Source organism: Helicoverpa armigera, chromosome 13 (genome assembly GCF_030705265.1).
Source record: "Helicoverpa armigera isolate CAAS_96S chromosome 13, ASM3070526v1, whole genome shotgun sequence".
In the NCBI taxonomy this organism is placed as follows: domain Eukaryota; kingdom Metazoa; phylum Arthropoda; class Insecta; order Lepidoptera; family Noctuidae; genus Helicoverpa; species Helicoverpa armigera.
The window spans coordinates 11,134,699-12,288,131 of NC_087132.1; the positions used below are offsets into that span (position 1 = coordinate 11,134,699).

The 1,153,433-nt window shown below is 37.0% G+C and overlaps 65 protein-coding genes, 4 long non-coding RNA genes and 6 other non-coding genes across 102 annotated transcripts; 39 read left to right on the plus strand and 36 right to left on the minus strand.

The window, feature by feature from the left end:
- Positions 1–10,587: 10,587 nt before the first annotated feature.
- Positions 10,588–21,357, minus strand: LOC110382783 (integrin alpha-PS3). Its single transcript, XM_064037631.1, has 22 exons — positions 21,199–21,357; positions 20,587–20,754; positions 19,916–20,055; positions 17,297–17,394; positions 16,791–16,905; positions 16,377–16,532; positions 16,005–16,115; positions 15,770–15,858; positions 15,404–15,628; positions 15,044–15,158; positions 14,662–14,835; positions 14,238–14,414; positions 13,846–13,970; positions 13,698–13,764; positions 13,456–13,603; positions 12,944–13,309; positions 12,773–12,857; positions 12,469–12,531; positions 12,214–12,358; positions 12,051–12,123; positions 11,488–11,608; positions 10,588–11,181 (listed from the first exon to the last, which is right to left on the minus strand). The coding sequence occupies exons 2-22, from the start codon at positions 20,736–20,738 to the stop codon at positions 11,038–11,040; spliced, it is 2,889 nt and encodes a 962-aa protein (XP_063893701.1). The 5' UTR covers positions 20,739–20,754; positions 21,199–21,357; the 3' UTR covers positions 10,588–11,037.
- A 12,552-nt stretch (positions 21,358–33,909) lies between these two features.
- On the plus strand, positions 33,910–36,500 carry LOC110382781 (uncharacterized). The gene is made up of 3 exons (XM_049840767.2): positions 33,910–34,131; positions 34,509–34,642; positions 36,229–36,500. The coding sequence occupies exons 1-3, from the start codon at positions 33,984–33,986 to the stop codon at positions 36,376–36,378; spliced, it is 432 nt and encodes a 143-aa protein (XP_049696724.2). The 5' UTR covers positions 33,910–33,983; the 3' UTR covers positions 36,379–36,500.
- Positions 36,501–42,126: 5,626 nt separating this feature from the next.
- On the plus strand, positions 42,127–59,272 carry LOC110382778 (uncharacterized). The gene is made up of 21 exons (XM_064037560.1): positions 42,127–42,256; positions 44,651–44,767; positions 45,127–45,249; positions 46,090–46,215; positions 46,595–46,739; positions 47,868–47,969; positions 48,854–49,040; positions 49,300–49,406; positions 49,904–50,036; positions 50,399–50,624; positions 53,771–53,892; positions 54,210–54,303; positions 54,526–54,642; positions 54,901–55,023; positions 55,355–55,480; positions 56,356–56,503; positions 56,848–56,949; positions 57,432–57,618; positions 58,098–58,204; positions 58,416–58,545; positions 59,019–59,272. Exons 1-21 carry the CDS (start codon positions 42,158–42,160, stop codon positions 59,248–59,250), a joined length of 2,853 nt encoding a protein of 950 aa, XP_063893630.1. The 5' UTR covers positions 42,127–42,157; the 3' UTR covers positions 59,251–59,272.
- Positions 59,273–68,935: 9,663 nt separating this feature from the next.
- LOC110382340 (gamma-aminobutyric acid type B receptor subunit 2) lies at positions 68,936–234,026 on the plus strand. The gene is made up of 17 exons (XM_064037364.1): positions 68,936–69,055; positions 168,674–169,385; positions 209,957–210,141; positions 210,479–210,622; positions 215,945–216,057; positions 218,470–218,632; positions 224,439–224,504; positions 225,062–225,238; positions 228,663–228,920; positions 229,580–229,640; positions 230,014–230,242; positions 230,624–230,759; positions 231,043–231,131; positions 231,323–231,512; positions 231,812–232,130; positions 232,393–232,622; positions 232,922–234,026. The coding sequence occupies exons 2-17, from the start codon at positions 168,701–168,703 to the stop codon at positions 233,609–233,611; spliced, it is 3,735 nt and encodes a 1,244-aa protein (XP_063893434.1). The 5' UTR covers positions 68,936–69,055; positions 168,674–168,700; the 3' UTR covers positions 233,612–234,026.
- On the plus strand, positions 79,752–79,915 carry LOC126054586 (U1 spliceosomal RNA). The gene has a single exon (XR_007510996.2). It is a non-coding gene; the product is annotated as a U1 spliceosomal RNA (small nuclear RNA).
- Positions 82,992–83,155, plus strand: LOC126054587 (U1 spliceosomal RNA). The gene has a single exon (XR_007510997.2). It is a non-coding gene; the product is annotated as a U1 spliceosomal RNA (small nuclear RNA).
- On the plus strand, positions 83,612–84,622 carry LOC135117711 (uncharacterized). Its single transcript, XM_064037561.1, has one exon. It carries the CDS (start codon positions 83,612–83,614, stop codon positions 84,620–84,622), a length of 1,011 nt encoding a protein of 336 aa, XP_063893631.1.
- Positions 85,421–85,584, plus strand: LOC126054585 (U1 spliceosomal RNA). The gene has a single exon (XR_007510995.2). It is a non-coding gene; the product is annotated as a U1 spliceosomal RNA (small nuclear RNA).
- Positions 86,317–87,336, plus strand: LOC126054553 (uncharacterized). Its single transcript, XM_049840637.2, has one exon. It carries the CDS (start codon positions 86,317–86,319, stop codon positions 87,334–87,336), a length of 1,020 nt encoding a protein of 339 aa, XP_049696594.2.
- On the plus strand, positions 88,176–88,339 carry LOC135117739 (U1 spliceosomal RNA). The gene has a single exon (XR_010277102.1). It is a non-coding gene; the product is annotated as a U1 spliceosomal RNA (small nuclear RNA).
- On the minus strand, positions 90,905–92,532 carry LOC110383427 (arrestin domain-containing protein 17). Its single transcript, XM_021344219.3, has one exon. It carries the CDS (start codon positions 92,311–92,313, stop codon positions 91,396–91,398), a length of 918 nt encoding a protein of 305 aa, XP_021199894.3. The 5' UTR covers positions 92,314–92,532; the 3' UTR covers positions 90,905–91,395.
- Positions 93,369–94,334, minus strand: LOC135117712 (arrestin domain-containing protein 2-like). Its single transcript, XM_064037562.1, has one exon. It carries the CDS (start codon positions 94,332–94,334, stop codon positions 93,369–93,371), a length of 966 nt encoding a protein of 321 aa, XP_063893632.1.
- On the minus strand, positions 96,478–99,445 carry LOC110383425 (arrestin domain-containing protein 5-like). Its single transcript, XM_049840700.2, has one exon. It carries the CDS (start codon positions 99,400–99,402, stop codon positions 98,365–98,367), a length of 1,038 nt encoding a protein of 345 aa, XP_049696657.2. The 5' UTR covers positions 99,403–99,445; the 3' UTR covers positions 96,478–98,364.
- On the minus strand, positions 96,480–97,421 carry LOC135117713 (arrestin domain-containing protein 4-like). Its single transcript, XM_064037563.1, has one exon. The coding sequence runs from the start codon at positions 97,419–97,421 to the stop codon at positions 96,480–96,482; it is 942 nt and encodes a 313-aa protein (XP_063893633.1).
- Positions 100,786–102,282, minus strand: LOC126054571 (arrestin domain-containing protein 2-like). The gene has a single exon (XM_064037535.1). The coding sequence runs from the start codon at positions 102,113–102,115 to the stop codon at positions 101,156–101,158; it is 960 nt and encodes a 319-aa protein (XP_063893605.1). The 5' UTR covers positions 102,116–102,282; the 3' UTR covers positions 100,786–101,155.
- LOC110382385 (arrestin domain-containing protein 17) lies at positions 102,975–104,219 on the plus strand. Its single transcript, XM_021342988.3, has one exon. It carries the CDS (start codon positions 102,975–102,977, stop codon positions 104,217–104,219), a length of 1,245 nt encoding a protein of 414 aa, XP_021198663.3.
- On the plus strand, positions 105,306–106,468 carry LOC110383429 (uncharacterized). The gene has a single exon (XM_021344221.3). It carries the CDS (start codon positions 105,365–105,367, stop codon positions 106,316–106,318), a length of 954 nt encoding a protein of 317 aa, XP_021199896.3. The 5' UTR covers positions 105,306–105,364; the 3' UTR covers positions 106,319–106,468.
- LOC110383430 (uncharacterized) lies at positions 106,748–108,511 on the minus strand. The gene has a single exon (XM_021344222.3). It carries the CDS (start codon positions 108,248–108,250, stop codon positions 107,201–107,203), a length of 1,050 nt encoding a protein of 349 aa, XP_021199897.3. The 5' UTR covers positions 108,251–108,511; the 3' UTR covers positions 106,748–107,200.
- LOC135117714 (arrestin domain-containing protein 3-like) lies at positions 112,750–113,994 on the minus strand. Its single transcript, XM_064037564.1, has one exon. It carries the CDS (start codon positions 113,992–113,994, stop codon positions 112,750–112,752), a length of 1,245 nt encoding a protein of 414 aa, XP_063893634.1.
- LOC110382387 (arrestin domain-containing protein 2) lies at positions 114,622–115,587 on the plus strand. The gene has a single exon (XM_021342991.3). It carries the CDS (start codon positions 114,622–114,624, stop codon positions 115,585–115,587), a length of 966 nt encoding a protein of 321 aa, XP_021198666.3.
- LOC126054552 (arrestin domain-containing protein 2) lies at positions 119,035–120,279 on the minus strand. Its single transcript, XM_049840636.2, has one exon. It carries the CDS (start codon positions 120,277–120,279, stop codon positions 119,035–119,037), a length of 1,245 nt encoding a protein of 414 aa, XP_049696593.2.
- LOC135117730 (arrestin domain-containing protein 4-like) lies at positions 120,822–122,240 on the plus strand. The gene has a single exon (XM_064037648.1). It carries the CDS (start codon positions 120,915–120,917, stop codon positions 121,878–121,880), a length of 966 nt encoding a protein of 321 aa, XP_063893718.1. The 5' UTR covers positions 120,822–120,914; the 3' UTR covers positions 121,881–122,240.
- A 4,693-nt stretch (positions 234,027–238,719) lies between the features above and the next one.
- Positions 238,720–244,460, minus strand: Dbp21e2 (DEAD box protein 21E2). The gene is made up of 5 exons (XM_064037372.1): positions 243,864–244,460; positions 243,489–243,760; positions 242,458–242,630; positions 240,217–240,493; positions 238,720–239,243 (listed from the first exon to the last, which is right to left on the minus strand). The coding sequence occupies exons 1-5, from the start codon at positions 244,372–244,374 to the stop codon at positions 238,995–238,997; spliced, it is 1,482 nt and encodes a 493-aa protein (XP_063893442.1). The 5' UTR covers positions 244,375–244,460; the 3' UTR covers positions 238,720–238,994.
- Positions 241,236–254,383, plus strand: LOC110382342 (ecdysone oxidase). 2 transcript variants are annotated; one of them, XM_064037371.1, is made up of 5 exons: positions 241,236–241,350; positions 243,030–243,127; positions 250,766–250,896; positions 252,401–252,534; positions 252,729–254,383. In XM_064037371.1, the coding sequence occupies exons 2-5, from the start codon at positions 243,045–243,047 to the stop codon at positions 254,262–254,264; spliced, it is 1,884 nt and encodes a 627-aa protein (XP_063893441.1). In that variant the 5' UTR covers positions 241,236–241,350; positions 243,030–243,044; the 3' UTR covers positions 254,265–254,383. The 2 variants fall into 2 exon arrangements, with proteins under 2 accessions (XP_063893441.1, XP_063893440.1); XM_064037370.1 differs by lacking the exons at positions 241,236–241,350; positions 243,030–243,127 and adding an exon at positions 245,841–246,028.
- LOC135117688 (uncharacterized) lies at positions 252,248–313,404 on the minus strand. The gene is made up of 2 exons (XR_010277055.1): positions 312,890–313,404; positions 252,248–252,355 (listed from the first exon to the last, which is right to left on the minus strand). It is a non-coding gene; the product is annotated as an uncharacterized LOC135117688 (long non-coding RNA).
- On the minus strand, positions 254,504–270,151 carry LOC110382341 (transcriptional protein SWT1). Of its 2 annotated transcripts, none has more exons than XM_021342941.3 (12): positions 269,914–270,151; positions 269,612–269,765; positions 268,033–268,766; positions 267,283–267,415; positions 266,720–266,878; positions 265,634–265,737; positions 265,015–265,197; positions 264,196–264,382; positions 261,954–262,173; positions 260,874–261,014; positions 260,251–260,385; positions 254,504–259,942 (listed from the first exon to the last, which is right to left on the minus strand). In XM_021342941.3, exons 1-12 carry the CDS (start codon positions 270,040–270,042, stop codon positions 259,858–259,860), a joined length of 2,364 nt encoding a protein of 787 aa, XP_021198616.2. In that variant the 5' UTR covers positions 270,043–270,151; the 3' UTR covers positions 254,504–259,857. The 2 variants fall into 2 exon arrangements, with proteins under 2 accessions (XP_021198616.2, XP_021198617.2); XM_021342942.3 differs by having other exon boundaries at positions 268,033–268,791; positions 269,914–270,053.
- LOC110382346 (acylglycerol kinase, mitochondrial) lies at positions 272,554–274,778 on the plus strand. Its single transcript, XM_021342947.3, has 3 exons — positions 272,554–272,777; positions 272,955–273,253; positions 273,533–274,778. The coding sequence occupies exons 1-3, from the start codon at positions 272,668–272,670 to the stop codon at positions 274,375–274,377; spliced, it is 1,254 nt and encodes a 417-aa protein (XP_021198622.1). The 5' UTR covers positions 272,554–272,667; the 3' UTR covers positions 274,378–274,778.
- On the minus strand, positions 274,978–282,498 carry LOC110382345 (uncharacterized). Its single transcript, XM_064037429.1, has 7 exons — positions 279,709–282,498; positions 279,567–279,629; positions 278,923–279,250; positions 276,968–277,639; positions 276,522–276,676; positions 275,890–276,063; positions 274,978–275,535 (listed from the first exon to the last, which is right to left on the minus strand). The coding sequence occupies exons 1-7, from the start codon at positions 282,369–282,371 to the stop codon at positions 275,388–275,390; spliced, it is 4,203 nt and encodes a 1,400-aa protein (XP_063893499.1). The 5' UTR covers positions 282,372–282,498; the 3' UTR covers positions 274,978–275,387.
- On the plus strand, positions 282,795–296,528 carry LOC110382339 (DDB1- and CUL4-associated factor 8). Of its 2 annotated transcripts, XM_064037369.1 has the most exons (12): positions 282,795–283,090; positions 283,169–283,532; positions 285,052–285,248; positions 285,667–285,840; positions 287,949–288,124; positions 288,615–288,793; positions 289,350–289,527; positions 290,094–290,233; positions 290,880–291,011; positions 291,265–291,334; positions 291,937–292,056; positions 293,364–296,528. In XM_064037369.1, the coding sequence occupies exons 1-12, from the start codon at positions 282,970–282,972 to the stop codon at positions 293,532–293,534; spliced, it is 2,022 nt and encodes a 673-aa protein (XP_063893439.1). In that variant the 5' UTR covers positions 282,795–282,969; the 3' UTR covers positions 293,535–296,528. The 2 variants fall into 2 exon arrangements, with proteins under 2 accessions (XP_063893439.1, XP_063893438.1); XM_064037368.1 differs by lacking the exon at positions 291,265–291,334 and having other exon boundaries at positions 282,796–283,090; positions 290,880–291,081.
- On the plus strand, positions 297,392–301,440 carry LOC110382347 (bacchus). The gene is made up of 3 exons (XM_021342949.3): positions 297,392–297,528; positions 299,009–299,198; positions 299,567–301,440. Exons 1-3 carry the CDS (start codon positions 297,424–297,426, stop codon positions 299,617–299,619), a joined length of 348 nt encoding a protein of 115 aa, XP_021198624.1. The 5' UTR covers positions 297,392–297,423; the 3' UTR covers positions 299,620–301,440.
- On the plus strand, positions 303,520–332,898 carry LOC110382655 (neutral ceramidase). Of its 2 annotated transcripts, none has more exons than XM_064037365.1 (14): positions 303,520–303,819; positions 317,677–317,784; positions 324,775–324,930; positions 325,470–325,646; positions 326,109–326,236; positions 327,341–327,542; positions 328,006–328,215; positions 328,585–328,704; positions 328,991–329,194; positions 329,646–329,864; positions 329,990–330,085; positions 330,354–330,521; positions 330,901–331,022; positions 331,510–332,898. In XM_064037365.1, the coding sequence occupies exons 2-14, from the start codon at positions 317,683–317,685 to the stop codon at positions 331,685–331,687; spliced, it is 2,082 nt and encodes a 693-aa protein (XP_063893435.1). In that variant the 5' UTR covers positions 303,520–303,819; positions 317,677–317,682; the 3' UTR covers positions 331,688–332,898. The 2 variants fall into 2 exon arrangements, with proteins under 2 accessions (XP_063893435.1, XP_063893436.1); XM_064037366.1 differs by lacking the exon at positions 303,520–303,819 and adding an exon at positions 315,143–315,193.
- Positions 326,459–326,622, plus strand: LOC126054584 (U1 spliceosomal RNA). Its single transcript, XR_007510994.1, has one exon. It is a non-coding gene; the product is annotated as a U1 spliceosomal RNA (small nuclear RNA).
- A 1,486-nt stretch (positions 332,899–334,384) lies between the features above and the next one.
- LOC110382657 (neutral ceramidase) lies at positions 334,385–354,107 on the plus strand. Its single transcript, XM_064037360.1, has 15 exons — positions 334,385–334,542; positions 342,975–343,222; positions 349,257–349,400; positions 349,635–349,811; positions 350,062–350,189; positions 350,447–350,645; positions 350,854–351,060; positions 351,224–351,343; positions 351,471–351,560; positions 351,640–351,753; positions 351,976–352,203; positions 352,334–352,429; positions 352,609–352,776; positions 353,218–353,330; positions 353,705–354,107. Exons 2-15 carry the CDS (start codon positions 342,980–342,982, stop codon positions 353,883–353,885), a joined length of 2,208 nt encoding a protein of 735 aa, XP_063893430.1. The 5' UTR covers positions 334,385–334,542; positions 342,975–342,979; the 3' UTR covers positions 353,886–354,107.
- A 1,226-nt stretch (positions 354,108–355,333) lies between these two features.
- LOC110382656 (triokinase/FMN cyclase) lies at positions 355,334–381,492 on the plus strand. The gene is made up of 14 exons (XM_064037362.1): positions 355,334–355,537; positions 355,981–356,118; positions 356,336–356,399; positions 356,636–356,746; positions 356,854–357,032; positions 357,146–357,263; positions 357,563–357,690; positions 357,774–357,891; positions 358,081–358,313; positions 358,524–358,686; positions 359,745–359,892; positions 360,234–360,333; positions 360,545–360,672; positions 381,367–381,492. The coding sequence occupies exons 2-14, from the start codon at positions 355,981–355,983 to the stop codon at positions 381,479–381,481; spliced, it is 1,743 nt and encodes a 580-aa protein (XP_063893432.1). The 5' UTR covers positions 355,334–355,537; the 3' UTR covers positions 381,482–381,492.
- LOC126054010 (uncharacterized) lies at positions 362,524–371,714 on the minus strand. Its single transcript, XM_064037544.1, has 2 exons — positions 368,641–371,714; positions 362,524–364,375 (listed from the first exon to the last, which is right to left on the minus strand). Exons 1-2 carry the CDS (start codon positions 370,329–370,331, stop codon positions 362,524–362,526), a joined length of 3,543 nt encoding a protein of 1,180 aa, XP_063893614.1. The 5' UTR covers positions 370,332–371,714.
- A 1,195-nt stretch (positions 381,493–382,687) lies between the features above and the next one.
- Positions 382,688–388,590, minus strand: LOC110382654 (STE20-related kinase adapter protein alpha). Its single transcript, XM_064037585.1, has 7 exons — positions 388,217–388,590; positions 387,447–387,679; positions 386,665–386,842; positions 386,016–386,211; positions 385,479–385,602; positions 384,895–385,016; positions 382,688–384,504 (listed from the first exon to the last, which is right to left on the minus strand). Exons 1-7 carry the CDS (start codon positions 388,379–388,381, stop codon positions 384,428–384,430), a joined length of 1,095 nt encoding a protein of 364 aa, XP_063893655.1. The 5' UTR covers positions 388,382–388,590; the 3' UTR covers positions 382,688–384,427.
- Positions 388,591–392,859: 4,269 nt separating this feature from the next.
- LOC110381285 (muscle-specific protein 300 kDa) lies at positions 392,860–580,503 on the plus strand. 8 transcript variants are annotated; one of them, XM_064037392.1, is made up of 51 exons: positions 392,860–392,991; positions 402,905–403,443; positions 459,523–459,584; positions 460,141–460,236; positions 460,580–460,756; positions 463,137–463,300; positions 464,266–464,542; positions 464,762–465,942; positions 466,415–466,621; positions 467,009–467,242; positions 467,648–467,824; positions 468,341–468,584; positions 469,095–469,274; positions 469,694–470,068; positions 470,390–478,432; positions 478,515–478,589; positions 478,964–482,691; positions 482,774–482,951; positions 483,196–483,381; positions 483,709–484,056; positions 484,206–484,466; positions 484,847–485,317; positions 485,401–486,699; positions 487,158–487,331; positions 488,964–489,065; positions 489,399–489,636; positions 489,731–490,065; positions 490,275–492,725; positions 500,914–501,046; positions 501,415–501,587; positions 502,559–502,710; positions 513,668–514,460; positions 514,530–514,688; positions 514,763–514,975; positions 515,065–515,340; positions 515,875–526,911; positions 528,830–528,940; positions 534,226–534,408; positions 535,276–545,406; positions 545,687–545,887; positions 546,302–546,480; positions 547,036–547,162; positions 571,215–571,439; positions 572,585–574,900; positions 575,066–575,254; positions 575,424–575,803; positions 576,960–576,998; positions 577,655–577,817; positions 578,103–578,684; positions 579,443–579,504; positions 580,168–580,503. In XM_064037392.1, exons 2-51 carry the CDS (start codon positions 402,954–402,956, stop codon positions 580,394–580,396), a joined length of 49,806 nt encoding a protein of 16,601 aa, XP_063893462.1. In that variant the 5' UTR covers positions 392,860–392,991; positions 402,905–402,953; the 3' UTR covers positions 580,397–580,503. The 8 variants fall into 8 exon arrangements, with proteins under 8 accessions (XP_063893462.1, XP_063893461.1, XP_063893459.1 ...); XM_064037391.1 differs by having other exon boundaries at positions 392,866–393,159; XM_064037389.1 differs by lacking the exons at positions 392,860–392,991; positions 402,905–403,443 and adding an exon at positions 428,266–428,848.
- Positions 580,504–580,604: 101 nt separating this feature from the next.
- On the minus strand, positions 580,605–585,381 carry LOC110381277 (RDS/peripherin-like protein xRDS35). The gene is made up of 10 exons (XM_049840705.2): positions 585,208–585,381; positions 584,419–584,611; positions 583,890–584,099; positions 583,402–583,494; positions 583,170–583,270; positions 582,969–583,068; positions 582,319–582,465; positions 581,713–581,838; positions 580,918–581,066; positions 580,605–580,692 (listed from the first exon to the last, which is right to left on the minus strand). Coding segments are annotated over exons 2-10 (1,089 nt in total). The 5' UTR covers positions 584,581–584,611; positions 585,208–585,381; the 3' UTR covers positions 580,605–580,691.
- Positions 585,382–586,061: 680 nt separating this feature from the next.
- Positions 586,062–638,360, plus strand: LOC110381280 (dynein axonemal heavy chain 2). The gene is made up of 80 exons (XM_064037538.1): positions 586,062–586,332; positions 586,636–587,064; positions 587,161–587,442; positions 587,527–588,121; positions 588,325–588,529; positions 588,701–588,838; positions 590,377–590,523; positions 590,863–590,985; positions 591,182–591,276; positions 591,517–591,592; positions 591,780–591,905; positions 595,295–595,393; positions 595,464–595,703; positions 595,782–595,896; positions 595,977–596,225; positions 596,375–596,571; positions 596,659–596,820; positions 596,903–597,020; positions 597,105–597,259; positions 597,451–597,626; positions 597,857–598,024; positions 598,108–598,275; positions 598,472–598,697; positions 598,776–598,895; positions 598,971–599,104; positions 599,193–599,463; positions 601,988–602,131; positions 602,405–602,503; positions 603,357–603,576; positions 604,019–604,181; positions 604,566–604,744; positions 605,118–605,310; positions 605,702–605,843; positions 606,737–606,874; positions 607,481–607,699; positions 608,117–608,360; positions 608,768–608,904; positions 609,239–609,394; positions 609,789–609,994; positions 610,333–610,518; positions 610,840–611,004; positions 611,287–611,399; positions 611,839–611,984; positions 612,368–612,551; positions 613,119–613,237; positions 613,688–613,794; positions 614,156–614,317; positions 614,847–614,995; positions 615,507–615,622; positions 616,043–616,195; positions 617,042–617,181; positions 617,570–617,711; positions 618,260–618,441; positions 618,912–619,035; positions 619,361–619,564; positions 620,410–620,514; positions 620,834–621,060; positions 621,379–621,608; positions 621,995–622,149; positions 622,479–622,578; positions 622,886–623,010; positions 623,374–623,596; positions 623,997–624,172; positions 624,547–624,717; positions 625,154–625,353; positions 625,840–626,003; positions 626,502–626,648; positions 628,198–628,343; positions 629,910–630,070; positions 630,511–630,715; positions 631,168–631,353; positions 631,845–632,029; positions 632,390–632,531; positions 633,209–633,289; positions 633,610–633,777; positions 635,826–635,928; positions 636,306–636,463; positions 636,866–636,981; positions 637,486–637,619; positions 638,169–638,360. The coding sequence occupies exons 1-80, from the start codon at positions 586,203–586,205 to the stop codon at positions 638,306–638,308; spliced, it is 13,524 nt and encodes a 4,507-aa protein (XP_063893608.1). The 5' UTR covers positions 586,062–586,202; the 3' UTR covers positions 638,309–638,360.
- Mh (maternal haploid) lies at positions 592,117–595,031 on the minus strand. Its single transcript, XM_021341575.3, has 3 exons — positions 594,740–595,031; positions 594,215–594,449; positions 592,117–594,073 (listed from the first exon to the last, which is right to left on the minus strand). The coding sequence occupies exons 1-3, from the start codon at positions 594,895–594,897 to the stop codon at positions 592,412–592,414; spliced, it is 2,055 nt and encodes a 684-aa protein (XP_021197250.3). The 5' UTR covers positions 594,898–595,031; the 3' UTR covers positions 592,117–592,411.
- On the plus strand, positions 600,067–601,710 carry LOC110381282 (uncharacterized). Its single transcript, XM_021341574.3, has 3 exons — positions 600,067–600,247; positions 600,588–600,854; positions 601,167–601,710. The coding sequence occupies exons 1-3, from the start codon at positions 600,200–600,202 to the stop codon at positions 601,353–601,355; spliced, it is 504 nt and encodes a 167-aa protein (XP_021197249.3). The 5' UTR covers positions 600,067–600,199; the 3' UTR covers positions 601,356–601,710.
- A 216-nt stretch (positions 638,361–638,576) lies between the features above and the next one.
- Positions 638,577–639,594, minus strand: LOC135117701 (uncharacterized). The gene is made up of 2 exons (XR_010277072.1): positions 639,294–639,594; positions 638,577–638,886 (listed from the first exon to the last, which is right to left on the minus strand). It is a non-coding gene; the product is annotated as an uncharacterized LOC135117701 (long non-coding RNA).
- Positions 639,595–639,706: 112 nt separating this feature from the next.
- On the minus strand, positions 639,707–646,442 carry LOC110381286 (uncharacterized). Its single transcript, XM_064037530.1, has 5 exons — positions 646,289–646,442; positions 645,468–645,519; positions 642,508–642,630; positions 642,265–642,336; positions 639,707–641,907 (listed from the first exon to the last, which is right to left on the minus strand). The coding sequence occupies exons 1-5, from the start codon at positions 646,319–646,321 to the stop codon at positions 639,839–639,841; spliced, it is 2,349 nt and encodes a 782-aa protein (XP_063893600.1). The 5' UTR covers positions 646,322–646,442; the 3' UTR covers positions 639,707–639,838.
- Positions 646,443–648,521: 2,079 nt separating this feature from the next.
- Pvf3 (PDGF- and VEGF-related factor 3) lies at positions 648,522–675,583 on the minus strand. The gene is made up of 6 exons (XM_049840764.2): positions 675,218–675,583; positions 652,594–652,804; positions 652,049–652,187; positions 651,597–651,711; positions 651,088–651,341; positions 648,522–650,778 (listed from the first exon to the last, which is right to left on the minus strand). Exons 1-6 carry the CDS (start codon positions 675,512–675,514, stop codon positions 650,490–650,492), a joined length of 1,305 nt encoding a protein of 434 aa, XP_049696721.1. The 5' UTR covers positions 675,515–675,583; the 3' UTR covers positions 648,522–650,489.
- A 14,754-nt stretch (positions 675,584–690,337) lies between these two features.
- LOC110383310 (protein FAM151B) lies at positions 690,338–706,821 on the minus strand. Of its 3 annotated transcripts, XM_049840762.2 has the most exons (6): positions 706,626–706,821; positions 704,234–704,335; positions 701,651–701,895; positions 697,716–697,955; positions 697,213–697,315; positions 690,401–690,627 (listed from the first exon to the last, which is right to left on the minus strand). In XM_049840762.2, the coding sequence occupies exons 1-5, from the start codon at positions 706,654–706,656 to the stop codon at positions 697,217–697,219; spliced, it is 717 nt and encodes a 238-aa protein (XP_049696719.1). In that variant the 5' UTR covers positions 706,657–706,821; the 3' UTR covers positions 690,401–690,627; positions 697,213–697,216. The 3 variants fall into 3 exon arrangements, with proteins under 3 accessions (XP_049696717.1, XP_049696718.1, XP_049696719.1); XM_049840760.2 differs by lacking the exon at positions 697,213–697,315 and having other exon boundaries at positions 690,338–690,627; positions 706,626–706,814; XM_049840761.2 differs by lacking the exons at positions 697,213–697,315; positions 706,626–706,821 and adding an exon at positions 704,549–704,672 and having other exon boundaries at positions 690,338–690,627.
- On the plus strand, positions 692,617–697,054 carry LOC126055825 (uncharacterized). The gene is made up of 2 exons (XM_064037518.1): positions 692,617–693,092; positions 696,504–697,054. Exons 1-2 carry the CDS (start codon positions 692,916–692,918, stop codon positions 696,828–696,830), a joined length of 504 nt encoding a protein of 167 aa, XP_063893588.1. The 5' UTR covers positions 692,617–692,915; the 3' UTR covers positions 696,831–697,054.
- A 1,828-nt stretch (positions 706,822–708,649) lies between the features above and the next one.
- On the minus strand, positions 708,650–768,949 carry LOC110383131 (protein peste). 2 transcript variants are annotated; one of them, XM_049840729.2, is made up of 10 exons: positions 768,716–768,949; positions 723,501–723,642; positions 717,967–718,105; positions 715,644–715,804; positions 713,904–714,119; positions 713,476–713,607; positions 712,918–713,089; positions 712,284–712,486; positions 711,626–711,699; positions 708,650–710,660 (listed from the first exon to the last, which is right to left on the minus strand). In XM_049840729.2, exons 1-10 carry the CDS (start codon positions 768,730–768,732, stop codon positions 710,396–710,398), a joined length of 1,521 nt encoding a protein of 506 aa, XP_049696686.2. In that variant the 5' UTR covers positions 768,733–768,949; the 3' UTR covers positions 708,650–710,395. The 2 variants fall into 2 exon arrangements, with proteins under 2 accessions (XP_049696686.2, XP_049696685.2); XM_049840728.2 differs by lacking the exon at positions 768,716–768,949 and adding an exon at positions 725,048–725,255.
- On the plus strand, positions 732,507–848,088 carry LOC135117698 (uncharacterized). The gene is made up of 2 exons (XR_010277070.1): positions 732,507–732,597; positions 847,411–848,088. It is a non-coding gene; the product is annotated as an uncharacterized LOC135117698 (long non-coding RNA).
- LOC110382852 (protein croquemort) lies at positions 774,911–797,859 on the minus strand. The gene is made up of 11 exons (XM_021343556.3): positions 797,612–797,859; positions 795,771–795,907; positions 793,787–793,966; positions 786,917–787,045; positions 786,116–786,325; positions 779,196–779,404; positions 778,597–778,705; positions 778,052–778,212; positions 777,586–777,690; positions 777,070–777,217; positions 774,911–776,490 (listed from the first exon to the last, which is right to left on the minus strand). Exons 2-11 carry the CDS (start codon positions 795,885–795,887, stop codon positions 776,377–776,379), a joined length of 1,482 nt encoding a protein of 493 aa, XP_021199231.1. The 5' UTR covers positions 795,888–795,907; positions 797,612–797,859; the 3' UTR covers positions 774,911–776,376.
- Positions 780,469–780,550, plus strand: Trnas-cga (transfer RNA serine (anticodon CGA)). The gene has a single exon. It is a non-coding gene; the product is annotated as a tRNA-Ser (tRNA).
- LOC110382854 (stress-induced-phosphoprotein 1) lies at positions 798,798–808,284 on the minus strand. Its single transcript, XM_021343558.3, has 7 exons — positions 808,079–808,284; positions 807,549–807,998; positions 806,448–806,907; positions 801,711–801,911; positions 801,144–801,340; positions 799,924–800,049; positions 798,798–799,543 (listed from the first exon to the last, which is right to left on the minus strand). The coding sequence occupies exons 1-7, from the start codon at positions 808,085–808,087 to the stop codon at positions 799,364–799,366; spliced, it is 1,623 nt and encodes a 540-aa protein (XP_021199233.3). The 5' UTR covers positions 808,088–808,284; the 3' UTR covers positions 798,798–799,363.
- LOC110382855 (protein mothers against dpp) lies at positions 809,258–818,290 on the plus strand. The gene is made up of 3 exons (XM_021343559.3): positions 809,258–809,767; positions 812,341–812,502; positions 812,749–818,290. Exons 1-3 carry the CDS (start codon positions 809,660–809,662, stop codon positions 813,745–813,747), a joined length of 1,269 nt encoding a protein of 422 aa, XP_021199234.1. The 5' UTR covers positions 809,258–809,659; the 3' UTR covers positions 813,748–818,290.
- Positions 832,387–848,088, plus strand: LOC110382853 (activating signal cointegrator 1 complex subunit 2 homolog). Its single transcript, XM_021343557.3, has 3 exons — positions 832,387–832,539; positions 843,808–844,078; positions 846,126–848,088. The coding sequence occupies exons 1-3, from the start codon at positions 832,525–832,527 to the stop codon at positions 846,701–846,703; spliced, it is 864 nt and encodes a 287-aa protein (XP_021199232.3). The 5' UTR covers positions 832,387–832,524; the 3' UTR covers positions 846,704–848,088.
- Positions 848,089–858,074: 9,986 nt separating this feature from the next.
- LOC110383464 (protein piccolo) lies at positions 858,075–867,849 on the plus strand. The gene is made up of 6 exons (XM_021344256.3): positions 858,075–858,179; positions 863,526–863,650; positions 865,633–865,756; positions 866,218–866,349; positions 866,765–867,058; positions 867,415–867,849. Exons 1-6 carry the CDS (start codon positions 858,159–858,161, stop codon positions 867,727–867,729), a joined length of 1,011 nt encoding a protein of 336 aa, XP_021199931.3. The 5' UTR covers positions 858,075–858,158; the 3' UTR covers positions 867,730–867,849.
- Positions 867,850–871,818: 3,969 nt separating this feature from the next.
- On the minus strand, positions 871,819–873,910 carry LOC110383463 (mucin-2). Its single transcript, XM_021344255.3, has one exon. The coding sequence runs from the start codon at positions 873,884–873,886 to the stop codon at positions 871,901–871,903; it is 1,986 nt and encodes a 661-aa protein (XP_021199930.1). The 5' UTR covers positions 873,887–873,910; the 3' UTR covers positions 871,819–871,900.
- A 4,453-nt stretch (positions 873,911–878,363) lies between these two features.
- LOC110375983 (uncharacterized) lies at positions 878,364–924,580 on the minus strand. The gene is made up of 4 exons (XM_021334297.3): positions 924,486–924,580; positions 880,639–880,764; positions 880,041–880,211; positions 878,364–879,929 (listed from the first exon to the last, which is right to left on the minus strand). Exons 1-4 carry the CDS (start codon positions 924,501–924,503, stop codon positions 878,718–878,720), a joined length of 1,527 nt encoding a protein of 508 aa, XP_021189972.2. The 5' UTR covers positions 924,504–924,580; the 3' UTR covers positions 878,364–878,717.
- Positions 924,581–942,853: 18,273 nt separating this feature from the next.
- LOC126054579 (uncharacterized) lies at positions 942,854–944,058 on the plus strand. The gene is made up of 2 exons (XR_007510990.2): positions 942,854–943,268; positions 943,723–944,058. It is a non-coding gene; the product is annotated as an uncharacterized LOC126054579 (long non-coding RNA).
- Positions 944,059–956,282: 12,224 nt separating this feature from the next.
- Positions 956,283–962,501, plus strand: Wap (wings apart). Its single transcript, XM_064037514.1, has 8 exons — positions 956,283–956,491; positions 956,676–956,761; positions 957,223–957,325; positions 957,687–957,822; positions 958,161–958,411; positions 958,810–958,935; positions 959,330–959,511; positions 959,994–962,501. Exons 2-8 carry the CDS (start codon positions 956,697–956,699, stop codon positions 960,190–960,192), a joined length of 1,062 nt encoding a protein of 353 aa, XP_063893584.1. The 5' UTR covers positions 956,283–956,491; positions 956,676–956,696; the 3' UTR covers positions 960,193–962,501.
- On the minus strand, positions 962,422–965,095 carry LOC110375967 (ATPase family gene 2 protein homolog A). The gene is made up of 2 exons (XM_021334278.3): positions 964,609–965,095; positions 962,422–964,498 (listed from the first exon to the last, which is right to left on the minus strand). The coding sequence occupies exons 1-2, from the start codon at positions 964,955–964,957 to the stop codon at positions 962,613–962,615; spliced, it is 2,235 nt and encodes a 744-aa protein (XP_021189953.3). The 5' UTR covers positions 964,958–965,095; the 3' UTR covers positions 962,422–962,612.
- Positions 965,096–965,422: 327 nt separating this feature from the next.
- On the plus strand, positions 965,423–969,010 carry LOC110375970 (gamma-secretase subunit Aph-1). Its single transcript, XM_021334281.3, has 3 exons — positions 965,423–965,858; positions 966,103–966,276; positions 966,640–969,010. The coding sequence occupies exons 1-3, from the start codon at positions 965,637–965,639 to the stop codon at positions 966,964–966,966; spliced, it is 723 nt and encodes a 240-aa protein (XP_021189956.1). The 5' UTR covers positions 965,423–965,636; the 3' UTR covers positions 966,967–969,010.
- Positions 969,011–969,067: 57 nt separating this feature from the next.
- LOC110375971 (uncharacterized) lies at positions 969,068–970,109 on the minus strand. The gene is made up of 3 exons (XM_021334282.3): positions 969,918–970,109; positions 969,644–969,754; positions 969,068–969,400 (listed from the first exon to the last, which is right to left on the minus strand). Exons 1-3 carry the CDS (start codon positions 969,992–969,994, stop codon positions 969,205–969,207), a joined length of 384 nt encoding a protein of 127 aa, XP_021189957.1. The 5' UTR covers positions 969,995–970,109; the 3' UTR covers positions 969,068–969,204.
- A 395-nt stretch (positions 970,110–970,504) lies between these two features.
- On the minus strand, positions 970,505–985,678 carry LOC110375991 (proto-oncogene c-Rel). 2 transcript variants are annotated; one of them, XM_064037598.1, is made up of 18 exons: positions 985,499–985,678; positions 982,825–982,916; positions 981,088–981,210; positions 979,076–979,189; positions 977,793–977,879; positions 977,516–977,605; positions 977,148–977,261; positions 976,810–976,923; positions 976,486–976,554; positions 976,282–976,377; positions 975,184–975,342; positions 974,673–974,854; positions 974,169–974,386; positions 973,813–973,968; positions 973,478–973,559; positions 973,068–973,127; positions 972,698–972,750; positions 970,505–972,604 (listed from the first exon to the last, which is right to left on the minus strand). In XM_064037598.1, the coding sequence occupies exons 2-18, from the start codon at positions 982,842–982,844 to the stop codon at positions 971,990–971,992; spliced, it is 2,352 nt and encodes a 783-aa protein (XP_063893668.1). In that variant the 5' UTR covers positions 982,845–982,916; positions 985,499–985,678; the 3' UTR covers positions 970,505–971,989. The 2 variants fall into 2 exon arrangements, with proteins under 2 accessions (XP_063893668.1, XP_063893669.1); XM_064037599.1 differs by lacking the exon at positions 977,148–977,261.
- Positions 985,679–989,251: 3,573 nt separating this feature from the next.
- Dl (dorsal) lies at positions 989,252–1,043,617 on the minus strand. 8 transcript variants are annotated; one of them, XM_064037692.1, is made up of 13 exons: positions 1,043,268–1,043,615; positions 1,023,756–1,023,815; positions 1,022,357–1,022,483; positions 1,007,775–1,007,927; positions 1,006,419–1,006,603; positions 997,467–997,696; positions 997,080–997,235; positions 996,720–996,798; positions 995,102–995,161; positions 992,719–992,757; positions 992,306–992,373; positions 991,746–992,219; positions 989,252–991,560 (listed from the first exon to the last, which is right to left on the minus strand). In XM_064037692.1, the coding sequence occupies exons 3-13, from the start codon at positions 1,022,416–1,022,418 to the stop codon at positions 991,372–991,374; spliced, it is 1,695 nt and encodes a 564-aa protein (XP_063893762.1). In that variant the 5' UTR covers positions 1,022,419–1,022,483; positions 1,023,756–1,023,815; positions 1,043,268–1,043,615; the 3' UTR covers positions 989,252–991,371. The 8 variants fall into 8 exon arrangements, with proteins under 8 accessions (XP_063893762.1, XP_049696680.2, XP_049696682.2 ...); XM_049840723.2 differs by lacking the exon at positions 1,043,268–1,043,615 and adding an exon at positions 1,040,443–1,040,575; XM_049840725.2 differs by lacking the exons at positions 992,306–992,373; positions 1,043,268–1,043,615 and adding an exon at positions 1,040,443–1,040,575 and having other exon boundaries at positions 991,356–991,560.
- A 2,801-nt stretch (positions 1,043,618–1,046,418) lies between these two features.
- Positions 1,046,419–1,052,583, plus strand: LOC110381898 (paramyosin). Its single transcript, XM_049840752.2, has 9 exons — positions 1,046,419–1,046,701; positions 1,048,838–1,049,050; positions 1,049,677–1,049,824; positions 1,050,160–1,050,312; positions 1,050,398–1,050,461; positions 1,050,698–1,050,825; positions 1,051,074–1,051,216; positions 1,051,649–1,051,828; positions 1,052,202–1,052,583. The coding sequence occupies exons 1-9, from the start codon at positions 1,046,583–1,046,585 to the stop codon at positions 1,052,296–1,052,298; spliced, it is 1,245 nt and encodes a 414-aa protein (XP_049696709.2). The 5' UTR covers positions 1,046,419–1,046,582; the 3' UTR covers positions 1,052,299–1,052,583.
- A 251-nt stretch (positions 1,052,584–1,052,834) lies between these two features.
- On the minus strand, positions 1,052,835–1,095,544 carry LOC110381909 (apoptosis-resistant E3 ubiquitin protein ligase 1). 5 transcript variants are annotated; one of them, XM_064037593.1, is made up of 17 exons: positions 1,095,274–1,095,544; positions 1,083,181–1,083,346; positions 1,074,809–1,075,017; positions 1,074,423–1,074,562; positions 1,073,514–1,073,654; positions 1,073,106–1,073,214; positions 1,072,569–1,072,759; positions 1,071,900–1,072,098; positions 1,071,301–1,071,494; positions 1,070,826–1,070,990; positions 1,070,367–1,070,544; positions 1,061,214–1,061,359; positions 1,060,671–1,060,814; positions 1,060,244–1,060,417; positions 1,059,030–1,059,446; positions 1,058,382–1,058,576; positions 1,052,835–1,056,717 (listed from the first exon to the last, which is right to left on the minus strand). In XM_064037593.1, exons 1-17 carry the CDS (start codon positions 1,095,437–1,095,439, stop codon positions 1,056,547–1,056,549), a joined length of 3,105 nt encoding a protein of 1,034 aa, XP_063893663.1. In that variant the 5' UTR covers positions 1,095,440–1,095,544; the 3' UTR covers positions 1,052,835–1,056,546. The 5 variants fall into 5 exon arrangements, with proteins under 5 accessions (XP_063893663.1, XP_063893661.1, XP_063893662.1 ...); XM_064037591.1 differs by having other exon boundaries at positions 1,073,085–1,073,214; XM_064037592.1 differs by having other exon boundaries at positions 1,073,106–1,073,217.
- An 885-nt stretch (positions 1,095,545–1,096,429) lies between these two features.
- On the minus strand, positions 1,096,430–1,102,336 carry LOC110381907 (peroxiredoxin-5, mitochondrial). Its single transcript, XM_021342338.3, has 3 exons — positions 1,102,153–1,102,336; positions 1,101,817–1,102,083; positions 1,096,430–1,097,261 (listed from the first exon to the last, which is right to left on the minus strand). Exons 1-3 carry the CDS (start codon positions 1,102,252–1,102,254, stop codon positions 1,097,067–1,097,069), a joined length of 564 nt encoding a protein of 187 aa, XP_021198013.1. The 5' UTR covers positions 1,102,255–1,102,336; the 3' UTR covers positions 1,096,430–1,097,066.
- A 469-nt stretch (positions 1,102,337–1,102,805) lies between these two features.
- Positions 1,102,806–1,111,062, plus strand: LOC110381899 (transportin-3). The gene is made up of 10 exons (XM_021342330.3): positions 1,102,806–1,103,098; positions 1,103,185–1,104,075; positions 1,104,854–1,105,033; positions 1,105,446–1,105,609; positions 1,105,935–1,106,148; positions 1,106,499–1,106,654; positions 1,107,001–1,107,554; positions 1,107,916–1,108,094; positions 1,109,201–1,109,444; positions 1,109,785–1,111,062. The coding sequence occupies exons 1-10, from the start codon at positions 1,102,985–1,102,987 to the stop codon at positions 1,109,843–1,109,845; spliced, it is 2,757 nt and encodes a 918-aa protein (XP_021198005.2). The 5' UTR covers positions 1,102,806–1,102,984; the 3' UTR covers positions 1,109,846–1,111,062.
- Positions 1,110,216–1,115,140, minus strand: LOC110381900 (chromatin assembly factor 1 subunit B). The gene is made up of 8 exons (XM_064037517.1): positions 1,114,895–1,115,140; positions 1,114,498–1,114,728; positions 1,113,950–1,114,158; positions 1,113,541–1,113,681; positions 1,113,176–1,113,304; positions 1,112,635–1,112,841; positions 1,112,244–1,112,392; positions 1,110,216–1,111,944 (listed from the first exon to the last, which is right to left on the minus strand). Exons 1-8 carry the CDS (start codon positions 1,115,021–1,115,023, stop codon positions 1,111,298–1,111,300), a joined length of 1,842 nt encoding a protein of 613 aa, XP_063893587.1. The 5' UTR covers positions 1,115,024–1,115,140; the 3' UTR covers positions 1,110,216–1,111,297.
- A 175-nt stretch (positions 1,115,141–1,115,315) lies between these two features.
- On the plus strand, positions 1,115,316–1,116,499 carry LOC110381911 (large ribosomal subunit protein eL42). The gene is made up of 3 exons (XM_021342343.3): positions 1,115,316–1,115,476; positions 1,115,617–1,115,790; positions 1,116,336–1,116,499. The coding sequence occupies exons 1-3, from the start codon at positions 1,115,474–1,115,476 to the stop codon at positions 1,116,471–1,116,473; spliced, it is 315 nt and encodes a 104-aa protein (XP_021198018.1). The 5' UTR covers positions 1,115,316–1,115,473; the 3' UTR covers positions 1,116,474–1,116,499.
- Positions 1,116,500–1,116,967: 468 nt separating this feature from the next.
- Positions 1,116,968–1,118,368, minus strand: LOC110381905 (WASH complex subunit 3). Its single transcript, XM_021342337.3, has 3 exons — positions 1,118,069–1,118,368; positions 1,117,660–1,117,824; positions 1,116,968–1,117,421 (listed from the first exon to the last, which is right to left on the minus strand). Exons 1-3 carry the CDS (start codon positions 1,118,123–1,118,125, stop codon positions 1,117,110–1,117,112), a joined length of 534 nt encoding a protein of 177 aa, XP_021198012.3. The 5' UTR covers positions 1,118,126–1,118,368; the 3' UTR covers positions 1,116,968–1,117,109.
- Positions 1,118,369–1,118,597: 229 nt separating this feature from the next.
- On the plus strand, positions 1,118,598–1,120,255 carry LOC110381904 (pre-mRNA-splicing factor SPF27). Its single transcript, XM_064037397.1, has 4 exons — positions 1,118,598–1,118,774; positions 1,118,976–1,119,139; positions 1,119,378–1,119,590; positions 1,119,835–1,120,255. Exons 1-4 carry the CDS (start codon positions 1,118,700–1,118,702, stop codon positions 1,120,118–1,120,120), a joined length of 738 nt encoding a protein of 245 aa, XP_063893467.1. The 5' UTR covers positions 1,118,598–1,118,699; the 3' UTR covers positions 1,120,121–1,120,255.
- A 107-nt stretch (positions 1,120,256–1,120,362) lies between these two features.
- Positions 1,120,363–1,123,833, plus strand: LOC110381903 (ubiquitin thioesterase otubain-like). 2 transcript variants are annotated; one of them, XM_021342334.3, is made up of 5 exons: positions 1,120,363–1,120,523; positions 1,120,622–1,120,921; positions 1,121,458–1,121,679; positions 1,121,996–1,122,115; positions 1,123,698–1,123,833. In XM_021342334.3, exons 1-5 carry the CDS (start codon positions 1,120,416–1,120,418, stop codon positions 1,123,782–1,123,784), a joined length of 837 nt encoding a protein of 278 aa, XP_021198009.1. In that variant the 5' UTR covers positions 1,120,363–1,120,415; the 3' UTR covers positions 1,123,785–1,123,833. The 2 variants fall into 2 exon arrangements, with proteins under 2 accessions (XP_021198009.1, XP_021198010.1); XM_021342335.3 differs by having other exon boundaries at positions 1,121,996–1,122,106.
- A 257-nt stretch (positions 1,123,834–1,124,090) lies between these two features.
- On the minus strand, positions 1,124,091–1,128,032 carry LOC110381901 (myb-like protein X). The gene is made up of 2 exons (XM_021342332.3): positions 1,127,728–1,128,032; positions 1,124,091–1,126,776 (listed from the first exon to the last, which is right to left on the minus strand). Exons 1-2 carry the CDS (start codon positions 1,127,890–1,127,892, stop codon positions 1,124,218–1,124,220), a joined length of 2,724 nt encoding a protein of 907 aa, XP_021198007.3. The 5' UTR covers positions 1,127,893–1,128,032; the 3' UTR covers positions 1,124,091–1,124,217.
- Positions 1,128,033–1,128,463: 431 nt separating this feature from the next.
- On the minus strand, positions 1,128,464–1,129,685 carry LOC110381908 (radial spoke head protein 9 homolog). Its single transcript, XM_064037662.1, has 2 exons — positions 1,129,609–1,129,685; positions 1,128,464–1,129,493 (listed from the first exon to the last, which is right to left on the minus strand). The coding sequence occupies exon 2, from the start codon at positions 1,129,336–1,129,338 to the stop codon at positions 1,128,523–1,128,525; it is 816 nt and encodes a 271-aa protein (XP_063893732.1). The 5' UTR covers positions 1,129,339–1,129,493; positions 1,129,609–1,129,685; the 3' UTR covers positions 1,128,464–1,128,522.
- Positions 1,129,686–1,144,809: 15,124 nt separating this feature from the next.
- LOC126054577 (fork head domain transcription factor slp2) lies at positions 1,144,810–1,145,781 on the plus strand. The gene has a single exon (XM_049840750.2). The coding sequence runs from the start codon at positions 1,144,872–1,144,874 to the stop codon at positions 1,145,574–1,145,576; it is 705 nt and encodes a 234-aa protein (XP_049696707.2). The 5' UTR covers positions 1,144,810–1,144,871; the 3' UTR covers positions 1,145,577–1,145,781.
- Positions 1,145,782–1,153,433: the final 7,652 nt, after the last annotated feature.

Sequence of the window (1,153,433 nt, forward strand, 5' to 3'; positions counted from 1 at the left end):
AGTCCGCCATTAAAACAATGGCCACAGATAACTTTATGGTTTGAACATTTAAATCCCGTGAATCCCTTTTCCCGTTCCTCGCGAAAATCCCTAAAATTGTGGGATACCAACCAAACGCCGACAAAATGCATTTATCGGGCTAACAACGGGAGTGAAACACGGTCTTTAAAATGCGCCGGCTAAATTCAAAAGTATTAATTATTAATTTAAGTATATATTTTTTAGTTTATGGTTGAGTTAACGCATATTAGCAAGTATTGTTTCATTATTATTTTTCCGTCATATTTTAACTAAATTCAAACACGTGTAGGAACATTGATATTTCATTTTCTACGGTTTGATAAAAAAATAGTACTTTACTTTGAGGTAAGTAATTAATGATCAATAGGTAGGTAATGAATTCGTGATTATGCAATAGCCTTGTCGAATTTATAGAAAACAGAAAAAAATGGCATTGCACTTTTGATACAAAAATATTAATAAATTAGTATAAAAATATTAATAATCCTGCAGGTCAGTGTGTCCCACCACTAGTCGTTTTCGGATTTCAGCGATTTTCAGGTAGTTCGCCGTTACAAGAGATTTTTGCTCGCACAGCAAATTTTCAAATACTGCGAAGCTTTTGATGTCTAACGAATAATTCGGTTTGATCGAATAATATCGCTCCTCCCACCGAATAATATCGTAATGTGACATAACGATGCTTTTCGTTTTATTGCATATTCGTCATGTACATACTCTTTTACACCTTGTAATTTTTTTTCACATTTTTCCTATAAGTATATTACAAACTAGAATTTTTATAATAACCATAGCACTATTATTCTGTTACAGATTGATTGTGCTTATTTACGTGAATACCATCACTAGTAGTGATTACGGGTAGCGCTGCGAATAAGATTTTCAATTTGTTACAATAACGATATTATTCGAGTAAGAACAGGAAACTCATTTTATAGTAAAATATTCTAACAATACTATTCCTGTAGACATTTTATTTTTAAATTATGGTAATGCTAGTTACTATTAAATTATAATTAAAAAAAAACTAACAATTACTTTTGCAATAGTTTACCGAGGCGATGTTTACACTCAACATACGATTACTGTATTATCTATTACCGCGAGCGACATGCAATACGCATCGCTTTCTTTTTTTCTAATGATAAAGAAAGGGATAGAATAATACTGAGTACGCGGCACGTGCTGCCTAGTCGCCGTGTTTGTTTACTTTAAATCAGTACCGGACAATAATTTCGTGTTGAAGTGTTGCGCTCTGTTTTAATTGCAATAAATACGAGTTTACTTAAATATAAAGCGATTTTCTGTTGTAAATTAATATCTATACAGTTAATTGTACAGATTAAGAATAAAGTGTCATCAAAATACTGCAAAAATGAAAAAGTTTGTTTTGAAAAATCCCCGAGCTAGACGAATGTTGGATTTGTTGAATTATTCTGGTCCTCATCATCAGCCTATCGCAGTCCACTGCTGGACATAGGCCTCTCCAAGTGCACGCCACTGAGATCGATTTTCGGCTTCTCGCATCCAGCTCCTGCCAGCCGTCTTGCGCAAGTCATCACTCCACCGTGCCTGAGGACGTCCTACACTACGTTTGCCGAGGCGCGGTCTCCACTCTAGAACTCGTTTACCCCAACGGTTATCGGTTCTTCGGCTAATATGGCCAGCCCACTGCCACTTCAGCTTGCTGATTCGGTGGGCTATGTCGATGACCTTGGTTCTCTGACGGATTACCTCATTTCTGATGCGATCCCTCAGAGAAATGCCGAGCATAGCCCTTTCCATAGCCCGTTGAGCGACTTTAAACTTGTGAACCAGCCGTACCGACAGTGTCCACGTTTCGGCTCCGTAAGTCATGACAGGTAGGACGCACTGATTGAAGACTTTTGTCTTTAGGCACTGTGGGATCGACGATGTTAGGACTCGACGTAGCTTCCCAAATGCAGCCCAACCCAACTGAATTCTCCTATTCACCTCGTCCTCAAAGTTGTTTCTACCTAACTGCAATGTCTGCCCGAGGTATACATATTTCCGAGCAACTTCGAGAACGGCGCCGTGTATCGCAATCGGTCCCGGTAGAACATGTTCATTGAACATGACCTTGGTTTTGTCCAAGTTCATCCGTAGGCCGATGCGTAGAGAAGATTCAGCCAGGTCGTTCAGCATCTGTTGTAGGTCCTGCAGCGTTTCCGCCATGATGACGATATCGTCAGCAAATTGCAAGTGAGAGATGTGTTCGCCATTGATTTTGATGCCGCGTCCTTTCCAGTTCAGCGTCTTGAACATATCCTCCATTGCATTAGTGAACAGTTTCGGGGAAATAACATCCCCTTGCCTCACTCCTCGATGCAACGGCATGGGCCTTGTTTGCTGATTCTGTATTGGACGGACATTGTAGCGGCTTCGTAGAGACATCTCATCACTTGGATGTATAGCCAATCTACTTGACAACGCTGCAGGGACTCCAGAACAGACCAGATTTTAACCGAGTCAAAGGCCTTCTCATAGTCCACAAATGCTAGACACAGGGGCTGATTATACTCTTCGGTCTTCTGTATAATCTGCCGCACTGTGTGGATGTGGTCTATGGTGCCGTATCCGCTCCGAAACCCAGCCTGCTCCGGTGGTTGGAATTCGTCGAGTCTTCGCGCAAGTCGGTTCGTGATCACTCTTGAGAACAGCTTATAGACGTGGCTTAGGAGGGAAATGGGTCGATAGTTCTTCAGCTGGGTTTTGTCTCCCTTTTTGAAGAACAGGACGACAACACTCCTACTCCACGCCTCTGGAGTTCTCCCTTCAAACAGGACGGCATTAAAAAGCTTCTGGAGCTCCCCCAGTAAGGGGTTTCCTCCTGCTTTTAATAGCTCTGTTGTAATGCCATCCTCGCCAGATGCTTTTCCACTTTTGAGCTGTCTCAGAGCGATCTCGATTTCGCCACTGCTGACTTCTGGCAGGTCTTCGGTGAAATGGCGTGTTAATGTGGCTCTAGAATCCTCATTTCCGAGATCAGGTCGAGATCCATGCGATGCGTATAACCGGCCATAGAAATTTTCCACTTCCGAAAGGACTGCCGGCACCGAAGAAACGACTTCTCCACTTGTTGTGGTCAGCTTCGTCAAGTGGCTTCTTCCAAGAGATTGTACGAACACCTTTGACCCCCGATTCAGCTCAATTGCTCTTTCAATGACAAGAGTATTGGAGCACCGGAGGTCACCGGAAGTGACAGGCGGGTTTTCACGTCGTTTCTTCATAAGCCCTAATGTCTCTTCCGAAAGCTTTGATTTCTTGCCCTTACGCTGCATGTTACAGAATCTCGAACCTTCCTCCCTGAGGATCCGAACCACATATTCATGGTTCTGGTTAACGTCTGTTGTGGTTTCCACGGCGGCAAATCGGTTCTCCAGATTTGACTGAAACGTTTCAGATCCTGTCATGGTTTGGAGCAGTGTTGGTCGGAGCCTGGCCTTCATCAGACGGAAACGTTCCGCCTTGAAGTTGATATTCAGAGAGCCTCGGTCTAGCATCAAAACGTCAATACGAATCAATATTTATACTACTCATTTTTTAAACCAAAGAAAGATTTATGTGTGGCACCTTTCTACAGCTTAAAGAGGCTCTATTGAAATAGGGAGCTGTTTACTAAAGTTCATAATTATGGAAGAACAACGAGGAATCAAATACATATCATTTTATTCGGATGGTTGCGCGGGCTAAAATAAAAACCGGTATGTGTTTGCACTTTATCTATATGCCATAAAAAAAGGGCTATATAGAAAATATTACCCACCGTTTTTTTGAAACTGGTCACAGTCAAAACGAGGGTGACAGCATGCATTCGTTGATTGAACGAGCAATGAAAAACAAAGTTTTATATTAAACTGGACAAACTGGACTACAGACACTCAAGGCTCTAAAATCGCATGGACTAAAATTGTAGAAGTAAAGGTCTCAAATTCCAATCCCAATATAGTACAATTTAAATATAATTATGATGATCAATACTTTGACTTAAACACAGAAAGTTGTATCAATAGGTCCAGAAGAGGCAAACAAAATAGATCAGGTAATATTGAAGTGACCAGTCTAAAACCAGCATACTCTGAACCAATTGCGGTCAGCAAAGCTCTGCTAGAAGATTTACTCAGCTTATGCAGAACTGAAGCCCACTATCATTCGTTTTATAATTCGTTCCGAAGCTATAATGACAACCAACAACCAGCTTCGGATTCTGATAGTGACGATGACAATGACAGAGACTAAATTATTGTACTAAGGTGTTTATGAAAGATCGGACAGATCTAATCATAGTTTGGTTTGTAATTTTTTTTTAACAAATGTTTATGTTTTTTCATTTTATTAATAAACAGTTTTCTTTTATCACAAAGTCATAGTTTTATTGAGATTTATATTTCTAATAAATTGATATTACTTGATAGTTAATTGAAAAATAAAATAGTAATAAAACAATAATTTAATATATAATATGCATTATATCGGCAAAAAATCCAGGTACCATCTATTACTGTTTATGTTTGGTTGTCTTTGTTTAATGAATACCATTGTAGTATACTATTATTGTGCACGCTGTCTGCTTGTTCTTACGCGAATAATATCGTAATGTTGTTTTCCGAAATAATATTTTTCTAGCGTTTCCAGTAAAATTTATTTTCTTAAATAACTTCGTTCTAATAAAATAAACAGTAAATAAATTTGTTTAGAATGATTCTATAAATAATTAGCTTTTATTTGATATATAAATCATTCTCTTAGGTTGCACAGTTTTTCCAATAATCGTAAAAAACACTGTTTTATTTTTCCTGTAAAATTTGAATTTATTGATAACGATATTATTCGGTGGGAGGAGCGATATTTGATTCCTGGCATACCTTTTGGGGCGCGTGATTAGACTGATTTACTAAGCTTCTTTTCATTTTGTTTGATAATGCTTACTTTGGGAGTTTTTGTCTATTTCGGTAAACGTTATGGCTAAGTTAATATGTGATGTATGTAGTTACTTTTTATTGTTGATGGGATTGTAAGAAATAACTTTACAAATAAAATAATATATTATGTATGTCCTTACTATTTATTGTGATGATACTGTTAGAAATAATTGTATGTATATCCTTCGATTTAATTAAGTATAGATAATTTAATTAATGTCTAAGTTTACTTGGTTATTTTTATTAAATAGCTTGTAGTATGTGTAATAAAAATAAACAGGATGAGATTTATAAGATATTGCAAATTCCCGTTTATTGTAATTAAACAAAATAAAAATAGTACATACCAGTTACGATTCCAAAACGAAACACACATATAGCACGAAAACAGTTTTACACTCATCACAAGTCACTTGAGCGTTTTTCGAATAACTATTATTTTATTTCACTCTACCGTTTTCCAAATAATCAACTAATATCACTGTAGTACCCACAAAAAATAAACTGACGAAACAAAAAGTATTCACTACAGTCACAAAATTGCATGTAGATAGAGCAAACACCAGTATTATATTTTTTAATTTTAAGTCATAAAATGTTCGTATTATAATATATTTTTCGAAATGTTTTTTCCTTGTGTACAAACAATATTGCTAAACAACAAATCGTATGTAGAGTAACAGGTCGTGTGAGATAATTAGATCACATCAATGATATTGTGGGGGACCCTGTTTAGGTATATTCTGCAATAATACGATATTGAATTTTTAGTTTTATTATTACAAATATGTTAAAGAAAAAAAGTTAAAATGTTAAAGAGCGAGATGAGGTGACATTCCTTACTAACATCATAATTAAGTATCTCAATATGAAACTAAAATGTTTGCCTAGATTCTAGTGCTTTCACGCCAAAACTAATAAACCGATTGAAATTAAATTCTGTTCACATTTCTAAAGTCTGAGATAAGACATAAGCTACGTTTTATAATATTGCCCCGGGACATGGATAAAATCGTGGGGAACATCTAGTTATTCTCAATTGTGTGTTATTCTTTTATTTAATTACTCAATGTGTGATAAATAGGTAAATGTGAATGACTTAACCATACAAAAAGACAAGGAAAAAAATTAAAAACACTTAAACACAGGTTACAGAATAAACCGTCACAAATCACGGTCCCCTAACATTGTAATTCCAATAGTTGCATCACAGCTGTAGGTATACACATAAGTGCATCCTTTTTTCCTTATAATAATAATGTCTCAACAACACTGCAGAAATAGTGACCTATGTGCTCAAAGTATGTACCTATGTATGAAAAAAATATACATACTTGTTTGACAAGTCAATTAATAGACATACCCCCTAACTTATAAAATCTCTAATCACCTTCTAAGCAACATTTTAACTAATCACTACTTAAAGTCTTAAGTAGTGATTAAATGTTAGTTAAGACATGCTTAACCAACGTTTATAAGTCAGAATTTTCTTAAACAGCCCTTAAGTATTACTTATATTTAATTCACGTTTATAAGTAAGGCTGTGTATGTTTAGATGAACTGGTTTTAAAAATAGAATAGTATTGCCTGTTTGGGTGACACCTTAAAATTGTAAACCGTATCTACCGTAACTTACCGTCTTGATAATAAGCACGACGCAGGTGTAAATATGATGCAGTTGGGACAAAGAATATGGTTCAAAGAAGGTTAACATCATGTTTGTAGTTTTTCTTTGTGGCGGTCTTAAAGCTCATCTTATTTAACCCAGCAGTCGTCACATTCACAAAAAATATGTCAGTGATAAATGCAGCCACTTAAAAGATCTTTACAATAAAAATAACAGAAATATAAGTCCAAAACAAATTAATACCTAGTAAACCCGCAATAACCGCGGATAGGTTCCGCTGAAGGCGGATAAGCTGCAGATATTTGTACCAGGCAGCGTTCTTCTCGTAATTACGACAAGATAAATAAAAACTAGCGACGAAGATATAATGAGTGGCAATTAAGCATTGCTGACATATTTTTTTAAAGGAAGACGATTCATCTAAGTTATAAATCTATATTTATGTTTAAACTGTTTTTTTATTTGTTTACGTGCTAATCTCAGGAAAGACAGATCCAATTTGCAAATCATTTCAGGATTTGTATATCCTATTGAGGATAGGCTACTTTATATTCGGGTGCATTAAATAGTTACTACGGTTAGAAACTATATACTTACGTATATAAGTTGAGTTACATCAGCATGTATAAACCAAATTATTAGTTCTGTAGGTACCAGAAGCCCATCCCAGCATAAATAAAAAAAGGCTAGGTATTGTGGCAATTAGCTATCACCATCATCAGCCTCATATGAGCCAATTGCCGTCCACTGATTAATAAGAACTCTCGCTATGATGGCATAAGAATACACCACTAATACTCAGTATCGTTAAACTTTATCAATAAACCCCCAAAACAGTACCAACCTTACGTACGGAATTTCAGCTACCACGCTAGCGAACGTCAAATGACGTTTGCATATCGAGTGCACGAATCCGGCGACTGTTTGTCGTCACAGATTCCGTTTTGGCACAAATCTGAGTCATGACGTCATTGCTCAGATAAGCGGTTGGCACGAAATTTGGATTCTCTGATGAAAGATGCTCTGAGTTTCGAATTTGGACTGACTTGATGGTGGAAAATGATACTACCTGATCTTTGGTATGTGACGTTGGATATTTTATCAATTTTGAATTTACATAATATTACTGTACTTTTCTATCTTGTACCTCTTCTAGAAGGAGAATGCACACATGGATCTCCATTTTCGAAAGTCAAGTTTTGAGGGTCATTACATCCCATGTCAATGACCTCTTAAATCGAAAACTCGGTGTCTACTGATTTAAAATTCCCCACATTTTGAAACTCAACTTTGCTGTATAGCAATTGCGCTTGAACAAAAAAGTTTGAACGCAAAACCAGGATTGATACTCACACACAGAAGAACAAGTGTACACAACAACATTTTGAAAAGCTTACAAAAAACAAAAGAGGCGCAATACCGTTGCAAAAGAGTTTTTAAAACGTTCGAAAACAAAGTGCCTATACAGCCTATACAAATAAATGAAATAACTCTGGAAAAAAATAACAAACCGCGGAGTAGTGTATTACTCGGCCACAAAAGAGAACTTGTTCTAAAAATACAATGGAGCCGCTACAATGGAGGCCACTCGTTTCATTGTTCCATATGAGGCTTTGGTACATGGAGGATGTAGGCTGCAGAATCCGAACTTCATGCAATCGCACCTCCATACACCGGAGAGGATTGAGCTGAGGATTAGTCTTGTGACACAGAGGGCTCCAGAAAAAAAGGCGGGTTTAACCAAAGCATGGCTCTCTTCCATCCACGATGGGACATATCATTTGATGTTTTTCCTAGTAGAATTCAAAACAAAAATTTCTTATACCTGTAATGCGGAAAGCATTGTATGTACTACCGCGGGAATATTCACGAGAGGGAATATTGGCTAATATACTCTTATTTAAATTCGTCTGTTGCCTCTGGAAAGTCATTTTCTTGTGTAATTCATATCGTAGTTATAGTAGACGTGAATTGTAGTGGTAACATATACAACAAGCTTATTTATTTTATATCTAAACGTCCGTTTGTTCTAAAGGTTCATTTAACTTTTAGATCGTATGTTTTTTACGCTCATCTCCGTTGGTCTAATCTAATAAATCGAAAGATCCTGGATTTTTCATCATTTCAGCGTCTCAATATTTATTGGTATTGTGTTGTTGTAAAAGAAATATCGGTTGACAATTGACAGACAAATCGGCATAGGAGTGAGCAAAGTAGTGTATTAAACAGTAATTATAATTGCTTATTTCATAATTCACATTTGCTGATTTATTTCGTCCCATCTTTAAAATGAGGCAAGTATACCTTAAAGGTTAAGGTATACTTGCCTCACCCCCACATTTCATTAATAACCCAAGCTTCCTCAAAAATAATGCCTTAATTAACAATTAGGTTAACATAAGAGGTTCCCAAGATTAATCTAATAGCGGATAACCAACGCGTTATCTCAAATTTCACGCTCCGGTAAGGCTCCTCTTATCTTTAACAGGGCTATTCACGATATTACTGATTAGGAACCTTGGTACCTTGTAACATGATGGAATTAAAGTACCTAGCTGTTAGAGTAAACCATGTGAAAAAGCTTGGAAATGTTCCTTGCTTAGCTGATGTACATGTATAGAACTTAAGTATGTATGAGCGTGCCTATGGCAGGCTGTCGGATTCCTAAAGAACTTACTGTATGATGTTTGTAATTCATTCACGATGTAAGAATACAATGTTTCATTTTCGATGATTTTATACACAACTTTACTCAGCCAGAGACGTTTTTAGAATTCCACGTTCCGCGTCAGGCTTATATGGGAAAAGTCTGACACCAGAACTTGTTAGGTGATTGAATAAAACACTTGCAAGTCAGTCGATATAAAAAAGAAGCACTTATTTTTGTTCGGAAGCTAGAAGATTTTTTAATCTTCAATCAATAGGTACTTTTAATAAGAATACACTGTAACTGATTTTCCTTAATGTAGTTAATTAAAAAGTATGGATTTGTCAGTCCAAAAAAAAAAATATAATGAAAAGAATTCATCTCAGTTCTAGAACTATTTTAAACAAAAGATTTATACCGCTCATTAGGGGCTCAAAGAACTGATGGACGCTATATTTTTATTTTATTTTTTTGCCCACAACGAAGGTTAGTGATAATGAGGGTACAAGCACTTTGTATGGGCAATTGCTTTCATTTTTATGTAATCTGTATTAATTTTCTACGCTGTTTTCTTTCTGTAGTAGATTTTAATAAAAATCATTTTTTACTAGCCAATTCTGACGGACCCACCTGCGTCCCATGGGAACTATTACCCGTACCGGGATAAAATACAGCCTATATTACTCAGGAAGAGTGTAGCATAAAATCGGACCAGTAGTTTTTGAGTTTACCTATTCCAAAAAAAAAATACTTATCTTTATAATATTAAGTATAGACTAGCCAATTCTAGCGGTTCTACGCTTCTCAAGAAATTACCATCTGTATAGAAGACCATATACCTTTTTTGGCAGTCGGTTAAAAATACAAGAAAACATACAAAATGTAGTAGATATTAAACGTATTTGAAATCGTCGCTAAAGTTAAATTGATCACGAGTGTGTCCTAAATTCAAAACGCTGAAGTTTTAACCGTGTTAATGCAACTGGTATACGGCTGACAAATTGGATAGCAAATACGAGTAGTTTGTGGGGTTAAATGATAAATTATATTTATTTCTGTTCATAGGTTTAGTAAAACACGTACGATGATGATGTCCTCCTAGACGATTATCGGCTGCGGCGGCTGTTCTGTATGGAGATTAGCGAACTTCGCAGGATATAAATATTATAGTGCACAAGCATTTGCGCAGACACAGGTAGACTCACTATTCCATACACGTATTGTTTTTAAACTAGATAGTTGGTAATTCCTATCTGACCACCTTTAGAAGGAACACCAAAACAGTATCAAGGATCACGGTCTCTTTTAAGGTTCGAACACAATAAAAGTCGTTTTGGTCATGTTATAATTTATGGCTATTAAATGAGTACAAAAAATAATTTATTATCTTAGTACTAAAATATACATTATAATATTAATACTATGAGGGCAGCCTCTTTGGTTTCTTGAGCATTTAAAACTTTGGTATTATTTGTCATATTTAGGCCATATACACACGAGCTGATTAAGACAATTAGGATTGATCGCATCAAGTAGCGACTATTCAACAAAGTGCGGATTGCTGAAGCCATTCCATGCTTGAATGTCTTACTATACAAACCCTTATATTAGAAAATCGAGGGTTTTACTGACAACAGGGGGATAACTTTTCAAAACAGATTTTCTTCCCTGAGACTTAGTGCAAATCATAAATTACAGGCAGTCTTAGCTAGAAGCTATCATTATTAGCTACTCCAATCTGTCCATGTTTCACCAGCCATACGTAATACAATGTCTACCGTATTCAATACTTCCTAAAGTTAGTCAGAGTCATCAAATGGTGGTAAATCATCATCTTCCTCTTCAATAGGCATTGAAGACGTGTCACTTTCCTGAATCAAGCGTTGTTGATTGCTTTTGTGGAGCTGCAGCATCTTGTGGGTCGTTCTTTGGAAGAATCCTCGCTGGAATTGAAAAATCTTTTATAGATTATAATTTCTACTTATAATCTGCAACTAAAGTAAACTTGAAAACGTCGTCCCATTTCTAATTATCTATCCTAATGCTTGTACAATATAATATGTCTTGCGCATTTGGCTGATCACCTTAAATGAGAACAGCCGCAGTGGCCGATAATCGGCTAAGAGGACATCATTATCATTATCATCATCATCATTTATCTATCCGTTCATGTCCTCGTTCTAACTCAACCACGATGAAGAAGACTCGTTACCATATGAAACCTTCTTGAAGAATATGTGCACACTCACCTTATACAATATGGTAACTATAAGAGCCAGTAACAGTAACCCAAGTAGAACACAGATTAGTATCAACTTCCATGTATAACTCTCTGGCTCAAGAATCAGCGTTGTTTTTACTTCAAATGTTCTGGAAAGAAACTTAAAATGTTTATTCTGTGGTAATGCAAAAAGATATCCAATAGGTGTAATGACAGGGTTAAAAAATTGTGATTCTAATAAGTCCGCATTTTAGATTGGGAAACAATACACGACACATATTTTTTATTTTAATAAAACTTTAAATATTTCTAAAATCTAAGATACAATTCAACAAAGATTGAGAGTGATAAATGGTGACGTCACATTTATGTATTTGTATTTATAAGTGACGTAACACAAAATTTAATCATGTTGTATTTTCATTGTTTTTGTTGTACGGGAAAACCAAAAAATACGTGTCCACTTTTTTAACGTTGGCTAAAATAAGGACTAATTATTTTTTTTCATGCTCTACGCCTATTAATTACTCCAATCTATTTCAGTAATGTCGCATTGCATATATTTCTGATTATAATGTATTAAATACTTACGTAATATTATGTTTGCCATGCACAATCATGTGAGTAGTAGCGTTGAATGTTATGTTTTCTCTCAGATAGTCCCCTGCAAAGATAAGAGCGATTATATTATTTAATTTTAACTATTAGATATTTTATTTCTAGTTTTTTTTACGATTAGGTAATAATACTCTACCTTCTTTACTAAGATCCAGTTGTAGTGGAACATACACTGGGTATGAAACCTTAGCTGGGACTGACCAAATGCATTTAAGAGCATTTTTATTTGTAACATTACTTTGTACAAGCTCACATCCTTTTATGGCGGCTGATATGTTAGTCTGAAAAATAAAGAAAAAAATATAAAGATGATTATCTTGTGAAGTTATTAAAAAGATATTTAGATCTAAAAAAAGTGTTAAACTTCAAGTACTTAGAATAGCATTCATACCTTTTCTGGTAATAGGATCTGAACAACTAAAGCTGAATTGTCGGATGGACCAAGATTTGTGACCTGAAAAGAAAATAATAATAAAAACATTAATGATTTGCACAAGTATGTTAATGAACATATAAGTAGAGACAACAATCCATTTAGTACATATCACATCACATCACATCATCAGCCAGTCCACTGCTGGACATAGGCCTCTCCAAGTGCACGCCACTGAGATCGATTTTATTTATTTATATATTTTTATTTATCGATTTAGTACATATATCTTTAGATAATTCACTTCCAGTGGTACACTTACCTCAAAATAATGTTTAAACGTAACATTTGCACCAGCTGCTAAATTATCTCTTGTAACTAATAAAGTTGCATTTGGCATGGCTTTTCTGAAACACATTCAATTATATTTAAAAACTTAATCTTATCAACTTATTCTTTACCTTCGATGGTATATTTCACTGTTCAAACTTACCCATTAACACTAAAGTTTGCTTCATGTACAACATTAATAACTATATCTTCAAATGCAGTATCAGTTACATTTCTATAAAGTGCATCATTCAATTTAGCCTTTATATTCAAATCTAGATCTCTGGTATCATTTACATTGTGGTTCATATCATAATCTAGTTCTATTTCCCATGTTATGTCTTCGTTTCTAAGCAATGGAGATGGAACGTCACACATCATGACCAATTCTTGAAGGGAGCATTCACTTGGTATCCTTTTGGGAGCCATTGGCAAAGAAATGTTAACTTTCGCAGCATATGCTGGTTCCTCTTCATTTAGAATTGTGATCCTTGCTCCTAATTTTGTGTCAGATCCTGGAATGTAAGGGCTAAAAAAATTTGATACTCGAGTCATTAAGATTTATTATTTTTAAATCTAATTGCATACTGATAACTCTTTTTGTGTCATAGTCAATGTTTTTTTTTGTTATCTTTACAGTACGCGAAAGATCGAAAAGGTAGAAAATAATCTTACTTGTCTAAAGCCTCCAAAGTCATGACCAGCCAAGGTATGCAGATTAGGTCTTCTCCACAATCTCTCACCAGTTGAATTAGAAATGAAGTCTTCATAGTCGAATCTTCTGATAACCTTGCAGCATTCATCAAAAATGTAGTAGAATCCTCTAGAACAATAAAATCATTAATATAATATTGATCAGATATTGATATAGTATATATTTTTCTTATCTTCAGTTGTCTTAATTTGCCAAACTTTACCTTTCATTAGTTCATCCGGTTCTAGGTGAAATCTCAGAGATATTGGCTTTGATAAGTCTGCAGATGGCTGGAAAGGAATCGTTTGTCAATTGTTGTTTCTTTAATTGGTTATGAACAAAACTATCATATCAACAACTATAATACTCACATGCACTTCAATAGTTTGTTCATCACATGTTTCTTGACCCGGTTTTACACGAAACTTGCGAGTAGCATCGCCGGATATCATTGCTCTGTTATATTCAGGATCTACTTCAATCTTTCCAACAACATCTAAAAATTAAAGAACATAATTTAATTTCTATTCATGACTATTTACGTACTCAGACTACCAGTTGAAGACTGAGCAATCTGGTAAACCTTGGGGGAGGCCTTTGTCCAGCCGTGGACGTCTTTCGACTGATACGACCACGACGACTACTACTCTTTGTTGATTTTGAAAAAATGATTTTTGCTTCATCTATGTATCTACTCTATAGAAATTATTATGAGAAGTAGAATTAGATGACAAGAACTACAATAAAATATCAGCAATCATACTTATTTCCACATTGTTCCAAGGTGATGTCGCTGATACACAAAACACAGCATCAAATCCCGTAGTGTTTTGCGGCAAGTTTATAGCATTAGGCACTCGAATAACAGCGTGAACCTTCATGGTTGGGATACAACGGTACAGGTATGAAGTTTGGCTGTTGTGGGCTCCAATCGCCAGGTCTGAAAAAATATGAGCCTTTAAATGAAAATTTTGAATGTATGTATGTATATCTTACAAAATCAACGGACATTGAATCCATTACCATTATTATTTAGAGATCAAAAACAATTTAATACAAAGTCTTGCAAAATAGCCACCAAAGAAAACTTGGCTTGGCTTGATGGCTATTTTTTGCTTATGTCTTGTATGTATTTTACAGGCATCGTTAACTAGTATAAAAGTGTTCTGATTCTTTCATAAACTCACCATTACAGTTGTTATTATCAACATCAGCCCCTTTAGCTATTGACCAGCCGAATCCTCTTGCATCCATTGGCTGTATTCGCTGTACGTTATTGGGATTTAATCCCTTGGCATAACCTTTATAAATGTATACTGCCCCTTGTCCATCATTTTCCCAAGGTGCTCCTATGGCAATATCTGAAACGAATAGATTAACAATCTTGAAGCAAGTTACGACAATTGGACTTTTATTTTCAAATAACATGTAAATATCAAATAATATGTATTTAGGTTGTATATTTTTTCCTGACGGAATTGATTGTGCATTACTATTACTCAGCGTTTATTTCTGAGCAATTTCACATCGAAGATAAACCAAGTATACATTCTAATATTTTGAAATTACCTTTATATCCATCTCCGTCAACATCACCAAGATCAGCAATAGAAATACCAAACCATGCTCCATTAGTGACAGACCCTGCTACATGTCCCTGTTCTTCTAAAACAAAATCAGCGTCCTGAAAATAAACAACATTTAATTTTACCTTTTAACAATAATAATATGCAATCTAAGCCTCTAAAGCTGAGGAGATTTTTGTTTGAATGCGCTAATATCTGGAACTAGTGGACTGATCTGAAAGAACGATCTAAAGATAGTTTATCTATCGAGGAACTTTTTATGTACTAGATTAAGGTTGACAGCACTGGCATAAACATGATATTTAATGTCTGCAAATCTTTAAATTTAATTTCCATTCCTTACCTTTTCTTTATTCATATAGACAAAAACGGCTCCTTGATCATAAGGTAAACCTCCATCATTCTTCGCATAAGTTGGGGCTCCAACTAATAGGTCGTCCAGCCCATCCCCATTGATATCAGTAACGCAAAGACTGGCTCCGAAGTATGAACCACTTTGAGGACCCCTAATTGTGGTTTTAATGTTTAAAGATTTGAATTCTAAGATCGGTGGCTCGAATATGAGTACCTGGAAAGTGAAAACAGAAAATATTTTTATCCTTGATATTGCTTTCAATTGTCGAATTGCCGATTTAACTAATGTATAAGCTTGTTACGGTTTAGCTTTCGTTATAGTTAAATGGTGCAACTGGGTCTATACTGGCGTTACCTTTCCACCTGCAATATTAGCCCTAGGCGCTCCTGCTACATACAAAATGTTGCCATCTTTTTGGAAAACACCAGATTCAACGCTGTAACCTGAAAATTAGATATAAAATATGTATTTGATAAAAGTTTCAAAGCACTGTTTCATGATCTTAACCTTTTGTTAGATTTGGAATCAAAATCTCTCTTACGAGTCATTTTTTATTTAAGGCGTAATATTTTTAACTTAAATTACGTACCAAAATATTCATCCGGTCCTATGTCCCTTGAAAAGTAAGGATTGGCAGCTAGCAACTTCGTCGTGTAAGTACTGGTATCGTTAGGTAAAAACGACATACTTATAACTCCACCTGAAAAGATAAACACGGTTTAAATCAACCTTGATCACGGACCTTGATGTACAAAACCAAGCTCGATAGAAAATGATCAAACCAATCGTATCATACAAAATGATCGTTGTTAACGAAAGTAATCAAGCTATTATAATATCAAGGGCTTTTCATATAAGCTATTTTTTAAACAGTTTCCAAACTGTTTAAAAGCTTATCTCTGTCTATACAAAGAGGTCCCTTCATTGTGCACATGTGTTTTAATTCTTAAGGAAACTTTACCTGTCCATTGCAATAATCCAGGTGCACCAAGAATGACAGTGTTCAGCTTCGTGACTGCTATAGATGATCCCGCTTGACCGTACGCATAGAAATTCAAATGAGTGCCATATTCACCATATTCTCTTCTACTTCCATCCGTGACGTAGGCTTGACGATCTGAGTTTCAAGAGAAAAGAGGTACATGTTATTACTGCCTTGTTATAACTGAATTCCACAAAAAAATTGGTTCTTTGTTTGAAGTGTTGGTTTTCGATGTTTGGTCCATAGATCGGTTACTAAGCATCAAGCAGCATTTATTCTTTCATTAGGTGTAACTTAAAATATTTTTTTTTTAGTTCTGGTGCATTGAATTCCTCCAATTCTGAAGGAAATTAAATTTCCAGCTGGATTTAAATCAAATTGAGCTCTACTTACTAGTCAATTTCAGTGGGTAAATAACCCTGTTGCTTCTAGTAGATTGAAGGTAAGTACATCCATTCATTAGCAAATGCTTCTTCCCATATGGCGCCGTCCATCTTGGAGCATTTATCTGTAATTCAAAATACGTACTAAAACTATTTACTAGCTTAGGGTTTCCTCGAAAACCGAACCACCGAAAAAAAACTAATATCATAAGACTCTTCGGAAGCTCATTGAACCCAAAACACCAGCATGCCGCGGGCCATACTCTTTATTACTCATGTGGCTAAAAAACCTTACTATCATAAATTTAATGCAGTATAGTAAATATAATCGAAAGTAAAAACTATTGAACCGACTTTAATAAAATGTGGTAAGCACACATATACTGTTTATCATGTTGCGGGACCTACTATTCCCTAAAAATGGGTTTAAGACCTAGTAATAAAGCTGAAGAGTATACCAATGTGTTGAAGTGGGAATACTACATCTGTTGAACAATAGAATATTTATATACGTACCATTAATCGTCCATTAGGCAGAGCCGCCATTGTGGCTCCGAACCACATGTCATCCCTGAGGAAACCAGGGTTCACTCGGCTGAACATGTCATCGTTATCTGTAATTTTTTTTTTTTTTTTTTCGTAGAGAATTTATATATTTACACAGATATTTACAATACATATTTACAATAAAAATCAAAAACTATCCTAGTAAAACAAACAACTAAAAAGCGTCAAAAAATATCTGTAATTGATAAAACATAATTATTATTTAATAAACAGACTGGAAGCCGACCCCAACGTAGTTTGGGAAAAAGGCTCGGAGGATGATGATGATTATTTAATAAACAGCTGGTAATGGTGCGGTTATAGTTAAGAGTACCAGTTCAAACTCTTAATCGGTCGATAGTTTGTTTGGGCTCATAAATCAGTATGAAAATGAATGCAACTACGCACACTATAAAGATCAGGTATTTAGCCGGTATCAGACCTACTTCACAGAATACTTTGACTGAATTTACGATTTTCTTGAATTATTTTTTACGTTTTCGTATGTGTCCAGAGTAGTTACGCACGGTAAGCACGTTCAACAAACACTTCAGTTTTTTTTTAATATTAGTGTACATACTATGTGTATAGCACTATAAGGAGACAAAAAATCGAATTGAGAACTTCCTCCTTCTTGGGAAGTTGGTTGAAAACCTACAATTATACAAAGCAGTAAATATAATGTAATAGATCATTACGCCTATTGTTTAACACACTAATTAAGTATGTACATAATTATTCAATGCTTATCATTGTTACAAAAGAAACTGTATTGTCCCTATATTTATTTAGATAAACTGGTCATATTCATATCCCACAACAATTATTGCAATTTTATTAGGAATATATATGAATATTTTATTTTTTACACAAATAATTGGATGATTCACGCTTTGGGAGTTTACTCTATTGTTCAGTGGCAAATTTGAATATAAATAATACCTAAACATATGGGATTGGGGGATTCACTGGTTCATTCTATTATTGTTTAATTACCTAATTGCAATATATTATATATTTTCTTCTTTTAAGCTAACTAGGCTAATAATAGGTAAAAAATCTGTAAATCTAGGTACTTTCTAAGTGTATCTTAGACACCAATCTTGACCTGGACTATTAAGTCTGAAATCACCAACCCACATTGAGCAAGCGTGGTGATTAACGCTCAATCCTTCTGGGTGAATTTCAACAGGTCCAATAAAATCTTCATTTCCGTGGATTTTTTATACTTTAACTTTAGAACAAGAAAAAATAGTGTTTACTAAAGTTTTTGATAAGATATGTATTCTTACTTAATATCTAGTAGATAGCTTAAAAAACTAACGAGATATACAATACTAAAATTTTCATGCCACGGCGGTGAAACTTGCATGCACGGCAATGAAACATGCGTCCATGGCAATGAAAACTATTCCTGCAGCCATCGTTTTGACATATCTTTCTCTTTCTTTTCTTAAATACTCCTCTAGTAAAACAACCTAAGTGAACCTGAACCTGAAGTGGTGTGTGTGTAAGTTTATCATTTTGTGAGATGAACGTGGAAATATCTTTTTGTAGTTGACTATATAGTACAAATTGTTTTTTTTCTTAATCATGCCGTGGCGATGAAAACATAAGTCACGGTAATGAAACATGCGGCCACGGCAATGAAACAAAATTGTTTTAAGGCATGGCAATGAAAATTTTTCATTGCTGTGTTTTTTTCATTTCCATAGCAAATTTTGACCACGGAAACCACGGCAATGAGAGCACGGCAATGAATATCAAGGCAAAAACATCAAAAAACTAAAAATCTGTTAATAATTCACAGTAATTAACACGTCACAAATAAACATAAGATAGATGGCATTGTACCGAATAATCAATTAAGAGGACAAACTTATTCAAACAGAAGTAAGACCTATCCACGGCGATGAAAGAAAAAATGTCCAGTGTTAAAAAAATTGCATACTTGCATTTATGGCGCGAAAACGCAGGCACGTGGACACGTCATTCCACGTCGAACACTTGACGTCCACTAATATGCAACATTTAGCGCACAGCGGGAGGGACGCAAACCGTTAGAAAAAGCAATATTCTCAAATATGTTTAGGACATGGCGATGAATGGTAGTTCTGGGACAAACTATTTTTTATTTACCATTTGTTGTATTGTTTAAATATTTGAACAAATGTAGTCCCTAACAATACTTTAACTATTCACGAATCAAAAAAAAGTAGGTTTTAATATAAATAACTAATACATTTTTATCAATAAGGTCTAGTACACATCAAGGTGACGTGTGGACAAACACGGCAATGAAAGATTTTGAGGTTTAATTTTTTTTTTTGGAGAACCCATTAATCCTATTAACAAAATATTTAGTGCTACACATAGATTACTATTTCACCTACTTAGAAAAAAATATTAGAATATTATAACAATGATTTTTAGTACCGATTTCATCGATGCCACGCATTTTTTGGTCCCGGGAAATTCACCCTTCTCCGTGCGAGAGGAGGCCTGTGCCCAGCAGTGGGACGATAAAAGGCTGTAACAGTAACTTACGTGGGCTGTAATAGTAATACAAAATTGTTTTATGAATATTACCTAATCTTCCATTCCTTCTCAAAATAGTGCAGGAAATATTCTTAGCATCCAAGTCCTGAAGAGGACAGTTGAATACTGTTCCCATTTTCATGCCACCATGGTCATTGGGCACAAAAGCTTTCGGTGCCCCCACTAACAGACTGAAAAATTAAACTGCAGGTCAGTAACTGTTAATCTACTGAAAATTTGTAGGTAAGTTAATGTAGAAGAATTCGGAAATTATAAATCATAATTAGTCACCATATTGATGACTAATACTGGGAAGTATAACTTTGGACCTCATGAATCATTTTACCTTCGATAACTGCATGAACATCTGTTCGGTAGTTTTCGATTTTATCATGAAGTTACAGTTATTGTCGTTAGTTTTATATATTTAGTTTTTTTTTTCTTTCAATAAATAGTATTGCAGCTCTTATCCTCTAATATTGCAATTTTTAGTATCTATAACCCACTTGCTATTCTTCTGTTACAAAGATATTCTGACGAATTATAAACCTCCCCTTCTTTTGCAGTCGGTTAAAAACTATCACAGAGGTAGTTATCCACAAGACCCACAAAGTCTAATTAGGTATTATAGCCTTTGACCCGCAAAGTGATTTAGAACCCGACGCAGGAATCAAACCCGGGACCGGTCGCCAGTCGAGCTTGGACCACTAATATTTACTTACCCATCAGGAATCAACAGAGTAGAATATCCAAAATACTCTGCATCAAATTCCGGATAAAATGTAATATGTGTGTTCTCATGAAATATGTGACTAGATCTTGAAGAATGAGCAGAAAGAAATATTGCTATATAAAATACTGCCTGTTTCGCCATTTTTGGTGGTAGGTACCTGAAATAATTATTAGTGTCATTAATGTCTATTAAATATTTTTGTACATAGAATTAAATTCTTTGGTCCTAGTTCACTGACAGCATAAACGTACGTTTTTCTTAAAAAAACTGTTTAACTTTTAAAAAACTAGGTACTTGAAAATTCATCGTAAACAGTTGTTTTAAGAAAACTGAATTTTTTGCTGACTATGTACTTGGATTTAGGTATATTTGTAGTCTCAGAAATGTTCATAAAATTACAAATCATATATCGAGATTAATGTAAAATACTAATGGCATGTTAACACGAAATTATATGGTTGAAACTTTTCATTAATTCACAAACAAACATTTCTCTTGCATTTACAAATATATCATCTTACTGTCGAAAACGGGAATAAAATCCGCTACACTCCACCTAACATACAAACTCATATCTTCATAAAGGTATAAAAAAACTTACCAAGGTAACTATGAAAATATTTGACTCAGAAATTCGTCACATACTCGTCACATATTTATATCACTTTTTTTAAATAATCCTTTGAAAATAACTAAACTTATGCACGGTACTTTTCACAAACTTCACTACAGTACTTGAATTTAAAATAATTTGCCTTCTATATTTATTAAAATAATATTTTTTTTGTAAAAACACTGTTCTAAAACTATATGTATTAAAAAATTTAGCATAACTTGTAATATAGTGTTATTACTTTAAACGCATATCACTAAATGAGTTACAAACATAGAGTTAACTTTTAACTGACCTATCATTCAGTTTCGATCTGTCTGTCAGCAGTTACATACAATTTTAAACTTAACCTCCATTGGTATAAGGTCTATATTTCCTTAACAAAGGTAGGCCTACTAAGTTGATACAATCTTAGACTTTATCTTTATTGGTATAAGGTCTATATTCCCTTAACAGAAGTAGACCTACTAAGTTGCAATTACAATTTGTTGTGCTTACTTAATTATCAGTTATCAAACAATGAACCCAAATTAAAAGGACGGGTTCACTAATTATCTGTTACTTAACCTACTACTTAACTGATTATATTAAGTGTAATTTTAACAACATTTCTATATCAGGTGTGTCGTTCATAATCACAATAAATGAAATGCGTTAATATACTGGTTATTATATGTCGATTAACACAAAGGAAAAATAAAAATACGTAAAAATAAAAAATGAATTTTTCAAACAAAGTAAATAGAATAAAAATGTGCGAAAATTGGAACACCATATAAAAGTCAATCATTCCAAACAACTGAAATTCTTCCTTGAAAACTGACATCTGTCAACTGATCAAAACATTCGATACTCCTAACTTTACCTCTGCTTTACACATGATGTTGTTAATTATAAAAACGAAAAATGACTCCTGTGGTTAAACTACTGAATGGATTAAGTTATTTTTTTTTTACAATTCGCCATAGAATAACATAAAGTATATGCGATAGGATTTAATGTGATTGTGAACGACACACCTTGTATACGTAGTGTTCAGGTAGCGTTCTGCCTATCTGGTAGTAGGTACTAACTGTTACTGTCCCTTTGTGTTTTTACCGGCTTCCCAGAAAGAAGGAAATACTTAATTCAGCCACATATTTATGTGTATGTAGGTAATCCATTACATACTAATATAATAAACAGGACACATTTTTTGTTTGAAAGTTTGTAGCCAAAAGAATTCAGAACTACCGAACCGATTTGAAAAATTCTTCTTAACTGTTAGCAAACTACATTCTTCCTTAGTGACATAGGCTACTTTTTATCCCAGTACGAGTAGTAGTTTTCACGGGATGCGGGTAAAACCGCGGGATTACCGACTAATCTACAAATTCTTCTAGGAAAATATTAAAACAGTAGTTATAACATAAAATTACTGTTAAATTGAAACATTTGTAATGGTATAAATATTGACCACAGTTAGTTCATGATACTCGTTTCCTGCAGATAAAAACCGGAGTCTGATGGAATCTTTACCATTATATTATGTGCTATGTAGGTATCCTTGTGGCATTGAACTTTCATTGTTAAAAAAATATATAAACATTGATAGGTCTATCTATCTATATCACTGCTGAAAAACCATGGCCCGACTTGAATTGTTGTTGCCTTCATAATCTTTTATATCTTCTTTGTTTAATTAATGAGCAAATGTTTTGTATTTGATCACGTCGAACACAAAATACATAGGCACCTGCACCTTTAGGTTTCTAAGAGCTTTGCAGTCATTAAACGACCTGAATTTTTAATATGGATTTTTAACGAAAATAATAACTAACATATTGCTTCATTAGATAAACTTCTTTCACATAATTATGTACTCTTTTTAATTCTTTCACATAATGAAATCTAAAGATCCAAGAATAACCTAATTCCTTAATAACCTTAATTTACTTCTTTTGAATAGTTTTAATGACTATTATGAAGCAATAATAATTACAGTCAGTGGTGTACACTCCTTATCTTTTAAATGCAATGCATTACGCTGTTGAATAGTGGTAGTTAATTGCATACTAAGTATTATCTGTTTTTGACTTATCGGGAGTGAATGAGTCACCCGAGGCGATGCACAACACTAACCATTTTTTTCTGTTTCTATCCCTTATTTTGTAAAATCCCTGTTTTTACACGCTTTTTATTAGCTTCACCTGTATGTTTGTATGTTTGTAGGTTTGTTTGTAACCGACTTCTTTGGGCGCGATTTTGACCCACTTTAAACCGCCAGATTTCGTTCAAACTTTGTAGATTTATTGAGGACCGATGACAATACACTAATTTGATAAAATTATTTCGTCGATTTCGTGAAGTGGAAGAGTGAGTCAGGTCGGATCGGACATAATTTTGTATTGTAATCATTAAGATTTTTTTTTAAGAAAGACAGACATGTGTTGCTGGGGAGTTTGTTGCGCCACTTCTTCCTAGTAATAACACAGGAACTGGTGAAGGGTGGGCGTTCTTGGAGCTGTCTCATGTAGTTCGGACGTTTGAGAAGTGCTGTTTTTCAGCCTACTTTGAATTAACGATCAGGGCCGCATATAATAATATCGGGTAAGTTACCTAGGCTCGCTTGCTAATCACAATTTTATAAGACCTAAGATCTTCTTACAAAATCCAATAACCCAAAGCAAAGGCAATAAATTAATAGTAAACCAATTCATCATCTTCCGAGCCTTTTTCCCAAACTATGTTGGGGTCGGCTTCCAGTCTAACCGGATTCAGCTGAGTACCAGTGCTTTACAAGAAGCGACTGCCTATCTGACCTCCTCAACCCAGTTACCCGGGCAACCCGATACCCCTTGGTTAGACTGGTTTCAGACTTACTGGCTTCTGACTATCCGTAACGACTGCCAAGGATGTTCAATGACAGCCGGGACCTACAGTTTAACGTGCCATCCGAAACACAGTCATTGGTGTCTAAGATATACTTAGAAAGTACATACAAACTTTAGAAAAGTTGCATTGGTACTTGCCTGACCTGGAATCGAACCCGCGCCCTCATACTCGAGAGGTTGGTTCTTTGCCCACTAGGCCACCACGACTTGAATAGTAAACCAATTAATGTTCCAATTCAATTTCATTATATTGATGATTAATTGAATTAGATACGAGTAGATATTGCGTATATTATATCGTTTGCTTGTAATTTTGTGCGTTCAAATGAGTCAGAGTCATTAGTTATTTAATTGTTATAACATAGATATTTGCAACCAATTTGGGAAAGATTTTAGTGCCGATTAGATGATGAATTGAAGGTAAAAAAAAGGTAAATAAAATCCTTACTTTTTACCCAATAGATAGAGAAATAGCCTATTTTTTGCCAAAGAGCAGGACATGGTTTGCTTTGAGCACAGACATAGTTAAAATAAATATTTTTCCTTAAATTCAGATTATTTTTAAAGCAGATGATATATAATAAAATGCTTCACACCTTTACTTGAGAAAAACAGGTTCAGTCTCAAAAAGAACACTTCCTTCAATCTAAAAACGCAGGTCGTAAGCTAATGCCTGAAATGAGATCGCGCCAACATTTGTCACCAACATACATTCAATTTTCAACCTTAATCCTCAGGGTTAAGGTTCAACAAATAAGCATAGCATAACTTTGCATAATAACCTTAATGCAGATTGGTTTTCTAAACAAATCCTTTAATACAGAATAGAGAAGATTTTCTTTTTAATACGAGCGTTTTGTGTTGGGGTACAAAAGTTTTTAAACATCACTCTTAAGGAAGAAATATGTACATACATATTTAAATCTATACTTACTTAATATTATAAAGCTGAAGTTTATTTGTTTGAACGCTCTAATCTCAGGAACTAGGTACTAGTCCGATTTGAAAATTACTATTATTATTTCAGTGTTACATAGCCCGTTCATCGATGATGGTAACAGCCATCCTACTCTTTATCCGGATTCATGCAGAGTTTCCCACGGGATACGGGTGAAACCGCTGGCAGAAACTAGAAATAAATAGAGGTTTTTTTTGTAGCTTTGATTAAAACGGTAAAAAAATATAGGTATCTTTTTATAGCTTTTCAATGATTTCAACAAAACTTATTCAATAAAATTTATATCTCGATTGAGAACCAATATTTTTCACTGTTCTCAATCGAAGCTAAACGGACTTCACGCTGACAATTCTCAACGATTTCTTAGAGATTCGAGATCTCTTAACGTCAGACAAATCTGATAATATCGCTGCACGGGATTAAAAAGTTGACTTTTATTTATTATTCCGCTTAATTATTTTAGACTTTTCAGATTTATTGTTCTCGAGGACTTTTTAATGCATTAAATAAACTCTTTTGCAAAAAAAGCGGGCACCTATGCGAAATCTTAGTTTTAAGGACTTTACGTGTATTTCAAAGGGTTTTAATGGTTGTAGTATGTTTCTAGCATCAAAAGGGTTAGCCAAGCATGCGTGAGAGTGTATTCTAAATTTGAATTTTGTACAATTGCTAAGAAATTGGTTAAACCTTGTTTTGGACTAATTACTGGTAGAAAGTTCGTCGGTGTTTTGAAAAGTTTTTGAAGTGATTTTCAGATAAATTATAATGCAGTTTTAATTAATGATTAATGTACCTTTTTGTTACATCAAAACATTTTTGAAAAACTATGCGTATTTGATAAAATTTTCACCTGATCTAAATGGGCTATACTAATGATTGATGGCAATGTTAAGAGGTTCGGAATTTTAGTATAAAGCGTTCTATTGTTTAGATATTGTACCTACGTGTTTTAAAACATCGCTTTTTCATGAATAAACACTGTTTAGAGGAGTATGTTTCACCTTGGGCTGCGACAAAACCAATTTAAAGTAAGCAGTGCCGATCACAACTCGTCTCCTATCAGACTTTGACATTTTTAAAAGTCTTGAAATTCTACAAAATACAGAAAATAGTGCATAGACTATGAGCACGAGATCTTAAGGTCTCGTAATTACTGATTTTTAAACAACCTCGTCTCTTGGGAAACTCCGTAGACCTCTGAAGATCTAAGAGTCTGAGCGTTCAAATGGCGTGTTTTCATCCCACGGACATTTTATTAAATAAACTTGCCTGCACCGAGATTTTCTGGCATCTACAGCACTATCCTGCTTAAATCATAACAATAAGTGGCTATCTGCTCATTTCTTAAGAAACATACGGTTGGCCAATAAGTTTGAATTCTTGACTCCCTTTCAGCTAAATCATTGTTTAGTAACCCGATACCTATGGAGTTATCGAGAGCTTCAACGCGGCAATAATTTGACTTTTTAGATAGCTTTAAACCTCCTCATCATTTCTCATGTGGTTAATTTTAACATTTATCACAAAATTTGGTTGTTTTTAAATGTCAAAGTCCGATAAGAGACGAGTTGTGATCGGCACTTCTTACTTTAAATTGGTTTTGTCGCAGCCCAAGGTACTGATACTCCTCTAAATAGTGTTTATTTATGAAAAAGCGATATTTTAAAACACGTAGGTACAATATCTAAACAATAGAACGCTTTACAATAAAATTCCACACCTCTTAACATTGCCATCAATCATTAGTATAGCCCATTTAGATCAGGTGAAAATTTTATCAAATACGCATAGTTTTTCAAAAATGTTTTGATGTAACAAAAAGGTACATTAATCATTAATTAATACTGCATTATAATTTTTCTGAAAATCACTTCAAAAACTTTTCAAAACACCGACGAACTTTCTACCAGTAATTAGTCCAAAACAAGGTTTAACCAATTTCTTAGCAATTGTACAAAATTCAAATTTAGAATACACTCTCACGCATGCTTGGCTAACCCTTTTGATGCTAGAAACATACTACAACCATTAAAACCCTTTGAAACACAGGTAAAGTCCTTAAAACTAAGATTTCGCATAGGTGCCCGCTTTTTTTGCAAAAGAGTGTATTTTGCTTGTTTACGTCTGCTCATATGTTATCCTTTTAGTAGTCATATGTAATAAAGTAAGTGTAGCCCTAGTAGTCTGATAGTCTGATAGTTTCCTCAAATCCAGCTGACGGCCATTGACGTGGAATTGTAACAACGACTGCAACTGAGTAGCAAGCGGAGACGCCGGCTTTACGTACCCTCCCAGGTATGGGCGTGTAACACCGACTCTAGGCTGCTTGGTGAATGTTTTACACTGAGGCTTGCAGTAATCTATACTCTATACTAGACAAATAAATAGAGAGAGGTTTGAAAAAATATTTCACTGTTGGAAAGCTTCACTCTTCGAGTGACATAGGCTATATTTTGTCCCGGTACGGGTACTAGTATTCACGCGATATGGGCGAAACCGCATGAAAGCGGCTAGTGTAAAATATGTTACTTCTATTTGGCATCGGAACTAAGGCCTATATAAGAACTTTCTATAGGAAAAAGCCCACTTCCAATCCAATTTAACTACATAGTTAATTATTATCTCCCACACATTCGGGATCTCTGTCTATTGAAGAGCAGTAATTAATGTCTATATTTTGGCTGAAGACGAACCCAATAGGAACTCGATAGACTATTACAAGTTTGTGTTAGATTCGTTTGTTAATGAAGAAATTAACTTTGTTATTGTAATGAATTTCCGTGCATTAAATAACAAGATATTGTAAGGCGCCTACTAAAAAACATATAGCACGCTGCACTCAGAATCCAAGTTGCTTTAATAGCCGCCATATCAATACAGATCAGGCCGACTGAAAACTTTGATTGGAATCGAGATGTTATTAACAAAAATACAATCCAATGGGTCAACTATCGGCCAGTTTAATCTGCAGTGTTCCGATATCCTAAGGTAGACTTGATAAACATTTCAATAAAAGAAATACTTACCCAAGAAAGTCTACATAACATAATCGTATACCCACAAAACCGTAGGTACCTATTAACTGAAATGCCGAAGAATCTTCAAAGCAGGTTCGTACATAAAAGGGTTTTTATTCCAATACCACTTTGGACCATTAGGTATGTCGGATCTATTGAGTTGAATCTCCTAATGCTCTTATAAAGGCATTCGCGGTACTTTTATTTTTTCGACTTCAAACGGGACAATTATTTGGAAGTCGTTAGTAACGTTTTAGTATAATATGTGAAAGGAAATTGGTTTTATTAGGTATTTTTGCTGATTGTGGTAATAAGTATTCAAAGAAAAAGGTGAACGAAAAGATTTTTTTAGTACATTTTTTGGTGAGATTTTTATACAGCTTGTAACAGATTTCATCGTCTTCTTAAAGTATTATCAGGTATTTAGTTGGTATCGGACCGACTGAATACTTTGATTAGAATCAAGATGTCCTTTAGAAAAAATGTTTGCCAACTAGCGGGTCAATGGGTACTTTCAGTTTACTTTTATAGATATGGGGATATAACTAGTACCTGTCCATTCTATTTTTGCCTTTACTAAGAGGGTAATTAAAGCCAAATCCACCATTGAACGTCTAATTTGATTTGAATTGGAGCGTGATTATTTCAACTCATTATGAAGACCAACAAGTGGAAATAAAGGTGAGTAATTTAACTACTCTTTTCTCGTTCTCCTTCTACCTGCTATCTTGCACCTAATATTATATTTGTAGGTATACGTCCATAATGCTCACACACATTTTGAATTATTTCATTTTTATTATTAGGTACTTGCGATTTCACACTTGTCCTGTAGTTCTTGAGCTAAGCGCTAACAAAAAACTCAGCTATCGAGTCTGGAGTTACGCAAGGGTCTCAAACTACAGCCAACAGCACTGTTCTTTATGTAAACCATCAAAAATGTTCTAAACATTGAGCTAAAACCAACTAAGAGGTTAAGGTGAATTTAGTCACTGAATAAGTCATCAATAGATACAAACTTTGAGCGTATGTACTAACTTAGTAAGTTAAGCTACAGTTCAGAATTAGATCGTAACTTAGTTCAGTGTGTTCCCCGCTTAACATTCGCTGTGTCCTAACAGATTTTCATAGCAATTGGAACGTCAGGAACAACACAATTGTGCCAGTGAAGCTGTGTCCAGTGCATCCAGCTGAAAATTTGGCCTTATTCTGTATTTAAACTACTAAGTATAATAAAGAGAAAACATTTTTTTGTTTGTTTTTTGGTTTGTTTGCTTGAACCCTAAGGGCTAAGATACTATTGAACCGATTTGAAACATTCTTTCCCTGTTGAAAAGCTAGACTTTTCCTGAGTTCTTAACATAAGCTATATTTTTTCCTGGTGTGGACAGTAGTTCTTACACATACACAGTTACATAGTATTAGCACAAAATATAAAGAGTTATAGGTAGTAAGTAACGTTTTGTTTGTCGCTAATTACAAAACAACAGAAAATCAATTGTGTCTCGCGTATATCTGCGCTCTGACATACAACGGGTTAATCTTATTTTTTATTTTTTTATGAAATAAAATGCCGTATGCAGTAAAACCTTCTATGAATTATTACTTACTTTTAATTGAATATTTTATTTCAAAGTTACATAATTATCTCCAGAATAAGCCTTCAGCTACATGAATTAAATTCATCGTCATTGAGCGCACGCGTGCTAAAGGGCCGCTTTGTGATCACTTCACCAGTGGTTTTAATTGGACCTCCGTTTAGTGCGGTTTTCACTAAATAATAAGTGGCTTGTATTCGTAGATTAAAGGCTCGGACTAGTAAAAAATCGTTCGACCAATTAATGTAATGGTTGACTGGGTTGAGGAGGTCAGACAGGCGATAGGCTCGTGTAAAATACTGATCCTCAACTGTATTTGGTCAGACAGAAAGTAGACCTCAGTATTTAGGGGAAAATCCTAGGCAGATGATGAAAATAAATAGTATATAAAACAAGAAATATCACCTCGATTCCTAGAATCCATATCTGTTTAGCCTTTTCCCAGCTATGATAGGGCGGGCTTTCAGGATAACTTGATGAAACTATGGACCAGTGTTATACTTAGATGGGATGACTGTATGTATAACCAGCTATACCCCAGCAATGCAAAACTCCTTGATAAGACTAGTCTTAATAATATCCACAGAAACCAACACAAATAAATCTAAAATCAAAATACGACCAAGATCTACACTATCATCGCGAATCAATACCGGGATCCCGGGAACAAGTAATGTCCGCATACCACTAATCACGTTCAGCAAATATTATCCCGGGGCGTCCCAAAGTTTGAGCACCGCACTATTGCGGTAAGGACATGGAGAACAAAATGACTAGCGGAGGTACCATGACGGAAAATCTCTTAAGAAAGTAGCCCGCCAAAATGCGGTTGAGCGAGGAATGAGGAACTTTACAGCCTTCGCTCTTATACTCCTTCTTTGGACCTGATCAGTTTTGTAATACCAAAAATTGTTGACAGTTAAACTCAAAGACACCAAACCGTCTCAGTAGTTCACTCGTTATTGGTTGTTTTGGTCATGGAACACTGTAGGTATTTGACCTAGAAGAAGGCGCCTGACCTACCTGTATTACGGCATCTCCTCTCATCTTTCTTTGCTTCGCGAGTACGGACATATCCTTTATTAGTATTCACAGTCTCACCTCTAGCGGAATCGGCGAATCAGTAACGATGAGCAAATTATGCGATGTGGGAACCCCTTTTAAATAAAGTTCATTAGGACATTTTATTTTTTGGATATTAATCCAAAATCCAAATCTTAGGCGAAATCTAAAAATTATTAAATTTTTAGATTTCGCCTAAGATTTGACACGTTTACAGTTCCCTCAGCGCACACTGCAAAGCTTTAGTCGGCCGATAGTTTGTTTGGGCTTATAAAACAGTATGAAGATAAATGATAGTATGCATATTTCAAAGATCAGGTATTTAGCCGGTCTAAGAACGACTGAAAACTTTAATTTGAAACAATGATTATTCAGGTCAATTGTCGTCCGACTTTTAATGTTTGCAAGAAGGTGGGTATAGACTACAACATTTAGTTGTAACAGAACAACGAGCCGTATGTTCTAGCGTATCATCATTTTAAAAACTAGACATGCTTGGGAAACTGAGCTATTGTCTGTATTGTACCTTTCGTAAGAACGTTAAATTACACAGAAATGCTCCAGAAAATGCTGTAGTCTATACTCACCTATACGCGGATACTCAAACAGCTAGCAAATGATACATGAATAAGCCTTTTCATTCAAAACTTATACCATGAACTTGTAACCCTCCATAATGATGGGACCAATGGGTTTCTTAATAAACCCTTAAAAAGACGGTTGTCACATTGACCCCTCGTGAGATGGGTCGAAACGTTTCACGGCGGAAGAATGGATCAGAATTTAAGCTATTCTAAAGCCCCGTATTGATAGTTTTGAATTCATTTGTATAGCAACAATTGATCAACATTATTGATGATCAACGAGAATGTTGCGTCGGTCGAGAACTTGTCAATTTCTATAAACAAAAATACGTCAGTTTGAACTTGTCAACTTCTGTAAAGAAAAGTTTAACAAAAATTGCTTTTTTTGGTAAAAGATTCCGATGAATTGAGAACTTACTCTTTTATTAAAAGTGAGTGAAAAAATTCGGTGCAAGTAATTCCTAAGATTAACGCGTTCAAGTAATCAAAGAAACAAACAAACAAACCAACTCTTAAGGCTTTGGATACCAAACGTGCCTTAAAAACTTCAGATTAATAACAATTTACCTACAATAACTTTTAGTTATAATCATACTTTCCCCAAAAACTTGCAAAAAAGGAAAATAGTTCCCTATCTCAATTTCCTTTATTATGGAAATTCATATTTACGGTAGGTAACACTTATACTTTTACAGGCTTTCCCTTCATGTTACTCTTGAGAATCAACCAATCCCAAACTTAGGATTTTATTCGAACTTATTCGATGTTATTGGAACCCTAGTTTGAATAATTCATGTATGTAATCTAACGAGAAAAATGTCATACTTGCTAAGATAGGCATAGATACTTTGTATTCACACTGCGAAAAATTTTCATTTTCATTGCTAGAACTAGAATGTATTGGTACACCAGAGTATTTGACATATGCAAAATGGACATAAGAAATAAAAACTTTAATTAATTATTATATCTGGTATGCATGCTTGCCTTGTTGGTCTATCTTGTTGAATTACTTGACTGCTCAAACACTCCGGGTTTGATTCCTTCCGGTATATTAAACTTATAAAAAGCATCCCGAAGAATGGAAGTTGGTGATTGATACACTCGTGGAACGGAGAGCTCGTTAATGCGCAGCTGTCTGATCTCCTTATATGAGAACTGCTGAGGCCGACAATCGTCTTGGACACAATTAAGTATTACGTATGCGTATTAGGTTTAAACATCATATAAAACGGTTAAATAATTAAAATGTAATTATGTAGGCGTATTACAGGTATGCGCATTTACAGGTCCTATAAAACATTTAAAATAATTAAAGGTTGACAATAAAATTACTAGGCGCACGAGGTTGTCGCCATATGGAATGTCGAAACGGCTGTTATTGTGCCGATTGTCGTTACGGCCAATGGTCTAATAGCCAAGAGCCTCGACCAACGCCTCATGAGGCTCTCGTTGGGCGGCTGGATCAAGGGGCTGATTCAGAAGGTAGTACACCTTGATACGGCGCGTATTGTGCGTGAGGTGGTTTCTGTCTCTATATATTTGAAATTTAAATGTTCTTTTTTTTAATGTAAATTACATGTCTATAAATGAATAAAGAAATTTCAAGTGGCCCGGTGCGGGTAACGCTATGTGCCTAACGTACGACCGCTTTTTTGACAAACTTCACATAAACCATTTGCTAATTAGTATAAACAAAGCCATTTCGTTTAGACAGGTGAGACCGTTCTTCTATACTAATTTTATAAAGAGGAAAACTTTGTTTATTTGGTTGTAATGGATAAACTCAAAAACTACTGGACCGATTTTAAATATTCTTTCACCATTAGAAAGCTATATCTGCGAATAATATAGGCTATATTTTATCCAGGTGCGGGCAGTAGCTCCCACGGGACGCGGGTGAAACCGCGCTAAAACGGCTAGTAAGTTATAAAATTACAACGAAAAGTGACATTAATTTATATAAATAGATGTTATCAACTATGTATGTGCATAAGTGTGTATCCAAACTCTTGAAGGAAGTATCATAAATTTTAATTAATACACAATAAAGTTAATTAGTATCAGTATTAATTATATAATATTGCAGAATTTAGTACTTGAACTCGCTCGTCTGTTCCTGCTTATCATTGCGGGGTCAATGATATTAGATAACGAATGTTTCCAGAAATGAGGTGCGGCCATAAAGTACGTTTCGATTCACAAGCTTTTTACAATATATTTTTTTTTATAAATATATATTAAACGCAGTTTTTTGTAAGTAAGCAATAGTTACTTTCATTCCTATTCAAACTTTTTCACGAAGCAACAAGTTTTTAATATTAATTTCCTAACAAACATACTATCTGGATATTTACAAAAAGGAGGGCTTAAATCACATGTTTCACTAGAGACTAGACTTAATACATGGACCATAAATAAATCATTTTCCTAACTTTTTCCCGTTTTCAGTTTAGTTGCCATCAAATGCACCTAAATACCAATATTATATTATGTAACGACCAACTATCTGACTTCCTTCAGGCGCTTAAAAAGAATACTCATTGGTGAGCCTGCTATATTTAAAATACCCTCGCATATTTTATAGCCACACCCTCTGAAGTCCGATTGTCAATTGTCTCAATTATTATCCAACAGTCTGAAGAAATACATCGCAAAATAATGTGAAACTCGACAGAACAATGTTGATTAAACTGTTGTGTGTTGTTGTAATTGTTGGTGCGTGTGTTGGTGAATATGTTGGTGATGACGAATATGTTGATGCAGTGTTGGATATGCTGTTGAACGGCGTTAGTAAGGAGTTTGAGCAGTCCGATGAAAATGATAGTGGTGATTATTTTATATTTAATTTTATTCATGGCCGATATGCTCACCTTTTTGTGTTATGGAATGGTGAGAAGACTTGAAGAGATAGGCAGTCAGTATATGTAAAATATTAGCACATATTTACATTCGTTTAGACTGGAAGTTGACCACAGAATTAATGATTTGTTGATTACTTTACATCCCAGGCGTAAGGTCAACAGACATCTTTCGATGCATATTTTTCATGATAGAGTATATTTTTAATCATCTATTAATTATTTTTTCTATTGTGATACTAAAACACACATTGTTTTTTTTATACCTATATTAAAAATTAAAATGTATTTACATTTTGATTGTCAAGTCAAGCACCAAGCTAAATTCAACCCTATTATTAACAGGAGAAGTACCAGTTTTGACTGGCGGTATCTGGAAGTGTGGGAGATGTGATGACATTGATGAGACCAGGCTGATATACTCCGAAGTCAACGAAGTGGATGCTGATACATTGACTGATGAATCGCTTGACATACAGGTTTGTATTATTTACTTTGGTAAGATGGGATTGGGCAGATGAGGATAGATATATAGATATATTCTTTACTAACCGTTTTCACGCGGTTTCACCCGCGTCCCGTGGGAGCTACTGCCCGCACCGGGATAAAATATAGCCTATGTTACTCGCAGATAATATAGCTTTCTAATGGTGATAGAATATTTAAAATCGGTACAGTAGTTTTTGAGTTTATCCATTGAACAAACAAACAAAGTTTTCTTCTTTATAATATTAGTATAGATTATGCACACCAATTAAAAATCAACAAGAACAAACAAAAATTTTGAAGTCGGTGACACAATGGGCGGTCTTATCGCTAAAAGTGACTACTACTTTTACTACTTTTTTTCTCGTAGCTTCAGTCGCGTCGGTACCTATAGAATATCCAAACTGCGTAGCCTTTTTACAGCTATAGTCTTTTCTGAACGATAAGGTAAGCAAGAGTCGAAAAAGAAATAGAAATATACCAAAGGTCAGCTTAAAATGACATCTGTGTACTCGTGAGGCACTTAGTCATAAGCTCCCCACTTACATAAGTATCTACTCAGTAACCAATACCTAAAAAATATCAATAGGTACGTAAAAGAAAGGGCCGTCAAAAACTTTAATGCAATAATGCAGAAAAATGTTTTTCACAGCAATATATCAAAGCCTTCATCATATTTAATGTAATGCCCAATATATAATCTGTCCATACTGTTTAAGGAAAATAAATATTTTTGTTTACAAATCCACATTTTATCTCACCCAGAAATGAAACTTGACACTGACAGTGAACTATGTAAGATAAAATAATGGCGTGCAGCAGAGATTTGAATAACCTACTTATCTATCTATGGATTTTCTTACTAGAGAATTCGACATTACTTGTATGGCGTTAACATCAAAATTATATCCATAGTCATCAACAGATACTTAGCTACTTGGGTTATAGAATTTCGCAGTTAATAATGGACTCGCCCATGCACCATCACTGTACGAATTTAATGAGGGTTATCTCTCCTTTTTCTGCCACCGGGTGGCGCCACGTATGCGTCTGGTCCAAACAGCTGTCAAATAGTATGGAATTGTAGGGTCCGAACTTATTGCTTATTGAAATTCTGTTATATTGGAAGTGTTATTGATTGTGTTATGGACTACGATCAGAATAAGGTTTCCGAATTAAAAATTGAGCTTAGAAAGAGGGGTGCAAAAGTCACTGGTACTAAGGAAAAGCTCGTTGAAAGGTAGATAACGTAATGTACTAGAATTTGTTTACACAATATGGTTTAGTTTTTTATCCACGCAACCCCAATTGTAAAACAATAATGCACTTCTTTAAATTAAAAAAATAAATAAAAATATACAATAAAAAACCACTAAAATCGTTCACGGTTCATAGTAAACATAAGCACTTTGACAGGTACCTGGACCTGACGCTCCAGTGCTGCCACCTCGTGAACGCCATTTTAGAAAACCCTCATTAAAATGAGTTCGTTCTTTTAAGCGTAATTATTTACATACACACACACACTCACACATTCACATGATTACTTGAATAAAATTGCTCTTTCTTTTGTTTTCAGATAGGCCTATCCCTCCCCGATATGAAGTGCGTGACAGTGAACTCAGATGTGGCGGGCGTCGTGCGTCGAGTCGCGGGCGCATGTAGTGGGGAGTCTGTCACGCTCAGCGTGGCGCCGGCGCAGCATTTCACTGTACAAGTTTATAGTTAGAAAACGGAATGATCACAGGACGACTTTTGCTGAATATAGAGTATTGATTGTAAAAATAATCGTTTGTAAGCTGAGCATACCAATGTGTGTGGGATAGTTTGATCTCCGTCCCATTGGTGGCCGTCTTATACTGTATTTGTCAGTCATCTTCTGTACTGAATGTTTAATGTTATATAAATATACAAATAAATATTATTGTTTTTGTGAAGTAAATAATTCAAAAGTTCGAACGTTGAAGTTTTATTTTTGGATATTTTGTTATCAGACAAAGAAGGAATTATACTTACTACGCTTGCTTAAAGCGGATTGGCGATTTTAGAATAATTGGTACAGGTTTCTTCAAGAAATTTTCTCACACTTATATTCAGTCAGTTGTAAGTATCCACAGCCGAGCAAAGTGCACTTTGCTCGGCTTGAAATCGAACCTGCACGCGTGTACCTGAGAAGCAGGTTCTTTTTATCCTAGGCATATCTAAAATAATTTATTGTACTTACAAGAAACTTCAAAATTTACATTAACTGTCAGATTGGCCTACACAAAGAACTTAAAGCAACTTCTAAAACTAAAATTAAGTTCAGATTAACATAGAAATAGGAATATAATAAGCGAATTGAAAACTTGAAACTCTATTCGGCAATTTTCGTTTCAGACGTCACTTCTACGAAATATACTTGAAGTAAGCAAAATTTTATAAAATTGAAGAGCTCATTACGAGACCCTTTCTAGAAATATTTATTTAATTACTTAAATATTGTGCAATAGTAGGCATAATTAGTATGTCCTTCTTTTTTATTAAAAAAAATGTAAGACACTCTTCCACAATCAAATAACAACCAAATCATAAGTTTATTATACTTTTGTCTGAGATCTTGATAAATCATTTTGAAAAATCAGGCGACCAATCATAAAATGCTGTGCTCACATAAGTTTTACGTAACTACGTATCATATACATAGTTGATTTACCTGAAAAGACATAAAAGCATCAAGTAATAGAAGTATTGGCCCCTTTTGACGATAATCCTGAATAAGCAAGAATATTATAATATCTGAGCATTGTCATGTGCACACTACCATACATAACCAAATATATTTGCCGACAAAAACTTTCTAGACTACTGGTTTTCAAAATAACATTCTCCTTCTAATAAAGGGCTTTTGTTTAAACGCCACCCAAAAAAGTACCTATTTTACTACCAAAAAAATTCTAAACGGTTACCAAAATGGATAAATGGTCACCAAATAACGTTTCCAAAAATATTATTAGGTAAAACCATTTTTTCGTATTATTGACTACTAAAAAAATATATGGACGCCTTTAAAATACACTTTAGACCAAATATTATATTATTGTCACTACTTAGATGTTACCAATTATGTCATACCATGACTCCTAATTTGGTCATTTTTGTTCGACTAAAAAGCTAACGATCGCTAGAATATTTCCCAAATACCAATTAATATACTGGGGTTCCCAAACGTGCGTCGCTTATTTATTGTTATATGAATTTGGGTGTAACTCAGTACGTTTAAAATGTAAGCACGCAACATGCAGCAAGCATGGCTTCTGTCACGGCGCCGGCGCTGCGTGGCTCCGGCGGTCCCATGCGAGCAGGCCGCCTCGCCCCTCTGCGCCTACGCGGTTTTGAATTGCACTCTAGGGGTAGGGCAGACAAGACTACGTGGAGTCGGTTTTGCAGCGATTCGTTTTCGTCACTAACTTTGATTTTGGTAGTAATATTAATCTTTTAGTTGGATAGAATTTGGTGACCATTAATCCATTTTGGGAACCAAAAATAATATTTGTGCGAGATTTGCGATTTTTCTGATGTTATTTTATTTTTTTGGATCATAACATTATATACTTTAGTGCCCTTTTAATAAAGCCTTTTTATTTTTTTTGGAGTTGTTTATTTTATTTGGTGCCTCAACTTAGAATCTTAAAAATATTTTTGGTGATCGCCTAAATTATACCCCTAATAAAGTGAGATGCAGGCTTAATCACCTAGCGATCCCTGTGTCAGAGAATTCTCAAACCGCCTGACGGCTTCTGACGTAGAATTGTAACAACGACTGCTACTGAAATTACATTAAAATGAAGACTTATCTCTGTGACAGGGCTTAAGAAATGCAAATTCTACAAAAGCAAAAGATTGTCATAATGCTGCTAAAAACACGAATCTAATTAAGTAGTCTGGATACAAGTAAAATCAACTGGAGCTCTCCTTAGCACTGAAATATTTTAAGGCTGTGTCCATGTTACTTAAGATATAGGGGTTTTCTACATACGAGGTTGATTTACTTATTTACTTTAAGTAAAAAGTTTTTTTTTCAATTAATCGCTGACTACATACCATATTATGATATATATTAGGTACATGTTTAAAAATTGCCACAATCCACAAAGTAAGTTTAGCGGAAAGAATAACTAACATGCCAATACCCAAAATACAATATTGTTTAAAATATTCGTAGAATTTGCTATAAGTATGTACTTCAGGTTTACTTTATAGGTAACTGTAGTCAATATTTTATTTAGACCACGAGTTAGACTTTATCTAGATGAAAACTTGAAATCGCTGCTCATTCATCGCTAAATCCTCTACCTTATATTATAATTAGGTATTTTCGCCACTAGTTAAGCTGAGTTCATTGAAGTTAACTAAAAGTTTTACTAGGTGTTACATTTATTACAAAGTTGCATGAAATAAAAAAGTAATTAGTTTTTTTTTTCGTTGAACCTACCTGTAAGTGACGAGAGCTTTCTCAAGAGTCAAGAAAGAGTTTGCAGGCAGTCTAATACCGGCCAAATACCTTATGTATAGTAGTACCATTCATTTCCATACTGATTTATGAGGCCGAATAAACTGTTGGCCGTCTTAAAGTTTGAAGCGTGCAGTTTCTCTAAAGAGGAAGGTAAGATGAGTGAAATGAAGAGATCTATGACAATTTGCGATAGAACGCAATCATCTACCTGTACTTTTTACGTTTACTTCTGTGTATTACTTCTATATACCTACGTACATTATATATATAGGTACATTCTTATATAAGTTATGTGCGTAATACCAACAAACGTCTAATGTAGGCACTACAGAGGCTTATGGCGAACAAAATCTTGTAATGTATGCTGATAAATATAAATGATGAATATTTTTTTATCCTCATAAAATAAAAGTTTTTCTTCGTTGATTTATTGTAAATAAATTATGTAGATGATGCCCTTCCATCATGTTTTGCGTTTCAAATCATTCAAGCGCTATATGAATACACAATATATTATTAACGCATCATCTTCCAAGCCTTTTTCCTACTATGTTTCGGTTGGCTTCCAGACTAACCGGATGCAGCTGAGTACCAGTGTTTTACAAGGAGCGACTGCATATCTGTCCTTCTTAATCCAGTTATCCGGGCAACCCTAAACCCCTTGGCAAGACTGGTGTCAGACTTACTGGCTTCTGACTACCCGTAACGACTACCAAGAATGTTAAATGAAAGCCGGGAACCTACAGTTTAACGTGCCATCCGAAACACAGACTTTAGAGAATACATAGGTACATACTTAGAATTTGTTTTGGTATTTGTCTGACCTGGATTCGAACCCACACACTAACACTTGATAGGTTGGCTCTTTATCAACTAGTCAAGGCCACCACGAAATCCCGGATGAAAAAAAAGAGAAGTCGGTCAAGTTGCAGCTATATTAATTTCACCATAAAACTACTACTACTAAAGCTACTATTAGAGCGATGCCTAAAAAGGTTTTTATGGTCATATCAACATGTTGCAATAATTGTTTATTAAACCAGCGGTTTCCGAATTCTTTTGGCTTTGGAACCCTTTTCGTTTCACCATTTCTTGGCGGAACCCTAGCATAAGTATAAAGTAAACTAAAGACGTAAATTACTACAAAAAAAAATACTATATTATATTTAACGTATTAACGTATTAATTTTCAACGTATTAAGAATTTGCTCTCCTCTCCGGGCCGGTCTGTTTGAACTCTCGTATGAACACTTTTATGTACTCCCTTTGTGCATCCTCTTATGTATTCTCCTATATACTCCTCTTATGTACTCTGTTATATACTCCTCTTATGTTCTCTCTTATGTACTCTCTTATATACTCTCTTATGTACTCCTCTTATGTACTCTCTTATGAACTCAAATTATGAACTCATCTTATGAATCTCTTTAAACGGGATATTTCCAAAACGGCTAAACCGATTGAGACGGAATAAGGCAGAGATGGGTGGTGCCTTGGAGACAGAACTAATCTTTTTATCCAGATCATGGAGGTAGATACAGAACATATGTATGTAGATACTGCGGGTGGAAATTCGTTCGTAATTAAAGGTGTTTTTTTAACTGCTAAAGATTAAAAAACGATATTAAAATTGAAGCCCATCTCAAAGCCTTGCCAGTGATTATTTCAATATTTTCATGTTATTATTTGTTTACGCTCATTGTTTGTCTCTATTCGATCATCTCTGGTCATTATGTCGCAGGCAGTTTAGAAAATCCGTCATTTGTTTTTTCTTTCCCACACAGTCTATGTAAAGTATATCAGTTTCGGTAGTTCGTAATTTAACTATAAAACACTAGCTTTTGCCCGCGACTTCGTTCGCGTGGAATAGTGACTTTCGGCAGATTTTTGTTTGAACAATTGATGGCGCTATATGTATGTCCGGACAAAATTTTATTATTATAATTTTTTGTAATAAAAACTATCCTATGTCTTTTCTCAAGTTTCAAACTACGTCTGTACCAAATTTCACACAAATCGGTTCAGTAGTTTAGACGTGAAGAAAAGACAGACAGACAGAGTTACTTTCACATTTATAATATTAGTTAGGATTTCAAAAAAAAAATATGCACAGATGTTTCGCTCCGTTTTTTAATGAATCAATAAAATTAAAAATTCCATTTACCTCTGAGCGTATTGGGACAATACAATTTCATTCAATAGGTACACGGTGGAGGTCAACTTGGTCGTGAAGACACTCATTAAATAAAAAAGTAGGTACCTATAATTGCATTCCCGTTTTGTATGAAAACACCAATTTGTACACAGATATTGGTATACATTTTTTTTTCTGAACTCTGGTTACCTCATGTAAACAACTATTCTTCGATATTTACGTCTTAATTATATCGTTTTTTGTGTCATTATGTTTGGTTTATTTTATAGTTAATATACCGCTTTATATTAATGAGTTGCCTTATTTGATTGAAGTCATCAGTGAAATCAAGAGTTATGTTATGTTATGCAACAATGGTAAGGTCATGCAACTTTTTAAATAACTAAATCTGAATAAAAATAAGATACAGAATGATATACTTAATTGCGGTTTGTATTTAATATTCATTCATTTGTATTTAAATCAACGAATATAGGGTTTTATGAACTCGAAATACAAGAAAAATAGATTTTTCCCTTGATTATTTCTTAATGAATCCCACCAAATTACACTTTGGATTAAATCCTTGTCAAAATAAACCCAATCGAAAAAAGAAATATAAAAATAAATCATCATCAACAATTGGACATATTACGAAACCCCCGACTTCGCACTACTGTCGCAACGTTTACCTGTATTATTTACAGTAAATATTTATCTTCGCGAGCTTCAGAGCGCATTGTTTATCGAATCGCTTGGACATCCACTTGTCCTGAACGACGTAGACAGAGAGACAATCACAATAATTTTTTTACTAATTTTTTTATAAAAAAAATTTATAAATTTTTCAAGGTGACGGTGATTTTGAAAATTGTCAAAATGGTCGTTTTAACTTCGAAAGAGACGAAACCTTCAGTAGCTGATTTCTATGCGGGAAAATCTGTTTTTATTACTGGTGGTACTGGATTTCTTGGGAAGGTACGTAAATATGTTTCTTTTTTTATTAGGTACTTTACATTTTTAGTTATTTTTTAATGTGAAATTCGCCGACTATCATTTAAGTAAGAACAACAACATTTAGATAAAATATTGGGAACAGCCGTTAGAGAATGCATGACATGACAGTCAAGCCAGGCGTCATTATTGTGTTTCTAAGACACCAATGAATGAGCATTGTTATTATATCGCACGTAAATATTATTTTGTATCGTAATCATATATACCTGCTATCTTATTTTTAATTGGGATCGCTTAATTATGGTTAGTATGAACAAAAAATTATAAAATATAAGAAAATATTTTGCCTTTAAAACCACCTTGGGGTGTAGTCACAAATAATCCGGCTCAGTGGATTGAAATAAACAAAATATTTTTAAATGACTTAATTCGCCTCGATTCGATGAGACATTTTTAAGTATTTAAATACGAACCAATTCAAGTAAAAGAATTTCATCCTTCTCTCTATAAGTCGCGTTCTTGCGTAAAAACTGATGAACCCATATCCAAAGGTAAATAAATAGTCTCGAGCTTTCGATAGGACATTAAAAACTTTTTTAACCAGTGCGGGAAGGAGGTCGGACGGGATATAGGTAAAACCGCTGGTTCGTTCAAATAGACCTATAAAAGCTCTTTCGAACTAGTTGCACGGTTCCAAAGAGTTGGTCTCATAGATAAGAACCGGCAAGAAACTCCATGGAGCATGTAGGAGTATTATACTTGGTAAAAGCTAACAAAAAATATTATTTTTAGCAGTGAAACTTCCTTAGACTTACGCTATTTACGATCGTAGTGGCAAAGCCATAGATCAAAGTTACAATAAAGTAATAAATCAAAACCTTCGTAAAATTCGTCATTTTGGGTCTGTAGACATCTTATTGAAAACGTAATTAACTAATTTGTTTATAAACTATGTATAAAGCTATCAATAACTGTTTATTCTTTTATTATTATTTATATTTTGATCCAAAAATGGTCTATATTATAAAATTATAATAAATTGCATTCATATGAACTATATCTAGCCGTCTAAAAATAATAATAAAATAGGCAACTTAATTATTTAGTGAATAACCAATTAGAAAAAATAGCCGAATAAAAAACAACAATACGCCTTGTAACTCGGTAGCGATATTTTTTTCTCTGTAGGTACTTCTTAATTCGAGAAGAGGCCATTGCCCAATAATCGGATCAAAATAGGCCTAAAGTTATTTTCCTCAAATAACAATAACCCACAAATCACAATGGCATTATAATTTCCACTGACATTGACCGATTATATTAACTCAATATACGTTATAATTGTAGGTATAAGCCCTTTAAAACATTCATCATATTTCACGATTTATTCATGAATATGATAATAGGTTTGATCACCTTGATTGGAGTATGCTGACCTTAACATCTACCTATGTAACGCGGTGTCCTGCGTGAGCGACGAACGCGACGCGACGCGACGCAACACGACGCGACGTAATGCGACGCGATGCTATACGCGACAGATGTCCTACGTGATTTTGGTCATTACTTCTCAAATCATGGAGAAGTTGTGTTACAATTTTGCTTGAAAGTTCATATTTAAAGTACAGACAGCAACAATCTTCCAACTTGTTTGTACTAATAAACGATTTCTTTAATATTTATGTTTTTTTTGTCCCACAACAATCAACGCTTCTGAATAGTTCGCGGTGTCGCGTCTGGTCGCCCTCAAAACAAGTACGCGTTACGTCGCGTCTCGCCGCAGACTGTCACATAGGCCGCATGTAGGGAATTCCTTTGAGTTGATCGCGTTCGTCGCGTTCGCAGCATCGCGTCGCGTCGCGTTCGTCGCTCACGCAGGACACCGCGTTAGTGATGTACTGGTGAACCTAAGGATTTGTCCTAAGAACCTGAAATTTTTGAGACTTTAGGAGACATACCCCTTTTTAACTTGACGACAAAGAAAGAGTCAGGAATAGATTTAAAGAAGCTTTAACTTTAATGGATCTTTCTGCAACTGACGGTTTCCCATTGATGGTATAGCACCGCAAAGTAGATCTCTAAATGTGCTGGGAAAGATACTACCAGACTTAATGGAAAAAAGTGCGAGTTTTGAAAGCAAGCTGCCGACTGCAGCTGCCGATTGTCGCTGGCTACCGTACTTGCAGCGTCTTCATGAATCGGTCGACATCTGCAAGCGACTGCACGTGCTGCTGCTGCTTCCATCCAAAATGCGCTTTCATGTAGATACATACCTAAAGACCAGTAGTGCAGCTGCCGTCAATGTCATGAAGCCATGGCACGTGTGGTTTGCAGCTAGCATTTATAACGGACTTTCAACCTAAGTTTCTCCTGAAAAAAAAATTTAAAATATTTCTGGGAATTTTATTTTTATAGGTATTCATAGAAAAACTTCTGTATAGCTGTCCAGATATCGGCAATATTTACATGCTCATACGAGAGAAGAAAGGGCTATCGGTTAGCGAGAGGATTAAACATTTTCTTGACGATCCGGTAAGTGCAAAATCTGACGTTCATTGGAAATCTATAAAAATAAGACAACGAGGATTTGAAGCCTCGCATATTGTCTGCCTATACTGATATGATTCGGGTGAAGAGATTGTTTGTTTGAAAGCACTTATTTCAGGAACAGCTACTGGACCGATTTTTTTTTAAGTGTTAGATCGAAGAAGCCTAAAGGCAATATTTTATCTGGGTGAGCTGACTAAGCTCACGAAACAACTCTTGCTAGCTCCTAAGTTTAGGTATATTTAAAACTCAATAGAAAAAATTCTAAATTGAGACCATAAAGGTCAATACATATACAGATAAATTACCAACATAAGAAGGTGTAATTTTATAATTGTTTTCAGCTCTTTACCAGACTAAAAGAGAAAAGACCAGCAGACTTAGAGAAGATAGTATTGATACCTGGCGATATTACTGCTCCTGACCTTGGTATTACTTCTGAAAATGAAAAGATGCTTATAGAGAAGGTATGAATTAATTTCTTATTTATTTACTAGCTTCAACCTAATAAAAGGACCTTATTTTATAAAATGTGTATTATTAATTACATGTTTTGCAAGGTGAATTCTACCATCGTGAAATATGACAATTCGTTTACCAGTTTTTGAGTTGGTTGCAATCAGACTTGAATGAGACTTGACTTGGTTGAATGATTGTAGTTTAAAACTAAGTAAGTTAACTTCTAAGTAATTATTACAATGGGTAAACTATGTAATTATGACCTTTTCTTAAGAGTTCTTAATGACTTCGCTATTGTTTTATATCCGTTACTGTTTTTTTATTAATTCGATTGCTCATAGTTGTGACTGATCTTGCATGATCTTTATTTTTTTATTACTTAAGAAGGTCCTTCAATGAAATAAATAGATTAATAGTCGTCAAAGAACGTTAGATATGTATTTTTGTTTGTTCCCTAAATACTCCGAAACTGCTGAACTGATTTGAAAAACTAATGGGAATAAAAAAAAGTTTAAAGAGTACAATCACATGCTTACGTATCGGTCGGTAATTAAAAGGTACAGTCAACCTATACATTTCTAAAGGAGACAAAATAACACAATTTATTTGAAACAATCGAATATGTGTCGTATCCGGGATAAGTTTGAATGTTAATTGGCAAAAAGGTTTCATCCATTTGCCGTGGAACCAGTCTACTTACCAGTCACTCTATAAAAATAATGCCGTTCCAGAACTTCGTACATTGTCCGCCTTTGTACATTGTTTTTTTTTGTAAAATGTGTGCAAAAAGTATAATAAATAAATAAAAATAAATAAATAAACTTCTTCTTCTATCGTTAATATTCCAGGTATCAGTGATTATTCACTCGGCTGCTACAGTGAAGTTTAATGAGCCTCTCCCGACTGCGTGGAAGATCAACGTGGAGGGAACTAGGATGATGCTGGCTTTGAGTCGAAGGATGAAGCGGATTGAGGTATGATGATGATTACAACAGTATTACAAACCGATTAACCTATTGTTATGGCGACAACAGAAATACAACATTTGTGAAAATTTCAACTATTTAACTGTCACTGTATACGTGAGATGCAGCCTGATCTGTCATCTTCGAATCGCTCTCACTTGCAGCTCATAATCTTGGGAAAAGGGTCCTTATTTCTCTTCTGGGTACAAAGCTTTAAAAAATATAAAATGTATACGGTCGTAAATTGCAGCTATTTCTTCTTGCAAAAGGCTTCATTCGGTGCTAAGTCTGTATAGATAGTTGTCTTGAATTGTTTTGAAAAACATATTTGTATAGAATGTGCCATATAGATATAGACAAATATTCTAATTCCTCATTAATTTATCAGGTATTCATACACATATCAACTGCATACACGAACACAAACAGAGAAGTGGTTGACGAGATCCTGTACCCAGCTCCCGCTGACATCAACCAAGTTCATCAGTTTGTCAAAGACGGGATTTCTGAGGAAGACACTGAGAAAATACTGAGTAAGTAGCATTTGAAGTTTGTGACATGTGATAAATTAAATTTCTGCCACTTTGATGAGGCATAATAGGGTGAGAGCCCAGGGCTACCAGATATCATTTATTGTCCTACTAATAATACCCATGCCATCATGCTGGGATTATTCGGAAAATATACCGCGGCCCTGGTACACAGAGGGCTCCAAAAGGAACATGGTGGGTTTTACGTTTTTTCACGCTGCCCCATAGCGGGAGGGGTCATATGATGATTACCTACAAAAAATAAAAATAACAATACGGAAGTTAATGTTTATTTTAAAGTAAGTTCAATAATTGACTATTTCCTTACTTGCTAAGTTGCACCGACAAATTCAAAAATGTCAGCTGCATTTGAAAAATTAAAAAAGCAATAAAATTTATCGATAGCATATCCTAAGCTGATTATGACGTAATATATCCTTATATCTTATCAAATTACTGCTTCAAATTAAGGAATAAAGCCCACCTACTTTGTTTATTTTTAGAGTTGATCCCTATGATATTAATAAGATCCTCATTATGTTATGATAATTTTGGATATTATTTTATGATAAATCATTAATTTGAAATACCTAGCTATTTGATAAGATATTCGTCATAATGAGCATTTCTTTTTGTGAAAAAATAAGTGATGTCTGACAGTCCTGGGCTCTTGGTCTATAAGAAATATACAATACTTACGAAATATCTAAGATATACAAAATCAAAGTCAACATTAAGCACTTATAACAAGTATTCGGAATCCTGTTTCAAGCTAACTGCAGACAGAGGTTTTTATAGAAACTGTTGAATGAACAATGCAGTTTTACGTCATCGTTTATACCGTCGTCATATTATATGTCATCGTGTATATTATTAATTGAAGATCGACTGAGAGTCTAATGATGTCCTCTTAGCCGATTCTCATACAAGTACATTAGCCAACTGCGCAGAATATAATAGTGCACAAGCATTTACGCAGATGCAAGTGCACTCACTATTCCTTCACTCTCATAGCCCGATGGGACGACAATCCAACACGACCGGAGAGAGATCAGGCGCAGGACCGACATTAACGTGCCCTTCGAAGCACGGGTGTAAAGGTATATTAAAATGTTGGTCATTTGTTTTCAGATGGTCGTCCAAATACATACACGTTCACAAAGGCTTTGACTGAGCATCTGGTTGCTGAAAACCAAGCCTACGTACCTACTATAATTGTGAGGCCTTCAGTCGGTAAGTTAAGTTTAGTTTCAGTTTTTCTCCCGTGGGAACCTCTGCAAGAAAAAAAGTAATAAATAAAAAGAAGCCTATAGCCTTTCTTTGTAAATGGGCTATGAAACACTGAAAGAATTGAATAAACAATTCAAATCGGTCTAGTAGTTCCTGACATTAGCTCGTTCAGTACGAGGGTTTTCTCAGGTTCTAGTTAATATAAATTTTATTCTGGGCTGGGGAAGTAGTTACCTTGGAATGGGGTGAACCAGGGTAAAACTAGTAAGAAAATGAAAAGTCTTTTAATCAAGCTAGTACCCTACTTTTCCATTTTGGAAAAAAAATATAGTCTTGAAGAAAAAAAAAAATGACAAACAATATCCTGAAGCTTATTTACAACTAACATAAACATTTTTATGTTGTTGATGGAAAATTATAATTTTATTTTTATATCCTTCTCATAGTTTATTATATCGTAAAATGTAAAGGGATTTATTGTGACCCGGGCACATGTAGGCAAATGATTTATTGTCATCTCATCTTACTATCAATGTGTTTTTTTTTGTTATTGTATAATGTTTTAGACATTTTATTTTTCATAAGTGCCTTTAAACTGTGACTTGCCTTTAACTTGTGTGAACTTTTACAAGTTAAGATAATTATTTTTTTTAACTTGCTCAATTTGAATAAAATATATTGTTTATTTTAAGTAACCACACAAGTTTCCAGCCACTACTTTTTCAAGTCCGCGGACAAACCTTATGTTTAGCAGTGAATGTTCTACGGTGGGGATTAAAATAATAATATGCTAATTCGTTCTCAATCAAATCTTGCCTATTTGCACAATATTCAAATTATATAAGCATTCTCTACAATAATCACAAGTTTAACCTATATCTTTTCAGTGGCAGCAATAAAAGATGAGCCAATAAAGGGTTGGCTAGGCAACTGGTATGGAGCTACTGGTCTCACAGTCTTCACGGCTAAGGGTCTCAACCGAGTTATATATGGACACTCTAGCAATATTGTAGACTTGATACCAGTGGATTATGTTGCTAATCTGGTGATCGCTGCTGGGGCTAAGACTAGCAAGTAAGTTTATGTGCAAAAGTTGTTAGATCAGGTCAGGAAAGTTTTTAGATAAAGCCTTTAGTCTTTAAAGCAATAATTTCATTTAAAATTATTGACCTATCCAACTTCTGTACTGAGTTTCCTGTCCAGTTCAATATGAAGGCCTTGAAAAGATTGCGCAAGAGGTAGTTATCTGGTAACGCGGGCGTAAGCTAGTTAGTATTATGCAGAAATTAATATTTTAAAATTTGTGATAGAGAGTCATTCTTCTCACTTTTAGGTCAACTGAGCTGAAGGTATACAACTGCTGCAGCAGTGCCTGCAATCCCATCACAATTGGCAAACTGATGAGCATGTTCGCCGAGGATGCTATCAAACAGAAGTCTTGTAAGTATGCAATATTATTTATTTTTTAAGAGAGTTCTTAGGCAGAATAACCCGTAGAATGTCGGCGAACAGATTTCCGTGAGACACAGTTGATTTTCTATTGTTTTATAGTGAGCGACATACAAGCAGTTAAAATATTATATAAGTATACACTACAGTATTGTAAACATTGTCACGACATACGTTCAGTACTCGTGCGCCTAATCTTTTAGTATGAGCAAAGTTGATGCAAAGACACTTGGTACTGTATTATTTTAGGCAACACATATCAATTATTTGATAATCATCAAAATTAATCAACGCCTTTAGTCCTTTTTTCAGTTATCGCTCACTTACGTATAATATTGTATATTCAAACCCCAATTGCTCATGTCACTTGAGGTAAAAAAATAATATAATGGCAAGGAAATAGTAAGATAATGGAAAACAATAATAGCTTTTGTTTGCTGATAGCTCTATAGTTAAAATAAAATAAAATTAATCATATTTCTTTACAGATGCTATGCCCTTACCCGGATGGTACATTTTCACAAAATACAAATGGCTGGTGCTTCTACTGACAATACTATTTCAAGTAATACCGGCGTATATCACAGATCTTTACAGGCACATGATTGGGAAGAATCCACGGTAAGAGTTTATACCTTTAGTAAATTAGGTTATTGTCTATAATTAGGCTAAAAATGGTGTTTATTTTCAAGAAAAGCGATGAATAATATTGCAAGACGTACGGGAAGTTGAAATAGGTCATTTTTTATCAGTTAATCATTGTGTGTAGGTTAGGTAGATCATTCAAGTTTTAAATTAATTGACTTCAAAACAGGAGGTTCTCAGTTTGAACTATAACTACGTACACTCTATCAAAATATTATAATACTATTTTGGTATATTATAATACTATTTTGGTAAAAGCCGTTCAGAATAGTTTTTTTCAGATTTAGTAGAAGGTTTTAGTAAGGTATATCATTAAAGTTTTTTTTTTCTATCAACAGATACATTAAACTCCAATCCCTAGTAAATCAAACGCGATCTTCAATCGACTTCTTCACGAGCCACTCCTGGGTGATGAAGGCAGACAGAGTAAGAGAGCTTTTTGCCTCTCTTTCCCCCGCAGACAAGTACCTGTTCCCCTGTGACCCTACGGACATTAACTGGACACATTATGTACAAGACTACTGTTGGGGAGTCCGACATTTTTTGGAAAAGAAAACTACGAATAAATAAATAGAAACGACAATATACAAGCTATTGATTTGCATCCGTGTCAAATTCAAGGACGTAATTATGCTAATGATTCTCAACCGAAATCAACAATATTATATGTATATTAGGTTAATTCTGAAATACTATGAAATTACAGGAACAAAAATAGCAGCACATATCAGCTATTTCTCGTATTTTCAATTAATTATTTACGTATTTAATGTTAACCTCCTGGCACGGATGCAAATCAACAGCTTATATTAAAAAAATTAAATTATTTTTTGGTTAGTTCTTAGATATAGTTAGTTAGATTCTGTCAGGAAAAATCACAGAAGTATTATTTTGATGAAAAAAATCACAGAGTAAGGAAAAATAGCGGAGATGCATAGGGAAGGTAACTCAGGCGTTTTCTTGTAGGCCGAGCAACGTACAGCATACGTAACGTAATAACGAACTAGGCGTTCGAGTTTCTTGTCAAATCTGTATTCATGTGCAAATAAATACTTTGACTTTGAAATCAAAAGTAATCTGTCAAAGATTGTATGGTGTGTAAGAGCGGAGCTAGTAACAACCCTCGTTCCCCGTACACCCGCATTTTGGCGCGCTACTTTCTTAGGAGATTTTGCGTTCTGACATCTCCGCTAGTCATTTTGTTCTCCATGGTAAAGGCCATTAAGTAATGTCACATTCTTTTAGCCGTACTAAGTCGGTCTAACCGACCGATGTTAAACTTAAACGCGAAAATTATAAGTATGATGTAGTATTTCATATATTTTTGTCGCATATTTTATTTATGTACATTTCCATTTCATTTATTAAACATTTGAAAAACAAAGTGTTTTTGTTTTATTCCTCAACATCGTAATTTGATATCATCATTACAACTTTCACATTATAATGTCAGCATACCCCTTTTTAGGTTTCCGTAGTCTATTAGGAACCCAGGCTGCGGCTCCACTGAGGCGGAAATAAGCGGAGTTGTGAAAAGAAGTACTTGCACTGAGGCGGAGACGAGCAGAGCGCTAGACTATTCCCATCGGCATTGAAGCGGAGCGTAGACGCAATGTGGACCCCACACGTCTCCTCTCCGCTCCGCTCGTCTAACAGTGGAGCCGCAGCCTTATAGTTTCGCCATGTATCTGTCTGTCCGCGGATTATCTCAATGACCTTTAGCACTAGAGAGCTGAATCGGTGTACCAGTTTTTGAGTTTACAGCGAACAGTAAAACAGACGACTCTGGTGACCATGTTTTATAGTGTATGGCTTAAAATTCACCGTCTAAATCGAAATCTAAAACACAATTCACGTTCGAAATCTAATACAATGGGCAAGCTACCTCTATAATCTACAAATGACTTCTAGACAAAAAAAGACATATGAATTTAAAAAACGAAAAAAATGTAAACGATATTTGTAATATTTTGCATTTTGTTTTAAAGGTGCGTTTTGAATACCAACTACTGACAGCACATGCCGAAAACGTTTTGGATCGTAGCGGCAGCATATGCAGTCGCCCTTTGATATCAATTGTTTTCATGCAGCCTCGCGGCATGTGGCATGTGCGGTCGGCAGCTAGCTTTAAAAACGCACCTTAAAACAGGTCATAATTAATTCGCATACAATACATGTTTTTTCAGTTTTATGAATTGAAACAATAATAACCCGAAACATAATTAACATGTCGATGTAGTTATAAAACTGACAAGTTTGTAACGATTCGTACGAACAGGGAATATTTAAATAAAAGGCCATGTTTTTATTTTAATTAAATATACATTACTGTTCAAATAATTTTGTTTTTTGTGCTCACAATTGTAATTAAACAATATCTGTTATCGTTTCAATTAATTTCAATGAACAACGGAATTGACCGAATACCTATAATAAAAAACGATTCCTAAAACACCAAATTTCACATAATGGATGACTATATAGAAGGCCCCACCCGATCACAGTTCATTTTTTCCTCATCCTCCTCCTAGCCTTTTCTCAACTATGTTAGAGTCGGCTTCCAGTCTAACCGGGTGCAGCTGACAACCAGGGCTTTACAGCCCTATCTGACCTCCTCAACCTAGTTGCGCGGGCAACCCAATACCCCTTGGTTAGATTTGTGTCAGACTTACTGACTACCTACCCGTAACGACTGCCAAAAATGTTCAAATGACCGCCGTGACCTTCAGTTTATAATGCCTTCTCTTTACTCGTTATGAGAAGATGGTCACCCATTCACGGACCGACCGCTCCAAGTGTTGCTTAACCTTATGTCCAATGATCCGCAAAGGTCTGACTTAACCACGAGCTTTAAGAATATATTTAGAACTTATTAATATATTATCCTAAGATACAGAAGGTCTAATCCATCTACAGTTCAACTGCATTGTGCTCATCTAACATTGATTTAACCATGAGCCTGTTAGCAACGCCTATTGACTTTTAAAAAGGTCAAAAATTTGAAAACCAGTCGTTGATAACATGCGCCGTTCGATAAATGTATCTTTTGCATACTAATACTGTAAGGTGAATAACAATGACATCACTTAGGTAATTCACATTTTCTTTATACCTAGTATTTTTTCAAAATAACTTTTTTTGCATACTAACTGTTGCCAGCGGTTTTACGATGGGTCTAAAGAAAATTCTAACACATGAATAAAAACCCTGTAAGTTGTATCACTGTTAATTCGTTCATAAAAATTCATCGAGAGAGTATCAAACATGATCATGTCCTCCTAACCGATTTATCGGCCACGACCCGAAAATCGAACCCTAGACCTCGTTCACCGCAGTTGTGCTAGCTACAACTAGACCAACGAGGCAGTTGTATGGGATCAAACATATCAACATACTTCTTTTTTTTTAAATCAGTTATTTGTATGAACCAACATATTTAAATGAATCATTTTTTCCAAGATCAATTTTCTAAACTTTGGCGGTTATTTGCTAAAACTGAGTCTTCTATTTTACCGTAACATAAGACAAGTTTCACACGCATATAAGTACATAACAGATATAAGAACATGAGTGTAATTTTATTCACGTTAATCTTCATACAAACTTTGGAGACTGAATTCGCAGAAACAATACAGTTTTGTCTAAATAATTTGTTTAATTTAACTATATTTTAAAGTTATTTTTTTAGTTATTATTATTTTCGATGAAATTTTAAAATTATTTTTATAATGAGTTTTGTAAAAGTATTGAACTTACGTTTATTCATTAGTAATTGTGTAGTATGTAAAAATGTGACAGTTAAAAACTCTCGAAGATATTCCAGTATCTACGGGTAAGTAAATGAATTACATAAATATATTATATCAATACATATTTTAACATCAAAACCACGCAGTCAACACGCTCATCACACAAATGCACCATACAGGGAATCGAACCCAGAACCGTCATTTCAGCAATCCGGCATAGTGACCATTGCGTAACTTCGAGAGAAACTACTTCCCGCATTGATAAAAAAAAATATATTATCCTGATGAAAAAAGATCACTAACATCCAAAATTAAAATTTCATAATATTAGTACTAGTGTTTTCTTGAAAATCTTACCTGGATAATTAGGTATAGGTACTTCGTATCTTTTGCTTTTCAGTGGAAAATCAAAGGATGCAAACTACCAGTCAGTCGGAGACTTCTATGCCGGGAAATCTGTATTTGTGACTGGAGGTACCGGGTTTTTAGGAAAGGTTTGAAACAAATAAGAATATTCTAGTAAATTTCGTATATTTCTTTATAATCCTGTAAATTATTGGTATATATTTTTTAAACCCGACTCAAAAATAGGGTAAGTATCTTATAAGTTTGACCGCTATGTGTGTCTGTCGGCATGTCTATATGTATGTCTGTGGCACAGATATTTGGATGCGGATTTTTAACTGATAATGAAGCTAATAACTATTTATATACAGGTATATCTTGAGAAGCTACTGTATTCATGCAAAAGGCTAGATAAAGTCTACCTCCTAGTGAGAGAGAAGAAAGGTGCCAATGTTACCCAAAGGTTAGAAGAGTTGTTTGCAAACCCGGTAAGTATTTGTGAAACCAACTTTAATGATGACGTTATTAAGTTCAACATTGACTGAATGCCAATGTAGTTATGGATGGTTCATATTCTATTTAAGATAGAGTTTCCTAGAGCTTAAAATTCAGCAGCTGCACTTATGTTCTGAAATACTTCTATTATAGTGCGAATCAAAGTAATATATAACCAAACTTAATGGTGAAACCATACTTACCTCTGGGGCACCTTCACCGCTCTGCTGATACCCAAAAATAATTTTCAGGTATTCAAAAGACTGAAAGCTAGTAATCCTGAATCTATTAAGAAGGTGGTGCCAATTATTGGTGATGTAACTTTACCAAACTTGGGATTGAACCAAAAAGATGAGGAGACTTTGGTCGATAAGGTGAGGACTATTTTCAAGCTTTGCAAATCATAAATTAGAAAAATAATATAACATTTTGTTTCATTATAATAATCATGATAAAGAAGAAAATACACTAATACAGAAGAGAAAAATTAAGGGATTTGTATCGTTATTTTCTATCAGCTGTAACTCCAGGACTAAAATATAGGAATGATCGTAGAGAATCGTAGATTCAAGTGTATGGTTTTCAGAGCTTTCCACGTATTCTTCTTTTCAATAAACCGATACTTTAAAAGACACAATACCTAACAATACACCTACCAAAAGAATAGTTACCGTGATAAAATTAACCACTTGCCCTGAAATCCAGGTTTCAGTAGTATACCACGCGGCAGCTACCGTAAAGTTCAACGAACCGCTGCAAGTGGCTATGAACATCAACTTCGAAGGCACGCAGAAGATTCTCGAATTGAGCAAGCGTATGAAAAATATTGAGGTAATAATAAATATTATATGTATGAAGCTATTTTATTGCTGTGCAGTTTTAATTTTGTTTGAATACAAGAAAATAAAAAGTTAATGTATATAATTAACTAACAGTGTTGGCACACTGGCGGATTTTCCGCTCGGGTTATTTAAGTGACTTCTCTCGGTTTGTATAGCTGGGTACTCACTTAGAAGTGTAGCACGTAACGTATCAGATACGGTATCAACCTGCAAGTGGGTACGGCTCGTTCACGATCCTCACGATCACATTGCGAGCCGCCTTTGTGTTAGCAGCGAAACCGCCACTCGGCGGGTCACTGCGAGCTTACAGCGCTCCACGCGCGAGAGCGGCTCGCGGCGGGCTCGTGCCTACGTACTCACTTGATACCGTATCTGATACGTTACGTGCTACACTGCTAAGTGAGTACCCAGCTTATGATTGCAGGCTGTCGCGCAAGTAGGACGCACACGCAATTGATCAGCTATCGTTGTAAAGAATACGTTTAAAACCGAACGACGCTGTTTGCAATGTTTCGTGAGGTTTTGCTGTAAATTTTCTTTTCCTTTTTTTTTTTCAAAATATAGATAAGACACTTACAAACAGGATTGTGACGTCATCGTTTCTCGGTTGAATGCGTGCAATAGAGGTCAAGCAAGATAGTATTAAATTTTTTTACACCTGTTTAACTTAAAAACCAGTTTTGATGATGTTTTCAGAAGAATTAAAATGAAAATGAAAATAAATAAAATGCAAACCATTAAGACCCGAGACCCGTGGGTCTTAATGGATTTTTAGAAGTCATTTTTTGTTGAAATAAACCAGAAATCATAGTTATATCAATGAAACTGATTAACTTTAATCTTGACTTCCATGTATTCCACCAGGCCTTCATCTACATATCAACAGCATTTACGAATACCTCACGGAAGGTGCTTTTGGAGACAGTTTACCCGCCTCCAGCTAAAGTGGATGATGTGTACAAGTTCATTGAAGAGTATGGTCATGATGCACAGGAGACGAAGAAGTTTTTGGGTAAGAATTCATCTAAGTATTTGTACAGTGAAAACTCATAATAAATGAACAGTATGGATGAAGTGTTCTTTCACGAAATGAGCACCGAATAAATTTTGATGAAATAATAAAGGATAAGTAGTTTGAAGGTTAGATTAATTCATTGAAAAATAAAGTAAATTAAATATGTACTATTCATCCTTATAATATTGTGATAGTATAAATAAATAGGCCTGCTCCATAAATAAGCTATCTAACACTGAAATATTTCAATTCTGTCTCCCCTTCAAACTTGACAAACAAACAATACTTCAGCTTTATAATATTAGTACGAGTGTGTAGATTAAAATCACGTTTCTTTACAGATGAACAGCCATCGACCTACACATTCACAAAGTCGTTGTCAGAAGCCTATGTCGCCAAGAACCACGGCGATGTACCCACCGTCATCATCAGGCCTTCTGTTGGTAATATAGCTTTTATAATTATGTTTATTGTTTCAGCCTTTTTATCGTCCCATTGCTGGGAACGGGCTTCCTCTCACACGGAGAAGATTATGTTTATTAAGCAGTTTAAGTATGGCAAAGTCATCCCGTTAAAAAATACATAGCCATATGTATTATCATAGGGCTTTTTTTAAGTTTAACTTCAAGCTCAACATTTTTAAATGGGGCTAAAAAAAATATTTAATATTAATTTCGTACAAATTCTATGTGAAGTACACTTATGTTTTTATTTTGTGACTCATTTAAAATTTACAGACTTTTCAAATTGCCGGATTTGCAGTACACGGTTTCCGAGCGGAAAAACCGAACGGAAAATCCGCTGATTTGAAAATATTGTAACTTCTTACTTTAAAGAAAATTTTACCTTGATGATCCCGAGGATTTATATCACAACCTAATTCTCTGCATCTACTATTTTTAATTTTCCATGTCGTGATTTCCAGTGTCATCAGCAAAAGATGAGCCTCTAAAAGGCTGGTTGGACAACTGGTATGGAGGTACAGCCTTAGTACAAAATGCTGGAAGGGGATGGAACCGGTTCGCGCTTGGCAACTACGATGCACCTCTAGACTTGATCCCTGTGGATTATGTGTCTAATATGAGTGTTATTGCTGCCGCTAGAGCTAAAAAGTAAGTATTTAATTTGTGGAATGAGAAATAGCTTATGTTTGTGTCTGGCATGCAATTGAAATAATTTGGTTTTTACATCACGCTAAACAAAAAATATTAGAGACATGCCTACGTCTTTACACAGTATCTACTAGTACCATTATAGTGCATGGTACGGCAAATCGTTAATGATACTCCCATAGTCTGCTTGAAATAGGGGACGTACCTAAGAAAGAAAGAAAGAAGAAGAAAGAAAACTTATTTATTGACACAAACCATACCTAGACACTTTGATAGAAGTATCTTTGATATCGTTATCAAATTGATGATAACGTAACTTGCCAATCCACGTGGAGTACGGGAGTGTAACTTACGAATTTGCCAAACTCTTATATTTGTTGTAATCAATACTGATATTTTAATTGTATACTTATTACTTATTACTTTTAAGATAATTGCAATATCAATGGATTTTGAAGGAATATGAATATTTTTTGCAGGTCCAGTGACGTACAAGTTTACAACTGTACCTCTAGCGCTGAAAATCCTATCATATGGAGTGATGTCCACAAGTATTTCAATGGAGAAATGATTGCGCGGGGTAAAAGTAAGTTTTTTCATAAACCTCACACACAAATCATTTATCCAAATGTATACAGCTATAATTAGAAGCATATTAAATAATATTTTGTCAGTCAGTACTGGTTTTCGGTGAAATTCGTTACACCAAAGCCACTGGAACAAATTTTTTATGTAACATTTACCCGACTGCCAACAAAGGTGTCATTATACATAATTACATTTAAATATTGTTTCAGATGAAATACCCTACCCACATGTGATTTATTTAAAATCGAAACCACTCATGAATATTTGCACCTTTATCTTTCAAACGACTCCTGCGCAAATCGCTGATTTGTGGCTGAAAATTACTGGTCAGGAACCTAAGTAAGTATTCTGAAATATAAACTTATACCTAAGTCATAATAAAACAAAGTCTGTTTGTTTGTTTGATGTCAAAAAAAAACCTACTGAATGGATTTTATATTCGGAATTTACTTAGAGATTTAATGATTTGTGAGACAGGTGTAAATATCTATACTGTAATTAATTTATAACTAATTTATTTAAATGATTTAAATATATTTAAATTAAGTACTTAGTAATTAATTACATGTTAATTTATAAATAATAATGTAATGCAGTTAATTGGAATTAATTAAGTAAATTGGGTATAATTAATCATTTATACCTAATTTATTTATACCCTGCCATTGGTGTCCAAGATATATGTACTTAAAAAGTACAAACATACTCCACAGATTGGTGCTTTACCCCATTTGCCATCACAACTTTCACTAGGCCACCACAACTTCGCAAATAATTTTAATAAAACTTTTAATTATTAATTATATCAACAGATACACAGAAACTCTATCAAAGGTCCTCAAAGTACGAGACGGTTACGAGTTCTTTACCGCCAACTCCTGGGTGATGAAGGCGGAGCGAGCGAGGGAACTGTACTCCTCACTGTCCCCCGAGGACAGGGAGGAATTCCCCTGTGACGTCACACAGATTGTGTGGTCGGAGTATATGAGGGACTACTGTAGGGGCATCTTGAAATATATTACTCCAAAGACAAATGGTAAATAGGTGTAATAATTTGTAATAGTTGATTGTAGTTATTAAAATATAGATTTGTTTATTGTTTTGTGTTATTTTTTTATTTATAAAATAAATAGACATAGGCAGAGTGTAAGTAAGAGGAAAAAATACAAAAATAATGATTTTCAACAAAACATATGAACCCATTTCCAAAAGCATAGAAAGAAAATAGATGTAGGTACTTTTATGTAAATATGTATTTTGTTTTTTTTTTACAACCCAATTGAACCACATTTAGTTTAATAGTTAGACTATGCGAAACTCCGTCTAGTCTGACACAACAATAATAACTTTCCATACTTTACAAAACTAATTAGAAAACAACAAGTGACAATATATTTTATCATCAAAATAATGTTCATTATTCGTTCAATTTCATCCATCACTTTCATCTTGAGTTAATGAAAAGAGACAAAAAACTCGACGAAATTAGTTCGTTAAAATTAATCAGAATTAATTTACTTTGAGCAGTTGGAGCTTTGTAATTAAATTGAGAATGACGACGTAAAATCAATTTTGTCTTTTTCCCTAAAGAATAAAGTTTGGTTTTGTCAAAATTATAATTTCGAAAATTTTTGCATTAGCATAAAAGAGTTGTCAGAAAGTGTGTAATTATAAAATTTCTTGCTTCTCGAGCGGTTTCACCCTCGTCCAGTGAGGATCATTATACTTCACGCAATCGGATTGAACGTTACCTATAGCCTCCCTCTATGTACAAGGATATCTAACACTGAAATATTTTTTCATATTGGATCAGTAGTTTCTGTGATATATTTAGTCAAACAAACAAACTCTTCAGCTTTAGACAAGACATATACGAAGTAGTGAAGGGGTGTTAGGAGCTGTCTTTGTGTATTTTTATCATGATTTTCATGCTAGGTAGTTGCTGATTTTCAGGCTAGTTTGATTAAATGATTTGATATTTTTTAAGGTTTTCAGACTAGTTGTAAAGTTCATTTACTAAAGTTTAAAACACAATACGACCTTTTTCAACTATCTCTACTCTAAGCCCCTACTGAAACCTTACGAGTGACTGTTATTGTACCCCTTCTTAATATTAAGGTAACACAAATAACATAGAGACCCACATTGCCCCTATCTTGAACCTAGCTCGTTACTTATGCAAGTTATATTATTATTCATGCCTTTCGTTACCTAAGGCTGAGCCGCTTAACTATAGTATACGAGTGTATCTGCATATTCTATGTCATTGGATTAATTTTATTAGACTATGTTGGTTGGATATGGTATTAAATTGGTAAGTACTTCAACATTTAATTCTTTTGGATAGATAAGTGTTTTAAAAGGTCTTATTAAAAGTTACAAAATAAATACGAAATTGAAAATGATATTTTTATATTCGACGGGGTATATTAAGTTTAACGTGTCAGTGTGTGTCCGAACTAATTCTGATATACTTTGCGCTTTTGTTGGAAGTCTTAAAAATATTCTTTTTTCGTGTCGCAGATATGTTATATAGTGAATCTACCTACACTTTGTCAGCCCAATATGCCGCCTTAAAAATGTGTAGTTGAAGTTGGTAGACTAGCCGTAGAAGAATACTTAATACCAAATCCTACAAAGGCAAAAAAATGTTGGTGTTGTCGGGAGATTACCCACAAAATAAGTAATATGTAATACTATATCCAACACGAGTACTCGAATCAGTAAAATTTTAATGTAATGTGCGTAGAGAAATCTGAATTGAATTCAAACCATTAGGGAGACGCACCTACGTAGGTATAACGAATATGAATTTAACGTGTCTGTAGGTCACCCAAACAGCGAACATCATAAGATTAAATTGTCTATCTGTACTAATATAAAAGAGATGAAACATTTTTCTGTTTATTTGTATCGTAAAAATATTTCACTGTTGGCTATAGCTACATTATCCCCGAGCTACATAGGCTATATTACAACTGGATACGAGCAGTAGAAGTTTTCTTGCGGTTTTACCCGTGTTTCGTGGGAACTACTGCCCGTACCGGGATAAAATATAGCCTACATACGAGTACATATGTTACTCGGGAAGAGTGTCGCTTTCCAAACCAACAGTGTTCCGAGCCTTCAAAGAAACAAAAAAAAAGTTTTCTGTTTATTACATTAGTAAAGAGTAAAGATTATATATACCAAAATGGAAGTCGGATAGGTATAAATAAACGCCCATCTACCTACCAAAAATGTAACGTTTCTTTAATGTGTCAATTTACTCGTTATTGCTTTGACGAGCTGTTAAATGTTGCCATAAATCATTTTGTAACGGCATTTAGAGCAATGTGTTGCCACGCTTAAAATATTAGATTGCATTAAATAAAAACTGTCTATGGTATAAGCGGTTACAGAAATTAAAAATTTTATGAAAAATGTTTGGTTTTTGAATTTTAAAATAATATTAGAATCAACAGACGGTGGTATTAATTACTTACTTACGTTATTGATTTTAAAGGCCAGCTTTTGAGACTTGTGTTTTACTAGAGTTATAGTGAAATAATTCTAATTTATTTCACAGATTACTTAGACTTTATTACGGAGCAGGGACTATGAATTGTAAAGCCCCAGTTTATATTAGGTACTTTATAGTTATACACAACTGTGTATTATGTATATTTATTTATGTAGATTTATGTCAAATAAATGAATACACTACCTATTGTTAAAAACTTTATGTTATATTTTTTCTATGATAAAGTTTCTAAACACTTGGAAGCACCTTATTAATATACTAGCTGTTGCCCGCAACTTCGTCTGCGTAGGCAATATAGAATAGTCAAAATACTACTTATCCCGTAGGTGCATTCTTTCATGTGACAGTATAATTAGGATTAGCACTTAGCAGTCGCATAGATTCATTGATCAAGGTTGTGTTGTGGATGTGACCATTTATCTAAACAAAAGAAGTAAAGTTTGTGACGTTGTGAATATCTCGGGATCTAGTCAGCCAATTTGGAAAATTATTACGTATGGTGCGTAAGTAATTTTCACAGGAAACAGTTATAAAACGGTTTATTGACAGGTCAACTTTTTAATTTTATATTTTACGGATGCCATTGTTGCCATTACACAACGTTTTGATGACAAATATTTTTTTAAGCTACCAACATTCCGGTAGTGTTGAGAAATTAGTATGTTTTTATGTCATTATCTGTTCATTACTTAAGACATGCTTAAGCTACGTTTATAGGTCAAAATAATTTAATCACTACTTAAGGCTTTAAGTAGTAATTACTTAAAACATTGCATAGAAGATGATTTGTTGATTTTTATAAGTAAGGCTGTATGTCTATATGCTTTGAGTCTGACAAAGCTGTCATTTGTACATTTTCTGCAGCTGCTACGTCTAATCAGAAGCCAGAAAGTCTGTCAGTTTCACCATGGATATCGTCTTGTGTAGTGAGACTGGATTGAAGATAGGTAGATAGGTAGTCGCTCCAAGCAAAATATTGGTACTCAAACAGATTCGGTGACTGGCAGGCAACACCAACATAGTTGGGGAATAGCTGGATGGATGATAAAATGAGTCATCATCATCAGCAGGCGCATAGGGTAGGATAGTTTCACTACTGGGGAGAAACACTTGTATGACGGGGATTTTCTGTGCACTTACTCACTATGGTAAGGCTGACCCCACATTAGGCGTGCGCGATCCTCGGGCGTGTGAGTAGCGCGGGCGTCGCGAGCACGCTGCATGAACGTCGCGTTTTGCTGCCCTGCGGCATGTGTGAAGAATGCAAGCGACGCGCTCGCGGCGAGCACGCGGCGCTCAAGTTGCGTTCTTACCCCTTCGCCCGCTATCCCCGCCGCCCGCTAAACGCCTTAGCAGTTAAACGTCAAGGAGAGAGGCGCGTACGCGCCGCGAGCGCGCTGTAGGTAAATGCCGCAGGGCAGCAAAACGCGACGCTCACGCAACGCGCTCGCGACGCACGCGCGGCGCCCGCGCTACTCACACGCCCGAGGATCGCGCACGCCTAATGTGGGGGAGGCCTAAGCAGGGACTCCACCGAAATGTTTGCATTAGTTCACGAATAGGCAAAATGCACGTATCTGTGAGAGTCCACTTCATCTGTTCGTACTTGAAACCTGCAGTTTTGCCAAGATTTTCAAAATGTTCGCTTGCAATTTGTCATTTCTTGGTGGAGCCAGCAAATCGAAAGAAACGTAAGTGTTGTATACTGTGCGTCACTACCGCACACCGGGAAAATTCTCTTGCGGAGGACGTTTATACATATACCATATTTTGTGTCACACAGGACGACAGTAAGTATCCACCGAAACACTTTCAAAGATCTGATGAACGAACAAATCAAACCTGACTTGGTCACCTGGGGCCAATCAGAGCTCTATGAAGCGATCATATGCTTCGGCTCCTACTGTTATTGTGGTTTCTGAAAATTTATTCACCTCATTCAACGATGAATGTAATTCTGATGGTACTATTAAGAACAGTTGCTTAGCGCAGAAGCTGACGTTGGCAGGTCGACTCTTTTGACTTCTCGAATAGGATACCATTGGTTTTTGTGCAATGCACACCTGCAATGCATGCTGGATTAGGATAGGATACAGGTGGATAGGATTTGCAACAGAAAACAATTCTGTCTTTGTGATTGAATGACATCAAACGTAGTTTTATATAAAAGGTGTTTTTTTAGACTTGGCTCGGGTCTTACTGAGACTGTTCGTAATCGTGAACAGTGTATTTGCGATCAGAAGTTGAAAGTAAGCATGTCTCTGGTATGCGACGCGCAATTTGTACGTTTTCAGACGCATAAAGCATTTTAGCATTTTACGTGTGTATGGTATTAAATCGAGAAAGCTCCCATTTCTTATCTGCTCTTTGTATCTAGACTTGTTCTTAAAGCTACAGAATCTTACATTACCTACCTACCTCACGCTTAGCAGCGCTTGCGAGAGACAGATCCTCCTTTCTTCTAGGATTAAGTTTACATATTTTGCACCAGAAAAAATAATTAAGGTCTACTTAATACTACTCACTCAAAGTAATTTGTTTTAAGGCCACCACATTAGTGGAAGATAAGCTAAACTATGTTTATGAAAAAATCCTGATATGAACTCCATCTGTAACTTTAAATGATAATTAATTGTTATACTAAAGTCATCATTTTTGACATAATGTTCAAAAAATAATTTAGATGGCACCGTTTTAAATTTTGCTGAGAACTATTAATTTTCCTTTCATCAAGGTAATAATTATAATTGGATTTTGATGTGGCACGGCAAACTGACAAACACTATTGAAATGTCTATCGAAAAATTACACTACGTGTTAAAATATGGTGAATTACGGAAAATACACAACTCCATCTGTTGAAATAATAATCCTCTATAAAGAATGTATGGTAATTTACTTTTTTACCACCTCGCTCCTTTGTCAAATTTTATGTATTTTATTTAACACAGATTACCATAGATGGAACTACTTTAACCTTGGCTAAACAAAATTTTCATTTTTTTTTTCTTCCGAAGTTACTTATGAAGGTGTGATTTTCTGTGTAAAGGTTAATAATAGGCCGATCAACTAATATAAGTACAACATTCAAATGTACAGTTCTGACAAACAGATTGCGTGTCGTAATATTTTACATCTTGAATTCACAAAATTAATCATATCTTTTGATAGAGTGAATCGATTTCGATGAAACAAAAACTAAGTAATACCCCAAGTTACGTGAAATTTTTGTATATAAGCATTGTCTGCATTGAATTCGTAGATTTTACGTGAATCCCGAACAAACAAACAGATAAACAGACAAAAATTACAAAAATGATGGAAATGGGTTCTGTTAGTTATCCTTTAACATGCTGGCTTTTTTTTTGTCAATTTCTTCAATGTACAAAAATTACTTTTCTACAGATTTATTATATGTATAGATAAGAATTACTTTTTTCGACGAGAGGTTATAAAATTACCACTAATAAATACAAAAAATACATTTTTTTTTAAATTAAGTAAGCTACCTATGTACAAATGTATCCCTAATAAATAAAATTCCTATATCTTTAAAAACACCTTTAGCAAAACAGGTCTTCTTCTTTATCTTTCGTTTGTAAATATTTCATGCATTCAGCAAGGATCATAATTCTCCGACCTGCTACATTTGCAAGTAGAGACACTTTCAGTCCGTTGAGTTTTAGTGTTCCCAATGAATTATTACTTTGGATGTTTTCTGTGCATTTTTTAAACCTGCATAGATGTAAAGGGGATCACATAAATAAGTGAAAAAACATTATCTCTGTCAGATCTATTATGTAGTGTATCTATAATGTATGTCTATTTACGAATACGAAAGTAAAATAATAGGAATGAAAAAAAAACCCAAAAATCGAATCAACGTGATGATCAAAATATGGCTTAACTCTCTTTCAGCCATTCTTCAAATAGTGATCACACTTCTCAGATTTTCAATACCCTTGTTTAATCCGTATTGTAAGAGTTTGTCTGTAAAAGTAACTATGACTCTTTGACCGACCTTCATACCAAAACTACTGAACCGATTTAAATTCAATTTGGGTACACAGTATAATCATGGGCACGAATCTTGAGCGCTGACCTTCACCTGCGCAGAAGTCTTTTGTGGTATGAAGTGAGGAGCGGGGGTGGGCTAAAGCGGTGATTGGGCCGCAGCGCATCGCGTCATAGCCGTCACTCGGGATTGGTTCTTTGCTAATAAATCACTACTGCGCAGATGAAGGTCAGCGCTCAAGATTTGTGCCGATAACTATAGTTTAGAGAAAGGACCTAGACTACTTTTTACCCAGTTGCGGGAAGTAGTTCCCTGACGTGTGTGAAACAACTAGTATCAAAAACCACACGCATGATAACAAATTCACAGTGTCAAACAACAGCCTTAACCACACAACCTTAATTAAATCTACCTACATAAAACGCACACAAGCATACATTTTAAAACCTCTTTACACAAGGTAAAAGGTTTCTCCAGAAGACCAGGGCATCAAAAAGTTAAGTGATGAGTACCTGATCTCTCATTTGCATCGTAATGACGAGGGGTCGTCAGGGGCTTTGCTCGTACAATTTACACCTAAATCATTTCTTCAACAATGTCATAGTGTGTGAAAATGTAGAAGACCAGCTCTATAATGAGCGATAAAAAGTGCAGAAAACGCACACAATCTGATCATTTGGACTGTCATGATTTTAATTTTTCGACGTAGATAATAAAAAAAATGCTGTGATATGCCACCAAACGTTCTATTAGTGGGTTATCTTTACGAAACTTAGGGTCAAGTTCACCGACAACATAAACGTCCGTTTTTCTTAAAATACCTAAATCAATCATTATAATTATGCTCAATATAGGCATTGCAGGCGCATGAGATGCCGAGGAACTGGGGCACTGAATGCCTTCAATTATCATGTAAGGGCTTAAAATATGGTTACAATTTTACAAACTTGTACAAAGTAGTCCTTCTGTATCCATCATCACAATGACACCGCCCTCAGCAGTGGCGTGAACTGTTTCAAAATTCACACAGTAGGTACTCTGCGGTACTTAATCCTGATATTAACTTAAGTAGACCTTGTTCACTTGGAGTTATGCTAAATCTTTACTGACTTTCAAGAAACAAGATTTTTTGATGAAAAATGCTATTTTTGCAATTCTATTTTTAAGGTTTAAGAATGCCGATTGTGTAAAATATGTGTACAAGCGATGGTAAAGACTATTTAAAAAGTATGTCAGAAGAAGCCACGCTGCGCAAACCTTAAATGAAATTGGTGCATATTTTTGAAAGATGCAAATAGTAATAAAAAATAAGTCTAAATAAATAAGTGCAGGTATATATTCACCACAAAAAAATATATTTTTGACCTAAAGAAATCTGCGCAAATGTCTTGTACAAACATGTTAAGTGTAAGCACGAACAGTTCACGTGATTAAAATGGTATCTGCATGTGAAATGTGTTTTTTTCATGGCTGTTACATTTTCAAAGAAAGATTTCTTTTAAGAAATATAAAATATCTTCCAAGAAGTTTACTGGCTACTTTTTATCCGGGTTCAGAAAGGTGAGTAGGCAAATCCGCGAGTGGAAACTAGTAGTAAATATTCAATATATCGGTAAATTGATATGATTCGTCAAAAAAAAACACGAATAGTGGATAGTACATTGCATTTTTATTTCCTCTTTGACTCTAAATAAAACCTAAACTCCTGCGATAGATTTATTTATCCTTTTTACATTGGAATAACAAATAGGGATGGCCTACATTTAGCTATCACTAATCCCTATTTAATGATACCAATAAATAAATAGTTGCTATTTCCTGAAATAGCAATATTTAACTTTGCTTGATAATAATTGTTTCATCATTCTGGTATTCCTTCACTAGGTATTTGTAAAGAGTTTATGATTTATTTCTTACTAGCTTTTGCCCGCAACTTCGTTCGCGTGGAATAGTGACTACCAGCAGATTTTTGATTTGACCAATAGATGGCGCTATATGTCCGGAATAATTATATGTTTATTTTTTTTGTAATAAAAACTATCCTATGTCCTTTCTCAAGTTTCAAACTATGTCTGTACCAAATTTCACACAAATCGGTTCAGTAGTTTAGGCGTGAAGAAAAGACAGACAGACAGACAGACAGAGTTACTTTCGCATTTATAATATTAGTTTGGATTGTACTTTTATTGATATTTCTTATTGAAAAAAGATAATTTACAAACATTTTTTATAACCGAAGATATCTAACAAACCTTACAACATTAACTCTTTATCTGTTTAAATATTTACGCGAAAAACAAAAGGATTTTAAATGTAATTAACTATGGACGCCTCCTCGGCACGGCTCATTAAATATTTTCAATTCATTTAAATTGTTAATAACAAAAGTATCCGAGTTTCTCTTTACACACTCAGAGCAAAATTTATTTTATTTTCTAAAGAGATATGAAATACTTTTCATGATGATGATGATGGAATACTTTTCATTTAGCCTTATTTACAGTTAATATCAACATATCTTACAAAACCCATGCGAATGCGACCTGATTAATCTGAAAACCCTTAACTTTCTGCTGTAAAGTAGTTATCATCATCAAGGCCCGTTTGTATTATTTTACAAGCTTTTATTTTTGTTACAAAACTATATTATTTTTTTATAACAATTTTCTATAAAATCACTGGTATATTTTCGAAAAATATTATGTTATTGATTTTTGACACTTCCGCGAATATTAGACATTTAAATAAAACTACTTCTACGGATATTCTCGTGGTTATATTAATATTATTAAATTCCGACGTTTCGGATCCTTTACAGCATCCATGGTCATGGGCAGACCATAGTTTTACTTAAATATTATTTTTATTCAAAGTTATATTTATTTCCATTATTCATTAACATTTTACTTATCTATTTATCCCAATTATATCCCGAATTCTTACGAGAGAAACAGTACTATTAGCTACATAGAATCACCTCGGTCCTCAGTCGATTCGTAGAGTTCGTAGCGGGCGAACGCTACGCCGTCTACGAGCTACGGGCTACGCGAAAACTTTTGAGCATAGTGTAATATTTTTCAAATATCGTGCAAAGATTTTTTGGACTTTTCAGTAATATATTGTGTTATATAAATTAAATTAAATTATGTAGGATAAGTTGATTTTTTTGTGGGAAGTTAAATAATTGTAATAAAAAATTGTGTGTATCCAAAACAATGTTTGAGGAGTTTTAGTTAAAAATGTGATTTAAAAGTGTTTCTCAAAAATGACTGAGACTACGTGATCTGTTATTTTTTACTGTGAGAGGAATGGTAAGTTTTATTATTTAAATGTTCATAAGATAAAACAGCGAATATAAATAATAACTTAAGTATTTATCACCAGCAACAATCATATCTTTCGAACCTTAAAATACGTTTTCAAAAAAGACCTATTTAATAAATTACAAAAATAACTTTTAGTTAAAAAATATTTCGCTTCACACTTTTGACTTTATAAATTAATGTTGCGGCTTACTTTCAGAATATATTAAATGTGAAATTTATAAAAACGTTTTATGAAAATAAATCCTGATAGTATAAAGGCACTCGAAACATTCATCAATAATGAGATCTGCGACTTGTTGAATACGTATCTTGACGATTGCTGCTTAATTTTAGAAATAACTTAGGAAGCGTCCATTTAATAATATTTACGTGTGCAAACATTGTTATGGGCAGGTGCCATAGTTCCCATAGTTATCCCCATTCCCAGTCGATTAACATCCCATCACAATAGCCCAAGTAGCTTTCATCCGTACTTAGCAATAGTTTAGCACTGAAAAGGGGATTGTTCCTGGGTACATTTCTGTAGTACATACGGGGATAATCGTCGGTTTTGTGTCACCATTTCATTACAGTTGTCTCAAACGGGCTTCAGCGTGTTGGCTTCGGCCCCACGTTCGCCTCCCGAAAATCCGGGACTCTGTAGTCCCGAGGTCTGGTAGAGACATACAAATATTATTACGTAGTAATTGATATTTTTTAATTACACATATTTCGGAAGATCACCATATTTGGCTTCATTATTAACGTTTATCTACTGAATCTTTTAACCAAGTAACATTTATTATTTAACTGACAAATTGAAGAGTACGGCAATTTAAATTGTCAAACGTCCCCGTCGTAATTAGAGAGCCAGGACCTTTATTTAGACTTCAAAATAATTTCGTACAATTTCTGTCCTATTGATGAATTTATCTGACCTTTGACATCCTAGGCTATTATACCTATTGAACCTATCCTTAGCAAATAACGTTTCCAGCTTAGAATATCAGCAGACCACAAACTTTTAGTCGGCCGATAGTTTGTTTGGGCTCATAAATCAGTATGAAGATGAATGGTAGTACGCACATTACAAAGATCAGGTATTTAGCCAGTATGAGACCGACTGAAAACTTTGATTGGAATCAAGATTTTCTTTAAAAAAAACCTAGGTTTTATTGCAGACACAATACTTTAAAACTATATACACACTTTATATTCAAACTTAATATCAGAAGGCTGGCTTATTCTTTGGACAAAGAATTAGCATTGCCATACAACGTGGCAATGCAGCCAATCTTCTAGGCACGTTTTCGGAGGACAGTGATGCGTTAGAATACTTCGACGCCAAATTATATTATTTTATTTTTATTTTAGTATACTTTAAAAATATATATTTTCCAACTGTCGGCCGACTATTTAGTATACAGTGTGTGAATTCTAACCTTTCAAATCTCAATTTAGATCTAAATAATTCTCAATAGAAATGGCGAATGGAATTCTTAATTATAGCGGAGAAATGTCAGAGATTAACAATGCATCTTAATAACGGAGGCTGCGGGGATACCACTGTGTGGAATTTATATACCGCATGACGTTTGATGAGGATGCTGAGGAAGTGGTCTTGATGATAATGTAGGTCTGGAAATTAAGATGTTAAATGGTGTTAGGAATATAACGTAGGTAATGAACAAATAAACGAAAGAAATGTGACCTTCAATTTGACGACCCCAAAACGAAAAACATTGATATGATACATCCAACTTTTGACTTTTAATAACACATTTTTTTAAACCTTTTTAAAAGATAAAATTGATAAAGATCCAAATAAAATACATAATTTTGTCTCTCGTAATACTCTTAACAGTTTTTTTTTTTTGCAAATAGCCGTTGTCTTTGTTTTATTAATTGTCTAAATCAATTTGTTTGGTTACAAAGACAGTATCACCGTATATGGCAAATAGCTAAAATATGTTTTTTATCAGGAATGTTTGAGAACTGGCAGGTGACATCGTTTCAGTCTGCTATTAGGTACATCATTTCTCCCTGAATGACATCACAAACAAACTTTTCACAGAATTCCTTATAAAACAGAATACTAGATTCCCCATATTATGAATGCATCGTACGTTAAGTTTAGTAGAGACGTCTGACACACGTCTGAAAGTGCACCAATCTCGGAGGAACGAATTTAAGATTTAGGACAGATGTGACATGAACCTTATGCTTAAGGAGATAAAGTTGAAATTTGTTTAAAGAAAGTGTGATGTGCTGGCATCTGTACATATGGAATTAGATGGATCTCTTACCTAAGATATGTTAAGCTTGAAACCATGAGTCTGCCCAGGAAGGTTTGTGTTTGCACGTTGACTGTAAGTACTAATGATTATATTTGTTTAATTAATTGAATCATCTAAAAACATTTTGTCGAATGAAATGTGCGTGAAAACTTATTGGTCAGAATAACTATGTACAGCTACAAATTATATTAAATACTCTTGAAGACCCATATCCCGTGCTTCGTTTTATATCTGACAAATACCCAATATTTAATCTATAAGTATATTCGTGTAAATCATCGATTTAGATGTAGCCGTTTCAGAACCTAAAATAATTACAGAGATAAAGTTACTTTCTTCACTTTTATCATATTGGAAACATTATCAGTAAGATCCTTCAATTAATGAAGATTACTGTTATAAATAAAGGTATGTATGTGTGTCATTAATTCTTTCTAACACACATTCTTCCTTAGTTTCCCTGTAGGCCAATAATGTTCTAAATTCATCTATTTAATTGTTCCATTTCCTTGAACAGGTAGTAACATAAAGCAAATTGTGCAGGTGACTTGCTAAACTCACTTAATGATAAAAAACAAGCGGTTTTTTTTAATAGTAACACTGAACCAAGCAATAAATTAAGCAAGAATTGAGAATAAGTATTTAGTGACCAGACACAGGTACGATAGTTACCCTGGTTTTGGTTCAGATAAGGCTTAAGAAGGCGTGCACTTGGAGAGGCCTTTGTCCAGCAGTGGACTGCGATAGGCTGATGAAGGCTTAAGAAAACATGGGTTTCAGTCAGTAAGAATCTGACACTCCCTCACGCTGCACTCACAGCGGGAGTACCTAGTAATTTTATTTTTATCCATAAAAAAGGTACTATGTATATATCAATATGTTACGAAAATCTAACGTTATAGCGTATAATATTATTAACGGATAATGAATTTATTGTATTGATATATCAATACAACAAAATCTTAATTCTAGTCCTGCAATTCTAGAAATTACGCGCAACATACATACATACGAATTAAGTTCACATTTTCGCTATGAAACTGTATGGTTTTATAATTATTATCTACTTTAATAGGAGACGATAAACCTATTACAGCGCCGAAGCCATAAAATTGCTGAATGTGAGCTAACGAGGATCCAGTCTAGACTAGACTTACGCGATTATCTGGAGATTACCTAATTGTTAGGAAACTGTCTTTTCCCGAGGGTTTTCTTATCTTCCAGTCTCGAAAAAGCATTTTTCTACAAGAGCTGCTAGTTCTATACCTACCTATGTAGGTACTGTAATTTGACAAAAAAAACTGACTGCATAAAAACCCTTTGAATTAAAAACTTCAAATTGAGTTTAATAAAGCAAAAAGTATAAGAAATTGAGTTTATTTATTTATAACTGATTACTGATTTTATTCTAGTTTATTAGATGCGTTCCGACTGCTGTTACAGTCAATTATACATCGCACTGCATTCATTGGCATATTTGGATTATGAATTTGTTTTATTTATTTATTATACTTTTTGCACATATATTTTTTGTGCGCTCTAAACTATTTGCCCACCGGATCTTCTTTAAATCGGTTCAGTAAGTTTGACGTGAAAGCTTGACAGACAGAGTTACATTCTCATTTATAATATTAGTAGCAATTAATCAGTCAACTGCTGCATCAGATTAAGGAACGTCTTTCCAGAAAGAATATCTTGCCCTTAATAAGCAGTAATGTAATAACAAACAGCCCAATAAATGTAATTATCTCTTAATGTACTTAGTTTCGCTTGGCTCTAATCAGAGTGGATCCGACAATATTCTAGTGTAGGGATGGCAAACCTTTGTAGATTAACTTGCTATGTAATTGTGTCCACAAATATTCTGATAAACGCAAAATTAATAAAGAGTAGGTACAGATGATTTTTAGATAATGACGTACATATTTCTAGACAGAAATATTTTTATGCTTGTGCAAGAAACAAAATCAAATCGGTTATTCCTTTAGACTTTACGCTGAAAGACAGAATCTCGTTTCCAATGTCAATTACATAAGACAGAAAAAACACCCACCCTCCTAAATTATAAATCGCTATTTATGTAAGCAATAGTAGTTGATTTCTTTGCTTTCATGTTTGTAGCAGATTGTGCAAAGTCAAGGCAAATTGCTACAGTTAGTGAAGATAAAAAACGATTGCATCAAAATCTGTCTTAATTTTTCAAAATTATTTGATTTCCCACTATAGAGCAGAAAAAAGTCAATGTTAGGGTTAATGAATTAATTTAAAGCAATTTCAATTCCAAATAATTTTCAACTAATATTTATTCACACTAAATTCGTGTCGCTACCAAATTATTTAGCTACAACCCAACGTTTCGCCATCCCTGCTAGTACGAGCTACAATGACAAGCCTACATAGTCTGCCACGAGCAGCCTGCCATTGTAAATTATAATTTATGACTCATAAATAAACAAATATGCACATAAATTTTAATACATTTCAATCACAATCTATAAGCCTTGAAGTACAATGTTTAAAAAGTGATATTTTAATATCCAGTTCATTCTAGTGACCTCTTGAAAGCTGAGTTTTTCAGATTTATTATGTTAATTGAGGGAAGTAGGTAAAGAGTTTTCTTATGTAGTTGATTCATTTTGAACCACTGTCGGTATTATACATGGTTCTTACTGGTTCTGAGGTTCCAGTAACCACTTGCAAGATTAATTAGGTAGAAAGAAAGTCTATGAAATCCATTCAAAATAGGTATTAACTACCTTTTCTTTTTTATCTGTTTTCTAATGGCTGGAAATATATTGGCACATGAAACCATCATAAGAACCGGTATTTAGAGTAAAATATCAATGCATTTGTAGGAATGTCGTGGGATGGGAATGTAATAGATATCAGAGCAGGCAATTTTGGTCAGTTACCAGTGTCATAGCGGAGCCGAATGCTCAGGATGCGTTGGAGGACTTTTATATGTCACTACTCAAAGAGTATTTTCCAATGTAATATTTCTTTCACGTATGTTGTGTAGTAGCGATTACCTGCGTCCCGTGAAGACACTCCTCGTACGGAGTACGGATAAAATTTGCCTACGTTTCATCTTTAGGTATGTTTATATTTTTTATCCCTATGAATAACTCTGTATAATGAATTTATAATTGAGTAAATAAATAAAAGACTAGCTTATATACTAGCTATAGCCTTGTATGACAGATAGAATATTTATAACTGAAAAAAAAATCCAACCCGTCCTGAAATCTCAGGAGGACCTGATATTAGTTCGTTCACACAAAATCTGGATATGGACGCAGCTTAAATCTTCTTGTTATAGATAAAAAGGCTATTGGTGGCACAAAAATCTCTTTAGCTCTATAATTTTATCAATCATCGTATTCATAAAATGCAATTGATAACATTACGACTAGATACTTATCTGCACTAGCCATAAAAATCGTAGTCGTATCGTTCCCGTACACTATAAAGACTACCCATTTACATGAAGTAATTGCAGCGAGGACAGACGCTATCGGAACTCGATTAGCGCCATTTATTACCTTGTTCAGTTAACTATATTGCTGAACTGACTTGAAATTAGATGTATTGGCTAGAAATATATTTCAGTGGTGTTATTATTGATCTGGTTTTTGTGACTGCACAGAGAGAAGAAATAGATGTAGGTTTAATTTTAACATGCAGAAAATAGGTGCAGTCATACCTAATTATTAGATATTATTTCTGGTTTCTGACTACACGTAACAACTGTTAAAAACGTTCAAATGACAGCCGGAACCCGCCAGTTTACCGTGCTTTCCGAAACACGAAAGAACTCATTATGACAAGATGGCCATCCATCCTAGGGTCGACCGGGCCAATCGTTGCTTAACCTTATTTATTTATTTGTTATGATCGATCGATCCGCGCAGCTGTTACTTAGCCACGGGTTTCTTCTATACTCCTTGACTACATATCTTAAAAAACAATACCTATAAACGTATAGCAATAAATTCCGAACTCAAACCTAACAATTCCTATACCCACGTGTGCACGTAAGTTCACAAACTCAATTCGTGTCCAGCGGGGACCAAGAACAACAGAAGGGAAATAATTTGTTAGGAAAAGGTCAACTTTTGTTGCCAAAGTTTTACTCTGTGTACGAAAATGAAAAATATTATATGTACCCATGTTAATATTATAGTAAAAGATTACGACGGATTGAGATTCTCCGCCTTTTTGGGAATTTGGTTAAAGATGAGATGTGTTTGATCGGGAACTCGAAAACGAATGGTCTTATTATTTAAGAGATCTTCTAGAGTACGATAGCCCATTTCTTAAAAAAAGGTGTACCTAAGCTAAGTATTTACAAGTAATGTATAGCTTCCCTCGGTATAGTCATCGGCACGAATCTTGAGCTCTGACTTACATCTGCGCAAAATTGATTTATTAGCAAAGAAACAATCCCGAGTGACGGCCATGCACTGCGGGCCAGTCACCGCTTTGGCCCGCCCCCGCGCCTCACTTCATACCACAAAAGGGACCCAATAAATTACTTCTGCACAGATGTAGGTCAGAGCTTTAAGATTCGTGCCGATAACTATAAATGGATCTAAAACAAAAATTTCAAAATCGGACAAGTATTTCCTGATCAATCAAAATAAACCTTCTTTAACTTTGTACTATTTAGTTCAGTCTGTATATAGATACCTACTTAAGTATTAATCTATACTTATAATAAATCTGTAGAGAGGTCAATTCTGTACATGAAATATAATTAAAAAATAACTATCGGGGGGTGATTAGGGATCGATACTAATGCCAAAAATGCAATCAGTAAAATTTTTGTCTGTCTGTCTGTCTGTCTGTCGTCTGTATATTCGTTATGGAAACAAAAACTACTCGACGGATTTTAATGAAACTTGGCACATTTATTCTTCATACTTTTGGTCAGGTTATAGGATACTTTTCATCACGCTACGATCAATAGGAGCAGAGCAGTGAAGGGAAATGTTGGGAAAACGGGAGAAGTTATTCCATTTTTTAAGATTCCGTCGCGTGTGCAGCCCTAATGGTTACAGCTACACAGAAACCATGTATGACGGAAATATTCTTCATAAAATTATGTAAAAAATATCCCATGACAGTATATATCTATCTTTTATGGTTGACTCACAATAACACGTAAAACTCTCGGTAGCTTAGCAGTTCGGAGTTTTCTGATTATATTTGTCTACTATTACGTTTATAACACTCTCACTCACACTAATTAAAAATAGTTAATAGTATTACCTATTCATTAAAAAAAGATTCATATAAATCGGTGAAGAAACACCAAAGTTATACATGAAAAACGGATAAGCCATCGCGCTATAAGGATCATTTTTGTGCAACTGTCGCCGCGCTCGACGCGGCTCGCGGCGCGGTGGCTGCGCGAGTTTCATACAATATTTGGCTCTTGGTGCGATTGATGCGAATAGACGTTCAGAGTGTTCAACCTTATTGCGCGACTTTTAGGTTTTAAATAATTTATTTTTAACTTTCTTTTGTTGTTATTTTATAAAATAGGTTAGTACCTATTAGTTATTTTGGTAGTGTTTAAATATTCGTTCAAATTACAAATTATTAATAGTTTACATTTTATTTCTTAAAGTAGTAGTAGGTACGCATAGATTTAGATAATTGGAGGGGCTGGTGTTTATTATTTCTTTCTCTCTTTGCACGAAGTCCGACTCCGAACGCGGACGAAGTCGCTGGCAGAAGCTAGTAAATATAATATAATATAAAAAATTAATACTAACCTACTTAATATTATATAAATTATCAAAAAAAATATGAGAGACTTAAGCAAATTCGTCTGTGTATAACGGTCCCTGTAATAAGAATATACCTACAATTGTACATATAACTATATCTCTAGTTTCTACCTACATCTTTTACATAACTAGACCCAACTCAATGTTTAACCCTATATTTTAGCCAAACTAAAGGACTCAGATCCGAGGGTAATCTTTACTTTAACATATTCCAAACCTGTGATAAAGTCCGATTACACCCTTATAAGGGCCCACATTTATATGGAAAATAAATGGTTATCCTATAATAATGGGTTTTTTGAATGTCCTAAAAAGGGCTTATGTTTCTAGTTTTTGCGTGGAATAAGGATTTCTTTAACAATGTGATGTTTTTGCTAAGGTTTGTTTGTTTTTATGGAATAGGTTTTCCCACGGTTCGTCCCGCGCCCCGAGGGAAATATTTCGCGTATCTGGATAAAAAGTAGCCTACGTCCTTTCTCTGGCTTTAGCAGACGATCAGTGAACCAAATATGATTGAAATCAGTTCAGTCGTTTTAGCGTGAAAGCCGGACAGAGAGAGGTACTTTCACGTTTATCATATTAATAAAAAATTAAATCTGTATAAGTGTGATTGTACATTATAACTAGATAAAACAAACTCAAAACAAGTTCCTAAACAATAAATGTACGTTTTCAAGTTCAGTATCTATCTTTTTGAAAACAATAATATCAACAATTAATCGTTATCGGAGATACTTATGATAAGCATTCGTCAAAAATACTATAAGGAAATTAATTACATTAATTATATTTAAAAACATGTAATTTGATAAACTATCTGGAAATAATAGAATCTAAACGCAAGATTATCTGCAGTAAATATATGTAGAATATATGGTTTTAAAATTGTCAAGTGGGAATTTGATATAAAATTCTAACATTTGATACCAGTAGTGGATGAGTATATTGCTCTTTTGCTTTTGTCCTTACTGATTAATAAAAAATCCCCACTAATTGAACCTTGATCAAGCTCTTGAATAAGGGGAATTTTAAAATACTTCAACATAACATCATATCGATAATAAAAACTGTACCGATAATGCAGCAATGCACTCCACTTAAAAAGAGCAAACTTAAGACTGAAATAATGAATCGACAAAGTCAGCCACCAAAAGCTGGTGACTTATATCGAAATTCTGACTTCAGCATAGATCCCTTGCGTCATAACCTATTATCTATCAACAACAACATGGATAAAACAATCCAACATTTATCAGATAATTTAGTGCGAATCCAATCATATTATGTAGTCGACGTGTAATCACCCGATATGGCAGTGCCCACTGACATATTCATTAAAATACCAAAAAACAGAAAAAAAATTACATCCGAACCAATAAACGGACTAGTGAAATATCATTTGGAAGACGAAACAGTGAAACAGACGATCGGTTTAACCCTCGAAAAGACAAAGAATGCAGCGTGGTATCAATTCGATTTTAACTATCCCCTACATAAACATCATAAAGGCATCGGACAACATGACGTTGAAAAACATGAAAAATATGGAGATAAAAAAATATGCGTGCTACTCAAGATTAAGGTGAAGAATAAAAATTTTGATGACAATGATAACTCAAGTACTGACGCACCAGAAAGTGCTCAATCAAGACAAGACGATGAAGGAATTACAAGATATCATGTAGAAATCAAGTTTACCAAACCAGCAACAGTATTCAGTCTAAAGAAGGAGATAAAAACAAGGATCAAAGTATACCCTACGGTGGAATCGCCATTCCCAAACGACCCGTTCATGACAGCCTTGGACCAAACCCTGATGAAGCTATTTTCTTACAAGAAACATGAAATAAACTTGCAAATAGAAATTGAGAAAGCTTGCTGTGCACGTTCCAGAGTTTTTAATGTTGGTTTTGTCGTTGCCAATAATAGTGATGTTATTATTTCTCTGAAAACGGTCATTCAGTAAAATTTTAATCTGAAAAAGAAGAAGATTATTCAGAGGATATTGAAGCAATTAGAAATGTGCACTTTGAACAAGTAGGTGGGCGTGGATCGAGACAAGACTACAAACAGTGAACAAGGAAATATTACTAGATATAGGTATCTAAAGTGAGTAAAGCTGTTTGAAAAATAAAGAATTGCTTTTCGAACTGAACATTGTGAAGAAGCAGGTGATTATAAAAGACAAGACAGATTTGCAGTAAGTAATGCAAAATTATAAGAGACAGAATCTGTATTATTTTGAGTAAAGGAATAAAGAATTAAATGGTAAAAGTGTTTCGTTATTTTATTTATTTTTCGCTACTTTTAACAACCTAAGTTACTGTAGTTTTTTTAACAACTTCAATATTTTTCCGGGCCTTTTAACTTGAATTACTGCAAAGATATTAATTATTAATGAGTGTTTTTATAATTGTCTACCCAAGTTTTAGTTTATTGTTTTATTTTAACTCTAAATATTTGTAAACCATTCTAGAACATTCTTATGAACCAACATTTGACTTTCAATGTACTCAATAGATGGCGCTGTACGCATCATCCCCTTTTCTAAATCGCGGTGTTAAGATTCTCCGCCGCCGAACGACCCTCGCTGTGTACCGTAGTGAACTCATACTTACCTGGCGTAGGGGATACCGTGATCAAGAAGGCGGTTCCCCCAGGGCGAGGTCCATCCATTGCACTGCGGATGGGTTGACCCCTGCGATTATCCCTAATGTGGATAACTCGGACGCGTAATTTTTGGTAGTGAGGGACTGCGTACGCGCTGTCCCTCTCAGAAACAAGAAAAGTAGTGTAATTGATTCATGATGTCGATTACAGGGGCATTACATATTATCTAAATACGATATTTTGTGGACAAGAGTCACGTGAGTGTGAGTTTCTGTCACTTATTTCATTATTTTAAACAAGCTTCCGCCCGCGGCTTTACCCGCGTGGTGTTTTGATAAAAAGTAAAAAGCAACCAAATCGGTCTTGCCGTTTTTGCGTGAAAGTATAACAAACATACATCCATTCATTCTCACAAACTTTCAGGTTTATAATATTAGTAGGAAGTAGGATATTAGTAGGATATACCTTATTTACTTTTTGGAGCATTTTGCGAACCGGCCTTTATTTAATAGATAATTCTAAAGTTCCCGAAAAGTCTATTGACTATTGAACTTGATTATAGAACATAATAAATAACTATCAGAAGGCTAATCGCTTTTTGATAAGATACGAAATAAATCAACGTCATTGTAGGGAAAGAACCTTTATGAGCACTTCTGAATTATATAACTACCGGAAAAATAGTTTTATTTTACTATTTTTACGAATACATATTTTTTCTTATGTAGTACTTTAAATAACATATCTTCTAAAGGGCAATTTTGATATGGTCAGATAGCACTTATCTGTGATGCAATAAAAATATCTGCTACACAAATTTTGTGATAGATAACAAAAATAAAATTTATTGTCTCTAACTGAAAACAGTCAACAAAGTAGATACATGTAAATAGGTATGATAGTTAGATATCTAAAAATACCTCAATAGTCTAAAGTACATTAATAAGTAATCAACAAAATAACTTCCAAGATATTGTTTATAATCATGACAAACAAAATATGGGATTACATATTTGATTTTATTTTTATCGATACCAAATTGTTATGTCAGCCTCTAGACTGTATCTAAATCTATATCAGCGATAATTTTATCTCAAGTTAAAACTGATAAAGTCAGTACATTGAAATGCCTATTTTAGTAGAACATTTAGTATATAAAGTAATAAAACTAAGGAAGGACGTTAGAGTAAACGAGCCAAAAATGGGCATTAAAAGTGAAATTTTAATACAAATTCCCAGAGAACGGAAACATATCACAGGAGAGCCTATACGAGGAATAGTGAAATTTCATCTGGATAAAGAAACGGTGTTCAAAAATATTAGTTTGTCCTTCATTCAAAAAAGTTACTGTACGTGGGTTGAAAGTGCACGCATTTACGAAGAACGCTTTGTGTTCCCTGTCCGACATCGTTTAAAGGTAGGCAATATCTACAGATTTGATGGCCAAGAAAACAAAGTGCTAGAAAAAATTGATTTCTTAGATAAAGAGACGAATCAAAATGTCAAGTTAAAATTTGGATCGTACGAGTACCCATTCGAAATATTGATACCAGAAGAATTACCGCCATCAATAAAAACAGATATTGGAAGCATAAAATATTACTTTGTCCTGAAATTTGAGAAACCTGGACTGTCCATTTGGAATAAGACTTTCAAAACAAAAGTCTCCATTTATCCGCGTATTGATACTTCATTGGATGACGAACCCGTAAATTTCACAATGGAAAAAGATATAACCGATAAAAAGATCAGCATCAAAGGAGAACTCGAAAAGGGATCCTTTAACTCAACTGACGAAAGAAGAATATCATTTGAAGTTACGAACAACAGTGACGTTACATTTGATATTAAAACAGAACTGGTAAGCAGTACAAAATATACAGACACGGATCCTATCATCAACCATCATAAATTCCCGGATCATACATTTGAAGAAACTAAAACAGTGGAAGAAGTAGTTGGATATTGTACAATGATAACTCCAACTGTGCCAGATAATAGTGTTGCCAACATGTACAATGTTTTACCCCCTATTTTACCGCCAGAACATTTGACTGTAAGACATTCTAAGATCATATCGAGAGAGTATATGGTGAGAGTGACCTTGATGTTACCAGTTCCTTATGCAAATGATTTTATAGATATTCCAGTGTTTATTGGAGAAGAAGTGGATGATACGGAATACGATGAATAAAATAATGATAAGAACAATACTGCAATAGAAGAAGCAACCATATTGGGACACCATGTCTGGAAATAGATCTTAACAAGAATTGAATCGTAATGATAAATAGTGTTTTCAAAATGTAGTCTTTAAATAATTTTAAGAAGTGCAATAAGTGTTTGTAGCGAGTAGTTGTTGTAAGTAATAATTTTATTGATTGTATTGAAATTGAATATTAAATGTTTGACAATTAAACTGCTTTTGATAGTATTATTTACACACACCAAACATAGGAACATTATTTTGGCACCTGACTAAGAGATAAAGATATGTTTTCTTCTCATAGCACTACCTTTTGCGTTTTTGAATGTTTTTAAACTCACAAATAATAAAAAACCGGCCAAGTGCGAATAGGACTCGTGCACGAAGGGTTCCGTACCGATTTATAAAACGGACAAAATATCACGTTTGTTGTATGGGAGCCCCCCAAAATATTTATTTAATATAGCGGCAACAATAATACATTATCTGTGAAAATTTCAGCTCTCCAACCATCACGGTTCATGAGAAACAGCCTGGTGACAGACGGACAGACGGACGGACGGAGGAGCGAAAATAATAAGGTCCCGTTTTACCCTTTAGGTACGGAAACCTAAAAATGATGAAATAATGTATCGCATGGTTATCATCTAAGCATCAGGCGCAATGTAAATGATAATAATAAAACTTGATAATGAAAAATCTTAACTACAAATGATTATAGATAAAGAGTAATGTATTGTAATGGCTATTGATAATTGCGTCTCATTTTTATAATACCGTTATTGGATTTAAAACTAGGTAAACATTTAATTTTTTGTTCATTCTTTAAAAAAACATGATACAGCGAAAGTGTCCCTTACTTCCATCAAAAACTCATCATGTTACCTAAAAGCCACATGACGATAAAATAAATCTGGATAACATTTATTCACCGCGGTCGATAGATGGCGTTGTGCGTATCGCTCCGTTTCCTGAATCGCGGTGTTAAGATTCTCCGCCGCCGAACGACCCTCGCTCCGTACCGTAGTGAACTCATACTTACCTGGCGTAGGGGATACCGTGATCAAGAAGGCGGTTCCCCCAGGGCGAGGTCCATCCATTGCACTGCGGATGGGTTGACCCCTGCGATTATCCCTAATGTGGATAACTCGGACGCGTTATTTTTGGTAGTGAGGGACTGCGTACGCGCTGTCCCTCTCAGATATCCAATAAACTTAGCAGCCTGTCGAAATTGTAAAGACAGGAGAAATCGATTCCTATCGGAGTCTACCAACTTGTTTAATTATATTTTCATCTATTTTTGCTTATATGTGTAGTCTGACCTACCCCAACGCCTACAAAAATGGGTGTTACAGCTAATCTATGAGGCTATTGATATTGATGCTACGACATAGTGAATCATTCTGTCAGTATCTAATCACCTACTAACTCTATTTATCCTTAAACTTTTCCTGTCGATCCCATAAAAATCTATATCCGTTATGCTTATCGTTTATCGACGAAAAAGATAGCATTATCTCTCATATATATTACTTGTGCGAGTACGAAGTTCGTCATACTTGAAGTCATCCTCATACTCCGAGCCTTTCTCCCAACTAGGTTGGGGTCAACTTCCAGTCTTAAAAGTAAAGTGTCAAAAGTTAAAAGAATCAAAATGGGAATCACAAGTGAAATTTTACTACATTTTCCAGAAGAAGGAAGACATTTAACCGGAAAATATTTAAAAGGTGTAGTGCGATTCCAACTTGACAAAGAAACAGTGTTCAAGAAGATAAGTCTGTCTTTAGTCCAGAGAGGATTCTGTGAGTGGTATGACACGACAGACAGCAACGATAGCCATGAAACAGATAACACGCTGCAAGGAAATGAAAATACTGTTCTTATGAAATTGTACTTTTTAAACAAGGAAGTAGACGAGAATTTAACTTTAAGTGCGGGATCGTATGAGTACCCATTCGAAATGGAAATTCCACAAAATATACCACCATCATTTAGATCAGAAATAGGAAAAATCAAGTATCTTTTAATACTGAAGTTTAAGAAACCTGGTATTTTGAAAAGGACTAAGAGCATTCAAACAGAAGTGCAAATATTTCCTCAAGTTGATCCTATAATCACAGATGCACCAACCGCTTTCGCTTTAGACAAAAATCTAACCAAAATGTTTGCTTCACACAACCAGGAAATCAGAATTATTGGAGAGCTCGAAAAGCCATATTTATCCTACTATGATGAAAACAAGTTATCATTGGCTGTCACTAACAACACTGATTTGAACTTAACTATTAAAACTGAATTGATAAGCAAAGTGACGTATACACATGATCACTCAATGGGCATGTATGGCGACGAAAAAGTTAAAAAAGAAGTGATTGGACCTATATACGAGAGTCCGGTTGTACCTGATAATAGTGTATCAAATATTATTAAAGTCATATTGCCAGTGGATCCACAACAATATACAGTAAGACACTCGGCAATTATATCGAGGGAGTACAAATTGAAAGTGACAATACAAATGCCAATGCCACATCGTAATGTATCTGTTAATATACCCGTGTTTGTAGGAGATAGAAGATTGGCTAAAGAAAACAATGAAAATAAACATACTGAGCCTGTAGAAGAACCACCGACGTATTGCCATGCGATGTCCGAAGATAAATAAGAAGAATTGTTTGAGTTCCGTGAGATGGTTCAAGAGTGTTTTCTTATCAAAGATCTGAAGTTTTCGATCTGCAGTGAAAACTGTGCTTAGTGATAATTTACCACTGAACTTTCTGTAAATTAGAATTAGGCGTACATAACAGTTACCTGTCTTATAAAGTTCCAAGGTATTGTGCTGTACGCAAAACATCAGACAATTAGGGTGCAGCTGTCGTTTAAGACCTTCAATTGTAAAAGAATAAGAATGCCAAAATGTTCTACAATACTGATACAACAAAAGACTTTGCAATATGCTCGCTAGGGTGTACCTAATTAAAATTATTTGTTATTGTAAGAAAGTCGAAAACATTAACCTGTTTTCATTACGAAAACAGGTTAATGTTTTCGACTAAGAACACATGGTGCACTAATATAATCGTAAATAGTAGGTATTCGTAATTTGTTCTATTGCTTCTCCTTTTATTCTTTGTTATCTTCAGTCCATGCAAATATTTTTAGATAAGGCAGCTTATTAAAATATATATAGCTATAGTTTTGACATCATTATCAGCGTGTTGTACAGCTAATTTATTTATGCAATCGATTAATAAAAAATGTATTTTTATTATGTCATTGTTTAATTTATTACGCCTTTATTACACTCTGAAGCGTGGGTCATGTTTGGTAAACAAAATACCACGTGCCTCTTTAGTTCAAATAACATCAACAGATGGCGCTGTACGATTCAGGCCGTTTTCTGAATCGTGGTGTTAAGATTCTCCGCCGTCGAACGACCCGGGCTGTGTACCGTAGTAAACTCATACTTACCTGGCGTAGGGGATACCGTGATCAAGAAGGCGGTTCCCCCAGGGCGAGGTCCATCCATTGCACTGCGGCTGGGTTGACCCCTGCGATTATCCCTAATGTGGATAACCCGGACGCGTTATTTTTGGTAGTGAGGGACTGCGTACGCGCTGTCCCTCTCATATTTACAATAAAAACCACAATGGTTATTATAGCAGACAACTTTTAATATCGGAATCAACTACGTTGACTAATGATCAGACCGTCTATTGTTGCCTTGCTTAATTACTTATCCAATTTTGCCTATGTCTACCATTCTTCGAGGCAAGGTCAACACGTGGCGTTAAAAATAAGTTCGCCTGGTCGTGCAACTTTTGCTTACACGTCACGACTTCACGAGACGTGCAACTGTATGACCTGACTTTTCCCAACGCTTTCAAAAAAAAATCGGTTGTCTGTAAATTCGGTTTACTAACGATAGTTGAACGTGACAACGTGGGAAGCTGCCGAACGCGGAGGCCGATTGTGCCTCTTTGTCGCTCGTTGCGTGCTCTCGCTTGCACTTCAAGCCTTAAACGGAACGCCTCAGAGCGAGGTAACGCCTCAGAGCGAGGGAACGCCGCATGAGTCATGTTTTTTCGTGCGTGCAGCCGGCCCCATCGATTTATAAGACGTTGTCACGTCAAAAGGGTGTTACAGCTAATCTATCATCGATGCTACTATATAGTGAATCATTCTATTGGTATCTTTATCCGTATTTATTCATCCGTACACTTTTCCTGTCGGTCTCATTAAAATCTTTATCCGTTGTGTTTATCGTTATCAACGGAAAACGATAGCATATCTCTCCTATATATTACTTGTACCAGTTTGAATTCTGTCATATCCAAAAAGTATTTCATAAGAATCAACATGGGAATTACAAGTGAAATTTTGCTACATTTTCCCGAAGATGGAAGACATTTAACCGGAAAATATATAAGAGGTGTAGTGCGGTTCCAACTTGATAAGGAAACAGTGTTCAAGAAGATAAGTCTGTCTTTAGTTCAGACAGGATTCTGTGAGTGGTACGACAGAGTACGCAGAGACAGGAACGAACGACATAAAAGAATAGGAAATATGTTGCAAGGACACGAAAGTGCTGTTCCTATAAAAATCTACTTTTTAAACAAGAAAGTAGACGACAATGTAACTCTTAGTGCGGGATCGTATGAGTATCCATACGAAATGGAAATTCCACAAAATATTCCACCATCATTTAGGTCACAAAATGGAAAAATCAAGTATCATTTAGTACTGAAGTTTAAGAAACCTGGTCTTTTGAAAAGGACGAAGAGCATTCAAACAGAAGTGCAAATATTTCCTCAAGTTGATCCTTCAATCATAGATGCACCAACCGCTTTCGCTTTAGACAAAAATTTGACTAAAATGTTTGCTTCAAACAATCAAGAAATTAGAATTATTGGAGAGCTTGAAAAGCCATATTTATCCTACTATAATGAAAACAAGTTATCATTGGCTGTCACCAACAACACCGATTTGAACTTTACTATTAAAACTGAATTGAGAAGCAAAGTGACGTATACACATGATCACTCAATGGGCATGCATGGCGATGAAGAATTTGTAAAAGAAGTGATTGGACCTATATACGAGAGTCCGGTTGTACCTGATAATAGTGTATCAAATATTATTAAAGTCATATTGCCAGTGGATCCACAACAATATACAGTGAGGCACTCAGCAATTATATCGAGGGAGTACAAATTGAAAGTGACAATACAAATGCCAATGCCACATCGTAATGTATCTGTTAATATACCCGTGTTTGTAGGAGATAGAAGATTGACTAAAGCAAATGCTGAAAATCAAAATAATGAGGCCGTAAAAGAACCACCGACATATTGGCACGTGATGTCCGAAGATAAATGAGAAGGATTGTTTGAACTCCGTGAGATGGTTCAGTGAAATGTTTCGTAATATGGTGTCTTTTGAAGCGTGTTTTTTTTATAAAAGAAGTCATGGATCTGCAGTGAAAAACTTTACTCTGTGATAATTTGCTACTAAACTGTTCTTATAATATTTACTTGTCATCCACAAGTGTTTCCTTAAGGGAACTTGTTCCGTGAGTAAGATATTAGACAAATAGGTTGCAGCTGTCACTTAGCCCCTTGGATTGTAAAAGAATAATAATGCCAAAATGTTCTGCAATACTGATCCAACTAAAGACTCTTTGCAATGCAGGTTAGGGTGTACCTCAAAACTTATTTTATTGTTGTAAGAAAGATAAAAACATTCTGTTATAATCCCCATTAGTATGTAATTAAAACAGGATAGTGTTAAGTCCACATAGTGCAATAAATTAGCCAATAAAACATATATTTATAAACTAACTGTCGTATTGAATTTCCTTTTATTTTCGATTATATTTTTTTTTTCCTTTTATTATCTTGAGTCTATCCAAATATTTTGAGATAAGACAGCTTGTTGGTTCAACATTATTATCAGTGTATATAACTAATCTCTTCCATTAGTATTATTCAATAAATTGTATGTAATTTTACGCTATCCATCAAAATTTTATTTTTTATAGATACGTGTTATTTATTACACCTTACCAAGTGGGTCAAGCTTTGTAATCAAAATACCACGTGCCTCTTTAGTTCAAACAACATCAATAGATGGTGCTGTACGATTCAGGGCGTTTTCTGAATCGCGGTGTTAAGATTCTCCGCCGTCGAACGACCCTCGCTCCGTACCGCAGTGAACTCATACTTACCTGGCGTAGGGGATACCGTGATCAAGAAGGCGGTTCCCCCAGGGCGAGGTCCATCCATTGCACTGCGGATGGGTTGACCCCTGCGATTATCCCTAATGTGGATAACTCGGACGCGTTATTTTTGGTAGTGAGGGACTGCGTACGCGCTGTCCCTCTCAGAAATCCCGTTAATGGTTAAGGTCTGCTGGACTCTAGAAGTACTAAAATATATCCTGCAATGGACGCATGACATTATTTTGGAATATTTCAATTACCGAATAGAGTTCTCATACTTACCAAAACGAAAAGTTTGCGTGATTAGAATCTATTTTCATTCATTCTCTCGCATCTTTTCATTTTCAAAGAAAATAAATTGCTTATTGCCGAAGAAAATCCGTATTATCCTTAAATACGAAAGCCATTATCGACGTGATTACTTATAAAATGGACGAGCAAAAGATTTTTATTCAATTTTCTCATGCGAACGACACAATGTATGCTTGAACCCGTATAACCCGATAATTTGGTATGGATTTATTTCTCGAAGATAAAATCTTTTGAAAGTGCTTGTGTATGTTGATTCATAAATAGGTATATGATGTAGAAAGTACATATACCTATATAGCTTAGAAAAGCTTTTTTTAAGTCTTAAAGTTTATTATTACTTGCCTGACCACAAATTGATACTCGTTCTTCAAAGTCTCTTGCTATGCTATACTTCATTTTTTTATTGTCTGAATTGTTCCACTGCTGGGCAAAAGCCTCCCCATTCTGCTATACTTCATCTATACTAATTTCTTATAGACGAAAACAAATGTTTGTGTGGACACTAAAGGCTCCGAAACTTATGAACCGATTTGAAAAATTATTTCACGTTTGTAAAGGTTAGCTAGTTTCGTGACATGCTATAGTTTGTCCAGATACGAGCAGTAATTCCTACGAGACGTAGATAAAACCACGGGAAACAATTAGTCACTTATAATTTTTCACTATCCAGAAATATAAAAAGTGGCATACGATATTACGCAGTACAAATAAAAAGAAGCCACGTCTGTACATACCATCATCTTAATTAAACAGCCTTAATTACTTAACAAGGTTGATTTGTGGCTCAACCGTGTAAATTTCACGCTGGCTGGACCTCAATTTATGTGGTGCCGGGGGCCTTTTGGACCTCGAATTCAAATGTAATCTAGGCTAACCCTTGTTTTGTGTATTAAGTTTGTGTTTGAGGGTTATACGGGAGCGGGTTTGTTTAAAGTACCTATAGGTTCTAAAAGGGGTATTTGTACACCATTTCGGTAGATCTTAGAGCTAGGTAATTAACTAAAGATGAACAATCTTGATACTTAATAATAATTATGACGTTTATTTAAAAACTTAGTTTTACCATCATCAGCCTTTTTATCGTCCCACTGCTGGGCTGCGGCCTCCTCTCACACGGAGAAGGATTGAGCGTTAATCACCACGTTTGCGCAATGCGGGTTGGTGATTTCAGACTTTATAGTCCAGGTTTCGTCGAGATGTTTTACTTCACCTTTCTATAAACCATTGGTGTCCAAGATATTTTTACTAAGAAAGGTCATACAAACCATTAATAAAATGGGGTAAAGGTTAGTATTACTTTATCAAAACTTTGATTAACAAAAGTAATGCGAAAACATGATTTATAATTTTCTATCTGCATGACCGACTTCAAAAAAAGGTTATCATGTTGACCTATATGTAAAGTGATGATATTTGTAGAAAATAGTTTTGTATATAATCGCGGGCAACAGCTGGTTGAAATATAATATAAAGCCCGGTTTTACTGGTTACCGATAAAGTATCAGTTAGTTATCTAATAGTTAATGCTATCTACCAGATAAAAGCTGCTTATTTCTGCCATATTCAGTTATTGCTATTCGAAACCTGTGAAACCAAAAATTACAGTTTATCTGTCAGATAAATTCCTGATAGGCTATCAGAGACTTTATCAGTAACTTATGAAACTGACTATAAACATAAAGTAGTTCCAGAGATAAACTTGACAATGTTCCAAATATAGATACTGCAATATTAGGATCTTTAAGTCAGTTCTGACCTTGAGACTGTCAAGGTTAATTGAGAGAAGGTCACGGTCAGTAGGACAATGTACGCGCGATGATGTCAGCTAATCAGCTGCACTGAAAAATATTTATAATGTCGAGTCATCTTTGTTTACTATATATTTTTAGAATTGTTACCATATGGTTTGTGGATCTCTGTGTGCAAGCTATTTTGAGAAACCGGCTTCCACCAGCGTTGTCACCCGCGTTCCGTAGGGATACTACTCCGCGCACCGGGAATAAAAAGCCTTGCTCGAAAAACACCTAATCTTCCTCTTACTGAAATAATTTTCAAATCTGTCCAGTAGTTCTTGAGATTATCGATATAATAAGCCGTTAATTGAGAAAGACAGTAAGTAGACTTTTTTATCCGAATACACGAAGTAGGTAGATCCCACGGGACAAGAATAAGCAGAAACAAGTGTCTTAAAATCCTTGGGTTGATTAAAATAGTGTACAAGATACTATTTTGTAATGACTATATGTTACAATAATACATTATATATGTATATGAGGATAAACTACTTTGATATATTGCGAGTTTAACAGACGTGCAATCAATTTACTCTACTGATTGTCAACTATATGTAGGTAAGATATAGCAAACTGTCATCTGAATACAATACCTAATTTAAAACAATATAAAAGAAGACAATAAGAGAATAAAACATATAATTTAAATACAGACATTAAGTAGATAACGTGCATTAAGTAACATTAACAGTTTACAAAGATCTCCACAGTAACACACATTATTTATTATGAGGTTCATCACAATCACAGATAAATAGCTAACTTTACTTCTTAGTAAATTCCCAACTGTCTTTAGAAATATAAGAGCACACTGCAAACTTTTTGTCGGCCGATAGTTCGTTTGGGCTCATAAATCGGTATAAAGATGAATGGTAGTACGCACATTACAAACGTCAGGGTCAAGATCAGTTATTTAAAATTTTGATTGGATCCATTATTTTCTTTTTAAAAAATCTGCTACCGGATCAACGGTCAGCTGACTGTTTAGCCTGCAATGTGTTAGTACTTTTAGTAAGTGACTCCCCAACCGGCGTGTCGTAAGTACATTTAAGTATCGTCATTTATGGCATTCTTTCACCGAAATGGCACTCACTCCTTTTTCTCCTTCCTCTCTTATTCAGGATCTGGAGCCCTAGGCTTCAGTCTATGTCTTCTCTCTCCAATCACGACGGGCACTTCCACAGAAGCATTAATATGAGGGCACGGCACCACACCTGTCACCTTCACCTTATATTCTCCTATCATCACAACCGTATTCTGTATAGAATACATCGTTCTTAGCGTCGGAATCAATCGAGTGAATTCCGTCATTCTAAATTCCTTCACACTTGGAGAACACTCAACTGTACCTGGAATCACTTCTTTCACGATTTTCGTCGCCTTACTATTCGATGCTGTGTACGTTAAACACTTGATTATTTCACTTCTGATTATCACTGGTATATTGGAATCATTATTCACTGTCACTCGCAGACAAATATTTTCTCCGGGTATCAGTATTGTTTTGTCTATCTCCGCTTTTACAGTCACTGTGTTTTGCGGTGAACATGTGAAGAAGTATTTTTTGAGGCCAAATATTAAGGGCTCTGGTGCCCATGGGCCGACGTACCCGTAAACTGGGACCTCAGCTTCGAATGTATCTCCTTTGTTAAAGAAATTGTTTTGTAGAAATTTTGCTATTACTCTGTACTGGATCTGGCAGATTATATCCTTAAAGGATGCTGGTATTGTATCAGGGAGTAAGAATTGGAACGGATATTCATAAGTTCCAGCTTCAACTTTTTGATCAGGTGCAGATGAAAATAGGTCCATAGTAACTGATACGTACACTTCTTTATTTCTGTAATGTCTGTTATGTTTTCCTTCTTTTCTTGACCAATGACATTTCCCTCTGCCCAGAAATGAGAGATCAATACTTTCGTACCTCGTAGGCTCGTCTATATCATATTTCAGAGTTCCTGTAACGACTTGACCGGCTCTGAAGAAACCTTCTTCATTTCTATTGATCAGTATCTGACACACCACACCCATGTTTGTTTACTACTGATGCTAACCTTGCAAACGAACTGTCTCGACCACTGCACAAAAAATACTACTGGATTCAACTCATAAATGACTCGTGAAACAACAAACGCATACAGATACTGTATACTGAGCATATAAGCCTGCAAAAGTAAATATGAACTTTAGCAATTTAACAACTAGGTTCATTTTAGCATGACTACTGCTTTGAATATATTGCGTTTTGGCTGGTTGCCATGTTTGTAATACGCGTCTGTGTGGGAGCGACAGCGTCTTACAGTCGCGCCAGTTGTCTATGTGTGAGTACGAGTATCTAACTAAGTATGTATTTATAGACATTTTTGGTATTACCGAAATATTGGCATAAGGTTGTCTGGAAGAGATCGCTCTTAGCGATAAGACCGCCCATTATGTCACGCACTCTAACTAGGTTAAGTTCAAAAATGTAAAATTGGTGTACCTAATAAAGTATATCTATCTATTAAGGCAAGAACGGTTACAATCATCATGATGATAATGAGACTCTGTTTATATACCTAAAAACCAAATAGCGTTTTAGGCATTTATAATGTATGCCTCTAATACATATACCGGCTATGTTAATGTTCAAGGTTACAACGATTGATTAAATGAGTGTGGAGCGATGTAGGTAACATGACAACGGAATTACAAAATAAAACACAATTTGAATAGAAATAAACTGAATTTTAATATATTTTTTCAGAAAATTATCAACACATGCAATATAAATATTTATCAAGTCTTAAGAAGACTGATCAAAGCTACTTAAAACTTAATATTAGTACCCGCAATTTCGGAAGAGAAATAGAGACCTAGATAGCAAATCGAGACACAATATAATTACTTGTTACATTACACTAGATGACATACATACATACGACACATAATTAAACTATCGTAGGTAGATACAAGTTCCTATGAGTCAAAACACTCTAGTTCAATGACTTCATGACACGTTAAAAATAACTATCATAATAAATGTACAGTGCCTGCTTTAAATGATCTATCACTTATACACAGTCCCTATTGAAATCTTCACTTTTCTAATTATTTCCTCTGATAGCTTCTGAATATGAAGGTGGCAGATCACGCTGGATAAGACTCTCGTGTTCTTCTTTTCTCCATCCAATCACTACTGGGACTCGTGCATATGCTTTACCATGAGGAAAAGGTGCTTTAACCGTCACTTTAACCTTAAATTCTCCGACCATTATCTTCGAATTTTGTATCGAATATAACGTATCAAGTATTGGTATAGTTCTTTCTAGTTCTAACACACTATTTGCCCTTATAGTAGGAGAAGTTTCTTTGGTCCCTGGTATGCTCCCTTTTTCAATGTGTTTAGAGGGAGATTCCCCTTTAGATATATAAGTGTTGAAATAAACGAGCTGACTTTTGATATAAATGTCGACATTTGAGTCATTCGTCACCGTCATCGTCAGATGAATGCTATCGCCTGGTTTTAAACATGTTCTGTCTATTTCTCCCTTTACTGTGATCTTATTGTTTGGATTGAAGGAAAGTAGTTTTTTCTCGACTTTAAAGGTTAATGGCTGTCGACTGCAGGGCTTCACATATCCATAAACAGGCACTGTAAGATCATTTTCACTTTTAGAGATAAAAGTTCCTTTTCGTGAAAATTTCACGAAAATTTTGTACTGTATGTCACAAGAGGCAGTCTTAACTGACGATGGTACATCATCTGGGAGCGAAAACTCAAATGGGTATTCATAATCTCCAGGCTCAAACATCTGGTCTTCAGCTGGTTTAAATAAATTCTTGTTGATGAAGACATACCGTTCCTCGTTGCTGAGCGTAATTGTTTCATATTCTCCATCTAAAAGTTCACTTGTAAAATAACACTGTCCACAGCCCACGAATAAAATATCAATACTGTCGTACCGAATTGTCTTATAGATAGCAAACTTCACTGTTCCTGTCACACGTTGCCCGGCTATCAAATGTCCTTCTCTTAGGCCGTTTATAATTATCTGACACTTGGGACTCATGGTTGTAAACAAGCGCGTAAGAGGAGCGCGAGAACACGACTAATGATCACTTCACTCTACCAACTAGCGGATTGATCCGATGAACTAGCGATTGATGATGATCATTGCCGGGATAAGTAGTGAAGTGGCTCGCGAATCGCGGCGCTTGCGAGCCGTCCTAGCGAGCTCCCCTCTCCCCCCCGTAGGCCCGCCGCTGGCAGACCACCCGCGCGCGCCTCCTCAGCCGCCGCGCACCGAAAGTCGGCCCTCAGCGATGTCACGCATAATTTACGCAAATTTCGTTATAGAATGAGGATTTTTTTCTAGCTGATAACTAGATGGCGCTGACCTATGTACGTGAGTGCAAGGAAAGGAACGTCAAATCTTATCAACGTCATGTAATTTTCTGGTCATATAACTAAATGTTTTTGTCGTCAACAACGAAAAAAATTAAAATATCGAACAAAAATGGAATAAAATGAGAAAACAAGTCATTCAGATTATTATCCGAATGTCCCTAGGGCTTTTGGAAACAATTTGTAGATCAATCTAAATTTCTTAGATCTCAGCTTAAAGGGCTCGATGCAATGTTTTTTTTTAACTTCGTAATGGCCTTCGTCGTAGGTACAACGTCATCTGTCACTTTCTTGGGAATATTTTTTTAATCTCAAAACGAAAACATCTCATTTTACGAAAACTATTAATATACATTACACAAAGCGAAACAAAAACCTAATATATCTGTATTACGTTACCTTTATCGTAACAAGATTTTAACTATGTAAATAACCACTATCGATAAATTGATATTTTTGCAAAATCAACCAAACACGCGTGCATCTAAAGTCAAATTTTCTTTGTAAAGATCAATGCTGAATTATTGTTATCAAAGTTTGTGTCATGATTTCGCTTGTGTCTTAATTCGTTGTCTATTTAGTCTATGTTAGAGTGGGTAAAGACAACCTCGAAGCCAACCCACTAGGCCACCACGACTTCTCCATCTGGCTCACGCTCTAACATAGACTAAATACACGAAGAATTAAGACACAAGCGAAATCATGGAAAGAACCAACCTCTCGGCTGTGGGCTCGATTTCAGGTCAGGCAAGTACCAATGCAACTTTTCTGAGTTTGTACGTACTTTCTGAGTACATCTTGGACACCACGGCGGATAAAAAGGTGAAGGAAAACATCTCGAAGAAACCTGGACTAAATAGTCTGAAATCACCAACCCGCATTGAGCAAACGTGGTGTTTAATACTCAATCCTTCTCCGTGTGAGAAGAGGCCTGAGCCCAGCAGTGGGACAATAAAAAGGCTGTATAAGTAGAGCGTGAGCCAGTTTGTTCAAAGATAGTATAGGTACTGAAAAGAAGCATTTGTACACCATTTAGTTACGTCTAATTAGGTAAAAGATAAACAAGCTTGATACGTAATTTTATAACTTTTATTCAAAACACTCAGTTTAATAATCATCATCTGCATAGGCCTTTTCCAATAATGTTGGAGTCGTCTTCCAGTACAACGGATGCAGCTGAGTACCAGTACTTTACAAGGAGCTACTGCTTATCTGACCTAAAGCAGTTACGAGCTACCAACATCCCTTGCTAAGATTGGTTGTCAGAATTTCTGCCTTCGGATTAACCGTAACGACTGCCAAAGATGGTCAAAAAAACTCAGTAATAAAGTAGCTAAAAATCTAAGTAAATACAATTACAATTACATTCTTTAATTTTTTCATTCGAAAATTGATATGGTATAGATAAGTATTAAAACTTTTATTAACAAAAGTAATGCGTAGACCTGTACATAGAGTGATGATATTTGTAGAAAATAGTTGTGTATAAAATCGCGGGCAACAGCTGGTTGAAATATAATTATAAAACACGGTTGTACTGCTTACAGATAAAGTGTCTAAGTATCTAAAAGTTTAAGTTTCTAAGGCAGATATACAATTGTTTTATTAAACTAAATGATATACATACATACGACATAAAACTAAACCATCGTAGTGAAGTAGTTCCTATGAGTCAAAACACTCTAGTTCAATGATTTAATGACGCGATAAAAATAACTCTATGATGATAAATGTGTAGTACCTACTCTAAATGACATATAACTCTCACTAGTTTTACACAGCCCATTGAAATCTTTTTTATTTTCTTGTTCTAATTATTTTCTGCCATAACTTCTGAATATGAAGGTGGCATATCATGTTCTTCTTTTCTCCATCCAATCACCACTGGAACTTGTACATCAGCATTAACATGAGGAAAAGGTACTTGAATTGTCACTTTAACTTTAAATTCTCCAACCATTATCTTCGAATTTTGTATTGAGTATAACGTATCAAGTATTGGTATAGTTCTCTCTAGTTCTAACACACTATTTTCCCTTATAGTAGGAGAAGTTTCTTCGGTCCCTGGTATACTCCCTTTTTCAATGTTTAAAGAGGAAGACCTCCCGCTTGATATATAGCTGTTATAATAAACGAACTCACTTTTGATAGAAATGGCGACATTTGAGTCATTCGTCACCGTCATCTTCAGATGAATGCTATCGCCTGGTTTTAAACATGTTCTGTCTATCTCTCCTTTTACTGTGATTTTATTGTTTGGATTTAAGGAAAGTAATTTTTTCTCGACTCCGAAGATTAGTGGCTCTGGACTGCATGGCATCACATATCCATGAACAGGCACTTCAAGCTCATATTCACCTCCAGAATTAAAAGTTCTCTTTCTTGCAAATTTCACGAAAATTGCGTAGCGTATGTTACAAAAGTCAGTCTTAACTGATGATGGTATATCGTTTGGGAGTAAAAACTCAAATGGGTATTCATAATCTCCAGGCTCCACCATCTGGTCTCCAACTGGTTTAAATAAATTCTTGTTGATGGAGACATACTCCTCCTCGTTGCTGATGTACATTTTTTCACCATCCCCGTCTGTTTTGCACCAATTGCACTTTCCACCGCCCATGAATGAGATATCAATACTGTCGTACCGCTTCGGCTTATATATAGCAAACTTCACTGTTCCTGTCACACATTGTCCGGCTTTAAAATGTCCTTCTCTTGTACTGTTTATAATTATCTGACACTTGGGACTCATGGTTGTAAACAAGTGCATACGAGGAGCGCGAAAACACGACTAATAATCATTTCGCTCCACCAACTGGCGGATCCGATGACTCATGACTAGCATAATACGTTGATGGTTCAAGTGATATGATGATAGAAAATGGAGACACTTAAACTTAAGTTGATAATATTTTGTCCATGCACGACGTCACTGCGGCCGACTGATTCTTCACTTATGTATCTAATATTGGACATACAAAGGTTGAGATGGAGTCTATAGAAGGAAAAAAAGTCAAAATAAAATAAACTATAACCTGCCAAATTATCAAGTCTCAATCAATGCTTGGATCGGATTCCTATCCACGAAGCAAGATGCTGCTTCGTATAGTATTTTTGGGAAAGTCCTGCCAAATATTGTCCTAATTTCTATTATGTCGTGCATGTAATTCAAACTATTGATGTGACCCTAATAAAAATGTTTTATATCCGACAAAAATGTTGTTTTTTTTATCCTGAATTAGTATCTTTATCCAGATTCCAAAACTATAACCCAAATGATTGTTATAGTCTTAAATAGTTTAGGTGTGCAATCATAGATTTGTGATAACATATATGATCTAAAACTGCTAGAAATAATTTCATCTTTACTATTACAGTTTAACAAGTAATAATTGCTGATGAAGTGCATGCATACTCACATAGTTGATAAGTATATATTTAATACACGTATAAGGAAACATCTTGTGTTAGTCTCCACATAAACTAGCGACTTTTCCACTTCTAGTGAGTATTTCTAGAAAGTATTTCATAGTTATCAAAATCAATAAATGAAAACCCATAGATAAACTGCACCTAACATATATTTCAGATTTTTACAACACGTTCCGAATATTTAGTCACAGTCTTTAACCTGTCTGAGATTCACAAAAAAACGCCAAGCACTTAGGCATTAATACAGTTCACGACAGCTTCTTTCAACACATGTGTGACTTCAAAGTCCAGTTGTTTATTGGTTCCCCAAAATGTGTGGCAACGTTTTGGTCGTTATATTTATCACATTTACTTAAGACTTCTATCACAGGTTCATCATCCTTACTACTTTCGATTGCAGCTTTATAATCTTCTTTCTTCTCTCCAATCACTACTGGTATTCTCACATACTCATTAAAATGTGGAAATGGAAATCTAGCAGTAACTGTTACAAAGTATTCTCTTTTAAGTATATTAGAATTTTGTATAGTATAACTCGTCCAAGTTGGTACTACACACGTTAAACTTGACACACTCTTTTCTTTTAAAGTCGGAGAAACTCCAGCAGTAGATTTCACTGATTCTCTTGAAAATTTTCGTATATGTCTCTTCTCTTTACAAGATGTGTATGTAAATGATGCACAAAGTTCGGTCAAGATATTTACTGGCACATCCGAGTCATTGTTTATTGTAAGCTTTAGGGTAATGTTTTCTCCTGGTTGTAAAAAGGTTTTATCTATAATCGCTTTAACAGTAACTTGATTTTTCGATGTGAAAGAAAAAAGATATTTCTTCAATCCAAATACTAGCCGCTCCGGGGAGCACGGGCTTACATAGCCTCGCACTGGTACTTCCACATCAAACTTATCTGTAACGTTCAATGAACCTGGTTCTACGAACTTAGTGATAACTTTATACATTATTATGCAGGTTTTATTCTTAAATGATGATGGCAGATCTTCTGGTAGTAAGAATTTGAATGGATATTCATACTTTCCTGCTTGAACTGTTTCATCGCCTAGCTTGGCTTTGAATATATTTTTAGTAAGTGATACGAGGTCTTCTTTGTTGTGGAAGAAGTGCACGCTATCGCAGTCCTTTTCTGTCCAGCGGCACCATCCTTTGCCGATTAAATAAATATCTATACTATCGTACTTGGTCGCTGTTTCTAAAGAATAATGTAGTGTACCAGATATTGGTAACCCGGCTCTAAACACACCATCTTTTGTATCACTCAGTAATATTTGACACTTCACACTCATATTTGTAACTCCGGCAAAGTGACGCGACTTCTCACTATCAGTATCTGTGCAACACTATTGTACGAAACACAAATGGCCCAAGACCCGAGACTGTAAAAAGTAAAAACACGCTGCCTTACTTTAGCAATATCGACTGTAATGTGCTACAAATACGGTCGACATTAGATTAACGACGGCTTTTAAACATGTATTGCACCGAGAATTTCAAGGCCAAGTTGCAATCAAAAAAGATGCTTAAGCTATGAACATAAAGTTTTTAATCGCCTGACAGTCAGTGCGACTCCGTCGTCATAACATGTGTTGAAATAAAAGGAATATTATGGGCATAACAAACACATTTTTTTAGTAAATATGTTGTTTGGCCTGATGCTTATTATTATATTGATTAATGCTCAATCCGTGTGAGAGGAGGCCTGTGCCCAGCAGTGGGACGATAAAAAGGCTGTAACAGTAAACAGTAACTGGTCTAAGATCAGATTTTATGAAGCTTTTACCTGATTCTAGAGAAAGAAAATAAACTGAATTTTATTTCAAGTTTATCAGGGATATTTTACCTGTCACTAAGTATGGGTATCATCATCATCATTACATAGTATAAAACAAGCTATCTCTGTTCCTATATCCCTAAGTATCCTTAAATCTACGGGTATCGCCAAAGCATTCTTCCGCACCCCCGACAGGTATCGGCCCGCCAGATGTTCAATGGCTTCCCCGTCACCCTCTGTGGCTGTCACCCAGCAGTCACAGCAAACTTCACTAAGAGAGGCGCGCGCAACACAACGTCACCGTCTCGCTCGAGGCCTGTTTCTGTTCAGGGGACAGACGCCCCTAGTCTGTCGCCCGCAGGCAGCTCCCTATGGTGGCCGAAGATCAGCCACACTGCGACGCCCCCCACGTCTGCTGCGGGCGGGGGAGGTAGCAGTTTCTCTCTCCCTTTCCGCCGCCCCCTTTAAAACCATCACATCCTCATCAATGTGAACACTCATGACTTTTAACTATTTCTTTCGTAAAACATCGTGACTTATGGTAAAGGTTGTAGGCACATATTTTTTTTCCAAATTGTAAAGCATTACCATCATCATCATTCTCCTGCCCTCTTAGTACGATTTAATATGATTTTGTTGCAGTATTTTACAGCCACTGTTTATGTGGGTGTATACTACTACCATAGATAACTACCGAAATATTAAGGCAAGTACGGTTACTATCATCATGATGATAATGGGACTGCTAATATAAAAATTAAAAAAAAGCAAATAGCGTTTAGGCCTCTAATACAGATACCGGCTATGTTAATATTCAAGGTTACATACAACGATTGATAAAATGACTGCGAAGCGGTGTAGGTAACAGGAAAACGGACAAAATAAAACACGATTTGAATAGAAATGAACTTAATTTTAATATATTTTTTAGAAGATTATAAACACATGCAATAGAAATATTTATCAAGTCTTAAGACTATCCAAATTATAAACGCAATTTTGCAAGAGAAATAGGGACCTAGATAGAAAATCGGGTTTGAAGTTTCTAAGGCAGAACACAGTATAATTACTTGCTACATTACACTAAATGACATACATACATACGACACAAAATTAAACTATCGTAAAGAGATACAAGTTCCTATGAGTCAAAACACTATAGTTCAATGACTTATGACACGTTAAAAATAACTATCATAATAAGTGTACAGTGCCTGCTTTAAATGATCTATTACTTATACACAGTCCCTATTGAAATCTTCACTTTTCTAATTATTTCCTCTGATAGCTTCTGAATATGAAGGTGGCAGATCACGCTGGATAAGACTCTCGTGTTCTTCTTTTCTCCATCCAATCACTATTGGAACTCGTGCATATGCTTTACCATGAGGAAAAGGTGCTTTAACCGTCACTTTAACCTTAAATTCTCCGACCATTATCTTCGAATTTTGTATCGAATATAACGTTTCAAGTATTGGTATAGTTCTTTCTAGTTCTAACACACTATTTGCCCTTATAGTAGGAGAAGTTTCTTTGGTCCCTGGTATGCTCCCTTTTTCAATTTCTTTAGAGGGAGATGCCCCTTTAGATATATAAGTGTTGAAATAAACGAGCTGACTTTTGATAGAAATGTCGACATTTGAGTCATTCGTCACCGTCATCGTCAGATGAATGCGATCACCTGGTTTTAAACATGTTCTGTCTATTTCTCCCTTTACTGTGATCTTATTGTTTGGATTGAAGGAAAGTAGTTTTTTCTCGATTTTAAAGGTTAATGGCTGTCGACTGCAGGGCTTCACATATCCATAGACAGGCACTTTAAGCTCATTTTCACTTTCAGAAATAAAAGTTCCCTTTCTTGAAAATTTCACGAAAATGTTGTACTGTATGTCACAAGGGACAGACTTAACTGACGATGGTATATCACCTGGCAGTAAAAACTCAAATGGGTATTCATAATCTCCAGGCTCCACCATCTGGTCTCCAACTGGTGTAAATAAATTCTTGTTGATGGATACATACTCTTCCTTGTTGGTAAGTATAACTGTGTTAGATTCTTCAGGAGTTACAGCAAAACGACACCTTCCACTGCCCACGAAAGAAATATCAATACTGTCGTACCGCGTTGGCTTATAAATAGCAAACTTCACTGTTCCTGTCACACGTTGCCCGGCTATCAAATGCCCTTCTCTTAGGCCGTTAACAGTTATCTGACACTTAGGACTCATGGTTGTAAACAAGCGCGTAAGAGGAGCGCGAGAACACGACTAATAATCACTTCACTCTAGCAACTAGCGGATTGATCCGATGACTCACGAATTAGCATTATGTTGATGATTCTAAACGCAATACGGCTAACGAAATAGAGGGCGTTACACTTGATTATTTTTTGTCCATGCGCGACGTCACTGCGACCGGCCGGCTGAGGAGGCGCGCGGGCGGTGTGTCAGCGGCGGATCTACGCGGGGGAGAGGGGCGATCGGGCGGCGCGGGCGACGGCTCGCGAGTACCGAGATCCGCAAGCCTGGGGCTGCTTTTCTTTAGTTGTCAATATTTGTAATTGTATGTTATACACCAGCTTGAACGAACAATTGTTGTTCTTGCTCCCGTTAAGCTGTCAAACAGTTTGATCCTTCGGGCCAGATCAAACGCAGACCCATTGCCTCTCTCTGCTCTCCCCCGCGTAGACTCGATGCTGGTACAGCAACCGCGGGCGCCTCCTCAGTCGCCACGCGCCTAAAGTCAGCCCTCAGCGAAGCAATAGATAATGCAGCTTTCGTTATCGAAAAAACAAAGCAATGAATATATGTTATATTACCTTTATCTTTACACAGCATTTTATCTAGATAACCACTATCGATGTATGTTTTTGCAATATCAACCAAACACTCGTGTATATAAAGTTATATTTTCTTTATAGACATCAATGCTGTATTATTATAAACAAAGTTTGTATCATGATTTCACTTCAGTCTTTCTTCTGCCACAATACTGAAAGGTCGACAAAATAATTACTTGATAAAATAAGATTTCAAGATTTTCTTACATACACAATAACAAGTGAAGCTAATATACGCGTGTTAAAAAATGGGTGTGCTGTGTCAAATATTAATCAATAGAACAGATGACGGCGTGTTCAGATCTGGACAAACTGTAACAGGAACACTGAAGTATTCTATAGAAAAACCAACGAGATACAATAGTATCGATATTTCGTTTGTAGGCAAAGGCCGTTGCGAATGGAGCGAAGGGAGTGGAAAAAGCAGAACATCCTATAGCAACAAAGAAAAATATTTTACTGCACAACAGAATTTATACACTCCCAAAGGTGACGAAATGCTGAAACCTGGAACATTTGAATATCCGTTTGAGTTCATAGTGCCATACAATATACCATCGTCCTTTAAGAATTCCACATGTACAATAGAATATAAAGTGATCGTGAAATTTGCTAAAAGAAAACTATTTAGTTCTGGTGATAGCTTTGAAACTGTGATTCCTATTCGTGGTTGTGTTAGCTCATCACTCCAAGAGCCTTTATTATTTGGGTTAAGAAAAACCCTCACGTCTTTTAAATCAAAGAGTAAAGTAAGAGTGAACGCAGAAATAGACAAAGTTCTAGTTGCCCCGGGAGAGAACTTTAATCTGAGGCTCACGATATTCAACGACTCAAATGTCTCTCTAATCGTCATAACAGAACTCTTGACATTCTTCACCTATGTATCTGATTGTGGACATAAAATGGTTGAGTCGGTGCCTATAGAAGCGACAAAATCAAATTCAACAAAAATAAAGGCAGGAAGTAAGACAGAACTAGTGTGTAATGTACCAACATTAACGAGTATGTACTCGATACAGCATACAAAGATACTGATAGGACAATATAAGGTGAGAGTTATGGTGAAATTACCATTTCCTCATGTTAATGCTGCAGTAGCGATACCGGTGGAAATTGGAGAGATTGGAAATCCTCCCCAGATTGTTGTTCCTCCAGATCTTCAGAACCCCTCTACTTCCTACAGTCTAACAGAAGAGAATTACAGATTCAAACATGAAAAGATTGGTAACGATTTTAAAAATTACAATGAAAAAATAAAATCAGAATATGAAAGTGAAAAAGCTGACGAAAATGAAGACAGTGATGAAGACGGTAAAACTTATTATGAGCAATTTGATTTAGAATATACAAATGACGAAGAGTTGATAAAATATGTTGAAAAATTGAAATTAGAATATACAAGTGAGGAGAACAATAATGAGTTTGAAGAAGATGACAGCGAAATTGAATTGAAAGACGATAGGGAAAAAAATTGTGACGCATCACTGAAATGAAAAACTGTAAGAAAAATAAGGACAATGATAAAGATTTGACTAGTCGAGGTAAATAACTACCAAATCGTCGACTACTTACTTTATTCCAATTAATGTTTGGGTCGGCTTCCTATCAATGAAGCAAGATGCAGCAGCGTACAGTATTTTAGCGAATATATTGAGAAATATTTTTGTAATTTCTATAGCGTTGTGAATTTAAGTAAAATCATTGATATGATGTTAATAAAAGTGTTTCATATCTAAAAAAAATGTTTTTTTTTTCTTCAACCTAAATTACTATCTTTATCTCGATTCCAAAACTATCGGACCCCAAAATGAATGGTATAGACTCAAATAGTTCAGGTGTGCAATCATAGATTGGTGATAACATAATCTAAAACTGCTACAAATAATCTTATCTTTAATATTTGACTTTCTTAACTGATAATTGCTGATGAAGTACATAATAACTAATAAGTATAAATTCAATATACGGATAAGGAAAAATCTTGTGTGAATCACCGCATAATCTAGCGACTTTCCCAATTCTCATAGTATAATATTTCATAGTTATCAAAACTTATCTACATAGATGGGGACTGATATTGTATTTGAATCAAAACGAAGAATGTTTTCCATTTGAATTAAAACCCACACATAAACTGCATCTAATATATATTGCAGATTTTCATCATCATCATCATCATTCTCCTGCCCTTACTTTTTATTATTTGAGGTTGTAGCAGTATGTCGTCATTGTCATTGTCTTGCACGCTTCCCAGCCTTACATCTCACAAGGCACATTAATTTCTTCCCTAAAGGTAGTCTTGCTAATCTATTTAAAGGAAAGGATAAGCACAGATAAAACATTCAAGTCTCTATAAATGACTGCCATAATGGTCCCATGGAATAGAGGAAAAGTATTCTGCATTCATCGGGACACTAATCTACACGCTAGACTAGACTTTAATTCATAATATGGTGCAATTGCAGGTCCAATTCATAAATTGTATGTTAACAGATAAAACAATATCCGTGATAACACGATAAGATATAACATCAATACAGCCAAAACATCAAAAATAACATGCATATTTTCCCTAAAAGGATTAGTACATTCAACTACCGCGCAACGAGTGGATGTTCTTATAGACTTTTGTGTCAAAATGGGAGTGAAATGTGAAATTTTAATGAGCAACGCCAAAGGTGTATACAGACCCGGCCAATCTGTTGATGGTGTAGTGAAATATACTGTAACGGAACCAATGGAAGTCACAAGTGTTACTCTTTCTATGATTGGCAGAGGATTATGCTGTTGGGCACCTCTTATATCTTATGTGGGAACTTTGTACACTGGTACTGAAGATTTTGTGAACCATTGCTCGATTTTACAGCAAGCAAGAGGAAACGAAACTATGTTCATTCAACCAGGAATTTATGAACAGCCGTTCAGTTTCATGTTACCGAACGGAATACCATCTTCTTACAAAGACATCAGATGTTTCATAGCATACTTCATACAACTAAAATTTGGGAAACCTAACACGAATCTTTGGAGTTTTTCCAAGAAGTTTATCGCAGAATTTCGAGTTCAAGGTGATCGGAAACCATTGCTACAAAATAATATTACATGCCAATTAGCAAAAAACTTTTTGATGCAAAATAAAGGTGTTAATTTTGTTGCAAATATTGCGAAGCCTATAGTGAACGCCGGGGAAGATATAGTAATCGCTTTGAATATAAATAATGAAGCAGAGGTAGACATACTTGCAATCAAAACAGAAATTATAAAGTACGTAACTTATAAATCAGACTGCGACCATGAAAAGAAAAGATCTAAAGTTGTCAATGCAACTGAAATTCAATATGGTACTAAAAAACACGAAACTCGACTTATTGTGCCAACCACACCAGAATTGCAGTCAATATATTCAAATATTTTTATCAAAGAATATAAAGTTAGAGTGACACTTAAATTCCCTTTTCCCCACACCGAAGCTTCTCTTGAGTTACCAGTAGTTATTGTAGCAAACAATAATGATGTTGATGTTGACTTAGATGACCAACCACCTCCATATTGGCAAGTTATGAATGAAAAAAAAGGAGAAGGATTAGATTGAACACCAACTTAAATAGTTTGACTACCAGTAACTCCAATGCATCCAAATTTTATAACGGCAAGAAGGAAAAAATATGGTTTGTGATTTTGATTCAAATTCGTCTTAATTTTGTTTTTTTTTCTGATATTACAATTAATATAACTGTATAAACTTTGTTTTTTTTTCCTTGTATTTTATCCCCATAATGTATAGGAGATAGAGATTATAATAGAGAAAGGGAGCGGTGAAATTATTGTAGATTGAAAATAACAAAAAAAAATGATCGAACTCATTCATGAATTTTAAACTTGACTAAATTCGGCTGCGAGGAAACATAATATTCGAGAAGAAGAGGAGAAAGAAGACAAGGTAGTATAGAAAAGTAAAGAAAAAATAATACGATAACATAAGATAAAAAGCTCGTAATTGTACAAATAAAACAAGAAGACAAACATTTAAGTGATATAATGTAAATCACACATAATTTACACTTTCTCTAAAATACACATAGCTTTGAGTCTTAAGACATTAACGGTAAGATATAATTTTGATCGGTGGAAATATTTAATACTTGATTTACAATAATAGAACACTTTATAAGTACATACGCAATAGTCGCATACTAGACATACATGATATCATAAAAGTGTAGACACCAGAAATTTCGAAGTAAACTCTAAAAATAGTTATAATACTTTGGCCACCATTCATATTAGATTACATTACAATATTTTTTTATATAATAAAACATTTAATAAATATCTAGGTATAACACTCAAAATTCTAAACATTAAGATTCAAAAAGATAAACAATATCAATATTTTAGGAACACCCTATCCCATTCAATTCGATTCAATGGGAAAACCTGTTTCATTCCTCTCAAAGATTTAGTGTCTTTAAGCTTAAGGTTTTGCTTCCTTTTTACCACCCTTCTTTCCATCACCGGCAGCTTCCCCATCACTTTCGTCATCATCCTTGTCAACCTCACCCATGGCCTCCCAATAGGACGGAGGAAGATCAACGACCTCCTGCCGCTGGACGTTATCCCCTATTTGCACTGGTATATCCAACACCACATTTCTATGAGGCAACGGCAGTACAGATGTAATTCTGACAATGTAATCTCTTGACACAATCTTAGAGTTATCTAAAGACACTCTATCTAAAGGTACAACGATATCTACCGGCAGATTTTGAGTAGCTCCAGCTCTTATTGGTGCAGTTTTACATTCACAGCTAGGAACATCTTCATACACTTTTACGTCAGTATGTCCAGTTGCTTTAAAAGTGTACATTTCCATCATTTTAATCTCAACAGTTTTGATACTTATATTTGTGTCATTTTGGATCTCAGACTCGATTGTGACTTTCCCTCCATTTGGTATGACAGAATTGAGAACATTTGCTTTCATGATTACAGTGCTCGGTTTGCTTTTGAAAAGTTGGATTAATGTGCTTCTCTGTCCATACATGACTGGTTCCATAGACAGTCTGGGCTTTATGGTGGACGCAACAGTGATCTCCTTACGGAAATGTTTGGCAAAAGTGAACCAGCCAGGTCTATCAAATTTTATTCGGACGTAATACTTTATCTTGCAGCTGACTGCATATCGTGGTATGTGTTTGTTGTATTCAATCGATGGGGGCACGTTTTGGGGTAGTCTAAAATTGAAGAGCAGTTCGTAAGATCCCGCTGGAACTTTGATTTTGCCTTCTTGCATCACTTCGTCAGTGTCGACATACACTTCACTAGCGCCGAATGTATGTCGCCTGTTTCTTTTATTTGTCCTCTCCGTCATCTTCAAATCGCCAGCTCCTTTTAAAGATACGGTGATCCTGTCGATTTCCATTGGTTCATCGAGCCCATACTTTATCATACCACTAACGGCTTCCCCACTATAAAAAGCACCGTCAGGTGGTTTGAACAAGTTTATTTGGCAAAATATTCCCATTTTTGTGCGCTAGTTTGTGCTGGTCAAAATTTATTCACATTTAATTTATTGAATTATTTTATTTTCACACACTATTTTCTCAGATGTGACTCCTTTGCAACTGAATAGGCTGTCAGATAATATCAAAGTAAAAAGATAAACCTCGGAGGTATTGGTGATATGGATGATCTTTTCCGTTAAACAAACACAGAGAGAAATGTCACAACAAAAACCATAATAAAAAATATTATTTCTGCAAACTATAGAGCACTATATCTTTGTGTAAAACATAGGAGTCGTTTTAACGCCGTGTTTGAGTTATTTCAACAGGAAAATAATAATTTTATAAATACTAGAAGAGCGTCAGACGTTCGATACAGCTGACATAAATATTATTATGTCGATACCTGCGCGTTCGGATACACGCTTCGTATCACTGTTGAATCTACGGCGAGAAGACTCTTCGGTTATAAATCATAGACCTGCAGTTCATATCTTAATATTTATCCTAAAACTACTAAATATATAAATAAATTAATATCTAAGCGACCAAATAGCTTTAAAACTGCCTTTATCCATTGAACAATTTTTCTAGCGTAAACAATGATGATCGAGCAATGTATCCGAACGTCACTGCTAGACAGAGAGGCAGACAATCTTTCAGCGCGTCTGAAAGAGACACTCATATTTCGCTATGTACGTCGACGTTCATTGATTAATCTGTGTGACGTCACACCATTCTGAATTTAGACCACGGAAGAAGGAAAGATAGCGGAGATGCCATAAGAGCTTACAAAGCTTTCGCGTTCCTTTTCAAAAAGAAAAAAATATTTTGAAAGTAATTTTCGGGTTCCACAGAAGGCATGTAAGGGCAGAGATAGTTACGTTCTTCGATCTCCGAACACCCATATTTTAGCGCGCTACTTTCTTAGTAGATTTTGCGTTATGTCATCTCCGCTAATCATTTTGTTCTCCTTGAGCGATACGTTCAACAGGCAGATAGGACTGATATTACGTAGGTCTTTATCGCGGCATTGAAATTACCGCTTTCAAATAAACAAAAACACAAACTCTTTAGCTATATTACATTTAAAGGTACTGCCTAATATTCTAGAACTGAAGAGTGTGTTTGAACGAGGTAACTTTATGAAATAATTGACCGATTTGAAAAATTCTTACGCTATTAGATAGCTCATAAAATATAGAGATATACCGTAGGCTACTTTTTTCCGGTGTGCGGAGTAGTTCCCACATTACCTGAAGAAACTAAATATAAAGTCCATGTACAACTTTTGCCTATATATTATAAAGACTATGGAATGCTTTATTAGTTAAAACTAATGGCTTTCAATGAAAGACTTTCTAGGTGACTGCCAAAAATATTCAATATGAAAATTTAATTCAAGGCTATTATTATTCCTGATTTTAATCTTATGCTATTACATTTATACCATCTAGCTTCGCATAACTGAAAGTTCCAATTTTGTTAATACGTCGTCACTGCTTTGCATACTTATTACTTTTAATTCGAAATCCTACCTCTACAATTTTGATGAGACCAATCTCTTAAATCTCAAGATATTTCTAACCTTTTTCTAGATATTACGAATTCAGAATACCTGAACTTAGAGCACTTAGAGCATTTTAAATAACTGGAGAAGCCATTAACACAACTACATACAAGCCTAACGATCAGTCATCCTTTCGTGCAGAGAAAGAATGAACGTTAAACACTTGCGGATAAGCGATTCCAGACTTTATCCTTTGATATTTTTTTTTCTTCTTCATATTAATCCCTGTATTGTAGATTCTAGTTTTACTCAAGATGTTTTCCTTCATCTTTATTCTGGTGTATGTGTAAGAAGTTTCATTGGAGTTTGCTCGACCTGCAATCGAACACACGTGCACTCGTATTTGAGGCAGGCCTTAGCTACTAGGCCACCACGACTTCTTAATATGTGTGCATGAAAGTCATGCTTGTGTTAGTCAATTTTGTAATGAACGTGGGTAACGATGTGAAATCGCGAAGAGATTGGTGCTTATGGCGATTCCGGCTGTTTGAATGCTCTAAGCCTGAACCAAAAGGTGTAGCGACCTCAATCTTTCTTTACGATGCCTACCTTTCCAAAAATAGAAGTTAATATATTGAAATTTTTCTGATTATCCTTTTGTAATCTTTTCAGTGAAAGCAATTTACGTAAAGTAGGGGATTATCTACTTGTATATTTTCGGCTTTTTTTGTAACGTGGTTAGATATTTAAGTTGACTTGTAAAAGGGAGTGAACCTATGCATATTATACTTCGGGAATTTATAGTAGTTAAGCAATCTTGCTGATCAGAAACGTCTGAACGATTGTTATAAAAAAGGTGTTTTGTAACTCGGGATATACATATACAGGGTTATTTTTAAGTCTTTTATCAAAAAGATATATTGTCAAAATGGTATACATTACATTGAACATAGGCGGGTAGTCTATGTTCTACGGGCTTCCTAGGAAAAAAAACGCGAGAACTACCTATGCCCAATGGGAAAAAATTTACTCGATAGGATCCCAGAGGCAGGTGGAGGCCCTGATTTCAATTTCCCAGCAGTCATATCTTTGTTAATAGCTCTCCTCTCTAAATAATAATTGAAAGCAGTCACCATAGCCGAAATTAGCAGGGAAGTATCTAACAGCTAGCTATTAAAAAATAAGCCTATTGCCTATTTCTACTGCAAGCAAATATCCTAACCTTTAAATATTTTTTGGATTTCTCAACAGTGTCCTTAGCATCATCATCCTCCGAGCCTTTTTCCCAACTAAGTTGGGGTCGGCTTCCAGTCTAACCGGATTCAGCTGAGCACCAGTGCTTTACAAGGAGCTACTGCTCTATCTGACCCTCTCATCCCAGTTACCCAGCAACCCAATACCCCTTGGTTAGACTGGTGTCAGACTTAGGTACTGGCTTCTGACCACTCAACAGTGTCCTGGTATATACCTACATAAATAAGAGCAATGGGAATGTAAACGAGGAAACTAAATTCTAATGTATTTATCAGTAAATCCGCACATAAAGATTATCGTAAGGATATCCTTGTTTTATCTTTCACATTATGTTGCAACTGTGAATCATGAATTGTTTTCATATAAACATTACCTATATCTGTCTAGAACTGATAATACTAGTAAAAATGCTGATTTCATCATGATAAGGCCACTATTTTTGGGCAGTTTACCTTGTAGATAATACACCTATTGTATTATCAGATGTAAGTCACCACGCTAGGTCTAGGCGATCAGGCTTTTCTTATCTTTTCAGACTTGATATTGAGTATATTATACCTATCTTACTTTTCTTACAGGGGTTTCCTTTGCATTTATCAGTTAGTAAAATTGTATTTTTTTATCATTATTCCTTACTTAACCTGACTTACACACTGCCTTAACCTGACTCATCATATGCCTAGTCTTTTCTCAACTATGTTTGAGTCGGCTTCTGAGTACCAGCGTTTTACAAGGAGCGACTGCCGGTGTGACCTTGTTAACCGAGTTGCCCTGGCAACCAAATACTTAAGGTAAGACTGGTTGTTAGGCTTACTGGCTTATTTTGTTTAAACTGACTGAGAAATGGAAAAAAAATCAAACGTAATTGAAGAATTATGTTGCTAACTAAACTACGTCATCATCATACTGCGAGCCTTTTTCCCAACTATGTTGGGGTTGGCTCGTATTAAACTAAATGTTTTTTATTATTAAGATTTTGTTGAAAATTATAAGCCTTTATTCATATACTAGATATTTTATTCGACATTCCTAAATAAGGAAAATTGCTTTCATAAATACTAAAACGAAATAGGCCGACGATTACCTCTAGCGAGTAAAATTCTGGAGCGAAGATAACCTTTGTATCCGACCTATATTTTATGATATTACATTCAATATTTAGCTTTATATAAAGATTTTGTTCCAGTATACCTTGGACACCAATGGCTGATAAAAAAGGTGAAGGAAAACATCTTGAGGAAACCTGGACTGTAAAGTCTGAAATTAACAGCTTGTACAATTTATCAGCTAAAAGAATGTACTTCATCAGCAATTATCAGTTAAGAAAGTCTAATATGAAAGATAAGATTATTTGTAAGAGTTCAGATTATGTTATCACAAATCTATGATTGCGCGCCTGAACTATTTATGACTAGGTATACCAATCATTTGGGATGATTCAACTGATAAACGGGGACCAAATATAATTTTGGAATCCGGTTAAAGGTGAAGAAAAAAAACCATCTATGTTTTTTATAAAGCATTTTTATTCAGACCATATCAATGACTTATATTAAAACGATGTAATAGAAATTACGTCCACGTACCAATATTTGGTAGGACTTTCCCAAAAATACTATAGGTACACAGCCGCATCTTGCTTTATATACTTAGGAAACCGACCCAAACATTGATTGGAATACGGTGAAGTAATTGATGATTCGATAGGTATTTACCTCTAGTCTAGTCAAATCTAAGGTTTTCTCTTATAGTTTTTCATTTCGGTAATTTGACATAATGTTTTTCCCTATCGTCTGCCAATTCAATTTCAGTGTCATCGTCTTCAAACTCATTATTGTTCTCCTCACTTGTATTTTTTAATTTCAATTTATCAACATATTTTATTAAGTCTTCGTCATTTGTATATTCTAAATCGAATTCCTCATAGTAAGTTTTACCGTCTTCATCACTTTCTTCGTTTTCGTCACCTTTTTCACTTTCATATTCTGATTTTATTTTTCCATTGTAATTTTCAAAATCGTCGTCATTCTCTTCATGTTTGAATTTGTAATTCTTTTCTGTTAGACTGTAGGAAGTAGAGGGGTTCTCAAGATCTGGAGGAACAACAATCTGTGGAGAATTTCCAATCTCTCCAATTTCCACCGGTATCGCCACTGCAGCATTAACATGAGGAAATGGTAATTTAACCATAACTCTCACCTTATATTGTCCTATCAGTATCTTTGTATGCTGTATCGAGTACATACTCGTTAATGTTGGTACATTACATACTAGTTCCGTCTTACTTCCTGCCTTTATTTTTGTTGAATTTGACTTTGTTGCTTCTATAGGCTGCATCACAACCTTTTTATGTCCAATACTAGATACATAGGTGAAGAATGTTAAAAGTTCTGTTTTGACCATTACAGAGACATTTGAGTCGTTGAATATCGTGAGCCTCAGATTAAAGTGCTCTCCCGGGGCAACTGTAACTTTGTCTATTTCTGCATTCACTCTCACTTTACTGTTTGATTTAAAAGACGTGAGGGTTTTTCTTAACCCAAATAATAAAGGCTCTTGGAGTGATGAGCTAACACAACCACAAATAGGGATTTCAGTTTCAAAGGTATCACCAGAACTAAATAGTTTTCTTTTAGCAAATTTCACGATCACTTTATATTCTATTGTACATGTGTAATCCTTAAAAGAAGATGGTATATTGTATGGCACTATGAACTCAAATGGATATTCAAATTCTCCAGGTTTCAGCATTTCATCACCTTTGGGAGTGTATAAATTCTGATATGCAGAAAAATATTCTTCTTGGTTGCTATAGGTTCTTCTGTTTTTACGACTTCCTTCGCTCCAACGGCAACGGCCTTTGCCTACAAACGAAATATCGATACTATTGTATCTCGTTGGTTTTTCTATAGAATACTTCAGTGTTCCTGTTACAGTTTGTCCAGATCTGAACACGCCGTCATCTGTTCTATTGATTAATATTTGACACAGCACACCCATTTTTAACACGCTTATATTAGCTTCACTTGTAATTATGTATGTAAGAAAATCTTGGAATCTTATTTTATCAAGTAATTATTTTGTCGACCTTTCAGTATTGTGGCAGAATAGAAACTGAAGTGAAATCATGATACAAACTTTGTTTATAGTAATCCAGAATTGATATCTATAAAGAAAATGTAACTTTAGATACACGAGTGTTTGGTTGATATTGGAAAAACATAAATCGATAGTGGTCATCTAGATAAAGTGGTGTGTAAAGATAAAGGTAGTGTCATACAGAAATAACAGGTTTTTGCTACGCTTTGTATAATTTGGATACGTATACTTTTTATAATTCGATAACGAAAGCTTTATTATCTATGTATGTCTGTGCGCGTTATCGCTCGAGCCCACTTTAGGCGCGCGGCGGCTGAGGAGGTGCGTGCGGGAGGCAGCTTCAGCAACGTCGCGAATGGACAAAATATAATCAACTTAAGGTCAACTGTCTCCATTTTGATAGCGGTATTGCGTTTAGAAATATCAACATAGGCTATTTCATGAGTCATCGGATCAGTCCGCTAGCTGATAGAGCGAAGTGATCATTAGTCGTGTTCTCGCGCTCCTCTTACGCACTCGTTTACAACCATGACTCCCAAGTGTCAGATAATTCTTAACAGAACAAGAGACGGACATTTTAAAGCCGGACAATATGTGACAGGAATAGTGAAGTTTTCTATATATAAGCCGAAGCGGTACGACAGTATTGACATTTCTTTCGAGGGCCGTGGAAAATGCAGTTGGACTCAAACAGATTCGCCCGATGATACAATTTACATTAACAACAAGGAAGAGTATGTCTCTATCAACAAGAATTTATTTACACCAGTTGGAGACCAGATGGTTGAACCTGGAGATTATGAATACCCATTTGAGTTTTTACTCCCACACGATATACCATCGTCAGTTAAGACTGACTTTTGTAAGATACACTACACAATTTTCGTGAGATTTGAAAAAAAAAGAACTTTTGGCGCTGAAGTGAAACTTGAAAATGAGCGTGAAGTACCTGTTTATGGATTTGTGGAGCCATTGACTCGCGGGCCAGCTCCCTTCAAAGTCGAGCAAAAGCTACGTTCCTTCAATCCAAACAATAAGATCACAGTAAAAGGAGTGATAGACAGAACATTTTTAAGACCAGGCGATATCATTCGTCTGAAGATGATGGTGACGAATGACTCAAATGTCGCCATTTCTATTAAAAGTAAGCTTGTTCGTCATAACACTTATATATCAAAAGAGAAGTATTCCACTACATACGTTTCAGAAAGGAGTATACCAGGGACCAAAGAAACTTCTCCTCTTATAAGGCCAAATAGTGTGACTAAACTGAAGAGAATTATACCATTATTTGATACGTTATACTCGATACAAAATTCGAAGATAATGGAAGGAGAATTTGAGGTTAAAGTGACGATTAAGGCACCTTTTCCTTATGGTAAGGAGTATGCACGAGTTCCAGTGGTGATTGGATGGACAAAAGAAGAATACGCAGCTCTTATCCAGCGTGAGCTGCCACCTTCATATTCAGAAGCTATCAGCGGAAATAATTAGAAAAATGAAGATTTCAATGGCGACTGTGTAGTGTGTATTAGTGATAAGTAGTTTATGTCATTTAAAGTAAGCACTAAACATTTATCATGATAGTTATTATTTTTAACGTGTCATACGTCATTGAATTAGAGTGCGTTGACTCATAGGAACTTGTATCTCTCTACGATAGTTTAATTTTGTGTCGTATGTATGTCATTTAGTGTAATGTAACAAGTAATTATATTGTGTCCCCACTTGCTATCTAGGTCCCTATTTCTCTTCCAAAATTGTGTTAATAATATTAAGGTTTAAGTAGGATTATCAGTCTTAAGACTTGATAAATATTTTTTATTGCATGCGTTGATTTAATCTTTCAAAAAAATATATTAAAATTAAGTTATTTGTTATGTCTTCAGGTTTTAAAAGTTACTTGCATGAATGATTAATAAATACAGCTGTTTTTGACATAACATGGTCACTTGCCCTTTTCAGAAGATTCAAATTATGTTTTGTTTCCTCTTGAATTAAAATTAAGTTCATTTCTATTCAAATCGTGTTTTATTTTTGTCCGTTTTCCTGTTACGTACATCGCTCCGCAGTCATTTAATCAATCGTTGTAACCTTGAACATTGACATAGCTGGTATTTGTATTAGACGCACACATATGTATATTAATACCTAAACAGTTATTTCATATTATTTTTGCCGATGAGAATAAGCGATAAACTTACGGTACAGCATTTGTGTGAAAAATATAATTAAATCAAAGGTGAAACATATAATTACTGTAGAATATTTGATATGTAATCGAAGTCCAGAACATAAACTTTAAAGATATACTTACGGCCAGTTTCTTCATCAAAAGTAAAAATTATAGTAATGTCTAAAGTAAAAGTAACGATCGAATTCGTTTTTTCAAGGCTAAAGTGACAGCAAAACTAAGAGAAAAATTGAATTTGACCGCTACTTTTACTTTAGACATTACTTTGACTTTTACTTTGGCTTTAACTTTTGATGAAGAAACTGGCTGTTAGTCGGTAACTAGACACTTCGTTTGTATATTCATATTCATTACGACTTTCATCATGGATATTCATCATGATTTGCAACCAACAGGAGGTTTTATAGTATTTGAGAATTAACCCAATTTTATGGGTTATTCCCGTTCGGTAACACCCTTTCGTGAACACTGTGGAAGATCGGTACTTATTATTTCTGGTAATTCCCATTCGGTAACACCTTTCGTTCCTGTCGTCAACACTGTTGACGATCGGGAAAAAAAAGTTTCGTTCGTTCACAGTGTATATGAATGCTAGTTTTTATTTTTGAAATATAGAAATAAAAATAAAACACGTCATGAATTTTTAAAGCGTAAAATGATTATTATGAACATGACAAGGCCATTTTTTTATTCTCTAGTTAATTGTGTTTTAAAAGATCTAACATAATCAATTAAAGCATTTCAAAAATCCAAACAAATAAAAACCAGCAGTCATGTACACTGTGAACAAACGAAACTTTTTTTTCCCGATCGTCAACAGTGTTGACGACAGGAACGCAAGGTGTTACCGAACGGGAATTACCCGAAATAATAAGTACCGTTCGTCAACACTGTGAACGAACGAAACTTTTTTTTCCCGGTCGTCCACAGTGTTCACGAAAGGGTGTTACCGAACAGGAATAACCCAATTTTATTAACGTTTTATACATTTTTATAGCGACTGACCTCTCTGATAGCAAAGTTTTAACGATGCCAATAGGGTTAAAATTATTGAACGCTTTTAAAAGTTATTGTTACTTTTATATAATGGCTGACATCAGCCAGCTGCGCAGGACATATTATAGTGCACAAGCATTTGCGCAGACACAGGTGAACTCCCTATTCCTTCGGACGGCAACCCGACTTCGGACTTTTATATACTTACCCATAGGACATAGGACACTAGATTTTCCGCGTCTCGAAGAAACATCATCTTTTGCAACGATATGTAACAAGCTCACTTTGACATTAGAAATTATTTATTATTATTGGTAGGGATAATTTATAGTACAGAGGGTGTTCGTTATTTTCTATATTATCTTTACTTATGTAATAAAAAGGAAACATTTTTGTTTGTTTGTACCCTAGAGGCGATAGATAGATCTGATACTACTGAACCGAATAACGAAATATCCCACTGTTGTAAAGCCACATGTGGGTGAAATGTCGAGAAATCGGCTGATCTATATTAATATATGAATCAAGGTCGTGTTAGTTACACATTTTATAACTCAAGAATGGCTGAACCGTTTAAGCTGAAAATTAGATAGGAGATAGTTTAGACCCAGGAGAAGGTCATAGGATAGATTTGTTACCATCCGGCTACGGGATGCAGCTATCTCGGGACGCGGGTGAAACCGCGGGTGGAAAGCTAGTACCAAATACAAATAAGTAATATAATTTCATACAAATTGGTGTTGATTTATTTAATACTGGTAGTGTTCTAAGATCCTTCATTGACCTCCAACATTCTTTGGACTTTTAATTCCAAGAGACACATTTACTTAAATATCTCTCGGAATTCCAAGTCGTTGTAAAAAAATCTAATTAAGTTGAAGAATTCTTAGGAAAGTCCTAACGGTGTTAGTATTTTATTTCGATTCGCTGCTTTTGAAACTACAATGTGACTTTTTCAAAATGGGACGAAACTTAGAGGGGTATTTTAAGTTTAATTTGATTAAAAATATAGTGTTGAGCTCATGAGACTGGAAGCGACAAAAAAATATTTATATAAAAATAAATGATTGTGTGAAAGCGCAGCGCAGTTGTAAGACTAGTAACACACACGCTGACTTTAAAAACGGCTGGGCTACACTGACGGCATTTCCGTAAATAAATAAAAATAATTACGTACCAATTTTATTGTTGATTTGGGTCGTGAATCATTCGATCTTGAATTTGGCATGGGTGCAAATCAACAGCTTGTAGGTACAATTTATCAACTAAAAGAATGTACTTCATCAGCAATTATCAGTTAAGAAAGTCTAATATTAAAGATAAGATTATTTGTAAGAGTTCAGATTATGTTATCACAAATCTATGATTGTGCGCCTGAACTATTTAAGACACCAATCATTTGGGATGATACAACTGACAAACGAGGACCAAATATGTATGTAAGCGCATAATATATATAAATATATGTAGGTATAAATATATGTGTATGTAGTTTTGAAATCCGGTCAAAGGTAGAGGATGAAGAAAAAACATCTATGTTATTATAAAGCATTTTTATTTAGAACATAATTATCTTTACAACATTATAGACTCTTATTTTTACTACGCAATAGAATTTAGAACAATATTTGGTAGGACTTTCCCAAAAATACTATACCCAGCCGCGTCTTGCTTCATAGATAGGCAGCCGAAGCGATTAGGTAGGTATTTACCTCGACTAGTCAAATCTTCGGTTTTTATCTTATAATTTCTCATTTCGGCGATTTGACATAATTTTTTTCACCATCGTCATTCAATTCAATTTCACTGTCATCTTCTTCAAACTCATTATTGTTCTCCTCACTTGTATATTCTAATTTCAATTTGTCAGCATATTTTATTAACTCTTCGTCATTTGTATATTCCAAATCAAATTGCTCATAGTAAGTTTTACCGTCTTCGTCACTTTCTTCGTTTTCGTCACCTTTTTCACTTTCATATTCTGATTTTACTTTTTCATTGTAATTTTCAAAATCGTCGTCATTCTCTTCATGTTTGAATCTGTAATTCTTTTCTGTTAGACTGTAGGAAGTAGAGGGGTTCTCAAGATCTGGAGGAACAACAATCTGGGGAGGATTTCCAATCTCTCCAATTTCCACCGGTATCGCCACTGCAGCATTAACATGAGGAAATGGTAATTTCACCATAACTCTCACCTTATATTGTCCTATCAGTATCTTTGTATGCTGTATCGAGTACAAACTCGTTAATGTTGGTACATTACACACTAGCTCCGTCTTACTTCCTGCCTTTATTTTTGTTGAATTTGACTTTGTTGCTTCTATAGGCTGCGTCACTACCTTTTTATGTCCAATACTAGATACATAGGTGAAGAATGTTAAAAGTTCTGTTTTGACCATTACAGAGACATTTGAGTCGTTGAATATCGTGAGCCTCAGATTAAAGTTCTCTCCCGGGGCAACTAGAACTTTGTCTATTTCTGCATTCACTCTCACTTTACTGTTTGATTTAAAAGACGTGAGGGTTTTTCTTAACCCAAATAATAAAGGCTCTTGGAGTGATGAGCTAACACAACCACAAATAGGGATTTCAGTTTCAAAGGTATCACCAGAACTAAATAGTTTTCTTTTAGCAAATTTCACGATCACTTTATATTTTATTGTACATGTGTAATCCTTAAAGGACGATGGTATATTGTATGGCACTATGAACTCAAATGGATATTCAAATGATCCAGGTTTCAGCATTTCATCACATTTGGGAGTGTATAAATTCTGGTGTGCTGAAAAATACTCTTCTTCGTTGCTATAGGTTCTTCTGTTTTTTCGACTTCCTTCGCTCCAACGGCAACGGCCTTTGCCTACAAACGAAATATCGATACTATTGTATCTCGTTGGTTTTTCTATAGAATACTTCAGTGTTCCTGTTACAGTTTGTCCAGATCTGAACACGCCTTCGTCTGTTCTATTAATTAATATTTGACACAGCACACCCATTTTTTAACACGCTTATATTAGCTTCACTTGTAATTATGTATGTAAGAAAATCTTGGAATCTTATTTTATCAAGTAATTATTTTGTCGACCTTTCAGTATTGTGGCTGAATAAAGACTGAAGTGAAATCATGATACAAACTTTGTTTATATCATGATTCTATCCAGAATTGATATCTATCTATAAAGAAAATGTAACTATAGATACACGAGTGTATGGTTGATATTGGAAAAACATAAATCGATAGTGGTTATCTAGATAAAATGCTGTGTAAAGATAAAGGTAGTGTCATACAGAAATAACAGGTTTTTGCTACGCTTTGTTTAATTTGCATACGTATACTCTTTATAATTCGATAACGAAAGATTTATTATCTATGTCTGTGCGCGTTATCGCTCGAGCCCACTTTAGGCGCGCGGCGGCTGAGGAGGTGCGTGCGGGAGGCAGCTTCAGCAACGTCGCGAATGGACAAAATATAATCAACTTAAGGTCAACTGTCTCCATTTTGATAGCCGTATTGCGTTTAGAATTATCAACATATGCTATTTCATGAGTCATCGGATCAGTCCGCTAGCTGGTAGAGCGAAGTGATCATTAGTCGTGTTCTCGCGCTCCTCTTACGCACTCGTTTACAACCATGAGTCCCAAGTGTCAGATAATTCTTAACAGAACAAGAGACGGACATTTTAAAGCCGGACAATATGTGACAGGAATAGTGAAGTTTTCTATATATAAGCCGAAGCGGTACGACAGTATTGACATTTCTTTCGAGGGCCGTGGAAAATGCGTTTGGACTCAAACAGATTCGCCCGATGATACAATTTACATTAACAACAAGGAAGAGGTTGTCTCCATCAACAAGAATTTATTTACACCAGTTGGAGACGAGATGGTTGAACCTGGAGATTATGCATACCCATTTGAGTTTTTACTCCCAGACGATATACCATCGTCAGTTAAGACTGACTTTGGTAGGATACACTACAAAATTTTCGTGAAATTTGAAAAAAAAAGAACTTTTGGCGCTGAACTGAAACTTGAAAATGAGCGTGAAGTACCTGTTTATGGATATGTGGATCCAATAACTCGCGGGCCAGCTCCCTTCAAAGTCGAGCATAAGCTACGTTCCTTCAATGCAAACAATAAGATCACAGTAAAAGGAGAAATAGACAGAACATTTTTAAGACCAGGCGATAGCATTCGTCTGAAGATGACGGTGAAGAATGACTCAAATGTCGCCATTTCTATCAAAAGTCAGCTTGTTCATCAGAACACTTATATATCAAAAGCGAAGTATAACGCTACATACGTTTCAGAAAGGAGTATACCAGGGACCAAAGAAACTTCTCCTCCTATAAGGGCAAATAGTGTGACAAAACTGGAGAGAACTATACCAGTACTTGATACGTTATACTCGATACAAAATTCGAAGATAATGGAAGGAGAATTTGAGGTTAAAGTGACGATTAAGGCACCTTTTCCTTATGGTAAGGAGTATGCACGAGTTCCAGTGGTGATTGGATGGACAAAAGAAGAATACGCAGCTCTTATCCAGCGTGAGCTGCCACCTTCATATTCAGAAGCTATCAGCGGAAATAATTAGAAAAATGAAGATTTCAATGGGGACTGTGTATTAGTGATAGTTTATGTCATTTGAAGTAAGCACTACACATTTATTAGTTTTAACGTGTCATACGTCATTGAATGAGTGCGTTGACTCATAGGAACTTGTATCACTCTACGATAGTTAAATTTTGTGTCGTGTGTCATTTAGTGTAATGTAACAAGTAATTATATTGTGTCCCGACTTGCTATCTTGGTCCCTATTTCTCTTCCAAAATTGTGTTAATAATATTAAGGTTTAAGTAGGATTATCAGTCTTAAGACTTGATAAATATTTTTTTTGCATGCGTTGATAATCTTTATAAAAAATATATTAAAATTAAGTTCATTTCTATTCAAATCGTGTTTTATTTTTGTCCGTTTTCCTGTTACCTACATCGCTCCGCAGTCATTTAATCAATTGTTGTAACCTTGAACATTGACATAGCCGGTATCTGTATTAGACGCACACATATTAGTGCCTAAAAAGTTATTTCGTATTAAGCGATAAACTTACGATACAGCATTTCTGTCACAAAGGTGAAACATATAATTTATCGTAGAATATTTGACGTTGACGACCTCGATGGCGCAATGGTCACCATGCCGGACTGCCAAACCTGAGGTCCCGACTCCCGGGTTCGATTCCCGGTTCGGTCGACAGTTGTGTGATGAGCATGCTTGTTGGCCGTGGTCTGGGTGCTACAATACGTGTTAAATATGTATATATGTAGCTATATGCAGTTTATCAGTTGTGTTAGCATGGGGCAAACCGACCGTGTGTGAAAAAGTGTCCCGACATTATTTATTAATTTATTTAATATGTAATCGAAGTCCAGAACATAACTTTAAAGACATACTTAGTCTGTAGCTACACACTTCGTTTGTATATTCATATTCATCATGACTTTCATTCATCATTGATATTCATCATGATTTGCAACCAACAGGAGGTTTTATAGTATTTCAGAATTAACCCAATTTTATGAACGTTTTGTACATTTTAATATCGACTGACCTCTCTGATAGCAAAGTTTTAACGATGCCAATAGGGCAGAAATAATTGAACGCTTTTATAAGTTATTGTTACTTTTATATAATGGCCGATTTCGGCCACCGCGGCTGTTCTCATTTAAGGAGATCAGCCAGCAGTGCAGGACATACTATAGTGCACAAGCATTTGCGCAGACACAGGTGCACTCACTATTCCTTCACTGTCATAGCCCGATGGGACGGCAATCCGACTTCGGACTTTTATATACTTACCTACCCATAGAACATAGGGCCCATAGGACACTAAACTTTGCTCGTGACATTGTCCGCGTCCTGAGGAACTTCATCTTTTGCAACGATATGTAACAAGCTCACTTTGACTTTATCATTTTTTATTATTATTGGTAGGTATCATTTATCTATACTAATGTAGTAAAAAGGAACCTAGAGGTTCCGATACTATTGAACCGATTTAGAAAAATCTTTCACTGTTGGAAAGCCACATGCGGGTGAAAAGGCGAGAAATCGGCTAATGTGTTTACATATTATGAATGAAAGTCGTGATAGTTACACATTTTATAACTCAAGAATGGCTGAACCGTTTAAGCTGAAAGTTAGATAGGAGATAGCTTAGACCCGGAAAAAGGACATAGGATAGTATTTGTCACCACCCGGCTACGGAAAGCAGTTATCTCGGGACGCGGGTGAAACCGCGGGCGGAAAGCTGGTACCAAAAATAAGTAATACATATTATTTCTTAAAAATTGGTGTTGATTTATTTAATACTGGTAGTTTTCTAAAGATCCTTCATTGACCTCCAACAGTCTTTGGACTTGGAATTCCAAGAGACACATTTACTTAAATATCTCTCGGAATTCCAAGTCGTTGTAAAAAAATCTAATTAAGTTGAAGAATTCTTAGAAAAGTCCTAACGGTGTTAGTATTTTATTTCGATTCGCTTTTGGAACTACAATATGACTTTTTCAAACTGGAACTTTACTTAGAGTGGTAATTTTTTTTCTAATTTAACCTCCGAGAAACCTATTAATCGTATAATCGTACCTATTTAATCTATAATAGCTTCCTCCAGTGACCTTCCTTGATAAATAGGTTATGGAACACAGACAATTTGTCCACTTGTTCCTAAGATTAGCGTGTTTAAACCAACAAACTTTATAATATTAGTATATACCTAAGTAGATATCATTTCCATGCATACCATAATACAGAAGAAATTCATAATACATTCGGCCTCCAAAATTACTTAAATACTCTCGAATCCCCGGAGTAAAGTTAGTTTATTTTCATGGTTGCAATAAAAGACATTTTGTTCTCATTACGCTCCCTAAACACCACTTTTGGGACTCAATAGGAACGAGACAGTATTTTTAAATATCTCAATTGTACTAAATGTGGAATCTTTTGTCTTTTGTAATTATGTTCTACAATTTCATATGATAAGGGTAAGTCCGCTCTGATACGGATAAGTCTACTTTATGGGGGCAATATCAAAACATACCTACTTACAATAATTATCCACATTGTAACATAAAATCAGGATAAACTTAAGGAAAGTTAAAGGAAGGATCCAATTTCTTCTAATGAACAGACATACATGTGTTACTGGGAAGTTAGTTGCTCCTCTTCTTCCATAAACATAGGATTTGGGATGGGTTTTTGAGGGCTTGAAAAGTAGGAGAAACTCCTCCTGTTTCTTAGTAAGAAACAAAAATAAGGATAGAGAACTCAGGACATTAACAGATGACTGTAGACTGGGAAGCAAATTATATTATCTATCAGCCAAAGAACAGTTACTTCGAACACTTCTACATATTTACATAGTTATACTGATATTCTATTTTTGTTCTCACTAAAAAGGCCCCGAAATATTTCTCTGTTTCTGTGCTGTTAACACAGTTTTCACAAAAATATATAACAAAATACATACCAAAGAAATGTGGGAAAATGTGTCCAAATTTTACTTAGCGAGTTCCTTTTGTTGTTTGGTGGTAAAAGCACAATAAAAACCTTTCTAAGTCAGCATTATATTATTATTCGTCACATAAGGTCACGGGTGGGAGAAATAAAAAAACTAAGTAACATTTCGCCTTTAATCCTCAAACGAGGGGTAAAAATGGGAGAACTTTTATTTTTGTAGTATGTACTAGTCGTTTTGACGCTGTTTCACCCGTGTCTAATGGCAACTTCTGCGTGTAAAGGGTTAAAATATAGCCTAGGTTACTCGAGAGTGTAGCTTTCCAACAGTGAAAGAATTTTTCAAATCGGTTTAGGAGTTTCGGAGACAAACAAAACATTTGCTTATTACATTAAGTTTATAGATTTGGGGTTTTAAAGATTTCAATACAATGACAGTGGCGTGCACTTGGAGAGGCCTATGTCCAGCAGTGGACTGCGATAGGCTGATGATGATGATACAATGACAAAACAGGCATGAACATAATGATAGGTATCGAAAAAAATAATAATATGAAAACGTAAATGTGAGAATTTTTTTGCGTACCTGAATAAAATGTCATCCATAAGTATATGATATGATAGAATCCCCAAACACACGGACGATCTGACCCATCATTTATTTCAGAGTTGCATCCCGTTACTCTGAAATCAAGCCGGATGCAGCTTAATATTTCACATAGAGATACTGACGTTAACAATACATCATGATTGCTACTGAATTAAACGTATTCTTTAACTGTTGTGAATCTTTAGGGTTCCGTACTAAAAGGGTAAAACGGGACCCTATTGTTTTCGCTCCTCTGTCCGTCCGTCCGTCCGTCCGACCGTCAGTCACCAGACTGTATCTCATGAACCGTGATAGTTAGAGAGTTGAAATTTTCACAGATGATGCATTTCTGTTGCCGCTATAACAACAAATACTGAAAACTGGAATTAAATACCTGTTTTGGGGGGCTCCCATACACCAAACATGATTTTTTTGTCCGTTTTATAAATAATGGTACGGAACCCTTCGTGCGCGAGTCCGACTCGCACTTGGCCGGTTTTTTGGTGTTCCGACTACGATTAATCAAAGATCTTTTAATGTAACATTATAAATTCGAAACCGAATCTGTCTATCTGTCCAGCTTTCACACCAAAAGCATTAAACAAAGCCTGAGAAAGGGCTACATTTTATCTGGGTGCGCAAAGCAATTCCCTTGGGACGTGGACGGAACCGCGGGAAGCAGCCAATATGGAAAAAATACATAAAAATAAACGCGATCAAATACACTTGATCACTTGAACAACACAGATCTTTTATTTGATAGAAACCGCCGAAGTTTTCCCAACCTACATATAAAATAACGTAGAAAGAAAACTAGATAACATTTAAAAACACAGACGTCTCGTCTCAAAGATGACATACGTAGCTTTACCTCTGCACAATTTTACGAGACGGTTCTGTCGTCTCCCAGCGTCGTTTTAGTCGTAAACATAATGCGTTCCTGAATTTTTCGTGAGACCCAACTACGGAGTAAGGAATGATGAATGGAGATGCCATAATGCAGGTAGGTCAGGCGCTTTCAGCACCAGCCAGTGGGTAGCAGACCGGGGAACTCCTGCTACCTGCATTGCACGAACTGCTGCTGAGATGGATCGCCAGTAGATGGAGGCGACCAGCCACTCCCGAGAGGTCACGAAAGTCGTCTTTGGTCCTCGTGGTCCGTCTCTAAAAGGCAGAAGACGGCACAAAAGCTGAGGTTTTTAGTGGATGCAAGCCCCACATAACCTCACCGTCTCTCCGGGCGGTGTGTGTATGCGTCAGGCATTTTCCTCAGCTGAAACAAAAAAAACACAAGGCGCCTTCTTCTAGGTCAAATACGAACGGTGGGCATGACCAAAATGAGAGAACTAACGAGGCGTTTGGGTTCTTAAGACATATGTCAACGATTTTTGGTATTACAAAAATGATCGGGTCCAAAGAAGGCGTATAAAGGCGAAGACAGTAACGTTCCTCGTCCCTCGCACACCTGCATTTTAGTGCGCTACTTTCTTAGGAGATTTTCCGTTATGGCACCTCCGCTAGTCATTTTGTTCTCCATGGAATCATCCTTGTATCGTACAAATGTTCGTCTGAGATGAAAACAATGTGTTCTCATGATTGGTGATCATATTTTTCTTATATAGAGGTATTTCTGTTGTATTTCGGTAGCGTCGTTTTTGTTTTTATTTTCGTGTGATGGGAAATCGATTGTCTGCGAGAGACTGTTAGACGTTACTGATCTTTTTATCCGTGGGTACTAATATTATAAAGATGAAGAGTTTGTTGTCTACAACGCCTTCTTCACAGGGACCATTGGACCGATTTGAAATATTCTTTCAGTGTTAGATAACCCACTTATTGAAAAAGATTATATGTTAAAATTATCGCGCGCAATCGATTCCACTAAATTGGGCTTACATCTCATTAACAACATCATTAATTCTTATTACCAACGGATAAGGATAAGGTTAGTACATCTGAGAGAACGTCAATTCAGACCAGGTCGACGAATCCTGGCTGGATGCTGGATGCTGTCTGAATCTTTTTTATGATAATTTTTCCTTTCATAATTTATTTTCAAGATGTGAATTTACACCCGCACAATTCTACTACAGCTGGTATAAAAGTGAAGTTCTAGCCCTTCGTGAGCCCTTATGATGTGTAACGACCCAGTTCTTGTCTCAAAGAGGCTCGAGTCGAACAAGTGAGACTGACATGAAGAAAATCTACATTTTTACATGACCAGATACAATCCCTACTAATATTATAAATGCGACAGTAACTCTGTCTGTCTGTTACGCTTTCACGTCTAAACCACTGAACTGAGTCTAATAGAATTTGGTACACAGATAGAGATGACCTTGAGAAAGAACATAGGATAGTTTTTATCCCGGAATTTTGAAGATTTTTCTTTGAAACGCGACATAACCGAACTACGCACGCGAAGCCGCGAGCGGTAGCTAGTACTTTTATAAATATCAGACGTGAAAAATGTATTGGTAATATACTATAATTTTATTGGTAGCTTGAGGAAAAATAATAAAATTTTTATCACATCGCAAGATTTCACAATATTTCTAGTTATTTCTATAAATTTTGATGATTAGCATAGGCAGAGAACAGTTTTGTTTTTATAAATTAAGCTTTATCTACCGGAAACGGGTGAGCCATACGTTTGTGTGTGTAAACCTACAGCACGCACGCTATCTTTGTATGCGTGAACTTGAGAGCGCTCAGTAATAGCCGAGCTCTGAGTCATTCTATATCTTGGACACCAATGACTTTATTTTGGACGGCACGTTAAACTGTAGGTCCCGGTTGTCATTGAACATCCTTGGCAGTCGTCGCAGGTAGTAAGAAGCCAGTAAATCTGACACCAGTCTCTCCAAGAGGTATTAGGTAGCCCAGGTAACTGGGTTAAGGAGGTAAGATAGGCAGTCGCTCCTTGTAAAACACTGGTATTCAACCGTATCCGATTAGACTGGAAGTTGACCCCAACATTGTTAAAAGGACATTGGGAAAAGGCTCGAGAGATTACATTATTTATTTTATCATATAGAAGAAAAAACCAAGAACATTTACCACTTCTCCACCATTAAATTAAATCGTGGAAACCAAAACGATTTAATTCCAACTCCAATTAAACAGAGGCGTCCAACATTTTTCACTTCTTTACCTACAGTCTTGGTTAACAAACTGCTAGATTACACAAAACCGAACTCTATTTTATTGATGTAAGGTTGAAAATCGATTGGGGGTACTATCGTCTAATAAAATAGGCCACGGCTCAAGACCTCTTGGGTAGTGTAGAGGCAGCTAACATGAAGTAAGGTTGAGGGTGCTTCATAAATGTGACTCATGGTTTTCTGCTATATCGAGCTTGTCAAGCACTATTCAACCTTTATTGATAGGTGCCACTTTTTTATCTTGAAATACTTTTTTTTAAAGACTTTTTTTTATAAATTGTTTGAAGGTTGATGACAAAAGGTTTTAAGGAAATCTTGATATTTTTAACCGTCTTTCCAAAATAGAGAGGTCCTCAATTCGTCGGGAACTTAGTTTTTATTTATCTAATCTGTATGTGTTCTGGTAAGAATATTCTATGCTTTAATGATGAGATTCGGGATATGTATAAAGTAGGTTTGAATATGCGTATTTGCCAAAAAATAAATTCTTATGTTTAAGTTTACATATACCAATTAATTCATGGTCATTGATATTTAGTGCTATGGTAGTAATAGAGTCAATAATTTGCAAAGGACAATGGGCACTTTGTATGGGATTTGGTACCCGCTCCAACAGTAACGTATGATATATCATTAGAAAGGTATTTACGTGAAGAATAATAAAAACTATGGGGCTTGTCTCAATTAGCTGTCCGATCCGAGTAATGATAAAAATTGAATCGACATAGCAACAAGTATGTCATCCATATATGCAAATTCATTAAGAGGCATATGTTGTCAGTGTAACAATTTTAAACTCAGTTAATAGACATCTTACATTGTTTGAGATACACTCTGTTATAATCTAAAGGTTGTAATAGTCTATGGAGTCATACTACGGAAACACAATCGTCATCTGATTTGACAAAAGTTCAAAACATTTCTATTCATATTTTTTAAGCAGAAATTCATAATTATCTCAGCAACTCTTGAAGAGCAAGATTGAGTCGTAGTATGTACTATATAAACATCGTCTCCTGACTTTTCAACTTTTTGATTGTAGATACTGAAAGACTTTCATCAAATACATAAGCTAGTTCTGCGTGAACTGCAAAGGTTTGCTAGGTCCTTTTTTTAAAGCAGTCGGAAGGCAAACATTCTAAGAAGGCCAAATTCCTGTTTTTTTGTTACTATACCACACCATTTTTATTCAATACAGTTGGATTTAAGAACTACATCTACGTTGATGATTTTTGAACATTACAGTCTATTAGTCGATGTCACGCGAAATGGACAAGGATTTGGGACTAGTCGTCATAGTAAACATTTTTTGCCTTGCCAAGACCTACGCAATGGTACTAGAATCAACACTGTTGGACAGGGTACCAAAACGCCCATCGTCCTTTATAACACAACGCCAACTAAAGTAGTCATTATTTTTAGAAGTTAATATTTAGACCCTCATTTGGACCTCTTATCAAGCCATCCCAGTAGTATGTATAATTTTATAATATGTAGTCGAACTAGGCCGTTAGGTTAAAGTTCATCTAAAAAATTAGAAAAACAAGTGGCAACGTTTTAATAGTATCTAATCTTTGGGGAATTTTTTGCGCAAACAAAATATCCAAAAACGAAATATATAACGTACATATAATTAGATCATTAGGTTAAAGTTCATCTAAAACTGATAAAAAAGTAGTAGTTTCCATGAATTTGATACAAATTAATATTATCTTAGGGCATTTTATTCTGCGCAAACAAAATGACTCATCGGGCCAGTATGACATCAGAAAAAAAATTGCGTTTACATCAAATTTCAAATCCATCTGACTTTTTTAGAATTTGATTTTGATTTAAAAAGGTTTCATATGTATGTCTGATTGTCCAAGTATTTTAAATAAAAGATTTCAATAATTAAGTAATTCTGATTAAATTTTTTAGACAAAACTTTTTATTATTTTGCGCTGACAAAATAACTTGCGAGTATGACATCAAACCATAAAAAAGGATGCGTTCCCTTCCAAAATTCAAATTCGACTGACTTTTTTTAGAAATTAACTCTACCTTTTGAATAATAGAATAAAATTATAGAGCGACAAAAAGGCTTCATATGTCTGATTGTCCAACTGTTTTGATAAAAGATTTCAATGCGTTGATTGGCCTTTTTCAGTTTAAATGCAATTGAAAAGTTTGTGAAGTGAATTAATATTTTTTATTTTTACGTTCGTTACGTGTCCAATAGCTCAAAGCTTTTTGTAAATTAATTTCGCTTTTATATTTGTTTGAAAAGTAATTGACGCTCTTATTTTTTATCCGAGAGGGTTTCTGTGAAAACAGTTTTTTGAAAACCATAGTCAGAAGGCAGTTCATACAGCCATGTATTTATAGTCTTGACATGGTAGTGACCTCGTGTTTATAGCACTAGCCTTTCAAGTACAAGGGCGCGGGTTCGATTTCATGCCAGGCAAACACCAAGTAACTTGTGTTCTTCCTAAATATATCTTGACCATTTATGACTGAGTAAATGTGAAGGACAACATCTTAGGAAAACCTCGAGCATACGTGGTGATGACGCCGTTCTTATAAGAATATACATTATTGTTATTATTTTTAGCCTATAATGTCCCACTGCTGGGCAAAGGCCTCCCCATCTTGCTTCCACACTTCTCGATTTTTCGACCGAATCCACCAGTCTCGAAGTTAGGCGTCTAGATCGTCACGCAATCTATTCCGGGAATTCAGATATGTACAAGAATATACATATTTTCTCAAAAACCTACGACAAAAGTATAAACATCAGTTAAATTCCAGCTGCCGTGAAAACAATTTATTCTACAAAAAGCATCTTGATCGGCACGCTGAAAAATGTAGATAAAAAATATTTTGAAAAAAAAGGTCTTAGCTCTGAAAAATACACAGCGTCGAACTGACAGACGAGTGATGACGCAATTGTGACGGGGATAGGGTTGCCAGAGTTAAAACAGTCCCCTTTTTACCGGTAATAGAAAATTTCCTTAATTAAGTTCAGTTAAGTATGGAAGTTACAAATATATTCAGGTGAGAATTATCATATGGTAACTATCTAATCCACCTTGAGCAAGCATGGTTTTTACCTCATTTATTTCTCGGAAGAGGCCTGTTCCCTGCAATGGGATAATAATAAAGGCTGATGACAATAACCTGACCTTTTAAGCAGGTATTATTAAAAATACTTCTGCTGAAGATCTTAATGTACTAACTGGCATAACTATTCAAAAACATATACTTAGATAAATTAACCAACTAAACCTAACATGTTAACTTCTAAAGATTAAACCAGACACATCCAAAACTTAGAGTAACGTCAAAACTTTTGTCAGGGGTCAAAAACATATCAAATGTTGAGTGTGCATCTGACAACCCTGTTCGTGAGATAGAACACCCATCGAAGCTGATATTATACAGCATTTGGTATCATGGAGAACAAAATGACTAGTGGAGATGTCATAACGCAAAATCTCCTAAGAAAGTAGCGCGTCAAAATGCGGGTGTTCGGGGGACGAGGAACGTTACTAGCTACGCTTTTATACGCCTTCTACGGAGCCATTTATTTTCAAAATAAAATAACCAATCAATCAAGACCAATCTTTGACAGATTAATTTTGATTTGGCAAGACACCCGAACGCCTCGTTAGTTCTAGTAACTGATCACGCCTACCGTTCGTTACTTGAACTACAAGAAGGCGCTTGACCTACCTTCCTTATGGCATCTCTGCCAAAAACATATAAACCGTCTTACCACAAAAACGTTTAAACGTCAGTTTAACACTTGTCTAAAAAATATCAGATTATGACGTTGAAATAAGGTCCATTTTGCAGTCACACTTTTTTTAGACAAGTGTTTGACACATGTTTAAGTTTTTGTAGTAAGACCAGAAATGTTTAGTTTGTATCCGACAACCCTGTTCGTGAGATACTGAATACCGATCGTAGCTGACATTAAACAGCATTACAATACACAATATTGGAAGATATTTTTGGAAGACAAAAGATTCTATTAACATTGCTATACATTATATTTACAATAGACGCTCCGTTAATACGTCTTTCAGTCATTATGATTAGAGATTTTCATGAATAAGTAGGTATTAATGAAGCCTAGACGATTTCTTAAGCCCATTTTCAATAAAAACATAAACATCCGTTTTTGATAATATTCCTTTTTTCTTTTCTTCCATTGTTTCTTCCTAATTAATCCTGCATACTTTCTAAACAATTTAACATTTTTCTTAGCTATTCTTAAATAAAAAATTGAATACACTTAAAACAGCACTCGTATATGTCTGGCTAGCTTTTTAGAGTAGTGACTAAAACACACATCAAGTCCTTGAAACCAAGATTCTCACAAGTGCAGGTTTTCTTGCAAAAAGAAATAGGTATATAAAATCCGAAATACCTCTAACTTTCAACAGAAAACCCATCTTTTTCAAACTACGGTCAAGTTGGAAGCAAGCAAGCGGTCTTATTATGAACAAGAAAGTAAAGTACAATCAACCACTTGAAGCCCAACTACAAACTTATTAACGATGCCTTCACTTCAAGATCTTAAAAAACCCCGGTCAAGTGCGAGTCGGACTTGTGTTCCGTGAAAAAACATCTTTAAAACTGCAAAAAATCTCGTTTCTTCTATTTTCTTGGGGCCCCCTAAATATTTGTTTAACAAATGTGAGGTTCTCAATTCTTAGGTACATAGTTTTTGTTGTTATAACGATAACAATAATACATCTTCTCTTAAAATTTGAAGTATCTAACTACCACGGTTCATGAGATATAGCGATACTGAACATTTTGTGCAATTGATAGCTGCTAATTTTCAAGAGAAAATAGCATTTTATGTACTTACCTACATAAAAACTTGTACTGACTGATATAATTATCAACCACACCAAAAAGCGGTCAGACCGTATGACCTGGTGAAATATAGATTGCAAGGCCCTAGTAACATTGTCCATTTGTTCTTCTAGGTACAGAACCCTAAAAAAATCTCACAAAAAAAAGACATAAGAAGTCCTTTGATGTTCTACTTAGAGTTCTAATTTCTTTGTCCGCGTTTTCTGTACAATTTGGCGGCTAACAAGGGCGCGGATCAAAGGTAGTGAAGTGTTGCTCGTTTGGTACAGAGTTCAAATCGTGCGAGGTATTTTTGTACAGGGATCTTATTTATATACTTGAACTTTGAGGTATCTGTAGTGGTTGTACCTTATTAAACGCTGGCTTGTTTGAGTGGTAATAGAAGAATAGTTCCCCGCGGTTCCATCTGCGTTAAAAAGATTCCTATCTTTTTTTTCAAACTCTCTAGATTATCTATGTGCATTTAAATCAGTAATGTACTTTTAGCCTGAAAGCGCGGCAGACGTAACTTTTTTCTTGGATTTATAATTTTATAAGGATACAGTAATGTACATACCTGAAATCGGCCGCAGCTGCACTACTGGTTTGTATGTATTTATATTATTGACTGATTTCAAGCAGTCGCTGCAATTGGCAGCTAGTTTTGTTTTCAAAATACATTGCGCTAAAAATTACAGTCGAAGTAATTTAAGAACTATTTTAGTCACCAAATTAAAAGTCTGAATATAACAGTATCAAGTTATCATACTTAAAATTAAACTTTCTTTCAATATCCAACTTCTAAGAACCCTTTGTTACAGCTGCTGGCATTTTAACGAACCATTATACAACAACATAATATTAAAATCATAATTAACACATCAGTCTATTTCTGTTACTTGTTTGAAGTTGACGAGACAGAAATAAATGAAAACGCTGTCTCTAGACGATCCCGCTGTTTTACCTGTGTCTACTGGTAACTAATTCACATATAATCATTGGCACGAATCTTGAGCGTTGACCTTCACACGCGCAGAAGTTATTTATTGGGTCCCTTTTTTGGTATGAAGTGAGGCACGGGGGCGGGCTAAAGCGGTGATTGGCCCGCAGTGCATCGCGTCATAGCCGTCACTCGGGATTGGTTCTTTGCCAATAAATCACTTCTGCGCAGGTAAAGGTCAGCGCTCAAGATTCGTGCCGATGATTCTACCTACCCAGCTAAAAATTATCCTATGTCCTTCTTATACGGTGTACCTTTAGTTCAAAGTCAAAGCCAAAAACGTGTACTGAGAGTAAGCTAGTTTTAGCACTTTTTTAAGACAAAAATGCCCGAAAAAGGGCACCCTTTCATCACTTCCTAGTGTTATTATATTAGTTCATCAGTTTTGGCGTCGAAGCATAACATACAGTCAGATTTACTTTCACATTTATCATTAGTAAAGGTTAGGTACTTACATATACTTAATAGGTACCTACTCAGTTTTATTTTAGAATATCTCCCTAAATGAATAGACTTGTTTTCCTCATAAGTTATGTTAACACACCCAACTTTTGATAATGTTTGATCAATCATTGTTACAATTCCATGTCAGAGGCCGACAGGCAAACTCTGACACGAGGTTAGTAACTCCGGCCCACACACTAAGAATAAGGAAGTCTTACAGTAAAGACTTAAATCTACACTCGGCTGTTTGCCGAACACTTAAACAACACTCAATTTTAAAGACTACTCAAACCTCATTCTATCTTTGTCACAATTAAGTTGCGACAAAATTACTTTTAAACAGAATATAAAGATAAGTAACGTTTGAGTATTTTGTATGTTAGCAAAACGCCCATAACAATCTGCGGTCTGGATATTTTCAATACTGACCACTGATCTCGACGGTTCTATAAAACACTGCAGTTTGAGCCAGTTTCAAAAGTATCTACTTAATTCTAAAATTCCTTTTCAAGCACTTTTCCAGCGGTTGCCCTTTTACTAACCTTGCTGACGTGCCAATATTTCATCAAAAAGCGAGTAATATTTTTAAAACCTTTTGAGCGCTTATTCGATGAAAGACGAAGTGCGGATAAGAGTAACTTATGGAGCAATTTTTTAGATAGATTGATAATCATCGATCGATTGAAAAGGCTGCTTAGTGCTATGTCCCATATGTTGGCGGAAAGTAAAGTTCCCACTAAAGTTAGCCATTTGTTTTGCCGTATACATGTGCAGTAGTGTTTTGTTAATATTTTTTGACTAGTGTGAAATCAACCACCTTAATAAGCCAATCTTTTCGACAATATCTCTAAGTAAAAATACGCAAGGAGTCACGTGAATAGCCACGAGGAATAGCTAGTATGAAATATTACAAAGAATATAATATTTCAACAATACCTTCCCACTTAATCGATCACAAACTTTGGCAGACAATTTAACCACTAGCTACCTTATATTCGTGTAGTTTTCCAATAACTTTGTGCAAGCAAACCCACGGGCTTGTCTTAAAATAAAAACTTTGCATATAAATCAAGCGCCAAGGGAATGCATCCGTAACAATGCTTGGAACCAACGATTGGAAAACTAAAACTATTTTACTTTACAGTGAGAAATAGAGGTCTTCATAAAAACTGGAAAATACATAACAATGTTGCCACTACTTAAAAATATCCATATTATTTTAGTGTGTTTCTTTTACCATCTATATATATAAAAGAAAGTTGTGTTACTCCACTTATAACTCACGGCTGAACCGATTTAGGACATAGGATAGTTTTTGTCACCATCCGGCTACGGGAAGCAGTTAGACGCGGGTGAAACCGTGGGCGGAAAGCTAGTTTCTGATAAAAAAGGTACGATATTTTTTTTAATTCTCAAAACTGATGTTATCCTAATTACGTAAGCAGGTAATACCACAGGTAAACACTGAAAAAGTTATTCAATTCAGACCAGTTGTTTTTGAGATTAGCACGTTCAAGCTTTATAATATTAGTATAGATAGAAGTGCCCGGGATTAGAGAGGGGACGTCCCGTATCCCGGGATCTTATCCCGGTAACACCAGTGACGTTTAAAGTGAATAATTTAAATATAAATTAGAAAGCCAGACGTCAAAAGTGGATCTTTTTTATCCCGTTTTGTTGTTATTTGCTTGAGGATAATATTGTTAGACGGATAATACCGAACAATTTGTTCTCGCTGAATTTTTTTGCTTTCTTTTTTGAAGGGAGTATTCAAGCTTGTAAAAAGGTAAGTTTAATAATTACCTAATATATTTTTACCTACAATTTTGGGAGTACTTAATACTCAATACTCAATAACTTTATTGCATTCCATAATGTGTACAGGCTGGTGGGTAAAATTAAAAGAAACAATTATGGACCCTGTCGGGCACAGCAAAGTTAGTTTTTAGAGGAGAGGACGACTATATACTTACAGCCAGGCTTACCTGGTTATAGAGGTTTTTAAGATTGATGTCACATAAAAAATGTATTTTGAGTTTCTTCAATGACAGGTTAGGTAAAAGATATCTTTGGAAAATTATGTGAAAATCTATGTAAACCACAAATAATTTGGCCTATCAAAGAAGACAAGAAATTCATCAGTTCAGTTATAATTCTAAATGAAATACACATCCGCAGTGAGTAGCAAAGATGCTTCACCAAACCAAGTCCACACTATCCTTTCTATAATTACCTGTCCACCAATGACAGACGTTTAGCCGACTTCACAGAAAAAGTGTTTCGTTATCACCAACACCAAGTTGGGAGGACCGCGGTGAAGGCCCAGAGAGCTGTCACAATGATTTATAACAAGCCTTTAAACCTAAGTTATAACTGTACTGTAGAAAGTACACAGGCACACGAATATTTGAGCCTATAAAATAAAATCTGGACAGCTATTTTTCTGGATGCTGCGTCAGGTTTTAGGTTTTTGTTTCAATAATACTATTATTTCTTTGCCTTTTATGTCTAAAAATGTGTCTAGAGAAAAAGTTCATGAAACTTATTTCTTTACAGGTAAATAGATTTTATGAGAAACTATAGCCTCAACTTAGTATACAGAAACTGAATACTTTGCGAACCCGGATAAAATTTAGTCTATGGTCTTCACTAGTAAATAGGCTATCTAACACAGATTTTTCTTTCAACCGGATTAGTGTTTAGTGAGATCAAATAAGCGAAATAAAATATAGTATAAAAAGCCTTTGACCAGTTTTAATAACCTCTTACCCCACAACCTTGGTCTATCCACTTTCCTAGTCACAAGTCTGTCAAGGACTCTCAAGCACTTCACTATGATTGGACGAACCCAACTTCGTTGTCAATTCGACCAACGATACCGAACAGATGTTTGGAAAAAGGAGGATTTTCTAACTAAAAAAAGAGTGTGAAGAAAACCTGGTAAGTGTGGTTGGGCTGGTGAGTGAAGGGTTCCGTACCATTATATATTCATCATCTCCCGAGCCTTTTGACAACTATGTTGGGATCGGCTTCCAGTCTTACCAGTGTTTTACAAGGAGCGACTGCCTATCCGACCCAGTTATCCAGTGAATCCGTACCGTTTTAAATTAGACGGCAAAAAATCACGTTTGCTGTAAGGGAAGCCCCTAAAATATAGCGGTAACAATAATTCATGATGTGTGAACATTATCACAGCTTATAAGAAAGAGCTATAACATTATACAGACATATACCGAAGTATTAGTAATAGGGTCGCGTTTTTCTATAGAAACGGAACTCTAAAAGGGAAGATTTTCCAACGCAAGATGAGGTCGAAAAAACTACTGAAATCGTGTTAACAGCTCTTGAGTTCCACTCAACCTTGCCGGCTAAGGTTGAGGGGTGAAAATATTTTGCTCAGCGCCACTAAAGTAAAGGTTATTTGAATAATAAATTCTTTAGTAAACTAGGTTTATAGTTGGGTCGTAAGTTCGCACTGAGGTCAAATTATAATCATACTAAAAACTATGTCGTCATTCTTACTGTGGTGAGTAATCACCTTTTAACCGACTGCGGAAAAAGGAGATTCTCAGTTTGACTTGTATGTTTGTTTGTGCACGATTATCTCACTTTTGGCTGAACAAATTTGATTTTCAACATAGTACTTGTACTTGTCACACTAAGGAAAAGGTTTTCTATTAGCCTAGCCTATCCTACTTTATATTATAAATGTGAAAGTTTGTGAGAATGTATGGATGTATGTTATTCAATCACGCAAAAACGGTTGGACCGATTTGGTCGATATTTGGTATGTACATAGGTGATATATATATTAACACATAGGCTACTTTTTATCAACACACCACGCGGGCGAAGCCGCTGGCGGAAGCTAGTGTAGAATATAGCGCAGTGTTCAATTGTGATGGCAGAATTGAACCCGACCCTAATAATGTACATTTGTTTGTATATAATATAATATATATATTCAATGGGATCATTCTAGATTACAAAAAAAACTGCAGCAAACAAATGTATTTAATTTTCAAACAATTGTAGTTAAAGCCAGCCTGTTTACTCCACATACGTACCTACATATTTATGTAAATGCACTAAATACAATACGAAAGCTTGTTAATCTCCTTTATTACTCTCAACATGGACCACAATGATAGTGAGGTTGAACCCTGGTCTGTGTTACGAACCACGGTACAATTATCCTAACGTTACACCCCTCGTTTAAACCGCAGTCTTAAAGCACTATGTGAAACGTCGTGAGAGGGTTAATTTTGAATGTCTGTGTTATTGTTATTATGTCGTATGGTAAGTGTTTATTGTAGTTTTATTAGTATTGCTGTGGAATCTTCTTCAGCCTTTTTACTGACCCACAACTGGGCACATGAGAGAAAAAAATAAACCAAGTCCACTCAAGACAGATTTCAGATCTAAGATTTTTAAAGTTCGAATTTCTTAAAGATCCCCTTTACTCAGTCATTGGTGTCCAAGATATACTTAGAAATGGTATATAGCATAAAAAATGTAACATTGATACTATACTGAAATTGAAACCATTTAAAATGTAGTAAACCATAACATTTTAGATAAAATACATGCAGTTGTTTTGCATCAAAAATTAAATACATCTGTCCTCTACACAAAAAAAAAACATATTTAAAGTAAAAACATCTCCCATTGAAATAATGTCGTACCCATGCATGCATGTTCATAGAAATGCTACGTGAATACAGCTTGTTTCAGCTACAGCTTAGCTCTGTACCTGTTCGTATGATATACGGTGTTAATACAGGGATGAATTTAGATAACTTTAAAATTATTACTCTTGTAGGTAAAGTAAATATTCGTAGTTTGTTAGTACATGCGCATGTAATATTATATGCTAAAATTAAGATGAAAATGAGAAATAATCAGACCAGATATTTACAATCTAAAAATAAAATAACTTACCCTGATCTGAATCTAAAATATTGAGTCAAAAACTCCTGATAAACAAAACTAATTTGCATAAAAAAAAATTAAATGAAAGATATATAAATGTATGTAAATTAAAATACATTAATAGAAATGCTATGTGAATACAGCTTGTTTCAGCTGAAGCTTAGCTCTGAACCTGCTCGTGTGATATACGGCGCGCTCTGCACGGGTATTAGTGAAGATACCGCTGTTAATACTGGGACGGATTTAGTTTGTTCAGGTTATTAATTGATAAACATTTGTACCTACTTGTCTTTTTATTGTAAACATATTGTATTAGTTTGTACTCCAATTGTTTTAGTTCTCCTAACTATACAATTCAACCAACTAATACAATAGAAGTACTTGGACGGCTTAAATAAAAATTCTTACAATTTATTGGTTTAAATGATTTAAAAAAGGCTCTTCTGTGAATTCGGTAGTGAGGGTTTATATTGTGTTCTAATCTGTGGATCTTCTAAAAGTTAAAATTGTTTAATATTTTCACAACTTTTAAAGTTTCCTCGAATTAAGGTATACTTACTACTTTACTTCCCTAAATCCGTCCCTGCACCGTCGCGTGTTATCCCCCCATTCGTACGATTCTGAGGATGTATTCTGCAGCACAGTCTGACCTTGTACAATATAGTGCCGCTAAGTACCAGTTAGCTCACTACTTAATGGAAAGGAAATGCCTATACTTTTGTAAGCATTTATGTGTATGTGTTAGTGTTAAGTAAAAGTTTATTGTTGTTTTGGGAAGTGAGTAGAGGGGAGTAGTATTTTCAGGGTATATGGATGGGTAGGTATTTTGTCGGAGGTTCGGTTGCATTGTGAACTGTAAAAATATACGGTATGAGAATTAAGAATCTTATTTCTGGGAAGTCGGTTTAGAATTGTTTTTCTATAAAATGGTACATGTTAAGTGCTTAAGCAGTACTCTAATAAAATGTGACTGCTTTTCCAGTGAGCTTTGTACAAAATATCTTAGTCAGCTCAGCCGTTTAAGCGTGACTGCTGAACACATAGACAGTTTTGAATTTGCAATATCAATCAGGAATTGACGATAAGGAACACTTTTAATAAATCCTTTATTCACTCCCGGCATTAAATTCGTACAGATCAAAATATTCATACAATTACACGGAAATCTTTGAAAGATAACTCATTACTTTTCAATTGGAAATGAGTAATAAAAAAACGTGTTTTTCTTCATTTGTAAGTGTCTCCGTCGGCCGGAGATTGGAAATCTTTCCTTTTTAACCGACTCGAAATGCAGGAATGCTCATCTTTAATCACTTGGATTGAAATTGTAATATTTTGCGGAGACTGATTACAATATCGGAATGAAGAATTTGATGTTGAAGAAAATAGTAGTGATCAGAATATCTGTCACTATCTTGAGTATTTAGGATTGAAAATAAGAAGTATTATGGACTTAAAACTATTTATAATTTGGTATAATTAATAACATTTATGTAGAACCGAGTCTTGAAAACACATACAGAATTGTGCTCGGGACTTTGTTCCACCACTTTTTCTTCACGGCAAAAACACATAGGAAGTGGTCGGGCATTTTGGGGGTTGGTTTTCAGCCTTTTTTGAATAAATGATTTTAATCTTTTACTAACTTCCAAAAAGTTAATTATCCTTCAGAAATTAGTTGGTGATGGTATTTCGTGGTTTACAGTTTATAAAAAATCTTGTCATTACAAAACCCAAAGTAGTTTTGTACTATTGTTCAGTAACATCTAATACTGCATAAAATATAACGATCTTGAGAATTTCCATAATAATGGCTGTTGAAGAAAACTTCGAGAACTAATGCAAATGTTAACAGTTCCCAATTATAAGCCGAAGGTTATTCCAATATTGATTATTCATAATTGCTAATCGGCCATTCTGACTCTCAAATTGGAATAAATTAATTAATTCCATTTTAATTATGAGATCTCCTTTTAGGCTCAGCATTATTTTTTTTAATTAAATGTAATGTTTTCTACGAGACTATGATGAGCCCATTGTTATCTATTGTAGATATGTGTAAATACATACAAACTGTAATACCACACTATTTTTAACCCCCGACGCAAAAACGACGGGGTGTTATAAGTTTGACGTGTCTGTGTGTGTGTGTGTGTGTGTGTGTGTGTATGTGGCATCGTAGCTCCCAAACGGATGATCCGATTGTAATGCGGTTTTTTTTGTTTAAAAGGTATGTCAGTCGGGAGTGTTCTTAGCTATGTTTGGTGGAAATCGGTTCAGGTCTTCAAGGTCATCAGCTCGTTTGCTAGATGTGATAGGAATGTTACACGCTCAGTTTACTTGCAAGTATATGTGGGATCTGAAATTTGAAACACTAATGTCTTTTGGAACCACTGAGCTGGTCTGCTGTTAGGGCACGAAGGTAGAAGACGTAACCCTGAACTGCCTTTTAGTAAACCCATCGAGTTTGGGCTCGTTGAATTTGTCTTGACGAGTTCTCTTCATGTTTCTGATTGACGAGGACCCGATGCTGGAAATGGGATGTGGCGGATGAAACCCTGGAATGCCGGAATGAAACGGATAAACCGATTTATATTTTTGCTGAAAATCTAGAATGTCCAAAGGTTAATCTTTATTGTTTCTCAATCTGTGCAATTCTCCCAGAGCCAGTTTGTCATGAGGATTGTTAAACAGCTTCCTTTGGCCGAGATCGCATATAGCGACCCCATCTTAAGATAAAATAAATTAAATGAAAGAAGGAAAAATTAAGGAGCTCCTTTAAAAAGCATGAAATAAAATTAAATTATAAATTTAAAAAACCCCCGACCCAAAAAAAGTACGCAATAATTATGACAAAAGGTTAAAAACGCTAAACCCTATAAAAAGCAAAAAATAACTTTTAACACTTCGTAAACTAAATTTTGACGTGTCGGGGGACTTTTTTTCGAAGACAGTCACATTACACACGAATATTTTTTTATAATATTTAGTACAAGTCAAGTTGGAATAATACTTATTTTTACAAAATAAGTGATACTTATCAATCATTATATTCGACCTAAAATACATACTTACCCACACAATACACAATTTGCGTATTCCCAAACAATTTCATGGAAAAAAAATCTATTAGCACCAAAATAGATTGCTTTAAGCCTTTTTACGCGATTCTCCTTTTAGCCAAAATTCGTTTTTCGCAAGAAATAGCCAATTTATTTTTCGCTTGTTCCTGTCCTATCATTTGGCGTTTCGAAGTGTATTTTTAAATTGAAATAAATAATATCCTTTTAATATTTGCTCGGTATCAATGTTTTTGAAGCTTTTGTTGCGAAAATGTATTTAGAATAAGGAGTTGGAAGTTATTTTCTTGTTTTGAATTGAGCAGTCATTTTTCGATTAGTTTTTTGTTGCGGATTTTCCTATTGATACCATTGCTGCATTAGTTTTTTAGCTGCTTGAAAGATCACCAGACTAGGCACAGTTTTTTAGTTCATCTTAAGATGCTGTAGGTAACCCATACGTTAAAAAAATGATTAAGGTGACTGAGATTTTTCTAAGTTATTGTTAGGATAATAGACTCTGAAGTACTTACTTTCCTTTGGCCATGATTTATACATCATACAATGATTGATAATCTCGACGAAGGCATTTATTTTAAAGTAGGCTGAAAATCAGCACATTTTGAAGGTCAAATTTACAAAAGACGGCCCCCAAAATGCCCGCCCTTCACCGCTTCCTAGGTGTTTTTGCTGGGAAGAAGAAGTGGTGGAACAAACTCCCCAGCAACACAATTCTGTCTGTATGGTATGGAGAACCGTATACAAAATATTAAAAATATCACTAAACAAAATTGTATACATTTTGTATATATATAAAAAAAAAAAACAATTAAATAGTTAATCAAGTTGGCTAGTACACACTTACATAAACACATAAACATACCATATCTTAAAGATAAAAACTTACATCTTAAATTATCTCCACAATTTTACATCAAACCTCTACTTCTATCAGGCCTAATAGCCTAAGTTAAACAGTTAAGCAACCAACTAGTTGCTATCTAGCTCATCTTAATACTTTATAGCAAAATACTCTAAAACTTATGATACTCGTATGTAAGTTATTTTGAAACTCCAAAACATTTATGTGGCTAACTTCGAACTCATATAAGTTAGTAAGTAAGCTAGTGCTTAAAAGGCTTAAAATAAACGTTAGATATTTACACTAGCACATGTTTTCTAAGTATGTATATCTTAGACACCAATGGCTGATAAAAAGGTGAAGAAAAACATCTTGAGGAAACCTGGACTGTGTAGTCTGAAATCACCAACCCGCATTGAGCAAGCGTGGTGATTAATGCTCAATCCTTCTCCGTGTGAGAGGAGGCCGCAGCCCAGCAGTGGGACGATAAAAAGGCTGTACTACTAAGAATAATAGCTTACTAAACAGTCGGCCGATAGTTTGTTCGGGCTCTAAATCGGTATGAATGGTAGTGCGCACATAAAAACGATCAGGTCTTTGGAAAATATAAGACTGACTAAGAACTTTAGTTGAATTCACGATTCCCTTAAAAAAAACCAACTATCGGGCCAACTGTCGGCCGACTGTTTAATTTGTAGTGTACTTCATATTTACTATTTTTTTCCGTCATAATATCACAGCTTAAGATATAAATAGCACTAATTTAACACTGTTATCATCAAGCATTTAACAAAAATATTAATTACAAAAAACATTTCATAACTAAAGAAATTACACGGTAAGAAATAATCGCTACGACAAGCGTAGGCGACTACGTGCGTAGTATCTTGTGCTACTAAATCGCGCGTAGCCGCCGTAGCCGCCTACGCGCGTAGCATTTAGCCGCACGGCTACGCTTTATTGTGGCTGCTACGAATATTTACCAATGTTTAGAATAAATTGGTTTGTTTGTGACTTTCGAACTATAAATATATTGATATAAGCTTTACATACTTTGTACAAAGGTATGTGTATACACTGCGTAGTATTTTTAGTTATAGCTTCTTTCTTTTTTACACACTATTTGCATCTCTTCTTAAATAAGCTGTTCCTATGTAGTATGTGCTCTATCTTTCTTCTTTTCTGTATTTTGTGTGTGTATCTGTGTACATGAATTATATAATAAATAAATAATTCTTAAGTTTAAATGGGGTATCAGAAATCCGTCTTTTATACAAAGGGAATTCATTACAATACAAAATAAACTAAACTTACAGATGGTTGGTATTTTGTACCCTTTAATAATCTTACAGTCCTTCTTGATAAATGGATTATGTAAAAATGAAAAAAATAACAAATCAGTCCGGTGATTCGAGTTAGTTTTGAACAGTTCAAACCCAAAATTAACAAACTGTCCAGCTTTATAATATCACTATAAATATACAGGTGTGTTACCTGTAGTACCATCCCACATCCCACACCGTAACATCCAGACACTCTTCCCACAATTTCCCGCGAGACACAAACTATCAAGCACAACCGCTAGGCCTTAGTTCTATAGAGATTGAATATTGAACACAGTTTTGTGGGCACTAGGCTTTATAATAAACATTGTGTTTTATTTTAAGCTTTATATACTAGATTTTACCCGGTTCTTGAATAACTCACTTCCCGCATCCGGATAAAAAGTGGTCTCTATTTTGTTCGAACATATGTATAAACACTCTTTCGACAATTTCCCGCGAGACACAAACTATCAGGAATAACCGCTAGGCCTTAGTTGTGTGTGATTGAATATTGAACACAGTTTTGTGGTCACTAGGCTTTATAATAAAAATTGTGTTTTACTAGCTTCCTGAGTAAACTACTTCGACATACGAATAAAAAGTAGTCTTCATGTTGCTCGGATATTAATACACATACATACAGTTCAGTATGCTGCAATACTTGCATATGTAGGCGTCCATAAATACTAAGAATATAAATTAGTCCTGAGTTGTCTCCAACTTTTATTAATTACCAGTCCCCGTGTTTCAAAGTATAGTCCTTTCAAAGTTGATTCTCATAGTTATCATTACTCATTCTCAGATTTTTTCATACCTGGTAGCCGAAAATAACCAAACAGGTGGAAATAATATCACCATAAAAACTTCACAGCATGCAGATGAAACCGCGAAAAACAGCCAATATTCTCTTTATAAGTATAGCAAGATAACCACAGAACAGAAACAATAAAACAATTTACGTTTATTCAAAATGTATTGTTTCCACATTTGCTTGAATAAATTCTGAAAATATAATGTTAAGTGCTGAAACCATTCGTTCGTGACCACAAAAGCTGTAGACAGTAAAATTTTCGTCGAATGAAATGTACACTAATAATAATAAAGAGGAAACATTTAATTTTAAAATGCTTTTTTTAAATTTTGAATTTAATATTTTAAAATGTTTAAAATATGTTGAGAAATCAATAAATGAACTACCACTTAAAAAAGAAACATTTTGTTTGTTTGTTTGTACCATAAAGGCTCCGAAACTATCGAATCGATTTTGAAAATCTTTCACTATTGGAAAGCTACATTGTCGCCACGCAACAAGGTTTTTATCCCGATAAGGGAAGAATCTTCTCCGGGACGCGGGTGAAACTGTGAGAAAACAGGAAATCTCTATAGATTAAAAATTAGATTTAGATTAAAAAAAATATCTGTGTTATATTAATAGTAATATAACATACAGACATATTTTTTTTGTTTACTGGTATGAAGTGGCAATGGGCAGGCCATATTGCTCGCAGAGCAGATGGCCGATGGGGCCGAAAAGTGCTGGAATGGAGACCACGGACTAGCAAGCGCAGCGTAGGACGTCCACCAACGAGGTGGACAGACGACCGTATAAAGGTCGCCGGTAGACGCTGGATGCAGGTCGCTTCCAACAGGTATCTGTGGAGATCAAAGGGGGAGGCCTATGTTTAGCAGTGGACGGCCTATGGCTGAGATGATGATGATGATGATGATGATGTATGTTTGTTTGTATCCAGCGCTTCTTTGATCCCGGAATGGGCAAAATTCTCCACGGAACGCGAGTGAAATCACGGCAAAACGGCTAGTTCTGAATATACGCACAGAAATATGTAGACGGTGCAATCCTCGTCGAATAAAATTGTAGATAAAATTCGAACTAAAGTGAAATCCGGTCGAATTTCCGCAACTTACTAGTGCAATGTATAAATAATAAGTTCCTTTGTGTCGATACTGTTGAAAACGATTTTAAATTCGATGTTTTATATTCATAGACAACCATTAATATCATAGTGCATAAGTTTACGGTTTCTTTTAAAAGTGTTAGTTAAAAAGTTAATTTCATGTTAAGTTCATTTTTAAGAAATTACAATATCTGTCACAAATATTGTATTTTTATTTTAAGCAAAAGTATGCGTTCTTTTAAAATAGGAATTATTTGTAGGATTTCTCAGTTGCCTATTTGTCTAAAAAAAATAATCTATATGTTTTTCATTTAATCACAAATAGAACTGCCTTCAATTCAATAGCATCAGAACATTAAAAAACAAACGTAACTGCTTAAGATAACTCTATTAAATCTAGTTCGTACCAGTCTCCGGGAATAGTAATAGAATCGAGTGCACTAAATTAAGTATAATCGTATAATCCATATGTTCCGATTCACCACATGAAAAGTAGTGTGAAAATAAATCACTATGAGAATAAAATCGATATATCTATTGAGCTGTAAAATCGGTGTACCGCGTCCGTCCATCGCTCGTTTGTCAAACTAATCAATTTGAACTTAATCCCTTTGTAATAGAATCCAGTTTCCTTCGAAGATTTTGTGGCTTTATATTTTGCATTCGGCTTGAACCCGTGTCGAGGCACGAGTTAGTGAAGATTTTTAGTAAGAAACTGGAAGGAGTTTTATTATAAAGAAGGTAATTTTGAGTTGTTCTTGGAAATAGTCTTACTTTTAAAGAGATAGAATTGGTCATCATTATAATACTGTGTTAAGTTGACATATAGTGACAACTTTGCTAGCTATTAACTCTCGGTGCTTTTCCACTATGTGCCATTTTCGTACTAATGTAAGTACTCTGGAGGTGTATAAATGTTCTTTGGAAATATATAGTTGTCCCCATCAAGCAAATGTAATGTCGCGTAGAAGAAGATTAGATGTGAAAACGATCATTAATTAAATAAATAAATAATTAATAATATTATAATAAATTAAATAAATAATATATATTTAATGAAATAAATAATAATAAAAAAACAAAAGTTCATCTTCCAAACGTGGATAAAACTGTGATTAACTAAGTAAATAAAATATTCATTTACATAACCCGGTCTTAACAAACCGTTTAAAGTTCCTACAAGCAAATATTCAAACTGCAGTTACCACAGTTTAACCATAACGACAGCAATATAAATGCAGTGAGAATATGTTTAACATGGAATCAGGCGATAATGAGCGCTCCTAATGGCTTGAGTCGGCAAAAACATGCGTCTGAGGTAGCGGTGAGAGACGGTGAAAAATCTTTGAAAGATTCTATCATGCAGTTACAAGTAGAGTGATTTTGTGTAAGAACTTTATATGGCTTGCAATTTACTATTTCAGTTCAAGCCGCTTGTAATAATATATAATAATATAATAGTTTTGTATTTGCTCGATTCAAGGTCGAAGCATTAGGACCTATTAGAAAATCACGCTTCTTACCACAGGACACGTAAGATTATACAGACATAGAGTCTTGGTATCATTCACTATTGAAACTGTGCAGAATTGATACCTATTGGAATTAATAAAAAAAATCTATATGAATTCACAAATCTCTTGAGGTTCAAAGTAAATTATAAAAGCCTTTCTTCACAATGTTCTATTAACTACCAAATTAAATAAACTTTTGTCCTATTAGCAATCTAATTAACTGGCTTTTACGTGCCAACACAACCTCTATCCTACTTCACCGTCACGTAAACAGTTTACCCTTTCACAACCTTCACACCACGACCCTTTCCCATTTCTTTTTATCTGCCATCAAAACACCTTTAAAGATAGTTCCGAAACGTAACGTATCTCCAACCGATCTTAATTACTTCCTCTTCTTGGATTATTCAATCAACTGGAACTGAAGCACAAATCTGTATGTGAAAAAGTATGCCAATTTACGCGTTGGGGACGAGGCAATGCTTCAAATAGTGATATCTCAGTCATGCAGTTTCGATTACATCGTTACTCACAAACCCAATAAAATAAGTGTAGACTTTACACCGGACAGTACTGCGGGATTATTCGAAAGAGGTACCGCGGTCTGATACATAAAGGGCTTAAGAAGGAACATGGTGGGTTGTAGTCAGTAAGAGTCTGCCACTCCTTCACGCTGCACCCACAACGGCAGGGGTCATAAAAAAGACAGAACTTACACTTTATGATTTCGTACCTTTAGCAAGGGCACAGCAATGGCGTGTCCTGTTGGCTATATTCTCTAAGTTAATCTTACAAGAAATTGAGACAGTTAGATCGAATGTTACCCCGATTCGGGTCATTATTGAGACCCAATCGTAATCAACATCAAGATTGAAGTCATTAATAAGAATGCTCCAAGTCCGTAAAGCCCTCTTAGCTATTTGTTAAACATTAGCAATTTGATAAGACTTAGCTGTCCCTTTTGTATTTTTGGGAGTTTTAATTTGACTCTTTTTTTTGTTTATCAATCAATGAACACTGCTTTTGTTTATGAAGTTTTAAATTGCTCTCTGTCTTTGCAGGTATGTATCCAGTGTGACGGGGTCAGGATTCCTGATTTTTCTTCTGGCACCTTATTTGCTATTTTATGAAAATGTTAATGTCGTCATCACAAACTTTTTAAGGTATTTTTTTACCCAATCATGGATTAAATATCATAGTCAACTTTCTTAGTCTTCTTAAGGTTGTAGCCAGGCCTGAACGTAGGCAAGCCTTAGTGAGACCTAGTTAATTATATAATATGTCAGTATAAGGACACAGAATCTAAGGTAATTTCCGAGAAATACCCAAAATAATAATACCAGACATCATACCAAAACGACACAGCAAAGATAAAAAAATAAATTCGTAAACATGAAAGGGAAAAATACCTTCAAAAGAATTGGTAAGTCAAATACCTCCCATATTATCTTGAAGGGAAGTAAAAAAATGCTACTTTAGTAGGCATAAATATGTAAATAACACCTGACCCTACTCAATGTGACTACGTTTCATACAACAAATATTTTATTTGAGGGTTCCGTGTAGGATATATATTTAAAAAACCGGCCAAGTGCGAGTCGGACTCGTGCACGAAGGGTTCCGTAAATTACAGTTAAATCAACCTATCTCAAAAACTATAAGAGATACTTTGATCAAACCAAAAATCGTTGAAAGAGTTAATTAGCATGCATCACCTCTATTTTTTAGAATTTTATACCCCGTAGTTATAAAATAGAGGGGGACATACTTTTACGACTTTGAGAGCTGATATCTCAAAACCGTTCACTTTAAGAAAAATGTTTTTAGAAAACTTTATATCATTTTAAAGACCTTTCCATTGATACCCCACACGGGTATGTACATCGAAAAAAAAAATTTCATCCCTCAGTTACATGTATGGGGGGCCCCACCCCCAATTCTTTTTTTTACTATTTAGTGTCATATTTTTGTAGCGGTTCATACAACACATATTCCCATCAAATTTCATCACTGTAGTACTTATAGTTTCCGAGTAAATCGGCTGTGACAGACGGACAGACGGACAGACGGACAGACGGACATGACGAAACTATAAGGGTTCCGTTTTTGCCATTTTGGCTACGGAACCCTAAAAAAGGGATCATCCGCCTAGCTTTAAAAAGGATATTCCTTGAACATTTTGTGTTGAATCTACGTGTTCTGATGTTTGTATGTTATGATGTTGTATTACATAGATAGGTGTAAAAATAAGCTGTGTACTTGTGGTATAATGGGTATCTCAAGATATTTATCGAGAACTCGCTTTTCCCACGATTTTGCACGCGTCCCGAGAAACTTCTTTCCGTACCCGGATAAAAAATAGACTATGTCACCCGGGATAGTGTAGCTTTCAAACAGTGTAAGATTTGGTTAATCGGTCAAGTAGTTTCGGAGCCTTTGAAGTAGGTAACCAACAAACAAGAAAAAAATATATAAGTATAGATTACATGTTTTTATGTGCAGAAATATACCAAAAATATAACTTTTACTTTACTTCTCTATATAAGTGCACTATAAACAGCTTACAACCTCGAACTTGTCCCAACTATTGGCCCTTTCTAAAACTAGATTTGGCAATTACCAATTTATCGCTCCCAGTGGACTCCGACTTCGTTCGGCGAAAGTCCCAATGTCCCACTCACGTTTGACTTCCAAATAAAACTTCGAAAGTCGTTTGATCGTCGCAAATGTAACCTAATCCTGTTTAGATTGAATGTCGCTTCGAGGTATTTTGGTAATAATGTGTCTTTTTAGATTGAATTTAATGGATATTTAGTATGATATTTTATTATGTTTTTTTTTTAGGTTGCTTCAAAAATAGTAACCCTAACAGCTATGTTACTTTCTTACGTACAACTAGCTATTTGCTACCACTTCAATTGTGACCAACACAAATTACGATTTCCCGTACCCGGATAAAATATAGCCTATTATACCCGGAGATAGAGTAGCGTCCCAACAGTGAAATCATTTTTCAAATAGGTTTAATAGTTTCAGTACTATTATGGTACAAACAAACACCTTTTTTTCCTCTATAAACTCACGTCGCTCGCTAGCTGTGTTCATTGAGACATATAAAATGAGATACAAAAAGATTTCAATACCTCGACGACATACCTTACACATCACCAAATAATTTCACATTCACACAAAAAACCCACGCCCTAAAAATCAAGAATTACGTAATTCTTTCCACATCCTCGGGTCGTATGGACCCACTGAGCTGGAAACTGCTAACAGTCGTAAGGACAGGGTTCATTGGTTCCTCAAAACTAGCCACAGTCTAAAATGATTAGGTCAGTCATGCGAGATACATTCGTGTTCATGACTGTCTTGGTCCACTGGTAATGTGTGCTTCGATGTTTGATAGTCTGTGACAGAAAATTCAATAAGGTTTGGAACACGAATTTGAATCACGGTTCAGTTGGTTATGATTCCAGTGTAGGCATTCTAAGTATAATGTGAAAAAAATCTGTCTGTATAAACTAGAGTCTAAGATGTACATATGTTGTATCTATATACTAAATAAATGAACTTTGTCTGAATTAAAAACATATTATAAGGTATTTTATTTACTTATAAAATTAGCTTGTACGACTTGTTAATACGTTGTAATTTTATAAGTTGTGTAACCAACACAGACATCATGTATGTGATTGAATGTTGTTGTTCAGTCAAAAGGCTAGTCGTTTATTTACACGGCAATTTTAACCAGTTGGCTCCGACCTTTATTATTTTATAAATAATGGAATAAAACTTCCTTTATTTAAATGAACATCTAAACGATACTGACATTGCTTAAAATTGGAAGAACTTAACTTCTGCGGCTAAAATACAAAGAACTTATAACATCTAGTACATAAACCATTTTCCTCATAACACAGATGAACTTTAGCTTTATGGACTAAAACCTCGAGACTTTGTTCCTTACTACCATGTTGCAAGACTCAGTATGTTATGGGACTTTTATGTTCTAGTATAAGCGGTTAAAAGTGTCGATTAAACGATTTAATAGCTTCATACTGATGTTATAACTAAAGTCTTGAACAGACTTTATATTTTATCAGTTTATAACGCACCTGTCGTTAGAGTTTGTAAGTTTTTCATTAATACTTATTAAAGATTTTTTAAAAGCTAGTATTCTTTCTACATAACGCATTTTTTTTATATATGCAGCTTTTGGCTACATGAATTATATTCATCCGAGTACCAAAAAACCATTTTCCCCAGCACGGGTGAAATCGGAAGCAAATGCTAGTTACTGAAAATATTCGTATTTTTTATACCAACGGTAACTATATCTTTCCTTTATATTTCTACTACAAAGATAACGACAAAGAAATAGCGATATAGTAGTCCTGTACAAAAAGTTTAGCAGGTCTGTCCCTAAGATAACTGTTATCAGTATGCGTTTAGTCTGATAAGATATGAAAAAACTTTTCCCGTAAGTGCTCTCCGAAGATTTTCGCAAATACCTTATTATAGTGTACTAGCTGATGCCCGCGACTTCGTCTGCGTGGGCAATTTCGTTTATTTGATCGTTCATTGCTCAACCCCCATAGGTGATAACGTGATAATATATAGCCTATGTGTTGAACCAGCCCCCAGGTAATAGTCGTGCAAAATTTGATTTAAATCCATGCAATACTTTTTGAGTTTATCCGGGACAAACATACAGACAAACAGACATACAGACAAAAATTCTAAAAACTACATATTTGGGTTCAGAACCGATTATGGATCACCCCCCAAGTATTCTTTTAAAAAAATATTCAATATACAGTTTTGACTTTCCTATCATTTTATTATATGTATATAGATTTTTATATTGCTGTCATGGTAATGTGTACAGAAGACTGGATAAATTGGGACCCAAAGAATAAGGCAACGAAAAGGTTCCAGGTCAACCCGTTTCCTATCCTCATTCTTCCACCATTAATTCGACACGATTGAGAGCTACCACTCAACCACGTATTACATCACATAATTCGAGTAAGGCTTATAATTTATTCAAACTTCAACCATTTTACCTAACTTCATAATCCAGTCTAACCAGCCAATGGGAAATAGAATGGTGTGTTTACCACAGCTTCCCCTCCCTTTCCCTTCCTCGCTGTCATAATTTCCCACGGGCCTCATAAGACGACGAAGGGATTATTTCAAAAAGGCTACCCTTATTTATGGTGTTATTTTTCAATTGTGTACAAAAAACACTGTCATGTAATACGAATTTTTGTATCATCATCTAACCAGCCTTTTTATAGCAATTTCGTGGTTCGTGCGTTTTCCTCTAGACATTTTTATCTTCTTTATTTAACAATCTTTTAGAGTGTAATTTGGAGTCATATTTCTATGCACAGCAAAATGTAGTGTGTATTCTTTCAAGAGGATCGAACTTCGTTTTATTAGTCGGCATATTCTGTCACATTGCTGGGTAAACGCTCCCCATCTTGTCTCTACACATTAAAATTCTTTGAAACAGCTCACCTATCTCGAAATAGGCGTCTGCGTTGTTACGCCTTTTGATGTCATTCCTTGATGCCTGTCTACTGCGTGATAATCGGACTACCAAAATAAATTAAACAGCCTCATTGGTTTAGTGGCCGCAAGCGTGATCTCCCTGCATGGGAATCAGATCTCGATACATCTATCAAAGATATACGGATTAACAAACTCCATAACCAAAGCAATCAACCCCTAATCTCGATATAAATAGAATATAACTACGATATCCCTTGACACCATATACTCAAATACATCCATACCTACCTACTTTCTTATACTCGTACATCAATCCTTACTAATAATACGAAAATGTGTGTTAGTATCACCTTTAGATGCTGAATATCTTCAAAACCACGAGGATAGCAATTGGTAGCAACAAATGGTAGCTGGAAGCAATTAGGTAGCAACTCTCTATAATGTATTTCGAGAGGATCGGTGAATTGTGACAGCGATACTGACGCAGACGTTAAAATGGCTCAACCGATTGGGATTGTATTTAGAAGAGAGACAAGTAATACTCTGGAAACGGATATATGTAGATTATTTTTTATCTGAGTAAGATACATTCACATGGGTATGGGTCCATTGATAATGGCGCGGTCAGTCCATAGAAGAAGACTGGAAACCGACCATAACATTCGCAAACTGGGCAGATGGGTGTAGTTCTCCAAGGACGCGAGTAAAACCGCGGGTGAAAGCTATTTACTGAATATGTGTGCATTACCTTATTACGGCTTTGGCTCCCACGCTCGGGAACCTATGTAATTGCTGGCGAAATTGTTCCAAATCCCTAAAGGGGAGGGATTAAAGTGGATACAACTTGTATCTGTGGGTATCTTTATGCTATCTTGTTGGGGATGAGCTGAGTGGATGGTGAGGATAAAATTTCTATGTGTCTTGATGGGTGATTCTTTTTGTAAGTTTCGTCAAGTTTCAGCGTATGATGATGATTGCTGCTGCTTTTATCTCATATTTATTTTAGGTCAGGTTCGTTCATTCGTCGTTCAGACATCTGAAATCCGATTTCAATAAAGATACATTCAACCAGTGATGACTTATATATTGCGTAAGCGGTAATTTAACAATTATGCTGAAAAGTTATTGAATTGGAACATACGAAAAAAAAGTGTGTGATTTTCAATTATTTTTATTCGAAAAACGACGTAAACCCTTATGAAAATAATAACCACTTTTATAATTTCTTCATAGCACAAAACTGCAACTTGAGACTCTACTCAATAGTTCTTATAATTTTTTTTTAAATAATACACCCAAACTGTGTCAAACAATTCCACCCTTCAATTTATCATAAAACTAAAACGCGACAACGATTTAATAATGCTTTAATGTTATTTGTTCGTAATGTTCAATGCAACTCGTAACGTCAGCTTCATTGTGTAATTTGAGCGAGTAACGATCGCGCGGTAATTGTGCGATCATTCTATATTGGTTTCTTGTGAGATGTTGGCTTTGAAACAAAGTTTTAAAAGGGGCTATAAACAAATGATCTTCTTTTAGTTGGGTGTTATTTATTTATACTTATATCGGGATATACGTCCCTTGGCTAGTGGAATCTTGAGGTTATTGAGAATGTTCGAAATTGTTGAGAAAAGTATGCCTATAGTATGCCATATAGCCCTGATCGTCACATTAGTTCTTAGCTAGACACATGACATAACCATGATTGAAATATAATTTCTCTATCGAAATTATTATTTTGTTTTATATGAAACATACTGTTTACAATATTTATCGTAAATTAGTATCTCTTAAAAAGTATATCTTAGACACCAATGACTGTGTTTCGGATGGCACGTTAAACTGTAGGTCCCGGCTGTCATTGAACATCCTTGGCAGTCGTTATGGGTAGTCAGAAGCCAGTAAGTCTGACACCAGTCTAACCAAGGGGTATCGGGTTGCCCGGGTAACTGGGTTGAGGAGGTCAGATAGGCAGTCGCTTCTTGTAAAGCACTGGTACTCAGCTGAATCCGGTTAGACTGGAAGCCGACCCCAACATAGTTTGGGAAAAAGGCTCGGAGGATGATGATAGTATCTCTTAAAAAGGGTCGAATATCATCCCATAATTAACCAAAACACCAATTTAACACAAACAACCGCAACCAAATCCTTCGGTAATCTCTTTAATAAGACAATTCACTGAAGTCGACCTCTGAACGTAATGAGCTCGTTCAAAAAACCTCTCGACGTCAACTCGAGCCGGAGCAATCAGTTGCTAATTGCGATTTACATAATGATGACACTTATTAAAACTGCGTTTGAGCTTGGAAAATTACTTGATCTTGAGATTGAATAAGAAAAGATTTCTTGGGCTTATTTGTAACTAGCTTCAGCCCGCGGTTTCTCACCAGTCCCGAGTGGCTGGATAGTGCCAAAAACTATCCTATGTCTCTCTACCGGCTCTAAGCTACCTCGCCTCAAATTTTTGCTTAAACGGTTCTGCCATTCTTGAGTTACAAGTAGTGTAACTAACACGACGTCCTTTTATTTATATAGAGAGAAATAAATTAGTATTTATTTCAAGAGCCGGATCGTCTCAAAATTAACCAAAACAACTATTTAAGATAAATCCAATTCACTCAAGTCGACCTCTGAATGTAATGAGCTCGTTCAAAAAACCTCTCGGCGTCAACTCGAGCCAAAGCAATCAGTTGCTAATTGCGATTTACATAATGATGACACTTATTAAAATTATTATCAGGCATTATTTCTATTAAGATGAACTGCAATTCCTAATTCACTGCGAAAAGTTTACCCTGACATACAGAGATCAAAAATTGCGATAATATTTATAAAAGAATTAGTATAGTGTTACGCTGTCGCTAATGACTACTTGAAGCATCTTTGAGCATCAACTTGGCATCGAGCCAGTAAACCACTAGCCTGAACAAGTGTAAATCCCATTTGTGATGAGCTCGGCTTTCACATTTTATTATGATTATTTTATATAAGTTTTGTAGCCTGGTGGTGTTCGCCTTTGTTGTAAATTTTATGTGGGATTGGCTAATTACATATTTTATGTTTAACTATATCAAGAAGAGTATGAAGTAGCTAAATAATCATTGCTGTCAAATTTTTAAAAGTAACGGCCGTTCTATATCTAGTACAGAAATAAACCTACAGATAGGTTTTTGAAATCTACATTTAATCGGAATAGCACAAACTCTCCACACTTGATATATAATATTATTTATTATGTACCTACACTAACTTACATTAAGAAAAAAAAACGAAAATATTTAAAAGTTTAGGTGACACAATGAGCGGTCTTATCGTTAACAGCGATCTCTTACAGACAACCAACTTGCTTGTGGAAAATTAGGGAAATGAGGAGGAGGTCTAGTAATTTACCTACTCTTATAAAATGTAATTTACCTAGTCTTTGTAAAATGTAAAACATAATCACAGCCCTTGATGTAAATAAATTAAGAAGTAAAATATAAATCTACAACTCAAATCCAGTGTTGCAATACGCCACAAAATTCCATACCTATTTAAAATTTAAATAAATTCGCGAACGTGTGTCCACCTTTCATATGTAAATGCCAGTACCGCATTACCATACTTTTTTTCGGAATTGGCAACATTTTTACACGAATCTTGATTACCGCGGAGTTTTTAGTGCTGATTTTGGGTATTTTCTCTTTGGATTTGAGCCCTTTTGATCATAATCTGTAACTGATAAAATGTATTTAGTATCTATCACTGTTTGCATTAATTACAATCTTAACTAATGGGGAAAGCACATTTACATAATTATCTTAGGCGAACTCGCCGAATATACCAAAGAATGTTTTATTTTTTGTTCAGAAAAAATCTTTTGGTACGTTATATCTTATGAAGTTACAGATATATGCAATGCCGTCCTTGACTTTCAGAGAAGTATGTTTATTTACTACAAGAGAATCATTCAGCATAGAATTTACATAAACCGGGTTTAATGAATACATTTTTCCCATTCCAAATACTTGGAAAAAAGTGACCCAATTACTCCTACGAGATGTAACAGAAATCAAGTCTTATTTCATTTCCATAATACATGCAAACACAGTTTTATTCACCCAAGCAAAAAATATTTCCAGGCCAAATTCCTAGCAGTAACAACAATCTTTCATCTGAAAAATCTCGCGAAAAAATCTTCCATAACATCCTAAAACATGCGTAATTTCACATATTCATGAAATTTTATCTAGAGAATTTCCACGACTTTCTTCTTATATTTTAACGCCTTCAGGATAAGCGTACACTAGAGACCCGAAAACCCCGAAAGTTAACCCGATGGTTTGCTTTTTTTTTTTGAAATTTAAGTCAAAGTCAAAAAGTTTATTGAATTTAGGCTAGTTTTTATAATGTGCGTGTAATAAATATGAAATGTGCTGCATTTTATATTTTTGTGAAATGAAAAACTGGCCCCATATCACGTCTTATACCAGGTAAATACCTGATCTTTGTAATGTGCGTACTACCATTAACCTTCATAATGATTTATGAGCCCAAACAACCTATCGGCCGACTAAAAGTTTGCCGTATATATACTCTAAAACGAAGTGAATGTATGTTATATTACCGCTAAACGAAAGGAGATGAAGAGCCAACTAATTTCCGCTTCTGGAGCGAACATTCTAGAATACCGTGTTCAGGTACCTACGTGAGAGAAAATCTTAAATCTTATCGCATCATTAAAACGAAGGGCATTATAAACTGACGTGTATGTACTTACGTGCTTTAAGTGAAAATTTAAACTGTGACAGTACTGATTTTTAGTTCGTTTTTCCTGCTCTTGTCTAATGATGATAAATGTCTCTTGTGTTATTACTCGAAGAGTTCATTGTTTTATTCGAAAAGAGTTTCCTAGAATTCGTATTACCAACAAAGATTAACTAACTACTAACATATATTGTACAATTAATAGCATTAAAATGTAAACAGTTTTTCAGAAATTGTAAAAGCAAAAAATATTGCTTGTAAATGTCACAAAGCTTCTAGAAGACATCGACTTCCAGAGCCAGAGGGTCAAAATATTTATTTATTTCAGTATTTTTGGTTTACCGTATTTTTTTTTCCTTTTTGTCAAACTCAGTAACACTTTGTCTAATCTAATAATAGAACTAAATACCTCAGCTTAAAGATACCACTTACTTCTACGTCATCATACATACTAAACAAATACACACACATATATACCAAACAATAGGAACACGTTATTTCAGACCATTATCTTATCCTCAGATGAAGATAAGAATAGCATTTTCGCTTACACATCTTTACTTTTATCTCCCCACTATAAGGAAAATGGGCCGCATTCATACCTCCATGTAAGTTGATGTTCCCTTAAAAGGTATCTTTTATTTTCATACTAGCTTCTATGTAGGTGAAACTGGCATTATAATAGGAAGAATAACAATTAGAGACACACGGCAAACTTTTAGTCGGCCGATAGTTTGTTCGGGCTCATAAATCAGTATGAAGATGGTAGTACGCACATTACAAGAATCAGGTTTTTAGCCGGTATCAGACCGACTAATACTTTGATTGAATTTATCTCGGTACAGGAAGAAATTCCTTTGGGCGCAGCTGAAACCACGTTTAATCGGTTAGTTTTTGATAAAAGTATGACTGTTATTCCTAAACTTTTAATCACTACATAGGTACATTGAGTACTAAATTAACAACATTTTTTCCCTAACATCTATACTTACCTCGTAGCAAACAAGCATTTTTTACAAACACTTTTCTGTTGATCATTAGATACCCGCGTCTCGAACCTTTGCCCCAATCTCATTTAGTGACGTTTTAAGAACTGAGTGCTCGCTCCTGACTCCTTATAAATTCATGAGATCCTAGTACCTATCTTAGCAGAGTAATCTTTAGGAATGTTTTTTTTTTGAGATTTTAGCCGCTGTGGTTGTTATTTTTGAAGTAGCTTGTTTGTTTTGTGAATAATTAATGTAGATTTGGCAATTTATTAAAAGTGCAAAATTTTTTACCCAATATTATGCGTACTTATATTAAAAACGCAAATATACCCCTAATATCGTCTATCCGTGTATCGCTCTTTATAGGCAAAACTACTGAACCAACCCAGATAGTCTATTTAAACCTCAGAAAGGATATGGGCTACTATTAAGCCTGGTGCGGGAAATAAATATGTGAAGTAAACTTGTTAAACATATGGCACCGGAGGGGCACCTAGTACTCAATCTGTACTAATATTATAAAGAGGAAAACTTTGTTTGTTTGTTTAGTTGTAATGGATAAACTCAAAAACTACTGGACCGATTTTAAATATTCTTTCACCATTAGAAAGCTATATTATCTGGGAGTAATATAGGCTATATTTTATCCCGGTGCGGGCAGTAACACCTACGGGACGCGGGTGAAACCGCGGGAAAACGGCTAGTAAATATATATTAATATCTTGTTCATCTATCGATATTTACATACCTATTTCATTTACTACGTAGGTGTAACCACAAGGCTTTTCTACCTAATATACCTTCAGCTAATTGTCCCCAATATTTCACAATAGGTACCCGTACCTACAGAATGTACTAGAAGCTTCGAACCTTAATAAATCACCATCTATTTTCGGTAATATCGAGTTACATGTGTTCTGGAAAGTTCTGTGGGTTGTCCGACATTAATATTCGTGTCCGAAGCGTAGTTGTCGTTTGTTTTGACGCTAAAGAATCGAAGCGTTACGTTATTAAAGGCCCACGTACTTGGGTAAGGTATTGCGTGGTTAGTCTTGATACCCAAGTGTTTACATGGTAAGTTCATATTTTTAATGGTAGTATTAGGAAAGGTTCATATCTGACAGAAAATGCGTCGAGTGTAGGTATCGTAAATGTATGATCGACACACGCATCATCGGTTAGGTGTGAATGATTGAATGTTTGATCGTTTATTTGTCTGTATTGGCGTTACGCGACCGATAAAAAAGCGACGCATGTTTCGTCAGATGAACCTTCCCTTATTGTGGGTTGGCCTTAAAATACATAGCAAGGAATTAAGTTTATCAAATTGCAACTTTTTGATTTAGCTATATTCTTATGCACCTGTAATAAGGGAATTCTGGCTGTTTTTAATTGATTTTTTAAGATAAAAAACCAAGAAAGCCTCCCTACATCAAAAAAGGTTGATTAATTTTCGAATCTCATACATTATTGAAACGCAACATATATTGTGAACCTTAGAATAAAATTACTTATTACTTCCTCCCCCTTCCTTCCCCCTTTTTTGTTAGTATTCCACACATTATGCGGGTGTGACAAGCGCGTTACTATAATATAACACTGATGGGAGAAGGCAACAGATGTTTTCTGAAAATAACATTTTTTTACTTAGGTATCTACGTTTTTTTTTATATATTTAGGGATCTATTTTTTGGGGATATGTTATATTTGAAGAGACAAGTTTGTGTTATATTTAAAGCTACAGATTGTATTTGACGCTATGGAAATAATTTGTTCCTGTAAAGAATTCATTTCGGACAGAATCTGTTTTATGAATCGTAATTTTTCAGCTAATCAATCGCAGCTATTAATATGGATGCTAACATTCCCATTATTTTATTAAATGACTAGCTGGTCCCCGCAGTTTCACCCACGTCGAAAAGGAGACTGCAACTTCCCGAGACCAGATGAAAAGTAGTCTATATCCTTTCTTAAGTCTCAAGCTCGGACCTAGCCTATAATGTGCCCATCTAAATCGTTTCAGCAGTTTTGGCATAAAACTATATGTAACCACGTCGACATAAATTAAACAAACAGAGTATCTTTGTTTTTATAAATATGTATATGTTATATTCGATTCTAATTCGATTATATTTAAGCCAATAATCACTTAAAACAAAAGAAAAGTTAAAAATAACCACAAAAAAAACAATTCAAGTGTTACACAAAAATTTTACACGTCCCAAATCTCCGACAATCTAATCATTTATAACAAAGCTAAAGCATGAATTTTCCAGCTTATTGCATGAGCAAACATTTACGTAAAGAACGCCTTTCTCTTTTAAGCGGTACACACATCGGATGAGAGCAAGCGAACCGTGGAAGTACCCCGTTGTTGTGTACTCCCCTTTATATTGTTATCTGTTCAGTTGATTTTGAGAGGTAGGAGAGGCTTAAAGGTGATATCAGACGCTTCATTTTCGCCCTTCACTTGGAACGAAATGTCTGAACATAAAATGAAACATGAATGCAGTATGAAAATGATTGAAAGTGAAAATGAACAGTCTGAATACAGAAGAGGTTTGACCTACCAGGGCCAAAGCCTGCCGTGGCTGCGTTTTTCGAAAGAGTTACCGCGGCTTTGATACATAAAGGTTTTTTTTTAAAGACGTCAAAAATCATCAAATGACCCCTCCCGCTGTGCGTTAGCAGCGGTGAGGGAGTGTCAGACTCTTACTGACTAAAAACCGTCGTGTTCCGTCATGGGCCTTTCATGTACCAGGACCGCGGTAACTCTTTCGAACAATCCCGCAGCGACACATAAAGGCTTAAGAAGGATTCATGTTCCTTCTTAAGCCTTTATGTTTTAGTCGGTAAGAGTGTGACACACCCTCACGGTGAACCCACACAGCGGGAGGGGTTGGTGTTTTTTTTTTTTGTGACATTTGATGATTTCCCATAGAAAAAAAGCATTGTCGTGTGAACATGGAGTGATAGAAAAGTGAAGCATTCACTCGAGTGTCTGATATCAGCTTTACTGATGTAAATTGTGACATTGACAAATTCACCTACTAAGGGCTTCTTAGAATTTAGGCTTTTGAGAATTCTCCATTTGTCTGTGTAAGCTGTTTTACGTAGATTTTGTATGAGTAATGGCGTGATTATCAACTTGTTGAATTGTGTCAATTTATAGGTTTTGGAACGAGTTTTAGTTGACATTTATTTAATAAAGTGAGCTTATTCTAATTGTAATTTAAAATAACTAAGTAAGCCATTCCTCTTATGTGGTGTTAGTAATTAAAAGTTATTAACTTCAATAAAGATGACTAACTTCTCTATATTAACGTCACTTAACTCATTTTACTTAGACCGGGATTTCGGTCCGCCTCGGGAATCGAACCCGAGATCTATTACACAGCAGTGGTGCTTGCGACCACTAGTTCAACGAGGCAGTTATTTACTTCCTAAAAACTGAATGAATACAGTGTATTTTATTCAGAGCTACATAAGTCAAAATAACGTTCCCATATCCCTTTAACCTAAACACTTAAAACCAACATCAGACACTGAAATCAATATCATCAGAATTGCAATAAACAAAAATCCGACAGATCGACGTCGGCAAATAACCACAGTCAATCTAATTCTACGACAAATCGAATAATTTACCCTGGCGAATGTAACACCCGAATAAGGGTAGGTAACGTGGAGAACAGAATATATAAGCAGAGATGTCATAACGCAAGAGCCAAAATGCGGTGTTCGAGGCTCGAGGAACGTTACTAGCTCAGCTCATACACGCCTTCTATGGAAACCGCCCTTTATTTTCAAAGTAAAATCACCAATAAACCAAGACCAATCATTAATTGGATAAGGAAACCGAACTTATTGTTAGTTCTAGCAACTGATCACGCCAACAGTTTGTTACTTGACCTATCTCCAATGGCATCTCCACTATCTTTCCTTCCTCCATGGTAGTTACACATCATAATATGTAATTCCCCCGATCTCCCCCATCCCTTTTACCCCCGAATAATTAACGAGGTGCGAAACGAAATGATTAAATCCAACGTGTAAATATTTTATTGGACGAAAGTCTACATGTACGTGGGTTTTTTAAAAAGTTTCCGTTGAAGGACGTGAGTAGGGCTGTCTAGTGCGTAAATAAATTTATCGATAAAGTCTACAGCTTATTTGAGTACCTGAATTTTGTGCTAACATTTTTTAAATCGAACCCTCGTTTTTGTTAAATAAATATTTGCTCTCCCGATATATCGTTCAATTTTGAAATGTCAACAAGTTAATTATAAGTGACCTTAGATAAATTATTTTAATGTAAAATGTTTTATTTGGAGCTAATTTGGAATTCTGTTAATTTTAAGTTACAATTACGGTTAAAACAAAGGCAGTTAAAAAGTCAGAAGATTTACGCGGTTTGTTCATAATGGGACTGTCAAGTCTGTCCCTCGTAACTTTGCTATTCTGTAATATGTATATTGTTGTATTTAGGTACTGTTAAACAAAGCAGTCAGTTTTCTTTTTCAGATTGCGTCATAATTAGTGAATTGGCCTCTGGTACTAAAGGTCACGGGTATGCATGAACATGGGTGTTTTTTTTTTATTGTGTGTGTTTATATGTAGGTATATTAAGTAAGAAAGTAGGTATATAAGTATATTTATCAGTTATCTAGTACCCATGTTACAATATATGCTTAGTTTGGAGCTTAGTAATGTTGTGTGAATGAGTCCCCTCAAAGTGTTTTATTTTAAGTACTTATTACCCTGAAAAATATAGAAAGTTTTTCTCTAGATATGAGACCACAATTGCAACAATCTGCCTACATAATTTCCTAGGTAACTGTCACATAAATTAAGAACCAGCCAAAAATATTCATTTATAGCAACATCCCATTTCAATAAAAATAAATAATACCAACCAACATTTTACAGGCTAGGCATTTTAATAGCGTCAATATTTCTTAGAAAAGCTAATAAATAAGAAATATCGTAGGCAACATGGGCATCCCTATGTAGGGACAGAATAATATTTTTTCGTACGTATACTATTAGTTTTGTGTCACTAGTATATTTTGTTAGGAATTGACAACTGTTTTTTTTTTAGTTTGCGTAGGTATTAAAGCTAGCTGGGCTAAGGAGGTCTGATAGACAGTCGCTCCATCTAATACAATGGTACAGTCAACTTCAGGTCAGTGGTAACAGTTTGATAGAAAAATCGTACTTATTACTATTGAGTTAAGGTGCATGACAGTTACCACTGATGTGCAGTCTACCGTACTCAGCTGCATCAGTTTAAGACTGCTGACCCCAACACACTTTGAGAAAAGTCTAGGCAGGTGATGAACGTTATAGACACACAGACAAACGGACAGGGTAGCCTGTTAGAAGTAATTTGCCTTTGGATATATGATCCTCAAAATGCACCTAAATTACACAAGTTTCAAAGTTGGCTAATGTATCGGCCTAGCGATCGAAAGTTGGTGAGTTCGATACCCACCACTATCCACAAGAATCCACACAGATAGAAAATAATTATGACTGGTTTATTGCAATTTGTTAATAAGAAATTATAACACATTTTCCAGCAGTCGAAGAAGTTATTTTCGTCATATTTATCACACTCCGTCAAATACACAGATTGGATCTGATAATGAATGTATTGAACAACAAAGGCATTATTGACAAAATTAATTAATCCTTCGCATTCTTCCATTCAGTTGCAATATGTGAGTGAATGAGTGAATGGATGAACGAGTGAATGATTAATTGATTTCGTCAATCGTTTACGCCATTTTTGACATGGTTTAATAACGATTTTTAATTGAGTGACTTATTTCTATGAAAATTTACGTTAATGTCAGTCACATAAGATTATACTCATTTATAAAACTGTTTGCGATGCCTACGAACCATTTTAATAATTACACACTAGCCGTTTTCCCGCGTCCCGTGGGAACTACTGCCCGCACCGGGATAAAATACAGCCTATATTACTCAGGAAGAGTGTAGCTTTCCAACACTTTAAGATTTTTTTAAAACAGTTCGGTAGTTTCGGAGCCTTTAAGGTACAAACAAAAGAACAAAAAATTAATATATTAAGTAGGTATAGATTTATTCAAAATCAAAGACCTATTAACTTATAGAGGTGGCCAATCTAAATAGTTCACAAACAGACAGCATCCAAACTAGGAACTAATATGAAAACTTGTAGCTTCTCTCCTAGCCGAGGAAATTAACTGATCACTATCTATCAAGCCAACATGTTTATGATTTTGAACAGCTGAGCGAAACTCCAATGACGATGTAACTACAATTATTGAGGAGTAAAGTTGGGCGAAGTTTAAAGTATGACCGATAGTACTGTTGTGGATGTGGACACAATGAAAATATGATTTGATAATAAATCTGTATTTGCCATTAAATGGAATTATTCCAAAAAACTGAAAAAATATAAGTATTTATGAAATAGTTCCATCTACCAGAAAGTTACGTAGAGGTCAATGGCCCTATCTACTAGTATCTATGTAGTTGTATCGGCGTATACAAGACTTTAAGAAAAAATACAAATACTAAAATCTTAACAAGGTTGTACTTACCTAGGTACAGAAAACTTGTCTGGACAAGAAGATTGTAAAATGTTAAAGGTCAGTTTACACCAGATAATATTATTTGAACATCAACAAAATTCCTCAAAAATACACGAAAAAAAGTACGCACTTCCAACACAAAAGCTTAAATCAAGCGAAGGGGACTTTCTTAACTTTCAATGAAAATTCTATTCGCACTCTATTAATCAAACATGAACCTTCTGTGTTCACACAAAAGGTTTAATATGGAGTACGCTTGACAATTTGAAAGCCTTGCAAATGATTGTTACTTTTGTCAGCGAATAGAACACAGTAGCTGCACACTGTAGACTAAACAGTCGCCCGACAGTTGGCCCGATGGTTAGAAAAAACAGCCTTACTATACATCTGTTGAATACTTGTCTAAAAAAGTGTGGCTGCAAAACGGACCCTATTTCAACGTCATAATCTGTCATTTTTTTAGACAAGTGTTCAACAGACGTTTAAAAGGTTTGTGGTACGACGGTTATTGTTTAAGTTTTTAGCCGGTCTGATACCACCCATATAGCTGATCGCTGTAATATGCGTACTACCATTCATCTTCATTTATGAGCCCAAACAAAATGTTGGCCGACTGAAAAATTTGCAGTGTGCGACTCCTCTTAATTGTGATTCAGATGACAATGGACAAACTTGATTCAAGATTGGAAAAGATGGGTTTTTAAAGGAAATAATGGAAGAATTGTAAAGGTAGGGAAAGATACTCGATGTAAAGAAAGAGGTATGAAGTAATTCCCCACTTTGTAAGGTTTCTTTTTGTTGGAAATCGTATGGCATATTGAACATTATTTTTTGCGAACGGATATTTTTTACTTTTAGTTTCGGTTCAATTTTGGTGACGTAGTTAAATTAGGGTCTAATTAGAAAAGTTTATAGTCGGGTCCAGATGGCCTAAGCGATAACATTAATCTAGAAATCTAGATAAATGCTCTACATTTAATATTTTACGTATCAAACATAAAATCTTTTCGTTTTACGTAATCATATAAGTGTAGAGTATCATTTACCACTTCGTCTCTTGTGTCAAAGGTATTAACCATCTCTCCTCAAGAAAGCCAATCCTAAGAAGCATTATTTACAGTTCCCTAAACCGCAAAAACAAAACGAATAGTGTTTCTGAAATAACATAACGTAACAAGCTGTCAACTCGGCTTTTCCTTAATCAGGAGGAACTTCAAAAGCAATAACATACGGGCACGTTTGAACATTTTTCTTTTACCCAAAAACAAAAAGGAAAATAATGCTCAAAGACATTAAAAAGAATGAGACCACAAAACTTATACAACTCTAAAGTAAGTTCTTGGTTAATAAATAGACTCGAAAAAGTTTTGTACTACAAAAATATAGAAATGTTTCGGAGGCACGATAAACTGTAGGGCCCATCTGTCATGGAAGATCTTTTGCAGTTGTTACGAGTAATCACAAGCCAATAAGTCTGGCAACCAATCTTACCTAAGAGTATTTGGTGGCCCAGGTAACTTGGTTGAGGAGGTGGCTTGTAAAATACTAGCACTCAGCTGCAACGGTAAGACTAGTAGCCGACTTTAACATAGTTGGGAAAAGGCGAGACAAATGACGTTAATCATTTTTCTTTTAGCCTAAAACAAAAAGTATAACATTAAGTTCAAAGACATTGAATAGAATGGGACCACAAAACACATACATAACTCCGTTTAATAAATAAATAGACTTGAAAAAGTTTTGTACTACAACAATATTACTAAAATAAACTGAAGTTAGTACTACGTATTGTAGGCCAGCTATATCCCTGTCACTGTCTTACACATGTCAAATTACTACAGCTAGACGGGGACAGAAATAGACCCTAAAGTACTAAGCTGCTTATTATCTCGGCCTAGTCTCAGCCTAAGAATTTTGAATCTGACCCATATTGTTTGTTCCTAAGTGTAATATTTAGGGTCAAAGCGATAAAAGAATTTTAAAGCTCCATATAACTATTTTGAATGGTAGAACTACCATCAATCTAAATTTATTTCATCCTAACTTCAAATTAGGCGGAGAAAATAGGGGCAAAAGTTTCAAACTACATTTTTCTAAGCGATGAAGCGAAATTAAGGATGATTCCAGAATATTTTAGGTAAAGTTGGAAGGCATAATAGATATTTTTTGTGAAGGTTCGGTTCACGTAATTTTCTCCGCAGGTTCTCTTTTGAAACGAATTACAATCATGTCTGTTTTTGCAGATTGCATTTACATTTTATACAAATTTGGATTTATACCAAATACTGTATTGCTTCCAACTCTGTTACACAAGAAACTTACTTAACTGGTCTCTTACTACCTACTTATGTATAATTTTGTTCTGTTCCAGGATAGTCGGCGTTGACGCCGGCCTGGCATGACGCGTCCACTACGTCCCGCCTCGCCCCTACACCTCTGCTCACCCCTCTACGATCCAACCTTGAACATACTAACTACCCTCCTCTCCCTCTCCTTCTTACTACTACCCATAGCCAACACACAAATGGTCCTAACAAATAAAAACAAAAATATCACAAACGAAATTAATCTTAATCTTAATTATACTAAAGTAGAAAAATATACAATCACACCAAAAAATGAAGGAAACGAGCTTATTAATACAGTAAGTAGCAAAAACTATCAAACACTCATAGACAGATTTAGAAGAAAAGAATTCATTACTACAGAAAATACTAATATAGCAAATAATACACTTGATATTGAAGAATATCAAATAGATCTTGAATTAGATGATGATAGCGACAAAGGTGGTTTAGACAACAATTCTATGGAAAAACTTCGTGTAGACGATGAGACTAGAACGAAAATATTCAATGATTTCTCTAAAACAGTTAAAATTAACAAGAACCAATCCAAAATTGATGTTGTTAGTGAAACTAATGGGACACGAGATAGTGTTGAGATGAAAGCAGAAGTACATGCCAAAGATATAAAGGGGCTCTCGAATGAATCATTAGGATTCCCCACACGGTTTCCCACATCCTATCATGTTCCTTCAATTACGGATGTTCAACAAACGCCACGGCCGAGCTTTCTAGACGGTAAGTCAATTTAAACCTTATATCTTCTACTCTAAGACTGATTTTGTCTTTTTTGATAATTTAAGGTCTTAAGAGGATTTGTTAAGAGATTGCTACGAAATCGAAGGCTTGGTACAGGGGTACGGAAGGGTATTAAGTAAATACATTTCCACGTAATTGTTCTTGTTAACAGCCTCATTGAATACTGTAGATCTTAATATGTTTTATTATTTTTTTTACAAAATATAAAATCCGGCACACTTCTAACACAAGTTGCTTAGAAACAGTTGCTAACCTAACATAAAAATGTCTACAGAATTAAAAAATCATCGACGCATTCTTCCAATATGTAACTCCAAAATTAAATTCACTCCACACAATGAATTTCTTCACATTCGAACAATTCGTAACATTCATCCAAATATTCTAAAAGCTAAAACAAACCGCTTTTATCTATACGAACAAAAATAAAATTGGCTACGGTTAAAATACGATCCCTTTTATCTCGAAACGGTATCTCGTTTACAAAGCTTCTGTCAGTGTTGGTTTGTTATTAGATTTCAATGTCAAAACATACGAATTACATGGAGAATGAAATAACTAGCAGAGATGTCATAACGCATAAAGTAGCTCGCCAGAATGCTAAGGTTCAGGGGACGAGGAACGTTACTAGCTCCGCCCTCCAAGTCTTATTTAGAACCCGCCCATTATTTTCAAAATAAGATCACCAATCAATCAAGAACAATTTTTGACAGTTTTGTTTGATTTGACAAGGAACTCGAACGCCTCGATACTTCTAGTAATTGATCACGCCTATTATACATTGCTTGACCTACAAGAAGGCGGCTGACCTACCTTCCTTATGGCATCTCCGCTATCTTCATTCCTCTGTTTACGAATACATATTCAGAACGATTATGATGACGTGATTTTGGTACAATTTGACAGTTATATGGGTGTTTGACAACGATTGTTCGAAATGGCAGAGATAGATTAGATTTGATATTATTTGGGAATAAATGTGGATTCTGTATTGTCTGATCGTTTTGGATTTTACTTTTGTCTAAATAAAATGTTCTATACTAGTTGTTGCATGCGGTTTTTGAGGTAAGATGATTATTGAACTCCGCTAAAAAGTAGCCTATATATTATTCAAATATCTTGATAGATTTTGGTGAAGCTTCCTCAGTAGTTTTTAAATAAAATCTTAACGAAAATCCAATCTCAGGTTTATTGGTATAAAAAGTGCTATATATGGTACAGGTAGCCAAAGCAGCTCCTTTTCTTAAATCTTTAATTAACTTTTATAAAATATACTTCCTGAATCAAGTTCAAACTCTTTAAAAGAAAATTGTTTTAAGATAACTTAGAACATTACACCAAGTTCTTTAAAACCTTTTAGTTTAAAAACTCTTGTTGAGCTACTGTTGACTTTTTTATCGACGTAAAATCATCAAATGACCCTCCCGCTGTGGGTTAGCAGCGGTGAGGAGTGTCAGAACTCTTACTGACTAAAATCGTCGTGTTCCGTCATAGGCCTTTTATGTACCAGGGCCGCGGTATCTCTTTCGAACAACCCGCAGCCCCGGCAGGCCTTGGCCCTGCTGGGCCCCGCTGGGGTTATATTATTAATGCAATAATACTTAAACGAAATTGAAAAATGTAATTTAGTTTTCTTTAAAGGAAGCGTTTAGTTAGAGCATTTTTTGTATGGAGAAAAATGGTGGAACTCCTCTTAATCACCATAGCATTTTTTACTCCGGCGAATTTATAACTTCTTGGGCATAGTTTACCCAGTACAATATACTCGTTCTTATAATTCACAGAGTAAACTATATACCGCTCTCGCAAAACCAAACACACCTACAAGTAAATGAAACAAATAGGTATCTCGCATATTAGTTTAAGAGCCAGACACACATACACACAAACATTCACGTCAAGTAAGCGTTGCCACCGCACCGTGGAAAACAAAATGACTAGCGGAGATGTCATAAAAAAATCTCCTAAGAAAGTAGCGCGCCAAAATACGCCAAAACGCGATTGCATACCTTCTATATGCCATATAGAAGGTAGTTTCAAAATAAAATCACTAATCAATCAAGACCAATCATTGGCAGATTGGTTTCGATTTGACAAGGAACCCGAACTATCGTTAGTTCTAGAAACTGATCACGCCTACCGTACGTGGTTTGACCTACAAGAAAGCGCCTGACCTACCTTCCTTATGGCATCTCCGCTATATTTCCTGTCTCTATGGTCACAACATAACATAACCCAGTGTTACCACCAAATAATAACGCCTCCGTAGTTTTGTTCAAAGTTTACAAACATTTTAATGAGGTTGAAAGTTTTAGGTATTATTTCATTGTTATCGTTATACCAAAGTTTGGCTTTAACGAAATACACAATTTATTTTCGACATGTAAAGCTTGATTTTCAGTGCTTGCCACACTGGTGAGATTAAAATTAATGCAGGCGGAATTTGTTTTTGTGAAGTGGTTATGATGTTGTACAGTCTACCTATTAAGGCTTTCCGGCTTTTCGCTACGGGATATAATATAATAGGTATATGTTACATCCTGAGATACAATATTTTATCGCTCGTCATACGTTTTGAAAAAATATTTAGTTTGGGATGCATGAGAAACGATAAATATATTTATTTTTAATGTATGACGAGCGATAAAATATTATGTCTCAGAATGTAATATATATTATATCTCATAGTGAAAAGCCGGCTTTGTGGCATGTTTTATGGTAGAGGGGATTTGCAACGTATAGATGATTTTCTCGCTTTGTACCTAGTACTACAGGTAACTGTATGCAAATTACGATGTCAAATCTGAAACTGGGGTCAACGCCATTAATCGGATACACCTCTATTTTTGCTCGCGAAATACAATCATAATTCTGACGGGTTTAGATTTCAAACGTACTGGTGGTCAATACAAGAGAATGATAGATACCTTCTGTAACAAGTTTTAGAGACGTTAATAAACCACAATGATATAGTAGAGATCCTAAGAAAAAAAGTCGGCAAAATACTCTATGAACTATACCATTTTTTATTCACACGACTTTAAAATCACAATAAGACTAACCATAAATCACAATGCCCATATATTTTTAAGCAGACTAATATATTATGTACATTAGAAAAAGCAATTCACCAATTTATTTTTAAGCCACGCACCTAAAACATTCCAAATGCATGGCTTTACAATGTCAAACCAAAAAAAAACATTTATCAAAGTTAAGAGCTCCTGCAGACTGCAGACTAAACTGTCGGCCGATGGTTGCCCTTCAAACCTTTAAGTCGGATTATACCGTCCGGATACCTCATCATTGTAATGTGCGCATTAGCAATCATCTTCACGCTGAATGAGCCCGATCATCGGTGGACTAAAATTTTGCGGTATGCTAAGGGTCCGTTCAGATAGACCGGGTCGGAGAGCATCGGCGCACATTTTTCTTTTCACACAGACCGGAGCGAATCGGCTGCGCGAGCATTAAAGAGCATGCAAGCGGAGCCAAACGTCAAGAAAAAATACACGATCGGGGCCGGTCGGCTCCTCTTATTATTTCACACCGAGCGCATTCGAGCATTCTCAATGACAAAAGCAGTGCGCATGCAAAAATAAACCTTACTTCAAATACTAAGTACTCAATTTTCAACGTGTTAAGAATTTGCTCTGCTCTCCGACCCGGTCTATCTGAACGGGGTCCGTTCAAATAAGGCTCAAAATATTGGTCCTTCACAAAATAATAAGCAAAATTCTAAAGCCTAACAAAATACGAGTTAGTTTTTGAAAGCCAACTAATCCTAGTTTTGTAGTTGCTAAGAGACCTAGATCTGAGATTAGCTGGTTGAATAGGTGTTCTCTATCAAACGGTCGTATTAGATCGTATTAGACCGTGAGCCGTCGATAAGCCTTCCTTTGAAAATTGGAGAGATCATTATTATTAAAGAGAAAGTGATACTGTTTGTTTTTGCTTTGCAATGTTTTTTTTGTTGAAAAATAGCTGTTTTATGCTGTTTCAACAGCGTCCCGAAGGAACTGCGGCCAACACTCGGATCAAAACACGCCTCTGTCCTTTGATTTCAATTTATACCTCTTCTATTCACAGAAAATAATCATAATATTCTCAGAATCCACAGCCTAAAAGCCAAAATTTCTTCTCAAACAAGTCCCAAATAACTCTAGAAACCGAATAAATAAATAATGGTCGAAATCTCTTCATAATTCGTGGAATTAAATCAGCTAAGTTTGAAGATCCTTATAAATATATCTGGCCTGAAATGATTTCCGTTGGTTTTGACAACAAAAGAAACGTAATTGAGTGAACGATTGACGTGCTTAATATTTTCAAAAGTTTTCATTCAAGTTTGTGGATTTAGGAAAAAATGGAGCATTTTTAGTTGCGATTCGTCGTCATAGTCACAAGTTTTAATCTAAGTATTTTTACGTGCCTTTTGATCAAATTCTTTTACGCAATTATTGTGACTGTAACACGGGTGTAAAAGACCACGATTATCGACTGTTACCCAGTAGCGACCATTGTTAAATTTCACGTCAGATACCAAGCAACGTCATGTTCATCTGGTTATTAAAACCTATAGACTACTCGACCAAGAACAATCTTTCCATTGATCATAACAATACAACCGTTTGACTACTTTTTATAGTGAATTCCAAACAAACAATTCAGAGTTTGAGAAAACTAGCTTTTCTAATCGTAGTTTCAGTGTTATTTGACTTACATAAAAGCGTGCCAAAGTCACATATGGGATTTCGAAACAATCCCTAAGCGTTGAACTGTCACACTAACATAGTTCAGGCTGAATTTGTTGTATTCCCAATAGAATTAATTAAAAGTTATTGTATGATTTTCGAGGTAAAGTTGCTCATGTCGTACAAATAGGACTATATAGAAGATTTATTTATTAATGAAGCCTTATGTTCTGCGATCAATCAAAAGAAGATCAATTTAAAAAAATGATTCCTAAAAGAAATCCACGTTTTCTCAGATTAACAAAAAAAAACTTTTTCTAAGATTAGACCATTCTCATTTTATTTCACATTTTATTTGTTCACATCCAACTTTGCAAAAAAAATACCTTTCTTCCGAGGGACAAATAATAATTGACAACTATCAGTAGTATCAGTTCCAACGATGACAGCTCAAACCATGCTACAGGTTTTTGCCAGGCTCTTGCTTGGAACAGCCTATACACGCGACAAAGTCCACTAGCGTGAAAGCGCGTGTGGTATCAAAATCAGGGTGACATAGATATTGAAATGAAACATTCGAATTGATAAGCTCCTCCTGTTCGGTTAATAAATTCAATCTACCTATACTAAACCTGAGCATCAAAACAAAAAATATACCTATCTAAAACTAGCAACTCAGATCAGCATTCAAGACGTAATTCGCAATATTACTAACACAAAGTCAATCAAAAATCAAACTACACCACAAAACTATAAAAATAACCAGAAACATTTAACTCAAGCGCTTTTAACAAAAGACTTTATGCCATAGAGGCATAAAGTCTTTTGCAGCAACCTCCTTTATACTGTTTCAGTAAAGGCAGTATTACACAAAGATCTTGGAACCTAATCATATGTTTAGGAAACACCGAGATTTGATCGAATATTAATAACATTCAAATCAAAATATTTGCAAGCCAATTCGTGGGCAATTAAATTGATTAAATCTTAATCCTAACTTATATATGAAAAGGAGAATAACATAGATTTTAGCTCCTAAATCACTCTTGAACGGCAGAAGGGTTATGATCAGAATAAAATACTATAGAGCTACTTTTTATCCGTGAACAGGAAAAAGTTCTTCCAAGACGCGGGCATTGAAGATAAATAGCAAAATAGATGTAATACCAGCCTAACAGAAAGGAACCTTATGACCTTCGTGAGATTGCCATCCATTGTGTTGGCATAGGTCTTTAAACTGAACAGGCTATACCAGCGGTAGTGAACGCTGCGTGTTGTGAAACGCGGTAATTTCATTTTACTGTTACGGTAAAGGTGTGAAATAGTCCTTTGTTGGGGGAAGTGGAAAAAGTCAGGGTAGTGTACCTTAGACACCGCCTTATATTTTATTTTATGTATTTATTTAATTTTAGTGCTTGATAGAAGGTGTATATAATTTATCATCTTCCATGAATCGAGCATAATTTTCCTTTGGGGTCGGCGCAGCATATTTTTTTACCCGACTGTTCCAGGTACCTCGTTTCCATCCTTCTTTGTCTGGTGCCATCTCATAAGTAACATTCTTACATTAATTGAGAAATTATAATACGTAAAGCTATACCTACATAAAATGGTTCTTCTCCTAAATCGCATATTAAACCACTTCTTCACCTATACAATTTTCTTCACACACCTCGACAATGTATAGACCACTAGATTTTTTTCATGCTTTCACTGGATACCTCTTTGAATAGACACAGTATACATAACTTAAGCTACAAAGTCGAGCAAAATCTAGTAACAACACAAAACATAACTCCAACAGAATAAAACATTCGTGCTTATTAAATAATTCTCTTGTCTTAAACTTAGTGTCTATATTCTAAGCCGCGGTTACGCTCGCCGCGGAGGTAGGTACCCACAAGGTACCTACAACTTTGCTATTTACTTAGTTAGCTCAGGTGGTAGGCTACGTACTGTTTTTCTTGTTAAACTTGATGTTATTATATATAACCTACGTGTTTTAGTTTCGTTTTTGTACTGGGTGAATGTTTTATGTGTGGATTTGAGGTTAACAAGAAACTACTTGATGAAGAAATAATTTCATGGATTGTGTAACTACGATGTGGCTGGAATAGTTACTTATGACATTTATACCTAATGTCAAAAAGAGGAGCGTACGGAAGAGGGCATGCTGCGTAAAAGAAATAAAATCTGGGAATGCAGCAGGACGATTATGATGAAACCTCTTTTAGAGTACCCAATATAATCCACTTGCTACGCTTATATGTATAACTACTAAATCGAAAATAACAACTGCTTATCAATATTTTTTTGAACTAGGTACAGTAACTAATACATATTATCATACTTTAATAATGGTGTCTACGGCCGATTTCGGCCACAGCGGCTGTTCTCATTTAAGGAGATCAGTCAGCTGCGCAGGACATATTATAGTGCACGAGCATTTGCGCAGACACAGGTGCACTCACTATTCCTTCACTCTCATAACCCGATGGGGCGGCAATCCGACACGACCGGAAAGAGATCAGGCGCAGGACCGACATTTACGTGCTCTCCAATGCACGGGTGAATTAATCACCAACTTCCAGAATACGGGCTGCTTTGTGAAAGTTTAAGAAAACCCACAAAGCGATTTCGGCTCGACCCGGGAACCGAACCCGAGACCTCGTGCACAGCAGCCGCGCTTGCGACCACTAGACCAACGAGGCAGTATCATACTTTACTAATACAATCAAACTTTACTCACATTAAATTCTATCGACTTCAAACCGACGATAGTAAAAGCACCAACCAATGACATCATAACATTCCCATGAACAAACACTGGACTATAAAAATCAACTGAAGGAAATTAGTCTAAAGGAAAACGTCTAGAAGTCGTTAAAGTTACGTTACCGACAGTTAAAGTAACCGAGATAGTGAAGTACTTAGGTATTATGAGACTTTAAGGTGATCCAGTTCTTGTCTCAAAGATTTTATTGCCATCATGCGAGAATTAAGAAATATTAGGTCTTCATTTATTTATTTCTTTTCTTCTCTGATTTACATGACTTCAAAAGTCAATTACACAAATCAGAGTAGGTACATTTCTTTGAAAGGAAAGAAAGAACTTAAAAAAGAAAAAAAAAGAAAATCAAAATAAAAACGCTAGGATGTCTAGATATAGGCGACAAAAAAGTAATGATAATGATTAGATTACAATATAGTGTTTAAAAGGATACCCACAAGACTTACGAAGTACAATCTCAATAACCCTTTACGAAGTCCAATCACAAAATAATACAGAAAAAACTGTCAGCAGCCTTCTTAAGAATCTTCAAAAGACAGCGAGAATTCAAAAATCAGCTTACAATTGATTACAACATGGAATAGTCTAACCTTTCACTAGATAAACTCACACACATACAAATGTACGTTTTCACCCGACTGCGAAAGGCGGGTAATGTTTTTTTCCTTCAGTCACTTCCCCTTCTCGCGAGGAAGTTGCTTATTAAGTCAGTTAGTAAGGCGGAGCGCTAACTATTCCTTATTAACCATGTTAAGTAGCGGTAGACTTGTATCGTCTATGCTTACCGTGGAACTAACTCATGCACGTATTGTAGGTATACTAGTTGATCTTCGCGGGGCTACTCCTACTACTTACATTATTTTGGGAGGAAAAGATAAAAGAACACAGTGCTTGTGCGTGGTGAAATAATAAACGAGGTAAGTCAAAGTCAGTTTATTACAAACTAGCTGGTGCCCGCGACTTCGTCTGCGCAGGTTTAGTATTTCGAACAATATGTTTACAAATTGTAGCCTATGTGTTATTCTGATGTATAAGCTATATTATTGTAAAGTTTCATTAAAATCCATTCAGTAGTTTTTGCGTGAAAGAGCAACAAACATCCATACATCCATACATACAAACTTTCGCGTTTATAATATTAGTAGGATGTAACGTGATGGTGATGATGTCCTCTTAGCCGATTAACGGTTACGGCAGCTGTTCTCATATAAGGAGATCAACCAACTACGCAGGACACATTATAGTGCACAAGAATTAGCGCAGACATAGGTGCACTCACTATTCCTTCACTCTCATAGCCCGATGGGACAGCAATCCGATACGACCGGAGAGAGATCAAATGTAACGTACCTACATATTAACCATATAGGATATTTCCAATGGATTCGGAGTTACCCCTGTCTTCCCACGCCTGATTAAAAAGTAGCCTATAAAGTGTAACGTTCTTCTATAGGACAAGTTTCATCAAAACCCGCTCTAGTAAATTCGCATGAACGATCACCTGTAACCTCAGTGTCATTATAAGCAAAAATAATGTACAAAACTATTAACAAACTAAATGAAAAAGCAAAACCAGTCAGCAGTTTCTTAGTTGACCATCCAAAGTAATAAGTGATGACACTTACAAACACTTCATATAGGTACAAGTTTTTGTGAACTACCCTAATTCGTCAGGGGACTGGATAAACTTTGTAAGACAGAACCGAACTGGTAAACTTGCTCCGTGACCTTTCACTAGATCTTTTTACGGTGACCATGATAAAGCAAAAAAGGACAGAAAGAAAAAACAATATTGGTGAAGTTTTTTTTTTATGTATAATGACCTGATCTTGTAGTAACTATTACACACGCCCGTAAAAAAGAAGCCCATAAGCTTTCCTCGATTAATTGGCACTGAAAAAAAAATCGAATGGCCCAGTAGTTCCTGAGATTACGCTGCTGTTTTTTAGGTGTGCGGAATAAATTCCACAGGACGCGGATGAATTAGCAACACCAAAAGTGGAGTTTCACAGCACTTGATAAAAATTACACAATATTTTTACCAGACAATTTCTTTTGTGAAATCTTGGTTTCCAAAACAACTCTTACAATAAAAATCTGTTTTATCTTGGAACCACTGTCAAAACTGCCAGCCCATATTTCTATTTGAACTGAACTTTTGTTTTGATAAATTCAAAGTTTTAAATTCAAGATATCTACTTCATAGGCTAGGTGTCTGTATTGTATTTTGAACTTTACACTCACTGAAATAAAGATTTAAATACAAAATCAGGGTCGTTTTTGTACCGGACTAGAAATGAACCAGATCTCATGATAATTTCTTTGTACCTGTCTTGTTTTATTTTCCTCATTGTAAACTAAATGATTTCCGCGGTTTCAGTCTTGTGCAAAAAAATATATAAATGATTATTTAGAAGAAAAAGACATGCTGCATCTTGAGTGCCTAGCTATTTCCCAATAACTTGACCTGAGCAATCTTTGGTAAAATTGGTTATCAGATTTTTCGGCTTCTGGCTACCCATAAAGACTGCCAAAAACGTTCAAATGACAGCCGTTACCTACAGTTTAACTTACTTTCCGGAACATGGAGAAGAAGTATGGAAGAAAAAGCCATGCTGCGCTGAGCTCGTACAAAACTGCAATAAAGGGCAGCGATTTCAATATTTGAATAACAATTATTTTGTCTCATCCTCCGAGCCTTTTTTCCCAACTATGTTGGGGTTGGCTTCCAGTCTAACCGGATTCAGCTGAGTATCAGTGCTTTACAAGAAGCGACTGCCTATCTGACCTCCTCAACCCAGTTACCCGGGCAACCCGTTACCCCCTTGGTTAGACTGGTGTCAGACTTACTGGCTTCTGACTACCCGTAACGACTGCCAAGGATGTTCAATGACAGCCGGGACCTACAGTTTAACGTGCCATCCGAAACACAACAATTATTTTGTCTACAGAAGTAAAAACAGACATATTTATTCAGTGATACAAATTAATTATCGTTATTTCAATATATTATTAACTATTGTTTATCTACAGAAATAATAACAGATATGTTTATTTGGTCATAAAAAAATAAACATCGTCAGTATTTCAGTAATTATCGCAGTTACAAAGCAGAAAATCGCTGATCGTTGTTTGCTAATTAACTCATTACGAAGAAAAAGGACGGTTGGGTCTCATTAAAAAATTTAAGCGAAATGTTTACTTTTGTACTCGCTAACTTGGCTCTGAATGTAAATTGGTTCTTTATGATATGATTTTTGTAACAGTTTTTTTTGCACCACTTATTATTTATTTTGGTAAAAGTACCTATGGCGTACCTGTGGCGTTAACATTTACACTAAACTAAATTAAAACATTTTTGTGTACTATACACATAAAAAAATGTATATGGCAACACACAAAATCTAAGATAAAACTGAAATTCGAACCAAAATCGGATGCGTGTTTTAATTTTAATTATGGAAAGACTATAATATATTATTATAATAGATTAACATCTCATTATCCATCCTTAGGTCAGGTAAAACCAGCTGTCAAATCGGCGGATAGAAAAATTAACGTTTTTTTTTTAACGACGTCAAAAATCATCATATGACCCCTCCCGCTGTGGGTTAGCAGCGGTGAGGGAGTGTCAGACTCTTATTGACTAAAAACCGTCGGTCCTGTTCCGTCGTAGGCCTTTTATGTACCAGGGCCGCGGGAACTCTTTCGAACAATCCCGCAGCTCCAGCAGGCCTTGGCACTCTTAAGGACTTCTGATCTAGAATATTCCAAAATCAATCAAATACAAAATCCCTATTAGTACAAAACTTGATACTACAAAAAGCCGTACCTGAGACGAAATTGCTACAAGTTGGTGAAGTTCAAGTAGCACTTGTTGACACTCGACGGGATATTGGATTTGATCCCACTTTGCTCCTTCAAGATGTCTGCCGTCAAGAGCCGACTGTGTGTTTGCATGTCTTTATGTTTTTTGAGAGTATTATGGTTTAATAGTAATTGTATCGTTGAAATTGGAATGATAGTTTTTGGATTGATGATGATCAATGATTGTAAAAATTAAAGTACGTTTTACTGATGAAAAGTCTATTTTTGTATGTAACTGTCCTATTTTTGTATCAAAGTATTCCTGTTAACAGGAATAAATACGATTTGTGATTTCAGTTGTGTGATTAATGATATAAATTATAGTGGCTACGTTTTGGAACGTTTTCGATACAATGTAACGCGGTTTTTGAACTGCTGATTAATAGTCTTCTATTATTATTTAATTTCTTTATCAAACTTTTTATAGTCTATATTGTTTGGCTGTTTCACAAGTTGTGAAAGTTCATGCGTGTGTTAAAAGTTCTAATCATACCAACCTACATGGTCACCCTACTCTCCGAGCAAAGTTGAAATGTCAGTCGTTGCAAGGATATCGAATTGTCCCGCTTTTGTAGGTAATACGTGCTGTTCACGATATGTACCTACTACGTATTTAATGATGTTAACGTTCAGTTCTAAGCTATGCAAGCGTGGAATATTATATTCCTTAGGAAGTCCTGACGCTAATTTGGTGAAATTATAAGGCGAGATTTCACTAATGTGTGGTACTGTGAGACCCAGAAATGTTTCTTTTGATTTACTCGCTCTAGCAAAACAGTCGTTTGTTTTGAAGAAATACCTAGTTATTTTATTTTCAGTGGTATTTCTAATATGAATCATTACTTACTAATCATAAATCCATTCTCAACATACATATATTAAGCAGACTGCATCAAAGATCCCTTCTAAAATGCACATCTTCTGCGGCCAGTTTAAGTCAAATGTCGATAAAGCATGAGACTCACCTTACAGAAAGCTTTCTACTTTTACAAGATAAAGTACTCGCAATATCTAAGAATATTAGATTTGTCTCCACTCTAAGATGCACTTTTTCTATCAAGAGATAGCTTCAGACTATAGCCATAAGATTTTTTATTTAGTTTAAAGGCAGACAAGGGCTTTTTGATCTTTCAAAAAAAGACGACTAGATAGCAGTCAGCAAATCTGCCTTTCTCGTTAGTCACGGGCTCGATTTCCCTATAATAAAAAAATCTCTCGCGTGTTTCGTTGTACTTTCTAGTATACATATGTATAGAATAAATGTTTCTTATAGCGTGTATATGTTTATGTACTTTTATCAGTTGTCTAGCACCCATATCCCATAGTACAATTTCAGCTTTCCGAAGACAGGTTGATACTACACAAGCTTTAAATCCTGATATTCAATGAAATACAAAGATCAACCAAACAAAACGAAACAGCCCATTTTGTACCATGCTGACTCCACAAAATGAATGCATTCTTGCCACCTGACATCCTGCCAGCTAGTAGCACCGCAATGCAACCGAGAATTTCGGCTGCAGCACCTAAATGCACATACAACTGCATTTTCCCTCGTTGAATTTTGCCATCGAGCACATTGCTCTTTGGAAAAGGCGAAACTGTGAAATTGATGCTTCCTGTGTCCAGATTTGGTTGTGAAATAGTAGTGCTTTTGTTTATGTTTCTTCTATTTATATGTATACTGGGCCAGTATCAACATACATGTACCAGATTTTTTAACTGACTGCTTGGTCAATACATTATGTTTTTTATGCATCTGTTAATAATGTAATTGCCCTTGTTAAATCTGTTTGGTGGTTTTTCTGACTTCTGATTATCCGTAATGACTGTCAAAGACGTTCAAATGAACTCCGGGACCCACCAGATTATCGTGCCTTCTGAAATGCGGAGATTCTCGTCAGGACAAGGGTTGCTTGCTCAAACTTAAAGTCGATCGATACGCACGTCTGTTGCTTAGCCGTGAACTTTTCAAACTAAAACACACACCAGTTACCGCCACGATGACCATACAAAAATACAGCCAATGAACACATTCCCATTACATAGGTACGCTCGCGATTTATCCACTGAATAAATAAATAATAGTTCTAAGAACAAGTCAGTTCAAGGTACAAGAAGCAACTCTTGGCTAATGAGTTCTCCTAATTACTGAATTACCGTCATAGGGAAAACTGTTGACCCTTCGCAACTGTGGCGGTCATTCAGCAAATGACGTATGAATTAGCATGGTTCGGGGAAAAGTTCTGAGAAGGAAACTGCTTTTCATGTTCATAAGTTCAACAGATATCGGCAAAGCTTATGTAGAAAACGGATCAATGAAATACTGAGCGTACAAAAACAGTTACATACATAGTCAGTCCAAAATAATAGAGAAAAGGAATGATAGATTCTCAATTTTATAGCTTATGACACTCCTACAATAAAGTCACTTTGAATTACTAAAAGAATTCTAAAAATAGTTTCGGCAGATCCAGAAATTACCTTTACAAACTCACAAATTAACCTATTTCGCAAAAGATGCTCCTTGATGCTCATTAATGCCTTGTCATAAAAGCCTATATAAGTTGCGTTCCTCAGAAACTCCTCTAACCCTCAAAAACGCAGCAAGGATCCTTCACCAAAGAAAATTAAGCGGATAAAAAACTAATTAAGTACTTCTACAATCTTCAAAGCAAAAAGATGGTCTCCTTAACTAGGGTTCCTAGGGCTTATTCCATTTTCTTTTAACTATTTCCTCTATCTTTGCAAGATGGGCAATTAATCTTTTAAGCCGTATTGCGAACTATTTCTTTAAGTTAATAACCTCCCAAAGGTATTAGGTTGATATCTTTGCTAGTAAGCTTTAAGAGGTAGATTTGTCCTTAAATGAACATGGTTTTAAGTGTCTTGAGAAAACTTTAAATCTTTGTTAAGTTTATTACTATTCATTTTAGTCTTAATAAAATATTTTGTAGTAGACTGTTTATCCAATTTTGTGGAGTTATGTAAGACGATTTTTCACACCATTCCGCGATGCAATAAAATAATATCTGTATTTTTTCAATGCCTACCGAAAAGCAAACACTTCTCATGTTAATGTAACTTAAATTGAACAACCAAGAAATTTGCATTACCACTCAATAAACAACAAAATACATTATTAAAATTAATCGCCGAACACCTAATAATTCGGTTAACCCTACAACGGTGATCGAAACAAACAAGTTACATTGAACAAAGTTGGCCATTAATCGGTCGCCTCGAATCAGCGGTTACGGGTTAAATTAGAGCAGCTTGAATTATTGCATTCCTGCGTGAGCTTTAAATACCCACACACTACAAACTTTTGGTTGTCATTGAACATCTTTGGCAGTTGGTACTGGTAGTCAGAAGCCAGTAAGACTTTTTGCATGGAAAATCATCAAATGACGGTAAGTAGCGTGAGAGAGACTCAGACTCTTACTGACTAAAACCCATCATGTTCCTTTGTAGGTGTTTTATGTACCAGGGCCGCGGTAACTAGCTCGAAAAATACTTCAGCAAGCCAGAAAGTCTGACAACCAGTCTTACTAAGGGTATTGGGTTGCTCGGGTTACTGGGTTGAGGTGGTCAGATAGGAAGTCGCTCCTTGTAAAACTCTGGTACTCAGCTGCATGCGGTTAAACAAGAAGCCAACCCCAACCTAGTTAGAAAAAGGATACGGAGATCATGACACTGCAAACTTTTCGTCAGCCGATAGTTTGTTTGGACTCATAAATCAGTATAAAGATGAATGGTACCTACGCACATTTCAAAGATCAGGTATTTAGCCGGTATCAGACCGACTGAAAACTTTGATAAGAATCAAGTATCTTTTTTTACCCACGACGGAACGGAGTAGGTATTTTTTGGTCAACTATCAAATCAAATCGAATACTCTTATTTTCAGGCTGCATTGGCCCCTAGATAAATACCTTAAAGACTAACATACATACATGTTCTATTATACAAAATTGTTAGTATACATATAAAAACTTAAATGTATGTTAGTAACACTCCACTATGCCGCTATGTATCAGTCGATAGTTTAGTCTGCAGTGTACGGGTTTACTTTAACATTTGAAGGTTAGTTGTGGATGCGGTTAAGAGGAATCTGTAACTGATTTCCAGTTGACAGTCGGTTACACAGCGTAATTAAATTAATCGCTTTCTGGGAGGTTTTGGTGATAAGATGTTACCACTCGATTTGGTAGACACGTGTTGTTTGCAAGTTTGGTTACGGAGTTTCTTGGCCGTTCTCCTCCATAGGAGGCTACTTTTGGAATGGGCAACTAGAATCAAACTTATTAATATTTATAAAAGTAGCTTACAGTCTTCCTCTACTAATGGGCTTTCGTATACTAAGTAGTTATAAGGAGTTTTCAAATTGGGCTAGAACTGAGATTGGGTGTTCGAATAGACAAACAAAACAAGAATACAAAGAAGCTTCAGCTTTTTAATACGACGACCTCGATGGCGCAATGGTCACCATGCCGGACTGCAGGACTTGAGGTCCCGGGTTCAATTCCCGGTTCGGTCGGCATTTGTGTGATGAGCATGCTTGTTGGCCGTGGTCTGGGTGTTACAATATGTATTTATTAATATGTATATATGTAGCTATATATAGTTTAATAGTTGTGTTAGCACCCATTACACCAGTTAATTAATAACTTACCATGGGGCTAACCGACCGTGTGTGAAAAGATGTCCCGACATTATTTAATACAAACTATAACCATATTGTGGCCATTGTTGTGGGACTTCAGAAGTTGCAATTTCACTGATTCCTGACTTACTTAGCGGAAATAGTTGAGTTCTATTTCTGCACAAATAAGTAAGCAATTTCACACAAATAATCATCACATTTCCTCTCATTAATTAAGCGAAAGATCCTCCATTCGTCTTCATTAGTGTACCCTTCACACAACACATTAGATCTAATGCTTCAGTGATTGTCGGTACATGCTCTGATCGAGCCGGGGTTCGATTACCGGGTAAAGTGCTTACGTAAAGAATATCGATTGGCTTAATTTAATAGAGATAAAAAAATATTGGTACGGTAGACCGCACATCAGTGGTAACTGTCATGCACCTTAACTCAATAGTAATAAGTACGATTTTCCTATAAAACTGTTACCACTGACGTGAAGTTGACTGTACCTTTATTAAAATAAACTCTTTTTTGTAAAAAAAAAATCTTCTTTTTCTTTATGGTGAATGGATGGCAATTGATCTTAAACACTCAGTGTTTCTAATAGTTCTCTTCTTAATAAGTCTTTAGCTGTGCAGGTGTTCGAGCACATTGCAATTCTTAGTTAATTCATTATTCACACGTTTAATACTAATGTGCATCTTTATGCAACAGAATATCCTGATCCAAGGTAAGTATTTTATAAGACAGATATACGGCTGCAGTGGATTACTTTCTTTTGTTTATAATATGTAGACAGTGATGAAGTCTACCTTAGCCTATCATGATAGTAACCTACCGAGACTAATCCATCTTAGTTCAGCATCACCACAACATATGACGTCAGACCCACACATTAACTCCTTCTAATTACTAATACATCTGCTAATTCACCAGTCGAAACATCTTCTATAAAACACGAGCTAAAATAAACCTTATCATAAAGACATAGGGTTCATTTACCAGTCGGAACATGCTATATAAAAACACAAGCTAAATTAAACCTTATTTCATAGGGGTACGGTTCGTTTTTCAAGTGTGGTGATGTAAAGGGAATAGTGTAGGTGGCTGGACTTGAGATGCGATGTAGGTATCATTGTTGTCTGTGGTTAAAGTGTTAAACGATAATAAATTATTATTGATTAAATTATTATGATTGGTTACGAGTGGTCAGAAGATTAGAGGTGAAAAATGTCTTAAAAACTGTGATTCCTGATTATCTAAGTCTTATGTTTATAACAGCCCCCGCTTTCTGCAAACTAAGCTGTGAGCCGATATTTGGCTTAATGGTTTCCTGATAGTTTATGTTGTTGAATTCAATCATATCTACTTTTTAGTCGGTCTGATACCTGGTCATTGTAATGTGCTCAATAATACCTAACTGTCTCCACACTGCTTTGTGAGTTTAATCATGTTATATCGACTTATTGCAGTGTATTTCTGTACCTTTATGGTGTTATTACAAAAAATATATACAAAATTCTCGTATCTGATAACATTTTCTTAAATACATAGGTATCAAACGTCGGTTTACCCGTTTTGTAATAATACCAACATAATTCAAGAACAACAAATTCAAATGCATATAAAATTCTACTACGTTCACAATGCACGAATCAAAGTTTGGCAAAAGTAGGAAAACTTACAATTGCCAGAGTTTCATTTGTACAAGAACCAATTTAGCTTAGCTGGCAACTTTGTGAACTTAACATGCATTACTTAGACTTTATTTTCGCGTTTGTGTAAGTTTCCACTGAGTTTGTCACTGAAACTGAAAGATTGGCTGCATTTTGGTCGCTTTTTTGTAGAAACGTTTTAGGTTCAAATTATTTGTAATAGTTTTACCTTTACTAGACTTAGGTACGTTAAACTAATTAGGTAGTGTGCATTTTAAAATCAAGCAAAATTCAGTTATTATTTTGTACAGAACATGTACCTACGAACAAGAACTACATAGTTGAACAATCTCAATCGTGGCAATTAGATTCTATGAAACACTTGCTTATTTATCCAGCCAGTAGTCCCTGTAACTTCGCTTCTTCTTCTATCTGTTCAATTTATCGAGTTTTTTCAAACGGATCTTTGGGACGGATTAGGAGTTAATCATAGTGAGGCTTATGCCTATTAGTGGGATGATAAAAAAGGCTAATGATTAATGAATGATGAATTTAATAATGGTGTTGAAACTATTGGCCCAAAAGAACGCACGTGCTAGAATTAAGTATAATTTCTCAATCACAGCTTCAACTTAACTCTTACAGATATTAATGCGATCGAATATTTTACTCAGCCAGCCTTGCGTTACACCACTATTATTTATTCTACCCTCTAACAGAATGGACAAACCCTGACTAATGGTTACATAGGTTTTGTTTTAACAAAAACCATACGTTTTGATTTTCATACAGAGCTTAATAATACGTTTTTGTTTGGCAAAAAGTGACTTAGGTCTGTATGACATAGGGGATAGCGACTGATTTTAAGTAGCTTTATTGTATTACTAGATTTAACCCGCTAGTTCGTCTACGTTTCTACGACAAAAAGTTATCTATCTTCATCTCCCTACGCCAAATTGTTTTTTCAATCGGTTCAGCGGTTTTCGCGTAGACGCGTAACAATCAAATAAACTGTCAAATCAATAGAAATAAGGTTTTTCTCTTTCATAGATTGCATCTCCACATTTCTTTCTTTTTTTTTTAATAGGCCTTTTACAGCCTACAAATTCAACATTGTTCTAGCACACTGTGTTCCAGATCTTTCCAAACAATGCACATTCTAGCCATATTTCAGCATAAACCTTAAACTCTCACAAAATAGCCCACTCTGTCTACATTCCCAGCTAACGAGCAAAATAAAAAGAATAAAAAACAAATGCTTATTCCAAAATTGTGTACGGAATACCTGCATTTCGTGTCATGCACCAAATTCATTTGGAGTTCACGAGGTTAGGCCGAGAGCTCATCAGGAAATGATGGGAATAAAAAAATATTTCATAAAAATAAACTGGTTTTTTTTGACAAGTGTTTGCGTGCTCTCCAATGTGGATTATATTGAATTTTCAAGAATTATGTTATATGTTTATTCTTATATTAAGTAATATATTCTTATAGACAAGTCAGTGGCAATTGCTGTATTATGAGCTTTATATTGAATTTGTTAGGAATAACATAATAATTATGTAAGTAGGTACTTAAAGATTAAACGAAATTCGCAAAATACTAAAACACAACTGTTAAGACAAAAATAAATAAAATAAAGTAAATTCCGTATATAATTTTAAATTGTTTTTGAGACGTTTGGCAGTTCAACACCGCCCTTTGAAAACCATCCTCAAAAAAAAATCACAACCAATTTATTCCTACACTTTTCCCTCAAACGGTGCCATTTTAAAAGACCAAGTTTTTCGATCACGGGCTCCTGGCCTACGTTTTACTTTTTTGTTTTCTTTCGTACATCGTGTTTGGTCGCCAGGGCGCGGTGTGAAAGGGCAATTTCTTTTTACTTTTATACATGGTCCGCGAAAGTAATTGGGGGTGTTGGCTGAAGGTTTTCAGCAATTCTATAGCTTGGTTTATCGAGAAAAGAGAATTTATGTGATGAGAATATTAATTAGAAAAATTATTTGAATGCGAATATTAATTTATTAGGTAGCTGGTTGAGGATTTCTGCTGTGAGTATTAATCGGACCATGATACGTAACCTTTTTACAGTCCCGATAACCCTTGGTAAGATGGTTGTGGACTGAGGTCTGAAGGAGATTCGCTCCATGCAAAACATTGGTACCTATCAAGTACCTACCTACTCAGTTGCATCTCAATATAATTAAGAAAAGGTTGTCAGCATCTCTTTAAATTAATAACCTAATTCGAGTAACTTACCTGCTGATATATTTGTTTATTTTGGTCTGTTCGAACCATCATCACTGTAGCGTAAGCATAGTTTCGAAAAACGAACGAAACGAACAAATATTAATTTAAGAATGCATTTTATATTCCCTTTATTAACGTAAAAACAAAGAAGAACTTCCTGCATTTATAATATCAGTAAACCAGCCATAAAACAAGCATGTTTCACTGAAATTCCTCTCCGAAACTTCGCATGGAAATAAATAAAAAGTAATTAAGTGGAAACTCACATTAGCGTGCTTTTGTCCGAGATTCGCGGTTGAGTACCACTGTGCAGCGTAATACGTACTTGGACCTACTTCAGCGGATAACTCTATATATAATGCTTCGTAATATGAACGAAATTCACTGGGTAATGGCACTGGAAATTACTGGTAAGAGAATGTTTGCTCAAATGCTAAAGTAATTGCAAATCTTTTTGGAGTAATAACAGCGGTTTCACAGTAGTGAAACAATGTTAACAATTAAGAATTAAGTTACGCTAAGTAACGCGAATTTTTACCGGTACCATAAGACCATAAGATATACCGGTACCGTAATCTGTTATTCGGAACAGTTGCCGATTGCGATTTCAAATGCTTCCGGAGGGAACTAATTTCCGCACCCGGATAAAAATTAGCTTATATTCTTTCTCAGGCTCTGAACTTTTCAGTAATTTTGACGTGAAAACCCTGCACTCTGACAGAATAACTATCGCATTTAAAACATATATTAGTTAGAAATGTAATAAATTATTAAACTATCTAAGTAGTAGCCAATTTTCCTGCCTTGTCAAGCAATAGCCAGTGCCTCTAGCCTTGTCTATCGTTCTGCGGTGAACCGCGACGTCTCGCCATGTCAAGACACTACACGAAACCAATTACGTTAACTGAAATACTATACTAGCTGAAAATAAGTTTATTTGAGTTGATTCGGAACGTTCTAGTTTCTCCTGAATCTTTTAATTACTTTCTTTAAGCTATCAGATATAATAGTCAAATCTATCTGCAAATCTTCCTCGTTCGTAGGAACTACCGCTTAGCTAGATAAAAAGAAATCTATAGTCCATTTCGATACATATGCTATCTTACAATGAATTTTTCAAATGTCGTTCCTTGTTCCTGAGAAGGAGCGTTCAAACAAACTCTTAAGCATTATAATTATAAACTAGCTTTTGCCCGCAGCTTCGCTCGCGTTAAGAAGTATTACTATTAATTAGGTATGGTTTTTGCGGCTTTACTTTTGTTTAGCGTGTGTAAAAAATTAGGGCCTACAAAACTTCTTTGTACACAATATTCTTTACTAATCTGTCATGAGGCGCTAAAACTATTAAGTTATTGGGTGAACTTACTCGTGCCGCATACCCGCAAATTTGAGAGTTTGCCCCTGAGACATCAGCGCCATCTAATAGCGGTAGGCAGAACTTCTTAACATTTAGAATTATTTTGTTCGTTCCATTACGTACTGATAGGTTCAAACTAATACATTTTACATCCTTCATCATCCCTTATTTTATCACCCGTGGGGGTTGAATGGGGGTTGAATTAATCAAAATCGTATTTAAGCGAACGTCATAATAAAATTCTGATTCGTCATCAGGACTTCTTCATAAAATCTAAGAAGATGTATACAAACTTTCATCCCCTATTTTATCCCCTTAGGGATGGAATTTATCAAAATCCTTTCTTAAGGGTTGCCTACGCCATAGTAGCTTTATGCATGCAAAGTCTCAGTCCGATCGGTTTAAAATTTACAAAGTTTCATACAAACTTTAATCCCCTATTTTATCTCCTTGGGGGTAGAATTGATCAAAATCCTTTCTTAGCGGATGCCTACGTCATAACATCTAGCTGCATGCCAAATTTCAGCCCGATCCGTCCAGTGGTTTCAGCTGTGCGTTGATAGATCACTATGTCAGTCAGTCAGTCAGTCAGTCACCTTTGAGTTTTATATATTTAGATAAATAAATAAATAGTGTCGGGACAGACACTATTTATTTATAGACCGGTAGACAGTAGGTACAGATAGACCGGTAACTTTTTACTATGTAAAGCATTTCCTTACAATGCAAAATTATATAACTATAAATATAATTGCTACAGTTATCTTTACACTAAAACAGCAAAGAATAAAAACTATTTATTTTTCTCTCCAAAAACAATAGGATTACTCAGATGTAGTGGCGAAGCTTTTCATCGTATAAAAAGAGATATAAAACAACTGAAATTAAACCGCTTTTTCAGATTACTTCGCGGTTCATACAGATTTTTTGTGATTCACCTTTTAATTTAGTTTGTACGTTGACTCGGTTACACCCACTAAAGTTTCGGTTAGAAATCCTTCTACATGTTACTGAGGGTATTAAAGTGTGTAATTTTGTTGTTTTCACACTTTGAGCGCTCCGAATGTACATTGTTCTATTAATACCTTTTCAATTCTATTAATATTTTAATCAGCCTGTTTATTGTCACACTGCACTATCGCAGGGCAGAGACCCATTCTCATTCAGAGAAGAATGAGTTTGCTTAAGGCGGATTGGTGATTTCAGATTTTAAAATCCTCTACTTTTACTCAATCACAGGTATCCAAGATTTTCTTAAAAAACTTACATTGAAATCTACTTTCCTGACCTGAAATCGAACCTACACAGCGGCACTTGAGAGGCTAGTGATTTAACAACTAGAAAAATGTTTAGCTGTCGCAGTGGCTACGACAACTAAACATTTTTTACAGATTTCGTGTTAAGTATTTCCTAAAGAAAGTACAATCTCAGTTCTACCTAACCGGATATCATCCTTACTGAAGAATAAAGGTAGATAACCTTTTCTTCTCAAATAAGTTCTCTTACAAATATTAAGTACTTCTTACTTTCCGATTTTATTTTCAAGATACCGGCAAGAAATCACTAGATACCAAAACAACACCGTTGGGATAACACAATATTGCAGTACAGATCAACTTTAGAGTCTGTTAGAAGCCGCGGTGCTGGCTAAATAAATTTAACCTTATTATTTATGTTCGACGGTAAAATTAACTTATTAACGTGATATATGGATCCTGGGGAGATTAAATATAAACTTTTGTGTTTGAAAACAATGGGGTGAATGGATGAAAACTGCTTTTGTTTTCTTTTTTAATTTTTGTAAAGAAAATATAGAAAGTTTTACATCAAAATTGGTCTCGTGGTGGCAATTAAAGGTTTTGAAATTTTTCTCCGAGAATTATAAGGCGATTTTTTTTTAATTGTTGTAATTTATAAGACTACTATTTTGCATACTTTCTGTATACATATATGCGAATTAAACACCCAAGCAATAAATTATTCATTACACTTACAAACAGTAACATCCTAGATATATAGAAACCGAGCCTAAAACAACAATTAAAACAAAACAGAGTAACTAATCACTATTCTCTTTTGTTTTGTTTTCTCACTGAAGCAGCCATATTTTTTGCCAGTAATTATATCAGCGCTACAAATGCTACAGTTAGTTTACGTCGGTTCGTTTGTAGCCAGCCTTTGAATACTTGTTATTGTTCACTCGCGTTTGTTTTTTGTTTGCATTCTGAAGTTGGAGTTTTTTCTCGGACTTGTTTTTGTCGGGTGCGCGGTTTGGTTCTCAACTGTTGGCTGTTTGGTTTTGGTTAGTCTGCAGTCAAGGTTAACGCTTTCATAGATTATGCGTAAGAGCGATTAATTGAGGATAAATAAATAAAAAAATGTTTATTTTTAAAAGCGTCGATTTGCGCTATATTAAATATCTTTATTTTATATTGATTTCTGACACTAACCCGAATATTAGACATTTAAATAAAATTGCTTTTAAATAATATTAATATGTCCGCGATAAAATCCGTTAAAGTTTCAATTAAATCTTTATTTATTATATCTTTCAGAATTTTTCTAACCGTAGTCGGGCCCCTAGTCTGGAGCAGCATTAAGCTGAGCGAGGGCCATTTTGCGTGGGTGTATATTTTCGACATTTGTTCCTCTCTTATGTCAAATTGTCACTCTTTTACTTGTCCCTATTTTTGTTTTATCCATATCTTACTTGTTGTGCTTCATGTTCTAGCGATTTTTATGTACTTCCTTTTTTTATTTTAATCCCACTCCCACCATTCCAAACAAGGCCAATAAATAAAGCCCGGAACGCACCTCTATTGCATCGCAAAGCATTCACTTGGCATTCGTTTACAAATAGTTTACACCTTGCTCTGTTCTCCGTTTACAATGGATACTGAAAAACGTGTAGCTGTAGTTTTTCATGGAACTGTTGAGAAATGGTACCTACAACTATTTATTTTGATACGCTATCCCGGTAAATGGTAAAATCTTGAAAATAACAATGCATTTGAAATCGTATTTGAAAGAAAGGCTATACCCGTGGCTATACTACGTTAGAAAATGAAAAATGTAGTTACGAGTTTTTTTATTATTTGTAGCCTACAGTTTTGCCTGCATTTCAAATCTCTGCTTGTCCTTATAATACTATAAGTATAGATGAATGGTCCTTTGCTTCACAATAAATTCATTACTATTTTTTACCCCTGATGCAAAAAGAAGGGCGTTATTGACTTCTATGTATGTCTGTATGAGACAGTCTATGACATCGGCTAAATATTTTTTGTGAGACAAGTTTCATTGACAATACATTAATTTAAAACAGAACGAAAAATCTAATTTTTTCCTGACCAGCTGGAGAGTAAATAACCAAAAACATTTTTATTTTATTTGAATCCGGAAAAATATTAGAACATAACCTGCACTTTCATTAAAACAAATGCTTTGATAATGAAAACTTATCACACCAACTATCATAAGTTCTAAGTAATCTTATCCGTTTAATTTCAGTTTCCATCTTCACTTGGCGCTCACCCAAATGCTTCTAGTTTATCGTAACATAACACTTAAGACAAAATCACACTATATTTATCCTTATTTCTTACTAACTGTTTTCCCGTGATTTCACCCGCGTCACGTGGGAACTACTGCTCGTACCGGGCATAAAAATATAGCCTACGTTACTCGGGAAGAGTATTGACTCTTAGGCTATATTTTTTTTTATATTTTTATACTATTGGGTAGCAATCTATTCAATAGTAAAATATTTTTTTTAATCGGCTCTATAATAGTTTGGTAGACCTTTAAAACATTGGTACTCCGCTACATCCAGTTAGACTGGAAGCCGACCCCAACATAGTTGGGAAAAAGGCTCGGTGGATGAGTTTCGTAGTCTTTAAGGTACAAACAGACAAACATTTTTTTTTTATTATGAGTATAGATAGATAATACTGAGGAAGAAATCACGCCATATTTATCCTTATTTCTTATTACGAAAGTAAAGGCGACGACATCAATATTTCATAGCACATAAATATAAAACACGTATATAATGTTATGAGCGAACAAATAATTTCGAGGTTATATTTCCTTGGTATAAAGCCTAGGATGATATTATATCCTAGGCTAGATCTAAAGATAATGAAACATTATATTCTACGTTAGCGACATGTATATGGAAGTTATGTATAAAGTTTTCTATGTAAAATGAGATAGATATACAATTTTCATAAAGATTGAAATTACTCATAGGATATACAGAATAATACTCAGAGCTTGATTTTTTTCGTTAGAATTCATTTCATTTCATCACATTTTAAGCGATGCATGTTATTTCCATTCCATAAATAGTGAGGTGACATGTTCCTAGCGGCATCGATAAATAAACCAAAAATACGTAATATATTTTTAAACATTTTTAGATATGAATCTAACAATAATTGATACCTACTACGCTTTTTCCAACAAAATAGCAGCAGAGCCTCGTTGACTCGTAAAACGGTATTACGAGATGCACGCAGTCACGGAGTACGGAAAGATGAGCGGAGATGCCATAATGCAGGTAGGTCAGGCGCCTTCTTCAACGTCAAATTCGTACAGTGGGCATAACCAAAAAGATTAGTTACAAGTAAACTAGCGAGGATTTTCTGTTTTTTGAGACATCTGTTAACGATTCTTGGCATTACAAAAAAAAACGCGTCCAAAGAAAGCGTATAAAGGCGGAGCTAATAACGTTCCTCGTCCCCCACTCACCCGCACTTTGTTGCGCTACTTTCTTAGGCGATTTTCCGTTATGGAACCTTTTTGATGAAAAATTATCAAATGGCCCCTCCTGCTGTGTTAGCAGCGTATTAGACTCTTACTGAGTAAAACCCTTCATGTTCCTTCGTAGCCGTTCCAGGGCCGTGTTCCAGGGCCTTGGTCTTTCGAACGATCCCGCAGCACGTTATGGCACCTCCGTTAGTGATTTTGTTCTCCATGCACCGGGTGCATTCAACCGACCCTCCACATTTGAATGCACTTGCGTTCAGCCGGGATGCAAGCCTATTGAAATTTTGTGATACGGCTGCCATTAAAACGGATTATTCCGCTTTGTTAGTCCAGGCGTCCGCTTTTAGGGCGGGGAAACTGTTTTGTCGATGTTTTTCGGTTATTTGGGATATTGTGAGGGATCCAAAAGGTTGTTATGATGGTAGATGGTCCTGTAATCTTTCTCGGATCGCATTATATTTCATGAAACTTGACTTAAAAGAAAATACAAACATCCAATTTAATAACCTTCTTCTTTTTGGGAAATCGGTTAAAAATAGTGTGATCGCGGACGTACTTTAAAAACGAATAAAATCATCACACATCACATCTACATCATATCATCATCATCATATCTTTAGGTCATCAACATGCGTATCTTTATTTTTTACGAATTTTCTAAAAAAGTGTAGGTAATTTTTTAATAAACTTCCAAGTTATCAGATGAAATCTCTTCATCAGAAGTACTTACGTATAATTCATCAGTCTTCTTAACTACATCCCGTCTTTGCAACAGGAAGGAAACTCGTAGTCTTAATCGTCCATGTTCCGTCTTCCTTATTCCTTAAGCTAGTTCATTTGTATACCCGTTAAGTACTGCTACCATTAATGCTTGATTAACAAAATGGCATAAAGGTCCTTAAACAGAAAATATAAATGCAATTCGAAACGAGTGTTAAAATTGACATTACATAAAGCTAAATAGTTCAATTATTTACTTCAACGTGCTAATCTCAGGAACCAATCGTTTCATTCAAAATATTTTTTAGTGATAGATTGCCCTTTATCGAGGAAGGCTATATGGTGCTTTTAATCTAGGTGATTGAAGTAGTTTCTCCAAGAGGTGGGTGAAAAGAGGGGTTGAAGCTGGTGTTAAATTTGTACCAATGAAGAAAAGCCGCAGCTACCTACGTAAGATCGACAACTAAGATCTATTTCCAATCAAAGATTCTAATTTTGGATCTACACCGACCAATACTCGCCAAGCCGCAGAATCTGACACAGTAATTAAACCAGTCAGTGACACTCAAAGCAATTGTGGACTCACTACGGTCCCAAAGTCTTTGAACTTTGAATTAGTTCAAAGACTTTGGAACTGTGCAAGTCTTTAATTGATTTTTGAAGGCACTACTCGACTTTTGAAAGTGAGCAGCAGTTTGAAAAGGTGAAGTTGTAGACAATCGGAGCTTGTTTGTAATGCGAGATTCACTGTTGCTATCGACAAAGAATGGAGTTGATAGAAGGTTTATGGAATCTAAAATCTAAAGTAAAGAAGTAGTTCGGAGAATTAAGTATAGTAAAAAAATCCCGGGAAAACTAGCTATGTACGTTTTCCTGGGGTTTTTCCTGCGTCCTGTGGGAATAAATTAATGTACCGGGATAAAATATAGCATATGGAACAACAGTAAAATATTTTTTCAAATCGCTTCAGTGGTGGACAAAAAACTTTTTCTCTTTATTATATAAAAGATCTCTTTGCTTTAAGGTAAAGATTATGGAGGTTTACTATAGGTATAAAAATGTAAACTTTTTTACCTCTAACCTCGATCATTAGTAACAGATTCCGAAAATTTACCAAAGTTCTAAACTCGTACGAAACTAACTTTTAAACTTTATTCTTACAACATAGACCCCAAAGTATCAATTGACATTTCGGCCAAAAACAAAATTGATGGCCGAAGTTTTTTTTGTCATCAAAAGCCGTGTTTTTCGTCATCCCCAAAGCTCCACCTGACACCATAATAACCCCCTTGTTTTTAAACTTTTGAACTCCAAAAAATTTCCGTATCCATAGGACCGGTAACAAAAATTTCCACAGGGTATTTTAATTAAAATTTTATGATAAAAACTCGGAGTTTTTACGAAACAGTAAGAGCTCAATAAAGTTATGTTTTTAGAGAAGATATTGGGTTAATATCTTCTTTTGACTGGGTGGTATTTTGGCTACAAAAGCTATATTAATCTTTCAAGTTGTAAATATAACTCCTATCATTTTAGATTCTGCCGTTTAGCTATTAAGATTGAGTGCGGACATTTTTCAAAATAATTAACTAACAAAAAGTTCTACCAAATAATAGCTCATATTATTTTAAAACTTTAAATAGGTATAGAGTAGACGAAAACAGCAATAAATTATTCAAAATTATAAACTTCTAAACCATAATGAATTGACCCTAATCCGGCCTCATTTAGCTGAAACATTACCGCTAACAAAGCCTATATTCGGCTATTGTCCAGTATAAGGCACTTTGTCCAGTATAATGTACATTGTCCGGTATAGGGGCATATTGTGAACGTCCACCGTACGGTACGTCGGCTTTGTTTAGTAAACAGATTTGGATCGTCCTGGATTTAGATTATTTGGACAAGAGCTCAGTATATGAGACTGGTTTTTGTACATACATATGGACGGTCGTATTATTTTTTTGTATGATCTATCTGGTTGGGATAATATGTAGTTATTTTTTACGTCATTATGACAAATTAGGTAAGCATTGATTCTATATTGTATCCAAAGGAACCAAAGCTGTAAATAACCAAGCATGTTCTATGTATTACATATAAAGCAAAAAAGTATGGCGCTGAACCTAAGTAATGATAAATCTTTCTTTCGCTAGCTAGCAAAAAGGAATACATCTAAAATTCATCTAAAATAAACATAAAACGAAAACCAAATTAAAGCCAAATAAAGCACAACGCTTGATGAGAGATCAGCATTAATTATTCGAATTCACAAACAATTTGGGCTCCCTTTCCAAAGCCCTTCAGAATCTTCGGGGGTCTTCTAAAAATAGACCCCGCAAGTCATTTCCATAGTACCCTTAGTGAGGGTGTTAATTGAAGACCCAGGATCCAGTAAGTGCATTTAGGCCCGAAGGTCTCAGATGAAAGGTCAACAGGTTAGTTAGGGGCTTTACCTATAGATCGTAAATTAAACTAGAGGTTGGGCTTTGCTTCGCAGAATGGGTTTTAGTTGGGAATACAATTTAGTCGTGTTGGGTTTTGGTGGTAGTATCATGTTCGTGTATTAGGTAATGTTTGGCTATCTTATAGATAAGTGGCGCCTTAGCTATTCTTAAAGATCACAAAGGAACAAGATTCTAAATAAAAATGTTAATGAAGTAGATTATTTCAGTTCTTATAAAAATAAACAACAACGTTTCTATCCGAAAATAAAAGAGAAATAAAAGGACCAAATTATTAGCAAATAACAAGAATTTTATAGAAAAAGTTTTCACAAGTCAAAACAAACTCAGACGCTCGACCATTAACAACAAATTAATTCTTAATCCGTCAATTACATTCAAGACACAACGAGAAGAAAGAAATCCAATCAAAATGCCCACAAAAACTTGATTGAAGTCCTTCCGAGCACTTAGCGCGCGAAATCACAGCGGCCATTTTGAAAACTTTTAAGGAAATTAACTTTTTAAGCGATCTTACAATGTCTCGAGTGGATGAAGCGCATTTTATTAGATTTATAAGAAAGGCCCAGGATTTACGATTGTCCAATAAAATTGCAATTTAGAATTTATTGCTAGCTTTTTAGTACGAGAGAGCATGGCCGTTAACGCTGTCGTGTCCGGATGGCTTAATATTTCCGAATGCAAATTTTGCCTACAGATTAATTAGAATGCCAGTCAGTAAGGATTTATGCGTCGTTTTAAATGGTTTTTATTCACATTTGTTTTTGCTGCTGTCGTTTAGTTTTCTGTTTGTGGAATTAGTGTGAAATGTCCTGTAGTTTTAAGAAAAAAAATGCTTTAGGTGTCTGCGTGGGTCGTTTATGGCAGAATATTGAAGCAATCAAAAATTCAAGTCGCCATTCCTACTGTCGTAGAACAAGTCGTAAAAAGGACCAATTCTAAAGCCGTAAGGGAACCTAATTTTACTAAGATTACTTTCGACAGAGACGTCAAAAACTTAAGCTATTATCCCGCATTAAGTTCTCAAGACTTTCGGAAAATTTAATTTGACGAACTAAAAAATTTAACGTTGAATTTGTAGGGGAAGAAAAATACGAGTGCTTCATAATTATCCTTAGCAATCCCAAATTCAATTTTGAGGGTAAATAAAAGTTTTGCGAGGCTGTCTATTAAGTTAACCTTTTCGTTTAAAATCTTGGCTGTTTCTTGAAGTGCTAATTTGATATTCAATTAGTGCGGTACAATAGAATTATGATTTCTGCTTTAAGCTTCAAACTACGCATAAATACGCCTTGCTTTATGTAAACTGAACCCTTCCTGGGTGATGTTATTGTTATCTAATTTCAATTAAGTCGAACCTATCTTACTGGGTATTCGGTACAAAGGGAGGCTCATAGCTCACTGATGGATCTCTCAAGTTAAGCTGCGGCAACCCCAATTTTTCTCAAACGATATCCCACTCAAGCCCCCGGCTTTATCAACTGAAAATAAAGTCTTATGTTATTAGAGAAATTGATTGAAAACCCTCATAAAAATATTCAATTGGAAAAGGCTAACATTTCAATATATATGTTTTATTAGTATTTTAGGATGGGTCTCAATATAAAAATAGAAGGCTTAGGTCCGGAATAAATTCAGTGTGGAATATAATCGTAAAATTACATGTCTTATACTAGGTTTTACTCGCGGTTTCACCTGCTTTATCTACTTTCCATAAAGATAATGTATTTTGTGAAAACACGGGTATATGCTTACATAAACAGAGGTATTTCTGTTACATAAGGTGGTAAAATAAAATCAGGCCCATTCATGTTTTGCCTGCAATTGGCGTACAATTTTTTTACAAATATCGATTATTTAAAACAAAACGTCACAATACATCTATAATAAAAAAAAAACATTTGGCAACAAGATATTCTTTGATATAATTTTAATTTAAACTTATTATACTTAATACTTAACCTGGATAAGACACCCAGTAATAGCTTAGTTTTCCAACAGTGGCTATTCAAATCGATCCAATAGTTTCGGAGCAGAAGAGAGTAGTTTAGCATACAAACAAACAAAAGAACCATCTTTATAATATTTATATAGAAAGGGATATGTGTGATGATCTTTTAATATCCTTCGCCATAAATCCGCATTTGGTCCTAATGTTCAGACGTGAATAGTATGTGATCTTCTCTATGGTTGCTTTTTGATTGATGCCTGGTCTTTGGCGAGCGAGTTGTTCAGGAAAGTAATACGTTTTTGATGAGGCTTGTTTTGAAATTATAGGCTTATCTATATACGATAGTAAGTGATTTTAATTTTATTAATATATATCCCAAGTAGCATTCGGGGTTCTATATAAGATGTCTAGTCGTTCACATGTACTCTACAAGCTGTGTATGTCAGCTGTATATGAGCTGTATAGCTTGCTATAATGCTTTTATTGAACCAGTTTGGGCACAAATTAGACAGCCTTAAGTTCACTATGGCTGTACATTAGAAGTATAATAGCATTATAATAGCAGTTTAAGTAGTAACATCGGACTTAAGGCTGACTTACGCCACTATATGGAACGCAGTGTGAACCATACAACGTACATGAGTGTAATAAAGAGTAATAAGTGGCTAAATACACAGCCTTCACAGTTAAAATCGGACAAAAGTACTCCAGTAAGCTACCTTAAATTCACATGTGTCCTAAATTATTTCCACATTTTAATATATTAGTTTGACAATTGTACGGACGGAGTGCATAATGGATTCGGGGCAAACTAACTCCGGCGGATTATTATTATAATATAACACGCGGTAGTACCTGTTTTATATACTATATCATGATAATGCCATGGGAATGCAACTTTATCGTGAAATGTATACATATTGACAACTAAAATTTTCACGCGCCTCTGTAAAAACGCTTTATTCATTTTGAAATATTTAAAACTGGCTGAGAGGAAAATTTACATCTTCAGTTTTTGTCATTTATTGGCATTATAATTATACTACGGTAATTAATTTTAACATGAAACCAAAACTCATTCGCTCTATCTGCGTATTTTGTGATAAATCTGCATTAATCTTGTAGATTTATTTGGTAAATATTTTAGATTACGTAGAACAAAATGGTGGAAATGAAATACGGCTATGTGAACTGTTATATAGCCCTTCTAACAGCCTACAGTCCACATGTGAATCATTTAAACACTACTGTACAGATAGTAAAAAAAAGGTTATTTTAAGTATCACAAACAAGTCCTAATACAGCTACTGGCTGTATAACAGTCTAAGACAAGTAGACATAACAGCCTTTGGCTTTATAAATGACCAGAAGTGTTCTATTAAAATGCTAGCTCTATAACATCGAACAAGTAGGCCGTTAAACAGCGGTTGCCGTATCTCTACCCTCCTATAATGCTCTTAGTCAGAAAGCTGACTAAAGGATAGTTGTTAGAGTATTATAACACCCATAACCGTATAAAAGTGTTACTCTACACTCCTATGAGTCCCTTAGACAGGCATAGGTGTAATTAATTACAATAATGCAGCTAATACATGACGAGTGAACTGTAGTAATGCTTTAAGTTCACCTGTGAACTAAATGTGTACTCTTAAATGGAACAAAATGCTACTTGGGATCTACCTAGTGTCATTTATGTGTATTGTCGCAAGAAAAGTCAGAGTTTTCTATCTACTTATGGGACAAAACACTGATAAGTACTATGATTGTTTTTTTCTTGGAGAACAATTCGGTCCTTCGTGGCTTTCTTATGAACTGAATACTTATTAATGTCAAAATAGTGAAAGTCTATTTGACCTATTACTAAAATAAACCTGTCATATCAAAACCTGCAAGATATTGTCCCGCCATTTATCAAAACACACAAACATTTCTGCATACAAATTACCAAATAGTTTGTATATAAGCCATGACATAGACAAACCGCGTAGCTTTTTGCCTCACTTAATAATCTGTAGCTGAATAGCATTGCATGATCGGAACTAGGGCAGTCACATCTGACCTTTTGCACCGAGCGGTCGTGTCCTCAGTAAATGTCATAGGATCATGAAATTACCGAGGGTTTCACCTAGTTCGTATTTCCATTGAGGTTTTAGTAACGCGAAACACTGCAGACTAAACAGTTGGCCGATTGTTGGCATAGTCGTTGGAAAAAATGATTTTCAGTAAATGTGTGAATTCAATCAAAGAGAACCGATTTCCGAAAAAGGAGCAGGCTCTTAATCCGTTTGTTTATATTTTTAACCGTATTTTTTTTAATAAAGATTAATTAAATCGAAAAATTTAACTGGAAATCGCTGTAATGATGTAAAGGGTACATGTACTTATGTGATTTGTGTGTGTGATTTAGGTATAAAGGTACATGACACTTAAAAGCAGCACTTACCCGCGGTTAATAATGCAATAAAGACCATGACCATATTACGAAAATGGGAGAAAATTTAACAATTTCATTACATATAGGTATTACTAACCATTGACTTATAAATCTAACGTTGAGTTGAACTATTTAACTACAACGATAACCGAACCATTGTCAGTTAACAAATCGCTGATATGACCAATGGGCAGCTTACCCGGGTTGCCTGCATAACTGAGTTGATGTGGTCAGATAGGCAGTCGCTCCTTGTAAAGCGCTGGTACCTACTCAGCTGCATCCGGTTAGACTGGAAGCCGACCCCAACGTAGTCGGGAAAAGGCTAAGCAGTTGGCAGACGATCACCAATGGGCGACTATTTTACGGCTGATTATTTTACCGTTACCTAACTGAACATTTTAAAGTTAATCTAATAAAGTTGGCTCTTAACATATTTAAAGCTGTCTGTACCCAAAAAAAGAAAACCCTTTTTCGAAACTAACCCTAGATTTTCGCCCCTAAATAAATTACAGCCTTTCAGATCTAAAAGCATTATCCGTTATAAATTTTATAACAAGATTAGAGATACATGGACCTAATGTGTATCTTACGACCAGCCATTATAGTCTGATGGGTAACCTTTACATTGTGACTTCTAGCTTAGATCATTCAACCAACTGCAACCGTCATGAGTGTAAATGTCTATGCTAAAAAGTATCACGCGAAGGGGCGAGGGATAACGGGGTTCATAATTTGATTATTTTCATATCTACATAATTTCACACCAAAAAAGGCAAAAATACCTCACTAGCTTAGGGAAGGGTGGCCGCTTTGGGGACTATCTTAAGTTTAGGTGCAGAAAGTGTTGTTTTGCAGCCAAGTCTGAATAAATGATTTTGAGTTTAATACATTTTCAATCATGTCCGTGCGACACACGAGTAGCATATCAATCACAAGACACATACTTATACATACATACGATGATAGCCTGTAGTATTAAGCCTTTGGCAGAAGAAAAGGCTTGGCAATGGCATCTCCAGTTGGTGGTGTGGTCTAAGATCTCAATGTATTTTATAGTGGCATAGAACTTTGTATTTGTTACAATGTAAGCGGTTAGGGTCTAAGTGATATTTGTGAGATTATGATGATTTATGACAAAATAAGTGGTTTTTAAACGATTTGACTATTTGAATATGTTTTGGAGTTAGCTTTTAGACTAGATAACAGTCGTCATTAGGGCTTTTTAAAGGTAAAATATGTGGCTAACGCATATTATCAAAGTGATTTACAAACTGTTTTAAATTAAGAATGTCGGTGAATGAGTTTCAGCGTCCAGCCGGCGACGCGTCGCGTCGATAAGATGTCTTGATAGATACAGGCTATGAGATAAAGAGGATTAATTTCTAGGTACTTACGTGATGCCGGAAACAAGCTGTATCACTTGTCGTCATAACTCACGGTTTTGCTTAAGTTTTTAAATAATATGAATATGAAACGAGTTTTGTATAGAAACATCTTCTTGCCCTAAAAGTTATTATGTTCCACACTTTCAGGAATCAAATAAATTCAAAAATTCATCTCTCTCTGCTAAATAACCTCATTCATTTTGCAAAATAATAATAATTTATTCAACTTTCCCGCCAACACAACGTCAGCCAAGTTTAAATCTGGAACATCAGTAGTCCTCGCGGAGCCGCGGGCACAGCACAGATAATAAAATTACAAAATTCAAAAGAGGTCTCATATTTTACTTTCTGACATAAGCAACCTTATTGGTTGTTCTACAAAGTTCGTTACTGCTCATTCAACGAGGTTTGAAACGTGCTCCGTATATAAAATAGTTGGCCTTTGTTTAATTTGTCAATAAACTAAGGGATTAATTAAAGGGAAAATGCTTTGTTCTGTTCAATGGTACGAAAAAAGATTTATTATGGTTGTGATGAATATTGATTTACAGTGAAAAGTCGATTGATGTAAGCATCGTTACATCGTGATTGTTTTTTTAAATTTAGCTTATCGATTCTGCGAGATTAAAAATAATATCTTTATGTGCGTTCAAACAAACAGGTTTAACCGCTGGAAGCCTCATAAAAAGCATCACAGTTAGCATATGCACGTGATTTTACAGTCGAAAAAACTGTAATTCAGTAAATTAATTTCAACTTTTCTTAGTATTTGAAATAGAGTCTTCAAACTATTGGACTTTCTTGGCCTCTTTACAGAAGTCGGCATCGCATGCCCCTTTGGACTAGTTTTAAAGTAAATACAGAGGCAAACAAGACAAGAAAATTTTCTTATTTCGTTTCAATTCCATTTAGCCTGTAATAAGTTTAAAGTTTTTATCAAGTTTTCTATTTAAGGCATTGGTTTCAAATGTGTTTTCAGTGTTATTCACAAAAATTATATATGCTCGTCTTAGACTCCAGTCCACTGCTAGCACTAGATATTTTCAACCTAAAGAGGTCTAATTTCTTCTAATATCTATATTTCGAGCACAAAGGTTGCAGTTTCACGAACTTTTGAATCAGTTTGCTACAGTGTGCTAAAGTGCATACCCAACAATACATTTTTGTGCGTCACAATACCGTATACCGGTGGAATCTCCCCTTTTACGTAAACTGAAGTGAATATTTAGTTAGTAAAACGGAGATATTGTCAGTCCTGTCATGTACAGATGCTGCCCGCATGCAGCTTGTCACGTGACAGATTACGGTATACCTGTCTTATTGTATTTAGGACAAAAAGATTTAGATAGCACTGTGAATTCGAATTGTTGCGTAATATCTGGTTTATGTAGGTAATACTATTAATAGTTATAAACAATCAAGACTACTCAAAAAATCAATCATTTAAATTATTTGTCCACCTAAAATCAAGATTTTAAACAGAAAAATTACTGTAAAGCCTTTTATTTAAGACAATAGCTTACCACAAATCAATATTATCTAAAGAACTTTTAATTACTCTGAAACATTTATTCTTATATTTTTTACTATCGTACAACGATACCTTTCAGAATAATTGGATGAATTGTTTGTATTAATTTAATAATGAGTTTACAACCTTCTTTGTGTATCTTATAAATATTTAGTTATATCAATTACTATTATACTGCACCGGCTTTTCCCCGCCTTTGTACCTGCGGCCTTAAGGTACAACTTCCTGCACCCGGATAAAAGTAGCTTGGCAGACAGACAAAGATACTATCGCATTGTTAATATATCGGGTGTGTCGTTCATAATCACATTAAATGAAATGCGTTAATATACTGGTTAATATATGTCGATTAATACAAACAAAAAAGAAAAATACGTAAAAATAAAAAAAAACGATTTTTTCAAAGAAAGTAAATAGAATAAAAATGTGTGAAAATTAGAACACCATATAAAAGCCAGTCATAACAAACAACTGAAATTCTCCCTTGAAAACTGACATCTGTCAACTGGTCAAAACATTTGATACTCCTAACTTTATCTCTGCTTTACACATGATGTTGTAAATTATAAAAACGAAAAATGACTCCTGTGGTTAAACCACTGAATGGATTAGGTTTTTTTTTTACAATTCGTCATAGAATATCATAAAGTATATGAGATATTATTTAACGTGATTGTGAACGACACACCCGATATAAGTGAACATATAGGTACATTTTAGAATTTACAGTTGCAACGTGGAATATTCTAGAAACTTACCTATAAAATAATTGTACGTTAACGTTAGAGGACGAAGGAACGCTAACCGCAGACTTACCTGATACGTGCTCAGTGCTAAACGCCCACACAATATACACTGGAAGAGCACACTGCAAACTTTTAGTCGGCCGATAGTTCAAATCAGTAAGTAGATAAGATGAAAGGTAAGATTCTTCTTACTTACAGACAGACATGTGTTGCTGGAGAGTTTGTTGCGCCACTTCTTCTTCCCAGCAAAAACACATAGGAAGTGGTGAAGGGTGGCCGTTTTAGGGCTATCTTTTGTAAACTGACGTTCAAAAAAATTATGTTTGCAGTAGGGCTGCCATCTCGAATTTCGCCAAACCCGGACAAACATTAAAAAAACCCGGACATTTGGCGTAAATCGCATTTTTTCCCCGAACGAGTACGATTTTTTTAAACAAAATAATACCTAATTTGTAATCCATATACTATTAACATATATTTAAATTCAATGAGTTGTTTCCTTACATGAAAAGTGTCCGGGTTTTCCCCGGACACTTCTTGAAACCCCGCCCGGACGGACCCCGGACGGCCTCCAAACGAGGACAAATCCGGGGAAACCCGGACGGATGGCAGCCCTAGTTTGCAGTCAGGTTTATATAAACGAGTTTTTTGTAGCATGCGCATTACGAAGATCTGTTGTTTAGCCAGTATCAGATGGACTGAACACTTTGATAGGAATCAAAAATTTCTTTTAAAAAAAAGTTTGTTAACCTGTCGGCCGACTGTTTAGTCTGCATTATGCTTGCACTCTAATACTAAAGGAGTATGAATATAACTGTGCTATGGAGAATAAAAGTTGTATGGAGGTTTTATTTGTTAGTACTCTTGTTTCTAGAACGTGACTTGAAGTTCTAAGTCAGTGTTTTTTATTTATTTTTTGTGTTTCTTATATACGAAAGTTATTTTGAAAAACTTTACAACTTTGTTATTTAATAAGATAACCAAATCATTGACAATCATCAATTTTACAACTGAAAATGGTTTGGTTATCGTTCATTATACGAAAATTTTACAAATCACTGTATGTAAATGTGGTAAGAGAATCCATAGAATATAAATGACCATTTCGATTGCGAAGGCCATAAGTATTAAATCAGCTATCCGTTTTATGCATGATCTAATTCATACACAAACTAGTTCATTAGTTGAAACGACGGGTGTATCCAATTAATTACTATTCTCCATAATTACGATGTTCCATTCATACAATAACACGGTAAAACGGTTCGAATTTAACCAAAACACGAGCTTTATTGTAATCACGGATGACGCTGGAAGCTGAGTAAAGATATATCATAAACTTGTATAGAAGGTAGCAGAATAATTATTGTGGTTCCAAGAAACTTAAGACTTAATATACCTTATCCAGTAAGGTGAGATCTATAATGTAATGGTTGCCTTCAGAATGGCAAACTCTTGTGACGAGTACTGCATTCATCATCTACCTAGCCTTTTCACAGTGATATTTTAATAACCTTGAAAGTTTAACTGGATGCAGCTGAATACCAAAGTTTTATTTAGAGAGATTGCCAATCTGGTCTGCTCAATACTGGCAACCTGGTATCAGACTAGTCCTTAACGATTGCGTTGCTTAACCTCATGTTATGTGTGGCTACTACTTAGCCACAAACTCTACACATGATAACTATGATGAGCTTAACAAGTACTATACGTGGGAACAAATACAATAATCCTCAAATCCAGGTACCTACATTAGGCTAATCAACGCAGTAGCGAAACGAGCTTAAGCTTAAACAGTCATAACACTGCACACGCTTATGCAAATATCGCATTTAAGTGTATTTGCATAAGCACTCATATTGTTTGCACTATAATAAGCCTGCGACTGACGTTCCGTGTTGACAATGAAGGGTGATTTTCACCTGAGTGCTTTGCTTTTGTATATTATGTTCTATTTATTTGTGTATATGGTTCATATTGTAATGCACGTGCAGAGTAAATATTGACATTGACATAAACATATGTTTGCCGATGCTTCTAATATTATAAACGCAAAAGTAACTCTCTGTGTCAATTTATCACGTTTAAACGACAGTCTCTACTGGTGCCCTAGTAACTCACTAGCTATCTGAAAAACTTCAATAGTCACTGCTAATGTATGGTATTTCGTAAGCAAACGATTCATGTTTGTTGCTAAACTAAAAATAAGGAAATTCTCAAAAACATGTGTCTTCTTTAACAACTTAAGACTTCTCATCGTACTAATAAAGACCACTTATGCTGTCCCTCTAAATCCGAGCACTTACCATAAATATTAGCAGCCTAAATCAAAAGCAACAGGACACAGCCATGATATAAACAAAACATTATTTCCTACCGTGTCGACATACAATTCATCACACAGAATAGCTGCTACATAATATATTAGATGCTATTTATGCTATCCACGGAATAAGGAATGATGAGCGGAGATGCCATAATGCAGGTAGATCAGGCGCCGTCTTCTAGGTCATATACGTACGGTGAATATGACCAAAATGATCACTTACGAGTGAACAAATGAGGCGTTCGGGTTCTTTGAGACATCTGTCAATGATTTTTGGTATTACAAAATATTATCGGGTCCTAATGAGGCGTATGACAGTAACGTTCCTCGTCCCCCGCATTTTGGCGCGCCACTTTCTTAGGAGATTTTCCGTTATAGCACCTCCGCTAGTCATTTTGTTCTCTATGTTGTTATCCCTTCATCTTTCACAGGAATATAATGTACCCGTGTTAAGCCTAAGCGGGTGTTTATCTTGTAAAACGTGGAGAACCCTTTTCGGTTCATTTTTGGGTTCTGTGTATAAAGGGTTAATTGATAATGCGATGGATCTGTTAGGCCTGTCGGTAATATGGAAAGTTAAGATGCAAAATCTATTGTTTCTGTTTTTTTGCTGCGATTAAATTATTAACTAAAATATTGACATTTAATCTGAGCAACGCATATTGTATTTTAAGGACACATATTTATCCAATTGTTTTAAATACTCGTGACACTACTAGAGGTATTTTATGAAGACGTAATATTCACCATCTTAACAGCCTTAAGGCATCCACTGCTGAATATTGATTTCGATAACACACAAATATTTATTTAATTAACTGTATTTAAAATCGTCCATCCTTGACAAGACACATGACAAGCTCTAGGGTCACATTCAAGTTATCTATTAAAATATAATTCTTCTTTTAAGTGTTCAAACTTCTACAAAGTAAATATTATTTTGTTTGTTCACAGACCTCCCAAAACGCAAATCAAATCGCATCGTCTCCATATTGGGTCTTTTCGAGCTATCAGTGGGAGACGCGCCTCGAGTTGATGGAGTATCAGAGCTGGCTGCCGCAAGACTGGCAGTGGAACATGTGAACAAGCGTGGTCTGCTGCCAGGATATAGGCTGCATCTCATCACCAATGATACTAAGGTATGTCACTATAAAATCAAACCGTACTGTGTAGTGGCTGTCATTGAACATCCTTGGCAGTCGTTACGGGTAGTCAGAAGCCAGTATAAGCAAGGGGTATTGGGTTGCCCGGGTAACTTGGTTGAGGAGGTCACATAGGCAATCGCTCCTTGTAAAACACTGGTACTCAGCTGAATCCGGTGTGACTGGAAGCCGACCCCAACATAGTTGGGAAAAGGCTCGGGAGATGATGATTTACCTCAGCCCCATTAAGTCTCAGGCTAGCCTGACAAAAGAACATAGACCAGTGTCCTATGGCGAAACAATAAAAATGCTGATGACCATGATTTTGTTCCAGTGCGACCCAGGAGTGGGAGTGGACCGTTTCTTCCACGCGCTGTACACGGAGCGAGACTCCCGCATGGTGATGTTGCTGGGCACTGCCTGCTCAGAGGTCACGGAGAGCATCGCCAAGATTGTGCCCTATTGGAATATTGTGCAGGTGAGTGAACCCGAGCATATTGCAAACTAACTATAAAGATAGTTCAACTCAGATTTGCGCGCGGCCCTATGTGTGCGTCGGCTTGTAAATATACAACTTTCATTCGTGTGACAGTGACGTCGTCCGAGCATGACGTGTTCTTATCAATTTTTCTTATGGGTACAGTCGTTTACGAAAATACTAGTTATTCGCGGAGAAATTATTAAGGAGTCAGATAAAGCGTTTCAAAAAATAAAACGACATTCAAAGCTTTTTATTATTAAATATAGTTTTTCATTATTTTTTCATACGTATTTTCAAATTGACATTGACAGTATCTAAGAATTGAATACTCCTTAAGTACATATTTTCTAGCTCGGGGTACGTGGACAATAAATAAAAGTGGACTAAGAATGTAAAAAGAGGTATAATCTAGTATAATAATGTAAACAAAATGTGTGGGGAATTTTAAAAAGTTATATTGCTTCGCATAATGTCGACCAAAATAACAAAATAATGAAACTCATAAATGAACGTCTAAGTCAAATTGATGAAGGGATGTGGCGTAATACTTGTCGACATGTAGAAAAGAAAAAAGAAGAATACTATAAACATTTTGACATTGGAGTCCGAATTTATAATTCTCCTTGGAGAGTAGCGAATCCGAAAATTCATCATTTGATTTTTCAAATAGCGATTCATAATCATTATAAATAAATAAACATTAAATTACGTAATAACTGTTTTTCTTCAAACCCCCGTATACAACCCCTAAATAACTGTATTGTACCCGACTGTACCTCTTGTCACGCACACAAAGTTACTGTATATGTACAAGGGTTACCCACACATAAGGCCGCGCGCACAACTGAGTTGAACTTACTATAGCGAACTATAGGCCCGATCAAACAATCGGCTGACTAAAAGTTTGCAGTTCGTGCTCGGGCAGTGTTCATGTGAAAGTTTTGAACGTATTATAAAAAAGTAAAAACATCAAGCAATCTCTTGGGTATGAAGTTCCCAGAATTGGGCTGAAAATTAGACAGACGGTTTGTAAAGATTTAGGAATCGAGGAGAAAATGTTTGAAATGATAAAACAAGACTAATTCGGGTGAGACAGGAATTGATGAAGATAAGAAGTATACTTCTTTTTCGGTAATTCACACAGTTACTTCTGATCGGTGTATTTGTAAAATTACCCAACTATAATTGTTTTAGTTACGAAAAATGAAATCGATTTTTTAAAAGATTGTAAAATATTCGTGGAATTTCGTAATTTCCTGTGCAGTTTCTTTCTTTGAAAAAACCTTCGCCAACCGGGTAGTTGAGAAAGTTAAATTACTATGCCATCGGAATGGACGCTGAAAGCTATGAAAATCAGTAGTATTGGTTTTTATTTGTAGCGATATTTCTAAAGGTAAAATCGTTCTGCCAATAATTTCCGTTCTTGGTCGACGCTTTCACAAGTTAGTGTAAGAACTCAAGTCTATGAAATAAGGAAATAGTGGGACGGTAGTTTGACTTCTAAATAGGTACACTATAAAAAAATCAATTCACACGAAATTACATGAAATAGCCCCCAAAACTGCCCGACCTTCATCACTTCTTATGTGTTTTTGTTGAGAAGAAAAAGTGGCGCAACAAACTTCCCAGCAACACATATTTTAAAAGATCTGTAAGGTCAACTTATCTCTACATTATAACTTTTAAGATAAGTAGGTACCGGTAATCTAAATCCACTTCAGCCATATTCAACAATTTCCAATATCCCCGCACGTAGATAAAATCAGTTTCCTTTGAGCACGTGAGGCGGACACACCAATTTTCACTGCCCCTACACGGCACCGTCAAAAACATGGTATTTTGCAGTTTCCCCTGCATTTTTGAAAATTGCTGGTGGGTCTGCGAGTCCAATTTTTTGAGAATGTTTTTATTAAGCGATGACAAAGACTGGAGTTTTTGGCTTCGTTCAAACCCCTTTTAGATTCCTTCGCTGTGGGTTAGCAGCGTGAGGGAGTGTCAGACTCTTACTGACTAAAATCCATCATGTACCTTCTTTTTCCCTTTATGTATTAGGGCCGCGGTAACTCTTTCGAGCAATACCGCAGAAACAGCAGGCCTTTATAACAAAACCTAACAAATAAATGGAAGGCCTTATAAACACTTCCAAATCTATCCAAGTGTTCTAGCCTATCAGAAACGTGTTCTTAAATGAGCCCTCTAGACAGAAAAAGAAGCTCAAAAACAAATAAACAAAACTGTCTGGACATCATAAAGAACTCATCACTACGCCGTATTCTTCCAAAGACAATACCTGTATTTATCAGAATTTGTGTCTAATAAAACCTTATTCTTTCGTAGAAGCTGCGAATCTATTTATATAAAAGAAATGAGACCACGAAACCTATTTATCTAATCCTTGAGACGTTAAGACATCTTCCAAAGAAATAACCTGAAATAAGTTCCAATATATTCTGGAAAATTCTCGTTGTGGTCAGTTTATGACGCGACAAATTGCTAATATCACCTCGACGGCTAAAGTCTTAGAGCATTCAACCAACCGGAGACGCCTTGCACTCTCTGCCAAAGACATGAGTCCGCCAGATCATACTCATTCATCGTCAAATTTATGCTTGTGTCTGTCAATTGTGTTGTGTGTGTGCGTAACGATATGATCGAAAATGCCAAAGTGAGCACTTTGTCGCTTCTTGTTCCCCTGTGTAAAGTTGCAGACTACTCATATTTTTAATTGAGATTTGTGCTTTCGGTGGTTAGTGTTGGTTCAATGATCTAAGTCTTCGGATGAGCAATTTTCGGACTTTAATTGAACAATAGCGAAAAAGTTTCGTGCTCCAAAATGCTCGCTTCTTCAAATAGTTTTTGTAAAAGGGTTTAAGGGGTTAAGGAACTTTTTTAATTACTTTTTCTTTTGTTTTTAAATAAATAAGGGTCAAAGAAGGTTTGCCAGTCCCTAAATGAAACTTACGGTTGGATGCCGAACAATGTAAAAGTAGTTTTATAATTTCTTTACCAACTTCTTATAATTTATACTTGGTCTTACTTATTTTGTCAAAAAATCAAGTCCAGACAAGGATATTATTTCAAATGTATAAGTTACTTCAACAACAACATAGAGAAAGCATTATAACTTCTTGGCTAACCATCAATAACCACTCAAATCCAGTCATCAAAATGACTACGTCCAAATTAGTCACGAACTAACTGTAACCACTTTAAACCAGTTTGAACCAGTTCTATCCACTTCAATCCGGTACTTACCTGCTACCGTCGACGTCAACTCCAACAAACGAACCTAGCCTAGATAGACAACTCGATTTTCAGTCTATAGGGAGCATCTGAGACGAAATAGTAGCGTCATTCAATTTTGAACTTTGTGTGTAGGTTATAGGGTGTAATTTCGTTTGTGGGTTGAACAAGGATCGGTGTGTGGATGGGAAGTCCAATATTTGAATTTTGGGAAGGTTTGTTTTGCTTGTAATCGTATTAGCTGAGAGAAGAAGTGATTCCATTCAATCAAACGTTACAATAGACGGGATGTTCGCACGGAATTGTCGTTTTGTAATACGAACTTGATACAAACCTACATTGCTTCATTTCATATCGTCTTCCAACATGCTTAGGGAAACAGCATTATGTATATTAAGTTTTTTTTCTATTACCTTAATTGTTTGAAAATGATTATTCCTCCCTGTGTTCATTAATACTTAATCATAAGTTTTAAGTACATTTTGGAAATCAATAAGTTTTTCATCTATTTATTTCGTGCTCACTTACGTACTAGCAGTTTTCACTGGTGCTAGACGTCTCACTCTGTGGACCTGGATAAAAGTACATAGCAGCAATCAGACCATCTAACAAAAAAAAAACAAATAAATTAAAAACCTTGACATTACTTCATTAAAACAAACTAACAAACGCTTTAGCTTTATATAATACTTATGTAGGTATAAGTAAAGATTAATCAAAATGTGGATCTGCAAATAGTAATAAAAATGTACTAAGCAACGAAATAATCTAGGGTTGCCTAGCAACATAAATAAATCAATTTCCAATCGTAGCCAGTGGTGATCAAAATGTAACATTAATACAATGTATCCATCTAGCTTTAACAATAACGACCCAGGGTTGCCAGTTTTATAAATCGGTCTTATTCTTTGCTCTCGTAATTTGGTAGAAAAAAAAACATATTATTTGTGGATAAAAAGAGAATGAATTATTGCAGGCTATTTCTATTTTCTGGCCTACAAACAATCCGTGTAAAAGTTATAGCCATCTCAAGGCACCTCGATCAAAAAAACGAGCGGATAATACGCTAGTGTGAAACCTCAGTAAGCCGTAGGAAATCCGGATGTTACGAAGGCTGTTTATCTTAATTTTTTATTTAATTCAACAATAGTTTTACTAGGACTAAAACCCACCTTTGATCCTGGTTAATTTTGTGTTATATCACTTCTATCTAAGTACAAATGTTACATAGACGTGACGTCACGAGCCCCGATTCTCAATCTTTGTTGCGTTATATCTTAGTAAATATTAAAATAAAATACGTGTCCAATATTTTTGGCGTATCTAAAATGCGGACTAAATATACTTACTATTTTTTCACCCAGTCATCACGTCTATTATGAGTTACAAAATGAACAATACCCAAAAATAACCACCTGTAATACACGAACTAAACGCACTGAACCAATCTTGCCACGAAGCGGATCGCAGCCGTCATCCCTAACAAAAGGATTATCAATCATTGTGATTAATTTCACACACGACTTAATGTTAATTGTACTTACATATAGTAATAGAGCGATTATTAATGAAGGCTGCTTAATTACTTTGTTCGTTCACATACGTGCTTCGTAATGAAGCTTGGATTTTATACATTTTGTATCTTGATTATTGTACAGCACAGTAATGATTAATGTTTTTTTTCTGTCTCTTGAAGCAACGCAAAAATGGTTGATTAATTGCAATCTATGTATATCATTGACAATTTATACTTATTCGTCAAATTAAGTTTCCAACATCGGAACTATCTGTTGATTCTAGGAAAACTTTAGACATACTTACCTATATCTACTTTTGCTTATACTACGTGTTTCTTTCTGATAAGACTCCTCCGGCTTATAGGTTTTTTATCTAGGTACGCGGTAGAAACTAGTGAGGAAAATTATTTACAAAAGTAGCCTTGTAGATTGAGACATACTACAATCTCCCTCTCATCAAACTCTTTATACTAATATCTATACGAATTATTTTTTAGGAAAAGCAGCTTACAAACCTAGTTAATATACAATATTTTCAACCCGCATATATTTTCCCCAGGTATCGTTCGGGTCCACTTCACCAGCACTGAGCGACAGAACCGAGTTCCCTCTGTTCTGCAGGACAGTGGCTCCTGACTCCTCACACAATCCTGCCAGAATTGCCTTCATCAGGTAAAGAGTTCATTGAAGCTGATTTTTGTTAAGATGTGACTGCGAGATTAAGCAATTTGGAAGAAATACCAGCGTGCCACCATGCCTTAATCAAAAAGCCAGTAACAACATTATCTTCAGCATGTGCTTAAGTTATAACGATAACGAAACCATTTGGTTTGGTTATCGTTATCATTTATGCATTTATCGTTATGGTAATAGATTCTATAACACCCCCTTACAGACCATCCACTTTATATATTTATCACTAACTTTCCACTTCAATATTCTATGTATATTCCAATTTTCTTATTGTTTTATCTTTCCTACATTCACAGCGATGAACGACACCTCTCCAACATTTCAGTCAATGATACCAAAACGCGCCTAATATTAATGTTCACAATTCACATAAAATACCCAAATTAACATAACAAACGAATCTAATAAATATACAGTTCGTGTAAATTCTCAAGAGGATCTCGCTCGCTCTTTGACAACAAAGGCTATGCTGAAAAGAATGTGTTTATAATTCTGTAGAGGATCTAAGCGGAACGCGTCAAGTACGAGTATCATTCAGATCGCACCCTTCACGGAAAAGTTCAAGATTCAATTGAAAGCCACATATGGTATACCTACCTATCTCCATACACGAGAGAATTCAGGATTCTCAATTTTATAAGTCGCTTCATCATTTTTTTCCAACTATGGAATCCTTACGTTCGGTTTCCAGCCCAAATAGAGGATGCATACTCAATTAAAACCACGAACCAAAAACATCTTCATGTTATGATATGTACCCGTTCAAAACAGAATTAAAAGCAAATAATCATAATTAAAAATAACTGCTTATGAGTTTGTTCACATAGAATTTCCCTACCTGAAAAATTACTAATGTTTTTTTTGAGTCTTACGTACTTCTAGGTACTTTACTCTCTAAACAGCAATAAGCATAGCTGCACCATTACCCGTTGCTAACTTCCGTCGCCAGGCTTGCACAAATCAAATGAAGTTCGCAACAAATGCAGTTACAGCACAAGTTGCAGCCTTTCAGTTACAGGTAGCAGAAACTTGATTACATTAAAACTGGGTCAGCTAGAAACAAAATGGATAAGTAACTTAAATACGAGATCTTAGTAAATGCACTTGTAATGTTTCATTAACTGTATGTTTGTGCCATTTAATATCGGCAAAGGCTAAACGTATTTTGATAATACTTTGAGTGGCATAGGGCAAACCTAGCTGATATTTAAAAAGAAAGTTATTTACATGAAAAAAATATAAATCAAACACGCGGCCGGCACCGTAGCTAAAAGCTATTACAAAAATATTATATTCAACCGTAACACATTACACTTCAAGCCGACCGTTCGAAACACGTTGGATGAAAAGAAAAATAAATGCAAGTTTTATAAATAAAAACTATTTCCTTTGCTCGCAAGTTATGCGTGTTCCCTTGAGTTTGCAAGGAAGTGTACTTCATACTTGTTTAATTTAATGAGTCCAATTATGTTGGAAGCTATGAAAGGGGAAGTACCGGACTTATTAATGCGAAAGCGATGCGATACAGACTTCGTTATGTTCAAATAATTAAGAGGGATGCTGCGGTGAATTGTTAAGATTCAATATACAGGCTTTTCATCGGATTTTGCTTCTGATTGAGATTGGAATTCTGTGGTGAATAAATGATAACGTTTCTTTAAGTGCTGGCTACTCATTGGATTTTAAGTAGGTTTTCATAGTAATTCATTTTTTTTTTCATATAATATTTTTCAAAGCAATATGAACTAAAATGTCACAGTGCAGACTAAAATGTCGGCCTAAATCGTTGTAACGTGCGCCTTACCATCTCCATACCGATTTATGAGCCCGCTTAAACTATCAGCTGACTAAAAGTTTGCAGGCTACGCTCACGTAGCATAGACGCTACGTCGCGTCGCGTCGTAGCAGTGACTACAAGCAAATACTACGCAGTCATTTCAAACTTTTTTCATTCTTTGTAAAACACTGGTTCTCAGCTGCATCCAGTTAGACTAGAAGCCGACCCATAGTTGGAAATAAGGCTAGGCAGATGATGAACATAACTTTTTATTCCTTGGCAATTGCGCTTTTAAATTATTCCTATTAAGAGTCAAAATCAAAATTCGTGTTTACCTACTAAACTACCTAAAAGGCACCCAACCAAACGAGTTGCCTATTGGGCACGATCCTTGCTGACAGCAATGCGGATGTTATTTTTGATCCGTAGTTTTAATATTTCTTTTTTTATTTTTAAATAAATATATATAAAATATGCCGCTTAAATATCTCAGGATAAGGGCAGGAGGATGATGGCGAGTTTAAATATATAATGTACATATATCATCAAATGAAAATATCTATATAAATAAAAGAAGCCTGTAAAAACTTACTAACTCCATTATCTTCCTACAGACAATTCGGCTGGGACACAGTAACAGCGTTCTCGCAGAATGAGGAGATATACTCCTTAGCTGTGAACGAGCTGGTCACCCAGTTAGAAGCTGCCAACATCACGTGTGCAGCCTCCATTACCTTCGCCGAGTCGGACTTTAAGGAGCAGCTACAACAACTCAAGGTATGGTAATTTATTGACATTTTAAAATCTTTGTTGGGTATTTTAAATATATAAATTATTTTATTTTCAATTTAAAGCATGCTGAATATGAGGCGAGATATGAAGAAACATAATTGTATTTTAAGACCTTTATTGTAACCATATTTCAAGAAAATAAATAAATTCTAATTAGGTATGGTCATGAAGTTCAATGGTACTGCGTCATTTAGGGTAGAACCAGCCTCCAAATATATTTGAGCAAAGATAGGAATGTCGGTTGCTTATGGTTTGGTTTGGTTAGAATAATCCAATCGAATTGAATTTGATTTGCTATTTCATGCAAGTTTGTATGGAAGTTTCTTCCTCATTCACATAACAAATACGGGTAAGGTTTTGATGAAAAACGTGATAAACGTGTCAGTAATATAGCTTGTATATTAGAATAACATATAGTCTACTTTCTATCTATGTGGTGTAAGGATTTCTTCAGAAGCTAGTATCTTAAAAAGGAAAAGGTACCGTGACGAGACATTATAGCGCTTCGTAATGTATTTGATTTTCAAATGCTTAATTTTTTGGTCAAAAAATTGAGGTCAAGCTTTAGACCATAATTAACCTTTTTACCGTTTCCAGCCAACACTCATATTTCCCAAAGTAAAAAATGAAAGATGGACGCAGTTCAAAATAAACAAAAGAAAAAGGCTTCTTTAGTTTTGAAGGACTCTTAACAATAGAAGAATGTTCGAGAATTTTGTTTGATTTATTGTTGTTAGGACATTTACATAAGTATTTACTTTAATTTATATTTCTGAAACACCTTTTCCCCGAAACAATTCTCATTAGTCTCAATTCTATGAAACAGAAAAGGTTTCAATTGGATTTGATTTTATGATTCTAACAAACTGAAAAGACAATTATTTGTTCCAGATAATTAAACAAATAATTTTCTGTTATATTTTTTGTAAAAATAATTTCATTTTTGATAATTTTTCTCATGTGCCTACGTAAATACTACATTTTTTGTACTCTTTAACTCATCTTAATTAACTTAACATTCATCTTAATTTACAGTCCTGTAGACAAATAAAATTATGTCTTTGATAAACTCTAATCAAATCCAAAGTCAAAACAGCTACCTAAAGAACAATACCCATAAAACTATCTAAAAACAAATCGACTTGAACATACTTAAAACTTTTAAGTACAACACTTAACACGCTTCGTAACTCCTTACATAGAAATAAGCAATTTAAAACTTAAATAATTTCCAATGTTTAAGTAATATTCTCTTGAAGTCAATATAATTTGTCAAACTTAGTTCGTTATTCGCTTGAAGACGCGGTGTGGGGGGAATCAATCACCTGGAACCTTAGAACACGTAACTACAGGAACCGCCGAAAGCGTGAATCTCTATGCGAAAGTTTGACTATATAAGGACGCGGGCCGAGGCAATAAATAGTGACAGCTCGTGCGTTTTGGATTAAATCGTTGCATGATAAAAAATTATAAATAAATAAATAATCTTTATTGATTTAGAGTAAACAGATTGTAGCATGATTTACAAAGTGAGTAGTTCCGAAAATTATGAAAATCAAAAGGATGACGTGCTGAACTCCTTGCTAGGCTTGTAGATAGTCTATGTTAAGGAGAAACAGTGCCCATCTCCTTTAACTGTATTACAGAACAATAGGCTAGTTTCCTAAAAAATGATAATTAGTCCCTCTTGTAGATTGGCCAAAATTAAGCGATACGTATTTTTTCTTTTTTAAATTGGATCAGAACTTGTTAAGATATAGCGTGTTAAAGTTGAGTGTGACGTCACAAGTTGCTACAATTTTCAGGACACTGTGACGTAAAAGGCCCCCACTCCTAATTTTTGAAGTGTATTATCTTTGTCATTTTATGTTTAATTAAAAAAAGAAAAAATACGTATCCAATATTTTTTAATTATCTAAAAAGCGGACTAAATATTATTTCATTATTTCGACCCTGGAAACTACCCTATTGTAACTAACTACAACTAACATTTTTTATGATAAACATAAGCATAAAGTGGACGTACACATATACAAATACGAGTTTGACCCACGGTGTCATATTCTTGGCAAAGGGTAAGGCAATGGAAAGAAAGAAGAAAAATTATTTATTGACACAAGCCATACATACACATAGAAATAAAATGGCGTATCCAGTTGGTTAAACAATCTAATTCTGGATCCTTAATAGAGTCTATTATGTGGTGGTTGCTTTCAATGTATGTATGTATTCTATAATATTGGCTGATGATGAGCGAGTGGGGGCAGATTTTGGTGATCAGTAACCATATTCGATAAGGTATCTTTATCTAACTCTTTATCATATCTTTGGAAATCCGACCAGCGGTTCCATTGATTACCCTCTACATACAAACTAACAAATTTTACCTCTTTCTAATATTAGTATAGATTAAAAAATAACCTAAAATCTAATAAACCTTTTTCCCGGCTAAACCTAGATCTGAAAATACATCGTTCACTGTCAGCACTATTCATACGCTCCGGCAGAGTTTATCATTATTTACGATTTATTGTGACAATTCAGCGCCCAGCTGAAAAACGTAAACTAGTGGAAACTCCTGTTACTGGTACAATATGTGTTATTTGAAATATGGCTTTCATTGTACACGCAGTACAAATGAATACATAAAATATTAAGTTAGCCAGGGACAAATCCATAACGCACTTTTCCTATTTACAAAGAAAAAAATCTCAAATCAGATAAAGGTTTTACCTACATTATATAAAATTATTTTCACGGTTACACCCGTATCCTAAGAGAATAACTTTCCGTACCCGGATAAAATATTAGCTCCTGACACTCTCAAACAAAGTGACTTAGTTTAGTTAGTGGCAAAATATTTTCTTTTAAATCGCGTCAGTGTGTTCAGGGATTAAAAGTCAGGTCAATATAGACTTCTTAAAAAGTCCCCATCGATCCTGCTTCAAAAGATATTCGGGGTCAAAAGTGAGGTTTTTTGTCGATTTTTTTTTTATCAAAAATAAACCCTATAATATCACATTTGAAAAAAACTAACTCTTTATAATAGTATAGATACATTTAATAAATATAAGTACATATAGACATGTAATATAGTATTTGCATAATGTAACGGAGCGTGAACAGTAAATACTAGTGTCCAATGTTTGTTGACAATGTACCGAGCGTTCAGGAATTACAATCGTGTTTATGTACAAAGCAAATAGACAATACGTACATTACAATAGGATACGTGTTTCTAGATAGAATACAAGATAGGATATTAAGATAATACGTTAGATTCTAGCCGTTATCCCGCGGTTTCACCCTAGTCCTGCGGGAACTACTGCCCGTACCGGGATAAAATACAGCCTATGCTACTTGTAGATATTATAGCTTTCTAATGGTAGTACTGTACTGTCTTTATGTGTAGAGTCTATCATAGCGAGGAAATTTATAATTTTAAACAAGTAAAGTATGTAAGTATTATACCTAAGAAATTTCCGGCACCTGATCAAGCCAAAGACACATTTCTTCCTAAGCGTTTAATGCAAACACTCAAATATCACTCAGCTTTCATTCTTTACCGTCTCTCGTCTAATAGGTTCAAGCGCCGCCGAAAATTGCTCACCGTTCGAATATTAGAACATTATCACCGTTAACCTTTTACCAAATTGAGGGAAAATTATAATTTGAATAAATGAGTTTTAGCTCGTTTAGTTGGTCCTTACATCAAACAAAATAGCGTAACGTACTAAAATTCTTTAAAGATATTAACATAAACAAAATGAAGTAAAGTTAGGTTAAATTAAAGCCACAACATTTAATTAATTATTTTGATTTATTAATTCCCGGGAATGCTTTTAGGGGTAATTTTAAATTAGGTATTGTGTTGTGGTTGTTCACAATGGCTAGGCAAACTTGTTACAACTTTTGCTTTGAGGCCGGTTAAAACAATGTGTTGGTAAACCAGGATAAAGCTTTGTGAGAATTATTTTATGTTATCCGGATTTTTCTGGTTTTTGTAATTAATTGTTAATGGTAATCAAGTTTAAAAGTTATATGGTCTTACTACAAAAACTTAAACATGTGTCAAACACTTGTCTAAAGAAAGTGTGGCTGCAAAATGGACCTTATTTCAACGTCATAATTTGTATTTTTTTAGACAAGTGTTAAACTGACGTTTAAAAGTTTTTATGGTACGACGTTTAAAAGTTTTTCGTCGAATTGTGTTTTTTATTGTTCCTTCTCTTTTCGTTGATTTATTGTTTCATATGCGCTTTTAATACTGATTAAATAGCTACTGATTGTTAGTATACTATGCTATGGTACGACAGAATGTGTCACAAAACTAGCAGGCGAAAATTTGATTCGACCAATCAAACAGCACCGCACGAGTCAAGTTCGAACACAGCCCTCTGAGCTTAATATTTGATTAAGAGAACCCGCACACTATAAACTCTTAATCGGCCGATAGTTAGTTTGGGCTCATAAAACAGTATGAGGTTGAATGGTAGTTCCTACTCACATTACAAAGGTCAGGTATTAAAGCGACTGTAAACGTTGATTGGAATCAAGGTTTTCTTAAAAAATTATACGTCCAAGGCCGATTTCCCATATAAGGAGATCAGCCAGCTGCGCAGGACACACTTTAGTACACGAGCTATTCTTTCACCCTCATAGCCCGATGGGACGGCAATCCAACACGACCGGATAGAGATCGGGAGCAGGACCGACATTAACATGCTCTCCGATGCTTTCTAAAAAAAAAATGCGGATATCGAGCCACCTGTCGGCTAACTGTTTAGTTTGCAGTGTGCAGGGTACTCTAAAACTTGACGTCCGAATTCAGCCGAAATACAGTCGTCAAACATCGGTTGTTTGGACAACATTCGAGGCTTTGAATCAATCAGTCTGGGTCGGTAGTGACAACACCACGGAGTAAGGAAAGATAGTGGAGATGCCATAATGCAGATAGGTCAGGCGTCTTCTTCTAGGTCAAACGCGTATGATAGGCATGACCAAAACGTTCAGTTACGAATGAACTAAAGAGGCGTTCGGTTCATTAAAAAATGATCGGGTCCAAAGAAGGGCGTATAAGGGCGGAGACTGTAACGTTCCCCGCTCACTCGCATTTTGGCGGGCTACTTTCTTAGGAGATTTTCTGTTATGGCACCTCCGCTAGTCATTTTGTTTTCCATGGATATCACACATTCAACGGTCATGTTCGAGAACTGGGACAAAACTGACTAATTAAGTGCTGCATATGACTGGAAACTGTGACTTGTATTTTTGGACGATTTTCGGTATTTCGGGAATTGAAAAGTTTTAAATTCTAGTTTCTGTTTTGCGTCGATTCATTTGATTAATCTTTGGCAATATGTAATAGGTACCTGCTATGGTACATTTGTATGCTTTCTGCCTAAATAGTGATAAACTATTTACTAGTCTTTATCTAATGGATTTTGTTCTTGTAAAGAACTGGTACTCAGCTGAATCCGGTTAGACTGGAAGCCGACCCCAACGTGATTGGGAAAAGGCTCGGAGGAGTCTTTATCTAATGGGTCAAAATGGGCTGTGCTACAGCACTTTCGAGCAGCCAGCTCTCAAAAACCTTTCAGCAATGAACCATCATCATCATTTCCTGAGCCCTTTCCCAACTATGTTGGTGTCGGCTTCCAGTCTAACCAGATGCCAGAGTACGAGAGCAACTGCCTATCTGAGCTCCTCAACCCAGTTACCTGGGCAATCCAATACCCCTTCACACCAATGGACCAATGACCTACAATATCCCTATTTGCATCTGTTTCAGGAGCTGGATACTCGCATCATTATCGGAAGTTTCTCACAAGAGATGATACCCAAAATATTCTGTGAGGTGAGTCGGCTTCAAGTCTACTCCAAGTTAAAGAAACCAACGACATAATATTGTGCCTAAATATCTGTAAATGTATCTTGTGAAAAAATACGTTTAAATATTTCTTCTACTAATCAAATGAATTGCAATAAACATGAAATGGCCTAATGTGTGATTTCGTATGCAGCATTGTCAGTGATAAGTTAATGGAACATAATTTCAAGCTAATGTGACTAAACTTATCCATGAATAGTATGAGAGAGTGTAGATACACTGGGAACATAATTTCAAGCTATTTTCATTGAACTTATTCAAGAATAGTGTAGTATAGATACACTTTAGGTTACATACAAGCGTTTTCACACAATTGGATTTGGGCTCAAAACCCAAAGTGGATTTTGGGGTTTTTTTACCGCCCAAGATAATTGACCACCCGGTTTAATGATCTCGTCTGGAACCACGTGGCAAATTTATTGCCGCACGGAATATATTGCACGACAAAGTCCGCTAGTGTAGGAATGCTCTTTAAACCCTCCCAAAGCTAAAGTAGTAAGTGCAACATGTTTCTGAGATCGCAGGCCTTCAGACTGGGCATGTTTGGCGCGGAGTACGCGTGGCTGGTCTCCGGTATGCCGCCGAGGATCCGTGGTGCTCCTCCATGTGCCAGGCCTCAACTTGCGAGGGCCTTGGAGGGGCTGGTCACGGTGACTGCGCACCGAGGCATTGTGGGCGATGGCGCTTCTTTCTCTGGGTTGGTAAGTATTGAGGAGAAAATGTGTTGTTATTGTGAAATGGTATTGAAAATGGGGTATTTTGTGTGGGTATTTACGTTACAGCGTTCTCAAATACTTACCTTCTCTCAAATTCTTAAAATTAAAGCTTCATTAAATCTATTGCTCACACTTTTTATCTGGGTGACAAAGAAAGAGTCAGCAATAGATTTTAAGAAGCATTAACTTTAATGGAGCATTGTGCAACTGACGGTCTATCTACATATATTTTGTCAGAATCTAATAAATGAATTCAAAATAATTTCAAAAAGGTGTTTATTAGATGAGAGTTGTGATTCACTTTTCAGTTATAGTAAGTGTTTGTAGATGTATTGCTAGTGGAAAAAGATGGCGTTTGCCATTCACGGCGCCTGCAAAAAGCACTACCTGTCTGGCTTGTGGTAGCGATTAGAAAAAGTCTATGGAAGTTTATTACCTGATAATATAATCTCTTCTTCTTTGTTTTCCCTCATTATAATGTTTCTGAAAATTATTCCAATTAAAGAATTTTTCTTTCCATCGTCAATAATGTTCTTGTTGATTTTTTTATGAATTCATTGTGTGACCGCAAATTAAACTGGTTGACTGTTTAATATTCATTCATTCGGAAAGCAGAAACTGAATCGAATAATGTACATGAAATTCGGCATCGCTTGAGGCTATAACAGGGTTTTGGGCGGGGATGACAATTTGAGAGTTCTTTGCATATATCTGCGAAATTTTGAATTTCTGATTGAGGTTTTTTTAACTTTAGGAGGGATTTCTGTATTCAGTATTACACAAATATAATATAGGTACTAGCCGTTTTCCCGCCGTTCAGCACTTTCGGATCCTTTTTGGGTGCAAATAAACATACAGAAAATGTTACCTCCTTATTATCTACTTACACTAATAATATAAAGCTGAAGAGTTTGTTCGTTTGTTTGTTTGAACCCGCTAATCTCCGGAACTACTGGTCCGATTTGAAAAAATCTTTCAGTGTTAGATAGCCCGTTTATCGAGGAAGGCTATAGGCTATATGTCATCACGCTATGACTAATAGGAGCGGAGCAGTAATACTTTGGCATACTCTCTTATGTACTCTCCTATGTACTCTATTATATACTCTCTTATTTACTCTTTTATGTACTCTCTTATTTACTCTCTTGTGTACTCTCTTTTGTACTCTCCTATGTACTGTCCTATGTACTCTCCTATATACTCTCTTATGTACTCTCTTATATACTCTCCTATGTACTCTCTTATGTTCTCTCTTATGTACTCTCTTATGTACTTTCCCGTCTACTGTGATTCCAATCGATTATTTACGTATTTTATGACCTCCTCCTGAACTATGGCACAAATGCAAATCAACACCTTGTATATCTACTCACCGATATACTAATATACCCTATGTACTAACCTACATCGAAAAATCTACGAAATAAAGAACAGTCTAAACAAATGAAGACGGTAGAAGGGTTGATTGATCAGGGTGCGTCTGACACACAATTAACTATTTGTACTGACAGCTATTTCTTATGGGCTTCCTTTGTGAAGTAACGTCTAGAAAATAAACTAATGTCCTTAAGATTAAGACCCAAGTTCATCAATGTAAACGTCGGTTACAACTAAACTACTAAATATTTGAAAATTGAACGTGAAAATTCATAGTCAACAATTGTTTTACGAAAACTGATGTTTATGTTGTCGTTGACTCTGGGGCTATGACTATACAGGAACGTTTTTTAGAGTTCCGTACCCAAAGGGTAAAACGGGACCCTATTGTTTTCGCTCCTGTGTCCGTCCGTCCGTCTGTCACCAAGCTGTATCTCATGAACCGTGATAGTTAGAGAGCTGAAATTTTCACAGTTGATGTACATATTTTTGTTGAGGCTATAACAACAAATACTGAAATCTAGAATAAAATAAATATTTTGGGGGGCCCCATAAAACAAACGTCATTTTTTGCTCATTTTCTAAATAATGGTACGGAATCATGACTCGCACATGTCCGGTTTTTTTGAATGCCAACTGCCGACGCAGATACCAAAACAAAAACACGACAACAGATAATCTTCTTAAAATGCAGTAGATATTTATAAATCAACTGTAAGCGTTTCCACACGCTACCGTATGGACAGGTTTCTCAAAATAGCGCCCTAACTCCAGATTCCATCTTTTATTTATAGTTTTCGTACATCGGCTTGAAGACGTATAAATCTCGGAGCTACGGCAATGCCTCGAAGGCTATGCCTTATTCATTGCTATGAATCTGATAGCTAGCAATAAAAATGTATAGACGACATCCATTATATTGGTGTACAGTTAATTGGATTATAAATGGGATTGCAGGAGTGAATTGTGATGATAAGAATCATGTTTAAATTCTCACACTAGTGGATTTTCCGTCCCGGTATTGTGACAAAAAACTTATCGCGTGGTTTGAGTACTTTGAACCTTAGTTATCAATTGTTTTCTCACACCATTTGGAAAAACCGAGCGGAAAATCGGCTAGTGTAATAATATTGTTATTATAGCACTTAGATATGGATTGGTTATATTAGTTGGTTTAAAAAAATGTATCTATCAAAAGCAAAGACCCTATGTACATATATTGGCGTAATACACCGTAATAAGAGTTGACACTCTTATTATTTTCTCCACTATTGAGCTATCGACACTATGACATCCTAACCTACCTCTACCCACACAAAATTTATGATGCACAACCGGCGGTACGATACCGGTTCGGAACCGGAGCGGTTGCGGTATACGGTTCCGGAATGCGGCTTACGGTTCGACAAACCGCAACCCCCAGTGGTTTAGAAATCAATCATAAATGTATATTATTTACGACCACTATGATAATGCAAATGAATCATAATTAACAAAATAATGTTGCAATTATTGTATAATTATTTTGTGGTTTAGGATGTAATGTATCTCACAAATAGTTTTTGTTTAATTGGACTGTTATAATTTTCTTGATCACATAATTTATTATATTTACGAATGCATACTAATATCATAATGCTGAAAAGTAGGACAGTAACCGATCTAAAAAATTTTGGCAGTTGTTGAGAAAGGATACTTTTTGTCCGGTTACGCAAAATAGTTCCCACGGACGCGGGTGAAACCGCTGGCGGAAGCTTATTAACTTACATAAACATTCACAAAAAAAAAACACAGAAAACGAATCGTTTCTTATATCTATATAAACTGGACATATTAGCAACATTTTATGTATTTGTTGTTTTGTCCACTAAAAGAGGGAATTTCACAAAACTTATATTGAGCCAATCTCAAATACTTTTAGTAAGCAAACCAATATATAGATATACCTTATATTGGGAGCAGGTTCAATGTCCATTTTCTAATGGGAACGCCAGTTTACTGCTAGGTACCTATCTATGTTCTTTTGTTTCAGACCAACGAAATGTTCTACCGTGAGATGGAAGCGGCAGGAGTAGCGGTGTCTCCATACGCCCCTCAAACATACGATGCAGTGTGGGCCATAGCCCTAGCTTTGAGCAAAGCTGAACAGCTCTGGAGGTCCTTAGGCAATCGAAGGAGTGATGGAACGAATTCCACCAGACTTGGGTTGAGCCATTTTGATTATGATAGACAGGATATGGCGAAGGAGTTCCTTGATCAACTCGCGAATCTTAGTTTTGTTGGTGTTTCGGTGAGTTTCAGTTCCCATTTGTTAGCTTAGAATATGGCGTCTTACCTAAGTTTTTTTTTTTTTAATGTAGACGAAAGCATATCAGGCTACTACAATGTGTCTAATTTCTTTATACAGATTTTAACTATATCTCTTAAAGATAAAGTTCAAAGTTCATTAGGAAAATCATACAAATTAAATAAGCTTGATTGTACACTCACGTGTATTTAAGTGTAGTAACTGGGTGTACTAAGTATAAGTATTTGATGTCATCACTCAATAAATTAGATAGTTACTTAGGTAGGCAGTAATGGAAGAATTCAGTCACTGTTCAGTAAATTTAAGATCGTTTTTGGACCTCTGTCACAAAATCATTAATGAGTATGTCCTACAAATAACAATTGTATCACTCGTTTCACGTCAAACTAATAATTTACGCGTATGGATGGACTAAAATTATCATAGATTTGAATATTACGCCACAGATGCTTAGTGTAGAATGATAATATAGTGGCTTTTCATTAATTATAAATTATCATCTAATCTGTGTTTTATATCTGCGTATAATAATTTAATGCCATAGGCATTTTCATTTTATTTGTTGCCCCTACCTTTTGCTTGACTTCTAAATCGAAAATACCATGTTACTTTCTTTTAGCTAACTTGTAAGTATTTTTCAGGGCCCTGTCTCGTTCAATGGCGCAGACAGAATAGGTACCTCAGCTTTTTACCAAATCCAAGGTGAGTTTTCAACCTAAATGCCCACGTAAAGCCTTAACGTACCTAATTTAATGTGATGTCATGTACTAATATTATAACGTTGGATTTGTAGATGAATGAGAATTAAAACCCCTTCGGCTTCTGTCATTTTCACGCTCATTAATTTATCCTACATACTATGGTTTATTTTACAATCTTATGCCTTCCATCAATCTATCACCAATCTACAATTTTAATCGATACCGATAGCCCTAATATTTGATTCGATACCAAAAGCTCTTATATTTCATTCGATATCAAAAACCCTAATATTTCATTCGATGCCAAAAGCCCTATTATACAATTCCTATTACCAAATTCCTGTCATACTATAAATTGTACCATCCCCTTCAAGGAGGCAGACCAAAGACCGTAGCTCTCTACACCCACGGCCGCGAGATGACCTGCCCCGACTGCGCCCGACCCCAGTGGGCGGGCGGAGTACCAGCGGCTCGGAGAGTACTGGTCCTGAGGGTTGACTCCGTCTGGGCGCCAGCTAGGATGGCAGTGGCTGCTCTAGCGGCTTTGGGAGTCGCGTTGGCGCTCGCCTTCTTGGTCTTCAACTTGCATTATAGTAAACGGAGGTAGGTGGTTTAGTTGTGATGATGTGGGGTTCATTTAAAATTATTGAGCGTAAGAGCGTACTGAACTTTATCTGGAAACAGAATTGTAATGAAATCGTAACATGGCAAATCGCTGAAACAATAAAATCTGCTATTAGCAGATACTATAACTTAACATAAACCTATACATAACTCTTTAAGAGTGAAGTAATATGACTAACATAGTGTTATTGCATTTCTATGCACATAGAAGTAATTCAAGCTTTAGTTTTGTAGTCTTTGGGCCCTCCTACTCCGCTTTACCTACATATCGAATAATATCGACACAAAAGGTTCACTAATCATGAATTTATTCACTACACAATGTGATTTAATCATTACCTAATCTCTCCACCATTCCAGGTCAATAAAGCTATCATCCCCCCGGCTGAACAACATGACGCTGATTGGCTGTGTACTAGTATATACGGCGGTCGCACTGTTAGGCGTCGACAACGCCACCCTGCCGTCTTACGTGCCCTTCTCTGCTATGTGCACTGTGAGTATGATTTACTAGTCCCTCTTAAAAATTCCGAAAGTCAAGAACCTTGAGTAAAAAAAAAAAACAAATGTGTTTGTCGATGCTCGCGGTACCGACTCCGTGATTTTCTTTTCAGAAAATACAAAGCTACCTTCTTAATCTCACCCATTTCTAAGTCTACTTTTCCATAGTCACACTTATGCTAATGAGTGTAATGATTGGTAAAAAATTAACCAGTCTATAAGAGTTATTTTGTGATGCACCTAAACTAATAATAACTTATCTTTTAATTCTTTTTCAGGGAAGAGTTTACATATTGTCTGCTGGATTCTCGCTGGCTTTTGGCTCAATGTTCGCAAAGACTTACCGAGTGCATAGGATATTTATCAGGTGAGTATCCAAATACATAATGTAGCAGCCGATGATATGCTATTAATTTAAGCTTTAACCCCAAGAAACAGAATTATAAAAAACTGACCGAAAATCAACCATCAATTAGCTTAATCAATTAGCTGCCATCAGATTTTCATTAAATATCGTCAGGAACAATTTCCATTACTGAATTGTCAATTTTCTTGCAGCAATCGTAGTGGAGTGTGCAAAACCAAGCTACTTCAAGACACGCCTCTAATATCCCTGGTCTGTGCTCTACTGGTGATAGACGGGATGATAGTCACACTGTGGGCCATGCTGGATCCCATGGAGAGGCATCTCAAGAACTTGACTACGGAGATCAGCACGACGGATAGAAGTGTGATTTATCAGCCTCAGGTTTGGAATATATCATTTATTCTAAGGGAAAGACATGTAAGAAAAAAAATCTGTTTCATGAGCATATCAATTTGCAGTTGTTGCAAATGTAAAAGGATCAAGTAATAAACAAGAACTTTACCTACATTTACCTATATTTGTATTGAGACAAAAGGACCTACCTCTTTTTGGACTTTTTTAGTTAATATTTCGTATATATTATAGTAAAATAATTATTTCGATCCACATGTTATTCTCTAACTTCACAAACTAACCCCTAACAATAATAAAACCCCTAACATACTCCCTACCTCTTTCAGATAGAAGTCTGCAAATCCCAAAACACGACTGGCTGGCTGTGCGCCCTCTACGCGTACAAGGGTCTACTCCTCATTGTCGGAGTCTACATGGCCTGGGAGACCAGAAACGTCAAGATTTCTGCCCTCAACGACTCCAAATATATCGGAATCAGTGTTTATTCCGTTGTCATCACGAGCGCCAGTGTTGTGGTCATTGGAACTATAATTTCTGAAAGGGCAACCCTAGCGTATATATCGATAACCAGTCTGATTTTGATTACTACGACTTCGACTTTGTGTTTGCTGTTTTTGCCGAAGATTGTTGCTATTAGGAGTAATGGTGAGTTGTATAGAATTATAATAAGTATTTATAGCTTTAAGAAAATAAAACTAAGATACTTCCTGTCGGAGCTCTGAAACGATCAACAGCAAAGAAACACTATTGATTCAAGCCCCTTTTCAATTTAATTTGAAAAAAAAACTTATATGTATATTTCTTTAAAATCTCGACACTACAAACTGCTGTATCATGTCTAACTTACAAAAAATCTTGCAAACTACATAGAAATGAGCCTGAAACCAAATACTTCATTCTTTTTCAGCGGAAGAAGACCCCGTAATACAAAGCATGGGCCTAAGACTAGAGTGTAAGACGAGAAGATTTGTGACAGACGAGACGCAGGAGTTACACTTCAGGATAGAGATACAGAACAGAGTGTATAAGAGAGAGGTCGCAGCGTTAGACAAGGAGATAGGCAGACTTGAGAAGCTGTTGGCGGAACCACTAGACTCGGCTAGTGGGTCTAATGCTTCACTATCTTTGCATAAAAGGGTAAGCAAAACAGTTAATAAGTGAAAAATGTGCATGAAATAAAGCAACTCGAAATACTTTTTTTTAATTTGTAGTTCTCAACTGTCGCTACTATATTTATGACGTTATTAAGTATATGCTCCACTGACTGACGATGACGATATCGGTGACGACAACGATAATGATGATGACATCGATGACTTTTCCAATGACAATGTCGATGTCGATCATTGTCATCATACTTGGTGTACTTCATGACGTCATAAGTGGAGCATTTCAAGTTAACCACTTGTTTAACCGCTTCTTCTACATCCCCACAGACTGAACTAAACACAGTGGAAGAAGAAGGCATGGCTCACGCAGCGAACGAGCGCCGCACCCCGAGCGTCAGCGGCGGCCTGCCCATGCTGCTCCTCTCCGTCCTCCCGCCCGTCATCCCCCGCGCCAGCTGGCCCTCCACCGACGCCTTCCGAGGACGCAACTCCGTTAGCTTCAGCTCACAACCAAAACTAAACTACAGAAAATCACAACCAGCTATAGACCTATACAACCTCTGCCTAAACAAAAGAGAAGAACATACCGGTCTACTCAGCAGAATAAAGAGCTTCTTCGGAAGCAGTAGACCGACCAGCAGGAAAGCTTCGACCATGTCTATAGCAGACCCCACTGGTGCAAGCATAGCAGCTGCACTCAAAATGCATGTGGGCATGATAGCAGGACTTGTTCCAGGAAACAGAAAACACTCCATGGTGTTATCCTGCAACACCCTTCATGTACCCCATCCTGAGTTAAAGTTAAGGAGAGAATCTTACGCGAAAAGTGGTCCTATTATACGCGTGACTGATGACGAGCCCTCGTGTTCGTACGATCCCGAACCTTCGAGACCTTTGCCTCAGAAGTATATCGCTGAACCGGAGACGAAAGTGAACTTCGTTCTGCCAGCTACGCATCAAAGACCGATGTCTCATCAAACTCAAACTCAAACTCAAACTCAAACTCACTTTGAGTGAGTTTGAGTTTGAACTTCGTTCTGCCAGCTACGCATCAAAGACCGATGTCTCATCAGAATTCTTGTGAGAAGATTAAAGGTTCTCCAAGGTTTCCGCATAGGATAGCTCCTTCAGCTGCCAATAGCTTGACGACTCTTGATACGAGGAGGAAAACCAGCGCTGACAGTGTATTTAACATAACTGCCAGGGTGTTTGAAGAGCAGAGACGGTACAGCCATCAGAATGTCAACCAAGATGCGAAGGGCAAGTCCGTGTTAGAAAGCAGGTGGAAGTCTACTGAGGACGCGAGACCTGGTCCTTCTTCTAGAGATTAGACGTGTGTGAACAGTGCCAATTAATGTGCCAAACATAATCCAAATTAGTGTGGAGATATTATAAAAATATAACATGTTTAGATACCAAAGTTATCTGGAACGAAAATACTCGGTATTTTTTTGTCAAATTACTAATTATTTCCTTCTAAATACGTTAAAACCTTTGTAGAAAATTCACTAAAAACTGAACTATGTATTTTACTTATTTTATGATTAAATAAATGTAAATAAGAGATTCGTGATAATATCATGATGACAAAAAGGATTATAACAACAAAGAATAGATTAGCATGTAAATAGAAAATTAACTTAAATACTCTGCCAATATGGCTCAAAATCGTGTGCCAAAGTAGTTGGTCCTTTGGTCTTTTAAATATTGGGTACTTTCCCTTTCTTATCGGTCTAATGGACACAAGCTGTTTTTCATAAAAATTTAATAGTGCAGATTTCCAAAAATAAATAAATAGACAACAGTTGAATATCATAGTTTTACAAATCAAATATTTAAAAGACCTAAAAGTTGCCTTTTTAATCTGTATTAATGTAAATATTCTATAAATTTTTATATGTGTGGATTATCTGTGTTACTAAACTAATCATAGTATATTTTGTAGAAATTATTAGATAATAACTAAGTATCTACGTATAAACTATAAACTACCTATTTATTATAGTGATTGGTATTGCCATATAAAATTTTAAGATATACTTAACCCCTCTGCTCGACAAGATTTTGACATATGACTATACCGTTGATTCGGCGGGATATTTTGAATCGCGACATGGAAGTCAAAAATTTGTACTAACTTTCAACACATGAATTCTAAGTCCGTAATGCCTGATTAGAAGTATTTTACCTATAACTTTAGAGCTCACTTATTTGACAACAACGTGCAAAGGTCAAATGGGGTCAGTTAATTCAGAAAAATATAATAATTACGGTGTTTTTAAGTCTATCGAAAAGTTAGGCATTTCAAATTTGGTGAAAACTTACCAATAAATAATCGCATCACTTTCTCAAACACAACACAAACGTCATATTTATAACATTTTCAATCCATTGCAATACATTTCGTGCACTTATTTATGTTCAATAACTAAAAAATCAGCACATAAAATACACAATAAAAATGAACAATATTTACAAGATCAAAGTCACAGACAAGTAGAGTTTGGAATAGAGTTTTATTTTTTTTTTCAATCATCGGTGTGCATTCGATACCTAAATCGGATATTTATTATAAATAATCGAATACCAATTTTATATATTTTTTAATAGCAACTTATTTCAATTTTATTTATTAATTTTAAATTATAGGTTCAATTTGTTTTTGTTGTTAAGAAAAAAGATATTTAAGTTTTATGAAAGTTTTTAGCATTAAATTTTTATATGTATTAAGTATTTATTTTGGTGTTGCGTCATTCGTAATAATTTTTAACTTTAATTGAATTTTTATTACCTATTACGGAATTTTAATTTATTCTTATATTATTTCTGAACAATTCTAAGATTTTTGTTTCGGCGGAGGGTAAGCCTGCTCATAGAGGTATTTAGCCTACTTCAATCGATCTCAGTGGCGTGCACTTGGAGAGGCCTATGTCCAGCAGTGGACTGCGATAGGCTGATGATGATGATGATGATGATGAGGGTAAGCCTGGTGTTCTGAAATATAATGCAATTTGTAACTACCAAAGTAATGTACTTATTTGATGATGAGAAACAATAATAATAATTGATTGATTTTAAAGTCACCAAATATTTTTAACCGAATCCCAAAAAGGAGGTGGTTCTCAATTTGGATGTTTGTTTTTGGTCGAAAGGGTATATTCCCCATATTTGTTATTAGGTCCAGGATCTGATGATGGAAACCTTGAGAAATCGAGGGCAACTCTCGAAAATTGTAAGCATAGATAAGGTTATAACTTGACACTCAGATGTATGTCTGATAACACTATGAAACAGTAAAGGTTTGGAGCTGACCTGATGATGGAGACCAGAGAAGGTCGAGGGATCTCGACAACCGAACTTCTCTCGTCTCCATCTCCTTCACTGTTGCAGAGGCCTCGTAAATACGAATAATATAAGCACAAACACGAGAAAGTTTAAATATTCAGTTGTCGAGTTCCCTCAAACTTCACTGGTCTCCATCATCAGTTCAGCTCAAAACCTTCACTGTTGAATAGTGCTACCAGGCAAACACCTGAGTGATAAGATTTCAACCTATGTATTTCTGCAACTTTCGAAAGTCGCCCTCGATTTCAAGGTTCCATCATCAGATCCTGACCTGATGATAACGGGACCACCTCGGAAGTATACGCTATCAAACAAAAAAAGAATCATTAAAATCGATAAATAAATGGCTGAGTAATCGCGTAACAAACATACAAAAAAACGGTCGAATTGAGAACCTCCGCTTTTGGGAAGTCGGTTAAAATAAGTCGGCGGCGGCCATCTTTCCATCTTGGACCAGCTTTCGATGAACAGCGAACTATTTGCCCTTTCAAACAATGAAATCGTCATAAAATTTTGCGATAACTACACCTAACTACGGCTCTCGTCAAATAGCTTTGCCGCTCAGTTAAAAGTTGGAAGTAACGAATCGCCATTAAGTTTGGCAGGTCTACAGGAATCCTGCACATAAAACACCCGAAGAAATAAATAAGTCTTCATTTGCCGTCTTCAGAAACCCTAAAACCGAAGATTTTTTATTCCGGCTACAACGTATTTTCTACCACTGATTTTCTAGCACTTTTTCAAAATAAATTAAGTCATTTTACTTTTCCTAATTTATTTTCAGATTATGGTAAGTACCTATACAAAAGTGCAATTTAGTAATATTATAATATAAAATTATTAAATCGATTCTTTATTTTAACGAATCGGATCATTCGATGCAAAACTTCTATCACCGTCGCCATCTTGTCTATGCGTCTTCAAATTTAAAAAAACAACTAATGTAAACAAACATGGCGAGTTCGATCAGAATTCCCGGTAATTACGATTGGATTTTAAAAAGGTATATTTCTAACGGGATGCTAAATATGAAAGGTTTGAATGCGTAAAAATAATTTAAATTTATTTAGTTATTTTATTTAGTACTCACAAATGTGGTTTGATTGGAAAGAAAATAAATATGAGCGTAAATAATTAGGAAAGTGTATGACTGATTCGCAGACCCCAATTGGGGTCTAAACCGAGCTTACGGTGACATTGATGTTCAGACCCCGATTGGGGTCCGCTACGGATTTGACGGTTAAGAACACTAAACTTAAAGATAGGTACGGAAAGTATCTGGAGATTTTAATAAAATTATAATTATGAAAACTTAATGCTCATAAAAGGAATTAATTATAGATAATATGGAATAAATAATAATCGGCAATGTGTTGCGAGCAATAGGCAAAGACAATTAGTTAAACCCAAAAGGTTCCATCATGATCTGCTCATCATAATATATAAAATAAAGATCTCATAGCATTAAGAACTAAAAAAAACTTACATAAAGGTCAGGTTCACCAATGTAACGGCATAAATTGCAAAAAAAAAACCTCCTCTCCTGAATGTTTTCAAAATTCACAGAGCAATCCTGCAAAAAGGAAAAATCGTATAGGTAACTAGGTACTTATTTGCCTTTCTTTGTATTTACTTATAATAGGGGATAACTTAAAACTTACCAATGAAGATCCAAGAATGTATCCATCAAGTATGATCCGAAAATCTCAATCTTGCCGTTTCATTGGTGAGCGCAATTTCACTTAGTGATAAGTTACTTATAACTTATAAGTAAACTATAAAAAGGGAGTATTTCTCTCACTAAATACTAAATAGTCTTCATAATAAGCAATATTTTAGAACTTTGCTATGAAAGTATTTCGTTATAAGTCAGACATATTATTTTTAGAAAAGCATGTGTTCTAGAAAACCTTGTATTTAGGGAACGGTCCCAAAGTGTTCAATTGTGTAAATGGGATCTTTTGTGTGTATACGTAGATTTAGAAACGTGTGAATATTATGAATACAATTTTATTGGATTTTAAAGTAAAATTTTGTTTTATTTTACCCCCTATGAAAATAAGTACCAGAATTTACCGTTTTTTTTTCTGCCAGAGAACATTGCAACTGACAAAACAATTAAATCTTGTTGGAGGCTGGTTATGCCTAGTTACAATAAAATAATCATCTGCCTAGCCGTTTACCCAACTGTATGTTGTGATCGGCTTCGAGTTTAACCTTTTGCAGCTGAGTACCAGTGTTTTACAAGAACCGACTGCCTATCTGACCTCCTCAACCCGGATAACCCAATACCCCTTGGTAAGACTGGTTGAATAGAATACGTAGGTAGAATTTATTTTTTTCACATAACCATAACATCTGTATGATTTTTGCTATAATTATGTTTAGTTAAATATTTATTGTCGGTAGTTTAGTTAGTTAAATAACGGGTATTCAATAAGGTTTTCCGATGCCGTGAAGATAATAACAAAAGTACATACAGATAATAGCATAAGTTAAGTGTTTAACTGAAATTATATAATTTCAGTATTGTATTTACTTATGTACTGGTATTTACAGTAGACGTATTATTATCGCTTCCTAGACATAATGTTGTTACTGGAATTGACTAGAAGATATTTACACTATGCTAGGAAGTTATATAAAAATATTTTAAAAATAAAACGACATGAATTTAAGTATATTGTTTTGTATTTACTTAAACTATACATACTTTGTATGAATATTTAACAATAAACGTACATATATATTAACAACTAAATTATCAATTTTCACAAAGTGTCAATTTTACCGCCATCTATTTCAAGATAATGGAACTATAGTTGGCGCCAGGAAAGAAGTCTGATAGACATGGCTTGGTCAAACATAAAAAATAAATAGTTCCACAATTTTCCGCTAGAGTAATCGCGCCTACTCTAGACTTAGGCCCAGACTCCACCAAAGTTTTTAAACGACCAATATCTCTGCTCAGGGATACTACTAAGTGGGCGAAGACGAGATGATGATGTCAAAATTTTGGCAACACCGTCAAATGACGTAACACACCATTCCATATTTAAACACTACCCGCCATTTTTACAATCCTGTCTTCAATAATTCTCTTAATATTAGCATTAACTCTAGGCAATTGGCTGTGTTCTCTGACAGAGAGCTCTATTCTCTGCACTTGCTGTATTTCTCTCGGCCAGGCTACGAAGTTGGTGATATTACAGTTGACGGGCGATCCGATTCTACCCGTCCGACCGCATCGGTGGATGTAATCGGCCGTGTAGAGGGGAAAATCGTAGTTTATTATGTGGTGAGTCTGTAAGATACAAGAAAATAATTGTAAGCATAATATTGCTGGGGAGTTTCTTGCGCTACTTCTTCCCGGCATATCCGCATAAGTGGTGAAAGTTAAATATGGTTTGGGTTTGTTTCAAATACAAGCTAAATGAGCGCATATTCTGCAATTTTTTCCATTGTTTGAGTAGCATTTCAGTGTTTAATAAAATGCAGACCAATAACAGAGATAGATTATACATAAAGATTGATGGCCTAACACTAAGCCACAAAGCAATAAGCATTAGATGTTGATGTACCTATATTACATTATTTTATATTCAAAGAAATAAAAAAAATTACGTGACTCTAGATATGCTACCTCTCAACTTATGCACTTTACAAAAAAAAACATTTTAATGTTTGGGTCAAACAATTATTGTGGTATTAATTAGTAAGTAAATTACTTGAAAAATAATAAGTTTACAGATACGAGATACAACATACAATGTAGACTGACGATATGTTAATTGTTATATAATGATCTTGATCTCTTGAAGTAAGATTGAGGTATGCAAGTTGGAATGTTAGAACGATGACTGGAAGAGTCAGAGAGTTAGCGGATGTATTTAATTTAGAAGACGAATAAATGTGGCATGTTTGAAAGAGACTAAATATAAGGGTACAAAGCTATAAAAGGGAGTGAGTGTCAATATGACCACAGTGATGACAGTGAAGAATTAAAGCGGAAAACTTATTGCGCCGACCCCAAATAAAATTAAGAACAGCGCAGGAAGAAGAAGAGTGATCTCGATTTCTCTCCTGTGGTGACGGATTACAGTTCCATCGGGCTGAGAGAGAATAGTGAGTGCACTATAATATGTCCTGCGCGACTGGCTAATCGGTTTATATTATGAGAACAGTCGCCGTGGCCAAAATCAGCATTAAAAATAGAATTAGTGTTTTTCTATTCTATTAGTACACACAAAATAAACCTAATGAATGCAAAAACTTACCCTAGTAGTATCCAATCCTCTCGATGCAATATCGGTACAAGAAATAACATTGACTTTCCCGCTCTTATACATTTCAAACTTTCCCATTTTCAGAGCAACCGCCATCCTTCCATTAATGTTAATGCATTCGATATTATTTTCATTTAAAAACATGGAAACGAAGTCACAAGTCGAAGTCTGATTGGAGAATATCATGACTGCACGGTTTTGGTTCACGTCTGCTTGAACTTCCTTTAGTAATGCTAGGGGTTTCTGCGCTTTGCCTAGGCGTAGGAATCTGTAAAAGCAAATAAGTTATTACTCGCATTTGTATGTCATAGTTTGGTTAAAAATAATTGTAAATTCAAATTGGTTGAGCAAAGGCAGAGAGGGAGTAAAAAATATGCATTATTGTTTTGTCGATGTCAATAGTCGACCACGGGCGGCTGCTCCCTCTAAGGAGATCAGCCAGCTGCGCAGACACTGGTGCAATCTCTATTCTTTCACTCTCAATGGGACAGCAATCCGACACGACCGGAGAGACGTCAAGCACAGGACCAACATTTACGTGCTCTCCGATGTGTGTTGCAATGATTCGGACCCGGAAATCAAACCTTAGACCCAGTGCATAACAGTCGCGCTATACCTATAACTACTAGACCAACGAGGCAGATAACATTTAAAATAAGGTTACAATGGGACCGGCGTGAACTGTGTTCAAAAGACCCTTCCATATAAAGATTAGAAAAAAACCTTCACACATTTATTCGTCTAAACAATAACCGGTAATTGTTGTTGTTGACTATGATAATTTGTTGACATTGAGTATTTCGTAGACAATAAAAAAATATAGAACCGGCCTAAAGGTCGTAAAACATGTACTTGTATGAATAGGTAAGCATTAATTAATTCTATATTGAGACTATTACTACTTGGAAAAAAAACTGGTCCTCCTTTGCCTCTTCTAGGTAATAAGTAGTTCCATGTTATTTTAATATACAATGTATTTATTTATTTGTTAGTTCTAACGCGACTTTACGCGCTTCTGGACGCATCGTGGATCGCATAAATAATAAGTAATAATATTAGGTGTACATAATTGGTTGCCAATACCTATATATCTATCTGCAGTTGATTGAAGCCTAGCGCAAAAAGGTAATGATATCATGTCATACAATAAGTAATTATATTCAAGACCTTAATAAGAACTTGAGTACACTTGTTTTTAACTACCATAACCCAGATTTGTGTGATTGATTACATAAATGAAGTGACAAAAAAAAATACTACTCTTAATTTTTTTATTGTTATCACTCTAACATTAACCCGCGGCAACAAACGCGTGTCGATAGAGTTACTTCGCGTATATGAATAAAAAGTATCTAAAAGTGAAAAAATATTTGTGAACTACCTACTACCTGCGCCTGGACAAAAAATAGGCTGTATGTAATTCTAATGTCTAAGCTATTTCTACTGCCAAGTTTCATCAAAATGTCTAGCCGTATCCCATTGTTTGCCAAGTAAATTAAAAAAATATATATTTTAGCCCAAGGACATTATACATCAGTTTTACCAAAAAAACTATCGAACTATGAATTTTTATGTCCAATTTTTTAAATAAAGTATTTTATACCTCTAATATAATGCTGACATTTATACTGCACCTAGTTCGCGCACCTAGCTATTAACATTTCATAAGAACCTGTAATAAGTCTATATGAAACAAAAAATCTTCGACTTCGACTTGAACTTTGGTCTTATAGATGATATAATAAAGAGTTGGTCATAATAAATATTATTTAGACCACCTCGGACTGCCCAACTGATGGTCTCCGGTTCGATTCCCAGTAGGGTCGACATTTGTCTGATGAGCGCACTTTTCGGCTGTGGTCTGGGTGTTATATGTATTTGTACATACATATGTAGTTTATCAGTTGTGTTAGCATGGGTGCTATCACAAACTAATAAATAGCTTACCCACCATGTGTGAAGGTAATGCGATACACACTACATAGTATAAAACAAAGTCGCTTTTTCTCTCTCTATATCCCTATGTCCCTTTGTACACTTAAATCTTTGAAAGTACCAAACGGATTTTGGTGCGGTTTTTTTATAATAGATGTGATATGATGTGATGTGAGAAATTATTAAAGAGGAAGGTTTATATGTATAATAACATCCATTAAATAATGGGGAAATACTGTTATCCCGTACAAAGCCAGAGAGGGTCACTAGTTTATAAATAGAGAAAAAAAAACTTACTTTTGCGGTACATGCGGCAGTACCCTATGTATGTTGCTGGTGGTGATCGTCTTCAGAGACTCAGGGTCTACGAAGGCATTGACCGCTGCCGGTAGCTCATGAGGCATCGTCGCACTGACCAGGGTTACCTGACAGCCTACTGGTGGCGTTTGGATCTGAACTTTGTGTTGGATCTGTTAAAATAGTAAATTTTTGTTAAATTGAGTTGTTATATTCTGAAAAGTTTTAAAATGATTGTTACTTTGTTTTTGAGTTTTCTACTAACTATACATAGATTAATTATTGTTGAATAGTTAACTATTCTTGCCTTATGTATTTAACGACTTTTGACAGAAAATTAACATAGTAAAACATTAAAAACTATAAAAAAAAATCTGTGTGTTGTATTCTAGTTGATATATACCTTTTTTATTTATATTTTTATGCTAATGCTACACCGAAATATGCAGAACTTATAACAAATTATGTTACATCTATGTACCCTGTGTTTCATACAAATAAAGATTATTTTTTCTTATTTCTGTTCTCATATAAAAATTTTATATTCTAATTATGAACAATGTTGTTACCAGTAACACAACTTCAAGATGGAGGACCCGTGGAGATGGAATTTAAGCATCGCTCTGTTGAAACAAGTCAACCCTGGTGCATTTAACACCACTTCATTAAGGTGAGTGATATTCTTCTATATTCAACATACTCACACAATTAAACTTATTAATTCGACTTAGACTGTACATGCATTTACTTACTGCAGTTAAATTGCATTCAAAATTGTGGCAGTAACCTTTTACAGTACACACAGTACATTAACCATAACATTGTATACAGGAATGAATTTTAAGCAGTGCAAAAAACACTGGTGGTCCAGAATCATTAACAGAACATATCTGCATCACATGTAATTTTTTTTTTTTTCATTTATTTTATCTGCCTTAAAATCGGCAAAATATGGATACTAACTATTCTTAGGCAGTATACAGAAAGAAAGCTGGAAGAAGCTGAAACTTATAGTTAAAACTTATTCTTACCGGAAACTTCTTCAACAAATGTGCCATCTTATCAATGAAAGTATCATCCAATAATGTGTCTGCTTCATCCAAAACTACATGATGTACATTATTAATCTTGAATATTCCGGTTGTAACCAGTTTACTGTATGCTCCTAGTGTAGTGACGAGTATATCACAGTATTCTATGGGTGGGTTTAACATCTTCTGTTTGGTTCGACCTCCAACGAGAGTGGTGACGTTGAGGTTCAGACGTTGGGCTATGTTTTGAGCTACTTCTCCTACTTGTGATGCTGAAAATTTAATTTTATTACATTTAATAGTTTAATTTTGAAAATTATTTAGGTGACAGAATGTTTTTAAAAGCTTTTTATTTTTATTTTTGAATAGGCTTACCTAGTTCTCTGCTAGGAGTTATAACAACAGCTAAAGGGCTATTGAATTCTTCCTTTATGGATGGTTTCCACTCTAAAATATGTTGGAAAATTGGCAACAAGTAGGCTAATGTCTTCCCACAGCCAGTCTCTGCAGTCATTACAACATTAGTGCCACTCAGAATGGAGGGAATCGCTTTAGTTTGAATAGCAGTAGGCAAAGAAAATCCTTGCTCAGACATAACCTCAATCAAACTTGGAGCCACGCCGATCTCTTCAAAACTCTTTCGATAAACCTGCTTTTCTTCCTTTTTATTAGCATTTCCGTATATTACAAAGTAGTCACCCTTGGATTTATTGCTTAACCAGCCTTTGGAAGCCAGCGGTATGCCTTCAAACTTGCTGTAACTCTGACCCTCAAAATGATTGAATTCAGGCCTTTTACACGATATTATAGGAAGTTTTTTGGTCGCCTGTTTAACACTATAATACCGGCAATACGATAAGTTTAGTATAGGCCGTAGTTTCGACATTTCTGTGGCTTTAATTAACAAAATCAAATGAAGCCGTCTCACACACAAAACAACATGACCTGTGTAACTGTCAGTGTCACAGAGTTGAGAATGACATTGACTACACGTGACACTTGACAGCCACAAAGAACTCAAAATACGTTTAGTTTCGCCAATGTGCACACATCTTGCGCCTTGTATGATTTTTATTTTCTTTTTTGCAAGGGAATTCCATTACTTTTTAATTTAATATCTTTTAACTATCAACCTGAATGAAATCAAAAACGACATAATATTATGCTTTTTTGTACCTGAGAACCCTAATGTTGTTAATAAAAATACAAATGTCGTTAAAAGGGCTACCACCGCTGAAAAACCAACATTAGGCAGGTAACAAAAAAAACTGCATCCAAATCGGTTCATCCCTTAAACATAGCTCTTAGCACTTTTTGCATCGCAACTTAAAAACAGTACCAACATAAAATATTGTTATTCAATATCTAGATACATATTGTATTGATTGATTTGACTGGATATAACATTTATCGGTGTTTGGTGGATTCACCACAGAATCCATGGGCTTTTCCTCATTGCTAACATTATTTTTGATGTTACCGAAATTAATTTCGTAGTAGGTATAGTACTTGTTATTTATATACACTACCAATAAACAATAGAAATCCTATCCTGAGTGAGGAAATTGTTCTTTTGCAATGCATATTTATTGCAATACATACGCGATTATCTAAGTGGGTATTAATAAATTATTTTAATACTGTAATGAGCGGTTAAAGCATATTGTTTTTTTTTCCTTATGGCCTTCACTATGGTTATGGACGTTATGGTTATCGTTTTAGAACCTACGGTTGTACTTACCTAGACGGGACAGAACTTCAGAACGGAGCGGGGTGGAAATCTTTGCTTTGCAATGTTTTTTTATTTATGTATATTCAATTAGCCGTTTTCCCGCGGTTTCACCCGCTTCCCGTCGGAAGTACTGCCCGTACTGGGATAAAATACAGCCTTTGTTACTCGGGAAGAATGTAGCTTTCCAACAGTGAAAGAATTTTTTATATCAGTTAAGTAGTTTTTGAGTTCATGCATTACAAACAAACAATAATACAATTCTTTCCTCTTTATAATATATAAAGCATTTAGATTTCATCAGCGGGAAGGACTTCATACCTAATTGTTCCTGTAAACGTCTGAGTGTAGGTAAATACTTAGATTTTTTTTCATGAAATTTTTACTTTTAATATTGAGATGCTTTTTTTAGGAATTCAGTCAGTAAATACTTTAAAAATGGGCCATATTTTTAGAACACTGTCAAATCTGCTGATATTATCTCGCCTGCTTTGCCTATTTTACACAGAAATAAAAAAGGATATAAAAATATGAATATATAAATAAATATTTATAAAATATGTATTACCTAAGTCATTGTTCGCCAGAATTTACTTGAATACTCACTAAGGGCATTAATATTAAGCAGTTTTATCTGAGTTCCGAGTCAGAGCAACTCGCATAACTAAAATCAGGCTGAAAGAGTGCAGACGGGTGCGATTTTACAAATATTTAGAAAAAAAATAAGGATGGGGTTTTTCCCGCGCAAAAAATGGAATGTGTTCTGTGTTGTTTGTGTAATATCGGCGGTTTTTATTGGACACCAAATCAAGTAAGTCTGTTAAATAAATGTTCCAAATTAACTAAAATGAGGACTAAATTAGAATCACTATTTTTTATCCCGGTTGTCACGCCTATTGCGCTTGAGTTCTCAGCGTTTTGTTTAGCCTTATGTGCTTTTCCTGATGACTTATAGGAATGAAATGCCTGGAACGTTTCGAATGGTCTCGCGTATCCCGTTGCTTGACCGCCCCCCCAGCCCCTCAAAATTCGACATCAGACGATGCAGATCTTTGACTTTGCCGACCCTGTAGTCGCTGGCATAAAGAACAAAATATAACAAATTAATGAAGGGCTTATTAAGGTCCTTGGCAAAAAGTTTTGGGGCAATTCGGGGCGTTTCTATATACATATTTGATTTGCAAAAAGAAAAAAAATAGTACTTTTTTATTTCGGAAGCTTTTTTAAAAAAAAGGGCTGCACAAGTCTTCCAGTTATATGTTAAGCTGCGCGTAGCGTGGTCGGTTCGGGGATAGGTGTCCGTCTAGGTAGGTATCTCATCGGTACCTAATACCTGCCTAATATTAGCTCGCTAAGGTCATAACTATTTCCTCCGTGTTTCGGAAGGCACATTACATTAGGGACCAAGGCCATGGTGGAACCAATTCCAATAAGGAATAAAAATCACTACACGCTACAGACAGACTGCAGACAGACACGCAAAAAGTTGTCTTTCCAAAAATATACGTCCTTGATCCTCTATCAATAACTTCGGTAAGTGATCCCCTTTTAGATTTCGAGATACAAAAATTTGCATTTTGGTTTAGTTACCTCGTTATTTAAGGTTGCTTTAGTAATTTGTGTTTAGGAAAGGTTAAATAAGGCAGCACCTAGAGCAATATTTTACTTAAATTACCTACTTATTAAAATAACCGATCAAGTTTCGACTAAGTATAGGTCCTACAGCCGCCTAATAGGCAGAACAATTGTACGCACATAAAATCTTATCTTAATTTTTATAGACAATAAGTATAGGAACCTACTAAGAGAGACATAAAACACCCTTAAAACATGGAACTTTCAATTAGTTGAATGGTGCCAATTGTGCCAAACCCACCGTCCTGCTCAAGAACCCTGCAGCCAAAAACAAACCATAGTTAGGTTTAAATTGTTAAGTATCCCATTGTTATTCTTGGTCTGCGCAGCACGACCTCTTTTTGCATACCTTCTCTGTCTGCATAAATCATCTCACAAGCGAAAATAAACAGTTTCAATTGGAAGGTTATTCAGTAAATCCGTTCCCAACTGCGGAAACTATTATTACGGAACGATTATTTTGAGTGGCGGTCGGCCTTAAGTAGGTGCAGCATAATAAGCAGAAACACAGCAAATGCACGGGTCACTTGCTGCAAATCATGTAATTGCATACATGCATCGTCGTTCCATTGCAGTTTTACTTTTGAAGTTCCTACTTTTTTTATGGGAAATCATCAAATGACCCATTCAACGTGAGGGAGTTTCAGACTCTTAAGCCACGTATTCACTGGGAAACAATGTTGCAGATACACAGTTTCTGAAACATCACGTAGATGTTTCGCAATGTTTCAGCAACAATGTTTCGGAAACTGCCGTCCACACCGTCAGATGTTTACAATATGTTTATTTGGCGTTTATAAACAAATGAAACACGCGTCCACACTTGTATGCACATGTTGCGCAACTGATGTGGCGGGGAGCACAGAAACATTCGATAAACACGTAGTGTTTACAGAAACAAAATTATATGTTTCTGAAACAAAATTATTTGTTTCAGAAACACGTAGATTTTGTTTCTGAAACAGTGTTTATAAACAATTGTTTCTCAGTGAATACATGGCTTTACCGACTTAAAAGGTTTGAGTCGGTAAGAGTCTGAAACTCCTTGAAAACGAGAACATGGTGAGTTTGAGTCAAACCCACCATGTTCTTTGCCGCAATGACTCTTTCGAACAATCCCGCAGCTCTGGCAGGTTCAAGGAACTAAATCTTCATTGGGTAGTTTTTTTAAGTCAAGTAGGTATTTACTCCTGGCTTTTCGGATTAAAAATCATAATCTGAAACCTCTCAACCCAGGCTTGTGTAAGGGTCCAGCTTACAAACTAAATCCATTTATGAAGAACATAAATCATTATCAGTAGGAAGCAAAAGGGGACCGGGCTTCTGTCCCTGATGAAGCCTGTATAGCTGGGTACTCACTTAGCAGTGTAGCACGTAACGTATCAGATACGGTATCAAGTGAGTACGTAGGCACGAGCCCGCTGCAAGCCGCTCGCGCGTGGAGCGCTGTAAGCTCGCAGTGACCCGCCGAGTGGCGGTTTCACTGCGAACACAAAGGACCGTGGACGAGCCGTACCCACTTGCAGGTTGATACCACAAAATACAACAGAAGTCAATCTACATATAAAGAGTTCGAGTCACGCAGACATAGGTGTCTATTTGTGCGTGTTCACAGACGCCCTGTCTCAAAACAACTCAAAACAGTGCGAGCGCGGCTGCCGCTTTCTTGAGATACGCGCGTCACTCACAAGGTAGATAAATGTGCACGCGTTGTGATACCTACCTAACTGTAATTTGACTGTAATATTTTTAATTTTAATAACATATGAAAAAGTACTAATAATGGAGCAACAAAACAAGTCGTATTATAATTGTTCAGTGGACGGTTGTTTTAATACAACAATAAACCTTTTTCTTGCCTGCCGTATTACCTATAGTATGTACCTACTTATTTTCTCATATTTCGATGGTTCGTTTAATAAACGCAGTGGGTAGGTACAGTTAGGTGGGTAGGTAAGCGCCCCGACGGCCTCTGGCCCAACCTCCCAACCTACCCTCAAAGATTATTACTAGTAGGAGTTGATAATTTTTGTGATCATGGCGAGAGTATGTTGTAAGGTAGACGAAATAAAACTCGCACATCAAGGTTTCTGTAGGTAGAAGCAAGCTTAGATCAGGGACTGTACCAACCCATTACATACAAATTTTTTTTTCGCAACTAAAGAGGTACTTTGTTTTACATTGTGTTTTAGGGTATATATGTATGAATAACAAAATTATAAATTGCGGTTTCTGAAAAAGTTCGGTATCTCGTTCAAACGAATTTCCGTTGAAAGTGTTTATTAACCTCTTGTATGCCACATTAAATATTTTATTATTATTGGTTTATATTTCATTTTTCCTGTTTTACTCTCAACAATAAATCAAATAATTAGATACGAGTACCACTACCACGTTAGTTTTATGCGCATAAAAAATTTGACAACCCTAGCGCGACCGCCGAGTTTAGGCATGAAAAGTGAAGTACATACATGAGATTGACTTCTGTTGTATTTTGTGTTGATACCGTATCTGATACGTTACGTGCTACACATCTAAAGGGGTCTACACACCAAAGCCGCTGACCCGGCGGCACAGCCCGGCGGCACGACTGCCGCGGCATGTGGTGTTCTAGTAATTGTCAAATACTCTATGAAAGCCGGCGGCATGATTGTACAAAATACGGCCGGCGGGTTGGGCCGCCGGGCTGTGCCGCCGGCATCAGCGGCTTTGGTGTGTAGACACCTTAAGTGAGTACCCAGCTTTTCAAACGGCGAACGTTATGGTGGTATTAGCCAGTAACAAAGTTTAGAAACTGAAGCAATTTACTGCTTTTCTAATTATTGTACTTGTGTCTAAGAAGCGATAATAACTTAAGTGTCTGTTGGTATGTTTTTAAATTATGATAAATATGTAGGTACTGAAACTATGCTATTATCCGTAAGCACTTAATTGTTTTTACCTTCAATGAATCGGACTCTCCGAACACCGGTTGTGCGATCTTACCTTATGTACGAACATTTAGAAAAAGTAAAAATATATCTGTGAACTTAGGCTACTTAAGAGACCATTCCAATTTGAATCAAGCTTTTAATAGGTACTTTCCTTAAGAGTCTACTTATGTAGAAAAATAGAAGTCCAATTTTTCCTTCTATCATAGCACCCAGGCACTAGATTTAAGACCGCCAACCACCTAGGTACATAAAGACTGCTTTTTGCAATTAGTACAAACGGGGCATTGTACCCCGGTTAACGTTCGCCGCATTACGACGAATACCTACTTGACCAAAGAGACATTTCGGACAGCTATGAACCTAGTTACCAAGTTCTTTATACAATGAGGCATCGCCGTTGTAGGTACCTACATAGTTGCACATGCCAACATTTAATGAGTCAATTTATTTAAATCCTGATGATATTATTATGTTACAAAGAATAATTGTTATAATAAAACGTGAGAAAAGCAACTTTTTACAATTAACCTGTATTTATAAATAAAAATACCTATGCATATAATTAGCAACGTAACAAGTCGGTATTTGCATCTTATGTTAATACCTACATATGTAAAAAAAAACTCAGGCGCAAAATAAGCAGGTAATTCAACTAAATATAAATAGTAACTATAAATAATTTAGTCGCGATCACTAATTATAATTTTCAAATTCCCACTTATTTATTTACTGAACTTTATGCAACATAGCATTACAAAGGCGGACCTAATGCCATAGGCATTCTTTCCAGTCAACCTTAGGGTGAAGCAGAGAAAATATGGTAGGCAGGTGCATTGTCCAATAAGACATAAATAAAGCAACTGAAATGAGCTTTCCAGAATTCCTTATTTGTACTTTCCAGAATTTGAAACTACTAAAATATGCTTGACCAAAGAAAGACGAACTTTTTAAATAATTTCATTTGTAAAATGTTTTTCCAGAAACATCTTGCATGCGGCATCAGTGGCAGAAGTAAAGGTGCTATTCCCGCTTATCCAACTGATGCAAATGGCTGTTGTCAGTCTCTACACGACAGATGCATCGATGTACCCTCCACATGCTTCTGTTTATGGTGAGCATATAATAAGTGGGTACCTAAGTAAACCAGACCGATTCTGTTTTTACGGGAAATCCGTTAAAATGGTTAAAAATAATAATGGCAACCAGGCAGCTACATAGGTCATATATAGCCCACAAATAAAATAAAAACACTGCGGATCGCAATCGATTTTTTTTAGCAAGCTAAGTAAAGTTTCATAAAACCTAATTAGAATGATGATATAACCATGTATGACAAAAAATAAAAGAAAAATAATATGCTAGCATTTAAAAAAGATTAGCCACTAGAATAATAATCTATATTCTTCATCTACACAAATTACCTAATTATGTAAGAAAATTCAATTAGGTTTTTACTTGCTTGTCTAAAAATATGCTGCTTTGAGCCGATCACCTCTAACCTTTATTATTATTGTAAAGGCGAGTTTGAATATGAATAGTGCTAGGCCACCTCGGGGCCAGAGTTCCGTAGTATTTTTTTTACTTTTATCAGCCCTTGCGAAACGAACGCAACACAAATTCGACTTCGGTGTTTCCAATTCCAATCCTGGTCCCTTGCCTTAAACTTCCAGGAATATATAACTCACATAGCTTTATTTTTTCGCTTGCTTTTAAACTTGGGTGCAGCTTACATCTTATTTTGCTTAGATCTCTTTATTTTACAACTAACTTTAGTTTTTATATACCGTGTTTTTCTACAAACACGTACGGGTTTACTGCATAATAATGCAGAACCCTAAATATATGAAATGTGGTAATACACGTGGGCCTTATATTAACATATCAATACTTAAAAATAATAATATAAAGACCTGCAGTGCAAGTCATCTTACAAGATCACATCTACTTGGTCCAAATATAATAACGAGCTCGTAAATTTTTCAATTTGAACAGACTACTTTAAGCTCGGGGTTTTTCCTAGGTCGTTCACTGATTGTTCTTTGGAGATGAGTAACATCCTTCTTGGCTTGTGAATTTATTCACTTGAGAACTAATCGAATTATCATTCAAGACCATTTACACTCAAAGCGGAACACACCGTTGAAAACCTGTAGATGTACCTAAGTAGGTAGGTACCTAAGGGAACACCCGTTACTTCGTTTTAGGAAATATAAGAGATTCACAATTGTTTCCCACCAAAGCTATTTACATACTTACTTTTTCGTATAATCCAAACTAATATTATAAATGCGAAAGTAACTCTGTCTGTCTGTCTGTCTGTCTGTCTGTCTGTCTGTCTGTCTTTCTGTCTGTCTGTCTGTCTTTTCTTCACGCCTAAACTACTGAACCGATTTGTGTGAAATTTGGTACAGACATAGTTTGAAACTTGAGAAAGGACATAGAATAGTTTATATTACAAAAAAAATAAAAATAAAATTATTCCGGACATATAGCGCCATCTATTGGTCAAATCAAAAATCTGCTGGTAGTCACTATTCCACGCGAACGAAGTTGCGGGCAAAAGCTAGTTTCTTATATAGCGAGCAGGTGTAAAAATTCGTTGTCTCATGTTGCAGATGGTCAATCGTTTGACTTCATAATAGTAGGAGCGGGGTCTGCAGGGTGCGTGATGGCGAACAGACTGACTGAGATAGCCAACTGGAATGTGCTGCTCATTGAGGCTGGAGACGACCCGCCGGGAGCTTCTATCGTAAGATACTGCTTTTACCTAGTAGAATACAGGCGTCTAAATGCCTTAAGTCTTAAGATCGCTCGAAAATCGATTGCATTGCCTCCTAGCATTAAAACTTCTTAAAACAATACCACAGAAATTATCTGATATCTCTATGAGACAGGGTAAAATAATCTCTTGAAACTTTTTAACAAATTCGTTAATTATTCCAGATACCAGGATTATCAGTATTGGTATCACCAGCTCTACCCGACTGGAACTATTTCACGGTCGACGATGGCTTCTCCAGTCAAGCGCTTAAGACCAAGAGCATCCAAAACCGCAGAGGGAAGATGCTTGGAGGTTCCAGCGGGGTCAACTTCATGTTCTACGTCAGAGGAAACAAGAAGGACTATGAACACTGGGTCCAAGAGGGCAACATAGGCTGGGATTGGGAAAACGTCACCACATACTTCAAGAAAAGCGAAAAACTAAAAGACCAGCACATAATGAGTAGTAAATCCGCTGACTTACACAGCACCAAAGGATATTTAAGAGTCACACAACCGAATTGGGACCAGGAAACAGGCGTATACTTCAAGGCATTCAGCGAAAATGGTCATTTACTTCATTTGGACAGCAACGGATATGAACAATTGGGATACTCTCCCTCTAGTTTCACTGCTGACGATATTCGCCAAAACACTGCTAACGCCTTTCTAAGTCCTATAAAAAACCGAAAAAATCTCCACGTTCTCAAAAATACATCGGTCAGAAAAGTTTTATTCGACAAGACTAAAAGATCAATAGGTGTTGAAGTGAAACTACCTGAGGGAGAAATAATAAACTTATATACAAGAAATGAAATAATCCTATCTGCAGGAGCAATAAACAGTCCTCAGTTACTGATGCTATCCGGAATCGGACCCAAAGACCATTTAAACGAAATGAACATAGATTTAGTTTTAGACTCACCAAACGTTGGCAAAAACATGCAAGACCATCCATTAGTTCCCGTAGCCCTGACTGTAAAAAGAAAGATTTCTTCAATTTTGGATAACATAGAGCCTTTAAAAAATCTGGATCGTTTTCCAATACCATCAATTTTGGGCTTTGTTGCTTTGAACAAGTCTCAAGGCTACCCTGATTATCAGGTCACTGCAGTACCGACTCCCACTGCTGCATTACTTCCACCTTTACTATGTTCTACAACATTCACGTTAAAGGATAGTTCGTGTATAGCTTTAGCTGATGCAACACAAAAAAGAGGAGCATTATTCGCTCTAGTAACACATTTACACCCAAAATCCAGAGGACAAATCCGGCTTAATAGCTCAGACCCTGAAGACAGTCCTCTTATCTATTCTGGATATTTTAGCCATAGAGATGACTTGGACAACTTTGCAAAGTACATAGAAGATTATGTGAGCGTGGTAAATACTTCATATTTTAGGAAAGTGAAATCTGAAATCATTGATTTTAAAGTCAGTCAGTGTGCTGACTTGGTTTTCGGAAGTCATGAATATTGGAAGTGCTATGTTCTGAACTTGTCGAGTACTCAATACCATGCTATAGGCACTTGTGCAATGGGGGTAGAAGGCAAAGGGGTGGTAGACGAACGGTTAAAAGTAAGGGGTGTGCGAGGTCTAAGGGTTGTAGATGCTAGTGTAATGCCATCCATCACCAGTGGTAATATAAACGCACCAGTGATAATGATAGCTGAAAAAGCTGCAGATATGATCAAGATTGATCATGGAATATATTTATAACCGTATAAGGCTATTGTGAGTTTTATATCAGCGAATGTCTCAGAATCTTTTATAAAGATTTACGAAGACGGAATACAAGTGATAATTAGTGAAGTGAAGAATAATATATTTTTGACAACTGATTTGAGTGGTTTTTTATCCAAATAATACTTAAGTTATTGAATATGATCCCATAAAACAATAAGTACTATCAAGAATCTACTGAACGGACAGGTTATTTTATAAAATAAAATCATAAATATTTTACTTCCATCATCCGCTTCCACATTTATTTGTTTATTTGAATGCCTTACAACAATTATAGCTTTAACTAACATTTAACGTAAAAATATTTAACATCGTTTTATACAAGATATTTACAAAAGTTATACAAATAAACTTATAGAAAATAATCACGAAGGCTTTTATAACGTTATTTAGATATAAACTGTAAATAACTATTGATCAGAATCCACAGCAGGGAACATTTCGGAAATATTTCAAAATTGCAGCGGCCATTTTGGATATTCCTTCACTTATACACAAAATAGTTCCCAATATTGAATTTGAGCGGCAAACAATGAAATTATATCCAAGTAAATCACGTTCACGCAAAGCAAACAATAGGTATCATCTGAAATAAGTTTTTTTGCGGTAGATATAGATGATTTAAATTAAATAGAAAATCGATAAGCTTGGAAAGGAGAAAAATCCGTCGAAAAATCTTATTTCAGATGGTAACCTCTTTATGAAGTTTAATTTCAAATTGCGGTCGAAGGTATCAATTGTGTCTTGGCTTTCATATAATTTGTTTTTTTTTTCAAGTTATCCAAATTATTTTAAAATAGGTACATCCTTCATGTAACTGTTACTCTTATTAGCATGGCCCATATACATCTAAACATTACTACAATATGTCTATTTATTTACTCTAAATTGATACACGAGTAATTCGATAAAAATAAATTTTAAATACCCGACATCAAAATCCGAAACTTATTATCTAAAAACGTTAAACTAAATCTGATAATAAATCAATAAGTTAATAGTTTAAAAATTAAGTAAACTAAAATAAAAAATAAGTAACTGATTTAGATGGACGTTAGTTATAAAAAATGGAAGAGTTTAGGTTTCATGAGCAATCGGTTCGTACAGATTGCGCCAAATTACTTGGCAACCCTGAAGTTAGCCATTTGACATTGAGAATTTGTTCCTACAACTATTGTCGAGAAGATTTGCTTGTCTGAAGTTAGCTTATATTGACTCTACACTTGTAAAACAAAACACTACTGCTGTAAGACGTCAAATGCCTAAGTTCAGAAATGCAAAGTTTTTTGGTGTGATCTGTAACGATTTTTTCGAGATTCGAATTAATTACTATACAACTTTAATGGATGCAAATCATAGAACATGTTTATGTGGAAGGCACATTGAACAGACAAAATGTCGTAATAACATTATGATATCATATGACAGTTCACGTTAAACAATCACTAGAGACGGCTAACTAACGATTTTTTTACGACCTACGTTTATCTGAAACGTTAATACCTTATTCTTATCCTACGTAATTAATTGGCTAAAACCTTAACAATAAAAATAAATAAACTTGTTTTTATTTCTAGATTATACTGGTCATGTAACTTTGATATAATAATGTTAAGAATGACGTTTCGAGTAAATTGCGTTCTCAAAATTCATGCATGAGACACATCTAGAAATTTCGAAAAAAAATCTGTTACACATACCACTATTTTGATACTGGCCACAAAAGCAAAATATATCGGGAAAGAAGCGTTGAAAACTCTGGTTATTTACCAAACCATGTTTCCTGAAAATTATCAGTCAGTATTTTGCATGAAATAGTTCTTATTTGCGCTTATAAAATGGGACATTAAGCAAAAATATATGTTTTGCGCAATTTTGCGCAAATATTGCGCAATTTTGCGCAAATATTGCGCAATTGTCCAAGTTAAAGAACCTACATATGCAAGTAACAATTAAAGAATTAACATACTGAATATTATAATTCACTACAAGGAATTAATGCTAGATATAACAATATATTTCATTGAAAATCAGCAAAAACTTAATATTAGTTCATCAGTAGTACTTGCGTTAAAGTATTTTGCATAAACCCAGCATCACTTCTGTCTGTAAACAGACTAAAGTCTAAACAATGCAAATAATTAACATCTGTCAAAAATCAGGTACTGATAAATATAACAGCATGAATAAACAGTAAAATTGCTGTAATACAGTAATATTTGTCAGTAAACACAGTTTACTTCGGATGTTAAGAATGCCTGATATATCTACTACTCTTCACTACTTTTACTCTGGTCCTAAGCTACTCCAATGAAATTGCACTCTTTTTTACCCGACTGCCTAGAAGTGTTATGTTTTTTGACACCATAAAGTATACAATTTAAGTCATCTTCGTATCATGCGCAAGACTTCATATGCTAGAAAATATTTCTTATTTTACATCATCAAGTTTAATTATTAATATTGCTAAGACAAAAAAAATACAGTCCATCCAGAAAAAATATGTAGTGGCACTTTACAAAAGGAAATTGAACATAGAAAGGGATTGATGATATTTAGATTACTTTTATTTCTTGTGATACTGTTTCGTTCATCACCTTTTTATATTTAATCTAGTCACCAATAAAACAAATTATGTTCCTTTTATATTGAACAAATAATTCAGTGAGTTTCCTTCCAAAAGCGGATAAAAGGACAATTAAGGGGGGTGCACGTGGAGGACCTCACAGTCCAGGAGTGCCCTACTTGGAAAGGGCACCGCCGGGTCCTCGTCGAGGCAGCGGCGACCTCTCACGCCCGGCATTGGCCTCAAGCCATGGTCTGATCGCCTCCTTCTATGAAGCGGTCATGATAAGAAGGAGGCCGGAAGAGCGAGTGAGAATTTGCACTACCCGTCCCAGCCGCTGCGGTGGACGTGGTAGACACCACGGGCGCCGGGTGTCGAAAGATGACTCCCGGCCACCGTAGGCGTGGGTCTGTGGATGGCGAGTTTCGGGAGGTTCATCATCCTTCCGTCTCCTAGGAGACAACAGGCCCACGCTGTTTCACGCGCTCCTCAAGGAGAGTCAACACATCTCAGTGCCAAAGCCTGTCGGGACTGCGGGTGCGTTCGAAAGAGTTACCGCGGCTCTGGTACATAAAGGGCTGAAGAAGGAACATGATGGGTTTTAGTCAGTAAGAGTCTGACACCTCACGCTGCACTTACAGCGGGACGGGTTATTTGATGATCTCCCATTAAAAAAGAAAAAGTTTGATAATTTCAAGTAGTTTCACAGATTATATTTACAATTGTAATTACACAGATACCCGTAACACTGAAAGTAATTTTATTTTGTAAACATATCAAAGTAAATATAAGAAAAAATGCTATGTGGCTTAAATATGGAGTGATAAGTGTATAATGTATTAAAAACATTAACTAGCTGTTGTCTTTCAAAAATGAACATTATCCTGACTTGTAAGAAAGATCCTACCAGACCTAATAATTATTAAGTTTCTCAAGTTTGAATGAATTACTTCGATTGAATTTAGAACACGTACACTTTAATTGATTTTGTTGTTTCTTAAATAATAACGTTATTTTTCTAAACAGAAAAAACATTGACCAGATATGTTAATTTTTATATCATTAACAATTTACATTTATTCGAAATCCATGTGTTATTCTGTCGTGAAGAATTCATTCTACTGAAATTAAATAGCACATACGTCCTTATGACAACAGAATTTATAATTTATTACGACAAACAATGTTAATTGTGCAGAAGGAAATGGAGGCAAAAAGGAAAAAAACTTTAGAAAAACAATAAAAAATATAACAATTAATCAGTCTTGGACGACAGTAAAGTCCGTTTTTGTGTACGAAAAAATATTGCAACCAATTGTTTATGACTACTGACTATAGCTTTTAATTTTAAAGTTAAGTTACGTTTTGAATGCCAACTGCCGACCGCAGATGACGTGACTGCATTATATCGGCCGCAGTTGCACTATAACTGGTTTGAAAGTATAACATGAAACCGTTTTGGATCGAAGGGGCAACAGCAAGTGCAGTCGACAGCTAGCATTCAAAAAGTACTTTTATTAGAAACACACATTCATATTATCACTTAAATAATGTTGGAAGATATTTCATAAAGTTTGGAGAACTTTCACTCATGTATTTTCATTGAAATATGAACTTCATTGCAAAGACTTTAAGATCTAAAAATACATGTTGGAAAAAATGATTCAGCAAAAATGAATATTATTTCTTAAATACCAGTAACTGTTCTCCAAACGCACTGTATATACAATTTGATTTAGTTGTTCTTTCGTTAGAAACACGTGGTTCAATATATGAGGTCATGATTAGAAGCTCCGTTTGTGTTAGTATCCAAGTAATATTGAATACACTTATAGACTGGGTAAAAAAAATGTGATGCTAATTAATCCGTCTTTTAGGTTATCAAAAAATATTGAACACATATCATCTTAGACATAAAAATGAATTGCTGTTCGTTAGTCTGACTAAAACTCGAGAATGGCCGGACCGATTTGGTTTATTTTGGTTTTAAAATGTTTGTGGAGGTCCAGGGAAGGTTTGAACGATACGAAGTTTGTTGGGTCAGCTAGTTTTTAATAACACATTAAGCAATCACTTAGATGTATGGCATTGAAGGTTATTAATGGGGGTCGTGGTGGCGTCACTTTCATGTAAAATTAGTACTTAAAAGTGATGTAACACTAAATTCAATCCTGTTGTATCTATACGTTGTATTTGTTTGTGAGAGAAAATAAAAAATACGTGTCCATTATATTAAGAGTTACCTAAAAGACAGAATCATTAGTTTTTCTCATTCACTATGTATATGTTATAACAATGACTTATGTTTCTTAACTCATAATGGAAGAAAAGGTATTAGATAATATTAAGGTTACCGGAAGAATTTCGCAAAGTTACTTGCCGTTCATGTCTATACTTTTTGTATATCTGTCTGCCAGTTTATTGAGGTCAACTCTGGCATAAACTTTATAAGAAAATTACTTTTTGAATTGTCTCAAGAATGTAGAATTAAAGGCGCAATTATAAAACTGTAATATGTTAAACGCCTTATTTTGAACTGCATGCTTTATCGTAGGTTTAAGAATAAATGGGTATAGACATATTTTACACCATAATATAAAAATCTTATCAATAAAGATTTTAATCACATTTAGAGTCAAATCAAGGAAACATATAGCAAAAGGAACTTCTTCATAAAATTCAAAGACATTTTTTATCTAATTGGTACACTTTTGTACAGTACGGACTAGACAGTACAGTCGTGGTCAAAAGAGTTACTAATCATATATTTTTTAAACATTAACGTTAGTATTATTTAAAGTTTTTACGCGATATAAATACATTTTAGTCTTAAAAGATTGTGTGCCTATATTGAAGTACAAAATCACGAATATTTACTAAATAATAATAATTCTAGGTACATATTGGGTTATACTTGATCTACTGTACACATTGGACTATTAACACGTCACCGTTGTGACCGCGGCTGTACATAGTAATTGTAAATAGTAAATAATATACTTATTGATTCTCGAGGGTGTTTTTACATATTTCAATTAACTCCATTAGTTGTGAGAATTTTGTGTACGCCTCCTGAAGCATATTTCTGGAAATAATTGTGCCGTCATTAGAAAATTTTGAAAAATGACATTAATTTTTTGCCAGATTGTTAACAGTTGTTTTCTGTTAGGAATGCAGAAATCACTTATTTACTCAAACGCTGGCTAGGTAACGCCATAAAAAGGTTGGAAACAAAACGCGCATATTCTATAATAACTAACAGTCCAGATTAGGGACTCAGATTTGCGCATAAAATATTTTAACTTTTCCTGAAGGTTTTAATACATAAACCCAACAATAAAAAGCCAGTTTTTTACGTTTTTACACTCAATAATAATCCTCTTAAGTACATACCTGCATTTAGTACAGAAGACAGCTAATCTACTCTTGCTGATGTACTCGTTGTCCATACAAATGAGCGACAAACTATCCTTGAAAGCTCGCTCTAGATCCTCGACAGACGACTCCGGGTTTTCCGAACTTAATACACTGTGAAAAAACATTATATTAGTAGGGATAAGATGAGCCCATAGGTTGGTCTTCGTGCAAGCAATTTCATTTAGACATTGTTTTATAATTTTGCGCAGTATTTAGCGCACAAAGAAGATTTGCGCAGATCAATAGCGCAAAATGTTGCGCAGCCATATATTTTGGTAACTTGTTTAATTTTGAATTAAATTTTGGATGCCCGCTGAATACTATTTTTCGCGGCAAGCTGCATGACGCTTATTTATGTTTATTTATGTCTAAACTGTCCTTCCAATAATAAACTTGCTACAGGCTTTATTGTAGTGAAGTTTTGTAAATTTTGAGGTTCAAAAACTGTTGTTTAGCAGCCAAGTTTGAGTTTCGGCTTCCAGTCTAACCGGATTCAGCTGAGTACCAGTGTTTTCCGGTTAGACTCGGAAAGCCGACCCATACAGCAGATAAAAAACTTGGGAAAAAGCTCTGGAGATGATGATGAGAGTTGTCCTTACCCTTTGATGGCAGTAGTGAAGGCGGAGATCTGGCTGGTGAAGAGCGCGAGCTTGGTGCTGAGCGCGGGCAGCGGCTCGTCCGCCGCCGGCCACTTGTCCTCGATCGTGTGCGGGACGCCCATGCGAGATGATAGCTTCGCACTGAGATGGAAACATAAAACATTAGTTTTAGGAAAATTTCCGTTCATCAGTATACTGCAATGGCCGATCCGTAGTTTTTCGTTTAGAGTTTGGACATTTGACATAGTTTAAATGAAGCTAATTTCAAAATCCAATTACTAATCGCAAAATAACCGAACAATCAATTATTGTTATCCACAGTGAGCAATCGAATGAGAATCAACGTTGAGATCAACATTTGTGTGGTTTGTATAAATTTCGTAATTTTGTTTCTTTTCTTCTTTCTAAATATAGTCAACTATCCTATCAGTGCATCTCAAGATTCGGTAAACTGATTAAAGGCCCTATTAATCAGTTTACCGAATCTTGAGATGCACTGATAGGATAGTTGACTGATTTTCTATTTGTTTATTCAAAATTTTACAAAAAAATATAACCATCATTGAAAAATTTAAAAATATCAAGCAACCTTCAAGGTAATAATATTTACATATACATTTTTAATAGCAGTCAGCTACCCTATTCCATACGTAAATAGAACGTGTTTAATTTAATAAATAAAAGTGTTTAGTTAAGGTCGTAGTTAAACCCTGTTTCTTAACATAAGCGGTGTTTACCTTTAAGTAATTGCTACATTGTTATTACTAATTATTTTCAGCATGTATTAATTATAAGTATTGATGTAAGCAATTGTAGGTGAACCTAAATATATAAAATAAAATAAATAAAATAAATGATCTACAACTAAACACTGAATTTACATCTACTTAATTTAATATTTCAAAATGTTAATTTGGAATCACAAAACTAACAGAAAGAACTATCAAACTAAGACCATGAAACCTTAGAGTACAAAAATCTAAACTTTTGAGAATAAAAGTTATTATTACTGATAGCATAATTATTTTTCTAATCAAACAAATGGAAGATACATCACAAAATAAGCCAAAAAACACTCACCAATAACTAGACATAACAGTCCACACGTTTTCAAAGGCGTCTATAACCATTAGTTCCCCGTGCTTCTCATCTTCAGCATCACAGGCTCTATCGTTCAGCAAGCGGTCTACAGTTATCTTAGCTAACTCCATGTATTCCGGTATTATCTGGCATTTCTTCGCCACTTCTAAGCAGAGATCCTTGAAGTTCGATACTTCGGAATCTAGGAGGGATTTTGAATCTGGAAACGAGAGGGTTTTGAATAGTTAGTAAGTAGTAAAAATGGCGGTTTGTTACTAAATTGCGCATATGTTGCCTACACCCCTCCTCTGCCTCAACCACCGCTGATACCTATAAAATGACAAAAAGTTTGGCGAGAACAATATCACTGGTCGTAAGAGTCGGTACGAGAAGTTTTTTCTGAACATCGAAATTGGGATTTGAGTGGTGAGATGTTACTATAGTTTTAGTATGTAATATACACTCAGCGGCACGGAATTTGGCCCAAGCACATTTGGGCCTTATAACCATTATTTATATGAAAAATCAGAATTTTTATTTTAAAATTGTTTAATTTACTCATTTTCCAAAAGAAAATGTCTAACAAACAACAAAATTGTGAGGATTTTCATTAAGTTTCATTAAGTTAGAAAACAGAGTCCTTTACCGCAATAATCACCATAAACTTAAAATTCAACTTTTTTAACAAAACAGAAACTTATCGAATTTTAATAATGGGTGTTTCTTCCTCTTGATCTGATGACTGCCTGCATACGATCTGGCATGCTCTGGATGATGTTTTTTACCTCCACCTGGGAGATCTCCTCCCAGGTAGCTACCAGCGCGGTTTTCAGTTCACTGAGAGTCTGTGGTGGGTTACGACTTGCTTGGACCTGTTTTTTAAGCATGTTCCAGACATGTTCTACAGGATTCATGGATGGGTTTATTGCAGGCCAGTCCAATTTTTGAATACCGACCTCGAACAAGTAATCGGTTACGCAAAGAGCTGCGTGAGGTCGAGCATTGTCCTGCATTATCCGGTATTCTTCACTTCCTATCCTTCCCTGACAGAGTAAAACATGATTTTGAAGGATCTCTTCAATATTCGGCACTGTTGTCAGACGGCTTTCGACAACCAATAATTCAGTACGGGCTTCTAAACTTATGCCTCGCCAAACCAAGATGGACCCACCATGAAAACCAACTGTTTGCTTGGCAGTGGTGGGAAGAAGCCATTCTCTGCGCTTTCTCCATTCACGTTCACGGCCGTCTGGAGCTTTTAAGACGACTCTGCATTCATCGGTCCTTAAAATTTTACTCCATTGGTCACGCGTCCAATTTGCATGTTCTCTTGCAAACCTAAGTCTGGCTTTGCGATGGTGCGAGAGAAGTTCCGGGCCTCGAGTTGGTCTCCGAGCACGCAGATCCTGTTCCTCCATCCTTCTTCTTATTGTGCACTTACGGACGTTGACTTCTCTTGCTGTTTGCAAAGGCTGGCGTATCTCTAACGCAGTGAGAAACCGATTTTTCATTATTGCAGGTACGATAAATCGGTCCTCGTGCGCCGACGAACACCTTACACCCCCACTTTCTGGTCTTCTTGTGTAAAGGCCAGTCTGGTCATACATTTTCTATGCATATCTTTAACTTGTACGCGGTGCACTTAAAGTTTCAACCATCTTCCGCTGCGTACGCCCTTGACGTCTTAGCAACACTACTTGAGCAACTTGAGCTGCAGTGAGGGTAATTTTCAGATCAAATTGTGAAAAAAAGAGAAACAAAAAACGATCATAATCATTATTTTTTTTGGAACGTGCTTAGTACTTCGGCAATTTCTATCTGAATTTAAACTTAACTTTCTGCTTTGTGTTCCAACAACGGAATCTGTTTTTAATGTTATAAAAGTTAAACAGATACACATTTTTCTGTATTTTAATTAACAATTACGAAAGGATTGACAATATGTCATATGAAATTAGAATTTACAACAGCTATCTGGGCTGATATCTACTTGTGTTTGTTTGGGCCAAATTCCGTGCCGCTGAGTGTATTTAAAATTATTAGAAAACTGTTGTTGAGCTCATATAGATAATTAATTCAAATCAACTGGTTTGGAGATAGCCAAGCCTGGATTGTGGTGAAAAACAAAGAGTATAGAATATGAAATTTAACTTATTGGCCGTAAGTAAAGTGTGAGCGTAACTGACGAAAACAAGCACCATTTTATGTAAAAAAAAACTGTCACAATATTTTTAATATTTACCTTTCTGATCAACAATAGTGAGAGCATTCTTCAGATCGATGATAAGGTGTTCTATCCTCGGGAAGACCTCGTTGAACACGGCGATCCAATGTTTGAGCAAACATTGGAGCACATCGGCCAACGTCCAAGGCGGTGCCTTGAACAGCACGTGCTGCCATAAATTGTTGTATTTCGCGCGCATTTCATTCTGCAAAAAGATTTTTATTATTTATACATTACTAGCGACCCGCCGTGGCTTCGCACGGGTTTGCACCCATGCAGCATTGCTGCTGATACTAAATGCACTTATAAACCTTCCTCTTCAATTAACGGATCTATTAACCTTTTGAACGCCAATGTCGGCTATAGCCGACATGAGCAAGCGTGCCCTGTGCGCCAACGACGGCTATACTCGACAAAAAACAGGTCGCAGAAAAATACAAAATAAACCTATTAAATCATTACTTTTATGTATTTTTTAGTAGATATTTAATTAAGATTTTCGGGCTTGGCGTACAGGGCATAGGAATACCGATATGGCGTGGCGGTGAAAAGGTTAAAAAAGACCGCATCTACATCTGTTACGTATTTGTAAATATTTAAACATTCTACATACTTAGATATAGGGACAGAGAGAGAGCGACTTTGTTTTATTTTATACTATCTTGTCATGATAAGTTCAGAAGGTACGTATTTGAGCACCTATAGTAGTCTTTGCGAATAGTTAGATGCCAGAAAATCTTGCCAATTGGTTATCGAGTTACCTCGGTTACTAGGTTGAGGTTAGATAGGTCGTTCCACGTAAAACACTGACTGGAAGTATTCCAGAATGGTACAAACCTCTAGAATATTCGCCAACAGCTGGTAGATGGTCGCCTGGTAATGCTTCAAGTTGTCGAAGGCGTCAGGGTCTGTCTCCTGAGGAGTGGTCTCCAGGAGTTCCTTCAGCTCTGACAAGCTGAGACTCTTGATGTTGTTGATGATTGCTTTACTGCATAGCATCTTATCGTTTGATAGGAGGATCTGGTGATGATGAAGTGGTTCAAATACGTGGTTCATGGTAAGTATTATTGGTACAGTTAGAATGATTTCGATTGAACGGAATATCAAATCGAAGGTTGAAAGGTATGTCTACCAAACGATATTACTACCACTATATTATACCAATTTACTCCTAATTCAAATACCTTTTAAAATACGACTGGTTTCATACAAATTTCATCTACATTAAAATCGGGTATACAATCGATAAGTTTTATTTACATTTCTGCATTTACTCAGAACTTTTTATTAAAAATTCAGTGCAGCAAACCCTATCCATTTTCAACAAAAGTGGTTCCCTATCATAACAGTATTTTTTGTAGTTATTTTAGGGAGACAGGGGAGATTCCTGCAGTATCTACATTACATGTTCTGTTGTTCCAAGAAATCCGTGGATGACTTCACATAAGTATCTTACCACATCCTTGCCCCTCTCAGCCTGCTGCAGGGCACAGTTGAGGATCTCATCGTCCGGAGACTCGCACGGGTATATGTGAGAGTTCGCGTCACGGAGCGGTTGTCCTGGACAAGATATATTATTGTATTTGTTTAGCTAAAACTATATAATAATATTTACCGTAAAAATAGTAACAAGAATATTTCAAAGGCCTTTTTGCCAATTGCTAGTGCCACTTAGATAATTATGTAACATTCCAGCCTAGCCTAGAACTACAAGTTAATTTTTAAGATGGTCAAGACAAAATATTTCATGGAAAGGTTTATTGGCGATGTTTTCACTGTTAAACTATTGGAGATATTTTGATAAATCTTGCAAGAAAGCTGGTGATACTAAAAAGTCAGTTTCAGTTTACTTTACTTGTTATCCAAATGCATGATGTATTTCCTGAACAAGGTAGGTGGAATAGAGGCATAAAATACATAAACGTTGTGACGCAAACAAAGCGGGCCAAAACAAAAGGGGGTAAACAAACCCGTGGCACATCACAGCCACAGACTGGTCCTAAGAAGGACACGTGCGACAAGGATGGCTTCATAAAGGTTGAAAGGAGAAAGAAGAGGCCACCTTGCAGGAATCAGTGCGGTACCGCACAAACTGGACCTAACATCCTGCTGCGTCCTGCAGTACCAACGACGCAGTTGTACGTGTCCCGTCTACATCACACCACGACGGTGGAGCAGATCGTGGAGTATGTCCGGTCCAAGACCAACTGGACCTTGAGGGTGGCGAAGTTGGAGTCGCGCCACAATACGAACTTCAATTCGTTCATGGTGCGAGTTCCAACTCATCACGTCGAGACATTCCTCAAGGAAGAGTTTTGGCCGAAAGGTGTCGTTTATCGGAGGTTCCGAGGATGGTTACGCGACACCTCGCAGCGTAACACGACGCCGACACTTCGTGTGCATTAGTTTTAAGTTACTTATATAAAATATGTATTAGTGTATGTGTTTATGTTATAGTATTTGTGTATTGTATTTTTCTATGGGCCTTAGATGCCTGATTCAAATAAATAAATAAATAAATAAAAATTGGAAAGGACCTCACCTCGTATCCTACTATTTTCAGGTATGGACTTGTATAGGTAGTCCATAGCAGACTTGGCTCTCTTCCATATCGCGCCGTTGCAGTTGTTATTATCCTTCAGCCGGTCCAGCTCGTTCACTACCCGCCAGGGTACTAAGAGCGTTGGCTGTTCAACATATCCTGTGAAATAATGGATGATTTATTTCAATACTAAACAGAATAGCGGTTTTATTTGTGTAAAGTTCTGTCTCTTCTGAAGTATACCAATGGTATCTAACATAGAACAGTATTTTTGTTTACTTTTGCCACCGATCATCGGCCAAGCCAACGGTTCACTTTATTCAATTCACAAATGGCAAGCACAAACACAGGTGCAGTCTCTATTTTGGTAACAGAAGTTAGCTACATTACTTGTTTCTGGGGTAGCCAGTTGTCTTAATAAATCATAAAATCAATAGTTTGAGATGCGTTTTATGAAACAAGACAATCCAAAGTATCCAAGAAGAAAGAGAAAGTCACAAATCCAAGTAGATCAACTTGTCTAGTTAGTTATAAAATAATTTGATAATAGAAACAATAATTACCTTTAATATTAGAATTGAGAACAATCTTGATCATGTCCAATTCATGTATAAAAATATTTGTATCAACAACTAAAACAACGTTGGTATTTATGTTATCTTTTGTACAATTCACTAGAGGTGCTGCTTGCTTTATCTGAAACAACATGTAACACAATATAATATTTATTAGACTTTCAAATAAACAAGACACATGATTCTGCCAAGAAGCCTTTGCCTAGGAAAATATTCATTGTTATGCCCAGTTTGTCATTCCAAATGTCTTCCAGGATTGTTACTAATATTATGAATGTCTAACTTCCATGCTACTGAACCAAATTAAATTTGATACACACATAGAATATAATTTGAGAAAGGAAATAGGTATCTTTTTATATTTTATGTGCAGTATATAGTCAGTAGACTAATATTTAAAAGGGTAAACTACAGAGGAAATACAGGTAAATATCATAGAAATAGATAATGCAAATATACAGGAAACTACAAAATCTCCAGATAAAATCAAAAGTTCAACAAAAAAGTTTTTAATATTCTATTCACCTACTCTACAGATGTATGTTTAGTCTCTGGTCATAGGTCAGGCCTTTCGGAATAGTCTTTCTTTGTATCTTTTGCACAGACCTTATCAATAACTCATTTGCATAAATATGAAAATGTATATGTATTTTAAATTAGGAATTCATTTTACATCCTAGCCAAGTAAATACCTCTAGATTATTAAGAATGCTGTTAAATATAAAAGAGATTACTAACCTCCTTACAATCCACATCCATGGCTTCGGACACACACTTTGTTTCTCTGCTTACAATATTACTTAATACTAAAGATTCACTCTCAGTGTCCATCAAATCAGTTCCCAAACTCTTCCGTAACGCTTCCATCCGGTCACTAGCGGACGTAAACGTCTTAATATTCCCATCCTTACCCGCTACTTTAGTGAGCTTAGATTTAATAGCAGATACTAGCTTACTAGCTTCAGAGAACTGAGGTGGAGTGGCAGGATGCTTCATATACGGATATTCAGAAGTCTGATTGCATATACCATGCTCGATATCAGCAAATGTGTCTTTTGGCTTTGTTTTATCACAGTATTCTTCAGGCAACTGGGCCTTCATGGAGGAGATTATTTTGTTAGCCGCAAAGAATTGAGACGGTGATGGCATGGACTGTAAACTGTCACTACTCGGCGATTGAGTTGTGTTACACTTATTTTCGGTAACCGTTGGACTTTTCGTTTCAGTTCTGGATGTTTTCGTCTCAGTAGCGGTAGGTTTGGGGCTAATTTTCTGCTTAGGTTTAACAGGGGATTTGTCATTACTATTACTGCTCTCTTCTTGAGCCTCGGCCGATAACCGGGATCTGAGCTGTGAAAGTCTTTGATTTGCTGCATTTTTAACCGGCGTCTGCTTTTCGGGAGTTTCTTTTGTAGGCGTAGGTTTCTGAGGTGATTCATTTTTAGATTTCTGTTTAGTTGGTGTGCCCGCTTCTGCATGGATAATTTTGTTAGTTATCTATGAATACCATAAAAGGTCTTGGCTGTATTTCATGGAAGTGTATGTTATGAAATGAAAAGTGTATATGTATGTAATTTTGAGGAAGAAATTGATATTTTATTACTAAACATTTCAGTAACAATGTAACTTTGTATCTACAAACTTAACATTTCCTTGGCATCAGACCTATAATCTGTATGTGAACACAGTTTTATTTATTAATCTCTAAATAATCTGTTGTCTGCTGCATTAGAATTTAATTGCAATTTAACTTTACAAAACACCACATGAATTAATAAAGCAAATGTTGTATAATAACAACATATCACAACTTAGGAATAAAAAATACATTGATTAAGTATTAGCAGCTTATAATTTAACTCTAACCCACAAACAAAACTGCAATTTCCAGTATGCAGCTAAGATATGTACACATTACTTGTTTTATTCATCAAATTACTGTTTGTTTTCAACATTACAACTATAAGAATGGTATTAAATAAAATGGCAGATTAAATACAGAGTTTTGGCCTCTTCAAAACCGTATTCACATAATAATTTTGATTTTGAATAAATATTTATCACTTAACATGAATATTTTATTGATTATATTGAAATAACCACCTTATTTTATATTCATATGAGAACTATAGATTTCTGGTATATGTTTAAGTTATTTACTTTAAATAACAGTGTTGATACATTTTCAACAAGGACTTTTTGTTAAATAGAAATGTAAATGGACTAACTTTACGGCATTCTGGAATTACGATGTTATTGATAATAACAAGTTTAATGTTTCGTAATCTACAACAAATATGTAAATAACATGACATACCCTTTTTCTGCTTCTTCTTTGCTGAGTCCCGTTCCTCATTGCTCTGATCGCTTTTCCTCTTCAAATTATTCTTCTGCGCCTCTTCCTTTTTGCTCTTTTCTCTATTTACTTTCTCTTTCCTGTTTTTGTGTTTCCTATCAGACTTTTCTGTAGCCTTGAAATTTAAAGACGAAAAAGACAACATTACGATCGATTTTACATCCAAATGATAAAAGAAGACATTCTCCATCTACCCTAAATAGATTTTAAAACCAGTTTTGCGTTAATAATGACTGTATACAACAAAAAAATATGATATTCACCTGTGGTTGGGTCCATGACGACTTTCCTGTTCTCTTATTGAAATAATACTTTCTACCAGGATTCGATTTAGATGTGCAAAGCACCCAGCCGTCGTTTAATTTGACGACTGTCTTTTTATCAGAACTCATGACGAATTACTGAAGAAAATTAAAATAAATATCATTAACACATCACAAAACGAAAATATAGATATTTATTTGACAAATCAATTTGAGTTTTGTCTATGATAGGACTTGAAAACCAAACCTGTAGAGGAATTTATCCAATATACTCGGTATTGCATGCGTTTAAGGTTTAATTTCATTTGGATTTTATGCTGAGTATCTTTTTTAACTGCTTTGCGCCAGAGACAACGGATTTTTAACTTTTAAATACGGCTTTGTTGAACGCTCTTTTTGTTCATCATATGGTTTCTATAAAACAAGACTACAGATTTTATCTCTCATCATATACAAGTTGGTCTACATAATATTGGCGGCCCAGTAGCGGCGTAAGGGGGGGGCGGAGGGGGCGGTCCGCCCCGGGTGCCACGTCTAAGGGGGTGCCATCTCGGTCGGCACATATCTGCACGACCAGGATGGCGCGGGCAAAATTGACAAGTCACTGAGGGTGCCATTCTAATCTGCAAAGCCTAGGTTCACTAAATGCACGATATTCAAACAAAACCACAACAGTGCATGCGCGAGGAGTCGAGGCAACACTGAGAGGGGTGACACAGTCCGGTTGTCACCCCTCTCTTTCTTGTTTATTTTTGTTCTGTTTCCTGATTACTTAAATTAATTCCTCAAACTTAGAAAAAAACTTCTTCTGCGTTTACTTCTTGAGTCCTCAATCTAACAAAAAGTTAAAGCACCGAAGTAGCAAAAACAACTGACGCTCTACGCTGACGATTTCTAAGTTGTTTAGGAAGTGGAGGACTTTTGTGTACCTACCAAAACTCAAAAAATTTCGCGCTCGCTCCGCTCGCGCCTTTCACATTACGGTGGTTTTTCTAATTTCTTTAGGTATTATTGAGTCCCAAAAATCAAAAATTTCGCGCTCGCTACGCTCGCGGCTTTTCCACTTTACGCCTGTTTATTTTAAACTCTTTAAGGGACTTTACTGTCGTAAAACTCAAAAATTTCGCGCTCGCTTCGCTCGCGACTTTTCCACTTTACGCCTGTTTATTTTAAACTCTTTAAGGGACTTTACTGTCGTAAAACTCAAAAATTTCGCGCTCGCTTCGCTCGCGACTTTTCCACTTTACGCCTCTTTCTTTTAAACTCTTTAAGGGACTTTACTGTTCTAAAATTCAAAAATTTCGCGCTCGCTTCGCTCGCGGCTTCTTCACTGGACACTGGTTTTTTAGAAACATGTTTGAGTTATTTTAAGTCTCAAAACTCAAATGACACGGGATCGCTTCGCTAGGGCTTTATAAGTTTGCAGTGATCTGTCTCCGGTTTCTTTATGTTAAACCTAGCAAAAAGCACCATGAATGATTTTTAAGTACTTTAATATACAATTTTAGCCCGTGATTATTTTTCGTCGTTTTTTTTGGCGGGGTTCTCAATAGGTAGTACGCCCCGGGTGCCACCCGATGCTACGCCGCCACTGTGGCGGCCCTACGAATGGCAGGCCTCAGCGGCTGCTGTCATTTTAGCAGATCACCCAGCTGTGCAGTGCAGAAGATGCTATAGTACAAAAAGCATTGCGGACACAAACGCAATCCCTATTCCCTCACTTTGAAGCCAAAATATGAGAAAATCACTCGACGAACGGAGAGAGACCATGCATACTTGCGTAGGATAGACTTTTATGTGATGATGATGTCCTCCTAGCTGATTATCGGCTACTCGGAGATTAGCCAAATGCGCAGGACATAAATTATAGTGCACGAGCATTTGCGCAGACACAGGTGCACTCACTATTCCTTAACTCTCATAGCCCGATGGGACGGTAATCCGACACGACCGGAAAGAGATCAGGCGCAGGACCGACATTTACGTGCTCTCCGATGCACGGGTGTATCAATCACCAGCTTCCAGGCTCCGGGCTGATTTGTGAAAGTCTTCTAGAACCCACAAAGCGATTTCGGCCCGACTCGGGAATCGAACCCGAGAACTCGTGCTCAGCAGCCGCATTTGCGACAGCTAGACCAACGAGGCAGTAGACTTTTATGTACGGGAGTATCAATGACCAACTTTCGAGACCTTGGGTTGCTTCTTGACCCACAAAGAGATTTTAGTGTACAGCCGTCGTACTATGCGACATTGTGACTACTAGTAGACCAACGAGGTAGTGCTATCTACTTTTACTATTAATAACATGGTACGAACGGTTTTACGGGACAGCATTCTTAAAGCCCACTGTACTGGGTATGAAAATTATGGAGATTGCATTATTTCATAGTTAAAGGATGAAAAATATTTCAGTCTTTCCAGGGCGAGGTGTAATTTATTCAGGCTTCAAAAAAAAAAATCGTTGCATACATTTGCTATAAATGCAAACACACATGCCTGCACCCGCTTTGCCCCGTTGCATTCGTTGCATTAGTACGGAAACTTGATAAGTACACATTTAATTGATTACAATTTTCAGTAGTACATTTCTGTTCTGACTTTCCGAACGTTGTTTTTTGAAACTTCAAGAAGCTCAAGAAGCTGAGCTCAAAATCGTCAAAATGACAGTCAGATAAAGTCAGATTAAAAATCAGCTGCTACAGCTGATTATAACCTCAATTATTTTTATTAAATTTCGTAAAATTTACTAAAATTATGGAGAGACTTACAAATTTAAAAATAGTCATTAGAACAAATTGGAAAAAGTCCGTTGTGGGAGCCATTGCCTTCTGTTATGGCGCTATGAAAGCAAAAGAGAAATATGAGTAAGCGAAGTTTTTTTAATGTAAATTAAATTTATTTCTCAGCAAACTATTGAATTCCAGATGGCTTAAACAAACCAATATTGATCAATGTTGACCCCAACATTATTTGCCAGTTATGAACTTGTAAATTAATGTATTTACCTAAACAGTATGATCAGAACCTCTTCTATCCCACAGTATCAACTTACTTATGCGCGCAGCATGCAGGGAGGCCTCAAAATATGGCGACGGCCCTATTCCAATGGAACAGAACCCAACCCATGTAACTGTCATATTAAATCCTGTTGCAAACAAAAGGAATGCTAAGCAAGACTTTGAGAAGTACTGCGAACCACTCTTGCATTTAGCCGGGTTACAAGTGGATGTTATACAGACGTCCAGTGAAGGGAACGCTAAGGAGCTGGTAGAGACCCTGCGAGGAACACAGGCGATTGTTGTGGCTGGAGGAGATGGCACAGTTTCTGAGACTGTTACAGGTATTTTACATATACCGTTGTACATCAAGTAGATGAGCTTTGATCATTAAAGAGATAGTGAATTTAGTCAAAACTGTCATTAATAAATAATTTTATACAAAGCGGATATATATTATGTAATTCTTGATTGTTTTTTTTTTGATAAAATTACTGAACCTATTTTAACTGAATATGTGTTTTAAATCTGTAAAAGACCACAAAATACCTATAAATTATCTGCCTCAGATTGAAAATTATTCTTGTATGCCCTTGTTTATTATTATGCTTATAATCTTACAGGCCTACTACGAAGGAATGATGAAGCAAATCGTTTTCCACTTGGCATATTACCACTGGGACGTACAAATACCATCGGGAACCTCCTATTTGAACCAGGAGTTGGCGTGCTTAGAGTTAAGCAACTGATCGAAGCCTCCATGGCCATCATAAAAGGTAGTACAGTGTGGAAGGATGCCATGAAAATAGAACCCATTGAGGAAGAAGACGAAGAGTCATTAAAAAAGCCGATATACGCATTGTGTGCAGTAGAATGGGGAGCTTTCAGAGATGTTTCAGCAAAGAAACACAAATACTGGCTGTACGGATCACTTAGAGAATATGCATCGTACATCTTTAATGGTTACAGACAATCTCTTAACTGGCACTGTAAAGGTACAATCAAGTACAGTCCACCCTGCGATGGATGCAGCAATTGCGTGCAGAAGCGGCCGCAAATAAAGAGAAAATGGGCCTTCTTTATGCCCACCACGTCTTACGCACAAACCAATGATCCTTCAAATATAGTGAACAGCCAGTGTGACTCTGCCAAAGAGATTTGCTTCCAAACCAGTGATTTCAGGATTGTGACACCTAATTTACAGAATACTCAAAGCACGCCTGCTTTGAGCATAGGTATTGGGAAATATAATTATAAATACACTGAATTTGTGTCTGAAGGTTGGGCTCGAGTGCGCGACAATAGAATCAAAGATGCGATATTGGCCAGGAGTGTGGTGTTATACCCCAAGGAGCACTTCGGAGCAACGGTCATTGATATTGATAGGGAAGAGTATGAGGCCAAGCCAATCAAAGTTACCCTATTGCCGAAAGTTGTGAAATTGTTCTGTAAACACTATGATAAATGAAATACACGCTATTCGATATAGTGGCTACCTCATATGCTTTTATGTTGTAAATTGGTTAGAGACAAGATGAGAATATAGGCAGGGCTGCTGGATTATGCACATTTTATATTATTTTATATGTATCATTATTTTACCACAACTACAGGTTAAAATTTCAAAATTATAGTGTTAGTGTTGCTTCTGAATGTTTTGCTATAAAACAGGCCAATTATTTCAGATGATATGACACAATGTCTTTCGTAATCAGGCGATTATTTGAATAAGCTTTTAGTATCAAACACGAGATCCAATAGATTATAGAATTATCTCGTAAATATATTGAAATAAATTATGATAAGTACAAAAACGAATATGTTAAATTATGAATTGACTTTAATAAAAAGTAACTATGATAAAAATTATATTTAAATCTATTTTTAACATTAACAACATAAGCACCTTGTGTAGTTGACTCCAGAAAATTAATTAACAGATAAACTACAAATATTAAATTAAGCCACCTAGCTCTTAATTGGAAGATAAATTAAAATTTTGCATCTCGAGAAAATAAAATTAATTCATTTTTATTTCTGGCTTCAACTTTAACAAAGAATATTAAAATTTGACCAGGGGCCCGATTCTCCTAATTTTACTTAAGTGACCTTCGATTGACGTTCGACTCGATTCGACTGAGACCCAATCCCGACTCGATTACTATTGAAGCGGTTGTGGCATTCCGCTATTTTTTCTTTGAAATAAACGTTTTTATCCTTTTCTGTCATTCAATAATGAATCATTTTGTCTGCAAATGATTTACGATTGCAAAATGATTGTACAGCAAACTACCGTATATACCAAAATCATCAAAATAGCAGACCAATCGCACACCAATCAAATGTCAATCGAATACGATTGGTCTTTTATTAGTAGCAGAAGGCCCGATATGGTTAAAATTGCTATTACAATCATATTGCGATTCGATTTCTATTCGATTTTGACATTATTAATTTAGGAGAATCGGGGCCCAGCTCTTAGAGCACATTTTGGCGGGCATATTCCCAAACAAAGATGGCGGCCGTGACGTGAACATTCAGGGATCGAACGTAGCCTTGCTGAGGGATTTCCACGCAGTGGTCCATCAAGGGTAGTAAGTCGCAAGGAACGCCTTCTTTCTCGTGCCTGAAATTAAAGAAAACAATATAATCATGGTTCACATTGTCATTTTAATAATCACAGTTGCAAAAGATTGTTCCAAAATTAATAATTAGATTTTTGGAAAAAATGTGGTGCTTTACACTTGAGTCGTCGTAGGTAATTCCTGTGCACACAGTTATGTGGCAAAGCAAGAGATAAACAAATGTTTACTCCCTGCCATTACTTGCCACGGCGGCTAACGTGTTACGACTTGGTAAAAATATGCGGTAATACCTAATACGAGAGGGTCGAAAAAGCGAGGAAATGGAGGATCAAACAAAGAAAAATCCTCTATTGGAATTTCTAAACATCCTAGAATCCTTTGCATATCAATCTTACCCAAGCAACAACAGTGTCTTCTTGGGAAACTTGAAGGCTTGCAGCTTGGAACTGGTGGAGGTCTGTTCTGCAGCCACCACGGCATAGCCTTCCTCTTTCTTCTTCATCAGGTACTCCTTGAGGGGCCGGCCGGGACGGACTTCCTCTACGTTTATCCAACGTTCTGCTGACACGCTAAATTGAAAAAAGAATGACGTTTAGCATGCCGCCAAAATTGGGAAGCAACTTGGGAGAGGTCTATGTATGGCAAGAGTCAAGGACAAATATTTTCGTTAAACGCCTCTTGTATACCTTCCCAATATGCTGCTTATATCGTCACGAGCTGAAAGTGACTATTTTTTAGAGACTAATAACATGTGTAAATAAATGCATTGGGGCGCGTCATTTAAGCTAAGACGAGGCCTAAAACACAAAGGTACTTTTGAAAACTAGCTCCGACTGCAACTGCTGATCGCAGATGTCGTGACTGCACGAAACCGGCCGATGCATTACTGGTTTGCATGAAACCGTTTTGGATCTAAGCGGTAGCAGCACAAGCGGTCGCTCTCAGATATCAACCGACTACATGTAGTCGGCAGCTAGCATTCAAGACGCACTAAGTATTGCCTTTGAAGAACTTATGGCGTTCGTACCTGAGCCCCTGGAACTGCTTATCCTGCAAGTGCCTCAAGCTGTCCACGACGTAGGTCTGTACCCCGAACACCTCGCTAGTTCGCGCCATGCCACCCAAGTTCGGTAGCTTATCGATCAGGGAAGCTACCACGATCAAATTACTTGGGTTTTCATTCTGGAACAGTTTAGAAATAATTTTACGAAAAGGTTTTTTAGTCTCCAATGTGAAAAATTCTATTCTGTTGTAAAGTAAAAAATATATATTGGGACAATACGCGGAAAAAAGGGTCAAGTACCTACCCTCGTGATTCATATTCCAGGAGGGAACACACACAGCTAAGTCGCATTTAGTAAAAAAAAATAGGTGACTAATTCAAAACTCAACCCGAAAATAGAGTATTGGTAAAAGCCAATTTATAAATTAAAATCTATTTTTTTTTTCGGAAACAATACTTTCACGGCTTACCTTCTTCCCAACATCATATACATTGACATCACTCATATTCCGCCAAGGAATATATTTCTTCTGAATGGTCCCCAAGCACTCTGAATCATCAGCATTCCTGACATCAACACATCTCTTTATTTCTAATTCATTGAACTGGTTATCTTCCCTTCTACAGTCTTTCCATTCATTCACAAAACCGTCAGTAGAATTTCTGCATATATTCTCATTTATATCCTTCATGATCCTTTTAATAAAGTTTATATCAACTTTCTCGTTGCTATCAATATCGCAGTATTTCGGCAAAACATAATAAACGAAATAAGGTGTAAGATTAGCAACTGCGTCGAAATGCTTGGTGAAGTAATCGCTCTGTAGCTTCAGGAAATTCTTGTCGCTGCTACTTTCAGCGAACGTTTTCTCAATAACGCCAATCGTGTAGCTGAATCTTGATAACTTATTCGCCATTTTATAAAGAATTGTGGCCAAATATTGCGCATTGAGTCTCACGTTGAACAATTGGCCCATTGTATGAGAAAGTAAGAAGTCTAATACAAAGTCATATTCATGGTCAGCGTAGGACCTGTTGCATATTTTATGTTTCAAAAGCCAGTATAGGATAAAGAACTGTGACGTCAATGGTATATTCTTGGATTTTAAAATGTCTACCATCCCTTTATTTAGTTGCATATGCTGCAAAAAAAAGAACATTAACACATGCCCTGTGTATAGCGTAATACTTATTGCGTGCGAAAATAAGCACTTTGTTATTGGACCAAAGACAGTGGCGGATTAACCCTATAAGCACAACAAGCACGTGCTTGGGGCCCCTGTTCTCCAGGGGCCTCCATCCTCTGCTGGCGTTTCATTTTATACCTACATTTTATCGAGATTCATCCACAATATACCCGAAATCACAAGGCGCGAGCAGTTCGGGAGTGACCCTTCATACATCCCCGCCTCTAAACTTGATTGGTCGCAGTGCTGTTGATTGTTGTACAGTCAACTTCAGGTCAGTGGTAACAGTTTTATAGGAAAATCGTACTTATTACTATTGCGTTAAGGTGCATGACAGTTACCACTGATGTGCGGTCTACTGTACGATCGCAGTGATTTTTTTTTTTCAATTGTGCAGTTGTTATACAATTTTTTTTCGGCTTCTACTCATCGTTAGGCAAAGAATTAATAGGCAACGATAGCGTTCCGAAGTCTCGCTATCGTACAGTCGTTGGGAAGCTCACGCTGTAACTACGTACGAGTGCAATATAACAAACATATCCGAAAATTTTGGATGCTTTAGATCAGTGGTCCTGGTGGTGGTGGGCTGGTGGTGCCTGGAGGCATGCCAAGTGGTCCGCGGACCACCGGTTAAGTCCGCGGACGTTGTTATCGATCTTACGTTATCCATCTTACTTGTCCAACAGAAAGAAATGAAGGTTTGAAATGTAGCCCTTTTACGAAATTTTAGTTCTGAGTCTTAAAACATAATCAAGATTTCCCGCTCGCTTCGCTCGCGTTTTCAAAAACTATATGTCCTCGTTTTTACATTTGTCAACAAATTAAAAGTTAAGTACGTTTGGGCTACATTGTACGTAATTTTGGTTCTGAGTCTATAATAAAAATAATTAAAATTTCGCGCTCGCTTCGCTCGCGTATTCAGAAACTGTGTGCCTTCGTTTTTGCATTTATCAACAAACAAAAAATTAAGTACGTTTGGGATAAATTTTACCTCCGTACGAGTCCGAAAAAAAATTCGCGCTCGCTTCGCTCGCGCATTTGAAACTACATGTGCGTCACGCTCGCTTCGCTCGGTCAATTTCTTCAACCTTCTATTTCCATTTAAGTAATAGGGGGTCTACACAGGCTCTGTGCTTAGGGCCTCGGATACTCTTAATCCGCCACTGACCAAAGACATAAGAAATTACAGGACCATGAAGAAATCAGTTCAAAGAGAAATGTAATATTACAAAGCTTACCTGTTTATAAAAACAGAGTGAGATAAACCACTCCAAACAGATCCTAACACTTGGCTGATGAGGCAACTTCACCAGCATATCCAAACCCCAAATCATTCCATTTTTCAAATCGCCATTCTTTATCACCAGTATCAAGATATGTTGTAAAGAGGTTTGCAATATTCTATGGAGGTGCGAGTTCCCGTGGTATCGCTGTTTGTTTTTAAATGTATTGTCTATGCGAATGGTGATGAAATTGGTGATCATTCGAAGTGTTTCGGAGTCTTCGATGCTGCATAGTGTTGATATGGCTAGGTACTGGATTTCATAGTTAAAGTGGATGTCGATACTGAAACGAAGTTAAAGGGTTTTGACAATGTCAATTTTGAAAAAGTTGGTTCACTGGCTGATAGATCTATGGTACAGTCAGCAGATTCAAAGTTAAACACTTAATAAAACATTATATTTGGTCACTAAAATCACCATAATTAATGACTGTCTCCACTAAAGAACAAAAATGGGTTATTTTGAGCATCGGAGAATTTAAAAAGTTGCTGATCCCCGATTTTTAGATGAAATAGTGTTCAAGTTTTTTGTAATTTTAATTGAGTTCATGGACTTTTGTTGCTAACTGTACCTGATTTACAAAAAAAAGTTTTTCTTACCTATCTTTATTTATTCCATATTTTGGATTCTGCAAAACATCCAGAGTTACATTGTCAGCAATCCTGAAATAATGTCAACAAGAAATTAATAAAGTAGGTTCAGAGAAGAAAACTAAGAAGACATTTTTTTTGTAGACAGTACCTCTGATCTTTCCTTGGCACGGGACAATAAAGCAAAATCTCACATAAGACATAAACTAGATGTCCAAACTCCTTAAAATCCTTTTTATTCAGCTCCCTGATCAGATAGAACAGAGGATTCGTTTTAACGGGTCCATACTCTATGATCTTGTTGCAGTACGAAATTACTAAATTGTTATACATTGACGACTTCAGCAGTATATCGTGAGTTATTAATTTAACAAATTCCTCGATGCATGGTGAATACTGATTATTTGATTTCAGTTCCTCAATTTCATTCCAAACTCTATTAATGAATTGCGTCATGTTGAAATTACTTTTGTCATTAATTAACGGGTGTGTTATTTTATTGACTATCTTTAGAATCCATTTTAGACATCCATATCCCCCACATTCTAATACATTTTCAATGAAATTTATAACATCTGCTAGACATGACTCTACATGATTCTCTTTCTGAATGAAGTTGTAGATTAATTCGGTAGACTTTTCATAAAATACGTTTTTCGATCTACCCACACTCTCATTTTGGGCATCTTTAAATTTAACCAAGGAAAATATTTCTAAAAATGTTTTAAGATTCAACATTTCTTGTTCATAAAAGTTCTTCATAATGCTATTTTTGAGTGTCATTTTCAAAGTAAAAATACTGAGGACTGCTTTATCTAAATCAGTACCTTCCTTCAGGAATAATACAGATGTTTTGTATAAATTCAGTAATATCTCTTTCAGATCTTTGCCTTCAAACTCATAATCATATTTTTCACATAGTTTCACAGCATCTTCTATAGACAAATCATCACTTGAAAATAGACTTAAAAGATACTGCAGTAAAGTCTTACTTTGATTAGCAGTCAGCACATGTATGCTATGTAGAAAAGAGTTGTTATCTCTTGTTTTGTTCAACAAATCCAACAAAAATACAACATCAGTGATATATTCGTTTTTATCAGAATACTGCCTGTTGACACCTTCTTGTATTTTATTTAGTTTTTCGTTAATTATATCCATAACAATATTTATATCTTCTTCATGACTTTGTAAATAAAGAATGATTAGATCTATATTATTATAATCTTCTGACAAAGCTTTTAGATTGTTTATTTTATCATCAGTCAGGGAAACTTGCTTTACTATTGTAGTAAATGGATTATTTTGCAAGTCAGTTTCCAACGCTATGCTCCTGTAAATTGTAGCTAAATCTTTCCAATTTAGGTTTGAACCACAATTCTTGACAAAATGTACCATGTTGATATGTATTGCTTTCCTTAATACAATATTATTGCAAGGTACTTTTAGAATATCAATAACAATTTTAGCTATATCATTAATTGATGATAAATCTATTTTCAAATTAGCTACAACATCAGTCATATGATACAATGGCACAGGGGACCATTTAATTAAAGATATTGTTTGAAATATTTCCATAAAACACTGTCTGTCTTCAAGTAATTTAGCAATTTCCGTTTTAAGAACTTCAAAAGTAGAATTTTGATCATAAATATTTATATCATTTATTGCTTCTAGTAACGTTTCAGCTTCCAATTGGTTTCTTATCTTAGTTTTGAGTTTATACTGAATACATTTTAACCGGACTTGAGTGTTCTCATGTTTTAGGCCAATGTTGAAGGCAGCATTGATCCAGCAGTCTCCGATATCAATTGCTTCAAATAGTCTTAGAGATGGCATCACTATATTACTCTGTTTTTCTTCTAAACTGTCTATGAGTACAAAGAAATTATCCCACATGTTTTTCAAAACATGACTGTTGTTATGTTTCCATTGGAATATGATTGAATTATTAGACTTCACATTTATGTCTTTTTTGGTAGCCATAATACAGTCAATAGCCTTTTTAGTGAGATAAACAGATATTTTTCTTATGGCAGTGTTGTCAGACATTATACCAAATAAAAGTAAGTCCCAAAAGTTATATTGGAATATGATGTCTGATACAAACTTACTATCCCCTACATCTGGTGTGGGTAAATAGTAATCTGAAAGGCAGCTGAGAACTTTTAGGGAATTCTCTTTTTGGTTGGCCTTCACAGACTGGATATGAACCCATATTTTATCTAGGATATTGTAACCAATCACTGCATCTACTATTTTTGGGACAGTGTTTGTTATAAAATACATTTTAAGTGTCTCGTCTGGTGTGTCAAGTATCCTCTCTAGTGGTGTTTCAAAAAATAATAGTGACAGCTTTTCTCCTAACTTTATGGCAGCGTTGAGGATGCTATCAGCAGCTTTTAACATTAATAGTGTGTTCATATTAGAATCTTTGTCCAATACGCTTGATGATTCTGAGTGGAATTCAATATTAGATAGTATTTGTTGCAGCAAATGTTCTGCTTTACTTACTACGCTGCTAGGGTTGAGACAAAGCACAATATTGATGCACTTACACACGTAATCCACATTATCACTCGTCAATTCCTTCAGTAATTTAACGACGAACTCAAATTCTTCGTCGTTTTCACATTCAGTACCTTCTTTGATGTTTATGAGCAGTTTATATTTCAATAAAAGTATCGCACTCTTAAGTTGTTTATTTGAATGTTTACTTCCTGTCATGAGGTTTTTTAATGTCACATCTACGATTTCCTCGTCTAAATCGAGGAGATCGAGATAAGATAGCAACTCTTCTTGAGTATCCATTGTGGTTTTTAATTTGAAAACTACAAACAAAATTAAAGTTCAGGTTATTATGTTATTTTTAAAAGTGGCATGACATGCTCGTGGAATAGCATGGCTTTGGCATGATAATTGTTGACAAATTTGACAGCCGACAAAAATACAGCGAATACAGCTGATGTTTTTTAACCGTGGTTGCCAGAGTGTAAATAATATCACATATTGACTACACAGTGAAACTAAGATACGGTCACATTTATGTACGTTATATTCGTGACCGTGACTCAATATGATAGAAGAAATAAAATAAACATTGAACAGCAATAATCTTCGAATGCTACCCACAAAGTCTGCCTTAAAAAAAATTTTTTATCTATTTAGACCCTGAAAAGATTGAGGACATGATTTTTTTCACGTTAGCAACATCATTATTTTTGTCCTTGTTCTTGTTGCCAAAATCGCTAAAATTTAGGAAAAATCCTCCATTGAATACCAAGAATCCGTTTCAGTTTATTCTTAAAAATTAACCATTCAAATTAGCTGGAATTCTATTGCGTTGCAAATTTCCCTTTTCGAAGATACCATAATTTCATTGTAGAATACAATTTCAACGTAAGCAGCGATGGAAGATAATAATTCTTCGAGCGATGACGAAATTCCTTATTCCCCTACAAGTCCTCAATCGGGTGGAAAAAAGCTGAAACTGAATGACGGCAGTTCACAGGATAGTATTAAAGAAACAGGTAAAACTTTCATCTCTGTATTGATTACAAAAAAATGTGACGTAAAAAACTTCGTGTCCATTTTGATGTTTTTTTTAGTTGGTTCAACGAGTAAAGATGAGAATGTGGACAGTGGAGTGTCTGCTGATAAGTCTGAGAGCACCAGTAGCGATGATCGTGGTCAGGCCGCGACAGAGGGGCCTTCGAACGAGGTAGTGAACGTAGCCCCATCTGGCAGCAACGTGAGAGCGATCCTGCTGAATCTCAGACGTCCTAAATGGGGCAGAAACTACAGGAAACGAAAGACTCCAGATAGAGACTCGGACAGTAACGCCTCCTCGAGGGATTCAGATGACTTATCCACAGACGAGCCCATTGCACCTCCCCGAGTATTTGATGCTCTTTTGGATTCAGAAACAGAGAGTGATGATCTACGAAGATCGGTGGGAGAAAGTTTTAGTGGGTGAGTATGCTAGTTATATTACAATCATACTGATATGATAAATAAGAAATATTTAATTTGTAACAAGATTTTTTTAGTGTAGTATCGTTGTTTATTAATTTGTAGTTTAAAATACCCCTCATGACTTCTTGATAACCTTCTGATTGATAAATATGTCCAGTAATACTAATCATGTTGAATAAGACAATCCTACATAGGAATTTATTTCCCACCTGTTAATTGATTAAAATCAAACAACTCAGGTTTTTTCAAACATATTTAAAAAGGCCAATATGAGCAGCAGTCATTTAAGGAACTCATGTATTGTAATATTATAGAAATTACCAGAGGAAAGTAAAAGGATGGGTTTATTTTTGTTCACCCAATAATAAGTAGTTTAATTCAATTCATTGAAGCTATCTTATAAATGTAGTATGTATTTATTAACTGCTTATATGTTGCTAATTGCAAAACAATAGAAAATGAATTGTGTGTCGCATATGGCAAGGAATAATAAATGAGTAGTTCTTTTTACTGCATCCAAATAACTCCCCTGAATGATATTTCATAGCAATTATTTTCAGTGAACAAATATCTTTAGAATTGTGCTAATTATGTACAATCACTTTGAGATATTGTGTGGAGAATGGTTTTCATTTCTCTTCTATACCAATGAAAATTATTTACACAGAATATTTTCAGTGTTCTGTATAATCATTATTTACTACAAACTAGTCAATTGCTCTTATTATTGCATAATAGTTCCCTGGCTTATGTAACAATGTATCAATTTCTTGTAACAAGACAACAAAATCATACTTAATAATGAATAAATCTAAATTGCATTATTATTCTTGAAACAGCATGTTTTGTCATGTCATTTTAATTTGCTAAATGATAAAAGATTTTATCAACATTTATAGTATTTTTTATGCATATATGATACATTTTAACACATTGAAAGAGGTCAGATAATGTTATTTACCAGTTGTATTGTAAAATTATTGTTTACTGATATTATTTGGTAGATATTTTTTAATTCAATCATGCAATGATTGTGATATTAAAAGACTAGTCAATTATCAACCACTGGTGCAAAGCTATTTGTTAAAAAATACTGCTGTTACTCTATGCATGTTTCGATTACCAGAAAAACTTAAAAAGCAGATTAATCGAATTCATTAAAAAAAAAATGGGGCTTCTTCTAAATATATCCTTTTTACTACCTAAAATAAATATACAAAGTAAACATGTCATCTTTATTTTAAATATTTGTTACGTCTTTATTGAAATAATCATTATAATTTTTTTTTGAAATATTCATTGATACCTGCCCTGCAGTATAAAAATGTCTAATTAAAATAATTGTAATTTAATAATGAATGTCTTCTCCCGGTGCCCGTCATCGGTGGCCACCTATTTTATTTTATTTTTTGTATAAAATGTTTAAAAATACCTACCCTGTTCCCAAGTCATTTAAGAATGTAAAAAATATGTTAATAAACAAATAAATTGTATTATAAAAATGTCCTGTTTTCAGCTCAACAAGTACTTCAGACAGCAATGACAGTTACGAGTCAGACAACATGATAGACCTAAACTCTGGTGACACGGACACGGACGATGAGCTACAAGTGCACAGGACTGCGGACGATAATGAGACTGAGGAGAATAAGGGCAAACTCCCCCCCGTGCTGCTCAAGACGAGGCCAAAGCACAGCTATTTATTACTTAGAGGTAAATACAAATATATTTTTACTACTGACCTGCCCTGGCTTTGCACGGGTGGAATTCTGATACTACATCTATAATATAAAAATGAATCACAAAATGTGTTGGTAAGCACATAACTCAACAACGCCTGGACCAATTTGGCAAATTCTTTTTTTTGTTGTGTTTGTTATTGTCAGGAGAAGGTTCTTATGAAAAAAAAAAATAGGGTAAAGTAGAGAAGTCAGTTGACGGGAGCGAAGCCGCGGGCAAAAGCTAGTTTTACATATAAACCTTCCTCTTCAATCACTCTTCTATTAAAAAATACCTTTAAAGATTTAAGCATACATAGGGATATATTGTTTTATACTATTTAATGATTATTAAATCTTAATGATTTCAAAAATTCTCTGCTCACAACAAATAAATTATATTTTATCAACAGAAATAATAAACCGTGAGATGGGGCTGACATTTCCCTGCGGCAAGATCGCGCAAGAGGACCTCATGTTCGAACAAAGATTCTACGGGTCCTTGCACTCGATCTACAGACTGAAGAAGCTACACCATCTCAACAAACACAGAGGCTGCGTTAATTCCATAAATTTTCATCCGGAAGGTAAGTGTTCGGTGTTTGCGCCAATCTTTTTGGCGGCCGACAAAAATATATCAGGGTGTATCTACACGGTGCAAGTAGCTTGCGCATGTCGAGGCACATGCGCAAGTCACTTGCATCTTAAAAACGTGCGAGTCCAGCGACTCGCGCATGTACCAAAGCAAAATACCCACCCGCGTGCTCTTGTCACTTGCGCATGTTAACTTGCTCAAGCTCAATGCACTGTGTAGAAGCACCCTTAGTTATTTTACTTCAGTAAGTGAGTAAAACATTGTGGGCCTTACTACAAAAACTTTAAACCCTGTTTTACACTTGTCTAATAAAATTTTGGCTGCAAAATGAACCATATGTCAACGTCATAATTTGACATTTTTTTAGACAAGGCATAAACTGACGTTTAAAAGTTTTTGTGGTAAGACGGTAAGGGTTTTGATATTTGGATGTTTGTCCCTCAAACATACTTTAACTGCTGAACATTTTGATATAACTGGACAATAATATAGCTTATACATAGCTACATAGTGCGACTACCGTGCACGAGGTCTAGAATGCGATTACCGGGTCGGCCGAAGTCGGGTGAAGGAATAGGGAGTGCATCTGTCTGCGCTTAAATGCTTTTACACTGTAGGTAATTTGTTCTGCACAACTGGCTGTTTTCCTTAAACGAGAAAAGCCGCCGTGGCTGACTATCGGCTAGGACACCATTTACATTAAAGTATAAGATACCTACTTTTTATTAATGTTCGGAAAGTAATTTTCTCGGGACGCTTGTGAAATAATCTAGATCTAGTTTTCAATAAAACCCTTTTAACTCGAACATCTATAAGATCTATATTTTGTGAACATAATAACGTTATGTTTTGATATTATAACGGTATAATGTTTGATTCATTGATTGTATATTTATAGAACATATTTCATATCGACGTTAACAGGTGTATTTATGCTATCGATATCTATGTATACCGACCCGCTCCGGCTTCGCATGGGATAACAGTATTTCCCCAATATTTACTGTAGTATGTTATTAAACATCTAAACCTTCCTTTTTATCCACGACGGAACGGAGCAGGTATATGCGTTTAGGATGAGAGATGTGCGTTTGTGAGAAACACACCCGTTTGTGTGTGCGTTTGTGTAATGTTCTCACCTATCTTCTAATCTAATGACCTGATTTTGACGCGGTTTTCAATAACGAGTTTGTGTACGATGAGTTCATGTTCTTAGATAGGTGTCATGGCTGTAACTCACTAGGGGGCGCCACAATATTAGTGCAAAACAGCAAAGTACTATTCCCGCCTACCTTCTAAACTAATGATTCGATTTTGATGCGGTTTTCAATAACGGGTTTGTGTTGGATGAGTTCATGTTCTTAGATAGGTGTCATGGCTATAACTCACTAGAGGGCGCCACAATATTAGTGCAAAACAATGTTGCAATATGATCAAAACGTCCGATTACAATTCTGTTTTCATCAGCAATGTGTACGTACTTAATACATGTTCCCAAATAATAAAAATTACGTCTGTAACTTACTACAGGGCGCTTTTGTGGTTCTGCGGCATTCCGTAAGTTGGTTTTTGTCTAATCACACTCGCAATTTTTTTTTTCGTTTAGACCTACCCTGGACTACGACAAACATTAAAACTAAAATCAGCTCAATCGGCCCAGCCGTTCTCGAGTTTTAGCGACTAAGTGTTGTAGTAAAGAACTCTGTGTCCGTGAGAATTTAGTTTTAAAAGTTGATTGGGTGGGCCGAAACCTGACATTGTTCTTTCAACAATTAATCATACTCATGAGTGTATTTTATGTCATCGTTAACCATCTACAATTCTTCAATAATTGTATTCACGACACTAGAAATCCTTTAGCTGGTTTAATGGCAATATTAAAAACTAAGCAACCGATTTTCGGTTGCTTAGTTATGAAGATTTAAGCGTACAGAGGATAGGTATAGGGCAGAAAAAGCTACTTTGTTTTACACTATCTAGTGATGGCACAATCTTTCATCGAAAACCAGCGGATGGATAGGTCATTGTAATCCGCAAATAAGCATTGTCTATCCACTCCTTTTTAGTCTCAGCCAGTAATTTTCACCCATTATTTCTCAGGGCACCTCCTAGCGTCGGGGTCGGACGACACGAACGTGGTAGTATGGGACTGGGCCCGCAACACAGCCATACAGACGATCAAGACCGGCCACAAGTCTAACGTGTTCCAAAGCAAGTTCCTCTTCCTCAACGCCAAGAGTCAGCTCAACATCGTCACGTGTGCGAGAGATGGACAGGTGAGACTTCATAAATTGTATATAAGTTTTCATCATCATCATCCTTCTGCCCTTATCCCAATTTTATTTGGTGTCGGCGCAGCATGTTTTTTCCTTGCATTTTCTTCTATCTGCCGTCATCTCGCAAGCTAATATAGCAGCATTGCTAATAAGTTTTGTTAGTTAATAATAGTGCAGTAGATTTCACCCGCGACTTTGTCTGTGTCCTGTAGTAACTATATCCAGCACCCGAATAGAATGAAGCCTATCTTTGCTTCAAGGAAACCACTTATCGCCACGCCGAATTTCATATCAATCGGTTCTACAGTTTTAGCTTGTGATGGAGAGGTGATGAAATTCAGCTTGATATTGTATATGGTCAAGTGTCGGTGAGGAGGAGATTGTAGAGCTGGTGGAGAGTGGGCGTTTTTGGTACTTTAGACGTTCGAAAAATGCCGTTTGCAGTCCACTTTGAATAAACGATTTTTGATTTTGATTTTGTTGTTCCCAGGTCCGACTCCTGCAGTGCCACCCCAGCGGTGGGTCGACAGTATCGCGGCGGCGGCTGGCGTCGCACTCGCGGGCGGCACACAAGCTGCACGTGAGCGCCGCCGAGCCGCATCTCGTCATCTCTGCGGGGGAAGACGGCCTCGTCATGCAGTGCGATGTTAGAGATGAACATGCTTCCAGGTACATACATAGTTTTATTATTTGCTTAAAACTTTTTGTCATCATAGAACTGAGCAGAAACCTGTGGTTGACGAGGAGAGGAGTAGAAAGGGTTATGAACACGTCATCAGGGCTTGTGCTGAGAATTTACATTCGGCACTTCATCGAGTTTTACGAGAACTGTACCTTAGTAGGTAGGTAGTAAGCTAGTAACCCTAAGGTTTCGCTTTCTGAACCGGGATAAAAGTAATATATGTCATATAATGATACATCAGCAAAATACTTTGATTTTTGCGTGAAAGAGTAACATCGAGCGCTTCAAACACATCGAGACTGACTTAGAATTATTATGTGTTTTGAAGTAGTATACAATCCTCGTACTCATAGCGATATTGTATCAACTCAATACCGGCTATTTATGACGTCAAGTAGGATATACGAACGTCATACTTGTCAAACGAATATAATATGGCGACTGATTTATGTCGCCATGAGCATTGGCCGCTGGCTATATATCGGAAGAGTAATTTTAATTACATTTTCAGTGTTATATACTCATTTTACTAACCTCTTCCAGACTATTCCAAGTGAAGGACCGCAGTGTCATCGTCCCGTTATACAGCGTGTGCGGTCACCCAGTCGAACCGCGAGAGCTCATAGTGGCCGGCCGCGACAAGTACGTGCGAATGTACGACAGACGCAAGTGTACGCGGCCTCTTGCCTTATACTGCCCTACTGCCTTTAATGAACACGCTGTAAGTATAGGATATTAATTTTTAGAGTATTTCTTGAGGCTAGATATATAGGTACATAGTGGTTGAACAAGACAAGTACGTGCGAATGTACGACAGACGCAAGTGTACGCGGCCTCTTGCCTTATACTGCCCTACTGCCTTTAATGAACATGCTGTAAGTTTTTGGGTACATAATTTGAATTGTGAAGAATGTTTGTAGGAATTTGATTGATGGTGAAGAATCGGTTACGTTATAAAGTTTTTAAAAATAGTTGACAAATGAAAATTGTACGAATTTGAGAATCAAATAATTATCTTTTTTTTTTTAGGTAAAAGTTTGATATCTTTTCTAGACCTGAATATAGGCTACGGAATTATGTGCAAAACTTTATTATTGTGGTGTTTGCCGTCCCTCCTTCCCCCGGTAATTTTATTATTTAACTGTGTCATAAATCAAGGGAATCGAATAAAGCGCCTCTTTATACCTGGCAACAACAGCTAGAACGACTCGGCAAAACTTTTTTTATATTATCTAATTTAAGTACTTCAATTATTTTAGTAACACAGAAAATTTTCCACAATTCCAGGGCACAGTAAAAAGGAAAGTGCGGCTTTCCATGATGCACTTAACCTGCGCCGTGTACAACCACGATGGCTCAGAGATACTCGGCTCCTACAACGACGAGGATATATACCTGTTTGATGTCAAAAATGATGTTTTTGATAAGTTAGTATGGTTATTTGTTTATTTATTTCATGTTTTTAACTGCTTTTGTGTGAATTTCTGGGTTTTGAGAAGGCCAGTTCTGAGAAATGTTTAGAAAAAAATCATGATCTCTACCGTTCTGGGTATCAAACTCTTGATCTTACGCTCAACAGTCAAGCTTGTGACGCCAAAGTTCGCTACATATACGCCTTTCTTCGAAGTTCATCTTCATGAAAACTCACCATTTGTCGATCGGTGTTTTCAGGTACAGGTCCAAGGGTAAAGGTACATAGAAATAAAAATAGGTTCAGAAAACTATTGCGAGTCGCGTTTGAGATTTTGTATTAAAAAATCATCTAGTTTGGATTTATGTATTACATATCGCCCATGTCTCTAGTGGAATCAATTTGTATACCTGGGAAAAAGTGGATTAAAGCTTGCTCTGATGTACCTTGGTTTTATTATAATTCTTAAGGCTTTAAACGGTGCTCGGCCGACGGTCAGTGCTGACGTACGTCCCGACCGAATCACGCGCGTACCGTCAGCGTAGCTGTAGTGTGCGCGTTCATAGAGTTGCACAGATATAGCTACGTCCAGAGAACGTACTGTTTCCAGCCTAAGTGAATTATTCAAGAAAAAATTGGTCAAAATTTTTGTCACCTTCCAGAGACAATGCCCACGACGACACTCGCGACGGCTTCACGCACCGCTACAGCGGACACCGCAACAGCGCCACCTTCAAGGGCGTCGCCTTCTTCGGGCCCAAGAGCCAGTTCATCGTCTCCGGCTCCGACTGCTCCTATATATACGTGTGGGACAAGAACACCGAGTCTATTGTGCAGTGGCTGCAGGGAGATCTTAATGGCGTGGTGAGTAAAAATAAAAAATGGAGTCTAGTCTAGGAATATCATCTGTGTAGGCTGTTCCAACTATGTTGGGATCGGCTTCCAGTAAGATGCAGCTGTGTATCAGTGTGTCACATTTAGAGGCTGCCTATCTGACCTCCTCAACCCAGTTACCCTTTCAACTCATTACATTACCCCTTGGTAAGAGTACATATACGTGTGGGACAAGAATACCGAGTCTATTGTCCAGTGGCTGCAAGGAGATCTTAATGGTGTGGTGAGTTTTCTGCTTCCATCAGTTTGCCACATGAGGCGGCGGCCTATCTGACCTCCACAACGCAGGTTCCCAGTTAACCCAGCACCTGTTGGTTTTCGGATTTTCTGATGCTCAAATGACTGTTTGGTAACTAGGAACAGTCATAACAATTGTCTACTAACTACTAGCTTCCACCAGCGGCTTCTCCCACATCTTGAGGGAAATATTTGTTGTACTCGAATAAAAAGTTGCCTACCCAGATAAAAAGTAATAGTAAGACAGATGCTGTATTACTGCCAAGTTTTGCTCACAAACTTTCGCCTTTATTATGATTAAATATTATTTTTATTATTCCAGTGCATAAAAATATAAGTCTCAGGTTATGATCTTCTTTGGGCTAGAATAACGTCAGTATAGATATGAGTTAAAAATAATAATTTTCTAGTCTTGACTTTAACCAACTATTTTAGTGTCAGCGTCCAGCCCAACTAGATGCAAATGTTCTTACAGTACTTCTGAACTTATTTATGATCTATCTACATATGGCTGTTACTTAGTCACGAATATAACCGCTATATGATTATTGAGAATTGTCCAATTAATATCTACGGTTATATTTTCAGGTAAATTGCATAGAAGCCCATCCGCGGTGTCCGGTGCTGGCCACCAGTGGACTCGACAAAGACGTGAAGATCTGGATACCTAGGAGTCAAAACGATCCCACGTACGAGGGGTTAGAAAAGGTAACAACATTATTTCATTCGATTTATTGCTGTTCATGATAGGCGTATACGCTTTTTTTAGTTAACGCGTAAATGATAAACTTTTAAAAGATCCTTCTAACATACATACACCACTTCCTATGTGTTTTTGCTGGGAAGAAGAAGTATCACAACAAACTCCCCAGCTACACAATGGTCTGCGTGTGTTATGCGCATGTAATGAAATCACCCAACAAAAAAAATAGCCTTTTATTTATATTCTGCCGCCAAATTCTAAACTACAATAACATTTTCTCGGTCAACAACCGATAAAGCGAAGCCTTACCAAAATATCTTTTTAGACTGGATTTAATGGTCATTTACTCACTCAAGTAGGTTGGTATACGATATGGCACACCTGAATGTTTATTTTTGTCTCTGCAAGCTCTTAAAACTTATACATTTTATCTATTTCTAACCTAACACTAAATTATGGGCGTGCCTGATAACCTATACAATTTATCTAAACAAAAAAGAAACTACCGACTCCTTATATAGTAGTAGTGCGTAAATAAAGCGGCATTACTATGTTTCGCAATCTGTAAATTCTAGTACTAAAGGTAGATTACACAAGTCTTCGCAATTTATCATTTGACAACAATCGCAAGAGTTAACTGCTAGATAATATACAATAGTCCTGATAAACGTAATCTAGTTAGTTTGAAGTCGCACCGTGCTACAATGTTACTCGTCTATATCTATACTAATACATTATAATGAAGAGGAAACACCGTTTGTTTGTGCCGTAAAGGCTCCGGAAATTATCATCCGAATTGAAAAATTCTTTCACTTTTGGAAAGTTTTACTCTTACTGAGTAACATAGGCTATATTTTAACCTGGTATGAGCAGTAGTTCGCAGGGGACGCGAGTGAAACCACGGGAATCAGCTAGTTTTAACTAAACATGCTACTTTTGCAAACCGCATGATAAGAGCGCGAAGTGGCTAAACTAACGTAGTGGCGATATTAGGTTTTTTACAACGATAACACAATCTATTTTGTGGTGATATTTTTTTTATAATTGTTTATTTATAAATGACTGTACAAATTGGAGATAAATGGGAGCCATTGTGCCGAATTTATGTAAAAACACATGAGCGTAGTTAATCAATAAAAAAAAGTATGAAACCAATATTTTTGATACCATTTCCAGTCCTCCACATTCTTTACAGAAACTTGCAACTGGTTCCCTTTCCCATGAATAATGTGTGTGATCAAATTATTCTATTGCATACCTCCCTTGCGATCAGGTAATGACCCAAAATTGACACTACAATTAAAAATTCCAGGTGGTGCGAGAAAACGGAGTGTCCCAGCTTCGGAGTCCGTTGTTCAACGATTTTTTACCTACACTATATAGCGCCTGGCGCGGCGAGAACAGACTGTTCAGCGACGACGACTCCGCGCCGCCGCTCGGCGGGAACATCGAGTTCGACGGCAACGTCTGCACCACCTTCTAACCTAACCACCCGTCGAGAACTACGTCAGCAGCGGAGGTGCCATATCGGACAATATCCTAAGAAAGTACCGCGCCAAAGTGCGAAGGACGAGGAACGTTACTGTCTTCGCCCTTATAAGCCTTATCTGTACCCGATTTTGTTGGTGTCTCGAAACACGAACGCCTCGTTAGTTCGTTTTGGTCATGCCCACCGTATGAGTTTAACCTAGAAGATGGCGCCTGATCTACCTGCATTATGGCATCTCCGCTCATCTTTCCTTACTCCGTAAACCGAACTTATTTACGGCGGGCACAGATTTAAACGCAGCGATTAAAAACTTTTTTGTTGTTATTTCCTTGTTGTTTTGTTTATGATTGGTTGGTTAGTGATGTAAGAATGTAGAGGTAGTAATAGTGCACTCATTGTATGTGGCCATTTTGTTTTTTAAATGCCCATTATTAATAAACGATCTATTTGTAAATTTTCTACTGTAATAGAATATAATCTACAGATAGATGGTTTTTTAATAATGGGAGAGTGTACAGAATTTTATTCTGATCACGTGTTGTTTTTGACTACAGTACCGTAAATTAAAAAGCAGTCTTGTACTTAGTGGTACAATGTGTAGAATATAAAGAATAACATTTCATAGTAGTGTATATTCTAACTGTGTATTTTGAAAAGCATTTTTTGAATATATTACGTCCTTTAATAAGGTCTCTTTGATAATGTAAACTTCGATTGCTTATGTAAAATATGGTACACGCTGCATTTAAATCTTGGCCTAAAAAACTTATAACTAGGCTATAAAGTTTTGTCTTCTAACTTTTCACTCACTATTTAGTTGAAATATTGTAAATGTAATGCCAAACATACACATGTTAATATTAGTTGTTTTTTTTATATAGTTGTTGGACGCTTGTGGTTTTTGAAATATAAATGGGAAAGATTAAAGTTATTTATAAATAATCTGTTATCTTCAATATTTGAATGTCGTTGACCTAGTTACATGCCAATCATTTTTTGACAAATCTAAATATTAGCTGATTCATATCTAACACTTAATTATAATAGCGCATAATCATAGTTACCTATTTATTTAATTTTCCGTAAACATCTAAGCTTGGGGTTACACAAAAACGTTAGCCGGTTTAAATTTCGAATGCATGGTTGCCAGCTCAAATATTTCGTAGCTGGCAATAAGGTTGCAATGAATGATTGAATAAAGGTCATGTGTAATCTCTGCACGTATTACGGCACTGCGCTGACGCAACTATGACTGGCCAGTTAGTCATGATGTATTTAAAATATATCTATTTACAAATGACCTGTACTATGTACTAGATCTTGTGTACGCGTGTTTGTTTTCCGCTACAGACACGAGTAGTGAGTTTTTGCCTATTCCATCTCAAGGCTAAGCGATAAATAGATGGTTTTAGAATATTTTCTATGTAAGTCTATGTGTAATTAACAAGAAAAGATCCTTAAAAGTTTACTTTTGTCTCTTGATGTCGTGCAGTATATCCATATAAACATAATTATTACATACATTTATCGTACATGTATATACTTAAATAGAACGTAATATGAATAAATAGTACTTTTGTGTCTTTTGTATAATCATATCTACATAGAGTTACTAATACATAAGAAAATTCAATATACATTTTTAATCGACGTGTTAAAAGTCAGATAGAAATAGTAATCCTGTAAGCGACTCCGTGAATTCAAATTAGCAATTAGTTTAAGGAAAAACAGCACTCATTTCCTTTCCGTATCATACATAAACGAAGCATAATTGAAGAGCACATTTATATGTCGCTACAGATAATATACATTGTAATAATGTAGCGTAAAGTGTATGGGTACGATAGATACAATATTGGTGATGCAATTTCAACAAAGCGTAGCTGTATGGAGTCCCAAAAATATATAAACACCACAAGCGTCCCATAGTTCGGTAGTTTTGAAGGTAAAACAATTTTATATTCTATAAATAATATGTATATGCCTGTGATATATTGATTTGATGGATATATTTGATTCATAAATTAGAAAATACTTTGTTTATTATTAGTTTTGAAGAAGAAATCATAAGCTAGTGGACGTAACGGATAGATTATTCAATAATAATCGTATTTCGCATTTCATGTGAATACAAAAATATGAATAATATCCTAAAAAGGTTACCTAATGAGAATGTACGCAAAAATATCTTAGATGTATGGAATATTCTAGAAAGAATGATCCAAAGTCTATAAATCCAGTTTAATCATAATTTGCATACGCAAAAGGATTCCCGCTTGTTTAACCATTTCTCCTATATGTAACTAAAATCTTTGTGTAAACTTTTAACCTCCATATTGTAGATATAAACGAATGGTTAGTTGTTTTATAACAGGGTAAATCCCGGACGGTATAATGATGTTGTGCCTACTATCGTGTTTTGTGCTATTTTGGTGTCAAGTAGCGAGAATAAGTTTCTATTGTACCTATAAATGCGCCGTTCAGGTAGTCGGACCACTGAGGTTCGTATGTATAAGGCAGCTACAGGAAAAATACCATGTAGACTTTCAAAACTAGCACGGAACACGACACCGTCTCTCCTAATATAATAACACTTTTTCACGTTACTTTCTTTTATTATTGTATTTTAATAAACTACAGTTTATATTTTAGACGTGACTTTTCAAGTATGCGAACGCCACTCATGTAAAAGGGCTCGACAATGTGTTCAAGACAAATCAATTTTGTCTAAGTAAGAATTTATTTACAAATCGAATTGGGTTACAGATTAAATGTAAATAACGAATTTACCGTTACGTCTAAAATGTTTAGCGGATTTTTATATAAAGAATAATCTTTTTCTTTGCTACGTTTGCCACCGCTCATCTAGGTCATACGATTATATTTTAGTTCGAGTGTATTTTATTTATCGTTTACCGCCTCCCAATGTGTGTGGAGTAAAACATGTAAGGTTAGTCCCAATGTGTAAATAAATGATGATTTGAAATACTTTTCCTCTTTATTTTTTATTAATTGGCATAAGATTATCACAGTCCGACATTAAATATTATCTATTAATATAAGTGACGTAAATAGTCCACATCCTGTTCAATAATCAATTTTCAAAATGGCGCCAAATACGATTTCGTAAAAATATCAAACCTTTTTATTATTGTCAGTTGATTAAAGATACAAACTATATGAAATTGGTATGATAATAAAATTAATGTTCATTCAGTAGTTCCGAGTGAGAAAGACTATCTAATTGAGACATCCCCAAGGTAGGAAATAATAAAATCAATAAAGTCATTACACGGCGCGATAGCCAAAAGTAAGTATCCTTGTTTTTCTTTCCGATAAGTCAAATTGGTTGTTGTAAAAGCTCAATAAGATTATTTTTGGTATAACCTAACTGCTTTTTGCAAACATAACAATTTTATATCTCCATTTCTGCAATTCTCAACTATTTTATCAATATGAACTTTTTATTTTCCCGCTTTTCCATGCTGGATAACAGCGCTCGATGCGTCAAAATTTGGAACTAACTGAAGCCGACGCGATCTTATTATTTATCATTTCTCTGAATTAAAACCGTGTGGAGTAAAAATAATTTCAAAAACAAGAGAACCATTAGTTTTAACATCTTTTTAATAACTCGCTTTACAGCGCAATGGTAAAATAACCAAAATATAATCCAACATTTTTGCCCACATGCTAGTCATAGCTTGTTAATGGCGGACGATTTGGACCAATCAGAGTCGCGGCGTGCAGAAGCCCGCGCCATCTTCGTTTTCAAACTCATCTGACCGCTCGCTCACTCGCTCAGTCAGTCGCGCGTCGGACCCGGGCAGCCGTACAACTTAACTTACTAATTCTAGTAATTAACACCAAAATCAGAACAATCATGAGCACCAATGAAAATAACAGTGAAGTGGCCGTCGACAAGGTCGGCGATGAGAAGAAGGCGGACGCCAAAAGTGACCTAAAAGGAGCCAAAAGGGCAGCAGAGGTGAGTGCACATGTCAAACAAATGTATTCGTTATAATCGCTCGCCATTTTATTGAACGCTATTATAAAGGCTGCATTACACTAATTCTCTCTATATAAATGACCCTCGTATATCATTCCACGTGTTAAACAGAGATCTATGTGTGTAGGCACGGGGACGATGCTGACTCTTACCGGCGTATTTTTGGATGTCATTTCTGTCGAGATATGCATTTTAGCGTGTGTGGGGAAATCGATGAGCCAATATCACGATACTTGCTGAAGTATCAAACGTATAAATTGTACCATAGGTAGTATATTTTCGCGGGGCACCACTTTTTTAGCTTTTGTTTACTCGTTTTCGATACGGAGGCATGACCTTGGAGAAAAAAAAACATGGCGCGGGAACGTACGCTGTCCTCATTGATGTGGTTATTATAGAAAACTTGTCTATATAGGTGTCGTAAGACCTACACATAGTTTGGTATCGATTAATTTGCGTGGAAATAGTTATTTTAGACTTTCTCAGGGCTTGCGTTCATCGTAGCGTGACGCTAGATAGATGGGTAACATGGCCGGCGCGAATGTCAGTGTTTGAGTCGGATGGACTGTCACAACCGCCGCGCAAATGTTCTCGCCTTATCTACCAAGTATATTCTTATTATTATCCAATGCAATATACCAGACTGTCATGAGTTAGTCACGCTTAGGCCATTTGCACAATTGTTATTTTATTTCGGCGCTTAGGTACACTGAAAAGTAGTCAATGACCCGGCATTATTTGCATGTAGGTGTACAAGTAGTATACGTATCCTTTGTTCTAGCAGCACTTGTTAATAGCAAGCAGTCATGTGAACATTCATCAACTACATGGATTAAGCGGGAATCTTGAATATTCTATATTTTGGCTAAAAATGGGAATAGTTTATATCCTCTGTCCTTTTCCCTCTAAATATCTCGTGTGCACGAGGACGCATGGCGTTTACGACTATTAAAGACGGCGTTGTATAGGTTAGCCTTGTCGTAATTCAGCCATCTAAAACGTGTATGTTAATGAACGACGCTACGAGGCAGTGTTTCACTACTATTTTGACGGTTTTCAGTTGTTTCGTTTGTATACGGCATCGCTTCTCGATCGGTTGGGTAGGTATGCGCGGTGACCGCGTTCCGTTCAACTTTGCCACGGGAAAAAGGGCCGTATGACGCCGGCCCCGCTCGACGGCGCTCTTTCCCCCACACAACAACTAATGACCCACGCTTCTTTATCGTTACGAATCTTTGTCACCTGCGTCTCATTATTATGCAGGTAACTTGCATCGTTTTTCCACAAAATGATCCATAAACAGCTCTCTCGGTGCATTCGAAATTGAAATAATATTGGCTAATGGCCAGTTATTACTTGTTTGATCTTGAGTACGTCAAGGCGTACCGCTTATTGTCATATAAGGTGTACATAAACAATAAAAATACGGATTCCCGCCATTAATTTGTTACGTTTTTAGGAGAAAACGACGGAAGCGAAAAAGGCGCGAAAGGAAGAAAATGGCGGAGGCGGTGATGACGAGCCACACAGTGAAGAGGAAGACTTAGAGGGAGAGGGCGAGGGAGAGGAAGACGATGATGAAGAAGTAGAAGGTGAAGATGATGACGAAATTATTGGAGAGGGAGAGGACGACGATCTCGACGGCGAGGGTAAGTAGTCTTACACGATTGTTTAACTTATTCGCTTTGAGATTTATCATAGCGACTACGCTTATAGGCTCACACTATGTTTTAACATGTAATCATAAGCCAAACACGACACGTGCATAAACATACATGAGTCGGTAAGGTTATCATTTTCCTACGCGATCATCTTTAGCGAAAATGAAATGCAATTAATGAAGATAACAGATTCTAAGTTGATATCATCAAAGAGGATTAAAAAAACATTTCAATGTTTTGTAAACAAGTCATTCGTATACTCGTTTTGAAGATCATGGCGTCGAAAAATTTTAGATGTTTAGTTGGTATGATTGTTGCTTGTTTGTGACGCTAATCTGACGTGTTGGTTGTTACAGACGAGGAGGTGGAAGAGGAGCTACTCGGGGAGGAGGAGGAGGAGGATGCGTAATACGCCTCGTGCCTCTTTATGGACAATGTCACAGTGATGTGTTAGTGCTCGTGACGGCCCGGACTGGCGCGGCCTCGCCTCGCCTCAACTGTCCACACTCAGCGACAGCCCCAACTACAGGACACTAACAACAGTTGGGAACACGCGGGGCCGACAACGCTCCCACCTAAAACGGGTGCAGTTTTATTTAAATGACAAATGTAATTAATTAAGTCAAATTCAATGCAGATTTTCATTTTTTTTACATTATTTAAGTTCGGTACTGAAAGCTGTATCTTTACTTTTTCGGCTCGTTAGCGAGCGTGTAATTAAGACTTAGTAGAATGCTGTTGAATTTTGTCATGAAATGTACAAATGTGTTTTTCGGAAGTAAACTTTATTCTAAGTGAAATCCGCTCTGTATTCTAAGGTCTACCTGTGAGCCCGTTGAATGGTGAAGTTGTGATATTTTTCTATGCAGTACGAACTTATCAGTTACTAAAATATAGAAGTAAGCCAGATTTGGCATGTTATAGTAAATAAGCTATAAGTCACAAAGCTCAATTCTTCATTTTCTTGTTGTCGATGAGAGTTTGTGTGTACATATTTAGCATAAGTGAAGCCTGTGATTTTTATAATCAGTAATGTAACATAGTGTGAACGTTGCATTCAGGTTAATAGTTTTCTTTTATACAGAATATCCACAGCCGCGTTTCGATTACACAATCGTTTCCTCGTTCGACTCGATCGCGTGTTGGATCGAGTGATAAACTGATAACGAAATAAACCTTAGAAAATTAGTCATTTAGCGATAGAACCGGTACAGATGGGTACCGTCCAGGGCTACCGAGTCAGGACGAGGAAGCGTCACCTTTGGCCGGCGTCCGCAGCCGCACGAGACGCGGTTCTATTCCACACGTCCGTTTACTAGAAAAACATCACAATTTTGCCATTATCTCGCGCCCATCGCGCGCCGGCCGCCCGCTCTCTGTGCGACCGATAAAGAGAGCGCGACGGTCGCCGCCGCGCGATAGCGAATAATAAAAATATATCAAACCGGCCTGTAATTTTTGTCCATAACTGTTAATTAGGATAGACTCCAGCTCGGTACTCCAGTGTCTCACGGTGTGGAATAAGAGATTCCTAGGTTAAAGTGATTTAGTATGTAGGATGTACGTCATTTTTTATGAAAGGACGCCACGGGCGGGGCGGGGCGGCGGCGCGTGGCCTCGTTCGATTTGCCGGCGGCTCCGCGCCCGCTCGCCGCTCGCCCCGCACCACGACGCGGCGACGCGCTCTGTCGCGTGGAAAATCACCCGTTGTGCGCTGTACATCGCTGCTCCGGCCCGCTACCGGCCTGCCAGCGATGTACTCGCACCACCCGCCTAGACGCCGATCGTCACATGAGCGTTTTTTGATACTTCTTGTTGAATCCGTTTTCACTCCGTTCAGTATTTCGCGGGGCGTCGGTGTGCCGACACCTATTTCAGATGACTTATGATTTTCACGCAGCCGGCCCCGGCGGAAATGACGAGATGTTTTAAAAAGCATTTAGCTAATAAATTGTTCCATTCGCGATCGAATACCAAAGGGAGCAAAGATAAAGATGTTTTCATTAGAGAAAATTGACATGGAAATCAATAAAATTATCTTATGAGTAAATCTTATTGTCCCGCCTTTTCATTTTTTTGTGGTAAGAATGAGCTGTCGCATATTTGTACTATGTACGACTTATGTGAATACCTTAGTACGATTTTATTTATTTGTGATGTTGAACACTATTGATTTTCTACAATGGACGAAATGTAAATACAACCGATTTAAGTAAAAAGTTATTTTGTTTTTAAGCTTATTTATTTGTCCCACAGTATCGGATTGAATATTCCCGAATGTGAAATTCTCAATTTCAAGAGCCGATTATGATGACGTTATAGATAGCGTTATAAAAATAAATATGGCGCATGTCTTGAGAAGCGCAATTCATTGGGTAGTGTTCATACTGTCGTAAAATACAATACATTTAGTTCAAGATATCAATTTTGTTCTTCCGAGATGCATTTAACGAGGGGTGACCAAAAACTCGCTTCCCCTTCTAAAAAGAAACCCTACCCTTATTTGAGAGTCACCACAACTTCCGGCTGATTATATAACACAAGTTACCTACCTAATCTACAATGTATTCAGGTGACTGCTAACTAAACCGTTATCGAAATGCTAACCAGCCAGGCAAGCAGATAGGTACCTAGGTAGGCAAAGCCTAAATCAAAATTCCGAATTTCAAAACTTGCTTAGTCGGCGGTACCTATCAAAATGTGGAAATAGGTAAGTTTATAAGCGTGGCTCGTAGGTATCCAGCATAGAGATAACGGTAAGCAATCGTGTGAATACAGCCTTGGATCTGTGGGAACCTCCTACTAGCGCCATCTATCGGGAAACATTTGTAAACAAGGTTAATGCACTTTATGACAGATGGCGCCACTCGTTATACAACGAAGGTCACTGATTCAAAACTTCCGGTTATTGACATAGATGGCTCTAGTAGGCAAATTTCAGCACTTTATTTAATTTAACACCGAGAAACTTAAGTTAGGTATTTAATAATAATATACTTTTTTACGTGGTTGTTTATTTGAATCTTCTTGTTCATACCTATCTTGTAGCTTCAAACGAGAAGCAAAGTTTCACGAAGGTAATGCACTATTCATCAATTTTTCAATAGGTACCTAAGTACGTATCTAAAAATGTTTCCGATTGCTTAGACTTATTAAATGATAAAATATAATTAGCCAGAGTACTAACCAACTACCAAAACTTTCTGAATTAAACATTTTTCTACAAAAACTTTACAAATTACCTTAGGTACCTTTACCTTAGGTACAAGTCGTAACAAGATTTTGCAAAAAATCTAATCCACTTCAAAACAAATCACAGCACTACTAAACGATCGTAATAGGATAGTTTAACCACGGGTCTTAACACAAGGACAAGTAGAAAAACAACTACAAATCAATGTTATTGATATTTGAATAGAGAAGAAAATTCAACTGTTTTGAATTTGACATTACCTCAGAAGTCCCGAAAAGCCACAGACCACAGATTATAGAGATCACAGAGAAGAACATATTAGGGTGGTATTACATCTGTTAAAAATCTTGGAACCACTTTTTCTTTTTATAACTTTTATAAGATTTTATAAAAGAATGTCATTGATATTTTCCACGATTTATTGCCTGCAAATTGATATACATTTCATTAATATTTGGGATCATCGGTGTTTCTAGTCAGTATATTTAGGTAATAAAGTTTTAAAAATGATATTGGATTGGAACAGATATCGGAAAAATGGTAAACACTCACACGCTATTGTTTTCACTACACCATACAACTTTTAATTTGTATAAGCAACTGAGTACTTACCTACTTTTTCTCTGAATATTGTAAGACTGAAAATACATTTAATGAAAAATAAAATGTTTGTATCGAAATGTTTTTTTTTTAATTTAACCACACAGGTACCGGGGTAGAGTTCCATAAGATAAATTATACAAAGAACTACGAGTAAACGGCATAAACATTTAAACTGGTTCTGGGTATTCATTTACATTATGCTATAGCATATAGCAACTTGTCACAACTCTCATTATCCCAGAGATTTTCATTCGTACTTTTAAATCAGACGCGCTTTTCGAGGAACAACATTTATTGGCCAGACTACATAACTGTAAGCCATACTAAACAATAGTGCCGTCTCCAAATACGGGTCGCATCACAATGACAACAGGCCACAACAAAGGATAATATTATAACTCGGTTAAATTGAGAAACACTTTTACCATTCCAGACTGCTACTAAAAAGGTGGCGTTTGCAATAAGCCGATTAATTGGCTCAAATGTTTGTGACAAATATGTCCATACGGATTTGGCTTTGATTCAGCGCAGTACCAACAGGCAGCAATATTTTAGTTCGTTTTATGCCGCGAGCGAGAACTTACGTCTGTTCGTTTCGTCCTTGTGAAGTGCATTCACTTTTCGTGTGTATATTTGTAAATTAAACTGACCTTTGTGCGCCAAGTTTTACTGTCAAATTGACATAAAAATTATGTTTAGTGTGTCCGAAGTTCCCATCGTGATATTATTAGGTCTATGAACAATTTTTGCCAAGCAAAATGTGATGAATGGATGATTGTGTAGCTAAACAAGTTTTCAGATATCGATAAAAAGGTAAAATATATTTTGTTATTAGGGCAAATATTTTGTAACCTTATTACTACCTGTGTATGAAAAAAATAATTAATAAAAAAAACAAATTCATAAATTAAATAGTTTCTCGATAGTGGGCACAACCACACACCATAGGTAGGTAAACACTTAAAAAAATATAGGAAATTAACGTTCAGAATCTTTTTGTTCTTACAAAATTATTACGAAACACCGGGAGATTCTAAATGTGTTAGGATTTTGCAAAGCGCCATTGAGCAGGCTTTGTAAACACGAAGTCCTACATTATTTTCTGCATTGTCAGCTACCATACAAATTAAAGGGAAATATTATATCAGTAGGAAATCTATATCCATAGGAAAAGACTTTACCTACTTCAGTGAACTTCTTCGTTGAACTAGTAAAACAAGTCTCCAGGAAAACGTCCAAGACAAAAGATTACCTATACTTAGACGGAATTGTAATAAAGCGCAAATAACAAGACTAATCAATTCAATACTGCTTATGGAAGGACGCATGAGTCAATCTGCGCAGCTTCGTTACAGTTTCTGCGAAAAAAAGTAGTAAATTACCTACTTATTGTGTTTTCATTCGATGTGGGCTTTGATAACATGGTTAATTAGTTCTTTGTGACTCATAACAACAACATTTCATCAGGTTATTGCAATCATTGATTACTTTTTTGGTGCATTTGTCATTGTATATCAGCCAGTAAAAAAATGCTGTTTTCCCTTATAAATTGACAGCTGTCAACTTCACATAAAATTTAATCATTCTTCCGTTTCATGTGAAACTACCTTTATCATAGGCTAATAGACAAGACAGCAATCTCTTGAGAAAATCCATGTTGCTGTATTTAGGAATATCCTTGCAGGAACTGTTAGTTAGACCCTCTCGTAATAACAATAGCACATCTATTGTTATTCTAACACTTTTGTTATTGTTTGACTCAGCTTTTGTTGCTTATCGGATTAATTCCAGTATCGGATATCGACCGATATCTGATACCGTGACAAAGAAAGTTAAGTGTTTATCCAAGTCACCTATTTTATGAGGTTCACACACAATTACTTGTGTTGTTTATGCATTTTTGTTTCGCTTTCGATATATTATTTTTTTTGGATACCATAGGTAGGTACCTGCTACGGGAAGGAAGGTACCTGCAGTGCTACAGTCCTTTATTAGATTGGTAATGCCTAACGGATTCCATGACAGAATATGAGTTCAAAACACGGCCAAGTTAGAGGCTTCTAGTCGAAAGTTTATTCCGTAGTCCCTCGTTCCTTTTAACAGAAAAGAGGACCAAATAAATCAGTCTTATTATTATACAAGGAATATTTTTGCATTCATTAACACAATTGACACATTTTATAGCTCACGATCATTTACACCCTAAAAAACCTTGGTTAGAAGTTATCGCCATTGCTTAACTAATCACTAATGATAATATCACGGATTCATGGTTCTTATTTAACGTTTGCTGAACAAAATGTCAAGAACTAGCCTTGACGCTACAGTGATTTGAAGATTGCAATTGTGTAACTTCCGAAATTACTTTGATTGACTTTTATTGAAATAGATTGCTTTTCAGATGTTTTTTGATGCTCTTGTGACTTTGTTTTGTGAGTCACATGTCTTGCCTGCCCGTTGTAGGAATCCTGGTACTTCGTAATATATTAAGTAATCTGTGCCCTGATATCCATTGTATGATTTGCCTAACATTCTCATATTAAACTTAAGCATTGGGAATCCCTATGTTAGAAAAATGAAATACATAAATTAGAATATCATTGAATTTCGATATTCTTCATACTTTTATCGGAAATTGGAAATGATCCAAACTATTACGGTACCACTATTAAAAAATTAAATTATAAATTTAAAAAAACCCCCGACCCAAAAAAAGTAATCCCTTTAAAAAGCAAAAAATAACTTTTAACACTACGTAAACTAAATTTTGTCGTGTCGGGGGACCGCTCTAACTCATTACTTTAGATACGTGTTTTTTAGGGTTCCGTACCTCAAAAGGAAAAAACGGAACCCTTATAGGATCACTTTGTTGTCCGTCTGTCTGTCTGTCTGTCTGTCTGTCTGTCTGTCTGTCTGTCTGTCTGTCTGTCTGTCAAGACCCTTTATCTCAAGAACGCGTGGACGTATCAAGCTGAAATTCACATGAAGTACTCAGGTCTATTGTCCCTTTAAGCTGTGAAAATATCAAACTTCTAAGCCAAGCCAATCAAAAGATACAGCCGATTATGTCGATATTTTCAACAAATTTTCGACACTCGCAAAGGAATCAAAACCTACAGGATACTTCCCGTAAACTCAGAGTCTTGAAATTTGGCATGAAGCATTGTCATATAATGCAAATATAGGAAAAATTACGAAAATCTCATTTTTTTAGTTATATAATGTAAAAAAAATATTTTAATAAAATGAAACTTACTACCTTATTTCTCACGAACGAATAAAGGTATCAAATTGAAATTTATACCAAATACCTAGGTCTATTGTCCCTTTAGGCAGTGAAAAAATCAAACATCTAAGTTAACGCGATCAAAAGATACAGCAGTTGTACCGACACCTTAGACGAATTTCCGTCACACGCTAGGGAATCAAAACCTACAAGGTACTTCCCGTGAACTCAGAATCTTGAAATTTGGCAAGAAGCAACGTTATATAGTGCAGATAAAGGAAAAATTGCGAAAATGATAAATTTGAAGTTACATAAAATATTAAAATATTATCAAATCAAATCAAATATTTTCCTCATTTCAATGGGGAATTTAGACGACCAAGTTTGACGGATTTGAGAAATCATTTCTTTGTAGTAAAAGAGTATACACGCCGTTTATTTCCATTGTCATCAGGTCAGGATCTGATGATGGAAATCCTGAGAAATCGAGGGCAACTATCAGAAATTGTAGGCATGCATGGGATTAAAACTTGATTCTCAGATGTATGTCTGGTGATACTATCAAACAGTGAAGGTTTAGAGCTTTCTTGATGATGGAGACGTGAGAAAGTCGAGAGAACTCCTCAACTGTATGATTTAGTAACGTCGTGTTTGGGCTTATATTATTCGTATTGACGAGAACTTTTCACAAAAGTTAAAAATAAAAACTTTTTACAAAAAAAAAAACAACTTCTAAAAACAACAAGAAAACTGTTTATATGCATCGGTCTAGATCTCGGTGGTAAAATAAATATAGAAGCATCCTCTAGACACCGACTTCTAGACCGATGCACCTAACATCTTTTTAATTTCTTTCTTGCTTTTGTTTTCTTGTTGCTTTTTTATATGTTTGAAGTTGGATTTGTTTGTAAAATGCTACAAAATAAAATAAAGCCGACTTTATAAAACAAAGAAAGGGACAGAATTACACTTTTGTCAAGGCTCTAGAAACATAAAGCCAGCAGCCCTGAATCCTACTCTCTAGCAGTCGTTGTTACAATTCGACAGTTACAAGTCGACAGGCAGTTTCGAAAAAAACCTGAAACTGTGGATCGTTAGGTGATTAATCCCTCAAAAATAAAAGATCCCATTAGTACTGAATTCTCATCACCTAAAATAAAATAAGCTCCAACACAAGGTTACATTATAAATTGTAAAGGAGTTCCCATAACTATATCTGATCTTTGCTATCGATCCCACAATGGCAGTCAAAACCTATTTATGTGGAAAGTTGCGGTTGGCGCGAGACTCGCTTTTTATCTATACAGGATTTGTACGGAACCCTCGGTGCGCGAGTCCGACTCGCACTTGGCCGGTTTATTTTTTTTAAACGAATGTTGTAATTAGGTAGGTATCATTTGATTTATGTAAGTATTTATGAAGGTAAAAAGCGGTCCCCCGACACGTCAAAATTTAGTTTACGTAGTGTTAAAAGTTATTTTTTGCTTTTTAAAGGGATTACTTTTTTTGGGTCGGGGGTTTTTTTAAATTTATAATTTAATTTTATTTCATGCTTTTTAAAGGAGCTCCTTAATTTTTCCTTCTTTAATTAAATTTATTTTATCTTAAGATGGGGTCGCTATATGCGATCTCGGCCAAAGGAAGCTGTTTAATAATCCTCATGACAAACTGGCTCGATTGGGAAACAATAAAGACCTTTGGACATTCTAGATTTTCAGCAAAAATATAAATCGGTTTATCCGTTTCATTCCGGTATTCCAGGGTTTCATCCGCCACATCCCATTTCCAGCATCAGGTTCTCGTCAATCAGAAACATGAAGAGACCTCGTCAAGACAAATTCAACGAGCCCAAACTCGATGGGTTTACTAAAAGGCAGTTCAGGGTTACGTCTCCTACCTTCGTGCCCTAACAGCAGACCAGCTCAGTGGTTCCAAAAGACATTAGTGTTTCAAATTTCAGATCCCACATATACTTGCAAGTAAACTGAGCGTGTAACATTCCTATCACATCTAGCAAACGAGCTGATGACCTTGAAGACCTGAACCGATTTCCACCAAACATAGCTAAGAACACTCCCGACTGGCATACCTTTTAAACAAAAAAAAACGCATTACAATCGGATCATCCGTTTGGGAGCTACGATGCCACATACACACACACACACACACACACACACACACACACACACACACACACAGACACGTCAAACTTATAACACCCCGTCGTTTTTGCGTCGGGGGTTAAAAATCTTGTTAAATATGAAGAGATCAGAAGTGACATATACCTAAGTAACATCGTGTATTTACCAACAAGAGTTGCCATTAATAATGAAATAGTCAAATTACTTGGTTAAATCAGCAGTACAGAAATTGCCTTGACAAAAACTGGAATAATAAAGCAGTTTTCGTTGCCTAGGCCTTAAGCTAATTTGTATGCACAAAGCACAGCAATAAATAACAAATTCATATGTTTATTAGTACGGGTAATATTTGTAACCGGGTCAAAGTCATCTTGCACAATTTTGCTTCGTTATGAATGTTTGTTGTTGTTCTTCATCTGTCAAGATTTTTGCACGGAGTTTATACTTTGTCTTTATTGAATTGACCTTTGCCTGGTAAAAGCCGCAGTCATTAAAGTTTCTGTTATCTATGTTCTTTTAGTTACACTTTCATAGTTAAAATCAACCAATGTGAACAAAAGTATAAAACTTGGTGTGATGCAGGAGATATTCGTCAAAAAAGTGCCACCGTTTTGTGGGGCACCCACATATATTAACTAAAAGATAAATTAAAAATATTAACTTTATTTCTGCGAGCGTTCCTATTTATGAAGCTATACATTTTCTTTTCATCTCCTTTACATACTATTGAACGGATGATTGTTAAAATGAAGGAAGCGTCTAACGTAGGCACTTAGACACCTACTGTGAAGGAAAACGGTCTTGAAAAGGTTATATTATACTTCATGTTAGTTAGAACATCTTTGCACAGTGTATGTTAATTTATAAAGCGCAAACAACGTATAAGCAGTATAAGTAGGTAACTATGCAAAATCGGTTGATTTCCGTGTCACCAATTTCTAAACAAAGTTCCGTAGCATGTTAGCTTGACGGCTAATTACTTACCAAGAAGTCTTTATTTTCACGAACAGGTAAGGATAATCGGATAAGTAGGATTAGATGCCCAATGGGTGTTAGCTGGATAACGATTAGTAATCGAAGATGAACGATATCCTCTATCTAATTCTATTTAAGAATTAAAAATACTGAGAAAGGGATGCCTTTTCTCAATCAAAATGCTCATATATAGGCATTTTCAGTCAAAGAATACAAAAATAAAAACAATTTTACTTCCATATCCACATATCTATCATTCTTTGAAATGAAATGCTTTCCTACCTAGCGTTTCACGGAAGAGATGACTGATGTTTAACACAGCAGACTCAGCTAATATTATATTACAAGCTGCAGCTTTCTCGCGTTGCAAACATCTGTTCCGATTTTCCAAGTAGCACTGTAATAACTGTAAATGCTAGTGATGTTCCACCTCACAGGAAAATATGTTATCGATAGAACGCATGTCATATTCTTGCTTCTTGCTTGCTTGATCAGATAATCCTCTTTGGCAAAAAAAAAATATTTAGGTACCTTATAAGCAGGTGCTTATAAGAATATTAGCTAATAAATGATTAGAACGCGTGTTCATTTTATGCGTGCCTCAGCTTATTATAAGGCTTACATTACATATTTATGATTCTACTAAAGTTCATTACATTTCAATAAATCTTTTTGCTATTAAAATTTAAGTTATATCGTCAGAACCGGTAACAGGCAGGAATTAACCTTGCGTGCGTAACACCAGTTAACTAAATTCCGATAAAGGCTTAAAAAAATAATTAATCGCCGTCACCAATTGTCGATAAAAACTTTCTCTCAGTCAAAGTTCGATGTATCAGGACAGCACTAGTTGCGGTGCAGTTGCAATGGCCGATATTATGAAAGTGCATTAAAGTGCATCCACTCTCGCCGTCTATTGCTAATGATTTGTTTGTATATCCAGTTTTAATCCATATTTTTTATCTAGTTTTATCTAGTGGGATATCTTAGTAGCGTTCGTGTTCTATCGATCGAAGGCAATTTTCACAGGACTTAGAAAATAAACTGGCTAAATGTCGATGTATTTGTAGCTTACAGACTGATTGTCTATGTCTTTGGACCAAAACGGTTTTTAGCCTTTTTGGTAAGATAGTTTAATTTTATAATCTTATCTTTATCACCAAAGTTGATGTAATTCTATTCAGGACCATCAAAAGAATGAAACTTTTGGACAGGTTTGTGATCTCAGATTATTGCAAAAATCTCGTTTGGTCTGCCTTGAAAAGTTTGAGATTGCATGGCATGCAACTTGAAAGTGTGCATTCGAGTGACTTACCTCTGGCGACCTTGAAGTTGACATGTATTAACAAAAATGTGCAACCATGCATTTGTTAGTCAGATGTAAAATTAGTATGCAAGCAAAATAACATTAATTATATTATGTATCATCATCATCATAGTCATGTTTGCATCCATCTTAATTAATGTTTTGTAATCTCATTTATAACTTTAAATTTTCTGAGTTGGCATCTCGGATTTTAGGCCAAGAACGAGTGGTTTTAAACGTCCCTTTAGTTAAGTACCTAAGCTAGGAGTTTATTTTGCGGATATTTAAGCAAGCTATTTCCACAAAGACAAGCCATTTAAAAACATATGCTAATAACAATGTTAAATAGTAACCATTTGCGGTAAAAGAAACAAAGTTGCACCATCTTGTGAGAGTCTTAGCTCATCTCAGAAGCAATGACATCTTACAACATGCAGAACATGGATAAATGGATAAGATTACACGTTCCTGTTTTTGTAATAATGCGACACTAATTTTGCAATTAAACTGGGTAAAGGGATAAAAGGGACACTCCCTTTGTGTTTTTAATTAGTAGTGGAATAGAAGTTTAAAGTAAACGCTGCACCATTATCGAAATATTGTTTTGTGATTTTCCAGTAATAATAAAATTAAGGTACAGGTAAGTTTTCTAAAAGTTTATAATATTTTTAAATTAGGTATGTTTGTATTCTAGCACCCAGTAAAAAGCTGGTGTGACCTTCAAGCTAGAATTTCCAGCGACATGGAAAGCAAGGCTTTTCCTTGAAGTTCATTTCCCTTACATAGGCCTTTAAAAATGAATTTAACAGATACTCGTTTTTTTTTTTGTATTTAAACAGTTGCTTATTTTTAATAAATATTTTTTTGTGTATATGTATGAGTATGAGAGAAAACATCTATGGAACCTAGGTAAAGCCAGAGGATGCTCAAAAATTACAATAAGACCTGAAACGATTAACCGGTATTACACATAGTCGTTAGATAACCGTTAAATGTTTTTTTGATCGCCTTTAAGTTCAAGTTCAAGGGCACGCCATTGTTGCGTGAATTGAATAGGAATACTCGTAACTTTTGGTTGTTCTTTTGTTAGATTTAATTACACTTAAGTATTACAACAGCATGGCGATCCAACGAGGTAATGCTGCCAGCCTCTTGGGCACGCTCCCAGTTGACAGCGATGGGGACGAATTTTTTGACGCTTTTTAGTTGTTTGTTTTACTAGGATAGTTTTTGATTTTTATTGTAAATATGTATTTTAAAAAATAGATTTAGTTTATTTTAAAATACAATAATATGTACATTTTGAGGTAAATAAAAATTTAAAAGTATTACAATGCGTGCATAAAAAAAGAACTATGACAGCCATTTAATTCTTCACTACCTCTACTAAGTAATTTGTTATCTCCTTCCTTCATAGACGTCTTAAACTATTTCCGGATAACGCGGATATCGCGACGAATTGTAATAGGTAAATTACTTGTAGTACAAGAATTTTCTTTCACCCATCGTTATTTTTTTTTTCAATTTTACTTTCATTCCAATTTTATGTCTCCATCAAATACACATTTTAATTTTGCGTCATCTAACTAACGTATAACGAATTGACGTTCTTACTGGAAGTTCCCATAAATAATTTTGTCAGCTCTTATTACCACAGATTATATAATAGTTACTACGTAACAGATAAATCACTCCATACAAAAAAGTCCATACCTACTGTTATAAGCACCTACAAGTTCCCCAACTACCTACAAATTCCTAGCTGCGTTATAAAATGAACCTTAAAAGCTCGAGCGCTTGATTGTTATTCCAATGCGATAGCGCACAGTTCAGTGACCGCAACCGTGCCGTGGCCGTGCTTAGGGTTGCTACTTACAATTTATTAATATTTACGTAGGAAAACAAAGTTACGTAATATCAAGAATATTTTTCTTTAGTTAACTATTGTATTGCCAACTAAAATGGAGTATGGGTACATATTACTAAATATTACCTAATACGTAAGCATAGGTAAGTACTTAAGTAAAGCTTTCGTCAAAATCAAAGGCGGTTTCCAACTATTTTTCGAGCACAAGTGCCATACCCCATATAGTACAACTCCGTCGAGTGTTGATACATACCTAAAATTGGTTTCTGCGTAGCGACACGCGTAATGTTCCGAGTCGTCATTAAATTGGACCAGAACTATACCTACTTACACTCGAGATGTGTTTTGAGCTACAAAACTCACAATACAGTTCATATAACTAAGTAGGTATCTAAAGTAAAATAAGTACCTAATGATCTCTGTTGTTAAAATCATAAAGTAGATAAGTATTAATTTATTTAAAAAAAATAGAATTACTAGATAAGCTCATACATATAAAATGTTTCTAAATCTTACAATAGTCGCATATAAACCAACATAACTCAAAATAATCCATCAGTTTGTGAGGTAGCTTAAAAAAACCTAATAAAAACCAACAGCATAACATGCCGCGAAATAAAAATAATAATATTGGAGCGCACGCGGCGCGTGTGACTGTTGTGCGCCCTGAGCCGCGTGGGGCTACCGGTAACCCAGCGAGCGGTAGGCATTTATCGCGCGCAAGTACGTCGAGTGACAGAGGCCTGTTATTACTGTTCCACATGAGTAAAACCTTGTTGGTATATCATATAGATCGCGTCTATTAAGTCTATGTTCCTCTTTGGAATAAGCCGGAAAACTAGCACCTTCCAAATTAGAACAGTTCCATGTAAATTGATTTAGTTACCGCTTCCGTCTGCCTGGTTTAGGTTTCATAATTAGATTTATAGTGACTTTGTGACGACTAAAATGTATGTAGTAAAGACTCGTCAAAGAATAAATTGGTCCTTTTGAGATTTGTATACAGTAGATAATATTCGAGTACATCAACCGTAAAAGTTTAAGCGAAGATTTTGAACATTTTTGTGAAAAATTTACTCTTCTTTTTCCCTCGTGGTCTCTCTCTTCTGAAAAAATACATCTACTATGTATACCTAGATATTCGGAACAAAATATTTTGATAACGACATCAATCGATAAGCTATCAAATAAGGTTTTCCTTTTCCTAACTAAGCAGTTCATGACCCTTATTGTTTCTATTTTAAGACACCAAGATAGCAATCAGCCAATTCAATAGTATTGTTTCATAAAAATTGTGAGAATTCTTACAAAAATATTGTAGACTTTGCTTATAAAATAATTACTTAATTCATAATTGATGTGGTAAGGTTACCTTTTATGCTTTAGCTACTTTGAAAAATGAGGTGAAAACCTTGAACATATTTTAGCTAGGTATTTATGGAAAAAGATTATGATATTTTCTTCCTTTCGTTTTTCCTTTCATAATAAGGGCTTTTTAACGGAAACAGAGTTCGGCTCTTCATGACTTCTTGAAATCAAAGACACACGAATTACAAGCATTTGGTACATTTAGCTTAATTACAGCAGGTCAATGGCATTTGACCGCAAAATTCAGTTTGCTCCAATTAAGATTTAATTGGTGAATTGATTATTCAAATGAAATAGCTCTTTAACGACATCAACTCAAGCTTTTGTTTTTAAACTAAGCTAAGTAGATAGAATAGCTCTTTTTCTTTCTTTTGCTGGTGATAATGTCAAAGCCAAAGTCACTCAAAAAACGCCCAGCATTCAGTTTTTGCTAGTAAAACAAAAGAACCAGTAAATTAATAGAATCATTACTGCAGTTCTCAAACTTTTCCTATCATCACTAGATCGTTCCAGAACATTCTAAATGCTCCAGACCTAAGGTTGTCTAACAGTATGGATGTTTTACCTCATGGTGTGCTGTTCCGTGTACGAAAGGTCAATGATTCCTATGGCTATTGCGTTCTATACTGACGGGATATTTTTCCTCATTGCTTTGTGTAACTTCATAAATTATGAGCTGATAATGAGCAGTTTGATGTTAGCAGTATTTCACGATTATTGCACAGCCAGTAGAAGAATCTAGTTGTTCAGAAAATAATTTAATTTAAGATAATAAGTAATAAACCTGCACTCCCTAAGCATAATGCTGGGGCTCTGTCCAAAGCTGTTTTTCAGGGACAGAATTAATCACCATCTGACTTGCCTCTTTCCGAACTGTGTTGACCCTATCCAGTCTTACCCGGATTTACACAGTTAAGTACCGATTGATGGCATATCCGATTTCCTCAAGCCATTACCCGGGCATGCTTTCGTAAGACTGGGTGCCACTCTTGCCACTAAAAATGGATGTGTGGTGTGGTCTATTTTCATAAAAACACAGAGAAAGATAATGTAGTCAAGTTATTGTTGACACGCTATAATGAGAACATTTTCACTTTTACGTCTTACAAGCGTTTGTTTACAAGGAGGTGCGTTACACGTTTTTGCGATGTCAACAAACTACGTATCAGCGATCATTCAGTTATCGTTCGAGATAATGGCCGGTTGTACAAGTGTTGTTTTACTCATTGTTACGGAAACACTTAGAATTTCGAATAGCGTGTGTTATAAATAGATCTGGTGTTTTGAGTGCATAATTTTCTTTTGTAAGTTTTTTTTGTATTTGTGTTTTTTTTTTCGAATGAAAGGGTAAAAATGTGTGCTAATGTGTATATTATTGATTTAATTTAAATATAAAAAACCGTTTCATAAAGTGCTTCTAAATAATTTGCATCTAAATTAATTGGTTCAAAAGACAAAGAGGTCTTAAGTCTTTCTATTTATCTACAAGGGAAATAGATATTCCAATACATTTAAGTTTAAAAAATGTCCTCATTCGAGTAGTATATCTGCAATTTGGAGCGTGATCCACTTTTCCTGAAGGTGGTATTAGAAGATATCTACAGGTGTGTACTATATACCTACTTATTTGTTTTTCTTTATTTGGTATTTAGTTCATCTTGTTGTTTCAAGTGTGGTAAAATTCTCCGCCCATTATTATGCATCTGTGTCAATGATCTTTTGACTATTTCGGAACGATTTAGAAAGAATACTTTTGCAATAAACAATTTCTTTAGGATGTCAGGTATCTTCACGACATCAGGGGGATTTTCGAAAAAATAATCTTTTTTATGAGACATGTCCTAATGCTTACCACATTTGAAATGAATCTGCTGCATAAGTGGTATTTTTTTATGCAATGGCACTGTCTGAATAGTACCTAACTACGAGCAACAGATTTTTTAAATCAAGTAAAAAATAGATTATCTTCTAAAATAACAACGTCAAAACAAGAGTTGGAGAGACACATTTAAGAGCTGACTACAACTACAAAAGTATACAAACCTCTTTACATCGGTTCAGTCAGTCACAGCCTTTTTTTTATCGTCCCACTGCTGGCCACAGGCATCCTCTCGCTCGAAGAAGGATTGAGCGTTAATCTATACATATCGGTTAAAGGTAAAATTAACTCAATAGATGACCAAAAAGGTCAGACAGATATTATCATATGTCAATTTGTTGACACAAAGCACGTTGCACGGAAGATCCGATTGACAATGACATTGATCTGAGCGGCCATGCGCGTGAGTGGAATCCTTATTGATTTTGACCAGTAGCTCTCAACCTTTGATGATGAGTCATGTAATTAGGGAGGGATTGTAGCAGAGTGAATCAGAAAAAAAATTGAACCTACAAACGGCAAATGGTATTGAAAAATCAGGTAACGTAGAATCAATCAGCCAAATAGTTAAGCAGGACAACAATTATTATTTATAGGACAAGTAATTCAAATTCTTTGGAATTAAAGAATTTACAATTTAAATTATTCGTTAAAATTGAAAAAACTTGTACGTAAATAATTATTACTACGTCTACTGTATTAACTTAGGATTCCCATCATTCATTATTTCAATAACTGCCAAAGTTGAGAATCATTGATTAATGCGACCCGCGTCTACATCATTATCATCATGACCAACTTTATTTGCGGTCAGAATTAGACAGTCTATTCCTTCTTCTGGTTCTATTATTACTTCTACGACTGTAAAACATAACTTTGTAATTTTTTATACTGATTTTTTGTCGTTTTTTTTTCTTATAGTTAATTGATTATTAAGTAATTTAGCCATGGTTTGAATACTAATAGAATGATAAATTGTCTATCTTTCTTGACTTGTTGAATTAATTTTATTGTAGATAATACTTTACCTAGACGGGAAGGCATATTAAATAAAACCTTGGACTTTGAGTAAAATATTCATTTAGCATTCTTTTCTAATTATAAACATTAAGTAGATTCAAGGATAAGGTTGTATGTAAAACCAAGAACTGACATAAGTATCGCAAAATTTCTTTTGCTTTAACTTTCAGACCTTGTCGAATTATTGAATAACTAATCAAGTTTTTCGACACCGTAAGACCCCAAAAGGGGAGGTGTTGCTTTACTTCTAAATTGGTACCTATGCATTTCCTTATTAAAACTTCCTTTAATATTAATGAAGACAGGTTTCCGGCAGTGCTGGTGACGTTGTGTGATGGAAATGGCAGCAGTAAATCAATAAATCCTTCTGTCATTGACCGATTCGTGTTTGCATTTGTTCAGTTTGACGTACTAACTATTTAGTAATGTGTGGTTTGACGTTCAGGCGTACACGCACGTTTCTTCAAATATTGGTCTGTCCAATGTCTAAAATAAGATAATTGAGATTTTTATGGTCTGCCTGGTTAATCAAAAAGGGGAGCTCTGGAAGTCAGTTATGGTTCTTAATTAGGTTTAAACTGATCCGGTCAAGTTTTAAAATTATCATCATCATCGACTTGTATGAAACAATCTCTTGTTTCATTTACTTATTCCCAACTCGGTGTATTAATGTGCATAGGTTCCTACCTACTGCACTTTGCACAAATCTTTCGTCTAGGTATTTACTAAGTAGGTACTTAAGATACCTATTTTACATGAGAAAACGTTCTTGAAGTATCAAACAACCAGAGAAAACCTTCAAAGAGTTTTTTTTCGTAAAAACGCAATTTACGCATTTTAACTGCCGTAAACAACAAACTTTCATGTGTCAATGTCATTCGCTTCCAGCTCAACATGTTGCTGTGGTTGGTGGTCGCGTGCGCGGCCACTGCGCACGCACTGCGCGTCGGCGTCGGCATCGCTGACGTCACTGGCCCGCCAGCTGAGATCGCCTTTGTGAGTAGAATTGGTGCATTGTATGCTTCCGTTTCCTCTAGTAGGAAAAAACTGGATTGTGGATCAAGAACATCTTGTAATATTTCAACATTATTAACTGCCAAGGAGTCCCTTCATATTTGATTAAGTTAAGGTTTATTCTGCAGTCTTCAGACTGGTTCAGAAATCAGACTTCGGAACAATGAAATGCCAAGCGAACAAACAAAGCCACAAACAACTCGAAGGACTATTAGGCCACAGATTGCTATAATTGCCCATATGTTTGTGAGGCCCAAATCTAGTTTTTTACAGCATAGGCTATCGTATTCCTATACCTCTTCATTAGTAAGGATGTTCAGTTCTATAGGGTCTAGTGCGATGATTGTATGCAGAAAATAAATTCATTGTTTAATTTTATTGCCACATAAGAAGCCCTTCAAATGAATTCTTCCATTTACTTCTAGAGCCACACGCATTGGGTCGTAAGTAGATTAATTAGTGGTTTTAAAATCGTTGTACGAAATCGTGAATCAGACTGCAATCTGCAATTATATATGGCGTGAACTAAACACGGTATTGGCGAAGAGAGCCTTGAAGTCGAGCGATATATTGAAATGCTATATGTACTGTTATATTACTCGTTACTGTCTTCTGTTTCTCTTTTGTATTAATAGCCGCGCACGGTTAGAGCGGTTTTCACAGAAATGTGGAGACATAGATAGTGGAAACGGTGGACATAGTAGAGGTAGATATACTTTGCGATAATGCGGAAGAGGGAATAGACCCTTTAGTAAGAACGAGGTAGTAATTTAACACTCCGCATGCATAATTTTATGTCTTAAAGCTGAACCAGTTTCAAAATTGCCACCAAGCTTTAAATGACGACGGCTTGAAACTGAAAGACGTTTTTACCTTTAATGGAGTATTTCCTCAAAACGGTAAAACTGACAAACATAGTACAGGAAGTAATAAATATAAAGAGAGCAGTTCTTGTCCAGTAACCTTACTTACCCGAAGTTAGCAACAAGCCAATAGCAGTTAAACCGATAATGCGCACATGCGTAAAATTAGCTACAAGTGTCTTCACTGGCAAATAAAACACTATTGCACATTCTTGTAGCTTCATATGGCTAACTTTAGACCAGAAAATTTAAGCATGTATCACTATCACGGCCCTTGGGTTTTCCATCTTCGAAAGTAAGCCTCCTCCAAAACTTTCCATCTCTGCCTACTTCTTACAACTCTCATAAAATGTCATCGATATGTCATCGACCCATCTCATGGGTGGACGTCCTCTGCCGCGACGATTCTCCCACGGTCGCCATTCCATCAGTCTCCTGGTCCACTTCAACTGCTTCATTCTGGCTATGTGTAATGCCCATCTTCACTTGTACTGCTTTATTGTCACAAATGTAGATCAGCAAAGTTAGACGAGAACTATAATCTAGAAGTGCAGACTCAGGCACAGCACGTACCGTTAGGTCGTTAACCAGCGTTGCAAGCGTTGCGCCATGTAGAGCGAAGGTCGGGAGTCGCTTGCAATGGCACTGCAGTTATTATATGTGGCTTATAAGTGTGGAAGTATCATTATCATACATTATGGATGTCCAAATTACAGAGTAGGTAAAGTATGCAGCTGAGATCCATTTTTTAAATAAAAAATTAAAACAAATAATAATTAACATGTAAATGATATAAATAATGTAAAGAAATGGAAATAAAAAGGCTTTAAATAAATAATAAATAAAGGATGCAGCTAAAAAACTATATATTTTCGCATAGAAACTAGGACTAGTGGGGTATAGCATTCCATCAACTAGTGTCTTAAATATATATCTGGTGTATTTTAAACTGAAATGGTCTGTTCTCTCTGGTGTTTTACATATTTATCAGCATGCTAGTTTTTCGACTCAATTTTCCAAGATAGTTGCTTTCCTAAATTGTTGTATTCCGTATAATGAGCCTCCTAAATCCATTGCTTAGGTATTCCTTATTCATTGAATCAACGATCCCACTACAAATAAAGTTTTTTATAATCTGACAACTTAGCCTCAAGCAATCTCCGTCACTCGTTTAATTTATTCCTCTGGCTGGTAACTTCCTTTAGTTCACTATGTTCGTAATGAAATGATGAATCATCGTCTTGCGTGACCTTGAGTTTGATAGAGATCAGTGCCCCAGATAACTGGACCTCATTGGCGAATTTTACTACTTTATCTTCTCATGCAGGATGTTATTTATTATTTTTATTAAACACGTTATTTGTGCAGTTATTCTGAATTGGGATGCAGATAAACATTGTCGGTTTTTATATAAACTTTATCAAATGGAAACAAAGGTTTGGACATTCCCATCGGAGTATGAATGCGTTTCCGTGAGTTAAAATTAATTTAAACACTTACAAGTACTAAATATTTTGAAATTACTTTTCGAACTAAAAATAGCAAGGTACCGGCAGAATACAAAACTCCATTCACCAACCTCCGTAAGGCGTGCCATCCAAAAAGTTTACAATGCAAACTGAATATAAAGGGTTCCATTGACAACGCATCAATGAAATCCAAATTAAATACAGCATTCTATAACAGACCATACGGTAATAAAAAAGGAACATATTGGTACATCCTCCCCTCGGAGCCACAAAAGATGCAACGGTGCGAAGAAATTTCTGGAACTATTTAAAAAAAAACCGGCCAAGTGCGAGTCGGACTCGTGCACGAAGGGTTCCGTAAATTACAGTTAAATCAACCTATCTCAAAAACTATAAGAGATACTTTGATCAAACCAAAAATCGTTGAAAGAGTTAATTAGCATGCATCACCTCTATTTTTTTTAGAATTTTATACCCCGTAGTTATAAAAATAGAGGGGGGGGGGACATACTTTTTACGACTTTGAGAGCTGATATCTCAAAAACCGTTCACTTTAAGAAAAATGTTTTGTAGAAAACTTTATATCATTTTAAAAGACCTTTCCATTGATACCCCACACGGGTATGTACATCGAAAAAAAAAATTTCATCCCTCAGTTACATGTATGGGGGGCCCCACCCCCAATTCTTTTTTTTACTATTTAGTGTCATATTTTTGTAGCGGTTCATACAACACATATTCCCATCAAATTTCATCACTGTAGTACTTATAGTTTCCGAGTAAATCGGCTGTGACAGACGGACAGACGGACAGACGGACAGACGGACATGACGAAACTATAAGGGTTCCGTTTTTGCCATTTTGGCTACGGAACCCTAAAAATGTTCCAATTCCAACGGCCTGCTTCGGAATGTTCGAGAATTCTAAGGTCAAGGCGAGCGTGTTGTTCGGTTACGTTTAGTGACCCGACCCGTCATATAATGCGGTCATTGTAGTCACTGTTGTGTGTTAGTGTTACATTTTTATGATGTTCTGCGCTCATAAGTATGATTGGGGATTGAGGTTCAATATAAGCCTGAAATATTTGTCAATGAGTCGTGTCATGAGTCATTCCTTGGCGTCTCGTCTGCCGCCCATCTTAGTTAACGCTACGGAAAAATTTGCATATGAGCTAGAGAAAAATCAATGAGAGTAATACAGGCTTCTTTTTATCTGGGCGTGGGAAGTAGCTTGTATAACATAAGGGAAATGTAGATTTGATTCTGATTTGTACCTGGTTGATAGCAGATTACTTAATACATAGAAGTCTAGTAGTCCTATTTTTGTGTGGTCCAATACCCTGAATTTTAACCTTTTTATGAGCACATTGCCCTTATTCTTAAATGAGCATTCAGCTTAATGTTCAATAAGCCTTCCTTTGTTTAGTGCCTCGACCATGACTTTAATGATTAAAACTATTAGCATATTTCTAAGTATTATTTAAAATCGTAATAAAAACAAATACCTACTCATATACTTATAAATATACAGTTAATAATGTACGAGGTTATTGTTGAAACAATAAATTCAAATGACCTGGCAAATATGAATAATAACAATTGAGTCATTTGTTTCGTAATAAATGTGGCTAATTTTGTAACTGTGTTGATACAAGCAGGTAGGTTTTGTTATTTAACACACAAGTACTGTTTACAGGGCTGCTTACTTATGGTGGGTTCACACAATAAATACCTACTTCAAGTTTGTATGAATATTTGTACTAACTTAAAGTTCACAAAGTCTGAGTAAAATCTATATAAAAATCGGAAGTCTGAGTGAAAATATGATGACAATATGTTTGTGCAGACTTATCAATGGCTCAGACTTAATCTAAATATATAAAACTCAAAGGTGACTGACTGACTGACTGACTGACATAGTGATCTATCAACGCACAGCTGAAACCACTGGACGGATCGGGCTGAAAGTTGGCATGCAGGTAGATGTTATGACGTAGGCATCCGCTAAGAAAGGATTTTGATCAATTCTACCCCCAAGGGGATAAAATAGGGGATGAAAGTTTGTATGAAACTTTGTCAATTTTAAACCGATCGGACTGAGACTCTGCATGCATAAAGCTACTATGGCGTAGGCAACCTTTAAGAAAAGATTTTGATAAATTCCATCCCTAAGGGGATAAAATAGGGTATGAAAGTTTGTATACATCTTCTTAGATTTTATGAAGAAGTCCTGATGACGAATCAGAATTTTATGATGACGTTCGCTTAAATACGATTTTGATTAATTCAACCCCCACGGGTGATAAAATAAGGGATGATGAAGGATGTAAAATGTATTAGTTTGAACCTATCAGTACGTAATGGAACGAACAAAATACTGTTTAGTTCTAAATGTTGAGAAGTTCTGCCTACCGCTATTAGATGGCGCTGTGCATTTTCGTCTCATTTCTGAATCGAAGTGTTAAGATTCTCCGCCAGTTAATTACCTTCGAACTGAACTGTAGGTAAGCTGTTTGTTTGGTTGCTGCGGATTGCCTTCCTCACTGACATATTAAACATAAATATTTCTAGCAACACAACCTTGATCAATGAATCTATGCGACTGCTAAGTGCTAATCCTAATTATACTGTCACGTGAAAGAATGCACCTACGGGATAAGTAGTATTTTGACTATTCTATATTGCCCACGCAGACGAAGTTGCGGGCAACAGCTAGTAAAGACATAAAAGTGAAGTGAATCATCTAAGATGCAGAATCCAGAATCCAGAAAGGTTGAAATACTTTTGACAAGTTCTAGAACAGTTCCAATAGAGCTGGAATAGAACATGGCGTTCAGAAGGTCAACATCCACAATGATAACAGAAGGCAATGAAAATTTATCGCGGAAATGGTCCGTAGCTCTCCATTGCATGCTTAGGTATTGTAAGGCTCGAATGTTCCTGATTGTGGTCTCTGAATGGACAGGTCCATGGGCCATTCTGTAGCTTGATAAGATTTCGTCATGTATGTTGAATGTCGTACAAGCCAGGATCTATTCTTAAGTATAGGTACTATTATTTCGATGGGTTCATAATATATTCAATGAAATGGTTGAGGTTGAGGAAAATTTTTATAAATCTACTTCGAGAAGTCTTAAAACTTACTCCGAAATTGCGAAGGTATGCAAGTTTGAAAAGACCGTGAATATAGCAAAAATGGTTTGTGAAGGTCTTGGCACAAGGCGTGCTGTTGTTGTTTTCTTATCCCCAGAGGTAAGACTCGTGGCTGTTCATAACAAAGTAGACTGTCAAGGAATTGGATCAATGTTAGTAAAGTACCTACTCATTATAAATATAGTTATCGGCACGGATAATGAGCTCTCGGCTCTCGGCGGAAGAGTGGGGAGCGCTTTGCGCAATAAATCAAAGCTTAATAAACCAATAAATCACTTCTGCGCAGGTGAAGGTCAGGGCTCAATATCCTTGCCGATGATTATTATATGACTTCAAAGCGCATATATAACGCGTAGGTACCATTAAAATAAGAGTAGGTACTTTAACAATATAACAAGGAAATTGTATTTCTAAGATCATGAACTTATTTGTGTCCATCGCTAAGTCTATTATATCAATTGTTATAATGCTTGTTGATATTATCCTGTACTTAGCCACATGCACAGAGCACGGTGCTTGTTTAGTCACATCCTACTTGTATTGACACCTTTGTTCTGCAAATATGGTCTTGTCAGTACCTATTTGTGACTTGCTAGGTCCGTCTTAGGTCATTCGTGCTTGCCTGTTAATTGGTTTAGTGAATTCAGTTTTGATATGAGCAATTCTTTAAAAATGATGACCAGCTTCAGTTTCATTGCTTTCGTTGAAAATTGGTTTAATTTGTTGCAGAGATTAAAATGCACTTAGCTATAAAACAGTTCTAATTCCATTGGAAACTGTCGTAAATCCTGGCAGACAAAGAAAATACCTAGGTAGGTATATGAGAATCGGGAGTGTTAAATGTGTTACGTCATTCACGTGTGTATGAAGTGCATGTGCACTTAAAATGACCTATAATTTTTTGACTCTTTTGCTCACAGTGCGTTAAAGGGAGAGGCAAACAGTCGTTGATACTTATCGTATAGGTACTCAAGGATCGTGGGAAGATCTTGGATAATGCAGTCGTTCCTTCTTGGAATGTTTTCTTCCTCATCTTTCAATGTTTGAATATTTCTCGTCTCATAAGTACAATAATTGGGAACTCGTAATGCTGCTACAAAATATTTTTATGACCATGTTCTTTAAATGAATCATGTCTTTGTATCATTTCGCGTATTGCTTTCAGTACGCCTTGTTTTTACATTGCGCTTTTTCTCTAACTATCAAATAGTAGAATCGTAAAATTAGGTACCTACCTTGAGTAAGTAAACATGCTTTGCGGAAATGTAGCCTATTCCCTGACGCTATTATTTAAAATTAGTTCTTCCGCAACCGTTCTTGTTGAAATAACGCGAAAGAAATAATCTATTACGTCTTGTTTCTTAATTTCTGTATCACCCATACACATATTAAATGGAATACCTTTGAGATTTCTATAGTCTCGCCGACAAACTTTTTTGTGATAATTTGGCTTATGAATCTTCTAATCCTCCCGTTTCTATATTGCAGATGGGATATGCTCAACTGGAGCAGACAGGCCATGGTATTCACTTACGACAGTTCTCCAGAGCGTTTGTGCTGGAAGATGGCGAAGGTGACGAGAGACAGAGGCTGGTCTTCGTGTCTGTTGACGCTGCTATGATGGGACACGGAGTGAGGAAAGAGGTGAGGATATGATCCTAAGTTATCTTTGTAGTAGAAAACGATGAAATTATGGGTGAAGGGGAAGATATGAACATGCTGTGAACACCTCAAATAAAATTGGTATTAAGGACCGAATATTGAAATTGATAGACCAATTCAATTTAATTTATTGTAATCATGAAAAGCGCACACAAACATATCTAACTGTAACCAATTCATTATACAATAGAATGACCACCTTTTAACAGCAAGCAAAACTAATACAAAAAAAAATAAAACTTGGGCAAGTAGATAATCGAAATACGTAAGTCAGGATAATAAGAAATTCAGTTACTTAATGGAAAAGTTTTACTCAAGAAATTGATAGAAATATCTGCTATATCTAGGGGTAAACATACACCTATCTGCTTAATATACCAAACTCTGAAACAATATTTTTTAATTAACCTGATCGCAGAGATTTATTTATAAACAACTTAAACTATCTTTACAACTAAAAACAGTTATACATTTTTTTAATTAGGTACTTACGATATATTTTCCTAATTTCCCCGTTCCAGGTCATAAAACGTCTGCAAAAACGCTACGGTGACCTGTATGGCGAACACAACGTGATCATCAGCGGTACTCACACGCACTCCACGCCGGGAGGCTTCCTCATGGACTTCCTCTTCGACCTGCCGATCCTTGGCTTCGTTAGGGAGACCTATGCCGCGTATATTGTGGGGATCTATAAGGTGGGTGATTAAGTTGGGTTTTAGCAGGAACGACCTTACTAACTAGACTATAAAAGAAAAAAAAAAGAAAAACTCGGAAAATTCTCGGTAGATGATGACCTTACTACTTTAAGTGAAGTTGTATGTTTTTTACCTTCACGGCTGAACCTATTGACAGGGTCATTGAGGTAGGTGATACAGTGGAGATGGGAATAGGCTACTTTTCATCAGGTTGTAGAACATGGGAAAATGAGAGTCAATAAAATGTAGCTGTAAGTATTACAAATACATTTTTGTAGAAGAATTGGAGAAAAGGACCGTCCTGTCCGCGAGACCGCTATTTTCAAAAAAAATGTTACCTGTTCTATTGATGAGACTAGTAGCGCCATCTTGTAGCATAAACTTGTTCTAAAAAATGCTGCAACAATGGCCACCATTTGTATTAAAAACATTGCCACCAATGCATTGTTTCTCTGATTCCAGAGTATAGTACTAGCCCATAATAAGCTGACGGCAGCGCGGGTGTTGTACGGAGAGGCAGAACTTTTGGACGCAAACATCAACCGATCGCCCACTTCGTACTTGAGGAATCCCCCCGAAGAAAGAGCCAGGTGAGGTTCAAAATGCTGCCAAAAGGATAAAACGCGAGCTGCATATATCAACATACATTTGATCATGCTCTGTAAACTGTCCTACAAAAATGTTCGTAGTATCCCGGTAATAATTTCCCATTTCTGCGATAGATGGCGCTGTACGATTCAGGCCGTTTTCTGAATCGCGGTGTTAAGATTCTCCGCCGTCGAACGACCCTCGCTCCGTACTGTAGTGAACTCATACTTACCTGGCGTAGGGGATACCGTGATCAAGAAGGCGGTTCCCCCAGGGCGAGGTCCATCCATTGCACTGCGGATGGGTTGACCCCTGCGATTATCCCTAATGTGGATAACTCGGACGCGTTATTTTTGGTAGTGAGGGACTGCGTACGCGCTGTCCCTCTCTGAATTTCTATTAGATAAATTATTCCCTTCGTGAAGATTTAAATTGAGAGAAGGATTTTGAAAGGATACAGTACCACCTCTCGAAATCCTTTTCCTGTATTCGTCATTTTACTGTTTTACCTTTTCGGTTAACGCAGTCTCAGATTATAAATCGTTTGAAGACTGTTTGCGTTTTAAAATGTTTACGTGTCCATATTCCATATAAAGAACTCTCTAGTAGTAGTTTATAATACAGTAGCCAAGAGCCTGCATGTGCCTTATTGTAATACATAGGAAAATGCCCTTATGGTGCACTATATGTATGTAGGTACCTATATTGTATACACAAAAGTACGGAAAAAACCTTACTTTTTATATTGTATTTCGCAGCGGTATTGCGTGAATGGTGTCACTGGCTTTTTTTGTTTATAGGATAATAAATCTAAGTATATAAAAAATGATACCACTTTTCGTGTAGTTTTATAACGCAAGAACGGGCTCACTTACTGATCCAAACCAAATGTTAAGACTCTGTTCGACATTTTAGTAGATTATTTATGTAGTTTGCATAAAATCGGTCGAGTGATTGTTCATTTATCACATTTTTTTGTAACAAAATGGTGGACTTTGTATGTAGTGAAGCACGTACCTTGGGCCCCTCGTATGTTGTAAAATATAAGTGGACTCATAATTATTAAGGGATAACAACTCGAGTTACTATTCCTGCTTTTTTTTCAGGTATAAATACGATACGGACAAAACACTATCGCAGATTCGTTTCGTGTCTCCTGAGAACAAGATCCTGGGCGTGATCAACTGGTTCGCAGTTCATCCGACCAGCATGAACAACACTAATCGTCTGATTTCGTCTGACAATGTCGGCTACGCTTCTGTTCTGATGGAGAAGGCGCTTAACGGGAATACTACTTTGCCGGGGAAGGTGAGAACATAACTTTTACGTTCAAAAATATTTAAAAAATGATTTAATTAACTATTGGTTTGATTGGTAAAAAGTAGAAAAGGGAAAACGCCTTGGTTCATTTTCAAAAATTTTTGTGACAAAAAAATGATTTTGTCTTAATTTTGTCTAGACTTCCAAGTCTGATATTTATAGAAAACCGGGAATGTAAAAAGCTATTTCCTAAGGCCAAAGTTCACCGATAACTTAAACGTCCGTTGTTCTTAAAACAACTATTTACTTTGACAGTAAAATTGACCCTGAAAATTCAAAGTAAACACTGGTTTTTAGAAAACCGACGCTTGCTTGATTAGTCACTTAGCATGCCCACAAATATATAAACAGCCTTTTGCAAACATCAACAATCCATTTAAATTCTCGAAAATCCTTAAAACTTTTGCTTATTTAAATCTTTATCCACATACAATCTTTCCAAATACACCAGGGCAACATAGTCTGCGCCTTCGCGTCCACGAACCTAGGTGACGTGTCTCCCAACACGCGCGGTCCGCGCTGCGAGTTCTCCGGCGCCGTGTGTGACCAGGAGAAACTGCTCTGCAAGCTGCCCAAAGAGAGATGCTTCGCGTCAGGTCCTGGGAGAGACATGTTCGATAGTACTAGGATTATTGCCACGAAGTTGTTCCAGACTGCTATGGTAAGTGGGGAGGATGGTTGAGATTTTAGTTGAGAAATATTGAATTTTGTTATAAGCAAGAATATGTCTGAAGTCATAATCCGATTTTTTGCAACCTACCAATTTTTTGAGCAGTTGAGACATTAAAAGTCGGTAACTGCAACATAGTTGGGGAAAAGGCTCGGAGAATGGAGGATGATGACATTAAAAGTGTAACCTAAAGTTTTGAAGGCCCAATTTCACAAAATCTACTCATCGTTCGTTAAACTAAATTAAGATCAGTTGACGTATTTGATTAAACTTAGTTTAACGTTGGAATTTTATTCTTTACTAAGTATTTATTACCTATCTGCATAAATTACAAAAGAAAATATTTGTCAACTATTCCAGAATGTTCTGAACCAACCAGGCGAGGACCTGACAGGTCCACTTGGCATCAGACACCAGTACGTCAAGATGCCTGAAGAGGAGGTCTACCCGTTTGATCCCGTCACAGAGACTTTTAATACCGTAAGTAGATTAAATTTTTTTGATTACCTACTTGTAATTATCTGCATGAATTAATTAGTTTTGGCGTAGAAGCATGATAATATCTGCGATGAGATTCTGATTATAATTTTTATCTATGTTATGCAGGAAATAACAATTAGGTAGGTATGTTTATTTTTGTATGCTCCAATAATGGATATAAATAAATGCTTGTCTTAGAGGGTACTGATTTGCACATAATGTTCACTTCATCGGTTACTTCTTTTTTTGTCTTTATCAATCCGAAAAATCATTTTCTTCCTTCCAGAGTACCAAAGTCTACGGCTGTCTCCCAGCCATGGGCTACAGCTTCGCAGCCGGCACCACAGACGGGCCTGGCGCCTTCGACTTCAAGCAAGGCACCACGACTTCCAACCCGCTGTGGAATGCCGTCAGAGACTTCATCGCTGAGCCCACTAAGGAAGACATCAAGTGTCAAGCTCCTAAACCGATATTATTGGCTACGGGACGAGTAGGTTTACTTTTTAAGTAACAATACTTTCTTTAATAATCCTGGACCTTTACTAGGTAATATAAGTATTTTGGGCTTACATCAGGATTGCCACGAGTAGTTTAGTTTTGTGAGAAAAAGCAAATATAAAAAGACTCATTCAATCAATAGTTACATATTGAATCATTCAATATAAAAAATAATATGATTTGTAATGAACTTGAAAATTGAATTGACATGAAGATTCATATAAGCAACTTGAAAGCTAATGGACTTTGTCTGAATAAAAACATTTTTTATTTATTATTTATTTATTAAACTCGTCTAATCAATTATAGAATTTCCTTCCAAGTACCATTATCATCTCAAAAAAATTTCATATCCACACCGTTCACCAATCATCCACATTTATCAAACCTACAAGCTCCAACACCCTTCAACATGACTATACACCCAGCAATCCTTCTTTCAGGCCAAGTTCCCCTACGAATGGCAGCCGAAGACTGTCTCCTGTTCAGTAGCCCGCATCGGAGGTCTATTCCTCGCGGCAGTACCAGGAGAGTTCACCACCATGTCCGGCAGAAGACTTAGGAATGTCATCGCTAAGACTGCTCCTGAAGCCAAGAAAGTGGTCATCGCTGGACTGTCCAATATTTATTCTGATTATATTGCGACGCCTGAGGAATATCAGGTAAGTTTTTGGTTCGATATAATTGAGTCTTTATTGCATCCACATTTTGTTCTTGAAGAGTAGCTTACCTTACAGAAGTATACTATGCATAATTACCTCGCTACTTATGCTTTTCATTCTTACAGGCACAAAGGTACGAGGCTGCATCCACGATCTTCGGACCACACACTTTGGACATCTATTTGAACAAATACGTGGTACTCACAAACGCTTTAATCTCGGTGAGCATCCAAAACGTTATGAGATGGTACTAAGTCTATAGGAGTTTCTCTTTAGGCATTGGACTCTCAGTGAAGTTGAAAGCGCAAAATATGTAGTATATGTTCTGAATCAGAGAATAATTCAGAAACTCCTAAAGACCTAGTACCGTCTTTTCCAATCTTACTCCGGTATAAATGAGTCGCCCAAATACCAACGCCTAATATGTCTTTTCACTTGAATCTTTTGGGATAACTCTGTTGATAACCGTCTCTTCCTCATATCTTCCAGGAGAAATCCCTCCCCCTAGGTCCTGAACCACCAGACCTGAGCAGTCAGCTGATCTCCCTGGTGCCGCCGGTGCTGTGGGACTCGGCGCCCTGGGGACACGAGTTCGGAGACTGCCTCAAGCAACCCTTCAAGCAGTACAGCTATGGAGATGTTGTTATGGCACAGTTTGTAAGTTTTTTTTTTATGAAGTTGACAGTGAAAAACATTGTCTAGAGTCTAGACTTCTAGAGAGTGAGTAGGCTGTTTCTTGTCAGATAGTATTATATCGACACCTCGCTTATATTGTCTCATTTATTAAGTGTTTGGTTGTTCACGAATATTATGCACCAATCGCCTGCGTAACTAATAAATCTTTTTATAAACAGACATTCACACCCAATTTTGACTTTCCAATCTACGAATGCTATAGTGGTACAATTTTCTTATGGTATGGTTGTTAAATTCAAATGTCAATGTATTTCGTATGGTCCTTAGCATAAAAGCTATCTGTTCTTGAAATTATGAGCAATTTTGCCTCACCTTTAAAGGTCTGTCTTCGTCCTTCCAGGTATCAGGGCACCCTCGCAACAGCATCCGCCACGGTCGCTGGTACGCCACGGTGGAACGTCTAGAGTCAGAGGAAGATGATGCTTGGACCACCGTCTTCACTGATGCTGATTGGGAGACAAAGTACGTATTATTAGTAGTCTAATCTAGAGGCCATCAATTGATCATTTTATTAAAATCTATACTAATATTATAAAGCTGAAGAGTTTGTTTGTTTGTTTGAACGCGCTAATCTCAGGAACTACTGGTCCGATTTGAAAATTTCTTACAGTGTTAAATAGCCCATTTATCGAGGAAGGCTATAGGCTACTTTTTATACCGGTACGGGAAGTAGTTTCCACGGGATGCGGGTGAAACCGCTCGCAGAAGCTAGTATCAAATAAATGAGACCCTTTTACTAGTGGTAGATATAAATAAAAGGAATGATCATCAATAATCAAATCCGCTCCATTCCCTAGTCCGAATAAAATGATGATAGTCCATATCGGATTTTTTGCTTCCTATACACCTATCTTTTCGTTTATTCGAAAGGGTTTACAAAAACTAACATGTCAGTATTTTAAAGTAGAAGACGCCGTATGGTCTTATACACTTCTCTATATTTTCACAGATTCACCTGGATACGTGACTCCAAAGTCATGGGTACCAGTCGCGCGGAGATCGAGTGGGAGATTCCAGTGGGGACACCTAAGGGAGTCTACAGGATCCATCATTTTGGAAACTATAAATATGTGTTGGGTGGCATTTATCCTTACCATGGATTCACTGACAGTTTTGAGGTGTCTTAGATACTTGAAAGACGAGGAAAGGACTGTATTTGGGCTATGATTTTGGGATATTAGAAGGAGATTTTTGGACTGTGGACTGCTGTTTTTGAGTGATCTTTCATCTTAAGGATCAATATGAGTCCTTAAAAAGTTTGAAGTTCTGTGCCAGTAGTGAGTGAGTTGAGGGGACCAAAAGACTATTTTGTTCCGCGATAAAGTGACAAGATAGTGCAGTGATTTTACGTAACTTTACGTACTATAAGAGTGGATTAAGGCATTTAAGTTTAATGGATTTTCGCCGCATTATGCCTTTAATTTTTAAAATATCTTCTTTAAGATATTGCCAATTCTTAAGTATAATGTTGTCATGTTCATGTTTACATGTATATAGTTTAGCATTGTTATAATATGAAGTACTAAATTAATTATTATTTTCATAATACCTACATATATAATATACAGGTTTTGAAACAATGTATTGGCTTGAAAGTCACACTCTGATATTGATATTTTCACAGTGCATACATACAAGGCAAGTTGCCCAATAAGTAAAAATATGATTATCAAACGAACATAAAACAAAATATGCAATTCTTCTGTGCCTTTTAGTAGTATTTAGGCTTAAGAATTTAATGTTTTTAGAAAAGATACTATTTTTATTTTTAGAAATGTCGAAACATAAGCTCAGCACTACTAGTGCCATCTATGTTGCGCTAATGAACTATGGACTGGTTTCACTTATAAAATAAGAAATTTACTGATTTTTGAGGGTAGATTTTTAAGCTGAAATAAAATTAAATATGTAATGGAGTCAAACGCTTAAACTGAGATTAGCAGACCAAGAAAGGCTTATCGGTGTAATCAACCCTTAATTATGTTCCGTAGATATATATAGATTAAAAGAACTTTATATATTAAATAAATGCTACTAAATATTGTAAACCAAAGTTCTCTATTCTAGGTTTATTTTTAAAATTATAGCTTCATTAGTCTAGTCGCTAAATCTATTTTGCTTCTTCTTCCGAGCCTTTTCCCAACTATGTTGGGGTCAACTTCCAGTCTAACCGGATGTAGCTGAGTACCAGTGCTTTACAAGGAGCGACTGCCTATCTGACCTCCTCAACCCAGTTACCAGGGCAACCCAATACCCCTTGGTAAGACCGGTTGTCAGACTTACTGGTTTCTGACAGTTTAACGTGCCATCCGAAACACAGTCATTGGTGTCCAAGATATACTTAGAAAGTACATACAAACTTAGAATAGTTGTATTGGTACTTGCCTTATCTGGAATCGAACCCACACCCTTTACTCGAGAGCTTTATGCTCGAGAGGTTGGTTCTTTACCCACTGGGCCACTACGTCTTTTTTTCCTTATTATTTTTTATCTATTAACTCTATTGTTAATATTAAGAAATATCTATTTATATAAATGGTTTGGTTTAATACCTTTACAGATTTAATATTTATGTTTCTATTACTAGGCAATATAATATTTATCATAAAGTTTATCACTGACATTGCTTTTTAAATAACTCCATAGATAAAAACGCCTTGGTGGGTACAAGATAATTATAAGAGTTATAATATGAAGGTAGATAACGGATAACTTCATTAAAATATTAGGTAAAATGGATTTTTCTATATCTAGCACAAAAGGGGCTTATTAAATTGATAACGCTATCACTATGTACTATTTGTTGTGTGATACTTAAATTATATTTTTCTATGCACCGATTTGTTGCCCAGAAGACATTAAAAATTATTTTTCCTTTTTCCTCCTGAATTTAAAAATTATTTTTTGTTGATTTTGTTATGAGTTCAGTCACTTTGTATGCCATAGTGTCTTCTATTGCACTTATTCGGTGATGAATTAAAATATAGCCATTGTATAGGTGTATGAAAGCGGAATTGATTGTATTTCATGTAAGAAGACTATGTAAAGTGCCAATTGTAATAAATAAACATTTTTCATAAATTACTTTTGTTGTTTTTTTAATCGTTCTTCTAAATATCCAGCACGTTTTAGAGATAAGATACACGAGCCAAGGGCTTTAAAAAGCTCTCTATATTTGTACCCCGTATGTTTCGGCTTAGTATCTACAATTGTGAAAGAAGGTAAGGCCTATTACAAGCTTGCATTGTGGTAGATCATTATTATGCAGTTTTTATTCGTCTATGGATAATTGACAATAGCGTCATAAATGATTGAAAAATATTCAATTTTTATCGTAATCCGATAAGCATAATCAGATACCGCGCTAATGTTGTGTTTAAACTAATATGTAATTAACATATAGATAAAACGATTATACCTAAAATTATACTAGCTTCCGCCCGCGGTTTTGCTCACTTTGTGGGAACCTCGTGTGCCTTGGTCGGACTATGAAAAGCTTAGCAATATAGACTATACTAAGCTTATTTTCATGACTCGCGTTAGCTGGACAGTTAAGTTATTCCCAGATGGTGTAGGTTGTTGTAGGTTGTTGCCGCGTTAGCAGTAAATAAGGACTGAAAACTAGAATAAAATAAATATTTTAGGGGCACCCTTCGTGCGTGAGTCCGACTAGCATTTCACCGGACTTTGGGTAACGGCAGCAGCAGCACCTTTTTTCATATTTAATCTTTATATTCAATTAATTCAGGTGAAGAAATCTCTTATTATCACAAATAATGGAAATATTTGAGATAATTTTGTTACCGATAACCATTTATCGGCTTATTTTGATCGATTAATTACACATTATTAGTTTATGTATCTTCTTTCAGTGCTTATGCTTCGTTGATACGGGGATAGTGCTGACTAGGTCTTTAAAATAAAAACAGTTTGAAAAGTGCTGTGAAAAACATATTTTGTGAGAGAGGATTTCATTAAAAGCGTGAGTATTCCGTGCTGATTATTTTTGATATTTTTTTAGTACAGAGCTGAGTGACAGTTGCAAGGGTCGATCGATCAGATCGATCATAAGGTTAAGCAAAGCTTGGCTCGTTCCTTCGTATCGTCCGAACTTTTAACTTAATCTTTTGCAGTCGTTACTGACAGTCAGAGGTCTGGTCACCTCTGTCAGAGACTGTCAGAGACTATTGGATTACCTACGTAACTTGGTTGGGATAATCGATTATTGATACTACCATAAACGCTAAGAAGATGAAGTATACTACCTTCCATCGAAGAGCACATAGGTTGTTGTCGGTCCTGCATCCAACCTCTCCAGTCGTGTTGGATTGCCGTCGCATCGGGTTAGAGATTGAGAGAATAGAGATTGCACCCGTGTCTGCGCAAAAAATGTACTGGCTGATTTCTTTGTATATTATGAGAACAGCTGCCGTGGCCGATACTCGGCTCGGACTCCATTATACAATTTAGTTGGTATTGTTTCTTGGCTTATGTTTAACTGATCACCAGATATAGTAACAAACACCAGACAAAAATAGTAAATGATCACCAAAATGAAACTCGCATTTTAATGTAAAACTATCACCAAAGTTTTAACACTTTGCTATCCTATTTAAGTGAAATTACTCCAAAATAAATCATGCGTAAGCCAAAAATAGTAAATGATCACCAAAATTAAACCACCATTTTAAAGTAAGATTATAACCAAAGTTTTTAAATTCTGCTATCCTATTTAAGCAAAATGAGTCCAAAAAAATCATTGTTATCCCAAAAGTAGTAAATGATCACCAAAAGTAGTAAATTTTATTTATTTATTTATTTATTCATCTCCAAGTTACTATGCCTTTACAGACTTAAATCTAATGCGACTTAGTACCTACTTACAATTAATATCTCCTTAACTATATCTTAACTACACAGTAAAAAATAACTACTAATCCTTACATACTACACAGTAAGTGGCCCTTGTGAAATGTGAAATGATCATCAAAAAAGTTTTTACATCTTGCTATCCTGTTTAAGTAAACTGACTCCAAAAAAATAAGTTCGGCCTGATAAAATAAATGTAATAACATTATGGGGACCCTTTTCCTGCACTAGCGTGGAAAATTGTCTATTGCATGCCTCTAAACAGTGCGATAAGAGTGTATTGAGAAACATATTCTTCTTCTTCTTTCTCCTGCCCTGTTCCCAATTTTACTTGGCGTCGGCGCAATATGTCATTTTCTTCCATTTTCCCCTGTCACTCGTCATACTGACACTCACGCATGCATTGCAAGCCGGACACATAACTTAATATGGCATCATAATACTTTATTTGGTAATAAGCCTACATTTTATGGCAATCACAGTGACTTATTTAGGCAAAAATAATACATTAATTTGGTCGTCAAGAGTTGGTGATCATTTACTAAAGGAGATTGGGCAAGAATATATGAAGTTTGGTCCAAATGTCCACCACGAACAAGACCTATATAATTAAATAGTCCACTTAATTTAGAGTAACTTTTACTAAGAAAGTAAAAAAAAAACAATGCCAAAAAAAAGTTATAGCCAAAAATGTATTCTTAATTTTCGGTAGTTTTTGTATGTTATCATTATTATTTTTTATTTTATTCCACTTCCATTTAAGCACTTTATCTAAAACTAAGATGAGTAAGAAACATTTGTATAAAAACCACCCACATTTTTTTGCCCGATGGATGTACGAATCACTGCCCAATTGAGGCGCCAGAAGTGCTTGAATATACTCAGCGGTGCCTGGATCTAAGAAAGTTCGATGTAACTGGTGGTGTTTTCTCCCTAATAATGAACAATTCTATTTTGTCAGAAGTTACAGAAAGTACGAAAATCGAACATCACGAAAAGTAAATGAAAAAATGAAACTGAAAAAATCTATAAAATGTTTTATTTGATTTTGCTATAACTTTTTTCTGGCATTATACTGATTCTCGCCACAGAGTGTTTCTGGTTAGCACGTGTGTCTAGAATTTTTGTTTATTTTGAGTGATTTAGTGCCTTTTTGTGACTTGTTTTTGTTTTTGTGTGTTGTCCTTGTGTGTGTTTCTGTCTGTGAACGTTTTTTTCCGCCAATTTAAGTAAGTCTTACTAATATGGACCGCAATAAACCGCCTGACCCTGATCCGCCTGACATCTCTCTTGCGCCGCCATCCCCTAACTATCCACTTTCCCAATTCGCAGATGTTGTTTGCAGCATCGCGGATTCCCAAATCCCGTCCCATTCCGATTCCCAATCCTCATCTCACCAGAACGGTAGGAAACGTTCTGGAGATGAAAACAATGCGCCGAATCACATTCCGTCTAAGCAGCAGAGAAACCAAATAGGTCGCAATAGATACTCTGCCACCGATAAAGCTCCGTTCATCGTACATGTCTCACGCTTGGAGTCCCAGCCTAATGCAGGTACCACATTACACCCTGTAACTTTTGGCATGTTCTTGGTGAACAACAGAATTGGTAACATAGTTCGTGATGGCGTCAAGAAAGTAGGTAGGAACAGAGTTTCTGTCGAATTTTCATCCCCTCAGGATGCTAATTCATTTCTAATAAATGGAATTCTTTCAAAAAATAGTTATGTTGCCATGATTCCCACATTTAACATAACCCGCATGGGTGTGGTTACTGGTGTGCCTACCGACCTCACAGAAGAAGAAGCAATGAATTACCTCACTGTGCCCTCTGGATGTGGACAAATTCTCAAGGTTCGTCGTATTAGCAGGAAAATCTTTAGAGATGGTATAGCTGAATTTAAGCCTACCGAAACTTGTGTCATTACTTTTGATGGCCAAGTCCTACCACCAAGGATATACTGTTGTTATACTTCTCTTCCAGTTTCCCAATATGTCTACCCCACCATCCAGTGCCGCAAGTGCTGCAGGTTCGGTCACGTGGAGTCTATTTGTCGCTCGAAACCACGCTGCAGTAAATGTGGCCACGATCACCCTGGTGATGGTTGCAACATTTCTGAGGGCGAGGCCTTCTGTGTACTATGCTCTGGAAATCACTATGCGAATAGCAAGTCATGCCCGGAGCTTGGTAGACAGAAAGCTATAAAGAACATCATGGCTGAGAAATCACTTTCATATGCTGAGGTCAGCAAAACAATCCCACCTGTTTCTCGCAATTATGCAAATGCTGCAAAATCATCATCTCAGTCATACCGCAAAACAGTTTTCTTAAAGCCGAAGACCCACGCTCCCCTCTCACCTTCTTACGACAAAGTTGCTCATCAGAACATTATAAATTCTCCTCCACCTTCACAGCCTAATGGCTGCGCCCTAAATAACCCCTTCGCTGGTTCCAATCATTTATCTCCTATTGTTGAAATTCTTAGTAAAGTACTTACAACTATTCTTTCAAATAATTCTGAAATACCGTCCAACGTCGCCCATCAACTTGTTACTCTCCTACTAAATATTAAGAATGGCGCCTCGCCAGGTATTCCTACAGTGGAATGTGAGGAGCGTGTTTCATAAGAAGCATGACCTCATATTCCTTCTCAATAAATACAAGCCCTTGGCTTGTTCCATCGCTGAGACTTGGCTTACCCCGAGCCTTAGCTTTCGCATGCCACACTTTAATATTTTGAGATGTGATAGGTCTGATGGATATGGAGGGTCGGCTCTCCTCATTAACAATAGAGTACCACTCTCGACCCTCTCCCTTCCGGTTCTGGATGGTGAGTTGAACATTGTTGCAGCTAAATTCGAGGGCATAACAGTAATGTCTATTTATATCTCCCACCCCCGTCAAAATTTTTTAGCCTCACTAAGAAACGTGTTTAATAATGTAGATGGGCCTATGTTAGTTATGGGAGATTTCAACTGCCACCACTTTAGATGGGGCTCCAACCGTTGTGATGCGTTTGGGGAAGGTTTAGTAGAAATCCTCGATGACCTAAACCTGTGCATCTTAAATGATGGTTGTCCTACCCGTAGATCCCTTCCTGGGCAACAAAAGAGTTGTGTAGATCTCACATCTGTTCTGTAGGGTTGGCGGCATCGTTCCATTGGGAATGTACTGCTCTTACGCATGGTAGCGACCACTACCCCATTGTTGTTACTTTATTAAATAAAACTTATCTAGAGAAAAGTTCTCCTCCACTTCTGAAGTACAACCTATCTAAACCGGATTGGTCAAGGTTTGCTTCTCTATTGGAGGAGAAAATTAGTCTTCTTCCAAATTTAACTTCTGCTTTCCCTCATTCTTCTGGTCACCACCATGCTAAGAGCTGTTATGAGGCATTCGTGTCAGCTATAACCTCCAGTGCTGATTCCACATTCCCCCTGCGTAACAGTGCCAAAAGTATAATTCCATCACCTCCGTGGTGGGATCCAGATTGCACAGCCACGATTCGAGAACGTAAAGAAGCCGCAAAACGGTACAATGGAGCGATGAACAACGAAAACTTACTACAGTACAGACGAGTCTATGCCCGATCCCAACGGCTTCTTCGTAAGAAGAAACGTCGTGGTTGGGTTAAGTTCTGCACCTCTCTTTCTCCCTCCACTCCAGTGTCCGCAGTATGGAAGAGCATAAACCGCTTCAGACGTGGGTGCTCTCCATCAATATCCTCCCCCATTACTAGACAAACCGCTGAATCCTTTTTTAATAAAATTGCTCCAGCCTACGTCCCTTTGCCTACAGAATTTGATCACCCGCCTGTGGGTGTAGTGGATGACCCTCTGGACGAACCATTTACAATGGATGAATTGAATGCGGTGCTTCGTCATGTTCGGGACTCTGCCCCGGGCATTGATGGCGTACCGTATTCATTTATAGTTCATGCTAGTTCAAACGCAAAATCATACTTTCTAAACATTATAAATTACTGTTACTCTTCTGGTTGGGTTCCTGATCAATGGAAAATTCAAATCATTATTCCTCTTCTGAAACCCGGCAAAAATGTTGATGATCCGAATGGCCTTAGACCAATTGCATTGTCCTCGGTCTTGGTCAAATTATTTGAACATCTGATTAAAAATAGACTTGAGTGGTTGGTCGAATCTAGAGACTTACTGCCGAGCCATCAATTTGGCTTTAGGAAGGGTCTTGGCACAATGGACAGCGTGGCAACATTAGTTACTGATGTTCGTACAGCCTTTTCCAAAAATGAATCGGTTGTAGCCGCCTTCCTAGATATTTCCTCCGCATATGACAGTGTCCTTCTTCCCATTCTCAGGCAGAAACTGCAAGAGCTGAGTCTCCCGGTCAAGATGATACAAGCCATATGCGGACTTCTTATGTCGCGGTCGTTGGTGCTGAGGGTGCAGGGTGAGGTATTTGAGGAAAGATACGTATGGAAGGGTCTTCCCCAAGGCTCTGTACTTAGCCCATTACTGTACAACCTGTACACAATTGACATTGGTTCCTGTTTAAACAGAGACTGCTGCATTTTGCAATACGCCGACGATCTGGCGCTCTATGTAACCAATGCTTCAATTGTGGACGCTGCTTCATCACTCTGCCTTTCTCTGGACTCTCTGCACCAGTGGCTTCTAGATCGTGGTCTAACACTATCTGCTCCAAAAAGCTCGGTTGTAATCTTCTCTCGGAAGCGTCTGATCCCTCAGGTCTCTATAAAAATCCAAGGTCAGGGCGTCCCTGTTGCTAAGAAGGCTAAATTTTTAGGGGTCTAACTTGATTCTAAATTGACTGGTACTGAGCACTTAACTTACCTGGTGAAAAGGTGCGAAAGGGTCATATCTATACTAAAAGTCCTTTCTGGTGTATGGTGGGGGGCTCACCCTTACACCATGAAATTGATATACAACGCGTTAGTCCGCAGCATTTTAGATTATGGCTCATTTGTATTGATCCCTTGCAACAGGGGTGCTCTGGCAGTATTAGATAGGCTCCAGTCTCAATGCCTTCGAATCATCTCAGGTTGCATGAAATCCTCTCCCGTCAACGCCTTGCAGGTAGAATGCGCCGAACCTCCTTTAGCCCTGAGGAGGCAATATCTAGCTTCCCGATTTCTATGCCGAGTGTATCCCAAAAGTTTCCATCCCCTCATCCCTAAACTTAAAGAGTTAGATTCTCTATGCAGATCTTCCAAGTACTGGGAACACAAAGAAATACCACTCATCTTGAAAACGTTTCGCCATTTGCAAAATTTGAATTGTCCCATATCCCAATACCCCAGATTACCTCTCTTCAACTTTTCTTATGAAGTCCTCTGTTTTACTCCCAAAATATATTATAATGTCGGTATTTCCAAAAAGTCCCCTTCGGCTAATTCTGCCTTCAATGCGGTGGTGGAAGAACGATGGCTTGGGTTTCAGAGGTTTTTTACTGATGCTTCCAAATTAACATCAAGCAGTAACACAGGTGCTGCGGTTTACTATCAAAATTCTAAAATTATTTTAAAATTTAAATGTCCAAAGGAGTCCTCTGTATTTACAGGCGAGTGTGTGGCATTATTGGAAGCTTGCCTGTTCATTGAATCCCACGATATCAGCTCAGGGGTTATCTTTTCAGATTCCTTGAGCTGCCTACAAGCCCTTTCCCAAAATCCATTTAAAAGTAAACTCCAAAGCCCAATAATCCTTAGCATTAAAAAGTCCCTATTATCTTGTAGCATCCAACAAAAAGAGGTCCATTTAGTATGGATACCTAGCCACTGTGGTATCAAGGGTAACGAATGTGTGGACGCCCTGGCTAAAGATGCTTGCACATCAGTTACAGCCGATCCTGCGCACTTCTCCCTTCAAGGGTATGACCTGCTGAACCTTCCAAAAGCGCATCTTGAGACTGCATGGCAAGAGTATTGGAACGTTTCCAGCAGTAAAAAGGGTAAATACTTTTTTAATATACAACCCTTAATTCAAAGTAAGCCCTGGTATTACCATTTTAAAAAGTTCCCTAAGCACGTGATATCGGTTTTTAGCAGAATCCGTTTAGGACATTGCTGCACACCTGTTTTTGTGAGTTCACCTCTGTGAGTGTGGATTAGATGAAGGTAGCTTGGAGCACATATTTTTCAGCTGCCCTATAAACTCCTCATCCTTCGACCTATATAACCGCCTCATTAAATTAAAGATTCCTGTACCAATCAACTTCCCTTCCCTTTTAACATTTTCCTCTCCAGAACTGATCCATATCCTATTGATCTTTATCCTCCAAAATAACATTAAATTGTAGACTTTGGTCAATTTAGGCCACTGTCTATGTGGTTGTGGTATTTTTATTTTTTATTTCTGTGTATATATATGTTTTGTTTTATACTTCTATGTACTAACAATATATCAAGTTTATTTATGTGTTTGTTTCAGTGCCGTCCTACTAACGCAACAAGTTCTACAATAAGTGCAAAGTTTTCTCCTTTCAGTTTTTTAAATTGTTATCGTACCTACTTGCTTCTCATATCACTTGTCAGTGGCAGAATCGTCGACGTAGACTTCGACGGCATTGATTGCCAGAAACAAAAATAGAATAGAATAGAATTTTTCTGGCATTATATTTTTTTTTACTTTCATAACAAAAAATGTTCTATATTTAACGGGCTATCTAGCCATATAGGTCTCGTTCGTGGTGGACATTTGGACCGGAATCGCCCATTGTCCTTTGGTGGTCGAATACAATTTAAAGTGAAGTCGTGACTAAAATAGCTGGTACTATTACATTTTTAGACTTTATTTTTCTGGTGTTCAGTAGATATTTCTGGTTGCAAAACTTAGGGTATCAAAGCATTTTATGGTGGTCATTATATTTGTTCCCTTGTTTCTTTCGTTTGTAGTAGACAAGTTTATAAAAACATATAGGTATTCCGACGTGTAAGTTATATTTTATACCTATAGTTCTGTTATAATGGAGGCATCCGGCAAATTAGTTTTAGGCAGGTAAGCTTAGCATTATCGAAGTAATTAGTCGAATGATTAACGATATCAATGTTAATACGTGCTATGTACTTGGCGTCTTTAAGTTATATCAAGATTCTGATCTCCAATATCATAATTGTAGTTGATGTTTGGGACAAGTTGCTAAGAAGTGATCGACTAGAATCCGATTTTCATATAAAAGGTGAGATTACAACTCATCCGCACGTGAGATTATAACTCACCCTCATGCGTGATTTCAGGCGGGCGAGAAGCTTGAATCCAACTCTACTTACCTTTGAAAATATACACATACATAGGTGTATTTCAATGCCATTGCAGTAAGTAAGGCTGGTTATTCCCCGCCGGGGCTGCGGGATTGTTCGAAAGAGTCACCGCGGCCCCGGTACATAAAAGGCCTACGAGAAACACGATGGATTTTTAGTCAGTAAATGTCTGACACTCCCTCACTGCTGTTAACCCACAGCGGGAGGGTCACTTGATGATTTTTGCCATCGATAAAAAAGTAAAGACTGGTCTATTCCGACCCATTAAACAAACCCAAAATTCCTTACAGAAACCATGGCGCTCTCAATGACCGCCAAGCTGATTATATCGGTCGTAGTCCTGGGCGTGATTGGCGGCATGACAGCCACCATAGTCCTGCTACTCACGGAAGAAGACCAGGCGTATGACAGTACTACCAGCACCACTTCTACTCCTACGACGCTGGTGTCAACTACTGATGTGGGGGGAGAGGATCTGCCGTATCGAGTGGGAGTCGGTATTGCCGATATGACGGGGCCTTGCGTGGATATTACTTTTGTAAGGATTTATGAAGCTTTTAACTTTTACTTGGTAAAAGAAGTTTGCAAGAGTTCAATCTATTTGAAAATGCCAATTTACTTGGTGCTTGAAATAATAGTAGGCACTTACCTATAATTATAATTGCGAGATGAGCTATAAATCCAATTTTTAGCTCGTCTATGACGGCGAAAGACGAAATGAGGAATGAGGTCTTTAAGTTGAGGAGAATCTCACAAATTTTGATTTTAGCGACGAGGTTCTAAGTGGTAGGGGAGCCCTAGAAGGGATTTTGGGATTTACTCAAGCGCGGCAGATTAGTATATAGGGAGGTACCTATTACCCCATTTAACACCTCCACCAAGTATTAGTCCTGTATATGCAGCCGCGCGTCTAGAATAAAGGATCAGATTAGTAAAAAAAAAATTATCATCTGACATTCTCCAGCGCGTCAGATTAAGATAGGGTAAGTTAGTTATATGCTAAAAAGTGTATATTCCAATAATCTGACAATTTTCGATTGACGATAAGAAGTAGGAAGGTTACAAACTTGTAAAAAAAAAACGTCATCTTGACTTTCTCGAGCGCGGCTATTTTTTTTTTTATTTTGAAGGGAATAATTTAACGTTCACAAAAAATATATAATCTGACGATTCCCGTAAGCCGAAGTAAGGAAAATTAATCGATAAAGTTTAAAGCGTGCAGCTACGTGATGCCTCTCTTTTTTTTTCAATTCAATTCATTTGCAATAAGCGTTGGTACATTTTGGGTCTTAAATAATCTACACTAATATATATACTGGTCATAGTATGCAGATGTACTGTTTTTAACGAAGACGATTCATTTTATTGGATACTTACGTTAAATACGTGTGCCTTCCAGTTGCATTGTTTGTCTATCGTGATACCGAGAAATGCCGTTTCGTATACTTCTTGTAATTTATGTCCTCTATAATTACTGTTTATAGCCTTCTTTTTATACGTGGTGGCCTAGTCATCCGGTTAGACTGGAAGCCGACCCCAACATAGTTGGGAAAAATGCTAGGCAGAAGATGATGAGCCTTATTTTTTTATCTATGTGTATTAAATTGAATAAAATTAGTTTTTGTACGATTTACGCGTGGATTATTTCCGTCAAGCCATGTTATTATAGATTCAATTGTATTGTTTATGTCACATGTATATTTATCAATGTCATTATAATTCAATGTAATTATTATAGAAATGTATGTAATGTATGAGCAGATTGGTACACTCCGCCAATAGCAATGTCATACATATCATTGTAAAGGCCTTTTTATCTAGAACAACCTTTATTATGACAGCTTTCTTGAAATGTTTGTCCGTTCTGGGATATAGATCAAAATGTGTGTAAAAGTTAAAACTAAATAATCTATTGATATCTCAAGTTTTTAAAGGAATACCAAAGTGCTACTACGTGTATGTCTTGTAAGTACTAAGTACTTGCTGTGCAGACATTGGTTTCCAAGATAAACTTAGACAGTAAATACAAACTTAGAAAAGTTGCATTGGTACTTGCCTGACCTGGAATCGATACACATATTTGAGAGGTTGGTTCTTTACCCACTACCCACCACGACTTAAATAATGATTATAACAAAATTAAAAAAACATCAACATTGGTGTTAATTTTTCAAAGAAAATCAGGTTACAGTATTGATTATTATTAGTTTCAGCCCCGGATCTTCAATTTTTTTTAGGCGGGGCAAAAACTGAAAAATGCCGCCCCGCCTACCTACCTACTTATGTTTATTTTCACCAACGAACTCTTTCACTTTTCTGGTAGGTCACTGTCACTTTTTTTGGTAGGTAAATGACTTAAAAAAAGAGTCCAAATCATTGTGGGCTCAAACTGTTGGCCAGGTTTAAGTTATGAAAGTCGAGACAGATCAATGTAGGCAAAAAATTAAGCGCTGTTAAGTAACACGCAGTCGGAAGCGCAAACTTTTTTGTTTTTGAGGACTCCATAAATAATTTTTTTGCTACATTTGTCTTATAAAAGGTAAGACAGTGTGGATTTGACTTTTGCAAGTAACAACCTAACGTCTGTTTAATATTGCGCGAGCGAAGCGAGCGCGAAATTTTTTGAGCCTACGACACAAAAGTACCTGATTAAGGACATTGTCAAGCAACAAGTAGCCGCGAGCGTAGCGAGCGCGAACTTTTTTAAGTTATTTGTTTGATGACTCACAGGGCCGTCTCTAGCTCATGTAGCGCCTAGGTGCAATCATCACCCAAGCGCCACCTATGTATTGAAAGATTTTGAGTAGTACATATTGATCGAAGTACTTAGAATAGTGACAAGGAATATAAATAAGAACGTTCGGATGAAAGTCACTTTTTTGGTAGGCTCAAACTGTTGGCCAGGTTTAAGTTATGAAAGTCGAGACAGAATAATGCAATTATTGTAAAAATTTGCGCGAACGAAAGTAGCATGCAAATTTTGGGACACAAAAAGCAAATAAATTTTAAAAGCGCTGTAACAAGCAGTCGGAAGCGCAAACTTTTTTGTTTTTGAGGACTCCATAAATAATATTTTTTGCTACATTTGACTTATAAAAGGTAATACAGCGTGGATTTGAGTCATGAAGTTATGAAAGTAAAGGATGTATAATATTGCGCGAGCGAAGCGAGCGCGAAATTTTTTGAGCCTACGACACAATAATAAGTGACTAAGTACATTGTAAAGCCACGAACTTTTTTAAATTACTTGTTTGAAGACTCACAAATTAAACTGGGAATTATGTACAAATAAAAAGAAACCGTGATTAGAGCGAGTGCCATTTGTGTTCGTTGATTCGGTGCGTCAATAAAAATGATAAACCATCAGAAAGACAACATTGTCATTTAGCCGCGAGCGTAGCGAGCGAGAATTTTTGCACTTAGTTGGAGGATGTTAAAAGTGAAAAATAATAAAAATGATCAATTAAACAAAGCGAAGGCGACTTTTTTAGAAACTTTGCTTGTCAGTATCATGATACAATGGAACTAATTCCTTATCAAACGGGTGTAATTTCATCGAAATTTCCTGGTGGGGGGGCACCCTGACACCGAGGCGCCCGGGTTATTCGCACACCCTGTACCATAGGTTAAGACGGCCCTGCAGGTAACTATTGTGGTATTATTAGGATTTAAAATCAGGCGGCCGCCTGATTTCGCCGCCCCCTGAATTTGCCGCCCGGGGCATGGGCCCCGGCTTGCCCCCCCCTAGATCCGGGGCTGATTAGTTTTCATTTGTTTTTTATCTACACTCAGCGGCACGGAATCTGGCCCAAGCACATTTTGGCCTTATAACCATTATTTAAATGAAAAATCAGAATTTTTACTTTAAAATTGTTTAATTTACTCATTTTCCAATAAAAAATGACTAACAGACAACAGAATTATGAGGATTTTCATTAAGTTTAATTGAGTTAGAAAACAGAATCCTTTACCGCAATAATCACCATAAACTTTTAAATTCAACATTTTTAACAAAACAGAAAGTTATCGAATTTTAATAATGGATGTTTCTTCCTCTTGATCTGATGAATGCTTGCATACGATCTGGCATGCTCTGGATCGTGTTTTTTATCTCCACCTGGGAGATCTCCTCCCAGGCAGCTACCAGCGCGGTTTTCAGTTCACTGAAAGTCCGTGGTGGGTTACGACTTGCTCGGACCTGTCTTTTAAGCATGTCCCAGACATGTTCTACAGGATTCATGGCTGGGTTTCTTGCAGGCCAGTCCAATTTTTGAATACCGACCTCGAACAAGTAATCGGTTACTCAAAGAGCTGCGTGAGGTCGAGCATTGTCCTGCATTATACGAAATTCTTCACTTCCTATGAATCCCTGACAGGGTAAAACATGATTTAGAAGGATCTCTTCAATATACCGCACTGTTGTCAGACGACTTTCGACATACAATAATTCAGTACGGGCTTCTGAACTTCTGCCTCGACAAACCAAGATGGACCCACCATGAAAACCGACTGTTTGCTTGGTAGTGGTGGGAAGAAACCATTGTCCGCGCTTTCCCCATCCACGTTCACGGCCGTCTGGAGCTCTTAGGACAACTCTGCATTCATCGGTCCATAAAATTTTACTTCATTAGTCATGCGTCCAATTTGCATGTTCTCTTGCAAACCTAAGTCTGGCTACGCGATGGTGCGGGAGGAGTTCCGGGCCTCGAGTTGGTCTTTGAGTACGCACATCCCGTTCCTCTATCCTTCTTCTTATTGTGTACATACGGACGTTGACTTCTCTTGCTGTTTGCAAAGGCTGGCGTATCTCTAACGCAGTGAGAAACCGATTTTTCATTATTGCACGTACGATAAATCGGTCGTCGTGCGCCGACGAACACCTTACACCCCTTTCTGGCCTTCTTGTGTAAAGGCCAGTCTGGTCATGCATTTTCTATGCATATCTTTCACTTATACGCGGTGCACTTAAAGTTTCAACCATCTTCCACTGCGTACACCCTTGACGTCTTAACAACACTACTTGAGCAACTTGAGCTGCAGTAAGGGTAATTTTCAGATCAAATTGTGAAAAAAGAGAAACAAAAAGCGATCATAATCATTAATTTTTTTTGGAACGTGCTTAGTACTTCGGCAATTTCTATCTGAATTTAAACTTAACTTTCTGCTTTGTGTTCCAACAACGGAATCTGCTTCTCGTGTTATAAAAGTTAAACAGACACACATTTTTCTGTATTTTAATTAACAAATACGAAAGGACAGACGATATGTCATATGAAATTAGAATTTACAACAGCTATCTGGGCTGATATCTACTTGTGTTTGTTTGGGCCAAATTCCGTGCCGCTGAGTGTATATCTCAGAACGGACAAACATTAGAACAAAGCTGTCATTGTAAATGTTGTTCTAGTTGAAAAGACCTATCCAACGATATATTTGACTTTGCTATTGGTGGGGTTTATCATTACGCCCAATATCCAGTTAGTACAGTATAAGGTGGAAATGCAAAATTATAGTAACAATTATGGACCCTAACGGGTAGGACTCAGGAGACTTACACTTACTGGAACTTAGTTTTTCCTTCAAAAACTTGAGATATCAATGGATTATTTAGTTTTAACTATTGCACAATTTTTGATCTATATCTCAGGACGGGCAAACATGTCAACAAAGCTGTCATATTAAAGGTTGTTCTAGATAAAAAGGCCTATACAATGATATGTATGACATTGCTATTGGTGGAGTATACCAAGTCCCATATATTTGTGTCCATTGTCCTTTATGTTTTTCATACTTATTTGCTCATAAATAAAAGTTTTGTACTTCAAAGAATACATACTGGTTTATTTACATGCAATTTTTTCAGTTCTTCAATTTGTTAAAAGGTTTGCAAAAAAACTTTCAATTGTCAGATTAAGCGAATCCCTCCAGATAATCGTCAGATTATAAGATGATTACGTTAAGGGTACATAAATGAACCATATATATCTTAATCTGACGCGCTCGAGTATTTCAAAATAGCGATTTTTTTTTGTAATTTCAAATAATGGCCACGAGTTAAGGTCACGTCTAAATCGTCAGATTATTGCATAAGAGCCTTCGGTTTGGTTCACTTAACACCCCTTTTGAAAATCTGACGCGCTCGATAAAATTATTTTTTTTCCCATTTTTAACCCTTACCTACGACCACCCCCACCATGGAAACAGTCAGATTAATATACGTATGTTTTCAAAATGACGTAGGTCGTGCATGCTATTAATATCTGACGCGCTCGAGTATGTCCATGCAACTGTTTTTTTTTACATTTTTGAAAGTTTATAGCCGCTCCACCCACCGATGAAAGTGTGTGTATGTCAGGACATTTTTTTCTTCTTATCATCTAAGCTTCGCAATCTAATAGGTCTCATTGACGCTCGAGTCACTCCCGATTTAGCACTCTCGCCTCCCCTACTAAAGTTACTTATTAACACCTCTAGAATGCCGCTAATTAAAGAACAATAGAAAATCCATTGTGTCTTGCGTATATCTGCGCACCGGCATCCAAGGGGTTAAATGTAATTACAAATGGTTCCAGATGGGTTACGCAGAAGTGGGTCAAAGCGGCCGAGGTCTCCACCTGCGTCAGTTCGCCAGATCCTTCATCTTCGTGAAGGGAGACACCAGGATAGTCCTGGTCACCGCTGAGGTGCAAGCCGTCGGTATTGCAGTCAGAAGACAAGTAAGATTAATTCCATTTCCTACACGATTTTCCTTAATTTTCAAGTCGCAGGAAGAATTTGAATATATGTATAATAAGTACTTTCCACTATGTGTTGTTATCTTCTAGCTAGAGCAAAACAGGATGCTGTTTTCTTCAACGACAGTTATCCATTCTCTTATTAAATTGAAGAAGCTGCATATTTCCTATTTTTCTAAAATAAATCTGACTTAAAATCTTGAATCTCATCTCCAGGTGGTGAAGAATCTCCAAGACCTGTACGGCGACATGTACTCCCTGAGGAACGTGATCCTGACGGGCACTCACACGCACAGCGGTCCTGGAGGTCACATGGTAGACTTTATCCTGGACATCAGTATCCTCGGCTTCTCGCAGGAGACCTACAATGCTTATGTTGATGGCATAACCAGGGTAAGTTCTGGGGACGCGAAAATTTTTGGAATATTCTTTTCATTGTTTATTTTTAGACATAAGGAAAGCACTAGGTATAAGTTTTTGATGGAATTATTAGTAGTAACTATTATATGTATCTGTGTTATTAGGCCCTTTAAATAAATCGCATAACTTACTTATATCCCAGTATTGCATAATGTATGGTTTCACTTTGCGTATTTCTTCCATTTGCATATACTTATTGACCAGGTTTTTTGTTATTTTCCAGAGTATAGTCCGTGCCCACAACAACATAGTGCCGGCTCGCCTGTTCTTCGGGCAGACGAAGGTGACAGGCGCTCATAAGAACAGGTCTCCCTACTCCTATGACTACAACCCTGAGGAGGAGAGAGCTCGGTAAGTGGTATCACTTAAATAATGTCACCCGGGTGAAAAATGCTGGAAAATACTACATCATTGATAATAATGGCAGGGCGATATGATGTGGTCATCACAATTGGACAGCAGGCAGACTAGTTGCCATTATCATAGTGTCAAGGACCCGGTATCAACCAGTTCTTCCACCATCACTCTCAACTTTTGCATGACTGCATCTATTTCCTTGACAATCTTGAACGACTTCATACTTCAATTATGATCTTCACTTTCTTCAGCTACGACTCAAACACAGACGACATCCTCACTCAAGTGAAGATCGTGAAGGCAGACAACAGCCTCCACGGCGTGATGACGTGGTACTCCGTGCACACCACCAGCATGAACATGACGAACCAGCTCGTGTCGTCTGATAACCTCGGGTATGCAGCGCTCAAGATGGAAAAGGAACTCAACCCTCAAAATAAGCCGGGCAAGGTAACGTTCAGATTATTTAACTAGAATATTAGTTATGTGCAAATATTGAAAGCAGTATGTTCTAACAAAATCACAGAAGAACACTGGGACAGTGTGGATTGAAATCCATTTCATTCATAATAACTAACACCTATTCCACACGTAGAACTACACCACTGTTCTTCTCATGTAGAAAAAAAAATTAAAGCTGTCTATTAATTACTTCCAGCCCGACATCGTGGCAGGATTCTTCTCCTCCAGCTTGGGTGACGTGTCCCCCAACACCCGTGAAGCCCGCTGCGAGTTCTCCGGCAAGGAGTGTGACAACCAGTTCATCATCTGCGATCACTTGGAGAGGTGCTTCGCTGAAGGACCCGGCAAGGACATGTTTGAGAGCACCAAGATTATTGGCGATGCAGTGTTTGAAGGAGCTTGGGTAAGTGTTTTCTTCTTGAAATCAAGTGTAACTGTACTAACTGGATCAAAGATGTGTAATTCAAGATTTGTAATTCGAGTTTTTGAGCGAGAATATCATTTCAGTTATTTGCACAGATTTCAAATTCAATCTGTATTAATGCTTATAATTTTATTATTTGTAGGAAGTGCTGAAGTCCGAAGGTGAGGAGTTGACAGGAGAACTGAAAGTCATTCACCAGTTCATTGAGATGGGAGAAGAAACAGTTGCCAAGTACGACCCAATCACTCAGACCTTCGACGTTGTGAGTACCCATAACATAAATATCATAAACCTACCGCACCTCCCGCTGTAACAAATATGTACCTCTATATTAATACTTATTCATAATCCTTTGTTGCAAACTTTTTATATTCAATATCTTTCACCAGAATAATCCAGTAAAAGGCTGTGTTCCGGCCATGGGCTACAGTTTTGCTTCAGGAACGATCGATGGTGCCAACACACTGAATATTACTCAGGTAATTGAGGTTTCCATATTCATAAAATATTCTTTAAGCTTGATGTTGATTTTAAGAATTTCGTTCAACTGGTTTTCAGGGTACAATTGAAGGTAATCCACTTCTGGACTTCGTGGGTGGTATAGTTGCTGAAGCAACTCCTGAAGATGTTGAGTGTCAGGCGCCCAAGCCCATCCTACTGGCTACAGGACGTGTAAGTGCTAAGAAATTACTACTTACTATAAAATTGTAAATGAACATCAAATCCGGATAAATCAATGAACTTCACTAGTACATTAGGGACCTTTTAACCGATTTGAGTTAAGCAGCCTGGTGCTTACAAGAATTATACATAGCTGTTTAGCTCTAATACGTATACCAATTAACTTAATGAACAATTTAGTACGGCAACAATAATCATATTTTAACTTTTCAGGCCAACTTCCCCATCCCGTGGCATCCCCACATTGTATCAGCCACCCTCATCTGGCTCGGAGACCTGGTGATCCTGGGCGTGCCAGGAGAGCCAACCACCATGTCCGGCAGACGCATGAAGGCCGTGGTCGGCGACGTGATGGAGAGGCACGGGTTCGAACCCCGAGTCGTGGTCTCAGGGTTGAGCAATGAGTACATACATTATGTTGCCACCTTTGAGGAGTATCAGGTATTTATATCTTTACTTGTACTTGTGTAGAGGTATAAAGATTTTCCTTTTTAAATACTTAAACAATTCGATAGTGAATCATCATGTTCCATAAGTGAGGTTTTAGTCTGACCTGTCTTTATGTTACCAGGTGCAAAGATACGAGGCAGCGTCTACGATCTATGGTCCCAACACTTTGGACATATTCCTGAACAAGTTCAGTGAATTCACCACTGTTGCTATTGAGGTAAGTCACATGCCACATACATGACCTGCAGTAAACACCCCATTAAATTTATTGTGTGGCTCTAAGTACTTTCTTAGAATCTCCAATATATAACTGCTCTTCCTCGAGAAGTCTTTAGAAGATGCTTCTATTAAGATATAGCTTTATCTTAACTTTACCTACTTTATTTCTCCCTCCAGGGTGGTGACGTGCCCGAGGGTCCAGAGCCGGCAGACAACCGCGACAGGACCCTCTCCCTCATCACGCCTGTAGTCTTTGACGGCACTCCTCTCGGCAGGCGCTTCGGAGACTGCATCCGACAGCCGCCAAGCGTTGTACGCAGTGGAGATGTGGTTTCTGCTACTTTTGTAAGTTTATTTTGTGTTTGCGTATTGCAATTGGTAATTAATAACAAGTATGTTGCATATGAAGCGTAAGGTGAAGGTCTATTCTACTGACACCGTTTACACGGGCGTTTTGGGGCACAAAAGACAGCTTTGTAGATTTGACTTTCAAAAAGTGCTGATTTTCAGCCTACTTTGAATAAATGACTTTCGATTTTGATTTGATACACAAAGTGGTCGTTGTGAATTTACCAGATACAATTTTTGGGTTTAGATATGAAGCTTAGGTAGGTATTATATGGTAAAGCTTGCTATTCAATTGAGAATGATTTCCTGCACTTGTTTCTTCAAACTTATAAATGCATTAGACATGGAGCATCAAATTTTGCCAAGGGTAGCAAAGCACTAGAGGTACCTACCTTAATTCTAAATTTCGAAAAGCTTACGAAATGGTGTGGTTTCCAGGTGGCAGCCAATCCTCGTAATGATCTGAAGCAGGAAGGCAGCCACGCGGTCATCGAGAGGCTGGAGCTGTCACAATGGGTGGAGTACACTAACGATGCTGACTGGGATACTAAGTAAGGACAACTTATCTTAATATTTTACCATACGTATCACGGAGATCTTGGGATTCTGAGCAATTTTACAGATTATGCGATTAACACTCGTCTGAGAGACGCAGACGGGTGTTTTGAGATCATCATTCCTTTTAGTGACAGTGTCGTACTTTTGTTGGCCACTAGATGTTTCTTGCGGTTTCACCGGCAGTTCCGGAACACTCATTCCCGTACCTGGACAAATATGGGCTGTGAACCGGGGATAGTGTAGTCGGAACGGATGAAAAGATTCATCGAATCGATTCAGTAGTTTCGGAGACTTGGCGTACAAAACTAAAAAAAAGTATATTTTGACAAACGCAGTAACTATTTATGGTTTTGTTTTCTATTCGCAGGTTCACATGGGAGCGTGTCTCCACTCTCACTGGTACCAGTCAAGTGACGTTTGAATGGAAAGTACCAGAATCTGCCATCTTGGCATCCTACCGTATTGTCTACCACGGAGCTTCCAAGGGACTACTTGGAAACATCTCACCTTTCCGAGGAGTTAGCAATGCCTTCCAAGTTATCGGATAATTTCAATTTATTTAAAGAAAAATTTAGATTAATAGAAGTTTTCTTTCTATTTCTACGTTTTTGTATAGGTTTTATTCGTCATGAGGAAAATGGCCCCTAATTATGTTCAAGTACAAAATAATGTTTTCTTTTAAGTCTAATTTTAAACGTTTTTGTGTAAATATGTACATTATTGTTATTTAATATTATTAAACGTCTAATAAATAATGTTTTAAACAATAATATTATTATTTTATTTTTTCTTTTGTTTTACCCACAAAAATGCTGCGTATAGTACCTATTCCTTTGTGCGATTAGATGTTTTCATAAAACGATAGATCGAATAGGATGACAAGATAAACATACATTACATAGTAATGTATGTGTGCATGCTAATTAGTTATGTCATTACTACGGACTAGGTTTCCAAAACAATCCATGAGACTAAAGAAAAACTCACAACAGATTTTCCTCTTTATTCCGATGCGCATAAGTTCGATTTTTATTTATTTCTAGCCAGATAGTATTGTGGTTGGCTGCTAAATATAACAAAGTCCTTTTATTTGCTTCACAATGACCAGTTTCCTTTTAGAATATGCCAGTTGTCCTCTTAAAGATGTAAGCTATTTTTTTACTAGGCCATAGCATACGCAGCTACAAGACATAATACTACATCTGTAGGTCCCTATGGTTTATTTTACGAAACCGGGTGACCCATACTTATGTACGGACGCTAGCCAGTTCAACCTACGAATCTGACAGATTCCAATTTAACAAATCGAACATTAACCTTCCGATGATCTTCAAGGATATAGGAGAAGGCTTGCCGATGCTTCAGGTGACCAGAAGGCTAGCTTGTTCTTTGGACAAAGAATTAGCATTGACATTCAACGGGCACGTTCCCGGAGGACAGCGATGTGGAGAAAAATTGACAATGGAACGAATAAACACATATTTCTTATCCATTGTAGGCACAATTAATAAGTTGTTAGCGATAACTTTTACGACTAGCGGCAGATAAACGTTGTGTTTTTGTTTGCATTTTGTTATAATAATATCTTAACAAGGGGGAATTTATAAAAAGGCATGCTTGGGTGCTTGAAGAGTACTACCATTTGAGAAAAAATGAAATTCCTTAATCTAACTTAACATGAAGGAACTACCTTCTTAGCGCACTTTCAGATAAAAACTAGTCTTACCTATGTGTTACGTGTGGTGTTAGAAAGTAGGCATATTCGAAAGCTGGTATTTATAATTTCTATACTGGGATCAGTATCTAAATAAACTTTTACTAGCTTCACATTAGCATAGCATGTCATTACCAAACAAGACTAATGGGTAACTGAGAGACGAACCAATTCAACCAATCGGATAATTGCAAAACATAACTGAAGTTAGCTACTGCAAGCCTGGCCAGCAGACCGCCGGTCACGGCTCGAGATAAATCACATCCAATACACCGTTTCTGAAGACATAATTTTGAATTCTCTAAGAAAATAAGCAATGGATTCAAAATTAAGGAAAGTGAGGAGATACACAGTTTAGATTATTGTTTGTATTTTTATATCTGTTGATAAGTCAGGGGTCGTAAACTTTAGTGCGATAATGATATCTTATATAATTGTTTGACAGTATAATGTTGTTGTAATCAGTTGTGGGATAAAGTTTTTAAGGTAAGTTGTGTCTTTTATTAATATTTGTTATTAAATCGTGGACGTAATTAACTGTGGCGTTTACTTTGAAACATAGGATATCACTCGGAAAAATCCTACCTCAGACATTAGGTATTTCTTAAGATTTAATTGGTGACAGCTAAAATAAGTGTTCGATGATAAAAAATCTAAATGATAAAGTTTCGTTAAGAACAACGGAGAAAATAGGTAGGGTTTCAGTGTATTATTTTGGGTCTTGTGGTTGCATACCACCAGTGTTCGATTAAGTAACGCACTAAACAAATAGAATAAAAAGTAACAGTTCAGCTAGCTGATATAATTTCGGCTATTCAGTAGTTCGTAAGTCTGATCATGACCACTGCTCACTGCCCCTGCGGTGCAACATTCTTGCCAGTCGGTGTAAAACAAACCTGGTTCAACAATATTTGTGCGGTGAGTTTCAGATGTCAAACAAGCCAATTACGAAGAAGATAATAAACTCACCACAAACATGCGTGGATGACAATCTTCGAGGAGTTGTGGCGACCTACCCCTCGCTGCAGCTGCATCCCAAACACAGGGTCATCACCGTTAGGCAGAAGGTAGGCATAAACCCAAGTCTTTTGAAAAGTATGAAGTTAAAAACCTTATTGGTATGCGATTAGGGTGAATTTTCGTACGGCAAGGTTAGCATCTCTAGTGTTCCATTTCTGTCCTCTTTAATTTTCCTTGTCCTCTTTGGTCCTCTGACCATTTGTTTCTTTATTAGTGCTGTGTTGTCTTAGTTTGATCCTACAAGAAATCTCTCATATTTTCCAGAGTGACACTGGCAGAGTGGCCATTCTTGGTGGTGGGGGTTCAGGACACGAGCCTTTTGCAGCAGGTGAATATTGTGTTTTATTATCATAAGTAACACAAGTAGCGATGCTCTTAATGCTTCTCTCAAAAAGAGAGAGGATTTCTCATGACGACTTTTCCGAAAAAAAAAATATAGATACCTACATGCACGTAGTTTCATCTTTCGAAATACATAGCATAGGTAGGTAGGTGACCAGGGTTAAACATCTACACAGGAATTTAAGTTTTTTCTTTTGTTTACCTACATTCTTTTCGATTCAGGTTTCGTTGGTGCTGGCTTGCTGGATGGTGCTGTAGCTGGGGGCGTGTTCGCCTCTCCTCCTACCGGGCACGTCCTCTACGCCATCGCCCATTTGTACAAATATAATTCAGGTAATATTATTGTTTGTCAAAACCTTCTTCATCATGACCTCGTGTTAAAAAAGCAGAGGTAAGAACTCTGGCTTGTTGTTCACTATACCGAAACTATGTTTTTCCAGGTGGAGTCCTAGTTATCATTGGAAATTACACAGGAGACAGATTAAACTTTGGAAAAGCTATAGAGAAAGCAAAGATCTCTGGTATCAAGGTTGAAGGTCTGATCGTTGGTGAAGATGTTGCATCTTGTAAGAACAAGACTGGAGGTCGCAGTATGGTGGGAGAAGTTCTATTTTATAAGGTAAACTTTACACATGGAATTAAAATTTAGCATCCCACTAACCTAGAAATTAAATCAATCCTAATTTCCTTATTTTACTTACCTGAATATGGCGGTGTTTCTCCACTTTTCAGTTGGCTGGGGCTTTGGCAGCGAAGGGTTACGATCTAGCAACCATTCGCAAAGAGGCAGCAGAGTTCAACAAGTACATGGCTACTTTGGGTGTCTGCTTGAGTGCCTGTTCTTTACCTGGTGAGATTTTTAAGTCCTTTTTGATAGGTACGGTCTAGATAGGTTTTGTGGTAGCTCTGGTATTTTGAAGTGTCGTTTAGGCAAACTTTTTACTGACAAAGTCACACATTGATATCAGTTGGTGAATTACGTGTCTGCTTGGCGAGGATAAACCAAATCAATTGTTTTCCATGTGCAGACATGTCAAAATTATCTCTTAAAATCTTCTTCAAAAATCACCAAAGTTTAATACGTATTTTTGGGACATGTCAAAGAACTGTGGGCAGCCATTTTCATAAAATAAACCTCGTCTCTTACAGGCCAACCACCTTTGTTCGAAATCGCTCACGATGAGATGGAACTTGGAGCTGGAGTGCACGGGGAAGCTGGCATCACTAAGATGAAGATGGGCACCGCTAAGGAAGTTGTCGCTATGATCTTGGAACAGGTTCGTTCCTTTCGCTTACACAAACTTCTGACATACAATTCCCAGTTAAAGGAGTTACAATGTTTTTGTTCGCCGTTTTGCAGATAATTACCCACTTGAAGCTTGTCGCTGGCAACAGGGTTGTAGTGACAATTGACAATTTAGGAGGCACTTCTATCTTTGAAATGAACATCATCAGCGCTGAGGTCAAAGATCATTTAGGTATGTAAGTCTTCGCATTAATTCCCTGGGTAATTACATAACCATATGTACACACATTAAATATGGTTATGTACCCAGGGTTAATGGGCAATGAATTAAATGTAGCATGAATTTATAAAGAAGACTTTGTTAGGGTTATTACCTAAATACTCTCCATTCCCTGAATAATGATAACCCATTATTTCACAGAAAGCAAGAAAATCAAAGTGGAGCGCATATTCTCCGGGCACTTCAAGACTTCGCTAGAGATGCAAGGCTTCCAGATTTGCGTGTTGCACCTGAATGAGGAGAAGGGAGATCTATGGCTGGAGACCCTGGACGCTCCTACCGGTGGCAGCGCGTGGACTGGTGGAGTGCTGTCCGTCAGGAGTGAGGGGGGGCATGTGGATGATGAGACGCTGTTGCAAAGCCATGGGGCGAAGGTATGTTCTTTGCTGGTTGAATTAGAATACAAAAGTTATTATAGACGCTTTGTATCTGGAGGTCTGGTTGGATAATCATGTAATTTTGGTTCAGGGGAATGGTTGGAATTTAGATAAGTACCTCTGCCTAGATCCTTAGGTACCCATCGGACTAAACGCATAGCCGAATTGGACCCGTTTATTTTATATAATTAGATGTTTGTTTTACAGGCCAAATCAGGACCAGCTCTAAAGTCAAAGGAACAGGAGTTACTTCGTGGCAGCCTGCTGTCTGCAACTGAGCAGCTGGTCAAGAGTGAAGCATTGCTAAACAAACTGGACTCTGGCTGCGGGGATGGCGACTGTGGGATCACGCTTAAGAACTTTGGAATAGGTGAGTGCTAGAACTACATACAACGCTTTACGAAGCGATAGGTATTTTTCGATGAAGGGACACAATAAGAAGGGTCAAGCTCGCCTTTGTACATGTCTTCTCTGTGTTGTGTGTGTCTTTTAAATGTTTTTGTGTACAATAAAGAATAATAATAATAAGGGCATCTGAGGCGGATGACGGGGAGTAGCGACCCCGCGGGGCTATATATCCGAGTGCTCCAGGGAGAGTATACTGTCCCCCATCTCCGGCTTGCCGGAGTGAAGCATGACGGGGGATAGGTCTCCCGCCTCTTGGCTTGCCTTCACCGGCCGGTCAGAGTGGAGTCGCTAGAGCAATGCTCGGAGGGTAGGTGCCTCGTGGTAAGTGGCGAGTGGGCCGGTGATGCTGGACCCACAGGGAGCGCGTGATCTGCGTTTAAAGTCCGCCGAGGTATCCTCACCCTTCTCAGCCGCTCATGTACCTGTTGCCCTCTTGTTGCTTTTCAGTGACTGATTCCCGGGGGCCCAGTAAGTGAGTTGGCGAGTCTCCACCTGCCATTTTTACGTGTATTTATTACATTGTTATCAGCAGGTGCCATAGTTCCCGTAGTTTCCCCATTCCTAGTCCATTAGCATCCCATCACAATAGCCCAAGTAGTTTTCATCCATAGTTAGCAATAGTTTAGCACAGAACCGGGGATTGTCCTTGGGTACATTTCTATAGTGTATACAGGGATAATCGTCGGTTTTGTGTCACCATTTCATTAAAGTTGTCTCAAAAGGGCTTCAGCGTGTTGGCTTCGGCCCCACGTTCGCCTCCCAAAAATCCGGGACTCTATAGTCCCGAGATCTGGTAGAGACATACAAGATAATAATAAGATTAAGATCCAGTGGTGAAGTCAAGACCTCAGTAATCACGACAAGAAACACATAACCACGTAACTAAATATAGGATGAGTAGTTGAAAAATTCAACTGTAAAATTATGCCTCAATAACATAATATAGTGCCCTAGTTACTATGTCCCTTTTTAATAAGCGTTATAAATCATGTAAATATATCACAACGTTTAACTTTCCAGCAATCCAATCCTATTTGAAGACAGCGTCAGTGGAGTACCCGTCCAACGTTTTGTGGGACCTGTCAGAAATTGCGGAGACTGACATGGGAGGCACTTCGGGAGGCATCTACAGTCTGGGCCTGTCTGCTGCCTCACAGGCTATGGCTAGGTAAATATTACGTCGCCTACTAATAGCCTAGCAGGGCTCACAGAAAAAAGTGGGGGTTAAGTCTGATAAAAGTAGTCTATTACCTACTAAAGAGAAGCTTAACTACGAAAAATAAATTTCAATTCAGTAGAATAGAAGTTTTAGAGTTTTCTAGAACTAGATAAGGGGGCCCCGTAGGCCTGAAGCCCTTAGCAAATGTTACTATTGCTACCTATATGGTTAATCCGGCACAGCCTAAAACTATAACTCTGTATGTGAAAACAATCTTAATAAAGACAATAAAATTTAAAGTTAAAAGAAAAAGCTTGATGATTGATTGATATGTTTTCTTGCAATTACAGTGCAAAATCTAATGACGTTTCTTCATGGCTTGCTGCATGGGAAAGCGGTATTCAAGCAATTAGCAAATATGGTGGAGCAGAGCCAGGAGACAGGACAATGGTAAGTCAATAATTAACCCTAGTCATTATTTTTCAATGCCAAAATAGCTGAAGAATAAAAAAAAATAAAAATTCATACTAAGTGGGTAGCACTACTTCTGGAATGGGCAACTGGAATCAAACCTATTTATATTATTGACGTTCATAAGTGCTCGTGAAGGCCTAAATGATTTGACTTTGAACTGCTTTGAAACGCTTTAATTTGCCCACAGCTAGACACGTTACATCATGCTGCAGAGGCATTCAAACAGAACTTGAACTCTGATCTGAAGGCTTTGCTGAAGAAGACTGCTGAAGCTTCCGAACAAGGAGCTAAGGCTACTGTCAAAATGGTTGCAAGGTAAAATAACTATTTTCGTAGAGGAACCTTTGTGAGGGCACGCGCGGCGGATCTAGCAATTATAGGTACTTGCGATCGATGCTTATCGCGCGCGGCTCCTGCGTCTACTGCTGACTAAAAACAAGATGTCGGCGCGCCCGTCGCTGCGCGTTCGTGGCGCGTCGGCGCGCATTCGCGTAAGCTACGAACGCCCCGCCCCTTCCGTCTATTCTAGGAAACGAGCGGGAACGCGAGTTTGTCGGCGTCCAGAAATGCGCGGGGTAATTCGATTTGCGACATACTCCCCCTCTAGTTCGGGAGAGCGTCCTCGCTCCTGGACTAGCTCATTGCCCGAGCGTTTCGGACGTCCGCGACGTCGTTTGGGTCGAACAGGATTGGGTGGTACTGCATTACCTGTACCAGTGTCCACGAACGGTGTTATATCCTGTGTATGATACTTACCGAGACTGTCGGCCGGATTTTCTGTTGGCGAGATAATAAAGGTAGTCGGGCTAACCCTTTTTGTGATCACGTAGGGTCCGTCGCGTTTGGGAAAGAATTTCGCGGTCAGACCTTTACTCCCTTGACTAAGGGCATGGGTCCGGACTAATACTTTGTCACCTACCTTATATTTGGGACTAGGTCTACGTGCTTGATCAGCAAACCTCTTGGATTGATCTTGTTGTCCTTCTACTCGCTCTCGAACCGCAGCCAGGTTAGAAATAAAGCTCCTTAAGTAGGGAGTGATCTGAGGAAGGAAGTTCTCTTTATCGAGTATGGCTCTCAAATCATGAAGTGCTTCGGTGGGGGATCTCATCTCTCTGGCAAACATCAGAAATGCGGGAGAAGCACCGGTGGTTCTACAAACGGCGCTATTCAGGGCAAAACGGATCACCGGTAGCTTCGCTGGCCAAGAACCATGGTCATTCTCCACGAGTTGGGCGAGCTGCACCTTTAAATCGCGGTTTTTCCGTTCAGCGGGGTTTGCCTCTGGATGGTAAAGTGGTTCAAAATGTTGTTTTACCCCTAAGATAAACATACATTGTTGCATGACTGCACTAACAAATTGTAAGCCGTTATCGGACGTTACCCTGCGGGGTAAACCATACCGAAGGAAGTATTCTTCGGTTAACACTCGTGCGCAAGCTTCAGCAGTCGCCTCCTGCAGGGTAAAAAGTTCTACCCACCTGGTAGCGGTGTCTTCAACCAGAAGAATCCATCTCTCACCGTTTTCACCTTCAGGTAGGGGACCGAAAAGGTCAACAGCTAAGACCTCATTGCGTTGCTGTAACACTGGCGTTTGGAGCAGTCCGGGGGGCTTGTTATTGGCAGCCTTGTATCGCTGACAATCTACACAAGCCTTCACATAATCTGTAACGATCCTCCGCATCCCAGGGAAATAGAAAGACTGAGCGATCTTGAGGTAAGTGCGATCGATCCCACAATGTCCCGCTAGGGGGGAATCATGGCACTCCTTGAGGATCTCAGGACGAAGGGAGAGAGGAAGGACGAGCTGAGGAGACTCACTATCCGAATCAGGGTTGTATCGGTAAAGTACTCCTAGGGATAACAGGTATCCGCGTTCTGTCCATCTCCGTGACGCTACTTCGTCGGTACTTTCCATATCGGTGAGGATCTTCTGAATCTCCGGGTCGGCAAGCTGTTCCCGCCTTAACTCTTCGGGGCTCCTAGCGGGAATGTCGACAATCACTGTGCAGATACCGCAAGAGTCGCGGGTATCTGGTGAACATATAGGCCTACTCAGTGTGTCTGCCACTACATTCGCCTTTCCCGGGGTGTACTGATACTGAATATCGAATGACTGAAGTTTAAGAGCCCACCTTACTAAGCGTCCTGTAGGGGATTTGAGCGTCATAAGCCAACGGAGGGTTGGTGATCGCTACCTATAATTACGGGATGTCCGTCTAAGTAGCACCGAAATCGCTCTACAGCCCATACGACGGCTAGAGCCTCTCGCTCAGTGGTCGAATAATTTCGCTCAGCGGCGGTCAAAAGACGGCTGGCGTATTCGATGGGTCTTTCTTCCTTATCCTCCCCCTGGAGCAAGACGGCTCCCAGCGCATAATTGCTAGCGTCGGTGCGGAGGATAAAAGGGCGATTGAAATCTGCCTGAACTAACACTGGAGCTGAAGTCAAAAGTCGCTTCAGGTCGTGAAAAGCAGAGGACTGCGTTGTACCCCAGGTCCAAGTCTGACTTTTCCTAGTTAATCTAGTCAGAGGTTCGGCCACGGCCGAGAAATTCAGGATGAATTTGCGGAACCACGAGCAGGTCTGCAAGAAGGTTCGTAGATGCTTCAAGTTGTTGGGTTCATGCATATCCAGAACGGCCTTGACCTTGTCAGGGTCAGGTGAGATTCCCTGTTGGGTAATAACATGGCCCAAGTACTGGACACTCCCCCTGGCGAATACGCATTTATCTCGATTCACCCGCAACTTGAATTCTCGAAGGCGACTGAAGACAGACCGGAGATCCTCTAGATGCTGCTGAAAACCTTCGGAGATGATCAGGAGGTCATCCAAATAGGCCAGGATGGTGACGTGGGCTAGAGATGAGCATGAGCGCAGACGATCGATCAGCCTCTGGAACGTCGATGGCGCGTTCTTCAGTCCGAAAGGCATACGCTTAAATCGAAAAGTTCCCAGTGGGCTGATGAAAGCGGTCTTATCTCTATCTTGCTCATTCACACTCACCTGCCAGTAACCTGACCTAAGGTCCAGGGTACTCATATAGCAATCCCTCTTCGTTGATTGTAATAGTTCGTCAATCAACGGCATAGGATAATGGTCGGTTTTGGTAACAGCATTTAAGCGCCTGTAATCTACACAGAAGCGTATGCTGCCGTTGGCCTTAGGAACTAGAAGAGCAGGAGAACACCATGCAGACTCACAGTCTTCAATGATGTCGTCCTTGAGCATCTTCTCGATTTCTTGACGCATAAGTTCCTTCTTGGCCGGGGTCAATCGGTACGGTGGTACCGAGATAGGAGGGTGCTCACCTGTATCAATGCGATGTTCAGCATAGGGGGTAGGCTCTCCCCCTAGCTGGAAGATGTCCCCATTGTCCACCAAGGTCTGCTCCAGCAGGTCCCGTTCCGGTTGGGTCAATACTGTACCTTCATCTTCCCGGAGTACATCCGCGGAGGAACAGGAAAGCTGTGGCAAGATGGAGGGTTCGAACTGCATCGGGTACTCCACGTGGCGAGTCTCTGAAAAGCACCAACATTTCCTAGCAAAATCCATTATTAATGAAGCTGCCAAGAGGAAATCCATGCCCAGTAATGTCTCATTCTGTCGTGCATCCGGAAGGATGAGGAAGGGTGCCTGAACCACCTTTCCTTCCAGGTGCACGTCCAGAGTAGTTATTAGGACGTCAAGCTCGCGCGCGTGTCCGTCAGCGAGTTTGATACGTCTTCGCGCCGGTTGAAGTGGATGACCCTTGCGACGTAGGAGGATGTGCAGCGTGTGGCCCGCAATACAATTTTTAGCACCGGTATCAACTAACGCGGTTCCCGACGCGCCTAATATTTTTATATTAAAAATTGGTCGCGAAACTACCCCGAGTTTATCATGGTTACCGTCACCGGCGCGCGTGCTCTCATCACAATATATTGTGTCACTACACACCTTAATATCTAACTTATGCTTAAAACAATTGCAAGAACAAAAAGAATCACTAAACAAATTACAAGCATATTGGTTACACCTACACTAGGGTGTCCCAAAAAAATCAAAGTCATTTTTTTTTAACGCATACCCTCCTATTTTTTTCCTTTTGGTCCAAAACTATTATAAATAAAATTTTATGGTGGTAGGACCACGGTAACCCGTGCCGACTTACATTTGAATGTATGTCATACTTGCTCTCTAAGACTAACGCGATCTAGTTCGTCGATGTGCTTGTGATTTCTTGTTATTTAGTGATCGAATCATTGTTTTCAAACAGCCAACATGTCACTGGACTTAAGCAGTTATAAAAAGAGTATATTTTTAATTAGGGGACCTAAAGTATCAAATGACGGGCTCAAAACTTCCGTCTAATGGACAAGTTCTGGCAGTTTCATAGTACAACTAGCGGGCCGCTCCGGCTTCGCACGGAATAACAGTATTTCTGCACTATTTAATGTGTGTTATTATACATGTAAACCTTCCTCTTTAATCACTCTATCTATTAGAGAAAACCGCATGAAAATCGGTTGCGTAGTTTTGAAGAATTAGGCAAGCTTACAACGGGACACGGGGACAGAAAAAGCGACTTTGTTGTATACTATGTTGTGTTATTCGGGAAATTAATTTAATTGTGAATGAAAACGTAAATCTTACTAGTCGCGAATGCATTATATTATCTACTGGGAAAAGGCGCGTATTCCAACTAAATCTTTGCCTAATTGTGTGACGAAACTCGTCACCTTGTATCAAGTTTGGAGGGACAAAAGACACAAGACGTTTTTAAACAACGCTATCACGACTTTTTCAGCAACTTAGATATGTATTTGATTTGATTTTGATTAATAAGAATAAATCATCATGTCCCGAGCCTTATCCCAACTATGTTGGGGTCGGCTTTCAGTCTTGCCGGATTCAGCTGAGTACTAGAGTTGTACAAGGAGCGACTGCCTATCTGACTTCTCAACCCAGTTACCCAGCAACCCAATATCCCTTTGATAAGACTAGTGTCAGACTTATTGGCTTCTGACTACCCGAAACGACTGTCCAAGATTTCAAATAACAGCCAGGAGAGCAGCCGGCCTACAGTTAGTTACAGAAAGCGCCTGCCTCAGAGGAGCAAAGGAAAATAACTCTTGAAAAACGATTGGATGTATCGTTTTTCAGGGGTTATTTTGTCTTTGGTTAAATTTTTTTTTCAAAAGAAGATCTTTACGGTACGTTGTATGACAAAATCACCTCTAACTTCATTTCAGCAAAAAGCGAGTTCTTTGATCGATCGCCTTAAAATATAATGACAGTTTTCTACATGAATGTGTCCTACCTTCTAGTCAAATAATGCTTCGTTTCAAAAAGCCAAAGTTTCAGCACTGAGAGTTAGTGAACGATGTGGCCGAAAGATCGGTGAAGTTCATGCAAGACTTTTATTGATTAATCACAGTAGATGAGGAACAAAAACAATTATTGTTAGGTACAGTCCTAGAACATCGGAAAATTTATCCTGACTGTAAAAAAAAAACTACTTTAAAATGAAAATTTTAACAATGATATTATTTTTCAATGTATATGAGAAGATAAAACATTATTTGGATGTATTCAAGGTTTATTTTTAGTAATAATAATTAAGATCTAAATTTCTCCATAGTAAGTCAGTACAAATTTTCATGTGAAACTTTGGCATTAAGTCGGCACGGGTTACCACTGTCTGATCGAGATAATATTTATTATAGGAGATAATGAGGTCAAACCGAAAAAAATTAGAGGGTATGCGTATTTGAATTCGAGAAAAAAAAATTCCCCCTTATGTCTTGGGACACCCTAACCTACACCCACGGAGGACAGAAGACTAGCGGAGATGCCCTAAAGCAGGTAGGTCACGCGCCTTCAGGTAGGTCAAATACGTCACGTCTACGTCACGGCAGGCGTGGATGGACAACGCCCACATACCGTCCTTCACTTCAAATTGACATCTTGTCATCTAGTCGTATTTTACCACAATTTGAATATATTTTATTTTTTATTTGATAAAAACGATGAAGTGTGCTGTTACAAATTGTAGAAATTGCTCAGGATCCAAACTCAAACATACTGACAGGATATCATTTCACGTGTAAGTAATATTTTAACTCTAAAACATATTTTTTGCTAGAGACATCTGTCGTCGAATAGCTGAATTTTTAGAAGTTTTTAGTGAATTTGTATTATTTTCGTATCAATGCATACTATTAGTACCAATTTTGGCTAAAATAGCAGCATCATTTTTACTTGCATGCTAAAAGCTTTTTTATACCTTATTTACCAACCAAAACAAATAAAAAAACATGAAATTTAAAAATTTCTAAAATACGCCATCTTTCGGTAAGTAGTTGACTTAATATTTGAAGTAAAATTGCGTTCGTCAGGCCAGATAGACCACGTTGCAATAATAATAAGTATTAATTTATGAATTTCATTATTTCATAAATTAATTATTATTTCCTTTTTTAGATTTCCCGTTAACCATGATATAAGAAACACATGGATACGCATCATAAATAAACCAAACTGGATACCTACGAAATATTCCAAAATATGATCCATACATTTTGAAGAAACTGATTTCTATGAAACAAACTGATTTTTGGAAGGCGAACGTGGGGCTAAAGCCAACACGCTGAAGCCCTTTAGAGACAACTTTAATGAAATGGCAACACAAAACCGACGATTATCCCTGTATACACTATAGAAATGTACCCAAGGACAATCCCCGGTTCTGTGTTAAAATATTGCTAATTATGGAATAAAACTACTAGGGCTATTGGGATGGGATGCTTATGGACTGGGAATGGGGATAATTATGGTACTATGGCACCTGCCGATAACAATATTTGCACACGTAAAAATGGCAGGTGGAGACTTATTATTTTACGAAAAATAATAATCACGTAACCTAAATCCAATATGGCGGCCGTCCCAAAGTGGCGGATTGGCTAATGAAATGCAGCCCTATGATTTCGGTATGAAAAATAAAAATAATAGTTTTTAAACTATTATTTTTAAGGTAAAAAACAAACCACTTGTAAACCACTTGTAACCACTTGTAAAGGTAAAAAATAATAGTTTAAAAACTATTATTTTTTACCTTTACAAGTGGTTCAGCCACCTTGATGGTTATGTGTTCAAAACTACAGATGTAGTTTTATCAGTGTTACCAGTCGTAGAAAATTCAATCACCCATACTTAAAAGAGGTTTTATTTGAAAGCTACAATTATTTTAAAAATTATCACAACTTTTATTTTTTTATCTAAAAAACATGTTTTTGTTGAAGATTACTCGATAAGTGAATATGAATATCTTTGTTATGATGGATGAACAAGGATGTTCCTGTCTATAGCTTTATAGAATATTTTTCTGTTAATAAGTACCTACTGTGTTATTTTAAATAAAACTTTTTACGAAAATTTTTACACATTTATTTATCTTGATCCTCAGCAATATTTAACCTATATCTCTCTTCCCTTACACACTTTTTGACTGTACTTTTACTCAGGATAACATTCGACGCACATAAAATACCTCAACTAGTGGATGCGTCAATATGATATAGTTGTGAAAATTCTAATTTGAATAACGCTGTCCCTAAAATGTTTAATAAAATTTCCATTGTTCTTGGTGAATTTCATAATATGGCAACATCGAAAAGAACAACAGTCATCATCAGTAAGGTTCTAGAACAAAAAGAACAAATTTTCGTGCTTGTGACGCCATAGTGGCTAGTAGACGAACTAACACAATGACATAAGTTGATACTTAAGTAACACCATGGGGGTATTTTAGACCCGTGGTGAATAAAAATGATTTTTAATCGAGTCTCCGTTTAATGGTTCCTAGTAGAATCATACCTATTTCATTTCTGAGCGGGTAAATGAATTGTTGTGGGGCAAGTTCTCTGCACCCGATAATACTTGTATAAGTATTATTTTTCTAACTTTTTTTATCTCTCTCTTTTTCTTTGGTCATTTCAAATGAATGCTTCTTCAAACTTTCTAATTCAATTACTATTTGTAAAGAATTATTAAGTTTGAGTATTTACTTCACTTTTTAGTGGTCGGTATTAGTTTAGGGTTAGACCTTAATTGTCCTATTCCACGCTAGATGGATTTACAAAAAATGGGTGGCTTCCCATAAAAGGCGTATAAGGGTGGAGCACGGGTGGAGCCAGTAACGTTCCTCGTCCCCCGCTCACCCGAATTTTGGCGCGTTGCTTTGTTAGGAGATTTTACGTTAGGGCACCTCCGCTAGTCTTCTGTCCTCCGTGGTTACACCCCTCTATATCGCGGGCGTCATTACACATATTAAAATAATGCGAAGAATAGTCGTCGTCGGCGTCATCGCAACATAAAATGTTTTCCGGTACAATGGTAGATAATTGGCGCTTGCACCCTAATTCACAATGAGCGTTATCAATAATCATGTTATCCTTGCTATTATTCTTCGTAACATATTCGTGGTAACATTTCACCACGTTGCTGGTCAAGTGAACGTCCGCAAACTCTTTATTTAGTTTTAAGTTATTAATTGAGCACGTACAATTTTGTTTACGTAAATAACGCGAATCTAATTTTTGTTTAGATGGTTGCTCGTTTATGCGCGGACTATCACATGACCCGCTATTCTGTTGAACACAATTGTTATTAGAAAATATGTTCGAATGCGACGTCGACTCTATACAATTTGCAACGTAACTATTATTACTTATATTATGATTCGACTGTTGCGTTGATTTAGAATAAGAAGTGTTTCTTATTCGCGGGGCAATGCTATAAAAACTTTGTTCGTTGTTGCATTGTTTACAGTTTTCACGAGTCACATTTTGTGTACCGCACTGATAACACGACACCGGATTATTATTAGTCTGAGCAGCTGCCTCACCTGTTCCTGTTGACTTACGGCACTGTTTCTTTCGGTGTCCGAATCTTCTGCAGGACACGCAGAATGGCCGCGATGCAGGTCTCGATGATGCCGGTGATGACGTATGCGTCTGCTCCTGACGTGTTGTGGAGGCGGGCGCTCGCTCGGGCGGAGGGCGCGGCGCGCGCGGCTCGCGCGGCGTCGGCGCTGTCTCGTCGCGAGGGGAGCGCGGGCGCGCGGGGAGAGGGCGCGCGGGCGCTTGAAGCGGGCCTCCGCCGCCGTCGTTGCGTCGCGCTGCGGGTGCTCCGTGCGGCTCGGCGCGTGCATTGCTGTACATTGCGGGCTGTTTGGCCGCAGTGTTTTTCGGTGCGGAGTAGAGCGCTTCGCTCTTTGTTGACTCGGCTATAGTTTCTTCGATAATTCTCGATTTATTCAGAAGTTCAGAGAAATTATTAAACTCTTCGCGACGTAAGCGTTTTCGAATTTTGCGATGAAGTAGGCCGTAAACCATATCGAGCTGCACCTTCAATGATAGGTCGCCCGCTGGTAGGCGCGATAACAGCGCTCGGCTCTTCGCTATGAAAATGTCTGTTCGAACATCCTCGGCCTGTTCGATTCTAAACAATTCTCGGTATATTTTGTACTCGGGGCGGCGATCTCCGTATGCGTCGCGTAGGTATTTTATTACGTCATTCCACGACGAAACTTCGGAACGAATGCTCTGCCACCAGGTCGCTGCGTCGTCTGTCAGCAGCATGGACATGCCTTTTATGGCCACATCGTCATAAATATTGGTGCACTCTTTATATGCCTCAATGGCGTCGATGAACGTTTCCACGTTTTCCTTCGCCGATCCGGAGAATCTCGACGTGCATCGAGCGAAGTTGCCGGTCCTCTCTGCCGCGCTCGGCGTTGGTGCCGGTGATGCGGTCGGGGTGGACGCCGTCGCGGACAGGCGTTGCAGCATGCGCTCGCACATATCCGCGTTGGACTGCTGGATAGTCGTCAGCAGTGCGGTAAAGTTGTCGCGAGACATGGTGACGCTGTCGTTGAGGTCTTCGGCGTGCGAGCCATTGAGTGATTGCCGTTGGCGCGTTCGCGGCATTTTAAACGGACACTATGGTACTCGAACACGTACACGAACAATAACTACACCAATTGTTTATACTTAACACCAACTATAGTAGGTATAAGGCCCTAAAGTTGGGACGCCATCTTTCGTAGAGGAACCTTTGTGAGGGCACGCGCGGCGGATCTAGCAATTATAGGTACTTGCGATCGATGCTTATCGCGCGCGGCTCCTGCGTCTACTGCTGACTAAAAACAAGATGTCGGCGCGCCCGTCGCTGCGCGTTCGTGGCGCGTCGGCGCGCATTCGCGTAAGCTACGAACGCCCCGTCCCTTCCGTCTATTCTAGGAAACGAGCGGGAACGCGAGTTTGTCGGCGTCCAGAAATGCGCGGGGTAATTCGATTTGCGACACTATGTTATTGGTTGTACATAGGGGAAGAAAATAAGAGGGTATAGCTATAGGAGTGACAAAAAAGTATGTAGTCAGAGTACATAAGGGAGTGAGATAAAAAGGGACGGAGTACTTACATACAGGTAGTTTGTAAAGGTTACATAGCAAGAGTATGTGAGGTACGCTTCGCTACACCACCTACAACATGGGATTGAAGACCGCTCGCGCCGAACGCGTTATATTTACGCATGTGCTATCTCGCTCGCGCGCGCATCTGTCTCGTTTCTTTTAGGTACTCATAGAGTCTTATCAGAGCGTTCTTATTGGACAATCGCGCGACGCTCTCGCCTGAGCGTTAACACTACTTCGGCCCCTGTTATTTTAGACTTAAGCTCGTTTTCTATTTACATTTAATAGGACTCCCCTTCTGACTCTCGTCGTGTACGGACGTGTCGCTCTGCGCTCGCCCGTTTACGACTTTTGTCTTTGTTACGCCCGACGTAACGCTCACCGTAGTCGCTCTGCCGACTACAAATATATCAATCTAAAGCTGCTTTTTTCAAAGCGGCGGACGATTATCCTGTTTCTAAAACGTTTGTGTCAAGTAAATTCAGTTGACCCCTTCTGGGTAAAAGCCACAGTTTCGTGGTTCTCGGTTGAAACCATACGGTGCCAACGAAGCCGAGAGGGTGTTGACCCAATCACACCCGCCGAACCCCTTCAGGGCAAGGCAGTCAATTGGACGGGAGCTCGGATTTCGGCCTTGGGGGATCTCCTAGTCGTGCCTTGCATCTGGTTTGCTTTCACAGCTACACACCTGGTGTCGGTTGGGTATCTCTATACCCTTCGCACTAGACTGGCTAGGGCCCGTTCGCACAATAAGACTGGCGAACGGTTTACAAGCTTAGGGCTCACCAATAGGTACTCACCTCCCTGCCTATACCCGGCAGGGAGGGTTACACATCCCCGGGCCCATCCACCCGGGGAGATAGGAGATAGGTTGTTAGGTTTTTATAATTAGGCCCCACCTTTTAGCTCGGTAGCCCTCTTCCCTCACGGGAAAATGACTACCGAAGTAATTAAGTTCTTCTTTGAGGTCCTCCTCAAGGACCAAGACATCGTCGCCAAATATGGCGACATTATTAGTAACCTTGATATCAAGGACCCGCGCCTAGCGCGCTATTGTGTTATAGATAACGGCTCAACAAAGGAGGCCGGCGCAGCTGTGCCGCGCCCATTGTTGAGCCTATAATTCTCTTCGGGAAAACCGCCGCATTAGCGGAAACGGTAATCCCAATACAATGGTCGATGCCCAGCTGCACTCGACCATTGTTCCTAATCCCATTGTCTCACAGACAATGGAAATAACTCAGGCGAGTGCACCTGCGTCAAACGTCGACGCCGAATGCATGGACACCTCGTCCTCCCGCTCTGCCTCACCCGTCCCTGAGGATGCTCAACCCTCCGAGCCCTCTGACTCCTCTTCCTCCGACGAAGACTTCACCGTCGTACTGGGAGGTAAGAGGAAAAAGAACAAAAATAATGACAAGGCGCGCAAGACCATCGCCCTTGCCGCATCTCCTCTCCCTAGCCCGCCCGCTGTGTCTACAGCATCCCCCGCCCCGTCACCCTCGACCTCGCAGGTCGCTTCCTCCCAAGGTGCCGCTAAGCCCAAAGCGCACCTAAAGCAAACCTCCGCCGCCTGTATACTTACAGGACAAGGCGAAATGGACCGAAGTGTCAAGCTGTGTGTTGATCGTAAGATCAACTACAGATCGGCCTCCAATACCGGCAACGGTATCAAAATCGTCCTCCCTACGTCAGACGACTATAGGGAAATAACTAAAGCGCTAAGAGCGAGGAATATTTCGTTCCATACGTACTCCTCCCTGAGGAAAAACCTCCGGGTCGTCATTACCCGTATTCCGAAGGAAATCCCTTCGGATGACATTTTAAGTGACCTTAAGTCACAAAACATCCCTGCGACGCAAGTCCATAGGATGCACCGCGCCCGCAGCGGCCACGCCTTCGACATGGTGCTCGTAGTATGCGAGCCGTGTCCTTCCAAAATCCACCCGATTTTTAACATCAAATCGGTGTGTAATTTAACCGGCATCTCAATCGAGAAGCCAAATAGATCTGGCATTGTATCCCAATGCCACCGTTGCCAACTGTGGGGCCACTCACAGCGCAACTGTTTCGCCCAGCCTAGGTGCGTGAAATGCCTAGGCCAACACGGCACCTCCGACTGCCCGCGACCCAAGGACCGCACTCTGTGCACCGAGCCTCCGAGCTGTGTACTCTGCGGCGCCTCAGGCCATCCCGCCAACTACCGCGGCTGCCCAAAGGCCCCAAAAACGTCTCCCAAGCTGGCCAAGCGTGCAAACGCCCGCCAGCTAAGGGAAAGCCCATCAGCGAGGCTACCTACCGCTCAACTTCCCGAGCGTCTCAGCCCACAACGGCCCTCCCCATGGAACCCTCTCAACCATCAGAGAGCCTTTCCAACCCCGAGGCCAACTCAGCCCCAGCCAACTCCCGCCCCGGTGAATAATTCCACCGCGGCGCCCGCGAGCTTACCTCGCGTCCCTCCCGTCCTTCCCTCCGCGCCCTCCGTGCCCTCCGCGGCTCCTATAGCCGCCAAGCCCGCAAGCGCAAGCGCCATCCAAATCCGTCGCGCCCTCTTCTAGCCCAGTATCAGCGCTCAGTTCTATGAACGTTATACTGAGCACGTTCAGTGTATTCACGAGCGACAGAGCTCAACAACTTTCGAGGGAGATAGTCGCCAGCAATGGCGACCTTATCAAACTCTACTCCGTTATGCAGGAGTATTCAGACGTCGCCCAGGCAGTTCAAAACCTGCCTCACTTTAGAAAATAGAAATGGATAATACATCCAAAATTAAACCCCATTCCCTTAGGCTTGGCTATTATAATGCCAACGGTATTCTCGGCCAACGCGACGAGATTTCCGCCTTCCTACAATCCCATAAGATAGACATTCTTCTCGTACAAGAGACCTTCCTAAAGCCGCGTGTACGCGGCCCTAATATAGCCAACTATAAGTTAATTAGAAATGACAGGATCACACGCCACAAAGGCGGCACGCTTATCTATTATAAAAGATCGCTACATTGTGTAGAGATCACTCCCCCCGACTTAAGCTGCATTGAAGCCTCGATCTGTCGACTAGCCATGTCCCAGCACCAGTCGATCACTCTCGTATCGGCCTACTGCCCTCCCACGTCCTCATCCTTTCAGTCCTACGACCCGATCCTTTTCACGAACGATCTCAGAGCCTTACTAGGCCTGAGCGACTCTGTAATAATAGCAGGCGATCTAAACGCCAAACATCCCGCCTGGAATAGCAACACTACTTCTCCAAGAGGCAGGTTGCTATTCAATCAGTGTGAATCCTCAACTTCGATGTCATCGCTCCGATGCATCCCACTCACTTTCCTAATATAGTCGACCACCTTCCCGACGTTCTCGATGTAGCGCTCCTCAAGAACGTAAACTTACGTTTACATTCGATCGAGGTACTACACGAGCTCACCTCCGACCACAGACCGGTTCTTGTGGAACTAGCCTCGCGCTCAGGCCCACTCGACCCGGATCGCCCTCCTCCCACCCAGATTGTCACGGACTGGAGAATGCTAAGCGAAAGCTTGAAATCCTCCTCCGCCCAATTAGAATCAATTCCCGATGAAATCAACTCAGTCGCTGACATGACGGGCGCGATCGGCTCGTTCACCGAGCACGTACAATCCACCGTGGACAAGTGTTCACGTAGAGTTGAAGCGACGAGCTTTCATCGCTTCAAGCTCCCGGATGACGTGCGTGCTCTGGTGACCGAGAAGAACGCGGCTGTCCGTGCCTACAGTACTTTTCCCTGCGACGCTAACAAGTCTCACATGCGTAACTTACAGCGTGCTGTAAAGGAACGCCTTGCTGAGATGCGTGAAACGCGCTGGGACAAGACGCTGAGCGAACTCGAGCCGACTCATCAAGCCTTCTGGCAGCTTCAAAGGAAACTCAAATCCGATGAAGTAGCTTCCACCCCGCCGATCAAACGCCCCGACAATTCCATCGCCTTCGAGGACGATGAAAAGCGGAATGTCTGGCCGACAGCCTCGAGGCTCAATGCTCGCCTAGTACCCAACCGGTCGACCCGGCTCACCTACTAAAGGTCGAAGCCGAGGTCGAGCGCAGATCCCTACCACCGCAAGAAGACCCCGACGATCCCTTGCCACCCGTCACCCAGACGAAGTGGCAGAGATCATCAAACGTCTCAAACCCCGTAAAGCTCCGGGCCCAGATAGAATAACCAATAAAGTGTTCAAAATCCTACCCGCTTCCCTCGTAATGCTCATGACCGCGATCTTCAATTGCGCCATGACCCATAACATGTTCCCACAGGCATGGAAAGAGGCAACCGTAATCGGTATTCCCAAACCCGGTAAACCAAAATCAGACCCGTCCAGCTATCGCCCTATCAGTTTACTCAATGTGTTCGGCAAGATCTACGAGATACTTATCTATAAGCGTCTCAAAGATTACGTCGAAGTAAAGAGTCTTATTCCATTAGAACAGTTTGGTTTTCGAACCCATCACTCTTGTGTCCAACAAGTCCACCGCATCGTGGAAGGTGTGAGCCACGGATTCCAACGTGGCCAACTCACCGGCACGATTCTCTTCGACATAGCAAAGGCATTCGACAAAGTCTGGCACAAAGGCTTGATTTACAAGCTTTACCAACTCGGTGTCCCAGACCGTCTCGTCGTCATCTTACGAGACTTTTGTCGAATCGCACCTTTCGCTATCGCATAGACGGCACTCTTTCTTCGGCCCACCCTATAAAAGCTGGCGTCCCACAAGGCTCGGTACTCTCCCCCATCCTCTTCACGCTATACACTAGCGATATTCCTAAGAACAAGCATGTTCAATTAGCCCTATTCGCCGACGACACGGCAATCTACTGCTCAGGCCGCAGCCCAGCCGCCATAGTGAGACATCTCCAAGCCTATTGCAACACCCTAGGTGTCTGGACTAGGCTATGGAGAATCGAACTCCACCCCGACAAAAGCCAGGCCATACTCTTTTCGAGCCCCCGCCGTAGGCTTCCTCCCGCGCCCCCGTCAGTCACCATGTTTGGTAGGCCGATTCCTTGGAAGGAGCATGCCAAATATCTAGGTGTAATCTTAGACCAGCGCCTCTCATTCGCCGAGCACATACGTAAGGTGCGCTCTAGAGCAGCCTTTGTGTACGGCAGATTGCACTTCTTGCTCAATTCAAAGAGCAAATTATCTCTTAAATCCAAGTTACGCCTCTACGGATCGTGCATACGCCCCGTCATGATGTATGCTTGCCCTGTGTTCGCACAGGCAAGCCATCGCTGCCTTCACAGAATGCAGGCCCTTCAAAACCGTGCCTTACGGAAAATCACAGGAGCTCCCTATTATGTTCGAAATGAGATTCTTCATGTCGACTTAAAAATCCCTACCATCCGCCAGTATATGAAGCGTGCCGCCATACGGTACTTCGAACGCGCTGAGAAACACGATAACTCACTTATCGTGTCAGCCAGTAATTACACTCCCTCCCGCATCAGTAGGATTCGCCGCCCTAGGCATGCCCTTCTAGAACCTGACGATGAGATAACTGTCCTCCAAGAGAGTAGTAAACTCACTAGCACCCTATACAAACACAAACCGCGTTCGTACAAACCTCGCCGCCGAGGTCCGCCGCGACGTCCCGTTCTCTGTCCTCCCGACCCTTGCTCATCGAGCCAGCCCGCGAGCTGAGCCAGTAGCTTTAAATTCCCCATTTAATAATAATGATCATATGATCCAGCCTGTCCCTTTGCTGCCTCCCCAGCGACGCCCTAAGCCGAGGTCCGACCCCACAGGGGGTACCCTTAGCGCAGTCGCTTAGTTTATAAGTTGTTTTACGCCCCTGGCTGGAGGCCTTAAATTCTAGGCATCCACAGGGAAAAGTCCGGTTAAGCAGTACACGGCCTCCTAGGCTGAACTGCGAGATGCCATACCAAAAAAAAAAATACATTTAATATACGATACTTTTTACTTTACACCATCATCGCTGTTTTATTTCAATATTACCTGCATTGCTGCTACATTTTGGTGACCCCGAGAGAAAAATGATGGAACACAAGCAAGAAGTTAGCGAGCCTACAGACCTCGCCGTTATCTCCGTGCAGTCGCGTCTCCTTCCCTTCTGGCGTGAATATCCTCGCATGTGGTTCATCCAATTTGAAGCTGTCGTCGAGCCGCAGAAGACCAGTGACGAAAACAAATACCGTTACGTCCTGGGCCAACTACAACCGACTGATCTTCAACATGTCACAGACATCGTGATCAAGCCGCCAGAAACTAAGAAGTACGAGGCCATCAAACAACGCCTTCTCTCCGTGTACGAGCAGTCCGAGGTGAAAAATTTCAAGAACCTCATTAGCGGACTGGAGCTTGGCAACCAAAAACCGTCTCAGTTGCTACGACGTATGCGCGAACTCGGCGGCAACATGATCACCGAAGATGGAATCAAGATTGAGTGGATGAACCACCTTCCGCCGCAAATGCGAGTTGTGCTGTCTGTGAACACAGATTCATCACTCGATATGCTCGCGGCAATGGCAGACAAGATGATGGAATATTCCGAGTCGGCAAATATCGCAGCTGTCTCTTCATCTCAACCAGATTCTGCGGCAGTCAACCAACAAATCATGTCCGCGCAGATACAAGTGCTTTCTAAACAACTAGAGAATCTGACACTCGAAATCTCCGAACTACGCAGCCGTGGAAGACCAAACCATCGTCGTCATCAGCGTTCTCGCTCAAGGTCAAAGTCGTCTGCAAGGCATCAACACGATCCCAATCGAGTATGCTACTACCACTACCGATTCGGAGATCAGGCAAGACGCTGCGTGTCACCGTGCGCTAGGCGAAATCAAAAGAAGTCGGAAAACTAGAAGAGGCACCGACCGTGGCGGACGTCGGTGTAACTACGGCAAGTAACCGCCTATGTGTCTTCGATCGCAACACGAATCACCGTTTCCTCGTTGACACCGGTGCGGATATTTCCGTCCTTGCCGCCACCCCGATACATAAGAAGAAATGTTCTCCAACTTCATACAAACTATACGCCGCGAACAGTTCTCCAATCAATACCTACGGCGAGAAAGAACTACTAATCGACCTAGGCCTCAGAAGACGATTTCGCTGGTCATTTGTAGTCGCAGATGTCAAAACATCGATACTCGGAGCTGACTTCCTTCGCCACTTCAAACTCCTCGTCGACTTGCATCAAAAGAAGCTAATCGACAAGGTGACACAACTATCGATAAACGCCGTAGAAATCTCGTCGATGCAACAAGCCGTTTACGTACTTAGCAACAAGCAGACATATCAAGACATACTCAAGCAGTATCCAGATCTACTGCGACCTATGTCCTTGAAAACGCCCGCTAAACACAACGTCGTGCATCACATCGAGACTACGGGACAACCTGTCTTCGCCCGTGCTCGCCCCCTGCCGCCCGACAAATACAAAGCGGCTAAGGAAGAGTTTGAACGCATGATGGAAATGGGCATATGTCAACCTTCCAAGAGCCCGTGGGCCAGCCCACTCCATGTGGTTAAGAAGAAAGATGGCAGTCTACGAGTGTGCGGCGACTACAGACGTCTAAATTCAGTCACGCTACCAGATAAATACCCGATTCCGCGCATACAAGATTTCACCTATCAACTACACAATAAGAAGATCTTTTCAAAACTCGACATGAAAATGGCCTACTACAAAATACCGCTGAATAAAGAAGACGCACAGAAAACGGCAATCATCACACCCTTCGGGTTGTTTGAATTCACCTGCATGCCGTTTGGCCTACGTAACGCTAGTCAAACTTTCCAACGATTCATGCACGAGGTTCTGCGCGGCATCGAAGGCTGTTTCTCATACATCGACGATATCTTGTTGTACTCAGACAACGAACAAGAACATAAGGAATTACTGCATCGAGTTCTTGAGCGACTGAACCAATACGGCGTATCACTCAACGTAAACAAATGTGAATTTGCACAGACGAAAATCAACTTTCTCGGTTATGAAGTAACAGCGGACGGCATAAAACCAACTGAAGAACGGATAAAAGTTATATCCAGTTATCCTCAACCTAAAACTATCATCGAGCTTCGTCGTTTCCTGGGCATGCTAAACTTCTACAGAGATTGTCTACCAAATCAAGCCGACATGCAAAGTGAACTCAACAAATATCTGCACAATGGGAAAAAGAATGACAAAACGCCTATCACGTGGACGCCGGCCGCCGAACAAGCATTTCAAAAATGCCGCCAAAGCATATTGGAATGTGCAACACTATCGCACCCTATCGCCGGCACCCCACTCTGCATCATGACGGACGCTTCTGACCACGGCATTGGAGCGGTGCTACAACAACGCGACAACGCAGCCTGGAAACCGCTAGCATTCTTTTCCAAAGCATTGAGTGCTACGCAATCACGATACAGCACGTATGATCGCGAACTACTAGCGATCTACGCGGCTGTGAAACATTTCCGAAGACTCATCGAAGGCTGTGACGTCACCGTCTACACTGATCACAAACCGCTGTCATATGCGCTCTCAAGGCCGCAAAGTAGCAGCGACACTCAGCGACGTGAACGACAACTCCACTTTATCAGTCAATTCGTCAAGAACATCGTGTACGTAAAGGGAGAAGAAAACTCAGTCGCCGACGCCTTGTCTCGTATTGACGAAATACAATGCCCGTCAAACATCGACTACGACAAGCTATCACGTGATCAAGAACAAGACGACGAACTGAAACAATTGAAGCTGCAGCCGAACTTAAAATTCATCACAGTTACTTTGCCTGGCACGCAACGACCAATCACGTGCGAGATGTCAACATCCACGCTTCGCCCATACTTACCACCGGCACATCGTTTTGCTGCATTCAAAGCGCAACATGATCTCTGCCACTCTGGTATCAAGGCGACTAGGAAGCAAGTGACATCGAAGTTCTTCTGGTCATCCATGAACAAAGACGTAACAACGTGGACAAGAAACTGCGTCGGCTGTCAGCGAGCAAAAGTACATCGTCACGTCGTCACGCCGCTAGGAAGTTTCCCGCCATCGCAACGCTTCGAACACATACATATCGATATAGTGGGCCCACTTCGACTATCTTACGATTATCGATATTGTGTTACGATCATGGACAGATTTACAAAGTGGCCAGAAGCTGTACCCGTGCGCGAAATAACAGCTGAGATCGTCGCAAAAGCACTATATGAAAACTGGATTGCTAGATTCGGCTGCCCACTACGTATATCAACCGATCAAGGCAGGCAGTTTGAATCGTCGTTGTTCAACGCGCTAATGAAGAAACTCGGCATTACACGCATACGTACAACCGCTTACCATCCGCAATCGAATGGTCAAATAGAGCGCTGGCATCGTACGCTAAAAACTGCGTTAATGGCTAGAGGCGCAACTACGAACTGGAGTGACGAACTTCCCACCGTACTACTTGGCCTCCGAACAGCGCTGCGTGAAGATAACAACCTAAGTCCCGCACTAATGACCTACGGTTCTACGCTACGTGTGCCATCGGATTTCTTCGCGCCGACTACTACAACTAACATGTCGGACGAAGATTACGTACGCTGCCTCACACAAACGATGACGTCACTCTCACCGTCGTGCACTACCGCGAGAACAACAGCCAGTCCCTTCATTCATAAGGACCTCGGTACGTGCACACACGTCTTTGTGAGGAACGACACCGTGCGAGCGCCGCTGACACCACCCTACGATGGACCGTATCCTGTGCTACAGCGACACGAAAAGTTCTTCAAAATTCAGCTACCGAATCGAGAGACAGTTGTATCGCTGGATAGACTGAAACCGGCATACATCTGCAACGAAAATGATTCGCCAAACACTACGTGTCCTACAAGCATATCAAGTACACCGAGCATTGTGGATCCTGTACCTTCACAGCAACCCTACATCTCCAGGACCGGCAGAGTCTGCAAGCCAAACGTACGCTTCGCTAAGGGGGGGGTACTGTGAGGTACGCTTCGCTACACCACCTACAACATGGGATTGAAGACCGCTCGCGCCGAACGCGTTATATTTACGCATGTGCTATCTCGCTCGCGCGCGCATCTGTCTCGTTTCTTTTAGGTACTCATAGAGTCTTATCAGAGCGTTCTTATTGGACAATCGCGCGACGCTCTCGCCTGAGCGTTAACACTACTTCGGCCCCTGTTATTTTAGACTTAAGCTCGTTTTCTATTTACATTTAATATACGATACTTTTTACTTTACACCATCATCGCTGTTTTATTTCAATATTACCTGCATTGCTGCTACAAGTATATAGGCCGAGTAAATAAAGGTTTACTTAAGGAAACATAATAAGAGAGTTCTTAAGAGTAGATAGGAAATTAGGGTTGACGACATGCCCACAGCCCCCATTACAGCAGATCAGCCACTGTATTATTTCAGTGTCACATAGCACATTTATCCACAAAGTCTATAGGCTTTTTATCCCAGAGAAGTAGTTCTCACGGGACGTAGGTGACCAAACCACTAAGCCAATAAAGTAGAAGTTTTAAGACACATTTCTTTGTGTAACAGGGCTGGGAGAGCATCATATGTAGCGAGCGGTTATATGAACGACGAGGACGCCGGCGCCCGCGCAGCCGCCGTGTGGCTTCAAGCTATACTCAACTATGTTATTAATAATATATAAGAGTTTATACTGCTTTAGTTAGTTTCATTTATATCCCTACTAATATTATTAATGCGAAAGTAACTCTGTATGCCTGTTTGTTACGCTTTCACATCGAAACCACTGGGGCCCGATTCTCCTAAGTTAATAATGTCAAAATCTAATAGAAATCGAATCGCAATATGATCGCAATAGCCGTTTTAACCATATCGGGCATTCTGCTACTAATAAAAGACCAATCGTATTCGATTGACATTTGATTGGTGTGCGATCGGTCTGCTATTTTGGTGATTTTGGTCTATACGGTAGTTTGCTGTACAATCATTTTGCAATCGTAAATCATTTGCAGACAAAATGATTCATTATTGAATGACAGAAAAGGATAAAAACGTTTATTTCAAAGAAAAAATAGCGGAATGCCACATACGCTTCAATCATAATCGAGTCGGGATTGGATCTCAGTCGAATCGAGTCGAACATGAATCGTATGTTGCCTAAGTAAAATTAGGAGAATCGGGCCCCTGAACTGATTTTAATAAAAATTGGTACTTACAGTGATAGAGTTGACCTTGAGAAAGAACATAGGATAGTTTTTATCCCGGACTTTTGAAGAGTTTTCTTGGAAACGCGATATAACCGAACTCGTAAGCTGGCGAAGCCGCGGGCAGAAGCTAGTACTACATAATTAGTCTGCGTCAATAACTAGCAAGCACAGAATGCGAAAAATATTCTATTTGTCGGAGGCGTCATCGGGATGGCACTATCGTCCGACATCAGTTAGGGTAATCAAGCAGAGATAACAAAGCAAAGACACTTTATAATAACACTAGGTACACTACACGTAACGAAAGGCAATAACGCGACAACTTCACGAAGACTCGACGAAGTCTCGACCAAGACTGAGCCAAGACTGAGCTCCGCGGACGCCACGCTGACCGCCACCACTCTGCCAAGCGCGCCAAATTGTTGTTTCACCGGAAACGCCACCAGAGGGCGCGCTTGCGTGACGTTTAGTGTCCGTACTATTGACAGTCTCCGACATATTTATTTTAATGTAAATTGGGACAGTAGTGTCAGCTACCACGGCCCCGTACTCCCCTGCTGCCTGCGGTCCCGCTTCCCGCGTAGCCCATGGCAGTGTCAATAAAGAGCTTGATCAGCCTGTAATTAAGTTATTTGACGGCGTTTTTCTAGGTACTTTGAAAGGAAAATAATGAAAAGACATACTTTATAACAATAAATTGTTCTTTAATAATCACAGTGGCAACGTCTGGTCTAATTGAACTAATAATTATATTTAATTAACGTTACAAATTCATGTTTAAATAACCTTCTACGCCTCCTACCATCTAACAGATAAACATTATACTATATTAAATTACTTTTCTATTTATTCTTTCAGTTTACGATGTCAATTTTTCATAAGCGAGGAATCGATATTTCACAGATATAATAAAACACATAATTTAATTGTTATCACAAACACAGCGCCATCTATGTGCAACTAATTTCACAGCTGGCAACACCATTTAGTATTGCCATCTACAATTATTTAGTTTGTCTATTATTAGTCGAATTATGGATGAAATCTTCGCGCTACGTGGGCGACTCGTTTGTAGAAAAATGCGTTATGTTTTTGCTTTATATCTTAAATGCATAATTCGTCCAATCTAAATTTCTGTAGCGTCCAAAGTTTAATATGTCTTAAAATCTATTCTGCTGTAATTTTTTGGAGTTCTAAGTATCTTTAGTCAATGGCAACGGTGCATATAAAGCGTATATATTTAGAATGAATATTTATATAATTAATAGTCATAGATATAATTCCTGATATATTTAAGTGTTCGAATAATAGTTTCCTAGCGTCATTGACTACAACATATTTTAACGGTCACTTGTAAAAATATAAAGTCATCTTTAAACATTATTGCAATTACGATGGCAGTATGATAATATTTGTAAATATAATACGATATATTATATAAATATTAATTTTAGCTAAATTTAATCTATTTTGTTTTATTTTAAGTATGCTGTTTTCGGGAAGACTTGTTTTGAAATCCGAATGGTTCAAATGGAATCCATATTGTTGCACTACGAACTTTAGTTTTGCATCTGAACACAGAATAAAACCTTAAATTTTGTCAGTGCTTACAAGAAAATCGACAAGAGTAATAACATTATAATTATACAAGAATTTAATTAATAGCTAATTATGAAATTATTTTATACTAAGAACACGTAACATCGACAAAATGTGATAAAAAGACAAAGGTAAGTGGATCCAAATTTTCAATGATTGAATTTGCATTAATAAAACTTAGCATACAACGAGAAACATTTAACACATTATGGTGCGGTGCGTTTAAACTTAGCGAATACGTCGCTCACGGCTCATAACGGCCCTTTCACACGGCAGTCCAGTTTTTTGCAGGATCCCTTTTGATCGCAAAAGATATTATATGCTAGTGTTCACACGAGAAAACCCCATGCAGGATCCTGCAAAATGCGGTTTCCGTCGATTTGTGCAATTCGGTTTTGTCACTTGAAACTGGATCGTTCGTCCAGTTTTGCGGGACCGGCATTTAACTGCAAAACTGAAAACTGAACTGCAAAACTGAAGTATGTGTGAACATAGCGTCCGTATGAAAGGGCTGTAACTCAAACGTCACACACGCTAAGTTTTCGTCAAATAACTTTGTCAATCCGAAGTTAGCTACAAGTGAGATCAAAACAATCCGCCAATATTGCACATACGCGAGGTTTTAAATGGCTGACTTCAGAGCAAGCCACGACCGAGCCATTCACCAAGTCCAAACGCACCACAATACAATAAAAATAATAACCAGAATTTAATATAAATAAATAAGAACTAATTTATTAAGATTCAGATGAAACCAACTCCGCACAATAGGACCGCGAGTGACACTCGCATGAGGTTATGTCGTGTGAGTCGTGTCGGTGACGCTAGAAGTCCCACTCGGTTTGCTTCTCAATCTCCATCTCTGATAACTTTTCTTGTAGGAGGAGAGCTGACATGTCATCTAGGGAAATTGATAAATTGGTTAAAACCTCTTATAAAAGGTGAAATACTGGTGAGATTATTTTTTTTGTCTCTAGTAATATGTCTTTTACTAAGATAAAGAAAACGGCAAAAAAAGTAATTAAGTTGATGAACAACAAAAATTAAGTATGTTATGTATTTTTTATATCAGTTTGAGCTCTTTAATTTCTCACCAACTTTGTTATAAATTATATTTTTTAAATTTTATTTATTCGACTTACACGGCTTTAAAATTACATAAATCGTAGAACTTAAATTTATGATAAAAGGAAGTAGATTTAGGTCGTTAAAACTTGCGAAGTATGCTCTTAGCAAGACTACAGTTTACATAACCAAAAGATAAATAAAAACGAAATAATATGAAACTTACTAAGATCAGGTTTAATAGGTTTGACTCGTCCGATGAGACCGGGCAGGTAGTCTGTCTTTCTGATCTGTTTGAAGAACGGGTGGTTCAGGAGTTGCGTCGCCGATGGCCTCTTGTCAGGGTCCCTGAAATACCAATAGAACTTAATATTATATTATATCAAGATTTTTAATCTTTTACTAGACTCATCCATGTCAGTTTGCGTTTAAAGCGATTCCACAGGTGTCCACTACAGGCTCTAGCAAGCATTTCTCAAATGTCTGCGTAATTGCACGCTCGACTAGCTAGCTGGCTGTGGACTCGCGGCGATGTAGATTATTTTGTTTTTGTTTATATGATGTGACCTCATACGGTAACAACATAAAAAAATTACAATCTAGCTTTAACGCTAATAAGTAATTCAATTTTGTCTTAATTTGCTAGGAAAGTATTGCGGCGATGAGGTGCGTACACATTTTTAGTCAGCGAGAGTGAAGAATTTTGGTGGAATCTCGCTTCAGGAACAGTCTTTTCTTTCATGATAGACCTAAATCTATAAATCGACTTCAGACAAATCCCCCAGCATCCCCCATATATAGCTTGGTCACCTCTGCAGCGCCATCTCGCTGAGATGGTGGAAGGTGTCGGAGAGCTTGCGGCCCGCGTACACCTGCCGCAGCCGCGACACCGCGTCCGCGCTGTCGCCCACGCCGCTGTCGCCGTTGTACATGCCTGGCGACAGAAAAATCATTAAATCACTGACCAAAATTTTTTGTGATAAAGACCAACTTTTGAAAAAATAATTATGTAATTAAGGCCATCAAAACAGCTGTGCCCCGCGCTTAACCTCGTCTTGGGCGTCTTATCTGATTCAATGAAGAAATCGCGGAAAAGACAGAAAATATGATTTAATATTTACAATGCATAGTAAAAATTTCATTACAATTATTCATTCATTACATTACAATAGAAATCTTCGTTTAGCAACTTCAAAAAACAGCCATGTTACCTCTAAAAACTAACCCATCATCTTAAAGTCAAAAAGTCAAAGTTCTTTATAAAAATTCTTAGTGAGTTCTAGGCATAAAACAGCCTTACAACATATACTTCATCTCAGCATATACTTCATCTCAACATATACTCACTCTTCATCTCAGTATCATCGAGACAGGGCTCGGGGAAGGTGCTGCAGTCCAGCAGCTGTGGCCTGCTGCCCCGCACCTTCTCCGTGAACATCAGCGTGGTGGGCACCTCGGCGAAGGGCACCGCGCCGTTGCCCAGCTCGCAGCATAGGACGCCTAGAGAGTAGATGTCTGATTTCTCGTCGTAGCCTTTTAGATTCTGCAAAATTATTCAGTTTTTAAAACGGTTTATTTGGTTGTCCTGGATGTAATTTACATATACCTACATAATGAATTATATAAGAGAGTACATATGGGTGGTACACAAGTGAATAATAGAGTACATAAGGGTAGTAAATAAATGAAGTCCATATCCTTCAGTCGAGAAACACATGGTATCTATGAATCTCAAATCAAAACCAAAATTGTTAACTGAATCGAACAGCTAGCTGAGCCAGCCTATTTGAGTCCAACCTATTTCTCATTCTTTCTTCACACATGGGTTTGCGGCTGCACCTAAACGTAGCTCCTAATATTAAGGAACAGATAAAATAACCGAAGTTAAGAGGATGCAACTAAGTTTAGCCGCACATGGCCAAGCATTTAATTACCAGTGGATATAAATGTAAAAGTAACTCTGTCTCTCCAGTACATACTGAAAAGTTTAACATACCTGTTCCAACAGCTCAGGACTGAGCCACATAAGGTTAGTGTTATCGGAGTCAGGCGGCGGCAGCTGGTGCAAGTGCCTCTGCCTGCGCCCGCGCACCATCAGCGACGCGGCGCTGCGCAGACCAGACAGTCTGACTCCGCCATTAGCCCCGATCAGTACGTGGCTAGCGCGAACACTCCTGATGATGGTAAATTAGGCAGGTGGTGAATATAGAAGGGTAGCAAATTATGATAATTCTTGTTGCTTCTCTTGGATTACCCGCAAACCTGCAGTTCCTGAGGGAACAGTTTTATCTCAAAGAAAGAAAAAGAAGTCTCTGAGAAAGAGACATGCATTTATTATTTGATTCAAGAGATAAAAAAAATCTAGAATGACAATTGCTTTATGTTGCAGAACCAGGAGACTATTTAATCAAGTCATCTTTGTCTAAATATAGGCACTTTAGTCTATTGTATGTTGTACTGAATGTGACCTAACAAAGCTAGAGGTTGAATTAATTTCAATATGACTCACACTAGGAAACTCACATTACATTGTGAGTACATACTATGACAATAAAACATTAAAATTGCAGACAGTAAAATATTGATCACCCATTTCATAATTAATTACATTAGACAAAACAAAAGGTACCATTTTCAATTAAAAAATAATGGGTTCATAATTTGGACAACTTTAATTAATATTGTGCATTTATGCCTAACTTAACTACATGCTTTGATTGCATTAATTATGGATATTTCTCCATTTATCAATACATTTATATTTTTCTGATAACTTACCTATGAATATACAACTGTTTGTGCAAATACTGTAGCGCTTGAAGCGTGTCCCTCAGCACAATGGCACAGGCCAGCTCCGGCAGACCCTCCTGGAAGTACCGGTCCAGGATATCCCGGCAGGACCCAAACGTCATGAGGGGTGACACCACGTACAGCTCCCGTCCATGGACGAAGGAGGTCAGATATGGCAGTATGTTCACATGGTTGAGTTCCTTTCTTGTTAGAATGTCTTGCTGGAGAATAGAAATAATTTTGTACATTCATTAAATTGAAATTTTGCAATGTCACTTGTGAGATTGCATCTGACAAAGAAGAAGGAAGTTGTGTCTGTGAGAAGTAAGAAAAAGAAAGGCTTACTGTATCACACACAAAAAGGATTAACGATGATGACATGCTATTATTACCAAAATATATGGGATTTCTATTTATTTCATTTACGCCTTTTAAGTCTATTGAAAGTTTACATGTCTTGGAATAAGAATTTATACAATTTAATTGGCAGAGTCTTGAACCATGGTCATAATAGAAATGAGTAGTTTCTGTATTTTTTATGAAGACAAGCCTCGATTTATGTCTATTTCTATCTGACTTATGAGGGAGTGCCCTTTAGAAGCCCTTGAATGACCTAGAAATTGATAATCTCGAATTTAATAGTAAAAAAGGGGGTGTCAAATATTTTGGTGTCAACCTTGAAATTCACAAGTGTTTATTGTAACTTGCATTAAGTTTGAAGAGCATGTAATCTAAGTGGAAAACTTTAAAGTACTTACCTGTATCAAACTAGCGTTTTCCTTCGTTTTGTCAACAAAATATCTTTTGATAGCGACATTTTGATTGTTGGGCTTGTAAAGCGCTGAGTAAACAACCGCTACACCTCCGCAGCACTCTGTTATTATGGAAGTAAGCTGATAGTCATTGATATCAGGGTTATACATTTTTATTCGATGCAAAATACTTATCGCAATTTGTAAATAAGCTAATCTAATGCTCCCTTCGTCAACAACACATAATGGTAACAGATTTTCTAGTCTAAAAATAGTATTTATTAAAACGACAGTGTTGTTATAAAGTAAATAAGTAACAAAATAAAATTGGTCAATGTTTATATTGTTTGACAATATGCGCGCTCCAGATACCGACAATAGCAATTGCTGTGAAATGCAGCATTCCTTAACACAGTCGCCTTGTTACACATAACGTTATTATTTTAGTGCATCATTTTTTTAATCAAGAATCAATTATACTGATGTATAAACTTTTATTCAGGAAAATAAGAAGCAAGTGAGGGTTTCGTAAAATGGCGTCCACGAGGTGGCAGAAAAAATTTCAAAAACCCTCATTGAAGAAAGTTTAAAAAAATATCACAACGATTGAAACTTTATGCTTCAAAAATAGACATTTCGATAGTGGTTGGAACGTGCCTCAGGTATTAAGATTTCCACCGGTTTTTTTTTTTAATTCGGGCAAGAAATGTGGTTTGTGCAGATATTTATGATAACTTATTATTTATGATTGACTGTAATTATAATTATTTAAGTAATTAAACTACTGTTAAAATGTTCGCCATTTGTCAGTTCTTGTTGCTTTTTGTTGTCTGTGATATTTCATGTTATGTCAATCTTTTGTCAAATGTCAAATTAAAGAAAACTGAAAAAAAAAGCCCGCCACTTTTGTGCTCTTTTCTGACATCAAAAACATTATTTTTTACTAATATCTTTCCAAAATAGTTCATAATATGATGATAATTACTGTAATGGCAGTCCCCCAGGGGGACGTAAATTCGTACACAAATATCTGTGCCGGATCCATAATCAAAAAATCTAAACAATAGGTTTTTGATGAGCAACTTTCTTTGATCTGAGTGAACAACCATGTTTGGCCATCATTTGAATTTGGAACTTCGAAAAACATAAGAAAGTCGCAGTACCTAAGTAATATTAAAAAGTAGGTAGGTATCTATATATTTGTCGGATAGAGGCGAAACATCAGGATGGCACTATTGTCCGACACCAGCTAGGGTAATCGCACAAAGAGATAACTAAAAACACTCTAAAACGTTTATTCAAATTAGTCAGAACAAAAGACAGCTCCCAAAACGCCCGCCCTTCGCCACTTCCTATGTGTTTTGGCTGGGGAGAAGTGGCGGAACAAACTCCCCAGCTACACATGTCTGTCTGTTAGGTTAGAAGAACCTTTACACTTTAATTTCAAAAGACACTTTACAATATGGATCTACAACGGTACTAGAACACTAGGCAATAACACTAGGTACACTAGACGTGACGCAGGGCAGTTTCGAGATGTGTGCAACACGACGACTTAACGAAGACTGAGCTCCCTGCTCCGCCAGTGTTGCTAGATGATAATCTAGCATTCAAAATCCAAAAATCAAATCCCAAATCTCACCCAAAATCCCCCCAAAATGTTAGTGTTTTGAAAAAAAACCCCCAGTGATTAGAAAAACATTTAATTGGAAAGCTTTGGGAAGTTTATTGTAAAAGCGTATACATTGACCCATGAACGAGTTGCTTACTCTGTGGAGGCGAGTAGCATGTTCAGCAAGATTATGTTTATTCCTAGTATTTATGCTATGAACATCAGACATTTGAACAAAGTTAGATATGTTTTTACGAACGTACTTTAAATTTTCAAAAATGTATGGCAACAGTCAGAATATTTATTTCTTTGAATTTCTCTCTAAGAGGAACTTTTGGACCCAGATTATAAATGGGTCGAACAGCTCTTCTCTGCAAAATAAATATAGTATCGTCGTTCTCCGCACGTTTTTGTATGTGTTTCTATGGTGCGTTCAAATTTAGTAGTGAGTAATTTGGTCGCGTTCAGTCATAAAACTTTTTCGAAAAATCCTCCAACTCCCTCCAAGCCAATTTTTAATCCCCCCGCTGATCCCCCCAAAGGATTGTTCCCCCCAAAAAATCCCCCGTGGACAGAAAATACCCCCAAATTTGGGGGGAATCCCCCCCATCTGGCATCACTAACATAGCAACATAGATAGGTCGTGCTAACTAAAACAAAATGACGGCTCGGAATACCGCGCAAGTCGTTCCATTTTTATAACGCGGTTCGCGGGCCGCTAGCGTGCGCGAGGGGTAGGCAAGATGGGAAAATTACGAGTAACTGTTCTGAAGTAAGTAGCGAGTCGCCACTAATAATAATTTGGTCTAGAACTATTCCGTTAAGTAATTGATCTAGTAGCTGAGCTACTGTAGCTCTTGTCTGATACAAGTTCTGTGTTATAGACTAAAGCCGACAATGAACCTAAATATTCATTGGCCCAGCCTTTGGCGACATGCATGCGCGTATTTGTGCTCGGTATAGTTATCGACACGGATATTGAGCCCTGACCTTCACCTGTGCAGAAGCGATTTATTGGTTTATTGCCTTTTGTGTACAGTGCGCAAAGCGATCCCCACTCTTCCGCCGAGAGCTCAATATCCGTGCCGATAACTATATTTTGGGGACTACACTCAAAAACTTGCCTTACGGAACAGTGAGGAATATGTTACGATATAGATAGTCACCACGTCCCGACTGCACCAAGTTCATTAATTTTTTGATCGATCGTCCTACCAGTTATTTAGCCAAAATCTCACTTGAATTATAATTTTTTCAGTGTAGGCATAGAGCGGGAGGCAACTCGCTTCTGGAAAACAGCATAATTACCCGTATCACCTCTTTCGCCCCGGCACTGCAAATAAAGTGCAGGGAAAGAGTGTCTTAGTCGTAGGTATTTTACGACTAAGCGGATTTAACTGTCTGCGTTTTTGTCTCTCCAGTCTTAAAGAGTCAATAAATAATTCATGGTAGGATAAGGGTTTAAAAAATGTTTATTCCTGTCTTCTGGTATGAAATTAAGTAAGTCTTGCATCGACCTATTTAACTATCGAAAAGCGCAATGTCCCGCAGGATACTCGAAGAAATTCCTGCAGTGGAAAATTAGAGGCACGCAGTGGAACTGCATTGCGGGGGCACAAATCTGTTGCTGTATCCTTATACTACAGGATAAGCAAGCATGCTATGCGACAAATAGTGGAAACATGGTGTATACAATTCTGTAGGACCGTGCCTAAAAATTGGGAAAATAGATAAGTCCTTTTATTACTGATACCGATCCTCAGAACGAATAGGTTGTTGGCTTTGAAAGTATGTACATACATATATTTTATTGCAACAACAATAGATCAATAGAAAAATATTTACTGAGAAGTCCTGAAAACGATTCAGTTACCATAAATAAAATAGCATGCAAGTAGCGTTTGCTGCGCTAAATAGTAGTATATTTTTTTTGTAGTATTTAAACAACAAAAAAAACTTTTTAATCCGTTGCGGGTGTCCTATCTGGATAAAAAAAATACCACAATTAACACAGTAAAGCCGCGACATCTCAACACCACAAGGTTATCATTGCTTATTTTTACCACGAACCAGGAAATTACGTATATCAATATTGATGGAACAACGTTTGCTCAAGAAATTGTAGTTTTTTGATGTTCGAATTGTTCGATGATTAGCGTGAGACCTACATTACATAGCAGGTTCGAAAGTTTTCATATTTTCATTTTCATTACTATGAATATTTTTTCATCTTTATGTACTGGCGAGAGGATGAGAGAAAAAAAATGCAGTAGATGATACAGAGCGTTCATACAAACTCTTTAGCTTCATAATGTTAACGGTGGTGGTAGCTTAGTAATTGAAACTTGTTTACGAGTTGATTATTCCTTTCTTTTAACATTTTGTTTACCATGCGGTTAAATATGACCTAAAAAGGATTTGAAAGTCGTGTTCCTGAAGCCTCTTAAGCAACGAGGAGACATTGAACTAAGTTTATATTTCGTTTATGCTGAAAGCTTAAATCCAAATTCGTAGGGCCTACGCTCAGGTCCTACGAATTTGCAAAGCAAAGATATACCTTTTTGCCTTTGCCTACCACATTCCAATGTACAGGAGTTAATTAAGATGTATTAGCATTGATTAGTCAGTGTAATCAGCTTAGAGGTAAAGTGGACTACCGAAGTGTAAGTCTGCAGGTATTGTTAGCACATTACGGCTTCATAATTGCAACGTGTGTTGTACACACATTATTCCGACTATTTAGCAGTTACGTCAGATAATTTATAAAACCTATTTTAGTAAAGAATCAGAAGAATTCGTTATATGCAGCGTGTGGGTGAACATTTAGTTAACATTGCCAAAAAATAGTCCCGCCCGCCCAGAAATATCGGCCATCCCGCACCAACGGACGGTATGCAAAAATTTACAATCCACTCAATAAAAAGTCGTAATTCCTATATATACATATACTGGCTATAGCCACATATACGTATACATCTCGGATACGCTTTATACGCGATGTACTCACTGCTATATAAAACCGGGGAGAGAGCCAAATTCTAAATATAAATGTGGCCGAATAGAGCCGAACGCGTCCGAATCCGCCCGCCCGCCTCAGTCCAACGCTAACTGCCGCTCCGACATTCCCAAACCATCGCAACCGAACGCGCGGTAACGAAACGTTCACTTGGTAAGGTCACACCGTATACGGCATTCGACGGTACACGCGAAAAATTTTCAAATTCCTAATTTGGAACGCGTCCGTGAAAAATAAAAAAAATCCAGTGAATTTGAATTCTCGATATCGGTGTTTGAAGTGACAGTGTTGTGGACCTTCGAACGTTTTTCCCTGTTACCGGTAACGTAGTGATTTTACGATAGTTTTACTATTTTTTATCTGTTTGAGATGAACGCTTTACTAACAGCGGATTAGCTGGCGGTTCGCTTATCGCTCTGGAGCGAGAGTATTGAGTTTCAATATGTCCGCCTGCCTGTTCCAAAATTATTTTCTCCGTCATTCCCTGTGTGCTGCTTATCGATGTGAATTTTGCTTCATTTTTGTTAATATCGCACCGGCCGCTTTTCTAACCTATAAATGTGTCATGTTGTTATTAAGTTTGGTGTTGTTTAATTGCATGTGTAGAGTTTTGATGCATTTCCTGCAATATGGGTGGGTTCTTTCCCCGCATTGCGCCTAAGTTCCTTGTAGGTTACTCGGGACGCCGGCCTGTGTCTGTAGTCTAGACACAGCGGAGGCTGACCGTATTGATTTTTCTCTTCCAGCATCTTATTGGTCTGTTATGTACCTTTTTCTGTTGTAGGCATAAAAACTTTAAATTTAGGATACATCTTATATTTGTAATGATGGAAAGGAGATATAACTTTCGTTTGTATAGAAGACTATACCTAGCTTGTTACTGTACCATATGTTTGGAATTCATATTGATAAATAGGTCAGTGAGGGTGCCATTTTCATAGAGTTCCTACTTGCTAATTCAGACTGTGATTTAATGTTCATCATGTTTATTTTGAAACATCGTGTACGTGACTCGAGATCAGTCTGAACATCAACGAAAAAACACAAAGAAATGTTGCAAATTAGAACTGATTCTGAATAGCATTGAAAAAACTAAAAATGTATAATTTTCGTAAAGAACTATACCTTCAAACGTTTACGTCATCTGAAACCTATCATAACATTGTGCAATTATTACTAAAGTAAAACTTGTTTTTCCAATCCTTATTTTTCAATAAAAAAAATTTGTACATCGATGATCTTTCGGATGATCGTATGCAGTTTCCAAAGATACCTTTGTAGAACTTTTTTATTTATATTTTGGATTGAAAAACAAACAACGCTTGTTACAAAGGTATATCCTATTGAAGTTTGTAGATCCATTAGAATGTCGTAAAGTGGTCTTTGATCACTTTGTTATGTGAAGTTTATTTTTGTTTCCCTTAAACCTGTAATGATTCTATGGTGATAGGTTTAATGGGAACAATTTGAGAGCTATCAAATTTTGAGAAAGATTCTTTCAAGATGTTTTTTTTTTGTATAGAGCTCCAGTTCGGTATTACGTATCTATAAGTATATGTTGTGTGTGACATTCTAAGACAATATTTTATTGAATTCCGCATGCTCTCATTGCTACTTAGAATTTAACAGAATTCAAAGTTCCTAACCATCGATGAGCACTGAATTAAGCTATACTTATTCCCAGTACGTTTATCTAAACAGAAGTCAGGGAAAATTTCACCACAGACTAAGATTATTACATTAACGATTCATTTCTTGAAAATGTAGGGTTACATTTCAGCCACGTGCCTTTTCATTCTGATTTGCGTCGCCATGACAGTAGTCACGCGAATTTGCTATTACCGTCGCTTTTTTCCGCCTGTTTCTTTCATGTTTCTGTCTTAGTATTTTGTATTTCAAATAGTCCAGAAACTTCTTGGATATAGTGTCATAATATATGATGTTGAAAAGCACCCTATGGCCTACTTTTTTCATTCAACTGAAACCCGAGGTCTGTATTTCGATTTTGAAGCACGTGTCTCTATTTTTGGATCTAATAGTTTGAAATGGCTAAACTTGAAATTGTTCGGTGATTCTTGAAAGTTTACCTAAGTGTAGGGTGAAGGTGAGGGATGTTGTTGGAACTTTTATGCGGATTCTGAACTTCGAAGTTCAAGGTGTTTTCTAAAGGAACTTTTTCCGTGTAATTGTGTGCGTTTTTGCGTATTGTATACCATAACACCTTTAGTGGCATTCACGAAGTTTGCAGAATAATGTCATTGCTTCATCGTTCGAAGTTTTATTTCTCACAATATGAATTTTCTTTTCCTCGGTTGTATTCATTTAATGTATTCAACTCATTGGTAGAGAATTCTTTTGCGAATAACTTTATTGAAGTTGCGTGACTTAATATAGTGTGCTATTTACAATACTTATTATTTGAAGAAGAAAATGACATATTCCGCCGACCCCAAGTAAAATTTGGGAACAGGGCAGGAGAAAGAAGAAGATTTACAATACTTATTATTTGTATTCGATCAGTACAACCAAGTGGTTAAAAGCCAACAACCATAAACAAGATCTTTTAAAACAATCATTCGTTTCGATGACTATTTCTATCTAACTCATATTCATAATCATTCTAGCTGTCTGGCTCAAAAATCGATATATTTGGCGGATACCCGTCTATACAAAGCAGGTTAACCAACCTGACACGCTTTGATGTACTCTATCACAAAGTAATAGTAATTGGTTTCATATGCGCAGCGTGCGTCTGCCACGCCTGTTGCAACCTCGTTATACTCATATTACTCATACCTCATCTGTACACTAAGTTAATCGATATTGATATCCCCCCACTTGATATCCTCCCCACCCCCTTTCCCCGGTAGCGGGTTAATAACTACATGCTGTCCGGTGCCACGTGGAATTCTGAGGTCAATATGTAAAATTTGTAGCGACACTGATGTGAATTTTCATGTTGATGAGAACTCATTTGGCGATAAATAAAGTGGCCTTTTCGGCTTTCATGATTTCAAAAACAGGAAAATTTGAGACTGAAAAATATCCGTTATACTGCATACAATATTAAGTATGTGTCTTTGTAGAAGGTGACCCGTGTGGGGTTAATTTGATAGATGATGATGACTCCTGATTCATAGATTTAATTGTTGCTGAGGCATTATCCTCAAAAATCGTTTGTTTACCAGTTGCCACGATATAAGATAGACATTATGTCATACAATCGCTACAGAACACCTAAAAATAGTCCAAAGTGCAATCATCGCATAATATTGGCGCCTTGTTTATTTCTGCTCGTCGTCATAAGCACACTCATTACACCCGAATTGCAAATGATCTAATGAGTGATAACCTTGACACACGCGATAATAAACGTTAATTACTTGCACGGAGAAATATCTGCAATATGGACGAATTGTGATAATTTACATGGTGATCTCAGATCTCAGCTGAGGCTTGCAATGAGGAAGCAGAAATCATTTGGCAGTTTTTCCGGGTGTTTGTTTATTTGTCTTAAGAACAGAAGGCGTGTTATGGTACATGTTTGTTATAACAAGCTTTCTTTCCAAATTCAGTCCAAGTAGAAAATGGGTCTTTCGCAAACACCCTACTTACAAGGAATCGCGATTCTTGTAGGTGTTGTGAACACTCTTTTTGTATTTTTTTTATACCAAAACTGCAAGGTAGGTATAGGTTCTCATATGAAGTTCAGTGATCTGGGTGAAGGAGTTCCTAATAAGCCTTTGATCAAAATTAGGGTATACGTTCAAAATCTATTTATTGAATTAACGCATGAACACTTAAAATTTTACCATCGCCATCGGTCTATTTATCAGGCCATGCTGATAAATAAAAGGTGCTGGTAAGGAAAGGAGGATGATGATGATGATGTTGAGCAAAGAATCCTTTATATTACAGAGAAATTATAAGATTTGACCACACTGTGGTAATTTTGCATATATCTTGAAGTGAAAGCCCATATAGGTATCATTAATATTCGTCACTTATTAGTAAGATTAATTTCAAGTCAGCATTGAGGTCGGTCCGTTTTGTACGGAAACTGTGCAATTTAAAAGCATGCCTCTACCAGACTGTTTGGTCATATTTGTAGAAGATACCACAAATAGTATGGGCAACCCATCGTCCCATTTACTGGGTTATGTAATACAAACAGTTGCGTTCCTGAAATGAGCATTTAATGTTTACCATACTTTTCAACCAGTGCGTGCTGACTGAAAATAACGTCTCACTTTTGTTTGTTTACTAACAAAAGTTTTATAGATTGGGCAATTTTTTTTATGAGTATTTAATATGCAAGTGTTTGTTGTATGCTTATGATAATGTATGGTGGGATGGATTAGGGTAGTAAAAAAAATGCTTTTTATAGTTTTGGGGCGTTGAACTTTATTACCTACTCCTCCGAATGATTTGTACCTTTTGTTTATATAAAAGGTTCGTTGATAGAATGTTTGAAAAGAATCATTGTCATTCATTTATTATGCAATCAATATTGCAAATGTACTTCTAATACACTAATTTGCAATATCTTCGCGAATTTCACTGCAGAGCAAGCGCCCTATAAAAGCGCACATATTAACACGATATGCATAATGAAATAATGATTTGTAAATATTCCGCTGCCCTATTGATCATCGATTAGTACTAACAGGTTGCTCTTCCTCATACCTCTGGCATCATCCACACTTGATACTGAGAATTATATTACTGATGTGCTTTCCTTACATCAAAAGCTAAACTGAATTTGATCCAATGATATATCGGTCTAGTCCAAACAAAACCTCGAGGAATTAGGACGTTGATTCATAGGTGTTATCGACGTTCCAGATTTCTTAAAAGAAAATGGCTGTTGAGAAGCAAATGGAAAGATTTGTCTGTGTAGAAAAAGATTTTGTCTTTGAAGGGGTTGTTTAGGTTCTATGCTTATTAATACTGCTTGATTTGGTCCCTATAGTTTTTTTTCTTGTGGTGAATGACTTTAAGACTGGTGTAGAAACTTGTCTGTTTGGTATATTATTTACTATACATAAGATTTTCAGTCATCATTCGTTTTCACAGTCAGTGAGTTCAAAGGGCGGTCAGAACAAGCTCCATCTGTTGTCTTTAGCTGTGTATGTAATTTTTGGGAATCTTTAGATTTTTTTATTAAAAGGAATGTGAAACTGCTAGGTACTGAAAGTTGACTAGAATATTTCTTGGTTTTTACATACTCGCACAGCATCATTTTCTCATATTGATACGTAGCCCGACATTTCAGCGTCTGCAGCGAAACTGCGTCATCTAATCGGATATGTGGTCTTCCTATAATATTATGTAGGTGTTGCTGACAGGTTCATTGGCTTGTAACAGCTTGTCTCTGACAGCTTCATGTGAACTATGTCATCAGGTTTGCCATAGTAATTGTTTTGGTAATAGCAGTACATTGTGTTACTTACGTATTCGTTCTCTGCAACTTTGTAACTGTCAATTCCGTACTGAAAGTTATTACATGTATTTATATGAATGAGGTTAGAATGTTTGCAATTGCTTTACATATTCTTTGTTGTTTGGGTTTATTTAGAATGGTTGTAAAGGTCAGTTCATGCGGAGAATCTTGTTAGATGTCTGCTATCGTTCTGCTATCATCGCAATATTTAAATCACACAGTTCTTCTATTACTACTTTACTTTTAGGTCTGTTTGGTAAAAAAATATTTAACGTTTCCACCGTTGGCCACCCTGAGTCCGGTTGAGTGATATGTTGTAACGATACTCTTTTCTTAGGCTCGAATGAACATAAGAACAGTTTTAGATTTTTTGAAAATTAAAGATTTCATCAAATCACTTCTGCTAAAATCATCGCCGCTCAATCTCAAGGCTAAAGCTTTTATAAAAACGTCTTCAAGTAATTGTAACAACTGGGTCAGACTTCCAAAAATAACTGAAAATAATCACGATTTAGGTTAGTTTTTAATTATTTGTGTTTTGAAGGTTTAGTACATTTTAAAATGAAGTTCAGCAGTTTTGTCCGTTCTCTGGCGGTCGGCCAAACTACTAACAAGCGTATTGGGTAGCACACTGTCAGATGAAAAATGTTCCAAACTATTCGCATTGGATTATGATATTCTGCTGTTGAAGAAATAAAATCGTTTTGCATTTTTTAAATACCCTGGCCGCTTTGCAAGCAATATTTACGGCTGGTTGCACCGAAAATTATGTTGTAGTTAATTTGTAGCACAAAATGTTGCTTTTGTTTATTGCATCACGTTTTACAATGAATATTTTGTGCATAGTATGAAGTTGTTCCAACAAAGTGAATAAGAACAAGATGAGTTTTTCCAAATAATGGAAATGTATATGCGAGTGTTGAAAACCTAAACGACAATGTTGGAGTCTAACGACATTAATTTCGTAGCAAGCGTAGTAGCGTAGCAGTGCTACGATGAATTGTAGAGATAAAGTCACCATCGACCTTAGTGGTTATGTTGGTAGGATTAACAGTAACTAACTGTAAGGTTCATTATCATAGATCATTTGACCTTACCCGAATTTAAGATCGAACAAAGATGACTCATGGAAGACGGTCAAATCAAAGCTTACAAACAATCATAAAAAGAAAAACTAATGCATTGACTGCAGGTGTTGAGCGTAATAAAAACGAAATAAAAATTTCCAAACTGAAATTTTCCGCGAACACTGAAAGAAGCGTATAAGCGAATATGTGTATCAAATTATTTTTAAAACTGGACAGTTGGCGAATCTCCTTCAAGGAGTTGATGCAATAATTGTGTGAGATATAACAGTCTCGTGATTCAGGCTGACAAGTCACTGACCTACAAACGATGTGATTTATGGCAATTTCACTTTTGTCGTTGCCCTTTCTGTTCTGCTTGAAATTAGGTTTGGGAAAACTGATTGATTTGGTGATTATTTAACTTAGACTGGGTATCTTATCCATGGAAAGTTGAACACGTTCGTTAAGTTTTTAAAGTGCCTGATTTTGGTTTAAGCCAGTACAAGTCAACTTTTGCAATTTTAACCATAACTTCGAAAGTATGGCAAGTATACAATGATGGCAAGGAGACAAAAACCGGTACAACTCTAACTTAACCTAGTCTTCAAGTTTTTACACTAGCCACGAAGATACAGCAAGCACGTCAAAATCGTAATAAAGTTAAAAGAAGAGATACAGAATTAGCCATATATCATGCTGTATAGGATTTAGGATCTAATTCCGTCGATTATATCACTGGCTGCAAAGCGATGCCAATATTAGAGCAGTATATTGACTCCAGCTGAGATTGACATACTGAGCTAGAAAAACTGGTTTTAGACCTGTCAGAGCTTGAAATTGCTATAACTAATTTGATTTGAGGGCTTTTCTTGATGGTGATGGGTTTTCTTGGAAATGTTATATTTTTTAAAGAATTTTGTAAATGTAATATTTTGGATTAGCCTGGACAGTTTTTTATTGTAATTTTCAATAATAGGGAAAAGACTAGGCAAAAGAAGATATCATGACATAATCTTTTTGACATACATGAGGTCAATATATTTCAGCGCAAAAAAACTGTTAAGTAATATTGGAATGAAACCGTTCCTTGTATACTTTCAGGTAGAATACCGATTTATCATAGAAGTTTTACCCGTGTGTTACAAATTACAAATGTTCACCATTTTGCGTGTGATATATTTCATAAACACTATTGATTATATTTTATTTGTAACTTTGATGGCTGCCCACGCGCACGCCTACTACAGTTTTATAAATGTTAACGTTTGTGATTTACCGATCTCCTGTTACATGGTCGAAATATTTTCAAAGTCTATTTTTACGGATTCGTCAAATTCATCTGTTATAATATAAAAAACTTTATCACCCTGAAAAAGGTTAGCAAATTGGTGCCATCAATTTTTAGGTTTCAGAATTATTTGCAATTTCAGAAAGAACAAATATGTTCACGATTTTTTTTCGGCGAAATCAGCTGCAATATTTTAAGACACCTTAATCCTCAGAAGTGGCATATTTCATATAAAAAGCCATAAAATATAATAGTTATTTATTTTAACAGCTAATGGCCCATCAAGACAATGTTTATGCCACATGCCTATTAATTTGAAGTCACCTGTCGTCGTTGGTCATTCACAGTATTTCGAATAACCCATAACACCGGTTGGCATATGTTTCTCCAGGTTGTTACATAAGGGGTCTTCACGCTGGCACGGTTGGAGGCCGGCCAGACCTCGTGCCATTGCCCAGAGAGTAATTTTTTTGACATATGCTCGTCTGGACGGCGGCCATTTTATACGCCATCTTTGTTGAAGTTCGTTGACTATTTCATTTATTGAAATTTTTGGTTTGTTATTTCCTTGTCTGATGTTGATGTCACCATGAATTTCAATAATTTTTAAGCATTAGTAAGCCGATTCTAATATTCAATACAGTTCTTTACCCGATTTGATTTCTAGTCTTTATTAATTTGTGGTCATCATCAGCCTCTACAACTCTCTCTCGATATAAGCTTATATGTATTACTAAGTACGAGTAGAAATTTTTGTTGTCTTTATGATCTCTATAAATATGTATTCCCTTGGTTTGAACTTGCTCGTCATTCAACAGCGAAATGTGTTAACATTAGGAAAAAGAACTTTATTGAGAATTTCTAAAAGTGGCGACGGCTCGCCTCTTTTATCGTGTTTTGAGAAAGGCCTGAACAGTGAACACGTTAACATTTGCCAAACACACAGCTGTTAGGGACCGGTTAATTGCTTTTGCCTCTGACTAGTGAGCCAACGCCCACTTTTTTTTCAACTGAAATCGGCTTGGAAACACGTTGTATATGTAAAACCATTTCACGTCTAGACTCTCAAGATTTCTTACATGAACTGTTCTAGTTTCTTTCCTGTCACTGAGAGAGTTGTTTCTAAACAGTTTTTTCATTCCCCTGCTTGGCTTATGTCCAATATAATTTATTCAACGGTTATGTCTTTCAAAATATCACCATTGCACTGTGCAGCCAAGGTCCCCATGGCTTGACTATTTATATAAATTAGCAAAATTATTTGATACGTTCATCTCCCTAGATTAATGGGACCTTTCGCCTGTTTTCCTCGACTTTTTATTAAACTGCTTGACGTTATGATTATGTAATTAGGGCAGATATTATATCTGTGGTTTTAGCTTTTATGATTTGGATGAGACATAAAAATATTGTTATTGCCTATCTGGTTTAACTCTTATGTTAAATATTTATGTTTCTTCATTTCCTCTTGCTAATTTTATAATCAGGGGAGGTATTTAGATTATGCTTAGCTTTCTCGGTTTACTCTCAATTCTATAAAATTAGTAGTAGTAGAGAATGTGAAAACATCTGGAATGGTTTTAACTTATGGACCCAAAATAGAAAAGCAAAAGCACATCCAATATGTTACTGTTTCCTTTAGTAGCCACTTAATCAGTAAGTCACATAGTTATCTCCGTACTTAAACACACCTAAATTATAGCCGGTTGCGACAGATATACAGCCAAAATGAGAAAGGGCCGAAAGAAATAAACTTTTTGGGATACCTATGCTTGCCGTGGAGTATTTCTTATTAGCTATTTTCTAACACAATGTCTCATTTTAGCTTCATAAAAACTGCATGATGGACACTTACATATGTTTTTGTTTTTATTTTGTTTCCAACAAGCTGATAGTCTTGTATAATATTTGGCAAGAGTTGAGCGGTGCTCCCAAAATTCTTGAAGCGGCCTCGAACCTCCAATACATTCCAACATTATCACGATTCAATAAATACACTTAAGAAACCATTTGTACTTAATAAAAGTATTAGGGCATCTGTTTCGTGAACATTGTGTATAGCGGTGTAAATGTGGGTCGTAACCCCTTCTCAAGACCCTAAAATAGAATGAAGAATTCGATTAGGAATAGATGTCTTCAGCCCTTTGCATGTTGTTATTTGGTGTGTATAGGAGTTTCGTTTTTAGAATGGATTTGTAATTTATGGATCCTCTGCATGAGCTTTGTAGTTGTTTGTACATTGTTAACAGTTGCTTTCTATTGTTACAGCGATGCAAATGGTGGCGTGACACCGGGTTGACGTGAATCAATCCGCGAGATGTCCCAGCCGCCAGGGCGCGGTCGCGCGCGGCCCCCGGGCCCCGCCTCCCCCCTCAACTACCGTCCCCCATCACCATGGGCTCCCAGCCCGCCTCCGCTCATATCAGGACCCAGGCACTCCACAGCCATTGTGACACCCCCTCCAGTGCATCCATCCCCAAGACCATTTCGACCTCTACAGTCTCCGCACAATTTACGACAGCATTCTCAATCACCTAGTTCTCATTTCTCCATCTCACCCTATCCCATATCTCCGATATTGGGGCAAAGTCCGGAGTACTATTACTCGTCGCCTTACGAACCAGTTCGGGAGTACGATTACGCGGGAGTGCCCCTGGAGCCGCCTCCGCCGCCGCGACCCATGATATACGAGGAGGATGAAGAGGAGCGAGGACCCTCCACGGCGGAGATCATTGCCCAGCAGTCGCAGGAGGGCTACGTGGACGAGAAGTTAGCAGAGTATCAGGCGACCATTCAGTTATTGCAAGGTATGTGAAAGCTTTGACAAATAAACATTCATTTACTAAATTAAATAATCTTAGTCGTTCCTATGATTCTTTTTAAGACAACATACATAAGTTTCGAGTGCTAATTAGGATGAAATCGATTTCATATAGTCAAGGTATTTTCAAAAATCTCAAAAATAAGAACAGATTTTCGGTCATAATTTTGGTTGTACCTGAAATAACATATGATTCACGACGCAGACTTTATTGTACTGTTTTATGAAGCAATAACTTTGTGCATCTCTGAAGTACGCTTCGGGACTGATGACGAATTGGTCATCATAAAATATTATGAGGCAGGTATCGTAGACTATATCAAAATATTAAACCCTTGGCCTTTCGACAAACTTTGTGTATGAAATAGCCTAACTGTATACTCAACGCCAAGTACCAAACAAAATCGATGACTATGTCGTTAATTATAAGGTACCTACTAAAACTTTAACGATGCTATTAAAATCCAATACATTATCACAGTACGTGACTTCAAAGTACCGTTGGAAAACAATAATAAAGTTCTTCAGACCGAATCTTGGTCATGGTGCATAATCTTAACAAAGACTAGCCAAATACACATAAGATGTACTTGAAGATACAAACACATGCGATGTGTCTTTCATTTATCGATGGAAGAGTAACCCCCAAAATCATCAAGACTTAGTGAGATCAGGCATAGAAAATTAACGCTCGTTCCTGCTCTCTATGAGAAGGGTCCTGTGCTCTGCAGAGGCAATAAAAAAACTAAAGATGATGATTCTCCAGATCCCGTTATTCTGAAACTGGTCAGTCTTCCTTTAATAAGTAGTAAGCAGTATCCACGCATAGAACTTACAATAGGAAAATAGCTTACATCTATAGGTATGCTAAACAGCCCACGCTCAGCTCTTGTTTTGTTACCAATCGATTTTCAAAGACGTCAGTCAATTTTATCGTTCCGTTTGGAACAGGTGGGTCATGCAGTTGTTATGTATGAGCGAACGATTTTAGAACTCGATCCTAATTTTGGAACATTATCGATATTCGAGAGCGGGTGATTCAAAGTTTCGTAACGTCTGGTCTAGACTGCAAACGGTATGTGGAACGTGATCCTGAAACGTTCCCGGACGTGCGTTGTTTCTAGGGTTTAAATTAGTTAAGACGGTTGCTGTTCATTATTTTGATCTGTCGTACTTTAATTCTATTTCTTAGGAAAGGTATCCCTTTCATATAAATATCAGTATCGCTCATTTATTAAGCTTGCAGATTAAGCGATTTTAGACTTCATATCTGCCGATTACTTTTCCATACCGAATGCCTCTCACACTAACACTGAGCGTACAAATTAATTAGATGATCAAACAAACAGATATTTAAACAGGTATATGATCGTTAGTACTTCGATCAATTATTACCAATATGCATCTGCACCGTTTAAATCCAATCCAACTTTGTTTCACTGGTCCTGCCCTGTCATTAATACAGATTTCATCACACCACAAAAATTTCGCCAGCTGCTGCCAAATTGCAGGTTTGCAACAAACTGCAAGCTGTTGACACATAAACAAACAGATTGGGCTAAATTTACTGTTTCACCAAGTTCACTGACGCTCGTCGTTGGATCGTAATCATTTGAATCATCGTCCGTTGAAATGGCGACAGGAACTTATTTATAGTGAAATTATTTTCTGAGATATTGGCGCCATTTTATCTTTATTTAGATTTGTGCTGTGCCGTTATGAATATAAGTTATTACTTAAATTTTAATTAAGTCATACTGAAGCTAAATTTATTTAAGGAAAACTCAAAATACATTTTCGTTCTTCCCTAAATAAATATAAAGTCAATGGGTTACAGTACATTAACCAAGAAAAGAGTATCACGCAAAATTATTTCACAGCATTTTTTCTCATATCTTAAATCCGTTCCTCCACGTAGTGCCATTAATGTTTCGCCAACACGTCTCGTTAAGCGATCATGTGGAAAATTGAACAGCCGCGAGCCTTTCATGTGCGTCACTGCGACCACGGTATGCAGTGATAGGGGACTCTTGATGGCTTCTCATGGGCCAACCTAATGTGTTATGACGTGGAAATATGAAGGTCTATGTTGTAGAACATTGTCTATCTCGTTGAAGGTACTTTGGTTTACCTTGCTCCACTTGTTTGTAAGTGCAATCAACTCTAAAGTGGAGTTTATTTTGATGGAATAAATGGGGCTTGATTAAAACTACTTCTATATGAATGGCGATAGCTGGTACGTTCCCGAAGCCACTTAGCTGAATGGCCAATATTTTGAGCCACGATTGCGTACACCTCTAACCCATCCGTGTACAACTATTTGTGTATCTTATTAAGTAGGTAAGTGTATAGGTTTACGCTATGTATTCACCTCTAGTCAGGTTCGTGTTATCTGGAAGGTAGCTTTTTCATGCATGTCGGCCAATTCACTTTACCTAGTTACTGCTTCTCGTATCGTCGTTTTATCGAATTTCCCCGGAGCTTCTATCGGTGGATGTCACGCTATGTCGAGAATATGTGCCTTTCCCCTTTGTTTGAATGTTGATTGATGTTCGTTTGATGTTATGTTAACCATTTGTGTGCATTGTTTACGATCATCATGTCATAAGGAATGGGGGAAGCAAAGAAAGTCTTTGGAAAGTCGATTTGGCAAGTAAATGGGTATGAAATAAAAGGGGGAAGAAATGATGGCTTAAATTAATGCGGTTTATGTATTAGAAGCAGTAAACGCAATGAAATATTGTTTCCCTTAATCCTTACTTATTGTTCAGTTTAAATATAAAACTGCAATAAAACGATATAGAGGTAGTATTATTTTCGATTCTATAAGCTGAATTTAGACTGACTAGACAGAGATCGTCTAGCATCGTATGTAACTGTATGTCAACCGAGCTGAATACTCTACCGTATAACTAGCAGTTAGCAAGTGAAGTTACAGAGCTTGGTGATATGCCAAAAGCGATAATTTGCGAGGCGGTGTAGTGCATGAACAGCCGTCAATCACTATCGGGGACATGTGTGTTACTGTCAATCATGATGCAGCTTCACTAAATGTGAAATATTTTACAATACTTCATGGGTTGTACGGTGGGTGCGTCTAGTCTTACGTTTAGGCTTATTATATTCCTGGTGACTAATAACTTAAAAGTCGACAAATGTTGGCAACAAATAAAATAACTTGGCAGCGATTAAATATTTTCGCGACTATTATAATATGTAAGGTTCAAAATTAAGGGTGTTATAAAAACTAAAAACTAGCAGCTGCGTTTGGGTAGTAAATAAACTATACCAGTCAATTGAAATATTAGGTGAGGAGCTATTTATAATGACTTGGCGACTAATAATGTTAGTTGGGTGGCAAAGATAATATGTTACCAACTATTTCGTGCCGACTAAAAACCCAGTTTTAGGCTTCGCTTTGTGGATAGCTCTAAATATTAAAAGGAGTACAATAAAAAGGAATAAGAGTAAATTATTAATATTGTGTATCATAATTTCATGAAAACGGCGGAAGGTGCGGTGGTATTATCTCACTTGGCGCACTATGAAGATGGTAGAATTTAATTTGGATTCATTTTATTTAGCATATTGCCATTTATAACCTTCAATTAAAAAAAAATTGTATTAAAAATTGAAGTTAGTGACGAAAACGAATCGCTGCAAAACCGACTCCACGTAGTCTTGTCTGCCCTACCCCTAGAGTGCAATTCAAAACCGCGTAGGCGCGGAGGGGCGAGGCGGCCTGCGAGCTGAGGCGCAGGTAGTTTTAACGCTCGCCGCCGTGGCTGATGCTGGCCGGCCCTGCCGGCCAGCAAGCCGAAGCTGCGGTGGTGAGCGTGAAAACCATCTGCGACGATAAGCTCGCATGGGACCGCCGGCGCCCCGCAGCACCGGAGCCGTGACAGAAGTCATGCTTGCTGCATGTTGCATGCTTGCTTCCATGCTATTCACCTATAATTTTGAAAATAACAGCCGCAAAATATTTTTTCTTCATGCCATTTTAGACTTTATTTAAAGCTATTAAAAAGTCGCACAATATATTTATAATATGAGCTAGTTTATATTTTTTCTTCATCCTAACAATTTTAAATAGAACCTGATTTTATTATTTATGAATGCCCATTTTCTATTTTATTGTCATCATTAAGTTGTCGCTTAGATATTAATTCAGTCGCCAAAATAAAAACTTGATGCTAGTTTAAATTAAGACGGACCCCATAACTGATATATTAATATGCTACCTTTGACTTATTATGATACTCCTTTTTAGCTGCCAACCCATTATAAATGGTACCCACTCTATTATTTTTTAAAACCTATATTCGTTTTACTTAGTCGCCGCGTTAAATACATGCCTTACGTTTATACGGGTTTCATGTTGTGTTTGCCTGTTTGGAAGGAAATTGTAGTTACGAAATTTCGATATCTTCTTGGCAATTTGGTAATGCGTCTACAGTGCCATTAGATTCCTCATGCATTAAAAATATTATATTATCTATTTGGTATTTATCTTATAGTTCACTGACAGGTAAGTTTGCTTTTTGCAATGTGTTACAAAATATTCAGCTTACGATCTGAAGTTATGGGATTTCGTCATTTAAAATTATACATTATTTCATTGTAAAACCAAACGATAAATTTTAGTTATTTTACTTGACGATATCTACAAAATGTTAATACGGTTATTATTCATTAGTTACTACATTGGCAAGATGACAAGCAGTGAAATCAACAGTTATCATAAAACTCGCTGTAAAATTTAACCGAATACACTTCTAAAATCACAGTGGAATTCCGTTCTGCCTCAATTACATCTTCATCTACGCTTTTATCAATTGGAGTTACATCACTTAATGTTGCACGAGTGTTTAAAGAATCAGTTTGGTTGCCAAAACAAATTTTACTAATGTAACGTGCAAATGCATGGAACAGTGAACCTGTGAGATCATCCACCTTGCCGGATCCATGGGCGAATGACGAACGCTTCCCGTTACGACATTTCTATTCTAATTCGCGTATCGTTTGGAGATGGTCTACTTTTGGTTAGTGTGCAAGGTCGCGATTGAATGTTGTATGTATTAGTTCCTGAATGTAGTTTTGAAATGTCATCAAAAAGTATTGTTATCTGTTTAGTGCTTTTTTGTTGAAAAACTAAAGGCCTTTTGAATTATGGCGACCATTGTCTTCGTTATTTCTCGGTGTGATAATTTCTAATTTTATTTGACACAGATGACTTCCATTCTTCTGGTAGTTCAGTCCTTCCATCATCATCAATCACGATGACTTGATATTCATTGATGTCATCGCCAAAGGTGATCTTGGATGGATTACCCTTTCACACTTGGCTACGATTTCCCAGAAACAAATGGCAAAATTCAATTTTGATGTCATCTTCTAAACGAGCATTGTCTAACACAACAATGACATTGGCGGGCTCTTTCATCGCGTTCATGCGTTATTTTTAACTGAAGTGCAGTTGGATGGGTGCACATTAATCATTGGTGATACAGAGAAACTGATTCATAATCAGAAGCGGGTGCTTAATTAACAGATGTGTGCCAGAATGTTGATGAGTTTCAAATTATTGGGATTGTTTTAAGAACTTGAGTTGCGTACAGCATTTTATTCATTTAATTTCGACCGTAATATTTAGACCCTATTGAGATTCAGTTAGCTTATAGTAATAAAATACAGTCAAAAACGTCTATGGCAACTTCGTTCAGAACAACATACCGGTTAAATTGACCAAAATCAAAGGTCCTGCCTGAATCCTATATGCTATACCTGTCACTGGTTATTACAACTATCGTTTTTTATGACTAAATATGAGTAGTCCCTTCGATATCGTCATAACATTTTGACTGTATTACAGATAAAGAAAATGTTACAGAAGTGATTTTTTTTGCATTATTTAAGAAAATACGATTTCTTAAACTGAATTTATTAAGGTTTAAAAAAATATTATTTTACGGTATTTGAACTTTTAAATTCTTATCTAAATGTTGTCAAACAAAGCTAAGCAAACAGACACAGATTTAGTATTGGCTAGCCAGACAAATGTCACGAGATTAGATGTAATCAGGTAAGATAAAAAGATCTCAATGCCAACGGAGCGAATTTAGGTCCAAACTTGCATCATCGGTCGAAATAAATGTAGAACATGTGAGCTGCTCATTAGTAAAAAAAATCTTGAGCAGTTCATGTTTGCTAATTATTTAATTACAATAGTAAAAACTTGTGCAGAAAAAGTTCTTGACACTAGTATATGAAAGGAAAGAAGACAATAAATTATTGGCGGTGTCATTATTTTAGGGAATGCGTACCACTCTATTACTCTAATGTTAGTCCCTTTTCTTTCAACGGCTATTTATGTCAATCCAAATATGACAAATGTTAAAATTTTATTGCCTGAATTTGAGTGGTATAGCTATTCATTTGAATTACTTCCCCGTCTAGCCAGAGCGTCGGCGCCGGCGCCCCCCAATTTTAAACACTGCGCTACCCTCTGTCGCCTGGCCGACAGCCAGATTCTCCTACTAGATTACTTCATTAAATACTTACAAAGTTTCATATATTACTAAACAAATAAAGGACAATACAAACCCATTAAGCAGTTATAGAAACAAATTGTTTTGCAGAACCTACTGGTGTTTAGAAAACTATGTTTATTGTATTTTTCTCTGGCGATTTCAGTTAAACTTTTTGTTCTTCGTCTACAATAAATAATACTACGTTATAGTATTATTTATTGTTTTGTAAATTGACAGCACTTACTCATCTGTTGCTTATTTCTTTCCACTGAGAGCTTTTCATTTATCTTAAAGCTGGATTCCGTAACCTCCTGTATCATTTCTTATAAATACGCGGAAATCATCATAAATTATACACATGCGCAATTTGCCTTCAAATATATCGGTTTGGCCATCTCTTACAGCTGATACGAGTCTAGTCTGATCGTCATCCGCCCCCGCGCTTATCCCAATGACGTCATCACTTAATCGTTTATAAGACACGAGGAAAGTGTTAGAAAATTCGACCTCGAGGTCGATGCACGAGTCGTTATTTTCCTTGATGTCATTCCTATTACTGCAAGCTTTACCTATCACACGATATTTCTGAACACTGTCTGCATGATCATCATGTTTGTCTTCGTCGTCTTGTATAAATTGATTTTTGTCTGCAGATTGACTCGCATAATCAGTATTATTTGCCTCAGACTTAATATTTGTGTTCGCTGAGAAAATATGTATAGCATAAATGCATCTGAATTTTGTAGTCATTTTGTTAGCTGACGCACCCTAATGGTTGCAAAATAATTTCTGCAAACTGATTCTTGTGGTTGAAAGAGATAATGCTTTTAGTTAAATACAAATGCTTTTATGACCATTAGCTGGTCATTGTAGTCACAATGAGGACGAGTAAATTAGTGCCAAAATCCAGCACAAGTTGTGGCACATTGTGGTTGGTTAGTTCTATTTCAGTAATCGCGCCACATCTTATGAATGTGGGCTGTAGAGTTTAGTTTACACGGAAACGTTACCGTAGGTAGTTTATTAAAATTAGAATGTTTCCACTTTTGGCACATACATACATGATTATAGTAGACAACGTGTTTCAGGTATAGACATGCTAGAATGAACGAAATGAAAAAACGAATGAAAACCAGTATACCTTATTCACTTTACAAAAATGAATACCATTTCCGTTGCAAAAATGATCCGTTCTAATGTGGCAGAGTTTATACATCAACTGAGTTTTAGGTTTAAGTTAATTCAGGATCCTTTTCAAGCAATATTTGTCATACTTTTTGTGAATCTCGTAGCTGCTATAAAGCCATTGGCATTCTACAATATTTCTACAATATTTGAAGAACAATTGTCACGTCTATGAAATTGCTATTTACAACTGACCTAAATGTATTCTCTGCCTATGAATGAGCGTCTTCCAAGAACCTCTCACGCAGTTTATCATGAGCGTTATAATTGGAATTTGCCAAAGGTCTGTTAGATCATATTCATCTGGCAATGTACGACGGACGTATTACATTTGAACGTTCTATTATTTATATTTTGGCGTCAAGCTAGGGCGGCAGAAAATAAATGTAGGTACATACGGTGGCGCTTCATCAAATTCTTGAATAGATCGTATTTTGTTTAATGTGATGGAATGTGATGCAACGGGAATTTCCCGCCTACAGTTTTCAACCCACATTATTCTAGAAGCTACACTTTTTTCAAGTCTTAGATAACAACACATCTCAATACAACACATCTTTCTAAATATTTTGGTTTTGCTCAGGGAAAATACAATTTCTCTTATGTTACTTGATTGTTACTTTTATGACGTTGATGATACATAAGTAAAAGTGTTCAGTGATGTCGCTAAGCAAGAGTTTCTTCTTAGAACCGTAGCCGTTAGTACCTACAGAAGAGCGTCTACACACTAACCCGTTAATTCTAGTTAATTATAATAAATCAAATGGCTTTCATCTTCTGTAAGACACAACAAGGCATAAATCTTAGTACCCTGTAGGCGTTTATTGCTGAAGCACACCAATAAAGACTCCCATGAAGATATGCTGTAGCTCTCGTAAAATATACGTTTTTGCCGTAAACTTTGAATCGGGCTAGTTTTCGGTTTTAGTGCGGTAGCAATTACCTGGTTATGTTGTTTTAAATACCGTGGAATAACAAGATTGGAATTAATTAATACTAAAAATATTAGTTATTACAGTTTTGCATTTTAATAAAGGCTCTGTAAGTGGTAACCTGTGTATCGTAATTGTGCAGGTTCATTTACAGCGAGATCTGCTACGAATGTACAGACTATCTAATTACCCTTTAAAACTGTTCCCTTATATCTAATTACTATAGAACATAGCGTACTAGTATTAAGTGTTATTACAGCTATCAAAACGAAATTATTGCTAATTATATTTGATCGCCCCATTAGGAAATCCACATATCCCGCCGCAGTGCTAACATTCTTTCAAACGATTAGCACTTCTAAATCAAACGTGGCAGAGCATAAATTCGTTTGTATGCGACATTATAATCCCGCTGCACACGACCAGTCGAATTTGTATCTACTTAAAGACGTGGTTGTTTTATAAATAAAGTTATTTATATAGAAAAGTACCGTCAGCAACACCGCCTACGTTCCGTATCTATTTATAAGAATTACTATAATGTTAGTGTCGGGATCACCGTGAAGTTTTGTGATGGTTTTGAGCTTGTAACGTCTGTCATTGCTGGAGGGTTAAGTAGAAGTGCATTTACTACTTCAGTTCCATTTTACTGGATATTTTTGACTTAGTAAAGTACGGCAACGTCAAACAATTTTTCAGCACTTATAATTTTTTACTCCAAAACAGAGGCCGACGTACCAAAAAATCAAAATCAAAATCAAAATCTTTTTATTTCACATAGGCCTTTGCAGGCACCTATGAAACGTCACATTAGTTGCACGGTTCCAAAAAGTTGGTCTCATGGAGAAGAACCGGCAAGAAACTCCATAGACACTCTTTTTAAAAAGTAATATAGTCACAGTACAAACAGTCTATTACATAACAATAGCAAGCTCACAGAATTATACAATGCAAGAAAGTTAAACCCAAAAATTTTTAAGCTACGACGAGATAATTTTTTTATTCCTTGCAGTGGTAGATGTATCTAAGCTATTGAATGTGGTTAAAAGAAGACTCTAAATTGTCTCACTTTGTTTCAAGAAGTTTGTCTTAACTGAATGTATTCGTATTATTCTTGTATTAGTCCTCATTTTGAATACTCCTACTTTGCTACCCTTGCGACATATCTAGCCCATGAGATCATCCAAAGCATTATTTCAATGACTTCTAAGAATGGTATCGATTATTATTAGTAAATCTATAGACTAGATCTATAATAATACATTGTATTTTATGTAGTTTTATGTGTCCATAGGTTTAAATTTATGGAGATAATATATCGTGAGCATTCTTTGGTCCTAGTGTCAGAGTTGGCTTAATTCCTCTGACTTGGAATATCTTAAGCATTGGCACCTACCTATTTGTATTGACCTTATTTTAGATTACAATAGATTCTTCCTAAATGAAATTATCTTTCTACTAGTTACATACATATCGTTACTTCTCAAAACCTACAACATCATCTTTATGCAACCCAATCTTGTGCCGACCAGTAAAAGCAGCGTAACCTTTAAGCTCTTGTATATTTTTGTTTAACCTCTAAGCTAGGCTAACGTAAAACACAAAGAACAATAAACTTGAGTAAAAACTGAACATTTTGCCAGTATTTATAGTCAGACAGCCGCCTACGTCTACCTACGAACAACATACTAACCCATTTTTCACGGCCTAATCTTACAAGTTGTGTATGCTACTGATAGTTTTTTTCTTCTTTTATTTCGGTGTACTAATACTGGGAACTGGGCTTTTATCCTTGGCTTACTTGTAGCGTGCTTGTGACGTCAATTTATGTTACTGTAGGTTACTTTTGTTTGAGATTCAACATGTAAAAGGTTTTAGGGATCGGTCTTAGGTGGAATCCCTAATTGAGCACTGCCTCTTCTGGTCGTGGGGCGCAGGGGTTTGAGAGAAACAACGGTGTTCGGATACCGGATATCCATTGGGATCGCGTAAACCCCCAGATAGAACCGTTCACTGGGACCAGGGCGCAGTAACTGTCCGTGCCTCGCAAACTTCACGCTCTCACACGTTTTTGCTTCCCTTGCACTCTGCCATACATACTTACATGTGTCCCTACAAGGTGTTACATAGAGGTACATGTAAAGGAGGTACAAACCACTTTATCAGTTTCAGATTATGAAACAACTTTTAACTAAGCAGTCTCTCCATTGACCACGGTTTGCAAGAGTGTGATTTCTGCAGTTTTTGAAATCAGTAGCAGTGAAGCTTTCATTAACAGGGATCCTAATGCTTATAATGGTTGAGTTGTAGAAACAGGGATAAGTAATGTTCTGATAGTGAGACAGTGGTTTAAGATTAAGCTGTCTCACTAACAGCTTTGTTTTTATAGGTCTTTTTGGTATCTAGTTTTTGTTAGCAGCAATTAAATGGTCGAAAATAGCGTATGTATGTTTCATTTACTTTCTGGCTTGACTGAAGAAACATCTCATTCTAACCCATCGCGAAAAACAGGCGTGATGTCAATCAAAAAACACGTGCTTACTGACACATCACTAAAATCAAATGTTTAGACTATAGACAAGAAGCGATTCTGTTTTAGTATTTGTTCGTGAAACAGCCGGCCTCAACCTTAGTTCGGGGACGAAAATAACCCATCACACGTCCGCGACTAATCTATCGCTAATACTTTGGTTTAGACTTGCCAAATGTATTATTAGAACGATAACCTGTCTCCTATACCACCTGATCAGTTCACTTTCGTTCTTTGGGATTACCAGAAGATTTTGAGTTTTCCAAAATAATCTTAACCTACAAAATTATTTCAAGAAAAGCATATTTTTTTCAATGTGTCAAGTTTTTTTGAAACTATCAAAACGGTTTTCGTGATCGCATGATGTTTTAAAGCATCCCGATTATAATATAAGTTTGATTCTTATACCTAGCCTGGATGAAACTATTCCATCTTATTTTGGTTTTCATATTTTTCCTGTTCGAACAATATGACAGGGATTCAGATAAGCCATGTGCGAGCTTTGTAGCATATTTTACCTCGAATCCCTAGCTCTTGCCAGCCAACTACATACCTACCTGAGTTTCTGTAGAAATTGCTTTTTCCTACTTAGGAAGATGAGAGACAAAATGTTAAAGTAGTTTCAGACGAACAAATGTCAATAACCACAATTCTGTCATGATGAGGTCAATGTCCCTGTTCCCAGTTATTCTTAAACAGCACTTTCATAGGAAACTTCGGCAGAATGCGGTCACCGCGATGACTGACAACCGCGACGGTCAGAACTCTTCTAACGTTTGATTATATTTTGTTAACATTGAAAGTCAGGAATATGGACGTTCACCCTAATTGAGATTGTTCGGCTTTTGATGTTTTTGGCATAGTTCTTTTCGCTTTTAGAGTAAAAAAGACCGCTATTATATGTCGTAGACACACTGTTTTACTATAAGTTTGTCTAGTCATACAGCCTTGGATCTGATAGTAGCCAATCAAATGTGCTTTTATACCGAAACCTTCCAAGCTTTACTTCCACATGTGACATCCATCTATGTCTTATTCTGGCTTGAATAGATGCAGTCTCTGATCTCTCAGATCTGATAGCGAGGTTCTAGCAAAATGATTCACGCACATTTGTTTGCGAACAAAAGCAAGTTACAATTTTCCGGATGCTATTGAAATGTTCGCACGCATTTGTTGCTGTTTCCTGGAGCGAGTAGACCAGGAGAAACATTTGCACTGCTGCAGACCGATAGAATCTTGCCTTAACGATCCACGAGCCAGGAGTCGTAAACCATAGTACACGTATTTTATAAGGTCTAGGTCATCTCATTTACATGTACTGCAAGTTGATAACCCTTTTACGAGCTGGTTAACCTTGATGCTCTGTTGATGTCATCGCATGGGATACTGCAGTTTCAATTGCGATAATATTTGTTTGTAGTGTTCAACATTGTAGTAAATTTTATAGAGTTGTGAGCGTGGAGAGCAAAATGACTAGCGGAGATGTCATAACGCAAAGCTCCTAAGAAAGTAGCGCGCCAAAATGCAGGTGTTCAGGGGACCGCTACTAGCATCGTTACTAGCTCTGCAATTACACACCCCTTCTATGGAAACCGCTTATTATTTTCAAAATAAAATCACTATAGTAATCAATTAAGATCAATCTTTGACACGTTGGTTTTGATTTGACAAGGTACCTGAACGTCTCGTTAGTGATCTACAAGAAGGCGCCTGACCTACCTGCTTTATGGCATCTCCGCTAACTTTCCTTACTCCTAGTAATGTTCAACATTGTATTAAATAGAGTTGTAGGTTACTACACTTTATTGGCTCTGAATTAGATTGGATGTCGTAAATGTGTTGCCGTATTGTAGTTGTTCAATGGAAATATTGTTATGTTTATCACTGTTTTGTTTGAAGTCAATGGCATTTACCCTGGAGTGCATTGAAATTGGGTCGGTTAAAATGTTATGATAATTTGGATCTATATCTGACTTAATCTTTTAAATAATATTGTAAAAATAATGTCCAACTTTAGCTAGCAAGCTTGAATAAAATAGCAAAACTATGCCCATAGATGTAGGTGTGTTAATTGCTCTTGTTATTTTTCTAGGAGTTTACCATGAAATGCATTGTAAATGAATTGACTACAACAATAGCGTAGGTAAACTATGGTATATAAGGCATTATTTCCTAGTAAACAACCATGTTATCTGTGTTATGAAATAGATATGGCGTGTATATTATGCATGATAGTTTATAGTGCAATTAGTATGAAAATTGGTGCTTACACTGAGTTAATTGGTGCACGCTGGCAGGCCAACTTAATTTACCAGCTGTGCATAATGTTAGCCTGGCCTACATTATTGTCAGGGAAGTTCAAAGTTTAAATGCTTCGTTTTAGAAATCTGACTACTATAATGCAGTTGTATTGGACATTGTAAAAATATAAAACCGGCGAAATGCGAGTCGGACCCGCGCACTAAGGGTTCCGTACCATTATTTAGAAAATTAACAAAAAAAAATCACGTTTGTTGTATGGGAGCCCCCCAAAATATTTATTATATTCTAGTTTTCAGTATTTGTTGTTATAGCGGCGACAGAAATACATCATCTGTGAAAATTTCAACTCTCTAACTATCACGGTTCATGAGATACAGCCTGGTGACAGACGGACGGACGGACAGAGGAGCGAAAACAATAGGGTCCCGTTTTACCCTTTGGGTACGGAACCCTAAAAAAAAGAGATTTACGGTCGAACATTGAAACGTCATTTAATTTGGATAGTTTTAACTTCATAATCGAAAAGCATTCATTAAAAATACACTGAAAACTTCCCAGTGTCACATCTACGATAATTTCTGCAATGTAAATACTTTTAAGTGTTTAGAGCTTCAAGTTACGTAAGAGTATTTCAAGATAAGATTTGCAATCAAACTCTGAAAAATAAATACGCTGTAGATGAGAATACAATCGTATTTGATCCACTGTTGAATGAAGAACATCAACAAATCTTTTAATTCGTAATAAACACGAATGAAGTTGCTCACAACCTCACAATATTTTGACCTGCATTTCAGCCTAACAAATTACCTAGATACAGGCTGAAATCCATCAATACGTCGTTAGTTTCAGCCAGACTAAACGTCTAGCCTTTACACAAAACATTACACTCGAAAGTTCAGTGTGTTCGGTTAAAAATAACTTTTGTTGGTCGTATACTATCTGGGTAACTATATGGCGTAGTAAAACTTTGTTTAGTCGTTAAGTTTATCAAAACAATCTCTCCATACTATTATTAAAAGTATAAGAATCAGATGCATCAAAATTAAAATATTTCATTCGAACAACTTTACGTGAGTTGATTCGCAGTGTTCAGACGAAAGTTATAATATAACTAGCTTTTGCCCGCGGCTTCGCTCCCGTCAACTGACTTCTCTACTTTAACCTATTCTTTTTTCATTAGAACCTTCTCCTGATAATAACAAACACAACAAAAAAAGAATTAGCCAAATTGGTCCAGGCGTTGTTGAGTTATGCGCTTACCAACGCATTTTGCGATTCATTTTTATATTATAGACTAGGTACTAGAAACCTATTGTGGTAATGTACCCAGAATAAGTTATTTTCATATTTATTTTTACGTTAACCGATAACCTTTTACTTACTAAAAGTTATTTAACATAACTTGCAGTAAGATTGTAGCCAGCGAAGTATCAAAAAAAGCTAGAACATTAAAAAGTTCTTTAAGTTCCTCTTTCGTAATGAAAATTTAACAATTCGCGATTTCATTCTGAAACCTGATTCCTCAACAAACACTTGATTCATATAACAGTTTCCAGTAAATCCCAGCTATTATTTCCTAGCAGCCCTCGCTTCTAGACGAACGTGACTGCCAGTAGGTCTGCGATCACGCGTCGCTCTGAAAGGAAATACCATCCCGTTACTAATGTACCTGTTTTGTTTTACTATTTTGAAGGAAACGGTACTAAATGCTGGAGAAAATGCTAGTGCTGAAAGGGTGGGTTATGAAGATTTTGAAGGCAGATAAAATGATAAGTGTTTTTCAGGAATGAAACATAGTAAAACATTAGTAAGTAGTAGTTAAACATAGGTAGATTGATGACTGCTTTTACTTCCATTCAGCAAAAAAATCTCCCTCTACAATGAAACTTAACTTTGACTTTGACTTTGACAAGACCTACGGGTCTACGGAGAATACGGGTACGAAGATCTACGGGTTCGTTTCTCTTTCTCTTTTGAGCGACGCTTTAAGAAACAACGGAGTAACAATACCTCATTACCTTTGCCTTTTTTTATTGCATCTTTGAAGCAGAACATCGCCAATCAATTATCATCCACCCACAAAACTTTCAAACGAAATCACCAACAAATACATAGGTACAACTACTACTTAAACTTAATACTAATACATATACTTAGACGCGACTTGACCTAGGTGTAACAATACTAGCTCGGATTTCTAGCGCAGCCCGTCCGACCGGTCCGGCTATCTGCTTTGTCTGGGCCTGTGTACTCTTGTACGTAGGCGTTAAGATATGTAGCCTCCTTTATTGTGAACTGCCTTTTTGAGACTTCGTTCTTGTGGTCCCGACTAGGGACTGTTCTTTTTTAAAGTTTCCCTATGTCCTTTCTGACATATGGAACTTTGTGGCTGTAATCTGCATTTTTGCAGAGGTCCTCCGCCGTAAATCAGAGTTCTTTGCATTTCAATTACCAGTCTATAAACAGCTTTGCAGTCGTCGTGTCATCTCCAAATTGACAGTCGATAACAACTTACTTTAATCATATAAGAACATAATTGACAAACTCTATAAATTAGCGCTACTAAATAAATAAACATCAGTTAACCTTTACACTGGTATTGAAAGATAACTTCATACATATAATCCGCACCTAAGGCTTAAAGCTTGTTTAGATTCAATACTGAGATAACCTGACTGACATTGAAATAATAACAAGCTTATAAATCTTAGCTTATGCTGGTTGAGCTTTACGCAGTTTCATGGAATCACATTTAATAGAAATAATTATACTGTCTTGAGCTCAGGTTTGATTAAGAAATTACGTTCATCCTCTGGAGAGAGAAGGATAATTTTCACTAGCGCTTAAGATTTTTTGAAGTTAATGATAAAGTTTGGAAATACAATGAGGGCTATGTTCAACAGTGAACTTCTGTGGCTGAAATAATAAAAATAAACTTAAATTTATAATACGGTTTATTAAGAGTTGAAATGGTGCTTGTTCGGTCCGTTGTCAACATAAAGGTAGATGCTCCTTCATTCAGGACCACTTTATTCATTTATTTACTACATACTAATACAACCTCATTGGTAGTGTTAACCATGATGATTGAATCAGTGAAAGGGTACCTCATCAGGTAGAATGACAAAACGATTCTATCAGTAGAATAATTCATGGAGTACTTAATGTAATCACCTCGAGGCTTACCGAGGCGATGATCTCAGAATCACCTATTTTATGGAGTCCACCTGCAATTCTGCGAAAACCTTCGTAGTTAGGTTTTAAATCCAACTAAAGAGTCAATTTATTCAGTCGTGATCAAACTATTTATTGGATTGGCGCCAGTTGCATAATATTAAAACAAGTTTTATTATTTCCAGTTTGATGCTAACTTGATATATTATTGTGTTTATTCGTGTTATTTAGATAATAAAAACCGGCCAAGTGCGAGTCGGACTCGTGCACGAAGGGTTCCGTAAATTACAGTTAAATCAACCTATCTCAAAAACTATAAGAGATACTTTGATCAAACCAAAAATCGTTGAAAGAGTTAATTAGCATGCATCACCTCTATTTTTTTTAGAATTTTATACCCCGTAGTTATAAAAATAGAGGGGGGGGGACATACTTTTTACGACTTTGAGAGCTGATATCTCAAAAACCGTTCACTTTAAGAAAAATGTTTTTTAGAAAACTTTATATCATTTTAAAAGACCTTTCCATTGATACCCCACACGGGTATGTACATCGAAAAAAAAAATTTCATCCCTCAGTTACATGTATGGGGGGCCCCACCCCCAATTCTTTTTTTTACTATTTAGTGTCATATTTTTGTAGCGGTTCATACAACACATATTCCCATCAAATTTCATCACTGTAGTAGTTATAGTTTCCGAGTAAATCGGCTGTGACAGACGGACAGACGGACAGACGGACAGACGGACAGACGGACAGACGGACATGACGAAACTATAAGGGTTCCGTTTTTGCCATTTTGGCTACGGAACCCTAAAAATACCATACATGCCATAAAACTGCACCGATTTTACGACTTTCAAAATGCAGCGTAAATACTTACAATTTTTTAGTTACACATTTGAATTTTATGCAACAAGGAATGCACAAATATTTACCTAACGATAATTGAAGACATCTAATAATGGATGACAATTGATAAATGTGCACAATATATCTTAGACCGCCCACTGCACGATAGTCTGACCCACCTCGACATCGGCTGCACAGGCTCGGGACACTATAGTGAATAAATACATTACGCGTCTTAATATAATCTGGTTTCAAGTTCCTGCGCGTGCGTTGATCTCGATGCAGCGCGAAACTTTCGTCTCGTATTGTCGTCCAATAAGCTTTCTTTCGGTATTGTTGTTGGATTTGTAGAGGGGTAGGAGTGGCTGAAGAATTTTTTACTGCTATTGTGGAAACTGAACATTACTTTTTGTTTACTTTAGTATCACAATTATCATAAGAATCCCATATAATATGTGTTTAGGTAATTTGCAAGACTTACACGAAAACTTCATAGTAAATATTTAACTGTATAAAATTGTAGGGACACGTGTAAGTATGTATGGCTTAAAAATTTTGATTTTTCTTTAGCTTATGTTCCATTGCTGTGCAAAGATCACCTGCAGTGTGGTTTAGAAACTTTTGTTCCTTTGAGAAAAGTGTTTAAACTTGTCGTCCGCGCTTCTCTATTGGGCCACCTATAGGTCGTTTTCTAACTTCAGGATTCATGAAACTTAAGGCATGATATTTTCGTGATATGTTCCGAATCAGAAAAACTATAAGTGCGGCGTGATGACAAGCAAACATGTTTCTAAATGCACTCGAAGCAAAAGAGAAACTTCAGTTGAACAAACAAATAGTCTAGCTTCTATTTAGTACAACAGACAGACAATACGACGCGACGTCTCCTTACGCTGCAAACCGGCCTAACCGGATTGACACACATTTGTCTGCATGCACTTTGGCTTAGAACCTTTTGCAAACTGCTTCTAGCACGGATTGTTAATCTATTAAAAGTTTTGTTTGCAAATCGTGACTTAGGTGTTGAAGTTAAGCTACAGTTTTTAAGATAAGTGATCGTCAAAATGTGTGAATAAAACATTTCAGCTTTCTCACTACTACTTTGCCGCTTTAAAGTCAGCCTTTTCATGACTTGCGCTTGCGTCGGCCGACTTCATAGGACCAAAGTAATTTGACGAGAACTGCACCTACATGGTCTGATGTTGCAATGGATGTTAAATGCTCAATAAAAATAAAAAAAATGGCAAAATTCATTTGACTATTTGGCTGGGTGGCCAGACCCGCCCGGTTTCGTATAATGGTTATTACAACCACCTATGGAGTTTATCAGCAGATATTACCTATCGTATAAACTAAGTTCATTAGTAAGATGGTGAGCGTGTGTTCGCATAATTATAAACACATATATTTTGACTTTATGCAAAATGTTGTAATGTATGTATGTCTTTATAATTTCTCGGCAGCTAGGAGTTTTCATAATTTTAACTTATGCCATGAACATTAGTGAGAATAGGTAAGAAGTACCTACCTATTTAGATCTAGCTGTTATTCAAGATGGGATCCTTATAAAGCATCAGTAATATCATCTTAAGTGATGAGCACCTTATGAGGCGTAAGCCGTGAATTCAATGAAATCAACTAAGGCATACAATTACCATTTATCCTTTTGAGATGTAGGGCGTGAATGCGCTGTAATTACATAACATGCCATAACATTAGAGAAGCATTAAGTTTATCCTCCGAGCCTTTTCCCAATCATGTTGGGGTCGGCTTCCAGTCTAACCGGATTCAGCTGAGTACCAGTGCTTTACAAGGAGCGACTGCTTATCTGACCTCCTCAACCCAGTAACCCGGGCAACCCGATACCCCTTGGTTAGACTGGTGTCAGACTTACTGGCTTCTGACTACCCGTAACGACTGCCAAGGATGTTCAATGACAGCATTAAGTTTATAGGGACTTAAATATTGATGTGGTATGGGTGGGTACAAGTATTAACATAGGTCTCTACAGTTATGTCCTCTATACCAAATATCTGTTTAGCTTTAGCGACATGCTCGTTTCAACCACTCCTACCTATTGTACGATAAGGTTTTATTGTTAAGATCTTGTAAATAACGACAATAATTCCTAGGGTTAACAGCATAAGAGTCAAATTACTTTGAAAACTTCAGAAGAAAACTTGGTCAACAATAAGTTAAGGTAAATTGGATCTTATAGTATGAGGAGGAGAGTTTTAAATGTATTGTTAGAAAGTAGTAGAAAAGTTGGCACAGGAAAAGTTCAAAGACCTTGAGTACGCTAAGCTCGCGTGCGGTCTGCCTACGACGAACTTTTTCGCAATTTTTACAATTGCAATAGCTGCGTGCAGTTATGTCGTCTGCATTAAAATTAAGCTATTTATTCGAAGAATTAAGACTATAGGTTTTGCCCAAATTCTTGGCTCGTTAATCTCCGTCTATAAAACTTTTTACCTGAACAATTTAAGCTGATCATTTCAGCTTCGTAGTACGCTTTTCAAAGGATAAATGAGTCCGATATTTTCTTTGAGATATTAAAAAAGATGCTTCTTAAGCTCCTTTAAAGTATGTTCAAAAGAATTTCCAATTTCCTATTTTCGACGTAACGAAACCGCACTTATGTATAAAATCTCAATAGCAAATGCTTGGCTTGTACATACTATGCATATGTAGTATTTTATTTACATCATTTAACTTAGCATCATTGAAGTCTAATAATAGCTATCGGCTATGAATATGCTCAACGGGATATGCTAGATTATATTGTAATCTGTTTCCAATAATGAACTCATGAATAAAGTATGATACTAATGTCATTGCAATGACACTATAATTTATTGTCCGGGTGACAGCACAAAATTGTTACAACGTTTGATGAATATGCAAAGAAAGTTGGTGATGTAAGCATTTATTTTGAAAATAGTTATTTTGAGTGCTGAACTAACTGGTGTGCCAAAGACATGTCAAAACTTTTTGAGGTTGATAAAAGGCACCTTTGAAGTGAAGGAGTACTTTTCCATTTCGCTTTGAAAATCTAGATCTTCTCAAGATACTATTTAAAACCTGTCCATGGCTCGGCCATCTTCATAAATTTTATTTAAACCCAAGCTGATCTCCTTGTATTACTTTTTTCAAATCGCCAACAGTCTTCTGCTTAAAGAACATTTTCACGGCTAAAGATTCGACAAAGAAGACCTCATTAAGAGCTTGTGTTAGACGTATTTCACTTACGATCAGTTACCTATATTTTCTACCAGTTCTAGTCCTAACTAAAATAATGAACTTCTAATTATCACGAAAATTAACGATCGCAAAAAGAGAAAGTAGCCTACTTACTAAGAACAAAAGCTCTGTGCTAGTAACAGAGTAGTATTGTCTAGAAATAAACGCATCTGTATTAAGTTATAAAGCTGATGTGATGAAAGGCTAAGCCGATCTTTAACCTGCATTGTTTATATTGATGAACATTATAAGCATCATGGTTTTAAGAACGTAGAGATCCACAGAGACTAAAGGTCTTTTAAGCTTTCCTTAGATAGGTTGAGTATTGTAGCTAAGCCAAAATAATATAATAATCTAAACTATCTATAAAGAAGAAACATTTTTTTGATCGGGTCACCGATTTGAAAAAAAAAATCGCTAGGTAGGTATAGGATTCTTCCCGAATGACTTCCCAAATGAGGTTATATATTATCCCGATACAAACAGTAGTTCCTATGGGAGGCGGGTGAATAATATTTGTAATTTTCAATTGAAGAAAGACAAGAAATAGACACTTTTCCAAATGAATGAATGTGCAAGACCGGTGTAAGCACGTTGAAGAGTGCAATTAGCATTGTGTAGCTCTAAATGCTAATGCTATTCTGTTTTAAATTTCCGTTACTTCATTACTTGTAATGGTAGAACACGAGACATAACTTTTCATGAGTAGGTAACTGTCCATACGAGAATACATAACAAGCGACTTCGTTTAAGCACTGTAGCTTCTCTATATTAAATCACACCTCTATACCAGAAAATTCATATTGTTTTTGTATTCGATTCGAATCAATGTTCCACCACCGGTTTCACCCATGTCCCATAGAAACTACTTACTCAACGCTACCGGAGCTTCTAGCCTTCCTCGATAAATGGGCTTTCTCAATACTGAAATAATATTTCAAATTGATCCCCGAATTGTAGGAATTATTTATTTCTTTTAGTTATTACAAAATGTCGTGGTGGCCTAGTGGGTAAAGGACCAACCTCAAGTACGAGGGCGCGGGTTCGATCCCAGGTCAGGCAAGTACCAATGCAACTTTTCTAAGTTTGTACGTACTTTCTAAGTATATCTTAGACACCATTGGCTGTGTTTCGGATGGCACGTTAAACTGTAGGTCCCGGCTGTCATTGAACATCCTTGGCAGTCGTTACGGGTAGTCAGAAGCCAGTAAGTCTGACACCAGTCTAACCAAGGGGTATCGGGTTGCCCGGGTTACTGGGTTGAGGAGGTCAGATAGGCAGTCGCTTCTTGTAAAGCACTGGTACTCAGCTGAATCCGGTTAGACTGGAAGCCGACCCCAACATGATTGGGAAAAAGGCTCGGAGGAGGAACGAGTTATTACAAAATGTCCATCCTTATCCTAGGTATACATTACCCTGTCAGGGATTAGCGCGTTCATACAAGCAAACTCTTCTGTTTTTATATTACTACTACTAAGGAGAAACACCGATAAGTACAGACCTTGAAATCCTTGCAGTTTCTTCATCCTCGCAAAGCTTTTAGCTACACCTCATCTGATAGCGGGTCAAGGCAGAGCAGCTTTCTATAAGCCTCACAGTTATTAGATAAATATAATAGCTGTGTATAAACTTGTATGGTAACTACATATGTACCTACATGTTACGTGGTGGGAGTATGTTTATGCCTTTATACTGTAACGACTTTAGAGTGGGCAGTAATGAGACTCTTTTACCAAATATGTGGATTTAAATATTGTATTTGTTTTTGTCTCAAGGAAATGCAATTTTAATGTTATTGCCATTTTATGCGTTTCTGAAATATCGTTTTACTTTTGGAATTTCAACCGTCGAAAGCTGAGACTATAAAGCAACACACAAAATAATAAAGATAATATAAGAATGTGTGTGTGTAGTTAGAAGTCCACATGGCTTAAGAAAAGGATAAATAACTGCCCATCATCACATGACTGTCAACAATGTGCTAAACTCATCAGTTTAGTCACATTAAATAAAAATTTTACTAGCGAGACCAGGAAATTACTACATATATTACTCATCCAACGCTCAAGTGTAACCAACACTAACTATTCACAATGAACCAATTTAACAATTACGAAGCCCACAAATGGGTCACAGTCTGTTGGTTAAAGAACGCGAATCAAGGGCAGTAGGGCTTTGGCCCTTTGGCACCCGACAGGGACGCATGATTGACACGACACAAGTGCGAGTAGGATAGACGATGATACTATCAGCTGATTTTAGACATACGCAACGGGATTTTGTTATGGTTGGTGCTTTTATGATCACCCCTTGGAAATTTGGCAGCATTGTAACGTTTCTTTGTTATCGAAATGGTTCGAGATGAAGAAGGAAATTGCGTCCCAAAAATAAAACCTAAGACAAGCTGGGGTGGTCAAGTATGGGTATGTAAAGATGACGTCACCCAGATAATTTTGGAAGAAGACATGCTGCACTGACTCCAAATAAAATAAGTATCAGGGCAGAAGGATGTTGATGATAATTGATTACTACTACAATCTAATACTCATTTTTATTCGTGTAAGCTACAGCACGGTAAGCAGATTAAGCATCAATATCCTCTAAGATATCTAAAAGCTCAAATACCACAATGATGATTGAATTTTTCTAGAACTGCATAACCGATCAAGTAAACCCATTATTACCATTTATCATGTCCACGATACTATTAAACTTACTTTCTTTCAAACACTACAGTAGCTATAATAAATCTCAAAAAGAAAATAGAAATCTGCACTCTAAGTAATGGTACAATATCTAATGAAAGTCAAGTTCTGTTCTACAAACCTTATGGCATTAAGCTATGGAGAATTCTGAACTGTCTCAGTGACTTAGTGAGGCTGGTACAGCTTGAGGCATAATAAATTGTATACGAATAACTAGGCCATGTGCTAGTACGTAGCTTGTTACAGGGTTTATGATCCAGTAAATTTTATTGTTTGTGTCCTATAATTAGTCATTTTTGATTATTGCTTTACTTATGTATTGCAGCATTGAGTAAGATTCGTTAGTTTTCAATAACGAAAACCTTGTGAGATTATGAAAAACTTCAGAGAAGTTCGTTGGCACAAATATGACTTTGCTATTGATCCAAATCAATTTGAAGAGGACCATTTGTAGCATCCGCAAACGGCATACTTGCACTTCTGCAAAAATACAAGGCACATTTCCTTACTTCGGAGATCCTACATACAATATAATCGCTTCTAATTCCCTGACACAAATAACTTAAACCTACTAGGACTAGGTCATAGAAGTTACATCCTAGCCCTACCGATACTATCAGAACACGAAGTGTCCCGTTCTCTTCGTACATGAGCCTCCGTGACTGCGCCACATAAACCGGGTTCAATGTACCGCCGAAAGAACATGGCTCCCGCTGCAACTGAAATATTATACGAAGCTTGTAAAGGGATTAACTTCAAGTTATTTTGAAGTATCTGCTGAGTATGGATCACATAGAAGTAGCGATGTGTCTTTTGGAGATAACCACATTCCAGTTTCAATTTAAATGATTACTTCAATAACTAAAAATGCAACACTGATCAATACACACACGATAAACCGAGGTTTTCAGATAACAAATAAGCAATTGTGTGCAAAATAATTCATTTATCTTGTGCAAGCAACCAAAGTTCGTTCAAATAAACGAATGTTATCAATGTTGTACTGAAAAGTTGATAAACGATAACATATAAAAGTCTTACATAATTATTGAGTTAATCGCATTACGTCAACCTTGTTATTGGTCGCCTGATAATATGATAGTAGCTACACAGTACACAATGCTACTAAAATTATTTGCATTTACTATTTATAGTAAAACCACATCGGTGTATCATCTTTGTTTTCCTGTTTGTTGTCAACCGGTGCGAATATTATGTTAAAAATATTGTTCAAGTTTTGAAGTTGCATTTCTATTTACAAGTTACTTTGGATTTTCTCAAATTCATGAGACATTTTCCGGACCCATAAGGCCCTCACGAGCTCACTTAAAGCGCCCCGAAGCTTGCCGGCATCGTCTAGGCGATGTCTACAACCACACGTGGGAATGCATAGCGCATGCGCAAAGTCAAACCTCTAACTTAACGGCTAGTATCGAGCGAGCCTCCGTGCGGAGAGGTCATGTCGCAATGTCGGACGGTCGCGACTCCCCGTCGCAAAGCGGTCTTCGGGACCGTGTCCATTTCTTTGAGAAAGTATGGAGTGGACAATCTAGTAATGACACAGTAGATGCTACCACTGATGTTGATGAAATAGAGCGACGTATAGAGCAGCGCAAACGGCGCCCAGAGTCGCCGAAAATCGAAGTTAAACTTAAACATACTCGTGATGGAGAATCCCCTACAAAGACTTTTGAATCTAGTTTCCCTAACTTGAAACTAAGGCATGTGGAACCCGCTGAGGAAGTGGAGAGGATCGAGCGCCAGGTCGAGGAGGGCGACCTGGCTGCCGGCGTCCGCTTCGTCAAGTTTGAGCGGGTTGTGAAGAGGACTGTGACTGAAACCCGGAGTGAGGAACGGGCGGAGTCACCCCAGCATGAGTGGTACTCGGAGTACCAACAGCAGACATGGCAAACTGCTCCCAGGATGGAATTCATGAGGAGCAAATCGGAATATGACTCACACATTGCAGAAAAGCGCGGTAAGTTTTTAACTCCAAGAAGATATATGAAACTTCAGTGGACAATTAACTTAATTGCCATCCAACAAAGAGCCCATTTTATTGAATATTTATGGCCATGCACTTCAGTCATAATAACAAATCCGAAGGCTATATCGTGTTAGTTAATGTCAAAAGTACGCTGCGGCCTTGACAATCGATAGTAGTAAACAACTTGATTTGGTATTCTAATTTTAGTGGTTTGACGGATCTGCGAACAAAACGAATAGATTTTTTAGAGTTATACCCCAAAATGACATCATTCTTAAATATTTTTAAGGTCGAAACTGAATAGTGTTAAAAAACAGACTTGTTACGCCTTGTTTGGCGTCTTAATGGCTTGCTTTTGATTAGATTAGAATTTAGATAACGTTAAATGTTTTCAAGTAGCTATTGTTTAAGTTGTTAAACAAATTACGCCTCTTTGGTATTCTTTTAGATGGAATCTTTACCCTGCTCGCCTTCCTAATGTTTACATAGTCCAATAGTCGAATAGATTCTGTGTGGTTCTATATTTTCTTGCTAATCATGCCGGATGTATTTTCATTTTATACTTTACTAGATGACTGCTTCTGTATTCATCAAATAGCAGGTGTCATGTTGACGATAATCACAAAACTAAACACCAATAAATCCTTTAAGTGAAGCTTCTTATTTGATCTCCGTGATAAGTATAAATATTACAATATTTATTTTGTACAGTTCATGGAATTCGTTATTAGTCGGCGGCCTCTAAATTGACAATTAATTTATAGTTCGAGTTAGTAACTCATTTTAATATGCATAAGTTAGGGTCTTCAGTATAATTAGACATTGTTGTATTTGGCTGTTACACCTTCGGTGATCAAACCATGTAACTATTTGCAAAATAGTCATCCTAATTAGTCGTGTCCAAGTTGTAATCCTTAAGATTCTGTTAGACATAAGTAGCCTGGGAGAAAAAACAAAAACAACGCTCTCACTATGTAAGCCAGTGAATCACTATAACGAACGAAGACGTCTGAGAATTGTGTTTCAGTAAACGTTAGACTGTAACAAATTAGCTGTTGTTTTCAATTGAAGTTCAAGGTCATGTTTGCTAAGATCGAATCCTTTATTATTTTTTATTTTATTTATTTAGGAAACAAATTGTCTCTTACAAACCAATGACTACAAAAAAAATAAAATACATACAGACTTTGAGTTCCATAACGTTTAACGTTTTAGAATTTTGCGTTTGTAAGATTTTTTCGACCATCGATGGATCATTTGTAATTTATGGTGAAGCTGATGAAGTCATAATATTAAAAAAATATATAAAGAATGTAAAGCTTTTATATACCTACAGCATAATACTTTTCTAGAAATATGTGTCGCCGTGCACTCGTACCTAAGTCTGGTTGCATACCTGTTATCATTCCTTTATTCGTGAGATGGCGTTATTCAGGTTCTACAAGATGCTCTGGGTGTCTACCTACGCAAACTTTAGAATTAGAAACCAGATTTTTGCTGTATTACGTTACATGTATCAGTTTCATGTTTTACTGTGCTTATTTCGCATTTTGTGTCTAAGGAGCTTTGTGTTGCTTTTGATGATATAACATTTAGATGCTATAAAGTAAATTTCATTATTGCTTATTTCTAATAATAGTACTTTCACCCATGAGTTGTTGGCTTTCTGCTACTGCTGTTTCAGCTCATCTTTTATCAAATTCGTCTCGGCTTATAATGCAATTAGGCTGGACACATCAATCTTCATTATTCGCGGTCTTTACTTCAGAACTAATCATACTTGGTTTTTAACAGATTTCTCGGAATCTTGGTGCATAATTATGGAGTTTATTAAAGGTTATTTTGATGATTATTGCATCTTGTCCAAAGTCATCCATGTTTATTTATTGTAGAACAATATGTTTGTTAAAATGTCAACCTGTTGCTTATTCGTTTCTTCGATAGGTGTTTACGATGTGACTTTTACCTGTTGCTATTGCATTTTCTTCATTCAAAGTCCTGTCATTGCTGTGCGATGGCAAATCTTTCTTTGGACGTTAAAAACTTGTTAAAAACTTCGCTAATTTTCAGTTCAATCAATCAATTTACTTCGCAATATCAGAGGTGCAGAGATTAGATTCTTTTGCGATGACTGGTTTTGAAAATGTGCTATTTTATCTTATCTGCCACCTCTTCAGGTTTTAACGCAGCGATAAATGTTGCACTTTGCTGCTAATTGATTTGCGCTTGAATGCCAAAAATTACATGTCTGAAATGTGATCGTAAAGAATTTTATTCATTGATATGCACAAGGTCGTTACTTGCATTCTTGCAACTTCTAATATTTTATTCATATTTATAAGATAAATGGTCTTTCCAAACATTTATTTCGATGCTTTACATTGATAACATTATAATACGGAAATGTAGCCTAACGAAAGGCTGCAAAGGTTAGATGACAATCTGTCCTCATAATACCAGGAACAAAGGGAATTTGCTAATGAAGTCACGACCAATTCCATAAAATAAGACCCTACAAATATTGCAATAGGAACAACTATGAGAAATGCTACCGTTGCTATTTCAATTTTATTCAGTTTATATTTATTTCTGATGTCATTCCTAGCAAGGATAGGTATTAAATTGACATTAATACGCTTTGTATAATTAATTCAATGTTTCCGAGAAAATCACCAATAAAATAGTCGCGACTAGTTGAATGGCGCTGTGACGTCACAAGGCATGTGTAATCGCGTATTATAATTGGTGTGATGTCACTCGCTCAGTAAATTAGCACTGAGTAGAATAACAACTACGGTTCGTACACATTTTGTGTTAATACATCCGTTCATTTTGTTGGCTTGTTAACATGTATGTACGAGTACCTACAATACAATGTTAGGACAAGTGTAAACTTTTTTAAATTGACTGAAATAAAGATAGACAGCCAGACTGAGCAAGTGTTAGAGGTTATGAGTTCAATCGATTCGTTTCAATGCATTTCGGGCTCCGAGTTTTATGAATGCGTCATTTGGAACTTTTGGAAGCCATCTTTCAAACTGAATCATCCGAATTGGGAACCAAACCAAATTTAAAAACCGGCCAAGTGCGAGTCGGACTCGCACACGAAGGGTTCCGTACCAGAGCAAAAATTAGCAAAAAGATCAATATGGGAGCCCCCCAAAATAATAATTTTATTCTAGTTTTCCGTATTTGTTGTTATAGCGGGAACAAAAATACATCATCTGTGAAAATTTCAACTCTCTAACTATCACGGTTCATGAGATACAGCCTGGTGACAGGCGGACAGACGGACAGAGGACCGAAAACAATAGGGTCCAGTTTTACCCTTTGGGTACGGAACCCTAAAAACAGACAAACAGAACTCAACCTGGAAACTGCGATAGTGACACTCCATATTTTATGTCCATTAAGTTTAGCAAGATTTCTACAAAACCTACATATACCATCGACACTGTCAAAACACTTGGAGATAAATACAATAACTATATTGAAAGTACTTTTGCTACTGCGCATAATAAAGTTGATGTTTCACACGCGTCTGAAGGGCATAGCCATCGCAGAACTTGAGTGTATCGAGCACATTGTTGAGACATGATAAAGTAATACTAAATATAGGTATCTTCTCGTAATTGCAATACTGATTATGGATCACGTAACTTGTAAGTGCAACTTTGTGGATAACAAGGAATTATATTTTAGTTATTTTTACAAAGCTCTTTACATTTCAAGATATTAAGGCCAGTCTTTTTGCTTCTAAATTATTGCCAGAATATCAGGATTTCTTATTGTGCCATGTTTACCTTCTCATTCAAAACTGAAGAACCTGAAGAATTCTTCGGCGTCTTTTTAAGGTACCTAATAGGTAAAGTTATCGCATCCCTGGTACGCAAAGGGCCCAAGAAGGAATATTCTGTTTAAGTCACTAACGGCCAGTTTCTTCATCAAAAGTTAAAGTTAAAGTAATGTCTAAAGTAAAGGTAACGGTCAAATTCGTTTTTTCAAGGCTAAAGTGACAGCAAATTCATAGAAAAATTGAATTTAACCGTTACTTTTACTGTAGACATTACTTTGACTTTTACTTTGGCTTTAACTTTTGATGAGGAAACTGGCTGTAATAACATTTGGTTATTTGATGATTTACTAGCAAAAAAGGGTAATCGATAAGAGAGTATTTTTAATACATACCTACATACCAGTTATCAAACTCGTAGGTAATATGGTAACGTGACATAAACAGCAGATAATTTGCATAAAACGCTTTAATTGTACACTCGAGGATAATAAATGGGAAAATTAAAGTAATAACGATAAAGTTTATTTTTACGATTGATATTCATTAAAGACGCAAAAGTGGTCAGGGCATGAATATATAAGTACAACGTTCTGTCCCAACCGTAAACTAAAATCCTTTTTTATGATATTAAAAACTATCCTTACTAATTTTATTATAATCATCGGCACGGATATTGAGCCCTGACCTTCACCTGCGCAGAAGCGATTTATTGGTTTATTGACATAAGTGCACGGTGCGCAAAGCGATCCCCACTCTTCCGCCGAGAGCTCATTATCCGTGCCGATAACTATAATGCGGAAATATAAATAAGCGATGTAAATGATTGATACACAGATAGTCTCTACTAGCCTGAGACAAGAGATAATATGCAAGTTTTATTCGGGTGCGAGAAGTAGTTTCCTCAGTAACCATATAAATAGTTATCTAATTCATAGATAACTGTCTTCAATCCACCACTAAGTTCAATTAAAAGCTCACACTTTTAGATTAATTCAATTAACTTAATTGAACCGAATGCCAAAGGATCTATTAGGGTTATCTCTGTACCTTTAAAAGCTGGTGAGAGTATCTCTTCTAATCAAGACCTAATGCCTTTAACTGCTTATTGGATGGACTAACTTTAGAGAACTATTCTATTGTCCTTTATAGCAGATTAGTGATAAGAGTTTGAGCTGTTTTCTTCTTTTGTTTTTGTAGACTTGAAAAGAAGAAGAAGAATTAAAAGAAAGTAATGAAAAGGAATTGTATAGTGGAATGGTTTTTAATTAACTGTTGTAAGTAAGAGATAATTCTTCGTTACAACAGAAACATGTAAGATAATGTTTTATCTCGTCAGTTACTCAAACTAATTTTTTTTATTTCAGATAGGCCTATGAAAGCTCTTTCGAAACGTCAAAGTTAGGTGCACGGTACTAGGAGAAATAAGAGCATTTACATTTTGCCTCTACCTGCAGAGTTACCTAAGTATGACAAAGTTCCACGTCTTAATTGTGTAACATACCCAGATGCATCCAAATCAAACGTGTCCAAAAATATTTCTCTCCACACCATCATTTCAGTCATAAATCAAAACGCAAAGGAAATATCTCGTTTCAAAAGAAAGTAAAAAGTAGGTCGAATGCATTTCAACAAATCATAACTCATAATTTGACCTGTTTTGAAGACTAGATGATTCATTGCGAGAAAAGTGTGCCGGCGCCTGCGTACGCGCATTGCAGGTGTGATATTGGGTTCACGGTTCTAGGATAGGTGCGCAATGAATTGAAGAAAAATATAAGACAAAATACATAGTTTGGGAGAACTGGTGTAATAATTGCGATGTTGAAAATAAAATTAGAAAATTTTGAGATTAGTAGAATAAGGCAGGCATTTTATCTACATCATTTATTGTCTTGCTATACTATAAAGGTTTTTGGTTGATGGCAATTTTCTTGCAATTTTACAAGGACGCGAATATGGGTGATATCCGTATCGTTAAAAACAAGCCTGAATTAGATGATGATGTACAACCTTAAAAATGTTGTTTTCGTCTCATCACGAACATAAACAACGCGATATCCTTGTTCGTCAACCAGTTGCTAACATTATGAAATATTGTCTACTAAATGCCAGAACACCTGTGCATATCCAAATTAGCCACTTAAAATGCACTTTATGTAAGCTACGATCTTTGTTGTAACTTTCTAGAAGCACAACCTATAAATCTGTCTACGCTCGCTAACCTCTAACCACGTCATAAAAACCTTCAAAGAATTGGCCATTGGCATTCTTCGACACCACAAAATCACCATCAGCTGTAATGTCCCATTTATCGTCAAGATGGGCACCAGCCATTGCAGCGTATCACGTAACGCAAACCGCAGCGATCAGAGCAATGGTCTGCCACTGTGAACTTGAACATGTGATGCGGTGTGACGTCACATGTATTATGTTAATTGTGCAATAGATTAGCTTAGATAATGTTAGTCAATGGTAGATAGATAGAGGTAGAAATGTAGGCTAATCAGATTATTTTAACGTCAATATTACAAAAGGGCAGCTCCCCAAAACGACCTTTCACCACTTCCTAGTATTATGGCTGGAAAGAAGAAACGGTGAAGAACAAACTTCCCAGCAGTTAGTGTATTTGTAAAATCTGGAGCAGTTTCCTGTAGTTTACGCAGATTGATTGATACTTCTTCATCCTCCTGCTCTTATCCCAATTTTATTTGGAATCGGAGCAGCATGTTTTCTTCTTCCATACCCTTCTGCCACCATCTCAAAGTAACTCTCTTTCTAGCCATGTCGACTTCCACACAATCTATCCATCGTTTTACCTCGCAAGGTAGTTTCTTTGTCTATGCATAGAAAATATACTAAATATCTGGTCATGCAACTGATAGCAATTAATGATATCTTATGGGACCTTTAGTATGTCAAAAGGTAAATTAAATGTACAAGTAGTTTATTTAAACAATACTGACAATTTTGATAAGTGGTCTTTAAAAATTCAAAGTGTACGTGTTATTTAAAGCGTGTTCAATGGCATCTTAGAAACTGTTTCATCAAACATAATTCAGGCAGAGTAATTAACAAAACATCTATCTCTCGCGTTTATGATATGTAACATTGTATAAAATAGTGCCGGCACTATCTGAACGCGATAACATCCTAGATGAGATAAACAACAAACAATTTAATTCACAACAAATGACTGAATACATCGTCATCATCTGCCTAACCTTTTCCCAACTATGTTGGGGCATTTTACTAGGAGGGACTGCCTATCTGACTTTCTCAACCCAGTTACCCGGGCAACCCAATACCCATAGTTAAGACTGATCATCAGCCGTTCCGGCTTCTGACTACCCGTAACGACTGTCAAAGATGTTCAATGACAGTCGGGACCTACAGTTTATGCTTTCCGAAACACGGAAGAACTCATTACGACAAGGTGGTCACCCATCCACGGATCCCTACCGCGCCAAGCGTTATCCGCGTGGTGACTTAACCACGAGCTTCTGCTCACATCTTAGAACAGAACCTAGACAAACAATATAATTCACAACGAATGACTAAATACACCATGGCACGTAGATACACGATTCTGTGTAGTAGGCCAGGAATACACACGAGTTAATGGAGTGATGTCATTCTCTCGTGATTAAGTAACTAGCGGTTATCGCACGACCTTTATATCGAAAATAAAGGTGATCTGTCACTACTTAGAAAAAATGTTTATGTAATACATCTGTTTGTTCGTTCTCTGTGGGTAATACTGATATGAATTGTACCTACCTGCTAATGTGGTGATCAATCACATTACTTTTGTCGATACTTTGGCTGTTTTACATATAATTTTGAACACAGCTGCTTCTAGTAAAAACATCGACAACATGACAACAACAAATCGATGTCTTGTAGTAAAAAATACAAACCTTTTTACACGTGCCCTAAACCTCTATTTTTCCAGTCATGCCCAAATATACGGAACGGCTGTATCTTTAATATTATGTATCCTTTCGTGCTTCCAAGCCATTTAATAGAGCAACGAAAAATCAAAACCGAGACATACAATATCGTCATGGTTATAGATTAATGTATTAAAATGTATGTATGTATCGCTCACGAACATTCTTGTATCCCGTATTAGACTATGAAACAGTAAGTGTTTTTGTGAAAAAATCTAGTGCATTGTAGCGGTGTTTGGATTAACTGAACCTGAAGCTGAACTCTTAATGGTCACAGTAATGACCTTAAACCCTAATTAAAACAATGCCCTCTCTTTCGTGGCGCAATAGGATAATAACAGAAACAATCCATCAATGACTAAAACTATGTAATGGGATTGTGACCAAAATCGGCGGAAACTGACCGTATTTTTGACTTCAGATTTCCTACATAAAGATTGTATTGCATTCTTAAAGGCAACAGCGATGTAGTAGCTATTAGATAATCGTATGAAAACGGAAATAACTTGATGGATCGTTGCTTTATGGGGGAAAATGCTTTTACGACATACCTACAACACACAAGTGTGTACCTCACACAAGTGTATGAAATGGGAAGGCCAGTAAATTGTCTGAATAACGTAACTTTTATACAATGACCTTTTTAACAGCAGGTTTTCAAAGTTGTGAAAAAATTCCATTTGCTCAAAGCTCTCCATTGTTTCGTTCTTCAAATGCGGATTTCTAAGTTTAAACTCCATGTAACACAATAGTTTCGAACAGGGAGGCACAAGATGACTAATTTGATTCCGTACCTAATACAGCTTGGGTGATCTGACAAGCAACCCAAAGTAGGACGGCCTCATTTCTTGCCGATTTCCATCGACAACGTAAGGTTTCTCTGTCAAACCACTGTATTTATTGGCAATCTAGATAGACGTTTACAAGCAAAGTCTAGAAACTGTCTGACTGTGTGTAAAACGGTTATATTGTGCTCGGAGCTTGATGGAGCTACCAAGTGTTTTCTTAAGCGATCAAAGAAAGGTGCAATTTTCTGGATCGTTAAACTTATGGCATGATAGTGTTAAATATCTGAGTTACGGTATTTATCTTGTGGAAAGTTTTTATTTACTATACTATGTATACTATATATGTGGTCTTAACGTTCGATAGAAACATTAATCATGTAATTCTGACCATCAATTACATTTTTATTCTGAGCACCCCAAAGCAACTACTGTTATCGGTCCGGTATCGAAGTTGGAAATTCTGTTAAACTAGCCATGTTTACGCGATTGCACCCGCCTCCCATGGTGACTCTATATATTTTACTCTAAAGAAATGTAGTTTTCCAACAGGGAAAGAAGATTTTTTTAATCGGTAGTTTTGAGCCTTTTTGTTTGTACCCAAACAAAAACAACTTAAAAAAAGTCCTCTTTATTTACAGTAATACATACAATCAAGAACCACAAAGAATACAGTTATCAGAAAAAATAAATATTTACTTGTAAACATATGTAACGAGGATCCCGCATTATATGTTACAAGGCCATGGCTTCACATGAAATAGTTATGTTTTGTAAAACAAATGAGTTTTCATTGTTTACGTTTAATAATAGAGAAGTGGAATATTTAAGTAGTATTTGTTTTTGGGAAATGTGTTTGGTTTTGTATCGATTTATGAGTAAATAATGTCAACCTTGATATTAAACGTCGAGGTTCAAGATATATTGTGATGTAGTGGAACAAACATAAGACTTAGTCATGTGACTGTAGCTGCAGACAGGGTTGCACTGACTCAGCAAAAAAGAAAAGCTGGAGGACTCTGTTCATCGAGGAGGACCAACTTCCTCCTTCAATGTGTCTGTGCAAAAATCCTGAAGGAATTTCATATGCAATACAAACTAAATCTCGTTAATCAAAGTTCCGTTCAACGCATACCTATAAAGAGTTGGTAAGTGTGAAACCCCCCGAACAAGTCTATGAGTCATTTGGTCGATACTGAAAGAAATTAAGGGCTGATACGATTGTTTAAATATTGTAGTGTAAGTCTGGGCACACTATGTAGAGATTTATGAAATGTTAAATCAACTTCATATCAAATGGCGGATTTAATTTTGAAAAACACATAAGAAATTTTATAAAGCCGATATAAATTAAACAAGTTTTATTATTCATCTATAAGCCAATGTGGCTAACTAAGTAAGAAACACATAAATACTGGTAGTTTACTTGACAATTTTTTATATCTATTGCTCAATGAGTAACTGCTGTATAAGGCCTCAGGCCATATAGATAAACTTGGAGCAATTTGGAACTGCTAGCTGGGAAAAAACAGAATCATACGTTTATCATTAGTATGAATAATTCATGGTAATCCATCAAGCTTTGCCTGTGGTTTTGCACGAAGTGTACCTGAGAATGTAGAGAGAAAATATATGGGACTTTGTGGAAAGTATCTAACGGTGAAGGAAAGACAAGCTGAGGGATTCATTTTAAAATCTGAAAACTCAATCCACGTCTTGAGAGACTTACCAGGAATATCGGAAATTAAATTAACCTTGACGATGATAATAGTGTTGATGATGATGATAGAAAAAGTAAGGGCGTATGTAAACCAATATTTGCGCCAACTTGTGAAGTTTAGATTTGATAGCTTGACCCATGAAGATGATTCGTTCATTTGACTACCAGATTTTTAATTAAAGAGTTAATCAAATCAGCCGATGTATCCTTGACACTACTCCTATTAATGAGGGCAGGTTGCTAGTTCACGGTCTATGGACACCATAGCCAATTGATACAAATGATCCATTTGATCCGCTCGGGAGTACCTGTATGTGTGTCATTGTTGTTAAAGACGGGATTTGATTACAGGATTGATAAACCAGTTCATTTTAGCACTGTTCTTATTTCGGTCCGTTGGTAGAAAGAACAAGGAATTTAGAGTTCCTGCCTTTTTGCGTTAAATTTTTTATTAATATAATTATTCATCTCAGTTTGAAACAACATAACTTTAAAGTTATTTGATAGGTATTTGTTTGACTGAATATATTTAAACTTCTTTGCTAGACATCTACATACTAATTACTATTTATTTGATGAACATAGAAGTCCAGTCAAGTTTTGGTTGACCTTTAACATTTACAAATGAATATTTAAACCCAGTCGCTATGGCAACCGTCGGAAACAAACAAGTACAAGTAATATCTTCAATTGCGTTTATAAATAACACTGTTTCTTGCCCCATTTAGTATTGAACGTGATAAGCCGTGAACTACGTGAAACATGGCGCAAGAATGCCAATAGTTAATGCATAGTAAAAACCGATAAAATATACTCAGATGATGTCATTCATGGAAAAATATTTTGTCGGCGTTTCTTCTCAAGGTAGTTGGATAGGAAACAACGGCTTTTTTATTTAAATAGTAGATATTACAGTATTTTTAACTTAAAATAATTGTGAGATGACGGCAGATAGAATAAGAAAACATGCTGCGTCGACCCCAAGTAAAATTGGCACAAGAACAGAAGGACGATGACGATGATGATCATTGAATAAAAAGTACCTATAAATCACAATAAGAATAACAATTATTGATACATGAGTGTAACTGTGTTGTCATTAAGAGTTTTGAAATGGATCTTTCGATTGAGCATATGATAAGGTTGCTAGTTGTAATGTTCACGAAACCTAGTTTAACAATTTAGGCCTATATGATTGCCAAAATATTTAAATGCATAGTATCCATGACCTTGTGTTCCGCGCTGGTTGTGCTCGTTTTAATAGTTTTTTTGTAACCATTATAGCCCAGACGTGCGTGGGAGTTGATCTATACGAGATAAAAGGGATTCGTTCGACATGAATTTTTGAGCGTGACTTATTAGTAGTTAGATTAGGGAACATTATGTGGCCAAATTAAAAAGAGAAGCTGGCTTATTCTTTGGACAAAGAATTAGCATTGCCATTCAACGTGGCAATGCAGTCAGTCTTCTGGGCACGTTTCCGGAGGACAGTGATGTGGAAGAATACTTCGACGCCTGATCGATGTTCTTTTATATATCATCTTTGTCTATTGTATATTTTTTACAAAATAGGACAGATAGCATTTTTTAGAGAGTAGAGATCTTTTAGTTAACAATAAATTTTTACCTTTGGTCTTAAAGTACTAGTTAATTTCTTCGAATGCATGCGTGCTGCTGTTCCAATAAGAAAACTATAAAGATCATTTCAGATTATAATTCCATATTAATCGTGTTCTATCGTTCTTCATGATTGAACAGTTTAGTAGTAACGTATACTAAGAAATGCATGCGTACGATTAGTCATGTTATTGATGCAATTAGTTACAGTGATAAATTAATGTTGACCTTTTTTCAAGAGCATGGCTGTTCCACTATCGTTATGGAAAGTGAGAGTCCAAAGGAAAATAAAACTTAAACCTCTATAAATAAAACCGTTATTTATCGGACAACTTGTTATTGAAAACATTTTTGTTTCAAGTTTCAATTTCCCAAAAATCTCGGAAACGACATTGCACCTAATATACCACCTTGCGTAACTCCATATCTGAATACAAGAAATTAGTCAGAAAAATAATGCGCTGACTTTGCAATTTAGCACTTAATAACCTATCATATAACACCCTGAATTCTTCATAATTTCACGTTTGTTATTTCACTGTTCGATACATTTTTCTCAGCCGTTGGTTAAGGGTGACCTCACCATGCTTGCGCAACAAACCGGTCCAACGCTTTATGGTGATCTAATGACATTTTATACGTGATTTTTTTGCGATAGCTTTTGCATATTTTATTAAATTGTGTTTTCTTCGACTTTTATTATTAAACTTCCATGTTTGGTCACAATTCAAGTATTGATATTAAGAGCAAAATTCCTGCTTCAAATGTGGTGACCGTCAGATGACTTTAAGGCAGGAAACTGAACATTTATACCGATTCTTAAAATTATGTTTCTCCTCCCACAAGCGATACTAGTTGCTAAACTATAGTCAAATGTTTTGACCTTACATGTTAATAGAAGTTTTAACGTAATCTTTATTGGTAGTTAGAATGACGCACAAAAACCTGTAACTATTTATGACCCAACTTTGCTTTAGAAGTGGTTTTAGGTATCTGCCTTCCTCTTAAGGATCATTATTAGTTTTTACTGGCGGCGCTACTCGAAGTACTGAATATTATCTGTAATTGATGCTTGGTATCTTAACAGGCGCACTTAAAATAACTTGCGATCATTTGTTTTCATTCTTGACATTGAACTTCGAAATGCCGTGTCGCCGCTAAAGATTGTTGCGTAATAAAGGTGCATGCAATGCATTTTATGAAACCTAAAGAATTTGACAGTTTTGAATGATTTAGTTCAGGGCACGACTGTTAAATCTACATCAAATTATTATTTTTGTTGTATTCTCAAAAGAATAACAAAAACCTGTAAATCTTTATTTCGTGGATTTACAAAATACGTGCCTAAGAAATTGCGTGCCAGACAAACGTAATTAATCAGCCAACAAAAATCCATGTTGTATTGAATTTTTACCAAGTCGAAATCTGGTTTCCCATAAGTTACAAGCTAGACATAAGCCTAAGCTTTAAGACTAAGCATTAACTTGCAAAACCAGATTTAGATAAACCCTAGCTAGAAACAGCTTTTAAAAACTGAATAATCACGGTTTGAAATCAATAATATTGCGTGCACCTACGTAAGACCTTGCTTCAAAAAAAATACACCAAGAATAAGTTCCTCTTCTACAAAAGTGGACTTTATTTTTGATTAAATAAGGATGTTTTTCGTGTAATTTTGGAATTTCGACCTTAAATGTCCAGACGCTCTGTGGATGGAATTCAAAATGGAAGATAAAAGCGGAATGTTGCACTATCTGTGCTCTTGCGCATCGTGCATAATGTTGTTTAAGGATAATGTGGCTATTTATACAATCTATTGGAGTAATGAAATGTTAACGAGCCATTGTTTGTGATTATTTAAATGTCTTTATAAGTGTGTGTTTTGGAATTTATTGTTATTTGGCAATTGTATGACAAATGCTCACTATGTAGGAATCTGAATTACACTGCACTGCGTTTCAGAGGGATTCCTTGGGGTTTGTGGCTATGGCCTCTTCTAACATACCTACAGTCGTTTTTATATTCAAGTTTTCTGTTTTCTGTCGACGTTTGTCGTTAGCGTCCGATATAGTTTAAGAAAGTAGTTAAGGTAAATTAGTTAAGTTGTGTAATATGTTTGTAACATTTGAGGGATATTAATTAATTGCTGCTACAAGTAGAATATTTACTAATCACATTTTTATGACTACAACACTTACTGCTCATTAACAAGAAGTTAGTCACGAAAATATCTCGTATTTAACGTCTTACGCTACCTATGATTAAGTATGGTTCTATCATCACGTAGTCACAGTTCTGGCTAGGTATTCTATATACATTCAAAAACTGGGTGTTTCTGGGTTTGTTGTATCTCAGGAACTACGGAACTTACTTAGAATATTCTTTCTATACTACATCTTAAAAATGTTCTTTCAGGAATTATTTTGATCAAATATTATTAATTTATCGATTATTAATATGAATGCCAAGGCCATTCAATAGATAATATATTCGATATCAATAAATCTTTATGTCTCTTGCAAGCTCTTTAATAATCTTATGCAACTTGTCTTTTAAAACAAGATGCAACGGAAATGCCTGTCTGTTTACTTTTGCTACTGCGATTCTTGCATATTTTAAGGCAGGTAAATTCTCGAGAATTGCGTCTCAAGGCTTTTTCCTCCCTTCTTCCTTCTGTGAAGAAAAAAATCCTTCCAATTCATAAAAATATATTCAATTTTGTCAGTTTATTACATTATCCTCCCTTCCTCAGTATTTTATTTATTGTAGCTTGTCTCCTTTCCCTATAATTCTCTTGTAGGTCCGTGTTCCTAACGATTTCGGTTAAGTTTTACAGCCGTTTGTCTTACACTAACTAGATCTGTGCGTTCATATCATCAAGGTATAATATCAATCAGTCTACAAATATTTATACTGTCTTAAGTTACATAGACTCCTTTTTAAACTTATTCTGGGAAATAATGAAATTCTGGGAAGCTCAAGTACCATGCTTTTTGCCGGTTTTCTTAGTACCAACAAGACATGCAAAGAGTTAACTTGACCCGATTCCCAGGACTTCACCAATAAGGCTCATAGCTCTTTCATAGCGACCTAGACAAGGAGTCGTGTGGCGGTTATTCCATACAATGTAAATTGCATTACGCAAATGTCCACTTACCTTGATGACATCATGGTGTCTGTCATACTGAATAGGTGTCACAATTCAAATTAGACTCTATTTTTTATACCTTATTGTCTATTTTAGGTTGTGATGTTCATATATTTGGAAGGAGACCTGAATTCTGAATGTGAATTTGTTATATTGGGACGAATTGATTTTATTAGGCTTATTAACTGTCTGTTATGTTTTAATTTGATACCTACTCAAGCTGATTCATTTTTTGTTCAGTTGACGTATGTATAAAATTGATTTCCAGTTTATCAATTACAGGGTTTGAAAGAGTGCATTTCGAGTTGACTAATAGGCTCATTGGGCATATTTATTCGTGCCCTATAATTTATGTAACTTGTCAGTCTAAAGCTAAATTCCATCACGCCTGCGAAGACTCATCTCTTTGGTAGGCGTGACAGAATTTCTGCAAACATAATAGTATTGCCGTTACATGCGTGGGTGTCATTCAGTCTTCAAAACCAGGTAATGTCGCTATTTGCAGCTGTCAATTATTGTATCTTCTAACGCCTCTTGATCAAATGTATTTGGTTTTTTCCCTTCAATCAAGTTATCATTAGGTACATGAGCTGTTATTTGTTCTTATACATAGTCAGTAGGTACCTGCACAGTTTTCAGTATTTGAGATTGATGGGATCTCATTCTGATTTATGCTATCCTATCCAATGGCTAGTATAGCAAAACTTTTAGATCCATTCTATGAATTGATTCATAGATTGATTATAATATTCATTATACTGTTGAAATTAAAAATTGCATTAATAGCAGTTAAGGATAAAGTCTTTTGCTAGTTCCCTTTCCTTATATTAATACCACGCACGTGTACAGTCCTAGTTACACGATTTAATCGAACTAATAGATAAACATTATATCTGCTTCATATCATAATAAATTGCAGATATTATTAGCTCCCGATAATATCCAGCGGATACGAAAATAAACTGATAGAGTGGCGACCTTTCTAAACGAAGCGATTTGATTACATTATCCGTCTGCAAATCGTATCTTTATTGTTTATGAATAAAAGATAAAGTTTATTGGTTTATCTTTTTCTGTTATCTTGATAATGTATATGTTTTGATTGGGAGGATAATGTTTCTTATAGTTGTGTTTCTTGAATGTTCTGATGCGTCATATTATTACCTATACGTTTACATACCACCAGTGAAGTTCGAAATAACTTTTAATTCTCTGGCTTCAAGAGTGAGAGAGACATTATTCTAAATTAGTCGTTTATCTACAATCTAGAGTGATAATAGTTGATGATAAATAGTTCTAACTATGATAATATGAAGATTTGTTTACTGAGTAAAACCCACCATGAATTATTTATACATTTCCATCTCACATACTTAGGTACAATTACAAACACTAATGGATCGTATTTAACGTACTTGTTTTATTATGATGATTCTTTATGTAAAAACTATAAAATAACAGGTAAATGATGGGTGACGCAAGTGGCTATTTAAATCTTTCTGTTTTTATTATTTTTCCGTTCGTTTCGATGGCAAAACATAATTTTTACCCAAAGGTCTGAAATTGTACGAAGTACTTATTGACCGATTCTTATTATTGAAAAAGTTAATGAATGTGTTTTTTTAGAAATTCTGATAGAGCTAATTTTCCCAAAAGATACTTAAAAATATGTTTCAAATACAATTGTTATAAATTGAGTAATTTTGGAGTAACATGAAATAAAAGATAGATTTTTTTTCCAAAATATTTGGTAACCATGTACGAAACATACAGTATGTCATAGTGATAGTATCTTTGCAATCAAGAAGTGTAGCATTGACAGAACAATAGAGTGATTCATTCACGATGTTATGTCTGCTCTGAATACTGAACGACTTATGTTTTAGCTCTGAGCGGTCTGTTCTTGGTTAGGTTAGAATATATGTTAGGTATCTAAAATTATAGAGGCGCCAGTATTTTCCTGGCTAAAGAATTTTCTACCTTTAACTTGCAAGAAATAAGATTTATCATAATTTATAGGCACTTAAGATATTGTATACGCTGATGCATGAAGCATTGTTTAAAAACATACCTAGACAGTTCTAGAGAAAATCTATTGATAATTTTTGATAATTTACTTAACATCAATTGTGGTTTGCACTTTACAGTTATTGCTTGAGAAAATTGAAAATAACTGACTGCCTGATTGGTCACAGTAAAAGATTCTTCATTCGATTTTCCGAAGACAGTAACAACTTCAAATGCATTGTTTTTCAATCCTGAAGGAAACAGAAACAGGCGTTTTTAACAATGTATATATTATTAATTGTATTTGTTTATGTATACTTCCATAATTTTTTCCTCGGCTCTTTTAAGGCACACGGTATTTAGATTAGCTCAGCAAAAACTGGAGGCTTGGCAAACCAGTTCCATGTTATAGGCAATTTCAACATGTCAACACTAAATAAAATTATCTTTAGAATCAAAATTGACCAGTGCGTAACAAAATTATCATATCAAACCAATCAATTTCAAGTAATAAACATTACAAGCAGTAATGATATCAATTATGATCAAGGTAAAACTAATAAGAGTACATACTGTGTTAAAATTACTAAGCCAATTTTTGGGTCAATTACGTACGTAATCCCAGACAAGGTTGAAGGTTTTGATTAAAGAAAACCTAATAACGACGTTAAGCTAGGCCGAAAACATTCTGTAGATGGGTAGCCATTTTTAGCCAACCCTCTGTGTCCTAGTACTTAGGTAAGTCAGTTAAGCCGTCGGCCTCAGCAGTCATTTGTCGATCTCTGATAAACTTTATTTATATATTTACAAATTTTTGGACACGCACATAATAAAGAAAGAAGAAAGGAAAGAAAGAATTTACAAAAGTAATGCGTATTCCTAAAGAAATCTCTTCCAGCATACCTGCGAAAGGAAAATGAGAGTAAAAGAGATGTAGACAGTGTGTAAAGAGCAAAGGAAACATAAATAAAAATGTATACTGTATATTATACCTACATAAACAATACGAAAATAATTAATATATACTTACTATATACATATACTGTATTATTTATATATACCCACAAATAATACTGGTCAAAAGTATACAAGACGACATCGTATGTGATTTGATTGACACAAACTAATAAACCCCAATTAAGAGGAAGGATCATTTCGTACTACAAAGGTCGATGAAGATATAAACACTTCTAAGAAAGATGCATTGGCAATATAAACAAATCGTTCTAGCTAAGAGGCGATGACAGGTTAGCCATATATTAGTGCTCTGGCTGCTTGAAAGCTGTTTGGTGATAATATTTATTGCTTCTTGAAACTTATCTACAGTGATACTTGGACAAACATATTTGAAGATGCCATTTGTCATAAAATGCTGTGGATTTTCTCGAAATGCTAAATCCCGTGGAGCCTACTTACTAAAACATGGTTTATGTTCTGATTGTTTATGGAAACATCAAAAGATATTACTCGAACTGAAATTCGCGCCTAAGACCTCACACTGCGTTGTCTAAACCAGTCAAAGTCAAATCATTTATTTCATTTAGGCATTTATGAATGTCAAAAATATAACTAAGTTTGATTCTAGTCTTTTTCTTTCTTTTTCTTTCTAGTTGCCCATTCAAAAGTAGCTTCCTATGGATAAGATCCCTTTAAGAGATAACTATAAGAAGCCAAATAGCAAATCCTTTTACACCAGTAATTAGTAAAAACGAAATAACTAATCAACACATAATAACAAAAATCAAAGCAAGAAAAGTTTATATACGTTCAGTCGATGATGTAATGAGCGTCAACGACCGTCAAGGGCCACAGAGCCAAGGTTTGACAGACAAAAAATTAATTGTGCCACCGTGCCAACGCATGATAAACAGTCACTTCCAGACATAATTGTTGATTATACGACTGTACAACTAATTGCTGTTAAACGTACGACTAATTATGCTTATAATCTTGATAATAATTTGCATGATTAGAGATGAAACTGATTGATTTGGTCCATATTGCTGGTGTGGTGTCATTCATTATGTGCTAGTAATGAGCGGCATGATTTGATGAAGTAGGTACCAACAGTTAGTAAACAGGCTTACCATCTTTGGCAAACGCACAGAAGTATTTTCAGTCATAGCCATGGTCTATATAGAACCTTCTTGTGTTGGATATCTTCTCTATTTACATTTTGCAAATTGCAGTCTACTTCACTTTTATTTTCACCTGTATCTCCTCTTTACGGGTGCTGTTGCAATTAATTTTCAATATTTAATGACAGGTATCAGGCAAGGAAGTCACGTAGTAGATGAACAATTCATTTTCTGTTGAGTTAAGATGATCTCATAGATTTAAAAGGAAGGAAGATGTTTATACTTTCAACAAGGATATGCGTGAAGTTATAAGTAGGTATCCTTAACCCATTTATAGTTGCTACATTCATAATTTATATTCTTGGAATATTACTTTCCTTGTTCTCTTAGCATTGCATTCACTACGACCTCACGTACTTAAAAGAACCTAAGCTGAGGTTATTTTTTTGCAAAATCTGTTTACTTCTTTAGCGTACTTAATTTTCCTCGACTGGGAAACAAATTGCGAAATGATCGTTGAAAACTTGTCTAACTTATCGTTCCTTATAAGCATTCCAGATTTTGATTCAGAGTATGTAAGTGAATTTTGCTACTTCTATCCAGCTCCAAAAGTAAATCTAATTGATCACACGAGCAAAGTTGAGTGCAGCATAATATTAATAAATTCTGTCAAGCCGTTACGTGCCAAGGCTGCCATTAGATCATCGTCTTGTGGTCGGCTTGTTTACTTGTTTTTTTATTTATTGCGTACATCAGAAGGTCCAGTGAGATATGAAAGGTCTTTTTATTTAATTAACACGTTACAAGAAGATTGGCCTCGTTTCTCATCATTAATATCTTGATATATACCAGTTGATACAAACTGCTATCCGGTATCATTGACGACATTGTTTTTTTACGCAAGATAATTAAGTATTCTTGTAGATGACCGAATGATTTTCTTAAGATAATCTTCCTCATATTTTAAAATCTCTTAAGTCAGACGTAGTTCGATAATCTGTTCTTGTACAAATTCATCACCTTCTCCGTATTCTGGTCTTTATTCAAAATTGCTGCTATCAGCTTAATTTGATCATTTGAACTAGCTTTTTTAACTCTCAACTTGACCTTGAAAGTCCAGCTTCAGGCAGGCTCACCTCCTATGCTGACCTCAAGCCACCTGTCACCACCTCGACAGAGAAAGACATAGAAATAGAATCTTCTTGCGTCGTGTTTACATCGGGTGACCTTGGCATCGATTCGTTTTTGTCTGTTGGTAAACGTGCGGACACATCGCGCGAGTTTTCATTTTCATTTCGGCCGTTAGTTTTTGCATCGTAGAGAGCTGTTAACAGTTAATATATCAAGTTTATTTGGTCTGGTCTGTTTTAGAGTTAGATTTTTTTCTGTGATAAAATGTTCCTGGTTATGAATATTTGATGATCTGTTAACAAATGGATACATCATTATAGTTTTTAAAAAGCCATCAATGTCAAATTGTCTCTTATACTAAAGCTTATTTAATTCAAAGGGGGTGATATTATTTTTTAAATAGTTTTGTTGTAAGGTTGGATATCTAACTAGAAATTTAAAACTTTTCCATTAGCTGTTCTGCTCAAATCGTGAATCATTCATAACAATAAAAGTACTCGTTATTTGTCTTACCAATTTGATGTAACTGTGAACGTGCTCTAACATATGTAGCGTTCAATTACCATGTTAACCTTGCTGAAGATATACGTATCTAAATTATAGATCGGTTTAAACTTGTGAATGTGAATTTTTAGATCTGAGCTAAGAAAAATATCTTCATCTAGATCTAAATCGAGCTACAGCTAATGAGTATAGTAATAACAAAACCTTCGTAGCTCACGTTCAATATAATGATTCTAACAAATCAAAGTTAAAACATGACTTAAAAGGACACTTAGACGAAACCAAAAGGGTTGAATCACAACAGCCTCATAACGCCACGAAAAATAAAGAATTCCTTTTATAACAAATGTCAGAAAATACTCTAAAACATTAACATCTATGTAGTTTAACTCAAACAATCCGTCTATTAAGGTCACAGCGACAGTGTCAGGGCTACCATATCTGCCCATAGATAGTGACGACTATTAATGGCTGCAGTAATGGCGGGTGACGTCAGAAGGCGCCACAATGTCAAATGAAGCTTATGTGTGGTGCATAGTTTAGTTTGACTTTCAGTATGGGTGCGGCTGTTTGCTTTGAAGCTATTTTAGAGCATTATGTCATGGAATTCTTGAGGGCTGGGGTTGTTCCTCGGGGTGTAATAAAAGCATTGTTAGCATTTCAATTACTTTAAAACAAATGAGACGAGTTCAACTGTACATATAGTAGGTATGTGGTTTTCACTCAAAGTCAGCTAGTAGTTAGGTTAGTATGATAAAACCTCTAATTTTACTTCAACATCTTTTCGTCTTCCTAGCTACAGTAGATTCTAACTAGGTAATTCTTTGTCTTTTCACAAAATAATTCGGCTATATTTATCGGTCTGAAAACATCAATTAAAAGTAGATGATAAATTCAAATTCACGCAGTTAGCCACTCGTAAAATTGAACCTAATTACACTGAAAGCCCTAACCGTCCATAAAAGTACTTTACATGAAATGGACACAATTAGTGTCAAATTGTTAGTTGGCAAATAACTGTTTACGGACTTTCTACTCAAATTAAACGATTCCTAAGGTATAATTGTTTTACAATTACATCTGGTTCGTTGCGTTGGGCTGTGCTAGTTGGGAATCCGGTCAGATTAGATAGGAATGGTACGGCCGCTCCTAACTTCTGCAATTAATCAGTAATCAGGTAGGTTTAGTTTAGAAACCCAGTGAGGATCAGTTAACCTCGCCCGATTTCTGATAACATTACCAAGATATGAAATGAAGAACAAAACAATAAAAGGAGAAATAGATGTGTCGATAAATCATAAGCAAGTACTTATTTGTTTTGTGAATATTATATACTACAAGTACCTTACCTTAGAAGCTCCCTCAAAGCGAATCAAGAAGAGATTTACGATCAAAACAAAAGAGAACTACAAAAGAAAGAATAGCATGCAGCATGCAAATGACGTGTAGAAATAAAATAGGTATAATTCGTATCGATAACATCGTTGACAAAATAAAAAATACGCTTGCAGATAACAGTTCACCTGTAAAATTATCGGGCACGCGATCACTGTTATGAAATTGATCGTAAAAATATAGGGCTGCTTCAGCGATAACGGTGAATCAACAAAAAACTTCCATTGTTTTAAAAAAACTTGTTGCAGTACAAAAGCTACAAATGAATATCACTCATGCAGCAAGCAAACCATAAAATGTTGAAGTGTAAGACTTACCTATTTCTTGCTAAATGATACATAGGCATGAAGCGGTGTTGAAAGCTAATGCTAATTGTGGAAAACGGTTCATAAACATTGCACCATCACAAAGAAAAATTTACGTCCTGTATAGATATGCGAGGAACCATGGAAACGAATTTAGTATTCGACTATAAAATGATGAGGGGTTATCAACCCTGCTCCAAGTTGGAAGATAGGCCATTGTCCGTGTCTGGTCGTGCCATGCGTGCGCTCCTCCGTTTGGGAGTAGCAAGTGACAGACCGATGCGTGACTGGTAATTGACGGAGCCTCCAGGAAATCCAAGGAAACAATGCGTTTACGGGAAATTGTTCAGCTCCGTTATGAAGCTTTACTGCTTTCTTATTGATGAAGTATTTTGTTTTATTTACCTAACTTTTTAAAAGGATATTTGCTTGGTTAATTTTCTAGTCGTTAAAATTCTTGATCATTAAAAATTTCAATCACGTCTGCGTGTGTTCAAAATCTTTGTTAATATTTTTGCTTGTTCAGGTTCAAGTGATATAAATAAATAAAGAGCAATTACTTTTATAGAAAGCAGTTAATTTGTTTCGGTAACTCTTGGAAAGCTCTTTCAATCGAGCCAATTAACCACTCCAACAGTTTTAACAACAAAGTAAATAATCGGATCGTAATTAGCTACAGTACCTGCTTCGGTTAAAAATACATCTTCTACAGTTTAGCCAACACTGTAAGAATCCATCAACATCCTCGATCGCGCAATCTCCAAATATTTGTTCTGCAGGGCACCAGAGTCTATGAACTCATAAACTACAAATAGAATTCTGATAATTTCGCGCCGTGTATATTTTAGATTGGCTTTATTTCCGTTATTAATGCTGGATGCGGGAAGCTGAGCGCAAGAGTTTGGCACAACAAATATCTAACAGTTAAGACTAAGATTATTATCTACCAGACATGCATCTTATCCATACTCTTGTATGGCGCGGAGACCTGGACATCGTATGCTAAACAGGAGCGGAGATTAAACAACTTCCATATGCGCTGTCTCCGGCGCATATTGGATATTTCTTGGAAGGATCGAGTAACAAACGAGAAGGTGCTTAGTATGGCGTGCATACCTAGCATAACCGCACTTCTTAAACAAAGAAGATTGCGCTGGCTAGGGCATGTGCAGCGGATGGAACCTTCTCGTTTGCCAAGACTAACTGTCCTCGGCCAAATATCAGATGCCAAGCGACCAGTTAGGCGGCCATTGTTGCGATTTAAAGATAGCGTTAAGCGCGACATGGTATCGTTTAAAATCGACCCGAACATCTGGGAAAAACTCTCTGATGACCGTGATAGTTGGAGGAAAAAATTATCCGATGGAGTGGTTCGCGCATGACAGTGCCTGGTTCGATCTGCTCTCCAAAAAACGCGATCTACGTCACCAACGAATGGCACAGACTCCAACATCACCAGGAACTCAATTTGTCTGCGGACGTTGTGACCGGCGATGTCGCTCCCGTATAGGCCTTGTTAGCCATCAGCGCAAGTGTCAAAGCCAAACCACCTGAAACGGATGCAGCTTTAATCATCTTTTATAGATGTTATCAGGCCATAGTTAGTTAATGCTGGATATGACTCATTAAAGGCGGAAGCCAATCTTCAAAATGGTAATGATTGAAGAAATCTAAAACTGGGAATTGCAGGAAAAAATCTCAACACTGGAGTTTTCTAGTTTATTGATGTCCAGATTCTTATCGTCAATATTATAATAACATTAAAAATTAAGATTCCAAGATTTTCTTACATAAAAAGTTAGTTGCAAGAATAGCTAATATAAGCGTGTTAAAAATAAAAGTTAAATGTCATACACGGAGACAGTAAAGCTACTATATCTTTACGTAACGAGTCATAACAACAATTTAACACATTTAATGATGCTTCTCAGTGTGATGTTGGGCTTGCCAACCTTCCGACAGGCAGGGTCCTTAGGTGTTGATGAGGGTAGACGTGTTAATAAAACAACAGAACTACATATTTAGGTATAGTCAAGGCAACCAATACCTACTAAGAAGTGCACACTTTTATTGAGTATACTACGCTATTTATACAAAGGAAAAGCTACGTGCTTATCTTAACTAATTATTATCTTATTAAATATCTTATTCTGTACGAGGCATTCCTATCGTCTACTTATCTTAACATTATCAATACTAACTAATCACTACGTGATCATAGACCACACCACATCACCCTTCCAAAGGAAAAAAAAATGCATACTTTTTTTTTTTTTTTTACCTTTTACAATATAACTTAGTCCTATTTTTATGCACTACTTTATCTACATTCGACTTATCCTTAATTACAACATTTGGTGATTCATCCTTGACAACCACAAACGGTCCGTCATATACACAATCTAATTTGGTACCCGTTTCATTTTAATTAACACCAAATCACCTTCTTTATAAGTTATTGGATTTATATTTCTATCATAACACTCTTTCCTCAATATTTTACTAGCTACTAAATTTTGTTTAGCATCAGCTTGAGCTCTTTGTAATCGATACTTAAATTCTAAAGGGTAATTATCAAAATTATACAATGGTTCAACACTTGCTCCTTGTAGATTACTTGGTAATCTGCATATCTTTCCGAAAACTAATTCATAAGGTGTATACTTGGTTACGGTATTAACTGTTGTATTATATGAAAAACACCAATACGGAATCCAAGAACTCCATGATGTTGTACTGTTATTTGTTTGTATTCTCAAATATGCACCTAAAGTTTTATGAACGTTTTCTAACGATCCTATACTTTCGTGATGATACGCTGTTGATGTTGTTTTCCTGATTCCCAAGATACTACATAATTCTACCATAACTTTTGAAATAAATTCAGAACCCCTATCTGTCGCAATGCCTTCTGGTATTCCATATCTTAAAATAAAATTTTCTGCTAAAACTCTTGCTACCTCATTTGCCGACTTGTTTTTTAATGGATAGGCTTCAACGAACTTAGTAAGTTCACACTGCAACGTCAATATGTACACATTCCCATATTCGTCCCTATCAAAAGGTCCTACTACATCTAAATAAATCTTTTCAAAAGCTGATGATGCTGTGGTTGTTATGGTCATTGGTTCCCTAATATTTTTCTGATACTTTTGTTTCTGACATTTATCACATTTCCGCACATACTCTCCGATATCTTTTTCTATAGATGGCCAATAATAATACTTTTTTATATTGTTCACCATCCTACGTATTCCAGCATGTCCACTCGTGGGTAAAATATGAAAATCATTCATAATGACCTTTCTTTCATCTATATCTTCCACTCTTCGTACACCCGTTACTACACAAACTTTAAAATCTTCACATATCGATTTACTATTCTCTTTAAAATATTTTGCCAGTTTTTCTATCATCTCTTTGTTATAACAATTTTTTAAAATAACTACTTCTTTTATTCCATTTTCCACACAAAATGTGACTATGTCTTTCGACAACTCGTCTCGCGATGATGCCGATAAAGATTCATAGTTTATATAAATACTCGAGTTTTCTGGCATATACATTAAATTACGCGACTTTGCAAATATCGTTTTACAATCATTCTTCTTGTTACGTAACAACTTTTCCCACTTATCTACACCTACCTGAAGTACTTCTATATCATTTCCTTGTTTTTTAAGAACTTCTACGATCCTAGGGTGATCAGTCCTATTAACCGCAGAGTCTGTCTTACGAATATCCGAGTTTTTTAACTGTTTGCACTGTGCTCTGGTCATTACAGATATAGTTTTTTCATGCATGCTCTTTAACTCTTCACTCGAAATAACTATTCTGGATAAAGCATCGGCTAATACATTTTCCTTTCCTTTCACATATTCGACCTCAAAGTCGTATTCTTCTAAACACAATCGAAATTTAGTCAACCTACTGGAAGGATCTGTCATGTTAAACAAATACAAAAGTGGTTTGTGATCAGTTTTTACAACGAACTTTCTCCCATATAAATATGGTCTAAAATACTTAACTGACCAAACTATAGCCAGCAATTCTTTCTCTATTATAGGATAGTTTAACTCACTCTTATTCAAAGATCTACTAGCATATGCAACAGGTTTTCCATTCCCATTGCACAAGACACTACCCATAGCAAAACCTGAACTGTCTGTCTGCAATATAAAAGTATTTTTATCAGAAAAATTTGGATAATCTAATACTGGAGGATTCATCAATGCTTGTTTTAATAATAAAATGATTCCTCACATTGTTCGGTCCACTGAAACACCATATTCTTTTACACAACTTAGTCATTGGAATAACTATTCTAGCAAAGTTAGGAATGAATTTCCTATAATAATTTGCAAATGCTACAAAACGCTTGACTTCCTCACTATTTGTTGGACGCGGATAATTTTAATTACTATGACCTTCTCTGGGTCTGGTGAAATACCTTCTGCTGAAATTACGTGCCCTAAATAAAGTATTTGTTTTTTCAAAAATTCACACTTTGTTGGATTAAGTTTAAGATTTACTTCTCTTAGTCGAGAAAAAACTGACATAAGATTCCGATTATGCTCTTCTAAATTCCTTCCGAACACTACAAGGTCATCCAAATATACTAGACATTTGTCATAATTCAATCCAGACATGGCTACAGTCATTAACCTGCTAAACGCACTTGGACTTATTTTTAATCCCATAGGTAACCTGCACATTTGATACTGACCTTTATCCGTAGTAAAAGCCGTGTACTTCCGACTATCTTCATCTAAACTACACTGATAATACGATTGAGATAAATCACAATGACTAAAGTAAACAGCTCCTGACATCGAATCCAAGATTTCATTTATATTCGGTAATGGAAATTTATCGTCCTGAATTTTTTCATTCAACTGTCTGTAATCTATCACTACACGCCATTTTTTCTCACCACTACGATCCGCTTTTTTAGGAACTATCAATACAGGACTAGACCACTCACTAACTGATTCTTCAATAATACCATTCTCTAGCATCTCCTGTACCTGTCTATCAACTTCCTTTTTCTGCATATACGGTATCCTATACTGTTCCCTATAAACTGGAGTAACATTGTCTTTTAATCGTATCGACTGCTTATATACATTCGTGATAGCTAACTTATCTCCTGGAATATGGAAAATATCTGGATATTTCGCGCATATTTGCTCAACTGACAACCTCTCCTCAGACCTCAAATAGTCAAGTTTAAGTAAAGAAAATATTTTCTTTACACGCTCAACGTCCTTTTCAGGTTTTACAAAATTACAACAATCGAAATTACTTAATGGGAAAACTTCTACATTCGACATGCTACACATAACTTCCTCAGAGGTTGTATTTAAAATTCTAATGGGTATCATCCCATTCCTAGGCCTAGCCATCACACTAGCTAAAAAAACTCCTTTGCGTAATTCTTTCCTAATCACTACACAATCTTCTGCTCTATTAACAGGAAAATACCTTACTACTTCACAACGCGGAGGTATAGTTAATAAGAAATCATAGGTCCTTAGCGGCATCGAAACTAACTGTCTAGCATGATTTTTAAGAGTCAATCTGTTCGTCGAAAATCTATAATACCTCCATACTTCTGCAAGAAATCCTGTCCCAATATGCCAACTGACTTACAAGGCAAATCATCAAATATATAAAACTTATGCACGAATGAATACTGTCTGTGTTCCAACTTTAAATGTACATAACCTATAGCTCGTAAACTACCTCCTACACCATTAATCACTAACTCATCCTTAACTATCTTACAGTTCAAAGCGTTATCCCTTAAAAAAATATTTTTTACGGCTGATATCGACGCACCCGTATCTATTAACCATTCGCTATGTATACTATTTATTACTAAATTAACCCAGTTAATACTATCGTAAGCTAAAATATGCTTAGACTCGAAAAAACTGCGTTTCATTCAACTGTCCACCTTCGCTACTTCGTGACATTGACAATGAATCATTATCGCTCCGCACGTGCGAAAAGTATGCTACACGCCTTCTACCTTGCTGAGTCTGCCGTCCTCGATAAGCATTATTGCTGCGACCGCGCATTCCACCGTTATGCCCCATGTTGACATTTTTGCGCGTACTCTGCGTGTACGAATTTCTTACAGAATGTCTCCTAACACTATCTCCACGACCTCTATTGAATGTAGAAAAACTACTCCTTGAGGGCCAGCGTTGGTACGTCATGACTTGTGACGATGAAGCACAATTCTCGTCCTCTGCTACCCTAATAGCATCTTTTAAGGATGTTAAATTCCGTGCCGTAATGATCGTACCAAGACGTTGATTACGAAGGCCGTCTGCAAACTTCCTAATTGCATATTTTTCGTTAAATGGTTGTAATATTTTATAAGCTTCCGAATCTTCTCCCGCCTGAGAAATAGTCAAATCAGTCATCAGCCTTTCTATTTCTGCTCCAAAGTCTGCAATTGATTTATTATCTTGCCTAGTGCGTGTTAACTTAGCTTGTATTGCAACGTCAGATTTTACCGTAAGAAGATGTTTCTTCATATCTGCCAAAAGACTGTCTACCGACGCGTAAGTAGGTGACAACCGAATCCTAGCACCCTGGGTAAGTCGTGTAGTTAGCACAAACTTAATCAAAAGAACACTATCGGTCCCTTCTAACATAGAACTATATAATCCTATAGCATCAATTAAATCTTGAGTAACTTGTTCATCTCCATTCATTTTCGGTAGTAAGCTAACCGCCGTTTTCAACGAAAACTTTTCTGCCGCCATTTTCTGTTCGTTACTGACCTCGCTCTCAAACTTAATAGTACTTTTGTACAAACTTTCTATGTTACTCACTAATTGCACTAATTCCTCTGAACATTTTTCTTTGCTCGTTCCTTCAATTATACATTTAAATTTACTATAAAGGGCTTTTGCTTCATTTATCTTTTATCAAAGTTTTGTCCCTGTCGCCTACTGGGACCTAATTTAACAATAGCTTCTCTTAATAATTTTAACTGTAAAAATAACGTTGTTAACTCTACTTCCATTTGAACAAAAACTTATTGTCTCTAACTCACAATAAACCACAACATTGTCACAACACTTAGTACATATTTAAACACTTACTTCAGATCTTCCTGTCGCTCCGTATGCTCCTTAGGCCGTCTGCACTACTCTTTGCATCTCCCTTTGTCGTATTTTCTCTTCAATCCAGTTCTGGTGACATCTTCTATATAACCAGAATACCACACCAATGATCATAAGCGCAAAACAAGTGGCTATAAAAAACAGCACCGTGTTGGTCGTTGCTAATTGTTCCTTCGCCACCGTCGCGACATTTGATCCTCCTGCTGCCGTCTGGGCTACTATTACTTCTTCTTTGGACGTCGTGCTTCCCATGGCGTTTCGATATTGTCCAACCGCTCTCGCAGGGTCTCGCAGGGTCTGCTCGAATCACAAGATCCGCTCGAATGGCAGGGTCCGTTCGAATGGCAGGGTCCGTTCGAATGGCAGGGTCCGTTCGAATGGCAGGGTCCGTTCGAATGGCAGGGTCGCCATGTGATGTTGGGCTTGCCAACCTTCCGACAGGCAGGGTCCTTAGGTGTTGATGAGGGTAGACGTGTTAATAAAACAACAGAACTACATATTTAGGTATAGTCAAGGCAACCAATACCTACTAAGAAGTGCACACTTTTATTGAGTATACTACGCTATTTATACAAAGGAAAAGCTACGTGCTTATCTTAACTAATTATTATCTTATTAAATATCTTATTCTGTACGAGGCATTCCTATCGTCTACTTATCTTAACATTATCAATACTAACTAATCACTACGTGATCATAGACCACACCACATCAGAACATTATCCTGCCCTCCTGGTGCAGTGAACTTGGCAAGCTAAGCCGTCTGCAGGAGAAAGTGACTCACACTATTGTGATTTAGTTAGGTCATACGTTCTGTGCCAAATGTGGCGTTCGACTCTCATTAGACGTCGAGCCAACATCATTTTATAGTCGTCTTAACTATCCTTGTTGTTGTGTATCTCCTTTATGAGCTGGTTAAGTGTTTGTCTACCGTTTTATTGGATCTGCTTGAGTTTTACGCCATTTTCAGAAGCGATAAATGTTAGGAAGACTTCCTAAGTGCATAAAGTGCTAGGATATTCTTACGTGTAGTTGTAAACATGTTTGTATGTGCTTGTGAATAAACTTTTGATTTCTCTTGTTACAGATGAACAGGAAAGAGTACAGAAGAAGACGTTTGTCAATTGGATCAATTCACATTTATCGAAGGTAAGGGATAATCAGAATATATTTTTGAGTAACTAGGTGCGCCAAGACCCTTTCAACGATCACTTATCTAAATTGATCATGAGGAAAGCTAGTAAAGAATTTATGGGTAGTAATAACTACCTATTTATCGGTGTTGTAGGCGATACAGCTAAGCGAAGCAATTACGACAATATCGGTCCTTTGCAATTTCAGCTAAACCTATGTTCAGTATTACCAGCCCTAATGATGGGCTGTTTAGTTGATAATGCTTGGAGTATTATAAATCTCTCAGTTAATGGTTTGTTGAATAATTCACGAATACAACTGGGGCATAAAGTTATAACTGAAAAGGTTAGGTCAAAGTTTATGCTCCGCTGCTGTTTGGATTCATCATACCTATGTGGCATTTCAACGTATGTGCGTTCATTTCAAATGTCTCTATTTTTTTGAGATTTTTTACGCGATAGCTTACCTGCTCAAGTCTATACGAACCAAGAATATTTTTGATGGCCATATTCATTAGGCTGATGATAATTCTGTTTTCCTAACATGTACTGATGTGATGATTATCTTCCAGCGCATACCGCCACTGCGCATCGATGACTTAATATATGACCTGCGCGATGGAACCAAACTGTTGGCGCTGCTCGAAGTGCTGTCCGGGGAGAAGCTGGTGAGTACTTGGTTAAACCAATTCATTACCTATACTAATATAATAAACAGGAAACTTTTTGATTTGTATGTTTTGAAACTACTGTTGGAAAGCTACATTCTTCGTAGTACCAGGCTATATTTTATCTCGGGGGTTCCCACGGCTAGACTGTTCTAAAATGATTTATTGGTACATTCAAATATTAATGCGTGGAACCTAAGTTTTAAGATAATTGATAAAAATCTATGTCCACACGTTACACTAAAAATAAATCAATCCACATAGGTAGTAAAAGGTGGTAGGTGTCTTACTTGCCCGCTTTCTTAAGTCAAAATTTCATTAATAATTTTCGTTTTTCCCGCAGCCTATGGAAAGAGGCCGCGTCCTGCGACGTCCGCACTTCTTATCGAACGCGAACACCGCGCTACGTTTCCTTGCCGGCAAGCGCATCAAGCTGGTCAACATCAATGCCGCTGACCTCGTCGACGGCAGGCCTGCTGTCGTGCTCGGCCTCATCTGGACCATCATCCTGTACTTCCAGGTACGAAGACGCTCTTCAAGGCTAGACTGTATTGTTAGGTGAACAGAGAGCTACAATACTTTAGTTAAGTTTCAGGTTATGAAATTCTTTTTGAATTTATAAGATGAAAGACATTATTTCAATTTAGTTAAAGCCAGTGTTAAATTACAAGTAAATGCACTAGCAGTCCTAATGTTATATAAAATATGAATAGTTTTCTTCTAGTAACACAAGCTGAACCAAATTCAACTATCAGATTGCCAAAAAGCAAACATTAAACAACTTTCCCTTTTGATATAAAATTACTTGCACCTTCAAAAATCTCTGATTACAATGGAAAGTTAAATGTGTATCGTATTTCTAAAGTTTCACTATTGTAGCTCACTGTTAACTGAATCAGCACCGTGTGGTACCGAAATAGATTTCAATTAGGATAGAACTTCCACAGTATTGCGTAGGTAGATTAGCTCTACACTTTCAGAAAGTTTTACTACCATTGTAAATCTAATAGGATCATCAATGTTTATAGAATCCGAATCAATGATCTCATTTGTTTTATTTATAAAGTCACGAAGATCATTAGCATTAAAGACGTTTACTACTTCGATATATTTAGATAATGTGTCACAGTCTGCTTCATTGAAAACCTTTTATTACACTTTGTCTCCTATATTTGGTTTTCCTTCATCATCCATACATTTATCATTCACTGTATGGAACTCTTTGAAAAGTTTTTCTAAATTGAACAGCCAATAGCAGACTATCATATAACCGAGTGTCTTTAAGTTCACTTTACTAACTGTGTAAAATACTTTTAATGTTGTTCTTTAACGGTCCCTATTTACTTAAGTAGTTGCACTGTCTAGAAATGTATATCTAATATTATCTTGAATAGTATCTCTATTTATACCATTAAAATGAGGATTTACTGCATTATGTAAATCTTTAAGTTTTTTGAAATTTGCTGTACAAATAATCGTTTTAATATCTGTTACATTTATTTGAATCTCAGTATATTCTCATTTTAATTGGCTTGAACTAATTTTGTTTGCGCAAGCTTCGCTCAATGTATTGGACCCACAGGATAGAAGAACTAAGGTGGGTAACAGCATCACGGCTTTTAAAGTAGTCGGGTCTCTTGGCATTTTATATTTATTACATTATGTAAATGTATGTATATGTAAAGCAATATCAATTAATTTAACTTAGGTCATGCTTCCTAATTACAAAGCTTATTTAATTTAAATATCTAATATAAATGCATTTATACATATTATTATATATCCTATCAAAACAGCTAGATCATCAGATCAAAATATAACATTAAATGCTTTTTTGCGATATATTGTACGCTTATTATTTGTAGCCGTATTATTTTTCTTAAGCCAGAGACTTTTGACTACACAGTACTGCTATTGGTTGACCAATGTAATTGGTATAGAATCACAGGTATCACTTCAGATTCACAATTCACATCAAATATTTTGTTAATTTATTATCATCACTGTAATCAATCACGTTTAGTTTGAGCGTAAGCTGAGGATTTTTGTCGAAAGCACATAATCTTTGTAACATTGTTGTTGGCGCTAAGACATTGTTTATTTTTTTCAATAATGGCTTCTACTGTTTTCATGTATTGAATTTTTGAAAAACATCAACCTTAAGAAAAACCAGTGTTTATGTAAAGCAAAGTCAAACATTATTAAATTGTAAGTCCTCGAAGCTCATTAAATGCAGCAAAAACATTAACGTTAGCTGTGCCAAGATCAGCGCCGGATAATCTATTCATTTATGTAAATTAATTAATGTTTTGTTTTGCATCAGCTGTCATTATATCATATTTCATCAAAACAGGTTGTGTATCCAGGGTCAGGTCACGGTATGCCTTCATCATACTATTTGCAGGTCAGCTTGGGACCACGAAGTTTATTTTGGGTGTCGTTTAGTGTATATCGCTTTTTTACACAACTTGTTTGACTTCGCATTCCCCTCAAACAGATATTTTTTTGTATATCCCTGTTTTCCAAAAGCCATCAAATTATTTACAACAACAACTGACGTGACGATGTCGTGTGCCATTTTCACTATATTTTGATTGCACCAGATTTTGTCCTTGACATTTTGGCAGATTCGATAACACCCATGAAAATATAGGGATCAAAATTCCAAAATTGAATCCAAACTGCTACAATATCCACGAATGTTATCCATGCTTATTTATCCAAGATGAACACAATATCAATACAAATAATTGATCAGTTGATTGGTTTGAAACGAGACAGAGATTTTAGTCGAACTCAAGAGGCTAGTAGAATTCAGGCTTTTATGTCACTCTGTCTGACAGACCCAAACTCACCTCTTACTTCACTTTCTATAATATAAATCTCCAACTTCCCACCAGATCGAGGAGAACAGCCGGGCTCTAGAATATCTGGGCGGGTCGAGATGTGCGTCCGTCATGTCGCATGAGTCGGGGGCCGCCACCCCGACTCAGCGCGCCGAGGACAAGTGGAAGCAAGGCGCCAAGAAGACCCTGCTGCAGTGGGTCGCTAATGCTTTGCCCAAGTAAGTAAATGAAAATACTAAAGATGTATGTAGGGTAATTTCAAGGAGTATGCTAAAATAGGACTAGCAAGAAAAACAAAAAGCAATCAAGAAACAATACTAAAGACGTATGTAAGATAATTTTAAGGAGTATGCTAAAATAGCAACAGCAAGAAAAACAAAAGCAATCTAGGAACTTGGATAAAAAGCTGTACTTTTTGAACGTCAAACATTTACAAAGGACAGTCACTTCTTATGTGTTTTTGCTGGGGAGAAGAAGTGATGCAACAATCTCCCCAGCAACACATGTCTGTCTGTAGTTTAGCAGAATCTTCCAACAATATTTTAAAATTTTTAGTAGAAGTATATCGTAACGGAATTCTATTAAGTTACCGATCAATAAACTTTCATATCTTATTAGTAAGTGTTCCGTTAGAAGTATCGAGAATAAACACAAGAATAACCATCCTTACAAAGCATGCTATCTAATGGATACTTTGCGTAATGGATTTCCACTTCACGCAAATACATCGATCATGCTTGTACAATGGACCCATCCAATAGATGCATCAATTAAAGCTAACGTGTTATCGACAGGCGTTTTACGTCGACTAAAAGCTTTTACAATTTTGTAGTAAAATTGAAAACATTTTCGATCAGAGATGGGGATTATTGATCTGTTGTTGAGATACGATTTCGTTGTTTTGCTATCGAAGATCCCAATGACCTATATAAAATTGACGGCCATGACGTTAGCTGTGTGTGATTATTAATTCCAGATTATTAATTTTGCCAAACGCTGCCAAGTGGCCTAATTTTATTGCAGTTAATATAATTTGACCTCTTTATTGAGAGACCAAATGCAACAAATAGGTTGTGGGAGGCAATTTCGAATATTTTTCGTGTATCATAAATTAGAAACAGACAACAGTGTTCTTTAAAATATTATCTGATTCCTGCTACATACGTTGTTATTTTTTTTTCAGGGATTCAAACATACAAGTAACAGATTTCGGTCCATCATGGCGCGATGGTATCGCGTTCCTCGCCATCATCGACGCCATTAAGGCGAACTTAATCAACTTAGCAGAGATGAAGAGGAAGACCAATAGACAACGTTTAGAACACGCGTTTGACGTCGCTGAGACCGCTCTCGGCATCGCAAGACTGCTGGATGCAGAAGATGTCGACGTTGACAAGCCTGATGAAAGGTCCATCATGACATACGTAGCCCAGTTCCTGCATAAATATCCTGAACCCAAGGTGCGTTGAATTCGTTTTACAATTTCTGTGTACGTATTGTTTTTAAATCACACTGTGTCTAAGAAATTGAAGAATGACACATCTCTCTCCGTTTTCATAATGTGTACTTAAATAGTAAACAAGTGATTAGGATGAATCACCGTGACAAGTTATTCATGATCTGTATTGTTTTAACAAGTGTCCGTATTTCTATTATATGGTGGTATGTTTTGTTAACAGACGACAGGACCGGATGCCGTAGCGGCAGTGCAGGAGGAGTACGAATCTCTTCGGATGTGGCTGACGGAGCGCGTCACCACAGTCCAGAGGCAATACGACTCGCGAACTCTCTCGCGGCACTACGAGGACTATGTCCGCGCAGAGAACGAAAGGCTCTCTAGAGAACCCATCTACCAGAAGCTAGAGAAACTCATGTACACGCAGAGCCTTGTAGCCATCGCGCCCAAGTCCTGGCGTGAACTAGTCTCCCTTTGGATAGAATTAGAAAGACTGCACAGAAGATGGTTGTGGCTTTTAGACTCCGAACTCCCCGGAGACTTTAGAAATGTCGGCGAGTGGTTAGCGAGGGCCGAATACCTTTTATACTTTGACGAAATACCCACTAGCTTAGACGAGAGGACTGCTGCCATTATTAGCGAGAAATTAGAGGAACACAGCGGCTTCTTCGCTGGTTTACCTGAAGTTATCGACAGATTCGAAGCGGCTTTAAGATCCCCGGACGCCGCGAGGATACCAGGTGAAAGACTCCAAGATATGAAGGAGCGTCTCGAGACAGTAAGTCGAAGGGCGCCACAGAGGAAGGCAAGGTTAAAGTACTTGGAGCACAAATGTTGTATCGTAGCCTTCACAGAGCTGACTAAAGCGAAGCTTGCCGCGTGGACCGGCAAGTACGGTCGCATTGACCACGTCCGTGCCTTATTAGAAGATTATGATAATTTCGTGACTAAGAATAAGATTTTCCAGGAGTTCGATAGAGCTTACGTTGATATTAAGCAAGTAGCGGAGGAGTACAAGAGGGTTTGTGAAGTAGATAGGACTGAAGCGAGAGATATTGATACGTTCTTGAAGGACGTCGCGGAGTCGTGGAGACGCGTGGCGTCCGACGTCCGCTGCGCCAGGAGTGTGCTGGAAGAAGTCATTGCTCATTGGGAGCGGTGGAACACCTTAGCTGATGACTTCACCACTTGGCTAGATAAGGCACAGCATATGCTAAGAGTGTCTGAAGATGAGAGATTAGAGTTCTTCCAAGACTTGACGGTATGGAAGGAGAAGCACCAACTGCTGGGTGACGCAGCCGGGTTCTTGGCTGCGACCTGCTCTGAGGAAATCAGTCAGGAGATCAAGAGGAAGTACGTTGAGATCACTGAGCGTTGGGAACGCGTATGGGAAGAAGCTGAAAGGTAAGCCAACATGTACATCATTATTTATTTATATTTTAATTAATATCAAAGCAACGTGATCTAGGACATGCATCAACACAACTAAATTCATAATCTGATAATAAAAACATGATTTATGTTTTCTAAGAAGCTGTCCTCGTTACAATTATGAACTCCTAAAGAATTGACAATATCTTTAAAGTGGATTAATAAAAATGTCATATCAATGACTTTATTGCATGATCGGGTTTTTGACTATGATGAATCACAATGTCACAATTTTTTACAAATGCATTTTTCTAATTTGGCGTCGTAGGCCTTTTATTTTCACTGCCTCTGATGGTGGTATAGCCAAGGATGTCACGGCATATTGCGGATATACACATGGTGGTTAAAGTCATGTTTTCCAATAGTAGTTTTTGTGTGCCAGGTTTTATCATTTACCTTCTTGGATAGGCTAACATATTAATCAACATGTAAATTATTCTTCTAGATATGTGCGCGGCGGCGACGCGCTACGTAACCGGCGCGAGTTGGCTGCCGGCGTCCACGCGCTGGACTCCTGGCTGTCCGCCGCCGACAACCTGCTGACCAGGCAACCTAGGGCCAACACACAGGACATACAGGCTTATATCGACCAGCTGCTCCAACTTAACTCCGAGATAGAACACCATGAGGAACTGTTTAAGACTATTAGCAGGTGGGTTTAGTAGTTGGAATAGATTGAGTAGGTGAAAAATTAAAGGAGTGTTATACTGTGGGTTCAGAATGAAAGTTACTTATTCTTTTTGTCATAAACATATACATGTGTCAAAATTACATAGATGACTTTGTTAAGATTTTTTCGATCATAAATCCAAGTGCTCTCAAATCTAAAGTCAAGTAAGAGTTTAATTCTGATGATAATAAGTGATTATATAACAAAACATCATGTCATTTGTAGTTAGAGACTGTTAGACATTTAAACTCAATACTGGTAATTTGCTGTCTTAACAAAAACTTCAACACCCTTTTATTGAGCTTTAAGTGCTCGTGCACTGAGTCAGTTTCATATAAGAAATAATTATTCACATAATTCCATTTCCAGAACCTTCCAAAACGCGATCGCCGAGATGCCCCGCGACGAGGTAGAAGCCAACATGTCTAAGCTCAAACAGCAGAAGGAGGCTCTCGTCCGAGTGCGGGCCACTGTCCCGGTGAAACTGCATCAGTACCGACAGCTGCTGGTACAGCATGAGTCGCTGGAGAGCGGACAGAAGGAGATAGGATCCTGGCTGGATAAGGCTGAGGAGGCCTTGAGGAGTTCTGGAGAGACTAGACGGTAAGAGAATATTCAAATTAATAGGCTGTTGCTAAAGTGAAGTGATAAATCTACTATAATTTGAATAATTGGTAGTAGATTTTGTATAAAGATGTGAAGACCTTGGGAGAAATCAAAAAACCTGTATTGTTTGATGTCCAAGAGTAATTGGCATTTGTAAACCTAACTTTATCTACCTTGATAAAAGCCCTTCTCTCAGCAGAACATTTAAAAAAATAACAATTAAGGTCATATTCTGAAAAACCTCAATTTTAAGCACTGCTCAAAATTCATTAACGTAAAATTCTGCAATAGAAGTAGTAGTAGTTTTAATTATAATTTAAAGTTAAGTAACGTTTGAGTGTTTCGAGGTTCATCCCCATTTCTCAAACTCTATAACAACATTATCTTCACTTCTCCCCACAGCGAAGTAATATCAGAACGCTACGAGGTACACCGTACATTCTTCTCCCGCACCACGTACTACCGCTCCATGCTCGAGAGCAAGAACAAAGTCTTCCAGAACATCGTCAAGTCGGCCGATGCTGACAGGAGCGCTGATGTTACTGAGCAGGTCAAACTCATGCGGGATCTTAACGAGAGGTCAGTGATTTTTAAGTTATAGGTGTTAAAAGAGCCAGTAAGCCGGCTCTTCATATTCCAAAACTTTTATGCTTTTGTCAGTGTAAAAATAAGTTGTAAGTCCTATTGGACTACATTCCTGTTTGACTACGTTCCTATTGGTCTGCATTCATATTGGACTACGTTTCTATTGGTCTACGTTCCTATTGGACACCGCTCCAATTGGACTGGGTTTCTATTACACTCTCTCCTATGTATTCCTCTTATTAACTTTCTTATGTACTCCTCTTATGAACTTTTTATGTACTCCTCTTATATACTCTCTTATGTACTCCTCTTATGTAGTCTCTTATGTACTCTCTTATGTACTCTCTTATGTACTCCTCTTATGTACTCCTCTTATGTTCTCTCTTATGTACTCCTCTTATGTAATCTCTTATGTATTCTTCTTATGTAATCTCTTTTGTATTCCTCTTAAGTCCTAATACCTTATAAGGCCTAAAATAAAACACCTTTTCAACCATCGTACTCTCGCAGGTTCGCCCACGTATCATCGGAAGCGACCCGTCGTGAAGCCGACTTACAGCGCCTCGTCCGCGCCTGGGAAGACTTCGACGCCAAGAAACGTGCCGTCGAAGAGTGGGCTTCAAGAGCTGAGGCACTGTTGGCAGATAATAGAGTGGACTCCAAGCAGGCCGTTGACTTCCACAAGAGATTCTTCCAGGGAGCTGATGAGAGAGCTGTCTCGGAGCTCGTTAGGTCTGGAAGGGAGTTGATTGAGGTAAGTGAAGTTGGGACGTGGTGGATTAGTGTGAAAGATTTTTGTCCTAAAAGTTTCGAAATTCAGTTCTGGTTGATAGTTTGAATTTCGAGCAATACCTTTGAATGATTTTAATCGACTTCCCAAAAAAGAGGAGGTTCTCAATTCGTCGGGATCTTTTTTTTCATAAAAGATTTTTGTGATTAATGTTTGATTAAAAAGGCCGTTATTAGTTTTATTTTTGCACTACTTGAGTTTAAGCTTTCGCAAGAATTCAATTGTTATTTCCTACTTCTAATGGTTTTTGGCAATAAGAAGCAAACAATGGATGTTGCCAATTTCACCCAATATTGAACACTCGAATGTGCAAATAAATGTTCCCATATACATACATATATTCAAGCATATTTGGCATACCTTCAGTACCACCTTGTACGCCAAGGATCGGCACTATCGATCGGCGGAGGATTGGATATATCCAAGTATATTGAAGCGAGCGTACCAATAATATTTTCCTTTCTAATCCCCCAGCTGGTATCAGAAGAAGACCGTCCATCCATCGTGCAGACAGTGGAACAGCTGCAGCAGCGCTGGCGGTCCCTGCTGGACCGGGCGCCGCCGCACCTCATGCGGCTGGAGTTCCGCCTCGACGAGACCGTGTTCCACCACTGCATCAAGGACATCGACAGGGAGATCGTGTATGAGGAGCAGGTGAGGATCTAGCTACGTAGTGGAACAGCTCCAACAGCGCTGGTATTAATAGTGCAGAAGGAAGATCCATAATAAAAAATAATTTAAATCCATTTTCACCGACGACAAAAAAAACTTCTCTTATTCTTAAAACAACCGTTTTAAGTGTAAATTGTGCAAATTAAGCTTTAGAACTCATAGTAAACGGTGGTTTATATAAAAGTGATGTTTGTATTCTCAGTGAACTCGAGCCTTAGTTGCCAACTGGTCCAAAATCAAATAGTTATTGTTCCCATGCCTATAAAATGTAAATAATATAATATCTTAAACCGTCTTTGACCTAATTTGACGTGATCAATTGCAATTCATTTGCAGTCATATTGCACATTATATTTCATTCACTGACTTAGCAACATTAACAAATTTTCACCGTCCCCCAGGCGTACAACCAAAGCGACGACGCCGACGGCATTCTCATCCGCAACGAAGAATACTTCCGCAACCAAGGCAAGATCATGCAAGTGGAGCACTGTCTCCAAAACCTGCACAAGATAGCCACCAGCTACACACATCAAACTAACGACAATACTCTAGAAGAATCTGTAAGAAAATGCGAACAAATGTGGGAGTCCACCGTCCAGAGGGTAGAACACTTTAGACAGCAGTTGCAGAGGATCCCGGCGAAATGGGATGCATATAGGGAGAAGTTCCGTGAAATGGAACGCTGGATGGACCATGTGGATAAGACCATGGATAGCATTGTGAGGGAGGTCGACTCGGCTGAGGCGTTTGAGAGGGAGAAGACTATCTTCCAGGTAAGAATAGAGTTAATATGCCTTATGTAAGTCAAGAACTATGTGTTTTAAACATATTTTCTTGAAGAGATGGTAAAGATGCTAATAAAGGCATTTAGAAATAATAAATTTGTTTATGAAAATTAATAAATAACTTTGTATTTTTCTCCTGCTTGCTTCGGAAATATTAGTTGAGGGAACTAATGGTAAATATTATTACAAATAAATGTTGTATTTGTCCAAAAAATATAGCACCGTTTAAATGTAGTTTGCAAAATTATTTATTAATATTTATTTAGAGGTAAAATTAAATTCTACACTATAACAATATTTAATTTCTAGAATATCTGCCGCGAAGCCGACAAGAAGCGTGAAGACATGAAGTGGCTTGTCCAGACTCTTGACATGCTCACTAACCACTGCTCTGAGGGAGAGGCACAAGAGGAGCAAGTACGACTCGAGAACCTTATCGCGAGGTACAAGAACCTCATACCTACCATCGAGATCACCATGATTAAGACTGAGACCTACACCCGATGCTACACCTACCGCAGAGAGGTGCACGAAGTTATTTGTGTACTCGAAAACGCTAAGGAACAAGCCATGGTGGCCCCTGAACCTCAGTCTCTGCAACACGTAGAACAGTTAGTGCTGGAGCAACAAGCCGCAGTACAGAAACTCGACCGCCACCGACCCTCAGTCATGGCCATGCTACAAAGAGGCAAAGACCTCATCAAGGACGCCAATGCACCTGCCTTCGTCAGGGAGGACGTTAAGACCCTCGAGACTGGCTGGAACACTGCTTACGAAACCTCCACGGACCGTCTGCACAAACTGCGTGACACACAGAAAGTATGGTCCAACTATGAGTACCAGAAAGATGAACTGCTCTCAGACCTCGACAAGTATGAGAGCTATGTCGTTCACCCAGGACTTGAACTCGGAGTCACCAACATCGGCCGTGAACTTCAAGAAACGAAGACGATTAAGACTGACATTGAAAAGGCGAAGTCTGAAAGACTGCCTCAGTTGCAGCAGGCTTACAGCCAGTTACGTACTCTGACAGCAGATAAACCCAAACCCGTGATTGAGAAAGATCTGGAAACTATTGAACGTAAGTTGGTAAGAGTCCAAGATGAAGTAGACAGCAAGGTCGTGCATTTAGAGAAGTTCAACGAAGAATGGGTCAAAATTGAACACAAACTGGAACATGTCAGAGAATGGATTAAGAAAGAAAGTCCGATCTTAATCCAACAAATCCGTTCTGAGAATATCACTCCTGAAGAAAGAGTGATTAAATCGCAGTCGCTACAGAAAGTTATTGCTGAAAAACTCGAGACCATTCGAGGTGTTGCTGACCAAGGAACTAAGTTGGCTGTCGAACATCGTGTTCAAGATGCCAACAGACTCAAAGGAGAAGTCGCTTTGCTGGAGAAAATGATGGCTGACCTGCAACGGTCAACTGAACACCAGACTAAGGTGGTTGAACATGACTTGGCAACATACCAGAAGTATCAGAAGGGAGTTGCTGAAATCAAACCTTGGATTGAAGAAGCTGAACTGAAGTTAGGCAACGTCCCTAAACCTACAACATTGCCTGAGGCTCAGCAACTACAGCAACAGTCTAAGGCTTTGATCACTGACTGCGAGAAACAGCTAACGAACTTGCAAATCTTATCGAGTGTCAGTCACCAGCTGTCCGGTAAGACAAGTGCTCCTGATGAAGTAGACGCCATCCACTCAAGGTGGGCTGTAGTACATGACTTGGCTGACCAGTGGAACAACAAACTGGATAAACTTGTTACCAACTGGGAGAACTTCGAACGTGAAGCCGAGAAACTGGAGACTTGGATCGAAAACGGTGAAAAACTGTTGAGTAGCAGAAACGTTTCCATTGACTCGCCACAAGTTGAAAAGCTAGATAGGGAGTTGAACAAACTCAAGTCATTTGGAAACGAGATTTCACAGCAACAAGCCAAAATCATTAGTCTGTCACAGACTTGTGATAATATCTGTCACAACATACAGCCCGAAGGCGCTACTCTACTGAAGAACAAAGTTTCGGACATAAAACAACGCACAAACGATCTCGCTGAGACAGTGAGGTCTCGAGTCAACGAGCTGTCCGACAAGATCATTGTCAGACAGGAGTTCATGACCAAACTACACAACTTTGACAACTGGATTACAGACTTCAGAAGGAAGACTGAAAGCTACGATCAAATCGGCGCCGACAAGGTAGAACCAACGCTACAATCTATGCATGTACTTTTACAAGAGCATGCAGCTAAGGCACCTGAGTTCACTGAAATTTACAATGAAATCAAGAACATGACTCTCGCTTCACACCCAGACGAATCTCGGTCGTTAAGCGAAACTTACTCCAACATTGCCGAACACTACCAGATTATTGAGAATAACATTCAACAAAACAAAGGCATTTTACAGAAATGGTCAGATCTACTGAACTGGTATGACGAATCTAAGCAACAACTGAACCACATTCAGTACCAGATCGAAGGTCCAAAACTTACACCAGAAAGTTATGAAATTTTGAGACAAGAACTTGTTAATGTTATCACCAAAATTCCTGAATGGAAGAGCAATGTTGCTCTCTTAGATGGACCTTCAAAGGTCAAAGTAACTGACCAGAATACCGGCCGTATTATGTCTCCTACAAGTATTGTTAAAGAGATCGAAAATAAGGCAGAAGCTTTGCTTAGCCAGGTGACCAACAAGAGAGACTTGGTACAGAAAGTAGGCGCTAGATGGGACAAGTTTAATGTACAGCACAATGCTTTGGGAGAAGTATTGCATAACGTACAATCTGTGCTCAATGAAATGTCTCAGAAACCAGTGCCATTAACTGAAGCTACCATCCAAGATATGACAGAACAGCTGGACAAATTGGACGCTGAGATGAAAGAGAAACAGTCCATTCGTAAAGAACTGAGAGAAGAAGGACTTCACTTAATGAGAGAAGATCAGCCCAACATGGGCACGATACAGAATGCTTTGTCTACTGCTGACAACAACTGGGACCAAGTTGTTAATGCTGTTCGTGACACTAAGAACAAGTATATATTACTGTCTTCAACACTACATGAACTGAAGAACTTCACAGTAGCTTTTGATAGAGAAATGAGCAGGGCTGAGCAACTGTACAATGAAAGCAAGGATGCGCCTAACGATTACATACAAACCGGACAGGCTTTGGAGAAGGCCAAGAAATCGTATGAGATCCTCAAGAGATCTAAAGGTTTACTAGACCAAATGGATGTGATTAAACAATCTGTACTCAAACAGGCATCTACATTGGGTGGATTTGATACCAGCCCACTTGAAGAAGCATTCTTGACGTCTCAGACACAGTGGGAGAAGGTCAACGATGCTGTTATCAAGAGAATACAGGATTTGGAATCTCAACTCATCGTCTGGAGACAGATTGACGACACAAAGAACCAAGTCGTCGCTTGGCTAAGCGAAACTGGTCAGAACTTGGCCAACGCTTGTGACAACTTAGAAATCAGATTCGGACAAAGCCATCTTACGAAATACAAGGAAGAACTGCCAATATACACTGGTCTTAAAAATAGCATCAAAGCCAAATGTGAGCAGATCACTAATCTAAATAAGAGTATTCCAGTGAGTCAAGTATCTTCAATCATTGACTACTTAGACAACGAGTTTGCCGCTCTGCAGTCACTTGCTGATAACTTAGAAAGCGCGGTGTCATCACTTGGAACTAAAGAAACAAAACTGAAGGACCAGATCAAACGCCTTTCCGACAATGTTAGCAAAATCCGTGATGATATCATTAAATGCGATGATATGACAGGCGATAACGCTAAGATTCTCGACCGTTTGAAGAAGTGCCAAGCCTGCAAAGCCGAGCTTCAGAACTTAAATGACGAAATTGATAACTTGTCTCAAAATGTTTCGGAAATGAACGCTAACTATCCAGGCTTCTACGAATCATTAGTGCCGAAGGAACTAAGCACTTTGCAGAAGAGATTTGAGAGTGTCTTAGTACATGCAAACAAAACTGAAATCACACTTCTGACATTCTTGCAAAAACTATTTACTGACAAGCTTGCAATGTTCAACAGAAATTTGAAGATTTTGGACGACAAAACAAGATGGTGCATGCCTGACGTCACTAGTGATAAGTACAACCTCGAAGTTAAGAGTGCTGCTCTTGTAGACGTTGAAAATGGCATCGCTGACTGTAGAGCCAAAGTTGCAGAGTTGAAAGAAGCTCGCGATATTCTCAAAGTTGTAGCCGAGCCCGCTTGTGCTCAAGAAGCAGCACAACAAACTGAGAAAGCACAGAAGAACCTCGATGTTCTTAATGCTAATTACGAAGAAATCAAAAACAGATTGAAAGAGAACATTGAAGCTTGGCAAGAATATGAAGCTTTGTTGGAAAACGTTTCAGAGTGGCTCAAAGAAAAAGAAAACAAGGTGAGACAAGAAGCTGCCAATTTATTAAGCTTGGATGAAATTGACGCTAAAATCGCAGAAGTTGAGAATCTTGATAAAGAAATCAAGGAATACGGTACAGAGGTCAGCAAACTTACTGAAATTGGAGAAAAGATATTGGCTCGCAATCCAGATTCACGTGTTTTGCAACACATTAACCATTTGGTATCTAGATACCAAACTGTTGGCAAGTTCATGGAGAGTCATCTTAACAGGCTCAAGGACCTGAAAGACAACAAAGCCAAGTATGACAAACATATTGCTGACTTCAAGAACTGGCTACAGGATGCCAACGGCAAAATTAAGGACTTAGCTGTTATGAGCAAACATGCCAAACCATCGGCAGCTGATTTAGCTCAAGTGAAGAAACTCAATGAGAACAAGGATGTTGGTCAGAAGCTCCTCAACAATGCCATCGGATCTGGCGAAGCTCTGTTCAGTGGTATTACACCAGAATGCCGCGAACAAGTAAGGAATGAACTGAGAGCACTCAGAGACTACTTCGAAGATTCCGTGGATTCACTCAACAACGTTATCAAGGACATCGAAACGACAATCAATAAACGGTCATCCTTCGATGATACGTTCAATCAAGTACAAAAATGGATCGGTGACAAGGAAAAGGAACTTGGTGAATTCAAACTTTGCCCTACGTTACCTGAAAAGAAGGCGCAGCTTCACGCTAACAAAATCTTGCACCAAGAGGTTGAATTACATCAATCAATGCTCACACAATTGACTGAGAAGATCAAGCTAATGCCTGATGAGGAAGCCGAAAAGAGCCTGTCTAAAACGATTGACAGGTACAGAGATATGTCTAAGGAGCTTGAAAAGAGAATCTCGACATGTGAAGCTCATGTTGCCGACCATGAGAAATACGTTAACATGTTTGAAGATGTCCGTGACAGACTTAACCACATCGTTGCTGAAAACAGCATGCTGAACTACGGTTCTGTTACTCAGAAAGATGATGTGGATGCTAAGATTGCCGCTATCGAGAAAGTAACAATAAAGGCTAAAGACATTCAGAATAACTTGGCTGGCCTTAAGTCACAACTTGAAACAGTCATTGAGACGACTAGTCCTAATGGACACCCGGTACTCATCAGCGAGTATGAACAGCTCAAAGCTATATGGGACCAATTATCTACACAATGCAAGGAACAGGACAAGAAACTCAAGGATACTCTTAAGCAATGGACTGAAAGTCAGAAGACGTTGGATGAACTCGAAGAATGGCTGAAGGTCAAAGAAAACCAAGTCAGGGACCAAAGCCTTAAGAGTAACCTCGAAGCTAAGATTGCTCACCTACAGAAAGTGAAGGAGATTCAGAATGAGCTTGCCGCAAGAAGCGCCGATTTCGCTGCACTAACTGACACCAAACAGAATGTAGCTACTGAATCTGAACTAACCAATAAGACATCTAAACTGGCAACAAGATACCACACGCTCAATAATCTTGTTAACGAAATTATTTCCAAGTATGAAGTATTCGTGTCCGAACACCAGACATTCGAAAACGAGTACAGCAATATGGAGAACTGGCTCATGGGAATGCTCGGTGAGCTTCAAGATCTCAACGAAATCGTTGGAGACTATGCTGTCTTACAAGAGAAACAAAACAAAGCTAAGGAACTTTACGAGACCAGAAACAAAAAGACTCCTGCCTTTGAAGAATTCTTAAGCCTCGGTGAAAAGCTGTATACACACACCAGCCCTGACGGCAGAGAAGTTATTCGTCAAAAGATCCGCAAAATAAGAACACTGTGGGACAGCTTTGGCGACAGCTTCCAAGAAACTGTCAACAAGTTAGATCAATGTCTACTACAGTTCTCAGACTTCAGCCTTGCTCAGGAACAACTGACGAAATGGCTTAAGGATGTTGAAAGGGCCATGCAACGTCATACTGAGCTCAAAGCCTCTCTTGAAGAGAAGAAGGCGCAGTTGCAGAACCACAAGATTATGCACCAAGAGATTATGACTCACCAACAACTGGTTGAATCTGTCTGCGACAAGGCCCAGCAATTGGTTGACCAGACCCATGACGCTTCTCTCAATGTTTACCTGCAATCGATCAAACAACTTTTCCAAAACATTGTCACCAAGTCTCAAAACCTTCAAGACAATTTGGAGGACTGTGTGAAGAGACACGAAGACCTTGTACGTCTTATTCAACAGTACAAAGAATGGCTTGGCTCACAGTCTGAGAAGCTCCTAGACATTGAAAATGCAACTGGTGAGAAACCCGAGATCATCAGAAAACTGCAATCAGCTATCGCTCTAAAAGACATTGAAAAAGTAGGCTCCGCCAAGTTGGATGAAATTAGAGCAGTCTTCACAAATGTTAGCAAGAGTACGTCTGAAGCCGGTAACACCGCTATCAAGGCTGAAATTGATAATTTGCATGATCAGCTGCGTAATGCTGTCGAAAATATTTCCAGCTCAGAACAGAAACTCAAGCATACTCTGGAGATCTGGAACAAGTTCGATTCTTCAATAGAATCTATTACTGAATGGCTTAAAGACATGGAGTCAAAATGCCGAGACCAGAGCCTTTGCTCCACTCTTCAAGACAAAGAAGCACAGTTGCAAAGATATGTTGACTTGCGCAATAACATCAACGCTAAGGAAAAGGAAATCGATGCCTTCGTCGATGAATCTCACAGTCTTATCCAACTGAGTGGTACTGAACGACTCAAGCCTCTTGTAACTCAAGTGAGCAGTCGTTATCAACAGCTACACCTTATCTCCAAGGAAATTGTTAACCACTGGTCTGAATTAGTCGCTGACCACAGGAAGTATGCTCAGCTCCGTAGCGAATTCGATGCTTGGCTGAAACCATTAGAAGAACAGCTATCACAAATGGTTACTAAAGAAGACAAGCTAAGCATTGAGAGCAAGGGCAACAAACTTCAAGTGTTCTTGATGGAGAGGGAAAATGGTGAACACAAGATCAGTATACTCACTACTGCCGGTGACAAAGTTCTACCCGAGACTGCTGCTAACGGCAGAGAGAACATTCGTGCGGAAATAAGAGCTCTCCGAGAAAGGTGGGACAAGCTAAATGACACAATCCTTCAACAACAAAAAGAATTCGAATCTCAAACACTGCAGTGGTCAAGCTACCAAGATGTATTGCAGCAGACTTTGGCTTGGTTAGATGAGAAAGAGAAGATTGTCGATGCCGAAGAAAAGGCTGTGCTCAACTCTGCTCAAGAAATCAAGTCTAAATTGTTGAAGAACAAGACTTTACTCCAAGAAATCTATTCACACAAGCGAGTAATAGAGACAGTCACTGAAAAAGCAAAGAGCGTATCCGCTACTCTTCACTCAGGAAAGGGAGAGAGCGATGAAATGACTGCCATCATCAAATCAGTGTGGGATAGATACAACGCTCTTACAAACAGGTTGACTGGTATCATTGATAAACATGAGAGCACGTTTGACATCTACCAGCAGTTTGCTGATCAACAGAAATCCCTGCAGGATTACCAAAAGCACCTTTGGGATCGTCTTCATTTGTTATCCGACTTCAGCGGTAACAAAGCTGCATTGCAGAGCAAATTGGCCAAGATTCAGGAGCTGTTAGATGCCATCCCAACTGGAAATAACAAGTTGAAGATGTTGTCTGACCTTATTGAGAAGAACAACGCCAGACTGTCACCCAGAGGTAAAGATGGTATGTCTCGCGAGTTGAGTCTGCTCCGAGCTGATTTGGAGAAGTTCACCGCGACGGTTCATGACGTGAAACGGGGCATTGAAGACAAGATACAGCAATGGATCGAGTTCGACAGTGCCAACGATCGCCTGCAACACTGGCTGAGTGACACTGAGATGAGCCTCAAGACCTACACTCCTAAGGCAACCCTTGAGGAGAAGGTGGATCAACTCAACAAATACCAGGTAAGAAAAACAAAACTGTCATTTGTTTTATTCTCCTTTATATTGAACTTTTTATTTATAATTATGATATGATGTTAAACAGGATTTATGTAAAGCGATTGATTATCACGAAAATGATTTGAGTGCAGTCATTACTTTGGGCGAGGCCTTGGATCAAGTAAGATTTGATGAAAGAAAAAATCTTTTACCGTCAGCACAGTAGGACATAGCCTAATTTTCAGTAGAAACCTAATTCACGAACGTAATATCTTTATAATTTCTAATAACAAAATTACATATATTTATACTTACATAGTCGTATGCTGTGTATGACTACAATACTTCAAGTTTTGGCTATAATTTTATCTATATTTTTATTTTATTTACTAATATAGAGGCATTGGTTATTGGTACTTCTAATGCTGACAAAAGTTTATTATAAAAGGTCTAACTATCTCAATGACGGTACTAATGGTAGTTGTCGTAGTTCAGTTTAAACGTAATCCCTCCTTTTTCTATTGTTACTATAAACTAATTGATGTTAATTTTCAGGCTATCTTGGCTAACCTGAAGAAGACTGAAAATGACGTCGACAAATTGACTGACGAGTTCAGCGACCTTATTGAGAACTGTAACGATACTAGGATCACAATGAACTTGCAACAGATGACGTCACGATTCCAATCGGTACAGTCGACTGCAAAGGAGCTTGTTAAGAAATGCGAACAAGCCGTGAATGACCATAATGCCTACCAAGAGAAGTATAACCAATGCACTGACTGGTTGAAGGCAGCGCAACACAAATTCGACGAATGCAAAGACAACTTGTCGAATACTCCCGAAGGCATCAGCGCTAAACGTGAGAGCCTTAACGACTTGCTGAGTCAAAGGCGTAACGCTACTCTGCTTGTCAACAACACCTTTGAATTGGGAGAGAAATTGTATCCTTCCACATCACCCGAAGGTAAAGAAATTGTTGAGCAACAGCTTCACGAAATCCAACAAGCTATTGACAACTTATACGACAACATCACTAAGGCTGAGAGAGACCTTGATTCAGAACTCAATAAATGGTCATCATTCGAAGATAACCTTAAGACCGTACAGAAATGGCTGACATCTGCTGAGAAGACTCTGCCTAAAGAGATTGAACTGAAGGCTACTTTGGATGAAAAGCGCAATCAACTCAATGTCTACAGGACTTTCTTACAAGATGCCATCACCCATCAACAAGATATTTCTGATTTGGAATCTCGTGCTCAAAGCCTGCCTGATGTTAGCAAAGATATTGCCAAGGAAATTAACCAACTGAAACAGAGGCATGAAACTATTCTTGCTAGAGCTAAATCCTTTGTGGAGCAATATGAAGCGATTGTTAATAACCACCAGCAGTACACCAAGGCTGTCAAGGACTTGGAAGAATGGGTTGAAGCCACACACAATACAGCTCAACTGTGGGGTGATGTCAACCTTGAACGCGTCGCGCTGAGCAGCAACTGTGAAAAACTCAAGTCTCTTCAACTTAACCTGCCTGAAGAAAAGTACCGTATTGACAAGATTCGTTCCCTCGGTGAAAAGGTACTGCCAGGAACTATTAGCACTGGACAAGCAAATATCAGGAACCAGATCGATGCATCCCACCAAGAATGGGAAGGCCTTGTGTCGTTCATTAACAAGACCATCGAGGCTATGGAAAATAAGATCCAACAATGGAACGAATACGAGAACATGAAGGATCAATGCTTGGCCTGGATCAGGAATACCGACAACCAGATCCATGCCGTAGACTTAAAGGCTACTTTGCCAGAAAAGCAAGAACAATTCAAGAAGTTCCAGGAGTTACAAGGTGAAGTTCGTGCTAAAGAGCTTGAAATTGACAACATTACTGAGAAAGCTCAGCACCTACACACTGGTGTCTTTGGACCACGTGCTTCACAGATTTCAGATCTGTCCGTTAAATACCAAACTCTTTCACAAAAGGTTAAGGATCTGACGAACAGATGGCAACAGTACGTTAAGACCCACCAAGAGTTTGCCAGCAACGTCACTGAATGCTCGCAATGGATTGAGGAGCTGAGAGACAAACTGGACTTCTGTGCAGATTTGAGCTCTTGCTCTCAAGATGACCTGGAAACCAAATTGGTATTGATCCAAAACTTGTTGCTAACAAAGGACGAAGGTTTTACCAAAGTCCAGTCACTTGTTGAACTAGCCCAAAACGTTATGGCAAATACGGCTCCAGCTGGCCATGAAGCTATCAACAATTCATTAGTTGCACTGCAAGAACAGTGGTCGGCATTGTTGTCCAGAATGATCGAAACCAAGAATATGCTGGACGACTCAGTCACCAAATGGGCCGGATTCCTTGAACAGATACAGCTGATTGAGAAGAGCAACACTTACCTTGAGAACATGTTAGCTGAACTTACTCCTTATGAGGCGTCCATGACCGACAAGAGGGCACAGCTTGAAAAGCTCAAGGAAGTTGAAGAGAAGGCCCGTTGTGATCGTCTTGAAGTAGACACACTAAAAGCTAAAGCAGCTGAAATGATTGCCAGTGGCCAACAAAATCAGGCCGCATCGAAAGCCCAAGAAACTTTGAGCAAATTCGATAACCTGTATGACAAGATTAAGAAACTTCTTGCCGACCGCGAAGAGCAATACAAGGATCACAGACTGTATAAGGAAGCTCATGATGAGCTTATACAGTGGTTAAGCAGAGCACGAGAAAAGGTACCTTCTCTTAAATCCAAACCATTGAGTGACAAATTGGCAATTGAGAATTCTGTAGCACCTCTGGATGCTTTGATCAACAAACAGGCTCAAGGAGAGTTGTTGTTAGAACATCTGCAACACACTGGTGAAGTTGTCCTGGCTAGCACATCGCCTGAAGGCCAGACAGTCATCAAGAATGAAATGAAGGCTTTGAAGGAAAGCTTTGACGATCTGTTCAACGAGATCAAACAACAGAAGAGCCAACTGGAGGATACAGTTAACCAGTGGCGAGAATACAAAGATGAGTACGAGAGACTGTCTGATTGGTTACAGCAAAAGGAAATTCTTATCAAGAATCAGAAATTGGCCCTGCTTGGAACAGCTAAGGAAAAGGGTGCTCAGGTCAACGAAGTTAAGGAAATAGTTGACCAGCTGAACAAAGGCAAAGCTGACATCGATAAGTTCAATGCCTCAGCTTCTGGTCTTCTGGCTTCACACTTGGACACTTATGTCAACAACCAGTTGCGTCATCTTAACTCCAGGTACCAGGTACTTGTGAACATGGCCAATGATGTACTCAAGAAGGTTGAAACCAATTACGAACAGCATCAGACCTACGATGATAATTATGCAAAGACCAAGAAATGGATCGATGACGCTTGGGAGATCACTCGCAGTGGCAGTGATGCTGGCAGTAACAGCAGCAAGGAAGCCCTGCAGAAGCGTCTAGAACAAATCGAGGACTTGCTTAAACGTCGTGAGGAAGGCCAAAACCTTGTTCACGCAACGGTTAACAGCGGAGAAAAGGTCCTCAGAAACACGAGGTCTGATGGCAAAGACAAGATCAACACCGAACTTAAGGAACTACAAAATGAGTGGGACCGATTGGTCAAGAAGATGAGTACGGCCAAGGTTCATCTCGAAACTGCCTTGCTCCAATGGGCTGACTACAGCTCAAGTTATTCACAGCTCCAGCAATGGATATCCGACAGAGAAGCAAAACTCCAAGAAGTGTGTGAACAGAAAGTTGCCAAATCCAAGAAGGGGCAAGACCGCCTCGCCGGACTCACGGCCGGTCTTAGCCTGCCTGAGAGGAAGGCCACACTCCGTCAAACAAACAATATTGTGCAAGATATCGTTTCGTTTGAACCCATGATTCAGTCTGTAACTTCTAAGGCTTCAGAACTTATGCAACAAGCTCCGGCGTCTGAGATCACCAGCAAATACGAGACTCTGTCTAAACAGGCCAAAGACTTGTATGAGAGACAGAGAGAGACTGTAGAACAACATCAAGCATTCATCGATGCTGGCTCAGACTTCGTCCAATGGATTAGAGCTGCTAAAGAGAGATTAGGAAAGTGCTCTGATGCAACCGGAGACAAGGAATCGTTGAGTAGTAAGATCTCTCAACTTAAAGTATTGGAAAGCGAGCTGCCCGAGGGTCAAGCGAAGCTGCAGAAAGCTCTGGAACAGGGTGAGATATCTTGCGGCTTGGCTGATCATGAAGACAGAGAAGAAATTGAAGAAGAAGTAGCTCTTATGCAGGAAGAGTACGATACCTATGTGTAAGTATTCTTTGTTATTAGTAACTTTTATATTGACAATTTGTAACTATATGATACTTAAACATATATGTTTTCTCGACAGTGAACAGCTTAATAACACCAAGGCTCTGATCGAAGGCGGTATCGTCAAGTGGACAGAATACGAAGAGCAGTACAAGGAAGCCTTAGATTGGTTGTCAAAGACTGAGAAATTAGTGCAATCCTTTAACAAGCTGCAGAATAACTTGGAACAGAAAAAGGTGGTGCTGGAGGAGTTCCAGGTAAGATTTTTTTTGTTTTACGCATAACTGACTTTGAAAAAGAAGAGGTCAAAGAAAAACCTCCATTAAACTATAATATACGCTGAACTCTAGAGTTATCTGTAATGTCAATTAATATTTTACAGGTAGCGTTTATGAATTATGCAATATCCAAGTCCAAGGGTTTTGCTCATTTTTTACGACCACTTCAGTATTGACAAATAAATATTACTTTCTTGTTTGTGACAATGTGATTTTCTTCTAGGGTCACCTCCAAATGCTATTCGACTGGCAAGCAGAGCTGGACAAGCTGAACGTGCGAGCACAAACCCTGCTCGAGACCTGCGCAGACACCAGGATCTCTAACGGCATCACACAGCTGACCACGAAGTATAACGCTCTGCTGTCACTGGCTAAGGAGGTCATGAAGAGGCTGGAACTACATTACCAGGTAAGATGTAGTTTATAAGTCCTGTGCTGATTGAGTAACAAATAAGTAAAGAGAAGATAAAACGTAAAAGTTTGAAATGTTCGATCGTATTGATGATAATGTAAAAGCTGGTTCTTTTCAAAAACAAGAAAGATTGTACTGTGTTTCTAATGAAATTAGGTACTCAATTTAAAATATCAATGATATAATATTTTTAGCTGAGATACTGACATGGTCTGTTAGACTGGAAGCCGACCCCAACACAGTTGGGGAAAGGCTCGGGAGATGATTATTGACATCGTCGTTCAGTAACTATAAAACAGCATTTCACATAAAACAACTTTTCAGGAACACCAACAACACAACGCTCTGTACGGCGAATGCCAAGACTGGCTTGACAGAACAAGAGAGAAACTCAACCAATGTGCCGAAATACCGAACAACTTACCTGAAGTTAACAGCAAACTTAACACTGTTAAACTGCTACGTCAATCCTTGGAGCAAGGCCAGAACAAACTGAGGTACCTTCTAGAACTTAAAGAGAAGGTGATTATGAATACTGAGCAGGCTGGAGCCGCGAAGATTCAGGAAGATACTGATAATTTGAAGCAGGAGTTTGATAAGCTGATCGCTGACTTGCAAGATGTGAGGAACAAGCTGACCAATAGAGCGGCGCAGTTCGATGATATTTCTAAGGTGAGGTTCATCCCAAATATTACCTTTGATCTCTAAATTTTTAATATTTCCAGCTTTAAAAAAAATACAATTTTCAGAAGATCAGAAAGTAATTCACTTAACAATACTTACTAGAAAGAGATATATAATAATACATTTTCAATTTTCAGATCCACAAGCTCCTAGTAGAATGGTTAGACGACATCGACCAGAAGATCCAGTCGGATGACTCTCTTCTCCAAGATCTATCAGAGAAGAAGGCTAAGCTAGAGAAGTTCAAGACCTTCAACAGAGACATTGACTCCCACAACGATCTCGTCAAGAGGTTGAATGAGAAGCTGAAGGAAGATGCGTCTCTCAAGTCTAAAGGTATTGAGGATACGCTGAAGAGGTACGATGATATCAGGAAGACTGTCAATGAGATGATTGCGGTGAGTATTTTATTATTCATAAAAAATTATATGTCTTTAAAAAAATAAGTCAAGATAATCTAATAGTAGTGATTAGGGGAGTAAATAAGGCAATATGAAGGGTAAGTACATACATACAAATAAGTAGGTAGTAGGGTAGGGTAAGGGTAGTACATAGGGAAGTTCATAGAGAGGGAAAATAAGGGAATATGTAAAGTACATCGGAGTTCATAAAGTACACATTGGGAAGTATATAGGGAGTAGATACTGAGAGTATATAAAAAATAATAGAGTAGCTAAAAAGAAAGAAGCGTGACGTCACAAGTAAATTAAGGTTGTAGTCTTGCCCACTACAGTAGATTCGGCACTATACATATACTAAACAACAAAAACATTTTCAGAAACTGGAAGAATACGTGAACTCGCACATCCAATACAAAGAATCGTACGACAACTTCTACGACTGGATCAGGAACTGCAAGATTGAGATCCAACAATGTTCCGACTCCCACGGCGAGAAGGACTCTGTGCAAAAGAAACTTCAGAAAGTCAACAAGATCATCGAGTCTTTACCTAAAGGTGAAGCCTTACTTAAGAAAGCTATCAGCCTCAGCAATGCTGTGCTAGAAACTACTGGAAACGAAGGCAAAGACAACATTAACCAAGAAATTAAACAGCTGAAGATCGAATGGGAGAACCTTCAACAGATATGCAAGGATACCAAGAAGTTACTTGAGAAATGCCTGTCGGCCTGGTCTGATTACTTGGAGACATCGGAGAAGATGAGCAAGTGGGTGAAAGAGTTTGATAATAAGTTAAAGACTGTGCAAAAGGTGGACAAGATCACACCTGAACATCTTGACAAGTGTCGCGTAAGTATTTATAATAATAATAAATCAGCAATCAATTTCAGACCTCTATTTTAGTCTTTTTACATATTTGTTATATTTTGCAGGAACTTCTGTCTGAGGCATTAGGACACAAACATGTCTTAGAAGAACTGAACGACAGGTGTGAAAACTTAATGGAACAGAGCGCTTGCGCCTGGGTCCGCGACAAGACAGTCAACTTGCAAACCGAATACACAACCTTGTTGACTAAGATCCAAGGTCTAGTTTCCAATGGCGAGAAGAACTTGTCTGACCACACTGAGTTTATCAAGGCTAAGGAAGATTTACAGCAGTGGTTGGAGACTGCTCATGGCACTGTCCAAGATTCCATTGGAGTTGGTGATATTGAAACCACTAAAGATAAACTAGAGACAGTCAAACTGGTTAACAACAGGATGACTGAAGGTCACCATCTACTTGTTGTTTTACAAGAGGCGTTTAAGAAAGCTCTTAACAACACTCCGCCTGAAGAACAAGATGGTCTCCGCAATGACGTCAAAGTATTGCAGGAGAGCTGGGACCAACTGAAGATAGACCTCAACTCTATCACAGCTCAGCTCAAGGCCGCCATTGGAAAATGGGAGGACTTCGAAGAGTCCAAGAAGAAGATGGACCAATGGATCAAGGAGACAGAACAGAACTTAGACAAGGTCCCACCAACTGGCGGAGAATTGGGAGAGATGAAGACTCTTCTGGAAAAGTACAAGCATATTGAAGATGAAATTGACAACAAGAAGCCTGAATTAGACAGACTGAAGAGCGAAGCCGCTGAACTCAGCTCTTGGGCTAAGAAACCAGCTATCAAAGAATCAGTCACAGAAATCGAGAAGAAATGCAAAGCTCTCCGCGCTAAATGCGCAGCTAAGAGAGCTGAACTCGAATCTGAGATCAAGGATTACAACAACTACCACCAATCGTTGCAAGACACTGAGAAATGGCTGTTACAGATTTCCTTCCAGCTCATGGCTCACAATTCCTTATACATTGCTAACAGAGAACAGACTGAGGAGCAACTAGCTCAGCATGCAGTACTTCTCGACGACATACAGAAGTACAGGTCTACATTAGACGAGCTTGAAGGCAAAGGACAAGCTCAGATTGAACGTTACGAAGCTACAACTCCATCTATTCGTGAGACTGTTGGAAAACAACTAAAGAATGTGAACGACAGTCATAAATCTCTGTTAGCAACTGCCCTACAGATTGAGCGTCGTTTGAGAGAAGGACTCGCGAAGTTCAAGGAGTATGAAGACACGCTGGAGAGCATCCTGAACAACTTGGATGAAATGGAGCCGGCGATTACGGAGCTCGATGTGCCGGTTGATGGACTGTCTCATGGACGTGAACTCCTGGATAAGGCTAGGGTGAGTTGATTATGAATTTATTTCAAATATGGATTGCCTAACATCGTAATGGGTCACGTATTTTTAAATTTGGATACTTTTTTAAATTCCTACAAAACAGGAATATTTTTTATACATAGAGTCAGCGTAAGCTCTCAATTAAATCCTGCCGGGGCTGCGGTTTGTTCGAAAGAGATACCGCGGCGCTGGTACATGAAAGGCCTACGATGGAACACGACGGTTTATAGTCAGTAAGAGTCTGACACTTCCTCACCGCTGCTGTGGGTACAGCGGGAGGGGTCATTTGATGATTTTTAACGTCGCTAAAAAAAAGCTCTCAATTAAATGCCAAAATTTCATGTGCTTCCGAGACATGAATGAAATATTTTTTTACACAACCACATATAATTCCGTGGTTTTATAACATCAACGTTTTTGGTAGGCCTTTATTTCAAAACCACCAACCTTAATCTTCCCAGGGTCTCCACAACCGCCTACAAACCGAGAAGAGCCGTCTATCAGCCGCCGTAGCCGCCTGCTCAGCCGCCGCCGCGTCCGTCTCCCGACCATCATCTCCTGCCGACACGGCGCCGCTGCCCATCCCACCACGGGAGCTGCACGTCAGGGCCCGGCTCGAGGACCTCATAGACCAGGTACTGAGAGCTTCCAGCAATGTGCTCGCTTCTGAAGTCTTGACTTCGTTTTGATTGGATCGATGTGCTGATTGAAAGTTGTGTGTCGTGATTGTGGGGTTGTGTTGCATTTATATACAAATCGCGAAAGTTCAAAAACCTTTGTTGCATTTGTTTGAAATATTATAAATTTTTGTTTACGTGTGTTGTTGAAACACTCATATCTACTTATAACTAAGTAGGAGCAAATAAGTTACCTAAGGCTTTCGTAGATCCAATATACAGAGATGCCATTCAAAATTATTTTTCCGTTTGGGCATTGAATGTAAATACTCCTCTATCATTAACATTTTCAGAACTTTAGTTAAATTCCCTACCCTAACTGATTGTCAAAATCCAGTATATTCAATAAGTTATTGGTCAATTTAACTCTCAATGCAACGCAACCCACCCCTTAGCTTATAAAAACGAATGATCTGCCAATAACAATAATTTATAATAATAAACTATGCTTATAAGTTCGCCAGGTCGACAAAATGAACAGAACCAACGTTTTGATGTAAGATAAGATCTCTTATTAATAATTAATAATAATTATTAAATAGTTAACATTGTTGTAGATAGACCGTAGTTAGAACAATAATAATGTAAAGGCTTTATCGTTGGCAATGTAACTTTTGTGCACCTGGTTTTGTCTGAACTGAGATTATTGCAAAATGTGTCTTAATAAAGTCCTAACATTCTTCAGGACTCTTTATTATGGTAGGGCTAAATTGACTGAATTAGAAGCCAGCTTCTAGTATAAGAAGTTGGCTGAACCCAAGCTAAAACATCATTAAAATACTAATTATTCCCTTCTCATTGTATGTAAATGATTGTATATTTTGCTACAATTAGACCATTTCATGCCACTATAATAGTGGCTTTGTTTAATAGCAACACTCAGTCATAAAAGAAACAAAACAACATCTGAACAAAATGTTAGGCGCTTACAAATTAACAATAAGCAATGTAGTTGAGAATTATCAAAATTCCAAGTAAATAGGTACCATTGCAATAATCTCCATTCAGACGTTTAAAGGCAAGCACTGTTTTATGATGACGATGAAACGGCACGTATATAACATAACAAGGAATCACTTAGTACTTCAACACTTAACACCACAAGTACAAAGTTGAGTTGAACGCTTTGCCGTATGTCACGTTTGTACTCAGAAGTGATAGAGAAAATATGCAGACATCCTTAAGTAAAGATAAAATGTAAATAAGTTTTGCTGTTGAAGGAAATAAAGATAGCACTGTCTATCTTTATATTCCGGATATTCAAAAGGATATTCCGGAATGAGAACAGGAAAAAGTATAACCAATGACCGTAATTTTGCACTATTGTTTAGCATTGTCAAAGGGAAATAGCGCAGTAAGGCAATTAGATGCCTTGTTGGGATTTTGAACTTAATTCTGAAGACCAGAAAGTTACTTTTTAAAGAGCCAGTGCTACCTAGTTTTCGCTAGATCTGACTTATCCAAATCTACAGCTTTAAAATCATCTGCTACTCCAGCAATTTTCTCTATCACTTCAAACTCATTAATAAGTATGTAAATACTAACCGGCACTGTATTCCTACGTGTGTGTGATGCATGGTTTGTTTATAGAAACATGTGAGCGAAGTAGGAAGCGCGCCACGCATTGAGCTCATACTTAAGTCCCTTGAGGCACCCGAGTTTGGGCAAAAGCTTTCGACTTTCGAAACCAAGGTAAGGATGCTTTGATTGTTGTTTGTGGAGTTATTTTACAAATATAAAATATTGAAAAAAGGCAAAAGGATAAAGCCGAAAATATAACATTCCTATAGCACAGATCGAAATTTTCAATTCTATTCTATCTTTATGGGCACCATCAATTGTTACTTTAGCACCATCATTACAAGAATCTTTCGATCCACCTCATCGTTAAAATCAGCTTATATGCAGCGAATACCTCTAATATTATTCACTATTTGTATTATCCACCACTCTGATAACGTAAATCGATAGTTGTCGACTTTCCCAAATGCCAAAACCGTTCTCTTATTTGTATTTACCTATCAGGTACAAAGTCACTTGGAGGAATTAGGAGACGCCGTCCATGGCATGGAAGAAGCCATGAAGCAAGTACTAGAGATCCAGGAATGGATTGCGGTCCACACTGCGCTAGCCCGGGACTGGCTCGCCAACCCGTCCAAGTTGAGGCCGGAGGCTGCTAAGCAAGATATGGCAGCAATGAACGATGCGCTCGCTTCTCTTAGTGAGAAGAGGAACAGGCTGCTCACTGAGATTCCTACTGAAGGTTTGTTTGTTATTTTTTTTTATCTAGTGATATGTTATTCTGCGGTAGAATTTGCAGTAATGAATTAACTTGAAATGTTTGTGACTTTGTTCAGGACTTGAAGACGAAATTAATCTAGAAGAAGAACTAGACAACTTAGAACAAGCGATCCTTAAGGCGATCGAGAGAGAAAAGGGCAACCAAGCTATCATCGACGCTTTCCGCAACAAATGCCAAGAGATTCACGACTGGTTCGATTCCACGCTCAAGAAGATGTGCTTAGCTGACAAGGGTTCTGGTCTCCCATGCCCTCAGAAGCTCAGCGCTCTCAAGGAACTGTCTGCTGAATTTGGACAGGCTGGCAAAGACAAGGTTGACAGCATCAAGTCTGTTGGATCACAAGTCATCAACATCGTCAGCAATTTGGAGTCTCAACAAGTGGGGGAACAAGTAAGTGTCAATATTTTAGATAAGCTAATTACTGAACTTGACCGTGACAAATCTAGTATGTAGTAGTAATGACCTAACCATGAAATTACTCATCAGCACTTATTGTTTGAACGGAAATTATAGTGTTACAACCGCATGCCGCGACACTTTTTTATTAGTTTGTGGGTATTTTGTCATTAAGCAAATACTCAAACCAATTGTTTTTCCAGATGAAATCAGTCGAGCGAAGATACAATGACATCGCTAAACGCATTCAACGCAAACTTCAAATGCTTGAAATCACCTACAAGGCGATCGATGGTACCAAGAGTGAGGTCAACGCCCAGAATGAATGGATGCAAAAGGAAATTGACAACATCCTTCACCCCGAACCTCTTGGTTATGAGAGCAAATCCGTCAAAGAACGCCAGAAGAAGGTAGCCAATCTTCTTAAAGAAACTGACGGTAAGAAGACCGTCATCGATTCCTTGGAGAAGAAGGTAAGCAACATCCAGGCTGAATTGGAACCTTCTGAACAGATGCAATTGGAATCAGAGTTGTCTGAACTCTCCTCGAAACAAAAGCAATTGGCCTCCCTTATCAAACAAGAGATTGAAAGGTTAGGCACATGCGCTGAAGACAGGAAGAAACTCGAGAATGATATCGAAAAGGCCAAGAACTGGCTCAAAGCCAAAGTTGCTGAGATTAAGAAACTTGGCGGCCCAGTACCTCTGGAAGCTGCTAAGGTTGAAAAAGAGATTGCGATCCATAAGAAACACCAGAGCGAGTTATCTGACTTCCACAACGATACTTTGACTGAGGTTATGCGTCAAGGCAATGCTGTATCTAAGGACTGCTCTCCCGAAGACAGGGCTAAGTTACAAGCTATTCTTGAAGATCTTAACAAAACATACACTTCTGCTAAGGTTGATATTGATGATAAACTGGCGGCACTCAACAAACGCTTACAAGGCAGGAATGAATTTGAAGCTGAAGTTGCCAAGTGCCAGAGCTGGTTGAACGAGGCTGAAGTAGCTGCCACACCTGAGCTACGCACTACCAGTCTTCAGCTCTTGGAAGAACAACTGGCTAAGTTTGAGAAACTCAGCAAAGAAGCTGATGATGTTGAAAAGAACATTAGCAAGATTAAGGACAAGTCCAAGGACATCATGGACTCATTGTCTGACTCTAACAAACTGCAACTTAAGGAACAAGTCAATGTTCTTTCTGATAGATTCGCTAGGATTAAAGCCATCATCAACGACAAGAAGGGCATCCTTCTCAAACACATCAAGGAGTACAAGGATGCTGCAGCTAAGATCGCTGCTGCTCTTGAATTCTTGAACGAAATCCAAAACAAATTAAAGGCTTTGAACAAACCTATTGGCAGCAAGGTCGAAGATGTCCAACCTATCATTCAAGCATACGAATCTATCTTAGCTGACTTGAAGAAGAACAAGGCAATGTTGAATGAACTACAAGGTGGAAACCTACACGACCTTCAAGATATCCTCACTCAACAGGATGACTTGATGAGCACAATTGAAGATCAAATATCGAAGTTGAAACAGCTGCTGCTTCTGCGTGAACAATTCTTCGCATTAGTGAAAGAAATTGAGGAGTTCATCTCCAAATACACTGACCTCACATCCGAAATTGAAAAATCCAATGACTCTTTGGAAGACAAGATTAAGCGTTATGATGACATCATTGTTAAGATTCAAGGCTGCGAAGCTTTGCTTGCGACTGCCACGGACAAGGGTCAACAGATCGCTGCTGAAGGCACCGTCATTGACAGAAACAACATTACTGAACTCTTACAGTCTCTGAAACAACAGCTTCTGACATTAAGAAGAACTGTAGAAGCCAAGCGTCAAGAACATGAGAGAGCCGCTGCAGAACATAAGAAACTTGGCTCAGATCTCTCTGAGATCCTTCAATGGCTGCACGACAACGAAGCTGCTGTGCATTCACGACCACTCCTCAACAGAGACGTCGCTAGTGTCGACAAGAAACTGACCGAACACGCCACACTTGTTAAGAACATTCAATCATATCTTGACAAGCTTACTAAGATTACTGACGTCATCAAGAACGACGATGGCGTTCCTAGCACACTCCTGGAAATGATGTCTGAAGGCAACTCCCTCAAGACTTCACTACCAGCTGAATTAGCCAACAGAGAAAAATACTTGCAAGACAACAAGAAATACAGGCAGCAATACCTACAACTCGTCGAGAAACTGAACATTTGGGTGAACGAAGCGACCATACGCCTCGACATGGGCAAGAACGGCACCGACTTCGAAAACATCGAATCTGATTTGGAAGAACACAAATCTTTCTTCAATACATCCGAACCATCGATGAAGGATCTTGTTGGCAAGCGTATGCAAGACATTGTCGACAAGATCTGGCCATCTCTGGCTGCTTCTGAGCAAGAAGAACTATCGAAAGACCATCAAAAGCACAACCAGCTTCTAAAGAACACGCTGAACTCTGCGAAATCCCGTCAAGCTCAATTGGAACAAGACTTGGAGATCTGGAAGGACTTCTGCCAGCTGGTTGACAAGATAAAGGCGATCCTAGACAAGAATGACATCCAAGACGAACCAGTGACGTCAGTGGACGCACTGAGACTGCACCTCGAGAAGCTGAATCATGCCAAGAATGACCTTGAGGTGAGTGGCTTGTCCGTTTTAACGTCATATTTGTACAACGAGTAGATGTAATTTAATTAGTAGTGGTGATGGCACTCAAGGTCACATCCTGTTCCTATTTATTAGTTTAGTTTTTGGGGTTACGGATACTTTATTATTTCACTTTTAGTGGAAATCTGATTTTTGTGCGTTGGCTGGCTGATTTATTCACATAACTAGATAAATGTTTAATCAACTATTATATACTATTAATAGAATGACAAATATTTAATTTCATTGTGTTAGTAATTCACATTTACAGGATGTCGATGATACAATTTTTTAGGTAATCTAACCGCCTTGAATTTCCTCATTGGTGAAACCAATTTTATTGCTTAGGCACTAGCAAATTTTTTATTGGAATTCCTGACACGAGTGCTAAATAAATCATTCAATTTCGATCAATTTAGACTGCAAATGGTTCCTCAATTGGTATTGTGAGTCAGTGACTAAATATATTAAGTGGAATCCCCACTTTATGAATTTCGGAGTATGAAAACCTCTTTCATATGCTTTATTTCTGGGGAATTCCCCGTACTTATATTAGCTAACAAATGATAATATTGTTCATATACATATAATCAGGTTATGGAAAGGTACACATAAATGAAACTGCAGATAAGCTAAACAAAGATACATATTTCAAAAAATTAGTTCACAAGACCACCGTTAGATGTCGCTCCAAATGGCACACTGAACTCTTTTTAAAACATGAACATCTCGTAAAACCTAATCAAGTCTAGTTAAAAAAACTATTTACCAATAACACGATAGTCTGCTATACGGGCACGTCGGAAAATGAATAAATTCCATAGTAATTGAGGTAATTAGAATTTAAAATGGAGTCAGAACCGTTCAGTGTAATATAATGGCGCCGCGCATCAGTTTTTGCTGGATATCGGTGTTTTTCTTCGAAGAATATTATACTTGAAGTAGTCTGTAAATATTGTATGAGGCTAGTAATCTTAAAAAGTATGTCATATAGAAAAAAATCCGTGTAAATAAAATGTTATTTTCTGTCATTTTCCACAAATACAATACCATTTACAAATTAAGAAAATTACGCACCTAAGAATTTTCTAAAATATTCTGGAAGGTTTACTGAAACACAATTTCAGAAGAAATTATAATTTGTCATAGTATGGTGTGATAAGATATCATACCTACGAGTATACAATTTATACTATGCTTATCTCTTTATATCGGTGCAATGATAAACCTAGTACGGTTATCGAAACAATAAATAGATACAAAGAAATATTGCTGAGTCATTGTTAAATAGCAAGTTATCCACTTTCCCAAAAAACATAATTATCATAAAGGAAATGAGTATTTTTCTTCAATATAATAATGATTTAATCTATGTAATTATTAAAATGTTATAATTGTCTGCGTGTACTTCAAAAAACATTCGATTTTAATTTAATTTAGTCAGATTTTTCAGTCTCATCTCATCTTAGCTTAACGCTTAGATAAAATTTTCAGGTAAAATAACCTGCGTTTACAGCAGTTGACTGGTTCTTAGTTTGTGTACGACTAGGTTAATGCACTTGGTTTCAAGGCCTATTGTTCTGGACTTAAGGCAACGTTGCTAAACTGACCAGTGACTTTATTGGCTGACCGCAAATTGTAAAAACTTTAAGGTCAAAAAACATCATACAATTTTGTACTAAACGCCTTCGAATGATAAAAAAAAATTGCTCTAGCAGACATTTTTGTCAGATTGTCCTCTATTAGCACATAAACCAAATTTTTTGCAAGTAATTTGCCTTACTTTTCCTGTTCGTGGGAAAACAATAGAAACATACAATTATTTTTTGCAAATAAAACGATAAATTCTTAAACCGCACAGAAGACTGACGCGATCATTTATTGCAAGAACTTCATATAGATTCATAACACGAACATGACTTTTAAGGAAAGCTATAAAAATGTATGGCCGATACAAGTACAAGGATGTTTTGGAATGAGTTAGATATGCTCCGGATTTTAATGGCAAGTTTAATTGAACCTACAGCAAAAAGTTTCCTGTTAAACGCAATAAGCATAATAGGTAAAAAATCGCGTTCAAGGTCATAGTTTTCAAAATGATGTGCTTGTGTAGCAGTTTCATTTGAATTAGGTATTTCACACGTTATTATCACTTGCTGTCTCTTATTCATGGACGTATTCTTCTGAGCTTGTTGGTGAGTCATTTCGCTTAACATCTCTAACTTCAAACGCCTATTATTCCCTTTATCAGCAAAATCGCCAAACACTATCAATTGTTATGTTAACCCTATCATGTACAGCAATAAAAACATCATCATTACCATGTCCCCTTATCGAAGTGTTGTCGCGAACGTCAAAATCATCAATGAGCGATTGCACAACAGTTATGAGTTCACCGTATTCGCCTTAACGGAGTGATGTCAGGCGCTGGCGGGGCGGCGCGCGCGCTCGCCAGTCTGTGACAGCATAGCACCGCAATGAGAACTGTACACAAACACACTACTTATTGCCTTGCTTTCACATCGTGCAAGTGTTATATCCACGTGCCCACTTAGTTTACAATCAATACATTAGTTTTTTTCCAATTTTCCTATCTAGTCAGTAAGTAGGTATTCAAAATTCCGCGAAAAAGGAAGGTAAGTTTGTGATATCGCGATAATTATTAGTTTTCTGACGGTTGTGTAAGTTCTGTTGTTGTTTTTGGAGTTAAGTTCAAGGTCACGGTCGGATGGTTTGTGTACGACCTGTGTTTTCACTTTCCTTGTGTTCATTTGTGTACATAGACGACTTTGTTTGATGGAATTCCAAGATGGCAGGTAAAGCCGGTGTACAAAGTGTTTGCGATTTTTTGTGATCTTGAAACGTGATCTCACGGCTGTTGCCGTCTGCATGGCGAATTTAAACTCCAACGCATCGCTTGAAACCATTTTCAGCGACATCATCGAACTTTTGGCTTAAACTGTGTCCTGTTACCGGTTATTATCCCAAATAAGGAGAGTGCAGTAAACTTTCGAAAAGGTCTTTCAGTCGTTTATTTCTCCTTAAGTGGATAAACCGCTGTAATTAAGGTTTCCGCTATAATGCACCCGAAATTAAACTCATTACGAGCATTGATACACGCAGGAGATAAGATACTTTCTTACATCGTGCAATTATCGCACTAACAATGTGTTATATTCTAGTTTTCACGTACAATCAAATATTAATATTTGAAAATACTCATGTCTTGTCTCACCTTCTAATAGAGTCGTTTCTATTTCAGAAAAACTATTCACGTATTTTTAAACGAAAATTGGGAAACTCGTGTAAGGTCAAAACACATACCTACCACGTAAATATTTAACATACTAGAATTAAAATAGCAAACATTGTTTACACGACAGGGGTAAATGCTGCTAAACACGATATGACCTTGAAGGTCAAGGGCGCGCTATCGAGGCCGCTCCATGTAATCTATTGATTGATAGCGCCATGAAAATTGACTTAACATGCTATTTCTGTGATAATATAATCGATACTGAACCAATATTATGTATGATTAGATCTACTTGTTATATTTTCTTCAACTTTCCTTTTGAGTTGAGAATAACTTTAAAGAGTAAAGTGGAATGGAATAGTGAGAAATATATATTTGTAATTCCAATATATACTCACTCATACATGAGGCCTAACTCACGAGACAGTCCCATAATTGGTAAGGCCTTCTGACTCATATATGATTATTATCCCACGTTTTCGTCCAACGGCCGTGGTACTCACAGTTGATATTCGTACCATTACGTCACTGCTTAAAATTCAAGGGAAGTTACTTTTGTACCATCAATAAGTGCCGATGCTCTTTCAATGATTATTACACGACCCTGACTTTTTAACGTGCAAAAAATTGAGGAAATTTTGTCGTCCGTAGCAGGACATTCGAAGTAACTTTGAAAACCTCTAAAGATATTACTATTGAGTGTATCTTTCTCGAATACGAAGGTGTCAATAACCTTTGCAAGGATTGCACGCCTGCATAATGAACTGAATCAAACCATTGTGTCTGCAAACGATTCACAAAAGAGATCACAGCATCCTCCGCTACACGAGATATATCAACTGCATTCAATAAGTGAAATCTGCAGTATCAGCCTCAATTGCATCAATAAGAGTAAAGTCAATACAGTGAAAGTTATAAGTGAAATTCTACTTATCTGTTTTGTCATCTTCAAAACGTAACAAGTTTGGCCTGCAATACAGCCTGGCGTTTGTGACTTTCTTAATGTAAGTAGCTCAGAGGTTGTCTGAAAGGCATCGCTGAATTGCGTCGCTTTTTAGAGTAAAATTAAATTGGAGCTACATATTTTAAATTTTACTTTGGTGAAGTGACTTTCTGCAGTGGTTTTCGAAGTGCATTCTTTGGTCTGTTGATAATTTCAGTATGTTATTTTTGTATAGTGAGACTCAATTTGAGTTACAATAACTGTAGTGAGTAGTTCCTATACCCACTCAGTCAGTTTAGGTCTATAGTTAGAGAATATGGCTGCTGTAACAGATACATATTGTTCCAATTTGTTCAGCCTACATCCACTACTTATTAGCTGAAAGTTAGTCGTGGGATTAGGTTTTGTTACACTAATTATATTCTAATCTAGACGCTAAGCTTACCTTACTTCTTATACGAATTTGCACATTCTCTATTTTACCTTGGTCCTTAAAAGGAAAGTCGTCTAACTTTCCGCCCGTCTTTTGTCAATTTTCAAAACTGATTATTATCATCACAAATTTTTAGCACACAACAATATTCAACAATATTCCTAATCTAATCTTTTCATCACGCAGCAAGCAAGTAAATACAGCTCAAAGAATGTAGGCTCGTTCACTTGCGCGGGCGCAGGCGTGCAATCTCGTGGTTAATGCTTTTTTCTCATCGGCTATAAATAGACACAATGGACCGAGGTGTCAAGGCCAGTTGCTAGCGCCAGCCTGGGATACTTGCTGAATAACGAATAGGTATCTTTAGACCTATTTCAGCCTAAATTGGTGTAAATGTGGTTTTGAGAGCTGCTAAAACTTTCTGAAATTTGCACGGCCTCTAAGTAGGAAGTAACTTTATTTTTTTGCCAGAGTCAGTAAAATACCTAGAGCTTGTATTTCTAAAATATCCCTTGCGGCATGATAGTCTATTAATCGATTCAAATCAACATTTTTCTCTTCATATTTTGGACGCAACAAAAGGCCACATCTTCTAGAAACAAAAATAACTTTTCTCATAACGACCCAAGAGCGTAACACTTCTGTTATCAAGTCCAGCTTATCAGTCATCATTTACAGCAGCGATAACATTGTATACCCTCATGGCGTTAACTGTCGCTACTTTACAACAATCAACATTGTTCAAGCGAACACTTTCTTCTTTATTTACATTTCAACAGTTATTTATAATGAACTGTGCACTTTATTAATGACATAACCTTAAAAACTGTTCTAGTAAAAAAACCTAAAACTAAAATGCGTCAAAAAAAAACTAAAACTAAAATGCGTCAAAAAAACCTAAAACTAAAAAGCGTCAAAAAATTCGTCCCCATCGCTGTCCAATGTGACTATAGGTGTACTTGTTTATTTTGACCTCCGACATAATAATTGTAATTATTCAGTAAAGTCAGTCAAGTTCAAGTTAAACAGCAATTTGTTGCACCCGATTATAGCAGCCATTTAAATAAGTGCATTCTTGTAATACTTGATGTGAGATAAGATATTATCTAGAAGTTTACAATAACTACTTACTTGTGTTTGTAAACACTAGAGCTCTCTATGTTATTATAATGAATGTTTCACCCTTCAAAATCTTACTATTTATCTTTTAATATCTTACATTTACATAACAAGCTGTGTCTTCAATTGTACTTATGGTCATTTTTCCTTTAGTTTTTCTCAGATCTAGCTATGCGTAATTCTAAATTCAGTGTCTATTGACGAAGTGAATGTAAATCCTTTCCCATACAATTATCATATATCAACCATCAACATCTAGCCTTACAATTTTACAAAATAAATGGCATTCACAGAAAAAAAAGAGAGATCTATCTCACACCATTGACTGGACCAGCCTATAATAGTGTCGTGACAAGGCCTATAAATCACTTCCAGCAAATGACTGGTGATTGCACTACTAGGTGCGGGTTTGCTACAATAGTACCTAGCGGATATGACCTGAGCCCGCGACCTCTCAATTGCAAGTCAATGCCTTGTTAGGTCTATTGTACCTCAGAGCTGGTTATCAAGTTGTATGGTTTTGTATTCTTCCTAGGTTTTGAAATGGTAATGATGATGCTATACTGAAATAAGTTTCTAAAAATGGTTCGTTTTAATAAAAGCAATTTAATCAATAAAGACTCTTTAGAGTTTTATTTCAACCAAAAACAAAATTCATTTATACAAAGTAGGCTGCAAATCAGCACGTTTTGAACATTTTTACAAAAGACAGCCCTAAAACGCCCGCCCTTCACCACTTCCTATGTGTTTTGCTGGTTCAATTTACTGTCAGTATTTTATGATCAAAACAATTATAAAACTAAAGAATAGAGTATTTGATTGAATGCACCTAATCAGAGGAACTTAAAGTTTCATTAGAAAAATTATTTCAGTGAAGTGTTTTGAGGAAGGCTGTAAATAAAAAATATAGGTTCCGAAAATGCACTGTATGTAAACAAAACAGTCTGCCATACATTTTAAAAACAATATGATGTCAGATCCGGTGCGAGTACAATGAGCCATTAATGCTCTTGGTCAAGTCAGGCATAACCCAAGGTCAAGTTAATACAAAGTTGAAGATACAATGTCATATTGTCGGCTTTTAAACTAAGCACTGCTGTTACAATACAATAATTTAACGACTTTCGCAAGTTTGCAAAGTTTATTAAAGTGAGAAAAATTGCTGAAGCTCGCTTTTCTAAGTAAAACTTTATAGGTAAGTACTAAACTTATGACAAAAAAAAGCATTTGCAAATGTAAATACAATCTTCACTGTGGTATATCATTATCGTTCATCCGCAATTATTTATGAAAACCAATACGACAAGCTTGACGCAAGAGTGACGTTATTTAAACTATCATTATTCATTTCTATTTGTGGAAATTACCTTTTTGTGACAAATCAATGCCAAACGGCCATTTTTGTTGCAGTTTTTTGTACGACAATTATTTCTTCTATAGATACGACTCCTACGAATAGGTATAAGTTTTTATTTTATCCAGTGTTTAGAATACCGACACACTACAAACTTTTAGACAGTTTGATCGGGCTCATAAATCAGTATGGAAATGAATATTTCTCACATAATAATGATCATGCATGAGTCAGCATTGATTGAATTCACGAATTTCTCAAAAAAGAAAAATGCAATCATCGGGTCAACCGTTGGCCGTCTATTTAGTTGCAGTTTTCTTAAAGTGCTATAAGAAGTTACACAATCTGTCAGATATAAATAACTCCAATGTACTTAATAAGTACAATTAACGTGAAAGGTATTACATTATCATCATTTAACTTGTAATGCGTAAACGATTCTTTCTTTTCATATGTATTCAGGTTCTGAACCGGTCTGTAAGTATGAAATGCAATTTAAATTGGGTAATCAGCCAGCCAACTGTAATAATTTCTAGATGTCAGTTTAATTGTGAACGAATGAAATGTTTCAGTATCCGTTCCTTTGCATTCCTGAATGAAATCATTAACTAAAGTAAATACAGCCATTTCCCGGCAAAATATGTTTTGTTTTCTATGTATATTGTCACACAAACCTATTTCTATTGTTATTTTTTTCATCTGTGTACCCCTCATTACGCTTATTTTGCTTTTAAGGCCCGCCAGCGCAAACTAATTATCCTCTCATCAATCCTTTCCCTCATTACTTTTCTGACAATGTAGGTAGAAAGCTACATCTACTATTTTCAAGTCTTTATGGACTGATGAATGGTTTCCTTCAGTAATTGTTAGGAAGTAGGTGCTCTGATAGTTTTTCAATTGTTTTATATCCTTGGGCCCATTTTCAACGACAACATTAACGTCTGTTTTTCCTTAAAACAACTGTTTACTTTGTATACAGCAAACAGTTGTATTAAGAAAACTTTCGTTTTTATTCTCGGTGAACTTGAGCCGAAATATTGTTCGTAAATGACCTGTTCTCCCGTACATCTTCAGAACCAGCAGCCGCTCTTGGACGTGGTCCGGGAGCGGGCGCGCGAGCTCTGCTCCGGCGCTGATGCTGCTAGTGGGGAGAGGGTCGAGCAGAGGACCAGGGAGCTCGCTGACCGATGGAATGTAGCCTGTGAAGGTACGTAGCTGATTATGCCCATATGACATGAAAAGAATCCATTTTTATCAATCTTATTTTGCAACAGCCACAAAGAGCTAAAGTGAAACATCACATAAGATCCCTATTTCATGTTTTTCATTGATCTTGAGGTGTCAAATGCATATTCCTGTTATTTTGCCCTTCAAAATGCAATTTGGGCCCTACGACTTCCTACTACAATTCACTTTACTGTAAATTGCAATCATGAAATTGCCAACCTCACTTACCTACATCATTTTATGCATTGATAACCCAATACTTTGGAGGGGTCCTACGACCAGCAGTCAATGGCAATTGCCTGATATGTTAAAACCAATACACATATTTATCTTACCTCCTCTCTCCAGGCCTAGCCAAGCGCGCAGCGACAGCCGACCAGCAACTCCACCGCTGGAATCAGCTGCTCGACGTACAACGTACCCTGGGAGCTGCCATCACGGCTGCGTCAGACCGGCTGAGACAGCTGGACGCCAACCCCAGCACTAGAAGGCGTGCGGTTGATACTAGGCATGCTTTACAGGTAAAAATTTACTTTACATAAGACAATTGCTTAGTAGTAGTTTCACACCAGTAGAGTTTCCGCTCGGTTTACCCACGAAAAAACTGTCACGTGTCATCGTTTGATTGAACTGACAGTTGACAATTGTTCGATACCTTCCACTCGTAAGATCGACTCGGAAAATCGGCAGTATGAAATCACTGTCAGACTTACATATATAGATAGTATACTTGTTGTGATGATTAAGTCGTTATAGTACTTTACAAAAAAAAAACACTTATAAAATATAAATAGGTACATTGGTTGTGCACAATATAATAACGACGATGACCAAAAAAGAGAATAGGTCCAGCTATTTCCGAACAATATAGGAAATATGAATATTTTACATAATGAATATTTCCTTTATGGTCATGCATGCTAAAGTCACTCCACTGTAAATATGTAGTGCAAAGCTACTTTTACAACAAGTCAGGTTCATGTACCTATTGACCTAATCTTACTCGAAACGCCATTGTAATGGCTAGCACACGATAAGAAATAGTGTTCTTTACAAACACTTACCTTGCATGCGTAATCATGTAGACGACGGCGTATTATGTAGAGCCATGCAAATTAAGTACCTATGTAAAATTACAGCCTACTGAGGCTTTCATTCTCTTGAGAATGAGTATGTGTTATTGAAATAAGAGGTTTTTCTTTGTAGAAAGCATCACATGAAAGATGGATTTCCGTGACCTCAAATATATAATTACAAAAAGATTTGGTGTGTCGTTATAAAATAGTATTTTCTTTTTAAACATCAGTCGAAATTTCACAACCCTGACGAGTTTTACTGAAAAAATCTTTCAGTACAGTATAGTATAGCTACAGGTCCGCGAAGTAGTTACCACGTGATGCCGGTGGAACCTAGAGGAAGCTAGTCTTCAATATCGAGCCCACAGGAATATCTATATCCAATTTTACTAACCATCACCATATCTTCCTCTCAGGAACTCCAAAGCGAAGTATCAAGCTTAGAAGACAGTCGCGACGAGCTGCTAGAGCACGCAGATTTCGTGGTCAACATCTTGAAGCCGCACTCTAAGGACGCCGCCAATGACACCGAGAGAAACGTCAAGGAACTCGTTGAAGCTTACGAGAAGTAAGTTTTGTGTGTGTGATTGTATGTAGGTGTGTGTGTGTGTGTGTGTGGCTTTTTGTAAGTGTTAGTTATTTGGGGTGTTACTAGAAAGCTGGTTCTGGGTTCGATTCCCATGTTGAATTTGGTAAAAAGCTTGATTTTGAAGCTTAGGTTATTTTTTTGGGTAACTAAGTAATTGCAAGAGTTCTTAATTGAATGACTGCCCATGAGAATATGAATAGTAAAGTAGCTTGTTCGGAAAACATAGATACATGTCCAGAATTAAACAGATAACAGAAATAGTCTGAAACTTCCAAAAGATGGCAGCACTAGTGATATCCATCTGAAATCCAGCTCAAAAATTAGGCAAAAACAATTTTAATTCTTCAAAATGCATGCTGCATGCGTAACTTTCAGCATTACATCACGAAAGGTAAGGTTTATTGTCCATCCGTATTATTGCAATTATTATTCGCAATTATAATTCGCCGTGTCCCGTGAGGTGCCAAAACCAACAGAATTGCATTAATCTGTGTTTACTCGACTCGTGCTGAAATACTCGTCAAACTGTGATCGGTAGATTCGCAGGAAAGCTTAAAAACAAAACGTTAGATTTGACCTTGCGATGCAAATAGGAGTTGCTTGCTAAAACAAAGATTTGTTAAGGAAATAAGCTGTTTAATGCCAACTTTACCTCTTGTTGTGTTCGATAGTCTTCTCGACATTTTATATTTTTAATATGAGAATCAATAACGCTGAAGTTAACAAATGACAACAAGAACAACTATGAGATCAGCAGTTAATAATGTTGTCTTTTTTCCTTAGAAGTTACTAATTTCGGATGCCCAAAATACTTAAAAAGGACATTACCAGTGGCTTAATTTTTAAATTTTAAATAGCTTAAGTAACTGTATTTAGGTACTACAATGAGTTTAACTGCATAATACCTATTGCTGCATCAAGTGAACACGTCAGATAAGACAATCGAATATGTCGTATCGATGTAAAGTCGGCAATAAGACATATGAAGTTCTTATTTACTTATCAAATGGTTTTTACTTTACATAAACTACAGACAGCCTTAAAAGTAGACACCAGTTGCTTACACTTAATAGGCTTCCAGCTGGTCGATTGACGGCAATTGACAGATATAGGCTAAGTTATGACTTATGACGGTACACTTGCTACACTTATAGGATTACATATCTATGTATATTATCCGTAAGCTAAAGTTAAATCTGCTGCCTGATTTCAAATGGAAGCTAGCCAGGCATTGTTGAATTTTCGGTAAACAAAATATCATTACTTATCTTCTTATAATATAAAAATGAATCGCAAAATGTGTTGGTAAGCGCATAACTCAACAACACCTGGACCAATTTGGCTAATTCTTTTTTGTTGTGTTTGTTATTGTCAGGAGAAGGATCTTATGAAAAAAAAATAGGGTAAAGTAGAGAAGTCAGTTGACGGGAGCAAAGCCGCGGGCAAAAGTAGTAATAATTACCAGTCTAACGAGACACAGACTAAAGACCAGTTGTTCACATAAAACTTCATTAATTTCCGTGAAAACCATTATCATTACGTTCTTAAAATAAAACATTAAATAGTTCATTGGCACACTTATGTAATAAAAACATAAATACTGTACACTTTCAGTTCCCCACAGAGATGTAAAAAAAACTTTCTCAAAAGCTGGGCTTTCACTGAACATTACATAAAAAAACCTTATCTCGGAAACTAGGCCAGTTCTCCGTCGAACCCTGCCAATGAATTCCGGAAGAAAACTTCTGGCATAACATCAACTAGCTGACGGCTGCCACTCTTGAATTCAAAACAAAAATATTTGTTATTCCTTCAAAAACATCATTCTAGACCTTTTCACCTTCGACATAGAACACAGATTCGCTTGCCTCTGTTTCATCATCAACGGATATAGATGGTTAAAAAAGTCTTGGCGTCTTACATTCTGTGTTTCTTAGTTTAATATTTGGCAACTTTTTTGGACTTTTGTTTCCTGCGTTGAAATGTTGATGGATAGCTTTTAGATCTGTACGTGTTGAATGGCACATTTGGCCCATATTTACGTTTTTTTAGACAAGATTTCACGTGATCACTGAGGAAGCCAACCATTTTTTTAAACAACCTTCAGTTTATGCCGGTCGCTTCAACCATCAATTAAATCTGAACATTAATTAGAATCTCATTAACGTTCTCGTTTGCGTTAAATAAATCGACACTAACAGAAATCACAATCCCATTCGCGGGGTTTAATTTCGTTTCCCCAACATTAAAATTCTTTTCCAAACATCGACAAACATGCGAAGCCCAGACGAGATCGCAAAATTATATTTAGCACATATAAACGCCAAAATAAACTTTATTAAACAGCAATAAAGCCTGCAATGAAAGCATACCAAATTGTTTTAAAAACCTGAAGAAGTTTTGCCAAAATTATTATCTGCCAGTATTAATACTGGTAAGCCAAATTATACTCTTTGGGTTCGATTTTAAAGTAAATTATTGCTTGATGACGGCGTTATCGGTCCAGATGATACGTAATTGGTAATGGGTCGTTTTCATAAAAATTGTAAAAAACAGATATGAAACAGATAGGAAAGCTATATTGTTATAACGGAAAAGTAACAGAGACGAATTATTAGGGTCAGTATATAACGACGCACTTTTAAAAGAAAATAAGTAGATAGTAGTATTCGAATTGTTCTCTATAATTTCGCTGTCGTCCACCTGGTGTTAGTGGCATATTGCCTGTGAAGAAAAGAAAACCTTAATACATAAATATTAAATATTCTAAAACAAACCCCACAGCAATTCTTATACCCGAACTAAAGCCATTCGTAGGTAGGTAACTATCCCAAACTTATCCCATTATAATACATGATGTTACCTGCAAATATCGATTGTAAAAATGTATATCGATAGAAAACATTTTCGAGTTTTATATTTTATTAGTGGATTGATTTTTATTTACTCTGTTCATGTCGACTTTTCGTAAAGATACCTTTATAAAATTATAAAATAAAAAGAAAAGTGGTAGGTTTGATTAAATACGTTTTTATCTCGGTACGTACACTGTGAACAAACCTTAACCGTTCATATCTGTTACGTCACAGAAAAAAGTAATCGATATGATAACCGATATGAATAAATTGCTTGTGTCTAATCTAAAAAAATCTCTTTTTCAATGCTAATTCTTACTTTATACGAAACTTGTATAGTACAGTGATAGTGTCAATACACATTTATTCTAAGCTGAGTTATAAAACAGTAAAAGTACTTACCGATACTTTAAAAGTCTCACAGTAATAAGTAACTTTTAACTGTCGAATAATCACTGCGCCACAATATTTCGTGCTTGTTGCGCTTAACAAAATAACCGAACATTTTTGATTCGTCGATTCTTTTGACAGTTCAGTTGCTAATGTTTTAGGTAAAATAATTTTGATAACTACTACAAAAATATTAAAATGACTAATGTAACAGACAGGAATAACAGAAATGAAGTTAAATCAAGACTTGCTTTAATTAATTATTCCTGAATTCTGCGTGTTATATTTCATGATAATTTTAGCAAATTCCTTCAGGTTCCACAATGCTCTACTAAGAAATCAATTATTTGTCAGTTAAAATACTAATATTGAATAATAAAATGTTTTCTAAATGTCGCGCCAAGAATGTGGACACGCATTGCTTATATGAAAACAAATGTTCTACGTTGTAGTTTTCTTTTAAAATTAATCATTCATTGAGGATTATGGGGCGTTATTTTTGTTTTTCATAATGCTGAAATAAATGTTTATTCTGTTTTAAGAGTAATTAGCTAGTAGCTATCCTTTAAAAAAGAATAACTCTGTTGGACGTTTTAATATACAATTTTTTTGAATATGGCCCTAATACAAGGTATGTATGGTGCAGTCAAGGGCGATGCAACGTTAATCAATTCTGTCTTAATTGGCAGCCAGTTCGACGTATTAACAACGCTGTAGGGTGTGGAAGATCTGAAAGGAATACTAAGTATTATGGATGCGCAAATGCAGCGGAATTATAAACATAATGAATGAACGCGTGGGTTCAGTAACATAAAACACTTATAGCACACAAACTCAGTCCACAGTCTTGGCATAAAACAAAAAATAAAGGTTAAATTAATTGGGGCAACGGATTTAGCCAATAAAGTAAATAAAAAGACAAAATAATATATCGTGAAAGAATGTAGAGAAACTAAAGCAACATAATGAAATTCAGATGATGCAGTTGCGTGTTGCTAAGGTTACGCTAAAATTGTAAACAAAATAACTCAAACGACCAATTATAATTCCTTAAATAAATGAGGAGAATTATAGGAACGAAATTTTTGTTAATTAGGGCACATGTTGTCAAGGTAAAAGAACAATTTTACCTATATAACATAAATGCTACATCAGTTTAATCCTTAACACAGTGAAAACCTTCATATAGTCAAAGCACTGAACGCCAAACTTAATTTATAATTAAACCTGAAAATTCTCTACGTTGAAAAATTCGAGTGCCCCATAGCTAAGCCCAGCCAGCTTAAAAATAAAATAGATTTTATTAGCGCAACAGAATAAAACCATGTCGCCATGACCACATGTCGGCTGCATGAACACCAATAATACCCCACTGATTTACCGCACAGGAATGTTCTAGAAAAATCATTTATTTTTATAAATCTCGCTCTAGTTGTTGCAGTATTTAATGTAGATGTAGGTACAGATATAAACAAAGAAGAATTTAAATTACATGTTCATAACGTTAATAATGATGATGGGAAAATAGTTGTAGATGAAAGAGGGCGTGATGCTAATATAAACTACTATCTTTACGTTCATACAATAAAGTTGCTATTAGTAGTAATGGATTCTACTAATAAAAACGTAACAGCTAAAATTGTATAACCAAATAAACATCAGCGTAACTTGCCAATTTACACGACCGTAATATTACAATCTACCTGTCTAATGAAAATATTCAAATATCACAGAAAAGACGGAAAACGCAATAAAATTGTAAAAAAGAGTGGCCCCGTACAAATATTCGCGTTACGCAATCATGACACAGGATCTTAAAATGATTCCGCTTTTGCGAAAATAATCTTCAATGTATTGTAGACTTTACACTCAAGTCATTAGAGTACACTTTAAATATGTAAATGTTGTACCGTCTACTATGATATCATCGCTTGCTAAAAAATCTCGTAGTTTATTAAAATAACCCTTAGATCTAAGTGAAGTGACGTCATAAGCTTATTTAGTATTCGGGTCGATTTGTAAACGACTATACCTACATGTTTTATTTATTGTCACGAATATTGTAGCTACAGTGTTTGTAGGTGCAAGAGTGTTGAAATTATCTCATCTGCCGAATTCTAGGAAAACTCTCCCTCCTCTGGCATTCCAATATCCTTGTGTCATTTTTCTCGATTTATTTGCGTTTTGAAAGAAAGAGAGATGCATTTATTGCGCAGTCTTGTTCTCAGATGACACAATTACGCATTATGTAGTACCATTACTAAAATTGGGTCACTAGGGAAGTACGCAGTACCTAAATACGTTTCTTCTAAGCAACAATGTCTGAAAATCATTGTATAATGTATATTGTCTTATTATTCGAGAGTCCTTAAGAATTAATTTTAATTAATCGCCTTTCCTGGATTTAAAGATCCCGATTCTGAAGGTTTCACCATAGATCCCACTGCATAAACGTATTCCAAACAAAATTGGCTAAAACCTAAGCGCCTCAATTTCCGCTACACTGAACAGAAGCCTAAATCCGACATAACTTTGACCTTGACACTAGAAATAACCAGATTTACTGAGCATAACGTCTTGATGGATTGCGCGGACCGCAACCTTGATTCAAGAACACCATGTGACTTTGTAAATCAATGAAGTCATGGCTTTAATTATGTCTAGACGAGGGTTAGCGGACATATTGAACAGTTTGGTATGATAATGTTCTCTGTAGGGTAGGGCAGGGCCGTTTCAGCCCCTAACCCCTTTTGGATAGCTTATAAACGCGTTGTAGCGGTTTGGAGGGGTCGTTGTGTGACGCATGGAAAACCCGTTTAATTTGAGTTTGGGTACCGGGAAATCAATTTGTTTACTGTTCAACAATGGTACTGGGGGAGTTGGCGTTTTGTAACTTTTAAATTGATTCCCGACTTTTTGTTATTTAAAATTACTTGAGGTGATTTTCATTTCGATAAATTCTTCAACTTAACATTCAATACAAGCAGCAGGCATGTAATCAAAACATGTAAATGTGTGATATTTAATTTGAACATGAATTTCGAAAGTCCTTGCAAACGAAGTGGTTTTTAAACAACCGTCACCATTCATCAAAGTTAGCACTGTACGATTCAGCGGAATCACAAGTAGCCTCTACATAAGGACCGTCGATATCAAGATTATCAAGTGCAATAAAAACATTATCTATTGCATTATTAAACAGTGAAATATAAGGAGTGACAAGTGTGCAGTTCGTGGCGACCGTGGCCTACTGTACACGGCTTCAATAAATAGCAATTTGCTGTAAATTGAATTGAACCTTAGCGCCACATGGGACTTGGAAAACTCGTTGTCGGAATTGAATTTTTACTATACCACGCACTATGGTGCACTGAGGCAAATAATACCTATGCCAATGTGTTTATCTACTTCATGTTAAGGAACAAGAATAGTCAGTTAGGCAACTTTCCCAAATACAATCATTAGCTACTTATATCCACCTTATTTTCCTATATAATACAGTTGAACTGATAATTATGGGACCATAACAGCTGTTTTACCGTTAACTGCAAAGTTTGCTCTCCCCTTCAAACCGCTTCGGGTAACGGTCTTGAATTTATTATTATTTTTATGACCACTTTTGACAAATTTACACATGATTTTTTTACTCATTTATAGCTGTCTTACACTGGACACTTAAACTCTATTACATAGGAAGGAACTACAGTATTTTTTGTGACAAACCATACAGCTATAGACGTTAAAATATCATGTTCTGTATTGCACTACATCTTCCGTATCCATATCACATAACATCAGGTGAAAGCCACCACAAAAAGGGCAACATACTCCTAACTTTAAGACCCAATTTCCCATAGCAAAATGTTCAGCTGAGTGCACACAAAGGCGTTAACCATACCCTTAGTTTATGGTCCGTCGCGTGCCAGCTCCCTTGCTACATTTCTGCCAACGCACTTTGGCAACATAGCTTGGTGGGTCGTTGACTTGTTATCGGCATGTGCGTTTATCAACTTCATAGTATATATTTGCGTTATGTATGTGCTGAACTTCCGCGGTGGTTATTTTTAGAGCTGAATCTGTTCTTGTGATTGGTAGTGTTTCCTTTTTGTCTTTGGCAGTAGTGATCAGCTTTTCTACTATAATTAGTGATGTAGCTTTCCAAATCACAATTGGCTCTATCAATCAACCTACATTAAGAGCTATTTTGTAGTAACAAAGCTTTTATTTCCAAAATGTACAATGTTGTTGTCTAAATGTAGTTGCAGTGGCAAAGTTATTTCTGTAATATAACCTTGGGCTGAAGACAGTTTTACCTAGCCTGGCTGACGGCAATAAAAGTGATTGATGAACTTGCAGACTTTCATAAACTTCACTTCTATGCTGCACAAACAACCATATTTCCACGTGTTCACATTATTTTTTTGGCGCCAAGGATGTCAATTTTTCTCAGTAAATACAAAACGGATCAAAATACAACTTGGTTACCTGAAAGTTTAGATGATATAAGCCTTATTTTGTTAGTTGTAGAAACATGATTAGGTAACTTTTATAACAGAGAAAAATATATCAAACATACCTCTTTTTAAAAAGAGATTCACATATTATGGGCAAACGGGACCGATTTAAGCCTCTTAACTTTTTTAGTGTATGCAAATAAAATAAGCTACTTATTTTCAATGTAACCTACTGAACTTGTGCCTGAAATCACAAGGTAAAATAAGCCCATTTTGTAACAGGAAACCTGATTTCAACATACCGGTGGTTCTAAATAATGGTGTAGTTATATTTAATGACAAATAAAGTCACAGTAGTGAACAATATGCCTGCCTGCTTCCTGTTCAGGAAATAACGATGACATAACTCACTCTATAGCTGTGTAGCGTGCTAAAACTTGTAGGTATACATAGTTAGGAAATGATGCATACTTTTCAATGTCCTATCGCAGGATATATGACAGAGATACCTACGTTTTCTAATAAAGAGAAAATCAGGCTGGTCTGAAGTTTTGATTTATAATAGACAATATTTTCAGAATTCCAAAAATTGTAAGTCTTTAATTCTAGAATTTTAATTTACATAGGTACCTAATCTGAATAAGATTTCAAAATCTTTAAAAATACAAATTGATGTTAGTCAGTAGGTGGATTGTGGAGGTCAGATGACGGTCGTTATATTGTATGTAAAATATTGTTATTCAAAACTATTTTATTGTTATATCTAGATGAAATATAAACGACTAGACAGAGGACTAACTTGATTTCTATTTAAATTTGCTGAGACTGATCATACGAGTTCCTTTCATTGTAGATTTTATGAACATACTTATTCAATAGGTACTGTTGACAACTTGATGTTAAATATTGAAGCTGTTAACAAAACGTAGGTACAAAAGAAACAAGTTTGAGATGTATCATAGCGTTTTTGTCAATTGTGACCTCACGCTACGAGCCTTGAAGGACATTTATAATGACGACATCAACTCGAGTGTAATAGACGTTATTAGCACGTGCCTCCCTTGAGACAACATAGCTGTCCTTACCTACCTATAAAACTATGTGAAAATTAAAGGCACAAAGAATATAATCTAAAGGACGTGTATTACTACTTATCCTGGTCTTAAATTGAGAGATGACGCTAGATTCCTAATTTAGATATCCTAGGCACTTTGTCACTCGTAGCCTAACGTAGCCTTATCTATTTATACATATTTGCGTGAGTCACTAAGACTTAGGTAAAGCAGCTTAAGCATATCCGAGTTTCTACGCCTTGCACACTGTATTACGAATATAAAATCCAGGCATAAGTTCAGACAGAGAGAGACAGAACAGTATTGACCTGTGCACTTATTGCCCGTTTTTGGCTGCGCGCCACTCAAAAATCGACATTTAATTTGCAGTGCGACTGTCATTTTCGCATTCCGTATGCAAGGGATGCGGCAATAACGTATGGATCTGTGGCTAGACGGTGCCATATTAAAATGCCTGTATAACGTCTGTCTGTAATATTCAGAGGGGTCTTAGGAAAGCCCCGGCAATGTGCACCCCTTAAAGGCAGACTTAATTATACCGACAATCGTGTAGAGAATTTACAGTGGATCTTTTTCAGGCGACATGCTTATTTTTTTCTTTTAAAACACATTTCTGACTCTTTATTAATTGTTTGACGTGAAAAAGTGAACGGTGGGTGGAAAATGGATGAAATGAAAATGGGGAAAAAGTTTCCATGTTCTGTAGTTTTTAAACTAATGAACTCAAACCTGTACATTACCTCATCTCGACTTAGAAATAAAGTTCAATTTCATATGTTTCATAGTCATATCGATTGACATCTTTTTTGCTACGAAGCTCTTGGAGTAAGCTTAGCAACTTCATGTGTCCGAGAGATTCTCCGCACTTATACACTAGAATAGAATCAATCAGAGAACAACATTTGCGACCAAAACGCCCAATGTCATGCCCTTCCAAAAGCCAATGTTATACTTACGCCATAGTACATAAAGTTCATTTTGGACTGAAACAAAAGCCAGACAATCGACAGGGCATGGGGGAGACGTGTAATCGTTATTCAAACTGGCAGACTACTATTTCCGAGCTTAGTGCGCATGCGAGCGATCGCAGCGCTTAATGGGTCACGGCCTCGCAGTCTGCACTGGAACCGGCTACAGGGATATACTTAGAACGACACGCCATTTTAGCAACAAGAAAATACTTTCGTTACTGCATACAAGTTAAATAACGCTATGAAAGTGTATCTCTGTGAAGTTGTGTGTTGCGAAACGAGTGCCCGAGACAATCGCACGGTTCCCTTCCGCGAAACAGGGGCGCCGCGACCGGTCCGAAAATAAGCGACGCAAACTGTTTTTACAGTATCGAAACGAATTTTTATGCTAAAGGAGACTGGGACGTGCCTACGTCGGCGGGCGGCCGCGACTTGTGCGCCTCTTGCTGAATTATGTGATACAGATGAGGCCGTGCCTACGTGTACCGGCGCGCGATGACTCACCCGCACAGTGGTGCTAGTGCCGACTGGGGACTCTGTCCCACGGGATCTTTTGTATAATTGTGTACGTATTGTCACATCAAAGAATATTCTTTGTGCTCCGTAGAACAAAACCTCGGCTGCGTCAGCCGGCCATGCCGCATGCGGTTGCGGTCGCCATTCATCATGATTTTTGTTGCGTTACAACGTGAACCGCTTCCGTTTCGCGAGTTTTTTCATGTCATGCTTGTCACTAACGATCCGGCTCTCTATAAGTTAACATATGGTAGCCGGCCGGCCGAAGGTCACGCGGCTGGCGTCACCCTAGTATAAGGTAAACGCGATCGGGCGTGCGCGTGCAAAACGTAAACATTGGCCGGCGGCGAATGCACCGAAAAAACTCGCGCGCTATGATGTCACCGTGCAAACATTAGAGCGTGGAATTTAAAATTAGATGCGTCCAGCGAATCTATCGAGAACGGTTCATTGAGCGACGGGCGGGCGACGCGAGCGGAGCGCCGCGAGCGAACGAGCACGAACGACGAGGTAGCCTAGCGGCGCCGCCGCGACCTTGCACCGTCACGGGCAGCGTCACGCCGCGCCGGATTATTTTCGTCGCGTTTTGGCACCGACACCTCACGCGCGCTCTCTTAACCACAATCCCGTGCTGTTCGGTACGAACTGTACGTTTTAATATCGCTTTTATTTTGCAGATTGCGACAGACTCTTGCGGCGCGGCTCGCGGAGATCGACGACATTGTGTCCGAATTCGATCGCGTGTCGGAGAAAATCGACGAGCTCCGACAGCAAATAGAAGTGTTGACAGCGAAAGTAAGGACTTTCTACGTGTTCGGCGAGGACCAAGCGGATAGCGTGCGCGCATTGACAAACGAAGTGTCGGACTTGGTGCAGCGCACGAAGAACTTCACGGAGGAGAGCAGGAAGCGATACGGAGGATCAGCGCCGGCGGACGTCGCGCAGGAGCTGTCCTCCCTAGAACTATCATCTGAGGCACTAGCAGCAGCAATGGAAGAGAAGGAGAGGGAATGGAAGCGCGCCCGCACGGCTCGCTCGGAATACGCGACGGACGTGGAGGACGTGCAGGCGTGGCTGCGCGCGGCCGAGCTCACGGCCCGCGACCGCACGCTGGCGCCCGAGCCCTACCGCGAGCGCCTCGTGGCCACGCGCGCCGAGGTGCCCGGCGTGGCCGACCGCGTCGAGCGCCTCACGCGCAACGCCCGCGCCATCGTGGAGGGCAGCCGCGACGCCGCCGAGCGCCAGCTGGTGCAGTCCACGGTGTCGGCGCTGTCGGAGCAGTTCGCGGCCGTGTGCAGCGAGCTGGAGGCGCGGCAGGCCGCGGTGGAGGACGCCTGCGACGCCGTCGCGCGCTTCCTCACACTGCTCGAGAAAGTCCTACTTTGGGTTGAAACGCAACGTGCATTCCTAGCGCGGCCACTCCCATTGGCCGACTTGCAGGAGGCGCAACAGAAACAGACTGAATATGGGGTACATATCGCATTTTGTGATAAATAAATAAATTATTTGTAAATATTATAACTATGTATTGTTTTACAGAACGCGCTCAAGAGCTGTAAGCAGCAAGCCAAGAATTTAGCAGATATGGCAAAGGAGATAGAGGCAATCGAACGGGTCACAAGTCCGGGTGACTTGCCTTCTAGGCTAGAAGCAGCAGAGAACGCGACCGTTGACGTTGAAAAGAAATTAGCGAAGACAGTCAGTACAACTATTAAGAGTAATACCGGGAAACAGTCTAATCTGATTCTAATAAATTATTTTTTCTCTTGCAGAACGGTCTATTGCAAGAACTAGCGGAAGAATGGGAGCGATGCGAAAGAAAATTAAAGGACGCTGGGCATTGGCTCGAAGCGACGTCTAGGACTCTAGAGACACCCCAGAATGCAAAGAAACCTCTCAGGGATCGTCTCGCCCTGAGGGAGAAATTGATAAATGATATCTCCACGCAAAAGACGAAGATCTCATATGCAGTGGAAAAACTCAACGTGAGTCGTCGTCGTCGTCAATTGAATGATGTCGTTTTTCAGGGTATGCGCCAGCAGTGAGCAGAGCTAACACGCGGGTCTGTGCGCAGGTACACTTCGGTCCGGACGGCGTGGCGGCGCAGTCCCGCGGGCCCGAGGGCGTGGAGGCGGCGGCGCGGGCGCTGGGCGCGGCGCTGGACGCGCTGGCGGCGCAGACGGGCGCGCAGGCGGCGGCGCTGGGCGCGGCGCTGGCGCAGGTGGACGCGTACTGCGCGGACGTGGCGCGGCTGCGGGCGCAGCTGCTGCAGGCGGAGCAGCAGCTGCGGCAGGCGGCGCAGCCCAACTACAGCCCGCGCGAGCCCGAGCGCGCGCACCACACGCAGCAGGTAAGCGCCGCACTTCCCCCGACAGTACGTGGCTAGCGAGTATTCTAGTTTTGTTTATCCGACCTCGAGGCTCTCAGGGCGACCGGGCAGGTGGCGGGCACGCTTCATCTCACCCGCCTTCGAATCGATCATCTTTTATTTATCTTATGTTTTCTTTTTGTCACCCTTCCTCCTCACCCTCCCCGCTACTAACACGTCGAACTGATATCCTCCGCTAGGAGTGTCGCGAGCGAGTCAAGTCGCTCCAGAGCAAGATTCAGGCGCGTAACGAGCGAGTCAAGCTTCTAGTGCAGCGCGGCAGTCCCGACGCCGAACCGCTGCGAGACGCGTAGATCGCGATCTAGCCGTGTTTAGTTCATAAGTCAATTCCTTGTCATCTCGTCCCTGTAATTTTTTTAAGCATATAATACGAAACGTTAAATATACGAGACGCATCGCAGCCACCGTCGTTTCCTTTCGCTCAACCTCTCATCACGTCCGCTCGTCTGAGAGACACCCTTGTAAATCATGTGTTTGTCCGTACTTGCGTATCAGGAAATCGGCCGGCGAATCGAAGAGCTGACCGGAGCGATCTACGCGCTGGACCCGTACTTCGTGATGCCGGCGGCAGACGAGCCGGCCGCCACTCTGTCCATGCTCGCGTCGAGCGCGGCGCATGCGCGGTCCGCGCGGCGCCCGCGCTCGCCGGAGCGGCGCCAGCGCCTGGCCGTCGCCGCGTCCGCCGCCCGGCCTCGCTCGCCCTGCTGGGCGCCGGGCGGCGTCACCTACGCCGAGATAGTCAAGGGCTCCGGCTCGCGCTCTAGCTCCCCGCCCCTCCACCGCGATGTGCCAGTGGAAGTGGACCCGTGTGTGCCCAGTGACGCCCCTGTGACCGAGTCTATCAGTGTCAGTGAGCCTTATGGCGGTGACGTGATCGTTTACTATGATGAATATATCTCTCGTCCGGAACCGGAACCGGTTCCCGAATACTATGCGGAACCCCCAGTAGAGTACCGGGAGATGCCAATCGATGTGCCGGCACCCGTGTATCGGGAATCACCCGAACCTCTTGGGACGTCGCCGGATCAACCGTTGGGGGAGCAACCTGTACAATTAGTAGAATCGGAAAGGGCTATGAGCCCCATACAGAAACAAAAATCGCACGAGTTGTCTTATGCGGAAATATTAGCGCTAGGGCTACGCAAACAAGCGCGTACACAAAACGTTACGTCCTTACCGAAACCACAAGTTGCACATGTTGAGCTGGTTAAGGAGATCGTAGTAGAATGCGTTGAAAGATCTCCACCGATTCAGCAATATGAATCGAAAGTTGAGAAGATTGAACCGCCTAGGTTCAAACCCGATAGACCAGATAAGCCTGGTAGGATTGAAAGACTTGAAAAACCTGACCGTCCACCTCCTAGAAGTAGGTCTAGAGAAATGCCAAGACAGAGGCGTGCACCAGAAAAAAGGCCAACAAAGGCGCATGACGTTCAGGCTATGAAAAAGAAGAAGACCATGAAAAAGGTCATTGAAGTTCAAGACTTTGATGAACCTGAGCAACCAGTAGAGGTTGAATTGGAACCCATTAGGGATACACCTATTGTGCGTGCGCTGGTAGAGCCGACCATAGAGACTGGCTTCAAGGAAGTCACAAAAAAATTACAGCATAGTGCTACAGTTGTAGAGACTGTGACTGAGATAGTCGCAGAAGATTCTCAACCAGAAAACACCATCGAAGAGGTTGAACCGAAAAAACCCAAGAAAAAGCAAAAGCCTAAAAAACCTAGGTCTCCTGAAGATGAAATACAAAAAGCCCTGAAAGAGATAGAAGAGTTAGAAAGAAACAAAAAGAAGAAAACAAGAGATGCTCGTGACAAGAGTAAAGAAAGCATTGCTGAGGTCATTACAATTGAAACTCCGAAAGAACCAGAAGTGATTGAATTGAAAAAACAACCAGTAAAGGAATCAGATGCCCAAAATAAGTCTAAGAAAAAGAAAAACCACAAAGAATTACCGGTTCCGCCTAGTGATATTAGTACTGAGTTCATAACTGTTGAGTCTACCGCGCCAATTGAGGTTGTGACTAAGGAAACCAAGTCGAAAAAGAAAAAGGGTCCTAAACAACCTTCTTTGGATAAGTCGGAGCATTCGGAGCGCAGTTCTGCTGGTAGCATAACTGACGTTCTCTCTGTTGCTGACTCTAGTTCGACAGTGCAAACACTTGTTGATACCACATCTGAACTTACCTCCGAACGTGAAGTCCTAGAACTTCTTACTCAGTCGGACATCATAGAGGAACCAGTTGTTTCATCAGTCGATGAACGTGCTGAAGAAAAAGTACCCGAAACTTCACTTGAAGTTTTTCCTACAATTTCCTCTTCTGTAGCTGATAATATTGGATCTAAGGAAGGGTTTAAAAATACTCTAATAGCTTCTCAGAAAAAAGTTGTTGGAAATAGTCAAACTTTACAGGAGCACACTCCTGCAAAAGTAGAGAGAGAAGTCATCAGTACGATTTCTGTAACTGAGACAATTGCTACACAGCAAACACAAGAAATCGTAGAAGCTACAGAAACTAAAGAACATGAACTTTTGTCAGTACAGACAAAGATTGATCAAGAGCAATTAAACACAAAAGCTTCTAAAAATAAAAAGAAATCTAATAAGAATAAGGGTAAAACTGAAGCAAACATCGCAGAGTTTATAGTTAAAGAATCTGAACAGATTCAACAAGAACAAAAAGTGCATGAAAATGTACAAGTGGAACAAGAAAAACCGGTTCTAGAACAACTGGATGTAAAATTCCAACAATTTGACACAGAAATCGAACAACCAGAACCAACTGAGTTAGAATCTAAAGATTCAGAACTGGTGCAAGTAGAGCCAGTGCAGCTTGAGTGGTCACAACTTGGATCAGAAGAAACGAAAACCACCTTGTTACCTAGCGAACCGCAGCTGGAATCCTTGCCGATGTCACGTGAACAAATAGAGTCAAACAAACAGGATGCTGCACAGATAGAGCAAACAGAGTTTGTGCAGAAAGAGCTGCAACCGATAGAACAAATTCCTTTGGAACCAAAACACGACACTGTTAAATCAGATGATAGTTCATCTAAAAATAAAAAGAAAAAGAAGCCAAAGAAACATGAAAAGACCCCAGAACCAATACCCTTGGAAGCTGCTGAAGTAGTTGAAATTATTGACGAACAATTTAAAACATCGGTCATAGAACCAGTTGTTACAGAAATACCAAATCTGGTGGAACAGGTTGAGGAACAGAAACCACAAAAGAAGAAAAAATCTAAGAAAGGTAAACATGCTGAAGTAAAAGAAGATACAATTGAACCGTCGACGGTTGTAGAAAACAAAGAAATTGAGAAGCCCACTGAAGTAGTTGAAAGTACTCCTAAAGTTATTGCAGAATCAGAATCTACTCCGGATGTTAAGCCTTCCAAAAAGAAATCCAAAAGTAAAACAAAACCAGAGGGAATAAAAGAGCTTCCGGATCAACCAGAATTGCCTATCCATGAATCCCCCGTGGAAGAAATTAAAGTAGACGAGCCCGCCTTTGAAGAGGTTAAATCGCATAAAAAGAAAAAATCAAAGAAACAAAAGATTGACGATGACGATATCGAGAAGGCTCTTAAGGAAATTGAACGTTCTGAAGGATCTAAAAAGAAGCCTAAAGAGAAGACGCCAAAACCCAAAGGCAAACAGGATCAAGCAAAGGTGGTAGCTACGGAATCTAAAGAAGAAACTGAAATTCAACTCGAGTTAACTTCAAAAGCAAGTGACTATAATAAGTCACCCGATGATGACATTGAAAATGTTCAGCCTATTGAACATATTGATTGGAACGAACTTTTGGAAGAAGAAGAAGGAGCTATTGAAACAACTTTTGAACCAATCAGCAAGCCCGAAATGGACTTAACTTCTACTGAAACTGCATTTGTAGCTAACCAAGTGACCATACTGCAAGAAGCCTCGAATTTGTTATTGGAGGAAGAGCGTACTATCAACAAATTGGAATCTTCTACAAGTGAGGTTCATATAGAAAAATCAACGGTAGAAAAATCCGAAAGTGATAAAGTAGAAAAAACTGTAATTGAAGAAGATAAAAAGTTGGTGACACCTGTGACTAGTCCAGCTAACGAGCAGAACAATAACGATAAGTTCTTTTCGCCTGACGTTCTGAAAGAAGGGTCATATAACATTGTCGAAGAGATAACACATTATGAACCTATCACTCAAGATGTTGAAACTCGTACTATATACTTAATCACACATGAAGAGAAAAAGCTCCCTCCTATCAGGACAGTGAAAGTATTTAGGAGTAAGAGTAACTCGTTAGAAGAACCTCAGTCTATCGAAGAGAATGTAGCTTTAAGTGAACAAACGATAACTAACAAAATCACTGATGAAAAGTCTTCCATTAATGTTAGTGATAATCTTTTAGACAGTAAGATTATAACGGAGAAGTTAATCGATGAAGAAAAAATACTTAGTTCTGAAACGAAACTTCCAGAAACAGAAGAACTTGAAATGACACCAAAAGATAATGTTATGAAAACTGTGGAACAAGAGATTCACGTTGAAGAAGTTAAGACTTCAGTACTTCAATCGGATGAGGAATCTAAAACAACAGATTATGTTCAAGTCCATCAAGAGAAACAAAGTACTGGTTCTGAACAGATTCAACATGGTCTGAAGCTGGACGAAAGTTCGATCACTAAACCTGAGAAACCGTTATCTGAGGAAGATTTCTCCGATATTCTTGAAGAAGCCATTTTCGGTTCAGTTCAAGATCGCAACAGAACATCCACTGAAAAGAGAATCAAGGAAAAACATTCGAACATACCGTATCAAGAGTTAGTCAACGAAGTCAAGTCATATTCAGAAAATTTAGACACTTATAACCTGGACTATGATTATTCTCAGTTAATGATAAGTCAAAGAGATTCTCAGAATACTGATATGAATATCGAGGTTGAACATCAGGAATATAAATCTGATGATTTCGTGTCTGTGGAACCTGTTAAAGGTTCCGACATTGAAGAGAAATCACCAGAAGTTGGTCAGCAAGGGACAAAGGATTATGAAATCGGTTTGGATTCTTCCGTTACTGAAAACCCAATTCTTGTTCCGGAAACATTGGCAGCGACCGAACAGATCCCAGACAAAATTCAACATGACTTGCTTAAAACACTTGAAATTGAGACATCCACAAGATACGATATCGAACAAACTGCTGATTTTATCAAAGTGGAAACACAGAAACTCGTAGATGAAGTTGATGCTTCTGTACCAAGTGTAAAAGAAGTAATAAAAACTGATCAACTAAGCTTGGAGGCGCCAACAGATATAAGTGAGGTTTTAAATAAACAAACATCACCTGAATCAGCAAATGACGTAACAGCAGAGCCTACATTTATTTCACTAACAAATGAAGAAAAGCCTAGAGTAAATTACCAAGAAATTAAAGATGCTGAAATAACCTTAGCCTCCAATATTTGTACTGCACCAGAAGTGTCTGACATATCTCCAGATGCAAAAACAGATTCTTCTTTGCGTGTCTCAAGAACTGTTTTAACTGCAGATGGAAGTCAGGCTTTAGATTTGTCAGTAGTACATACTGAACAAGTTTCTAAAGAAGAAGAGGTTAAGAGAGTTTCTCCTCTAAGAGAAGAAGCACCTAGGCTAAGTTATCATGAACTTAGAGACGCTGAATTAATCTATGCATCTCAAGTTAAGCCTCAAACAGAATTGATCATCGGTAATGTTGAATCGGACATTACTGATTCAAACGTTCAATTCATAAAACCAGATGAAGTGAAACAAACCGAAATTGCTTTAATCACGCAAGATACCGTTGTTTCAAACACTTCTGATAAAACAACTACAATAAAGACTGTCTCCGAGCATTCTGTTGATCTGATTTCAGCCGAAAGTTTAGTTACAAAGTCATTAGAGCATGAGGTTGCTGATAATGAATCCCTTCAAACTAGTGAACAATATAAGGATGGAAAACCGCAATATTCATTTGAGGAGATTCCGCGCCAGAGTTATCACGAAATATTTGACGCCGAAAGACGTCTTGCTCTTGAAAATACGCGATCTAGTTTGGTTGAGTCAACCAGTACAATAATTACGGAGGACAAATTAAATTCAATTACAACTGATGTAAATATAGAAAAAGCTCAAACACCAAAGCTCGAGCTTGTAAGCCAAGTCCCTTCTATAAGCTACCAGGAAATAACTGATGCTGAAAAACTCTTAGCTACTACGATTAAAACAACTGAAGCAATAGAAGAACAAACGAAAACTGTTGTGAAAGAAAACATTTTACTTGAAACTTTGTCAGATGGAAAGGTCAAAGAGCCCAGCCATTTAATAGCTGAAACGCCTCGTGTGAGCTATCAAGAAATTTCGGATGCAGAGTATTTGTTGGCTACTATAAAATCTAAATCAAGGGAAGCTAGCACTGAACCAACCTTGGCAATCGAAGAGGAAGAAAAAGCTGCAAATATTGAGGACGTCGATATTATTTCTGAGCCAATCACTGACAACGTGCAAAAGATGGAGAATCACATAAGCAACAATGAATCCTTTATTGGTAATGGTGATATAGAAGGTCAAGTTATTGAGAATATTCCAGTTGTGGACCCAGAGCCGGTGCAGGCCATACAACCTATTTACGAGGTTCCAAGATTCAGTTATCATGAGTTGAACGATGCTGAAGTATTATTGGCTTCCACACGGACATCTGTGCAAGAAATTGAAATGCCGGAAGCAGCTGATATTACTCCAGCTTCAGAAATATTATCTGAAACTGTTGAGACAGTTTCATCGCAAGATCAGCAAGTTGCGGAACATATACTCGAGCCATTACGCCACAGTTACCATGAAATCCAAGATGCTGAACGTGTTCTAGCATCTACGAAGTTAGATGAAAAAGAGAATAATCTTGTTGAAGAACAAAAGCAACCAGCTAATGAAAGAACACCTGCTGAAGTAGAAGTAGCTGCTCTTCAATTTAGAGATGAACTTATTACTTCTACTAAAACTGACGTTGAGCATACTACTGAATTCATTTCTCATGAAAGTGTCGTCACAGAATCAGTCCAACAAATACATGAAGCTGCAGAGGATCCTACGCCTACCAAAGGTGCCCCTTTGGAAAAAATAGAACTTTCATTCGAAGTTGACGACCTTAGCAACACACCGATTTCGGTAGTTTATGGTAGTACAGAGGTTGAGACTCCAACATTGGAACTTAAAGTGCCAGTGTTTGAAAGTCAAAATGCAGAGTTAGTCTCCTCCGTAGCTCCAGACAATATTGAAAATATACAAATGATCGATGCGACTAAAACCGATCTACAAATTAGTCAAGATGAACCAGTTTCATTGGAAGAAGATACTTTTGAAATCATTGATCATACTGAAATTAAAGACATTATTAGCACTATACAAGTTTCTGAAACTGAAGAAATACAATCCAACGCGTCTGAAAATGTACCACAACAAGTCGAATTAGCAGTCAGTGCTTCAGAAAGTACTACTGAAATTGGCTCGAGTCAAAGCGACATTACTACGGAAAATGTGCGTTCTATAACTCCAAAATCTAGCGACGATCATACAATTGTTCAAAGTCTGATTGAAGAAGCTCTCCAGGAACCTGAAACGATTACAAGGACTAAACCAGTATATGAAACTTTCGTTATCGACGACCTAAATGAAACTCTTGTGCCTGTGGTTTTCGGTGATATTAAGGACATCGAAAATTCAATCAAGTATAAAAAACAAGAACTTCTTTTAGAAACTGAACCACCCAAATCGGTCCAATCTGCAAGCCCCGAAAAAGATGTCACTGAGGAACCAGTAATTGTTGAAACATCTCCTACTCCCTTAGAAGAAGTTGAGATTGTTGATACCCACGATGACTTTACTATCCCTCATCCAAGTGAATTTGTTGAAGGTCCTACGGTCGATCTAGCGCTCGATGCTAAGCCTGAAACTATCTCGGCGGAATTCATACAATCTGAAGTTTTAGAATCAGTTAGGAACTTACCGAAATCCGAAATAACACAACCTGTTATGGATACGCACAAAGTTACGGACGCAAAACCTGAAAGTGTAGATTCAAGGGAAACTAGGGAAATACAACTAACACAAACTGAAACTGTTAGCCGTGTAGAGAAATCTCCTATACATAGCTTGCATGATCTCCTTCCTGAAATCGACTCCATCCCCGAATTTAAACCCTCTTATTCGAACACCGTATTGTATTCAAAATTGTCGGCTGATGCACCTGAGTTCACACCTTCTTACATGTATCAGACTGTTACTACTGTGTCTGAGAGTAGATCTGATGTAGTCGAAGATGCACCTGCACCTATTACTATGGAGGAAGATACTATCAAAGTGGTTACAGAAGAAGTTTCGACACAACAACAACAACAACAACAACAAATTTCATATTCATCAGTATTACAAAGTAAAAAAGAGAGTCCAGAAAAGATACCCCAAGTTACAGAAACTGCTGAAAAACTTACAGAAGTTGAAATTCCTGCTGCTGAAGTATCTGAAGAACACGTTGAAAATAAAACAAAGAAACATAAAAAGAAAAAGAAGAAGGAAAAAGAAGATAAAAAGGATACAATGGAGAAGTCAGTGGAAGTTAAGACTCCAACGGAGACGGTACCTAGTGAACAACCTAAGCCCAAGCATGAATCGCCATGCCCTGTTAATGTATGGGCAAAAGCAGCTGAAGACGGGAAAACTTACGCTGATGTTCTGGCTGAAGGTCTTCTTCATGATCACGCTGAACATACACAATTAGTTTCGGAAAGGCCAACAGACGTAGAAATACCCCAAAGTAGGCCAGAAAATGTACCAGAAGTGGCACAAGTTGTTCCACCAGCTGTGCACGCAATTCAGGATGTTATAGAGACCACTCAATCAACCTCAAGTAGCGAGCAAAATATAGGATCTTGGGCACATATAGTTGCCAAACGATCATCACCTGAAAGAATACATAAAGAAGAAGAAAAACATGTAGCACCCGTGCATATTCCTTCTAAAGCTCCAATGATTCTTGTTGACGAATCTGATAATGACCATCTGAAACCGGAAGTGACAGTCGACGCTGAAGGATTTATCACTGTGGATAGAAGTAGACGTTCTAGATCAAAATCCAGAGATGCACGTTCGCAATCAACTGCCTCACAAAAACGAGAAACACGTGAAAAGTCTGAAAATAGATTTGAAGCATTAACTTCTACCCTTAAACCAGATGATGGTGAGTCAACACAGAGTCTGTCAGAGGACGAGAAGCCCTCCAAGAAACCAAGCCGAAAGAGCCGTTCTTCAAAGTCAAGGGAGAAGGATGTTAAACCTAAAATAAGTGTGGTAGCTACGAGCACAAGCGACGAAGACAAGCAACCACCTAAGAAAGATAAAAAGAAACGCTCGTCCAAATCAAAAGATAAGGATGTTAAACCTCTAGAAGAAAAGATAGATCAACCCAAAGATGTTGAAGAACTAAAACCATCGAAAGTTGAGGAGGAGATTGAAGAAAAACCAGCTACCTCAGCTGTTCAAATTGAGCCTAAAAAGAAAAGTAAAAAGAAAAAGAAAGACAAAAAGCCTTCAGAAATAGCATATGCCACTGAGCCTTCATCCCCTGCAGAAATTACTTCTTCAGAACAAGAAGCAATACCTATACCTAAAGTACTGTCCAAATCACAGAAAAAGAAGGTGGATACTCCTGCTTCAACACCTGAGTCTGTTCAGACACCAATCAAAGACAGAGTTTTCTCTGAAGCTCAGTTCTGGAAGATGGATCCTAGTAGCTTGGATACGTCTGAAATTATATCTGTTGAAATACAAAATACACCAACGGAAAGTTATAAGATAGAAATTAAAGACACTGATAAGCTGACCAATGTACAATCTGAAAATATACAAACCGTGCAATCTTCCACACAATTAGTTCATGAAGAAATTCCGTCAGCAGAAACGCAAATTCAAGAGCTAGAAGATACGATTGCCGAGGACCAATCACTTGAAAGCAAAATGGCTGACTTGCAGCGTGAAATAGAGGAAATGTTATCACCAGAAAACGATTCCTCACTCAGTGACGATTCTCCAAAAGAATTAACTGATACTCAAACATCTATTGAATATCAATATGATGAGCTGCTAGATAACATGACCCCTTCTCTTGCTAGCCCAGATCCTGAAGTTTTGGAATCTAAGCCAATAGAGGAACAAACACCTGAGGTACTGTTAGAAGAAAAACACACTGAAGAACTTGATGACAAACACATAAGTATGAGCATGATAGATTCGGTGCTGGATGACACCGAACCACTTTCAATTACCGAAACTCACTCTTTGGAGCACTCGGAGAATTTGTTGGTCACGCAAGAAGAAGACATAACCTCACAAGATGTTAGTAAACTGGTTCAGCAAGAAGTTGTGTCGGCATCGACGGATAAACCTAAAGTTATATCAAAAGAAGAAATGGAAGCATTAATAAAGCAAACCATAGATAAACAACACCAAATTACAACTGAGGTCACAAAAATTACTAGCATTACCAAAACTGACACGTCATTAGACAATCTCACTTCTGTGCCCTACTCTGACAAACAAGAGAACGTTGAGCCATTGGTCGAAAAACCTGATGTAAAAGAAGAGAGGAAAGATCAAATAGCCACAAAAGTTACATCTTTCATTGAAGCAGAGAAAACTAGTGAATCACCTGTTTCAAAATCAGAAGATACCAAGAAAACGACCCTTGAGTCTGATGTTTCTCTCAAAAAATCAGCAGCTTCATTTATTCTAACGGAACAACTTCAAGAACTATCAGTACCTTCGGACGTGACAAGAGCAGAAGAACCCCAACAAGATAACATTAAACCGACAAAACAAAGCATCTCGGAAAAGGAAACAGCTGATATTGTAACCGTTGTCCCACTTTCTAACACTGAAACCATTACTAACAATCTCACAAATCTAAAAGCGGATAACTTTTGGACGGACAAACACAATGTACATGATGCGGAAAAACTTTTAGGAGAACGTAACTCTGTAGAAAGAACAATAAGTCACGTACACTTTGATGAACCTCATATCGATGAAGGCATTAGCGTCGAAGAAAATATAATCAATGATAATTCATTTTGGCCTGAAAAACATTTATATCACGACGCTGAATGCCAATACTTCCTTTCATTGGCTCGTAAAACTAAAACTTCCACTGTTGACACTACGGAAATTAAAATAGACGATCAAAATGATAAAGATAGAGACCAGGGTGGCAGCTCTGGTCACTCCTCTGAAGGCGAAGAGCCAAAAGATGCATCTGGTTCGCCTTATGACCCCGACTACATATCCATGGACCTTCCCGGTGGCATATGTAGTTGGAAAGACAAATCATCGTACTTGAGCGTCGAGACACCAGTTGTTGATGACGCTGTAGATGAACCTGTGTCTAGGGAGGATATACTAACCACCCTACCCATAGCACCAGCCCCATCCTCATCCAAACAGGAGCCGGAGGAGACACCACTGAGGACCGCAAAGGTGACTGACCCACAGTCGTATTGTACGATTTTTAAATATATACTTTATGTTTGGCATGATATAATAACTAAATTCTTAATTTCACATGTTGCGAAGCTCTGTATTGTGATGTATTTAGCCACGCCGCAGCTCGTCTTGTAGTGCCACATTTTGGCGTGCACTGTAAATTATTACAGTAGTATAGTGACGCATTTGATTAGTCGTTAATTTTTGTATTGTGTGAATTATAATATTCTAGTCATCTCTAGTCAGATTTGAATACTCTCTAGTCTTTGTCAGTCATCTGATATTTTATTGTAATAAACTTTAAAATAACGTGCATTGTTTTATTTACACGTGATAATAGTTTGTTTTTATTATTATTTTATGATGATTAGTGTACCCCCGTCAAAATTTGGCTACTACGAGACGATAGACTGTTGCCGCTTATAAGACAGAAGTTTTAGAGTCTGTATGTACACCCAAGAACAAACAAGACTCCAAAGTCTGCAATCTTAATTATTTTCACAAAGAACTTTGACAAAGTCTGCAATTTATTTTGAGAATTTTGCTAAGGTCAGTCATGTTATTTTGCTACATTATGAATGTCAGTAGTTTAGAATGCAAGACCACTCTCAAAAATTTAATGAATGGTTCTTTGACAATTCCTGCATTTAATTGAATGTCTTATTGAAATTAGTTTTTGTCCAGTGATTTTGAAATGATACCCGAACTAAGTTCTGGTTGAAACATAGGATATCATGTATTATCCTCATGTCAAGTGTTCCGTACCGAATACGTTCCGAGTGCTTATCGATGTGAATGGCACACGCTTCACCACGCTGCTATTGACAAAACGAAACTAACAACAATTTGTAGCTAACGGGGTATCTACATATGATTTAATACTATTGAGATTTTGTACGACCTGCATTAGGTTTTAATTGTTTTTTTTTTTGGTTTTCGTATGATTTTTTAAAGGATTAAACCCCCTTTAGCTTCAACATTATTGAGATTTGAAAAACACCTCTTCAAAATCTTTTGTCTTGATTGAAAGTCTTTATAAGAACTTGCTATTTTCGAATGTCACTATAATATCACGCGACATCGGTACCGGGCACTTGAGTCCAGACTGACCAGCTTCTTATCAATAGCTCCCTTAACGTCCCGTTTGCAGACTTGAGTTCGCATGTCATGCCAACATTGTTGTTATGAACTAATTTGAGTTTTTTTTTTTATATTGTTTTGTTGTTGTATTGTGCTCCTAACATGTAAGTCCATTGGAATGATCACGTGGACTGTGTTACCCTTTGAAATGTTTAGTCGATATGAAGTCAAAAGTTTAGAAACAATTCACAATAGAAGTTATGGATTGGGTGAAGATTTGGATTATCTGCAAGTTCACGTTTTAGTTTGCGTATACTGTTACTGAAAGATCTTTACAGTTGGAATCTTGGTATTAAATAATAACGCCGCTAATGTTTATGTGCTGAAGTTAATTTTGTTACTGCGCTCATTCCGCTATGTAGCGGCTGCGCATAAATTTTAGCTTTATTCGTAATGAATGCCTACATTCATTTCCTCGAGTATGCGAACCCGTAATTTATGTTCTGGCTTTTATCCAAAACTATTGGTCCAGAGATGTATTTAATCGTGATTTGCTTCCACTGCCCACGTCAACAGATAGTGCATGTTGTTTTACATTTTAAACACTACAGGATGCACGTTTATTAATAATCTTATTATCTCGTGCACCTCATGAATTGTATTGTTGCGTGCCAAAACAAGTGTTGTGCAAATAACAATTCATTCTTAAAAATCAATTCCTTTGCATGAAAGAAAATCCAAATCTTCACTTTAAACGAACAACCAGAAACTTTTGGCTCCATATCGCTCTAGTGCGACAGAGTGATTTGCTAATCAAAGCGTGTGTTCTCAGGATGAATTATCTAACGATATAGAAACACTGCTAGAAGAGATAAGGGATGTACAAACGCGCTTATCGGACCTACCTGACGACAGTCTGGAGACCATGGAGGAAGGCCTCAGGGTAAGTGTTCACAGTATATACGCCATTGATCAAAAATAACAGACCCAAATTCCTACTGACGTAGTCGCTGGTAAATATAGATCCACTATCGCGTGATACAAATTGGTTTAGAGTATATTTCAAATATATTTTCATTCAAAATTGCCCGGATAGCTGCCTTATAAACAAAACTAGAATTTAGTTCGATGAGTTACGAAGCTGTGCCATCAGCTGTTTATATCGTTTTGGTCGTAGGTGTCGAGTGAAAGAACTAGGTTACTGTGACTCGAACAGATTCACTGTAATTTGTCACTATTTTCAGCTGTAAATATGACTAAGTAGCCTCGCGACAAGATATTTTTGGGACATGCAACGTTGATTTAGGAAATTGCTACATAGTTTAAAAGCTGTGGTGATCGTTAAATTCCCTTTGAAAACTTTGATATAACTTGGGATGTTACTCAAATTATGGTCTGTTATCACAACTCATTAGCAACATGACTGATAGCTGCATACAAAGTCAACAAATAACTTGACAGTTCTGTCATCTCCCGCAAAGGCGTGGCCTTGACAGTGAGCTAGTCCATATATTGTGATGTTTCACCAAATGATGTCACCTGTTACGACATACGGTTAATAATAATATTAGTGTTTGGCTTCGACCACGGCTAGTAAGTGAACGAACGCAGTGCAGTCGATACGAATACGAATTATTCGAATGAAAATTATTTTACGATGGAATCGATTTAATCGATTGTTTTTCGTGAAGTGTTTTTTTTTAGTGGTTCAGTGGCTTTATTTTTGACAGGTTTGTGTTTATTTGTTTATGTTTTTTCTGTTTGGTTATGGTTCTGTACCGGTACTTAAATATACAACAGTAACTTAAGAATTATTAATTGTTACTTATTTAACTTCTTACATTACGGTCGTAAAACAACACAATTTCAATTTATTTTATTTGAATAAAGTAAATAGTCCGGGCTTCAGATTTTTGGACCAGATACCAATACCTGGTAATACACTACATTTATCCCTATTTGGCAGTAGTTGAAGAACTTTTCAAAAATACCAGATGATTTCAAACTAGACTAGCAGAAAAGCTCGCAAAGTTTATAAAGTTGTTTTAGACACAAAACCAAATTGTGCATTGTAAGCAAATCTAGCACATTTATTTAATCTTTTACATTGAACATTTACAATACAGTATCCGCAGTATATTTTCAATAGCTATTGAAGTCTGTATCTATTGAATCTGTTATTTAAAGCCTTGGGCTGGGTTAGTTATGGTCAGCCAGCCGGGTGAAACGACTCGGATACAATTAATGTGAAACCCGGCGACTATTCAAAATCAACTGAGCCTAACTAAATAACGATCAGTGGGATTTATGCGGACCTGCTAAATCTGTTTGGATTCAGGTGATACTATAGTGAATACCTAGTACGGTAGTTTCATAATGTATGGTGATAGCAACGTTGTGTTAATTACGTTGACACCTAGCTATATTCATATCAATGAAGCTGAGTACTAAAAGCAATATAGATTAGGTATTAGATCTCAATATTACAAAAGTAAAAAGATTATTCCTCCTATTTACACATGATGTGGTCTATGATGCAGTCTTTTTGAAAGAAGGTCGAAATTGGTAAAAACACCCAAACACCTCTACGGTGAGTTGCACCATTTCACTATAACGATAACTAAATTATTTTCAGTCGTCAAATCGCCGATTTGAAATAATTTAAGAAACTCTAGTAGATGTTAGTATCTTTGCACCTTGTCACATCGTGAACAACTATGTCAGTGACTTCTTAAATAATGATTACGTCTCTTGTTTACCTGCCCACGCAAGTTGTAAGAGCATAGTAAACGACAATATCATGTACTGTCCAATGCTACGTGCTATTTTTATATCCAAGCTTACATTATGTACGACATTGACATTTTGGTGAAGTAAATATTTAGAGACCAATATTTGTTTCAACAATTTGATGTGGAAATGGATATGAACCCAAAACACTTGAAGCTTATTTACTGACTAGCCAACTTCTGCTCATACCCGAATAAAATATAGCCTGTGTTACTCGGGAATAGTCTAGCATCTCAATAGCGAAAGAGTTTTTGAAATCAGTCCAGTAGTAATGGAGTCTTTAGGGTACAAACGAACAAATAATGTCTCAACTTTATTATATTAGTACAGAGTATAGACTATTACTTCAGTGGCGTAATACATGAAGTAGCTTTCTTCATATTATTTTCTAAACAATCAATATTATAGCATTTATTGCAGCAGGACTATTTTCTTAGTCCATACCTCATGGACTCATATTTATGGATATATATATGTATCCATATATATATCCATAAATAAGTGTCCACATCCACATCTAATAGATATATTGGTGTATTAAGTAATACCAATGGGCTTTGAAGCGTTTCCAAAAAGCTTTATCATCAGCTGTTTCGAGACATGACGCCATTGTTTCGATCATTTCCAAAGTAGTAACACAATTTGTACTTATTATCGTCCGATCAATGACATCACATGATTCTTTTGTAGCTCATTATTATTTTAAGAGGACACATATGGTCTTAAAATCATTATTTCTTTTAATCTCTAAAAATATATGTGTGTGAGGAACTTCATAATATTTAGAGAACCCGCACACTGCAACTTTTTAGTAGGCCGATAGTTTGTAAATCAGTATGGTGTAGCAAATTATAGATAGTTCAACTCAGATTTGCGCGCGGCCCTATGTGTGCGTCGGCTTGTAAATATACAACTTTCATTTGTGTGACAGTGACGTCGTCCGAGCATGACGTGTTCTTATCGCTTTTTGTTATGGGTACAGTCGTTTACGAAAATACTAGTTAGGTATTCACGTAGAAATTATTAAGGAGTCAGGTAAAAAAAATGAAACAACATTCAAAGCTTTTTATTATTAAATATAGTTTTTCATTATTTTCTCATATGTCTTTTCAAATTGACATTTACAGTATCTAAGAATTAAATACTCCTTACATATTTTCTAGCTCGGGGTACGCGGACAATAAATAAAAGTGGGGACTAAGAATGTAAAAAGAGGTATAATCTAGTATAATAATGTAAACAAAATGTGTGGGGAATTTTTAAAAAATTTATTGCTTCGCACAATGTCGACCAAAATAAGACGGAAGTAATGACACTCATAAATGAACGTTTAAGTCAAATTGATGAAGGGATGTGGGGTAATACCTACTTGTCGACATGTACAAAAGAAAAAAGAAGAATAATTGACATGGAGTCAGAATTTATAATTTCACCTTGGAGAGTAGCGAATTCGAAAATTCATCATTTGATTTTTCAAGTAGCGATTCATAATCATTATAAATAAATAAACATAAAATTACGTAATAACTGTTTTTCTTTAAACACCCGTATATAACCCCTAAATAACTGTATTGTACCCGACTGTACCTCTTGTCACGCACACAAAGTCACTGAATATGTACAAGGGTTACCCACACATAAGGCCGCGCGCACGACTGAGTTGAACTTACTATACAAAGATCAAGTATTTATCCGATATTAGCCCGACTGAGTTTTAGACCGAGCATTAGACCGAAGTTTTATTGCAATCAAGACATAATTAATAATTTAAAAAAAATCCAACCTTTGGGTCAACTGTCGACCATTAAGTAGAGTAATTGTTCTATTACCTACAGAGAGCTATAATATCTTTAATCTCCAAATAGCATCTCTACTTATGAACGATAAAATGATTACATAATGAACATTAAACCATCCCATAAGATGCGTGTTAAGATAATTTTAACCGGATCGTTAAACTAATATGTACCAAACGACCGGCGTCGCAAAATATTTTACGAGATCCGTGCCTAAGTTATACAAATATGTTGAATGAGTCATATTCTGAATAATTCTTACAATTCAATGATGAATGCATTTGACATTCAGGTGTCCTAGTGATGTTTACATTGATTTTCAGAATTCAGTGATGGGTTGAGTCGTAATTCTCGTTGTTTTATTTCCTTGTAAAGTAGATATAGCTAATTGTCTATCCCTCACGTTTGTAGGTAAAATGATAGTATATTCATAGATTTTTGTCCTGGTTTTCAACCTTGACAGTTTTAATTAAAAGTAGGTTAAACGTTTGTTTGCTCTCAAATAATAAGGATAAAATGAGTTACTTAATTGGGATCATTAATGTAGCTTGTAGGTGCTGTAAATACATTTAGTAGCCGATATCCTTATTTGTATAAGGGTCAAAATACATGTTACAAGTACCTAGTGAGTAATGACTGCCGACTTTAGAACAACATACAGCTTAAAACTATATTTTCTATACTAATATTATAAAGAGGAATCATTTTTTGTTTGTTTGTCTGTAACTTAAAGGCTCTAAAATTACTGAATCGATTTGAAAACTCTTTTACTGTTGGAAAGCTAGACTCTTCCCTAGTAACATAGGCTATATTTTATCCCAGTTCGAGCAGTAGTTCCCTCGGAACGCGGGTGAAACCACGAGAAAAGGACTAGTAATAGTTCAATTGTATCTACATATACACGTGTTAATTTTTATTAGTCCATGACATAATAAGTATGACAAATAGCATACTTTCCAGCTAACATCACGTCTATTATTAGATTTTTTCTCAGAAAATGGTGACAACATATTTATTTTCGGTTTATCTCCTTCAATTAGTGTATGATGCATTTTATTTGAGATAATAGTGCGGTGATTGTCACACCTTGTGCTCTTTGTTGCATATATTTTAATATTTAATTGGGTTCGTTTATTTCTTTATCTTATTAAGTTACTTAAGACAAAGCCAATTAAAGCTTGTGTCAATTGTAAAGGACAAAAAAGCTTTGAACTATAGTGTCTTTATATAATTTTTATTCTTTGAATCTAGTCACTGCTTCATTGAAGGTTACCATTTGGCTCCGTTAGTGTCATTTTGAAGTCATGGAACACATTTAGATTTTTACAGCTAGTGTGTATTTCGTCACTGCGTTTATCTTCAGTGTTAAACCCAGCAATAAAATTGTGTAACACATTTGTGTACGAAAAACAACGTTGTTGTTCTTTCTGTCTTATGACTGTCCTTAATCTATATTCTTCTTCTATTTTAAACTTCTGTCAAGTTTAAGCTTTATCTTCTTTCTAGAGACTTATCTATGGATTATATTTCTGTACTTAAGCCTATCGTTACTCACATATATACATAAAAATACTTTATGTACTTTTCCTGTAAATATTATCAACCTACAAACCAAACTTACCGGTCACTCCAAAAATTTCAGGAGGGCATCACAATTCTAGTCAAGTGCGAAGAAGCGGCGGAGATCTTGGAGACGAAGATCATGGAGTACCGGCAGGAGCAGGAGGTGCAGTCCCTGCTGAAGGAGCTGGTCGTCATGAAGGTCAGGATCAGCAAGTTGCTGACGCAGGCCCGAGACGGCATCAACATCATCCAGGTAAGAAAGGTAAAGCCTTCCACTTTCTTACGCAGGAACTAACTGGTTTGCTCACCTTATTACTAACTAGCTTCTACTACATTTCACCCACATCCCGTGTTTTTTTCAAATCGGACCAGTACTTCCTGACATTAGCGCGTTTAAAGAAACAAACTCTTCAACTTTATAATGTTAATGTAGATATTCTGTTAATTTACATATTTATTGTAGTATTTGTATATAGTAGACTGTTTGCGTATATGCGGTGTTTGATAATCAACACATGGTGCTAGGGAAAATCCTAGTGTTTATATCTAGGGTGCTCTTGGGGCTGCCTCGCTTCTGTAGCGCGTCAGGGATGTTTGCCGAGGCGCGTGTTGATTGTTTCCACACTATAATGCGCAAAAGGTGCACGTCCCTGGTGCGCAGGGTGCGAGGCAGCCGCAATAGTATTCTGAGAGCTTTTTCTGACCGATTTGACTGTCAGTACGTGAACCATTGCTGTATGGTTCATCTGCTGAATAATGTAAAAATATTATTTTAATAAATGTGAGAAATTTAAATGTAATTATTGTAATGTAACTGTATGTATTGTGATGAATTATTATTGATTATTGATTTTTATTATGATAAGTTTAATTCATTCATTTGTATTGTTTGTAATTTATATGGGTGTAAAGGCCTGAAATAAATGATTTATTATTATTATTTATTATTATTATATCTGTTTGATTACAATATTGTATCATTATTTAGAGAACTAAAACTAACTTCAACATGTTCAAAGATATATTGTTTGGCATGCTTTATATACACTTGTATTTAGTAAGAAAACATGATTATTCAGTGTAATTCTATTTATGCAATTCAGCTAACCTTTTTAAATTATGTTTTCAGGACGCCAAAGTGGAGGTGGCTCGCCAGGCGAAGGAGGTTGAAGAGCAAAAGGAGAAGATCGCTAAACTGGACAAGTGGCTGGAGACCATCAACAATGGACTCAAGGAGACCACCGTACAGTCAGAAGTTCTCACAGAGGAAGATATTATTAGATATATTGAAGTTTACGAGCGCTACATCAGGGAGTACGAGGAGTATGAGATTATACTGAAGTCAATAACTGTGATAAGTCAAGATGAATCTAGTCAGTCATTAAGGGCGAAGTTGAATGCAACACAGAAGGCGTTAGAGGAAACGAAACATCTAGTCATTATAGAGATAGAGAGGTTAAGGCAAGTGCTGCTGCAGATGAGATTAGTACCAGAAGCTGTCGAGGAGGACATCTCGCAGACTGACAGGACAATCGACTCAACATCGATGCCTGAAGAAGTCGTGTCGCCGAGAGAAATCGTCAAAGAAAAAGAACCATCAGAGAAAGCACCATCGGTTAAACAGCCGTCCGTCGAAGAAAGTGTGAAAGTTACAGTACAGGAAAGCAAACCTAGTCACGAGAAGCCTGAACCAATTCAGGTTGTCAAAGAAACTGTGGCAATGGAAACACAGACCGGCAAGAGTCTCATGTCAGAACCTCCATCCGTGTCTGACAAATCTGTGATATGCCAACCAGAGGCGATTGTGACGCATGACGTGTCCATCACGTGCGCTCCGCCTATGGAAATGGCAGTACAAACTAGTGAACCACACTCTGAAACTAAAGAAATTCTAGAAAACATCCAAGTCAGACAGACAATTTCGGACGGTCATGAGACTATTGAAATTGCCAGCAGACCTGTGATTAGAGAGCAGAAACTTGATGAGAAATCTCTTCTGGTTGATGCTAATTATAGGGATGATAACTTAAGGAAAGATTCTCAACTGAATATTACTCATAGTCTGCCACAGTCCTTTGAGACAGTAATGACGGAACCCGATGAAACGACCACAGAAGTTGTAGTCGACGCCGATGGTACTAGGAGGATTATTGTGAAGAAGGTCCGAAAGACCTTAGTAACACGGCAGCAGGTAGTTCATAGCCAACAACGTGAATCTCATATACTATCAAGTGACCTCCCACTAGACCAGGCTTACTCCCAAATAGTTATTCATGATGAGAAAGCTGGAACATCTACAACCTTGGATGATGGTGCAGTACAACACATGGAATACCAGACTTTCGGTGGTCAGGTGATAACTAGCTTACCTGGAGGAGAAGTAACGATCCAAGAATTCACATCTAAACCAGACATGATGATAACCATGGAAAAGGATATGAACCCAGAGCAGATACTGTTGCTAGCCGAGGGTCAAGAACTACCGCAAGTACAGACATCTACATCAAGTGTAACGGCAGTCGTTCAACAAGTCACAAAGAGAATAGTCAAAACACGTAGGCGTATCATACGTCGCGTTGTTATCATTGACGGCAAAGAACACGTTACCGAAGAAATTATTGAAGAACCTGATAATGTAGAAGTCGTAGAAGAACAGATTCCAAGGGTTTCTATCAACGTCAGGGAAAGAGGAGACGTACCAACAACTGGGGAAGAAGATGATGACGATGGTGGAGGCGATCACCCTGCCCTACCTCCTCGCAAAGATGATGAGTCTTCTCGTGGTGATAAACCAAGAGATGACAAATCATCTGGAGATAAGCCCGACGATGATAATATTGAGAGAAAACCTAAAGATGATCAGGAACCAACACAACAAGTAGATGAACCAATTGAGCTTACCCAGGCTCAACAACTAGAGAAAATGATGCAAGACTTCATACAAAAGGAAAGTAGCAGTCAGCGTAAGCATGTCACAAAAACTACTACCACACGCTCTTCCCAAGAACGAGAAGGCACTCCAGTAAAAACAGTGACGGTGTCAGAATCTTTTGAAATCCTGCCAGGCGATGAAATGCATATAACACAAGAACCTGATGAAACTACTTACACTGTACAAGAACCTCACGAAGGTCAGACTACATTCATAACTCATGGAACGCAGCATTCAACCTTTGAATCTTCTTCAACCAATGTGGCTACCGTTGTATCAAAAGTCACTAGAAAGATTACTAGAACACGGAAACGTATTATCAAGCACATACAAATTATAGACGGCAAAGAACACGTCACTGAAGAAGTAATTGAAGAACCAGATGATGTTGAAATCATCGAAGAGGAACCTAGTGTATCACACAGCATACAAACTGAAGGCGTTAAAACAAAACGCATTAAAATCATTAAACAAGTGCAGATAATAGATGGTAAAGAACATGTAACTGAACAAATCGTTGAAGAACCAGATGATGAATACATTCCTGATTCGACTATTACTACCGAAATTGACGTCTCGTTAAGCAAGCCTGATGTTTTGGAAGTTATTCAAGAAGATGAGAAAGTAGACCACCCGATTACTAGGTCAACTACCGTTACTGTAGTGCCGTCATCTAAAGATACAACCATCGTAGATGTGACTAAGAGCTTTATCGGCACAGAAATGGTCCATTCAGTGCCTTCAGATTCGAGAGAACCGACTGATAAGCCTGATTCATCTGTTAAAATTGTAAAAGAAGTTTTGAAGATCAGTGAGCCCAAAACTACCACCACGGTTACATCTGAAGAACCAGATGTAATCAAAACAACTACAGTAACCAAACATTCCACAACTGAAGTTACTACAGTGACTTCTACCGATCAACAAAAGACAAGTTTGATAGATGCTACCAAGAGTTTGCTTGGAAGTGAAATCGAACATTCATTCTCACCTCAAGATATTTCAAAGAAACCTAAAGATGACAAAACACCAATTGAAGAAGTCGAATTCATAAAATCTGGAAGCCCAGATGCTACAGTGATCACTAAAACGGTTACTGTAACTGGACCAACAGAACAATCTAAGATGGTCACAACCATTACTACGTCTGAGAAATCAGGTCCCGTAGTTACACAAAAAGAAACTGTAACGGTAGTAGGCTCTACTGAAATAATACCTTCCACAGAACCACTTGAAGAAGAAAAAGTTCGTAAACAGGTCCCACAAGACAAAACTCACGAGCCAGATACGGTAATGCAAAAGATTCAAGAAACTGTCCAATCTACTGAACCTGAAATTTCAGTTACCACTAAAACGACAAAAACAACTAAAGTGACTGAAGGAGCCACTGAAAAACCTGTTGTTATCGAAACCGTTACTAAAACAACAGTTACTGAGGTTCCTGAAACAAATGGTTTTAAAGACACAACTCTCATTGATATAACTAAGAGCTTGATTGGCAGTGAAACGGATCATTCTGCTATTTCTAAAATACCAGCATCACCTGTTAAGGCACCGAAAGATGTTAAACAGGTTGTGGAGAAAGAACCTGAAGCTCCTAAGGAACCAGAGTCACTGAAGTCAGTTGATGAGAAACTGCCTAAGGACGAAGAGCTAAAGCCCAAAGTAACGGTAGAAATGAAATTGACTGAAGAACGTTTGCCTACCAAGGAACTTCATAAACAAACAACAGAAATTATTGAAACAACAGTTCAGTCACAAAAGGATACATCTCTTCATGATATTACAAAGAGCTTCCTTGGAACTGAAATCGACCATTCTACGATTCACAAACCTGTAGAAAAAACTCAAAAACAAGATGTCATTCCTGAAAAACCGAAATCAGATGAGCCATCTAAACGTGAAGAGACAGTAACTATTGATGGTGGCAAAGCAATCACCACTGTAACTACAACAACAACAAGTGTGCAAGAGTCAGTAGTTTCTACAGCACCTGAAACTGTCAAAGTTGTTAAAGAAACTATTGAAGTTGAACCACAACCTATTAGCATTACTGAGGAAATTGTGGTACCTACACCCGAGTTGGCTCAAGCTGTAGAAGTGACTCCTGTGACTCCTGCCAGTCAACCAGATGAGCCTAAGGATAACGGTCTCGTTGATCTTACTAAGAGCTTTATCGGCAGCGAGATGGACCATACAGTAGTGTCTAAAATACCTGCTGTACCCATAAAAAGAGAGTTTTCACTTGAAATGGCTGTTGAAGCTATGGAAGAACCTAAAGTGCCTGAAACTGTAGCGCCTGTTAAAGAAACGAACGCGGCTCCAGAAACTATCACCACAAGCAAAGTAACGGAAACAATTGAAAAATCCATCACACCTGAATCTGTGAAGCCAGAGATTCCTGTGGAAGAAAAGAAAATTGAAGAACCGGCTAAACTTCCCGAAGAACCAATTGTACCAGAACAGAAACCAACAGATATCGGCGTGGAATTTGTCACTAAAGAAATTGCTGAACAAACCGGTGTGACGCAATTCAACATCTCTGAATTCACTAAAGAATTTATAAACAAGGAGAGCATCCAACATAAGATTATTGAATCTCCTGTTAAGCCTGAAGAAAAACCTTCAGATAAATCACTGACCGATATTCCAAAAGACGTTTCTGAGACTAGTGTCAAAGAAGTTACTGAAGTGTCTGTTGGTACTGTTACAGAACCAGAGCCAAAACAACCTGATGATAAATCAGCGTCAGTATACATCTCCATTAAAGAACAACCAATCCCAGAACCCAAGGAAGATGTACCTTCCGTTACAAAGGATATTAAACCTCTAGAACCAATTGTACAAGAACCTGAACAAATTCAACAACAGCCTATTCCAGTGCCTAAAGAAGATACGCCTAAATCTATTGAAGATGGTTTCCTACAAACTGAGACTACCACACCACAGATTGGCATTGTTGAACTGACTAAAGAACTTATTATCAAAGAAGGAACCGAAAAATATGAACAAGTTCCTGAAACTGTCAAGACTGACATTGAGCTAGTCGTGAGTCAAGTTACGACTGAGAAGGCACCCACGCAGTCTACGGTAGAAGTGGAACCATTGAAAGTAGGAACAGTTATTTCGGAATCTGATGTAACTGAAACTCCTGTGGCACCCGAAACGTCATACATCAGACAGTTTGAGCCCCAAGTCCAAGGATCTTCTGACAGTGTGAACAAACTCTTGATGACATTTGGCCAGCCTGAGACACAAGATGTTCCTTCACAAACAACTGAATTCGTTGGTCCTTCTCAACCAACGATAACTAAACCTGATACTAAATATGATGTGAGCATGTTACTTCAGTCTGAACGCCAAGACACTGATCTGCGAGGATTCAAACCTGATACTCAACTTACACAACCGGACAAGCCGGAGCAGACAGTAGATATATCTCTGTCCTTAACTAAATCCCGCGAGTCGAAGAAGGTTGAACCTAAAGTACAATATGATTTGAAGGTCGCAGATTTCGAAGCTGAGCCGATCGTTGTCAAGAAAGATATTGAAGTGGTTCTGCCAAGCGAAGTTAAGATCACGAAAGAACATGTCAAAGTTCCTGTTGCTGATGTTGTTGCAGAACAACCTCAAAAAGAAATCACACCGCCGGAATCAGTTAAAGAACATAAGAAGAGCAGAAAGAAGAAAAAGCATAAGGCTGGTTCAACAACCAGTGAGTCTACTGAAATTGAAACAGACAAGAGCATTGCTGGTACTGATAGTTCATCTCTCAGTCACTATGTGGAACTTCCAACTTCACCTCCTCGTGAATCTCCTACACCAACGGATGAGGTGCTTGAGACAGTTGTTCAAGAAACAGTTCCTGAACCGGTAAAAAAACCGACACCAGTCGTTAAAACTGCATCACCTGAACCTGTTGTAGAACCTGTTGTACCTGAAGAACCTAAAGTTGAAACACCAATAGAACAAATTATTGAAGAACCACAGATACCTGTGATCGAAGACTCGTATGTTGAATCTGAGTCTTTGACCATATCAGAAGAACGAGGATATGAGGCTGAGGATATTTCTTTGGGTCCAGTAGCAACACCTGACAAAAAGAAGAAACATAAAAAACGAAAGCCTCATGGGGTTAGTGAGGAAACTGCTTACCCTGTTATCACTAGAACTGAAACTGATGACACAACTGTAACCACACCAGTTGAAATGCAGGAACCCTCTAAAAAGAAAGATAAGAAACGTAAGAGGAAAACACCTGCTGAACCAGCGAAGTCTCCTTCAGAGCCTGATCTAGAACCAGAACCGATAGTGGAACCAGTGCCTGAAGTGAAACCTGAAAGTCCCAAACAGGGAACTGAAGTAGAAGCTACTTCACCTAAGGAAGAATCATACCATACAATAAGTGAAACTTCTGACATCACCACAGTTAAGATTGTTGAAGAATGCGTCCAAAGCAGTCCCGAGACGGCTGAAAGGGAAGTAGGAACCATTCTTAAGTTCCCAGTTCCCGTTGTTGAAGAAATCGTCACTCAGGAATATTCTATTCAAACATCACCTGAGGAAACCGAGCCTATCGAGGAAATATCCCGACCTGAAACTTCTGACATTGAACTGCAAACAACACCGACATCTATGAGCGAAGTCATTACACAAACCACGCCGGTAGAAGATAAAGAAGCTCACACACAAACTATCGAAGAAGTCACTACTGTTGTGGAAAAGATAATGTCTGACACAGAAATACAAACCAGTAGGTCAGAAACTCCCGAAAAAATTGTGCAATTCGAAGCCACGACTCAGGTTATTCCTCATGATATCAGCACGCCTGAAGAGAAGTTCTCACAGACCTCTCCGGTTGTTGAGGAACCTGTTGTTGTACCAGAGAAATCAATAACACCTGAGGTTGTTACAGAATCAAGGGAAATGCAGACTTCACCCTTGCCTGTTGTACAGAAAGATGAGAAGAGTACTGAAGTTCTTGTCGAAACCACTGAAACGGATATTCAGACTGTTCAACGAGAAATCACTGAACAAGGAACATCAACTACTCCTATTAAAGAGAAAGAGCTGACTGAGATGGGAATGCAAACGCCTGAAGTTCCTCTTGTTAGTGCTTTCACTCAGTCTGATGTGCCTGAACCAGAGCCTGTTAAAGAAGTGGAGCCGATTGAAATCCCAGATGTACCTTCACTACCTTTACTTGAGATCAAGAAGGAAGTCATAACAGTTGACAGCACACAGCAAACGACTCCAAGAGAAGAAGTGGTTGCTCCAACACTGGAAGTTAAGGAAGAGGTTATTACTGTTGAAACATCACAGCAGACCTCTCCTAGAGAACCAGAGCCGGTAGTACAAGAAGTTCCAATAGTACCAGAAGTGCCAAAAGTACCATCACCTCCTGTGGAACAGGCACCGGAACCTGAGCCAACACCAGTCGTTGAGCCAGTCATTGAACCTGTTGTTGAACCAAAGAAGGAAATTATTACAATGGACAGCACACAACAAACTTCTCCGAGATGGCCACCTGTTGTAGCAGCGGCTCCAGAGCCAGTCCCGGTACTAGACCTGGAAAGGAGAGAAGTCGTTACAATTGACAGCACTCAACAAACATCACCTAGAGTTTATTCTGAAGACTCCATTTCTACATCTACGGATGAGCCATACGAAGTCCATCTTAGAGCTCAGATCTCCATTCCTCATGCCACAACTGACTTTATCGAGAGTGAACGCTCATTCGAAGAACCTCCGCAATCAATTTTAGGTGACAAATACAAACAGAGGAAACGGAAACCCAAGAAGAAAACAGAGTCTTCTCTTGTACAATCACCGGAAAGTCTGTCAGATCCTATCAACACAGAACTTTCTTTGTCCATGACACCGACAAGCGAAGATATGTCACTCAAGGATGCTTCTTCGATAGATGAAGGCATCTCTCAGTTGGTCAGTCCGATGATGCCTAAGCAACCACAACACAAGTTGACTTATTCTGACGTTGTGCAAAGATCTAAATCCAAATCTCCATCACCAAGCAAGACCATCATCCCTCAGAGATCAGAGAAGGCTCGACTACTAGACGCTCTTGAAAAGAGAACTCAATCAGTAACAGAACCGCAGAAGACCATACCTGACGATTCTATGACTGTTGCGTTATTAGAGCCCTCAGTTGAGAAATCATACAATCTTGTCGTCAACAAAGAATTAGATGAATTGAAGAATTCGATTGAAAGCAATGATCCAGTTCGTACAGAAAGAAGTGTTATTATAGTCATTGAAACTATTTCAATATGGCTAGAAGAAATACAGTACAAGATCCAAAGACAGACCGTCAACGGCGTCAAGCCGACAGAGGAAGCTGAGCGTCTGAAGTCACTCAAGAAGCACGTGCAAGATTTGAGGACCATCATTGAAGTGACTGAAGTGAATGAGGAGATTATTACTTTGATCGAAACATTAACGCGTCAAGTGAACGCGGTTAATACTTTGAACAGTCAAAGCTCGGACAAAGTAAAACAAGTGGAACGCGAATGGATCAAGTTTTTGGAAGACACGGACAAACTGAGTGACTCCGTAGAAGCAGTCAAGAGTACACTTGACGATATCATACTTTCGGAAATACCAACGCAACAGAAATTGGACAAGTTAGACAAAATTGAAACGGATAACTTGGACAATATTGTAAACGTCAGGAAAATGTTCAAGAGGTGTCGCAGTTTAGTCGAAGCGAACCCTAAGAGGGAGTGTCCATCTAAATTATACAATGCCGATGATGACACTAAACAAGTGGAGAATACTATCAACACTGAAAGAGACAGACTGTTACAGCTAGCGTCTCTCGCAGAAGAATATGAACAAACTCTACAAGACTTCGGACAGATTACTGATGTCGCAGAAGCTTTGCTTGATGGCAAGATCATCGTATCAGACTTAGACCATTTGCATGAGGAAATTCAAAAGCACAGAAAATTCTTCGTAAATCTGAGCCATTGCAGAGCTATCCTGGAATCGCTGGAAGACAATCTAGACAGTGAGACCAGAGCAAAGTTCTCATCGTTGCATAATTCTCTGCATGACAGAGCTACAGTTATCATCGATAGGGCTGCGAGTCGAGCTCAACAAATGACCCTCGCAGCGTCAAGATGGTCGCTTCTGCAACATGGTATGAAGGAGGAACAGCAATGGCTCGTAGTAGCTCAGCAGAGAGTCCCAGACCTGAGCAACGTGACATCAAGAGATCACGAACAGTACATCAATCTCTATCAGTCCATTAGCTTGGATGTCTCTCATCATTACGCAAAGATGCTGCGTTTGTTGTCCATTACTGAAAGTCTACAGAACTTGATAGTATGTTCCGGCTTAGAAACGGAGTGTTCTGTAGCGCTTGACACGTTACTGAAATTACAGGAAGACGTGGACTCGAGGCTGACAAGACTGACAGCTTTCAAAGAAAACTGGATGACATACGACTTGCTCATTGATAGGATTGAGGGATGGATGAAGATTGCCAACAGAGAGCTGGAGTTCATTACGCCAGAAAACATTACAACCACTGGCAACTTGAGAAGGTTCTGGGAACTTAAGGCACAACATGAAGTCCACAACAACTTGAAGAATGAATCAGGAGTGCAATTCGAAAAGGCTCTCGAAATCCTACCAGTCTCTGACGAAATGGTACAACGTCAATTCTTCTCTAAGATCGAAGACAAATGGAGTGACTTGGCGTCAAAGATCGACAACATTCACTCAAGTGCTATTCAGAACATCTCAGACCGTGATGTGTCCTCGGGAGAGAAGCTTAACATCCTGGAAGAAGAACTAAGAGAACTTCGCGCTTCGTTGGAAAGCCTTAAAGGCGTGATCAAGAGCGAAGACGAACTGAACCTATACATTGAAAGATTGCAAGTCATGACTGGACGCATTGACAGGATACAGAATGAATTGGGAAGACTGAGCTTACTGCCTACTGCTGAATCAGAGCGGCTCGGTGCTTTGTTGACGCAGTCGAGTATTCTGAACGATCAGATATCTGAGGAGTTGGAGCGCAGCATGTTGTTGAAGGAGAAGATAGTGCAGGTGCAGGTAGGCATTCAAAGATGCCAGAAGAGTCAGCGCCGAGCTCGGTTGACGCTTGAAGAGTGTGAAGCTGCTGAAAGGCTGGGAAGTGATGTGGTGGAGAGGGCTTCGGAGAACTGTGATAAGCTGATAGAAGAGTTGGCGTCTCAATGGCGTGATATTCTGGCGCTAAGGCAGTCGCTGCACACGCTGCCGACCAGTCTGCGTGTCGTCGTGTCGCCTACGGGCGTCGAGAAAGACATCTCTGCCTTACAGGTAAATATTCATTAATTCATAGAAAAAAACTTCATCAGTATAAAAATGCAAGTCAATGTAGAACTACAATAATTCGATCTCAACACTATATAAATCTGTTACGTCAATTCTATGTACTTTTCTGTATTACAAGTAATAGTACAGAATCGACATCTTAATTATTACCACATAACCCCAACTACAGTTACGATACATACCTAAATACTCAAATCTACCTAACACCACACATTTCACGTCATTTACTTCTCTATTTCATCCCTATCTCACTTGTGTTCTCCAGGAAACCCACGCCGAGCTAGAAGCAGCTTGCAGCGACCTGAGCAGCCGGCTCCGCTTCAAGCTGTACCTGTGGCGACGCTTCGAGAGGCAGCTCGAGCTGGTGCAGGGCGCCGTGAGGGAAGCTGACTACATGGTGGAACTCCTCACCGTGCAGGGACAAGTGGACTATGATCGCCTGCTGAAGGCCACTGAGAAACTTGAGGTTAGTTCCATTTGCTTATTCGTCTTTAGGTTAATTGATGAAATAAAAACAAAAGCAATCTAATTGGAACTCTATTTAAATCGAAAAATATTTTATGACAAACAATCATCGTGCAAAATATAGTAGCTATACTTGTGACATTTGTAATGCATTGCTAAGCGTCCAAGCTTAGGCGTTCATACTTATTAGCATCAATTTAGTTTTAGTATCACTTTTTGTAAAACTAATGGGACGTGTGTTCAATTGTGGAGCTATGTAAAATAGCTGATGATGAAATAAAAGCAGCAACTTGACCGACTTCATATAGGCTATACATATTGGTATTCACATCGATACACCATAGTTCTTAGTATTTATTGACAGTAGAAGCTTTAACCTATTTACAAATCAATGACCACCCATGTTCTTCACCAGACCCTGAGCGAGTCTCTCTCGCGCCGCAGCGGCGAGTTAGTCGGCGAGCTGAACGCCGCCGCCGAGCCTCTCGAAGCTTCCACCGAGCCGTCCGTGGCCGCCAGCCTGCGCAGAGAGCTGGACGACGCCGCCGCTGCCTACGAGCACACCTGCACTAACCTCAACCAGCTGTGTGACAAGTGAGTTTTATGTACATCTTACTGGGATAGCTGGTAGGGAATTGACAGCCGCCGCCGAGCCTCTCGAAGCTTCCACCGAGCCGTCCGTGGCCGCCAGCCTGCGCAGAGAGCTGGATGACGCCGCGGCTGCCTACGAGCACACCTGCACTAACCTCAACCAGCTGTGTGATAAGTAAGTTTACAGCTGAAATACAAAAACAGATTTAGAATAAAAAATACATTCATCCTAGTGGCTGTGTGGTCCTACCACACCAACAACACTTGGATTTATGACTTAACCAATTTTTAACCTGACAAAATTGTAATAATAATGTTTAGGTAATGTGTAAATTGCTATAGAATTTTCGCAGGCGTTAACTTTTTCTTCAAACGCTGGTAGGTATTCCTGCATTCTCGATTCCTTACAGCAGTTTCACAGTACTTGTCAAACGTTTATGTCGCCCTTACGACTAGCTCGGAAAATCCGCTAGTTTGAAAGTGCTGTTGTACTCACACCTCAAGGCTTTTTACGTCTAAATACAGTAAATTAAATTTATTCTTTATCTTTCCCCCAAGGTATCACAAAGCAGTGGAGCTCTGGAAGCGCTACCGCGACGCGGCGGCCGCCGTGCGCGCGTTCGCCGACTTCCAGGAGCAGCGCATACACGCGCTGCGCCCTGACGACGCGCCAAACACTGCGCAAGTGAGTACATACCTTTACATTGACAGGAGTGTTAGACAAGAGCTTTTACTATAGTCGTAAACGATACCAGAAGAGAAAACAATAATATGGAAATAATAGAATAGACAATGTGTTGGATTTGTTTTAGAATTTTGTGTTTAGCGGAAACAATTTAGGTTTCGAGTATTATCTTGATTTCCAAGCTAAATTAGATTAAAGCATATGTAGGAATGCTACAGTTAAGAGTAGTTTTCAAAATTGTAACCAATCCCAAAAACGGAGAAGGTGACTAAATCAAAAGTTATATATGTATAGGCGTATAGTATTAGGTATTTAATGTGGCATATTTTGCAAATAAAATTACAATTACGTGTAATAACTTCCATCCACAGTAGTCCTAAAATAACAGTTACTTATGCGAAATCATAAAAATGTTTACCAACTTAAAGAGTACTTAGATCCATACTTCTCACAAACTCATTAAGCTAATAACTCTTCAAGCAAACACACTATTTGCTAACTATAGTAGTTAAATAAAACTGCCCATCCCAGATCAATACAGTATACAGTAACCGCGGCTAACCGTGACTCACGCTAACTGACCGCGCCTAACTTAATGGATTACAGGTCGATGGCCGACGGTTTCAGAACTGAAATATTATCACGCCATTCCTTGAAAGGACATATAAATGTCACATGGATATTTAACACGCTGTATTCTGGTAAACTTGTGTAAAATATGTCTGTTTTCAGGACCAATTTGCACGATATTTTTTTGCGAAAGTTCTAGAGATTTTTTTGCTTGAATTCGGGTTATAAACTATTGTTTTTACGTCAAGGGTAAATGATATTACAGGTGTGTGTTAATCTTATTAAAATCCGTTTAGCCGTTTTTGTGTGAATAAATCTGAATCAAATACACTAATTGACAATGGAAATATGAAAACACCGAATTTTTTGATTAATACACAGTGACTTATTTCTACAAGTATTTGCAAAATTTACAAAATATTTTTATTCCTGTATCAGCACTTAGAATTTCTTTCACAGTCGCATAAGTGAGACCGTGCAATGTGACTGAACTATCGTCCGAAAAAACGCACACTCAACAAGAAGGCTTATTTGTATAATAGACGGCAATCTACATACATTTTTTTGCACTTGAGTGTACAATTAGTGAGTGGGCGTAGTCGTATGTCCATTTTTTGTTTACTCTTAGGGGTCTATGTACTGATGTTTGCTGTCTTAAATCATAAAAGTACAATCTGAGAAATCTTCTTCAATTCTAAAGTCGGATTTATAAGACAAAAGTAGGTACATTGTATATTTTGCAAAAAAAAAAAACTTTGGTATCAGTCTCATGCCCAGACGTTCTTAATAAGTTCGTTGTTGAAAAAGCAAATAAAAAAATACAAAATCTTAGTTTTGCATTGTAAATAAGTAAGTACGTAATCAGATTTTCAGTACAAATTAAAACAGCTGCAGTTACCTACATTATTTACGTAATCGCACTTTTATACTCTCAAGGATATTTTGCAGACTTTTTCATTCATTGGATTATGATGTTAATCTTACATTCTAAACAATCATAATATAAAACAAATATTTAAACAGTAAACACATGATCATTACATTTCAGTTTCGCGTAGAAAACCATAAAAATAACCAGATAAATTTTATTTTATTTCCCAACTGTGTTAGGGTCGGCTTCCAGTCTAACAGGATGCAGCTGAGTAGGTACCAGTGTTTTACGAGAAACAAATTCTACTGAATTTATATGATATTCTATCGATATTCATTTCGCACATAACTTCTATCTATAGTGATGGGGTGTACGACCGATCGTACTTGCGGCGCATATCGATAATTGTCACTGCTGCCAAATATGACAGCAATTTATCGCAAGCGGCAAGCGGTGATGTCATTCAGTCAGTCACGCTTTGACATTGAATGCGCAGTCTGATAGTCATGTGTGATAGTGCATCCGTTTTGTTATTGCTGTGATATAACGTTGTTATGTTTAAATTAGGTTTTTCAGTTTTTTTTTTGGAATTATCCGAGAGTGATGCACCTTTTAATCTATCGATATTTTTTATCGATTATTATGAGATTGAAACAAACTCTCAAACAACCCTACTTATATTATGTGTAAAATAAATAAGTGCCTAAACAAATACATAACAATAATATTATACTTACATATACCTACATAGATTTAATGAATTCTGGGAAAGTATCGGCGCGGCATATCACATAGGTACATAACATAATGACCGGGGTTCACACGGGATGTAGGTATTGTAACAACATCAACATAAATATCAACTTCATAATATTCCCTTGTTCCAAAAATGACCTGTAACAAATAGTAGGAAAAAATATAGAAACATCCGAATTATGGGAAGAAGAATGAAAAATAAATATGTTTTCCTTCATGAAAAACTTAAGATATCAGTAAGTTTAAGATTAAATATTATTTTCCTAAAATAACTAGGTATATAACATTTCTCATATCCTCTAAAGCGTTATGTAAAAACAAGACATCTCAAAACTCCGTAGTTTCATTGTTCTGTAATCAAAATGCGTGAACGGGCGGTGCTTGAACCGCTTAAATTGTGTGAAACAGTTACCCAAACCGTCTAACATTTTGCCAAAATATTTTAACTCTAGACCGTTTTATATGATGTAGTAAAATACACCTGAAAATAGTACCGAAATTATGTAAATAATGTTTATTTTTCTACTTCATACTATAATTTATTTTGAGGTAAACAGAAAATAAATTATTTGGCAACGGTTATTTTATTGAGATTTATTGGTTATATTCTTTATAAACGGCTTTTCTCTTTAATATCTAATTCGGGTAGTTTATTAGTCGCGTGCTAAAAACAAATCTAGCGATGCCTAATTTATTGGAAGCACTCCAAAGTTTCAGGTTGAAGTAACTTTATAACAAGTTCTGATAGAAGCCTGAAAAACTTTACATGTAAAATTCAGAAAATAGAAAACGTGCAAAAACCATTTCTAAACAAAATTCGGTGGAATCCAGTTATTTTAATGAGGTATAATGTAGCACTTCGTAGTGCAAAAACATAAGATAAGACGACTTAATGAAGTGAAACTTTATGAACAGTCACAATAAAAGTGCGCTGATAACGCGAGTGATAATACGGCCAGCCAACCGCCAGTCGCCTCGCGGACGTCCGACTCGCGGGACGTCTGCCAAACAAACGAACAAACTCGAAACATTACTCGAATAATCGAATATATTTAATACGAAGTGTCAAATCGATAACCACCAAGGTCACACACGCCGCGTGAAACAATGCTCAAGTTGTTGACTATGCATAATTTCATTTGATCATTAGGCGATAAAAGCACCAACTGCATACAATGTCGACCTTGGGACGCGGCCGTGACTCCATTGTAAGCGATGTTCCAAATTTGTAAAATTTGAATTCCGCATTCGAATTGAATCAACGGTGATGTGATGCTACCATAGAGCTTCAAAAATACCGGGAGTCGTATGTTTATTTGCTAAAATAAATATAAACGAACCAAAACAAATATTTAATCAACTAATTAAGTTAAACTTACCCTCAAATGTATATAAAGTGATTAACGGCATATTTATTTAAATTACGAGCTTAAATTCTACAATCGATTTTTAATTAGTGTTTTAAATCATTAGTGAGTGTATAAATACAGTATGTATTGAATATATTGACGTTTTTATAATTAAGTGTATTTAAAAAGTAGTGCAATGCGAAATGATTGAGTGCCATGATATTGTCAATAGTGAGATATAGTCGTGTTGTTGTGAAGTGATAAGGAATATGTGTCACGGGATCACGGTGTGATTTATTCACAAAGATGTCACTTCAGGAGGTAATCATCAATCATTGTTTAATACACGCTATAGCAAATATTATTTATAAGTTGTACGCTAAAGTCCTTCGGTGTAATCTAATCAGATACAAGATTTATTTATTTAGTACATATTATCGTCATTTTGCGTGCCCTAATTCACATTTTAAGGCGAGCGATCAACATTCTGCCACGTCTAACATTCGTCTCTTCTTCTACCCTCAATGGCATATGCAAACTTTTTGACTCTTTCCTCACAGCTGAAAAATATTCCAATCTCAATTCATAATGTAAAAAATATTTGCCAAAATTAAATGTTATCGATATCTCTGAAACATGACGTTACAACCCTAACTTATATTTAGTTACTGTTCGAAAAAAAAAAACAATTTTAAAATTCGAACCTAGATACATAATGATTTATTTTTGTTTATAGCAAAGGTTCTAGCGTCATACAGTCTAGTCTACAAATTAAATATTTATCAGCAAGCAGGTTTTATAGCTAGTATGAATATCTTCAGTTAAATGCAAAGTTCATTGTAATCTGTGCAAATAGCAGCCGGTGAGATCATCGCACGATCAAGCCAGAGGAAATACGCGACGGTTGTACGGTTAGGTACAATTTGCTGATTGTAGAATGGTTGATGGTTGTTGTTAAGTTGGTTGAGTGCAAAGAGAAGAAATCACTGAAGTTAGTTTATTACGTAAATATAAAAATACACAAAGTTTATAGTTGGCGACTCCTTACTCTATCGTTGCTAAAATTGCACTAAGTTATTTATAATAAACAGTTATAATTATTGTTATGAAATAAAAGAACGTGACGCATCTGCTGCATCAGCAAACGCATGACGTGCATGTACAGTTGAAGACTGTACATCTTGCCACCCCAAAAAGATAATAAAAATACAAGAGAAAAGAAGAGAGAAGGAGAAGCCATCACAAAGCAAGAAATTAATCAAAGTTGAACGCAACGTTTCTTGTTCCCGTTCTGTACGTTCCGCGAGAAGATCCAGGTTGAGGTTCCGATGAAAGGTGATGGCTCGTTGATTCTGTTGCAGCATTTTCCTTCTGACAGTTGTCCTGACATTTGCGGATAATCTGTAGTTCAATGTCATCATGATGTTGTCCATTAGGTAAATTTTGTGGCTGTGTTTTATTCCGGCGGCAACGTTTTCTCCCAAACACCACAAACAGAGTCACCAAAGCAAATGCCACTAGTAGATAGCTGATAGCATATTGATGAACATCATGACTAGAAATTGTTGTTGGTTTTTGATTCTCCTGTTCTATCAGAGTTTCAATCTTGTCAGCGACTCTCTTCACATCTTTGTTTGTTGAAGCATCTTGGAGTGGTCCAACATATCGGTAGGTTAAGTTGACAACCTTGTTTATTGAAGTGTCTAGAATTGAGACTGGTAGCTCATAATCCATCTTCACGGAGCTGCTGTACTGACGGTGAGCATAAATAGTCAAATCCTTGGCCTGCAGCAGACAGTCTTCAGTGATTGCGACTATACTTGTAGTTGTTATGGTGTACGATGTGATGTCACTATCGCAAAGCGTACGTAATGCACATACGTCACAGCAAGTTGCCAACCAGCTGTTCGATGTGTGTAACTGGATCCACTCGTCCTTACACTCCGCGCGCTCGATGTCACACGGCGCGATGTTGTGCTGCGATAGCAGTTTGGCTTCACAGGGTGCGTGCCTACTATGCAGATTGTAGGACGGAACATTCTTACACAAATAGCTGTTTGGATTTTGTTGCAAACATTGCTTCAAATCATCTTCTGTTAAGGAGATAAAAGTATTAGTTTTAAGATTCACAGCAATGTAGTCTGACGATAACCGGACATAAACCGTTGTATTGCTTTTCATAGGTAAGGCTATGGCTTTGTATATTGTGAAGTCAGCATTGGCGACGAGCGGTATGTGAGCTTCAAAGATAAAATACGTGTCTGTCACTCTAGCTTTCACGTTTATTAGTTTGTAAAAATCCTTAATATTGTCCTTATAATTCTCAACTGGCAATGAAACAGTTTTGGGAAGACTTCCGGATATCTCATTAAGGTGCTCGATGAGGTGAACTGGAGTAATCAAATGCACATCCAGATGACCTTGGTAGATGTTGGTTAAAGTGTTGAACAACATTTCTTGAAAGGTTCTTAAGTTGTTGATAAGGAGATATGTTGTGAATGCAGCAGAGTTTATGTATGAAGTGGCTGAGAGTATTTGTATCTCAGACTCAATCGAGGCTAAGTTCAAGTTTGTTTGATTCACAAAGCTGTCAATCAACTTGAACTGGCGCTGTATATTCTCCTCGCTTTTCTTCAAAACATCATTCTCAAGTTTGACAATACTTGTCTGATTTTTTATTAATTCCAATAAGTAGTCTTCGTTGTTCTGGAGAGACTGAATGTCATTTTCGTATTTTTCGGCAAAGCGTTGGTCCAGTATTCCGAATAAACTGTTAGCCAAGTAGCCGACTCCATCGACTAAGCCTCGTTTCATCCTCTGGCTTAGGTGTTTATGTGGGTTTATCAGAATGTAGTTGTAATAGGTGAGAATCTCCATTTCATGTTCTAGCTGTTCTATGGTTGTTCCACAAAGATACAGCTTTGTCTGTTGGCAAACATCTTTCAAATGATTAAAGTAAGATTCAATGCGACGATTTCCTTCCCAGTAGTTTGTTAAATTGTAATACATAATGAGAATCCACTCGCCTTGCATTGTCTGCATTCTGCCGATCTCATCATAATATACGGGCCGCTCAGTTTCTAAGTTTGTTATGTAAGCGCCCGGCACTCGGCGCGTGCCGTCAATGGCGCAATATGATCCCGACATAAATGTAAACAACGATATCATTGTAATTAATAACGTTGAGATACATTTCTGTCCTTTCTTCCGACCTTTGTTCTCTGTAGCTATTTTAGATGCGGTTTGAGAATCATGTTGGGTTTCTGGTTCAATTTCTGTCGCTAGTGGCAGGGGTGACAATTTCACCACAGGACGTTTAATGATTCCAGACTGTGTTTTTATAGTTGTGACGCGAACATAGCCGTCAGCTCCAGGATGAGTCTCTAGGACTCGTCCCAAAGCCCACTTGGCTGGCGGAAGATTGTTGTCCTTCACCAGTACAATGTCGCCTTGTTTGATGTTTGTCGTCGGTTTGTTCCACTTGCTTCGAGATTGCAATGTTGTGAGATATTCATTTGACCAATTTTTCCAGTATTGATGGAACATGTGCTCTATCAGTTGCCATCTACGACGGAGGTCGATGTGGTTTACGTTGTTGTAATCTGATAAGGGCAATGACATCGTTGGGCTTCCTGTGAGAAAATGACCTGGAGTCAGGCAGTGGTTGAACTCCTCCGGATCTTCAGTAAGAGGGCAAAGTGGCCGCGAATTCAGGCAAGCTTCTATCTTTGCCAAGAGCGTTGTAAACTCTTCGTAGGTCAATTTTTGTTCTCCCAACACCCGCCGCAGATGGTGTTTCATCGACTTGACAGCAGCTTCCCACAGCCCACCAGCACTTGGCCAAGCTGGTGCGTTGAAATGCCATTCAACTTCCAGGTCGACAAGCTTGTTCAGCACGTCCGATGTCATAAGCAGTTGTTTGAAGTTAACAAATTCCTGCCTAAGCACCTTTGCAGCACCAACAAAATTGGTACCGCAGTCTGAGTACATGTGCTTGGGGGTACCCCGTCTCGCGCAAAATCTTTGAAACGCGGCAAGAAAAGTTTCGGTGCTAAGATCCGAAACCAGTTCAATATGCACGGCTTTCGTAGCCATACAAATAAAAATGGCAATGTAGCCTTTTGTTGTTCGGACACCTCTGCCTTTACTAAGCTTGACGTCAACGTGTCCTGTAAAGTCAACTCCTGTATGAGTAAAAGGTCGACAAGGTGTTATTCTGTATTGAGGTAAGTCACCCATCACCTGATGGTTTTCGGCCTTGTTAAAGCGATGGCAACGTATGCATTTTCGTAATTCCGCTTTCACAGCTCGATTCCCACTGACAATCCAATATCGCTGCCTGATGTACATCAACGTTAGGCGAGGTCCACCATGTAACGTATTGGTGTGGGCTTGTGCTATCAAAAGTTGAGTGAAGCGTCCTTTATATGGTATGATAATAGGATTCTTCATCTCTGGCGGTAAGACAGAGTTCTTCAGACGGCCTCCTACACGAATAATTCCTGTAGCATCTAAATATGGATTCAGTTTATAAATGGTACTACTCTTGGATACAGTTTCCCCTTGCGTAATTTGTTTGTGTTCAGATTCGAACTCCACTCGCTGCACATGCAGGACTATACTTCTAGTCGCTGCGTTTATTTCGCTTGTTGTTAAGTGCGCGGTGTCGGATTTCGTCTTGTTGCGCATGTTTGTAATAAAGCGTTGAATCCACGCGATGACTCGAGTTATTCGTGTCAATGAACTACATTTATTCAATAATGTAGTTATTAAATGTTCATTTTGATGCGTTGAAATAGCTGTTTTGATGCAATAGGTACATCCTATATTGGTTGTATATACGCAGAGACTGTCTTCCGAGTTTTGTTGTTCAGTCAAAAAGTCAGGTCCTTGCCACCATAAGTTGAAGTTGAGTAGTTTAGTTGGCAAGAGCCCTCTTGAAGCACAGTCTGCTGGATTCTGTTCTGATCTTACATAATGCCATTCGTTTGCAGGAATTATGCGCTTGATCTTCGTGACTCGATTCGTGACATACGCTTCCCATCTTGTAGCGTCGCCCTGAATCCATGCCAATACAACTTGCGAGTCTGACCAGGCTTGGACGGAGATATCATATTCCACAAATGCTTCCTTGGTTTTCGCCATCAGATTTGCCAATAGTTGCGCAGCACAGAGTTCAAGACGAGGCAGTGTAAGTTTTTGTGACATGGGTGCAACCCTTGTCTTGGCTGTTAGTAATGTTATGACGGGGAGGTTGTGTTCGTTCAGCACTCGACTGTAAATTACACAGGCGTAAGCTTTCTCGCTTGCATCACAAAAGCCAAGAAGTTCAACTCGGTTTTGCGTACCGCGAATCCATCTGTTTAGTGACATGTTTTGAATACTAGATAGATCTGTCTTAAGTTTCTTCCATTCGGCTTCAATGTCACAGGGAACTTCGTCATCCCACGCTAGTTTGCTCATCCAGACCCTTTGGAAGAGTAATTTTGCTGTTACTGTTACAGGTGACAGCCAACCCAGCGGATCATAAAACTTTGAGATGTCGGAGAGCAAAGATCTTTTCGTTTGACGCTTGTGGTATGTCACTGGCCAACTAAAGTGAAAAGTATCACTGCTCGGATTCCAGGTGAGACCTAATGTTTTGGAAGGTTCGTCGTTTTTGAAATCAAAAGTTTGTTTGCTCGAAATTTGTTCTTCACTCAGGTTCTCGAGTAATTTTGGGTCATTGGCTGTCCATTTTCGCAAGTTCATGCCTGCTCCTTTCAGTAGCTGAATCAGCGTTTGTTGCAAGTGTTGTGCCTCTAGGATGTTGTTGTGGCCTGCGATGACGTCATCCATGTAACAGCATGTAGTAAGTGTTCGAGCTGCCTCAGGATATTTGTAGCCATCGTCACTAGCAAGTTGTTGTAGCGTACGCATAGCAAGCCATGGCGCAGCCTTGGTACCATACGTCACTGTGCATAGTTGATATTCCTGCAGATTTTCCGCAGGTGAGTCTCGCCAGATTATCCTCTGCAAGTGCTGCTGATCCTCGGAAAGCCAAAGGCAACGGAACATCTTCTCAACATCCGTGGTAAAAGCATATCTATATGTTCGCCACTTAAGGATGAGACTTTGGATGTCCTTTTGTAGGTTTGCGCCCTTTTCCATTAAGTTGTTCAAGCTGTAGCCGCTAGAAGTCTTCTGCGAAGCGTTGAAAACAACTCTCAATTTTGTTGTTAATGCGTTTTCTCTAAGGACACCGTGATGAGGTAAATAGTATGTTTCCGATGACACACTCGGCGCAGGTTTCATATGACCGAGATCCGCATATTCATGGATAAATTGTTTATACATAGCTTGCAGTTTACTGTTTTTGTTTAAGCGCTTTTCTAACTGTAAATATTGTGATATGGCTATCGATTTTGAACAACCCAATTTACTTTTATAATTGGGAGTGAGCGGCATTTTCACAATATATTTTCCATCTTCGGCACGTTCAACAGTTTCTCTGTAAAACTGTTCACAGTGGTCGTCCGTGGATGTATCCTGACTGGTGGGAATGTCTTCAGTTTCCCAAAATTTTGTAATCTCTTTTAAGTTGATAACAGCAGCGTGACAACTCAAAGTCTTCATCTTACCACATAGAATCCATCCTATGTGCGTTTGTTGCGCAACAGGAGCTTGTTCGCTTCCTTTCAGTACACCATCTAAGATGATATTTGAGTAGACTTCAGCTCCTAATATGAGATCGATTTGACGTGAGACGTTGTATTCCGGATCTGCTAGTTTTAAGTTTTCTAGATGCGGCCATACAGTTTTCTTGAAAGTTGTGGTTGGTAAGTTGTTTGTCAATTTCTTCATAATAAGGGCTTGAGTTTCGAAAGTGTAATTGGAGTGAATGGATTTACAGTTCAGATGAAGTTGTCCTCTGCAATCTCCGGAAACAGTTCCAACGCCTGTGACGCTTACGTTGATCCTTTTGCGTGGAAGGCGCAATATTTGTGCGGCGTTCTCTGTGATCAAGTTAACTTGAGACCCTTGATCAAGTAGGGCTCTCAGTGTGACGTAAGTGCCGTCACTTGCCCGTATGTGCAGTTGGACTGTGGTTAATAAAACTTCCGTATCGCTGTTGGATAAGTGGTTGGATGTTTGCGATTGAGTTGATGTTGACGGATATTGTCCTTTGCTAATCTTAGGTAAAGTTGTTGGTTTTCTTTCAAAATTGTGCAATAACGTGTGGTGTTTCAAATTACATTCCCTACAAGTTTTCGTTGATTTGCATTCTTGATCGCCGTGACTGTATAAACAGTTCTTGCAGAGTTGCAATTTTGAAACGGTGTCATTCCGTTTAGGCACTTCCAACTCAAGAAATTTATCGCAATTCCTCAGCACGTGACTTCCTTTGCAATGTGGGCACTTTCCGAATGACGCATGAAAGTTGCTTGATCTAGCAAATCGATAATTAGTATTCTTCACCGGGGTTTGCTTGTTAACGTTATATGTTGAGGGTTTTTCTGGACCTGTTGAGTTTCCCTTTTTTGCGGACTTCATTGTTTCATAAGCCATAAATTGGGTTTCGATGAAATACAGAAAATCCTGCAAATTCTGAAGTTCCCTATGGTCTTGCAGCTCCTTCATGTAGTCACTCATGGTTCTCGAGTCCAGTTTCTGAGTCATGATGTGCACAATGATCGGATCCCAGGAAGATGTATCAATGCCAATGTTAGAGATGCCGTTCAAACACTCTGTGATGACATCGTGCATCTTTTTCATGTTGAATGCATCTGGTTGTTGTATGACAGGAAGATTCAACATAGTGTTCATGTAAGCAGTAAATTGCAAGCGGCGATTGTCGTAACGCTGAGTCAATATTTCCCAGCAGGACTTGTAGTTCTCGGCGCTGATGGTAAGATGCTGCACCAAGCGTTCCGCTTCACCCCGAAGTTTGGTTTTGAGATGTTGCATTTTCTGCGCGTTATTGATCACTGGATTCTTATGTATGGTTTCTAAGAACAAATCCTTGAAAGAAATCCATTGAACATAGTTACCTGAGAATTCTGGTAGCTCGATCTTTGGTGCTGACTTCTGATAGTGAGCCGTCGACCAAATCTTCGAATTTAGTTTGTTCTTGAGTTCATCGTACTTCTGTTCAACGTCCGCGAACATCTTGTAGTACTGTTCATTCGATCCTTTCAATAGAAAGTCTATCTCCCAGTGAAGTTTATCGATTGGTTCCCACTTTGATTTCAAAGTACTTAAATGGTCATTTAATTCCCATTGTTCTGAAATAGACACCTTGTTAGTTTTGGTTATGGTACGGTGTATGGCGTTGAAATTACATTCTTGTTTGTTCAGTAAAAGTTGTAATTTGTTATCTGCCTCCTCCACAGATAAGTCATCAGAGGTGCCTGTTAAGTCAAACTGAACCCTCTGTTTTTGTTCCTGCAATTCCACTAACCTGTTAGTTATGTCCGTCTTAGTTGCTAAATACATCTCTTTCGTTCTGTTGTAGACATCGTCGTTGAAGTAGTTGATGTTCTTATCTTCTAGTTCTAGCACCAACATAGCATGTCTGCTATCGAAATCCGTCCATTGATTGTCTAGCGAAGATAGTCTTTTGTTCAGGTAATCTACCGTTTTCCTAGTTGAGGCATCCTTGCGATAGTTAACGCACAAGGTTTTGATATTGTCGAAGCATGTTGACTGGAGCTCTAGTTTGTCCATCTTCACACTTCTAATAGTTAAAGTTGTTGTTGAAGTTGACCGGTCTCAGCACGTAGTTTACTGCGTCCGGTAGTCGTTGAACTACGAAGAACACTGAGTTGTTTTCAGTTGTCCAAAGCAGTTACAAGTTGACTGCGTAGTGTGTCCACAGTCTCTGTGCTCTAGTGCTCTCTCTACAGTATATGCGCCTTCTCAATACAACTGGGGATTCTCGCTTCTGAGAGGCCAGCTGCACCGATTCGCTACCGTATTAAGAGACACATCCGGCTCGAAGGACCAAAAAAATGTACGGTTAGGTACAATTTGCTGATTGTAGAATGGTTGATGGTTGTTGTTAAGTTGGTTGAGTGCAAAGAGAAGAAATCACTGAAGTTAGTTTATTACGTAAATATAAAAATACACAAAGTTTATAGTTGGCGACTCCTTACTCTATCGTTGCTAAAATTGCACTAAGTTATTTATAATAAACAGTTATAATTATTGTTATGAAATAAAAGAACGTGACGCATCTGCTGCATCAGCAAACGCATGACGTGCATGTACAGTTGAAGACTGTACAAAAATATTAGCTGCTAATATTTCTAATATAATTTTCAGTCTAAAAATAATATAACTAAGTACTAGAGTATGAGAATAACAGGATAACTGCGGATGTAGAACTATAAAGGGAACGATAGTTCCGCTGTGGATAGAGGGAGATGTCCTATTTGGGAGCTCTGTCTCTTTTTAAAGGGGTCAATCATGAGGTCGTTATTGCTACGAGTAGTTTATGATGAAAACCTTTTTTTGTAAACCAAATATTGTTATAAAATACTAGCCGATTTTCCCCCATTTACAAAAAATATATCTATAGCTATTGTTATTCGGGAAGAATATAGCTTTCCAAGAGTAAAAGATTTTTTCAAATCTGTAGTTTCAGTGCTTTTAGGGTACCTACAAACAAAAAACATTTCTCTTTATTATATTAATACAAATATAATTTACATCATGCACCACATAATATTATTGAAGTTTTATCCTGTTTTCCTCATAGTTAACTTTTGGGTACAGTTATTTATAAACGTGACTATGTAATCTTACCTCACGGGTACATTTAGTACTTATTGCGTCATAAGTACATAATAATGTAGGTTAAGGATTTCAATAGTGCATAAAAAGTGACAGGTTTAACCCGAAACGGTTACTAGCTCTAACAAGAACTATTAAGTACTAGCTTCTTCCATTGGTTTCTCCCGCATCCCGTGGAAACCTCTGCACGAACCCGGATAAAAAGTAGCCTATAGCCTTCCTCGATAAATGGGCTATCTAACACTGAAAGAATTTTTCAAATCGGACCAGTAGTTCCTGAGATTAGCGCGTTCAACCAAACAAACTCTTCAGCTTTATAATATTAGTATAGATTCTTTGGTTTACTGTTTTTCATTTTCACAGTAATAATAGACTTGCAATGAGCTAATATTTCCATCTGATAAAGAGCCTTGAATACTCAATGGGTATTAAAACTTATCAGCGTGTATCTCAGATGAACAAAGTAATAGGTATTTTGTATTATAATAGTATAACTGGCGTTTAAAATCGTTTAAAATGGCACGTGCGATTTTAAACGCATTCCAAGGAAATTCGTTGTAGTTTCTAATCTTAAAAAAAAAGAATAACGAGAATAAAAAAAAAATCTGTATATTTAATAACATTTCTATCCTGCTTTAAGTAACCAAGTAAATATTTTTTTAGTTACAATAACACTAGAAATCCATGAACACAAATAACTGTAAATTCAGTTTTTCTCAACACCTTCAAAGACAGCTTTAAAAAAAATATTGATACTTATTTACCTCATCTCTAGTAACAATTAAGCTAAGTTCGGTTAATTTGTCAGAACAATCCCAAGGTTATGGTTTGTGGCACCAAATTATATCTGCAGTAGCAATTAGCATGTTTTCGTGGTCACAGACTTGCTACGAAGGAAATTTGTTCAAAAACTAATTGAATTTTAAGCTTCTTCTTTAATTAAGCTGGCAATGTGACAAGGAAAGTTTTAGGGAATTTAGAATGAACTTTCTATTTTCAGTATTCATTTTAGTAGCTATTTTACTCATTCATATGTGTATATTTGTACTATCTTACTTTTGAACTAGCCCTAAAACAAATTAAAAAATACAATTTAAACTGGTTCTTAAATAATTTAGCAAAATTGTAGCCAATTTGATACTTCTGTATCAATTATCTAGACTTTCCCATAAACATGATTAATTCTAATCGTATAATAAATACACGCGTGTTCAAGCTATTCGAAGTTTTCAAAGTCAAACATAATTAAAAACAAACATTAGTGGCGATGCCATTGCGATTATAGCAAAGCTAACTTGTCAAGGACAGTATCCTGTAGCTCTATGAACGTCTAGACACGGCATGAGAAAGTAGCACAGTTACGTCACTTTATATCAAAGTTGTTGCACGACCGTTGCACTTCAGTTGTTGATTGCAGAAACGTGAATCAATATTTTTGGTTAAATTGTTTGTTGGATAATCTCTAAATTATACTGTCAACCTGTTCGTGATTGTTTTGAACGAAATAATATTTTATTCATAGTCGTAAATATTATTCAATATAACGCGGTTTCATCGTAAGTAACCGGTAAATAGGTTGTTTTGCCACGACACGTTATTAAATTAGTTTTTTTTTTTAACTTAATTTACTTAATTCGACGGCTTATTTTGTTTTGCTATAAATATTTATAATGAAGTTCATAAATCATGTTTGTTTTTTTTTATGTTATCGATAACTCGGCGCTACAAAAATAATTAAATTAGGATTGATATAATATTGATAATGTTTACAAAATTCTTTTAAATATACATACATACATAAATACTGAAGGTTAGGCACTTATTATATTTAGAGTCCATTAACACTTAAGCAGTAAACCTACCAAAATAATGCCTGGATTTTGTTAGAAATAAATAAAAATATTGTATCCTGGCTACAGTTGACTAGTTCTAAAATAAATCGACGACGTTAGTAACAAAAACGGATAAACCTTTTCCGTTTCTGATATCGTCATATTTATTATTTTACCTAATTAAACAATTTTTATCAGTAGGTACCCACCCACAGTATTCCTATTTGTATTAACTTGCTAATTATGCATTGTAGGTAGGTACGTAGGTATATTTGTTTGTTCGTAATGTAGGTCGATTTTACCATTTTGAATAGTTAGCACATTTAGACAAACGCGTGTTAATGTAGGGTACTCTATCGAACTCTAGAGGTACCTATCATAAAAGTGCTGATTTTCGTTTTTCAAGAACAAGTATGTTACAAAATGGCATTGTCTTGTAAATTAGATAGGTATTGTCTAAGTCTGAAAGAATGCGTAAGAACTATTTTTAGACTTTGCATTAGTTATTCGTCTTATGTATTTGCAGTTTAACTTTATGTTTTTCTGTATTTAAAGAACATTTGAAAACGATTTATTTTGACTGATTTGAAATGTAGGAAGTAATTAAATGTATCCAAATATTCTACACAACCAAACGCAGCCATCCATTTAAAGCTGTGTGGTTAAATTCTTCTGCCTACGCGCATTGCATATAAATCCCGCGATCCGAGCTTCACCGAATCATATTTTGACAGCGAATCGTCTGCAAGATGACGCAAGAGGCGCGAAAAGTAAGCAAGCATCGCCATTGGTTAGCGATGCGTTCTAATTTTGAAATGTATTAATAAACACCGAAATCCTCCGAAGGTTACTTCTCAAATTGTTTGCTTGTATTTAAAGTTGACGTAAGCATGCAGTTTACACTCGAAAGAAAACGAAAGATTAAAATATATTTTATAACCAAGAAATCAACAATCAATTTTAATCTACCACGAATTCTGCTATCTAAATCATTCTTTAAATATAAACTCTCATTTTAAAATCTGACAACCATGTCCTATCAATTAAACGGGCTATTACTGATAGTTTTTAGGCAGTAAGCCAGAACTGACCACCTGTGGACTCTTTTCATCTAGGTACTACTAATTACTACTCAAGCTTAACCGTGCCAACGTGATCTGTCACTACTTAGAAAAGCTAAGATTTCTCAACACCATAATAAGGAAGAGGCGTAGACGATTAATATGTTTTTTATACATATTAAGTGAGCCGATATGCTTAATATGTATAAAAACTGGACTGTGGCAAGTTAGTAATGCTTATAAAGGTTTATTTATTGCTTTGTGGAATCAAGATGGGCTGGTAACCTAGTAGAAACATTGCGACCTTCCTTCAAATGTTCTCTAGCTGCTTTTGGTCCATGAATGCTCTTAGGAATTCATCATAAAAGTGTGAATTGATTTTGAAGTTTTGGCTCTGTAATAAAATTAGCGTAGTCTATTCCATTGAATTTAGTCTGACTCATCTTTTATCTTGACTGACTGCTTACTTCATAAGTAGCCACAAAAAAGCGTTCACAATTACGAAACGAGACCGTTATGATTTTAGAACCTGAACCTTGGGAAGTTGAGAGAAAAATTGCTGTTTACAACCGAAACGGTTTCGCACTAAGTTAAAGTAAGCTATAAATAACCAGCACAGATCGTTAAGTGAGGACATAAATCTGTACTTGGACAGTAGTTCTCAGAATTACGGCACTTTACCTTTGCTTGTTGTGACAATATTAACCTGAAAAGGTGTTTTTGAACTTGAGCACCTACCTAAATAAAGAATTTTGACAAGACAAGCAAAATAAGTACAAGTCATTTCGTAAAATGTATTCAAAGTCCAAAAACAAGTGCATTTGGGATTGTACGCAGAATAAAATTGCATTGTTTTATTTATGCCAAAGAAATAAAGTAGGTAAACACGTAGGGATTATCAGTGTGCATACAAACGCTGTGTTAATTAATTAAACTTAGCCAAGACAGAAACCGGTTTAAAGGATGCCATCATCGTTCAGTCAATTAAAATTGCAATGCATTGTTGAATATCCGGTCCTAATGTTACCGTGGAATTGTGAAAAATGGTTGCAACGTCCCCTGTACGTACTTATAACTAAGGAAAATGGATAAACAGATAAATATAATGAAATACATGTGATGTATTTTTGCTAGATAACTAATTTTGAACACGTATTTTCTATCATAAAATAAAAAGTGTATAATCAAAAAATAACTTACGTCACAAAATTATTCTTCGTTCAATAAAATCTATAGCTTTATCTTAATTTGACAGTTACTTAGCCTCTTACCATATAAAAATACTCCTTAAATATCTGTTCATGTCTATTCTTCCCTAATTCTATGTCAGAAAGAGCGGAACGTCTTAATTGCGGGCGCGATATAGCGCCCTTGCTTAACAAAGTTCGTGCGGCCTACCGCGGCGGTAATCAATCAATATCACTTACATGGGCTTAAGCCAACAGATTATGGTTGATAGCTTAACTAAGGCTTAACAAAAACAGGAGTTACGTTTGAGTATTTAAGAGTAAAATGATATCTTAAGATGATATTGTGACCAGTAAGTTTGTTATTACATTTAAATGGGGCTGTCATTGAACATCTTTGGCAGCAAGGGTAATCGGAAGCCAGTAAGTCTGACAACCAGTCTTAGCTACGAGTATTGGGTAGCCCGGGTAACTGGGTAGAGGATATCAGATAGACAATTGCTCCTTGTAAAACACCGGTACTTAGCTGCATCCGGTTAGTTTGGAAGCCGACCCCAATATAGTTGGTAAAAGGCAAGACAGATGAAGAGTAAAATGGCCATACTTAAGATAGGTGTGTGTGAGTTTTAATTTAAATGGGACATTTAACACACATCATCCTTTTTATTAAAGTACATAATATCAATAAAGATATCTGAAAGCTTTCAAAACAATTTCTTAAAGTTCAATCCATACAATGTACGCCGTCGCATGTCTGGGTAGTTTCAACCCGGCTTCCATTAAGCGAATTGGCTGCACAGGCGCGCCCGTTCCATTAATATATCGCGATACACTTTAATTTAATTTAGGACGAACGATTACTCAGTAATGACTAATGTTCGTGATTATGTGCGTATTTTTAACTTGACTTTTGATTCGTAAGACTCCCCTTTTGTATGGTACAGTCATCCGGACATGAAGTGGATTCTTGGGCTGCGAAACTGGTGAACGAATTTTGATAAAATGTCCTGCTATTCGCTGATGAATAGTGATTCTTTGACATATAAGTTTCTGCATAGTCATAACGTGCTTAATATAGATTTCTGAAAAATAAGTAAACATAATTTGCCAACGTGTGGTGTCATTCTGAATGATAAAATTGCTATCACACGGATGTTGAGTAATTGTAGTTTTTCGCTGTTGCTTAGCATACATTTTTCAATTGAATTTCGATGTATTTGGGCAGTAGACATAATTCTATTAGTAACTAGATCTTTTAGGGTAGTGAAACTTTACATAAAATATATACAGCCTCCTAATATAGCACATGATTTTCGACCATCATTACAATAACTCTCACGTTCACTAACTGAAGTGAAAGTATAATGAAAGCTAATGAAACAGCTAAAATCACTTTTACTGTAGCCAATTGTGTTTGAAATTGTATGGCGTGTGATACCGTGAGAACTGTGCTGTGTTTGTAGTTGACCGGTTCTATGTGAAGTAATGTGTAAACGAAGCTTAGGTAATGTAGTACACGATTGGACGGTAGTGTTTTGTTTAGGCAAGCGATCGGAATGTGCAACAATGTGAACACCTAGTTTGCCAGTCGAAAATTAACATTACATTACAGCCTTTTTATCGTCCCACTGCTGGGTCCAGGCCTACTTTCACACGGAGAAGGATTGAGCATTAATCACCACGGTTGCTCAATGCGGGTTGGTGATTTCAGACCTAGTAGTCCAGGTTTCCTCAAGATGTTTTTATCACCTTCACCTTTTTGTCAGCCATTGGTGTTTAAGATATACCTACTTAGAATTTTCCGAATTTGATTAACACCAATTTGGGTATAAAGTGTTCATAGGCGTTTAAGTGAATTTATTTATTGCTGTGTATGCCTGCGTAGATCTGGGTCAAAATAAAAGTAAATCAAAATATCTGTATTTTTCAACAAAATTCTAAGCAGCAGTTTTTGTCAACACGCACTTTTCAAAACACAATGCTTTAGTAATTAACAAATGAAAATCGATTCTTATTGTTTACATTATTGACCCTTTTAATTACACGAAGAGTGTAGGCTTGTTTTAATTATTATAAGTAGTGGAAGTTGATAGCATCCGCGTCCTACATGGGCCCGATATTTTCCGGTTACCATCAATATTTATATAGTACTTGTGGGCATGCCTTATTTTCCTTATAATAAAGCTTGTTGTTATCCGTATGACAGTTTATTTTTGCTATAAATACACAGAGTTCATATTGTGTACCTATGTGATATGACACAAGTGACATAATACTTATTTTGTAATTCATAGTACTTTTCCAGCAAAACGCTTAAATCTTTTATTTAATAAAATCCCTTCCATTGCAAAATATTATATTTATTATGTCTTATAATCATTATAAATTTTTTATCGTTAAAATTGCATACATTGGAATATTTCTCACAGATGCCACGATGACTTTACTTGATAACATTATGCTCCGGACATTATATTTAACATGTTTACATACTGTATAGTTGTACATACATATTTACAATGCATCCTGTAGGTTACAGTTAGGTTAATAATACTGTCTGAAACCTACGCACAATGATGTATTTCTCTTCTATGGATAAATTAAAATATCACCCTCTAATCTGAAAAGTTACCTCGGGAAGTTGGGCACCTATATCAAATAGATAGATAGCAGTGAGAAGTACTTATATTTCAAGATGATAAACCTAAAGATACATATTAATGCGATTTCCTCAACCGGATCTTCTCAATATACAATATCGATTTACAAGCTGCATATCTATTTCGATAGCTACCGTGAAAGAGCGCAGATGCGCCGCGGATATGATCTAACGCACAGGAATGCGGTGCGCACGCGCCGATCCACTGTCTATGTAGTATAATCATTAGTATTGATCTGAGGAATTCTGTCCAGCTAATGAATGTGATTGTCAATTTAGATTAGATAGAAATTTGAGTAATCATGCGTTTAATTGCGTGATATCTCTGAATCTATAAATTTTGCTTACTTAGTGCTTCTTAGTACATTTTTCATTGATATTTTTGTAGCCTGAAATTGATAGCTCTAAAAATTTAAATGAAGCCTGAAAGTGCAGTCAACTGTAAAGTGTTCGTGACGTTCTCACATTTTCAAAAATGCTTAATATTTAAATTGATACCTGCTTTAAAAGAAAACCTGTTGATTTCAATATTTAGTGGATATTTTAAACGTTTTACGTATTTATGAGGTAAACAGGTTTAGTTCAAAAACGTGAACAAAACTGTTTTATAGCTAAAACCTTTAGTTTTACAATCAAAATAATATTTACGGTGACGACAATATGTTATCTAGTACAAGGTCGTGATTACACAACTTATCGCTTCCTCGTTGATAGACAGATTTGTTTAAATAGGTAACCACATTTATTTCAATGTTACAGATTAAGTCGTTTTTTAACAAAATTTTCCACGTTAAGGGCAAAAATGTGACGTCATTCCTAAAATTGGGGTTTATTTTGTCGTGGTATGGATTCCGGGAAGTGAAATAGACAAGTCTGAAACTACTTCGGTATTAGGAGACTGTGTGAGTGTGGTCCGAGGGTATGTCATGTCTACTCACCGTGCATATTTAACTACTTATCTATTTACTTTGGGTATTCAACACATTGTTCAATATATTATTAAACAAAAAATCAGAATCACTTAAGATTCAAACCGGGCTGCAAAACAACAATTTTTGAACGTCAAAATTTACAAGAGGCAGCCCCCAAAACGCCCGCCCTTCACCACTTCCTCTGTGTTTTTGCTGGGAAGAACATATGGTGGAACAAGATTCATACTTTAAAATGTATAGAAGTGGTACAGCATTAACGGACATCCCATAAGGCTTTCTCTGCCAGTAAACCTTATTTATCTAAACACAGTCAGACGGTCCCGCCATTATTTGAATTGTAAACTATTACGACTAGCACAACTACTTGCTAATTTCTTTAGTACTAATCACATTGCCGACCGGAGATAGCTCCGGTTTACGTTTCTAGCGGATATCTGGAACACTTAAGACATGAGGTTTTTCCGCGAAAACTTATAGGAAGATTGTTGCGTTTTTTCAAAATCCATTTTAGTATCAAAGTTAATGAATAGAAAATCCATTTTGTGAAATGGGAATATCTTCTCAATACTAATATCCTAAATTTGAAAAGTCTGAACCGATTTCCAAAATTCGTTCAATCTATTTATCGAGGAAAGCTACCTTTTGTCCGGACGCGCGGAGTACCGGATGTCGAAAGCTATAGTGCATAACACAATATTTACATTTTTGTTTCAAACGGAATCATGCGAAAAAGCAAGGAAACCTCAAACTACTGGGTTGTTCGACCGAAAAATCATCAATCAATCATGATACATAACAAGAATTGATCCGTGAAAACGCAGCCCATCAAATTTATAACTTCCTAACAGAATGTAGTGGACAGTTTAATTTCGCGAGCACAATGGATCGCAATGTCGGCCGAATGCATTACATGCTCCATTAGACAGCTCTCTAACTGGCTAATTCTCTCCGACCGAGCTGTTTCCGTGCGCGTGCGGTGCAAGTTGGGTATGATGGGCGATCGATCATCTGTGCGATTTTGTTTATGTAGGTATTACATGCTTGATTTATTTCTAAGTTAGATTATATTTGGCCAGTGGTTTTAATCGCGTCTAGAAGGATCTACTTCACGCATCGGATAAAAAGTAGCCTATAGTCCTCCTGGATAAATTCGGTAAATACTTAACACAGAAATTATTTTTCAAATTACATTAGTATTTCCTGAGATTATCGCGTTCAATAGAGATAACAGAGTTCTAGACAATATAAAATTAGATGGGGTTTTGCATTCGACCCATTGGAAAAAAAATATGTATGAAGTGCTGACTTAGGTCACCCTCGATAACAGTTTGGCATTAGTTAGTAGAATTACGATTAGCAACAATTATCCTATGAAAGGCGGATTGTAGAAACGTGACTGATAACCTGATAACACCTAACATTTGTATGAAATACCTAAGGATGATAATATACGCGCAGATATTTTAACTTCACGGTGGGATATAATAACATATTTTTGTTTTCTGTTTATTTTTTCTAATAACCTTGCATCTTTATAAAGAACTGAATTTATAAACATACAGCCTTACTTATAAAATAATAAGTTATACTTAAGAGATGTTTAAGAAAAAATCTTACTTATAAACGTGGCTGAAATAAATCATTTTCTTAGCAATGTCTTAAATGAGCTGTCAAATTAAGTAGCCTCACACCCTTGTTTAACCCGCTAATTATCAAAATGGCTGGATTCTTACCAGCTGATTTTTCATTTCCGGTTTATTGACAGCTCAACTTTTTAATTTTATATTTTACGGATGCCATTGTTGCCATTACACAACGTTTTGATGACAAATATTTTTTTAAGCTACCAACATTCCGGTAGTGTTGAGAAATTAGTATGTTTTTATGTCATTATCTGTTCATTATTTAAGACATGCTTGAGCAACGTTTATAGGTCAAAATAATTTAATCACTACTTAAGGCTTTAAGTAGTAATTACTTAAAACAATGCTTAGAAGATGATTTGTTGATTTTTATAAGTAAGGCTGATAATCTTTATTCGAGTCTGTATATTTATAAAATTCTTGTAATTTTTGTTTTTACACTTGGCTGAATTTTGCTAGTCCCTATGAGTGTCGCTGAAAAAAAATAGGAATGGGAAAATTCGCTACTGTACCTAACTTACAGACTAAAATATTTGCTCATACCTCCTCGATCCTACTATTTGAGCCTAACTCCTATTATGTTACGTACAAATGGGCATCAACTCAATTGAGCATTGAGCAAGCAGGTCACGAGGTCTCTAACCAATCCTGGTCTTATGAACCTACGCATACTAATACCTTAATTATGTTTATTACAATAAAACATGCGGAATACTGACAGAAAAACGATATTAAATCACTTCCTTAGTACTAAATATTGATTTAAATGTCGACGAACCAAAAATAAGTACTTACAGACTTCTAGGTAATGTATTCGTTTCGTTAAACAGATTAATTTTACGTAAAATTAATTGGTGTACGGTACAAAGATAGAATCATATTAATAGCATTTTCGTGAATGCAAGGAAGACAGTTTAATAAGGTCTCCGAATTAACTTGGTAACTGCCTTGTACCGCAAATCCAAAACAAATCCAACACATTGTTCTTATTTCCTTGTTATGGGAGACAAATGAAAACTACTATTGAGGTTTTACACACGGAATAGTGTGAAAGAATTTGTCGTGTAAACTACGGTATTTACGCCACATCACATCAATAGTAATTGGTAACAATTTATGTTTACGAGTATTGTTTATTTCTTTAAATAATTATAAATCTGTTGTTTTGTATTAAATTCTCTGGTTATGAAATATTCTTAAGCTTTTCTACGATTAATCTCAGAGCTTATGAATGCCTCTTATTTGTTCTTATTATGAAATATTATCAAGTTAATTTTAGTAACAGCTGAAGCTCTTATTACGTAAACTATTGGTATTTTATGTGCTTGTTTGATTGCGCAGTTGTCGTCGTCATTATCACAACACACATTCACCTCTTCATTAAACACTATAATTTAAAAACCTTTCTTCTTCCCCAGGCATGCTTAGAACAAGAGGCTCGCGTAGCCGAACTCCGTTCTCTAGCTGCGCGCGTGGCCGCGGAAACCGGGTCCCGCGCCTTACAAGCTGATGCTGATGCACTGGCGCGAAGGTTGCAGCTGGTGGCCGGTGCAGTGCAGGCGCTGGCTGACCTGGGTGAAGCCAGGCAGCTGGCCAGGGCTAAGGCACAGCACGCGAAGGAGAAGCTGTGTGATATGAGACAGGTGAGTTTGATGATTTTCATGATTCAGGAAAGGTGTTTAATAGAGGGGACAAATGTTCCTAAATTGCAGTCAAATGACCGCATGATAGATTCTTCGATATACAAATAGATCATTGTTTGTTAAAATGGTAAGAACAGCAACGGAAGTAGTAAATGCTAACAATAACTGACTGAAATACGTTGTTCTCGTACCATGAACTTGCCAGTCTATTCTTAGTCAGATACACATTTTCATTTCTTTATCTCCTTGATTTATAAGTTAGTCTGTAAATCATTTACTCAAGTACATCCATTCAATTGTGACGCTATAGTGTGAATGACTCAAACGGACGTTCTCTGGCAGATAGATAGGTCAAGCAATTTATTATAAAGCAAATCGTGACAGATATCAGACCACAAAGTAACTTACAAAAAGGTTTTTACTGATTGAAGGACTCAGATAAGGACCTAAAGGTGCACTTATTAAACCGTTATGTCTACTAATCAGCATAATACAGCATTTCCTAAACAGATAGCATTCGGCCCATATTCGCCGTCAGTAACGGCTGAGTCTGTGCGCCTTCGTGAATTTATTATGAACATAACGGCAGTATTGATTGCCGCGTACTTTGCACCCATAATTCTTCATGATATAGTTATTGATCGACTATTTAATACTACAGTGATAGAAGGAAAATACAATCACGCGATCTTCCAGGAATAAATCAAAAAGTTTGCAGTCTTATTAGGTATAAAAAGAATAACAGAAAAAGACAAGACCCACTTGAGGCTTTCAAGATGATTGAATACAAATCCGTGAAGCTAATCAAGTGAGCTGACCAAATCTAGACGGCACAAGAACATAAACAGTCGATAAAATTGTTTTTTGCAGATAACATTAGACATCTGGGTCAATGACCGGCAAATACTGAGTGGTCTCGATCTTATTGATAAATTGTAGCCATCAGAAATCAATTGTCACGCACAGCTGCCTAGATTCACAACCGATTGATCAAGCCACTCGTAATGCAATGATTTGCAATCGTTAGTTTGGTCTCTTATTTTTAGCTGTTCTTCTGTTATATAATCTCTCTATTTCATCATGACTTGATGATTGGCTCTTGTAATACTATAAGCAAAGTACTAAATAATCCATTCTCTTTGCAGGATCTGACCCCTGTGCACGAAGACGGTGAAATAGTCGAAGAACAACTGATCGCTCTTCGTGATAACTTAATAGCTCTGGGTAAGAGCGAGGCAGACATCGCCCCAGCGAAGGCTGAGCTCCCAGATATTGACAGAGACGTTTCCGACGAACACTCGATAGTGAGGATACTAGAACTATGGCAGGCCATGTTCAGAGATACCTTCCTCCACTACCATCGGCTATCCACCGCACTCGTCAGGTCTGGAGACGCAGCGACAGCGCTGAGACTCTGGCACGAATACCTAATAGATCTGCAATCATTCTTATCTGGCTCAGTCCCGGCTGACTACGAAAACCTTACGGAACACCGTCGACTGTGCAGGGTCCATAAGAACCTGCTCACGTCACAGAGGTCAGTTCTAATGAACGAGAACAGGGAAACAAGGAATCGAGATTTAGCAGATAAGTTTGATACGCTCACGAACCTACACAATGAGACATTAGCCAGAATAGTTGAACGACACGATGAAGTGTGCACTCGGATAGCTGCGTGGGATGACTACAAAGAAGTTTACACGGAACTACTCAGGTGGCTCAAAGAAATGGAACGAGAGAAGGAAAAGCTCCAACTCAGATACGTACACATTAAGAGGATACAGAAAATAGTTTCCAAGATACAGAATCTCTCAGATAAGATCCCTGAAGGTAGACGACAATCTGACAAATTGCTGAGTGACCTGAAGAAAGTGCTCGAATTCACGGAAGAAGCTTACGCGACATCTGTGAGGATGGAGTACGCTGGCATTGTTAAGAGGGTCGATAACCTTCAAGCTAGCCTCGACACGTGGAGAGACTTCCTGAACAGGATACTCGGCTTGATCAATGAATACGAAAACCTGACGAACAATGAACTGCACAAACTTTACTCGAAGACTCAAGAAGAAATCATGACTTACTCTGACGAAGATAAGTTATCTAGGCCACAGCTTAAGAAAGCTATTGACAGGTACTCAGAGTTAAGGATAAAGATTGTTAAAACTGAAACTCAGATCGAAGCTCTAAGCGTTATTCAGGAACAACTTAAGGAATGCTTGAGTCCTCAGGACATAAGGTTAGTGAACCAGAGGGTCTGGCAGCTGCGACAACAGCGCGCCGACCTGGAACATCAGCTGTCCATCATCATCCACCGACTGCAGGAAAGGTTAGAAGTATACACGATATTCGATTCCCGTCTCTCACGGTTTGTTGAATGGATCAGCACACTTGAAACACGTCTGGAAGCCTCAACTCAGAGCACTGAAATTGGAGCTATTGATCCACAAGACTTGATAAGAAGGATAAACTCCGAAGTTCAAGCAGAAACAGCAATGAAGGAACGTGAATTCGAATGGCTCACTGAAACTGGCTCCTCTCTAGTTGAATTATCCAAGAAAGACGAAAAGTCTTACAGTAAAAACACATCTAAACAACTAAAAGACATACAAGAACGGTGGTACAAGATGCAAGAAACTGGAAGATCAAGAATAGCTAAGATTAACGAGCTCTTGGAAACAATATCGCAACTAGAAGTACGGCTTACTGAAATTAGGATTAATCTACATTCCATAGAATCTAACTTATCTACTCCTGTTGTACTGGAGCAACTAACGACTACTGCTGTTACTGAGAAGTTCAAAGACCGCGATGACATTCACAAGGTTATTGAAAAACAGAGCGGAGAGGTCGGAGAGACTCTGAACCTCTGCGAACTTGTTTTCAACGACCCTGACGTACTCAAAGGCAACTTTGACCTCCGCAACCTTCACACTGGCGTCGACATTGTCGAAAAGATATGGAAGAACATCTGCGAGATGTCCGAACTGCGGAAGAATGCGCTCAAAGAGATCTGCAAATCCGCTGAACTGGCGCACTCGTTACTGCCTAAAGTTGAGAAGAAACTTGAATCCATTGAAAGGCGGGTGGAGAAGATTGAGACTAGGAAGCAACGGGGCGAGCCTGAAGACGAGAGTGTTTCTAAAGCTGTGATAAAGGATTTGGATGGTTTGGAAGGGGATGTGAAGCGGTTAGAGGATGCTTACAGCCGGATAGCCGCGGCTCGAGGCGTGGAGTTGCGCGGTGCTGGCGCAGATGACGGTGCGCGGCTCCGCGCGGGCGTGCGGCGCTGGCAGCAGCTGCGCGCGCGGATCATGGCTGCAGGAGCGGATCAGCATCGACAGTTCGTGGCCGCGCACGGCCGGGCGGTGGTGGCGCTGGCTGAGGCTGATGTTCGGCTGACGAGAGCGTTACATCTTGCACCTACGCCGCTTGACAAGGACACCGCTTTGAAAGAACTTGCTGTAAGTATTTCAACCACATTAAAATTTGTTTTTTAAATTTTCTTAATTAAAATGCATCGGCATCTGCAAAAGTTAACATAGTAATTTTGTTTCATCAAGTATATTTTGGCTAGGTACTTCTTTTGTTTTATAAAGCCATTTAAAATACCAATTTTCATTTTTAAGGGTGTCGAACAAGAACTCCTAGAATGCCAGGAGCTGGTAGAAGACGCAGACCGACTGGCGGCCGCAGTGTCGACAGTGTCGGGAGTGTCGGACATGGTGTCGGAGTACCGCGCTCTGTTCGCGGATGTCAGGACCAGACTAGACCTCGCACGGGCGGAGGTTGTCGGCGATGTTGATTCTGCTGTACAGGTAAATATAGAAACTTTAGGATAGCCAATTGATAAAAAAGAACAAATAAGAAAAACTTAAGAAATATATTCTTAAGTCTCAGATTCTTAACTCATTTCCTTTAGAAAGACAACGGATACTATAAAACTTATACTTATAGAATCTTACGATTGAACAATTCCTCCTTCAGGTGGACACCCTCAAATGGGAAACGGACGCTGCCCTCCAAGTAGATACCCTCACGTCCAAGGAAACCTATAGAGCAGAACTAGCCATCGCTGTCAAAGAAACATCAGAAGCATTAGACGCACTCCGAACTGCCCTGGACACACAACCTAACGAGAAGGCGAGCAGTGACGAACTTGCCACTGCCGCCAAAGAAATAGCCAAAGCTGGTGCCAAACCTGGACAGACACTAGAGCTCGCCAAGCATCTCTCAGAACTACTCCTGACGGAATGCGATGCCACAGAAGACGAGGCCATGCTCAAACAAGTTGAATCTCTCTCCCTGACCTACGAAGATCTGCTCAGCCAAGCGAAGAAACGCGAACTACAAATCAACAACTTGAGGTGAGTGTTTATCAATGAGTCAGGTTGCAAGCGATTATGGATCTTGTGCATCTGTAATTATGTGCAATTTTGGCGTCTGGTGTAATTTGAGTATCTATCCGAGTTGATTCTAACGTTATTTTTCTGGACATTTCATGTTGATGACGGTGTATAGCAATGCTACATGCTTTGATAAAATTTATTCTTTGCATTTAAGGTCATGAATTTCTTCTTCACTTTCTTCGATAAAAGACTACCTGAATGTTCTTTAAATATTCTATTCACAATGCATTTTGTTGTAAATCCAGCACCGTTGCTTCTTTTGAAGAATTATTTTAAAAATCCATAAAATTCTTCTTTGCACACTATTTCTCTATTTCCACAAAACTGTTCATAAGAATCGTATTCTTGCCTGCCTCTTAGCAAAGACGTCATTGTATGAAATGTCCGTGTATTAAAGTCTTAAATGTTGTTTATTTGATGATTGTTATATGGTAGCACTTATAGCACTGATGGCAATTGGTGACGGGGCTTAAAGCTGTTCTCAAACAGTCAATTTTGTATTGGTGATGTACAGTCGGTGACACTCTAAATTGGATCGAAGGACCAAAAAATATTGACTGAATTTGGCATTCACTTGTGAAGCTGACTGTACTTTTTTGTTGCATTTAATTATACACAAATATAAACAGTATTATTTATATAATGGATTCAATTATAAGATTATTAAATTAATGTAAAGGTGATCTCAGTAGTTGTAAATAAAATAAAAGACTGATTTATTCTACGATAAAATTTTAAATGCCGTGGAGTACACAGACTAGATGATAAAATATAGATACGCCATGATTTTGATAGTCACAAATTGTCCCTAATTTTAAACCATAATTGTAAGTCCTCTACAAAAATGTTCAATATCTGTTTTTGCCTTTTTCTGTTGATACTGAATGAAGCCCCAAAAACCTTTCTAAGCACACAAATCTTTTCAAAATCTAATTTACTCAACTCGATTGCTTTTCTATCGAGATTTCTTTCCACTGTGAATCTTGAGCACTAAATGTAGCACGCCATAAAGGCTCCTACACACTGGCGTATCGATTTTATCACGGTTGGTGTCACTTGTGTAACAGCTTCCTAACCCGGCATGCTCTAAACACATGCGTTTTTGGTCCTATAGGTTGCCCCACTCAGCGTCGTACGCGCTCACGTGCGAACAGTGAGTACTGCTTACCTAATATTTGTAGTTCAAATATTACAAACATTTCTGCTACATATTTAGATTTTTTAAATAGTATTTACTGTAGTTTTGAAGTAGATTGGATTAGTTTTAGTTTTCTATAACTGTAGATAAGATCAGTAGTATTATACATAGCTTTAAAATATTCAATAGTGTATTTTTACTTTACACAAGACTTAATTTTTTTATCTCAATTTGAGTATTTTTTGTGAATGTGTCGTGTCTTTTTAATTTATTGATCTGTGATATATTGTAGCAGGAATGGATGCGATATGCATGATGTGATATTAATCAGTATTACTGTAGTTATTGAAATAATTACACTTTTTATTTATTGGTGTATCCGCACTGCACTTTACACTGTTTTTATTAGCTTTTTACTATGGGAAAATATATGTTCATGTGTAGTTCTGTCTGTTTTATACAAATTATTATATGTACAAATTATATTTATTTCATTTTTTGTAAAATTGTGATGTCCTGTTTGTTCAAAGATTTAAAGTAACAATAAGTTTGGCTTTTTGAAAGACTAGTTTAATATTCATAATTCCATTTAAATAGTCCCGTTTAAATTGGCTTTATTTGCTAACTTTGTTCCTTTGGTCCGGTTTGTGACGTTGTGTTCTCCAACGCAGTGAGTCCGGCCGGCTGACGTGTCCGCTGTGCTCGGAGCGCAACTGGAAGCAGTTGGACAATGACCTGTGGCGGCTGGAGCAGTGGCTGCAGTTCGCTGAGGCTACTGATGATGCCAGGACCGGACCGCCTGAGCAGTATGATGCGCTTGAAGATGTTATACAGGTATGTAGAAAGAAAGATAGTGATTTTTAGTCAATTTTATTTATTATCCTGCTGCTATTATTATACTTTTATTCAAGGTAGACGCAAGTCTTCTGCATATATCTCTATCTGATGTGATTTCAGGAGTGGCGTTCTTTCGATCATATCGTCTATCATAAAATTCACCGATTTATTGATACTTCAGGCTGAAAACATTCCACTGATAAATGATTTCTTCATTTCTTCCCATTACATATCCATACCACATTGTTATTACTCTATTAAGTTACCTTTTTCTTCATACAGGATCACCGTGAATTCCTCCTGGACTTAGACTCGCACAAATCGATAGTAGTATCCCTAAACGTGGTGGGATCCCACGTGGCCGCCCACGCTCGCTCCGGCGCCGCCGCCGAGCGAGTCCGCGCCCGCCTTGCTGCAGACAATGCGCGCTGGGACACCGCCTGCCGACGGGCTCACGACTGGCAGGCACAGCTACAACGAGCACTGCTACACAACCGACAGTTCCACGACATCGTAGTGGAGTTAGTCGCTCAGTTAGCGGCGGCTGAGAAGACTGTGCGAGCGAGAGAACCGCTGCGTTTAGGACGTGAGCCAGCTGAACTGCAGCGCGACTTCCGACGGTTTGCGGAGTTGCGTGATGAGTTACGACGAGCGGAGCCGAGAGTCTTAGCATTACACGAGGCAGCAGCCTTGCTAGCGCCAGGAGCAGGCCCTCACACGCGACTCTCGGAGCTGCGACTACGGCTGCAGTCTCTCCGCAAGCTGTGCTCGGTGTACGCGCTGAAGCTGGGAGCTGCGCTCGCGCACCGCCCCGCCGGCAGCATGCACGGACTCGCTGCCGCCGCCGCCACGCTCGCGCCACAGGTATGTACTCATTAGCAATCACTTAGATAGGTACAGCTCTAGCACATAACGGACGAACTCATTCTGTAATTACTGTAACAATTTTAACATACACAAAAAAGGCACTAAAAATATTATTAATTTTATTGAACTTAAAAATATACAAAATACTTTACGATTAACACACCACCATTATGTGCTACAGCAATTACTTGTTTACCTTGATACCGACTGCAGTAAATTAATAATACCTTACAAAAAATTAAAACAATAAATTAACTGTAAAACATTATGAAAAATAAAGTCCAACATTATAGTATTTTGCCTCACCCACGCTTCACCTGCCACAGCACAATACGGCAGACACAAGCAAGCTTTGATTTGTAACACAACATGTAAACAGTTTTACTGACAACTTACATAGAACATAGATAAGACTCCAATAGATTTGTTGACAGAATTTGATGAAATAGTCATACCCTTATTTGAATTTGCCATGTTAACGCTACACTGATACCTACAAAATCAAGCTTCACTGGCATTCGAAATGGCTTCTTTTGACAATTCTACAACATACATTGCATCTTCTGCTATCACGCAGACCAAACTATTCAATCAGAGAACGCAAAGCATGTCGCTGAAATGTCAAAGTGACAGCTGTCACAAATGTCAGTGTCATTTACAAAGTATCCGTGTAGCGTCAGCAAGGCAGTAAGTGTAGGTAAGAACACGTTAAGTAGTGGCTTCGCACGTATGTTGACGTATTTTGTCGTTCGTAGCTAATGGAGGAGGACGAGGATGAACTGTCGGCGTTGCACCTTCCGCCGCTCGACGAGACACAGTAAGTACACTCGCGTAGTATTTGTAGTCAGTGATGCACTTTTGATGCTCTGAGATTTTTTACACTACGTATTGAGATAATATTCCTAAGATGATGAATGAGTGATGGGAATGTAAAATTATATGGCGATGATGCCAGGAGTGACGAGTATAAAACTGAAAGAATGACAGACATAATACTAAGGATAGATGTATCTTGTGGATGACAAGGAAGCGGATGATGAAATTACAGTTGACGGAAATTAATGAGAGATGTGGCATAAAAGATATTTGCTAGTACCAAAGTAATACGTCAAAAGTGTATCATATTTATAAAAATAGTTTGAACGCCTAACCACCTCTTATTTTGCGTAACAGTTTTCCAATGTAGTCTAGTCAATTTCTATTAATTTTATTTTCTCTCTAAGTGAAAAAAAAAAAAACTCCAAAATCTCTCTCTTGCGATTATTTTCTGTCCTATTTCAATCTTACTTTCTCTTACGAAAATATTGAAGTCGCTTTTGCAGTTGACGTGTAATATAGCAATTAAGTCCTGAATGTAATTCAAATTACCGAAATTAAAAAAATAAAATTTGCATTTAGACGAACAATCTTACACTAATTCTCAACTGCAAAAACGGCTCACTTCCAACCAACAATACTAAAGAATACCTTATTTCTCCAGACCGGTAGTGGATGATGCGTCCCCCGGCGACGAGGAGGGCTCGCTGTTCGGCCTGCAGCGCGGCCTGCGCTTCGTGTGCCGCGTGGCGCGAGCCTCGCTGCCCTTCCAGGCGCTGCTGCTGCTGCTGCTGGGAGCTGCGGCCCTCGCCCCCAGCGCCGCGCCCGACTGCCGCGCCCGCCACCCGCTGGAGCCCGTGCTGCGCTACCCCGACGGGCCTCCGCCCCTCTAGCCACACACACATTCCATCGCGCCCATATCGACCGCGCTACGTTACTTAATTATTAGCCCTAAGGACTGTTTATAAAACGTCGAAAATAAAGCCTTTGCATTGATTCACTTTGCTGTTTTATTTACATGATATTTACAAAATTATTGTCTATTCACTTCACAATTGGAATAATAACAGAATTTTGTGCCTTATAGACTAGCAATATGAAACTTTAACTGTCATCTCACTTTATAACCCCGCACAACACACGCACAACTGGGTCTTTTCCACACAAGCGTTCTTCAAAAAGGTTCTGCCTGAAAAGAAACATGATGTTTTAAGAAAACCTAACCAACAAGACATACAGACGACCTTATAAAGGTCGCCGGAAGACGCTGGATGCAGGTCGTTTCCAACCGGTTTCTGTGAAGATCTAAGGGCAGTGGACGTCCTACGGCTGGAGATGATGATGAACCAAAATATAACCATTTCAAAGTATACCGTCTTTAAATAAAAACTTCATAATACACATTGCGACTTACTAAGACAAGTAAGGATAGCTGGTCCTGGTCCGGAGGTAGGTGTGTCTCCGGCGAGTGCGGCGATGTGTCCAGTTGGCGGTGTACGTACCGCCCACCGCGCTCGTACTCGAGCATCCCTCTCGTAGCTCTTCCCGACTTGAGCTGCCTCGCTGGAAAACGACAAAAAATTTGATATTGCAAGTGCTAGTACAAATATTAAAGAATGGGGTTTACACCTCAAATGCAAACATTGTAACAATAGTGGAATCAAAACAATAATAAAACAGTAGTTAAAGGTAAATGATCACACAGCTGATCAAACATAAGTTGTGATTGTTCTTATTCGAATGGGACAGCATCAGTTAATTCAACAGAACCATAAGTTTTAACTTGTTGAAGCGTTTGCCTGTTTAATTAATATGGTAGGTTAAACAAAGATGTACAAGAACTGAAATGATGATCGAAATCTTGCGAAACAGAACTTGGATTAAAAAATAATTCTTAAAAAAGAAACTAAACAACACGCTTTTAGCACGTCTGTCATATTGGGGAGGCTGCCATTTTGGGTTTGTAATGGCTTTTCTTAGCTAGACATATATTGTCATCAGAACCCAGAGCGTGTGCAAAATTTAATCCTAATCGAAGACCAGGAAGTGGGCCAAATTAAGATTCCAAGATTTTCTTACATAGGTACATAGTTACAAGTGAAGCGTGTTAAAAAAGAAAATAGGAAAAAGCTGGTCCTCTCAGGAACCTAATACTTTAATAGGTTCATATAGAAATCCTATCTCAAAAACAAAGTGACACGCGACATACCGGTCCGGACATCTGTACGGGCAGCGAGCCGAGCAGCACGGCGGGCCCCACGCCGCTGCAGTCGCCGCGCAGCACCGCCGCCCGCGCGCTCGTGCGGAGTAGCTGCGTCAGCACCACTATCAGGATCTGTGGGGGGAACGACAGGTTGATGTAGTGGAAATTTACTAGAGTTCAGAGTACGTAGGAGTCATTAAAAATGGTTCAGGTCTGACTTGTTGCACTGACTGAAGAAATCCCCAAAACTTGGGTGATTTTTATTTCCTACCATTTGATAAAGCCCCGTAGGAAATTACAAACTGTAGGACTGTGACATTTGGTTCTGTCCCACGGGACTATATCAAAGGATATGGTCCTTAGGAAGACCTTATTATTGAGTTCTTAGCAGCAGTAGTTAGGGTCTAGCTGTTATTCCATAATTGATTCCATAAACATAAATTTTACTGCAACGTTGGTGTTTCCGAAAAGTTAATTGAAGAAATGGGTATATTATCTGTAGAGTCGATAAATGCAACGTAGCTACGTGCTAAAGCGACAGCAGCGGCGAGCTCTCCGACCACACCTCGGCCACTCCACCTGACACCTGTACAGCAGGCACATGCTACGTACTTGGAAGAGGAAGACGAGCATGTTGAAGCACTGCAGCGCGAGCAGCGCGCGCGTGAGCGGCGCCCGCACCGCCTCCACGCAGCCGCGCGTGTGCAGCGACGCCGACAGCAGCGGCGAGCTCTCCGACCACACCTCGCGCCACTCCGACTGCAAACATACCTCATATTACCACGGATTACGAGGAAAACATATGAGCTGTAATGGCGACTCCAAACTATTGCCGAGAATTCACAAAATACCGACACTGATCGGGGCACAGGCGTAAATATGCGAAAACACCCGCGAAAACCATCCACATTCTCGTTCATCCTCGTTATGCCTCACATAAATTCGCGAATTCTCAGCAATAGTGTGGAGACGCCATTAGATATAGAAGAAACTGGTGGTGTGGTGAAAACTCAAAAATATTTTAGGTTTTACAACACAAATTAAATTCAGCCCTATGTTCACCTGGGTTGGAATTTATTAAGATGAGCGCTAAGAACTAGTCGATAAGATAGACCTATAAACTCCAATTCCAATCCTCATATAGCATCCAATTTTGAACCATCTAGTAGCATCTAAGTAGTAATAGGTACACGTCTACGTAGATTTGTAAATTATTAACGATCCTGAACAAAGAAGATACTCCAATAATATAAAAACGATACCTGTTGTAAGGGGTCGTGGTAACACGGTGCCAGCACTCTCGGCGTGCAACAAGAGTACGGAGACACAGGGGGCAGTACCTTCCCGTCAGCCCCCGCCAGCCTTGGTGGGAAATGAAACGTAAAAGTTGAACTAGTTTAGCTAGGCAATTGAAGGGAAAGGATCTGAAAGTGGCTCACACTAATAAAAATAAATAAGCTTACTTCATAACTAGTTCTGAGCCTTCGTTTAGAAAGTCCATGTTTATCCATGGTATGTCGTGCCAATCTGTTGGTTTGTCTGCTCCGCAGCAACTTAACTCCACCTAGTTCACGGGAAAAATATAATTAAAATCCTCTAATCCTCCGTAACTATCATGAAGAAGAAGTCTTATACTAAGATCACATACGTAAATTACAGTTCACAGGTGAATTAACGTTGTTTCATTTCACTTACCTGCATGGTATCCAAGAGCGCTTTCCACGTGGGTTCCGTCAAGTACTGTGATATTCCGATACGCAGTGACGAAGACAGCTCCTTCATCAGAGCCTGCAATCAGACATGCTCATTGCAACGCTGTTCTTGTTATTATAACTACTTCAAGCAAAGCCTAGTTTCCTCAATAAATGGGCTATCGAACACAGGGATTTTTTCAAATCTACTGATTTACTAATTTACCAAAAAGTATCAACGGGAGTTACCGCGGCTCTGGTACATAAAGGGCTTAAGAAGGAACATGATGGGTTTTAGTCAGTAAGACTGTGACACTGTCTCACGCCGCTAACCCACAGAGAAAGGGGTAATTTGAGGACCCCATTAAAAAATACTAAAAAGTATAAACATAAGCCGCAACTCTGACAGTACCACAGTAAAAGGGCTGAATCACTTTCTATGAAACAGGATACTGTAACGCATACCGGAAAAAAACCACCTTCCTTCCTTACCTTCAAGGTCCCCCTACAAGCAGCATACACGAGCATGCCATTAGCAGCCACCAGCGACCCACTGAGCATCCACACGCTACTGACAAGCGTGGCCCTCTTCCAGTGAGGACACTTCAGCAGCACGGCGATGAGCCGCAACCCCCCGGTGTAGTGCAGCTTCATGCCGTAAGCTTGGAACAGGATCAGACCGTAGAGGAGGAGGACTGTTACCTGGACATTGGTAAATAGAGAAAATTATACTAGCTAGATCGAAACTACCCAAACAAAGTTTGTCTTATAATACCACCCCACTAATAAGTAGGTATGTCATTATACATATAAACGTTCCTTTTTAATCATTCTATCTATTTAAAAAAACGCATGAAAATCGGTTGCGTTGCGGGTGGTTTTGAAGATTTAAGCGTACAAAGGGACATAGTGATAGAATATAGAGATAAAGGGACAGGGATATAGGCACGTAGGGATATAGGGACTTAGGGTTATAAGAACAGAAAAAGTATGTTTTATACTATGTATAGTGACGATTTACCTTATGTATATGCTTAAGCAGCAGCATGACCCGGAGACTGGTGTTGTAGCAGAAGATGACCATGCACAAGGAGACCACGAGCTGGGCGATGAGCAACGCGCGGAGCACCCCCGCCAGCCGCGCGCGGCCGTCTCTACTGAACGCGAACACGCCCCACGCCATCCAACATTTTGTTGGAGCATGCTAGCTGCCTCTGAGGACGTAGCCAGGGAAAATTAAATTGATTGAAGTTGGGCAGTGTATGAAGTAAACGGATCTCGAGCAGCACCTGTGATTTTGTTGTCTAACCGACACCAGTTACCAGTCGAGAGAGTGAAATCTAAAATATGACTCGTTCTAAATATCCTAAGCCTCCGCCTCAGTGGAACCGCAGCCTAAATATAGCATTTTGCCAACTATGTTGGTGTCGGCTAACAGACTAAACGCATGTACTTGAGCTGCTAAGTATTAGGTATACACATTTTGAACATCTTTGGCAGTCGTTACGGTTAGTCACAAGCCAGTAACTCTGACAACCAGTCTTAACAAGGATGAGTGGGTTGCCCGGGTAACTAGGTTGAGGGGGTCAGATAGGCAGTCGCTCCTTGTAAAACATTGGTACTCACCTGCATCCGATTAGACTGGAAGTCGACCCCCAACATAGTTGGGAAAATGGCTAGGCACGAATACACGTTAGTTTCGTGTGTATGTATCCCCGCGCGATGATTTTAACTAGCCCGGTAAACGGGATGGTGCTCAAATAGGTTGTGCTTGAAACCCGAAGTCTTTAATTATTTAATGAATACTTACATCCGATATAACATCACACTATAATCACAAATTCCTTGACCAGAACAGCTTAATTATGACAATAATCACGGGCGAGTTTGACCATTCGGCCAACTAGATTGTTCAATCTTATATTGCACTAGACTTATCGAGTTTTCACCGAAGGTAAGTACCTAGTTAAATAAACTGAAGACCGCACATTCACAACCAACAACCGGAGTTTCCCTAAACTTTACATTCCTGTAGGAACATTTTTATCTATTTCTCACAACAATTCAAGGAAAGGGGATAATGACAACATAACTTTGACGCTAACCAGAAGCTTAAAACCTTCGGCTCAAAAAGTTTTTAGAAAATAAGGTCACTAACTGAGTCTATGCCGTCTACGAATTTATTAAAATACCTATCTTTTGAGTGACTTTTAACTTATTTTCATGGCCTAGGGACATAGGATAAGATGTCGTTCTCGTGCACTTCTAAAAAAAAATTACGTGTGTTATTCGGGCTAGAATAGGCACTCCTTCCTACCATGTTAACTGTGTATGTAAGTCTGTTTGTTGTTTATTCGTCTAAGTTTTCTGAGTCGATTCGGTTATAAACGTGGCCATGTCTACATGAGATATTGCTTTAAAATGCCAACAAAAGTTGGTCAGGATATTAAAAAGATGAGAACTCTTAGCCAAGTATATTGTAAGCATGATACATAATAATCATGATAATGATAAGCCCCACAACAACACATTTTTAGCCGGCGCATGTAGCCATGCAACGTTAAATCGATATTATATCCAAACTCCTTGCGATCATTGCAGTTGCTGGCTGAATACAACTCTCATAATCGCAATAAAAATAAATAAAACACAAAAAGGCGGGAACCTTTCAAAAAATTTGACATTCTATTGTTTTCTGTCGAAAACATAGAATAAAAATTGATTGAATAATATTAGTTTTCACGTTATTAATTGTGTTAATTAAGCTGGTGATTAGTTAATTAGTGTTAGTTGGTAATCGCCAATATGGCGGAGGCATTACCGGAGGATGCCCCGGAGTCGGCGGCGCCGGCGCCGACGGCGGCCGAGGAGAAGAGAAAACGGCCGAAGATAGCCTGGAGCGATGACTTGAGTCATGACTCTGAAGAAGATAGAGGTATGTTTTGTTCTATTCAAACATGTTAAAAGTTTGGTACCTGCAGTTTGTACTCTCAGTTGTTAGTTTGAAGTAGGTAATATACTTACTTACATAATTTAAACGTTTCATAGAAGAGGATAATTTGCCAATTGCAAGTTGCTCTTCAATATGATGCATTTTACAGCAAATTTCGAATACATTTTTCATCCTACCAACGGAAGGATTTAATTTTCACTGAAAACTTTTGATTCTGCAAACTTGAAAACATTACTTTTTTCTAACAAGAGCACACTTAAAACATGTACTAAATATATTTTACAGAACGCGAACGCCTAGCCCAACTCGAGCGCGAGCTAGCCGAAACCCCCGTCAAACCTATTTACGAGCCAGAAGAATTAGAAAAACTGAAGTCCTATATTATGAAGATGACCACTATCTACGACCTTCGCCCTGAAGACTGGACTGAAGATGCCATCCAGCACATTGAGGATTGGATTCTGGAACCCAAGAACTTGATCCTATGCATCTATTTCAAGGGAGATAAGCTAAAAGCTGGGCCAGAAATTCCCACGTCTCCTGTATATGATTTGACATATTTTTTAAGACCTCCAGATTTTGTCTTCAAGGCCGAGACTTTCCATGATGATATTATATTCGGGACCTTCATTGATTCTATAGAGTCAAATGTGATTAATATGATGGAGTTCGTTTATGCCCCGTATTTCTTTGCTGTTAATACGTGGCCTGATAGTAAGTACGATTTGATGCCGTAAAGAGATAAAATTGCTTTGTATCTTCTATCATTAATTTGATGTCATTGTTCCGTAAACTTTTTCTTTTTTTCAGGTGTCAAAAGCGAGTTCTGCACCCACATCCACACATTTCTCGCTAAACTAACAGACATGTACTACAAGATGTTAGGACTGACCGTCTTATACATTCCTCGAGAGGGTCAAAACATGTCGTTCGAGAAGGCCAGTGCTGACCGCGAGCTGGTCAAGAGGCTAGAAGGCGTTGTGGTCTACTGGACCCATCAGATAAAGTCGTGTTTGGAAGACCAGGCCTTTGTGGCATCTCAAAAGGAGTTGCTGTGCCCTAGCGATGAATATGACTTTTGGATTTATAGACGTGAGTAAAATTATGCTTAGAATCTACCAATCGACCATCTAATGTCGTCTTTTATTTGATGTTATCCGTTGCTTCAAATTCCAGATGAAAACCTGAACGCCTTACTGCACCAGCTCAAGAACCCAGCAGTGAAACACATCACCAAGATCTTGGTCACCACTCACTCCACATTCATCCACCAGTTCCAATCTCTCTGCGAAGATATAGTGCAGAAGATTGGAGAAGCCACCTCTAACATAGAGTATCTTCAAGTCATCAAGCAACCCTGCGCTGTACTCGAGTGTGTGGTGGATCCTGACGAAATAGCCAAACATATTCCACATATTATAAACTTATTTCGTTTCATATGGCTGGAATCTCCAACATATAACTCCGAGACGAGAATCACGAATCTGTTCAAAGCTCTGAGCAATCAGATCATTATTTTGTGCCGAAATTATATTAAACTTGATGAACTCTTCGATGGGAACACGATTAAGGCTTTGGGGGAGTTTACCAAATGTATAGAATGCTGTAAGAAGTACAGAGAGATATATGACCTAATGGCCGAGGCACATAACGACGCGAACCCTAATAGCTGGGAGCTGGACACAGGGTCCATCTTCAACTATATTGATTCCTTCATACAGAGGTGCTTCGATATGCTTGATGTTTGTAACTGCATGATTATTTTCGGAAGGTGAGTGTTCAATGTTTTTACAGTAATCGTTGGAAGCTTGACTTTGGTAACATGGGAAGCATACGATTGTATGATTACTTTGTGTAAAGCCATTGGTTACTATTGATTTCCTTGAGTAAATCATAAGGGGAAAAATTTACAATAAGTAAAACGAAAAAAAAAATAAGCATGATGACCATCATATTTCAAACAATATTTTTCAGGATCAATGAGATGGAAAATATAAACAAGCCATACTTCGCTGGTGCCCGCGGCGACCAGTTCGAAGCAAAGTGCGAAAAGATAGAGCGTATGTTCTTTTCAGCCCTGTTGGACGTGAAGGGAGTCGGTAACACCATACTTGACGTGCAGGCACCGTCCTGGTACGATGATATACTCGCTTTCAGGACTATTATCAAGGACATTGAGGTATGAAAGAAACTTATGAACTTTATGTTTCTTGCTTAGATATCTTATAAGCGAAGAATTGAATCAAACTTCAAGGCTAAATCCTGTCCCATAGATAGAACAACTTTGTGATACGACATGGATCTCCACAATACTTCTAAAACCCTTTACACTTAGCTTGATTAATTGCAGATTATAATAGAAAACCTCGTGGACACAGTGTTTGAAGGAGTCAATCATGTAGAAGAAGCTGTGGTTGCTCTCTATTCACTCAACAATTACTCCAAACGGAAGAATCTGAAACGTGTCTTCAAAAGGAAGACTGCAGAGGTACGGCATATCTTAGTCCTGGTTAGGAAGCCAGCTAGATTCAAGTCTTGATATATAAAGCAGATTCTAACTGCAAAGTTTTAAGTTTCAGTGACCAGGTTCCATAATAACGATGAGATATTGCTTGTGTTAGACTAACTTTCTATCAACCATCATGACTTCCACCAGCATCTATCCAGAAGCATTTGAGGAACATACTGATGTAGAAGGTCTTTTCGACCATTCTCCTGACAATAATCTTTGGCTTATTATATTCCTGGTGACTAATAACTTAAAAGTCGACAAATGTTGGCAACAAATAAAATAACTTGGCAGCGATTAAATATTTTTGCGACTAATAAAATATGTAAGGTTCAAAATTAAGGGTGTTATAAAAACTAAAAACTAGCAGCTGCGTTTGGGTAGCAAATAAACTATACCAGTCAATTGAAATATTAGGTGAGGAGCTATTTATAATGACTTGGCGACTAATAATGTTAGTTAGGTGGCAAAGATTATATGTTACCAACTATTTCGTGCCGACTAAAAACCCAGTTTCAGGCTTCGCTTTGTGGATAGCTCTAAATATTAAAAGGAGTACAATAAAAAGGAATAAGAGTTAAGTATTAATATTGTGTATCATAATTTCATGAAAACGGCGGAAGGTGCGGTGGTATTATCTCACTTGGCGCACTATGAAGATGGTAGAATTTAATTTGTATTCATTTTATTTAGCATATTGCCATTTATAACCTTCCATTAAAAAAACATTGTATTAAAAATTGAAGTTAGTGACGAAAACGAATCGCTGCAAAACCGACTCCACGTAGTCTTGTCTGCCCTACCCCTAGAGTGCAATTCAAAACCGCGTAGGCGCGGAGGGGCGAGGCGGCCTGCGAGCTGAGGCGCAGGTAGTTTTTACGCTCGCCGCCGCGGCTGAGGCTGGCCGGCCCTGCCGGCCAGCAAGCCGAAGCTGCGGTGGTGAGCGTGAAAACCATCTGCGACAATAAGCTCGCATGGGACCGCCCCGGAGCCCCGCAGCGCCGAAGCCGTGACAGAAGTCATGCTTGCTGCATGTTGCATGCTTACTTCTATGCTATTCACCTATAATTTTGAAAATAACAGCCGCAAAATATTTTTTCTTCATGCCATTTTAGACTTTATTTAAAGCTATTAAAAAGTCGCACAATATATTTATAATATGAGCTAGTTTATATTTATTCTTCATCCAAACAATTTTAAATAGAACCTGATTTGTATTATTTATGAATGCCCATTTTCTATTTTGTTGTCATCATTAAGTTTTCGTTTAGATATTAATTCAGTCGCCAAAAGAAAAACTTGATGCTAGTTTAAATTAAAACGGACCTCATAACTGATATATTAATATGCTACCTTTTACTTATTATGATACTCCTTTTTAGCTGCCAACCCATTATAAATGGTACCCACTCTATTATTTTTTAAAACCTATATTCGTTTTACTTAGTCGCCGCGTTAAATACATGCCTGCATAATCTTTTCAAACAAACGAATAATACCAAAGCTTTGCTCCTCAGATGTGGGCGATGTTCAGCGAGGAAGTTCAAGAGGCAAAGAAGGACATGGTATCAACGCGTGGCTACTATCCAGCAGACCTGCCCTCGTATGCGGGCAGAGCTACCGTGCTGAGGATGAGGAAGAACAGGCTCATGTATCTTAAGAATGTAAGGTTAAAACTGACATAAGTGGAGTCGTAGCATAGGTAGTAGTATCATACTGAGAAGTCATGGTGGCCTCATGGTTACAGTGGCGCATCTATTGTTTTCTTTTTTTTACGTACCCTTTATAAACTTCCTCATGTACAATCCCGTAGGTACTTTTAGTATAGGTACACCCTTTTGTGTTTCACTACCAGTACATAAGAAAGTACCTTTAAGGTACCTATAAGGTAGTACATAAGGAAGTTCATAGTTTGACTGCCTGTTTAATATTATGTGTACGATAGGTGGGGATATACCTAACCACAAAGCCTGAAGACTGTTTACTTTTCTAAAATCTAACAGATAATGACAGACGCATCAGCGTGGCTGCTACCGTGCAGCAACTCGGAAGACGTGATCATGCACGTGAACAGACTCATGGGAGCCATCGACGTCGCCATCAGGGAACTCTGGATATCTTGGACGGTAAGCCTTCAACAAGAGAGGCGTTTTTTGTTCTAGTAAAACATAATTCCGTACAATTTGTGAGTCAGTCATTGCTCCTTGAAGCTACATAGGCACTTGAACATCTTAGAAAACAAAATAAGCGTTTTGAAAATTGGAGCAACAAATATTTAAGACTCAAAAGTATTATAAATAAATGAAATGACAATACCTCCAGCACAACTTGGATGAGAAATGTGGCGCGGGACTCAACAAGACCCTGATGAGGAAGAGCGCTGAGAATCCGGGATTGTTGGAGTGCAACATCGATATGTGAGTACATGTAGTAGTGATAATGTGTGATGGATAAAGGGTCTTAAACTGGAATAAAATAATAAAATCTGAGAAATGCTAGAGAAATATACCAGTCGAACATAGCACATCTTCCTATTTCAGGTATCGGTTAAAGATTTACCTTCTCCTGAAAGTAGAAGTAATTTTCATGCTATACACCAAAATGGAAGTCAGTATTTAATATTGACAAGTAAATAATAAGTGGTTTGTTAATTTTAGAAATATCCTGGAGCTGTGCAAAGAGGCGGCACATTGGGAGAACTTGTGTATGGATATACCAGTACACGCTTTTCAGGTAGGTGCCATCTGGAATACATAAGTCTGAAAAATGAAACTAAAAATGCTCTTCTATCTGCCGTTATCTCACACGTAACTAGTATAGTAGAAATTCTATAGTATAATTCTATAGTACTTAATAAACATTCAAGAAGACATTGACTTAAAAGAGCCAACATTTTGTATTACTATTACTTCCTAACCAGGTGTATCAGAAAAGTAAAACAGTGAACTACGTGTACGAAAGCGTGTTGGCAGTGGTGAAAGGATACAATAAGATTTTAGACTCGTTGTCTGACGAGGAAAGACTACTCTTCAAGCCACTAATCTTGGTAAGTTATTAAAAAATCTCTGACAGGGCAGGGTAAAGAAATATTGGATAATGTAATCATACCTTTGTAACGGATATAAATATAATTAAGACAAAATTACGTAAGCTGAACGAACAGACCATTTTCTTCGAAATATGTACATCACGGGTAAGTACTTCCTATATTATCAAACAGAAAAGATTTGAAATGTTACCAGAAAAACTGCAGAAAATATAAATTAATAACATAATTATTTATTCTAATATCACATCAAATAACTATTAAATGCAAAGTCTTGTAAGCCATAACAAACTCATAATAGCAATATTAAACAATCACCAAAAATCTAATCAATCAATGATTCTAACACGGTTTCTATGCAATTTACAGAAATTTTACATATTAACCTTTAATGTATTTCAGCTTAATTTTAACATTTGAACAGACAATTGTAATCTAATCTACACACTGATTTAACAATGAATATCTTTTCATCAACTAAAATTAGCTACCATGATCAAAAAAGTCTATTTTAAACACAGATCCAAATGATTATTCATATCAAGTTCTTCCACCATTTTCATACAACACGGGCAAGGAGTCTTTGTACCCGTAGCATTGAATACTTGAGACTCATCAAATATATCGTCTTCATCTTCTATTATTATAGTTGTATTGTTCTCATAACTCGTGCTAGCTCCTTCGTCAGGTATAGTTGTGTTATTATCAAAGAACATCAGACATTCATCTAAATGTTCCTCTACAGGCTTATCAAATTGCTTACCACAGCATGGACAAATTTGGTCAAATAGCTCTTCCTTGCTTGTACTAGGTTCTGCTTTAATTTTAACTGTTTCTGATACTTGCTCATTTACTTTTGAAGTTTGTAAATTATCACCTCTGTCTATTGTTATGTGGTCACCAGTTTTTCTTCGTTTCACCTGTGGCATGTCTGTGTTGGCAATTATTTTAACTGTTTCTATAACTCTTGCTTGGTTATCCTCTATTTCTTTGACTAGTGATATGACTTTATCGAGGCTTGCAACAGGGTCTAATGTTACTTCTGATTCAGTCTTTCTTTTACCCTTGTTCTTATTTATGTTAGTAGATTCAATGTTCAAGTTAGTCAAGTCTACAAGGTTATTATTAGTGCTCACTGGTTTTACAAATACAGGAATAGATTTAACATCAATTAGTTCATTAATTGTAGATCTCTCCCCACTTTGGCTAGGCTGAACTTCTTGAACACTTTCTATACCATCTTTACTAAGTTTCTCAATTATATCTTTATTTAAACATTCATCTAAGTGCCTATTGATTTCTTCATTACTAAATTTACCATTACAGATAGGACAGTCAAGTAATTCCACTTTGACATTAACAGCTACTAACTTTTTACTGTTAGAAGGTTGAGTTAACTTGTAATCATCACCATATAAGTCTTTTAATATTGTTGTAGCATTAAAATAGTCTTCAATCTTCTTCATTTTTATAGGTGGGGATGAAGTAGGAGACTCCATTTTAGGTTTTTTAGGATTAGAAATTCCAATTTTACTGTCTGGTATTTTGAATGTAGCAGTATCATTTTGTATCTTAGATTTTTGTACTAATAAACTAGTATTAACTGGTGCAGGTTTCTTGTTTACTGCAGTAGGTATTTGTTTATTAGCCCATATGCTTCTAACTGTTTCTGTGACATTGTCGGTATAGTGTTTGGCATCAGTTTTTAATGTGTTGCCACTTCCAGTAAACACTGGGATGGGCTGTGTAGGAGGTTTAGGCACTGTAGGATTGAATACAACACCCTTTTTACTGACTACCACAGTACTTGAACTGTTTGACTTAGTTTTGATATTGCCTTTAATATTACTGGTATCCTTCAATACTGGTTTTGGACTGTTGCAAGTATTTGTATTTGGTATATTATTAATAGTGTTAATATTATTTGTTATGTATTTCGTGATATCTGCATTTGGTTTAGCTGTAGGTTTTGTACCTTTAGTTTTTTGTTGTTTTTCTGGTTCTTTGATTTTGACAAAGGTTCCTCCACATTTTCTGAGGTGATCAGCCCACCAGTAGTCACAGGGCCCTGGGGCTCTGTTCATGGACCGTCTAACTATGCCAAAGTGAGGTCTTCTAGTTTGACAGGGGCCGTTGCAACGCCACCAGTGATTTTGGTAAAGCTCCACCTGCAATGGTCAAATTAATTTGTTAACATCACTACAGCTATGAGCTTTGGACCTTATAGGCATAAAGCAAGAGATCTAAATGTTTCTCCTGTAATATTATTTCAATATTGGTATGATTGAGGAGTATGCAATTAAAATTACCTCATCATGAAAACTATGGTATATACTGATATTCAGTCCTGCACACTTGTTGATCCTGTGCATATGAGCTTTAAAGTTAGGTCCATGGCCGTCCCTGTCTTGATCCCTATTGGTTACAAATAAGAAAGCATGGATCATCTCATGGAGTAGCGTCTCAACTAAGTCTTTCCGAGGTCGCAGCTTTAGTAGTGGTTCACTCAGAGCTATGTCACACAGCCCACCTCTGCCTTCGTAGCTGAAAGGAGTCATTAGTAGTACATAATATGATGCTTTAGTTTGATATTCTGAATGATGATGAGAAAGTTATTTGAAATCAGACATATGGTAGGTAACAAAATACCTGTATCAACAAAATCCTGCCCATTTCTCCAGTAAGGGTGAAATATGATAAAAGTATGAAGAACTTTGATAAGTCAGAATAACATAAAGGCTACTTTTCATCCAGTTATGGGACGTAGTTCCCTCGAGACGCGAATAAAACCGCGAGGAATATCTTAGATATATCTATAGAGAAAATAAACTTACGAGCACACGCCAGCACAAGAGTACATCCTTTTACTCCACCGGACCACAGCCCTGCTCGCCAGTTTGGTCCAGAAAAACATTTTATCGAAGTGTAAGAACAACGAATGTACATTTGGTGTTGGGTCAATCAGTTCTAGCTCTGGATCGCCTAGATTCATCTTGACTACTAAATAAATACTTAATAATAAAATAAACTAAACAATATTAAAACATGAATGGGCTACTATGTAATATAAATAATAAATTCAGAAAAAATCACCCGCGTACATTGTTGACAAATAAAATATGAATGACAAATGACATGCGTTAAAACATTTGACGTTTAGTTATTTGCGTTCCTATCCTATTTTCCTATATTTTTGTATGTGTTTCTTATCTCCAGACGTATTTAATATACGATTTTTTCAGTTTTAAAATATATATTTTAAAGAATTTTATAATTCGACATGTATAATGCTCAAGACTTTAACTTTCCGTGAAATGAAATTTACGCGGGCTGATGTAACCTTGCCAATGTTAGCACAATACTACTAAATGGTAATATTTTGTTTTTAGGCTTGTGAGAAGAAAGTGCAACCAGGAATAACAAAGCTAACATGGACTTCCACAATGTCCGATGCATACATCGCAGATTGTGTTATGCAAATCGGAGAAGTAAGTAATGAACATAGTTATAAATTATGCATCATGTAAATAACTAAAAATTGTCTTTAATTAATTCCAGCTTCAAGATTTTTTAACAACATACAAAAACTGCAATGTTAATTTAGTTAAAATCATGGAGAAGATTTGCGATACTCCATTCGTAGAATTCGATATTTATAACGTTTTCGATATAAAAGTGTTACGAGCTAAAATACGAAAAATGGAAGCTACGGCTATGGACGCTGTTTTAGATATGTATAAAGTGATAGTGGTTTATCTGGTTATTGTATACGAAGGCTTCGAACCATATATTACCCAGGTAATAATTATTATGTACGTTCTAAATGTTTATTATTATTGTTAAGAAATAAATAAATATCAACTCAATTGATTTTAGATGGCCGAACATTGGATTAAATACGTAAGGAGATTTGACATACTTCTAGAAGACGCATTAAGATTAGGGATCAAGTCCACTATGCAAAACATGTACAAGTGCGTTCATGGAGACGGTAAGTATTTGTCACAGTGTTACTTGAGTTTAGCTTATTTGGAATCGAAATTTATTAATTTATTTAACCCCCTTAAACAGGCACTATGGCACCATCACCTTTAATAAAAATGGACCTCTACTTAACTGGGAAAAATATTACATACATACCTACAAAGATTGAGATTCAGGACACGTTCACCACAGTTCTTGAAGAAATTGTTCACATTATGAGCACTGTCCCACGCTTGTTCGAGAAGTTTTCTCTACCTTCAGGAGGACTGAAGAAGTTTTACGAAGCTATAGCTTTAGATCAGGATTGTAATAAGCTGCAGAGATTTATTAACGATGGTAAATCATATTTTATTTAAGCTAAGATATCCGGGAATAAACGACGAATTGGGTTTAAGCCGACGCCGACACCCCCTAAACGCAGTTTCTTAAAAAAATCTTAATGGTAAGTTTTTTGAAAAAATACAAGAAGTTATTTGAAATTTCAGAAATTGACTACAATATCAAACTAGTGAACGACCATTTAACGATGTGGGATCCTTACATGCATATCTGGACAGTAGACAAAGACCAGTTCTTGGAGCAGTACCGGGCAGAGAGGCACACTGCTGAAGACTTCGACTGCCTTGTCATAAATTATAGCAATCTTGCTAACTCTATTCAAATACAGGAAACGATTAACCAGGCATGTTTCATATATTAATTTACTAATTTACCTATTTTTAAGGTAATCACACTTTTAAATTCATACGTGATCTGATTTCTTTTTCAGATTCATTTCATAACTCTCAACTCAAGCGAATTGAAAAAGTCTATAATAGCGCACTGCATTGTTTGGCAAACCAGACTAGGTGAACTGCTGAGAACAATCACAGAGGCTGATATTGACGTAGTTTATAATTACGTAGAAAAGAGTAGTGAACAAGCTATGAAGGTTGGTTAGTTTTGATAAATTTCAAATATCACTGTAGAATAGAACAAAATATTTTTACCAGGTACTCGTTTCTACTTTCTAGGTACCTACAGATTTAAAAGAGCTTCAAGAAAGCATAGAAACTTACGATCGTTTATTATCGGAAATAACTGCGATTGAGAAAACATTCCCACCTATTTCTGATCAAATGTTGACACTGGGTAAGTCAAACAAAATTTTATTTCTTATCTCATTCACATAATTTTAATGAAATTATGTAAATTATATGTTTACTTCTATTTTAGCAAAGTTCGAGGTTGAACTTAGTTCAGACATGATTACTCGCCATGAGAACATACCGGTGTTATGGTCTGACTATTTAGGTGTTTTGGAAGAAGCTAAAAAGAATCTTGAAGCGAACAAAGAAAGATTCAAAACGAATTTATTGGATCAAGCTGAAGTAAGATTTTGTTTTCAGCGTGTAAACTCTTAGGTATTAAAAGGACCATTATAAATACAAAGCTAGAGCTCGATCAGGAAAGAGTTTATAATATTTTTAAGATATTCGAATAGAATTTTGTCGCTCGAGGAACTCTATTTTGCCCCGATACTTCCCGGTCATTTCTGATTATTTCGTATCGTTTCCCTTAGGTTTTTAAGGAGCAAGCCAAAGAGTTTTGTGAAGATTTCTATAGGACTGCTCCAGTCTCGTCTGACATATCTGGCAAAGATGCTTTGGCACAATTGAAAGCTTTCAGAGAACAACTAAATGCGTTGCGAGCACAGGAACAACTTATACGAGATGGTCTTGCTGTGTTCAATCTGACGTTAGTTTCATTAAAATCCATTAAAATAAAGATGTAGCTTCAGACTCTGTAGTAGGTGAATCCCAATAATTGTAGTAATTTGAAGTCCCTATCATACTTTACGTACTTTCTATGCTGTAGGACGTTCACGGAAAAGAAACTTATGAAGACTTCCTAAAGTTATTACTTGAATTATAGAAGTGGTAACGTATGATATTTTAATTTTTATTAATTCATACAACTTTTTGTAGTACTCCAGTGAATCTGGATCTTCTGAAAATGGAGAAGGAACTGGAGAAGTTGGAAGAAGTTTGGGGATTGGTAAACCAATGGGAGGAGTCCTGGGAAAAATATAAAACTCAATCGTTTTGGGAAATGGAAACCGACGAGATGGAAGAGAACGTTATGTTTTTGTTCAGGTATTACAAAAGTGATAAATCATAACGTATTAACGTACCTATTACAATACACTCAAGACTCTCAACTTTCCTTTCTTTTGCAGAAATTTCAACAAGCTATCGCGACAACTGAAGGACAAGAATTGGGAAATAATAGACACTACTCGAATTAAAGTAGATGCATTTAGGCGAACACTGCCTTTGATTGGTGATTTGAAGAATCCGTGCATGCGCGAGCGCCATTGGGACAGAATTAAAACGCTTATGGCTGTGTAAGTTTCTATATTTGCATATCGTGTATTCTCATATACCTAATACCTACTCATTTATTAGTTTTTGTTTTTAACTTGTCAAAATCATGAATTTAAATGGCTTCCGATGAAATATCTATTGAATAAAATTATGCGCCATCATAATTATTTTTAATTACATCCGTCTCCTTTCCTAATTCCCCTTTGAAACATGTAGGGACTTCGACCAAAACTCTGCAGACTTCAAATTAGACTTGATAATGCGATTGAACTTCCAAGCATATGCTGAAGAAATAGCTGAAATATCCAATGCTGCTACTATGGAGCTGAATATTGAAAATGGCCTCAAAGCTATCAGGGAGGTGTGGAAGAACACAACCTTCGAGATGCAACATCACAGGGGAGATATGTATAAAATTAAAACTGTTGATGATGTCATGCAGGTTCGATTAAACTTATGCAAACATTGACAATGTTTAAAGTATTCTAATATTAAATAATATAATCATTTAAATTCTTAGTTCCTTGAAGATCATCAAGTGCAACTCTCGTCAATGAAATCAACAAAATATGTGGAACCGTTCATAAAAGAAGTAGATTATTGGGAGAAATCGTTGGGCTACGTAGCAGAGTGCATTGAAGTAAGAAACTTATTTTAAATTCTCTTATAACTTACGTAGAACTTCCATGATACCACCTACTGTTTGTCATAACAGATTTCTTTACAAGTTCAACGTCGCTATTTGTATCTTGAAACGATTTTTTCTGGTGAAGATATTAGGAAACAATTGCCTGCGGAGGTTCTAATATTTGATGCACTAACTGCTGCTTGGACAGAAGTTACAGGCAGGTATGATCAGCCATAGCTCAGCCAATAATACTTAACTTCCATCTTTATTTTGTAAATACTAACTAATTATAAAATTATTCGTTAATAGCATGCACGCAGGAAAAAATGCAATTGAAGCCTGCATTTACAAACCACAGCCTTACCTGTTTAACAAATTGAACCAAATGGTAGATAACTTGGATGGAATCTTGCGAGCTCTGGAGAAATATCTCGAAACGAAACGGCAACTTTTCCCAAGATTTTATTTCATATCCAACGATGATTTACTTGAAATTCTTGGAAATTCTAAAAGGCCTTCATTGATTCAAGTACACTTAAAGAAGTTATTTGATAATGTTAACAGGATAAGAATTGATAAGGTAATTAAAACATTTTTTATGAAAATGAACTTGTCGGATGGGCGAAACACATCAAGGATGGCACTATCGTCCGACATCAGTTAGGGTAATCGTACAAAGAGATAACTCAAAGAAAGAACTCAAAACTCAAAAACGTTTATTCAAATTACTAAGAATGTGTTTTGGCTGGGGAGAAGAAGCGGCGGAACAAACTCCCCAGCAACACATGTCTGTCTGTTAGGTTAGAAGAACCTTTACACTTTAATTTCAAAAGACACTTTACACACTTTACAATATGGATCTACAACGGCACTACTACACTAAGTAATAACACTAGGTACACTAGACGTGACGTAAGGCAGTTTCGAGATGTGCGCAGCACGACGACTCGACCAAGACTGAGCTCCGCGGACGCCACGCTGACCACCACGACTCTGCCAAGCGCGCCAAAATGTTGTTTTACCGGAAACGCCACCAGAGGGCGCGCTTGCGTGACGTTTAGTGTCCGTACTACTGACAGTCTTCGACAAACTCTTTGCAAAAACAAAAGTATGTATGGTAGATTTCTACGTGAAAAGTATGGTAACATTTCAATGGAAAAAAAGTAAAATCAAAACAACAAAACAAAAGAACATGAAAGCGCGTGATACAAAAGTTCTAAATTAATAGTTGTTATTTTATGACTTTACCCACCTAATTCCGACTTAAAGATAGTGTATACAATATTTGAATTTGAATTAAAGTGTAATTGTTCACAATGGAAGAAATCTTGGAAAAATGTCACTTCGTTCCTATGAGTACGATGGTAAATACTGTTTTCTATTAACTTTCATTAGAGTATTAAATAAAAACTTTTCATTGTTAGGGTACATATACATCAAATCATTGGCTTTAACATCAGATAACTCTATCATACAAAACTTATTGAAATAGTAACCTCAACTATTTTCTACCTTTCGTACTTATTGCTTTTAAATGTCATAAAAGTTTGGAAAATATACCGTTTCGTACTCATTAACCTAGTTACCCTCTCAAATATCATCACCATACTCCCGAATTCATCTCAATTTTATTTCAATTAGTACAGAATAATTATCTTCATCCATTCTTAAGATGTAACTTATAATAGAACAAATTTATTCCAGAGAAAAGTAATCGACCTAATGGACGCTCCCTACTCAGTTGACCCTATCAAAACATACTGCAAAAGAAACTTGCTGAAGCTTCAACAAAGTAGAATAAATGCTAAGTACCAGGACCCTGATCTGAAAACCTTCAAGTCGGTGTACAGGATAGCTTGTTGTAAGGCTATTTACTCACACAATTGGAATAAACTGCTCTATTTGCTGAAGAAGTTCCCGCCGTGGCAGCATAACTGGAAGGATGTTAATGAAGCCGCTTTGTATGTTAGAGTAAGTTTTTAAAGAAATTTTAGTAAGGAATTGTTATGTGGTTGATATCTTAACAAGTGACAAACTTTTAGCTGCGTAATGTTCAACCTCTTATTGTGCCCCCTCTAGTTCAAATTCTTCATGAAATTGTTTGAATCCTTAAAAATTGTATGAGAGAGAAGCATGTAATTTGATAAATTATTATTTATTATTTTTCAATATTGTGTGTTTTTTGAGTTTAGACACACATCCATTTGCAACATAATAAATTATCCTAATACATAAGACACACCATTCATATACCTATCTAAATATTGTTCTTTCTTATTCCAGGCACTAGTAATCCTTATAATGTACCACCCAAGTTCACAAGCAAAGGGGCTATTGAATGAATACCTACATTTTGTATGGGCGTGCCGGTCTGATGAAGTGAAGAAAGCCGTCCTTAAAATACTGCTGACTCTGCCTGAGAAGATACATGGTGTTACAAATAGTAGATATAATGATACTGATAATGCGTGAATAGATGAAATGTTAGCTATGTATTGAGCAAAGCATAAGTGACTATACCTGATTGTTTTTTTTTAATTTACGTTTGGTGATTTGCGCCATTTTAACTATAGTGGTAACTAGACATGTACTTGCCGTCTATTGGTCAAATCGTCGAATTGACAACTGAAAATGATTCTGTTGTAGTTATATGGCACAACTCACTGTAAGATGTTTGTTGATTTGATAAAAGTTTGACGAAAGAATACAAGTGGAAGTTTCTATGACATATGCAGTGTATTTTGATTTTATCTGTGTTACCTTGTTAATAAGTTAGGCTTATGTCTCCAAAAATCTGAATTTACGCAGACTTGTACTCGTTATTTAAGTGAGAATTATAATTTTGTACTGATAAATGTTAAGTTTGTTTGAATAAATATGTTATAAACAAAATACAGTATTTTATTGGAGATTGCACATTACTCTTTTAGGTTGATGAGGTTTTCTATACTTTGGTAAATTCAAAATAATTCTTATTTTCTATTCTATGTACAGTAAACTGCACATTGGTGGTAACTGTCCTGCACCTTATCTCAATAGTAATAAGTACGATTTCCCTATAAAACTATTACCACTGACCTGAAGTTGACTGTACCAATTTTTAGAATCCAATGGGTCTGCCAGTAGCCAAGGCCATGACTTCAGAAGACGGGGAATGTGTCGAGTGGAAGTATAACCTGGTGCTGGATGGGCCTGCTGAGATCTGGCTGGCAGGCCTTGAACATACCATGAGGGTTGTGCTTAGAGATGTAAGACCTGCAGATTATATTCATGTTTAAAAAGGTGCAGTAGCTAAGGAGGAATGAGGGTTTCTTTTTTCAGAAGAAGTTAAGGTTTCTGTAGGATGGAACTTAAAAATGTAGAAGTATACATACAAGTAGGTGTAGTTGCATTCGTCAAAAGTAGTGTAAACAGTTTGTTGTAGCGAAAGTGCATAAGGAGCTATGAAAGTTACAAACCTTACTATACTACTTACGATAGAAAACATTCTCTGAATGCCTGTTTGCTTTGTATATTTTTAGCAATTGATATTAACGCGAGCTGCTCTGAGGAAGTGCCGTTACCAGAGAGAAGCGTGGATTAACGACTGGCCTGGTCAGCTTGGAATCACTTCCAGCAAGGTTTGAAAAAATTATTGTGTTACGAAATATTACTAAGACACGATGACAACAACGAAAAATAGACGGCTTACTTTTAGATGTAAAGCAGGACAGTTTTTAAAGGAGATTGGGCAAGAATGTATGAAGTCTGGTCCAAATGTCCACCACGAACGAGACCTATATAATTAAATAGTCCACTTAATTTAGAGTAACTTTTACTAAGAAAGTAAAAATAAAAACAATGCCAAAAAAAAGTTATAGCCAAAAATGTATTCTTAATTTTCGGTAGTTTTTGTATGTTATCATTATAATTTTTTATTTTATTCCACTTCCATTTCCGCACTTTATCTAAAACTAAGATGAGTAAGACACATTTGCATATAAACAGCCCATATTATTGCCCGATGGATGTACGAATCACTAACCAATTGAGGCGCCAGAAGTGCTTGAATATACTCAGCGGTTCCTGGTTCCAGCGGTAACTGGTGGTGTCTTCTCTCTAATAATGAACAATTCTATTTTGTCAGAAGTTACGAAAGTACGAAAATCGAACATCGCGAAAAGTAATTGAAAAAATTAAACTGAAAAAAATCTGTAAAATGTTGTATTTGATTTTGCTATAACTTTTTTCTGGCATTATATTTTTTTTTACTTTCATAAAAAAAATTGTTCTACATTTAACGGGCTATCTAGCCATATAGGTCTCATTCGTGGTGGACATTTGGACCGGAATCGCCCATTGTCCTTTCCTCCCATGTTTACCTACCAAATCATTTTATAGCACTTTGAAGGTCTTTAAAGAGCTTTAAGAATCAGTTCATTTGCTAAATGTAGGACACCTAAAATAAACTTCAAGAAGTGGTACTTCCACTAGATCCAATGGACCTCAGACTGTACTCGAACCCTATGCCGCTGCGAGATCATGCAAGAGAAGAAGCCGCTGAAGAAACTGCGCAAGAAGCAGAACTTAATCCTCACGACCCTGCAGATGATGTCCCGCAAGGAGATCAGCAAGATTCTGCGCGCTAAAGTGAACGCGCTCTGCGTTATTGAGATACATTCCAGAGATACGGTAGATAGGATGTATAAGATGGGTAAGTTTAGACTTATTAATGGCAGTCTTCTTAGTATATAATGCAAGAGAAGAAGCTTCTACGTGGATGTTGACAATTTGCAGCCCTTCATTCAGGGTGGTCCGAAAAGTGACGCAAAATCTAAATTCCTACAGCCTACTGCAAAAACTTAAACGTCTGTTGCACACTTGTCTAAAAAAAAGTGTGGCTGCAAAACGGACCTTATTTCAACGTTATAATCTGACATTTTTGTAGACAAGTGTTCAACAGATGTTTAAAAGTTTTTGTGGTACGAGGGCTTATGTTTCGTTCCGTGATTTTTACAGTATCAAACTGGGCTACTATATGAACCGCCCAGGCCAATTTAGAATATGGCTTAGGTATTTGTGTCTTAAAATTCCCCCAGATCCTAAAGCAGTTAGTAGTAAAGTTGTTAGGGATAAATAACCAATAATAATTGTAGGTTGTATGAACGTAACGGCGTTCGAGTGGTTCTCTCAGCTGAAGTTCTACTGGGACCGTGAACGTGAGGACTGCTACATCAAGCAGACGAACACCAACTCCATTTACACGTATGAGTACATCGGCAATTCAGGACGGCTGGTTATCACGCCTCTTACTGACAGGTGACTTGATAGCCTGAACTTAACTTTATTTGAATACAACAGACGTTTTTTTCCCTAATGAAACCCTGATATAAAATTCCTTTGGCTGGTTGCTTATTGCGTATTTGTAACGTAATTTTAATTTATGAAAGTTTGAATATCTATATGTCGTCAACATAGGTATCTGAAGCCTATTGACGATGGCGGCAATAGGGTCTCATACTATACATAGGTATTGTTATATATTTTAGATATTAATATCTTATCCTTACCTTTTTTAATAAAATGGCAGAGATTAGAAAATAATCTTCTTCTTAGTATCGGAGAACAAATTGGGGAAGCTATTTCTTTTATACCAACATCTTGGTAAACTTGTCTACCCGTCTCAAACTCATCATCAATCAGATGCTACATAACGCTGACGACGGCGTTGCACCTGTTTCGCGGCGGCAGTCCTCAGGGCCCCGCCGGCACTGGCAAAACGGAGACCACTAAGGATTTGGGCAGGGCGCTGGCAAGATGGGTGGTGGTCACCAACTGCTCAGATGGACTGGATTATAAGTCCATGGCTAAGTGCTTTTCTGGTAATTTTTGAAGTGTTTCATAAACAATATTATAATTAGTTAATAATCACCAGAGTTCCTTCAGATAGGTACTTGGCTTCTCTTTTTAAGGATCCTTAACCAAGGGGGTAAAACTAGGATCTAAAACTTCGTTGTCCGTCAAGGACTATCAATCTCATGAACCGTGATACTTGAATATAATGATGATGTTTGATTTTTAGAGTTTTGGGAGTTTCCATAGAGATTCTTTCGTGATTCTAGTTTCATAGTACGTAATGACTGGCATTTGATGGGATTTTTTGCTCTCCTATGCTCCATTTCAACCACGTTATTTACTTACACATACTTAGTTTTGCACAGCTGCATATATTTCAAAACCCCCCTTCAAACCCAGGTATCGCTCAAAGCGGTTGCTGGGGCTGCTTCGACGAGTTCAACCGCATCAACATAGAAGTACTCTCCGTGGTAGCCCAGCAGATCCTGGCAGTACTGCTAGCTTTGTCGCTCTTCCAGAAGAGGTTCATATTCGAGGGGGCAGAGATCAAACTGGATCCTAACTGCGGGATATTTATTACTATGAATCCTGGGTTAGTTGTCGGTAGACAGAAATTGGTAGATAGAATAGTTGAGTGTCATTTTAAAATTATTTTAAAGTGGATTATTTACTGTACAAATAGCTCTCAGGAAAATGTAAAATTTACTAGTTTTCAAAACATGCATATAGAATTGTGTTGCTAGGGAGTTTGTTCCACCATTTCATCTTCCCAGCGAAACATTTTAAGTGGTATTTGGGGGTTACGTCTCTTTTGTAAAGTTTAACTTTAAAAAGTGCCGATTTTCGATCTATTTTGAATGAAAGATTTATATTCGCTACTTTTTTTGTGAGCATGGAGAGCCCAGTTTTAGCCATGGATGGTGGTTGCATTATTTACTTTTATGCTTGTATAAAACAGATTAATTAGTTTCCTCTTACCACAGTTACGCGGGCCGAACGGAGTTGCCAGATAATTTGAAATCCATGTTCCGCCCGATCGCGATGTGTGTGCCTGATTCGCTGATTATAGCGGAAAATACTCTGTTCTCTGATGGATTCACAGCTTACAAAGTCAACGCTAAGAAGGTATAGCTTTCAAGCTTTTTATTTCCATTGTAATCGTGCTACCTTATTACCTAACTATTAATCGTGGTTTTAAAGTACCGGCTTTATTTCTGGTTTTAAGTTAACGTTTTAGGTCAAGCTTGTGGTCTAAACCTTGCACTAAAGTAGGTACTTTTTTGAGACCAAATTTCATAATAAGGTGGTTCAAAGTTAAAGCATACTTTTTTTGAAGTATCGTCTCTTTCCTTATTGAATACAGAAGAAGCTAGTATTTTTTTCGAGTTACAGCCTGGATTGAATAGGAGAGTAAATAATAAAATTAAAAAATGACAAATAATAAAATGACTCTTATGCTATACTCTTTTGTACTCCCCTTATGTACTCTCTTATGTACTCCTCTTATGTACTCCCCTTCTGTACTCTCTTATGTATTCCTCTTATGTACTTTCTTATGTTCTCTCTTATGTACTCATCTTCTATACTCCCTTATGTAATCCTCCTTTGTACTCCTCTTATGTTCTCCTCTTATGTACTCTCCTATGTACTCTCTTATGTACCCCCATTATGTACTCTTTTATCTATTCCTCTTTTGTACTCTCCTATGTACACTCTTATGTACTCTCTTATGTACTCTCTTATGTACCTACTACTCCTCTTATTTAGGTACTCCCCTTATGTACTCCTCTTATGAACTCTCTTATGCAATCTTTTATGTACTTATCTTATGAACTCGTCTTATGTTCTCCTTTTATGTACTCTCCTGTGTACTCCTCTTATACTCCTCTTATATACTCCTTTTATTATTTTTAATGAATCTTAGACACTCCTCTTATGTACTCTCTTATGTATATTATAGTATAGATTTACCTTGATTTACCTTTACTTATCTATTAACATTAGTTATTGAATTCCAGGTGTTCACGTTATATCAGCTGGCTATGCAACAGTTATCTAAACAGGAACATTACGACTTTGGTCTAAGATCGATGGTAGCTTTACTCCGTTATGCTGGTATTAAAAGGAGGGCTTACCCTCATTTACCTGAACAAGAGGTAAGTTAGATGAAAGGCGGATCTTATAACTTGATAATTCTCGTACTGCGTCTGTTGGTGTCCAGTTGTCATTTCGAATAAATAAAGAGTAGGTTTCTGTAATCTTTATTTGATTGAATGCTTTACTAATTATTTTGAGAATTGACATATATCAGGATGAATGAATGACAAGTGATTTCGTCTGAGCAAGTTTCCTTTTCAGGACAACTATTACAAAAAAAAATTACAGGCAAAAGTAAACGAATGTGGAACTACCGCCACCAGTTTCTGCGCAATGACTCATACGCAATGTTTTTTGAAGAAAAAAGATTGGCGAAAATTATAGGGAAAACTAGCTTTTGCCCGCGACTTCGTTCGCATGGAATAGTGACTTTCGGCAGATTTTTGGTTTGAGCAATAGATGGCGCTGATGTCCGAAATAAATTTTATTTTTATTTGTTTATAATAAAAGCTATACTTTGTCCTTTCTCAATCTCAAAACTATGTCTGTACCAAATGTCACACAAATCGATTCAGTAGTTTAGCGTGAAGAAAAGACAGACAGACAGACAGTCAGAGTTACTTTCGCATTTATAATATTAGTTTGGATAAAACTCCCCATTTCAGATGGTAATTCTAGCCATGCGAGACATGAACGTGGCCCGGCTCACGGCTAAAGACGTGCCTCTCTTCGACGGCATCATGCAGGATATATTCCCTGACGTGGAGATACCGACCCTGGACTATGAGCTATTGGAGACGGCTATTACTGCGGAGATGAGGCTGGCTGGTCTGCAGCCGGTTAAGGCAGCTCTGCACAAAGTTATACAGACTTATGAGACGAAGGTTTGTTTTATTAAGTTATGAATGTTCTACTCTAAGAAAATATTCATTGTTTTCGAATACACTGGTACTCAGCTGCGTCCGGATAGACTAGAAACTAGCCAAGTTAGACTGGCCGACCTCAACATCGTTGGGAAAAGGCTCGAGAAATGATGATTCTTCAGTGTTTGTATGAATGGCTTTCCAATGTTTAATTAATTCGCTGCTTATTTCTGTCTCCGTGAAAGTGTTCTACTGTAACTATGCGAATGTCAATATTTGCATTTGGATATAAAACTCAGTTATCTTTAAACTGCACGGCTTCTTGTAGCCTGTAGCTTTTTCTATGATCCTCTCAGGGGTCGATATATTTCGAAAGAGCAAAACAAGCATTAAGAATTAATTTTCTGTCAGTCAGTAATCAAATATCCTTCCACCCAGAATTCCCGTCACTCAAGCATCCTTCTCGGAGACACAAACACTGCAAAATCCGTGTCCTGGAGGATGCTAGCTCTGACCATCACGCGCTTACACAATGAGAAGCAGCCAGGGTTCGAGGTGGTCCACACCTTCCCTATGAACCCTAAGGCTTTGACCCTGGGCGAACTGTATGGGGAATACAACTTGGCTACCGGAGAATGGAAGGATGGCGTCCTGTCTTCTATCATGAGGACTACCTGTCAGGGTGAGTGGGTTTCGCTAATTTCCATTCAGCAATTGAAGAAAATAAGCCTTATAAGCGTGCTATCTTCATGTACATCATTCATTAGGACATCAGCCTTAACGAAATTCAGTAGGATTCTTTCATTCAACGATTTTGTTCATTTTGTATGCCGGAAATATCGCAAAATTAAAGCCTTTCGTGAGTAGTTAGGCTATTAATCCTACACGGTATTTATAAAAGATTAGCTTCCGCCAGCGGCTTTTCACCCACGTCCTGTGAGAATTACTTGGTCCTCCTGGATAAAAAGTAGCTTATAATCTTCTTCGATAACTAACTCTGAACTAATTCTTAAAATTGGACCCATAGTTTCTAACATCTTGTTCAAGTAAAGTCCTTGCGACATTCACTATAATAGGTTTATCACACAGATGAGTCTCCGGACAGTAAGTGGATAATATTCGATGGTCCTGTGGACGCTATATGGATTGAGAACCTCAACTCTGTGATGGATGACAACAAGCTATTGACTCTGGTCAACAGCGAGAGAATATCAATGCCTTCACAGGTCAGCTTGAGTCTAAAATATTCATACCTATTTATTGTTGTAGCTGTAGGTATCATTGCCACTTTTTTATCTTAACTACCAGTTTTCCTGATTTTTCACTTTGCTCTATATCTTCAGTCACTTCAACACTGAATTCTTCCATATCGTTTTAGGTCGGCCTCTTGATTTTTGACCTAAGTAAAATACGTAAAATTGTATGTGACCTTTCAGAGCTCCCACACAAAACTGCGACTCGATGCGATGCGAGTTCACAGTTTTGTGTGGAAGCCCGAAAATCTTTGAAAAGTCTTTATTCTCTGACCTTTTAACCATCAAAAGTTCCCTCATTTCCTAGGTAACCTTATTGATTGAGACCCTGGACTTGGCAGTGGCCTCCCCAGCCACCGTGTCTCGTAACGGCATGGTGTACAATGATTACAAGGACTGGGGCTGGTGGCCTTTCGTCAACTCCTGGCTGGAGACTATTGATTACGCTGATTATAGGGAGATGGTGAGATTCTGGTTTGATTTTATTACTTATTGTTTAGGTTTTAGGTGTTACGTAAACGAAATTACATTCTTATCATTACTGCTTCGGACGCTGCCAAGTGTCTTGAGCTATCGGTCAGTCTTGTTTTGCGAGCAAAATTGCGCGTCAACGTGGTGTATTTAGTTTATTAAGCTAGTTCACGGCACTTTTTTATTGAGCCATACTTGAGCCACATAAAACTTACCTCCGTGCTTACATAGGTAAAATTACCGTAGATTTTTGATGGCAATACAACGTCAGTCAATAAGAGGCTTTACGGTGACTTTTTTCATGCTTCAAAAACCGTGATTTTTTCGTTAAAAAAGTAGGAATTTGGAAATACTGAAAACGCTACTTGTCCCTTTTTCCCCCATAGCTCCGCCGCTTCTTCCTTTCAATCCTAACTCCAGTCCTCGAACTCAAACGCCTATACCTCCGTGAGGGTGAGTCAGTGCGGGGCCAGGAGTTGACAGGTGTGCGGTGCCTGTGCCGCCTGCTGTCGCTGCTGCCGGAGCCAGCTCCAGCCCTGCCTGACGAACAGACTGATATCGAGGGCTTGGCGAAAATGAGGTTCCTGTTCGCGTAAGTGTTTAAGAACTGGTTGTTTTTTTTGGGTGACTGTGTTTTTCGGTGGCCTGACCGCGGAGAAAAAAAAGACTAGCGGAGGTGCCATAACGTTACTGTTTACGCCCTTATATGCCTTCTTTGGACCTGGATGAAGGCGACTTTTGAAGGAACTTTCAGACTCAAACATTGGAATAAAAACAAATGTTTATTCTAGTCTGTTTTTTTTTTGGATATTTTGCCCATAATAATTCATTAAACCCATATCTATATCTCGATTTGCTGAAAAAAAAAAAACAATTAACATTATTTAATCTAAGTTTGTGTAGGAGCCAATACGAGTTTTATTTCCATAGGATGATCTGGTCAGTATGTGCGACCTTAGAAGATGAACCACGTCGGAAGCTGGACAACTGGATCCGGGAACACGAGGGCATCTTCCCACTTAAGGATACAGTGTACGACTACTTTGTGGACGAGAGGCTGCAGCAGTTCAAACCCTGGGAAGAAAAGTTGCCTGATAACTGGAGGTTTAATCCTGCGTGAGTACTCAGTAATGGTGAAGTTTAACCAATTATTACGAAGCTTAATATCTTAACTCCCCTTCCCGAACTGTTAGTAGTTTTGTTACAATATGCAGGTTCTTCTTAAATCCATCTGAAATGGATTGGGCAGTAGAATTGTTCGCTCTTGAAAGATGATGCCTGGAACCAATAGTAGGTACAACAAAAGAAATGTAATTCACCTCTAGCTTTCAATTTTTTTTCTTTTCGGATTGTCTGACACTCTGTGTCGCTAAAACTGAGCATATACGCCCTACAAAATCCGCTAGTGTGATAGCGTAAGTTTGACGTTCCTTCCAGCACCGGTTTCCACTCCATCTTGGTCCCCACAATGGAGTTCATCCGCGTTCAGGTGGTAGCTCTCGAGATGCTAAAAGCCGGGTATGGTGTGCTGGTAGGAGGTCCTACCGGCACCGGCAAGACTTTCCTTATCCAGGGGACCCTGAATATGTTGGATCCTAGCAAGTAAGTTGTAGAAATATTTACTTATTTTGGTCCGAAGTTAGTAAAATACTCCTTCCGCTGAAGGAGGTAAGATCAGCATCAGTTGCAGCAGACAAAATTTGTTGCATTGAGGAGTCTTCATAATTATTTCCAATCCACTTAACGGACTTCAGAAAACATACGGTTTTTCTCTTGTAACAAATTTTTAACTTGGTATCGAATTAGAGTCTTTTCTACAATTAACTAAATACAGAAGATTTAAATCCCTTGTGGAAATAAAGCATCCCACATGTTGCTTCACAGGTACAGCACACAAGTTATCAACATGTCGGCGCAAACCACGGCGGCTAACGTGCAAGATATTATTGAGTCCAGGTTAGAGAAAAGGACTAAAGGGAACTATGTGCCAGCTGGAGGTAAGAACTTGTAATACTTCAGGATTGTTAGTTACCGCGGCTCTGGTATATAAAGGGCTTCTGAAGGACAACGATTGGTGTTAGTCAGTAAGAGTTTGGTAAGACATAAGATGATGTCCCACCAAAAAAAAAGCTGAAAAATGTTTCGAATAGAATTTTATAGTAAACAATTTTTCCCTGAAAATATCAAGACCATCGAATCGAATAAGCCCTGTCCAGTAAAGTATTATCGTTTTTTTCCAATATTGCCTGATGTAGTTCTTGTTCGGTTTTACTTTCGCAGGTATACTGTAGGAGATTTCTTTAGAATTAAGTTTTATCTTTGGAAATTCTTTCTTTCCTTTTGTGTCTCTACCGTGTGATTGTGGACCATCCAGTATGGTCTGGTAGCATATGTCCCAAAAGTAGGCCAATATCAAGAAGACTTAATTTTCTTCAGGCAAGAAGATGATAGCATTCATGGACGACATTAACATGCCTGTTCGCGACTACTACGGCTCCCAACCGCCGCTGGAGCTGGTGCGGCTCTGGCACGACTACGGGTACTGGTTCGATAGGGCTAAACAGTGGCGGAAGAACGTCAAGGTATAGATACTTCTGTTTATTTAGCATTGCAGTTGTAATTTCGCAATTGATAGGCACGGTAATAAGCTCTAAAGGGGGATATTATTTTCGTCTAAAAGTGTTGCTATATGCAGGTTCAGATTGTCTATCTGTCACTGTCATAGTAGTACAATAAAACTTGAAATTGGATTAGGAGCAAATAAACTAAGTGCTTACTCAGGCATGGAAAGCATCTTATTCTGTCAAGGAGACCATGGTCTGATGAGGAGAATAACTATGTTCTGTGCTAAAAAATGAGACAAACTTCCACGAGGTAATGATTGACAAACAAATTATCATGCACCTTTTGACGTATCTTATATTTGTCACCAATTACAACACACGCATAATTTGGCCATACCCAGAACATGGTGCTATGCGGCGCAGCAGGCCCGCCGGGCGGGGCGCGGTCGCCACTGCCGGCGCGGCTGCTGTCGTGCTTCCACGCCTTCTACCTGCCCTCGCCCACGCAGCAGCAGCTCGTCAAGATCTTCGGCACCATGCTGGGCCAGCATCTACAGGAGTTCGATGAGGAAACCAAATCTGTTGGTAAGAGGACTGTCCAGAAATTTTGTTTTTTGGATGTCCTGTAGGCGGAAAGAGCTCTTCATGATCTTCGGCACCATGCTGGGACAGCACCTGCAAGAATTCATAGAGAAGACCATGTTATGTTGAAGACTACACTCTTTAGCGGTTCTTAAAACTCCTAAGTTAGGGTGCTTACATAAAGAAGCAGGTTATTGGTACAGAAAAACCTGTACGGGTAGGTACCGATCAGTGCAGGTATAATATTTCAATACAATCCTATTCACTCACTTATAAAGAAACAGGTAAACCTGTTTCTGTTTCAATATGATTGTATTGAAATATTATACCTGCACTGATCGGTACCTACCCGTATAGGTTTGTCTGTACCGGTAACCTGTTTCTTTATGTAAGCACCCTTAGGCAAAAGGCGTACATATTTTTCACGTTTGAGGACTGCAAACTTTGTTCATTTATTCTAGATCATCATTCATTCAGATCATTTCCATATTCGTGGACAGCAACTGGTCTTGATATAATCTTAAATACCAACTTGTAGACACGTTTTTTAATTTATTGATTGACTAACAGGTAAAACGGTGCTGATAGCGACAATAGACATGTTCAACAACATCGTGGCGAAGCTCCTGCCTACCCCCAGCAAGATGCACTACCTGTTCAACTTGAGAGATATCTCCAAGATATTCCAGGTAGGCTGTACAAGGTCATTCTCCTACAAGAATAGTTAATCTATTAGTTCTAGGATATATAGGAGTATCTATGTTTTTTCGTAATTTATAAGTAGATCTTTCGAAACGACCCAACAAGACCCAAAATAACTACCGAGTAGGTACCGAGTACCGAGTATGTAGTTATTTTGGGTGGTTTTGGGAAAAATAATTACTACCGAGTAGGTAGTTATTTTGGGTCTTGTAAATTTATTTGCCAAGGCTTTTCCCAAGCGACGGCTTCCAGTCTAACTGGGTGCAGCTAATTATCAGTGAGTGTTTTAAATGGAGTGATTGCCTATCTGACCTCCTCAACCCAGCTACCAACCGTGCCAAGCGTTGCTTACCCTTGATCTATCGACCCGTGCACATTTACTTAGGTCTTGCAGACTGTTGGTTTTAAAATTGAGATATTGTATATGACATTCTCAGGGTCTCCTGCGAAGCAACAAAGATTACACGAACACCAAGGCGAGATTCCTACGCCTCTGGATACACGAATGCTTCCGAGTGTTCTGCGATCGACTCACGGAAGAGAAGTAAGTTTATAGTCGGTATAACCTTTTTTTGTGACTTATCGTGTAGATATTTCCTATAGAACAATTATTTATTTGATACCTCGTTGGCCGGGCTGCCGAACTCGACTGACTCCCGACTGACTGGGACTAGGCTTCGCTTCCCGGTACCGTCAACATTTGTGTGATGAGCCTGCTGGTTGGCTGTGGTCTGGGTGTTATTATATGCAATGTACTGAACAAAATACCCAAAGTACCGAATTACACACAAGTCATGTATATGTAGATTATCTGTTGTTGGTCGCGGTCATGGGCGTAGCTTACCATGGGACTAGCCGACCGTGTGTGACAGTGTCGATATTTATTTATTAAATATCTCTTCCAGAGACCGCGACTGGTTCATGAACCACATCGGCGACATGCTGGGTAAGCACTTCGAGCTGACCTTCCACGCTCTCTGTCCTTCCAAGAGTCCGCCGCTCTTCGGACACTTCCTCAACCCTTATGAGGTGTATGACGATATGAATGACCCTGATGCGTTGCGCAAGTTAGTACCGATCACTTTCTAAAACATTCCTACAGGGTATACATAAGTAGGAAGTTAGTTTTAGTTCCACGTGCTGTGAAGCCAAGATTCCGCCGTCCAAAACATATGTTATCCAAAAACAAATACATTAATGTATATGTATAAAGACACAAACTGCTGTTGACCACTGTCACAATCAAATATTTTTTCATCTCCTTTATCTGACGCCGTGAAGGTTTACTGCTCGTTTTTTACATTAAGTTTCCAAGCTCGTTACAGCCAGTTTCTTCATCAAACGTAAAAGCCAAAGTAATGTCGTAAAGTAAAAGTAATGGTTAAATTGGTTTTTTCAAGGCAAAACTAATAGAAAAACGAATTTGACCGTTACTTTTACTTTATAACATTACTTTGGCTTTTACGTTTGATGAAGAAACTGGCTGTCAGACTTGAAGACCTGATTACCATTAGATTTTTTGTATAGTCTAATGCCATGAAAGAATGTTGTCCTTCTATAAACTTACAATGGTAACTCACCATCTTTGGTCCTCAGATACATAACAAACCAGATGGAGGAGTACAACAGCTGCCCGGGCGTGGTGAAGATGGACTTGGTGCTGTTCAAGGACGCCATCGAGCACATCTGCCGCATCGTGCGCGTCATCTCGCAGCCGAGGGGCAACATGCTCTGCGTCGGCATCGGTTCGTCACAACACTTATATAATAATAATCATTTACTTCCAGGGTCAGTTGCGGCCATGGCGGTTGTTCTCGAAGGAAAAAAGCCGGCTACGTTTATGTTAAGCGTTCACACCGGAGAATCTCAATCTCGCGGGACGGCAATTCGACTCAACCGAAGATACACAGATCACAAATTGAACCGTGTTTCATGTACTCGCCGAGTGGTGTACTATTTGTAAATGCAGCGCTGGCTGCTGTTTAGTCATATTCATAGCTTTTTTTTATTGACCACCCCTCTACTCCATTTAGCTGGGGTCAGGTCTCCTTGTACCTCTACGCTAGAGTACTTTTTACCATATAGGATGGGTTACATGTGTGGTTTATCATTTACTTGAACTCTTATCAGAGTTATGTGTATGTATGTGTGTTTCGTCGTTACTTGATGCATAAAAATATTCTTCATTTCAAAACCCCTCAATTCTCCCAAAAAACCAAATCACCTCGAGAACGAAATCATTGTATTGAATTCCAGGTGGTTCCGGTCGTACGTGCCTGACTCGTTTGGCGACATACATCTGCGAGTACAATTCTTTCACCGTCGTCGTCACTAAAACGTATGGACTCAAGGACTTTAGAGAGGACTTGAAGGTTAGTACCATTTCCGTGGAAACAGTATCATTCTCTGTTATCTATTTTTATAAATCTTTAAATGGTCTGAACGACGTTAATGAGACCATCTTGTTATGACGAGTTCCACCATATTTTGAAAGGCACTGTAAAGTCGGTTTCAAATTTTTATATCAAGCCAGAAAGTCTGACATACATTGTTACAAAGGAGTATTAGATGGTGCAGGTAACTGGGTTGAAGAGTTCAGATAAATAATCGCTCGATATAAAACACTGGTACTCAGTTGCATCTGGTGAGACTGAAAGCCGACCGCAATATACTTGAGAAAATGCTAGACAAATTATTTAGCAATTTCAGCTGAATCAATCTTTACAATTTCTACCCAAAATAAAAATTCGCTTATAGAAATCCCATTTATAGCAACATCTTCCCATAACCAGATCCTATACACCGGTTGCGGCGTAGACCACAAGAAGACAACGTTCATATTCTCCGACACGCAGATAGCTGACGAATGCTTCACGGAGATCATCAACAACCTGCTCAGCAGCGGGGAGATCACCAACCTTTATAAGCCTGATGAGTTTGAAGATGTAAGTGTTAAACGCCACCAAATCCTTTGTCAATGTGACTGACAAAGTGATTCGAAATAACAACACACTTGTATAATTCTTAGGTTTATTGTTCAACACAATCATAAATAGGCACAACACTTAGTAACACACGCACACAATTATGAGAGCACTTAACTCAACGATGGTCCGAACACGAATGGCCGCTTTTAAGCAGAGTCTGTTATTTTTATAAACGTGATGTTAAGTCAATTGAGAAACTATATTCAACCAAATGTCAAACTTTGCCGGTAGTTGTAATCAAATTAGCGACTATTAATGATTTGAAATAAGGTCAAATGGAATAATTAATTATGTTTGCTTACATAAGTAGTTTCCAAGTAGTCAAATTCAGAACTTTTATTGAGCTGTCAGAAACAGTCGCTTTACACATTGCACTTTACATATTGCATAGCGTTGCAATATGTATGAAAACGCGAGCTATGACGTCACAGATTTTCACGTCAAACTGTATACTTATTTAGCTTATCAATAAAAATATTAAATCAATTATTCCATTAAATGAAAGTCACATTATTTTGAGATGCTTTACGAAATGAATACAACGTAATTTAATTTTGACCTAGTCATCTAACCAATGCCCTGATATCTACGTAAAAATATAAAAGAAAGTCGTGTTATAACTCAAGAATGGCTGGATCGCTAAAGCTGAAAATTGAGAGGTGAGGTAGCTAGGACCAGGGAAACTGACATAGGAGTTTTTGCCATCATCCTGCTACGGCAGCTTATGAGATATCTTGGCACACAGATGAAACCGCGGGCGGAAGCTTGTTTATATAAGGTAACGCTATTTACTCTGCTTTTCAGATAAAGTCAGCTCTAGAGAAACCAATGAAGGCCGCGAACCTGATGCAGACCAACGAGGTGGTGTACCTGTTCCTGCTGGAGAGAGTCAGGAGTAACCTGCACATTGTGCTGTGCTTCAGCCCTATTGGGGAGGAGTTCAGGTATGCTTATGATGAAGGAGTCTGATCGGAGATGGTGGGGAAGTGTGAAAATATTTTTATTTATTTGTAAGGTTACGAAAAACTGTAAGGTGTTGATAAAAGTGGATAGGCGTTAGCTGTATATAAAATAAATAAATAAGCTGTAACAAGAAAAAAAAAACAGTCTTAAGTTGTTCGTATTCAGTTTCCGCGTTTAGGAAGGAAATCGATCGAGAGACTGGGGGCGAAAAAATAAATCTTTTCGTATAGTTTGTTTCTCGTAGACGAATGTGTGTTAATAAAAAGCCATATTTATTATCTTCGTAGTAAACAAATATCTACGATTTGACCCTGGCCATATAGCTGCTTGTTTTGGATATTCATTTTCGAACCCGTTCGTTTATCCCAGGAACCGCATCCGTCAGTACCCAGCTCTGATCAACGCTACGACCACCAACTGGTTCTTGGAGTGGCCGCGAGAAGCGCTGCTGGAGGTGGCCTACCGCTTCCTGCACGGCGTCGAGCTGCTGGCCTCCATCACTGGACCCAGGGTGATTATCAGTAGTTCAACATTAGGATTAGTAGTATTAGTAGCTCAATAAAAGATTGCGAACAGCTTATACAAGAAAAAAATGATTGTATAATATAACTTTTTCGGGGTTACTCCTCTTTTCAACACAGGAAGACTAAAATAAGTGGAATACTTTGTTTTCTTTTCCCTTTTGATGGCGTCAAAATGAGTGAATTGACCGTCAGGACTTCAAAAAACGCTGCTATTCTCAGTTAGTCTGCTCTAGCGATTTCTGTTGGTACAAATAAAGGTTCCATTTCTTCCTTTGAGGTACGGAACCAAACATTTATCTCCACACTCTGTCTCTTTCCTGCTATGCTTCCCACATGGTGGTGGGGTCAGCTTTCCTTATTTTTCTTCTCCAATTCGCTCGCTTCATCCGTAACGTCGCTCTCGGACACCTGGCACTCTTTCAAGTCTTTCGACACTACGTCCCGCCATCTGGTCTTGGGGCGCCCTCTTGTTCTTCGACGATTTATCTCGACACTGTTATTTTTTAAATATCAAAGTCCCTTTATATAATCACAGGTGCGACGTATGGAATCCTTAATCGAAAGCCGCGAAGACATCCTCCGTGCGTCGGTGGCGTCCATCATGTCGCTGATCCATTCGTCCGTGGGCCGCTACTCGCTGAAGATGTGGCAGGAGATGCGTCGGACCAACTACGTCACGCCCACCAACTATCTAGAGCTCGTCGCCGGGTATAAGGAGTGAGTTTTAACTTCGAATTACTTTAAACTACGGAGTAAGGAAAATATATAATGCACGTATGTCAGATGCTTCCATGAAGGTCAAAGGAGTAGGTACGTAACAGATTAGTTGACTCGTAACTGATCCTTTTTTCACCCCAACCGGGCGGGTTCCAATGAAGGCGTATAAGGGCGGAGCTGGTATCGTTCCTCGTTCCCTGAACACCTGCATTTTGGCGCAGTAGTCTCTTACGAGATTTTCAGGTACGAGTTAGTTATTTGACTTATTGTACATTTGTTTGTATAGCTATGTTTATCAAGTCCGAAGTTGGCAACTTCCGGTTCATAATAGACAAAAGACTATGTAATAACGCTACTGTTGCAGTTAAACATCTATAATATGACTTTAGAAAGTAGCATCCTTGACGTAATTTCTTTCTTTTATCGAGTAATTTCCGACAAAGTTTCAATTTTATTAATATTTGCATCAGAATGCTGAAGATGAAACGCTATGAGATAGCTCTGCAAGCCAACAAGCTGCGCAACGGACTCGGCAAGGTGGAGGAGACCACCAAACTCGTCGGACAGATGTCAGAAGAACTCGCCGAGGCACAGGTATGGACCAAACCGACAGAAACGTCATCATCATTATTATCATGGTCGTCATCATCATCATGATCATTGTCATCATCAACCTCATCGTCATTGTCATCATCGTCATCATCATCATTGTCATCATCATCGTCGTTATCATCACCATCATGATTGTCGCCATCGTCATGATCTTCATCGTTATGATCATTATCATCCTCGCCGTCATCATTATCATCGTCGTCATTAACATCATCGTAGGTATTATAATAAACTGGTAAAAAAATCAGGGAGAACCTTTTCTTTTTTAGGAAGTCACAATAACCGGTGTTATTGTCTTATCCCATAGGTCCAAGTGGGCCTCTACACAGAACAGTGCATAGAATACATGGGCGTCATCAATGTACAACAACGCAATGCTGATGAACAGCAGCGCAGTGTCGCAGCCAGGAGTAAGAAGACCATGGAGGAAGAAGTGCAGTGCAAGAAGCTGGCTGATGCCGCCATGAGAGACCTGGCTGCTGCCATGCCGGCACTGGAAGAGGCCATCAAGGTAAGACCTAAGGCTGCAGGGGTTCAGGAGTAAGAAGACCATGGAGGAAGAGGTGCAGTGCAAGAAGCTGGCTGATGCCGCCATGAGGGACCTGGCTGCTGCCATGCCGGCGCTGGAAGAGGCCATCAAGGTAAGACCTAAGGCTGCAGGGGTTCAGGAGTAAGAAGACCATGGAGGAAGAGGTGCAGTGCAAGAAGCTGGCTGATGCCGCCATGAGGGACCTGGCTGCTGCCATGCCGGCGCTGGAAGAGGCCATCAAGGTAAGACCTAAGGCTGCAGGGGTTCAGGAGTAAGAAGACCATGGAGGAAGAGGTGCAGTGCAAGAAGCTGGCTGATGCCGCCCTGATGGACCTGGCTGCTGCCATGCCGGCGCTGGAAGAGGCCATCAAGGTAGAGACCTTATAGGTCAGGAGTTGGAAGACCATGGAGGAAGAGGTGCAGTGCAAGAAGCTGGCTGATGCCGCCATGAGGGACCTGGCCGCTGCCATGCCGGCGCTGGAAGGAGTGGCTCCTTCAAGGTAAAACCTAAGGCTGCAGGGGTTCAAGGGTCGGAGGTTGGAGGTTAGCTGATGCTCAACTCAGTTACCCAGGCAACCCAAAATACCCCTTGGTAAGACTGCGAAAGATGTTAAATGACAACCGGGACCTTCAGTTTAAGGTGCCCTCCGAAACAGTAATTGGTGTCCAAGATATACTCAGAAAGTACATGCAAACATAGAAAAGTTGCATTGGTACATGCCTGACCTGGGATCGAACCCACAGACTTATACTCTAGAGGAGACTTATTCTTTACTACAACTTTTAAATAAATAAATAATAATATAATAGCGCTTAATTTATCGTAGGCTTTGGACGCTTTGAACAAGAAGGACATCACTGAAGTGAAGTCGTACGCGAAGCCGCCGCAGAAGGTCGAGATGGTGTTGGAAGCTGTGCTTATATTGCTTCAGGTAAACACTAAAGAGTATTCCATTATCATCACTGGCTGAAAACTTTGATATACATTTTCTGTTATAGTCCCTCATTTCTCTACACAGATTTCTAAACAACAAACATATTTAATCATATGTACAATAAAAAATAACCTATTAAAAATTATCTAAAACTAAAAAGCAGTGTGTTCAAGCGCTCAGCATTACCTATTTGGATAATCATGCATTTTTTTAAAACATTTTTGCGTACACGGATTTTTACAAACGCACATCTATGTAGATTGAGTATTAAAACCAAAATATTCAGAATCTTACAAGAAAATTAACGAAACTCCAGAAAGAACCAACATGGGCCGAGGCGAAACGCCAGCTTGGCGACCAATACTTCCTAGACCGACTTCGTGACTTCGACAAGGATAACATATCAGATAAGACGCTGAAGAAAATCGGCACTTACACCGTCAAGCCTGACTTCGATCCAGAAATTGTGGGCACTGTGTCTTCGGCTGCAAAGTCTTTATGTCTCTGGGTGAGGGCCATCGAGAAATATGGCAAGATCTTCAAGTGAGTATTATGCTTTTGATATGGTCGTGAGGGGTTTTAAGTGCAGTTTTTGCAATGGACTTAGTATGCAATGCAGGGTTGTGGTGAACGGAGGTCTACTAGTAAACTTTTTAGATATTCAGGCTCCTTTGATCTGGTTAATATTGAAGATCAAACGGCAGTGTTTGTACATATTTCATTCCAAAAAAATTATGGTCATGGTCATCGTTGTTATGTACTTCCGTTTGCGTTTTATTCTTGCGTTTTGATATAACACAGCGAGCTAACCATAATTTAAAATAAAAAAATCTGAAATTAACCTCAATAATCTGACACCAGAATCGTGAAACCCAAGAAGGAGCGTCTAGAAGAAGCCTTAGAATCCCTTCGCATGAAGCAGCAGATCCTGGCAGAAGCTCGTGCCAAGCTGCGCGAGCTCAGCGAGATGATCGCGCGGCTGCAGCGCGAGTATGATGAGAAGGTGGCGCAGAAAGAGGAACTTGAGAGGAGGTCCAGGATGCTGCAGCTCAAGCTGGAGAGGGCGGAGGCGCTGATCACCGGGTTATCTGGTAAGAACCATCACCAACATCTCCCGAGCCTCTGGTCAGACAGGCAGTCGCTCCTTGTAAAATACTGGTACAAAGCTGAATCCGGTGAGACTGGAAGCCGACCCCAACATAGTTGGGAAAAGGCTCGGGAGATGATGATAAGTTAATCCAAAACGAGTTATCTGAAAATTATACCTGACTTGTTTGCACATGCTATTATTATATTTAATGACCTGTCTGCTAAAAATACCGGTTATTCAAAAACCTAATAGATATTGTGCTTGACCGACTTTAAAAAGAAAGGTTACATACCTATTTTCAGAAACGTAACTTCAAAACTCCATGACGAAATTGATGACGATTTTCAATAATGTCTTTCATAACAAATACACTCTCGACTTTCCCAGGTGAGAAGGAACGCTGGGAGATGACAGTGGAACGCCTGGACAAGGAGTTTGACAATCTGCCTGGCGACTGTCTGATCGCCACTGGCTTCGTGGCCTATCTCGGACCATTCGTGTCGGAGTATAGAGAAGCTCTTATGGACGACTGGTTCTTAGAGGTAAGAAAGTTTTTTGTGTGTCATTCATAATCAGCGTTTTATTGCCCCCTTGCAAGTTAGCAGCGTGACGGAGTGTCAGACGCTTATTGACTATAACCCACTATGTTCCTTCTGAAGCCTTTTATCTACCGGGGCCGCGGTAACTCTTTCGAACAATCTCGCAGCGCCGACAGGTCAATATAAGGAAATACTATTGTGTATGACCCAAATGCCTTTCGAAAATCATAATTTCGATTTCTTAGTATGTTTGCGTGTCGTTAATTTTTTAATTGGAATAAGCCTGTACTTCCCCGTGTGGCCCCGAATATTAATACTGATCTACACTATAGGTGTGTAACGAATCTCTGCCGGTGACTATGGATCTTAGCATGAAGAAGTTCTTGTTGGATGATGCCACGCTAAGAGATTGGAATTACATGGGATTGCCTGGTTAGCTCGACACAACATCTATGTGGAGTTATTTTAGTTACATTTAACCTAAAGCCAAAAATATCCATACCTAATGTCGAAAATTATTTCCCAGTCATTTATTTCGTACTTTTAGTAGCAAGGGATATTAAGTTTGGAGCCTTACACTAGCAAAAATGTTGCCGGAAACGGCATTTTCCGTTGAGAGATGTTGTCATTTTTATGGTTTATTTCCTAACGCCCCATTATTCATCTGTATTTTTTTTTCTTTGTTGATCTCGGCTTAGGACCACTTCCAGATATCAATAGAATTTCCCTCATTTTGCAGACGACAACTTCAGCGCTGAAAACGGCATCATAGTAGTCCGCGCGACTCGCTGGCCTCTAGCAGTGGACCCGCAGGGACAGGCACTCATATGGATCTCTCGGCTCGAGGAGAAGAACGGCATACAGGTCTGCTGTAGTTCCACTATTTTACTATTCTACTATACGGCTAGGCTGTATGTTGATGTCTAGCACTAGAACGGCATTACAGTTTTTCGCTCGACTCTACGACGAAAACGGCTTATTATGATGGTAGTTTTACATTGAGATCAACTAGCAAGAGAATTTAGAGGAAACAGATTCTTATAATTTTGCCTTGATTATGTAATGTAATTTTTGAATGCTAAATATACAACTGCAGAGGTCATAGGCAGTAATAGAGTCAGACATATACATGACAGTAGATTTATTTATCTTCTTAATAAATAAAAAAAACAATACATCGTATATCATCCATATTGCTCCTACAAATAAATAAAATCTCCCCCACAGGTGGTAGATTTCGGTCAGCCGAATTACCTGCGAATAATGGAGACTTGCCTCTCTGAAGGGAAGCCCATCCTGATACAGAATGTTGGCGAAGTTCTAGATCCTTCCATTGCTCCTATCTTGGAGAAGGCGATAGTAACTATCGGTGCTTCCAAGGTCATCAAGTTTAATGACAAGATGGTGTCCTACCATCCGGACTTCCATCTTTATTTGACTACTAAGTTGGGTGAGTGATAGCAAAATATTTACAGAAACATACTAACACACAGTTTCACGTCTATTGTCATATCTTAGTGGGTGGTCAGTGTCTCCTGTGTGTGAGAGAATCCAGTGTAATAAATTTTTGATCGCTTGGCGCTTTCGATCCGGGGACAGTGGATCATCTTGCTGTTGTGTTTTGGAAAACACAATAAACAAATCATTTGAACATCTTTGGCAGCCGTTAGGCAGAGGTAGTCAACCAGTATTATCAAGCGGTATCAGGTTGCTCGGATTAACTGGGTTAAGGAGGTCAGTCGCTCCAAGTAAAGCTCTGGTAATCAGCTGCATCCGGCTGGACTGGAAGCCAATCCCAACATAGTTGGGTTAGGCTAGGCAGGTGATGATCTATTTTATTGGACCTACAGGCAACCCAGTATACACCCCGGAAACCCTAACAAAGACGACGATGGTGAACTTCGCGGTGAAGGAGCAGGGCCTGACGGCGCAGCTGCTGGGCATCGTGGTGCGCAAGGAGCGGCCGCAGCTCGAACAGATGAAGGACACGCTCGTGCTCTCCATCGCGCACAACAAGAAAGTGCTCGTGAGTAACACGAATACACTCACTCCACAGACCCTCACGAGGACGACCATGGTCAACAAAGCGGTGAAGGAGCAAAGGCAAGAGGTTCTTCCAAATTGAACCCTTTGAACAGATTTTTTGGTTTAATAATTTCTGTTTAGACTTCAAAAGAGATTGAAACAGGAAAGAATATATTAATTTTTACTTACTGAAACCTTTCAAATGCTTGTTGCAATAACTGTTTCACACAATTCCTAAAAAAAACAGAGTATTACACATATATATTTATTATACTTAAGAAAGTTGTTGTCTGTACATAAGCAGAGAAAAACGACAAACAACTTTCTTTCTCTCATCTCCTCTCTATGACTTACATCATAACATCCTCATCCCAGGTTGATTTAGAAAACGACCTGCTCCGCATAATGTACGAGTCCCAGGTGCCTCTCCTGGAGAACGAGGAGTTGTTCCTCACGCTGCAGACGTCACAGCGCACTTCGCTGGACGTCAAGGAGGCGCTGATTACCTCACAGGTCACGGAGAAGGAGATCGATACGGCTAGAGCGGTAAGTATTGGGCTTGTGTTAAAATTTCTATCAAACAAGTACCTATTTTACTATATAAAATTTTAAATGTATACCAAAATGGATAAATGCTTAGCAAATTGTTTCTCCGAAGTTAATTTCAGACCAAATATTATCTATAAATAAATGTTAACAAATTCTATTTCAATTTTGTGTGGAAGGTCATGAAGTATTTCCAGTATAAGTTGTTATGTTGTTCCAGTATTATGTTAACAAAAATTTGAACAAAAGTTTCAACTGTCTAACTATAACGGTTCATGATTTTCAGCGTGGTGACGGACGTATCAACAGAGCGAAATCCTAGTATTATTTACTTATTCCTTTATTTCTGGCAACTATGGCCCATAGGAAATAGGGTCCCGTTTTACCCTCTCGACACGGGAACCTAAAAATAACTAAATTCTCAATTCTCTTTTAGGGCTACGTCCCAGTAGCAGTTCGGGCTTCCGTGCTATTCTTCGCATTGAACGACTTATCGCGCATCGACCCAATGTACCAGTTCTCTTTGGACGCCTACATCGATCTGTTCACGTACTCTATAGACCGAAGCCCTAAGGCCGGGGAGCTTGAAGACAGGATTAATAACCTGAATGAGTTTCATACTTATGCTGTTTATAAGTGAGTATGAGGAAGCTATTCTGACATTATGATCTGCGTAGCTTTTTGTTGGGGTCGGCTTCCAGTGTAACCGGATGAAGATGAGCACTAGTGTTTTATATGAAGCGACTGCCCTCTTGGTAACTCCTAAACACTGGTTGTCAGACTTACCAGACTGAAACCCCTTGAAGCATACACAAAGATGATCATCTTACAGAGAACACTGATCATAAGTCTTTATTTTCATAAGCGTCCTTTATTTTTATCCGACTTCGATAGAAAAGGAGGTACTTAGTTTGACCTGTATTTAAGTTTGTTTTAATTCTGTTTTCATAGTATTACTCTCGAGTTTTTTTATTTGACTTCAAAAAGACATTGCCAAATTTTATAATCGCTTATAATTAATTCGAGAATTTGTAACTTTTACTTTAATTCTGTTCGTTGAAATACGAATACTAGTCTTACTATTAATTTTTACTCGTTCCTTAAATTTTCTATTCCTTGTAGAAACACATGTCGCGCTCTATTCGAACGTCACAAGCTCCTGCTATCGTTCCACATCGTGTCCCGCATCCTGTTCCAAATGGGCAAGATGTCCCGCAACGAGTACATGTTCCTGCTCAAGGGGGGCGTCGTACTGGACAGATCCGAACAGCCTGATAATCCTACTAGTGAGTATAATAATGGCGTTCAAGACCGATTTCGGCCACGGCTGCTGTTCTCATATAAGGAGACCAGCCAACATATTATAGTGCACGAGCATTTGCTTGGACAGAGGTGCACTCACTATTCCTTCACTCTCATAGCGCGATTTGACGACAATCCGACAACACTGGAGAGTGATTACAAGCAGATGTACGGGTGTACGGGAGTATCAATCACCAACTTCCAGACCTATGTATTTTCTTTTCATTTAACGTTCTATGTCCTAACTAAAATAAAGTAAAAACCGTTAGTGACTATTGGATTTTCTTTATAAATTTTGTTCCAGTTACTAGATTTTATATTTTTTGAGTTCTCCTCAACCCAAACCTCATAATACCCGCTTTATTAAAACCATACACACCCAACTGTAATTGAATTCGTTATGCATATCTTATTTTAAATGAACTGTACAGTTTTTATAAGACAATAAACTTCTTTAAACCGACCTACGTTTCTTCTCATAGACTGGATGCCAGACGACTGCTGGGACAACATCACGGAGATGGACAAGCTGCCGGGCTTCCACGGCATCGTGGACGTCTTCGAGAGCCTCAGCAAGGAGTGGAAGGACTGGTATCTGCATCCTGAGCCGGAGTCACAGCCGCTTATTGGTGAGAGAGTAATGCCCAAATTCACTGACGAAAATATGCGTCAGTTTTATTAAAATAACTGTGGCCTATGGACTTTCATCTTAAATTATCAAAGAAGTAATCAGTTGGTGTATTATATCCATGATAATGATGCTTATGTTGTTGGTGAAAAATCGGCCTGAATCTGTTTAGGTAACTTCGCTTTGGACTAGTTGGTATAAGGTCATTTGACCCTGAAACATAAGTGGCTTCAGAAAGAACAATACAATACTACACGGAAAGTCTGACGTTGTCTTTCGATTCACCTACCACCACCTCTAAATAGAGAGGTGTTATTTTAAGATTTTCTATTTGAAAAAATTAAATTATAAATTAAAAAAAACCCCCGACCCAAAAACGTACCTACGCAATAATTATGACAAAAGGTTAAAAACGCTAAACCCTATAAAAAACAAAAAATAACTTTTAACACTACGTAAACTAAATTTTGTCGTGTCGGGGGACCGCTCTAATTCATTACTTTAGATACGTGTTTTTTTTTAAACGAATGTTGTAATTAGGTAGGTATCATTTGATTTATGTAAGTATTTATGAAGGTAAAAAGCGGTCCCCCGACACGTCAAAATTTAGTTTACGTAGTGTTAAAAGTTATTTTTTGTTTTTTATAGGGTTTAGCGTTTTTAACCTTTTGTCATAATTATTGCGTAGGTACGTTTTTGGGTCGGGGGTTTTTTTTAATTTATAATTTAATTTTATTTCATGCTTTTTAAAGGAGCTCCTTAATTTTTCCTTCTTTCATTTAATTTATTTTATCTTAAGATGGGGTCGCTATATGCGATCTCGGCCAAAGGAAGCTGTTTAACAATTCTCATGACAAACTGGCTCTGGGAGAATTGCACAGATTGAGAAACAATAAAGATTAACACTTTGGACATTCTAGATTTTCAGCAAAAGTATAAATCGGTTTATCCATTTCATTCCGGCATTCCAGGGTTTCATCCACCACATCCCATTTCCAGCATCAGGTTCTCGTCAATCAGAAACATGAAGAGAACTCGTCAAGACAAATTCAACGAGCCCAAACTCGATGGGTTTACTAAAAGGCAGTTCAGGGTTACGTCTCCTACCTTCGTGCCCTAACAGCAGACCAGCTCAGTGGTTCCAAAAGACATTAGTGTTTCAAATTTCAGATCCCACATATACTTGCAAGTAAACTGAGCGTGTAACATTCCTATCACATCTAGCAAACGAGCTGATGACCTTGAAGACCTGAACCGATTTCCACCAAACATAGCTAAGAACACTCCCGACTGACATACCTTTTAAACAAAAAAAACCGCATTACAATCGGATCATCCGTTTGGGAGCTACGATGCCACATACACACACACACACACACACACACACACACACACAGACACGTCAAACTTATAACACCCCGTCGTTTTTGCGTCGGGGGTTAAAAAACGGTAACGGACTTATAAGCATAAATGTATCTATCTATATAAAAAAATAACTCGATAATTTTGACAAAAACTAAAGTTAAGGTTTCTCTCTCTTATGTCCCCAGGTGATTGGAACGACATCTGCAGCGACTTCCAGAAGATCCTGTTCATCCGCTCGCTGCGCGTGGACCGCGTGTCTGCCTGCATCACCACCTTCATCATCAATGTGCTGGGGCCTAGATATGTGGAGCCGCCCGTACTGGATATTAGGGTAAGTTGAACTAGCCCTCCCCACGGCCTGCCGTAAGGTGGGCAGTCACCGGTGGGGGACTGGACGCCATAAATTTCCAGACCCCCTCCATTCAGGCGAGGTCGGAGTGCCGCTGGGCCTTTTAGTGGGTCCCACATTCCCCTCTCCCGTCCCCTTTGTTACGCAGACAAAACTCTATGGAAGTCTGTGTGAAGTTGGTATAATTATCGGCACGAATCTTGAGCTCTGACCTTCACCTGCGCAGAACTAATTTATTGGGTCCCTTTTGTGATATGAAGTGAGGCGCGGGGGCGGGCTAAAGTGGTGATTGGCCCGCAGTGCATCGCGTCATAGCCGTCACTCTTGATTAGTTCTTTGCTAATAAATCATTTCTGCGCAGATGTAGGTCAGAGCCAGGCCCGCCGCTAGCTGTTTGTTCGCCCGCGTGCAAAACTGATTATGTCGCCCTACGACTACATGCGTTTTGACAAAAAATATATAAGGGGGGGGGGATCCAGGGGGTTCCCCCCCGCCCATTCATATCCATCTTACTTGTCCAACAGAAAAAAACATGTACATGCACCGCTCTGATTGCAGAAAACCCACCTACTTTTGGATAAATAAATATTGCAATACATAACATACATTACACATAACTTTTTATTTACTTGAAATGCTCAGAGTAACCAAGCAGTCCTGGGTTAGCCCATAAGCAAACTAAGCAATTAATAAGGGCATTATTAGCAAGCAATTGCTTAGGGCATCAATGCAGTGCAATCATTACCCAAGTGGCCTCTATGTATTGAAAGATTGTGATTAACTTAAACTAACGCACTTAAATATCAATAACAATGTTTAAAGTCAGTAAAATATGTTATTTGGTGGATTTCCCGTTGAAAAGTCAACTTATAAGATACATTTGTTATGTAAGGAAGCGCGAGCGGAGCGAGCGCGAAAATTTTTTAGTCTAAGGACACAAAACAAATAAAAACTACTGTAAATTAACAAAGCAAAGTCAAAAAGTAAGATATGCACAGAAGTGAAGTGCAAAAGCCGCGAGCGAAGCGAGCGCGATTTTTTCTTTAGAGTTTTCATGAAGTAAACATATCATAAAAAGCCATAACGGACGTGCGCGAAAAATGTTTTTCCGGAATTGAATGCCTCAACATTGGCTTAATTTTGCCGCCCCCTAAATAGCATTTGCTCCACGCTACGCCACTGGTTGATCTTAAATCGTTTTTAAGAATCTTTAATTTTGTAAATGTCCTTTCAACAGATGTACCTACCTAACTGAAACCGGCAGTGTAAGTAATATTCTTAGCGCTATTGCTGTGTTCGGAAATATTGAAATCAAATCATTAGTAGATATTGTATTTTTTAAATATTACGTGATAACTCGCTAGATTTGCCGCCCCCTAGGACGTGCCGCCCGCGTGCTGTGCACGCGCTGCACGCCCGCTTACGGCGGGCCTGGTCAGAGCTCAAGATTCGTGCCGATAACTATGTTGTGTGGAACCCCCATAAACACCAGTATACAGAGCTATAGCTAGAGCTTCACAACACACATGACCTGCTACTACCCTCCAGGCTGCCTGGGAGGAGTCGTCGTGGAAGACGTCTCTGCTGTTCGTGCTGTCTCCGGGCGTGGACCCCACGGCGGCGCTCATACAGCTCGCGCAGGACGTCAAGATGTTCGACCGCTTCGCCTCGCTGTCGCTGGGGCAGGGACAGGCGCCCACTGCTACCAGGTACTCACTAATATTAAATATGAGACCGTATATAGCAAGATACCTGGTAGCCGACAACGATCTATTAGCTCTCGCCTATTTTACTAAATATAATAAAGAGGATAATTTTTTTGTTCATTTGTAAAACTATAGAACCGATATGAAACATTATTTCACGGCTAGGAGCTAGACTATCCTTAAGTAACATAGTAACATATTTTGTCCGAGTAAAGAAATTAGTTCCACGGGAAACTCACATTTCGTTTAAATGGATTAACAAAAATAAAAGAAAGAAAAATAATTTATTCTGCGTAGGTACTCGTAAGTGCCCACATAGATGCATTACCTATATTCTTTCCCTAATGATATTCGATAGAGAATATTCTATTTTTTTTTTGCATGCATATATGAGTATATTATAAGTAGCTAAAGGTATTTCCTTTGTACCTGTCTGTAACCAGGATGCTATCACACGGCATGAAGGAAGGTGGATGGGTATTCCTCGCGAACTGCCACTTAGCATGCGAGTGGCTGGGCTCGCTCCGAGGCCTGGACAACCCTAAGATACACCCGCGGTTCCGGCTGTGGCTGTCCTCCATGCCTGATGACAAGTTCCCTCTCAATATGCTGCAGAGGAGCATCAAGATGACCACTGAACCGCCACAGGTAAGTTAACAAAAAAAAAAAAAAAACCTAAACGGGCCTTTGTAGACTCTTAGGAAAAGTGACACATTAGAAGAAATGGCGAAAATCTTCATGGAAATTCTTCAACTGAGACAGTTATTCGACGTAATGTCATGCAGAAATATTTTTTTTTGGGATAGGAAATCTTCAAATCACTGTAGGCAAATAGAGAGAAATCGGACTTACTGATCTTAAGCTTGTAGCGAACTGATACTCACCCATGTACCATTGTACCATACCAGTAAAAAAAGCAAGAATTAGGTATAAGGTCAAATACCATACTTACATATCGTTCAACCATTTCTTCTTCCCAGAAAACACATAGGAAGTGGTGTAGGGTGGACGTTTTGTGGGCTGTCTTTTATAAATTAGACCTTCAAAAATTGCTGATTTTCAACCTACTTTAAATAAAAAAATGACTTGTTATCTACCAGGGTCTAAAAGGCAACTTGGTCCGTCTATTCGCGAACATCAACGAGGACAAGTTTGATGAAGCCACTCCCAAGTACCGCCGGCTACTGTTTTGCGTGTCGTTCTTCCACTGCACTCTGATTGCACGGAAGAGGTTCCGGCAGTTGGGGTACAATGCTGTTTATAGCTTCAATGATGCGGATTTTGATGTGAGTTTTTGTGTTTATTTGTGTAGTGAGTTGTGGCATTTATTAGCAAAGAGATTAGTTATAAATAGTTTAGGGTTCTTCTAGACTTCTAGATTATTTCGTATAATCAGGTTTCTTAACTGTGTTTTCTTTAACCTATCCGTTGTTTTGAGATTTGGTTTGTCACAATTTATATTGACTGAATATCAAAATTCAATGAAAAATCTACGTATATATAGCCTATAAAAATCCACCCTTAGCCCCGGCAAGTAAATAGTATGGTATATACATTTTGGCTTATGACTTATCAAATTCCGAATTGCCTTTTTGTTGAAGTTGAGTTATCATGTGTAAAAGAAATAAGTGAAAGGTACGACTGGAAACTGAGAATAGGTAGATACAGCTGTTATAACAAGACTCCAGGATATACATTCAGTGTTTATATTTTGCAAAGTAATACAATAACATTCAAAACTTCCTAAAGTAAAACAATCTCCGGCAATATCCTCCAGGTATCAGACAATCTTCTAGCGAATTATCTAGAAGAATACGAAGAGGTACCGTGGGACGCTCTCCGGTACTTGTTCGCCATCATCAACTACGGCGGACACATTACCGACGACTGGGACAAGCGCGTGCTTATAGCTTATATCAACCAGTTCTTCAATGAGGATGCCCTTGAAACACCCTTCTACAGGTCAGTGCGGATAGATTGTGGGAAGTGGTTTAGGGATTTTAACGTATTTTGGTTTAGGGATTGAAGAAATCTGCCTATAACGAAGTGATGTCCAATTTCCTAGGTACGAAGCAAAATTCTGTCATTAGATAAATATTCTCTCACTGTTACACATCCGTTACGTTCTCACCCGGTTGAGAACAGGCTATCTTGATTATGATGGTGGTATCCTAGTTCCCCCTAGCCATCCATTATTAGGGACGCGTGCAAAAGTTTATTCCGTTTCTTTCAATCTTGAGCAGCAAATTCGATGTCCTCTCTTGAGAAAGCCTCCACGTCGTCTTACTTACGTTCTCGGAAGTAAAACTATCCTGTATTTAGGCTGTCGTCGATCCCGGCGTACCACATCCCGCGGGACGGGTCGCTGGAGTCGTACCGCGACTTCCTGGACCTGCTGCCGGCGTACGAGCGCGCCGAGTCCGTCGGCCAGCACGCCTCCGCCGACGTCGCCACGCTCGCACAGGTACCAATCAAATCGTTCTTCAAACTTGGCTGTAAAACACCACTTTTCGGACGCCAGAAATTTACAGAAGACAGCCCCCAAAACGCCCACCCTTCACCTCTTCCTATGTGTTTTTGCTGGGAATAAGAAGTGGCGCAACAAACTCCCCAGCAACATATGTCTATCTGTAGGTTAGAACCTTTCAACAATTTATTATAAACTAGCTTTTGCCCGCAACTTCGTTCGCGTGGAATAGTGACTACCAGCAGATTTTTGATTTGACCAATAGATGGCGCTATATGTCCGGAATAATTTTATTTTTATTTTTTTTTTGTAATAAAAACTATCCTATGTCCTTTCTCAAGTTTCAAACTATGTCTGTACCAAATGTATAAATTAGTATGCAATGTCAATAAAATTCAAACATCCCAATTGAAAACCTCCTCTTTTGTAGGAAGTCATATATTTTCCGTTTGATGGGTGTACGTTATCAATTAACTTTGGAAGCCTCTGAGATACTGATTAACTGTTGGTTGTATACAAAAAATAGGTTTTTTTTAAGGCAACGTGCAGTTTTCTCCTCTTATGATACAGATTTTTATTTTATTAGGGCTAAATATCAGATAGATAAATCGAATGAATAGTCTAGAAACATAAAAAAATATTCGATATATTAACACAGTAATGTTACGCCCCAGGATGCTCTGATCATGTGCTCGACGTTGTTCGCACTGGCCAGCACGGGCGGCGGCGGCGCCGGTGGTGGGGAAGACCAAAAGGTACCATATTTCTTATAATTGTAGCTCTCAACTCGATTGTTCTCAACATTTTCAGTATTTAATATAAATGAACCAGTTCTAACACAGTATGCCCAGAAATATCTCAGTCTATTTTTTCATGAAGAATTTATTTGTTTGCTACAACACATAATCTCAAGAATCGCTGCCACTGGACCTATTTAATATATTCTTGTAGTGTTTATTACATTTATTGATTAAAACTTTAGCCTACTTTTTAAAAGCGGGTGAAACCGATGCTGGAAGCTAGTTTTCCATTGTTTTAATTGATACAAAATGTCTGATTAAAAATCTCCCACTAGGTTGACGAGCTAGCTCAAGAGATGCTAAACAAGCTTCCAGCTCGTATCGACATGGAGACAACTGAACGTATGATGGGGCCCGAGATCGTGATGCCTATGTGCGTCTCCCTACTGCAGGAGATTGGCTACTATAACGTGCTCATCAACATGATTACTATGGGACTTAAGGTAATGTGCAGTTAAGAGTGTCGTCATAAACTAAAGTGGTACCTGCTCATAGATTTGCAAAGGACCATGGGACGTTTGTATGATAGTGTACTTAGTATAGTTTGCAACATGGTGGAATAATGTTATGTATATGGGTCTTAAATTACGCACACTTTTTTATCAGTAGAATTTCAAGATTTCAACCAATAGTGGTCTAGTGTTAAACGTATTGCCGTCCTAAAGTCTGCTTCTTTTTTATTTTTGGATAATATTATTCGGATAACATTTTAGTAGGATATACGGTGTTAGTATATAAATACACTCTTTTGCAAAAAAAACGGGCACCTATGCGAAATCTTAGTTTTAAGGACTTTACGTGTATTTCAAAGGGTTTTAATGATTGTAGTATGTTTCTAGCATCAAAAGAGTTAGCCGAGCATGCGTGAGAGTGTATTCTAAATTTGAATTTTGTACAATTGCTAAGAAATTGGTTAAACCTTGTTTCGGACTAATTGCTGGCAGAAAGTTCGTCGGTGTTTTGAAAAGTTTTTGAAGTGATTTTCAGGAAAATGATAATGCAATTTTAATTAATGATTAATGTACTTTTTTGTTAGATCAAAACATTTTTGAAAAAACTATGCGTATTTGATAAAATTTTCACCTGCTCTAAATGGGCTATACTGATGATTGATGGCAATGTTAAGAGTTTCGGTATTTTAGTGTAAAGCGTTCTTCTGTTTAGATATTATACCCACGTGTTTTAAAATATCGCTTTTTCATAATTAAACACTATTTAGAGGAGTATCAGTACTTTGGCCTGCGACAAAACCAATTTAAAGTAAGCAGTGCCAATCGCAACTCGTCTCCTATCGGACTTTAACATTTTAAAAAATCTTGAAATTCGACAAAATACAGAAAATAGCGCATAGACTGTGAGCATGAGGACTTAAGGTCTCGTAATCACTGATTTTCAAACAACCTCGTCTCTTGGGAAACTCCGTAGACCTCCGAAGATCTATGAGTCTGAGCGTTCAAATTGCGTGTTTTCATCCCACTGACATTTTATTAAATAAACTTGCCTGCACCGAGATTTCCTAGCATCTACAGCACTTTCCCTGCTTAAATCATAACAATAATTGGCTATCTGCTCATTTCTTAAGAAACATACGTTTGGTCAATACTTTTGAATTCTTGACTCCCTTTCAGCGAAATCATCGTTTAGTAACCCGATACCTATGGAGTTATAGAGAGCTTCAACGCGGCAATAATTAGACTTTTAAGATAGCTTAAACCCTCCTCATCATTTTTCATGTGGTTAATTTTAACATTTATCACAAAATTTGGTATTTTTTAATGTCAAAGTCCGATAGGAGACGAGTTGCGATCGGCACTGCTTACTTTAAATTGGTTTTGTCGCAGCCCAATGTACTGATACTCCTCTAAATAGTGTTTAATTATGAAAAAGCAATATTTTAAAACACTTGGGTACAATATTTAAACAGTAGAACGCTTGCACTAAAATACCAAAACTCTTAACATTGCCATTCAAGCATCAGTATAGCCCATTTAGAGCAGGTGAAGATTTTATCAAATAAGCATAGTTTTTCAAAAATGTTTTGATCTAACAAAAAAGTACATTAATCATTAATTAAAACTGCATTATCATTTTCCTGAAAATCACTTCAAAAACTTTTCAAAACACCGACGAATTTTCTGCTAGCAATTAGTCCGAAACAAGGTTTAACCAATTTCTTAGCAATTGTACAAAATTCAAATTTAGAATACACTCTCACGCATGCTTGGCTAACCCTTTTGATGCTAGAAACATACTACAATCATTAAAACCCTTTGAAATACACGTAAAGTCCTTAAAACTAAGATTTCGCATAGGTGCCCGTTTTTTTTGCAAATGAGTTTATTAGCAATCATCATCATTTCATCCCCCTTTTTCCAGCTATGTTGGGATTGGCTTCCATATAAAGATTAGAAATATAACCACATTTTGTTTGGTCTATTCTTAAAGATCTACAGCAAAAACCCTTGACGTTATAGTATCGTATTTGATGCAGGAGTTACGTCGCGCTATCGAGGGTCTGGTGGTGATGTCTGAGATGCTGGAGACCATGTACCTGTGCATCTTTGAGGGCAGGACGCCCAGCTTCTGGTTAAGAGGTAAAGAGATATTCAGTAGTAAAGTATTTTAGGTATCAGCAGACCCGAGAAACGAATGTAGACGCGGGGCCTGTAGGCGGTGAGTTTCGGGTAGCTCATCGTCTTTCCGTCACCTAGGAGACACCAGGTCCAAGTCGACATTGCGCGTTGTTCCACGCGCTCCTCAGGGAGAGTCAGCAAACCCCAGTGGCCAGTGGGTCCCGCCATTATCAAAGCCTACTCTTGCTGCGGGTGCGTTCAAAAGAGTTACCGCGGCTTTGGTACACAATAGTCTGTCTGTCTTTAGCCGGGGTTTTTGCGTAGTGATTTTGAAAAAAACAGACATTAATGTTGTTGGTGTTCTTGGGCCTTTGATGTGGGGTATTGTTGTCGTGCAGGTCGTCCGTCGATGAAGCCGCTGGGCGCGTGGTGCCGCGAGCTGTTCCTGCGCGGTGCTCACCTGCAGGGCTGGGCCAACGCCCCCCGAGCCCCCCCCACGCTGTGCTGGCTGCCCGCCTTCGTGGCGCCCACAGGCTTCCTCACCGCCGTCATGCAGGTCAGTGCTGTGCCACCACCCCCTCCCCGCCCCCTCGCTGTGCTGGCCATGCCATCAAACATGCTTGACCATGCAGCTAAGCATGTTTGATTTTGTTTCATCACCCATTTTGGCATAGTTTTAGTTTGGATTTGTGACAATATTATTCACTACATCTATTTTTTAGCCATTTGGTGTGCAATCATCATCATCATCATCATCATCTCAGCCATAGGACGTTCACTGCTGAACATAGGCCTCCTCCTTAGATCTCCACAGATACCTGTTGGAGGCGACCTGCATCCAGCGTCTTCCGGCGACCTTTATAAGGTCGTCTGTCCACCTTGTTGGTGTGCAATAGTGCTTCAATTCTTTTAGAAATGCAACTGAGTGTTGAGTGAACGTTATTCGGTGATGTTATAGACGACAGCTCGCGGTGAGAGCTGGCCCATCGACACGCTGTGCTGGGAGTTCACCGTCATGCCGCTTGAAGAGTCCAGCTTCGTCCGCCCGCCCAGGGACGGAGGCGTTTATATACGGTACTAGTTTACATATTCATTTTATAACTGTTTGGCTACGAAGAATGAAAAGGAATCTAAACTTTGCTCTCACTTACCTTTTCTTCTTTCGAGATGATTTCAAAGTGATAAAAAATTAACTGGCAAGAAAAAAGAAATTGTTTTCTCGGTAAATTTCCTTACTTTTCAACTTTTTAATTTACTTATCTAAAGGCTGGTTTCCTAAAGTATTATGCCCATTTTCACCAACAAATACCTAAATTAAGGGATCCCCTAAGAGCATTTACGGAACACTTAATAAGAATTTCGTTTTCACCAAAGTTTAGGTATCCCTTATCCATAGTTATTTATGTCAAAATTGGGAGAGCCCTTATTCTAAGTGGCACTTAGATTAAGAGATTGTTGGTGAAAATGGGCATTATAGTTCAGTTCTGAAACGGTTTTCCTACGCATCACTTAGTGTGAGAATAGATTTTTCATACTTCCCTCATCATTCTCTCAACAAATGTCATTTGTCTGGCTTAGAGGACAATACCTGGAGGGAGCATCATGGTTCCGCAAGGAGGGACACCTTCAGGAGCCGCTGCCGATGCAGCTGGTGTTCCCCATGTCGCCCATACACTTCAAACCTGTCAGGGCCACTGGCAAACGTCTGCGCAGTAAGTACCTACTTCCCTAGCGGAGCCCACCAAGGCCAAGGCCTGCCGGGGCTGTGGGATTCTTCGTAAGAGCTACCGCGGCCCTGTTACATAAAAGGCAAAAGAAGGAACCTGATGGGTTTTAGTCAGTAAGATTCTGACACTCCCTCACGTTTCTAACCCATAGCGGGAATAGTCATTTGAAAAAAAAAGTGTATCTTATTATGTAATTTGCAATTTTACATTTGATGGACTATCAAACATAAAAAAATCTGGGATAGTACGCAGTGAAAGAAGCAAATGTTTTAGTGAAAGGAGCAGATGTTTTAGTGAAAGGAGCAGATGTTTTTGTGAGTTGAGCAGATGTTTTTGTGAGTTGAGCAGATATTATAATGGGATCCTTATTTTAGTCAATTGCTTATTATATGATTCAGTGAAATTGTAAAATAACCTAGTCAATTGATCACATCTTTTAGACAACTGATAAAAATGAGATGACGACTGAGTATAGTGAATAGATATGGTCTCTTGTCATTTGACCATTTTAAAATAATTGAAATTATTCTGTAGATCGATACGTGTGTCCATGCTATTACTACCCGCTTCGGATGGGCGCGTTCGTGGTGGCAGTGGACTTGCCCGCCGGTAAGGAGACCTCAGACTTCTGGGTCAAGCGGGGCACAGCTATGCTTTGCACCCTAGCCACTTAGTCATACATATGTTGCTATACACTTTATAATATTATATGTATGTGCTTTTCAATATGTTTTGGGTTTTATTCTCCCAATTTTGCCTCTGAAAAGTATCGTGAACCTGTCATTCGAGCCGTTCTTTATATATTTTTTTTGGTTCCACACAATATGTTATCCATTAGCAGTCAAAAACCAGTACTTCGGGTGCTGATCTTCCGTGAAAAGCTTGAGTCATTACAAAGTGGATGAACTCTAAATACCCTAGCTCAGGTTAAGAAAAGCGTGCTTTACAATAACAAAGTTTTTATTTCACATATTCCGGTAGACGAAGCAGAAACGTTGGACATAATCCGACAAGTTTACCACAGTTAATTCAGAATATTACAGTAATTCGACAAATTGCTTTGGAGACTGATATATTAGCGCGAGACGCTTTCAAAGTAAAGGATACGCCCCGTTCATATCATTGGAGTCTATTTCGAGGAAAACTGGCTGGTTGTTCAGGTTGCAGGAGCAGTAGCACTTTCCTTTAGGAGTCCCGTCTTCCACCACCAGCAACTTCATGTCCAGGTCACCTCCAACTGCTTGCTGTAGCACTGTGGAGTACAAATATGTCTGAATATTTTGAAAATTATTTCGCGAAAGTACTTAATTGTAACATATTAGTTTTCCTAGTATTTGTCCTTTAAAATTAAATGAAAAATAACCACGGTGATAAAAAAAACACACTTAAACATAATACATACAATTTTGATACTGCCTTATTTGGTAGCCAAGTCTTTTTTTTTTGTGCTGCAAAAATTTACGAATGCGCGTCGCCGAGTTGGAGGGTTAAATATAAATATAAGGTGAGGTTTGCGCAAAACTCGGTGTCGTTCCTCAACTTATTTCCGATCAGAATACTTCTGATACTGCGCAATGTTCCGTGACAAAAAGTTTGGCCACATAGTTTTTAATCTAAATTTGAAATAAGTTCACCTCTTTTGTGATAATGTTCACCTACCTTATGTTAACATTGAAGATACCGTCAAGCATCACATGATTAAAACTGCCATACACAGCTTGGATACTTGACAAATTCTCGAAACATATTCGTATCGTATTTAATACGAAAATGATCTTGCGGCGTGCATATAAGCTGCTGAAGATTCGAAGCTGCCGAAGTTGATGACAGGAATCTTGATTTGGTTGAAAAACTTTGACACCTCTTTCTTATTAATACATCGACATCTTATGAAGCGTCGTTACATCAATAAAACTCGTGTATTAGTTAAGTTTTCAAAATTGTAAGGTGCATTATAGCGTTACCTCAGCTCTTGTTGGCCTTAGTAGTAAGTTCTTTACATTTTCCCCCAGTGACATTAAGCAATTAAATTGGTGTAGCAATTTGCTTTTTTAAAGTAGACTTTTGACCATTTCATAAAGGTAATGTTTTCACTTTGCTTGACATACTTGACATTGTGGATAATATTTTATTTAACTGTGGTGTCTTGTCTAGATAAGTAGCTGTTATAGTTCGTAGTCAAGATTTTTATAAATTTTTCCGTTTCAAGCGGTGTCCGAAGATGCATTCTCCTGATCGGTTGAAGCGGTTTTAGATGAATCCTGCTCATCCTCCTCATCGCTTGTGGTATTACCTTTACCCCATCCTGTTATTGCTTCCAACGTGCCTCCAACAGCATCTACGGTGCTGTCAATAGCATCCACGGCGCCTCCTATAACCTTCTTCACGCTATCTTTGAGTGAACGCTTCTTTCGGCTATTTGTTGAAGCGGTGTCCGAAGATGCATTATCAGAGCTTGAAGCGGTGTCTGAAGATGCATTATCAGAGCTTGAAGCGGTGTCCGAAGATGAATTCTCCTCATCGCTTGTGGTAGTGTCATCACTCTCAGCGGTGCCTTTACCCTTTCCTGTTATTGTTTCTCCAACAGCACCTACCGCACTGCCAATACCACCCAGCGTGTCTCCAACAGCGCCTACCGTGCTGCCAACAGCACCCAGCGTATCTCCAACTGCATCCACGGTGCCTCCTACAACCTTCTTCACGTCATCTTTGACGTGTTGAGCAGTTCCTGATACAATATCTTTTATCGGTAATAATAACCAACGCTTCTTTCGGCTATTTGTTGATGCTGTGTCCGAAGATGCATTATCAGAGCTTGAAGCGGTGTCTGAAGATGCATTATCCGAGCTTGAAGCGGTGTCTGAAGATGCATTATCCGAGCTTGAAGCGGTGTCCGAAGATGCATTATCCGAGCTTGAAGCGGTGTCTGAAGATGCATTATCAGAGCTTGAAGCGGTGTCTGAAGATGCATTATCCGAGCTTGAAGCGGTGTCCGAAGATGCATTATCTGAGCTTGAAGCGGTGTCTGAAGATGCATTATCTGAGCTTGAAGCGGTGTCTAAAGATGCATTATCTGAGCTTGAAGCGGTGTCTGAAGATGCATTATCAGAGCTTGAAGCGGTGTCCGAAGATGCATTCTCCTCATCGCTTGCGGTAGTGTCATCACTCTCAGCGGTGCCTTTACCCTTTCCTGTTATTGCTTCTCCAACAGCATTTACATTGCTGCCAATAGCACCCAGCGTGTCTCCAACAGCACCTACCGTGCTGCCAACAGCACCCAGCGTATCTCCAACAGCATCCACGGTGCCTCCTACAACCTTCTTCACGTCATCTTTGACGTGTTGAGCAGTTCCTGATACAATATCTTTTATCGGTAATAATAACCAACGCTTCTTTCGGCTATTTGTTGATGCTGTGTCCGAAGATGCATTATCTGAGCTTGAAGCGGTGTCTGAAGATGCATTATCAGAGCTTGAAGCGGTGTCCGAAGATGCATTCTCCTCATCGCTTGCGGTAGTGTCATCACTCTCAGCGGTGCCTTTACCCTTTCCTGTTATTGTTTCTCCAACAGCACCTACCGCACTGCCAATACCACCCAGCGTGTCTCCAACAGCGCCTACCGTGCTGCCAACAGCACCCAGCGTATCTCCAACTGCATCCACGGTGCCTCCTACAACCTTCTTCACGTCATCTTTGACGTGTTGAGCAGTTCCTGATACAATATCTTTTATCGGTAATAATAACCAACGCTTCTTTCGGCTATTTGTTGATGCTGTGTCCGAAGATGCATTATCAGAGCTTGAAGCGGTGTCTGAAGATGCATTATCTGAGCTTGAAGCGGTGTCTGAAGATGCATTATCCGAGCTTGAAGCGGTGTCCGAAGATGCATTATCCGAGCTTGAAGCGGTGTCCGAAGATGCATTATCTGAGCTTGAAGCGGTGTCTAAAGATGCATTATCTGAGCTTGAAGCGGTGTCTGAAGATGCATTATCAGAGCTTGAAGCGGTGTCCGAAGATGCATTCTCCTCATCGCTTGCGGTAGTGTCATCACTCTCAGCGGTGCCTTTACCCTTTCCTGTTATTGCTTCTCCAACAGCATTTACATTGCTGCCAATAGCACCCAGCGTGTCTCCAACAGCACCTACCGTGCTGCCAACAGCACCCAGCGTATCTCCAACTGCATCCACGGTGCCTCCTACAACCTTCTTCACGTCATCTTTGACGTGTTGAGCAGTTCCTGATACAATATCTTTTATCGGTAATAATAACCAACGCTTCTTTCGGCTATTTGTTGATGCTGTGTCCGAAGATGCATTATCTGAGCTTGAAGCGGTGTCTGAAGATGCATTATCAGAGCTTGAAGCGGTGTCCGAAGATGCATTCTCCTCATCGCTTGCGGTAGTGTCATCACTCTCAGCGGTGCCTTTACCCTTTCCTGTTATTGCTTCTCCAACAGCATTTACATTGCTGCCAATAGCACCCAGCGTGTCTCCAACAGCGCCTACCGTGCTGCCAACAGCACCCAGCGTATCTCCAACTGCATCCACGGTGCCTCCTACAACCTTCTTCACATCATCTTTGACGTGTTGAACAGTTCCTGATAGAATATTTTTTATCGGTAATAACGATTGCTTCTTTCGGCTATTTGTTGAAGCTGTGTCAGAAGATGAATTTTCATCGGTTGTGTCGTCCTCTGTCACGCCTGAATTGAAGTCAAGTAAAATAAATTATATAGACAACACTGAAAGTTGATTGAAAAAAAGCTCCTAAGCTGTTGAAAACGTGTTTAAGGTTTTATTGATAAGAAATAATAAATTGTAAGCAATAAGAATAAGTAAGTTGTAAGCGATTAAGTTTGAAGTATTTTTTTTACCTGAGTCACCAGCAGGTTTTTGAAGAGTTTCAACAGTTTTATCCAAAACATTTTCAACGGTGTCTCCTACAGTTTTCGCCCACTTTGAGATTAGGGAACGCCTGTTTCTGTACTGTACTACATCTATAACCCAAATGATAAAATTAACATTAGTACCTATAACACACCAATATAAATTTTCTTCTGTTCACTTCTCTGAAATTGGAGCCAAGACCAACGTGGTTTTTAAAACCGTTTTAACAATTTGCCAACAGTTTTCGTCTTATCTTACAATCAATAAATATATCGTGACAAATAAACATTATAAGTAGATTATTAAATGTTTCCGCTAAAACGCACCACCTTCGCTGGTCTGTAGCAACCCTTATTTTCAAATACTTTTACTAGACATATCTACCTAATTATATTATTTCTGTTACAGTCGTATTTGTTGTTTGGTAATATTTCTACGAGACCCAAAATAATCGACTCTCTTAAGTCACATTAATAATGCGAGATATTTGTAACATTGGGAAGGTTTTACAGCAAATTGCTGGTTTTACTTCTCACCCCAAATGTCATCTTCCAGGGACGATAGCACCGCGAGCAAATAATATCAATCGCTTTGCTTATGTGCAAGCCATTATTTAAATACATAATTTAGCATTAAGTATTTTTCGTCATTGTCAGGTGAAGTGAGGCTAGCACAGTTTGGTCCTTCGAGCTGGATTTTGATCCATTCTTGTTTGATGTCCTCAGGAATTGGATCATCTTTTGCTTTTCTGCTTTTGAAATAAGATTTTTGTTTTTATTGTGCTAACCATCATAGTGGATCAAGTACTTAGGTTAGCTTAGATGTCTTTCTTCTTTACAGTAGCTCTATCTTCACACTCGTTTTGATTTTGTTGAACAAAGTGAGGTCATCTTCATGCAGCGATCTTTATCCACGCGACTTTATTTTATTATTCAGTTGCCAATGATAAATCAGCAACAAGCAATGTTAGATGGTCGCATCCTCGGGTAACTTGAGACGATATTCATAGCATTGTATACAGCTTTAGAGCAATAAGTTCAGGTGATATCATTATCTTTATATCTGGTAGTCCTGATGGCCTCAAGGAAGTGTAGATACTGCAACATTCCTGGCAGACTGCATCATAAACATCAGCGCGGCAAATCATGTCCGACAGCATTTGCAAAAGACTGAAACGAGTAACTGAGAAAGAATTGCCTGACTGATTGATCCCAGGCAGGGAAAATAAACCACACTTGAAACCGCTAGGTCTAGAAACCGGTTTTTTACAAGAGTTCCTGAGGAAGACGCTCATACAAAAATATCAAAGGTGAAGCACGAAACAGCTTCTCTCGTTATATGTATGAGTGTTACAAACACTCCCAAACTGAAAATTATTCGTTGATGTGGCAACTCTGCTGATGCTGAAGTAGAACAATTTCACGCATAAAGGCGTATTGGATTTGCAGATGAATTCGCCGTAGGTCTAGCTCCTGAAGTAAGCGACTGGATAGGCAGCCTGTCTACTTGGAGGGAGATAATCGGGGAAGACATTCACAGAAGTACCTACATTTTATAATCCCTGGTGTAGGTGCGCTTGAGCAGAATTCTTTCACGGTAATCTTTTATGAAATAAATCTTGAAACTTTCCTCTTCTTCTTCCTGCCCTGTTCCTAATTCAAACCCGAATTTTCGGTATATCGCAATATATTTTCTGGACATACTGCAAATGAGTTTGGCTCCTCTGACGTTGCCTGACGTCAACCCTCTTTGGGTTCTTTGGGTTTTAATTCAATTCTTGGTGATTTTCCCATCACGTTGAGGATTGACCCACGGGTGCTGGATATGCACTGGGTCCAAAGTTCCCTTAGTCGTCTCTTACGAAACCCACGGGATGATATGGATCAGGCCTATTCAAAACTGGAAACTACACAGCAACAATTGAATCTTGAAACCAGGCTTTTCCAAAGTTAATTTGTGTTCTTAAAATATTTTGTACACTCTGGCTGGCGGCGTCACTTATCAAGATTAAGAATATTTTACAGAAGAGAATTCGATTTTGACCAAGATGATGAAATCCCACAAATACTCCAATCTGCCTAAGTCAAATGTTCTCTAAGTCCTTATAAGTCACACAGTGACTCCACTAGAAATCAGAATATACTTATAATGGACCAACCAACCCGCAAGCGTGGTGATTAATGCTTAATAGGCTTCTGTGTAAGATGAGACCTGTGCTCAGCTGAGGGACGCTAAAATTGTTGGCCGTGTTCATTAAGGAGATATGCATGCCAATTACGCTATGCAACTTTTGGACCAACGATACCCCAGCGAGGAGTGGGTTCTGATACAGAACAGTTTCTATATTTAACCTACCATCCAAAAAAGAGAAGGGCTCAATACAGCGTTCTTTCGATTACTCCAAATTTTTAAATTACTCTTGCTTTATCAGGAGAAACTGGACTGAAACGAATAAAGAAAGCTTCTTCATATTGTTACCGACGATATCGTTAAAGTTTGGAGGACCTAACAAATGTTTTTAAGGTGTCCCATATTTCTTAATCTGTTAAAACATCTTGGCTTACTGTAAGGTAAGTTAAAGATTACTGATTACTTACACTGATCCACAGATACTATTAAATCCCTTACTGCTAATTTCTATAAACGATCTGCGATTAGCGATTGGACATCATTTAGATGACGAAATCAATTTGTGTAATGGACTGATAGATCTGATAGATCGGTTAGGTAAAGAAAACCATGATTTTAAGCGTATAATTCTTCAATTATAGTTCTTCAATTTCAATATAAAATTAAATACATTTTGTAATACAGAATTTTCTCAAGTTAATTAGCAAAATGTTAAAAAAATTCAAAATGTGTCAAAAAAGTTTTTTTTTTAATTTAATTTTAAAATGTTAGTTACACTCTCATTTTAATGCAGATAAATATTGTTTTAAATTCATACCTTGGTCTGCGTCGGTGCTACTCACTACATCTCGCGCATACGCTACTGCAGCCTAAGAAAACAATACAATTTTTTAATTAAATTACAGCCTCCAGTAAAAGGTAAACATATTTATTCATAGGAGAACCGACTACTGTAACATTCAAATAACAATAGTATAAGTAACAAGAAGCTATTCGAAGGTTCTCACGTGTAAAAAAAAACGGAGGAAGCCATAAAAATTTTAGGATCATTAACAGCACATACGAAAATACCAAAAAATCTAAGAAATTAACTTAGGTTATGGCACTACGCACTTTTAAAGGGACATAAATTGGTGATGACGATCACGATTTGCGCAGCCAATTCGACAAACGAAATTACAACTGTTTAAACATACGTAAGCAATAAGTAGGCTATTTCATATGAAAACTGCCAAATTAGGGGCTATTAACGAGTTTACTAATTTTGTTAGATTTTTTAATAAAAAGTAAAATACTAAAACTATGCTTAGCATTAAAAATAAGCTTTAAAATTTAAAAGGATTATGGTTATCTGTGTTATTTACCTTTTATCTTTCGAACTTTTCCTACATGATTAGTTAGGTTTACTGTTTTATATACTAAAAAACTAAAGACTACAGATTTACGAGTGCCTAGGAAACTGCATTTGCACACTTATTTCATAATGCATATAGGTACTTAGGCATAAGTGATATCACAAATGATATAGAGGGATAGAGATGGTAATTTCAAAAGCAACTAAAAGATGTCAGGTTAGATTTTCTTTAGTGAAAAAGTGAAAGTTGTAACTATGAAAACAATAATAAAAAATGTACTTACAATAACAACAACCAACAGTAGAACAGTCTTCATTATTGAAGATATATTATCTTAAGCTGTTGTAAAGTCCCGCAGCTCGGTGATCAAGCAAATTGTACCTCTGCCCGGCATGTGGGGCCTTTTATACGAACACCATATTAGTTTTCGACTACCATACCAACTGAACAAATAATAAGGAAAAAAATAATTAATACTTTTAGTTATTTACTCAGTGCAAGTTATACTTCCTGAAGGATTGGTACTTACAGATGGTTTCAGTGTTTGCAATACCTACCTAGTGCGCGAAAATGCATATATGCACTTCTGTTTCGAGAAAAAAAATGTTATTATTTTAGTTAGGTACGCTTCTATGAGATTGTTCAAGGAATTTTCTTTATTTCATATCATAATTTTAACCTTTTTATATAAAAAAATACATATACAAATATTCCAAGGACATTATTGTTAGTTATTAAGTGCTAGTCTTGTATTGGTCATCATCTAGTCCACTGCAAAGACACACGGAATCGTTGTGGTTTAGTACTTAAGTTGTAAACTATAAGGCACTTGACAAACAACAAATATGAGTAAAACATTTCTCCACAGAGATTTACCAGTCTTACCAAGGGGGTATTGGGTTGCCCGGGTCAGATTGGCAGGCGCTCCAGGTAAAACACTGGTACTCAAGTGCATCTAGTTAGGCTGGAAGCCGACCCCAACATTGTTGAGAAAAGGCTAGACAGATGATGACAAAGACTGACCTGAATTAGGTACTATTACTGACTTAACACCCGCCCTGAAAAAATTACGCCCCTGTGGATAGATAACATGCCCATCCTTGTCCAGATTGACTACAAATGAATTATTTTTTGGCCTTTCGAACTATTAGACAAACGATGGAAAGTCAACTGTCATTGAACATCATGGTTTCAATCTATACTGCAGATTTTATGCACACGGATTTAAATACACAACACACAAGGAATCAAACTTCCACATAAATCCAATAAATGACTGATGAAATTTGGCGCAGATTTATTAGTTGCCCAGGGAACAGACATCTTCATCATCCTCCGAGCCTTTTTCCCAACCATGTTGGGGTCGGCTTCCAGTCTAAGCCAGCCCAGGGGACAGACACAGGCTACTTTTAATCGGGGTGATTTGAGTACCTAGTTACCTACGAGAATGAGAGTGAAACCGCGGGTTTTAGCTAGTGAAGAATAAGCTAAGATAATATATGTAGGTGCACAGTGCATCTGTATAAATATGTATCTCTGGGCACAAAATAATAAATGAATGTTTTGTATTTGCTTTTTCCTCTCTTTTTATTTAACTGCAAGTAAATATTAAGTTGATAATGACAGTTATATATTTCATGCTACGTGTTAAAATTTTATAAGCTGCGGAAACAGTTTTGCGTCTTATTTCTTTTAGTACTTAGTAATTTTATACTTCATTTCTCATCTAGTCTTCGATAACTAAGGTTGTGTAGGTCGGTTAAGGCTTGTTCCCATTTACCTACTTCAAACCCATTGTTTTCTGTTAGCAAAGTTTTCATGTTTCTTCCACTTGGGTCCAAAATTTTGTAGAGGTAGGACAAAATAAATAAATAAAAATATATCTTCAAATTCCTTCCACATGGCTCCAAAGTATTTTGTGTATCGTCAGCAAAGTATCGAAATCTCCATATCTTTTGGAGCTCGAAGGAATTATTTTATTATTTTTAAAGAATTTGTTTTGCTTTGGACCCGTTGGGAAGGAATTTGTGGAGCAGGTGGGAACAAGCCCTTAATTTTATAACCCCATGCACTTTGTAAACCCGTCTGGTTAATGAACGAAAAAAAACTTACTGAATGCTAGACATATTTCGGGATTTTTTCGAAAGAACAAAATAGTATGTAGGTAGGTATTTCTTCTTCTTCCTCTTCCTGCCCTGTTCCCAATTTTGTTTTGGGGTCGGTGCAATATGTCCTCCGCTTCCATTTTTCCCAGTCACTCGTCATACTGACACTTACTTCATTCCTATTCATATCATCTTTCAGGCAATCCATCCATCATTTCTAAGGTCTTCCTCTCCATCTATCTACATTCATACTTAGCACACACTTTGTTGCATGCGTATCATCCCTCCTCATTACATGCCCATACCATGACAACCTTCTACTTCTCATCTTTTCTTTAACTGGCGCTTTCAGACATTTAGGTAATTATTAAGTTTACAAAAATTGCGTAAGTATTAAAAAAAAAACGTAAGTTATATGTTTTAAAATTGTATTTATTTACAACTTAATACTACAAATATCTAATATTATGCGATTTTAATACAATTTACGGAATTTACAAAATTAAGCAACTAAACTTAAAAGCAACCTTTATGTATAAGTAGCTATGCAAATCCTTAAGTTTTTTAATTGCACTTAATAAGTGAAGACATTTTAAGGAAGAATTGTATATTATTTTAAACAGATTAACTATAAATAACCATACTTTAATCTCATCGTTATCAGAAATATGAGAATATATCTCGCAAACATATGAAAAAGATATCTAAGTACCTATATAAAATTCTTCTTCCTGCCCATAGGTAGGTATCTAATAAATAGATGATCTTAAAATAAATAGATATAATTAATCCTTTAAATTCGGAAATACATAGATAGTTACATAATATGTACGAAATATTTCTGAATAATAGCCATCCTTTGAGACTCGGCTGTGGAATATGTTAATTTTCTTAACAGCCAAAATTAGCACAACAAGATAATGAAAACTTATAACAAAACAGACAGACTAGAGTAACCTACTTTCGTACTAATAAGTAAATCTTATAATTATCTAAGGAAAAGGGTCCACATATATGCCCTTTTAACTAATTCCAAAAAATATGATACTGACTCATTTTAGCGATATGGCACAATGTACAACTTTGTATAAAAAACACTGGCTTCATTATTCGTTGAATTCTTTCATAACAAAATATATAATAATCTTACGGTGAGCTGCACATTTTAACTATAACGATAACCGAACCATTTTCAGTAGTCAAATTGCCGATTCGACCAATGGGTGGCAAGTACACGGCTGGTTATGGTTTGGTTATCATTACAGTGTATAGAATAACTCACTCTTAATTTTAAATTTTACAGTTTTTTTTCAGGTATTTTTTGCTTGTAACTAAGTACCTACAGAATTCTCTCGAATGCACCTACTTAAACTTAATATTTAAATACATAATCGTAATAAAATAACATGCAATAAGCAGTCTCATTTAAAATTCACTTGCACAAACAGGTGACATGAAAAAAAAAACATTTGCGTAAATATTCAATTTTGATCACTACAGCTCATGTGACTTTTACTGAAAATTATTAGTACCCCGACTTAACACTTGTAAGTACTAAGTAGCTTTTGTAAAAAATGCGTAAGTAACTTCCTAAGTTGTACTAAGTTATAATGAATTAAGATTAGCGTAAGTTTATTACATAAGCTACTTACATCAGAAAAACTTACAACTGTAAAGACGGTTTGTTGAAACCATTAGCTATAGAATATATGAGCTTGAAAGTACAAGATCAAATAATACGAGTATATCAATGATTATATTACTATAACTTAATCTTATTGGTACGTTAACCAAAAGCGCAGTTTGCACAGTTTAAATCATTCATTCTGATGAAACCTATCAAAGCAACAATAACTGCAAATCTAGTCATCTTCAATAGGGTCTGTGCTTGAATTAATTCTGTAATAGGAACAGGATTGAATTCTCTTCAAGATCACCTCTGATCGATATAACTCGTCAGTTGTGTTTGAAATAACAGCTGTAATCAGGATAATAACTGCAGGTTATACTTTTGGCGCAAGTTCACCAACAACATAAACGACAGTCTTCTTAAAACAACTTTGTTAACTATACATTCTAAAGTATAGTCAGTATTTTTAGAAAAACTGAGGTTTATGCGAAAATGGGCCTTCGATGACCCGTTATAGATGCAGAAATTGCTTTCAACTATTGACAATAATATTTTGTTTTATTTTAGACTGGAAGCCGACCCCAACATAGTTAGGAAAAAGGCTCGGGGGATATTGTCAATAATATGTCAATTTCCTGAAACAAAACCAATACTTGGCATTTAAAACATACAAAAACATCGCGAGACTGCTACGAAAATCTCCTGTTTGCATAATACCATAGAATACCTAACTCCTCAGGGTCATTCCCTCACACCACCATAGTTTTTTCCTGATACCTTCCTCTCGTATGGAACCTCATTCTCCTGTACCTTCTGATGGGGCACTTGCCTACTGACTTGTCGTAGGGTCCGTACTCGCAGGCTGGGGTGGTGCAGTCCCCTCGGGCGACACAGACGCGGTCCCGGAGCCCGAAGTGTTCTCTCCCCCTGGCGAGGTACTGACAGTCGCGGCGGCGCGCGGGGTCAGGCCAGTCGCACACGCATTGGCAAGGCTCGTTGTCTGTCATGCTGGCCAGGAACAGACCTGGGCATGTGCATCTGAAATGATAAGTTGGTGTTGAGATTGTGGTGTTCTATTTCCCTCGTCTGAAGAAACTACTATGCAATATAAGCCAGACTACTGTCGTCCTAAATTAATATTTAATGGGTTTTCAAGCACGGAAATACTTTTCAGGTCGGATCATAAGTTTTGTATTTTGTTTTTGCAAAACACCCTTTTCTGTGTAGGTGTATTCCTTAAATTGAGAGCAAAGAAATAATTAGGTCAGAAAGACTCCTATCAAACTGGAAAGAACTTTACCAGCATAATACAATTCACCAAAATAGAATAGACATTTCAGTAGCTACCTGCGCAACTGAGGAGGCGCAGTAGGTTCATCATCTTTTCCCAGGTTAGGTTCCTCAGTGGGAGTTCTCCAATCATTCTGACTCTCCACCATGGCTCTTCGCGAGGGTCTCTCGAGCTCCTCCTGACTCTCATAGTTGGGCTGCACCTTAGAAGGGACGGTCATCTGCAGAGTGTCTCGGGAGACGCACGCGCAGCGAGTGTGGTTGAAGAACTGCATCTTCACCACGCTCATTGGGCCAATTGCTTTGTGGAGCTGGAAGCGGAGAATGACATTTTAGTTTTTTGATTGAATATTTTTTTATTCAAATTATCTCCATTTACAATAAGCCAAAGTCCAAAACGCTGGGTACCTAATCTAATTTTTGCTATTTTTAATCTAAGTATATGCCTCCTATTTACTTTTCATTTTGTCGAGGACTCGAGTGGCGGCTTACATGACAATGGCAGTATTTAAGGAGCAATTGAAGTACTCAGTGGTAGCCTACAAAAAACTACGAAATATACTTACATAGAAGGGCAGCACAACACTCTTGCCTTCGATGGGAGCGCACACCTCGCTCTCGTTGACACAGCAGCCGGAGTCGGGCGCGCAGCGATGCAGTTGCACGCACGGAGGCAGGTATCTGCAATTTTGCACCAGACAATTTTGGGATAATGGTCCAAACTCTAAGCATTACTACGAATCTCTGTTAAAATATTATGAGGGTGGTCGCTAAACTAAACGTCAAGCAAAATAATCGGTCACAATTATGATTTTTTTGAAATGTGAAGGAACTCATCATAAACCATTCTATCTAGGAACATAGACATTATAAGAGTTCGAGTACCTGTCGGGACACCCTGATTTATTTTGTATTTTTAAGCTGCTTTAAAACTAGTGACCAGCCAAGTACTTTACGGTTCGCGATGCCTAATCGCTGTATGTCATGTAGGTCAGGGAGTAAATAACTTAATACACACCTGGTATCAGCAGCTGGTGCCAGCTGCCTGACGATGAGCCAGCGAGGCTGCGGGTCGACACACTTGCCGTTCTTCAGCAGGTCACTCATGCTGCCCATAGCTGCCCGGCGCAGGGCCGCGCGCTCCACCGGCGTCATTGCTAGAACATTTATATTATTGTCAGGTATTTCTGAAAGTAGGTGTGTTAAAGATAGAGCCCAAGTTCAGACTCAACATGAACCACCGCCTTTTGTAAAACAACTGTTAACACTGAAAGTGAAAATTCATTGTCAATAGTTGTTAAGGAAAATAACGTCTACCTATGTTGGCGGTGAATATGGATCTAACTTATTCAATTGATACTAAAGTATTTCAAGTGTCTCCACGTTATGAACATTATGTTCATTAATATCTACGGTATTTGCAACAATACTAAAGCTTCCAGATTGGATGGATTCAGCTTAAATTCATGTAAAAAGATCAATCTCAAACCTCAACACAGTTCTGACTGACACAACTCCTTATCATTTCTAATCATTACCTATAAATTACAGTTAGGTACTCACGGTCTTCCAAGATCCTGGGCCTAGCATTGGTAGCCGCGATGGTCTCCACAGCAGACACCACCACAGTCTTCACAGGCCCTGTCCTGGTGAAGGCTGAAGGCGTCACCCCCAGGATCTGAGGCTTGGAAGTGGAACTGGAGTCCGCCAGGTCATCAGAATCCCAGTCGTCGTTGGCTTCGTTGCCATCCATTGGGTAGTCGCCTGCGAAATCCTGGAAGTAAGACGGACTTGTTAGATTGCTGTCACGTACTTAGGAATAGGTGTAAAGTACTGCTAACCTACCGGTTGATTTTTTACGCAGAATTGCGTTTATTCGTGTACTAGCTTCCGCACGCGGCTTCGCCCGCGTAGCGTTCGGTCATATCGCGTTTCCAAGAGAATTCTTAAAAATTCCGGGATAAAAACTATCCTATGTTCTTTCTCAAGGTCAACTCTATCTCTTTACCAAAATTTATTAAAATCAGTAAATTAGCGCGACAGGCAGTTACTTTCGCATTTATAATATTAGTAGATAGGGATGTAGGTAGAGGCTTGTTATGTTTAAGATAATGTGTTTACCTATATTATGAAATTAGTCGGTAAGCGTTCTTTGAAACTAATAAAAAAGAACGTTACATCACTGTGTCTAAAATTCATCATCAATAAATTTTGCTAACATATAGCAGTTTAGCGACAAAAACAGAGTTCTCAGAAACATATTTTTAAGAAATACATGAGCAAATCTAGACCTCAGAAACTAGAGTCAACAATATAATTAAGTAATAACATAAACCCACAAACTACTATAAACAGGCAATAAATCCACTGCAGTCTAAATTCCAATTTGTTGTAACAAACATGAGCATTCAACGTTCATGTACAACGCATAAATGCATACAATTTGTAGCACTAGACTGCAGACTAAATAGTCGGCCGACAGTTGACTTAGTGGGCAAAAACATTTTTTAAAAGATCTTGATTCCAGTAAAAGTTTTCAGTCGGTCTGACACCTAAAGCTAAATAGGTACCTGATCTTTGTAATGTGCACACTACCATTCATCTTCATACAGATTTATGAGCTCAGGATGTCTTTTAACAACCTTGGCAGTCGTCACGGTTATTCAGAAGCCAGCTGTAAGTCTGACAACCAGTCTTATCAAGAGGTATTGGGTTGCCCGGGTAACTGAGTTGAGGTGGTCAGATAGGCAGTTGCTTCTTGTAAAACACTGGTGCTTAACTGCATACGGTTAGACTGGGAGCCGACCCCAACATAGTTGGAAAAAGGCTCGGGACATAGGAGCCCAGACAAACTATCGGCCGACTAAAAGTTTTTGGTCTGCTTGTTCTCCATAGCTATAAAAGGCGACGCATCTAACGCACTCGTAAATTCAGCTGTCAATTTGTTCGTTCACATAGTTTTCACATTCAGTGACCCAGTTTACTGAGTGGTTAAGTAAATTGTTCGCTATTTACGACCGGCGCCCGGGTATCTGATATTTCTACCTCTGTGTTGTCATGTGAATTAGGTAAATATCCTTAGTTGTAACACAGTTTAATATATGTTACTAGTAGTTATCCTGCGTTTCCAACCACGTACCGTGGGAACTGCTGCTCGTACCAGGATAAAAAATAGCCTACGTTAGTCTGGAAGAGTGTAGCTTTCCAACAGTGAAAGAATTTTTCAAATCAGTTCAGTAGTTTCAGAGTCTTTAGGGTACAAAATAACAAAAAAAAGTTTCCTCTTTATTATATTAATATAGACAGATGATTTCGTCAACACACTAAAATTACAAAGGCGAAACTTTGTGTGTATGACAGTGTTAAAATTTTGGATTCTTCTTCGCAAGCCAACAGTTGCTTGAATTTTGAAAAGAACTTGGCAACTTTACAACGAATGAAATAGTTCGATAAGTAGGTAATAGCTCAAGAAGCGAGTGAAACCGCTTACGGAAGTAAGTTATTAAATAAAATTTATATCTCACAAAAATCTCAAATGTATATTTCGTACCAGCTTTATTTCGTTATATTGGACAGTGCAGTTACTACAAGATGCCAGTCGCGGTTACAATAGATATCTGGCACTCATTCAACATTCAATTCATTGTCTACTGATAGATAATTATTTACACTGACAGCGTTTAAAATTAAATAAGTAGACAAACATTTGAATCGGCTCAAACACTTGTACTAATTGAGGAAAAAAAAGCATAGATTGAAAATATTTATTAATTCATGTACGCCTAAGAATTTAACAAAGAAATGATACGAGGAACCGATTTCAGATTCTACTTGAAATAACTAAGAACTTTCATTAATGTTATAATCAATTGTCTAGGACCTATACTAGGAGTCGCTATGCCAACTAAATCAAATTCGGGCACAAAATCTGCGATGCTCTAAAATAGCCACACAGTATTTTATGCGAACTTATAACATGAAGTAGATATAAACTTCGTTTTATTGTTTATTTATATGTATTTTCAATATCGTTGATATACCTCTAAAGATATTTGAAGAGAAACTTTCTCAGTACAAACCATCAAAGGACATTGCTCTGCGTCCATACATAGTTGGCCCTGGAGCCAAGAGCATCGGATAATTATGTATTGTATTCTCTATCATTAGTAGATTCCTAGAAGATCTTGTATTTATAGCGGACTAGCTGCAAAAAAGATATATTTCAAAAAAAGTATCAGATTTTGAGGTTATAATCTAACCATAACAACGAATATAATGCTACGTTCACACGCGCGCCGCGCAGCCCGGCGGGCTGCCCGTCGCGGGCAGGCGGACATTCAAGCTGTTCACACGCGCGCCGTCGTGTCAGTCAGTGCAAGAATAGCGAGAAGCGAGGATCTCGGTGTTGTTGCTGTCATAGCCTTTGGCTTAACTTATTTTTATTGGAAAAAGAAACAAAATGGTGAACGACGTTGATCATTCCGCCATGTTGTAATCTCCGATCGAAGCGACTTTCTTAGAACGTTGAATGAAGATCCACTCGTCGCGAAAGCGCAGGAGAGACTGACTGCCCGCGCGCGTGTAAACAGTCGCCGGGCGCCCGCACATTCATCCTTTGAACTTTGCCAAAAAACAGACACGCCCGATTCGCGGCATTCACGGGCACGGGCGCGTTCACGGGATCGGGCGTACCGTTTACACGCTCGTGAACGTGACTGTGCCCGTTGAATGTCGATTTGAACGCGCGCGTGTGAACGTACCATTAAATGTAGGTACCTACCTACCTACGATTTTTCATAGCTTTGAGTGATTTTTAAGAAACTGAAAAGTAGGTAATATCTTAATACCTACCTAGATAATTAGGTACCTATGCAGTTGTTTTTCTAAAAAGTGGATGAAGTACAAAAATAAAATGACATATAACATTAATAACATCAATGACGGACGACGTGACGTTCACAGCAAAACTAGGGATGTAGTACAACACCACACCAATAATCGATTTTTTCGATTAAGATTTACTGTGGTCTTAAATTATTTCAAACTGTCTATTACATCACCTTTGTCATATAAACATTAGTAGGTATTTATGACAATGGTTTATTTTACGCCGAAAAATAAATGTTATTTTTGTATTAATTGTCGTAAAAAATGAATAAGATGTTTTAATGATTGTATAGAAATAAAAAGTTTTGATTACTGTATAATATTATTCTTATTACTACCTATTTAAATTGGAGTATGACTGCATTCATAAAGTATTCTTATTAGGTCTAAAAGAAAGCACTAGAAAAGAAAACACAATCTATCGATTAATAATTCAATCAATAGATTAGAATTGATTGGACATCCCTATTGGACTTCTGACATGACATGACATTAGGCGAAGATGGCGATCTAATTTTATTAGTCGCGTTAAATTCTATTAAATGTTTATTTTGGAATACAGCTAGTCCGTGATACAGGAGTATTTGCAACTTACATAATAAAATAGGCGATTAATTATCGTATATTCTGATACGCTTTACTGCACAGGGCCAATTTGGACATTGTCCTTTACCAACACCAAAGGCTATTGTTGATTCATAACAAAATGGCGACCATAACATCCAATTAATAGCTCTCAAATCAGTACATGCACACTAAGTTCCGCCTTATAACTTAAGTACAAAAGCATGTAGTCACTCGTTAGGAATGCTTCGTCCGGGCTTGAACCCGCTACCCAGAATAGCACCCGTATTTATAGAGGCCATCTGTTTCTTTTCTCTTCGTTTAGCTTACAGTCAATCGATATACTTCAAAGCAAAAAATAATCTATTGAGTGTTTTTGATCTTTAAACGGTTATGGTATTGTGGTTTTTAGTTTATGGTATTTGGAGTTTCGATTTCCGTATTTGCAAATGGCTGTAAAAATATTTTTAATTTGGTCATAGTTTTACCATGAGAGGTATTAAATGTGCATATGTTATATCCTCATGTTTTGATGGGAATATCTTTTTAATTGTTGCAAAATATTGTTCTGCTTATAAAAGGTTACTTTTTTTGACGGGAAAGTAAGATTGGACCTAAAATGTATCCCTGAGGAACTCCGTACATAATTGCAACTTGACTAAAATATAATAATGCATAACAATCCTAAATCACGTTATATCAAGTATTCGTGAATATTTTAGGATACCTAATTTATTTAGTCCTGATCTTAGCTCTGGACGTGAGTTACATGATATCTAGGTACGCGGCGTGGTTCTTCATAATCGCTTACAAACATATGTAACGAGAGCAAGCAATATCAATTGTTGCACAAATGTGTCAACTGGTGTGCTGGGTGACAAAACATACTTTGTACTAGTCAAAATCACTAGAAGCGTAATAGGAGTTTCCAAGACTATTTGCTAATTGATACTAGTTGTATCCTACGACTTGGCCTGAGGAAAACTATTTAGCGCAACCATACCACTTCTAATGTATTGAAGAAATAAATTTTGCATGACTAATAGATAAATTCGTAGACGTACCTCTCAGACTAAACAATTGAGTAAGCCGAAACTGTTTCACAGAAAAGCCAATTATATTGCAATAATATTATGACACATCTTACAATGTAGACAATTTCTATAACTGCAGCTAAAATAACAAGCAATTTGGCATCACAGGCTTGGCAAAGCGCACGCGTCTAATTCTTGAAAGTGTAAACCTTACCTCGTCAAATTCACTCATAAAACACTTTATAACGTAGCTGTAAATTAGATCTTATTGCTTTTTGATTAAGTTTGAAAATTGGTTGTTGGTATGCCAACTAATTTCACCGCGATTACTTCTGGATTTTATGCTTCCGTAGCACCTGCTTTTAATTCGAAGAACGCGGTAATATCTGTTTTGGAATGCTGGATTGTTTATCATCTTGTCTTAAAAGGGCAGACTCACTAGTCAAGGACAGGGTATATGAGAGTTAATAATAACGTTACCTACTCTTGATTATGTTTTGATGGCTGGAATTATCAGTAGGTATTTTATTTGCTTTATTTAAGTTTTGGCAGACTGAGAGACTACACTACACCTGCCCTTATTGTGAAAAGTCACTCTGCTACGTCGGTACGCTTCATGTTAAAACTAGATTCATAAAAATCTTTAGTAGATATGAAGTTTGCACAAAATCGACTATGTCGCGGATAAAAGCTAGTTTGTGTATACAAAGCTGCAACATATTAAGGTCAGTCACAGCAACAACAAAGTTCAAACATAGCAATCCACGAGGTTATCTTATCACTAACACCTCAGTAACCTGCTTTCCAATTAATTTACAACTGGAGATAAGCGGCTTACTATTGTGCCTGTACTATGTTGCTGATCTAAGAGCCACTTGGAAGCAAAATCTCTGTGGGCAATATACATGTAAAGGTTCATACGACTATATATTTATAAGTACTTCTAGGTACATTATAAATGCGAAAGTTTAAACGTAAGGATCCTCGTTCCTCTATCACGTATAAACTACCCTACTGGATAGATTTTGTTGAAAGGCTGTAAGTAATATAGCTTTTGTATAAGAATAACATGAGGCTACATTTTATCTATGCTTGTATCTTGTTTATAATATTAGTAAATTTTGAACCGGTCATTAGCATTCACATTATTGAGTTATTTCTGATGAGCCAAATAACGAAATAATTGCATTGTAAATCCTTTGAAATTACCCAACTCTATTTGCAGATATTTTCAAACTTATGAGATGGTGCAGTTTCAAAAAACTTATCACTTAGTGACGTTATTACATTAAATCGCACACCTTAAAAAATCATTTTAATAAAGGATCCAACAGGAGTATCGTATGCACAGATAAGCATAATACACCAACAAGAAGGACTGGTCGTACCTATATTGATGGCAATCAAGTTTTTCTCAAGTTAGTTTTTGCGTTCATTCTCCGATGACTGATCATCATATCGACATGTCTGGAGAAACTGGCTCTGTAGGTACAGGTCACGCTTGACCGATTGAGAGCTTATTACATTGTATAATGTACTAGGTGGTCCCCGCGGTTGCTCTCGCGTCCCGTAGAAATTATTAGGCTCTGATAAAATACAAGACGACGACGACGAAGACGACGCTGGGTGCAGGTCGCTTCCAACAGGTATCTGTGGAGATCAAACGGGGAGGCCTATGTTCAGCAGTGGACGTCCTATGGCTGAGATGATGATGATGATGATGATAAAATACAGCATGACATCTGAGAATAGTGTAGCTTGACAATAATTTTGGATTGATTCAGTAGCTTCGGAGCCGAAAATTTCTCTTTATAATATTTGTATAAATTAGACCGTAAAGTCTGTGTTTGGATTACACCCATATCATTCTGAGCGTCTTGCAAGATTTTTAAGGGCGATTCTGAATAACATTTATTTTTGTAAAAGGTCTTATGAAAATAACGATAGATTTGAAATCTTTCGTTATTTTTAAAATATGCTGACTGGCGATATCATCTCAATTTTATTGTATGTTAGTACTCAATATGTACCTATTTAATATCATGTCTATTTTTACCCGACTGCGCCAGAATAATGATAATTGACAGATAGAAGAACATTTTCACTTAGGTAACAGCTTCACACGACGAACCTTTAAACTTACACATACAATTAATACAAACCAGCATAATCCCTTTATAATAACCAACTAGTATGGCAAATTAAATAACTTTCTACCAATTAGTGGGGAAAGCAGATAATTTTCGCGTAAGCCGGTCGTTTCTTGCGGCTTTAAAGTGACCCTACTACTTGTGACATCTGCCGGGATCACGTAGTCAGAAGCTGCTTATTATCGGCATTCCAGTGGATAGTGATAATAATATGTAATCTTACTCTAGAAATTGATTTAAGTTTTCCCATTCATTTTTGCTGTGAGTGTATGATGATAAAAATATGGTTGAAATAAAATGAGGTTGGTTTTTCAAAGTAATTTTTGAAGTATGATAACGGACCATGTACCTTAAATTACTGCTTATAGGTGTTTACGCAACACAAAATATCTAACTCTGCATTCTCTTAAAATTCTATTACCTACATTATTTTTCGATTCTCTACAAGCTCAATACTTATCTCCTCAAAAATCCGTTTGTCTAAAATCCGGACTGCAATTTTCAATTTTATAACATTGAAACGTGCCTGACCCAGGCATTGACTTCCATTTGAACCCGATCGCAAGTGTGACCGTGACAAAGATAGCTTAACCTCTAAATCGATACAAAAACAAAGGACAGTGTCAAAGATCTATTTGGAATTAAAGGAATCCGGTAACAGAGAGCATCAAACACTCGCGTCTTTTGTCTTATTTCTGTGACAAGTTGGTGCAACGACCCGCGGCTTTAATGGATTGCTTCTACGATCTGTAGTCTGTGTTCTCTTTCTGCTATCGATAGGTACTGACTAACACTTGGGTTCGTTAGTTTGTTTGTATGTCCTCTGGTTTCCCACTTCACACCAGTTAATTTTCTTTCTCACCTATTTTTGTAACGAACACTAGTTTTTATGTAATTTTGTGATACTGACTCCATTTACTCTTGTCGAATTTTAATTAGTTATAGCCCAGTTAAGTTACATTTTTATCAGTTTATGTGAACATACACATTATAATTTTGCTTAAAAACTCCGTAGCATTTTTACCTACGTGTAAACATATACTAAGGTTTGTATTTATAAAACTAAGTACAATTTTTCCAAATAGCCAGGAACCCACTAGAATCGCCTTTAAGCTCTCTTTTTGGCAAAAATAAGGTGCCAAAGATGCGATCTAGACTCCACTTCGCGACCAAACCCGGGAGTCACAGTAACACCAGTATATGTTACCGGCACAACCAGTAATGGCGAGGTGCGATAACTACACCATTACTTGTCGCCGGTAACATCTTATTATCGCGGTAGCCACAAAACCGACCGCTACCGGTAGCTGCTCGTAAATGCTTTTATGTGAATACTGGTGTAGTAGGTAATATCGCTCCTTTTCCTTGGATTTTGTGAGCTGATGAATTCCTTTTTGGACTGGGAACTGATAGATAGTCAATGACAAGTAATTCGGTAGCAAATTCGCAATGAAGAAAGGAGTACATTATTGTTTTATAAGTACAGAGTACTTAGGCATTTAAGGGAAAGTTATTAGTCAGAGTTTTTGGTAACGGATTTCTTACGGCATACAGGTAGACTTGATAAACTTAATATATTTCGCAATTTAAATATGAAAAGATATTAAAGTAATCAGTTACAGTTTCTGATTAGAATGTCGGTTATATTATCCTCTTGTTCATTTTTTTTCAATTTGATTCAGCATCTCTTTTTCCATATTCTCCTATCAGTCATTTCCCTAATAACATTCTCTCCAACCTACATCATTAATTTATATTTCAATCTTACATTTACATAATAAACAGTAAACTCAGCAAATAACTCAAGAAACTTCAACATAAATAACTTTATCTAGTAAGCATTCAAGCGGTTTGGTTTAGGGTCACATGCGCGCACGCAGATCGCAGCCCATTCACCAAGGAGTTGGGAGGTTATCAGCCGTACGTGTGTACCGACTGCGGGAATTTGTATGTATATACAGGTCAAGATTTACAATAGTCAGGTGGACTGCTTGATACTTGTGTCCTACTTTGAACCTAATTTAAGTACTGTTTGAGTGGAGTCCAGTTATTTTGTGTTGTCCTCGAATTGTCGCGAAACCGATGTTTCTTCTCCTCGCAGTCTAGTAGTTGGTACGATAGAAGTCGTTTTTACAATTCATGGATTTGGAAATAGGTACGTTCTAATGACTTCTTAGGATTATAAACTTCTGCCTCGCGTGATAAGACGATCCTATAACAAATTCGCTTGTATATTTTTACAGAAAAATATCTGAGTTACGATTAGCAGTTTTTATAGAGCTGCACCAAATCACCGCACCGTCTATTGGGGTTGTAAAACACCTAATATTTTTACACCTAAATACTTTTTAGGTCATCATAATCTTCTCTCACCTTTGCTATGTATGTAGCAATGTCATACATACTCATATATACCTATCTACAATGTACATATAACTGCGTGTGTACTTTCATAACCGCACATAAATAAACATAGCGAGTTTCTGAGAAGCCCTCCATTTCGTCTTAATCTTGGGTTTCTACTTTATTTTCCTTGACTATTCTTAAGTACTACTGTTCTATTTAATATAACTCCGTACCTATGCAAGTATTATAATTATTATAATAATATGATAAGTATTATATAAACTTATCATATTATTAAAATTGTAACGAAATCTTTGTAAATGTTCGTCGAATTTCTTGACGGCTCTTTTCCATGGGATCCACTTCGAACTTTGCAACTGTGTCTTACGTTTCATATTTGAAATGAAAACTTTAGCTTTTTAATTTGACCTTGACCTTTCCAATGATAATTAATTGTTTGTTCCGTTTGGGTCATAAACAGACAGACTAGTAATATATGAAATTCCAACGAGACACTTCGAAACAGGTTTACGGTTACAGTAGCACTTGCAGATATTAGAAGAGACATAGAACACATAGAACTTATGAATTAAAAAATTAATCTCTCTCTCTCTTTCCTGCTATGTATCCCACATGGTGGTGGGGTCAGCTTTCCTAATTCTTCTTTTTCACTTCTCTCTATGTATGACGTCGCTCTCGGACACCTAGCACTCCTTCATATCTTTCACCACTACATCCCGCCATCTTAAAAATTCAACAAACTCTACAGGTTATGAGCGTAACATTGCTAATTTCAGAGCCTACTCTGTACCTATACCTACATTGTATTGTATCCCAGTCATTCATCAGTGTCTGTTGATATTAAAGTAGTTGAAAGCTTCTCACTTAACGATAACCAGATGTTTATAAGTGGTTCACAAACAATTGTTTCAAGTGAGTCAATGAGAGGGAACAGTCATTGATTAAATTGCGTTTGTGGTGCGAATTCTGGCACCATTCTTGATATCATTATAGATAGGTCAGTTCTGTTGTTTGTGTGTTGGTTTGTACGCCAAAAGCACCGAAAGTACTGAACCGATTTGTTTTTTTTCTCTTTTGTAAAGTTACACTCTTCCCGAGTAACATAGCATGTTATTAATTTCGTAAAACCTATCTCTTTCCCTTTCGTCTTACAACTTTTCTATTTTACGTGTATTTTCCTACATTATATCTGTCATCGTATATTTGTACACATTAGATAACTTATCATTAGTAGAAAGACCTTTCATAATATTTGAGTCATTCCATCCATTTCACCCCAATTCCAAATCAAATTGAAATGATCTCTCTTCCTTAATTTTTTGAAAATTGTACTTAAAAAATCCCTCCTCCACTGTTTTCGAATTACCGTTGTTTGAATTATGTTTTCATTGTACTCGTACCTACATTTATAAAGGGGAACATAAATAATTTCAAGGAGGTCAGAAATAACTCGTTTCGAAAAATAAACAAAGTAACGTCAGAGAGTAACCGCTGCGCCTGCGCCGATCGATCAAAAACTTGCTCTTTTTACAGTTTTACTTTGACAATTTAATCGAAAATCGATGTAGGTATAAGAAGAACCTACTTGTCGATATTCGATTTTATTAATAAAATCAATTTACAGTATAATTTTGTTCGATGACATTTAGATTATTGAAAGGATAACGCGTTCTTTTAATTCGTCGAATCAGGCAATTATTTAGTTTTTTTATTTATATAATATTAATGTGTAAGCCAACATTTTTGATGCTCACACTCTTGCTTAAACTACTTCCCGCACATGGATAAAAAGTGTCCTCTGTTTTATTCCGATATCTATACCTACCTAAGTATATTCTACGTTAATGCCCCTTTTCATAAAAAATCATCCAGTAATTTTGAGTGAAAGAGGAACAAACATTCACATCACAATGACACATACAAACTTTCGTCTTTACAATATTAGTAGATTTCTTAATATAACTCTTCCACTGACAATAAACTAGTTAAGTACTTAACTGGAATACTTAAACCACTACAAAGACAAAACACTATCTATTTTTCCATTCCTAGGAAATGTTAAATCGTAACAGTTCCTCAGTTGCGACTTTATGACTTAGTGTCAGAGTGTCAGATAGATAAATCACATTGCACTTGTCTTTGGTCGATAGCTGCGCGCACGCCGACAGGATGACGTCACCACAATAAATAGAGTTTAGGTAATTGTAACACGGTTGAGATGTGGAAATTTAATTATTGTTGTAGAGGAAAATTGAGCGGGAAAGTCTATTTTTATGTTAACCGTGGAAAACTTTCAATTATTTTGATAGTTAGCATAGTTACTCCTACTGTCTCTCAGCTTCTATTGTTACTCGGCTGGCTTTGCACATTTGGCAGTTGCTACGGGTAGACAGAAGCCAGTAAGTCTGACAACCATTCTTAGAGGTCAGATACGCAGTCCCTCCTTGTAAAACACTGGTATTCAGCTACATTTGATTAGACTGGAAGCCGACGCCAACATAGTTGGGAAAAGGCTCAGGATGATGATTGTAAGTATTTCAGCTACGTAAGTATAAGACGATTTTTGATATATGTTCTTTAAGAACTATCTTAGTATTTGCTAACGTAGTATAAGAAAACTAATAACAGACATAACTATTATCTTAAAAGGATGTGGGGTCAGGTTGTCCGTCGCTCAATCGTTAATATTATCAAGCGGTTAAAATTAACTGCTGCTTTGATTGTTACTGAACTTAGGGTAAATGACTGTAGGTCGTCGTCTAAGGGCCAAGTTAACGCCAAAACTACTGAACCGATTTAGTGGACAAATAGTCTACCTAGAGCCTGAGAAAAGACATGGGAATAGTTTTTAACCGGACTTTTGGTAGTAGAGTAGGTAATATTGTTAAGATCTTCAAAAGAAAAAGTTAGGGAAGAAGCACCAAAAAGTTTCTTTCTTATCCTTTGTAAAATTGACTTATTTTTTAGTTAAATCAATCATACGTCGAAAGAATTCGTCTAAGCTGAAATTAAGCGCTCCACTACCAGCTACCGAATTGATGCATACAGATAATGCTCAAAATGTAGTAAGTGGGGCGCATTCTTTTTTCTGGTGGTAAATAAATCAAATGACGGCTGCTGTAGGTGCAACGTGAGGCAGTGTCAGACTCTAACTGACTAAAAACCACTATGTTCCTTCTAGAGCCCTTTGTGTACCAGGGCCGCGGTAACTCTTTCAAACCATCCCGCGGCCCAGTGTACTGCAGTGTAGTGCATTATTCCAGCTTATGCGAATTATACCTACATACCTACATCTAGGATTCTAAATGGAGTTTTAAAACATCTTAGCTATGATCATTACAAATACTCCGAGAATGCGTACAGCATTAACGTAATCGTAAATACTTGACATTTACGATTGAAATAATATTTCGACGTGAAGAATGAGCGAGTAATTATATACCTGACGTAATGGAATACCTAGGTATTCTCCTCGAATGAGTCTTAACTAATTTTACGATTGATTTACAGCCTGAGTTGAGGTTGTTGACTTCAGAAATAGTTTTAATCTTTGCCCTTCCATGTAACCGACTCGTGATGACTTAAGTAATTTTCTTTTGTTCTTGCTAGGATGTAACAATTACGAGTTATTTTTTGGGAAAACAATTATATATTCTATCCTGGTGTGACAAGTTCTCTCAGGACGCGGGTGAAATCGCGCAAAGCAGTTAGTAAGATGACCCGTCCAGCGGGGCGGGTCATCGGTGTAGTGGGAGAGAGAGTCAGACTCTCACTGACTATAAAGGTTGGCCGTTTCTTTTGGAGACCTTTAGAGCAATATACGGCATAAATAGTCATTTGGTATCTCAAAACTGCACCTGTATCTATGTGTCTTAAATAACATTCATAGTTTCAGTTACAGTTATGTTTCAGGAGCCAGAAGTTTGAAACAAACTACGTCAGCAACTCAACTTGCTTCCTTATAAAGCAACAACATACATTCCTGTGGATATGACTGACCACAGGAATTCTAGTAGTAATAGAGGAAACAGGAAATTTTATAACCTAGGATGAAATTATTTTATGTTAGTTTTAGCTTCTTTTCTTTTTACGCACTCTATCTGCATCTCTTTCTATTCTAACTCTCTCATAACGGGCCAGCTGGAAGAGATTTCTAATGAAATAAGCTGTGCCTTTGTACTATCTTTTCTATTTTTCTTCTTCTCTGTATTCTGTGTGTGTGTACATAAATTGTTAAATAAATAAATAAATAAATAAATGAAATAATAAATAGAAAAAAGCTACTATAATGACGTTATTCCAGATATCTAGGTTTTTTCCTATGAGCTGATATTTACCTATAGGTTAGGTTCAATCTACCTTTAATAATATTTTTTCATAATATCTTAGAGTTGTATTTCATGCTAAATATGAATGTAGATGGATAGAAAGGAAGAGGAAGACCTAAGAAAAGATGGATGGATTACCTGAAAGATGACATGAATAAGAAGGGATTGAGTATCAGTGACGAGTGATAGGGAAGAATGGAAGCGGAAGAAATTGGGCCGACCAAATATAATTGGGAACAAGACAGGAAGAAGAAATCTTAGAGTTGTGAATATGCAAAGTTTTCTACATATATATCTTCGATCATAGATAGGTATGACATGAATCTAATAATTAACCAACCCACTCACACTTTTACTTCAACAAAATATCGGTCACAACACAGGAAGAAAACCCGGAACCTTACGCAGATGTGCGCACGCGCAGCCAAATAGGCCGCCATTTTATCCCTATCAATATTATGCCGTATTAATGTATTTATTCACTATGAGGAAGTAAAAGTAATGGCGTAGGTATATAAATAACTTGCCCACATGGTGTTTCTTTATTAATTTAAATGTACCTACTACACTCATAATATATTATCGTTTTGTCTCATTAAATCATACCAGGCCTTATGAAAAATAAAGGTAGGTCTTTCTGTCTGTTCGGCTTACCTACACACCAAAACAAGAAAACGTCTATTTTGGCGATTTATATGAAGTTCGGTGCGCAGGTAATATAGAGCGCGAGAAAGGATTCTTTTATCCGGCTGCGGGGGTCTCTGGTTCATCAATATACAAAGGCAGATTGAAGCGAGCTTATGAAGGAAAGTTGTAGAAAAGGGTCACAATGGATATGGAACCTAGGATTTTGTCTTCATGTCGAAGTCATTTGTTTTAATTAGCACATAAGTACGTGTTGCGTTTTTGAGTTCACATCAAATATAATTAATATTATCATAGGTAAAACATGCCTATAACGCATCATTGTATCTAAGCAATATATCTTGTAGTTACAATATTTCAAAGCAATTAACGTTTTGTTGTAAATTTTATAGTTCATAATCAATAGTACAAGGATGCATGTTTTATTTTATTACACCTGGTAATGGTGATATTAAAATACATAATTACAGGTCGTAAAATGTATATCATTGGTATCTTTGACCTGTAGGATAATAGAATACTTAACATAGATTCGTGTGTGGGATATTCATTGTGGGCCAAAACTGATTCTCTAAGCAGTATGATAACAATTTTTTGTTATTTAGTTTTATTTATTACAATGATTATGTCAATAGAGAATATTTTTTCAAATCCGTTCTCTATGTTCAACGCATTTCATTATCACAAGTCCACAACCCAGTTTCCTTGGCAACTTGATACCCCGTGGTAAGACTGGTTGTCAGACTTTCTGGAAATATCTCCTCATTATAAGAGCGAAAAAGAAATGAGTTTCAACAATCTTTCTAGTACAAAATGAACCTCAGTTTTAAAGCTGTAATTATCAAGTTTAAATACAGTTTTAATTACATTATAGTCCCATTAATGATACTTCAAATTCTCTATTAATATAAACACCATAGCTTAGTATCATATAACCGCGCTGTGGCCATGATCGTCGCGTGCGCACGTCTGTAGTTCATGTGTCATCACGCTGTGACCTTATTGGGAAGAAGATTAGTTACCTGTCTCTGAGCATCGGAACTTGGAAGCTGGAGATATTTATAACTTAATTATATGCAGTGTGAAGGTAAAGGATTGTGAATTTATTGTATCTTAGATCAATTAGTGTCATGAATTGTTGTTAATTATATTGTTAATAGTTAATAGTAGTCTCAAGGGAAATACTTCTACGTGCTATTCTATATAGGTAAATTATCTTTTATTTTTTGAGAGAAAGAGGAATAAACATCCATATATAATTTAACACATCCATACTAACAAACTTTCGCGTGTGTCGAGCTATAGCACAATCTGATCAATAGCTTAACAATATGAGACTAACAGATCGTGGGAAAGGTGTCCCGATATTATATTCTTATTAGAAACTGACTGAAAAATAAATACTATAAACTATTTACTATACTATTATGTTAATTAGTTATAATACACCAATTGAATAGCTCATTTAAACTTAGATAGATAGATATACCTAGCTATGTGTACTAGGTAAATCATTCCGTGTTATCTACCCTATGACACATAGTATCTGAGACGCAAATCACATCGGAATTTCAAGTAAATACATTCCTACTATTACAAAATCCAACAAAAGTCACGGGTCACGTCTAGTTTAACAATTTGACACAATTACGAGCTCCATTTAATTTTAGGTGTGACCGACAGCAAGTCTGGCGCGAACGCCGCCATTTTATAGTTTTGGAACACATTTCGAAGATTAAAGTAGTGCGATCAAAGAATGTGTGTGAATTTTTGAACGATTTTTTTAACTAATGCATGTCGACTTTGCTTTGTTGTTTTGTGTGTCTGATGCTTGGAAAGAGTTTATGATTTCGTAACAGTTCATTGTAGACTAAACAGTCGACCGACAGATGATCCGGTTGGCAAAAAAAAAAAAACTCAAAGACAACCTTAATAATACCGAAATACCTATGTTTTTTATTTGGTCCGATACCGGCAAAACATCTGATCATTGTAATGTGCGCAGGTACCTACTACCGCTGATCTTCGTACTGATTTATAAGCCCAAATAAACTATCGTCCGACTAAAAGTTTGCAGTGGGAGCTCTTAATGATCGATTTTCATTTTATCATAATCAATCAATGTACCTATTGTGTAAATATTTTTGTATTATTTATGCATGTACAGGTATTTCCCAGTTATTTACCTCTAGATAAAATTAATGAGATTGTGCATGGAATTACCGGTTTCACATGTATTCCACCCAAGATAAACTTTTGATGCAACTTTTAATTAATTAACTTCTCACCCATAAAATCAGTTTTGACTTATTAAGAACAAGTTTCAAATGTGCTCTCGATAACTTCCGCGACTATCTACTTAAGTAACTGTTTTTTTAGATGTCAGTTTTTGAGTATAGTTTTCTTTCTTTCCCTGATTTTCTTCCAGAAAATCATTTCAGAGTTCAGATAGAGAATATTTCTAGTGGCTTATTAATTATGTTCCCTAACTGACTGCTTTGATTGGTCTATGGCATGGATGGGTGACCCTTTTTCCAAAACGAGATACTCCTTGTTTCGGATGGCACCTATTTGTGGATCCTGACTGTCAGTTATTTGATTGTCTTTGGCCGTCGTCGTTACGGTTAATCAGAATGTCTGAGTGTCTGACCACCAAACTTACCAAGGTTTACATTTTACATTTGGATGACAAGCAGGTTTGGCTTTAAACTTTAAGCCGACCCTAACTTTCTTGGGAAAAGGCTACCTACACAGATGAGGTGTTACTAACTCCGTGTTAGGTTAGGTTACTCATCAAGATATTGCAAAGATAAGTATTCGTTTTTGCATTGAGTTGAGATATATCACTCGCTATTCTGGGTCGACTATAGTTTTGTCAAAGTCTAATTGCGCGTACATTAGTTAGTTAATTTACGATTATGTTAACTGTTTGACGATTGTGAGACCGCATGCCTTTGATATTCTTGTCGTTTTACTATTCTATGTATTTGAACTGATAGTGTGAATATTTAATTTTGTATTTAATTTAAGTAGGTTCCTAGTTTTATGTTATACTAGCCGGTTTATTAGTATAGATATTGTTTTTCAACATTATTTTCAAGTCTTAAAAAAAATATAGGTGCTACATATTGCCTTCCACGAGCAGTTTCACCTACCTATATCTCATGGGAGTTAGGTACTCCGAGCACCCGGGTAAAAAGCTTTCTTTAATAAATGAGCTAGATAGATTTAACAATGAAATATTTTTTCTAATCGGCCCAGTAGTTCCTGAGACTAGCGTGTACAAACAATCTCTTCAGTTTTATATTTTTTTAAGTGTAGCATATTCAATTACATACGAACAGACACAGGTATTTAATTTTGTTGTAGCTGCACGGTTTGTGAGACATAATAATTGATTTAAATTTACAACCTTCTTAAAGTGTTTGAAATAAATGGCAACAGCTGGTAGCAATCAATTTATGAAATGATCTTAAACATTCAATTATTCTGATTATAATAGTAATGGTATAAATAAATAAGTAAATAGAGAACATTTTCTTGCTAATTGACGATTTAGATTCAGATTAAATAAAACATTGTTTCGCTTTCAATTTATTTCGTTAGCGTAGAATATTTTGTGAAATATTTGTAGTTAGTTGAAACTATTTTGTAATGAAGTCGAGATAGTTATGTTCCTAAATGCTTTCGTTATATTATTTTGGTTTTCATGCCTCGCCTTTAATAACGTTGGATATGAGGTTGTTGGATACTTTTCACATCATCATCTCCCGAGCCTTTTCCCAACTATTTTGGGGTCGGCGTTTAGCCTAATCGGATTCAGCTGAGTACCAGCGCTTAACAAGAAGCGACTGCATATCTGACCTCCCCAACCCAGTTACCCGGGCAACCCGATACCCCTTGGATACTTTTCACATGGCTTAGATTAAGTATAGGTACGAACGTTTTTGTATGAATGTTGGTTCCTATTTCAAGCTAAGACTATTGAATGGATTTCGTTAAAACTTGGAAGAAGGAAGTTTATTTGTATCAGAATTGAATATATAGGATACTTTTCATGAGGGTGCTGAAAGTAGTTCTCTGGAGGAGCGGGTGAGCTAGTTTACTGGCAAAAGCTAGTTTATTTATATGCGTTAAAATACCGACGGATTTATTAATATTATCGTTCGTTTTTTTAAGAGTTCATTACTTCATTTAGCTTTACTATAATCGGATTAAAAATATTTCTGTCAACATAGAAATACTGACATAAAGAGATTGTAACTTTTACTGGAATTTGGAAATACATATTTTCACATCTCGTTTTCTGATATAAAATAATTGGAGATTAAATTATATGCAATACCATAGCATTTAATTCCAAAATAAATTTATTAGATTTTTGATTGGCACACAATTTGATTGAATACCATAAAAGCATGGGTTATACAACCCATGTTATGTTACATTATGCAATATATCACCATATATTACCATAACAAATGTATGTCTGTATGTTACAAACAAATTTTATTCAATTGGGCGTAGGTATTTCAATTTGTTTTCAAACATGTATCGTGTTGTAACTACATTAGCATGAATCCTACTAATATTATAAACGCGAAAGTTTATATGTATGGATGTATGGATGTTTGTTACTCTTTCACGCAAAAACTACTGAATGGATTTTAATGAAACTTTACAATAATATAGCTTATACCTCAGAATAACACATAGGCTACAATTTGTAAACATATTGTTCGAAATACTAAACCTGCGCAGACGAAGTCGCGGGCACCAGCTAGTATTAATTAAAGTTTCTAAGCTTGTGAACGTAACGAGACATAATTTTATTATTTCTGTGTCTTGTGTTTATTGGTGCAATAAAAGTTATAGTCTGTGTAATTATTGGCTGTAAAACCGAGTTAATTACGTGACGGATCCGGATAAAATTGATCCTGGAATCGGAACTAGGTTGCAATATATTTATCTGTACTTCATTTAAACTAAATTGGTTAAAACAATATGTGTGCAATATTTAATAGGTATCGTAAATAACAAAAGCTCAGGATTTTTATGGTTAATACAAATATAATAAAGAGGAAACATTTTCTTTTTTGTTTGTTTTTGACGGAAGCTTCCAAAACTACTGAACCGATTTCTTGAACCTTTCACTGTTGGTAAGCTATACTATCCCCGAGTAACATAGGCTATATTTTATCCCACAGCAGTCCCCACGGGACGTGGGTGAAACCGCGGTCAAACGGCTAGTTACTAATAAATCAAAAATAACTTCAATCTAATCATTTACGCAATCGCGTTTAGTTTCTTGCAACGTAACTGCAGTTAGTGCATTACTTGGAACTAAACGTAGGTAACTCGTGTATTGTCTATGACAGTCGATAGTTATCATCTAGTTGTTACATCTTTAATGTGTAATGGCGGAATTACACGGTCGATAAATTAAGTAGGCAGTTTCAGTGTTATGCAAGACCACAAACGATTTTGATGGTATAACTAGCTTCGGCCAGCGATATCACCCGCATCCCGTAGTATCCTCTGCACGGACCCGGATAAAAAGCCTATAGCTTTCTTCGATAAATCGGCTGAAACACTGAAAGAATTTTTCAAATTGGACCAGTAGTTTTAGATTACCGTGTTCAAGCCAACAAACAAACTCTTTAGCTTAATAATATTAGTACCTACAGATTTCACTAATGTTTAAGTTTGAAAAAGGGTAAAATCGAATTGGCCTATAAGTAACCATCGTGTAGAGAATTCCACCTAAAACCACTGACAGAAGCTAGTAATAAAATATTCTTGAACACGTTCTTTTACTTTTCTAGAGTAAGAAAATAATAAAAAACAAAATGCAATTACTTCAGTTTTACTACGGAATGAGTGTGGGCTCCTTTCTAGACCACCCAAGAGCCGAGAATTAGGAGTTTTATTAGGTTACCTACAAGCAATAAAATGCAACCTACTACAAACCTAACTTCAGTTTATACGAGGAATTCAAAACAATAAAACTTTTACTGAAAGTAGTGTACCAAGTAATATCTATAAAATAAAATGAAAAATTTGTGCAAGCAGCACACAATACATGATAGATGTGTTGTGCATTGCTATTCTATTTTTTAAATTGAAATAAAGGGCAATTTGAGCCGATTTCAAAAAAGGGAGGATTCTGCAATATACCAAAATATTTTGCTCTAGAAGTCGATGGCAAAAAGAATGTTAGCAGCAATAATATCCAATCTCGCTATGGCGGCATATTGGGCTGACAAAGTGTAGTCTCACCAGGTCTGTAAGACATGTCATCGACACGAAAGAAGAAGAAGAAGAAGCAATAATATCAAGACAGCAAAATCTAGAGCGATATCTACACAACAAGATTAAGTTTTCGCTGTTAATTAGGCACTAGCTTTCCATGTTTTTGGTTGTTATTTTTCCAAATTACACATAAACAATCTAGGATGAGAGGAAAACCGCAGTTAAACCTAGTTTTACTTAACTATTCCACAGATAAACAATCCAAAGATTTACCTAAACGAGTTTAAGGTTAACCAATAGAATTAACTTGCGGTTAGACGCCGTAACAAGTTTTATTCTTATTTAGTTTAATTAACGCGTAGCTAGTTAAGCATTTATTTTTATGACTAAACCAGTAACTAAGCCTGGGAACTGTTGGAATTAAACCCAGTTTTAACCGGCTTTCAATCTTAACTTGTGATGACAGTAAAATCGTTAAAAATAAAAAATAATTAAAGAGAAGTGTTAATTTTATTTATAGAATAAAAAATAATTAAAAGAAGACTTAATAATAATTTTATGTGTAGAAAGTGCAGTATAAGTTGAAATGCAGTAAATAGTTAACTAACTTCGGTTAAGATTTTTAATAATACCTAATTCTTGTTCTGAGATAATTACATGGTTAGTTTAACTAGCGTTTTGAAAGATGTTGGTAATTTTAGTAATCGTGACGTTATAGTTATGAGAATCAATTTTGTTAAGTCCATTTTAGATTATTACTTTAAAACAACCTCAAACATTTCAAACCTAATCGTCACAAAACGGTTCGGTTCAAATTATGTACCTAACTTCAATTAGTAGATACTTATAACTTATATTAAATACATGCTTATAATTGTTCAAGAAAAATAAGTAATACTGATTAGTCGCAGAATTTTATCAAAATTAATAAAATCACCATATACCTACAAAACATAATCCAACTTCTAATGCAGTCGGGTAAATAATAAAAGCACTACATTAAATTGTACGTTCCTAAAATCTTCATCTTGAGTACAACAAGTCAGGTGCATTTGAGTGCATAATGATAAAGAGATAACACAGAATTAGGCTGAGACGACAAAAAACTAGAACAAATATATGACACATGCTTTTAGTTTAAACACAGTTTTATGAGTAATATAGGTACTATGGTACAATTTTTGGATGATTTGTATGCTACTACCTTAAATGTATACGGTTCGGTAGCCTTCGATTCGGAGCCTGCTGTCCGTACCGGGATAAATTATAGCCTATGTTACTCGGGAAGGGTATAGCCAAATGGGAAATAATTTTTAAAATCGGTTCTGTAGGTCCGGAGCTTTTATTGTACAAAGAAATAAAAAATCAAATAATATAAGTGTAGATTATAGAAGTAAAGTAAGAGCTCTTTACTAATAATAAAACATCAGAGCTGATTGTTGAACATGATAAAATAATAGGTACCTACCTACCCAATGTTTTGACTAAGTACTTACGCGAAACGCTTTGAACTAAGATAGTTGCGATATCCACACAAAACATGAATAAACTAGATACATTTAATTACCTACTATGTCAAATCAGTTTAGCTGTTTATGCGTTATTGAGTAACAAACGTTTAAACAACTCTGCAAACGTTCACTTTTATGACATAAGTAGCACTTACAATAACTAGGATTTTGCTAAAATATTAGCAAACGTACATTTAGAATCAGTTTAAACTAACATCATCAGCAGCCTTTTATCGTCCCACTGCTGGGCACAGGTCTCCTCTCACACGGAGAAGGATTGAGTTTTAATCACCACGCTTGCTCAATGAGTACAACTTTAAATAAACTTGTATGTAAAATCAGCTGATGCAAATAAATACCTAATTAAACTACTATCACACACACGTCTTAAAAACACAACCGCAGAAAACACTTTATCAAAATTCACAGTTCTAAAACCGATCACCTACCTCATCATCCCACGAAGACTCCCCATAATCCTGCTCTCCTGTATCCCCAGTCCTCTCGACCTTCATCCTCTGCAGATCCTTCATCACCCCATCCATCTGCTCCGAGCTCAACCCTCCCCACGCCTTCATAGCCGAAAGCAACTGTTCTTCATCTTCATCCGTCAATTCTGGCGAAAGAGAGTTTAAACGATCCAATTTTTGGTATAACCTGTCGAAACGGTTGGTGAACGGTGTGTCGGTTACATGTGCGGTTCGTATACGGTGGGTCAGTAAGATCACGAGGCATAAACGCAGCATCGTGTCCACGGTCCGGCGTTCGGAACAAGACTGACTGGGATGGGATAGGTAGCGCCCGATCTACGGAGCGGGATCGAGACGGCGTTTTTTGATTGCGCTTTGAGTACGGGTTTATCTAATTCAGTGTTTATACAAATCTTTTGCTAATGTTGTTGGTTGGTAAGTGGGAGAAGGTCTGTCAGATGTGGTTCCGTAGGTTTTTATGGGTTCTTTAACGAAGTGCTAATGAGGTTAATGGACCAATAAATGCCAGTTCGGTACAGATCATGTATTTTTTCAATTAGTAAAATGTTCATGTGGGTTTCAGATGTCATCCTGTGTTACCACATAGATGACGGGATTGCTTATATCATTCACAATATTTCCAACTCCTATAAACACTAATTAATTTAACACCCACCAATAACATTTTGGTACTTATCCTTTTATGATTAACGCTCAATCCATCTCCATGTGAGAACAAGAGTTAAGTAAATAATTAAAAGGGAGTGCAGTTTTGCAACACATAATGCGGTACCCTAAAAACATATTATCTTAGGGATATCCCAGGTTAAAGATTACCACAATACAAGATAATAAATGTTCTTACTCATGTAATATGCGATATTTTACACTTGTTATTACACTTCGAACTTTACAACTTAAGTTAAGTACAATTTTTTTCAAAATCCCTTAAACTACGACCAAAGTATAAATAGAAGATGACTAAGTAATTATGATAACTTCAATCAATTTTTTTTCTTCAAACAAATACATTTTCATAATGTTTTGAAATAATTTCGCAATAATACTTATTTACAACATTATTCATTATGCCGGAAGAAAAAAATATATATTTCATGTTATCACTTGCACCGGATGAATGAAATACCAAAGATTTTATATACCTATCTATACATATAATAAATCTGTAAAAAAACTGTGTCTGTACATTGAATATATTAAAAAAATAATTGGGTGGGGTTTAGAATCAGTAATGGAGCACAAATCCAAAAAAAAAATTCTGTCTGTTTGTCTGTATGTCTGTATGTCTGTTTGTTTGTACACGCTAATCTTCGGAACTACTGGACGGATTTCAATGATTTTTTCTTTGTTGTATCAGTATTAAGCCTGGTCAACATATAGGCTATAATTTATCTTCGAAACTTGAAGACCTGGTGCAGAACTCCAACTGACCAATAAAACTATAAGAGATACAAATATGGTGCCTTGGCAAAAATTGTTTCATTTGATGAGCATTTTCAGCTGAGATAATAAATTTTAAGATCTGGAACACCTGATGTGGAACCCCAAGAGCCCAGCTTCTCTGTACCATATACAGGTATGACGTTTTAGCAAAAGTTGTTCAATTTGATAAGCACTTTCTATTGACTAATACAAATTGAAGATCTAAAACACCTGATGTGGAACTCCAGGGGCCCAGCTAGACTATAGCATATAGAGGTATGACGTTTTAGCAAAAGTTGTTCAATCTGATAAGCATTCTCTGTTGACTTATAAAAATTGAAGATGTAAAATACCTGATGTGGAACTCCAGGAGCCCTGCTAGACTATATGAAGCATATGAAGATATGACGTTTTAGCAAACGTGGGGCCGAAGCCAACACGCTGAAGCCCTTTTGAGACAACTTTAATGAAATGGTGACACAAAACCGACGATTATCCCTTTATATACTATAGAAATGAACCCAAGGACAATCCCCGGTGACTCGCCACCTCACTTACTGGGCCCCCGGGAACCAGTCACTGAATAGCAACAAGAGGGCAACAGGGACATGAGTGGCTGAAGGGTGAGGATACCTCGGCGGACTTTAAACGCAGATTACGCGCTCCCTGTGCTTACCATGAGGCACCTACCCTCCGAGCTGGGCTACTAATCTTGCTCTAGCGACTCCACTCTGGACGGCCAAGCCAAGCCAGAGGCGTGAGACCTACCCCCGTCATGGTTCACTCCGACCGGCCGGAGATGGGGGACAGTATACACTCCCTGGAGAACTCAGTATATATAGCCCCGCGGGGTCGCTACTCCCCGTCATCAGCCTCAGATGTCTTGCGGTGCCTATATCTCATTATTATTGTCGTTATTATCTCAAGAGCCTTTGTCCCAATTATGTTAGGGTCGACATCCAGTCACGATGCAACTGAGTACCAGTGTTTTACAAGGAGCGACTGCTTATCTGACCTCCACAACCCGGTTACCCGCTCAACCCAACACCCCTTGGTAAGACTTACTGGCTTCTGACTACCAATAACGACTGCCAAGAATGTTCAATGACAGCCGGAACCTACAGTTTAACATCCCCTCCAAATAACGGTCATTGGTATCCAAAATATACGTAGAAAGTACATACGAACTTAGAAAAGTTGCATTGGCAGGCACTTGCCAGACCTGAATTCTCTACTAACTCACACTCTACTAAGTCACCACGACTTTGTCATCTATTTAATGATTTTTTACGTAATAATACGTGTAATATTTTTGCCTCACACAACTTAAATGCGGACTAATTAGAATCACTACTTTTATCCCTATGGTCACGTCTATTGCGACTTTTCAGATCTTTGATTTTGCTGACCCGGTAGTCGCTGGCATAAGGGACCGGATCCGCGTACGAAGTCGCGGGCAGAAGCTAGTATACAAATATGTTTAAATGTTCAAAATTTTCAAAAAATTAATATTTTACGAAACTTATGAAATAACTGCCGTTTTCCATTCTATGTTATAAACGTAGTTTACATCTGAATTGTCAACAAGATCTAAAAATAGGACCATTCTTTATACAATTGTTTATTTTTTGAAGTTTTATCTTAGTTTATATAAAACACGCTAATTGCCACTCACGGGTCACTACCTATTGTTTAAATTCAACTATATCTCTATGAAATAAGGTCCATAATTGGTAAACAAGCCTGTTCTAAGTTGTTGCTACAGAGTCATTTGTTTTTTAATTTTTTAATCTTTGGACAAACCCGTTGATTTTAAAAATAATATTAGCAAGACAGATTATTTTGTTTACTTATTTTAATATAGACGTAATTTTACCTACTCTTATCCAGAAAACTGTATATTTATGCAACCAAACGAAAAATATATTTGGTGCTTCCCCGATTTTAATCCGTCGCCATACTAAATTTTATCGAAATTGGTTCAACGGTTTTGCACTAGGATAGTAACAGATAGACAGATAAAGTTGTTTTCGGCTATGACAATAAGAAATTATAAAAATAAAATAATAACCTACAGACACAAAGGCGGTGACAAAAATACTGCCATTTTATCATACGAAGAAATCAAAATTCCCTGTAATTTCGTCCAATCAAAAGCTTTCAGACAATGCAGAGTGCATTGTTTATATTCGAACAATCACTCTGCAATAAAACGCATTTGAACAATGAATAAAAAGCGTGTGGCCGACAACTGCACACACATAATTTATTTAAACGTCTTAAATATAGATCACTAGATTTCGTCCGCGACTTCGTCCAAAAGCCTTTATTGGTCTTTAAGCCAATAATCTAATTTTTTTCCGCTGTTATAGAGTACCAATAAACAATTTTTACCAATAAACAACTTTCGCGTTTTTTATATTGCTAAGGATTCTTTCATCCTAGGTATATGACGAGCTTCGTGGTTCAATAAGTGCTGTTCTAACTAGTTAGGGTATTTAGGGTAAGGGCCACAGAAAGTTCTAGAATAAATATGGTGAATCCAAATTATCTAATTTAAATTCACCATAATCGTCTAGCTAGAGTCTGGGGTAAGGTTAGTTAGGTATGACCTCTGGGAAAGGTCCTAGCTAAACAATATTGATAGTTAATACCCATATCTGGAACAAAAAGCTCGTTCTTTTTGTTCCGTGAAATCAGGTTTAGGTTTTCCAATTACGTAAACTACACGAAACAGTCGGCCGACAATTGACCCGGTGATTAGCATATTTTTTTTTAATAGGATGATTCTGATCCCTGATTCCAATCAAAGTTTCAGTTGATCTGATACCGGCGAAATACCTGATCTTTGTAATGCATGCATTCGTTTCCATACTGATTTATGAGCTCGGACCATATATTGGCCGACTAAAAGTTTGCACTGCGTTCTGCCTCTCTGTGTACCTTCAATAAAAATCACATTTATTAAAGTTGTACATATTTTTATTTCACTTTACGATATTTGGCTGTCGATAAAAAATAAGTAAAAGGTTTTAATTCACTCGCGGCTGTATGCACCTTCCCGTTAGATCATTTATTTGCATTTTTTTATATGTAGGTCAGTTGTTAAGGTCCTTTTAAACTGAGGTGGTTTAAATGAATTAAAAGGTCACTTAAGTATTTATTTTTTATAAAAAAATTAAGAAGTAGTAGGTAGATATTTTTTTTATTTATGTAGGTAGCTTAATTTTACTTTTATTTGATGTTCCTAAGTCAATTTTATGTTAGGTTTCTTTTGAACCAACCCATCTGAAAAGTAACCAAAAAAAAAAGAAATTACTACAAAGAAAAAAAAAACCTTTTACCACTTCCAATATTTTGAAATTTCCTGTTATGCACCTGAATTTTGGAACGTGTTAAAAAACTCGTTTAGTAATAACTTTTATGGAATTCACAACAGTGTGTGCGAACCTTAACAATTTTTGCGATCAAAATACCATTAACCTTCAGCGGTTTCAATTAAATACGAATTATTATGAATTTTTGTGCTCCCTACTGTCAGATATGTGCTTGCCTGATCACTTTTATTATGTGCTAAAAACTTATATATTTTTTCAGCAGATAAGTTTTTTCCATTCATTACCTCATGTAGGTAATACATGTGTAGTTTTACATTTTTGTCCTACAATTTTTTGTGACATGATTTTTAAACTACTTTCAATTTTATTCGCATTTATTCATTTTTTAGGTATATATTCAAAATGAATGATAATAATCTTATCGACATTATATAGAAAGCAGCGTTTATAGAAAAATAAAGACATGCTTTTAACCGTTATTAAAAGTCCATTATGAATTCAAAGAATTTTTAAATCGATCATACGCTGATCATTTTAAATGAGTCACTCCGATTTATGAACAAAAAGAAGGTTGAATTACTTTTCACTGCACAGTGCACTGGTATTAAAACCGTTAACTTTGTTTTACAAACAGTTATCTTACAAAGGAATCCTTTGTGGAAAAACCTATTGACATCATGCCCAATCTTAGGATCGATAGAGACCGTTAGGAAGACTAACCCCCGCACTCAGAGAAATTCAATGATTACTTAAGTCACTCCTTAGTGACAGATTCTCGTAGAAATTCTGCACTAAATAACGGCTTAAGTAACCATCAAATAGATAGATTTTCCCCAAAGCTCTTCATAGTAGATGAAACAAAGCAAGACCATTAGGTACCTTGAGCACATGCAACTGTAAATTCATATAACCAAACCATAACCAGCCATCAAATCGCAAAGGAGATGGCCAAATTTTCATAGAAAAAAAACCCAGAATCGACAGCAGTGAAATGGTTACCAATAGGCTCTTTATGATAGACCTTTGATGGTGCCAAAAAATCCAGACTGAAATCCATGGGGTTTTGGAGCTATTTCATATTATCGCAAAAATAGGTTATGTTGAATATATGTTGATTTTAAAGATTATTAACATCAAAGGACATAAAAAAGCAAAGTAAACTAACATTATACAAGCCACTAGTAATATCCCCATAGTTTCTGAGTTGGCCTGGTGATTAAAAGGTCTTGTATTTAACCACTCCAGATACGATTAAGCACCGACCTTACCTACTTGGAGAGGTTTCACAGTTACATGCAACCTTCACAACTGGCTATGATATGTTTTTGGAGAAATTGTCTTTGAAAATCGCGCCATGTGACATTGTCAAATATAACAAATGACTTAGCAATGCAAAACGGTCCAATCACGAGTCTGCATTCAACTTTTATCGAACATCAAACAGTAAAAGTAAACTTTTTTGTGAACTAAAATCTTGATCGAAAAAACGTTATAAAAAGAGAACCCCATGGTTTTTAGATGATTTGAAATACTTTTTAAAATCCACAAATTATACTGAATCCAATCATACATATAAAGTTCCTGTCGACTCTGGGTGTTTTTTTGGCCATCTCCTTTGACCGATGCAATGGGCGAAGGTTAAAATAACATTGTGCACACCATCCTAAAATACTGAAATTATGAAATAGAAGATTTCTTACTGAAATTGATGGTAGAGATTAACTTACCCGTTACTTTAATAAGTAAATAGGCAACGGAACACCTCCCTTTAGCCTTACTGATACCTTTATGTTCATTAATCAATTAGCAAGATCACTAGCTCCCTTGTAAGAATGGTCAAAAATGCCATTTTATTTCACTGTTCTCATACAGATATAGAGCTTCCTACACAAACTATTCCTTCACAATAAGATGCATCAAATTACGTATTCACTAGGCGACAGTTCTGCTGTCCCCGCACAGTCTGGCATAGTAATCCTTGAGGATATTTCCCAGAATCCTGTCCGTCTGCTCACAGCCAAGCATTCTAGCGCTTAAGAATAATTGCATTATGCATCTGGTCTTTTCCAGCTAGTGTAAGCTAAGGCCTCCTTTTGAGTTTATAGCTAACTGTGTGTTTCTCGCGGTTTTATCGGTGTCCTGGGAGAACCATTTTCTGCAACCGGGTAAGAAATACGCTATGTATATCCTTTCTCAGGTTCCAGATTATCTGCGTACCGAAAGCCAATTAAAAAGGTTCCGTAGATTTACCGTGAGAGCCATGAAGTTGTTATCCATTTATAAGACCTATTAGTAAGAATTTCGCGTTAGTTGTGACAATTTTAAGAAAGTTCCCGCAAAATCGTGAGAAGTGTTGTCACTAATAGACAGTCTACTATCAAAATTCAAGCTCTTTCTTATCTATTCATAACTGACAATTAAAAGCGCCCTGACCGACTTCCACCAAATTCGTGTTGACTTCAATTAGCATGAATGGACTGTATTAATTAAAACTCGTTTATATAATACCAATTAATCATCATATAACCAAAACAACAAACTACTGAATGAAAGAGTATCCTCTCTTCAAAAAGCTGACATCAAAAGTCAATTTGACAGTTACAAATGCCAATATGGCCGCCAAAATAGCGCGCGAACTAAAAATAAAGGGTGAGACACAGCTGTAGTTATTTTTGACTTCACATTCATCTTGTAGGCATTTAATAAGATGATGTAATAAGAAATGGCGCTTAAAATATAGAACAAACTGTTATTCCCACGACGGGATCTAATTTGTGAGTTTCTCACTGTTTTTCGTGACTGCCCGTGGGCAAACCCGAGGTTTTTATAGGTAGTTGACTATGCTATGGTTTGAACAATACAGTTATATCAAAGACAGGTACTAGTTCCTTGTTCCAAACGACTGTGCCAAAATCACCAAAATAAGCAAGACTTTCTTAATTATTTCGAAATGTAAGATAAAAAATTAACGCATCTACTACCTATGTAAAAATACATTAAAAACTGATTATCTTTTATATTTTTTAATCCCAAATACCTAAGTAAGCAGAGATATGTCTATATGATTATTATTTAAGTAGGTACACCTACCTAGACCGCAATAATTTATTGCAATTAATTGAATACCACACTAAACGTCGATTGGTTAGTCATTTAACAAATAACAATGTTTTTATTGCATTCCCTAGGTCTAAGTACTTATATATAACGGTCATAAATCTAGTAATTCTATGTCTTTAGTACTTATAGTATTTTTTTGTAATTGAAGTATATAGCTTCCGCCGCGCCGGCGGATTCAGCCGATTTCAAATAAAACTACTTTCTACACCAAAATCTCGGGAGTAGGGCAAGTTATTTTCATGCTATATTTCCGCCAAGTTTTATCAAAATCCGTTCAACCGTTTACGCGTGCAGATTATGTACTTATGTAAAAAACATGTAATGTCTAATGTAAAAAGCACGTGTACTTACCTCTAAATAAATAGGTATCTAGTCACAACAATTATTTCCACGATTAGCTACCATCATAAAATTGATTGCTCGTAAGTGCAATTACAATATAATCAATATGAATTTACTAGCTTGTAGGCATTTCAGTTATTTTCCAATTGATGACTACTATGGTATTCACATTATTATGGTATTTTATGATGATTGCCTAGCTTGGCTGAAATAGGGATAAGAAGTCTTTGCCCGATTTCACTCGCATAGTTCCCACATACCTAGTTTAAGAAGCATCGTGAAAATACTGTGATTAATTAGAAAACATTAAAAAAGCATTAATGATGATTTCACAGATAAAGATAGATGGCAGCTTCGAAGTGAACGACAAAATTGTCTTTTTTTTTTGTAATTTTATAATCTATTTATAAAGTAATAAAAAATGAAATGATTAAAAGTGTAATGGACTGTGGAATTTTGATTCCACAATCCATTTTCAAAAGCTCAACAATGATAATAAAAACAAAACAAAACAGGAACTGTGACACAAATTCTTCAAGCTGTCCTTATAAAAATACTCGGAAGCAAAAGTTCTCGATTTCTAACCCACTGGGATGCCTATTCGATGGTTTACGAGCGTCCCACTCCCCACTTCCTATTAGACGAATAATGTTCATATTGCTACTGGGAACTGGGCGTTAGTAGTTCCTACAAGCCGTTAATTAAGCCTATAATTAAATACTATAAACATCAAATGATGGATGATTAGAAGTTCTGAATTGTTTGATGGTTTTATTGGCACATTAGTACCAGCATACATAAATATTTAACACATATAAACAAATTTATTTGGCTGCAGGATGGTAAATAAAATTAACTAGACCATGGAACACAGAAGGCTTTAGAATGCACGTGGTTGGTGGGTTTAGGAATTGCCGTAAGTCAGGCATTGTTGCCCGTAAGTCAGGCACTCCCCTTTACTCAACCCATTAACGGAAGTATAATTTTCACTCCTCCTAATAAATAATGTTTAAAAAGCTCTCTCCAGACGTGTCAGTTTGCTATCCCATCGGGCTATGAGAGTGAAGGAATTGTGAGTGCACCTGTGTCCAAGCAAATGCTTGAGCACTATAATATGTCCTGCTTAGCTGGCTGATCTCCTTGTATGAGAACAGCCGCCGTAGCCGATAATCATACTCTCAGCTGACAGAAGGTAATGAGGAAGACACTAAAGAGGCTTTATTTAACGTTGAGAATTGCGACATTTGAAACGTAACAGCTAATAAGTTACAAAACAGTATAGCTACTTAAGCATGAAGAATAGCAATTATGATGTTCGGTGGCACAGGTCGGAAGCCATAATGTGAAGATATTTGTTTATAACCAAGGCTCTTAGAAAGGTGTTGTAAAGCTTAGGTAAGTGTCTGAACCGAAATAAACTTTTTTTTAAGAAAATGGCTGACAAAGTGAGAAAAATATGTAAAAGATGCAAGTTTTTTAACCTTTGTTTTACTTGCCTTTTGTTTGTTTTGTTGTACCTATTAAAACACAGTTTTTTTTAGTTTGCGGATTGAATGGGTGTGTCTAAACTTTGAAATGGATGATTTCATAAACCTGACAACAGTTGATGATATTTATCATAAAGGTTTAACTTATCATGACAAATTAAATTCAGTTTCACCCTTTCGCAAATATTTACTAAAACAAACACCAACATAAAATAACCAAAATATCCTCAAATCTAACTCACGCCTCCATGTCCCTCTTGACTCGATGTCCACATATGACATCCGTACACAGAGCTGTCTCCGTAAATGTCAGCAGTTGACCCGCACCTCACGTGAGGTCAAATGGCTTAGGGCACAGGTTTTTAAAACATGATCGTTCTTTTGTTTCGAAATATTTTGGCTTAGATTTGAATACCCATTGCGTGAGTTTAGGGAGATAATTGCGTCACTTCAGCCATGTATTCACTGGGAAACAATGTTTCAGATACACAGTTTCTGAAACATCACGTAGATGTTTACAGCAACAATGTTTCGGAAACTGCCGTCCACATCGTCCACAGAAACAAAATTATTTGTTTCAGAAACACGTAGATATTGTTTCTGAAACAGTGTTTATAAACAATTGTTTCTCAGTGAATACTTGGCTTTCTTCTTTCAAATACTGGTACTCAGATGCATCCAATATAGGAAGCCGAATCCAAGTAGGGAAAAATTCTAGGCAGATGATGATGATGCGTCACTTCTTGTTTAAAACCTTCTGGTAACAATATTTAGGTACTAAGGATGAGGTGTGCCATTTAACCTTAACGATAACCGAACCATAACCAGCGTAATAAGTGTTCTTGCCGCCCATTGGTCAATTCGGTCTTTTGACAATTGAAATAGTTCGGTTATAGTTAAATGAAAGAAATCGCCGTATGTCTGCACTCTGCCTGGAACCAAACATTAATTCCTATGTTTTATTCGCAGCAATTTATAGCCTTTTATTATTTATAGACTTTCAAAGTCAAGATTTTCTTATTCATAGAATGCATAAACGAACAATGCAAGAATACAATTTGCGACAATGTACTTTCCTTTTATCAAAGAAATCTATTTACATCTCTAGAGAGAGAGTTTATGATTAAAACTGCAGACATCTATAAGAGATCAAACATTTTTTTGTTTGTTTGTACACTTAAAGCACATTTGAACCGATTTGAAAAATTCTTTCTTTGTTGGAAAGCTATATTTCTGAGTAACACAGGCTATATTTTATCCCGGTACGGGTAGTAGTTCCTACAAAACGCGGGTGAAACCGCAGGCAAACGACTAGTATTAAATATCAGCTCAGCTGCACACTGAGTGCACTGTAGTTGCATTGCTAAATGCATCGTAAAAACATCATTACAAAGTCTTTCAATGCGTCTGGTTTCAAAGAAGTAGGCTACAAAGTAGCTCTGAGAGTTGTTTTATAGAAATACTAAGAATTTATAATATTAACACAAAGACTTGCTTCTCTGCCGATTCTTAAGAAGCTTTAGAAATTAACATCGGTTAATTACTTGGTATTTTCTTTTCAAAATATCGAACTTTCGACTTTAGTGAGGAGAAAGTAGCGTTGTAGATTTCATTTGGCTAATATATAATTAAAATCATGGGTAAGAATAAATTACTTAAGTGTGTTTTTGAAGAAAGACTACATTATGACGGCTGGAAAGAGCTACGTTAATTGTGAGAGGACTTCATATAGAAGATTGTGGAAGTAAAAGATACGCTGTATTGACTAGGATGATAACGATAGGCTTGCATATTACACGCTGCATTGACTTGGGCTTGCATTTCGTAATTATAATCACCTCCTGTAAATTGAAGATGAAAATAAATTACCCAAGTTTAAAATTGTCTTGCTACATTCTCATCTGCCCGGCTTTTTGATTTTCTCTAAGAGACTGCCAGTTTTCTATGAAAAAGGGGATTAAGTAAACAAACCCAAAGTTATATCATTCATTCACATCACGTCTAACCCAATTTCATAAGAATTTTGCGTCAAAAGTTGCAACTTCTCCCAAAAAGTCTCGCAAGAAAATCTCAAATAATCTTAAAAAATATATATCTACTGACATTAACTAGCCTCTTTTTCACTCTAAGACAGATCAACAATATCTATCTATCCAAGAAAAATAAACTACATCCAATTTGGCACCGCTTTCAGGCGTTCTGTTTATCCATATGTCACGGAACGACCTGTTTCGTCCCAGACGCTAAGCTGTCTAAAAAATCTAAACTATAATAGTAAACGCACACTGCAAACTTTTAGTTGGCCGATAGCTTTGGGCTCAAAAATCAGTATGAAGATGAATGGTAGTACGCATATTACAAAGATTTTATTTATTTAGCCAGTATCAGACCGACTGAAAATATGAATGGAAACACTCTTCTTTAAATAAAATCCCATCCATCAGGTCAACTACTTATCGGCCGACTCTGCAGTGTAGTGGTACTCTAATAATATAACTATAGTGTGTATGTCTGTTGGGTCACGTAAGCATTTTGGTAGATTTGTTTGATCTATTTTTATCTCGCTAACTAGACTACGTCTGCGCTTTTAGTCCTGTGGTTGTGATCACGACTAGTGAGTCTTCGATTCAATTCCCAGATCTGGCACAATGTTTTGCCAATTTTTTTCATAATGTTTAAGTAAATCGTTAGTAATCGTACCACAGCCGTTAACTTCTAACTTTATGGAGAATGCAACCTCTTAAATTGCGTAATTTTTTTTAAACAATTTTAAAACCTTTATATTACAATTTAGGTAATCAAAAAAGTACAGTGAGCCAAGCATAAGATATACTGATGGGTCCATCTTTGTACATATACGCTGTGTATTTCAATTTTGAGATGTCCCCTTTCCTATTCCGTTTAACCATGTAAGAATGGATAAGAAAATTTGAAATAAAGACAGAAAAAGACCCTACCGATTTTAGTTAAAACTGTCTTTAACTGGCTATGAGCTTTACCCAGTCTTTTAAAACTTACGCAACGTCGCTTGTACTATAGATTTCGCAATATATCTAAATAATTACAGTGCTAGGTGGTCCTAGGTGTCAATTACTTTAGCTATAATGGGTTCAGCCAGCCAATCAGATTGGAATGTCACAATTTAGCCAGACTGCGGGTCGAGGGCGCTTGTAATGTTACTATCTAAATACACGCTGTTGACAACGTGATTTGTGCTTTGTTTTCGTTTAATTTGGCTTGTACCTATTATACTTCTTTTTAAGATTTATTTACTTTTAAATTTCGTGCCAAATAAATTTGTAATTTTGAAGCTTATAGTTTTTTGATTATTGTAAGGCCTTCTCGCGTACGAAGCTTCTCTACGTACTCACGAATTCTATCCGTATTCTATCCGCTGACTTCAAACGAACTGTACGTAGGTTTGTATGAAAACCATTTACGGGTGTCATCGCTCAATGGAGACGCGCGAGGTTCGGTGCAAATTTTTTTTTACTAAGCATTACGATCCAGATTGAAAGGTGGCTCATCACATACAAGAAAACTTGCTCACATGCAGCCACAATAGGGTAGTGTCCAGGGTCGAAATAATGAAATAATATTTAGTCCGCTTTTTAGATAATCAAAAAATATTGGATACGTATTTTTTCTTTTTTTAATTAAACATAAAATGACAAAGATAATACACTTCAAAAATTAGGAGTGGGGGCCTTTTACGTCACAGTGTCCTGAAAATTGTAGCAACTTGTGACGTCACACTCAACTTTAACACGCTATATCTTAACAAGTTCTGATCCAATTTAAAAAAGAAAAAATACGTATCGCTTAATTTTGGACAATCTACAAGACGGACTAATTATTATTTTTTAGGAAACTAGCCTATAGTGGCCAATGATGCTCCTTGTGGATCCCTGAGACACTTCTACATACGAGGCAAAAAGTCATGTCCCTTAAATTCATCTACGATTGTCATTTGTTTATTTTACAACTAATTTGTTATCAATATACATAAATCGGTCTTAATCTTATCTATACAGCCTAATATTCATAATGCAGCCGTCTTATCGTGACGGCATACCAGACAGAGTTATGTAGGTACTTTTGTTTGAATTTATAATGAAAGGGATTAATTATGCATGTAATGTCTATGTCATTGGTCTAGCGAACTGCATGACTTCTAATGCGGTCAGCGCCGGATGTCCGGGGTTTGAATCGTGGCTGAGACTATTCGTTTATTTATTTTTTGGTAGATATTTTACTGGCATCCCAAAGATGTCTATTCTTTGAATTGGCATACCACTAACTCATAAATCTGCCCTAATATGGGAAGTATCCACACTGTTTTTGAAATATGGATGTTTCTAGTAACTAAATGAATAGGCATCCAAAGGCACGCTGCATTAAATAAACTTGGATTTAATATTCACCTATAAACTTACCCATACACACAGCCAGACTTGACTAATTCTTCAAACAATGTAACTATTGCAGGCACGAGCCTTTCAAACAATAAATATTACAAACGCAACATAAATCCGCAAATATCCACACATATGAATGAGAACATCATTACCATGTGTAATTGTTAAACATTGTCCATTCAGGTATCGACTCAAATAGATTCCTGTCTCTTGAACAAGCGCACATGAATGACAATTGCCCATAGTGCGTTACGTAGTCACGTGGTCCACACATGGTGGAGGTCGACACCCTTTGTACCAGCCTTCATTATACCGCCATCACCACCCTTAACTGTAAAGACATAGAGTCCAGAATTGCTTGGAGTGACAGCAAAAGATTTGGCTATTGTGATGCTGAAAACAAAAATGATACTGCAGTTTTTGAAGCTCCTATTGCAAATGCAGTAAGGTCTAGAATTACTTGTGTTGGTGTAGTGTAAATGTGTGCATTAAGAAGACAGGCAACTCCGGGACAATGGGAATTATAATAAACCGGCGTAAAGTTTGTATTAATTAGTATGTCTTTAGCTTTAGTTCGTGTTCAGACAAACCACATTCCTGACCTTAAACTTAGTCTTGACGAGCACGACCTTATGTTAGGGCGGGATTTATGCTAATGTCAAACGGCGCTGTTTTGTTTTAATTATAAGGGGCTAGGTTGAGACCTAGTAAAATAATATTAGAGAGAACTGCCTTAATCCTGCAACTTTGCCATGGCATGTTTTAGCGGAGAATAAAATTACATACTAGGATGTGTCTTATGAACGGATGTTTTTTAAAAAGTGATTTGTGTCCTTAGCTCCTAAGTTTACAGGATTAGAAGTCGAAATGTTAAAAGGTCTTTAAGTAGAGTAGTGGGGTTGCTAAATTAATCTATTACAGAAATCAGGGCAACAAAAATAAACTCAAAACTATGTCAAAATAAAACACCATGTAATCATAATTACTAACTTTCTACAACTTTACATTTAGTTCTTGGCCTTCGCATCAGGTGGGGGCAGGTGGAGTTTCCCCGCCAAGTCCTGGGGCACGTCCAGGTAGGTCCTCTCCAGGCCTACCGTGAGGATGAGGGCCCGGAGACGGTCTACCTCCACGTGGTCTCCTTCACTGGACCAGACTGTCATGCTGGAGTTGAGGGATGAGGTTTCTCGAAGAAGGTCCAGGATCACTGGCTGACTGTTTGCTGCGAGGCCTGCACGTACCTGAGAAAGGTGATGAAAAAGTTGTTTTAGAAGATTTCAAGAGTCCTGGTATCACGCACACATTATATCACCTTCTATCCACCTTTATGTCAGGGTCGGCTTCCAGTTTAACTGGAAGCAGCTGAATACCAGTGTTTTACATAGTGTCGGCGCACCTCAGCGAGCAACCGCGATGGCGACCGAAGGGAGTGCTGCGGAGGCCGGGGCGGGGGCTGCCCCGGCTGGCGAGCCCGCGGCCGCGCTCCCTTCACTTCTCTCCGCGACGCGCTTGACCACGGGCACTTACCTGTTTTCTTGGTTTTATTGTAATTTTAACGGCATTAAAAGCCTATGTAATACAGTCCGCACAACGTTTTATTTATGAAGTCCCTTTAGGGCTCCTACAGTTTGGTCCTTCGCTATAAATTAACGCCAGTCGTGTCGTTAAAATTCGTCGATTCTGCATCGTCATTTTCAACGGTCAACGGTCATCGTGCCGATGCCGCGTGGAACTTCAACGTGGCCACCGAACACGAAGACAAAGAAGTCGTACCCGTGCAGCGTGCTTCGCCTTATAAGGAGCTGAAGTCATTTACTGGGAGTATAAACTACTTATTTGAGTGAGTCGTTCCAATTTAGTTATTTTTTTCCAATTTTTTCTTGGTGAATAATCGTTTTTTCCCATTTATTTCGTTGAGCAAGTACATTTCCCCCTTCACAAGTGATTTATTGTCAATAGTGCTTTAACGCAGTGTTTATTTCGACGCTTCTTCATAATTGCATAATTTGTAGTAACATTTGTGCGCGCACGCCACTCACGCCACACAGGTGTTAACGTAACCTTGACCGATCTCAGTAATTAGAACCGGTCCCTTTTGTTTGCGCGCAGCTGTTTTTTCTATAAGAAGCTCATTAGTGGTATCTATCGCCTTACTGCAGTTAAACACGTGGTTTTTTTGCTTTGTTAATTGCACTTCAAAATGGCAGACGCTTTAAAGACTTTACTTAGAAAACGTAGTTCATTAAAATCAAAGCTTACGATTTACAGCAACTATCTAAATTTAGTTAAAAGTAGTGCACATATATCTGAGATGCAACGATTAGACCTGCAGGAACGTTTTAATAAGTTCGATTCCTTACATAGCCAATTTGATGAATTGCAGACAGAAATCGAAATGCTTGCCGATGATGCTGAGACTGCGTTCGTGGAGCGTGAGGAGTTTGACCGCCAGTTCTTCAATCTGGTGGCACTCACGCGCAGCCTGCTCGGTTCTTCGGTCAACGGTGCTGGTTCTGAGGCGGGCTTCAAAGATGCTGACTCAGGTGCACATGTTTCTAATAGCTTTGTTCGTTTGCCAAAAATTGATTTGCCTCACTTTGACGGGAACTACCAATGCTGGCTCGAGTTCCGGGACACGTTTACGTCATTGATTCACAATAACGCTAGCATAAGCAACATAAATAAGTTCCATTACTTGCGTGCTTCTTTACAAGGTACTGCAGCCTCTTTAATTAAAAATATAGAATTTAGTAGTGATCATTATAAGATTGCTTGGGACTTGTTGTGTGAGCGGTACAACAATGAGTACCTGCTTGTGGCCAATCATTTGCAAGCTTTATTCTTTGATGTTAAGTCAATAAATAAGGAGTCTAGTGTTTCCATTAGAAATCTTGTTGACGTTATTAATAAAATATTCGGGCACTAGCAAATTTAAAAAGGCCTACTCAGCATTGGGATGACATCATCATTTTTGTCATGGTCAAAAAGCTAGATTTAATCACAAGTCGTGAATGGGAGGAATACAGGAATAACAACATAGTAGGTTATCCAACAACTACTCAATTTTGTTCTTTTTTAAACAGGAAAGCAGACTGGTTGGAATCTGTGGAATGTAACTTTCAAGATAGTAATATTGTGGCCTTGAATAGTAACACTAATTTAAACAAACATAATAATAATTCATCTAAACAAAACACTCAAATAAATCAAATAATAATTCTCATAAAACAATAATAAATGTCCACTTTGCTCCCAAGTACATACTTTATATAAATGTGAATCTTTTAGAAGCTTATCTATAGAAAATCGCATACAAAAGGCAAAAGACTTAACTGTTTGTCTCAATTGCTTACGTATTGGGCATTCTGCTAATAACTGTAAGTTTTCAAATTGCAGATACTGCAAACTTAAGCACAATACGCTTTTGCATTTAGAAGCTAGTGAACCCAAACCACTTTCTAATCCTCTGCCTTCTGCACTTCTTTCTGTATCGCCAACTACTTCAGATGTTGCGCTTTCAGCTAATTCTATGCAGCTTGCTACTTCTTCGCATGTTTTCCTGTCCACAGCTTTGGTGAACGTGACCAGTGCGACGGGTAAGAAGTTCACTGCTCGCCTACTGCTGGACAACGGCAGTACGGCCAACTTTATCACGCAGAGTTTAGCGGAGCAACTGGGTTTGTCACAACGCGGTATGAGCACCAAGGTAACGGGTATTAACAATCATGTTTCCACCAGTACACAGTCTTGTCACCTTTCTATAGAGTCTTTATGCTGTGCCTTTACTGTAGACATCGATTGCCACGTTCTACCTGAGATCACAAAGGTCCTACCATCTTCGTTTGTAAATGTTAAACATTTATCCATACCTTCAGGCCTTACATTGGCAGACCCGAACTTTAACGTTCCGTCGGCTGTCGACATTCTAGTAGGGGCTGAAGTATTTTGGAATGTCATAGGGTCAAACACGATAGACTTAGGAAAAATCTACCTAAATTGTGCGAAACTAAATTTGGATGGCTTGTATCTGGTAGTATTTCGCATCAATCTAGTTTTCTTTCCTCTGCGTCTACTCACTTTTGCCATCATTCCAGCGTCACTCCCGACTTAACTCAATTTTGGGAGCTTGACCAAGTCTCATCTAAGCATTCGCTCTCTCTTGAAGAGAGAATGTGTGAACAACATTTTGCAGAAACCACCGTCCGTAATAGTGATGGCGCGTTTGTTGTTAAAATGCCTTTTAAGGAAGATCCAAGCTCGCTAGGACATTCTTATGTTAATGCTAGGAATCGTTTCCTTTCCCTTGAGCGGCGATTTAAGCATGATCCTTCCTTTCACAGTAAATATAATGATTTCTTGCGTGAGTACGAGCGCTTAGGTCATATGACATTAGACACGGGCTGTACTCCTTCACCTGAAAATTCCAAGACACAATATTTCATTCCACATCATGGAGTCATTAGAGATTCTAGCACCACTACTAAACTACGCGTAGTCTTCGACGCATCAGCCTCTACAAGTACGGGAGTGTCGCTTAACGACATTCAGATGGTCGGTCCGGTAGTGCAAGACGATCTGTTTTCCATTTTAACACGTTTTCGTCAGCACAAGTACGTGGTCTCAGGTGACGTGGAGAAGATGTATAGAGGTATCCAGCTCAGTCCAGACCAGCGCTCTCTTCAAAAAATTGTTTTTCGTTTTGATCCATCAGAACCTCTCAGATCTTACACATTAAATACAGTGACCTACGGTACTGCGTCTGCTCCTTATTTAGCCACCAAATGTTTGGTAAGTTTGGCCGATAACATTGAGGATAATCGGGTAAAGTGTGCCATACAGCGCGACTTCTACGTCGACGATTATTTAAGTGGCGGGAGCACCATATCTGACACTGTAGATGTAACAAAAGCAGTAAGATCAGTTCTTTCATCGGCTAAATTTAATTTACGAAAATGGCGATCAAATAACATAGAAATTTTAAAACAAATTAATTCAGAAGTAGTAAATAACAATGATAATAACACTCTTCAATTTTCTGAGCATGGTCTCAACCCAGCTCAATCTAAAACCCTAGGGCTTAATTGGGTTTGTGACTCTGATTCGCTCACTTACACAATAAATATAACGTCTGCTAATAAAGTCACTAAACGTCACATCCTCTCTGTTATCAGTCAGATTTTCGACCCACTGGGGCTCGTAGGTCCGTGCGTTGTCGAGGCGAAAATACTAATGCAGCGTCTTTGGCTGAATAAATACAACTGGGATGATGCAGTATCGTTCGAGGTAAGAGACGCTTGGTCTTTGTTTGAGAGCACAATAACGGCGTTAAATTATTTAAAAATTCCTCGTTGCGTTTTGCATGAAGACTCCATTGCACACGAAGTACATGTTTTTACCGACGCATCCGAAAAGGCATACGGCACTTGTGTGTACATTCGGTCATGTAATAGTGTTGGAGCCACAGGTGTACAACTTCTAGTTTCCAGAAACCGTGTTGCGCCCATTAAACCTACTACCATCCCGAGGCTTGAACTTTGTGGAGCGTTGTTGGGTGCAAGGCTGTGTACTAGGGTTCAGGAATCTCTCACCATCCCCATTTCCAAGTGTAGATTCTGGTGTGACTCCACTATAGTTTTGGGTTGGCTCTCTACTCCTTCTAACCAGTTAAAACCTTTTGTTAGAAATAGAGTAAATGAGATACAAGAGAGCACATGTGGTCATACCTGGAGCTACGTACCGTCGAAGGACAACCCGGCTGATCTTGTTTCTCGTGGTCTCCGGGCCGATATTATTAAGGAAACACCTCTGTGGTGGTCCGGACCTTCTTTTTTATTACGTAATGAAAGTGAATGGCCCACAATGCCAAACACTGAGAAGCATGATTTGCCGGAAGTAGTGACTCATTTTAATATTAATAGTAACGATCATTCACATAATGTTCATCACACAGACGTAACCTCTCATTCATCTTTCATTCATAACTTGCTATTAAAGTATTCTAGCCTAACTAAAATTCAAAGAATATTTACATATATACAAAGGTTTATTTACAATTTAAAACACAAAACAATAAGTTGTGTGGCAATCTTTCATTGTTAGAACTAGAAAATTCATTAAATGCAATTATTAAATTCTCACAGCAACAAATGTTCCCTGAAGAATATAAACTTTTAAAAATTAAACAAAATTGCCACGCAAAAGTAGATTACTTCCTTTGACGCCTTTCATTGATAATCACGGACTTATTCGCGTAGGCGGGAGGCTTGATAACTCCCCCTATGACTTCAACGTGAGGCACCCCATTCTTTTATGTAGTAAGCACATTCTTACCAAACTTATTTTTCAAATGCAACATTTAAAGCTTGCTCATGCTGGTCCACAGCTGTTACTGTCGCACATTCGACAATCTTATTGGCCGCTAGGTGGTAGAAGCTTGTCTAGATTTATTGTGAGTAAATGTCTTAAATGTTACAGGCATAAAGCTCAAAATGTGCAGCCTGTGATGGGTCAACTACCATCATCTAGAACAAATTTTGAGTTTCCTTTTTTAAATTCTTATGTTGACTATGCCGGGCCTGTATTGATAGCCGACCGCAAAGGACGTGGTTGCAAACTAACAAAGGCCTACATGTGCATCTTTGTTTGTTCGGCAGTAAAAGCAGTACATTTGGAGCTCGTCACAGACCTCACCACGGAGGCTTACATGGCCGCTCTAAATCGTTTCGTGGCGCGTCGAGGCAAGCCCCGAAGCATCACGTCCGATAACGGGACTAACTTCGTAGGCGCGTCTAATGAAATGACCAAATTTCTTAACGCATCAAATGTTGCATCGGAAATGGCGCAGGAGGGAATCGAATTTATTTTCACGCCTGCATACAGCCCTCATTTTAATTCACTTGCTGAAGCTGCTGTTAAATCTTGTAAGCACCACCTGAAAAGATTGCTTAGTCTTACACACTTCACTTTTGAGGAACTGTCGACTTGTCTCACTCACATAGAGGCAGTGTTGAATTCACGCCCTCTTACACCTCTTTCTTCGGACCCTAACGATTATTCAGCACTCACACCATCTCATTTCCTAATTGGACGACCACTCTTATCTGTACCATGCTCTCAGGTGACTGATGCCAACATCACGAGCCTGGATCGCTGGAAGAGGATCCAGTACATCAGACAGCACTTCTGGGGACGCTTCCATAATGAGTACACTTCTCTGCTGCAGGCCAAGTCAAAGTGGTTAAATTCCAGAGGCGAACTGAAACCAGGGTCCTTAGTCCTGATCAAGGACAAGACGACGCCACCGCTGCTCTGGTCCCTGGGTCGGGTCACTAAGACCTATCCCGGCGTCGACGGAGTCACGCGGGTGGCTGAGCTGAAGACGAGGAGGGGCACCATTCGTCGTGCCTTCAACTGCATCTGCCCGCTCCCTATCGAAGACTTTTGAAGAGCATCCTTCAACCCGGGGAGTATGTCGGCGCACCTCAGCGAGCAACCGCGATGGCGACCGAAGGGAGTGCTGCGGAGGCCGGGGCGGGGGCTGCCCCGGCTGGCGAGCCCGCGGCCGCGCTCCCTTCACTTCTCTCCGCGACGCGCTTGACCACGGGCACTTACCTGTTTTCTTGGTTTTATTGTAATTTTAACGGCATTAAAAGCCTATGTAATACAGTCCGCACAACGTTTTATTTATGAAGTCCCTTTAGGGCTCCTACACATAGAGCGACTCCACAACCCAGGTTTATATCCCAAGATAAGACTGGTCGTCAGACTTTGTAACTTCTGTTAGTGAAGGCTTAAATGTTTGCATTGATTTGAAGTACAATACTTACTTTATTAATGTTGATTATGTTTGGTAGGCAGGGGAGTGGATCGTATTCGCATGGCGCATTTTAAGCAAGCTTGCCTTTTCTTGCGCCATATCTGCTGGGCTTCCTTTACCATATCAAAGATTTTATAAAGGACGGTCTATTATATTCTAACTATTTATTGATGTGTGAAGTCTACTAATATCCCAACGAGAACCTTTTTTCTAGGTCTACATTTTTAAATGATGTTCATATTCAGAAGTCGAAGCTCTTTACAGCAAAAACTCTTCTCATTGCTAGAAGTTATTCCATGATTAAATCTGAGCTGGATTATTCCCACCCACTCCTTAGGGTCACAGCCTTAACCTAACAACTTGACAGCAGTCAGTCTGCAAATTTTTGTCACCAATGTAAAGACCTAAAGAGCAATACATATAGTCCATATTTGAATAATATTATTTTTTCTGAGTGGAAGCTTACGATAACCTAAAAGTGCCTTTAACGATCCTATAGTTACCAATACTCACAGGGAAAGTCACAGTCTGATTAATATGGTTCTCATTGATCATCCTGAGCATGGTGCCGATCTGCTCACTGGTATACTCTCCCTCCGTAATGTTCCCTCCGTAGTTGGTAGTCCAGCCGACGGAGAGGACCGCGCAGACGTGCTTGGAGCCAAGCTTGAGGAATTTCGCAGGGTCCACTGGCTTCGTGGTTGCGTCTACCGGACCAGGGAGGATGTCGGCGTTCAGCCAGATTGGTAAAGTCTGTGGAAAAGGGGTGTGATTGAAAGAACTATTCCATTATGCTGATTACTTATCTAAAGCCTAGTTCTTGTCGGTGCAGCTCCTGCCATTGACACCTATCGAGTGACAATGGAACAACTATGTGTTCTTAGTGTTACAAGATATTTTATTCAATTCTGTAAAAAAATTATGATGTTACTTATATTAAAGTTTAATAATCCTATGATTCAAGAAACGATTAATTAAATCGGATATTTAAATCAACATTTTTATGTTCATATTATTATAAGTTTCCCCGAACCTTCTAGAATCCTGTTCAACAATGACAAAGAAAGCGCAGCCCAAGCCAAACAAAGCATAAATACTCGAAAACATCAAAATGACCTCTCGTGTCTTTACTCCATTGATATAAACGACCAAAAAATCCTTGAAGACGACTAAAATAAAAAAAAATGTTATCAGAACTCCAATCACCAAGTTCACGACCAATGTACCGAGATGTGAGCTACACAGACAAACAGACGAGACGCTCAGTCGAAAGGGGTGATTACACATGATAATGATACGCGGAAGACGGACCACATGTGCGTATGCGCACGGCCAGTGCTCTACGAGGGAAGCGATGCATTGGCGATGCTATAATTCTTTTTTACGTGACTGATGTGATTAAGTATGTGCATAGTTATTTTGATCCAATTCAATATTTTAATTATCTTATATAAAAGTTAAAAACAATTTTTTTATAAGCATTACTTTTTATCTCGTTAAATAACTTTATATCGTCTTTTATCGCCATGTAAAGTAAAGCTTAAAGATATATTTTGTTTATCTAGCTTCCGCCAACAGTTTCGTTCGCGTGTACTCCGCGCACTCGGATAAATGTAGTCTACAGTAACCTTCCTTGATATCTAACCGAGATATTTAACTTTGAAAAAAAAAAACAAATTGGACCAGTTATTCTGAGAATAGTACGCAAGAAAACTAACTCTTCAGCTTCACAATATTAGTACAGACTTATGATTTTGTGACCGCCAGCTTCAATTTCATAAAGTATAGCTTCCCAACCTTCAAGACCCATCTTTACCTCATCAATCTTAATCCCTTCAACAGTATCATGACCGTGAATCACCCTGATGGAGACATTTCTCTAATTACAAACAATTGTGGCTAATTACTAACTGCAGCTCGCCGCGTTTCCGAACGTTGACATAATCGGCTAAATTGTCCCAGCCACGGAGTAAGGAAGATGTGCAGAGATGCCGTCATGCAGGTGCTTTCTTCTAGGTCAAATACATGATGATATACTCCTAGCCGATTATCGGCTACGGCGACTGTTCTCATATAAGGAGTCAACTGCGCAGGACATATTATAGTGCACAAGCATTTGCGCAGACACAGGTGCACTCACTATTCCTTCACTCTCATAGCCCGATGGGATGGCAATCTGACACGACCGGAGAGAGAGGTCAAATATATACGGTGGGCATGACCAAAACTATCAATTTCGAGTGAACTAACAAGGCTTTTGGGTTCTTTGAGGCATTTGTCAACGAATTTTGGTGTTACAAAAAAAATTCGGGTCCAAAAAAGGCCTATAAGGGCGAAGACAGTAATGTTACTCGTCAGCCGAACACCCGTATTTTGGCGCGCTACTTTCTTAGAAGATTTTCCGTTATGGCACCTCCGCTAGTCATTTTGTTTTCCGTGGTCCTATATTACTTTTGTTCAGGAATTATCCCTTCTGAGAATTATGACCTTCACCGCATTTTTTGAAATGAACTGTGGTCTGTTTTGAGGACCTACTTATATGTTATTAGTGGTCTTTTTGACCTTTTTGTGAAGATTTTAGAATTTGTAAATTGTTTTATGATTGGATTTAATATTGTTTCTTTGAAATTGTTACTGCTTCTGTGTAAATCAATTTGTGTGTTGTAAGTGGTTGTCTCAGTATTGTGTGGTATGCGTATATGTTTTTATTGTTTTTTCTGTAGTCAAAGGATTTGATGTATTTTTTTTTTTATTTTTTGGTTTGCAAACTAATGATTACTTATGCGATAGAATCACAATATATTTTATTCCTTTGGGTATTATTATTCCTACTTATTTAATTCTCATAATTTATGTCACGAATGGAAATAATCCGTTACATTTGATTAAGAGGTAGACGAGTAATGTAAGAGATTAGATATTTATACGCCTATACATCGGAGAGCACGTAAATGACGGTTCAGCGCCTGATCTCCGTCCCATCGCGCTATAAGAGTGAAGGAATAGTGAGTGCACCTGCGTCTGCGCAAATGTTCGCACACAATACTAGGTCCAGCGCAGTTAGCTGATGTCTTCAATGACTATAGGTCTGGACGCCATTATTACAAGACTGAATAAACTTATTGAACAAAACTACCAAAGTCAAAAGGAACAAAAGGCTTCCCACGCACAGGATACGAGCGATTAATAAACGCTACAGCTACATCTGCTAAATCTTGTGGGTCGCCGCCATTTTTTCCGAGCCGCTCAATCTTTGGTCGTTGTTGTCACAACTGTTGTCTAGTCCGAGACATGTGTCAAGCTTCATATGGTTTGGTGTTGTGGGGCTAGGGAGACAGCGGGTTTTTGATATGCAAAGTTGTAAAATGAATCTTAGGTTGTAATTTAGTGAGGTCATTAGTGCTCATTATCGGGCCTGACGCTGGGACATTGAATAAGTCAACGATAATCGTTATTTACTCAAAGTCGATATTTTTAAAGTCTCTGGAAATGGTTTGATTGATGGTCAAACCATTGAAAAAAAAATCGTCATATCAATACGGACATGCGCGACTCTTGCTTCAAATAAAATAATTATGTTCATGCGACTAGGTTTTTAAAAAAATCAAATCGATTGTAAGGAATAATCACAAATATAACGACTGGTAGGTTATCCCTGTATTAGTATTCAGACACTTTTTATCATTTACCTAATGTTTATTACTTAAAACATAAGCGTGCGTTATTAATAACCGCAAACCCGCTACCGCTCTTCTCAGCAGGACTAGAATCCCGCTGTTTTCATGGCCACACTCCCACACAGACCGACCACACAAGATGTTGTTTTAAATTCCCGATTATTCACACGCTATGTCATTATTCTAATTAAGATGTCTGCTACCATCACTATCAACTAAAACCTCTCCTAACACCATCACAATAAGGTTCATTTTCATACGGCCAACAAAATAGTTCACCCTTTACACGAGCTTTGTAATATCGACCTTAGAATTCAGGAATAGGGTTGATTTTTGCGTGTATGGTTGTTATGGAATAGGAAACCCCATGAGACGTGGCTGATTGTAGGACTTATTATAGAATATGACTCAATTGATTACTTCATTAATTTAAAATTGGGTAAGGACGTTTCTAGAACGTACTGGCATAGAAAACTGAAGTGAACAACCAGTCTTCATTATATCCATGCATTTTAATAGGATCTGTGTTTTTATTGGTCTAGCAAAGTTATCGAAGTGCCGGAAAAGAACTGTGTTTAGAAATATTTTGTAAAGGAAGAGGTACAGTTAGAGAAAATCAGAGAAAAAATATATTTAGAAACCTATGTAATCGCAAAAAATCTCTCATAGCTTAATCCATGTAAGATCTACCTACCAACAATGCCACAACAATGACACACAAAGATTAGATCCTCATCATCATTTACCTTAGATTTGATCATCAAACCATACCTGATGACGCCCAATCAAGTCTTGGCTCTGCTCAAACGCCTCTATACTCTTGAAGTCCAGCTTCACCCCCTTCTTGCTTCCAGGGTTGGTTTCCTTCAAGTTGTGCTGGGCTACCGTCTCCAGGAACTCGGCTAGCGTTAGATCGGAGGTGGTGGCTGGTGGGTGGGCCATGATGGGCAGTGGTGGGCCATCCTTACCCACCACTGTGCCTAGGACAATGTCTGCTTCGAGCATATTTATTGTGCCTGAAAGGTATGGTTTATTTAGATAGATGGTAGTATAGTTGTGGTACGGTATTAAGAGCGGGAGTAAGTAGCAGGTCTATATAAATTCCAGTTGTCCAGTTGTTATCTCGTGGTCATAGTAACGATCTTCAAACCATTGCGACCCTCTTTTAAATAAAGTCCTAAAGAAAGTCACCATTCCCGTATTGGTTGGCACTGCATTCATAAGTTACAGTGAAAGCCAAACTTTATTTCGATGTTTCGAACCTCTATTAATTTTGGTTTCTATTCCATGTTTTCTATTCTTAATTTTATATGTTTTAAAAGTAACATAAGAAACAGAATAAATAAATAGAAAAGGATAAAGTATCCAATAAGATTTAGATGAATTAATTTCTCCCGTTGTACGTTCCTCAAATTACATTAAGCGAGTGAGAAAGCGACCTACTTATTGACAGAAATAACCAATAGTTCCTATTTAATTTGTAACTGAAACTAAATGCTTTCATTACATAACAATTGCTGTATATTTACGTTTCAATTCTGGCAACTGTTATTACTTTTGTAAGCAATTGTATTTGCATAATTGTTTCTAGGCCCAAACAAATGGTCACACAGATTAGCCAGTAAATGGAGTATTTGTATAGATGACAATCAAGACCAAGAATCTATTCAAAAAGAATTAGGTTAAAATGGTGACGTGAAAGAAACTGTTGAAAGCTTTTAATACTGTTTTAAGGCAAAGACACAGCATACAATATTTTTCTTGGATTTACGTACAACAAAGAAAGTTATAATGTTTTTGTGACATTAGTCATTCGTTTTTGTTTAAACGATAACAAAGAAAATGCATCTAAACTTAATTCACAAAATTAATTAATAATATACACAATTCATTTTGAAGACACCATTTCTAAGAATTTTATGTAATTGAAAATTGTTTACAAAGGATGGGTGGATCAAGTACTAAAAATCTGTTTTTAAAACGTGAGCAAACTTAAATGTGGTTTATTAGTTAGTAACTAGCTATTCCACGCGTTTCCACTTGTATTCCGAGGAAACGTCTAACAGCACCACGATAGACAATGTACCTATGCCCTTTTTCAGCCTCTGTGAACTCTAGACTATCTGATTAAAAAAATATTTAGATCGATTCAGGAGTTTTGGTGAGAAAACTGGGTATATCAGTAAGGATTCAGTATCTATCTATTAGTTCCGAAGTATTTGAAAGAAAGGCAGATGGATGAGTTCTCTGTTAACCACTCCATGTCTCAACGTATACCTAAGTGTGAAGCCCAAATCTGTCATAACGATAATTGTTATAAATTGCAGTGTTCGGTGAACTGGCAATGTTGGGAATAAGAGCTATTCCTGATGGTGTGTGGCCCAAGCTATACACTTTAGCTACTTTCTTTAGACAAACATTTTATTGGTATATCTCTTACATAATAAATGCAATGTGTTCTTGAGCTATCATGACATTATTGTTCAGGTTTTCAGTGTAATATATTATAAGGTAATCGTGTATATTTTAATACTTTGAGATAAACAGTAAAAACTTTATGAACATTTGCGTAAATGTTTAAATGTTTCCAGACAAAAATATGGCTTTTATTTTAATGTGACCTTTAAATGGTGTAGTATTTTTGGTACTTTTCCTTCGTTCGTAGTTAGTAAAGAAAATTACTTTTAAATACTTTGAGAAAAAACCATCAACAGTTACAAACATTTTTTTAATTACTCCATAATACCAAATCACTCTGATCTTTTGACTTACACCACACCCCAAAACTCCTAGTGTTGCCACACTCAATCAATTCGCATTACTCTTGTGCTAACAACCAATACCCGTCCCTTTCTTTCACCAAAAGTTAGAAAGAGACAAAATACATTGTTGACTGATAGTTGGCCCAGCTGCTACTGTATTCGGAATGCAGTGTTAATGGTAATATTATGAGGTTTAAGTGCTTGCAATAATTTCTAAATCCGTAATGGTAACTGATTGGTGACTAATGTCTTGATTGATTTGTAGGCAGAACTAGTTTGCTTACTTAAACAGTTAGTGATTGGCATGTTATTAAGTGCTTGATTAGGCTGGCTTTTGAAGTAAGCTGATATACAGCCCCATATCAAGGATCAGAAAATATTATTAGAGTTATTTTAAAACATCTAGTGTAGACTTAGATCAGAAAAAAAATTGTGAAAGTAAAATATGCTCGTCTTATAAAGTAGGCAATAGAAGAAATAGATAGAGATATTGTAAAATATGAGAGATAATAACGCTTAATTTGTCGTACCAAATCACAGAAAAGAGTCAGTTTTTCTGAGCACGATTTCTATAACAAGTTGTTATACTCACTTGATAGCGCGGCTTGTAGGTATGTTTTGTTATTGACGGCATGAGCCCAGGATATTGTAGTTAAGTTCTTCATTGGTTCTTCCTCTGACCTCACCGTAATGGCTGCAAAAAATTACAATTTATTACCTTTTCTACCAAAATGGTACATCATTATAGTAATATTTCTCAGTCCTCGTTCTGGCAACACTAAATTTAAACGTCATAATCAATGAATTGTCAAAAGCTGTTTCAAGGACGTGTATTGTTTACAATATATTTATTGTGAAATGAAATTCTAAGTAGGTAATACGTTTACAAAGATAATAAATAACAAACCAGATGCCATTTTTTTGTAGTTGATAGTCACTTATTGTTCACAGTGAAATATGCAACACAAATAGAATTATTATTGAACTTCTAGCCAACAAAGACTAACCTCTCACAAGAAATAAGTACCACTACTAACTTGCTGATGAGGTGGCGCTAGTAGTCTACGGGTATTATAGATTTTTCTACCAAAGAATTTAGTTCCATATTTTGCCACCCGCAAATATTATTTGGTTTTTATTTTTTTATGCCGGTTGCGACTTTGATTGTCTTGGAGAACTGGGCATTTAAGATTTTGTTACTTATATTTTATTACATATAATTTAAGTACTATTGTTTTAGATATTAATTATTGATATAATTAACCTGTAAAGTGATAAAAATCTAGGTATGAAATAGCATATGGTACATTTTTCAAATCATGAAACCAACTTTAATAATAGGTATACTTACCTAAAACCTACTCCTGACGGCCAGTTTCTTCATCAAAACTTAAAGCCAAAGTAAAAGTCAATGTAATGTCTAAAGTAAAAGTAACGGTCAAATTCGTTTTTTCAAGGCTAAATTGACAGCAAAACTAATAGAAAAATTGAATTTGACCGTTACTTTCACTTTAGACATTACATTGACTTTTACTTTGGCTTTAACTTTTGATGAAGAAACTGGCTGTTAGTCTGACAAATACTAATAGTGAATAGCATTAATATCGGCTAAGTGAATCGTGAGATAATTGTGCACACACATACATAGGTAGGTACATACAGGACAAACTGAGAACCTCCTTTTTTTGAAGTTGGTTAATATTATTTTTTATTTAATAGATGACGTCTTTAATATAGGTATAGGGAGATTTAAAATAGGTTGGTGATAAACAGTAAAAAGGAGTGCCAGTAATTAAAGAATTCTTCTGAAGTGGGAAATGGCGGCATTTTATGGCGCGAAATGAACGTTTGATGTTTTTAATGGAAACTAGAAGTTTACTGCTTTATTTTATGTGTAAAAGTCAGAAATAATATCTGCATTGTGCCTGTTCCCTGTTCTTTTCATCAACAATTTTAATTAACTGGATGCATCAGAGTGTGTGACATTATGCCTATTTGACCTCCTCAACCCAGTTAGCTACCTGGGCAACTCGATAACTTTTTTTATTACAATTAAAGGCCTAAGGGTAGTCTGATAGTTTTTTTTGGTCTCCTAGATATTCAATCATGATATTCCTAATTAGTACAACGTTTTTGGTGAAAATGTAATAATACCCGATAGATATAAAGTAGGTATATTATCATAAGGATGTAAGTATAACCAAGATATACAACTTCCCCAATAAGAAGTCCAGTGGTTAGTCAGCTCTGAAACTGGTGCAATCCGAACGCTAATACTTTGATCTGCGAGAACGGAAGCTCTCTTCGTAAATGAGTCATTTCGACAGAATCGCGCAGAAATTGGGTTATCTGCGTATAAATATTGGCTTGTGAATGTTGTCGGCGTGTTTGTGGAGTGAGTTACGGTATTATGGCAATGTATGAGAGGAACAATTTGGAATGGTTTAGTCATTAATCATCGTATTGCAAGATGGTAGCCTGCGTAACAGGCTGGACGACTAAATAAATAAAAATATATATTTTGTCAACGCTTCCTTGTCTGAAAACCTTTAGAAGATTAGTGAACTGATTGATGTAGGTACCTACGTATGCGTTTTATTCCTGGATAGATCATTTTAGATAAGTCATCATTTACCGAACCATTTTTTTACTATATTGGGATCGGCTTAGATAATTTTAGGTAATTAAATAAAGAAACTATGTCGTTAACAAAAACGCAATTTCATTTCACAACGTATTGAACGACCGCCTCGTCAAATTAATTAGCAACGATCAGATTCTTATATTGCTATTTTAATTCCAGAAGGCGCTATAATTTCGTCTTAACTATAGATATTTTCAGTTAATTCATCAGTTTGCAAATATTTTCATTTTTGCAATATAATTGCAAATTAATTATCCAATATTAAAACTACCAAAATTGAACCAACAATTAGGTTATCAATTATCTCCTAAAAAAAAGAAATGAAAAAAATTAAACATACCCACAACGGCCAAAACGAGCAGACGTATCATTTTTTCTATTATTTTTTTCACTCAGAGAGTTTTTTTCTAATATAATGGTACTTGACGATGTTCCCGCCCGTCCAGAGGTTGACTGGCGTACCCTAGCACCTGTTTATTATAAAATTGCCCAATCAAACTGTCCGGTTGATTGGATATAAACTGCTTTTCGAGATGGTACGAGCACCAAGGACAGAGATGACGTTCCTAGGTGGGTTAGGAAGTGTTTATGTGGGACACCTAACGACTAACTGTACTGATTAGAAATACCTAGCTATGTAGATATGTCTAAATGTTGCTGTCTTTGAAAATTAGCACCAGAAAGATCATCTACAAAACTAGCTTTCTACAGACGTTGTTTGACCAATCCACCAAAGCGGAGAATAGCTAAGAGAAAATATAATTGTGATTCAAATATCGCGTATTGTTGCGAAATCGCGGAAAGTAAGACTGAGCTCTGATTTTTAAAAGGAAAGTTTTCAGTTGTTAGTCGGCTCATGTTCTACGACTATACCTACATGGCAAATTGCCAGATAAAGAACCAAACTTTTGTCATAAGTCAATGGTATAAAGCCAATACTTCCTTCAGAATAGAATAATAGTTTATTTGCAACGGAATGTAGGTACAATATAAATACAGATGTTACAAAAATGCAATTGGCGATCCTCGTACATTCTACCTTAACTTAGGCATGCAAAAATAGAAACATTGATTAATTACAATAGGTAAGGTTAATTCATTATTATCTCTATAGGTATCTAGATCTTCACAACCTCAGAACGCTGATGTGAACTCATCCTATTCCTTATCCGTATCTTATTTGGGTGTCGGTTATCTCAATTTATCGGCTAGGTTCATCCAGTTTGAATCTAAACGACATTCACAATGTTGTGAGTAAATAGAAACTCATCTTTTGCTTTTTCCTTCTTGAGATATTATAGTTGAACTAATTACTGAATATCCGTCAGTTTACCTAAGTTTATTGTTTTCATTGCATAAAACGTTAACCAAAAGAGCAGAATCACAATAGCATTTAAGTATTCGATTTCATACTCCTTCGACTTCAATAAAGCCTGGCTTCAGTCAGAAAATCAACAATAATCTAGCTCTAGATAATTACCAAGTAATATCATTAGGAAATGGTGCCAAGCACGATGTTTCGCTAAGATGAAAAATCTCTCTGGGCTGCGAAATTATTTAAAATCGAGGCAAGATTTTCTAACTTTCTTACTTTTCAGTAATTGCTTTCTAACTGTCGTTAAGTTTATAATTACTACGAGTTGCTCATCAGTCGACGAATAATTAAACGACGAATCGACATGTACAATTTACCTTCTACATCAACGAATCCAGACCAAATCTGAAAATCTAGATCAAACGCGCTCTCAATTCGTCCTATATGCTCGTCAAACTTAACTATGCAGCCGTCGTCATTAATTTTGAACCTTATCTTCTCAGTACTAAGAGTGGGAATAGCTGCAGGATACTCAGGTGGTCCTATATGCTCGTCCAACTTAACTTTGCAACCATCATCATCAATTTTGAACCTTATTCCCTTAGGTGTAAGAGTTGGAACAGCTGCAAGACAGTCAGGTGTGCCCTGATTGGCTATGCAAGTGACAATGTCAACTGTCCCAGGATGCAGGATATGGTATTGTGGTGCAGTTCTAAGAACTGGCCATTAGGCTCACGTTTGCGTTCTAGATTCTTGCTAGATATTTCCTGAGACCTTCATTTTATTGGATTGGTGTAGGAATGGATACACTTTGTAGCGATGAGAAATGTTTTTAATGTTTTTTTGGTTCAATCAACTCTTGTTTTATATGTAGAATGTTAGTTTCTGCAGACAACCCCAGCATTGGAAAATATGGTCATAATTCAGTTCCTATACAATTTTCCAGTCAACGATCAAAAGACGTTGTTGAGACGGTCCAGGTCGAGGGCGGAGCTTATATTCTTCCCTTGTGCAAAGCTACTCGTAAAGGTTAAATAAAACAAAGAAAGTATATCAACTATTATTTTTTATATTATTTAAAAATGGTTTCTTTTTTGTACACCTAAATCAACATTTGCTTAGACACAGTATCAAATTATTTTTTTCACTGACAAGCTGGTCAGGGGTAGGTCAACATTTTTACAATCACAGTCCGACAAAATTTTCAAAAACTAATAAAAGAACACAAATCAAGTTATTGGAACTTCTTACAAATATAAACACGACAAGCCCAGAGTATTGTTCTAGTTTTTCAAACATATAATTTGAGACCACATGGAGAAAACAATGCGGTGGGTATTTTTACGAGCTATGCTTTCAATTTTTTCAATTTTCTGAATATTTCTTGGAATGCATAAAACTGAGCAATTTTTTAAACTGCTGTTTGTATTTGTAGGTATAGAAGTTGATACCTATTATCATAAATATACATGCATTTATACTTGATTGCAAAAAATCTTTCGATATTCGTTTATCGACTTATCAGTATGTAAAGTTGAGCATAATTTGAACAATAAGTATTATGTCAAAATGAGTGGTTTATTTATTATATTCTCTTAAAAAACTAACTCTATATGTTTTAATACTTAAACTATTGTCACGTAAATTTTAATATATTGTTAAAAAATAATGCGTTAGTTTATTACAAAAATATCTCTGTCCATTTATTGTACTGAGGTTTAACTTAAAACTTTTATTAAATATTTATTTTTAAAGTAATAGTGGTTAAATTTTTTTTTTTTTTTTAATAAATTGTCATATCACTGAATATTAATCAAAAGTAATATCGCTGTGTATCACAAGATAGAATGAGCTTTTCTATTTTTAAGATTATTTCTTATTTTTACTGGAATGGTACACGGAAAATGTGCTTCGCACTTAAGCATTTTTTTTTTTTTCAAAAAAAACACATACAAAATTTCTTTGGTCTGAAATCAATAAACTTACAATGTAAATTCTTTATTCAAACACGTTTATTATCACAAATATTATCATAATACTTTCTATTTATTACAAAAAAAAGATCAAAAAATTTATATCACTTCAAAAAATTCTTAAAATATTTTTTTTTACTTTTTAAATGCATATTTGTCATAATAACTGTGTCTTCGTTTAAAACTAACATGGCAACACGTAGAAATATCAATACAAAGCACACATATACACAACTCACACACACATACACACTATCAATATCACAGGACAATCTGATACGCATAAAATTCAAAAAAATACAATTCATAAAATATATATTTTATATCAATTTCTAGTGAAGCTCCTCTATTTTTTTGAAACCAAGTTTGAAATAGAGATTTTGATTTTATTTTATTTTTCTATGCGCCAAAATAAAGTTTATTATTTTGGCAAGTTCTTTTTGGACGGAGATTATATGTAGGATTGTAGGTACATCAAAACTAATGAATTTAAAAAGCTTTATAGCTAAAACATTTTTCGTATGTTTTCAAAATTTTAAGGAGATTATAATCAATCAATCAATTTAAGCAGTTATTAAATAATTCATCCTCACGCGTCGCACAAATCACAATCATTAACATACATAAAAAACACGAACATACTAGACTTACATTAAAAAATCTTACAAAATATAGTAATTTTTTTAATTCGCTAAAAGACGAACTTCGTAAAAATTCGTCAACGAATCTATTCGTCATTACCGTTTGACGAACGGTTGAACTTCACGACCTTTCGAAGATCTACGTTCCATATTTGAGTATTGACACAAATTAATATAATATTCATATAGGGTTAAGTTTTAATTCGGCTTCGTCTCTCGGTTTTTCGAAGACGCACTCTTTTTTTATATAGTGGGGTTTTCTTGCCCAGCACGTTGCTATGGTAACTAGGGCAGCAAAGACGAGAGCAGCGCACGCGCAGATGGTTCCTCCCCAGTCGAAAATGGCGCGAACGAAGCGCAGTTCTGCGATGACACTTTCGTCCATTTTGACTTTCTGTTCTACCCAGAATATTGGAAACAGCATTCTGGGCACGTCTTGGTAGAGTCTGTGGACAAAGAAAATAAATGATTAGGAATTTGGGATAGTTGGAAATAAAATGGCGATTTATTAAGTGGCATGTCGCGTTTTACAAGAAGTTTATCATGAGGATTTTCAATAGGCACCTAAATTCTTAAATAAAGTAGGTACACACGTATATCATTTTGTAAGTAATATGAATGGCTCTGGTATAATCAATTCCTCATTGATTTCTCACACTGTATCACTTTTATTGAGAATAAATTATGCAATGAGAAAAAAAATCAACTCAGTTTTAAGTTGTACAAAATAAATTAGCATTGAAATCTTTTGAATATAATTTAAAATGCCTAGAAAGACTTGAAATAAAGGTAAAAAACTTAGCAAAAAATATTGTCATACCTACTTTACATCTAGACTTACCGTTAAAACAAGTTTTTTTATTTGTATGCGATTTAAATTATCAAATATTAAGTATTTGTCTTAGCAGGGGAGCTAAACCTTTCAACACATACTTATTGTCATATTTTATTGTAAGCTGCTTGATATTAGAGGTTATTAAAATATGATTTATTTACCTACTGGTGACTTTTATTCGTGCTTTTAATATTTTTTAGACAGCGATATGATTTTTATACCTACACAACAAGAAAAAAATTCCGAAATCATCTGGCCGGGTTTTTCGTGCATTCCGAAACACTGTCATTGGTGTCTGCTCTGACATTTATTTAAATTTCAGCGACCCTCATATTACATTCTTGTGTTTAAAAAAATGTTTATCACCTCTGGTCTAAGTAATTAATGTATTTAAGATACATCCTGCATAATAAACTGATTTTTTATTGAATCTGGTTTAGGCATGACTAGAATTTTAGACATGTTTTTATTGTTATTTAGAATGTCTAATGTGTAGGTGGTAAACATTTGCATATGGACTACGCCTTTATTTGAATCTAGTGTCAAATTGATTTAAATTAAAATGAAATAACTTACGTGACGTGCTCACTGGGTTCCATGTAAATGTTGAGCTGGAACCTTGCAGCTACGTCTAGTGGAACTCCCAGTTTCTGAAAACATAGACATGGTATAGATCCCTTAGTTCATAATCGGCTCTAGTGGGCATTTTTTCAGCAATAGGTACCCTATGACGCCTTCCAATTGAAAAAGAAGTTAACCTAAGAACAGTGAATCATCATTACAAACAATTAATTTATGAATGCACCTAACTTTGACTTTTCAAAAGAGCTTTCATAGGCCTATTTGAAATAAAAAAAAATTGAGTTTGAGTTTGAATGAATTTAATCAATTAGGTTTTATCTCGTTTTATCGAGCTTTACTATTAAGCTAAACACTTTAAATGCACGTCTTCTTCTCAGCAGAGAAACATGAAATAAATTGGTGAGGGCCTTTGGCTATGTCATTTTTGATTTTCAAAAAAAAATGTTATGCAACCAAAGAATAAATGCTTCGTGTTAAAAACAACTAGTCTTTTCTTTGCCTTTGGCTATGTCATTTTTGATTTTCAAAAAAAAAATGTTATGCAACCAAAGAATAAATGCTTCGTGTTAAAAACAACTAGTCTTTTCTTTAAACACTGACTAGAAACAGAAGAATTCAGAAACAAATCATTGAAGAGAAACAATATACTTACAGGTTCAACAGCAAAATAAAACGAATGAGCATCAGGATCAGGCTGCATCCCCGTCACAAACTCCCGTAGCTGAGCATCACCGTGCAGGAAGTGAGGCAGCGAGAGGAACGCGGGTGAACCGAAGCGGCACGCTGATACGTTCATCACGCCACTCCATGCACACTCGCCGTTGCAGAAGCATGTGTTTGAGGGGGATGTTGTCGCTGGAGAGAAAAGAAGAAATTTAAAAAAAAATAAGGAATATACATCGAAAATTCGCGTTAAAAGAAACGAAAGTTGGTGCTTTAAAATCCTTTAGAGTAATTGATTTGCATAAAGTCAGTTTTGGCAACCTGTTGTAGCCAAATAGTTTGTTGAGTGGTGTATTAAAAAATCTGGACGTTAGCAAAAAGGGGATTGAGAATTATATAAGGTCTTTATATACTTTTCGATCCCCTCTTTGCAATCGTCCAGTTTCTTTAAGATGTCCAAAATGTTAAAAACATGGAGACATGAGAAAGCTTAATCTCTGAACTCTGACTATAATGAAGATAAAGAAGGAAATCATTAAGGAAAAGGACTATTTATTATCTTCCAACCAAAAAAGGGAGCACACAATCAAAAAGAATATTCCCAATACTCCAGAAAAACTCACAGTTATCAAAGCTCCTCTCCGTAAGAGCATACTTGTTGAACAGCAAGCCGCTCTGGTCGCCGCTGTCTACGTACTCCATGTTCACGGTACGGCACAGGTCTGGTACGAACATCGGCAGTATAGACTCTTCTGTAAGATTGCGGGCCATAAACTCGCCTGCACTGCCGGATAGCTGGAATGATGGAAGATATGATATGAAAACTGATTGACTTAATGTAGTAAGATATTTTGGGTCTTTATAAAATTTAGAGTACACTTTTAGTAGGCCGACAGTTTGTTCGAGCTCATAAATCAGTATGGAAATGAATGGACAACGATCAAAAACTTCACAATTGAGTTCACGATTTTCGGGTCGCGTCAACTGTCGATCGATTGTTTAGTCTGCAGTGTGCCAAAAGGGTATACTAGAAGGTACTGCGTAGCTTAAAGATTTGTTGATATTTGTCTAAATAAAAAACTAAATAGCACAGTATTCTTTAAAGGTAAGTTTTTACTAAGGACTGGTACTTGGTCCCTCAATAACCTATCATACAAGTAATGTTAACTTCGTCTACTTACTTTGGAGCACTCTCCTTCATAGAACGGGAGATGGTCCTCATAGTTCCACCTGAGGATCTGTCCGGGTATAGTGCCGCTTAGCTGTCCAGTAGACACCTCCATGTAGCCGTCAGTATCCAAGGAGTTGTTCCTCTGGAATATCAGATAAACATTGTTAGTGATAAAGTACAAATACGTATAAAGAAAAGGAAAAGAAGAAATAGAAATCCTTGGTTAAGTTTGAGTGCCGGGTGCTTATACCTGGCCAATTTGTTTCAAGATTTATCTGGAAATCGTTATTGGAATGTGGTTAATTGCAATTATGTAATATTAACCTACACTATTAACATAAATAATCTACTTGATTTTTTTTTCTTTTTACAAAACCAAGGGATGCCAAAATACTCCATTGTTTGTGAATAAAAACTTCTAGTTTCTAACATACTGACCTCATAAAACCATCCAAATTTATCAACCGGTGGAGCTCCTCCCGTGGTGCTGGAAGGTAGACTCTTCGCTAAATCCAGCAATGGGTCTTCATATCCATCAAAAAGCAGTTCCTTAGCCAGCTTAGAGACTGCAATGTTCTGGTTGAACATGGCTAACCCCATGGATAAGCCTTTCTGCTGAAGGAAACCCCAGAACCTGGACCGGTAGACTGCTGACTGGAATTTGAAAGGAAGAAGTCATTTTTACATTCAAAAAGCCCTAAAATAGAAGTAATTCAAAGTGTTTTTGTTACTTTCATAATTTCTCGCATGAATGCAGATGGCAAAATATCAGAGAAATCTTTTTTTAACCCCCGACGCAAAAACGACGGGGTGTTATAAGTTTGACGTGTCTGTGTGTGTGTGTGTGTGTGTATGTGGCATCGTAGCTCCCAAACGGATGATCCGATTATAATGCGGTTTTTTTTGTTTAAAAGGTATGTTAGTCGGGAGTGTTCTTAGCTATGTTTGGTGGAAATAGGTTCAGGTCTTCAAGGTCATCAGCTCGATTGTTAGGTGTGATAGGAATGTTACACGCTCAGTTTACTTGCAAGCATATGTGGGATCTGAAATTTGAAACACTAATGTCTTCTGGAACCACTGAGCTGGTCTGCTGGAAGGGCACGAAGGTAGGAGACGTAACCCTGAACTGCCTTTTAGGAAACCCATCGAGTTTGGGCTCGTTGAATTTGTCTTGACGAGTTCTCTTCATGTTTCTGATTGACGAGAACCTGATGCTGGAAATGGGAGGTGGCGGATGAAACCCTGGAATGCCGGAATGAAACGGATAAACCGATTTATATTTTTACTGAAAATCTAGAATGACCAAAGGTTAATCTTTATTGTTTCTCAATCTGTGCAATTCTCCCAGAGCCAGTTTGTCATGAGGATTGTTAAACAGCTTCCTTTGGCTGAGATCGCATATAGCGACCCCATCTTAAGATAAAAGAAATTAAACGAAAGAAGGAAAAATTAAGGAGATCCTTCAAAAAGCATGAAATAAAATTAAATTATAAATTTAAAAAAACCCCCGACCCAAAAAAAGTACGCAATAATTATGACAGAAGGTAAAAACGCTGAACCCTATAAAAAAGCATAAAATAACATTTAACACTATGTAAGTACCAACTAAAGCATGTCAGACTAAACTAAATTTTGACATGTCGGGGGACCGCTTTTTACCTTCGAAAATACTTACATAAATTAAATGATACCTACCTAATTACAACATTCGTATAAAAAAAAAACACGTACCTATCTAAAGTAATGAATTAGAGCGGTCCCCCGACACGACAAAATTTAGTTTAGTCTGACATGCTTTAGTTGGTACTTACATAGTGTTAAATGTTATTTTATGCTTTTTTATAGGGTTCAGCGTTTTTACCTTCTGTCATAATTATTGCGTACTTTTTTTGGGTCGGGGGTTTTTTTAAATTTATAATTTAATTTTTAACACTAGTAAATTATCCATGTTTTTCTATATTGTAATCGACCGAGTTATACCAAGTGTGCGTACATAAAGGAGTATGTAGGAAAAGAAGATTAAGGCGTACATACGAGGAGTACATATAAACAGTACACAGGAGTAAATGAGGGAGTATAAAGGGGAATATATATTGGATGGATGTGCCTACAACCCTTTTTAAGGGTTCTATCATCTAGCCATCTTCAAAGACCTTAACTTATTAAATATTTACTTACAGCGGCAATAGCGTTAAGTGTAGTAATATTATCCTGAAGAGTTCCATTAGATGAAGCGTCGTCGAAGAACCAGCTCCTCTGAGTCCTGTAGGCCACTGTTCCATTGTTGTCAAACCAGGTCACGTTCACGTGTTGGCGTTTCTCTATGAAACGGTATGGTCCTGGGGAAAAATATATTCATTAACGTTTAATTATTGGGTAAAAAGTGGAGAATTTTAAGTTTGGACAGTGCACTATAAAATCAAGATTGACCCAAAAAACTAAGTTCAGAAGTACATTTAGATAGACTTTGAGTTACCTAAGTATGTTTTAGAATCATGTTCTAAAAAAAAATTCTTTGTTCGCATTTACATGTATACTAGGCCTAAATACTACCATTTTAAACATTATGGCTTAGATATACCTACATTATCCACGTAGCAATAAAATTTATTAAAATAAGTGTATACATTAACTACATATAATAATGTAAATATTTCAATTAAATAAATAAAAAACCTAGTAAATCTTAGTTCACAAAATTAGACGCCCACTCTTCCCCAAAAAAAAATTCTGCTCAAAAAATATGGTGCAATATTGTTATCAACAACACCCAAAGTTTCGCTGTCAACGATGCAAAAATATCCAAAAAAAACGTCAATTTTAATAAAGTTATCTATTAATTAAAACCGTAACGGGCCATAAAAATGTCGTTTGTGCATATAATTATTATTAATTATGCAATATTTATGAACAAGACACTATTTTATTAATTTCTGTCCATCTTTTGTTTCACTATTTCTATGTTAAGTTTTTTAAATGACATAGATTATACGTTTAAATATACATCGATGACTTAATTTGACATCCTGCTTGAGATAGTCAAAAATATACTTGTATATAAAATATGCATTATATTGTCTACACGTGTAAAGATATGTTAACGGGTAACTTTATCTTAATTATTTTGATTACCTAACACTAAATGCTAACTCGGTTAAGTATTACTTCCTGACTTAGTTATATGCGGAAATCTGCATGTCAAATTGTTATTATTGGTTTAAATTAACCTCCTCGTTGATCTTAGATTCAAGTTCACCGAGTTTATAAACGTCAGTTTCATTAAAACAACTGTTTATAATGAATGTTTGTCGGGCCAAAATAAATAACCTTAAAATTATAAATGTATTTGTACGTCTAGTGAATAGAATATACATGGATACCTATTAGATTATAATAAAATTCCAAAACATATTTCTCAAACACCCACTTTTACTTTTTATATGAGCGCCCCAAAAAACTTTGCGAGAAGTTTATCTCAAAAACTGCATAATTTATTCTGTAGGCTACCAATAATGTATCCTGCCTGTAGGTATATACTTACAAAAATGCAAATTCTTAATATTAATTAATTTATGTGACCATTTTAAACTCGTATAATGTATTTTAATTATGAACCCATATTTTGTGACGGGCAGTGTAAAGAGTCTATAGACTATAAGGAAAGAGTTTTTTGTATGTTTGTTTGTTCTAAAAGCTCCAAAAGTACTGAAAAGATTTGAAAACATTCTTCACTGCTGGAAAGCTACACTCTTCCCGAGTAACACAGGCTATCTATATTTTATCCCAGTACGGGCAGTAGTTCCCACGGGACGCGGGCGAAACAGCCAGAAAACGGCAACAAACAGGTACATTTTAATTATGGACCCAAATTGTGAATCGTTTGTTTCTGACAGAAGGTCATAAGTGCCATTACACGTGTTTCTAAATAAAAAGAATACAGGAACGATTCATAGATTTACTAATGAAGTAATCATTTGCATTGAAAAATAGTTTGTTTATCGAGTTGCGGTTAAATAGCTGCCGCAATGATCGAGGTCAAGCTATCGCTGCGGTTACCACGTGGATGGGTGACCATACACTTGCAATCCTATATCTTGTGTGCACTTGTTTGTATAAAGTGCATTGTTGTTTCTATTTCCGGAACAAATTATTATGGTAAGTTTGGTTTTTGCTTGACTAGGGTATTACTTTGTGGTCAGATAGGCAGCCACTTCAGGCAAATCTGGCTATTTCACTTATCACTTATATAGGCTGTAGGTATAAGTTATAAGTATAAATCGTGTTATAAATGCCCTTAACTGCCTCGTTCGTCTAGTTATCGTAATAAAATAAATGCGGCTGCTGTACCCGGCTCGGGTCGAAATCGCTTGTAGGTTGTACGTCCTACGCAGTTGGCTAATGAGGCTAATCTCCTAATACTAGAACAGCCACCATGACCGATAAGGAGAATATCATCATCATCATAAAACTCTTAACAAAATTAATCAAAATGGAACCTTACCCAATTGAACTAAGTCAGGTTTCTCCCCCGGGAACCGGTCAGCATTGGTCCAGTTGAAGAAGTAGACGTCAAAGAATAGAGGCACTGTCGGAGCCACCCAGTTGCGGAACGATCTGGAGGTAGGAGTCAGCGCTAGTTGCTGGAACAAACAAACAATTGGGTATTATTTCTAAAGCTTTTCAGGGTAATAAAAAAGGGAATTGGTCTTAAGGACTAGTTTCCACGTGACGTTTCACAGGTGCCCTAAGAGAATTACTACGCATACATGTATAAAAAGAGGTACATATCGTATCCAGCCAGATCCTCAAAAAAATAATATAAATTATGTACCTACTTATGAGCTCTATCACTAACAAGTTTCATCAAAATCCAACCACCAAGTTCTTGTGAGAAAGGAGAACAAACACCCGTACATAAAGCTACAAACTTTTGCGATTATAATATTAGTAGGATATTTGTTACTTTTAGAAACAATTTAAATTGTAATAATTACAATTAAAGCTGTGATCAAACTAAGTATGCACAGACAGGCAAACAAATTATATACCTACTTACATAATTATGGGTAAAAAATTAATACAAAAACATCAAAGAACATGCATTAGGTATTTGCTTAAAATGCATTTTGTCGATACTAAAACTAATTAAGATCCATGTTAAACAAAATCAATAAAATGTTTTACGATACCAAAAGAGCGACAAAGTAATTAAAAAATAATTAAAATAAAAAATCTTAATAAAAGCTTCTTTATTAAACAACTATTATTATGTGTTTTATTTATCATAAATAGCTTGATTATAATTTTTTAGTTTTCTTTTTATTACAGACTTCTATCAGAATAGTTAACAAAATTATATAATAAAACTAAAATTTTCTAAAATTTTGAAACAAATCTTATCTACTGCTTGATTTTAAAGCTCAAAAACTAAAGATTAATTGACATCTTTAATATATTAACTTAAGTGCTACTTAATCATCTTATCTCGTTCATATAATTAATAGGATATGTATCTCTACCTACAATCTCGAATGCAAGTTAAAAGTTTAATCTATGCAATATAATCACAATAAATAAACCAAATTAATTAGTGATTCACAAAAACTAAGAATTAAGAATTCAGTTATCGTCAAATTAACATTAGGAAGTAAGATAATATCTAGACTGGACTAACTAATTTTTTTACATTTGTGGTTCAGGGTTTATGTTCTAGTTAGAAGGCTATTTTATTATTATAAACAATAATAATCTTGCTTATCTTATGCAAAAATTAAATAACCTAATGAATTTTTGTTAATATCGAAATGTTAACAGAATCTGATCAAAAGATTAAGTATATAAAATATGTTATCTTTTCCTATCTTGTACCATTATGCTGTACATTATAATAAAATAGATACGACATTAGTTATTTTTATTAATTAATGTAATATGAGAAAATCTTACAAGAATATCCTTGTTTTACATCCAAAATTTAAAAGAATCTATTTTATACATATCTGTAACACTTTTTGGGAAACTCTGCTGAACTGTTGTGAAGAAAAGTTGCAGAAGTTTTTATATCCAGATGAAAGTATATCAAAATCCCTTACAAGATAATTTATACATAGTAATATGTACATAGTAACATAAAAAAATGATTGTAATATTTTTGCGATCTCAGGATTTACTGTAGAACCTATTATGAAAATTCTTTACTTCTTGTTATAATTAGAAAGCCACATTACATCTGAGGGTTACCATCTAATTACATCTATAACCAACACATGACCAGCTGTAAAATTGTCGCCAAATCAAATCGTCAATTTGACAACTGAAAATGGTTCGGTAATTTATTTATTTATTTAATACTTTATGCACAGGTTTGTACAATAGCGGACTTAACGCCTTGGGCGGTTATCATGATGCATCATCCTCCGAGCCTTTTTCCCAATCATGTTGGGGTCGGCTTCCAGTCTAACCGGATTCAGCTGAGTACCAGTGCTTTACAAGAAGCGACTGCCTATCTGACCTCCTCAACCCAGTTACCCGGGCAACCCGATACCCCTTGGTTAGACTGGTGTCAGACTTACTGGCTTCTGACTACCCGTAACGACTGCCAAGGATGTTCAATGACAGCCGGGACCTACAGTTTAACGTGCCATCCGAAACACAGCCAATGGTGTCTAAGATATACTTAGAAAGTACATACAAACTTAAAAAAGTTGCATTGGTACTTGCCTGACCTGGGATCGAACCCGCACCCTCATACTTGAGAGGTTGGTCCTTTACCCACTGGGCTACCACGACTACACGCGGTTATCATGATGCAACCTACCCTTAATGACTATACCTAATTCATTCTGTTACGAGAAGTAGTTCCCACGGTACGTTATAAACTATGCTAATATACAAATAAACCAACTTTACAACTTATTTGACATACAATATTAGCCATGCCCCTAATTAAAAAGCTAATCCATCAATAGATTGGCATCCAAGGCGAGTGAACATATTGATTCGTTCCTGACGACTTTGTCGGTCATTCGATATCGTTCAATTGACCGGTCAAACGCTTAGATTAATTTGAGATATCAATTGTTTTCAATCGATTATGACTAGGATTTGACGTCAGTGGCAGCTGTTTAATATGCTCTTAATTAGTGGTAATAGTCGGTATTGTTTCATTTGGTAAAAAATTGGGCAGATCTAGTCCTACTTGTATTTCATAGGTATAAGCGTCAATGTTTGTATGGATGTATGTTTTTACTCCTTCGCGCAAAAACTTCTGTATGACTTTTGATAAAAACTGGTCATAGTCAAGCTTATCCATGTATGGGAAGTAGTAGGTAATATTCTCGACTCGTGAGTGGATCCTCGGGCCAACTTCCTCAAAGTTCGCTAATCATTTCAGTGTTGGATAACTCGCATCCATCTTCATAACCATAAGAAATCAAAAGTAAGACAAAACAAGTAAGAAGAAAGTTAACTTTTTGACTTTCAGTCATTACAGTTATGTATCAATCTTAGTTAATTAGTTGACAGTTGACCTATGAACGACGAATATAAATATAGGACGTGTGTTGGTAGCTACATCCGTTAACAATAAATTGACCGCAAAAAAATGTCTTAGTAACCTACGTCGTTCTAGAAGTCGATGTCTTAGGATTTTGCCTACTTTTGCCAAAATTCATCATCATCTTCCTGCCATGTTCCCAAGTGATTTTTTGGTCGGCGCAACATGTCTTTTTCTTCCATTCCGCTCTGTCAGACGTCATACTTAAATCCACTCCCATCTGCTTCATGTCCTATTATAGATTTTTTTTTTCAATATTTTGATTTCCTGTTTATTTTTCTAAAAAGGACTTTTCTTTAGTTTTTCCTACGACGTCGTAACGAAGAAGTTCACTCTTTTCAACCCCCAAAATCCTCATATTACGACTGTCCCTATTAATCCCGTTGCTAGGCAACGGTTTGTATCTCACTGGACTTCAAACGCAGATAGGATAGAGTGACAAAGCTATCGTTTCAATAGCTATACTGACAATAACAAGCGTTGTGTAAGAGTTACGTGGGTCTACTCGATATAAGAGCTGCTATCTAACTATGTTACTTTCTTTGTTATCTATTTATTGTCAGAATTGACTGTAGGCGTTCCTTTTATTTATTCGTTGGACATAAATCTATAAGGTATTTACCTAAGCAAAGGATTTTTGATTGTTTACATGAGTAGTACGTTTTCTTAAACGTACGTTTTTTCTACCAAATTCTACTTCAACTTTACCCGATAGTTAGAGTAAATTAATGTCCCGAATACCGACTTTAATTAAACATGAAAAACCATATATTAACTACTACATTTTACTAAAAACTAAAATCCTTCGTCATAATTGTCTGCCCTTTTATATTAACCCAAAAACTGCTGCATACATTTTCATTCGGCTTTCACCAATAGACAATGATTCTTAAGGAATTTTGGACAGACCACTTCTACTGAATGACTTCAGTTTATCGCTTCAATTTCTCTCTGCCAGTCGTTATACTAACATTCACTCCCTTCTTATTCATGTTCTCTTTTGTTTCCCTACTAATTGTTACAGTAATCTCAGTATTTGCGACATAAGACCAAGGCTTTGCTACCTACCACAATATATCACAACGATACAAAACAACTTAGCACCTTAATTGAATAGAAATAATTACCATTAACGAGTTCAATGAGTATTCGGCCCGACATTGACACCGAGACTACAGTGCGCCCAGATTACTACAGTACGGCTTCTCTAAGACGCAGGAGTTCAATCTAATCTCATTAACAGTTATTTGGACCACGCTAGTTATTGTTGCTTAGTATTAGCTTTCCCGCGGTTTCACTCGCATCCCGAAAAGTTACATTTTTATCCGCGCCGTTTGAATAACTCCCCGTACGTACCGGGACAAAATATAGCCTATGTTACACGGGAAGAGCTTCCAAGAGTAAAATAGTTTTACAAATCGGTTCTATTGTTTCATCGTCTTTGGAGTGCAAACAAAAAAGCAACAAATCCTCTGTATTATATTAAGTACAAGCCGAGATAGAGAAAGAGAGAGAAAGAATATTTAAGTACGGTCCAGTAGTTTTTGAGTTTATCCATTAGAACCAAACAAACATACAAAGTTTTCCTCTTTATAATATTAGTATAGACTAATGGTTTTCCCGCGGTTTCGTATGAATAAATACCCATACCGGGATAAAATATAGCCTATGTTACTCAGGAATAGTGATGCTTTCCAATAGTAAAATAATTTTTCAAGTGGATTCAGTAGTTTTGAAGTACAAACAGACAAAAAAATCCTCTTTATTATATTAGTATAGTATAGATTAGTTAGTATTTTCAATGTCACACGTGATTACACTAGTAGTGAAGGATTTGAGGGCACTTAATGAGGATTATGTAGAATTGGAATACAATGTGGTTTCAAGATGAAACGTGGAGCTTGAAGATAATTATAAGTAGGTCCTTAATAGAGAAGATAATGGATGATACTTAACGGTACTCTAGACATGTAATATAGCCATAAACTCTCTTATTGGAATATCTTTGATTCAGATATTTGCCAAAAGGCTCGCTATTTGAGCAACGACAGGCTTTTCCGTTGTTATTATTTGTATTATCAATGAATGGATTATTTTGAATGTTATTGAGACAAACAAATAGACTAATCAGATACAGATAAATAACGCAGACACCAAAGGATAAAGGCAAAACCATAGGAGTTGCAAATGCATTGCCGGTCATTATTCCATGGGGACGCTTCAGGGAACTATGAGAAATTGTCAGCGAATTTGCATGGATTGTTTAGATGTAAAGGGTAGGTTGATTTCAGGTGGTTTGTGCATTTCTGTTTTTAATTTTCTATGTTAAAAGACACCAGCAGGTCAACCTACGCGAACCTGACAAAGTTTACCAATCGATCATTACCTACTACATTCCACTATTGTGATAAGATTGAAAAAAATTGACAGATTGGGGTAGGTTTTCTTGTCGTTCATTAATTATTTGTATGTATACTTACAGTAGCTAACGCAGAATCAAAGATATTCGTCCACGCGAGGGCCGCGGAGAGTGCTACTAGCGCCAACAGCGCACCGCTCCCTGCGCCCACCCACAGCCAGCGCGGCGTGCGCCCACGCATCTTGTGAGGCACTGGTGATACGCTGGAACAACGGAGAGAGGTATGTTAGGTTTTTGGGAAAGATTAGAAAATACTCAGGACCAAGTTCGTCGGCAGCATAAATGTTCGGTTTTCTTAAAAAAACTGAGTGCTGATTCCGAGTTATGACAGCATTCGCAACTCGATACGTAATTATAAGTCTATTGAAATAAAGAGTCGTATGCTACGTCACAAGATTTAGGTATTACTTCTTCTTTTATTTTGCCGGTTAATAATGATTACACTCGCAAAAGTGAGCTCAAGTGTAATACGACCAAGTACTGATGACAGTCTTTATTAAATAAACAATTCTATGATAAGTGCTACGTGATTCAATGGTATGATAATCTTCGCATCGAAAAAATTTACTTGCAAAACTCGCACTAGGCACTCTGTTTACTTTGAAAATTGAAAATTAAAATACATAGTGGGTAAACAGATAGGTGAATAATTGCGGTTAATTTTTTCGTTGTTACCTATAGTAGTCTTTACCTATTATATACATACTGATATAATAAAGAGGAATATATTTTTTTTGTTTTCTGCCTCTTTTTTGAAAAACTCGTTATGAAGCTACAGGTACAATCCCTAGGTTATGGCAAGAAGTTTCTTAAGGAATTCGATTGATTTCGTAAATCGCATTGAGAGTGAACTTATGAAAATTGGGAGACAAGTAGCAAAGAAAATAGGGCATAATAATATCCATGCCCTTATGCCCTAGACATGCGGCAAAAAATAAAGTTCTAAAAATAAATATTTAACGAGTTTGTTTGTTATTGAGTTATGATAATATTTTATAGCTGTAATAAACATACAAAGTAACCTAATTACTATTCACTGGGATATCGGGGACATAAACTGTGTCATGTATTCATGGAAAAAATATTATAGGTATGTATAATGAAGCATTGAATCAACCGAAAAAAGGCCGAAACGTAATTCGGATATAAATAAAAAATTCACGTGTTTCTCGTTCAAGAGAGTTTCTTTATTAGGTAACTGTTCCAAAATGAAAAAATCTAACTCATGCTCACTTAGGCCCAAGCCCGCTTAGGGCTGATTTTTCAATCGCCAGATAACTTCTATCTGGGGAATATTTTAACGTTTTGACAGCTTTTGTATGGAAAATATGTCAAACCGCCATATTTATTCCTCAGATAGAAGTTAACTGATGATTGAAAAATCAGCCCTTAGATAATTTAACCTACTCAGCTTTCGTACCCATATCTATAACCACAGATTACTGTAACTTAGTTACAACATTATTACGGGTGCCAATTAAAAATAAATACATAGCGATGTAACAATTATTACAATACCTATATTATAATAACCTTGTTAAAGGTTTTCAATAAGTCATAGTTTCTTAGGTATTAGACTACTGCGATATTAGATTATTACATACTTACCTATTCAAGAACAAAAGAACTTCCAAACGCCACATATTTCAAAACAAAACACTACACTTCAATTTTTATAGATAAAAAATAATATTTTTATCACACACAAAATACTATCAAAATTAGCACGATTTGTATCAAATAACACTTCAGTATGTACAATACTTTAAAATGTCCGTCTGTACTTTAGTACTAATCTATTAAACTGTTAAACCACCAACTTTGATTTAATCCTTTTCCATAATTTTACATTTATTTTTATAAAGAAATGGCATGTCTACTTGCCAAAAGAATGTATTATACTGATAAGTGTCAAGAAAGTTTTCATGTGATAACGCGATAATTTCTTATCTATAGATTAACCTAAATCATTGACTTGAATAATACAAAAAAGTATTAAATACAAATTAGTTAATCATTAAGGTCATTATGTTTAATTAGTACATTTGTTTAAACAAAGAGGTCCAACTTGTTTTGTTAATAGAATAACAATAATTACACACTGCAAACTTTTAGTCGGCCGATAGTTTGTCTGGGCTCATAAATCAGTATGAAAATGAATGGTAGTACGCACATTACAAAGATCAGGTATTTAGCCGGTATCAGATTGATTGAAAACTTTGGTTTACTGTCGGCCAACAGTTTTATCTGCAGTAGGCACCCTAAGTGTTAATAATTAGTTGTTTCTTTAATATTTTTCAATATCATTCTGTGACACATATGTATAATAATATATCATAATACGTGTATCATATTTCTTATTAGGTATTATGATGAAATGTCAGTTTGTTTTTCGCGGATAATCTTTGAAATTCTTAATAACAATCTAGACTTGATTAATGTATAATACCTACCTACATAATTAATATAATATTTAATAAGTTACCAAAGACACGATGGATGGATCGTATGAAAGTCGATATGGCTAGAAAGAATGTTACCTACTTGTGAGATGACGGCAGACAGAAGAGTGAGATGAAGAAAACATGCTGGGACAACCCCAAATAAAATTGGGATGAGGGCAGGAGGATGATGATGTATTCAAAAAGTTGTCCGACTTCTGAATGGTGTTTATCTTAGACATCTTTTGTACCTACATATATTTATAGATAGTATAGGTATACGCGATAAAACGAATTTAAAAAGCCTATTAAATCAAGCCCTATCTATTGTACCAGCAAAATGAATTTTCCACCTTACTGATTACATAAATTATAAAGGAACATATTTCCTTAGGGAATATTGAACGAACAACGTAGGAAATCACGTTTTCTTCGGCCTTGATCTAATGTGTATTAGGTGATATTAGTTTATGGAAATGGATTTATCTGACTTTTGTAAAAAGATCAAAGATAAAGGTATAAATGAGATGTGTGAGTAAAATTAGGTAAGACTAGGTAAGGTAACAAAAAGTAATACATATGTACTTATATACGTAAGTAGATAATTTATATCACAGTTTCACAGTTAACTGCCGGCTACATAAATTTATTCGTATATCTATTCTGTATATTGACACATAACTGCCTCGTTGGTCTAGCTGTCGCAAGTGCGGCTGCTGAGCACGAGGTCTCGGGTTCGATTCCCGAGTCGGGCCGAAATCGCTTTGTGGGTTTTAGAAGACTTTCACAAAGCAGCCCGGAGCCTGGAAGCTGGTGATTGATACACCCGTGCATCGGAGAGCACGTAAATGTCGGTCCTGCGCCTGATCTCTCTCCGGTCGTGTCGGATTACCGTCCCATCGGGCTATGAGAGTTAAGGAATAGTGAGTGCACCTGTGTCTGCGCAAATGCTCGTGCACTATAATATGTCATGCGTAGTTGGCTAATCTCCTTACATGAGAACAGCCGCCGTAGCCGATAATCGGCTAGGAGGACATCATCATCATCATATTGACACATAATAAACACACGTTATTAAATTAATTAAAAATAATATAGATATGTTGTTAAAAGAATTGCATAATACTTAATTATTAACTTTGACCTAATAAATAGGAATTCTTTTAATATTCATAAAAATAACATGATAAGACACAGCGATAAATTAAAAATTTTGATTCATAAAACAAACTGTGAATGAATTAATATAGTGCAACAAGTTTTTTTGGGAAAACTGGTTGAAATTAGATATGGTTCCGCCAAATGACTTTTATAATGGATTTCGTCTGTTTTTCTTTGATTTTATAATTATTTCAAAGACGTAAGCGATGGTGAACTATTAATTCTTACATTATTAATATGCAATATTAAGTTACCTTAGAGAGAATATTAGCTACCGTTCCAGTCATTTATTATTACCATTTACGTATAGCCACCACATTCCCAAATTCCTTGATTAGACTGGCAGCCAATAGGTATAACTAGTTTGAAAAAGTTTTTGTAGATGATAAATCGAAAAAATAACCTAAGTATTATAACATTTTCAAATCTCAACTGGTTTTCTTCACTCATATTATGATTTATAACATGATTTAAATCTATCTTTGCTATCAGATAATTATCTGAGAGTAATCTATAAAATCAAATTCTTATCAGTATTTCAATATATTAGGCACACTTCTGATGTCAAATTACTCCATAATTATCATTAGGTATTTTGTAAAAAACACCAGAAGCTTATTTATTCGACTGCTAAAAATATGGTGACATTAAATATTAAATTATGTTGAGGGCGTTGATTTGTATCTATGATTTTGATAATAATCTATTGACATTGACGTTTTTTTCAAAATTACAAATTATTCCGCTTGAGCTTCTAAGCATTAAACAAGAATAAATAATAGTACCTATCTCAAGAAAATAACTATTTGGTTTTGACAGCAAGCGTAGGCTGATACTGCTGTCTACTTCACTCTTACCTATATTGGCCATCATTATAATACTTCTTAGAAAAAAAAAACATCGAATACGAAATACAAAATACAAAAAAATAAACTCGAAAAACTCAAGAGTTCTGAAAATCTATTTCCTTATAGTTTTCACCAACTGCAAGTGCGATTTTTTCATAGTTAAGTATAGTAAAGTATTTTGATATAGAAACACCCAAAAAGAAACTTAAGTACATATCTATACTACATTTTAGAGTACCCTACTATACAAACACTCCGCACTACTGACTTTTTATTGCATCTCAAGATTTTCTACAAAAGAAAATATTTTCAACCGGGCCAACATTGGGCATGTTTCGTTTGCAGTGTGCGCTTAGGCTTAACCTTGCAAAACGGAGACTGATCCCCTATTAATACTAGATATGACATATACTAGCTTTATCGGCATAAACTCAGCTGTCCGACGCACATAGCTACATAGGTACATTATATATCTGTGTACTGGATGCGTTATGCGATCCGGGTATCGATCGCTTGCGGTCAGTGGGCCTTATGTAATCACCAGGTTTACTGTGTCACGGTTGCTGGGATATAAGGCCTTTATAGGGAATATCTAGTGCAGCTACTGTATAATTAACAAGGTGAAAGGGAGGTTTTCAGCGAGTTTTCAAACGTCAATTGGGAACTACTGACCGTATCGGGATAATATACAGCCTATGTTAGTCGGGAAGAGTGTAGCTTTCAAACAGTGAAAGAATTTAAAAATCCTTCTACAAAGGTCTCCAGAAGCAACATGATGGGTTTTAGTCAGTAAGAGACTGACACTCCCTCGCGCAGAAGATGATTTCCCACCAAAAAAGATGTTTGCCCTTTTTAACCAATGTACCTCAAAAAGAAGGAGATTCAGTTTGGATGTTTGTGTGTATTGATAGGTACAGAAAGAAAGAGAGTATTTTTTCGGCCACTACGTAAATAACGGGTGATTTTTTAAGAGGTATAGGATTTGATTTTCAAAAAGAACACAAAAAATTTGAAAAATTGGATGAAATCTTTATTGGAATCGATAGAACGATCAATATAATTTAATGTTTGAAGATAATTTCATGCAAATGCTGGCCGCGGCTCCGGTTTAGATGGCCCATTCGCAAGGTCCAATTTCGGCACACTCTCTCCAACATATCAGCCGGTATATTACGAATAAATGCTTCAATATTGGCTCCCAGTGCGTCAATCGTTGCTGGTTTATCCCTGTAGACATGAGCCTTAACATGGCTCCACAAGAAATAGTCCAAAGGCGTTAGATCACATGATCTAAGTAGGCGGAAAATTGACGGGCCCAAAACGTGAGATAAACTGTTCACCGATTATCACTCAATTAGGCCATTGTTTCGCGTGCCATGTGGCATGTGGTACCGTCTTGTTGATACCACATGTCAGGCATGTCCAATTCTTCCATTTTGGGCAAAAAAAATCGCCAATCATCCCACGGTAGCGCTCGCCATTCACAGTAACGTTTCGGCCATTGTCGTCTTTGATAGTAAAATTCAATAATATGCAAGCGTTGTTCGTTCGTAAGTCGATTCATGGTTAAATTATAGACCATACTGAACAAGTTTGACAATGATACAAGATAAAATTCACGCGTGATCTGCTAAAAACAGTGTTGCCAAAAAGATACCAGCTAAAAAATCACCCGTTACAATCATACGATATTATGAATATATTGTATGAGAGGTCATTGATAATATTTTATCTTTGATTTTGTTCACCACGTCAGATTATTGATACCTGAATACCTGATCGATAAGATACGAGTTTTTTACAAGTATTACTACAATTATGTTGGGCTTGAATGCTGTGATAATTTTGGGCTACCTATCATGAATTAAATTCATTAGGCAAAGGCCTTGTGCCTTTTGGGCACGATGGCCCCCGCTGACGACGATGGGGATAAGTTTGGATCTACATATCTATATCTACGCTGGATATTATCAAGAGAAAATCATTTGAAATACGGTAAGTATTTACAAATAACGTTACATAAAAAGTGTAATCGAATCATATTAGCTCAAATACTTTTGAATTGTCATTCAGTAATAATTGTTAATGATTAAGTATTAAAGATATTACTACGTTCAAGATTAATTCGATAGCAGAACTGATATGAATATATTTGCAACAAAATTGTTTACATTTCCTAGAATTGTTTTATCAATAACGTCTTTTACAGATTATGATACGTGTCGCGCTTATAGAATTCGAGCGGAAAATCCGCTGGTGTGATGCTATTGTCCAAATTTTAATTGAAGAAAAACATACAATTATTACAGATACACTTTATAAGATATTAAAGTAACTTGAGGATAGCTTCCTAAATATCATCAGTCTATAAATCTCAAATTAGCCAAATAATTAATGTTCAAAAATATAGATATATTTCTAAAAACACTAAGCTTATATATTCATGTTTATTTTATCATCTAACGAACTATGTGTAGCCATGTTTAACAAGCCGATTGTTTTTTGTAAATGTCAAGCTTTTTTATTTTACATAGAAGGAATATGTTATTGTTTTAGAAGAATTAAATAATCATAAAAATCAATCTAAGTTTGAATTAATTAGAGTAAAATTCTTCAGCTATGCAGCTGCTGCCATTCTGTAGAAAACTGGATATTTTCTTCATCTTCTTGTTTTATTTCGATAATTTATTTAGATGTAATAGATAACACGTATTTTTGTGATAAATTGTGGAGGCCAGATTAATTTTTATAAGCTCTTTTCGAAAGCTGTTTTGATAGGAAAGTAGTCAGCTGCGCAGGACATATTGGAGTGCACACAGCTGTGCACTCACTATTCCTTCACTCTCATAACCCGATCACGGCAATCCGACACAACCAGAGAGAGATTTATTTAATAATTATTATATGTATAGATAACGTTGTGAGCCATCGGAGGCCTTTACTATAATTAATACAGTTTAATAGAGTTCCCATGCAAACGACTTTTATTTTAATGAAACTTGTTGATATCTTGACATTTCGAGAACACAGCAAATAATAATGGAATCTCAACAATTATGCATTCTTACTTCTTTATCTCTTATACAATCAGTTTTTATTTATTCTGTTGTTGTTTATGGTAAGATTGTGTCACAGATAAACAAATGTCATAGTAATTAGATAGGAATCGACAGTGATCGCTCTATAATCATTAGTTTATATGCACATACATAATAAAAGATTTGGTTTACAGTTGCGGAAATCACCGGTTTATTAAGTTTAGCTTTTATTATTAGTGGGTGTGTTCAGACCTGTATTGGCGTATATTTAGGCTGAAACTGCCTTATTATAAAATGTGATTATAAATAAGTACCATCTTTTCTACCTACCATGTTTAAACCACCCTGTTCCGAACAAAGTTAGTGGACTAAACCAGGTAACTAACCTATTACTAAAGCAAGTATTTCTTAAAACCACGTTTTATTAGCTGTAAAGTGTCTGAACCCAGAAAAATATCTTAGGTGGTACAATGGACAATAATAATAAACAATAGCTTTAATTATCTTAATACATTATTGTTTTAGAGCGCTGAGACCGTTATCAAATTGTATACGTAGTACGTAATTATAAGATAAATTAAGGTTTAGGACTATGATAAGATTTTTCTAGGCACCTGCTTAAAGTTATCAGCATCAGCAATTTCCTATCAAGAATTTCTTAAGTCAGTCAAGATTAAGACAAAATTTTGAAGGGAACAAAAATGTAACCCCTTTCTGTGACATAATAGTCAGAATTTCAGAAACAGTATGACGTACTAACCAACTCTAACGTTGTTACGTCATGAAAAGTTACAATTAATAAAAAAGTCAGGAATACTCTATTGTTTTCAAACCCTCTGAAAAAACCTGAAAGTTATGTACAAATAGGAAATTACGTTGAGTTTCAGGAAACCCGTTGGTGATATTTTGAACCGACTGCCGAAAAGGGTGATATTTTTAGGCTACTTACATAATAGCTCTTGCAATCGGTGGTTATATAAAGAAGATATTTAGATTTCTAAGTAGGGTGAAGTGTTTTACGAAACGAGGGTTAATAATATAGACTCTTTGCTAATAAGATGTGACGTTTTACACATTTTTCTATAAAAATAAATCAAAACTTTTCGTAGTCATTATTTCAGTCTTCAATCAAATTATGATGTAAGTAATATTATTATGTACTAGAGTGGCAACATACTCGTCGCTTGAGAACTACTCCGCACACCTGGATTAAAATCCGTTCAGCAGTTCATGAGATGGGCCCGTCCAGAATCTACTTTAATTTAAACAAACATTTACTGAGTAGTGTTAAGATGTTAAGAAACATTTAGCAGATACGTAACTGTTTTACGACTGGTACGGTAGACCCAAAGACTATAAAACCACTTGACTGCGCATACAGTGCCCCGACGCTCGCCAAAAGTTAGTGATTTTGCGCGTACTATAAGGCTACGATCAGTACGATCCTTTAGTAGCGACCTTGAACTGACCAATAGTAGCCGCGGATTATGTCGCCCCCCCCTGCCCGCAGCGGTGAGTCGTGTTCTTAGAAGAAATTGGCGAGTGCGCTCTCTAGTGGTTATTTACTTTATGGGTAGACCGCACATCAGTGGTAACTGTCCTGCACCTTAACTCAATAGTAATAAGTACGATTTTCCTATAAAACTGTTACCACTGACCTGAAGCTGACTGTACTATGAAATAGTTGGGCGGATAAGTTGAAAATAGTTTTTGTAAAGAGCAACAATTTCTTGGAACAAAACTACTCTTGGAAATATTATAAAAAGTTTATTTCAATTTAATAGTAGGTAGCTTATGGTTATTAATGAATAATAACTGATTTATTCAGCATTTAAATTGAATTTGAAATATTAGTTGTTAGACAAGAAAGGCAGGCTATAAAATAAACAAAAATAATTTTACTGTGTCAATGATCTTTATGTGAACGTTGTTATATAATTCCGACAAACGCAATTTTTGGCTTTTTTTGTATAATAATAATAAATACTATTTCACTCAAAACATTTTTTACGGGCTTTTGCATTGACAATAAGCATCACAAATATGATTTCGGACGCATCGGTCAGTTGTCTTACTAGAAACAGGCTAAAAGCTAAAAAAATGAAAATGTATATTGTTTAAGTATGTATTTCAGTGTAGACAGTAAGTGAACATAATATAACTCACTGGATGCTGGGAACCAATGGATCACCACGCCTTTTCACTGGTAGTCGCATTTCTAGGTATATCTTGTGTTTTCCAAAGCGCGCACGTGATTGACACCGGTCGGCCAATTCTTTCTTAGATATAGACTATATCTAGTCTACTTATGCAAATCTTTAAACGGCCTTAGGCACTTAAAAATCAAAACAAACATGCTAAAACTAACTCTTATTTTATTCACGAAAAACTAATAACATTTGCCTTATCTTTAGTTAAATTCATTTTAATAAAAATAATTCATGTATTTATTTATCCACAATGTCATCGATGAAAACTTAACGAAGAGTGATAATTAATTAATTTATTGTATTAAGTTAACCTTTATCAAAAAACTATAATATTAGGTTACCTACCTGACTAAATTTTAATTAAAATGACATTAAAAAGTGTCGCATTTTGCGAGTTTCAGATAACTACCGTCATATCAGTCTTTTTGGATAATAAAGTGATTCGTTCTGCTTAAAATATGATATTTAAAATATTATTTAAACGAATATATTTTGGAAATTAATGTGTATTTTTTTAACGCTTTTATTGTTAGCCAGCTGAAAAATGGCGCTATAATTTTGTACTTAGATGAGAGCCTCTCTTAGTCCGTTGAGTGACGGCCACAGAAGGTGACGGGGCCCGTCTTTCGAACATGTGGCAGACCAATACTCGATGGGGGTGCGGAAGAAAACAGTGGAGATAAATGAAGGTAAATGAAGGTAACACAAGGTGGTTTTTAGCAGTTAAGAATCCGATACATCCCTCCACCGACCCCAGATGGAGGACAAGTCATGAGGATTTTCAGAAAAAGAGCCTGAAGATGGCAGACTTTTTCACACATTTGCCTAAGTGCATGAATTAATTAAGGATGTAGATAAAATGGTGCATATTTTAATTTTCTATTTAAATAAGCCCGTAAATTATGTCTGCAGGTGTGAAAGTGGAAAAATACTGAACTAATAAAGACTCAATTCCTTTTTAATATTTATATTTTTTTGTGAAATCTCCCCATCTGGCGTCAGGCGGATTTGAGAAAACTCGCTGAAAGACAAGTGACACTGAACTTGGTTGCGGTGGATTTCCATAACCTATCTTATTCGTTTGTTTTGCAATTAGAGATTTATTTTTGACAGGAGCTTCATGTGAATACCCCAGCGGGGCCCAGCAGGGCCAAGGCCTGCCCTACGGGATTGTTCGAAAGAGCTACCGCGGCCCTGGTACATAAAAGGCCTACGTCGGAACACGACGGTTTTTAGTCAGTAAGAGTCTGACAATCCCTCACCGCTGCTAACCCACAGAGGGAGGGGTCATTTGATGATTTTTGACGTCGTTTAAAAAAGCTTCACATAAATAATGACATATTTCAATCTCTAATATAATCGGATAGATAAGTTTTATATAAATCCTCAGTAGAAGAAAAACCAGAAGTTTATTCTATAAAAAGAGAAGAATAGATCTCTATCTCATTAAATCCAGTCAGATTTTAGTATCTAGGTGACAAAAAAATCCGATTCTAGATAAGATTAAACTTGATCTTATCTATTAGAGTGTCGACTGTCTTGTACTAATAGCTTAGCCAGACAGTCATAAATAATTATTACTAGAAGTATTATGATTGGTCAGTCTAGATTCTAGATACAACTAGATTGTTAATTTGCCTTGTGCATAATTAATTATTTATTTATAATCACCAAACTCTATATCAGTTGCCTACTAAATAAATTTTAAACTATAAGGAAAAGATTTGTGATAATCTTATGGACTGACTTACTAGGCACTAATTAACTATAGTACTTAATCAATAAAATGTTAATGATGAAAACTCGAGCTTAAAAAGGTCAAGTAATTATGATATGTCAAAGGAAATAAGTGCATCACGTAGATTCTTATCTTAGCTAATCAATTAGTACATAATTATATTGAAGGTACTTAAAAAATGCATCCGTATTTATAACTCACACTTAATTTGTGATATCGTTTGAAGCCAATCATTTACATTCCAGAACAATATAAGTATTATGATTATATTTTCCTTTATAAAATAAATACATACTTTCCTACTTTAAAAAACAGTGTAGTTTTATAAATTAATCTTTCTTTTTAGAAATCGGTGTCTTAATATATTTTACCAACGTCTTCTATAGCTCTCTTAAGCACATGATCATGATATTCAACATAGTATACAGAGAACATAATCCCAGATCCCAGTAGATCCCTCGAGATACAAATCAAAGATTATTCCCTCGCTCCAATAGAGCGAATAAGACGAACATAATAATACTATCTATGATCTACGTAACAAAAGCCCCAGCTATAATTATAAACAAATAATAAACAAGTACTTTAGCCACGCGCAAAGAGTCGGTCATTTGACCTTGACCGTGAAACGTGTCACTGATTTACAATAATGATTCATCATCAACTTTGTAGTAAATAGTTTGAGACGCAATCACTTTTGTTTGTATTTGTTTGTTTGGATGACAGTTAATCACGACTTCCATACTTACCTGTGTATCGTAGAAATTAATTTTCATTCACACTACATCTACACCAACATATTATCATATTAACTTAAAGCTGAAGAGTTTGTTTCTTTGAACACGGTAATCTTAGAAACTACTGGATTGATTTGGAAAATTCTTTCATGTTAGATAGCCCATTTATTGGGGAAGGGTTTTAGGGTGCGTGGATGACTTCCCGCGGGATGCGGCTGAAACTAGAAAAAGCTAGTTAGACAGTATCGTATTTACTATAACTGACAGAACCTACTCTAAATCCAGTATATTTCAAACGAAAACAATAACTGAAAAAACTAATAGAATTCGTTTATTTAAAAGAAAAATACATCTCCCTGTTTAGGAAAACATTTCCGTTGTTTTCCCAATTAGGCGTAGAGCCTGAAAGTTAATTATTTCTATTTCTATTTCTGGTGCTTTCCTAAATATATCAACAAATACCTAATTTGAGAAAATAATAACACAAAATTGTGATTCTTATCTCCTGAAACTTAAAAATAAACATTTATTGTTTTATTTTTTATCGAATTTACCTACTTACAAGGTTTTTTTGAACACCTGTTGTAAACCCTTATCAGATTTTTTTCGCGTGACCTAAAGCATGTCAGTCGTGGTCATTTTTTATGTATAGACATTACAAGTAGGTTATCTAAATACACTAATTCTGCTATCTGTCTGTTATCATTGGCTACAGATTTATCGAGTATTAAATAATAATTAGGTATCCTTACTGCAAAACTGAGTTTACCTACTCCTTTACGGCAAAAATAACGGTATATCTTTTTTACGGCTTTTATAATGGCTAAAAAGATTGCGGTAAATATGGAAATAGGTGATACACTGAAGATAGTTATGTACCTAAAGATTGGCTTTATATTTTATACGCGTGCTAAGAGTTCCTGCAATAATAATTAATTAATAGTAGGTATAAGTGGTATATTTAGTCATTCTGTGTTATATTCAGTAATGATACAACGAGTAAATTGTCATGCGTATGGACTAAAATATCGTAGCTATATTTAAATACTACTATGTAATACATTCATTCATAGTGTTACTGCATTCTTTCTTGTTTACTTATGTAAAGTGCGATAATAATATGATCGTAGTAGACTAATTAGTCGTAGAAGACTTATTCCTTAGTAATAATTGAAAACTGTTGTTAAAATTCACAGTTGGAAGTAATATTATATTTATTCAAATGAAATAAACCTATGTTTAGGTACATTAAAAATACTTAATTCTAAAATATTTCCTAATTATCACAAGATTCTAATAGATTTGAAAATCTTGATAAAATAAAGTAAGCTTATTATAAGTGTCACCTTTAAATATAACAATCCTGCTAATATTAATAATTGCTGTTATTATTATAAATAAATATAAAATAAAAATGCAGAATTCATCATCTCAAGTCTAAATATCAAATGCATTAACAGAAATAAAATAATCAAATAAATTAAAAGAAATAAGTGATCTTATCATTTCTACAATAATCATACTAGATAATTTTAAAACGACCTTACTGTTGATTTTCTTTCACTGGCATTTTTTATTTATTTATAAATTTTTTATTTAATCCACTTAAAACAAGATATGGTTGGTCCATATCTACGTTTTTATCTACAAGTGTCATGTTACAACCAATGTATTATTAAAAAACATTAATTTTTCAACAAAATCAGATCATTTAAGATATTCCAAAAGATTTTGGAAAAAAAACAATCAAAAATAATGAGTGGGAAAACGAAAAAACGTGAAACTTATAGCACTAGACTACATCTCGAGAAACGTGATAGTAAATCATTTTCATGTATGATAATTAAAGATAATTATATTATTTTTGCCGTTATAACTTTAAATACAGACTAACTAGAATAAAGTAAATATTTTAGGGGGCTCAGTAACAACGAAAGTGATTTTGAGGCTGTTTTATTGACTAGCTTCTTGCCGCAATTTTACCTGCATTCCGAGGGAACTACTTCCTACTATTTTTTACGTGAAAGAGGAATTAACATCCATACACACAAACTTTCACGTTTATAATGTTTTTGCAGGATGAAACGGAACCCATCGTGTGTCAGTCCAAATCATTCTGGGCCGGTTTATTAAATCTTCTTAGCTATAGGTATCGATAAAATAACTTCAAAATACAATATTAGCAAGCTCCTATAGAAACAAACAACATTACCCGACGCGACAATGATTGCAACAATCTTCCAATAACGCGATGATGTGTACTACACTATACGTGAATTGGAACGTCCGCTGGAGCTGCGTAGGCGCCGCGCTTTCTTCCAACTTTGTACGCGACGTACGGAGTGTACTGACGGTGTTATTTCGTAGTTGAGATGTGGTTTAAGTGTACTGAATGCCCTTAGGTCAATGGTTATATAGATACTTTTTTGAGCCAACCATTGAGCATTCCTATTGTGTGTGTCCATGAGAGTATCTGGATTCTTCTGGATCGGAAAGGTCTGGATTATTGAAGAGTCCTTTGTACAAGGAACTCATGAATAAGTAACAGCCGGGTTGATCAATAAGGTCGGTTTGTGGATGGGTGAACATATCGTTATGACAAGTTCTAACGTGCTTCGAGAATAACGTTAAATTGTTGGGTCCCGATTGTCATTTGAACGCATTTGGCAGTCGTTGCAGATTTACGGATAATCTGCTAAGCTATAAAATTTGAAAAGTCTTAACAAGAGGTTTTGTGTTGCCCTGGTAACTGGATTGAGAAGGTCAGATTAATTGAGAGACACAGTTACTCAGCTGCATCCCAACATAGTTGGGAAAGAGTCTATGCCGATGATAACCTAGTTTTACTACCATTATTTACCATATACCCATTATCCATTTGTATTCGTTTTTCTCCAACCCAAAGAAATATAGTACTTGTTCAACTGCCCATTAGGTACATCTACACCTTCAAATAAAATCATCAGTCATCACTCTCAGTCCAGGGCCGTGTCTGGGAGCCCAGTGCTCAAGTACTCGGTCAACGATCAGGTCGTCAGCGGCCCACAAGTAGCTAATGACCGCATCCGGGCGAGCGACGTGAGCCCGGTGCTTGCACAGAGACGGACTTGAACATTGGACTATTGAGCATTAAGACTTGATAGGAAAGAAGAAAGGGCGAAGTAGAAAAGAATGACCAGGAAAATTGACTCAATCACCATGCGGATTACATAGAAGGAATATAAGTAATAACTTGATGTGAAAGAGTGGAAGAAAGAACAAACTAGAGAAGTAAGATTAGGAAAACTGATGCAATCACTATTACATAGCAGGAAAGTAAATTTAAAAATAAGAATTAAGTAAATATTTGAAACACAAGGCTGACATTTCCTTCTGTAAGAACGACTGCAGGTGAACTTAATTATGATAATTTCCTATCACTAAAACGCTTTTATTTTAATCAAAGTCTTGAATAAAATATCATAATACATGAAAAATCTTGACAAATAGTGAGTTGATACACAATGTTATCATATAGTATACCATGAATTCAGGTATCTCATACTATTGAATAATTTCCTTTCTTCTTTTTTAAAGCCAGTACATGACTGCCTTCAATGCCGTTTATTTAGAATGTAATTGTGAAAATGTCGCCTTTCGTATCCCCAAATCCGTCCCCGTCAACAATATCAGACAGCGAAACTATGCGCGGCTGACCCCCACTCGTTTGATTCATACACTTATCATACATTCACATAGATAACATCCACTCGACTATTATCTAACAGTTATCATTTAATTTGTAAACCTTTGAACCTTTGTCTAACAAAAACAAATATTTTGACAAGTTAATTCCATGTTCTAAGGAGTTTGAGTGAGTGAGTTACTGAATGTTTACGAATGAATGAATGTACGATCAGCCGGATGAGTCAAATGTATTTGTGGGATCCAACGACACAAATAAAAATAATGGGATCAACAAATCTCAATCAGATTTATTTATTTAACTTTATGCAATCAAATAATTACAAAGGCGGACCTATGCCATAGTCATTCTCTTCAGTCAACCTTAAGGTGATGCAGAGATAACATAGTCGGTGCATTACTTACTTAAAAAGACATTATAAGACAACTAGAGAATAACTGAATTGAATACTAAATCAGATCTCGCAAGGATCAAAACAAAATCAAAATACATTTATTTTAAACAAGGAATTTTCAATGCATAAGATTAACTGAACGATAAAATTAACAATTCGATTAATCAGATAAATATTTTAACATAAAATTGATAAAAAGTGTGAGAAAAATATCTTAACTGCTAAATTATTAAAATGAGTGCATCAAAAACTACTAAACTGCTTCGTCTAGACTAGACGTAGGTAAGATTGTTATATCTATGTCGTTATATTTAACTAAATAGTTTTGTATTTTTCTTGCTAACAGCCAGTTTCTTCATCAAAAGTTAAAGTCAAAGTAATGTCTAAAGTTAAAGTAACATTACTTATACCTTTAACTTTTGATGAAGAAACTGGCTGTAAGTGTGTAAACAAACATCCCGGAATTTTATAATCTACTTGAAATATTCAATAATAATTAAGATCATCAATGAAATTGCGCAATGACAGTACGTATTTATTAATATTGAATATTGCTAACTATTTTTACAACAACATAAATTATTACAGAATATTTTTATTGCAATATTGCACTTTTTAATAAAATTGATCGTCTAGGAATCTGGGTACATACGTAGTCCATAAAAAAAAAAACTATTTTTTGACTGAATACAATATAGTAGGTAAGTATGTACCTATTAGCTTTACTAATTTAATGAGCATTCAGCTGTCAATTGCAGTTATGTCAATAAACTATACGAACACGATAAACAAATAAAATCATGTTATCTTTTTAAATAATGTTCGTGTCACAATATATTTGTAACGATCGCTTCAAAATGCAGTTTATAGACGTTCGAGAAGGTACAAATTAGTTGATTAAGAACGTTAATTTTTTTTTAAATAAATTAGCGTCCTCATCTTCCGAGCCGTTCTCCCAACTATGTTGGAGTCGGCTTCCAGTCTAACTGGATTCAGCTGAGTAGGTTCCAGTGTTTTACAAGGCGCGGCTGCCTATCTGACCTCTTCAACCCGGGCAACCCAATACTGCTTAGTTAGACTGGCGTCAAACTTACTGGCTTACTAATTAAATAAGTGTTTGACTTAAATAAAGTCCTACAATGTTAGTTTTATATCCCGTAAAATAGGTTCAGTTGTTTCGGAGATACTATACTTAAGTCGAGCTAGACGGATAGTCTTTAAGCAACTGTGCTTTAAATAAAATGCTGTCAACTTAGAATCACGTTCAATATTTTTTTGATTCCGTTTAAGTTTTTTTCTTTATAGTCCAGTTCATTCACCTACATTTTAAGGCTAATTACTTCACATTTATTGAGCCTAGTTTAATTAGTATGTCAATTTTGACACTGTCACTCTAGAAATTTATAGAGGAGTTAGGACCAAAAAAATGGGATCGGCTTTTAATTTTTTTAGAACTATTTTTTGCCTATATTACACACTTGACTGGATGCTAGAACGGTTTTTTTTTGTATCTAGCTTTTGATTTTATAAATCAGGTATGTCAATGAAGAGAATTGCTCTACATCTCATAATAAATACAAAAAATAACAGGCTTAAAATCCCTGTATCAACATTACAGCTCTATACATATAATACTAGCCTTTTTCCTGCAGTTTCGCCCGCGTCTCGTGGGAACTACTGCCCGTGCACATAAACTACTCGGGAAGAAGGTAGCTTGACAACACAACGGTGAAAGAATTTTTCAAATTGGTTCAGTAATTTCGGAGCCTTTAGGAAACAAACAAATAAAAAAAATATTTATTATATTAGTATAGATATCGTTACACTAGAGTAAGTTTCATCTACAAAAACAATGTTACTCAGACTCAATTTCGAGAACTAAAATTCTACGAATTAATTGAATTAACGACGCTAATGTTTTGATGAGCAGAGTTCTACTGAAAACAATTACTTTTGATTACTTACAATAATTTTGAACTACTTCGCTGAAGTTTGTCTTAAACCGACTTAAAATAACAAAGTAGGAATCTTTATCTCTTAGAGCCACGTACATTGCAGTCTTTCAGTCAACCGATAATATCATTGAGCTCATCAATTAGTATGAAGATGAACACATCCCATCGGGTTATGAGAGAGGGAATAGGGAGTGCACCTGTGTCTCCGCAAATGCTCGTGCACTATAATATGTCCTGCGCAGCTGGCTGATCTCCTTATATGAGAACAGCCGCCGTGGTCGAAATCGGACGTGGACGACATTATTATGGAGATGAAGATTAGATCAAATTGCTTAGATCGAATTATCTAAATTAGATTAAATTCATGACAACCTTCACAATAAAATGTCAGCCGACCAACTATCGGCCGATAGCTCTGCAATGTGCATGTTCTCTTAATGCGACAAAATATGATGTGTCAAATAGGAAGTATTTTAGATAATACTCTAGATAACTTTTAAAAATATGACTAGGTAATATTTTATATGAAACCTTTTAAATACTAAGATATTCAAAATACAAGATGTCTGAGATAGTGAGTCTATTAATTATATGTTTATTAATTAAATACCTTATATTTAGTGTTATTCAGTGTTCTGATAATATCAACACTATTCTTTATCTTATCTTTAAGGTCACGTGCTAGTATTTATTTACCTACTAAATTATGTTACCTTTAAAAGCTTTTCAAATGACATATGCAAATAATTTTAGAAGTATATTTAAAAGTTGAAAGGATTTTTGTGATTCTGTTTTTTCTTCTTATTTTCTTTAAAATATATAGCACACAGAATAAAATAAAGATTTTACGCGATATACATATAATTTTATTTATTTAGTTCTAGTTATAAAAATATATTTAGCGTCAGGAAATTTTTAAGTAAATGCATACAGTACCCCATAAATTATATCATAAATTACTCAAATTTTAATTACTACCAGCACCTATGTGTAATTATGCAGAAAGTAGGTATACCTAACTAGTAAGTTTACACAGTGCTGTCTGGCTACGCCGTAGGTCGTAGCACTTTCGTAGCACCGCAATTAATAATTATAATATACATATGTACCTACTGCCATGCACCTTATTAATTATCTGCATATCTCATACATATGTATATCTCAAAATAAAAATAATGATTTATTTATTTGTCTCAACAAAAGTTATAATTTCGAATTTTAATAATGCATAGAATATACTTAATAATTCGATATTATTAATATTTAACTCTGTGAGAGACTGGTGCCTGACGTAAAAATAATCAATTATTTGTTTTTGGAAATAATCAAAACGCTCAAGTTTCGGCTCCTTTCAAACTGTATTAAAAATTATGAATTTCAATACAACATAAATCATTTGAAATGGATATTATCAAAATCTAGTCAAAATATTTAAATAAAAAACCGATTAATATGTTGATTGGCACACTACTCAAAAAACTATATTTTTATTTTGAGTAGGTCAAATAAGTATTTCGGTAATCGGATATAACCCATTCGTTTTTCATGAAATAAAACTTCTATTCGGTCCATAGAACAATCCCTTTATGACAACAGGCTTTCAGAAATCAGGTCAAGTAAAGTGCCCTAACTTATTCTACGTACATTGCATACATAAGGCTTTTTATCCCTCACTGAAAGTAACCACATTTTCACAAGAAACCACGGAGGAAGGAAAGACAGTGGAGATGCCATAAGGAAAGTAGGCCAGGCGCCTTCTTGTAGGTCAAGCAACGTACAGTAGGCGTGATCAGTTACTAGAACTAACGTGACGTTCTGGTTCCTTGTCAAAAATTGGTCTTGATTTATTGGTGATTTTATTTTGAAAATAATAGGTGGGTTCTATAGAAGGGGTGTAAGGGCGGAGCTATATAGTAACGTTCCTCGTCCCCACGAACGCCCGCATTGTTGCGCGCTACTTTCTCAAGAGATTTAGCGTTATGACATCTCCGCGAATCATTTTGTTCTCCATGTGTCTGACCTTGCTCTCAGTTCTATTTACGTGACTGAAGTACAAATGTCAAGGGATAATTCTTAGGGTGGTATTTACATAATACGTAAGTACAGTAAGTTAGATCTTTCTTTGCAACTTAGTATTATCTTAAATAACTTCGACTTTGAAGGGAGAAAACAGAAAATTCTAATGAAAGTTAAATAGCAATTTCGAAATGCAAATTACCTGGTAAATATGTATTAATTTCATCATAGTTCTTTGACTCAAAGAGAATTTTAAATTTTAGTTTAAAAAAATGAACATAGAATTTTTCTTCAGTCGTGTGGTCGTCGTAAGTTCATATAATGACTAAAAATATTCAGTTTTCGAGAAAACTGCAGTACTAAATAAATTGGAAAAATAATTTTAAAAAATCTGTAAAAATAAACTATGTAATATGTAATGTACATATGTAGATTCGAAATATGATAAAAGTTGCTGAAAATTCTTCACAATTGACTCAATAGGAAATGATAGGCTATCAATATATTTGATCGGTATTTATTTGTGTTTGTTTGTTTATCTAATCTTCTTCCGCGATCATTTTTTATCGGTCATACTTTGTAGAATCTGACGAAATCCTTAAAAAATAAAGAAAATTCTAGATGACATATTAACCGGCTTAATAAATGTTCGGCAAATTGATGTAACTTGAAGGCTGATTATTTTATGTAATATTTACCTGGTGTTCGTTAATACATTAATACTTAGGTACTTCCTCCACCAGTTTCTAGGAACAACTCCGCGCACCCGACTAAAAGTTATCTATAGCCTTCCTAAATGTAAAGCATTCAATTTTTTTATTAATTCACAGATATACGAAGTTAAAAACCACTGAATAATAATAAATAATTATGCATTTTGTTTACTAAAAGTCAACAAAACAATAAATTGTCCGAGCGCCTAGACGAGACAGATATAAAATTAAATAAAGCCAGCTTTTTTTATGGTTCTAAAAATTAATCTAGAATGTATGTCCTATTAAAATCCACTTAGAGGCTATAAATATTATAATTGGTACTACTGAATCCACGAAATTAAATTTGAAAACTGTTCGACGAGCTTGAAATAATTTTAAATTCACTTTAATTAAACGAAAATTCATTAAAAAAATCTTTTTTGTTGGCCCGATGCGATGGTTGGCAAAAAAAAATATATGAAAATCGTCATTTCAATCAAACATTTTAGTCGGTCACAGATACACAATAATAATACAGCTAAATACTTTATCATTATAATGTGCGTACTTCTATTCATCTTCATACTCATTTATATGCCCAAACAAACTATCAGCCGACTTAAAGTTTGCTGTGTGCTGGGTACTCTAAATCGAAGTCTCAGGTGCAAAGTTAGTTCATATAACGTAACTTTGAAAGTGCAACGAACCACAAACACGTGACTACAAAATATTTTCTATACCTATATATAAATCACTTAATACTTAGATTAATCTTAGTATAACAAGCTTTATCTTTGCTATATTTTTAATAAAGTTTTAATTATGTTTCAAATATTTTTATGGTTATTTCAAAAACTGTTTATTTACGATCCCTGTTTACGATCCAAGTTTTTGATTACATCTTAATAAAGATTTATTTAATTTTGTCCACTTTATTATAGTAGTATATTATTATAAGCTAGCTACCTCTTGTGGATTCACTTGCATTTCACGGTTAAATATCTAATGGTGTTCCCTAGTTATATCGCTAGGTACCTATAAGGTTTTACTTTTCAAAAATCAATAACTTTTTGGGTCTATATCAGTAAGTATGTTAAGGTTGCATAACCTACATGTATTTAGATTAGATTAGATTACTCGGGCTGGTTTCCGCAACTCCACGACAAAGCGCGTATTTTGCGTGTGAGGGTGATAATGGGTGTTTATTCACTCGATCCACCCCAACTCCTCGAGAAAAGCCAGCAGAGGTTTAATTTTGCTGACTATCTCTTGGATAGTACCTGGGTTACCGAAGTACTTAGCCCTGTATATGGCGGTTTCAGGGCAGTCTAGTAGCACGTGTGCCGCTGTTTCTTCTTCCCCCATGCAGGCTCTGCATAAGGGACTGTCTGTAACTCCTATAACATAGAGGTGTTTATTGAAGGAGCCGTGTCCAGTTAGAACTGCCGTAAACTTACGTAAATTCTGCTTTGATAGGCCCATCAGCTGTTTAGTGAGGCGATCGTTGATGGTCGGGAGGGCCATCTTCGCCTGCCTGCACGCGCTGTGGTTAGTCCAGAGGTGGTTGTGTTTGTGCCTAGTACGCTGTCTTACCAGTGTTCGTAGGTGGCCGAAGGGGAGTGGCAGTATGGGTTCTGGTCCTACTGCTGTTTGGTCTGATCCCCTTCTCGCCAGCTCATCCGCTGCATCGTTGCCTCGGGAGCCACTGTGTCCTTTTATCCATTGAATGGTTATGTTATTTAAACTGCCTACCTTGTTTAACCGTTGGTGGCACTCGTGTATAAGGCCGGAGTTTGCGCAGTGTTTGCTTAGGGCCTGTATTACTGCCATGCTATCTGAGAGTATTCGGATAGAGTGACCGGTTACTTCCCGCTTTATGACTGCTTCGGCCGCTAGGGAGATGCCTATACATTCAGCTTGGAATACTGTATTATGTACTCCTAGGGGTGTGAATATGTGTATGTTTAGGTCTTCTGAGAAGAGGCCTGAACCTGTGCCGGTGCTTGTTTTGGATCCGTCGGTGAAAATTCTTAGTTCTTTGGGATTATGTCCCTCGTAACGATGATCCTCAAAAGTTGGATCCTGTATTTCTTATCGAATATAAAGACTTTGGGTATGCGGTCGTTTATAGCCTGCATAATGGGAAAGTCTGCATAAAGATTGTTTAGTATAGTTGTGTGTTTTGTAGGCAACTTGCTCCAGAGATTAAGGGTTTTGAGTCTTAGAGCCGTCATTGCTGCTTCTTGCTGTGCAAAGAGGTTCAGCGGCGGCAGACCTAGCATGGCTTCCAACGCTGCCGTTGGTGTTGTCCTCATGCCACCTGTGGCTGCCATGCAGGCTTGTCTTTGGACTCGCGCCAGTTTATTTGCGACTGTAGTTTGGTCGGTTTTGGGCCACCAGACTAAGGCGCCGTAAGTGATCATGGGGCGGATCACTGTTTTGTATAGCCATAGTATTATCTTAGGGGATAAGCCCCATTTCTTCCCTATCATTTTCTTACATTGCCAAAGGTAATGCTGGCTCTGTTTACTTTATTGTCTATATGATTACTCCATTTCAGCTTACTGTCCAGAGTGACGCCAAGGTATTTGACTTCGTTGGATAGTTTGAGTTCTGTATTGAAGAGTTTAGGTAGTTTGTACGGTCCCAACGTTCGTTTGTTTGTGAACATGACTAACTCAGTCTTGGTGGGGTTTACTGAAAGGTCAAATTCCCTGCACCACTGTTCTACGATTCGTAGGGCCTGTTGAGTAAGGTTGCAGATAGTGTCAGTTACCTTGCCTGAGATGAGGATGGCAAGGTCATCCGCATAACCTATTGTGTAGTCGTGGTTTGCGTTTAGTTTTGTGATGAGATCATTAATCACTAGATTCCACAGGAGCGGGGACAGTACCCCTCCCTGTGGACATCCTCTGGCTATTAGTGCTGATTTGTCATCATCTTCAAAGCGTACCACGCGTTTGCTGAGCATGTTTGTGATCCAATCAGTTAGCATCGGGTTAACTCTGTGTCTGAGTAAACTCGTTGTTATGCTAACGAAGTTTGTTTTATCAAAGGCTCCCTCAATGTCTATAAAGGTGCCAAGGCAGATGCCTTTTTGTTCTATTGCCTCCTCTATCCGGCTTACTACCAGATGAAGCGCTGATTCTGTTGATTTCCCCGAGCTATATGCGTGCTGATTCGGATGCAGGGGGTTGTTTCTTAGCGCACCGTCCCTCAGCTCTCGCTCACATAACCTTTCCAGGGTTTTTAGAGCAAAGGATGTCAGGCTGATTGGTCTGTAAGATTTTGCGCTTGTGTAGTCTCCTTTACCTGGCTTTGGGATAAAGACTACTTTGACCTCCCTCCATTTTTTGGGGACATATCGAAAAGCCAGGCATGCTCTCATTAGTCTTAATAGTCTATATGAGATGTATGGTCCTCCCCATTGCAGGAGCGCTGGGAAGATTCCGTCCGGACCTGCTGCTTTGTATGGGTGGAAGCTTTGAATTGCCCAATGGAGTTTTTCCATTGTGACGATTTTTTGTGCGTATGACCAATCTTCTTCAGTTGGTGTTTGTGTTACCTCATGCCATTCTACATTTTGCGTGAAAACGCATCCTGGGAAGTGGGTCTCAATTAGGACGCGCTTCGTTTCTTCCGGCGATGTGGTATGTGTGTTGTCTGGTTTTCGGAGAGTGCCCAGACCAGGTGTGTTTTGTTGTGCTAGGATTTTCCTTACCCTGTTTGCTTGTTGACAGGACTCGATGTTACCACAGAACTTGCGCCATCCCCTGGTACTTCGGAATCTGATGCATTTCTTGTACCTTGATTTGGCCGCCTTATAGTCGTCCCAATCCTCGTCGGCACATGTATTCATTGCTCTGTTTAGAGTTTTTCTCACTTGTTTACGCCTGCGTTCTAGTTCCGCACCCCACCATGGTTGTTTCCCTGGTGTTTTCTGGTATGCAGTTTCGGGGCAGGCTGTTTGATAGCTGTCTATCATTGACTGTGTGAGGTAGCTTACCTGTTCGTCAATTTGTTCTGTGTCCACGTAATTTGTAGGGTCCCGAGTTGCGCAAGTTTGGTGCTGAGCGTACGGGTGTACGTCGCGCGGTCCGTATTGCGTGGGTTCCGTTTCGGTGGTGTTTCTTGTATACAGACCTGTAGGTCAAAGCGGATCCATCTGTGGTCTGAGCAAGATGCCTCCTTAGAGACATGCCATCCTGTGATTAGCTCCGCTACGCTCTCTGATGCGAGAGTCAGGTCTATAATTGTTTGACTTCGTCTAGTGACGAAAGTTGGTTCTGATCCAGTGTTTATTAGTGATAGGTTGGTTGTGAATAAGTAATCAAATAAGGTCTTACCCCTATCGTTGTGTGTATCCATTCCCCACAAAGGGTGGTGTGCGTTGGAGTCAGTACCGATAATCACTTCCTTCCCTTCTCTCGCAGTGATTCACCAGGCGGGCGAGGTCGTAGGGAGGAGGCTCCTCTGCTTCGGGCATGTATACCGAGGCGAGGGTGATCTCCATGTTTAAAGCAGGTTGCTGTATTGAGATGGCAGATTGGTCTCTGCAACAGAAATCTGATAAAAACTGTGTTTTTATGTTTTTTGTTGTATAGATGCACGCCCTGGGATGGTCGTGATGTATGTCTACGTGAATCTTACCTCCAAGATTGGAGAGTCCTCTGATTTGGCCGGCCCTGACCCACGGCTCCTGGATTAGGGCAATGGCCGTGTGTTGAACCTCCAACCATTTGCGCAGCTGAGCCGTCGCGGTTTGGCTGTGGTGGAGGTTTGCTTGGAGGATTTTAATTGTCGACGAAGAAGGGGACGCCATCGCAGATTGCGCCCTCCTCGTCTCCTCCAAGCTGTAGCCCGGCCAGCAGGTCCCCGGACTCGACTTCGTCCCCCTCCAGGTCTGAACCCGTCAGAAGGGCTTCTTCCGGGTCGTCGTCCTGTGAGGGGACGGTTGCAGGTACAGGCACCGCAGGCCCTCGGTGGGGCCAGCGCCCTCGCTGGTCGTGGTACTTGTGCCAGGCTGTTTCTGGATGGTGAAAGTGGCGGGGTCCCATCCCGGCGGAGTATCGGCAAACTTGCCGTTGTGACCCTGGAATTTCACGTACACCGCACCCAGCCCGAAGGCGAGGCGGCGCCCGGACTTCATCAGGGTCGCGATTTGTTCCTCCGGGATTCCCACCACCACAAAGCTGGCGCCTTGCTGCTTCTCCTGTCTTTGGAGCACCCACCTGTCGACCGCGATCTGCGGGTTCTGGTATGCCAGAATCCGCCCGATGTCTCGCGAGTCGGTGATGGCCCCCTGTTCATTAGGGATCAGGATGCCACACCTGATCCTTCGTGTAATTTCCGACTGGCTCTTGATGATCAGCTGGTGGCCGGTTGAAAGGGCCAAGTCGGCGATGGTTTTTTGAAACCATGTCAAAGTGTGGTCGTTGGAGCACCACAGCTTCAGGACGCCTTCTGTGTAAACCGGCTTACCATTAAAGCTGGCCCCGGTTGTTTGTTGTTCGGGGACCATGCCTCCTTTAGGATGGTCTTCTGTATCCCCGTCAGTATCGTGTCCGCTACGTCCTTTGTTAGGATCCCGGTGTGGCCGCATGTAACTGCGATGCACAGGGACTTCTTGGTTGCTTGAGCGTAGCTTACCCGAGGTGGCCCGCTTGGACGGGTCCAGGCACTGTCGTTTGCGCTTCCCACGGGGCGAAAGTGTCTCGTTCAGAGCGCGTTTGGCAGCTGTCTGTACCTCACCTGCAGGGCTTATTGTTTCGTCCCCTTCCTTCACCGGCCTGCCGGCCCCGCGCCGGCGGACGACCACTCGGTCCAGGTCGGCTTTCGCCTGCCTGGGCCTGTGTACGCCCACCGGCACAGAAGCATGGCTGGCCGGAGGTTGGGGCAGCGGGTAGAGCTGGTGTGTCGGGCGCGGCGTTCGCGTTCATGCGCGCTCGCCTGCGCTGGCGTGGGTTGATCTTCCTCTTCTTGGAGCTCACGCCATGTTGGTTTTGGTTAGGGCGTTGGGGTTGTGGAGTTTGTTTCCCCTTGCCCTTGCGTTTTTGCACCTGCCATGCGGAGGAGAAGTAGTCCTCAGTCCGGGTTACCGTATCCGCGTTGACGGAGGCAGATGGCCCGGAGGTGCCGGCATGTGGAGCAATTTGCTCGGTGTGCTGTGTTATGTGAGGACCGCCGAGGGGGTGAGCCGCCGACGGAACCGTCACGGGGTGCTTGGGTCGGTACTGGTTTTACCCGTACCTATAACCCTCGCCCTGTTTGTGGAGTCGGTACCAGCTTTACCTGGTCCCTTCCTCCTGCTTTGACGTTTGGTCTTCGGCACGGTTCTCGCCATGCCTGGACCTTTGTCGCATTTGCCCACGGGGCAGAATGCGCGGTGTTCGCGCAGGTCGTAGAGTGTCGTCGGCTTTCGCTGACTCCACCCTTACGCCGGTAAAATTTATTTTAGTGTTATCCATATTTTTGATTATTTTTAGTTTCATCTACCGAGCTCCCACCCTCCATGGAGCCCGCAACTGGGAGCGCCCTACTGAAGGTAGGCACGCTAGGACTACCCGGTAGATATAGGAACGCGAGGCTGGCTTACAGTGCGACATCGGGCACTCGATCAGGCTGGAGTCTGGAGCAGAAAGTCCCGACTTCCAACCTTCACTTGCACCGTCAGCATGACCTTCACCACCGCTACGGCCGCCCAAGGACGGCTTTCGCGGACCCCACGTCCCTCGCCTGTGGCCCTCTGACGGGACACGATTGGCCATTTCCCTAACCCATGGCTCTAAGGTAGGGCAACCGTTTCGCGTGAAATCCAGACCAAAGGGGGCGTGTTGCCGCACGGACGCATTACCGCCAGCGCCGCTTGGCTCAACCCCCCAGGATTCCTTCATCCCCACTTACGGCGCTCGACTGCGCAGGTCCTAGCGCAGGTGACTGTTTACTCCTACCCGCCATCATCAGAGAATAAGTGATGGACGGGCCCGCAACCACTTAGTCACAAGGATCACGGTAAGGAGTGGAGTTGGATTGTGGAGGGGTTGGGGGAAAAACTGGGAAAGGGTTAGGAGTTTGACTGGGGTTGGAAGTGACTGTATGTGCGAGGGATGGGTATGTGCGCTGTGCACACGACAGGACTTTGAAGGGGTGGGATGGGGGAGAAGCACCAAGCAACCTACATGTATACAGAGTCCCTTATTCAAAATACCACCCCCAAAATAGATACATTTTCTTAATACGACAAAAGGGCGAAAGAAATAAAATCATTGATTTCGAATAACCTTTTGCATTTCAGAAGTACCTAATAATATGTATCGTATATCTGAGAGAGACGCTTTTGTCATGCTTTTGGCTTCGTAACACCGACAGACCAAAGGTTAAACTGTTCTCGAATAATAATATAAACAAATCACAATCAAATATTATTTATATACAATAGAGATAATATAATCTTTTAATCTCAATGCTAATAGTCGCCGTCCATCAAAATAATATTAATAACGAATAATTGCCACCTGTTGCCAACGAAAAGAAAAAATAGATTCATTATTATTATTTAAAACACAATGTCAATAGTTTGGAGACGCCAACGATCCAGGGCTGCGGGAATGTCCAAAAGAGTTACCGCGGCCCTGATACATACAGGGCTTAAGAAGTAACAAGATGGGTTTTTTTCACGCTTCTAACCCACAACGGGCGGGGACATTTGATGATTTACTTTGGTTTACTTGCACATCTTTTGACGACGTATTTTTGTCACTATTCCTTTGTGAATACGCGGCTTGTAACATTTAAAGATTCAATATAGGATGGACCTAGGTAAGGTACTTGGGGTATCCCCAATCAAATAGTGCACAAAGCTGTCACGATGTGATACGAAATATGTAAGATATATATTTCATAAGGAACATAAAATAAATTAAACCTTTCTGAAATTGAATACGCCTATCACAAAAATAAACTGTTTAGCTATAATTAATAATCACATGAGTTACTGTATCGAAGGCTTTGCTCAAAATTACCTAGGATTCCCTGTAATGATCTCATTACAAAAATATTATGTAATAAGTATATGTAAATTGGTGATATTTTCATAACTCGTTGATGCAACGATATAGTTTATTAGCCGTTTTCCCGCGGTTTTACTCGTGTCCTGTAGTAACTACTGAACTACATCGTACCCGGATAAAATATAGCCTATGTTACTTGAGAAGTGTGTAGCTTTCCAGCAAAGACTATAAAACCACTTGACTACGCATACAGTGCCCCGAGGCTCGCCAAAAGTTAGCGATTTTGCGCGTACTATAAGGCTACGATCAGTATGATCCTTTAGTAGCGACCAAGTGTATGACCTGCGAACACGCTAAATTATTGAGGATTTTATTTAGTAAAAAACAAAAAAAATGCCTACATGCGCGATGAAATGGCGCGGGAAACAATCCAGGACATCTAGTTACAAAAAGGATGGCATCGGCAAGTATCAATACCAAAATTTGGCTTTGATTTAATTGTATTACAAAATACCACAGGGGTCTATTTAAATTGGTGGTTGGTGAACCGCGCTCACGCTCGTTGATGTTCTTTCATTAAGAAATTCTAATACGTCCATCTCTTTCTTGCCCTTTGTATTCTTATCGATGAAATTTGGGCTGTTACCTTTAAGGATGAAGTGGATATCGATAATAGTAAAATTTACATTGATTAAAAATGTTTTATTTTGGCTAATGAGTTAATTAACTGACCATAGACCAAATTACTTTTAATGTAATAAAAAAAATATTTTCATTTTAGATTTTTTAAGATTCCAGAAATATGGAAAATTGGTCCCCAACAATAACGAAGTGCTGTTTGCTCGAGGCACTTCACTCTCAATTGTTTTGAATATTTAAAACAATGCCGACGTTTATTTAGTTCAGCGATTCCAACAATGTTTTTGCCTATCTTAGTTTTTATAAACCTCATAATTTTGGAATAATTACATCGTGTACCTATTTAAAATATATCAAGAAATATGTAGACGTTCGATTATCGTTTTTTACCAAAAACAATCAGGACCCTAAAACGTTAATTCGAAAAAGTTATACCTTTATTAATTTAGTATAACATTTTAAGAATCAATAATTTTCTTGTACGGAGGTCTTTTTTGTAATAGACTGATTTTTATTAATTATTCTTATACGATTTTTATTGAGTATTTATTACTACGATGAAATACATTTTATCGATATTTTTTAATTGAAAGAGAGCAATCCCTTGCTGAGCGTACTCATGCAACTCGACCTTGAACTGACCAATAGTAGCCGCGGATTATGCTGCGTCCCCCGGCCCGCAGTGGTGAGTTGCGTTCTTAGAAGAAATTGGCGAGTGCGCTCTCTAGTGGTTATTTACTTTATGCTTTCCAGTAACAGTAAAATATTTGTCAAATCATTTCAATAGTTATTTTATTAGTATAGATATAGATTTATCGCTAAGAGACAACACATTAAATCCATTATGTTAGCGACAAACATGTACCTAGTGTATAAATTAGTGCATTACCATCCAGAATCCTTGTTCTACCGGTTTTTAAACAATAAATTAAGAGTTATTGTTGTATTTAAATAAACAATTTACAGCTGCGACTGTTTAAACCATTACGGATGTTACTGCAACCTTTATATATTATTGTTATTTAGTATTTATGTAAATAATTGTTTATTAAAAAACATTTGCATACACAAATGGACTAACAAATTAGAATTGTAAAAGTCAACGCGGTATTGTAAAGTGTTTCTTTTTCCATTTAGTTGAAAATATATTCATCACGTGTGTGTTATGTAGATGCCACCCACATAAATATCTTTTTTTTTTGAAATCAAGTATTTTTTTTAATATTTATCGTTTCGAGCACTTTAAAATTGGTTAGGAAAATACTACTTTAGAAAAAGTATGGAATCAAGCTCTACTTTGCGGAAATTCATGACAAAGTGTTAGGAAAAAGTATGTATGTGTATGTGTAAAGTATGTATGTGAATTTTAATACTACTTTTTCAGCTTACGATCATTATTAAATGCCCTTGTGAACATATTACTTTCATTAAAAAAGTGTCCATGGAGTCTCTTGCCAGCTCTTCTCCATGAGACCATAGACATTCTTCTTTTTGGAACCGTGCAACTAGTATGACTATTCATAGGAGCATGAAAAAGCCAATTGAAATAAAAACATTTTGACTTTGATTTTGATTTTTTGTACTCAAAATTAGGTAGAATTGCAATTCATATTTGTTTAGTTGTTCGTAATGTACTTAACACTGTAATTGAAGAGAAGAATAAAGATTTTTATTTAAAAAAAAAATGAGAATCTTCAGGGTGACCTTAACGATGATGAAATATTCGAAAGTCTTGCAAGATATTTATAATAAGCAGGTATTATGTCGATCTCTAACATTGATATAATAAATTACTGATTGTTCTAATATATTTATTTTTATCAAATACTTAAATTGTCGTAGGTTATGTACCTACACAGCACATAAAGTTGTCAAAATAATCCGAAGTGTGAATATATTAATTTTGAAAATATTTTTGGTCGTTTTTTATCAATAACAAATTTTGTAATTGATTAATAACAGTATAACTTTGATTTGTGTAAGAAGCTCTGCAAAAAATATTAGCCCCTTACTTGGGTTGCGTAGTCAAGCAAACTGAAGCCGTTTAAACTTGTTACATTCAAATGTTTTTTTTCCTCCTACCATATTTAAGAAGTCCTTTTTATTATTAACTCTTTCCTTTAATGAACTTTACCCCATTTCTTAAAATACTTTTTCAATTATCAAATAACAAAAGAAAGTTCCAAAAGTTTCAAAAGAAAGATAATTATAGAACTATAAAAATATGTAACATTATTTTAATAACAAACCTTTGTTTTTCTTTCCACCTTGTTTTCTAATATTCAGAAGACAACTTACCTGCAAAAAAAGGAATGACTTACCTATATAAAACAACATACCTTATATCAGAACTTATTTGCAAATAATTATAATCTACAGCTTTATGATTAAATACCCCATCTCTCTCTTCCCAATCCCTCAGAGTCTTTTCCCAATCATGTTAGGGTCGGCTTCAGTGTAACCGCTTGCAGCTGAGAAAACGTGGAATAAATAAAAAAATGAGTTCTTTGCAGGCTACATCGCACCGAGCTAGGAAGATGGGATGGTGCAAGAGTATCCACACACCTAATTATATGATGACCTTTCAGAGTTCCTTTCACAAGTTCCAAAATAAAATATATAAGCACACCTGTGCAAGATATATAAATATAAAAAGCTTTTATTTAAGTCTAGTATTAAATACCACTTAAAAATCTTCCACTTATTATGCCTTTTATATAATATTTAGATTAAAAAGATAAATGTTGCATTTTTTTTTTTTTAATTTTAGCTTTTAGTGTTGTTGTCATACAGGTGCATAAGTACCTCATCAGGATGCGAACTAAATCGAATTAAATCTGTTCATAAAAGAAGAATTGGAAAAAACGATTAAAAAAGGATTTGGAAAAAATAAAAGAGATGAGCCACTATAGTCATCCAGTGCATGCCTCAAGATGGATACCGCAGACGAGTTTCTGGGTTGACTGGTGGACTTGGTCGAAAGATTGGACAGGGTGGAAGCGAGACGGAGAGGCCTTTGCCCAGCAGTGGCAGTTATAATAAAGTAGCAGTGGCAAATAAGAATTAACCGTCTTAAAGGCAAATGGTCTTACCACTAAAAACTTAAATAGACTTTAGTCATGTATTTTAGGAAAATTCTTCATGCAAAATTTTCTAAAACACATGACAAACCTCTTTTGTAGTAAGGCAATAATTCTCTAGTTTCTACTAATTTCAATTTCCTTACTATGTACATAGGTATGCGGAACCCATCTATTCAGGCCCGATTGTATTATGCAGATGCGTTTGTTGTCAATCAATTAATATTTTGACATTTAAAATCATCAGTAATAGGTTTGTTCCTATCTATATTATTAAATGACCTTTATCTTTATCCGGATGCACTTAAATGTAATTATTCGCATAATATTTGTATCAGCATTTTCTTAAATATGAAGTTCAACTGATCATCTGCCTAGGCTGTATCCAACAAGATTATTCATCAAAATTAGCTGCAGGAACCGGAATATGGTCACAAAAAGTTACTACAACATCATTTTCCATCTGCAAAGACCTCTCCGGCTTTCATAAAACTGGATGCATCTGAAAACCAGTATTTTTAAAAAGAACGATGGCAGTCTGAAGTGCATGTAACCCAAAGAGTGCATGTAACAGTATTTCACAAAATGCATAACACTGGTTTGTCAGACTTTCAGTCTTCTTAAAATGGCTTTCCAAGATTAACAAATGATAACGGATTACTGGTTTCTCGAAAGAGCATCCGCAGTATGAAATGGATGGTTCACCCGTCTATGGAATAAGCGCAGTAAGCGCATCTTGGTTTGAATCAATCTGTGGATGATTTAATATGGTGAGAACCGTGATAATAGATTAAACTCAAAGTTATGTGGATGCGTAACATAACACTTAAGAAGATAAATAATAAATAATTTGATCAGGCGTAAACATAATAATGCATTTCTTAATTGAGTTCTCATCTCTATTTGAGTTTACCGAAATAATTTAAATTAAAAAAAAACACTGACACTTTCGGAAGCAAGTTTGGCAAGTTCAACGACTAACTAATTTGAAGGCAGACGTGCAAACATTTTTAATTTACGACAAACAAGACTGTTGACAAACCGCTTAACCGGTGAAATAACTATGAAGTGTGAAATCTGCTTTTATTAAAATAATCTCAAGACCATCCTTATACGGTATTTTTTTGCAATGCTAACAGCCAGTTACTTCATCAAAAGTTAAAGCCAAAGTGAAAGTCAAAGTAATGTCTAAAGTAAAAGTAACAGTTAAATTCAATTTTTCTATGAATTTTGCTGTCACTTTAGCCTTGAAAAAAACGAATTTGACCGTTACTTTAACTTTAGACATTACTTTAACTTTAACTTTTGATGAAGAAACTGGCCGTAAATGATACAAAGTTAAAAGTGAATATTGTAACAGTCGCCGGAAGACGCTGGATGCAGGTCGCTTCCAACAGGTATCTGTGGAGATCTAAGAGGGAGGCCTATGTTCAGCAGTGGACGTCCTATGGCTGAGATGATGATGAATATTGTAACAGTAACCCTTAGTTCTCATAAGATCCTTCAGGTCTGAAAACTGGTTGGAGGTGCAGGATTGTTTGAAGAGTTACCGTGACTCCAAAAGGCACATAGACGGGCCAGTCAAATTCTGGCACTCACTTAAACTGCACCCACGCATGTCGTGTAGATAAGAGAGTACATAAGAGGGCACATAAGAGAGTACATAAGAGAGTACATAAGAGAGTAAATAAGAGAGTAAATAAGAGAGTACATAAGAGAGTAGATAAGAGAGTACATAAGAGAGTACATAAGAGAGTACATAAGAGAGTACATAAGAGAGTACATAAGAGAGTATATAAGAGAGTACATAAGAGAGTACATAAGAGAGAGAGAGACATGTGTCGCACATGTGGTGGGCACAAGTCATCGGGACTCAAAAAAACGATCGAACTTTTGTTTGCTTATAAACTGCAAAAGTTAGTAACACTCAGTAAATTTAATTATGCACTACATAGTTAATTACAATTTATTGCAATAACAACAAAAATTGTATTTCAATATTATGTTGATCGCGTATATTAATTGATTCTATAGAGATATAGATATTTTACATTCAAAACCAGTTCCTTAGTGCGAACAAATATGATGACAATTAATATAAAAAACTTGTACTAAGTTTCCGACTTTGATCGATCATCTATCCAAAATCATTTACAAGAATATAAAGTGCATTACCCATTTTTTTACCGACTTCCCAAAAAGGTTCTCAATCAGGCTGTTTAATTTATTTTCTTTTATTGCTATAAAGCCTTTGTTACTCGGGAAGAGTGTAGCTTTCCAAAAGTGAATGAATTTTTTCAAATCGGTTCAGTAGTTTCGGGAGGACAAAAAACTATTACGATAGTATAGATTATGAAGTTCATCATAGGAACTAAGGATATTAAATTGAATTGATCAGTGCGTAAATAATTACTATTTAATAGTTTTGTTATTGTAGACTATTAATTTTGAAAAGGTTTCCTAATACATCATTGCTGATATCATTCTTGAGTCAAATGTCAGTTTTAAAAGCATAATAAATCTTTTTCATTTGAAAGTTCATATTTTATGATAACTACAACTACTTTTATGTATTGTTTTTAACATATTTACGTCATTAAATTCTAAAATTTAAATTATAAGTTATCTTACCAAATTATAATTTCTCTTTATATATTTTTTACACTTAAATAAGAAATAATTTTTCAAATGGACCCTGTAGTTCCTGAGGTTAAAGGCGTTCAAGTATACAAACTCTTCAGCTGTATAACATGAACTGAGTATAGATGTTATGAAAACTAAATATTCAACAGTCAGCCGCCAGCCGCCAGCAGACAGCCGTATCTAATGCTATTGCCCGTACCTGGGTATTTTAACGTAGAAGAAGAAAGCTCCACGCTTTCCAACTTTATTATATTAGTATAGAGTAGTATAGACAAAACAAACATGAAAAGGATATCTCACAGTTTAGGTACGAACGTCACGATTTTATAAAATATGAAACTTGATAAATTGCATTTTAATTGTTTAATTAATGCATAGTGCCTCGTTAACATTTTTAATTTCTGTTAATTAATTTAAATTTAATCCATTAATGGTCTTGCTACACGTGCTTGCATTTTTTGATTATTTAAATATGATGAAAAATATGTAGGTATTCAAATTGTGAAAAAAAAATGTTTTCCAAATAGATTTGTTGTGAAAAACATAGTATACGTATAAGTTTACAAAACCATCATCCTCCGAGCCTTTTTCCCAACTATGTTGGGGTTGGCTTCCGGTCTAACCGGATGTAGCTGAGTACCAGTGCTTTACAAGGAGCGACTGCCCTATCTGACCCCCTCAACCCAGTTACCCGGGCAACCCCTTGGTAAGACTGGTGTCAGACTTACTGGCTTCTGTTTAACGTGCCATCCAAAACACACTACCTTAATGATTAAATTTAATAATTTTACCTACAACCGCTAAATAAAGTGTCAACTTAATCACAAAACAATATACATTAATAGTATACATTAATAGTAACACATATTAATAGTTACCTACCTACTACTACTACTACTATTTTTATAATACTTCAGTTTCAGTAGGTACTGAAAGTCAGCAGCGCCGTCATTAAAATTGATGACACTCGAAATATTTTGTCTGCCATTTCGTTGAACTTCACAATACGACCGTGAAGTGTTTTTCACCCATTTTCCAAGGAAGGAAAATTCAATTACTACTTACCTGTTATTTACTTTTATTTTTCAGTCTATTTCAGAGTTTCCGTAATACAAAAGTTAAGGTTTATTATCAGTTGATTGTTCCTGAATATTTTATTTTGTAAATACATATATTGTATGTATTTGTTATGTAGATAAACTATTAAATCCAAGATTTTCTGAAATTCGTTGAACCTTTTCCTACGAAAACCAAAATAAAGTTGCTGTTGTGTTTTTCATAATATCAGCATTTTTTAAAATTAAATCAATATGCTCCTAAATAAAGCAGTGATATTGTAAATAGTATTAATAGAATGTTAGTAGCAAACTAAACCAAATAACTGTTAGAAGCAGAGGCCTCAGTGACACATCAAAATGCTTAATTAGTAATCGTTAACTAACTCGTTATCATATTAAATCAATGTTAGCGTTTCTACGGCTCTCCATTTTGCTCAAATATTTGTTCTAGTTAAACAGATATAATATAACTACAGTACATACTTACTATCAAGTGAGCTAGTTGGAGTTTGATTCCTGGTTTGGACATTTTCTCTGGTTTTACGTCAAGTCCCAAATGTTGCCCGGATTGGGTTGAGGAGGTTAGATAGGCAGTCGCTCCTGGTAAAGCACTTGTACTCAGCTGCTTGTATTTCAATCCGGTTAGATTGGAAGCCGACCCCAACATAGTTGAGAAAAGGCTTGGAGGATGATGATGAATGAATGTACATAATATCCAATGGGCGTATTGGAAAAGGAAGCTATTTGCAATGGACAATGGTATTATTATAATCACTCTAGCTTCTGCCAGCAGTGTCACCCTCATAAACCCGGATAGAACAGCCTATGTAACTCAGGAAAAGTGTACCTTTCCAACAATGAAATAATTTTTCAAATCGGTTAATTAGTTTTGGAGCGTTTTAGGTAAAAACAAAAATAAAAAATATAGATTAGTAGGTATGTATGGAACTGACAAAAACAACACCTGTAACACACAGTAATTAAGTATAAGGAAAATATGATGCGTTTTTTTATCGTAACTATGTAGTCATTAAACATTATGAAGTTGGTAAGTTTCAGATTTAGTTCCATGATACAACACCTGAATAACTCAAAACTAAATACTATAAGCTAGACAGTATGTTTGTTTAAACGCTCTAATCTTGGCAACTTCTTGACCGATTTGAAAAATCTCTATGCTCAAGATAAGATCTGTGTAATGTATGTTCTCCTCGTATATGTTTTAGTAAGCTGAAGCAATGTTATAAGCTACTTATTCTCGTCACCGATAATACCTCCCATGCCTATAGGTAAAAATAACTCCTAACATACATAAGTTAGGGAGACAATTTAACTGCTCAACTGTCTCATTAATTAACATTTAATCCCTAATTATTCAACTGGAAAACGTCACATCAAGAATTGGATTGTTATTTAAGAGTTTTGCAATTCAATGACCTTAATTTTAGAAGTAGGTATAACTACATGTATTCCAGTTAATTCTATTGACTAGTTTCCACCAGCGGTTTCCATGGGGTATTGGGATGCTCGGGTAACTGGGTTGAGGTCAGATAGGCAGTCGCTCCTTGTAAAACACTGGTACTCAGCTGCATCCAGTTAGACTGGATCCCTATTACACACTTCCAAAAGAATCTAGATCTACTTACCTATGTAGGTACATGTAAACATATAATTATAAGTGCATTACCTACCACAAACTCAGTCATCTAAAAACACATATTTTTATCTGTGCATCCATCTACATCCTCTATTTATCTGGTCTACCATAACCTATGACTCATGAACTGAGGCTGATGAAACCAACTGTAATGAATTTAAAAAAAAAACTGCGATCCGCACTGTCATTCTTTGTAAACGTCAAATGACGTCAGACCACGTCAGGTGGGTTTGAATTACCGTTTTAGTAGCAAAGTCTAAAGGTCGTAGCACACGTCGGCACACCAAATCGACGATTAACTTGTGGAAGTGGAATTTGAACCTTAAATGATAATATCTACAGGCTGTTGATTTGCATCCGTGCAAAATTTCAGGAGGTTGACATTAAATATGTAAATAATCGATTTGAATTACGGTAGATGGGAAAAAGCTAATATGCGCTGCTTTTTTTGATTTTGTTATTTTTGTTTGTTTCTTTGTACCCGGCTTGTAACGGCTGGTTTGTAACAGCTCTGAAAAATGATTTCACTGTTGGAAAACTGCTGAGTAATATAGGATTAATTTTGTCTCAGTACGGGCAGTATTTCTCAAGAAGCGGGTAAATCCGCGGGAAAACGACTAGTCTCGTATACTTAATTTTCTTATAGAGTCAATAAAAAAAGCCAACGGCGGGATGACATCGAGCTTGCACCTACCACTGTCCCTTGCCGTGGCGTTCATGTGTACCATGACCTTAACTCGGTTAGGCGAACTCTATTTTGGTCTTGTGTTAGTAAATATTGTGTAACTTTGTAAAAGATACGTGGCGTATTATGGTTACACGCCAACTCATCTCAGAATTTTTGCAAACTCATCCTATCCTAGCACAAAGTTAGTTAATTTATCTTTGTTTTAGGCCATAAAAGAGCCATTCAACCGATTTAAATGTTTGCCATAGAAATAGATGAGTCATTAGTGAATACTTTTTGGAGCATAATAGACTAGTTCCTTCCTAATTAATACTTTTCCTTGAGAGGCTTTTAACTGAAGACCATAATTTTTTTTATTGAAATTACATACCTAAGTATTTAATTCGCTTTATATTTTTTTGGTTAACTTTCACGTTAATATTTTTTCTTTGGGTTATACACGTTAACGATATGATATCAACTGAAAGGATTGCCATTAACTACAGTAATCTATCAATCGGCTTATCTGTTACGAACAGGTGTGCAGGCGCCAGTTATCTACCCAACTGCCGGAACTTCGGAAAAACAGTAACAATTTCGTATGCCTAAAATAAATAAATCGTTTATTACTTCACTTTGTACGCAATCGTACAATATTTTGCTGTACTGAACTGCAAATGAATGAAATACTAGTATATTGAACTAGGTTTTGAGTAATTTTTTATATTTAATTTTTAACTGTAGGTAGTTGTTGAAAAAAGGCTTTTCATTCAATTGCGAGCGTCATACAAAAATAACTGTTTGAACAACTTTTTGAAGAAAGAAACTACGAAGTATTACTACGAAGTCATATAAATAATGGATTTGTTGTACGTCGTATTTTATATTGGTCAGTTTCAATCTGTTAGAGGACCTTTTAACCTATCCAATATCGATGTATACGGCAATTACTGCGGGACACGACATGTCTGTTATGTGTCTTGCTACTCAATTTTAGGAATGGCATCAAACTAAAATGGATGCTTGTCTACGTAAAATATTTTATTAAGTCTTCTATCTAAAAGTCTAAAAATGAATTTTTTGTATGGACCGACATTTTTTGTGTGCTTAATCTCAGGAACTATCTACTGATCCAGATAAAAACATATGATCTTCAGGCAATCAATCCATCTTGTCTTTGCCTTTCCATTTTTTCGATGGGAAAACATCAAATTACCCCCCGGTGCAACGTAAGGGAGTGTCAGACTCTTACTAACTAAGTAAAACCCATCATGTTCCTTCTTAAGCCAGGGCAAAGGCAACGACAACCAGGGCAACGGTAACTCTTGCAAAAAATCGCACAGCAGCAGCAGAATCTACAATCATATTTAGCACACGTTTACATCTATTTCCATACATAAAAACAAATGCTTGATTGATACAAACACAGTTGACATATGACCGTCAATTTGTCGACCGCAGAGACCGTTTGTATTCAACTATCAATAAAATTGTGACGTAATTAATATATTTTTCATCCCACCATCTCGGAAAGAGTAGTTTTACCCTTTGATATCTGAGCGCAAAAGTCGTTTTTATCCTCTAGAGCGGCAAAGTGATTTGAATTTAGAACATCGTGTGCAATACTCCATTTGTGACAATCTCGATAAGACTTTTCAAACAAAAACATATTAAACAAATAAAATACTGCTTAAAATAATTATTCAATTAATTAAGTATTTTTTATTATTGTTTTTACACAGATTTTTAACGTCGTTACATTTTTAAAGTGAGTTTTCAAATATATGAACTTTAATAGGTACATCTTTTTAATTTGATACTCGAATGTGCGCGCCATTTTGTTTTTTTGCTCGATGAATAATTTCCTCGATGAGGTGGGATGAAAAGTTACGTGTTGCACTCGAGTGCAAAGATTTTTCACCTTGTGCTCTTTTGATTCCCTCGCTATCGCTCAGGATTCTAATTATTGAAACACTCGCTACGCTCGTGTTTCAATTTTAGAATCCTTCGCTTGCTCGGTCATCAAAATTGAGCCCGCGGTTAAAAAGCAACTTTGCACTCTTGTATAACAAATAACTATTATACCTACTTTCCTTCTTCCTAATGGATATCAAGTGGCTTGATAAAGATTGGCTAAAATCTATGACTAAGATAGAATGTTGTGCAAAATCTTGTTTGGTTGTGCAATATGAAAAAAAATGGTCACACGCTCACGCAATATAGAGAGAAATAAAAATGCGTTATAAAACAAGAAAAAGCGCTTCATGCACAATTGCCCCCCTAGAGGAAACTCAATCTCAAATGGTAGTACCAAAACTACAGATATTTTTTTTTCACGTTGAGCCATCGTGAAATAAAACATCTTTTATTTTATTGGCTTAGCATTATTTTATTTAAATCATACAGACTGAATTTTTAGGCCCAAGTTTGCCAACAACATAAATTTCAGTTTTCATAACTTTAACAATGACTTTTTTCTATGAAATCAAAGTTAACAGCGGATTAAAAAAAAACGCACGACCATATTAGTGGTCAACTTGGTTCTAAGTTAGGCTGCGGAGAAGAACTTTCGTCACAGCATGCACGTTATGTTGCATGCATAAACTTCTTTTTACCGTAGCAAAGTACCTATATCAATCTCCTATTAGCCTCAAGTAATGATTTTGTTAGCAATCCCAGTAGAGTCGGGCTAAATGTCAGCACAACACATCGGGTCCAGCTGACCTCCGCCTCTGATTTACTGGTGTTGCCACCTAATTGTGCGCCCGAGGTCGGGTAGCGTCACTCTTTATTTAAAATAACTGACTTTGTCTATGCTAGTGTTTGTGGTAAATTGTTGGGAGAAATGTAGAGTATTAGCAGAATTGAGGAGGAAAATCTTTAGATCAAATGTTTTCTTGATAAAGGTCTCTGTATGTAAAATGTAGTCGTTTTGCCGCGGTTTCACCCGCATCTCGTGATAACTACTACCGTACAGGAATTAAAAATAGCGTATGTGTTACTTGGGAAGACCTTTCCAACAATGAAAGAATTATAATTATTTTTTCAAAGCGATTCAGTACTTTCAGTGCCTTTACAAACATACAAAAAAATATACGTCTCTATTACATAAGTGTAGATAAAAAGTAGGTCACATACATAATTACAAAAAAGTCTTCCTAAAAATATATGGAACGAAAACAAACCCTTCCAAGGATAAAAATAAGCAAAAACAAGATATAATGAGAAAAACTGATCCGGAAAATTGCGGAAAAAATTACAGGAACAAATTGTTTTTCATTTTATATTTGGGTTACAAATAATCTACCTGCGGAATAAGTAAATAATATGTGTGTTTTGTATTTCCTGACTTTGTTTAATTATTAATCCTCGAGAAATAATCAAATTGGAAATCTCTAAGCTGCTTTGGCTGATCTCAAATACATAATACAAACTAAATAAATGGAAAACTATGTCAATATTCAATTGACTGACCAGTAGGTCTAGCAAATAAACAAATTCTTCAGCTTTATATCATTCGATCACTTACTTAAATTATAAATCACCTACCTACTTTAGTGATTCGAAAAATAATGCTTTTCCGCGTTTTCCACTTCGAGACGACGACATACAATTTCCAGTACTTCCATACGTTCTATGGTAATCCATGCAAGTTTTTTACGTGTAGTCTAATGACTATGAATAAAACATATTTAATCTATTTTTTGTACTAAAAATATATTTCAGCGTCATTCGCATAATAGGACTAATTTTACTTCACAAAAGGTTACATGATTGTATGCTATGACGTAAATAATTATGTTAATTTAATCAAGTAAGTACCCATTTCATATATTATTGACAACTATCTTTAATTCTGGCATTAAATAAAAATAATTTTCCTACTGTATATTTCACTGAAATATTCGAAATTATTGTAATTTGGGTTAGATTTCCCTTTTAATAATTTAATTTGGACTGTAAAATGCTCAGCCCTTAAAAGAAATATAATTCCATCAGAACCACGTCAATGTGGGACCAAGAATTTTGGAGTAGCGATGACGGACCAGTCTGACTATAGACAACTCTTTTCTTCATGGTCGAACAAAGAATGCATTTGAGCCTTCTTTCTTCGAGTAGAGTTAAAACACCGGAACCTTCAATAAGCGCACTTAATGTCATAAAGACCGACACAAGTTCACATGTACTCACGGTCATTGTAACTCATACTAACGTTATTTTTTGTTGTAAGATATCTCCGGTGTCATTAAATAATGCAGTGACTGCTTAACTGACCTCCTCAACTCAGTTATTCAGATAACCCTTGGTAAGACTGGCTGTCAGACTTTTTGTCTTCAATTGGGACCTATGGGAATTTCCACAAATTGAAAATTCTTATTTGGTTTAGTCGGTGTGGTCGGTTCGTGTATGGGTGACTATCTTAACGAGTTCTTCCGAAAAGCACTTCGGAAAGCACGTTGAACTGTAGGTCCCGGCTGTCATTTGAACATCTTTGGCAGTCGTTACGGGTAGTCAAAAGCCATTAAGTCTGACAACCTGTCTTACCTAGGGGTATTAAGGAGGTCGCGTAGGCAGTCGCTCCTCGTAAAACACTGGTACTCAGCTGCTGTTCAGATAAATTCTTATTTTTAGAAAATCGTAATCTCCACTTCACTATAACCATTCTTATCTCATACAAATCAGATCAAGTACAAAGTCTAGCCGGAAAATAAATAAAAGAAGTTTTTATACAATCCCTTCATAAATAGAGTGTTAACTAATGTTTATCACCACTGATTGTAACTGAGAGAATCACTGTTAGTCAGCATAATTGTAAAACTGGATACATAAGATTTAGAGACGACTTTTATTGCATAACATTTTTCATCTTAGGCTAGAACTAACAAATGGTTAGTCACACGTGTAAACTTTTACCTATAAAATGCAGTAATATAGGCATAGTCCTTTTTTATAGTACCTATGTGAACTAATAATACCTGTAAGTAAATATTTACTTAGTAAGTATAAACAGTCGCTTCACGATGTCTTTCCCTCCCTGCGTATATCCTTAAATCTCTAAAACTACCTATGGGTTTCTTAAATAGAGTAAGTAATAGTAATAGTGCAAGATGAAGATAGGATACATATTTTTCACCCTTGCGAAGCTAGGTTGGTCGCTACTAAGACTGCGTTTTAAGCCTTTTGATATACTTTGCCAGATTTTTTAATTGACTGAACATGAACAAATTTTTTCTATCCTTTATCTAAATATGTTAATTATATTATGGAACCATCAAACCTGTTACCATCATACTGAGTGCTACCGAAAAGTGAATACGAAGAACCCAGAATTATTTTAATTAATATCTAATCATTTAAAAAATCAAAATAAAATTCATTTAATCAAAGTAGGCTGAAAATCAGCACTTTTTGAAGGTCAAAAAAATACGCAACACTTATTTCAATTTTTATGTTAGTAAACAAAGGCAAGATTTTTGATGCGCACTTGTGTACATATTATATTTCCTTTGGAGGGAAAACTCCAAATCTAACGACGCACGTATGTCGCAACATCTTATAGAAAACTTGTATATTTTCTGACTCACACAAACTAGGCATTTACAACGTTACAATGAATAGGCAGAATTTGAGTTTATGTCCAAAATAAGTTTAAAATAGCCATTGATTATGCGTATCATCTAACTGTTTAATAATTAAAAACATATCCATCTATACTAATATAATAAAGAGGAAATATTTTTTTGTTTGTACTCTAAAGGCTCCGAAACTTCTGGACTTTTTGAACAAATTGTTTCATTGTTGGAAAGCTACACTCTTCCTGAGTAACGTAGGCTATATTTTATCCTGGTACGGACAGTACTTCCCATTCGACGCACGTAAAATCGCGGGAAAACGCTAAGTTTTCAATACATTTAAGTACTTAGTAATTAGTTTTGTAGTAAATACCTAATTGATTTATAATAATACCTATAATAAAATAAATGTTCAGTACATAAAGAGAATTTCATAGAGAGGTTGGCGTATTTTTCAAATATAATTCAATTCATAAAAAACAAAAGATATGTGAATGGTACAATTTCGCTTATCAGTTATATCAGCTGATTATGTTTTCTTTAATCTACATAATTTTTATTAGGTATGTAGTAAACCAACAATAATAAAAAAATAATTATTGGCAGGAATAAACATAAGAGAGAATAGAATATCTATTTATTTTTTTATTCAATTAGCTTGATAAATGTATGTGCATATTCAAATTAATACTTCAACCAACGAAATAACAAATAATCATGAAGTAAGTCAATGTTGCTCCAGTTGCTGATAAATAACAAAATTATTGATAAATTCCGATAACATTTACACGCGAAAATCGTGAAATAGATAAAAAAAATAACTGTAACATGACAAGCGGCCTAGCCCCTTGATAGTGAAAGAAAATTATTCCTAATCTTAGTCGCCCTTTAGTCGTTTATATTTATCTTTTGGTAAACAAACACAGGTGTGTAGTATCAGTCACGTGGAACTTAATTATACCTATTTTTGATTAATTAACACAATTACTAATCACTTACACACAAATAATAATAACAAAAAGCTAAACTTACCTTTCGAAAATCCGCATCAAATTAAAAAAAAAATATCTAATCGATATTAATCGATTTTTTAAATTAAATCACAAACAATTATTCGATGATTGTAAAACACTAATTTAGTTCACTCTAATATAAAACTGTTGTCTTTTGTTCTAACCACAGTCGCGTACGTAAATTCGGATATTTTTATCGCAGACGCGTGCGTTCACAGCGGATCATGACATGTAACTGAACAATACATACAACAGTACATAGATAAGTACATAAATAAGATTCTGGATACACTAGACATGTATAAATGAATGAGCTAATAGATTCATTGTCGTATCGACCAATAGTGAAACATGTTTGTCAAAATAATAAAATTGATCAATGAATTTTTTGTGCGTGCATATTTTTATTGATATTTTGTTTGCGTAGACTTTTTAACTATGTAGTAATTTTCATAAAGGGAAAGCGGAAAACTACGTCGAGTTTTCTTAGAATATGAATTTTATACAAACGCTTCATGTGAAGTAAATTGATAATGTCTTTTTAACGTTGATTTACTTACCTACCTACCACAGTTAAATTACATTATAGAGATTGTCGGTTAGTAATATTATATCATTTGATTTAAGATTATTATGCAATCAAAAGCCCCATTCATAGTGCATCTTTTTTTGAAAGCGGTTAACTGTTTTATCATTGTAATTGCATCTTAACTGAAAGAACCCGAGTGTAGTAACCGCTTATCAGACAGATTAAATTAACTGCAGGTTCAAATGTCACGTTGGGATTACCTTAGTTTGATAAGAAATTAACTGTAACAGCAAATATCTTCAGTACTTATGTACTTGAATGTAATTGATGTAAATAAATGAATGATTTTGCTGTGTGTCCGGCATTCGAAGGCATTGGGTGGACCTATATATTTGCACAGATTTGGATAGCAAAAATGTTGGTAGGTATAGGTATATTTTGAATCATATGTATGTTAGTAAGAAAAAGTGGTCAAAAATTGGAGGAAAAGAAAATATTGTTATTGTAATGGAATTCTCAATTTTACTGAAACAAAATACGTAACCTTATCAAGAAAAATATTTTAAGTACCTAATTGTAAGAAAAAAAAGTTTCAATGCGTTCGTCTACGAAATTCTCTCGATGAAAATAAGCTATTTTCTCCTTTTTTTCTTCGAAAACTTCAATGAAAATATGCGCATTTATATTCAACCAAATTGAATTCCATCAAACATCAGTCTTAATCCGACTACAACTTGATTGATTATTTTACATATTGATAACTTTACAACCTTATTGTTTCCGAAACTGGTTTCTCGGTCAAAAATCACTAATTATAATTACATACTACGCAGTATACTTTGCCCTTGACTATCGCTATAGTTTCCTAAAACTGCTCAGCTTAAACGTAGCTACACAATGCAAACTAAATAGTTGGCCGACAGTTACTGTTGACCCGATGACTGGCATTTTTTTAAAGAAAACCTGATAAAATGGATGGGTTTGCAAAAATTTACCATAAAGATAAAAAGAAAATTATCCTAGTAAAAAAAAAAAACATCTCCATCGGTGTCGACTTTCAGCGTGCCCAAGAGGCTGGCAGCATTACCTCGTTGGATCGCCATGCTGATTCTTTGTCCGAGGTAATAGCCAGCCTTTTGGTCACGAGAAGCGTCAACCAGCCGCCTAGATATATCAAGATAATCTTGATTAAAATCAAAGTTTTCAGTAGGTCTGACACCGGCTAAATGCCTGATCTTTATAATGTGCGTACAACTATTCATCTTCATACTGATTTATGAGACCAAACACACTGTGGGCCGATTAAAAGTTTCTAGTCTGCGGGTATTCTAAAGGTCAGACAGGTTAAACTTTATGTAGTAAATTAACCTTTATTATGATCGGTAAACGTCATGTAAGTTAAGGTTTGATTATGGAGAATAGCAAATATTTGTTTGAGTGTTAAGTTTGTTTTGAGTTTGAGTTATAGTTGAAAATGCGAAAATGAGTCTTGGATAACTAAGATACTTAGGTAGGTAAGTATTGAAGTTACAAAAGTGGTTATGTTCAGTCACAAGTTCAGTTGTGAAATACGGGTGAAAAATTCTAGTGTTTTATCTGCCATAGTTGGTGCATTATCAAGCACCTCAACTAACTCCCGTAACATAAGAAAGACCCGTAACAAACGTCCCGTAACAAACAAAGAAAATTAGATTTTCACTTTTCCCAAATCTAACGTCAAACTAGACGTTTCTATTAGATTTGGACTAGACAAAATCTAACAGAAAACAGCTACCCAACTAATTAGCATCACATTCTTCCACCGCGACCACCCATCCAATCCTTGACCGGATCATGAACTTAACCTCATGCACCACTATCGGACACAATACGGTCGTAAGTCGACACGGTATTGACACGTGTCGACTATGACAAGACTAGAGTCGGGCATTTGTTTACTTCGGCTAGGAAATGTAAGATAAGCGCAGTTAGAACTACGGACTAAATATAGGTACCTAATGGTTATGTATATAGAGGTAGGTATATGTCTATATGTATGTATGATTGTGTGTGTGGACAGTATATGCGTATCAATGTATATCTACGTATCTAGTACGTACCTATATAGATGCTTGCGTGTGTAGTACGGAAATTAAACATAGGTAAAGGTGCCGGTTTTCTAAATTAAGAATTTTATGAAGATAGGTACCTAATTAAATAAATATTTATAAAACCATTTTTCTTCCAATAACTGTGGTAAACATAAGACTATGTTTTAAACACCAGCACAGCAGAAAATACTTTTAAAGTATGCATTACGTCGAGGAGTCTTTATCAGTCTGTTTTTCATTCATGTTTTCCTTAAATTAAGTAAAAAAATAAGGTAGGTACCTACGTAGTAAAAATAGATAGATAGTGTTACTGTAGAGGTACTTACAGTGTACCTAATACACTTATCTTTTTAGGGTAGGTACCTATTTATGTGAATAAATTATTACCTGAAATCAAAAACATCCGATATTATCACACTACCAATAAATAAGAACTATCTACCCTGGAATGTGTTTGTCATTTTGACATCATCATCATAATATCTACTATATTCTTATCAGGGTTTATCAGATACTGAATTACAGGCTAACCATGCGTGGGTCAGCGTGATACCAAACTATCGCTGTGGGACACATGGAAACTGGTTTTATTGCTCTGATAATGTTTATTATACCCCTTCTTAATGTATTTAACATACTCATACATAATAGAAGAAGATAAGTTGCGATCATTATGTACCTAGGTACCTATAGCATTCGATTCAATTCAACGATTGATAAATAGCATTTTTTTTACGTCACTGAAATCTGACTGTACCTAACTATTAGTAGCAAGGTACCTTTTTTTTGTCGCTGGGTAAAAAATGCTACTATGCATGCCGTTCCCGTCGGGGGACAGGAGAGGGTATTTGGGGCTCTCGGGTACAAAAGATCACTGCTACTGTGTAATTGTGTTAAAAGTTAAATTGCTCTTTTCCATCACGCCCTTGGTAAAAAAGTGCAAGCTTTAAGCCGTAACCTTAACTTACTTTAGGGGTCTACTTATCAAAGTAAACTAGTATAATTATTATTAACCATTTCACAATAATCTGACCTACTGTGTATTGAATAAGAAAGTCGTTTATAACGATGTAACCCTTTACCCTTATAATAGTTGTCATTGATCTGAATAATTTGCAACCGAACTCAAAATACAGATCATTATCGTCAAAGTCAAATATGTTTATTAAAATAATACTTATATTGGACGCCCCCCTTTCACCGTTTCCTCGTGTTATGGCTGCGAAGAATAAATGGTGATAAACAAACTTCCCAGCAACACAGCTGTCTATTACAATCTTAGGTATCCATTCAAATTACATTTTCTTATTATTTTACAAATTAATTATAATTACAAAAAGAAAATCATTTTTGCCGTCCAATTCATGCCACCTGCGTTTATCTGTGAAATAATCATTATCATTACAATATCTGTCTGTATTATCTCTCGAAAGCCGAAGAGCCATACTTATTCGTGCTCTCCTAGTACTATACTACCTACTATTTACACATTTTTGTTAATAAGTAGGTACCTACTCTATGACACGAGTAAAAATCGGTTAACTCATAGGTAAGTAATCTCTCACTATCTATCCCTGGGATCCCCGTAGGTAACAACATGACGTAACATAGTGATAACATGGTGTAAATACCTATTCGAACGAGATAAACGACATGGATGGTCTGTATTTGGTCGTTTAGATAAGTGAACAAAATGTTTGTTTTTATTTATAAGTACTGGATAGAAGGAACTATCCAATGGGCCTACCTCCAGGATTATAAGTAAATACCGTCTGTGCCTTCTTGGGATTTGAGAAATGTCTAGTAAGAAAAATATTTAATTGGATAAGTAGGTATGGGTAATAAGGAGGTAAGCTACTCAATAGATACTTAAATATCGTAGTAAATGCAGAATTAGGGCTGCCATCTCGAATTTCGGCAAACCCGGGCATAGATTCAAAAAACCCGGACATTTGGCGTAAATCGCATTTTTTCCCCGGACGAGACCGAAAATAATAAGTAAAAAAACAAGACCTCATTTTCATATTATTTTTTAATTTCACACAATGGTCCGGGTTTTCCCCAGACACTTCTTCAAAATCCGCCCGGACGACCCTCGGACGGGCTCCAAACGAGGACAAATCCGGGGAAACCCGGACGGATGGCAGCCCTATGCAGAATGCATCGCAAAATGGAATAAATTAAGTGCCCACACTCCGCATCTATTGACCGATTCTTGGTTTAATTATTTATGATTCTGCACTGTGATTCTAAGATGCTTGTTTAAGATAAAGAAAATAGAAAATACCTAAGAAAGAATGACATCGTATTCTGCAATAAGTCCTTTTAAATAAAAACATGAGTTTGTTAACACTTAAGTAGTTATGAACTCTTAAACAATTAATATTTTTTAAATAATAGATAGCAGATGTTTTTATAATAAACATGAAATTTGTTTCGTCTGGTTCAACGATAAAAAGGTTACCAATAAATAATTAATTATCTTTGTTAAGTAATGTACAAACAAATGTTATCAGTATTTTTTTTTGTTTTGAATTAATAGGGAGGCACACGTATAAGTACTTATCGTTTTCCAATTTATACTTTGGTATAACAATAAAGTATACCTACTAAAATATTGTTTTCAGCATCAAAATGTACCTTAGTAAAGGGTGCATCTACACGGTGCATGTAGCTTGAGCAAGTTAACATGCGCAAGTGACAAGAGCACGCGGGTGGGTATTTTGCTTCGGTATATGCGCGAGTCGCTGTACGCGTACGTTTTTAAAATGCATGTAACCTGCGCATGTGCCCTATGTTTTTATGTTTTTTTGCTAGATACATAGTACATTGTTAAATAAAACAAGAATTGTGTAAATAAATCAGATTAAATATTAATCAGTCACCAGCCACTCCTCGAAGGTTATCACTGCATCAATCAGATTATTGAAACAACTGTAATTTGTCGGATGTTCGATAACAGTCTCGCCATGTTGCATTATATAGATAGAGAAGTTATCTTTAAGCGCCATTGCACTAATCTTTGATAGTATGCTTAGTAATTAGTAATTTGAAAAATTGTAACTGCATTTGTAGAAAGATAAATTATACCTACTATAGAAAATCATTTTCGTCATCATCATCTTTTGCCTACTAAGCACTATTTATACCTTAACATACTACAAATTGCAGTATATTAAGGTCCGAATATATGTATTATGAATAAGAAAGGAGAAAACATGCTGCGCCGACGTCAAATAAATTAATTGGGATAAGGGCAGGAGGATGATGATCATCTTTTGCATACTACGTTGAAGTCGGCTACCAGTACAAACGCATGCAGCCGAGTACCAGTGAATCACATAGAGCGACTGCTTATCTGAACTCAACCCAGTTACCAGGCAACCCTATACCCCTTGGTAAGACTGGTTGTCAGACTTTCTGGCTTCTAACTACCCGTAGCGACAGCCAAAAATTTTCAAAAGCAGCCGGGGCCTAAAAATACCGTGCCTTCTGAAACACGGAGGAACTTGTCATGATAAGATGGTCACTTCAAAAGCCAGCAACTACCAGACCGTCCTACGACGAAGTACAGAAAGGTAAAAAAAAACAATAATAAAAAATAGTATTAAATATATTTCAACAAACACAATTATAAATTGATTCAACTCGTCAATATTTACATCAATATAATATAATCTATTTACATGAATATCTTTTTAAAATCAATAAGTACATAATATCTATGTAATAATACAAAAAAGAACTTATTAAAGAAACTGTAACAAAATAATTTGTTCAAAAAACTTTTAGTACTTACAAAAATGGAAAATTGTCTTTGTCAGGAAGAAAATAGGGTTTTTTAGGTAAATGGTAACTCTTGAAACAACAGGTATACATGACTAGCTGTCTCCCGCGGTTTCTCTCGCATTTATTTATATACCAACAGTTTACATCCACACATCCACAATAAAAAAAATGGTAATGACGGTATATAATATTCTTAAAAAAAACTGTTCAATTAATACATAACAGTAAAAACTCAACGGTATTCTAAAATAAATGTTGCAACAGTCAATAAATGAAATATCGGTAACAATACATACATGTAGAAGGTACAGTATTGCCATAGGCAAGAAACATATATAAACAAAGAATTATTATTTTATTTTAACTACATTTACTAGCTAGCTTATAGCTTTAAGGCACTTATGAAACAAAATTGAGCATGCTCTAGGAATGCCAGTATTAATTATACAGGGTGAATTTTTTACCAAACGTTTTAATTTAAAAAATATCACCTAAGTATTCTTAATGTCAAATATTGAAACTGGTTTAGTATCAGACAAAATAATTAAAAAATTATGCCTAATTTTGTCTTTTAAAATGTGTTTTTCTTAGGCCATATACAGTTAAAGTTCAAAAATACACCCTGTATACAGAATGGAACTAACTATGGCAGTAAACTACTTGGGAAGCTCATTTCACTAAAACTAAAAGTATTAAAAATATTATGAAAGTCAACAGTCATTGGTTAGTCTTAGCAACAATGCAATTGAACTAAATATTATAAAGGCATTAGGATTTATTTACAAGAAACATTGGTATAGTAACATCATATTATAATATTTAGAAATTATGCCCGTTTTAGTTAAGTCAACTACAAAATTAATATCAAAAACTCATCGAATAAAAATGTTTGTCAAATGTTGATTAAAATAACAAATTATGTTCTAATTACACGTTATTCGTTAATTTTATTCATTATGATGTGACCCAATATTCAGTCAATTTCCATTATAAATATACTTACAACAACAAAATAGCTGGGCAAGAACGATTTCAAAGAACGTACAGTATTACCATACTCAAAAAAAATACAAAAATATCTTCAATAAAGAATTCCATTCACATTTGACAACCACTATTCAAAACTCAACGATATCTTTACTAAATATTATCGAATTATATACATAAAAAATCGTCTTTTTCTCACATTCATGTCCATATAAAAGTAAAAATATGTTTTTATACAAATTGTATACAAAATGACTTGTTTTTCACTTACTTTATGTACGTAAGTTATGTACCACCTTGTTCCTCTGTGTCTGATAGTATAGGCTCTGTTTCTGGTGATGTGATTAATTTCCTAACGAGTAACGTTATTCCCCATATTAGTAGAAGCACGCCGATTACCTGGAAAAGTAAAGTTTGTGATTATAACATCCTAAAAGCTCATAAAAGTACTTGGAACTTTTTGCTCAAACTATTTTTTGAGTATCAAACTGTAATTTTGTTACTGTCGCATACTTTACAGCCTTATATATTTTGACAGTCGTACTGAAGAGTAATAACAGTTTCGTTTCTAACTTTGTATGTAGAGTTTGTATCTTTCACTGGATTATGCTGTATGCATATTATGTATTTACAAAAAGTACGTCAAATGTATCTGCAATAATATAATGTTTTACATCTGTATTTATATTGTACAGTCATCTTCAGGTCAGTGGTAACAGTTTTATAGGAAAATCGTACTTATTACTATTGAGTTAAGGTGCATGACAGTGACAGCCTGCCGTACCTACATTCCGTTGCAAATAAACTATTATTCTTTTCTATTCTATTCTACACATTTTGTGTACAAACGTATAGCGAAGGACTTCACGCCTTTGGCGTTTTCTGCCAATCAACCATTGCGTGGAGGGGAAATAGGGGGTACTATATAAATGTCCCATTGCTATACAAAACACAGAAGCAAAAAAGTGAAATACTCACAGTAAGAGCATACATGGCGTAAGGTATCCAGTACCTTAACCTTAACGCTTGCCTGGCGAGGGCCGCGTACTCGGGCGTGGTGGCGGTCTCCTGCCGGAACCTGAACATTGGCACCATCGTGTCGCGGTCCGGGAGCATGTTGTTTATACTGGGGAAGAAGAATTGCATGTAAATGTTATGTGTTGGAGGTAACTGGTCTAAAAGTCAGGCAAAGACAAAATCATTTATTGAAAGTACGCTAGTTACATTAGCAATTATTGATAGCTATTTACAACCAATGTAAAATAGGTACAATCAGCTTCAAAAGTAGCTAAACAAAAAACTTTCAAAGCTGCTATATCGACAACTTAACAAAGTATTTGTCTACTCTTTCAAGATGTTAAGTATACTTTGTATAGTCAAGAAATAATGAGCCTTTACGTTGTTAGGCACCTCTGAATTTTTTTATGTGTTCAGCTAAATCATTACTCCTGCCGAAAAGCAATATTTTTTCTAAATAAATAACGCAAAACTCACGTGATCCCGGGTATATGCCTGACGAGCAGGTTGATCTGCAGCTGTGCGGCGACCGACAGCGGCATGCCCGTGAACATCTCCAGCGCCAGTCTGAAGTTCATGTCCCTGGAAACAAACAGAGATATATTAGTATAGTGATAGGCGGTTTTATTTTGAAGTTAGACATGGAAGGAAAAAATTGGAAAACCGGACAAGTGCGCATTGAAGTGACGCACGGAGGGTACACCATTTTCTGCTCAACGAGCAAAAAAAATATGTTTGTGATAAGAATAAGAGAACCTCCTATAGTATAATTTTATCATCCTCTATTTCAATGTTCAGATGAAACAGACGGACAGCGAAGTCTCAGTAATAGGATTCCGCATTACGCGGTAAAGGGTAAAATCATTTCCCATATGTTTTTGCAGGGAAGAAGAATTACAGATGTCTGCCTGTAAGTTACAAGAACAGGTAAAGAAAAACTCACTCAGTAGCATTGAGGCCGTCGATCTTGCTGGCGTACACGGGGTCGGCGTGCAGGAAGTGTGGCAGCGACACAAAGGCCGGCGCCCCGAAGCGACAGTCCGACACGTTCAGCGCGCCCGCCGGGACACAGTTGTCGTCGCGGACTATGTCGCAGTAGCACGCCTGGAAACGTTATATTGTTGATGTATAATGATATTAAACGGAAACCCCAGGGAGTGAGTGAAAGGAGAGAAGAAACCGAAGGACAATAAGGGAGATAATGGGAGAAACAGACAGGAAGAGGGTAAAGAGGCCAGGAGAAGCAAGTGGGTGTAGAGTGAGTGGTAAGAGGGAGAGGAAGAGGATGAAAGTAATAGGGGCGACGAGAGCGAAAGGAAGAGGAGAGTGAGGCGGAAGAGGCGGTCAGAGCGAGAGAGGAGAAGAAAGGAAGGGAAAGAAGAGACAGGAGTTTTGTATTTGAAAATTATTCTACAACATAAAAAAAGTGTCTAGTTTTCATATCTGTTAAGTGTATGTAAATATTTAATCTGCCGTTTAAGAACTTACCATCTGTGGGTATTTATATCCGTTGTCGAATATGGAGTCATTGGCTGAGTACTGCACGCCTTGTATTCCTTCCACGTACACTTCGCGCTCTTTGCTTAACGTTATATATCTGAAAGTAAAAAAAAAAAACTATTGCGAATCCTTCATAATGATAGTATTTTCTCGCAAGGGGTCTCGGAATATTACTTCCGCGTCTAGATTTTGCTGTACCTACATAATTTTCGCAAGATCAATGCCGTTTCGCTACTTTCGTGACGACAAAATATTTGGTGAGAACTATAAATACCCAATATTCAGAACTTAAAAGATTTTTAAGTATTAGACATAACTTACTACACTGATAAATCGAATGCAACAAAATTAATTTCAATTTTGTTTTACCAAAACTTGTCATTCTTGTTTATAATGCGTGAGGTTACTGACCTACTGACTTGCGACATACGCATAAAATGAGCTTTAACTGGACACAAGAGGTAACGGTATCTTACTAGTACTAAGACGTAGATTCAAAAATTAACTGTCTATAGAATTAGCGAAAAGAAATAGAAATAGAATTAGACTGAATTAGCATTAAGAGCTGAAACACCTAAAATACTTACGAGCAAACATCACTAGCGAATACAAAGAGCTCGGGTTGTCCGTACTCCGGAGCCCACAGTTCTCCCGTAGACCCCTTGACGACCCCACATTCTCCCCAGTGGTCAGTTCTGTTGGAGAACTTCCACTGTTCTACATTGCCGAGCCTGGAGAAGTCGGAAGCACCGGTGTTTAAGTTGAAGGAGCCGTCGAATTCTAGTGAGCCGTTTCGCTGGAAAGAGGAGATAGGAAGTTTAGAATTTAAAAAAAAACATATTTCTAATCTATTAATTTCATCCCTTTACACGAAAAATATAACCCTTCTTAGTCAGTGGGGTAAAAAGGGCTCTTATTTTCAACATGTCGGTCATGCACTACATGACGTCGTATATGCTTTTGTTGCAAATAAATGGCGAAACCAACTATCCACTAACACATGATTAAGGCAAAAAAATCATGATACTTGACACAAGATAATAGTAGAGAATTAGGTTAAATGAAAATCTGACCTGAACAAAACTAAGGTGTTTGTGCAGTACAATGATATGTAAAATAACTTTGGAAGCAAATTCATTTATAATTTTTCATCTTTGAAAATGGCAGTATCTTTGCTATATTATAATATCGAACATATTTAATCATACCAAAGTATAATGGATAGGCCTAATCTACACGTGATATTTCTGAGTGCAAACAGCTGCTAACCAATTGATTTATCTTAATTCGATACATATCTGCATTATAATAATCCACCGAATCATATCTATGCAATTTGTGTCAACGATTAAGTACCGGTTTTTATCATTATTGCATACCTAATTACCTTGAATTTTCATTCATAATAATTATCCTTTAAATGAAAAGTATATTAAACCAAATCCATCATCCAAAAGAATATGGTAATATATATTAGCTAGCTTCTTAGCGCAAGCGGATAAGAAGTGTCAAAATATAGCCTCCGTGTACCTAAGTATTTTCCTATCCCAAATCCCAATCAAACCAGTTCCGTCTTTTTAGCATTCAATCGTTACAGAGACAAAATCACTTTCGCATGTACACTGTATTTATATTTGTCAAATCACCGATTTGACCAATGGGCGGCAGCTCGACAGCTAGTTATGATTTCGCTATCGTTATAGTAACATGTTGCAAACCAGCCCAAAGATTATTATTTGTAGCGCCAAAGACAAATGAGGAGAGACTGCCTACTATTGTATAGACGCATGCTGTGCAAATACAAAACCAAACAAGGTCACCAACAAAACCTATTGGGGTTTATGATAGTGGTAACTCGTAGCAGTCGTGGCCGAGTGGTTAAGGCGTCTGACTCGAAATCAGATTCCCTCTGGGAGCGTAGGTTCGAATCCTACCGGCTGCGGATATTTTTGTCTTACAATATAAAACTAGACTAGAGACGTTAGCCTGTTTTCTTAATATGAATGTTATATCGTGTTATGGGGAAATGCTGAACCGATTTATGCGAAAAGAGAGTGAATACGGTAGTACTTTTTTGGTGAGAAATCATTAAATGACTCTTCCCGCTGAGGGTGCAGTGTGAGGGGTCAGACTGTTACTGATAAACGATTTTTGACTTGACTGACTAAACCCCCCCCCCCTTTTTTCTTCTTGAATCGCAGTCTCTTTCGAACAATCCCGCAGCACATTTTTGCACCTTAGTTCTACAATGGGTATTTTTATAAGACTGAACAGAAACATAGCAATTTTTCTTACATAACAATGGACTATAATGAGCTGTTTTTCTATCAAGTACTTTATATATAGACTATATACATATACATAGGTAAGTACGAACATAGAGCGAGTATGTTTATCTGATATGTCAACAAACCGACAAGTGAAATGAAGTGGTCATTATTATGTTTAATAACTTGGATTCTACGTAATAATTTATACCATCAACTTCAAAGTTGAAGTCTTATTACTATTATCTGTATACCCACCCACATGTCTGCTTGGTAATTTTGATAAGTAGTTATACAAAATAACAATTTGTAATATCATCATCATCACTCTGACTATTCTTCTACTGCAGTACTTTTCATACAGAGAAAGAATGAGCGTTAATAACACTTGCTCAAGACAAATTCACAATTTCAGACTTAAAGTCCAGGGTTTTTAAAGATGTTTTCCCTCGCATTTACTCAGTCATTGACAACCAAGATACATTTAATTTAGAAGAGGTACATTGGTACTTGGTGTTTGTTAAATATATTTTGAAGACATTACAACGTCATCAAAACAAAAATGCATCTTCATTCAAGCTACCGAAAACAGCTGTTAATTTCTGATCCATATTAGTTAGTCATCATTACACAACGTAGAAAGTAACACGTATGATCCATGAAGGAATTCTGCCGTAACGACTGACGCAATCTATTTGCGATTAATTTTAACTGTTTGTTTGCGGTTAGAGATAATTTTTAATAATCTTTACCACATGCTAATCGTAAGAGACCTTTTATTTTTCATTTTCCTTTATAGCCTCAGTCTTTTAATTTTTCCTTTTTAGCGTCAGATTTTTATCCAATCGCCCCTAATTAAAGTATGAGGCGCATATAACCGTATGGAAAACATTGGAAGGAAACTGTATTGATACGTCGAGTGATAAGACTGAAACATCAACGCCCATCCGCTAACTAGCAAACATGGGAAGAGACGGGGTTTCCCGAGCATTGCAATTAAAATAAACAACTGCAAATATTTTAAAGCTATTACAAAATAAACAACTGCAAGTATTTTAGAGCTATTAAACTAGTTAGTTACTTGTTTTATTTCTTTCCTAAAGGGCTTATTACATTTGACTAAATTCAGTCGTCTAAATAGGTTTGTCTAATTAAGTTTCTAAATGATTTAATGAAACCTACCTTCCTAAATGCGATTACATTTCACTGAATTTAGTGACTGAATCATTTAGACGACTGAATTTAGTCAAGTGTAATAAGCCCTTAACATTGAATACTGACTACAAAGCAATGAACATTTAGAAGAAACTACAAAGTGTCGATCGCTGAAATAAAAATAAAAATGTACAAATGACTTTAAATACTAAAACCCCCCGAAAAAGAAATCATAAGTTAATCTTATAATTCGGCATAATAAAGTTATTGAATATAAAAAAATAACAATCAATACTTCTAATGCATTACTTCGCTAAAATCTGTAAGGTACAGCGCATAGTGTGCTCATTGTCGCGTGACATTGACAACTCGGCCATTCTGACAGTTATGTAATATTCGCGCGCAATTCGTTGCGACATCAATTTGAATGGCGAACAATGATTCCGTTAGACGCGCTTTTCAGCTGTTTTCATCAAAATATAATGTTGTAAATTGGTCATAGAAGGTTATTAATTTTTGTCTCAATAGTTGATGTCGGTGGAGAAATCCTGCAACTAAGATGATTGGGAGGCCTTTTTTTTATCAGTGTCAAGGATTAGACTATTTTACTTATAGGCTTAATGTTGTAAGATCTAGAATCGAGTTCATAGTGCTTCGCCGCGTCGTGAACCTTTTTAAGTTAGCACCTTTTAAAACATTACGAAACCCCATCTTTACGTAGGTAGAGATAACCTGTCTCGAAACAGACAAACTGCGCAGAGGCAAAAAGCTAAAATCAACAAGGAACAAAAACTGGTCTATGGCATTTATGACTCAAAAATCATAACATTCCATCCCTATTTAAATACAGAGGTGTATATAACAATACACTTTGAGAAATGAATCAACAATAATTTTGGATTATAAAGCTTGAAAAATGGAAGACAAATTCAATAAAGTCTAATACGTTTCGATCTTTTAAAAAAATGAATAGGTACCTAATCCCAGTATCGATAACTGCACAATGTACATCCGTCTCAATATTGATTAAATCAATAAGTAGGTACTATCGCAGTCTTGCATAATGGTATAATCAAAACATACTTCATTAACACATTTCAACATCCTGCTTTCCGAACAAAAGACATTTTGCCACGCCATCATCATCTGTCTAGTTTTTTCTTCACTAAGTATGTTGGGGTCAACTCCCAGTCTAAGTGGACGCAGGTAAGTGTCAGTATTTTACATCGACAGGCTGCCTATCTGAACTCCTCAACCTTGGCAAGCCGACCCCTTGCTAAGATTTGTTGTCAGACTTTCTGGCTTCAGAATACCCGTAACGACTGCGTATGTTTAAATGATAGCCTGGACCCACCAATTCAATGTGCCTTCCGAATCACGGATGAAGTCGTCATGACCAGATAACATATATGTAGGTGTATGTTTAAATTACATAGATACCTATAAGGATAATAAAACACATGACTGACCTACGCGAACAGTAATTATGGTAGACATAAATACTTCGATATGAATTGACTAATTGCACTGAGTCATTTGTGCATTGCGTTAATTTATACCCACATCAGAATAGAGTTTGGATATAGAGAAGATGACGAACAAAGAAATAATAATGTCTGGACACACATTTTTCACACACGGTCGGTTAGCCCCATGGTAAGTTATTAATTAACTTGTGTTATGGGTGCTAACACAACTGATAAACTACATATAGCTACATATATACATATTGATAAATACATATTGTAACACCCAGACTACGGCCAACAAACATGCTCATCACACACATGTCGACCGAACCGGGAATCGAACCCGGGATCTCAGGTTCGGCAGTCCGGCATGGTGACCATTGCGCCATCGAGGTTGTCAAGAGGTTAAGGGATTGCAAAATAATAAATTGGGATAATGGCAGGTGACGGTTAAAATAATAGAATGCCCATATTTCGTGGTCTAGGATAAAACGCTGACCACGAAATAGGTAAAATATTACCTATCGACTGACAAAAATGTCTTATTCTTTTTTCCGGTGTAAAATCGAATTTGTGTCGAATAATACATAATAATAGTGTTAAATTCTTATTATTTATTAGATTCTTATTATTTTTGCTCTTTGCAATTATTATTATGTATTGTATTGTTATTATGTATTTAACAATTCTTAAAAGAATGAGAATCTTTATTTAATAATAAAGCAGGAATAATATCTGAATGTTTATGTTAATTCGTCAATAGAGTAGGTTGGGCAAAAACATGTCAACATTTTTAAGACTACTTTTTGTTTATTAATTGACTGTGATATGTATCAAAAAGCTTAATTAGCATATGTCTACAATTCTGTGAATGTAGCTTTAAGTGCACATCAAGGCTAATTAAAAACTAGATTTTATCACGAAACAAAGGCTAAAACAGATATCCTAGTATCAAATTCAAAACCTGTTGCACTGGACTAATAAATATTATAATAGAATCTTATGTAAATATATTATGATAAGTACCAAAAAACTGCAATAAAAAGAAATACCTAAGTGAATTAATCAGGAATCAAAAACATATCTCACAGTAATAAAAAAAATGCTTTTAGCTTTGACTTATTTGAGAACATATTCCAAACTAGAGGTACATTACAATTTCTACACTTAAAATAAACTAGATTGTTTCAGTTTTTGCACAATTTCTTCCTCTTATTGCATCAGCATAACATTGGAATACGAAATAGTGAAACATTCGAATTTATCGACTTTTGTCTCAAGCTCCAAGCTCAGTAAGATCAATACAATTTATATACAATGGTCAGTAAGGCATAGGCAGTCGCTTCTTGTAAAGCACTGGTACTCAGCTGAATCCGGTTAGACTGGAAGCCGACCCCAGCGTAGTTGGGAAAAAGCCTCGGAGGATGATGAATGGTCATTGAGGGTTTTGGTCAATTTTAGCAGACTAACAGCGAGATTCCACCAAAATTGTCCCTACATTAGTTCGCGAACAAAAAATGAGTAGCTATGCGTCACAGAAAGGTTGCAATTTCATGGACATTTTAGGAATATTCGCACGCAATTTGTTACTGTTTGCTAGAGCGAGTCTAGGCTAGAAGACATATTGGTATGCATTACAACGCCGCTGCTGGAACCTCATCTTAAGACTTGAATGATACATATGACACTAAAAAGACCTTACAAGTTACGCCACTACAATACCACTGTACTTCTGACACACGTATCATCAAAATGGCAGCTTTAATCGCAGAAAACATCATTATCATCAAATATTGTGCCACATAATAACTACAGCCTTGGACACCAAACAGATCAAAGTTCAAATGATTCATAACTTCCACAATTATTAATATCCACATTTGCGAGTGACGAACTTTGCCCTAACTTAATGATAAATAGGTACCAGAATGACTTCCACATTGTTTTGAATAAAGAATCAATGTTTTGTTTTAAAATTGCACGTTTCCTTTGTAATTAGGTCATCGAAGATTAAATTGTCATTTGTTAAAACATAATGATTGTTTATATTTCGCACTGATTCATTCTATTGTATATTTCCTTTCTATCGGAGAATGAACTAGGAGAGATAGCCAGTCTTTGTTTTATTAAATCTGATACTAAAGGTACCTTAGATTCGATCTTTATGGTGTGTTCATTTCCTACAGAAGAGTTATCTGATAAGATAAAAACGATATCTATCATTTGTATAAAATTGTCTTCAATTTATGTTTTTCATGCTAGTAACAAATATTATGGGTTGAGTTAGTATGCTAGAGGAAGTGGTCAACCACAAATCTATGAAGCTAAAGGGGAAGCCCGGGTAAAACGTACCAACATAGAGAAATTAATGGGATTTTCAAACTTTAGGTTCCGCTTTTCTAAATATTGCATGTTTAAGAAATAATGTAGTTCTTTACATATGTACTACCCATTTACTAAAACTTAAAAACCATTTTCCAGCCATTGTCTTCAATCACTTCAGAGCACAGGCCTCTTCTCATACAAAGCTTTCTTTATAGTAGTTTGTAGTTTCGTTAAGCATGTAGCATGCTTTCTACATGGTTTGTAAAAAATACATTAAAATTGGCCACTCACCTCATAAAACCAGCCGAACTTATCATACGGGATAGCAAGAGGAAGGTTAGGTATTTCATTGGCGATATCCAGCACTGGATCGCTGATGCCGTCGAACAGCCACGAGGAGACGTTGGCTGTGAGGAACATGTTGCGATGGTACAGCCGGAGGAACACGTCCACTGGGACTTTGATGATCAGACGCTGGTGTCTCATCATGTAGGCTATTGTCTGTAGGGAGATATACATTTTGAAAATTGATGGTCTATTGTGTGTATTATATGTATAGGAGAGATGACAGTGCTTGAATTATAAGAGTTGTCAATAGATGCTGTATCAATTAATTCTTATATGCTAGACGTAGGAAATAATCACAATGTGCTCTTAAAACAGTTGAAAGGATGACTCATATGTAGGTATTACAATTGTTTAATGAGTCCAACTCATTCAAGACGATCTAGATAACAATTAATGTATTATTTAGAAACTATTGTCCGTTTCTTCCATAGAAACTATGCTGTAGAGATGGGTATTTCTCTCATAACTAATCCTTACTTGCTTTTGCCAAGGACCCTTTTTTCATCTGCTCTTAGTAACCTAATTCTTTCTTTGACTTCTTCCTAAGAGAGATACCAAACCGTTAAACTTTTTTTTCACTGTCTTTGTGTGTTATTAAGTAAATGCTGTGGTTTCCTGTAATCTGGGAAACACAGCTATCATTCCTATGTATTTTTGTGATAGTGTGAGTGATCTGTGTTTCCTCTGTTGGAAATTCAAATAAATAAATACTGCTTTTGTAAAACTTATCACAATAAAACTTACCGCCACAATAGGGTTGATACTGGTGATATTATCTGATATGGATCCGTTGGACATTTCAGGTTTGAAGTGCCAGAACCTCTGGTTGTAGAACGTCAATGTGCTGTTGTGGTCGTTCCATGTCAGGTTTACCTGTTGAGGATATTAGAACTTAGTATTTGTTGGTCAATGCCTGGAGATCTGTTCAATATTGACATTGTAGTTTTAGTTTGTTTCGTTGACTCGGCAAGAACACTTAAATTGTTGCGACGTGGGAATCTAGAGTGTTAACACAATTATAAGTTTTTATCGAGCTGCGCCAAATAAGTCTCTCGGCGGATGTTTCCCCGGGACACCAATAGATGTTAATAAACCATATGACCTGTCTTATATCTTTCTACTCATTGTTTTCTTTACTATAATGAACTACGCCATCAGTTACTGAGATAGCCCTAGCTACTAATAAAGTAGAGACCGGTATACCACTATCAGTACTTACTCGGCGGAGCTAATTTTAACTACCAGTCGCGCGTCGGTGACATTTAATCAAGATCGATTTCTTTGTAGTTTTGCTATTAAGCCAATATAGTCTTACTACAAAATAGTAAAACAGACGTGTCTAAGAAAATTTGTTAAAAATTCTCTATACAAATTCTTCTTAAACGTGTGACGGACATCTGTTTAACTTTTTGTGTAGTAAAAGCAATAGAGTTCCATAGATATATACTTCTGAGATTCCATATAATCATATAACGTAGCCGCAACAGCTGATCATAAAGTCATGCATTTGGTCATCATTATAATTTTCTCGCTACCACTTTCTCATCGTACGATTCACTAAAAGAAAAGCGAGTAGCGAGGCAGTCACACGCAGAGCGTTATTAATTTAATACCTAAACATTCTACGTAGAAAATGCCGTGAAAATTCTGTTAAGATACTAGGAAAATTATGGACTTTTTCATCATTATGTCACATTGATTCGGATATTTTTTTTAAATCTGGACATGCAACTTTGTACTTTAGCACAGCATGAATTGGTGTGATAAGGTCATTTATTAGGTATTTGATAATTAATCCGAAAAGTATTCTTTGATCAAAAACGATAGGTAAGTAAGAATACTACTAAACGGCAATAAAATGGCCTGAGACAGTTTGAAGATGCAATTATTTTTACATACTCCTAAGACAAGTTCGGGTCCACAATACTTACAGAAACCATAAATTGAATCCGAAAACTGTATGGTCAAATTAATAATTTGTAGCTCTAAAATGTATACCTCTATAACTTAATACATAGAACCGTGCAATTATTTTGTTATAAGGAAAACGACGAATATTCAATATTTGCACAAATCTTATGTCCTTGAAATTGCATTAACAACAAATCTTTAATTAAAACACACGTTGGCAATATTTTATATTGTATAATTAATGCACTTTTCTCTATCAAGGTTAGTAAAACATTATGATTCACATAAATGTGAATCATTTGACCCCGACCTCCTTTATTTAATATCCTCATTCAAAAGTTCAAACGTCTATCATTATTATTTGTCTTATACCTACCTAAATATTATTCAAGTGTCGTGTATGCATAGTGCTTACCATTGCAAACATTATGCCCGATTCTGGATTCCTATCTGGATTTTTAGTTCCTATATTTAACGCGAATATCTATCTTAAAATACTTAGATTTAACTTTTTCCCACAAATTACTATGACAACTCATCGAAAAAAATGCTTAAAATATCTATTCAAATTGTGTTTTATCTCTACGTCTAGAAATCCCGACATACTAGGGCAATTTTGCCTCTTGAGTGGCCTTGAAAAAAAAATGCTGTACTTGCACTAAGGAACTGTAATTAGGTAATCAGCCGACAACAATTTATTTAACGGGTCTTTAATCCTACTACACTGGACAACGGACTTCATGATATGGGACCATAATCCAAGAAACGTGACCTTAACTGATAACAGCTTTACCAAAGATGAGCGTATCAATCGAAAGATAAATTAATGCATACATATATCGTTATGATTATGATAATTTTAATTCATTATGATTGATAAATTTTAGATGTCTGCTTACAATCAATGTTAAGGCTTTGTAGGTTTTGTGTTACAGAAAGTACCTAATTTGCAACATATGAAGAAGTTATGTACGTATAATCGTAGTAACTATTATATAATCTGTGGTATAATTGTGTCGTTTTTAGAAGTGATGCATGTTAACAAGGAACGACTGATAAAATGTATGCTTAATCAAACGTGCATATACATACAAACTACATATTACCTATGCACAAATATGACTACGAAACTGGATTACGTTATCTCTAATTCTTTTGCAATTAGATCGTTAACTTAATGATTCATAGTACAAACGAAAAATATTGAAGGACTTATCTTACATGCCCCAAAATGATAATAATCTGCTCAAATTACAGGGAAAATTATTCCTAGCGAAAAAATATTTTGCCAGTTTTATATAAATTTTGTAAGCACATCTGTTAACTTTGTACTTTCTTAATCAAATCATTTTCTCAAACCGCGAATGGGAAAATTGGAAAACTTGCCTCAAAATGATGATCAGCAATTATGTATTCGACATTTCAACATACCTATGAGAGAAGATAACTACATAATATTATATCTGCTATAAATTATAAATAGCATATTAAATAAATATAAAATAATAAACTGTTATCATGAACATGGAAGTGGCGAACATTCCACTATAGTTTCAGTGCAAATAATATGTTTGACAAGATAAGATAGTACGCGAGACAAATGCATACACAGATTTTTGCTATTGTTCATGAATCATAAATAAACAAAGACTAGAACATTATTATGGGACATAAGGACAAAAAAATCGTTATTCACAAATCAGGAAATCGAAAACTCTTCTTCTGTTTTGGAATCGGCTCAAAAGGGGAACCTTTTACGTTTTTAAACAATCAATCATTTAATTTATTTCTCATCATCAATTACAATATGGTAGTACTTTCATTAAACATAGAGACTGGTGGCTGTGGTTCGTTAATCCTGGGAATTTCATACAAACGCATTATTCCTATGTTTCTAGAAAAATGAATTTGACTTTGAACCAAAATTAGGCATCCAGTCATGCCACATTGTATAGCGATTAGATAAAATTAAGTCTAAAACGCCCAAAAAATACAATAAGGGTGAATTGCACCATTTCACTAGGTGTAACGATAACCAAAAATAACCGCTGCCCATTGGTTGAATCGGCGATTTGACAACAAACAAAAAGTTAAGTACGTTTGGGCTAAATTTTGCGTAATATTTGGTTTAAGTCCGATAAAAAATTAAAATTTAAATGGTTAATAGTTCGGTTATCGTTATAGTTAAATCGTGCAACGTACCGTAATATTTTTTTTTAATTTTGGAAACTAAAATTGAAGTTAAACATGACGTATCAAAATTGTAGCATTTACAGACAAATTGTTAGTGAGTCATAATGATACAATGAATGTACTGAACCGATGACAGATATGCAAGAACTTTGGAACCGTATGAAGTACTATACTAGGTATATCTCTATTGAGTCTAAAGACTAAATATACAAATATTCATGTTTTATTATCTATACTAATATTATAAAGCTGAAGAGTTTGTTTGTTTGTTTGAACGCGCTAATCTCAAGAACTACTGGTCCGATTTGAAAAATTCTTTCAGTGTTAGATAGCCCATTTATCGCTAATTTTATCCGGGTTCGTGCCGTGGTTCCTACGGGATGCGGGTGAAACCGCTGACAGAAGCTAGTACTTCATAATTGTACACTTACAGTTCCCACGGGACGCAAGCGGTAGAAGTGCCATAACGCAAGTACTTTCAGAAAGATTACTTGCAAACTTCTCTGCTATTAGAATCCATCATACAAATTATAAATGTTGTATAATTCTATCGTACAAATACATAACACACGTAACTAACAGTCTTGAGTTTAGCGTTACGGAACCGAATCCGGGTTAATGAGTTTCGCGAGCACTCACACACATACCTGGGTCACTTGCTTACTCTACTGACTTCAATCAATTTAGTGAATGTTTGTGAAGTTAAAACGTATTTTAACAAGCTATATTCATGCCTTTCATCAAAAGCCATTCAGTAGATATAGTAGTAGATAGTAGATTCTGCGTGAAAAAGGAGCAAACGTCCACATAGAAACTTTAGCGTTTTTAATAATATAATAGAATTAAAGATGGAAGGACCAATTGTGAGGAAAGCCCAAGTATCCAATAGGTTTAGAAGACACCTAGGCCTCGCTTTAAAGGATCTACAATTTAGCGAGAAAAGGACCAAACAAAGGACTGCGTTGCTTTTGCGTATCGCAAAAATACCATTTCCTTATCGTCTAATGAATTTCCAAAAATGTGTAGGTGCCTATTTACTTCTATAAAAGCAATTTTGCAAAATATGTAGTCTGATTACTTAACTATCATTAGTGTACACTCTACACGGTCGCGGTTACATTAATAACAACAAAAACATATACAGCACGTGTTCGCAACATCTAGCGTCAAAACACATTAGCACCACGCATTTAAATACTTGTTTTGGTGACATCATTACCTACTCAGTTAGCATTGAATATTATGCACATAGTCTTAAACAAACGGAAGATAGATAATAAGCAACGCTTGGTGCGGTCTCTCCGTGGATGGGTGACCATCCTGTCATGACGATTAAATTGGTGGGTTGTTTCGGAACCAAAAGTCTGACAACCAAAGGGTATCGTGTTGCCGGGTTGTCTAGGTTAAGGATGTCAGATACGCAGGTTAAAACATTGGTACTCAGTTGCATCCGGTTAGACTGGAAGTTGATCTTAACATAGTTGGGAAAGATTAGGCAGATGAGTCTTAAACAAACACCTTTTGTTTCGGATTTAGAGTCATTGTGAAGAACATGGCTAGTTAAACACGTATGTCACAATAACTAGGAAGTTGAGAAAGTAACGTAATAGGTCGTAAATGATTTTAATGATGGCTACAATGTTATAAGCTTCCATGAGCATTACTTAGGAATTATGATAGAGCTAGCTGTGATCTGCGGCTATACTTGCTATTAGTTCTTGACTCATACCAATTAATACATCGCCCACCCACGTTATAAATAGCTATGGCTTAACGTGCTATCGAATATTCTTCGAAATTCGCATGAAACTAAAACCTTTCTCAAAAATAAACAATTGGGTTATGAATGCAATTTGACTGATCAATAATCTCGACAGCATTATAATTTTCTAATGCATATTAACGTTGATAAGTGAAGTGTAGGAAAAACTGCAAAGGTCATCAGATAAAAGAAGGCCAAGCAATTAATTTAACGTTTACACGCATAAGTTATCAATAGAGTTAAATGTTGCAACTCATCCTTAAATTGCAAAAAGACAATTCAATTTTGAAAGATTACGACAGTTAAAGTGTCATCCTACCAATCCTAATAGGGTAAAATAAATAGCTATCAATCATAATACCTTCCTATTATAGAAAAATGTATGTACAAACGAAGAATATGTAGTTACACGTTTTACTGACAAAACGTCATATCATCATGAAAATTCCAATTTAGATAAAAGATTAAAGATACAAATTAATACATCGGTATGCGATATAACAACAATATAATACTGAAGATTAAGAGCTCAATAAAATACTGTAAAATACTAAAATAACCACTGATTAGGAACATCGAAAGATATTCAAAAACTATGTATGTGTAATGACAACAAATATTTGTATGTAAGATTATAATTATCAGGTGATAGGCACTCACTAATTATTCAGACAAATTACATTTATAATAATGTCTTATTGATATCCTAGATAAGGTAGTTGCTAAGCCGTTGGCCCGGGGCCTAGCAGCAGCGAAGGTAAAACACCAAAAAATAATTATGACATACTTCCCTAAGTGCGTTTAACCTAGGGAAATCGTTTTTTTTTTAGAATTAGAAGCCTTAGGCCATGTTAACAGCATAAACGGCCATGTAGAAAAACTCTTTTTAACCGACTTCCCAAAAAGGAGGTGGCGAAATAAACTTAAGTACATCCATTAGACACTGACATGTAGGCTGCTTTTTCAGTGTTTTTAGGAGTCGGTTTTATTTTTTTGCAAAAAGGTTTTCTAATCATTATATGGCAATTCTTGCTGTCGGTGTAGGCAGTTACTTTGAAACTTTTACGGGAAAATTCATAGTAAACGATTGTTTTAAGAAAACTGACCTTTCATGCTGTTGATGAACTTGGACCTTACATATCCTAATTTCCTATATTTCCCATGATGTTATAACTAACAACTACCGTTATGTCTCTTGTCTTCGCATATTACATAACTTGTTTACCGGCGCAACAAATAACGCTGCGATCACCCGTAACGACTCACGCGCATCTACTGCATGTTACGTGAATGCATTGTTTGATGCAGTTAGGGCAAAAACATATGTAGGACCCGAAAAACATATGTTTCCCGTAGTTTCTGAGGTATTGAGGAATCTAGTTCACGTAAAGCTCTTGTCAAATAACTGTGCCAGTCTGAAATTGGCTACTATTAAGTGATTGTCCTAGTAAAGTTCGTAGTAAGAGAAGTACAGACGCAAGCAGGTTAACCTGTCCGAATTTGTTTAATTTTACCAATCGAACATTAACTTACCACTATTATGATAAGGTTGAAAATCTATTGAAGAAATGTCACATAGATTGAGGTAGGTTGATATGCTGTCGTCTATACAATGCACAATAATTTACATAGCTGATTAGTTTTACATGACAACATTATTGCTTAGGAACTTTATGAGCATAGGTTTTTATAATTACTTACTTACAATTATTACTAGTTACCTACTTAGTTACTAAATTAAAACTCACCTTCACGTGAGACTCTTCAAAAACGTATGGGCCCATCTCTTCGACTCGAACCTTCGTGGCCGTCCCAGCCACTATTTCATCCACATTACTTATATTGAAGAAAAATATTTCCAGGTACATAGGTATGGGGGTTTCCCGCCATATACTGAATGACATTGAATCTGGGCTTAGCGTCATCATCTGAAAAAAAATATTTTGTTAAGAAAAAATCCAGCGGGGCCCAGCAGGGCCAAGGCCTGCCGGGGCTGCGGGATTGTTCAAGAGTTACCGCGGCCCTGGTACATAAAAGCCCTACGACGAAACACGACGGTTTTTAGTCAGGAGTCTGACACTCCGTCACCACGCCACGGCTAACACACAGCGGGAGCGGAAATTTGATGATTTTTCAAGTCGTTAAAAAAAAGGCTACCTTATATAGCCACTTTATTGTTTCTTCAACCTTGTCATCTAAGCCTCGACCATGAAAGTTATTTATACCTACTATCTAATATAAAGAGGAAACTTTTTTTTATTAAAATTTGTTTGTTTGTATCTCAAAATGCTCCGAAACTACTAAACCGATTTGAAAATTCTTTCACTGTAGAACAGCTATACTCTTCCCGAGTAGGGCTGCCATCCGTCCGGGTTTCCCCGGATTTGTCCTCGTTTGGAGGCCGTCCGGGGGCCGTCCGGGCGGGGTTTCAAGAAGTGTCCGGGGAAAACCCGGACATTTTTCACAGGGCCGCCTTAATCTATGGTGCAGGGTACGAATAACCCGGGCGCCGCGGGCTCGAAGAACTCGAATTTTCGCAAAACTCAAAAATTTTCGCGCTCGCTACGCTCGCGACTTCTTCTCTTGACAGGATTTTTTTTGGCGTTTAGCAACTTTAATATCCAAATATTCAAAAAAATTTGCGCTCGCTTCGCTTGCGGCTTCTTCACTTTGCGGATTTTTATTATTATACAAGTTTAGGTGCTTTAGTGACCCAAAACTCAAAAATTTTCGCGCTCGCTGCGCTCATGGTAGCGCCGTTTTAAACTCCTATTACTAACAAGAAGGTAACTCCTAGTTTCCATATGAGCTTTCTTATTTATGACCTTCGAAATACATTAAGTCACAATCTTTCAATACTAGGTACCTACTACATGAGCTAGAGACGGCTCTGACTTTTCATGTAAGGAAGCACCTCATTGAATTTAAGTATATGGTAATATTAAAAATTAGGTCTTGTTTTGTTTTAAAAAAAAATCGGACTCGTCCGGGGAAAAAATGCGATTTACGCCAAATGTCCGGGTTTTTTTAATGTTTGTCCGGGTTTGGCGAAATTCGAAATGGCAGCCCTATTCCCGAGCAACATAGGCTATATTTTATCCCGATACGGGCAGTAGTCCCCACGCACGGTACGCGGGTGAAACCGCGAGAAAAAAGTTATCCAGAAAATTAAATAACGATAAAAACTTAATCTATAGGAACCTAAGTGCCTAGGTAAAGGAAAAATACTTTAAGTATATTTAGTTAATCACAGTTATCGTATTAGGCACACTATCGTATGTAAATGTGAATAAAATTATCAAATAAGATCCTTAATTCTGAAACTGTCAAGTACCTAATCATTTTTTTATCTAAATAGGTACTGACACTAAACTCCAAACAGTGTGTAGAATGATGGATTTGAAACAAAATACCCAAGAACATTTCTATATAACATGACATGTAATTTTGATATTTTATATGTATAAATGAATATATGATGTGTATTCTTCTTAATAACTATTACTCAGCGGTAATTGTCAAAATGATATATGAAGATGAGGTCAATAACTGAATAATTAAGGTTTTTTTAATCTCTCGGTAAACTTATATTATTTTATTTACAGTTCTCGTTGCATAGCTATACTTGTCTGAATTTAGCTACTAAACAGTATTGCGCAAGCGCAGGTCATCAAATCATAGCTAGCTTCAGAGAAGAAAAGTTATTTGATGGTTGCTATAAATTAAGCTCACCTTCTGCAACTGTGTGGTGAATAATGGTGGCCAGAAGATCACCATGACTGCTCCGGACACCACCATGAAAGACCCAAAGCCTAGTAGGAGCCCGCTCCTTACGTTTGATGTCACCATTTTGATTTCTTATAATTTACCTGTGAACAAACAGTTTTATACATTCTTAAGCTTAATTAATTTTGGAAGAAAGTACCTATGATAGGACACCTGGCATTAGGTAAGCTTGTAACACTTCTTTCTATCTTAATTTATTCTAAACAACACCATATTAAAATTATTTTACAATTTAATTCCATCCAAAGGTTGTCTGGAAGAAACTGTTTTCTAGCGATGTACCACCTGTTGTACTCATCCATATTTGTTTGTTCTTAATCCTATATTGTTTTGTCCTAATGGTATACAATAAAGTATTTCTATTCTAATCCTTACTTCCTTACTAATATTATAAATGGGAAAGTGAGTTTGTTTGTTTGTTTGTTTGTTTGTTCCGCTTTCACGCCGTAACTACTGAACCGATTGCTTTGAAATTTTGCAGACGTAAAGTTAGAAGTCCGGATTAAATAATAGGGTACTTTTTATCCCGAAAAAAATAGATATTCCCGAGGGAAAACAAAAATATTGTTTGCTTGATGGATGGATTGTAGATGGCGCTGTGTGTCCAATATAACCGAATTCAACGCGGGCGAAGCCGCGGGCGGAAAGCTAGTACTTGATAAAGAAGACAGATTAATTTACCTACAGGCACATAGTTTGTTATCTAAAGTAGAATTTACATACTTAACAAGATAAATATTTACATGGAAATATTTCACAGAACATTAGCTAATATTAGAAACTTTATTATTGATTTCAATATTTCATCAAACAGAGGTAATTCAAAGAATGTGGCCATATCTTTTAATCAGTATTAGAATATTTTGCTTGACATATTGTATTTATCTAATGGTTAAAGATAGCATTTGTTTTGTGGACAATTTAATCATCTTTTCTGATAACAGTACCTAGGTATGTAATATAAATATGAATGAATAACAACTGGATTAGAATTGGAAAAGATCAGAATTTATATTAATCCTCAGGCATTCAAAACTACATAAATAATTTTAGAAAAATAAACTAAATACAAATTATTGTGAAATCAATCAAATGAATCATAGTTAACATATTTATATCTCCAACTGAAAGCCATGTTTCTACAGTCAAGACTAATTGAAAAAAAATCTTGTAAACTTCTTGCAATTGTAATTGTATCTAACTCATCACACTTCACACCATTCCATAAATAGAATGGTACATAAACATTGTATTAAAATATTAACAAGAGTGAAACAAAAGCACTTAGATAATTAATTATTATGTAGGTATGTGTCATCATGGTGCTAACAAAACAGTAGACTGAATGTATTAGAATTTGAATTCAGAACATTATTATTTTTTATTTTATCCCAATGACATAGACAACACTATCGTGATATGCAGACTGTTTTAAATAATATTATTTGCACAAAGATAACATTGACAGACTCTTCCAAACTATAAACAAAATTATATTTGGGTCATTATGATAAAAAATTGTTTGATAATAATAAATTGAACTCAATTTCTTTTCAAGTTTCAAGGATGATTTTATATTTCTAACAAAGTATTTTTTTTTTATAAACTCGCTCAAAACTAGTCGGCTAAGTGTAATAAATCAAAAATAGAATACAAATTGCATACTCATTGTAAGTCAGATATAGAACTAACTACGCTTCAAATACATAACTTTAATTCAATTTTAACGCCAGTATTGGTACACAATATAATTAGATTAGATAAGACATGACTAAGAATTTACTTACGGTAAAAACACAAATATTGTCACTGCAACTTAACAAAACACTTGCTATGCACGATATTTGTAATTTTTATTTGGTACGAACACTTCAGTATAGAACACGCGCACCATAACTCAACATATTGGTAATTGGTTTAAATAATTCGATTTAATTAAATAAAAACGTAATAAATCATTATTAAACTAACTTTACGTTCGTTCCCCGTAAAGTGTTCGCTTGAATAACAATGTGTTTGTCAGTGTCATCGGTTCGGCATGCCAATGTCAAATCTATTTATCAAATCACTGACGTTTGAATAATGTTACTAGCGCATAAATTCATTTACTACTGTTTACTCATAAATTATATCATATCACGAAGAAACAATGAGGGTTTTCTAAAATGGCGTCCACCAGGTGGCGCACTGAGTCGTCAGGTCCAGGTAACTGTCAAAGTGCTTATCTTTACTATGAATAGTGAACGATTTTAGTGGTTTTTTTATTTTATAATTAAAGCACTGCATTATTGTTTTACTATTGAGGTTGAGTAAATAAAAAAAACTAAATCATATTGTGTTAACAAATTTTTCAACTACCAGTGACTTTTGCACCCTCTCTCTTAGCTCAATTTTTAGTTCGGAAACCTTATTCTGACCGTAGTCCATAATAAAATCAATAACACTTCCAATATAACAGAATTTCAATAAACAATAAGTTCGGCACCTACAATTCCATACTATTTGACAGCTGTTTGGACCAGACGCATACGTGGCGCCACCCGGTGGCAGAAAAAATTTCAAAAACCCTCATTGTCCAAAAAATACAGTGGTGGTACCGTATATTTTGTACTATTGACAGCTCTGTTTTCCAAGGGAAAATATGATTCGTTGTTTATTCTGGCTGTCATCAACTGCACCAAAAATGAGGGGAGATAATTATTTTTTTCCTAGGAAATCACGAAATAATCAAGCACTTTCAGGATCTCAGGATGTTTGCCGGGTGTGGGATCATTAGATTTTACATTTTGTTCTTGAGTTTAAGAAATATTCCGAGAATGTAAAGGTTGTAAAATAACAGCGATTAAATTCAGTGTCTAAACAACCAAGTTACATTGCGTGCCGACAACGCAGTGAAATCTTAATGTTTGCAAGTTCATAAAAGCCGATTTATCCTCTGGAAGTAAGGTACAATGGTACAATAAAACAAAAGAATGCCTACATATTTCTTTATTATTGAATAAATTACAAAAAATGCTATTCATGTAAATTCCATTCAGGCAGTATATCTGCATAAAGATATTCAAATTAAGTAGGTACGCTAAAATAAAACCTACAACCGAAAAGGCCAAACTGCAAAACTTACTGAAAAAGCATACTTTGGAATGGTCCACAAACAAGCCTACAATTTGAGACAAGCGTAACACGTTAATTGAGTAAATCAGTGTAAAAAAGCGATGACTTTAAATACCTAATTAAGTTTCATTCAACGTTTGGTAGGCGAAAATCCATTCAAAACAGTAACTCGATCTCCGTTCTGTATCCGAGATGACGAGACTCTGAACTCGTACCGAATCGATTAAAATAACTAATTGCTTTCTGATGCTGGTTATCATTATGGGTAAATAAAGTATCATTTTTGCTATTCATAATAGTTTCCATGTACAAACAAAACCAGTCAAACGTTGCCAGCAACGAAACATTCTACTGTAATGGTAGTTTTTCTAATCGATTCGAGTACTAATTGATATAACCCTAATCTCTAAAGAGGCATTCGTAAACTAGTGTATAGCGATGAGGCCAGATTCTAGAAGCTTCTGAATCTTGGCAGCGATGTCTGGGTTCTTTAGATGGTCCTGTAGGGCCTGGGGGTCTTGTTGCATCTGTTCGAGGATGCAGCGCATTGCTGGGTCGCGGAGGATCTGTTGCACTTCTGGGTCGGCCATTGCGCGTTTGCGGACCTGCATAACAAAAGATGATCATTAGAATACGGTTGTTTCCAACGAGTCAAAGTCTTACTGTTATTGAACTGTCAAAAACGATTTATTTGATAATGTGCATATACGCGATCTTTGACGTCACAGATTTTTCACGTCAAACTGTATAGGTACTTATTTAGCTAAGAAAATGAAATGAATTATTCCATCAAAACGAGAAATGAAAGTAACATTACTTTAAGGTGTTTTACCAAATGATTATGACAAAGTTATTTATTTTAAACCTAGTTAACTACTATGGTTTAGTTTTAAAAATACCAGAGACAACATCTAACAGTTGTCTACCGGAATTTACTTCGGAGAATGGCACTTAGTCAAGACCTTGACTGTCGATAAGTACATACCTCCTCAGGATTGGAGTTAAGTTGCGTGGAGCACGCGCGGTAGCCCTCCAGCGCTTCAGCATTGCTGGGGTCCAGCTCCAGCGCCTTCTGGTAAGCGGTCAGAGCTTTCGAGTGCTGCTGCATACCCTGGAAGATTGGAATTTGTGTTTGAGAAATTGGTTGAACTAGAAATATGTAAGCTGTTGTTTTTGTACCAATTCTGGCTATTGGATAGAAGCGGAGCTGGTGTACATTGAGTCTCGATTGATTTTATTGGTTGCAAAATTATAGATTACATATTTGACGACTCTTAAGTTAGTTAACACCTTGAACGCCAACTACCTTATTTAGAAAGTGGTCTTCAGAGTGCCGGCTTTTACACTAGGTTTAAACCATCGATTTAAACCCGGCTTATACACAACCGGCCCGGCATTTTAGTGTAAAAGCCGGCACTTTTTAAGTCCAAATTTTATAATACGGTAGCAAGTGTACACCAGAATAGTTTTCTATATCTGGGACCAACGGCGACACCTTTATTTATATTTTACACTTTTTATACTATTTATATCCCTATTCCTATCTTTACACACCATAACAATGAGGCCTCTACGACAGTGGCGTTTTGCGGACATGCAAGTATCAGCGGCGTGCGCGCTGCGCTTACGCTGCGTATGTGCTGCGGGCACGCCGCGGTCACGCCGCGTGGGAGCGGTCAACTAGAACGGAAGATACATCATAGAAATGTTTTGTCGGTAAAACGCCAGTGTGGTAATGAAGCCCCTTTATAATGTGAATAACACGTAAGTATTGGGATAGTTAAAAATGTCCATATAATAAAATGTTAGGAAAAATATCTAGTGAGTACTAAACAGTCTCGCAGAAATTAACGCTACATATTTTTTCTAACATTTTATGTCATGGATTTCCGTTAAGCAACGCGCACGACAACTATTTCCTAAAAAATATGAAACATCTTGACTCAGAATCTTGCAGGTAAACAAAAGTAACAGTTGTGCAGTTTTATCCAACATAACATACACAGCAATTCAATCCTACGTACAAAAAGTTTCGAACCAGAACTAATGATAGTACTGTCTAGCAGAAACATTTTGCGAAAACTAAGAAAATATGCCCACAGAAAAAGGGCGCGAGATTCTAGGCGCTTACTCGATTGCGATTCTCGGCGCGCTGCTGCTATAAAATTATGACTTTTAAATTCATAGTGTAAGCAGAATCCTTACCTGAAGAATCTTCCCCTTCCGGATCCAGCCCTTGATAAACTTAGGGTCGAGCTTGCAGCACTGGTCACAGTCTTTCAGTCCAAGGTCGAAGGCAGCCAGCTTGGTGTAGCAGGCGGCACGGTTGGAGTACAACTTGGGGTCATCAGGGTTGCGCTTGATAGCTTCAGTATAGTGTTTTACTGCTGTGCTGTAGTCGCCTGGGAAATTAATTTGTTTGTTTATAAATCAGCAGTCAAATTGTCTAGCTAGATTCCTACAGAAGATTTTCACCAGTCTTATCTCAATCACAGCAGATTGTTTGTGGATTTGCTAAAAGTAAATGGACTATAAGAATACTAGAAACTCGCACAAAAACGAAGATATTTAGATAAATTGCTACCTGATAAATGATTTCTAAAAACTAACTGATTATCTGTGTATTCAATGAAAAATACTTTTTGATATAATTTCTCACACATGGACGAGTTTTCAGACCTTATCGCCAAAGCACGTAATTTGAATAAAAAAATGTAGTTGATGTATAAAAATGTTAAGTTTATAACTGTACAAGTATTTACAATTTCTCACCTTTCTTAAAGTAATCATTGCCCAGTTCCTTCTCCTGCTCAGCCTTGACAGGGTCCACATAGGCCTTCTTCTCCTCCTCAACTATCCTTCTCTCCACCTCGCTGAGCAAGGTCTTGATCTCCGGAGTACGGTGCTCAGACATGGACTTCTCGAAGTATGTTTTCGCTAACTTCCATTGCTCCATCTTTTTATATGCATTACCTAAAAGAAGAACAGAATTAGGAAAATATATTAAAAGAAGTAGGCTGTGAGATTGTTCTATAAAAAAAATCAGTTTTGGAATCCAAAGCGGATACTCCCGAAACTCCTTTCTGTACCGCCTAAATTGGCAAAGTTGGCAGTCATAGTAGCCTAATAATAGTGGAATGATTACTAATATATAGAAGAAGTACATGTACATGTATAGGAAAATAATATGTGTAAAAAAACCGCAAAGAGGAAAAGAAAGATGTGGATGACGAAAATTCATTTCGAATTGTGCAAATTAGTAATGAGTAAATAATGTCTAAAAGATTTGATCTGCATGAATTGACTCAGCGTGAATGAGTAAAACGTAATAAAAACTAGTTATTGGGACCAAAAACGGAGAAGTTTTAAATTAAAATTCTGTTAAAAATAGAAAGAAGCCTATTAGCCTCATTCTGTCAAAATGCTATCATGTTTATTTTGGCATAATTCATTTATTTATGTGAAACATTTACCAATCATTTAGATATCTATAATAACTTGGATCATTCTGGCTCAGTGCCAGGAACCACATTACCACAAGGACATAAAGCTTAGTCTTCATAGATCAGAATTTCAAACATTTGGGTAAGTCACTTGGCTTGAGTCATTTCGTACGTAAAAACAGGTGAAAACAGGCTTGACGATCTACCCCTTTCCCATCTATGTTTTTTCCCAAAATTCGAAGTATTTTATGCAGGAAAATAACTCGTAAAATAACTAATAGCCAATCGATTGGCCACTAACTTAGGCTTGAGGTTATTGGCTACAATATTGCAAAAAAAAATATATAATGAACTAACTATCCCCACAGTACAGGCATCCCTTGAGAACTATTCATCACTTGTGGCGTTAAAGTGCGACAAAAAAATATTAGGTATTCTAGCCAAAATACTACAAACTGACGTCAATAAAAAAATAAAAAATAAAAATAAAAAATAAAAATCTTTTATTTTCAGGCATCGACGGCCCATAGCGTGTTAGTAAACAGTACAAACTTACAAACTATGTTAGTAGTAACACACAAGTACAAAATAATATAAAATAATACACACAATACATCCAGGATTATTAGAAGATTTATCAAGTCCCATGTCTAACATGCAGCTTGATAAATCTATCCATAACAGGCCCTTCTAGCCTTTCTGAAAATACCTTCAGAATGCTGTTGCTGCTTCCCCTCGATCTGCGTACCACTGATGCCACTTTTTTGCGCATGATCGCGAAATAATCATCAGTGTGCGCATCCGCGAACATCCCTGACGCACTACAGTAAGGTGGAAGCCTCAACAGCGCCCTGAAGGCGTTATTATATTGAATGCGCAGTGCGCTGTCCGCTTTTTGTGTATGATTAGCCCACAGACTGCTGGTGTAGAATATTTGACAAAACGCTTTAAAAAGTGTTATTTTAACCGGTGCTGAACAACCAGCAAACCTGCGCGCCAACATGTTTCCCCTCACAGCCAGCGCCCTGCGCTCCCTTTCCATATCTAGATCGTCTTTTAAATCCTCTGTCACAATATGGCCTAGATATTTAAATTGTGTTACCCTGTTTAGCGGTAACCCGTTCAGTTTTACGTGTGGGATATATGAGGGGCTTTTATTTTTTCCCTTAAAAACCAATAACTCACTTTTCGTGGGATTATACTTCAGCCCATGCTGTTCAGCGTACCTTTCACATATAGTGAGTAACTTTCTTATTCCCCCGATTGTGGGGCTCAGCAGCACCATATCGTCTGCGTAACTTAAATTATTTAAACTTACTCCGTCTACATGGCAACCGACATGAGTGCTGCTGAGCTCAACAAGCAAGTTGTTGACATAAATATTAAATATTCTCGGGGAAGTCAGACCCCTGCCTCACACCACATTTCAATTTATATGGCTCTGATAATGCGTTAGACCATTTAACAAAGTTCCTTTGCTTTTCATACCAGATAGATAATATTGACACCAATGCAGCCGGAACTCCCGCCCTCCGAAGCTTCTCCCATAAAACGTTATATGAAACTAGGTCAAACGCTTTGGAAAGATCTAGGAAACAAGCATACACCGGTGTCTTCCTGTCCGTATAATATTTGACAGTGTGCTTTAACGCAAGTATTGCACTCTCTGTAGACAGCCCGCACGAAAACCGAACTGTGTGTCGTGAAGTTTTGTACAGTTACTCAGGTGCACGTCAAGCACACTGTCAAACACTTTGGCTATTACAGTTGCTAACGAAATTGGCCTATAGTTCCCTTTGTCAGCTATGTCTCCCGTCCGATTTTTACAATAGGAACAACTAACGTATCGAGCATCTCCTGTGGAAGATAAGAATGGCCCATACAAAGGTTTAAAAACATGGTTAATACTCTTGGCAAGTGCACACCGGCATTTTGAAGATGCTCAATGCTGAGCCCATCATGCCCAGGAGACTTTCCCCGCTTCATACATTTAATGGCTGCTTTTATTTCTGTACACGTAAACTTAAAGGGTGCTCCTGACTGAGAAGACTCAGCATCGTTCACCCTTCCCATAGATTCAAGAGGTGAGCTCACAATAAACTGCTCTTTAAATATATTAGCTATCCCAGTGTGGTCACTCTCACCCTCCACGCTAAATGGTAAGCTTGGAGAGACATTGAGCTTTTTAGTACCTTTCCAGAATGTCGAGAAACATTTCTTAGAATGGAGTGAGGCCAATATATCCATTGCAATTTTTTCTTGATTCTTAATGACCCATTTCAGTTTTGATTTAAATATTTTACGACTTAATATCATGTCCTCATAGATAGGCCCACTACTGGGTTCCCATACCACATCCACAATTTAAACTTAGACCTTGCTCGAGTATGTACATCTTTGACATGCTTGTTCCAGCCTTTTATAACCTTATTTTTAATAATGACTTTAGACATTCGATTTACACTAGCTGATTCACTTAATATAGACACTATGTCTTTATACATCGAATCCAACAATAACCTATGATTGATATCATTACAAAAATTATCAGCACAAAGCTCAAAGTCCTTTGGAAAATCTATGTTTTTCAATTTATTGTTGCACATATACGAGTACTCCTTTATTTCATCAGGGCTTCTTTCACCCCATCGTACACCATTAAGTGATGATTCAATTACACAAGTTTTTAATCTAATAATATTTACATCGCATTCTATTTTTAAGGGAAAGTGATCTGACCAAAACGTATTATAAATAACCTCAATGTTTACAATTGTTTTTCCCGCCGCTTGTGTGACAAGACAGTGGTCGAGCCAGCGCTTACACAATACCCTGACGGTTATGAGCAAGTAAGATCATATTTACCAACGTAAAAATGTGTGTGTAATATTATACGTTATCATCGGACTTCCGGTAATTTTAGACCGCACACGTTTATTTAGAGAAGCCACATTAAACACTTATACAGGTTTTTTAAAGTAACTTAAAATTTTTAGGTAAGTACCTTTTGTACTGTCTAATTAATTTGATTGTAAGTTTATCCAAATATTTTTGTTTAGTAATTGGATAGGTATTCATAAAATAATTACCACAGTAATTAAGAGTACTGATAAAGAATGTTATGATTTACTTATCTCATAGGATATTGAACTTGTACTACAAAGATATCGAAGGGACAACGCCTAACAACGCTTGGCTTGCAAGCATGCTTTGCTATACTGCTACAAACATAAATCAGCTCTAAGATTGCACTGTAAGGTTTATATTGCCTTTTAATTTAAAATGGCATCCTTCTATACTTTGCCAGTAGAATGTGTGCCTAATATTTTGTCTAGAGATAGGAATTTCATATTACTTGTATGAGCTCAAAGATAAAATTGTATCTTCAGTAAGCCTAACTAACGATAGATCGAATATTGGGAATGGCAGTTAGTGACCACATATTATCTAACATGTGTGTTATCTTCTAACAGTTGTTATCAGCAGCTGATAAACAAAAACTGTGGGAACAATCACTATAATTAGTGATTTATGAGCTCTCGGCTATTGTTAGGTTTTCTTAGAAAACTGATAGGTCATAGTTGATTAGGTATTTGTGTAAATAATCTTGTAAGATTATAATAAGCTGTGTGGTTATGTAGGACAAAGGAAATTGTTAACATATTTACTATTGTTTGTCTTCATCATCAGTTGGTTCCAGTCTACGAGTGTTTTATAAAGAGCGACTGCCTTTCTGACCTCCTCAACCCAGGTACCCATGCAACTCAAATACCCCTAGGTAAGACTAGTAGTCAGTCTTACTGAGTTCTGACTACTCAAACAACTGGGAAAGTGATAAAATGATAGCGGGTTTATCTTGCCTTCCGAAACACGTGCAGAAATTTTTAACGACAAAAATTAAATTACGCAAACTATTTTAAACGAAAAGAAAAATGGCAATGAACGCTTAGCATACCTAAACATAGCGTAATCCGGTGATACGACATGGTGCATAGACACAGGACATCAAAAAACAGCTGCAGGGCACAACGAGATATAAACTTAAAGTAAAAAAAGGTTCACTCACCAATCCTAGTAAAAGCCTTGGCTATTAACTTGAAATCAGCTCTATTCTCTCTACCAATATCGATGGCCTTCTCGCATTCCTTAATACATTTCTCATATTCTTTCTGTTCAAAATACACGGCGGCCATGTTTGTGTAAAACGTAATATCCGTAGGATCATGTTCCATGGCCTTTTGGTAATGTTTCAAGGCATTTTCTAGATCCTTCTTTTTATAACACTCATTGCCTTGGTCTTTTTCTAATAATGCCTGTCTTCTGTTTTCAGGAAGGTCATCGTATTTCGGTTTCTCTGGTTCTTCCTTCTGAGGTGGTTCCGCAGTCTTTTTTTCCGGTGCAGGTGGGTCTACGTCCATTGGAATGTGAAGGTCTAGACCGAACATGATGCTGATTGTGGTGAGGACTCGTTTGTCTTCCATTTTGGCTCCAAGGTTTTTGACATCGAAGGGATTCTGTGCTATTTTCTGTGGATTTTATGGTATTGCTTAATTAACACAAAATGTAGGGTATGTTGGTTAAATATTAGTTTAAAATATAAATTCCAGTCAATCATTTTATGTAATAAATAAACAGCAATTATTTTGATAGAAATCTTAACTCCTTTGTTTGCAGAACCTATTATTAGTATAATAAAATGGGTAATTATAATGTATGGACAGCATACAACAACTCTATACAATTTATTTAAACAAGTGTGCACAATGAATACTAAGTATTGATTAATTCTTTTCTTTTTGTAGAAAATCAAACAAACTAGTAGGACAGGAATTATGTTTAAAAAGCAAATCTTTTGTGATTTTTCATTTTATAACAATATCATAACTTATAGCTTACTTTTGAAAGTTTTTTTTATAATCCTTTGTCACAAGCTGTTGCTAAGCGACATGCATAATAAAATGCTAATTTATACACAAATCAACAAAATTACTCTGCATAATTGAATGGAAATGGAACTCATAAAAAATCATCAATATAATGAATCATTGTGTCAATTTTATGCCATGATCTCATTAATATCCCATTGTGTTCAATATTTTATACTTTACTACATATTATTTTATTATAAAACAGAAAATAAAGATATGAAAGCCAGCAGCATACTCACTTCAACCATTTTGACATATTCCGGATCGTTCAGCCATTCCTTTGTCTGTGGGTTAGCTCTGAGCTTCTCAAACAGCTGCTCTGTCTTCTGCTTCAGCTCAACAACCTGCTTCTTGACCTCAGCCAGCCCTGAAGCCAGCTGCTCATTACCTGGCTCCAACTCCAGACCCTTCTCGTAAGCTTCAATGGCCTCATCATGACGCCCCAAGTATGCTAATGCTGAACCTTTGCGAGAATACCCCTTACTCCACGTAGGGTTGAGGGCGATGGTCTGGTCGGCGTCAGCTAAGGCTGCGGCGTAGTTCTCGTCTTTGGCGTAGGCCGCTGATCGGTTGCTGTACAGAACGTGGTTCTGAGGATCCAAGGCAATAGCCTCAGTATAGTACTTCACGGCCTCGTCGAACTTCCCCCATGATAACGCCGCGTTACCCTTCTCCTTTAACTGATTTACCTAAAAACGTTACCCATGACAGAATTATTTAGCTACTTCATTCAAAATTCTAATCGTAAAGCGTCGGTATAACCTCTCACCTGTTCCATGATTATTTTTTGCTGACAACTGGTAAAACAATAGGCGCACTTGTAATAAAATATTTATTGCTAAATACTTAAGGTTCTGGCTTCACAATGCTTTCTTTTCTATTTCACTAATTTGTTCGTCGAGTTCAAACAAGCAACACGAAGTCTAGAAATGACACTTCAAATTCGAGAAAATTCTCGCCAAAATGCGATAAAGAACGGCGTTCCAGAATATTTGTACTATATTTAACATTAAAGATGACTGGAAATTATATACGACCCCTTTACGCTTATGTACTTTCATATAAAGCTATCTCGCTCTACAACGTGTGTTTTATTGTTTTTCATTATATGTATATCGTAGCCACGGAAACCAGAACATTCATGATTATATGAAATTGTTACTTTTAAAGTTAAACACAAGTCTTTTAAGCCTGACAGCTGATATTTTTGTTTTGCCTTAAAAACATGGAAATCGGGTGCTGGCACTGCCTTTGATTTTACGCAATAGTTAGATACTTTATTAACTGCATGAAGTTAATATGTTAAATTGCGCATTTGACTGACTATAGTCTGTTTTTTAATCTCGTAGACTAAATTGACACTTGCAAAATGTCAAACTTTCTAATAATTTTGCTAGCTCTGTGGTGCAGTGTTGTACTTACGATACCGGTTCGTTGAATCGTAACTTTTTATCTATAAAAGACGAATTTAATATTCATTCAAAGTTTTATATTTAAAATTCACGTACGTACACATGGCTGTACGACGTGCTACAAACTGCCAGGGATATCTGACCACGCAAAGCCATGCGTAATCATCAAGGATAAGCCCATTATTTCAGGATGACTTATTGTAAAAAGTTACGATTCAACGAACCGGTATCGTAAGTACAACACTGCACCACAGAGCTAGCAAAATTATTAGAAAGTTTGACATTTTGCAAGTGTCAATTTAGTCTACGAGATTAAAAAACAGACTATAGTCTAATATTTTTATAACATAATCTTTATTACACAACAACTTTATTGTAGCTGTAAGTCCAGCAATCCAAATCATATGAATAGCTGTCCAGTTGAATTTGAATTGAAGCCTTCAGAGGAAGCCTTCAGAGAAAGACGAAAGATTCTTCAGAAAGCCATTTTAGCCGTTTGGAGATTATTCTATTATTTACTGTTGGCAACTAATTTTACAAAAAATATTTTCAATATTTTTAATCTGTGCATAGAAAAATGTCTCCTGAGCTGTCCTATGCAGTTTGACGAGTGTTTTATTTTATAATTGCATAGTTTTCTATTAACTAAATCACACAAAATCAGTTTCATACCCACCGCAAGGCTGTGCAACTTGTGGATGTACAAATGGAGCCATGACAGTTGTGTAGTAGTGTCGTCGTAAATCATTTAGTAGGACCGACGCTTGTCACGCTAATCGTTATTTTGTAGTGTTCGTAATTGGTTCCTAAACGTTGTGGGGAATACCAAGTGGTAGTTGGGATCGATGGCGGATTGAGTGCTTCCGCGGTGTGATTATTGGCGGGAGGCGGGCTCCCATAGTTCGGTGACTCATTCGCGGGCTGGTGACTTGGTGATCATGGATACCGATGATGGAGAATCCTCGAGCAGTGGGCCTATGTCAAGCCTGAACAGCCTGTTCTCGTTTACAAGTCCCGCTGTCAAGAAATTGTTGGGGTGGAAACAGGTATGGCTATAAACCTTATCATTACTTCATGTCTCATGTTACTTTTGTGTGAATTTTCCACGAATTTGCAGATTAAGCGGCGTTTTTGGGTTCATTAAACACTAGGTGAATGGTCTTAAGTCTTCAAAAGCAGTATATTACTTATATTTTGTGCTAGCTGATGAGAAACTGTGAAAAAGAGTATCATGTTGTTAAGCTTACAGAAAAGTTGTGTGCTGTTACACATTCTGTTAAATAATATCACTTTCGAACCTCATATAAGTTAGCATAGCTTTCCTATGTTGCAAACAAAAAGTATGAACAACTCTTGTTATGTGTATCTAATATTCCTTCTTGTCATGTGAGTTTTTCACGATGGTAGCAAAAAAAAAAAAACAAATATTGTTCAAATTGCTTTCAGTATCAAGTTGTTGATCTTAGGGCTGATTTTTCAATCGCCAGATAACTCCTATCTGAGGAATATTTTTAACGTTTTGACAGCTTTTGTATGGAAAATATGTCAAACCGCCATATTTATTCCTCAGATAGGAGTTAACTGATGATTGAAAAATCAGCCCTTAGACTTTTTCACTGTGTTGGGGTTGGCTTCCAGAGTCTAAACCTTAAGTAGCTGCCTACTAGTGTTTTACATGGAAATACTGCCTATCTGACCTTCTCAACCCGGTAACCCGGGCAACCTGATACCCCTTGGCAATACTGGTCGTCAGAATTTTGGGCTTCTGACTCGATGTACAGACTGCTAAAGCTGTTCAAATGACAGCCAGTCTGTCTAAAAAAATATTACCTACTGGGAGTTTTCTATGAAAAGTTATACTGATCCAGTGACTGAGTAAATGAGCCAATCATCAATATCAGCCTTTTGTCCCTCACAGGGGCTGCAGGGCACAGGTCTTCTCATACAGAGAAAAAATGAGTGTTAATCACACCAAATCCTAAGTTCAGTCAGGTTTATGCACCAACACATTTGCATTATGATAAACCAGTTGCAGTTTCATCTACAACCTGCGGAAACTACTTCCCCATACCCAGATTAAATATAGTCTATGTCACCTAGACGTAGTGTAGCTTTTTTACAAAACAAGTATGTATATGGGATGCAACTAACATTGTGGAATAAACAGTTTATTATAATACTTTATTTTCAAGAACCATATAAGACACTATTTATTCTTGTCTTCTTTTCTTCAGAGCCTGTCCTAGCCATACATTCGCACACAAATTATATTCTATCTGTTGTACCTACTACAATTTCAAAAATGCAACAACTTTATCACACAATCTTATCAGTCAAATCAAAATCTATATCATTTGATTTTCAATAATTTATGGACTGTGATTATAAACTTGCTTCCCGCCTTGAGAACAGGCAGTTCCCGAGTTCTTTACCTGGATCAATACTATGTAACTTTATGGATTAAACTTCTAACAGTCACAAAAATAAACAGTAGTTATTGACAGTGTTATGAGTCATCTTGACACTCAGTTAATTCTTAGTAACTGTGATTCATAGCTTGTTTACTATCACACAATCGGTTTTCTTTTACTTAACTCAAGTATTATTTAAGGAAAACATTTCAATATTTACCTACCTATTTGATTTTATTGATACATGTTTTTACCTTATATTATTGATTTTAGTTTTTAATTCAAAGAAGTAGTGTGTGATTATCCTGTTTTTGTTAGGACCAATTATGTATGTTGTGGTTATTTTGACAAATATTTGTTATTTAAACTTTATTTAATTTATGGCATTAAGCTTCTGCCTACTCTTTCACAAGAATGTAGTCAAAATTATTTTTAAAAAAATGAGAAAACTGCTCGTAAATGGGATGTAATTATTTCATTCCCTGGAACACTTATAAAAATTTAACTTCAAAACATGCAGTAAACATTATGATGATGATGAAAATCTTTTAAATCAGTTAAAATTGCAAAATGACTACTATCTCAACAGCTTAAGTTAATTTTGTTAATTATGTAGATGTAAATCACAAAAATATGAAGATATTATTTACATTTAGTTAAAATATAAATGTCCAGAGAAAACTAGCAACCATCCGTACCCACTAATTATGTTAAGAAAGTCTAGAACTGGTATATCAACTAGAAAAACCTGTGTAAAATGGTGAAATTCTAACATTTTAATGATGCACTTTACCATGAGTCTTGCATTACTAATGTGGCGTTGTTGACAGATCACATGCTTAGAATTAATGATCTATGTATCTACTAGTCTGCCTAGTTTCCTTCCTCACGGAAAACCTGTATGTCATTAAAATACTGATTACTGTCTAGCTTTAGGCCTGGAATTTTATGTCTTTGGTCCTATAAATTGACGTAATTATTGACATCCTGTAAAATAATAATTCTAAATCTTATAAAATGTCGAATTATAACTAGCCATGTTTGTTGTTTCGGCTGCCACTGAATCCGATTGCTGTCGTTTTTTTGCAAGCCTAAGCTAGCATATATGAGAAAAAAGTTATCCCAAAATGTGTACAAAAGATGTGATGAATCACTTAGGAGTATGTACAGAGAAGCAATTTTTCTAACTTCAAACATTTACTTTACAGGGTGATGAAGAAGAGAAATGGGCGGAAAAGGCAGTGGACAGCCTGGTGAAGAAGTTAAAGAAACGGAAAGGTGCCATCGAGGAGTTGGAGCGAGCGCTGTCATGTCCCGGCACACCGTCCAAGTGTGTCACTATACCTAGGTCCCTTGATGGCAGGTTGCAGGTTCGTGGCTTACATTTTATACCTAAACTTGACCTTTCAAATGATCTAAAATTTCTTTCCACACATGGAAATTATAACTTTTGTAAATAATTTCTAGTATTTGAACTGCAAGTTGTAGCCCAGGGTTGGTCTAGTTTGACTTGTATATTCCTCTTACTATTAAGTTTATCTATTAGGTTTTATATGTTCTGCAGCTTTGGAAAACACCTTAAGATCAATCACTAACATTAATCTTAATAATTCCAGGTATCGCACCGCAAAGGTCTTCCTCACGTGATATATTGCCGCGTGTGGCGCTGGCCCGACCTGCAGAGCCACCACGAGCTCAAACCCTTGGAGATCTGCCAGTACCCGTTCAGCGCCAAGCAGAAGGAAGTATGCATCAACCCCTACCACTACAAGAGAGTCGAGAGTCCTGTCTTACCGCCAGTGTTAGTACCTAGACATTCTGAATTCGCTCCAGGCCACTCTTTACTACCCTTCCAAAGGACTGCGGAACCTTCGATGCCTCATAATGTCTCCTACTCCGGTTCAGGGTTCCCTCCATCGGCTAGCTCAGAGCTTCCTGACACGCCACCTCCAGCGTATTCCCCACCTTCTGACGACTCAGAACCGCCAGGAGAAGTAGCTCCGGTTTCCTATCAGGAGCCACTTTACTGGGCCTCTGTTGCATACTATGAGCTGAACTGCCGTGTCGGCGAGGTTTTCCATTGCAACTCCCATTCGGTGGTGGTCGATGGCTTCACGGATCCTTCGAATAACAGCGACAGGTTCTGTTTAGGACAGCTCAGTAATGTGAACAGGAATTCGACGATTGAGAACACCAGACGTCATATAGGGAAAGGAGTACATTTGTACTACGTAGGCGGGGAAGTTTACGCGGAATGTTTATCGGACGCCGCCATTTTCGTCCAGAGTCGCAACTGTAATCATCATCACGGTTTTCATCCTTCTACGGTGTGTAAAATACCTCCCGGCTGTTCCCTTAAGATCTTCAATAATAGAGAGTTCGCCCAACTACTGTCCCAAAGCGTGAATCACGGTTTCGAAGCGGTCTACGAGCTGACGAAGATGTGTACGATTCGTATGTCGTTTGTGAAAGGCTGGGGGGCGGAGTACCATCGTCAGGATGTGACGTCTACTCCTTGTTGGATAGAGATCCACCTGCACGGGCCGCTGCAGTGGCTGGACAAGGTGCTGACGCAGATGGGGTCCCCGCACAACGCCATCTCGTCGGTGTCTTAGCCGCGTCCCCACTACTCGACAACCCCCACCGTACTTTGGTATCCGGTATTAAAATTCTTTAATCTCAAAAATCATTTCAACCGTTGCATTTTGTATTTTTAACGTGACAGAATATTTTTAATCGTTTTTTTAATGTTTTGTGTTGTAATAAAGCCCCAATTGGCATTTTACAATTATGCAGCTCAAACCATGTGTCCAATTTATTGAATCGTATATTATAAGCGTATTATAACGAATAAAGACATTAAGGTTTACTATGCTCGTCAATATAATTTATGACAAGGTAAAAAAGATATTATTGGTGTAAATAAATAATCTTAAAAACTTTTTGGTAACGTCAAGCACAAAAGTTTAAGTTTCGCCATAAATTCGTTCGATATTGATGATATTATTTTAGTATATTATTATAAATATATTATTAAGATAAGACATACATATATATGTAAGTTTCGTATACTTTGTATGAATAGCTTAGATTTAGTTTTAATGCAATTTTTATTTTTAACTAACATTTGAATCATGGTTTTGGTTTTGTGGCTCTTTGTGTAAAATTGTTGCGCTTTCGCATAAATATACAACAGATCAATATGAAACACAATCTATATGAAATATTGGTAAAAACTATAAAATAAGTGTAAAAAATACAAACATTTAATACAATAATGCCATAGTAAATCTTCACAATAAGAATAAAATGGAACATTGGATGACAATAACATTTTATACAAATAAACCACAAAACTAACAGTAGGTATAGTGTAGCGACGAATATGTGTTCTATATATTACAGTAATTGTATTTATATTTTATATAGGTATGTCAAATTCGTTTTTTCGACTCGCAACTCCTATTGAGAGAATTTATATAGATTATAAATATATTTTAGAAGAGAGGAAGAGAGAAAGAGTATGAGTCATACAGGGTTTGCGTGCATGCAAAAGAGAAAGAGTATGTTAGAAAAGGTTAACAAAACGGTATGTTTTAGTGATGTTATGAGTCGAAAAAATATTATTTGCAAATAATTTTAAATCGTGCCATCATAAAAGTTGACAGAATTAATTTTGTCATGTAAATTGTAAAATCTGAACGTTGCAATTTCATTTTATAGATTGTTTTGTTCGTAGTTATTTTATATTGTAAAAAGATGTTTTGTTTTTTAAATAAAATTGAGGGAAGTTTTGATAAAATGTAAAGTCGAAATTCAATGCAAAATTTTGGAATCTAGTTGTTTAGGGATGACAGTTTTATAAAAAAAAAATATAAAGAATTAAAACCAAATCAGGGACATGTACAGAGTAAAGAAAAATGTGATTGATCTCAAAATATTAATAAGAAATGATTTAGTTCCTCAAAAAGAGTGACTGTTTCGTGTCCCAGTTAGTAGAGGTATAGATAACTTATATATTTTCTATTAAAATATTGCAGTGACTAACTTTTTCAAAACTCGACTAATCACAAGCCAAGTAAAGTCTTTTATATTTGTCAGATCTATTCTGCTGACTATATTACCCTGGTTTTGCAACAAAAGGGTATTTAAATCAATTTTCTTATTAATTCTCTTCAATAATCACATAATTAAACAAAACAATATATACCATTGTAATAAAAAAAAATGTAATAAGTTCCCGTGAATTGTCAATGTAGTCTATGATACATAGACAATATTCAATTACATCATTGCACAGATACGAAATGAAATTAAACAAATGAGTCTTAATGAAATTCATGATATAACTTATTATAGTGTGAAACGAAAACCCAAGAAATATTGTTCATGTATTCAACTTTGCTTACAGATAGGTCAATACCAGTGAATTCATATTATACTTGTTAAAATGAAAATAGAACATAATGCCTCTGCATTTAAATAAATATACAAAACTAAAAATCCTAACCTATAAAAGGGTATATGGATAATAAACTTGAATATTTCAAACAAATAAAATCTAGTGACTAACAAAGTGTCTTAAATCCATTTTGTAATAAATTAGCGTCAATAAAATACGGTTTTCATATACAATTGATAGTGTTGTTATAAAACTGATGGCCTCTGAATGTGCCTAAATGTAGTTTGTATGACCGTCCACATAAATAGCTGCTTTTTTGTACGGATCTTGTCAATTAGTGATCACTTTGTATGAAGGTGCGATTAGAATGCAACTGCTGACCGCAATTGCAGCCTCTGCATGAACTCGGTCGATATCTGCAGGCGACTGCACGTGCAACTGCCGCTTCGATCCAAAACGGTTTCATGTAAATACATACAAATCAGTAATTAAGTCACGGCGCGTGCGGTCGACAGTTGCAGTCAAAATGTACCTTAGGGGTAAAGCATGGGTCGTTACCCCCCGCTTTAAAAATAAGGGTAAACTTAGAGACAATATGCCTTGTTGTTGGACTTTTTGTATGCTCATTAGTGCAAGTATGCAATTGGTTTCAACGATGAAAAGAACATTAGTCAAGTAATTATAAAAAAGATTCTTCTAGATTTTGATCCCTGGAATAGAGCATTTATATAAATGACATGTGTGACAAGATCCATATAAAAATCAGTTACGTATATAAAGTATACTTCGTATATATTTTTCTTTTACAAAATGTTATTCCATATATAACATATTGGCTTGTTGTCATAATACATGCAAACTTATTTATATATTATTATTATAGTGCCTTTTAAACTCTGAACTTCGACGAATGCCTTATTGTTTTAATTATTACATGAGAATAGTATTCATATTATATTTGGAATTATCTACGATATTGCATTTTTGTTTTAATTTTTTATTATAATTTGACCATAATTTTAATAGTGCCTATTCTTATAAATTAGTATAAAATACCATTTGTATGCCTTATTTTTCGAATTCATATTTTTATTGAAGTTGTGTAAAAAGTAGTTGGTAAATTTTGACAAAACGTTTTAATTACGAAAAAGAAAACAGTAAGTGATGTTCTAAAATTACAAAAATATATGAACAATAAAACAGCACCTTGTATGGGTAACGCCAGTTGTCATTTTTTACCCAACTACTTTTTAAACAACTCCCTGTATATGTCTGTTAAAAAACGTAGAAGTCTGTATACTTATTGCTGATATTACACTGTATATTTAATACTTATTTTCGATTGACTGTACCAATTGATGGAACAATAATTTTTGAAAAAAAAAAAACTTACAGGTAAAACCACTGAGGAAAATGCATGTTATATTAATCATTTTAGCCAAGTTAGTGCCCAGTAAACTATGAAGCAGTAAGGGCCGTTATTTCAATTGTCAGTGGAATGAATATAACGGTTTGACATACTTTATGTATATACAAACACTGCTAAACGTCAAATAGTTTCTTGGAGATGGAAAAATTGGCCCTTAAAAAATATTTATGAATTTATTAGTACAATCTGTAACAAATGGACTAAAGTTAATTTAGCGTAATTTTTTCTTTCTCTTGGTACAGTCGAATCGAAAAACAAACTAAAATACTAATAATGGTTATATGTGCGTCTGTGTGATCCTGTGACGTCAGAGTGGAATGTCTGTTTGTACATAATGTTTTACGACGGTGTGGCTATTGTTAACGTGGTTTTGTTTCGACTGGGTTTGGGTTTGACTTACTTTGATGCTCTCGTTGTTATGGCGTAGTAGATACCTGATTGACCTTAAATATGTCTAAAATATTGTATTGTGGAATTAACCCTCTTCTTTTAAGTCAAAAACGCACAATTAACTTCTACTGAAGATAAGGAATACATTATTTTTTATGTCTCGACCAGATGAGGGGACTACAGAGTCCCGGATTTTTGGAAGGCAAACTTGGGGCCGAAGCCAAAACGCTGAAGCCCTTTTGAGACAACTTTAACTTCATTAACTTCTAATGAAGATAGAAACACATTATTACTACCATATTTTTATTGTTAAATTTTATATAAATCTCCATTTATAAAGAATCACAAAGTGTACCTACTGTAAAAAAAAATATATTATTTTTTATTTAATGTATTTCCGTGAATAATCTGAAAAAGAAAAGTAGTCAAACCCAAAAAGTCTCATGTCTGTTGATTTTGTGAGGTTGCTGTCAGTGTCGTTTTGTCGGATTTAAATGAAGTGAGTGTTATGTGGCTCTCTTTCCACTGCAGTGAAGCATAGCTTTATTAAAGAACGCACAAGTTTTTGTAACACCGATGTAAATATTTTCTTATTTAAACCAGCCATTTAGGTTTCATATTTTCAAGAAATAAAATCATTATTTTTAATTATAAATAGGTAATACATGCGATCACTTTACATAAAGTATATTTTTAACCGACTTCCCAAAAAGGGAGGAGGGTTTCAATTCGTCGGGATATTATTTTCTAAACGCTATGGTTGTAAAATAAACCTAATGTTCCACTGCAGTGGTTGAGGAGCTTTCTGTACAAAATTGTGAATGTTTCGCTCTATAACTGTAAGATAGGTGTAAGCGCATAGAAGCCATTGTTCATGTAATTTTTAGTATATTTTTTCTCTGTTTAGCAATTAATAAAGTTTCTTTTATTGATATAATTTTGTGTCTTTTATTTTGACCAAAAGATGTACCTAATATTGAATCTTTGATCCCCGTACAGAACAAATATTCTCAAATCCGCCTAATGACCCCATAATGAGTAGCATTGGGGAATAGTTCTGTTTTCTCCTAGGCACAGACAATTTCCAGACACCGGGCTGCTTTGTCGATGTTTCTAAAACTCACAACACGACCCAACCAGGTTCGACCCGATCCAGGGATTCGAACACAGGATGCCAGTCGCTTTTACGACCACTGCGACCAACTGGGGCCCGATTCTCCTAAGTTATCAATGTATGTTATATATGTTTGCAATCGTAAATCATTTGCAGACAAAATGATTCATTATTGAATGACAGAAAAGGATAAAAACGTTTATTTCAAAGAAAAAATAGCGGAATGCCACATACGCTTCAATCGTAATCGAGTCGGGATCGGATCTCAGTCGAATCGAGTCGAACGTCAATCGTATGTCGCTTAAGTATAAAAGGCGCGGCTCCACCGCAGTGCACGCTGTGCACGGACACGCGGCGCATTTTAGCTGCGTGTATTCATTTGTTTGACAACGTGGGTCTACGTTTCCACTGAAGTACACGAATATGACCCACGACTATGTATAGCGTGGCACGGCACACGGGTAGACCCACGCTGACAGCGTTGAGCTACGTAACCGCTGACAACAACTGCTCTGCGATAACCGAGCTGTACATAGTCGTGGGTCTTATTCGTGTACTCCAGTGGAAACGTAGACCCACGTTGACAGCGTTGAGCTATGTAACCGTCTATTCGAGCAAGCCACGCGTGTATCAATGACGTCAATTCATGCGTAGCCTCTCCGTGGGTTGCAGTGGACACAACCACATACATTTTCTTACAAATCGAAGCTTAACACATGTGCGTAGCCTCTCCGTGCACCGCGGTGGAGCCGCGCCTTAATTAGGAGAATCGGGCCCTGTGCAGATGCGTAATGAGCTATTTGATCAAATTGCAGCTTGCAAAACCAATGTCAGTTTGTCGCAACATAGGAACCAAAACTATGCCACTAAATCATACATAACACCATAGGTGTAACAAGTGAAATAATAATGCAATTATCGGTAACCGTTTCGTATAAGTTTGTGCGACGCATACAAATGGCGGCGGTGTCATGGCCGCCCGCGCACGCGCGTTGCAGACGTAATGTGGAGAAAATTTGGCGGCAAGTCCTCGAATTTTCTGCTAATTCTGCTGTTGTTTGTCTTATTTATTTATTTGATTAGCGTTTAAGGACATCGATGTTAGGTATGGTGTCTATTTTGTTATTATATGTCCCACCTAATTAGGTTTTCATGCATACTTCGGGGAATTCCCATAAAAGCTGATGGAAACCGTGAAAATTCTCCCTAATCTTGCTGCTAAAATGCTGTGTATTTTTAACGGATATGGTTTATTCTGTTGTAGTTTTTGACCAAAAATAGGATCCTAAGAGTAAATTGGTCTTCATAAAATAAGTATCCTGTCTAATGCAATGCCTATGATCTTGCACACTGCCCAAAATTCGGTCTTCGGACCCTCAACTCTCAAGGCGGTTTAATAAATGTTATCAAAACAGGTTCAGTAACACTTGACAACAAGATATTCGATAACCATCAGAATGTGCAATAGCCCTTGGTACACCACTATGTACTTGCATTGGATCCATGCCAATGAATTACGACAGTTTCGCGCTTAGCCGATTACCCTTCGACATTGGGATTTAACAGATACAGACCTTACATGTATCTGCAGTTAGTAGATAGGTACCTACTTAATTTGTATTCTTAGGAACAAATAATAAATAGGTACATGCCTATAGCTATAAGGCTACTTTATTTATGAGGATACCTATCTAGTGTGATTGGTCCCTTACATTTTCGTTTTAGAGAAAACTTGATTTAAAGTTAAGTTCTCTTTAGTCTGATTTCTCAGAAAGTAAAGCTTATTGATGGAATTTGATGTTTCTTCTACATAATCAAATAAAAAATTAATTGGCTTAACGCATTATTTCACTCATTCTACCAAATGACCATAAAAAAAATTTACAACAACAAAAAAGGGGGCTAATAGTCCTCTTAGGCTATGATAACAGGTTATCTCTCGGCCACTGCAGACATTGCAATACTCTTTACTGTTGCAGTGTTGCCACATTGTTCTAGTTTCTAACACAAAGTTACAAATAGGTAATCAATTGCAATAGGTATTCCCTAAAGATATTTGTTATAGCTAGCTGTGTGGCATTAGGATTTGCACCCTAGTTGAATTAGCGAAGTTTTGAGCGGCATAGCAACAAGAGAAAATAGCAGGCAAGTGTATTTGAAACATGTAAATAACGTTTTGGGAACTTATAAAAGGGAATAACTGTTAGCATTACCCGTCCTGCCCAACTAATTATGCTTATAATCCTCTGTTCCTTCTTGCTTCTGGGGCATTCACAGTATTCCGCCATTGCATCCAACAGTTTACCATAAGAATTTTTTCTCAACATATACATATTTAAGAAAACTCTTTCATGGCAATCAGAAAGGTTAGTGGTGACGATGAGGCATCCACTGAAAATAGATAGAATCCAATCTGCTACCGATGTTTATAGTCCAGTTTAATTCCTTATTCACAAGTGCGCCAGATGTGATTTATAAACTTTATTTTAGAAAATAAATACTTGTTGTTCGAAAGAGATACCGCGGCCCTGGTACATAAAAGGCCTATGACGGAACACGACGGTTTTTAGTCAGTAAGAGTCTGACACTCCCTCACCGCTGCTAATCCATAGCGGGAGGGGTCATTTGATGATTTTTAACGTCGGAAAAAAAAAGGTAGGTACTGTCGTATCTAGATCTAGATGACATGGACACGCATAAAGATCGTTGAAACTTGAATGGAATGAGTCAGCAGTGACTACGGAAGTACTCTCACTGTCCTTGTGAACATATTTACTCACTCATGCTCATGTGTTTACGCGTTTGTTTTTATTTTTTAAAGCAAATGTTCTGAGAAATACATACCTGCCTGAGTTAAGAGCCTGTGGGTGGTAATCGTGTAGCCAAAATGGTTTTTCTTGTCCTGGCTTTTGTAACTTTATACCTAAGTATAGTTAAAGTTACTAGATCTGTCTGTTCCACGGAGGAGAAAAGACTAGGTCTGTTCCAAACTACATATTGGTATACGAACAACTTACAATATTAGTCGTCGTCGTATTAGCCGAAAGACGTCCACTGGTAAACAAAGGCCTCCCCCAGGCTTCAACACTTTCCTCGATCTTCAGCGACCCTCATCCACTGCACTAACGATATAAGTATGTCGACGCAAGTCCATGGTAATTAACCAGATGTAATTGTTTTGATTATGAAATCGATTATTGTGATGAATCAATTGGTCTTTTTAGTTATTAATTAGTGTTATGATTTTTGGAATGCACTGACTATATTTTTGCGTTAGAATAAAAACCTTAAATTAATCGATGAAATTATTATGAGTTTTGTTTGACAGTTGAAACATTCGCCGCCATTTGTAGACCGGATGTTTCAACTGAGATTAAGATTTAAAAATTAATGAAATTGTTCATAATTACTTTCGAAATGTTCAATTAATTTAAGAATTATTTTTGTAATTAAAAGTTAATTATTTAAAGAAGTTGCAATTTAAATAGTGCGTTGACGTTTGCCCGCCCGACGCCATCTTTGGTTTTAAATTGGATTGGCGCGCGAAACTGTGAGAGACTGAATATAAAATCACTTTTTGTTGGAGCGCCGGGCTGTTAAGACGTGGTGTATTGCAGTCTTGTGAGTACCTTGCTATTATTTTATTATTGTAATTGTGATAATTGTGATTGTGATTTTGAATATTAGGAAGTGTGATTATAAAACTAGATTGCTCTCTGGTATTGTGAAATAAATCGTTTAGTGTGTTTATAGTTGTGTTTTATTGTTTGCGATGAGTGCGCCAAATAATGAAGGCAGTGACGTTAGCAATGCTGACGTCACTGCTTTTAAAGATTCCACTGGACCAAACCCCTCGTCATCAGAAGTGGGATCACCACCCACATCTGCTCGTCCTTCTGTTTCAAACAATGAACATAGTGATGCTTCTGTTGGCGGGGTCCCAGTGGAATTTTTCGCGCAAATGTTGCAAATGATGAAGCACATGTCCGATCGTATAGCAACAATACCGGACACAAAAGTTAAAATCAATGACGTGTTTTTGCCATCATATGATCCGGACGCAAATATAGGAGTGCGAGAGTGGTGTAAGCACGTGACCACGGCCATGGAAACCTACAACCTAAGCGATTATGATGTCAGGATGAAAGTCGGTAGTTTACTCAAAGGTCGTGCAAGGTTGTGGGTTGACAACTGGCTTGTTTCAACCTCCACGTGGCAGGAATTGCGTGATGTTATGATAACAACTTTTGAACCTGAAAATAGATATTCTCGTGATATAGTCCGTTTTCGAGAACATACTTACGATAATTCAAAGGACATCGCGCAGTTCTTATCACAGGCTTGGATGTTATGGAGACGTGTCACTAGGGATAAATTATCGGATGATGACGCGGTTGAGGCTGTGATCGGTTGCGTTGGAGACGAGCGATTGAGAATCGAGTTGTTGAACGCCAGGGCTACTTCGGTCCCAGAGTTGATTTCGGTAGCTTCCTCAATAAAGCGCAGTAAGCGACCTTATCCTAGTTCATCAAATATTCAGCAGGGCCCTGTCAAACGACAGCGATTCTTGGATAAGCCGTCTTTATATTGTCAACATTGTAAAAAACCCGGTCATGATACTCGAGATTGCCGTTACCGTGATAAAACTGATAACCCTCAACTGCGGCATCATGATGATAAAACGGTTCCTCAAAAGGATAATAAACCGACCTGTACGTTCTGCTCACGAATAGGTCACACATATGAAACTTGCTATAAACGTGAACGAACAATCGTCTCGAATATTAATTGCGTAGGTACACCAAAGTTAAACCGCATACCGGTGTTGATTGGGGGTTTAAAAATTTTCGCAATTTTCGATAGCGGGGCGGAATGTTCGGTAATACGCGAATCGGTTGCTTCAAAATTACCGGGTAAAAGGACGAACGTTGTTAATTATCTAAAGGGTTTAGGACAGTTTACAGTAGTGTCATTATCAACGTTGATAACCGTTTGTGTAATCGATGATATAAGGGTCGAACTCCATTTTCACATAGTTCCGGATTATGAAGTGTGTTCAGATATTTTGATAGGCATGAATCTTATGCAAGATACGAATTTAAGTGTGATAGTTAATTCAAAAGGCGTGACATTGATTCATCAGCCCGCGGTTCTCCACATGCGATTACAAAGCGAAAAGTTTGACAATTTGGATTGTGACTTGACAGACGGTGATCAAATCAACGAACTTAAATTGTTATTAGCAAAATTTGAACATCTTTTTATCCGGGGTTACCCTCACACACGCGTTAATACCGGCGAGCTCGAAATACGTCTAAAGGACCCAAACAAGTGTGTTGAACGTAGGCCATATAGATTGAGTCCAATAGAACGACAAAAGGTTCGTGATATTGTAAGTGAGTTACTTGAACACAATATTATTCGAGAGAGCAAGTCGCCTTTCTCCAGTCCGATCATATTAGTCAAAAAGAAAAACGGCAAAGATCGCATGTGTGTGGACTACCGTGAGCTGAATAGAAACACTCTGAGGGATCACTATCCTCTGCCTATAATTTCCGATCAAATAGACCAATTAGCGGGGGTTACTTCTCTACGTTTGATATGGCAGCGGGGTTCCACCAGATCCCCATCTCTGAAGGGTCCATTGAAAAGACTGCCTTCGTAACACCGGACGGCATGTACGAGTACTTAGCCATGCCATTCGGTCTTAGTAATGCATGTTCCGTTTACCAGAGGTGCATGAATAGGGCTTTAGCTGACCTCCTAAATTCACCTGACCAGGTATGCCAAGTCTACGTCGATGACGTACTTACAAAATGTAGTGAATTTGCAGAAGGATTGTCCCGTATCGAACGGATACTTATCGCGTTACAAAATGCCGGGTTTTCTATAAATATTGAAAAAACTGCCTTCTTTAAACGCTCTATCGAGTACTTGGGCAATATTATTACAAACGGACAGGTTAGTCCTAGCCCAAAGAAAGTGGAGGCTTTAACGAAGGCACCTATTCCACGAACGGCTAAACAAGTTAGGCAATTCAATGGCCTCGCCGGATACTTTCGTCGTTTCATTCCCAATTTCTCGCGTGTAATGGTACCGCTTTATGAGCTAACAAAGAAAGACGCAAAATGGGAATGGAACGAAAGACACGACGAGGCCAGAAATAAAATCATACTGCATCTGTCTACTGCGCCTACCCTTGCATTATTTCAGGAAAACGCACCAATCGAGCTTTACACTGATGCGAGCAGCCTCGGCTACGGCGCGGTACTCGTTCAGGTCATCGGAGGTCGCCAGCATCCAGTCGCGTACATGAGCCAGCGTACCACTGACGCAGAGAGCCGCTACCATTCTTACGAACTCGAGACGCTAGCAGTGGTGAGAGCAGTAAAGCATTTTCGGCATTACCTGTACGGCCGAAAATTCAAGGTAATAACAGACTGTAACGCCTTGAAAGCGTCTAAGCATAAGAAGGATTTACTGCCACGAATTCATCGCTGGTGGGCTTTCCTGCAAAACTACGAGTTCGAGGTCGAATATAGAAAAGGTGAGCGACTGCAGCACGCAGACTTTTTCAGCAGAAACCCTACAATTGAAATGGCGATCAACATTATGACCAAGGACACCGAGTGGCTGCAAATTGAACAACGTCGTGACGACACCCTTCGTCCTGTGATAAACAGCATGACAACCGACAACCCAGCTCCCGGCTACGTTCTTGAGGAAGGCGTGCTGAAGAAATTACTCGCGGATCCTTCTATACTCGGTACGTGCAAACCTACAGTAGTACCAAAATCATTCCAGTGGAGCTTGATAAACTCCTTTCACACATCTCTACAACATCCGGGATGGGAGAAAACTTTACAAAAACTCAGAGATAGTTACTGGTTTCCTAATATGAGCACCATTGTAAGAAGGTTTGTAGATAACTGCGTTATATGCAGAACCTCGAAGGGACCTTCAGGCGCAATCCAGGCACAGCTCCACCCGATACAAAAACCTACTGCAGCATTTCAAGTAATCCATATGGACATTACCGGCAAACTTGGTACGAGAAACGCTGAAGGTCAGGACGAATATGTGATCGTTATTATTGACGCCTTCACCAAATACATACTACTTAATTACTCTAATGACAAGAGTCAAAGCAGCAGTCTCGCAGCGCTGAAACGAGTCGTGCATTTATTCGGGACTCCAGTCCAGGTAGTGGTTGATGGCGGTCGAGAATTTCTTGGCGAATTCAAAGCCTATTGCGACTGTTTTGGTATCAATTTGCATGCTATAGCGCCAGGAGTAAGCCGAGCAAATGGGCAAGTAGAACGAGTAATGAGTACCTTGAAAAACGCACTAACAATGATAAGGAACTATGACACTGAAAACTGGCAGACGGCCTTGGATGCCCTTCAACTTGCATTTAATTGCACCCCACATAGAGTGACAGGATGCGCGCCACTTACTCTCCTGACACGCCGTAAGCACACTGTTCCACCAGAACTTTTAAGGTTGGTAGACATTGATAACGAATCCATCGATTTTGATATGCTCGATCAACACGTGCAACGGAAAATGGCGGCTGCAGCTGAATATGATAAGCACCGTTTCGACAGAAACAAAGCTAAGCTGCGCCCTTTTCAAAGAGGAGACTACGTCCTCATCAAAAATAATCCCAGAAATCAAACCAGCTTGGACCTGAAATACAGCGAGCCATACGAGATTTACAGAATATTGGACAACGACCGCTACATGGTAAAACGTGTAACTGGCAGAGGGCGCCCACGCAAAGTGGCGCACGATCAGCTACGCCGGGCTCCACAGCCTGGGGAACAAGAAACCGTGTCGACGGGTGCCAACGATGACACCGAACAACAAACCACAGCACAAATAGTCGATACACCGGATCCACCATCAACGTCACAAACCACACAGTTATTGGACGCTTAAGTTAGTGTAATATTGATTAGAAGTTTAGTGTAACATTTTAAGAGTGTGCTTAGGTAGTTCAGTATCATTTATTGTGGATGTTAAATTCTGTGCGACACGTATCCTTTTCTCCTTGCCTAACTTGTCATTTTCAGAGCCTCTGGGGACCACGGTCAGAAACATAAGGCCCAGGCCCCAGCATCGACCTACCCGGATCCTTTAGGACCCCTGTGGACCACGGCGTACGAGACCGCTCAGCGCCACAGCAGCAAATCCCTGTGAGCTTCATCAATAAACTATGGGTAACAGATTGCATAACTTTCAGAGCTTCTGGGGACCACGGTCATTGGAAAGACCTAGGCCCTAGCATCGACCTTCCTTCATCTCCTAGAGCCTCTGTGGACCACGGCGTACATGACCGCTCAGCGCCACAGCACGCTTGTTCGAGAAATATAATCATGCAAGTATGCGTTGGTCATTTGCATGTCAACAAATCAGAAATGTAATCAAGTTACTAACTACTTTGCTCACATTCCTTTATATTTCCTTAACTTTATGAACTCTATGATCTGTTGTGTACCAAAATCTGTTTTACAAGAACCGTGACTGGTGCTGAGCACGCACCGTCTCGCAGAATGGCCGTGTCGACGCAAGTCCATGGTAATTAACCAGATGTAATTGTTTTGATTATGAAATCGATTATTGTGATGAATCAATTGGTCTTTTTAGTTATTAATTAGTGTTATGATTTTTGGAATGCACTGACTATATTTTTGCGTTAGAATAAAAACCTTAAATTAATCGATGAAATTATTATGAGTTTTGTTTGACAGTTGAAACATTCGCCGCCATTTGTAGACCGGATGTTTCAACTGAGATTAAGATTTAAAAATTAATGAAATTGTTCATAATTACTTTCGAAATGTTCAATTAATTTAAGAATTATTTTTGTAATTAAAAGTTAATTATTTAAAGAAGTTGCAATTTAAATAGTGCGTTGACGTTTGCCCGCCCGACGCCATCTTTGGTTTTAAATTGGATTGGCGCGCGAAACTGTGAGAGACTGAATATAAAATCACTTTTTGTTGGAGCGCCGGGCTGTTAAGACGTGGTGTATTGCAGTCTTGTGAGTACCTTGCTATTATTTTATTATTGTAATTGTGATAATTGTGATTGTGATTTTGAATATTAGGAAGTGTGATTATAAAACTAGATTGCTCTCTGGTATTGTGAAATAAATCGTTTAGTGTGTTTATAGTTGTGTTTTATTGTTTGCGATGAGTGCGCCAAATAATGAAGGCAGTGACGTTAGCAATGCTGACGTCACTGCTTTTAAAGATTCCACTGGACCAAACCCCTCGTCAAGTATAATTTAATTAAAAGTAAAAAGGTAATGTGAATATTATACAAAAGATAAACAACTAAGCAAGTTTGCACATCTGTAGGTCATTCAGGCGTCGGCATATAGACCGGAACGGTTGACACTAGATGTTTGCAGCGTGTATTATTTATGATACCAAATATTAAGTAGATCTTATTTAATTATCATTTAAATAAGTATGTATTAATTAATGATAACCGTGTTATATAATTCGAATTAAATCGTAAGTACATGTTTTGACTACATACGGTACATGTTTAATAGAAAAAAAAATCACTGGTAATATGCCTCATTTTACTGAATATCCGATGACGTCGGCATATATTAGTAAAACCATAAACGTTGACATTTTTAACATCGAAATCATTAAACAATTTGCCTGAGGCTCGAATCTTTTACGGAAACCATAAATTAGTGGACTAATTAATGTAATCATTGGCATGCTTCTTAAAGGACAAATTGATGGTGTAAGATGTCGCTATATCAATTAAGAACCTATTACAAAATCATTAAAATTTTACACCATAGATCTACTTACCTATGTAGTTTAGGTACCTACTTAGGTAACCCAGGTTATTGCCTTGACTCTATTGCCATAGAGTCAATGCAATAACAATTTGCTACTGTGCGTATATAGGTCCTTACATCCAAAATCCGTTGAAAAGAAAGTGGAGTATACTATTTATGTCTCAAGAATGGCTAAATCGATTAAATTAAAAACTGGTGAGGAGGAAGCCTAGAACCAGGAGAAGTTCAATATAGAACTTTTTCCCAGTCACGGGAGTAGTTCCCTCGTCGGGAGTCGGGAAACCGTAGGCAGGAGCTTACTAAATTAATGAATGCTCTCAATATAATCGCCCACGTCGCAATAAATAAAAACCTGTCTCTGGTATGCGCGGGAGATGAAATCTGTGTCCTTACTACACATACATTACTAGCACTTGCGGCGATCTTAGACGCGTTTATAGTCCGAGATTTCGCGACACTGTTGAAAATGTTATTTGGTTAATAAGTACTTATTAGGGTCAGGCAAGTACCAATGCAACTTTTCTAAGTTGGTATGTACTTTCTAAGTATATCTTAGACACCAATGACTGTGTTTCGGATGGCACGTTAAACTGTAGGTCCCGGCTGTCATTGAACATCCTTGGCAGTCGTTACGGGTAGTCAGAAGCCAGTAAGTCTGACACCAGTCTAACCAAGGGGTATCGGGTTGCCCGGGTAACTGGGTTGAGGAGGTCAGATAGGCAGTCGCTTCTTGTAAAGCACTGATACTCAGCTGAATCCGGTTAGACTGGAAGCCGACCCCAACATAGTTTGGGAAAAAGGCTCGGAGGATGAAGTACTTATTAGGGTACGGCCTTTCTTTGCACTCATAGGCACCTACTTAATTAAATCGTTTATCCTGGTTTTCAGTGGAAAAAGGCATGGAAAACGTTTGTAACCCTAAAAAAAGCATGTATTTTGTAAACCTACGAAAAGGTTACAGGGTTTTCTAGAAAAAAATAACTGGATTTTTGAGCTTACCTCAAGTTTACATGAAGAAACCAAACATATATATCTTTTTAATTTTAGCGTAAGTAAACGCACTAAGCTGAAAAGTTTTTACTTCAGTTTTTTTTTATTGTCTATTCACCTTCATACGGAATTTGGCTTACCTACATGTTAAGTAACAATTCCTAGTTAGTTTCAATGCTAAATAAGTCGCAGTCTTGTCTAAGCTAGGTTCTTCCTAGTAAGTATTGTGTTTCTAGCATACAATGCTATATTGTGTTCATTCCTTACGCCAATCCAATTATTATTACTTCATTCGAATCACAATAATGGCCAATTTATTACAGCTTAATACGTAATATTCACATCGGTGCGTTTGTTTCATAATGATGATTTAGCTTCAAGAATTTTTGTCAGCCTGTTAGATCTCTAAGAAATCTAAGAACTTAATAAAAGAAGGGCTTCTTATATTGATTAGGCAGCATAATATTATTAACATTTTATTTAATACTTTTAGTCAGTTTAAAATCTCGAAAACATTTCTTTAGCATTGTAGAAAAGGATAAAAAGGATATTAATCTTACATTTTCCGTAGAAGATGATACATAATAACCGAATGCACTTCATAATAAAACTTAGTACCTTACTATTTTGTAACTCATAAACTTAAAGCAATTACTTACCTAATGACATAAGCGCGCGAGCTCTAGTACTACATAGGCAGAGAGACTGGTTGTTCTTGGCCTTGCCGCGGGCGTCTCGACTACTGGTGCTCAAAGGGACAGCCAATCCATATGTACCTATCTTTACACCATACGTCTGTCAACGAGGGTTCAGCACTTCCTCCTAAATTATAATTGGCCAGTAAAAAATCATTGAACATCCTTGGCAGTCGTTGCGGGTAGTCAGTCAGCCAGTAAGTCTAACATCATTCTACTGCTACAGCCTTTTTATCGTCCCACTGCTGGGCAAAGGCCTCCTCTCACACGGAGAAGGATTGAGCATTAATCACCACGCTAACACCACACCAGTCTAACCAAGGGGTATCGGGTTGCCCGGGTAACTGGGTTGAGGGGATCAGATAGAGCAGTCGCTTCTTGTAAAGCACTGGTACTCAGCTACATCCGGTTAGACTGGAAGCCGACCCCAACATAGTTGGGAAGAAGGCTCGGAGGGTGATGATGGTTATTAATTACTTTAAGGTATGCCAACATTTATCTTAAGCCTATCTATCCAATAATTTTAAAGTAGTTCCTGAGACTAGCGCGATTAAATAAATAATCTCTTCATTTAAAATTAACATTTTCATTTGTATGGATAACATACCTAATCAGAAGCTTTACTTTAGAAAAAAAATGCTATTCAGGTTTTTGATAAAGTCACGGGTAACATTTAAACTAATTACTATTTTAAAATTGGTAATAATTGCATCAAATATTGAAATATTTCAGTTCAGCAATAACAAGGAAGTTTTTATTTATGATTGACTAACTTATTTAGTGATGTTGAAATTTTTTTATTAATTTGATCATTTATATGCGTTTAGCAAACGTCTAATTAGAATCTGGATCATATATTTTTTTTACCTTATCGGAGTCAAGTGTAATTAATAAACTTATAGAGCGTATAAACATTGCTTTCGTTAAGGATATTTTAAGTTTAAGTTAACCATGATATCGTGTTGTATATCTATCTTAAGCTATTGAACTTTTGAATGTCCAAGAAACAAAGCAACTACTTAACAAAATTAGAATAACCTTGATAAGTTAACTCTACCTTTATAAGCCTCTGGGCAATGCTTTATCGAATATTAGTATAGATACTTAATTTCTGGATTTTAAATGGTTAATACACTACTAAAGCAAGCTGAAAGGTTTCTAGTGCAGGCTATAAAGACTTCAGTTTATTAACATTTTTAAATGTAGTTGGGTAACAAAGATAGTGTTAGTCTAATTATGGTTAATGTCTTTGGTAGGTAAAGCTTTGACCTCTGTGAAAAAATACATGGGTACATTGATCTCACTGAAATCAATTGTTGAAAGAATAGTGAAGTTAAGGATCACAAAATAACGTTAAATGGTTTCTATCAATGGTATTATTTACACAAATAAATGTATCAAATCCGACATGGATAGGTAGGTACTGCTACTTGAAAAGCTAGGTAGGTGGGCACGTTTACTTGTATAGGTTTTATGTCAAAATACTATCTTAAGTTAGCCAAACAAAAGATAGATATAATATAGGGAGCGGCCGTTAAACCACCATTGCCGATCAGCATGTCATTAGGAATCGGAAAATGACCTTCATGGTGAAATGCGTGACTGTCGTACACAAACACACATGTTTAAAACAAAAGACTTTGACCCCGTTTGAAACATCTAGGTCCTACACACTTGTATCTTAGCGCTTTTACAGGAAAAACTAAAGAAATTAAATGGAGTAAGGTTGATAATAATTCGTATGCAAAGCACAGGGTGCTTTTTGATATTTTTGCTCTCTTTGCACATAGGAGATCGAAAAATAAGTCGATGACATAAATTGCTAGAGAAGAAACATAAATGACTAATTGAACTTGAAGAATTTAGACTTAGGTAATATCTATTCGTTATTTGAGCTCGTAAATCCATCACGGAAGCTGACTAGACTTAATCGCTACATATTTAATTTACAGATGTAATCAATCTATATTGAGTGTTAATCTCTGTTCAATACGTCATGACTTATTTGTTTATATAGCGTTTGTAAAACTGTTAATGGAATAAGAACCTCCTCCTTTTAGGAAAATCGCTAAAAAAGAGGTAGATTCACAATAGAATTGAGTGTATTGCCAGGCCAACTAAAGGGACACAAAGAACTTTTAATTTATCTTTGTAAACATCAGTGGAAAAGAAGTCCCTACAACGTAGTTAATTGACATTTATGTATTCAACGTCATTGATATTGGACTTTCATTGCTCTCATTATGGTAAAACCCGTCGAAGTATCGAGACTGGACTCAAACCCGTACAGCCATTTGCACAAAAAATAACTAGATTAAATAACAAGCATAATTCCTCCATGAATCATTTAGTAAATGTGTCAACTTCTGACCAACGGGGGTGTTACGTTACCATAGGGCTCTGTAGAGAATAACAATATCAGACCAACCACTGTGGTAACTTAGCGACATTATAAATACAAGTGGTCGCGTAGCCAGCGGCAGACGTGTGTTGTGATCGCTCGCCAGAACGCGCGCGAATCGCGGGAAATTTGACAAGCAGCCATGTTGGTTTTGAAGGTGAGTTTATGGTTACAAATTGTGGCGGGAAAATTAATGAGGTCATTTTTCATTTTGAATTTCTTTGACCATATTTTTTAAAGTTAACTTTTTTAATACAAAATACGGTTTGTTCTTGAAGTTGTGTTTTGAAGTGCCGGCATTGATTTTTTTTGTTGGAAAAGTGTTTGTTATTGTTCAAATTGTCACGTAATAGTGCGCTAATAATATTAAGAAGGTGTGAACCATTGAGTATTCAACGTTCAATACAAGTTAATGGGAATGTCTTGTGACCTTTTGTTTCTTATGACTGGATACTATTACTGTACAATATTGATAGTGGACATAGAATAAAACGTGGGTGTTTAAGATTAATTTATAAGTAATTATCGTGTGCTTAATACCTATAAGCTGCTATTATCGAGTATTAAGAAGAACTTTCGAACTTTTTGAAACATAAAACTGTCTGCTCTTGTTTACAAAACCTTTCTTTGATATAAGATTTGGTAAAATATTTTTTGTTATGATTAAATGAATTGGATACGTATACTTTTGGGCAGTTTTTACAATCCCTTAGTGCACCGACCATACATAAGAAAATTATTTCGAAAAAAAGCGAATCATTGCGTCAAGATAAAGTTTTCATTCACCATCTTTAACCAGATAAGTAAATCTCGCAACATAAACAAAGAAAAACATCTGTCCCATGAAATAATTACATACTTACCTACATACTTTATACCACCATACTTTAACAAAAGATCATGTAGTACAAATTACCGCCGTACCTACTGACCCTTTATTTTGCAACAATAATTAGAGCTTTAGAATTAATGTGAGTTTCTCACGGGTGATGTTTCATTTAGTGTTCATGTTCGTCCATTAGCGTGTAATATGCAATGTAGCGCAATTTGCTCCATTTCTTAGAAATTGTAAAGTTCCTATTCTTAAATTCGTAAGCTAAAATGGCTTTTGCGTTCGTGAAGTCTAGTAACTGTCTAATGTTAAAGGAAACACATTGGTCGCTATGGTTACGTCTTTTTCCTAATTAAGAACGTTTTTTTATTTGACACTAATTTGAAATTGGAATAGTTCGCGTACTTATAAAATAGAGCGCATTCGAAGCTCACTTCCAATATTTTCGTGGTTTCACAAGTAAATAAGAAATAAGAACTCAGGTTCTCGAATGATCGAGAACGATTTTGTAAATGTGAGCTACATTTGAATACTAAAACAAACACTGGATTTGTAAAACGGCAGCCACGGCAATTTGCGTTATTTCTCAACGCAATATTATTGCCCCCATAAAGTTGTCAACTTGATGGAATATTACAATGCATAGCCAGTTATTTGTTAGGCTGAGGACACATTGACGTGTCTGTAGGACGTCCGATTTTGATTCAATCCTACGCGAAACAAAATACATAGCTTTGTTAAAAAAATATTACCTAAAATGAAAACCGATTTTGAAGAAAGATCTCTAGTAGTCTCTGCAATAATTTGGTGAAAATAGACATAGATATTCTAGTTCACAGTTAAGTTAAGCTTAGGTACTGTACTTCAAACTACGTTGATTGTTTACGTAACCAATTCAAATTCTACCAGACTGGCTTACTTAAAGGATGCTAAGTTATTAACTTAGCTTTAGCTTATACTTTTCTACAAGGTATGCTCTACTTATAATAAACTTTCACGTACTCTACTTATACGTAAGCGGATAAGTATGAAAGTGCATTTAAAAACTGCATATTACAGTTAATTATATTAACGTTCCAATACATGCAGCCTATCTGATCTCAGCCTAAAAGGAGCGAAGTAAACAAGTTTACGTAAATGCGATAACAAGGCCAGAAAGTGAGTTAAAATTAAACTCTTATTGAGGTTACAAATGTTTTCCGCAGTTTTTATTCTGTCCCATAATGACATCTTGCGATGCTTGCAGATTGAAAACGAGACGCGTAATGATAGTCTTTATTGAAACAGAATATAGACTTTGCTGGTTATAGCAAAGGTTAGGTAATTGACACCTATAGACCATGTAGTTCACAGTCAAAATAATATTTATAGGTTACAAAATCTTCTCCCAAGTCTGACAAACACTATCCTGAAAACTGCATCAAAATCGTTTCAGTCAAACTTGAAATAATTGCGCATAGACGATAGAATAACGGAACTCCCTAAAGATGTGCATAAAACAGCTTATTTTTATACAATCGACCGATGTCACTGTCCGGTCCGGAAGTAAACTATTTACATCATTATTTAAACGAGATGGAATCATCATCATTTTCATCATGATTTAATATTGTCCCAGTCATCAGCTTGCGATTATTACTTATGCATCTGCAATTAATCATTCTCTCTCTTTGCTTTCACATACATATGTGCTTACTTACCTACATCATACAATCCGACTCTTTTTTCACCTAAATACGTTCCTTGATTTAAACTATGCCAATTTCTCCAAAATATCTATCACTTAACAATCTCAAAATACCAATAATACCTGGCAGTTTCACAAGTGGTTCGGAATGTAACACAAATAGGTGGGCGCGGTCGTTGCAACAGCCTGATGATCGACTTGTAGGCTATCATAGCTGTGCTCGGTAGACCGGCAGGGGGCGGGCATGGCGTCAATAGCATGGGTGTTATGGTAGGTCACATGTGGGTTATGATTAGATGGACTTTTTGGGGTCAAAACCTGCTGGGTTCGTAGATCTGGAACGTGAAGGGCTCCAGAAGGGACGTCAGTGGCTTTTATATTTCTCGTCTACCCTTAAATAAGAAAAGGTTAAGAAATCCCACAAAAATGCTGTCGATGAAAGGGTTTTGGTAATAACGTGTTGACCAAAAATATCAAAGACGACTCTAGGTATGTAATTTGACGAATTAGAATGGTTTCAAACCTAAATCAAAAGGTAATACTTAAACTTGGTGGAAGAAAATCTTGGTCTATCCAATCTAAAGGAATTTTAAATACATACATATGATTGATCATGCCACTAAATTAATTCATAGTTGGAACGTCATTTGTTTGAAATTATCTGGCATTTGTACCAATCCGTTAGTGGTGTAAGTGGCCACACCAACAACATTGCAAGAAAATGAAAGATTACTTGAAAATAACCACAAAACACGCAGGTATTAGTTCAAAACCTTGACTATTAGAAGGTACACGAATATGCCCGACTCACAGACAGAAGTTGTAATGAGATTTAGCTTTATTAGGAGTGAATTAAGTTAATTACTAGCGTAACAAAAGAATGGATTCAGATTGCCATATTAAGGTGTAAAATTGAACTTGGGTAAGTTCTGTCAGACAGAATGCTTGTGCGTTTAAATCTTTAGCTGAGGTTGAGACAGGGTTTAATTTTATTTGTATCATTTTTTCGAAGGCCGAAAGGAATCTTTACCATGGTCCATTTTGCGATATATTCAATGAGTAAGGTCCAAAATTATAAAAAAAAAAATTAATTGATAGATCCCTTCCTTATTATATCTTTGAGCATTTCCTTACGTTTTTTTTACTAAATATCTTTACTGTAAATATATATATATATTTTTGCTTTGCCGCACAGTCTTTACAATTTCCTTCCGCGATGTAGAAAGAAGTATAGACCTACTTTTACTTCCTGACCTCAAAATTTATAGATCATAGACTAGTCATTACTATTCTACAGACTATATACCAAGTAGGTACTCAGTATGCAAGCCTAGTCCACAGAAATATATAACTTTGCTACGCAACCCAGTTTACGCAACAATTGTTTACAATAACAATTACTTGCGTTCCGTTCAACTTTTGTTTTTAATCAAGTTCAATTTTGACAGTTCTTAGCATGACAATATAGGCTGTATGTGATGTATTGTCTTGAACATAGAGTTGTTTTTATAAAAAGAATACAATGTATTCAATGGCGGGTTTTTGGCGGTTTTTCTCGGTTTTGGTATTAGATAATTGAGGCATTGTTACGCTTAATTATTGGTATTTTGTAACTGACTTTGTATGCAAGACTTTTAACGATTTGATGATTGATGTTTGAGATTGATGTTTTTACTAAAAGCTCTGAAAAGCATCACGCTTTACTTAAAAAATACTAATGTCTCTAAAGGCATTACTTAGCTGTATTTCTGTTGTTAGCATGTCTAATAAATGATATTAAAGTAGCATGTCCCACTAATTTATCTTACCTGTAGATCATAAAAATATTTTGAAATCATTACCTCTTACCAAGCTAAAAAAACATGGCCACTATTTAATTACTATTACAGTAGGAACTTTTCTAGATAAAAATAAATTAAAAGTCTGCGTCTAGACACGAAATAAACCTATATCCGTAACATTTGGCAATGCCTTGTTTATCAATATTAATAATCTGACAATTACATTCACTGGTATTGTCCAAAATAATATTTCTTATAAGTGAACGGCTATAACTTTACTTAGGTTAAGCACGAACTTAAAGAATTTAAGGAGATGGTGCAATAATTTTAATGTAAGAGTACCTTGCAAATTGCGATCCTTGGCAGTCGTTACGGGTAGTCAGAAGCCAGTAAGTCTGACACCAGTCTAACCAAGGGGTATTGGGTTGCCCGGGTAACTAGGTTGAGGAGGTCAGAGAGGGCAGTCGCTCCTTGTAAAGCACTGGTAATCCGCTGCATCCGGTTAGACTGGAAGCCGACCCCAACATAGTTGGGAAAAAGGCTCGGAGGATGAGATGAGTACCTTGCACATTGCAAACTTTTAGTCAGCCAATAGTTTGTTTCATGGGCTCATAAATCAGTATGAAGATGAGACTTACGCACATTACAAAGATCAAGTATTTAGCCGGTGACAGACCGACTAAAACCGTTGATCTATTAAAAAATTTCATGAAAGAAAACAAAAACAATTATCAGGCCAACTGTCGCCCGACTGTTTAGTCTGCACTTCTGCAGTGTGCTCTAGATTAAGCACGAATTTGAATTTAAGGAAATGGTGCAATCACTTTAATCTAAGTTTGATACATATTTAATTTACAAAATGAGTCATAGTTTTTTGGAATATGAATAGGATGTGGTTGGATTTCCTATTTTTTATAACTACATTACCTGCCTTTTTGTAAATGGTGCACGAGTTTTGAATATTGAATGAATGAAATCACGTTTCGATACAGTTCCGGCTCAATTCTGAACCTGAAGTATTTTTTTTCCTTTTTGCTTTGATTTTGTACCGAGATTAATTGACTCATTGTTTTTTAGAATACTTTTCATGTAAATTATCTCAAGAACTTCCCTTGGATTAGTTGTTCCAGTTTACTCTCCATATGATATGGAGAAAGAAATAATATAATACATAGATTCTAGTTACTAACAGGTTTTGAATATAATATAAGTATATTTTAGTCTTTAAGATAATATCTATGAGCCAATGTAGCCTGAAAATAAATATACTATCATTTGATTTCATATCGTACCCATTTATCTCAAACCTATGTCACAATATACAACCTCATTTAAAACAAAAAAAGAAAAGGAAAAACAAAACACAGCCGCATTATAACGACATTCACATTACAACACTTTAATACCCAACAATTATTAAAATAAAAAAACTCAAACTAATAATTATAAGTACAAGTAACCGATCGAAATCAATGATGTAAAAAAGCGACCTTATAATAGATTTTAGTTCGCCAAAATTAGGCCGTGGACGGACGTGCGACATATTCGAATTGCTTGCGACAAAACATGTCGCGATTAACTAGTAGGATGATGTAATTGTATGGCGCTACGTGGTTTCACACTTGACTGGTTTCGAGAGTCCTTGTCTTACATATTTGTTAGGATATCCTATGAGTATGTTTTTGTTCTCAGTTTATCTTAAAATTTGACCATTTTCTATATTATTAAGTTTTGAAATAACCTCTTTCGAAAAATAGTGTTATTTTCTATTACTTTGACCACAAGCTTTGTTTTAATTAGCATGCAATTGCAATTATTTTTTGTAACGCAGCTGATGAAAAAAAACAACAAAGAAAGAAAGGTGCAGGTAATAGGTATCATGCAGTCGAATGAGAAGTAAAATGCCTTTCGATGCTTAATTCTAATACATGCATAACTCATTTCTCATACAACCTTCTAGCACATCAAACAATAAAACAAATACATATTCATGAAATCTAATCACATGAAGACATAATACGCATTGAGACACGACAAACGCCAAACCGGCCACGCTTGTCTTACCGTCTGAACACACCCTAATACATCTGATTTACACGCGAACCAAACCGCATTCTTCGACAAGTATGCAACGAGAAATAATGATATCAAATTATGCGCAATAGTTAAATATCTCTTGTCACCTTGGTAATGCCATCTGTAGGTATGAAAAGCTTGCTTTCCGTGAAGCTTTGAATGATTAATTAATTAAGTAGGTATATTGAAGGGAAATAGGTATAGATACCTACGTTGAATATGAATTAGGAAAAAAGCCTTAAAATGACTGAATGATGAACCATTTATAGGAAAAGTAAATATGGTTGTAGCTTTAGAACTAGTATTGAATAAAAAGGTATACATAGCAAAAATACACCATGCTTTGCGTTTAAGTCTTTTCAAAGAAAATATATTTATTATCTTTTCTTTATAATTTTTTCGCCACCTTGCGTTTAACACGTAGGTAGACAAAGCCTTTAGAACTATCATAACTGGAGCTGAGTTCAAAGCTCTTAGATCGTAAGGTTTGATTCTTAGCTTCGTCAAGTTTACATTCTTGGACATTTCGTATAAGTATAACTTAGCATCAATCACCTCATTGCACGAGAAGGTTATATTACCTAGCTTACCCCTACACATAACTATAGTTACACGAATTGTGAATATCAATTAGGCTTTTATTAGTGTAGGAAGTGTTCGAACGCTCCACGTCCTAGGTCTTACGTAAGCACTAGATCTATCTAGTCTGGACCGCTATGTAGTGCACGATATAATGCCTAGGTGGTTTGTCAACATTTAATAGTTATTATACTTAATCACTGAGTCAATGATTGAGTGGAATTTCTCTTTTGAGTTTTCCGATGTTGTTAATTAATGGCGGGTCTACGACATGAAGTATTTTGTGTATAAGTTTAGCATAGGTAGGTACTATGATTTTAGAAAAGTTTGAAAATCCATGTTTATTGTAAATACCAAATCATTGATAGTTAGTTACATTAAGGGACCTAATGCAACAATTTGGGTTTTATATACCTAGGTACCTAAACAAAACTGTACCATTTTTTTGGAAATAGTATTCGGTACATAATATGGTTAAATCCATTTTATTTTTGACCTTGTAATTACAAGAACTGCTTCCTTAACACATCAGTAAATTAATCTAGTTACCTGCCTACTTTTAAGTTCTTATAAAATATGGCTTGACAGAGTTATTTGTGCAATGTCATTGGTGTACAAAAAAGGCGACGCCATATCATATTTCTCTTTTTGCGTTGGCGTTGATCGATAATGTGCCACTAATGAGAACATTACGTGGAAATATTTTAAATTAACTTTTTGGTCTAAATGGTGTATTAAAATGTCTTATTAGGAATGTAATTGATTTCGTTATCCTATCATATACAACTTATTGCCTCTAACAATTTTTATTACCTACCTCTGATCAAATCTTACTTTTTTTTTGTAAACGTCTGGTGTCAAACTCAGAAACGCCGTACAAAGCACTTTTCAAATATCAAAAACAAAAGACAGTCCCCAAAAACGCCCGCCCTTCACCACTTCCTATGTGTTCTTGCTGGGAAAGAGTAGCGCTAAAAACTCCCCTGCAACGTGTATAAGCTATGTCATTTTATTATTGTACCTAGAGCTAGTTTTAAAGCTCACAGACAAAGTCACAGGTAGCCATGTGTTTAGTCAATTGCATTAGTCAATTCGACAGGGACTTTTTGTCAAATGTAATTACTTACCTACTGTTTTTGTTCTCTAGGACTTGACAGGTAATCGAACTTACGATCTCAAGGCTGACTTTGGGATATTTATTGCTTGTGACATGTGTACATTAGTTTGTTAGTCATTTACTTATAATAAATGATATTGAAAACTGTTTAATCAATATCTTAAATACTTTATAACAATCGTAGAGATCAGACACAGATTAAAACACAAAAAATATTTAGCTTAATTTACAGTTGTTCCCAATACACTATCTATCTTTTGATTTTATATACTAGAAATGTATACTAGAGATAGGAACTTGACGTTACTGTATGGGTCTTATCTCTTTCTATCTCTAGCAAGAAAAGTAACAGATGTATGGAAATATTGAAAACAGACGTTAATCCACTAATTAAATCAAGTCTCCATCAAAGCCGATATCCAATTACAAAGAACGATACTATACAGGTATAGTTATTTAAACTTATAAACAAAGTATAGTATGTCCGTATTGACCACAAGGCTATGTCGCTCGCGACATTCTCTTCGACGAATGAAATAAGTTTCTTGTGTTATACCAGGTATTTGTAAGAAAAAATGTACAGGTAGTATCTACGAAATGGTTTGAGAATTTATCCTTATAAAGGTTCTGATGACGTTAAGAACTGATTTTCTGATGAAAAAGGACCAATGAAATAGTAGAAGGATTACATTACAGTAAACCTAGTAGTACCTATATGGGTAAAATTGCTAAAATTATTTGTTTATTACCGGTTTTCCAGGTAGACAGACTATTTACAAGCGTATATTTTACCGAGTTCTATATCAGGGGAAAGGAAAGTCTTTTGCTTTCAACTAGACACAAATCGAACCTACTATGCAATTGGCTAAAACTAGGAAAAATACCAAAAAACTGGTCGGAAAATTAAACAACGTAATGAGCTCACAATCAGCAGACCAAAAAAATATTTCACATAAGCACATTATTTTTATACATATTTATCATCATTTCCTAAATAAACATAAACTGTAACAAAAATATCAATTACCAAACACACCCATAACAATTATTCATAAATCAAACCAAACAAGTTACTACTTATTTCATACAAAAACTTATTACAGTCAACGTAACGAGTCCGCGACGATTACGCCACGACGTCGGCAAGATCAAGGCCGTGGTTCACTTTTAACTGTTAACTAAAATAACTTAACGCCTTACTTTTTGTGCTAAACTTGCATAATTTGAACTGAGATTCACGCTTCGTTGATAGCGTAATAAAAAGATGCGGTTATTTTTAGGGTTCCGTACCTCAAAAGGAAAAAACGGAACCCTTATAGGATCACTTTGTTGTCCGTCTGTCTGTCTGTCTGTCTGTCTGTCTGTCTGTCTGTCTGTCAAGACCCTTTATCTCAAGAACGCGTGGACGTATCAAGCTGAAATTCACATGAAGTACTCAAATCTATTGTCCCTTTAAGCTGTGAAAATATCAAACTTCTAAGCCAAGCCAATCAAAAGATACAGCCGATTATGTCGATATTTTCAACAAATTTTCGACACTCGCAAAGGAATCAAAACCTACAGGATACTTCCCGTAAAATCAGAGTCTTGAAATTTGGCATGAAGCATTGTCATATAATGCAAATATAGGAAAAATTACGAAAATCTCATTTTTTTAGTTATATAATGTAAAAAAAATATTTTAATAAAATGAAACTTACTACCTTATTTCTCACGAACGAATAAAGGTATCAAATTGAAATTTATACCAAATACCTAGGTCTATTGTCCCTTTAGGCAGTGAAAAAATCAAACTTCTGAGTTAACGCGATCAAAAGATACAGCAGTTATACCGACACCTTAGACGAATTTCCGTCACACGCTAGGGAATCAAAACCTACAAGGTACTTCCCGTGAACTCAGAATCTTGAAATTCGGCAAGAAGCAACGTTATATAGTACAGATAAAGGAAAAATTGCGAAAATGATAAATTTGAAGTTACATAAAATATTATCAAATCAAATCAAATATTTTCCTCATTTCAATGGGGAATTTAAACGACCAAGTTTGACGGATTTGAGAAATCATTTCTTTGTAGTAAAAGAGTAGGTATACTCGCCGTTTATTTCCATTGTCATCAGGTCAGGATCTGATGATGGAAATCCTGAGAAATCGATGGCAACTTGTGTGTCTTGAAATTTTAGGCATGCATAGGATTAAAACTTGATTCTCAGATGTATGTCTGGTGATACTATCAAACAGTGAAGGTTTAGAGCTTTCTTGATGATGGAGACGTGAGAAAGTCGAGAGAACTCCTCAACGGTATGATTTAGTAACGTCGTGTTTGGGCTTATATTATTCGTATTGACGAGAACTTTTCACAAAAGTTAAAAATAAAAACTTTTTCAAAAAAAAAACAACTTCTAAAAACAACAAGAAAACTGTTTATATGCATCGGTCTAGATCTCGGTGGATAAATAAATATAGATGCATCCTCTAGACACCGGCTCCTAGACCGATGCACCTAACATCTTTTTAATATCTTTCTTGCTTTTGTTTTCTTGTTGCTTTTTTATTTGTTTGAAGTTGGATTTGTTTATAAAATGCTACAAAATAAAATAAAGCCGACTTTATAAAACAAAGAAAGGGACAGAATTACACTTTTGTCAAGGCTCTAGAAACATCAAGCCAGCAGCCCCGAATCCTACTCTCTAGCAGTCGTTGTTAGAATTCGACAGTTACAAGTCGTCAGGCAGTTTCGAAAAAAACCTGAAACTGGGGCTGATTAATTGATTAACTTAGGTGATTAATCCCTCAAAAATAAAAGATCCCATTAGTACTGAATTCTCATCACCTAAAATAAAATAAGCTCCAACACAAGGTTACGTTATAAATTGTAAAGGAGTTCCCATAACTATATCTGATCTTTGCTATCGATCCCACAATGGCAGTCAAAACCTATCTATGTGGAAAGTTGCGGTTGGCGCGAGACTCACTTTTTATCTGTACAGGATTTGTACGGAACCCTCGGTGCGCGAGTCCGACTCGCACTTGGCCGGTTTATTTTGTTTTATTTTTACTTCCGAAGTTTGGTCATTTTTTGTATTGTAATATTTTATCTTGTTAATCAGATCAAATTGTTACAAATTATTTGTGCTAAAGTAACAGCCAGATTATAATCGTTAAACATAAAAGTAGTAGGTAAACTTTTAAAATGTAAGAGAAACTTTATATTTAACAAAATTATTGTAAGGTGCAATTATTTACTAAAAATGACTTACAAAACTTTTGCTCCAAAACAACGTTGGCCCCAAAACACTGCCCAGCGGAACACCCGAACCAAACAACCTAATTTCACCTCAATCTCTTTCCAGACTTTGCTCATCTGCGCGGCGTGGCTCACAGTCCACTGCCAGGGTCACAATGGACCCACCACGACCCCTGTGCCTATCCTCAAGCAGATCAACAGGCAGAATGACGATGGATCCTACAGTTACGGCTACGAAGCTGCCGATGGGTCCTTCAAGATTGAGACGAAGTACCCCAATGGTGATGTGGCTGGGAAGTACGGATATGTTGATGAGAATGGCAAGCCTAGAGAGATTTCTTATGGAGCCAGCAGCCAGAGGGGATTTGAACCAGAAGGTAGGATTGTTGTTGTGTTAGCTGTTTTGTTTTTGCGTGGGGATTTGAGATAAGGTACGGATTGATATGTATTTGTAGTTGTTGACAGTGTCTAGTCTCAATTTGCAACATTGCATTCCTAAAAGGAAGGTAATGGGCGGTTCTTGCCAAATCTTTATCACACATGGGTGAAATTAGCTAGTTATAGGTACTGCCACTGGTCCGCCCTTAGAAAACCATTTGCACCCTGTCTATTTGGAACAACAATAATATCAAATACCACTTGTGTTTACAAAAGGCACTTGATTAAATACTCCCCGTATCGAAAGTTTATAGAAATTTTTGCTATTAATGAACCCCTTCTCTAAGAAGTCGGTTAAAAAGAACCCGCTAATCAATTACCACAACTACCAATTAGCCTGTTCCGTACCACAACGCGTACAAACTGCTCATAACTGGAGCGGTTGCTCCATCGCTCTCTAATTCTCTATGGTTGGGAAACAACACATCATGGTGTAATGCCATGGTGGAGTGGACGATGATTTGTCATTTATAGATCTGTAGGTACAATTGAGGCATATGAAGAAACTATAGCAATCATAACTAAGGATTATAAGAAAGTACATATTGTATGGATTATGGAATCAGGCTTTACGTGGATTTCCACAAAATCTAAAACATGATTGTTAGAAAAAATATTCCGAGACACATGAAAATGTATGGAAATTGGAAGTTCCAGCGAAATTATGTAAAATGTAGATATAACCTAAGAGCGTAAGTTAGATCATAATTTGTGCTCTGAGGTAGTCCTGACGACATCTTTGGCAGTCGTTACGGGTAGTGACAAGCCAGCATTTCTGACAACCAGTAACTGAACTGAAGAGTTAATGAGATAAGGAGTCGTTACATGCAAAACACTGGTACATAGCTGTATCTGGTTGAGACTGGAAGCCGACCCAACACAGTTTGGGGGAAAAACAAGCAGATGATGCAATAGGCATGACGATGTTTACCTATTGAATAACAAAAGAAATATACTCTCTTGCTTTATGATTTGGCAAAATTCAACCGTAACAAAGTTGATGACTCTAAAATGGTCATGCAACACATAACTACAAACAAGGCTAAAGTGTCAACTCATTTCGCAAAATCATATGTCACATAATAAGCACTATTTAAGATGATAATGCTAAAAGTTAACAGGTATTATGATAATGCGATCGCTCTGTTAAATTTTGTATTGGTAGGCCAAACAAATGGGGATTAAGTTTCAAGTTGTCATGTTGGTATCAAGTTCGCATGTTGCCTACATGCTTGACTGCATAAAAATAAACTAGCTTCGCTTTATTTAGCTTATTAAATAACTAACGTAATATCTATCTTAGAATTAATATCCATTCCAAATAACACGCTAAATCGAAAAAAAAGTTCTAACATCAGTTTGTATTTTGAGCTGCTTATTTCTTTTAATTCTAATATCATAGTTAACGTTTATGCTTCTGTAACTAACAACATCATAAACAATACCAATTATCACATCTTTACCTCATTAAAACAGTTGACTCTTGGACTAGAAAACCCAACTACCTACATATTGCAACTCATTCTAAAGAACTGGCTTGGCAGCAACCTTCACGCACTAGTAATCCATATAACAGGATAATTCTCGCTAACTGGTATATTATATTACCTAATACAACTTAAAACTAGATTAAAATTGCAATAAAAGTAATTTATTTTAATCTGATTCCATGTTTAGTTAAGCTCTCTTTAACTCTTAACTAATTAGTTAATATTGTTAATTGCTAACAAACATCTTTTTAGATGACTCAACGTTTTTACAATAACAATTGAAAGTTACTACAGTGTTAATTGTCCTAAGTTTAAATCAAAATTAAATAGCACGTTTAAAAAGCATTTTTCAAAGAACGTAACGTGTCTTCATTCTTTACCTTCTTTCTTATCGGAGCATTTATGAAAAACAATATGATTATTGTTTCCAAATGCTCCAAAACGCCTAAATCAGAACTAACATACGCCATTACTTATCGAACCCCTCATCTTCCAGGTCCCGGCATCATGGTACCCCCACCAACCTTGAACAACAACCAGCACTCAACCAACGCCCTCACTGACGGCCAAGAAGACGACGGCCAGTACCGAGAGGATCCCAGCATCTACGAAGACCCTAAGTACAACAGCCGCGCTCAACCACGACCAGCCCCAATTAGGCAGTACCACCAGCCAGCACAACCAGCCCCACAGAGACAGTATCAGCCAGAACCTGCAGCATTCCCTACAGCGGCCCCAGCTCCTCAATACCAACAGCCTAGCCAATTCCGTTCAGCTCCATTATACTCTCAACAGACTAGCCTATTCAACCAAGGTCCTCAGCAGTTCCCTTCTCAAAATCAGGACTTCAGGCCTCAAAGCCAGGTGTACCACCAGCAGCCTCAGTTCTCTTACCAGGCTTATACTCCTCAGCCTTATAACAACTTCCAGAGCCAGTCCTTCCAGCCTCAACCTCAGCCGCAGTACCAACAGCAGAGTTACAATCAGAATCAGAATTACAACCCGTTCTTTGGACACCCTGCCCAGAACTTCGATCCTAGCTCTGGGTCTTATTCTATTAATTTCACTGGTTAAGCAGTGATTGGCTGTTGTTTTTTGATGGTATTTTAGGTGTTAAGTCAGCGGTGGAGTAGACGAATCATTATTTGGAAACTGGTCATAAATATTAGCTTAAAATTATATGAAAGGAAACAAAAGAACAATGATAAAACAATCTGCAGTCACGGTTTGGAAAATGTTGCCAACTTCAGCAAATAATGATTTTTCTACTGAACCAAAATGTATAAAAATATTTTGTACAAAATGTAGAATATTTAAGATTACCCAAAGTGACGAAAGACACCTTTTTACGATTTTTTGTATATTTTTAGTACTAGTCAATAGTATCGGCGTTTTTTATGAAATTTTGTACGAAGGAGCTTTAATTATATTGTCACTAACAATATGAATTAAATTATTTATTGATACATTTCCTTTGTTATAAGTTTTATAGTTACATATATGTGATATACATATGTATAATGTATCCTTCTATCTATTATACCAGTATTTATTTATCTTATATTATATTTATGTATAATGTCGAATGCTGAGTATTCTATTTATAAATACTTTCAATATTAATCTTATATATTTTACACGTATCTTATGTATACTACATAAGTTATCAGTACATAAACAAACACTTAAACCTTTTCCAATAAAAATATGACTACCATTTTATCACACCATGTTATATAAAACAATATTTGTTGTCTTGTACTCAAAATATGTAAATATAGGTACCATAAGTATTATAATTGAATTATAATATGCATTCATATAAATTACGTGATTTGGCAATACATTTTACACTTACCTAAAGAATTACACTAAAAGAAATTTTCATCTGGTAACACACTTAGCAGCCTTCTTACTGCAAGTAATTTTTCAGCTGATTTGTGAAGCTGCAGGAATTTATTTATGGCAGTCTAACTGCAGTACTCAAATTGGCTGATCTTAATAACTCTAGTTTTCAGGCTTCTAAGTGTGTTACTAGCCTTAAGTTAAAAGCTTAGCAATACATTTAAGTTATATTTGCCTTTATAAAAGCTAAGGGTGTTCATATTGTACACGTAGATACACTCTAAATTAATAAAATATTATATTTACAGTAAAAATGTAATTTCAAATTAGCAACGCAAAATGATGCCAACATTTATCAGGCACGTATCTTATGACTGTAACGGTTATTAAATACTTACTCATATAATTAATAATAAAATGTGTTGCCAAATTATACATTTATAAAAATACCCAATAAAATAAAAATAAACCTACATTTAAGTACCTAACAATGAAATAAATATTCAATAAACGGCCGATTGATTACGCGTGCTCCATTTCAAAATGGCGACCGCAACGCGAAATAATACGTGTATAGATTGTAAATATATGATTAAATAAAACGTTATGTAATATTTTGTTCGTTTCCTTTTTATTGTTTGCGAGAAAGTGCACTAGTTACAGGTCATTCGTTTGTCATGCGTACGATCTATGAGGAAACGAGTGATTGCAGTTTTGTGCATCCTAATTTGTAGTAGGAAGCTACACGTAAGTATATCCTATTCGGTACAGAATGTGTGTCTAGGTCCCACTTTCCTACTTCATATAATTCCGTATAGTATAAGTATCCGCTAACTTAAGCACCTTTGTCAAAGTCTTAATTAAATTCAAGGGATCAACTATCAGGTATAAGAGGATAGCTTTCGACAGAGGAAAAAAAGGAAATAATAAGGATACTGCGAACTACTGGAAAAACATACTCAAACGCATGATAGTTGCCCGAAATTATTACAATACATTACATTTCCATTTATCAAGTAAAATGATCCTATATTTAATTGACATCTTCATTGCTACACGACAGTGCGTGATCGACATTCAAAACTTTTCAGTCACTTCCTAGCCACTGTAGAACTTATGATCATAAACTCAAACGAAATAAATAGGTACGCTAATATATTGGGTAGTATGACAATATGACTAAGGATTATGACAAACTGGTAATTCAAGTATAGAGAGGAAATACCGTGGGCGGCTTCTATATCCGGCTCGCGAGTAGGCGGCCTTACTCGATCCAAATATTGAATTGAAGGGTGTGATTGACTATTCACAATCATTAACATTTACAAGATTGATATTGCTTTAAGTATGGGGAAGATGAAATATATCAATGCGGCGTCGCATTTGTGAGTATACTCTACCGTATAATTTATTTTACAGAGGTAAATAAAAAAAGAGGAAAATTTGTTTGTGTGTGACGTTGTATCCTCTCAGGATCTAGGAGCTTCGTTTAAACATTCTTTTAGCTAAGTGGACGCTCGAGAAAGCGTGCTAACCAGTATTTAATGAATTTAAAAACCTCTATGATTTTAATTTTTCCTATCTAGAGAAGGATAAAGACATGTGTAACATAATTTTCACAATCAATGAAACAAAGCGCATCCGCAAAGAATTATTTGCTACCCCACTCTTCCCCTCAGCCGCTCGCAATCCGCTTCAAAATAAATAAAACCAATTAAGTAATTACTCCAACAAATTAAAATTATTCACAAAAACTAGAGCAGAATTAATCGCAATTCATTACAAACTTGTGTTATTGCATAATATCAACAAAATGTCAAGTGTGAGTCGCAAGGTCTCAAGTTACGACAAGTTATATGAAGAGATAAGTTAGGGCTAAGTTGCAATATGACTAAGTTTAGCATTTAAGTTGACATAGATTACATTCAAGTTATCTTTATTGCGCTAAGTGATCCTGATTTGACATTTAAGTAGTGTAGGTTGTTTTGTTGGCTAATATTTTGTTTGGATCTTAAGTGAACGCCTTAGAATACTAATTTAATAAAGAGGAAACATTTGGTATTTGTTTGTACCCTAAGATCTCCGAAAGTACAGAAGTAATTTTAAAAATTATTTCTCAATGGGTAAGCTACACTTTTCCTGAGCAATATAGATTATATTTTATCCCGGTATGGGCAGTAGTTCCCACCGGATGCGAGTGAAAGCAGCAAGCTAGCAGTGGATCCTACGTAACCCATAGGTAACCAGATTTGAGAAAAGAAGACTAGGGCTTGTTGGGTTACATAAACCTGAAATCCACCTAATAAGAAGTAAAAGAAGAACCAAAGCAAAAAGTTTCCTTCAAGCAGATAGAAATGAAAGAAGGTTAAGTAAAATAAAACAATCTACATAGAGGAACATAGAGGAACTAATTTATAATCAATTGTATTATTATGAAAACGACTTAGACATATCCCATTCACACAGGCACTTACTTTAAATACCAAACAAACATGCAAATACATGTGGCATTATTAAAATCGGCCTTTCAACTAGATAGGCGATACAATATAAATAGGGGACAGAACAAATCGGCTAAGTGAGGTCGACGAGACCTCCAAACTCGAGCAATGACTTGTAACTTGTAAGTCAATTCGTCGCGTTGTAGACCACGCCTTGTGGCATAGAGTAGTGTAGACACAGAGAGTTTGGGGCAGGAGCAAATTAAATTGTTTACGTGATTTAAATGTGGATTCTTTAAAATCGTCTCAAAAATGACATGAATAAGCAGGGAGTGAATGTTAGCATGCTAGGACAAGGAGACTTCTCAAGCGTTTCGTGAAATGTTTTCTTAAGAATCGTGTGTGTGTCCCTTTAACTTTTTAGGACTAAGACGGAAGCATTTTGATCTTGTGGATTAAATATTTAATTACTTAATGTCGAGTTAGAAGAGAGATAACTTTAACATAGAACGTCATTATTTCCCATTATTATTTTGATGCCTCAAATAAATAGATGAATAAATAGATGACATATAAATTCGCGATTCAAACATTATTAACAAAACAAAGCCTCTGTTCCCAACTACTCTGTGCTCAATCGAAATTAAGCTGTACCCATACTAAATGTCACTTCCTCATGAGATCTCATGTGAACTACACATATGCTCATATAGGTCACACATATGCTTATAATATATTCATATACAAAGTGTGTATGTCCTCATGTTCGTCCTCGCCCCTCCCTGTGCGTATCTCTTTATGTCTTCTTAATGTCAATCGCCCTGAGGGTATTGTTTTGATGGTGGTAGTAAGGATATTGGATATGCTAATATAGTTAATTCAGGGCTACCTAGAGTTATGTTTTTTGCTATGATAAAAATCTAAAAATATAGGTTTGAGTATTTACTGAATATTTCAAATGCGGAAACATTTAAATCTAATAAGTTTATTGCCAATCCGCTTTGAAAGCAGGGTGATTAACGCTAAAAGCTTCTCTGCATGAGAAGAAGCCGCAGTCCGCACGTGGTACTGTAAAAGGCTGTTGACGATGATGATGAATAACGAGGAAAAGTGTTGTTTTTAACCAATTTGCTTAATTAATAATATTTAATGAGCTTCCCGAAAAATAAAGCGAAATATGGTACCTATTTCTGCAATAAAGCTGTGCACGATTCTTCAGGTATCTATTTTTTGTGTACTCTTTTAACTGATAGAACACATGCACTTATTGTAACATATTGACCTTAGTGAATGTCTTATTACATTACTAATAGGATATATCCTATGTATAAAAAGTGGTCTAGGATATAATACAGGTCACCTATCAAAAAAGAAAAAATAAATGTCACCTCCGCCTCTATGTCCGTTGGCAGATCTAAATAAAAACAAAACTTATATACTTTCGGTCAATCTAATTATTTATTTTCAGTTAATATGTAACTGTAAAAAAAGAAACTGATGTTAGGCATTTTCCAGCGTCGTTGCAGTCGAAAGACGTCCATGGCTACACAAAGGCCTCCCCAAGGTTCGCCACTTTGCTCGATCTTCAGCAACCCGCATCCACTGCTTCCCAGCAACCTTGGCCAGGTCGTCTGTCCATCTAGCGGGGGTCTGCCCACGCATTTTGCATATATTTTTTATGCTTAATTAATCAAATCGGAAAGCTTATTCACAATTTCAATTAATGAGAGCCGTTTCCCCGCGGTTTCACGTGCGTACTGAACTACAGTCCATATCGGGATAAAATGTAGCTTATGTTACTCGGGGAGAGTGTAGCTTTCTAAACTTGAAATAATTTTTCAAATCGGTTCAGTAGTTTCGGAGTCGTTTGGGTATAAACAAACAGGCTAAGAAAAATAAACAGATCGTACAAATTACCATAAATAACTATAATTAAGCACAGTCAAATTCATTTATAAAATATAAGTTAAAATTACTATTCTCTTAATAAACAACAATCAGCATAATCATCAATTTAATTTGTTCATAATAATTTTTTTTTTTTTTTTTTTTAAACTTTACTTACACGTAGCTTAGCCGTGACTTACGTATGAAAGCACTCACAAGGTCGCGTTAACTTCCTGTTAAGCGACGGCATTAAGTATAAACTTAAGTTATTAAGTTCAAACTGGTTTACATTTAACTTGATAACTGACAGTTATTGCTGAGAGAAATGATTTGTGGCGCCATCTAGTGGAAAAGTGCGGTGCTCTTTTGTTTTCTTACGCAGTAAAATTGTTTTTAAAGTTATTAAGTGAATAATGATTATTACATTTATTGGTACCGAAAAGCTTGGTTAAATGTAATGAATAAGATAATTAATTATATGTTGGTTAGGTACCTGGTAAAGTAGGCGAGACTATTTTATTAATTTTCAATTACGTAAAGAAGATATGAAAGCAACTTTGGATATTTGAACTTTAGTTAACATTAATTGGCATTGATGTCAAGCTGTTAGACTTTAGTTAGACTGTCATGTTTTAATAGCTTTCTGTAATATATCATAAAAGATAGCTGTACATTTATTTATGTATTTCATGTAGAATATGATTGAGCAGTGTAATGCAGTGCGTTCTGATTGTTGACCTTTGTGAAGAATGCAGGCCTGTCGAGGCTGACAGCTTTACTGTGATCACATTTTGTATTTATTTATTTAAATAAGTATTAATAAGGGGGTATTTGTATGGAATCTAAAATTAATAAAATGGATCCTCAATAACCCAGAAAATATAGAAAACTAAAAAGTAATTAGGGTGTATGTGCACAGAATCTGTACGTACTTGTACAATACTTTTTTTCTGGGTAGTATAGGATCCATTTCATTAATTTCAATAATTAAATATTTTAGCCGTAGTGTAGGTTAATTGAAATTCATGAAATGGATCCTAAACTACCCAGAAAATAAAAAAAAGTATTGAACAAGTACCTACGATATTTTGGTAGTAGGCACCTATGACAATTATTTGACATTTCAACTGTTGGAATTTCTTGCACGCATCATTTAACATTTAACTAATTTTTACCTAACTTGTTCAAACCCACTTCGCTTAATTATTAAAATCTTTTTAAAATACTGTATTCGTTGAGATAAAGTAAAACCACTGATTTGGATCGGATATTACACCATGTCAACGTATGACGTTTGACATTAATTTAATTACATCACATATGTTATTATGGCGGAATGCAAATTATATGAAGGTTAATTACTTCATAAGATATAGAGGTTAATGTCTTTATAATAAAGATCTGCAAACTATAGCATGGTGTAACATTAATCATTTAGGCTGAATTAATTGATAGTCCAGGTTTAAGTTAGACTATCAAGGAGTAGATTTCAGGAGGATGACGGGTCACTAAACCAAATATAATTTAAATATATTTGGATTATGTACATTACCAGGGTGATTTTCATTTAACATCTATCTAAAACTATATCGTGTACTATGTTTTGGTAATTAGTTAATTAGGAGACAATAAATAGGTAAGATCAATGTTAAACATCAATGTGAAATCTCGAATGAGTTTTGCTAATGTTCCACCTTACTAAAAATAGAGCGTCAGTATATTAAAAACAGCCATAAAAATTAAGCTATAATTATGTAAAGGAACAGAGTCTATAACCACATTCTTTAAAATAAGATAACAGCAATTAGCACTACGAAAGATGAAGGACAACATTTTTATGTGAGAAATCAGAAGTCGGTAAAGGAAATTCATTTGCATTTTTATATTCAGTCTCAAATATGTTGTGTGGGAATTTGGCACCAAGGATCTTAAATATAGGTATTGTTTGGAGTTGCATGCATACCTATGATATAATATGTCTTTACTTCACTACTTTCTATATATTGACCCAGCAACTGATTTTTTTGATCAAAGCAGTAATAGGTATCATAAACGTGCAACATTAATATTATATAACTGCATTAATATTTGTCTAACAAAGAGGTTGTAAATATCAAATAACTAATCTAACACGGCTGATTCGACACCATTCTTTCAGAAATGGCAAACATTTTAAAATTGCAAGTAATCACATGATCACCAATTATCGAACATTTAGCTAATTTCTATGTCTTCAAGTCTAAATAACGTTGATCTTGTATGTCTAATTTACCAAATACGGTAAGATTCACCAAACATTTTGTCTTGAAGTGACCAAAATGACCAAATAATAAAACAAATGCTTTTTTTGTTCGCGAATTCTGTGCCAAATGCATCATTGGGTATTCAGGGCTTGGTTGTGGCCCATGCAAGGTTATTCAGGGTTGTCACAATATAAACAATTTTATCCGTACTTACAGTATCATCAAGCTGAAAATTTTGTTTTCTTGAACACGCTGATCTCAAGAACTATACTGGTCTGAACAATCCTTTCATTACCTTTTAGATTAGCCTATTTGTTGAGAAAGAATATGTAATATTGTACAAGCAAAGTTTTTTCCTTGAAACACAGAAACCACTACAAGAAGCTGGTTCTAGTATAACTATGCTAATTGGGTAAAATAGGGAAGCTGGTTGAAGCACAGGTTCGATTCCCGTATGAGCCAAAAAATTCTAAATTGACTAATAGGTACCTCAATACTTTGTAGACATTTACTTAGATAGTAACTAGGAATAAATCTCGGAAGTAAAACAAAAACAGTGCACATTGTTTATGACCCATGACCCTGAGGTCCGAAAGCTGCCTCCACACCGCTGTGCCATTTGGTCCGTATAAACTAGAGCTGCAGGGGAAATTCTCAGTCAAGGCCAAGCCTTATGAAGTTATTTTGTTATCACTTTTATTATGAATGGAATAACTTGACTGATTTTTGTCATCGTATCTTGGGAGTTGCTAATATAGTTGTTGCAAACGGTGGTCTTATATATCTATGCTAATATATGGATGTTTAGCAGGCTCCTATTGTCAAATAATATATGTATACCTATAGTAAAAAAGTAAGCATAGGCATAATGTATGTGCCTAGCTTTTTGTCTTTTTATTCAAGTTGGTGAAATAAGTCATACATGTCGTTATTAGAACACATTTTTTTGAAGGATATAAGGGTGCCTACATATTACATACACACGCTTTTTTATGGCATGTCAATGAAAGATAAGCAATAAGGTAAAATACCGTTTGCCGATCGAGCCCTGCGCCTTGCGCGGGCGCATCGTCCCTAAACCGTGCAGATTTTAACCGAGACACGAATACGTGACCTGCCAGCTAATAACGATGTAATCAATACTGGTACATAATTGGTATTATTGCTTTTATTATGGATAGTTTGTTACTAATTGATGATCAAAATATCTAGGGCGCGATCATTTTAGGTCAGGTTAGGTAGGTTATGAAGTTCTTTAATTTTATAGATCAATAGAATAACCCAGCAGTGTAGACTTGATAAAGCTGAACTGCTGAAGAGTTTGTGCCCTCGTTTGATCGCGTTAATACCGATTTGAACTTAGGAACCATATTATGTAATGGCTAAATTAATTAATATTACCTTTTGTTGTATCATTGTGCTACGAAGGGCTTAAGGTCTTTAATATGTTAATTCAGTAAGGGCAAAACCCATGATACGTGATCTCGTTTGAAAAACGAAGGTGCGATGAAAGTGAACTAGTACCCACAGCATACTAACTCTTGTAATAAAGAACCTATAAGTAATTACTTGTTGGCGGGCTGTTGAGAATATCTGATACGATTTAATCTATTTTATATTTGGATGACAGAATCAGGAGTCAAGAACTGTAATCCAAGTGTTTCTGATGTTTCTTGTATTGTAATGCACCCGGACGACGTAATGAACTTTTTTTTTCACATCAAAAGTTGAAACTTTTTAAGTTTACAAGCTTCACAGAAAGGAAGATTAGTAAGATTACAGTATGGTTACTGCTAGGTATAGCCGGCTAAACCTAGGTATAGCCACACTTCGGGCTTTAACCGTAACATAAACATAAAACCAGATGGAAGTCGTTACCAATAACGTTAACATAGTGATTGAATATTCAATGACACACGGAACAGACATATAGATAAGCTAGGAAATGCCCTATACAATCATACGGTAGACACAGGAATTGCACTTTCTTTTGTTACATATTTATCTCGTTGATTGATTTGAGAAAGGATGTAGGAAGAAATTTGTAAGTGTGAAATTGAAGACCAAATGGATAACGCATCATCTGCCTAGCCTTTTCCCAACTATGTTTGGGATCGGCTTCTAATTTAACCGGACACAGCTGAGTACCTACCAGTGTTTTACATGAAGCGGCTACCTAACTGATCTCACCCCTTCTCCGGTTGTCAAGACTTTTGGGGCTTACGACCGGCCGGGACCCATGAGAGCTGTTGTTGACGGCGTGTTTGAAAGTACAGCGCATTGACGGTGAATTTATCGTAGATTTATACGGCAGAAAAACTAACTAGAGGCCTAACTATTGCCAAAAATGTTTCAATGATAGCCTGGACCCGCCTAGTCAGGCGCCTTCCGAAATAATAAAAAACTTAATTACATTCCTGAAATTTTGTAAGAGTACATACCTATTTTGAAATTCAGTTCCAATTAATATCTTTGTTCTCACCTCCAAACTAATTGCTTGAAAAATTAATTAAGCACAAAGTCTAGTAGTCTAACATTCGGTCTAGCTAGACTAACCTCGACATTGTGAGGGTGTGGCTACACTTTCTTCCTATATTGTCTGAAGGCTGGTCGACTCACGTGCTTGAGGTAATGAAGAATTGTTAGAGTTCTTTATTTTATTGGACCATTTAATTTTTTATAGTTTTTTAAATATTTTATTAATCATACTTTTTGTATGTTATTGGGTTTAAAATAATAAGTATTTCATGCTATTTTGCGAAAAAGAAAATAAGATAGCGTAGGTAATGGCTAACTTCAAAATTGTAATAAATATTTGCTGCTATGTTGTTTGTTATATTTAATTAATTGAAGTTATACTTATTATATAATATTATAAAGAGAAAAAAAATTGTAATGGATAAATTCAAAAAGTACTAGACCGATTTAAAAAATTCTTTCACTGTTTGAAAACGTCTAGTACAAGCATAATAAAGTCTTCTTTTTTTCTAAAAACTAATGACCATTTTAAAACTAATAGAAAATAAATCAAATCTTATCACTATCCCATAATAATATTGACAACTAGTGAATCAATCACCGTTTTTACGTGCGATGTTACGTGAGGTGAGCTAAGCGCAGGCGCACATGTTTTTGCACTATTTGTTACACTATTAACCCGATTCCCTCACTCACACTGTTTGTAGTGTACCTAGGTATGGTTTAGTAGGTATGTAGGTACGATGTGTACAAACATGTGAGTGTGTTTACGTGGTGCGAAGAGTTTGAAAGGGAAAACGATAGCGCGTCCCGAGGCTTTCCCTACTGGAAAGCTAAACTTCAGCAAGAATTATTTAAATCGATTTAATAGTATCGGTGCCTGTAGGGTAGGTACAAAAAAAGAAACTTTTTTCTTTAATATATTAGTACTAGAAGATTTCATTTTCATAGAAATGTATATTCATAAGTTACTGAAATTCGGAAAACCAGCGAATTTGTCCATTATTCAAAATTCAAATTCGAAAAAGAGTTTTTCTCTCCATATTCGACATTGCTCGAAAGCAGTCTCCAAAATTAGGTCAGATTGCATAACCAACCAATCCTGGACAATAAGTGGGTGCGAAGCCATATTATAAAATAGGTGGTCAGCCTCACAATACACTGTAGATTATGTCTCAGTAACTTAATAGTGTAAACTCAGTGATAACTAAACACAATACTAAAACCAAGGCTACAGATCAAAATCTGCTTCTCAAATACCTTATATACTTAGAAGGTCAATGCTACTTACTATACATAGGTATATTTATTTATTTTTAAACTTCTTTTTATAGGTATAATGCTGAAAATTGAGTTACCAATGTTTTGTATTTCAGTCGTAAAAATAAATTGGGTTTATGTAAGTAAGATGCAGCTGCGTCTACGCATCTTAAAATCGTTGCGTTAAATCTGACCATTTTTCCAAGTTCGATAGAATTTTTTATTTATGTGTTTTTAGAAGTTTTGTTTTACTATTTTGAAAAAAATATCCCATCAACCCTAAAGCCGAAAATAAATAAAAAAATCAGTGAAAGGTTTCGCCCCTAGTTGATATAAAAGCGAGGTGCGCAGGCGCCGCGCCTCCGACTTGCCAACATGACACCGTTCACGCGATTGGTATGTTGTTCGCTTTTTTAAAAACCTTTTTTTTTGACAACACACAAAAAAGTAAAAAGCTACCAGCATTATTTTGGGACTTGACAACCTTTTTAGTCATTGATAAATAATAAAAAAATTGTTGATTGGTTGCCATGGTTACAAAATCAAGTTGTTATTGATAAATTATTGCACAAAACAACCAACCCTTTGTCTGATACCTAAGCTTAAAATACAGTGCACAAATGTCCATAAATTATTGTAATTTTTCCATAACAATGTTGGTACAATTACGTCATATAATTACTAAACTTACTTATTTAAATATTTTGGTTGTACTAATTGTTTTTATTTCAGCGAAGTGTTTAAGTGAAAGTTAATAATTATAAATGTGACGTCATACAGTGATTTCCTTTGTTTTATAATAAACGGTGATGTGAAAGATAAAGTTCGCGTGTGTTCACTAATTAGTGAAGTTTTAATGAACTTACCGATATGAAGAGAAAATTTCAATTTCGTTTTCAGTTAATGTTGTTTTAGATAGTTTGCGGTTGAAATTTTTAATTTCTGTGCATATTAAATAATGTGCCTACATAACTGTGTAGTTAGTAATTTTACAAAAAGTAGGTACAGTATGTGAATTCTTTTCGGGAAATGATTTACCTAGTTTTGCATGATTACTTTCGCATAATCAAGAGTTATTCCTATCATTGAAAATTAGTAGTGTCTTTCATAGTAAAGAACAGTAGTATTTTTAAAGCATTGTAAATCATCCAATGACGATTCAAACTATGTATGGAGCTTCAGGGACTACCAGACTTTAACCCACTCATGTTCCTTCTGAAGCCCACTGAACCCCAAGGCTTCTAAATTTTTTAAACATTCAAAAAGGTTTTGAGATATTGAGAAACTCCTTTTTAAAAGTCAGTTTTTATGTGATAACGAGTACGATAGTGACGCACAGAAAGCGGTTGTCCTAGACTATTGCACTGGTTCGTTAGATTTCAAGTTAGTTCAAACTTCTAGCCGGTTAATTGCGAAATAACTTCACGATAACTGATAACAGTTTACTAAATACTCTACTGTTTATAGAAAACTTGTCGTTCCCCGCAGTTAAACTCGCATCCCGAGGGAACTACTTCCCGAACATGCAAAATAGCCTATATGTTATTCTGATATATTGTTGCCAAGTTGTGTCGAAATCTGTCTTGCAGTTTTTGCGTGAAAGAGGAACACACAAACTTTCGAGTTAATAATGTTAGAGTAAGAAATTAACAGAACTACTAATTATTTAGTAAGGTTTTCACTTACTACCTACTATTATCTTTTCTAATATAGATAGACATCTATAATGACATGATTCTGAATAAAGATGAGAAATAGTTCAATAACATAACATGAAATGTAAACCAACTGTATGAATTAGCATTAACAAAGCTACCAAACAATATTCCCAAATTATTTCCTTGTTTTCTCCACCCCCAAAAATGCTACAAAACATTCGCAGCGCCTCATAATTCTATTTATTATCAGTGCAGTGCCAATGGTCAGGTTACTGGCGGCAGTAGGCTGTAAATCAATCTGTGACATACCACACTACCGGAGACCTGCGCCTGCGCCACTATGTAGATAAATGCAGTAGGGTAACAGCTGTTTGATGATAGGAAGTTCAATATTGCGATGTCAAAGTTGTAATACATGAATAGTTGGTAACTTGTGCTTATTTCCTTTATTGTACTGACTTACAGAGAACATACAAACAAACACTGAAAAAACTAGTGCGTTTTGCTTTGTTAGAGATAATAGGTATTATTTGTAAAATAGCATCTTCTATAAAAAAAAACTGCTAATAACTACATCTACATTTGGAACTGTTTAACTAACATCTTTCTATCTGCACCTATATGCACTTGAGACTGCATAACTAACATCTTTCTAATTGTTAACCGAGCTTGAGTTAAGAGAGCGTTTAATGTACACTTACATGATTATAACAGTCGTATAACCGTGGACAATGATAAACATTATTATAAGATTTTATCTACAAGTGTAACTATACGTTCTGAATGTTACTTCTGTCACATTCATATCAAACTATTTATTTATATTTTGTTTATTTAATACAAAGTACAATGGCGGATTAACGCCTTAGGCGTTCTTTACCAGTCTACCTTTGGGCGGTGGAGAGTCATTTATTTATTCATAAACAATTTATATAGGAGGTACTGGGTATTTTAAAAGAACATACATAATTAATTTAAACCAACATTTAACGAGACCTTGACAGCAAAACGAAAGACAATCACATGTATTGATACATACTCCAGTTCCGCATGCTTTCTTTGCAATCAATACGAATACAATTTAAACCTTATCACTTGTGATCAAGACTTTAAATTGCATAACAAGCAGACTGCAATTGAAAAGTCACGACTTTTTATTATAATGAATGAATATCGACCATCAGCAATGAAGAATAAGGTTGAAATTTATTCATCATTATTTGCAATTGCAAGGGCGTGGCAGACTTGTTTTACTGGATTCATTGGTCTTTGGCCAGTGAACGGGCCGTGGCCTCTAACGACAGCTTTTCTAGCCCCTTTGTGCAGTATTATAATTATTTATAATTTAATACTGGTCCACCTCTGTACGAGGAAATAAAAAGGCTTTATTGAAATCGGAGCAAGTCACTTATACATTTTATACGCATATATATTGTCTCGATTTGGACAATAAAGGAATCGTGCGTGTCAATGCTCAGTTTAAAATAAAAATATGCAGCCGTTTTTGTTCACATTTTTCTTGAATGACTAAATAATCGCCGCGAAGTTTAGCCAACCGCGAAAATGTCCGTAAAAATGAATGATTTACGTTCAATTTACTTAATAATGATTTAGTATTGACTGCTGCAATTGTTAGCCTTTAATTTTATTATAAAATACTACCCTTTTTTCCGCGGTTTTATCCGCATCTCGTGTGATCTACTGCCGGGATACCAGGATAAAATATAGCCTATGTTACTCGGGAAGAGTGTAGCTTTCCAACAATGAAAGAATTTTTTCAAATCGATTCAATAGTTTCGGAGACTTTCGGGTACAAACAAACAAAAAAATCATCGTTATTAAATCAGTATGGATTGAATTTGAGACTAGTTCAATTGGAACAATTCGTAACAATAACAAAATAGTTTTGCGTAATAAAACGTAACTTTATCACGCACTGTTTATGACCGTCATATTTTTATGGTAAAAAACCATGAACAAAATTGTAAGTATCATAAATCAAAGGTTACCTAAGTGAAAATGTTGGTCAACCTACGTGCTGCCGTACTCATTGCCTATTTAAATAAAAAAGTATATATTGTGTGATAAAAGATGGCGGAAAGTAAACAGCTGACTGATCATAGGTGATATCAATAATGTTTATTGGTATAAGTTTTGTTTTAGTTTTGTATGAATGAAACAACGATTGGTTATAACATTTGTGAATTAAATATTTATGTATATCACGATCTTTTATCCTTGTTAATAAAAAAGATATGCGTATAGCTTCTCTCAATAAAAAAAAAATGTAAACTGTGCTCTTAAAACCTAAATAATTTAATATACCTTCATTAAGCTGTTAACTTTCTGTATTATTTACCAAAAATACTAAATCAAACTGCATGACTAGCTACAATAAATCACAAAACAACAGCATTTCGCAACGATGAAGCAACAATAGTACTAACATAGGTTCTAGCTAATGTAGTACAGTTAGACCTAAGATCAGAATTGTGACAGGTTGTTATGTTTGACACGTAAATGCACCAATGCGTGAACTTTCGTCATTGGCTTTGTGGTGCGAGGTAGTAGAGTGCGCGGGTAAGGGAAATAAATTGGCTATATTTCTTTGACCATTTAACATCTTCTAGCACCCCTATAATAAGTAACATATGCCCTTTTTTGTTCTCTAAAATATCTGGGTAATTAATTTCAAAAGTTTTGCCGTGAAAATGCGACAAACAAGTGGAGTACTTTTGTTTAAAAAGCAATATTTTAAGTTATATAGCAAGTTTTATGCTCAGTAATTTTCAGTGGCCATTTTATCAAGTATTGTTGGTGTGCTCAAACATTATATAAATTATGGACACCCAGATATTTGACTGACTATTTACATAAATACAACTGAATATTTGTTCTGATGAGCCAAACATATAGCTTTTGCATCTGCCAATTTATCGTTAATTAGTTATCTCGATTTATTGCAAGCTGTAACAAAAAATATGCTCAAGGCAGTCTACATTTTTTACAACTCGCTTCCGCTTATAAACTACGTCAAAATCAACAAAATTACCCCAACATGACACATGACTATACCTAGTATATAAGTAACAAAATGCTATGTCAATTATCGCACATTTCTCAACGAAGTAATTGCGCTAGTATTTTAATTGATACATTTCAAAGCGTGGCGGCATTATGTTGCCAAATTACAATGTAGTTCCAATTGCGTTTCGATATTTTTGAGTGATTAATTGGTGAATTTTCTTGCTAACATTGTCTGTTTTTTTTAGTTTTTTTTCTTTGTGTATTTGGGTAATTGTAGGCGATATATCACTTCGCAGCTTTAGCTTGAGCTAAGTAAATACCTTTGCGTACATATAGTGCGTAAAAAAGTCGTGGTGGCCTAGTGGGTAAAGAACCAACCTCTCGAGTATGAGGGCGCGGGTTCGAATCCAGGTCAGGCAAGTACCAATGCAACTTTTCTAAGTTTGTATGTACTTTCTAAGTATATCTTAGACACCAATGGCTGATAAAAAGGTGAAGGAAAACATCTTGAGGAAACCTGGACTATATAGTCTGAAATCACCAACCCGCATTGAGCAAGCGTGGTGATTAATGCTCAATCCTTCTCCGTGTGAGAGGAGGCCTGTGCCCAGCAGTGGGACGATAAATAGGCTGTAACTAACGTAACTAACTAACATATAGTGCAATCGTTGCAAAAATAAAAGGTGAAAGCCGCCTGATTAATTGCATTTGCAATAATGGTTGGCATAAGGCAACAAGTACATATGTTTGCGCTGAAACTTTCCAAACACAAAACTAAACCTTTTTTGTACCTAATGGATAAAAATGAAATGAAGATGTGATTACATACTGATGATGATCCCGCTGTTTTGGATTGGGCGATCGCGATGACTTATATTAAACCCTTATCTACGAAAAATCATCAGTGATTATAATGTGGGTGCAGTGGGAGGGAGTGCCAGACTCCTACTTACTAAAATCCACCATGTCCCTTCTTAAGCCCTTTATGTACCAGCCCAGGGCATTTCGAACAATCCTGGATCCAATATTATCTTAAAAATCTCTTCTGTATCCACAGGCGGTGCTAGCTCTGGTGGCGTGTGCGCACGCGCAGTACCAAGACGAGCGCGCGCCGCGGTACATCGCGTCCGAGCCCAAGGCCCCAGCTTCGACTCCCGTGCCTATCCTCAAGCAAATTAACAGGTAATTGTAGTAGTCTTTATAAAGATGGAGAGAATGAGCGATTGTTAAACTTTTTGGACGAACAAAGGTTTTATTTATCAAAATTCTGACGATTTCCAACACTCCGTTCGTAGCAGAAAGATTACTCATTTAGGAGCACACAGATTGAGTAAATAACTAAATAGGTATAAAAAAAATATGACGGGTACAATAAATGAGAAAAAGTAAAGCTATGCTTAAAAATCCAAAATGTCATCGTCTTGAAGAAAGGCATTCTGAAACAACGAGATGTAAAGAGAGAAAGCCTACAGCATACAGCATAGGTACAGCATCTCATCAAGACATGAATACGAAAGAAAATTAACTCAAATTAGAAGGGACGTCAGTTTAATATAACGTTTTATTCCTTCACAACACAGTAAAGTGAGTGCAAATGCAACGGCAACTGAGCAACCAATAAGAACGTCGTTTTTCCATCATCTCAATCTAATCATGGATATTTTACACGACACCACGCCTTGGTAACGTTTGTCAAATTAACTGTCCTTTCTTACGTGTTCATCTTCCTTTATGTAAACAAGCCTCGTCCTCCGAGCCTTTTTCCCAATCATGTTGGGGTCGGTTTCCAGTCTAACCGGATTCAGCTGAGTACCAGTGCTTTACAAGAAGCGACTGCCTATCTGACCTCCTCAACCCAGTTACCTGGGCAGCCCAATACCCCTTGGTTAGACTGGTGTCAGACTTACTGGCTTCTGACTACCAGTAACGACTGCCAAGGATGTTCAATGTCAGCCGGGACCTACAGTTTAACGTGCCATACGAAACACAATCCTTTATGTAAACAAGCGATGGTTTAAAATATTGAATGTCTTCATCTTCTTGTTTCTATTTCTAAATTAGTGTTGGGTTAGGTTTGTAGTTTTGTTTAAGTAGCCTAACATTAATCTGACAATATCGTTTCTACCAGGCCACGAGACTATAAAGTCTCAGACTTTAAGAGGCTATCGTGGGGCCAAAGCCAATACGCTGAAGCCCTTTCGAGACAACAGTAATGAAGTAGTGACACAAAACCAACGGTTATCCCTGCATGCACACACTAAAGAAATGTACTCAAAGATTATATTTATCACCATTAATTCATTTCATTACACGTATTCCTCTATTTACTATTTCTTTCACTAGCTTTGTGATTTACATACCCTAGATTACATTGACCTTACCTAACTGTCAAGAAAGGTTTTGTTTTTCCTGTGTGAATGTGTGCTATTCTAGTAACTAGATGTTTAATTAAAATTTAACATTAATTATCTTGTATAAATTCACTTTTTAAGGACATCTGAATCTTGCCAACATAAGTTCAGCACTCCAATTTCCCTTGTGAGTCTTCTTAAAATATTTCTGCAGCATAATTCAACAAGGTATTTGTGGCTCGCTACACCACTGTTGTCTACAATAAATAGAGTACATTTCGCCAGATCTAACGCCTACAACCTTGACTATAGTAAGCCTAGATATAGAGAATTAAGCAAGGCGTAGTTCTAAAATACCTAAACGTAACTGGTTTGTAAGCCAGTTATTTGTTACATTGTACTTCGAGCACTCATAATGCTATTTGGTTGGTATTTATCGTGTTTATAAAGTTTTAACTGTCCTTACGTAAGAACGTGAATATAAAGAAAAGAGGCAAAGATGAACCATCATTTAGGTACTCGGAAATGTTATCTATTAAAGATCTTTCCATGCCAAAATACAACCTTTCTGCTGAAAGATAAATCATAGAAAAAAAAATAATAATAATAGCAATCTTCTATCTTTTCCACCCGAGTCCCAAGGGAGTTATTTCCCGTACCTGGACAAAAATACTCTAGACTGTCTACGTAGCTATTTAATTAGGTCGGTGCAGTAGTTTTAGCGTGAAAGCCCAACACACAGAGTTACTCTCGCGTCTGTTAAGAAAAACCTGATCATCCACACCCCCTAATTTCATACGCTATACATTGCAGGCACAACGAGGATGGATCCTACACATACGGGTACGAAGCCGCCGACGGATCGTTCAAGATCGAGACCAAGTCGCCTGCTGGAGAGGTCAAGGGCAAATACGGATACAAAGATGATACTGGCAAGGTAAGATTTAGCATACCACTAGATGTTTGTAAGACAGGTTAAAACAGGGACATAGATTACAAAAAAAAAAAATATTAGTCCCTGTCAAATGTAACAAAGCAATAGAGTCAAATACGACCAAACGTCTGAATTTACGTAGGCACATTAACGGTTGTTAAATCAGCAGAAAACGTGCTAGATACTTACCTTCACAAAATCTTAGGAGGTATAATTTCGACGCATCAACGTATATCTCTGTATACATCTTATTCAGATATAGATATTTTTAAGGAAACACTGAAGCATTACAAGGACTTTAAAGAAAACATTATACATTCCATCATCACAGTCATGAAATCATATCATACTTATATAATATAATATTTAGGCATAGAATTGCTGTTTTTTATGTACAATATTGTATCAATCAATTTTTACCAAACGAACTACTGACCCCTAAACTCCTTTCACAACAATTCCAGGTCCGCGTGATAGAATACGGAGCCAACAAGTATGGTTTCCAGCCAGCTGGTGAGGGCATCACGGTGGCGCCGCCCACGCTGGTGGACGAGACCAGGCGGGATGAAGAACAGAGGCCTGGCAAGCAGTCACAGGTACGACTGCTCTTTAAAGATAACAACTATATAAAAAACTTGCTGTTACCTCCCGGTTCCTGCATCTGAGATACAAAAAGTAGCTAGTAGTATCTTCAGGCTCTCAGGCTTTGGTACCGAATTATTTAAATCGGTTTTTAAATAAAACTCTTTTGTTTTTATTTTGTCGTAATAATGCATGACAGACACAGTTATGTACATGTTAAAGAACTTGAATGTTTTATTATGCTTTCAAGCTTAAAAAAGCACTTTTTAGTTCCTGAGAATAGGCTGGTACATTATTTTCAAACTTGAAAGCATAATCTAAAGTGCCAGTAATTTCATTTTGCTTTCGGCTAAGAGCGAGTTGATGAATTGATGATGATTTAAATTACTTACTTGAGTAAATATATAACCAAAAAATACTTACTTCCAGTCACGCCGCAACCAATACCAGCCAGCTCCCGCTCAATCCATAGACTACGACTACAACGACGAGCCCGCCCCACCTCCGCCACCCCGTCCCGCCCCTCGTCCTGCACCCCGTCCCGCCCCGCAGCCCCAGTACCGGCCCCAGCCGGCCCCTCAGCCCCAGTATAGGCCCCAGCCCCAGCCTTCCCCGCAGTACCGTGCGCCAGTGCAGCATAGTCAACAGCAGTTTGGAGTGCCCGCTCCCACTCAAGCGCCGTATAGACCTGCTCCTCAAAGTCAGGGGCCTACTCCTCCTAAGGTAACGGGGAATATGATAAATTAATTATTTAGTGCCCAAAACTGAACATTATTAAAGTACTGTCATACTATGCAACTCAGCTTTGAAAAAAAAATTTTTTTATATGCCTATGAATTCGCAGATCTTATGTTTGACTTATTTATAGGATCTTATGTTTGACTTATTTATTGATGCACCCACGCATCAATCAAATTAAATAATTATTTATTACTCTAATTCGGCTCAGTCTTGCATCTACAATATCAGATTTTTTTGCCAACAATAGTGACAAGGCTGAAGTTCATGAAATTCAAAATCATTTATTCAAAAAATATTCATACTTACCGTATCGTATAATCATGTTTTATTTTCTCCAGCCCGCATTCTTCGCTGGCGCCGCCCCCGTGCCTGCCGAAGACAACTTCTTCAACCCCGAACCGCCCCAGAGGCGACAGTACCAAAGCCCGAAGCAGGACTTCAGGCCCGTGCCCCAATTCCAGGACTACAACCAGGATAACTCTGGACCATCGTACAATAGGCAACAGGACTTCTCAGGCCCTAGCTTCTCTGCCCCAAGGCCAGCTCCAAAACATAATCAACCCTACTCCATGCTCGATGAACTCTTAAAGGAATACGCCTTACCGAAAAATGGAGCTCCAGCCCTACACGACATCGTTTTCGGATCCTACTAGTTTAAGAATCTCAGTGCCCTCTTGTAAATATGTAGACTATTTTTTTATTAATTAAAAAAAAAACGAACGTGTTTGTTTTTTATCGAACTCGTTTTTGGTAAATAACAGTATTTATGTGTATGGTTTGTTTTTGTGTTATCCTGAATTTTTTGTTATCCCTTACCCACACCTACTAAAAGTTGCAATGGTACCGATTGAACAAAGCATTGACAGTAACATTTCAATCCATTTACAAAGTGACGATGCAGTAAAAATTAAAAAAAGTATGGCCCATGCGGAAATGACCTTAACGCATGTTTGAATAAAAAACGTATAGAGGCAAGCACTTCAGTTATTCCTGAAAACTTTTCTCATCTGAGAGCGCCTTATCGCATCCCATACCCGATTTTCAATTTCACATATATAAACTCCACCTGCCTATATCTAATGTAACATTAGTAAGAATTTAAGTTTTGACATCATGGGGATACCGACAATAATGTGAAAAAAAAAATTTGGACAGGACGATGACCAATTTTGTATGGAAGCTGGAGCAAACGCTGCCTAGACATCTCACATAGTCCATTATGTTCTTCAGACCATCGGTATAATTTGTAGTTCAAAGCGCATAAAAATGTATCCTAAGAGACCAGAGAAAATCAGCCGTTTATCTTTACCAACAATATAAAGCTGAAAAGCTGTTTGAACGCGCTAATTTCAGGAACTTCTTTAAAGAGTATACTTACAGTTTGGTCCACTTACTCAAAGCAGATTGCATATTGCAGTTTCTTCAGTCAGTGATGTTTGCCTTCAAAGTTTTATAGTGCATAAGTTATTAGTTAAAAAAACCTTAATATTCAATAAAAACCTAAAAAAACTTAATAAACACAAATCCATAAGTACACAAACGGCATTACCTAATTCCTATCGAATAATTACACAACACATTACATTATTAAATATTTCTTTGTTGTCATTTTTTAGCGAACCACATCTAGCACGTGGGATAATCTCCCAGCATTATATACGCATGGGAGTTGGTGTGTATGTGTGGCATATTTCTCAAGAACATTGCGCAACTTAAACACTTGTTATGCATTACTTTAGAATGGTTTGTCTGGTGTTAAATAGTAGATTTGATTGTTTTATAGTGCGGGTTTAGTGTGTTTTAATTGTTGTAGATGTAAATGTTTATTTTTATTTATGGAAATAACAAGTTTAATTAAGGGCATTAAATTAATACGCATCTGCTTTTATCTTTACCGTTTGTCTATGTTTCGACAACCTTAAATAACTCTTGATAAAATTGTATTAAGTTTATGGGGCTCAGATCTATCACTATCGGTAAATTACTATTTATTACCTTTCCCAACTTCAAAAATTACGAATCGGTATCATTGAATGGTAGTAACTACCTATCTGAACTCCACAATTAAATTATTATCAAATAGCATGATGCCTCTTGTTATGACTACATTATGTTCCATCTTTACGGTTTTCAAATATTGTGGTTCCGTCACTAATAGTAATCTAAGTATATTTTGTCACCCATTAAACTAGATCGGGTTCCTAAGAGACGGTACCCCGGGGATCGGGTACCTACCGGTGCTAAAAACTTATAACCATCGTACATGAACCGTTTCTTTGCTACCGTGATACACAAAGCTACATTATTAAAGAGACACGTTTAAACACCGTATCGTATAACCGACTCATGCTCACACAATGATCATGTAAACTCATTAACTCACAGTGAAGATAGTGCAAGTGTTCACTCTTACTCGTGGTAGTATCGTAGTTAAGTCATACGGAGGAAATGCGTTACTTAATGCCTTCTCAAGCTGTGCGTGTCAATTGTTGTTCTGTCACTATATAGAAGCCTTAAGGTTATATGCACCATTTAACTATCACGACAAACGAACCAAAATCACTCAATTGTGTATTTGTCACCCATGGGTAAAGGCGATCTGACGATGATTGAACTGGATGCGAGAAGCCGAAAACCGATCTCAGTGGCGTGCACTTGGAGAGGCCTATGTCCAGCAGTGGACTGCGATAGGCTGATGATGATGATGATGACTACTGAAAATGGTTCAATTATCGTTATATTACATGGTGCAACTTACTTTTGGTATAATTTTCACTCATTTGAGTCCTCATTTTACAGTTTATTTATCTTACTGTTATACACAGAGTTGCCATAAAATCTAAATTAAAACGACAAGTTTAAGCACCGTATCGTATAACCGACTCATGCTCAAACAATGATCATGTAAACTCATTAACTTACTCTGAAGATAGTGCAAGTGTTCTCTCTTACTAGTGATAGTATCGTAGTTAAGTCTTACCGAGGAAATGCGTTACTTAATGCCTTCTCAAGCTGTGCGTGTCAATTGTTTGTATGATTATTATCTGTTTTTGTGTGGTGGAGATTTATTGGGAGTAAAAATAATGGTTTTGGGAGACTCTCGAATATTGCTTGTGATCATTTTCATAAAGTGTTTGTTTATTACTGTTATTCCTGAAATAATTTAAGAAATTTTGTGCTTTTTACTCTACATAGTTTCCCTTTATCTTGGCTTTATACCTAATAGCAGTGATATATTTTTTGGACCAGGCCTATCTCTGCTTTTCTTGTTTATTTTTCTACTATAGGGCAAGTTTTCTTCTTCAATCAAAAATGTTGACCTTAGTTAGTGTGATGAAAGAACCATAGGTACTCTTAATAAAACAAATGAAATCAAAATTGCTCTTGAAATTCAAAACACAATACAAAATGGTTCTTTTGACCCCTGTTTCAAGCAGACACCTAAACCATACACTCGAAGCCATGAGAAAGACCAAACAAAAAGCTTTAATTACTTGCATTAATCTGAGACAAACTGCCTACTGTTGTGCTCAAGGCTGTTCCCAAAATATTGCTGTTAGTGTACAAACAATGGATAGCCTTCACGGCGGCAAGTCTTGGCTAAAGGATAGGTAGGATTGTCGCAATGTGGACTAGAGTATGTAGATGTGTTAATAAGTTTATGACAAAATCGAAGTATTTGTTGAATTAATATGCAGATTTTTAGAACGAAGTTGGAGAGATAAGTAATAATTTAGGATGATCAAAACACCAAATTACGTCATAGAAATGGAAAAATTAAGCTTGTTTCGGCTGGAAAATAGATCCCGTAGGTACCCAGATAAAAAGTAGCCAGATTCCGTCTCTGGGATACTTGCCTCGATGTTAAAATTCATCTCAATCTGTACAGCAATTTTAGAAAACCTTGCAAATAAACAAACACACTTAATTTTTTTTTGAGTGATATTTATGGTATTGGTTAAATAGTTACATCAACAATAAAGTTAGCAAACGCAGAATATTTTTGAAATTGACTTTTCAGTGCCTAAAGTTTCTCGACTTAAGAAGCCTGAACTGAATATTTGCGATTCTAACCACTAGATATACCTACATAATGTGACATGTTGATACAATGGGACAATAAGGTACTTGTATGACGAAAATGTCAAGGGTTTTAGTAAATTCTGCACTATTGTTGGAGCTCAAGTATGTAGGCGTATCTAATATAGAGCATTTATCAGATGTGGTCAGAGGAAGTTGCGATATCGTAACTTATATGTATATGTATTGCAAATGTATGATTATCTTGGACGATTTTCTTAGTTAGTGTCTGAGTCTGCCATGGTTTGGGTCATATCCCGTCATTTTAATGACGGCTGTAATTAAGTTACTTAAACGTAGTAGGTGGTGAGTTGCTTGAAAGCGTTTATCTCAGTAACTCAGTGTTTGGGTGAATTTATTACCCATGGGAAGCGGATGAAAGCACTAGAAGGAGCTTAATAAATATAAAAGTTGCAAAATATTCAGTAATTACATTACCGTGGTCTGTATTTTATCTTTAGAAGTAGATAATTTTAGTAGTTGATTATGCGCTTTGGTTAATTGATAAAGTGGAAGCAAGAAACACATTTTTGTTGTGAATAGTGAGAGATGTTTTTTTGCAGTGTAACTGTATTGTTGACTGCAATTAAATGACTCATAATGTATTTCAGAGGTTAAAGACTTGTAAATCAAACAGCAAAATTAAGTTTTAAATCGTTTCATTACCACAAAATTTACATAAAAAACGTACTATTTACATTACATGAGTATTTCTATGGAAAAGTGTTATAATAAATATTTACCTCAGTGTCTCTGGCGCTTGTCATCCATGGCGCCCTCTTCACCCAGGATCTGAACATTCCTCACTTGTTTCCTGGGCGGAGCAGCCGTCGTCAGCTCGGTAGGGGGCGCCACCGTGGGCATGAAGTCAGGACTGATGGCCAGAATCAGCATCTTCAACAACAAAGCCTCTCTTATTTCAGGTGGGAGGAACTCCGGCATCTCTTCGATATGGTTAGAGGAGGAGCCAGCAGTGTCGTACGGCCGAGGGTACAACCTCCTCCGGGGGACATACCGCTGGCTCTCATACTGATTCTCGTAACCCTGGTTCTGATACTCCTGCCTGTACTGGTCGTATCGGTAATCGTAGCGATCATCGTCCTGGTACCGCTGGTATCGGTAATCGGTCTCCGGACGGTACAGAGACGGCCCAGGCATCATCTGGTCCATCAACACTTGCAGCTTATTCTGCCGTAATATCAGAATGTGGAGCAAGCGACGCAAATCTCTGGTACTCACGGGGGCGGCGATGGAGGTCATTTCGTCCACAGGGTCGTATCGCGGCTGGAAGAGGGCAGGACGCTGGTACGGGTTCACAAAGCGTCCTTGATAACCTTGGAGAGGCACACCTCGGTCGTCCACAGGGATAGGTATGATTCTAGTCACTGGTCTCACATCATAAGGCTGGGATGTCACTTCGGCAGTTGGTTGAGGTCTCGGCTGGTGTTGTTGGTGCTGCGGCGCCTCCTTCACATACTGTGGCTCCAATACTTTGTTCTGAAATTCGTATTGGATAAAGGGTCGCGTATTCCCAATAGGCACGGGCGCTCCAGGGTTGTCTCTCAAATATTCTCGCGTTCGGAAATGTACCGCTGCTGGTGGTCGTCGGTAAATAGGCTGCTGGTACACTTGGTCATCAGGATCACGTTGAGGCTGAATATGAACTACTGGAACAGCGTTTGTAGTTAAAACATGATCTTGATCAAAAACTCGGCCGGTACTAGCTTCAATAGTGGTTTCCTGCTCTTGGATAGGCACGTCTTGATATTGCTGCTGTATTTTCTGTCTAGCAGCCACTAATGAGTGAATAGGCACTAATCTAGGCCGAGGTGTTGTAGTTGTAAACAGAGGGCGAACTGTTCCCATAGATAAGTGGCTTCCATACACGTCTGTCGAATCATCCCCCACTGACTGTTGTAAGCTGACCATGCGAGGGTTGGGGCTGGTTCCACTTAACTCGCGACGGATGGTATTAGCTTTGTTTGCATCACTCTCTTGATCTTTCTCAGTAACACGTTCGTACACAGGCTTCACTGTCGCGGGAATTTTCGTAGTCGTTTGTCTTGTAATCAAGTCATCTCTCACAGTCGCCGACATCGGTTTTAAAATCTGTGTCCGGGTTTTCACATCGTCGACTTTCGGTTTGTACAAACTCAAGATGTTTGTTGTCGTTTCTTCAAGCTTCTGAGTTTCTGTTGTGGTTTCAGCAAGAGGGGCCCGAGAAGAACTGGCGTGAACTCGTCTCCGCGGTATGGGCTGTATCACTGTCCCTCGCGTGGTATATGATCCTCGCGTAGGATACACAACGGTAGGTAATGGACGTCTTGTTGTAGATGACACTGTTTTATTCACCCGCACTATCATAGTCGGTGTACTTGGCGTCGTACTGGTTGTAACTGGAACCGGCGTACTATCACTGGATGAGGTATACGTCACTCGTTTGATCTCTCCATCCTGGTCGATGTATCCAAAAGTTCCTTTAACGTTTCCAAGCACATCCTTGTTTTCAATCTTAAAAGTGCCGTCGTCAGCCTCATAGCCTATAGTGTACGAACCATCTTCATTCAAGCGTCGTATTTGTTTCACAATTTGGACCTTCTTAGGGTCAGCTGTTTCACTAGCTTTGAGGATCTCTTTGGTGGTGTTGGTTGGTGAGTCTGTCGTGGCATCTTTGGTGGAGTTGGTCGCAGCTGCAGTGGTGATGCACGCGATGATGATGAGGACGATCATCTCGTCAGGCGGGCTGTCGGCATGTCGACGGTACGGCGGCGCCGCGCCCGCGACTCCCCTATATAAAAATATCGCCCCACTCGCACCGCCACCGTGCGAATATTGCGCAAGCGTCACTATTGTTGTCATTTCATTATCTGAAACGGAAAATCTTTTTCTCTGTAGCTACACTTGTGCCGTAAGCTCCCAATTGTTTAATTGTCCAAATAGTTTAGTATATTACATGCATGTGGACAGATTCGCTTTTTAGGGAGATATAGATTTCGGCGATGGCGTTATTTTAATTGTTCGATTGTTTCTGTGTATGGCATGGTTGGATGAAGGCGGTCTGTTTGTCTGCCAGCTCCCACGGTAGTCAAAGTCAAATTCGTAATAACCATCTGCGGTTTTTAGGTCATGCCAATGTTAATTACTGCCATAGTTGCTGGAGCGTGTGTATTTACATTGAAGAGCTTCTTATTTCAATTTTGCAGGTTATCTTTATCTGAGAAAAACGTAAAACCCACTTCTAGTAAAAAAGCAAAATTTAAAACAGTACCTACTTACCTTTCATCTCAAATCCAGTTGGCATATAGCTAGTCGAAGCTTTATTTTCATTGTTAATTATATTCTACTTATAAAATATGCTTTATAAATTCCTTTAAGATTAAACCGATTAATTACATTCACCTTGTTTCGAACACACAGGTGGTCTACAATTAGTATTCTCACGGGGTGTACTGTTGTATGTTCATTTGTATTGCTTTGTTATCACGAGTACCTTCAACTTTAATGAATACAGTGGTTGTTGGTTTTACAGCCGTCTACTAATGGTTAGGTTCGAGTCCTGTAAATATAAATGAGAAGGAGCTTTTATGAAGTAATGCAGAGTTTACACGAAGCCAGTTATGCTGGCGCGAGTCCTGCGGAGGTCATTGGCTAGAAAATAGACGGGCATTCTATTTTCGCCAGTGCTTGAAAAACTGAGGCAAATTCCAAGCCAGTGATGGTTGCCAGTCTTATTGGCTGCCAGTGTTGGCTTCGTGTAAACTATGCTTAAGTCACAGCTGCAATTTACTTCAACATCAATTGAATCCTTTTATAGTTTGTCGTTGCCTTTTCAAAGGACAATGGGCACTTTGTATGGGATTTGGTACCCGCTCCAACAGTAACGTGTGATATATCATTAGAAAGGTATTTACGTGAAGAATAATAAAAACTATGGGGCTTGCCTCAATTAGCTGTCCAATCCGAGTAATGATAAAAATTGAATCGACATACAAACAAGTATGTCATCCATATATGCAAATTCATTAAGAGGCTTATGTCGTCAGTGTAATAATTTTAAACTCAGTTAATAGACATCTTACATTTTTTGAGATACACTCTATTATAATCTAAAGGTTTTAATAGTCTATGGAGTCATACTACGGAATCACAATCATCATCTGATTTGACAAAAGTTCAAAACATTTCTATTCATCTTTTTTTAGGAAGAAATTCATCATTATCTCAGCACCTCTTGAGGAGCTAGATTAAGTCGTAATATGTACTATGTTAACATCCTCTACTGACTTTTCAACCTTAATTGATTGTTAATACTGAAAGACTTTCATCAAATACATAAGCTAGTCCTGCGTGAACTGCAAAGGTTTGCACAGTGTCTTTTTTTAAAGCAGTCGGCAGGCAAACATTTTAAGAAGGCCAAATTCCTGTTTTTTTGTTACTTTACCAGTTTTTATTCAATACAGTTGGATTTAAGAACTACATCTACGTTGATGACTTATGAACATTACACATTCTATTAGTCGATGTCACGCTAAATGGACAAGGATTTGGGACTAGTCGTCATAGTAAACATTTTTTTGCCTTGCCAAGACCTACGCAATGGTACTAAAATCAACACTGTTGCACGGGGTACCAAAACGCCCATCATCCTTTATGTTCCTCTTGCAAAATCTGTTAATTCTTCGTAAACTTTCTTCGCAATGACTTTGTACCTTATACTTTGACTTATGAAGTATTTTTGCGAGATCTCATTAGAAAACAAGAGTCAATCAACTCCAAATCGTGAAAGTGAACCAAAAATCCAGTCATTATTCAAAAAATACGTACTTAAAATCAAATAAAAATTAAAAGGCACACAAAACCGATCATTATAAAAACATCAACAGTTAATTAGGCACATAATAAATCTTAGTACTTACATGAACAATGACAATTGTGACTTACATACGATTGTACTTCAACTTATTCCCACGAAGTCATTGCAAATGTATGGGATTGCAGTGAAGGGTCCAAAATATGGATTTGTTAATTTTGTCTCGAGTTTGGTGAAAACCGCAAGGACATCAGAATAAATGTGGAACTACATAATGATGGAGTGTTAAATAAAGAACCACAAGTATCCCATCCCATCCAAGCATTCACATAGTGATGAATCAAAAAGCCTTGTAGGATATACTAGGTAGAAATGCCTTTTATGCTTTGAGGAATTATCAAAAGACTCCTGACTGCTGTTGTAAATAGAGCCTTCTGTTTTAAGGTAGTGTTAGGTTTGCAGTAATTCTTTAGTTAATTTCGTATCCAGGTAGAAAGGCTGTGTTGTGTTGTGGAAAGGAAGGCCTGATTATTTTGGGTGCGATCATTATCACCCTCTTGTCCACATCTCAATAAATAAAGGTGCAATATAGAGTTGGAGGCCCATAAGAACAGAAGTCCAAGCCAACAGAATCTATCTGGAACCAAACGATAAAAAAACAGTATTAAATAGAGACCACCTAGTTTGTGAAGTGAGAACTTCTAAGCATTGTAGCGTAGCAAGACCACTAGCTAGAGAAAATGTTCTGCTAGTTAACAATAGTTGCTACTACATTACGCTAGAGGCCGCTGTTATTATTAGAGTAGTTTGATGTAAAGTTCGCTAGCGTGTAGCTTAGTAAGGTCCTAGGTTTAAATCCATTCATGTTAGATTTAGATAGGAAATAATAATAATTTTATTCTGCCTCCTCTGGTTGCTCTATCTTGTTGTAGTTTTATTTTCAGCTTCTTTTTCTTCAATACAATCTGCTCTATAGTTATCTGCTCTTTTAACTTTAGCTTTTTGTTGTTTTTTTTTTTGTTGTAGTAGGCACTTTTAATTTTTCCAGGTATTCGTTGAGATTGGTTATCTGAGTTTGACAAATTTAATTACTTAACAACAACAAGTAAACCAAGTTTTCAGCACAGTTTTAGTTTCTGGGGCAGCTAAAATGCCATAGCAAATATCTCCAAATTGAGAATTATTGAGTTCCTGATCTTTATGTACGAATACTTACTGGCTTTTTTTTAACGACGTTAAAAACCAGTAAAAACGTCAGAGATTATTAGTCAGTAAGAGTTCAGACTCTTCGTCGTCGTGTTCCGTCGTAGGTCTTTTATGTACCAGGGCCGCGGTAACTCGCGCGAACAATCCCGCAGCCCCGGAACCTATACTTACTGCCTCAGCTCTTATTTTCATTACAATAGCATCACGGCTATAGCTCTTCTTCTTCTTCTTTCTGCCCTGTTCCCAATTTTATTTGGGGTCGGCGCAATATGTCTTACACATCATGGCTATAACATGGTAAATTTTTATAACGGATATATTAACGTCTCTACGTCTGATTATTGTTCTATTTGCCCTAAAAGAAAAATAATAATAATTTAATTTTGTAGCGAGTTCGGGTTTTACCTCCATAAAACTAACACGATATAATAAACATGGAAAACTCATTCTAAGAAATATGAAAGCGGCAACTCATTTGACTATTATCGGATTTCTCCAATAAAAATGCGGAAGGCCTGCGCGGGCGCAGCCGACTAGTAAATTATGAGCTGGTTAATTATTGACTTGTTAGTCTTCTGGGGACGTGGGCATGTGGGCTGTTTGGTTATGTAAGGTACACTTGCTACGGTAATTAGTGGAGCACCCTATTTTTGTAGAAGTGTGACGAAGCTGGTTTGAAGTTAGATTTGTTCTTAAGACTAGTGTCATTCATGAGAAGAATAGGATAGTATTTCCTATGAAATAAGAAAAAGGTATTTCCTCTGTGTGCTATTTTCAATTGATCATCCATTCTGAGAGGAAAAATTGCATGTTCGAAATAGGCAAAAACGATATTTAAAATGTTTTTTAGTTCAATCTATTCTTTTGGAATGATTTAATAATTTAAATTCAGTCAGCATTTATCGTATTGCTCTTGTTTTATTACGTAATTATTCAATGTCAGATTTAAGTATTCGATAGCATCTATGCCATTTTTAGAGGTCATGACTAGATGAGTTCTACACAAAGGGTTTGTCTAGACTTTTCTGTTATGCAGTTATTATGAGAACAGTAAGCTGCCAACTAATGCGTTTCGTAGTTTTTTACTTATTTACGAATCCTTCACCTTCAAGCCTCGCTCCAGTGAGCGGCGGTGTGTTGTAACAACTAAATAACAGTACCACAACATGCAATAAATAAATACAACAAATGTTATAAAAAATATAATTTATTATTTAAACAAAAATGTTACAAATGATCATTTGTAAGTTTTTACAATAACGCGCGTCGGGGACTGTCACGCACGAAAGTCACACACGTTACAATATTATTTACTTTAAACTTATAACACTATCTACTAATTACATTAAGGTACTGATTAGACACAGCGTATTATGTACACGGAGACCACCACTGTCCGTCCATAAACACTAGATATAAACATACACACTTTCGCACTCGATTATACTATTCGACCAATCGGAGTCTTGTACATTGCTTATGGCCTTTCCTGGAGAGTTGCTGACTGGTCGATAGCGATTAACTAGCTCAGCTGCAGCTGTGGCACTAGAACTGGATGCCGTGCCCTCTGAGGAAGGCGTCGATCTGGCCGGAGGACGCGGACTCTCCGCGCGGCGCCACGTAGTAGAACTGCGCGGGACCCTCCTGCGCCTGCGATGACACCTGCAGCCTCTGCGCCTGCGCCCGAGCCGCCGCGCGATCCCTCTGCAGTTGACTCTGTTGCAGCTGTTGTTGCTGAGCGAACAATTGCTGAGAGTTCTGGAACTGGTTCTCAGCCTGCTGCCTCTGGTACACTTGCTGAGTGTTCTGCAGCTGGTGTCTGTACAGGGGCCCGGAGGAGGCAGTCGGCACTAATGGCAGCTGAGGAGAGGGCACGAACGGCCTGGGTTGCTGTTGCTGAGTGGCGACGTAAGGCTGCAGTCTCTGGTTCAAGTTCAGCTCTCCCTTAGTCTGTGGCAGGGTCTGGTACAGTTGGGTGTTGTATGAGCCACTTGATGGGTCGTAGACCAGCTCGGTGGAGTACAGAGGGTTGCCGCTAGGAGCGGGTGCAGCGATGGAAGTGGCCTTTGTAGGGTTGGCTCCAGCAGATGTAGTCGACTGCAGTTGTTGGTTCTCACGGTGGAATTTAGCGAACTCAGCAGCAAAGTCAATCTGGCCTGGCCTGGCAGGGGCAGCGGTGGTGATGACAGCCGGAGCGGGAGATGGCGAGTAGTTAGGCTGAGGGCTGTACTGAATCTGGGGCTTAGCGGTCACTTGGACGAGCTGAGGCCTGAATGTAGTCGCCGGGGGCAGAGTCCTGGGAGAAGTCACTTGCAGAGGTCGGGGCGTAATAGCAATGGGCTGAGCCTGGTATGCGGGCCTTCTGGCCGGCTGCGGGCGCTGGACTACCCTCTGTCTGATATGCTGTAGTTGCTCCTCTTCGGCTTCGTCTTCATCAGCATCGCTGAAGTCGTTCTGGAAGAAGGTCGTGGGGGGTCGTGGTGTCGTGGGCCGAGGAGCCGCCACTGGTCGTCTGGGGTAGTTAGGTTCGGGGTCATCGCGTTCTGCGGAGTCAGGGGCGGGAGCTTCGGGTTCCTCCTCATCAGGCTTGTTGGGGTCGCAAGGGTTGCCGGAGACGTAGGTGAACTCTCGCTTGTTGCCGTCAGGGTCTACGTAGCCGTACTTGCCGCGGACTACGCAGTCAGTGCCTCGCGTTTCTTCCTTGAAGGAGCCGTCGGCAGCCTCGTAGCCGAAGGTGAAACTACCATCATCATTGACCTGGAAAATGGGAAACATCATTAAGTTATGGAATCTGTTGTATTATTTATTTCAAATATTACCCTTACAAACTTCAGTTTATTCGGATGATATTTAGGGGATTTTTATTACCTTGTTGTAGTTCCTGATGGTCTGCACGGGCGGCTGCTTGGGCCCCTCCTGGAGCTGCGGCTGCTTCAGCCGTGCGGGCTGGCGCTGCAGGGCTCGTGGCTCGTACTCGTCGTCCAATCGGTCTGAAGCGCGGTATAGACCGTCGTATGAATCCGCTGCTACTAGCACCACCTGGAAATGGATAGTTTAGCGTTAGTTTTGGAAGATTAAACTTGCCGATTTTTCGTTGTTGACTTTGATGACATAAGGAATTTGTTTTGAAAAATACGGATACATGATACTGATGTATGGCAACCTGATGAATGCCTTATGAATCTACTGACTGTGAATGATTTTGTTAGATTCGTTCATATTTGATTAAAATTACCACTAGAAGGATCAGAATGCATGGCAGACTTATATTAGATCTAACTCTCGGGTTGCTAGGGGATTATACCTGCAGCGCACTCGAAAAGATGGCAGAATAATCAGATTTTCTACGTGTAAACATAAAAGCTTTATCCAGCACTAAACCAGTTTTTTTTATTCAGGTTTACATTAGGCTAATTATATGGACCACCCCGGAGTAAAGCCTTCATATCAAGGAGTTGATTCTTACCTGGTCTCCAGCGGCGCGTTCCTGAGCTTGAGGTTCATAGTCGTAGTCATCCTGTATCTGCTGCTGCAGCCTCGGCCGCGGACGAGCTCCCGACGCCAGGGTCACGCTCAGGAGTACGCATAGCATCTGGAAGTAAAAGGTAGCTGTTAGGGCTGTGATTCATATGGAGATAGGCTTAATGTATTTATCTATCTTCTACTCCGTATATACCTATATATGCTTATGTAAAAGAAATATGATTGTAAAGGGGGTGGGATGTTGCTTAGAACCAGGATTAAAGATTAAACTGGTGGAAACTAGTGTAAATATGTAAATTAGTTAAAATGTTGAAAATCTCTTGGATTGTTTCCTAATGTTGGTAGGTACAGTCTATGTTAATTTGAACATAGATTTTTGGTAATGGAACACACCATGAGCTAGCGTTGACGTCAAAAATAAAATAAAAAACCGACGAATGAATAAACGACAGTAAAAATATTCATCTTATTAGACCTCGTTTAGACTTGTTTAATTTGTGATAATAAATGAACATGATTAAAATCTGCATTTAATTTAAAAATATTGAATACGTTTTAATAAATTTTAAATAAAAAAAAAAACACTTAGACGCATCTATTAAATAAAGTAGCTTCCTATATTTCGAAATAGACCAACGAAATTAAATCCAAGGCTCCTCGTACAATCCATCTCCTAAGTTTCGTCAGCTACTACATACAGAAAGTTTAAGTAATGTGTGTCTATTTTGTTGCAGGCTGTACATACCTGACATGTGACTAATAGGTTTCATGATGTGGTAAAAGTAATTAACATTGAGTTAATCTCAGGTTTATAAAGTTCATTTTACTATAAATCAAATTATTTATTTTCAAATATTATAATCACACTTTTACAAGACTTTGACAAGACACTTTTTTATAATCTTCTATTTTACAATATTGCTCAGAAGATTAGAGCTTTGGTTAGGTCAACTAGGTCTAAAATTAAGTCCTTAATATACCTTTAAGCTCTATTTGTAAAACCAAATACTTTGAATATATTAAAGAGTTTTATTTTTTTAGGAAACTACCGCTTACCAAACTAAATACAATTAATTAACACTACTATAACTCATTATAAACCAAGTGTTAAAAACAGTATTTCAACTAATTAACTCAAATAAGTGATTTCCATTCAAGCAGATATCCGCGTCCATGAAAAATGTTAGCACATACAGTTGCATATTTTGTAATCATATTTCTACTATAAACGCTAATATTGGCGGAACTAATTATAACGATATTGCTCAAAATCAGCATTTATCGCAAATATTTTCAACTAAATACGTGAAGACATAGGTCAAGTATTGTAACGAATTGTTTAACCTTGCAGTTTTAAGGTGAGCTTCTAGAAAAGTAATATCGCCTAACGTATTAAATACCCACTACAGTTGAGCTATGATGCTACTCATATTTATTTAGGTCGCACCCACGACTGTTAGTTACCATGTTATGAATTAATTTTTCACGTAAAGCACCCTTCTGTTTATTTGGTAAGCAGTTGTGTTGAACTTTCATGTTATCATGAATACCTGAATGTCAAGTAATAATCCTGTTACAGGACTGTTTCCACTTTTAGGCAGTTTTTTTAGTTCAGGTCTCAAAAAAAATTCCTCTCCCAGGAATCAAACCTAGACCCTTAATTTCCACAATTACACTTGCAACCACTTATTCTAAAAGCAACTACTTAAATAACAACAAAAATCTATTTTAATATGTACATACAGACTTCCAACAAAAACGCTTAAACTTAAACGGCAATTACCTCGAACATCATATTATTATAATAACTATATTGACCTTAGCCCTTCGTAATGATAATGACCCACACGCGACTCATCGGACATTCAACTCTTATATAATGCGTCTGCGCAGGTTGTAGTTAACGAGTTTCTGCCCAGCTGTGGTGACAATGAAGGAAAAGAAAAGTATAGATGAATAGGACGTTTTATACTTAGAGTATTTGCATGTATTTAAATTTAAATAACTAGAGTCATATGGTTAATTATAGTAGAACTTAAAATAAGTTTGACAAAGAGGAATAATTTTTTTGTTTGTCCGTATCCTAAGGCTCTGAAACTACTGAATAGATTTAAAAAAATCTTTCACTTTTGGAAAACTACACTCGTTCTGAGTAACGTCGAATGATTTTTCACTTATAATACCACAAGAGCTTCAAAATTATCGGGTATTTCCCGATAGGTTCGTTGCAAACAAATGAAGGAGTCAAGTTTTTCAGGTTAAAAAATAACGAGCGCGAAGCGCGAGTGATTTTCCTGAAAAACTTGACGACTATTTGTTGCAGAAACTTGAGGGAAATGCCAGATAATTTTGAAGCTCGTGTGGTATTCGGGGGATTATTTTTCCGTCCCAAATGTCGGCCACAACCTGTCAGTTTGACGTAGCAACGACCAGAGAAAATATTCAAAAAAAATTATCAGTATAATACCATGTAGGTTGTACCACGTGACGTCGAATGGTGCAATTCTATTGGTCGATATTTGGGTCGGAAAAATAATCACTTATAATACCACAAGAGCTTCAAAATTATCGGGTATTTTCCGATAGGTTCGTTGCAAACAAATGAAGGAGTCAAGTTTTTCAGGTTAAAAAATAACGAGCGCGAAGCGCGAGTGATTTTTCCTGAAAAACTTGACGACTTTATTTGTTTGCAGGGAACCTTGAGGGAAATGCCAGATAATTATGAAGCTCGTGTGGTATTCGGGAGATTATTTTTCCGTCCCAAATGTCGGCCACAACCTGTCAGTTTGACGTAGCAACGACCAGAGAAAATATTCAAAAAATTTTCAGTATAATACCATGTAGGTTGTACCACGTGACGTCGAATGGTGCAATTCTATTGGTCGATATTTGGGTCGGAAAAATAATCATTAAAAACTACAAAATGGGTCGCTATGAAAATAAATCAGAACATTAAAATCATACATCAAACACAAATCAGACCACTATTCATGTGCAAAATTAGGGTCTGAATACTTCGCTCCGTAATTCAATAACACGTAATTACGACAGCATGTAACAATTGTCGTAACAGCGGTTAATTACAAAACAGCCAGCATACCGACCCACTTGCAGTAGGGACACCACGCCGCACTGGAAATTGATACATTTCCTCATAGATACACACATGTTAATTTCTGTCACTTATGCGAATATTAGACACTAGCCGTTTTTCGTGCGCGTCCCGTGGGAACTGTCCGTACCGGGATAAAATATAGCCTATGGCACTTAGGAATATTGTAGCTATGTATCAGTGAAAGACTTTGGAAATCCGACCAGCGCACTGTGTTTTCATTAGAACAAGCTAGCTAGACAAAAGTCACTGTTGAATTTCCTGGAATTTATTACATGAGCCTAGAGCCACATAAATGCATGTCCCAATTCTAAGAATTGTTTTGCTTCAATGTCAACTGCTGGTAAGATAATGAGGGTAGTATACAAGAGAAGAGGTAAAAAATTACTTATTACTTGCATTTTTGCGCTTATCGAAGTAACAACATATGACATTGAGTTTAAGTTTTTTGAAAAGTGTTAGTGATGGATCTTCAAGTAAAAGGTATGTACTTTTCAATTCTATTTAGAAAATAGATATACTTTCACCGCACTGTTTTTTAAATACCTAGAGTTTTAAAGAGTATGTTATTTTTGGTCAATTTTCTGAATTAATTGGACTAGAAAGTACTTGTACCCTTATGTACCCGGGCTGAAAATGATATGTATTGCAGCCATATCTGTTAGCTTTTATATTTTACTCATTTTGATCCGCGCATTTGAGTGCAACTTTGTCATTCTGTCTCAAAAATGGAGTTTTTTGATGAATGGCAGAAACATCCCAAAGAGTATCGTAATAGTAGACTATATGACTTTCTATCGATGAAACGTGATCTTGGGAATATCACGGAAGCATCTGCGCGGGAAATTTAAATGACAATTGGAAGATTGTCATCCAAATTTGTAGAGAAATGGGAAAGTTCTGGAAAGCGTCGCGATCGTTTTTTGACTAAGAATTCTGAGTGTTTATCTGGTGATTTTACGTTCAGAGTATCCATCTACTACTCAGCACCATCATCATCAAGTAAGACTTCGGTTTCTGTGCGCCCATCGGTGGATTCTGAAGCTAGTGAAAAAACGAAAAGGAGGCGCGTGGACGACCTTCTTGAAACACGGGATGTAAACCAGTTAGTAGTGGACATCGGAACTTCTGTGATTAAAGATGCAAGTCAAAGTCCTGAAAAGTGCCAAATAATGAAAGCAAGTGTGGGTGTACGCGAAGAATCGAGATGTTTGTCAAAGGAAGAGGCTTTGGCATATTACGTAGATGCCGAATCTACAAGCCACTCATATAAACAAATAAGGAAATGGAGCATGAGAGCAGGACATCAGGTATTCCCATCATTTTATAGTGTTAGGCAGGCAAAAATTGTATGTTACCCTCCTGAGGAACAGATTTTTATAAACGAAACGCGGGCAGATATTCAACTTCGGTTTTAAATAAAACTGCTGAACGTCTAATTTGTGCACAGTGTGAAGTTTTAAAATCTGTAACTCCTGGTTCATCACTATCCCTTATAAGCAAATGGGGGTGCTATGGAAGTTCCAGTCATAATCAAAATCAAAACTCATTTATTCAAACTTGGCTGCAAAACAGCACTTTTCGAACGTCAAAAAAAACGCCCCCCCCTCCTCCTTCTGTAAATATAAGTGCTAGTGTAAGTCATAGTAGTTTTTATAAAAATATCAGTAGAGCTCTAAATAATATTGTACTAATCTATACATATAATAAAATGATAGGAAAGTCAAAACTGTACATTGAATATTTTTTTAAAAGAATACTTGGGGGGTGATCCATGATCGATTCTGAACCCAAATATGTAGTTTTTAGAATTTTTGTCTGTATGTCTGTTTATCTGTTTGTCTGTATGTTTGTCCCGGATAATCTCAAAAAGTACTGCATGGATTTAAATCAAATTTTGCATGACTATTACCTGGAGGCCGGTTCAACACATAGGCTATATATTATCACGCTATCACCCACAGGGGTTGAGCAATGATCGATTAAATAAACGAAATTGGAAATTCTATATTGCCCACGCAGACGAAGTCGCGGGCAACAGCTAGTCAATTTATAAAAATGTGTACCTTATCTAACTTTATTATTAGTTTAAAAAATATTGATAAAAAGTACTAATAGTGTCCCATTGTGTAATTAGTAGCTAGGCTATGAGTAGTTGAGTATTTTATGACTATTGTTAATTTTATTTATTGTTGTCTTTTAATTGTCCGTCATAAACGAAATATCTTTTGTCATTTTTTGTTTTTTTGGTGCACGTGACCCTCCCTACCTCTTTTTATTTGGGTATTTGGTGCTACAACCGCATTAGAATATCATAATAGAGCCATACGAAGCAAAATACCCCAATAAATAATTTTGTCTAGCTAGCTTGTTCTAATGAAACCACTGTGCAGCGGTTCCTTAGATTACCCCCTACATACAAACTTATAAATTTTACCCGTTTATAATATTATAGTAACATAATTACATCTCTTTTAATTGAATTAAATAACATTATAATTACTATAACAACTTAAATTAGCGAAGTTCCAAAGTATTTCTCATATTTAAAGGCTCCAATCAGTAGTCGCACCACAGCTCAATTAGACTAACTTTATTAGGCAAACGAATGTTTCTCACAAATTAGCCAGATATTACTGAGCGCCAAAAAAGGGCTAACTAAATTGGCTTGTCCTAATTTTCCTTGGAGACGTGCTCACCGCAGCGTGAGTAATGAAATTGGTGGTACTTTTGTACTGGTTAAACTATGGTTTCAGGATGTGTAAACAGAAGGTGTAATGCGAGGCTTTTACGAAATCCTGAATAAAAATACCCTCTTATCTAAGTAAAACGTTAAGTATTGACTTTTTCGCAAGTTTTTTTTCGTTTCTGATAAGTAAGTTCGTTGTAGATTCATGTACCTGATTTCCAAAGAAGAGGAGCTTCTTAATTCACACGCATTTCAATAAATATACGCACGCTTGAAAGTATTTGTCTCGATCCGTATTTTAACAGACTTCGTCTAAAGCGACACAAAGTGGTGCTTAGATGGACCTCCTAGCTCGTTATTAATACAGGCTGTGTTGCTAACCTTATCTTATAGTTACCTACAAGTTACTTATCAATCCTGAGCCTAAATCCTGAACCCAATAAACACCTACCAACTCAAACTATCGGGTAACCGTCACTACCAATCCATAGTTAGCAGCCACGCAATAGACTCGCCCATTACATCATGGGTAAGCCCCATGGTGAAAGCTAAACTATAGCAGTAAAAGTAGGCAATTGTCCAACTCATGTCAGATTACGTTTTACGCCTATTTTTAGGGTTCCGTACCCAAAGGGTAAAACGGGACCCTATTGTTTTCGCTCCTCTGTCCGTCCGTCCGTCTGTCACCAGGCTGTATCTCATGAACCGTGATAGAGAGTTGAAATTTTCACAGATGATGTATTTCTGTTGCCGCTATAACAACTGAAAACTAGAATAAAATGAATATTTCGGGGGGCTCCCATACAACAAACGTGATTTTTTTGCTCGATATCCGTGAATATTAGTCTGGACGGTACGGAACCCTACGAGTGCGAGTTCGACTCGTACTTGGCCGGTTTTTTCCTTCTAAACTATGAAGCGATTACCGTGAAAGTGTCATTGTGTTACTGTGAATATTTTAATGTCTATTCTTGTGGGATGTTATCTTAATAGATATATGTATGAGAAAATGTAAATTCTTCCTGTATTGTTTTTTTTTTATGATATGCAAATCGTAGCGGTGTTTAAAGAAAGATATTTTGCGTAGTGTGAATTGGCAAAGTTATGCGAAAACGGCTGAACCAGTTTCGCGTCAATTTATTTGTCAATATAGGTTGAACCGTGGAAAAAGTTAAGAAGCTTTTCCAGGTTTGTCAAGGAGTGCAGTTATTGTTCAGGAATCTTAAAAGAATAAATAAAATAAAAGTCATTTAAAAATATAAATACAAACCCATAATTTTCGCGTACCTACCTACTAGGCTCTATAAGGCACCGTAATATATGTAATTATCACATCGTTAGTATAAAATAATTTAGTTTACAACGCAATTAATATTAATAGCTGATAACAACTTCTAAGTTTATGCCGAACATTATAATTAATTAATGTTAAATCACTTAATTATGGATGTTGTTAAAATTAAATCACAAATCAGACGAGGTATGTTGCAATCTATTTACTTGGATTTTATGTTAAAAATGTATATATCAGTGGTACAGTTGCCTGCATGACCACTGAAATAAAACTTTCAATTATAAATGTTTAGAAAAGTGAGGAAATAAGTTACTTCTATTTTTATGAAAGAAAACAAATATCGAAACAGCACGCTTAGAAAAGGTGTAGACTATCTGTGTACATAACTTCATTAAAAACCTGTTCATTAGTTTCGGCTTGAACACCCGGCAAACAGACTGAGTTAATTTCGCATTAATGCAAAGTAGTGAGAAAGTGATAATTTACAATACTATGGCCATCTTTACAACTGAATCTGAAAGTTTGGCCAAAATTTTGTATCTCCCTGTATAGAAGCACTATATTGAATTGCTGATTTCTTAGTTAAATACTCCATTAATATATCTTAGTATTCCTAAAACAACTAGTAATGTGACAAATGATCAATTGCTCGATGTAAATGTGTCCTGAGTCATAGACCAGCAATGATAATGGAAAATGTTACGCCATAGTGTGTAGGGACCTCAAAGTTGCAAGGATAACTAGTGAAACTGGTTGAACCTACTATTTATTCAATTAGTTATTTTACATCTGACGACCTGACGCATTTGTCCAAGGTTTGATTCTCCGGCCATGGCGTTAGAAAATTTCTGAGGTAACTGGGCTTAACACAGAGTAATTTTTCTTTTACAAAATATTAATATCAAGCTTGACCGGTTTATGATCTTTCAGGCAAACAAAGTACCAATTACAAAATATTTTTGTAAAAATTCTATCTACTAACAAGAGGTGAAATAGCCTAATCTGCCATCAATTTTACAGAACCATTCAACCATATAAATTATTACAATGAACGCAATAATAATAATATCTACTATTACGCAAGATATCGATAAAAATGTACACTTGTACAGTCGCGGACACCAATAGTTGAGCCCCTTGTCAGTGCTCGCAATCGTATTTTACTCATACCTACGTTTAGTTAATGCAAATAAAAAAAATGAATATGAATCTTTACTTGAAAGATCAGCATAAAAGATTTATCTTTGACAGCTCATCACAATCAAAACTTTGTCAAAGTCCAATAATTAGACCCTTAGACCTTTATAGGCATAAAAAATAAGTGAATTTCTGTTTGTGTTGTTTGTGATTAATTGGAGATCATGTTTAATCACGTCACCTCACAAATACGACACTACAAAATTGCAAAGCTACCAAAATGGTTCAACCATCAATGTCCACAACTGTACTCACTAACACGTACATACTACGATTACGCCCCCGAGGGTACAATAAAAACATCGCCATGTTTAGAAAAGCGGACCACATTGAAATGTCGTATAGAACTCAGTTACTTAACGTAGCGAAAGTGTGTTACGCGGCTGTAATATTAAATAGAGCTGTATGAATAGACAACTATTGTGTTGGTATAAAAAAGTTAAATTGTGTCTGTTAGGATAATGTTGCGATGATAGTCCTTTTTAATTCGCATGTTACTAAACGTTATTTAAGCCGTTGTGTGTCGAAGCACAATTGATTTTCTATTGTTTTGTAATTGGCAATATATGAGACGTAAAAGAAAAAGGTTCTAATTAATTTACCTAGAGCATATGTATGTACCTTCAGTATGTATCGCAAAAGTATCCTTAACTGAAAGATAGTGTAGATGAAAAAAAAACTTACTTATTTCTGAAAGCCAAACTTCGAAAAATCTTAAAAGATTAATTAAGTTACGGAAAAACCTACAATTTTAAGGATATTCCCTCATATTTTTAATGACATCGTAGAAGTATAATCTTTCACTACATTATCCAGAATTAAAAGTATATAGTTCCTTCGGGATGCGATTGAAACAGTGAGAAACAAATAATTTAATGAATACTTATAACACATACTGTATATCTTGTTCACAATACCTCTCACAAACATCAAACAAGTACGTACGATCGCACAGAATTACACCAACCAATATTTCCCACACTTGATAACTAGCTTAAACTAGTTTTTTCCCATCAAAGCTATATAAATCATGGTATAAGTTCCATCACATTAAGAGTACACACACTGCAAACTTTTAGTCGGCCGATTATTTTGGGGTCATAAATAAGTTTGAAGATGAATGGTAGTACGCTTAGGTATTACAAAGATCAGGTATTTAGCTTGTATTGGACCGACTGAAAAGATAGTAATCGATTTTCTTAAAAATACTTAACTAACAGTCGATAGACAGTTGCCCCGACGGTTGGTATTTTTTTTTTTGTTAAGATAATCAAATTCCAAACAAAGTTTTCAGTTGGTTTAATACAGCTAAATACCTATGGCCTTACTACAAAAACTTAAACGTCTGTTTTACACTTGTCTAAAAAAATTGTGGCTGCAAAATAAACCATATGTCAACGTCATAATCTGTCATTGTTTTAGACAAGCCTTAAACTGACGTTTAAAAGTTTTTGTGGTAAGACGGCTAATGTTTGTAATGTGCGTAGGTACTACCATTCATCTTCACACTGATTTAAGAGCGTAAACAAACTATCGGCCGACTAAAAGTTTGCCGTGTGCGTACATTAAGGGCATGTAATCGATACGACGCGCGTCGCCGTTAGAAAGGAACCAGTGCGTATTGTCCTTAAGTATGTGTCGCAATGTTGAACTTAGTTAATAATGGCTCGTTAGACGTTCACGTTGGATGGTGGGCAGAGATTGAGCTGAATTTGTTGATCTTGTAGGTGCGTGTTTAGCTTACTAATACTTAAGACTAGTTGCCCTGCGGTTCTTGATAAAAAGTAGTCTATGTCTTTCCTCAGGCTCTTAGACTATCTATAGGTGCCTGCCTCATTTTAATCCGTTCCATAGTTTCGGCGTGAAAGCCTAATAGACAGACAGAGTTACTTAGGCATTTATAATATTTCAAAAATATTAAACCTTTATCTGTGATCCACAGAATGCCATAATTTTAGGAAAATTTCCTGTGACAGATAATGGACAAAACTAGAGGTACATTAGGTGCTTTATGCTATTTTAATTTGTTTACAAAAAATGCAACAAGTAGTTATATCATTAAAGCACAATAATAAATTCGATCGAATAATCAAACGACTGTGAAAGTGTGACTAACGAGTTGTTTATTTAAATTAAATAGCTCTTGACCTCCACAACAGGTTTAAAAATAAACAAAACCTTTTTTTGTTTATTTTCTGAATATAAACTAGTTTGAAATACCTAATACTTTTTACTAGCATATTGATAGTAGGAAATTGATTCATCGATTATTGTAAATTCAAGTAATTTCAAGCTCGAATACTAAATTTATAAGAAATGGACTAATCGAGGTTCAAAATATAAAACCTACGCCAATTTGACACACAACAATAATAACCGTTCCCTATCATAAAGATAAAGATACGTATATTTGCAAATATCAATAAAGGTAATACATAATGAGCACCTACTAGACCGCCTATACGTAGGATTATCATAGATCAACCAGTACTTTTTCCCCTTCATACAACATCAAGATCAAGCACTGACTGCCTAATACCATAAATTCATAATCTTCAAAAATAGAAAGCTAAAAAAAAACAACACGCAACCGCCCTCATAAGGAACACCAAAAAGGTTTATCATCATTCAAATCTGCAGTCCGCTCTAATTTCGTCACATCGCTCCGTCCCCCGGCTGCACTCGGTCGTGGCTTACTTAACAAGTAATTATGTAGTACCGGTACATAAGTCACGATGTCCGTGTCCCTAGTGAGTCATTGAGGCACTCATTCATCTTATCTCCCATCGACTGCTGATGCCCTGGTATTCTGTGCGCAGTGGGGAATCTAGATCTTACCATTGAATTAAGTGTGATAAAAAATAGATAGGAATTAAAGAATGTAATTGAATTTGAAATAAGTGTATCTATTAGTAGGTCAAGAAAGTCATGATGGTCATTTCAAGGTCTTAAAAGCTCTTGCTAAGTTATTTCTTCTGAATGGCGAGTTGGAGGTTTAACGTAAGCCTCTGTAGGATCAACGACTCGTACAAATGTTTGTAACACTATAATATCCTGTTTCATAAATGCGAAAGTAGCTCTGTCTATCTATCGAGCCTTCATGCGAAAACTAATGAATGAAAATTAGTACACATAATTGAGTAGACTCTGAGAAAGGACATAGGCTACCTTTTATCCAAATGCGGAAAGTAATTTCCTCGGGACACGAGTGGAACCGCAGTAAACGGCAAGCAACAAAACAAATAGCAACTAATTTAAAGCTATAAAAACTTTACAAAATAAGGCTATGTTTAGCCCGCGTGGAATGTAGACCAACACTCATTAAGTACCAACCAGAGCGTGAAAGATATAAAACTGTTTATAATCTTATAATTACTTCCCAACCGTTCTGGAAGTGAACACAGCTGTGCAGAAATTATGTTGTCTTGTCGAGATAAATTATCTTGTTCGTTTATCGTATTGTTTTTCGCTTATTGTAGCGATTAGACTACTCAATTACATCTGGGGTTAAATAGAAAAGCTAGAATGTTAACGCAGCTGATAACTACGGCTGAAAATAATTCGAAAATATTTCGTCAAAGTGATAATGTTAAGAATCTGAATTCCATACCATGAAATGAAACTCATTATTCATGGTAAACTCATTAAAACAGTATTTATAGATTTTATTTTTCCATATCTACTTTTGTATCTAAATAAGGTTTCTGTGTGAACCTAGTGCCATTTTGAAAAAGTCTTATTTAGTTTTGGATGCCATTCCAATTGACATTTATTCATAATTCTCATAATATCAGTTTCCATAACATGCTATATCATCCAAACACAATTCTTTATGACAATAACGAGAATATTATAAATTACGTATTTTTCTACAGACTCACATATAAATCATAAATAGTTGGAGCTATGTAACAATTTCTCCGCGTATAATTTACAGTAGGTAGGTACAACAAGTTTAATGAGCAAATTTTAAGTAAAACTAGGACAAAATGTAACTCATACGGTATGTAATGCTATGTAATATGCTTATGTAAGTGAATATTAATGCTTAGTAACTTCACGGCTCATTTAACGGCCGAGTGCCGACAGTTATGCAGATTCGGTTAGTTTTTTTGCAAACAATAGGCCGGTTTGGTAGTTTTGTACCGTTATGAAAAGTAGGAAATGCTTTTTCATTGACTGTAATGTGAGGAATGTGAGTCAGCTACAAATTAATTACGATATAGGTACAAAATTGTAGTTTTCAAAAAGTTTAATAGTTAAGACGTATCTAAAATACCCGAATTTCACTAGTCATTTATTTCACACTAGCTGTTTCTCGAGGTTTCACTCGCGTCGCCGCGTCGCGTGGAAAATTCTTCCCTTACCCGGATAAAATATAGAATATGTCCTATATACCTGGAGATAGTTTTCTACAGTTTTTTCAAATCGGTTCAGTAGTTTCGGAGACTCGCTATGTTATTAAAATTATGGTATTTCCATTAGCCCATAGAATATAATGTATGTATACATTGTATTCAACAAAATGGGGAGCAAGCGTACTCCCATTTACAAACATGTCAACAGCACAAAATCTAGCGTCATAAGACACACAACACATCAGAAGAAAACACTGTTAAGACACCAACAAAACATCGATGACCCACAATATCCCAACACATTGCTACCACAGAGCTAGCAATTTGCAGTGTCGACAGATGCAAGAGTGCACCGTGAAAGGTACAAACGACATACAAATAGATGGTACATACAAATAGATGTAATCAAATGACAATTTCTGATACTTTCGACATTCTAGGCTGTTGCATGTGCGTCATTAAAAAAGGTGTAATTTTAAACTTTTTTTTTCTTATTTTCTTTGTGTTGAGTTGTTACATAAAGTAATGATCATGTTCTTGTAAGTTGAGAATAAATAAACTAGTACGTGTTGATGATATTTTTTCCTCGAGCACTGTTTGAGAAAGAAAGAAGAAACTTTTTTATATTTTAATGGATTAATTGAGAAAGGAAAACCCGTTAGTTTTGCTGAAGTTATTAAATAAAACTAGGCATTGAATAAAAAAAAACAAGCTGCAAAAAAGTAAACTTAAAGTTATTTCTAGTATTAAAAAATAATAATTGAATGTAAGTACGCATTGTTAGTAGGTAAGTAACATTTTAAAATTAAACCTAACTCCACAGTTAAAATCTCAGTTAAACTAACTAAGAACAATGAAAGAGAATGGCTCGCGGTCAAACAAACATTCACAACAACCCTTCATTAAACCATAGACAATTGTCTAATTGCTATCGGAAATCGAAGCACTTAACATAGTTCTGACTTGAGTTCTGACAATTGTTAGACCGTAACACACGATCAAGCTATTACGAACACGATTAACTTGCAGCAGTCGGTTCAATGACAATATTGTGCACGATCGTAGAAATTACCCCTTTTAGGGTAAATGGGTAAAGGGTAACCTGAAGGATTTTTGGTTAAAAGCTTTATTGATGATTAGAAGTCATTTCTGGTAATTGGTTACTTAAGTTATATTAATAAGTCCATGTAACGTTTATCGATTTGATACAAAATATATTCTTCTTATAGTGTGGGATATACATTTTATACAAACAGAATCTTAGGCCAAAGTTAAGTGACAACATAAACGTCCGTTTTTCTTAACTTTGAAAATTGAATTTGAAAATGTATATTGAACAGTTGTTTTAAGAAAACTGACGTTTTTTTTCCATGGTCGGTGAACTTGGACTTGAGTTTTCTCAAATTAACCAGGTGAGCTCTAACATAAAATAAAAATGACACCTATCGAATGATAGTCTAAGAAGCTTTAAGCCAGGTTTAAGCACCCCGAATTTCCCCATTTAATCTCCTAGACTAACAAAGTTATAAAAAAACCATTCAATCCGTCTTTACCTTTAATCCAATTTTACATGCATAAAATTACCATATTTTTCCAGCTACTTCCATAACAATCCAGTTCCAGCGCACTTGTCGGACATGTCGTGCGCAGACGCGTAACTCATTGGTTATGTACGACACGCGTAATGGCGCGGTGACCATTATATAGCAGTGTTAGCACTCTTGCGCATGTACATAATGTGGGATAATTTGTCTGATATGTGTGTTTTTATTGGTAAGACAGTTGTTTATGGGTTTGTGTGTTGTTTGATACGGAACTTGGTGTTTGCAGAAGGTGGAAGATTCCTTTTAATTTTTAAAATTGTTTTCAGATGTTATGATAAATTGTTTGGTCCTAGGTGGCAATTATACTACACGGAAGCAGCCTTTACGGGTAGTAAGAACTAGTCCAGAAAGTCTGACAACCGGCCTTACCAAGGGATATCTGGTTACCAGAATGACTGGGTTGAAGAGGTCAAAAAGCCACTGGTTTGACTTTATTGTCAAAACTGTCCATCTGTCTTTTGTCAAGATGAAATATTTTGACACCTACATCAAACTACTGTCAACATTTCAATCACTACACCAGTTTAATACTACCTACCTACATACTGTACACACTCTAACATGACAAGTCAATAAGCTAGATCACTCTCGCTTTCTCTGCGTCCGCGCACATCGGCCATTGCGCATGCGTCTCAAGTCTTAGAAAGCCAACGGTTTCACTGACCGCCAGAGGACCACATCTTGAACTTGCCTGCTTAATTATTTAACTATTTAACAGCTGTTTTATATGGTTACAGATAACGTTGGTGTTGAATTAAACATCGTTTGATTTAATTATGGATTAGCATTTTAAATCTGTCTATCTGTAAGTTCTTATTGATAAGTATTAGCAATCTGATTTGTATCTTATGAGGTGATTGTTTTCCTAAGACTTAATGTTGAGTTTTATATTGATTAATGTCTAATTATATCAGAAAAGTGACTACCAAAGTAATAGCTAAAATGGCGTTTATGCGCTTGACCACTGATTAAGTTCATGTATTTTTGAGTATTAATAGTTTTATGTGTGTATTAAATACTAGCTTCTGCCAGCGGTTTCACCCGCATCCTGTGGGAACTACTTCCCGTACCGGGATAAAAAGTAGCCTATAGTCTTCCTCGATAAATGGGCTATCTAACACTGAAAGAAATTTTCAAATAGGACCAGTAGTTCCTGAGATTAGCGCGTTCAAACAAACAAACAAACAAACTCTTCAGCTTTATAATATTAGTATAGATCTGTATGTTAAAAGTAAGCACTCGTTTATAGACTTTTTGTTGAGCTTTCAGAGTATGTTTCATTAAATTAATATGATATTTTTAAAACGATCTTAATGGACTAAAACTGCCAAATTAATCTTATACCATTTAAATACAGCCGCAGGGATACTTTGCATCAACGTTTTTCTTTCAAAATAAATTCTTGCAACACAAACCAACAATTGAAGAAATGATTATTAATGAATGAGTGTACATTGCACAAGAACTACTCGATATCGTAACGAATAATATTTATTGTGATACGATAGAATCGATTCTCGATAATCGGAATAAGTATCGAGAGAGTTATGAAATCGTTACTGGTCTAATATTTGTTATTATGAATACGTAGCTGAGTTCGTAATAATTTTGAAAATGGCTGAGCCGAATTGAAACACGTCAAAATGATTTGTTTCACTTCTGAAGTAAGTGAAATTATTTAAAGAATTACAGAGACCAAAGATAGTTAAGAAATAAAGAGGAAACACTTTTTTCATTGTACACTCAAGGCTCATTGATTTGAAAAATCAACTCAAGCCGAAATGAAAAATTCTTTCACTCTTGAAAAGACACTTTTCCGAAGTAACATAGGCTATATTTTATCTCGGTATGGGCAGTAGTTTCTACGGGACGCGGGTGTAACCGCGGAAAAACGGCTTGTTTACCATTTATTGTGCTCTAATATGATTCGATTCTCAATAATAATCGGTATAACAATCGAAACTATTACAAAATTGGTTTATAATGATATCGAGTTTGCCGGCTGTCATGTTAAGTATAGTTAACATATTTAGCGGCTGTCACTAATGTAATTTGTAGCTTTGTTCGTCTGTCATATTGTTTATCATTTTGTATCTTAATACAATTGGAAATAATAACTCAAAGAAGAGTTGCAAAATCGTAATATTGGAGATTAGAATCTATTTAGGCAAGACGAGAAATAATTATGTTTTTTTTTGTATTATAATCATTGTTGTAGAAAAGATGGCGAATTGCTTTTGAGCAATATCTAATTTTGAGTTTCTCAAGAAAATGCAAGAGAAAAAGATTTGTAACAAATATAAATAAATATGTATATAGGTAATAAATGCTGAATGGTCGTTGATGACTAGCTCCCGCCAGCGGTTTCACTCACATCCCGTGGGAACGCATACACAAAGTGATAAAAAGGCTTATAGCATATCAGATGACTTTGATCTTGCCTTTAAACCATTTGTCGTAAATATCAAAAGATTTTAACTATTAATGACTGCACAAAACACCATTAAAACATAGGTATTAAGATTTTAGGCAGATTACGAAAAACGGATACAAACATAATCTTGTAACATTAGCATACAATACTAAATAACATTTAGATCTGAATCTAAAGAAATACATGCGTTTTTATGATTTATGAACTTCCTTGTATGATAGTAATAATTTATGGATGCCATTTGGCAATACTGAGAATTCAGTCAAAATATTAACCGGTAGTTATATCCGGAATCATATTTCCCGTTTTCAGTAAATCGGTTCTCATCATCCTCCGAGCCTTTTTCCCAATCATGTTGGGGTCGGCTTCCAGTCTAACCGGATTCAGCTGAGTACTTTTTGACCCCCTCAACCCAGTAACCCGGGCAACCCAATACCCCTTGGTTAGACTTGTGTCAGACTTAATGGCTTCTGACTACCCGTAACGACTACCAAGGATGTGCAATGACAGCCGTACCCAAATTGTCTTCTTTTTATCCGGGTGTGGGGAAGGAGTACCCTCGAGATTTTTTCTTTATAAAACTGCACACGTTAGTTTTGTTTGAAAAATGAATGACTTTGCCTTTATAGTATTATTCCCAAATCACAAGGACAATGACCGTGTCAAATCTGAAATGCAGGTCACAGAAAAGATAAAAAATCATCGATATCAATTTACGATTGTTTCCAATCGATTAACAACAAAACCAACGATAAACAAAAAAAACATTTATAACAAAAATCCTTGATCTGTATGTGTGAACCGTACATACAGAAGTACGGTCAGCAAAAACATTAAATAATAGAGTTACGAAAGAAAACGTGTGGCAATGTTTACGCACTAATGAAAATCGGTAACGTATGCACTTTGAATCGATATATCGACTCGTTTTGTTTTTATTCGATTCTTTATCGATGTGTGGTAAACTGTATTTTTATTTTTATCACGTTGTGTTGTTGGGTAAGTTTTTTGGGGCACTTAGATGTTGGTTAATCTTATAGTTGCATCTCGCATTTTTTATTTCGTTGAAGATGGTGTCAATCCATGTTGATGATGTTTTTCCAGAATTAATGTTTTATTTTTCAACAATCTGGTATCTTTATTAAGTGTGTCCTTTTTTTGGTGGGCCATAATCAAATGACCCTTCCCGCTGTGGGTGCAGCTTAAGTTCGTAAAACTGACTAAAACCTACCATGTTCCTTCTTGAGCCCGTTATGTACAGCCCCGGCAGGTTTGGCAAAATGGAAATAAGTGTGTCTTTAGTTACAAAATAACTCAATAATAGATGCATTTAATTAATGTTTTCAACTCTAAAACGACATACTCATTAACATTTCGTCCAGTCCAAACATGCTTATTATAAACCTGACAAGCTTCAAGCCATCCATCAAAACAACAGTCTCAAGGGTAGCCAATAGCAAAAATCATTGTGTTCTATCATTTTAAGGCTGGCAACATCAATCAGAGTGAACTTTTGATTGGCCAACGAGGTTACTCTATGATCACCTTGTGTCTATGTTCCCAGAATCATAAATGTATGTGGTTGCGAAATTAATGGTATTATAGGTAGTGTACTCTGTAAGTCGAGATAAGTATTATAACTATATTGGTTTATACTTATATTACAAATTGTAGAAAACAACTTTCAGCTGAATTCATTTCAAGAAAAGTAAGCACACATAGAACTAACTTAAAATACTGCTACGTTAAATAATAAATAAAACCCTACCCTAACTATTTCAAAAAAAATAAAATGTTATATAAAACACGAATCAATTTATCGATAACTATTTACGAAATGTATCGATAAATTATCGACTTCCTACGCTCAAATTAATAATGCACTCCCACAAAATTACTCCGGTCAATCTAAATCCATTATCGAAACCTCGACCTTTACAAAATCAATCACTAGAACAATATATCGAATGAGATAATCTCGCGATTTCCCGCCAAAACTTTCACTTGACAGCTGACCTTGACAGTTGGCCGCCATCTTGTAATTAACGTCACTTTTATATTAATTGCGCGCGAGTGTGAACGGCCTGCCCTTGCTAGGTAACCCGGAGTCTTAATGTCATGATTTTCCGTGATAGTTTGTAGATAATTATCCAATAACTATATTTTAATAATTTACTAGGTAGTAATTATCATTTCAGTTTGATTAAACTACATAATATGTATATGTTTGACGGAAATTAACTGTCACTGTCATGTTTTTTGGCTATAGACAATTTATTCTCTTATTATAATAAGTATTATTTATCAGATATTACATGACAGCCGGAACAAGGCCTTAAAACCTTAATAAAGTGCCAATAGTTGCACTCAAATATGCCTACTTCCACCTACTATATTTTATAATTCTGGAAGCGTTATATCCTTTATATTACCTTTATACAATCATGTTATAGCTTGAAAAAGCAATAAGCTTATTTAATTTTCTATCAATCGGACAACAGAAAAAAAGTATCTATCCCGAACACTCGCGGACATCAGGCAAAAAGCTTAAATCCTTTTTCAGGGTACGTCCTATATCCAGACAAATCTCAATCAGTTCAACAGCCTTATCAACCAAACAAAATCACTTTCCCTTTCATACTACTCTATAAAAAATAAATCTACAAAGCCTACTCCACTCCATACCACGATCAGAGTGTAATGACCACATGAGAACAGGTTGGCGGTCCCACGAGGTCAAGACTTGGAGAAAGCTGCTATCATTAAACTGATTGATACACTACATCTGCGTTTATTGATCTTCTTCTTTTGGAGATTAATTGATTGAGCTGTGTTGGGGGTCTGTCTGGGTGTTATTATTTATAGGTATCGATTTATTACTAATATTGTAAATGAGAAATTAACTCTGTCTGTGGCGCTTTCACGCTTAATCGTTTGATGTTCCTTCGATAAGTCGTTCAATATCATTATGGCTGATTTTTTAAAACAAATGAAGAAAACATAGGATAGTTTAACTTTTGATGAAATTCATACTATACCTACTTATATTGTTCTTGAAAATTTAATATAGTAAACTTTATGATTACAATCATTTAGATTACATGCATATCTTCAAAAGAAAATGTAATCATTTCCATTAAATCAGCTTCCTACTTTTCTAGTGGTTTTCGCCCAAATTACGGCAATAACTATTAAAACTTTCACCGTACGCACATTGTTTAAGTTTTTTAATCTATAATCATAATCTGAGTTACATAAAAACGATTACAAGTAGTTTTAAAAATAAAACTGCGTAAAATTGTAACGTAAACAAACGCATCGTAAGATGATAGTAAAATAAGCGAAAGTGAAAATGAATGAAAGTGACAGGGTATTCTTTTATAAAAAACATAAATTCATCTGATCTGTCATAAGAGTATTATTTCCTGAGGAGAATTATTGTTTTGATAGGATTAAATTTTAATACTCTTTTCCCAACTACCTACTATGTTGGGGTCGGCTTCCAGTCTAACAGTATACAGCTGAGTACCTGTGTTTTACAAGGGGAGACTGCCCTATATGACTCCCTCAACCCAGCTATCTGGGCAACCCAAGACCAAGATTGTTTGACAGACGTTTTGGTTTCTGACTATCCGTAACGACTGCCAAAGATGTTCAAATGATAGAAAGGGCCTATAGTTTACAGACTTCGTGTTCTTAATTTTGATGTGATTGTTTAAAATATATCAAAAGTAAGCAGGATTAAATAGGAATCGTTAAACTAACTGAACATTATTTTTTTTCAAAGATTGTTGATCTGCAGACCTTAACTGGGCCAACAATATTACACCTATTTAGCACAACAGCCGTGTAAAATCCTCATCTGATCACGAGCCACTAAACAACACTACATCTCACTAAGTATGACAATCGTCGCGTGCACAGCGGTCACGTCACACAGACGGACAGACATCCGTGTAGCAACGTGTTAGCTGTCACGATGTCGTTACGGAGTCGTCACGGACCGTGTAAATCATGTGACTAATGATATTGATGAGGTGATTATGTCAATACGGGTAACAGTACTTGAACATTGCAGACTAAATATCTCAGCCAACATTTCTTGATACCAAAGTTTTCAGTCATACTGTTATCGGCTAATTTACCATCTAATTTATTTACCATCCTAAACTTAAGAAAAGTAGGTAGGTATATAGTATGCTTTGGTAAGTTATCAAAGTACAATATTTTTGATTTATAAAGGTCGCCGGAAGACGCTGGGTGCAGGTCGCTTCCAACAGGTATCTGTGGAGATCTAAGGGGAGGCCTATGTTCAGCAGTGGACGTCCTATGGCTGAGATGATGATGATGATGATGAATATTTTTGATCTTCGTTATTACGCAACTGTAACGACCACTGCTGACACCAAAACAAATATCTTTAATTATAAATCTTTAAATATCGACCTTAATCTTTATTGACTTTAACTAAATGGACGCGACATTTAGATCAAATATCTGTTGTATGTATGTTGAAATATTAGCCAAATGTCAACTGAAGTGAGGCAGTGATATTTTTAGTTTGCAGGCCGTCAATTAAAGTCGAAATAATTCAGAATATCAAAAGAAAGAAATGTAACAATAATACTTGTAACAATTACGCAAGGAATCCGGTTAAATCTGACCTTCGAAACTTTCTTTAATCTTCATATTCTATTGAATGACCAAGATTGAATAAACTAATAATTATAATATAGTTAATTTATTCATTATTCAAAGTATTCGGAAGTTAGGAAATACCTATTTTTTAAAACGGACCAGTCACATTAATTAAATATATCAAACCAGTCCACAAATCTAGATAGATTGAATTCGATTCACTATAGCTAAATTAAGCTTACTAGATAAATCATAATTATACTCTGGGTAATAATTTAATCAATTTCAACATCTATTTGTCCTTAGCTCCTATCCCTATGCCTAGCTTCTAAAACTAGCCCAAACCTCTTCTTCCTCCTACCATGCCCGACTTTATTTGGGGTCGGCGCAATATGTCATCCTCTTCCATATTTCCCTGTCACTCGTCATACTGACACTCGATCGATCCATCTTTTCTTAGGTCTTCCTCTAAAACTAGCCTAAACTACTACAAAATTAGCCTAACTTTTTAAAAAACTCGTAAATTCCCCTAACATAATTTACAACTCACGTTCCATTTTTCCGAACACACATTATCCTAAACAAATAGCAGGTTGAACAACTGCGCGGGCGCAAGAATGGCATTAGAAAGGATAGCGCGAAGGTCGGGCCGTGTCCGCTAGCGGAGCGCTATGTGTTGTACACTGTACCTATGTAGGTAGGTAGTTCTGCTGTCCTTATGGGGGTCTGATAATGTTATTATAGCTATAGATATGTTTGACTATAACTGAGTAACTATATTTGGATCAATCAATTGAATAAAATTGAATCAATCTGCAATATCATCGATCATAGTTTGCGGTCGGTACGTAGATGAGTGACTATCTTATCATGACGAGTGTCTCAGTGTTTCAGAAAATTGGTTAAATCGGTTTGTCCTGGCTGTGATTTGGACATCTTGGGCAGTCATTAGTAGTCAGAAGCTAGCAAGTCTTACCAAAGTTCATCAAGTTACCTAACTGGGTTTAGGAGGTCAGATAGGAAGTCGCTCCATATGAAACACTGGTACTCCACACATCCTACTAAACTGGAAGCTGACCCCAACATATTTGTGGAAAGGTTAAGCATATAATAACTGTCACCAAGTGCTAAATCACATATTATCATTACTTCCTCAATATTGTAAGGCCCCTTTATTTCTACGTAAAATGTCTGAACTGTACCTAGGTAGATGCAGTTGCATTCTCCCTTTGCAATTGTGTGCATTAGAATGTGCGTAGCGCCAGCAATGTTAGAACTAAGTCTAGTATTTACCGTACATAGTTGCTGCTTGTTTTCCTTAAAGGTAAAGGTATTTTCCTTCTGGAGTACTTACCTGAAAAGATAAAAGACAAAAGATTAGTAACGATGTACTTGCAGCTAAATTGAAGTAGTACATATGTATGCATGTAAGTAAGATTTATGTTGAAAAGCGTAACTGTGTGTTTGTAGCAATTTTTTATCTCTGAATAAATGACATAAAACGTATGTAGTTTACAGATTTTTCACAGTTGATGTTTTCAGTGACTTTTCCAAAGTTGTGCATGTTTTAGAGACCTTCAATTTTCTGTATTCATTAAACAAAAAGTAAAACTATTTCTACACACTAACAATAAATTTAAGAACTCTGACTCCATCAACATAAAATATTGTCATCAAAAGTTCAACGCACAGACTCGAACCCGCGATCGCTTGATAAGAGAATCCTTCGCTCTTAATAGCCGAGTTTCCGCTCATTGACATTACATATTACTTCACAACAGTTAAAACATAGGTTCAATATTAACCGTAAGGTTAGTGAGAATGTAAATCACTGTGGAATCTGTTAAACTTGATTTGAAAGCAATAAAATGCAAGTTTTTAAGTCAACTAGGTATTTGCCTGTAGGGCTATATTGGGATAATTTTAAGGTTAAGTACTGATACATCCGTTATTGTGAAATACATACATGTTTAAAGTCCAGTTTACCTTAGGAATTTGATACTGCCAATGTTAGTTTGGATATGTGGATGTTGGTTACGCTTTCATGCAAAAATTACTGACTGGATTTTGGTGAAACTTTGCACTAATATAGCTGACACTAACATAATATCATACAGTCCTAATAGAGCCAGGTTCTAGTCTAAAACACGTTGAGTTTTTTTGTACGTGCCTCAAGAAGTAGGTAGAAGTAGGTATGCCCAAAATTACATTTGATTAAGAGTATATTCAATTGGCTTCACATTCAGTGATGAAATCCGCGCAATTAATAGCGATTACACCAAGAGCAAAGATTATGGTAATATAGGCAAACTAGTTGCGACCTTTCATATCAATGTTTTATGGACACTTTTTAGAACAGGTTCATACTATTTACATACAGACTAACTTATTTACGTACTTTTTATGTGAACAAGGTATTTAACCGATGTCAAGCTTAACGCAATCATTTGACCTGAGGTTTTAAACTTTACGAAGCTTATATAAGAAGCTTACATTGTTGTTGAAGAGTTTGCGGAAATCTTAGGAACTACTAGTCCTATTTGAAGAATTACTTCAGTGTGAAATAGCCTGTTTATCCCTTTTTTTTAACGACTTCATCAAATGACCCCTCCCGCTGTGGGTTAGCAGCGGTGAGGGTGTGTCAGACTCTTACTGACTGAAAACCGTCGTGTTCCGTCGCAGGCCTTTTATGTCAAAGGGCCGCGGTAACTCTTTCGAACAATCCTGAAGCCCCGGCCTATTTATCCCCTCGCACCGATATAAATAGCGCGAGAAAAGAAAAATAGAGAATTTATTGAGGAATACTATTATTGGCTACATACTATCTTCTTATCTATGTCCGCGAAGTAGGTTCCCTCGGGACGCAAAACCGCTGATAGAGACAAATTCATTTATAAATATAGCATATTTTTAAACTTCAGTTATAAATAATTTATGAAGTAGTATGTTATATTGTCTGAACTGTTTACGATTACAAGCTAAGAATGCGGAATGCCTTGGTACTCTTTACTGAGTCGGAATGTCGTCTGACATCAAGTTATGAATGTAAGTCAGTTTCCGAGGCTGTAGACTGTAGACTATGGCTAAAGGATTTTGTCTGAAGAAGAACGTTGCAGACAGAAGTTGTAGTTTTTTTTTATTTATGTGAAAATGTGTGTTGAGTCATTCTTTGTTATTGTAGAATATGTTAGTTCGTTTGTTTTTCTTTTTAAGTAGTTTTGTAAAATGTATGACATATAGTGACGGATGAAAAGGTAATTTAAACCTAGAATTAAGAATGAAATATTTCATAATTTATTTCAGAGTATTATCGTAGCGTATTTTCCTGTTAGTTTACCTATTAAGTCACAAAAAATCTTCTAACAATGAGAATATAATACCCATAAAATGTGTGTGAATAAAAAAAACAAACAAATCATAAATAAAAATATTACAAAAAAAGTTACAAAATATTCAAAACGTAGTTGACAATTATTTTGAGAAATTCATACTTACACCATTGTTGTAATGAAGTACTAAACTTAATTAAAGAATTAACTTGGTTTAAGTGTGAAATTGCGAATTTTTAAGTTCCTATTGTTTTAAGTTACGTTGGGTAAGTTCTATGTGTAGCTTAAGTATTGTCTTACGAAACTGACCTCGCGTATCAATGTTCAGAGAAAATGGTGAGAATACACACTTTTATGAAGTTCTAAAGATTTTTTAATATGTGTGAACGAAATAAAATATTTTGTGTTAAGAAAGTTTTTTATACTAGCTTTCATTATTTTTGTTAGAAATTATTTACCTTTTAACTATTATTTCCTCTGTGAATTTAAGGAAAACATTATAAACCAAAGATGATTCGGTCAATTAACGACTATCATTTTACCATCTTTGGCAGTTGTTACGGGTAGGCAGAAGCCAGAAAATCTGACAACCAGTCTGACCCCTTGGTATTGGGTTGCCTGAGTAAATGGGTTTAGGATATCAGATAGGCAGTCGCTCCTTCTAAAACCCTGCTACTTAGCTGCTTTAGGAAAGGGTTAGGCAGATGCACTCATGTACAACCGAAATGTGGATAATTTTACACTATCTAGCTCTACTCACAACTGATCTACTATTAAAAACCAAAACAAATACCCATCAAATTCCCCTACCAGATCAAACAGACACACAGACTAATAACAGTATTCAAGTTAACTCTGCAACATTGCCCACAGCGCGTATGTCATCATAATTACACCCTGACCTTCAACTGTTTCTTATTGTTTTCGGCTTTTATATAGAAGCTGATGATTATAGACTTCTTCTAAGTATTGTTACTGTTGTGATTTGTAAGAGTGAACTTGGTGTGTTAGATTAGGATCTGTTGGCCCATGATTGTATCTCTATGGTGTTATGAAATAAGTAGTGTGAAGATTTCGGACAGCTTCAGTCTACTCAATAATACTAGTAGCATAAATGTAGTACGTAGTTTTTAGCAGAACAAAATATCCCTCACTTTACATTTTTATGGACAATTCATACTATGACGTACTATTATTATCCCTTGGCCTTTCTTTGCTATAACTAAACAACACAATAGTATAGCCTAGTAGTGTAAAGCCGCCTTAATATTTTTTCGTGAAATTTTGTGAAAAGCCAGAATGTCTGCGGTTCTCCTAAGGAGAAATTAGGTGTTAATAATATTACTTTTATCTTTTTAGTTTTTTGAATTTTTCGTAACGACATTATTAGTAACATATGTATATTTATTAGATCGTATTTAAGCATGACTTAACAAATTATCGTTTTTATTTTAAAGAAAAATTAATACACTTCTTTTAGGTATATGTACTTTCGGAAAATAGCACTTTTACTTACTAGACACATTTCTAATACTTTCACCTGCCTGATTAATTACTACCAGCCTAATTAACACTCAACCATTTTTAGTAAATCGCAACACTTTGCATAACTTGAGTAAATTTGACATTTCCTTCATAACAATTCACAATAGAAAACTTCGAGTGTTCTAGGAACATATGCTAATCAAATTACTATATTTACCTTTTACGTTGTTAGGCGAATATGAACCTTATAGCGTTGTGATAAGGACTAGTTAGAAGGTGTGTAGTTTTATGAATGAAAAGTGAATGTATGAGTGTGTGCCATGGAGAACAAATGACTAGCGGAGATGTCATACTGCAGAATCTCCTAAGGAAGTTGCGCGCCAAAATGCGAGCGTTCGGCGGACGAGGAACGTTACTAGCTCCGCCCTTACACACCTTCTATAGGACCCACCCATTTATTTTCAAAATAAAATGTTATGATTTGACAAGGAACCCGAACATCTCGTTAGTTCTAGTAACTGATCGCGCCTACCGTACGTTGCTTGACCTACAAGAAGGCGCCTGACCTACCTTCCTTGGCATCTCCGTTCTTTCGTTCCTCCATGGTATTAGCTTTTGAATGATGATGTAAACAAAGAAACATGTGCTATATTGTTGAGCAAGCGTTACTAGGTTCGCGTGTTTATGCTCAGATATGAAATGTGATCAATCTTTGTACTGTTTCTTACATCTATTGTAACTGAATGTTTTTGGAGTCTGTGGTTCAGGTTTCTCGTAGACCTATATTTTCATTTTCTATCAGTACAAGTAAACAGAATAGAATAGAATATTTTTATTTATTGATTTAACAGATTAATCAATTGCTGATTTTGGCGTTTGTTTGCAATACTACTCTACTGTCTTTCTGCCTCAAAATAACGCGACTTTATTGTATTTGAAAATGATTTTGGCACTTTTTGACCTACATAAATAAATAGGTAACAAACTCCAATTTACAGAATCTAGCATACCAGTTTACCTACAATTCCAGTCTATCTTCAATTTCGCAATAGGTCAAACAAACAATTCTCAATACCTTATACTCAATAATTTCTCGCTCTCAGAAGTAATTGGGTTTCACAATTAACTCACTTGTGTATGTATAATTTTCTTCGGCTCTAGAGTGCATAGATCTTAATTGAGGTAAGTCGATTTACTGCTTATTTCATTCAGATGTAATATTGCTACTGTTTATTTCGCTATCAACATCGTACTATTTTTGTTTCATGTAGGAATTATTTCGGAAAATAAATATACTGATTCACCCGATCACTTGCTTATGTATAAAAAATAATTTAATTTAGGCATAATTTTTGCATCATATTTCGTTCGAACATAAGGTTTTGCTAAACAAACAGACAGAAATTGCTTTGATATTATGAAGGAAAGTGTTGAAAATAAAAAAAATGGAATACCCCATCATCATTCTAAGCTTGTCTACTGTTCCATCGCAGGGCTCAGGGCTCTCCTCATAAAAATGAAATACATACGTAACTATAAATAACCCAGACTAAATACTAGAAATGATATAACTCATCATTATGTCACTGTAAACAGTCGATAAACTGTCACTACAATTATACTTTTTTCTGCACACAACTTAGCGTGGAACATCACGATTATGCGTATAACAACTGATTAATTAATCACGTTCCATTTCCCTTTGTAATTAACCGATACACTTGGTTAAACACAGAAATATACAAACATTTGTGTATGTATGTATGTATGAACGTTTCAGTGTCAACCATTTGAATTTTCATTGATGACTTAACATAATATGTCACTACTCTTCCTTAATTGAATAAAACTAAAGAAAAATGTATGCAAATGGAAGGTAAAACAAATTGCTTTCTAATGTAAGTAGTACTTTACAGATTCCAAAATCAAAGGTATTTTAAGTAGACCAATTATTCCGTACTTCAGAAGTCAAAAACTAGTTGCACCATTCCAAAAAGTTTAACATATTGAGAAGATTCAAAAGATATCAAAGCCTGAAATTCGATACAAAATATAACTTTAATTCACGCTGTTAATGAAATGTGAATCGAATCTTGTCGTGTCCTAAAAGCATTATCGAAAGGTTGGCAGACTTTTTTATTATTAGATTGATATACAATTTACCATAAAAAAAGATTTACTATGATCAAAGACAGTCAATTTTCCACGTCCAGAGACCTAAGTACAAAAACCCAGTACCAATATACACACTTTCAGTTTCAACAAAGCCCGCAATGGCCGGCGTTATGTAACGCAGTCCGGCGCTTGCGCATGAACCGGTCCTAAGGGCATTATGTGGAGCACTGCTATGTAACTGTATGAAGAAAGTCTATTATTGTGGAAATATTGGCCTTGAGAATAAGCCTTTTATTGGTACCGAAGGTAAGCTTTACAGATCATTTGCCTTGAGTGTGTGAAAGGTAACCAAAAGATCGTCATAGAAGGCGACCTAAGTATCTCTTTTTCAGTAAGAAAATCCACACAAATGCTTAGTAACTTAACCCATCCTAAAATTAATAGATTCTAATACCCAGTCACAATTTCTCATTCTATTTTCTCCTAAAAATAATAAATCCAAAAAGGCTCCTGGCATTACACTTTCCCTACTTCATTGTTTAGGGAACGTGTTTCCTCCCTCGTGTTCTAAATTTTAAATACCCTTTATAATACAATTAATCATTCATTCTGTCCCAATAATTAATTTTATAGCTTAAGTACATCTCAACTCGTCAAGAATATTTACACTACAGCCATAAAACAAAGTTCAAAACCAAAACACATTACCAAACTCCGCCTTAAGGCATGACCTTGCTTAACACCAGCTTAAATATTACTTAACCTTAACTTGAAGTAACATTACAAAACTGTCTCAGTGAAAGCAAGTATGTTTGAAGCTCAAATTCTTAACCTACTCTACATAGAGCACTCTCGCCGCTCTACATAGAGCCCTTAAAGACCGGTTTGTGTAATGTATTATGTAAGTTATTTAATTTTCTTTGGGTAATGTAATGAAAGTTTTATTCGCAAACTTTGAAGGGATTCTGAAAGCCAAAATCACATAAAGTTTAAGAAACCCAACAAGTACCTAATGTATTCATAATGTTCTAACATAGCTTACCAACCAATAGAAACCAATTTGAAAAAATCTTTCACCGTTGGAAATATACACTCTTGATAAATAACAGGCTATATTTTAACTCGGAACGAGAATTTTTTTCCCCAGGACGCGGGTGAAACCGCGGTAAAGAAGGTAGTTTTTTACGAGGATAGAAAGAAAAGATTTGTAGAATGTCAAAAATCAGACCCCAAGATTTAGATGTAAGAGTCTCACCCAAGTTTAAGAAAATAGTAAAATACCTGATGTGATTTATTTAAAGTTCTAACTTAGTTTATGTAAGATGCTTAACAAAGAAGAATGGGTACATAAATTCAAAGAAATTGTGTCACAAATAAATTAATTACTAGACCATTGATATAAGTTGGTTTACTACTTGTAAATTTTTTTAACTAGGAAAGTTAAAACTCACAACTGTCTGAAACACGCAATGCAGATAATAATAGGTTTGTAACTTACATACTTAAATGACAAATTAGCCAAAATTAGTCAACTGTTAGGAAATGTCAAAGTAACAATTTGACAGTTTCGGGTTAAAATTAGTAATTTCCGACATTTAAACACACAGTACTACAGTTAAACTAATTTGTCAGGAATTTCAATATTTCAACTTTGACGTGTCTGTGTGTTATTGGGCTTAATTAGTGTCACATTAATTAGTAGATATAACATATATTATTAAATGGTATTGATTCCTTACAATGACAGAATTATGAAAGCAGCACTTGGTTTGATTCCTTGATCTAGTGATATCTATACTAAATATTATAAAGCTGAAGAGTTTGTTTGTTTGAATGACTGACAATGGCCAAGAATTACTCTTAAAAAATATCTTGCAGTGTTAGCCTATTATTGAGAAAGGCTATATATAGGCTACTTTTTATCCTAATTTATGTAGATGTTCCCAAGGGATTCGTGTGAAACCGCTGGCAGAAGCTAGAAGGAAAATAATGTGAATGATTTAAGGAAAACTCACTATACAATTAAGGTAGGTAAGCTTACTAACCAATACTATATATTTTTTCATTTCTACATAAAAGATTTATTTCAAGTAATTGCATCACTGACTGGAGAAAGTATTTGATACTTGAAGCAGTAAACATTGCTCTAGGAAACGTTTATCGATCACCCACACTTAGATAACCAATAGCGACGTTAAACATAACTATTATTTACTTTTTACTTGATATTTCCCGGTGTTTAAATAAGAAAAGTGCTTCTAGCAAACGAAATGATGAATTATAGAAAAAAAAATATGCAAATATTTCATACTAGCTATTTTTCCGCGGTTTCCACACGCGGGTCCCGTTGGAACTACTGCGAATATCGGGATAAAATATAGCCTATATTGCTCGATAAGAGTGAAGCTTTCCTACAGTGAAAGTATTTTCACATAAATTCAGTAGTTTCCGGAGCCTTGAGGATACATTCAAACAAACAAAAAAATGTCTCCTCTTTATTACATTAGTATCTTTAGCGCAGTACTTAATAGCATCAAAATTATGTATACATTTATCATGTTTTGATGCATATCAGTCATAATACTAAAATGTTGTGAGCGCTCATACAAAAGACATCAACGCAGAACACACTTTACTCAGTTTAGTGAGTTTTAAGACACTGGTCGCGGTCATTCTATTAATAGATGACCTTGATCATATTTCACGCATCAGAAGATATGTATCTCGGTCCCTAGGTTACTCATTAATATGAGTAAGTAATAGTACAATGTGAAACATTTTATTACGAGATTGAGTTAAAATTATATGACGACGGAAATACTGGCATAACTCTGTACTTCAGTAATATAGGAACATAAAAATGTAGTTTGTACCTACTTTTTATTTCCTGGTAATAAAACGTTCAAAATATAATATAGTTCGTTTTATTATAAACCCAACACGAAATCTCTAAATTACGTAGACACTACTAATATTTCATTAGCAGTTCAAAATCAATATTGATCGTGTTTCCTTAAACCTATTTATTACCAGAAATAAGTATCTGCGCTTATATCATAATGAGGAAAAAATTTAGTTTCGTTTGGTTGTTTGTAATGGATAAATTTTAAAATTCTTTCACTGTTGGAAAGATGCACTCTTCCCGAGTAACATACCTATGCTACATTTTATCCCGCTACGGGTAGCAGTCCCCAAGGGACACGGGTAAAACCGCGGGAAAAAGGCTAGTCTATACTAATATTATAAAGAGGAAAACTTTGTTTGTTTGTTTGATTGGTCGTAATGAATTGGCTCAAAAACTACTGGACAGTTTTTTAAAATTCTTTCACCATTCGAAAGCTACATTATCCACGAGTAACATAGGCTATATTTTATCCCGCCACGGGTAGCACTTCCCATGGGACGCGGGTGAAACCGCGGGAAAACGGCTAGTAACTTATAATTGAACAGCTACGGAAAAGCCTCTGCCCACTAACATTGCAGTCTGATGGACACACAGATGGCCCACGCTGATACTGACACAATGGCTGGTCTGAAGGCACCGGCATGTGACCTCGACCTCCTTGCTGCTGAGTCTGACTGACTGCTGACTCATGACCACTGTTCTCTATGGTCTTAAAGTTCGAAAAAAAAGACTTATAGTTATGGGCACGAATCTTGAGCTCTGACCTTCACCTGCGCAGAAGTAATTTATTGGGTCCCTTATGTGGTATGAAGTGAGGCGGGGGCGGGCTAAAGCGGTAATTGGCCGTCACTCGGGATTGGTTCTTTGCTAATAAATCATTTCTGCGCAGATGTAGGTCAGAGCTCAAGATTCGTATCGATAACTATACCTTCATCTAGAATTAAAATGCTCAACAAAACTCCCTACTACATGGCAGCCAAAATATTTAACAAATTACCTAAAGACCTACAAACCGAAAATAAAGAAATACTATTTCAGAGAAAATTAGGAAAATGCATTATAAAACATCGTAAAAAAATCAAAAATACTGGAGCCCTTGTCAAATATCTTCGCTGCTACGAAACTAGCAATTTGACAGCTCACGTTATCGCAGAAGTATGTTTTCATACATTTTGTACTATAGTGCAGACACCATCATTTTGGGGTCTAAATATTTTGCTAATTTAAAAAATAAATAAGGTTAATATACCCAATGTATGCAACTGGACCGTACAAAACATAACTATAATTTACTACACAAGAAGGCAGTTAATATAATTTATCTACAACATAAAACGTCTACACCTGACATTAACTTACATAATTAAACAATAATAAATCAACTCACTTAATAAAACAAACTTTCTACTCTATATTAGTACATAATAATATGATTTATATGTTCGACCAACGATCGATTGTAATAATTGATTGAATCGATTTATCGTGATCGGTTATATAATCGATAAGTAGGCTTATAGTATTAGCATTGCGTATTTACATGTGAAATGAATATAGTATGAAGCGTATTTAACCGACTTCCAAAAAAGGAGATGCTGGTGGCATAATAGTAACATAAAGACACGAAATTATGAGGTATGTCACCTACCATTATTCTTTTGCTTTAAAACTTAGCTTAGGAACTAGAACTTTTTAACCACCTTCCTTATTTTGTAACTGTTTTTTTATGACAAGACTATATTCTCATCTCTTACAAAGCCTAAACAAGTATGTCTGCTATAAAAAAAGTCGTAAATTATTTTTTGACCAACAACCAAAACTATACAAAAACCCACATGACGATTTATCCCAACACAGTATTCAAACCTGTAATCCCAAACTTGGGAATTATCAGTGCTATCGAGACCAATAACGCAGTAAATTCTATAAAACTGATAATACAAATCATGTAACCTACTAGTAAAGACTGACCACGCCTACTGACAAACAGACTTTAATCATATTTTCCGCGATAACAGAGACGGCTGCGGAAATATGAACAGCCTTATATTTTTATTTTATATTAGCCTATTAATTTTTATTTTATATTAGCCTATTATTTTAGCCTATTAATTTTAAATGTTTTAGCTTATTTCCGCATATTCTTGTCTAACTTAAAGATTATTTACAAGTTAGTATTTTACAGAATACTTAGTATTCTTCAGAAGACAGTTAAAAAAGATTTCAGGATTTATTTTATCCACTTAAAGTTCACGTTACTATTTACCTCTATAACATTATGTCTCTCCTCAAAACAATATGATACAAAATATATTAAATCGATCGAAAAAAATACATTCACAACAAAAACTAAGTACATATACCATTTTATAACAATTTCGCACCCAACTAATATCAATTGCATAAACTTTCAAAATCGGCCTTGTGTTATCCGAAAATTATTGTAAACCTCAGTCAGTTGATACAAAACGTCGTCCATTGTGATACATGCACAATTGCATGCTATTATCTGACTATCAACCTTGCTTCGTAAAAACGTGGCTTTTAACCTTTTAACAGTGCACACTGACAATTTTTAGTCGGCTGACAGTTTGTTTGGGCTCTGCAATCAATATGAAGATGATTGGTAGAACGCACATTACAAAGATCTGGTCAAATCAAAGTTTTCAATCGGTCTGATACCGATTAAATACCTGATCTTTGTTATGTGCGTACTACCTTTCATCTTCAGATGTACTTACTTATGAGCACAACCCATTTATTTATGTATAAGACTATCAGCCGATTAAAAATTTTCAGTTTGCAGATACATTTATTGTACAAGAATATTACTTTTTGACTAGCTTGGGAAGTTAGAGGTGTGATTTAGGAAAGTTCTAGAAACTATGACACTTGTAATGGCGAGATTCCACAAAAAAACACAAAGGTTGCAATTTCGCAGACATTTTTGCTGAAAGTTATCTAACTACTCACTTAAAAATACGTGGTTTTAAAGCTAATTTTTCGTCTAGTATTGTTCTTACGACATTAACAAAGACATAGCCCAAAATCATTAACTATTCTTATCGAAACACATCTTTCTCTCTACCCTAAAAATAGCAACAATTAACTACCAACCGGTACTACCAACATAATGAACCAATACATATTTATAAGTCAGAAGGTCAGGTACCAGGGTACCAGAGTTTCGCAAGAGATAGTAAGAACAAGCGCCACTGAATGAGTGAGCAAGTGACCTATGCGTTCGGTCACGATAAACTTAAACTGTTGAAAGCTTGTATCATATTTTAATGAATATATTAATTTATTAATCGCTCCTTTTAAAGCACTGGTACTCTGCATCTAGTTAGACTGGATACAGACTCCAATATTGTTGGGAAAAAGCTAGGCAGATTATTAATTTATCAAAGGCTTCAAACTATATCAAATGCAGGATATGTCACTAAATATAAATTTTTAAAAGTAGTAAATTGGGGTGCTTTTCTATCTATGCAGTTGTCTTTTCGTAATAGACTCAAGAACTTTTCAATTTTTTAAAGACAACGTCAAAATTAGATAGAAGGATTCACTTTGGAATACAGCTTCCAGAACGTTTTACTATAAACAGCAAATCACTCGTCTTATGTAAATAACTCTATAAATAAATAACCAGTGAAGTATTTATAAATAACCACATACTAAATAACTTTTACTTAATTAATAAACCGATAAAATTGAACTTAAAGACGAAACCTGTAACCTTTTGACGAGACAGCAGTTAACCTCAAAAACTACGGTTAAACATAACATTAACTGCATGACACGTATTTAGTTTTCTATAGAAAGTTAATTTTATATGTTTTATTGTATGTGTCCTGTTTACTATTTCTTGATTTCTCTATAAACTTCACGATTGCCTCATAAATTATCTTAATGTATCATTGGCTTATGTATCATAAATATAATATAATGAATTGTTAAGAAAATACCATAATTAGCCGCTTTGCTTGTGAAACTGCCTATGAGATTTTTTTGCATAAGTCTGTTTCTTTCCAGAAAAAGTCGTGGTGGCCTAGTGGGTAAAGGACCAACCTCTCAAGTATGAGGGCGCGGGTTCGATCCCAGGTCAGGCAAGTACCAATGCAACTTTTCTAAGTTTGTATGTACTTTCTAAGTATATCTTAGACACCATTGACTGTGTTTCGGATGGCACGTTAAACTGTAGGTCCCGGCTGTCATTGAACATCCTTGGCAGTCGTTACGGGTAGTCAGAAGCCAGTAAGTCTGACACCAGTCTAACCAAGGGGTATCGGGTTGCCCGGGTAACTGGGTTGAGGAGGTCAGATAGGCAGTCGCTTCTTGTAAAGCACTGGTACTCAGCTGAATCCGGTTAGACTGGAAGCCGACCCCAACATGATTGGGAAAAAGGCTCGGAGGATGGATGTTTCTTTCCAGCCATATTTTCAATTTCCTTGATAGCTGAGTAATAAACTGCTGTTATATTTCTCGCAAACTTTATATACCTAATAAAATAGTCTATATTGTTCAAAAATTCATAATATAATAATTTATCACAATTTCCTCAAACTAACAGTTAAAGCGGCCAGTTAAACACTAATTAACAAAACGTGGAAGCAATTCGTGTTTTTTGTCACGCGGGGTCACAGGAGGTCACGCGAGGTCACGGCGGAACTCTACGGCTGACCTTTATGACCTTTGTTCGGCATGATGCAAATTAAAAGGTTGAAAGTCACTGGTGTTTGTTTATTTATACCAAATAGATAATTTCATGTAGAGGTGATAATGTCGGTGTTAGTACAAATAAATATGGGTGATAACAATAGGTACCTATGCTTAGTTAATGTATGTATATTTGGTTTATTTGTTTTAAAGGCATTATATATTTAATCTACAGTCTTGAAATTTGAAATAAGTGGGTCATAAAAAATATGATATATTTAATTTAAACACTTACGATATTATTCATTACATCTAGACTAAAAAGTTTAAGGTCTACTTTTTATAGTGTTCCAGTTTTCATTAATAACATATGCATATTTAATAAGCATCAAATATCTAGAACATCTGCCACGAATTGCATAAGTTTTAAGACAACATTTCAAGTGCAATTTATTAGTGCATTTATCAAATGAAGCTCCAATCACCTTTAAACATATTTATTCCAATGACAGCCGCTTTAATTTATTGCTACGAAAGATGCTTATTAACATAATTTACATAAAATCCAGATCACAAACAGAGATCTGTCAATATATGTATTGCCAAACCAGGCGCTCTCCCGCGGTTTCACCCGCGTGTTTCTAGGGAACTACTGCCCTTACCGGAATAAAATATAACCTATGTTACTCGGGAGGAGTGTAGCTTCCCAACAGTGAAAGAATTATCGAAATCAGTTCAGTACTTTCAGAGCCTTTAGGGTACAAACAAACAAAAAGATTTTTCGTCTTTATTATATTAGTATAGATAAAAAAATGGCCTTTAAATATAATTTACATAAAATCCAGATCATAAAGAGATGTGCCAATATATTGCCAAATGTACCTGCATATACTTGCTATAAGTACATAGTGCATGAGACGAACCGGGTCGTGGGAATTACACTAGCTAGCCTTGTGGATGTCGTCTTACGAAAACTGATGCTCAACCTGTTTTTAGTTAAGATTTCAGCTTTTAAGGTTGAGCTGAACTTTTGAGCTGGATTTTTTTAAATTAAATTAGTGTTTGTGCGTTTTTATTTATTGTGGTTAATTAATAAGGAATGTCATCATTATGATATACAACTTACTAATGTCAAGATCAACAAAGACAACTTTCATTTACACTCTCTATTTATTGTTTATTACAAGTATATAAAGGTTCTTCTTTAAGTTGTGTATTTGTCATGTCTATGTAAAACTTATTGTAAATACTTTTAAAGGCATACAAAATTATCGAAAATAAATATTACTCAGCCTACAACCCTGATTGGTGGGAAGACTCAAAAGATCGAGAGGTGTGGGGGAAAAATGAGGCGGCCTCTGCCCAGCAGTGGGACAATACAGGCTAAGAAAAAAAAAACAATTACTGTGTAAAGAAAAGTGAAAACATCTCGTCAGCTTACCCAACAACGCTAAAGCTACATAATGATTTAAATAATGTAACACAGCAGCATCTTATTAAAATGTTGTAAGTAAATATGATAAATTGACATACATCTGAGAGTGAATGTACTAATCTACTACCAATCTATAAATTACACCTTTTAGACATGAAGTAGCAAATTGCCCCATATTGAGAATACAATTTTAATTGGAGACATATTAATATGATCTTAGTAACTTATTAGATCGGTAATATACTTGTAATTATGTTTTACTTGACATAATTTTGAATTAATAGAAAGATGGTGCTGTTTGTAATCATCGCGAGTAAATGCTGGTCAAATACGCTTCGAGGTTAGATAGTGCTTGTGGCTAAAAAATTTACTCATAGTCGAATTAACACATACACATCTGCATATTTTTTTTGTTTGTTTGTTTGTACTCTAATGGCTCCTAAATTACAAAATCAATATGAAAAATTCTTTCACTGTTGGAAAGCTACGCTCTTCCTTAGGAACATAGGCTATATTTTGTCTAGGTTTGGGTAGTTGTTCCCACATCCCACAAAACTGGGAGAAAAGCTAATACATATAATATGACCTTAATAGTGTTAATTCTTCTACATTGTTGTCAAGATATTTTGGAACAAATACGAACTCACAGCTCCATTTAAGCAACAGCTTTTAAAAAATATTTCATCGATTTTACATAATACCTTTTTAGAGTCCATAACATAATTGTAGGCATTACATTGTGAGCTTTCACAACGAGATAACTCGCTCGATTATATTACAATTATTCGATTAAGATTATTATGCGAGTGCGCAATCGATAATCGAATAATCGGTTTAATCGATTGAACTTTTTATTCGTATTTTTGTGTGCCAGTTTTAATGTGTTCTCGTTTATTATGTTTTATTGTGAACTTGATTTATAATAGACGATAAGTTGTTGAAAGGTTAGGAAAGAGATTTAAGACGTGATAAATTGGGTTCAGTATTTTGCTAGGCGTTTTCTATTCTATTAATATTATGCATGAGAAAGTTTTAAGGATGTATGTATGTAGTGAGTATGCATGTTTGTTAATCTTTCACACAAAAACCACTTAGTATATTTTGATGAAACTTATTAGTCATATACCTAGTCCAAAAGTTTAGCCATTGATTTCAATACATACTATATGTAACAAATACTACGTAATACATTTATTTCGTTTCACATGTTACTCACGTGCAAATGTTTGCTCCGCTTAGGTAACATTTTCTACGTGTAATTTTCTTTTTCGTTTCGTCCATTTTCTATTTACAATAACATTATTAACGGTTCCTACTTGAGGCCTGTTTCTATTGTTATATTACAAAAAATGTTTTGAAAGATATATTTCAAGAATAATATTGAATTTTCTACGCGTATCTGTATTGTTTAACTTTGTTTTAGTAAACCGTGGAAGATGCGTGAAAATATTATTTTTCGTACACAGAAAAATATATTCTTTTAATTCTGCAATCGGCGTTCTAGCTGAAAGATGTCCACTGCTGGACAAAGGCCTCCCCAAAATTCACAATTATTACGTAATGTACTTCTAAAATTCCTTATTAGTTTTAAAACAAACACAGTGCAGGTAAAATTTAATTTGATCATCAGATGAAAATCCCACTGAGGGAGTCTAAAACTCTTGCTTGATAAATAAAACCCCCATGTTCCTTCTGGAGCCCTTTAGGTATGTACTAGGGCCGCTCGCGGCCTTTCTATCAATCCTGAAGCCCCGAAAAAAATACACACCACAAGTTATGCTCCTGTTAAATATTAATGAAGTCACTGTACTTACATATATTGATGTTTGTCAGCACAATGATCTTATCTAGTTCATTGTGTTTTTGTCAAAGTTTCCCTCTTTACAAGTTCCCACGTATATTGAGTCTTCTAACTCTGTCTGGTTAATATATTCTGTGCCTTTACGTTTTTAGGTACAGTTAATAGCTAAGATTTGTTTTCTAATACGTCTGTTCTCTTTGTTATGTAAATGACATCTTGATTCATGTCAATAACCGTTATAGGTTAAACAAGTTCAAGTTTATAATTATCATCAACAATGGCCGGGTATGTTTTAGTCTTTCAGGCAAAAAGAAGCAAAACAAATTGGATGGAAGTTGGCCGTAACACAGCCTAGATGTCAGAATAACATATAAGTCAATTTTTATCTATGTGCGGGAAGCAGTGTCCTCGGGACGCGATTCCTACAGTTCAGAATTATGCAGAGCTGTTAGATAATAGAAAAAAGAACAACTAATATAAAATCGATCCAAAACCCTAAAATATTCACTATCCCAATTTTTGTACCAACTTTAATTTAGCTGTACTATCCAGTTTTCTAAAATCGATCAAATAACCCAGCCCTATGTGAGATGCTCCTCACTAAAGTTGCAAGAATCAATCAGAAAGTTAGTTAACATAGTTTTTGCTAACTAACCGAAGCTTAGTTAGTTTTTGTAGTCAATCCTGATATTTACTCATTATTGCTATATTGCTACATTTAGTACTGAGTGAAGAAGTTAACATAATTGATTTGCTCCATAACCCCGCGTAATTGAAAGTGCGTGTAATAATGAAATGAGGTCTTATTACATCGTTTGATGTTCATTATTTGGTCACATGATGTATTGAACATTTTTTTAGATAAATGATGCACTCAAATGCATCAAAACTGGCTATTACTTCGCTAGGTAAGTATTAAGTTAATTTCAGTTAACATAATATATGTAGAACAAATCTTAAAATGAAAACATAAAAAATATTAGGCATTAAATATTAAACCAAAATTCAGTTAATTAATCAGAGACAAGGAGATCAAAAGTATATCAGACACCAAAATAATCCTAGTACAAAATCAAACACCACAGATAATCTAAACAACATTAAAATTACAAAATTACGATCAACGATAAGATCATAAACCCATTGTATAGTAGTATAGCATAGCCTCCTTATGATAATCTCGTCGAAGATAAAAACCTCAAATGATCAGGTGCACCACATTCGACAGCACCGACCCAGATCCCACGAGAACTGACGCCAAATATTGTTGTTTTAAATGACGTTTAATCGTGTTAAATAAGGGTTTTTGGATTATATTGATGATGTATGATAATGTTGAGATTCCACCGAAATAGTTCGCGCACTTTTGTTCGCGATCTAGTATGTTAAACTAGCCGTTATCCCGCGGTTTCACTTGCGTTCCGGAGGAACTACAGCCAGTACTGGGATGAAATATAGCCTACGATACTTGGGTATAGTCTTTCCCAACAGAAAAATAATTTTTCAAATCGGCTCACTAGTTTAGAAGTCTTTAGGGTACAAACAAACAAGTTTCTTTATTATATCGGTTTAGGTGTAGGTATGCCATGGTGAACACAAAATTTTTCGCTATCAAGAAATTTTTAAGCCTTGCCGTGAGTCCACTTCCAACATGAGTTCATGTACAAAGATTGCAACTTCACGGACATTTTCAAAATGTTTGCATACTTTTTACTGTACACACGGAGCCCAGCCTTTTAATTGTCTTATGCAAATTTAACACCATAGACAGCAATCAGATCTACATTTCGCAAGGATAGATCTCATCGATACTTCCGTGTCCTATCTGAGAACGGGGCCGATTGCGCACGCGCACAAACAGATCTATAGGAAGCTGCATCGATCGAGATTATTCCGAAGATGGTGATTTGTAAATGAGCTTTACTAGTTTTCTGTAATAAATAGGAAACTTGGTTCTGGCATGAGATACAGCCAGCGGAGGCCTATAATAGGTTTTCAAAAGAAAAAATTTGCAATATTTTCAAGTCGAATTATTTTTTTTTGAAAATATCATGGTCAGGCAATTATAACCTGTTAAAAATGTCTTTAATAAGTCAAATGAATAGTAGCCATTATTGGTATTTAATAATAATTTCAAACTAAGAATAGAACACCAAAATCTAGTCATGATCACTTCCGAGTCCTGCCTGAGAACTAGCACAGTTGCGCGAGCGCATACCTGCCTCCCCTCCCGTCACCCCCTCACCCCCGCGCCTGACCTACAAGCCTACGAGTCAGACACGCGATTCTCAAATGACTGTTATTGTTTCAATTGCATTGTAGAACGATTAGTAGGTAATTTCATATTAAGAGAAAGGAAAAAGGACATTAAAAGTTAACAAGAAATAAATAAAACGGGATCCAAGGGAACTACTTTCCAGACCCGGATATAAAATAGCCTTTTATTTCTCAAGCTCTGTCTGTGTACCAAATTTCATTTAAATCGGTTCAGTATTTGTGGCATATAATCGGTCATACGCACAGGTTATTCGTAAAAATAAAGATTTTCTGAAAGGGGTATATCAATAATTTGCAATTTTCTCCACCATTTTGAATTCATGTGGCTTTTTGTATGTAAGATTCAATTTTTAAGCATTTAACTACTTTGGTCCCTACGTACCTACGTATAACTTTAAATACAAGTACATAGGTACATGAACTTCAAGTTCACAAAGGTACCAAGTTTTCCTTAACTTATTCTTCTTAAACCCTATACCATAAAGCCTTTATATAGGTTTTCATCTAGTCTGTATGAATCACAGAAACAGCTGGTACCAGATACCGATAGCCATTAATATGATAATGTCGTGTTCTGTTGCAATGGCCGCCTAATATGACGCATTGCCCACGCGCAGCCCTAATCTAGATGTAATGAGAAATATTGTTAAATACACGCTTAAATTAAATTATGTTTTACAAAGGTGTTTCTACCCAACACAAACTATAAAAAAAAATAAGTTCGTTTTTGACTGTATGCTCCCATTTAATTTACAGGTGAAGTTATAGTGAGTTGAGAATAGCTTACGTATAGGCTGTTCTATCGTATCGTATTTTTTGACATGCAAATTGTGTTATGAAAATCAGAGGTAAACATTCGTTTCATTAAATTAAGATGATTCCGTGATGTTTAATGAGGCTTATTTTTTCGCAGGCTGTCAAATATTTTCCTTTACGCGACACTGCACCAATCATTATGTTATTAGTATTCATACTATTTCAGTTTGAAGACCTAAGTTTATAAGTAGGTAATATTAAGACCACCAATTAACATGCAAAAATATTATAACAGAAAAAAAAAACTCTTTTAAAACATACATTTTCCTTCAACAACAAAAACATTTTCACCCAACAATTTTCTCCACATATTAAAATTTAGCATAAAAACCAAATAAAAAGTTTATCGTCGGCGCAATAAATATCGCGTATCTACACACGTATCAACTGCTGGGGCGGCCAGCTCACTTCCCGCAGTCGGTTTCACTTTCCGTACCATCCGAACACTTTCGTTCTTTTCCAACGATCGGCTTAACATTTGTTGAGTAATCGTTTTTAACTACGTGAGTATTTTAATGGAGTATTTTTTTGTGTTTGGTTAAGTTGGTTTAAAGATATATTTAAAAGTTAATGTATCTGGTACGGTTTTTCGAGTCGTTGAGAGAAAGTTTTTAGGCGTTTTTTTAAATAAATTAGGCTTAAAAACTGTGTCAAAAATATCTAGAAATGAGTAACAGTTTTAGCAAAGGTCAATTCAGTTCTTATCGATGTTTTTATTGTACTTTTTTGCATACGGAAATAGAGGCTTTTTCTAGAATATTAAACAGTTATTTAACTACTTAATTATATTCTTACCATGTTACTATGTATCTCTTCTAAATTATGTTAATTTTATGCATGTTGATATCTAGCGGAATTCAATAAATTATTTTATTTTAGTATTCGGAAATAAATTAGAATTTCAATTTTATAGATATCGGTCCTATTCAATATGCCCGCTTTTTTTTCATTTTCTCTGTTAACCCTATAAATGCGAAAGTGTTCTTAGAATATCGTTAGAACTATAAAATAGAGAATAAGGTTATCGACCCGGACAACCAGTTGTCCTTTCCCAGTGCTGACTAGACCTAGGCATTAATCTTATTGCCTAACATTTCTAGAATATATCACATTTGTTAACTTTCATTTTATTTAGAGTCCTTGAATGCAAAATAAGTTCAGAGTTGAAGCGAATAGGTTCAGTTTGTTATTACAGTTAAAAGCTTAATTAATGACTTTAAGAGAGATCATTGAATATTTAAGATAATATTTGGAAGCCAAATTATGATATTTTAAATGAATTAAAAAAAACTACAGCAGTCTATATCCCAAAATTAACAGGTAATTGGCGTTTAAAAATAATAAAAAAATATAACGCAAATAACTGACTTCTACAAAAACTGTTGAATTTAAATGAAATGCCGCAACAAAATTAAACACACAAATAGAGCCGCAAATAATCTAGAACTAAATTAAACATGCACAACTAACATACACAAGCAACTCTTGCAATTCACAAAATATCAAACTTCAACATCAATTATTCACATGCAAAACAATGGTCGCAGAAATGTGGCTTAGAACCACCTTACGATATACGTTCTCGTATTCATCACATTACAATATCCACTGCATCACTCGAGCAATCCGTAATCCAGGGTGCGTTCTAAAACCACAAATCTGCACTTAATTTTGACACTTACGTAAAATTTGGCCGCCATTTTGGGGTTAAACTGTCACTTTTGTCACTCGCGAAGCGGGCGCATGCGAAGGGTACGCGCGCCGAATGGCGGCCGAGCGAAGGCGCCCACTATATAACCTCCCCCCCAAGCTATTATTATATTAATTACATTGAATGTTTTCACTGCGGTGTCGAACGGATTAATCTGGATCATTTGCTTCCTACAACGATATCCCGAAATACGGAATCTAAAGTCTAATTCTACGTTTTGTACGTAGAAAGTTTCCGACGCACATTTGTCAAGTTGATTTATGACAAACAATTAATTTGGTTATTACGTCTATTAAAGCAATAATAATTGATGTCTAACATTTTTATTGAATGTTCTCACTTATTTTTATAGGCTATTGGATCATTGAAAGTTAATGGAACTTCTTGTACTATTCGGTTTGGTCGAGTACCCATTTATTATATGTAATAAGTAGGTTCTAAGGTTAAGGGTTATTTCCTTCATACTAATTTAATACATACAAATAAAGGAGAAACAGATTTTAGGCACAGACAAATATCATTCTGATTTTATTATGAATTTTACCTCAGAACTGGCCTAGAAGGCTCCATCCAGATGATCAGATATAATTATGAAAATAAGAGTCAGAATAGAAAGTGAATTTATTTCCCATGCGTAAAACATTATAATAGGCACTCCCAAATCCAGACTCAAATTAACTTCAGCTATTCTTGAGAATCCCTATACCTACTGTCTATGCGTTTCAATTGTTTTTCTTTTAGGAACTTTTTACAATTACTGAAAAAAATATAAATGCAGGATATGAATTTTCATCACTACTTAACATGACAAAAACTTGAATGATGATACTGACAATATCAACAACACTTTCAAGATTCAAACCAATAACCTTGATTGGCATTGAAATTACATAATTTAACAAGCTTTATAATATTATGCATATACATATTTAGATTCATTGACCATGTTACATGAAGACCTAGCCTTGGTCTAGATTTGACTAGGTGCTAGTTTGAATGGGCGGTCTAGTGGAAGATATTTTGTTACAAGCTCAGTTGGCACTTTGTTTTGACCAGCTCAGGTGTTTGTTTTTCCAGGGTTACAATGGATATGTAACTTTGGGATTCACTGAACAGTTGGGCACAGCTTTAGATACAGTACTAATCTGAGCATTAGGCAAAAAATTAACCCTAAATACTAAATAATTAAGGACATTAAGGAACTCTTTATTTATTAAGAAAATAAATAATCTTTTAAATATTTTTTAACTAGCATTATCTCTAGGTAAAGAAAATTACCTAAATTCAAACTATTTCATAACTAAAATCACACAATTTTACACAATGTATTTCTGTAACTTTTCTATTTCACAACACATTTTTTTAAAATATGTGCTCTACTTAGATACACACTTTTATTTTCGCTAAATGCTAAATGCAATAAATTTACCAAAAAATAATATAACAACAGGACTCTGGAGATTTTTTTTTATCACGGTTTACCCAAAAAAATGTATACTTAGCAACACATTACCTCAAATCAGCCCATCTTTCCACGAGAGCCGCCTATGCAAGCGCATAGCTCGCGTGTCCGAAGCAGAATTACCACTTAATTTACAAAATTACGCTACATACATTATTACCAGTGAATAAATTATTAATTAAGCCACTTATATAACGTGTTACATTCTTAGTGGATATGTAGGCCGTATTTGTGATTTCGGTCATACAATTTAGGCTTATAAAAGAGTTTGAATTATTTTTAGGACCTACTTTAAAATTATATATGTGGGCGATAAATCAAGTGATTTATATGTCTATGCAGTTTTATGTTATGTTATAGCCTTTTTTATCGTCCTACTACTAGGCACAGGCCTCCTCTCACACGGAGAAGGATTGAACGTTAATCACCCGCTTAGTATGCCAGCATAGCATAGTTTTATGTTTTGTCTAAAAATTTCTTGAGTAATTAATGAGCACCGTTAATCTATTATTGATTATTTAAAAGTTTTCAAAAGATTATGTAAAACTCATTTTATGAAGAAATAATTATGAGTTTTTGCTCTGAGCTGATAACAGGAAATCCAAGTGAATTTTTCATCATTAGCTATCTTGAAGAAGTTCATCACATTTCAGTTTTACTTAAAGACAATTTTCTTACCGTTTTTTTATTTAGTCTAAGTTTTAACTGGTTTTATGTTCTGTAGTTGATTTATTTATCCTATAAGGATATCGATCTAAGGTTACAACGGTCATTTATCAATGTATGATCTTTATGATTCGTCTGTTAATTCATGTTTAAGTATTGCTTGAAACATATGTAGATATTATATCCGCCGATTGATTTGCAATTTGAGTATTAACGTACATATAAGTAATAAAAAAATATTATAAATTATGATTTGTATATCACAGTTTTAATTGCAAATTAATATTGAACGATCTCATTAATCTTTAATATTGTAAATGTTACATCCTGTATTGACATGTCGATTTATAATGAATCTGTAGTAATTTATTTTATCAAATATGATTTTTATGGTTCAACGATCATTCTGAACCACAAATTCGATTATTTAGTAAGTAATTGTAATTAATACGTTTCCGAAGTTCTTTTACTAATATTTTTGTAATTTTAGTTGAGTCATTTAACTACACACACATCAGTTAAGTATACTTATATGTAATAATATACATAGACATACGCCACATTTTTTAAGTTTTGCAGTTGCCATCATTTATATTATTTACCTATGTATTTGTTTAAAATAAACGGTTTTTAAGTTATAATGTTTCCACAACTTCTTAACTTAAAATAATATTTTTTTTATATCTATTCTCCCCAAACATATTATATACCTAACTCTTGAAAAAAAGTTCAAAGGTATGTAACTTTCATCAAAAACCAGCAAAACAAATATAAACTCTATTTACTTTTTACAATACTCTCTTATTGTATTTAGTATTAATTTGCGACCACTTGTGGTTTCCTCAGGTCAATTAGTAACCGAGACAGCGGCGCGCGAGTGTCGACCGCAACAGTTGCGCCACTTGTTGCCCGCGTCTGTGGTCGACCGCCATTCATATCCGCGTCTAGACCTATTGGTGAATGACTTGTCTGTAAATGTATATTAGACTAGCTTCTGCCGGCAGTTTCTTTCGTATTCAGTGGGAATTAAATACTTCGCCCGAATCGATGAAAAGTCGCCTAGATTCTTTTATCGATTCAGGAGTACTTAAGCGTAGCGCCCTCAAACAAATACACACAACAACAAATACATACAACTTTCTAGATTCACAAAATTAGTAAGCACTCTTTTTGTCACTTTTTATCTCTTTATAGACGTCTGAATGACTACGAATTCAAAGAATTATTTATAAGTGCAGTAATAAAGCAGAAAGTTATGAGATCAAAGACAAAGTTGCAAAAAATCGGACCACTTTCAGCACCTCAAGAACTCAAAGAAAAACTATCTTTATAATGCTGTCGCGTTGCATTCCTAGAATTGCACACAACACTAAATAATAATAACATTTGCCACACTTGAGTTAATCGGAATCGAACCTGTTGTACTTTACGTAAGTCGTGCTAACCCGTTGCTGGTAATTATAACAAGTTATTATGCAGATTATGAATTCCAGGAAGTTCTTGTGAAATGTAGTGTAGAACTAAAGTGATAGATTTTAACATGGCAACATAGTTTGAGGAGCTGCAAAAGATGTGGAAAAATATGGTCAAACCAATGTTCCTTCGTACCAGTGTGAATATTATATATTAATTGTAATACAGGGGGAAACACCTAGTCCGCCAATATTGGGTATATTGGCGGACCCGCGGTTTCTACCACATTCCGTGGAAACTTCATCCGGTGCTGTGATAAAATATAGCCTTTGTTACTCTAGTATAGTCTAATATTCCAATGGTGAAGATTTTTTTAAATATGTTCTGTAGTTTCGTACCCTTTAGGATACGTAAAAACAAACGTAATGTTTCCTCTGTATTGTATTAATATTGTCGCTCCCGTATAGGTCTTGTTAGTCATCAGCGCAAGTGCCAAAGACAAACCACTTGAAACGAAGTCAACTTTAATCAAATTTTGTAAATGTTAACAGGCCATAATAAATAACCAGTCGTTTTCCCGTGGAAAACTACTTCCCGTAAAGGGATAAAATATATATTTTTAGTAGTAGGTAGTAGTAGTTTTTGAGTGTATCCATTACAAATAAAAATGTATCCTCTTTATAATATTAGTATAGATAGATATAGATTTGAACGCCTATTACAGGAATCTTTTACAAGCAAATAAATATTTTTAGTTTAAATATAACCCCATAGCACCCATGGGGTTATCACAAAAATTGGATTTATACTCTAAAAAAAAACATGCAAAACTTGATAGCGATAAGTCCCTTTTACTGAGTTTGCCTTATTGAACTCTTGTAACGTAACCATACCGCGATGCAAGTTTCGCACAACGCGGAGCAACGCCATCTGTTGACCAAATTTGGTAACGTGCAATAGGGTAGTTTCCTAAAAAATAATAATTAGTCCGTCTTGTAGATTGTCCAAAATTAAGCGATACGTATTTTTTCTTTTTTAAATTGGATCAGAACTTGTTAAGATATAGCGTGTTAAAGTTGAGTGTGACGTCACAAGTTGCTACAATTTTCAGGAGACTGTGACGTAAAAGGCCCCCACTCCTAATTTTTGAAGCGTATTATCTTTGTCATTTTATGTTTAATTAAAAAAAGAAAAAATACGTATCCAATATTTTTTGATTATCTAAAAAGCGGACTAAATATTATTTCATTATTTCGACCCTGGAAACTACCCTATTGGGAGGTTTTGTGCTTGTTTTTTAACATTACCGGATGAAAATAAGCCTGCAGGCTACTGAAACTATTTCCCTTATCTGCTTTGATATTATTCAAACATCTTTTAGCTTTATATCTAACTATCAACCCCCGTTTACCCCCTTAGGTAGGAGTAGATTTTCGTAAAATGCCTTCTTGACGGATGACTACGCTCTATCAAGAACCGCCCAAGTTTGTGGGTGTTAATAGTTTCTAAGACTTCTTAATTGATTAGTGAGTAGTATTTCGCTTTACCCGGTTTAGCGTAGAACTAAAGTGATCAATTTTATGGTAGCAACATAGTTTTGGATTGCAAAAGATGTCGAAAAATATGGACCGAACCTATGAAATTTCTCTGTAGGTACTGGTAGTTTTTGAGTTTATCCATTACAAACAAAAATCAAAATATACGGAATCCTCTTTATAATTTTAGTATAGATATAGATGTGAACACCTCTAATTATAACAAAACCTATAATTCAATTAAACACTGTTATAGGAACCTTTACAGGCAAATAAATATTTTGAGTTTGATTATAACCCCATGGTACCCATACCCATGGGGTTATCACAAAAATTCGTATTATGTTCTAGTAAGTACATGCACAAATCAAAGTTAATACCCACAGCGTTCAAGCCCCTTTTACTGAGTTTGCCTTATTGAACTCTTGTAACGAAACCATACCGCGATGCAAGTTCCGCACAACTCGGAGCAACGCCATCTGTTGACCAAATGTGGTAACATACAGTTGGGAGGTTTTGTGCTTGTTTTTTAACATAATCAGATGAAAATAAAGCTGCAGGGTATTGAAAAATTTTCCTTACCTGTTCTGATATTATACAAACAAGCTTTTAGCTTTATATCTAACTATCAACCCCCGTTTAACCCCTTAGGAGTAGATTTTCGTAAAATCTCTTCTTGACGGATGACTATTTATTTATTTATTTATTTATTTAGGGATAAAAAACAGTTACATAATAAAACTTATCGGATAAATTATATTAAAACTAAGTTAACAATCATGCAACCCATACCATTATCCACAAGTTAACAAAAGAAAAGAAAAAGAAAGTATGAAAACTGATTACACTGACAAAATTAAACAGTAAAAATGAAGTATATAAAAGTACTTAGTAGCTTTGCGGTTGATTAGCCTATAATTACAATTTCAGGCAAAAGTTTAACAGCTTTAATTTTAAACTGATTATGAGCTAGATTAAATATGTCAAGTTGTGTGAAATGCGAGTTATATATGTCCGCAAGACGGCGAAGAGGCACACGCACTCCAGCATTCGTTTTGCAGGACTCAAGATAAAACAGATGAAAGGCGCGCACTCTGCGCCGGATGACAGTTCTGGGTACCGTATAACATAATTTATTGGTTAAATCAGTACAGTCGAATCTATTGTTACACAAACCATGTAGCATCATAACAGACAAAAACATTCGCCTGTGCTGTAGGCTCAAAATATTATATTTTTCTAATAATTGTGTGTATCGAATTTTTGAGTGATAACACCTATAGTTCATAGAACGCAGAAACTTTTTCTGCACCATTTCTAAACCAGAAATATACTTTTCGTACAAAGGATTCCAGATGGGAGAAGCGTATTCTAACTGAGATCTAATTAATGTTTTGTAAAGCAGTAAGAACGTAGAGGGACGCACAAAGTCACGAGAGGATCTCATGACAAAACCGAACATTTGAAATGCTTTATTTATTATTGCATCATGGTGAGCGTCAAAGTGTAGACAGGAATCAAGTATTACGCCCAAATCACGTACAGATCGCACAGTCTTTAGGGGTACGTCGTTAATGGAATAAATGTGGTTGATTTTATTTTTGTTCTTAGTGAAGGAAATAGCATGACATTTTGGGAGACTAAGAAAGAGCTTATTAATAGTACAATAAGTGTGCAACCTGTTTAGGTCATCTTGAAGTAGTAAGCAATCTTCTGAAGTTCTACAAGGAGAATAGATTTTAATGTCATCTGCGTACATTAGAAAACGAGAGTTGACGAAACATTGTTTAATGTCATTTATAAATAAGTTAAAGAGAAGAGGACCCAAAATGGATCCCTGTGGAACTCCAGACGTAACAGTTACAACCTCAGATTCATAACCATTAACGACGACTTTCTGGGTTCTGTTAAAAATATAGGACATAAACCAGCGCAGTAAGTTACCGCGTATACCGTTGAAGGCTATTTTATCCATTAGTATTTTATGATCCACCTTATCGAAAGCCTTCTGAAAGTCTGTGTACACGGCGTCTACTTGAATTCGTTGATCCATGTGTTCAAATAAATCATTAGTGAAAACCATGAGGTTTGTTGTGGTGGAACGACGTTTAACAAATCCATGTTGCTCAAGGATAATATGTTGATGAATATGAGGATATAATGATCCGTGCACCAGTCTCTCGAAAACCTTAGACAAGGTAGAAAGTATTGAGATAGGGCGGTAGTTCTCCACATTACTTTTATCGCCACTTTTGTAGACTGGAGTAATAAAGGCTTTTTTCCAGACAGCGGGAAAAACACCTTCTCGTAGACATTTATTAAATATTATGTACAGGGGTGTGCAGAGGCTTTCATATAGTTTAATGAAGAAACTAGGTGGCAATCCATCGGGCCCAGCTCCTTTGGAAGGATCTAGCGACTTTAAAGACACACTTATGGCATCTTCAGTCAGGTGAATGTCTGATATGCTTGATACATGACCCAAGCACGCAGTAGGTGGCTGCCAAGTATTTGGATTAAAAGAAGAGGGTTCGTAGACGGAACAGAAGTAGGTTGAGAATAAGTTGCAGATATTAGTGGGGTCGTCGGAGGTAATAGTTCTAAAGCACATGTTGGAGGGTAGTTTGGCCTTGCACTTTCTAGCTGATATAAAAGACCAGAAGTACTTAACATTTTTGGGAATGTTGTTTTCAACAGATTCCATATACTTCCGGTAGCATCTAGCACAATGACTACGCTCTATCAAGAACCGCCCAAGTTTGTGGGTGTTAATAGTTTCTAAGACTTCTTAATTGATTAGTGAGTAGTATTTCGCTTTACCCGGTTTAATGTAGAACTAAATTGATAGATTTTAACGTAGCAACATAGTTTTGGTTTGCTAGAGATGTCGAAAAATATGGACCGAACCTATGAAATTTCTCTGTAGGTACTACTTATTAGTTTTTGAGTTTATCCATTACAAACAAAAATCAAAATACCTATAAGGAATCCTCTTTATAATATTAGTATAGATATAGAAATCGATTTGAACACCTATTTTATAGGAACCTTTACAAGCAAATAAATATTTTGAGTTTGATTATAACCCCATGGTACCCATACCCATGGGGTTATCACAAAAATTAGTTTTATGCTCAAAAAAAAAATTGAGCATATTTGATGGCGACAAGCCCCTTTTACTAAGTTTGCCTTATTGAACTCTTGTAACGTAACCATACCGCGATGCAAGTTTCGCCCAACCCGAAGCAACGCCATCTGTTGACCCAATGTGGTAACATACAGTTGGGAAGTTTTGTGCTGTTTTTTTAACAAAATCAGATGAAAATAAGCCTGCATGCTACTGAAAAAATTTTCCTTATCTGCTCTGATAATTATCAAAACAAACTTTTAGCTTTATATCTAACTATCAACCCCCGTTTATCCCCTTAGGAGTACATTTTCTCAAAATCTCTTCTTGACGGATGACTACGCTCTATCTAGAACCTCCCAAGTTTGTGGGTGTTTATAGTTTCTAAGATTTCGTAATTGATAAGTGAGTAGTATTTCGCTTTACCTGGTTTAATGTAGAACTAAAGTGATATATTTTAACGTAGCAACATAGTTTTGGTTTGCAAGAAATGTCGAAAAATATGGACCGAACCTATGAAATTTCTCTGTACTAGTAGTTTTTGAGTTTATCCATTACAAACAAAAATCAAAATACCTATATGGAATCCTCTTTATAATATTAGTATAGATATAGAAATCGATTTGAACACCTATTTTATAGGAACCTTTACAAGCAAATAAATATTTTGAGTTTGATTATAACCCCATGGTACCCATACCCATGGGGTTATCACAAAAATTAGTTTTATGCTCAAAAAAAAAATTTAGCATATTTGATGGCGACAAGCCCCTTTTACTATGTTTGCCTTATTGAACTCTTGTAACGTAACCATAGCGCGATGCAAGTTCCGCACAACCCGGAGCAACGCCATCTGTTGACCAAATTTGGTAACGTGCAATTGGGAGCTTTTGTGCTTGTTTTTTAACATTACCGGATGAAAATAAGCCTGCAGGGTACTGAAACTATTTCCTTTAGCTGCTCTGATATTATACAAACAAGTTTTTAACTTTATATCTAACTATCAACCCCCGTTTAACCCCTTAGGAGTAGATTTTCGTAAAATCTCTTCTTGACGGATGACTACGCTCTATCAAGAACCGCCCAAGTTTGTGGGTGTTATAAGACTTCTTAATTGATTAGTGAGTAGTATTTCGCTTTACCCGGTTCAGCGTAGAACTAAAGTGATCAATTTTATGGTAGCAACATAGTTTTGGATTGCAAAAGATGTCGAAAAATATGGACCGAACCTATGAAATTTCTCTGTAGGTACAGGTAGTTTTTGAGTTTATCCATTACAAACAAAAATCAAAATATACGGAATCCTCTTTATAATTTTAGTATAGATATAGATGTGAACACCTCTAATTATAACAAAACCTATAATTCAATTAAACACTGTTATAGGAACCTTTACAAGCAAATAAATATTTTGAGTTTGATTATAACCCCATGGTACCCATACCCATGGGGTTATCACAAAAATTAGTTTTATGTTCTAGTAAGTACATGCACAAATCAAAGTAAATACCTAAAGCGTTCAAGCCCCTTTTACTGAGTTTGCCTTATTGAACTCTTGTAACGTAACCATACCGCGATGCAAGTTCCGCACAACCCGGAGCAACGCCATCTGTTGACCAAATGTCGTAACGTGCACTAGAGAGGTTCTTTTGCTTATTTTTTAATATAATCAGATATAAACATAAGCCTGCAGGCTACTGAAAACATTTTCCTTATGTGCTCTGATATTATTCAAACAGACTTTTAGCTTTATACCTAACTATCAACCCCCGTTTACCCCCGTGTAGGGAGTAGAGTTTCGTAAACTCTCTTCTTGACAGATGACTAAAAAAGTATTTCCTCTTTCTTAGTTACTAATTACTAATGAAATTTAGGTAAAGTTACAAAAACTCCTGCATTTTTATTGTGAAATTTTATGAGTTTTTTATTAAGTAATTTCGAGAACTGGGCCGTGAAAACTTAATATTCTGCGAATAAAACTGCTCGCTTTACTTCGTCGTAATTTGTATGTAAGATATGATTTGTATGGATACTCACGTAGTGGATAGTCTTTTAAACCGCTTTTGAATTACAATTATTTAACTCTCGCAGATTTGACTACTCCATTCGTTCATTTTTTCGTTGATTTATTTATTTATTATTAATATTTTTTAGTTTTTAATCTAATCGTTATAATATTCAGTCTACCCAACAATCGTCGAAAATAATTATCAACATTACAGGCTGGGTAAGCAGAAGGTGTGATTGGTGGACAGGGACACTAAGAAACTTACGTCACCATTTAGGCAATATAATAAAATAATCATAATAAAATTAGTACCTAGTTCACTTGAAATTACTCCACATTTATAACCTTCATCACTCTGACAGCTCACTAACTATAAAAGTCTATTGTTATAGAAGGAACTTCCCCAATGAGTGTCAAAATGACACACTGAGTGAACAAACAATGTGAGGAAGCTTCCCAATTAGAAATGGCCGTGACGATGCACCTATCTCTTGGGACAAGCATTACCGGTGGAAGTTCAGGAAATGATGACATTCGAGGTCTAAACAAATCTTATATTATGGGACATTTAAGTGATTTATGTGAAAAAATAAATAAATCCAAAATTAATAACTTACGTTCTCTGCGATGTCTGTATGTCATCTGTTTGCAATTGAATTACCTAATTATTAAAAAGGATTAAATGTGAAAACTGGTATATATCTTCTTGTGGTTTTCATTAATCGATAGAGTGATTTTTGAGGAAGGTTCAGACGTAGTGCCCGAGCGTAACTGTTGGGGGCCTGTAAGAAATAAACTAAATTAAAATTCTTTCAGTAAATTACACGATAGCACAAAATTCCTTGTCAATGAGCCACTCACAACTTCAAGGCGCCAGTTTTTTTTTACTTATTGCTTTACGATCTGAATTAGAGGAAATAAACAAATGCAACGAATATGAATAAGTATCTTAAAACAATGTAATATCATCCGCGACCTTCACGCCTCAGATATATTGTGTCACAATAAAAAAATATCAATTGGATATATTTTACTAGCTTCTGCTTGTGGTGTCACCCGCGTCCCGTAGAAAATTCGTGAAAAGTCGGGCACCCGGATAAAAATAAGTTATAGCCTTCCTCGATAAATAATATAAGCTGTCTAACACTATTTTTTTCAGTCGGTAACTAAGATTAGCGCGTTCAAACAAACAAACAAACTCGTCAGGTTTATAATATAACTAGCTGTTCCCCGCGGGTTCACCTGGGTTAGCTCGCGATAATCTGCCTTCCACACAGTGACATAATTCAGTAAGATTTCAGTGTTGACTCAGTAGTTGTGGAGCCCTTTGAGTACAAACCAACAACAAAATGTATCCTCCTCATTACATTAGTATACATACATATAGTAAGTGTACTTAAATATCAAAGTATTGCCGACTTGCAAGACGAACAATGCATATCGCTTACACTGTAAGAGACACTTTTAACAAATAAAATAAATACAATTACAGTGTGTTTGAACTCTACAGATCTTAGATTTCGAAGGTCGTCTGTACTCGGGCGAGACCACCCGTATGCATTACTAGTTTCTGCCCACGGCGCCGCCCGTATCGTGTCGCATAAATCACTTCAGGATACAAAGTTTTCTTTAAAGAAATAAATTCTGATTGTGCTCTTTGAACGTCAAAGATAATCCTTTACAAACTTGAAATATTTACACAATGAATATTACTTATTTTACAAAAGTAAAATGTAATCTCTCCGGTCTCGACTAAACAGGTAATAGGTATATAGGTACTTTTAGTATAATAAACTTTTTTTAATATGACAAACAAAGCTTTCAGAAATTATTGGCCCAATTTAACAAGTTATATCCGTGTTGGATAGTCTAATTACTGAGACGTCGAATTAATTTTGTCAAATAATTAAGAATCTAATTTAGGAAATAATAGATTTTATTACAAATACAGCCACCAAATTATCCCTCACATACCTACTCACAACTTAAACTGCAATAATGCCATACCTAGGTACTCGTAAGACCAACCTACTCATAAGCTGAATTTCCAACATGTCATTTCAAACCGTCATCATTTTCATTTCATTTCACTTTCGTTACGCAGTCAAGGTCACGCCACCGACCAATGGCAGGCTTCCTGCGCGTACGCATACTCCTTTCACGGCAACAGGATATGTTGGTACCTCGGAGTAAGGAAATATGAGCGGAGATGCCATAATGCAGGTAGGTCAGACGCCTTCTTCTAGAAGCTCAAATATGTACCTACTATGAGCATGCTCCCGCACTGAACAGTGAGCTATCGAAGTGTTATTATATAGTTCTTTGGGGTAATTGTCAACGATTTTTTTATTTAAAAAAAATTCTTGTGTTCTAAGAAGAAGTGTAAAGTTCCTCGTCCCCCGCACATCCGCATTTGGGCGCGCTACTTTTTTAAGAGATGTAGGGTTATGACACCTCCGCAAATAATTTTGTTGTCCGTGATTGGCACTATATGTAAGTGTTATGTGAATATTATGTCTAGGTACTGCCTTTTTTGTACAGAGGTCTATTTATAGGTTGTGTCGGTCTTTTAAAAAAACCCACGCTGTATTTGGATATTTTCCTGTGAGCCTTTTAAAGTTAGTCACTCGTAGTTATTTATGTTAATAAACTAAGTGGTTAATTAATTATTGTAATAAATGTGTATTTAAATTAGGTCTAGATTTAATTATATTTCAAAATTGTACTCTACAAAGAAAAGTATGAAATAGATACTCAAAATGACGCAATAGAAAGGTGTAGAGTAGAGTCCGGAGAAAGAACATAAGTTTTTGTCCGGATGGGGGAAGTAGCTCCAGTGTGATGTGAGTGGACCCGTGAGAAACAGCTAGTAGACACATATGTTGCACTATGTACTAAGTTTACTAAGTGATTATGTAGTGTATTAGTACATTACCGAATGATTCAGACATTCCGGTTACGGAAGCGGAATGGCCACAGACTAACGTCTACTGCGAGCAATCACGATCTTTTTATTAATTCTTATTCAACGGCCGCCATTTGCGAAATAAATGACCGAATAATTACTACGTGCGAACATTTTAAGTATCGTGTAATTGAATATTGGAGAAAATGTGCAGAATTACGAAAAGAAGGGTTTGAAAGACTTTATTCCTTTTTAGGAGTTTTTTATTTAATGAGCAAAGTGGTCATTGAGCTTGAAGATTGAGAAAACTGCCTATCAAAATCCAAGAAATCAATTACTTAATTAGAACTTTTTCTTAGACTAGCTTTCGCATGCGGTTTCACCTACGCTATGGAGGAACTACTTCACGCATTCAGATTAAAAGTAGCCTATTCGTTAATCTGCTTTACAAGCTGTACCTATTACCGCCAAGTCTCATCCAAATCCATTAAATAGAAATCGTGTGAAAGGGGAACAAACATGGGATATAGGTACACAAACTTTCGTTTATAGGTACTATTAATAACTAGGATATAAGGTAGGTACAGTTCCATAAAAATCCAGTAGTTTTGAGTGAAGTAAACATCCACACACCGGATAGTAGATTAGTAGTATAGATACCTAATTTCTCCAACACCAATTCACCATAGACACGCCTACCACACCTCCATACTCCGTATCATTGAGTTGTCCCACCAGGCACATGCATGCCCCAGTTATGTGACAAAGGGCGCGACAAGGCCGACCGGCTCCGGCTATACGTCACTAGCCCCTGGCTATGGAACACATTTGTAAGTATTTAATGACATAGTTTAATAACAGTAGATACATAGTTTAGCATTTGCTCAAAAGGTTTGTTAGTTTTCTCGACACAATGTTTTGTACAAAAGAAAAACAGGTTCTGTTTTGTATAAAAAGGGCAGGTTCTTCTTTTCGCACGGAGCCAGGGTTCTTTTATCGTACTATGTGTGAAGTAAATGGGTGAAGCAGATGGGAATGTTTTGATCATCCAAGAGTTTGGTTTGTCTGACTAACACCCACGAAGAAGATGTCCGGGACAGAGTAAAGTGGAAGAGGATGCGAAAAGCGAATCTCTTAACGAGACGGTAATAACGCTGGGAAGGAGAAGAAGACTTAGTTCCTTCTAGAGCCCTCCGTGTTCTTGAGTCGCAAAACTTTGATGAACGTACATTATGGATTTTAGAGAATCGCTTCTATCTGTTGTGTGCCGCTAATTATAAAACAATAGAAAATCAATTGTGTCTCGCCTATATCCGTGCTACGGCATAGAAAGGGTTAATGAGTAATTGACAACGGATAATTGAAACCTCAAAATCAAGCCTCCTTGCAATAATTCCCAGAATAAAAGCCTATTGCCCAAGGTCATCATCATCCGGTTATATTTCCGAGTTCAAGCGTCACAATCGGACTTTTATTGTCACTCTTCAACCTCACAAGGTCGTGCTCTAAATCAGTTCCACTATAATAGAATTATTATCTCGTAAGAATAGGAGCTTAGATTGATTCAATTATTTTTTTGTGTAGGTATTAACCATGGTGGATAGGTACACGATGTCCTTTTGTGGTGTTGATCCGGAAAGATTACTGTCATGGTGACTAACATTGCCATTTATAATGAGGAAATTTGAAATGGAGCACCGACTTTGCCGTACCTACCTAAGCTGAAGGATTGTTCGTGCGACTTACCGCGGCTCTTATACATAAACCGCTCCAGTAGGAACATAGTATGTTGTAGTCAGTAAAAGCCTAACACTCCTTTTGCTGCATCGGAAGTCATCTGATTTCCCACCTCAAAAAAAAAGTTTTTTTATGACACATGCATTCTTTAAGACACTATGCAGCATGCATATTATGCATAGGAGTATAATACAGGCAGATTGATGAAGTGAGAGTGAGTGTCTTCATCAATTCTCATCAGCTCAGAACTACAAAGAGTGAAGATCTATAACATTGCATCTACCATTGCATGCATTTCCACAAGATTACAAACAATGAGGGTTTTTTTCCCTTTTTTCTGCCACCGGGTGGCGCCACGTATGCGTCTGGTCCAAACAGCTGTCAAATAGTATGGAATTGTAGGTGCCGAACTTATTGTTTATTGAAATTCTGTTATATTGGAAGTGTTATTGATTTTATTATGGACTACGGTCAGAATAAGGTTTCCGAACTAAAAATTGAGCTAAGAGAGAGGGTGCAAAAGTCACTGGTACTAAGGAAAAGCTTGTTGAAAAGTTAACACAATATGATTTAGTTTTTTTATTTACTCAACCGCAATAGTAAAACAATAATGCAGTGCTTTAATTATAAAATTAAAAAAAAAACACTAAAATCGTTCACTATTCATAGTAAAGATAAGCACTTTGACAGTTCCTGACAGGACCTGACGACTCGGTGCTGCCACCTCGTGGACGCCATTTTAGAAAACCCTCATTGAACATCGAGCATGTCTCTCTCAAAATTTTCACCAAACATAATCAATTAAATTCAAGCTTAACTAAGCAGTTTTTGTTAATAAGATCAACGCCGTACGCCGTAGGTGTGTAATATAGTTCATTGGTTCCCACGCCCCGTCACGTCTGTTCAGTTTTTGTCGGTAGCTCGGCTAAATCGTGATCCATTGAGCCACATTCGTGCTGCTAGTTTTTGTAATACTTATTTAGCTCTAAATATTGGTTTTCTAGACTCTACAGATTAAGTAGTCTTTCTTTAATAATGATTTGCCATTTTTTTCATTATCTCTTTGCATGGTAAATTCATTAACTTGAAGTTTCATTAATTTTATCAGGTAAATTATTACCTACAGTGTCCAAAAGTGATGTAAAACTACAAAAATATTAACGTTGACATTTAGGCAATCCGCTACCTCATTAATATTAAATTGCCTGTAATTATTAATAAAATATTATTCTGCATCCAACAAAGGCATTTAATAACAGTTTCCGTGTTATCATTCTGTAAATACAAAGGCCGTTGTTGCATTAACAAACTCGTTTCTGACAAACCGAAAAAAAAAACCTTCTAAAAAGTTCTAATCAAAACAAATAACCAGTATTATAACCTGTGCAAAAATTTGCGTAAAAGAAAAAAAGTAGAAATTGGCGCCAAAATTAGCGACCGCGATGACACATGTCAAACTAAACAAACCAAGGCAACGGCCATTGGTTATTCAGCCAGTAAAATGTTACGATAACGTGCTGCGTTCCGAAACCGAAACGAATAACTTTGCCGCGGGCCGCATCGCAAATGAAAACAGCACCAACTTACAATTACTTACATAAAACTTAAAATTACACTCTATTACATTGTATTAAAGATAGTTTTTCATTGCAAAGAGGTTGTAACACGGCGCAGTTGCTTTACATGCAAGTTGCCTCAACGTATGACTTGTACCAGATATGTCAAGGACTGTTGTTTTGTAAAAATACTTTCTTTCAATACTTATCTTTGCAAACTACGCCGATAAAATCTCCGATGGAGTTTTTTTCCACTGCTTTGTATAATGTAACCGCTTTTGATTCATCAGGCTTGGCAGGCTGATCACCGATTGTCGCAACGACTTCTTTAGGTGGCAGGAATGAGTAGATAGGCCAGTATTTACGAATTATGTTACGTTATGGTACCTATGTGGGTCAACTACTGTTGAACTCTTTTTTATGGCAAAAAATACGCTCATTTAAAAAGGTCTGAGGAGAATAATTAATATTTAGCAAGCCCTACCAAAAAATCGAACATGCATTCTAGCTCTGAACTTATTTCTAATTACATTGAAAACAGCTACTTACCTTTACCGAATAACGTCATGCACGGTCACCTTTGTTTGGTAAAGGGTGCTGCACTTATGTAAGAGGTACCTAAGTTCTATGTAAAAGTAGCAGTTAATTGGCCCAAGTTGAGGAAAACACTTGACAAAACCTCAACTTGTTACTACTCATACTCTATTTAGGTAAGTTAACTTTAACTATCATCTTAAATACCATGAGGGTACGGCATCATAATAAATAAGATATCTTTATGTCTTCATACCTTCCTATTATGAATGCGAAAATAAGTTTGTTCCGCATACACGATAAAACAGTTGAACAATTTCAAAAGATCAAATTTGCTCAATGCGAGAATAAGTTCATTCTGTAATATGTCCGGTATATGTTGCTTATAGTTTTATTCATTAGTCATACTTAATGTCGACCTAGTTTTAACCCTGAACTAAGTATTATATTATATTATCGCACGTAAAACTACTCTAGACTAATGGCAAACTTATTCTAGATGTTTGTTTACACTCCAATTCTTTCAATTTCACAAACAAAACCAGTTAATTCGTACAATGGAGCCTCAATTCGTCTTTAGAACATTATCTTTGTAGTACAGAGAGTGTATGCGTTTGCGCATTGTTCGTACAACGGATGTTGCGGTGTAAAGAATAGCTCGATTTGTACTCAATTGTTACGCTTTTACTTGATAAGGTAGAAAATGTATTGGTTTTTGGGCGATGTGCAAATACTTAGACGAAACTATAGGCTTAAAAAAAAGAAAGAGAGTTGCAAGGATTTTTAGTTAGGTATGTATAATATATGTATATATACGAAGACCGGGTTCCAATTGGAGAGCTCTGATTAACAGCTGCATGTATCGGTAAATCGTAAGATAAAGCAGCGCTTGGCACAATCAATGTGTGTATGGGTGACCATCTTGCACTCGCCCTAAAAATAAGGTCTTTACCAGACCATGGAAATAAAATAGATAATGTACGTAGAGTACCACGGACTGGGGACTTCTTTTGCACGATCAGTAAACCATGTAGACCTTAAGGTCATAAGTAGCAATGCACTATAAGTGTTTCAAAGACCATTGCTTCATTCGCGAACAAAACATCCTTCAACTTGTATTAGTAGTCAGCCAATGTATCTGAAAATGTGCAAACTGGCAAACGTTGGACGTGATCCAGTGAGAGGTTGTTATTTAACTTTAGAAGTAACTGGGTTATAGGGTTGCTTTTTAAGAGTATCTCTGAAAGTGTACCAGAAAATGTTTTCTTAATTTTGCTCCATCATCGTGAAGAAATAATTAAAACCTTCCCAATAAACCTTCTTTACGACACTTATTATAAACTTCTTTGACGCAACCTTAACATAACCTACACCATTTAAAAAGAAAGCCAACGTCACACCAAAATGTGACATCCAAACACAACGCGAGCCAAATTCAACAAAATTCCAGCAAAATGAATCAAAATCCGTTTCCACCGCTCAAATTGCAATAACAGTGCGAACTGCCTAACTCCTCAGAACTCAAAAGCTTGAGGCTCAAAACTTGTTACGAAGATGTATAAGCATGAACGCACCGAACCCTGTATCAACTGCGATGAAGGCCCGGATCGGGCATTGCCTTACGGAATCCAAGTATCATAAGTTCCAGCGACTCGTCAAGAGATGTCTGCGCCTACGAAGGAGGAACGCTGGCTTTGAAATAGACACTGAATTGTGTACTGCCCTGGTCGCGTGGACAGGAGCCCTGGTTGTGACCGCGGTAATTGTTAGGTCTCTGTACTTGATGTACATGAAGCCGGACTACTAATGCGGTAAGCTGGAGTTACAATTCTGTTAGTGTGTGTGGATCGTGAGTTCACAGTGATATTATCCAAAATTCTGAAGTTGCAGCATTTATCTGTTTTTCAGCAGTGGTAAACTCTTGAACTGACCATCGACTAATTGGCAACTTAATTGAAACGTGAAGTATTCTCTAAAACCAAAATCGCTAAATTTATCAAAACTTATCTCAGGCACATAAGTCTCTCATTTATTTCCTTGCTAGGTGACCGGTTAAAAGCGCCCTACTGCTTATAACTAACGCTATCTATGTCAGATTATCTAACCATCACGTTTGGTGACCATAAAACGCTGCAATTACCAGATATAATAACTATTCAATACTGTCTTCATTTACTATATCTTCTCTATCATTAAACTGACCTTTATCCTTTTAAGCATCCTCAAAATTCTATAACACTATCTTATCAATTTTCTTTGTTTCAGAATTTTCTTTTGGCTCTTAAAATATGAGCAGTTACATGAGAAACAATATAATACTAAATGTTCAGTCTCAGAACCAAGCCAACGCGACTGTATCGGATCAAGAAGTCGATCTACCTGAGGACTTTGAGGCATAGAGGAGGCATCTACTACTCGTATAACTCTGCTTTAGGCAGTGTAGTAATATGGACAGGATTCCTATGCGTTCTGGCCATCATTCTGCGCTCCCTCTACCTCAAGTACAAAGTGCACTGCCCCTCCCAGGAGTCTCTCCCTGTAATACCAAGACGTAGACGTGTCAGATATCAGTGAACTATTATACAGTTTGGATTTCGCGTTTGTTGGTTTTTATTTTTAGCTGTGTTTTAAAGGATCATTCAAACGGTTTATAAGGGATAATATGCTTCTTGAATTTATGCCAAACAGGTCTAATTTAAAAGTATTACCTATCTATACAATAGGTGCCAACACCAAGTTAGCTGAGGAACATGTCGTTAGACCATGTTCAATTTAACTGTTTGAAATGAAGGCATAGAGTTGGTACCTACTTGTTATTTATCACAGAAAGTTTCGTCATCATCTGGCCAGTCTTTTCCCAACTATTTTGGGGTCAGCTTCCTGTCTAACCGAATGCAGTTGAGTACCAGTGTCTTACAAGGAGCGACTGCCTATCTGACCTCCTCAACCCAGTTTCCCGGACAACCTAATACCCCTAGGTAAGTATTCTGCCTGTCTGACCTCAATCCAGTCTCACCGCGTTTATTTGAATTAATTCTGCTACTCTCCATTCACACCTCAGGCTTTTTAACCCACGAAGGAGCCTAATTTCGTAATTAAAACTAATTAACAAATCGCGGATGACACGATGACACGCCTCGTCATACACTGTCGTAAAGCTGGGTCATTTTGTATGCTCGCAGTGTACATGTCATAAATAATGCGTCCTAATTAACGTGAAGTGTGTCAGTAACATGAGTAAGTATATTTAAATTGTGTTGCTACTTTTGTTGCGGGATTTCATCACCACCATCATGCTTCTAGACTTATCCCTATTTTATTTGGGGTTGATGCAGCCTGTTTACTCTTTCCATACTCTTCTATCTGCCGTCATCTCACGAGTAAAAATCTATTGTAGCAGTCTAGAAGACTCTTTAATTCTGGTGGGTGTCCTATTCTGTCTGTGGATCTTATTATTTTAAGTTTTTCTGACCACCAGAAATGCCTGCCACAGGTCTTAAATGACAGCCGGGAGTGCCAAGACCCGCAACCTAAGAGACTTCTGATGATATTGCCGATCCGCCTTGAGCAAGCATGGCGATTAACGCTCATTCCTGGTAACCTGGTCCAGTGGAACAATAAAAAGGCTGATGAAGATGATGACAACGTACCTAGTTGCTACTGCTATGTTTCCTGGGAATATTATTTGTGTTTATTTTCCATAGATGCAATACCTAACGACGTAATATCTACCTACTGGCTTGTAAAACAATCCGCCTCATAAAGATAAGATCACGCCCAAAACCTTGAACTTTAAATAACTTCAGACATCCTGCAGCTAGTCAAGTTTAATATAATAATTAGTAATTAAGCATTATGCCGACGCCGACGCCTGCGCACCACGTCCGCTATAAAATCTTAATGTGCTGCTGCTTCCTATAAAACAATGCAGTATTTTGTGTTTGAACTTGTTGTGCTAGTCATTACTGAAATATCTATCGCACAAGTATTTTTACTAACAACTTTTGATAGGTAAAAGGTTATGTACCTATTTGATAAGGACAAAAGGTGCAAAAGGCTGCAAGTTGCGACATATTGAATGGCCCTTGGTACTTTGCTATTTTAAAAAACTTGAACAATGTTCCAATATGAACGAAATTCTCGAGACCAAGTTGATGAAATCATCTCCACATAATGAAAACAAAAGAATCCGAAAAACGGCCTATTTGCTAAATTATTTAGCCAAACAACTGCACCCACAAGATACCGTTCAAAATCTTTAATTGCAAAACACGAACAAATCATATCAACTGCACGGTTATACGAACAATCCACAAATACAGTCAGCATCATAAATGTATTGTATATCCTATTCCCATTAATTTGTGTAAGTTAGTTAACTGGCGACTGCATTAGTCCCAGTAATAACAGAAATTGTGCTCTAAGCTTCATCTACACCAGTGGTTCTTAACCGGTGGTCCGCGGACCACTGGTGGTCCCTGGAGGCATTCCAAGTGGTCCGCGAAGCTTTGCTTCGCGACGTTAATATACGTTATCTAACTTAATTTTTATCGACTTATAATGCCGCCGCCGCTGCTGTGTCAACACCTGCGGCCGAACCTCGCGTAAGAACATCGACCCCTAAACGCGCCTACGCGGCAGTAGCAGCCACCAACAAGCCCGCTGTGACGCAAACAAAGCGGGCCAAAGCAAAAGGGGGTAAACAAACCCGCGGCACATCACAGCCACAGACTGGTCCTAAGAAGGACACGTGCGACAAGGATGGCTTCGTAAAGGTAGAAAGGAGAAAAAAGAGGCCACCTTGTAGAAATCAGTGCGGTACCGCACAAACTGGACCCAACATCCTGCTGCGTCCTGCAGTACCAGGCCCGCCGTAAGCGGGCGTGCAGCGCGTGCACCGCACGCGGGCGGCACGTCCTAGGGGGCGGCAAATCGAGCGACCTATCACGTAATATTAAAAAAATACAATATCTTTTTACCAATTATTTGATTTCAATATTTCCGAACACAGCAATAGCACTAAGAATATTACTTACACTGCCGGTTTCAGTTACATCTGTTGATCATTTTCAAAATTAAAAATGATTAAAAACGATTTAAGATCAACCATTAGCTAAGGCGGCCAACTTTCCGAAAACTGAATGCGGGACTTAACCTTTCGTGAAAGGGGAGGGAGGAGGGGGGGCATTGAAAAATGATCGGACGGAACTGATAAAATAAAAACCGTAAGCAAAAAGCTATAATTTAACCTATCAATATCGTGTCACAGCGTGCACTAATGTCTTATTTTCAAAAAAATCATTGGGCCTCACGAGTTCAGTAGAAATAAAGAGAACGAGATTATATTATAGGTAATCTGTGTTCCTGCACTGTTGAGCGTGCGCGCAGGTGGGTGTTGTGTAGAAGTGTGGTAGAAAAATAGGGAGGCGGGACATGCGGGACGCATTCAACGTTTTGCGGGACTATTTTACTAATAATTTCAAAACGGGATTTCGTCAAGCATTGCGGGACGGTCCCGCAGAATGCGGGACGGTTGGCCGCCTTACCATTAGCGTAGCGTGGGGGGAGAGAGCAGGGGGGGCAAATGCCCTGGGCGGCACTATTTAGGGGGCGGCAAAATTAACCCATACGGCAAAATTAAACCATAAATACGTAATAAAAATATTTTTACTAAAAATAGATGAGTAGATTAGTAATAAAATTTCAGAAAAAGCCGCCCTCGCTTTGGTCGTCCGCTATCAATTTTGACGGGTTCATCCTTTGCATCCCCAAAAAAATTCGCGCTCGCTGCGCTCGCGCCTCCATGTCAGATACCGCAGTCGATAGCGGTTTTAGGGTAGCAACTTACAAGAACTGTATCCAAATGAATGGATAGCATCAGGGCCATCTTAACCTATGGTGCAGCGTGTGCGAATAACCCGGGCGCCGCGGGCTTAGGGGCGCCAAAGCGAATTTGTGTTTAATTCCGCGTTAAATTTGAGACATTCTCGAAGAAACACTACTTTTATGTCCCAAAACTCAAAAATTTTCGCGCACGTCCGTTATAGCTTTTTGTTCACTTTGGCTGTTTATGATATGTTTACTTCATGAAAACTCTAAGGAAAAAATCGCGCTCGCTTTGCTCGCGGCTTCATGTACATTTGCAGTTCATTTCTGTGCATATCTTACTTTTTGACTTTGCTTTGTTAATTTACAGTGGTTTTTATTTGTTTTGTATCCTTAGACTAAAAAATTTTCGCGCTCGCTTCGCTCGCGGGTTCCTTACTTTACGCTTCAATTTTTTATCACATACTCAAAAAAAATTTGCGCTCCCTTCGCTCGCGGCTTTTTCACTTCACAGTCGCTTTTTATTTTATATGTTTAGGATCCAAAACTCAAAAATTTTCGGGCGGGCACTTTACAGTTGTTTTTATTTTTCAAGAATTTTTTAGTCTACCCTAGCAAAAAGGGAATGTCGTTTTTAAGTTTTTTTTATTAATAAGAAAGTAACTTCTAGTTTCCATATGAACTTTCTTATTTACGGTTCTACTTTAAGTCCCAAAATTTTAATACATAGGCGCCATCATCAACAAAGAGTTATGTACGTTTGGACAAAATTTTAAGTAATTTTTTTTTTGAGTTCTAAAATATAACAAAAAATTTCGCGCTCGCTTCGCTGGCGCAATCAGAAGACATGTTCCGGTGTTTTTGCATTCACCAACCAGCAATAACTTATGTACAATTGGGCTACATTTTACGTAATTTTTGCTTCGACTTGTTAACTATAAAAAAAATATTCGCGCTCGCTTCGCTCGCGCAATCGGTAACTACATACGTCTCTGTTTTTCGTATGGGTTTGAATTGCAGTTGGAGGGCGCCGCAGAAATCTCTGGTAGAGTTAAAACCGGCACTGATCGCAATTTATCTTTGTTTAATTGTTGAGGCATTCGATTCCGAAAAATCACATTTTTCGCGCACGTCCGTTATAGCTTTTTGTTCACTTTGGCTTTTTATGATACTTCATGAAAACTCTAAGGAAAAAATCGCGCTCGCTTCGTTCGCGGCTTCATGTACATTTGCACTTCATTTCTGTGCATATCTTACTTTTTGACTTTGCTTTGTTAATTTACAGTGGTTTTTATTTGTTTTGTGTTCTTAGACTAAAAAAATTTCGCGCTCGCTTCGCTCGCGCTTCCTTACATGTGAAGCATGTCTCATGCGTTGACTTTTTCAACGGGAAACCCACCAAAAACCATTAATAACATATTTTACTGAAATTAAACATTGCTATAGATATTTAAGTTCGTTAGTTTAAGTTACCCATAATCTGTTCTAAGCACTTTGACATACATTATGTTGGTACCTACCCATTAGTCACAATCTTTCAATACACAAACCCAGTATAATATGTAGTCGTAGGGCGGCATAATCGGTTTTGCACGCGGGCGAACAAACAGCTAGCGGCGGGCCTGTGCAGTACCTACGACGCAGTTGAACGTGTCCCGTCTACATCACAGCACGACGGTGGAGCAGATCGTGGAGTATGTTCGATCCAAGACCAACTGGACCTTGAGGGTGGCGAAGTTGGAGTCGCGCCACAATACGAATTTCAATTCGTTCATGGTGCGAGTTCCAACCAGTGTTTCCACATCGAGGGGAACTTCCCCTTTTGAGGGGAAATTAGGGTCAAGAGGGGAGAGAAAAGGGGAAAGACTATAAAAGGGGAAATTGCGGGAAATCGTAGATAAATCCTTTCGGAAGTCATGAGGGTTTTCGCGTATAATAAATGATGGCTCTACATTTGCACATGATTGGTGAATTTTGACATTATCTATCAACGCTATGCCAAAAATATTCAAGCATGCAGCACTCGGACGAACCTCACAAGTCACGCCGGCGTATTGCCATCTAGAGGATTTTTCATACGCGAAATATTATTTATGGACTCTACCGTGGACTAGCTAGTGTGTCACCGTATAAAAGAGACTGCGACAAGCGACAACACGAGCTGGTGGCGTATACTTAGTATACTTACCCTTATTTCAATTATGTTTGAGGCCTAGAATATTATTGCGCCTGTACGACTGGCGCGAGGAGGCACAGCGTCGGGGGGAAACCCCATTGCCGCGGCAAGTTCTCGCGCAGCGGGTGGAACTCCGGCGCGATCCGGTGGCCTGGGTGGAGTGACTGTCGCAACCCAGTGCAGGGCACGCCACCATAGTGGCGGTAAGTCACCTCTTTGAGGAGTGGCTCGGGAGGAATCACGGCGCCTTCACGTACCGCATGACGCAAGTCCTCATCGGACACGGTTGTTTCGGGATGTACCTACATCGAATCGGTCGTGAGGAGGCGCTCGGGTGTCACCACTGTGCGGACAGCCCCGAGGACACAGTTGAGCACACAGTCCAGGAGTGCCCTGCGTGGGAAGGACACCGCCGGGTCCTCGTCGAGGCTTTAGGCGGCGGCGACCTTTTGGGGGTGCTGTCGTTTTGTATATTTGACGTGAAAAAGTGCTAAAACTAGCCTTGCTTCAATAAACGTTTTTGACTTTGACTCTGACTTTAGAGAGTTCGTACCTCTCATCCCGGCCGCCGCGCCAGACCAGGTAGACACCACGGGCGCCGGGTGTCGCGAGATGTCAGCAACCCCAGCGGGGCCCAACAGGGCCAAGGTCTGCCGGGGCTGCGGGATTGTTCGAAAGCGTTACCGCGGCCCTGGTACACAAAAGGTCTACGGCGGAACACAACGGTTTTTAGTCAGTAAGAGCCTGACAGTCCCTCACCGCTGCTAACCTACAGCGGGAGGGTCATTGATGATTTCTGACATCGTTAAAAAAGGCCTAAAATATTATGTGCAAAATGAATGTGCTGACAGCGTAAACTGATTTGAAATAAAAATAAGTATACAACTCAAGTTTTATTATAATATTTCTGGTCAGTCTGACCTGAAAACTACAGCAAAATAATTTTTGAGGGGAAAAAAATCCGTAGAAGGGGAAATCTGAATTGCCGTGTGGGAAAAGGAAATCTTTCCAGTGGAAACACTGGTTCCAACTCATCACGTCGAGACATTCCTCAAGGAAGAGTTTTGGCCGAAGGGTGTCGTATATCGGAGGTTCCGAGGATGGCTACGCGATACCTCGCAGCGTAACACGACGCCGACACTTCGTGTGCATTAGTTTTAAGTAGTTTATATGAAATATGTATTAGTATATGATTTAATGTTATAATATTTATGTATAGTGTTTTCTATGGGCCTTGATGCCTAGTCAGTACCTAGTCCCCCCATTCATGAAAATGTATGTATGGGCTACATTTTACGTAATTTTGGTTTTGTGTTTTAAAAAATAATTAAAATTTCGCGCTCGCTTCGCTCGCGAATTCAGAAACTGTATGCCCTTATTTTTGCATTTGTCAACAAACAAAACATTAAGTACGTTTGGGCAAAATTTTACGTAATTGTTTTAACTCCGATAAAAATTTCACGCTCGCTTCGATCGCGTATTCAGAAACTACATTTTACGCCCTTATTTTTGCATTTGTCAACAGACTAAAAATATTTGGTTTAGGTCCGATAAAAATTTCGCGCTCGCTTCGCTCGCGCTTTTGGAAACTACGTAGCAAGTTTTTCTTTATTTGCATTTGCTTACCTACACAACTGCCGACATGCGTTTAGCTTTGAGTATAACTGACCCAAAAATTCAGATTTTTTTGTGTTAAATAATAAAGAAATGAGTGCCAATTTAGGTAAACCGATGAGGTGGTCCCCGGCAAGACAGACTTTAGTTAAAGTGGTCCCTCATGTCAAAAAGGTTAAGAACCACTGATCTACACAGAAGGTGTTGGTAAACCCTTTCCCCCTTACTTATAAACGTGAATTAAATATAAGTAATACTTAAGGGCTGTTTAAGAAAATTCTTACTTATAAACGTTGCTTAAGCATGTTTTAACTAACATTTAATCACTACTTAAGACTTTAAGTAGTGATTAGTTAAAATGTCGCTTAGAAGGTGATTAGAGATTTTATAAGTAAGGGGGTTTATTAATAAATAAATAAATATCCTTCAAAAAAAAGTAGATGAAATATGAATACTGTTTTAAGTTACCGACGACATTGATTTACATTTGTTCAGTTACTTTTGAAGTTGACTATACATATCTTAGATCTGCGTTTGAATGGTCAACCTTTCATCAAGTAAGTAATTGTTTTAGCACGAAAGGTCGTGGGTCAAGGCGCCTAGTGATGGGCATTGTTCGATAAATTATCTGATCACCAGAGGTCACTTCCCGTAAAACTGATCAAATTGATCGATAGAGTTGCAAAGAATTGGCCAATTTTGAGTCTGAATTGGAGTGGTTGGGTCGGTGATTAGTCGAATTCAAGGGTAAATTGCTTTTGTTAGCTTAAAAGTGATCTAGTTTAGTTGTTAATTGGTACGTTGAGAGACTAACCTGGGCCCTGTCATAGACACGGTTATCAATCAAAGAGAGGGAATCTCATTTCAAGACTTTGAACAGAAAAAGGGAAAAACAGATGGATGCGAGACACGATTGATAGAAAAAGCTTAAGAAAGAAGAATATCAAAGTTGCGTAAATCCCAAAATATTCAAAAGACGGCAGAAACCAACTTATGAAATTATGATTAACAATCACGCCAATAACCGTTGATGCAGCTTCTTAAACTATACCTAAGCAGGTACATGTCATGTCTTTCATTATTATTACCAAATACTTGGACACTATACGATAAAGCCTTAATCGATACATTTACATCAATTAAACAAAAGAGTTTAACTACCAAATCAAGGCAGCCATTGCGTTACTAAACAATATAAATACCAAACTCAAAAGTTAATCTGTCCGGTTTATCATTGAGATACTTAGTAAGAATAGATGAGGCAATCATCATCACGATTTGTACTGACTCTCTAGTAGAAAGAGTGCAAGCGTTTGGTTGCTAAGCTCATTATTTCCGATCTACAAACTTCTTCCTATGTCCGGTAAAAAAATATAATAACATTGTTTTTCCTCTCACTTTCTTTCTTCTTCATTTCATGAACTCGTGCAACATTTACACAATATAATAACAATAACACAAATAACTCGTATATGTATAACTTGAAGTAAATCTATTTTAGCATATACAAAATGACTACAATAATGTCCATCGCCCATAGGTTCTGCACCAAGAGTTTTTAAAAGAGTTTTCTTTATTTTTAGGTATTCGAAATAGTTGAAACATCCCGTCAAACAGAGTTCCTAGGCTCAAAGTGCGGTATTCTTAGGGGACCATCAGAAATTTCATACCTCTTTAATAAAAGCTCCGTCCATTATCTCTGTCCATGGTTACGATTTTAACCTTTTGCTTGGAGGTGCGTGTGAGTTGTCAAAACATGACGAATGGTAGACCCGGACAAAAGACTGTTATTAATAATTTGAAGACCTTGACCTAACGGTTCGGGAGATGAATGGACCGATTGCGTTATGGTTTTAACTATGTTTTATGCGTATTAACTAGAGGTACCGTCTACGGAGTACGGATATAGGTAAATGGCAGTAGTTAGATATGTAAATGTGAATAAGTTGCGGATACTAAAGTTTTTTTTTTATATATTATGGCTGGAGTTATTACTTTTATAATAAGAAATAGCTGTTAACTAGATTTTTTAATGCTTAGAAATAAGCTTGCAACGAATATTCAGTATTCGGTATTCGGCCAATTGTGCTTCTTTTATTACCTAAGTATATTCGTTCGAATGCCGAATATTTGCATACTGTTCGGCCATCTGGGGCCCGATTCTCCTAATTTTACTTAAGCGCCATTCAATTGACGTTCGACTCGATTCGACTGAGATCCAATCCCGACTCGATTACGATTGAAGCGTATGTGGCAATCCGCTATTTTTTCTTTGAAATAAACGTTTTTATCCTTTTCTGTCATTCAATAATGAATCATTTTGTCTGCAAATGGTTTACGATTGCAAAATGATTATACAGCAAACTACCGTGTAGACCAAAATCATCAAAATAGCAGACCAATCGCACACCAATCAAATGTCAATCGAATACGATTGGTCTTTTATTAGTAGCAGAATGCCCGATATGGTTAAAACTGCTATTACGATCATATTGCGATTCGATTTCTATTCGATTTTGACATTATTAACTTAGGAGAATCGGGGCCCTGATCTCAGAATGTCTACCTACTTATTATCTAATAAGTGCAGAGACTTATGTTTGTTTGCTCTTTCCTATTTTATTTTAAATTATTTGTGATACAGGCATTATGATAATAGAGATAGTTGTATTTAGGATTTTTATTTGCCTCTCTCCTTACAAAATGTGCTGTATAACATTGAAAAGGATAAATGGTGATCTGTAACACAGGGGTAACCTTAAACAGACACCATTCTCTTACAAAAGCAACCTGTATTGTAATGTACTTAACACTGTAATTGAAGAGAAAATAAAGATTTTTATTTATTATTTATTATTATTATCTACTGACTCGGGAATTGCTCAAAAATCTTAGGTTTCATTTGTTCTAATCTAATAAGCAGACTTATGGAACAGTAGACAAAATAGACTTGGCTGTGACCATTACATTGTAAAGTTCACTTAAATGTAAAGGTTATAGATATTATCAGCACAAGTGGTAGGTAGAATATTATTATTATTATGGTATACCTACGTAATACATACTTGCTTAGGTATATAGTGGGAAATATTTACGAGAACAACATTACAGGAAATAGGTAATAATAGTGGAGTCCTATCGATTTTGGCCATGGTGGCTGTGCTTTACCGTTCTTATATAAGGAGATCAGCCAGCTATGCAGGCCATAGGTATTATAGTACACAAGCATTTGCAAAGACAGCAAATTATACAAAAACGTATCTCTACACCGTATAAAACAACTTTCTCAAAGCTAACCGAAGCTTTTCCAATGAGTTACTTAAGTTGCAACTTGCACAATGCACTTGCATTCAGGTGCAATGCAACTATCTGATAACCAGTGTTCGACCTTCGCTGCATTTGCACACACTCCATTTCCCTTAATTACTGGCAACACTTTACCTGTTCAAAATTAAACCTTTCGCAAAGTGCACTTTTTTTTACTGGCCAAATATTGGTAATACAAATTCCAGAAAAAAGGGCAAATCATTTTATTCGCAACTGTTTCCGTCCTGCGGTTTTATTATCAAAAAAACTAGAAGGTACCTATCTCCTCCAGGGCTTTAGACTTTCCGCACTTGGTTATAACTATAAATTCATCTCCATAAAAAAGCGAACCTGGATAAAAAAAGAAGTCTGTAGTCTTTCAGATAAATAAGCCATCTAACACTGAAAAAAACATCGTCATCATCATCTCTCGAGCCTTTTTCCAACTATGTGCGGTCGGCTTCCAGTCTAACCAGATTCAGCTGAGTACCTACCAGGGTTTTACAAGGAGTGACTGCCTATATGCCTCAACACTGAAAAAAACATTCAGCGAAATTATCTTGTATTTTCTGGAAGTTATTTACTACTATTTTACATAGTACAAACTTTTCTGCTACCTCATAGTATAGATTCTCTAATTAACAGCCACAAACCTCACAAGGGGTCGGTATGTCAGTAATAGATTGAATATTTATAATACTAATCATAACAAATTATGATATTGTATGCGCAGTGTACTTTTAAAACGCTGGGGGGCAACTCTTGCGCAACGAATTATATCAGGAGTCCCTAAACGCAAGTTGATGTAAGAAAGAAAGCGTTGTCCTTAACCGGAGCTAAGCGCATGCGCACTGAATTGATAAGGTCGGTGGGGATACCATGTGTAGGCTTAAAAAAGTCCCTACAACTACTTTCTTACTTAGCCACCATTGAGGTTCGTACTTGCTGAAAAAAAAGGATTTTGCTCCGGCAGATGTTGGTTAATTATGTAGAGTTTAGCACCTTATCTACATTGTTCATCACCTTACATTGCAGTTTTTTTAAAGTACCAAGAACAGAAAACATTCTAGTAAATTTTAATTACTTTTCATTTATATTAACATGTCATATCATAAGAATCAGTACCTAATAGATCTACGTGAAATAAATACCTCTAACTCTGACTGTACAAATGAAGTATGATTATTTCCCAAATTAGTGGGAAAGTTTCTTCATCTGGCAGCACCATCATTGCGTGAGCGCCAAAGGAATGCAAGGCGCACGTCTGAAATATTTAAATGTAGGTCAAAATTCTGATTAACAGTGACTAATATCATAACAATCTAATTCCTATTCAATATGCGTGTATGCAGTAGATAGTTCAATATTTTATTTATTATCATAACAAGTCACGCAATGTTCTAATAGAGCTATGAAAATAATCACTATATACCATTTAACAAAGACTGGTACAATTTATTTAGGTATAGTAACTAGCTGTTCCCTGCGACGTGTAACGAGCGCGAACCCCGGGGGAACTACTTTCTGCTCTCAGAATATTTGTAAGAATCTAAGTTGAATACAGGAACTATTTTACTAGGCATGGACGTAATTGATTATATTGGTATTTTATTTTGCGGTAACGGTAACAGCCTAAAATCATGTCTGCCTACCCGTAGAATGAATCATTAGTAACAGTGCTTACTTATGCTATATTATGTCAGTTAATTTGGTAAAAATTCTTACGGCCAGTAGGACAGCCAATCTTCCCACTACATTAACACTTATTTCGTATTAACTGAAAATAAAAGAAACACAAAAAAAGAAGTTATGCTGTGTTAAAACATGATGCTACCCCCGACGCGGCGTCATCGAAAAAACCTACAAGAAATGGCAACTTTTCTTTAAAATCAATAATCAATGTCAAATTAGTTTACAGTGGCAACACATAAACTAAAATGTCATGCATCACGTCAAAATTGTAAAAATAATGCTTTCGTTTCACATGGGATTTAGTTTATAAATAAAGTCATAAAATAGGCTCTGTCCTAATTAAAAGTCTTTAACTTTCATCGTTAATATAACACATGAGTTAAAACCAAAGAGGTTGAGCCTATTACATCGTGAAACGAGGTTTGTTCATAACAATATTGTGATTCACGTTTGGCGTTATTTATTTGCGAAAAAGTTATGTTTGTGTTAACATTTGCAGTATTGCAGTAAATAAACATTGACATGATACAATTGCTCCAAGTTTACCGCTAAATCATCAAGTAATGTAGTAAATATTGCTAAATATCTTTTAACTTTTTCACAGGGTTTATAAAAAGCAGCTAGAATGTCGATGCCACATAGTAGCTCGAGTACCACAAGTTCCAGCACTAAACGCAAGGAAATATACAAGTGAGTGTATTGTGACTTCTACTGTTACATAAATAAAGCCTAAAAGCTTGAAACTTCAAGACTTTATTGGGTAACTAAAGATTCAAAGTTCACGTCAAGCAAACATTAAGAATGTCTAATCTTTTTATCATCTTTGAGTGCATACAGTAACTAATATCTTACAAAATGTATTAGTCATTACTCACATTCTGTGTCCAAACTTTCTTAGAAAACTGTTTTGACAGTGCAATGAAAGCCCAAGTTCACCAATAACATAAGCATCAGTTTTGCATAAACACCTAGTTTATGCAAAACTTAAAATTGATCATGAAAATACATAGTAAACAGTTACTATAAGAAAACTGATGTTTATGTGTGTGATGTTTGGTGTACTTAGGCCTAACCATGTTATTCTTCAGCACAACAAACTGTTATAGAGTTGTAACATATACAACCTTCATACTATGTTTTTCTGTCCACAGATATCAGGCACCATGGCCCCTGTACTCCATGAACTGGTCGGTAAGACCAGACAAGCGCTTCCGACTTGCTCTCGGAAGCTTTGTTGAAGAGTATAATAACAAGGTAAGTTAGGATAAAGCCTTTGTTGATACATAGGCTATCTAACAATGGAAGATTTTTATAAATCAACCACGTCATTCCTGAGATTAGTGAATTCAAACAGTCTTCCACTTTATATTATTAGTATTGATTTTGCTAAAAAAAAGATGATGTAGTAAAAATGTCTCAGAACTATCAAAAACAAACAGGTTGATAAGGGATAAGAAAAAATTAATAAACATGTGAAGAACTCACAAAGTTAATTGATTTAATAATGTAATTGTCATATACTAATAGGCAGTTCTGTTATCCACTGGTTCCTAATTCTTTGATTTATAATTTAGTCTCCTAACTTACTCATGTGTAACATTTTATACTTTTCCAGGTGCAAATCATATCTCTAGATGAGGAGACCAGTGAGTTCAGTGCTAAGAGCACATTTGACCATCCATACCCAACCACTAAGATCATGTGGATTCCTGACAGCAAGGGAGTCTACCCAGACCTGCTGGCTACTAGTGGTAAGTTGGTAATTCTAGATTTATTACTTCTCAACGAAGTATGACCCTTTGAAATGTTATTCTTACTTATATGATTAATGCATAGTAACTGTATGTATGGTATGGTTCCATCGCAAAATAACTCAACTAGCTTTAATTGACTTTGATATGAAAATACCGCCAAGGCTTATATTCTCTGAGTATCTTGCTCAATCTGGAAGAGACAGCCATTATATTAAGTAAAGGATTAGGACAATGTTTTCATGCTATTTGTTCTGATTTCCCTACCCAAACTGGGAAGTTAAAATCCACAACAATATAAGCAAGTACTATTCAAATTTCTGTCACCACTTTCACAGGCGATTACCTCCGCATCTGGCGAGCCGGTGAACCCTACACTCTCTTCGAGTGTGTGTTGAACAACAACAAGAACTCAGACTTCTGTGCCCCGTTGACATCATTCGACTGGAACGAGGTGGACCCCAACCTGATCGGTACTAGCAGCATTGATACCACTTGTACTATATGGGGCTTGGAGACTGGACAGGTGTTGGGGAGAGTGAATGAAGTGTCGGGACATGTGAAGACGCAGCTTATTGCTCATGATAAGGTGAGATAGCAAAATTCAAAATCTTTATTCCGAACTAAGTAGGTATAAAAGGATCTTACAGCTTCAAATTGTTGTAACAACCAATAGATACTTTGTAAATAAATGAAGTTAATACATTTTATTTCTATTATATGTGTTATTAAAAAAATATATTAAAAATATAAAAATCATGAATATGGCCCAGCAATAACAAAATTACTCCTAGGTACTAATATATTGAAATAATCAGTTCCATCCATTTGAAGTTATAATACCACAGACTCGTGTACAGATAGACATAGCAAACTTAAGTTTTGTTATTAGTCAAATAATAAAACTGAATTTGTTGTAAGCACTTACCTGTTTTTCATTAATATAGCTTCCATTTTTTTCTCATAAACTCTGTCTTTTCCCTACAGGAGGTGTACGACATAGCGTTCAGCCGCGCGGGCGGCGGCCGCGACATGTTCGCGTCAGTCGGCGCCGACGGCTCCGTGCGCATGTTCGACCTCCGGCATCTAGAGCACTCTACTATCATATATGAGGTAATTAGTTGTAACCTGTGTTGCGGGGGAACTTTCTCCCGCAGCCGGGTAAAATTAGCCTATGAGCTCTTGTTCATGGCACCATTGATCACGGCAAACTGCCGTGACGTTATTTTGACGGCATGTTTTTATCGTGACTCGTACAAAACTGATGCCTGCGGTGAATTTACCGTAGATTTTTACAGCAATAAAAGTTTAATTTAAATCGGTTCAGCAAATTTCGCATGATGTCATGACATTGGTTGCAACAATCCATGACATTGGACACTCAAATATTATAGAAGTAGCATGGAGTATGAATTATATCAGACTCGATAAAAGCTCGTAGTAGGTATTTAGAAAGTTATTGTTTTTACATCAAATAAATTCCACACAACCTCTTCCTTCTTTCTAGGACCCGCAGCACACCCCGCTCCTCCGCCTAGCGTGGAACAAGCAGGACCCGAACTACCTCGCGACGGTGGCCATGGACGCGTGCGAGGTCATCATCCTCGACGTGCGCGTGCCGTGCACGCCGGTCGCCAGGCTCAACAACCACAGAGCCTGCGTTAATGGCATTGCTTGGGCTCCACACAGGTATTTATATCATAAACAGCCCTTTCTAGGACCCCCAACGGAACTTAGGATGATTTGTTCAGACTGGGCTGCAAAACCACTATGAACGTTAAAATTTGTAAAAGACAGCCCCCAATGCATATGTTTTCATAAATAAAAATGTTTTCATATTTGAAGTTATATAGTACATAAAAAATTAAGCATATAGGGTTATAGGCAAACATTTTTTAATTAACTTTTAAAATAGTTCAACTTTTCAGTTTCAATAGTTCAGGTTTTCAATTGAAAGAAAACACAAATATTATAAATCTAATCAAAAAGATAGAATGTACAGAAATTTATTTAGATTTTTATCACCCTTTTATGACTAAAACTACATAAGGAACTTTGTATGTATATCAGGATAAAATAGAGTATACTTTATAACCGACATTGTGAAAGAAGTATACTGCTCACGGCATACAGTTGAAACCACAACATTTATTCCACAACTTACTTTCTAGCTCGTGCCACATCTGCACAGCGGGCGACGACCACCAGGCGCTGATCTGGGACATCCAGCAGATGCCCCGCGCCATCGAGGACCCCATCCTCGCGTACACCGCCGCCGAGGGCGAGGTCAACCAGATCCAGTGGGGGGCCACGCAGCCCGACTGGATCGCCATCTGCTACAACCGACACACCGAGATACTGCGCGTCTAAGGGTAAGCAGGGTACGTAGTAGTGAGCTCTGGGTCTGAGGGTACGTTTTATTGGTCTTCTTTTGGTTAAGGATTTGCCTAAATACTCAAAGGTAACTTAATTTTAAAGTTCCAGTAAGTGTTCTGTCCCAGAAATTAAAGTGAGAGAGATTGAATTATGCATCGTTGAAGCAGTACTTAAAGTTGAGTGCCGTTTGAGTATTCGGCCGTTATTGGGTATTTTTTTAACAAGCAATAGAATTTCTTAGGAATGAGAAGACTTTTAGTGCATCTATTATTTGTAAAATATCAGCATAAAAAAAAAACAAACTTTTCAATGAGCGCTGAAAGAATATCAATGAAACCAGTCACATGGCATTGACCCCTCATACCAGAGAGCATTATGATCTGATTAACTTTGTTAAATCAGCATGTACAGACGATAGCACATCAACCTACCACAATCTGTCAAATTTCTTTAATAGATTTACAACCTTATCACAATAGCGGAAGGCTTATGTTCGATTGGTAAAATTTGACAGATCCGGGTAGGTTGACCTGCTGGCGTCCGTACCAAATAGTACCCTTTACTATGAGAAGCTATTAGGGTGCGAACACATAGAGACATAACGAAGCAATGAAAAATATGAGTGTTGAACCCCGCGAGCATACGGAAAAGAAGACCAAGTTGTGAAAGATTTGCCAAAAAAAGCGTTCGGTGTGCGTAGATGTGAACTAACCCTAAAAATTATCGGAATAAAAAAAATCTGAAATTGGACTTTGACATTGTGGTTTCCACTATAGAAACCAGCATAGGCTCACAAAAGAATAGAAATACCTAAAACGGTTTTCTTAATTACTTGAAAATGTGTACTTTATGTACAATTTAAAAGTGTTTGACTTGTCGGCTTGTAATCCGACTTCGATTAAAAAATTGTGAATGAATGTTATCTCTTTATCAAAAGACTGACCGAAAAATTAACATTTCAAAATTTTGAGGTTTCAATAAGTAACCTAAGATTCTTAGGTGAATTGAAAAAATAAAGGCAACTACTGTATCTATGGGCTGTTCTACTTGTAGACATTTGCAATTAAAAACATAAAAGTAAACTATAAAAGTGAATCGCCTCTGTACTTAAAAGATAAAAAATGTGTTCAGTTTTTACCCAACAATGACAAAAAGAGGATTATTTTGTTTTTCCCAAGTACAACTGTCTAAAGATACAGACCTTGCCTAACTTTATAAGATTTTTATACGCTATCATGTAAACCGTAGCTAGGATGTTTTCCACAAAAATATGTGTAAAAAAATCCTAGCGACATCCATTTTGTATTTAGTTATTACTTGTAAATATAAGCAAGTAAAACTATGTAAAAAGTTTTCTACGTAGTTATATAGGTCCTGGTTATGTATGTTGCAATATGAAGTAGAATATATACTTTTTGACGTAGCAAATGAAGCTATGTATTGAAATATTCGAATAAGGCGAAGTTCACCGATAATAACATAAACGCTCGTTTTTCTAAAAAGTATGGTTGTTAAGAGTTTTTTCAGAAAATTTACGTTTGTGTTGTCGGTGAATTTAGGCCTAAGTATCGAGTATTTTTGCAATATGCGTGTGACTATAAAGACGATTTGTCGAATTTTTTATTAGTAGATACCATAGTGTGTAAACTTGCATTTAAAATGTGATCGCTTCAGCCACATTGGTGTAGGTAACGTGTACCAGTCTATTGATTCATAGATCTATGGTAAATAGAGGGTTGCACCTTGGAAATGTAAACCAATGTATGACCAGAAATTATCAACATTTAAATATATAAGTAATAAATGGTTTCATAATAAAAAAAAGCCATTACTATCAGTCACAAAAATGGTATGAGATGTTAAATATCTCCAATATAAGTGTAAAGTATTTTACGCTACTCCAATGTGAGCGAACTGACAAAACTATTGTGTTGTAAATTCCCAGCGTGTGTAGGACTGTTTGTGTACCTATTTATACATTAATTTACATAATTATTGGTACTTTTCGGCATTCACTTTTGTTATTGACATGCTCAAGTACCGAAATCAAATCTTATTTAGATTGATAAAAAAAAATGGATACAAAATAAAAATCTCACATTTCTTCCAAACATTTAATAATAAATTTATTATCTTTCCCTTTGTTTGACTCCAAATATGAATAACTTTGTATTTATATCTAAAAGTCGCGATAAAAACATGTATTATTAAAAATTGATGTGATTAAAATAAGGACTAGATTTAATATTAATTTATACAAATAGCTGTAAGAATTCTTATTAAATAAATGATTTAGAAAGTAAGGCACTTATACTTATTATTAACCTGTTATTAAATGCACACATCACACTTTAGAAGCGATTCTCTGGTTATTCAACTAAAGGCGTAAAATGTAAATAATGTATTCTTAAAACTTATCCAGACTTTTGTCCTAAAGCAAATTCTTGATAGACCTTCAAAAGAGACTCAGGTGTTCTTGGCTTAAAATCTTTGAGGACATGTTCAAAATGCTCCATAGTTACTGCAGGACAGTCGAGGTCCTTCTCCAAAGCCCTCAACGCAGCTTCGTGACACAAAGCCTGCAACTCAGCTCCTGAAAACCCTTCAGTCCTTATTGCCAAGTTATGGGAGTTCACATCATCACTTGTGCTCATTTTACTTAATTTCAACTCTATTATTTGTAACCTAGTCTCAAAATCTGGTAACGGGACATAGATCAACCGATCTAATCTGCCGGGCCGTAATAGTGCTCGATCCATCCTGTCGGGGCGGTTGGTTGCCGCCAAAATAGTGACCGAGTTCAGTGGTACCACTCCATCCAACTCAGTCAACAGTTGAGCCAGTACTCTCTCATGCACGCCCGCCTCCCCTGCCCCTCTTTCCCCGCCGATCGCATCCATTTCATCAAAGAATATAATAGAAGGAGCCACTTGACGAGCTTTCGTAAACAGATCTCGCACAGCGCGCTCAGATTCGCCAACCCATTTCGAAAATAATTCCGGGCCTTTTATTGAGAGGAAGTTCAGACCACTTTCGGTTGCCAGGGCTTTAGCTATCATGGTTTTGGAGCATCCCGGTGGTCCGTACAGTAGGACGCCACCTGGTGGCTTTACTCCTAGCCTTCGGAAGCTCTCCGCGTGTTTCAAAGGCCATTCGACAGCTTGACGTAATTTTAATTTCAGGTCATCCTGCCCACCTATATCTGTCCACCTCACATTGGGTATTTCAATGAGCAGTTCCCTCATGGCACTTGGCCTGACGATGGTCAGTGCTGCGATCAGGTCATCGCGCTCTATATAATCACTAGAACGCTTTATACATTTCATGGTGGCTTGTGTGCACAAATTTACCAAATCAGCAGCCACATAACCATGAGCTAAGTCCGAGATATTTTCAATGTCTTCACTTGATATTTTGTTTGGCAAGTTTTTCAGCAAACTGTAAACCATTTCTTTTCTTCTTATTCTATCTGGTACAGGAACTTCTATTTCCTTGTCCAGCCTTCCAAATCGCCTAAGCATAGGATCGATGTTTTCTGGCTTTCTGGTTGTAGCTAACACAAAAACCCTGCTATTGTCTGCATGTAGGCTGTCCAGCATGTTCACAAATGCTGAAGTTATTCGCCTTTCCTGCTCCGTGCTGCCTGAAGACCGCCTTGGACAAATTGTCTCTATCTCATCAACCAGTATAATGCTTGGCTGATTTTGAATAGCTTTCTCAAACAAGCTTCTCATCGTACCTTCAGTTTCACCAAAATATTTACTAAATATTGCTGGACCATTAATTTCTATGTAAAAGCAGTTGATGTTTTCAATTAAATATTTACAAATAGCTGTCTTTCCTATTCCTGAGTGTCCATAAAGAAGTAAGCCTCTTGTGGGTTGAAAGTTGGCTGTTAGACCATCCATACTGAATGATATTTTAATGAAGGTCTGTATTTCCTCCAAAATATCATCTACACCACCAAGAACCTGTGGCTTTTTCTTTATTTTCTGAACTGTATCCTTCTCCATACTCCAAACACTATTTTCACTTAAAACAAACCAACCCTTATGATCTAAATTATCAGATTTTATGTCAATTACCTCAATTTCTAATTTCTTACCAAAGTAATAGTAAACTAAAATACTACCAATACAAACAAAATTGCTATAAAAATGTTGTTTTAAAATATCAGTAATGTCTGATTCTGTTTTGTGGTTGTTGAGTCTGATTGTTACTCTTGTTGCTTGCGGTATTTCCTCTTTTATCACTGAGACTGTCACCTTCATGTTGTCACTGCTCCACGCACTGGACAAATCTGTGAAATAAGAAAAGAAGGCTTAACTGTGTGATAAATAATCTTGACCCACCACCACCACCATCATTAGGTACATGGTATACGTCATAGAGTGGTCTAGAGGCCCTTACCAGCTGCGGGTAATATAACTGCCGCCGGTGCAGATGCTTTAGAAGGCCACATTCGCTTCACCATCATTGGAGCACCGTCTCTGCTCAATTGAAGGGGACAACCAATCACGGCGCCTATTAACGTGCCAGCCGACGGATGCACAAGCACAGCATCACGGGGAGCTCCATCCGGCGCCACGCCAGTCCTCTGCAGCCAAGTAAACAGCTTCCCATCGTCAACATACGGACATTTCAATTGATCTTTCTTGCATTCTAACTCAACATGAATGTTTTTATCGTTTGTTGTTATGCTGCAACCGCATCGCTCGCAGTCCACCCACAAAGTTTTCTTAGATCCTTTTGGAGCCATGGTTATTTATAAACATACAAATAATGCTTTTCCTGTTATTTTAATTAGATTTGTAAATCACATTGAACAACAACGTAGAGGTTATTTTTGTGAAATTGTGTAAAATTGACATCTCCAGTATTTTGACACTTATTGATCAGTGGTTGAAATAACTAAACGCAAAGTAAATAACTTAATGCTTATATTTTAGTGGTTTTCTATTAACATTAGTTTCCCAAAAAAACTATATAAAATGATTCGCACATAACTACGATATGCTTATTTATCATCAGCAGTTCACCACGTATCATCAAGGTTTACATGTACCTATTTAGTGTTTCATGCAATGCAAGGAAGTAGGAAAAACGCAAAAATAAGTACTTAATAAAAATTAATTAGACTGATTAACTAGATCTTTACGTTTAATTATTGCATCTTTAACTTCGAATTGTGAATCTGTGATTTTGCGTCAATATGACATGATTGACAGACCGACAGTTTGACACTGACAGACAAACTGCGTTTGCTTTTGCTCATTGCTGTGATTCGTGATTCATTTAATTTTTGTAACAAAACAATATATTGATTCATTATCAAATGCTCACAGTTTGATTACTCTTATTAAGCTAATCAATCAACTGCATTAGGCAGCTGTTAGGTGGTGTAAGGTTTACTGTACAGTTGTAAATAATTGTGTAGGATGACTCTAGCAGAATTCTTCAGTTGTTCCCTCCTTGCGTTCGGGGCTCCGTTGGTGATGTTCGCGCTGACGGTGGCGAACGACCCAGTGCGCATCATCATCATGATAGCTGCAGCATTTGGGTGGTTGCTATCGTTTTTGGTGTCATCAGTGGTGTGGTACGCAGTGGTACCGTTACGGTCGTATTTAGCCTTCGGAATGGTGTTTGCCATCATAATCCAGGTCAGTAATAAGTATAATTGTTTATTTAGCTTAGAATATAGCTTTTGCTAACGTTAATTTTGTAACATATGTCAAAAATTTTGTGATATTGACACACTTGTTATATTTTTATTTCATGCAGTGTAGAATTATAAAGTTACAAGTTTAAGAGTTTACTTCCGCATACATAGCATACCAATAACAAATATTAATTTATACATTGAATAACCATTAGAAAATTAATTGGTAATAAAATGTGTTTCAGGAAGTGTTCCGGTATGGCATGTATCTGTTGTTACGGAAGACAGAAGCAGGACTGAAAGAGATATCAGAGAACCACAACATTGGTAGCAACAAGCTGGAGATGGCTTATGTATCTGGTCTGGGATTCGGAACCATGAGCGGCGCCTTTGCTCTTATCAATGTATTAGCTGATTCGGTATGTTATTTTATGAAATATGCTAGCTGGTATGAAATATTGGCAATTTATGGCATCTTAATATTTTGTCCTGGTACTGGCAGTAGTCAACATGGGACACAAGTGAAACTAGAAAAACAGCTAGTAATGACTAAAGATATAACATGTTGAATCACTACAAAATACGTACCTACTTACCTGACAAATTGATAGAATAAGCCAAACACTTCCTCAGCTTGATTTGTGTATACCTCACAAACGTTCTAAGAGGAAAACTGTAACAATCAAGTAAACACAAACAATGTTAATTCCATTTAAACAGTTTTATCAAGTATTTGACTATTTTTAGACATTAGAATAAAATTGTTCCTTTTAATATTCCAGGTGGGGCCGGGCACTTTAGGTCTCTACAATGGAACTGAGTACTTCTTCGTGACGAGTGCAGCAATGACCCTCTGCATGATACTGCTCAACACATTCTGGAGTGTCATATTCTTCAGCGGATTTGATGACAAAAACTACATCAAAGTCGGATGGGTCATAGTATCACATTTCTTTGTGTCTGGACTCAGTTTATTGAATACCAAAGAGATGTACGCAGCAACAATCTTGCCCTCATACATTGTCCTAGGTATCACAGCATACATTGCCTTCAGGACAGCAGGCGGATCAACCAGGAGTCTAATCCAAAGCATCTCGTCCAGGTCATAGAATTAATAATTGTTGATTCAGAATTAATCTCGAAGAATTTAAAAGAATTTGCGCTAGATAAAATTAACGCAATACAGGGTTTGTTTTCATTGACAAATGCATTTAGAATTCAGTTTTTTGGCTTGTTAAGCGCAAAGAAAACAGAATATTACAAGCAAATTATTGACGGTTTAGAATGCCTAGCTAACTTGTTGTTCCTGACCTCAGTTCGCAGTAATTAGCAAGAATATTATTTTCTAGTTAGGTGAAATTGTGTCCAGTTCTGTAGTATAGCTAGAAATATTAGAAATTCAGTTTAATTAAGGCTTGTTTGCTCTAACAAAAAGCTAGTTCAGACAATTACATTAAATCCTGAAATTGACAAGTGTATTAGAATGCGAATATCAGCAATCGTAGCCCTGACAATCGAAACTTCACATCTTTCCGAGCATGTGGCTAGAAAGATATGACTTGAGATTATCAATAGATCATAGAAGAAAATATGTTACAGTTTTGTCACTGAAATATCTTCATCTTCTTTTAGATCAGCTACTTCATGTTTTTTTTATATTGCTGACTATTGATTTATAGTAAACAAGTCACAAATGAATTGTTAGGTGTCCCTCTCAGCTGTTCCATCTCGTAGAGCTTCAACATAGTACGTAAAATAATAGTTTTAGCCTTCAAGCTTCACCAGTACTGTGTGACAAATAAAATTGACACTTTTACAGTGTCTTCAAAAATATTGTCACAGCAACCGTTAGAAATTGTATTAAGATTTATTTATTTAGTTGCCCAAAATCTTAGTTTAAAATTGTTATATCGAGTGGGCAACCTAGGCCCCGATATTCCATTGTGTTCGGATTTGTATATCCTTCTAATGATTAGCTGGTAAGGAAATTTACTGGGTAAAAGAGTACCTATGTATCTAATCAAGATGTAACTTATGGACTGACATCTTAGCAATTCTATTATTAGGCAGAAGTTTACCATCAACATAAACATCAATTTTCTTAAAATAATTCACGTTCAAGATTCAAAGAAACTATTCAAATTCAAATTATGTAGGTAGTTGTTTTAAGAAAACTGATGGTTACGTTGTCGGGAAATGTGGGCCTTAGTATTGATACACTCAGGAAGCCTACCACCGTTATCTACCCGTGTCAGATAAGAAATCTTGCCCCATCACAATGTTATGGTAACCTGTTCTTTTTACTGGATCTCAAATAGCTTTGAAAAGTCTTCAAAGAGGCATGTAAAATAATTTGAACTGTATAAAACTCTAGGATTTTTTTATCCCATTAGAATATTTGTAATCACAAAAGCAGAATAGCTGTCTAAAAGTGAGTAAACTATCATCTGATAAATATAGATTCACAGCCTATTTATTATAATAGAAAAGGGGCTGACTCATAACGTGAAATTAACTAATTCAGTTATTTTTAACGTGCGTTAAATATGGCCCTAGGTATTATCCACACTAATATTGTATCATAGCTGTATCCAGTTCTACCCCATAGATTGAAAAGGTTCCTCGATAAGAGTTGATAAATTAGAATGTATAAATATCATCAGCTACAGTGATTCACACACAGCACCGCACACCGAGATAAGGCGTGAAATCGGATCTCAAGTTGTATTCTATATAAAGTCAGCTCAACCCTTTTACTTGCATACCGCACGACCGCGCGGTTGCGCTGTTTTCTTTAGTTTTCCGCCAAACGCTCTCCGCGGCGGTGAGCGGTGCCGTGTCATAATCGCCATAGTATGAATCTTCTTTGTTTCAATGTAATTGTTAGTAAACCACTAAATAAATGATAAAGAAAATATAACTTGTAACAAAAGAGTAAAAATAAAACAGAATATTATTAAACTCAATTAAATGTACAATAACAACAATAATTTCAAATTACAATTATTTATCTATTAATAAGTGAGAACAATCATTCCTTAGTGTACTAATAAATTGGACGGATAATTTGTTACAATAACTAACTGTTATAGCACAGTATTTAATAGTAAAAAAATAAAAAGTTTTTTACAAATAAAATTATGACAAAACTTGTTTCTTCCTTATTATTTAGCTACAATACTAAACATCCTTATTACTGCTGAAGTAATTTTTAAAATTTTCAGTAATTAATTTATAGGTGGGTATAACTCATCATTCTTGTTGTAATTAACACAAAATTACTGTTTTTAAGCTCATAAAAAAAACTGTTTAATTTACAGATTTGAATTTTCCCTAATATGGTACTCCTATTCCTGGCTCTCTTCAGCCAGTTCTTGGAGCAAGGAGTCTACTGTCCACACAGTATCTGCAGAATCCATCTCCTCGTGAGGAATGTAAGAGTTGAGTACTTCTAGTACTGCCTCAATGCTGTCCGCTGTGCCTGATAAGCCACCTCCAACTTCTGACAGGGCGTTGACAGTTTCTGTATCTTTGTGATCAGATCTGAAATATTTCAATTTGGTTCTAAATAACACTACCAAAAACTTACATTGTTACTTATGTAAAAGATGGAACATTTGTGTATAATATGTATGCTATAACTTGATAACTACTAGACCAATATTACAAGAATGCTGCATTATAACTGATTATGATATTTATTTAAGTACCAGAAGAGTTTGTCCCAGATATGGGTGAAACCAAAAGCTAGTATCTACTTTTGTATGTAAATAACGCTAAACTTACACAGGTGGCATAGATATTTCCTTCTCCAGTATGTCTTGTAGATCATCGAGGTCAGGTATTGTTGGTATATCATCGCTAGAGTCGGGTGATTTCTTGGGTATCACGAATTCTCTAGAAGAGTTGTACAGTAGTTTAACTTAGGTTACGCCGTCTTTAACAGAATATTATTACTTGTAGTAGCTCTTAGCAAGATATACTTAATAATAGTAATTTTACTATCTTTTATCACAAACATCTTTCAGGTTCCTAGGTAGCAAAATATATGAGTACTTACTTCGCCTCAATGTGAGTTCCTTCAGCCCATACACCCACTTTCTTAGGTTCAGGTACACTTGCACTCAATTCATTCATTATGCTTTGTTTTATAATATTCTATTGCACCTTAAAAACGCACTTGTTGTGTTTTTTGTTTACATTATTAGCAGGCGTTTCATAGCAACCCGTCTGACGTATTGAGCACTGGTGTCAATGTCAAGTTGCTGTCAAACTCCAAGCTCATTCGATTATTCGACGCCCCCTAGACGATCAATTAAATTGCGCAATCTTAAGAGTTGTATATAGGGTTGATATTGAAGATTGCGCAATATTTTTTAGCGATTTTAGCGAAAGTTTAAAAATTTAATTGCACAATGTTATTAAAGTAGCCAGCGCAAAAAGGTGGGTGTACAGTATACTAACGTTCTGCTAAACTGAGACGTACAAAATGCACGATAAAAATGTATCTTTTGATTTACTCGCTGAAGCAAACACAACTAAGTAAGGTAAGTAAAGAGAAAAGGTTTTTGTTCAGTCAATAAAAACTACGAAAAATATAATTAAAATATTTATTAAAAACGTCAAAATAAATATAAAAAACACTAATAAAATTATGGCGTTAATAAATTCGTCAGTTTGACTGGCACCTATGAGGCTATACAGCCTCTTTGAGATAAAGCTTGCCTTTGGCTAGGGTATTAGGTCACTGGCAGAAGTCCACACGCGGGAGGCCTACCGTTACAGTATTAGGACCAGATTATGTTTCTTCATATTTCTTATTGTTAAAATGCAAGTATCAGTCATTATCAGTACATTTATGAAATCTGCTAAAGTACCAGCACATAGGTAGGTATTACCAGAGAACCACAAAAATAATACTTATTGTATAAAACAGGGTTTTTTTAATTATAAAAATTAAATACATCATGTAAAAACGTGACTATTGTGTGAGGTAGCTTTAATAAACCTTAAAGTTATTATAAAAATGATGAGGTAGCTTAGTAAAGATTTGCTGCGCCCTGACAGGGTAATGTATACCTAGCATAAGGATGCATTTCTATACTGTATGTGTGTATTTTGCAATAAATAAATAAATACCTCAGTACGGAAAACGTTAAAAAAAAATACTTATTATACCTAAGTAGGTAGGTACTCTCTAGCTGGGTCAAAGGATTTTTTTTTACATTTTATGTTTTTTTTTTTAAATTCTAACATAACTAAAAAGGAGATGAAGCAATAAAAATAATTAAACTAACTTAACACTATTTTAAAACGTAATAATCTCTCAGTACCTAATCCACTCAATCAATATGACACCCTTTATAATCCGATATAATCTATTATGTTTGGATTGGGTGTTAGTGCTTGATCAAAAATAGTCGCATTAGGTACTTCGGAGCCACTATTTATTGTACAAGATTCAATTTATAATATTATACACAACTGTGCAGACTTTACTTACTATTAATAGAGATTCAACATAGTACATACCAAATAAAGGAGCACTGAATGTTCTGTGAGAATCTTTTATGCAGTTTTCAGCTGTCAATTTAAAAGGGAAAGTAGCATTTTTCTACTGTCTGACAAGACTGTCAACTGCACCAAAAAACGGTCAGACCATGCATACAACACAAAACCTGATTAAAGATAGATCTTTAACTCTGTCTTACATAATACATAACAAATATTTTAATTGAGCGTTTCGTCTTCCTTTCAAAGGTTACTTTTCAAGCACCTGTAAAACTTTCAAAGTTATAAACATTTTCAAAAAATATTTTCATCTCAAACTATTCAGTCATTCTTGAGTTATAAGTAGCGTTATTAACACGACTTTCTTTTATATATTAAGATTTACTTACATAATAAAACCTGATAGGTCAATATTGAATTATTACTTAATATCAAGATGGCACTTTGGTGATAAAAAAATTGAACACATTATTAAAATATACATCACCGATCTGCCATTATGCTAGCGTGGTGATCACATCTTCTAGTCCATGTTCCACTATGCTATGCAACTTACAACTTATAACTTAGACATTAAGCGATGTTTCTTTGTTATAAAGAAATACTAGACTAGGCAATAACTTAATCGAAATAACCATTTAAGTAGATATCATCCAAGTCAAATTCGTCATTGGTGTCAGTTTCATCATTTTGGTTGTCATAGGGTGATGGCAGAGATTCCTGTTTATTATAATCAGCAGCCTCGTTGTTTTCATTAATTAGCGCAAACTGTGATCCTGGTTGCTCATGATGCGATTCTGGTTGCTCAGGATGCACATGTAATTGCTCAAAATGCGTGCTGACAGAGTTGACTCGGTTTAAAACAGGCGCGCCAGAGTAGCTGGCAGGCACGCCAGAGTAGCTGGCAGGCACGTCAGAGTAGCTGGCAGGCACGTCAGAGTAGCTGGCAGGCACGCCAGAGTAGCTGGCAGGCACGTCAGAGTAGCTGGCAGGCACGTCAGAGTAGCTGGCAGGCACGCCAGAGTAGCTGGCAGGCACGCCAGAGTAGCTGGCAGGCACGTCAGAGTAGCTGGCAGGCACGTCAGAGTAGCTGGCAGGCACGTCAGAGTAGCTGGCAGGCACGCCAGAGTAGCTGGCAGGCACGTCAGAGTAGCTGGCAGGCACGCCAGAGTAGCTGGCAGGCACGTCAGAGTGGAATGTTCGAGGTCGGCTTGGACCAGGTAGCGGTTCCCCATTCTGATAGAAAAGTAAAAACATTAGTTACAGTTTTTATAGTTGCTCGAATTAAGTCCAAGTAATTCGGACTTTCTATGAGTTCGGAATTTGTACCTGATCAAATTGCATTGCGTAGTCCTGTGGAGGAGTTACCGGCGGCTGCCAATCTGCAATATATTAATATACAAACCGGAATAAAATGCATTCTAAAGAGGATTCTAGAATTATATTGTGCAAAAATACTTACAATAAAAATATTAGTCACAATTCGTACCTAACATTGCGCAATTTAATTGATTGTCTAGGGAGCGCCTAAGGCAAGTTAAGTTTAATTTGATTTAGAAATAACTTTTTTTCTACTTAGAAATACATATGTCTTTCGATAAATGCATATTTGAATGAGGGTCTGATTGTGGATGGGTGCTGACTAAAACACACTATGTTTCCAATGACTATTACTATTAATAAAGTAGTAATTCCATACCTATATACTCCCGCACAATGGGAAGTAATGACTTGCGTTTCTTTGCTCTTACTACTTCCTCTGAAATCAATGATTAAGACATTAGTACACATAACAAAGTGGACAATGTTGTTGTCAGTTTATCAATCTATATTAAATTGGTGACCCGGCTGTCATTTGAACATTTTTAGTTTAGGGCCAAAGATCGTCTGATCGTCCCGTAAGTTACGGGCAGTCAGAAGTCAGAAAGTCTGACAACTAAGGGATTCCAAGGGGTATCGGGTTGACTGGGAATTCAGGTTAAGGATGCCAGATAGGCAGTCGCTCCATGTAAACACTGATATACTGCTGCATCCGGTTAGACTGGAAGGCGACCGCCACGTAGTTGGGAGGAAAGCTAGGCAGATGATCCGTCAGTGTAGTGAGCTTACCATCGTCCTGTTCTGCCCTGTATGTGAACCGCGCAGGGGTCCCGGTGCTGTTGTGCGATGGCCTCCGAAGGTGGTAGAACACCTGGAAAATCAACGATCAGGGGTTCAGCTGCAGATGACGACGACGGCACGATAGCGAAGATGCTGACTGATTCCAACAGCTAAGTATTAGCGATGTACACAGATTTACTGTTATTTTGCTGTGTGACAGATTGACTGTCTATTTTGCTGTGTTTACAAAGGCATAGCCTTACTTAAAATCTGTACGTATGACAAATTAATTTATAATAAGTTCAATATTTTATTTATTATATTTAGCACAGTTTTGTGCTCACCTGCACATCGTTGTTGATGATCCTGTCCCTATAAGGCGGGCTGAGACAGGATATGGCAGTCCTTTCGTATACTCTTATGTCAGTAGCCGGCGCCTCCCACACTATGACTCCGTTTTCTATTTCGTAAAAGAATACTTCGATGTCCCCTTTTGAAACCTGGAAAATAAAGTCCCTATTCGATATTTGCAATCTTTGAAGTTTTGATATGAGAAATGGTCCAAAACTTTATTTTATCTTATTTGTTATTTAAGACTTTTGTCAGAAAATAAGGCATTCACCGAACTGTATCTACCTTCTTTCCTTACTTTTAACTTTTTCGCCGTACTTTACAAAGTGTCCTTCTAAGTCACTCTCACCTGTTTAGACACGAAAATAATTTTAGTCCCGCCAGTAGTGGGCCCGGAGTGGTAGCAAAAATCCTTGATAGTCAGGTCGCCAGTGAACTTGCTGTCATAGATGATGTCAGAGACGACAGGTGGTGCCAGCTCGCGACTCGCGCCTTTCTCGAACACGTGGAAACACAGCCTCACAGCGTGCAGGTCTACTTTACTTAGCCGCTTGTGCCCATACCCCTCTGTAAATAGTAACAATGTAAGGGAAAAGCCCGGTTAAGCTGTACCTACACGGCCTAATAAGTTGAACGAGATGCCATACGGGGAAAAAAGATGAGCTCATTAGGCAGTGGTGAAGGGTGGTTGGGGAAGAAGATATATGCCAGTGCTAAGTAGACTTAATGTTAGTGCAATGGTCCAAACGGGCTGAGATACGTCCAAATATTTTTTTACAAATTACTGATAGAAAAGATTAAGTACCTAACCGCCTACTTCCTAGAAATAAAAAAAATGTTATAGGTAACTTACGTTTAAACGGATCAATTCTAAGTTTCTTCCTCAACTGGAGCTCTTCGTTGACGTTCTTACTTGCCACGTATTGAATGCGAAGGTTGTTGAACTCAAAGACGCAGTTGTCCTCAGTTACATCTACTTCTTCTTGAAGTATGTGATACATGCAATTATCACCCACTAGACACGCTGGATGCACCCTGCGGTAAACAATTATCAAAAACTACAGAGGTTGTAAAATGACGGTATGTTATGTAGATATATAGAGCAAGTAGAAGAGAAAGTATGTAAGGGAGAACATAAAGCGAGTACATAAAGGTTTAGTCAGTTATCAACAATTCTTTCAGACACCCTACTGGACTCGCTTTTTCAGTATAACAAGAGGAAAAAACAAAAATGTTCGCTTTATTTTTCGGTAAAGATATGTGTATTTAAGTAATTTGACCATGTAAAAGTGTGATTATGCTTTTGGAAATGAATTATTTGATTTGATTCTCTGCTTCTATGCTGTGTTTGTGTTATTACTGACTTGTAAGCCCCAGGGCTGTCCTTGGTGAGAGTACACACGATGATGATGACGCGTCCTCTGAAGCCCAGTATCCTGATAGTGGGGTATGTTTTGTGCTCCTCCGTATAGTGCTCGCCGCGAATCGAGCCCGCTGAGTCCACCTCAGTAAAGTACCGGAATCTGGGACAAACGAGCAACAAACACATACTACTCAAAACGAATCACATTGTGTAATTTTGAAAAGTACTTGTCTGTAAAAAGGCTAGGCAGATGATACGTATTATTTATGACTTGCGTTAGTTAGAGCATGTTGCAGCGATGTGAATCGTAGGTATGTCGCTTAAGTACAGTAAAATCGCGCCCCTGATCTTGCGCAGCTGGCTGATCTCTGCTGATATGATTGATTATATTATCGTTATTGTTTTTGTGTATTTCATTTTGTATTTAAAGATCATGTCATGTCAACCCTTTGCGTCAGATAAAAGTACCTATTCGAATCAAAGTATCAATTTGGTAGGTATTTTATTTTTGATAACTTGCTCCAATTTTACTTTCTTATCATTTTCATGTTACGAAGTATTTTGTATAAAATTTATTTATTTTCTGCATTGAATTGCGGCCTGTTTTTGTTGTTGTTTTACACTTGAACTCGCGTACGTCTACTTATCACAGTTATGAAACACGGGACTTCCCCATGTTTTTTAATTTGGATCAACTCTGTAAACAAAGTTGTTTTGTTTATTTTTTTGTCTGGAAATGTTCTAATAAATGTATGTACCTACATAGACTATCTACAAAAGTACCTACTACTTATTTAAAACAATAATGATGCTGCATTTTTGTTTTAACTTTATTTAATACATGTCACGAGTTACAAAATACCTAATTATTTATCTCTTACCTACTGTGTAACAACATACCTAACGTGGACAGCTAATCGCGCGACAGTTTCGAAGTTATTAGTGAGTCGAAGCTTTTCCTTTTATCAATGTCAAATTGACAACTTGTATATTTAGTAGACGGTCGGTTTCCAATCCCTTTGGTGGGCATTTTCTCTATAATGTTTAAAGTTAAATGAAAAAGAGTTTTAATAAGTAAAATGTTTGTAGGTATATTTACCTTCTGTACCGAGCCGGCTGTTCTATAATCTCGACTCTGGGCACGTTAGGTGCGCGCGCGCCTCTCGCATTCGGCTGCGGCGCGGGAGCCATCGCACTGGACACAAGATAAAGTTTCACAAAGATAACAAATTGTTGAGTTAATGTTTACTACGAATCTTGTAATGGATTATATTATACTAATAAGTAAAATGTTTGGGTGTACCTTCTGTACCCAGCGGGCCCGGTGTAAGCTCCTCTACTTGTGCTCGGCTGTTCTGCTAGAGGTAACTCACTGGGAACAAGAAACAACTATGAACACAAGAAATAGATACTGGACATTGAAGATCTGATACGGCTTTGTAAGACTGGCAGTCTGTTTCTGGCTTCCGACTACCTGTAACTAGATACTGTCAAAGATCTGTCTGATAGAGATCTGTTGTAGATGGTGCAGCTGAGAACCACCTATTCAAAAGGAACTCATCATGACAAGATGGTGACACACGACGATCGGAAACAAAGCTAGTACACTTATAATTCTGTTGAGTACCTCCTATTGCTGGGGGGTTGTTCGACGTACATGAAGTCAGACTCGTAGGCAGGAGAGTAGACGCTGGCTGCGTGCGCGCCGGACGTGCTTGGCTGTGGCTCGGAAGACATCGCACTGGACACAAGATACAAAGATGACAAATTGTTTAACGCGTAAGGTTTGTACTTAGAAGTGACGTAACAAAATATTCTAACGTGTTGTATTTTTGCTTTTATTTGTTTGTGAGAGAAAATAAAAAAATACCTATGTGTCCATTATTTTAGGGTTATATATATCTATCTAAAAGTCGGACTAATTAGTTATTTTCATTCGTTATGTCTATTAATTTGAGTACCTACCTCATATTGCTGAAGGGTTGTTCCACGTATATGATGTCAGGCTCGTAGCCAGGAGAGAACACGCTGTCTGCGCGCACGCCGCTCGCGCTCGGCTGCGGCGCGGGAGTCATCGCACTGGACACCAGATTTTGTACTCAGAAGTGACGTTACAAAAAATTCTAACGTGTTGTATCTTCGTTGTTATTTATTGGTGAAAGAAATTAAAAATCAAATGTCCATTATTATAGTGATTACTTTTTTCATATTGATTTCTGACACTTACGCGAATATTAGATATTTAAATCAAACTGTTGTTACCTACGGATTTTATCATGGTTATGTTAATATTACTTTTTTCCTTCATCATGTCCATTCATTTGGGTATCTACCTGGTATTGCTGAAGGGTTGTTCCATGTACCTGAAGTCAGACTCGTAGCGAGGAGAGTACACGCTGGGTGAAAGCGCGGGAGACATCGCACTGGATACAAGATAAATTTGTACTCAGAAGTGACGTGACACTAATTCAATCGTGTTACATGTTCGCTGTTATTTGTTTGTAAGAATTAAATAAAAAATACGTGTCCATTGTTTTTTGTTATCTACCTCTAAAAGACGGGCTAATCACTTTTTTCATTCATCATGGCTATTAATTTGGGTACACCTACCTGTTGCTGGGGGGTTGTTCAAAGGACATGAAGTCAGGCTGCCAGCCAGGAGAGTACACACTGGATGACGTTGCGGGAGACATCGCACTGGACACAAGATAAAGATAACAAATTGTTGAAATCTTATTTTATTAAAGGCTGAGTTGGCGATAATATATTGCCTAGAATCCAAAAAGGCAAACTTAGTAATAGGGGCTTATAGAAAATAATATGTCTTCTCAGATTATGGAATTCAATTCTGTTTAGTCAGAATAGTCAAACAAAATTGTGATAACCCCATGGGCGCTATGGGGTTCTAATGAAACTTAAAATATTTATTTGCTTGTAAAGGTTCCAACAACTGTTGTTCAAAAAACTACCTATATCTATACTAATATTACAAACTTGCCCCGGTTTTTTTGTTATTATTTTCATGATAAGAAGTATTTTGAATATAATTTATTTATTTCTTAATGGAGTTAATGCGAGTTATCCATTCGTTGATGATAATTAAATTGCTATCTATTATCAGGGGCCCGATTCTCCTAATTTTACTTAAGCGACCTTCGATTGACGTTCGACTCGATTCGACTGAGACCCAATCCCGACTCGATTACTATTGAAGCGTATGTGGCATTCCGCTATTTTTTTCTTTGAAATAAACGTTTTTATCCTTTTCTGTCATTCAATAATGAATCATTTTGTCTGCAAATGAATTACGATTGCAAAATGATTGTACAGCAAACTACCGTATATACCAAAATCATCAAAATAGCAGACCAATCGCACACCAATCAAATGTCAATCGAATACGATTGGTCTTTTATTAGTAGCAGAATGCCCGATATGGTTAAAACTGCTATTACGATCATATTGCGATTCGATTTCTATTCGATTTTGACATTATTAATTTAGGAGAATCGGGGCCCTGGTTGTTTTTTTGAACCTGAACTCGCATAGCTACTTATCACAGTTTCAGTGCAGGGCTTCCCTGTTTATTGTTGAAGTTGTTTTCTTTTCATTTTTGTCTGGAAATGTAGATACTGCTAAATACAAGTAAGAACTAAGCGACATAAACTAGGTACATACGAAAGTAGGTACCTATTACTTATACAATTTAAAACGTAACATTATATAATGCATATCACAAAATACTTACCTAATAATTTATCTCTTATTACCGCTTACCAACATGGGTACCTAATACCTAACGTGGACCTAATCTCGCGTCTATTTCGAAATTAATAAGACTTGAGGAAGTTTTTCTTAGTTTTTTCATCACGCATGTTAATTTGGGTACCTACCTCCAATTGCTAGGGATTTGTTCCACGTACATGAAGTCTGGCTCGTAGCTGGGAGAGTGCTCGGTGGCTGCGCGCGCGCCGCTCGTGCTCGACTGCGGCGCGGGAGCCATCGCACTGGACACAAGATAAAGCTTCACAAAGACAACAAATTGTTGAATTAATGTTTTCGAGAATGTATTGTCTAACTAGACTTTGTTCACAGTGTTATTCATTAAATACCTATTACCTACCTACAGGCCCGCCGCTAGCTGTTTGTTCGCCAGCGTGCAAAACTGATTATGCCGCCCTACGACTACATACGTTTTGTCAAAAAATATATAAGGGGGAGGAGGGCGGATCCAGGGGATCCGGACCCCCCATTGATATCCATCTTACTTGTCCAACAGAAAAAAATATGTACATGCACCGCTCTGATTGCAGAAAACCAACCTACTTTTGGATAAATAACTATTGCAATACATAACATACATTACACATAACTTTTTATTTACTTGAAATGTTCAGAGTAACCTAAGCAGTCCTGGGTTAGCCCATAAGCAAACTAAGCAATTAATTAGGGCATTATTAGCAAGCAATTGCTTAGGGCATAAATGCAGTGCAATCATTACCCAAGTGGCCCCTATGTATTGAAAGATTGTGATTAACTTAAACTAACGCACTTAAATATCTATAACAATGTTTAAAGTCAGTAAAATATGTTATTTGGTGGGTTTCCCGTTGAAAAGTCAACTTGTAAGATACAATTCATATGTAAGGACGAATCATTAGTAAAAAGATATTGTATTTTTTAAATATAACGTGATAACTCGCTAGATTTGCCGCCCCTAGGACGTGCCGCCCGCGTGCGGTGCATGCGCTGCACGCCCGCTTACGGCGGGCCTGCCTACCTACCAAACTCTAACTGTACCATGGAGTTTGTTTTAGACTTTCTTTCTTGTTTTCTGTATTATTTTTATTTATTGGAACTATAAAAGATAGTATGAAGCTGAAGAGAAGCTTAGTCGGATATGAAACATTATTTCAGTGTTAGTTAAGTAGCCATTTATCGAGGAAGGCTAGAGAAATACGTTGTTCACTAAGTAGGTACCTATTTAATTTAAAACGAAATTATCCTTACATCATTCGATTTAAATGAATCGAGAAGGGATTTTACGAAAATCGAACCCTAAGGGGTAAAACGGGGATTTATTCATATTCATATTATTTATTTGCATTCCACAATGTTTATATTAGGTACAAAGCTAAAAGTTTTTGTATAATATGAGAGCAGATAAAGAAAATGTTTTCAATACCCTGCGGGCCTATTTTTATCAGATTATGTTACAAAATAAGCACAAAACGTCCCAAGTGCACGTTACCACATTTGGTCAACAGATGGCGTTGCTCCGTGTTGTGCGAAACTTGCATCGCGGTATGGTTACGTTACAAGAGTTCAATAAGGTAAACTTAGTAAAAGGAGCATGAACGCTGGAGCTATTTACTTTGATTTGTGCAACGTACTTACTAGAACGTAGTACGAATTTTTGTGATAACCCCATGGGCGCTATGGGGTTATAATCAAAATATTTATTTGCTTGTTAAAGTTTCTATAACAGGAGTTCAAATCTATATCTATAGGCACTTATATTTCAAGAGAATTTTTTTTCTTTCACCTTGAGAAAGCTACATTATCTGCCTGCGAGTAACTTATGGTACCTTTATTTTATCCCAGGACGGGCAGTAATTCCCACGGAAAGCGGGTGAAACCGCGTGAAAACGGCTGGTTATCTATACCTATCAATATAATAAAGAGGAAACATTTTGTTTGTTGGTACCTACGTATCCTAAAAGCTTTGAAACTACAAAAGCGATTTGAAAGAATCTTCACCATTAGGAGATTTGACTATGCCAGAGTAAAAAAAGCTATATTTTATCACAGCATCGAAAGAAGTTTCCACAAGACGTGGTTGAGACCGCGGGAAACCCATAGTTTCCAATAAATTCAAACTTTACCGACGTAAAGAGGTACGTACCTTCCGTTGGTGATAGCCGGTTCATCGACAACTATCGGCCTAGGCTCTTGGCTAGTGGACGACACATTGCTTGCGCCTGCGCTGCTGGCTCTCTTCTGACCCGAAGAAGGGTTATTGTTGAAGCTGAAAGGCATTCTGTCATTGAATTTCGTACTTAGGTAGGTATATAGAAAAAAGTAACAGGTAAAAATTAATCTAAGAGTTGTATTACACTCATTTGATGTTAAATTAAAAGCGGAATACTACTGACTAATTAATTACGACAACTCAGAAACTATAAAGACTTACAAACTTGGTTAGGTTGGTTCTTTATAGAGTGATAGTCGTCTGTTAAGAATCAAGAAGGGATTTTACGAAAATCTACTCATTAGGTGGGTATAAAGCTAAAAGTGTGTGCGTTGCCCAGGCCAGATGTTGTCGAAAATGGTAATTTTAATCTTATAGATAATTAGTTGTGCGGCTTCTGTAATTGTTGCGCACATTTTTAAATTTGTTGCACTTATAGTTTTTTAATTATTTCACAAAAATATTTCCTGCTGGAGTAACGTTACCCCAGCCAGACCTTTTTCTTTCTAATGGGAATATTTAAATAAATATTACCTATAAAATTAGTTGTCTAGATAAAGTAAATGTTGTGCCATATTTTGTATTTGTACTTTCTTCGGTTGCGAAGTTATTAGAGATTTTCCTGGGGTAACGTTTTTGGTTTTGCTAGATCTCTGAAATGGTTAAGCGGATTCTTATCATATTTTGTACATGACTTCCTAGGACTTAGTTTAAATTTGTTCGGCAATAATAAAACCAAAATAATGCATATCTTAAAGGTTATTTCATTAAATGAAAAAACATTTCAATTGGTCCCAGCACTCTCAATAAGAAGTCTAAAGACTAAAAATTACCATTTTCGACAACATCTGGCCTGGGTAACGCACACGCTAAAAGTCTATTTGTATAATATCAGAGCAGATAAGGAAAATGTTTTCAGTACCCTGCAGGGTAATTTACATCTGATTATCTTAAAAAACAAGCACAAAACGTCCCAACTGCACATTACTAGATTTGGTCAACAGATGGCGTTGCTCCGGGTTGTGCGGAACTTACATCGCGCTATGGTTACGTTACAAGAGTTCAATAAGGCACTTCGTAAAACGGGCTTGTACAATAAATACTTGTAATATAGGTAAAAATGAGGAAATGGAAATAGGATGAAATGACAAAAGCAATTTTTGTGATAACCCCATGGCATCCATGGGGTTATAAACAAACTGAAAATATTTGTTTTCTTGTTAAGGGTCTTACGATGATGATGTCCTCCTAGAAGTTTCCGTTGACGGCGACACCCTGGCATATACCGGCAGTTTGGTTTCGTATAACAATTGTTCAAATCTATACCTACTAAATTATAAAGAAGTATTTTTTCTTGTTTGTTAGTTTGTAACGGATAAACTCAAAAACTACTCAAATGATTTAAAAAAATCATTCACCATTAGAAAGCTTCATTATCTGCAAGCATTTGACATAAACTATTTTCTATATAGGCTATACCTACCGTGATGTCGTGATTTAAAATCTATCAATGACTTTAAAAAAAAAATATTAAGCAGGTAGGTACATATAGGACAGGTACTACTTTGAGAAAGTTAAAACTAGTGTAAGTTAATACCTAAATATATAATTTGATAAGTGTTGGTAATACGACCACCGCCGCTCATAAGACTAGGATGGTATAAAGCTTACCTTTCTTTGGGATGCCTCATGTCTGAAGGCCTCCGTGAGGAGATGAAGCACTCTCACAGTAACGGATCCACTCTTCGCAAGTATCGGCTTTCCTACAGAGAAAAAAATATATATTTCTCGACCTTCTTCCCGCTTTAGGTTTAATTAAGATCAAAATCAAGAACCGTTTATTCAAACTTAGATGCAAAACAGCACTTTTCGAACGTCAGGAATTTACAAAAGACGCCTCCAAAACGCCCACCCTTCACCACTTCCTATGTGTTTTTGCTGGGAAGAAGAAGTGGCGCAACAAACTCCCCAGCAACAAGAAGCATCTAACGAGTCTGTCAGAGTTTTATCCTATCTGAAGGGGACAATCCAATCTAAGTTCACCGACAAACCGTTTTGACGTTTTATCGCGAATAAAAATAACAGATGCCGTGATACTTTTCCGCCTAAATATACTTTGTTTACACTAAATTGAGCAGTAATAAGCTGATAATGTATAAAAATAGACGGCCTTCAGTTAGGTATGCAGTGTCATTTCAGTCCCTACCCAAATATGTCTGAGCCTTGGTAAATCTGAGATACTACTACTCAAGTATTTCTCAGAAGACCTAAATAAATTCGGTGTTCCTCAGGGAAGTGTCCTAGGCCCATTGTTATTTTCAATTTGCATTACGAAGTAACTTTCATAGTACCTAATGTGTGACGATATCCATAAAAGTTATCCTACTAAATACCACGTCCGATTACAAACAAACCTTAGAAAATATTATGTAATGGCTTTATCAAAATAATTTCCCAGCAAAAAAGTGGAAAAAGTTTAATATTTATATCGCAAACTGTTGCGAAGTGCGCGTTTTAATAAACAACGCCATTTGGATAACACAGAATGATACGGTAGGTTAAAGGTTATCACTTCCTAATTCCTAATAGAATAGAATGACGTTTAAGCTTATTGGTGTTGTATAAAATGTTAATTCGGTTACTGATTACGGTATGTTACTCTTTTGGCAATCATAAATATAATATGTCCTTCTAGCTTGGGCCTTATAACGATGTACCTCTAGATAGGGCTCTGATAGTGAACTTAAACCTTGAACTTTTCTTAACTTCTTCATAAAAATGAACCAAAGAATGTAAAAAGCTGTGCAAGTTGATTATTTCAATCCAGTAATACCGGGTTTTTTAGCGGTTTTCGCTACTTGCAAGTGGTGTACCGGAGGCATGAAAGACTGAGTCAATTGCAGGGGCCCGGTTCTCCTAATTTTACTTAAGCAACATACGATTCACGTTCGACTCGATTCGACTGAGATCCAATCCCGACTCGATTACGATTGAAGCGTATGTGGCATTCCGCTATTTTTTCCTTAAAATAAACGTTTGATATGGTTAAAACTGCTATTGCGATCATGTTGCGATTCGATTTCTATTCGATTTTGACATTATTAACTTAGGAGAATCGGGCCCCTGCTCTTCGAACTTCTAGCAAACGATTACTAGATGAAGATATGGACCTCTCAGATACTTTTCTGTTAGGATAAAACCGTAGAGCTTAAACAAAAAATTATACACGATAACCGTTACTCTTATCTGTCATTAATTAATTTTTAAAAGAGCCATGGACCGAACTTACCCGCGTATTGTCTACATACACTATACTATACATACGGTCACATAACAATCTCTAAACTGCAAATTAAAGTGCCACTGCTTTCACGAAAACACAAAGGAAACATTTCCTGTCGTAAATAAAATGACACATATACTTAATTATAATAAAGAATCTATCTATCCTATGTAATACTTATGTGGTTGTGACGAATGTTATATGATGGCATACATATGTACATCAATGTTCGAAGGTTACTCGCCAAAATTGGGTGACAATAGCCACACTGACTCGGTAATAGACAGTTAGTATTAATGATTTATTAATCCACGTAAAACAATGACGTAATGATGGTCACTTTAACTGATGAGGAAAATTAAGAGATTAGAGTTTAGACATTTTCTACATATCTTATAGGTATCACCAATGACTGAGTAAAGGGAACGTACGAAAACCCATCATACATAATCCATCTAGTTTTTGTAAGTTACAGTAACCTAATTTTCCGAGAGATGTCACTGTACTATTTGTTAACTCCACCGAGCGTGGCCCGACATGTTTTATTCAAAAATCTTGTTTTAGGACTTGGACTTGTATAGGAATTAAACGCATTTATTTTACACATTCCATGACTTCATCTAAAAATAAACTATTTTGACACAAAGTGCTGTTTATGTAGATAATATTTAGCGATGTAGGCGTCACCAAAGCGGGGGTGCGGAAAGAGAGAGGGGGGTGTTCAGGTTCAAACCGACATCCACGCGATCGGATGATGAGCACAGATTAGGATATAGACATTTCTTTTATAAAAAATGGACGCGATTTTGTACATTCACAGCCGATTCGAACGGCTGCCTAATTGCGAGTCTTCGACTCTGATAGTCGGCCGCTAATGGAGTCATTTGGATTAGATACATGGATTTCAATTAGAAAAGCTAGAAGATGACATTTGATCGGTATACGTAGATATTAAGGAAACTATTTGGAAAGCATCCACCCCATTTGGATTGATGGACATATCGTCAATAGCTAAAGTTTTTCATTGAAAGAAAAGTTTCTTATAAACAACAGAATACTTACTATCCGTAAATCAACAAGTCTGCCGGTCCCACAACCTGATAACCGGGTTGTTACACACTGTTTTACATAATTACTAGTAAACTGTTATCAACACTCCGAAACATCGGAATTCCCTGTTATCACTGTATATGTTCAGTTGTTATCACTGCACCAGTTGTTACTTGGTCCGAGTCCCGGGACTGACTGACAAGAGAACTGGCATTTGCCTCCTATATATTCACTGTACCAGCTTATAGCCTAAGAGCCAGTGAACGCCAGACCTACGTTATTTTATCAAAGCTGAAACTTTAGTGCGCATCTACCATAAAGTGGGTAAAAATTAAGAATACTATGCAGTTTGACTGAAGGGGGCTTTGGAAAATAAAAAACAATAGTTATACAATAGTGCACAGTTGCTTTTTAACCGCGGGCTCAATTTTAGGTAGGTAATGACCGAGCAAGCGAAGGATTCTTAAATAAAGTATCCTGAGTATCGCGAGGGAATCAAAACAGCACAAGGTGAAAAATCTTTGCACTCGAGTGCAACACGTAATTTTTTATCCCACCTCATCGAGGAAATTACTAAATTCAAAAAATAAAAGCCTTTATACATTAACTTAGTTCTTTCGGTCGCTGGCTCTCGACCTATTAACGATTACTCACCGGGTTACGGCCTTAAATGCAAAATATTTATTACGCCGAAAATTATAAAAGAACTACCGAAAATTATAAAGCTATCAGCGAGCGGTTACAATTCTAATAAACATATTAAGCTACATACTTTATACATTCACTCTGAAATATGTATGTTATGTTTATTGTAGTTTTTAATGTTTTAGACTTTCTTGTAACTATAGGTACCTAATTATTATTTCGTACGTGTCAGTTTTACCTACTATAAAATAGTGTAGTCATTAAATAAACAAATAAATAAATGACTATCAATGATCAAAAATTTAAAAATGAAGCAAGTTACAAAGGAATTGATTTTGAAAAGTTACTGAAGAGTTAGCGGTTTTGGGGGTGGTTAATATTTAGCTTTTTTTAGCCCAAGTTTTGATCCCATCCCATAATTTACTTACACATGAAAAAGTCATCGATCGAGTCATAGAATCGCTCGATTCTAGAAGATCTATATCTACTACTCTATGTCTATGGGTTAGTTGCTCTATGGGCGGGGATTTTGGTCGACGTCACTCGCAAGAGAGGTCAAAGTCATGTCATTATCCTCTGTTTTTGGACTCCACTCGTTTTTCCTTTCATATGAAAATTATGTTAATTCATTTAGTCACTATCAGTGTAATGATGATTTCAACCACTCCTTCCGCAGCAGAAATAGAGACAGGTGAAGTATTAAGGATAGGCGTTTTTTTTTAGTTTTAATGTTTGTATGTACCTACGTACGCTTACAAAATAATGTTGTTTTTGAGAGCTATTTTTAATTATTATTACACAGTATGTCAAAATGTTTGTGTCATATTGCATCAGTGCTACGAGCTACGAGCTACGAGCTACGAGCGCGCTACGAAATATACACAGGAGAACTTATTTCTCTCAGAATTTTCCTTGTATCGTATCGTAGCATGCGTAGCGTTACAACCCGTGCCGATAAAGAATGGGATTAGAAATCGCGACAGCTGTATTCAACTCTCGCTCATGTGCTATAGTGTATGAGCGAGAGGCAAATACAGCTGTCGCGATTTCTAATCTCATTCTTTATCGGCACGGGTAGTACTTACTTATCCAGCTCGATTGCTCTAGGCCCTAGGCGAACTAGCGATTTCAGATCCAGATTTACTCAAACTGTTTTCCTTCACTTTTACGCATTGGTGTCCAAGATATACTTAAAAGTAATATAATAATAGAAGTTAAGTAATACTTAATTATATAACTAAATGCAATTATGACAATGTAGGGGTCGGCTGCCAGTCTTACCGGATGCAGCTATCTGGCCTTCATAACCCAGTTACCTGGGCAACCCGATATGATACCCTTTGGTAAGACTGGTTGTCAGGCTTTTTCTCACTACCCCTAATGACTGCCAAAGATGCCCAAATAATTCTTCTAATCTTTTCCTTATAAATCCAGTTTATTAATACCTACTTACTTAAATTAGTAATTATCTATGGACAATTAATTTATCTACAGAGGTTACAGGAAAAAGTCACGATGTTTTTATAATTATACTAAGTAATTTTGAATAACATACCTACTTAGGTATAACTAATTAATTGATATTTTCGCAAAGTTTGAGTAACAAACATGTAGGTACGAAAACGTTTTCAAAAGTAGTACCTAAGTATCTGTTTACTCTGCATATAAATAAAATAAAACAATATCAAAACATTATGGCCTATGTTAGTGATCAGTGCTATCTAATAAATAAATAATAAGAAAGAAGCGTGCCTACCGGGATGGATCCATGGTTTAGGTAAATTATTAAGATGTTTAACTCGCCAGGGAATAGGTAGCTAAACTAATCAAATGATTGAATTTTAAATTTAGACTTTTATTGAATGAACTATTTATAAGATATTTGGCCAATTACTTATTATCTCGTGAGCCTGTAATTAACAATTTTCAAAATTAACAAGAGATAAGCAATTGGCCAAATCTCTACATAGGAAAAGTTACATTATAAACAGCTTGGGTGCTAGCGAATCATTCTTGTTTGTTATTACTTACAGCGGATGTGAGGAAGACGATAATTTTTTTTACTAGATAAAAAGATGTTTTTCGTTATTATATAGGTATTTAATTAGTATTTACATAAGTTATCTTTAGGTTTACTTCTATACTTATATAATAAACAGGAAACATTTATTGTTTATTTGTACCCCATCGAATCCAAAACTTCTAAACTGATTTGAAATAATATTTTTTGTTGGATAGGTACTCTATTCCCGAATATCAAAGGCTACATTTTATCCGAATACTCCATACCCGTACTAGTTTTCACGGGACCTCGATGAAACATGGGGAAAACAATTAGGGTATATTATAAATACGAAAACAACTCCGCAATAGGGTATTTTAGTCTAGATGAGAAAAAAATTTAAAGTGTATTACAATGATTGTTTAGAGGAAAAGCAATCGGGAAATGTTAGTTTCACTTCGTAAGGTACATAAATATATTTTTTATTGCAGTTTAAAGTTTTTAGGTTTTTTTATCTGTCTTTGAACACTACGAAATGTCGCCGCCATGCTAATGCCGTCATTACGGTAGTAAACAACTTTTAACCAAGTGTTTCTCATATTTATATCCACTGGTACTTGAATCCATAATTTGTCTGGTGTTTTTACTCTAGTGTTCTCACATTCAGAAACAACACACCAACGATACGGAGCATAATTACTCATTATTAAAATTTTCAATACATATCAAAATATGTATTACTGACAGCTGTAGTTTGTTTACTGACGTAATGACGTCATGACCAAAAAACAATCATGGCGTCCGTTGTGTGCCGCGTTTTCGCGAAATACGCGCGAAATTTGAAATTACGATAAAACAATTAATTTATATTCGTACATAACGTGAGAAAAAAAAAATATTTTTAATTTTTTAGAGATATATTAAGACTAAAGAATTTATTTAAGATATATTTCAAAAATGCATGTAATACCCTATTCAGTCAGGCTACAGCCTGAGAAAAGACATAGGCTCTTTTTTATCGAGGTTTGCTTCTTCTCAGGCTCATTTGAAATAAAAATATTGACTTTGACAATGTTAACGTCCTTTCTAAACAGGGTTGAATAAAAATAAAAAACAGGTTTTTCAAATATTATACTTTTATTGTATTTTTTTCTCAAAAATATAACAAAACTGGCATTTTGAATGCTTTCATATTACCTAGACATTCGATCATTACTGTACCAACGTTGTGATGTCTGATCTCTTACTTAACATAACTAAATCGAGGATGTTTGTTTATAATTATCGTAGTCATAAGTTCTAGCGTAAGTATGAAACAATTTAGTTCATCTCTTTGTAAGGAAATAAAGTCTCGTAAATCTATTGTTTTAAAAACATTTAAGAATGGAATGAAAATTATCAAAGTGCTAAGTATTCTGGCTTTAATTTAATGGTAATTAAGTCTTTAAAATACATTTAAATTTAAAAAGTTGCCGGTAATTTTAAAAATCTTCCGTGTACAACATAATTTATTACTATTTCCTCTCTTTTTTCTTTTAGAAAACATTTATTTACAAACTATTTGGTAACAAATCATAACCAAAAAAGCATTTAATAATAAAACTACAACTTAATGAGAATAAATCTTTAAACAAACTAATTTCATTAAACTCAAGATTTACAAAATCTCATTATCTTTAGAAAGTAATAAAATATAAACTTCATCACTCATTTTGGGAGTAGTATTGGGAAATATAAAAAGTAATTCTAGTCAAGTGGTCATTTTGCCACTTCTCATTATTATCACATGACACATTTCAGTAAATATAAATTATCTCGTAACTTAATTTCATTCAATTATGAAATCTCAGAGCACTCAGGCTAGGACAGGAAATAGTTAATATTTCATACAACATGCTATTTTATTACAAGCATGGTGTCCTTTCCAGTCCTGCCTGAACAGTTGTCACGTCAATAAGAATTAAAGTCCTTATATTGCCACTTGAGTTACACGCGGCAGTTAGCTGAAGCAACCATCAATTTATGAATATTATAAAACTTCTGGTGTGTATGTATATGAAATGTAGGTAAGTATATTAGTTTCCCGTTTTATCAAAGTTAATAAGACCAAGTATTAACTACACTCGTGACACAAAATTCATCGTACGTATTTTGTGAACAAAACAGCATGCTATCCTACAACAAATTCCCAGATAGTCATTTCTATCAAGTAGAAACGGTATTGGAAGTTAAACATCTCACTTAACTATCGAGTTACATTCTCGCTTAAATGTTATCATGATTAAAAATTTAAAGCAGAAAATAATAATTACCAAGTTAAAAATATCTCGATATTTACATAGTTTTTTTCTCTAATAAACTTTCAATAATAAATAAGAATTTGATTCATTACTTTTCTATTATTTTCTGGTTTAATTTTCCAGGTTTTAAATGTTTAAAAACACAAAATAAAAAGTTAGTAAAAGCACCAAGTATATAAGAAATGTGATGTTACAGTATTCAGAGATCATCTACTATGAATTAATACAACAGTATATAGATATCTGGAAGACATTTCGTGTTAAAATATAATAATGTTAAATGTGTGTTCAAACTCGGAATACATTTTTTAACACAAATGTGATGTTAATAAAATAAAAAGCACACTAAAACGGCTGTATTAGTTAGAATAGGTTACTTAGTTTGTTAATAAAGAAACTGGTGAAAACATCTGACAAAGCTGCGTTTCAAACTCCATAACATTGTGTACTTCTTACAAAATCCCAGATCGGTACAAATATAATTATTTGACGTTAATAATAAACTTAGAAGTCTTAGATTACTTACAAGCCGAAGTCAGCGTCCGCCGCATCGTCACGGTCGCTTATTACGTAAAGTCCGAGAATTAAATTCGTTTATAAACTAGAGTGCTACTGTAGCTTACTTTCAAACTTATTTATTACATTAAATTAATGTTCTAAGTCGGCATTTCTTAACGTTATACATTCCACGGATTCCTAGGAAATTGAGGATAATTTTAAGAACATTAGTATTTAGTTAGAAAGATGATATAGTCCATAAACGAGATACGAATAAGTCTTATCTTACCCGCGGACTCGGGGTGACAAGGTTACAAAAATATTGCGAAATTCAAATACAAAATGGATGGGGTTTCCAAAATCGGCTAGAAATCTTTGAAATGAGTCAAGAAACATGTTACACATATTTTGAAATATTGGTTTTATTGTATGTTGTGTGTTCAGTAGTCGAGTGCGGGCTGCGAGTCGTGCGCGCGGTCGCCGAGCAGCGCGGAGAGGCCGGCCAGCTCGCCCGAGTTCAGCAGCAGCGAGTGCTCGCCGCGGTCCAGCAGCAGGTTGCTGAGGGAGGTGGTGCTGTGTGTCTCCGTCTCCATCAGCGACCCAGCTGCCGCTTGGTGCTGGGGAGGTTGCTGGGAGAGGGAAAAGTCAATTATTATTTTATTTTTATGTTAACCTGCAAATACTAGTACCTTGGTTTAGTAATCAACAATTCTAGTAGGTATTCAAAATTGAAGTATAACATGTCGATTAACTTAAGACAAAAAAGTTAGATAAGTTAAGTTTTGTAGTAAAAAAATATATTTAGATATCTAACCTGTACATAAGCAGGCTGCTGCTGCAGGTTAGGCGAGATGTGGCCCATGTTCTGCGGCACGTTGGGCGACACGCGGCCGAGGGGAGACATGGCCTGCATGGCGGGGCCGTGGGGCGACATGCCGGGGGCGTGGGGCGGCAGGGCCTGGCCGTGGGGAGACATGACCTGGCCGTGGGGTGACATGACAGCCACGTTGGGCGACATGCGTTCTCCGTAAGCCATGTTGGGTGACAGGGGCTGCATGTTGGGCGACATAGGCTGCATACTGGGAGACATGGCCTGCATATTGGGCTGTAACACTTGTAAGTTCTGGGGCATGCCAGGCTGCATATGGCCAGGGGACAGCTGGCCGTACTGCGGGTTGGCCCACATGGCCGACTCCTGCACGAACAGGTTGCCGTGGGCGGCCGCCGGGCTGACGTGGCTCGGGCCCGGGACTGCCATGCCGCCCTGCAGGTTGTCTATGTTCCAGTTCTAGAAGAATACATGATCATGCAGTATTGCTGCGTCACTCGGCGTACGTTATGTTAATGGCGATGACCTATATGTGTGTGTGTTACCTGTTCGTAGGGCGGCGCGTAGCCGTGGAGTGGCGGACTGCTAATGTTATGGTGTGGCGGAGTCCGGTCTGTAACCACACGGCAATATTAGCACAACTAGGGGTCTGACGCTACTCCCACGGGTTACAGGTTACATTGCGGCTCAGGGATGACACAAGTCAAAGGTGACTTGTCATCACAGGACCAACGATATTAACTAATTCGAATTTTGTATTGTGTCATTTTATAAGGATTAATGTTACTTTACGTTCTAAGTAAAAATAACTTAAAAGAGTTGTTTTGCGAGTGATAATAAATAATATTTAAATTAAAGCCGTCTTCTATATTTTTAAATAAAGCAATAATTATGAGCAATGAGTTATGGTTGTAACCACGAGCTGTGGTTGTCTTTGAAAGTAAAAACTCTTTCTTACCTCTTGGTTCCGACTTGATCTGCTCCGGTGAATAGATTCCTAAAAACGTACAGAATCATTAGTTATGTATTCAACTTTTTAACTTCAAACTATTCTAGACGTTTATTTCAGTATAAATAAACTACAACACCCAACGCAGAACATGCAAGTTGTTAGGCTTAACGCAACATAAGAAATAATATAAGGTAAAGGAATCGTTACTACATAGTTCATTCATGAAATTAAATAAGTGTTCAATGTTCAACCGTTTTTTTTAATTGTAACCCAAACTACATCAGAAAAAGTTCAACTGTCATTTCATATAATGAACTATGTAGGAGCCTAAAACACTGTGTAGGTAATTATAATATTGTTTCTTCGAAAGCGCACTATGCACTGTTTGACAGTATAGGCGACTTTTCTATACAACTAAAATTAAAACACCCTTGCAAACGATAATCATGCGTTTAAAATTATGCCTAAAACTACATCGAAATAAAGCTAACATGAATATGTGTGAAAATAAAAAAATATAAACAAAAGAACAAGCTTAAAAAATAACAAAAATTAAAAAGTAAAACATCAAAACCATGCCACATGAAAGTATCCGTACCTCTGACGTCATTCGAGCTTAGGGGTCCACGGGCATTAAATAAAACCCACGTATTTTTATTAGCATATTAATATAGAATTTAGCATCAATCAAGCTTCGCTATTCAACTCTTAAGTTTTACAAAAACGTTAAAAAAGGGTTGTTTGAAAATATAATTGTTTTAAATATAAAAATGCAAGAACATTGAAGTAACTCTATGGGATGTGACACACAGCTTGGCTGTTAACTAACTTGCTCACTAAACAGATAATTTTGACAACTTTCGGCTCAGCCGCTAAAAACCAAAATACAAAACATTTATTAATTTGTAAATTAATCTAAAACTTCTTCTAATATATGACATACATCTCCAAAGATATGTTTTTAATCTTATATTATTCAAAGCAAGTATCAAAAGGTATGTTTACAGGGTGTTTTCATTGTTAAGTAAGAAAGATAAATAGCTGCTTTTGTAGCAATAAAAGCACCCTGTTGCACAGTTTATACAATATAAAAAATTTCGCCAAAATATCTAATTTACCAACATTAAGTACCTATTTATGACCTAATTCTAATGAGACTGCAGAATTTGAAATCTGTCAATAATTTGGTTCGCATGTAGTTTTTGTTTAGCTTGTTATAGAAGTGAATGCTTCTGTCCCATCAACACACATATCCACATTAGCTCGCGTTATGTGAAACTAAACTTTGTACTCATAGCAATTGGTCGAAACTTGCATGCTATAGCCATAGCTGCATTTTCAATACCATTCATATTATTCGCCTGATAGCTTTTGTATAAGTTGCATATTATTGCTATATCCTAGGAATAATATATTTCTGCTATTTTCACCCAAATCCGACCTGTTTTTTACCGATTTCTTAACATACAGAACTTCGTAACAAATAAACAAAACGCCCAATAGATATTCGAGATATTAACAAATAAATTATTAAAATATAAATTAACAAAACTACGGTAAAGAGACTAGTATAAACTCGTGGGAAAGTTGCGTTTCTTTTTAAAATAACGACCCCAAAACAATATATTTTTTAACACCAACGAAATTCAAAATAATTAAAATCTCCCAATATTCTTCCTATATAATAGTTAAGTACTTATTAAAATAATGTTAGTAAAAATACGCCATATAAAATTAAATTAATACACATAATGCTAAGATATAGAAAACGTTCCCGATATTTTGTACTGGCAAACAATTGTATGGTTCCATAGCACATAAGGCCATAATCATAATCCATATAAATATTGTAAGTACACTTAATATAATACTTCGTTCATATATAAATAAAGACGTTGTTAATAATATAATTACTTTTCCTACTTAATAACTAAAAGTTTGTTAGTAATACCACCATTTTCAATTTTAATAATAACTAAGCTACGGACATTATAAAAACAAATTATTTTGTATTGTTATACAATATGAAATTCAATAAATTATGCTGAAGCATAGAATCAGCATATAAAAATTAAGAAATAGACAAGAAAATCTATGGTTCTTGCGGCCAACAGACAATAAAGACCATTACATTATCTTCCTGGTCAAACACTATTAATATACGACATACGACGTCCGTTAAAACACCATATTTTATATTCCCATCACCATAGAACATCCTATAATGACAAAATACATAATTGAGTATACAGGATGTAAAATAACCCAGACAAAAATAATCTTCCTATACTTTTACTAATATTTTTGTTTAAAAAAATCTATCAACGTACAGCAAGGCTAGGTTCGAATACATCCTGTATACTCATAAAAAATATGAACCTGAACTTACTGTCAATTTCGTAGTTTCGTAACATGTCGCTTACCACCTTCCGCCTCTTATTACTCACATCTAGAACATTCAAGTTGTTACGTTAAACATAAATTACAAATAATAACAATTAAACAGTTTTTCAAGTAATTATACAGTTCAAAATAAGAAAGTGATCATAGTTTTACAAGAACATTACATCCACAGTATGTAAAATCGTCGAAAATCTGTAAAAAGTTGAGTAAATTTGGCATCGTGGGCGGAAATTTAGACCTTCGCTGGGAAACTTTTGCATATTAGAAAGATTCGGCACCGATGTTCATGATGGTAGACAAAATAAACCATCTTATCTAAGCCACTGACTCAAAACCTCTTTATTTCGTGCAATGGACGATTAGATCTAATAGGCCAGCTACTTTGGGGGACTACTGATTTTGAAACTTGCTGGCATCTATGGGCGAGTAGTAGCAGCTGGTCTCATCGAACTCCGACACTGTCGCGTGCGGGGCTACTGCCATATACAATGCATAATGTTCAGCATCAGTCAGATCCAGGTCGTCCTGTAACTTCTTGAACTGAGAAGCGTCTAAAGCTAGAACACTTTCAGCTACGAGTATAGTACCACCATCTGTCGGTGGCAAGGGAGCCAGGCTGGCCGGACGACGTAAAGAGGATTGAGAAGTAGACTTCTCATTGTCATCCCCGTGGAGAGAAATGTGAGTGATACTGTCCGCGTAACTTAGGCCAGTACCAGACGCGTTGTCTTTCAGAGAAGTGTGAGATACTGAGGACTTGAACTTGGATGGACGGACGCCTGATACACTACTGACTGAGCGGCCTACGGGCTTAGATTTGGCCTCTTTCCTGCCCTCAGACTTGACACTAGGAGCAGGAGATTTCTCCTTTCTCCTGAAGAGACGGGAGAAGAACGAACGTTTCTTAACCGGGGGTAAGGCCGGCTCGCTTTTAGCGACCGTCATTTCAGAGTTGAGTTTCAAATGATCGAGGTTGCGAGTGAGGGGTATTTGACGGCCAGGTTTCAAGATACTGTCGACGGAAGTCTGACTGGTTTTGAAGGGTTCAGTAGAGGTGGCCTTGCGGACACGTTTAGGGGGAAGTGGTGGGGCACGTTCGTCGTCTGTGTCGCGCTTTAGAGGACTAAACTCGATGATGGGGCCGCGGTACGTTTGGACTTGTACATCTTCGTAAGACATGGGGTCAGGCTCAGAGATCTCTACGGGGTTTTTGAACGCGAGTTGTAGACTAGTGTAAGTGCCGGCATCGTTAAAATCTTCGATCTCCTCGCTATCGTTGTTGAGGGAGGTGATGTTCTCAAGCCGGGTGCGGTTCTCTGAGTATATCTCGTCTAGCTCGGCGACCTGGTCGAGGAGTTCGTTGAGGCTTTTCTCGTTAGTGTCGATGATTTCGACGTCGGCGGTGGGTATGTTGCCGTTGACGTCGGGAACGTCGGGCACGTCGGGCACGATGGTGACGTCGCCCGGGGCGGAGTCGGAGGCGTCGGAGGGAGTGGCGCTGTCGGTGGAGGAGGAGACGGGCTCGGGCTTGGTGTTGTTGTTGGGGTCGGGGCGGAGGAGGAGGGAGAAGAGGGACAGGTCGGGGCTGGGCTTGCGGGCGGTACCTGTGAACTCGGGGATGTACTCGAACGGCAGGGAGTTGCTGCGGGCGTTGTCGGAGAGACGCTTCAGCTGGAAGTGGACCTGGAAGGGTGACATGAATGTCAGAATTCTAAATAGCAAAAGGGCAAAAAATCTCTCGGAAAAAAATGGGATACCTAAGTACATTATGTTCAATACATGTGTTATTTAACAGACACTGAAACGCACTACAACATTAGTACGCGTGAGTTTACGCTGTTATTAGTTTATAGGAAAAAAAACCTACCCAATGTTTTAATTAAGCAATTTGAAAGACGTTCTAATTCCTTAAACACCATATTTGAAGACTATACAGATTGCCAGGTTATGATGATGATGCTTACATGAACATGGTCCGTGGTGTTGGGGTACTTGTAGGCGGGCGTCTCGAAGGCGATGGCGACCTGCTTGTGCACGAGGATGCGGATGGCCATCTCCTCCCACACCACGATGCCGTTCTCTTCTTGGTAGAACACTACTTCTATGTCTTCTCGAGTCACCTGGAACGAGGGTTTGTTAAGTTCAGGTTTGGAAGGATAGACGATTATGTTAGATATAAGATGACTGAATTTGCGACAGCCTATATGTGGATGATGTACTTACTATACCACTTTCGAAATAAAAGTCTTAATAATGGATTCATTTTTTAAGAGTTTGCAAGTTGCAAACTATTAACTTACAAAAGACCAAGTCCCCAATAAGGTGTAACTGAGTTAAAGAGATGTACTCACCTTCTCACAAAGCAGAATAACCTGCGTGCCACCCCTAGCGGTACCAGAACAGTGGCTGGACCTCATGATGAGCAGGTCGCTCATGGCCTTCTTGTCGTAGATGACGTCGGAGACGACCGGGGCTAGCGGCCGCCGCAGCCGCCCCGAGTCGTCCGGTAAGAACACTTGGAAGCATAGTCGAACTGCGTTCAAGTCGATGCTTTGTGGGTGATTCTTGTGATCGAAGTTTTCTGGAAGAGAGTTAAATATATTTTATAATTATGCAAAATGAAGACGTAATCTACTACTACATACATGTATACAAGGTACTATCAAGTACAGAGTAGGATAGGATCCCCTGTATCCGAATAAAACAATAACAGTTTCTCTGAGTTCTAAATAATAAGAATCATCTTTATTTTTAGATCCGTATGACAAGGTTTCAATAAAAAAATCGTAATATAAAAAAGAGTTAACTTTATCTTAATAGATTGACCTTTATTGTTAATCAATTTACACTCAGACCTTTCTACAAAAGGTCGTTTACAAATGTTGATAATTGTAAAAGTTGAGACTAGTGTTTATTTAGACTAGCTTTGTAAAAATAGATATTTTTTGTTCAGTTTAATTAATTGTAACGAATCGTGAAACGTTACAAATCTGGGTATATATTTTACAAACGGTGGAACAAAAACTTTTAACTAACTTGTGTACCTTCAATTAATCTTTTACGAAGAAAAAAAAATGGATTATTGATTTTATTTACCTGGTAGTAAATAATACATGTTGGACTTATAAACCACAGAAGAATCATAACTATAATTACAAGCAAAAACTACAGAAATCGTTAATTAAATATACCAGGAAAAGACGAGACAGATCATAAAGCAATAACTATAATTTGTTATGAGGCGCCATTGCTTATTCCGGACACCGGCTGTACATAGAATATTGCACATTCACGTACGTAACCGTGCATTGCTAAATATCACTTCTGCATTTCACTCGACGACTTTGGGAATTTCTATAACCAATAAGGTCACGAGTGTAAGTTCCTCTAAGGCCCAAATTCACCCACAACACAAACGTCAGTTTACTTAAAACATCTTTTTACTACGAATTTTCACATTCAAGCAAAGTAAACAGTATTTAAATAAAACTACTTTTACGGATTTTATCGCGGTTATATTATATTATTTAATCCCGACGTTTCGGATCCTTTACAGCATCCATGGTCACGGGCAGACTAAGGTGTTGGTCGTCTTGATATATTAGTTACAAACAGCTACCCTACAACTGCTCGACCTAAGGATACAGTTAGCTCGTTTTGCGTGAATCGGATTGTCAATAATAATTAACAAAATGTAGGGTAGCTGTTTGTAACTAATATATCAAGACGACCAACACCTTAGTCTGCCCGTGACCATGGATGCTGTAAAGGATCCGAAACGTCGGGATTAAATAATATAATATAACCGCGATAAAATCCGTAAAAGTAGTTTTATTTAAATGTCTAATATTCGCGTAAGTGTCAGAAATCAAAAGTAAACAGTAGTTTAAGAAAGACGGACGTTTCAACTGTCGGTGAACTTGGGCCGTTAGTCAACCATAGCAAAACAGTCTATGGCCTATCCTATATTAGAAGCACAGACATGTTAATCAAAATTCCATTAGTAGCCCATAACGCTTGACGTCAGAGAGGGAATCCCGAGTCACTTTCACTCGGCCCCGTGCCCGCCATAACAGAAACGATGACCGATGAGTTCAGCTCACTCACCTGCCGACAAATACACTCACGCGCATAGAACATAAACAAATAAATGCGTCACTGTGACGCGCGAGAGATCTGCTAGGCTAGACACTCGTATAATTAAAGTATTCTTTTTATAATGGCTCTAAATCTATGTAATAAAGGTTATAAAGCTCTAAGCTTCTAGGATCACAAGCCGTTTGCCGTTATTTGATTAATTTTAGAGGGCTTTTAATTAACGTGGTTAAAGCAAACCCAAATCCTTCTAAAGATAATAATATTAAAATTAGTTAGGTGTTAAACAGCGAAACATTATGCATAGTTACTTTCTCAATATTCTATGTTTGAAGATGCGACCATTTTGCTTCAATACGGAGGCCAATAACATCATTAAATTCAAGGGCCATCAAATAGCCGGAAAACAGTAGCAAAAAAACTACGCGTAATACTAGCCATGTTTTATCTCGTACACATAACACAATGCCAAACAAATATTAGCAATGGTCATGTCCAAATATTTATGCCGACGCGGAAATGATACTCGCGGTCTCTGACATAACGTAGTCCAACTGATTATACAGTACGTAGTTTGAAATAAACAAATACGATAACTTTGATAAAAACTTGTCTGTTTATATCTTGGATTGCATTCGATTACGTTATTGGTTGATATTAATTGCAGATAGATAAAACACCAAAACACGTCTTGAAGGAGTGCCCAGTCGCTAAGGTTTAAGACCACTGTTTTCCAAAAGATCACGCATTGCTACAAAACGTAAGAAAATTATTTAATGTTTCCCTTGTTCAGAAGACGATGTCAATATCCCTATTCATTCAACTGGATGCATCTGTTTAGTCTGTAAGCATAACCCACTCGTTAAAGGGCTTAAAATAGGCTGTGCATAGAATAACAGTCAAAGAATTGGGCTACTCCAGCTGCCAACAACTCCATTCTGCGTCTTCCGCATTCACAGCTTAAACAAGCTTCTTTAGGTCATCGTTACATTTGGCAGCACAATCCAATTTCCTATTTTTGTATACTTTTATAGATTTTGAATGTCTACTCGTATTTTATGGTTTAATATGGATACTGAGGGCATATTCGTATGAAAGATTTCTAGAGAGAACGGTGAGGGAAAACATTGTGAATAAATCTGGACTAGTATTTTTTTGTACAAGAAATACCTATGTCAGGTAAAGGTTGATTATTATATCTGAGGTTCTCACCTCTCTCAGATCGACCCTGAACACTTGTCAGCAGATCAGACAGAATTTTGAGCTAAATAATGGCAAAACAAAATAAGGCAAATATTTAGGAACGCTTGCAGCGTAATATTGACAGATAAGATTATGATGACCAGCACAATCTACCGTTACGACGCGGTTTTTGTAGTGATAAAACTACTAAATATATCTAAAAACATGGTTTATTCGTTGAGTAGTTCTATACGTATTGATATGAAAATGATCTCACTTTTGTTTTGTTGGATTTGATGAATTGGCGTTCAAGCATGTTACGTTTCGTGTGCCTTTAAACATCTGATAGAAAATCCCAATATTACACTGTTTTTATTTGCTTGCGTTATCTAAGCAGAAAAAAAAACAATATTACAGCATTTTTTGTCATTATTAACACAAAGCTGAAAAACCAAAAATCTCTTACATATATTTTTCTCCAATATAACGAGAATTTTCATCGACGACTAATTAATTCCGTAATTGGTTGCATAAATCATGTTAGCGCTCACAACAATGGCGCATGATTCGTAAATCGCAAGCAAGACCGGTTGGTGGTGCGCACGCGCCGAATCGTAAAGGACAACGCTTTCCCACCTCGTGGCGTGTTTTATTTGGATTTTTCCTGTTGCATTAAACATTGTTATTATTTAAGGTTGCTAGTAAGTGTACTACACTCTATGATTTATTTTCAGTTAGTGTAATTTGTTGTCTAACTTTCTGTGAATGGAATTTGTATGTGAATATATACATTTTAAACACGTGTTTATAGTTCAATAACTGTGTCATTTTGAAATGATGAAGTGGGCGATTTAATAAAGTGCAGGAAACCAGCGAGTCGTATAAATAACATTGCATGATAAGACTTACAAAAATCCGGTCTCGTACAAAACGCCCACATATGCATTCTTGTTCTTATTGGAATTTATGTAATAAAGAATACATTCCATCATTTAATAATGCCACAGGAAAATAAGAAGATTATATAATCGATCACTGCGCATATAAACCTTGGTATACCGTCTTTAACCGGTTCCCAATATAGTAAGACCCTAATGAGACGATTTAAAGAGCTATAGCAGTCAGCAAGATGAAGATCTTTAGCAGGTTAATAGGTCGCTAAAAGAGGCCGGCCGCGGTTTATGGATATTTCTGGTCGCTCGGCTATTTCTGAATTGACTGCAGGCAAGTTTTGAAGGAATTGCAACCTTATTGCAAAGATTTAGGGTTGAGTTTGTACTGTATGCAGCTGTTCCAGCCAAACGCATGTGGTTCGATAGATGTGGCTCGGTCGGCACCTGAGCACGTTTTATTGTTACATTTTCCGTAATGATCGCACATGTTAGCCGTTTCGGAACGAATTGGTGCACTTGTTTTCGAGGATTTTGAAAATAAATTCCAGTTCGGTTAAACCATCATTTGATAGGCGGATGAAAATGGAATGAATGACTAAATGAGTACCAAATTTATTTTTACTGCTGATTATTAAGCATAAAGTCACAGTGTTTCGTTTTCTATTCAGATGCGGGGAAAACCACTGTTGAAAGGAAATTGTAAAAGTTATCTAATACGAATACAATGCTATCAATCAATGTTTGTAAGATAATGAATTATGTATTTTGTTTGTTCCGCACGCGAGTTTCAGAGATGTGTAAAAACTGTTTAGTGGAGTTATATCCGGAATTACTCATGTGCTCGTTATTCTGGACATACGCAATACGAGTCAAGAAACTGATTATGAACATTTTTAATTATCGCAGAGAGGGCTGAAGTTTGCATCCGCCTATCGTTGATGCAAATATATTACGATCATTTTATATCTCCAAAGCAATAAAACTGGGCTGTAGAATTCTCCAAAACGCTGGAAAACAAAGATCTCCAGAAAGAATGTAGGAGGGTTTTAGACTAAAAGTCTGACACAGTGCTGAACCTAGGAAGAAGATTCACTTAAAGACTTCCCAAAAAACAAAAAATGGAGGGACGTAATACTATTCAAACTTGATGTAAACTTTTACAGCCACATATTACAGGGCACATACCTCGTCTCATTACGAGAAGTAATGAGCGGTAATCATCCACCACGTTTGGTCAAAGCGGATTGTCGATTTCAGACTTTAAACTTCAAGAAAACTTTAAAGATGTTTTCCTTCACTGACAATTACGCACCAGTTACAAAAACCACTTAACGCTTGAATCCTTGCCACTTCACCTGCTTTCGTATTCATTATTTACTATTTCACGCGTTATGGTTTTACAAGCAACTGCTGCACAAATGATGAATGCATGCGTGCGTCTAACTGACAGAATCTGTATTAACATCTACTGCAATCACTATCTAACGTGTTTAATCTGCTGACTGCTTGACGTGGTCACTGTTTGGATGGGTGAGCTCCGCCATACACTGGGTATTAATCTAAAATTATTTATGATAACATACAGGGAAAGTCATGCATAAACTTTTACTAATAAGGACGTATTTTGTTTGATAATTTGTTATATAGTGTCTTTGCTTTAGTTGAGAAAAGCCAGCCGAAATATAGATAATTATGAGGTCTAATTTAACAAGTGTACGAGCACTTATCAGATGATAACTGTAAGAATACCTAGGTAGGTAGGATTATTGGTGGTATTTCCCAAACGTAGCAATTTTCCCATTCACGTAATGCTCGTTTCAAACTATATAACACCACGTAGTATGATATACATGATAAAAACTACGTAACAGGCGGATCTACCCTATCACTTAAGAAAGCGGTTGTGTAAGTCTACTAGCCGACAAGTTCCGGCTACAGACGACCACGGCCGGTCCATGTATAGGTGGGAACAGGGCCGGATTACAGAGCATTTACTACCTAAAGAAGGGCAATATAGTAAAAGTGAGTTTGTTATGGCCAAAATTATTCGAAAGAGTTACCACGACTCTGCTTCTTGAAGAGCTCCAGAAGGAGTACAGGTGAGTTTAGGTCAGTATAAATCTGACACTCCCTCACGCAGAACCCACAGCGAGAGGAGTGAGTATGAAGTTGAGAACTTTCTTCAATTCAAGAAACCACGCACCAAAATTTGCTATGGGCCCAACGCCTGTGAATCCGGCCCTGGATAAAGTTACTACACTGGCCAGTAATTATTGAAATAGCCTAGCTATATACGGCTGGGTCTGAAAGCGAGATGCTGATTGCTTGTGAATGTTTATACTTCATTATATGGGCTAGTCGGTGATGGATTGCCAAAGTCTTGGCTTACATAGGAGTTGTTTTGTTGATCACTAAATATAGGATGGTCTATATTGAGTCGTATTTGTTGATGGGGGAAGTATTGGTTGATTGTTAACAATCACTTGCTCTAAATACATACTAGCGAAGCCGGATCTAAGGCTAAGTGAATAGGTACCCTAAAGTTTCCTATGGAAACCTCTTTGATGTATCAACCTTTTTACAGGTCGTGCTATTTATAGGAAAAATAGACAGGTTGCCCTTAATCAAAGCAATAAATAAATCTAGTTTATTTCTATGTATTTGCACACATTTATTTTATTGTCGTCGTAAATCCGAGCCGTTGAACACGTGCCTTATATTTATTACGGGAGCAAACGATCGATGTTAATGTGCTATTTATAGAGTTATTCTCGGGAACTTTGAATGGAAGATATTGTTACTGACTGGAATATTGTCTGAAGATCTGTTAACAGATTGGCCTATTTTATGTAGAGGTAGTTAGAACCTATATTTTGTCAAGACGTGTGTCAAGAAGTGTTATTCGTCAAGATAGATGGCAAGATGGTCAATAGCTGTTGCCAAGCTTTGCAAAAGAAAAAGAGAGATGTAACTAACTGATAAAATACTTATAAGTAATTACTGTCTTTATTATCATCAGCGAAAAATCCAGTGTTTTAAAACACACCTATTATATCAAACGAGAACATTATTATCATTATCATGACATGATTCACTCATGTAGGTATTCCCACGGTGTTATCAGTACGTTATCAGATGGTAGTCGGGAAAATCCTAGGTCATCGCCGAATACTGGCAGAGATATCAGATAGGCTTTCCCCATGGGTGATGGACCTACCCTTGATCATATCTTTAGAGGATTATAGTTTAAGTTTACTTAAATACTCAGACGTACTCATGTCTGAGATAAATATATGTTAGTGGCCGAGAAAATGCGGGTAATTGTACAAAAGATTGTAATGTTGACAATAAGACTTAACTTTATTGTTGTAAAATTGTGGTCAAAGTTTAATGAATGATGAACTGGGGAATATCTAGACACGCAATTTTATGGTGTTAGATAACTGGAGAAAGGTGCTGATAACTGCTTTTATGAAAGATAATTTTATCACGTTATGAAAAATCATTTTTATTGAGAAATATCTACATAGATCCATCTGCTATGTAGGTTTCCCAACCGTTTATATTTGAGTTTTCCCCGATATGTTCAGATTACGCCAGCGCGATAACCAGTTTATAAAATCTGCGTTTTGAAAACATTTAAATGGCCGATCCTAGGCTTAAGCTGTGATAAGTCGGACAGTTGATCTGAATCAAGGATATTGATTAGATTTTAATCCTTTGCTAAGCAATGATATCAACGGAACCAAATCGAAGAAAACCCGGACATCGAGCGCAGAGTAACAAGCATGTTTGTCGTTCGCCTTACGTAGCTGATAATATTGATATCCACATTTGCTCAACGATGAGAATAAGAGGAATGTCAATGTCAAGGCTTGTAAGGACAATTAAAATGTTCGTGAAAATCTTGCTGACTAATACGTCAAAGGCCGATTTCGGCCACGGCGGCTGTTCTTATATAAGGAGGCTGCGCAGGACATATTATAGTGCACAAGCATTTGCGCAGACACAAGTGCACACTATTCCTTCACTCTCACGTCCGATGGGAGAGAGAGAGAGATCTTGCTATGATACCTACATTGGTAGTCAGCAGAATGTTTTCTAAGAATTTAAAGTACAACGACGTAAACAAGGAACAGACACAACAGACATGTCAATAGTGAAGGTCTAAGACAAAGGAGACGTCATTAACCGGCCTTGAGCGACTGGTTCACTCATTATGCGACATTTAAGCGTATACGTCGAGTGATGAATGGGTACAGCAACTGTTAAAATCAAGATCAAGTACATTTTGGTAAAGAATTGGAAGAAAGAAGGACAACCAGTTTTAAGCAAGGGGTGTCAGGTTGCCTGTGTAAAGAGGTCAATAGATAGTCGCTTCATGTAAAACATTGGTACCCAGCTACGGATAGACAGGGAACCGACCCCAACATTGGAAAAAGGCTAGGCAGATGATGAATAGTTTGGAAGGAAAACACTTTCTCCTTTGAAAATCATTTGAGATTTTCTATAGTGACGTACCTATATTTTTCTTAAGTGGCAATTAAATGGCTACCAAAACGAGGAAGGACAATATTTCAATGATCAACGGGACTTAACTGTACATCTAAGGAAGTTGTTTTCATCTGTTTGACGTCAATGTTCTCAGATACGGAATATACATATGACGTCACGACACCGGTATGTTAAATGACACATATCTTAAATTCAGTGCGAATTATTGTGAACATTGTTCAGGTCAGGAATTAAAGTCAGCTTCGCGAATTTGCGAGTGAATTATACAGGTTTAAAACCTCGCTAATTAATACATATGACCTAAAGACCTCTTCAAAATTTTGAGGTACTAAAAGTTTTTATTTTACTATCACATACATTATAACATGTATAAAAAAACTTACCATCTATTCTATACACTACAACCTATACATGAGAAAACTTGAAACGACACACAATATCAATACGTATTAAGCCCGTGTGTTGTCTACCAACGGGACAAGGTGTTCAGAAGATTTGCTGCATTGTCCAAAAATAATATAAGTTAGTATTATTCTCGCTAAAGTAGGCAGCTCGCAACTATTTCAGAGCTGAGGTAAAGAAAGGCACGGGACCACAACCCTGGTGCAAGCCACTTACTTCTAAAGGGGTCGACTCTGAGCTTCTCCCTGACTGTGAGTGCCTCGGCAATGTCGCGCCGTTTCACGCACTGAATGCCGAGGTTCTTGAACTGGTACTCGCATGTTTCTTTCGTGATGAGGGTCGGGATCGTGCAGACTCCTCGCTCGCAGCGTTCACGACCCACTAAGTTGTGGGGGTGTGCCCTGGGTGGAAACAATGCAGGTTTCAATTTAGCAGTATCCATTAAAGGTTCACTAACGTAGTACTTGCAATATTTGGAATGGCAACTATGACGATGATGCATGCGGAAAAATAACCATGTAATTCCTCTGGAAATTAAAGATAATAGAAAAAAAGGCATTGTTACAAGATTTTACATTAGTTATTGATAATGCCCAAGATAAAGTGACCGATGGAAATCAAACATACTTTTCAGCAAAATAAATATTGAACGCCCTGTACGAATGCTGTGTAGGAGAGAGTGTCATCCAAGTATCAAACCGGGTCGCAACAGATTGCAGAGTATTTTTAGCATATTTATAATGATGTGCGAGGATCGCTCTTTTAATTAGTGCAAGTTTACTGCAGACGTTCTCGTTAAACTATGATAAACTGTAACTGGGAACTGGCCCGGTGGTGTGGGCCGGACTGTCAAGTGAGATAATTTTGCCTCTTTTATAGACCATAAAAAAATACTCATACTAAAGAATTTTCAAAGTCTTCTAGTATTACCCAAGGAACAATAAAGAAATAAAAAAAATACTCTTGATTCAACAAATATTTGTTTTCCGAGGTTTTCCCATTGTTCAAAATGAAAATAATCAGAAGACACTCCATTACTGTATCTCTGTTACATAACACATAATTATGTTGTACGACAATCAGTGGACAAACAATGTGCACAAGCGGAAATCGATGACACGTAACGTACTAAGATAAGATATCAATTAATGTGATAAGGTACTATATCGGTCACTCGGTAACACTTGGGACCCTGTTATTAAAAGTATACCGATTATACTCTATTATCATTGAGAAGTAGTGCCATGGTTCTAGGTAATTAAAGGGATCCAGATGGGGACCGAAAACTCAAACTATGAATGAACCTTTATGATATCTGAAGCATTTTCGAAGGCGATAGTACCATTAGGTACTTGGACACAATATTTGAGACAGCCGGTTACCCGAAAGAAGTGAAGTTATCAGACGTTGGAGTTTTCTTTACCATGGCTAAGATATATGAGATACATAATGCAGGGGATTCGAAATAATTATTGCAAAATTTTGGATCACCATAGAGGTTTTCCCATTGGTCTATGCTATGGGTTACAATGGCTAGGGAATAAACAATAATAAATAATGATCTGTTCTCACCTGTAAGGCTCATCTTTGGTGACACAGGACACGACGATGACGACCTGTCCCGTGAAGCCGCATATCCTAATAGTGGGGTAAGTCTTGTTGTCTGACGTGCTGTTCACGCCGGGGATCGAACCTGCTGACCGGCCTTCGCACTCGTAGCGAAATCTGTTGGAAAAAATTTAATGTTAAGGCTGGACCTTACGATAAAAGAACTTTACATTACGTATATGAATCATGACTTCATGAGGAATCAAAAAAGTTTTGGTAAAAGATAGAGATTGGATAGGTATGTAACACATATCATCTTCACATAATAGATTTTAGCAAAAAATCCTTTCGATTGCGTAATTCTCTTCTGTTTTATTCCACTGCTTTCCAAAAAAGCTCTCTCTTGCTTTTCCATATTTTTTTATTTTATTCCCAAGAAACATACATTTAAAGCGCATTAAAAAACTAAAAATAATCAAACAAGTTCGATCTATTTAACGCGGAACTTCAGGCCGCGCATTGCCTAGCGGAACCGGCCACTCTGTGTAAACACACTAAATTAACTTAGTTTATGAAGCTATTCGTTCGCAGTTTTAGTTGAAAACTGTTCGGCTGCTTCCTGAATGAGAAACCTGCACACGTGCTGTAGAGACTCAAATATATTGGATGTTTATAGTGATGGATGGAAAGCTTCAAGAAACTGAAAACCAGAAGAAGATTGGACTAAGTTGTGATGTTTAGGATAAACTTTGTTGATGCTGTTTTTGTCAATTATGAATTATCTTCATTGAGGTGACTACTGATCCATGAACCAACTTTTCACGTAGGTAATTAACTTCTTAATGTGATAAAAACATGTATAATTTAGTAATCGACCAACAAGTCGTTTTATCGTTACAATATAATGTAATTCTTTGATACCAATATTTATTATTTTGTGTCATGATGAACTAATTTCGCCAAGCCACCATGATTTGCAGATTCAGCTCACGTTCTGGCGAGTGGCGCTATGATAAAACATTAGATTACATACTGCTATCAATATTGTATTGTATACAACGGAGGATAGTCTTTAACTGCAGGTCTAACGAATTGGAGGCTGGAGCGGGCCTGATACACAAAGGGTCTGGTACAAATATTATCAAATGATCTCTCCCTCTGTGGTTGCAGTTTGCAGTGGAAGATGGTGCCAGAATTTACTGACTAAAACCCTGCTTTGTTCCTTCTGTAACCCTTTGTTTTGTGAGGGGCGCGGTAGGTCTTCCGCAGCCCCGGTAGGAAACAAAAGGTTGCAGAAGGTTGTGGATTTTAGTCAGAAAGAGTATGACACTCCGCTGCACCCATAGCGAGATCTTTATTTGATCTACATATAAAAAGTCTAAGCGTTTACTAAGAACTATGTTGTCTAGATGTAAAATGAAATGTGATAATGATTTTCCGTGAGCATAGCTCGTCGTCACGTGGCTAGTCACGGCGCACATGGCATAACAACGCAACGTGCGCGGTGCATACAAAGTGCAGCTCTTGAACCGCTTGGCACCTCGGTTCGGAACGCCAGTCCAGTCTAGTAGTATTTTGTAACATACCCGTATTGGAAATAGCTTTCATCGGTATTTGAAAACATTATGTATGTGTGAAAAGTCAATCGTTTTGAAAATCTTTGCAGTTATTGCACCCGGTAGTTGGTTCGTAAAACTAACTTCGCCACAAATTGGTATATTGTCTGTTTGTTGACCAAACGCATCGGGACACATGTTGATCGGATCAATATATTTTGTGCTCATAAAACAACAAAAGACAATTTAGTTTTTTCAAAATTTTGGTCAAGCGTGAACTCCTTAAAGAATAGGTATTATACCAGACGATACAACGCGATAGGTTTATCTTAATCGCACGTAGCTGTTAATTATAATTTTCCTGGATAACTAAGAATACTTGCGTGTTATTATAGCACAGTTACTTCACATTAAAGGTCACGTAATTTTGTAATAATACACACGTGTATTCCCATGGGGTTTTTCGTTCGCTATCAGTCGAAACGTATGAGTGCAAACTGGGATATCCTAAAGCTATTTTGCAAGCCAATGTTTACCTTATTTGTTATATTACTCATTAGACCCGTACTACATATAAATTAATATGGTATTTTAATAACTTCTTAGGTATTTTTTACGGGCAAGTGACTAAAAATATTTGTTTACAGTTAATATTTAGGTATTAACTTATCAGCATTGCCGTTATACGCCGTTAGGTAAATAAGATAATTGCCACTGATTGTCTAATACTCTACGTGGCATACTATTGGTGCTTAGCGGCACTTTGATATTAGCATAATGCATACAAGATGCATTTAAAGTAGTCTAGAAAACTCTAGATAGGCGTTAAGTAACTGTTTAATATCGACATAGAGCTGACAATGTTTGTGTTAGGTTTTTTTCTAAACTACAGATTTTTTTCTAAATGACATTTACTACTTCTGTTCTGGTTTTAATTTAATATCGTTATCACAAAGGTGGTCATTACAGATCTTAGATGCTGGGATGCTGCGAGAAACCCGAAAAGCAAATCCCACCATCAATACAATTAATCAGAAAGAAAGAAAGAAAATCATAATCACATTTATAAACTAGTAGATAAAACCGAACAACAACAAAGTATAATCACGTGATAACACAAATCGTATAATTATCTAACAAAGCAGGCGTTAGTCTAGCACTACAGGAAAACATAGGAAGTCGATATCAACAAATAATAAAATGCTTACAAAAAAAAACACAGGGCAATTATTGCATAGCAGTTAGTGCACACGATGTATGCAGCTATCATTGTTTTCCTGTCGTTTGTACACGATACTAGTGGATCAATGGAAATGGCTAACCAATACTATTAGAGTATAACACACACATAACACACTGCAAACTTTTAGTCGGCCGATAATTAGTTTGGGCCCATAAATCGGTATATAGATGAATGGAGGTGCGCAAATTACGATTCGATATCTGGCATGTACAGGACGGAATAAAAAGTCCGATTGGATTCGCGCTTTTCTCAAAAAAAAAAAATCTAACCATCAAGCCAACTGTTGGTCGATTGTTTAGTCTGTAGGTACTTACTACTGTTTATTTTATTTAGGAAAGGTAACTTAACTTTTACAGTTCTGAGGAAAAGCTTGGAGAGTTGTTTGTTTATGGTCATTCTGTTTGTCATCTTTTACAAATATGGTTTTCCTTGTGGTGAGTGTAATAATTATTAAAGCCACGTAAAAAACAAACACCTCTTACTTATTGCATCTGCATGCAATTTATTTCAAAACGACTTTTACTTTGTCGACCCTAAAAGGGTGCGGGGATTAGTTTTATTACGATCGAGAAATGCATAAAGGTATAATTTATTCTACAAGGAGCTAACGTTATAACTTCTATACTCTATACAAATGTTTATTCCATACCAAAAAGCAGTGTGTTATCAATAGTCAACTAGCCAGATCCCGCCTTTTTTTCTCAGTTCGCACCTCTAACACATTACCTATAGAAATGTCAAGTGACTCTTAAATCGAGGCTATTACTACTTGTCGATATTTAATTGATTGAATTTCATGAACACTGGCTTGGTATAAAAATAGTGTTCAATGGAGTACTATTTTTAAATGGCGGCTGACGTAATACAGTTTACGTAAACCACATTGTAATTCGTTCATTTTAAACCATCGACTAAACTCGTGAACTAAAAATAATGTGTCGGAGCCCTTGGACTTAAAGTCTGGTATTTGACTGAAAAATATAGTTTTAAATGATGTCATGGTCAAGGTAGCAGTGTGGTATTTTACAGGAAACGATATCGATCAAAATATAGATTTAAAATATATTATTGTATTTATTTATGGTTTAATGATGGGGGTTCCACAGAATTCGAACCGATAACAAAAACGTACTCGCAAAATTGACCATAATTAAAAGCAATACTGCGGGCAGGACTATTATAATCTACAAATCGATAAGGAAAATAAAAGGATAATATTTTCCTTGTTCCATAACAATTTTGTAGTGTGGGCACACTTTCTTGACAAAGTGCGAATACTGAGGAAAACCGTTATGTAACCACGCCTACAGGTTTGCGCAACTCATGCAGTAAATACTGGGTTATCGTCTAACTGGTGTGAATTCGAGAAGTTATCTGAATACTGAGTATTATCATATTTAAGTAGTTTTTTCGGTATTTAATAATGACCTTTGTATGCCAGAATTTGGATGCTTTTATTCCCAAGTTTGGTCACAGTTCAGCGAAGGTCTATATTCGATAGCGTAGCTTTATTAATGAAGCTATTAAGTACGGAATATCTTACAGCTAAAACTACATAAACAAACAGGTCCAATGGATGCCGCCATATTTTTTACTTCATAGACAAATCAAACGCGCTCAGTGAGAGACGTAATCGAATTAGGATCTCATCGATGCATGATTCACTCGAATAGGAAAATAACCTCGGCAGCTGCACCTGGCCTCGGCCGAACTAATTCATTCCATCAAGACCTTGTAACTTTAGGGAAATAATATTATATAGGGGGCTCATTAATGTGGAATTAAATAATTTCCCCCCATGGTGCATTGCAAATTGGACACAATACATTAGAGAAAACTTGAGGTCGTCTGTACTTATCAAATGAAAGCATCTTGGAATAGGTGATCTCAGGAACCACTGGCGCGCTTCCAAAAATTGATTCATGAACAGAAAACTAAACGATTTCCTTGGTCACATTTTCTATGAAGAAATACGCGATACACTGAGCCCAAAATGCAGTCTACCTCGACAACATTTTCTACATAATAAAAATCTCCAAAAAAAGTAGTAACAACGTGCGTGCGCGCATCACCGCGCCACAGCATCATACAGCCGTCTCAAGGATGTTATTGTATCGTCCAGTAGTAGGTAAATCCCCGTACACATAGTACAAACTCGTTAATTATTTCACTTCCTCAAATTGTTGCCGAGCCGGTTTCGCCCTAAAAAATATTGGCGCTGATGACTTGTGTAATGTGGAAACTAAATCGCTCATCATGTTGACAGTATTATCTAGTTTGGCAGTACGTTTGACACCCATTGCTTTCGTTGGGAACAACGTTGGCTTTTTTCTCAACTCTTATGTTCATCTGTGTGGCACTAAAGGGTTCTTTCAAATGGGACGTTTCGTGACAAACCTCTGTACAGTTAGCATGTATGGCTGTCAATTAGTCAAAATTGTAAAGTAACTGGAAACGGTAATTGTATTCAATGTTGGTCAGTTCTTGAAGGAGAACAGTTTTTGTATTGATGATATTGTATGACCACACGTGTGGCCCCTATTTCGTCTGATGGTAATGGACGATGTAGTCAGAGATATTGAAACATTTCTCCCATGTCTTCCTGGCCTGATCAAACGTTGCAACATATGACCGGCAGCGGCCGAGGGCTGGCACTTGAACCCTGAAATAGCTCGGCGCGTCACCTTCAGAATTAGCGGCGGGAACAAAAGCCGAACGATGTAGCTCGATCATCAGCCCAATATGTGATGTGACGTAGGTGTTTTGTATACAACAAGCTATTTACCGCGGCTTCTCTCGAGTCACGTGGAAATTACTTTACGTACCCGGGAAGTAAAGCCTATGACACCCGGGAATAATGCAGCTTCCCAACAATGAAAGATTTTTGAAAATGGTTCATAAGTTTGGCAGCCTCAAGGATACAATCGAACAAGAAAAAAATCCTGATGTTTAGTAATTTTGAAAGAATCTCCTAAAATGTATGTCGGAGACTGTCAATAGTACGGACACTAAACGTCACGCAAGCGCGCCCTCTGGTGACGTTTCCGGTGAAACAACATTTTGGCGCGCTTGGCAGAGTAGTGGTGGTCGGCGTGGCGTCCGCGGAGCTCAGTCTTGGTCGAGTCGTCGTGCTGCGCACATCTCGAAACTGCCCTACGTCACGTCTAGTGTTATTGCCTAGTGATGTAGTACCGTTGTAGATCCATATTGTAAAGTGTGTAAAGTGTCTTTTGAAATTAAAGGGTAAAGGTTCTTCTAACCTAACAGACAGACATGTGTTGCTGGGGAGTTTGTTCCGCCTAGGGCTTTCAAATACCGGATTTTTTAAATTCCGGTATCAATACCGGTATTAGAAATTTCAATACCGTGATCACGTGATCACGGTATTGTCGGTCATGCAAATATTGCAATACTCCAGATATTAAAAGTTGTCGCTCCTTTATGCGTTTTCGAAGTGCTTTTGCAAGATTTTGGCTTAAGTCATTAGCTTGACCATATCTAACTAACTATCTAAATTTTAGCGCAATATCCGCTTTTAGTAAATTGGCATCCCGTATAGTACAGTACTAATATAGTTACTTTGACTACAGAAAGGCTGTTGTAAACATTTTTTTATATTGTCAAATCGAATTCGTCTAATTCGAGTTTAATTTTAGATCGATTACAACTTTTAAAACACAATCCTTTAGTTTCAAAAAGCGTCCAATCATAGCCCCGACACTATGACTAAAAATGAGATTGACTTCATCATGACGAACAAGAAGCACATAGTCAGAGACGTCTCCGTGATCAATAGGTTTAACACCGGTAGCGATCACCGACTTGTCCGAGGCTCTCTGAATATCAACTTCAAGGCCGAACGTTTCCGTCTGATGAAGGCCAGGCTCCGACCAACACTGCTCCAAACCATGACAGGATCTGAAAAGTTCCAGTCAAATTTGGAGAACCGATTTGCCGCCGTGGAAACCACAACAGACGTTAACCAGAACCACGAATATGTGGTTCGACATGTTCGACTTGGGGTGGACATGTGGTTCGGATCCTCAGGGAGGAAGGTTCGAGATTCTGTAACATGCAGCGTCAGGGATTATGAAGAAACGACGTGAAAACCCGCCTCGTCAGCTAAGCGGGCTCTAAACCAAGAGATCAACAAGCACGTACGATGCGACCTCCGGTGCTCCAATACTCTTGACTTTGAAAGAGCAATTGAGCTGAATCGGGGGTCAAAGGTATTCGTACAATCTCTTGGAAGAAGCCACTTGACGAAGCTGACCACAACAAGTGGAGAAGTCATTTCTTCGGTGCTGGCAGTCTTTTCGGAAGTGGAAAACTTCTATGGCCGGTTATACGCATCGCATGCATCTCGACCTTATCCCGGAAATGAGGATTCTAGAGCCACATTAACACGCCATTTCACCGAAGACCTGCCAGAAGTCAGCAGTGGCGAAATCGAGATCGCTCTGAGACAGCTCAAAAATGGAAAAGCCCCTGGCGAGGATGGCATTACAACAGAGCTATTAAAACAGGAGGTAAGCCCATACTGGGGGAGCTCCAGAAGCTTTTTAATGCCGTCCTGTTTGAAGGGAGAACTCCAGAGGCGTGGAGTAGGAGTGTTGTCGTCCTGTTCTTCAAAAAGGGAGACAAAACCCTGCTGAAGAACTATCAGCGGGCGGGTATGCTGGGCGGGTTGGCGCTTAATACACAAGTGTGAAGTGTGAGAATAAGTTTACGAGTTGGTTGGTACATACATCTTACGAGTCGTAGTTATTTATCTTATTTAAAACAACTTCCTGTTACTTATTACAACAAACCACAATAATTAAAATTATAAAAAGATGTAATACCGTAATCACGGTATTGGCTCCTCAATACCGGTATTGAAAAAATACCAAAATATATCCGTGATCACGGTATTACGGGATCCCGTAATACCGGTATTGAAAGCCCTAGTTCCGCCACTTCTTCTCCCCAAGCCAAAACACATAGGAAGTGGCGAAGGGCGGGCGTTTTGGGGGCTGTCTTTTGTTCTGACTAATTTGAATAAACGTGTGAGTTTTTAGTTTGTTTGAGTTTTGAGTTTCTTTGAGTTATCTCTTTGCTTCATTACCCTAACTGATGTCGGACGATAGTGCCATCCTTGATGTTCGCCTCCGACATCAGAAGTGGGATGTAATCCGAATGCCCACATGTGTTAAGAATTCGTCATGCGAAGATAAAATTCTGCCCATTGACAAAAAAAAAAAATGTAACGTCGATAATTTGAAATGGAGTTTGTAGTAGAAGATTTATTGAGAATTTCAGCGAAGGTACAAGTATGGTAACCACGGTTACGGTAATGGTGTATCGGTTTCCATTGTTACATGTCAAGTTAGTTATTGAAGGTATGCTAGAAAATTAACCGAATTTGTCTTTTTTTCATGTTTCAACAATGACGGTGGTTATTGTGCAATATGGCGTCAAAATTACTGCGGAGCATCCCAGCTGCCAGGAGCCTGACGTGTCATCGTAAGGTCGGAGTGTTGGTGCTCGTGCATCTACGTGGCTTCACGTCCGCGAAAGCCTTGCTGTACTGCGCGCCATAGCGATGTGCGCATCGTCATGCGCGTTGAGGTGTTGAGTGGAAACCCGGTGAGACCGATCCATTTTTGCTTTATTTTGAGGTTATTTGTCTTACGACATTTATAAACTTGAGAGACAGTTTCAGTCTCGTTGATTGCGCTACCACTGCGCTTATTAATTGGTGGAATCGTAGATAATCAGAAACCTAGGTTCACAGGTTTGATCCCAGAGTTGAAAATTATTAGTTATCTGATCTCATCAATATCCTAAAGTTAGAATATTTCAGTTTTTGCGTCATTTGATTGAATTGTGCATCAGACGATAGATTTTTGGTAAAGTGTTACGTTCACCTACTCTGTAATTTCGTTGCGCTAAGTTGTACCAATGATGGAGACCGGGGTGACTTGGAAAAGACCCGTTGGCCTGTGTGATGGCATCGGGGTGACCAAGAAGAGACCTATGTAAAGTCTGCGGTACTGTTGTTTTTATTGTGTTAAGCTGTACCTAAGATGGGTATCAGGGTGACCTGGAAGAGACTCGTTGGCCTGTGTGACGGCATCGGGGTGACCAGGAAGAGACCCGTATACATCTGTGGTACAGTTGGTGTCATGTCACTATAGTTGTGGTTGTGGTCCCTAGGAGGCCAGGATGGGCTGAGAGCTCGGCTAAGGGACACGACGGTTTTGTGAAGCCTATCGAGTAGAAGGCGTTGATGTGAATGACAACCGTAGCTGTAATGATTTTGTAATTTACAAGTTCAGTCTGACTAGCAATTCGATCTTTCTTTGATTTCGTGCTTAGAATTTAATGTAACTAGTTTCTTCATTTAAATGGTGATTGCTATTCTTAAAACCCATAACATGTGTTTAGGTCTTACCATCGAGAAGGTTTGTTGCTGACCCATATGTTGTCAATATTTGATGCTTAAGCACTTTCCATTTCTGACTTAACAGATAACATCTAAGGTGAACCGAGCCTGAAGAACAGGACGAGGTCTACTAGTCAAGCGGCGGGCGAGCTGCGCTGCAGTTGCTGTTTGGAGCGTCATCCTCCCCCAGATTTGTCGTGGAGGCCGTATGAGTTGCGGCAGGCCAGGACATCGCATGTCATCGCACAAGGTGAAAGCATTCTATTGCATTGAAAATGTTTAGATTGATCAGACAAACTTGACAATAACTGGCCTGTGTGGCAGCTAGGAGCCTGTGTGGCAGCTAGGAGCCTGTGTGGCAGCTAGGAGCCTGTGTGGCAGTTAGGAGCCTGTGTGGCAGCTAGTAGCCTGTGTGGCAGTTGGTAGCCTGTGTGGCAGTTGGTAGCCTGTGTGGCAGTTGGTAGCCTTTGTGGCAGTTGGTAGCCTGTGTGGCAGTTGGTAGCCTGTGTGGCAGTTGGTAGCCTGTGTGGCAGTTGGTAGCCTGTGTGGCAGTTGGTAGCCTGTGTGGCAGTTGGTAGCCTGTGTGGCAGTTGGTAGCCTGTGTGGCATTCAAGTGTGAGCGATATTAATAAGCCTGTGTGGCGTAATTATGACCCTATGTGGTTCTGTGGTTCAGATGGATCTGTGTGACTTTTGTTCAGTGTGCTACATAGTGGTCAGGAGTGGCCGAGGTTGTACTGTGCATACTGTGCTGTGTTTGTGTTGTTGCAGATTAACCCACGAGGACGTGGGTCTACGCAGGATGGCCGTGTCGGAGACTGTCAATAGTACGGACACTAAACGTCACGCAAGCGCGCCCTCTGGTGACGTTTCCGGTGAAACAACATTTTGGCGCGCTTGGCAGAGTAGTGGTGGTCGGCGTGGCGTCCGCGGAGCTCAGTCTTGGTCGAGTCGTCGTGCTGCGCACATCTCGAAACTGCCCTACGTCACGTCTAGTGTTATTGCCTAGTGATGTAGTACCGTTGTAGATCCATATTGTAAAGTGTGTAAAGTGTCTTTTGAAATTAAAGTGTAAAGGTTCTTCTAACCTAACAGACAGACATGTGTTGCTGGGGAGTTTGTTCCGCCACTTCTTCTCCCCAAGCCAAAACACATAGGAAGTGGCGAAGGGCGGGCGTTTTGGGGGCTGTCTTTTGTTCTGACTAATTTGAATAAACGTGTGAGTTTTTAGTTTGTTTGAGTTTTGAGTTTCTTTGAGTTATCTCTTTGCTTCATTACCCTAACTGATGTCGGACGATAGTGCCATCCTTGATGTTCGCCTCCGACATGTATATAAAAATGTTATACCTAATGTGTTGGCATGCGAATACATAACTACTGTTATTTTCATAAAAGGACCTTCAATTTTAATAATTTAGCTAATCTTAACCGCATCCTAAATATTGATATTAAACCAGCAATATTCAATTTCAAATTGCACATTACATCAGCTATCTATAACATGGCATTTATCCAAATCGATTCAGCTGTTTCAACTGAACTGGTCAGTCCATAAACATCAATTTAATTGATAAAATAAATAATTGTTAAATGCATCGCACTGTTAAATGATTTCTAAGGTCACTTGGAATATTTAGGTAGAACAACGATTATTTTGACATATCAAGTAAAACTGAAGTACCTACTATATTTTCCTCAATTTCTCCAAATTCTAAGAAAATTACTTGACCGGTCGACAGGTTTAAATTGGTCAGATAGCTTTTTTATATTAGTAAGAAACGATATGGAATTAGATTTGACTGAGTTTATGCTTCTGATAGGGTGGTAAAAAAAGTATTGACACGACCATAGAATATGTAGGTTGTCAAGTTACGTCTATAATTTATGCATATCCAACTAAGATATCAACTAACACGTAGATACAAAATTCATTGCACTCTAGTACTTATGCATTAACAAATAAGAGCTATATTTCTCTTTATCCGACTCAAGTTAGCAGTTTCTGATGTAGGTAATGACTTCTCAGAATATCTGTATTTATTTCTGGCCGATCGCTGTTTATATCTGTATTTATTATTATGCATAATTAGTTTACACTTGCTGTTACTCGGTCAAAATAGTTGGACTTTTTAAACGCATTTTCATTTCTGTTTTCAATATTTTACTGTAAGATAATTTTACAGAATATATATATTTTATACTATAGACACCTATAAAAACCGAAAAAGCCGATATATATATAAACAGAAGATTCCCGCCAATTTCCATTGAATATTTGTACCAGCCAGTTCAAACCGATCGCCACCACGCGAGCGTAAAAAAATCCAGTGATTCATCATAATTAAATACTAAAAATAGATGAATGAACTTGTACACCGTTTTCCTTTAGCGGCGTAGTAACAAGTTAAATAATTTTTGTTTAGTAAATCTCCAGCTCATTATAACAACATTGCGATCTACGACCGCGGGTTTTGTCTATTCTTGACGTCTATGAATCATGTGTTATTTTACATCTTTAGATTTTTTTTTCTCTGCGAACCAAGTTTTTGATTCAGATTTAAACTAGGAAAGTTTTGATGGAAAATAATGTAAGTCTTACATGTCATATGTAATATAAAATGGGGTAAAAAAATAAATAATGATGACTGTGTTCGCTATCTTGCATTATCGTCAGCTGATAGGTAACTGCTTGTGATGTCATATCGAATTTGAATGATACATTTCTCTCTTTATCTTAGAAATAGTTGGCCCATTGATAAAATACTATTTTCTCGATTGAGGATGACAGGGCAGTTAGAATGGTAGTAAATAAAAACCAAGATGCAGGTGTAGGTATACGATCAGGAATTAGAAAGCTTCTATGGGTTACCTGCGTTTCCACATAAATACTTTCAAGCTGCAAGTGCAGCCCTTATATCAGAGTTTTATCCAGCCCGCCTGACGTTCTCTGACGTGAATTTTGATCTAGAAGTCTTCCACTACTTAGCATTAAAAATTTGTGAAAACTACGAATAAATAAACCGGTATATAAAATAAGAATTAATATCTGCCAGGCACCTCACCAGTAGATAAAGCCGGGGTGCATGACCTAATAAATTTGCTCTACAGAGAGACCGCCCCCGATTTGCACGGTGCCAACTTGTTCTTATAATATTTGCTGAGCGCATATCTGAATAATTTTTCGTATGTGCCAGTGCACTAAATAAGAGAATGATTTAACGAAACTAAAAATTTAATTACATTTATATGTAGATAGGAGGTTGTTCTTTAAACGTAACATGCGATAATGAATGATAATTATGAATGTGGATGGTTGGAGAAGCAGAGGTAGACCCACGAAAAGTAAGATTGAGAAGGCAGTGCATGTTAGTATGACGACTGACAGAAAGGAATGGAAGAGGAGAACACATTGTGCCAACCTCAAATAACTTGGGAACAGGCAGTACGTAACAAGAAGGAGAAGAAGACTATAAGTTTTTCAACCTATGCTTCAACTCCCATAATGAAGATTTTCTACAAATAACTTAATGCATTTTTGGAAATAGTTTTATGAGAATCAGCGTATATAACACAATGATTCCCTATAGAAAGCTGTTAAAGTATCAAATGATACGTAGGTATATGAACATGGCAGTAGCGTAGTGCAATTAACTGATTACTTGGCCACTACATTGGTTCAATTAGTGTGATAAACTTTGACTTCACTTACAATAACTATTATCATTACTAGACCCATTATTAGAGCAGCTAAATGACCAGGATTTAGCAGTATTATACTATCATTCGTTCCTATCATTAGTACCTATTTCATACTGAGGTACAGAAGGTTGACCTTTGTGCCAAGACATGATAAGAGTATTATCGCAAGGTGAATTAAACATGCTGCGGGATGTTATCGCGGCCCTGGTACTCAAAGGGCTCAAGTAGGAACATTGTAGTTCAGTAAGAGTCTGATACTCCCCTCACGCTGCACCCACAGCGGGAGCGATATTTGAAGATAGTTATCAAAAAAAGGTGAAAATTAAGTCATTCAGGACTTAGTATGTTAAATTCTAATATCTTCAGAGGTAAGTATTTGTGGAGATCAAAGGGAGAGGCCTATTTTCAGCAGTGGACGTCCTATGGCTGAGATGATGATGATGATGTTAAATTCCAGATACAATATCGTGATTCATGACAGTGACGAAAAAGTTGAAATGATTTTATTCTGTCCTTACGTCATCATGATTAATGAGACAATATTTTTTCTTCTTTTGGACTATGTCGACAGAAGGAGTAAGGAGTAGGATAGGCACTATAGCTGCTTTTGTGAATGATCTACGTGACTCGTAAGTATCTAAAATATTCAAGTATCTAATACCTACGTGAAATATAATGTGTCACAAAACCACAGGTTTTCTTTTAGGTAGTCTGATGTGGGAGGTGTGTACAACTGTTATTTACAAGTGGTCCTATTTTTTTAGTAATTTAAGTTAAATAAAAATATGGGAGTAAATGGAGGTTTCGAGTTTCAATGTAGGCGAAGAGTTATTTTAATAGGCCTTCTTAAAATTATATACTTATTATGAAATAAGTGTGCAGTAAAAGTTATAACTTCAAGCTAAAAGAGCCGAGAACGGATTAAGGAAAATTAGACTTTAACTTTAATACAATTGCGGTTTTAATTCCAAGAAATTTATAAATACGTCACAGTAGTACTTTTCCAAATTAATTTGATAATAACTTTATCATATAGGTCAAGTCACTGAAATATCTAATACTAAAAAAAAAACTTATTGCTGTGATGAAGTAACGGCTTGGACACCTCTATAAATTAAATCAATAAGTCTCAATGATAATTTGAAACACTACCGATCTGATAAAACATTATTTTAATATTTATAAACTCGGTGTGCCCAGGCGCAGGTACAGTCGCACTCAAAATGAAGTACACATTATTTAAAGGCAATTTTTATATTAATTCATACTGGAACCAGACGTTACTTAGTGGGATTGTTGTTTTAGAAGTTAGCTTAGCACCTCTAAAGAATTTACATTTTATACGAACGACATTACATGAAACATTTATTTGCCACTTGTTTCCTGAATATCAAGAATTATCAATTTCCTCTCTTGACAATAAACTTGCCCCATTTACTTTCCTATAAATCCTTTACTGTCCGGTCACTACTCATCTCATGAGCAATTTATGAGCATTCATTAACACGCTCAGTTAAGGCGGATTAGCGGTTCCTTACAATCGTAAACAAAACCAGCAGCTTCCAAACGCCAATTATTACCACAATTCAGTCATAGATATTTCTAACTAATCACTAATTCGGTACATGACTGTAGGTACATTAACATCGTTGGCCGACAGCCATGCGCGTGAGCAACTAACCTGAGCGCCTTGCTGGCCGGCTGCTCGACGATCTCTACGTAGGGCTGGTCGCGGCGCGCCATGCTCTCGTCTATGCCGGCGCCTGCGCCCGCGCCGAACGACGGATCCGCCAAAGTAATCGCCTCAACTGGTGGAAAAAGTTAACATGTTAGTAGTAGTATAAAACAGCTGTGAAGTAAAGGGTCAATAACAATTAAGAAAAATAAGTAATAACAAAATGATAAAAGAAGACGATGTGATGTCCTTCTCTTCTTCCTAACTTTTCTTATCCGTTTTATTAAAGGTCATAATGACCAACACAATGTTTATCAAGAGCACTTTTTACAAGTGCTATTATAAATAAATATAATTCAGGATGTGAACGCAAATGACACATCACTCACATAATTAATGAGGTTTTATACAAACCAGTTTTTGCTGACATTTAAAATGGATCAGAGGAAGTAAATATTGCTATGAATACCACAAAAAGGTCTAGACTGACTTTTTAAAGAGGGCCCGCAAACAATAAAACAAAATGTTTTTCAGGGACTTTTTTAAGAAGAAAATGACCCTTTGTCCTTTGATGCTGAAGTGAATATTTTGTGTAATTATTACAGTCAGACTTTTAGAAATTTTGTATGATTCGAATAAATAACTCTAGGGAATAAACCGCCAACAATACGAGCTCCATCAAAACATATTAAAAACAAAATAACCACGAAGCGAAGGTCGGGTGCGAGTTGTGAGACGGAACTCATACCTATTAAAATATTAATAATATTTATAGCCGAGACGTTGTTAAAACTGACTAGTTTTCGGACGAGTGGACTCTTCAGCTGTTCCAGTATGACAAGGTCAAATAAATAATATTTTAATATGGCTGCTGTTTGTGATCCAGCGCTGTTGCCATGTATGCTGTGATGGTGAGGTCATTGAACTAGTCTCGTAATATGTTCAATGCCTTGATCACTGGCTCTTGGCAAAGTTATCTATATCATAATAACAAGCTATGTGGTCAAGAAAAAAAATAAGAACTAGCAAAATCTGTGTAAAAAATGTTATGATTGCCACAAAAACATGAACCAATATCGTGAAGCCAAATGTTATACTGTATACTTACTCAAATATTTTAAAATTATATACAAATACTATAGAAGCTTCACGTTTGAGCCCATCATCAGCCTTTAAGCCACTTAAAAATAAACTATGGAACTCGCCACACTATTAGTGCAGGCGTACTCAACCCACACTTTGAGGCAAACTTGATATAATACTATCAACAAGAATTTTACTACATATACAACTTCGTAGTAAGATTGTTGACAATTTATCTACCCATGAACTATGGAGGTTTTTACTTAACCTAAATCCCAATTTGTGTATTAAATTGTATTAAAATAAATAGTGAAATACTTACAAACATCACTAATATTCAGTTGTTCGTCATTCTGGGGACCGCCTATACGTATGGCGCTTTCTGTAAAGAATAAAACATTATTTAATAATAAAAACAAATCAAATAAAATATCTTTCAACTACTTTTACATTCACATTTTATTGGGATACTTTAATCTACAATGATATAGAAAAGTTATGACTTGGGAATTACGTTCTTTTTAGGAAGGTAAGTCTGTTTTTACATAAAAGTTACACAATATTATGAAATTTAAATATTCACACAATATGATTTGATGAGTTAATAAAATAAACCAACAGATCAACGACACATTGATGCAAATTAATATCTAAAAACTACTTAAGCGGAATATCGTAAAACATTCCTATTTCTACTTGGCAATGATTTTACACAGCAACAACGAAAATACAGTAAAATACTACATTAAGGATGGTTACTTTTTATTTTAATAAATTATTTTTGCAGGTGTCAAAATCATAACCTTAAAACAAACATAGTACTTGAAAAATTGTACGGTCAAGGTAATACCAATACCAAATATGATATTTTTACAAATAAAAAAAACTTTTTAAACCATTTAATTAAACCATTGTATAATGTTAGTGAAGCTTTTAAACATTATGATTTATGATGATACCCAGAAAATGAAAATACACAAGCAATACGCTTTCTCAAACCAACAAAACTACAATATTTACAACAACAAAAAATATAGAAAAGTACTTAATTAAGTTTTACAATTTATTTCTCAACAATCAACCAAAAGTAAAGTTACTTACAACAAAAAATAAGTGACTCAAAAATTGCAAATGTCAACATGTATCTTTCCCTGACTGTACTTGAGCAAATATATTCTAACGAAGTCATTAGATTACTTAACTCATGATTCATTCAATTGTTTCTAACACCGTTTACAGGTACAAAGACACAAGCCAAGCAAAACGTGCGGTGCCCACTACATCACATTACTTATAAATAATAATCATTATAATTGCTACTTGCTGATTTTATTACAGGCATTTATATTTATACTGTACTTTGATTGAGGTAAACTTCAAGTGCATACCTACTAATAAAATATGGGGGTAAAGATGTAAACATTATTGTGAATTCAGTCTGACCGTTTTTAGGTGCCACTTTGTAATAGTCTGTTGTCAGTCAGTACCAGTCAGAATAAACAACAGCATGATCCTTTAAAAACTGACAGCTGTTAACTGCATAAAGACGCGGTGGCATAAGTGGCACTGCAAATTATTTTGCAATATGTAGTCAAACGTCAGTAAAGATGTACCTATCTACACAAATGCATTTAAAAATTTAAGTGTGGTCCATTGTCGTAATTAATTTTCCATGAAAACACGATGACATTCCTAAGATAAAACTGTTCAAACAAGACATTGTATTAATTTCGAGCGTTCAGGAATGTTTTCAGAATAATATTGTGTAGATACAGGAAGCTGTGAACGTTATAATAGAAGCAATGTCACCAGACAACGATTTCCGCTATATTGTCATCGAATTGGAGCAAACTATTATAGACGTGTATCTTATAGTAGAGTAATATAACGAGGGCAGGTATTTCTCATTACCGTTTACAATCTTCTATGTATGTATGTACCTATGTATATTTGTATGTTCCTCTTTTAACTGCTGAATGGATTCTGATGAAACTTGTCAGTGATGTAGCTTACACATCAGGACAACATACAGGCTGCTTTTTTCCGAGTGTGGGAAGTAGTTCCCTCGGGTTCCGTTAGTACATATTACTTAACTGCCGGTATTCGTACGATGTAAATTGACTTCGCTAATACAGAAGCAATTGACAAAAGTTCCACTACTCGATAAAGACCTGTCGCTGTAGTGTTAACCAATTGTTTATAACGTTCGTAACCATAGGCGCCATGTATGTCTACAAAGGAATGCTGAGAGTGGTCGTGATCGCTGCCAAGACTGACTTGCATCTGTCTTTTTGAGAGGGTAATGACCAGGTAAAGGTAGAGGTGCTCTGAGAGGAACCACATTACCAGACACTAATTGATGCTGTTTTGTATCTAGCAAAAATAAATGGAAGGGTGGCGTAACTCCTTTATAATCCTTATAAATTGATCTAAAAGGACCTATTTTTGCCAATCCGTTGTGTTTTCAACTCCTGGTACATTTTAAACACCCAGATCATATAACTTAGACACCAGTTATGCGATGCTATAATTTCACAGACATGGTGGTTCCTTTATTTAGTGTGGCGCGTTTTTTCTGCAATACTCATTGTGTCACTAGTTTAATACATCACAGCCCACGCGGGCGCGTCACGCGCAGACGCAGTCTAGGCAACGCGTGCGCATGTTCGCTCACATCATTTACTATTAATATTTTCTGTTGCCACACTTGTAATTGGGTAGTCTGATCGTCAGATTAAGTTTCGTAGTTATTACTGAGGTGTTTCAGTTTTTATTGCTAACCATGCAAGGTACTACTTTATGGAAATATTGGTAACATTGTATCAACCCATACTTTCTAATACTAGAATCGGGTCCCGAATTCATCCCGAAATTTGTTTGGTGTGTGAAAAATCATTCAATATAAACACGGACTGATGGTGACCAAAAATACAACTTTACTAAAATATTGCTACTGGCTCAGGATGTTGATATGATTTTAATTATACAGAACTCCATTAAGTAATCTAAAAATAACTAAACGCTTTTCGAATCACGGAGCAAGATACAACGATTATTCAAGTATTTTAGACAAGCTGTAAGTTCGAAACATGAGGCCAAACTAGTTTCTCTTTTAATTAATTTCTGTTAAATTGTACAATTCAAAACTGCAGAATGGAAATAGATGCAAGGGACACAAAATACTCAAATATAAAAAAAAAACATAATTACAGCAAAGTTTTGCTTAACTACTTGAAAATTGAAAATGCGACATCCATGTTATTTTCCACACTAACTATTGTCACATAATCAGCACTTGTCTACGTAATGTCTAACAAATCACATGTTGTGGTAGGTCACTTATTAAACTATTTATAACAAATTAATCACTATTTCAGAATATTTTATTACAAAATGCTGAAAATACAATTCCATTTAATTCAGATTCATAAATAATTCGAGACTCACGGATCTGCGACTTGCATGCATAATATGCATGACATAAAAACTACCTGTCTCTTCGATATTTCAAACTATTATGCAACTTATCGAATATAAGTGTCAATACCTCAACTAACATGAACTCGAATAACTAAGAGTATATAAAAACAGCTTAGACTGCATTGCGATCTACAGTAGATAATAATGTCACATTCAGACCAAAAACTATATCAAAGATCGTATAAAAAGTTAAGACTTTCGCCAAGAAGAACTAACAGGAACGAACACCATAAAACAAAAGGTAATTTTAAACAGTAAGGTAAATTCATATCCAGTAATAAAATTCTCTTGACGGAAGGAAATCCCAAATACAACGGATAACCAACAGTATGTAATAATGATGCTTCCTTTCCTTGTGACATAATACAATATGAAGAACAATCATAATGTTCTTGTCTGTGGCTTGTGCCCTGCAGAGGGACTATAAAAAGGCGTAAAGGATATTTAGACAAACATTCAATAAACTGATCTTAAACACGTAACTATAGATCAACACGTGCCTCCTAACACTATAAGTATGAACAGAGTCTACTGCATATAATGAGTTATATTTAGTTTATGCACACGTTAATAGGTGTGGTTGTATGCCATCCTTTCTCCACGGATGTTGGCCAGCTTCATATAAAATGCAAATGTCCTTTCGAAATGCCATTGAATAATTTCGGCTGCTAAAGAATTTTAAATCAACAATTTGAAATGCAGATTAAACTTGATATTGATCAGAACAATTCTGCATAAATCTTGTAAAGTTGCATAAAAAAAAACAATTATAATGAATGCAAAATCATGCTAAGAGAAACACTAACAAAATAGTTAATTAATGACTTAATTAATCAAAAGGCGATAATAACAAGAATTCTATCACACTGAAACCGCACAATAATGCATTTCCGGATTTTATTATTAATATTGTAAACCTTGTTAACGAAATTAACTTACGTTTTGTTGATACTACAATTACTGGTAAAGTTATTTAATGGAAAATCTAGCTACTCAAAGGCGCCTTAATATTTATTTATTTCAATATAATCAACATATTCACTCATACAATCAATACTAAATTATTATAAACTTTTGGAATAGGTAACTAGAATCAACCTTATTTATAATTTTTGACATTCTTAAGTGCTTGTAAAGGCCTAAATGAAATAAATGATTTGACTTTGAAGCATCACAATAACAAGCAGTCTAGTAGCAAGCAGAAAAGAGATAACAAAGTCTGAATTGAAAGTTAACGTCTTAAAACATGAGTCACGCGACCGACTTATTGGATCAACTCACAAAGTAGAAAATGGAAGAAGTGCGAAAATTGGTCCTGCAAACCTTCGTAGCTTTGTAAGAATCATCATCATATCCCGAGCCTTTTCCTAACTATGTTGGGCTCGGCCACAAAATACATAGGTACAGAAGTCAATCTACATATAAAGCGCGTTCGAGTCACGCAGACATAGGTGTCTATGTGTGCGTGTTCACAGACGCGCTGTCTCAAAACAACTCAAAACAGTGCGAGCGGGGCTGCCGTTTTCTTGAGATACGCGCGTCACACACAAGGTAGATAAATGTGCACGCGTTTTGATACCTACCTAACTGTAATTTGACTGTAATATTTTTAATTTTAATAACAAAAGAAAAAGTAATAATGGAGTAACAAAAAAAGTCGTATTATATGTAATTGTTCAGTGGACGGTTGTTTTAATACAACAATAAACAGTGAACTGTCGTTTTTTAGCCTGCCGTATTACCTATAGTATGGACCTATTTATTTTCTCATATTTCGATGGTTCTTTTAATAAACGCAGTAGGTAGGTACAGTTAGGTGGGTAGGTAAGCGCCCTGGCGGCCTCTGGCCCAATGCCGTAATAAGTTTTGCTAGTGTCGGCCCAGGCGAACCGCCCAACCTACCCTCAAAGATTATTACTAAGTAGTAGGAGTTGATAATTCATGGCGAGAGTATGTTGTAAGGTAGACGAAATAAAACTCGCAAATCAAGGTTTCTGTAGGTAGAAGCAAGCTTAGATCAGGGACTGTACCAACCCATTACATACAGAAATATTTTTTTCGCAAGTAAAGAGTAATAAGTAAGTACCTATAAGTATATGTATGAATAACAAAATTATAAATTGCGGTTTCTGAATAAGTTCGGTATCTCGTTCAAACGAATTTCCGTTGAAAGTGTTTATTAACCTCATGTATGCCACATTAAATATTTTATTATTATTGGTTTATATTTCATTTTTCCTGTTTTATTCTCAACAATAAATCAAATAATTAGATACGAGTACCACTACCACGTTAGTTTTATGCGCATAAAAAGTTGACGACCCTAGCGCGACCGCCGAGTTTAGGCATGAAAAGTGAAGTACATACATGAGATTGACTTCTGTACCTATGTATTTTGTGGCTCGGCTTCCAGTCGAGTAAGAATATTAATATTTAATTACTGTAAAAGGTACATGCATTCGAAATTACTTTCCTTCTACTTGATGGCATAAAGTTAATTGTACCTTCTGCTTTGACAACATCCACATTTAGGGTCATAGACATAAGCTAAAGAATAGAAAAGCATCATATAGCTTGATTTGACCTCTGTCAAGTACCAGCTAGTTCTGCTGGTCAAGGACATCATCACAATATTTCATTGCCGATACTATCAGTTTGGAAGTGACATCGAAACATCCACGTCTGTGACCGGCTTACGGGATGCGAGCATTTTCCTCATGGACCCAATGAGGATAAGTTATGGTCATGACTGGTCATAAGTGTTACATTAATTTGAAATGCTGTGTAGTGATCGTGTTACGAATGCGTGGTTAGTCATATGAAGCCGTTTACTCTGGAAGATATAGTAAATAGAAAGTTTACCCTTCATCGTTAAAAACAACAAATAGAGAAAGAAGATTAACGAAGTATACATGAAAGGTGAGCTTTCGAAAAGATCGCCATTTGTATTTTTTTCCGTGCAAAAGAGAATTGGTTTCACGCCTTTTTCAAAGCGATGTTTTGAACAGTTATTTTTAGTTTTATCAGTCAAAATAACAACCACCTTGAAAGGATTCTAAGATAAGGTAAGTCCGCCCAGACATGAGGAAATTGGCAAAAATGTAATATAAAAATTCACACTGTCTAATCGAAGTGACCAGACAATCTGATAACGCAATTAAACCTCATATTGAGTAATAATAATCATTAAATCCAATAAATTGCCATAATAAAGTGTCATTTTATCGTACTAATGATCGGCGATAACAATCTTCTGTCAACAGGAAAACCGTCTGAGATCTCTTCGGTAGGAAAATCTGGCGAAATTAATAGGCCTAAATTGAGCTACACAAAAAATAACGGCCATTTTTTTTGCGACATGGCAACTTCTTTAGAACGGAACAGATAGTATACAAACATAAATCATGAATTTCAGTAGAAAATAGGTGTTTTAGTTGATAGTATACGTGAAGCAGAACATGACAAGAACCTTTATGTCTTCCTTAGGTTTCAAATATGAAAAAAAAAATATTTTCTTAGTAGCAATCAGAATCTGTCCCTACGTCATCCTCCGAGCCTTTTTCCCAAACTATGTTGGGGTCGGCTTCCAGTCTAACCGGATGTAGCTGAGTACCAGTGCTTTACAAGGAGCGACTGCCCTGCCTGACCTCCTCAACCCAGTTACCCGGGCAACCCAATACCCCTTGGTTAGACTGGTGTCAGACTTACTGGCTTCTGACTACCCGTAACGACTGCCAAGGCTGTTCAATGACAGCCGGGACCTACAGTTTAACGTGCCATCCGAAACACAGTCATTGGTGTCTAAGATATACTTAGAAAGTATATACAAACTTAGAAAAGTTGCATTGGTACTTGCCTGACCTGGAATCGAACCCGCGCCCTCATACTCGAGAGGATGGTTCTTTGCCCACTAGGCCACCACGACACCCCACACTACACACAGAATCTGTCCCTACGACCGTCCTAATTTACTACAGATAAAGTAGTGAAATTGGCACAAGCTTTTGAAACAATAATGAAAAGGCAGAGACGAAACACCTTGAAAACTTAAATAAAACCCAGGACAATAAAGTAATTTCATCAGCATCATATCAGAAATGTTACTGAAAAAGCCGCGCATTAATGGAAAAAGAAAGAGTATCAGATTAAAGTTATTGAAAGTTATATATTATATTATATATTATTAGAAATAAAGTAAATATATTAGATATTTTACATTGGACTTTAATTTTATAACGATGAACTTGGCGAAGAACAATGACAAAATAGGTAAGCCAACGACACCAAACGCCATCCGTCAAGTCAATTCAATTACTCTCGTCTGATACAAGTTATCGGTCTCAGTTTATACGGCGATGACCTCTGTCTTATTTTAATCTGACTAATGTTTACTATGTGTCGGTATGTATGTTCATAGAGTTGGTGGGAACTGTTTTATGATTTTACTCTTTCACCGTCTCTTGTTCTCTAGTGTTGTAAAGCTGCTTTAACAACCATATAAAAACTCTATGATATAAACGATGAAAATACAATATTTATATGAATCGTGAATGACCAAAGGTAGTCTATCCAATTGCAGTTTTATTTAACAAATTATGATTTTATTGAATTTTTATATACCGTCAATAAATTCTTACTATACGACCGGTTAAGGCTACGTTAACACGAATAAATAAAGGAGCCAACCACCTTTTGTCCTTAACTTCAATTATGACCATGACGTTAGATCTAAGAGGCAAACGTGTAGTTAGTTTAGTGAATAAAATCAAGTTGAATTTGAAGATGGTGAGTACAATGTTACTTATAGCTAAATAAGAGAGAGTATAACGCCTACGATGTGACGTCAAGGATAGAGGGCTCCAGCCAAACCCGTCTACGCCTACGTCAGCAATCCCCCTCTGACGTCAAAGGTACTCATTGATTATATTATCCCTTATTGCTAAGATAACCTCAAGTTTTATCTAAAGGAACATTATATGAATTGTTGGTCTGGCAACTTACCTTGGCAATTGGCTCAACAAGGAGATGTTTTATTTTTTAAGTAGAATAAAAAGATGAAAAGTTATGTATGCTTTGCTGCGGCGAGTTACTTGTTATTACTATTGAATAACACTTGAATAATTAAATAAAAATAGTTTGTAAGTCACTTTGGCCGATATAACGTTAATTATAGAGTTAATTCATAAAAAAAATAATATGAACCACAAATTGAATTCTGAAATATTTCACTGACAACTTAGGCAAGTTAATTTAAATAAATTAAATTTTAATTAATTTATTCGAACGATGATCTTCGCGGCGTAAGACTAAACGAATGATTAAGGTAATTTCATCAACGATTGTCAATTAAATACTCCTTCGACGCATGGCAGAGATTACATCAGTGGCGATAACAGATTACAATATGTTCATTATCTTCTATGATACAAGGCGTGTGACCGTGGTTACATCCTTAACTAGACTTTTAGTAAACGAAATTGGTGTTTGGGTATCGATCCCACAGGTACGCGCTATTTGAGTTACAACGGCCCTGGAACGCGAAGGGCAATCAAGGAAAAGGCACGAGTGTTAGTCACTAGTACGACACTTAGGCCTGTTGTTATTCTGTTCCACCCACAGTTAGAAGAATGATTTCATAATTTACCCATTTTAAAGAAAGGAGACTCTGGATTACACTAAATGTGTGACCATATTGCCGACATTTTTCGAAGAGACTCATTTCTCCAGAGTGCTTAGCAACAGTGCAAAAATAGCAAAAAAAACGAATAGAAAAATTATGTCACAACTCACACGATACAAACGAAAATAAAGAGAATTCCACAACAAAATATGCTCCAAAAACGTGTTTCGAAACGGATATCGAATAGATGCATAATTTAGAGAACTGGTTTTGCACATTCTCATCGCGATGCAAATTGTAAATCAACCTTTATTGAGCGGTAACATGACATTGTCGTACATCCCTGCCGATTCAATCATACATTTATTGTGGATCTTAAGTGAATGTTAGTGTAAGTTTTCCTCTTATATCGAAGAACATGGTGACGTTATGATTCACGAGTCAGCCTGGCTAAATCATGACCAATGTAAGCTCGATTAGTTCAACAATAGTGAGGAAATTTTGTATCTGAAATGTATGCTCACACTGGCTGAAATATTATGACAACTCAAGGGAGAAGATGTCGAATGGGTTGTTAACAAAATAGCAAGTATTTTTCTCTCGCTATGGGTGTGTCGGACCCTCACTGACTAAAACCCAACCCTGTTCCTTATGAAGTCTTTCGAGTTTCAGCGTATGTGGTGTACTCGAAAAATCTTACTGGTCTTTATGACGAGTATTACGTTCCCACTAACTCATTATTTTAGATTCAAATGATCAAAATGATTACTCGCTATCGCTATCGCTAGCGCTTAGTCGAAGCTGGTATGAAACTTAGAAGCAACTAGGTAGTTGACAAACCTGTATTAAATGTACCAGTAACGATATCTTGTCGGGAATGAGCAACCTGCCTAGCTCTTGAGAAACCTGATATAATTTAAATAAGATTGCATGGTTTTTTAGTGTGGAGCTGATAAATCCTGCTAATGTAATCAGGTTTGGCTGGAAGTCTATAAACTGTATAAAATAAGTACTGATACCTCAGGACAAGTAATTCATCCGAAGAGGAACTTTGCATGAAACCACAAAATTTAAGTGAAATAATTTTCACGTTTGAATATATTAAGTATTAGGCTTACATGAGAACGTATGAAAAGTCAATACTGTGTTATGCGATAGACTCAATATACTTAAATTATATTATTCTTTACATAATTATTAAGAATACTTCACTTAGGGTCCACTGACCGCACCGCGCATAAGAAAAACAGGAAAGTATCGAATTTTGATAAAGTGAAAAACCATAATTGATGTCTGGTACCTAACCTAATTAAACGATAAACAAGAAAAACAGGAAAAGTCCAAATATTAAAGAATGTCTAGACTTCGTAATCTGATAATAGTTGTCTAGTGCGTCCAATGCAGGAGTACCAGTGAGTAAGTGTTGGACGGGGAGGCCTATCTGACCTATCTATCCTACCACTAGTGTTGCCCAAATGCAAGAACAAGACGAGACTTAGCCAGTCTTGGTCTTGGTCTTGCGCCAATACACCTGGTCTTGGTCTTGGTCTTGGTCTTGCGCTCCCAGTCTTGGTCTTGGTCTTGGTCTTGCAGCAAGAGTCTTGCAAGTCTTGCAATTACCTATTAGTCTATTACTCTTTATTAGAGTTTACTTTAAATCTTAGAAAAACGTATTAGAATTGGAACACTGTGAGCTTGAATTAACATAGCCATAGTAAAGATCAAGCAGATTAATAAATAACTGAAGATTTGATAAGAAATTCGAAAAATCAACTGACCTATATGTCGTTTTCCAAGGAAGTAACTGTTTCTTAATAAACATTTATGATTTATAAGCTTACATTTGCTAAAACATGTAAAAAATATAAGAAATATAATGACTAAATGTACAATAATAGTACCTAAGTAATTAGTTTAAAACTATATAAGTAATCAATATTATAATATATTCTTACTAGGATGAATTAATATGACATCTACTACCCATCCTTACCATTTTATCCTAATCATAATACTACTTGCGTGATCAGTATAATGTATTCATTTTCATTCTAAGCACTCTGAAACTTATTTATTCTTTGGAACACCTGTAGGTACTCTACTAGGAAATTGTTTTGCATGAGTATACCTACGCCCTATGGCGGCAATCAAATAGTGTCAAATGTTATGATTCCGGCGTGGCGGCAACGATTGTTGTAGATTTCAAAAGAAGCCGCCGGCGCGTGTATCATAACCATGTACTTCCGAAAAGCGGCAAATTTCTTTGAGAAGTAAGTACAAAACCTTTGATGCCGCATTATCAAAGTGCCGATGGTTAAAACATAACTATGCATGCACTCAGTTTGATTTTAATAGATATTTTTTTATTCGCTATGTTTATGGTATTAGTCGTCCAGTTTTTCATATTCTTTGATACAGTTTTTTGCGTCTCATAGAATCCCTAAGCGTACCTACCTATACACCGAACTGTTACACCTAACTACCCAGTGAAATAGCGCTAAGTCCTAGCTGCAAGACGCAAGAGTCTTGCAGGCTATGTCTTGTTCTTGCTCAAGTCTTGCACGGTCAGTCTTGGTCTTGGTCTTGCTAAAAATACGCGGTCTTGTTCTTGGTCTTGGTCTTGCAAAAACGCAAGAACAAGACCAAGACTGCAAGACCAAGACTGAATTTGGGCAACACTACCTACCACTTGATAAGATAACAATTGACTATAAAACCGATAGTCAGACTTTCTGGCACCTGATAACCAGTAAAGACTCCAAAGGGTGTACAAATGCACCATTATAGTACTAATTTACTCGGCCACATGTCCCCGGATCGGGCGCGTTAAACGCAGCTTAACCTCTGACAGGTCGAAGTGCGCGGGTGTAACTTAGCCACTAGCTCCTCGAGGGCGATTGAACGTACGTATTACATTTTTATATAGCAATTTTGTTAAAATACTGCATTTGGAGCAGTGGCTAAACCGACAGGCGTCAAAGATTGGGGGATTCAAAATTGTCCTGTTAAATACATATAATATTTGTAAATGCATACACAATACAGGAAAATACTTAGGTGATATGGGTCAAAAATGTAGATTAATTAATTAATTTTTGCATTTATTAAATACAACTAATCCAATGACCCAGGTAATAACTAGGACAACCCGAGAAGGATGCAAAAATTATTTTGAGCCGATATTACAGTTGCAAGGAAAATTACGATAGCGCTCGACTTCACCGGCAGAGATCGGCTCTCCTTTTGGCAAGTGTTACAAAAATAAACCGGCCAAGTGCGAGTCGGACTCGCGCACCGAGGGTTCCGTACAAATCCTGTATAGATAAAAAGTGAGTCTCGCGCCAACCGTCCAGGATCTGGAAACCCTGAGAAATCGAGGGCAACTCTTGAATATTGTAGGCACGCATCGAGTCAAAACCAGACATGTGAGTGTATTTTTGAGGGTACTGGTAAAGTGAAGGTTTGGAGCTGATTTGATTACGGAGACTACAGACAGTCGAGGGAACTCCTGAACGGTATGTTGCACGTGTTTGGGCTTATTTGATTCGTATTGGCGAAGACTTTCTGCCTACATAGATAGGTTTGACTGCCATTGTGGGATCGATGGGAACTCCTTTACAATTTATAGCGTAATCTTGTGTTGGAGCTTATTTTAGGTGACGAGAATTCACTACTAATGGGATCTTTTATTTTTGAGGGATTAATCACCTAACGAGCAACACTTTCAGGTTTTTTTCGAAACTGCCTGACGGAGTTGTAACTGTCGAATTGTAACAACGACTGCTAGAGAGTAGGATTCGGTGCTGCTGGCTTTACGTTTCTAGAGTCTTGACAAAAGTGTAATTCTGTCCCTTTCTTTGTTTTATAAAGTCGGCTTTATTTTATTTTGTAGCATTTTACAAACAAATCCACCTTCAAACATATAAAAAACAACAAGAAAACAAAAGCAAGAAAGAAATTAAAAAGATGTTAGGTGCATCGGTTTAGAAGTCGGTGTCTAGAGGATGCATCTACATTTATTTAACCAACGAGATCTAAACCGATGCATATAAATAGATTTGTTGTTGTTTTTAGAAGTTGTTTTTTTTTTGGAAAAAGTTTTTATTTTTGACTTTTGTGAAAAGTTCTCGTCAATACGAATAATATAAGCCCAAACACGACGTAACTAAAACATACCGTTGAGGAGTTCTCTCGACTTTCTCACGTCTCCATCATCAGGTAAGCTCTAAATCTTCACTGTTTGGTAGTATCACCAGACATACATCTGAGAATCAAGTTTTAATCCTATGCATGCCTACAATTTCTGATAGTTGCCCTCGATTTCTCAGGATTTCCATCATCAGATCCTGACCTGATGACATTGGAAATAAACGGCGAGTATACTCTTTCACTACAAAGAAATGATTTCTCAAATCCGTCAAACTTGGTCGTTTAAATTCCCCATTGAAATGAGGAAAATATTTGATGTTTACACCTGATTTTCTCTAGATTCCCATGGTTCACATTGATGCGACAAATGCCATAGTAAATCAGAGCCTTTATCATTATACTGTGCTATATATCGTTCGTATCCGCCGTGGGTATGGTTTCCATACTAAGGTGCCCAATGACCTTTGAATGATTTAAAATTTTTCACAGTTAAGAGGCAATTATATTTAAGAAGTGTTTGATATGAATTTCAACTTTAATATCTCTACGCGTTCATGTGAAAAAGGGTAGGTAGTAAGTTTATAATTATTAAAAAAATATTTTATATCATGTAAGCAAAAATAATATTTTAATATTTTATGTAACTTCAAATTTATCATTTTCGCAATTTTTCCTTTATCTGTACTATATAATGTTGCTTCGTGCCGAATTTCAAGATTCTGAGTTCACGGGAAGTACGTTGTAGGTTTTGATTTCCTAGCGTGTGACGGAAATTCGTCTAAGGTGATATCTGCGTCGGTATAACTGCTGTATCTTTTGATCGCGTTAACTTAGAAGTTTGATTTTTTCACCGCCTAAAGGGACAATAGACTTAGGTATTTGGTATAAATTTCAATTTGATACCTTTATTCGTTCGTGAGAAATAAGGTAGTAAGTTTCATTTTATTAAAATATTTTTTTTTATATTATACAACTAAAAAAATGAGATTTTCGGAATTTTTCCTATATTTGCATTATATGATAATGCTTCATGCCAAATTTCAAGACTCTGAGTTTACGGGAAGTATCCTGTAGGTTTTGATTCCTTTGCGAGTGTCGAAAATTTGTTGAAAATATCGACATAATCGGCTGTATCGTTTGATTGGCTTGGCTTAGAAGTTTGATATTTTCACAGCTTAAAGGGACAATAGACCTGAGTATTCCATGTGAATTTCAGCTAGATACGTCCACGCGTTCTCGAGATAAAGGGTCTTGACAGACAGACAGACAGACAGACAGACAGACAGACAGACGGACAACAAAGTGATCCTATAAGGGTTCCGTTTTTTCCTTTTGAGGTACGGAACCCTAAAAATGCTCCTTGGTTAAAACTTTCAAAAGGGAAAACTTAAACCATATAACTACAATGGTTTCACAGCTTCGTTTCAAGGCGAAAAGGATATAGTGACTAACCAAAGTATCAGCCTCGAGGCCAGTCGAGAAATTATTATTGAGGAATGTCAAAAAGGGCAATAGCCATACCCTTATGAAGGCAGGCTATAAAAGATAGCAGTATACGGACAGGCGTGATTGCGCTAGAAAATAGCCCTTATTACAATGCACCGTGGATGCCTTATCTAACGCGTGCTGCATACAAATGACCCCTCATTAGTTTTACTCACAATTCTGAATTTATAAGCGAACACACTGTATGGTTGACTGATGAGGTTTAATCTAAGCTTATCCGCCTACATTGTTGACTGTTTATGTGAAAACTAGCTTCAACCTCCAGTTCCGCAAGTTTTACGAAGTATCGCATGTCAGGATTCATGTCCAAATCTTATATTTTGTTATTTAAAGTTTAAAGATACTTTTCAGTTTGTTGACAGACTTGAATTTTTAAAACAATTTATACATATATGCAATCAGTTTATGCTATATACATAGATATTTACAACACAAAAAAAAAACTATCCTAGTAAAAAATATACACTATATCTAAAAGGCGTCAAAAAATTCCTCCCCATCGCTGTCAACTGGGAGCGTACCCAAGAGGCTGGCAGCATTACCTCGTTGGATGGCCATGCTGATCCTTTGTCCGAGGTAATAGCCAGCCTTTTGGTCACGAGAAGCATCAACCAGCCGCCTGCCGTTTATGCTTGAGTAGCAAAAATACGTTATATTTCTCTGATGTCACTGCTATTACAGTTCGGTAAACCACTACTGTACAGTTCTGTCTCACCACCCACTGTATACTCGACCTCTACCAATCAACGCAGAATGCACTGACTCGCGTCTTGGTCGGTATTAATCTACCCACACTTACATAATTACTTTAGGTCGTCGTCAAGATGCACTTTATTGAAGGAAATAAAAATAGACATCGCGTGCGTAGTACTAATAACGTTGTTAGATTTTTTCCTATAAGGTCAGGCCAGGAAAGGGTCATAGAAGCAAATACTTATGCTTGCTACTAAGACAGTACTTAGGGACTACGGGTTAAGGTGACATCCATGACAATTTCTTTGGTGAATCCCTGAAATCCATATGACAAGTTTGGCTGTACCCGGGACGCAAGATCATCACTAGTCCAAATTATCATTTTTATCATTAGGGAGTTCGTATATTAATTAACAAGCGAGATCCGTTCATTCGTAGCCTCAAGCCCGATGGTAAGTAGGACTTCGTGCCAAATGCAGAACTAGCAGTATCAGAGCCTTAACAATAGGAGAGATACAAACAATGCCAGTTACAATACATAAGTAGGTAGCAACCAGTACTACAGACTTTTTAGATGAGGAAAATGAACGTAACTAATTATGAATTACACACATTAGTCACATAAAGGTGATAACGTAAACAATCAATAAAGGTTGCTAAACAAACACGCCAGTGTAAACATGAATAACAAAGTTCAACAAACATTTAAGAAATTATTTTTAGCAACCTCACGTGAGGGTGATTACTTTAGGGCTACAACTTAGGGTCGCTCCCTCTGAATAATTTCAAATGCCCTTGAAATATTTTCAAGTATTCGTGTCGTGAATACTAAAACGAGGGTAGTTTTATGTTCCATTATGGCGTTCTATATTTAACCACAGGAAATGTATTGCACAAACAACCCTTTGTTGCGAATATCGTAAGCAGTTTTCAAACTTTCCGTTATTACTTTAATAATGAGATAATGAATTCTTGGGGAAAAGATAAGTAATTGGCGATCGGTTAATCATACTTGACAGCCTAATTTAGGGATGAGGGTGAAACCAACCAACTAGATAAGACTGGTTGTCAGACCTACTGGCTTCTAATTACCCAGAATGACTGCCAAAGATGTTTAAATGACAGCTACAGTTGCTGGTTATTGACTATAAGTCATAAAAAATTGTTAATAACCAAAGTAATTGATTGCTACAAGCATATTGTCACACTCTATAACAATACAGTTATTTATTATATAACTTATTACTGTGCTAATATTTAAACATGATGTTTCAGAAATAAACTCTGTGAATATGATGATGAATTGCAATATTTTTTGAATGTAATTATGTTATATTAATTAAGATATACCCATTATTAGTGATAAGTTGATAACTTAATTGTCTTACAATATCAAATGGGATGTTTTACAATATTCTAGCCTGAAAGACCTTAACAAGTTTCCAGAACATTATTTTGATTATGGTAGCAGTTATTATCAGTTTTAAAAAAATAAGTCGTACATACTACAGTTGTACATGCGGCAGAGATATAACATGAATTAATTAATGATAAAACATACCCAAATAATCCACAATATTGTTAATGACCCTTTTAAACTCTGACATTTCAACGCAACATCAACTTAAGTATTATCACTGTAACATTTGTACACAGAACACTATACATTTATAACTTTTATCATTTTCAGGCTATCACTTATGTGCGCATAGAATAGAAGTCTGAGTGTAACTGCCAATGTTCAAAATTGTTGGGTCAAATCAGTAAGTCTGATAAGACACACACACATAGGGGCCCAGTTGAACAAAATATGGTAAATCTAGACATCATTAGTAGATTTTGATGCGTCAGATACTTTTCCCACAATTATGGGTTCTGTTTTGGAAACTCCTCCTCCAGTCCTGGAGATGTTATTGGACGAGATGTGTGGATTGAGAAACCAATCTTGAATACAAAATTAAATTGTACAACAATCATGATTGAAAGATGAATAGGTACATACTATAAGAGATCAAAGTGGTTAGAAATGAACATACAAGAGGAAGTCTTAATCGAGCCGCAGTTGCAGTAACCAAAGGCCAAGAATGACAAACATATTATTGTGAGCAACTTTGAGCATGAACCTTAACAGATACAGAGGACAATATAGGAAGAGAAGTTTTTGAAAGGAAAATCCATAAAATATTGTGATACATACTTTTGCATTTTTTTAGTTGGTTGAAATAACTGGAGTCGCTAAATATAACAAAACCAAACTTGATTTTCAAAAACTATAAAAAGGGCTTCTATGAATACTTTGCTTATCGTAATGTGCATAATTAGGATATTTTGCATGAAACATCATGTGGGTTCAACATTTCTGATGAATGAGGTCATCGTACAAAGTGAAAATATGTATCACTCTCACATTTTTATGCATAAACTAGCTTACACCTGGGAGTTTCTAATATTCATCGTCTGCCTAGCCTTTTCCCAATTAGTCAGGGTTGGCTTCAGCCTAATCGGATGCAACTGAGTACCAGTGTTTTACTACGTTAAATATCTAACCTCCTCAACCCAGTTTCCCAGGCAACCCAATACCTCTAGGTAAGACTGGACTTTCTGGCTTACTTGTCAGACTCACTGGCTTCTGACCACTTTGGTGTCACCTGCATCCGAGAATAAATCAGAATCCATTCACTAGTAGTTTTTGCATTATAGAGTACCTATACATCCATACACCACTATAACACAGTTCACTGTTGGAGCTTCAATTTCTTGTGATACTTCACAGAAGTCAACATAATATTTTGAAATGAACATAAAACTTAGCTCAAGGTACTACAAAATATAATTTCACATTTTACAGTTTATGTGATGAAGTTTAATTAATTGCCTACATTTAATCTGATAAATAATGTTCTTACCTTTTTGTTTTTAGACTCTGATCTTCATTTATTTATGCAAACAACTATACATATATTACGCCTTTTACTTTGGTAGTTGGCAGTCTACGGCAGTGTTGAAAACAATAATCTTATGGAAATAACCTCGATATGACTATTTGTATATTTAATTAACACTTTTCTTCGAGCTTAACATAATTTATTCGAGATAAAATTAACAATTTACAAATAAGAAGGTAAGATTTTGAATTTTCGCGTTTCGTGTAACGCATTGAAGCACAGATTATAAAATCGTTCGGAATTTGTAATGTCAAACTGGCCACAAATAGTATTTTGTTCTCGCGAATAAAAAATATCGTCGTTTAACATTTTCATTACCTATTTATTCATCATTTTTTGTAATATTGAATATAACGGAACTTGACTTCATAAGAAAACCATTTCCACATCAAATCAATGGACAATTCATTAGAAGAAACGTACAGTCAACTTCAGGTCAGTGGTAACAGTTTTATAGGAAAATCGTACTTATTACTATTGAGTTAAGGTGCATGACAGTTACCACTGACGTGCGGTTGACTGTACCTATGTCAGTCGACATCGTAAAGCCAACCCCAAGAAAATTCTTATTAGATTCATATTCATTTCATTCAACATTAAATATTATAATTAATTCCATAACATTATATACATTATCAAAACAATTAAATTAGGTACTTTTGAGCATAATAATGTCTATGTTCGCTATTCGGCTTGTTCTCGGAGATTATGACCACAGATAATAGTAATGTAAATAAATATAGCTGTAGGTATATGTTTCTAGGAGTCAACGAAACTTTGTAGCTATAAATAGAACAAGAAAAGTATGAACAAAAGATAAAAAGGCACTAAGGCAGTATGAAGATGCATAGAAGAGATTGAAATGTACGTAATGATACAATTAAAATACAACAGAAACAACTAAACGTACACATCGAAAGCAGATTTTACACATTTTCCACAGTGTGCAGCCAGCTTTTAGGATATAAATAGAACATACACTCAACCACCCAGCTAAATAGAACATTGAGAAGCTTCAACAAGTACTGGCTGAAAATGCACCGAAATCGACCAGACTAGGCTGTATGACCTGATTCCTTTGCTTTTAAAACGTTATAAGTGCAAACAACTAAGTGCAGTGACGGGTCGCCAGAAACAAAAATGTATGGCTTATTACATGCATGTCGTACACAGTTTACCTCCGCCGATGTCCATGGCACTGTACGAATAGGCCGCGGCCGCGGACACCTCACAGCGGTCCTTCCGCACGCGACAATATCAAAACGCACATTTATATTAACTTCGTCATAACTCGTTTCGTTTTATAACATTACACTTCCCACTTTCAGAGTGTACTTTCATGAACTTTGAACGCACTAAACCTCACTTTTTAACTTAATACCGATCGACTGATTCGAAAACACACACGATGTACTTCACAAATTGTAAACTATAGACGTACCTCCAGCATGAATGATCCTATAATAATAACTGTGAACTGTTTCTTCGCTCTCGCTCGTCCAAGTAACTAGTTATCAAGGTCTCTTGTCTCGACGTGTAGTTCCAAGAATTGTCACAGATTATGTCGCGATCTAGCACTGTATTGTTAACGCGCGGCACTAATTTTGATAACTACGGTTAATTAATTAAGTAAAAAATATTCAGGTATCAAACGTATCGTAGTGAAGTAACACTACTCCGGTTAGTGAACGTCAAAAACTCTAATGATAAATCTTAGTGGTGTGCGTGAGGTCCCGACATCACACTAGCAACGACTGCCGGCGATTGGCCGCCAACTGTCACATGGCGGTCGTGTGACGTATGCGGACATGGCGCATGCGTATGGTGAATTCTAAACTTTATTTTGTGAGAGGGAAGGAGAACGGTATAGCGGTGGTACTACTCTTACTTGCACTGACAGCTAATGGCTTAGGTTATCTGTGGCCAACTGTTCCCGCCGAAATTAAAAGTATTGCGCTCCATGGAGATGAATTAATGATTAGTTATTACTTGTTCAGGTACTCAGGAAATAGTCGATAGTATATTAGAAAAATAAATCATTTGTATAGGTTCTGATTTTGCTATCTTGCTGCCTACCTTGTTCGTTCTTTGCCTTCTTTCGGTCAAAACTTAGTAAGTAATCTTGTAATCTTCAACATTAATTTTGCAACATATGTGTTCCTACCGAGCATCACAAACTATTGGAGAGATGAGTATTTGTTCTTTTAAAAAAATGACAATCGAGAAAATTGTATGAAAACAGTGAGAAGCATAAAAAGTTCTAAAAAACATGTTTTATACCCAGGTGCGGGTTGCATCTGGCAGGAACACAAACAAAGTCCCGCGCTACATCTTGTTTAAAATAAATGTAGAAAAGCCTGTAGATGAGTCAGCCATTCATTATGTAAGGACGACACGACTCGAGCCCAATTTTGTCCGGGGCTCAAGGGTGACTCACCAAAGGTCTGAATCGTGCGTAGTACAGGGCGGGAGCAGGGGGGTAGGGTGCGTCTCAATTACTGAAGTTTCAGTATTTCAGCGGATGACTCACCCTGGCGTTACGCATTTTACGTGAGAGAGCACATTCATGAATTTTAGAAGTACTTGTAAAGCTGGGAAATAGAGTACCTAGCCAGTTAATAATAACTTATTATTGTTATTAGGCTCAGTAAATAATAGAGCTCTTTATATAGTTCTATTTTATTGGTAAAATATCTAATAGTATTTTGTGATTTCATTTGAAATCACAAAAAACTATTTAGCATTATTCATATTATTCATATTTAGCACGTGCTATAAACATTTCGCTAATTAACATTGAACATTATTATACACAAAAGAAGTCTCTAATTCTATTGGCATGAACTTGACGAATCTTGGCAAGAACAAATAAACTGAGGTGAAACTCGGTAAATATTAAAACGAGGCACTACCTTTAACTGCATTGTAAGTTGATCAAATTCTAGCCTACCATAAGTAGTAGGCTTTCATCAACAAAAACAAAGTTTTATACAAATTTAACATTCCAAAAGGGATTGTTAAGTTACTACGCAGTCGTAGCGCTACGCCGTAGCCTTCCCTGACTTACGTACAGCGTGCGTCATCTTTACTACCATAGATGGGTAATACTAGTATAGTCATACCCATCAGTTTTACGAATCAAAGTTATCATTAGTTAGTATATTTTTCACAAGCTTTCATATATCATTTAGTCAGTAAACTATGGAACTATTATAGATCCGAACTAACTCAGTAACCATTAATATGTTTACCCTTTAATTACCTTCTTAGACATTATCAAACGACATATCATGTTACCTTACCAATTAATTTCTTCATTCAATGTGTAACTACCCTACGAACATGTAGTTAAGTAAAGTTACAAACAAAAACATTCAGTAATGAGTCAGCGCTGGCGGCGGGCAGACGCGCCGCGTTGCGTGCGGCGCCGCGGCCGGGCGTCGCCGCGCCGCGCCGTATAGCCAAACGCTAAATTATACCAACCCTCCGGTTGAGCCCCTGTAACTTGTATTATTTAATATTTACGCAATTCCATGACGTGGCATCTAAATGCGGCTTTTAATGTTGCACTTTTTCAATAATCATGCGTGTGAAATACAATTGCTTTATAGTTTCATAGAATCTGCCTGTATCTGAAAGGCAAAACACCCTTTTTTTGTTAAGAAAATATATAGGTTGATGCTTGGTATGGTTTGCTAAGTACTATACTTAGTATGCATCTGTAGTATTCAACCAATGACTCACAAAAGCTTCGTTACGTATTCTGTGAGAGAAAAGATGAAAAGCTTTCCTTAGCTTCCATCGACGGCCTTACATTGTAAAAAATAATGTGTACCTAAAAACATCTTTATCTATTAAATAACCATGAATGCAGTTAAATAACAAAATTAGTAGTAGCTACATGACACATGATGACTATTAAAAGAAAAACTTCACAAAATTCCGAGAACCCACACTACAAAAACTACTCATAAGTACATACCTACCTAATAAATTAAAAAACACCTGTAGTTCCAAGTTCTTCACCCCATGCGTCACGCAGGCGACACGTTGGCCGGCGCCGGCAGCGACCCGGCTACCCTGTCGCCACACGCTCACCCCTGCACCCTTAGTACCATCACTTAGCGTTGTTAATAACCTTGTAAGTACTGCGTTAGGTTATCAAGATGTGGATGAGCTGTTGAACTGTTTGTTGTGGGATGGAATGTAAGTATAATAAGCTGGTGGATTGGAGAGTAATTTAATAAAGTGTAGTCATATTTATAGTCATATTATACAAGCTTACTAAGCCAGCTAATGATTTTGAAAATATATATTTTTACATGTAGCATCGATTTAAACGTATGCATAATACAGAGGCAATACAATTTGGGTGAAACACCAGTGCCATATAAAAGCAATTTGAAATGCTACGAAATTGGCACAATTTTGAATTTAAGCGCTACTTATAATGTAGCCTCGGCGTAGCGGTAATGTTCGCGTAGCTTCTAATGTTCGTAGCGCTACGCCAGCGTAGGCATAATGGTTCCTCTACTCAGCAAGGAGTATTTACAAACTTTTTTCTAAAACAACACCACACAGTATAGCTGTAAAACACAAAGAAAAACAAAACAACAAATTTCAAAATCATTCTCGAATCTATGTCACCGAACTGTCATTACAATTTGATCGCTTCTCCACCTAACATTGCTTTTGAAAAAAAGTTAAACTTTTATACATAAATTAGATTGTTGGATTACTGCTGTTAATCTGCGTAATGCCGGAACAATTAGTCAAGGTGCCTCGGAGCGCGTCGCCAGTCGCCCGGGCCGGCGCCGGGGACATATCGGAACGGGAATTGTCCAGGGAACGGCACAATTTGCAGACACCACCCGCGTGAGTTTGTATTCGTAAAGAACAGGCATTCTAACTAAAAGAAAACTTTTTTGTAGCGTATTTTTTTCGTAGTAGTTTGCTACGTGGCTACGACAGCTACGAGGTAAAATATGAGTTATCTAGAATTAAACATTACGCGTTAAGGAGTTTTGTATTTTTTTCATTTAGCTATGACGTAGTAATGACGTTATTGTGGTCAACTTTTCCTTCCTACGAAATAGGCGCACCTAGCCACCTTGCAAGACCTTTGATGTCGTCTCGGTTAGCAATAAACGCGATATCAGCTTCTAAAAAAATCCTAATTACGACTATATTTATACCCGTCCACAAAACATACATACAAACAAGGTAGTCATGAGTATGTGCCATTCTTATTAACAAATTCAACATACCTAAGTTTTCAAAACTTACTTCATCTCCTAAAACCCCACAATAACTCGTTAGAAATTAGATGAACGACCGCCGCGCTGTCTGCTAGGTACACCCGTGATATTTAATTAGCTCATCTAAACATACATGACTCACTCACTTGGATGCTGAGCAGATGTTCAGCTAAGTGGTGGGTAAACCCCATTCAACAAACGTTATCATTTCTTAGAAAATAATATCTTTAATAATATGTAGGTACTACCTACTCATTCAATGCAAAACTTCCCAAATAGTAAAGTACGGCGCAGTAAACTTGTCGCAAATATAAGCATCGCTTTTTTTTTCCGACGTTAAAAATCATCAAATGACCCCTCCCGCTGTGGGTTAGCAGCGGTGAGGGAGTGTCAGACTCTTACTGACTAAAAACCGTCGTGTTCCGTCATAGGCCTTTTGTGTACCAGGGCCGCGGTATCTCTTTCGAACAACCCGCAGATATAAGCATCGCTTTGACTTCAAATAATAAATTATAGAATTATTTCGCAGAGGCTTATTTTCATTATTTCTTAGTTACCTGAGATATTCTGTCCAGGTGAGAATAAACGGAGGATATCCACTGATTGACCCTCCTCCAGAACAGCCGGGGATGCCTGTATTTAAATTATATGTTTTTGCAGAAGTACGGATAGATCATACACACACATTGCGTAGTATTGTGATGACATTGTAGTAGATAGGTCAGGCGCCGCCTCGCCGTCTGCTCGTTTGGGATAAACCCATGTTTACAATACGCTCCCAGTTCAGTGACACAATATCTATGTGTGAACTTAACCGATGAACTGACCTGTATTTAGGGATTGCGTCGACATATATCGAACTTCCTTCAATTATGGTTTAAGGAACTGCTATTATGCCTGACTGAGAGTTTTCAAAATCTTATCACTTGTTTCTGACATAAGCGCGTTCACGCAAATAAACTTTTCAATAAGTAGTATAATAAAGCGTATAGTTTAGAGCATATAGATCCTTGTAAGCAAACGATGCAAAAGTATTCACCCAAGTAAAAAACGAACGGGAGGAAGAAGACTAGTTGGAACCATTTACTAAAACTAGTAGTTAGTTTTATTTATTTCAATTTCCTCTCAATGACGCACTTCAGCGTCACAGATCGTTTTGTTTGTTTTACGTCACAAATACGCTATTGAAAATGGGAAACTACGCCACGTTTATGTAAAACATAAATAAACTACACATTTTTCCTTGGTCGTTAGTCATTTTGGAAACTCGAACTAGACAATAGTAATGGTATGACGTAGGTAGGAAAAGAAGAATAGTGGGAACTCCCTTTAAATAAAATGGTATCTCGTTAGAAAGAGCTGGAAGAACCGTCTTTACTATGACAGTTACTGGAAGGACAACTTTCAGCTTTAATATTATTATGTAATATTATTTATGTTATGACAAACTAGCTTCCACCCGGCACTTCCGCACCATTGTAAAAAGAATACTAAATTCTAAGTGTCCTAGATTTCAGCTCATTTCCTTCAGCCGTCATTGACCCGGTCACGGTCAAATTCAGGGTCATTGTGTAGCAAACATCCAAATCCCACAAACTTTCGCATGTAAAGTATTTGGCAGTAAGATAATTTCACACTGTCCTCACTGATTTTTGATCTGGTCTTTGACTTTCGTCTTTAAAAACAATTTTACTTTTTATTTCTTTAGATAGGTATACCTTTATCTATCTCCGACCTTTTATTTCCCTCACAGCCGCCTCCAACCAGCTCACCCCAAGAAGCAGCTGTTCTCAGCCCCCGTGAACAAGTTCACAGCCAAGTGGTGCGCGCCCAGCCCCAACCTAGCCAGGATCCGAAGCTGTCTCGACGCGTATGCCAACCAGGAGACGCCTGTCAGACCGGTCGCGAAGACCAAGGCTGCCTCCATGGAGGATTTGACGCCTACTAAGAGGATTCTGATTAACAGGTATGCATGCGTGATAGTAGATAAGCACTCAGTTCATCTGTTATGGGAGAACAAACTAAAGTATAATAGGGAACAAGGCTTTTTTTTGGATAAAATATTCCCCACGTTTTAATCAATGTAAATCTCAAAACATTGGTATACGCGATTTCAGAGTTAGCTAAAAAATTAGTAAGCCATCAAATTACAGACACAGGATGATACAGATTACACTCATTAGCTCTAGTTTTCCTATGACAATTCCTAAAAAATATAAAACATTATGAAAGTGCAGTGTGCATGGAGTTTTGCCAGACAAATTCTTACAAAAACAACATACATATTTATTCACGAGACACATGACGCATGACTTCACAAAAGTGGGAATACCGACAAAAACAACTGAATAACAGTACCTACAAATCTATACTAATATTAAAAAGCTGAAGAGTTTGTTTGTTTGAACGCGCTAATCTCAGGAACTACTGGTCCGATTTGAAAATTTCTTTCAGTGTTAGATAGCCCATTTATCGAGGAAGGCTATAGGCTTTTTATCCCGGTACGGGAAGTAGTTCCCACGGGATGTGGGTGAAACCGCTGGCAGAAGTTAGTAAAAAATAACTAACAAAGAAAATGGTCCAATTGTTCAGGAAGAATGGTCTGGGGGTGGTGGAGTCTCCAGTGCACAGCGCCACTGAGGAGCTGGCTGCGGCCAGGGTCTGCCGGTTCATGGTGGTGGCAGCGTGGAGGCGCCGTCGAGAGGATGTGCGGTGTCTGCGCAAAACCTTAGAAACGCAGGTTAGTTTGATAGAACAGTTATCTCTAGGATAAGCATTTGTTTGAGTAGTCAACATTAAGCCCATTAATTAAAACTTAGGTACCTACTTATGACGATAAGTGGTAGTTTATATATTTTTTTAGCCTTTAACCTTTTTATTTCTACTGATGCATTAAGTATGTAGCGGATTGAAAAAAAATAACAATTAATTTTATCTGGGAACTTTGACTTTGATAATTACCCAAGGGTCCATCACTAGACAAAATTTCTGCAATAGATCAATATACCCATTTACAAGTTTCTTTAGCAAACAACTGGTTTTAAATGAACCGGATATTTTTAAACTTGCAAACAGGTGTCATACTCGGAGCGCCTACGCATCCAGGTCTCGACGCTCAAGTCCTTACTGGACTCTGACAACGCGAAGGTCAGAATGGCGATGAGAGAGCTCGAGAGACTCAAGCAGCTCCTCAGAGACAAGGAGATGGAGAAATCTGTGTTGGAACGAGTGAGTTTCTGATATCAAGATAATGTAAGATAATGTTAAAAGTTGTATTTGGGATTTTATTATTTTAAATGGACTTGTTGTTTAGGAAAAGCGAGCGTTAGAAGATGATGTTTGTGCTGCTGAAGACAGAGCTTCCGAAATTAGTATTGGTGAGTGAGTTGACATTAATCTAGTGTAAGATTTGAAGGCCAAAGGTACATATGTAATGGAAGATCACTATGAGCAATTGAAGGTCGAAAATTAATCCTTTTGACTGAGTAGGAGGAAGATTATTAGGTAGGTCTACTAATTCGGGGATCTTTGAAGAAGGAAGCAGAATATTAAGTTTTCGACTTCATTGTTTCCAGTATTTTAGTCCGTTTTGTGTAAATTCCTCTGTGTTTAGGTTGGCGCAATTGCCGCAACGAGTTGGAAGGTGTCCGCGCGGCCGCCGCCCGCGGCGAGCAGGCGCTGGCGCGCGAGCGGGCCGCGCATGCTGACACTGTGCGGGACAGGGACAATGCCACTACCAGGGTATGTACTCGGAAATGAGAAAGAAATAAATAAACAATGTCTTTGTTCTTCCTTTCTTATTTATTTCATGTCTTCTACATATTTACTAATCAATCAGCTCTTTAATGTCCGTTTTACGCTTGAGTCCTGTTGAAAATAAGGCATCTGCTGTTTGGAGTCAAAAGCAGTTCAGATATACCTACCTTCAATAAGGCCTCGTGAGCCCTCGTGTTCATGGTAAACTTATGTTTGTACATTCCCGATGACAGCTGGCGATATTAGAAGAGGAACTAGCTCAGCATGAGGAACTGCTGTCTTCTGCGGAGGCTGAAGTGGCCGCACTGCGACGTGAGACTGACGAGAAGCAGATACTACTGCAGGCCACTAGCGATAGACTCGCCCAGGAGGAGGAGTGAGTAGTCATCAATATCATCATTACGTGCCCAAGCCTTTTCACGCCTGTGGTGCTTTGTGCTTTGCTCCATGTCCAAGACCGTCTTGGCAAGAAGATATCGCCCCATCATAAAAAATCTAACCAAAATAAATACTCATTCATCTCTCTGTCTAATTCATAGCATAAAGTTTTTAAAATTTCGTGTAGTTGTAGTTACACATACATAATCTTTTTTCCGAATGACAAAACATTACTTATATTCATGAGTGTTCTTTTAATAACCTAGTCATCCACATGAAGGTTATACATACTTCTTTATATTGGCACTTACCACTGCAAAAGTTTTGTTGCATATTTTTTGTTAATTCTCTTTGTTTTTCTAGTAAGAATTCATTTCTTTAAAACATCTTCAATTCAATCATTCTTTTAAACACATAAATCCTTCCGCAGAGCTCGTTCTCTTTGCTCCCGCAAGTGCGAGGAGCTGAACAGCCGCGTGTCGGCCGCGGCCGAGCAGACCACCGCCCTGAGAGCCGAGTTGGCCGAGCTGCGTGAGCTGCTGGCGAGACTGCAAGCCGAGCTCGCTCTCACCAGGGAACAGCTCGACTGGTGGCCTAGGCCGCTCACCAAGTAAGAGCCTTATAGCAGTCGGATAACATTTAACCAATAATATTATTGGGCCCAAGTTTTCTAAAAACAACTTTCTATAGGCTGCCCGTGCACCGTGACACTTTTTATAGGCCAGATAATTGGACTTTGTGTAGGACGTTCTGGCTAGGATTTTCTGACCGATTTGTTGTAGTTTTATTTTTCTCCTACAATAAATCGATCAACGATTTATCAGCACACATCCTACTACTAGTTTGAGTTTGAAAAACTGGACCGATTATCTGATATTCAAAACTTCTGGCGTGAGCAGGCAGTCTAAATGTCATTTTCCCCTTTTGTGATTTGCCGATTTTTAGCCCAATGGAAACACGTTATAATTACTGATATTCTTCAGGATGCTTGGTGCAGCGAGGTCGTGGTTCCGTAACCCTAAAGCCGTGCATGAAGCTCTCCTGTGGACCCTCACACCAGCTCGACATGGAATACCATAGAAATATTATATAAAATTATGCTATTAAGTTTTTAGGCCACATAGTATTTTTTGGCAATAGAATTCTAACTCCTAAAGACTGATTGTAATTTTTACTGAAATTGAAAATATTTGAAGACAGGTTCAATGAAGCGATTTGTTTAGAATAAACATTTACAAGGTAAGTTTGGTAAGTATTTTACTTTTGGATAAGAAGTCCTGTTTTAGATGTTATTTAAATATAATGTTGTTCTTGAATGTATTTTTAAGTGATTGTTGTTGCTTAGTTTTTATATAATAAATGAAATTAAAATAATTTAGTAGTTTTCATTGCAGCCACACAGACATCAGCCTACTTTGTATAGCTGGGGTAACAAAGTACACCTTACAACACCTATACATAGTCCTATAGAGGTATATAAAGTCAATGACAATTTGTGATATATCTTTGTTTCAAGCAGTTCATTGAAAAAGAAAACGTAAAATAAGGGCAAGAAGTTGATGATGATTCAGTGGTTTCGGAGAATTTAGGATACAAATTTAATAGAGAACAAAACATTTGACGTCATCAATTTATTTCAGTCTTACATTTCTAATCAACAATGTCTCAACTACAAAATATCAACATTTGGAATGGATCCTATCACTGGGGCGAACTGCACTTGCACACTACAACATCAATGCAATATAAAAATACAGATAATTAGGTCTTTTATCAGTGAAATAAATATAACAATGTCGACACAACCAATTTTAACACAATAATGCTTTGATTACGAACCAAATGGTCAAGATTTGTTGTAGAAAACATCACTTGACATAAATAAAAGTGAAAAGCTATTAATTTTTGTAAATAGATACAAAAATTACTTTATTTCAACAAAAGGCCATGAATGATTCTGAATAAGGCCTACAGCTCGTCCCCTTCTACATACACATTAAAGTATTAGGCCAGCGGAACTACGTTCTGAAGCAAATAAAAATACAGGAGATCATTCTAAAGAGCCGTAGAAACCTCAATTTAGCATACACACATTTTAAAAGATTGATCATATTTCTTGCAGGACATTTCAAGTGATTCTAAGGGCCGCCGTACACGGACTGCTCGAGCAGTTAGCGGCTGAGTGAAATACACGGACCGCTCGAGCGGTCGGCGTCGACTGCTTGAGCTGTCGGTTGTTGACTGCTCGAGCTACGACCCAACTGCTCGAGCAGTCAAATGAGAAAACAGACGCCGCGAGGCCGCAAAGGGCGGAGGGGAGAGGGAAGTCGGAGAGCTGTCGACTGCTCTAGCGCAGTCAACGGCTCGAGCAGTCGGTGTATGCCTCGCAACCGCTCGCGAGCGGTCGACGGCACGATGGAATTTCATCATGCAGTTGACGGCTTGAAGCGGTCGCGACTGCTCGAGCAGTCGTGTGTACGGCAGCGAATGAATGACTATAGTTCACTGCGCGGTCGCGGCTTTAAGCAGTCGGTCTCAACTGCTTGAAACAGTCCGTGTACGGCGGCTCTAAGGTCAATAGTATCACCTTTATTATTGAAGCATGCTTTTGATCGTAGTCCCGCTAGGCCAAAACAATAGGTTTGAGATAGATATTTACAAGATGTCAGCTACCTATTTATATGAATTTAATGTACATAAATAAGAATGATTTGAATTTCTATTCTATAACGTCATATTTGCTACGAGACAAAAAAGTAAACTTTTTCAAATAAATACGTATTATGCCCGATATAAGTAGTATTCAAACTAATCAGGCAGTACAGCATAATGTAATATTTTTAGAATAAGTAGCAAATATGGCGTTAGTATTAAAATAAATACTAAGTAAATTAATAGCTAATTGCTAGCTAAAACTGTGCGAATGTGTTTGGGGAACGGACACCTTTTTCATTTAACACATTTGACTACAAACATATATCAAATAAAAATAATACTCTGGTTTGTTACTATTAGTGATAAATTGAAAAATAATAACCAGTATTTGTATTAAATAAAATATCTTACTCATTTTCAAAATGAAATACTTTAACAATAGTAAATAAAATATATAAATAGTGCCTTCTCCCCAAAACAATAAATGCAATCATATTGCGAAACCTAGAAGTATCGTATGACTAGAGCCGAAATAATATATTGAAACTTAAGTCACTAAATTATATTATAATTATATATTAATATCTTTGATTGAACACTAACATCATTGCTTTATCCTAAGTAAAGAACATTTTTTACACTAAAAGTTATCAACAATAGGCTAAAAGGCTCTAAAACTTTGGTTTCATGTATTAATAAATAGTAATTTTAGCCTTTTCTCCAAACTATGTTGATAACTTTTAATGTAATTTATACATGCAAGGACAATCTCACACTGAAGTATACATTCACTGGATTTATTAATTAGTTAAATATATTTTAGACATTATTATTTAATCGTAATTATTTATATTAAATGCAACATTGGAGTTTAGATTGGAGTTATAGAACAGTTTAGGCCAAAATATATTTTTGTACTAAAATTAAGTATTTTAAATCTCGAATTGGATTTCAGTTTTTAAATAATTTCAAGATGAATAAAAGTGAGTTGTAGAATTATTTAAAATCTAAAACCGAACTGTTTTATTTATAAGATTTTCTTTTATACAAAGTTGTATAAATACTGTGAAACATTACGTAACAAAATAATAATAAACAATAAGTAAATTGTTTAATATTTAAGAACATTACCGCAAAATACTTTTTTACGAATAAAATATAGTATAAATTCAGGTTTTTTTGAGAAATATTCTACATGTCTACAATAGGACTATAATTTCAATATTCTCTTCAGATCTAAATAAACACTACTATTTTTTTTTGTTAATTTAAAGTATGGTAGCGTCGGAGAAAACGGAAAAAGGAGATACCCAAATAAATACCTCATACACGATAGAACAACTAAACGCGATAAATAAAGAAAAGTAAAATTCGCAATAAACTTGCGAGTTATTCGAAAATCTCTGCTTTGCGCAATTATCAAGTTATTTAATAAAATATAACGTGTTTCTAAGCAGTTTGGCGTGACAGTGCTTATTAATAAATAAGTGACTTAAAGCAAAATGCTAACAATACGATTTGAATCTCTGTCAGTTTAATACATTGTTTAATGTACTTATATTAAAATCTTACAAAAGCGATGTGATTGCTTTAAATTCAAATTTAGTGTAATTTTAATATCTTTTTGCCAATAGTGTTACAATGTTAAAATTTTAATTTATTTTTTATCAATTACGATCGAGTCATTAAGTTAACTTTCCCGAGTTGATTAACTCGCTTAATATTATTAACATAGACAATAAACATAGATGTTAACATTATCGTTATTGTCATACGTTTATCAATTCCACGAAGATGGACTTCTTCTTTGGCAGGATTCCATTAAAGTTTTACGCGCAGACCCCACGTGTTATGTACAATATTTAATTATTACTTTCACAAGGGAGAATTGGAATCGTATCCGATTTATTCCCCGTATATAATGGACGTGTGGCCATCATAGGCCACTATGGGTCATTATGGGCCAACATGGGCCAAAATAGGCCACCATAGGTCACCTTAAGCCATCCTGGGCCATTACGCGAATCATAAATACGTTTTTACAATAATCTGACGTAGAGTTATGACTAGTTAGAGACTGATCCGCTCGCTTATGTTAGTTACATTTCAATTGCACATTTTCGATCCCGCGATTATAAATAAATAAAGTAATTTTGCCCACCAGTGGGTTTTTAGGCGCTAAATAATTTAAGAGAACAGTGTTTCTGTTCTCGTTTACAAATACTTAGTTTAGTTTTACAATAACGCAAATTATATTACGTAGATTGAGGCGCCAATGTGAGATAGAATAATTGAAAATTATTCAACATGGAGGAACTTGCTCGATTTGGTGAAACATGTTTTATTTATTTATTTTTATTTTGGAAAAGGGATCAACAGGAAACTGCTGTTTTTTGAAAGTTTTCAGGGTTGGTCCCATCATGATGAATATCATCACGTCTTTTCACGCAAAAAATAGATAAATGTCTCTAGCTTTCAAACGATAACCACGCGAATATTTTAAAAAATTGCTCCAATTTCGACAAAACCTGTCCTGTATCCATATCTGTGTATTTTTAACCACCTTGCCTAATTTATTTCTCTCCAAGCTTCAATTACAAAATTAACCAAAACACAGGCTGTTCAAAATTTTTTTTCTCCCAAATCGAGCAACCCCCTCCATACTCCCCCTCCTTATATCATGCCGAAGCCCTCGCCGCCCTCGTTGATGGCCCACAGCAGCGCGTGCACGAGCTGCTCGTAGCTGTCGTAGTCGGGCAGGCACAGCTGGTTGAAGCACGTGTGTGCGGTGGGGAGGGCGCCGAAGTTCGGAGCTGCCGTTATCTGGAAGCGGGGGTTTAGTTCCTGGAAGAGAAGGTATAAAGGGGTAAAATATGAGGAAGTAAATAGGGGTAGTGAGGATATAGGTCCTAAGAGTAGGGATGGAGTTATTGAAGATTTTAAAACTTCCATAACATAACATAGCAAGATATTCCATGTGATCATGATTGACGCAATGCGGCCGAAACATAAAGTAAATAACCACTAGAGAGCGCACTCGCCAATTTCTTCTAAGAACACGACTCACCACTGCGGGCGGGGGGACGCGGCATAATCCGCGGCTACTATTGGTCAGTTCAAGGTCGAGTTGCATGAGAACGCTCAGCAAGGGATTGCTCTCTTTCAATTAAAAAATATCGATAAAATGTATTTCATCGTAGTAATAAAAACTCAATAAAAATCGTATAAGAATATTTAATAAAAATCAGTCTATTACAAAAAAGAACTCCTTACAAGAAAATGTTTGATTCTTAAAATGTGTTAATTTAGTATAAGTTTTTCGAATTATTGTTTTAGGGCCCTGATTGTTTTTGGTAAAAAACGATAATCGATCGTCTACATATTTCTTGATATATTTTAAATAGATACACGATGTAACTATTCCAAAATTATGAGTTTTATAAAAACTTACTAAGATAGGCAAAAACATTGTTGGAATCGCTGAACTAAATAAACGTCGGCATTATTTTAAATTACATTAAAAGTAATTTGTGGAGGCACCAAGAACAGCTGCCTCTAACGACGCTATAGTCAGTTAATTAACTCATTAGCCAAAATAAAACATATTTTTAAATTAATATTTTACTATTATCGATATCCACTTCATCCTTAAGGTGTCTACACACCAAAGCCGCTGGTGCCGGCGGCACAGCCCGGCGGCCCAACCCGCCGGCCGGATTTTGTACAATCATGCCGCCGGCTTTCATAGAGTATTTGACAATTACTAGAACACCACATGCCGCGGCAGTCGTGCCGCCGGGCTGTGCCGCCGGGTCAGCGGCTTTGGTGTGTAGATCCCTTTAAAGGTAACAGCCCGAATTTCATCGATAGGAATACAAAGGGCAAGAAAGAGATGGACGTATTAGAATTTCTTAATGAAAGAAAGGAACTTTTCCAAAAGACATAAACGAGCGTGAGCGCGGTTCACCAACCACCAATTTAAATACCCCTGTGGTATTTCGTAATATAATTAAATAAAAGCCTAATTTTGGTATTGATACTTGCCGATGCCATTCTTTTTGTAACTAGATGTCCTGGATTGTTTCCCGCATCATTTCATCGCGCATGTAGGCATTTTTTTTTATTTTTTACTAAATAAAATCCTCAATAATTTAGCGTGTTTGCAGGTCATAGACTTGGTCGCTACTAATGGATCGTACTGATCGTAGCCTTATAGTACGCGCAAAATCACTAACTTTTGGCGAGCGTCGGGGCACTGTATGCGCAGTCAAGTGGTTTTATAGTCTTTGGGCCGAAACGATGGGTAAAGAAACAGGCATACCTTTACAGTAATATATGGTATTTAAAGTTGAAATCTCTGGAGTAACTGGTGAAATAACTGAGAAGTTGCAGTGATTCTCCACAAATTTCTTGGCCCGGGATGGCGGAGCAAAGGAAAGTGGACACATGCGCGAAAATGTATGGAAAATTTTCAAACTTTTACAAGTATTTCGAGAAGTGTAAGGTACCTGGAAGCCCCCCGGCGGCAGCTGCGAGCAGCCGGTAGTGAACTGCAGCAACCTCGCCCTCTCCTCGGTGCTGAAGTTGGCGAGCGCGGCCCACAGCCAGCCCAGCACGCGCTCCCAGTCGCGCCCCGCGCCCGACACCAGCGCGTGCGCGCGCCAGTCCGACACCGACACCTCGCCCGTGCCGCATACTAGCAGCTGCGGGGCAGACATTGATATTACTTCAACATTCAGACAGCAAAAGACGACGCCGACGATTCGTGTGCTATATATAAACTACTCTTAAAACTACTATTTTATTATTTTTTATATATTAATAGTAACTTAAATTAAATAAAAATGTCATGTATTAGTTTATTAATCTATATATATAAAAATGAAACCCACTTTCTGTTGTCACGACATAACATGAAAACGGGTTGACCAATTTGACTAAAAATTAGAGGGGAGGTAACTTAGACCCGGGAGAAGGTTTTTGTCACCATCCGGCTACGGGACGCAGGTGAAACTGCGGGCGAAAGCTAGTATTTTATATTTTTGTATTGTATTTTTATGGGCCTTATTCTTTAAAATACACACTGGCAAGAAGGCGTCGGTCTCGGCCCGCACCCGCGCCGCCAGCCGCCCTGTGGGGGGACATGTTGCACATACCTCCAGCTCGTTCTCGTCGAAGATGGCGAGCAGGTTGTCGGGCACGAGCAGCGTGAGGCCGCGCAGGAAGGCGTCGGTCTCGGCCCGCACCCGCGCCGCCAGCCGCCCTGTGGGGGGACATGTTGCACATACCTCCAGCTCGTTCTCGTCGAAGATGGCGAGCAGGTTGTCGGGCACGAGCAGCGTGAGGCCGCGCAGGAAGGCGTCGGTCTCGGCCCGCACCCGCGCCGCTAGCCGCCCTGTGGGGGGACATGTTGCACATACCTCCAGCTCGTTCTCGTCGAAGATGGCGAGCAGGTTGTCGGGCACGAGCAGCGTGAGGCCGCGCAGGAAGGCGTCGGTCTCGGCCCGCACCCGCGCCGCCAGCCGCCACTGCGCCAGCGCGTCCAGGTACGAGATCTTGCTGCTGTTGCGGACCTGGGCAGATGCCTTCACTTTAAAGCTGGGTATAGAGGAGTATAGTTATCGGCACGAATCTTGAGCTCTGACCTACATCTGCGCAGAAGTGATTTATTAGCAAAGAACCAATCCCGAGTGATGGCTATGACGCGATGCACTGCGGGCCAATCACCGCTTTACCCCGCCCCCGCGCCTCACTTCATACCACAAAAGGAACCCAATAAATTACTTCTGCGCAGGTGAAGGTCAGAGCTCAAGATTCGTGCCGACAACTATACACCGTATAATGTTGAGTGTAGGATTGGTGGCATAGCAACTAGTATCTCTTTTAGTTGGGGGCCTTGTGCATATGCATATAGGATCGCGCGTGACCATGCTCCCGCGCCACACAAGTGGTGCAGCTGAGGAGAGGGCCGCCACCCGCGTACACCCCCGCACGCGCAACGCAACGCAACATTACTGAGATCTATTATTTCAATACAGCCTTCCTTGACCATATCGAAATTTCATTCAGTCGTAACCACCAACATACAACTGGAGCTTGATAATCAAATCAGAATGCGATGAAGCGATGTTGATGATGTTGGTCATGATGGTGATGACGATTGTGATGATGGTGATGGGTGAAACCAAAATGTCACCTTAATAATAAGCTGTTGCGTTTCCAATAAATAAATAAATTATGATGATGATATGGTCACAATGATGATGATGATGGTGGTGATAATGATAGTGATGGTGATGATGAAGATAACGGTGATGATGGTGGTAATGATGGTGATGATGAGGACGTACTGGATCTTAGAGCAACATACCCGTATAGTGGATCCGTTGGGCACCAGGTCATGCGTCTCGAGCAGCCTGCCCGAGGAGTCGTACACGTCGTCCGCGAAGTACAGCTCGGGCACGGAGTCGCCGCCGTCCAGGTCTGTCTCCAGCACGTACTTGATCTTCGACAGGTACAGCTCAGGGTCGTCCTGCTCGAAGTACTGGGGGGGGGGATTACGTTAGATTATTCAACTGCACGATATAATCGTTCTCGGTTCTTTACAAAAGTGAATGTTAGCGAGATCAGATTTAAAAGAAACTATCAAAACTGGTAGACGACTTATGATGATTGTCATTTAATTCTTTTTGCATATGTCTTTTTTTTTCATTTTCTTCTTTATGTGCGTGGAATGTATACTGTAAGTTGTATTTTGTCATTGTACATTATAATGATTTCGGTTAGTATGTATGTACCTTATAGTGCACGCGGAGGCCGATGATCTGCGCGAGGAAGGACCTGGTGAGCCTGGCGCGGACGAGCTGGCGGTAGGAGCCGCCCAGCGCCGACTCGTACAGGCACTTGCCCACCAGCTTGCCCGCGAACTCGAAGTGCTTCAACTGCACACAGACAAGATCATCCAATAACATTCCATCAGGTTTGATGGGCTAGCTGTTTCCTGGGAAATCTGTTTGTCACTGTTTAATTTTTTCACGCGATAAAGTAAAAATTCATTTATTTTTGCAAATATGCGTACATTCATGTAGATGCTATTTAACAAAAGGAGCATTGGCTATATCATACCATAAGGCTTGCAAAATTAAACTATTAGATTCAAAGTAATTTTGGACAGAATGAACTTACTTACTTAAAATGAACTTACGCTATAATACGCCTTTAACTATGACAATTTTTTACCTTTCCTCTTAAAAAGGTTGAAATAAATTAAAGAAGACATAACATAAGAGGCAATTGACAATCGACCCATAATATAAAAGAAAATAGACCATCACACTGACCTTGAGATGCGCCGGTCTATCAGGGTTGGGATGCACGAGGCCGGTGGGAGAGTCATGGAAGGACACGAACAGCCCGAACTTGGAGTCGAACAGCTGACCGCACAGCAGAGAGAACCACTCGCGACGCACTCCGCCCCAGTCCACACCTAACAACGAACAATCATCAAAATATAATTCACAAAAATCCTTCTTAATTTTCAAGCACATATAACAATTTTTTTTGTAATAAATAATGATTGTGTGAATGAGTGATTAATTTTAGTATTACTTTTATGCGAATAGAAACTCTACTGACTCTTATCTAGTTTTTGATTGTCTTTATCACGATCCACTATTATGCACAATTCCCCTATTAAGAGCGTGTACGTCAACCGCGCGCCATTTGGCCTAAAATGGTACTTTTCAAACCACTGTTTCTCAGTAACTACTTATCCTATAACTATGTTATTTTTTAATAACGCAAGGTAATTTCACTGTCTATATAGTTAATTGAACATAAATTTCAATTTGTGTAGTTTAAATACTTAAAACCCCTATAACGTAACAGATGTTTTATAAAATTCCCGTTCAGCGTCTATTTCGAAGCATAAATTCATGTGAAAACAGTGGCAAATCTAATCATATTTATTTTTTTACTCATAGACGAAATCCCCATGCCTATAGTTAGTTGAAGACATTTTTTGATTTAGGTCTCTATCTTTCAGAAAAAAATATTTTAACAATGTGAAAAATTGTGAATTTCAAATGCTTTTTTTACCTATCTTTCTTACTTAATTTAATATAACAATTATTTACTATAGTAATATAACTCTTTCTTTAAAACATAAAATTTATATTATAATTTAATCTCTCGTTTTTATTTTTTTATAATTTTTTTAAAAACTACTATAAAACGCTGCACGCGAGTCAACTCAAACCAGACCGCCGCAAGGCTTCATAGAGAGAGGACGTGTCGCTCCGTCACATCGCGTAGGGTGAATAACCTCTGCCGTGGATACCGAGAATAGAGTACATTTCAAGCGCGACCAACAAATCTTGATACATTACTATTTTATTTAAAGCTCAATTTTGAAGCATATTTTTTTTATCGATTGAGTTGAAATTTTGTTTGAATGTTCAGTTTTAATGACAATGTATGATTCTATATCCAATATGGAGAAAAAAATGTTTTTAATGCATTCCTACGATATGGGTATCAAATGAAAGGGCTTGCTATGAATAACTCGAAAAAAAATGTGTCGCGAGTCTAAATCCAATATGGCGGACTCCTTAGGCTAGAAATCACTTATTGCAGATGTCTGTTACCAATCGAGCTATAATTTTTTTTTTTTCATTTTGGATGTACCCAAATTTTGACTTTTGATCTCGAATAACTTTTGAAGCATATAGGATAGATAACTTAAAACTTTATTTGCAATGGTAAACCCAAGCTCTTCACCAATATTTGGCTTTCCGGCAATTGTTGTTATTTGACCACAATTTTTCGGTCTGGATGGACTGGACCATTCATATAAACAATCAATTTTTCAAATCGGTCCAGGCGTCTTTGAGAAATCGAGAACAATCAAATTGAGAACAATCACAAAACAATCTAATTGAAACCTCCTCCTTTCTTTTTTTGAAATCGGTTAAAATACAGAAACTCTTAACATTGTCATTAATCATCAGTCGACTATTTAGTACTGTTGAAAATTGTATGTAATATACAGAAAGTCCTCAAAACCAAGGTTTTCATAGGTGCCCGATTTTTTTGCAAAAGAGTGTAAGTATTAACGACTTATTTTTATGCTTTTATATTTTAGACATCCATAGACTTACACTATTTTCCCGCTATTAACTATTTACTAAATAATATATTTTTTGTTCTACCAATTTCACACGAAAGGATCAAAATGGTTTGTGTGACTATACGTGAAGTATGATAGGCACGCACACAGCCGCGACGCTAGTCTGCGCGGTTTTTTGCGTTGAATTACCTAAAGTTGACATCGCGCGCCGAGCGTACACGCTCTTAAGGAAATCTAAAACGGAATATTAACGCAATAGACTTGTATTTATTTTAATTTTTTTATTTTAATTTTATACGTGACATTTTCCATTTTTGTATGTATTCTGACAGATTACCACCATCGTACTGTTTTCACGATGGGTTGTTTCGCAATTTTGTAAATGGTTTACTAGCGACTGTGAATCTATTAGTATTAACTGTTTTCTTGTTATGTGGTTGCAAGTCGTCATGCTCCCTTAGACGGTATTGCTTGCGGTAGCGTCGGTGGTCGGGTTGCCTCCCTCCCTCAAAACTGTGCGAGGGGGGCGATGGCTGATCCTCGTGTAGTGTGTAACCATCCATGTATGTAAACAGCCTTATTTAAAATGCTTCTTCAGCAATACTAACTTGTAATTGTCTTTATATTGTCTTTTTACACAATAAACCGGACCTTCAAACTAAATGGACGTATTATTTCAATTCTTCTAATCTACCGTGACCAGACCACACCACATGGCGACCCTGCCATACTAGCTACTCTGTATCTACCTACATGGACTTTCTACCTCTATAATATTTCTCAATCTTCAAAACGTCGGGATATTGATTGATTTTGGATATTGCATTGGCATCCATCAAGATTCTTGCGATTTTTGGAATATCAACGAGGAACACCAACCAAGAACGAACCAACATCATGGGCACAACTCAAAGCAAGGAACAAGTGGTCATTGCACAGTCTGCAGCCGGAAGCAACCACGCAAAAGCGACGGCGGAACATCTCCAGACGAACAATATCCTTCTGTCCATAATCTGCGCCTGTATGCTGCTGGCGGTGTTGATTGGATTCTTCTGCCTGTACAAACGATGCCACACCAACTGGATGCAGAAACAGCTGAGGAGTGACGCTTTGGAACGAGTTCTCGCGCGTGTCAGCTACCGACGTCGCAGGGAAATCAGGGAGCATGAGGACCCAGAAACCAAGGTGTAAGAGTGACCAACAAGTAAGTCGTAATTAGTACGCGCGTCTTAATTTCTTTTATTTTAGTTAGTGATTTTACCTAGTACTTAATATTTTTTTGTTTTTGTGTAGTGTTGAGCCACTTAACACTTACTTATTGAATTAGATTATGAGTATAGAGTTAAAATTATCAGATATTTATAAGCAATTAAAACATTGTACGGATTATATTTCTAAGTTAGGTCCTTCAAGAAGAGTAGGTAGTAATTTTGAGAATAAGATTTTAGAAGCTAAGAACTTGTATGTGTCGTTTAAAAATATTTTGAGTATTTTACCTAACGAGGCGTCTAAAGAATTATTATTTTTATGTTCTTGTATAAACAAATGCTATGACAAAATTTTGAAATTTGAGATGGAATCTATTTCGAGCGGTAGTCAGAGTCAAGATAAATCTGCCAAAATGTCGGTGCAAGGTGAAAAGTTTAATTTAAAGACGGCTGTAAGCCTATTGCCTAAAATGACTGGTGATGAAGAGGTGACTAATGACTTAATTTCTGCGATTGAATTGTATGATTCAATGCTTATTGATGGTGATAAGTCGATTTTAATCAATTTTGTTTTAAAGAGTCGGTTAACTAATGGAGCAAGAATGCGTTTAGCTACTTCTTATAGTTCTGTTGAGTTGCTATTAGAAGATATGCGTAAACATTTACTTACTCGCAAGTCAGATACTGCTTTACAGTCTAGACTACAAAAGGCTAGGCAAGGTGAAAAGTCAGTTACAGAGTTTGCTCAAGAGATAGAGAAGTTGTTTGTAGAATTGACCATTTCTCAGGCAAATGGCGATGATAAAGCGTATGAGGTATTGCGTCCTCTTAATGAAAAGAACGCTATTAGGTGTTTTTCCGAAGGGTTAAGAAGTCAAAAGTTAGGAACAATTATTTCAGCACGGAATTTGACCTCCTTAAAGGAAGCTATTAGGGTGGCCGAAGATGAAACTAGCTTAACTGCCGAGCGTCAGACCGTCATGTCGTATAACCGTCGGTCTACTCGCACTAATAATTTTGGTCATCGTGGATTTCGTGGTCGAAACTCATTAAGATATTTTCGAGGTAGACAGCCACATAGTGCGCATCAAAATTTTGCTGCATCAAGGAACACGTGGCGAGGCAGCCGCGGTGCTCAGGTATATCGACGAGGAGCGTCAAGTTACGGTTCCAGGTATGTTCGTGGGAATCGTGGCAATTACGCAAACTATTCTAATAATAGAAATCTAAATCATTTTACAACAAATGAACGACATGATTTACCGACTTCAGAAAATAGTCGTAATGATCTTTCTGCGGACCAAAATTTGGGAGCATTTTTTCGTTCCTAATCAAGTTTTTACTTGTGATAGCATTAATTGGGTAAACTTAAGTTTAAATAACATAGAATTAGAATTTTTAGTAGATACAGGGGCCTCTTTATCGTGTGTTAATTATGATATTTTAGATTTAGCTCAGCTAGAGTTGCATAAATGCGATTTAAATATCCATGGTATTGGTGGAAGTTTAAAGTCCATAGGATTTGTTTATTTAACTCTAGAGTTCAGAAATATTATTTTTAAACATAAGTTCTACGTATTTAGGAATTTACCATGTAAGTCGATAGGCATATTAGGTCAAGATTTTATTAAACGGTATTGTGGAATAATAGATTATGACTCAAATACTTTATCTCTCAAAGTCGCAGAGAGTAGAGTCTCATTGCCTTTACATTTTTATAATTATAATTTTGTTATCGGACCGAGGTGTGAAGTCATTAAGTTCATACCTACGAGTATTAATTATGAATGTGTCATTTATCCGAAGGAGATTAGACAGGGTATATTTTGGCTAGTGTGGTAGCCAGGCCGAAAAATGGTAGGATTCCTGTAAGACTTTTAAATACCACTGATAAGGAAGTATCTCTATGTTTGGATAAGTTTGAAGTTGATAGGTTAGAAAACTATAGTTTTTGTAATTACGAAAGCCCGAATGTTAATGTAGAGAGGATAAAGACCTTATTTTCATTACTTAATGTAGGTTCATACTTGAACAAGGAAGAACAGCTGTCGATCGAGCAAATCTGTGCCAAATATTCGGACATATTTCATTTACCAGGTGACAAATTAAGTGTTACGGACGTTTACGAGCAGTCTATTCATTTAAAAGAACATGCTACGCCTGCGTATAAGAAACAGTATAGAATTCCATTTATGCAGAAAGAAGAACTTAATAGACAGATCGATGATATGTTAAGAGAAGGCATTATAGAAAAAACTTGCAGTGAATGGTCTAGCCCCCTGTTACTAGTTCCTAAAAAGTTAGATAGGAGCGGTAAACGTCAATGGAGAGTAGTGGTAGACTACAGACAGCTAAATGAGAGAATACAGGACGACAAATTTCCTCTCCCAAACATAACAGATATATTAGAGTCTCTATCTGGTGCTATGTACTTTAGCCATTGTGATTTAAATCGTAGTTATTATCAGTGTAATCTTTCAAAAGAATCTAGAAAATATACGGCGTTCACGACAGATAAAGGGCAGTATCAAATGTGTAGGTTACCGATGGGGCTCAAAATTAGTCCATCTGCCTTTAGTAGATTAATGACAGTTGCTATGTCGGGTTTAAATTACGAAAAATGTATTGTCTATTTAGACGATTTAATTATTTTGGTCGCAATTTGGTGGAACATAATAAAAATCTTATGTCTGTTTTTGAAAGATTACGTAAAGTTAAACTAAAACTAAATCCCTCTAAATGTGAGTTTCTAAAGCGACAAGTCCTTTACTTAGGCCATGTAATATCATCCTCAGGTATTTTGCCTGACCCTGAAAAGATCCGAGTAATTGAAAGTTATCCGACACCAACATGTGCGGATGACGTCAAGCGTTTTGTTGCATTTAGCAACTATTACAGGAAATTTATTCGAAACTTTGCAGCTATTGTTGTGCCACTAAACAAATTATGTAGAAAGAAGGTTCAGTTTGAATGGACTACAGAATGTCAGAATGCCTTTGAAACTCTTAAAAAATCACTATCTAGTCCACCTGTTTTAGATTATCCAAATTTTTTTAAAGAAAATGAATTTATTTTACAAACAGATAGTTCCGGTTTTGCTATTGGCAGTGTGCTAAGTAATTCTAACGGAAAACCCGTAGCGTATGCTAGCAGGAGTTTAAATAAAGCAGAGTTAAATTATGCAACAATTGAAAAGGAACTTCTGGCAATAGTTTGGTCAATAAAATATTTTAGGCCATATTTATATGGAAAAAAATTTGTAATAAGAACTGACCACAGGCCTTTGCTTTATCTTTTTAACATGTCAAATCCATCTAGTCGTTTAACAAAATTTCGTCTTTTACTGGAGGAGTACGACTTTAAAGTTGAATATGTCAGAGGAAAAGAAAATGTAGTTGCCGACGCGCTATCTAGAGTTATTTTGACATCAGACGAGTTAAAACAAATGAATAACAAAATAATAAATGTGATGACTAGAGCGCAATTGAGAAAAAATCAACAATCAACTGATTTGACACCTAGTACTGGGACTTCGGATGACAATAGGTCTGATCAGCCTAAAGTTGCCGAAGTACTTAAGAAATGTGATACGGACGTAGAATTAATTATTTTACCGGAAAGAAACCTGCGCAGATTACTTACATTACTAAAAAATGACGATACGTTATATTTTTCAAGGAATAGGACGTTCGTATATTGTAAAAGAAAAAATAATGTATTTGCAAGCTCATCTTCTTTATCAGTAAACTCGCGAGACGATTTATTGAAAGAGTTGGCGTTATTTTGCAAAACAATAAATATTGAAGAATTAATAATTATGAAAACGCGTAAAAATAAAGAGCTCATTGAAAGTATAGCCAAATATGTTGCTAAAAATAAATCGAGTGAGTTTCCTCGAATATGTGTTATAAAGGACGTCCAAAGAATATATGATGATGACGATAAAAAAGTAATAATGAATGATTTTCATTTATTACCTAGTAGTGGTCATATAGGAGTTCGGAGAATGATAAGTAAGATTAAAAAATATTATTATTGGCCATCGTTAGAAAAAGATGTTAGATGTTATGTAGAAAAATGCAGCAAGTGTCAAAAGCAAAAATACACAAAAATTCATAGGGAGCCATTACAAATTACATCCACAGCATCATCATCTTTTGAGAAAATTTTCTTAGACATTGTCGGTCCATTAGATAAAGATGATTTAGGCTACAATTATATTCTAACATTACAGTGCGAGCTCAGTAAATATGTTGAAGCATATCCTTTAAAAACTAAAACAACAACAGAAGTTGCTAAAGCATTCGTCGAAAACTTTATTTTACGATACGGAATTCCAAAAGAAATTGCAAGTGATAGGGGTACAGAGTTTGTTTCTAAGGTTATGTCAGAATTATGCAAAATTTTAAATATAAAACAAACAATCGCGACTTCTTACCACCATCAAAGTATTGGATCATTAGAAAATGCACATAAAGTGTTAGGAGCCTATTTACGAATCCAAACAGATAATCATCCTTCAAGTTGGAGTTCATGGTTACAGTATTGGTGTTTTTCATATAACACTACTGTACATTCAGAGACTAAATATACACCTTTTGAGTTAGTGTTTGGACAAGTATGTAGATTACCTAATAATTTATGTAATGTTGTAGAACCACTGTATAATTTTGAAAATTATGTGTCAGAATTTAAGTACAGATTACAGAAAGCTCAAAAAGATGCAAAAAATAATTTAATTGTAAGTAAAGAACGTAGAAAACTAAATTATGATAAGTCAAGTAATCCCATTGTTTACAAATCAGGTGATGCACTATTGTTGAAAAATGAGATAGGAAATAAATTGGATACTTTGTACACTGGCCCATATATTGTAGTTGAAGATCTTGCACCTAATGTTAAAATTAATATTAATGGAAAAAATGTAATAGTTCATAAGAATAGGACAAAATTGTATAAGGAACCATAGTAGTCTATTATTTTAAATATAATAATGATCATAGTATATAAATGCTCATAAAAAAAAAAAATCTTGTAATATTTTTTTTTTTTTTCAAATAACGGGGATGATGTAGTGTGTAACCATCCATGTATGTAAACAGCCTTATTTAAAATGCTTCTTCAGCAATACTAACTTGTAATTGTCTTTATATTGTCTTTTTACACAATAAACCGGACCTTCAAACTAAATGGACGTATTATTTCAATTCTTCTAATCTACCGTGACCAGACCACACCACACTCGCGTTATGCTCGTGAACGGGTGCTGCTTGTGGTACCAGGTCGTCTTGCTGACTACATATTTCTTGACCCGTAATAAAATGTGTATGACTTTTGATTTGAACAGTAGTCCTAGTTCACCGTTTTCATTGTTTATGTTGTAAAGTTTAATTTTTTTATATATATAAAAACACGTCGTGTTTCACATGTCGGTAGGTACGCCCAAAAACTATACCTATTTTCACTGAATGGACGCCTTATGTTCTCTCTTTTTTTTTTGTTTTTTTTTACACATTATATATTTTTTTTTTTGTAGCTGCTTGAGCAATAGGTATGGGTAAGGTGTGTACTAGCTAACATGATTACATGTTTACTTGCTTTTTTTTATACAAATTTATGTGTATAATTTTTATTTATTTTTTTGTATACGGTTCTTCAAACCATACAGACAGAATTGTGTTGCTGGGGAGTTTGTTCCACCACTTCTTCTTCCCAGCAAAAACACATAGGAAGTGGTGAAGGGCGGGCGTTTTAGGGGCTGTCTTTTGTAGATTTGACGTTCAAAAAGTGCTGATTTTCAGCCTACTTTGAATAAATGACTTTTGATTTTGATTTGATTTTGATTTTTACATGATAAGTTGCAATTCGTAGCTGTAAATGACTACTCATCATTTATTACGTTAGTTAAAGTTCTAGGTGTGCCACAGGGTTCAATACTAGGCCCTACGTTGATCTTAGAATACATTTAGCTTCTCATACAGACTATAACTTAACCTGGTGTAGGTAGATACAGACTGTCTGGGTCACTCTAACAAAGGACTTCAGATTTATGTACTATAGGTTCTTTACTTTGTTGCTTGTCTTACCGTTCCTAATATTCTGTGTAAGTCTGAACTCCGTCACTATACCTTTTAAAATAGGCTAAATAAATAGCATACCCTGTTCCCCCTGGAAGGTGACGTCGAAGTTCTTGCACCAGTCCTGCACGGTGAAGTGGCGCGTGGCCTTGAGGCTGGTGCGGAGCAGCTCTGCGCGGAGCACGCGGATGGCGAGCTTGTCGTGCGGGTGCCGCGAGTGAGCCTTGCGGATCTCGCTGTAGAAGAAGTCTTGCTTGTTCTGGAACAATATGGAGGATACACATCACAGTAATGTTTATGATCTTGTACCCTTTCCAGTCGCTATAGCTTTGGATGGGAAATTATGAAACATCTAGTATAAGCAGGAAAAAAGGGAATGTCAGAAATGACAGCACCAAAACCTAGATGAATTCTTTTGATCGCCCATTGCATTTCAGGTCCTCAAATCTTCTCGAAAAGAATCCGACAGCCCAAACCTTGGCTGTAAACCTAAAATATCACTTATGCTAACATATTCAATTCCACTACCGTACACCTTACCTTAAAGGTATCCTCTCCGCCGCAATTGGCGAGCAGCAGCTGCGTGAAGGTGGCGGCGATGAGGTCTCGCTCGGGAGACACTAATTCCAACTGTGGCTGTACTCCATCTTCTAGAGTGAACTCGCCACCAGGACCTGAACCTTCTGGCGTCGGCTTTAGGATTAACTGTGGAAACCAGGTACATATTGGTAATGTCTTGCTCAGATTTAAATCGTTTTGCTAACAAATGACCGTCTTTTCCGGACATCTTATACAAGAAGCGTTTTCGGAAACGCAGGTCATCCGCTCTTTCATCATTCTGAAGTCGAAAGCGATAGAAATCAAATCAAATAGTAATGTAATGGACGATTAGTAGTATAACTAAATAAATAAATAAAACATAAAAAAGTTTAAGATAGGAAGAAAACATAAAAAGAGAACGAGAAAGAGATGAGGAAGAGAAAAGTGCAGAGATAAATAAAATAGTCACATTTACCTTAGTTGAAGGACACAATCTGAAGCTAGTAATCCTCTTAGGTATAAACTTGAGTATATAGTCCTTGATGGTGAGCTGCTTGGGGCTGATGCAGCACAGCACGCGGCGCGGCTTGCCCGACACCAGCCGCGCCTCGTAGCAGATGTTGTGGCGCTTCGACGACATGTTGCGCTGCACCGTCGCCGTGTCGCTCGCTACGGGGGATATGTTGCTGTAGTGTTACGGCGTAGCTAGCGTAGAGTGCTACAACTATGGCTAGCTACGAGAACATGTTGTACGTAGCGAATGATTCTGCTAGAATGTTGTATGCTACGACATATATTGAGGCTAATGCTATGTAGTACGAGAATTAAACTGCGCAAACGCAATGTTGCAGCATCCTTCAGTGCTACGTTACCCTACAACATACGAAGTAGGTATGCCTTAAAACGAAATCGAGACACAACAACACATGGCAGGCATATACGGCACGGTGTCACCAAGTATCGTGCCAAATAACACAAGTTTAGTTCGGTAAATGTTACAGGATTATTGCAAATCTGGCCTAAAAATGACACATAAATATAATTAATTGTCTTCGTTCGAATGACGTCACTCACCAGTCAGCACGATACAGTCAAACTCCCCATTCAACAGCATGACGCCCTCATACATGAGCTTGGCGCGATACACGCCGGCGCGAGGGAAGCACAGCGCCACACTCACGCGCTGGTTCACCGCGTCGTATGTGAAGGTCGCTGATGAGGACAGCTCCTCGTCTACTTCCCCTCCGAGGGGGTTTAACTTAATGGTGAAGCCCTGATAACAGTTAATGCAGTTTTGAAGTATCTGTCAACCTTTGGGAATGGTAAGGTAGGATGACTTGATCATTCGATTATGCTAAAGTTCCTCTTGGAAGCACTCTTGGAAGTATTTTTAAGGGCCAAAGTCTTGAGGAGGTCAGCAGGTTGTTCAACTGAAGATCAGCCACCCTAAAATACTAAAAGCTTTGCAAAGTTCACACGTTTCTGCTGCACTAGATTCGGAGCAATTTTATGTTGATTTTCCATCTGTTAAAAAAATACCCAATGATGCTGTTAGTATGGCAGTATGATAGTTACTTTCTTCCGATGGGAAATCATCAAATGACTCCTTCCACTGTGGGTTAGCAGCGGTGAGGGAGTGTCAGACTCTTATTAATACCCATCATCTTCCTTCGCAAGCCTTTTATGTACCAGGGACGCGGTAACTCTTTCGAACAATCCCGCAGCCTCGGGTATATTACTTACCTTAGGTGGTTCACTATCAGGCAGCGGCGCGGGATTATCGTACTGGTCGCGCGGATGCACGTGCAGCGCGCGCGCGTGGCCGGCGGCGCACACCAGCGCGTGCAGCGCCCGTCCCACGCGCGAGCGCCGCGCCTCTACTCTGCCCGCCGTAAACCACTTGCGATAAGGGCTACCGCTAATGGATACCAGACCTGAGGGACCACATCAGGGAAATGAACCTACCTTGTGATACAAAGTTTTTGGACATGAAACAAGCCCTATACTAAATATATATACAAAAGAACAGCAGAAAATTATCATCCTCTTACCCCTTACTCAATTTTATTTAGTGTCAAGTCTTCTTCTGCCACACTGGTCTATCAAACATCATCCTCACAAATAATCTATCTTTTTTCAGTGTGTCAAAATTTATGTATGTATCCAATTAAGAATAAATAAAACTTTCTTTCCAGCTATATCGAAAGCAATAATAGTACGAAAAGCAAGAAAAAAAAAAACAAAAATAAAAACGCTTACTAAAGACATTCGACATCTCACCAATCATGATTGAAATGATGTAGACGCCAGCAGTTCGGACGGTGAACTTGACGCGGGCAGTGTTAGCCTGCGCCGGGTCACCTGACCCCAGCTCTATGACCGCCGTCACCTGCAATAAGTTTAAAAGGCCACGTTGACACACCTGTAAACTATACCGATACCCTACCTTCTTGCTTAAATCAAAATCTGAAATTGAGGGCTGAGAGAAGACCAGCAAACAATTAAAAACCCCAGAACCTTTTTAGGTACTTTGTTTTAAAATACCGATCTTAAAAGCTCAGTATAGAAAAAGATATCCATAGGGGAACTGCTTTTCTACGGACACTATCATAGTCTACCCCCTTTTCTACCACAGTCTTCTCCAAATACATCCTCAAGTCCAGTTCAGTCCATCGAACTCAAGCTCACCTTCCTTGTGCCATGACTGATAGTCACGGTCAGCTCATCTGTGTCACAGATGGGGTACGGGTGTCCATTCCGCTGGAAGCAGTGGACTGTGAAGCACATTGTCTCGCCTACAGCTTGAGGCTCCGTCCAGCCCCATTCCACCTGGAGAGTGGGGGGTTCATGTTAAGAAGACCAATTTCTTGCAAGATGTGGAGTTCTAGCATGTTTCAAACTAAGAAATTGTATTAGGTAATGTCAACACCGAGAGTTTCTGTGCGATCTAATATTGCAAATGTACGCTTTTTTAAGGAAGGGTAAGAGGAAACCGACAATGTTACTTCATAATGTTCAGATTAATCTCCACCATAAGATGGTAGACCATTATTTCTGCAGACTATAGACCGTATTGCACAATTTTAATCAAAATTCTATTTCCATCCATCAATCAGATTTGGTAAAACTTTCAAGCAAAAGCCGGCAATCAAACTGTCCCATATTCGAGTAATATCCTTACGGACAGATTGCAAAAAAGTTAAAAACAAGTTCGCTGCAATCCGCCTACACCTGGCCTATATATGACACGTGTAAAGGGCAGCGAGCTATTTATAACGAGAAAAGTGAGAGAATTTACATACAGAACTGTCCTATGAAGCTATAAATACTGTAATCCTATCAATGTCATCTCGTTATAGCAGACTCGATATAATTGACTTCTACTAGTTATCTGTGCTTCTACGTACAACGCCCACGAGCATTTATGTTCATAAAAATATAACGTCCACCACCATATATCAGCCTTTTTTTTGTTCATGATGCTGGGTTAGTGTAGGTTTGTAAAACTACCTAATGAATACTTAAGCATCTAACAAGTTATCACCCTGGAGTTTATCATGTACTGTTTTGCGAATGTTATAAAAAGTGCGAACTTACCTTACAACTAGGTGGATGCAGATACTTCCCGGTGACGTACTGCAGCAGGGAGTGCTTGGCCTCCGGCGCGAGGGAGGGCTGTGTCATGGCCGCCAGGGTGACCAGGCCACACACCGACACCGACACCACCAGCATGCCCCCTGCGTAAGTACTCACATCACGACATGCACTCACTACTATTAGCCCATCAGATCTCAGATTACACCCAAAGCATGTAACTCTAGATTTGGTCAATATCAGATTGTCTAACGCGGCCCAAGCATGCGTTGTTTACCTAATTGTTAAACTATGATACGGAATCATACTACTTGTTATATCAGAATGTTACCAGTGATAAATGACAGCCACGTATGAGAAAGCAGAAGATGTAAAATATCTTTACGTACCCCAAGTCCAAGCGTCCTGGTGCTTACTATTCTTGACCACAACGTTCCAGAGGTCAGCTTTCAGGGTCTGCAGCGCCTCCTTACCAGTGGGTAGACTCTGGCGGGCAGCGGACCACGCGCCGAAGTCTTTGGGGTCCAGCACGTGGTGCGCTGTGCTGTCCTCCAGCCAGTACACGTCCTCCAGAGAGGATACATCGAGACTAAGGAGTCTGGAGGACAAGGAGAATGTGTTGCTTAGAAGGAATTTTTCACATAGTAATATCATCTTTCGTAATTGTCATTTCATGAAAAAGCGAAGTCTAAGTTACAGATGCTTGGTCAGATCTGAACTCACTCAAACATTACACATATTGCTTCTAACACGAACAATAAAACAATTCAGCAACAAATCTATCGACCAAACATCGACCTCTCTAATAGAGCATTAAGAGCAAAGCGGCCATTACGGCAGAACCTCAGCAATATCTCTGTGCAAACATTCGGAAAAATGCAATCAATTTGCAAAAGATCGTTCAGTTCCCTCCGGTCCATTACCCCTTGACCTCACGTAGGGTGCGTCTGATCGTGTGAGATGACCCCGGCACGGTCGGGGACCCGATGTGCGTGATAAACGACCCGCCGACAAGATAAAGGGTTACTGACGCGATTATGTTGTTCATAAAAAATGTTGTTTTCATTCGTTGTTAGATTTTCGGCAGATTTTGTAGCTTTCACTCATTTTTGCGTTAGTCTTTTCACAGCAATCAATACTGCAGTAAAAGCCCTATTCCCATTTTGTTTGAATGTGGGCGAAATAAACTCTGTTCCCACGATGCGTATTAACATAGCCTGTCCATATCCCCGGTATCAAGCTTGACAATCTACTTACTGGTGCCCATTTACATAATCTTGACAACAACACCCCGACAGTGCAAATCCGTCAACATTAGCAGCCGGGCGACAGGTGATCGCATTAGCGTATTATTGCGAGTGGCAGGGCAGACTTAATACAATCATGGCAGTCCACCAACTTCCAATTGTGAACATTCCTCTGGGACTTCGTTAGTCAAACCAATGGATTTTCGCATTATGCCAAAAAAAGGATCTCGAAATATCGTATTTGATAAAGCGTGTGGATGCCAATTTCAGGCTGATTTTGTTTGCCCCGAGGGACGACAATTATTTTTTACGCGACTCGTTTCAAATAGATGGTAAGTGTGAAATGAACACAAGAAAATATAGGATGTAATTTGTGGTAAAAATCAAATTTAATCTCGTTTTAGCTTTTTCAAGTACTCTTATTTTGTTCAAAAGTTTCAATTTCAATTCCAATAACAGGTAAAAGCTTACTATCAAACAAAGGTCTTTGTTAGAGAATAATAGTCTTCGTTAGTTTGCAACGCTCGTGCAATTCAATATTCATATGATTATGCATAATTGCCGTCGCTAGGCAACGGAGACCCTAACAATGTTACTTTCAGGTACACTTCAGGGCTCGCGATGACGTCAGAGAACTCTTGACTATTATCACGCGAATAAGTTATCTCCTGACCTCAAACTGGAAAATCTTGACTTGTCCCACTTGAACGAATGAGGGCCGCATCTCCACGACTAAGTGCCACTAATTCTCGACGAGCTTTCTAGCTTCTATAGAAATGTCGAGGGGATAGAAGATGTTGTAGACACGAGGGCTCTCTTTGTAATATTGGCTCACTAACACAATGCAACAACAAGATAAGAAGGTAACCTTGTATCGGTTTAGTGGAGTAGTGAGCACAGGCCTTATATTTTTCAGGATACTGATTTATATTTAAACTGTCAAATATTTATTGCAACATGAGCCAAAAACCAGACCCCTAAAACCAAACTATCTTTAATGTAAAAGCCACGCGTTAATCCATCCATCAGTGTGACACAATCGCACAGGAAGGATCTAGTATATAAGTTAGTAAAGCTGGCGTGCTATCGGCGTGTTCCACGCTGGTTGGCTGCATTACCGGCCCCCGGTGAATAAAGACCTGAACATTATTCATGCAAGTTCGCGCCTTCCGGACGCTCGGGTCCGTGGAGGCACGAGATACCGTGTTAACCGAATAATTGCATTAATCTGAATAATAAATCTAGAAAAGTATGGCGTTTATACACAAAGACCTTCCATAGAAGATAATAAATTAACGTTTCTTTACGTCATTACTTATGTAAGTATCCCTTATATAAAGCGGCAATATTAATGTGTAGTGAAGTGTCATTATTCAAGTTTCATATTATAGAGTCATCAATCAAGTATACATGACCGTAATGGAGCGTCGAACCTGAATTGACACACGATATATCAAATCCTAACGCACTTACGCCTAACTTTTAAACATTCACAGGTCAATCACAATAACAGCCAAGAAAAAAATCAACAATTTAAATCAAAATCAACAAACGAAACACGAGGAGAAGATATAAAATGGAGCATCCCATTCCACCATTCTTTGTAACTCAATCACACCTCGGTGAGGTAGCAATTTTCCGCGCGGAAGGAAATACGTCATAAATCATGAGCCGGGGATTCCCTCCCTCCAGCCTCCCGTGAAATGCAACCTGCTCTAAAGGCTAGGTAGACTAACTTTATTTATATTGCTATCTAGCTGCAAAAATGCCGTTTTCATTCGGGCTTTGTTAAGGACATACCACCATTTTGTAATATAATAGAACTACTATCGACAGATCTCTGGTGGTGCCTTTATGTGGAACTCAAACTTAAAAACAGTTATTCATATTAGGGTGATAAATCAGCACTTTTAGGAAGTTAAAACAACAGGCAGCCCAAAAATGCTCATCCTCCACCACTTCCTATATGTTTTATGTGTATTACATAGCTACTGGTAAGATTAATAGTGGTTACTGCTACTAAATCAGTACTACACAAGACTGCATAAGATAAAGACGGTGCCACGAACACGGAATATGGTTAGGAGGACGATTGTGGTACGACCACGTAAACCTATTATTTACTGACGTAATTCCATATAGGTAGATTCAATACGGAGATATCTCTCTCGAGACAATTTCAAGACCCTCTATGCAGCAACAAGCAACATGACCCAATTCTAAACTAGGAAACTATCCATAAACTTAAGCAGCTTATGGACAGTTACTAGAATAATCTTCTACTGCATTATTCCCTTTAGGAGTTACTTAATGAAATACTCTGGAATAGTTGTGCAAACTGAGTTGAAAATCACGGAACTTGTACAGTGGTGATAAAAGGTCGTAAGTCAGCTGGCACGAGTCACGGAGTTCGTTTACGAGCGAATCTAAAGGGATGCTCCTGTCGTTTAGATTGTACGCCGTTTATTTATTAATACGGTTAAGAACTGCGGCGACGGGGTAAAGGTAAATCTCTCTCTCTCTCTACATATAGAGAATCATAGCGTTGTAATCAGGTCTGTACAAAACGAAGTGTAGAAACCATTACTAGTAACTGATCAAACTAATTACTAGATCATGTCCTTAAGATTACAAGCACTTAAACAAAGCTGTATTCCAAAATTGTCATACATCCGACTTCTGCTGTCAAAATCAGCCTCGTCTTTTGCATTCAGGTAAAAGCAATGTCCGAGTTTATGCTGAAACATGTAAATACATTGTCTGCCATGCAGCAAGGCAGACAGAACACACGAAATATTAATCACGAAGCTGTCACGCGGTCAGATCTGAATCCTTTGCAAGTTGGAGCTTTGCTATCCGATGTTCAAAACTATTTGAGTAACAGTATCTAGTTTCCATTTTAGTTTTGGCAGAATATTGAAATAGGCGAGGTCTATCAAAGCTCTAACAGAGAATCGCCTCGTATTTCAATTAAGACCCAAACTGTCTTGTGTGAATGTAAAGTGGGTCACACACACAGTAAAGTACAAAGCGGGCTTATTGCAACTCGGTCGTATGCAGGCGACCTAGCATGGTAGGTAAAGCAGTTTAATTGGACACAGAAACCACAGAACCTAACAAAAAGTTTCTCCAACAAGTTTCAAGATTAAATAATAAAAGAGAACCAGAACACATGAAAGATATCAGCTTTGACCTTTACAATATCATGAAAAAGTAAATCTTTTTATCGAATAAGCTAGCGTGTTGGGGCAAACTATATTTATCAAGGACATCCTGTGGTATAATGAATCGCCTATTGCCCCAGATATAACTGTCGTCCTTTGAAGAATTATTGCTTCTCAATGTCATATTTGATTACGTTTCAAGGACTGAGGAATCTAGAAAAATGATCTATATTCGAATCGAGATTGATGCTGAATATATAAATAATAATTAGCTATGGACAATATTATTGATGGAGACAAAATAAGACCCCTAACACAACCCATATATACAATCTTACATAACAAAATTAACTGCACAACCTACATTCATCCTAATTTCCGATTCGCGAGTTATCTCCAGATCGCCGATATCCTCAATCCAGTGGAATTGAAGCTATTTATTAGAATACCCTTGAGATGTATAAACATGTCGGGTAAGAGGGTCCAAAACAAACACATGGCTGTAAGTTACCAAGTTAAACAATGAATTTTGGAAACACGTAGCAAAAAATATTAAATTCAAAAATAATCAGCAATTCTTTGGTGACTTCAAACCAAATTACCGTTGTCAGCTGCGAATTTTCGGGAGTAAATGGGGTCAATTTGGAGATATGTATTTTTGTGTACCTTGCGCCGTGTCCCGCATACAAATGACAGGTGTTTTGGCAGTCCTGCGAAGTATGAGGGGCTGCCAAATGGTGGCGTACAGTATCTCGATCTTTCTGATTTTCTTTTCCAACTTCATTGAATATTAAACACAAATATAGAAAAGTCAGTTCGAAAAGGTCAACTTTACTTCTTGATTAACAGATTGCGTGATCGGGCAACAAAAACAAGGATGGTAACTACATTAAATATTCTATTACACCATTGCTATTACAACTATGTACGGACAGAAAGTGTGTGGATTAAATAATGTGTCTGTATATCGGTTTGCTGGACTTGTGTGCCCCAGTTAGGAACATCTCCGCAACATTTCCAACTGCTCGAAACGACCTCATTTGAACTCGACATCTTTCGACGAAATGTTCTTGTTTTGCACTTTACGTCTTCTTTGGTTTTAGCTGCCATATATAAAATAGTGGTAAGAAGTAACGGATCAAGCCAAGATATATCTCACACACTGTTTCATATAAAACGGTATTGTTTCTGATCTAAAATCCGTTTCTGAACTAAGATATCCATGTCCATACAACAGCCTAAAATAAACAACTCATAAATGAACCTCAAAATACACCACTTTATAGTACAGAACCCAAATCCAAACCAACATGCCAAAAATGAGTGTCAAACCCACATCTTTGAGCCAAAAATGGGTCTATAAATACATTTTCAAAAAAGGGACGATCAAATATTTCCGCGAAGTGAATCAAAATACTTCATATGTGAAAAACGTATTTTGCAGTTGCCAAGAATTCAATGGAGCGAGGAAGATTGTCATACATCACACGTAGGGTCGCGAGCCGATAGGCGATCCGACCATCTTTGCACTAAGTAAAAAATATGGATAAATCTTTGACCTTTTTCCTAATAGCTTCATGATATCAGCATGAGTTGAAAGAAATATTAGTACTGATATTGAAAAATCTCCGTGAAACATGTTTCATCACCCCATCTGTTCAAGCACTGATGACATTGTTCATTCGTTCACATTTCTATGCTCTAGCGCCAACTTGTTATATCGCAAATCGAATTCATCCATCATAACAGACATGTTGAAGATTGCAGTTTATACAGATAGAAAAACGGAATCCAAATACCAAAGTGCCAGAATATAAACTCGTTTCAATCTCTGCCCGCCTGTTATGCAAGTTGCAGAAGAACTAGTTAAAGCATTCTATTTTCTCCGTTCCCAGTTTGGGATGAATGCCGCGATGCTGACATTTAAGTTTTAAGGTATGTAAGAACTTTTTGCAGCTGTAAAAGCGGAATCACTGCGAATATTTCACGAGTTAACGTTTTATGACTCACACGAGAAGGAATTACAGCTTAAACTTTCCGCAATTTGGACGCATTATTTTTGCGCAAAAAAAAACTTTATGGAGTGAGTCAAGATTAAAGTTTTATGAATTTGAATACTTTAAATCTGTCTCTTGCAGTAACTCAAATGAGCTCTGTTCAAAAATGAAGAAATTAAATACGTTTGTATAATTCAAGTTTTCAATTCAGTCAACATTTCTCTGAACAGTATTACAAATACTTATTGGTATTTACAGAAAGACTATAAGTGGGCTTATGAAGGAGCGTCGCTGTTGACCTAGTTGCAGCGAACAATGCTCGGTCAGAGACAGGTGGGAATTTATTGATAGTAGCCATCGTGTTCAATTTGCGCCCCTGCGCCAATCTATAACCTAATATCGCACCCACAGAGACTCCAATTTGCTCAAACCCAGCACAAAAGAACTAAGAGGATTTCAGAATATTCCTCTAATATTAACTGACTGAATCCCGAAGATAAAAATTTCAATACCCTTTTGTAGTTGAAAGAGGACGGCGCGAGCAATGAATATGGAAACGCTTTGGATCATTAAATAGCAATAGGCCCAGATTGCGTTTGTGCTGTTAATTTTAAATGTAATAATCCCTTGCGCTAATCAGAAGATTGGATGATACGCCCTTTATATTATTTTTTGTGGAACACTTCTTTCTTCAAGTGCCCTTTAACGGCATGATTCCGCTTTCAAATAAAGCTTTCATTATCCGTGGCTCAAGTGACGCGGATTTTATAGGCATACTATAAGGAGGGTCCCAAACTCAATTTCGCAAAGGTCAAACAAAACACGACAAGAATTTATTATTATTCTTCTACAATTCCTTTGTTTGAAGTTGAACTTTAAAGCAGATTGGCGCATTTCCCTAGGGTACGTACAGATGCACCACACATGTTCCACAGAACATAGACCGGAGTTGCCGCAAAATGCAAGCTAAGAACTGAATACGGAATGAATTCAAATTTTTGCAAAATTTCCGCTGCTCTCAGCAGAATATGTTGAAAAGCTGCGGTTAAGACGGTTCGGATTCAGTTAGGGTGCAAAAGTACCTCTTTATCATTTTTAGGTGTGTGTTGTCCGTCGAAAATTCTTATTTCCTTCTTAGTTAATTAATATATGGTATCATAGTTATATCTTCTTTGTACAAAAGACTTTGGTAGAGAGTGACAAACAAGTTTTTTGTTCCACCTTTTGTCCAAGCTACCACAAACGTTTTTGAAAGGTAAAAATAACTTTTCGCAACATCAATCTACATTGTAGAGTTTTCAAAGTGCCTTCACACTAGTGGTGGCTGAATGAGTCGACGGAGGTATTGTCACTACCGCCGACAGCTGGCACAAAGGGCGGCGCTTGTATCAAAATTGACACACTTTGAACAAAGGTTGGATGGCAGCCCGCCGGCTCGGAATTGAGATATACAAACTTGTAGTTTGAATATTCAAAATAATGGGAGATTCGAGTAATTTTTAGACATCAATCACAGATGCTATATTTTGACTGGGAGTAACCCATTCCCAAAAGTACAGATTTTAACCCTTTCACACATGTCAGGACACATTTCGTGTAGGTACCAAAAAGTGCTGTGTAACACAGATACACGCTAAAAGCATGAGTCATGCGGAAATTCTGCAGCCGCACGATGTTTTGTGTTCGAACTCGCCCCTTTTCCTTAACACGTCCAGTGGAAATGTCAAGGTCAGCAAATCTGCCCGGATAGGATTGTTGGCACATGTCCGACACACGCTAACTTTTTGAAACGGTGAAATACATACGTTAGTTAAGTGCGACTTAATAAATGTGCTCTATTTTAAAAGAATAGCGCATTTTTCTATATTTATTACGCTGTTGAAGATTAAACTTAACCAACAATTCATGACACCTAATCTTTACTAATCCTACCTAAAGAATAATAGAATGGATTTTATCGACAACGCCAATTTGAATTTATAGACCAAACGTAATTTAGCTCTTGAATATACAGCTCCGTCAGCATTGTCTTACAATTTTGGCGATGTTAAATCTATGATTAGTTTTACCTCCTCGTTTCATTTGAATTCTGGGAACATTCTTTTCACCTAACCTATTTTACATTACTCCTAACGAATTCTTGACACTATCAACTTCACAGAAGATCATAGTTCTTATTGATGCTTTACATCAACTGCAAGAAAAGCTAATCAAAACTTGATAGCAAACAGCAGAACGTCGGCTAAGAAAAGGCATCGTACCCAAATAGCACCTAACGTACATCGCGTATAAGTCCAGACTCCTTATACTGATAATATGGAGGGAACAGGTCTTAAAAACCTGTTTCACGTACTTGGTATAACAATGCTGTAGCCTATGTGTAGCCAGCCACTGTCGCAGCACGAGCCGCTGCTGCAGCACCTGTGCAGCTCGGCGCAGACGCTTCTCCTCCGCCGCCGGCAGCTCCGGCAGCCGGTCCAGCGTGTCCGGGGAACCGCATCCGGATAATGTGGAGATTCCTGGGAACAAGACCAACAATTAGAACTCACCATACTACCATACACCACACCATACACACACGACACCATATTGTTATTTATTTTTTAATTACGGTTACTCAAAAAATATGGTGAGTTGTCCTGTCGAAGTCTGAAAATAAATAGTGGTCTTGTCTCAGTGCGATTATCTTTATGTCAATTATAAATAAAGCCTAATGATCATCATCGTTTATCTTGACTCTCGTATCATCGATCGACCCGGACCCGTGATGTTACTTGATCACGAACTCCTCAAAGGTAATATAAAACTTAATTATTCCTAAACACAAACACTTTTCGTAAAAAAATATTTTCGCTCATAAATAATAAATTCAATACACTCATCGTTCTCAATCACAGCAAAGCTTATGCATAAGCCATATTCAAACACTTTCAGATACAATAACCGTGGAAACGCCTAATGGCACCCACCGTGGGACTATTACAGCTCGAGCTTTATCTTTTCAAATCTAACTTTACACTATGATAATTGTACTTATAACAATAGTTCGTTAATTATGCATGTAAAAAGCTTTCAACTGCAAAGCTGTTATATAAACATAACGGCATTAGTTAATGGCGCCCACCGTGGGACATCAAACAAAACCACTTTTCGCATTTATATAAACATTAAAGTAGCAATTATTACACCTAATAACATTTTAATGCAAAATCCATGTTCAAAAACCATTAATAATATTAAATTACAGTGAGAAAATCTTTGTTGACAGTCGGTTGCCTGGCAACGACGACCTTGACCTTGAGACTAATGGTAGCCTGCGTTACGAAGAAAGTTGGAGTTAGCTGTTACGTCAAAAGTATGTTTGTGCTGTAATTTTGGAAGATAATATACGCTGACAACATAAAGAACAACATATTAGGTTGGCTCACGTAACAGAAAATGTGAGACTAATTTGTCTGCTGATAAATTATCTGCTTTCAATGAGACGAGAACTTACTTGTATTCTGTAGCTAAAGAGAAAATATTTACTTATTTTATACAACAAGTAATTTATAGACGGCATCTTCGTCTATCATTATTCATTTTATTTTACTGTTAGTGATATTTTTTGTGTCATTATGCTTTTAAAGAAGTCTGAATTTTGCTAAAAGCTCCTGAGCCTAAATAAATAACGCAATTGTGGTTTTGAGTAACTGTCACTCAAGATGTTAATTAGTATTTTAAATATTCATGAAATGTTCCTTAAGTACCTAGATTTCCGGCTCGGCCTACTGAAGTATAAAATACATAATTTATATTCTAACTAGTGGGACCTCGGAGGATTGTTACCGAACATTATTCATAATGATAAGGATTTGGTTTGGTTTATTATCAAGTAAGTTTGTAAGCTTAGAACAATAATATCGTGAAAATAATAACTAAAGTAAAACGTTAAAATAGAAATTATTAATGTACACACTATACATATATACAAACTTAAACTACTTATCTTTATACAAAACTAAAAATAAAATACTATATACAAAATCTATATAAACATAAAACATAATATAACTAAAGCCCTTTTGCAGCCAGTCGAAAACCTAAAAAAATAAATTTAACACATGCCATATTTTCTTTTCTCTGTTGACAATATTTCATACAACATTTAGTAGTTACGTAAAATATAGAGACAGTTTCGACCCTGACCTTGAGATCGTGAGTCACCCATAACCATGAAACAGACAAACAAGACAAGATAAACGTTCATTGTTCAAAATATTTTTCTGGCACCTGAAACTAAAGAGAAGATTACAGCAAGATAACTTTTATTGATCTTTGAAGACATGGGTTAAATATAGCATCAGAACCACCACGATTAGCAGTACCAGTTAATAATTAATCATTAAACTTTTACTGAAACATTGACTAATAACCGTTAAACAAAGCGGTTTTAAACTGAACTCGGCGGATGCCTTGAGCCGTCTAAAATGCCTCCCACACACAAAACTTTAGCAACAATGAGGCCCAAAGCCATAAATTCTATTTTCAGCCAGGACGTGACACCCAGAAAACACCATTCAAGGACTTAACAAAAGGGTGGGAAAACTTTAAACTGCTTGCTTACATGCCACGTTTAAGCACGCGAGTTTTTAATCTAAGTTGTAAAGCAGACTAGCCTAGATAGTATCTGTTACACGAATAGCAGCTAACACGCCACGCTAAGCTTGTTTCGCGATAAGAAAAATCGTTGCTAGACTTACAAATAAATTATGTAACACGACGAAAACTATCTTCATAAGAAATCTTGCTATCTATTGAATAAAAAACTTTGGTGGAAAATTACATGAAAAGCAAGTTTATAAAGAAGCAAAACATAGGTAGGTGTGGAAAGGTGGGTGTACCAGAATACTTGAGAACAATAAAAACACTGATTCCGTTTCATGTAAAATTAGAAACAACATCTTGAAAAGCCTCCGAGCATTTCCCAAAATAATGAAAACCTTTGTGTACTTTGTAAACAACAAACAACTTATAAATTGGTTGTTTGGTAAGCACGTTACTTGTTACTAAGTGGCGTAAATCAGGACAGGAATCAATTAGGGTGTACATCAAGTTTCCTCACCGCCGTTGTCAGTAAAGGCGAAAATGTTTTATAAGTTAGCCTTACGTAACCCAATAACGGGAGGTCATTTTCGACGAAGGTTCCGTATTAGCACAAAAAGCGAGCAAATTGATCATCCTTTTTTCGGACATACACTCTCTTTCCTGCTATGTATCCCACATGGTGGTGGGGTCAGCTTTCTTAATTTTTATTCCCCACTTCGCTCTATTTATGACATCGCTCTCCTCGGACATACACATTATGATAAAAGCCCGAATAAACATTTAAATAAAACTACTTTTACGGATTTTATTTAAATGTCTAATATTCGCGTAAGTGTCAGAAATCAATAAGCCCGAATAAAATTAGTAGCTTATTTACTTGTATATCACACCTTTACTATTCTATTACATTAAGAAATGACATCAATGCCGAGTTCCAAATATTCATTACTTGAATTGGTTTCCAGTAAACTTTGGTGTGGGTTGAAACTTTTCAAAATTTGCGTAAGTGCTTTTAGTATCTTAAATTGTACTTGGTGACATTTAAATGTGTTGTGGGATACACGTGGGATTTGTACTGCTGTTGGCATTTCATGATAACAGTCTTATCCTTTACCACTTCTCCATTTAAAAAGAAAAGGTCAAAGGCTGGTGGTAGGTAGATAATATAGTTTATATTTATGGTTTTGGAATAGGTACTGAAGTAGATAAAATATTGGGAATAAATAAGTTTAAGCATATGATTGTTTAACGCATAAATGCTGACCCAATTTCGCCCGGTGAAAGGGCAAAGGCAAATAGAGCAATAGGCTTTCCACTAAATTGAGATCGGATAGGAACACTAGATTGCATGTCTGAAACAGCAATGTAGCTCTAGGCTCATACTGTTGAATGATATTGCGGCTCAACAATTATGCAAATAGTTATCGATCTAACCCCAAAGCAGACCAAGAAAAAGTCACGCTCACGAACTTAAACTAGAATAAAATAGACATCCTCTTAATATACGACGACAAAGTTTCTTTAAGACTACCGCACTTTTATTGGCACTTCCCGAACTCTGGTCGAAGGTCACCCAAATTGCTTTCGTGCAAGAAAACAACTGTTACGATTTGTTTTTGACACGAAAGCTCTGATTTCAGCCGCAAACATTCCGCAGAAAGTTTCAGCCTAACTAGATTCCCCAGCTGTATGGGCAATAACTGTGCCAACATGAAACTTTTATGTAGATTACTGCCATTAAGATAATACGTCTGTCATACAAATCTGGTAAATTGGTTAGTATCCGCACACAGCAGAGATTTATGAACCGTTAATCATAGTTATTGTTGCAATAGTGTGGATTATTATGATGAGTAATAATATTGTGTCCTATACAAAATTTCATTTTAAATAATTCCAGAAATCAAGCTGCACGAGCTCGTGCTAGGATTATTCTGTAGAGTTACATAAAACCCGCATGCATTTAACAGAATGTGTCCGCACACATACAATAAAAATACGAACGAAACTTCAAAGCAAATAAAACCGTACAGCAAAAACCCGAAAAAATCCCAATACAGACCATTTCACAGCGAGTTTATTTCCAGCAAATATCAAACGCGGCAAATCTAGCAATCTCGTTGTGCAAACATTGGTTCCCGACTGTAGCCCTTTAAATTGTTTCAGGGTTTGCCATCGGGCTTGATCGCATCCTATTCACTGAGTAGGGTAGCCCTTTATAGCCCGATATCACGGAGTTAAAAGCTTTGACCTTGCCTTTTGGGCCATCAATTGCTTTCGCTGACTCAGGTGTTGATTAGTTAATGTAGTTTCAAGGTAAGCTACTGAAAATGCTAAATATAAAAGCTAAGTAGTTCTTAAAAAATGGATCGCTAAGTGGTGAGTTATAAACGATACTGATACGAAAAACGCCTCGATAAATCAACAGCATTAGCGTTCATATTCTTTTATGTTAATAAAAACAGCCGATGAAAATTCTGAAGTCTCTGTTAGAATAAGAATGGTCTCTAATAAAGCTACTTAATTTTTGCCACATTATTCAGAAAAGATAGATTATGCCGCAGTGATAGCCTTAATTATGCTAATTAAATAGGGCAAGATAATCCACGAGCAACGCTTTATGGTAATCTCGTTTCAGAAGATTACTCCGAGACCCATGTCGCACTTCGTACTACAAAGATCCAGGAGATTATAGAATGAGTCACAAAGGAGCATACATTAATAAAGGCTCAAACTATACTGCAACGTAATTTGTTTTAAGTGGGTGATTAACTATTCAAATGTTTTAAACTAAACTGTTAAAAAAATCTGAGTACATAGTTATAAAAGTGTAAGCCAACAAGACAAAGACACAAAGACAGCGCTAAACCTGACATATAAACCAATATTGCCAATAAGACAAATCAATTCAAAACCAATAGCAATTAGCTAACAGCCATCGACAGCCATCAAAGGACCATTATATCAGAACATCATCCACGTATAGATTGAACATTACATAATGCCACGATAGCTACGTCACTTGTTGCGCAGGCAGGGAACTAGGCCGCGGAACTGGGCCGCTGACCCGCGACCCGGCCAGCCCGGGCTACAGGTGGACCTGTAAATACAGATGCATCCCGCTCTAGGGCAATGCACCCCTATCTGGTGAAACGATTGGGCGTGGTCGATACAGCTACGTACAGTTCACCGAAATTCGTAATATTGAAGCGGCAGTAATGCTCTTTGTTTGATTTGGCATTCGTATTGCTTTTTAGTTTCAAAGACTAAAGTTGCATACTTTAGAAATTCGTAAATTCCAGATCCTTTTCTAAGGAATAACTTTAAAGGAAATTCACCTTTAAAGCAAGAATTTTTGGACAAAGAATTTTCAGTTTAAAACTGATCTGATATAATTTATGGAAGAGCAAAGGAGTTTGCAGTTTAAAATTGGTGATCTAAACAATGTTGAATTACACACAATGTACATTAAATAGCAACTTCCACAGTTAGATTTATGATCCAAGCATTAGATACCTACAATCGACTCCTAAATCAACACAAAGGCGTTGTAGCAATTACCATAATGCAATAACATTACCCGAGAGATACGATACGAGACCAGATTATCTAATTAAATCAGATTCACCCGCAGGCAGGGCGGGAACAAATAGATTACTAGCGGGGTTTGTTCAGGACCTACACCGAAAGGTCAATTTGTGCCAGGTCAGTGCTAAGCGAAGCGTTCGCTGTATTTATCAAAGCAAAACGTGAAAGTGCTTTTTTCATGTCATTTAGATATTGGTGAACGACAGGAAGTTTGGCGTGATTCCAACGCGCTATTGCAGATGGACGTTTTAAGTAAACTTGCACTGCCTAAAGTTGGCCGGCGGAGGGTAATTAGATCCCGCGGGAGTCTCGGCCTGCACTTAAATAATTACATCGTTACGTGCTTAACCTGGAATACTAAATAACGCCATTGAACTTGATACTACAATGGACCCGCCCCAGTTACTAACTCCATTTCAAGTCAAAGAATCTTAATTAAATTAAAACAAAAGAAATGGATTAACTTTGTTGTAAAAACCAATGAACGTTAAGATAAAGGTTTATTTTGAAAGAGATTCTGTATAAAAGATTTAATGATCAAAAAATAATTACATCGCGGAATGTTCAAAGCAAATTGCTTGGAGAACATTGCACTCGTTCTTTTCTTTTATATTCTCTGTAAACAACCGCTTTCATGAAAGCTTATGAAACTTCGGGAGAAACTTAAATATAAGCTCAAGAATTTAACAAAGAATGTTCAGTCGAAGTTAAGGAACTTTTTTTCATCAGCCTGTAAAACTTGGTATCACTTTCAAAAAGACTTTAAAATAATATTTTTGTATTGGAAATAATCCAGTGGAAGGCAGGACGTGACAGCGTGCATCCAATAAGGTTCGCTACATCCTTGATCCATAGAGCACTACATTTGAATACTAAGCGGATTGCGAACAGAAAATATTCTTCGAAACACCCACTGCTGAGAACCCTGTAGTGCAAAGTATGTAGGAGCAGTATTGTGTGGGAGATCAAAACCTTCATGAAAATCAATACACTGGCTTTGTGAAAAGCGCTATATTAGAAAAATAATAAACAAAATCTGAATTGAAATCAGTCACCCATTTGAGAGCAATCCCTTTGATCGAGGGCAAAAACTCTGATGAAGCACGGCACGATAATACTTTGTAACTAATGGCTTCGCTGCGTCAAATTGAAAACTTAAATGGTTTTTTTAATTGCATTGGTTAATCCGGCGGGACAGCTTTTATCTCAGTTCATAAAGCAATTTATGTATCGGATATGCATAAATTTTGTTTATATGGTCGTTGGTGCTGGTATTAAAAACAAGCTGCGCGAAGTGGGTCACTGCAGCGGGTACCACAGCGCTTTTTGTGCATCAGGGCATTGTTTAACTTTCCAGTTTTTGCGTTACGTCACAGCTGCTTTCAGTAGAGAAAGAATGAAAGCACAATATTGAATTTTTGTCATGGTTCATAGTTTTATTTAAAAGTTTTACATTGCAGTTTCGCAATTTTGTCATTGTTTAGCACAGATGCGCAAAATTGCATTCAGTAAATAGCTGAACTTACTAAACTATTTATTTATTACCACAACCATTTAACAGGCAACTTTTTCGTTGTTCTACACATTCTCAATCAAGTCTTTTAATTATCAAATCAAGATAAATCATCCTGCCATATTAAAATGCGGAGAAATTCCTGCTACAGGCAATTATTCATGATGCCCCAAGCTTGGCACTTGGCAGCCTCTGTCCACATCCACAAAGCGAGTGGTCCCCAAACAAAACACGCGCCAAACCAGACAAGGTTAACATAAGTTGAGGTCCGGTGCGCGCCGGCCTTTTTGAATTAGTTCCAAGTGCTCCTCGCCGCGAGTGCTGCATTTAAGTGGCGCATGTTATAAGCTGAGCGATTTTACTTCATGCACGTCTCATTTTAAATTAGTTTATAGCGAGCATATATTGTATTGTTTAAAGTCTAATGTCGATTAACGAAACTCCATGTATGACGTTCTACACCCGCTGTATCTACAAGGTCCTACATTATGTCTATTTTCGAGCTCATTCATAAATCATAAAGAATTATGATTCCCCAAGTTACATACGCAGTTTTGAATATAAAGGGTATTCTATACATGTAATTGTATAGAAAGTTATAATAAAACGGAAATCGAAGCTTTCACGTTTGGGACATGAACCTGAAGGTATATTACCAATTCATGTTTTCATTCATTTATTCCCTGCCCTCACGGGGCTTCCTTTTCCTCGACCCAACTAACTCTAATCAACTTGTCGGCTCGTAAACTTCCTAGTTCTCCTAGAAACTTTGCAATCTAATTAAAAGGATAATTATACGACATCACCTAACGGACCGCGTTATTTTTAATTGGAGTCCACTTTCATTTATTTTCTAGTGGCTCTAAGGGTCTTTACGGGATTTTCTCAGATTCGCTTTCTTTTCCAGGTTGAAACGATTTTCAATTATTAGAAGAGGACTTCTCGAGATTTAATCTAGTCTAGACATAAGCTATTGCCGTTGAAAATACCTTTCATTTGAAATGATAAATTGCTTATCTCCCCTAACTTAGACCGTGCATTACTTACACACGACGAGTGCAGTTGGCAATTAGTTGCAGTGGCTGGCTTTATTCTCTTTCATCATTTTAATGTCCGCACAATAAAAACAGAATGGCCGCAAAAATGAAATTAATCCTCACCGCGTTTTATCCCCTTTGCCGAGTTACATGTTATGTAGTTGTTAAAGTGGTTAGAAGTTTGCAAACGTTTAAATTATATTATCGTGGACGTGCGGGATTTGGGAGATGTTTTATGCCTTTTCGAGTAGAGAGGTGAAAGGAAAAAATATTGCTTTTGAATTGTTCACCGAGATCATCTAATGGTCAGTGACTAAGGCAGTGACGATGTGGTAGAAGATGGGCAATGCTTGCCTAGATAGTTCTTATTTACTCTTGCCTTGAAAAGGCTCAGATTTCCTCATATGGCTACAATTAAATTTGTTTTTTCCCACTCCAAGGGCAGGCACCCAAAAATTGCAGAAAAGGAGCCTTTGTTTTTACGACTAAACGCGACACATAAAAAGCTCTCCAGACACCTCTTAGAATTAACTAACTGCCGTGACTCACCTAAATATCCAATTTAAGATATCATTTTCGCTGTAAGTACCTAATCAAGGAGTGCACGGACGGCCTAAGCGTCCATTTAACACTATATGGCCTGTCACATAATTTAGAGTGCAGGATCGATTGGACAATTTTTAGATATGGTCCAATTTATTTATATTGATCAAGAGAACAAAAAATATTTTTTGCACATATGTGATGCAAAAAATATTGAAAATTACAGCAACTTATGGACTGCTGATTTTTTTTATTATCCTTTTTATTGCATTTATAAATTTTTTCCTTTTAAACAAGTTTATCATTGTAAACTTGGTAATTTAGATTGAATTCGAGTATGAGAATTCAATTGCAAGGTATGACCTATTATCCAGTGATCCTTTGCCCCGCCCGACCTAGTTTGCGGGGTAAATGATCTGATGGCATTTATAGTGCAACAGTAAAACTGCTTCCAGGATTGAGATTTGCGGATAGCCTGTGATTTTTTTAAACCCCTCGTAGCTATTTTGAGACAATCTGGGAACCTAACCCGAGAACTCCTTCACAGGAGCCGCCCTTACGACCACTAGGCTGTTAAGGCAGATCTAAATAATCATGAACAAAGAACCATTAATCGAAGTTAAAACATCTGAAAGAAGCTCTGAAATAACAATAAGCCGATATTAACCTTCTTTTTATTTTCCAATTCACGCAAAAGTGAATGGATTTACGTGTTCTGAAATCCAAATCCTCGTCGGTAGATAACGCAGTGCACGATACAATCCCACTGAAGGGATTAGCCACACAATGCTACTTCGAAACCTTGTTACCAACAGCTTCTCATGCAAAACTCAACTTTAAAACCACAAGCTTAAGAGTCAGTTTTGCGAAATGTGCCTCTTTGTTTGTTACAGGCTATTAATGTTACTGCTGGGGACCCGCTGAAGTTATTAGTATTGTTGGCTGTCATGAATACTGTCGCCGAAATGAATTTGATTACAATTTCTTTTTAATGATCATCATGATTTATTGGGTGACCCAATTTTATGATCAGTTGCATTTTTTTGCGCGAACGCTTAGTCATGTCCTGGATAAAGTGCGGGTGTTTAAAATAAGAGAAAATAAAGCTTTATAAATAAATCTGGATGCGAGTTAAGTCAGCTCTTTGTTGTGCGCCAAAGTATAAGAACTTGAGCTGCAACTAAAAGCCACCTAAAAGCAACCTACCTGAAAACTGTGATACTCCAGACAGCATCGACAGCCCCGAGTGCCGGCTGTGTGAGGGATGGATCATCCCTATGGAATATATCTCCGAGTCCTCGAATTGCCACATGGTGACTTTTAAAATTAAATTGACATCAATTATCTAAACCGACTTAACCGCCTTCACCACAGACAATCCTAACAAAGGAAACTCACTTTCGAGTTCTAATTAAATCAAGACTTTAAAGACTGATAGGGAAATATTTTTTTAATTTATACCAACTTTGTAATTTATCACAATTTTAATTAAAACGATCATTTTAATCTGATGTGTGGTGATATGCATGAGTACGGCGCGTCCGCACGGCACGGAGGGTGCGACGCGACTGAGCAAACCAGCAGCTCTTTGTTGTTTGCCGGCGCGGGTGGGGTGCAGGTGGGGGCGCGGGTGGGGTGCAGGTGGGGGCGCACGGGGTGGCGCCGACGTCACCGCCCGCCCTCACGCCTCGCCCGCGGGATCTCTACAGATACTGATATCATTTTTCTACCGCGGCAGGCTCGCTTTCATCACGTTAATTGGATTATGATTATAATCTTACTACACAAGGGATACATGCTATTTTTGTAGATTTTCGGAATTACGCAGATAACTGGAAGATGGGTACAAAATATGATAAATTGTTCATTGAACTTTGGCTGGGTTAAAAATATAGTTAGCTGCAGATAACAAGCAAGATTAGGTAAGTAGACAGGACTTTTCTATTTGTTTATTATTTTTAATTCATGATAAAATTTACTGTTATTCACATCTGTTTACAAAGTAAAGAAAATGTCACTTCTGAGCCAATTATTGAAAGGACCATTTGAGCCAAACCATTGATTTAGTCACTGCAACAAGCTTAATAAAATGTTGATGAAATGTTCAAACATTTTACTTTTGAGAATTCTGCAATTATTTGTAATCAACTTCACTTGTCATTGTACCGGGTTTATAACGCAACAAAAATATTTTCTCACATACCTACTATATTTTTGGAACCAAATGATTTTTAAACTCACAGAGCCAAGTATCTAATTTATAGTTACCTACTCAGCGGTTCATGAAGAAATGTATCTTATAATAATAATTAAAGATAAATAGATTATTTTGCACTCAGAAGGCCAATGCAATGAAAATTAATCATACATTGTCTACTCAAGTGTTAGTAATCAACATTTCTAAGGCCTTGTCCTAAGTTTTGATTTAAGAATATTTAATAGTGCTCATAACCAGGGTAGTCACTTAACTAAATAATACATGAGTCTTAAAAATTTTTTTTTAAAGGAATGATTTGATAAATTGAAACTGCATCAAATAATTAATACACATGGCATTCTTTAAGCAAAAAATATTATTTGTATCGCTGAATTAATATATAAAAGATATTCCTATTCAGGGCAACAAATATAAAAGTTAAAAACAATTTAATTATCTACAGTGGAGGTTATTGATCTTACTAGCATCAAGATAGTTAGCCTTAATTATACCTCATCAGTTATTCTTTAACAGTATATGGGTGGGATTATTATTAGATTTAGAGAACAATTGGAATCTAATAAGAAACAGTTTTTGATAGTTTGTCGCCTTTGTGGAAGGTTGGTGAGATTCTCTTCCCTTTGGAATCTTTTCTGTAACAGAATTCAGTCTTGTATAACTGTACAGCAATAACTAGGCCAATCATAATACATTTTGGCACTCTTGAGTTTCCAAACTTTCTAGACAGTCAGCCCTTTTTATAACGCTTAAGAAATTTATCATATCTAAATTAGGATATTTTTGGGTTAATTAACTAATAATTAATTGAATTAATCACCAGATATCGAGGTAATTGAGGAATGAAAACATAGACGCACTGTGCACTCTGGAACGCGCCCTATCAGTTTTCGCAAAAACATTTCTTCCACTAGAAAGTTTTCTTTTATGACATAAGTGTATCCAATACAGCTAGGTACTTACCATATTCTCTAAAAAGCTTCTTATATTCACTGAGATCGTTCTGGTCAAGCCATTCATCGACCAACGCCGTCTCATCGTCGAAGATTTCCGTAAACACAACTCTAACTAAATAAATAAGTGAACACATAAACAATACTGTGCCAAAGTAATGTACCCGTTTATACATGTTTAAAGTTCTTGGTCATAATGCCATGTTCATTTATATTTAATTATAAAAATAAACATTACTAAAATGAGGACGGCCTCACAATTTTGTTTTGATTGTCATTGTCAAATTGTCGCTTGACATATGATTTTCGCAGCGTTCCATTCCGTTTTAAGCAGTAACTGGAGTTGCAGTTTTTAGTAATACCAATACGAAAGAAACAATATGAATCTTTACCTTCAACTTTATTTAACTTCTTAGTTTTAACATAAGGGAGTGTAAAGCAGAGTACATAAGATTCCTCTCATCATTCCTGTTACATCAGTCATGAACGTGGTCACCAGGCCGGGTCTGAATGTGAAGGCAGTATTTCAATACATATATTCATTATACATATTCATCATCATCTCAGCCATAAGACGTCCACTGCTGTTAACATATGCCTCCCCCCTTGATGTAAATAGATACCTGTTGGAAGTCCAGCGTCTTCTGGCAACCTTTATAAGGTCGTTTGTCTACCTTGTTAGTGGACGTCCTACGCCACCTATACATATTTGCAACTACGATATTGAATTAACTGCATAGTCAATAAAGAAATTACCCACACAGTAACGCACTCATAAGTTTGAATTTTCATGCAGATGCAGTTGCTTACACTTAGCTAACTCATTCGCCCATTGCAGCAACACACGTCGTAGGTACCATGTAACTAAGTTGCTGAAGAGATTGTTGGTTTTTTAAAACGCGTTAATCTCTGGGAAGACTATACTGTTTTGAAAATTTATTTCAGTGTTAGATAGCCCATTCGTTTAGGGAGGCTATGTAGTCCGTTTTATCCTGGTTCACAGATTAGTTGGTGAAAACGCTGTCGACAGCTAGCACTTTATACTTTATTATAACATCCTTAATAGAATCTTTAGTGATTTGTAGACATCTCTGTGGCCAGTAGAAAATTTGCCTCTGAAGAGGACGATTATGTAGGGAAAATGAGACTACAAATAAAACAACAAGTAACTATAATCTATTTATATAAATTGATTTGTTTTCAATATCACAAGGGAGTGCTCGCACAGTCTAGGAGCTGCATAAAGCTAGGTGTGTTCGATCACAAATTACGAAAAGGGATCTTAACTCTACAAAATTCGAAGAAAAATTATGCGCTTTAACACAGCCTCTTGTATGCCAATCAGTCAAACATTAGCTCTGAGCATACATCGAGCTGCCATCGACTTTGTGAATCGAAAACCATCCAACATAACAAAATCTAAAATATATTAAAAATAAATGTCTCAAAAAAGTTACATAACTTATAAATATCAATATAAAATGAGAAAATATAAGCTTAAAAAACATGAAGAATAACTGTTAAATTTTGAAATAAAATACACAAAAAAGTTTAAGTTATTGGATTGGATCGATAAAACACTGTGACTGGACATACAGGATGGCGCGTAAAACTACGAAATGAGATATAAAGGCCATTCCTTTTACAAGATTCACGCAGATACATCAGAAGCAGTCTCGACTCTCGAATTAGGCTCTCTGCACACTTAAATGCTAGGACCACACTTAGGGATATACAACAGACAAGTGTAAATTACGTCCTAAATTGACAAAAATTGCGTGGAATGGACCTTGATGGTGTATTTTACTTAATCTTGAGTTTGTCAGCCAGGGAGCATGAGAGGCCGGTGCCGTCTGGTTCCACGTTGAGTTTATCCACCTTGCTGTCCTTGATGACCATGGAGAACCGTTTGGAGCGGTATCCGCCGAGAGGGGGCAGGTTGATGCCGAGGTCCAAAGCCTTGATGAAGGAGCCTGTAGGATCAGCCAACATGCGGATCTGCGGATAAATTAAAGTAGATAATTAATAACTGAGATATACATCAATCTAAGTCGTTAGTAGATTAGGTAGTTGGGTCATTAAATTCACATCTGCATAGCCGATCGGCCCCGCATTGCGGAATACTAATAACTATAAGTGAGTACTATAACTTATTGTACGTAATAGAGATGGAAACATGGAACGACTCAGAGTTTCGAGCGCTCGTAATTAAAATAAATCGCTTTTTCAAACAGGGAATACTAAAGACTTTATTTATATCCCTTACCTGATGATTTTTCAGAAACACAAACAATCAATATCAGATCAAAGTTTTATTTTTGACTTTGAAACAAAGTTATATTGTATTCGGTTAACGACCGCAAGGAAGGTTACCCACGGCTGAAGGTTTTCGCCATTCGCTCAAATTATTCATTAGCTACGTGACAAAGTTTAAATTAACTATTTAAGTTCCGCCTTTCAAAGTAAGCCGTTTAAATACTGTTTCAGCAATATAAATGTTTATGACTGGCCGACATTGACGAACAAGATATTTTACTTTCAGTCTTATACCATCACAACACAATTATTTTTTTATTTGTACCCTACAAGCTCCAAAAGTGCTGAACCGATTTGAAAATTCTTTCACTGTTGCAAAACTAAAATTTTCTCGAATAACAAGGGCAATATTTTATCCCAGCACGAGCAGTGATACCCACGAGACCCGGGGGAAATCGGCTAGTAACAAATATTATCTTTTAAAAACTGTTTCGAGTTCATAAAATAATTTGAATTTTTTATTTGAAGGGAATAACAAACAGCAGTATATTACACAGTAGGCATACAATATAGAGCTTATAATAAAGTAACAAATATACTACTCAACACGTTATCCACAGATTACAATACAGAATAACTAGTTATTATATATTGTATTATATATATTTTAATTAAAATTATAATATAATATGTCACAATTATAATATGTCACAAAGTGATTTTACTAGTCTACTTTCATGAACCCCTTTCCCTGAAAGAGAAGAGAACACCTAATTTGACAATAATTGACATCCTGCTACCAATTTACAAATAGGGGACCTAGTTTGTTTGAATAACAGAGTAACAGCGATGTTACTAATAGAGATCTATCATAAAAAAAAAAACGTCTATAGGGATAGGGACCATAGAAAAGGCTTTCCTATTTTAAGGTCCACAACTGCATAATGTTTGTGGCTACGACCGGGTTAATTTAATCCTGCGGTCTGTCCCGAATGGTCGCGATCGATTGTAGAATTCGCACACATTTGAACTGACATGATTCCTATTGCACAATTCAAAGGCAATGTGTTATTGGGGTTATTGTATACTAGCTTCTTCTAGCGGTTTCACCCGCTTCCTGAGGAAACTACTTCCTAAATCCGGATTAAAAAATAGCCTACCTAAGTAAGTACTTGTATGTTATTCTGATATATCCCACCAAGTAGAACAAACTACCACAAATACAAAGACTTGCGTTTGCGAATTGATAAGAATCACTTTTTATCCGTTTACAGACCTCAATTACGCAAAAATTCACACGTTTGTAAAATGCAAGTAGTTAAAGACACAAGGGCCAACAAAAAAGGGGTTTTTAATATCGTGACATTGAAATTCCTAAGTCAAGCGTTGTATAATCAAGCCGGGCTTCCGTACGGCTGCCCCCGAAATTATGAAAAGCTTTTGATCTCCCAAATTTTTAAGGCCCGTCCCGTGAGGGTCAACGGCCTATTTTTAAGGGTTGACTTGTGTTGTTTAACTTTCCTGTTGCATGAGCGGCGAGGGATTATTTTAAGATCCTTATAAAATTATTATCTAATGAGCCGCGAACGATTCACTGTTCTATATTCTAAGAGCCATTATTAGCAAAAATTGCGAACGGGATGAAAAGACTTACTACTTATTAAAGTAATTGCCGATAATCATGATCGCAAATTAGTTAAACAAACAAAATTATTTATGTATCTGAAGAAGCAATTTACGTTAATAGTAAAATAGACAACTCCTTGATAATCTCAACAAGTATCATCATCATCATAAATCATATAAAGTAATGAAGTAAGTTATTAAGAATCATGGATTTGTACAAATCACGACCTAGACCAAGTTACACGCGACTATGACCCAGAAAGACAAAAAGTATGAAAGATTCATCGCTCCAATTATTCCTTATTACTGCAAACCAAGATCGATAGACACTTCAGCGTTTAAACAGTAAACGGTAGCATCAACTTGAATAATTTAGCAACCAAAGGCCGGAGGTCATCACGAGTGGGGCGTATTGATTTCATAATGAGTTCTGTAGCCGCCGAGCCAACTTCCATTATAGCCCATTATAACTTAATATCTTCGTACATTTTTTTGCTATTTTCTTGGCCATTAGGTTTATTGACAAATTGACTGTGAACAGTAAGCCGTTCGTGGTATAATTTAATTAGATGATCGTTTAGTGCAGTCAAGGAAATAATGTCGGATGAAAAAGCGTTATTTGCTTGTTATAAAGCAAAAAGGTGTTAACGAATCGTGTCCCAAAATGAAACTGTTTGGAACTGTGTAAATAGTTCCTAGTTATCGTTTCGTACGTGGCTTATTTGGAACACATAAAGTATGGGGTCTTATTTATCACGACTGCCAATTTAGATGAGATTACTCATCTGCACTAAAGAAATCGTGAGATCTCATGGCCGTTACTGGACAAGCACTAAATTAAGGTCCATTTTACGTTTACGCGAAACATAAAATGTTGATTTTATGTCGGTGTTAGGAAGTCATGCAAGTCTGACAGTTAAATATAAACAGATTCAACAAAAAAGGGCCATAATAGCTTATTTATGTACACTGTAAACAGCAGTTTGCGAGGCGGCAAGGGTTAACAAACTTACCGCACGCGACCCATAGGCACAGCTGACACGCGACCAAGACTTATCAAGATGACATTCATGCAACTTGATTTAGGAAGAAATGGCACTTGGGAGTATTATTAGACTTGTACCGTGTCATATTTAAATTATAGACATGCCTGTACATAGGCAAATTCCTTATTAATTTTATAAATGCGAACGTAAGTTCGTAAGTATGAAGACGCTTTGGAGAAGGGTATGTGGGGAGCTGACCACGACCCCGACCGACGACGTAGCATCGTCAGACTGACGACAGACTCCTACTAGATGGACGGACTATCTAAGCCTTATCTAAGCCTTCTTCCGAGAAGCAATGGATACGGGTGACTGACAACCAAGTAAAGTGGAGAACCTTGGAGAAGGCATTTGTCACACGCGTACGTCATTCGGCTGTAACAACGACGACGGACAACGGTGGAGATGCGAGAAAAACCTGAACTTGAGGTGCTTGGATAGTTTTTTTTATAGGTGCATGACAATGACCTAACAATGAAACCTATTAGGACACAACTAAAATCTGCGGCCGCAGAAAGGATCCCACTAAGCAGAAGACACAATATTATTGAAAATGAGCTTGGGAGTCAACAGCTGGCGCGATGCGGCGATCGAAGCCTTAGTTATGCATTAATAAGCATTGATTTTCTTTGACCTTCCTTCCATTTTAAACTTGGACTTTTCCTTGGGTTCATTTAAAAGCATGATATGACAATTTCAATTATGTAGGTAGTTTGTGGTAAGGAAGCATGATTCTGATATTTCATCAGTTGATAGCATAAGTAGTTTTTGTAATAACTACCAGTAACAGAATGGATGTTTTTTTTTTTTTTTCTTTATTTATTTAGGGACTTTTGTACTTAGATACATGACAGTCCCATTGTACCTTATAATAGTAATAGTGGATGATTGATGCCCAATGGAGTCCATTATTTCCTTGGTTTGAAAAACTAATTTGTAATCATAAAGATTTGTGTTTGAGATTGACCACTGGCTACCTTGGGGAGCTAAAATAAACACTCTTTTTTCAAATGGAGAAGGGAGCAAATGTGGATTCGTGTCCCATACTCGTCACATAGACAATTATAAAGTTTTTATTCTAACAGTATGTTTTTATTTTAACAGTACTTACCTACCTTCTTTACAAAGTAAAAAAAAAAAATATTTTTCCATGGCAGATAATAAATATTTCTTCTGTATCATGTTTCATGAATTTTCCTGTTATTTTGAGTATTTTGACCTTAATTTATACAGCATTATTTAATCAATTGTACTATCTGTTTGTGAATAGTTATGTTGTTACTCCTTGACCCCTCCTGACATAATGTTTGCAACTATCAGAGCTATACATTATTTATTCATTGGAAGGTTAAAATGACAACCTGCTTTTACATGTGATTATAATGTATCTACTATATCCCCTTCTACCTTTTTTTAAAATTATTTTAAGGATGTAAAAAATACTTAATTTATAATTAAATTAAGTTTCGATAAGCTTCACTGTTGAGAATATGCCTTGTTAGGCTTAAAAATACTTATTATGCTGAAGCTTACAGTGGTAGTTATAATGTTCAACGTTATGTTACACAAAACATAAAAATCTGCTACCAAACTTAGTCAACCAACTGAAGAGGGAGGTTCCTTACCTTTCCCTTGGTGTTGTGCTGGGCCCCCCAGGCGGCCATCACGTAGGGGTCGTTGACGGACACGCACACGATCTCGTTGACTCCATCGGCCTTCATCTTGTCGGCATTCTCCACGTAGCCCGGCAGGTGCGTCTTCGAGCAGCCCGGCGTGAACGCGCCAGGCACCGCGAACAACACCACCGTCTTCCCCGCCGTCAAGTCACACACGTTCACTTTATTTGCAGGAGAATCTTCGAAAAGATCGCCCACCGGCAAGTTATCACCAACCTAGGAACACAGCGCACGTCAAGACCGGCTATTATATAATTTCAGGACACACTCCCACAAAATAATTACCTTAATGGGTGCCATGGCTAATTGCGACGTGTGTAGCGCTCGACCGGCCGCTCGCCTTGACGATGCAGTTATACGAATAATAGACGGGCCGGTGAGAAACATTTGTAGTGGGTTATGTATTTTTTATTATCTTCGTTTTATCGATCCTTTCAGTCAACAGATGATAAAATTCTGTGACCTCTGGGCGAATATGACATTTGATTGACAGTTTGTTTTATTTCTTTAGTGAAATCTAGTGCAGTGCTTCTTCTTTTGGATATTAATAGACCTTAAAATAAATGTCGGTTACAGAACAATATTTTTGTTTCAGAGTTTAATATTGATGATAGATTTTATAGAAAACAAAACTTGAATATGAAAATAAGCTAGGTGAAACATATGTTCGTTTCTGAACGAATGTCATCTGGAGTCTTTGACGTAGACATTGGATTAATGTTACCAGCATAAATATAATGTGAAGCGCTATAGCAGTTTTCAGTGGCCTTTTTTTAGTTACATTATTTTATTAAGATATGCATGAAAAAATCATTACAGCTTCATGGATACATACGTTCTGAAAAATGAAACTGCCCAGCATAATGAGTGTTTGTACCTTATTTTTCCTGCACCATTGCTAATGTCATTAACGCAATGGTAGAATAATTAGTTCTTGCTAAAACAACATTAATTGTTTATGGTTCACTTTCAGTCAAGCATTCCTTCGACTTTTGCTTGTTTGTTAATTATTTGAGTTTTTTAGGTCGTTTTCCACGTTTTAGATATGACAGTGTGTGATATAAGTGTTACGATAGAGTGGCGCTGATATTAACAAGTGAACAACCGGTCTATCATCATGGATACCCCAACAATGGACACTATTTACCAGGCCATAAGCGCCTTGTATGATAACCCCAATGCTAGCGAAAAAGAAAAGGCCTCGCTATGGCTAGGGGACATGCAAAAATCTGTAAGTATACCAATAAATAACGTTTTTCCTGATGTTTCAATGATATAAATATATTCACTAGTTCGATAAAATAACCATATTTGCAGATACATTCGTGGAAGATAGCCGACGAGCTTTTACAACAGAAGAAAGACATAAACTCATGTTACTTCGCTGCTCAGACGATGAGGTCCAAGGTGCAGCACAGCCTGTCCGAACTGCCCCCTGAGGCCCTGGTGTCGCTCAGAGACTCCCTGGTGGCTCATCTAGAGAGCACCTCCCCAGAGACCAGTGCCTCGGTGCTCACGCAGCTGTCCCTGGCGCTGGCAGACCTTGCTCTACAGATGCCTTCCTGGCAGAACTGCATTGGTGACCTAATTAAGTCATTTTCAAACAAAAATGATTTTGCCCTTCTAGAAATATTGACTGTGTTACCTCAAGAAATAGACTCTTCTAGCTTGAAACTTGGTGAAAACAGGAGGGAAGAAATTAAGTCTGAGTTAAGGTCAAATGCTCACATAGTTACTTTATTTCTTAAAGAAAGTATCACTAATTCTCAAAATACACATGTTGCACTAAAAATCATTAAATGTATGACATCTTGGATTCAAGTGAGGGCAATAAATATACAGGAGGTTCCTCAGAATGCAGTCATAGGGTTCAGTTTACAGGTATTAAGGGATCACAATTCTATAAATACACTGCATGATGCGGCTTCTGACTGTATTACTGCATTACTGCACTGTTTAGAGGAAAATAATAATAATGACAATATAGAGAGACTGTTATTTGAGAGTGTGTCAGCTTTGGAGGAGAGTTACCACATGGCGGTGGCTCATGAGGAAGATGAGAAGGCTACCAACTATGCGAGAGTATTCACTGAGTTGGCCGAAACATTTCTGGAGAAGATAATCATATCTATGTCTGGAGGAACCACACACTTTGCTATGAGGTCCCTGGAGCTGGCACTTGTGTGTGTCGGACATCATGACTATGAGGTATATTATTCAAGTACCTTTATTGATCATATTAAGAAATGATAAGGGTAACTTGCCTATTTTAGTTAAACAATTTATTTGGATTCAAAATGTGGCATGCCATTACCTAATAATGTTCACCATTGTCAGTAAATAGGTCTTATCTAATACTGGCAACTTATTTATGTTTCTTTTGTTTTAAAATGATACCTATTTGAATAGGCACCATTATTAGAATGGTAAATAATTATGAACAAATATATTTATTAAAGTTGCTGCTTTTCTATGAAATTGGGTGAAGTAGGGTAATTTCTAATGATTCTTAATGAGTGTAGATTTAAGTGTAAAAGAGAAAGTATCATCTAATTATAACTACATTATTATAAGTGTGCTTTTTGCGAGTTTTGTAAAATTTCTACTATGCATCTATTAAATAGGAATGTTTCTGTCAGCTTCAATTGAAGTCAATTCATTTGATGTACAATAGATACACTTCAATGTGTAATGGGAGATTGATAAATGCTGAGACAAACAAGGCCTTACTATGCCATGAAATGTAGTAGTAACTGGGATGATGGCTTGCAAAGATGTATAGAGCTCCCTATATCATTATATCATCTATCTTTTAACTTCCTATTGCTCAAAAATCTTACGATAGATGTATATAGCTTTAAATAAAACTCACAGACAGACAGACCATCTTCTGAGTTACGTAGAAGACAAAAAGAGTGAAATGATTTATATTCCTATTTATTTAAATGTAAAATAACAACTTCAAATAGCATTATTCCTCTTGCAGGTAGCGGAAATAACATTCAACCTGTGGTATCGGCTATCAGAAGAAGTGTACCAGCGCGACTACCAGCCTCTGACGGATTCCTTCAAGCCTCACATTGAGAGGCTCATCGAGGCGCTGGCGAGGCACTGCCAGTGTGAGCCTGACCATACTCAGCTGCCTGAGGAGGGGGATGAGTTCTATGTATGTAGACATATACTGGAATTATAATAAGAGACTACAAATAATTAATTAAATATTATTTACACACTATCCTATGAAAGTTACAGTTTTATATAAAGTACTGCAGGCCATTTCAACTTACCTACCTGTTTCAAGAACACTAAATCGTGCTTAACTTGTTGTAGCTGGTAAATAAAAATAAATTGTAAGACAGTTGAGTTCTGAACCGTTACTTGAATATGCACACTTGGCTGATGGTTGATCTACCCCACATTTCCTACCCAATATTATACATATCATATTCTCGTAACGTCCTTTGAATTACAACATACAAAAAGATTGTTAAATCGTAATTACCCAAGTTTCTCAGGTATGAAAAATTCACTAACATTCCAAATCTTGTCTTAAACTAAAACTCTTCATTTCCCTCCAGGAGTTCCGCAGCAAGGTAATGGGCCTGATCAAGGATGTGGTGTTCATCGTGGGCTCCAGCTCCGTGTTCCGGCAGATGTTCTCCGTGCTGCACGCCGACATCAGCTGGGAGCAGACTGAAGCTGCCCTGTTTGTCATGCAGGCTGTTGCCAAGAATATATTGCCGTGAGTAATATTATGATCAATGTCAAATAAGGGATAGATTGTTCGCTATATTTTGAACTAGTTTTTGTTGCGACTGATTATCTGATCTCCTCAATCCAGTTAGCTGGACAAGCTGATAGTCATACTTTCTATGATGACCGCCAATGATGTTCACAACACAGTCTATGATGCCATAGCATAGATGGATATTCATTCACATACAGCTTGATGCTTAACCTTGTGATCAATCAATCCCTTCAGCTGTTGCTTAGCCTTTATATTTTTAAGTATCTGCTCATTTATTCACTGAGAAAATCAGCAAAACATTTCCCAATTTATTCCACAGCGAAGAATATGAGTACGTACCCAAAGTCGTAGAAGCCATCCTCTCAATGCCTGAAGGTGCTCACCTGGCAGTCCGCAAGACGTGCATCTTGCTGCTGGGCGAGCTGTGCGAGTGGATCGAGCGCCACGTGGAGTGCCTGGAGCCGTGTCTGCAGTTCCTCATCCGAGCGCTGCAGGAGAAGCAGCTGGCTTATGCTGCTGCTACTGCGCTGCAGGTGAGAGAGTAATACTGTTGATGTTGTTTTGAATGATGATTGTTTTTTAGGGTTCCATAATTTGCTTTGTGAACTATAATACTTCCCATCGCCATCATCATATCAGCCAATTGATGTCCCCTTATAAAATATAGTATATTTTACTCTTAGTTATTGTGGTTACGTTAAAAATGTTAAAATAACTAAAATAAATAATAGAGTCTTAAAGTGTCTCGCAGAAATAAGAATCACATCATTTCAAATTGTGCCACATTGCATTATATTATGTCTGAGTTAATTGATCTGAGATTTTTGCAAATGCTGCTAAATAGTATATTTTGTGAAATCTAACGATGTATGTTTGTCCCCAGAACATCTGTCGCGCCAGCCGAGCACAAGCCGCCCAACACGTATCAGCTCTCCTGCAAGCCGCAGCCGCATGCGAGGCGCTGGCGCTGTGCCCGCAAGCCTCCGCCGCGCTCATGCGGGCACTCGCCTCCGCTATAGGCCGCCTGCCCAACCAACAGGTAACATACTGATATATTTTGTTACTAGTAATTAAGTAGGTATAGTGTCTATGTGAAAAAATCGCAAACGCAATAATGTAATTGCAATTTAATTTAAAAAAACCAGTTGCAACTTTTGCTGACTCCTAAACAATCATTTAAATTGTGCAATATGATGTACCTACTGACTGTATAAAGTTAGAATATTACTACTAAATACAAGTCATAAAAATCCACGCCTAATTTTAACCTTAATCTAACCATAAAAATTTCCTCACAACTAACCCTCCAACAAAAACTAAACAAATAAATTGACAATAATTTATTTTGTTCCCTAGCTAAACCGCCATAACATATCTACTTCTAGCTAACAGTTGCGATGCGCGAAGCCGTCGCCGTTCAGATCAACGGGCTATCCGACCTTATGAAGAGTAACGCGGAAGTACGCAAGGGGACCAGCACCGACCCTTGTGTGTGGCTGGACAGGATCGCGGCTCTCTTCCGAGATGTGGACGTGGCCAGTTCAGCTCTGAGTGAAGGGCATCCTTGTGTACCAGCGTTGTCTGACGCGTGGCCGGTGCTGCAGGCTGCTTTGGACCGGTATGCTACGGACGGGAGAGTCATGGAGCGGTGGTGCCGCTGCGTGCGGTTCGGCGTCCGCATGGGAGGGAAACGAGCTGCCGCACTGGCCCCAGCTTTAGCTAGCCGTCTCCAACAGCTGTACCGCATAAGACCCCACTCGTGTGTGCTGTACTTGGCGTCGGTACTGCTTGATGAGCTGGCGGGGGAGCCGGCCGCGGTGCCGCCGCTCGTGGCGCTGCTGCAAGACGTCATGCCGCAAGCCTTCCAGCTGCTGCAGCAGGAACATGGTCTGAAGGAGAACCCGGATACTGTTGATGATCTGTTTAGGCTTTGTATAAGGTGAGTTTCATATTCTGATTTCATTTTTTATGTTGAAATGTTTTATTTATTTTATGATGATGACGATCATAAAACTGACATGTGCATTTAATTGTAAAACATGCACCGTATAGCTTCTAGCTTCATTTCACTGTTATGGCTTCCTATATGGTTATGTATATTTATTTTCTTATCATATCAAAGTAAAGGGTATAATACTTCAACAAACCTTCAGTAAACTCTCAAGAATGTTTGTGCAAAATCAATATAATTTAGGATGATTGGACTTAAACTTTTTCGCCTTGGCTACATGTCGGTTAAATTTCTGTTTTTTTTTTCGTAAAAAACGTATTATGTAATAATTTATTTTGTTGTGTGACAGGTTCTTGCAGCGCATCCCGCTAGAGTTCCTGTCATCGGGCGCGGTGTCGACCGTGCTGCAGTGCGCGGCGCTGGCGGCGGCGCTCGACCACCGCGACGCCAACTCCTCCGTCATGAAGTTCCTCTACGACTTCGCTAAGGTGGCCAATAATACAAGACCAGAGAAGCAGCAGATTAAATGTGAGCTATTGGCTTAAAATAAGTTGATTAACAATCCTGGATTATTTTTCTTTAAAATATATATAGCACTGGCCGTTTTCCCGCATCCCTTGGGAACTACTGCCCGTACCGGGATAAAATATAGCCTATGGATATATACTCAGGAACATTGCGCCTATCTATCAGTGAAAGAATTTTGGAAATCCGACTAGCGGTTTCAAAGTTTACCCTCTACATATGTACAAACTCACAAAGGACAATGGGCGATTCCGGTCCAAATGTCCACCACGAACGAGACCTATATGGCTAGATAGCCCGTTAAATATAGAACATTTTTTGTTATGAAAGTAAAAAAAAATATAATGCCAGAAAAAAGTTATAGCAAAAACAAATAAAACATTTTATAGATTTTTTCAATTTCATTTTTTCAATTACTTTTCGTGATGTTCGATTTTCGTACTTTCTGTAACTTCTGACAAAATAGAATTGTTCATTATTAGAGAAAAGACACCACCAGTTACATGGAACTTTCTTAGATCCAGGTACCACTGAGTATATTCAAGCACTTCTGGCGCCTCAATTGAGTAGTGATTCGTATATCCATCGGGCAAAAAATATGGGCTGTTTTTATACCAATGTGTCTTACTCATCTTAGTTTTAGACAAAGTGCGGAAATGGAAGTGGAATAAAATAAAAAATAATAATGATAACATACAAATACTACCGAAAATTAAGAATACATTTTTGGCTATAACTTTTTTTTGGCATTGTTTTTTTTTTACTTTCTTAGTAAAATTTACTCTAAATTAAGTGGACTATTTAATTATATAGGTCTTGTTCGTGGTGGACATTTGGACCAAACTTCATACATTCTTGCCCAATCTCCTTTTACCTCTTTAATATTTGTATAGATGAACATATAATATTCAATCTTTCATGTTCCTCAACTTGAACTTGAGTAATATTTTGATTCAATTCATATCATTTGACTCACCAAGCGCTGCTAGTCTGAAAACATAAACCCACTTCAGTTATCCCAATGATCTTCATCCTCACAGGAATCTTCCTTCTAGAGGTGTACACATCAAATATACCCTTTAACCTAAATTTTTATTATGCTATTCCAGCTCTAGCCGACAACGCCCTCTCAACATACGGCTCGGACCTGACCTACCGTCTCATAGAAGCCAGCGTACTCCACCTCCACGCCTACATGCTGTCGGAAGTGGGCGAGGTGCTGCTGGAACTGCTGGAGTGGCAGCGCGGCGCCGGCGTGGACTGGCTGCACCCCGCGCTGCAGCGCCTGCCCAGGGACCGCCCTGCAGTGGCTACAGAGCAGCAGTGCTGGCAGTTCCATCAGTATGCTATGAGGTAACAAGGATGTTGAAGTGAATATCAGCACTGTTTGAAAGTTGTTACATGAAAATTAGCCTACAATAAAATGTATCGGCACTATCTATACCTAGAGAGTCGATTCAACACTTGCATTGATAAGACATGATGAAAAAGCCAATCTAAAACTACTAGCATCGTTTTAATTTACGAACATTTTCCATTCCATTTCGGTTGATGACAGATTATCATTTCCTCACTTTAGAGGATTATTTTGCAAGCATTGTACATCATACATACAGAACCCCCATGTGTGAGTCCAAGTTGCATTTTTTAAATGTTATTTTAGTCTAATATTTTGCGATTTTTTTGTTCACAGGGCAGAGAAATGCAAGGAAATGACTCGGTTACTGCGAGACTTCGCGAGGCTATACCGATAAGACGTAACATTTTATATTATAAACAAATTATTGAACCAAAACAGGACTAACAGAGTGACATGCTCGCAGCGAGTTCAGTGTCAATATGGACGAATTTCAAATGAGTATCAAATATGAGACTAAGCTACACTAGTGAAGTGAATTGACTTTATGAATAAACGGAAATATGTTAAAAACTGTTATAGTGTAGCTATTTGTAAAGCCTTGCATCTGTGTCGACTAGGTATTTGGAAATAAAATTTAATTCAATTTGCCAACTGACAACGCTCAAATCACAGGCAACTAATTTAGTTACTAAAAGATGTGTGTGTTCTGTTTTTTTTTATTGTTTTTATACTAATAATGAATAAATTACATTTTGTACAATTTGATTCGGGCCTGTGATTTCAGAAAAAATATAACTTGGACATACCTAAAATGTACATACATAAAATTGCAATCCAATTAGGGCCAAATATTGCCAAAATCTACTTCAGTAGACTTTTATCTATCTATAAAGCCAACAAAATCTAGATAGCCAATTTAGTTAGACAAATAAAAAAAATACAAAAAGCTTGCTCATATTATGTACTTTCATAATACCAAAATTAACCCTAGCCCTAAATCAGTGTAAAGAGAGAGTTCTAGAAATTTCCAAGAGAGTCGTCACAATGCAAGGCTAGTTATAACGGTGCGTGTAGTGTAGCGTGGGAAGCCAGAGCAATAACGTTGATTCAACAGTACACGTAGGTCTGTCTCTATTTGTCTTGCGTTTCTTATGATTTGACCACTATGTCGCGTTCTCTTGTACATTACGAAGATAATATTTTATTTGGATTTTTAATATTGTAATAGGAAGATGTGGTAAATACTTTGGTATTTGTCAATATTTTATTGAAGTCTTGAATATTTTTATCATCGTTACGAAATTGTACCAATTATTCAAATCTGGTTTTAAGTAATACTATGCGTGTAGTAAATTATTTACATATTTACAATCACCTTTTTTATATTCGTTAGGCGTACACGTAACTGCAAGAGAACGTAGCGAATAATTTAACCAACTGCTGGAATGATGATCAAACTCGTAACGTTACGAGGCGCGAACGATCAGTAGGTAAGTATCAATACATTGATTGATGCAGATATATTTTGTTATATTATACTCACTTTTATTTGGAATGTGATACTATGCATTGAATTGTAAATATTTATTATAAATGTTTACTTTTACATAAGTCTTTTATTTACAAAATAAAACCTTAAATTACATTTACAATTTATTCCTATAATATTAAATTAGTTTAAAAAATGGAGATTAATATTTTTGAAATAACAATTGATCAAAATTACATGTTTGGCTTAATTGGAGATGTTTATAATTCAGCACCACAAACTTTTGAATATCCATGTAAAGGTACACTCTCCATCAATTTCATCACATTATGTTATGTCGTATACATATGTTATTTACTATTTCTTCTTAGCATTCTTGGGGCTGGATAACGTGACGAAACTGACCCGCCTAGGCGCTTTAGGACTCGGAGCAGACTTCACGGCCTGATCCTTCACATCAGTCACCTTAGCTTGCTTGAAGAAGTTGTTCTCATTCAGTGTACTTTTAGGAGTACCTGGCTGACTGACAACTTTGGTATTAGAACTTTTAGGAGTAACTGGTTCCTTAGGTTTTTCTTCAGTCTTAGCAGTTTTTGGCGGGCTCACTTTAGTACTTTTCTCAGCAGTCTTCGTGTCTTTCGGCGAATCTGGTGATGTTGACGCCGATTTACCTCCCTGGGTTTCTTCATAAACTAATTTGATATCCTCACTGTCTTCTATGACCATTATTTCTGAATCTTTACTAGCTTCTGTCTCCTTAGGCTTGATAATTTCATTGTTGCTGTTATCAGACCAGGAAGGCATTGCAACTTCTTCTAGAACATCGATTTTGACGGGTGTCTTCTGTTGAGGCTCAACTTTCTGCTTCTTAGGAGACTTTTCTGGCGCCTTGAACTTGATGAAGGCATCTATCTTGCCAACTGGTTTAGATTCTTTCACTTCTTTAGGTTTCTCAGCTTCTACCTTTGCTGGTTCTGCTGGTTGCTCTTCAACTTCCATTGGTTCTGTGAAATATTAAATCAGCTATAAAAAAATTCTGACTTTTCTAATTTTATGACTGATTGATTTGTAGACATTGTTCCAGTTACATAATCAAAAAGCATTTATATAGCAGCAAAAGGTTGAAAAACAGCATAAAAACTATATAAGACAGCCCCCAAAAAAACCCACCCTTCACAACTTCCTGTGTGTTTTTGCTAAGAAGAAGTGGTGTAACAAACTCTCCAGCAATCATGAACTCTTTCCTATCTATAAAAGGAAGGACTATTTGAAAATATCCCATATATAAAGAGACCTAGAGTACCTGGGACTGCACTGGTTGGTTCTGGAGCCACTTCATCAGGCAGCACCTCCCCCAGCTCGCCCGCAGTGAAGGTAATGACGGAACAGTAGCCGTCAGTACTAGACGCTACGAGGGTCAGCCCGTCTGGAGACCAGGTCAGGTCTGTCAGCCTGGAGGAGATGGTGATTAGGGAAATTTTCGAAGTATACAGCACAAAGGCTTCCATCTATCAATGGAAAATCCTTGCTCCAAAATGCTGAAGTCCATAATGTATTAGTTTTGTAAGTTAAGTAAGGCTGTAGTTATTTTTATAAATAGATTTATAGGCTAGGTTGACCAGTATTTGGGCGCTTTTTATGAAGTCTGACCATCAGCAACGTGAAAATTATTTTCGACTTTAGTAGATTCTCACCTAGTATAATGAATATTATTAATAAGGGCAATAGGCGTCTTCTGTTGCGTGTCATACAATAACACGGATCGTTTAGTGCCCACCGCCAGCACCATCCGCGCGGGCGCCGGTAAAGCGGGTGTCGGCCCGCCCGACCGCGCGGAGTAGCGGCGCGGCGACCAGCGCGTCACTAGTGCCGCCTCGCCGCATGGCAGGATGCAGGCTGGACTGTACAACACAGAATAAGTGTTTATTTTACCTAAACAATTCTATATGTATAATGTAACGATAGATTACATTCAACAATACTGTGAATATGGAAGAATTTAACTCAATATAAAAAAGAATAAAGTTTTTATGAGGAGGTCTAGCCTCTATAAATCTAGTAAATAAAATTTTAACTTGTGATCATAAGCTCAATCACATGCCTAGCTGTTTCCCAACCAGCCTTTGCTTCTGGTATAAATAAATGCCTAGCTGAGCACCATTATTTTTAAATGCAGCAACTATTTACCCCATAACAGCATAAACAGACGCATACTAAAGTTATTCATATACTAACACTTTCAAGGAGTATCTGGTGTAGATGTAGACAGCGTTGATGGGCTTGATGTCCACCTTCCCCTGCTCGGGCTCCACGCGCCCCGCTGGCACCGCCAGCAGCAGCCCGTCGGGGCTGAACTGCAGTCTCCTGTTGATGGAAAATTGATTCTTTAGTACATAATGAGGTAAGTGAATAAGTATATTGTCACACACACATGGAGTGGAGTCATACATCAAAATGTGGATGTAACATATTTTCGAGAAATCGAATTTGATGATGAGACAAAATGAGACAATGTATTTGCTTCTCCATCCAAGGCGTTGCATTAAATTCACCCCTTATTATATGGTAAAATTAAGTTCAAACTGATTAGTACTGTTTACCTGTAGTAAGTCTGCAGTGTATCATCATGGTATAGGCGCACTTTGACGTCGTGGAGCATATGACCAGCAGGGAACGGCAGGATTGCCTTACTGCTGCGAGATGTCACCTTCTTCGTTGTCACATCAAAGGTTCGGAAAACTCTGTGAAAGTACCACTGTTGTTATTATGATCTTGTGGCAGTGAATTTAGTTTAGTGAATCAATTGAAACATTGATGAATTAATTAGCTCCTAATCAAAATTACTACCAAATGATCATATTTTTTGATAAGTTGAGATAGTTGTCACCTACCATTCAGTCACAATTTGTCACTTCTTTGTAAAGCTTTCTTAGCACAAAAATAACACTGATCTTTCACTCAGAAGTAAAATACTTCTACTCTGATAATATCATATATTCACCATCTCACCTATCAGTACTAGCTGTAGCAATCATCTGTCCCTTAGGGTCCCAGGAGACTCCCTGCACAAACCCTTTGTGGTCTGTCAGGATACTGCTGTACCGTCCACGGTTGAGGTCCCAGATCAGCAGCTTGTTGTCCACTGAGCCTGATGCCAGGTGCAGGGAGTTGGCACTCCAGGATATGTCCAGCACATCCTCCATGTGGCCTCGTAATGTCTGTGGATTTTTATTTACAGCACTGTTAAGTTTGAGCTTGGCTAAGCTTTTAATTAAGATATCTGATTTGTAGGAAACATAATTTGTTGTGAGATGACATCAAATTGATGTGTATGGAAGAAGAGTTGCTGAACTGACCCTACAAAAATTTATAAGATTGGCTATTAAGGGTGGGCTTTGTATCTACTCATGTAGAGCAGAGTTATGTTGATCCAACCAGCGGTTCTAAAGATTACCCCCTTCATACAAACTTAAAAATTTTACCTCTTTGTAATATAAGATTTCAGTTTGAAAACTCTTTCAAAAACCCCAAATAGTTCTATTTCACATTAACCTTACCTTGTGAATAACCCACGACTCCTTATACTGTTCTTCCATCTGCTCCATGGCAGGTGTTGGTTCCTTATCAGTCTTCTTCCAAATGAATATAATAGACTCATCGTCTCCCGACGCTAAATACTGCCCGTTCGGTGACCATCGCACCACGTTCACGGCTTTCTGGTGACGCGTCAGGTCTGCAGCTACTTCTAGGTTCACAGATCCCGTGTCTGTTGTTGAAATGTACCAAATCTGGAACGTCGTTCAAAATTATTTCTGCCTTATGTCAAGTTGTTTGAAAGTAAATAAATATGAAAATGACCGTCTAAAACACTATATTGTGTATTTTTAACTATTTCTTACATAATTTTACACTGTAAATTAGGTTAAATAAAATACATAAACAGATAAATCATACCAAAACATGAGAATCGGTTCCTCCAGTGGCAAGTCGTAATGGTTCACTTGGTTCTGCTTTAGGCTGGAAATCTACACTAAGTACGGGGTCCCTGTTATGCCATGATATTTCTGGGATAGCGAACTTCATATTTTCACTTTATTTACTGCAGTTTTCTTTCACAAGTACAAATTAAAAATAGTTTTTGTTTAAGAAAGGAGTTGTCACTGTTTTGGCGCTAAAAATATATTTTTAACCCTTGTCAGATCAGACAACTGACTTCCGTCTTCAGATACAGGTATTTTGACTTTGATATATTATGAAATAGGAATAGAATTCTGTAAATTCCTTTGTTATCTATAAAATTAATTGATTAATTAAAGAGTGAAGTAAAATACTTAGCTGCTCTCGTTGGCACATTTTTATGTAAACTACGTTTCGGATTAATTCATTGAAATAAAGTATCCCGAATAAACGCCCATTTTTCTTATGCTGGCAATGTTTTTTTTTATCTGTCAATTTTGAGCTGACTGAAGGCGATTTGACAACTGCTCTTTCTTTCTTTGACGTTTGTTGATATCGTGCTAAACGAACGCCAAAATGGTTAGTGTTTTATCAATTTATATCTTTTTGAATCATGTAAAATGCTGGTGAAAATGAATCAAATTATTGCGGATACCTTCGCGAATATATTGAAGACTTCTACAGAGGATTTATTTCATGTCGAACTTTGAAAATTCCAGGTGAACGTACCCAAACAGCGCAGGACCTACTGCAAAAAATGCAAGTGCCACAAAACTCACAAGGTCTCTCAGTACAAAAAGTCCAAGGAAAGGCACGCTGCCCAGGGTAGAAGGCGTTATGACCGTAAACAGCAGGGTTACGGTGGTCAGTCCAAACCCATCTTCAAGAAGAAGGTAAGTTTATCAACATAACCTCAAACCGGGGTTTTATCATCTTTATTGTCGACGGTGCTTTGTATTTACAAGTGTTCATTACCGGTGTAAAGTTATCTTGACGAAATAACCTTCAAATCGTGTTATTTACTTCATATAAACTGTTAGAAATAAGTTCGATACGTAATCAAAGAATTCGTTATTGACAATCGATTTGTGAAATAAAGTAATGCTTGTTAATATTTCATGAAATTGTAGTTCTTCTTTTTAAATATTAAGTCCAGTTACTTTTGTGTGCACTACTAGATATAAACTATTTACCTATTGTGGTAAAGACACCCACTAGTCAATAATGGGCTTTTTAACATATTGAAAACGTTATTACCTACTATTAACCTCCAGTCCAGCTAGTATTTTTGCCAGACTTGATAACTTTATATGTAGTACTTGTTTTTAAGCATTTTGACTCTGTTCTTATCATTTGTTGATAGCTACAACCTATCCTCATGTGAATTTTGTGTAAATCCAGCTTCTGTGATCACTAACCTATATCAATTCTTTCTCAGGCGAAAACCACAAAGAAAATTGTACTCCGTCTTGAGTGCGCAGACTGCAAGGTGAGGTCACAGGTGGCTCTGAAGCGCTGCAAGCACTTCGAGCTCGGTGGTGACAAGAAGAGGAAGGGACAGATGATTCAGTTCTAGGCTGGATAATAAATAAGTTTAACCCATTTCTGTGTTTTTACTTTGTTCTTTCCTTTATCTGGTTGATAACAACTATTGTAAATGTCTTGGTATTATTAATTTTGTGTAGTGAGTGAAGTTTTTTAAAGTATAATGGCTTCAGTGTATTTCCTTTTGCCAGTAGTAAATGCCAACAACAGTAAATTCATCCATAATTTTGTAAACAAGCAGTGTTGTAATGTTTCAATGGAACTAGTATCCAATAATTAGATCTAGACTCACAACTATGAATGTATATAAAAATTGCATAAACAAGTTAATGCCCAGTGCTAGAGCTCACCTGGTGTTAGGTAAAAGCAAAAACATCTATGAATACAGTGATGGATACCTAACTAATCTGGGGAAATTATTGCTGTGATATTATAATATTATAAGTAGGCATAAATAAAAAAACTTGTCTCCAATATAAAAATATATTTAAACATATCAATATTACAAGTATATATAGGCCTTTATTTATAAAACTTACAACTACTTATATACAATTTTCACCTAACTCCTGAAAGTAAAGTACGAATAATAAAGCAATTAGCCAGTAGCTCATATTCAGCAGCTGCTTAGTTTTGGCAAAAGTAACTTTGACACTAGTACATTCAACTATTTTCCCAAAATCTGATCTAGAACATTAGGATCTAATCCTTCCAATGACAGTTTTAACTTGACAGCTTGCAGTGGTACTCCCACTTGCACCATTTTTACAAATCTGTCATATTCTGGATGAGATTGGGGCTTCCCTTCAACAGTGTCTTCTGCTTGAGTGGGAGCCTCTGGTGTGGGGTCAGGAGCAGTGGTATGGGTCACTTCTGATGATGGAGCTGGGGTTTCTTTGCTGGGAGTAGCTTCTGTGGTTTCTGCAGGCTTCTCAGTTGTAACTGGTGCTGTTGTGTTTAGTTCTGGGATTGATGAGAGCTGTAATATAATAAAAACATAATTATGAAATGTTTTTGATAACATTTACAACAAAATTTTTGAAATTGAATTGAAGTGTTGCCAAGGAAAAGTTTACTGCAGGTAATTAAGCTTTTTTTCAAACTGGTTCAGTAGTTTTGGAGCCTGTAAGGACTAACAAACAAATGAGTTTTCCTATTTTCAATGTGAGTTTAGAAGGCTTATAAAAAGTTAAATATTAGTAGTATATTACTCTTACCCTAGCCTCCAACAAGACCATAGCCGCATTAACTTTCTCCAGCTTCCTATCAAAGTCCATGAGCTTCTGTTCACATCTCTTCATGAAGTTGTTCAAGAACTGTACATTGGTCAGTACAAAGTGGTTCACGAAGGCTAATGTACGCTTCTGTTGTAATGCTGCCACCTGCAAACAACACAGCCTGATGAATATTAAAAAAAAAGAATGTTCAAAAGTTCCAAGAACATTGAACTTATTTATTAAGTTGATCAGTTGAAATAGTAATTAAGCAGCTTCTTGTTTATATAAGCTAAAGGACCTAGGTGTTCTGCCAACGTATAGATTAGGGGCATAAAACTCCGGTCTGATTTCCGGTGCCTTGTGACTGAACGATAAGTAGTATTGATTGAGAGGTGCTAGTTGATCTTACCTTTGTTAAATCTACGTTTGCCAGCTCTTGGCTGATCATAGTCTCTTGAAGAGTCATGGTTTCGTTGTTAAATAGAGTTAATTTAGAAAAGAAACTCGTTTCCTACCAAAGGTATACAATATTCTTTTCAAGAACTCTTAAAACTTGTTATACCTATCCGTATCGAATTCGAATGGGTTTTTCGATAAATTAGTTCAATAAATACAAGAAAAAACATAAAGAATTCTCACGAAAATTGTGTTTACTAAGGGAAAATCTACATTATTTACTCAAAAAAACAATGTTGTCAATTTGTCAAATGAAGTCAAATCTATTTATTGACAGTGACATTTTTGAGCATAAATACTCGGAACCAGTATGAATTCTACAAACATAATTTAAAATAATTAATAATTTAAATTGAGCTAAACGGAAACCTTTAATTCATTAAATAGTGAAACACTTAACCATAAAATAATAGTGATATCATTCGCGCAGCCAGTAAGCCAAAAGTTTGTCATTGATCAATAGACCAATAGCCAAAAATTAAAAAGTTAAATATTTGTCAACAAAAAGTGTCTCGGTCACAAATTCCTTACTTGATGAAAATAAATTAAGTTTATCTGCAAATCTAGTGAGATATTTGTTGAACATGTCAGGAGAAGTTGTGGTAGACGCGTTGCCGTATATTGACCAGGGTTACGATGACCCAGGAGTCAGGGAAGCCGTAAGTTGCAGTTCATAACCTAGAATACCTTCTTTCTGTTTATTTTATACTGTTTCTGTAAATCTTTTAAAGTTTTACCTTAAGAGTACTGCTGTATTTTGTTCAATACACATTCTTGACACCAGTAGATCATGAAAATGAAATTGATATATTTTTTTTTTGCAATTTTATGGTTAACTTTATGAATGAGGGGATTTTCAGGCCCTGGCTATGGTAGAAGAAGAATGTCGACGCTACAGACCGACTAAAAACTATCTAGAAAATGCTGGCCCTGAGCCAAGTACAGCATTTGAGACTCCAGCACTACAGAGAGAGATGGAGAGAGTGCAGCAACGGTTACCTATGGAACCTCTGTCTATGAAAAGGTTAGTCAAGATTATATTCATACAAACAGCAACAGTATTGCAGAATACATAATGACATAGGTACTGTGTCTATACAAAAAGCAATTATAAAAATGGAAAACAGTGGGTGACTGTGTCACTCATGAATATGGTACTCCTACTACAAATAACATCCCACAAAAATATCTCATAATTCACTCTTATTTTTATATTCTTTCGCAACAAACTATTAAGTTTCTCTACCAATTCTGTCTTCCAGATATGAACTGCCCCCACCACCAGCGGGTCGCCACGGTGAGCCTGCAGCCTGGTCAGAGTCGGTAGACAACTCCCACGCACAGCTGTCCCACCAGGCCATCAGAGTGTTGAACTTGGAGTTGCAGCTACAGTATGGATCAGAAGCATGGAGGTCTTATCTCAACACATTGCAAGCTCTAGTGACGAGATCACAGAATGTACATAGTCAGTTGAGGTATGTGGCATAAGTTTATTGTATTACATATTCATATTTTTTTAAAAATCTTATAACATGACAGCGATTACATGTTATGATGTCAATTTGCTTTCTGTGCACTGAAAGGGCTCTTGATATGCTCTATATGGCCTCTATTTTTAAAACTTGGCTTCACTGTGTGACAGTTACTATTATATAACAAGATATATAATTCAGTTATATTTAATGTAGCATAAATTTACTCAAAAATTCTCTTCACCAGAAAACAAATAGCATCAGTGAACTGGGAGCGTAAACGTTCACAAACAGCCAGTGGTGCGAGACTACGAGCGTTACGGCGGCGGTGGGCGCAGCTCGTGTCTGACAACTACCGGCTCGAGCGCGCCATTATGCAGCTTGAAATACAGCTGCAGAAGGCTAAGGGCGAAGCACCCACAGATGACGACGAGCCAGCAGATTTGGAAGCCGTTAAAAACCTACCAGACAAACTCAATTCTGAGACTGAAAAAGAAGTACAAAAGAAGATCGAAGATATGTTTGCTGATTAGTTTTAAGTAAAAAATAGGTGTGACAGTTTCTGAATGAAATAAAATAAAAAAATCCACATAACTTTTTTGTGTCAGCAATATTTTCAAACATGATATTTGATTTTACAATAAAATGTGTAAATAATAAGCCAAGAACCTTTGTTTTATTTACAAGCAACAATGAATGCACCTTCTTATTTAAGATTTGCAAAAAGTTAAACAATACGATCTTTGAACGCATCAGTTTTTTTTGCGGGTGTGATTGTCATTTGTCGTGATCTTGATCTGTCAATTTTAGTTTTTATTTTATTTGAAAATGGCGGACGATGCATCAAGCAGCAGCGGTTGCGCCGGCAATATAATAGATAACTCAATAAATCAAGATGAGTTGATCATGAAACAACAGCGTGAGATAGAGAAAGAGGTGAGAATCTTAAAATGATCCACTTGATGTGTAAGGAGAGCATTATGTTTGCAGAAATCGTATTACAACTTTGACATTGTGTTGTGTTTGTTTTGCAGATATCGGAAACGATACCGCTCGTGGGTGAACTTGAAGCATTGTCATCATTAGAAAAGGAATATAACGAGGATCCAGTGTACCTGTTAAAAGTAAAAGACTTGTCCTCTAAGTATAAGTATATCAGGAGAACCCGGCCGGACGGCAACTGTTTCTTCCGTGCGTTCTCCTACGCGTATTTAGAACATCTTCTGACGGATAAGAGTGAATTCGATAAGTTTTATGAAATAGCCAAGAATTCCAAGGAGATTCTCGTCGCCTTAGGTTTCTCACAGTTCACAGTGGAAGACTTCTATGAGACGGTGAGTTTTTACTTTACTTTGAAGGTTAGATGGTTTTTGTTGTTGTTATCATACTGTTATGTGATTTTATTGGTTTCTATAATCATTGTTTTAACATAAAATCTATAGATTCACTACTTTTCCAAAAAGTTTATAGCAGAATTTCTATAATAATGTAAAAATCAATATGCATGTCATGCATAATTACTGATGCTCAAGGATATAAAAATACCATGTCAATACTTTTGTTATTGATTTTGATGTGTCGGTTCTGGCCTTCTACATCCTTTTATACTGTTCAATTTAGAAATGACTCCACAAGGACAGATCAGTCCCAAATAATTTATTTTATTTATCCATCCAGATAATAAACAGTATTAAAAAAATACCATTCTAGCCATAATTTTTACCTCCATTGATATTATCATAAAGTTAGGTCTTATATGCCTCTAAGATATAATCCATCCATATTTTAAGGATAATCAATAAAATGGCACTGTCAATAAGGCTCATTTAAGTGTCAATATTACTGGTATAAAAACAAAATACTATTCCAGTTTATGGAAGTGGTCCAGCGAGTGGGTGAGCAGGCAGGAGGCTCCCCAGAGTCCCTGGACTCGGTGAGAGCCGAGCTCCACGACAAGTTCAACAAGCAAGGCTACTCAGACTACATTGTGGTGTACCTGCGCCTCGTCACCTCGGGGCAGCTGCAGACCGAGAATGATTTCTACCAGAACTTCATCGAGGGACCTCGCACTGTTACTGAGTTTTGTAGACAGGTATGTTTGTTAGCATTTCTTGGTCACTTGTATGTGTGCCAAAATGATGTGTTGGCTAAGGGCATACTCTTAGCCAAAATTTTATTTTAACCCATAACCTTATTGACTGTTTCTAATCCAGTTTCCTAGTTGCTTTTTAACATGGTTCAATAATAATCGCTGCTAGTTTAGCCTTCCCAGTTCCTTCAAATTATATGACATTAGCACATGGACTGACATGATAGCCAAAAATTATTTAAAGTAATTGTTCAGCCTGCATTTTTTTGTGTATTTAAAGCAAGAATGTGTATTTAGGTGACTTGTTTCTCATTTACAGGAAGTGGAACCAATGTACAAGGAGTCTGACCACATCCACATAATAGCGCTGAGCAATGCCCTGAACGTGGGCGTCAGAGTCAAATACATGGACCGCGGCGAGGGCAGTCAGGTCAGTAAGGTATTGATCGTGAAAGCTTTAAACATTTATACCTTTACTCCTCAGTTGCATAAAAAATGTCCTTTGTTAGGTATTTGTCGAAAATTAAAAGCTTACACAGATGTGTGGTAGAATTCTATTTCCCCCAGATTTTGTGCCATAGAAGAGGCCAAAGACATTTACTGTGGTATACGTTTTTGGGTAGCCGGTATTTTTAACGGCTTAGAGCGCTTTCATACTAGTCGATTTTGTTGTGCGTGGAACCTTCTCATTATACAATCCGCTTAGCAGAAATATGTCGCACGGTTTCAGTAGTTAGTCACGGGTAGTGTCAGTTCTTTAGACTCTAGGTTATAAAATTATTATAATATTTCGCTAATAAGGGTGATTTATGCTAGGTACAGGGTGCGGGTCCGAGTCGAGACAGGGGTGTGACCGAGACACCCAGTATGAAAGGACGGGTACGCACTCTTTGTGTGAATATGTAGGTAGTTTCTTTATGGTAAAACGTAATTTGTCTCGGCTCGACTCGTCATTTATTTTTACGTATAAATCATCCTTTGAGTGTATCGTTTACTTATGGGTTATTGCTTTATATATTTCGTCATTACATTAGAAGTATCTTACTATCTGTAATTGTTTGATACGCGTCTTACCTGAATTCCCTTGTTTTTTAAGTATATATATATAACTTCATCAGTTAGTGTCTGCTTACTATCTTTCTCTAGTTAAATTTTAGTCAAGCAGTCAAAATATCGTGCGTTTTTTTTTGCAATCTTATTATGTATGTAATTGTAATATTGTATAGGATATATACATTATGTTTCTATAAAATGATGATGTACTTACGACGCACTGGTTATTAAATCCCAAGCTCACATCAAAAAACCGGCCAAGTGCGAGTCGGACTCGTGCACGAAGGGTTCCGTAAATTACAGTTAAATCAACCTATCTCAAAAACTATAAGAGATACTTTGATCAAACCAAAAATCGTTGAAAGAGTTAATTAGCATGCATCACCTCTATTTTTTTTAGAATTTTATACCCCGTAGTTATAAAAATAGAGGGGGGGGGACATACTTTTTACGACTTTGAGAGCTGATATCTCAAAAACCGTTCACTTTAAGAAAAATGTTTTTTAGAAAACTTTATATCATTTTAAAAGACCTTTCCATTGATACCCCACACGGGTATGTACATCGAAAAAAAAATTTCATCCCTCAGTTACATGTATGGGGGGCCCCACCCCCAATTCTTTTTTTTACTATTTAGTGTCATATTTTTGTAGCGGTTCATACAACACATATTCCCATCAAATTTCATCACTGTAGTACTTATAGTTTCCGAGTAAATCGGCTGTGACAGACGGACAGACGGACATGACGAAACTATAAGGGTTCCGTTTTTGCCATTTTGGCTACGGAACCCTAAAAAACCTTTTTCCCTCCAGTATTGACTATTATTAACTGCGAAAAATGTTTGCTTCCGAGACAATCCGTGTATACGGTCAGTGTCAAAAGTACTCCTGAGTTGGGACTCCTTTTCTATAGCAGATTCGAAAAATATGTGAGAAGTGTAGTTTGTAATGTGTTGTATGTTGCAGGTGATAGCACACGACTTCCCCGAGGGCTCCAAGCCGCTGGTGCACCTGCTGTACCGGCCCGGACACTACGACATACTGTACGCGTGATCACGCCTCTCATAACCTCTTACGATAATAAAGTTAATTATCTTACGTATGCATTTGTTTCATTACACCATTTATTTATTTTATTCCTGTTACTCCTCTTTCACGTCCATCCTACTGTTAGTTACTGCTGAACCGATTTGAGAAAATCTTTCACTGTTGGAAAGCTACACTTTTCACAATCCCCGAGTAGGCAACAGACAACATTTGAACCGGGTGTGTGAAGGAGTTCTTCATGGCGGGACGCGGGTGATACCGGAGAAAACCACTGGTCAAATGTAAAAAAAGTTACGAAATAAAACCAAAATATCATAAAATTAAATTATATTGAGAATTCAATAACCATCAATCACATGAAAGTATTAAACGGGGGATGGCTATAGAATCACAAATGAGAAATAAAAAAACATATAAAATAATTCTTAACATTCTACTTCTATCTGCAGAAATAAACGCCGTCAGGTTCCCGTCGGGGCTTCATTCCCGCGAAAAACGCTTTTATGTCTTCCTCTTTGACGATTTCTTTCCTATCTTTGAAACTCTTGAGGAAGTCAAGCAATTTGTCCCTCATTCTATTGTACTCGGTTAAAGCGTTTATCTGTTGTATCCGGTCTAATGAGGAAAGTGCCTGTAGGCCTTTCTCATACTGGGAGGCCCCTCCAGCTACATTCTCCTTGCCCAGACTTTCATAGGCGAACACTGTGTCCTCTAAGTCAGTAAGATATAATACTTTAAGGTCATTGTACATGGTGGTACACTCACCACACGTGCACAACTTTTGACGGAAGTTGGATGGCCAGAATGTAGCTCCCTTGAGCACTCTTTTCACTCCTTTAGGCCGTACGCATTCTAATTTGGCTTTCTTTGACGAACTATCGTCTGTAATATCGTCAGAGCTAAGTTTTCTTTTATGTTCTTTTGCGTTTTCTGTAGAATTAGATCCTTCATTCTTATCTTTATCTTTGCATTCATCATCTTCTGTAGTACTACCATTCTCGCCAGCAGTTTTCAACTCACTGTCAGTTTCATTTAAAGCTTTGTTATCTTGGTTAATTGTTTCATTAGCTGTGTCAGTAAGTTGCGATTTTTCGTCTTTATCTGTAACCGATTCGCTGTCAAGTTTGTCTTCAGTTACAGTAGCGTCAGGTTTGTCAATATCTTCAGTTTTGTCATCTTTGCCGGATTCGCTTCCAGGCTCATCATTCTGTTTATCTTCACTTGCAGGCTGATTTTGTGCAGCGTTATCATTCATTTCAACATCTGTGTCTTTAATCGTGCACATTTTTTCGTCGGTTTCAGCTGTCTCATCTGTCTTTTCAGGTACTTTTTTGTCAGGTTGAGTTTCACTGGGTTTCATATCAACATCATCAGACTCTTTCTGTTCAGTACTTTCTACTTTACTCTCTGATGATTCAATTTCAGTTTTTTCAGTACTTTCTACTTTATTCTCTGATGACTCATTCTTAGTTTCTTCCTGTTGTTCTTCAGTTGCGTTATCTTTCGCATTATTTGCAGTGTCTAACAGTTCATCAATAGCATCCATCACAGAGTCAGTCTTATCTTCAGGATTCTCCTTCTCATTTTCAGCAGGTTGTGAAGTGTCTGGTACTTCTATGTTAGTTGCATCAGCTGTGCTTTCATTAACAGGTTTCTGATCTGAACTTTCACTTTCTTTAGTTATTTCTTGACCCGATTCTGTAGTATTTGCAGGAATATTTTCTCCACCTCCAGATTGATCCATTTTTTCTTCTGGTTTTTCTTCAGCTACTGAATTGTCAGCTGTTAATTCACTAAGGTCATTTAAAAGCTGTTGTTCAGATTTGTCTTCACTGGTCTCCACTAAGCTTTCTTGTACCTTATCACCATCACCTTCATGTTCTTTCTCAGACTGGTCACTAATGGCTGCATCTGTGTTTTGTGGTTCTTTGTCAGTATTTTGTGTACTGTCATTGTCCTTACTGTCATCAGTTTTGATATCTGTACTATCCATATTGTCATTTGTGCTTTCAGCATTTTCATCAGTGCTTTGGTCCGATTTTTGTTCAGATGTAATTACTGTTGCATCAGATTGGTCATTTGAAGTGTCCTTTTCTGTCTCATTATCCTTCCCAGTATTTGACTCTTCTGTAGTTTTTTCATCTTCTTTTATTTCAGTAGTCTCCATAGGCTGATCTCCTGGCTCTGTTGCCTTGGTTTCAGTATCCGCCAGACTGTCATCATTATTTGCCTTTTCCTTATCTTCAGATTTAGACTCTGACTCAACATTACTTATGTCAGTTTGTTTTTCTTCTGTATTCTCTGCACTAGAATTTTGTTCCTCAGTTGTGTTCTGTTCTGCATCATCTTTAACTTTGTCCTCACTCATTTCAACATCCCCATTAACAGTTACATTTGCAGGTTCGCTTTCAGTTTTATTTACTTCTATGCCATTGGTTAGTTTCTCTTTTTCCAGATCACCATTACAAAGGCTATTGTCAGTAGACTTAGAATCACCATTGACTGATACAATATCTACATCTCCTGTCTCAACAGTTACTGCAAACATGCTATAGTCATGAAGAAACTCATTCTTCTCCATGCAACTCTTGCAGATCATTTCTGAGTATTGATCATTGGCAGGTACTACAGCATCCAGGTGAGATGCATGAAGCCAATCTTCACAAATGATGCATTGGATCATGTCATCCTCGATGGTTGATTCTGGGTCAGGGTAGGGTCTGTGGCAGGTGCAGTAAAGCCCACTGAAGTTCTGGTTATAAACATTGCCCTCATTGAGGTCAGTTTTGTCCGAAGTGAATTGGCAAGGATTGGAGTTGAATTTTGGATTGCCACAATCGCATCTGAAGTTCCTTTTGGTGTACAACTCGACGAGTTCATGGTTTTCATGGCAGGTGAGGCTGCATGCGAGGCAAACACCAGCCCTTTTTGTGGGGTCAGTCTTAGCTTCGGTGCAGCATGTCAGGCAAGCATACAGAGCTTGTCTCTTGATGTAGCCCTGTGAATTGAACAAGCATTCTGTTAGATTGATGCTGTTAGTCTTAATTGGAGTGATTCCTATTTGATGGAGAAATTAGTCAATATTTCCAAAGTAGTTTTGATTTGTTTCACTTAAAGAAAACACAAGTACTTTTTGTATTAATAGAAACTGTTACAAGGTGACACTACATTTAACAGTATACAAATTAAATGAGAATGTTTTAGGAGATTAATTTAACTGTGTCAGTAATGTATACATAATTTAACTTACAACATACATACATAATTATTTTAATTGTGTTTAATTATATTTACTTAAAAAATATCGAAAGTTCATGCAGGAAGGAAAACTTCCCTCTTGAATGTAATTACGGTAAATGTAGAAATATAACTGCTTGTTATTATTTTAACCTCTTGTTAAGAAAAGAGAAAGTAGCTTTAGGACTGCAAAGACATATCACTTAAAGGATATTAGTGCATAATATTGATTTTGATAGTATCCAATGGATGATATTTCATGAAACAAGTGCAATCAGATATTGAGTAAACAGAGATGGATAGCATCAAATAACTTTATGTACTTGTGCTTAAATTTTCAGCAATTTTCTTCAGATCCTAGAAATACATTTAAAACCGTGATGGTAAGTCTTACATAATAATACAAACATATTGTAACATTCTAAAACATTCCTATTTCGTTGGTAACGGTATGTAAATCGTCAATTTTTGTTCCTTTGTATTGTTCATCCATATTGTTTCTGTATTACTAGCCTTATATTCAAACAAATTAACGTCGATACAGTTTGGAGTTTATGAAAACTGAGATGCAGGGTCTAAATACCGTTCTGTACAACAGTTCAATAAGAAATACGGCAAAATACTGTGATATAATTCCGTTGCAACGTCAATTTGCCTGCGCCATTTTTGGTACATTTTTACAAGCTTTTACACACAAATGAGCTTTGCCTACCTTGGGATAAGTGCAGTTCTTATCGTCAGAGGCTCCCAGGACAGCGTTGGCATCTTCCTCGAAGTCCTGCTGCTCTTGTAAAACATCCATCATTGTAACAACTTTGTCCCCATCACATTCTGCCATTTCGGCGTCTTCGGCAATATTTACGTCGTCTGTAGCCATTGTTTCACTTCAAGGCGATAACTGAGAGGTATTAATACAAATTGATGGAATAATCCGAAAATTACTAGAAAAGCCGGTTATAATAGGCGCCAAGGATTTTTTCGAGACAGGTGAACCGAACCGCCGAATGAAACGGAGCGAACGAAAAACGGAACGGTTTGTTTGACGTACGTATAAAAATGTTGCCACTTTGCCAGCTTTATTTGTTTACTATCTTTGCAAGTTGTTAAAAATCATAATGGAATACACGGACTATTATAGTAAAAAAGTAAAGTAGTATTCATTGCTGAGTGTATGTATGAATGTCAATCTTATTACAGTATCGCTTCAAGAGGCAAACTAATTATTGCTACAAAGCACAGAGTTTTTAACCGACTTCCCAAAAAGGAGGAGGTTCTTAATTCGTCGGGATTTTTTTGTTATTGTGCGAAATAAAATCGATTATAGATTTCTTCTCTTGGTCACTTTGCTGGACTAAACAGCCTTCTTTGTTCACCTTATTTATGAAGATGAAAATGTTGGTTCAATAAATTGTAGTTTCATACAGATAGGTGGAAATAAAAGAATAGTGTATTAGTAACATTTTAAGTCGTATTCATAAGACATCATATTAAATAAATAAAAAATCCATCACAGCAGAAAAGGCACATCTAAATTCTTTCGGCCATTACCAATGTAAAGAAAGCCAGCGTCTGGAGTTCTTACTTTATGGAAAAACATCATTCCGGGCCAGTACAAGCTTTTCAAATACACAAGTGAACCGCCACGTTCTATGGAGAGGTTCCAACAGCCTGCTGGAATGTCCATGTCAATGGAGTCTAGGAAGTCCATGCTGTAGTTGTAGTCCGGTCTAGTCAGTAAGTTAGTGTTCCAGCGATGTTGAGCTGGCCTGATATGAAGATACGATTTCAACAATTTGGCTTCATGACCATTTAGCCCGTAATAATTGGGGTTTATGACGACTGTACCGGACGGTTGTTTGAGCAACTGTCCTCGAGCGCACACCTCAGCTTCTTCGCAAATGTTGCTGATGGTAGCGGACAGTCGGCTTTCCTCTTTCATGACCTTGCATCTATCAGGGTGGTTTTCGTCCAAACCTTCGTCTAAAACCTTCACTTGCAGAGCTGGTTCTCCCCTAAATGGGAACGTAGTGAGCAGAGACAGCTGTTTATACTTCTTTTTTGCTTTTGGCAGCAAACCCCAGAATTTGAAGTCGGTGGTGTAGAAGTATTTGCGATCAGTGAGTGCATCGTTGCTGATGCCGACAGCGATGTGGTAGTCCATATCTACAGCGTATATCTGGCCCCAGTACTGAATGTGGGTGAAATGGTTCTCTACTTGCAACATTGTCAGCGAGTTTTGCAACAAAGATATAAGTTCGTTGGTCATCATAATACCGTTGACGTTGATGTATTCTTGATACTCCCATAGCTTGTGGACATTCATTTTCAATTAATATTTTAAAGAGACTTTGTTATAAATCTCAGACGTATTTACGTGTTTTGACGTAAAAAAAATATTTTAAATCTATATAGCTGGCTGCTGTCACTCCACAAAATAGTTTTCATGTCGAATTGCCGGTTTCACACGACCAATATGTACTGGAAGCGAAGTATATGCCATTAAATAAGTGGATCTAACGAAACTCTTTCTGTTTACGTAACATCTTACGTACAAACAAACATATATTTTGTTAATGAATTGGTCATTACAAACAACAACTCGAATTTTATTCAGCGGGCATAAAATCACGGTCTTAAGATCACCCTACACCATAAACACCCAATCTTATAATCTTATATAAAAACACCGAAGGAGATATCTTTTTTCACTGCTAGTAAACTTTAACACACAAGGGACGTAGTAAAAGGATATTTTCTTCTCGTATGACAATTACTGACATCAAATATTTGCTGGCCCTCTGTCGGTCGTAACATGTAACTTGACCGCAGGATTCACCAGTTTATAAAGATCTCTCAGACCCAACACTTTATTTGAACACAGGGGTCAAGTTATATGTAGTAGAGCAATTTACTTACTTTTCTAGATTATGGGTGATCGTGTTGCTTGTTTGCGGACTCACGGGTGAACTTTCTAAGAAAATATTGCGAAAGCCAAGTAAAATGGTGATTTATAGATAGGGTAAGAGCAGTATTTTTATTTGAATCATATTTTTTTATGTATGCAGAATGTGATTAATGCTTACAATTAATGGAGATAGATGGCGCTTTATAAGTTTCTTGTAAGTTTGATTACGCTCAAGAAAAAAAAATGTTTTTAATTGTAGTTATAGTGTAACAAAAACCCAGATAGGTAAAATTACCAATTGAATAAACTTATCTTTACATTTAAGTATACTTTTAACACTTTTCCGTATAATTAAGCATTTTAGTGCCGCTACTCAACAACAGATGGCGCTAGCAGCTACTAAATAACCTGATCAAAGTGCAGGAATAATATTTGCCGTACCTCTGATTTCTTAAGATATCCTAAGACTTAGGTTATCATTCTCACAAAAATAACTGATATACTGCTTTTGTTATTTTTCCAAGTATTATTCTTTACCTATGATTGGTGGATGTATGTTTGCTGAGGTTTTCTGTTTACAATTAAAGTATTAATGATAGCTTGCACTTAGATTCCCTTCGAGATGCAGTACTTACTTTTTATTAATAGTCGCCAATGTGAGATATAAAATAAAAAAAACGAATAACACTCTTCCGACAAGGTTCATCGACCGGGCCTACAGGTGTTGCTAGAAAAATACAACAAAAAGAGGACCTGACAGATTGACAGTTCGAAGTACCACTGAAGAGTCCTTCCACACTATTTGCGCGTTTATCTATCAAACAATAGACTTTTAAACACGTGCGTCAATTAACCTCTCTTGGGTCGGTTAAAGATGGTGAAGTATGGCGCGCGCGCGATTCGGCACGCGCGGGCTCTCGTCGGCGCCAAAACGTGCGATACGCGCGATCAGGCTCGCCACTGACAGTTGTATGCAAATCAGGCTCATAGTTCGAGGGCTGTTGATAACTTGATAATGTTTTAGAGCCTCTAATTGAGAGGGTGTCTTTTCTTGAGGGGAGGAAATGTAGAATCGTTTCCTGGTGTAATGAGGGTGTTTTCTAAACGATTATAAATTAAAAAGAGCCTGAGTATAAAGACATACTATGACAGCATATTTCGTATGTTTACTAGGTATTTGTAATACTTTTTATTCTATTCTATAATTACGCTGATTGTGCTACGAAGTGCTACGATCTGCGTAGCATTTCGTAGCAAACATTTGCTTCACCGAGTTATTTCTTCCGACGGCAATCGTTCTCACGCTGAAGGTATATGATATTCTATGTTACCTGAATACTATGAAGTACCTAAGTATTAAGTCTGGAAATGTATCTGCGCAATGTTTCATATATGTATTTTTACATATTGGAAACGCATTGTCGACTTTTATTAATCGGTTGATCGGTCGGTCGTTTAATCTCATTTGGAACCCATACGTCTTTGTTTTATTATTCTCAATCACGAATGATTAGCGGGGCGTTCTCCGAGGTGGAATCTCTCGGCCCACTGAACATCCATCACAAATGGAACAAAAACGCCATATGTGGAGGCCGATTGAGTCGCGAATCAGCATCGCATTGTTTTGGTTCGACACCGGCTGTCTGAGCTGTGTGAACGTCAATAACATCAGAAACAATGGGTGCATTCCCACAACCGCGCCGCGGGCACCCGCCATTTTTATTCTCGTTTATAGTTTTAATTGTTTTCGGCGAGAGGTTGGCAGCACTGCCCCCGGGCGGTTACCGATACCGTTGCACAAACACAGTTCATTCGATCGCAATGTTTTTGTATTTTGCTATAGTTTATTTTTGTATTATGCAGGGATTAGTGGTTGTCGGAACAATAGGTGGTTTGTTTAGGATTTTTAACGCTAATTTTGATACAACGTTCTAAAGTTGAGGGCAGAGAAAGGATAGGATTAAGAATCCGTTACGTCGTTTATGTAGGTAAGTAGAATTGATACCTACCTGTTTAGATCATTTATCTATCATAATTCTCCTCATTTTATCGAATTTAAAACTGCATCTCCTATGTTTGTATGGATAAGTACCATCTCTTATTTGTATTAGCATTATTCATATTTCTGTTAGTGATCAAAAATCATAGTGTTATTCAACATAACAATAAACTTCTCATAGTCTCATGACGTGTCATAATTCAGATAATTGCAATCTTAGAAATAAAAAACTAACGAGCACCTAACAGTGGATAATAATAACGTCTACGTACCGTTATTACGGTGAAAGTTTCCTCACAAATAATTGCAACAAGCCAGAACAATGGTGCCAACGCAATATCAATTAACATTCGAAAATTGAATTCATTAACATCTGTCGAAAACCAATTACGAGTAAAAAATACTTTCTCACAATTAGAAAAGTGCAGAAATCGACTTATTCCCACAATTTTATTATGATTGAGTGGCGAATCTGGCTAGCTCACAATGGGCGGGAATATTGGGTGCTTAATCGGCCGGACGCCGTAAACAGGGTGTGACAATGGCGCGAATTCCAGATTAAGGTTATTTGTTAAACATGGCCGCCTTTGTGCGAGCTCGCGCGCTTCGCTGATCCGTCGCCAATTAATTGCTCAAGTTTTTCTAAGTTCACTGATTTTTGAGTGCAGTCTTGCTAATAAGTATGAGAAATTCTTTTTGAGAACTTAAATATTTAGTGGGAATTGTATTTCATTTGTCGAACGTATGTTCGTTATTTGGGGCGAAGAAATATTTCGTTTCTCTGCCGAGTCGGAATTTTAATCGATGGGTGATTAAGAAGTACCTACTTGAGAAATAACTGCAGAATTTTGAGAGTAATTGGGAAGTCATACAGGCGTAAGTGTGAAGTATGGGAACTGACGATTGAAGGCAGATAAAAAGAGAAATGTAATGGAAACATAAGAAGAAAACTTGAAAAAGTAAAATAACGAGTACCTACATTTTTAAACATGTTAATGAAAATAAATTTTGTCCTTTGGCGTCTAGTTGATAAAAAATCATTTTATCGGTGAAATTCGCAATAACTTCAACAAATAATGATGTTGAACATGTTCATAATGGAGATATCACAAAAGTTTTAATATTAATGAGTGTGTCTGCTACGCAGCATGGTGGCCGAGCAGAAGATGGGACTCGAGCACTCCAATTACCGACCAGCCTTGTTATTACAGATCCCTCAATAAAAATAAATAAACAAGACAATATTCAATATAAAACATGTAGTGTTTTTAAAAAGCTCAGCTCCCAGGGAGTCGCGTGCCGCCTCGCACGCGACTGACCGATGATGAACGAGTGTAAGTGTTGCCAGCGCGAATTATCACCGCGTGATGGGGTTGCAAGTAAAAATAATTGGCGCCCCGCAGGCCGACGTGCGTTAATGTTTTCATAATGATGAGCGTCATTGTCCGTGCGGATTTTGTTTTTGTTACCAGATTTGTATATTTTTTGAACAACGACCACGTCTGTTTGTTGTGTCAATAGAGGAAGAATGCAAATATTTTTATTTTCATTTGCGGGGAACTTCTATATGAAAAGCTGCTTTCATTGATTCGTATTTTTATTGCAATGAGAGCGAATTCTTAACTCTCTTATATGGAATGCTTACCAGCCTTTACAGCTATTAATGTATGAATGGCTTTCTATTAACCACAGAACGTGTTAGAATGCCTCTCGGTGTGACAAAACCTCAACATTCTTAAGTTACCAAAACTTTGAAAGCACTACCCAAAATGGATAGCAATCATCAACCAGCACATAGCATGCCCAAAATCCAATGGTAAACCAAAACACTCGATTCTCATGTAAAACATTTTCCAACTATGGTAAGGTATGCGGACTCCTTGTTACCATTGTACCATAGACCCAAAACAATCCATCAAGATGGTGGCTGTCAGTGTTGGCGGGAACGCTACCGTTACTTCAAAACTTTTGTGTTGTTCGTACAATTGTTAACTGTTGTAAAACCACTCAATTTCTGCATGTTGTGGATGAAATGTTGGACTTTTTATATCGATTATGATAGATTGGTTTACTTTGATAAGTGTCTTTGATTTTGGCAGGTTTATACGGCTAGTCTTCACTATTTTCGGTAAACTTTTACGATTGCAAAAAAATATATAATTGGTTTGATTCCAAAGAGCCACAGGGGTTTTGCAAGATAATTTAATTCTTTCATATTTGAGTGAAAATCGAAGAGTTTCTTTGTACGTTTGCTTGAACGCACTATCTCAGGAACTTCTACTTGGGTTTGTATAACCTCTTTAGTTATGGACGATTCCTATTTACAGTTAAGCTCAAATTATGTATCACACCTGAATACCAGATAGCATAAAAATAACCTAGACATCACCGTTACTAACCCACCGTTCACCAAAATTAAATAACATTGTGATCAAATCAAATAAACACACAACCTAATCCCTCTATTTTCCAAGTGTAATTACTTCATCTTCTAAGAAACGTATCCGAACAAACAAAACGTCAAAAGATAGACTGCCATCTTGTTATTCTCGTTAAGTTGTAGTTGTTATAATAAAATTGTCTTATGTGTAACAAATAAAGGGTGCGCCGACATCTGCATGAGACGACACGATCAATTATCGTCATTGTTACTGATTTACAATAAGTTTAACACGTCGACGCCATATTGAGACGTTGGAGATGGCTTGAGCTTACGTTATGGAATGTGACGTCATCATCAGACACCAATAAGCAAGTATATAAATACTAATTTTACTATTTCGATGTATAAAAATGTTTTTTTAATAGGTATGCTATTTTTGTTTAGTTGAAATATTTGATGGTGCGGTTTTAATCAAAGATGTAATCAATAGTTGAATGACAATACATCATTTTCGGTTGGTTACCTATTGTCTATAATAGACTAGTAGTAGTAGTAGTATAGTATAGGCAGGTATCGTGTACCCACAAAGCTAATCTGTTTGGCTGTATTTTTATCTGACATTTGTGTGTAATACCGATTTCCTGTAGAACCGACACACACCGTGACATAAGCTAAATATGTTTTATCTTTTCTCATAAAGGCCCACGCTCCACACTTCTGCACTAAACCAATTTCAACTTTAGCATTCCAATTTTAAATTTGAATTTCGAATCCTTTGTGACGTCGACAGGTGCGTTCGGAAACCGGGCCAACCTCCCACTGCTTGCCAACAATGCGACACTAGTCGTTCACAAAGCAAAGGCGCGTTTCTATTCAGCCTCACGTGTCGCAAACGACTTAATTAAATCGGATACATGTAGTAATGTGGGCAGATGATTTATTTAACAATTGATATACAAACTCTCTGGAGGCTTGTTTTGCTTACTCTTGAGAAAGCTTCCAAATATTATTCTCACGTGTCGCTTTGTATACAGCAATAGTTCAGAGAAGTAAATGCGAATTTTATTGTAACACAATCAGGGCTCTTTTGAGGACCTTTATTAATTCCTTAGGGATTTAAGACCATATCATCAGGCCAGTTTATTCGTAGGCTTATTCCCGTACAATTTCATTTGTTTTCATTTAAATATAAATGTTCTGGATATCAGAACCAATTGGATGAAAAACTTGTCAGCTTCATTAATGACCGAAGACTTATATCCGAAAAAACTATCCAAAACTTTGACAATAACATTTATTCACCATCTAGTAATCACTGCAGTCCTTTCTCTAATCCGCTTTGCCCAAATGCTTTCCTGAATAGCGTTAAAATCGCAAATCCGTCACATTCGGACAATCAAAGAGCGAAAACGTGCGACGAACTCGACAGTACTCGTAAGCAATCGTTAGTACGACAATCCCGACCCCCCGGAGGCAAATCCGATCGAAACTGCAAAAGGAGCGCGGTAAAAAAAAAACAAAAAACCCGCCAAAATGGACACGGGGTACGACAGATGTTGAAAAAAGTTCCGTATGTAGCAATCTCGTTTGAAGATTTGAGCTTGTTTTCTAAATTGGGAGAAATCGACCAGTAAAGGGTGGAATTATCGTTATTAAATAGTTTTAGGGGTCAATTTGCCCTTGTAGTTTATTGTAGTGTGTTGGTTGGTGTGCTTGCAGTTTTCCGTGAAGGTAAATCAATACAGATTTACAGTTAATGGTAGCAATTTTGTAATTGGATTTCTGGTGAATTTTCTGTTTAGACTAACCATTTCCATATTCGATTGAGGTATAAAAACGTTAGTAAAGTTATAAACAGTAGTTGCAGCTTTCAATATCCAGCGATATTTATGAAATTTTAATGTTGTTGCTGAGGTAGCTGAATAACGGAGAAATAATTGGAAAAAAATTGAGATTTTTCCAAAATCAAGTCTCCTGAGTAGCGGTTTGAATATAATAACTTGTTTGAATATTCAGTATTGCATTGTGGCTGGCTAAGCTTTATAGACGACAGCCAATTCAATGTAAATCTTGACAATGTGCTTGCATACAGTCTACATAATATTTATGCATGTTCATGTTACTATACGTTTACTTCCCGACACCCGAAAAAGGGATTTCATTCTGATGTAGGCGAGAATGACAAATAAATTAGCCTTTCATAGGATGTTGACAGAATACACATTTGTATGAACATAAGGTCAAAGTAAACAGAAAGGAGGCATGACATGTCTTTAGAAAAAAAAGAACAGTGCTACCAACCTTTGAACAATTCACGGAAAACTTTCACAGTTTGACTGCTGTGATGGCATAATGCGAAATAATCAGTGGGCATTTACAAGAAGGTGACAATTTGAGGGCAATTCTATAAGATATCTGGTGTAACATCTGCTCGCGAACCAATAATAGTACCATTTTTTTTCTATTGCTCTGTTAACAGTTTTTGGCGCCTTCGTGGTCAATACGCCCGACATCGGAACACCTGTGCACGTGCTACAGATGAAAAAATGGCCGACATTAAAGGTTAGTTCTACTGGCAGCTGACTTGACCGACAAAAAGTGACGTCAATTGTTGTAGGCGCTGAAGGGTGATAAAGTATCTTGAGCAAGAATTAGGCAAATCGGATTTGAGGTTATGTTATTCTGAGTTTGAAAACTTAGCTTTGTGAAAGTCAAAGTATTTATTATTGATAACATTTACTGTGACAGGATACTCTATTTGTTACCGATTCATGTACTTATTGCCTAAGCAGTATGAACTTTAACTTTTATATCATACTTACAACACAAAAACATTCCGTAATTGGTTTTTCAATTCAATTTAAAAAGTGGGAACTCGGTTTTGTTTGTAGTGGAACCACCCTTTCATCCATTTACTTTATTTGGATTGGAAATATAATTTTAGATTTATTTATTTTAAGTGTTCATTGAAATCGGACGTTTTAAACGCTCACTGGTCCAGGTGTTGCCCACTTCAGTTATTTAAAAAGCCACTTGAGACTCGAAAATATATGAATACAAACTCTGTATATAAAATTATTACGGTACAAAATTATTCAAAGTTCCTGGTTTCAAAGAGGAACGCGGTCTCTTTACTGCAAAGTTTAAAACATTCGTCAGCAAAGCGAACAATACCAGAATTACGTACAACCTCTTTAGCATTGTTTTAATAGTTGCTCAATTGAGCGTCTTTTAAAAACATTCCTCTATAAAATATAAATGGTATATTTAAAAAATAAAGGGGAACATTTTTGAAGAGTGCTCGTGTCTAACAAAGGTGGGAAGTATCTCGGAAACCGGAACGTTATCCGAGAGAGGGGGCTTCCGCTCTCTTGTCGCGCGCTGAGAGCCAATCCAACATGGCGACAATATTAATCAATGTTTCAACAACATTAGGCTGGCGGGAGAGCGTGCCTCCTTAACATGAGACACCTACTTTGCTGAGTTTCATTTCGTGTTTAGCTGCTGTTGTGACGATCTCTTATTTCGCTTGGAGTTTAATTTTAGATACAGTTTCTTAAAGACGTTTAACTTAACAAGATTTTCTGGTGGAAACTACAGCAGTGATTTTTATTCTGTTGTAAAAAGGTGCACTTTATCAATAAGATCGTTTGACATATCTAGATTGCCGTTACTTCTACTTAAATAGTTACGAATAACAGTAGCAGTTTCACTACCGAATAACTCTTTTATGCTTAATATTTGCACAACTACTCGAGAACATACCACATTACCCTTTATTTCCAGCAACTTAAATCCGAATAAAAAAAACAACACGCAACAATAGGAATTTAAACAAAACGGGGTTTAACAAATTGAGCACGAATGCGTTGGAGCACCCGGGGCGCTTCGCCACTAGGGCTCCAGAGGGCGCCAGGGGCGGTGGAACCCGCGGATGCTGGCTGCATGAGACCAAACACCATCGTAGGCAGGGCAAAAGGTCTACTCTGCCAAATATATGAAAAACTAGAGAGAGTTCACCGTTCACTCACGTTCTGAGAAACTTATTTCAGGCAGACGCCTAAAAAGTTGACATCATGTAATCGTTACCGGGCTTTTAGTAATCCCGTAAACAATAGGTTCTCTCATTCATCTCTCATCGCAACAAAAATCTACATTCGCGTTGATAGTAATGTTCAGGACACATTACTTAAAATTGATCACAAAAGGCCCAATAGTTGATTCTTGATCAATTACAGTACAGTGAGTTGATTGTGGACCTTCTGTCATACATGTTCTATGGAGCGCCTAATCTGGTTAATGAGGGCAGACAGGAGTGAGGGTCTGGGTGTTAAAAGGTGTGGTCCTTTGTTTGTTCTCGGCGAGAGAAATTATTTAATAAATATTAGTAAGTATGTTGTGGTAAATGCTTTGGCTTTGAAAGCTCAATTTGTGAATGTTTCTAAATGAAATCATTTTGTATCTAAAGCAATCTAAATAACTTGTAATATTGCTTAAATCTTTTGATTGGTAAGAGTTTCTTTGATACAAAGTTATGTTTTGATGATAATCTGTTCGGGTGGACGAAAGCTCATCAACTTGGTCGACTTTGAATGTTGGCGTTCCACAAGGCGGCATACTCTCACCTCTTCTATTCTCGATATTTATAAATCTTCTCACTCTCGAACTTCAGTGTTCGTATCATCTCTATGCCGATGACCTGCAGCTTTACCGTCACACCAAAGCTATTAACTTAATGGAAACACTTGACAAAATTAACGCAGATTTAGAAGTGGTAAAGAATTGGTCTGACAGGTTTGGGGTGGAGGTTAACCCTACCAAGTGTCAAGCCATTATTATTGGAGGCTCGAGAGCTATGAGCAAAGTTGATGGTCTTGTCTTACCACCGTTAGTTTTTAATGGTATCAACATTCCGTACAGCTGCACTGTGAAAAATCTTGGCCTACACCTTGACTCCACGCTGAATTGGCAATCACAGGTTGCAGCTGTCAGTCAGAAAGTGACCGGTACGTTGCGGTTCCTCTATCGCTTGAAAAATTTTCTCCCGGTTAACGTGAAGGCGACGCTTATGCAAACCTTAATCTTTCCCATAATCGACTATGGTGATGTTTGCTACTACGACCTGAATGCAGATCTGCTCAATAAACTTGACCGGCTTCTCAACAATTGCATTCGATTCGTTTTTAATCTCCGCAAGTACGATCATGTGTCAGCCTATCGAGCGCAACTTAAATGGCTACCGATAAGACAACGACGTGTGATGAGGGCATTAACTACTCTTTTTTCTATACTATATACCCCGTCTTCACCTTCATACTTAACCTCCCACTTTCAGTATGTGTGTTCACAGCACAACAAAAATCTCCGCTCCTCTAATAATCGTCTTCTTCATTGCCCTGCTCACCGTTCAGATATTGTTCATTCTTCCTTCTTTGTGAAATCTATTCTTCTCTGGAATGAGTTACCTCTTGAGATCAGGATGGTTAACAGTCGTTATACATTCAAAAAGAAATTACGCGACCACATCCACAGGAAATTGGCAGAGTCGCTACCGTAGATTATTATTTTTTTAATTTATTTTGTCTCTCTTGGCAATTGTAATATGTATGTATTAAGTATGTATGTATAGTATGTTTATGTATAATATATATTAGTATTTATTTTTTTACACTAAATGTCATAATATATAATCTTTGCACCTACCACTGCTATTTCTCCACCACCCAAAGGTAGACTGGTAGAAAACGCCTAAGGCGTTAAGTCCGCCCTTGTACAAAATGTGCAGAAATATTAAATAAAATAAATAAATAAATAAAATAATCAGATTCTTGAAGGATTTCTTACTAAAAGTGTGCAGGTGATTTTGGCAACCCTCCTTCTAATATCCATGTTGTCAGCGCGCCACTGCAATAACTATTTCTTAAGTAACCATGTTATTTCAATTCAATATATTTAAATTTGTAATGTCAACCATGGATTATGTATACTGAAACAAGCCACTCAAGCCTGCCCCACTTTCCAAGCTCTCATCAGAACTTCTAAGTCATCTTTATTTACGTCAACCAAGTTACATCTCTCGTCTATTTTTAGTCATAAGGCCAGGGCGAAGCCCCGACTCATCAGTATACCAACATGGTGCACGACAGAAGCCCTACGAAGCTCCAATCAACGGAAGCTGTATAGCAAACATGGAGCTACTCTAAAAACAATTGTATTTGCTTAACTAAGGGGTGAAATGACCCTTCTAGTTGTGTGCTTGTGATGATGAACGGTTTGTGTAGCTAAACGGCTAATAATTAAAGTTGTGGATGCTTGGTCTATCATTTGTGAATTTGTTATTCGTTTCCTGAAAGACACTTAGTTATACTTACGTTAAATTGTCGTTTATTAAATCAAAATATTAAAATTATTCCGATTAATTTAGATTTTCTTTACTAAAAATAATGTATCGATTTCAATTTAAAACATGGTAAAGTATTTTTTTTTACGATTTATACCGTCACCAGAGAATACGTGCAGGTTTTACGTATCCAAAAGTCAAGAAAAAGCAAAACAGCCAAGCGTTAAAACTTCACAAAAAAACAACATTCGTGAGCGATTTTGACAATCCGACCAACAATTTGTAACATTGTTTCGCACGTTCGTCGCAGTCGCACAGTGGGACGGGTAATTGCTCCAATCTGGACAAAAACACGCGCGACTCGTCGTATTTATTTATTTACTTAGTATTTACTGGGAAACAGTAACGAGTGCCGTTACTCGGAGTTTCAAACATTTTGCTCAGAATTTTTGGCAGATTTTGTATCGGTTGGCGCAGCGGGTTTTTGTTTTAATTATGATTTCGTGACTTCGGTTTAATGGAGTTTTGGAACGATTGTTTTTGCTGGTAGACTGTTCTGAAACTGTCTGCTTGTGTGAAGTGCTGAAAATCCTCATAATCCCTTACCAGTACCTATCTACGTTAAATACAGGAGCTAGTCGAAATTATTACAGCTTTTTAAATCTCCTTCTTAGTCGAACTAGACCACATAGCTAAGATTTTGCGTAGGTATGCTGTCTTATTTCTAATTGCATGTAAGTTAAACAATTTATTGGCATAACCCGCGATGATCATAAGAACACCTAATGCCATTAATTTTTATAAAATATACCTTTTAAACTGCTCAATTATATTCATTAGTCCATGTAGATATAATTTCTAACATTATAAATCATCAACAACAACAGATTTGCTATGTTTTACGTGCGTACATGGCGGTTGTTAAATATTTGTCGGCCGCCACTAAACACGACTGACGGTCTATGTGCTCTCTACTGTAAGAGGGGGACCATGATTTTGATAGAATGAGAGATATTCTATGTACTCGTGGTCTAGGAATAAATTCTGTGGGTACCTACTCATATTCTTTAGGAGTAGATTTAGAAGCAGAAACTCGAAAATTTTAAGTTGTACAAAACCTTGTTAACAATATTGACCAAATTAATTGTGACGGTTTAGCCTAGTAAAATATGCATATAGATTCATTGTCATAATTTAAAGCGGACTCAATAAATCTGAAATTCTGTAACATACAATATAACTCTTGGAGTACAAGCAGTCCTTTTGCATGTTTTAGACTGTCCAAAACATACCATTTAGCACCTACTTTCCTCCAAAAAAGAAGCAAATCCTATCCCCCAAACCTCCTTCACGACAGTCCCCCTACTCATCCATATCAATTGGCTCAATCGTGCGACAAACACGCGCCGCGGTCGCGCCGCTATCACTCTGCCTACCCTCTTTATGTACAGCCCGTTAGTCGCAAATAAAAAATATTTTCCTCAACCAGGGCTGTAGTATGGTAGATGTTGTGTTTGGGGGAATGTATTTTTGCAAGATATGTACCTACATATTATGTTTGTAAGTTGTATTACACGAGAAGTTTTCTTCTGGAGAAAAGATAAATGGGGCAAGATTTTCTCCTATTACTCACAAATGACTTACTAGCTTCTCTCAATGGATTTAATCCCTTCTCTACAGGAAGTTGCCCCTCACACCCTGATAAAATGGGTTACACTGATTTTTTTTTCGGTTCAGTAGTTCTATATAAATTATGTGCAATTCGATATGACAAGAAAGAATGTCAATGACGGCAGTCAGAAGAGTATGGAAGAAGAAAACATGCTGCGCCGACCCTTAAAAAAAATGGCAGGAGGATGATGAGTTCCAAATAAACGAATTCTTCAAGATTATACCTAATGTTAGTAAACATTCTAAGACTATAAAATGTGTCATAAATGCATCTGCTAACTCTTTATAGTAAACACGATACCTAATGTGAAAACATAAAATTTTAAAAAAACTTACCACATCGTCGTTCATCCATAACTATAGCTCAACTTGGTACCATCTACCTACAAAACAAAACACATCTCTGTTCCCAGCTTCCTTATATCTAGCACTTACTATATCTATGTTCTAGACTTGTTCTAACAAAACAAACACACACACTGACAGACGCGGTGGGCGTGGCGGTGGGCGGGGCGTGGACTTCTCGGAATATCTGCGAAATTCTACTGTGAGACTTTATAGTTGTGTTTTATAGAATGTTGAGCTTGATATAAACTGATATAAACTCGTGTTGTAGGTGCTACGTGTGTGTATGTAGGTATGTGTCCAGATTTTATTGGATCTAGACAGGTTCAATAGGTATATGGAAGTTTATTTTTATAAGGGTAGGGTAAAAGGTGCTAATATTATTCGGACTACAGAGAATTCATCATGTGACTAGCCTTGTCCTAAATTATCTTGTCGTCGGCTTCCACTTAAAGGCTAGTAGAGCTGAGTAGGTAACTACCAGTGTTTCACATGTTGCGACTGTTTATCAGACCTCTGCCTGCGGCTAACATAATATTTGTTCTCATGACTCTTTGCTTCACATAGAGCCGTTGTTGAGAAGGTATCAAGGATATCTAGATAGCTAGAAGTAGGTAGATAGCAAAAAGTGGTCACAATGTCTTTAGTAAAGGACGTAGGACAGAAGATTCTTTAAAAATATTCTTTAACCAACTCCGTGTAATATTTTGAACAATACATACGTTCTTTTCGTTTCCTATTATTTTCAGTAAGGGTTATATTCGGCAAAGGGGAGCATTCACAATGACCGTCAGTAATGGATCTAGTGCGACAGGGGGCGTGTCTGACGCCTTTTTAGGGTTCCGTAGCCAAAATGGCAAAAACGGAACCCTTATAGTTTCGTCATGTCCGTCTGTCCGTCTGTCCGTCTGTCCGTCTGTCACAGCCGATTTACTCGGAAACTATAAGTACTACAGTGATGAAATTTGATGGGAATATGTGTTGTATGAACCGCTACAAAAATATGACACTAAATAGTAAAAAAAAGAATTGGGGGTGGGGCCCCCCATACATGTAACTGAGGGATGAAATTTTTTTTTTCGATGTACACACCCGTGTGGGGTATCAATGGAAAGGTCTTTTAAAATGATATAAAGTTTTCTAAAAAACATTTTTCTTAAAGTGAACGGTTTTTGAGATATCAGCTCTCAAAGTCGTAAAAAGTATGTCCCCCCCCCTCTATTTTTATAACTACGGGGTATAAAATTCTAAAAAAAATAGAGGTGATGCATGCTAATTAACTCTTTCAACGATTTTTGGTTTGATCAAAGTATCTCTTATAGTTTTTGAGATAGGTTGATTTAACTGTAATTTACGGAACCCTTCGTGCACGAGTCCGACTCGCACTTGGCCGGTTTTTTGATAATAGAGCTGCTCGGGTGATGGGTGAAAATGTAGCTAACTTTGATTTTAGATTTGATTCTTTTTATGATGGTATGCCTGTCTGAAAAGTCAAAAGATAAAAAGTTGCTTCCCGTTTTAATAACATCGCGCAATTTCGTAAAATGTCTGGGTCTGCTTAACATATATAGGTACGATATTTACAAGTTTGCCTAAAACGAGAACGAACCCCGCTACGCTACGAACTAGGCTACGGACGTAGCCATCATCATGCTACGCTCTCATCTGGACTTTTATACGTTTTGCTTTCACCCAATAACAATAAACTATTGTAATTACAACAAAAAGGTTACAATTAATTACCCAAACCTTACTGTTATAAATTAACCTAATAAAACGTATTGTCACCCATTACTATGATGACGCAACAAACAATTTGTCAAGTAGAACTATTAGTAGCCCGCACATCTGCCGACTGGAACAGTTAACTACAAATAACTGCGCACTAAATAAACCACTAAACAACGCGTCAAATATTCACATAAAAAAACTGTTTACAAAACCATGACGGATCATTTTAATTCCTTTAATGTTTTAACCCCGACAACCCTATAGCCGTTCCCTTGGTGCACGCGAACCAGTTTCGCGAACATCGTGCAAAAGAAAATGAGCCTTAAAGCTTGGAAGATAAGGTCCTGGTTAACGGCAGTGGAGGAAGTTGTAAGTATACAAAGGTAGGAGGGATCTCGATAGGAGGTGCCGATAGGCGGGGCTCCCAGCCGGCGGTGCGCGGCCGCCAGTCGAGTGCCGGCCGCCCGAGATGTCGCACCACTATGACAGCGCCACACAGCTTCGCCATCCGGAACCTGCTGCCCGAGGCCTCGTCACGCTCCCCCTCACCGTCCGACACTGAGCTCGACGTCACCGGCACCGAGACTCCACCGCCAGGCTCCTCGACACTCCCAGAGGAAAAGAAAAACGAGAAGCCGGCATACAGCTACAATGCACTCATCATGATGGCCATCCGCAGCAGCCCAGAAAAAAGACTGACTCTCAACGGCATATACGAGTACATAATGAAGAACTTCCCCTACTATAAGGAGAACAAGCAAGGCTGGCAGAACTCGATACGGCACAACCTGAGCTTGAACAAATGCTTCGTGAAGGTGCCGAGGCATTACGACGACCCGGGGAAGGGGAACTACTGGATGTTGGACCCTTCCTCGGATGATGTGTTTATTGGGGGCACGACGGGGAAGCTGCGGCGGCGGTCGACGGCGGCGTCTCGGTCGCGGCTGGCGGCGTTCAAGCGGGGCGCGCTGCTGCATCCTATGTTCGGGAACCCGTACGCGTCGCTGGTGGGACTGTATCCTCCGTTACTCTCAGTGTACGGAAGGTACGCACTCCCGAGCCCGCTGCTGAGGCTGCCCCCGCCCCCACCTACCTCTTACCACCAGTTGTACAGGAGAATACACGGCCTGGCGCCTCCCATGAGTCCTCCGAGCCAGGAGCCAGATCATCTAGTGAAGCACAGTTGATTAGTGAGGTGAGAGAAGGCCCTTCGCAAGGTATTGCTACATATCTTGGTGAAGGAAAGTGACTGTGATATGTGGACAGTGTACAGTAATGGTGACGCTATTTATTATTAATGTAAGATTTATATTTAAATTCTAACTTAATAAGAGGCTTAATTTAAGTTATGAAGCAATAAACGATGTTTCCGAAACGATGGACGAGTATTTATTCTGTGGCTTTTATTTATTTTGGTTGTTGTTATGTTTTCACAGTGTGCAAGGTTAGGCCTATAGTGTTCAGCGGTTAGTTGGCGTAGTTAAGCTTTAATTCATGTTTTATATGACTTTTCGGCTTTTTATTTGAGAAATGTAAATAAGATTTTGTACATAACATTTTATAAAAAAAGTTAATGGTTATTTTTTAACAATTGATAGTTAGGTATAGATATTATGTCGTCTAATTTCAGGTTGTACAGAATAACTTCTTCATATTATTTTCTTAATTGATTTTATGAATAACTGCTTTTGGTTAAGTTCAATGCCTAATGCGTTTAATCTCAAACTTGCATTAGCATTAAACTGACGCTAATGAGAAAACGTCAAATTACAAGTTATTTATACCTACATAATTAATAATAGGTACCTAATCGATTCATTAACTTTCAGTGTGAGTACAAAATCTTACGTTTTGTCTCTTTTACTTTACATGAAATGTTTCATTTTGAAGAGATTCTGATTCGATTCTTATTAAGACAAAAATAACAAGATAACTAAATATCACTCACAATTATCATCCTGAATGTGTAGTAATCAAATAACTTATTTGGGGTTTTTTCCGCTGGCAGTTTCTCCCGTGTCCCCAGTGGGAATTACTATGCGCAACTGAACTAACAAAGAAATACTTTTTCTAATCAAGACACCTGTGATTAGCGCGTTCTTTAGTTTTATCATATCACAGTATAGATGAAATGCATTGTATCTTATTGGGGAATCCTATTTATCAGTTGTGGATATTTATTATTCTCGACAGATGGCGATACCAGACACATTTAAAATTAATGACATTGATGCAGGTTGCCTGCTTTTTGGTTTTATGCCCATACTGTCATCTCATTTGCCTAGTCATAACTATGCTTAATTTGGCTTTCAGTCTAACCTAATGCAGCTGAGTATGAATGTTTTTGAGGGATTGTTCGCGCAAGTTACCGCAGCCCTGGTAGATAAAGGGTTCCAGAAAAAAAATGGTGGGTTTTAGCACAGTTTACTACACCTAACAGTTACTACTGTTTTAGTCAGTAAGAGCCTGACACTCCCTCAAGCTGAATCTATAGCGAGTAATATACCACCAAACAAATATTACCAGTGCAAAAATTTTTGTCGTCAATGAACATAGGAACATTTAGAACATTATTCAATCTCGCTGCGCAGAAACCGTTTGTAGGTATCAGCATTTCTGCCTGGAATTTAGTTGCAGGTCGCCAAAGATTTTTGCGAAAACTTCAACACCTTAAAGTAGCACACTGCAAACGGCCTTCTACTATTTATCAGCAAAAATCGCATTTCCAAGGTTTTTACTCTAAGACAACACAAATATAGAAAGCCCACGGCTATTACTAACACATGCTCTAAGCAAGTGAGTCACAACTCACACACAAGTCTTGTCTAAGTTATATTTATCTAGAATCTAGTGTCATTTGAAAACTAGATCATTATCAGCAGTGTATAATGTTTAATTTATGAACATAGCCTCAGGGAAGTTTCTGATGTCTCACATCTGTTTGTGTATCTATAACTTGTTTTTAGAGTTCCGTACTCAAAGGGTAAAATGGGACACTGTTGATATAAGACTTCGCTGTTCGTCTGTGTCGGTCACTAGCCTGTATCTTATGAACCGTGATAGTAAAGCTCATTTTTACCAACAAATATATTTTCAAATTCATAACACTTCTGTTTAATTTGAAAATTTTATGAGAAAATAGTAAACAGTAGTTTTAAGAAAGCTTACCTTAGAAGAACTGTTACAGTTTTGCTGTCGGTGAATTTAAGCCTTAGGCAGCTGAAATTTTCACAAATGATGAAGTTTTTTTGCTATTATTAGATACTTACCAACAAATACTCAAAACAAGAATAAAATTTTTGGCAGTACAACCCAAGCCATTGTTGCCATTTTTGGTCGATCTTTGGTAACGGTGCAGAACCCTTCATACCTTAGTACGACTCGCGCTTGGCAGGTTTTTTTGTCTTTTTAATTATCAGATATTGGTAAGACAAGTTCAATGCGTATGTTCATATAATAGAGTGGTCTTTCAAAACTGAACACATTAAGTTTGCGCAAGAGATTTGTTTATAGAGATTAAGATAAATTTAGCACTTATTTAGTGACTTAATTGTCAATTATCGCAATCTGCCAATTAAAGTATCATTAATGTTAGCTATGCATATTCACTTTCTCAAACCAATATCAATTTTCGCCGGAAATGAAATTAGATTGTCTGCTGTTAAAATAAACTTTTTACTAAGTGCATTACAATTTTATATCTACACCGTAAGAGTTAGTGCCTACATCGTATGTCCGTTGAGGCAAAACTAAAAACTATTAAGTAGTACATAAATACCAATATCCAAGCTGAAACCGTTACTCTTATAATCAGTCGGTAAGACCTTTATAATATTATTGATATCTAACAGATGTAAGTATGACTCGATGCAAACTGCATATAGCTATCGGTATAAAACGCATTGATAAAAAATGTTACCTACTTATGGAAAACAAGTTATTACAATGCTATAACTAACTTATTGTAAAAAATATAAAGGTTTTGACGTATCGCTTCACTGGTTTTGTGACTTATGCAGATGTGCAGCTGTCCACCATGACTGTTGGTTCCGTATATTTCATTAATTAGCCTTTAATTAATTTCTGTGCTATAAATACTTTACATGATAACATGATTAAAGGAAATAAGAGTAGGTACCTAAGGAGTTAGCAATGTACCTAATATGTACTGTTCAAAGCCGGATTACTTTGCTACGTGTAACTGTAACTAACTTGTTGACTTTCAAGTAGCCGGTGTTCTGGAGTAGATTTTTTATGGCAATGACAAAAAATTGAGAAGAATTGGTAAACATTTACATTTCTTGATTGGTAGTTCCTTATTTTAAAGTTCATGAGGTACAAGTGGTACCTACAACATAGTAACGTTTTTTAAACTTAGTATTTCAAACATTGATTTCAAAAATCATTAGTAGCTATGTAAATGATAATTATTTAGTAGTTACAATTGATTTAGTGTGATGACGATGAGTTAGACTAAAATAAAATCTTGCCAATTATCTTCACGCGAGTGACGGGGTTCCGTCATAGATATTTTTGGCGTATAAATTAAGTTGATACCATACATAAATAAACTTAAGTAAATCATTTATTAGGAGCAAGAGCTAAGATATTAGTGATGAAACATTAAGTGATAGGTAATCCAGCTATCACTTACCCACTCTTCTAATCTTAGGTACTGTTAAATTTTATTTTATAATTTTTTATTTAACACATTATCGCGAAATTTCCAGGCGATTAGTGGGGTCCACTCGTGACCAAAAGGCTGGCCTATACTTCGGCCAAAGAATATGCATTGCCATCCAGCGTGGCAATGCAGCCAGCCTTTTTGGCACGATTCCCGCTGACAGCAGTGCGGATGAATATTTTGATACTTAGTTTTAATTCCCCCCCCCCCCCCTTTTTATTTTTGTAAATGTAAATATAATTGTAAACTACTAGTTTGAAATTTGACAACTAGTTTTATTTTACCCAACATTTCACAATTTCAAGCGGAACTCTAAAAAAGAAAATTGAATTTTCTTATTAAAATAATGAAAACTTGTTGAACAGCCAACAAGCGAAAATATTTGACAATTAAATACCTCTGCGGTTTGTTTTTCGTGTGTTTTATTTATAAGTACGAGAATTGGCGACTACGGCTTATATTAATCGTTGATAATGATAGTTTGTGTCGCACTGTAAACTTTTTAAAACACATGATTTTAAATAATTGGGTTCTTGTTACGTTTTTTTTTTCTTTTAGTATTTTTATTAAATATAACATAGACAATTTCTATTGTCAAGATGTTCGTTGTTTTACTATATCGACAGTCAGTATCAAAGTATTTTTTTTTTCTTATGAAAAGTCAAGCACGGTTCCAAAAAAATATGCCATCCTATAGAGAAGATCCGTCAGTTTAATTAGACATTTACTTACTTTCCATACAGTTAGCGTATGGGCGTAAAATAGAATGATAGAAAAACCAATGCGTATACCTAAGTAGGTTGGTCTAACATTTACAACTAAAGAGAGACCGTAAAAGATATAGAGATAGAGACTTTACAATCATTTAACGAGCAAACCCGTAGGTAACAACAAGTCAAACCAACATTAAAATTCCGCCAAATCTCGGCAGCCATAATCACTCCAAGATCCGTCCCGTCACAGTAAAGATAGTTTAATGACGTCATTTCCAGTTCCGTCTGTCACAGCTCAATGGCTACCGATTCCGCCATGTTGAAATAACTGTCATTTGCTTTGAAGACGTCAGAATTATAACGGCAAAATAACTTTATTGTGTCTCCAATTAGGTATGTGATATGTTGATTAAATAATATCCTGTTGTTTAAAAAGTTTTGGTAGTGATTAATTTTGAGTTAAAGGGTGATTTGACACAGATCCGGGATGATCCAGAAGCAAAGCTTCTCAGAACTGTCCAAACGGGTTTTAATAGGTAACCTTTCCACAATACCTATGTAAGAAGCTTATATTACATAAAAATAGAATGTGACTCAAGATTTGCCTAAACAGACACGAAAAAATATATTTGCACATTAAGATGAGTTTTGCTATTAGGTACAATACAGCAAAGCTTTAGACAACTGATGCATACCCACAGCACCTACCTATTCATAGAAAGTTACTCATTGATGATTGATTTACATCGAACTGCTGCCAATGCTGGAAGTGACCACAATGACTAACAGCTTAATTAAAGCTCCCTAATTGATCCCTTCTCGAGTAAACAGAGATAGCAGCATTATAATTCACTTTTTACTTCGCAAGGTAAGACCATGTTGACATTTTTATTTTGCACAAATTCTCTTAGACGCTGATAAATCTTAAAATAACGTACAGCCAGACGACAAGACAATGACTAATATATTGTGTGGACAAGCGACGTGTGCACATCGCGCCGTCTACGCGCTGCAAATCAAATGTTACCGATGAGCAGTGTGAGCTCGCTAACCGCTGCCAACAAAAACAAGTAACTCGAAACCAATATAATCCGACCGCACGGACCATCTCTCATTCGACACAAAACATCTTGCTCTAGAAATATTGTGAAAACCACCAACCCCAAATAAATCACGGTCGCCATTTTGTCCCATCGTTCCCGCGCTTTTTCCCGACCACAGACAATTAGGCGGGTGACAGCGCACCATAAACAAGAGGCGAGTTAATCCGCGGATTATCGTGAGCGCACACAACCGGCGTGCAGCGAGTATTTCTTGTAAATAATTGTAAATCTACGTCAAAACGCAACGACAGATACATATGTTACAGGATTACTGGGCGGAGATTAACCCGTTTTATGCTGTTTTATGCGGCGCGTTCGGTTCGGCTGTGTTCGGTAACTGACGACTTCCCGCCAAAATGGTAGTGTTAATCTCTAGTTAAATATGGTAACGTCTTCGGTACGGTTTTGGGAAATGAGCTCTAAATACGGATTGTTTTTGTAAACTCCAAAAAAGATGAAGGTTTCGGTATGAAAAAGTGACAATATCCATATTGACTTGCCGAATTTGAGGTTTTTTAATAAACTTGCCATAATAAAGAGGTAAATTATGCTGTAATGAACCTAAAATATTGGTAAAAGGATGTTTTACGCCAAAAACACATTGAGGTAATGAAGTTTTTAACAGGAATCGAAAATAATCATAATGTTGTTGATAAGCCTGGTTATTTCCTTTGACATTTTTGTGACAGTTTCTTTATATTCCCACCTGTACCTACATACATTACATTCATAATGCATGAAAGTACTTCTTAATCTCAAATATACGTCACACGGTGTTTAAGCCCGAGATGACATCGTTTGACAGAAATTGTCATGACAGTAATAGTCATGAATTTGGAAATTGTAACATTGAATCCTTTTACTGCATTGTCGTCGGCTAATCTTGTAAAAAAAGGGTTTATTCCGACAATCGCACAATCCGGATATTTTCATATTTGCGATTCTTTTATAGAAATTGTTTATACACATTATATTTATTCAAAGTACGTGTTTGGCACACATTGCTGTGTATAAATCCTGTGTACCCTTTCAGACGGATGTTATTCTTTCCGAAATTGTGTCCCAAAATGGGATTGTGTATGATTTTATATTTTTTTGTAAAGAAAGCTGTAATTATTATGATTGTTGGTCGTCATTCATGATGTGTCCGAATATTTTGGGGTGTATGAATAGATTCTTTGGATAATCGCTTTGCTCTTTTGAAATGGTCGCAATAATCTGTTCTCTATGGTCAGTAGGTACTATACTTGCTCATGAATAGGTGAATGCGAAATATTTATTCAGCTTAATATATCGTCTCGATTTTGAAGATTGTGATGGCCAATTTATTTTTGGGGTGAATTCGGTTGAATTGATATTCGTCTTTGAAGGATTCACAATGCCCCTTGAATATATAATTTTCAAGAAATATTGATAACCAATTGCGTTTTTTCTTAGTTGGAATCAACGGCTTCCATTTTATTTTCAGGATGACAAAAATAAAATGATGTTGTAAAAAAATTGTGACGCTGACTTTTAACCTAAATATTTTTAATTTTGACGCTAATAACTTCTCAAGCAATTAGCGTGTATAATACACTAAAGTTTACACCAGTGTTTTGTTTATTCAACAACTCGGACTAGACTACACAAGTTTTTTCTAACTTCAATGGCTTTGGCACGTCAGATCAAGGCGCAAGCGCATCTCTAATGTGTATAGGTACGGACTGTTTAACAAACAAACCAGTTATGAACTCTTCCCAGTGTTTCATAACAAATTAGGTTTTTTTTCAGCTGTTTCTTGGAATTTTCAGGTTTTTTTTTTGTCTTTTCTGATTGGTGGGTGAGTGTTTTTGGGTATTTTGAAGGATAAATTATGGCATACCTAATTTACTAGCTGAAAGGTGTTGAAATCTGACGTATGTCGTGAAATGAGCAAGCAAAGTACAACATATGTTTTTAACAAATTTTTTTCAAATTTAAGAAAGGGATGACAATACATAAAACCATATAAAGAGAAATTAAGTCCGCCGTTGTTAGGTACAAAAAGTATAAATAAATTAATAAAACTCGTAAAGCATTGGACAATTTTTAACACCCGACGCAAAAACGACGGGGTGTTATAAGTTTGACGTGTCTGTGTGTGTGTGTGTGTGTGTGTGTGTGTGTGTATGTGGCATCGTAGCTCCCAAACGGATGATCCGATTGTAATGCGGTTTTTTTTGTTTAAAAGGTATGTCAGTCGGGAGTGTTCTTAGCTATGTTTGGTGGAAATCGGTTCAGGTCTTCAAGGTCATCAGCTCGTTTGCTATATGTGATAGGAATGTTACACGCTCAGTTTACTTGCAAGTATATGTGGGATCTGAAATTTGAAACACTAATGTCTTTTGGAAGCACTGAGCTGGTCTGCTGTTAGGGCACGAAGGTAGGAGACGTAACCCTGAACTGCCTTTTAGTAAACCCATCGAGTTTGGGCTCGTTGAATTTGTCGTGACGAGTTCTCTTCATATTTCTGATTGACGAGAACCTGATGCTGGAAATGGGATGTGGCGGATGAAACCCTGG

Coding starts and splice junctions, on each gene's coding strand:
- LOC110382655 (XM_064037365.1), top strand. CDS start 317,683: ATGTTGCTGTGGTTGGTGGTCGCGTGCGCGGCCACTGCGCACGCACTG. Junction 324,931..325,469: donor GACACGGAGTGAGGAAAGAG/GTGAGGATATGA, acceptor TCCCCGTTCCAG/GTCATAAAACGTCTGCAAAA. Junction 328,705..328,990: donor TCACAGAGACTTTTAATACC/GTAAGTAGATTA, acceptor TCTTCCTTCCAG/AGTACCAAAGTCTACGGCTG.
- LOC110375983 (XM_021334297.3), bottom strand. Junction 880,212..880,638: donor AACGCGCCGCTGGAGACCAG/GTAAGAATCAAC, acceptor ATCCATTTCCAG/GTGGTGCTAGTAGCAGCGGA. Junction 879,930..880,040: donor CCATCAGGAACTACAACAAG/GTAATAAAAATC, acceptor CCCATTTTCCAG/GTCAATGATGATGGTAGTTT.
- LOC110381907 (XM_021342338.3), bottom strand. CDS start 1,102,254: ATGTTTCTCACCGGCCCGTCTATTATTCGTATAACTGCATCGTCAAGG. Junction 1,102,084..1,102,152: donor TAGCCATGGCACCCATTAAG/GTAATTATTTTG, acceptor CTGTGTTCCTAG/GTTGGTGATAACTTGCCGGT. Junction 1,097,262..1,101,816: donor AGCACAACACCAAGGGAAAG/GTAAGGAACCTC, acceptor ATTTATCCGCAG/ATCCGCATGTTGGCTGATCC.
- Wap (XM_064037514.1), top strand. CDS start 956,697: ATGTCGATGCCACATAGTAGCTCGAGTACCACAAGTTCCAGCACTAAA. Junction 956,762..957,222: donor AAACGCAAGGAAATATACAA/GTGAGTGTATTG, acceptor TTCTGTCCACAG/ATATCAGGCACCATGGCCCC. Junction 958,936..959,329: donor ACTCTACTATCATATATGAG/GTAATTAGTTGT, acceptor CCTTCTTTCTAG/GACCCGCAGCACACCCCGCT.
- LOC110381286 (XM_064037530.1), bottom strand. CDS start 646,321: ATGAAGACTGTTCTACTGTTGGTTGTTGTTATT. Junction 645,520..646,288: donor TACTGTTGGTTGTTGTTATT/GTAAGTACATTT, acceptor TTGTTTTCTTAG/GCTGCAGTAGCGTATGCGCG. Junction 642,337..642,507: donor AAAACCTGCTGGTGACTCAG/GTAAAAAAAATA, acceptor ACTTCAATTCAG/GCGTGACAGAGGACGACACA.
- Dbp21e2 (XM_064037372.1), bottom strand. CDS start 244,374: ATGTCGAAACTACGGCCTATACTAAACTTATCGTATTGCCGGTATTAT. Junction 242,631..243,488: donor ATTTGTTGAAGAAGTTTCCG/GTAAGAATAAGT, acceptor CTATTTTAACAG/ATCCAACACAAAGTTCAGAT. Junction 239,244..240,216: donor GAGGATTGGATACTACTAGG/GTAAGTTTTTGC, acceptor TGTATCTTACAG/ACTCACCACATAATAAACTA.
- LOC110381280 (XM_064037538.1), top strand. CDS start 586,203: ATGGCGGAGGCATTACCGGAGGATGCCCCGGAGTCGGCGGCGCCGGCG. Junction 623,597..623,996: donor TTATTTGACTACTAAGTTGG/GTGAGTGATAGC, acceptor TTGGACCTACAG/GCAACCCAGTATACACCCCG. Junction 632,030..632,389: donor CTTGAAACACCCTTCTACAG/GTCAGTGCGGAT, acceptor TCCTGTATTTAG/GCTGTCGTCGATCCCGGCGT.
- LOC110381904 (XM_064037397.1), top strand. CDS start 1,118,700: ATGTCAGGAGAAGTTGTGGTAGACGCGTTGCCGTATATTGACCAGGGT. Junction 1,119,140..1,119,377: donor GAACCTCTGTCTATGAAAAG/GTTAGTCAAGAT, acceptor TCTGTCTTCCAG/ATATGAACTGCCCCCACCAC. Junction 1,119,591..1,119,834: donor AATGTACATAGTCAGTTGAG/GTATGTGGCATA, acceptor TCTCTTCACCAG/AAAACAAATAGCATCAGTGA.
- LOC110383463 (XM_021344255.3), bottom strand. CDS start 873,886: ATGATCGTCCTCATCATCATCGCGTGCATCACCACTGCAGCTGCGACC.
- LOC110382346 (XM_021342947.3), top strand. CDS start 272,668: ATGGAGAGACTTACAAATTTAAAAATAGTCATTAGAACAAATTGGAAA. Junction 272,778..272,954: donor AAAGCAAAAGAGAAATATGA/GTAAGCGAAGTT, acceptor TCTATCCCACAG/TATCAACTTACTTATGCGCG. Junction 273,254..273,532: donor AGTTTCTGAGACTGTTACAG/GTATTTTACATA, acceptor ATAATCTTACAG/GCCTACTACGAAGGAATGAT.
- LOC110382783 (XM_064037631.1), bottom strand. CDS start 20,738: ATGGCGAAACAGGCAGTATTTTATATAGCAATATTTCTTTCTGCTCAT. Junction 16,116..16,376: donor TGGATTATTGCAATGGACAG/GTAAAGTTTCCT, acceptor TTATCTTTTCAG/GTGGAGTTATAAGTATGTCG. Junction 12,359..12,468: donor AGATCCTATTACCAGAAAAG/GTATGAATGCTA, acceptor TTTATTTTTCAG/ACTAACATATCAGCCGCCAT.
- LOC110382339 (XM_064037369.1), top strand. CDS start 282,970: ATGGAAGATAATAATTCTTCGAGCGATGACGAAATTCCTTATTCCCCT. Junction 283,091..283,168: donor GGATAGTATTAAAGAAACAG/GTAAAACTTTCA, acceptor TGTTTTTTTTAG/TTGGTTCAACGAGTAAAGAT. Junction 291,012..291,264: donor GTCTCCGGCTCCGACTGCTC/CTATATATACGT, acceptor CCCTTGGTAAGA/GTACATATACGTGTGGGACA.
- LOC110381901 (XM_021342332.3), bottom strand. CDS start 1,127,892: ATGGCTACAGACGACGTAAATATTGCCGAAGACGCCGAAATGGCAGAA. Junction 1,126,777..1,127,727: donor AGAACTGCACTTATCCCAAG/GTAGGCAAAGCT, acceptor TTCAATTCACAG/GGCTACATCAAGAGACAAGC.
- LOC110382853 (XM_021343557.3), top strand. Junction 844,079..846,125: donor GAGGGGATTTGAACCAGAAG/GTAGGATTGTTG, acceptor CTCATCTTCCAG/GTCCCGGCATCATGGTACCC.
- LOC110382656 (XM_064037362.1), top strand. CDS start 355,981: ATGTCAAACAAGCCAATTACGAAGAAGATAATAAACTCACCACAAACA. Junction 356,747..356,853: donor TTTGTACAAATATAATTCAG/GTAATATTATTG, acceptor ATGTTTTTCCAG/GTGGAGTCCTAGTTATCATT. Junction 358,314..358,523: donor TGCAAAGCCATGGGGCGAAG/GTATGTTCTTTG, acceptor TTTGTTTTACAG/GCCAAATCAGGACCAGCTCT.
- LOC110375970 (XM_021334281.3), top strand. CDS start 965,637: ATGACTCTAGCAGAATTCTTCAGTTGTTCCCTCCTTGCGTTCGGGGCT. Junction 965,859..966,102: donor TGTTTGCCATCATAATCCAG/GTCAGTAATAAG, acceptor AATGTGTTTCAG/GAAGTGTTCCGGTATGGCAT. Junction 966,277..966,639: donor TCAATGTATTAGCTGATTCG/GTATGTTATTTT, acceptor TTAATATTCCAG/GTGGGGCCGGGCACTTTAGG.
- LOC110382345 (XM_064037429.1), bottom strand. CDS start 282,371: ATGGATACTCAAGAAGAGTTGCTATCTTATCTCGATCTCCTCGATTTA. Junction 279,251..279,566: donor TATGGAATAAATAAAGATAG/GTAAGAAAAACT, acceptor ACTTCGTTTCAG/TATCGACATCCACTTTAACT. Junction 277,640..278,922: donor CACTCTGTTTTTATAAACAG/GTAAGCTTTGTA, acceptor TTTTTTTTGCAG/CATATGCAACTAAATAAAGG.
- LOC110383427 (XM_021344219.3), bottom strand. CDS start 92,313: ATGGGTGTGGTGTGTCAGATACTGATCAATAGAAATGAAGAAGGTTTC.
- LOC126054553 (XM_049840637.2), top strand. CDS start 86,317: ATGGGAATTACAAGTGAAATTTTGCTACATTTTCCCGAAGATGGAAGA.
- LOC110381905 (XM_021342337.3), bottom strand. CDS start 1,118,125: ATGACTCTTCAAGAGACTATGATCAGCCAAGAGCTGGCAAACGTAGAT. Junction 1,117,825..1,118,068: donor CAAACGTAGATTTAACAAAG/GTAAGATCAACT, acceptor TGTTGTTTGCAG/GTGGCAGCATTACAACAGAA. Junction 1,117,422..1,117,659: donor TGGTCTTGTTGGAGGCTAGG/GTAAGAGTAATA, acceptor ATTATATTACAG/CTCTCATCAATCCCAGAACT.
- LOC110382657 (XM_064037360.1), top strand. CDS start 342,980: ATGGCGCTCTCAATGACCGCCAAGCTGATTATATCGGTCGTAGTCCTG. Junction 349,401..349,634: donor GTATTGCAGTCAGAAGACAA/GTAAGATTAATT, acceptor TCTCATCTCCAG/GTGGTGAAGAATCTCCAAGA. Junction 352,430..352,608: donor TCACCACTGTTGCTATTGAG/GTAAGTCACATG, acceptor TTCTCCCTCCAG/GGTGGTGACGTGCCCGAGGG.
- LOC110382341 (XM_021342941.3), bottom strand. CDS start 270,042: ATGAGTTCTGATAAAAAGACAGTCGTCAAATTAAACGACGGCTGGGTG. Junction 267,416..268,032: donor TGGATGTGGATTGTAAGGAG/GTTAGTAATCTC, acceptor ATGTTGTTTCAG/ATAAAGCAAGCAGCACCTCT. Junction 265,738..266,719: donor TGAAAATAGTAGGATACGAG/GTGAGGTCCTTT, acceptor TATCTTGTCCAG/GACAACCGCTCCGTGACGCG.
- LOC110382855 (XM_021343559.3), top strand. CDS start 809,660: ATGGATACCGATGATGGAGAATCCTCGAGCAGTGGGCCTATGTCAAGC. Junction 809,768..812,340: donor AATTGTTGGGGTGGAAACAG/GTATGGCTATAA, acceptor TTTACTTTACAG/GGTGATGAAGAAGAGAAATG. Junction 812,503..812,748: donor CCCTTGATGGCAGGTTGCAG/GTTCGTGGCTTA, acceptor TAATAATTCCAG/GTATCGCACCGCAAAGGTCT.
- LOC110383425 (XM_049840700.2), bottom strand. CDS start 99,402: ATGAGTGTGAAGTGTCAAATATTACTGAGTGATACAAAAGATGGTGTG.
- Dl (XM_049840717.2), bottom strand. CDS start 1,040,488: ATGTCAGAGTTTAAAAGGGTCATTAACAATATTGTGGATTATTTGG. Junction 997,697..1,006,418: donor CAGAGTCGACCCCTTTAGAA/GTAAGTGGCTTG, acceptor ACTCTCTTCCAG/AAAACTTCGATCACAAGAAT. Junction 996,799..997,079: donor ACACCACGGACCATGTTCAT/GTAAGCATCATC, acceptor TCACCCTTCCAG/GTCCACTTCCAGCTGAAGCG.
- LOC110382342 (XM_064037371.1), top strand. CDS start 243,045: ATGGAGGACCCGTGGAGATGGAATTTAAGCATCGCTCTGTTGAAACAA. Junction 243,128..250,765: donor TTTAACACCACTTCATTAAG/GTGAGTGATATT, acceptor ATGTTTTTCCAG/AAACATCTTGCATGCGGCAT. Junction 252,535..252,728: donor ACCCGCCGGGAGCTTCTATC/GTAAGATACTGC, acceptor TAATTATTCCAG/ATACCAGGATTATCAGTATT.
- LOC110383430 (XM_021344222.3), bottom strand. CDS start 108,250: ATGGGAATATTTTGCCAAATAAACTTGTTCAAACCACCTGACGGTGCT.
- Pvf3 (XM_049840764.2), bottom strand. CDS start 675,514: ATGCTGCGTTTATGCCTCGTGATCTTACTGACCCACCGTATACGAACC. Junction 652,805..675,217: donor AGTCTTCGTGGGATGATGAG/GTAGGTGATCGG, acceptor TCTTACTTCCAG/GATTTCGCAGGCGACTACCC. Junction 652,188..652,593: donor GCCCAGGATCTTGGAAGACC/GTGAGTACCTAA, acceptor TAAATGTTCTAG/CAATGACGCCGGTGGAGCGC.
- LOC110381282 (XM_021341574.3), top strand. CDS start 600,200: ATGGAAGAAATCTTGGAAAAATGTCACTTCGTTCCTATGAGTACGATG. Junction 600,248..600,587: donor TCGTTCCTATGAGTACGATG/GTAAATACTGTT, acceptor AATTTATTCCAG/AGAAAAGTAATCGACCTAAT. Junction 600,855..601,166: donor AAGCCGCTTTGTATGTTAGA/GTAAGTTTTTAA, acceptor TTCTTATTCCAG/GCACTAGTAATCCTTATAAT.
- LOC110383131 (XM_049840728.2), bottom strand. CDS start 725,082: ATGTGGCGTTTGGAAGTTCTTTTGTTCTTGAATAG. Junction 723,643..725,047: donor GTTCTTTTGTTCTTGAATAG/GTAAGTATGTAA, acceptor CCGTTGTTCCAG/CGTATCACCAGTGCCTCACA. Junction 712,487..712,917: donor GGAGAGGAGCTTTGATAACT/GTGAGTTTTTCT, acceptor TTTTCTCTCCAG/CGACAACATCCCCCTCAAAC.
- LOC110383464 (XM_021344256.3), top strand. CDS start 858,159: ATGACACCGTTCACGCGATTG. Junction 866,350..866,764: donor GGCCTGGCAAGCAGTCACAG/GTACGACTGCTC, acceptor ACTTACTTCCAG/TCACGCCGCAACCAATACCA. Junction 867,059..867,414: donor AGGGGCCTACTCCTCCTAAG/GTAACGGGGAAT, acceptor TATTTTCTCCAG/CCCGCATTCTTCGCTGGCGC.
- LOC135117714 (XM_064037564.1), bottom strand. CDS start 113,994: ATGGGTGTGCTGTGTCAAATATTAATCAATAGAACAGATGACGGCGTG.
- LOC110383310 (XM_049840760.2), bottom strand. CDS start 706,656: ATGATACGTCTGCTCGTTTTGGCCGTTGTGG. Junction 704,336..706,625: donor GCTCGTTTTGGCCGTTGTGG/GTATGTTTAATT, acceptor AATTTTTTGCAG/CCATTACGGTGAGGTCAGAG. Junction 701,896..704,233: donor CCTACAAGCCGCGCTATCAA/GTGAGTATAACA, acceptor CATACCTTTCAG/GCACAATAAATATGCTCGAA.
- Mh (XM_021341575.3), bottom strand. CDS start 594,897: ATGAATCTAGGCGATCCAGAGCTAGAACTGATTGACCCAACACCAAAT. Junction 594,450..594,739: donor TCTTGTGCTGGCGTGTGCTC/GTAAGTTTATTT, acceptor GACTCCTTTCAG/CTACGAAGGCAGAGGTGGGC. Junction 594,074..594,214: donor ACCATAGTTTTCATGATGAG/GTAATTTTAATT, acceptor TGACCATTGCAG/GTGGAGCTTTACCAAAATCA.
- LOC135117713 (XM_064037563.1), bottom strand. CDS start 97,421: ATGAGTCCCAAGTGTCAGATAATTATAAACAGTACAAGAGAAGGACAT.
- LOC110382854 (XM_021343558.3), bottom strand. Junction 801,912..806,447: donor CAAGGCTTTTACTAGGATTG/GTGAGTGAACCT, acceptor TTCTTCTTTTAG/GTAATGCATATAAAAAGATG. Junction 800,050..801,143: donor GGAAGGGGAAGATTCTTCAG/GTAAGGATTCTG, acceptor CCAATCTTCCAG/GGTATGCAGCAGCACTCGAA.
- LOC110375971 (XM_021334282.3), bottom strand. CDS start 969,994: ATGAATGAATTGAGTGCAAGTGTACCTGAACCTAAGAAAGTGGGTGTA. Junction 969,755..969,917: donor GGAACTCACATTGAGGCGAA/GTAAGTACTCAT, acceptor CAACTCTTCTAG/AGAATTCGTGATACCCAAGA. Junction 969,401..969,643: donor GAAATATCTATGCCACCTGT/GTAAGTTTAGCG, acceptor GAAATATTTCAG/ATCTGATCACAAAGATACAG.
- LOC110381909 (XM_064037590.1), bottom strand. CDS start 1,095,439: ATGTATAAACGGGTACATTACTTTGGCACAGTATTGTTTATGTGTTCA. Junction 1,072,099..1,072,568: donor CTGATAGTGAACCACCTAAG/GTAAGTAATATA, acceptor AACTGTTATCAG/GGCTTCACCATTAAGTTAAA. Junction 1,061,360..1,070,366: donor CACCTTCCAGGGGGAACAGG/GTATGCTATTTA, acceptor GTTCGTTGTTAG/GTGTGGACTGGGGCGGAGTG.
- LOC110382340 (XM_064037364.1), top strand. CDS start 168,701: ATGACGCGTCCACTACGTCCCGCCTCGCCCCTACACCTCTGCTCACCC. Junction 210,623..215,944: donor CCTATTGGAATATTGTGCAG/GTGAGTGAACCC, acceptor TATTTTCCCCAG/GTATCGTTCGGGTCCACTTC. Junction 232,131..232,392: donor TGTTGCTATTAGGAGTAATG/GTGAGTTGTATA, acceptor ATTCTTTTTCAG/CGGAAGAAGACCCCGTAATA.
- LOC110381277 (XM_049840705.2), bottom strand. CDS start 584,580: ATGGCGTGGGGCGTGTTCGCGTTCAGTAGAGACGGCCGCGCGCGGCTG. Junction 584,100..584,418: donor TGCTTAAGCATATACATAAG/GTAAATCGTCAC, acceptor ACCAATGTCCAG/GTAACAGTCCTCCTCCTCTA. Junction 583,271..583,401: donor CGCTCTTGGATACCATGCAG/GTAAGTGAAATG, acceptor CCCGTGAACTAG/GTGGAGTTAAGTTGCTGCGG.
- LOC126054010 (XM_064037544.1), bottom strand. CDS start 370,331: ATGCCGCGAACGCGCCAACGGCAATCACTCAATGGCTCGCACGCCGAA. Junction 364,376..368,640: donor GACGCCCGCGATATAGAGGG/GTGTAACCACGG, acceptor ACCCTAGTGTAG/GTGTAACCAATATGCTTGTA.
- LOC126054571 (XM_064037535.1), bottom strand. CDS start 102,115: ATGAGTCCTAAGTGTCAGATAACTGTTAACGGCCTAAGAGAAGGGCAT.
- LOC135117711 (XM_064037561.1), top strand. CDS start 83,612: ATGGGAATCACAAGTGAAATTTTACTACATTTTCCAGAAGAAGGAAGA.
- LOC135117730 (XM_064037648.1), top strand. CDS start 120,915: ATGAGTCCCAAGTGTCAGATAATTCTTAACAGAACAAGAGACGGACAT.
- LOC110382778 (XM_064037560.1), top strand. CDS start 42,158: ATGGTCGTTTTAACTTCGAAAGAGACGAAACCTTCAGTAGCTGATTTC. Junction 54,304..54,525: donor GTACCGGGTTTTTAGGAAAG/GTTTGAAACAAA, acceptor ATTTATATACAG/GTATATCTTGAGAAGCTACT. Junction 55,024..55,354: donor AGGAGACTTTGGTCGATAAG/GTGAGGACTATT, acceptor CCTGAAATCCAG/GTTTCAGTAGTATACCACGC.
- LOC110381903 (XM_021342334.3), top strand. CDS start 1,120,416: ATGGCGGACGATGCATCAAGCAGCAGCGGTTGCGCCGGCAATATAATA. Junction 1,120,922..1,121,457: donor TGGAAGACTTCTATGAGACG/GTGAGTTTTTAC, acceptor ATACTATTCCAG/TTTATGGAAGTGGTCCAGCG. Junction 1,122,116..1,123,697: donor AGGGCAGTCAGGTCAGTAAG/GTATTGATCGTG, acceptor TGTATGTTGCAG/GTGATAGCACACGACTTCCC.
- LOC110383429 (XM_021344221.3), top strand. CDS start 105,365: ATGGGAGTGAAATGTGAAATTTTAATGAGCAACGCCAAAGGTGTATAC.
- LOC110381911 (XM_021342343.3), top strand. Junction 1,115,791..1,116,335: donor AACCCATCTTCAAGAAGAAG/GTAAGTTTATCA, acceptor ATTCTTTCTCAG/GCGAAAACCACAAAGAAAAT.
- LOC110382781 (XM_049840767.2), top strand. CDS start 33,984: ATGTTGATTAAACTGTTGTGTGTTGTTGTAATTGTTGGTGCGTGTGTT. Junction 34,132..34,508: donor GTCCGATGAAAATGATAGTG/GTGATTATTTTA, acceptor TATTATTAACAG/GAGAAGTACCAGTTTTGACT. Junction 34,643..36,228: donor ATGAATCGCTTGACATACAG/GTTTGTATTATT, acceptor TTTTGTTTTCAG/ATAGGCCTATCCCTCCCCGA.
- LOC110381285 (XM_064037389.1), top strand. CDS start 428,338: ATGTCGGACGGTCGCGACTCCCCGTCGCAAAGCGGTCTTCGGGACCGT. Junction 465,943..466,414: donor GTATGGGAAGAAGCTGAAAG/GTAAGCCAACAT, acceptor TTATTCTTCTAG/ATATGTGCGCGGCGGCGACG. Junction 545,888..546,301: donor AGGCCACTGAGAAACTTGAG/GTTAGTTCCATT, acceptor GTTCTTCACCAG/ACCCTGAGCGAGTCTCTCTC.
- LOC110382852 (XM_021343556.3), bottom strand. CDS start 795,887: ATGGTGACATCAAACGTAAGGAGCGGGCTCCTACTAGGCTTTGGGTCT. Junction 793,967..795,770: donor TCACCACACAGTTGCAGAAG/GTGAGCTTAATT, acceptor ATTTTTTTTCAG/ATGATGACGCTAAGCCCAGA. Junction 779,405..786,115: donor AGTTCGGCTGGTTTTATGAG/GTGAGTGGCCAA, acceptor TCCTCTTTCCAG/CGAAACGGCTCACTAGAATT.
- LOC110382387 (XM_021342991.3), top strand. CDS start 114,622: ATGACTCCCAAGTGTCAGATAATTCTTAACAGAACAAGAGACGGACAT.
- LOC110381898 (XM_049840752.2), top strand. CDS start 1,046,583: ATGCCGGAACAATTAGTCAAGGTGCCTCGGAGCGCGTCGCCAGTCGCC. Junction 1,046,702..1,048,837: donor AATTTGCAGACACCACCCGC/GTGAGTTTGTAT, acceptor TTTCCCTCACAG/CCGCCTCCAACCAGCTCACC. Junction 1,051,829..1,052,201: donor TGGCCTAGGCCGCTCACCAA/GTAAGAGCCTTA, acceptor GATATTCTTCAG/GATGCTTGGTGCAGCGAGGT.
- LOC126054577 (XM_049840750.2), top strand. CDS start 1,144,872: ATGACAGCGCCACACAGCTTCGCCATCCGGAACCTGCTGCCCGAGGCC.
- LOC110382654 (XM_064037585.1), bottom strand. CDS start 388,381: ATGTATAACCCTGATATCAATGACTATCAGCTTACTTCCATAATAACA. Junction 387,680..388,216: donor AAAACGCTAGTTTGATACAG/GTAAGTACTTTA, acceptor TCTATTCTCCAG/CAAGACATTCTAACAAGAAA. Junction 386,212..386,664: donor GTCCTGAGCTGTTGGAACAG/GTATGTTAAACT, acceptor ATAATTTTGCAG/AATCTAAAAGGCTACGACGA.
- LOC126055825 (XM_064037518.1), top strand. CDS start 692,916: ATGCAGCTTGCTACTTCTTCGCATGTTTTCCTGTCCACAGCTTTGGTG. Junction 693,093..696,503: donor AACGCGGTATGAGCACCAAG/GTAACGGGTATT, acceptor CCATGCTCTCAG/GTGACTGATGCCAACATCAC.
- LOC110381900 (XM_064037517.1), bottom strand. CDS start 1,115,023: ATGAAGTTCGCTATCCCAGAAATATCATGGCATAACAGGGACCCCGTA. Junction 1,114,159..1,114,497: donor AGTCGTGGGTTATTCACAAG/GTAAGGTTAATG, acceptor AAAAATCCACAG/ACATTACGAGGCCACATGGA. Junction 1,111,945..1,112,243: donor ACCAACCAGTGCAGTCCCAG/GTACTCTAGGTC, acceptor AATATTTCACAG/AACCAATGGAAGTTGAAGAG.
- LOC110382347 (XM_021342949.3), top strand. CDS start 297,424: ATGAGCACCAATGAAAATAACAGTGAAGTGGCCGTCGACAAGGTCGGC. Junction 297,529..299,008: donor GAGCCAAAAGGGCAGCAGAG/GTGAGTGCACAT, acceptor TTACGTTTTTAG/GAGAAAACGACGGAAGCGAA. Junction 299,199..299,566: donor CGACGATCTCGACGGCGAGG/GTAAGTAGTCTT, acceptor TGGTTGTTACAG/ACGAGGAGGTGGAAGAGGAG.
- LOC110375967 (XM_021334278.3), bottom strand. CDS start 964,957: ATGGCTCCAAAAGGATCTAAGAAAACTTTGTGGGTGGACTGCGAGCGA. Junction 964,499..964,608: donor AGTTATATTACCCGCAGCTG/GTAAGGGCCTCT, acceptor CTTATTTCACAG/ATTTGTCCAGTGCGTGGAGC.
- LOC126054552 (XM_049840636.2), bottom strand. CDS start 120,279: ATGGGTGTGCTGTGTCAAATATTAATTAATAGAACAGACGAAGGCGTG.
- LOC110381899 (XM_021342330.3), top strand. CDS start 1,102,985: ATGGATACCCCAACAATGGACACTATTTACCAGGCCATAAGCGCCTTG. Junction 1,104,076..1,104,853: donor TCGGACATCATGACTATGAG/GTATATTATTCA, acceptor TTCCTCTTGCAG/GTAGCGGAAATAACATTCAA. Junction 1,105,610..1,105,934: donor GTTGCCAAGAATATATTGCC/GTGAGTAATATT, acceptor TTTATTCCACAG/CGAAGAATATGAGTACGTAC.
- LOC110375991 (XM_064037598.1), bottom strand. CDS start 982,844: ATGAGGCATCCCAAAGAAAG. Junction 979,190..981,087: donor CCGGCTATCACCAACGGAAG/GTACGTACCTCT, acceptor TCTTGTGTCCAG/TGCGATGGCTCCCGCGCCGC. Junction 976,924..977,147: donor CAACCCTTCAGCAATATGAG/GTAGGTACTCAA, acceptor TCTTGTGTCCAG/TGCGATGTCTTCCGAGCCAC.
- LOC110381908 (XM_064037662.1), bottom strand. CDS start 1,129,338: ATGAATGTCCACAAGCTATGGGAGTATCAAGAATACATCAACGTCAAC.
- LOC110382385 (XM_021342988.3), top strand. CDS start 102,975: ATGGGTGTGCTGTGTCAAATATTAATCAATAGAACAGATGACGGCGTG.
- LOC135117712 (XM_064037562.1), bottom strand. CDS start 94,334: ATGAGTCCCAAGTGTCAGATAATTATAAACGGCCTAAGAGAAGGACAT.